The sequence below is a fragment of the Meriones unguiculatus genome, chromosome 17 (genome assembly GCF_030254825.1).
Source record: "Meriones unguiculatus strain TT.TT164.6M chromosome 17, Bangor_MerUng_6.1, whole genome shotgun sequence".
Taxonomy (NCBI): Eukaryota; Metazoa; Chordata; class Mammalia; order Rodentia; family Muridae; genus Meriones; species Meriones unguiculatus.
The window spans coordinates 97,825,001-98,667,500 of record NC_083364.1 but is presented as its reverse complement, the minus strand read 5'-3'; the positions used below and the strand labels follow the sequence as shown (position 1 = coordinate 98,667,500).

Sequence of the window (842,500 nt, the reverse complement as noted above, 5' to 3'; positions counted from 1 at the left end):
GATCCTACTCATGGAAGGTTTTAGTGTGTGTCTCAGAGGCAGTCAACCTTTTCGGCTTCTCTGAGCCACGCTGAATAAAGAACTTTCTGTAGACACATTAAATCCAGGAGGGTCCAATATGTGGTCTTCAGGTTTCAAGAGCATACTTATGTTTATTTTATATGACACTGGAACACAACATTGGCATCTACAAAGTTTACCCTTGAAAATTACAACTGAACTACAAAATAGTCAGCAAGAAACTCATACTGTTTTAAGTACATTCTAGACATGGTGCTAAGCATCACTGGGGTGGAGGGACCCATTCAGCACCGTGCTCTCATGCTCCTGAGCTCTGGCTGTCATTTTTTACAGCACACAGATAACAACAAGCATGCAACACTGAACCAAAGGGGCACCTACCTACCTCACTGTGGGTGATACCTTATGCTGTTGCCCGTGGTTCCAATCTACTTTGAAAAAAAGTCTCTGTTTCCATGAGAAGTATCCATGTTCAACAACACCTCTGCTGAAGAATCTGGAAGGGCCATTGATTTGCAGAGTTTTAATTTAAAGATTTGGAGTCATGTTATTTTGGGCTATCTTGAGCCCTCTCTATTATTATGTATTGACTATCTGCATCTGGTATAACAACACTTTGATTATCAGTTTGAAGGGATACAGTCCACCTTGGTGGTAAAGCAGTGGTGGCCATGGGGTATCTGATCACATTGTATTAAGTCAGGAAGCAGAAGGCAGACAGGAAGTAGCACCACGTTATAAAACTTAAGGCCCACCCTCAGTGACCAAATTTCTGCAGTGAGGCCCCATTCCCAAAGCAGTGTCACCAGCTGGAACCAAGAATAAGCACATGAACCCATGGGGACAGGTCCAGATCAAACCACAATATCACCCCTTCTCTTCTCCTTGGGCGCAGAGTGGGTTAGGGAGGAGCACACAGCATCCTTACCACTCCCTGGCATCATCCTGCTCCTGAGTAACTGGATCTTCTGGATGAGGCCTGAGCCCCCAGCTGAGGCTCCGTGGGTTCTTCTCAGAAGACTATTAATGCATGCCAAGAGTCAGAGGTGAGGCTGATGCTGGCAAAGAAATGCAGATTTTCCACAAGATACCCTATACATTTGTTTTCCTCTTGTTTCTGGAATTCAGTGAAGTAAAGAGAACCAAGGATGTTTTCAGTCACAGTATTTGTTATGGTGCAAAAGCCTATTATTATAACTAGTTTTTAAACTTCACTTCTTTAAACAAGAAAGAGTACATTTCCCCATCTTTTGCACAGGCAAAGCCTCTGTTTAACTGAGTAAAATGAGATGTGAAAGATGAATGAAATAAATTAACAACACCTACCCCCCCTCCCATGTGTGTACCCTTGTGTATCCCACTTCCCGCGTGGGTCAGGCTTTATTTCACAAGCTGCTTTTACTCTTTTCTACTCCCATCTTTTCCGACACTGCTGACATCCAGTCCTTGACGAGTATCCTACAATAATAATCCATTCAGTTTTCTATTATTTATTCAGTTTTTTCACCCGTGACACAAATTAGATAATATTGCTACCATTTAATGAGTGAGTGACCTAGGCCAAAATCCTGTCTTTGGTTTTAAGTATCTAGATGACATAAGGGGGCACAAAGGGCCTGCTGCTTGTACACGTGTTCTAGAGAGAGGTGGAAAAAGCCTTATCCAAAAGGAAATTTTTTTTTTAACCAGATCTAAGAACCACCTCCCTGGTTGTCTTGTTTCCTGAACCTGAGGGTGGGGCCCAAGATGAGCTGGCCTTCAGACCGAATACAGTCCAAGGGCCCCAGCAATCTGGGAAAAGTGCCCTTTTCAATGACCTCTGCCCTGCAGCCTTCATCCTCCTATAAAAAAAACAACACAAAATAAAAAGAAAACAAAACAAGATGAAGCATTCTGTACTGGCTTGCTGTCCAGGCTTTATAGCCCATGGGCAACAGTTACTTGGTTTAGCTCACTAAAACCAAGATGCTGGAGGAGGCCACAGGTTTCCATAGCAACTGAGATGATGCATAAGCCCTTAGCACCACTGTTAGGAGGGTCCATGTGGGGAAGAGTGTAGGTGTGGTTAGGAGGCTCTGGGCTGTCAGCTGTCAAGCTGGGAAGCTTGTTTTTTTTTTTTTTTTTCCTTCCTGTCACTCCTCTACCACCCCTCTTCCCTTCTCAGTCCAGTCCTGTAGGGACTGCTCAAGAATCTCTGCTCTGTCCCTGTACCTAGGTGGCTTCCTGGAGCAGGCCTTCCTCTCCTGCTTAGTCACCCTGCCCAGCATCTCTGCAGCCCCTTTAAGAATTCTGCAGCTGACCTGAGAGTGCTTATCTGTTAAGCCTGTAGATGGCGGATTTCCTCCCTGGCAGTGTTTGCATCAGCAGGAGGTTTTCACAGGTAGCCATGTCACCTCAGGGTGGGCAAATACATTTCCTCATTTCCTGGGCAGGCAGCTCAGATCTGGCCAATACTGATGGTTGCTGCTGCTGCTGGTGCTGCCGCTGCTGCTGCCGCAGCTGCTACCGCTTTTCTCTTCTGGAACAGGGAACTAGAATTTGTGCATGCTAGGTAAACACTGTACTCTGTACTTCTAAGCTTCTACATTCCATCCCTCAACCCCTGAGGAAATGGAGGCTGCTCTTAGGCTCACAGGGGAAGGATATTATGGTCAACTGGTGGTGGCCATCCTGTGAAAGTGAGAGAAGAGCTGGTGATGGTGAGGGCTGTTTGTTCACTGTGAGATCTCAGATCTCAAGCAGTGATGTTGAGAGACTTCAGGACCTGGTTGTGCAATGCACTTTGGTTTGTAACTTCCCCTGTGATGTGTTCTTACTTCAGAAGATCATACAGTGAAAGAAGAGAGCATTTTGAATCAGAAAGCACAGCTCTTTCTTATTTCTGGCTATCTTCATTATGCTGACAAGTGTAACCCTGAGATAATATGTTGTAGGACTTGACAACTTGAAAAGAAAAGGTTTCCCCTTTCTTCAGCAGCCTGACAGGAACCCACCCAGCTCTTCATGGCAGGTTTTTCCACCCCGCAGACTCTTGGAAGATAGGGCCCAATATTCCCTTGTGGAAACTTCTAGAATGTCATATTTGAAGCTTTTAACCCTCTCATTTTGGGTCTATTTGGTTATATCTTTGCATGAGCCTGGATATGAAAAAAATTACATTTCAAATATATGCATTTTAGGATTACAAATGAAGGTCTGAATACAACTTACTTGAAAGAGAAAAGGGCTTTTAAAATTGTTGAATTGTGTGCACTGCTGTGTATATGTGAGTAGTCATGCGCATGCCCCTGTGTGCATGAAGAGATCCGAGGACCCCTGTAGGGGCACATTTTTCCTTTGACCATGGGCTCTAGGCATCAAATTCAGGTCATCAGGCTTGGTGACAGGTGCCTTTACTGGGTGAAACATCTCACAGGCCCCAGGGATGCAGTGGCAGCTAGGGCTGCTGAGCCCAGGAGGAGACTGTAATCTCTTTGTCTTTAAGCATGCTTGTTTTACTGTCGCTGTAGGAAAATATGTCCATGCCCTGCGCAGCTTTGGACTTGACCCGGAAACCTGGCTAGGCAAGGAAAAGAAGAAAGGAAAGACACCCAGACGGGCCTCAGGTGGGATGTAATGTCCACATGGACTCTCAGGGTGTGTACACTGTCAACACACAGGTGCACGCCGGAGGAGGCTTTTAGCAACCTTCTGAGTCTCACCCCACGGGGAAGGCTTTGCTGTTCAAATGGGTCTGAGGCCTTTGGGGCCGAAGACAAACAACACACAGTCCTTTAGGACTCCATTCCCTCAGGGCTTCCTCAGCTCTCCACAAAATGCCACAAGTCTAACAGCTTCTAACAATATCTTGGGTCTCACAGAGCTTTGGAGATGAGTGCTCCTCAAATCAAGGTGCCAGTGGCCTTCAGTGTTTCTGGAAGTCTCCAGGAAGTGATGCATCTTTTCCAGTTTCTCGGCTTCTTGAGGTCACTTGCATTTGCTGGCCCATGGTTTTCTCTTCTCTCCTTAAACTCAGGAGGGTATCATTTTCCAAGCTAATACCTCTGACCTCAGGGTCTACAAATTGGTATACCTTTCTGTTCCTGACCTTCTGAGAGTAACCTTAGTAGCAAAAGGGGAGGGGAGAGGGAGATCTTTGTGTTTTCTTTCTTGTGTCCCTCATGTAAGCATCATTATGGTTGTATGTTGCCAAGTCAGCAAGCCAGGCTAGATCTCTGCATCCTTTCCAGTGCTGCACATGCCTTTCTGCTGAGTGATCTAGACAGTCACAGGTCTCAGAGGGGACCGAACCATCGTTGGGGTCTGTAATTTAGCCTCCTGCACATAGGGTTGACTAGCTCTGTGGCAACCTGGCTGACATATTTCTAGCTCTGGCTCCTTTATGGCTAGGTGATGACTTGCATTCAAAACATGTTGTCCTGCATCCAAAGCACAGAAAACCCATCATTTAGGGGTGTGGCTCAGTGGGAAGGTGCACACACAAAACCCTCCGTCAGTCCCTAGCACATATAAACGAACTGTTGGTGGTGCAGGCATGCAAGCCCAGCACTTAAGGGGTGGAAGCAGTTCTTACCTAAAATTCCATTCACTCTGCCCAACAGTTGCCCATCAGGCTCAGCATCTGCTTTGATAGTCTGCAGGGCAGAGGCTTTCAGAGGCCCTCTGTGGTAGGTTCCTAGGTTGTTTCCTGTTTTCTTCTTCTTCTGATGTCCATCCTCTTTGCCTTTCCGGATGTGGATTGTACATTTTAGTTAGGGTCCTCTCTCTTGCTTAGTTTCTTTAGATGCACAGGTTTTAGTGGGTTTGTCCTATGTTGTATGTCTATATGAGTGAGTATATACCATGTGTGTCTTTTTGCTTCTGGGACAACTCACTCAGGATGATCCTTTCCAGATCCCACCATTTACCTGCAAATTTCATGATTTCCTTATTTTTCATTGCTGAGTAATATTCCATTGTGTAGATGTACCACAATTTCTGCATCCATTCTTCAGTTGAGGGGCATCTGGGTTGTTTCCAGCTTCTGGCTATTATAAATAAAGCTGCTACAAACATGGTTGAGCAAATGTCCTTTTTGTGTACTTGAGCCTCTTTTGGATATATGCCCAGGAGTGGTATGGCTGGATCTTGAGGAAGCGCTATTCCTAGTTGTCTGAGAAAGCGCCAGATTGATTTCCAGAGTGGTTTACAAGTTTACATTTCCACCAGCAGTGGAGAAGGGTTCCCCTTTCTCCACAACCTCTCCAGCATGTGTTGTCACTTCAGTTTTTGATCTGGGAAATAGTAAGAGCTGGAGAGTACAGGGTCTCCACAAGGAGAGCAAAAGAACAAGAAAATTTGAACACAGGGAACTTCTCAGAGACTCATACTCCAACCAAGGACTATTCATAGAGATAACCCAGAACCCCTGCACAGATGTAGCCCAGGGCAGTTCAGAGTCCAATTGGGTTACATAGTAATGTGAAGAGGGACTGACTCTGACATAATCTGATTGTCCTGCTCTTTGATCACCTCCCCCTGGAGGGGAGCAGCCTTACCAGGCCATAGTAGAGGACAATGCAGCCACTTTTGATGTGAACTGACAGACTAAGATCAGAAAGGAGAGGAGAACCTCCCCTATCAGTGGACTTGGGGAGTGGAATGCAAGCAGAGGGAGGAGGGAGGGTGGGATTGGGAGGGGAGGAGGGAGGGGCTTATGGGGGGATGCAGAATGAATAAAGTGTAATTGATGAAAAATTTTAAAAAATTTACAATCGTTTAGTCTTCCCCCTTTCTCACAATAAAACCCTGTTTTATTCTTTATGGGAAGCTAAAATTATTTTGCTCAAAGCTGGTAATTAAAAAAAAAAAGAGGTGGAAGCAGAAGTATCAGAAGTTCAAGGTCATTTTTATCTGTTCAGCGAGTTTGAAGTCAACCCAGTACACCTGAAATTCTGTCTTAAAACATATGAAACCCGAACTCCCCACATCCCATTTTATAAGAGAATGAGGAGTGTCAGCTCTGTAATCAGAGACAAACCAGACACGTAGTCCTAATGTTACCAAAATCTACCCATGAATTCAGGCAATGAAATCTTTAGGAACAGTCTCAAGGCAGTCTCTGTGAGCACGTTGCTTGGCTCCCTCCCTCCCTCCTTCCTGCCTTCTCTCCCACCTCTTCTTCCCTCCCTGTCTGCTTCCCTCCTTCCTTCCTCCGCACTCTGAAGTCTGAAGTCAGCTCTGGGGGCTCAGCAGGCTAATGATGCCCACATGGCACACCTGTTGATTCTGGGCTGCTGTCTTCAGGGCAAGGGGCTTGATTACTTCAGAGGAGGCAGGCGTCAGGGCTGCAATCAAAGCTTAATTGGGCACTCTGAGTGCAGAGTCAGGCCCCAGTTCAGAGTAAGGATAAGTTCAGACCTCTGCGTGGGGCCTCTTGAAGTCCTCCATGCTCAATAACAGTAGAGGAAGGTTCCAGCATGGGCCCAGCTAGGCAATCAGCACCTGTATTTCAACTACAACACAATTCCTCCAACAGCCAGAAATGCAATTAATCCCCTCAAAAAGACACTGGGGGAGAGATGCCATTTCATGTTGAAGGAGCAGCAGTCTCTGAGGCTCAGCAGGTGGGTGAGCCAGGGCAGACAAACTCAGGCAGGGATGCTCTGCCACCAGGCACGGGCCACCTGCTCTGTGCTAGTTGCTACAGGTTAGGCCCAGCCTTTGCTTGGGACTGCTCTTCTGGCCTCCTGGTTTTGAGGGTCTTCAGGCCCACAGAGGCCTTCATGTTCTACCTGTGTCCACCTTGAGTCTCAGCTGGAATGTGTGTGGGACCATCCAAGCCCTGCTGTTGGTAACAGTGTGCTCACGTGCCTCTTCCTTGTACATGAGAGTCTGCTGTATGTACCATGGTGGGTTATCAGTTCACTCATTTTAGACATTTGTGTGGTTTTCAGGTCTTGATAGTATTGAATGAGCTTCTCTGATATTCAGGGGCAAGTCTTCAAGTCGACAGATGATTTTGTGTGAATCCTTATGGTCCTGGTTTGTTTTTTTCTGTGTCTCAGGAAGGGAATGGTTTGGCTCTGAGGGAAATGAAAGCAGGAGCAGAGGCAGGAGCCATAGAGGAACTCTGCTCCCTGGCTGATATTCTGGCTTATGCTCAGCTACATTCCTTATAGAACCCAGGGCCACCTGCCTGGTGATGTGGTCACCCACAGCTGGCTGAAGTCTCTTACGTCAATCACTGTTGAGACAATCACAGGTGTGCCAAAGGCCAGCCTGACCTGGGAAATGCCTGGACAGGAACTCCCCAGAGTGTCAAGCTGATGGCTGGCTCTCACTAGGACCTTAGGACAGGACCAGGCATATGCACTGTGCAACCGTATGAGGATCTTGATTTCAAAGAGGAGTAGGGGCCATTTTAACCAACCAGTTAGGTGTGACCACTGCAAAGCCCTCACTTCTTGCTGGACACTGATTTTGCCTGTCATTTTCAGTTGTAGCCTTTATGCTGAGTTTCCAGTAGTTGTATCCCTAAAATCTTTTGTCTTCATTACACTAATGTTTAAAATAGTATCTTTAAATTATCCCATGCTACTTAAAAAGACCTGCCTAATGTCCTCCCCCCAGTCTATTTAACACCTCATCCCACCATCGACTCATAAAGTACAAGCCTTTCTGTGCCCAGGCAGCAGGTGGATTGTACAATGCTGAGCACAGCGAACGTCTGAGCCTTTAGTGAGGGGTGCTGTCCAGCTCAGGCTGTTATAAAGACAATACAGCATGTTGGATGGATATGAGAACATGGAGTTGGCACCATAATAACTATGCTTTGTCTGTGAATTGAAAACAGTCTTGTCTTCTCACTCAGCATGCTTCTAGCATATTCTTAGTTTGTGTTCATGTAGCTTGGGGACTTCTTATCTCAAAGATCTTGTTACTATCACAGGAGGCAACACATTCCATCATGGAGTCCTCATTAACTGAAGAGTTCACTAGCCTGGGGATGAGTGGGGACTTGAACGGTGGAAAAGCATAAGGAGTGTTCCACAGAGAAGGAAGGCCATAGAGTGAGGCTGTGCGTTTGTGAGAGCCAGGAAGGTAGACATGCTTTACCATTTTTCCCTGGCTCTGGCTCAGGGATTGTCTCCAAGTTCACACACCACAGCTGGCCAACAGCTTGTCTGAGGTGCTGTGCTAGGAATTTCCTCAGACTCTGGGTGACAGCTTGGGGCTGGGCTGAGCTGTTTGATCTGAGGTTCTTGCTTCTTCTGAGAGCGTTTTCTGGGCTGTTCTTGTTTCCTTCTGCTCTTTGGAAGCTCTGTTTATGGTCAGACCTGACACATATAAAGAGCTGGTCCCTGCATTCTTCCATCACACACTCTCATCTGGGAATTTATAAGGTGCTTATCTGAGTTACTTCGATATTTTTTTTCTCTGAAGTTGTGGGATCTAACTCCATTTGCTTTGCCTTTATACTTTAAAAATCCCTTAAAGCCTACTGTGTGCAACACTTCTGAACTCTCAAGCACAAAAAGACTGCTCTCAGCAATGGAGGCCAAACAAACCCAAGTTTCTGGGTCTCTATTTCGCCCTTGGACTGTCAATCAGAAAGTGCAGGCATGAGTGAATGTACTGTGTTTGTGATATGGGAAGGCTTTTAAAAAACATTTATTCATTTTCCAAGAGCATGTTCATTTCCCTTGGAACAAACAAATTGAATTGAAAATTAGGAATCAGATTACACTGTGACTAGCACCCAGCTATCACTGTGATTTGGGCATTGAATAACCTTGTCAATTAATTTCATACAACCCCGAGATAGCTGACACTTGACCCAAAGAGGTGCAGATTGGGTTGCTGGTGAAGCATATGTGGGTCTGCTGCCTTGCCTCTCAGAGGGTACCTGGTCATGTAAACCCTTCAGCTACAGCAAGATGGATCTGACCAATTCCCTAGGAATATATTCACTTGAGCCTGGACCATTAGTTATATACATCATTCCACAAAACATCAACCAACTATTAAAATGAATTGGAAAAGACAGAAATATTGGTTACCAAGATGGAGACTGTTGAAAATCAAGCAAGTTCTGCCAAGCCTGAGATAACAAAGCTAACAAAGCCGCCCAGCTGGACCCACCACTATGGGCCACAGTCCAATGCGCTAGGTCAGGGATCTGCAAGGCTGTCAACCATGCCACGTTAGGAAAACTACAGACCTGTCATTTTGTATACCACACCGAGAGCCTCAGTGACATGAAGATGTCAAGTCTTCTCACTTTTATGGACTTTAGTAATAGGATGTAAAAAGACACATACTAGGACAAATTACAGAATTTTCATTCACCAGAATCCAAATTACACAAGTATTACATGTATTAAAAGCAATATTGTGTGAGTGTGTGTGTGTGTAGTCATGTGTTTCTTGTATACATGCATGCTTTGTATGATAGCCCACACTTTGGAACCTTTCTTCTAGGATTCTTTTGTAAGCACACTTTCTCCCCATAAAATTGTCCCTAGGGAATGCACTATATTAATATTTACAGTCTGCTCCCTGAGTGTGTGGTCTACAACAAACAGAGAAAGACACTTTTATGAAAAAAGTGGACTCTGGAGTTGCTGATAGAACCAGGCAAAATAACTTAAGTTCTTCCCACAAAGCAGGAAGCCATCATTCTGCTCTGTCCAGCCCAGCAGGCCCATGACACTGATCCCCTGCGGGCCCCATAAAGAACAGTTTGGTTTTATCGGTATGTACCTTCCTGACCTGTTGGCTTCACCTTCGGAAGTGCCCTGGCACACTGAGGGCCAAGCAGGGCTTAAAGAACCATTAGCTCCTCGAATTACACTCTTCGTAAAGACATGCCAGGCAGTTGGTTTCTTAGTAATCAAACTGAGTACTTTCCCTCCTGAGTCAGCTCGTCCACACAGTCCTCTTCATTCCGGCTCTGTACGTCAGGAAGCCTGTCTGTTCAGTCTGGTTCCTTCCTTGTTGGCTGTACCATCAAAATACTGAAGAACATTTTAGAGAGATTTACAGGTTGCAGGCTCCCTTCCACCCTCCACTCTTGATTCCCACAGTATCACATGGGAGTAGGCTCAGTTTTGGCTAGACAGTGGCTCAACCCACATGATGAGAACCTTTAACCAGCACCCTCCACCCATCCTTCTTTCAGAGAACTGTCTGTAGTTCTTCTCAGGAGGCAGCTCTCCAGCCTCATTACTCCTGCAACCACAGTAAGCTGGGTAAGAAAGCACCATAGTGGGGCTGTCGAGTAATGAAGGTTTTCTATCGATTCTGGCTCAGGCACATGAAGATCACTTTAAAGGGAGGGAGGGAAGGACTGTGGTGGTTTCTGTATGAAACATGTTCTACTATTGCCACATGGTTATCCAACAATCACAGATACCTGTTTAGGAGAGAGCTTTGTACATTGCATATTAACACCATGTCTTACAGCTTACAGGTACTTTGACACCCTGTAGGTTGTCTTTATGGGCTTTTTTTTTCTGGGAAGAAGCTGGATGGTTTGATTCAGTGTTCTTAACTGAAGACACTTTCTAGGATGTAATACTGACACGGAATTGTTGAAGTCATTGTCTATACACATGTGAGTTTATTTTGGCAGTCTCTTCTGTTCCATTGATCTTTGTGTCTTTATGTGAGTAACAATATTTTAATAAGTATAGCTTTGTATTATATTTAAATTTTATTTTACTTGTTGAGATTAAACTATCATTACACCATTTCCCCCTTCCCTTTCCATCTAACTCCTACCATATACCTCTCTTTACTCTCTTTCTGATTCATGGTTTCCTTTTCATTAGTTGTTATTATATATGTTATTATATTATTATATATAATGTTATTATATACCTACTATCTGCTCAGTTTGTGTAATGTTATTTGTGTGTATATTTTCAGGGCTGACTATTTGGTATTGGATAACTACTGGTGTGCTCTTCTAGTATATTTTAAAACCATAGAGTTTCAAATATAAAATATAAAATCTCACTTCCAGCTGTTTGCATTATAGCTTTGTTCCTTTGTGGTTATGGATAGATATTAAAATTATTTTAGTGTATGTATAAAAACTATCATTGGAGTTTTGACAGTAATTGCATTGAAGCTATAGATTTCTTTAAATAATAAGTATGGCCATTTTAATAATAGCAAGTTTCAAAACTATAAATAACAAACTTTTCCATTAAAAAGGAAGAAAACCTGACCATAAAAATAGTTGTTCCTGACAAATGCAATAGACCTCAGAAGCAAGGGAAGACAGGGAACAGGACAGGAGCCTACCTCAGAGGGCCTCAGAAAGACTCTACCCAGCAGGGTATTGAAGCAGATGCTGAGACTCATAGCCAAACTTTGGGCAGAGTGCAGGGAATCTTATGAAAAAAGGGGGAGATAGAAAGACCTGGAGGGGACAGGAGCTCCAAAAGTAGACCAACAGAGCCACCCCCCCCCCAAATAAAAGCAAAAACCTGGGCCCTGGTGGCCCTGGAGAGACTGATACTCCAACCAAGGACAATGCATGGAAAGGACCTAAAACCCCAGCTCAGATGTAGCCCATAGACTCAGTCTCCAAATGGGTTCCCTAGTAAGGGGAACAGGGGCTTTCTCTGGTATGAACTCAGTGACAGGCTCTCTGATCACCTCCTCTGGGAGCTGCAGCCTTGCCAGGCCACAGAGGAAGACAATGCAACCAGTCCTGTTGAGACTGATAGGCGAGGGTCAAATAGAAGGGGAGGAGGACCTCCCTATCAGTGGACTATGGGAGGAATATGGGAGGAGATGAAGGAGGGAGGGTGGGATTGGGAGGAGAAAAGGGAGGGAGCCACAGCCAGGACACAGATTGAATAAGTTGTAATAAATGATAATAATAAAAAAGGAAAATTGTTGCAACAGCTGATCCAATAGATGTGCAAATCTGAACATAACAAGAATTATGGAAAAACAAGATACATGGAAACTTCCTAGAACACAGTAATTCACTATGAACACATCCAGAGGATATGATATGGATGAAATACCTGACTAAGAATTCACCTTTTTACCTTTTATAACTTCTAGTATTTCATTGCACTCCCTCCTCTCTTGTGTGCTTCTGATTCATAATTTTTGGTAACCATGCAGCTGCTCACTTGTATGTATGAAACTTTATTTCCTCTACCTTGGTCAAGCTTTTTTCCTTGTCTTTGGGTTTCTGAAGACTGGATTTAGTATTCCTAGTCATGTTTTGTTTTGCTTTAAGGAATGGAAATATTATTTTTTCCTATGTGATATTTTCTAATTTTCCACAATATGTGTCTTGATGTCAAATTAGAAACATCTTCTTTTTGTTTCAAATACTTTTTGTTCAATGTTCCTTTTTATGATATGTAGATTATATGTATTACACCTTTGAAACAATCCCAGTTTTTGGATAGCCTCCTTTCAGGTAGGCTTTCTCTCACTCATAGTATTTGCTCTCTATTTCAGTTTGACAGATTTTTATTGACATATTAGATTTAATTAATAATGGTGTCACATCAACAATTAAAATCTTTAAAATATCCATCACTTATTTTATAGTATTTTCTTTCTAATATTTTTCTCTTTATTCCTCCTTAGAGTTTTCAGTCATCTGCTTGTATTATCCTATGGTTTGCCTATCTGTTACACACTTTAACATATTTATGGTAGTTCTCTCAAACTGCTGATCTGATATTCTAGTATCTCCATCATGCATGAGTGTGGTACTGAGGTTAGCTTTGCCTTCTCAGGTTCTCTTTTCCTCATCTTTCTGTAGGACCTCCAATGTTTTGTTGAAGTGTGAGGTATTGGGGATGAAGATAAGTTGGACAATGGGGTCAAGCTTTGTGTCTACCTAGCTGGTGTCTGGCTGTGTTTGGTGTTTGCTGTAGCAGGAGGTACCAGGGTTCTTTAGAAGCCTTCTCGTTGTTTTCTGGCTGTCTTGGATGGAAGCTGCCTGAGCTTCTGTTCCTTTTTTTTGCACAGTTTGCATCTCCACAGCTTCTTTTTAGTTGTTATCCCCCTTTTTCTCATACCGGAGCCTTGATAATGTATCAGTTGCACATGTGAGAAGGGAGTACTCTCCATGACTTTGTGATTAAATCCCAGAGTTTTCAGTGCTGACTCTGAGCTGTGACTGTACAAGTACTTTCTCAGGAACTCTTAACCCTGGCCTTGGCCACAGCACTCCCAAATCTTATTTCCTCAAGTCTCTGGCTCCTGGTTATTATGCGTTTTCCCATGTCAGACGGGAAGATGGGGCAGGGCCTCTCACCAGATGTCAGAGCAACCCTACTCCCTTGGTCTCTACTGCAGAGGAGAACCCTACACTTCATGGTGATTGCATTTCCCTGAGCCAGGCTTTTTCTTAAGTCTTCAGGTATGAGTTACCTTTGATTCCTGGTGACTAAACACCTGAAACAAACAAACAAACAAAAATAGATTTCTTTCTGCTCACTGTTTTAGAGGGTTCAGCATTTGGCCATTTTTCCTCCTGTTTTGGGCATTATGATGGCTCAAGTGTGTGGTTGGAGGAGAGCAGTTATTCCCTTCTTGAGAGATGAGAGCAGAGTAAGGGGTTCTGGAAGGGTCATGGGGACATGCAGCTTCAAGGACATAACCATGGTGATCTACTTTCTCCAGCTAGGCCCACCTCTTATCTTTTATCGCTTCCCAATAATGATATCTCACTAGGAATGCATCAAGTGAGATATCATTAGCTCAGGGCCCTCATAATTTAGTCTCTGTAAACAACATCATAGATGTGATGTGATTCTAATTTCTTAGGTCTCTTTCTGTCGGTCTGTCTGTCTGTGTGTGTCTATAGGTGAGAGTATGCATGTGGAATCCAATGGTTGACACCAGCAGTCTTCCTCACTCACCCTCTATTTTGAGCCAGCGTCTTTCATTGAACCTGAAGCTTACTAAGTCAGCTGTACTAGCAGGCTAGCTAGCCCAGGGATCCTCCTGTCTCAATCTTGCTAGCACTGGAGACTGAAAACAGGTCTTCAGGCTTATACTGCAAGCACTTTACAGGGTAAGCCACCTGCCAAGCTTTCTTAGCCATTTCTTAGCCCAAGTTGCCAATGCAACTGACACAATTAATGAGAGTTTGATACAGTCTCTTGATGTAAGGCTCAAAGATGCCTGGAGGCTCCTTATGTGTCCCACTGTTAGGAGAGCCACCTTCACCCTTTGGCATCCCAAGAGAATCCCTGTGCAGGCATCCCTGTGAGGTAATGGCTGTAGAGGCTTGTGCTCCCTAAAACAGCTCTCACTGAGATTCTGAGTGTGTGCCTGTCTACATGTGGTGGTTCTTCACCTGGTGACATCAGCAGTCCTGTGGTGCTTCACCTGGTGACACCCTCTTCCATCCTGTGCTTCACCTGGTGACATCATCAGTCCTGTGGTGCTTCACCTGGTGACACTCTCTTTCATCCTGTGCTTCACCGGATGAAATCATCAATCCTGTGGTGTTTCACCTGGTGAAATTGTCAATCTTGTGGTGCTTCACCTGGTGACACCAATCCTCTGATGAATCCAACAGAGTTACTGTTTACCCATTGTCTAGACTGTTCTTGGCTTAAGTGTGGATGACACACATTCTTTATGAAGCATAGTGGAAGGCTAAATCCTCTTATTATTTTCACATTTTCTTAATTCTTGACTCAATCTTGCCTTTCTTTTTTTTTATTTTTTTTATTTTTTATTTTTTTTATCAGTTACATTTTATTAACTCTGTATCCCAGCCATGTCCCGATCCCTCATTCTCTCCCAGTCCCTCCCTCCCTCCCTCATCTCCACCGTGCCCCTTTCCAAGTCCACTGATAGGGGGGACCTCCTCCCCATTCATCTGATCCTGTTTTATCAGGTATCTTCAGGACTGGCTGCAAAGCCATCCTCTGTGGCCTAACAGGACTGCTCCTCCCTTCGGGGGTGGGGAGACCAAAGAGCCAGTCATTGAGTTCCTGTTAGAAATAGTCCCTGTTCCCCTCACTTTGGGAAACCAATTGGTTACTGAGCTACCACAGGCTACATCTGAGTGGAGGTTCTAGGTTATATCCATACATGGTCCTTGGTTGAATGTCAGTCTCAGAAAAGACCCTATGCCCAGATATATTTGGTCCTTGTGGAGCTCCTATCCTTTCCCCATCAGACTAACTCCCCTTCTTTCTTATGATTCCCTGTACTCTGCCAAAGGTTTGGTCGTGAGTCTTTGCTTTGAAAACACTGCTAGTTAGAGTCTTTCAGATGCGCTCAGTAGACTCCTGTCATACGTTCAATGCACATCCCATCTGTCTTTCTTTCTTTTTTCGATACTATGATGGAGCAGCTGAGAGTGGCCATTGTCACAGTAAATTCTACCAGAGTGGACGCAGGACTAGCCACAGGATTATCAACATGGATTGCTGCAGCCATGAATCATCTGAAGGAATGGGCGGGCATGGGAGCGTTAGCAGGCCTTCTGGTGTTGGTCTCCTTGGTTTGCCTGTGGTATATATGCAAGATTAGAGTCTCACAACAGTGTGATGCAGCCATGATCATTCAGGCCTTTACAGCCATTGAAGCAGGACATTCTCTCCAAACATGGTTGGATACCATAAAAAGCTAAAATCTTGCCTTTCTAAAGATATTTGTATTGTAGCGCAGGCATAACATACATGTAAGTCATAGGTGCTCTTCCATCAGTGAGAGAGATGGGTCCTCTTTCAATTAAAATTATATTAGGTCAGAGCTGAGTGAAATTTTATGAACAACAACAAGCTAATCTATTTTTTTTATTTGGTGTTTCAAGGTTTTCACTCTGTCTTCATATGGTCAGCCTGTCAGTTCTCCTGCACCCACACCACCACCAGGTCAAACTCTCTAGCACTGTCCTACTAGTTCACCTAATGCCACAGCTGGCAATGGGCAAAGCCAGCTCTCCAACTCTTATGCCTGTGGGGCGGGCTCACCTGTGCCCATTCCAGCAGGGCTTGCTCTCCTGCCTGCTGCAGCCAGCAAAACACTGGGCCAGTTCTCCAGCTCTCATGACCTCAGGGCCAGCTCTCTTGCCTGCCATAGGTGGGGAGAGGTGAGGGGAAGGGCATCTCTCCCTCGAACATACCACCAATGCAAACAAAAGGCAGGGCCATCATGCCCTTGGGTTGGCACACCCATACCCCCACCACCAAGGTCAGCTCTGCTGTGCTGGCCAGGCCTGCACCAAGGTGCAGGGCCTTCTCTCCCAAGGCTGCAACTCTTGAGGGTCAAAATCAGCTCTCCCACTTTCATGATCCTGGGGTCAGCTTTCCCACTTGCCACAGCTGGTGAGAAGTGAGGAGTGAGGGGTCCATATGTCTCATTTCATTTTCATGCTGAAACAACACATACGACTAGGTAACAGAGATAGGAATTTATTTTCTCAAAGGTCCTTTTTCTGTCTCATCTCATGATGGACAGAGGGAAGGTCAGGAGGGCTGGCACAGAAACCAATGCTCACAATGCCTTTTCACAGAGACTCCAGCTCCTCATGACCTAAGCACCTCCCACTGACTGTACTTGTCAGTTCTGTCACATTGGGATTCAGATTCTAACCTATGAATTCAGGGGTCCATCCAAACCATAACACAATAGCACTACTGCTTCACAAAACCTGGAGTTAAGCGATTTGTCTAGTTCTTATAAAAATATCGTAGTGTTAGTGTTGGCCCGTTAGCTCTACCATGACTACTCAGGGCAGAAGACATTTTTCATAAAAGACTTAGAATTCATGTTGGCATTTGCCATGGACTCCATCTCTGGTGCATCTGCATGGATGCTAGTAGAGCAGCACAGCCTCTGTCACGGGCTTATCACAGTGGCTGGACCAGGCATTCCTGCTCTGTGCTTTTGCTGGACTGTCAGGAAGAGCAAGGACCCAGGGTTTGTGATTTGAATTTTGAAAAGCACAAACCCACAGATGTGAATGGCTCTTGTGGGCATTTCAGGGAATAGGATAGAGGAGGGCTCAGCATCCATCACCAGGAGCAGAAAGCAGCATGAACAGTGCACAGCATTAGACAAAACAGAAGAATACTTGAGTACCCTGTGGGGGCATTTTAATTAGCTCAGCAAATTACAATTTCTTTAGAAACAACACAGTGAACTGGAAGCATCCAGAGTGGAACCAGGAAAGACTTCTAGGTGTGGCAAAAATTTATGTTGGAGCTGACCACGGGGGAAAGGAACTCAGGAAGGAGAGAGGAGAGATAAGTTATCTTTGCAACATTCTCAGAGTGGGCCATTGTGAGGCAGAGAAACACCTGAACCATAGCTTGAATTTCTTAGCCTCCTTGAAAAGATGTGAGCTGTGAAGAACATAGGAAATGGCTAAACAAATAGTCTGTGGTTCTTCAGACTGGCCACAGGACAGGGTGGACAGGATAAAGAAGGCAGATAAACATGTCTGTGCTTGCTAACAGATCTTTGCTCACCTGGGGATGGGGTTGTCCAAAGTGTGTGGGTGTGTTGTACATACGCACAGGCATCAGTATGAGTCTAAGAATGTGGATAGTCGGTCATGTGTCACCAGCTTTACACACAGATATTGCATCCTCTTTTCCAAACATTAATTACCTGTGAATACACATGTCAGGGTGAAAAACAGAAAGTCTGAAATCATTAATGCTATGGAATGTTGAAGGACGATGGGAGGCTGTGCAGGGACTCTAGCCAGAACATGGAGTCTGGGTCACACCCTAACACCATGCTGGACAGATGCGCTGCTGTGGTCCATGCTCATTAAGTGGAACTTTCTGAGATTTTGTATCCTTATGGAGTGAGTGGACATGGTCTCCAAGTTATAAGGCTTTGGAGGAAATTAAATTAGACATTTGATAAATGCCATGTGCTATGCTCAGGGAGCAGAGTCATTGGGTTATGGCGGGTAGAAAAACTTTTCTCACTGATGTGACCAAATACCTGACTTAAGGGAGGGAGGGTTAATGTTCACAGTTTCAGTGTCCATTCTGTCATGGTGGGATGTCATGGCGGTGGGAACATGGGGCAGCTGGTCACATTGTGTCTGCAGTCAGGAAGGAGAGAGAGTGAGTGAGAGAGAGAGTGTGTGAGAGAGAGGAGTGCGGGTGCTCAGTTTGCTTCCTTCTTTGTATGAAGTCTAATACCCCAGCCCCTTGGATGACATCACTCACATTTAGTCTTTACCCCGATCTAGAAACTCTCTCACAGGCATGCTCAGAGGTTTAACTCCAAGTGGGTCTAGAGCCTGGCGAGTTGCCAGTCAATATTAACCATCGTGGGGTATAACTAACAGAGACATGGACACAGGAGGAACTAGGGCTAAACAAGTCATTTAGGGATCCATGAGAGGTCAGGGTGAGCACAAGGGAGTCTAAAGCTAACACTGGAAGAAAGCAAGCATCTAAGAGAACAGACGGGGACAGACACAGAACATCTGTGGAAAAGCCCCTCTCTGAGTGTGGCCTTCTAACCTTTCTGATCTCCGCCATGGCTCACATGGGAGGGGGATAGAGGCAGTGATGTCTCATGGACCTGTCACACAGTTATTTTCTGAGTTCATTTTCCTCGAATATGTACTCTGTAGTACAATGGCTGCATCATAGGGTAGTTCTATTTCTTTCTTAGAAAAATAAGTATTTTAAAGATTTATTTTATTTTATGTACACTATTGTTTAGTTTGTGTGTGTTTATTTATATTGTATGTGTTTCTGATGCTCTTGGAGGCCAGAGAAAAGCTGTGACTTTTGTAACTGGAGTCATAGATGGCTGTAAGCTATTTTGTGGGCTGCTAGGAGCTGAACCTTGGTCATCTGGAAGGGCAGTTAGTACTCTTAACTGCTTAGTCACATCTCCAGCCCCAATATATTTCTAACTCATGTTTTTGTGACATTATTCATTACAGCCAAGAATCAACCTAAGGCTCAGTCACCAGATTAGAGGGAGAGGAAATGTATAAATGTAGAACCGAATACAATGTAAACACAGTCGTATGTGCTAATTCAGATGCATCTTAAGGCCCTGTGCTACGTGAAATGAACCATCACAGAGGAGCTAAATGCCATGTGATCCCACTCACAGGGGAGAAGAATCTTGAGGAGATAGAATAGGGCTCATCAGAGGCTGCACAGCGTAGAGGAAAGGGGCGGAAGAGGCTGGTTCTTGGGTGCCATTTTCCAATGGGACAGGTGGATAATGCATCCATATTGTGGAAGGATGGTGAGGAACCAAACAGCACACATGTGAAAGGTCATGGGAGGAACTCGAAGATCCCCATTATAAAGAACTAATAACCCTAATTTTATTTTTATATGGTTTCATATTTTAAAACATTACACTAGACCTCAGATTACCATGTGCTTATACTTCACATGTTCAATTTTAGGTGTAAATCAAAAAGAAAAGACAATGTTAAAAAAAACATACAAGCCTAACAGCTGCTAGTCATAGACCTCATTTTCCCCCTGTCATCTGCTCATCTGGGTGTGTCTGGACCCACTCCTAGTGGGCATAGTTTGTTGGCATCTAGTGGGTTGAGATACAGGTGGTTTCTCACTGTCCCAGGATGCACAGGAAAGCCATAAAAAATATCCTGTCCAGGGTTGAGGATGGGAAACTCTGATAAAATGAACTGCAGCTCAGAGCTATACACTTGGCAAAGAAAATAAGAATAGATGACCTGAGAATTCTCTCCCTGATTTCCATTCAGTCAGTCCTGTGTTTGTCACCGACCAAAAGCAACATGAAAGAGGGTGTGCAGGTCACTGCCCTCTGTTTTGAGTTTCCCCTGGCCTTCCAGTATTTGCCTTTGTAATGTGCCTTGCATGCACAGATTGCATTTTCTGGATTGGAGCCAATGACCAGTAATGATTTAAAGTGCTAAGAAAGACCACAAGATCCTCACACCTTGGTTCCCCATACCAGGCCAGACACTTGGTACATACCACCTTCCCAGCCTATTTTTCTTAGGTGAGATGTGAACTTTCTGTCTACAGGAGGTAGAGGCAGCTGCCTTCTCACCTCTCTTAAAAGGAAGGGAGAACACCTGTTCCTTGGGGCTGTGAGAAAAGGGATTCTGAGTTCTCACTGTCACCTTCTGGAGTGCAGTTCTGTGTTCACGGATAAAGCAAGTTCCATGGTCAGCTTTCACATCCTGGCTGTCCAGTTCCTGGGGCTCATTTCCCCTGCTGCTCATAGTTGCCAGAGCTAGGTATCTCGGGGAAGCCTTATTATATATGTACTGGCAGTAAGTTAATTCCCAAGACTTTTGTGAGCCCAGAGGACCAAAACTGTGGAAACATTTACTTAGAAAGCCCTCACTGTAGAAACACAAAAATATATTCTCTCCTCATAATTGCTGAGGGGCTGTGAGGATAGCCTGAAGGATCTTGCTGACCTTCCTGCTTTATCCTTCTGTAACCTTCCCATATGAACTGGGTTCCGCTGAAACAGAACTGCATTACTGAATGTCCTGGAGCATTTCAGGATCACATCACTTTAGCATGCTGCCCACAAATGTAATTTTAAAAAGCCCATGAGGTTCCTTAGAGCTTGACTCAGGTTGCTCTACTCTAAGGAGACAACACCTCAGCGTGCCTGGAATAGGGCCGCTCCCCTCCGAAACTCATTGAGACTTGATTGACATTACAGTGTGTTGGGAGGTGGGAAGATGGCTCAGCCAATAATGTGCTGGAGGACCTGAGTCTGGATCCCCAGCACTCACATAAAGGCCGGACATGGTAGCATGAACATCTATAACCCTGGCCCTTGGGTGGGGTTTCCTGTGTGCCCAGTCTAGCTGAATCCATGAGATCCAGATTATGTAGAAGCACTGTCTGAAAACTATGATGAAGAGAGGTTGAGGAAGACAGCAATGTTGACTCAGTCTCCACAAGTGTGTTCCTGCACTAAGCACACACATTCAAGCACTTGACTGTGTCACGTATGACACACAGAGGAGAGGTGGTGAGCTTGTTAAGGGAGATGGCAGGATGGCAGAAGTTCTCTGTCTGGGTTAAGTAAAGCAGCAGGGTGCTGCTGGGCACCTCCCTTTGGCACACACTTACCTTCTTTTCTTCCTTGTTATAAAACAACACAGACCTTCTGCAAAATTGTGAAAATTCTGCCTCCATAAACAGGAGCCAAAATAAACTCGTCTTCTTTATTAATCAGGCAGTCTTGGGTATTTTTACTGCAGTAGCAGAGAACGAACAAACAAACAAAACAATCTTCAGTAAATGGCTATATGAGGGTGAGAGCTTTACCTGGATTTAGTTTTGTTTTATTTATTATCTTGTTTGTTAGTTTTGTTTTTTGAGGCAAGATCTTGTTATATAGTCCACGATCAATTGAACTCACCTCAATTATCTTGCCTCGGGTGCTGAAATGATAGGCACATGCTAATGCTTCCAGCTTGTTGTCTTTTTATAGAGACTGCCCACACAGCCCCATCCCCTGAGTCAGGCAAGGGTACTGGGACATTCACCCGTATTTAGGGGTTATTAAGAACAACACTGACATTTAAGGTGATCCACCCCACAACTCCTTTGCTATGTGCTATTTGGGAATGGAGTGCTCTGCGCTATAAAGAAGCACACAGTAACTCCTCAATACAGAGGACCGAGGAGGCTGCACAGCAGATCTCAGCAAGCGGGAACTTGTAACTCATGGAATAAAGCTCAGAAGTGAAGAATAGTGAAGGTGTGACTCACTCTCTGCCTTGGATACTTCTGTATTTTCTGGGGAGAGATGGATGAGACACCAGAAGCTAAGTTCTGCTGAATGTCCCAACATGATGGCCATTGGCTCCAACTCCTGACAAACCCCTGTCAGCATCCATCTACAGAGCTAAGACCATTCTCCAGGGAAGTGCAGGTATTACCAGTCAATTTTTATCTATCAGCTATCAGGTATCCTATTCTGTGGCTCTGTTATGTGACCCATCCCAGACTTTCCTTAAGTCTTCACACAAAGCTCAGGGAAGATGGACATCACTTACCATCCAGTGTTACTGGCCCATCCTGAAAATGCTTCCTCACCTTCCAAGACAGCCCAAGCCCTCTCTCCCTAGAACTTGTAGTCAGTGACCATCAGAGGAACCACAGAAGGGGAAGCCATGTGCCTATCTGCAGGATAGACTTTAAAACACATCAACTTCAGTGGAATTCCATTTGGACAGTGACATGTCCATTCTAGAAAAATAATTCAAGTCCCCATGGCAGTAAATGTAGCTCTGCTTTAAGTCAAGGAAGGGGCAGACGGTTTCAAGACTCTCCAGCTCTGCTTTCGGGATCCACGGGAGCTCACATCAGCAGAGAGCTGAAGATACCTCAGAGGTTGACTTGCTAGTCCTCTCTCAAGACACTAATTATCCCAGTACAGTCACTGAGACATATCACCCAAGGCCATTCTGCAGAGGGTCCCTTTGGACTCAGGGAACACAGTCTGGCTACTTACATGTAAGAAATTTGCTGTATGTAAATGAGCTCACTATATGCAAATAAGAGTATCTACTGTATGGAAATGGGCCTGCTGTATGGAAATATGCTTAGAGGTATTTCCTGAGCTCCCCTGGCTCCTTTAAACTGCTGAGAGCTGATGGGGTTGACAGGTGACCCAGAGAATGCCACCATGGGCACGCCAAACTCCCTTTACCCACAGAAATGTGATTCACTGAAGAGAAGATGTATCAGGAAGAAGCCTGATAGAGCTGAAAGGCAGCCTCCGAAGGGCATGCTCTATGCCACAGTGAGGTCTGGATGCCACCTGCCGTGCTGAGAAGACCCAGGGCCTGGATGCAAGCAGGGTTTCGCAGGTTACAGTCAGTGATATCAGAGAAACCCATTGTCAGATGAGAAGAGGCCATTTAACTGGAAGAAAATGTTAGTTTAACTCTTTCTCCAACTCTTGTTCCTTTCTGTCCCCTTTCCTGCTTCCTCATATAAGGAAGCTTTGGGATCATCTGAGAAGACTGGTCAGGAAGGAGGAAAACCTTGCTGTCCTACCACAAACCACAAGACATTTTGGAAAGGTCACCTTGCACACCAGACCTGATGAAGCCAGAGGCAACCTCATTCTACAGTGACTTGATAATTAAGAGGGAGAAAAACAGGTCACAGGGAAGCTTTAAAATATAGTTGTGTGCAGATTCCAATAGTCTATCCAATAGGATTTTGTACTGCAGAACAATATCTTTTCATGCAAATTAGAAGTGACTGCAGGGGCAACACAGATGCCATTAGCAAGTGCAGTCTTTGAGCCCTGGGGTGTGGCTTAATGGTCCCAGGCTCAGTAATTTTGTGTCTTTTTTTTTCTCTGAGTATGTGTGAGAGAGAAAGGTAAAAGTGGGCTATTATTCCTGTGGCCCCACATTAATGCTGACAAGCCTTGCAAGGAATCTCATTATGTTTCTTATTTCCGAGTCAAAGTGCTTATGTTAGAAAGCAGCTAAAATTTTACCTGTAGGAAAATTGGCACAATTTCTTATCTTACCATCCTCAGTGCCAAGCATAAAAAATGCACTTTCTGTTTGGGCAATTTTGCACAGCGGGGACTTTAAATTATTTACAGCTTTCCTTATCTGGAATCAGAGGGAAGGGACCACTTTCCACACCACAGTTGGTACTAGGAAACGTTCTTAGAAAAAAAATGGGAGTGAACTACTGATGTGAACAAGAATCAGAGAAAGAACAAAGAGTGTCCAAGCACAAGAGCGCTCCCACTCTCGTCATCAATATGGACATGAGGGATTCATCTGGAGCAGGGAGAGCAAGGCACTGGAAACCACGGCTCTCAGAGGCTTCTGCAAATTGGCTTTGAGACACGCTCGGGTGGATGGCCACGTGCTAGAAAGAAAAGGAAAGCCCTCGGTGTGATGGGGAAGGCTGGGCTGGTCAGTATGTTCCTGCTCAATGAAGCTGAAATGCTCGAGTGAGGGGTGGTTGTGGCAGACAGTTATTCCCAGGCCTGTGGAGCTCAAGAGCAAGGTGTGTCTCCAAAAAGGGAGGGCTGAGGAGAAAGAGGCAGACATGATGGACAATGTTACTGAGGGAACTAAAATGTCTGTTCTTAAGAGCCCTACCCTCCCAACCCAGTCAACCTCCATTTCTCCTTAAAGGGCTCACCTGATTCTCTAACTCTGGGGCTTAGAGCTTTAACACACAAATATCGGAGGGACACATTCAACCTGTAACAATTGTCTTTTAGTTTGATGGAAATGTGGCAGAATTGCTGGGCTGCAGGCTGAACATGGTCTTCACCTGATGAATCCTCTGAATTGCACACTTCCGGTGAGTGCATTAAGCAGCCTGTGAGTTTTATCCTTGTGGAGCCATTTCCATCTGGGTTCCCTGTGAAGCAGAAGCAGGTGTGTGTGTGCCTAATAACCCAGAGATGATGGTGAGAGGGACGTGCAGGCTGACACAGCTAGGTGGAAAAGGGGGCTGCAGCAGAGGATGCAGGCTGAGGGCTCAGCTGAAGCCATTTTTTCCCTTTCCTTTCCTTTTCTTTTAATTAATTACAGTTTATTAACTTTGTATCCCAGCTGTAGCCCCCTCCCTCATCCCCTCCCAATCCCATCCTCCCTTCCTCTTCTCCCCCTATGCCCCTCCCCAGCCCACTGATAGGGGAGGTCCTCCTCCCCTTCCATCTAACCCTAGTCTTTCAGGTCTCATCAGGAGGGGCTGTATTGTTTTCCTCTGTGGCCTGGTAAGGCTGAACCCCCCTCAGGGGGAGGTGATCAAAGATCCAGCCAATGAGTTCATGTCAGAGACAGGTTCCTATTATTGGGGAACCCTCTTGGACACTGAGCTGCCATGTGCTACTTCTGTGTAGGGGTTCTAAGTTATCTCCATGCATGGTCCTTGGTTGGAGTAGCAGTCTCAGAAAAGACCCCTGAGCCCATATTTTTTTGTTCTGTTGCTCTCCTTGTGGAGCTCCTGTTCCCTCCAGGTCTTTCTATCTCCCCCTTCTTTCATAAGACTCCCTGCACTCTGCCCAAAGTTTGCCTGTGAATCTCAGCCTATGTTTTGATATCCTGCTGGGTAGAATCTTTCAGAGGCCCTCTGTGGTAGGCTCCTGTCCTGTTCCCTGTTTTCTCCCTCTTCTGATATCCATCTCGTTTGCCTTTCTGAATGAAGACTGGGCTTCTTACCAGGTTCCTCCTTCTTGATTAGCTTCCTAGGTGTACAGATTTTAGTATGATTATCCTATATTATATGTCTAATATCTACTTATAAGTGAGTACCTTGTGTGTCTTTCTGCTTCTGGGATAACTCACTCAGAATGATCATTTCTAGATCACACCATTTGCCTGCATATTTCATGATTTCTTTGGTTTTAATTGCTGAGTAGTATTCCATTTTATAAATGTACCACATTTTCTGTATCCATTCCTCAACTGAGGGACATCTAGGTTGTTACATCGAATGGCAGAGAACCTCTTAAAGAAATGCTCAACATCCTTAGTCATCAGGGAAGTGCAAATCAAAACAACCCTGAGGTTTCACCTTACACCCATCAGAATGGCAAAGATCAAAAACTCAAGTGAGAACACATGCTGGAGAGGTTGTGGAGAAAAGGGAACCCTCCTCCACTGCTGGTGGGAATGTAAACTTGTGCAACCACTTTGGAAATCAATCTGGCGCTTTCTCAGATTAGGAATAGCGTTTCCTCAAGATCCAGCTTTACCATTCCTAGGTGTATGTCCAAAATATGCTCAAGTATACAACAAGGACATTTGTTCATCCATGTTCGTAGCAGCTTTATTTGTAATCGCCAGGTGAAGCAGTTTTAAAGTGAGCCTTCATACTGGTGACAGGGGTAAGGCTTTCCCAGAGACCTCAACAGACAGTGTGGCAGGGTTAAACAGTCATTCAAAGAAACATGGGTTGTATGTGCTTTTACTCATGTGTGTTTCCCCGTGCTCTGAGATGTGTGTTTCCCCATGCTCTGAGATGTGTGTTTCTCTGTGCTCTGAGATGTGTGTTTTCTCCATGCTCTGAGACGTGTGTTTGCAGCAGGGGCTGAGCGAAGCGTCCTGAAGGTCACCATGGTAACAGTCCATCCCCATCCTACCCTGGTGGTTGGGTGACTCTGTCTAAGTCCCTTCCCCACTATAGTGATCATGATTACCAAACTTCAGTTCTGTTTCAATTATATTATCGGAGCTTTGGTGTTCATCTTCATTTTGTGTCTGTAGATTATACTGTGTGTGTGTGTGTGTGTGTGTGTATGTGCACGTGCATTTCAAGTGCTGGCATTACAAGTGTGCATCTACACACACCTACAGTGTTTTGTGTGGGTTCTGGGGACCACCCACAAGTTTTCATGCTTGTGTGCTGAGCAGTTTACTGACATCTATCTCCCCAGCCTCCTTGCTATACCTTTTCAGCAGGAACGTGTGCACACTCTATCAAGGTGTCAGGTACCTAACTTAAGACTGGCTCCCCGTGCATGTTGAACTTGATGATGAGGATGTAGAGATGGACTTGGGAGCTTGCACAGGTAGGCCTGAGACTCACACGTGGCCCTGGTCATGGTACCACACCAGCACAGCCAGGAGAGTTGTTCAGTGTGTGTTTTTGATTTACAGGACACTCTGACATACGTTTTGAAGCCACTGTTTGACATTAGCTGGGTCAAGACGACCTTGTCAACACATAAAAATCACTGTTCTCCAAAATACCAAACACAGCTGAGCACAGGCCTGCCCGGTCTGATGGCTCTCTCTCTTCTTTGCTGAAAGAGTATCTATTTCCTATTATAGAAGTTTCTAGAATACGTCTTCCCTGCCCTTAAGAACATGTTCTCTTTGTAATAAGAAAAACAGAAAGGGTTCTCACAAAGTTCGTTAGAATTGGATTAGTTTCTTAAGTCCAGACAGCTTAAAACATACTTTCAAAAGGGCTTTTATGATTTTTAAGTACACTGCACAGAACAAGGCAGGGATATTTCAATGACTCAGAGTAGAGAATGGTTTTCAGTAGGGGCTGCCTTCCCCTTTTAATTCCTAGGCCCAGCGGCTAGTACTCACGGACATGTTCCGTCTGTGGGGAACAGGGTGGCTGAGCCCATGAGCAGGGGCTGAGGCACTGGGTGGAAGTCATATTTATGGTCACATTTCATTTTGTTCTGTTTTTTAATATGGGGTCTCACTGTATAGCTCTGGCTGTTCTGGAACTCACTATGTAACCGGGCTGGTTTTGAGCTCAAAGAGTTCCACCCACTCCTGCCTCCTGAGTGCTGGGATTGAAGGTATGTGCCACCTGGATATTTTTCTGGGCACTTTTTAAAGATGATGTGTCTACTAGACAGCACACGTAGAGAATATGGAGCAGCATGTGGCATTCTTTCCTCCAGCCACCATCTCCTCTTTTGAGGCATCTAAGGATACTAGAGTCTTACAGCAATTGTACATGTGTGCAAGCAAGCAAAATGTTTTGTGTGTGAGGGTATATGTACTTGCACACATGTGCACAGACATAATCTATGTATCCAATAATGACTTTGTATGTCAAGGCCAGGTGTAATGGTATATGCCTACAGTCCTAGCTACTCGGAAGGCTGCATCAGGAGTGTTGCCGGTTTGAGGCCAGTCTGGCCTATATGAATTGATAGGCTGAATGTAAATATGTGATCAGAATAGTGAGCATACATTCCATATTTTTGCCTGAGTGGCAGCATCATGCACATTGCTTCATGCTCTGATTTATAGTCTTTCCTGAATCTTGTCATAAAGACAAATTTCTCCAAATGGACATCATGCAATCTTTAATTCCTTGATAAAGCAAACATTACTTTATGTGCCACTAAGAAAAAGGGAATAAAGAAAGAATGAAAAAAAAAAGAATGGAAGGAAAAAAGGAAGGAAGGAAAGAAGGAAGAAAAGAAGGAAGAAAGGAAGGAAGGAAGAAGAAAGACGACCCACTGAAACACTCCAAAACATTAGCTATAAAAACTATTGCGGTTTCTGAGATAGCATCTTCAGAAAGTGATCAGATACAGTTGCAAGGTGCTGGGGTAACATCCAAGAGGTGTCCCTGCCAATTCACACACTGTCCATCCGTAATAAGGCCCCGAAAATGGTCAGTTTTCATCTGAAATAGCTGAGCATAAAAATGGCCGTTTTCTTGTATCTAATCAAAGGCACTGTGCAAAATCTGTGGTTTTTTTTTTTTTTTTTCCAATACAATGACATGAAACAGTGGCCTCCTTCATTCTGCATGTTTCTGGTACAGAGTGGCATTAATTGTCATTCAGTAGACTTTGAGTTTATTTAGTTTGCATGTTTGTTGCCCACACACATGGAGGTGTGCATGGGTGTGAAGGTCAGGGGACAACGTATGCGAGTCGGCTCTCTCCTTCCACCAAAAGGAAGGGTCAAACTCAGGTCAGCAGGCTTGGCAGCAGCCGCCTTTGCACACAGAGCAATCTTACCAGCCCTTATCTTGAATACTTACATGCTTTACCCTTTTTTGCCAATAACTGAGTTGTAGCTCCATAGATTTATTTTTCTATCTTCAGAAAGTCAGACCACCCATTCGAAAAAGAATTCTCCATTTACTTTACCTTCTTCATGTACATTATTTTTCTTTTACAGTCAAGTCTTTTATCATCTCTTTTATAGTTTCTAAGTTGTTTTTTTTTTTTTTGTCATGGTCAGGATGTTTGAACTTGAAGATGATTGGAAACAGTCCATCCGTGCTCACTAGGTCACGCCTTGTTGTCTTTGCAAATGTCTAGCAGTTTCTTTGTCTGTGGTTCTAAATGTGGATTCATAATATTTCAGATCAGGTTTCTCCTGTGATACAAAATGTCATCACAGAAATCAGCCTGCCTCTGCCTCTGCCTCTGCCTCTGCCTCTGCCTCTGCCTCTGCCTCTGCCTCTGCCTCTGCCTCCCTGAGTGCTGGGATTACAGGCGTGTCCTCATTCGGGATACTGGCAAATGCCCCCTAACCAGAACTTGATTTCTTGCTGGATTTCTTGTCTAGAAGAAGAAAGTATTGGAGAAAATGCTGGCAGGTGCATAGATGCATATTAAATGTAGAAGTATGCAGTGCCCTTTACCATTGTGATGTGAACAGAAACAAATTTGAGGCCACAGACAACTGGCATACAAAGCTATTAAACCACTCAGCAAAGAAATAAAACATCCCAGTGACCAGCAAGTGAGGTTCTGACACACACATGTGATCGTACTTTGTTTCTCTTGTCTCAGTGTGAATAAAAATGCCAAGACCCAGCTCTAGCTTACAGCTGAAGCAGCCTCCTTTCTCCCCCAAGTTCCTTTCTGGTCCGGCATAGCAACAGAATGGTCTCTCAAAGCAAAGAAATGAGACTAGGACAGTCAGTACAGTGCTTACTGTCAAAGAAAGAGGATCTGAGTTCAGATCAGGAGCATCTCTGAGCTGAGCATGAGGCAACTGTTGGCAATCTCAGTGCTGGAGAGGCAGAGGCGAGTAGACCCCCAAGGCTTGATGGCCAGCCAGCTTACCAATTCATGAGCTCCAGGTTTAGGGCAGGACCCTGTTTCAAAAACCAAGGCAGAGAATGTGTGAGAAAGATACTTGAAATTAATGACCACACACTCATGAACACTCACACATGTGCACATGCATGCATGCATACCCTCATGGACACACACACACACACACACACGGAACACACACACCCAGAGACTTACCCACTAAATTAAGCCCTGTTAATTGTCAGATATAAACTCATCAATTGGATCATGAGTACTCTATGGACATACAAGAATTCTGCCAGAATGACAAAAAGCACACTGTGAGAGACAGTGTGCTGTGTGGAATTTATAATAAGAATGTTGCATAGCTATAATTTGTAAATTGTGCCCTTTATATGAGCAAAGTCAGCTTAATGTTATATATGCATGAAAAACACATACACCCTTCTCCACTTCCCAAAAATTAAAAGGAAAACATTTATGTGTGCGTCCCTTATGGCAGCACAGAAAACATATTGAGGATAGAAGACAACTTTTGGGAGTCCGTCCTCACTTTCCCCCTGAAGCAGGGCCTCTCAGATGTTTCTGTGACTGCATTGCATAATCCAGAATCACCACCTTGCCCCTTCCAGCTAATCCTCTCTCTCCCAGCTTGAAGGAGGGCTGGGGTTTCAGATGCCCATCACAGTGTTAGGGTCTCGTTTTCGTTTTTGTTTTGTAGGGGCTAGAGAGATGGCTCAGTGCTTAAGAGCACTTGCTGCTTTTTCAAAGGACTAGGGTTTAATTCCAAACACCCACAGGAAGGCTCATAGCAGTCCTTAATTCCAGTTCCAGGGGATGTAAAGCCTTCTTATCACACACAAGGCACATGTATACACACATACATAGGTGAAAGAATCACACATGTTAAACAAAAACAACAGAACTCCAAATAAAACCTATGGGTTTGGGGGATCCCAGATCAGGTCCCCAAGCTTCCACACCCAGAGCCTAACCCATGTGTGCCCCACAGATTCCATTCTGTCTTTTCAAGAGCTGCCCACAATTTCTGTGTCACCCCTGACCCCCACCATAACCTCTGTGAGGGGCCTATTGCCTGCTGGTGTCAGCGATGTCCCTAGCCTCCTCAGTGAGCCCGTACCCCCCAGTCTAATCAGCTGTCAATGGCAGACCTCCAAGCAGCCTCTCTACATCTGTCCCTGACACCTCCTGTCTTTCTGCCATGCTGGGGATTTAGTAGGCCTCCAAACACCTTAGTGGTGCTCCTCCACTGAGCAATATCCCCAGGCTTTCTTGTATTGTTCACCCGGGCACAGGAACTTTATAAGCTGTGCTTTTTCCTTGGTGTAGGGTCTTGCTAAGTTGTTCAATTTGGCTTCGGATTTGCCAGGCAGCCCAGGATAGCTTTGGCTTGTAATTCTCCTGCCTCAACCTTCAGCAGCTAGAATCACAGGTCTGCACCTGTGACAGACCCCTGCTAATATTTCTGAAATTCAAATGTTATCACTGATCTTTTGTTTCTGGTGACCATTTTACCTTCTGTGAATGTCAGTCATAGGTCCAAACAGTATGGTTGGTACAGACATATTCATCCTTGTCTTTATAGAGTTTACACCAAGAGAGTCAGACACTAGTGAGCTCTATAGAAAAAAAATCAGAGCAGGAGAGAAAGCTACAAAAGGAAGCTTTAAAGGGCGGCATTAAAAATAATGAAAGTTGCACAGTAGAGTGTCTAGTATTGCCCTTGGGATTGGCTTCCAGTTCTGCTTCTGAACATCACCCAAGCCTGGTGGCGGCTCCACCCTGCTTGACCTTGGCTGTAGGTCATGACATCTTTCCTTCTTCCTCTATGCAGTCTCTCCTGATCCACTTAGAGTCAGCTTTGGTGAAAGCCCCAGGCTTATAGTTTGCTTAGGGAAAGGATTTGCATAAAACTCTGGAGCCTTATTCTAACTTCAAGCAAAGTGTGTTACCCAGCAGTGAGTGCTGGAGGGGGCATGTTAGGAGTGAACTGACATGTCACTGAGAGCACAGACTTTAAGTGGAAGCGGTAGAATCATGTTTTGCTCCCTGACTGTGCCAGAGAGGCTGCGACTTATGCAAATGTGTATAAAGGCAGTCTTCTGCTCTCTGCACATCAGAGGCTTCCAGAGGACCTGGGCTTGCCTCAGCCCTCGAGACAGACAGGCATTGGCGTTAGAGACTTAGGTGTGTTCCAAATTTGTCACCACCATAACAAATCCCTACAAATTATCATCTCAGTACTCAACTTTATCACCTCTGGGTTCTGTGGATCCAGTTCAGCTGAAATTCTTGGGTTCTCTTCTCAGGACGTTATAAGGCAAACAGCAAGGTACTTCACAGTGTGAGCCTACATGAAGAATTAGGACCTGGTTCACTTCGGATTAGAAGAATTGAACAGATCAGAGGTAGGGCTTTGAGGTTGATGTCCTGTCCAAATTCTGTGACCACAAGAATAAAAAGCAGCACACACACACACACACACACACACACACACACACAAACATCATGAGAAGAGAAGGGGGAAGCTTAAATCTCAGTGTTCCCAAGTGCTGTGTGGAACTCATCTCCTGCTTCCTTTGACGCGCCTTTGAGGAGTGCTTTGAGTACATGAGCTCAGCAAGGAAACCCACTGTCATATCTCGATATTCAGATCCCTTGTGGGTATACTTCATTACAGCAGTAAGGCTTATTTCACTGTATAATTTAATATTTATTGGTATAACACCAGGTGTTAAAGTGATGGGAGCCTGAATTTTCTCCACTGGGGCCATAATCACACACAAACCCTAACCTCCTGAAATTACAGACTTCTGTGTTTCGGAACTGACTCAGTCTAGATCTCATCAGCTCACAAGCTCCAAATGTGAGGGTTCACACTAGAGGCAGGTGGCTAGTCTATTGAGTACAGCTAGTAGACATAGTTATATCTGTGGGCCTGTGATACTAAAGAGACATGCTATTTGTCACCAGGACACAAAGTGGAACAGACACAGCTTAGCCATCAAAATGGCAGACAGTGAAGAGTAAAAAGAAGTCCCTGGTTTAAAGGCATCTTGAAATCTAGCCAGGCAAACCATCCCAGACTCTGAGCCTGGGAATGCTGATCCATATTTCTTGGCTGGGAGCACTAGGCTCCCTTTCCTCTGAGTCATCTTTCCTTTGCTGTTTAAAACAATGAGAATAGGAGACAGAAACTGGTCTGGTAGGGCATGGAACCCATCATAGTAAATTTTATTTTAACTTGGCATAAGCTAAAGTTGTCTGAAAGGAGGGAGCCTCAATTGAGAAATTACCTCTGTAAGATTGGAGAGTAGGCGATGCTGAAGGGCGTTTTCTTAATTGGTGATTGGCTGGAGAGGCAGCCCATTTCAGGGGGCGCTGCCCCTGGACAGATGATCCTGAGTTCTTTAAGAAAGCAACTAATCAAGAGGGAGGATTCTTGCTAAAATGCTCAATTCCTATCCAAAAAGGCAAAGAGGCTGGATATCAGAAGAAGGAGAAAAGAGGAAACAAGTCAGGAGCCTGACACAGAGGACCTCTGAAAATCTCTGCCCTGCAGACTATCAATGTAGATACTGAGACTTATGGGTAACCTTTGGGCAGAGTGCAGGGAATCTTAGGAAAGAAGTGGGAAATAGTAAGATCTGGAGAGGACAGGAACTCCATAAGGAGAGCAACAGAACCAACAAATCTAAGCACAGGGGTCTTTCCTGAGACTGCTATTCCAACCAAGGACTATGCATGGAGATAACCTAAGACCCCTGCACAGATGTAGCCCATGGCAGTTCAGTGTCCAAGTGGGTTCCATTGTAATAGGAACAGGGATTGTCTCTGACATGAACGGATTGGCCTGCTCTTTAATTTCCTCCCCCTAAGGGGGAAGCAGCATTACTAGGCCACAGAAGACAATGCAGCCACTCCTGATGAGACCTAATTGACTAGGATCAGAAGGAAGGAAAAGAAATCCTCCCCTATCAGTGGACTTGGGGAGGAGCATGCAGGTGGAGGATGGAGGAAGGGAGGGATTGGGATGGGAGGAGGGAGGGAACCACAGGGGGGATATAAAGTGAGTAAAGTGTAATTAATAAAGAAAAATAAATAAAAAAAGAAAGAAAGCAGCTGGGCAAGCCATGGGGAGCTGGCCAGTGAGCAGCACCCTCATTGGCCTCTGCATCAGTTCCAGTCTCCAGGTTCCTGCCCAGGTCTTGCTCTGGCTTCCTTCAATGGGCTGTGATTCAGGGTGTGTACTTCAAACATACTCTTCCCTTTCAAAGGTGCTTTTTGGTCATGGCTTTTCATCATAGCAATGGTAAGCCTCAGTGAGATAGAGCCTAAGAATGTAGAGAGTTCCAAAAATGTTCTTGCTGGTGGCTGGGGATGTCAGGAAGGCAGCCTGGTCCCTGGTCCCCTGTTATTTCCTCAATGGTACCTCTGCCTACAGGGTATGTGATGGACCACATGTCTGAAACTGAGAAGTGGTGTTGGGGCTGTTGAGGTTCCATATTCTTATCCCTCCCTCCCCAGCTAACCACAACCAGATCTGAGAAAGGCTTGCCACACTCAGAGACACCCCGATACTAAAATTCTCTCCTATACTGAAAGATATCCCTGTTTTCTGTTGGAAATCTTTATCAACCTGCTTCCTGCCCAGAGAATTTTAGGAGAGCAGAACCCCTGCCCTTCTACCTGCTTTAATACTCTTTGCAGTGTAGTGTGTGCTCCTGCTGCATAGGGCGCCAGAGCACGTTGGTCACTGAGGTCATTTGGGGATCCCTCATCTCGCTGTGCTACTTCGGTTGTGAAGCTGTTACCAGATTTCCCCTTTAGAATGTTTTCTCCCTTTCAAAACATTTTAGTCACTAAATAAATAAGAAAAACCCAACACAGGTGTTCATTTGTTCTGAGTAAACTTGATCTCTGGGAATCCGACTTTAGGAAAACAATAAGACGGAAAGCAATTTGATTCTCTTTACTCTTGTGGTTACATAGTTTGGACAGTTCATCAGCCCCAAAGCTCGGCTGCTGATCTGCTATTTGTTTTTCACAACTGTGGGATCAGTTCACATAAACAATGAGAATATTACAAAATACATTAGGAATTCCACTTTGAGGCCTCCTAGTTGATGATACATGATAAAGTAGCCCATACTTAAGCTACATAGATATTAAATAGATATATTCATGGCTGGCCCTTTAATAGGTAGGATGAAGTTTGAATTGAGTAACAACTGGGCTCATCATTAGACGAACCATGTGAAAATGGACAATAGCCAGATTAAGATGCAGGTGCTCTCAAGGACACATATTGTCATAGTAAAGAGTACAGCAATAAAATTTATTAGAAATTAATAAAGCAAGAAATAATAATAAAAAGTTACAGAATTGACTGGGAAGCATAGAAAACATTGTTACATGCAGTATTATTAAAGAGAAACTCAGTTTGAACCTTAGAATTTCCTTGAAAATGAGAAACATTGAAGAGAAAAATAGTCTGAATGAATATAAATAAAGGAAATGTAAGAATATGTGTGGGATTCTCAAACAATTGACAAATCATATGTGAACATACATGCGTATTTATGAAGATATAAATTGACATCCATCTTCACATTACACACAGGCTCCAAGTATTTGGCTGTTACTTCCCTGGGGCACCTGAGTTGAAATCTGTGCTCGTGCACAGAATAACAAAAACAGTCCATCACTTATTCTTGAAGATTGGATTCACATCAGACTCTCACTACTGCATCTCATGGACCAGGAGGCTTCCAACTGACAACACCACGATCATCTCAGAGGTGTGCATTTCTGGGATGCTGACATGGAGGTGGTCAGAGGACCCAGCCTCGGTAGCTGATGACCATGGAAATAATGCTGGATGAGTCAGGCTGGAATCTTGTCATTGACATAAGAAAAAAATCCCCTGGTTATTTACTCAGTGGAAAGAGCTGCAGCTGGCAAAGGTGACTTTCTATCACCCTTCCCTACCCTGCTCCTTGAAAAGATTGGCTTTTAAGGCTGCTGAGAAAGGCTGTGGATTACCACAAAGTGAGATGTTGGGGAGCCAGCTGCCTCACACAGGCAGAAAATTAGCTGGGGACAAGGGAGAGCGAAGTGTGTGAGTGTGGAGGAAGGGGTGGTGGGGACATTTGCAGAGAAGCTTTGAGACATTTGTGTGCAAGTGCTTGTCACATGCCCCAGGTATGCATGTTACAACTATGGTCCCCAAAGATGTGTCTGACTGGATGCTGTGAACACGGCTTTGTTTGGAAAAGGGATCTTCGCAGATGAAAAAGTGACCATTCTAACTGAGGGTGGGTCCTAAGTGAATAATAAATCTTCTCTTTAGAAGAAGAAAAGGGAGATAAGAGAGAGAGAGAGATGATGGGAAGATGGAAGCAAAGATCTGAGGGAGGCATCCTCAAGCCCAGGAGCGCTCAGGGTTACCAATAGCAACAAGAAGCTAAGAGAAAAGCATGATCCTGACTCTCCCTCAGAGTCTGCAGAAACAGCCAACCCCACTGCCCTGGGATTGCAGATTTCTGGCCTTCTGAACAATGAGATTAGCTCTTTGTTGCTTGAGCATTTCACACACGTGCACAGTGCATTTTGATGAAATCTGCCCAGTTTCCCTCTCCTCCAAATCCTCCCCTAAGCCCCACCACCTTCACCTCCCAATTTCAGGTGGTTTTAAAAAAACTGACTTAGTCCTTGCCTGTGTGTACATGGTTGTATGACCATCTGCTGAAGCATGGGTAGCTTCCCAGGGGTGCATCTCTGAAGAAAACTGACTGTAAGCCACCGATTGCCAACAATAGAGGTGGGGCTTCATAAGCTCCCCCAAGTCCATGCTAGGATTTTTTCTATTGTGGTTTTGTGCAAGGCTTATAATGCAGTCATGTGTACTGTGAGTTTGTGTTTGCAATGTCCTTGTCCTGGCTGATAAATACCATTTTCTTGAAGATGTCTGCCACCTCTGGCTCTCACAATCTTTTTGCCCCCTCTCCTACAGTAGAGGGAGCTTTGGAGGGAAAGAGTATGATATTGAATTCTAGTGTAGGACTGAATGCTTCCCACAGTGTCTGAGAATAATCATCTTCTCTTCTGAGCCATCTAGTCTGGGGTAACTTGTTATAGACACTCTAAGAAGTGAATGTAACTGGGCAGGAGTGGGGTAAGGAGGGACAGAAGAAAAGGGGAGAACGGAAAAGATCCTGCTCTTGCAAAAAGTACCCATAATCCTCTTGGTCCACTTGTGTGGGGACAACAGAGCACAGCAGACAATGTCTGCATAGATTTCTGTGCTTTCATTGCTGATGGTACAGGCAGTTGAGAAGTCCTGCCCTCGCCTGAGATCACCATACTTGCTATCAGCAAAGACCATGTTTACAAATGAGGTCACACACTCTGCCGCATCACATGGAGGAGGTCTATACTAGTCACTTCCTCCTTGCCCTGATAAAACACTTAAGCAACTTAAGGAGGGAAGGGCTTATTCTGGCACAGTATGAGGGTCCATCTGTAATGGTGGGGAAGGCCCGGTGGCATCTGGGCGTGTTGCACCTGCAGTGACGAAGTGGTTCAAGATGAATGCTGGGGCTCAGACCACTTATTTCCTCACTGACTCAGGTAACGAGAGACATGTAGCTGCATGGACTATAGCAGATGCTGTCAGAACAGACTGTCTTCATGGCAGATGGAAACCCTGCCAGAGAAGTAGCAGAAGTTGGGAAGAAGCCTTGCTTATGGGAGAGATGGCTTATCATGGTGAAGAATGCTGCTTGGCTGTCATGGTTTGAATAAAAAATGTCTTACATAGGCTCATGTGTTTGAACTCTTGGCACCCACCTGGTGGTGCTGTTCTGAAAACTTTGAGGGCTTGAGACCCAGCTGGCAGATATAGGTCTTGAAAGCGTTAACTACTGTTGCTTCTGGCCTGGCTTTCTGTTTCTTGACTCCGGAAGGTGTAAGGAGCTGGCCCCTTAGGTTCCACTGCTCTCTATGGTCTGCTCCAGACAGCACACCTTCCCCTCCACAATGGGCTGTCTCTTTTGAAAGTTTGAATCAGAAGTCTTTCCTCCCGTGAGGGTTGCCATTGTGTCTCAACGTGTTACAGCCTAGAACCACCTAGGGGGGTCTCAGCTGAGGAGCTGTCCAGATCTGGTTGGTCTGGGGACATGCCTGTGGGGGGTTGTTTTCATTGCTAATTGAGGTGGAAAGGCCCAGCCTGGCTGCCCCACCCCATCTGCACTGAATTACATAGGAGTGAACAGTGCTAGCTGAGTCTACATACAAACAAAAAAAGCAAGCAAGGATCCTTTCGTTTCTCGCTGCTCTAGACCATGGCTGTGATGTGTTGGGCTACCTGAGTTCCTGCCTTGACTTCTTTCATTGATGGACAAAAGCTGGAATTGCAAACCGAATAAACCCTTCCCTCCCCTAAACTGTTCTATAGCAACAGAAATGGCAAGAGAACATTCCCTTAAGTTGCTACTGCAGTATATTTTGTCATTATCATGAATAAAGAAAATCCACATAACTAATAATTGATGGAGAAGGAACTATTTTAACAAGACCACATAGGGATTGGAAATTCTGGGTCAGGTGAAACTAGGAAGAGCCACAGCCTAACCTTTCAAACCCAGAGGTCTCCCTTGAGGCTGTGAGGTTCACTGGATTGAATCACCACAAAGTGGGGGTTCCAAACCCAAGAAAGGATTGTTGCCTCACTGTTGAGGGTGGTGGAGGTGTGCACTGAGGTGCTGGCAGGGGGTTCTATACCTCCTCGTTTCTGTTGGGTCTACTTATTCTCAGACATATCATGGCTTGTAGACCCCTCACTCTATCTGCCAACCCTCCATGTCTCTATGCCTTCTTCTCCTCTCAGACATTATTTTTAGATGCAGACCTGTCTACACCAGACTACTTCACTTGAGTTGGCCATTTACAGGTATCAACCTGTAAAGACCCTATTCACAGATGAGGTGATGTTCATAGAAATTCAGGGTCATCTCTAGACATAGCATTTTGAAGGAATATTATTTAACCCTGTACATTGCTTTGATATGCTTTGGTATGCTTTTCAAAGGAGTGGGGGCAAGTGGGTGAGAATTAATTGCCCAGAAATGAAAACTGTTCCTATTACAATGGTGCATGTGCTGCAAAGCTCACCACTTCCCTAGAGGTCTTGTCTCTCCATATTTAGTGTATTTCTTAGAGGACAGTGAGTGACTTGAGTCTGCAGTGTGACTTTTGTTGTCAGTTGATGGGTATCTTTCCTACAGAAGTTTTGGTACAGCTCGTGCCTGGAGGGACTGTGAAGATACAGCCCTTACAGTCTGGATTCAGGCTCCCTGTGTCCTGTGCTTCCTCACCACGCTGCTCAGGTAAGCCATCTCCAGTCCTCTGAGGAAGCCTCGGACTGGAGCCTCTGGTTCTCTTCAGGATCCTTCCTCCAGGTACTCTAGTTCCCTTTAGTTGAAGAGTACCCAAGTAGCCTCATGGGCTGGGAATCAGCTAGCAGACAGGAGAGACCTGTCTTAGGGGCTTTCAGCTGTTTTACAGTCATTTTGTTCAGCAGAAGCCCAACACTGCTTGTGCTGCCTGAAGCTGGGCACTGGCCCAGTTGATGATTTCTGTGTTCACTTTTCTCTTTTTCCATGAGAACAAGTATTGTTGGGCCCGAAGAGGTGGCTCAGTTGGTAAACCTATCTTCTGTGCAACTCTGAAGACCTAAATTCGTTTTCAGGATCCCATGGTAGAAAGAGACAATCAAGTCTTTTGATCTTTGACCATGCACACATGCTAGAAAAAAAAAAAAAAAAAAAAAGAATAGCACATACATGCTAACAAAACAAAGTAAGAAAAAAGAAAAGACAACACATTTCAAAGAAGAACACAACCTGCAGCAGCATCCCAGCGCAGGCACTCTCATTTTTAGCAAGCTTTTGGTCCATTTCTTCATTTACAGCCGGTGTCCGAGAGCACACCATGCACCCCAGTTGCTGAGCTGCAGTGTGGTTATTGGACCTTGTGCTTTGGGCCTCCCACTCCTTATTCCAGCCCGCATAGCTTCTTTCTGGCTTCAGCACAGGCTTTTGCATAGCAGCTCATGTGCCACAAAGCATTTTGTTACAACCTGAATTTGCTTCTACCTTTTTGGGAATAATAATCGTTGTAATCATTAGAGGTCACACTGATTTAACATAGTAAAAGTTTAACTTGCTAGCCACATTCAATGCCAACAGACTTTAAACTACAAATATAAAATGGCTAAATGCAAACAGGAAATGGAAGAAAGAATAGAAAACATAGGTACTTGGTACCCATCCATGACCTTGGGAACCAGGTAGAAAACCTTTTATATTTTGAAAAGATGAAATGAATGGTTGAAGAGAGACATTAAATATGATACACAGTTTTAACAATACATCCATCTAACTAATTGGAGCCTGTTTGCAGTAATGAACAAGCCTGTCGCCCATTACCAGTGTGCCAGTCAACATTAACAATGGCAACATTGTGTGTTCTAGGGACCAGGAAGGCTGTGATGTGAAAATTATCCCATTCTTGGCTCCTTCAGCCCTGATTTCAAATTGAACCCTTAGAGAAATATTTGGTTAGGCTCAAGCTTTCAAACTAATGTAAATGCACTTAAAAAAATTAAAATAAATTAGAGACAATTTTTTTAAAGCCAGAACCATGTGGGTTGGGTGGATTTAGCTGTAATTTTAGACAGAATAAGTTGTGTTGGTGGCAAGTTCCCATTAGGAGTTTTAAAAGTTAAACAAAACACATCAGCACGATAAAATTCCAGGCTGGCTACCTGGTGCCAGAATGAATAAGGAGCTTCCAAGAATACTGGCTGAGAATGGTGGCAAATGTTTATTAAGATCAAAGGGAATAAAAAGACAGACTACACCTAGAGACTTGTATACAGTGTTTTGGACTGAAGTGACACATTATCAGTTGTATTTTTTAAGTTGAATTTGTATTAGAAAATGTAATGGAAGTCAACGGAAGTGTTGGGCCATACAGGCCAGTGGAAGTGGAAGAGGCGAAGAACCCAGTGGACAATGAAGATCTGTTCTGCTTCCCTGTGTTGCTGTGATAAAACACTGACTACAAGCAGCTTATAGTTCTAGGTCATAGTCCATCACTGAGGGAAGTCAGGACCGACACTCAAGCAGTCCTTCCACGCTCCTGCATCATCCATCAAGGTCTTCATGAACATTTGGTGTGTGTGGTGGTAGTGTCCGTGGGGGAGCAGTGCCGGCCTGTGGAGCCTTCTTAGCCGCCCCTCATCAGGTGTGTCCTAGGTCCTGTCTGCTGGAGTCGGGACAAGTCTCTCAGTGGTGAAACAATGATTTCACTTGTCTATTCATGTGCCTAAGAAGTTTTCAGGCTCTTATAGCATGTGATGTCTTCTCTCTCAGGTCTATTCCCGTGTTGTTACAGGTTCTCATCCAGTAGGAATGGACCCCTTCATCCATTCTGGCCCCTTTGAGCCACATTGAGAGCGGTGAGTGGTAGGAAGCAGATGGAAGCCAGGACCCCTCTCAGGGACCCACTGGCTGGGCAGAGCCCCTGGCACCAGCTGTATCTCCATTATGGTTCCCTTTCTGCTGCTGGCTCCCTCCAGAAATGGTCCCACCTTCTGTCCCTTCATACTAGGCAAGGAGATAGTGATTTCCTGAGTTCTCAATCTCTGGATTGCCTCACTTTCCCTAATGATATTTTGCTTTCTTCAAATCATTTAATTTTCAAGATTACATTTTATATTAAATTATCTAATGGGAATTTTGTTTCCCTGACTAGACCCTGGCAGATACACCACTTAATCAAGTTGAGTAAAATACAGATAAAAACACGGCTTAGTTTTTGATTCAAAGGTTAACAACAGAGCTGAAGAATTTCCGAACAGCACTGTGCAGAGCACAATATGAGCAATAATGATTCTGTGCCCACAGAATATGATGGCAACACAGAGAAGGCATTATCCATAGAGAATTGAAGCCTAACAGGGACCTGACTTGTGAGCACAGAGGGATTAAAGACAAAATGATGGAGAAAAAAATTATAAGAGAGTAACAGAGACTAGTACACAGAGGGGGAACCTGTGAAAAGGGTTGGGGGAAGAAGAACCTCATGCCTAACACTGGGGGGGAGGGGGGACTCGGCAGGGTGGGGCCAGTGACACATGCCCTGTGGCCTAAACAAAAGAAACCCGCTCCCACAGTTCTAGGGGCTAAGACTCCGGCGACAAGGTGACAGATGGGGCCTCTAGGAGAGGACTTCCCGTTGCTGACGACAGGCTTAATTCCTGGGGCCCCTGGCTTCTGCATGCATCCCCTCCCTCTGCTACTACATGATGTTTCCCACACGTGCGTCTTTGAAATCAAATTTCCCGCTTACTGGATATGAGTGCTACTGCAGACACCTTATTTCCTGATAATGCTGAAGTACTGGGAGCCCAGGCACAGACACGTGGGAGGGTTCTAACCCTACTCACGATAGGCTGCTTTATGGGGAGAAGGGTGTGTTTGTGAGAGGGTATGGTTTAAGTGGGGTTGAGGGTAAAGCGCTCTCTTCTTTACTGGCATGTTTCTCAGGACAGTTAGACAAACCCAAAACTCTCCTTTACCAACTAATTAAAAAGTAAAGCAAGCCAGCACAGTCCTCAGGTCACGTGACCTGCTGTCCTTTCTCTAACCCTCTCTGCAGGCCCTATTCACTCTTCACCTGCTGTTCCAGTCACTCCTTTTGTCCTGCATACTCTCAGCCACCTTCCACCTTCTGGTGCCACGTCACCCCGTGGCACCGGACTGTTGACCTTTCCTGCCCCTTCCATTGCTCAGCTTCTGGACGACCAAATTGTTCTCCTCCCGGGCTGCTCTTCTCTATGGCCACAGGTGACCTCAAAGCTCTGAAGGCATCCCCAACTGACTTCTCTGAAGCCACTATCTCCATCATTCTGTTTCTCGGGTTTTCGCAGTCACTTGAGAGATCTAAGCGACCTTGACACGCTCACATCGCCGGGTGCAGTCTCTCCAGCCTAAAGCCCCTTCTGCCTCAGCATGCAGATGGACATCACACAATAATGAGCTCAGAGGCCATGTGCAGCCCCACGGCTGCTTTCTTCTTTTAATCCTGAAGATGTGACATCACTCCAGCACTACACTGCTTGCTTGGCTGACCCCGACGGCTGTCCTCTTCCACAGAGCCTGGTCTAACACAAGACCTGACCTCTTTTGTCCTCACCTAGCAACTTATTTGACCAGTGCTAATGGAACAGGCTGCTGTGGTTGGAATGAGAAATGTCCCAAAAGCTCATAGATCTGAACATTTGGTGTTGGAGGTGCTCTTTGGGGAGGTTACGGAACTTTTAGGAGATGCAGATTTGTTGCAGGAAGTACATCCCTGGGGGCGGGCTTAGAGGGTTCATAGCTGGGTCCACTTTGTGTTCTCTCTCTCTGCTTCCTGAGTGTGGACACATGTGATCAGTCAGCTTCCTGCTCCTGCTGTCATGTCTTTCCCATCCTGATGGACTGTATCCCTCTGGAACTTCAAGCTGCAATAAACCCTTCCTCATCCAAATTGCTTCTTGTTAGATATTCTATCAGTGAAGCATAGAATAAACTACACACAGGTAGACTACCTGAAAACCCAGCACTGCTCTTGATAGCCCTGATAAAAGACAACTCACTTTTTGTGTAGCAGGAGATGGGCTTCCTGTCGCAGGCTGTCGGGTGCTGTGAGCGTCCATTTCTCCCTGCCATGCCAGCCTCTCTGTGAACAGCAGTAGCCAGACCCTGGGGCCCTGACGAGGGCATCTCTGGCACATGTGTTGCAGTGAAGCACACTGGAGGTCACTAGTTACTTCACTAAGGTGGGGGGGTCATTTGCATTTCTGAGGCAAGATGCCAGAACTATGGTGAGACCAAGAAGGCGTTCACCAATGAGCACAGAATTTGGGGAAGCTGCTGTTGTCAAGTTGGAGGAGGCATGAACACAGCTGTTCCCCACCCCTTCCATCTTAAGTTATGTCTTTCTTATTTTAAGGCTTTCCTCTATCTAATTGTGATGTGTCCTGTGGGTAATTTCGTTTCCATATTTAACATGTCTTTTCCATTTTACCTATGTCATAAGCTGTTTCATGATTCAGAGCTACAATTCTCCCATCCTACAATTTCTCTATATTCTTAAGCTACTGCCTAGATTAAGGTCTATGCTTAACGCTCATACAAATCAGCTTTACTTGTTTCTCCATGTTTATGGCAGAATCAAATATTTTTAGACAATTAAGCAAACACACATTATTCTTTTCCTATATGTCTGATTTTCCTATATGTCCCATTGGAAAGTAAAATAAAATCTGAAATCATTAGAACAGGTGATCCTACACACTAACACTCTTAGGATGCAGCTAAAGCAGCTCCTTGGCACACATTTATAGCTGTAAATAATGTAATTTCAATCCTTGCATATGATGATATGGTTTTGCTTTATTTTAATAACACGTAGTCTTAAGATAAGACTAACAAGCTCATGAGTTACACATTCAATCCACAAAATTAGATAATGAAGAGCAGCAGGCTAGAGGAGCATGAAGGAGAACATCTGTGCCAGGAGACTCATGGGAAGCTAAGGTCGCTCCAGCTAACGCCGCCGCTCTGGTCACTGCTGAGTCAAACAAGCAAGGGAATGTATCTGAAGGCTTGAGGATCACCGCACGTTAGCATGGGTAGGGATTGCTGCTGGACACTCCGCTCTGCTGCTTATCACCACTGCTGCAATGGTGAAGAGTGGGGACTCGGAAATTTCGGTTACATGACACAGAGCTGCAGGGACAGAGGAGGGCTCAAGTTCTAGAAGCTAATTGTGAAGCTAGACAGTGGTGAGTAAAATGCTATACTGACATCTTGGAAACTGGAAAGGGGGTGTGCGCAGAGCTGTCCACACACGCACGCTGGCTGTGTGTGTAGCAATAAAGAGCAGGGTAGCTTGTTTATCAATTGGAAACTGGGAGAGCCCTGCCTAGAAAACAGATGTCAAGGGAAGGCTCTGTGGGAGGCTAGTGAGTTGGACTCAACTTTTTTAGTTATATTATAATTTTTTCCAAAACATCATATTCACATGTTGTAGAAAGCCCAGCTTCAAGCTGTTCTCTCATGATGAAGATGGCACCAGGTAGAGCCATGTGCCTGCTGCTGTGGTTTGAAGGAAAAACATGCACTTATTTCCCAAAGGTGGTGTTATATGGGAAGGGTGTGGAAGCCTACAGTGGTTCCCAACCTGTGGGTCACAAATTCATTGACAAACCTCAATCTCCAAAAATATTCACACTATGACTCAAAACATTCATGAAATAGCAACAAAAATAATTTTATGGTTGGGGTCACCTCAAGTGAGCAACAGTTTAATTCTGTTGGGGCCATAATGTTAGGAAGGCTGAGAACTGCTGGCCTAGAAAGTACGGTTTTGCTGGAGGAAGTCAGGCATTGGAGGCAGCTCTGAGGCTTTACAGCCCTGTTCTACTTCCTCTCTCTCTCCCCTTCCCTCACACACACATAGACACACCTTGTACACACACCTCACACACACACAGACACATCTTACATACACATATACACCTTACACATACACACACACAAATATACACATCGCACACACATGCACATACATCACACACACACACATAAACAGTGACAGGTGGAGGTCTCAGCCCCTTTGCTGGCCACCCACTGCCATGCCTTCCTCATCATTATGGACTTGTCCTCTGTAACTTTAAGCCCAATTAACTCTCTTTTCCACACATCACTTTTAGTCATGGTGTTTTATCACACAACAAAAATTAATGGCTACAGTTAATAAAATCAAATCTTCTTTGTTTTGTACTCCTTCCTCCTCCCCAAAAAAAATCAGTATCAGAAAGTTTGGACCCTTTAGAGGAGTGGAGAGAAGCCAAGGCATTTGCCTTTTTGTAGGATACTTGCATTCAGCCTAGAATTTCTGAGTCTAGAGTGATAATGGCTGCTGAGAAAGCAGCTCCCAACCATGAAAACACTACTCTTTACACAGGGCGTATACTGCAACACTGAGATCTGTTTCCTGGGTTAAGGGGAGCCACTCTGTGTCTGATTCTCTGTGCTCCAGCCCTATCAGACGCCATCACGGTCTTTCCTCTATATTGTCTTTGCTCACCACAAGAACAGGTCACCGTGCCCAAGTCTCTGCCACTTGGAGCTCTGTAACAGACCAGCATTGTGTAACCACTTGATGGACCTGTTCAAAGGGTGTGTCCAGAGGTCATCACTCTGAACTGTCAGTGCCCTTGCCTCTCCAACTTCCTGAGCATGTGAGATTTCTCCTGAGCAGATCAGTCATGAGAGAAGGGGGATATTCCCTGTTTAGGAGATGCTCAAGGAAGGATGAGAGCCAGGGGTTAGTGAGGGCCAGAGACAAGGAAGAGTTTCCTCTTCTCCCAGAACACTGTAGAGCTTTTCCACCAAGTTCAGCCTCTACAGAGTACCAATAGTTGGGGCTGGATGCCAGCCAGTTTGGCCTTAAGCACACTATCTGATGAGAGAAAGTCCCTGTTCTACTATATCTGCTAAGAGAGGGTTTATTTCATGTTTTTTTCTTTTGGAGGGATGTTTGTAGTTCATAATAGCAAGAAAATGTGTAAAGAATAGAGAAAAAATTCATCTCTCTTCTACATTGATTTTACCATCAACAGAAAATGAGCAATGGAACAGAATTACTTCTTAAAAACATATACAACATGCACAGATGGATAGATGCATAAAGAATATATACAGGCAACACATAAAGACGCTGGGCGCACAAACACATAATGAAGTATGTGCAAACACAAGACATACACAGGGCATGTATGAACAGAGCACATAGATGGAGGACACACAAGCATAGAGCACGCATACAAACAAAACACAGGGACAGATGAATAAACAGAACATACACATGCTCAAAGACGAGACACATGTACAAAGAGAGCACAGCCCTGTGCAGCCAGAAGACACACAACTGAATATGCACACAAACATGCAACACACATATATACAGAAGACACGCAACACATAAACATACAGAAGCATACAACACACACAGAACACAGAACACACACACAATGTATCCATAAACAGGGACTACAGCATTAGCACACAGTGTTCCTGGGAAAATCACTGAAACATCTGGTGACCTATCCACGTAATTGGATCATTTTTATTCCTGTATAAGTAATTTATAATGACATGATTATGGGCAAAATTATGGCTCTGTTCTTAGGAGTTAAGTATGTCCTTAAAATCAGTCTCAGAGACAACCATGATCAGACGGTGAAAACAAAATTTGCAAAATGTCATGCAATAGCCTATCTTTCCCCTTGATCTGACTGTGTGTGTGTGTGTGTGTGTGTGTGTAAGTGAGTGTGCGCATGTGCACGAGTGTGTGCCTGTCTGCCTGCCTGCCATGTGTGCACACACACTCTTGGAGGCCAGAAAAGAGCCTCAGCTCCCTGGTGCTGAAGTGTTGGTGGTGATGATGCACTCAGTGCTGAGAACCAAGCTAGTGTCTTCTGAAAGATCAGCACACACACTCGGCCCCTGAGCCATCGCCTCAGTCCCCGGTGTGACTTCAGGAAAGTTCACCTCACTTCTGACGTCTCCACTTCCTTTTCTTTCCTCCTGCCCACTTTTTGCACACCAATCAGAACACACTGAAGCTGGAGATGATCTGACAGCCTGAGACTGTTTCTTCCCTTCACCATGTCCTCCATGGAGGGCACAGATTGGTCACCTCGCCTTTCTCACCAAGTCCAACACTGGCTGGCTAGGAAATACACTCAAAAGCCCCATTGGATCCTGCGTGATCTACAAGAGTCGGTGCTACCTGTCAGTACATGTGACCCTCCAAGGTGAGGCTTTCCAGGAAAGTTTGCAAACAGTAAAAATATGCCCCTCAGTGTTCTATTCTGTCCTACTTAGAGCTAGAAATGAGGAGGTGGGTTGCATTTTATCCAGGGGCAGAAGAGAAGTAGAGTTAACAGCCTCTTTGTGCTTTCAGAGATGCCCCTTAAGTCAAGTGTGCAGAGGCTGGAGCTGCCTTGCTGGCTTGAGATCCTGAGTTCAGTCCCTAGAACTCATAAACTGAACATGGCAAAGAAACGTCTACAATCTCAGCAGGAGACAGAGGCAAAAGAGTAGAAATTCAAAATCCTTGTTGCCTACGTAGAGACTTTGAGGCCAGTGTGACTTACATGAGATGCCGTCTCTCCTCATTTCACAAAAAACAAATCCCCAGAGACTGTGAGTTGAATTGTAGACTGTGTCCATACAGTCTCAAAGCACATTAATTTCTTTACCATGTCTTGGATGTTATATCTCTTCTATATTTAAAATAGAGTTCAGCACCAGGCTTCTCTCCAAAAGGCAAGAGAGATTTTGCCTCAGGTTCTACATCACCCTAGGCCCTCCATGGAATTTCCAGTGTGCCACTCTAAATTGAGCTTTGCAGACTGATGGGCTGTAAAAACTGGCAACTTGAGCACAGTAAGAATAAAGAGAGTGTGAATGGGAAGCTCAGTTTCTCATGCCCTGGAGGCCCTTTGCCAGGAGGAGTCAGGAGTCAGAGCATGTGTGTGTCCATACCATCGCTTGTTCTGCGTCTGAACAGCCACTCCTCAGCTGTAGTCTCTTGACTTTTTTTTTAATGTGGCAACCTCAGAAACAAGTCTACCATGGCTGCAGTCTCTCCTCTCTCCACTTGACTCCTCCCAGAGTTGTGTGAGGAAGGCTTGGTTAGAGGATTGTCTCAATCATACTGGTCTGTGGGCATGTCTGTAGAGCGTTTCCTTAATCAATAGTTGATAAAGGAGGGTCCACCCACTGTGGGCAGTGCCATCTCTGAACAGGTGGGCCTGGGTTATGTTAGAAAGGCAGCTGAGCAAACTATAGGAGCAAGCCAGAAGAGTTCTTCCATATTCTCTGTTTCAGTTCCCGTTTTCTGGTCCCTACCTTCAGCTCCTGTTCTGACTTCCCTTGAGGATGGACTATGGCTTGTAAACAGCAAATAGCCCTTCTCCTCCCCCAGTTGCTTTAGGTCTTGGTGTTTACATAGTAACAGGAAACAAAAGAGGGCTACAGAAGCAGAAACTGACACATTTGAAAAGGAGATTCTTCCTACTGTGGGGGTTTGAATGAGAATGATGCCATAGACATACATTTGAATGCCTGGTTCACAGTTTGGGAAGGATTAGGAGGTGTGGCCTTTTGGGAGATGTATCCCTGGGGATGGGCTTTGTGGTTTCAAAAACCCATGTCATTCTTAGTGAGCTTTTTCTCTCTTCCCTGTGATTATTGTTTCAAGATGTAAGCTCTCAGCTCCTGCTCCAGTGCCATGCCTAATTGCCTTCTGCTATGCTTCCTGCCATGATGGTTATGGCTTCATTCTCTGGAAGGGTTATCCCCAATAAACTTTTTGTTCTATAAGTTGCCCTGGTCAAGGTGTTTCACCATTTTTCACAGAAAAATGACTAAGGCCCTCTCCAGTTGCCATTTATAGATTATTTGCATTTAGACCTGCCTTGATCATGTGCCTATCAGTCATCCCATAGTACTTACCACACCAGGGGACAGACGTCAGTGCTGGGTGATGACTTTGTGCTTTTAGAACTTTTGGTGGTGATTTTTACCCTTGGGCTGGACAGATCCTGAGCATTTAAGGTACCCGTATTCTTGACAGTCTTAAGGATTACACTGTGTTATTACAGTGTGTTATTTCCCAGCAGAATTCAGGGATGGTGTAAATACTGACTGTGTAGCCATGGATGTCCTCTCTGTGTTAATTGCCCTCTTGCCCCACTCCCTGCCCCAGAGAAGCACAGAGCCAGGCTCCTCAGGCTGGCCTCAGCCTCTCCAGGGTCATGCTGTTGTTAGACTAAAATACCTGAGTGTTGAGTAAGAACAGTAACTGCCCCCCCCCCATTCTTCACTGGCATTCAAAACTTCACATCTCAAGGAACATTACGTCACCTCCCTTCAGTCTAAAGGAGACTACTGGCCAAGCTGATAGGAGAGAAATACTTGGGGAAGCTGAGAGGATAAGCTAGAGATAAGCCTCAAGCAGGAAATAAATAGATGTTTTGCATTTCTGGAGTCCCCAAGAGCAATCCCCGAGCATTAAAACTCGTGCACCCACACGGAATAACTGGAAGTGAGATGTGAGGGAGTAGCATTCTGCTGCTCTCCTCACAATGGGATGGATGGCTCTCACAGCTGCTGCCAGATGGGCCACAGCAGTCAGTGACTCCAACACTGAACTTCCCCCAGGCGAGCAGACAGTTTTACCACCAACTGTGGACGGGTTTTCCCTCCTTTTTTCCCCTTTTCCTGAGGTGGTCTGGCACCGGTCCAAAGCTTTCTGAGATCTTGCAGAGAGGAAGGGCACCTGCCCAGTCTCTTGCTGAGTGTGCTGAGCCTTAGAGGCTCACAGAGGGCATGGATGTGCCCTGCTTCATTCCTCTGCAGTGATGGATCAATTTGAGGTAATTTACAGGGATAAAATATGCATGGCAGTGTCACCTGAGGAACAGGGACAGGACTGTGAGGACTGTTGTCAAATGGAATCATCAGAAAAGCTTCCACACCAAGGGGACTTAGGAGCAGCTGTTAGGGAGAGAGCTGGCAGTGCGAGGAGGCTTGGGAAGCACAGAGGGTGGGGCCCAGGGTCTCCTCAAGGACTCTGTGCTCCTCTTACAGATCATGCCTGATATAGAGCCCAGTTACCTGCCTTAAAGCTGAAGACTGCTGAGATGACTGAAGAAACCAGCTAGGACCGCATTCTACAAGTGTGGCCCAGGGGCCTCTGGGAATTCCTCAGAGCCTTTCTGTGCCCTATGAGGAGAGAAGGCAATTCACAGCATCATAGTTACAAAGAGGTCTTAAAATAAGACCATAGTGACATTTTTCTTTTTCCTCTGAGGGCTATTCACTCTTTTGATATAAAGGGTTTATCAGAGTGTTCTAGACAGAGTCAATAGAATAGAGAGAGAAAGGACAAGAAGGGGAAATGAAGGGAGGGGGTTAAAGGGAACGAGAGAGGGAGAGAGAGAAATAAAAGAATAACTGGTTAACTGTGACAGATATTGTTGACAGATGATAGAAGATATAGTATCTAGCTAGATACATAAATTTTAGAGATGTGATGGATGATATTGATAGCTGATAGATAGTAGATATCTATATTTGTAGATTATATGTAATAGATAGATAGATAGATAGATAGATAGATAGATAGATAGATGGCTAAATGATATGGAGAGAGAGATATGAAGATGAATAGATAGATGGATAGATAGGTAGATGGATGACAGACAGTGGCTAAGTAGATCAATGATAGCTATTTCATAATTCATATGATTTTAAGTGACTGAAAACTAAGTAGATCCAGATTAGGCAAGGGAGAACTCTCTGGGATGGTCATTCATTCCCTCAACAAAATCCTAGGAAAGGCAAGAGCACATCTGGGTCTCTGGGGTGGGGGAGACTAGGAATGAAGACACTCTGTGGCTGGGGTTCCTATACATTTCCTCTAACTGCTGCTTGCCTCTGTGGCAGTATTCACTTCCTTTTCTGATCATGAGTACAAGCAACAATTCATTCATCACCCTAAGGGCCTAGATGTTCTATTTTCCTTTGTCTGAGTCTAATGTCACTTGATAGGTTAATCAATGAAGGACAGGTAGCATATAGGGTGTGTGTGTGTGTGTGTGTGTGTGTGTTGTGTAGGACACAGGACAGGCATTATCACTGAGCATGCGTCTGCATCAAAGCAGCCTCTATAGAGGTCAATGAGAGGCCAACAGCAGTGTCTCTTTGCTTAAGACTCTGCAATGGGGATAGTATCCAACTAGAATTTGACTTGCGGATCAAGCAAGATGGGTAAGCAGTAGGCACAGAAGCCACTTGCTGGAGAGAAAGCACTCCAGCTGTGAGTGTGGTGGCAGCACCAGGCTCAGGTAGGTCTTTCATTTTCTGAGACTTACTATAATCAGTATACCAGTGTCTGGAGCACCCCAACTTGCTTCCCATCCTATACCTCTCTCCTGGTTCCCACTACTTCCACACCATGTTAAGGATGGGATCTGGAGTTTCATACATCTAAGACAAGTGCTCTAAATGAGGTCAGCAGAGCACTTATTCCTGTCCCCTGCCCCTCCCAAGCTGTCTTGCTATTTAAAGTACTACCAGAAGCCATATTTCCAGGTCCTAGAACACATCAACTGTTTCTAAGGGAGACAGCTGGAATGAAGCTGCTAAGGCTTTGGTCCTTCCCAGTATTTCCAGAGGCCTGAAGAGTGTACGGCCTGAGACCAAGCTCTGAGCAAACACTGCTTAAAGAACCACTAAGGGTTGAACAACTGAGCTCTGTAGAGCAGAGCTTCCTTAGCCTTCCCTGGCCTCAGTCTACGTTCTCCCTGCCTGTTCTCAGGGATAGTGAGTTAGTGAGGAGAACCTACCATATCTGTGCAGGAGACCCGAAAGAGGCAGGCTGCAGGTGGACAAGGTTCGTTGGGCCTTTAACAAAATAAAAGAATAGTATAAAAACACAACAACATAAAAACCCGTGAAATGAAGCTTATTAGAAGTTCAAATGCATTTTCTTTTGTGTGTCTGGGCCACTGATGACAAATCTGTGGCCGTCAGATTCCCCAAAAGGAGCTGGGAAGTGACACAAGGTGACAAGAAGATTGATTGGAGACCAGGTGTGACACCGTTTCAGTTGCTGCCATTTAGCTATGCACAGACACTCGCTTGGGCCCACAGTAGTGACTTCAATGATGGTATTAGTGGGCCTAGATAAAGAGAGCATTTATTAGAAGAGGGACTGGCCTGCAGCCACAAAGAAGACTCTCCAAGGAATCCAGGCGCTGGCTGGGGACAGAGTGACTTCTGGAACCTGGGTCTATATGCAGGGAAAAGGGACTCAACTGTTTCAAGTAAAGTGAGGATTCCACCTCCCTTCAGTGGACACTGCAAAGGCTTCCCACCTGCGTTAGTCTCCAGGGCACTGTGCCCAGCAAGCTCAGACACACCCCAAGCTTAGTATGTAGGGATTTCAGTAAATGACAACTAGGAAGGGAAGCCAAGTTAGAGAGAGTCCTGTAATAGTCAGTCTTACATATCAGCTGAGGGCATCCCAGTCAAGGATCTTACCAGGTCCGATGGTCCTGTGAGCATCGCCTTGACCACACAGTGGTGGCAGGCTTGAACCCAGCACTGATCTGGGAGTTCCTGCCTATTTCACACATCCAGCAGTGACTATGTGTTTCTTTGATTCTCTCTGTAAAAAAATTCCAACTTTTATTCTGAATGCTGTTTGCAAGTGGATGCCATTTTAAATATTGAGGCATGGCAAAGGTTTTTTTTTTTTCTCTCATAAGTTATTGAAATGAATATTAAAACCTGTTTACAGTCAGTTATTTAATTTAAGATGCCCCTGAATCCTGTTTTTAGTTGTGTAACCATCTTGAAATAAGCTGGATTTATTTTTCACAGTATTTATCTTGATGATATTAAAGCAAGTAATGAGGTAACATTTCTACACCTTATAAAGGTATTTGATTAAAATTAGCTAAAAAGGTTAAACAGACTTAAAATAAAATTTAGAGTGGAGAGATGGCTCTGCCCTTAAGAGAGCTTGCTGCTTTGTGGAGGACTAAAGCTTGGTTCTCAGCACCCATTTGGGGCACGTCATAACATCCGGTAACTCCAGTTCCTGGGCATCCAGTGCCCTCTTCTGGCCTCCATGGATGCCTGCATCCACATGCACACACCTATCCACGGGTACAAACATATACACACAAGTAAAATTGAGACAAATCTTTAAACATATAAAGTCTAAAATAAAACAAACTCATAATGCTGATATCTTCAGCCAAACAAGCAAAATGTCTGTATACTAATACATTTTCTATGAGTAACTCATTCATAAGTTTTGTAAATGAATAGCTCAAGCATAATTTTAATAGCATTTGGTTTGAATCTGGTATTATCATTCAAAATTAGGATTTAAAATTCCAATGTCATAAGCTGCCCCAATTGGGTTCAAGTAGCATGTACAGTGAAAACAGCATAAACATGGCATGGGATTTTCCCAACCCTGGTCCTAAAACTGTTTTTATTTTCAAACTCATAATGTATAAATGAAAATCCTGCACATTTCTTAAAACAAATGATCAGATATGACACTGTGCTTTGGCTTGATTCGGAATCTTATGAGATCATGGAGATAATTTACTTAGATGACCAATTTCTGTTAAAAATATATATATATATTCATTGTGAAAAATATCTAAAACAAAATTGTCCATTTTTCAGATGAAATTGGCACTAAGCACATTCACATTTTCATCTCCCCAGACTGAGACTGCACATACCACAGCAAGGCTCTGGAGTTTTCTACTCTGTGTCATAGCCAGAGCTGTCAGGTAGTTCACACACACAGGATCCTCCCCAATTCCAACCTGTGCACAAAGCCAGGGTCGCGGTCCCTCAGATGGCAGCAGGGATTGCCCATCTCTGGACCAGTCCTGAATGCAGTTGTCCAGTCCTCTTCAATCCCTTGACTCTCTCGTCTGTGCCGGAATGAGGACTTGCTGAATTTAATGTCATTCTGTTGATCTCTGAGACAAATGGATGTCTTCCTCTGGCCAAACAGACCTGGGCCGGCAGTCCAGGGATCTTGCCTTACAAAGGACACTGTCTGCAACATTTCCTTTAGTGGTCCTGGTCCTGCCCTTGTGTCCTCCGCTTTGTTTGGAGGCGTCCCACAAAGATGAGCTGTGTGAGCCATGTTTGCCTGCTTGTCTCAGGAGGATGAGCCTGTATCTGCTCTGTAAATGAGAGGACCAGCTCCCTCATCTCTAAGGAGGCTCTCTGAGCATGAGCCTCTTCCCTTTGTCTGCTGCCTCTGTCTTCTCCTGCTTGTTGTCTGACCTGCCCTAGTCTTGCTACTCAGAGCTGCTCTTGTTAATCTCAGAGTTTTGGGTGCTGACATTCACTGCTGGCATTCATTCTGAAATTTCTAGAAAGCTTGAATTAATACATTCTAAATCAGCCCAGTCTCTCTAGATCACCACAAATTTCTTCTCCTTGCATAATAGACTTTAGAACCTACACTTACTTTCTTCTAACACTTGAGGGAAGGAGCTTCAACAATTCTTTTTTAGCAAACCCTCATACAGCATGTACCCATTGGCAGGCGCTGTTCTAAACTCTCTTATGCCTACAATCACTGAGCTAAACAGGGTTTATCTCCTGTGTATTAAGATGAGGGATGGCTCTAGCAGAGTAAGGTAATTTGCTTAGGAACTAAGAGCCCACAAAGCTGCCTTGACCTGGTTCAGGCTTTCTGGTCTGTGCTCTGTGGGTGTCTCTCCAGCAAGCCAGTTCTCTCTTGGCAGTTAATGCCCACCAATAAGGGAATGATGTGATGGGCTTCTCAGCCACGTGGTGTTCTACCATCTGCTCCTACAGTGGAAACCCCCAGTGCTGTGGGTGAAGACCCACAGGGAGGTGCTTTTCCCAGGTCCTTCATAGGAAAGTCCCTTCTCACTCCATGGTCCTTGCTGTACCATCTCAAAGGAGAAATGGTCATGCATACATTTGTCCTAAGATTGTAAACATTATTGGTGTAATGCCTGGATCACTATCTTTCTGCCTCATTTTCCCCATCTTAGAAATAATCTAACTTTGGTGGCATCCTCATAAAATTGTTCTGCACGTGATCAAGAATTCTCAGCTCATCCACAAAGCTACCTCAGTAACTGAACTCCATTACTCCATTTCCTCCTTTCAAAATGTCCAACTAAGGGTGTCAGCACTATCTTCTTATGGATTCATTTTCCCTCACATGAGATAATACAGCTTCTCATTCTCATAGGTACTCCATCCAGCTCCCCTTTATGAAAAAAACAGCACTCGATAAGAAAGGGCCGAATTCTACACTTACCAAGGAAAACTATCCAGAGAAAGTCTTAAGTAAAAAAAAAAAAAAAAAAAAAACACCAAAACTTTACTGAGGGTAAAACAAAACAAAACAAAACAAAACAAAAGAAACAGTAGCACTCAAATCCTACTGTTTCAGCCATGGGGAAACATGAGCTGGAGCTGTACTTCAGGAGACCACAAATATGCTGAATTATTTCCTGTGTTTGTAACACTGGTGTCTTAAAACTTTTCGTTTCCCATGTCTGTGTTGCCAGAAGTCACTGTTACAATGAACCCAAACCCTCCTCTGGTTCCCTTTTTCATTTTCTTTTTTCTTTTTTGACACTTCCAATAACAGATCCCTCCTGAGTGAGACTTATCTGACCTGGCATTCACCTTGTAACAGAATTCCTGTAACAGGATGTGTTTAACACAGCTTTATGAGTTAATAACATTTCTAACTGGCCTCATTGAATCCATAGCTCTGGAGGGAGTGAGAGCAAGTAGCAATATCATGCCCATTACACAGATTCCGAAATCAAAGTTTTGGACTCTCAGACATCTTGGGGCAGGGATAGGAGGCTGATGAAATTTGATTTAGATAGACATTTAGGAGACTGGGACTTTCTGGGAGTGATGGGGACAGCAGATCTCTGCTTATACTTTGGGTATCCTAAGGCTTCTTTAATGCTTATGCTTGGTTTAATTGTTGACACTTCATTTCCATCCCACATGAGCATCAACAAACCAAGGTACCAGAGGTAGATGTGTGCCTTGTAGTGCTTGTCATAAGAACTTCCAAGACAGGACAGGGAAGCAGGGTGCAGGTTCCACACCATGAAAGCTGCACCAATAGTGGCCAGAAAGTTATGACTCAAGAAGGGAACAGTGGGTCTTGGAATGAATCCAGCTGAAGAAGGGCCAGCATGCCACAGGGATGGAGAACGTTGAGATTTGGGAGCCAGGAGATGTCCATGGTAGAGATACACTTAGCTGAAATGTGGAACACAGATCAATGGCTTTGATTCCTTGTGGAGAGAGTCGCCCTGGGCTGGTGGTCCTGAGTTCTATAAAAAAGCAGGCTGAGCATGACATGAGGAACCTCCATGGCCTCTGCATCAGCTCCTGACTTCAGGTTCCTGCCTGATTGAGTTTCTGTCCTGACTTCCTTCCTTGATAAACAGTGATGTGGAAGTATAAGCCTAATAAAGCCTTTCCTCCTCAATTTGCTTTTGGTCAAAGTGTTTCATCACAGCAATGATAACCTTAACTAGGACACTCAACTTGCCTTCCTGTTTTAGATTTAGTCGTGTTTCTACTGATCTTGGTTATGCCCCAATGGCCTGTTGAGTTTACCTGGCCCCTTTGGCAGTGGAGATGAACAAGCTGTGTCTCATAGGGTGGAATGCAAGGTCCATGTCAAGATGGCATCTTCTTTTGTTCTCATAAGCACTACCTAGCAGCATCCCCTCCATCTCAGTGATGAATGCGCTGTGGAAAACATGTACTTAGGAAAAGCCCAAGCACGTGACGCTCATCATGTAACAGATCGACTGTTAGCCGATGTGTTGTGCTTCTGTCTAGAGGCAACTGTGGAGCCACAAGTGAGATTTGGATAGGCCAGTCATGCCAGAGACGTACTTGGCCAGTGTGTCACTGTCAGTCACTCCTAGGCTTGGGGCCATCACTGCATTGGCATCCTTTTGAATATCTATGCTATCAACCATGTTGTGTATTTAGTGCCATCCCATGCAGTCTGAGGCAATTTCTCTGTGAACACTGTGCTTGCCACCTGGTCTGAATAGATGGAATCTGGGGAGTTACAGGCTTTTCTTGAAGCCTGAAGACTTTCTAAGTCCTTGGTCTTTTCCTGTGTATACAATTGTGATGGGTACAGACCACACACCACCTTCCTCTTGTTCCGTTGCTACCTTCCAGGCTCTAATGTAGGCCCCACATATGTTTGTTTGACAAAGCAATGAGTTAGTAAGAATTGTAACACAGGAGAGAGCTGAATTCTGGCAAGGCTAAAGGTCACCCTGAGAAGGCAGCCATCTCTGTCTCTTCTCTGGAGTGCGGGTCTGGCTCTCAGGTCTCAGAGTTTAGTAGTAGATCTTGAGCTTCCAAGAGCTTGGGCTTTTTCCTCCAGGATGTGATGTGCAATTTCTTCTCTTTGACTACCCAAACTTTGGATTTAGTTTGGGGAATAAGGCCAATAGGTGTCTTAAAACCTCTCTCTCTTCTACCTTCTTCCCTCTCTCATTCTTTAAACCAGCCTTTTATTATGGGCATCGATTTCAAATAAGAATGTATGAAGCTTAAAATATTATTTTCTCATGTAGATCACTTGTGTATATGTGTAATTCTTAGAACACATGTTTTTCTTTTTAAACTTAGCTCATTATGTTATTTATATTAAGTACTCAAGTAAAATCATGTTTCCTTTTTTTACAGTGTCATAAAAATCTGGAGTGATGAGTTGGGGGAAAATATAAATGCCCTCAAATCTGTTCTGACTCCCCCTTAATGTTTAAATGGTTGTAGGTGACTGTGAAGTATCTGTTTTCAGGAAAGGACTCTGAATAGCCTTGCTGGCTCAGAGCCCATTTCATGCTTGGGTTTGGTAGAATGGTGACCCAGACTGTTTCAACAAGGGGGGGAGGGAAAGAGAGAGAGAAAGAGAGAGAGCGCCACATGAGGGATAATGCTGACTAAGGGAAGCTCTAAAGGTAGAGAGTGAAAGCTGCAGTCGCCACCGCAGAGCAGATCCACTAGGTATTGTTGGCAGAAATGGCTCCTGCTTATGTTTTTAAAATGCCGCTGTGGGGAGTGATATGGTGGCTCAGTGGTTAAGAATACTCAAGCCCTCGCATGGAGGCTTACAACTGCCTGTATCTCAGTTTTTGAGGATCCAATGCCTTCTCCTACAATCCATGGGCACTGCACACACATGCACACACACACACACACACATTAAATAAATAAATAAATAAATAAATAAATAAATAAATAAAGCCAAGCCATTGAAGGTTTGTGGGCCCAGTGTGCTTCTGCTAACCCGTGTGTAAAAACTTGGCCTGCAATATTGTTTGTTTTGCTCTACTTTCATTGCTCAAGGACTCAGCATTTACAGCACCCTCTTGGAGGCCAAAAGCAGTTCCCCTTGAATGCCAGGACCTAAATCTTGTACTACCCAGCCTTCAGAACAGGGAAAAACATGTTTCTATAATTTATAAGTTACCTGCCCCTCAGGTATTCTCAGGCTGAGACTGAGAAGCATGGCTGAAGAAAGTAATTAATTTTTCTACAGGAAAAACATCCTAGTGATGTAATGACTTGGAACAGGGTTAAAATGTGGTTATTTATTCATTTGTAGGTGTGTGTGTATATATGTGCAGGTACTCATGGAGGCTTAAGAGAGTGTTGGATCCCCTAGGACTGGAGTTATGGTAGTTGTGAACTGACTCACATTGGTGCTGGAAACCAAACTCCAGTCCTCTGCATGAACAGCAAGTGCTCCTAACTACTAAGCTGTCTCTCCAGCCACAGCTTTGAGCTTCATTGTCTGTTCTTCCTAGAACGGAATTGTCCCATCAATGGTGCAAGCAAGCACACATGGACACAGTATTCACACGTGCATCCTTTGAGGACAGCCAGCTTAAGTGACACCTGAGATGGACCACAGAGCTGGGTATAATTGGACCCCTTAGAATGGAGCCAGTGACAACAGCTCCCACAGTTTCTGCTTCCTATGATCTAACTTCAAGTTCCCTGACTTGCTTTTCCTGGATAAGGTGACTTCGATTAAATCTTTAAAAAATCTAAAAAGTAGCCTGACATCATGCTGAGTTTTTGCCCTTGTTCTCCACAAATGAATACCATTTGGGATGCTGAACAGAGGGGTGTCTCTGAGAGGGTTGCTTTGTGTTTATTTGGTAGCCAACCTTTTCTCTGGAGCAGCTGCAGTGAGAGATCAACAAGAAGACTCTGCTGGCTTTTGTTAATGTGACGGGCTAATCTCATTTAAATTCTCACCACATTTCTAAGATGTTCTGCCTGGCCTTGCACTTACTGGATCTCTGTGTGGCTGAGCAGCGCTGAATACAATGGGCTCTTTCCATGCCTGTGGATGACATCTGAGCTGCTTTCTAGTTCCGTTATCTTGGTATGCACAGATGATCTGGTTGTATTGAGAACAGTCTTGAGCGTATCACAGCAGGTGGCATCTACTGTTTGCTCACAGTGTGGCCAGAGGGCTCTGAGAACTTTCTGTCTTCAAACCTGCCTTCCTACTTTCAGCAGCTCTATGAGTCCAAGCCTTAGCTGGGCTCCATCAGGACCATGTGTATTTTGCATGTGCTGCCAGCTACACAGTGTGTGACCCCAGAGGCAGGGCTTCAAAGCCATTGGCTTTTGCAGACCTGTGCACCTCTGACCTGCAGACCATCTCTAGATCCCTGTGAGAGCCTCTTGTAGTTAGACTCTAACCAGAACTCAGTGGCAGAGATATGTAGGAATGACATCTTCAAGCTTCACTCCTGTGGCCCAAGGAAGGATTTTTGAAAGCAACTATGCCGCTTAGCATCAAGCAAAATACTCAGAACACACAGGCATTGCTGAGACACAGAACGAGCAAACAACCTGTGACTTGTCCGAAGTCTCACCACTCAGGAACTCAGTGTTGTGGTCTCTCCTAAGAACCATGCTGACCATGTCGCCCTTCTGCTAGGGGCCAAACGAGCAGGTGTCCAGGGCTGTGCTTTAGTGGGCCACCACCTCAGGTCCTCAAGAGGATCAGGACCTAAGTACCAGAAGGCAGGTGCTGTTGCCTTCTATCGTATAGCTGTGGTCACATCAGAAGCTGAGGCAGTTCCTGAGTTGCAGAGAGATGGACCACAGTGAGCTACTGCCTGGGATAAGTCTGGACTGAGGGAAAAGCATATACTAGTGAATTCTGAAAATCATATACTAGTGAGTGCTAGTGTGCAGCCTGGTGACTGTACACACACATTATGGCATTGCTGTTGCTGGTGGTGGTGGAAAAGGGCTGGGATGGCTTCCTGAAAAAAAACATGGACGTTCCCTATAACGTGGGTTATAAAACAAACACAAAACAAAACAAAACAACAAAAAAACCATGGATGAGCTGGCATCTGATCCTTTCTTGTAACGAAGGACCATGGACAGCTCCTGCCACAGTATGGGGAGCAGGGTGACAGCTCAAACAAGGATCTGGTATATTTATGCAGATTTAGTAATCCTATATCATGATAGAATTGTAGGAAAACCAACAAAATTTTAGGGATTAGATTAAACTTTTAATATCAGAAAATAAAACTTTACAATAATTATCTAAAACTGACCAATGAAGCTAGTTTTCCCAGGAAATTTCAAACAGTGCAGAAAAAAATGACAGTTAAAATTAAGACCATCTCCCAATTCTACCCTCCCATGGAAGGCCAGCTCCTTCTGAAAACACCAGCCTCCTTAATTCTGAGAATACTGAAGAGGCATCATTATCATTAGATTACCTGAGGATTAGAGACAGCTAACCAGTTCACCTGATGTGGGGCCAAAAATCTCAGTATCAAACTCAGACAAGCAAACATGCTCCATTGTGTTAAGAAAGCTAAACTGGATAACGGGTGCCTGGTGTAACTGTAACGGGTGCTGCCTGATTTCTCCTCAGAAGCTTGCGCCTCTCTAGGCCCTGGACACTGGGCTGTGGCACTGTGATAAGTTATCAGGAGGCAGTATGAGCACTTAATGAGGGATCTGTGTGAACTTAATGAATCATTACTATTCTAAGGAAGTACTTACACATTGTAGTGTTGGCAGAAAATCCAGGGCCAAGGCATCGATAATGCTTGAGTCTGACCGTGATCAGTTCTGGTGGACACTAAAAGTGGCATGAGGAAGCACCCACCCCATTGACAGCACTGGGGATCAGCGATTCCTTTCATATTAGTGATCAGTTGAGGAAGAGCAATGCTGGAGAAGTGACAAAAGCGAATGGACAGCTGTTAATTAATTCTACCCAGGATGGAAGCACAAGTCAGAACCCACTACAGTCAGAATGTTGGTGCTTGGGACTGAACAGAAACTGTGAAGTGTTCTTGCAATCCCTGATGCCAGGATCTCTGTGACACCTGGAGACGTGCTGATACTGGCATCATCTCAGAGAAAGGGCCAGCCCCGTTATAACCCAATGCGACCCTAGTGTTTGCCTCCAGTCCCACGGCACAGGATCATTCAATGTCATCCTCGTGTTTGACTCAAGAGTCTTTACATCTGCAGTGCCTTGGTTTGGTTTTATTGCACTTAAAATTAAATTTATTTGTGTGTTCATTTTCCCTTCATATCTATGCTACCTGTTATCATTGCTTTCGTCAGCATAATCACTGCAGTCATCACCATCATCCTCACCATCACCATGTGCCAAGTTCTCCCTCTCCCTGGATTGTTTGAACTCTGTTCTCCCATGCTCATGGACTGAAAGAATTAATATTGTAAAAGTGGCCACCTACCAAATGCAGTCTACAGTTTTAATGTTATCCTCATAAAAATTCTTTTTTTTTCTTTTTATTTAATTTGAGATAGGGTCTCACTATGTAGCTCTGACTGGCCTGTAACTTGCTATGTAGACCAGGTTGGTCTAAAACTCAAAGATCTACCTGCCTCTGCCTCTGGAGTGCTGAGATTAAAGGTGTGGTTACCATTTCTGGCTCAAGCTTGGGGCTTATAACATACTTTGTTTCTTAGCTAAATTGAAGCTGCTTTTAGTTCTTCACAAAGTATCTGTCTTTAGAGATAGGACTAGCAGAGGCTGTATGGAACACTGGCCTGGAAGGCTGTGTGAACTCAGGCAAGTTGTCCAGCCATGATTCTAGAGTAATACGGAGGCAGTAAGAGGCAGACAAGGGCCACTCTCAAGCGCTTAGAATTCTAGTCATTCAGCAATAAATAAGACGAGATGAATTTTGAGCAACTTAAATTGAGAAAGGGTGTATGTTGGTGTTAATATTTTATGATTCATAACCCTAAAACTTGTTATTGTTCCATTTAAAATAAATACGAGATAGTCTCATTTGCAATTCCAAATATGAGTATTTTGAACTAAATATTTTTAGGTGTGAATCCAGCAACAAGTGATGATGACTCACTCTATCCCTCAAATAATTATCTTGGTTACTTTCCTGTTGCTGTGATAATATGCTCTGACAGAAGCAACTTTAGGGAGGAGGGTTTAATTGGGCTACCTGTAGCCCTTCCTGGTGGAGAGGCAAGGTGGCTGGAGCTTGAAGCAGCTGGTTTCCTTGCATCCATAATCAGAAGGGAAGGGGAGGAGAGAAAGAGGAAAGAGGAGACAGGAGGGGGAGAGAAAGGGGAGAGTGGTGTCCTGAAGGAATGAGCAGTGTGCACTAAGTCCTGAGCCAGCGCTCCAGCTGCGGTTTAAGCTGTAGTTTAAGGGTGTTCTGAACACCCAGAGACATTCACTCTTTTTATTAAGTATTATTTATGTATTTATGTGTGTGGCCACAGCACAGCACACATGTGGAGGTGGCAGGGCACCACTGTGGTGTGGACTCTGCCCCCTTTTCACACTTACATGGGTTCTGGGGATCATACTCTGACCACCAGTCATGTGCAGCAAGCACTTTACCTACCGAACCCACCTTGCTGGCCCAGAAAAATGTCTTCTTAATATCACTCCTCAGAATCCACAGGGCCTTGATACGAGAGTCTTTGAGCAGCAGGATCGGAGGCAGCTCAGGTTGCTTATATCACATAGAATATTATTTACATATAACCTGCACCCTTTTCCAGCATATTTCAAATTACTTACAATACATAATGGAGATAAAGTACTGTAAATAGCTGTTAATCTTTATTGTTTGGGAAATAATGTAAAAAAATCTGTACTTGTTTACCACCAGGCAATTTTAAAACTTGCTTGTTTAAAATTCTGTATGTCTGAGTATTTTGCCTGTATATATGTAAGTGCACACGCGTGTGCCTGGTACCCATGGAGGCCATGGAGAGTCCCGGAACCCCTGGAACTAGAGCCAGGGATGGTTATAGGCCTCCATGTGGGTTCTAGGAGATAAAGCTCCTTTGGAAGTGTTCTACACAGTGGCTCTATCTCTCCAGCTCCCCCAGACTCAACTTAAAAAAAATCTAATATTCACTCTACGCTTGACTGAATTTATGGATGTGGAGCCTGCTAATACAAAGGGTTAAAGGTATTTCTGCTGGTCATGGATTCTATCTAATTCACCATTTTATTCATTGTTTGTGATGACATATGGTAACTGCATTACAGGGGGTTTAATGCTGCATTTCAGTGCATGTATGCACTGATGACCAGAGCAGGCTGATTGGCATTTCTGTCACACTGGAGACACGTGGCCTTGCTTTGTGATGGTCCCTTTCAAGGTCCTCTGTTCATCGTCAGCCTGCGCCATTACTGCAGGCTACTCATGTCACGCGGCCAGCTGAGCTTGGTAGTAGGCCCACGTCAAACAGTTGACCAGAGCTGCTGTTGAGTGGGCCTGCAGACATGTGATCTAGGCTGCACACATCTCATAGCATTGCCCTAAGGTCTTCACCATTTCCTGAGCTGCCACTGAGACCATTCATCCCAGTCTACAGCCTCCATCTAGCCACAATATCTAATTGCTCAAGCAGCTGCTGGACTGAAGGGTAGGCCATTGTTGTTGCTGCTGCTGCTGCTGCTGTTGTTGCTGCTGCTGTTGTTGCTGCTGCTGCTGTTGCTGCTGCTGCTGCTGTTGTTGCTGCTGCTGCTGAGGAAACAGCTACCATGTTACCATGTTCTTTGCTTCAGGTATAGATACCAGAGTGTGCCTGGTGCTAGGGGACCTGGGAAATCTATAAAGACTTATAATATTTTTGAAGATGGTTTTCATAAAATGGTGTTTAGGGACTATGTACTGGCTAGTTTTCATGTCAACTCGACACAAGATACAGTCATCAGAGAGGAGGGGACCTTAGTTGAGAAAATGAAATCCATGAAATCCAGCTATAGGCAAGCCCGTAGGATGTTTTCTTAGTGATTGATAGGAGAGGGCCCAGCCCATTGTGGGTGAGGACACACCTGGCCTTGTGGTCCTGGGTTCTATAAGAAAGCAGGCTGAGAAAGTCATGGAAAGCAGGCTAGTAAGCAGAACCCCACCATGACCTCTGCATCAGCTCCTGCCTCTAGGTTCCTGCTCAACTTGAGTTCCTTCCTGGGCTTCCCTCGGGGGTCTGTGACTCTGCATATCTAAGCCAAAGATTCCCTTTCCTCTCCAGGTTGCTTTTGGTTATGGTGTCTCATCCCAGCAATAGAAACCCTACCTAGGACAGGCCGTGCAGTGAGCACACACTGGTGATCATAGTACTTACTATAGTATAAGGATTAACAAGGTAAGCTTTGATCAAAATGCCCTGTCTGGATACCATTGACTGTTAAGCATCTCTGTGAAGCAGGTATTATTTCCACTACTATTTGGTAGAGGAGGAAACTAAGGCACAGATAAGCTCACTGATGTGGTCAAAGTCTCATAGGTAATTTTTTTTTTGGGGGGGGGATCTAGAGAAATTTCTTTTTTTATTTTTATTAAGTGGGAGAGTAGGATTCAGACCTAGCTTTTCTGACTCCTACATTGGTTCCTGGCACCCAAGAACTATATCATATTACAAGGTGGTATGTGTGGTTTTTCTGAGGCAAGAGGATGGGTGGCGATGGAGATGGACAGTTGTCAGGAGTTGTGGGCATCAGCCAGGCTGTGACCTGACTGTGTCAGGATCTGTGCAAGCCTGAGCTTTCAGTGTTCATGCTGAGCCCTTCACCCCTGGAGCCTGCTGCATCTGCCTCTCAGCGATGTGATGTCCAAAACTGTGGTGTCCAAAGTACTTCCCATGGTGAATAGAAAAGGCCATGATAAAAGTGAGAGATGCAATCTAGAAATATCCAAGAGGACCAGGAGGAGCAAGAGCAAGAGGAAGTTGGAGTTCACGCTACTAATTCTAACTGGAATGTCTGATGTATCATCACTGTGTCCATACGCATAAAATGATTTGATTGGAAACATAGTTCAGTGTGAAAATACAGTGTGTGTGTCTCAGAGAGACATCTAATCAACAGGTGCCCAGTCTCACAGTGAGGCTCAGCAGGGCCTTCCTGGCTGGCCATGACCCAGGCCCTGGAGCACAGGCATGCTCAGCTGGCCATTTGGTGGCCTTGGAAAGTTTCATTCTCACCCTTAGGCTACTGATTTCCTTTAAATGTGTTTTAAAACTTGTATTGTTGAGGTTTAAACAGAATTCAGTGGACACGCTGCGCCATCCTCCTCGTTCTGGCTTGCACTCTCCTGTCTCTGTTTTAACCCTTTTCTGGTACTGACCCCAGGGTTTTCACCTGCCTTCATCCGCTGGTGCAGGCACACAGACCACCCTCTCACTTCCTGTAGGCCAGGCAGTCTCAGCTGCCGGAGAGAACCCTTTCTTCTCTCTCCCTAATCCCAGTGGCTTCAGATCTGGTTTCAGTATTTACATGGCCACTGCAAATATCACAGCTGAGCCCAGGAGTCCTCAGATTCCACTCTTCTCACAGATACACTGTGTTGTGCCTGACAGAAACTCAGTCTTCTCTTCTTTCACTTACACTGCTGTGTGTACAACTGCACTGCCTGGTTCTTCATCTTCAGACACAACTACAACCCTGCCCAAGTGTTTCCCATACTCATGTTTTCCTTTTCTGCATGGTAGCAACCAAGCACATTTATAGATCCCCGGTGTCTAAGGCCTCGGCAGTTTTCTAAGCACAGGCAGGATTCTGGAAGGCTCCACCCCAGGCTCTTTGTGGACAATGTACCTGAGTGATTCCACTGTTTTTAAACAAATATTATTTTATTTCATGTGAATTTTTATTTTATTGTATGTGTTTTATTTTCTGACCTGGCTCCTCCTCCTGCCTTTGCCTTCTGAGTGATGGATTTATGGGCCTTTCCTACTGCCAGGGGTCTTGGCTGTAAAGTGAGCATCCTCAGAACACCTGGAGATTTGGGTGAGATATTTCTGCACCCCCAGTCTCTCCTTACCTTTCGTGAAGCCTCATCCACAGAAGCGACCCCCGTTTCTCCACTCAGTTTCCTTTCTCCACCCAGGCAACCCCAGTCCTCAGCAATCACCTGCCTGCCTAATTCTCCTATAGCTTTACCTGTAGTCCCCTCCCTTATCCACACCTAGGCCTACTTATCCTTTGTATTCACATGCACACTAAGATATAAACTCAACTAGCTCCTAGGAGTAAGTTTACAGCAACCAATACAGGAACATAGTGACACGTTTTAATAAAAAGGTCAATGATATAACTCTTTCTCCCCATCTTAAATTATTGTATTGTTCTGGATCTTAGCAATCTCAAACTACTGCTTTTCCCCCTTCATTAAGTCAAGAACTTGTACATTAAAAGCATATTTTTAAAATGTGTATGTGTGTGTGTGAGTGTGTGTGTGTGTGAGTGTGTGTGTGTGTGAGTGTGTGTGTGTGTGTGTGGTGTGTGTGTGAGTGTGTGTGTGTGTGTGTGTGTGTGTGTGTGTGTGTCTGAAGCTGGACTTACAGCTGTGTGAGCCACCTAACATGGGTGCCATGAACTGAACTCAGGCCCTCTTCAGGTCCAGTGTGTGTGCTTTACCATTGAGCCATTGCTCCAGCCCCAGGATTTGTACTTTTAACTGAAGAGAAACACTTTATTTTTTATTCTTGTGGTGTTAGAGACTAAGCTCGGGCCATGGGCACCACGAGCACTCTCCTCTTCAGGGCCGTGAGCACCAGGCGCGCTCTCTACACTACCACAGAGCCACTTCCAGAGCATGTTTTTTTCAGTGTGTGTTTGGGGATGTTCTTAAGGAAGAGGGGATTGCTGAGCACAAGAACCTCCCTCAGCAGGAGCTCTTGTGTCTAAGACAGTGGCTAAGTCACTAACAGGCAGGTAATGTATACAGCATGGAAACGCTACAAAACACTAAAAAAGTGATGAAGTGTCTTGTTACAGGAATACATACAAACTAAGACAATCTGTGCTCTGGTGATTGATAATGCAATACCTCACTGTGGGTTTTGTTTGTGCTCACTGATGAGTGATGAGGACCTTTCTGTGTTTTATTGGCCATTTGCATATTTTCTTTGGAGAAATGTCTAATCACATTCTTTGCCTCTGTTTTAATTGAGTTATTTTTTAATTATTGAGTTGTAGGATTATTTATAGATTTTGAGTACAAGCCATTCTTCAGATATAAGATTTGGAAGTGTTTTCCACATTCCATGGGCTGAATTTTTACTTTCTTAATCAACTAATTTGTGGCACAAGAGATATTAATCTTTTGGAAGTCTGCCTTACAAAAGCTTCCATTTGGCCTTTCTTGGTGCATTTGAGAACACCCATCTAATACAAAGTATTATATGTACAATTAAGTATATATGTGTGTGTATAAGCATGTGCATAAGTATATGATGTGTGTATATGACATATATACATGTCTATATGTGCATATATAAAAACATATATGTGCATATACTCTTATATTTTCTTATTGGACTTATTGCCAGGCTGTGACCTGACTGTGTCAGGATCTGTGCAAGCCTGAGCTTTCAGTGTTCATGCTGAGCCCTTCACCCCTGGAGCCTGCCGCATCTGCCTCTCAGCGATGTGATGTCCAAAACTGTGGTGTCCAAAGTACTTCCCATGGTGAATAGAAAAGGCCATGATAAAAATGAGAGATGCAATCTAGAAATATCCAAGAGGACCAGGAGGAGCAAGAGCAAGAGGAAGTTGGAGTTCACGCTACTAATTCTAACTGGAATGTCTGATATTTCTCAGTCTTATATTTTCTTATTGGACTTTGACAGACACAATTACATTTAGATCTATAATCTACTTTGGGCTGACTTTTGGAGACAGTATAGAAAAATCCAATTCCATTTTTCAGTGTGTCCACATATAGCTGTTTCTAACCACTGGTTGCAAAGAGAATTCTTTCCTCCTTGAGTTGCTTGAATTGCTCATCACCTTTATTGAAAGACACTTGCGTCTAATTATCAAGGTTTATCTGTGGGCTCAGTTCCTTTCTATTGATTTCTCCATCGTCTCTAGGCCAGCACCACACTTCTTGCTTATTATACAGCCACAGAGCCAGTCTGGGGACTGGGGACAGCTTTGCTATTCCTTTCTTGAAACTGTCTTATTCTATTCCAGTTTATTTCCATATAAATTTTAGGATCAATTTATCAATTTCTAGGAAAAAGACAGTTGGTATTGTCACAGTGATTGCATTGAATATATGAATCATTTCAAAGAATATTATAATATGCTAGCTAAGGGTCTCAAGAAACAGAACCAATGGAAGATACGTATGTTTGTGTGTATGTGTGTGGTTGTATGTATGTGATGATTATGAGGAATCAGACAATCACAGATGAGGACAAGCCCCATGAGACACTATCTGCAAAGTAAAAAGCCAAGGAGCAGGTTTTGTGGATCAGGGAAACTACAAGTGCAACTTGAAGCGTGTTCAGAAGTCTCAGAACCCAGGAAGCCAGCATTGTAGCCCCAGGCTGTAGTCAAAGGGTTAGCGTTAGGGAGGGCTGCTGATGCAAGTGGCAGGGTCGGAGCTGAACCGGCCTGGAGTCCAACATTCAAGGTCAGCCGCTGCTGTGCTTGCAGCGGCAGCAGGGCGCACAGCTCTATGGCTAGGCAGCAGAGGCAGTTTTCCTCCTTCTTCTGACCTTATGTCTGTTTCTCATCGATAGGACGGTGACTGCCCACAGCCCGGGTGTGTCTGAGCCTGGGTGTGTCTGACTTACTCAGTGCCCTGAGTCACACAGCAGTCTTGTCTGGAACATTCTTCCAGACAGCCAGAAGCAGCACGTGCCATCCTAACTATTCTGGTGTACGAACCCCAGACATTTTACGTTTAACTGAGTCCTAGTTACCCTCTTATAGTCTTTAATGTGTGTCTTGCATTTCTTTTGAAAAACCCATTCCCAGTTTTTTTTTCCCTGTTCCTTTTGATCCTGTTGTGATCTTGCTTTCCTCACTTCATTTCTAGGTTTGCTGAAACTGCAAAAGAGAAAACCAGTTCCCTTCTATGTTGATGTAATGCCCTGCAGGCCTGCTCATGTTGTAGAGCAGATTCCTCAAGGATGCAAGTCCCTTTCAGAGTTTCACCACTTCCCTTCCAATCACAACGCCCTTTGCTGTGTTTCCTGCCCAGCTTCCTAAAGAAAGCTTAGCACTCAACACAAAATACAAGTGGCAGGACTGTGTTCTTGGTCTTGGGGGGAAAGCAGTCAGTGTTCCACCAATAACTGTGATGTCAGCTCTGGGTTACTGTGACGTACGCTCAGGGCTGAAGAGATGGCCACAGAAGATGACAATGTAGCCAGTCCTGATGAGATCTGACAGACTAAGATCAGAAGGAAGGAGAAGGGGACCTCCCCCTATCAGTGGACTTGGGGAGGGAAGGTGGGTCTCTTTCAAACAGCTGAAGGAGTCAGACTTAGCTAACCTGTGGGAACAGCCTCCGCAGGGAGCAATCCTCAGGCTGTAAGTGCCTGAGCAGAGAAATCTGCACAGGAAAATGTTTGCATACACTATCAACACCTGGACCAAAGTGAAGCTTTCCTCTTCCCAAGGGTCTAAGGCTCTGAGGTCTGGCACATGACTGTGCCATGTCAATAACACATTCACTCAGGACTTCATACATTCAGGCTGTTTTCCATGCTCAACAATTCACATTTAATGTGGTTGGAGTTCTCTGTGGCTTTGACTTTTTATTCTGCATTCCTTGTGCTCTTTCCTTCCGTATTCATCATTTTAAGCTCTCTTCTGCATAAACTGAGTACTTTATAAGGTGATATTGTGATATTTAAGTTTCTGTAATGATTTTGTTTTTTTTTTAAAGATTTTGATTATTATTTTTTTATTATGAAGCAGTGTGTATGCATACATTTATGCCAGTAGGGGGCATCTGATTACCCAGAGCTGGAGTTAAAAACAACCCAATGTGGGTGCTGGAAACCAAATTCGGGTTCTCTGCAAGAGCTCTTGACTGCCAAGCCATCTCTTCCCACTCCAAATGCTTTCTTTTGCAATATGGTTTCTGAAGCTTTCTTTTTGGTGATTCCCCTGGGTTGTATAATCTGTATCTTGTTATCAGAATTCACCTTACATTTAGACACTTATTTCATGAGAGATATAGAAACAATCCTTTATATCACTTATCACATTTTCTCTCACTTTTTTGAATATAATTTTAAAGTTTGTTAGCTTAAACTTGTCATATAGCATTTCTAGTCTTCATTTACTTTGAGTTTAAGTTGCCAACTTAAGTAATTTATTTCTTTTAATACAACTTTTCTCCAGCCTGCGCCTTTGTATGGTTATTGTTAAATCTTGTAACTTTATGGGCACTGTTATAATTACAGACATATTATTGCATATACTTAGATCTTAAGCCTGTGAAGAGAAGAAATCCACAACTTTTATGATGGACTGTGCAATTTCTATTGGTATTTACTTCTGCGTTTGGACTTGAATTTCTCTCTCTTATCCTTTGCACAAAATAGAAAGAAACATCTGTCATAATTCTAGAAATGCATGTCTGCTGGCAATTGATTCTGGATTTTGTCCACTCTGGAAATAATTTCATTTTACTTTTCTGTTACAGGAATAGGATTACCGAGAATAAAATTCTTGGTTGGAAGATGCTGATCTTTTTTTTTATTTCTTCAAATAGGCCTCATTGTTTGGCTGAAGAGTCAGCTGGCCTGAGGAGAAACTAGATGAGTGAGGTCTGAGTTGTGTGGCAGGAGTGGAATTGGGACCCACTCAGATGTCTGAACACTTGGTTGCCAGCTGATGGTGCTTCTTGGAGAGGTTAGGAGGTGAGGTCTGGCTGAAGGAAGCTTGTCACTAGAGACAGGTTTTGAGAGCTTTAGGATCTGAGACATTTCTATGCTGCTCTTTCTGCTTCCTGCTTGAAGTTTGAGCTGTGGTGCCCTCAACTTCTGCTCTAGTAGCCATGCTGCCTCTTTTCCACAATAGTGACGGACTTGTACCCTCTGAAACTGTAAGTCCAAATAAACTTTTTCCCTATAAGTTCCTTGGTTATGGTGTTTTATAACAGCATCAGAAAAGTAACTAATACAATAGATATGAGGTTCACTGCAAACACAGTGTTTTCTTCTCCACTCTTTCTATTCCTTCCAGAAAATCACTTTCAGCTCTTTGTAATTGACTTAAATATTATCTTCTTCTCCTCCTCCTCTTCTGCAGCCTGCTCCTCCTTCTTCTCTTTCTTGAAGAAATGTAGGTAATGAGGAAATGCTTTTAATGTATAATTATGGTTTTGTTAATTCTCCTGATAGCCAGTAAAGACTGAAGTCTAGTTCATGCAGCAAATCACACACACACACACACACACACACACACACACACACACACACCTATCATTGTCTTTTCAGGTGCTTACAGTGTTCATTTGAGCACATTACATGCTTGTACTTTTCATACCTGGTGTTTTCAAGTATTAATTGAAAGTGAGGAATACACTGTATTAGTCTTTCCCAAGCATTTAAAATGCCCCTCTGGAGAGGGCAGGATGCAGAGAGATGGCCCCTCACTTAAGAGCATTTGTTATTCTTGCAGCAAAGAGAACCCAAGTTTGGTTCCTGGCCTTCACAGGGTAGCTAACAGCCATCTATAACCCCAGCTCCACGTAGTGAATGGACACGAACATCTGGGGGTGTGGATCAACCGAGTCTGCATCCCACCACGCTCAGGTGTTGGCAGGGCCATGTTCACTACTGCACTGCCTCCCCTCTTTCTCCTCCTCCTGTGCTTAAATAAGCTGTTATTGGGCTGGAGAGATGGCTCAGAGGTTAAACGTACTGGCTGCTCTCCCAAAGGTCCTGAATTCCTGAGTTCAATTCCCAGCACCCACATGGTGGCTCAAAGCCATCCATAATGAGATCTGGTGCCCTCTTCTGGTGTGCAGGTGTACATGCAGACAAACCACTGTATAATAAATAAATAAATAAATAAATAAATAAATAAATAAATAAGGAATCTTAAAAAAAAAAAAAAAAAAAAAAGCTGTTATTGTGGAGTCTACACAAGCCAGAGAGGGTATGGCCTTTACAAAAAAAAAAAAAAAAAAAAAAAAAGTCATTTCTTCCTCCTTCAAAGGCAGGCTTTAAAGATCATTATCCTACTGTCATTTTGACTAAAGATCATATTTGGGAAGACTGGAGGTCCTGAGCCTTGAGTCAGGAAACAGGAAATGTTTTGTGGTGTATATTTTGGGACTAAGAGAGTGGTCAGGCCTTTCTAGTCCACTGTCCTCTGTACCCAAGTAAATCTTAGGATACTGTAGTTCTGGAAGGAGAGGAAAGCCCAGTGCCCCAGCCCACCCATACGCCTGCTTCTACCAGGGGGTTGCTGCTCTATTTGGCAGCATGAGCCAGGGAGAGTGGAACCTAAAAACGAGGAGGACTAAAGTCTTGTGCAAGAGCCAGCTCTATTCAGGGCATCAGATAGTTTCTATTCTGAGGGTCTTCCGAGGGTTAAGCAAGGTCATGTGAGCAAAGTTCACTTGAGTTCAAGTCGCAAGGGCACAGTCACATGAGTTCAGGCTATATATAGTCATACATATTTCTAAATAATAACAGTAGATGATGGATAATCTGAAGTTAACTCACTCCTATTTACACTTGGGAGAACACAAAAGCACATTCCAAGAACAACCATGTTGTGGAGGACCAGAGGTTACAAGACTCTTGTCTTCTTTACTTGGAGTTTTCTCACAAGGTCTCAGAGATCTCCTCACACAGCTTCACTCATGGACCTTGTTCCAACACCAGGGTCTTTAGTAGAAGCCACGATAGCATTCTGTGTTTCTGTGTCATTACTTATGACACCAGCCATGTTTGTTAATTGATCGCTTTTGGTTCATGGTCCTTCAGATTCAACACAGGAGGGGGAGTGGCCCCGCCTAAGCCAGTGTGGCTGGGAAGGTCTTGGAACCACTAATAGTGGTTGGGCTAGGTGTGGTAGTTCTGCTGTAATCCCAGAACTCTAGAGGCAGAAGCAGGGTAGCCTGGGCTGCATAGCAAGTTCTAGGCCAGCCTGGGCTTTGTAGCGAGACCCTATTGCAAGAAAACCAAACAAACAAAGTATTAAAAAGACTAGGTTGGACTCACTAAGTATTACATGGGGTCAAATTAGCTTTGCCAATTTGCCAACCATCCCAGGCAGCTTCCGCTGAGCTTTCTGAATGGCACACTGCCCCTCTTTCCACTCCTCCTTCATCCTCACTCCTGAGGAACATCACAGCCCAGGTGGTGCCTCCAGGCAGTGTCCTGTCACCCACAGGGTATTAATATTCCTAGGGAGAACCAGCAGTGTTTGCTTCTGCACAGCCCTCCATCCTGCAGGTTCAGTAGAATGTACTGATTGCCCTGAACCATGAGGACACGCTGCTGCTCCTGACCTGTTCCTAAGTGCACTCAGTATCTGAGCCATTGGGGCCCGAGTGTTACCGCTGTGAGCTCTGTGTCCATTGCCAGTGGGGCACGGGTGTGACCTTCCCCCTTCTGTTTCCTCAGAGATTGCTGGTACCACAGTGTCTGAGATCTCTGGGCCCTTCTCCACAGAAGACATAGCCAGCAACTGTGTTCCAGCACACGCTCTGAATGAGCCCATCTTGTGGATTGTGTCCTATGCCCTGATGAGTGTGTGCGGAGCCATTCTCCTGGTTCTGATCCTCCTGCTGCTGCTCCCGCTGCACTGTCGACGTGGCCCCCGAGACCCTGAGGTTGTTAATGATGAGTCCTCACTGGTCAGACATCGCTGGAAATGAAGAGCCTCATCTGAACTCCAGCTGCCTTGAACCCAGCTCTTCCCAGAAGCACGTCTCTGGTTGGCTTCTCTGTCTGTCAGTCTGGAGTCTCAGCTGTGCATCTGAATGCCGTCCAGACTCACTGTAACTCCATTACTCTTGATTTCCAGGTTTTCAGATCTTTTCTACTTCGAGGGAAACGATAATAAAAGCACCTTGTTGTGAACCAAAACAGTGCATTGGGCTTCAGGATATGGGACTGGTTATACCAAACTGCCCAGTGTACCGCCAAAACCAAAAATCAGCCCAAACAAGCAAACAACAGAAATGGGCAAGTCATGGTTAGTGACTATCTTTTCCTCAAGATTCTTGAGAATTAATATCACAAAAGTGAAAATATTGAAAATATAATTTTGGAAAAAAATAACTTAAAATTAATACAAAAAAACATGTATTTACATTTTCAAAGGGGGTTTGTGTGAGAAACAGAAAAAAAAACCCAAAGGAGCACACCTTAGATCATGTTAGAAAACAAAGTAGGAAACAATATCATTTGTGCCTTTATAAGCATACACCTGTAGTCTAATGTCATGTGGATCTGATATATATGATTGAATGGCTGTGGCTTCCAAGAGACAGGTGCAAAAGCAAATTGTGAACACATTTTTTGGAAGCGGTGTACATGTGTGTGCTGTGTCTGCAGGCTGTGTACACATGCTACGCCCGTGGCTGGAGGGAGTGCACACGCGTCCGTCTGTGGTCGGAAGCTATGCACACATTTGCACCTGTGGTTGGAGGCCGCAGGCTCTGTGCATATAGGCATGTGCCTGAGGTCATTTGGAATGATGTGACACACAGCTTCAGTCGGTGGTGAGAAGGGTCACAAGCTTATCTGTTAAGATGCCTTCCTGGGCAGCAGTTCCAACCCCAAGAATCTGAGAAGTGCTGTCTTCCACAGAGGCAGATAGACAGGAACCCTCATGTGTGGAGGGTGGGTTTTCAGCGGTGTGATACCCTCAGATGATGCCACAGCAGCAGACCTTCATAGCTAAGTCAGCAAAAAAGTGCACAAAGCCAACAAGAAACCCCAAAGTCTTTCTGCAACTTAGGCATCTAACAAACAGCAGCATCTGTATTTTCTCATCATAATGTGCTGATAAGGATTTTGAAGGGCTTTTGGATCATTCAGTAACATCCCTGACTTGCTAGATGAATGGGAAGAGACTTTAATTCATGAGAAGGAATTTAATTTACCAGGAGAGAAGCCAAGGCGGACACAGAACTATAAAACTATAATTTGAAAGTTTATTTTTATCCTTGATGAAGATGTGGCCAATTTTTTACCTGGCACTCAGTTATCTTCTTTTCTTGCACTGCCCCTGTACTGCTTAGTTTTGTTTTATTTTTATAATTTATTTATTTTATATCTCAATTGTAGCTTCCCCATTCATCTCCGATCCTCCTGGTCCCTCCCTCCCTCCCCTCTCTTACTCCCCAGTTTCCCCTCCCCTAGTCCACTTAAGGGGGAGGTCCTTCTTCCTTACCATCTGGCCTAGTCTATCGAGTCTCATCAGGACTGCTTGCATCCTCTTCCTTTGTGGCCTGGCAAGGCCTCCCCACCAGGGGGAGGTGATTAAAGACCAGGCAACCAAGTTCATGTCATCGACAGCCTCTGCTCTCCTTACTAGGGCACCCACATGGAGCCTGAGCTGCCAATGGCTACATCTGAGCAGGAAGTCTAGGTCCTCTCCATGCATGGCTCTTGGTTGGTGCATCAGTCTCTGCAGGTGCCCCTGGGTTCAGATGTATTTGCTTTGTTGGTCTCCTTGTGGAGCTCCTGTCCCCTCTGAGTCCTTCTTATCTTCCTACTCTTCCATAAGACCCCCTGCTCTCTGCCCAAAGTTTGTCTGTGAGTCTCAGAATCTTCTTTGATCTTGTGCTAGGTGGAGTCTTTCAGAGGACATCTGTGATAGGCTCCTGTCCTGTTCCCTTTCTTCAACCACTTCCGGTGTCTATTCTGTTTGCCATTCTAAATGAAAATTAAGCATCCTCCCTAGGGTCCTCCCTGTTATTTAGTTCCCTTAGGAATGTAGATTTTAGTATGCTTATCTTGTATCATATGGCTAATATCTGGTTATAAGTGAATATATATATCACCTGTCTTTCTGGTTCTGGGTTACCTTACTCATGATGATCGTTTCTAGTTCCATCGATTTGCCTGCAAAGTGAATTATTTCCTTTATCCATTTTTTTTTTTTATTGAGGGTCATCTACATTGTTTCCAGATTCTGGTTATTAAGAATAAAGCAGCTATGAACATAGTTGAGCAAATGTCCTTATTGCATGGTAGAACATCTTTTGGGTATATGACAAGGAGTGGAATAGATGGATCTTGAGGTACTGCTATTCCCAGTTTTCTGAGAAAGCACCAGCTTGATTTCCAAAGTAGTTTTACTAGTTTGAATTTCCACCAGCAATGGAGAAGTATTACCCTTTCTCCACATCCTTGCCAGCATGTGCTGTCACTTGAGTTTTTGATCTTAGCCATTCTGATGGGTGTACTATGGAATCTCAGAGTCATTTTGATTTGCATTTCCCTGATGACTAAAGACATGGAACATTTCTTTAAGTGTTTCTCTGCCATTCGATATTCCTCTGTTGAGAATTCTCTATTTAGATCTGTACCCCATTTTTAATTGGATTATTTAGTTTGTAGGTTTTTTTTTTTTTTTTCAATGCAGTTTATTCAGGAACATTGAACAATCCTCGGACCCCGGGGAAAGCCAGCCCACAGCTTAAATAGCCTCTGGGTAGCCAACCCAGGCGTGCCACGGGGGCAATGCAGATAGGTCCACATACATAGAAGCAAGCCAGATCCTCGGCCTTAGCCAAATGTGGAGTTGTTCGTGACAGAGAGCACTCACCATCGGGAAGGTGGAAGGCGGAAACCAGCTCCATCTTTAAGGCATAGCATTCCGCAGCTCTCTACAGTTCCCCCTTTTTGTTTTAGACGCATCAGGCAAGAGTAGAGGTCTGATCTCTGATATTAGAAATAAATTGGGACTTTGTACAGATGTTCATTTAGGTGTCATCCACCCAAAGAGCATCAGACCCGTCCGATACCTTTTTCTCAGAGGCGGGACCTGGGGCATCAACCCGCATGCAATCAGACATGCTCTTCTCTGGGTCCAAAGCGGCTGACCCTGAGTGCAGTGCTTAGCCTCGCATCCTGAGCGTATCATTTTAGCTTTTTATGGTATCCAACCATGCTTGGGGAGAATGTCCTGCTTCAATGGCTGTAAAGGCCTGAATGATCATGGCTGCATCACACTGTTGTGAGACTCTAATCTTGCATATATACCACAGGCAAACCAAGGAGACCAACACCAGAAGGCCTGCTAACACTCCCATGCCCACCCATTCCTTCAGATGATTCATGGCTGCAGCAATCCATGTTGATAATCCTGTGGCTAGTCCTGCGTCCACTCCGGTAGAATTTACTGTGACAATGGCCACTCTCAGCTGCTCCATCGTAGTATCGAATTCTCCAGTCCAATTACCTAAAATATAGCTCAACAATTGTTTAGACAGATTTGCAGCGCAGGAGAAATTCTCATGTTGTATGCTAGTGACACAAAGTCCAGCATACTTTCATTGACAGCCAGGTTGAGCGATTTGCCATAGGGTATCAATTTGCTCCTGCAAGAGGTCAAATCTGATTGAACACCATCAAGCTTCCTTTTAGTTGAGCATTAATTCCTTTATGTACAACTAAGGCATGAGCTACATTGGCTAAATGATTATTCAGGGTCTGAGCCGTCTGCCCAGTATGACTCATGGCTAATGCCAGTTTGTAGGTTTTTAATTTATTGAGTTCTTTATATATTTTGGATCTTGGTCCTTTGTCGGATGTAGGGTTGGTGAAGATTTTTTTCCCAGTCTGTTTGTTTTGTTCTGATGACAGTGTCCTTTGCCTTACAGTTTCAAGAGGTCCCATTTATTAATTGCTGATCTTAGAGCCTGAGCTGCTCATGTTCTGTTCAGGAAGTTGTCTGCTGTGCCAATGAAGTCAAGGCTCTTCCCACTTTTTCTTCTAAGTAGATTTAGTGTGTCTGGTTTTCTGTTGAGGTCTTTGATCCACTTGGGCTTTAGTTTAGTGCAGATGATAAGTATGGATCTATTTGCATTTTTCTACATATCAACATTCGGTTAGACCAGCACCATTTGTTGAAGGTGCTTCGTTCCATTGTGTGGCTTCTTTGTCAAAAATCAGGTGTCTGTAGATGTATAGGTTTAGTTCTGTGTCTTTGATTTAATTCTATTGATCCACCAGTCTGTCTCTATGCCAATACCATGCAGTTTTTTTGTTTTTTTGTTTTTTGTTTTTTGTTTTTTACTGTTGCTCTACAGTACACCTTGAGATCGGGGATGGAGAAAATCTTTTATTGTACAGGACTGTTTTAGCAATTCCGGGTTTTTCTTGTTGTCATTTTTCCATATGAATTTGAGAATTGTTCTTTAAATGTCTGTAAAGAATTGTGTTGGCATTTTGATGGGAATTGCATTGAATCTGTAGATTGCTTTAAATGTCAACTTATCACTGTCCAGAGTCACTTGAGAAGAGAAGGAATGGCCTAAATCAGGTTGGCCTGTGGCCACGTTTGTGGGAGGTTGTCTTGCGTAAGTTGATGCGGGAAGAGCCATCCAGTATAGGAAGCACCATTGCCTAGGCAGGTGGCTCTGAGCTCTGACAAAGGAGAAGGAGCTGGCAGCTGGCAGTGTGCAATGTCTCTGCAGTCGACTCTCCTTGCTCCTGACCATGAGTACGCTGTGATGAGGTGCTTCCAGTTCCTGCCCTGACTGCTCTTCAGTAATGGGCTGCAACTTAGTTGTAAGCCAAATAAGCCTTCCTCTCCAACCTGCTTTCTGCTCAGGTTATCTGTCACAACAACAGATGAAACCAAAACAGCCCCCCACCCCGTTTTATTTTCCAGGGAATTCTTATTTGGAGTTTGGGGCTTACAACATTTCAACATTTGGAATTCTAACCTTTCAGGATTGTGAGTTTGAGGATCTCAGAGATTTAGATCCAATATCTAGGATTGCGTCTTTTGGGACTGTGAGAGGATCTGCATTGAGGTCATCCCCAGTAACTATTCAGAGTAGTGGAAACGCCCTGTGTCTGTGCCACCCGATGTGCAGCCACCAGCTGTGTGTGGGTGATACGGATGGCACATCTGAGGAAATAAATCCATTATTGATTGCTTTATAAAAACTGTTTTGCTTTGTAGTGAAGGATGGCTTCACATTTGTGATCTTCAGACCTCAGTCTCTTGAGTGCGAGCACTGTAGGACTGTGCCATTCTTTCAGCTAACGTTTTTTAGTTTATTTTTATTACCTCACATTTAAATCTAAGAAGGCTGTTGGCTCATATGTTTGGATAGCATTGAATTGTATGCAGTACCCTATTTTTTAAAGTTTTATTTAGTTATTTGCTTGTTTGTTTATTGTGTGTAGATGTATGCATGTGTGCACACTCATGTAGCCAAGAAGACAGTCTGTGGGGGCTGGTTCTCTCCTATCATGTGGGTCTCAGGGATAAAAGTCAGGGAAGGGTCAGGGCTGGTGTCAATTGCCTTTTTCTGCTGAGCCATCTCATCGGTCCTATGCACAGCAATCTCTTAGAGGCCACTGGTAATGACTTTTAATTGAAAAATAGGTATAAGCAGTAAGCCAAACTGAAATTAGTAAGGAAATGTTCATTTCACAGAAATGAATGCGGTGAGGTTATGTGTCCATCCTCTGCCTAATCTAGTTCCCTTTGGGATTGATAATGGCTTCATAGATGTTCACTCAAGGTCTGTGTATGTGTGTGAGAAAGTATGGACACATGCATACCTCTGTGTATGAGGTGTAAGAGCATGTGTGTACTTTTGTCTGCTCTTCTTTTACTTCAGAACATCCTGATGACCCAGCTATGTGATCTCTCGCAACTCAGTGGCTTCTTGATAACAGCATAAACTTCCATCAGCTGACACACCATTGCTGGCTCCGTCAGGGCTCTGCTGCTGGGAGCTTGCGCTGCTCACACCCAGCTGTAAACAGCACCGCAGTAGCCACCCATCCCCGTCTTTGCGGGTGCAGTGTGGCCTGGGTTTTCTCTGCTTGTAAGCTGCCTGAGGGAAGAAATCACAGAGATACATTTTATTTATGTATTTATTTTGGGGTGTGTGTGTGTGTGTGCAAGTGGAGGTCAGAATTCTCACAACTTGTGAGAGCCAGTTCTTTCCCTCCACTGTATAGGTTCCAGAGCTTGGTCATCAGGCCGGCAATCATCCTTTCCCTGCTGAGCCACCTCAACAAGTAGAATTTTGACTGTGCGTGTCGCGAAGACGCTGTTTGCTCAACCACAAACCCTGCTTTTGGTCCCTGATGTCCTGTGTGGTTGTGGTCCCTGCAGGGGCTCACCAGTCATTGTTGATGACTGGCTAGGCATCCTGCTTGTGTGTGAGGTGCTGAGATAGCCCACTTGCTTCAGAAGGATCAGAAGGTGAACTGGGTTGCATGTGTCTTAATCAGCAAAGTCTGCTGATCATGCTGGCAGTCACATAAGATCCTGTTTCAGTACTCCAGCCCTGTCTCTGGAGAAGTCCTGTTACCATCGCATCTTAAATCTAGAAATATCCCTTGCAGGCTCACATGTAGAAGGCTTAGTCTGCAGCTAATAGTCTTTTAAAATGTATTTATTAATTCTTTGAGAGTTTCATACAAGATATTTTGATGACAATCATCTCTACCTCTACTCATAATTCTTCCCAGATCGCCCCCACCTCCCTGACCTCCAACTTTGTGTTTTTTATTAATTTTTTAATAACCCACTGCATCCAATTTATGCTGTTCATTTACTCCTGAGAGTGGGGCCAGCCAGTGGATGGTGTTTGACCTATCAGGGGCCACACATTTAAAGAAAGCTTACTTTCCTTTCCCCAGAAGTCACCAGCTGTTCATAGAGCCTCAGTTAGGGGTTGTACTCCATGAACCACCACCTTTCTTTCCAATCTAGAGTGATAATTGCCTTGACCTTGTGAAGGCCTTGTGTAAACAACCACAGCTGCTGTGAGTTCATGAGTGTTGTCATCCTGTCACTACCAGAAGACATGGCTTTGCTTTGGTTCTCCCAAACTTCTGGCTGTTACAATCTTTCTACCCCCCTTCTTGCAATGGCTCCTGAGCCTTCATGGGAAGAGTGAAATAGATGCCTATTTGTGGTTGAGCTCTTCATAGACACTTATTCTCTGTACTTTGATCAGTTGTGAGTTTCTGCATTAGCCACCACTCACACAAAGACACTCCTCTGTGATCTCTGAGTGCCACAGCAATCTATGACAGAGGACCTTTGATCTATGTCGATTTGGCAGAATACTAGTAGAATCTTCTCCCGCGGGGCCAGTGAGCTACCACCCATGAGTTCTTGCCCAGACATGTGTTTTCACCTGTGGAATGGGCCTTGAATCCAATTAGGAAGACATTGTTTACCCCCATACCACTCCTGTCACTGTGGCCCCCACAGGTGTGTCCTTCCACACCTGCTGCTGCAGTTCGAAGGGTTCACAGCTGAGGAAAGCTGTTGGTAACTCTTTCTCCCAACAGCTGGCATAGCACCTTCTAGCAGTATGAATTCTAGCCAGTAGAGACTGTTTCTATACTAATGATAACAAAGATTTTAGGATGTCTTACAAATAGTTAGAGCTTCCATGTAAAACTGAAGTTGTAATAAAACTGACGAGGCCTTGATGTGAGGATGGCCGTTCTGCTCCTATGTCAGGAGTCTTCATCTGTGAGAACTCTGCCCTCAGCTACTCGAATATGACTCTTGCGTAAATGGCAATCAGTTCTCTTGGGTAAGATAAGAATACGTGACAGAGTTGTCCTCTGAGAGGCTCTACCCAGCAGCACCTCAAAACAGATCTTGAGACTCACAGCCAAATACATGGCAATGATTAGGGAATCTTCTGGAAAATTGGGAGGAAAGAGAAAAGGATCTGGAGATGACAGGAGCTCCATAAGAAGACCAACAGAGCCAACTAACCATGGCCCAGAGGGGCTTGCTGAGACTGAAGCATCCACCAAGGACCATGCATGACCTAGACCTAGGCCCCCTACAAAGGTGTAAAGATGGACAGCTTAGGCTTCATGTAGGTCCTCTAGTAAGGGAAGTGAAGACTACATCAGACATGGACTCACTTGCCAGCGTTTTGATCATCTTCCTCTAGTGAGGCTGCCTTGCCAGACTAGAAGGGAAGAGAACATGCTCAGTCCTGATGCAACTGATGAGCTGGGGTGGATGGGAAAGGGAGCTCCCCTTTCTGAGGACTAGGTGAGGAGAGAGGGGAAGGAAGAGTGTGGACTGAGAGGGGAGAGGGAGAGAGTTACAGTTAGGATGTAAAGTGAATAAAATAAATAAATTTTAAAAAAAATGCGCTTTAGATCTAGCTTTCCTCTCACTTCCTGGCTAGCTGCTCTATAATACTGTGTCAGCCCTCTATGTATACTGTGTCATTTCTCTATTATTTCTCAATATCCCTCCCATTCTTTGAGCCAGCTTCATCACTGAAGGTCTTTTTCAGGTAAGTTCAGTAAACAAGGCATTTTTCCTATAATCCTGTGTTCTGCCTGTAAGTGCTGGTTCTGTGGAGCTTTGACTCTGGCATCATGTGATGCCTTCCTCACAGGAGAGTGGAAAAGCCAGAGTGATAGAAGATTACATTGGTTATTTTCTTAAGCCAGCCTAGGCCATAAGGTGCCCAGGTAGCTGAAGACATTTCCAGAAGACATTAGCAGTTGAATGTGTGGACTGAGCGAAACAGATGCTTTTCTGTCATGAGCTCCCTAATCCACTGAGGTGTGAGTGGAACAGAAAGGCTCAATATACCTTCTGCCTGGCAACTTGAACTGGGAGATTTCTCCATCTGTCCATTCACTGGAAATGTACCCTGAGTCTCCAGTCTGCAAAGGACAGGCTGTAAGACTTCCAGGACCATGGAAGTCAGTATCCTATGACAAATCTTCTCTTTCCTCTGCCCTCCCCTAAGCCTATTTTTATCTTGATAAATATGTTCTGTAATAGGATCCATATATCATACTGGCTGTTTTGCTGGAGAACCCCATCAACAGAATCACACCCCATCCTGGAGCTTTTGTAAGGAGGTTCAGTAGTGTGAGAGTCTGAGGGCAGTGTGAGTTTACCAGGCTGCTATGGGCTCTCTGGAGGGTGTGGGTGACAGGAATGAGAGGTGACAAACTGTGGGAAAATGAGAACATGGATATGCAGCTGTGTGAGAAGGTGGCTCTGTCCTCTCTTTAAAGGTGCCACATTTTACAGGAAGGTCAGCAGAGTTATAACAGAGGCAGGAGCATCCTGGAGCTAGGCTCTTCATGTGCACCCTGACAGTGTCCTTCTGTGTGGCGCACGGACCTGGACATGTTTCACAAAAGACTTTAATTTTGCCTTTTAGTTTAATTTTAGGCATTTTAATGAAGAAAACAAAAGATTGAAAAATCCAAATTAATAGACAAGAAGTGATACACCACTACAGAGACAACAATTTGTGGGTATAGAAGCAAAATCTTTCACACACAGTTTCTTGCTTAATGAATCCCTTTATTATTCATTTATTCATTTTCTCCCTTTCTTTCGCTTCCACTTATCCACCTTAGCCATCCAGGTAACAGATATTTATATTTAATGTGCAATGTTTTTGCCCATTACAAGATTTTTTTTCTTTTTCTTTGTATGTCTAGAAAGGGGTGGATTGAATCCAGAGCCTTGTGTGTGCTAGGCAGGCACACACAAATGAGTATGGGTCCAACTTAATCTTATCTCCAACTGACCTGACTTTTACTTAAACAGAGCTAGTGTGACATAGAAAGAAATCGTAGGACAGTTTTCTTCCTTACTTCCTGCCAATGTTTGTACCACACTGGTCTTCCCATCTGTCCTGTTTTCCTTGTCTGACCACTCACCCTCCCCCCTGCCCTTTATTTCTCACCTCAAGCTGTAAAACTTTACAACTATGGCAGAACTGTGGCAGAAGTAACACTTCTTGTATCCGTGTTTGCTGGCTATTTGCTGGCTATTCTCAAACATTCCTCATACATCCCAGTGGTGCCTTGTCACATTCTCTGGGGGTGGCAGCTAAACCATCTGAGTAGGTCAGCCAGAACAGCTGTCTGTGAGAACTGACTACAGCCTTGGCCATATTTGCTATGGCCAATCCCACCACACACCCGTCAGTGACAAAGGCCTCTCATTCACCCCTCTGAGTGCTCTGAGATCCCAATTTTTGTGTAGAAGCCATGGTACTCCCGGAGGTGTTCCTATCCCAATCTCTTCTGTTTGTTACTTTTCTGTGCTGTAATATAATACTCTGACAAAAGCAACTTAGGAAGACAGACAGGAAAGGGGGGCAGGAAGTATGATGAAACCACAAACCATCAAAACCCACCCCTAGTGGCATACACCCCAGAAAAGCTCTACCCCCACCACTCCCACCCACCAAGGTTTTCCTAACCTGCCCAAACACCACCACCAACAGGAGAGCAAGTGTTCAAATCAAAGCCTGTGGGGGACAGCTCCTCCACACCTCCCCTGCCATGCTTGACAAAGTGCACATGAAGTCATACAGTCCAGCTAGGGCTGAAGACACAGGAGCCTCCCACTGACACCTGGACTGCTTCCTCATTCTTCTGCCCATGTCCACCCTCTCTTCTCCAGATGTTGAGAGTCTAGAACTAAAGACATGATTTTCTCTTCCCATTTGGACGTGGGAGGCCAAGGGAGAAATATTTCTATTAAGGAGTCACTGTGGAGAAGGCTCTGAGTGTGCAAATGGAAATTTTGGAAGGTGAAGTTAGGGATTGGATATTTGTTAGAAAGACCTTGATCTTGGGGATAATGGTGGCAGGTTGACGCGTGGAGGACCTTATAGAGGAGGGGAGAGGTGGGTATTTCGGAGGACCATCTAAGTTGTCAGTGTCTAGAGGAAGGCCGGCTGAGAGTGAGAACTCTGGGCATGATGCTTCATGACATGGAAAGGTATAGGTCACGGAGTGAGGCTGGCAGTGGGGAAGGTGCCGAGTAGGATGGTGTCCTGGTATCTTCTGGAGATACCTTTGCTCACACAGCTGTTCTCCATGGACCCATATCTCATCCTGGAATCCTCCTATCTCCTGCTTGCCTGACCCAGGCACCACTTGGGTCAGAGCCCTGTGCCAGGATCTGAGCCAAGATCTACCCCTTACTGTCTGGGCATTGGCTTGCACGGTTCTGAGCCTATATGAGCCTAGGCTTCCTCATCCAGATGTTGGAAGGACAGTGTTGCTACCCATCTCCCTGGGAATTAGGTCCCTATTGAAAACAATGGAACATTTATCACACTCAGCGTGACACCCAGTGTCACTGCTGGCCCTGATAGTGTGGGCATGGGAGAGCTGGCAAGCAACCAACTCAGCTACCACCTACGCCCAGATCCAGGAGTTTGAGCTGGTCCACCCTAACATCTACCCACTTATGAGCTTCTAGAGAGCATGAAGGGGTTGGTCCCGCAGAACCAAAGCTGCAGAATCTCCGTGACGCAGCAATAGTAGGAAACCCTGACAGGAGTCCCAGTGAGGTAAGTATGGGTGGTATGGTGGAAGTCAGAGGCCTTGAACCAAGCCAGTAACTCATCACAATGAACATCTGCAAATGAAGTTGTTTGGCAAAAGGTTCACTGTGGGGCACACTGTGACACACCACAGCCGCCACAGTGAGATGTTTGTTTTCTAATTTTTCTGTTTTCTTTTAGAGGAGAGATTGCAAGAATGGAGGGTGGATATGAAAGGACTGGGAAGTGGGTGGGATTGGGGTTCATGATGGCAAAGTTACAAAAAATCAATTAAGATTAGGAAAAAAAGAAAACACACTCACAAAAACACACAGTTCACAGACCCACAGCACCCAGGCATTACACACACACACACACACACACACACACACACACACACACATGCACACACACATTTAGCTGAATCAATGTACCAATTTTAATGATATAGCCCATTTCAGGAAACTACAATTATTATCTGAATTTTCCATTAAATTAAGAGATTTGAAGAGACTTCTTGGCTACCTTAGATTCTTTGCAAGGAGCTGAAGTGTATAGACAGTGCCAATGCTGTACGTATAGACAGATGAATTTACATGTACATATAACCCTACATACCCCAAATTCAGAAATGAGAAATTCTGATGTCCCTTCAATCATCTTAGCGGTCATCTGAGATGATAAGAACAAGCACTGTGACCCCATTTTCTGTGACCAGAAACTGAGAATGAGGAATGGAGTCTAAGCTCGTACTTCAAGCTTGGGTGTACCTGCTTGGGCATGACTCCTGCTGTTGTTACTTGTTGGTTTGTTGATTTAAGGCAAAGTCTCACTCCATAGTTCAGGCTACCCCAAACTTGCCACCCCTCTGCCTCAGCCGTCCGAATTCTGAGGTCATAGATTGTGCCACCGGGGCTGGCTTATGGAACACACAGTGTGAACGAGGCTGGTGTCTTCACGCAAGTTTCAGGGCATCTTCCAGGCCTCTGAGTTGAACTGTGCTCCTCTCTTGCCCACCAGTAGATAAAATCCTCCACAGATCCTCACAACCTGGCCTTATTTGGTAGCAGGGTCATCCCAGGTTGCAGATGTAATTAGCTGAGATGTGGCTCTCCCACTGTGTAATAGAACACTTGGACCAAAAGCAACTTAGGGGTCTATTTTAGCTTAGACTTCCAGGTCAGTCCATCATTGAGGGAATCCAGGGCAGGAACTTGAAGGGAGAAATTCTGGAGGAACTGCTTACTAGTTTGTTCTCTGGCTTTTGTCCAGCCTTCTTCATCCAGCTCTTTCTTTCTTTCTTTCTTTCTTTCTTTCTTTCTTTCTTTCTTTCTTTCTTTCTTTCTTTCTTTCTATCATTTTACAGCTTGATCTTAGCCCCCTTTCTCCTCTCCTTCCAGCTCACCCTCATCCCCCCTTTCCCCCCATTCCTTCTTCTCAGAGAAGGGGAGACCTCCAAGCAGTACCAACCCACCCTGGCATCTGAAGCTGCAACAGGATTCCCCTACTGGGGCCAGACAAGGCGGCCTAGCTAGGGGACAGGGATCCAGAGTCAGGCAACAGAGTCAGAGACAGCCCATTGCTAGGGGACAGGGATCCAGAGTCAGGCAACAGAGTCAGAGATAGCCCATTGCTAGGGGACAGGGATCCAGAGTCAGGCAACAGAGTCAGAGACAGCCCATTGCTAGGGGACAGGGATCCAGGGTCAGGCAACAGAGTCAGAGACAGCCCATTGCTAGGGGACCCACATGCTGACAACGCTTCACATCTGTGTAGGGGTTCAGCCCAAGGATGTTTGTTGGTTGGTGGTTCAGTCTCTCTGAGCCCCCATAAGCCCCAGGTTAGTGACTCTGTAGGTCTTTCTGTGGTGTCCTTGACCTCTCCAGATCCCACTATCCTTCCCCCTACTCTTCCACAAAACTCCCCAAGTTTGGACTACTGCTTCTCTGTGGTTTTTAACATATGTTTCCATGGATGAAACCTCTCAGAAGGCAGTTACACTAGGATCCTTTCTGCAATGATAGCTGAGTATCATTGGTAGTGTCAGGGATTGACTCTCTCCCATGGGTGGGTCATTGGTTTGCCATTCCCTCCATCTCTGCTCCCCCATCTCTCTTATATAACCCAAGGCCACCTGCCTAAGGATGGAGTTGCCCACAGTGGGCCGGACCCTCCTGTAGCAATTAGCAGCCATGGCAATCTATGTCAGATGCACCTATGGAGTAACCTGATGTAGACCCCAATAGAGTCTCTTGGGTAATTCCAGGCTCTGTCAAGCTTACAGTTAAAACTAGCAAGGACAGAGTTCACGCTGCAGTAGCATGAGTTCCTAATTCCCTAATGAGATTGTCCTCATGAATAGAGGAGACACTCGGTGGCCCTGCTCAGAGACACAGCTGTTGAGGATGTAGGCTAAAATGGCAGTGAGGAAGCCCCAGCTCATGGATGCTGGCATCACCAGCTACCACCAAAGGCCAAGAAAAGTTCTTCCCTACAAACTGCAGGAGGCTAGCCCTGCCTACACCTCAATTGTGCACTTTCATCCTTCACAATCACAATACAGTATGTTTTTGTTGTCTTGTTTCACCTAGTTTCCCTTTCCTTTGAGAGCCCTGGGAAATGCCCAGAGGTCCCAACTGCTTAACTACTCACTGTCCTGACCAGAGCTAACTGCATAGATCTGACAGTGAGTTCTCTCTCCATAGGCCTAATGCTCAAAATGCCCTCAGTCCTTCCTGGGTCCAGCCCAGCTCCTACAGGATCCATACCAGCCCTTTATAAGAACATGGCTCTTGTTGATCCTTTAGGAAAGCAGGAGGAGGAGATATTGCTCCTTGTATAATGCACATCCCAAACCCATGTGTCTGACCCTAACTTAATGCAGCCGCAGTAGGCACAAAGCCAGCTTCTGTCCCCTGCCGCGTACAAGCACCAAATCAGTGTCAGGAAGGTGATCTATCCAGATGGGACGGTTTCAGGCAGAGGTTGATCAGGTCTCACTGTACGAATTAAAGAAGAAAGAACTTCATGAGACCTGGGATCTTATGACAGTAGACTTAACCATTGTCCTCAGGGCACATGGCGTCTTTTCTTGATTCAGTTTTGCATGTGGATATCTTCTTAGACCTGGAGGTCTCAATGACAATGCCATGTCCTCCAAATACTTCTTGGCAAGGGAGTCTGGAGTCTTGGATATCCAGTGTTTATGTATGTATTCTACAGGCTGGGCTCCCTGATCTATCTATCTTAGAAATTCCCATCCTACTCCATGGAAGTTTACTACATTCCTAAGTTTGTGACCAAAATGGCTGATACATGAGAGTTAGGTGGGAGGTGATATTTTGGTTTACAGTTTCAAAGGGCTCAGCTCACAGTTGTTTGGTACCACCTGCTTGGGCAGAACACTGCAGCATCAGGAGTCTGGAATGGAGAACATTCTCTTAACATGGACATGAAGTGCAAAGAAGCCATACAAGAAGAAATTAGGGGAAAATGTAGTCTCCAAGAGCTGAGACCACAGTGACCTGCTTTCTTCACCCAGGCCACACCTAATTCTCTTCAACACTCCTGAAGGCCCATATCACACAATGAGCTACTGATTGGGTCAGGACCCTCAGTGTCAAATGATGTCTGGAAAGGCTCAAAACCAGCCCCAGAGGTGCTTTCCTAACCTCTTGAACATTTGTTTCTCTAACCAAGCTGAGAAGTTAGCCACCACACTGCCTCAGTGAGCCTGGGGGTTATCACTGCGCAGGGGTGAGCTAGGATTTCCTGAGGCTCACAGCTGAGTGGCCTACACTCCTGCATTGATGCATCTGAGGTGAGTACAGCTAAACGGAGAGTTTAGAGAACAAGTCGTTAAAGCCCATGAAGGGGAAAGCCAAGCAGAGGGCTGGGCCCAGTATGCTGCACCTCACACCTCAGACCCCCACACTCTGAGAAGCTTGAGAGGCTCGCCCAGAAGACAGAGTGCTCCACACTTTCCAACCTGAGCTCTTACAGTGCCCTGGACACAGGTTTCCTAAGTCAGGGAGGTCTTGTTTCCCTCTGGCTGTGCTGTAGGATGAATAGGTTCATTAAGGGGGGAAGAAAGAATACTGTGGGTGGCACCATTCCCTAGGCTATCGAGAGAAGGACGTGAGCTGTGTACAACTGCTCACCACTTTCTACTTCTTTATTTTTAAAGATTTATTTATTTATTAATTGTGTATACAATGTTCTGCCTGCATGTACACCTATAGTTCAGAAGAAGGCATCAGATCTTATTATAGACAGTTGTGAGCCACCATGTGATTGCTGGGAATTGAACTCAGCACCTTTAGAAGAGTAGCCAGTGCTCTTAACCTCTGAGCCATCTCTCCAGCCCCACTTTCTACTTCTTGACGTGGATGCAGTTTGACTAGCTGCCTCAGGCTTCTGCTGTAGTGACTTCTCTGCCAGGACTGTGTCCCTGAACTCTGAGTTGCCTTCATTAGGGTTTTTTTTTTTTTTTTTTTTTTTTTTTTATCATAGCAAGAAAAAAAAGCATGAAAAAGAAAAACAAAATAGATACAACATTCCCCTCGACATAGTCTTTAGGCCTTGACTGGTCTGCGTCACTCTGCGCTGTGCTCTAGCGACCTGTCTGCCTGCTGCCCTTCCTCACTGCCCTTGGTGGAGATCTGGATGATTAGGTGGGCTGTGTGCTGGGAGGCACTGACTGTCCCGCCTCCGGCTGTCACTGCCGAGCATGTCCCACAGCCATGTGAGCCTCTGGGCCACCCCTGAACCAGATGCCAAGGACAGCTTCCCAGTGTGGATGTGCAATTGCTCGGGCACCTCCTGTCACCTGGAGACAGTGCTCCCTGGGATGGGGCATGCTTCCCTCTGCTCAATCATGAGACAGGTCAGGGAAGTGGGGCAACAGATGTGGGCCACTTGTATGGCCCTGGACTGCTCTGCAGCAGCTTGGCGTCTGTGTGCAGCTGTGCCCTTCCCAGCTATTCCCGACGGAGTGAAACAGTCAACAGCAGAGGCAGAAGAAGCTGTAGAGGGAAGGACAAAATGTCCGCTAGTTTTTGTTGTTGTTGTTTTTTGTTTTTGAGACAGGGTCTCTCTGTGTAGCCTTGACTGTCCTGGACTCACTTGTAGACCAGGCTGGACTCGAACTCACAGAGATCTGCCTGCCTCTGCCTCCCTGAGTGCTGGGATCAAAGGCATGCGTGTCACCCTGCCTGGCTCACGAGGAGGTTTTAAATAATGTATTTCCTCCTTTTTTCCAAAAAGGGGCCCTTTATTTTTACTTTATACTAGGTCCCCAAATTTACATAGCCAGCCCTGCTACAACTCAGAACCTTGGCCACTGGCCATGGTGACCAGGCGTTAGGCCTAGGCCTCAGAACACCACAGCCATCACAGTTAGAAATGTTGATAATTTCATTCTGCATGCAGGACGGGGAGGCCCACAAGTCATGCATGTATACCTAGACCTGGTAAGTGGAGCCAGTGGCTTGACCCTGACCTGTCTGCCCCGGCTTTGTCTTGAGTGCTCGGCCACTAAGGCCCAGCTGAGACTTAAGATGTTTGAGGCGCATGTTACCCTATGGGCTAAAGGAACGGGGAGGCAGGAATGGCAATCAGGCCCACCGCCTGCCACCACGGCTTTGGGGAACAGGGAGCGAACAGCCTCTGCATACAAAGCCAGAGGACACTGGGGTTCCATGCGTGCTGGCAAGGCTGGAGGCGCAGCCTGAGTGGGCGGCGGCACGTGACCACCTACAGCTGCAGAGCAATGGCAGCTAGCACGGCGTCAGGGCTCAGCTGACCCTTCCTAACGCACAGGGCCTGGCCATCTTGTGCCCAGCCCTGGTAAAGCACCATTTTATTTTCTGCCTTGACATTTGCTTTTGCTGGGCTATTCTGTGAGCAGTCTTAGGGGTGCCTAATCTGGAAGAACACACGTAGTCCAGGCGGAAGATGCCTGATGCCCGGAGACTCCATTTCCCATGAAATGGTCCCTTCCTGCCTTCCCTCAAAACTTTCCCAGTCCACCGCACTGCTTGTGTGCATTCCATCTTGGACCTTGAATTGGGGCACATCCTGACCCTGTAGGTCATTATTCTGTAAAGCGCTGGATACGGACATGTGCCTTTGAAGGGCCCTTGTTGAAATTCATTGCCTCAAGATTCCTTTGAAGACTCTGTAGGGCACGGTCTGCTGTCTGCATAGTGCCAAGAAAGGGGTTGCATGTTGGGACTCACACACGTATCAGCTATTTTAATCAGTTTTTATGCACCACTCAGAGATCAAAATTAGAATCGCTCATGTTTGTATCCTAGTATGTATTCAAGATAATTAAAAATCAGCCAGTGAAGTCACAGAGCTCTTCCCAGGAGCCGCGAGGACTCTGAGGCAGCATTTCCCTCTAGGCAGATGGACTAGACTTTTCAGAGTCGATACGGACTCCGAATCCTGCTGCACATTGCTAATGCCTCGCGGTCACCTCTGCCTGGCTGGCACCCCTCTGGAGTGGTCAGCCCCCGGCCGCATCTCATTAACAACCTGCAAGAACAGAGCTACACACGATGGGCTGTGCGGGGACCAGTCTCTGAGCCTCTGAGCCCTGGGTCCCGCCGACTGCGTGATCCTCCGCACTCCTCCGCTGCTGCTTTAAGACTGCAGAGCGCCCAGCGGCCAGAGCAGGGGAGGGTCCCCTCTCGCCTCCGCGCGCGGCCCGCCGGGCTCAGGCAGGGAAGGGCAGCACAGGGGACTCGGCGCCCGAGGCCGCCGCAGCAGGATGAGCCTGGCCGCGCGCCTGCTGCCTGGCTGCGGAGGGTGAGGCCGGCGCCCCGGAGGCCGCCGCCTGGCCGCGCTGCGCATCGGGGGCGCCCGGCATGAGCTCGCGCCCGCGGCTGCGGCTGTGCGCCCGCGCCTGGCTGCCCGCGGCCCGCTGAGCCGAGCCGAGCGCACGGCGCACCTGGGCTGTGTCCGCGGCGCGGGGCGCGGCGCCCGGGAGCAGGTGTGCGGGGGCGCAGCGTGCGGGGAGCGCGGCCCGGCTGCTGGGCGGCCCCCGGGCAGGTGGCGGGCGGCGAGCGGAGCCGGGCCGGGCGCGGCGGAGCGCAGCGCAGCGCGGGGGGCGAGGCCGGCGCGTGGCTCGCTCGCTGGCTCGCTGGCTCGCGGGAGGCCGGGCAGCAGCAGGGGCATGTGGATACTGGCTCTCTCCTTGTTCCAGAGCTTCGCGAATGGTGAGCCTTTCGGTCTGCGCTGGTTCCTGTCTGGGAAGGGGCCCGGGGGTGGGTGCGGTGCGGGGGTCTGGATGCATGGGTGAAGTCTTCCTCCCTTTCCTTTCCTATCCGGGTCGGAATGTTAATGCATGCGTTCATTTATTTATTTAAAAAATATATTTGCATTGCTTTGGAGAGGTTAGTTAGGCGTATGGAGAGGAGGCTGGCAAGGCATGGCTCTGCCAAACGCTGGAAGCATCCTACCTAGCTAGCTAGCCAAGTGCTAGCTCAGAGAGCAACTCCAGAGCTAGACAGCTACCTCATCACAGCCAGCCAGGTTTGGGGAGAAGCAAGGGGATGATCGCCGCTTTGAATATCACAACCAGGAAAAAGGACATGGCGTTGAGGAGCGCAGGCAGGTGCAGGGGCCAATTAAGACAGTAGCCTTCAGGTTCTGCGCTCCTGAGCCGTAAAGCCTCTGCTTAATTCTGCTACAGTGCATCCTGGAAGGCTGTGGGAAAGATGCGTCTGTCTGCATCCCCCTTGTCCCCTGGACACTACATGTTCCTCGCAGCAGTGTATGTAAAAATATGCACTGCTAAGCATTACATCATCTGTAATGTTGACAAATTTTTTAAAAAAATCACCTGTATACTTGTAAAAGTGAAATCAGTGAGCGGTGTACACAGTATTTCCCACTCATGTTCAGCTCAGGGTTGCATGTTGAGATGTTCCTCCTGGCATTTAATTGCTTTTGATGGAGTCAAACCCAATTAGTAAGTGTGTTTGCACCTTAGGCTGCCTGTCACAGCGTAAATATGAACTTACATGTATGGATGGCTTTTTTTCATGTGGCAAAGAGGGAATTGTCATCATTTGGTATCGCTTGGAAGCATCCAGTTCTTCAATCCCCACCTCAAAATTTGGAACATCTGCATAAAACGTCTAACCTGCTGACAGTTAAAATTAAACCATTATACCCAGGAGAGAGAGGAGAAGGGGAGAATATATGAATATAAAGACTGAGAATGAATATACTGTTCCTTACAGTAAAACAGGAGGAGAAGCCAAGGGGAGGCTGTAAGATTTTTCTGGAAGATACCCAGGGAAGCTGTAAGCACTAGCTGCATTTTCTTTGCAGATTTAGAGCACAGCTAAGCCATGGCCAAAGGAAGGACATGATGTTTCCCAGGTTTAAAAAAAAATGAGTAAGAAAAGATGGAGCCCAATGAAGAAGGTACCCCCAAATTCACACGAAAATGGTCCTTTGCTCTTTAATGTAACTGAAAGCAAAGTGACGGGAGCTTTCACCTGGAGATTTCCTCCCGGGGGAAATTACAACAAGTTCTGACAAGACGCCCCCTTTTCCAGAGGGCACTAACCCTTCCTGCCTCCTGGGGGGATTTCACCTAGGGGCACAGCTGTGCTTCTGAGCTTTCTGAGCTGCAGTCAAGTCTCTAGAGCTGCCCTTACTGCTTGCTGCTTTAGTGGAAAAGCACAGAGAAGGCCCAGATGTTCACAGAGGTGTTCCAAAGCTTGACAGTGTGTCTCCCTTGTCAGCATGACATGGCTGGACTCCTTGCAAAGGCCTGGGCTACTGGATGAAGGGAGATTTTTACTCTGGGAAGAAATAGATGATTCAGGATGGTGAGCCAGGCTGTTCTGGTTGTCAGTCAACCAGTATCTATATTGCATTGTGATATCTATATGGTGAGCATGATACAGAAGAAATTATGATAGTCTCTGATACAGAGATGCTATAAATGTCTATGACTTTTAAATTAGCATTTCATAACTAAAAATACTATATAAAGAATTCTATGCAGTGTTCAAATTGAGTGAAATCTATCATATGGAAAATACATGCAACAATTGATCGGGTGCACGTGGGTATAGTCATGCAAGAATTATTTGCAAGCCTGTTAACATCTGTTGTGAGAATCGGGGGTGGGGGATTGTTGCAGTAAAATGCATGGCAAGCTGCTCTGACCCTATCAGCTGGAGGCCAGGGAGCCGCCTTATGTAAAAATGAGCGAGCATGATGGAAAGGGCTGACTCCAGAGGTTTGGGCTTTTGCATTGGTGTGTGTGTGTGTGTGTGTGTGTGTGTGTATGTGTATTTTTGGATTTCTCTAGGGATGATGTTGAGACATACTATGCAAAATATTATAAATATATTTTATATATTTATACATATCAAAATAAGAGCTTGGTTTAAAATGCTGCTTTTAGTAAAACTACATTTCAAAAATATGAAACTAAATACTACCTGACTATATGAATGGAGTCCTTTTTTATTTTTTGGTCAGCAACTGCAATATTTTGACCTATCTTCATTTTGAAAAATACCCAAATGTATGATAAGACCCAAATTGAATATTCCTAGGCCTCAAACACTAAAATTCCTATTATAGTCAGTTTTTTCATTTGTAAAATATTATTCAACTGGATATTTGGAGGAGGGGCTAAGAAGCAAGAATTTTGGTCTGTGTTTTAGACAGTCTGTCTTCGTTTGAACAGTAGAAAGCATGTAATGGGGGGGAGGGCGTTTGTTTTTAAAGCATTGTTGCTGGACAGACTGCAGAGAGCATTTGGGGCAAAGACCAGAAGCAAGAGAGCAGTCTCTGCATGTGTGAGCTCATCTGGGAAGGCACAGGGGGCTGTGAGCCCTCGGCATCACCTCAGGACCCTGGAAATGTGCCCAGGACAGCTGGAGGGGCATGTGTCTGCAGGTACATGTGGCTTGTGTGTGCTCTACACGACCCCCAGGCTGCATCTCTGCAAGGCGCTCTTGCTTTCAAGCCTAGCGAGCTCCTCCTCGTATGACATTCCTGACAAGGGTACGGGCAGCGGTGGGCTCCAGACAAGCAAAATGGGGACAGTAAGCAGATTTACATAGACTGTGTCATTGCTGTACCCGGCAGCTGGCTTTCCATACATGAATCCTTGACATTGACATTTCTTTGGCCATGAGATTTTGAGCACCCTGCATTGTGCTGTCGGGCTTCCTGAGCCTCCTTAGCTGTAGCAGGAGAGGGTGGAGTGGTGGTGGTGAGAAGCTTATCAAGGACATGCAGAGTGTGCGGGACCTTTGGGACTCTGCGATCTCATGACAGGGCATACAGACTGACACCTGAGATTTTATCCAACCGTAGAAGCAGGTTTTGTAAATACTGGTGCATCTTGAAGTCTTCCAAGGTGATGTTTTAAGTGTTAGTTTCCACAGAAATATATAAGCGAAAACATCTTCCTTCTCCCCCGTAGAGAAGAGTAAGATTATTTCTGTCTTCAGAGTTCATGTAAAATTCCCAGGCCTTTGCACAGAAGCTGCATGCCCCTACAAGCTGCCCTCTGTAGGCAAACAAAATGCCAGGCAGACCTTTAATAAATGCCAGCCACTCTGCCTCCTCTCCTTGACTCTCTGTCTTGCTATTTGGGTGTCACCAAGGGTTCTCTGGGAACCAGCAAATCACAGGACATGCCTTGCCCCATACACTGCGTTGCTGGGGGACATAATTTTGCCAAAAAAAAAATAATAAATTTGTCCATTTAAATTCGTGAGGCCTGAATCTCCACATAGCTGGCAAAATATGTTATCATGGATGTGTCTTGAGTAAACAAGGAAAGTGTTCAAGGCTGAGCAGGGGTCAGCTCAGTGCCATGGAAACTCAATGTAAAGGGGGAGGGGCCAGCTGAAGATTCATGAGCACCGTGGGAAATGGGTGTGTGTGAATTTTTTTGTTTGTCTTAAAATAAAGCAATGGCTTTCCCCATTTCCTGCACTTACAAAATCTTGATTGTGAATGTGGTTAAGCATAATTAAGGAGTCAATAGTAGGACATTGGAGGTGTTTTTAGAACGAACCTTTCATTCTCCTGGCTTTTCAGTGAGGCTCACCTAGGTTAGTGAGTGTCCTGGGGCTGCGCATGCAGATAACGGACATTTTCTTGGCCATGGCACTCAGGAGCACGCTGGGCCTAGGTGGTAGGCACTGTCAGCCTGGGAGACACTGAGCTGCTGCTACCTGCATGTCAATTGTGTCCCCGCCATAGGACACTAGTGGGCGGCAAACCTCGCCAGACTCCTGCAGCAAGCTCTCTACAGAGCAGGCAAACCTGCCTGTGAGGACGCTCTGCACGCTGGTCCAGGGCTTTCCTGAGAAGCCGCCTCCCCAGTGTCTTTCAAGTTCATTGCGTCCAGACTCTGTGGCTCGGGAGGTGGGGGTTTACACACAGCGATTATGTTCAGGGTTTGGCAGGTCAGAGATGGTCGGCAGCCTTTGTTTCCGTTTGTGAAGAGGGACGCAGCTTGTAGCCATGTCTCCAATCCCAGAAGATGCACAGAGGAAAGGGAGGTGTCTGGAGCCCATGGTCAACAGACAGGTGCCTCAGTGTCCTGCCGTGCACACTGGCGATGAAGTCCAGGGGTGGCGTGTGCATCTTGGAGGGGGCAGCTCCTTGCCTGATTGGCTGACCTTCCAATGTCATTCCAGGAGCTGCGGGGCCTCTGCTCTGCTGCTGGTAGCAGGGGCGATGCTGGCTCGCTGCTTGTCCGCAGCCCCTCAATCCCCCACAGCTGTGACTTCAAGGCTCTGGGGGCCTGGAGCCGCGCCCGACCCCCACGCCAGGCCAGGCGAACTGGGCAGCACCTGCTCCTCTGGACTGGCCTTAACTCTTCACGTTCCAAGGATCTGGGCGCAGATATTCTCAGCTCGCCTCTGCCTCTTCTCCAACCCCCACCCCAACTATATTCACATCCCTTAATGTTTTGAAAAGGCAGGCTAATTCAAACTTGCATTTCCTTTGCTAAATGCTGCAAGAATGGAAGATTCCGGCAGTCCTGTGGTGTATGCATGCTGTTATGAATGCTGAGGGGAGTGTCAGAGGGCCTTCTGCAGGCTGCAAGCTCTCCACCTGGGCAGCAGGGAAGAAGAGCCAACGGGAAGGGCTGATGTTGGTTCAAAGGTCAGGCAGCTTTTGTCCAGATGCTCAGAGGGTTGGCTCAGCCTCCATTATCCTTCCTAAAGCCTGTTATACTCTGATGGCTTTAGGGAAATCTATAACCTGTCAGTTTGAGGCTCACCTGAGAAGTGACCAAGTCTCAACAGATGCTACAATGCACAGTCTGAGCTGTCCATGTGCCCAAGTGTGCCCTTTGCACAAAGCAGAGCACATGGAAGCCCGGGTGGGGGAGGGGAGAGAGACAGAGACAGAGAGACAGAGAGAGGTGAAACAGCCTTCTTCCTCTTTCCAGCCTTTCCTCCTCTCTCCTGACCTCTCCTCTCTCTGGCTCTCTCTAGCTTCTTCCCCATCCTGGGTTCTTCACCTGGTTTGCTCTCTTGCCTCCAGCTTCCGCTTTAGCTGTATGAGAACAGTGGGTGAGCAGCTGGCAGCTTGCCTCTGCTTTCTGACAGGCAGCTGGCCCCTGGCAGAAGAAGCGTTTGTGCTCCACAGATGACCGTGGGGCGTGCTGTCTTACAGAAGTGACTTATGTGTGGAAGGTGGTGGGGCTCTTCTTGGTGACGCAGCCTGCTGTGTGGGCAGAAGCCTTCTTGGGGTTGCAGTGGGCCTGGCGTCTCAGCCAGCAATTTCACTGAGGCCTGTGAATCCCCCTTTTTTCTGATGAGTTTTGGCTACTGCCTGTCTATTTTGGAACAGCAACCTGGTGTTTCAGCATCCCAGCAGCCCCTGAGAATAAAGCATAAACACACGCCTTTGAGTTTTAGAGCCTTAGTGATGTCTATAACAGCACACTACCATTTCCTTAAGTCTCAAAAGGCTGCAGGTCTCTTGTCGATATCTTAGTTTGCAGCAGAGCTGATAGAAAGTTGGCACCTCACCAGAGTAACGTGAGAAGATTATATTTTACATCCATTGTTATATGTAAAGATCTAAGGTTGTAAAGTTTACAGTGTACTTTTGATTTTTGGAGATCAGAATTTATTCTATGTTGATCAACATGGGTGATTAACTCTCTTAGACTATGTAAATATATAAATATTAAACCACTCAAAGGAGAAAGCACGGATGCAGCTGAATAGGTGTATGATGAGATAAGAGCAAAGAGGTGACAGGATCCAGAGTGACAGGGATTGATGAATCTTGCCTACATCCCTATTTAAGTTATTTTTTTCTTCAGAAGACAGTGAGTAAGATTTAAGAGTGAGCAAGCAATCCTATTTATAGAAAGCCAGTTTGAAATGCAGGGGCAAAGAACCTGAAAGAAAGATATAGAAACTGCGAGGGATTGCCTCCACTCTAAATGTGGGCTTTCCCCACGTTCCTGGCCCCATTCTGAACTCTGTGGAAAAGACAAAGCTAATCACCCTTGTGGAAATACTGAGAAACAGAGCCAGACTCTACTGGGAGTTCAGTGTTAAGTCCTCCCTAGGCTTGGGAAGAGACTCAAGTGAGTCTGTGTCCTGTTCAGACTCATTTAAGTCTCTTCCCAGATAAATAAGTGAGGTTCAGGAAGGGCGTAGTCTCTGTGCTATTGCCACTAACAGTTACTCCACAATAAGCAGGGCCTCCCAGAGACTCCACAGCAGGGCACCGGGGATGGAGTCAACCTGTGCCTCCAGAGAACAGCAACTACATACAGAGAGAGAGACAGACAGACAGAGAAAGAGAGAAGGGGAGAGAGAGACAAAGACAAAGATACACACAGAGAGAGTCAGAGACAGAAAGACAGAGAAGAAAGAGAAGAGAAAAGGGGGAGAGAGACAATTACAGAGATACACACAGAGACACAGAGAGAAAGGGAGGGAGAGGGAGAGAGAGGGAGAAGGGCTTACATGGAGGATCTTATTATTGTCACAGGGTCCTCCCTTGCTAACCTGTTATTAAATTCTGGAGATTTAAATTGAGATACACACACTTCTAATTGGTAAGACCTGATGGGGCAGGAGACAGAGCTACAGACTGTGTGATTGACATAAATGTTATTGGACAAGGGGAAAGGAACACACCTTTTAGATACAAGAGTCTTTTATTTTATGTTCCATGTGTCATGACAGTCATTTTCCCTTCTGTGCCTGGCTTATTTCACTTAGCAGACTGTCTTACAAGTCTCTTAAGTATATCCAAGTTAAAATGTATTTTAAAAAAATAAAACATGGAGCTGGGGAAATGGCTGCAAGTATAACCCTCACCTTGCAAGCATGAGGACCAGAGTTCACCCCCAATCCACGAAAATGCAAAGTTCAGGAATATATACTTTAATTCTGGTGCTGGGGAGTCAGAGACAGAAGGATTGCTAAGGCTTGCTAGCCACATATCACATATCACATATCACATAGTCTAGGCTAAGTGGTAAGCTCCATGTTCAGAGGAGGTGGGTGCATCCCCAAGGATGATGCCCATGTTCTGTGGCCTACACACACACACACACAGAGTCACATGCATACACACATACTCACATATACACATAGTCATGTGCACACACAGAGCCACATGCATATACACATGCACAAGGCACATGCTTACATCCCCCACCCCCAAACACACACACTAAACAGAGAACAAGTATGGTCTTCTTCCTAGGATGGTATATGGCCCTCCCTCTGCTTTTGTCTCCTCCCATGCTCCTTTTTTATGCTCACACTCTAGACCCTGAACATGTGTGGGAATTCTGTACTGAGTGAAGTCGCCCCCTCACCCACGCTAGTGTGTGGAGCATTGGCCTTTTCTTTCAGGAAGGTCTGTGGCAAGCCAGGAACTTTACAGAGGACGTTCTCCCCAGACTGAAGAACACATGTTGGAGAGGCAAGAGAAGCAGAGTGACTCCTGCCACCCCTGACTCTTTCAATATTAACGGAAAACAGAGTCTATCCTGCCTTTGAGCAGAATGGAAACAATTCATTTATACTCCTTGAAATTTTGTCGGAGTCATCTGTTTGTCAGCTCCCTGAAGGCTGATGCTTCTGCAAAGCAACGACACGGAGCTGCCACTCCCCTGATCGCTATGGGGTCACCATGATGGTCAGGTTTTAGTGGGGACGGGTTAAACAGTGAGGAGGGCTCCTTCAGGGTGGAGACATGTATGTGCCTTTGATTGCTGCTTGTGTGGAGTGACTGGCTGATTGTTAGCAGGGGCTCTGTGTGGACTGTGGGGAAATGTCTCCGATTTTATTCTAATGCAGAGGCACATCCGGATGGTAAGGACAGATCCTGTCCTCTGGCAGTATTGTGGAGACTGCACGTTAAGTAAACATATTTCTCCTGAGGAAACTCCAGATTCGTTTCTCTTCTCCACAGTCACCCTGCTGTGGTGTGAGTTGTTCTAGGGTCCCCCTAGGATGTTGAAAACCCCAATTCCCAGGCTGCTTAATTATAGTGTTGATTTCTTAATATCAGCTGCAGAGCATTTTTAAATAAGTGATGTATAGAGCTTGGGTACAAATAATAATGCCGTGTTTATGACTTGTGAGAATTCAGGAAGGAACTAGAGACCCAACAACTGGAGATGCTGGCAGCGTGAGCCGCTGTGTGACGCGCAGAAGCTCACTCCTCTTCCTGGGCCACTCTTGTAAACCGCGGTCATTTCATTATCAGTTTCTTTGTCTAATGAAGAGGAAATGCAGGGGCTTCAAGGTGGCTCAGTATGTGCACACCTAGAAAGCCCTGGGTTCAACCCCCATCACCACATTAAAATGGGTGTGATGTGTGGAGATGCACGCCTGTAGTCGGTGCACTCAGGGAGACAGAGACAGAGAATTCCAGGCCAGCCTGGTCTACAAAGCAAGTCCAGGACAGTCTAGGCTACACAGAGAAACCCTGTCTTAAAAAACAAAAACCAAAAAATGCCTAAAACATGGGTGCTGGTTAGACTTGTCAACTTGGCACAATCATGTAGAAAAGTCTTAATGAGGACTGTATAGGTCAGGTTGGCCCATGGGCATGTCTGTGAGAGACTGTCTTGATTGTGCTGATTAATGTAGGGATTCTGAGCCCTGTGTGAACACTGCCATTCCCAGAATTGGGTCTTGGGCTGAGAGTCCAGAGTGAGCAGTAAGTATGCACTCTCTCTGCTCTGGACTGTGGACCTGTCTCTGCCTCCCGTTCCTGCCATGGTCTTTCAGAAATGGTGGACTATAACCTGAACAAAAACCTCCTCTATCTTTAAAAAAAATTCATTTTTATTGTATGTACATGAGTGTTTGCCTGAATGTATACAGGTATACCATATTCATGCCTGGAGACCAGAGGTTGGTGGTCAGATTTCCTGCAAGTGGAGCTATCAGCAGTGATAGCTCCTTGTGAGCTGCCTTGTGGGTACAGGGAACCACAGTTGGTCTTCTGCAGGAGCAGCCAGTGCTCTTAAAGACTGAGCATCTCTCCAGCCCTGACCCTTTCTCTCTTCAGGCTGCTGTTGTAGAGGTATTCAATCATAGAGATAGAGTGCTGTGACCAGGTCCAGCAAAGAAGTCATTAATTTACTTCTCTGTCTAGTGAAAACGAAGCACAGGAGACAAAAAGTGCTTTCAGAAGTTTGGAACTGTCCTTCCACAGGCGGTTAAATAGGCAGTCTGCACGGTGCTTGGCAGGACAGCTGACCATGAGGGCGATGGGAAACTACATGAGTGCATGTGTCTGTTAGTGGAGAAGCAGTAGCGTCTCACTCTGCTGGCTGCTGCTTAGAACAGGCTTGATTGGAAATCCAGGGAATAGTTTGGGGAGAAAACTAATGACCTAAGAGGTTATCTTGCTATTGGTTTGAGGTACTTAGCTTTGCTTGGGGGTTGATTCCATTTGTCCTCTGGACTCTCACAGCAGAACAACAACCTCCATTGGTATGCACAGTCACAAGAAACCTCACCCTTTCCCTCCACTCCAAACACCCCAACAGGTATGCCATTCCGTACCTGAGGGTGGGAGGGCTGGGCTAGAATATTCTTTAGGCTTCGATAGTGCAGATGCTCAGAGCCAACAGAAGTGGAAGTAGAGGTTGAGAGGAATAACATGTTGATGAAGGAAGAGGCTATGAGAAAGAGACCAATACATTAGGTCCATAGCTGCAAACTCCTCTGTCCCCATTGCCTGTCCCCAGAGGACTGTGAGAGGGGAGGAGTCAACAGTCTGCAGTCCCCTTGAGCTGGACTTCAGTGAATGTCCCCTTCTCTGGACTCTCCTAGGTAAGGCTCAGGATGCCTAGGTAGGTAGGCCAGGAGAGGGAAGAAGAAAACAGGAGGTTTCTTATGAGATTTTCCTGGTCTTGAGACTTCTTTGGGAATCTCAGTGCTGGGAGCCTGTAGGTTGATCCCTCAGTGTTTCTGCTTTTATTCAGCACTTTGTAGTTTTTCGTCATCCCTGGTAACACTTCAAGTTATAGGAAATGTAATTTTTTATATAGTGGCCAAGTTTCTTCTCTAGAGAGTCTGATTGTGTTGTCTAAGGAATGTGTATGCCTTTGGGTGCTTTCATATATGTGGCCCACTGTACACCTTTGCAAAAATATGTACTAGGGAAGGAGCTTTGATTAAGGTGGATAACAGATGTGGCTAGAAAGTTATCCAAGTAGTTTCTAGAGCACTGTGATGCACTGCTGGGTATCTTGGTATGGGGTAGTGATTTACTGGACGGTAATGTATGTGAAGGGTTAGGGCTTCCTTCATCAACTCTACAGAGATATGAGCAGATGATGAGAAAGACTCAGAGTAAGTGTGATTGCTCAAAATCACTCCTAATATAGAATATGGTAGCTACAGAATTGTTTGTATATGTGTCTATCACTGTCTCCTACCATTATCTATAATTATCTATTATCTATCAATCATCAATCATCTATCATCTGTTCTCAATCAGCTGACTACATATCATCTGCCCATATATTTTTCCTATTCCTGTGTCATTGTCTAGTGTCTATTTATTATCTGGCTGCCTATCATTTATCCATTATATATTACTGAGCTATCTATATATAACATATTATATGTCTATCTATCATATCCATCTATCATTCATCTTTATATAATTGTTTCTCATCTAGGTTTTATCTATCAATCACCTATATATCTATCATCTATCTACCCATTATATGTCATCTGTCTTTTATATACCTTCTTATCATTTATTCATCTGTTATTTTTTGTCATTGTCTATCATTTATCTATTATCAATCTATATCTATCACTCATCTATCTATTATCTATCAATCATCTTTCTGCCTATCTGTCATCTATCATCTGTATCTCTGTATTTATCTATCTATCTATCTATATATCTATCTATCATCTCTGTATCTATCTGTTATTTATCTATTATCTATCTGTCATTTATCTTCTCTCTATGTATTTATCTATCTCTCATCTATCTATCTGCCATCTACCTATCTTGTATCTATAATCTATGTATGTATGTATGTATGTATGTATCTATCTATCTGTCTGTCTGTCTGTCTGTCTTTCATCTGTCTATCTGTCTGCCTATCTTCCATATATCTACCTGTCTGTTATTTATGAACTGATCAATCCTTCTGATATATGCAATTCTTTCTCTGGAATATTTGATGATTTGTTTTATTGCTGGGAGAAGGTTTGGTGATGTACTCAACCCAGCTGTATTTGTTCTCCTAACTCCTTTTTTTATTAGCATCTGGAAGCCTAGCAGAGAAGCCCCCTGGAGCCTAAAGATAGCCACATTTTTCTGGGGCAAGAGATTGACAAAGGAGATCGTTTAGGTTGTCATATTGAATGAGCTAGATGAGGAGTCCGCCTGGAAGAGACCAGGAAGGAAATGGATCTGCTTGTAGTTAGAGATGCTGCCTGTGGGCTGCCCACCTTAGGGATGCTGCCTGCAGCCCAACATCACTGCAAATCTGGATAGCAGAGCTTTGGGACAGTTTTTGTTATGAAGCTTTCTTGGTGCCTACTCTCTTCTTATAGACAAGTGGCCAGTTTAACTGTGTCTACTGTCCAATGCATGAACCATCCACTATGTCAGGAAAGAGAAAACAGCGTAGGAGCTGGAGTTCTGCCATTCATTACATACCTTGCCACCCATATGACAGAGCTGAGGGCATTGATTAGTGGTGGGATTATCTTTCCCAAGTACTGTGTCCTTGATTTTTAAAAAACTAACATAGACTCAAATGTGTTCTGGAGAAAGCCCTACATTCAAAACCTTTAAAAATACCTTTTTTTTTTTGGTACTGAGATCTTATTTTAGATATTATTAAAAATAACCTTTCCCTTCTTGGTATCTTAAAGAGTTTTATGTTCAAATCCACTGGCCATTTTATTGTGAGTCACTGCAGAAATGACCCTTCAAGGCGGATGTTGTTAGTTGGAGCTTCAGAGGGCTGGAGAAAAGGCTTTGCAGGCCAAGAGCTTGCCATTACTGCTTACTCATCGCTGTGAAAGCTGAGCCAATGCCTGCTTCTTGGCAACAATAGGCTCCTGAATCTCTGTGTCTTTAATTTTATTTTTGAGAGAAGATTATGTTCAGGAGTCTAGAGCTCTGAGGGAATTCATGGAAGATGATGGCAGTTTAAAATAGCACCAGGTCTTCTCCAGTTGGGAGCTTTGAAGCTTGCATGGCGTGTCACACATTGTTCTCTTTGGAGGTTCCTAGTGGGGTGGGTCAGTCTTTCTCATCTCTCCTTCATAGAAAGGTCATAAACATTTCCATCACCGGCCTTAATAGCCTGTGAAAGACCCAGGAGTAATTGTAAATAGGGAGACACCTTTGTGATAGAATATAAAAATGAGACACTGTATGACTCAGGTTAGAAAAATCACCTCAAACCATGGAAAATGCTTCTTATGTAGTTTACTGAGAATGGTTTTCCCTGGGCTTCCAACAACTTTCAGTATGAATGATTGTCCTTAGGACCCATCTCACCTATAAAAGGTTGGACACTGGAGGTGTGTGACCCTGTGACACATCTGTTAGAAGGGAGGACCATTTACTAGCTCCAGGGGGGCTGTCTCCATTTGTACCCTTTTTTTTCTTCCCCCCTTTCTCTCTTCTTGGGCATTGGGAGAAAACCATCAAGCTTCCTTGTACAAAGGGAGAGAGTGGTAAGACAATGCAGCCATTCCTGATGAGACCTAATTGACTAGGATCAGAAAGAAGGAAAAGAAGACCTCCCCTATCAGTGGACTTGGGGAGGGGCATTCGTGCAGAGGGAGAAGGAAGGGAGGGATTGGGACGGGAGGAGGGAGGGAACCGCATGGGGGGATACAAAGTGAATAAAGTGTAATTAATAAAGAAAAATAAAATAAAATTCAGAAAATTCTAAAAAAAAAAAAGGAAAGAAAGAAAAAGAAAAGGGTGATGTTTTCCTCAGGAGCCTGTAGGTCTTTGCAGGCTCCATGCTTGCCTAACTTCTGAGTAACCTGTTCTTACCAGGAAGTGGAGACATGGACACCTGCTGGGTCCCACTGCAGTCTGAGAGCAATGTGCCACGATCCCTCAGCCTGTGACCTCCACTAAGTGCTCCTAGAAGACGCTCTGCCTCCATCTGCAAGGGGGCAAGGAGAACTGGCACCCTGTGACCTATTTTTCTCTGAAGCACAGGACATGAGCATCACCAGTTATCATAGATCTTCAGAAAGAACCACTATCTAAAGTGGACTTCATGAAGCCAGGAAATGTATTTTGGGTTTCTTTTTGGGGGCGGGTGGTAATAAATAAGAACAGCACTCATTCTCACTTGGCTATTTTTAAGAGAAGTATGGTCTTTATGTTGTCATTTTTAGGTTAATCCCAAGGTCTCCTCTAATGGCAGTTTTGTGGCCACAGGGACAATGCTTAGGTGTCACAGGTCTGAATGGGCACAGGGATGTTGATACTGGAGTGGAGGGATAGAAACCTGAGATACTGCTTAGCATCCCATGATATTCAGGATGGCCCTCAGAACAAAGGATGATCTTGTCCAAATTGTTATTAGGGCCTGCACTGAGATCGTGTATGTTAGGCTGGAGCCTCACTACAATAACACATTTCTTTAATGTGAGGCAGCATCGCATCTCTCCCAGTTTTGCTTGGAATTCACTGTGTAGCTGCAGATGACCTTGACCTCCTGACCCTCTGCCTTCACCTCCTGAGTGCTGGGATCCCGGCATACTCCCTATGCCTGTTCCACCCTTAGCCCCAAAGTGGTTAGGACTGTGAGTTCTAGGAGAATCTCGGAAGGAGAAAGAAGATATTCTCAATCAAACCTCAGTTATAATGTCTCAGCTACTGAAATTGTAGCTCACTGGGTTTGCATCCATTGCCATTGTTTACTATTTTTTTCATAATAAAAAAACAAACCAAATCCATGTTTCCCTTTACATCATTAAGGACAGGGATCCTGGAGGTATGCCTGAGTTCTGCCAGCCATTTCTTCCCTCAAGTGATTATGCTAATTTGTGTTTGATCAGATGATTAAATTACAATGTGATTAACCCTGTGTGCTCACCACTCAGAATGCATTTTCCTTCCTCTGCTGCCTGTGTCTAGAGTGTCCAGTTCTGCCTGCAGGGTGGAGGCCTGCCCTTGCTGTGGCCTGGGCTTGTGTTTTGGAAGTGCTATGAGTCTTGCTGCCCTGCAATCAGGGCTGGATATTAATGTCATCTGGTGGCTCAGGCAGAGGCCAGTGTGGAGTTGCTGCCAGAAACAAGTAAGCCCTAGTGGAAAGTATTAATTACTCGGAGATATTCAGAGTAGAGTATGCTAGAAGTGAAAGCAGCTGTGCTCAGTGCAAGCTGCACAGTCCAGAAGGTATACCCAGTCATCCTTCTGGATGGATTCGCTTCCTTTTGATTCCCTTCCCCGGGTTTGCCTGTGTCTACGGTGGCCCTGTGAAGGGTGTTCTCTGTCATACCCCCCATTTTGGTAAGGTGCTGCTGTCCTCACTAAGTTCATTTATTGGGTTCGTTTTTCCATGCTGAGCATATCAGTTGGGCTAGAGGATACTGAAGTTTGTAAGGGTAAAATGCATAAGAAAATGCATAGGAGACAGGGTAAAGAAACTGAGGTTTCAGGTTCTTGTGTAGATTGAGGAGTTTCCTATTTTCTTCACACATGCCACTCCCACTGCCCCTGCTTGCTGGGGGCGTAAGGAAGCAGTCTGGTTGCCATGAATGTATTTGGAATACCAAGAAGCTTTTTTTTTCTATCAGTGTACATGTGCTTTGGTCTGGCTGGCACTTAGGCCGTTTTTCACTTCAGAGTAGACAGCACTCAACACTGCCTGTCCTTGGGGTTGCTTCCACGATTGTGAGAAACGCTGGGTGCCAGAATCAATGAGCTAATGAAAGTGCCCTCCCAGTGCAGGGATGGAGAGCGCGCTCCGTGCTAAAGCATGTGCCTTCCTGTGAGAGCTTGAGGCGCTCAGGGCGGACCCTTAGCAGACCTGTTAGACAAGAAGCCAGGTGCGCCAGAGTGCACTGGGAACCCAGAGGCAGGTGGATCTCTGGAGCTCACTGCTAGACAGCTTGGTTGGATTTTGAATTCTAGGTCCAAAAAAGATGGAAAGTGATAGAGGAAAATATTTACACAAGCACCATACCTGTGTGCTCGTGCTCGTGTGTGCACTTGCACATGCACACGGACAAGGGAGAGAGATGCATTCACTTTCTCCTCTCTGCTAATGAAGGTTACAGGGTATCATTCAGAGACATTAAGCTCTCTTAGCTTATTTTGAAGAAAGATGCCTTGTCATTCCTCCCTTCCTCCCAAATGAAAGGATGGGAGCACGCGGTACAAGGATCCCCGGGTGCAGGAGTTTCAGTGACCATAGGATACTGTGTGTCTGGACACTATAACAGTGATGGTGGCAATGGCCAGTAGCTGAGGTTTACTGTCTACCTCCAGAACCGAGTTGTAAGGTTTTATCCAGAGTATTTCCTGCAGTGCCCAAAGCGGGGAGGTGGGTGCAGCCATTAAACAGTAAAGCCAATGGGATTAAATAGGAGCTGACTGAAGCCCAGCTGAACAGCAGAGTGAGGGTCCTAGCTGCTGGCATCTTCACTGGGAGGCAAAATGTTCTACATGAGTTTCACAGAGGGAGACACCCCTGTGTCATTAAATGATTCCAGTCCCAGGCTGGTCATTGGCAGTTCCAGGAAGGCCTTTGGAGCCCAGGTGATATGGTGTGGTATTGTGGCTTTTACTTTCTTCACAACAAACTTGCTTAACTCTTCAATCAAGCCACTTGGATTCCTTTGCAGCTTTTACACTGCAGATGGCTATGTGAAATTTGCTTTCAAGCTGAGCAATTAAGAGTCATGTTGAGCAAGTGAGATATTAACTTTGAACTTGTTATAAACATATGGAAAATTCATTTCTTTTTCCTTGCCACCCATTCACTTGTTTAAGTTTGGCAGCTAAGGGGTAGGCTAATGGACTCCTGCTGTTGTGAAATGCCCCATGGTTCTGTGTCCTGCTGAGGAGTGAGATTGGAGAGGACCGAGATTTGCATCACACCCATGCTACCTGCCAGGGTCTTTCCAACTCCAAACTCAAAGCCTCTGTCTCTCTTTAAGCACTTTGCATTTCAGACTTTCTGAACAAGGCATCAATTTTCCCAATGCCAAAGATGTTAGAATCAAAACATTTAGCAAATTCTGAATTGGAGACCAAATTAGACAGGGCTGTGTTTGCAGTGGTGGCGCACCAGAAGAGGCGCGGACTGGTTTTGCGGAGACGTGTCTGCATTGTCTGAGTGTCTTCATGAAGGGTGTGTGGGACACACAGCTTGAAGAGTATAGAGAGCACCGGCTAGGGATTTCCAGCTCAGATGAAAGCTCTTCTGATACGAACAGTGTGTGCCTGTGTATGTGTGCATGGCCTGTGTGTGTGTGTGTGTGTGTGTGTGTGTGTGTGTGTACATGCACATATATTCATCTATGGGTGATGTTTGCACCAACTCCTCCTGGGGGGCACTGAGGTGGTAGAGTATGGCATTTGATCTGGCTATCCCCTGTGCGATGCACGATTTGTGGGGCTGGTTAGCACAGTGTTCCTATGAGAGTTGTGTTTTGCACGCCCCCCTACCTCCTTGGACCTCTTAGCCACCTCGTGCACCATGGGTATCAGTCCATAGAAGAGCCATCTGGCAGAGAGCTTCAAGGCTACTTGATTTCCTCTCTGCTGGCTAAGTGATCATGAACTTGCAGCTATGGTGACATCTATACAAGTCACGTTCTTATGCAATGTTGGGCTTGTCATAATTGCTGACCTTTGTCTGTGTCCTGAGAGCTGTGCAAGGCTTATTTTACCTTATTTATAGTTTGATTGTGAAAACAAATCCTTGAGTGCATGTTAGTGTTATCCCAGTTTGACACTCAGAGGAAACCAAGGCATGGGGGCAGGGGGCTATCCCAGCACCACAGATGCTGCAGCCGGTAGAGGCAAACTTTGAACCTGGGAAGTTTAATCCCAGAACCTGAGTGGAGCTTACACTTGAAACTGGACCAGCAACAAGCTCCTGGCATTGACACTGGTTATAGAGCACAAATGCCATATCAAATGGCAACATTTGCCCCACAACTGGAGATGCAACTATTTCAGAAGCTGGGACAGTGGAGGCAAAGATTCAAACATTGTTTTTGTGTTTCCTTGAAGGGAAATGCTGGGAGAAAGTTCTGTAATGTGGTCACGGTTGGGGAGCCTCAGGGTTTTATTATTGTTGCTTATTCTCGGGGCAACATGCCAGGAAGCCTTGGCTGGCCTCAAACTTGTTATGAATCCGAGTATGACCTTGAACTCCTGATCCTCTGGCTCTGCCTCTCAAGTGCCCATCATTATACCCTGTTTAGTGGCATACTGAGCTGAAAGCCGGGGCTTTGTGTGTGCTAGGCATCACTCTCCCAATGAAGCCTCATTCACAGATTTTAGGAGTAGTTTTGATCATAGCCTTTCTCACAGTCACCCCTCCGTGAGGTAGACTGTCACCTGCCCCACATCACTGAACCACATCACCTCCACATTTCAACAAGCTCATGTCCCCCACACTCTTATATCCATCCCCCAGTGTCTGTATTAAAAACACAACCTCCCAGTTTTACTAGAAAATGCTTATCTGTAAACCAGGAGCTTAGACTTGCATCTTCTCCAGCCTGCCTTTCCTGTGACCCATGTCAGTGGGTGTCCACACCTTCCCGGAACTCCTATATCTCAGAAGTCTAATCCTACTAAGTAACCATGCCGGCCTGCCTGCCTCTGTTCAGCACAGCCCACCACTCTGGATAAACGCTGCCCACTATCCAGTTCCCTCAGGGCACTGAAGTCAATTGCAGATCTGAAATGAGCCTTCATTATCAGTCCCACTTTGTGGGATTTTGGACCCATTTTGTGAAAGATGACTTTATACATCTGTTTTATCTCTCCACACCTCTTCTGATGTCCTCAGACTTCTTCCCTCCCTAGACCTCCTTCCATCTCCCTAGACCTCCTTCCATCTCCCCAGACCTCCTTCCATCTCCTCAGACCTCCTCCTGTCTCCTCAGACCCCCTTCCATCTCCTCAGACCTCCTCCTATCTCCTCAGACCTCCGCTTGCCCCTCCAGACCTCTTCTTTCTCCTCAGAGGACCTTTTTCCCTCCAGATTTTCAGCTAATGGCCTCCTTCCATATAGTGAGAAGTCAGAAGAACCAGAAAGCTCCAGTGTGCACAGGCAGCTCCTCTCAGTTTTTGCACTCGTAAGTACCCATACCTGTTCTATTGTCGGCCCCTCCGTCCACTGGAAAAGGAGGAATTTACTGCAGGGACGGTTGGACCTTGAACACAGCACACGGCAGGTGAAATCTATAGTGGCTTAGCCTCACAAACTCCAAGCGAAGCTACGTGGTTGCCTTGAGAAGGTGTGACTGGTTTGTTGGATTGGACAGACTCCTCAGGATAGCAGGCAGCTGGAGCCTTGCATATAAAGCCATATCCTTGGCCCAACTGTTGGAGGACTTTGTGGACAGGGACCTTACCTGTGGAAGCAGAGCAGAAAGAGGATGAGCCACTTGAGGCTTTTATTTTAATCAATACAATCAGCATTTATATGAAACTGTAAATATAGGTCCCATGCTTTAGTGCCCTCCCACACTACCTTGCCCTGGTGAGGATACTGACCCAAGCTTTGCCCTTAGCAAGCTCAGACTGACAGCCACACCTAGCAGCCTTTATCGCCCATCCTCCAGGAGCTTTGTCCTCCCCTGTATGAGCTCAGTCTTGACCCTCACCCCCAGGCCAACACATCACATCCACATGTTGCTGTCAGTCTACAGGAAACAAAGACATAAAAGTCCCATTCTCACCAACACATTTTGATGTGTTTTATTTCTCCAATTCACCTTTATTTGATGTGATTTCTCTGATGCTTTTTTTTTTTTTACAATAAAAGTATGAGAAACCAGTGTGCACGTGGGTGCCCTGTAAGCTTGCTCAGGTGAGACCTGATGCAGTTCCCTCTGTGACTGCTGCGTGTGTAGTCCTGTGCCACACTCTATTGCTGTTTCACAAATGAAGCCGGTGGACCACACCCTGCAGTGTCACTGTCACAAATGTACCCATGTCTTTGTTTTCCTGTCGCAGACAAGACACCAGCATGTCCTTTGAGACTGGTCTGACTCGTTTTCTGCCCTTGCCTTTGAGGATGCTAACTATCTTCACTGCTTCACTGGAGCTGTTCTTGTCAGTACCCAGGGACCCTGCTGTCTCTACTCTTCCTTGTGCTCCCCTGGGGCTGACCCTTCTTCTGGAAGCCTTCTCTTGGGTTCTGGGTGCCATGCCCTGTGGCTTCTCCTTGGGCTCCCTGGCAGCTTATTCTCCATGAGACTCTAACCGTAATACCCCAAGGCTCAACTTCCTTCCTTCCTACAGCATTCCAGTTAGGCCCAGGCATTGATGGACTGACTGAATGACTGACTGACAGAATCTGTTTCTGAGGTAATTGCTATGCTCAAATCTGCCCACACCTTTCCCACTGTGTTTTGGTCCAGTCCCTCCAGACCCTGAAACCCAGCTGTTGACTCAGTGTCTCCCTTACGAACTTTCCATTTTCATGTTTCCTCTTCTCTAAAACAAGAGTCTGGATTTTCCTCTCTCCTGCTCTCACCTCATGGTTTTGCTCTCCACATCTGCATGGCTCTTTACAAGCTGCATAGGACAGAAGTTCTGGTCCATCCTTCAGTCTCTCACACTCTTCACACATTTTACTTTCACTGGCATTTGTCAGTCATTCACACTGGCATGCTTGACGATGCTATTCCTATGTTTGCACATCCTTTACTTAGGGCACATTTGCTATCCTTTCCCTTTCTCATCTGCCCCTTTCTTTTCTTTCTTAGCCATCTTTTTACTTTTGTGCCTTTCTTCATATATGGAATGAGGATTCTATACATGAAAGGAAGCATCCTATACCTAATGTCATGGCTTGAATAAAAAATGTCCCCCATAGGTGTTCATGCATGGGAACACCTGGTGGTACCGCTTGAGAAGGTTACGGAACCTTGCTGGAGGAAGTGTGTCACTGGGGCTGGGCTTTGAGGGTTTGTACACTGGCCCTACTTCCTGTTATCTCTCTCGCCCTCTTCTCTCTGCTTCCTGTTTGTAGATGAAATGTGCTTCCTCTGCTTCCTGACTGCCAGGCCAGCTCCTGCTCCTGGTGCTATGCCTTCCTCCCCACTGTGCACTTCTCTTCTCTAAGCTGCCTCGGTTACGCTGCCCTATCACCAGAACAGAGAATTAGCCGATCCACGCGCCTTTGTGACTCTGACTGTTAGCCCTTCCCATGATGCTCTCCATCTCCGTCGGTAGTGCTGTTGACATCTTGTATTTAAACTATCAGGAAACCTGGGTGACTTTCCAAAGCCGGCCCATCTCTTGTTTCCACTTCCGTCCCTGCTGCCCTCTAGTCTGATTACTGCCTTAACCTCCCACACCTTCCATGCTTATCCTCAGCCAGATTTTCACCATGACCCAGAGAGAACTTCCTGGGGGTGTAGTGGGCCTTTTTCTTCCTCTGATTGAAACCTCCTACCTCCAAGGAATCGAGATCTCCCCATCCCAGCCCATGACACCTCCATCCAGTGTGTCACCAGATGAGGAGACATTCAGTATGAGGCCTGGCCTCACTCCTCCCTTTCTTCAACATTGGGCTTTTGGGTGCTTCCCCAGAACATTGAGCAGGTTCTCACTGCAGCATCATTTAACATTAAAACAAATTAGAGTTGCACGCGTGACTATGTGTTTATATAACTACCACCCCTCTTCCCTCCCTCCAGCTCCTCCCGTGTTCCTCCTCCCTCTCAAATCCATGACCACTTCTTTAAGTATCACTGTTTTACACACACACACACACACACACACACACACACACCCTGAGTTCATTTACTGTTGCTCCTGTGTACATTTAGCGCTGACCGCTTGGGGCTGGACAAACTCTCAGGGAGCTTGCCCCTGGAGGAAAGTTATTCTGTTTCTCAGCAGCTACTGACTGCCTGTAGCTCTTTGTGTAGGGTGGGGCCTTAAGAGATTGTCCCCACACAAGTTGGCGGCCATGTCAGCTGGTGCTGTTACAGGGTCTGGTAGAGGAGAACTGTGTTGCTGTGATTTCCTGTGTACAGCTTCTCTGTCATGTCTAGAAAGCACTGACTGCCTTGGTCCTCTGGCTGGTACAGTGCTCCCACTCCTCTCCCGGGACGCAGGGATTGCTCTATCAGTTTGGGCTGGTTCTCCATGCACTATCATGCTCTGCATTTTGGCCACTTGTGGATTTCTGTAATGGTCTCTGTCTGCTACAAAAAGCCTTTATCTTGATAAAGGATAAGAGCTGCGCTTTCTGTAGAAATAACGAGTAAGTACATAGGTTACAGTTAGAATTCTGTCGGCCTAGGAAAATGGCAGTGGTAGGTTCTCTTCCAGGATTTATGAAATTCCAGCCAGGGGCTGAGCCAGACATGAACTCTTCCTTAAGTCAAATTAGACAATTGTAGTTGCCAAGATGAAAGTGCCATAGCACACTGGTGCACCATTGGTGATATCTGCCAGGCTCCTCACTGCTGTGGTGAGTAGGCCTGACAGCTGGGCAGGGCAGCTGATTGCTTTTCTCCCCTGGCGATAAGTTTTCATTGATTTTTAAACAAACAATGAGAGACCCCCATTTTAAATAAAAAGTAGAAGGTTGTCTTCTGATTCCTTATACATGTGCACACACACATATACACATACATACACACACATATACATACACACATACAAACACATACATATACACACACAGTACACACACATATACACACACATACAAACACACACATATACACACATATACACATACACATACACACACATAAACACACACATATACACTCACATACAAACACACACATGTACACACACATACAAACACACACAAACATATACACATACATACAAATACAAACACACACACATATACACACATACACACATACACACACATACACACACAAACACACACATATACACACATACACACACACAAACACACACATACACATACACATATACACACACATACAAACACACACATACATACATACATACACACACAAGCACACACACACATACAAACACATACATATACACACACAGTACACATACACATATACACACACATATACATACACACAAACACACACACATAAACACACATATACACTCACATACAAACACACACATGTACACACACATACAAACACACACAAACATACACATACACTCACATACAAACACACACATGTACACACACATACAAACACACACAAACATACACATACATACAAATACAAACACACACACATATACACACACATACACACATACAAACACACATACACACACAAACACACACATACACACACAAACACACACATACACACACACAAACACACACACATATACACACACATACAAACACACAGAGAGAATAAAAATGAAGATGGTCGCTGTATGTAATGTGAGAGTTCAAAGAAATCTGCTTGACAAAGCTGAAAGAGCAAAGGCCACTTGGAAATAGGTGTGGGCATAATTACAGGCCATAGAGCACGCTGTTCCGGGATCGCTGACGGCATTCTGAGGCGGTTGGCTAAATGAAAGGCCAGATCTCCTGCCTCTATGTTCCAGGAGGTGCTGGCTTTCTAAAGACACTAACTTCCTGTTAGATGACTGAATTAATCTTGTCTGGGTGTGCCAGGTTCCACGAGTCAGCACCTGCTTTTCTGCCTCTGTCTCTTCTCTCATGGTTGTAAGGTTCAGCCTTAGGTAATGCTTGTGTTCTTCCCTGATCTACCTTTACAGCTTTATCTTTGACCTTTAGGCTGCTGTTCACACACACACAGGGTTTTTACATGCTAGCACATGCCATCTTTGTCCACAGAATACCACCTGCCCACCTCACTACATCATTCCCATGGTGGAAAGCCTTCTTTGAGGATTGAGACCTGTGTTTCCTAGAACCATGGACAATGAAGATGGAGAAGACTTAGGAGTCTACTGTTGACTCTTGTTTGAGGACAAGAGGGAGGTGATGATGAAAGATAAAAACTGGCTGCTTTAGAAAGACAGTGTAGCAGGCACGGGAGCACTCACTCATCTTTATTCCCAGCCTTTGTGAGGCAGATGCAGGAGGATCTCTGTGAGTTCAAGGTCAGCATGGACTACATAGGTAGATCTGGACAGCTAGGGCTATATGGTGAGACCCTATCTCAAAAAACAAACAACAACAGAAAACCCACCATGGTTTGGACAGCACTAGACTGCAAACCAAGCTGACCCATCTCCTAGGTAACGCTTTCACCCTTCCAAGTGTGTGGTTGGGAGGGCAATAGTGAGAAACTAGAAACCTCCCTTGTATAGCCCAGCATGGCTGTGGTTATGGCTGTGTCCAGTTACAAGATAACCCAGTCAGTAAAATGTTAGTTAGCCCAGCACGTGTGAGGATCTGAGTTCAATCCCCAGAACTCGTGTTAAGACAAATGTGGACACTGGGTGGCTGGACCAGTGAGCTCCAGGCCACAAAGTGGCCCTTCCTCACACAGAAGGGTGGACAGCCCCTCTGAAACAGCCTTCACATGCTGTGCACACAAATATCTCCCCACACAGATGCAATGCACAAGAACACACTGCAGTCATATACACATACACAAACATGCACACGTGTGCACCCACACACACTGTATAAATCAATTCAGATCAATATATTCATGGCATATTGCATGGCACAGCCTAACAGCGTAGCCCTTAGTGTCCTCACTCAGTGGGATGGGTTCTTTTTAGAAGTCTTTGGTAACTAATAATTTGATGGCATTAGCTGTGTGTTCCAGCATTGCTCTGGCTGCACGGCAATGCTGCTGCTCCTGCTGGAGTTGCCAAAGCTGTTCGTGCTCATCCCAGGACTGTGTGTCCTCTAAGATGAAGGTGCAGAGGATGGATGGTCTTGATGACACAGCCTGCCCCTGTCATCCAGGAGAGAGTCACTTGTTTGCAAAGTGTTCCTCTCTGGGTGTAAACCACAGCTGTGGTTTGAGGCGATCTGTGTTCAATTATGGCAAAATGTTAAATTAACTGAAAGACAATTTTTCTGGTCACTTGAATTTGCCTTTTAGACTTCATTAATCATTCAATAATTAGATCACTCATGTTAACCCATTCTAACCAGCCTTCAAACGTTCAGATTTCTGTCATGTTAGACTTTTTCTGCACAGCTACCCTGGGGCTGTGGTCTTCCTCAGTTCAAGCCCTGGATGGTTGGAAGTCTGGTCCATTCGTGGCATAACATCCTCAATGCTCTTTCTGCATCAATGGACAATGGTTAACCAAAGCTTATTTTCAACCTATGAAAGCCTCTTTCTTATAAAATAACAATATTGTCAATATAAAATGAACTGAGAGTCATTTCAAAGAACCCCGTGTTTCAGTCTGAGTTCACTCTTATTTTATGGACACTTAGTACTTACTATCTTACATTTCATTTCATATTCTTGATAATCTTGATTTTGAGTGCAATATTTTTAATGTTGTGAGGAAGTTTAAATGTTAGATAAATGTCTTAAGTACTGAAAGAGGAAGAATCTGCCTTTTCCTAGGACAGCCCTCAGATAGGTTAGCCAAGTGCTTAGTTCTAAACACACACACACACACACACACACACACACACACACACACACGCAAGCACGAGCAATAATCAGTAAGTTAAGTTTATATATAAGTATGTGATTACGGACTTTGTTTTTAAAAGAATTCTCCCCCAGTGCGCAGGGCAGGCCTACATCTGTGAAGTCCCTTAAGGAAGGCAACGTCTTTTCCACAGGGAATCCAGGAGCTTTTGCTACTGGGAGGTTTGGGAAATGAGAGTGTGATATTCCGTTTTCCTTCTTCTTGCTCCTCTAAATGATGACAAATTGCCTGGCTGTAAATTTGAAAGTCCCTAAATGGCATTTTTTATCAAAGCCTTTCTCACAGAATGCTTACTGGAAGAGATTTAGAAGTCTTGGGAGGCTGGGTGGCGGGAGCAAGCTAGGCTGATTATTATGCACCATGACAGTGTGCGTTATGCATGGTTCTTGCTCTTCTGCCTTTTAAACACTTGTTATGGATGATGAAGCTAATTTAAATGGACAAACGGGCGCTCTCCTGCACATTACCCCTGTGATGTCATATTCTTCCTCCAAGGAGTTTTGCGGCTGCCTCCCTTGGAAGCTTCCCAAACACACACATTTTAGTAAGACACTTTAATAATTAGCTTAGAGATCATTGCCAGTCAGAGGGAAATAACCTTTTATCATAGGTGCTTTGAAAGTGGCGCGTTCCAGGGAAGAAAAGAGCGATGCAATCTGCACTCATGCTGGCTGCTGGCTTCCCTTTCCCTCCTGGCGTTTGTGTGGAATAAAATACTACAAATGGGAAAGTGCATGAATAAGAAGTGTGGGTGTAGAAGGGGAAGCCAGAGCTGTCAAATTGTTAAGACAAATGGGGCTTAGAGAATCCTAATTAAACCTGAAATTGCTTAGAAACAGGAAGTATGCATTCCTAATTGTTGGTACCAGTTTTAAAAAAAAGAGATCTAATTTACTCTGTGTCTTTAAGTAAGGATAACCCATTATTTGGCTGTCCCAGATTTCAATCTTTAACCCAATGAGGAGGTGAAGAGTGTTTTTTAAAGGCTCCAAATATCACCTGCATCAGATACAAAGTCACAATAGAGCAGGGCTGCCTGTAGCTGTTTTTAATCTCCTCCTCTATGGAGTCTGGTCACACACTGGGAACAGCAGTGTCCACAGGTTCAGTAAGGGTGGTTGCAGTTTTGAAGCAGGAACACCAGCAGTCTTGAAATGGGAAGAAGATGGGGTTGTTGTGAAGACACACCTGCAGTGAGATTTTGGCAGTAATGATGGCTGAGGACTGTGCTTCCTGGGAAGGTATGATGGTCTTGAAGTACATGGCTCCATGTTCTCCTCTGTCTCGGAGAGGCCCGGTTTCCCCCTTTTTCCGTGTAGGGACATAGAGGGCTTCCAGCCCCTGAGGTCTTCAGTTCTTCGTTAGAGACCTTCGTTAGAGGTTCAGAGCGATGCAGGCCATCACTGACCTTCCTTTGAGGTCTCCAGTTCTTCGGAGCAATGCAGGCCTATCACTGACCTTCCTTTGAGGTCTCCAGTTCTTCAAAGCCATGCAGGCCATCACTGTTCATGCTTTTTATGTTATTGCCTTCCTTTGAGGTCTCCAGTTCTTCAGAGCGATGCAGCCTATCACTGACCTTCCTTAACTCTGTCCAGGCTTCACACCACAAGGCCTTCCAACAGCATCATGATTTCCAGTATTTTAAGAAGTCATATTAGACAAAGACACTCCTCTTAAGTCCCATTTTCTCTTCTGTGTGTTCTGGTGTGTCCAGGGCAGACAGGAGAGTGTCAGGATAGCACTATTTCTGGACGTGTTCCTGCCTTTGGGTCTCAGGAGACCTCAGCCATGCTGGCTCACTGGAGGAATGGGACACAGGTGGTTCTGATTTACTGAATTCTTTCTAAAGGATAGACTCCATGCTCAGATTTCTGATTCTTAACTCTGATTGTCACTGATAGCAACTCTGCCTCACAGAAGATTAAAGGATTGCTCAGGGCCTCAGAGGGGACCTCAGATCATCCACATTGGGATAGTGTTCCCCACCGGAGTCCATGTGATCTCTCCTTCACGAACTGAGTATGAAAAAGTGCAGTGGTCATAACACCAGTGAAAATACCCAATTGTTGGTACCAGCTTAAAAAAAGATCTAATTTATTCTATGTCTTTCAATAAGGATAACTTAAAGAGAACACGTGCCTGTCACTGTTATTACTACCTTTTCAAGGTCTTCCTTAGAAAGCAGACCTACTCACAACTGTTCAGGAGATCTGGGCATGTTCTGATGCACATTGCCTTCTAGTTTCCTGGTAGAGGTGGGTGCTAGCTTTACCCTGGGTGATGAAGGGACCTTATTTTTTCCTGTACATGGGACAGGCTCTGGATCTCCAAGAAGCCTGCCTTGGATGGCTTATCTATGTCTGCCCAGGTTGTGGCTGCTGGTGAAATAGATAGCTTGGTGTAGGAGAAGACACGTTGGTTACGGTGGTCTGTCCATAAGGCAGCCTTTGCCATGGTGGTCTGTCATAGGTAGCTGTAGCAATGGTAGCCTGTCCATTATTGTCCACCCTGAGATAATCACGGAGAAATTGACCTCTCCTGGTCTACATGCACTGAAGTTGGGCACCCGGAAGGCCAAAGGGATATAAAATGCTGACATCCTGAGGTGGGATTTGCTGAGGAAGAGCCTCTGCATTCACAGTTGCCTTTCTCATTGCTGAAGCTTATGGGTATGGCCTGATACAGATCAGAGAAGTGCAAAAAATTCCACCTGTGGCCCTTCCTGTCTACGTATTTTCATTTGAACCTCCACTTTCAACCTTTGCAATTGCTTCACATGTCACTTTGTTATCAACATGACCACGTAACCATCAGCTCTTTCCAGCATTTGCCTTCATTAAACCGAAGGTCAGTTGGTGTGGGGCTCTCGTCATTGTGTTCTCTGATCTCCTTCCTGTAACAGAAGGCACCTTGGTGATAGTGGATGTCAAGGTGTGTTGATGTCTGCTCCTGCAGGGTGTGGTTCACGTCTGTCATGTGCAGTTTATTGTTCTGTTAGATTGCCTTTCCCTGTCTCATCTTCTCTGAATTCACAGATGTCTTCTCCTATCAGCCACTTACTTATCTTCCAGTACTACTGTTCCGGCTTCATGCTGACAGAGAAGCTAGATCTCTCTCATCTGTACCAGTCTACATCTTTGGATGAACTTTGAAAACCACTCTTACATCTAGCCGGCAAAAAGCAACATTTCTTTTCCATTTCTTTCTCTCGGGAGATTTCAACACTACTCAGTTTGGGCTTTCCCACACTAAGAGCTTGGGTTTCCACATGAATTCTTCTTATTATTTTGATGACAACAAGGTAAGTGAGCCTGTGGTTCTCCTGGGGGACAATCAGGTTGGTGAGTGCCCTGCCCCACCCTGCTGCTGGCAAACATGTGGCTGATCCTTGACATGCGTTTCTCATGGTTGTGTGCTTTTTATGTTCATGCCTCTGCTTTCTACTTCCTCATAGGCATTACTGGCCACTTGGCTGCATCAGTGAGTTTCAGTGCTACTGGTGAGTGCTGAACAGTTTCTAGAGACTGAAAGATTCCACGGTTGGCCCACCTCAGAGTCTGTCTGTATGCCTCTAGCGGTGCAGGTTGAGTTGCACAGATTCCCTTGCTGCGTGACCATTCTCTAGCCAATCAACTTTAGTGTCAGTTGTTCAGCAGCACCCTCCTGCAAAGGATCATCTCAGCTTGCTCTTAAATCTTTAGGATTCCTTAGAGCCCAGCCCCAGGCTCTCCTCCATCTTCCCACCAATCTCCAGGATAGAAATAAACTTCCACAGCTCCCTGTTGCCGTCTCTCTTTCCAGCTGCAGACCTGATATATGTTTAGCCATGTGTCATGTCTACTCAGAACTCCCAATGTCAGCTTTGAAGAAGGCAGTCCTGACCAAACTCCATCTTCTCCCTCTGTAACCCAGAAGGAGAGTATAATGAAGGATGGGGTGATAGTTGTGCACATATATCCAAGTCCAGTACCAGAGGTGAAGAGCACTGGGTCCTGTGGTGCATTGGTGTGACTGCTGTTGCAGAGCACCTGTGGTCAGGGCTCAGAGGCCTTCTGTCCTGGAAGCTGTTGAGCTGAAGGTATGAAGGCCAAATAGTTTGTGGATGCTGAGTTGAGGTGGTCTATTGGAAGGAAGAGAGAGAGAAAAAGAAGAGGTGTCAGGGACAACTGGGACCAGGATTTAATTCAGACCTGTCAGATGCCAAAGTCTCAGTGTTCTGCCTGACCTTCTGGCAGTATGGTTTACCAACTACCCACTAGACTTGTACTAAGGGACACTTTCTATAAAAAGTTCAGTTTTTGGGTGTGCCAGGCCTTTTTTAAATGAACTTCTAGAAAAAAAAGCAACTCAAGTTCTCCCAAGGGACTTTTCTCTCTGAAGATGAGCACATGTCCATTGTATGCACAGATGTAGGGTACTTGGGAGCTTCTGATGGGCCAAGGGCATGTTTTCTCAGCATGGAAGCTGTGTTGGTTAATGATGGGTAAACAGGGATAGGCTAAAATGAAAGTCCTTTCCTGTCTTCTCTGTCACAAGAGCACCCATGAGGGACATTAGGGATGTAGGAGAACCTTCAGCCTCTGTGCTTGCAGAGTGCGCTACTACCATCCTCGGCAGTGTCAGTCATTCGGCCCAGAGTCAGCCAGCAACAGCACAGGTCATGCTGGTGGGGTTTTCCCCAAAACTGACTTGCTATGACCGTATCTAAATGATCTGTTCCTCTCTGGCCTACACCACTGCTCTTTGTCACACTGCGGTGAGTCTCTTGCAAAGATTATTTAATGTCCTGTATATAATGCCCATTTTTTTTCTTTCACCCTCAGAGTTCAACTCAATAAATAATTACTAAATAATCACCATAGGCAAAGACTTTGCTTTGACTGTAACAAAATGATTGTGGCAGTTGACAAAATCTGAGAGGCGACACAGGTAACACACTAAGAGCCTACAGTGTAAAGAAAGAAAGGTCAGTTCTGGGCACTCAGAAGGCTCAGTTGATCAGACATTTATTCATTACTTAGTTTTATTTTTATAATTTTATAATCTCCACTGAGTTATGCTTTTTGCAGAATATGATTCACTTGTTTAAGCCAAACAATTCACTAATTATATATTCTGTGTGTATGCATGTGTGTGTATGTAAAATTACCAATTCTTAGCTAGTTTACAGTGTTGCAGGCCTGCTCGTAAGCTCTACTCCTGGAGTCACCTCCAAATACCTCGTGTGCACTTTCAGTCTCTCCCCAACTCTGATCCCAGTATTCACCTTCTCAGCTTCTCTCTGATCATCCACCAGGTCTTTCTGCAAATGTCATGAAATGAGTTCATATGAGTGTGGTCTGCTGTTCCTGGCTTCCCTTGTTGGCACAGTGTCCTCAGGGCTCACTTCCTTTTACTCGTCAAATAGAATCCCATCACACAATGTTCGACACTTTGGTTATTCATCAGGCAGCTGATTGGCATTTAGATTGTTTCCCGTTTTGACTACTATGTATACTTTTGCTATGAAAATTTATATATAAGGTTTTATCTACACATAACCCTTCATTTCTCTTGGGTAGAAACATAGAGATGAGATTCTGGGTTTCATGGTGAACTTGCATGTAGCTTTTAAATGAATGGCAAAAGTGTTTTCCAAAATTAGAGCACCATTCAACATGCCAGCGTCAGCGTTTGAGGCTTCAGTTTCTTCACATCTTTGTTTGTATTGCATTGATGATATTTTTATAGGTATTTTAATGAAATAAGATGACATAGTGGTTTAACTTTGGAAATTATTTGGCACCTGCTTGTTCTCCCTCCTACTCTTTGAGATGTGGCTGTATTGTGCTGGGGTACCATAGACTTTCTTTTGAAAGTGGTGTTAAGGTTCAGGAATAGCCACACACTGACCACTTGGACCCCAGTCTCAGATCTATGGGGGTATACTGAACTCTTAGCAAAGTCTGACCAGTCAAGGACACTGTCTGGATTTGGAAACCAAGATTGTGACCCTGAGCCATTTTGAGAGTGATACTTCTAAAGGAAAAGGCCATAATCAAGCAGGAAGAATCAATTTTATTTCAGGTACACTGTAGCTAGCTAGCTAGGCAAAGCACTTCAGCTGACCTTTAAGCTGATTGGCAGGGATGGGAACTTGGGGACTTCCCAGTTCCCTAACTTTTCTCAGAGAAAGGAACATAACAGGGTATTTTGGTTAAACTTCAACAGAACATACATTCATCTTTAACTCAAGCAGAACATTCAACAAGTATTGAATTTTAAAAAGCTATCCTTATGTCAGGCAGACAGAGCCTGAGAACTTGAACTCAGTTTCACCTTATGATCAAAATGGAGACTAAAGACAAAATGGCTTCAGTTATGCTAAAGACCAAAGCACGTGTCAATGGAGGAGCTACAGTTATGCTAAAAACTAAAGTAACCCTCCATTGAGACAGAGGGGCTATATTATATAAAAGGTTAAAGCAAGCTTCAATAGTAGGTGCAGCCTGATTCTGCTGGTGGGACAGGTCTTTAATGTGCTTCTTCCACAAAGAGACCCTGGTGGCATGAGCACTCACTATCCAACCCAAGGTAAAGTGCTAACCAATCACAGTCGATAGGCTTCCACTCCATAAGGGGTTGCTCACATGCAATAAGCAGACATTGTTTCCTGAAGCCATCTCTGGAGAGATTTCTCTGGGAGCCCTTTACTGACCCCCTGCATTGCTGTCTTGGTGAGAATGCTCCAGTAACAATGGCAGTGGTGGAAGCAGTATGACAATAGAAGGTGTAGAATTGTCTCTGGGAGGAGCCAGATCCAGGATGAAGACTCAGTATCCCAGGAGGGCCTTATGGGATATCCCAGAAGGCAGAGAGTAGCAGTGGGCCTAGAATCCTGTGCTGTGGAGCAGAATCCAACCCACTGAGCAATCCTGGAATGTTAAGTGTTTGGAAAAAAATAAGAGTTTCTGGTTGTATGTGTGATAGTTATATTAGGTATGATTGCTTCATTATTACTTTTGCTTGAGATTATGCATGGCTTAAAAAGAGATGGAGCAGAAGACAGGTATGCAAGGATGGGTCCTCAATGGTTAATCTTTATTTCAGCTTGATTAGATTGGGAGAAACTTAGTGGATCCATGGAACACACCCACAGCTATTTTCCAAGTTGATTAGACCACAAATCTTTCACAGCCTTCATTCTAATGGGCAGTTAAATCCACTGATGGGGTCAAATCTCAAAGGAACTAATGAAGGGTAGTGGGAAGTGTAGAAGGCGTGCCTGGTTGGAAGAAGGGGTGCACTGGAGTGTGTCTGTGAAGGGTGCATCTTGACACGATCATTTCCTGCCTTTGGTGAGCTTCTCAGCTGCATGAGCTAACTGACTCTGAGTCCACACTTTCTGATATGACAGACTTGAAACCAGGATCCAGCCTAAATCATGTTCTCCCTTAGTGTTTGCAGCACTCTGTTTCAGCAACAGTAAGCTGCTTAACACAGTAGGTTTCTGTCTATTCTAGTAGCTTTACAATTCTATAGTAGCGTTTTAGTAATTTTTTACTTAATCAACCCACATTGAGGCTCAATATAAATATAAGGGTCTTTATAGACAATGAACCCAGAGAAGAGGGAGAGGAGGGGAGGGGAGAGGAAGGAAAGGGGAAGAGAGAATGGAAGGGAAGGGAGGAAAGGAGAGGAGAGGGAAAAGAATAGAAGGAAAGAGGAAGGAGGGGAGGAGAGGAAAGGAAGGGAGAGGATGGGGGAAGGGAGAAGGAAAGAGAGGGGAGAGAATGGGGGAGGGGAGAACGTGCCTGAAGAGCAGATGACGCGAACATTCCTGTGTGATCAGATGTGCTGTATTGTATAATGGAGCTGAGTCACTTCCCTTGACTGCCTTTGTTACACTTTCATGATGTTTTCCAAGGGTTGTTGTGGGTGACTTGGGGTGCTGTTTATTGTACTCTCCGTGCCAGGGTAGCACCCTGATCATATTGTTGTCTTTTTGGAGATGAGAGCAGATGAGACTCAGGCATCTTTATCCTCTGTAAAGCAAAGCCAGTGATCACATCTGCATATGCCATATGGCAGCTGTTCCGTAATTGCTCTTAAAATGGTTGAGTTCTCAGCTATGCAGCACCTTTGTAAGGCTAGGGAAGGACAAAGAGGCTGAAATGAGAATGTACTTTCTAGAAATTGAATTGGCTTACCTTTAATGAAGTTTTTCCAAAGAAATAATGGTTTCATGTCAATCCAAAGCAGCAACACTAATAAATAAATAAACAAATAATAAATAAATAAATAACCAACCAACCAACCAGACCGCTGCTTCAACAAGAACCCTGTTGCCTGTGTCTCACTGTTTTGTTGTGGGGTGTGATCAAAAGGTTGATGCAAACATGTTCTAACCTCAGAGCTCATGAGTGGAAACAGGAAGCCTACAGATGTGTCCAGTCTAGACTTTTGAGAAAGGAAGATTATTCTAGGCTGTCCATTAACCTTGAGATGATCATAACAGTGCAAAGAGATGAAGGCCAGACTCCAGAAGGACAAAAACACTGTAATGGTGGAATAAGAATTTGGGATGGTATAAGGAATGGGTCACAAGCCAAGAACTGCAGGAAACCTTAGAAACACAGTGGCAAATTTTTGCTCCTGGTTGGAGTCCTGTCTGCTTCCCCATGGACTCAGCCCTATGAAAGGGATTGTGAACTTCTGACCTCCAGACCTAGGAGACAATGAATATGGGTTATTTCAAGAATTAAAATTGTTTTAGCCTCAAAGAGAAACTGGCACTCTAGTGTAGTTTACCTTCAGTTTCTCTTTCTTTCTTCCCTTCCTTCCTTCCTAACTTCCTTCCTTCCTTCCTTCCTTCCTTCCTTCCTTCCTTCCTTCCTTCCTTCTTTCTCTTTCTTTCTTTCTTTCTTTCTTTCTTTCTTTCTTTCTTTCTTTCTTTCTTTCTTTCTTTCTTTCTTTCTTTTTTCTTTTTTCTTGTGTGTCCCTGGTCATTCTCTGGGTGAATGTTTTGGTCACCCCTCACAGAGAAAGCAGTGGAAGGAATGAACTGTGTGTGGTAGCTCTCATCTGCTGATGGATAGTTACAGACTCAAGTGAGGGGAAGCGGCCCAGTGCAAAGCCCCAGAAATCTTGATTTTTAACGCGATTCCCCAAGAACTCAAGAGAACCACTGATGTTCCAAACACAGACTCTGAAATAAGGAAAACGAATGTTTGTTTTAATCCAAATTTTCTTCTTACACATGTATTTTAATATTGTCCTTTGCCTGCAAGCATGGTTATTGAGCTAAGAAGATCTGTGATGTATGGCCAAATAGGCATGTTCTTGGACATAAAATATCTCAAAGGCTTTCCTGTGTTTTTATAGGATTGAGAATAGAATTTTTCCTTATTTATGCTAAATTCTTAAATTTAAGCTGTTTTAGTATTAAATCTATTTGGGGGCATTCTTTTTCTGAATAAAAAACCAGTACATTTTGAATATTTGAAGCCTGTAAACTATTTGAAACATAAAAGCCAAAAAAAAGAGAGAGAGAAATAGGAAGAAAACATGTATAAATTTTTAACATATTAAACTGTCAAAAAAATGGGACTTTTTTGTCAGCTATTTAAAATTAGTGCTTCCTTAATTTTCCTTTTCCTTCTGTCATTTACTCCAGGCTGGGATTCTAGCTGCCTCCAGCTCTCTACAAAACTGAGATAGTCTTCAACTTCTGGTGGATCTGTTCCTCCAGCTCTGAACACCAGGGTCACGGCGTGGACCGCCATACTCAGTTTATGTGACACTGGGGCTAAACCTAGGTCTTCTTGAGGTCCAGACAAGAACTCTGCCAACCCAGCTATATCCCTTTCTTCTTTTTTCTTCTTTCTGCTTCATGAACATTTTTCCATCTCAGCACAGTTCCTCTCTGATAGACTTCTAACAGCAAAATTCTTTTCTATTTCACTATATTTAACAAAGTTTATTGCTGACCAAAATATGTTGGCATACAGATTGTTGCTGGAACCCAATCACTTATCCCTGTACTCCGCTCAGTTCTTTTAAGAGAATGGCTTGTAAAGTAGCTTCAAAATCTCTCCTCAACTTCCTCCTCTTCTCCTCTCCCTCCCTCTTCTCTTCCTCTTCCTCATGCTCTTCTTTGTCTTCCTCCTTCTGTTCTGCCTCCTCTTGCTTTTCCTTTTCACCCTTCTTTTTCTCACCTTTTCCCCACTTCCTCTTTTATTCTGTTTCTCTACTGTCCCTTTTTTTCTTCTCCTCCCCCACTTCCTTCTCCTTTTTGTATATTAGAGTTATTTTCTTAAACAGATATGTTGAAAATTTGACAGCTATCATCTACTTTTGAATTTGGATTCCAGTGAATCTGTGTTATGCAAATTTCATTAAATTTTCGTAATTGGAACTGTTTGGTTTTTCATTTGAGGGTATTCCTGTGGCCATTTTGCTTTCTCTATTCTTTCAAGGTTTGCCTCTTCCCTGCTCATAGCATGCCACCAGATTTTTTTTTTCCAGGAATTTTATTCTACCCAAATCAGCAACTTCTCGAGGCCTTTCTTCCTTCCTAGCCACAAGCCTTCCTTCCTTTAGGAATCTTATGGGCATCCTCAGGTGAGAGGGAAGGGCACCTGCCAAGCCCCGTGGAGAGCCCTGTGGAGAGCCCTAGTGGCGTCTAGCTTTACTTTATAGATTGTGACTCAGTCCAAGGCCTCTATGAAGCCACCCAGTGGATCTCTTTGAGAGGGTCAGGCAGGGAGGGAGGGAGAGAGAAGGAGGAGGGAGGGAGAGAGAGGGGGGGTGAGGAGAGGAGAGAATTAAGGTTTCTTAGAAATGTTTTGAGATGCATTTTGAGAGGCATCAAAAAGTGTGTATGTTCAGTGCTTAGACAGTTCCTTACTGCGTCTGGGAGAGATGTGTGCCTGCACTTGGGTATGTTTACCTTACTGACTCTTTAAGAAGCTCACACTCATACTTAGGTTGTGTCTGACTTCTTTTTTAAGTGCCCTTCTTTCTCTCAACCCCATGCCACCTGATTAAACAGCTTCTCAGTGAGATGACATGCCCATCTTTTTCTCTGTGGTGGGCAGGGCTGCTCTCACCCTCTAACCACTACATATATTAATCTACTTTAAGAAAGCTTTCTACTGAACATAGTTTCTCTGTGTATCTTCCTGGTTGGTAGTTTATTGGGTAACCTCACGCTTACATCGACCAATAAATCTAAGATGAGTCCTAACAACATTGGTAGGCAGTCTTTTATGAATCTGTGAACACACTCACATTATCAGTCAGATTCCTGAGAAAGTAATTTGCACCTAAGGATTGAATGATTGATTTTCTCCAAATGGTATTGATCAAATCCATCATGCATGGCTTCCATCCCTACACTTTAGTGATGAGGCAATAGTTAATAACTTATCTGGCCACAAATAAGTCAGTGGGTTGTTGTATTAAACATTGAAGACTTTGGAGGAAAACATATAGATACGAATCGTTTTTTCTGACAAGATAGGAGAAAACTCAACCCTGAATAAGCTCTGGGATTCTGAAATTTCTACATTCAGCTCTTTCTCTACTCGCGTTCCAAGAAATTGCATAAAAGCAACTCCATGCAAATGCTTCTAGTGGCTGCACTCAGAAACACTGATAATGAATTCTACATAACAAGCACAGTCCTTCCCCCGGCTGTTTGCATTTAAGGCCTACATTTTGTGGTAATTTTGATGACTTCATTTTGAAGTGGCTCTTAGCAGACATTTTGGAAAAGTCTCATGTCGTGATTTTATTCATGAAGCAGCCTGTCAAAGCCTTTGTGCTCGACGGGGAGAGCATGGTCCCGAGACACAGGGCTCTCTCTCTACCTGCTTCCTCTGCTTTTGTGAGCCATCAGCACGCGTTCCCGGTATTTCTTAGGTGCTCCAGATCGCTGTGCTGAGCTGCAGGACTGAGCAGAGAAGAGCCCATGGCATTTTTCTAACTGTCCCCCAGGCTGTTTATTGCTATGGCTACTGGTCCATTTCACTCCTGCAAACGGTAGAAAATCAATAAAGGGATTCTGGCATAGGCAGTGTAGACAAGGACAGATAATACTTTCTCCACATTATAATGGTCCCTAGAGAAAACTGACAGGCCCTCATTTGTGTTTGTTCAAGAGGCAGGCAGTGGGGTTGTGAGGAGAGCTGCAAAGGCTCTCCTTTGCCTTTGAAACATAAAAGGCAAAGGGGATATGAGCTGCCCCTTCAGAGCGTACTATTGGTGGCTGAAGCAAGTGTTACCATTTTGTAATGCAACGTTATGACCCTTACACAAGCTGTTACTGCCATGTGACCCCTATGTGCTGAGAAAATGAGTGTGTTGCCTTCCCCATCTGCAGATTGGACTTGGACATGGATGAGTTTCCATTTTTATTTCATGGCCATTTCATCTTGCCAGCCCCAGAAGCAATGCTTTATGCCAGTGTGTAAGGCAGCACTTGTAAGACTTTGGAAAGAACATGCTTCCTGGAAGACTTAACTAAAATGCAGATTCTGGAGAGGGGGTTGAGTTTGCAGTTACAACCACAGTTGCTTGTACTGTTGCTGGGCCCTGGGCCACACAGCAAGGGCAACACTTCTTCCAGGATGGAGAGAGTGGAGCCCAAACTGAGAAGACCTGTAGCCCCTTCAGAGCATGCTTTCAATAAGGCAGAAATATGGTGTGAATCCTGGTTTCCTGCTCCTGCTATGACTAGGCATTGCACTGAACTGACCAAGCCTGTTGTTTCTGAAAGGAAAGAGATTTATTCTGCATTCCCTCGGTGTATCACCTGAGCGCTGGACATGAATATCTCTGAATTCTGAGATACACCTTGGAGGCAGTTTCACGGGAAGCACACCTTCTTGGGAAACTTCTTGGAAACTGTGAAGGAGCTTAAAAATTCTCAGACTTGCATATCCCTATGCATTCAAATGCCAATGGCCAGGGAATGTCATATGACTAAAACTGATGTCATCAGGAAAAGCAAGGGCAGTTCCCCAGTGGGCATGCCCAGTCCCTACAGATGAGGGAGAGAAGAAATGAAGAAAATTGTTATAGTATCTCAGCAGTGGCATGGGGTGGACAGAGATTTTTTAAAAAAAATTTACTTAACATGCAAAAATATTAAATATCATTATGAAATTTTAACAAAGTATATTTCAGTAGATTCTTCTTCCTTACCTGCCATACCCTCTGGCACCCTGATCTCCACTTACAGCCTCTTCTTTCCCTGCAGTTTCTTTTAGTTTTTATGCTCATGTATTTGTACTCACTCCCATACTTCTCTCCTTGTCACCTATTTTTGCCCTCTCCTCATCTCCTTTCTACTTTTAGTCTCCCTGTCCCTCCCTCCCTCCCTCCCTTTCTCTCTCTCTCTCTCTCTTTCTCTCTCTCTCTCTCATACACACACACACACACACACCTTACTTAATGTTATACTCTTCAGATCCATCTGTTCACCTGAGAATTTCTTTTCTTAGGTTTGTTTTAAAGATTGGAAGATAGAACAAGCTCACTAAATCACAACTTCTACTGTTTTTGTTCTTATAACTAACCCTGATCCTCAAGGTGCAGTTTCTGCACCTCACTTGGTAACTACTGTGGTCTCTGAAACACGCTGAAGGCATTTGACCCCATCCAATGTTCCCCTCAGATCTGGAGAGCAAGAATGCACACCAGCATCTATTTCCACATATCTTCAGGCTGTTGCTTTATCTTCTCGGATGCTGTATCTTCTGAGATTTTTCAGATTACCTGTCATCTTAGTCTGCTCTCCATTTTGCTTTATGGGGTCTTCTCTGATCACTTATTCTGTTGACATTTATCAAATACCCAGCATATGCCAGCTGCTGAGTGAGAAACAAAGATTCATATAAACTGCTCTGGCGAGGGAAGGAACAGCAGTGTCTGTTATACATGAGCACTCATTCATTACTAATCGATGGATGTGGCTGGAAGTGTGCTGGCTCGTTTTGTATCAGTTCCACACAAGCGAGAGTCCCTGGGTTCGTCACCAGGATGGAGATAAGCTCAATTGAGAAAATGCACCCATGAGATCAGGCTGGAAGGCATTTTATTAGTTAATGATTGATGGAGGAGGACCCGCCCCTGTGGGTGCCATCCCTGGGCTGGTGTCCTAGGTTCTCTCAGAAAGCAGTCAGAACAAACCATGAGAAACAAACAAGTAAGCAGCACCCTCCATTGCCTCTGCATCAACTCCTGCCTCAGGTTCCTGCCCTGTTTGAGTTCCTGCTCTCACTGCTTTGATGATGGATTGTTCTGTGGAGCTGTGAGTGAAAGAAACCCTCTTCTATCCAAGTTGGTTTTTTCACAACCAAGGTGATTTATCACAGCAATAGCAACCCTAAGTTAAAAAGGGAGTGAAGTTGGGACACACCCAGAGTGAATGGGAGCCTGGGAAGCTGAAGCATATCCTGGGAGACAAGGAGACACATTCTAGGATGAGGGCAGGTTTATATGCGGTCTTTGGAAATGATTACAGGCTTAGTATGTGTATGTGTAGGAGGTCAGAATGTCTGGATTTGGGCCTTTAGGAGAGTGAGATTACAGGAGTGTGAACCAGAGCATGGTAGAGTGAATGGGATGGGCTTAGTATGCAGGAGAGGGAGGTAGCCAATAGATGCTCTGAAAGCATCACAGCTGGAAATAACTCAGAAGGGAGGAATGTAAGGAACAGAGGTGGCTATGCTTGTAAACAGAGGCAGGAAATTTATTGATGATGGGACAAGAAAATAGAGATATTGAAAAATGGTTCAGATAATCTACAGGACAGCATAAAGGACAAAGAGAAGAGAATGAAGTACATAATGGATGCCTTATGGGTCATGGTGGCCAAGATTAATAAAATAAATGACAGCACATGCGGTAGAGGATGTGGGGGAAAGGCAACACGTATTCATTGTTGGTGGGAGTGCAAAGTGTGCGGTCACTATGGAAATCAGTGTGCAGTTTCCTCAGGTAGCTGGGAATTGACCTACTTCAAGACCCACGTGTACCACGCATACACCCAAAGACCTTCACATCCTGCTGCAGAGACACTTGCTCAGCCATGTTCACTGCAGCTCTGTTCGTAACAGCCAGAAACTGAGAACAGCCTACATCTCCATTAGCTGGTGAACGGCTACTGGTAGATTTACATCATGGAATATTATTGCACTGTTAAGAGAAATGAAATTGTGAAGTCTGCAAGTAAATGGATGGAGCTAGAAATAATCACCCTGAGTAAGATAGCCCAGACCCAGAAAAACAATTGTTGCATGTTTTCTTTTATATGTGGATATTAGCTTTTAAACTTCAGACGTGTGTGTTTCATTTAGAATATTCACAGAAGTTAGATAGCAAATTAGGGACTAGCATGGGGTAGAGAAGAGGATTTTCCAAGGCAGAGAAATAGAGAATAGTGTTCTAAAAGGATAGAGGGAAACCAGACTAGGAATATTAAATGTGGGAGGGAATGGGGTTGGGCGGGATAAGAGGAGACATGGAAGGACAGCTAATAGCGTGGCTGTTTGAAAAGCCATATGGAAGCCTGCTGCGGTAGAAGCTTCCTGAACCGTACACGCACAATAAAGGCATTTAAACAGAGTTACCATACGCCAGGGGGACAAAGACCCCTAAAGGTGGAGAGAGAGGAAGACGTGCTTCCTTTGCAAGTCCTGGGGTGAGGTCTTTCCACACCTCTTACCAGCCGGCTGATGTTTTCACTTCAGTTTGCCTGTGAGTAGGCCTCATCTCCTCACCGTGCTCTTGATTTCTGAGCTCAGTGTTGTACAACAGAGCTGGTGCATTAAATTTAACAGTGATTTAAAGTGATGCTGCCGGAGTCCCCAGAGACCAATGATGCACAAGGGTGGTGGAAAGAAATCAGCCACTTCTATTGTTGCCTAATGATAGCAAGGACTTGAAAATCAAATACACTGACTTAGCTCACTGTGCAGCAAGGAAAAAGGCAAATTAATTATAAATAAGATGGATAAATAATTGAAATATATCACTTGCTGCCTCTTTATTGCTCAACACTTGAAAAATTATTTCAATTAGAAACTTAAACTCAGTTTGATAGGCGACGAAGACTGTGCAACTTGAGATAAATTGAAAATCCCTCTGTGATATAAAAATTTGATTCTACAGTATGAACTCTATTAAAAAGATATTAATAATCCCCAGAAAAAAGAGTATGTACCAAGTGAGGTTAGCCCTTTCTCACAGAATATTGCTTAAGAGGAAAAATCTACCTGCTTATTGTAGAGTTAATAAAAATAATCAAAGCCACAAAACATCAACCTTCAGCCCTCCACCACAAAAGTAATTAGTGCTTGAATTCTACCTTAAAATAATAAGGTGTGTGTTCAATATATTTTACTTGATTTAACTTTTTCTATGCTGATGAATGTTGCTGCTGTTGATGCCTACAAAGCAGGATAGTGATTTCTTACATTATACCTGCACAATGAGGGATTTCTCTTTCTGAAGCAGTGATGGCTCTTTTGAAGGCAGTGCTATAAAGGTTGGTCCAGTTCTATGCCTACTGCCACAAGACAATCACCTATTCATGGCTGTCAGATATGGATGATTGATGAGCATGTGAGCAGCTTAAATTTCCAAGTACTTATCCTAGGGCTCCAGGTACCCATAGCTAGCTGGGCAGAGGCATGTGGTGCTAGCCTACCTGTCACAGGGCCCAGGAGCTAGCTGAGGGTTTGGTTACTGTGCTATGTTAGCACTGTGATGAGATACTTGAGATAAAAAAAACTTAGAAGAAAATACTTATTGTGGGCTTGGTTTCCAATTGCCTGGCTCATACCCATCAGGCTACTGTGGGCCTGTTGCAAGGCAGCACGTTATAGGGACAAGCACTGTGCGAAAGCTGACCGAATGATGGTCAGGAAAAGAGGAATAGAAGACTCCGGGTCCCAACATCCCCAGGAGAACATTTCCCTAGCCATCTATCTTCCTTCCAGTAAAGGTTACACTTAAATCAATTCTACTGGCTCCAGGTTGGTAGCCAAACCTCCAGTTTGCAGGCTTTGGGGCAGATGCAGCTTGTTGGGCAGTTGAACAGTTTGTTTTGCTATTAGCTTCATGTAAACATTTATCATCTTATTAGGTCAGACACCAGAAATTTATTCTTCTATTCCATAAACAAGAAAAACAAAATAGCCCTTGAGCTGAATATTCCTGAGTGCACACCCAGTGCACTGCGTCAACCTCCACGAACCTGTCCTGTAGCAAACCCAGTGTGGGCTGTGCCATGAGCAAACAACAGCTGGTGACATGCCTCTCCAGCCCGTCTTCATTCTACGTTAAAGAGCCATGCACAAGTCTACAGACAGGGCACAAAGGCCTGGCTTCCTGTGTTCAGCGCCTCACTCGGCCGTTGCCGTAGCCGTGTGTGGGTGCCCCGCCCTGAGGTGTATGCAGCCAGTATTCAACTCCATCTTTCGGTTAGAGGTGTTGTGACTCCTGGCAGCTAAACTGTTATCTTTTCCAATACATGTCCTTACATCTCTCCTTTAGAAACAGACGCCCTGTCATGCTCTTGTGTTGAGGCTTTATTGCCCAGTGTGACTGTGTTTGGGTACTAAATGACAATGTGAGCGTAGATCCTGTGCCATTCTGTCTGATAACCTTGGAAGAAGCCAACACAGAGATATGGGGATACAGAGGAAGCCATCTGTGAGCGGGGACAGTCTGCCGCTAAGCTTGATCTCAGACTTGGAGCACTCAGAACCATCTGCAGCACACTCTGCTATACACCACGCAGGCTGCTCTTTGTTAGGGCAGCCCGAGCACACTCCGACGGTAGCCCGCAATGGAAACGATGGTGCCCATCAGCCTCCGTGCTGTGCCACACTCACTGAGCTGGGGAAATGCCTGCAGAGCTGGGCTCGGGACCTGGCTCTCCTCTGGTTAGGATTAAGACACTGTGAGTCAGGACAGGAAAATTTATTTATAGCTTTGCCAATTGTGCATTTTCTTTTGAACAGAATGAGAGAATGTTTGATGGTACCGTGAGTCGCAGGATGAAGCCTGTGTGTTTTGACATTTCATTTGTGTACGTCTTACAGCAATAAGACGTTGGAGTGTTATTTTGACTCCTGAGGGGCATGTTGTCAGTTGTTGCACTGTTTTCCTCTGATTTATAAAGGCGTCTTGGAAGATGGATAGAAATAAACATATTCTATCCTCCATCCACCTCTGTGAACAATAGTAAAAGCCTTTGTTTCCTCAGCCAATCATTGTGGGCCATGTCTGCACAAGACTTCTAGTACATCAGTGGTAGAGCAATGCATGGGTGTGGGATAATTTGTGTATTTGTATTTCTCCTAGGAGATTCTATAAACTCTCATCATCTCGCATCCTTGATGCTTTATTCCACCTGAGAGAACATGCTTGCACATATGTACACACACACCACTTCTACTCCAGCCATTGTCTACTCAAATGATTTTATGTAAGAAGATGATGGAAGCATGAGAGTCATCAGAAAGCATTTATGGTGATGTATTATTGACAAAGCTTTTACCTCTCAGTGTCCTTTAATTTGAAAGCATGTGGAAGGAGGATGAGCTGCGTAAGCCATGTAAGTCTTTCCTTGTAGAGGGCAAAATCAGTTGTCAGGACCAGTGTGAGTTTCGGTCAGCTTGTGATGAAGTGGACGCTGGTCAGAAGTGCTGTGCCATTCAGGCTCAGCTTAGGACGCAGGAGGCGGAAAGGCCAGGACTGAGGAGACCTCAGGCTGCTGTGAGCACACGCAAGAACAGGCTCTGGAGGCAGGCTTCATTTTTAATTGGGGGAACAAAGGCCATTTAAACCACTGGGGAGTGAGCAGAGGCTTTAGGGAAGAGTGTGCTCCTGGCCAGGGCTAAGGTGCTGGGAATACCTTATTTGTATGTGGCAGAGTTCCAGATGGTTGTGGGCTATGCCCTTATAAGGAGAGAGGAAGTTTAACCTGTAACCTGGCTACCAGGCTTTGTGACCCCTCAAGGGAGGCAGAGGTGGGGGCTGTAAGGCTGCCTGCACCAGGCATGAAGGCCCAGGTCAGAAGGGAGGAGTTCTTCTGATTTTTGGGGTTTTGACATGCCTTGACCCCGTTCTTACTCTAGGCCACTCCTCCTGGATTCACAGTACCGGAGCCCATGGTGCTGACCTGAGAAGCCCAATAAAGGTCAATGTTCACACTCTGGAGAGGAGGTTGGGCTGTGTCCTGTAGATTCTGGCCAGTGGACAGGAAGCCTCTGATACTATAAAGAAGCAGCTTCTACCATGCGCATATGTGTCCCAGCAGCAAAGGCTTAACTGAGTGGTACCCATGGCCTGCTGGTGTGGAACTAGCCAGCAGGGGCAGTGCTCACCAGAGGGCTCTCATCCAAGCTGAGAATGGATAGCTAAAAATGGGAAACAGAGCAGAACAATCAGCATGCTCCTGCCAGCATGGGCAAGGTTTTACTGACCTAGGCCGCCTGTCAGGAGATGACGAGGCGCTGCTGTGCCACGTCTGTGGAGTTTTGTATGTATACTTCCACTTCTCCGCACCATATCCAATCAATACAGGGTCTGGAGCGGAGACTCAGCGCTTTCTTGGTGTTTGAGCTGTTCTTCAACAGCATGATCCCTTTATCTCAGCTTTCTTCTGGCTATTTTTTTTAAAGCCATTTGTCTTCTCCTTGCCTTGACATTGCTTTGACTTTACTCTTTATTCAGGTGCTCACAGACCTGGCCATTCTATTGTTTTCATCATTTTCTGCCAACATTTGGGTGTTGTCTCTCTTCCGATGGAGAGGAAGAGTCAGAATTTGTAGTGAGATGCTTTCCACAGTTCCTCTGTAATGTTTAGTTACTATTTCAGGCTTCATGTGTGCCAGCTTTCTGCCGTGTGACAATATAAAATATTTGCTGGTATGATGTTCTTTTGGAATGTCCACAATTTACCCTTGTTCACTCAAATGCTGATTTCTCTCCCCCACTATCTGGTTTCAATCCGGACATTGCATTGTGATGCTTATTCTAAGCATCAACTGTCTCAAGTTTGTGTAAACATGCCACCATTTGTTCTCTCAATTGTCAGTTAAAACGGCCAGCCACATTGCTGAGCAATGGAGGGGATAGGGTGGGACATCCTGGTCTGGAGTGGGAGGAAGAGGAAAGAAGCAGGAGAAGAGGAGAGTCTGGAGGAGAGGTCTTGGAACCATGTGGAGAAATGAACTGGACCTAAGATATCACTGAAAGCAAGTGTAATGGGTAAAATCTGAATGGTAGGAAACTATGTGGGCTTGGAGTTTTAGGATGGAGTAACTATTGCCCAGTATTGTGATCTAGGTTAATTAAATAAATCCCAGTCTCTGTGTGGTGATTTGGGTATACAGCAGTTTAGGAATAACCGCTGCCTAACTAAAAGATATATCAATAGTAAATATTAATTACGAAGTACAACAAATTCTGTAGGTCTCTGAACCTTGTTCTGATTTCAACAAATGTTGATGCTTTTCACAGCAGAGACACTATTCTTCTATTTTGGTTGCCAAGCAGCAAGCAACTCTAAACGCTGTATCTGCGCCTGCAGCTTTGGCCGTTGCCAGAATTCACAGCCTGGTGTTAGGAGGGTCAGAGAGACACAGATCTCAGAGGTTTACTAGCATGTGCCCTTCTAGCCTGGCCTAAGTTAGAGGCTGGATTGTGGCACAGACTGAAATCTTCCCTGGACTCACTTCTCAGGCTGAGAGGGGGCTCTGCAGCACGGGCAGCTGCTGTGCCATCAGGAGAACCAGCGTAAAGATCCCAGTGCCCACACCACACCCCTGCCTCCCCAGTGTCTGAGGGTGCATGGAGACAGGAAGACACTGGCCTCCAGCCCAGCTAAGGAAATGCAAGCCTGTAGTTCAGGGGGAGTGTCTATATGCAAAAAAGAGACAGAGAGTGACAGATACCAGAAGCCCTCTCCTATCCCCACCCCTGTGTGCATGCAAAAGCACACACACTTGTATAAATACTCTCACACAAATAAGTAAATAAGTAAGGAGGTAAATCTTTAGAAGATGTTTTTGTTATTTCTAAAAGTCCATGTGTGGTGTTTTGTAAGGGTGTAGACATACTGTGTGTGGACCACTATCTTTATTTGATGCTGGAAACTGGAATCAGCGGCTAACAGTAGAATTTTTCAAGGGCCACCTAATATTACTATTTCAAGGTTGGGGAAATTCAAGACCAGAGCTAGGGACCTTACATGGAAAATAAGTGGAAGAACCAGGCCCAGCTGGATTAGGCTCTGCCAGAGATGAAGGATGTGTCGATTGTAACCACCAAGACTTTGAGATGGAGTGTTCCTGCTGGAGTAGTGAGTGAAAGCTCATGGTCTCACCAAACAAACCGACATCCTAACCTACCAATTAGTGAGGACAGGCATTGCCATGTGATTATTGCCTGAATGTTCGAGATATGTCATCTTACCAAAAATAAATGTGTGCCACTTCAAATTTGTTTTAGATTTACTCTTATTTTATTACTTTCATAGATGAGTGTTCTCATGCATGTTGTGCGGGCACCAAATGTGTGCCTGGTGGCCACAGAGATCAGAAGAGGGAGACTGGAGTTGCAGATGGTTGTGAGTCAACACGTGGGTGCTGGGAATCGGGTCCTCTGTAGGAGCAACAAGTGCTCTTAACCTCTGAGCCACCTCTCCTATCCCTAAATGTTCTTTTCTTTTCTTTTTTTTTTTGTTTTTAATTTAGAAAAGTCCTGTTTGGGGAAAAGAAGTCCAAATCTACTTGCTGCTCTCTAGGTAGATAAGATATTCATTTTCGAACCAGGCACACCTACTTAAGTGTGTTTACTTCAGGGATGCTCAGAAAAGAGGTGACAGGAGTGGAGGTATGGAAGACTCAGGTGCTAATTTGCTTTGGTGTTACTTGCTCGATCACAGCTTTTTATGGTGCCAAATCAGTGTCAACATTGGAACATGGCTAATACCCAGGTGTATGTATTTTTTTTTCTACTTTGTGCACTGTGGTAGGAGTTTAACTGTGGCTCCTTTTCCTACCGTAAAGAATCATTTAAAACAGATTTCTCCAGACAAGGGAGTGGTGGGGAAGAACAATGCTATCTTCTGCTATGGTTGAGGTCTCAAATGTCCCCATAGGCTCTTGTGTTTGAGTACTTGGTCGCCAGCTTGTGCTCTGTCTGGGGGTTTGTAGAGAGTTTCAGACTGTGACCTCACTTGGCAGAGGCAAGGTACTGGGGGTGTCCTTGGAAGTTGGAGCTTAGCCCTGCTCTGTCCTAGCTCTCTCTGCTCTCTGGTTGGTAGTCATGTGAAAGGTCTTCTCTTCAGTGCTTTGTCCTCCACAGAACTGTCACTCTACCCCACCCCTCTCATCTGTCCTCTCGCATCATCCCCTCCATGACTGAACTTCTTTGTCACCATTAAGACCATCAGCCAAAAGAAAACCTTGCTCCTTTAAATTGCTGTGTCTGGTATTTTGTCACCATGATGAGCAAAGCTGCTAACACATATCTTGATTTCTTCCACCCACATCCTCTTATCTCACCCTTACATGCCTTATTTTGTTGTGTCCTTTTAAATCTATTTTATTGTTTTTTTTAAATGCCTCTTCATCCCTTCCACCAACTTCACATCACCAGGTAAGAGAGAAAGAAGGTTTAGGGGAAAGGGGGCGGAGTTTTCTTTGTCTACTTCATGTTGGTTAGGGTCATTGGGTTCCTTGGGTCAAGTCCAATCTTTGTTTCAGGATTCTCCAACTTCTTTTCAAACTGCATCATCAACAGCCACCAGGAGCGGGGTAGCAGCATCCTCCTTTCTCAGTCCTCCAACACTCTCGGGGCTCTGGCATTTATATACTCCCAGAGTCCTCAGACTTAAACTATCTCTAACTGGCAAAGACCACACCCCTCTCTGAGGAACAGAAGAGGCAATTATCAGCTGTGGACAAACTAAAAGCAGCTCCATATCCCACATTTGGGATTAAAACAAAAACATGTTTATATAACATAACTGAGTTGTTTTTTTTTTTTTTAAACAAAACCAAACTTCCACTACATTGCTTCTGTTCAGAACATACTTATAATGGCCTCAGTTGCTGGATACATTGCTATGCTCCCTTAACAATTTGACTTCATGATCATTAACGTGGGGAATCTTACATTGTGCTGAACTGCTTCTTGGTGGGAATTCAATAAATATCAGCGGAACTAATTAGTTAAGATAGGTGAATCTCAATAGCTATGGCTGAGTGGGTGGTAAAATGACCCATTGTTCAGTTATACACACCTATAATCCAGGTGTGTTGATGTCATGAGGAAGGTGTGTCTGTAGTTGAGAAGAGTGAGCTGTGAGTTGGGAGTCTGATCTGAGGAACAGCCTACCAACAGTGGGCGGAGACCTAGGAATCTAAGGTATCTGGACTAGGCCATGCGTGATTTTTTAGTTAAATATGATAATGACACCAATAAAAACAGAAATTACTTGACAGTATAATCAGTATCTTAGGCTGAAAGGAAAATCTCCAGTGGTTTTTGCATGGCTGGAATGCAACTCAAATATTTAAAATTATTTGAAGCCTGGCTCAGTAGCAAATGTCTGTAATCCCAGTACTGGGGGAGGCAGAGGCAGGCAGATCTCTGTGATTTCAAAACCAGCCTGGTCTACAAAGAAAGTCTAGGACAACCAAGGCTACACAGAGAAATCCTGCCCCAAAAAACTAAATAAATAAATAAATAAATAAGAAAAATTGGAAGATGATCTGCTCCTGAGAACAGTCCTGATATTCTTTGGCAAGTTTTGTTTGTGTTTTGCTTTTGTGTTTCTGCAGACCACTCCCCTGGGCTGAATTTACTCACTGGTCCTAATGATCTCTGCAAACTAGATGAAAGCTGCATCATCGTGGAGGAAGTTAGTTACACACTGATGGGAGTACTTAGACAAAGGGATTGACATCACCCCGAATCTTGGGCTTGGGCAGGTTTGGGTTCTAACCTCAGTTAGCAAACCGCTATCAGAGCCATCATAAGAAAGTATTTTAGCTCTCCAACTTCAGGTTCCTAATCCAAATAATGAGAACAGTACCACCTAATTCAAGGGTCAGTTGAGGATTAAATGTGATTCTATACGACACTCATATTCATCCTTGCATTAGGATCACCTGCAAATTTTAGCCATACTGCAATTTGGAATATTGTTTGTCTTTCTAAGGAATTTAAGCTGAAGCTTCCATACAATGTTGGTGCTAACAGCCACGGGCCTCCTTGCCAGTCCTCACTGAGGCATTAGTGAACATGATGAATTATTCATGTGGGCAATCATTTAGGTGAAGTATTGACGTATTAGCCTTTCGGCCCCAAGGACATAGCATCCTAGCGCTCAACATCTGCAGAACTGCTTGACTTTCCAGCCTAAATATTAAGTATTAGGTGTGTGTGTGTGTGTGTGTGTGTGTGTGTGTGTGTGTGTGTGTTGCAGAGAGGGCTCAGTGGTTAAAGAGACTGGTGCACAAGCATGAAGATCTGAGTTCAGACCTCAAGCACTTCCACCCCCCCCCAAAAAAAAATGGCATTGTGTGCGTGTAATCCTAGCCCAAGGGAGGGGAACATGTAGTCCCAGGTTCTCACTGGATAGCTAGTTGAGCTGAAACAGCAAGACCCAGGTTTTATGAGCAACCCTCTCTTGGAAAATATGGTAGAGAATCATAGAGAAAGACGCTAGATGAAACCTCTGGCCTCTACATGCTCAAACATGGAAACACACCCATATGTACAAAATATGGAGGGCTGCTTGCATTATGATGAGCCAATTCTTTAAACAAAATTAATTTATTTACTAAGTGAGTATGGACCCCAGCAATAAACAGAATCTGCTTTAAGACTCATAAGTCATATCTCCCTTAGGAATTAAAAACTCGTAGGAGAAATAAGATGCCTGACCCAATAACCAACATGAACATCTATTATTGATTCAAGGTGAAATGTGAGTGGAAGAAGACAGAGGCTGTGATGGTAGGATAAACTCCAGGTGGTGCTGCTGGAGCCAGCCATGGAGCCAACCTCCTATGCAAAGCAGGAATAAAGGAGCAGGCGTTTCAAGTGTAGACTGTGAGGAAGGGTGATGCATAGTGACAGCAGGTTGGGCTGGACAGCCACAGGATCTAAATGGACATGACTTCTGAGATGCCCAAGGAGCAAGGGAAGGCTTGGGGGGCATCCATGCAAACACAGTGGAAGTTGGTTTCTAATATTAGAAGAGTTCAGGGCTGGAGAGATGGCTCAATGGATAAGTGCACTGCCTGCTCTTCCAGAGGTCCAGAGTTCAATTCCCAGCAACCACATGGTGGCTCACAACCATCTATACCAGATGCCCTCTTCTGGCATGAAGGCATACACACAGATAGAAACTCATACATTAAACAAACAATCAAACAGATAGATAGATAAAACCTAAAGAAAAAAAGAGTTCCAGTGATAACAGCCATGTGTAAGTCTGAACTTATGCTTTCTAGATGTTGAAAAAAAATCAACATATGATAAGAATTTTAAAGTAAATGAAAAGGTTTTTAAACGACTGATAATAGTTCTTGATAAACTCTTAACCTGTTTTGATTTCTATATTCTAAACACATGCCTGAAATCTGGCCACAGAAGTACTCCTGCCTCGATCTACTTGAACTCCAGCTGTTAGTTTGACAGGGATATTGTAACAGAAAACTAAGGGTTGGGTGATTTATAAAGTAGCAAGTCACTGCCCATCATTCTGAAAACTAGACATCTTTGACCAAAGTGCCCCAGATCTGGGTCCTTTTGCCATCTGTCCTCAGCTTATGGATGCCATTATCCCTGTGTCCTTACTTGATCAGCTCTAAGTGTGCCTGCATCGTCATCTCTTCTTACAAGGACACCGGCTAAACCAGTTAGGACCCAAACTAATGAGCTCATTTTTCACATCATCACCTGGAAAGGTGCTGCTGCTGACTGCAGTCACTCTTGGAGACCAGGTCTTGAGCATGGACATTCTGGAAAGATACAGTTTGGGAAATAATATACCATGCGTTGGACTTTTCATTCCCTGAGGTATTAAGACAGAAAAGTGGATTGCTCTTATTAAGAAACAATTGAATTAGAGGAGTGTACATTTTAGTGCCTTGGCCAGCACTGTCAAGTTCTTAGTCTGAGATGGCCATCTCAAATTCATCCTCTACTTTCAAGTAACACATTTGCCATTTTGGAGTTGTGGCTATGGAATGGTCCTGTTCTCAGTAGCTACCCTGTCTCAGCAACAGGTTGTCCTGTTTATTTCTGGTTAGATCTCAGAGTCCTGTTCTGACATGCTTTGGGGCTTCACCACCTTATAATGATGGATGGAAAATCACCAAACTCTCCTTGTGTTTCCCTTAGGAAACCTAATTCCTTATAGAAGAGCCTTGTGTGAATACACAAGCAGACAAATCGTTGTAAATTCGGGTCACACATTTGAATTTCCCATTCTTTTCTTCAAATCACGTTTACTCTTTCATCTTCCTTCAAAAGAAACAGAAAAAAATCCATACATCTGTCAATTTCACTTGTACGGCATCTTTGAAGATAAAGCCAGTGTTTGGAGTTTTGTCAAGCTAAAAGAGCATTTCTAGAGCTTGGCCCTTCTAGAAAAAGAAGCTGACAACATAAAGAGGTATAAACCAGCACATACCAGCATATTGGTGAATTTCTTCATGAATTGAAAACTGTGGAAAAGAGGTGGTGTCCCTTGCCTCTGCTCACTGGGAAAATGTAGACAGTTTGGCAAGTTAGTTCACTCATTTTGATAATTTTAACTTGATTAAAGTGGGTATTTGGTGACAATGGTACATTGTGAAGTATCAGGGGCAGAGTGTTTTAAGGTCCTGGTTTCAATCCCCAGCACTCTACACAAAAGGGAAAACCAGAGAATCCTAAGTTTAAGCGGAAGCCTTTGGCCTCTTACACAGGAAACTCAATGCCAAGAAGGCCACCCTTGAATGTCATAGTCTTCACTCCAAGGAGGACTAAACTGTTTTCCACAGTTACTCAGTGGGTGGCCCAGGCCTTGAGATGGGTAAGTGGCATCTGTGTGCAGAACAGGCTTGGGTCTGTGCAATGATGTCATGAGTCAATATCATGATAAAATCCTCAATTTCTCAGGAGGTATTGAGCATGATATTTAAAGCAAGGACTCTCTGGCTAGCATGCCTAAAATTAAATCTTGCCTGCCTCACTGAGGCACTAATGGCCTTGGGTATTTTCTATAATATTTCTGGGTCTTTGGTTCCCTGTGAACATTAAATGAGTAAATACATAAAACAATTAAGAGAAGTTGGTATGTTTTAAGGGCTGTGTATGTGTTTTTTGTCACTGCAATTCTGTTTGTGTAATCTCTCCCTTTCTTGTTTCAGACTTTTCAGGAAATACTAGTGTCCCCATGTACAACATGGAACAATTCCTGTGAGAAAGGGTGACTTTTGTCAATGATTCTTGACTTGGAATATCATCCTTTGGGATTCTCATGGCATGAAACTCACTACTGTGCCACCAGTTGCTGGGCTACATGGGCATCTGTACTTTGGGGGTTGACATCTCTAGTCCTTGGCCAAGGGAGATTATTCTTCAATTAAAATATCACAATCAGAGATTAACTCTAACTTTGCATAAACTCACATATACTTATTATGTTTAATGAAGAATTCAGAGTGATTTAATTAAAAGCTCTAGGGTAAGAGACAGAGTGAGACTGATCCATGGATATCCACCCAACACATCTGCACACTGAGTGAAATAGCACAGTGGACACCAGAAGAAACTGACAATGGAGAGTAGTAATGTTACAATCTACAAGGTGGGTCCTCTCTAGATGAGGGGTGTCATGTTATCCCAGCAAATAACCTTTGCTACAGCCTTCACCTCTGCTCCAGTGAATGCTTTGAAAAACAAAACAAAACAAAAACAAAAAACATTCTCATCTTGCCAAATCTGGAGAGGAGCAGACTGACAGAGGATAGGAACACTAAAGATAGTAATGAGTGAGGTATCCCGGAAGCAGGAAGACACACAAAGTATATCACTTATAAGTGGATATTAGACATATAATATAGGAGAAACATACTAAAATCTGTACACCTAAAGAAGCTAAGCAAGAAGGAGGACCCTGGGTAAGATGATCAGTCCTCATTCAGAAGGGCAAACAGGACAGACATAGGAAGAGGGAGAAAACAGGGAACAGGACAGGAGCCTACCACAGAGGGCCTCTAGAAGACTCTATCCAACAGGGTATCAAAGCAGAGGCTGAGACTCATAGCTAAACTTGAGGCTTAATGGAGGGAATTATGAAAGAAAGGGGAGATAGAAAGACCTGAATGGAGGGGACAGGAGCATCACAAAGAGAGCAACAGAACCAAATAATCTGAGCCCAGGGATCTTTTCTAAGACTGATACTCCAACCAACGACCATGCATGGAGATAACCTAGAACCCCAGCACAGATATAGCCATGGCAATTCAGTGTCCAAGTGGGTTCCCTAGTGAGGGGATCAGGGGCTGTTTCTGACATGAACTCAGTGGCTGACTCTTTGATCACCACCCCCCGGGGGAGCAGTCTTACCAGGCCACAGAGGATGACAATGCAGCCAGACCTGATGATGAGACCTGATAGGCTAGGGTCAGATGGAAGGGGAGGAGGACCTCCCCTATCAGTGGACTGGGGGAGGGGCATGGAAGGAGAAGAGGGAGAGGAGTGGGAATGGGAGGGGTGAGGGAGGGGGCTACAGCTGGGATACAAAGTGAATAAATTGTAAAAAATAAAAAATAAATTAAAAAAAGAAACATGGGTTTTGAGTTTCAGGCAAACAATAAATTCTTTCTTGTTATAAGTATTTCCCAAGTATTGCATGGAAATGTGGTATGAATTTTCTGTATTGTCATAATGTATGTCAGAGATTAGAGGGATATTTGTGGTTTGGAGTTTTCCTAAGGTCTTCTTGTTCCCCTTGGGTATCAACTATACTATCCTGGGCTACTCTCCAGTCTATCTGTCAGGGTGTTGATCTCCTTCTTAATGTTTATTTACTTATTTGTATTTTTGGTGTATGGGTAGTATTTGTCTGAATGTATGTCTATCTACTATGTGCATATCAGAGAACAGAAGAGGGTTACTCCCTGAAACTAGAGTTACAGATGGTTGTGAGCCACCATGTAGTAGCTGTGAATTGAGCCTGGATCTTATAGAAGAGCAGCTGGTGCTTATAACTGCAGAATCATCTCTCCAGCCCTTGACCCCTTGATCTCCTTTTTATAAAGATGCTACACATATTGTATTAGGGCCTGGCCTGATGAACCTTTTATCTTAATTCCATTTCATGAAGCTCTGTCTCTGAATACAGCAACATTCTGAGGTTTGAAGAATTAGAACTTCAACACATAAATTTTTGGAGACACAGTTCATCCCAGAGAAAAAAATTATAATCCAGTAGAACAAGGTATAATCCAGAAGACTTCATAATCTCCAGGAATGATGATAGTAGTTGTGCTGATGAGCTTTTAAAGCCACATTTTACAGACATATGCTTCTAAAATATAAATATTTAACATGGAATGATATACATTAAACTTAGAACACAGAGGAAAGAACAATATTAGAAATTTAAATTAATACTTCACTAAGCCAAGAAACAGCAATTTAATATCATTTACAATTAAATTATTACCATGGGAAGGACTTCAAAATAATTTCAAAATTCAAATAAATTTCAAAACTAGCAGATAAAGATGCAAGCAACAAAATAACAACACTCCATAGAGAAAAATAATAATTTAGTAATGATGACAATGGCTAACATGGATGAGCATTTATGTTATCTATTTTTACATTCACTCAGAAGAACTGTATGTAGTAGAGTTTCTTGAAATCTATATTTTCTGTATGAGGATGGTGAAGTGGAGAAAGGGTATAATAATTATTTAGAAAAGTAAACTTGAGTCTGCATATTAGTCCTTATTCCCAAATGCATTATAGATAAATGTCTATATTTTAAATGTGGATTCAAAGTACTAAAAAAACCTTTTTTTGGTGGCGAAGGCCTCTCAAGTTATGATAAAAGACTCAAAGATGATGTACAATTAGATTAATATTACATGAGTACTGTAAAATATTATAAATACATATGGAATTCTGTAAGATGTTTATGCTAATATATGACTCCTAGGCAAAGAAATAATCTTTTGTTAAAGAATAAGACAGCAATGATGCAAAGATAAGCATAACACGGGCAAACATCCCCAATGAGCTTAGAAGTCACTTGGAAGTCTGTGTGATGTTCTTGACAGCACAAGGACTGCTATCCAAGCCAGAAATGCCTTTTCATGTTTTATCTACAAAGATGCTGGTAAGAGGAAAAATTTGTCTTTGTGTTTAGGTCAGTACTGGGGCAAGCCCCTCCCATTTTATTCTGGGTAGGTTGTGGATTGTTACAGCTGTGGAGAAGGATACAGCTCTCAGCATTCTGTCTGTAAACAGCTACTAGCTCCTAGTTTAGGATTTGCTGTGTTGTATGCTTACACAGTTTTCATTTTGCATAAGACAGAATAATTCCAGCAACATGAGCATTAACATGAATCATCGGAGGTTATAGATGACAAAATCAGGTGCTACTGTCATAGTTTAATCTTGTGTGTTTTTAAAACACATGCACATTATATACTCACCTACAGATATGAAATCACATGAAACTATTCTACACAGTTTCTTCTGCTTGCCAAACATTTACAAGGCTTTGAATTCACCTCTTGGTATTACACTGTCTTAGTTTGCTTTCTATCACTGTGATAAACCTGACCAAAAGCAATTTGGAGAAGAAAGGGTATATTTCAGCTTATAGTTTGCAGTTAATCATGAAGAGAAACCAGGGGAGAATCCTTGAAGGAATGTTGCTTACTGGCTGGCTGCCTGTAGCTTGCTCCGCCTGCTTTCTTCACCACTCAGAACCGCTTGCCCAGGGCGACACCATCCACAGTGGCCTGAATCCTCTGACATCAATCATTAATCAAGAAAACACCTGCAGGCCAAGCTGATGGAGGCATTTTCTCAATTGAGCTTCTCTCTTCCCATATGACCTAGTTGTGTCAAGTTGGCTAAAACTAACCAACACACACACACACACACACACATGAGAAAGAAAGAGAGAGCAAAGACAGAGACAGAGCATGTTTTAATGTGAACTTTATAAATCATTTGTTTCATAAAGTGAAATTAACAAATTGTAATGATTGCTAATAAGAGGTCTTGGGTCGACTTGTGTGTTGCAGACTATCCTAGGTTTTGCTTTTGGGAAACCTGCATTCACAGTGACACCTGACACTGGGATTCCATCATCCCTTGGAGGCTCTATCTCTGGTGTGTTGCTCAGGCATTCTCCTCGATTTGAGTCCACAGCTGGAGACAAACACTCAGGAGAACCCAGTTTAATAAGCTACTGAACTCTTTTGTCTGTGGCTTCTGGATACATTGTCCCTCTGTGTGATCTCAGCTCTGCTGTGACACAGCACACACACACACCTGATGGAGTTTCTGCCTAAATGCTGTCTCGTGTTTTCTCTTCACGAGACTGTGGTTCATGATTCACAGGAACTCTATCAGAATCCAGTTCACACATGTTCGGTACTGGTCTTTTCCATCTCATGTGACGACTTTGCAGACTGTTGCCTCCATTCTTTTTTGGCTTGTGGATCCAACCTCAGCCTGCTTTTATCTGCATGATTCACCCTTATGAAATGACTACTAAACATAGACACTCTCAGCATTACCATTCCAAGTTTAATGATGAGTCAGTTGACAGTAGAGTTGATATTTAATTCATGAGGCAACAAGTCCACCAGAGCTAAGTGTGTAGTAGCAGAGATAAGCAACCAGACCCAAAGTTTAAAAAAAAAGATTTATTTTGTTTTTATTTATTTGTATGTGTGCATATTTATGTGTACACATGGTGCAGTTGCCCACAGAGGCCAGAAGACGGCGTTGGGTCCACTGGAACTAAAGTTACAGGCACTTGTGAGCGGCTGGACATGTGCTCTGGGTCCTCTGCAAGAGCAGCAAGAGCACTCAACCACTGAGCCATCTCTTCAGTCCAGCAGGACTAAATATAGTTCCTTCTTACAGTGACCCATTTCTAGGAGATATAGCCATCCTTATCTCTGTTCTGCAGCTTCTTGTGCTACTTGTTTAATTTATAATAACGTAGTTTGTAATCTTGTGGATAATGTAGCAATAGGCAAGGTAAAGGACTATATGCAGTAAATCAAATACTGAATATCATATTCGGTATGTATCTCAGGTGTCCTGTGCCTGTTTCTAAGGCTTCATCATGTTAGTCTGTGGGGCAGTAGTTATTTGGCTCCTTGTAGGAAGAGTATGAACCACTGTGCATTAAGAGTGTTATCTGGCTTGGCCTGTGTCAGCCATTCTTTCCTTTTAGGACATACATGGCCTCATCTTGCCACCAGGGTCTTGGTTATGTCTCACCCCACTGTTCAGTGTACACTCTTTACATGGCTCCTGTCTCCTGCTTAACTCCACCCCACAACCTGGATGCCAGCTTTCTGCCCAGGCAGCACCTCTACAGACCAGTCATTTCTCAGCCAAGGGACTGGAACAGTGAGCTCTCCGAAGCTGCATCCCATTAGCTTGCTCTCTGTTCTTTTGGTTAAATCATATTACCTGAAAGTATGCATTCATTAATGTTCCTCTCCTTCCCTACCTTGGACCTGAGCTCTGGGAAGACAGACTGCATGTCTCTCTCCTTGCTAAGAACCAAGAAAGCGCCTGTGCTAGTGCCATATGCAGAGTACTTTAATGAGAATATTTTTAATAAATATTGTAATAGCATTAAAAGGCACAGTCTTTCTGGGGGAGATTTTGACAATTCATATTTAAAACTGTAAACTGACATCTGCTTGACTTCAAAAATTCTGCTCCTCATAATTGATCCAACTATTGAGGGTGTTTTTGAGAAACTTACTAAGTGTGTTTGTATTAGTTGGCTTGCTGCTGCTGTGACGAACGCCTGAGATCATCAGCTCAAGAGGAGGAAACCTTTGTTTTGGCTCATGGTCTAGAGCATCACGGCAGGCCTGTGACAACTGTTAAATGTCAGGTAGAGGCTGCTGTGGCTTTCAGAAGAGGAGAAGGGCTGACACTTTGCCTGCTACACTGAACTTGGGTGCACAGTAGTTGTGATTGTACCCAGAACCTTTTGCTTCAAGGCATGTGTTTTCCCCCTGAACCTGACCCCCCAAATGAAAACTGGCTTACATGGAAGAGGACAAGTGGGGTCAACATTTGAAGATGCTCTTGAGGTGCTGAGGCAGCACGGAGCTGGGGCCTTATCCTCCCACTAACCACTGTTCTTATAGAAGAGGCCTTACCAACTGCTCTGGAGGGTTCCCACAGAGGAACTAGCATATGATTGGGACCTGCAATAACTGAGTGTTGGGATTTCTACTTCAAGTATTTGCCAATCTCTGTAGAGCAGAACTAACACCCAGTTGGTAAATTGTTTTTCAACAGGAGGTAGGGAAAGGCAGGAGGAAGCTGTGGCTGTTTGAAAATCCTTGGGCGCTCCTGTACCATCCCCAGCTGCTGTGTCAGTCAGTGGCTCAGTCAAACCAGAGGCAACTTTCTGTGTGCAACAAAGAAAAAAAGTCAAGTTCAACTCTGTGGGGAAGGAAAGGCCAACTCAAATCCAGGACTAGCACAGGGCTGTCAGAGCCCTGAGGAGTTACACAAGGCCTGGGGAGGTCTTTTTTTTTTTTTTTTACATTTTCTCATCATGATTCTATTATTATTTTTATTAATTATATTCTACAATTCTTGAGAATTTTAGTTTTTCTTTGTTTTGCATTCTGAATTCTGCTCCATTCCAGTTTTGTGTTTTTATTTTATAATTTTAAAATATAAGCTTCCTTTTTTTTTGTACTGTGAGCTTCCTTTGAATGTCTAGCAGATATTGCCTAGCTATGTTACAGCCTGGACAATTTGAGGGAGAAATTGGAACACTGTGTAAATGCACAGGGTTTGTACAATAGGCGTTGTTTCATTGTGATGATGCTTTGGTTATTTGGTTCCCCTCCAACCTATGTGTTGAAGGCTAATGCCTGAGTTGTTACTATTAAGTGGAACCTTAGGGAGGTCGATAGAAGTTGGGTGTGGAGGCCTCATGAATGGGGTCAGCCATTCACCGAGGCCCAGGCATTTCATTGTGCTACCCACTGGAGGAGAGCACAGCAGGAAGGGACTCAGTACGTGGCCCACATCAGTGCCTGGGCCTTGGCTTTTCAAGACTGGGGGTCTGATGCCCTTTATAAAATGCCTGGCCTCTGGGCTTTTGTTGTAGCCACTGAGTAAAAAAAGGAGATAACATGAAAAGGGTTTGCACTTCAGAGTCTGCTGAGATCTTGTAGTCAATGTTTCTTTTTCCATGAAGGTTTTCCCTCTTCCCTCATAGAGGAGAGGAACATATTAGGCTCATTTTCCTAGTTTCAGTGAAAAGTCTCACGTGGTTTCTTTGTTGTTGTTGTTGTTGTTGCCTGGCTCACTTTATAAACAAACAAACAAACAACAACAAAACCCACTGTGGAACCACGTTACTACATAAAATTTAAAATAAATTCTAAATTCCATGAATTTATCTTATTCTTTACCAGTTATTTTCTTTCATGGTACTTGAGCATGAACTCAAGTCTTTCTGCATGCTAGACACTTCCAGCCCTATCACTGAGCTGCATCACCAGTTATCAACTAATCTTTCTGAAAACATGGGTGGCCACCATCCTGTCTTAGAGAGCAGACACCAACCAGAGCCGCTACCTGATCTTCCAGGCTGTGGAAGGCTTGTGCCCAGGTGAAATCTCCTGCATTGATTGCTGGGCTCTTTCTGCTTCCTTGAGTGCCCCTTTCTCATGCTTTGCACAGTTGCGTTATATTATCTCTGTCTGAGAGGCTTTTCTTCTCCCTAGCCCTTCAACCGCTGCTCTGAAGCTTCCACAGCACATCCACTTGTCCTCCTCTCCAGCCACCCACCTCAGACACCTCCTTACCCACCAGAGATGAGTTTTACTTTTGTGTCTATGTTTCACTAACTCCATCTTGTCCAATCAGAGTGTGATATTAACAAGCATGGTTGTGGTTTTCCTATTGCAGTGAGGGGAAGGAGGGGCATAGAAGAGGCTTAGGGTGAGTAGTGATCAGGAGCTATGGATGGACGACTTGTTAGCTCTCTTAGATCGCTTCAAGATTTGTGTCTGCAAAGTGATCTTGCTGCAGATTGCTAACTTCAGACACACCAGAGACATGCGTGAGAATAATAATAAATGTGGTGTATAGTATAAAGAAGACTTATTTCCATCCAACAGTGTTTTAATGTGCATATCATGGCTGGTTTTGGAGGTGACACATGCCTTTAAACCCACAATTTACAAGGCAGAAGTAGGTTCTGTAATTTCTAGGCCAGCCAGGGATACATAATAAGTTCCTGTTTTAATGCTTATATACATACATACATACATACATACTATACATATATACATAAGAATATCTTCAAAATTTTATTATAGTGTCACATATTTACACTAGTTTACCTTCATCGCTTTATAGGACATTGTGCTAGTTCACACCAATGAATGGGAGTGGTAGGAACTCCAGCCTTACAGTCAACGGGAGTTTATCTTTAGGATTACTGTGCAGAACAGGGACATGACTCCTCAGCGGCTCAGCCAGGCAGCAGGGAAGAAAGGAGTTTGCCTAGATGGGTATTTTGGAAACTTGAATGGAGAAGCCACTAGACTCACGGGAGCTTTCAAAGGGCCCACGTCTCTTAGACCATGCGTGTGCCTGTGCTGCTCCACCGATGACCCCACGGGGTTTCTGACAGCAACTCTGTCCACGTCCCCCCTCACCCTCCTGAGATGTGCACAGTCTTCATTTCGGATTAGCCGTCTTTTGCTCTGTGCTGTGCTGCGTGTGTGTCTGGATGTGTGTGTAAGTATGTATGTATGTATATGTGTGTATGTTTCTGTCTATGTATGTGTGCGTATGTATGTACGTGTGTATTTGTGTGTGTGCATGTATGTATGTATGTGTAATGTGTGTAAGTATGTATATGTATTTGTGTATGTGTAAATATGTTTGTCTGTACATGTATGTATATGCATATATGTATGTGTGCATGTGTGTATTCATTGGTGCATGTGTGTGTGTGTGTGTGCATGGGTGCAAACATGTTATGGTATGTGTGGAGGTCAGATGATAGCAATGGGTTGGTCCTGTATTTTCACTGTGGTAGTCCTGGGGGGATTAAATTCAGGTGCTCTGGCTTGGCTCAGGTGGCTTCGCCCAGTGAACCATCTTGGTCCCTCTCTATGTTACAATTTCATGCAGGAGGAAGATTGGCTTTATGGAAACACTGTTGTGGTGACTTTCGCGCCTGAAGTCTGTCATAGTCACTGCACTCAGAAGCCCTCAGCTGTGCAGGTCTTATCTGCATGCTGCCCTGTTCCCAGTTTCAACCCAGTTTTAGTCTCCCAAGGGCCCAGGGCTTCCTTCCTGCTGGTAGGGATACATCTGGACCCAGCTTCCTCGGAATCCCCAAAGGCCCTAAATCCCGGGCATCTTGCCTTCCTAACATGGCTGCAGACAGCTGGCACCTGAGCCCACACTGCCCTGTGCTCAGGGTCTCACCTGCTCTCTTATCTGTAAGATCACTCTCACTGTTTATTCTTAATTTTTATTTTTTGATAAAAGGTAAATCAGCTTAAGCCAGGCAAGGTGACACACATTTTGTAATCCCAGCATTCAGGGAGGCAGAGTCAGGCAGATCTCTGTGAGTTTGAGGAAGCCTGGTCTATAAAGCGAGTCCAGGACAGTCAGGGCTACACAGAAAAACTTGTCTCAACAGCAACAAACAAGCAAACATGCTTAAAGAAGGTTGATCAGCTTAATGGAGACCCCTATACTACAGTTCCCAGGTACACAGCTGCCCTTTACAGCCTGAACCCAGCCCCCTCCCTCCTCTCCTCCAAGTCCCACCCTCATGCCCCTCCCCCACCCCACTCCCCTCTCTTCTTCTCAGAGAAGGGGATCAACAATCAATAAGTGGAACTGCACAAAACTGAAAAGCTTCTTTAAGGCAAAAGACACCATCAATAGAACAAAATCAAAAGGCAAAATATCTTCACCAGCCCCATATCCAACAAAGGGCTAATGTCCAAAATGTGTAAAGAATTCAAAAAATTAAACACCAACAAACCAAGTAACCCAATTAAAAAATGGGGTACAAAGCTAAACAGAGAATTCTTAACAGAAGAATTGCTAATGGCTGAGAAGCACTTAAAGAAATGGTCAGTGTTCTTATCAGGGAAATGCAAAATCAAAACAACTCTGAGATTCCATTAGAATGGCTAAGATAAACTCAAGTGACAGCACCTGCTGTCGAGGATGTAGAGCAAATGGGACCATTCCTCCACTGCTGGTGGGAGTGTGAACTTTTAGGACTACTTTGAAAATCAATCCGGTGCTTTCTCAGAAAATTGGGACTAGAGCCTGCTCTTAGTAAGCCTGAGTTATGGGGGCTGGCTTGCTGTTTTGGGTTGGCACAGCGAGTGAGGGGCACTTCTGGGATCTGTTGGAAACAGAGCCTTTGCAGGTATGATTAAGCAAGAATGTGAAGTTTAAGTCGACCGAGATTTAATGAACCCTAATGAAGCTAGTGTGCTTGAAGGGAAGGTGTGGGCTCAGGCATCTAGCCTCAGAGGAAGGAGGCTGTGTGGAGCAACATGTTAGAACACGTCAGCAAGCCAAGGTGTCTAGAGACTGGATGGCAGAGCCGGGAGCTGAGAGGATATCTCCCCTTCACAGCCTCATGTCACCCATGCCTCAGGTTTGAACTTTCTTTGTATTAAGCCAGAGATTTGTGGCAGCTGGTTACCCAGAGCAGAGCCTAAGAGGGGTATTGTGAGGGAGGCTGCCTGGAAGGCCAATGGGCAAAGGGCAGGATGGGGGGTTGCTTCAGCAAGGGCATTTCTCAGTTGGAGCTTGGCCTCAGGGTGACCTTAGGAGACCTTGGGACCCAGGCTCTCCATTGTGAATCAGCCTATCTCATGGCAGCCTCTGAGAGCTGTTGGTTGTGGTTGGCTCTGGGCAGAGGAGAGTGAGAAGCCACTGACAATAGGTTTGGTCTTCATCTAGAAGAACGTGGTTTGTGGAGTGATGTGGAGTTGAGAGGCCCTTTCTGCTGACCAACCATGCCTGCCTGGCTGGAGAGCTCATACCCACACCAAATAACCTCTGAAGTTGAAGAGCTACTTGTGTCTTTTTAAAAATACACTTATTTATTTACTTAGTTGCATGTACATGTGCACATCCACACTTGTGCGTGTGTGTGGGGACACATACAAGCTATCAAATTTGGGAAGAGTTCAGAGGACAGCATTCAGGAATTGTTTTTATTTTTCTACAAGCGGGTCCCAGGGATAGAACTAAAGCTGTCAGGCTTAACAGAAAGTGCCTTTACCCACTGAGCCAGCTTGCTAGCCCCTAAACACTGTTTCTTAATTCAAATCCTATCATGCTGTGGAATTTGTTCCAGGCCCCAGTGCAGGATAAATGGTAACCAGATGAGGCATCTAAAAGCTGGAGCGGTGTCTCGCTGAGTAAAGTGTTGTGTGGGCATGAGGACCTGAGTTCAGAACCTACATTTTTAAAAAGCCAGGCATATTGATCCACACCTACAGCCCTAGCACTGGGTAGGAGAAGGGACAGCTGGATCCAGGGATCCCATTGGCCTGTCCAGCCATGGGGCGAGCTCTAGGTCCAGTGATAGACTCTGTATCAGAGCAGCGGAAGAGGCTACCTGCTGTTCATGTCTTCCCTTCATATGCACACACATCAACATGTGCTCATGCGTGTGTGTATGCACACACATGGAGGAAAAGATGCTGACTGACAGCAGAGAAGGGCACTGTGGGTGTCAACACACTCGATGCTCCACCCCTTCCAGGGGTCTGCAGGTGAGCAGAATAGTTTGTGGATAGGGAGAAGATGAAGGCTTGGGCTACAGCTGTGCATTTAGCCAAGAAAAGCAGAGAAGGGGGATTACTGCCAAGGAATCTCAGGTGTCCCCAAACTTGTTCTTATTGGGTGACCAAACACCTGACAAAAGTACCTTGGAGGAAGGGAGGGTTTGTTTTGGCTGAGCTTGAGGGTACAGTGCACCACCGCAGGGAAGTGATAGCTGCAGAAGGTTGAGGCAGCTGGTTACGTGCACCTTAGTGAGGAAGCAGAGAGATGAGTGCTGGTGCTCCGCTCACCTTCTCCTTTGCACAGCCTGGGCTCCCAACCCTACGGTGGGACTGTGTGCTGTCCACCAGTGGCATGGGTGTCCCCACCTCAGGATGCTCAGCGTCTGATCCCCTACTTCATGGCCATGCCAGAACTTGGTCTCTTAGATAATTCTAGGGCCTGTCAAATTGACAATCACTGCTAACCCTCACACATGGTGGACATCACACAGAACTATGGATGGGGACCCAAATGTAAACTGTCTCTAGTCCAAACAAAGAGGGACAAGTTTAATTTGCATTGACAGGGTTAGAGTGTGCAATCAGTCTTTGCTGCATGAATTCAACAATTCTCATCCATCTTGTTACAACTTGATCAGTACATGAAGCCAAGAAGAATATTTTTCATGACCTCAGTCTGCTTAATATAGCCCTGTCTTAAGACATAGTAAGAAAATACCGAGATTCCATGACCAACCTCAAGTTCTGCCTTCTCTCTCTGTGGTGTGGTCTGTGCACATATTCCCTGGAAATAAAACATTTGTGTAAAATGAACTTACCCTCCTACTTTAGGCTTACTCCTACTATGCCTACTTGGAACTTATCTCCAGACTTGAACTTTGTGACAACAGCAGCACCAATCAAACAAATTAGTTTCAGAGTTGTGCCTGAAGTAATTGAGAGAGAGTGTGTGTGGTTCTGTCTCCCGCGCACCCTCATGCGTTCTTAGCTGCGCTTGATTTACAGGGAGCTGGAGTCACAGTGGGAATGAGCTGGGCTCCAAGGGTGCAGAAAGGAAATGCACAGTCTGTTCATACACCTATGAATGGAAAAGAGGATTTGGCCATAGTCTCAGGGAACACCTGCCCTGGTGTTCACAAATTTCTACTTCAAAGCCCCTCTCTACAGAAGAAGTTATCTGAGGTGACCTGGGCTCCTAATAAATCTGAGAACCTCTCTCCTCCTTCTGCTTCCGTCCATCACAGCTCAGAGCTGTGACATCAGCCTGAAGGTTAGGGGATCACTAGAGACACTACCCTCCACAAAACACGGTAAAGAAGCTGCCTGGTCTCTGCCGGCAAAGGCTGGGTGCTAAGGCCTCTGTCCCTCCATTCCTCAAACAGCAGGCTTGCACGGCAGCATCAGGGCAGCATCAGTGGAGCCTACGGCCGCCACCGAAGCAGAGCTTCCTGCCGGCCGCGACTCCCCGCTGCCTCAAGCCCTGTCTGGAAGAATGTGCCTTCTGCACATTCAGGCCCAATCTAAGCTGTCACAGATTCGAAAGACTCTCCCTCGGCTGCCCCATTCCTGTGCAGACATTCTAAATCCTCTACAAGTCTTTAGAAGGAAAAGGCTGCCAGGTCCTTCCATGTGATTTCACTTGACCCATTCTTGAGTCCTGTTTGTAATTTTACTGTATTCTCAGACTGATAATGTTTTTAGTAGCTACTAAGATACATTTTCAGAAAGGGTAAGTGTTCAGTTTGTAGCTCTCTTCCTTTCCATAGCAGCTCTTCGCCCTGCACCTCAGTCCCCTCATCTGGAAAGGTGGTTGTTGATAGCATCTACTTTGTGTAGGATTGGTGTGAGAAGGACCTAAGTCCAGGAGTGCAGAAGGTTGGGCCAGCATATGGCAGGTGAGTTGTAGGTGCTGATTACCACCTGTTAGTCTATCTTCAGCTGTGCTGGAAGCCTGGAACTGTCAACTGACAACACTGGCATGATTTCATGGAGAAGCTCAGGCAAGTGCTGTGGATGAGTCTGCAGCAACCATGTAGAGGTCAGTACAGCTGGGCCCCAGCCTCAGAAGAGCCTCCATGACTGCATTTCCACCTCCACGGCACAAGGTTAAAACAGGAAACTTTACAGTCAGATCTCTACGCTTTCGTCCTTTGATCCCACTCTGCTGATAGAGGGAAACAGTGAAAAGAACTTGGAGAACCAATTCTAAATTTGGCTTTCATAGTTCAATAAAAGTGAAAAACTGAAAAAAAAAAAAAAAAAGAAGGGAATTATTCTTTGAGGAAATGTCAAAGGCAACTTTCTGTTTGGGCTGAGGAAAAGATAGAAGTGGTGATGTAATAATTCCCTTGTAATTTTAGAAAGCTCATGGGGCACATCAAAGCACGTTCCTGTGCTCTCCCTAGAGAAGAGCCCAGAGCTATTACTGAAGAAGGAAGTGAGGTCAGCAGGTATAAGGACCAGGCAGGAAGCTTGGCAGTGGAGAGAAACTGGCTTACCTCTCAGTGCAACCAGGAAGAGCTAGGATTTACAGGCTAGGATCAGGGGTCCATGCAGAGAAAATCATGGGTGAAGGGAGTATGGCCTGATGACAGGGCTCCTGATGAAGGCAGACCAGGGTCCCTGGTCATCCCCAAGAGACAGCAGAAGCCAAGACACGCATTCCGACATCCACGGCAGTCAGACCCTGAGGGTGGCTCTGTTATCTTGGTGGGAACCCTGCCATATCTGTACTATATTCTCTAAAGAAATAACTGGTTTACATATATATATCTATAATTTATTTCTTAGATTTATTTATTGTCATAACAGAATATATTTATCTGATATAAATATATATAATAATATAATATAATATATAACATATTTCTTAGATTTATTTATTGCCATAACTGAATGTAATATATACACACACAGTATTTATTTGTTAGATTTATTAGCATACATTGCAGACTGTGTGTGGTTTGATTAGTCAAATAATGGCAGAATCCTGATAGGAAAACTAAGAATCTAGTATTTGTTCGTTCATGAAATGCATGTTTCAGTATTCCTAACCTGGTGCTGGGGTCCAAAAGCTTCCTTCTTCTATGACCTTTAATGTGGACTGTCACCAGAAGGTGTTTCCCAGATTTGGGCTAAGTCTCCCCACCTCAGTGATGTAATCAAGAAACCCCAAGAGGTGTGCTCAGCTGCTTGGATTTTAGTTGATTCTGATGTAGTCAAGTTGACTACCAAGGTTATCCATCACATCTGCTAAGCTTAGAGACTGTATAAAGTGAACTTAGAAGTTGAAAATGTGTGGCTAGCCAAGGAGAGCTCAGAGGGTCCCAGCTGGAGGTGACTCAGTAAGTGACTCAGTTGTCACTTTTTCACAACTGGATACAAGCCTTGGGGCTAGGATGATAGGTAGAAGCTCCTCTCTGGGGAATGACCAGAGAAGGAATGGCTTGCATCTGGCTTCTCCTAAGGGATCCTGAGTTGCCAGCCACACTCATCTGTATGTACCAGAAAGCACCACCAACCCTCCCTCTCCTGGCCCCTTGAATGCAGCTGTACAGACCAGGTGTCCAGCTGAGGTGTGGATGTGCTGCTCATCAGACGCCCACATTTTGTAAGAGCCATCTAGTTGGCCTATCCTTCTTTGTATAATACCCAGATCAGAACATCAGATCATTAGGAGGACATCATGAGGAAAAAGTCATGATGCAAATGCCACTCTTTCTTCTGAAGTGTTCCTATAGAGTGGAGAAGATTAAAAGCAGGGCAAGGATTCTGGAAAACCTCGAAGGTCAAGGCTTCCATGTGCTAATTTGAACAGATCCACAGCACTTTTTATAGGAGGCTCTAATATTTTGGTAGTTAAACAAAATCATTCTGACATCAAAAGATGCCTTCAACTGCTCGTTAATAGCACAGCCGTGGACACTGGATCCACTTCCCTGTTGAGAGAGCTGCAGCCTCCTAGTCTGGGGCCTCCGCCTGCCTTTCTTTCCAGAGTGAGGTGGCATCCCTTTCTGCCTATGAACCTCTGGCTGGCTCTGAGGCCCTCCACAGTCCAGGCCTTGGCTTGAGTCCCCATTGACTAATTGCTTTTGGTTCTACTTTGGTGATTTCAGTCAATGTGCTCCTTGGGAGCTGCCCTGACTGAAAAACCATCCTGCACTGGGTGACCAGGTGCACAGAGTTGCTGGAGATATGGCTCCAAGTATACTAGGAACCCCCCCTGCCCCCCCGCTCACTCACCTCAGGACCATCAGGTGGGCTTGCTGTCTGTAAAGAATAAGCTCACAAGATTATTTGTTGCGCTCAGACAGTGGCCAGGACCACCCTTTCCTCACCAGTTGTGCCCTGCATGGCTTACTGGAAGCAAAGCTGAGGGCTGTGGTCAGCAGAATGGCACAAGCACAGGGAACGTTGCAGGGATGAGTGCAGAAGACGCCTTGGGAGTTTGTGGAGGACAGGGACAAAACCGGGTGCTGTTTCTAGGTTACAGTACAGCCTCGTGGCTAGATGGGGCAGTCTGGGATGTGGTGGGGGCAAGACGGCTGCCTGCCCTTTAGTTATGCTGTAGTCTGTGCTGGGTTGTATGTTCTTTTCTTGAACTAGGTGCAACATTGCAATGCTCTTTATTTTAATTCATTGGTTTATTTATTATTGTATATAATATGCATTGTGAGAGTGAGTGTGATGAGTCATGGCATGTACGTGGATGTCAGAGAACAGCTTCATGCAGTTGCTTCTCTCCTACCCTTACATGGATTCCAAGGCTTAGGACATCAGTCTTGAGCAGCAAGCTCCTTTACTGCTGAGGCATCTTTCAGGCCCTCAGATCATTTGATAGGTACACAGTTTCTGATTCAACACTTTTGTCCCTTTAACCAAAACCTATGAATATGCAGGGAAAATAAAATAGTATTAATCCCTTAGTGAACACACAGGCGCACATGCACACATCCACACACATAAACATGTGCATGCTCACATACAGATACATGTCCACACATACTGGTGAGATGAGTCATGTACCAAAGATACTAATTAGCAAAGTTGGCCATGTCAAAATCACCGGAGTTCTGTCCTGAACGTCACAAAAGACATCATGAGCAGGACTGTCAATTCATCCTGTCAATTAGCTGTGATGCCCAGGACCAAACATTAGCAAGGCTGCAATTAATGTGGGAACATCACTTCAACTTGCCATTCAACCAGGAGCAGCTTAGAGATGCTCTTTCCAGTAACTCTCTCCTGAGTGGCAGCCCAGCTGATATTTAAAGGAGGGTTTACTTGAAAACAGCAGCTGTGCAGGCACCGTGACCCCTGCCCCAGCCCCACTGCAGGGCCTTGCAGGAAGCTGGCGCTGCAGAGGACAGCCCTGTCTGGCTGGGAAGGAAGGTGCAGGGCCACCGAACTTCCTCCTTACAGCAGTGGCAGCTGCGCAGGGAAGGCATGGCTGCTTAGGGGCTGGCCACAGCCCTAAGTGACTGCTGGGAATCCTCAGCGCCGTGGTTCAGTGTCAGGGTACTCATGTGGTCCCCCATCCCTGTTCCCTGACTTCAGGCCAGGGCACAGCTTGTGAGATTCACGGCCCAGTCTACGGCCATCTACACACACGCAGAGAAAGGAATGCTGCCCTCCTCAGTGGAAAATGAAGATTTTTACCTTTTATTGTCTGCAGCCACCCCTGGCCTCTATGCTACTAGCTTGTTCTCTTTGACACGGAAGCATCTTTGTGGGAGCCCATGCTCTCCTTTCCTTAGCACCCAGGCTGTCCAAGGGCTCACCATTTTATAGTAACAGAACACCATTCCTAAAAGAGCATGAAATGAAGATGGCTAAATGCTGCTGCTGTAATTTTACAAAGTAATGGATGGTGATCAAATTATATATACATACATATGTTATATATGTGTGCATATAATTGAAGCAGTCTTAAAGTAGAGGGGGTAGTGGGGGAGACAGTAGGAACGGAAAGGGAAGATTATGGGAGGGAAATGATGTGAGTACAATACTCATGTTTGAAATTATCAAAAAGAATAAAATAAACATAAAAGGACCTTGGAAATTTCACTGCCTGAGGATTTGAAGATTGTGCTGCTCTAGCTTGGTGCCCTGCCTACCAGCAATCAATTGTTTGTAGTAAATGCATCATAGGGGGAAATGAATTTGAAATGACCTATTTTATAATAATGCCAACCTTGTGTTTGTATTCATATCCTAGCTGCTCCCAGCGTTCTAGTTATGTGTCACCTTCTGTTAGGTTTACGAAGGTCATCCCTCAGTGTCTCTGTTATCATTTGGTGTTGCATTCTCTGGCATCTCTCAGCTCCAGGTCAAATGCACAGAGTCAGGAGCTGTATTTTGTATTTTCACATATAGGGGCCACAGGGAGAATTTCAACGTACTTTGCAGGTTGGTCCTAACAGTTCATTATTTTTAGTAAGTAGCCATCCTACTGGTTGAACATTCCCGTGTAGATTTAATTAGTCTCTATGCCCACCCCTTTGCTAGCTGATAGAGCTGGGAGAAGGGAAATGGCGGCAATTTGAAACCTTGTTAGAAATTTATGAAGTGCTAAAATGTTTTATTCCCAGAGGCTGGCTTGCCAGCTGTCACCATGCACATCGGCTGCCTGCCTCTGAGGGCTCGTGGTAGCAGGGAGGAGGCGGACCCAGCCTGCTAGGCTGAGTAAATGATGCGCTCCCTAATTAGCACAGCATAGATGCAGGCCCCTCATTTCCCTGCAATTGACCAGCAGTAGGTAAGAGGAGCACTGAGGCCTGTCTGGAGCCGAAATCAGAGTGGAGTCTGACACCATGAAGATGAGGCCATTGTGGCCTTTAATAAAAGACACTGAGTGTCTGAGGGTCGGTGGCTTGGAAATTAAGACAAACATCTATTTTATTGTGGTCTCCAGCAGATAATTGCTCTATTCCTTGCAAAATGTCCCTGAACTAATTTGTTCAGGGAAAAGCCATCCTGCGAATCTTGGGAGGTGTCTGTGGTGGTCTTGGGGTGGGGTGGGGGAGCTATCCTTCCTGTAAGGTTGCTTTGCTCAAGATACCTCTCCACCACTGCTCTGATGCCTCCACTTTACTTCCCAATGGAACAAATTTATGTCTTTTGAAGTTTGCATGTATGTGGTGCACGTGGTATGTGCATGTATGTTTGCATGGAAGTGTGTGCCTGCAAATGTGCATACATTTGTGTGCAGAGCTAAGGCTGATGTCAGAGTCCCCCTTCATTGCCCTTGACCTTATATGTTGAGGCAAGGTTTCTCACTTAAACCAGAGCCCGCTGGTATGAGTAGGGTGGCTAGCTCATTTGCTTGTGTAATCCCTGGGTTCACCTTTCTAGTGCTCAGTGCTGGCATTATAGGCAAGGCACCGTGCTCACACAGCATTTCTGTGTACTCGGAGGGACTGAACATCACACACTGACCTGTCTTTCCAGCCCACAAACGAATTGTTGGCATTATTTGTAGGTTGGGGTTTTGTTTTTATTTGCTTAAAGAGAAGGAGGAAGGTGGGGATGGGAAGAGTGGGCCTGAGGGGGACACACCAGAGACTAGTCTTGGCCAGGCTGCTCAGCAGTTTTCCTCTTGGCTACCTCTGTGGCAGCGGCCTCAGCTGTGTCCCTAGCTCCTCTGGGAGAGACATGCACACATGATAGCCAGGCAAGTCAGGGAATTGAGCTCTGAGCATACAGCCTGCCTCCATGTCTCTGCCTTTCAAAAACCAAATAAACAAACAAATACCCCCCAAAACAAAAACAAAAACAAAAACAAAAACAAAAACAAGGTAGTTAAAGCTGCTGGTCATATAAACTTTCAGACAACTTTGGTTCCCCTTACTTGGAGGGAGTGCTTTCCCACCCATATTGCTTTGATGGCTAATGCAAACAAGCCCAAAGCTAGGTTTGTGCTGGGGAAGTCCAAGTGTGGCCATGGCTGGGATAGGCGTGTTTTGAGAGCCACAGGAAGTAGTCCACTAGTCCCTGCCTTATCTGGCTGTTCTCCAGTGGGGAATATGAAAAGCAGGAGAGAAAAGAAAGGTGGGAGATGGTGGTGAGAAGGAGAGGAAAGGGAGAGAGGGGTGAAGATTGTGGAGAGGGAGGAGGAGAAAGGAGGAAGAACAGGGTGGGGTGAGGAGAAAAATGGCTCTGTTTTGCCGCTACCTCTGAAGTTAGCGAAGGAAGCAGCAAGCCAAGGACGTTTGACCTTTGCCTTATGGAGTTAGAAGATTATACACTTGGGCTGTGTTTAAGCTGATAAGTCTGTGGTGGCTCTGCAGCAGCTGTAGGAAACAACCCATGTAGCTGAGGTAGCTGAGGTAGATGGAGCTGTCTTCAACTTAGCCTTGCTGCATGCCTTCTGTAACACAGGACCAAGGATGATAGATCCCTCCTGTGGCTTAGACAGAGCGTGATACAGCCTAGGCTTGTCCTGGAGTGGCTCTCTAGCAACATCTAGATCCCATGCCAAGATTCTACTGACTTGAGTGCCAGGCTGTTGATCCCATGGAGCTCCCACGTGGATGCTGGAGGCACTGAAGTTTTGAGGGTGGAAACTGCACAGTGATGCCAGCATCCCCAGAGAGGAAGGAGGAAGAGCTGGGATGTGGGAATCTGTGATTTCTGGAAGCCCTTTTAGCCTCTGAGAAGCCCAGCCTAGCCAGGGTTACTCTCTCTCTCTCTTACACACAGAAGGAGACAGACAGACAGACATAGACAGACACACACCAGGCATGGCTGAGGTGAGTGTAAGGGTTCTTGGAGTCAATGTCCTGGGTAAAGTGTATATTTAGATAGGAGGATGGAAAGGTAGACTGGAGAGCTATTTGGGTCAGAGACAGCAGTGGGTGCTGGGAGAAGGGCATTGGCCCTGTATCTGATGGACATCTAACTCCCCAGAAGATGGGATGTAAAAGCAGGGCAGTGGTCAGGAATAATGGGAAGGAAAATGTAATCCCATAGTTTGGTAGCAATGTTCTCTAGCTGAGGTCACTTCTCTGCCCTTGTCTATTAAATGTGGCCATAAGCACTTCCCAGCTTCAGGAATGGCGGGCTTTCTAAGCATGGCAGAAAGAGCAAAGTCCCTGAGGTAAGGAGAATTCAAGGACAGTGTCCATCTTGGCTTTGGTGTACTGTTGGTGTACCGTTACTTTGGAATGTATACAATTTACCCTTGTTTATTCAAATGCTGATTTCTCTCCCCCACTATCTGGTTTCAATCCCGACATTGCATTGTGATGCTTATTTCTAAGCATCAACTGTCTCAAGTTTGTGTAAACATGCCACTATTTGTTCTTTGTACTTGTCAATTAAAACAACGAGCCAAAGTCCTGAGCAATGGGCAGGTGAGGGTGGGACATCCTGGTCTGGAGTAGGAGGAAGAATAAGAAGGAAACAGCAGAGGAGGAGAGGGGGAGAATCCACAGGAGCGATCTTGGAACCACGTGGAGAAATGAACCGGACCTAAGATATGACTAAAAGCAAGTATAATGGGTGAAATCGGAATGGTAGGAAATTATGAGGGCTTGGAGGTTTAGGATGGAGTAACTGTTGCCCAGGATTATGCTCTAGGTTAATTAAATAAATCCCAGTCTCTGTGTGGTGATTTGGTTATACAGATGTTTAGGAATAACTACTGCTTAACTAAAAGATATATCAATAGTAAATATTAATAACCCACAACAGTTTACTTATATAAAAATGGGGACAACCCTGTAGTACTGAAAACCACATGGATGTGTGGGCTGGCTGCCAGGAGCTGGAGACAAGAGGTGGAGGCACCATCCACTTCCTGTGTTCTTCAGTTCTTTCTATGGGCAGACAGCATTGCTAGGGCTTCGGTGGCTCGGTGGCACTGAGAGAGAGAGGAATGTAGAGGAGGTGCTGAAGCATGAAGTACCACCAGGCATGAGTCAGTTGTCCCAGCCAAGTTTATAGAAGGGTGAAGAGAAAGGATGTGGAGCAAATTCAGGAGCCCTGGGCCATAGCCATGGTTACCTAGGCTTCAAGCTCATCTTCTGAGTGCTGGGCTCCCAGCCCCAACAACTAAATGTGAGATAAGACCAGGCATGTGTTGTGTGTTGAAGGTCACACAGGCATAGGGGGGTATTACCAGCCTCCTCCACAATGTGATTGTTTGTTTACTGGGATAAATGCTTCTTGTGGGTCAGATAAAGGGCTGACTACCTTTAATATCCTGTAATGGCTTATTATCTGTTGGACAGAACCTTCTCAGCAGGCTCTTATGTGAAGCCTGTTTGGGGCTGTGCAGATGGCTCAATCTCTAAAGTGCTTGATCTGAGTTTGATCAGCAGAGGGGGGGGGGGGCACATGAGATGGCACAGGCTGGGAGGCAGAGACAGGCAGACCCCTGGAGCTCACCGCACAGCCTACTGGGTGAGTTGTAGGCCATTAAGGGTCTGAGTACAGAGCCTAAAGAACAATATAGCCAGTGCTATGTGCTCAGGTTTCCACACGCTTGGTTGTACTTCTAACAAACACAAAAGAATACACACATTGTGCTGTATAGTTTTATGTCGTTATCTGGGGCAGGGTGGGGGGGAGCCTCAACTGAGAATGTGCTTCCTTAAGATGGGGCTGTGGGCAGGCCTGTAGAGCATTTTCTTAATTAGTGATGGGAAGGTCCAGCTCACTGTGGGTTGGGCAGCTCGTGGGCTGGTGGTCCCAACTTCTGTAACACAGCAGGCTGAACAGGAGGAGTGAGCTAGTAAGAAGCATCCTCCATGGCCTCTGCATCAGCTCCTGCTTCCAGGTTCCTGCCCTGTTTGAGTTTCTGTCCTGGCTTCTTTCGGTGATGAACAGTTATGTGGAAGTGTAAGCCCCTGTGGGTATTTTCCTGTCTCATGCTGTTAGCAAATCCAATAAGCTCATTGGTTCCCATGTTGGACTCGGACTTTGCTTTGTCCACAGTGCCCAGGGAAGAGGGGGCAGGCAGCTGTTTGTCCACCCCATTCTGCCCAGAAAGAGTTTATGTTTAAAAGGGGATTTCTAAATATAAAGGGCTGGGCCTGTGTCCTGTTGGCTGCGATTCTGATTCAGCTGGGTGGGCTTGTTAAATCATAGTTTTTGGGATGCTGGAGCTCTGAGGTTGGAGGCAGAGGCATGCACTTCTAGCTGAAGAAGGGGGACACTGAGTTCTGAGAGCTACTGCTTAGGTGCTGAGGCAGTGTCAACCTCTAGCTTCCACACACTTCCACACACGTGCACTCACCTACATGTGTGTACGGGCAGACTTGTACTGTGTTTTACAGCAGTAGCCCCACAGTCTTTCCGCTCTAGAACTCCTTTGATTTACATTTGTAAGACGTTTGGCTTTGACCAGAGGTGCTGTTCTTGTAAATGAATGCCTGGAGGTTATGCTTTAACACCTCATTAAACGAGCACTGTTTTTGAGTCTTATCTTTTGTCAACTGAATCCGGTGACCAGAAGCCCAGAAATGAAGTGAGTTTCAGCCACCAAAGCAGCCAAAGTAAGCAGTGTTAGCAGGGGTGGTTGGCGACAGTGGCAGCAGCAGCAGGGAAGTAACAAAACAATACCAGTGAACACAGCACAGAAAGCTCACACACACTCAAAAGCCAGTCAGAAACAAAACATGAGGCGGCCACCATCATTCATACATTCATCTGAGCCTGACCGATTTCCCTCTCAGCTCTCAGGTTTGCAATGAAATTTAGGGATATACACCAGAAAACATAGGCCCATTTGCATAGACATACATACAGACAGACAAAACTTTCCAAACAACCAGGTTGTTGAAATCAGACAGGTGGGTGAAGTCTTGCCTTTTGCCCTAGATGGGAGTGAAAAATGTTTGTAATTGGATGAGAAGGGACTGATGTTTGGCTACAAAAGGGTTTTGGGTGTCCCATACCCTGGGATCCACCTGGAAAGCCTGTTTAAAGAGAGAGAGAGAGAGAGAGAGAGAGAGAGAGAGAGAGAGAGAGAGAGAAAAGGCTTGTCAGCTTGTGTTGTTTGGAGGAGAAAAGGGGGCAGTTGGCAATCCTGGGGTCAAGCAGAAGTGGGGAGCAAAAGATAGAGAGGCTCCTACTTTAGCTAGAAGTCCTTTCCCAGCAAGGGGATGGGAATAGGTAGGGAAAATACTCCTAAAAATATAGCTAAGTGGTGGGGATTGGTGATTCTGGTAAGGCTGTTCCCCTACTTCAACAATAGAGGAATGCGGAGAGGTGGGTCTCTAGAGCTTCATTAGGACTGAAAAAATAGCCCTGGTGTCCAGAAGGAAGGGGATCGATTGCCCCCAAATTGTGATGACTACCTGAGGTGCCCTGTTGGAGGTAGCAGTGGTTGGGCCAAGGGAGCGCAGGACCCCTCGGTCATCCACAGTCAGACCTAAGAGGTTGGCTAGTGGGTGGTCATTTGGGCTTGATGTCTTCATGCCATGAAGGACATAAGGACAGCCACTGTCCCTCTTGATGGCATTGTAGCCATGTTGGAACAGTCCACCCAGGCTGAGCTGCTGCCAGACTTTGTGTGAAGATGCTTGCCTGTGGCACCTTTGACACTTTGAGCTGCATAGGCCTCTGCATGGAGGAGTCTCAGAAGCGGCCCAGCCCCTGCCCCTGTATCATAGTACTTCATTAGCCCCTGTGTGTGCAAACATGCTGGGTGTTCCGTAGTGAGCAGAACACTCCTGGGTAGGGAATGACTGCTCCAGTGTAAGGTCTCTCCAAATAATGGTGATAATTAAAACAGTGATAATAATGCTCCTCAATGTGAGGGATTAAAGTGGGACACAGACCGTGGGCAGGACAGTGCTGTTGTGGCTTGGAAACAATCCTCTTTTGCTGTTCCCAGCAACCTGCCCACATTCCAGTCCTTGCGAGCACCGTGGACTGTGTGTTTAGATGGGGACCACGGCCACTGGGCTGTGCATCGCTCCTCATCTGCATACACTGATTTCCTCTCATGGCCAGCACAGTGTCAGGACAAGTGTGCATGTCCTCCAGTGTTGGTCACAGAGAATTTCTCAGGCCCTGGAAGGAAAATTAGATGTAGATACACCCCCATACTCATAACAGCTGTCAGCATTATTCTTTCAAATCAAGGCACCCATCCACCTGACCAGAGGAAAAGGAAGGTACGCTTGGGCAGGGGAAGGCTGAATGGGAAATGAGACTCCTATCCATGGGGCTGGCACGAAGCCCAGGCTGGGCACCAAGTGACAGTTGCACAAGCAACTAGTGACAGTCACCACACTCGGTCTTCTCTATGGTCTCATCCTTCTCCACTAGTGTTTTGTAGCCATTCTTATGCTTTTATCTCAGATCCAAGCTGGAATCTACCAGTTTTATGATCCATGTAGCTAATTAAAACCAGTTTAGGGGTAAAAGTAACTTGTTTTGCAAAGCATGTTCACTTAAAATTGTCTCAATAATTGCATAAGCTATTTTAGGAATGAGAGCTAACATGTAATTAATTGTGGGACCCTTCCTTGCTCACACCAGCTAGAAAAGGAGCCTCTGAGGAAATGAAGTCATGGACATGATGTCTATTCTCAGGCTGAGGACACAGTTCATCTCAATTAGTCTCTGCTTCTCACTAGGAAAGCATGAGAACCCAGACATTGCCAAGCCACTCTTTAAGGCCCTGACTTTGCCTGTACATTGAAAACATCCTTGCCAAGCCTACAGTGCCAGGAAACCTAACTGGTAGAACATCTTACCACATACGGAGGCAAAAACCTACCTCACTTGGACTCCATAAGGGCCAAAAGTCCACGTGAAAATACTCAGTCTTTCCAAGCAGAGAAGTCACCATACTATTTCTGAGCATAGACCTTGGCTATCTTTGTTTCTTTCTCTTAACAGAACAAAATGTCTCCCTTAAATTTCATAAAATGAAAACCATAAACCTTAGAGTGTGCATATGTACAAGATTACCTTTAAAGAGGTGATCAAACCAAAAGAGATTACTAGAGTGTGTCTCAATCCAACATTGCTATGTTCTTATGACAAGAGAGATCAGGATGTAGACACACACACACACACACACACACACACACACGCAAACCCACGCATGCATGCACTGCAACAATTTGATCTTGAAACTGTGCCAGAAGTGGAAGAAAATACATTTCTGTGGTTGAAGCTACCAGATTCTGTGGTGTTTTGTTAGAGTGATCTAGCAAACCCATTCCTCTTCCATCCCTGAGGGCCTGTGCTTTCCCTTTTGTGAGAAGAAATACAATGCACCTGCTTGGTAGGGCTGACGAGATCACACAAAATACCAAGCAGTATGTGCCAGAGAATTCAGCCGACATCACCTCTTGCTAATATTATTCCAGTAGCTTAAGTGGCCAAATGCTACAAAAGACAAAGGCTCATTCAAGTTCCCTGTTTCTTCAGACACACAGTGGGGTGGCCCATTGGTCCAGTTCCCTCTCTCTTCAGACACACAGTGGGGTGGCTCACTGGTCCAGTTCCCTGTTTCTTCAGACACACAGTGGGGTGGCTCACTGGTCCAGTTCCCTGTCTCTTCAGACACACAGTGGGGTGGCTCACTGGTCCAGTTCCCTGTCTCTTCAGACACACAGTGGGGTGGCTCACTGGTCCAGTTCCCTGTCTCTTCAGACACACAGTGGGGTGGCTCACTGGTCCAGTTCCCTGTCTCTTCAGACACACAGTGGGGTGGCTCACTGGTCCAGTTCCCTGTCTCTTCAGACATACAGTGGGGTGGCTCACTGGTCCAGTTCCCTGTATCTTCAGACACACAGTGGGGTGGCTCACTGGTCCAGTTCCCTGTATCTTCAGACACACAGTGGGGTGGCTCACTGGTCCAGTTCCCTGTCTCTTCAGAGGTGCAGTGAGGTGGTTCACTGGTTCCCAAGGAGAACTTCTTCAGAACATTCATCGTTTCTCTGCTCACTGAGGTATACTTTCATGGCCTTTGGCCTTCTCCAAATTACTGGCCTTATATGTTTAACAGAGGAATCGGAACTCTGTTATTCTGACTTTTTTAACTGAATAGAATTAGTCTGTGTATGCAGACGTGAAAATCGTCCTGTATCTGTGGCCTGGGGGTCATAGGTTAATTTCCTAAAGGTTAGGTGCTTTTTGACATTACGGTACCCTTCTCCTGTGCTGAGATGGTACTCAGGTTGAGCATCAGCAGTCCACTGGTGTTTGCAGTTACCTGCCAGTTGCTGTGGTGAAGTGCCTGTTCAAAAGCAGCTTCAGGAAGGAAGGGTCTGTTCTAAATCAAATGGCACAGCCTTTCTGTCACAGGGAAGGCATGGTGGCAGCAGTGTGAGGCAGCTGCTCACACCGCCTGTGTAGCCAGGACACAGAGACACCAGTGTTGGTGCTCAGCCCACTTTTTCCTTTCGATTCAGTTCAAGAACCCTCCCCATGGGAACAAACCGCACACACTCAGCATGGGTCTTCCCTGCTCAGTTAAGCCTTTCAGAAAATACTCTCATCCACAGAGGTGCGTTTCCATGGTGATGCTAAATCTTGTCAACTTGTCAGTGAAAAGTAACCACACAACACCTGAGCCAGCTGCATGCACGGCATCTATAATAGTGATACTTAATCACCCTCGTACACAGAGGAGACGTTGGTGACACAGGCTCTGGAGCACTGAGTGCATTCTGTCTTCTGCTCCATCATCTCCTGCATGCTTGTTGCCCTAGCGACACTCTTATAATATCTCACAGCAGATCTCACTCCTGTGCGAATAGAGAGAGAACTGGACCACACACCCACTCTGGCTCTGGGGCATCCCTCGTAGTGCATTAGGAGGTCCTTATGGAAAGATCTGTTTTGTCTGTCTGTTAAGGGCTGATTTTCATCAAGTTCTGCAAATACTGCTCCTGGTGCTGGCCTCATGCCCTCTCTTGGAGACGGGTGATTTGATCTGAAATAGCCCAGTAGTGACTCCCAGGCAGTACAGCTTTTTGGTTTTCAAGAGTTATCTGTGAAGAAACATTTAAAAGTCTTATTTTATTTAAATACGTTCTGCAGGATTCCAGGCCAACCAATCTTCTAGAAAAGACATGTTTCTGGTACATTCCTTCAAATGTGTCAAATTCAAATCAACTCAAAATTGCCACGGGACAGTGGGCTTCATGAGCTTTCTCTGTGTGGTTGGGGATGGTAGGGGCAGAGACAGTTGGCCTCTTCAAGGGCTGACAAGGGGGTGAATATGAGGAAATGTCGGGTGGCTGCAGGCTCTCTGATCAGTAAAGCCCATACCCTATTTCACAGGGTCTAGGGTTGTTGATGGAGTCAAGCTCCACCCTTATACAAAGACCTCATGGCAAGGGGAGTGGGATCCTTCCCTCTGTAGACAAGCTTGTGTGACTTAGCAGCTCTGTTTTCTGTGAAGGCAAACTGTCCGAGTCAGTGAATTCCAGCTGAGATCCAAGGAAGCAGCATGGCTGTAAGTTGGCTTTGATGCCACCATGCCTTTGAGTGTGTGACATTTTCACCCTGGATTCAGACCTGGAGAGGAAGGCACTCTCAAAAGCATGATTCCTGGTTTGGTTGCTTTCATCTTTGAGCATAGTTTGAATTCTGAGACCTACTCAGAAGTAAGCAATGGGGATTCTACAGAACAATAACAACAAGAAGAACAAATGCTATAATCAAAGGCACTCCCTGGCAGAATTCTCTTTATTGTTATTATTATTATTGTAGCTCTAATGGAGGGACATGCTGTAGAGCCTCAGTTTGACCAAATATAGGCAATTATAAAGGGAAGTAGCAGGCAGTGAGTGTGTGTTTGTGTGTGTGCTTGTGTGTGCATTCACATGTCTGCATGTGTGTGCACTCATGTGTTTGTGTGCATATATGTGTGTGTGCATATGTGTGCTTTTGCCTATGGAGGCCAGAGGTCAATGCTGAGTATCCCCAAAATTGTTTTACTGTTTTCAACACAGGGTTTCTCACTGAACCTAGATCTGACTTTATTTTATTTTATTATTATTATTTTGTCTCAGTTGGTTGGGAATGAAGCCCCAGGACCCTCCTATCAGCTTTCCTCATGGCAGACCTCCCTTCACACCCAGGTGTTAAGCTGGTGCTGGGGTTAGATTAGAACTCAGGTTCTGGCCCTTGAGTGGTGAGCACTGGACAAGACGACCCATCTTCTCAGGCTGTCTCCATAGTCTCGCACAGGCTGTCTTTGAACTTGCTGGACCCTTCAGCTGCTAATTACTCTGGACCACTCTGCATGCACTCAGGTTTCTGCCACTGTGGCATGAGACGGAAAGCTCATGGCGGGTACTCCAGTTCAGAACAAGATATCTCAGAACGTCTAAGAGTGCTTGTGACCCTGTGTTGGGCGACACTTGTAGCTGTCCTCACCCGCGTGGTGCCTCCTGGCCTGCAGTGGGACACGCCTGGTGTCAGGAGGATGCAGACTCCGGTGCCTCTGGTCTCCTTCCTGAGCCATCCCTTGAGCGCCCTTTCCTTCTCAGTCTGAGGTCAAATACAATCCCTTCCCAAAATGATGACCTTGAACCTCATCCCAGCCCTGTGTCTCACAACAATACCAAGTTCCTGCAGATTTCCGAATCAATTTAATAAAGAACAGTCCCAGCTCTCTGTCAGGGACATCAGGAGAGCAGCGTAGTAGTCTTGCCACAAAAGGAATATTCTCAGAGGGCAGCTCTTCAGTTTTGCCCGACTTGGCAGCTAGAATAGCCCTGCCATGTTTGTACACAGCCCTCACCACACACTGCTTCCCTCTCGGAGTGAAGCCACTCATAGAGACAGAGGTTAGAACGACATCACATTGGACACTCAGGACACAGTGACACATTTACCATGTCACTGTACTGCACAGGCTGGACACACGTGAGCGTAGATAACCAAGCCCCTCCCCCACCCATCTCAACCAGCGAGTGTGTGACACCAAGCACTCAGGTGATTAGAGCAGACAGAGTGGGTGTGGAGTCTTTGGAAGGGATAAGACATTCTGAAAGTGTCTAAATGCATCACAAATGGCACAATGAATCATCTGCAGGAAAGACCAATTTAAAGTGTCATCTGTCACTGAGATATAATTATATGCAATTGAATTTACCCCAACAGTCATGTGGTAAAGAAATATTTACTGAGATCCTGGGAATGGAGGATATATTAGGGAATGAAGACACCTAAAATATCTATGATTTAGGAAGCCGTTTTAGGTGGGTGTAGAGACAGATCATGCTAGCAGATGAATAAACGGGAAAAGTGCACCGTGGAATGCAAGGCCCAGGCTGTAGGCTAGAAGCCAGTGCTGTGGCCTAGGTGACTGAAGAGGGGCCCTCTTTGAAAAGACAGGCCCAGAAAAGGCTTGACAAGGCAAGGAAAGAAGCTTTTGTGGTAGGAGCATCCCAGTGAGGGGCAGAGCATGTACAGCGGGTCAGAGATGTCCACCCACCAGGATGGGCCTTATAGCTCGAGGGGATGAGTAGAAAGGGTGTGGCCAGCAGCAGCAGGGGGTAAAGCTTGCAGGAAGAGGAAAGCTGGCTTGTACCCAAAGCAAGGGGGAGGCAGTAGGGCTGGTTGAAGGTTCTTCAGAGGGAAAGAAGGTGAGAAAGTATGCATCATAGCGTGGAGACAGAACTGGGCCAAGCTAGGGGAAAGCCTCGGTGACTGGGAGCATAGGTATGGAGAGGACAGTGCTAGATTTTCGGCAGATTTTGAAGGCACGGTTTTTAAAATTCAAACTCCAGGGAAGGTGGGTGTGGAGGAGTGTTCTGACCTTGGCTTGAGCAATCACCAAGAAAATGGGTGGCCTTTGGTTTTAGTAAAAATCTAACATTTCATAGTGAAAAGATGGCTCTCCAGGACCTGATTTTGGTTCCAGCACCCACATAAAAAGTCTGTGTATGAAGACACATATCTGTAATCCCAGTGCTGAGGAGGTGGGACAGGATGGCCCCCAGAGCTTTGTGGAAAGCCAGGCTGGCTAAATCAGTGAGCTTCAGTGAAGTGGGAGACTATCTCAGAGGGCAAGGTAGGGAGGCCCTCGAAAATGGCCCACTCGGCACTGTGCACACAGAGAGACGGGAGCTGGAGTCTCAGTCATATCAAGTGTTGTGTAGTGTTGTGCACACACATAGCCCCCACTGAGGGGGATGAAAGCAGAAGTGCTGTGACCCCAGTCCAGCCCCAGGTTCAGTGAGAGCCTGCTTTACACTAACGAGTCAAGGGTGACAACCACACCCAGAATCCTTGGTGCTGTGTGTGCCTGCAGCACTTGCACACAGGTCGCAGTGCGATTGCACAGGAGGCCTCAGCCTCTGGCCTTCATGTGCTCACTGATGCACACATCCTCTGCCTAATCTCCCTAGGTGGGATTTCTGGTCTTACTTTGTATCCTCCAGAGCTCCAAGGAACCAGAGGCAATCGAGAGGGATTTTCCTATTTTAGCTTTATGCTTTGCTTCTTTGTTTGCTTAGTCAGTCCTCTGCTTTCTCCATCAGAACTCAGTTCCCTTCCCCATACGTTCAGATGCATCATAGTCTTTGAGCACTGATCCTTTTCCTCAAAAGCTGCTCTGTGTGTGTTGGGGTGAGGAACACACCTTCTTTTCCAGCCTGGACTGGTTTGCACTGGGTTATGCTGATATTGGTACATTAGCTATTTTTTTCTCATTGCTGTGACCACACAGCTTCCTTACGGGAGGAAGAAAATATGTTCTGAGCCACAGACCAAGAAGGAATTCGAGCCTTTGTGGTGGCTAGGGCACCTGCAGCATTCACATGCATTTACAGTCAGGAAGCAGAGGGACAGGAAGTGGGGCTAGGCTGTCTTCTCATGGCTCTGCCCCCAGTGCTGCAGTGAGGTTCTCAGCCTTTCTAGAAACATCTTTGCTTCAGCCCGTTGTGTGGAAAAGACAGTGAATTAGAGGAACCAGGCTAGAATGCCATCATTCCTTCCATAGCCTGCTTAAAAACTGGCCATTTGCTTTGTTTCTGAAACACAAAGTGAAGCGTATGTGTTATCTGAACAAAGAAACCCCAGGGCAGAGTGAAAACAGGGTATGGGATGCCCAGCATGACCTGTGAGATTGACTGAGGGGTGTGCAAGCTTCTCCATCACTGCACCGGGGTTTGTAGGTGTGGGTTTGCTGCTGCGGGTGTGAGCACTGCAGGTCTAGCTCTCCTGTGGGAACAGCAGCTCAGACCCTGCTGTGGTTCATTCATTTCTTCTGGGAAGTAGGAGGCTCTGTCAGTGTAGCTCCCCCAACCCCCAGTGTTGTGCATTTGCTTTGCTGTTCAACATGCGTTTGCTTTGCTGTTTTGCCAGCTGGTAGCTCTTCTGCCGTGTCACACAGGTAATTTCATAGTGTCCCCCATTAATGTTCCGCAGTTAAGAGGCAATCCTCTCAACACGATTGAGATGCTGACTTTAGTTCCTGTGCTCTCGTGTCTGCCTGTTTCCTTCATTCTTAACTTCTCATGTTAGTCTAATCTCACCACACTGCCTTCATTAACTTTACTTTCCCCCCATGTGTCTGTGCTTCTAAATTCCAAGGAATCTGGATTAGTCTGTTTTTCATTACTATAACAAAATTCTTGAGATTAGGTCATATATGAAGAAAAGAGGTTTTCATACCTCACAGTGTGGAAGGCATTTAAAGAAGTACCATGGCACCGGCTCTGTCAAGGGCTACCCTGGCCATATCACATGGTCAGATAGCATCATGCAGAATGTGTGTGGAAGGGAGAGGTCATGTGGAGAGACAGCAAGCCAGAGACTGGTGAAGGTTCAGCCTCCCTTAATAACTAACTAGAGCCTCATGAGAATTATATGTCCAGTCTCAATGATCTAGCAACTTCCTACTTGAAGGCACCTCTCGAAGATGCCACTCTCTCCACATTGTCACTCTGGTGGTTGGTGTCTGCCTTAGTTAGGGTTTCTGTTGCTGTGAAGAGACGCCATGACCACCACAACTCTTACAAAGAAGACACATTTAATTGGGGTTTAATTCCATTTTCAGAGGGTTAGTCCATTATCATCGTGGTAGGAAACATGGGGAGGGGATGCAGGCAGGCATGGTGCTGGAGAGGTAGCTGAGAGTTCTGCATTTGCATCTGTAGGCAGCAGCACCAGAACTGCCACGCTTAGCCTAGCTTCAGCATCTGAGACCTCAGAGTCTGCCTCCACTGTGACACACTCCTTCCAACAAGGCCACACTTCCTGATAGTGCCACTCACTATGGCCTGTTGGGACCATTTTTATTCAGACCTCTATAGTGCCACAGTACTGACTTGACAGGCATGGGGATCACCTAGGAGACAGGCCTACAGGACACCTGTGAGGAATCACTGAGCTCCTGGTCATGCCTGTAAGGAGTTAGGTTGAGTAACTAGAATATAGTAGAGTAATTGAACTTCAAAGACCCACAGGAAGAGTGAGCGGCACCACTCCTTGGGCCACATAAAAAGGAGAAACTGAGCTCCTGTTGCTGTCTGCTTCCTCCTGAGGGTGCCATGTGATCACCTTCCTCACGCTCCCACTGTTTTTGACTTCTGTGAACCAACAAAACCCTTTATTTCAGTTGTTTCTGTTACAGTCTTTTATCATGGTAGCAGAGAGAAACGAAGATGGACTTGCACATGGCTATAGCTTCTAGCACAAAAACCTTAAGGGACTACTCTGATCACGTTCAGACCACAGCAAAACCAGCCAGGTGATTTAGGTTGGCTTATGTGCCTACATGGCTACAAGGTAGAAACCCGTGTCCTTCTTAAGCTTGCAGTTCTTCCGAATTGTGTCCTTTCACTCCCATGAACTTGAAATGTAGATGTTGGGATGTTGCATACCACACGCACATGACTTACTTGAGGCCCATGTTCCACCACAGCCGTGTTAATAGCAACTTTCAGACGTCCTGAGGGACTCAGGGACTTTATGCGCAGTGAACTCTTGCACACATAGGAGGTGACTTTCTAGAAGAGTGCTGCAGACCTCCCAGAGCCACTTTCTGGGTAAAACACCTCTCCCTCTGGAGACCTTTGTTCTTCATGTTGTAAAATCTGTACGAATGTTGGGTATAAAGAGAACTTTTACAAAGCAGCTCAAATCTCAAAAGTGAGCTCTTAGGGCATCCCAGGAATTATATTCTCAGCTGTTCATGGTCCTTAAGAGCTAGAAAATGAATTCTAGGTTTTGACAGATATTGTCTAAGAAATATACACAGGTATTATTCCTATATCGTGAATCTATTAAGTTATGTAGAATATAAAAATCCCATTTTCCCTTTTAGACATCTAATGATCTACTTAATAAACACATGGAGACTTTTGCTAAGAAAAGGTTTGTGCTCTGAGTGCCAGGACCAAGGCTGCACCATCATGTGTTCTGTCTGTGGTAGCCCTCTGTTACATGATGGTACAGATGTGTCTATGACAGGTTGTCTCGCAAACCAAGAGGACGGCGTGGTATATAGTTGGGAGGCAATTCAGAACTGAATTCCTAAGGAACGTCCAAGCTGAGAACCAGTAAAAAGAGAGTAGGTAGCTGGGCAGAGGCTGGTGAAATGTCCTGTCCACACCAGCACGCTTTTCTTTTGTTGTACTGGTTAGAGAATTATGTGGCGTTTTATCACAGTTCTATCAGTGTCTCTGACTGATGGTTTCCTTATCTTTTATTTCTCTGTTTGGCTCCGTGGTGTGACAATCATATTACTGATGGTTTTGTTTTCTCCTCACTAGTGTTAGGGTTTATTGTGCAGTTGAGGTGCTTGGGATAAGTAAGGCCCCTGTAAACTTTGCTGAGATTGCTTTGACCCCATTGCCATGGTGATGCAGTCTGCATGCTGTGTTTGACGTATGCTGCTGTATAGTCCAGAGAATGTTCTGTGCTAGTACTCTTGGTTGTGAATTAGTGAGTTCATTAAGTAAATAGCAAGCCAAAGTAAAAGAAAAAGTAGAAGTTGATGCATAGAAAGAAAGAAGCAAAATATCCGATTAAGTTTTCAAAATATCCTTCAGAAATCATCTGCATAAGCCCTCTGGGCAGCCGGCTGGGGTTCCCCAATGAGAGTGCCCCCACTTTCCCTCAGCTGAGGCTGCCATGTGAAAGACAAATGGCAGCAGATGGAGGTGAGTCAGCAAGTCAGGCTCTCATCTAGTAGGCACTGACTGGGGAGTTGCCATCGGCTGGGGTTCCCGATGGAGCTTTCTCTCCATGGCTGAGCTCCCACAGCTGACCTCCAAGCCTCTCTTTCTGTTGTGTGTTCACTCCTGGGCTGTTTGCTCTTCTCTCTGTGTCACAGGGTTAGAAGCCACATATCTCCAGGTGAGGAGGTTTTGAGGTCACTTAGAGATTGAAGTGCTTGGGTCTGGAGTGGGTGGGGACCCAGGTTCCAGTGCCAGCTCTTCAGTGAGCCCAAGCACTCATGACTGTTCACCAATACAGTTATGTGTGCTATGTTCTAAGCACTCTGGCTAGTTGTGATGTGGATTGGCTCATATTTTCTACCTGCCCTGCTCTGGTTCCTTTTCTTGTGCTTGGTAGTTTCCTTACCACAGGTAAAGATTCATAGGGATACCCTTTCCTGCTCTCTGCAGCTCTCTTTATATGATGTGTCTCTCTGCGTTAGTGACCTTTAAAAATGAAATGATGTGTTTATTTATATTCATGTGTGTGTGTGTGTGTGTCTGTGTGTGTGTCTGTGTGTGTGTGTGTGTGTTTTCTTGCATGGGCACATGCCTATGGAGGCCAGCAGAGCACATTGGATCCTCAGAGCTGGAGTTGCAGATGGTATAAACCATCATGTGTGTGCTGGAAACCAAATCAGGGTCCTCTCCAAGAATAGCGAGTAATCTTAGCCACTGAGCCATCTCTCTGGCTCCTCACAAGGTAATCTTAATTCAGCAATTCTGTTTCACCCTTAGGACTGATGGGAACTCTCTCAGGAAGTAAGCAGGCCTTGGCTGGTTTGCTACACGCTCTTCTGCTGTACAAGGCAGGAGATCAAATCGAGGATCTAGTGTTGTGCCTATGCCTGTTTTATCCACACACATGGGGCTTCCTGCGCTGTCCACCAAGGTCCAGTCTTACACAGCTCTTATTTCACAAGGGGGTATTCAAGCCAGGGCTTCAGTGCTGGGTACCAGCAAGCACAATTAACATGCATTAGTATTCAGCTGCCGAAACACACAGGCACGCCTTTATAACCTCAATGACTTCTCAAACACAAGAGTACTGTCCAGGTCATGATGTGACCACCTGATTTCAGTGGCCAGAGCCAGGTGACACTGAGCTTGAAGGCATTAACTCAAACACAAAGCAGTTTGTAGTCTCTGAATCTGCAAAATCTGACATATTTTTCCAAGCCAGAGTTATATTCCTTTCATCTGGGAAGACCTCTACAGAAAGCAGAGGTCCGCTCATAGCGTCTTGTAAAATCAATAAAAGCATTGTGGACACAAATGACAAGTGCCTGTGACTTGTAAATCCAAAGTCCTGCCTCATTTCTTAGACATTACTCTGACATCTCAGAAGCAGTTAACATGCTACTGTGACCTCCCATAATGCCATTCTGTTCATTTCTTTCTTCTTTTAGGGGTGTGAGGGCCCAGACAAGGTCTCATAGTATCATTCAGGCTGGCCAGGAGCTTCCCAGGCTGGAGTCACATTTTTCCTCCCGCCTCTGGTCTTTTAGGTGCTGGAACTACAGGCAAAAGCCCTTTTGATTCTAATACATCGTTTCTCTGTGGAGTTTGGACCCCCCTGATCTTACTGTTCTCCCCTTATCTCCTTCACATTCCTTTATTTTCCCGTTTTCTTAACTTTTTTAAGTAGAATACAGCAGGCATGCTGTCACTGTGTGCTGATCCCGGTGTACAGCACAGGGGAGTCTTTCCTGGCTGAAGATCAAGTCAAAGTGTGACACTAGCTGGGCTCTCTCTACCTCTTCCCATGCCCACTCGTTCTCTACATTTAGATCGGGGACCTTGGGTTGTTCTTACTCTGATTGTATTAATGGGAAAGGGAACAGAGATGGGTTTCCTTTGCTGCTTTTTTTTTTTTTTTTTTTTTTTTTTTTTTAGCATTTTGATGTGGGAGTGTAGCTCAATGATTGAACTTGCATGAAACACTGAGGTCCAAATCAACATTGCAAATGAACAGAAAACCAACAATAACAACAAACAACATAATATAAAATCTAAACCCCAAACCAAAGCCAAACAAACAAAACAATACAGTATGCACCAGGAGCATGGCAATACATGTCTGTAATTCCAGAACTCTAAAGACAGAAGCAGCAAGGTGGCCACATGTTAGAGGCCATCTTGGGCTCTGTAGTGAGTTTGAGGCCAGCCTGGGTACATATCACATCATACATGTGGAGGTTAGAGGACAACTCTGGGGGGTTGATTCTCTGCTTCCACCCTTACTGGGATTCCAGAGACAGGCATGAAGAGCTTTTTCAAGGGCAAGTGTGCTAGTGGCCATTTATATGTTGGCCCTGTGGCTGTGGACTGCTCTCAGGTTCCTGCCTCTTTTCTTCCTGTTCCTGTGTTGGGACATCACACCAAAGGATGAGTGCTGCTGCTGGCTGCTGCAACACTCTGGAGTCCTGGGTGAATCTGCCAATGTGTATGCAGTGGCAGTGCCCTGAGCCTCACTAAGTGAAGCTGGGCCCCACCCCCTAACTGCCTCTCTGCCTTGTATGTCCCTTTTGTTAGTAGCTCATCTGTATGGCCCAGTACCCAGGCTGTGGCCTGTGTCATATGGACTTTCTGCCTTCCTCACTCTTACTTCTCCCCAGCTCTGTCTGTGTTGTCTGGGAGATCAGATCAGATGTGTCTGTGTCATTCAGCAGATCTCCTCTTAGCAGGCACAATCCTTCCACCCATCCTGCCTCTGGCCTCCTCTTCTATCTATGCTGTGTTTCCCTTTTCAAACTCTGATCTAGAAAGCTGTTCCATTTTGAAACTTGCAATGACTCTCAACTTCCAAAAACAGCTTTTTGATGATGTAATATGCTTGCCATAAAATGAACCAAGTTAGAGCATGTAATTCAGTGGTTTTAAACTTCCCACAAATGTGCAGCCTCTAACTATCCATTTTGGAGAATTTTTAACACCTGAGGGAAAAACCCTGTATCATTTAGCTGGTCCCTTGAGCCCTACTCTAGCCTCAGGAAAACCACTGATCTACATTCTGTCTCTCTAGAATTTCCTCTCTTGGAAACTTCATGTGAGTGTAGTTAGATGGTGTGTGCTCTTCTGTGGCTTTAGGATCTCAGCAGAATTTCATCCAGGGTCATCCTCACTATAGTTTGTGTCAGAAGGGCATTGTCTTTTTGTTTTTGGTTCTTTGGTTCGATGTTTGCAATGCAGTCTTCCATTGAATGTGTAAACTGCACTTTGCATGCCAGCTCTTCACCTGATGAACACGTACGTTGTGTCCACATTGCTTGTTATAAACAATGCTGAGTTGAACACTTGTATGCAGGGTTTTTTTGTGTAGACATATATTTCCATTTCTTTTCAGAATGTGTCTACTGGTATAATTCCCAATTTGCTACAGAACCAAGAACAAGCTATCTAGCTTTCTGTCTGAGCTTTCTGCGTTAGCCCATGATATTGGTGACACTGTGGGCCTTGATTCTTAATGTTCTCAGGTCTTGAAGACGCCAGACACTTGGCATGTGTTGAATGAGTATTTATAGGAAAGGGGAATATAAGAGCTTCAAGCCCCTTCTGACATAGCTCTCCTGAGGGACATCCCCTGGGGACTTCACCCAGGAGTAGAGAGCACCAACAGACTAAAGGAAGAATTGTATTCAGTTCCAGCTTGGTGAAGCAGTAAGCTTATTGGGGTTCCTTACAGGAGCATGGGTGACTCAAATGTGGCTGCAGCACAAAAGAGCCCCACCCATTCATCTGCTACCTCATTTATGCTCCCAGAGAGGGGAAGGTCAAGCTCCCGAGGATCTCATAGGTCACTCCTATGGCTCTCCTGAGCCTCATGACCTACCTTCTCCCTCCATGAGAGGCTGTGAATGAGCCCAATCTTGTGAGGGTCTTCTGTGGGTCTTCACAACTACTCTGATTCGAGATGGAGCCTGGTCTATGGGAAACCTCCATGGCTCAGCCATGTCCTGAAGTTGGTTGGTCGGCACTATCTAGTTTCATTTCCCTTGCTGTGAAATGGGGTGGAAGAGTTCCTTTTTGCAATTCAGGTTATAATCCATCACTGAGGGGAAGTTGAGGCAGGCGCTGAAAGCACCATGTTCATAGTCAGGAGCCAAGAGACATCCTTGCTGCCATGCTTGCTCTATGCTTAGACTTGGCTGGCTTCTTCATTCTTACACAGTCCAGGACCCAGCCCATAAGATAGTGCCACCAATGCTGCTCTAGATCTTCCCACCCCACGGGACAATCCAGACAGCCCCTGCAGACAGGCCCACCGGGCAGCCCGATCTAGACAGTTCCTCATTGAGGTGTCCATTTGATTCTGAGTCTAATCAAGTTGACAGTTAAAACAATCTAGCACAAGAGACCTTCTCGGTTCTCTCCTGACTATGGCACTCAGTGTTAGCATGCTACATTTTCTGTTTGTGCTGTTTTCTTTCGTCACATGGAAAGCATTCTCCACCTTCCCTGACCGGGGTTGCATTCCTCTGGAGCACTCAGCAGATAGAATCCTAACTGCTTAGGTTTCCAGGCTAATGTGTCCTGTGGATGGCCCTAGACATGTGTGTTGCCAGGGCCTTATCCAAAGCCTGGTATACAGCTAGTGCTCAATGAACGTTCCCATGGGATGAGTTTTATTATTACCTTTCGTATGAGTTCTCCCCCACTCAACCATGTCTACATTTTAAGGAAACTGGATGTGGATTTGTTTTTCTTTTGTGTGGAACATTCTGTGTCCCTGGCGCCTGTGCCATATGTGACAACTGTAAGACAGTCCAAGTCTGCAGCTAAGGGAAGCTGTCTCTGGAGCCCAGCCCCCTGGCTGTTTTCAGTGGCTTCCCCAGGATCTCGCACAAGTGCATGCCAAGCAGTCTGCTTAGCTTTCTGTGGTTTTTGACATATGTAAGTCCCTTGGAGGGTGACCGAGCCCTGAGCAGGGAAAGTCCAGATCACAGAGGGACCAAAGGCAACTCTGTAGCATGAAATTCCATTATTTCAGTTTTCACGTGACCCCATAGACAGTAAACACAAAATCATTCTGAACAAATCTGGGCTTCCTTTTGCTTGAGACTGGAGAATGAATACTCTTCCTTCCTCCCTCCCTCCTCTCTCTTCCTTCCTTCCTTCCTTCCTTCCTTCCTTCCTTCCTTCCTTCCTTCCTTCCTTTCTTTCTTCCTTCCTTTCTTTCTTTCTTTCCTTCTTTCTTTCTTTCATCTCACTATATAGCCCTGGCTGTCCTAGAACTCACTATGTAGACCAAGACGGTCTTGCACTCACAGAGTCCCTCCGGCCTCAGCCTCCTGTGACCTGGGGCTACAGGCATTCACTACCATGCTGCATAGCATAAAGAATAGATTTGGGTTATATTATTAAGACCAGTGGTATGAAGTCAAAGAGGGAGGAAAAGCCTTAAAAATATGAGGAGTGACCAGACCCCTCCACGTATCATGTACCTTTTACTAAGATTAAATATCTATACTCTTTTTTATACATTCATTTAAGGCATTTCACAAGCTGGCTCTTGGAATGTGGCCTTCAACAATAAGCTGTACATTTAATTGAGCAATATTTCTCATATACATTTATAGTTTCAAAGATTTGGCTATTCTTGGCAAGACTACTTTCAGGATAGAGAGGATAAATTCAGATATGACCAAGTTTTATTTAGTTTCCATTACACACAATTGAGTTGGCAGAAGATTAATGCAGGGGAAATCTGGGTGGAATTAATTAGCCCTGAAGAATGACAGTTACCTCATTCCTAACAATATGTTTGGGGTAATGTCAGTTTCTTAGAAAGCTCAACTGTAAAATTACAGTGCTAGCATCCACGTTTTTATTTGAGTTGAAAACTGCGATGTTGAACTAGTCTCTGCTCTGAGTAGATCTCTTAGCTAGTGATGGTTTCCATATTCTGACTTAGGAAGCTTTGCTGAAGATTTCCACTCACTGATAAGTCCTCAAAGGATATAGCTTTCACATCATGTGTCTTTCTCCATGCTTTTCTCAGGAGTGGCAGCTCTCTTACCTGCTGGCTCAGCTGTCATTAGCTTTGCTCAGACCCAGGGTCACCAAGAGAAAAAAACATCTGTCCCCTGTCAGATATTTGGAGAGCCCCAAGCCTCAAGCACAAAGCTGGCCTAGACTGGGTTTCACAGAAGGGAATCAGCCACATTGTTATAGTAACTGAGAGACATGGAGGGTGCTGCGGCTGTGTGGACTGGCATTTGCGTGGCTTGCTGAATGTCCCGGAAGGGCAGAGTGAACAGAATGTAAGGGACATATGACTTTCATCTCTTCCCTACCTGCTCTCCCATTATTAGGTCATGCGGCTGGTGCACAGTGTTGATACATCTGTGGTGTGATGTTCTGTTTGCCTAAGAAATAGTCCTTTCTGACGTACTTCCCACTGTGGGCCGCTGGCTGACAGTGCTTCTTGATGGAGCTCCTGCTCAAAGCTGATGGCAGCCAGGCATCTCCTCATGAAGCTTTCCAACCAGGATACCTTAAAAAACAAGGAAGTGTATGTGCTCATATCTGCAGGTGGTGGGTGAGTGTGCATGTGTGCACAGGTCTGTATGTGCAGGGATGGAGGTCAGAGGACAGATTTAGGGAATCTTTCTGCCTCTCCCCCTATTGTAGGGTCTCTGTGTCTGCCGTGCTTTGTACTCCAGACTTGCTGGTCTGTGAGCTCGCAGGTGATTATTTTGTCTTTCCTCCTGTCTTGCTTTGGGAGTACTTGGATCTCAGATGCACACCACCACATCTGGCTTTTTTATGTGGAATCTACAGCAAAGTCAGCATCAGGTTCATATTGGCAAGTCCTTTTACCCACTGAGCAATCTTTCTGGTCCCTACGTTAACTTTTTTGAGCCAAGTTTGCTCACTGTCCTGGCAATTGCCAGCTAGTCTGGGCTGGATGGCCAGCTAGCTCCAGGACTCCCCCTGTTTCTGTCTCCCTAGCACTGGGATTGCAAGCCTTGGTACCACAAGTGGCCTTGTAATCATAGGTTCTGTGGATCAAACTTAGGGCCTTAGACTTGTAAGGCGAGCACTTTCCCAGGTGAGCAAACCCAATTCTAACCAATCCAGGGTATATGAGGTCATGAAACTTGCAGTCATGTGTGTTTTTACAAGAGAGAAAGCTAGCCCTTCTGTCCTTCATTGGTGATGTTAGGACTTTCCCAGACAGAAAGCTACAGCTCATATGGGCAACAAAAAAGCAGGTTCTTTAATATCTCAGTGCCCTAAAAATGTCTGTCACTAACCAACAGACACTTGTCTGTCTGTCTGGTCCCATTGGTGTCACAGAAGGCCTCATGCTCAACAGGACACTAGCTTTCCTGAACACTGGGTCTACAAGCTTATAGGTCATCTGCCGTTGGCCTCAAGGAAGCATTGGGAAACGGGTGTGTGAGGCTGTCCACCACCAAGTGTTTTGAGATGTACAGATTGATGATGTCCTCTGGTGTGTCTCATCCAGACTGTGTAGGCCTTATGGGAGCAAACATTCATCTCTCTCCACAGTGAAGGGTTCAAGCTTGTCTTGAATCTCTGGGTACCTGGATGTCTGCTGCGTGAGAGTGTTTCTTTTTCAGCTTCCATAAATAGTCTGTTTTCTGATTGTGAATGATGATTCCAATATATTTAAAATAGTTGCAATTTTGTGAAACAGAAGTTGCATGAGAAAAATTCCAAAGGATTGACAAATTATAAATGGGCATTTGTATTACCACCTTAATATGAGATGAGACAGTGGTGAATAAGCAGCATTTGTTAGACATTTTTAGAATATTGAGTATTAGACTTTGTACAGTTGGCATCGCTGCATTACTTACTGTTTTTCATTTGCTGTGACAAATACTTGAAAGTAAAAGAGTAAGTAAGGGATTATTCTGCCTCATAGTTTGAGGGTGCAGTCCACCACGGTGGCCATATCATAGCAGCAAGTAAGGCTGGTCACACTATATCCACAGTCAAGAAACAGAAGGGGCGCTGGAGAGATGGTTCAGTGGTTAAGAGCACTGTCTGCTCTTCCAGAGGATCCAGGTTCAATTCCCAGCACCCACATGGCAGCGTACAACTGTCTGTAACTCCAGCTCCAGGGATCTGATACCTTCACGCTGATATATATTAAAAAAAAAAAAAAAGAAAGAAAAGAAACAGAAAGGGATGGTATTCCGGTTGCTCTCATCCTTTGGCTTTGGTCCATAATCCAAGTCCCTAATAGCACCAGTTACATCCCAGGTCAGTCTTCCCACCTCTATCAAAGCTTTTGATCATGCCCAGAGGTGTGGCTCCTGGACATTCCAAGTTCAATCAAGAGGGCAATGATTAGTCATACCTATTTTGCATATGAACTTTTATATAACTATAACGAAAGTTTTCTTAAAATACAGTCTGTCTGAACCAGCAATGGGATACAGTCTGAGAAACATCCCACAACTCAGTTCAAGAACACATCTTCTGATGGTGTTGTCAGTGGTTTGAGGTGACCTCTTGATATTACCAAGAAACATGAAAACAAGATTATCTTAGGTAGCATTCTACTCCTGTGAAGAGACACCATGACGAAGGCAATTCTCTCTCACACATATACAAAGCATTTAATTGGGGGCTTGTGTACAGTTTCAGAGGCTTAGTCCATTATTCTCATGCAGAGGGAAGAGCAGCAGGCAGACATGCACTGGAGAAGTAGTGGAGAGCTACTGATCCACAGGCAGAGAGGGGGAGACCCTGGGCTTCGAGACCTCAAAGCCTAGAGTGACACATCTGTGCCAATAAAGCCTCTTGATCCATCCCAATGATTAGCCTGGGCACTAAGGATACAAAAATGTGCATCTGTGAGGCCAGTGTTACCCAACCCCTCACACCCTGTCCTCCCCATAGGCTTGTATCCATGTCGTCATAATGCAAAATGAATTTAGTCCAACTTAAAAAGTCCCCATTGCCTTTCACAGTCTCAACACTATCTAAATGTCTAAAGTCTCTTTGAGACTCAAGAAAATCTCTTAACTGTAACCCTCTATAAAATTAAAATAAAAAGCAGATCACATACTTCCAACAGTCAGTGGCACAGAATATAAATTACTATTCCAAAAGGAAGGAAAGGGGCACCAATGAAAAAAGAAATACTGATCGAAAGCAAGACTGAAACCCAACAGGGAAAACTCCAAATCCTGCCTCTCCATGTCTGATGTCAAAGTGCTATTCAGCTCTCCTTTCAGCTTTGTTGATTGCAGCACGCTTCTCTGTCTTGGCTTGGCTCCATGCTTGGCCTGCAGCTTTCCTTGGTAGGCTTCCCATAGCTCTGGCATCTTCAACTCTCCAGCACAATCCATGCCTCACCTTCACAGCTTCAATTAATGGCCTTTCTAGACCTCCATGAAGAGATACCCCAGCCACAGGCCTGACCTCAGTGGCTTTCCTTAACTGGGAAGAGACTTCACAATCCCTTTCTTGAGTTCTTCTTGACTTTAAATCCAGAAGCTCTTGGCTAAAGCTGCCTAGTTCTGCTGCCGCACCTGGAACCTCAACCCTTCTTCCTTTGATTACATTTGCATCAGCTTTCTTTTGTTGATGGTTTCTTTCACTGCTCAAGCATTCCTTTAATTCCTCTTCACAAGTCAGAGGGTTAGCTGGGTGAGGTTTTGCCCAGAGGTTACTACTCCTTTTATTCCATTTAGCATCAAGCTTTTCTTTAAACTTTTTATCTCCATGAACACAGGACTTGGCTCCAATATTACGTATTCTGGTGCTCCTTTTCTCTTCAAGCTGTACATTTTGCATTTCTCTTTGCCTGGTTGCTCCTTTTTAGTGTAGATTTGCAGAGTGACCACTAAGAAGCTCTTGACCCGGTCAGCAGTCTGATGAGGCTGTACCAAGTTACCTGCACGCCATGCTGCTTACTGGAATCCCCTTCTCTCTGCAGTGCATGGCTGGGTGTGCATCTGCGTTTAGAAAGAAGGATGTCTGAGCAACCCTGTTCACTGTCATTAGACATGTTTGTATTTTGGGCTCTAACAGTTGAGTTTCATTGTTTTGCATACAAATACTCCTCCTCCTGGATTTGACAAGGAGTAAAACAAAGACACTCACCAAATGAGTTAAAACAAACAAACAAACAAACAAACAAATAAATGTGTGTGGACCAATCTCAGATGTTTGATTCCTGGGCATTAAAACAGAAACAATTTAGATCGAAAGATGAGGAAAATAGTTCCGAAAGTCATGTCCTGTCAAGTACTCACCACAAAGACATGCTCGTGTTCTCTATAAAGAAAGATGCAGTTCTGTGTGTGATTCTGTGGTGTAACTACACAGACAAGGCCAGTGGGTAGGTAGTCCGTAAGTGCAAACATCCATGCTGGAACAGAGGCTGCAGGGTGGAGCTGTGGAGCAGCGCCTTGTCACAGTTCTCTTTATTACCACAATTTTCCATCAAAATGTGCATTGCTGCTATGACATTTCATTTCCTTTTAAAATGCTATATATGCCATCTTTAGTTTTTACCTTTTAAAGTTGTGGCTTATTCCATCCAAAGATGGGCCTCAGTGTGGATTGTAAATGGAGTCTTCAGTCCCAGGCCTGGCCATGGGGCTTTACTCCCTGCTTTTTTTGTATGGAGGGGCCCTTGGTAGGACCGTGTGTCCCAGAAGGTAGTGAGAACAGCTGGGCCCTGGTCTCCAGAAGACTTGGGTTCCAATGAGAAGGAGAGGAGTCAGTGCATCTAAAGTTAATGCAAAGTTTAGCTGTGGTCAGCAGAGAGACAGAGACAGTCATGGCTGTGCACTGCGGCTCGTGATTCCGCCTGAGATTGTGTCTGCTGCAGACGGATCATGAACCCAGCTGCCATCATTCCTTGTCCCCCAGACCAAGAGACTCTCTGTAGTATCTTGAGCAATTTAGTATTTTGAGTATCTGAGACTTAGACTCTGTAGTATCTTGAGTACTGAGGCGTAGTGGAATCCTCAGTGGTTTCTCAGAGGAACCTGAGAGGCTGACTGACAGGTCTGTGTTGTTTCTTGCAGTTTTCAGTGAAGAGCCCCACTCCAGCCTCTACTTTGTCAATGCATCGCTGCAAGAGGTAGTGTTCGCAAGCACGTCGGGGACCCTGGTGCCCTGCCCAGCTGCAGGCATCCCTCCTGTGACTCTCAGATGGTACCTAGCGACAGGCGAAGAGATCTATGATGTCCCTGGGATCCGCCACGTCCATCCCAATGGCACCCTCCAAATTTTCCCCTTTCCTCCTTCAAGCTTCAGCACCTTAATCCACGATAATACTTACTATTGCACAGCTGAAAATCCTTCAGGGAAAATCAGAAGTCAGGATGTCCACATCAAGGCTGGTAAGTACTCCCCTTCCTTGGGCCTGCTTGGATGGGAGGAGAATGCCCAGAATGCTGGGGATCTGGGGAGCCTCATCAGCTCTTGTGGGCACTGCTGGTGCTGACGGTTCTGAAGTGTCCTTGACTGTAGTGTCCTTGACTTTAAAAGATAGTGTTCTGTGGGCTAGGAGAAGGCCCTGTCTAAAGGACAGGCCTGCCAGGCGTGAGTACCTAAGTCTGTATGCTACCACTAACATACAAATGAAAAAGCCAGATATGGCCACATCCCTGTGACCCCAGCACAGTGAAGGGTGGAAACAGGAGGATCCCTAAGGATTCGTGTTTGCCAGCCTAGCTCTTTGTTCACAGAGAGCTCTTGTCTCGGGATAAAGTGGGAAAGTGATAGAGCAGGACCTGATGTCTTCCACTTGCCCTTTGTCATGAGTATGTGCATGCCTGTGCATATGTGTCATGTGCCATGTATGTGTTATATATAAGTATGTATGTATGTAATACTACACTCATGCTCACATGAATTTAATGGTTATCAAACGCCATGCCAACTTTATTGCATTTGCACAGTACGGCACTTTGATTCATGTTTTCCCTGGCTCACACCGTGCACACTTCCACCCTTTCCCTGCCCCACACCTGAAGGGAGGAGAAATGGAGAAAAATAAAGGTCGCAACTAGAGCTGGGGGGGAAGCATGGCATAACTATGTGCTAGGGTGGGAAGAGTTGATGCAGTAGCCTGACCTTCCCGTTGACATAAAAAGGCTGTGTTCACATTCCCGAGGGCAGAAAACGTTGCTGAAATGTGTTCCCTTAAACTACGTGTTGTATTTTTAAAAACTTGTCATTGCTACAAAGTCACCTCCAAGTCTAGAAATGCTTGGGGAGGGTGACGTAACACAATGAATGGCTGGGTGTGATCTTGATGGTTGTCTTGCTCAGTGTTGAAAACGTAAGAATCTTTACAGTGGCTGAGGAGGTGCTGAAGGACACCAGGGCATGAGCTAAGTATGTGATGTTTGAGAGTCCACATAGGATCATTTTGATATAAGCAATCATACATTTAAAAGTGACTCATATTGCCTGCTCCTCAGCCCTCAAACATTCAAAGAATGTACTTGGAAAAAATCAGAAGATTGGCTTTAATCAGAATCTGGGAACACGCCATGTGTCAAATTGTTAAAATAAAGCAAATGAAATTTGGGTACGGGACCTCACAGCCTGATAAGCAGAGACACCCTGGATGCTTTTGGCTGTTAAGCATATTAGCAAGGTGCTAAGAGCATTTATTTATAGTCCACAAAATACAGCTGTAGAAAGAGCGGGAATTCAGAGAGCTTTCTCTGTGTTTGGATCCGTGATTTCTGACTTGGGTTTTCTGTGGGGTGGAGCGGTTCAGTGCTCCGCTCTCACTTGTTTGTGTGTGGGTGTGAGTGGTGAGTGTGCAGACACAACCTGCCTGAATGTTTACACTGGGTGTCTTGCTTAGTCACTTTCCACCTTGTTCTTTGAGCTAGGGCCTCTCGCTGAGCCTGAAGCTGGCTGATTTGTGTAGGCTGGTGGGTGAGCTCCAGGTCTCTGGGCACCTGGCCCCCAGCACTGGAATTGCAAGGGGGTACTACCATGCCCAGCTTTTACATGGGTTCTGGGGAGCCCAACTCAGGTCCTCTCATGCAGCAGGCACTTCACCCACCGAGCCATTGCTCCAGCTCCCTCACCTGTATCCTCCAAATTTGTCACAGCACCAACAGCTTGTGCTGGATACTGACGCTTTGAAGGGACTGATGTCATAAAGTGTGCCTGCTGCCCCTTTTGCACAGGTGCATGGTTGCTGTTGGTGTGCTGGGACTGACATATCTGTCAGTTTGAACTTGAAACACGGACACCAACATCTTCCCACCGTCTTTCCTTACTTATTTTTGCTTCCTGTTATGAGCAAATTGTGTTTGTATTAATCCTTTCCTTCTATTCATTTAATTATTCTTCAGTGCTAGGGACTGAGCTCAGGTGCTTTGCTTTCACAGGCTGAACACAGGCTTGGCAACTGGGCCATCCTCCCAGCACTCCTTTAACCCTTTAGACTGTTTACTGAGTGCAAATGCTGCTTCCCTCCTGAGGGAAGAACCACAGGGTGGAGCTGAGGAGTTCTCTCTCATTGGGTCGCTTATGTCACCCAACAGGATTAGGCCTCAAGGCTCATTCTGGAAAGACCCATTGCACCCTTACTTTTTCTTTCGCAGCATGGAGTTCAAGTCCTCATCAAGGTTCACCAGTTTAGTTTATTTTTAAATTTATTCTTTGAAAAGTTTATACATGTATATAATGTATTTGGGGAATATTTGCTCCCCACCCCATTTTTCCCTCCAGTTCTTCCTGGATCCATCCTAGCACCTCCTTCCTGTTTTAGTTAACGACCCAGTGAGTTCGATTATATATACACGGGTCTGTATATACACGGGTCTGGAACACTCTTGAGGAAAACCACTCTCCCTTCTTGAGTGGCTATCAGCTACTAATATCTTCCAGCTTTAGCAGGATGATCCTTTCCCTTCCATGCTGAAATGTTTACTGTCTTGATCTTGTGCAGGTCTTATGCAGGTAAACACAGCTACTCTGTTCATGAATGCAAACAGACCTGTCATCTTTCACCCTGATCCTCTCTGGCTCTTATAGTCTGTGTATGATTTTGACTCAGGCATAGGTGCCTGAAAGTGGAGGTGTTTCTGCTTACTGTGCCTCATTAACTTTGAATAATAGTTCTAACGTGAAACACTTCCTGTCCAAAGACTTGGGTGCACATGGGCTACTGTTGTGCTGCTGTCCTTTGCCTGTCTGTGCTTGCCAATTAGCAAACAGCAGTGAGTTGCAGGAGCTCAGGAAGGGCAAACACATTCATCACCTGCTTTTTCCTGAGCAAACTGTGCCTAATGACAGTAACTTATGGCCAGATGGTGTAGCAGGGACCTTTTATCTGAACTAACAACAAAGCAAAGGAAAAACTCCTGGAAAGGTACAAATACACCAGCCCACAGCTCCCAAGACTAGATCCTGGAGGAGCAAAAACCAGCTGGCCTGGGATTTGCCTTCGCACTGCTTCATGTTTGTGGCTGGAGGACACAGAGCTATACATGTGCTCACAACAGCTTCATTCATAGGTGTGCAAGTAAGAGCTGCAGTGAGAGCCTTTAAAGGGGAGAGATAATGACAAATAGGCTCTTCCACATCAATGTTTGTCTGGGCTCTTCTGAGTTCTAGACCTTGACCTTCCACGTTTATCAGCCCAGTGTCTAGTTTCAGAAGAAACCACATAGTCTGATCTGCCCCTCTTGCTGCATTTAATGCATACATTTTTGGTGTGCCTTTAGCAAGAAGAGTGCTTTGCCGGTTTAGGAAGAATTTACCTATCTTTGATGTCTCTTTGTACTAATTTTATGTCATTTAAAACATAATTGGTTCTGTTGTTTTCCTTGTGGAGGTCCTGTCCCTTCTAGGTCTTTCTATTTCCCTCTTCTTCCATAAGATTTCCTGCACTCTGTCCAAAGTTACTGAAATTTAAGCAAAGCTGATACTGATGTCTGACCCTCGGAGCATTAAAACCTAGCATAAAGTCAGGAAAATCTAATAGTACAATTCTTTTACTAAGCATGCCATGGTGTAATACCATCTTACTGTGGATGGTGATGAGTTAAAGATATACACTGTAAGTCTGAAGCAATGTGGGAATAACAAACCAAAATATTACAGTGAATGAGGCTACCAAGAAGGGAAATGGTAGTCATTATGAAAACAATCCAAAACCTGGGGCTGGAGAGACGGCTTAGCAGTTCAGCCGCCACTGGCTGCTTGCACACGACCTGGGTTTGTTCTTAGCACCACATGGCAGCTCACTAGTGACTGTAAGCTCAGTTCTGGAGGATTTGATCACTTCTTCTGGACTCTGCAGTCACTGTACACACATGGCACATTGACATAAGTGAATGCAAACACTCACATATAAAATAAATAAATCTCTAACAACAGTAATCCAAAAAAATAAAATAAACAGAGATCAGTGATAATAAAGGAATCAGGGAGCAACATGGTGAAATCAAATGTAAGGTTATTCAGTGCTGGGGTCACATGCAACCATTCAAGTTTTGTCAGTCAAAACACTGGATTTGGCATTGCTTAAGAGAAACCCCCTGGAAACAAAAATATACAAAGAACAGACTAGTGTCTTGTCTGCTGCTTAATTAAGTACCTGAAGCCACAGACTTTGTTTCTCAAAGAAGTTTATGTAGCTCACATTTTTTGAGGGCTGCAAGTCCAAGACAGGACAGCTACTCCTCAGGAGGGCCTCTTAGCCTGGTCACAGCGTGGTAGAAAAGGAAAGAGGAGTTACTACATGGGCACACAGAAACTCAAGTTTCAGGACCACACTTATTCTTCTCCTAGCAACTTGGTTTCATGGGAACTGACTGGAATCCCACAAGAAGCACGTCAATCCCTTCTAGAAGCTGTACTATCATAACCCAGTCCCCTCCCCCCGCAGCACACCTCATGTTGTCACCATCCCACTGGGGAGGAAGGTTCCAGACCATGGACCTTTAGGGGGCACACTCCTCCCATGTCCAGGTCAAATTGGTTCAGGGTAAAAGGATAGTCATGCAGACAAATCAGGGTAAAGCACTGCCAGGAAGATGGAGTAGATTTACAACTTGTTAGCAGGCAAGTATGTTTTATATCCAAGAATAATACAGAACTTACAGAGGTCATCTCATAAGATAAAAAGATAAATTAATTAACTTGCTATGACTATCATAGCACCAGATAGCAGAACATCAAAGTATATAGTATGCAAGCTGGTGCAACACAGTGAGAAGAAGGTGAACAGAATTACAACTGACCAATATTTGGGTATAAAATACACTTCTAAATGGTATATGTCTTAGGGCTAGAGAGATGGCTCAGGGCTCAAAAGTTCTTCCTGCTCTTTAAGAAAAGCAGTTTGGTTTCCAGCAAATGTCAATGGTTCACAAAAACCAGCTCCAGGGTATCTAGCACTCTCTTCTGACTTCTGTGGGTACCCACATGTGAGTTTATAGAAACATATACGTACATAAATAATAATAAGCAAAAACCACAGAAGAAAAGTTACAAGTTTGCAGAGATAATATAATTTTGGATCAGTTCCAGGGTCCACAAGAAAGTTTTTAAAAACCAGGGGGAGGGTGGAGGAGAAGGGTGGAGGAATGCTGCTTTGTAGCACTACACTCCTGAACTTACAGCAGCTTTGATTACCTGCATCTGACCTGCACACGGTCATGTATTGGAGGGAAGAGAGACTCACAGGCCCAACCCCTCCCTGAGAATCTATTGGCAGCTAACAATTGCCATGGGCTGGAGAGACATTTTCTTTGGTATTGAAGCCACAGGTAAGGGACTCATGTTTCTGCTGTGACATCTCTCATTCCTATCACCAACCCAAACGAAACTCACTGGGTCAGCAAAGAAATAAAATATACATGAAAGTGAAAGGGAGATGGCATAAGTTGAGAAGAAAACAAGAGAGGGTAATAGGGTGAATATGATCAAAATGCATTATTTACATGCATAAAAATGTCATAATGAAGCCTATTATACATAATTAATACATGTTAATACAAATGTTACAAAAATAATTGGGGAATCTTATCGAAGCAGTAGAGAGGACAGAATGGGTAGCCCTCAATACATCTGATGTGGAACATAAAGACAGGTTCCAAAGAGTGATCTCATTTTCTATTTAAATAGAAAGAGGAAATAAAAAATATATCAGAAAGAAAATAAAGGTCAGACCAGAAAGGTCAGAGAGAATGACCAGAAAGCATCAGAGGATTCTGTGGAACTAGAAGTGGATTCTTTACAAGGACTGATAAAATTTACACACTGCTGTTCAGATGGAAGAGGAAAAGAAGAGAGGGCTCAGTGTTGACATCAGGAATGAAAGAGATGACTTCTCCACACTAGGAAGGACATACACACGCTTCAGAAGTGTTAGAATAATAATAAGTGAACATTAAAAACAAATATATGTATATATACATATATAAATTTGACAACATATATGAAATGAACAATCAGTCTAAAGACTCAAAATCTCAAAACTCACTCAAGAATTAAAGATTGAATTTGTGAACAAAAATTTCCTATGATAAAATCTATGGCTCATATGGCTTCACTTTGACTTCTAATAAACATGACAGAAATAATAAAAATGCAAAGGTAAATATTCCAGGAAATTGAACAAGATTTAATATTTTCTCAAATCATTTTAGGCTAACAATACCCTGATCCTAAATATGACACAGGTATTATGAGAAAAACAAAACTATAAACAAGTGTCTCTCAAAGTTGATATAAAATGCCTCAATCCTTTTTCAAATTGAATTGAATAACACATAAGAATATTCCATGTCCACACAAGGATATCTCCAGAAGGCAAGATTGGCTTTAGGCTGGAAAACTCAATCAGTGAATTCACTTTAATGCCATCATAAAAGTGAAAACAATGAGATAATATTATGTGATACAGGAAGTTATTAGCAAATCCATAATTTATTACTATGAAGCAGAAGTCCCAGAGGACTCAGAGCAGGAGTGAATTTCTCATTCTAACAAAGGCAGAAATCCAGGTCTGTTTAACACCAGAAATGATGGTCAAGGAGTAAAGGCTTCCTCAGAAGCTGAAAGCAATCCAGGTTCTGCTCTGACTGCTTCCACTCAGAACTGCATTAGAAGTTGTAGCCCGGACAATGTGACAAGAAAAGAAACAAGATGTTGCAGAAACAGAAGTTTAGGTGGGGGCCCAGCTCAGTGAACAAAGCACTCGTGTGCAATTATGAGGACAGGTGTTGGGGTCCTCTGTGTGCCCAGTGGGTGTGGTGGCCACCTGCTCTTCACCTGGGAAGGTGGAGTGGGGTCTCTGCAGCAGGCTGAGTCAATGAGCTCTGGACTCGGAGGGTCCTGCCCTCCATTAATGAGATAGAGAGTAAACGAGAAACACTCCAGATGTCAACCTCTGGCCTCCACAGGCCTGGACACATACATGAATATGCACCAGGCCCCCACATACAGTACACCTGCCCCCCTCACCTTAAAAAGATTACCATACTTCTTTGCTAATGTTATTATGAATGCAGAAAATCTGGTGTGATAGATTTAAAAAACTATGGGGGCTAATAAGTGGGCCTGTCAAAACCTTGGTATTCAACTCAACACTCATACACATTCAAGAATACACACACACACACACACACACACACACACACACAATTATTAGACGGTTTTAAAGCACTATTTACAATGGAATAAAAACCAAGAAATACTTAGGAATAAATCTCACCCCAAATGGGAAGAACACTACACACAACAACAAAAGCCTGCAGCAGCTAAAGGAGACAGAACTTAAAGGAGAAACAATTTTCCCATGAGCTGGGGGTTCGGTTTTAAGATGTTGTCTCTTTCCAAAATGTCTGTGGATTCAAGAGAAGCTCCCAAAATCCCAGAAGGCTTTTGAAAAATAAAACTCAACACGTTGGTTCTAAAAAGCATACAGAAACATGAAGGATGTAGAATGAGCAAAAATCTTAGAAAATGAACAATGACTCAGGACAGCAAACACCATTCATTTTAATATTTGTAAGAATAATGGTTATAAACATAAGTAGTACAGCAGAATAAAGCATCTATGGGTATCAAGGAGTGATAAAGAGATGCTCAGGTAATTTAGTGGATAATGGACAGTTATCTCGGTAAGTGAGCCTGATAAAATTGTGAATCCATACATCAAAAATCAAGGTCTGACTCAAGCCTTAAACATACATTCAAGTCAACTCAAAGTGGTTCCTGGGTCTAAATATCAAGCAGCAGCTGTGAAAATCCCTGGGTAGAGATGACAGGGCATCCTTGTAGCCTTGTGTGAAGATTTCTTGGGTGTGATTATTACACATTACATAATCTGTAATAGATCAAGTTGTTACACTGGATTCTATCAAAATTTTAAATTTCTGCTCCACTGTACACAGTGTTAGGGGCATGAAAGGCAAACCTGGGAGGAACAATTCCTAAAACATGCTTTGTGAAATAATTATTATTGCCTAATGTAATATAAAAATAAGAAAAGCAGATAAAGGTGTGAAGATAAAGAAAATACACAGTGAGAGAATGGAGCATGTGATGAGGGCTTGGAGCCTCTGGAGTGCGAGGTTGGGTTTCCAGCTGGTCTCTAACCACTGTCTGGTCCCTTTGTGCCCATTTAGGTTGCATCTCCCTGGCCCACCTGCTGACCATTACTGTCCCTCTGACCCCTGGTATCTTGAGCCATGTGTGCCTCCCTATTGCAGGAGGCCAAATAGTCGCTGTAGCTGACTTCTAGTTCAAATGCCAAGGGTGTCCTAGCAAGGAGGTTGGGGCCCCCTGCTTGTCCCCAGCAGGGCCGTCATAGCTGCATGCACAGTGCTCACTGTTAGACAGGGGCTCTGGGCAATGTTGAGAGCCCATCTTTACCTTGTGATTTTTCCTCTGTCTTCATGAGTATGACATTAACTTAATAATTAAAAACCCACTGGGAGAAAGAGCACAAAAAAGAAAACAGTACACATTAATATCTTTATATTTTAAAAGTATTTACTTACATTCTTGTATCTGCATGAATCTGTGTATGTGTGTGTATGTACCTGTGGAGGCCAGAAGAGGGCATCAGATTCTCCAGACCTGGAGCTGCAAATGTGAGCTGCCGTGTGGGTGCTGGGAAATGAGCCCAGGTCCTCTGGAAGAGCAGCCAGTGCTCTTCACTACTGAGCCATCGTTCCAGACCTTATGTTTTAATATCTTCTAACTGAAGCCAAAATTTCATTTTTCTCTTGGCCCAGAAATTGTGTAGTTGACCTTGATCAAACCTTGACTATATTCTCATGGTAAAGCAGGATATTTTAAAATCATGTTTCAAAGGGGTGCTGCCTGGCAGGTACATACATCAGCAAGAAGGGAGAGGTGCTCCCAGCCAATTCCACACCTCTTGCTCAGGAGGTACCCTGAGGTAATCACTACAGTCTTTTCCTTCTGACCCCTAACTCCACACCTCACATGGCTGACAGAGGAAGACCAGAGTGACTGCTGGAGCCTGGAATCCCTTTGTCCAGACCTGTAGCATCTGTAGTAGCTCTAGACTGCATCCTTTGGAGGGCTGCTTGGTGACTGGCACCATGGCATGTGAATGAGACCGTGGAGTCCTGAGAATATCACTGCAGGGTCAGCACGAGCCTTTGCCGGGGCCTGCACAGATATGGGAGTTGTCCTGGGCTGCAAAGGGGTAGGGGAGGGACACCACTGAAAGGCCACACTTGTGGTCCTGTCTTCTTTTCCTGCGTCTGTCCCTCTCCCTCAGCTTTTCCTGGGTCATGTCCTTAACCCTAAACCTCTCCAGAGGTCCTTCTAGGGAGACCCAACCGAAAACATTCAGGCTTCCACAGAATTAGCTGAACAGGTCCCTGGTGCTGGTATAGGGTCGTAGATACTGAGACATGACTGTGTTCAATGAGCATCAACTATGTGCCTGTATCAGAAACATCTATGATGGTGTATGTGAGTGTGCACGCACACTTGTGTATGTACATGTGTGTTTGTGCATGTATACTCTGTGTGCATGCTCTCATGTGCGTGCGTGTGTTCATGAGGTGTATGCATATGCACGTCCTGCAGGGTGGAGATCAGAGACGAATGTTAGGTGTCTCATTTGTTTTATAACTTACTTTTTGAGACAGAATCTCTCACTAAATTGACTTTGTTAGGCTGCCACTGAGTTGGGCATCTTCCTGTCTCCTTGTTCCCAGCATTATTTAATTTTTGCATGCATGCTGGAGATCTGGCTCATGTCCTTAGATTTACCCAGAGGCAGCACTGACTATCCCCTGACCCTGTGACAGCTTTGAGACAGACTGCTCCATTGTTGGTCTTTAGAATGAAGGATATGTGGAGGTGTTTGCATGCAAGTGTTTGGTGACATCACTGCTTTAGCACCAGGCGCTGAAGGGAGAGAAGTCATAGTCACAGGGGTTTAAAGCCCTGCTTCTCAGGGAAGCTCTTGGCACTAGAGCTGGCCATTGGGTCTAAGGAAGGGAAGTCATCTCACAGTATATGTGTGAAGGGCTTCCCAGGGGCTGGGCCTTGCCAGGTAACAGGAAATAGGGAATTTTCTTAATTAGTGATTGATGGGGGAGGGCCCAGACCATTGTGGGTGGTGCCATCTTTGAGCTGCTGGTCTGAGGTACTATATATAACAAAGCAGGGCAAGGAAGAGGTGAGGAGCAAGCACTAAGCAGAGCCCCACCCCCACCCACAGCCTCAGCTCCTCTAGGTCCCAGCCCACCTGAGCTTGGCTTCCTTTGGTGATGGAGTACAATGCGGAAGTGTAAGCCAAATAAACCTTTCTCCGTGTCCTTTCATCACAGCAGTGTAATCCTAACTGAGACAGAATTGGGCCAGGATCATGGCAGATTCCCGGGACAAACCTAAGGAGTGTTTCTGGGAGGGTTGTGGAAGGACATTGGAACTTTGGGCTGGAAAAGCCAATGAGTGTTCAAACCTTGATGGGAAGTTTTGTGGGAGTGTGGAAGATAAGAATGCTGAGAGGAACCCAGAGGATGGAGGCCTGGCTAGTGATGTTCTGGAGGGCAGTTTGAGGGTCACTCAAAGAGCCATTGCACAGTTTGAAGTAGAAATCTGGTTCTGCTCAGCTGGGGCTGAAGACTCAGCTGTGGTTAACAAGAGACCAGCATCACTGAGGAGAAACCTTTTCATCAGTGGGACACTCAATGATGGTCAGCTGGAGCTGAAAGATTAGCAGTGATTAAGAAGAGACCAGAATCACTGAGGTGAAGTTGTCTGGGAAGCATTTCCTCACAGTCAGCACACAGAATCTGTGCTCTAGAGGCAGCCAAGGTTGTATCTTGTTCTGCAACCAAACCTGATAGTGCAAGAGTCACCCAGGTGGTGCTGGTTTGAAGGCTTGAAGGGGTCAAGGAGAGCAGCTGACGCCTGGCAGTGTGAGAGGCCAAGAGAGGGCAGGGTGAAGGTGCAGCCCAGTGGTAGTTGAAAGCCCAGAATTAAAGGGGTCATGCAGAGAAACTGAGGCTTGGCACCATGAAGAGAGGCCATGGGTGAAAGTGCAGCCCATTTGCAACAGAAAACCCCAGAGTTCGAAAAAGCTGGTACCCTGGGCCAGCCACCCAGGACAGCAGTAACGGTGGAGTGGAGGCTGCCTGGAAGACAGGCTCCGTGTGAGCTGCAGTATGTGGAGCTGGAGTGTGCGGAGCTGGAGACAGGGACCAGAAGATCATGAATGAATCTCAGATTCTGGATGTGGAGTTGCTTCCACAGATGGAGTTCGGCTTCGATTTGATGGTGACTGTGCCCTGGTGTTTTCCTCTTGAAGTAAGAAAGTGTTTATTTTTTATTTTATAGGAGCCCTCAGTTGAGAGACTTTAAACTTTTAAAAAGGAGATTTTTGAGTTTTATAGAGACTTCAGATTTCAAAAGAGAAAACTTTTAAACTCTGAGTTTGTAAGGCTGTGGGACTTTTCAGACTGTGAAAGTGTTTTATGTTGTGGTGTTTGTATTAGTAAGGCTGAACAAGAAAGGAAGGGTTGTGGCTTAACAGTGATGTGTTTGTGTCAAGCTGACGAGGGGTCAGTTAGGCCAGCTAGATTCATGTCAACTCTACACAAACTACAGTCACCAGCGGGGAGGGGACTTTGACTGAGAAAGTGCCACAATGAGATCAGGCTGTGGGCAAGCCTGAGAGCATTTTCTTAATTAGTGATTGAGGGGGAGGGCTCAGCCCATTATGAGTGGGTTTTACCCTTGGGCTGGTGTCCTGGGTTCTGTAAGAAAGCAGGCTGAATAAGCCATGGGGAGCAAGCCAGTAAGTAGCACCCTCCATGGCCTCTGCAGCAACTCCTGCCTCCAGAGTCTGTCCCTACTTGAGTTCCTGTCTTGGCTTCCTTCAGTGATGAACAACAGTGTGGAAGTATTAGCCAAATAAACCCTTTCCTCCCCAAATTGCTCTGGTCATGGCGTTCCATCACATCAAAGGTAACCCTAGCTAAGACAGTAGACTAGAGGTTTGGGGAAGTTGCCCGATTCCAAAGCATAGCACCACTTGACACTCAGAGACCTGGCAGGCTCTCAGGAGCCCTGCCTCTCTCTCCTTGTCGTCCATCCCCTCTTTCTCTCTGTCCTTACCCCCACCCTCCCCTCTGTCTGCTGTTCTCTTGCTGCCTTGTCTCATTCATTACAGTTACAGCTACTCTGTTTTCTCTGTGGCTTCTTTCCAAGTTGGGAATGAGACCTCAGTTTCCCTTGGGCTCCAGGCATTTGCTTACACAAAACCACCCCTTCCCCTGCCACAGTGATGCTTCTGAGGATGAGCTTTTGGGTCCCCCATTATGCCCCATAGACCCCTTGTGGCAGAGATGGGCTTGAGATACTACCCAGAGCCTCAGGTCTTACCACACTCAGAGCAGGTGCTGGAGCTCATGAGCACCTTCACACTGGAAGGGTCCCTTTGGTTGAGATGGGAGTGAAGACTTCCAGGATGAGAAAAGAATCCAATACAAATGGCGCGCGCGAGAGAGAATGAGAACTATGGCTTACAAGATAAAATGTTGATAGGAGAAGGGGACCAATGAGGACAACCAGAGTGCTAAGGGTGGGAGACAGATGGAAGAGGGTGGGGTGCAGTAAAGGGAAAAGATATTGCACTAATATGCTATGCCCTTGAATGGGAACTGTAAAATAATGGCTGCCAGGCAACAGTGCCATCCCTGCCATGTCCTCTGTGGAGACACTCAGCATGTCCCTGCTGCCCCCCCCCCAGCCCCTAATCACAGCCCATTCCCTCAGCTCATCAGACACTTTCTGGGGGACATCCCTCTCTTGCCTGGGTATTGGCCCATCTGGAAATCATTTTCATGGCCATTTTTCTTGGCCCATATTTGTCCTTCAAGGAAGCTGACTGAATGACAAGAGTGTTTGTTGCCTATCTAGAAAATGGCAGACTCAGAATTAAGACCTTGAGGATGTCCTTGCCACTATGCCTATTTTAAAATTTGGGGAATAAAGTTGGTGCAGAGAGAAATAATTTGGGTAGGGTTTATCATTTTCTTATTACCCTGGAGATAGAGCTTGGGTCTACCTCCAGCTATTGGGCAGCTGGTTCAGCTAGCCTGCTCAGCAGACAGGAACCTGCCTCAGTGGCCACCTTGCCCTCTGCCGGAGGCCTCCCATCAGCACCTGCTTGGTGCAGGAGGAGCTGGGGCCTTCCTCAGGTAGTGACAGTCAGGGCAAGGGTTTGAACCCAGGCAGCTGGGCGAGCTGGACAGGCACTGAGCATCCCATAAGCCTAATGTGGCAAATATGGATAGAAGTTCCTGTGGACTCTTTCTGGAATAGTCCCATTATTGGGAGTATTTGGAAAGTTATCAGAACAATGCTGGTTTCCCACCCAGAGTTTATGTCCAAAGAATTCTTTTCCTTGTTATATTGTTTTCAAGGATCTCTCTTCTTTCTTCTCCTCTTCTCCCCGCCCCCACCATGTGTGTGTGTGTGTGTGTGTGTGTGTGTGTGTGTGTGTGTGTGCATGCGTGCATGCGTGCGTGTGCGCGTGTGTATGGGTGTGTGGGTGAGATGATGCAGGGGTAAGGAGAGGGTAGCGTGCCGTGTTGTGCATGTCGAGGTCAGAGGGCATCCTCAACATCAGTCTTAACTGTCCGCCTTACTTGAGATGAGTCTGCTGTTTTGTCACCATACACATCAGACTGGATCAGCCTGTAAGGTTTCTGGGATTCTTCCATCTCTGCCTCCTATCTGGCCTCAGGAGCACTAGGACTACAGACGTGTGCTGTTTTGGCTAGCTGCACGTGGGTTCTGGGAATCCGAACTCAGATCTTTGTACTTGCACAGCACACATTTCACCACTGTCATTTCCCCATCCCGAGTTTCTTGAGGTTTGCATGTATTTGCTTTACAAACAGACTTATTCCTTGGTCTTCAGAGGACTAAGGGAAGCTAATCCCTAGAGCCCACCCCTCCTCTCTCAGGTCCCCCTTGCCTTCTGATGCCTCAGGTTTGACTCCACTGTTTAGAGCAGGGTCCAGTATGCTGCTAATGAAGTGGGTGTTTCATTTGCTCATGAAAGACAGATGAATGTGTTTGCTGATTTCTTTCCAGTGTCTGTGTTGGGCAAGTGCTATCTACGTGCTGTGTTCCATGCATGTGACAATGCCTTCTTGGTGGGAATAACTTTGTGTCTTTATCTTACCCGGGGTCCTCTCTGCCTTCCAGTTTTACGGGAGCCCTATACAGTCCGTGTGGAGGACCAGAAGACCATGAGAGGCAATGTCGCGGTGTTCAAGTGCATTATCCCCTCCTCGGTGGAGGCGTACGTCACTGTCGTCTCATGGGAGAAGGACACGGTTTCACTTGTCTCAGGTAGGCTGGGCATCGCTGCCCGCAGGGAGGCTGCAGAAGAGGCAGGATTGGCCTCCATTTCTGTGTGATGTAAGGAAGAATACCTCGGTTGGTTATGTCAAAGGATGCACTTACCTTGGTTGACTCCATATTATAAACAAGCCTAGTGGTTTGCCTATCCCGGGGTCACTGCGCCTTTGGGCATTCTTGCCATCCCTATACTGTTGAAGAACTGACTGTTAAAGGGACATTAGTCCTATTAACACTAATGTTAGCCCTAACTTTTATGGGGAAATTGTGGTTTTGTTTCTGCTTTTGAAAGCAGGTAAGTTGAGTGTTGTGTGCCCAAGATACATTGTATTGATACAGGTGTGCTGATATCCTGGAACTGGGGTGTGAAAACAGAAGCTTTGGTTTCTGTTATGTTGATCCTTTCAAATGTGGTAAGAGTAATGGCGTATCGCTGACCTTGGACTTGTCCTCTCTAGTGAGCATCTATGTTCTGTACATGGAACCTCTGTGTATGTATAAAAGCCTAAGTTTGTATGGGAGTGACTTCCAGGCCTGTGCTGGGCATCTGAAAATGCCAGACTAGCTCAGTCCGTGGGAGATCGCAGTGTAACACCCCCCCCCCCCCCAGCAGCAGCACTGGCTTCTTTCGCTGTGCTCTTGACCTGGAAAGGCCACCAGGGCACAGAGATCCTGTTTCCTGTCTTGTGTCTCCTTCCACAGTGACTTCCGGTGTCTTAAAAAATTGCTGTGGGGGAAAATTCTGGTGCATGGTGTGTTATAAGGTTCTGGAAGCAACTACTTTGCTCTTGGTGGTTTCCATAAACCAGGGTTAGAGCGTGTGCACACACACACACACACACACACACACACACACACTTGCTCTCCAGTGCTGTCCCTGGCTAACTATGGCTTCCTGTTGGTCCATAGAGACTGGCAGGAGCTCAGCCCTTTATGGGGATCCCTTGTTTCATTTCTGTTTCTTGATTACCTGGATGAACTCTGGCACCTTTCACTTCACGTCAAACAGCCGAAAGATCCTAACGAAAATGAAGGCATGTCACCCTGAAAATACACTGAAGAACTACAGAACCGACCCGTGGTTTCAGTTTAGTTCTTTGTTTGCGTTCACCACACAACTCTGTCCACAGACCTTCTGTGCTTCTCATTTTCTGAAGGGTCTTTTTATGTTATCCTGGATGGCTTGAGTTTGCAATCCTCCTGCCTCAGCATCCTGAGAGCTTGTATTACAGGCTTGTGACGCCAAGCCTGGCTGTATTAGTGACTTAGAGAGAACCTAATAAACCCCTCTCACTTCAGTGGATGATAAGTTCTTGCTACATTGCTGATTAATCCTGTAATCTGTCCTGTCTGAAAAACGCTGAGTTTCGGCAGTGCCCATGGTCGTGGTGACGAGAATACTCACCTGCCTGTCTGTGCACACCAGCAGTCATGCTTTGCCGTCTTCTCAAGTCGGGACATTCTGAGACAATAGTTCAGTGTTCAGTGTTGAAGAGAAAGGGTCTTCATATTGACACGGCTAAGCAGAGGGCATTCTGAGCAAGGAAGGACAGACCCTCATGCTGACATGACTGGTGGACTGGAGGCGACTCCGCCATCACAAAGCTACACATCTGCTTCAGGCCTCAGCATTTTCCCTGGGGAGGGAGAGGCTTTACAGTGTTGTGCCTGAGAGTGATGTGTGCAATCTCTGTGCTTATGCAATCACAGGTCCACTAGTGAGATCAAGTGAGATCATGCTAAGTGAGCAGGCTGGTCTCCTGAGTGCTGGGAAGCTTGGCTCTGAGGGCCTGGGGGCCACCTGAATTTACAGCAGCCAAAGTGCATTGAGGATGTGAGCAACAGGCTTGTGCAAATCTGTGGGCCAGAGGGTCTTTGGGAATCTTGATCTTGGTAAGGAAATGGATATTTGTCCTCTGCAAAGCGTGTGTGTGTGTGTGTGTATACAGACGTCGCCAGTGGAGGTCAGAGGATACAGAGGACACCTCAGATGTCAGTCCTCCCTTGCATCTTACTTGAGACAGGGCCTCTTGTTCACTGCTGTTGGCTGCTGACTCCAGGCCAGTTGGCCTGTGGGCTTCCCCTCCATCTCTCCCTTCCCTCCGGAGAGGTGGTGGGTTACAGATGCAGGCCTTACTCATTCCCCCTCCGTCTCTCCCTTCCCTCCACAGAGGTGGTAGGTTACAGATGCAGGCCTTATTCATGATGTCTTCCCACAGCACACTGCTCTTGCTCATCTTGGTGAGAAAATACGCAAAGAGCAGCTGGACTGGTTCAAGGGACTCTGTCCTTCCCAAGGAACTCAATACTGCGTATTGGGCTGTACCCAAGCCAAATGCTCTTTGGAGTGAGAGTGGGAATGGGGATAGTGGAGGCTGCAGGAGGTCTGAGGCCCACTCGCAGACAGGTTGTGCTTCTTCTATACTCTTGAAGTTTCCAGTATCCTGGACACGAACAAGTTCGTTTCTTCTGCATTATCTTTGCAAAGAATTCTTTGGAAGCCTAAGAATAGGACTCATGTAATCACCCCAAAGATCTTAAATCTTAGATCTTACCCCAAAGATGTCTGTTGCGGCCGCCTGGACATCACCCATTCCACATGGCTTCACCTTTGCTCTCAGACTCTAGCGCAGTGGACGGAGGCTTAGAGTTGTGTGTGCACAACACACCCACAAATCCTACCTCCTCTTAAGTACAGTGGACTCCGACCCTCTGTCTTTTTATATCACTGATACTGGAACAGTGAGGCATGGGGGCTGCCTGCATGATTTAATGTCCTTCTGTCCTGCAGAGCAGCAAATACCCTTTGAATATTAATGTGGCCCCATAAAAATAAAGTGGTTTGGCTCTCAGAGTGCACGGAGTCCTTGACGCTGCAAAGAACCCTAAGATGCAATTCTAGGGAAACAATGACCTTGTCTGTCTTTGTGAGTTTTGTCCATGGTACCCATTGAGAATTTCCTCCCATGTAGGGAGGCGGTGATGTGAAGGCCTGACACTTTATCTCTGCTTCTGCTGATAAAGTTGTGAGAGTCTCCCCAGGGGCTCGGGCACACTAACATCAAAGTCACAGCTGAAGGGGATCCGATTTGGAAAATGGAGAAAGCAGATGCCATGCTGTCCCTGCAGCAGCTGCCTCCCTCTGTGGTTTCCCCAGCTGAAAAACCCTGTTTGGAGAGGACGCAAGAGCTTTATCTGATGGATCCATTCGTACAGGCCTAAGAATGGTTGTCTCCCTCCCACATTGGGATGGAAGGGAGAGGTTTGATGACCCTGTGAAATAAGAAAGAACACAGACTGGCAGTTTTCATGAAACCTTTGTGTAGAGTTGGGACATAAACATGTCTGGATGTCACAGATAACCCAGGGGTAACTCTGAGGAGCCCCATTGGCCCACCTCAGGGATTGTCTGTCCTGAAGAGATTGCAGAGTAGTGTACCGAGGACAGCGGAATGGGCAGAGGCATCCGGTCACAGATGATGTTGCCCAGGGAAGCAGGGAAAGTTCTAGAAAATGGGCATGATTTAAGAAAGCCTTTGCAATCAGGAAGGAAGGAGACATAATGAAAAGATAGGCAAGCAAACGGGGACAGGCTTTTCTTCAGCACACCTCACCAAGCTATGCTAAAGGTCTCGGGCGCAGTCCGTTGTCACGGAAGGAGAGATGTTGGCTCAGGAGCTGTTCCAGGGTGGGAGTCTAGCGATGGGCATCCACAGTGTGGGAACCACAGCGCCCTTCTTAGCTTCTGGGGTTTCATTTCACAGCCAGCACTGAGCATATTCAAGCTCATCTGCTATTCACTGTTTGGGTAGTCATCTTGTTGACAACCAGAACATTCTGGAGTCAAAGGGGTAATGAGGTCATGATTCATGTGACATGAAGGACTCAGCTGTCATTGGCAAGCTTCATGTGTGACTTAAGATATGCCAGGGAATTACTGCCTAAAAGAAACATTACAGAGGAATATCAACATGTGAAGCACATGTAGGAACCAATGAGACCTGGAATGTCCCTAGATCCAGGTTACACGCATGATGTCTGATTTTTTTTTTTTAACATAGACTTTTAGTGATGGGAGCCTCATCCACAGAACAGAAAGCACAGGGTTCAGGGAGGTTTGGGGATTGTGGAGTGTCTGACCTGATGGACCTGCACCCTGAGAACACTTGTGTGAGGAGAGAGAGGTGCTTCCATAGTCTGTCACTGAACTGGTTGTCTGTGTTCTATCATCCCATGTGTCATCGGGACAGGCCACTTGTGATTCTGCTGTGTCTCCTGAGGACCCTGAGGTAATGTGTAGTCAGCAGCTGGGGTCTATGCCCTCGAGTAACCCAGGAAGCCAAAGACCCAGACCACAAAGCAGCATCCTCCCGAGAGCATGATCTACCCTCAGTGCTGCAAATTGTACATCACAGGTGAGAGTCCCAAACTGCAGAAGCAGGGACACAACACAGCCAGGGCAGCATTTTCACAAAAGAGAAAAGAACAGTGACTTAGCAAATTTAGCCTGAGCTAGGGAGTTGTCTCAGCAGCAGCATCAAAGGTGTCCGTACACAGACATTTGTGAGGTGTATTTGGTACATGGATGGTATCCATGGGGAATGATGTATGTGTTGTGTGTGCCTATGTGCCATGTATGTGAGAATTACACAAGCATGTGCTCTATGTGGCAGGTGTATGTAAAACTCAGCACAGGCTCTTGCAGCAGTTTCTCACACCTCCTGAATTACTGTGGAGGATTTCCAAGAGAAAGTGGCTTTCAGGGGCTGCTCAGAACACTAGCTGGGAACGTAGGGGCAGGCACCTCTGCGTTTAGTTGCAGCACTCTTGAGGTGGGTCCCCATGGCTTCATAGATCTATTCGCAATGCAGGACACAACATTGGCGAGTGAAGCCCATTGTTTGCCTCCTTTCTTGATCTCTGCCGTTTGAATTATTCCTTCTCAGACATCATCTCCCAGGATGCTCTGTGTATATGTCAGGGTTCCCTAAGATTTTGCCAGCTTTGGCCACTTGCTAATAGAGAAGTTGGCAGAGAAAAAAGGCTCAAGGGGCTGAGGGTACCGAGCTCCTATTCCCTCCCTCTGAAGTCACACAGAAAATGTAAACTCTACCAGCAGAAGGCTGTGACAAGGCCACAGTCACCCAGGCATAGTCATCCAGGACACTCCTGGAGAGGCAAGTATCTGGCTCAAACTGCACTTATTTGTATAGTTCAGGCAGGCAAGCCTTCTTAGCAGGTATGGTGGCAGGGCCTTCTCGAAACAATAGAGAAAGACCTGCCATGCCAGCTGGCCTCTCTAATGGTGACAAGCCCAGAGCCGCTGAGCTGTCTCATCTTTGTACTGGTTGCTCAGTTATTTTGCAGCCCCACACAATCACATTTTTAGTACAACCATCAACATCACTAAGGAAGTGAGCGAACAGGTTGGCACTGGTGCCTATCATGCAAATACCCCAGCTGCAAAAGACATCTGACTCCACATGATTTGCATGCTCCCAAAGACACCTACCTCAGTGGACACAGGACTGACTTCAGTCTGTCCATGGGGAACCTCCCTATCTTGCCCTGTCCCTGGCATGCATGGCACTCCATGTAAGAAATGGGTATATACCTTGGACCAACAGAGCCCGTGTGACCCGGCACTTTCCCTGGCCTCTCTTTACCTATGACCTCTTATGTCAGGAAGGCTGAAGAGAGGAGGTCATTTAAACACCGTCCTGGCAGGAACGCCATGTCCTTTAGTTGTCTTTATGTGCACACTAAAATCAGGAGTCATGAAGAACACTGTCTGATGTAGCACAAAACAGAACAAAACAAAAACACAACACAAATGGGATTCAAGACTGACAAATGTAGTTTTATCTGACATTAATTTATCAGACACGCTGGAAGTGGGTGTGGCAGGAAGGCATTGTCACAGCCAGGGTCACATAAGCCGTAAAAGGGTTCACAGGGCACATAGTCCATGTTTCAGGTGATTGCTACTGGGTTATTGGGGTTTTCACCCTCAGTTTTCTTTTATCCCAGGGTGCTAGAGGGAAGATGAGCAAAAAATTCTTGCAGCGATCAGCAGCGGTCTGAGGACTTATAAAAATTAGTTTCTCTTACCAAATTTCAAGATGAGACCCCGCTCCCGGACTGTCTAAGAGCTCACTTGGGATGAAGCTGTGGCTGGGTCCTCTGTGTGGGGAAGAAGGGACAGCACTTATGGCTTATTCTAGCCCCTTCATCCCTGGAAAGGTGGGGATGATGTGAGCGTCAGTCAGCCAGGCTCAGGGTTCATAGAAAACAGAAAATTGCCCTTATGTGTGCTGTTTGGCTTAGGGAGTAGGGGAAGGCTTCCAGCCAAGAGCTGGTGGCAAGGACAGCCAATAGGCAGCGAACCATGTTCTCTGTTCCCTGCTGTTGGAAACCTCCTCTCCAGGGTTTCAAGCAGGGCACTCTTCTGCAGATACCTCTATTCTCTGCATGCCGTAAACTCTCAGTAGCCTTGGAGAAAGGCAGGCTTGAACCTAGAAGAGCCTGGTTTTAGCCTCGGCGTGGTGGGTTGCAGCGTGTTCATGAAGAAGGTAAATGCTTGCCCTCTGTGCCAGCTAAGGAAGGTGCTCTGTGGGTGGTTATCGATTCACGATTCGGGGTCTCTGACTGTCTCCTCCTCTGTGAGGGACCAAAATGGACCTTAAAGCCAGCATCGAAGTCCACAATGCACATCTATCACAGACCAAGCCATGTGACCATAGGCTAGTCACATGACTTTTTATAGTTCAGTCTCCTCATTTGTAAAATACAAACAGTAGAAACAATAACGTAATGAACTATTTTGAGATGGGAATTCATGCAGACTAGGCTTCTCCCATATGTAATCAAGGATGGTTTTGAACTCCCAACCCTCTTGCCTCTCTCTCCCAAGTCCTGGGACTACTGCTGTGCATTCCTCTGACTTGCTGATGAGTGCTGGGGCTCAAACCCACAGCTTTGTGTGTGTCAGGCAAGTGCCCTTTGACCAAGCTACACCACACCACACATCGCATGCTTCATAAACCAGTGCTGCCTGGTGTGGGCAAGGTGTTGTGCACAAGGCTTGCCATAAGCCTTAGCCGTTGTAAACAGCAGTCTTCTGTCCTCCTCAGTGTGCTTCTGAGACAGTGATGGTTTCCTGTAAGGTGCTTGTAAAAATGGAAAAGCAAAGATAATTCAAGAAGAGTTGTTATCGCTGAGGGCACAGGGGATGTTGTGGGCGAGTGTTTGTCCTTCGCAGCTCTGAAGCAGTAGGATGCCATGAGCGGGCTCTCCACAGGATTGTGTTATAACAAGCATGCGTTGGCCGACTCTTTCCTCAAATGTAAATTAGCCGGTATAAATGAAATCTTCGCTGTCACAGATGATTCAGAGTGCATGAGCATAGGAATGCACAGGGTACAGATGGTTAGGAAGCCCACCATGGCGTCACATACACATGCCAGGCTTTATTGACGGCTCTGCCACGGCCTCACTATCCCACTTCAGAGATGGGGAAATTGAGGCCCAGAGAGCCTCAGTAACCTACCCAGGACACAAATAGCATCACCAACGGACAACCCTGCTACTTGTAACAGTATTGAGTTATTAGGAAGGGTTTATTAAAGCTAGAAAGATATCTACAAGCACAAGCTAGACTTAACTCTCGATATTTGATGTATTTAGGGTACTCAGTTGTTTCGAAGGTAATGTGATTAATGTTGTAAAGTATGTTATATACAGAAAAATCAAATACACAAAATTACTTGAGACAAAGATAATATATTTTATTATTTAACATATTTTGTTATATAAATTAATATTTATTAGATTATATAATTTATAATTATAATATAAATTGTATATTAACTTTATATTATATACATTGATATTATTAATATTGATAATTTTTAGATGAAGTATAGTATATTTAGATTAAATATTGAGTGATGCTAAAACCATGGAAATTTGCATGTGTCACCATCTCTTACACTGTTTTATTTTAATGTTTTAATGTAGCATTTGATAACTTCAAAGATGTAGTTAAGGTATTGTGACCATCTTTACCAATCATCTTCTCTGGTCCCCGCCACCTTGTGTTGAAACCATTCTTACCAGTAACTCCTGCATGTGTGTGTGTGTGTGTGTGTGTGTGTGTGTGTGTGTGTGTGTACACACCACTTAATTTAACTATGGTTGCTTGTATGAGCATGGCAGGGAGGTTATTTATTGGAGCATGAGGAAAACCATTCCCCTTCCCCTGGAATCTTTAACTGCCATGGGCCCTCAGAGAGGATCCAGCTTTTCCATTCTTTTCAGTCCCTCTTCTGCGATGTTTCCTGGGCCTTGTTGTGAGTTATAAAAAAAATCTCTAATTTGGGTCCAAATACTCAATATTTGCTTATTTTCATTCCTTTGACCAATTATGAGTCTGTGCATAAACTTCTTGCCGCTTACTACAAAGAGAAACTTCTTGACCAAGGCTGACAGTGCCACTAGCAGATAGATATAAAAATAAAGACCAAAGGATGGCCCAAGCCACAGGAGCCTGGACAAATGCTGAGACCTTTATAGCACAGCATTCTTCCCTGCACTGGCCGCACAGCCATGTCCTCAGTTCTCAGCTGCACTTGTCCCTTTATCTAAGCGGTAGATACATCTGCGTGCATGGCCTCTGCATGAATGTATAGACTGTCACCCGGTGATAGGTGTTTTACACCCACTAATGATCATGGGTATTACAATTGGAGGATGCTGATAGAAGAACATCAGACACACTCTACGACCTGGAAAGCCTAGACAGAAGGGAGTCCCATGTTGAGGGAAGAGAAGCAGACAGTTGCTTGGCCAGTGGGTGCCTGTGAGCATGAGTGGGGATGGAGATGGCTGGGGAGCACCCCCGTCTCACTTTGCATATTTGTACTGTAAAGCTGTGTGAAGATGAAACTATCCCGAGGGTCCATGCCACCTAAGCTATGGGTGCAGAGCAGGGTACAGCCAGGGCCACGCTTAGGTGTTTCTCTCCTCGTCCCTGCTCTGCACTTAAACTTCTTTCCTGACTGTGGTTTACGTCTGTGGGGAGAACACAACGCTGCTGTCATCATGGCCACTCTTAAAACACACATGATACATTTACAGAGGGTGTGGGTGAAATGCAGTTGTGCTAGGCACAATTCGTTCAGCTGGCAACCCTGTAACTGAGGGCCCCAGAGACTGTAGTTTGAAAGCTTCTTGAGCAGTTCAGTGGAAGCCATGTGCACCTTAGGAGTCACTTTTGAAATAGACTTAGAGCTTACTTCAAATATTTAAATTATACTTTGGTACAAATAAAATGCTGTGCATATATATGTAAATCTTTTTCCTAATGTTCCTGAAGCGAGAGTATGTGTATGTTTGTGGTGTGTACACGCATGTTCATGCTTGCATGTGTAGGGTGCTCATACTCCTTCCATTGTAGGTGCTGTAACACATTACACTGGTTGATATCATGAATAGGAATTTATTTCTCAGTCCTGGAGAATCTAAGATCAGGGTGCTGGTAGATTTACCTAGTAACCGCTTGTTCATAGCTGTCTGCTTGTTTCCTTGCATGCTGTGAAGAGTAGGGCCTCCTCTGTGGTCCGTTCATGAGGCCCTTAGTCAGAAAGGCATGACCCATCCCCTTCCCCAAATTCCTCTGCTTAGGCTTCATCTTAGGAATTTGGAAGCACATGGATGACTTGGCATATGCCTAGTCTGTGATAGGTGGAAGCTTTCTTTGATAAATATTTTCTTAGTTTGATTTCTTATGAAGGACACATGGGCAAATAATGAATCTGATGGAATGGTGTCTTGTGTAAAAACCAACAAGCATGCTAGTGTCATGACTTTTCAGCCTTCTGTGCTTCTCTAACACTGGGCCAGCCCTTGACAATATCCCCTGTTCACTCCCAGACGGAGTAGAGATTCATGCTTAGGGAAGCCTTGCATGCAGAAGGCAAATACATGCTTTTATTTTCATGCAGCTAAACAGCCCTTTCCTATCCTATCTCCCTTGCTCATTTTCTGCAGCATTCCTTTGTCCCTCTGTGCCCACAGCATCTCTTGCTGCAATTGTTCTTCCACCAGGAAAAGAAAGGATTTTATGAAGAGCCTTTATGGAGTCATTTTCAGACCACAGATACTATTAGGGGAGAGATGCGTACTGTGCACCCCTGCCTTAATTAGATGGTGACATTTTTAGTTCTGAGCACTGTTATCCTTTTGAATTGAAACCCTATCATTGAAAGAGCCAAATGTACTTGAAATTGAGGAGGGCCGTTTTCCAGAAGGGAATGCAGCCAGGGATGCCAGATCCTGTGCTGGGGTGGCAAGGGGCACATGGACCAGGTTTGCAAGATGTGTCTCTGCAGTGATGGTTTCCAAGTGAGGAGGCTCTTTAAACAGTACTGTCTCAGAATCAAGGCTTGCAGGACGTCTGTTTTCACCTCCTTACTAGGAGGAAAGAACACTGAATGAAGAGCATTCTGCCTTGCAGGTTGTGTTCACATGTCTGCAGGGAATTCCTGAGTGTGTTCCAAACATTACGGTTGCTCCGTCAGGAGAAAAGAGCTGCTGGCACCTTCCCCACCATCATGCTGCTGGCCACCCCGCTCTCTACTCAGTGTCTCTCTGGCCCAGACGTCCATGGGGTCAGTTCTAGGTGAAAGCCATACAGCCCCATAGATAAGCAGCCTTGGCCATGCTCCCCACATGTGTGTGTGTCTTTGTGTGTCTGTGTTCATGTATGTGTGTGTGTGGTGTGTATGCCCATGTGTGCATGCATATGTAGACTAGAAGACAATCTCAGGAGCTCCTCAGAGCGCTTTGCATCTTCTGTTCTTTTGACACGAGGTCTGTGTCTTCCCTGGTGCTCACCTAGTGGGTGAGCCCCGGGGTGCACCTACCTGTGCCCTGGAGACTTGTGTGCAGCAACAACAGTGCTTGATGGCCACTGCTGGACAGCGGGGAGGTGTTAGATGGTGGGTGGTGGTGGACAGTGGGGGGTGGACAGCGAAGAGGTGGACAGCAGGGAGGTTGTGGACAGTGGGGAGAGTGCCGGAGCCCACTGGCAGAGTCAAATGGTTCTTGAGTCGGGAGTGAAATTAATAAACCAACACACAATACCTGGGACCTTTCCAACAGACTCCTTTTAAGCTAGAGCAAAAGCCCCTCAGGACAAATGAGTAAATTTACAAGGAAGTCAAGCAAAAGGTGTGTCCTAGACAAGGACACCCCACCTGCTGTCTCAAACAAAAGGTGAAATAGACTTGGAAATTCTTCACTGACTCCAAAGAAGGCCAGTCTTTCTGCTGAGATCTAAATATCAAAGCAGGCTGGAAGACGGCTCCCAACAGGAAAGACAGCAGGAGGTGGTAGACCTGGGGAGGTGCTGGACAGAGGGGGTGGACCAGAGGGGAGGTGCTGGACAGTGGGCAGATGCTGCTTTCTTACGCCCCTTCCCATTCTTCAGTGTCTCTGAAATCTTCCACATGACAAGCTGAAGGAAACACCTGAGGGACAAGTCACCAGTGATTTTGAATTTCCAGAGTCTATGATTAACACCAGCAGTTGGTACACTGTCTGGACAGTGTCCTGAACAGGTTCAGAATGCCAAATTTTCAAAAGTGATGAATTAAATGATGGGTTGCTTTTGTGCTGGTTTGAACACTGAAGTTCTGGTACCCAAAGGGTTGCTTATCCCAGACAAGCTGCAGTGAAATTAAAAAGAAATCATCTTTGATCACAGTGATGGCCCTATATTAAGGCACCTGTCACCAGGCCTGACAGTAGTGTTCTGTCCTTGAACCCATGTACCAGTTGTCCTTTGATCTCCCCTTGCATACCTTGTCATGTGAACACCCATATTTACACACACACACACACACACACACACACACACACACACACACTAAATGAATAAATATATCCTAGTGCTTTTTATTGATGTGATAGACACCATGACTGAGAGACATGTAAAGAGGCAAAGGTTTATTTGGCTCTTATGTCCTGATTACACTCTGTCGCTGAGGGAGGTCAGGGCAGGAACTCAGGAGTGGGATCAGAGGCCATGGGGGGTACTGCTCACTGGCTTGCTCTCATGGCTTGCTCTCATGGCTTGCTCAGCTCCTTTCTTATAGCACCCAGGATACCAGCCCAGAGTTGGCCCCACCCACAGTGGGCTGTCCTCCTACCAATCATTAATCAAGAAAATGCCTACAGGACAGTCTGATGAGGTGTTTTCTCTATTAGGGTTCCCTTCTCCCAGATGACCCTAGCTTGTGTCAAATTGACTCAAAAACCTTAACAAGCATAAAGGGTTTTAAATTACACCCTCTTCAGGTTAGATAAGTACACAAGAAAGCTGATTTTAACATAAAGATTTCGCTAAGGAATAGTATGATATGGTGACACAATGGTTTATAAACAACCTTAAAAATCATAAAATCTTATTTTAGTACAAGTTAAAAGAACGTGACTGAGCTAGGCATGATGGCTCATACCCTTTATTTCCATACCTAGGAAGCTGAGGCAGAAGGATTGCCATCAGTTTTTGAGTAGAAATTTTCTGAAAAAAACAAAAACAAAAACAAAACAACAAAACAAAAAACACCACAGAAGAACATGACTGATGAGCCAGTTGAGGCTAATTTTTATCACAACCATATACTGAAAACAGCAAGCTATGAAGAAATGAAAAACAAATAAATGGTAGGTGTAGGAATTGAAATTGTAATGACATTTGGGGAGACTGCGGTGGTGGCTGTCCTGGTCTGTGTGGTCTCTAAGTCTGAGGGGCCTGAGAGGGCCCTGCCACGGGCAGAGGTGGGCTGCGTGTGGCTGCAGTGGCTGAGGTATGTCATGAACCTGAGAATATCTTGGTACTGGGTGCCTGGCAGGGTCCCTGTGTGCTAATTACTTCTTGGGCATCTGGTGTAGGCGATTAGACTAATCACCCGATGCTCCAGACACACCGTCCCCGTATCTGTTTATCCCAGGATTGGCAGCGCTGAGCTCGGGGTTGCTAAGTGTTTCTATTCCAGAATAAATAATTCAAGCAGATCGTGGAGATGAGACTCGGGAAATGGAGGGGTGGCCCAGGTGGCCCAGAGAAGGCTTGGTGTGTGCATCGCAAGCACCAGGACTTAAGTCTGATCCCCACACACATGGGAAAAATCTGGGTGTGAGGGCACAGGCCTGTTTTCCTGGCGCCAGGGAGGTGGCGACAGGAAGACCCCACAGCTGGCAGACCAGAGCCTGCACGGTGATCCCTGCAGATGCACACTTGCACATAGTATGCACTGTACATACGTGAGCATGGACACACAAAGATTAGGTAAAGTCACAGAAGAAGAGACAGAGGTGTAATTTCCAAGCCGTGTAGGGCTCCAGGCACAGTGCTCCCCATTGCAAGGTAATTCTTTCTGACTGCTGCCCCAGCCTCAGACTTCTCAGTCCCAGGGACTGAGGCTGAATGAACCCTTTCTGTAAATACTCCATGTGCAGCACTAACTCACAACAACAGAAGCAAGTGGAGAGTCCTCCCAGTGAAGTGCTCCCATGGGCCTCTCCTCTGCAGGGACATGGTCTTGTGGGAAGGCTTTTCTTGCCCGGTCACAGCAGGCCATTGCTCTTATCTCGAGTGAATGGGTAAGAGGACAGGGAACACACAGGCAGGCCTGTCTGCCTCAGAATGGGCAGAAACTGTAGCCTGTTTGCCTTTTGATCAGATGGAATATACATAAACATACAAGCACAAAAGTTTCCTGCCTTCCCCCAAGCATGATCAGGCAGTAACTTGTGAACAAGGTGAGACTCTTGTTCACACATAAACACTTGAGAACTAGCAGAACTACTCTCTCATGTGCTGAACGCCCTTGGCATGGCCACCCACTGCATAGCTGCAAGCTGAGGTCAGATGCAGTGGGGTCATGTCTGAGTGTTCTGGAGGAGGCCATTCGTTTGCAAATGGCTGCCTTCTCCCTGTGTCCTCACATGGTAGCTTCACTTGGGTGCCTCCCTCTGTAAGCTGCCCACCCAGTTCAACCCCCATCCCCAGCGCACTGCGCTGGAAGGCATGGGGACACAGCCTTGCGATCCCTAGCACCCTGTGACACTACATTTTCACTGGTGCCTGAAAGAATCAGACTAACTTTGTAACCTATGTTTCTTTAATTGCCTTATAACTTATATTTGCAAGTTTTAGGTCCATGTTAATTAAAGCCTCTTAGTGCTTCTCCAGAGAGCCGAGGAATGTAAAAGTTCCTGACATTAGCCATCTGTGAGGGCAGAGATAAGGAAGAGAACAAGCAGAGATCTCTACTAAATGGAGAGAAAATCACCAGCTGGCGCCAGTGAGATGGGCTTTGTTTGGAAACTGGGCCAAATGGCCCCAATCCTTCTCCTGACCTTTGATCCAAAGCCTGTAACCCCCACTCCTCAGAGCAGACATGGGATGAGTTAATCACTCTCCCATCTTTAACTGTGGATGGCAGGAAATTCCAAACTGACTTGAAGATCAGATATTTACGACAGGGCTGACTGGACCTAAGGGTGACCAGAACTAACCAATTATTTTAAAAGTTAAACACCTCATCCAATCCTAAATTGCCAAGAAGGCAACCCCAGGAGATTCCCGCCTTGTGTCTTTTAAAAACCTAAGGTCTTTGTCTCCCCGTGCCACTCCTAGCTGACCAGCAGGGGTGACCCCATTGCAATGGTTAAGAAGATTGAGTCTCTTGGGTTTTTGCATCGATGGATGATTAGTTTCCTAAGTTCTCTTCATACCTTCTTATATTTAGGCTCTTGCTGGGCCTAACAGTGCCTAATGGAGAACAGAGTGAACCCTGCTTAGGAGGACTCTGCCTGATACCTGTTCTTCAAATGTACCGGTGGGAGAGAGCAGATGAGCCTGGAGACCTTGGTGACAGCAGGGTTTACTTATTTGCTGTGTCTGGATGCTTTGACTGCAAGCATGTCTATGCACCATGCCTGTGCCTGGTGCCCAGATTCCAGAAGAGAGCACTGGAGCCCTGAACTAGATTACAGGTGACCGTGAGCTGAGCTGTCGTGTGGGTAGAAACTGAACCTAGGTTCTCTGGACGAGCAGCTGCTGATCTGAGTTGCTGAGCCATCTCTCCAAACACAGGCAATAATAATACTGATTACAGACAGACACATCACACACACACACACACATACACACACACATGAAGGAATTAAGAGAAAAAGATAAATAAAAAACAAAACAGGTACTAACCCCAGGACAGAGGCCAATGTTTATATTGTATTTTGTCACATTTAATTAATTTGCTTTTCTTAAATAATGTTAACAGAATTAAAATCTCACTGACATTTTCTGTGCATGTTTGGGGGTGTGCTTAGGGTGTATTTGTGAATCTGTAAGCTATGGGAGTGACCCCTCGGTATGTCTCTTTAAATGTATGTGGATGATATTTTGCATGCTTAAGAGTAACCTTAGGAGGCTTATTAAGTTTTTCAAATCAAAGCTGCTCTACTTTGCTATGGAAACCACACAGCAAAATGGTCTGTTTTGTTGAAGCCTCAGGGCCAAGGGCTTTGGTGGAGAGAGGCTGGTACTAAACCAAGCTAAAGTGTGTCTCAGGGAGGCAGGCCCACGCCAGACCTCAGCAAGCTGGCGCCCTGGGTTCTCTGTGGCCCAGAGGTACAGCTTTGATTTTGTATCTTTGATCACACTGGTTGGTCAGGCCATTTCCACACGTGTTCTACTGCATCCAGCCACCCCTTCCTCTACCCCCTTCCCCCTCCCCCGCTCTCTAGGGAGCCTCCCTTCTGCTTTCATGGCATCTGAACACCTACACATGTACAAATCTATATACATCTATGCGCACAGAGGAGAGAAAACGCATGGTATCATCCACGACTGCCTGAGTCTGCTTACTGTGATTAGCCCCAGTGCAGGCTTCTTCCTGTCCGCCACTGGATGTTGGTTTGGGTAGTGTCATTGTATTTCTGGTTTTGTTGGTGGTTTGGGGCTGTGGTGTTTTCCACTCTTCTGACTACTGAGGATGGAGGGACTCTGGAGCAGAAGGTGATTCTTGTTCGAAGCCCTTGCCAACCTAGGGAGTCATGAATCCCTCTTGGCTTCTTGGACTTTAGCCAGGCCTGCTATGGTATTCCCACTGTAGTGTGCATATTTCCATGCTCCTCCAGGAACACCAACCATCAAAGACTCAGCATTTCTGAAATAGAATTTGGACTAGTTCTAATTGAAACCAACTGGCCATGTTCCTTGTCCCTTTGGACCCAGTCTTTGTGAAGGGGAACCAAGAAAACACTTTGTTGCTGGTGGTGTACCTTTGGGTGCTGGAATTGCAGATGGAGGACTGGAGCTTTGAGCTGCCATTTCTGCTCAGGTGGCATTACTCTTGCCATTTGCGCCTGCTGCTGGCATCCTCAGCTCCTGTTCAACAGAGAACCATGCTGCTGTTTCCCTCTCCCCCTCATCCTTTCTCCTTACTCTCCCGTTGGTCATTCCTTCAAGGACTCAGATTCTGAAGCAGGTATTTGGCTAAATTCTGCCTCTCATGGGAAGTTGAGACCCTTGACCTTTGATCTAGAAAACTTCACTGGAGGGAGGATAAATCCTTACACCCACCTCCTACAGCCCTGCAAAATCATAACCAAAGGATGGAGGCACTGAACTCAGCACCCAGCCAGTCACTGTTCAGACAGAGGCAGCTCCTGCTATTGCTGCTGCTCTCCTGTCCATAATGTGGAGTTGACTGATCTCTTCAGAGCAATGGATTTGTTCTTATCTGCTTTTCTTCAGGTTCCCAATACATTCCCATCTGTTAGTTGTAAATTGTGTGAAGACCTCCTGTCTGAAAATATCCACTGTGCTTTACCCTTCTTGCGTTAAGTGTGTGGTGAAGGCATTTGCACACAGCATGGTCGTTCTGTGGTTAAGCCTTCAGGTACAGACTAAACATTAGTCCTAGGTATAGATAGAAAGGCAAGGTAAAGCTGAGGTGGTTGGCACCAGAGTCTCAAGCTCAAGAGCCGCACACCATCAGCCTTGGAGCAGAGCTTGCCACAGTGTCTCTGAATGGGGATGGGGGTGGGGAAGACGAAGTTCCAGGCTGGGGTTATGACTACCTCTTTGGTAGGAAGTCACAACTGCACACAACCTAATCACCTAATTTTATCAGAGCATTAGAGGCATATGTGTGTGTTTGTTTCTGCACATTGGCAGGCCCTATGGATCATTCTGTCCATATGCCAAAGAAGCGCAGATTCTTGGGTATTTCAGGAGGTTTTCCTCCTTCCCAGGCATGCTTTGCACTCCCAGAGATCAGTGCCAGGCTTAAATACTTCCCAGTCCGCTTCCTGTCATTAGAGAGGACAGTGTGCTTGCAGCCTTGACAGCCTTCTCCACAGCCAGGGAGCTAAAACCTGCGCCATCTTTAGGGCTAGTGTCTTGAGCTGGTTTCTTTAGCTCATTCTTTGCTCAGAAGTGGAATATTGTGTTGATGACAGGGTTGTGTAAGATCCCTCCTCCGACTGGGACTTTCAGTCTTCTGGGTAAATAAAGCCCACTGGATGCATTGTATCTTCCTTCCTCCCACCTTTCTCCTGTGCTTCTCTATGCAAACTGTGCTAATCTCCAGGGAGCTGTTGTCTCTTTGCTCTGTTTCAGACTTGAAAGTAATATTCAAACGCCGACATATTTTACAGATTGGTGATTTTGCTATAATTAAGTTTCATGAATATGAAAATTCTCAGGAAATTCCCACGACGATGTTCCGTGATGCGAGGGTGAGGATTTGTGGAAGAATTCTTTCCTGGCTCACTGTGACCCTGAGCGTGGGAGCCTGGTTCAGGTAAAACATGATGCAAACTCTTGTGAACCCCAAAGCATGAATTAGTCCAGACTCAGGTCTGGGGTGCATTAGATTGAAGTGCTTGGGAAAGAAAAGGATAGTGATATTCCAGGTCTGAGACTCAGAACAGCAAGCAGTTCTGCACACCAGGAAATGACAGATGCTCAACCCTCTTTCAAACGTTTCTTCTGTACTTGGGCTCACTGTAGAACAATTCTAGAGTAAGTCACTGTCTTCCTCGTGTTCCCTGTCTAACCCTGTGTCTATCTCACAGTCATGCCAAGCACCTAGCATTGCTTCAGCAGTTTCCAAGGAAGGCCTCACTGGCCCCGTTTGTCTCCACATAGAGCATCTTCTGAACTGGGGGTCACTGGTCGCTGGTTTCTCTTATGTTTTATTTCATTTGTTAATAAGTAATCATTCAGAATTCAATAGAACACCCAGTTCTAGCCTCTGCCCCCTCTCACCCCCGATTCCCAGGTGCGCACTGCTCAGGCCATACCCGTTTCTTGCTGTCCCTCCTTCAGAAACACTGTGTGCAAACATACAAGCATTCCAGAAACACTGCGTGTAAACACACAAGCACACATAGCGTCCTGTCAGGGGTGCTCACGGAATCAGCATCACAGATCTTCCTGACAGGCACCTGAGCTGGCTGCCACCTTGCAGAGGCTATCTTGTTGTTCATCAGTGTTGCTCGGGAAAATGATGTGTGTGCTGTTTGGGGTGCCAGCCCAGAGACAGGGTCATGCCCTGAGTTATGTGCTTTTACTGATTATGAAGATGACTTGGGTAATTAGCCCAACAGAGAATTGCATCTTAAGTGGTACCTGCTGACGTAGTCCTTAGCCAGCTCAGATGGAACTTATAGAGAAGGACCTGCAGCCTCCAACCCCCTCCCCAGGAAGGCTGGGCTCATTTTAAGACAGCCCAGAGATGTGCTGAGCACTGGAAGTATAGGCTGCCTGCTCCCAATGCCAGGCTGCAGCCTACTGTCTCATCCCCTCCAACAGGCAGAAGGTTGCTTTTGTCTGTTTATTAACTTAAAACCATACCTTTAGGATCGCCTTCAAGCAATCTTAAATATTCTGAATATCTTTGGACAGACAGCTAGACAGACAGCTAACGTGCCTTTCTTGAATAAATGGTCTCCTGTAGGCGGCCCCTATGCAGTTGGCACTGCTCGCTGAACAGTGACTGTGCTTCCACCGCAGGCTGACCTGAAGAAAACAGGGTAAAATCAGACCATTCTGGGTTCCCATTCTTACTTAAAATGAGAAAATGGTATCTATTCTGTTGATCTGTGTGTGTGTGTGTGTGAGTGGCACAGGTTGATGTTGGATGTCTTTTCTCAATGTTGAGTGTTTTTCTCAGTCTCTCTCTACTTCCCTCCCCCTTGAGACAGGGTCTCTCACTAAACCTGAAGTGTGCTCACACTCACTAGCCAGTGAGCCTCAGGCCTTCTCCTCTCTCCACCTCTGTCACCCTGGTGCTAGGTTACAGACCTGCATTTTCTTCCTTTTTCCCTTTTCCTTTTTAAAAATGCATGGGTCCTCATGTTTGCGGGACAGGTACTTTACAGGCAGAGATGTTTTCCAGCCTCTTGGTTGATTTCTGTTTCGAGCCTTCCCCACCCCCCCCTTAGCATGACCATTTTACCCATGTGTCACACGAAATTAACTCAGCCCTTGTAGCTGCCAACATCAAAGGCATCTAGGAGGAGAGCTGAGATGCGGTGATTGAGATGGTGATTGAGATGCATTGTCTGCAGCAGGGGCTTTGATGGAAGCAGTGTGGGTCTGTGCCCTGTGGATGCACAAGAATGTTCTGTGGTTTTTGTAAGCAGAGGAGGGCCCCGTGGAGAAGGCACGGCAGTTAAAACACTCACCATGTAAGTGGGAGGACCGAGTTCAGCTCTCCGGAATCCACATACATGCAGGGGGCTGGGGCGGCTCACCTGGACTCTCCCCCTTCGGACAGAGCCAGGGAAAGCCGCCTTTCCAGAGGAGGCTGGGCTGGCCGGCCAGTGAGCACCAGGGCTCTGCCGCCTTCTCCCCAGCTCTTTACCTGCCTTCCCCCTCATTAACATGGATTTTGAGAACGGAACTCAGGTTTTCCTGCTTGCAAGGCAGACTCCTTACTGACCTAGTCAACGCTCCTGCTACTGTCTGAGGCCTCTAAGTTCACAGTGTCTTGTTGCAGCAGCGAATTCATACCCTGTCAGCCGAGCTGAGCCCAAAGCGGCATTCGCACTGAGCGAGTGCAGGCTGGGACGCATCTGTCTCTATTTCTCCACCCTGTGTCTGACAGGACTCTGCTTGCAGTTTTGCTGTGCCTTCTTATAGTCAATATTTTCTGCAAAGAAAAATAAAAGTACACTCCAGTTCTCGGAATATTGTGGGTGATTGGGTTAAAAAGTTGCATGTCTATGCAGGGGTGTGATTCCTAAGGCACAAACACTATGTGTTTTTACAAACAATACAGAAACTATATAGTATCTTTGTGTAACTCAGTTACTTTGTAATATAAACCTCAGTACACCAGGTGGCAGAGTGCTAACTTCATTCAGTTCCTGGTGATCTCAGTCAGATCAGGGATGGCTAGCTGAGCTCAGAGCCTCCCACACCGAGTCCAGGGCATCAGCTGCGTGCAGAAGTATCAGCTGACACAAGCCTCCTTGCCTGAGCCAGTCAAGTGGCCACCTCTCTCTCTGCTCCTCTGCTGCATCCCCAGTGGGAACTATGCTGGTCAGCTTTCTGAGGCAAGCGACTTAGAGAGAAAACTAATTTTGTCTCGAGGTCTTAGCGGCCTCGGTTGTGACTGACTGGTCTGTCAGTGTCCAGCATGTGGCAGGGCAGCACATAATGGGCGGGCACATTAGAACTGCTCATCTTGAGACTGGGAACGGGGAGAAGCAGAGCAGTGGGGTCCCTCTGGCTACACCAACAGCACAGTCCCACTGACATCCCACATACATGTGCTTCATGGCCTCTTCACTGTAGGGACCAAATGTTCACACCTAGGCCTCGGGGAGATAGTTATGCTTTACACTGCAGCAGTAGCCCATGTAAGAAGGCCAGAGGTTGTTGGGATTTGCAAGGTCGCCCAAAGCTTGACCAACTGAGAGGGACTCACCCAACCCAGAGAATCCTTTCCAAGGCTGAAGCTTATTTCAGCAAAAGGCCTTAGATTAAAATCTGCAGAAGAGAAGACACTTTGAGAGAGTCTAGAAGACTTCTCTGTTCTCATGACCAAACAGACTTCTCTGTTCTCGAAGACACAAAAGGAAGACTTTACTTGTGCTCCTGGCTTAAGAAAGGATATAGACCGCCACGGTGGAGAAAGCAGGCAGCAGAGCAGGAGGCTGGCCTGACAAGCTGTGTCCACAGTTAGGAAGAGTGGGCGGGAAGCAGAGTCAGGCCGTAATATCCCAGTGTAATAATAGCCTGGTCTCAGTGGCCTATTCCTACAGTCAGGCTCCACCTCCCTAGAGGGCAACAGTCTCCAAAACAGGGTCACCAGCTGGAGACAAGCATTTCACACTCTACATTCAAACCATAAAAGCTCCAGCTTGCGCTGCTTTGAAGTGGGAGTATTTCCTCCTCCTTCCCTCCTCCTCCTCTTCTTTCTCCCCCTCCTTTTCTTTCCCCCTCCCCTCTCCTGACAGATATGTGAGTGCACATGTGGATGCTGCCTGCTGACAGGGATACCCTGGGGAAATGTTGTCATTGTGTAAATCTCATAGGGAAGACTTACGTAAACCACAGCTATGACATCATCTAGTGATGTCATCTTACAGGATGTCCATCTTTCACATGGGCCAGCTTCAGAGGAAAACATGCTTCACAGCACACAACTGTGCATCAGAAACGCCAATCCCAGCATCCAGAGCTTTTATCAGGAGTTAGTGACACAGATGAGTGGGAAGTGCTTGTTTGACTGCTCTGAACTGCCCCATCCCAGCAGCTCCGTGACTGACCTGTAGAGCAGCGGTCCTCAGCCCTCCTCACCCTGCGGCCCTCTAACACGGTTCCTCATGCTGTGGTGATCCCCATCCATAAAACTATCTTGCTGCTATTCATAACTGTAATGTTGCTATTGTTTTGAGCTGTGATATGAGTATCTGGCATGGAGGACATCTGATATGTGACTCCTGAAGGGATCACAACCCACAGGTTGAGAATGGTTGTACTAGAGTGTCCAGGAGCCAAGAAGAACAAATAAAACCCTGTTTCTCACCTGTCCAGCATGGCCCAATGTCCCAAGTACACAGACCCCATCTGGTGGGTGTTACCAGGCTCGGAAGTCCCCTGAACATGGCCTCCTTCTTCAGCACATGCAGAGTTTGGTTACCCCTGCCTGACTCATCACTCCATGACTCTCAGGTACTCACTGAGCCATTTGTGGAAGCATTATTCTACCTTCATTCGAGGCTGCTGTGGGAACAACCCCTTCCCAGGTCACCTATGGAGCCCTGTCTTCAGCCCACTGGCTTCCTGTCCTGCCTGGGTGGGCAGTTCTGCCATGGATAGAGCATGCTGTCTACCTAGAGTCTATTGCTTATGTCACCCACAGCATGTTCAGGAGGACACACAGTTCATGCTTTTGAAGCTGGGATTGTGCCTCAATACGCAGAGAGATAACACAGGTAGTAAAATGCTTCCCTAAGAAACACCAGGACACAATTCCCACAACCCGCATTAGGGAAAAAAAAAACAAACAAACAGAACAGCTGGGGAAGCTGAGACAGGCCAGCCTCAGGCCCACCTGGAAACCATCTATCCAACTTGGCAAGCTCCAGGCCAGCGAGAGACCATGTCTCAGAAATCAAGGTGGAGACAGGGAATGACACCCAGCACTGCTCTCTAATACCAACACACAGGCACACACCCACCCACACACATACACGTGCATACACACACAAGCAACATACATGCACACATGCTCACACATGCACACACATGCAGGCATGCACACAAACACACCCACACACACATACACGTGCATACACATAGACACACAAGCAACATACATGCACACATGCTCACACATGCACACACATGCAGGCATGCACACAAACACATGCACACATACAGTCTAACACATGACTAAAGACAATCTCACTCTTTTAAAATCTCTAATGTCTTTCACCAAGGAAAGAATGACAACTGATGGGTCTCGTGGCAGTCGGGGATGACGATGGTTAGATCGGCAGACAATGACCAGCGGCAGAATGAGGCTTCTCCCCTTGTCCCTTACTAACCAGGGAAACTATTTTACTTCTTCTGGGAGGGTTGTGAAGCCATTAGGACTCTTTCAGGTAAATCAATCCTGAAGTATTTCAAATGGGGAAATGGCTGCCATGCAGGCTTGCTCGGGACTAGTCGCCAGCAGAAGGAGTTTGGTTTTGTTGCTTTTGACTTAAGCCAACACAGTACATCTTCCTATGGAATCACGTTTCTAACAAAACATAGCCAGCATCTTTCTTGGGTCATCAGCTGACAGTGTGTGTTGTAAAACACAAGTGGCATGTATTTCACCTCAGCAAGCTGCTGTGAAGTGAGTTTTCAGGGCACTATAGCTTTGTGTGTCAAATGACCAAAAGACACAGTGCTATAGTTTGGGGAAGCAGGTGAATTGCCTTAGTGAGTAATGAAGGCAGGGTAGAAGCCTTTGCTAGGATAATGTGGATGGGCTGTAGACAAATATTTAGAATATATGCTCTTCTCAGATAAATCAGCCAACAACTCTTAAGTCAACTCCAAAAGGCATTTTGAGACTAAGGAAATAGTTCAGTAGGTCATAGTACCTGCTGGTCAAGATGAGGACCAGAGGTGAGCTCCCCAGACCCATGTAAAAGGCTAACCAGGATCAAGCATGTTTTCAGCCATAGCATCGGGACAGGGAAGAAAGAGTGGAGACAGGTGGATTTCTCAGGCTTCTGGCTGCAAGCCTAGCTGAAAAATTTTGAGCTCAGGTTCAACGAGAGACACCATCTCAAGGGAATTGGGTAGAGAGTGGTAGAAAAAGATGTAATGTCATCTGCTGGCCTTTGCAGGCATGCACAGGCACAACCACCCCGCCTGCGCGTGCATAGATACCTCTATCACACGCAGGGCACTCGCAGCTTGCCGGCTACTGAAAGAACATGCTAACTAGAACACATACTAAATTTCTACTGTTTGTAAAGGTTTCCTCAGTTTCTGTTTTCACAACTGTGCTCCACAGTTAGCCCAGATACCTTCAACAAAGCTGTTTGGAGGCAGTTTATGAACCAGGAAGCAACAGCTCAAGCTGCAAGCCCAGGCAGCACCTTCCCTGAATCTCGGGCCTAAGGTCATTGAGGGCAGGTCCAAGCTGCATCTTAGCTGGACTTCTGGTCAACCTGAGACATCCTTTGTCTAGAACTTGCACAGTTCCCCCAGGAAGCCCTGCCTGACCCACTCTCCAGCCATCCCTTCTGCTGCTTTTTCTTTGGTGAGAAGTCTTGAAGGATATGAGGACAAATCATAGGTGGGCCAAGACATCAGCGCCCCCAGGCCTTTGCAACAAAAAGAAAGGTCCTACTGGCAATTTCTAAAGAGGAGTGATTTGGTGGGCACATGGAGTCCCAGGATTAGTGGCTGAGCACTTTGTTTTGTGTGTGAATGCATGATTAGAGTGAATGACTTAAATGCTGACACAGGCATTTGCACAAGTTGCTCTGTCATTGTCACACCACAACTGGGAATATGGGTAGGACAAAATCTACTAAAGTTTGACTTGACTTGTTAAAAATTATTTTTGATTTCAAAATATAAACTAGTCTGTAGTGTCGTCATCAGCTCCGTTTCTCTTCCTTTCTTCATCTCTTTGAGGGACATACTTTTTTGCACACATGGAGTTAACCAGTATTTCTCTTTTCTGTGTGTCATAGTCTTTCCCTCTCTGCACATGTGCCACTTCCGATGTGGAAGGCACATGGGCAGATCATTCAGGAGCATCTGGCCGATTAGCAGCGGCTGCGATGCTGTCTTCCTATGCATGTGGGTATGTGGTGTCCCACAAACCAGCCACAGTTTTAAATAAAGTTGAAAAGTCTAAGAGCTTCTGCATTGTCACATATAAGATGGCTGTCAGCTACATTTATGATGAATTTTGAAGGTAAATCCTTTCAGAAAGAATTTTTGAATGGTCAAGATTTAGTTTGTCTGCAAGTTTTTTCCTCCACTCTGGAGAATCTGTTTTTCCATTGTGCTTCAGTTGCTGGGTCTCTGTCTGTCACTAGCATAGATGAGGAACTGAGCTCCGATCTATGGCTCATGTACAGAATTTCAGAGAGGTTTCCAAAGTTATTTAACGGTAAAAAAAACTTGCATGAGCTTGGCTGTCACACATCACATTTTGTTTTGTGTCCTTAACCTGAAGCTGAAATCTTTCTGAAATGTTTGCAACTTGTAATTGACTCTTCATGGTCAGAGATTCCAGAATGCTGCAAAGACTGGAACATGGATTGGGGGCCAGAGAGAAGGCACCGTGGTTAAGAGCTCAGATGGCATCTGAAGGCGACCCTGTTCATCTGGAGTGCTGGAAGGGGCACTGCAGAGTGGGCAGGGCATGCTGGAGCATCAGAACTCACACCCTTACTAGAGTAGGCTGTCTGTCCCACCAAAATTCAGGACAGTGCCTCATCTCTTTGTATTGACTATGTTTTCCATTTTCTCACACAGTCCTCTGTGTTCTCTGCCCTTTCCTGCATGGCTGAGACCTGGCCATATGCCCTTTCTCGCTGTAGGTGAGAAGCAGCACCTGAGGTTGTGCTGATTTCAGGTTGATTGTGTTGTGGGCCTCTGTCTTCCCCAGCAGAATACATACAATGAAAAGTGTGTTAATTTAGCACAGGCTTTGATGGTCCAAGGGTATGGTGCCCATGGCTCAGCCCTGAAGAGGGCCTCATGGCAGATGGCAGATGACAAGGCAGTGATCTCGCCTCCACACAGGAAGCAGCAGTAGACGGGGCCGTGCTGTTTCCATGGCAGTTCTTTGCTCTGGAACGTGGATGGGACTGTGAGGCTCTTACTTTCAGAGTCAGCACACCCACTGAGCTGAGGTGAATTTCTGTTGTATTGAAAGTCTGCTGTCAGGGTGTGGGTCCTTGGGGAGGCAGAGGCAGGCAGATCTCTGTGAGTTTGAGGCCAGCCTGGTCAACGAAGCATGTCCAGGACAGCCAAGACTACGTAGAGAAACCCTGTCTCGAAAAACCAACAAAATAAAACAAGTGTGCTCTCTTCAGGTTAGGCGTTTCTAGAACTTTTCTTCTAGGGACTCTGTCATATGAAGTCTCATGCTGACAACTGAAAAGATCAGCTGAGGTGAAGGAGACGGCTCCACTAGCAAAGTGTGTGCCTTACAAGTGCAAGGCACTTTGATCTACAGAACCTGTTCCAAAAGTCAAGTGTTGTGGTAATCCCAGAGGGCATTGGACAGTCAGGTTCCTGGGTCTCAGCGCACAGGCAGCCTAGCCTACTGGGAAGGGGGTGGAGGGTGGCTCCTGGTTTTAAAAATCAAAGTCCTGAAGAAGGATATCCAGTGTTGTCATCTGGCTTCCACCCCTTTGGTTAAAACTGTGGAAGTTCTGAGGCATTCCTCTGCTGTGTGTGTGTTTGTGTGTTCTGATTGTGCTTTCTAGGGTCTGTGGTAAGTGTGTGTGCTCTGTAGTATGTGGTATAAACTTTCATGTGTGCGTGTATGTCATGAAGGGTTATGTGCACTAATGTGCCCATAATGCATAGAAATGGGTGTGTGTCATTTGTGGTTTCTTTGGGTTATGTATATATTGCGTGTGCTGTGTGTGATGGGTTTGTACTGTGTGCTAGTATCAGGGAAGAGGTTGGGCTGTAGAAGGAGGACTCTGCACAGGAGACTGGTCCTTCTCAGCTGGTGTAGACCAAGTGTTCAGACTACAAGGGCAGATGGGCCCTGGTGTTGGTGAAAGAGTATGAGACAATTGCCCTCTGCACCAGGTGCTCCTCTGGGCTCCCTTAGCCACTGGCTTCCTGGGGCACCCTCCCACCTCCCCCATCAATTGCTGGGAAGCCAGTAGCTGAGCTCACTTGCGTAATTGCTTTGTACTGTTTGCTGTTTTGTTAAACTTGCCTAGTGCAGCTGCTCAGAAGCGAGGCAGGGAGGCCCACGCCCCTCTTCGTGTACGTGTAGGCCATGCAGGCCCAGGAGGATAGGACAGCATAGGTGACAGGGAGCAGAGAGGCTCAGATCTGGGGTCCCCATCCAGGCTATACTCTACTCCTTTCCCTCCAGCCTGGAACGAAGGCCAGCTATGGAGCAGCTGCAGAGGATCTTTTTTAAAAAGGCCTCCCTGATTCCGGCTGTTCCTCCTGGCTCCTATGTAGTGGCTGCTGTGAGGCAGGCTTTCCATCCACATGCTCCCTTCCTTGGGTCCCCATCCCCAGGGAAGCACAGTCCAGGGCTCCATAAGGGACCTAATCAATTCTGTGCCTCCCGCTGGCTCAGCAAATCACCACACAGGCAGGGCTATTAGCATGTGGGATGCGAACACACAGCCTGCCTCTGAATCAATATGCAGCTTGTGTAGAACAAGCCCCCATTTTTCTCCTATTAAGAAAATGCACCGCAGATAGGTTCTTAGCTGTTCCCAGGTTTGCCTTTTAGAAAGGAAAAGTCATTTTGTCTGCTTAGTGTGGGCTGTGATGGACTGAGTGGTTATAGTTGCCCTGGGAGGTCACTTTTACAGACATCAGATTTGGAATCATGTTGGCTCAGTGCTATTCACAACCAGATTCACATACATATACACACACTCATGTACCTTACACACACATAAACTCTCATTTACACACAGACACACGTGTGTTCCAGACACACACAGAGGCTCACACAGAACATGAGAACAGCACATTCATTCATACTTAGGGCTTAACTAAAAGTAGATACTTTATATTAGTTAAAAGTCACACTTGCTGATTAATAATTAAGTCCATGTGTTCAATATGAGCTCATTTGTCGCTGATATTTCTTTTAAAAGTGTGAGCACTTCCAGCCCATCTGAGCACCAATACCACCAGCTGGAATCAAAGCTGTTGAATGTGAATCTTCTGAGCTTTTCATCACATAGTTATAAGTCTGACATTAGGGGGTGGTGCTCACACCCAAAGGCTTGACAGAAGATGTGTGAGCCACACCCAGTATCACTGAACTTTGTCACCCCAGCGAGGGTAGACCATCAGTGCCACAGAGCTGTGGGCAACGAAGCCAGGGCACCGCCCTCACTGTTGGTTCATTCCAGAGGTGGCTGGAGTTCTGTGCTCAGTCCCTGGAAATGAAGACCACGTGGGATACAAAACCACAGAAACAAAATGAAGAGCAGAAGCAAATCCCAAATGCAGGTCATGGGAGGAGGGGGCCCATGGGAACCTGTTGTTAGCAAGCTGTTTGGCTCACTCGCACTGCCGCAGCCCTTGGAAGATGCAGGCCGTAGGATGCTGGTCCAGATCTGTGTTAACTGATCTCGTGGTGAGCCCATCAACACAGGATGGGGAGAAGGGCCTTCTATTTTTAAAGAATGCCCAACATTTGTGTTTTTCATATTTTTCTAGCCTATAATTACTCTTAATCAAAATACAAAAATAGTAAACAGCAAAAAGGAGCCGAATATGGTGACAGTTTGCCAATAACGAGGGAGCGTTCCATCTGTCTAGCCGCAGTGAAATGGTGTAATTACTGCTCATTTTTCTCGTAATTGCTGAGTTATTAGCTTAAAGCTTACACACAACTGGTGAACAGCACTACCCATTTCTTAATTAGAGCCCCGGCCCTGCCATGCCGGATGGAAATCAGGGAGCCCCAGAGTCCCAGGAAGGAGCCATTAACCCTATCTGCCCTCACAGACAGGGCATGGCCATTCCGCATTCTCTTGCCACCCAGACCTTAGTGCTTATAACTTTGTTTTGATGTCAGTTATTTTCAGGCTTCCTGTCTGAAATCTATCCTTGATAGTGCGTTCAAAAAGCCATCTTTGCTGGATGACATCCCACGGAGACTATGCTCTGCTGATTTGCATCCAGTGATCCGTTAGTGGGTCTGTTGGCATATTATAATCAGGGAGTCCTCATCAGGAAGCCTAGAGAATCACCAGGCGGCTCTGCACACAGCTGTGCAGGTTCCACAACAGGAAAAATGTAACAAAAATACTTTCTCTTGATTAATCCTGTTTGTCTACTCCAGAGCATGAAGGCAGGGAGCTGCAATTGATGTGCCCATCTAGGGTGTGGATTTATCTCTAGGGTTCACTGAAGATGGACTGTTTTCTGGGGTTCAATGAAGGTGGACCACTTTCTGTCAGGTTTCTTCAAGACAGTGGGTACTGTAGCTATTGGCCCCTGCTTGGGATCATTCTGCAAGGGTAAGCATTGCTGGTCTGACTTACATTTTAGCATTTCCCTTGTTAGTCTACATGGGAAGCTTTGGCTCCTGGTACGTGAGGCTAGTGTCATAGGGACAAGGCATGCTTGACTCTGCCTCAGTCCCTGGGCTTCTAGCCTTCCTGGGGAAGCTTGAATGTTTATCGAACCTCCAATGGTAAATATGTGTGTAGTTGGCAAATGAGGCTTTGGAAGAGGCTTCCCTAGACTTCTGGCCTGGTGCAGCCATGCTGGGGAGGAGCTGCTTACAGTAACCAAGTCTTTTGAGTTCTAGAGATGATGAAGATACAGTGAGCTAGGTCCATCCTTTCATTAACCCAGGTGATACTGGACAAATGAGAACTGCTTGACACAAAAAATGATCATGCTACAATGTATGGATTATTCACAGTATAAACCTCACACTTTCAAAAGGAGGAGGAAGGTCTCTCCATCATGGGGTAACAGACAGACGGCAGTTTCTGTCATTCTGCAGCAGAAGCAGCACATCTCTTTGTCCCTTTCATTCTCTCTCTGAGGGAGAATGCTGAACCTCTAACTTGAGATAAGCTGTTGAAGATTGGGAGGAAAAGCATTTTAAAATCCACATCTTAAGCCCCAGGGGCCTGTGCATCTGAGACTCCTCAGAGCTCTGGAGGCATCACGTGCTGATCACGCCTAATCCTTCGGTTCTGCTTGCCAGCTGTGGAGCAGAGATAGGAGGTGTTGGGGGCTTATAGCCTGCAAAAAGGCAGCCCAGATACTTCACCCCAAAGCACAAGAATGAAATGGGTATTTGCATAATCCACCCAGACTTGCACAGGTTTCTTCCAGGCCTCTTATCACGTTTTTTGAAAAATCTATTAAATGAATATTAGGACAAAATTTTTTTTTCTTTTCAGAGAATCCATTTTGCCTGTATCTCAGGGGGCTGTAGGCTCTCTGTTTATGTTTATTTGTAGTGTTTAAGGGGTGACCTGTCGGCGCTCTGTTTATATGTTTATTTATAATGTTTGAGGGCTGACCTTGGCACCTGTGTCCTCTTTGGGTTCAGATAGGTTCTTTAATTATCTTAGGAAACTTGGTTCTGAGTGACTATAAAATTTTTATCTAAAAAGGACCCAAATAAACCACTGTTGTAAAAATTGTGGCTTCTTATCACCTGAAATGGAAATAGAGAGGGAAGGCAGAACCATGGCACACATGTGTTAGCTGTGTGTTGATTGTTCACACTTGCTCATCAGGAAACCACAGGAAACTCAGCCCACAGGTCTGTCAACCAACCTACACACACACACAGGCACACACACACACACACAAACACACACACACACACAAACACACACAGAGGCAATAAGCAATAAGCCTTTTCTTCAGTTACAAGCTGATAAAGTTGGCGAGCTCTTGCCTCCCTCCTGCTTTCCTTCATTAATTAGATTTTTTTTCATTGTTTTCTGTTTTTCCTTTAACTCTGTTAGCAACTTTTTATCTGCACTATTTTATCAAAGCTTTTATAAATAACTATTTATTTGCTTATTCTTTGAGAGTTTCATAGATGCATACAATGTATTCATTGTCACATCTACTCTCCATTCCTCCCCCCTCCAGCCCTCCTGGGCTCCACTAATCCCAACTGGAGGCACCAGTGTGCACAGGGGGTCAGGTGACCCACAGAGCCTCAACAACCCACCAGGAGCCACACTTGATGCAGTAGCCCTCTCCTCAGAGTTGTTACCTCTGGCAGCTCCCTAGCTGGGGTGGGGCCCCTCGTGTGCTCCCTGGTCCATGGGGGAATGTTGACTGGCTTACCCTTGCTCAGCTCTTGTGCTCACAACTGAAGCTGTAAAACTCTCCTAAAGTCAGACCTCATCTGTCCAGGCCTCATACTCACTTTCGGTATTGGGACCTCCCTCTAATAGACTCTATTTCTCTTCATTCTTGTGTTTCTTTTATTTCCCCTTATGATCCTGTTGTTGAGACCCTAGGCCTCTACTCTCCTGACTTGGCTACCTTCTCTCTTACCCCCCCCTTTTTTTCTTTAACTTGTTTCTTCTACACCAGATTTCCCCAAACTCTTAAATCCCTTCATTCAACAAGCCAGTATGGTTCATTGACCCTGGCGTTTGCCCAGTACAGTTTCTGGAATGTGGAGAAATGCTAGAGAAAAGAAACCAGAAACAGCTTTCATCTTTATGCTACCAGGGCCTCAGTTGTGAAGGCAAATAAGTAACTGTTACAGTGAACAGGTGCATGTCTCAGGGAGGAGACAGGAGCCCCAAGCTGTCTATGCTGGAAGGAGTGGTTTGTGAGAGATTCTCTGTAGGGTGTCTGTCTAAGCACAGACATGTAGACAAGAAAGGAGGGAGCAGAAGGAGCCATGGGTGAGTGCATTAGGGGGCATCTTCGAGGATAGTAGGCAGAACAGTATATCATATTCTAGGGCAGCATCTCTGAATTATATGGAGACACATTCCAAGGCTCCCAGTGGGACAGTCAAAACTGTGGAACTGTTCAGCCCAGATGTGCTGTAATTTCGTCTGTACAAATACCCAGGATGCTGCTTAGTTTATGTCTTAGGCACTGGGAGAGGTTAACAACAACCAAGAGTCTAGAGCCATGCCACAGATAGAGGGTTATCCTTACAGTAGGTCTGAGCAGCCTTAACACACAGTTTTGATTCTTGCCTTATCAAGAACCTCCAATTTGGTCTGGGGAGAAGAATTAATGGATAAGAGAGCTTGCTGCATAACCATAAGGCCCTGAGTTCAAATCCTGACTTCCACGTGTGCTGGTTTATATGAGAAATGTCTCCCATTGGCTCAGATTTTTGAGCACTTAGTCCTCAAGCTGATGTTTTGGGAGGTTATAGAACCTGAGGGTCTGTGGCCTTGATCCCCTTCCTGCTCCCTATCTCTGCTTCCTGTATGCTTTTGAGATGTGAGTTCTCAACTTCCTACTCCTGTCATGTTTCCTGTTGCCATGTAGATGGATGGCCTCTCTTAACACCCTCCTTGTCATCTCAGCAACAAGACAATGACTCATATACTGTATTTTTTAATATCCAGGTTTGATTGTTGGCTGTGAATGAACCTGTAATCCAAGTTCTTTGGGATGGAGGCAGAAGAATTGATTATAGCTGGCTGCCAGCCTACTTACAATCTCAGAACAGCACAACTGGTACTCTCCTCTGGCCTGAATGGGGCACAGACATGCATGTCTGCGTGCGTGCGCTCACACACACACACACACACACACACACACACACGCACACACACACACGGATACTCACACACACACAGAATTTTAATTTTGTTACTTTATAGCTTCTCTTTGGCAGGTCTGGTTTGCCAGTCTTACTTTATGTTTGGGGCTCGTTATTAAATAGAGTATCTTTGAATATAAGCATTCGGATACAACAGTTGATCTGCTGGCTGAGGCAGCTGCTGAATGACCAGTAACCTCTCTGCAGTGTGGATACTCTGCATACAGGGATGGCTGGAGACCTGGGCAACAGTGAGCAGGTGACGGAGGATTTCATTTCGCTAGGCAAACACAATTGAAACTTGTTTATTTCTAATGTCTTAGTTACTTTTCTGTAGTTATGATAAAACAATATGACCAAGGAAACTTATTAAAGAAGGTGTTTACTTTGGCTTATAGTCCCAGGGGTTAGAGTCCATCATGGCAGAGTGAAAGCATGGTGGCAGGCACAGCTGAGTGCTCACACTCACACACAAACAAGAGGCAGAGAGAATACCCTGGCGATGGCGTGGGCTTTTGCTTTTGAAATCCCAAGCCCTCCTCCAGTGACACACCTACTGTAGCCAGGCCATACCTCCTAACCCTTCCCAAACAGTCCAGCCAATTGGAAATCAAATCTTCAACTGCCTCAGACTTACAGGGTTGTCTCATGGAACATCGTGGTTGGCCACAGGCACCTGAAACCTTAGATGATGGAATAACAGCTATTGGGGATAACGTATTATGTTTTGATGGAAGGAGTTGGGCTGGATAGACCTGAGATGAGGTGCACAGATATGTCCTTGCACCTCTCACCCATCATAGCCAGCAGGAGCTGTCATGGGCAGACCAGAGTAAGGCCCGGTGCAATCTGCCCCCGAAGCTCGCCCTCTTCCGTGTGTGTCTTCCTTCTATCCATGCCCCACAGGTCCTTACACCCAGAACTTTGCTTTTATTTCTCCATCAACCATTCAACCAGCGACATCTAAAGAGGAAAGCTTATGTCTTTTTAAATCTTTTGGATATTTTAAAGGAACTTACCCCAATATATTTAAGTATATATAGCCATTAGTTTCCCTTTTCTTTTTCATTTTGATTTTCAATTAGTGTATGTCTTTGAGGAGAGAGGGAAGGAGAAAGGAACACACACACACACACACACACACACACACACACACACAGACAGGGTGGGGAGAGAGTATTTACTGTTTTATCTCTGTAAGAGAAGACAAGCTGTTGTGTCATCTTTCTAGGTCACAAAGCCCCAAACTTGTGACACACAAAAATGGCCCCAAACACCCTCAGATTCTCTGCACCATGGCCACTGGCCAACAGTCTGAGAGACCCCTTACCCCCAAGCAGCCCCCTCCTTTCTCGTTGATTAATTTTTCTGGTGCAGAACTTGGTTATATTGCATGTGAATGCCATCATGTGGGTGTGCAAGCTTCCCACAAGTTTGTTGAATCAATAACTGTCATTAAGAGTTTTACTAGTACATACAATCTTGGATTTGTATGTACTTTATTTTTCCCATTGCCTCTTTGATGAATTAAGATGAAGTTTTCCAAGAACAGAGACTTTCCAAGTGTGACAGTATGGTGGCTTGTTCTTCCTGAGCTGGGAACCCAAAGTCACAGAAGGATATGAAAGCTGGTCTTGTTTCACCTTACAGAGCTTCTGCCTGCTTCCCAGGGCCAGCACCTTTCCTTTACAGTGAGTCTTAGTGAGGGTTTTTATTACTGTAAAGAGACACCATGCCCACAGCAACTTTCATAGAGAAAAACATTTAATTGGGGCCAGCTTATAGGTTCAGAGGGTTAGACCATTAGTGTCATGGTGGCAAGCACAGTAGTTTACAGGCAGGCAGGTGCTGGAGGGGAACTGAGAGCTCTAGTTCAGATTTCAGATCAGCAGGCAGCAGGAAGGGAGAGTGAGCTGCTGGACCTGGCTTCAGTGTCTGAGACCTTAAAGCCCACCCCGAGTGACACAAAGTCCCCAACAAGGCCTCTCCTGTCCTTCCAAATAATGTCACTCCTCATGAGCCTATGGGGGCCATTTTCATTCAGACTACCATTAGAGTGTGACTCCTATGTGAAAAGGATAACCCCCTGTAGATCCACAGCATTTGAACATTTATTTATTTGATTTATTGAACATTTATTTCCCAATGATACAGTAAATAAGAGACAGCCACATTGTGGAAGATATCAATAAATGCCCTAAAAGAGGAGTAGCAAATCAAGGCAGAACATCTAACACAGGCAAATGGCAGAGAAATGGGTAATGAACTCCCTGAGACATGATGTGACCCATGAGAATGAATTCCCTGGCTGAATGAAATGAAAAGCCATGCAGGTACAAATGGGCAGTGCCTCTAGGTGTGTTGTGCTGAATGTGACTTAATCTTTGTGGTATCACTGTGTGCAAAGAGGATTTACACATGCTTTTCTTCAGTCCAAACTGCTCAACTTCGATTCCCCCTAGAGAGGTGGCTCCTTTTCTCTTATACTGCACGATAACTAGTCTGGATAAAAGCCCACAGCCATGGAAGCAAAGGGAGAGGCAGAGCCCTTCCATGTCTAGCTGTGGCTTCAGGACTGCAGTGTGAGCCACTGGCAGACACAGCTGCTGCTTCCATTTGTGGCATTTAACAAACAATTGCAATTTTCCTGATTTGAGTGATGCACATTCTTGTGCATAAAATGCTTACTTGTATGTTAGGGATGCAGAACTGCCCTTTAGTACATGCATGCCAAAGGTAGAGAGATGGCTCAGCTGTTAAAACCTCGGCTCACAACCAGAATTACAAAAGCACACAAGTAAATGTGCACCTTTTTTAGTATTACATATTTTTAAAGTTGTATGTACATGTGTGTTTCCTCTGCGTGTATGTCTATGAGCCACATGCATGCAGTGCCTGAAGAAGTCAGAGGAGGGCTGACTTGTCATTGGATGGTCTGGATTTGCAGTTGTCTGTGATTGTGAACAACCATGTGACTGGGAACTGAACCCATAGTGTTTGCAAGAGCAGTGAGTGCTCATGACCACAGATCCATATCTGCAGCCAACTGTGCACATAGACGTATGTGTATGTGTGTATATATACACATGTACATGCATATGTTTGTGTGTGTTTGTGGAGCTCTCTCTTCCTTTGTCCGCCTTGTCTCTCATTTAAACTCTCTATATTTCCGCTTTTGTATCTATAACAATTTTATAAAATGACAGGCACCCACAACCCTGACACCGGCTGTTGTGCTTCCGTGGCTACAGCACATGGATCTGAGTTGGGTGCCTTAGTCTTCCTGCTCTCCCTTGCCTTGCTTCGGTCTGAGGGTCTATCCGTCAGGCCCATTTTGCTGTCAGGTGCCCAACTGAACAGTCATCACCAGCTTGTCTGACAGATTCTTATGTTTTAATGTCTTCTGTCCCTCCTGGTCCTTATAAGGCACAGGAGACATGAAGGAACGGAGAGAATATTGGGAAGTGAGGCTGGGCCGAGATGCTTTGTGATAGCTAGGGGAAATTATTCACTTCCTTTGAGTCAGAGGGGCCCCATGCCACCTGAGGGTTTGCCTAGAAAGCCAGGCAGAGTGTGGAAAGGCACTGAGAGTAGTTTGATGAGGGAAACAGGGACCACAGAGCCAGAACTGAGGGAAGGTCAGAGAATGGGCTGGAAGGGCAGAGCAGACCAGCAGCTGGGACAATCATGAGGAAGTGTTTGGCCAAGAATGCCCCCATCTCCCAGAACATGCACCACAGAGTCCTGAAGCAGGAGAAGGCCTGAGCCATACCAGGGTGGGAGGATGGGGTGGGAAGAGAGTGCTGGGTGCCTGTGAGTGCTACCAATGGCTTAGCAGAAATGGTCACTGTTCATGCTTTCCAAGTCCGCTTTGGAGATGTGGCTTTCCTCATTTCTCCACTCAGTCCCATGCCTGCACCGTTTCTAGGATCATTTGAGAGAAATCATACTTCTCAGGCCAGCCATACTCCAGCATGGCTTGTGGCATGCCCCTTTGGGACGGGTAGAAAAGCAGCTCCCTCTGTCTCTGAGTCTCCTGCATGTGTCGCTTTTATTACTTTGACGGATTCAATTGCATTTTGTATCCTCTGAACCCAACCTTTTGTGAGGTCTGGTTCCCAGGGCAGTAAAATGGAAACTGAGGCTCCATGAGATTTTGCAGAGAGCTGTGGGGATGGTGCCTCACTGAGCTAGGCAACTCTGGGTAGGAACTTGGCATGGGTGTGTGTCCATCTGTATGAACCACCAAGATGCCCACCAAGATGTCTGCTTGTTGGAAATAAACAACCCCTGAGAGGGACCATCTTTCAAAAGCCCCATGTTTGTGGATGGTCCTACATATTAGCATAGGAGAGTGGTGGGCCGCCCATGGCGCCCGGCTCCAGTGAGCTTTAGCAGCAGTCAGCTCCCCTTGTTTGATGATGTTTCAAAAGAACTAAAAACAGAAGAAAACCAAAATAACCCAGGGAAGCTTGCTCCTGACCACACGTTTACGAGGGGGTAGGGGTTGGGGTAGGGGAGGCGTGCACAGACCCTCTGGAAGGGCTTGAGTCGTTGCCCTCCGCAAGCCTCGGTGGGAGGCGAGTTCTCCACAGTGAGGTGCGTCCTGGCTTGTGTGTGCGCGTCTGTTCTCTGTTTGAAAGATTGCTGCCCCAGAGAAGCTCATTACAGACGTTACAGACATGCCTTGCCTTCCTTGCCAACCTGTCTCCCTGGAGTGGAAACTAATGGGTGTCAGGTCCGTACCGTGTAGCTCCCCGGCATTCCCTTTGATCCAGCGCACGTTGCGTTTGTTAAAAGGCGGCTTTATTGATTTTTTTTTTTAATTTTAGCTGCTTTTTGCCATGTTTAGATCATTTGTACATATGCACATCACAATTTTGTGACATCAAAGTGTCTAATAATTTGGCTGGGCTCAGGAAACATCTTAGGGAACAAAAGGGTCTCTGTTCTGTAAAGATGTCTGCCGCTTAACCCCACTATAAAGGCTGTTGCCATGAGTGCCACCACAATCGCTTACATACATTTTTAAGGGCTCCCCCATGAGTTCTCTACTTCAAAACTGTGCCTCCTGCAAAGGGCAATGCTTGGTTAAATTTGTGGGTGGGGCTAGCACCCAGGACAATGTTGACACTGTCCTGTGAACTTGAGGACAGCTGAGTAACAAGTGTGATGATTATCTGTTAGCCTCAATTATATGTCCAGGTGTCTGCACCCTTCCAGAGCATCTTTCCACCCTGGCACAGCCCTTTTGGCTTCTGCTGTGGTTCTCACCCCATGTGTTGCTCACGGTAAGAAGGCTATCTGGGTATGGAGGAGATCACCCATGCGGCCTGGCTTCTGTCCCCGGATGAGCTGCCGAGGGAGCGTTGTCCATGGTCTGGACTGGCTACTGCTGATTTTCTGACAGCAGGGTGGGCTCTTTGTTTGGAGATGCGGATGCAGACATAATAGACGTTCATTTACAGGTTTAATTTGAGCACAGACTCACATTTCTGAGCTGTGTGGTTGTAAATGTTTAAACCACTCTCATTTTATAATTTTAAAATTTAGTCTACAGGCTTTATTAGCTTCATGAAAGCCCATTTGCCCAATTTTTTCTTTTGGTTGCTATGCTTTGGAGGGTTTGTTCCCACAAATCGTTGTCCATTTCAGTGTGCTGCAAGCTCAGTTCTTAAGTGTTCATGTAAGAATCACAGTTTGAAGTCTTACCCATAAGTCCTCAAAGCATTTTGAGTTATTTGTGTGACTTTGTTCTTCTGCACGTGGATAACTAGTACATCTTCTGTATATCTATCTAAAAGATCATATTTTTCTTTAATGTTTGTTCTTGGCACTTTTGTTGAAATTGGTTGTAGATTTGCTTATTATTTCTGTTCTATCCCATTGGTCTACATGCCAGTTTCCAGCATTTTTTCTTATTCTCTCTTTAATCAAGATTGTTTGGCTATTCAGGAGTTTTAAATTTTCCTTTGTGTCTCCATCACAAACACAGGCCTTGTTCTTTACGGTGCTGTATAGCTATGTAGAGGGATTTTAATTCAGCAACATGGCTACTTTGGCTGGAATACAGACATGAGCTTAGCACACACATCTTTAATCCCAATCAAAGAAGGTAAAGTTAGTTGGTGGAAGGAGGCAGCCAGGTTGGAGGTCATTAATTAGTTCAGTACAAGTAGTTGAAGCCAGAGAGCAGCAGCAGCAGCAGCAGCAGCAGCAGCAGCAGAGAGAGAGAGAGAGAGACAGACAGACAGACAGACAGAGACAGAAGACAGAGACAGAAAGACAGAAGGACAGAAGACAGAGACAAAGACAGAGACAGAGAAGGCAGTTTTAATAGGACAGTTGTACAGAGACAGATTGCAGAGAAAGAACAAGCTAGCCACAGGTAGAGACAAAAATGAGCCCGAGAATGAGAAGGATCGAGAGGATGAGAACAGATTGCTTGAGTTAGTTTGAGGCCAAACAGAGAAATTAAGTCAGAAACTAAAAAAAGCCAGATTAAGTCAGTCAACTTGGAGAGCTTGAGCCAGAGCAGCTGAGTTGAACCAGCCAGCCAGAGTTCAGAGAAAACTAAAAGAGGTGAACTTGTTGAGCAGTAAGTGTCAGAGACTGAAAATGTTCCAGGCTTGGGTACGATAGTATGAGGCTGGAACCTGACTAGGCCTAGGTGGGCAGACGGAGGCAGTGAGACTCCAAGAGGACAATTACCTCAGGCAAATAACAGATGCTCTTACGTTGCCTCTGTCATTTTGATAGCAATTGCCTCACTTTTGGCTGAGTATTTTTGCACTATTGATCCCTATAACCCTTGAACATCAGGCCTCTGCACTCTTTGTATGGTTTTGGTTTCTCTCATCAATTTTTTGTAGGTGTCATTGCAACAATTCAGTTAGTTCTTCTGTTAAGTTTCTTTCTCGTGTACTTTTCAGCTATTAAAATGAGGTAACTTTTTATTTCAGGTATTATTGATTTTCATACTTCATTGTCATTCTTCTCTGTATGACACCGCTGCACCCAGGACCTTCACTGACTTCCTTACTAGATTTAGAAGTTTGTGGAGTCCTTGAGATTTCCTCTACAGACCACATCGTCTGTAAACTGACAGTTCTGTGTCCTCTTTTCAATCCTCACACCTTTGTTTCTCTCTGTTGACTGACGGCTTTGGGAAGGTATTCAAGTAGTATTTTGAGTAAATGTACTGAAGATACATATTCTCCTTTTGTTGTAGACAGGAAGCGGGCGGCTTTTAGATTTTCTCAGTTCTACACGACCCCCCACATACACACACTCTCAGTGCTCTTATCTTCTGTTACATTTGCGTCTCATCTATTTTCATGGTGTCAATGTGCTGTGTTGTTTGTTGCTTTGTAGATACTGAACCCTCCGTGTGTCCCTGGAATAATTTTTGTTTGCTCATTACAAATACATTTTAAAATCTGCGATGTGATTTGGTTTGCTAATTTCTTGAGTATTTTGCACCAATGTTCACTGAGGATATTAGCCGACAACTTTCTGTTCTCTTGTGTCCTTATCTAGTTTGACACCAAGGGTAATGCTGGCCTTCTGGAATGCATCTGCAAGAACTCACAGTCACATTTCTGAATGACTTAAGAAATTGGCATTATTTTGTTTTTAATAATTAGTAGAATTAAACAGTGAAATTACCTGGTTTCAGATATTTTTTTATGGGGGAAGATTTAAATTACTGAGTCAGTTATTACTTTATAGGTTTTGTGTTCATTCTTGATTTAGCCTCACATTGATGGGGTATGTGTCCAGGAATCTGTCAGTACCTTTTTGCTCATTAAATTTCCTGGCATACAGTTGTTCATATGGGCTGTTTAAAAGTAGTTTCCAATTTAAATTTAATTTTATAATAAAGAAGGATTTGTTAACTATAGAGGTCTTCATGGCCACATTTGTAACACTTACAGATATGAGAGAAAATGAATTTCTAGTGTAGATTATTTTGTAGCTTTATTATAAGTATAAATTTGATAAAGTGCTAATCCAAACAAGACACAATGGGTTCACTAAAAATAAGATATGCAAACAAACCTAATTTCCTTTCTTTTAAATAATTAATTTTATTACATACTAGGGCAATTTAAGAGATATAATATTTTATTTCATAATTGTGAAAAATGGGGAAATATGGATTATACAAAAATAGAATGAATTGTATTTTATTTAAAAATCGTAGTCCACAGATTCAGTATGGCAGTACCTGCCTTTAACCCTGGCTACTCACAAGACAGGCTTTTGCAAAATTTAGGCTAGCCTGGCTGCAATGTGAAATATGACGACCTTATCATCGAAACAGAAAAATAAAATAATATGTAAAATAAAATGATGCAAACAAAACCAAACTACTAACAAAGACCTGGCAAGCCTTGTTGTGACTGGAAAGTAACTGGCTTTGAACCTGTCACCAGGAGTGTTTGTCTTTACTAGATGACATTTAACTCAGAATATTCAAATTAAGTCAATGAGAATTCACTAAGTCAAGCAGAAAATTGGATCACACAAAGTGTAATTGTGCAGAAAGTTCCCAGGCCGAGCAAACATAGACTAAAAGTGTGGCTTGTAACTCTCTTTTAAAAGGTCAAGAAGGTGAAAAGAAAGGTGGGTAAGAAGAAGGGTGTTAGCGTGCAGTGTTTGGGTGGAGTTCTCGCAGCACTGCAGCAGTAAGCACCCACCTATACCCCCTCCCAGCACTGCAGCAGTGAGCACCCACCTATACCCCCTCCCAGCACTGCAGCAGTGATCGTATATCTCCAGCCCCTCCCTGAAATGTGACAGCGAACACCCACCTTCACCCCAACCCTAGCCATGTGGAAGGAGCACCTACGCCAACCCCAGCACTGCCACCGTGAACATCCCCCACCACCCCTTCCCAGCACTGTGGTAGTGAGCACCCACCCCTACCAAAACCCACTGCTGTAGAAGTGAGCACCTACTCCAACCCCAGATCTGCAGCAGTGACCACACATCCCCATCACAAGCCACTACTGTGGCAATGAGCCCCCACCCCCACCCCCAGCCAGCACTGCAACAGTGAGTACCTACTCCAACCCCATCACTGCAGCAGTGAGCACCCATCTCCATAACTAAGCCACTCCTGTGGCAGTGAGCACCCACCTCAACCCCACTCAGCACTGCAGCAGTGAGCACCCACATCTACCCCAACCTTAGCCCTGCACAGTGAGCAGCTAATCCAACCCCAGCGCTGTAATAGTGAGTAACCACCACCAACCTGTCCCAGAACTGCAGCAGTGAGCACCCACCTCCACACTGACCCGAGCTCTGCACTAGTGTGCACCTACTTCAACCTCAACACTGCAGCAGTGAGGGTCCACGACCACTCCGTCCCTCACCCTGTTCCAGTAAGCATCTATTCCAACCCCAGTGCTGCAGCAGGGAACACCCATCTCCACCACCAAGACACTACGGTGGCAGTGAACACGAACCTCCTCCCCAACCCAGCACTCTAGCAGTAAGTATGTATCTGTACCCCCTCCAAGCACTGCAGCATTGAGCACCCACCTCAACCCCCACCTGCCACTGCAGCAGTATGTATCTGCACACCCTCCCAGCACTGCAGCAGTGAGCACCCACCTCCACCGTAACTTTGCTCTGCAGCAGTGAGCACCTACTCCAACCCAAGCACTGCAGCAGTGAGCACCCACCACAAGAGCCTCCCTAGCCTGTTGCAGTAAGGACCTACACCAACCGGAGCACTGCAACAGTGAGTAATCTCCAGCACCCGCTCCATAGCCCTTTGTAGTGAGCATCTATACCAACCCCAGTACGGGAAGAGTTAACATCCACCACCGAGAAGTGAGCAACCACGACCAAACCCTACCAGCAATGCAGCGGTGAGCACCCAACTCCACCACAACCCTAGCCCTGTTGCAGTGAGCACCTATTTCAATCCTAAAACTGTGACAGTGAACATACACCCCCACTCCCTATCCCTATTACAATAAGCAACAACTCCAAACCCAACATGCAAGAGTTAACATCCACCATCCCTCCCTAGCCCAGTTGCAGTGAGCACCTAGTCCATCGCCAGCACTGCAACAGTGAACAACCAGCAATGCCCTCTCCCTAACCCTCTCCCTAATAAACTCCTGCTCCAGCCACAGCATCACAGCACTGAGTATATCCAACCACCATGTACCAGACCACTGACAGTGAGCACCCTCCCCTACAAAAACCCAGTGCTGTTACAATGAACACCTCCTCCATTACCAGCACTGTCTCAGTTACCATCCATCTCCATTACCAAACCACTACTGTAGCAGTGAGCACCCCCTCCACACACACCAGCTGTGCAGCAGTGAGCATCCGCCTCTACCCTAACCTTAGCCCTGCAGCAGTGAGCACCTACCCCAAACCGAGCACTGCAGCAGTGATAGTCAACCACCATTTCGCTATCCCTGTTACAGTAAGCACCTACTCCAAACTCAGCACTGCAACAGTGAGGAATCTCCACCAACCCATCGCAGCATTGCAGCCCTGAACACCTACCCCAATCCCTACCCTACCCCTCCAGTATTGAGCATCAAGTCCATCCCCAGAACTGCAGAAATGAGTAAACAACATCATTTCATCCAAGCAGTGAAGCGGTGAGCACTGAAGTCCACCCCAACCCTAGCCCTATTGCAGTGAGCACCTACTCCTACCCCAGCACTGCAGAAGTGAGTAACCAACACCATCCCATCACTGCAGTGCAGTGCTGAGCACCCAATTCCATCACAACCCTAGCCCTGTTGCAGTGAGCATCTATTCTAACAACAGCGCTGCATGAGTGAACAACTAGCAATACCCTCTCCCTATCCCCGTGGCAGTAAACTCCTGCCACAACCCAGCACTGCAGCACTGAGCCTCCACCAACCCAGCTTGTTGCCGTAAGCACCTACTCCAACCTAAGCACCAACAACTCATCACAGCAACTCAGCAGTGAACACCCACCCCCATCCCTACCCTACCCCTCCAGTAGTGAACACCAAGTGCAAACCCAGGACTGCAGAAATGAGTCACCAACACCACCCCGTCCCAGCAGTGCAGAGGTGATCAGAGAAGTCCCCCCTAACCCTAGCCCTGTTGCAGTGAGCATCTATTTCAATCCTGCAACTGAGACAGTGAATATACTCCCCTTCTCCCTATCCCTATTTCAATAAGCAACAACTCCAAACCCAACATGCAATAGTGAACATCCACCATCCCTCCCTCGCCCTGTTGCAGTGAGCACCTACTGCACCCCCAGCATTGCAACAGTGAACAACCACTACGACCCTCTCCCTATCCCTCTCCCTAGTCAACTCCTGATCCAGCCACAGCATCACAGCAGTGAGTATCTATGCTCACCATGTACCCGAGCAGTGGCAGTGAGCACCCTCCCCTACAAAAACCCAGTGCTCTTGCAATGAACACCTACACCAGATCCAGCACTGTCGCAGCTACCACCCAGGTCCACCACCAAACCACTACTGTGGCAGTGAGCACCCAATTCCACACCCACCATGTGTGCAGCAGAGAGCATCCAACTCTACCCTGACATTAGCCCTGCAGCAGTGAGCAGCTACCCCAACCCGAGCAGTGAAGCAGTGATCGTCAACCACCCCTTCCCTATCCCTGTTACAGTAAGGAACTGCACCATCCTCAGCACTGCAAAGGTCATGAATTTCTACCAACCCATCGCAGCATTGCAGCAGTGAACACCCACCCCTATCCTGACCTTAGCCCTCCAGTATTGAGCACCGAGTCCAGCCCCAGCACTGAAGAAATGAGTAACCAACAGCACCCCGTCCCAAAAGGGCAGTCGTGAGCACCCAACCCTAGCCCTCTTGGACTGAACACCAACTCCAACCCCAGCACTGCAGAAGTGAATAACCAACACGACCCCATCTCAGAAGTGCAGTGGTGAGCACCCAATTCCACCACAACCCTAGCCCTGTTGCAGTGAGCACCTATTTCAATCCTAGAACTGGAGAGTGAGCATACACACCCCTCCCTAGCCCTATTACAATATGCAAAAACTCCAACACCAACATGCAAGAGTTAACATCCACCATCCCTCCCTAGGCCAATTGCAGTAAGCACCTAGTCCACCCCCAGCACTGTAACAGTGAACAACCAGCAATACCCTCTCCCTATCCCTGTGGCAGTAAACTCCTGCCACAACCCAGCACTGCAGCAGTGAGCCTCCACCTTCCCAGCGCTGTTGCCATAAGCACCTACTCCAACCTGAGCACTGCAAGAGTGAGTATTCACCAACAACTCATCGCAGCAACGCAACAGTGAACACCCACCCCCATCCCTATCCTCCCCCTCCAGTAGTGAACACCAAGTGCAACTCCAGCACTGCAGAAATGAGTCACCAACACCACCCCGTCCCAGCAGTGCAGAGGTGATCAGAGGAGTCCCCCCTAACCCTAGCCCTGTTGCAGTCAGCATCTATTTTAATCCTAGAACTGTGACAGTGAGCATACATGCCCTTCTCCCTAGCAATATTACAATAAGCAACAACTCCAAACCCAACATACAAGAGTTAACATCCACCATTATCCCTCCCCAGCCCTGTGATGGTAAACTCCTGCTACAACCAGAGCATCGCAGCAGTGAGTATCCACCACCATCGTCTACCAGACCAGTGGCACTGAGCACCCTTCCCTATGAATACCCAGTGCTCTTGCAGTGAACCACGACTCCAATACCAGCACTGTCGCAGATACACCTATCTCCACCACCAAACCACTACTGTGGCAGTGACCAATCAAGTCCACACCAACGAGGTCTGCAGCAGTGAGCATCCACCTCCACCCTAATTTAAACCCTGCAGCAGTGAGCACCTACTCCAACCTGAGCACTGCAGCAGTGACCATCAACCACCCCTTCCCTATGCCTGTTGCAGTAAGCACCTACTCCAACCTCAGCACTGCAACAGTGAGGAATTTCCTCCAACCAATCGCAGCAGTGCAGCAGTGAACGCCCACCCCCATCCCAACCCTAGCCCTCCAGTATTGAGTACCGACTCCGCTTAAGAAATGAGCAACCAACACTACCCCATCCCTGCAGTGCAGCTATGAGCACTCAACTTCATCCCATCCATAGCAATGTTGCAGTGAGCACGTACTCCAACCCAGCACTGCAGCAGTGATCATAAAGCACCTATTCCATATCCCTGTTGCAGTAAGAAGCTACTCCAGCCTCAGCACTGCAACAGTGATTATTAACCATCAACCCATCGCAGCATTGCAGCAGTGAACACCCACTCATACCCCAACCCGAGCCCTCCAGTAGTGAGCACCTGCTCCAACCTCAGCACTGCAACAGTAAGTGATTTCCAACAAAACATCGTAGAATTGCAGTGATAAACAACTACCCCCATCCCAACCCTAGCCCTCCCGTAGTGAGCACCAACTCCAACCCCAGCACTGCAGAAGTGAGTAATCAACACCATCCCATCTCTGCAGTGCAGTGGTGAGCTGCCAATTCCACCACAACCCTAGCCCGGTTGCAGTGAGCATCGATTCTAACAACAGCGCTGCCACAGTGAACAAGTACCAATACCCTCTCCCTATCCCTGTGGCAGTAAACTCCTGCCACAACCCAGCACTGCAGCACTGAGCCTCCACCTTCCCAGCCTTGTTGCCGTAAGCACCTACTCCAACCTCAGCACTGCAATAGTCAGTAACTTCCACCAACCTATTGCAGCATTGAAGCAGTGAACACCTACCTCGTTCCCGACCCTACCGCTCCAGTAGTGAACACCGCCTCCAACCAAAGCACTGCCGAAATGAGTAACCAATACCACCCTGTCCCAGCACTGCAGCCGTGAGCACCAAAGTCCACCCCAACCCTTGACCTGTTGCAGTGAGCACCTATTTCAATCCTGCAACCGAGACAGTGAATATACACCCCCTCTCCCTATTCCTATTACAATAAGCAACAAATCCAAACCCAACATGCAATAGTGAACATCCACGATCCCTCCCTCGCCCTGTTGCAGTGAGCACCTACAGCACCCCCAGCACTGCAACAGTGAACAACCACTACGACCCTCTCCCTATCCCTCTCCCTAGTCAACTCCTGATCCAGCCACAGCATCACAGCAGTGAGTATCTATGCTCACCATGTACCCGAGCAGTGGCAGTGAGCACCCTCCCCTAAGAAAACCCAGTGCTCTTGCAATGAACACCTACACCAGATCCAGCACTGTCGCAGCTACCACCCAGGTCCACCACCAAACCACTACTGTGGCAGTGAGCACCCAATTCCACACCCACCATGTGTGCAGCAGAGAGCATCCAACTCTACCCTGACCTTAGCCCTGCAGCAGTGAGCACCTACCCCAGCCCGAGCACTGTAGCAGTGATCGTCAACCACCATTTCCCTATCACTGTTGCACTAAGCAACTGCACCATCCTCAGCACTGCAACAGTGAGTAATCTCTACCAACCCATCACAGCATTGCAGAAGTGAACACCTACCCCCATCCCAACCTTAGCCCTGCAGTATTGAGCACCGAGTCCAGCCCCAGCACTGCAGAAATGAGTAACCAACAGCACCCCATCCCAGCAGTGCAGCTGTGATCACCCACATCAACCCCAACCCTAGCCCTCTTGGACTGAACACCAACTCCAACCCCAGTACTGCAGAAGTGAGTAACCAACACCACCCTATCTCAGAAGTTCAGTGGTGAGCACGCAACTCCACCACAACCCTAGCCCTGCTGCAGTGAGCATCAATTTCAATCCTAGAACTGTGACAGTGAGCATACACACCCCTCCCTAGCCCTATTACAATATGCAAAAACTCCAACACCAACATGCAAGAGTTAACGTCCACCACCATCCCTAGGCCAATTGCAGTAAGCACCTAGTCCACCCCCAGCACTGTAACAGTGAACAACCAGCAATACCCTCTCCCTATCCCTGTGGCAGTAAACTCCTGCCACAACCCAGCACTGCAGCAGTGAGCCTCCACCTTCCCAGCGCTGTTGCCATAAGCACCTACTCCAACCTGAGCACTACACGAGTGAGTATTCACCAACAAATCATCGCAGCTCGCAGCAGTGAACACCCACCCCCATCCCTATCCTCCCCCTCCAGTAGTGAGCACAGACTGCAACCCTAGCACTGCAGAAATGAGTAAACAACACCACCCCGTCCCAGCAGTGCAGAGGTGATCACAGAAGTCCCCCCTAACTCTAGCCTTGTTGCAGTGAGCATCTATTTTAATCCTAGAACTGTGACAGTGAGCATACACGCCCCTCTCCCTATCCCTATTACAATAAGCAACAACTCCATCGCCAACATGCAAGAGTTAACATCCATCACCATCCCTCCCTAGCCCTGTGATGGTAAACTCCTGCTACAACCAGAGCATCGCAGCAGTGAGTATCAACCACCTCCCTATACCAGAACAGTGGCACTTAGCACCCTTCCCTATGAATACCCAGTGCTCTTGCAGTGAACACCTACTCCAATACCAGCACTGTCGCAGATACACCTATCTCCACCACCAAACCACTACTGTGGCAGTGAGCAATCAAGTCCTCACCCACCAGGTCTGCAGCATTGAGAATCCACCTCCACACTAACGTTAGTCCTGCAGCAGTGAGCACCTACTCCAACATAAGTACTGCAACAGAGAGGAATTTCCACCAACCAATCGCAGCATTGCAGCAATGAACACCCACTCCCATCCCAACCCTAGCCCTCCAGTATTGAGCACCAACTCCAACCCTAGCACTTAAGAAATGAGCAACCAACACTACCCCATCCCTGCAGTGCAGCTATGAGCAGTCAACTCCGCCCATCCATAGCAATGTTGCAGTGAGCACCTACTCCAACCCAGCACTGCAGCAGTGATCATAAAGCACCTATTCCATATCCCTGTTGCAGTAAGAAGCTACTCCAACCTCAGCACTGCAACAGTGATTATTAACCATCAACCCATCACAGCACTGCAGTAGTGAACACCCACTCATATCCCAACCCGAGCCCTCCAGTAGTGAGCACCTGCTCCAACCTCAGCACTGCAACAGTAAGTAATTTCCACCAAAACATCGTGGCATTGCAGCGGTGAACACCTACCCCCATCCCAACCCTAGCCCTCCAGTAGTAAGCACCAACACCAACCCCAGCACTGCAGGAGTGAGTAACCAACATCATTCCATCCCAGCCGTGCAGTGGTGAGCACTGAAGGCCACCGGAACCAAAGCCCTGTTGCAGTGAGCACCTATTCCTACCCCAGCACTGCAGAAGTGAGTAACAAACACATTTTGAAGTGTAGTGGTGAGCACCCAGCTCCACCACATCCCTAGCCCTGTTGCAGTGAGCACCTTTTCCAACACAATCACTGCAACAGTGAACAAGTCGCATTAACTTGTTCACTATCCCTATCCCTATCCCTGTGGCAGTAAACTCCTGCCACAACCCCAGCACTGCAGAGCACTGCAGCAGTGAATATCCACCTTCCCCGTCCTGTTGCCATAAGCACCTACTGCAACCTCAGCACTGCAATAGTCAGTAACTTCCACCAACCTATTGCAGCATTGAAGCAGTCAACACCTACCCCGTTCCCGACCCTAGCCCTCCAGTAGTGAACACCAACTCCAACCAAAGCACTGCCGAAATGAGTAACCAATACCACCCTGTCCTAGCACTGCAGCGGTCAGCACCGAAGTCCACCCCAACCCTAGCACTGTTGCAGTGAGCACCTATTTCAATCCTTCAACTGTGACAGTGAACATACACGCCCCTATCCCTATCCCTATTACAATAAGCAACAACTACAACCCCAACATGAAAGAGTTACTATCCACCAACATTCCTCCCTAGCCCTGTTGCAGAAAGCACCTACTGGAACCCCAGCACTGCAACAGTGGACAACCACTACTACCCTCTCTTTAGCCCTCTTTCTAGACAACTCATGCACCAGCCACAGCATCACAGCAGTGAGTATATCCGACCACCATGTACCAGAGCAGTGGCAGTGAGCACCCTCCCCTACGAAAATCAAGTGCAGTTGCAGTGAACACCTACTCCAATACCAGCAATGTGGCTGTTACCATCAATCTCCACCACCAAACCACTACTGTGGCAGTGAGCATCCCCCTCCACACCCATCAGGTCTGCAGCAGTGAGCATTCACCTCTACCCTAACCTTATCCCTGCAATGGTGAGAACCTATTGCAATCCAAACACTGCAGCAGTGATCGTCAACCACCCCTTCCATATCCCTCTTGCAGTAAACACCTACTCCTACCTCAGCACTGCAACAGTGAGTAATTTCCACCAACCCATCGCAGCACTGCAGCACTGAACACCTACACCCATCCCAAACTTAGTCCTCCAGTATTGAGTACCGAGTCCAACCACAGCACTGCAGAAATGAGTATCCAACATGTCCCCATCCCAGCAATGCAGCCATGAGTACTCAACTCTACCCTAACCCTATCCCTCTTGGACTGAACACCAACTCAAACCCCAGCACTGCAGAAATGAGTAACCAACATCACCCCACCTCAGCAGTGCAGCAGTGAGCACCCAATTCCACCACAACCCTCGCCCTGTTGCAGTGAGCATCTATTTCAATCCTAGAACTGTGACAGTGAGCATTCACGCCCCTCTCCCCAGCCCTATTACAATATGCAAAAACTCCAACCTCAACATGCAACAGTTAACATCCACCATCCCTCCTAGGCTACTTGCTGTAAGCACCTAGTCCACCCCCAGCACTGCAATAGTGAACAACCATTAATACCCTCTCCAATCCCTTTGGCAGTAAACTCCTGCTACAACCGTAGCACTGCAGCAGTGAGCCTCCACCTTCCCAGCCCTGTTGCCTTAAGCACCTCCTCCAACCTCAGTGCTGCACGAGTGAGTAATCACCAAAAACTCATCACAGCAATGGAGCAGTGAATATCCACTCTAATCCCAACCCTCCCCCTGCAGTAGTGACCCCAAGTGCAACCCCAGCACTGCAGAAATGAATCACCAACACCATCCTGTCCCAGCAGTGCAGAGGTGATCACAGAAGTCCCCCCTAACCCTAGCCCTGTTGCAGTGAGCATCTATTTCAGTCCTAGAACTGTGACAGTGAGAATAATTCCCCCTCTCATTAGCCCTATTACAATCAGCAACAACTCCAAACCCAACATGCAATACTGAACATCTTCCATAATCCCTCCCTAGCCCTGTGACGGTAAACTCTTGCTACAACCAGAGCATCACAGCAGTGAGTATCCACCACCACCGTCTACCAGACCAGTGGCACTGAGCACCCTCCCCTATGAATACCCAGTGCTCTTGCAGTGAACACCGACTGCAGTACAAGCACAGTAGCAGTTACACCCATCTCCCCCAACAAACCACTAATATGGCAGTGAGCAATCAAGTCCACACCCACCAGCTCTGCAGGAGCGAGCATCCATCTCCACACTAACGTTAGCCCTGCAGCAGTGAGCACCTACTCTAACCTGAGCACTGCTGCAGTGAGCATCAACCACCCCTTCCCTATGCCTGTTGCATTAAGCACCTACTCCAACCTCAGCACTGCAACAGTAAGGAATTTCCAACCAATCGCAGCAGTGCAGCAGTGAACACCTACCCCCATCCCAACCTCACCCCTCCATTAGTGAGCACTGACACCAACCCCCGCACTGCAGAAATGAGTAACCAATACCACTCCTTCCCAGCAGTGCAGGGGTGAGCACTGAAGTCCATCCCAACCCTAGCCCTATTGCAGTGAGCACCTACTCCTACCCCAGCACTGCAGAAGTGAGTAACCAATACCATCCCATCTCTGCAGTGCAGTGCAAGCACCCAATTCCACCACAATCCTAGCCCTGTTGCAGTGAGCATCTATTCTAACACCAGCGCTGCCACAGTGAACAAGTAGCAATACCCTCTCCCTATCCCTGTGGCAGTAAACTCCTGCCACAACCCAGCACTGCAGCACTGAGCCTCCACCTTCCCAGCCTTGTTGCTGTAAGCACCTCCTCCAACCTCAGCACTGCAGAAATAGTAATCACCAACAACTCATTGCAGCAATGCAGCAGTGAACACATACCCCCATCCCTAACCTACCCCTCCAGTAGTGAACACCGCCTCCAACCGAAGCAATGCAGAAATGAGTAACCAATACCACTCTGTCCCAGCAGCGCAGTGGGGAGCACCGATGTCCACCCCAACCATTGCTCTGCTGCAGTGAGCATCTATTTCAAACCTACAATTGTGACAGTGAACATACACGCCCCTCTCCGTAGCCCTAATAAGCAACAACTCCAAACTAAACATGCAATAGTAAACATCCACTACCATCCCTCCCTAGTACTGTTGCAGTTAGCCCCTAGTCCACCCCCAGCACTGCAAGAGTGAACAGCCACTACTATCCTCTCCCTAGCCCTCTCCCTAATAAACTCCTGCTACAACCACAGCATCGCAGCAGTGAGTATCCACCACAACCATGTACAACACCAGTGGCACTGAGCAACAACCTCTATGAATACCCAGTGCTGTTGCAGTGAACACCTACTCCAGTACCAGCACTGTAGCAGTTACACCCATCTCCACCACCAAACCACTACTGTGGCAGTAAGCAATCAAGTCCACAAACACCAGCTCTGTAGTAGTGAGCATCCACCTCCACCATAAAGTTAGCCCTGCAGCAGTGAGCACCTAATCCACCCTGAGCACTGCAGCAGTGAGCATCAACCACCTCTTCCCTATGCCTGTGGCAGTAAGTAGCTACTCCAACCTCAGCACTTTAACAATGTTAGTCAGTAATTTCCACCAACCTATCGCAGCATTACAGCAGTGAACACCTACCCACATCCCAACCCTAGCACTCCAGTTTTGAACCCCGACTCCATCCCAGCACTGCAGAAATGAGTAACCAACACCATCCCGTCCCAGCAGTGCAGCAGTGAGCACTCAACTCCACCCCAACCATAGCAATATTGCAGTGAGCACCTACTCCAACCCCCGCGCTGCAGCAGTGAGTAACCAAAACACTCCATCCCAGCAGTGCAGCCGTGAGCACTGAAGTCACCCCAACCCTAGCCCTATTTCATTGAGCACCCACTCCTACCCCAGCACTGCAGAAGTGGGTAACCAACACCATCCATCTCTGCAGTGCAGTGGTGAGCACTGAAGTCCATCCCAACCCTAGCCCTGTTGCAAAGTACCTATTCCAACACCAGCGCTGCCACAGTGAACAAGTAGCAATACCCTCTCCCTATCCCTGTGGCAGTAAACTCCTGCCACAACCCAGGACTGCAGCACTGAGCATCCAACTTCCCAGTCCTGTCGCCATAAGCACCTACTCCAAACTCAGCACTGCAATAGTCAGTAATTTCCACCAAACTATTGCAACATTGAAGCAGTGAACACCCACCCCCATCCCAACTGTACTCCTCCAGTAGTGAACACCAACTCCAACCCCAGCACTGCAGAAATGAGTAACCAATATCACCCTGTCCCAGCAGTGCAGCGGTGAGCAACGAAGTCCACAGCAACCCTAGCCCTGTTGTCGTGAGCACCTATTTCAAACGTACAACTGCGACAATGAACATATACCCCCTCTCCGTAGCCCTAAAAGCAACAACTCCAAACCCAACGTGCAAGTGTTAACATCCACCATTTATCCTCCCTAGCCTTGTTGCAGTAAGCACCTACTCCACCCCCAGCACTGCAGCAGTGAACAACCACTACTACCCTCTCCCTAGCCCTGTGGCAGAAACTTCTACCACAACTGCAGCACTGCAGCACTGAGCCTCCACCTTCCCAGCCCTGTTGCTGTAAGCACCAATTCCAATTCAGCACTGCAGGAGTGAGTAATCACCAACAACTCATTGCAGCAACTCAGCAGTGAACACCCAACCCCATCCCTACCCTACCCCTCCAGTAGTGAACACAGAGTGCAACCCCACCATTGCAGAAATGAGTAAACACCATCCTGTCCCAGCAGTGCAGAGGTGATCAGAGAAGTCCCCCCATAACCCTAGCCCTGTTGCAGTGAGCATTTATTTCAGTCCTAGAACTGTGACAGTGAGCATACACGCCCCTCTCCCCAGCCCTATTACAATAAGCAACAACTACAACCCCAACATGAAAGAGTAAACATCCACTACAGTCCCTTCCTAGCCCTGTGGCAGGAATCTCCTCCTAAAACCAGAGCATTGCAGCAGTGCATATCCACCACCACCATGTATCACACCAGTGGCACTGAGCAACCTCCCCCATGAATACCCAGTGCTCTTGCAGTGAACACCTCCACCAATACCAGGACTGTCGCAGATACACCTATCTCCCCCACCAAACCACTACTGTGGCAGTGAGCAATCAAGTCCACACGCACCAGGTCTGCAGCAGTGAGCATCCACCTCCACACTAACGTTATCCCTGCAACAGTGGGCACCTACTCCAACCCGAGAACTGCCGCAGTGAGCATCAACCACCACTTCCCTACGCCTGTGGCAGTAAGCACCTACTCCACCCTCAGCACTGCAAGAGTGAGGAATTTCCACCAACCAATCGCAGCATTGCAGCAGTGAACGCCCACCCCAATCCCAACCCTAGCCCTCCAGTATTGAGTACCGACTTGATCCCCAGCACTGCAGAAATGAGAAACCAACACTACCCTTTCCCAGCAGTGCAGTAGTGAGCATGCAACTCCACCCCAACCGTAGAAATTCTGCAGTGAGCCCCAAATCCAACCCCAGCACTGCAGAAATGAGTAACCAACATCACTTCATCCAAGCAGTGCAGTGGTGAGCACTGAAGTCCATCCTGACACTACCCTATTGCAGTGAGCACCTACTGCAACCCCAGCACTGCAACAGTGAGGAATTTCCACCAAACAATCGCAGCATTGCAGCAGTGAACGCCCACCCTAATCCCAACACTACCCGATCCCTGCAGTGCAGCTATGTGCACTCAATTCCATTCCATCCATAGCAATGTTGCAATGAGCACCTACTCCAACCGAGCACTGCAGCAGTGATCATAAACCACCCATTCCCTATCCCTGTTGCAGTAAGAAGCTACTCCAACCTCAGCACTGCAACAGTGAGTATTAACCATCAACCCATCACAGCACTGCAGCAGTGAACACCCACTCATATCCCAACCCGAGCCCTCCAGTAGTGAACACCTGCTCCAACCACAGTAATGCAACAGTAATTTCCACCAAAACATCGGAGCATTGCAGCAGTGAACACCTACCCCCATCCCAATACTACCCCTTCAGTAGTAAGCACCAACACCAACCCCAGCACTGCAGAAATGAGTAACCAACATCACTCCATTCCAGCTGTTCAGTGGTGAGCACTGAAGTCCATCCCAACCCTAGCTCTGTTTCATTGAGCACCTACTCCTACCCCAGCACTGCAGAAGTGAGTAACCAACACCATCTCATCACTGCAGTGCAGTGCTGAGCACCCAACTCCACAACAACCCTCGCCCTGTTGCAGTGAGCAACTATTCCAACACCAGCGCTGCAACAGTGAACAAGTAGCAATACCCTCTCCCTATCCCTGTGGCAGGAAATTCTGCAGCAACCCAGCACTGCAGCAGTGAGCATCAAACTTCCCAGCCCTGTTGCCCTAAGCACCTACACCAACCTTAGCACTGCAATAGTCAGTTATTTCGACCAACCTATTGCAGCATTGAAGCAGTAAACACTCACCCCTAACCTAACCCAAGCCCTCCAGTAGTGAGCACCAACTCCAACCCCAGCACTGCAGAAAGGAGTAACCAACATCACTTCATCCAAGCAGTGCAGCGGTGAGCACTGAAGTCCACCCCATCCCTAGCCCTATTGCAGTGAGCACCTACTCCTGCCCCAACACTGCAGAAGTGAGTAACTAACAACACTTTATCCAAGAAGTGCAGCAGTGAACACTGAAGTCCACCCCGACCCTAGCCCGGTTGCAGTGAGCATCTATTCTAACAACAGCGCTGCAATAGTGAACAACCCTCTCCCTATCCCTGTGGCAGTAAACCCCTGCCACAACCCAGCACTGCAGCAGTGAGAATCCACCTTCCCAGCCTTGTTGCCATAAGCACCTACCTCAACCTCAGCACTGCATTCGTCAGTAACTTCCACCAACCTATTGCCGCATTGAAGCAGTGAACACCTACCTCGTTCCCGACCCTACCGCTCCAGTAGTGAACACCACCTCCAACCAAAGCACTGCTGAAATGAGTAACCAATACCACCCTGTCCTAGCACTGCAGCGGTGAGCATCGAAGTCCACCCCAAACCTAGCACTGTTGCAGTGAGCACCCATTTCAATCCTGCAACTGAGACAGTGAATATACACCCCCTCTCCCTATCCCTATTACAATAAGCAACAACTCCAAACCCAAAATGCAATAGTGAACATCCATGATCCCTCCCTCGCCCTGTTGCAGTAATCACCTACTGCATCCCCAGCACTGCAACAGTGAACAACCACTACGACCCTCTCCCTATCCCTCTCCCTAGTCAACTCCTGATCCAGCCACAGCATCACAGCAGTGAGTATCTATGCTCACCATGTACCCGAGCAGTGGCAGTAAGCACCCTCCCCTACAAAAACCCAGTGCTCTTGCAATGAACACCTACACCAGTACCAGCACTGCAGCAGCTACCACCCAGGTCCACCACCAAACCACTACTGTGGCAGTGAGCACCCACCTCAATACCCATCATGTCTGCAGCAGAGAGCATCCACATCTACCCTGACCTTAGCCCTGCAGCAGTGAGCACCTACCCCAACCCGAGCACTGCAGCAGTAAGCATCAACCACAATTTCCCTATTCCTGTTGCAGTAAGCAACTGCACCATCCTCAGCACTGCAACAGTGAGTTATCTCCACCAACCCGTCACAGCATTGCAGCAGTGAACACCTACCCCCATCCCAAACTTAGTCCTCCAGTATTGAGCACTGAGTCCAGGCCCAGCACTGTAGAAATGAGTAACCAACAGCACCCCATCCCAGCAGTGCGGCTGTGAGCACCCAACTCCACCCCAACCCTAGCCCTCTTGGACTGAACACCAACTCCAACCCCAACACTGCAGAAGTGAGTAACCAACATCATCCCACCTCAGCAGTACAGTGGTGAGCACCCAACTCCACCCCAACCCTAGCCCTCTTGGACTGAACACCAACTCCAACCCCAGCACTGCAGAAGTGAGTAACCAACATCACTTCATCCAAGTAGTGCAGCGGTGAACACTGAAGTCCACCCCAACCCTAGCCCTGTTGCAGTGAGCACCATCTCCAACCCCAGCACTGCAGAAGTGAGTAACCAACACAACCCCATCTCAGAAGTGCAGTGGTGAACACCCAATTCCACCACAACCCTAGCCCTGTTGCAGTGAGCACCTATTTCAATCCTAGAACTGTGACAGTGACCATACACGCCCCCCTCCCTAGCCCTATTACAATAACCAACAACTCCAAGCCCAACATGCAAGAGTTAACATCCACCATCCCTCCTAGGCCACTTGCAGTAAGCACCTAGTCCACCCCCAGCACTGTAACAGTGACCAACCAGCAATACCCTCTCCCTGTCTCTGTGGCAGTATACTCTTGCCATAACCCCATCCCTGCAGCAGTGAGCCTCCACCTTCCCAGCCCTGTTGCCATAAGCACCTACTCCAACTTCAGCACTACAGAGTGAGTATTCATTAAGAACTCATCACAGAAACGCCACACTGAACACCCACCCCCGTCCCTATCCTCCCCCTCCAGTAGTGAGCACAGACTCCAACCACAGCACTGCAGAAATGAGTCACCAACACCACCCCGTCCCAGCAGTGCAGAGGTGATCAGAGAAGTCCCCCCTAACCCTAGCCTTGTTGCAGTGAGCATCTATTTTAATCCTAGAACTGTGACAGTGAGCATACATGCCCTTCTCCCTAGCCCTATTACAATAAGCAACAACTCCAAACCCAACATGGAAGAGTTAATATCCACCACAATCCCTCCCTAGCCCTGTGACGGTAAACTCCTGCTACAACCAGAACATCGCAGCAGTGAGTATCTACCACCTCCATGTACCAGACCAGTGGCACTGAGCACCCTTCCCTATGAATACCCAGTGCTCTTGCAGTGAGCCACGACTCCAATACCAGCACTGTCGCAGATACACCTATCTCCACCACCAAACCACTACTGTGGCAGTGAGCAATCAAGTCCACACACACCAGGTCTGCAGCATTGAGAATCCACCTTTACACTAACGTTAGTCCTGCAGCAGTGAGCACCTACTCCAACCTGAGCACTGCAGCAGTGACCATCAACCACCCCTTCCCTATGCCTGTTGCAGTAAGCACCTACTCCAACCTCAGCACTGCAACAGTGAGGAATTTCCTCCAAGCAATTGCAGCATTGCAGCAGTGAACACCTACCCCATCCCAACCCTAGCCCTCCAGTATTGAGTACCGACTTCAACCCTAGCACTTAAGAAATGAGCAACCAACACTACCCCATCCCTGCAGTGCAGCTATGAGCAGTCAACTCCGCCCATCCATAGCAATGTTGCAGTGAGCACCTACTCCAACCGAGCACTGCAGCAGTGATCATAAAGCACTTATTCCATATCCCTGTTGCAGTAAGAAGCTACTCCAACCTCAGCACTGCAACAGTGATTATTAACCATCAACCCATCAGAGCACTGAAGAAGTGAACACCCACTCATATCCCAACCCGAGCCCTCCAGTAGTGAGCACCTGCTCCAACCTCAGCACTGCAACAGTAAGTAATTTCCACCAAAATTTCGTAGAATTGCAGTGCTGAACACCTACCCCCCTCCCAACCCTACCCCTCCCGTAGTAAGTACAAACACCAACCCCAGCACTGCAGAAATGAGTAACCAACATCACTCTATCCCAGCAGTGCAATGGTGAGCACTGAACCATTCCAACCCTATCTCTGTTTCATTAAGCACCTTCTCCTACCCCAGCCCTGCAGAAGTGAGTAACCAACACCATCCATCTCTGCAGTGCAGTGCTGAGCTCCCAATTCCACCACAGCCCTAGGCCTGTTGGAGTGAGCATCTATTCTAACAACAGCGCTGCCACAGTGAACAAGTAGCAATACCCTCTCCCTATCCCTGTGGCAGTAAACTCCTGCCACAACCCAGCACTGCAGCACTGAGCATCCACGTTCCCAGTCCTGTTGCCGTAAGCACTTACTGCAACCTCAGCACTGCAATAGTCCGTAATTTCCACCAAACTATTGTAGCATTGCAGCAGTGAACACCCACCCCCATCCCAACCCAAGCCCTCCAGTAGTGAGCACCAACTCCAAACAAAGCACTGCCCGAAATGAGTAACCAATACCACCCTGTTCCAGCACTGCAGCGGTTAGCACTGAAGTTCAACCCAACCCTAGCACTGTTGCAGTGAGCACCTATTTCAATCCTGCGACCGAGAGTGAATATACACCCCCTCTCCCTATCCCTATTTCAATAAGCAACAACTCCAAACCCAACATGCAATAGTGAACATCCACCATCCCTCCCTCGCCCTGTTGCAGTGAGCACCTACTGCACCCCCAGCATTGCAACAGTGAACAACCACTACGACCCTCTCCCTATCCCTCTCCCTAGTCAACTCCTGATCCAGCCACAGCATCACAGCAGTGAGTATCTATGCTCACCATGTACCCGAGCAGTGGCAGTGAGCACCCTCCCCTAAGAAAACCCAGTGCTCTTGCAATGAACACCTACACCAGATCCAGCACTGTCGCAGCTACCACCCAGGTCCACCACCAAACCACTACTGTGGCAGTGAGCACCCAATTCCACACCCACCATGTGTGCAGCAGAGAGCATCCAACTCTACCCTGACCTTAGCCCTGCAGCAGTGAGCAGCTACCCCAACCCGAGCAGTGAAGCAGTGATCGTCAACCACCCCTTCCCTATCCCTGTTACAGTAAGGAACTGCACCATCCTCAGCACTGCAACAGTGAGTTATCTCCACCAACCCATGGCAGCATTGCAGCAGTGAACACCTACCCCCATCCCAACCTTTGTCCTCCAATTGAGCACTGAGTCCAAGCCCAGCACTGAAGAAATGAGTAACCAACATCACTCCTTCCCAGTAGTGCAGCCGTGAGCACCCAACTCCACCCCAACCCTAGCCCTCTTGGACTGAACACCAACTCCAACCCCAGCACTGCAGAAGTGAGTAACCAACATCATCCCACCTCAGCAGTGCAGTGGTGAGCACCCAACTCCATGCCAACCCTAGCCCTCTTGGACTGAACACCAACTCCAAACCCAGCACTGCAGAAATGAATAACCAACACGACCCCATCTCAGAAGTGCAGTGGTGAGCACCCAATTCCACCACAACCCTAGCCCTGTTGCAGTGAGCATCCATTTCAATCCTAGAACTGTGACAGTGACCATACACGACCCTCCCCTAGCCCTATTACGATAAGCAACAACTCCAACACCAACATGCAACAGATAACATCCACCGTTCCTCCTAGGACAGTTTCAGTAAGCACCTAGTCCATTGCCAGCACTGTAACAGTGATCAACCAGCAATACCCTCTTCCTGTCCCTGTGGCAGTAAACTCCTGCCACAACCGCAGGACTGCAGCACTGAGCCTCCACCTTCCCAGCCCTGTTGCTGTAAGCACCAACTCCAACCTCAGCACTCTACGAGTGAGTATTCACCAACAACTCATTGCAGCAATGCAGCAGTGAAAACCCACCCCCATCCCTACCCTACCCCTCCATTAGTGAACACCAAGTGCAACTCCAGCACTGCAGAAATGAGTAAACAACACCACCTCGTCCCAGCAGTGCAGAGGTGATCACAGAATTCCCCCTAACCCTAGCCCTGTTGCAGTGAGCATTTATTTTAATCCTAGAACTGTGACAGTGAGCATACACGCCCCTCTCCCCAGCCCTATTACAATAAGCAAAAACTCCAAACCCAACATGCAAGAGTAAACACCCACCACCATCCCTCCCTAGCCCTGATGCAGTGAGCATCTATTTCAATCCCAGAACTGCACAGTGAGAATAATCCCCCTTTCATTAGCCCTATTAAAATAAAGAACAACTCCAAACCCAACATGAAATACTAAATATCTTCCACAATCCCTTCCTAGCTCTGTGACAGTAAACTCTTGCTACAACCAGAGCATCACAACAGTGAGTATCCACCAACACCATGTACCAGACCATTGGCACTGAGCACCCTCCCCTATGAATACCCAGTGCTCTTGCAGTGAACACCGACTGCAGTACAAGCACAGTAGCAGTTACACCCATCTCCCCCAACAAACCACTAATATGGCAGTGAGCAATCAAGTCCACACCCACCAGGTGTGAAGCAGTGAGCATCCACCACCACACTAACGTTAGCCCTGCAGCAGTGAGCACCTACTCCAACCTGAGCACTGCAGCAGTGACCATCAACCACCCCTTCCCTATGCCTGTTGTAGTAAGCACCTATTCCAACCTCAGCACTGCAACAGTGAGGAATTTCCTCCAACCAATCGCAGCAGTGAATGCCCACCCTCATCCCAACCCTAGCCCTCCAGTATTAAGCACCGACTCCAATCCCAGAGCTGCAGAAATGAGTAACCAACACGACTCCATCTGAGCAGTGCAGCAGTGAGCACTCAACTCCACCCCATCCATAGCAATGTTGCAGTGAGCACCTACTCCAACATGAGCTCTGCAGCAGTATGCAAAAACCACCCCTTTCCTATGCCTGTTGCAGTAAGCAACTCCTCCACCTCAGCACTGCAACAGTGAGGAATTTCCGCCCTATAATCGCAGCATTGCAGCAGTGAACACCTACCCCATCCCAACCCTAGCCCTCCAGTATTGAGCACCGACTCCAACCCTAGCACTTAAGAAATGAGCAACCAACACTACCCCATCCCTTCACTGTAGCTATGTGCACTCAATTCCATCCCATCCATAGCAATGTTGCAGTGAGCACCTGCTCCAACCCAGCACTGCAGCAGTGATCATAAAGCACCTATTCCATATCCCTGTTGCAGTAAGAAGCTACTCCAACCTCAGCACTGCAACAAAGAGTATTAACCATCAACCCATCACAGCACTGCAGCAGTGAACACCCACTCATATCCCAACCTGAGCCCTCCAGTAGTGAGCACCTGCTCCAACCTCAGCACTGCAACAGTAAGTGATTTACACCAAAACATCGTGGCATTGCAGCGGTGAACACCTACCCCCATCCCAACCCTAGCCCTTCAGTAGTAAGCACCAGCACCAACCCCAGCACTGCAGGAGTGAGTTACCAACATCATTCCATCTCAGCCGTGCAGTGGTGAGCACTGAAGGCCACCGGAACCAAAGCCCTGTTGCAGTGAGCACCTATTCCTACCCCAGCACTGCAGAAGTGAGTAACCAACACCATCCCATCTCTGCAGTGCAGTGGTGAGCACCCAACTCCACCACAACACTAGCCCTGTTGCAGTAAGCATCTATTTCAATCCTACAACTGTGACAGTGAGCATTCACGCTCCTCTCCCTACCCTATTACAATAAGCAACAACTCCAACCCCAATATGCAAGAGTTAACATCCACCATTGCTCCCTAGGCCAGTTTCAGTAAGCACCTAGTCCATAACCAGCACTAAAAGAGTGAACAACCAGGGACAACCTCTCCCTATCCCTGTGGCAGTAAACTCCTGCCACAACCCAGCACTGCAGCAGTGAGCATCCAACTTCCCAGCCCTGTTGCCTTAAGCACCTCCTCCAACATCAGCACTGCACGAGTGAGTAATCACCAACAAATCATCACAGCAATGCAGCAGTGAACACCCACCCCCACCCCTATCCTACCCCTCCAGTAGTGAGCACCTTGAGCAACCCCAACACTTCACAAATGAGTAACCAACACCCCCTGTCCCAGCAGAAGTCCCCCCTAACCCTAGACCTGTTGCAGTGAGCATCTATTTCAATCCTAGAACTGTGACAGTGAGCATACACGCCCCTCATCCTAGCCCTATTACAATAAGCAACAACTCTAAACCCATCATGCAATATTGAACATCTTCCTCAATCCCTCCCTAGCCCTGTGACGGTAAACTCCTGCTACAACCAGAGCATCGCAGCTGTGAATATCCACCACCGTCTACCAGACCAGTGGCACTGAGCACCCTCCCCTATGAATACCCAGTGCTCTTGCAGTGAACACCGACTGCAGTACAAGCACAGTAGCAGTTACACCCATCTCCCCCAACAAACCACTAATATGGCAGTGAGCAATCAAGTCCACACCCACCAGCTCTGCAGGAGCGAGCATCCATCTCCACACTAACGTTAGCCCTGCAGCAGTGAGCACCTACTCTAACCTGAGCACTGCTGCAGTGAGCATCAACCACCCCTTCCCTATCCCTGTTGCATTAAGCACCTACTCCAACCTCAGCACTGCAATAGTGAGGAATTTCCACCATCCATTCGCAGCATTGCATCAGAGAACACCTACCTTCATCCCAGCCCTAGCCCTCCATTATTGAGCACTGACTCCAATCCCAGCATTGCAGAAATGAGTAACCAACACTACCCTGTTTCAGCAGTGCAGCAGTGAGCTCTCAACTCCACCCCAAACATAGCAATGTTGCAGTGAGCACCAACTCTAACCCCAGCACTGCAGAAATGAGTAACCAATATCACTTCATCCAAGCAATGCAGTGGTGAGCACTGAAATCCACCCGAACCCTAGCCATATTGCAGTGAGCACCTACTCCTACCCCAGCACTGCAGAAGTTAGTAACCAATACTATTCCATCTCTGCAGTGCAGTGGTGAGCACCCAATTCCATCACAACCCTAGCCCTGTTGCAGTAAGCATCTATTCTAACACCAGCGCTGCATGAGTGAACAACTTGCAATACCCTCTCCCTATCCCTGTGGCAGTAAACTCCTGCCACAACCCAGCACTGCAGCAGTGAGCATCCAACTTCCCAGCCTTGTTGCTATAAGCACCAACTCCAACCTCAGAACTGCACGAGTGCGTAATCACCAAAAAATCATCTGCACTACCTTCCAACACTCCAGCAGCGCGCACCTACCTCCACCCCCACACTGCAACAGTAAACATCCACCCCAGCCATGTTGCAGTAATCACCTACTCTAACCCCAGCACTGGACCAGTGAGCACCCACCCCCACCCCCTCTCTAGCCTGTAACAGTAAGTCCCCACTTCTATGCAAAACCCAGCACTGTGGCAGTGAGCACCTCCTTCCCCTCCCACAGTGTTACTGCAGTGAGCACCCTGTCCACCCCTGGGAACAGATGCAGTGGGCACCTACTCCCACCCCTCCCAGCACTGCAGTAGTGAGCACCCACCCCCACTAAACCCAGCACTGCAGCAGTGAGCACCCACCCCACTAAACCCAGCACTGCAGCAGTGAGCACCCACCCCACTAAACCCAGCACTGCAGCAGTGAGCACCCACACCCACTAAAACCAAGCACTGCATCAGTGAGCACCCACCCCCACTAAACCCAGCACTGTGGCAGTGAGCACCCACCCCCACTAAACCCAAGCACTGCAGCAGTGAGCACCCACCCCCACTAACCCAAGCACTGCAGCAGTGAGCACCCACCCCCACTAACCCAAGCACTGCAGCAGTGAGCACCCACCCCCACTAAACCCAGCACTGTGGCAGTGAGCACCCACCCCACTAAAACCAAGCACTGCAGCAGTGAGCACCCACCCCACTAAAACCCAGCACTGCAGCAGTGAGCACCCACCCCCACTAAACCCAGCACTGCAGCAGTGAGCACCCACCCCCACTAAAACCAAGCACTGCAGCAGTGAGCACCCACCCCCACTAAACCCAAGCACTGTAGCAGTGAGCACCCACCCCCACTAAAACCAAGCACTGTAGCAGTGAGCACCCACCTCCACCACAACCCTAGCCCTCTAGCAGTGAGCGCCTACTCCAACCCCAGCACTGCAGAAGTGAGTAACCACGACCACCCCCTCTCAGCACTGTAGCAGTGAGCACATGCCTCCACCCCAAACCTAGCCCTGCAACAGTGAGCACTTACTCCAACCTCAACACTGTAGCAGTGACCACACATCTCCACCGCCAAGCCACTACTGTGGCAGTGAGCACCCTCCTACACCCTAAGGCTAGCCCTGGAGCAGTGAGCACCTACTCCAATCCAACACTGCAGCAGTGAGCATCCACCAACCCCCCTCCCTAGCCTGTTGCAGTAAGTATCTACTCCAACCCCAGCACTGCAGTAGTGACCACCCATCTCTACCACGAAGCCACTACTTTGGCAGTGAACACCCACCTCCACCTCCACCTAGCTCTGCATCAGTAAGGATGTATCTGCACACCCTCCCTGCACTGCAGCAGTGAGCACCCAACCCCACCACAACCCTAGCTCTGCAGCAGTGTGCACCTACTCCTACCACAACACAACCACTGCAGCAGTGAGCGTCCAGTACAACCCTGTTCCTTGCCCTGTTGCAGTAAGCTCCCACTCCAACCCCAGCACTCCAGCAGTGAGCACCTACCTCTATCCCTCCCAGCGCTGTGGCAATGAGCTCACATCCCAACAATAACCAAAGCGTTCTAGTAGTGAGCACCTACTACAACCTCAGCAGTGCAGCAGTGACCACCCATCTCCACCACCGAGCCACTATTTGGCAGTGAGTACCCACCTTATCTCCACCCAGCACTGCATCTCTAAGTATGTATCTGCATGTCCTCCCAGCACTGCAGCAGTAAGAACCCACCTCCACCACAACCTCAGCCCTGCAGCAGTGAGCACCAACTCCAACAAAGCACTGCAGCAATGATCACCAACCACCACCCCCTCTCTAGCCCTGTAGCAGTGAGTACCTACTCCATTCCCAGTCTTGTAGCTGTGACCACCCATTTCCACCACAAGCCACTACTGTGGCATTGAGCACCTGCCTCCACCCCAGCCCTAGCCCTGCTGCATTAAGCACCTACTCCAACCCAGTGCTGCAGCAGTGAGCATCCACCAGCATCCCTTTCCTAGCCCTGCTGCATTAAGCACCTACTCCAACCCAGCGCTGCAGCAGTGAGCATCCACCAGCATCCCTTTCCTAGCCCTGCTGCATTAAGCACCTACTCCAACCCAGCACTGCAGCAGTGAGCATCCACCACCACCCCCTCCCTAGCCTGTTGCAGTAAGCCCCCACTTCTAAGAAAAGAAAAAAAAACAGCGCTTTGGCAGTGAGCATCCACCTCCTTCCCCACCCATAGTACTGTAGCAGTGAGCACCCTGTCCCGCCTAAACAGATGCAGTGGGCACCTACTCCCATTCCTCCCAGCATTGTGACAGCACCCACCCCCAAAGCCCGAGCACTGTAGCAGTGAGCACCCACCCCCACCCCAACCCTAGCCCCCAGCAGTTAGCACATACTCCAACCCCAGCACTGCAGAAATGAGTAACTACCACCAACCTGTCCCAGCACTGCAGTCGTGAATGTCCAACTCCCGCCCAACCCTAGTCCTGCAGCAGTGAGCACCTACTCCAACCCGAACACTGCAGCAGTGAGCATCCACCAAAACCCCTCCCTAACCCTGTTGCATTAAGCACCTACTCCAACCCCAGCACTGCAGCAGGGGTCACCCATCTCCACCATCAAGCCACTACTGTGGAAGTGAGCATCCATATCCCCCCACCAAGCACTACAGCAGTAAGTATGTATCTGCACCCCCTCCCAACACTGAAGCAGTGAGCACCCACCTCCACCCCAGCTTTAGCCCTCCACCACCACCTGCTCCCTAGCCCTGTTGCAGTAAGCACCTACTACAACCCTAGCAGTGCAACAGTGAACATCCACCATCCTCTCTGCCCTGTTGCAGTAAGCTCCTATACCCCAGCACTCCAGCAGTGCACAATATCTCCACCCCTCCCAGCACTGTGGCAGTGAGCACCCACCCCCACCAAAACCCAAGCATTGTAGCAGTGAGCACCTACTCCAACCCCAGTACTGCTGCAGTGACCACCTATCTCCACCACAAACTCACTGTTTCCACCCCCACCCAGCACTGCAGCAATAAGTATGTATCTGCACCCCCTTCCAGCCCTGCAGCAGTGAGCACCTACTACAACCCCAGTACTGCAGGAGTATACACCCACCCCCTCCATAGCCCTGTTGCAGTGAGCACCTATTCCAACCCCAGCACTGCAACAGTGAGTAATCACCACCACCCTGTCCCAGCACTGCACTGGTGAGCAACTTCCGCTATCAAAAACCAAGCGCTGTACCAGGGAATACCTACTCCTACAGAAGCACTGCTGCGGTGTGCACCCATCTTCCCCCAACCCTAGCCCTGTACAGTGAACACCCACATCCACCCCTCCCAGCACTGCTGCAGTGTCACCCATCTTCCCCCAACCTTAGCCCTGTACAGTGAACACCCACATCCACCCCTCCCAGCACTGCAGTAGTGAGCACCTGACTACCCTTAACCCTAGCCCTGTACAGTGAACACCCACATCCACCCCTCCCAGCACTGCAGTAGTGAGCACCTGACTACCCTCAACCCTAGCCCTGTACAGTGAACACCCACATCCACCCCTCCCAGCACTGCAGTAGTGAGCACCTGACTACCCTCAACCCTAGCCCTGTACAGTGAACACCCACATCCACCCCTCCCAGCACTGCAGTAGTGAGCACCTGACTACCCTCAACCCTAGCCCTGTAGCAGTGAACACTCACTACTCCAACCCTAGCTCTGAACAGTGAGCACCCACCTTTCCCCAACCCTAGCCCTGAGCAGATAGCACCCCTCCCCCTCCCAGCACCGTGGCAGTGAGCATCCATTTCCTCCCCTCCCAGCACTGCAGCAGTTGGCGCCCATCTCCACCTCTTCCCAGCACTGTGTCAGTGAGCTCTCATCTCCACAACACAAGCACTGCAGCAATGAGCACCTTTCCCCACCCTTCCCAGCACTGTGTCAGTGAGCACTCATCTCCACAACACAAGCACTGCAGCAGTGAGCACCTTTCCCCACCCTTCCCAGCACTGAAACAGTAAACACCCTCCTCCACCCCCTACCAGCACTGTGGAAGAAAGCACCCAGCTCTACCTAACCCCAGATCTGTGGCAGTGAGCACCCAGATTCTCCACCTCCCTGTACTGCACCAGTGAGCACCCATCTCCAACCCTAGTTGTGCAGCAGTGAGCACCTACTCCAACCCCAGCACTGCAGCAGTGAGCACCTACTCCAACCCCAGCACTGCAGCAGTGAGCACCTACTCCAACCCCAGCACTGCAGCAGTGAGCACCTACTCCAACCCCAGCACTGCAGCAGTGAGCACCTACTCCAACCCCAGCACTGCAGCAATGTGCTACCACCCCCACTCCGCACTGCAGCAGTGAGTACCCTGACTCCCCCAACCTTAGCCCAGCAGCAGTGAGCACTCACCTTCCCCCACACTACCCCTAAATAGTGAGCTCCCATCTCCACCCCTTCCCAACACTGCAGCAGTGAGCTCCCACCTCTACCCCTCCCAACACTGTAGCAGTGAGCACCCACCTCTACCCCTCCCAGCACTGCAGCAGTGAGCTCCCATCTCCACCCCTTCCCAACACTGCAGCAGTGAGCTCCCACCTCCACCCCTCCCAGCACTGCAGCAGTGAGCTCCCATCTCCACCCCTTCCCAACACTGCAGCAGTGAGCTCCCACCTCTACCCCTCCCAGCACTGCAGCAGTGAGCTCCCATTTCCACCCCTTCCCAACACTGCAGCAGTGAGCTCCCACCTCTACCCCTCCCAGCACTGCAGCAGTGAGCTCCCATCTCCACCCCTTCCCAACACTGCAGCAGAGAGCTCCCATCTCCACCCCTTCCCAACACTGCAGCAGTGAGCTTCCACCTCTACCCCTCCCAGTACTGCAGCAGTGAGCTCCCATCTCCACCCCTTCCCAACACTGCAGCAGTGAGCTCCCACCTCCACCCCTCCCAGTGCTGTGGCAGTGAGCACACACATCCACTCCCCTAGCACTGTGGCAGTGAGCTCCCACCTCCACACCTTCCAGTGCTGTGGCAGTGAGCTCCCACCTCCATCCCTCCCAGTGCTGTGGCAGTGAGCACCAACCTCTGCCCAACCCTCAATGTTGCAGCTGTAAAGTTAGGCAGTTCCTTGGGACTCAGTGGCCAGCTAGCCTAGTCTACTTTTTGATCTCCAGACCATTGGGCAACACTAGCGGAATGACGAGGTTGTCCTCTGACCCCCACATGCAGGAACACAAGCGTGTTTGTTTGAACACAAACCTGCATCTCATATACACAGTGGTAAATGCTTTGTGCTCATAGCATTGTCTTTATTTTCTTGATAGATCTAGGGCAAGGACACAGGCAAAAAGTGTCTATTTTATAATGGAGGCCTCTGACAGTAAGAAACCACAGAAAGGTGCTCATTAGCTCCACGTGTCTGCATCTCTCACACTTCCTATGCCACTGATCAGGCCCAGCACTGTTGTGGGCCCCAGGCATCTTTCTTGTCACAGACATAAAATAACTGCACCCCCAGAACTGCCATGTGAAAGACACACCCAAAGTTCTTAGGAAGTGTTAGTCCCTTCAAAACAGTGAATGATCCTGTGGTTTTGGACTATCTGACATGGGTGCTGGGAACTGAACTCGGGCCCTCTAGAAAAAAAAGCAAGCTACATCAGGTGCTGAGCCACCTAAGCCTCCTGCTCAAGTTCACAGCACATTCACCTAGAGAACATGCAGGGTGAGCCATAAGCCATGTTCTCCAGTGCTCCTTGGTGTACAGTGTGCCCATCCATGGCGACCTCAGGGATAATATGCCTGAGGCAACCAGTTTCTGTCAGCCCCTCTCCAACGTCCATGCAGTGTTTACAATAGTTTTAGTTACCAGCTGGACAGAACCTAGAATCACCTGGAAAGACAGTGTACCCCGGGTTGGCCCGTAGGCATATCTGTGCCTTGATCACGTCAATGATGTGGAAGACCGAGCCCGCTTTGGGTAGCACCATACTGTGTGCATGGCATCTGGATCGTGTGAGAGTACAATGGGGGCTGAGCCCCCCCCAGGTGTACATTTGTTCTCTTCCTGTTCTTAACTGCGGGCATAATGGGACAAGCTCCTGGAGTTCTGCTTTGACATCCCTGCAGTCAGAGACTGTCCCTGGAATTGTGGGCTTAATAAGCCCTTTTTCCCCTAAGCTGCTTGTTGTCAGAATGTTTTTATCAAAGCAGCAGCAATGAAAGTAAGACAATGATGAAATCCCAAATGAAGTATTTCCCAGACCTGTCCCTTCTGTTTGGTTATCAACAGCTGTTTTTGTGTGTGCACGTGTGAGGGTAAGGTGTGTACGGGTCAGGCTGTGTGCACACACAGACTCTGTAGATTCCGCAGTTAGGCTGTAATGTGTCTTTGGGGCGCTGCTGATATTCTTTTAACATGCGGTTTATTGATGCTGAGCCATATGAAGGAGTCACTTTGGGTTGGAAGGAGAGAAGGGTTAGTGACCGCCTTCTCCTGGACCACAGGAAGGCTGTCAGCTGCTGCCCGCACCTTCCATCTCTGTCCTCCAAAACAGCGTCCTTCATCAGATCAGCTGTGCTGGGCAGTTTTAAATGTTATGGCACAAGGTAGACTCAGCTGAGGAAGAGAATCTTCATAAGAATTTATCTGAGTCAGTTTGGCCCCAAGACACATACACCTATGGGAAGTGTCCGTGGAGGAGACCCAGCCACGTGTGTGGCGGCACTCCCTAGGCAACAGTCTCCGGAGCTGCTTCACTGGGGTGCCTCACTCCCCGTGTAGAGCAGAGCAACAGTCTATGGAGGAATACATAGCCCTGAGGCTGCTTCATGCCCTGTGCAGATGGTTAAGGACAGTGTGAGAGAGGAGAAAGCTGGTAGAACTGAACAAACAGGAATGCAAAGAGCCATGTGCCATTCTCCATTTGCTGCTGCCTGTAGATATGATGGCTTAAATTGCTGCCTTGACTTCCATGAAATTACGGTCTGTGGCCAGATGCCAAACAAACCTTCCTGCTCTATGCTGCCTTTCCATGAGGGCATTTCATCTCAGCAACAAAAGTGAAATGAGGACACCTAGAACTTTATTATTATTATTAATTATTGTTGTTGCTGCTGTTACTGTTTGTGTGTGTTTGTGCACGTGAATGTATGTACACTAGGGTGCCTGTATCCGTCATGTCACATGGGGAAAGGTCAAAGGAGTACTTTTGGAACTTGGTTCTGTCTGTCTACTCTGGGTTCCAGGGACTGAACTCAGGACTTCATGCTTGCCATCAAGCCTTGTGGTGTTTGCGCCATCTTTCGGGCCTCTTTGCAGTCTCCATGATGGAATTACAGAACCAGAGGCCAGCTCACCTTTTGAGCCATGAAGTAAAACTTGTCCCAATGTCACACAAGGGCCCATTCTTCCCATCCTACAGATGAGAACAGTTAGACTTTCTGAGAATCCACAGTAATTTGCTGTTCATGAATGGTTTTTTCATTATAACTAAAGTCGCCTTTAATTGTTGTAAAATCTTTGAAGAAAGGCCATTAGCCCTATTTCTTCTGTTACTTTTTATCAGGATGGTAGCCCATTCAAGTGTCAGAGCATGGAAAAATCCTATCTAGACTGGTATTGGCCTGAAACCAAGCCTTAGGTAGTTTTCCAGACAGTTTCCCAGACTCTGGGGAGTAGAGCATGGAACAGGCCTGTCCCTGTGGACCCTGGAGGAGGCCTAGGCCTGCTGTCCTGTGAGAAAGCTCCTGAGGGCCCCAGGACTGGGTCTGCCTGTGCCTGTCAGAGCACTTAGCCAATGTTTGGTAAAGAAGGAGCACCATCCTCTTCTCCTGTGTCCTGGATTACAGACCTCTCTCTCTTTTCTCCTGGCTAGAAAACAACCCCCAAACAAGGGTTTGAAGAGAACTTTGCCTGGTGTGTGTTGGGGGGGGATAATTTGGCCTTTAGAGTTTGATTATTTTGTGCTTTTTCCTGTTCTAATTACCCTGTGTCTGTTAAATGCAAGATAATAAATTCTGGCAAACAGCCAGGCAATGGGTGCCCAGTGGTGCATTCCAGTTTAATTGCCTTGCCTGGGTTTTTGTTGTTTGTTGTTTTTCATGTTTTCCTTCCCTGCTAAATTATAGCCCATCAGCTCTGTGGTGAACGGCCAGCAGTGTGTCCAGGTGCAGCCAGTTTTGCTTCCTAAAGGAAAAGCTAATGGTTCCAGGTCCTCAAACTGTGAGTAGGGAAGTGGGAGATGAGTGGCTATCTCCACACTGCTGCAGATGGGCTGAGTTCCACATCCGTGTGCTGCTCCTCTAACAGCGTCTCTGTAATCAGCTCTCAGCACACCAATGAGTTAACAGCCACTGCTCGGTGCTGAGCAGTGGAGCAGTGTCAAAAACCCTTGCTGCTCTCCCAGGGGCCCAAGTGCTTATCCTAGCAGCCATATTGGGTCTCTCATGGCTACTCAACCCCAGTTCCCTCTTTCTCCGTCCGCAGGCATCTGCCTCCAGACTCTAGGTACACACGCACAAGCATTCATTCACGTGCATACGCACGCACACACATGCACACATTACAAATACGAGACACCACAGTCAGTCAGATGAAACTCAGGGCTCAGGTGCTCTACATGCTTTCTAAAATTGTGCGGGGCAGCCATTTTACCATCTCCTCCTTGCCATTCTGCTGTTCAAAATATGCACTCCTACTGAAGACACGTTGGTGGCTTTTTATTTGCCACATGGAGGTAGAGTGTTTATTTTTATATTATTTTACAAAACGACTTTTGTTATTCTTAAGCCACTTGGACATGCTGTGTGGTTTTCAAATCTCCTCAAATACTCCCCCAGGGAAAGCCGTCTCCCAGGGCTCCAGTTTATTCACAGCAGTCCTGCATCATTTTTATAGCCACGTAGCCTCTCAAACCTTCATGTGAGTCTTAAAACACAGGCAAGGAATGGAATATTCTTTTTTGCTTTCTTGTTTTAATTTTTCGAGACATAGTTTCTCTGTGTAGCCTTGGCTGTCCTAGACTCTCTTTGTAGATCTTGAACTCACAAAGATTCACCTGACTCTGCTTCCTTGAGTTCTGGGATTAAAGACATGCACCACCATACCTGGCTCAGAATACTAATTCTAAACTCCATCTGAGTAGGCTTCTATACAGCTAGATGGCTGGCTTTCACAGAGGCCATCCACATGATCTTAATGACCTCATACTTCCTGGTTTTCTCTGAATTACTTTTCTCAACAAAGCTGACCCATTATCCAGGAAAGCCTGTGCCACCTTCCTTAAGCACCCACAAATGTGGGTCCATTCTCCCCTCCACTTACTGCTTTCCAGAGTTATCCTGTCTTCCCTAGCAAGAGCATCCAGAAACCCCACCTAGGTCGTGTCTCCTCCTAGACTTCGTTGAAGCTTCTCTCTGTGTGAGCCTAATCTGCACAGAGCAGAGAGAAAGCATGTCCTGTTCACAGAAATCTCAGCTACAGTCTCTGATGTAAAGTGTGGACATCCGCCACCAATGTGCCACAGCACAAAGAAAAAGCTGGACAGACATGGAGAGGAACTAACTGACAGCTTGCCAGGTGTTCCCACTCGCTTAGCTGTAAATTTCATGACAACAATTTTCCTTAATTGCTGCTTTTGGTGCTGAAAATTCTGTATGACATGCATATTTCAGCTCATTTTAGATCCTGCTCAGGGAGAAACCCAGACCTCCTAATTTAAAAGTCTGAAGTAATCCATCCAGTTTGAGCCATTTTACCCACAAGCATCATGGGAGTTATGCTGGGCATGAACCAGGGATAGATTCGAGATAATAGTCTAAAACTGGGACAAAAGGTGATAGTTCGAGACACAAACTTACTGAAGTTATCTGAATAAAATGTTGCATTACCAATTTTGTGTCTCACTAAACACTTCTCTGTACGAATGTAGGAGAAGAGAGTGGAGAGACGACTCAGTGGTGCTCCTGCTGCGGAGCTGGTTCTATTCCCAGCATCCACACAGAGGCCTGCCACCTTCTAGCCTCCTGTTATGGGAGAGTTGATGCCCTCTTCTGTCCACCTCGGACAGCTGAGCACATGACAGAAACGCACAGACACTTGTACATACTCATGGATGAAAACTTAAAATAAGTTAAAAAATAATTTAGAAGCAGCACACTTCAGTGTGTGCTCGGATGATCAACAGATCTAGAGAGTAGAGCCTGGTAGATTGCTGTTTGTGCGACATGGTGCTGAGTCTGACAGGGACCTTTCACCCCACACAGCTCACAGTGTGCCCTACCCTCCTCAGCCTGAACACACAGCCATGCCTTCTGTCCGTGTGCTGTGCCGCAGAACCTGTTCCACTGAGGCTGAGCTCAGTTATCAAAGGTTCTTTGGATAGAAAGCAGTTTCTTTTGAGCTGCATCTGAGCTTTTTTTAAAGGCTGGGTTAGGGAATGCTGAAATGTGCAGAGATGCTGTGTATGTGATGAAATGGCTCCTTTGAGGGTACATTGCTCAGCACTTTATTATTTCTTCTTAGAACCAATCATTATATTTAATCACAGAGCGTTTGATTGTTCATTTTGAAAAATGCCTCCATGAAAAATCACTTCTATGGAATACCAAGACCCTAACCATATGAGAGATAGACTTTCCTTGATGGCAGTGCCTCGAGGAATGACCTTTGACATCAGAATGCTGCTGGAGCGATACAGACACAGTGCAGACTCTGCGGTTTTGAACTTCAGCTTTTTCCTGGCTGGTTGTAGACTGTGGCACCCTTTGATGGCCTGGGTGGCGTCAGCGAGCCACATTAGCCAACCAACCACTACGTTCTGTGTCCTCGAGCAATGGGTCTTTGATGTGCTAAACGCGTTTGGGGCTTGATATTTAAATGAACAGCAGGGTAGCAAGATGTGAGGTCATACTAGGCATGGTCTGTCATGGTGCCTTGTTGCCAGGTTTCCTGGCCAGTGCCTTATTTGCTGCCAATGAAAAGACTGTTTAACCAGAGTTCATTTTTAACTGCGTATATTTATACACATTTGGTATCTTTAAGTGTGTTGACCTCATAATTCAGCATCAAACTTGAGGGGCTTTAGGGAAATATCTCTGTGGTTAAAGCACCTGCTCCTCTTCCAGAGGACCTGAATGTGGTTTCTAAAACCACATAAGGTGACTCACGGCTACCCTTAACTCCAGTTCCAAAACACTGGACTCCATCTTCTGACCTGCAAAGGTCCCTGCCACATACTGGTGAGCATACAAACATAGGCACGTGTGTGCACACAGACGCATGCACATAACACACACAAAGTAGTTAAAAACCTTCAGACTTGAAAAGCTTCGTATGAACTCTGCCTCCAGCCCTAGTTCCCCTGGCTTTCTGGTGCCTGCCAGGTAGTGCATCTGTCTTTGAAGAACTCAGTTACAGGACCAAGAGTTTGGGGATACTGAGTGGAGGGTGCCTTCTCCCGAAACTCTAGCTGCAAACTTCAGTTTTTCCCACTGTGCCTTACTTCAGACACAGCTCAGTAATCCAGGTTCCTGTCAGTTTTCTCCATCCATCCAGGACAGCACAGAGTGGGGAATGCCAGACCTAGGTGGGAGAGGCTACCCGCTCGGTTCTGTTTGATTTTGCTCTACTAGATTTAACATTGCTCCGTAGAATTCTACCATGCCTAAAGTGAAGTGAAGCTGAAGAGTTTTAGGATGGTTCAGAATTAAAGGGGCCAGTGAGGCAGAGGGAAGTTGGTCCAAGAGCATGAAGCTCAGTTTTTAAAATTCCATGGTTTTCGTGGATGGACTATGACTGATTGGAACCATTTATCTTGCTGTGATTTCATAGCACAGGCAAAATGGCGATTGTTTGATTAGGATTTTTTCCTTGTTGATCAAGTAAAACATTACCATGCTCCTTGGGGGAAATGATGCAGTTGGTCGATTCTTTTAAAAGCTACTGAAGAATGTAAACGTGGGGACCGTTGGTAATGTCTGAAGAGAAGTGATCTGTGGTGATGACCCAGTGACCCCTACCTCCACAGAGGCAGAAGGATCCATAGCAGTGAGCTGGTGCTCTGATCAGGAAAGCGGGGCACAAGGTGGCCACAGCACCCAGTCCCTGGCTGTGCCTTGGCTGTGTGATCTCAGAGAAGACCTTTAATTACTCAGGCCACAATTGGACTTGAACTGCAATGGAGTCCATATTCAAGCAGCACCCGTTCTGAGCCACTTAGGAGATTTGCATTTGATCCACATTTGAAGATATATTTGAACTTGCCAATATTCAAAAAAATCTAGGTTTGGGGTCAGGAAGATCGTTCTGTGAGAAAGGACGCTTGGCCCCAAGCCTGACAACCTGAGTTTGAGAGAACTAATTCCTGCAAGCCGTCCTTTGATCTCCGTGTGTGCACTGCCTCTCCCTTCCATATCCTGTCCCCCCATCCCTGAAGCTTTAGGGGTGGCTCTGGTATCCTATACCCCTACTCTCTCTATTTTCCAATGTTCCCCAATGCTCCTCATAAACAAGCAACTGAGATTTCTAAATTTTTGCCAAAAGTAGAAGTATTGCAAGAATTGGGGGAATTGTGTAGAGATTCAGGTTAACCATGGTTAGCAAACTGAGGTAGCAGTAGAACAGGGATGATGACATGGGAGGAGCATGTGGCACTGGAGGCAGATGTGGAGCTGACAGGTGTGTTAGAAACATGAGTGCACCAGGAGAGAAGGACACCTTCTTGGGCTTAGTGTGGAGGGGAGTCAGCAAGCATGGCCATGTCGAAATAGGACTTCCTCAACTTTAAATGCCAAGAGGAAGAAAAGTGAAGGGGGGGAAGAATAGAAAAGTTCGGGCTGTGGGTCTGAGGACTTGAGCTTAGATTCCCAGGGCTCGGTGTCACCTGTCTGTAATCCCACCACTGAGAGATGGAGACAGGAGGATCCCCGAGCTCACTGCCAACCCGTGTGGCCAATCATTGAGCTCCAGGTTCAGGGAAAGGTGACAAATTGTAGAGGACGACATCTCTGGCCTCTGCATGTGCACGCACGGACTTCTGCACCTGCATGCACACATATGCCCGTGCCCTCCCCCACATGCACACACAGACTAATATCGATCAATCTAGGATTATCAGCTCTAATAAATGTGTTTGTTTCCATGTTGGGCATTATGCATTCCAGGCAAGCACAATGCTCAAACACTCACATCTCCAGCCTTTAGCATGTATTTTAAGACTATTTCTTCTGAGTTGACCAGCTGTCCTTGAGCTCACCCTGTGGCCTAGCCGGGACTGAATTTATGATCGACTGGCCACAGAGTCCTGAGAAGATGTATTACCATTTTCTGTCAATGCACCTGAGCATGATGAATTTGATGATTCCTATGCAGTGTCCCCATAACCCAAGGGTTTGTAGAAGGGTGGCAAGGGACAATGATCTGTTGGTCTTGGCAGTCTTAAGTTGTCTCTAAATCTACAATTATTCTATTTATTGAAAAATAGGTAAAAAGAACCTTTGCTAACCACTGTCTGATGCTGGGAACCTCACTGGGCCTCCATAACTAAAGGAGTGAGAACACCAGTGCATCCATCTGTGTAGAAGGGCTGTAATTACAAACCCATTCTGCGGTTAAACCCACAGAGGTCACATTTTCCTTAAAGGTAGCATCATAGCTTAAAATCAAGCTCGAATGTAGGAACCCCAAGGCAGAGAACTGTGTTATTTTTATCTGCCCTGTCTGCTATTTGCACAGAAGACTTACAGAGACTTCTCTGCTGAACAAGGTGGCTTAACCTAGTGGCAGCCCAAAGGACTAGCAGCACCTCCATCTCACGAAGGCATGCATGTGTTAGGCGCTGGTGGCTTCTGAATCTGAGTTAACAAATTAGATGATGGAATACAGCAATCAGGAGAAATGAGTTTTAAGAGTCAGTGTCTTGAGCATGAATGATTGACAAGGAGGTTCATCTCAGGGACTAACACTCACACATTAACAGGTTGCTGATTGTGCTTCTGAGGTGGCCTCCTGTTGACTCCTCGTTACTCTGTGATGGGCCATGCATACCTATACATATTTATGGCATTTTTGAGAGATGAGGCACAAACGAATGATTTTATTTTCCCTGAAGAGTAATTTTCAACTATAACATTGTAATGTGAGCTCTGCCTTAAAGCACTTGTGTTTCCCTTAAAAACCATCTGTGTTCACTAGTTTTTCTTACTGTGCATATTTAATAACCCCCCTGGGGTGTTGGATGGGAACATTCAAGATATTCTCTTGCTGGGAAGGGTTTCTGGAAGGCTGCAGGGGTTACCTGGCAAGCATTAGCCTGAGCATGCTTTCAGAATTTCCCACACAGACTTTGTTCTTTGTGCTTAGAACTCTGAGAGACAGCATTTTCTTCTTACCTGGACAAACTCATAACTATCAAACTCAATAACCCTTTGACAAAAAGTGGCCTTTGAAAACCTCCACATGGCCTCAGATTTAGCACTAGCCCCTGTCAGCAGATATCTGAATTCTGGTTTTAGAACATGGTAATTATTCTTAATAGGCTTAATCATAATATTTTTACATGCATAATGTTTTTTTTTTAATTCACCTTCACCCCATCACCCTCTCTACTCTCTCTGCATTCCCACTCACCCATTCCTTTCCCTGAGTAATCCGTCTTCTACTTTTATGTCCTTTTGTTGGATGACCCAGACAATTTCTTCAGATCCCTTGCAGAAGCATAGATGTAGATGTGTGTGTCATGTCTAATGTTTCATTTTCATTATGTCCCTAGAATGCTGATGTTCAGGGGAAGCAGTCCTCCATTCCTGTGCATGAAGGTGACTGGTGGGAAGTGTGATGTGTCATTAACCTTGTGGACATAACACGCTTTTGCCCATGCTCCCAAACGTCTGCCTTTTGTAGTCCTAGCCGTGTGTCGCTGGGAGTCACTCATTTGGGAATGACAGTATTGGGACTACTCAAGTCATCCTAGTGAACCATGGTCAGCTTCAGCCCTAGGAAATGCGTGAGGCAGATCATTGAGGCCAAATATGTGGCACACTGTCACCTGCCTTGTGTTAGTCTTTATTGGAATTAGAACCTAGGCCTGTGGAGAAATCAGAATGAGGCCACACAAAGAGGCCATGATTTGTGACATGAACCAAGGCTTATTGATAAGCAAAGCTCTGACTTTCATCTCCCCCATAAAGGAAGAATTTCAGTGAAAAGTACCAATAAGCCTGTAGCTCTTCATGTGTGGGCAGCACCTTTGCGAATTCCTCTCTATTCATCTTGGCACACTGAGTTATGTGGCCTTTGCAGGTCTGTGTAGTCAGCCATGTTGTTGAGAATCCACAGAAGCACATTCCTTTTCTTTCTGGAAGAACCTGTCATGTGACAGGTACCCCAGGCTTCAGGCTCTTGATGAGCTTTCCCCACTGCCCACACTCATGATGATCTGACCCTCAGATGTAAGACTGCACTGTAGCTCAGATGGGTCACCGTGGACTCTAGTCTGGGCTACACAATGAGTCCAGAATAGTCTGGGCCAGAGAGTGGGCCTTTAGACACAAGCAAACAAATAAGTCAATTTACTTATAAAATGTTAAAATGTTAACCAACCAAATACTACTTTTTCCTGGTTCTAAGGTTTTCATTTTTAAATTTATGTTGTAATTATAATAAAATTGAGCACATGTGCATGAGTCTAGGCAGTTTTGCTCTTTTCAACCCTAATCTCTGTTGAATGGCTCTGTTTAGATATATTGAAATAGTACTATCTTGCTGGTTTTGTGGTGATTGTTAGCTAGTTAGGGTTCTAATGGACAGGAGAAAAGTGGACCGTGCTCACCAGACACATGATACCCTCACATTTGGTGACCAGTTCTACATGAGGGAAAGAAAAGTGGCCTTTGCTCATGGGAAGAAGAAGTTATCAGCAGGAACAGGCTCAGCCTGGGGTGTTCCAAGGGCGCATCCTCCTCTAGGCGAGCGAGGGAAGGAGAAGTTATCAGCAGGAACGGGCTCAGTCTGGGGTGTTCCGAGGGCGGATCCTCGTCTGGGTGGGCGAGGGTTGCTCGCGTTCAGGCTGTGTGTTCTGTGGCAGGCCTCTTGAAGATCCTGCGCTTGGAAATAAGGGGAGACCGGGGACCTTGCTCAGCCTGTGGACACTGTGGACTGTGAATGCTGCTGCAAACCTCCTCTGTGGCAGTCTGCCTTCCTCCTTGCACCCCACATGACATTACAACAAGCACAAGTGTGCCCATGGATGGCTGTGCAGTACCCTTCTTGAGCCACATTCCAACACAATGGCCAGCCATCATGGCTCCCTTCTCTACTAAATCCCTTGCTGACTGATGCCTTTCGAAGTTACTAATTTTGTTTTCAAGTCATGCTTGTCAGTCTGTTTGTGAGAGCCATTCAGGGCAGGTTCACCTGAATGGAGAAGACTCACCTGAAGGGGCTGTGGCCACTTCACTGGTTCCAGACTCAATGAAAAAGCTGGGTGCTGGCATTTACCTAACAGCTTGGCTGTGGCTGTGGCGTGAGCAGCGCCCTCACACCACAATGCCTCTCTCACCATGATGCATGGCAAGGCACCCTCAACTTGTGAGCAAAAATAAACTTCCTCCCTGAAGGTGCTCTTGTCAATGACTTTGCCGTAATAACGAGACAAGCAATGAATACAGCTATCTCGCAGGAAAATTATTAGTGCTTATTTCACCAATAATAAGAATAAGTACCAACAGATGTAAGTACCTTGTCCGAGGTCACAGTTATGTTTATCAGGGCCTGTTTTTATCCCCCACCCTGACTCCTTACCACCATGGAGCAGATCTGTGTTATAATGTAAGGCAGGTACACAGTTCACCTTCTGGGGCCTGCTGCTCCTGCAGAGATCTCCAACTGTGTTACACAGTATTTTGGCTTTCCAAGATTACTTATGATTAATTCTGTCCTTTAAGGGGAAGACCCCCTTTGGCTTTTGGAGGCAGGGTCTTTCTATTCATTGCACCTAATGCAATAAGTTAACAAATTTTTGAGGAAATATTAAGCTTAAATTGTGAACTGAAAATATTCTTGGTCTTCATTTTGATCTACAATTCAGGACCAGTTGGGTCAATGAGATGTTTAATTGGTCACATACTTTGTTTTGCACATCCTCTGGCCTCTCTGAAGTTTTGGCTCAGGCCAGCATCTTCAGTCAACCCATGTTTATTGATTAGCTGCGATGAACTATTCCCAGCTTCTCCGACCCCTGAGAACTTAGAAAAATCTAGGCGAGGTCTGTTTCTGTTTTTTTGTGATGTGTGTGTGAGTATGTTGGAGGCCAGAGGACAGTCTCAGGATTTCATCTGCCTCCCTTACGGTATTTTCTGTAGGCTTAGACCACACTAGCAATATTCTCTTACCTCTGCTTCCCCAGAGCTGGGGTTGTAGCATGCACCATCGCGCCATGCCCTTTGCCTGGGTTCTGGGGATCAAGCCCATATCTCATGCTCACAAGGCAAGCACTTCACCAACTGAGCCATTTCTCCAGTCTGTGAAGCCTGTGTTGTCACTGGGCCTATATTCTATGAGGGTAACAGAAAACCAGATTTTGTTCAACAGTTGATTCCTATAACTGTAAGGAAGGATTTAACCCAGGTGAGGAGGTATGTGTTTTTTAGGAAAGGCAGATGAGATGGTCATGAAAGGTCTCTGCAGGTTTCCAGGGAATGTGACGTCTTAGTTAAGATCTGAGAGAGAACCAAGACTCCCAGAAACATGGTGGATGTGCACAGATAGGAGGAAGTTTAGATAGAAAGGTTGTTTAGATGGGACTGTCTAGAAGGACCACAATTTATAGTGACGTGAGATGAGGCAGGGTGGCAACACGCTGAGTCTTGTAGCTTTGCACACCTTGTATGTCTTTGAATTTTATTTAAATCACAGCAAGGATCCACCTAATAAAGCAGCGACTTGACCTTCCCTCCCAGCAGGTGGCCACTTCTTCTGATTAAAAATGTTAAAGTACACAGGCCCCCAAGAGGGCTTCGCTACCACTCCACACAGACGCCATCCAGTCATGAACTGCCTGGGGAACCACTGCATTTTCATCTTAATCTTCCACTTGAAAACAAATATAATAGAAAAGTGCAGCCAGTTCGGAAGTCCCTCCTGAGTATGACACCTGAGCATTGCAGACCCTCCCTTCACACACAGCCTGTATCACTTTTGGACACCTCCAGTCAACTGCTGTCGCCCAGGGTCTGTGTGTGGTCCTGTCCAGAACAGGGCAGACCAGTTGATGCTGTCCTCCAGGCTGACTTATTAAAGAGTGCCTTATATTAGCCTTTATAAAATGGAGACATTTTCTCCAACTGTCCTGGGTCTTCGTGTATGTAGTCCCTTCCCCAGACACAGGTCTGATGAACCAGCATCAAGTAGCTTCCTTCTGTGCTACAAGCAGAGACTGCATTCCACAGAATTCTCACTGTCACTGATGATGGCCCTCCATGCTCAGGGGACAGAATAGAGTGAGCTAGACACAATCTTCAAGTTGAGGAGACCAGTCTCTCCCATCGTCCAGGAAGATCTGTAGTCAATCCCCATACTCCCTAGGTCCTCTTATCTAAAGATGGTCATTGGTCAAGGAGTCACTTGTCAGCACCCAGTTGCTTTGCTTTCTTACCTCACCTTAGAATGAGGGTAGAGTAGAAGGGTAAAGAAACAAATTTCTTCAGATATGGAACAAATTAAAAGGTTACCCTAAGTTCTCTCAAGCTGTGATAAGTTTTCCTCATTCATACTACACCCAGACCTGAAGTTTCTTCCTGTAGTTACTCATGCTTCTCTCTCCGTGTGTGTGTGTCACTCTCTGTCTCTGTCTCTCTCTCTTTGCTCCCTGGCTTCTAGCCACCTCCACAGCCATCTCCTTCTACCTTTTTAAAGAGCCGATTCCAAATGGTTGGCAGAACTGCTGTGTTTACTGGCCAGGCTGCCTGCTGTCAGAGTGAGGTGGTGTCACCAGTACCCAGAACAGTGCTTAAGTGCAAGTATGTAAGTTGATGAAGGTTGGATTGTTCTCATCATCACTTCCTTTTCAAGGGCATTTACCATGATCTGAGCACTGTGTGCTCCATGGTTTATATGTTAAAGTGAAACCTCAGTGTGATGGTTCTGTAAGCTAATGAAATCTGTGTGTGTGTGTCTGTCTGTCTATCTGTCTGACTGTGTGATTATGTCATGTGGGCAGAACTTCACAAATGTTGAGTCCTAGAGAACTACCCGCCTTGCCCACCATGTGCAGAGATAGGGTGCTGCCTTTCAGAAACAAATCCTTACATATGCTAAATTTGCTACCAATTCTTGTTCTTAGACCCCCAATGCCCAGGTCTATAAAAGATGCATTTTCTTGATTTCCTCCCTCAAGTTTGTGGTGGTCTGTCTCTTGATATTTTTTAAACTTTTTATTGATTCTTTGGGAGTTTCACATCATGGACCCCAATCCCATTCATCTCCCGTCCCTTCAATCTGCTGTCCACCCTTGCAACCTCCCCACCCAAATAAAACACAAAAGAAAGCAAGGAAACAACAGAACGCTGCATAGGACACATCTTATCATGGAAGCCATACTATGTCACAGTGTGTCCCACAATTGTTCTTCACTTGGGGATGTTCATTGCCAGGAGTCATTGGTCTGGTTGGCGTGCTCTGGCTTCTGTGAACCATCCATATTGGATCCTCACCGGGACCCCTCCCAGTTATCCTGTTGTTGCCCTGTGTCATGGAGATCCTGCAGCTTTGGAATTGCAAGACCGACCCTTTTGCATGTGTCAGCCATTTGCAGATGATAGAGATTTTGGGGTGGGCCAGTTCAGAGCCTGGGATCTGGCCTGGACGGCAGCTGAGCTGGTCAGTCTGTCAGCTCTCTCTTGTCCACACCTCCAGGGTGAGCGCTCCAGCACTGCTCCTGCTAGGCCACCCAATGCTGCCATTGGCAGGAGGCAGGGTTAGCTTTCCTGTGCTCTTGCTCTTAAGACCAGCTCCCCTCCACCCATACCTACAGAGCCAGCTCCACTGTGATGCTCAGTCAAGGCATTGGGCCTACTCTCCCAAGTACTGCAGACTGAGAGGCTGGGACAGCTCTCTCTCTCTCTCTCTCACCTTCAGGGATGGTCACCTGTGCCTTCACCATCAGGGCCGGTTCCACTGTATTTCCCAGGTGAGGTGAGGGCCAGCGAGGGGCAGGGCTAGCTCTTCTGCTCTTAGGATCCGAGGGTCAGCTTTCCCAGCTACTGCCAATGTTGGAAGGCATTACCCTCATACCCACACCACCTCATGCTAGACAAGTGTGGGCCAGGTTTCCCAAGTGCTCACCCTCAGCCTGGCTCACCATTGCCCTCTCTACCAGGGCCAGCCCCTACTATACTGCCCAGGTGAGGAGCTGTAGCCAGTGAGGGGACAGGGACAGCTCTCTCCTCTCATGACCCCAGGGTCAGCTCTCCTGACTGTCTCAGGTGGCAGGGATGAGGGGGCAGAGGACACATATCCCCTCACAGCAGAGGGCCGAGTAGGGGGCAGCTCTTGCGGGGGGGGGGGGGGTCCTGTCCCGTGACTTTTTAAGGCAATAGTATATAAACAAGAATCCGGGAGCACAAGGTAAGGTGATGATATAGACAAAGGTGAGTGGTAGGCATAGGGATGCCTCTAAAGATGGGCATAATGAAGGCAGCATTCAACAAGCTATGAAATGCACATTTCAGCTTTGCATATTCTTTTACTTTTGACACCCCTCTTCCAGCAGCTATCAGTAGACCCTCAGGGAGGGTGGGGTCTCTTGAGTCCCCTCCCCTCTTCTTCAGCCAGAGCCACTTTCTTTATAAAGATTCCTAAGCTGCATCATTCAGCCTCCGATTATCAAAGGGTGAAAGACCGCAGTGTATGTGTTTTCCAAAAGGGTGGTATTCAGAAGTTCAGTTGTGAGACAGTTACAAGTGGCTGCTAGCTTGGGATTTTTAGGTTCTACAGAGCACCAGGGGCACCCTGTGGGGTCACATGTGGACAGAGATGACCTCTGCAGTCACCAGATTGCATTTCCTTAGCTGGAATTCCTTGTATCTTAGAAGCTGGGTGCTTTTATGCTCCTTTTATTTTCTTTAGGAAAAAAGCATGAATTAAACATTAATTGGCTGCTGAACTCTCAAGATTGTTCTTTGGAGACAAGAGCTGTGGGGTAGATTGCTGGCTTTTCATTGATTACACCCATGGAAAAACGACTTGTTGATAGATTGCAATTCCATTACAAATAATAGTTACTTTCATGCCCTTTGAAGAATGATGCAGAAAAATAGATATTCTCACGGCCTTTGAAGAATGAGGAGGCATACGCTCCTGCAGGGCTGCCATGCTTCACATGGGCTGGTGTGCCCATCTTCCTCTCCCCTACAAATGCAGTCTCTAGTTCTTAGTTTTCAGAGTGGAATGTGCATGTCCTGAAAATTAGACCCCCTGGCGTCAGTGACTGATTTTCATTTCCTTTTCTTAAAATACATGGTTTCATTTTCTTTTCTCAATGAGCAAAGTTTTCTGTCCCTGCCCTTGGTCAACATAATTTTCTTTGTCCTCATTTAGTTATCTTGTGAAACACTCCCTTGAATGTAAAATAGCACAGACTGAGGAATTTCCACAGAAAATTAAGTCCTGTTGATTTTTCGTTTGCCCAAAGCACGAGGGAAGCGAGTCTAGCATCTTTAGAAGCTGTCTATATGGCAAGTCTTTAGACACAATCATATTACTGTGAAGTAATCATTTTTATGTATCACTGTCTGGGAGCCTGCAGTAAAACAAAAAGAACAACAGGAACCCGTTGTTTCAAAAAAGTCCATTCCATCTCACAGTTTTCTTATTTTTAGGTGAAATTTATTACAACTATTGATTCAGGATTGATGTGTATGCATGTACCTTTGCCATCCTGTGTCATCTCTGAGATTAATTACAAAGGTGATAATCCTATTTAAACATTCCTATTTACTACATTAAGAATAATTGCACAGTTGTTTTTTCTAGCATGTGACCATATACAGTATTTATGCTGCCTGTATAGATATGCGCTGTAGGAGGGTCACTCTGGGGCCAGCGGGATGCTCTCTCTTCCCGAGGTCCCTGACAAGCATCTGTTAAGGAGAATTCCTGGAAAGAAGCCATGTCAGCAGAGACTGACTATTACTGCAGAACTGTAGAGAGATTGGAATGTTGCAGGTCTAGGGGCTAATTACCTTATCATAGGCTAGTTTTAGTCCTCTAGATAGCCATTTCTTGCCCGCCACAGTGACAGAGCTAACACCCTATGACTAAGAGATAAAAAACACTTTGCAATCTATTAACTTACCCAGTGACTAGCTCTCACAAGCTTCAAAGCTAAGAATGTGACCAGATAGCATCTAGAACTATAGGATCGCTTCTGGTATCATGGCACACCCGACTCTCTGATGTATCCACCAATATATTTTAAACTCCCCTTGAGTTAAGACTTTCTTTTTTCTGGAAAATTATACAATTTCATGAAAGTGCCTCCATGTTGGAATTCGGAAATTGTGGTAACCTAAATCTGTATTCCCAAGCCATGGTTACTTGGATTTAGCTGGAGAAGGATAAACTGTTATTCATTTTGTTGTGCCCACAAATCTAAACTTGTTGGTCCATTCCCAGTGGGTGGCGGTCCCTTTGGGCTGGCACTCCTCCATCCACACACCCCCCCCCCACACACACACAATAAGGACTTCTGCACATTCACTGTCTGTCTCTGGCTTCCACATGGCTGCATTTCAAGTTTTTGCTTACTCTCAATTTTGCAGCTTTCTGCAATATCAGCACCCATGAGTCCCATCAGATGGAAGCAGGTGAATTCAGGGTGAGGGAAGTCGGCTGTCAGGCAATGGTGTACAGGAATAGCTCTTTGTGATTGGCTGTTGAGAGCAGAAAAACTGAGGATCACTTAATGCTGGGCTTTTGATCTCAGCCAAATCCATAGAGACAGCTCAAGTCTCGCGGAGTCATGACAGGATTTCCTAACCCAAATGTAAAGAGATGTTTAACTTTCAACTCCGGCTTAGGCCCCAAGGCTCTATGAGTGCCTTGAAAAAAGTAATCTGCCTGGTAAATTGAAAAAATAGTACTTTAAAAGGAATATCTCAGTGACTGTTGAAACTTGAATGGAGATACATGTTAAGTAGAGAGAATATTATCTGCCGGTTTTATTAGAATTTAGGCATGATTTCTCAAATGATAAGTTACTTAAAAAAACTAAAAGCAGTATCCTTGCTTATTTGTAATGCTGTCACGTAAAGACCAAATGTTATCATTACTTATTAAAGTACTCATCATTGAACCCAGGGCGCTCAACACATGTATACGTAGCAAGCGCCTCACACAGCTGTGGCCTGGCCCTGTTATCTTTAGTATGTAAGTGTCTACATACAGAGCTTTCCAAAATGAATGTTGGTGAATCACGGATGTGGGGGCTGGGGCCTGGTTTCCATCTGAGTGTTCCTCAATGTGGTTATGGTTGCCCACCTCATTTTTACCCCATGTTATCAAACTTGGGGGGCACAGCCTATGCCCCACATCAGGCCTGGTCGCTTATCCACCATACGCCAATTAAAAGAGTCAAAATTTAAAAGGAAAGTATAAAAGGGAGATTTTTTCATTGTGGGCACACTGAGAAGCGGGACAGAGTCCAGCAAACCCCTCAAGTCTGTCTTTTGGGGTCCTGAAGTGGCACCAAAGTTTAAAAGGGCCAGGAATACACACACCTAAACTGTCCTGGCCAAGAAGTGGTCCTGCCCATCACCCACCATCATTGTCTTGAGCTTCAATCTCATCCTGGAAGGTGGTCTGATGAACTGTTAGTACTGTGGAAATCTCTATCAGGGAAACAAGATATCCTGGAATTCGCTGGCTCACTTTCCTCCTCCTATTGTGAGATTTCTGAGGTGATGTTCTGGGATTCTTTTTTAATTTGTTTTGAAAAATTGGATTTCAAGCATCGACCTCCCTCTAAGCATCTGCCTTCTTGGGGCTGCACACCCCGTGCCTGTACTGTCAGGGACTCCAGGTCAGGCTGAGGGTCTGCAGCTAACTGCATCAGCAGGAAGCCCTGACCAGGACCATGCAGGAGGCAGTTTAGAGTCAGAACTGCCACCCAGTAAACTCTTGTGAGCCCAGAGAAAGACTGTTCTAACTAAAGCCTGTAGGTCAAAGATAGGAAAGGTGCTAGAGACAGAATGATTCAGAGGGAGGATGATTCTGCAGCTTGGAAGCCCAGGGTGTACCTGCAGTCCAGGAAATGATGTAGCAGAGCCTGGCTGTTGGGTGCAAAGCCAGCCTTGCCTTATTAGGGCATGATTTTGGAGTCTTTCGGTTGGGAATGGCTGAGGGATGGGCTGCTCTGATTGGCTGGTGCTCAGTTGCTTGGTTACCAGTATATTCAGGTGACAGCTGCCTGTAAGGCAAGTTAGGTTGCAGATCAGAATACCCAGAGGCCATTTGGAAAGAAACAGTCAGCAGTCAAATATGGAGGCCTGTTTAAAACAAACACGTTTGCATTTAGTGCATTATTTTTCTGCAGCTGGAGATTCGTGAGCTCGGGGCTAAAGTACCTCTGTCCTTCATTCTAATCACGGGGCCTGAGGTTTCCCAGTGTGCTCTGCTCCAGTGCAGGGCTGTCACTCTTATTATCTGTCCTTCCAGGTCACTGAGCAGTCAGTCTGGCCGTTTCACTTCATCAGTCGATTCTGCCAAGAGGTCCTGGAAGTGTTTTCCCTATGAAACAGTCCACGTTTCTCACACTGCCATGGATGTGGGTAAAACAGGGACACAATATAGCTGTGCGGACCTGCTGTCCTCTGGAAGACTTTTCTCTGCATCCAACCATATTGGATTCTCACCCTGCAGTTCAGCAGACTCTCCAGGTTGGATATTAGTCAATTCTGGCTCCATGGGTCCCGGCTGTACTGTCTCCTTTGGTCTTAGGTGCCAAGGAGTTGAGGTAATGGGCACAGCTCCTGGGGCGTGTCTGGTAAGCTGCTGTGAATGGGGCCTCTGAGCCTCACTCAAGGACGGATGTGGAGGTGCTTCCACCACGGGCATCTTCTGCTCCACTCTTACCACCTTGTACTTATTTCCAATTCCAAAAGTAGGTTTGTGCCTTCCCTAGAGCTGTCTGTCTTCGCTGCTCATGCTTCAGATCCCTGTGGTCTTTAGAGTTGTTCTCAAACTCTAGGTTAATTCCAAGTACCCGTTACCTCCCCCAGTTTAGTTTATACCTATTATCAAGTTCTTCTTATTGTTAAAATATCACAAGCTCCAATCAGGACAGTGTGAAAATATTATTTTCAATTCTCTGTGTATGTGCATGCCACATCACATGAGGAAGCAGAAGACAGCTTGAGGGAGCTGGTCTCCCACCACCTGGTCCCTTGGATGGAAACATGTCTTTAGGATCTGCAGTAGTGCCTTTAGCCATCTTGCTACCTCCTCTATCCCTGTAGATGGAGTCGAGAATTATGTTGCTTGTTCTTAGCTCAGGCAGCAATGGTTTTAAAGATGAAGCAGCCCGTGATTAAGCTGCACTGCCCATGCCCTGTGAACTGCCAAGGAGAGGGGCCCAATTCCAGCCCCAGGGCTCATGGGAGAGAGCAAACTCCCTGCTCATGATAGCTGCCTCAAAGGTGGGAGTGGAAGTTGATCATGCCTACAGGGTAAGAGGCAAGGTGGAGCCTTCCCTCCAGCTGGTAGAGGCTTGCTTTCCCTGGTATTTCACATTGTGCTTAGTGATTTTTGTCACTGTAGGAATAGGATGATGGCTTGTCATAAAAGCACGATGCGGTCAACTGTGGAACACACACACACACACACACACACACACACACACACACACCAAGCTTGATGTTGTGGCTCAGTGTCTTTAATTCTGCCTGCAATCCTAGAGCTATGAGGCCAAGACAGGCCCATTGACCAGCCGGTCTAGACCATTCTGTGGTCTCAAAAGACCAGGTAGAGAGTGGTGGAGGTTTTCATACATGTGCACACATGTATGTGCAAGTGGAAATGCAGGAAGTGATGTGCCCCTCCCCCACTCCCTTGCTCCTCCCTCACTTCCCTACCCACACAGAAAACAGAGCAGAAGCTCTTGCCATCATGTTTTACTCTCTTCCACCCTTCAATATCTTGCTCATTTGGTCTTCATGCACTTCATGTTTAGGCTTGTAGCAACGCGACTGAGACGCAAAGATCTCTCACACCTCATCCTCACACGGTCTCACATAGCATTCCCTGTCCTCAGTGTCTCCATCTAGAACTGAGTGTGTTAGTGAGGAATTGTTACATCACAGCTGTCATTTGCACTGGAGTGCCTCCTGGCACTCTGAGTTCTGTGGGTGTGGGTGTATTTGTGTTGACTTGTGTCCTTCATCATTCCATCACGTGCAAGCACTGCACATCTCATAGGGTTTAGTATGGCTTCATTGCATCTCCCAAGGGTTGTGTGATGGAAGCTAGTCTCAAGATGACAGTCACTGTAAGAGTTGGGGACCAGTGCCGTATTGCTGTGCTGTCCTCAGAGGTTAAGGCAACTCCTGCAAGCTCTTGAAGTAGATCTTCCAGGAAGAACTTATTCCTTAGCAAATGTGTCAACATTTGGGGTGTATCTCAGTGGTTTAGTGCACTTGACATTCTTGCATCACACTGGGGCTCAGTTCCCAGCGTTCACGTGGTGGCTCACAGCCACAGCTGCTGGGTGCCTACTATAATAATAATAAACTTAAAAGAAAGGAAAGTAAAAAAAAAAAAAAACCGAGTCACAGTAAAAACTTGATACAAGTGATGGGGGGGGCATGTGCTTTGAACAGTAGTCATTCTCATTATTAATAAAAGATAATTTATCATCATCACCACTATCGTGCCTGTGTGTGTGTGTGTGTGTGTGTGTGTATGTGTTTAGGTCTCACAGAGTTATTCTCAGTTGCTCTAAGAGTGAGTGTAGGGATCAGGGTTAAGGCACAGACAAAGAGGTCGGTGCACAGGGCTCAGACCTTCACTCAGCTTCAGGCTTTCACAATTTTGTCTCTTCTTGACAGCCTGGCACCTGACTTTTCTGGCAGCAGGGCTGACAGACACTCTTTGGGAATTATTTCTTCCTTTCAGCATGTGAATTGCAGGGGTCAAACTGGGGTGCCCACACTTAGTGGAAACTGTGACCTGCTGAGTCATCTCATTAGCCCCATTCTCACTATTTTAGCAGTCATGAGAAATAGTCCATCTCCTGTTTTTGGCTGTCTTCTGACATCACTGTCTATGCAAAAAGGAACTGGTATTACTTCGTGCAGTTTATTACAACTCCACCCCCACCCCAAATGCAGTCTATACATTCTGCATGTGACTGCTTTACCTGGGCTCCTTTAATCCTGGGCTTTGGGACCCTAATCTTAAGCACAGAATGGGATTTCTCTCAAGTAATCACCTTGTGGTTCCACTGCATCTCACTGTTTACTAATCTCACCAACATATGGGGAGAAGGAATTAAAAAATAAGCAGATCAAATAAATTGCATTTTACAGTATCCCTAGGCCATAATCTCTTGCTCTAGAAGTGCGAGTGGATTTGAATGAGCTACTATTTTGTTTGTTTACGGAAAACACAGAATGCTTCTTTGTAATAGGAGGGTGTTGAAAAAAGAAGCGGAATCTATTAGCACTGGCTGTGAATGACGTAATTTGAGATGTTTCCAGGTGAGCCCTGGTGTACCCTGGGAATATTGGGTACCCATGTAGCACCTATCGGCAGGAAAGTCAGATGCCAGGCTCTCAAGAGGAGACATCACTGTGTGAAAGCCTGAAGCAGTGTGTAAATCTGGCTGTCACCATGTCTCAGCCTGAGTCTGATCTCTGCACCCAGTCCTGGAATGACTGAGAACAACTCTAGTTCTCAGGGTGGAACATTTGGGGGTCTCAGCTCCCGGTGAGTTGTCTGAGTGAACTTGGCCATGTTCTTTCATACTCCTGGGGCCTTTTAAAAAACAAGATATTGTGTTCACCTGCTGGGTTTCAGGGGGGATTTCAAAATGTCCAGGGAAGACTTGAGAACCACAGACTGTCTCCGGTTCATCGCAGCTTTCAGTGGTACCGAAAGTGGCCTGTGAGCACCAGGGCTGAACATGAGGCTTCCCAGCCTGGAACTGGAGAACAAGCGGAGCTTGAGGACTCAATGTTTCCTCCTCCTTCCATTGCTTTTCTTTACCCTTTGTTCCTGCTTTCATGTATGTCCTGTTGAACTTGCTGGCATTTGCATCATCTTTCCAGTTCCTAACTGAATATCCAGTGACTTAGTTTCCTCTTTCCACCCCACAGGGAGGTACTACTCAATAGGATTCTTGCAAAACTATTTTGCCTTTTTTATTTTGGAGATCCACCATACTTTAAAAGGCCTCCTTCTGTGACTGTGGTGAGGGGTTAATTACTTGAGCAAGGACAATTTACCACTGGCTGCACCATTGAGGAATAGACTCCCCTTTCCCAGCAACCAGTAACTACTTCTACTCAGGTAGGGGAAGGGCCCATGCGCTCCACCCCTATCCAAGGGAGGTGGGGGTTGGTCTAGTCCAATGTAGATCTCAGGCAGCTGACCACAGTACTGCTATTCAAGAGTTCAGTGTCAATGCCACATTGAATAGATACAATGGATTATCACCATGTATTCCATAAATGTGTATAATTCAAATAATACTTAATAAGAACGATAACCTTATTGATCTTTTAAAAAGGTAAATTAAAGTTGGTAAAGCTAGGGCTACTCACGTACTCATGGTGTTCCTTCTCACCATCTTACCTGTGAGGAGATCTGAACCATCCAGGTCCATTGTGCCCTGGTCCTAATGAGTTTAGCACCATGAACTCAGAGTGGCCTTCAGGCCCAGGATAGCTGAAGGTAGATTCTCACATAACAACCATTTCCTACTCCAGCAGTTCCTTCAGTGAGAACTGGGACAACACCTAGACTTTGTGTGTCTGGCAATACCTCTTTCTGCATTGTTTGTGAGTGCTAATATAGCTGGGTACAAAAAACTATTGACAGTCTTCTATGAGCAGACAACCTACGTTTGTTCAGAATCTGATTTTTGCTTCATACAAGCCAATATATGGCTTTCAAAAATCTGCTGGGTTTGTACTATTTCTAGAACATGAGGATTCAAGTTATTTACCAATTCTGGGGATTTCACCTCTTTATGCACTATATTTCTCACTGTCTTCTTCAAATTCCCAATTAGTAATACATTAGAACATATTACTGTGTTCTGTCTGTCTGTCTGTCTGTATGAATGTATGCCTGTCTGCCTGCACCTCTCTCTTTTTCTCTCTCCTGCTCTTTCCTCCCTCCAACCCTCTTCCCTTCCATCCTCAACCCTCGCTCCCTCTGTTCTTCTGTCCTCACTCTATACCTTGAAAAGTGACAACCACTAATGGATCTCTTGTTGCTTTGATTCTTTCTAATTTTGGGGCAGTATGGAGATTTTGTTTATATTCATTGTTAGCTTTTGGGTTTTTTCTTTTAAAAAATTTCTAGCCTATGTCAGAGCTAGAGCTGGAAGCTATTTCTTTTGACTTTTAGATGACTGGTATATATTCTAAACATTACATTTTGATCATTCCAAGCATTGCAGATATCTTCTTCCATCGTATAACTATGTGAACATTGCCCCTGGTCTCATTGACTAAACAAGCTGGCCCTGAACTCACCATAGAGTCCAAGCTGAACTCACTTCTAGGGAGATCTTCTTGCCTCAGCTTTTCATGTACTCTGACTACAGGCATATGCTGCCGTCTCATACTTTTTTCTTAAGTGAATTTTGACCTGTAATTTCTAGCTAAGTGTGTTTTGTTATTTGTCTGTATTTAGGGCAATGCCACTCAAAAGTGCTGTGAAGAGTTTTTCCATTCTTATCATTTAAGAGTATTTCTTCTTTCCTCCCACCATTGGGATTTCTGTCTACCAGCCACATAAAGCAGTCCCTTTCTCATTTGTCTGCACAAATGCTTCAGTCCATCTGTCACATAAATAGAATCAAGTTGTGTGTGTGTGTGTGTGTGTGTGTGTGTGTACTCTTTGGCTTCTTGTCCTCTGAAATTTACACATGTTGTTGGTTTCAGAAAGAAATTTTTCTTCATTTTACACACACCTTATCCTTTGGTTCTCAGACTATTGAGCTCTTTCCAGCATTTGATTAATATGAGAAAGGTTAGTAGGAATATTATTACAGAAGTCTTTTTGTGAACATATGTTTGCATTTCTCTTGGGTAAATACTAGAGTGAAATTGCATGTTTAACTTCATAAGAAAAATCAAAATGTACAATTTAAACTCTTGCCAGAAGTACATGAATGTTTGTAATGATCCATATTCTCTCCATATTTTAGCACTGATAGCAATTTTAATTTTAACCACCATAATGTGTGTGACCTTTTCAAAAAATTTTGGAATATGCACATATACAAACACACCTGATGAGTCCCTTTAGTGTTGCTTGTGTATCTGTGAGTTTAGGCGCCCTTGCATGCACATACATACATGCACACCCATATACATATGTACCAGTATGTGTAGACGCATATATAAACATACAGTTTTTCTCCCCCTATGAGCTGAGGGTTTCACAGTGAAGCTGAGCTCCAGCCTACCAGGTACACCACGCTGGCCCTACAAACTAATTGTGAGTCTGAGGCAGTGAACTGAAGTAAAAACATGATTCTGCTTCTCCCCTACCCCCTTCCAGGTACAGAGAGAAGGACAGGCCTAGAGAGTCAAAGAACTCTTGAGATATCCTCAGGGCTACCGGCAGGCTACACAGTGGAAAGGGATCTCCCATGGTTCACAAAGCTGGTGGCTTGCATAGGAAGAACAAAGAGATGGCTAGAGTCTGGCTGGGATTTAGATGCTGAGGCTTCTGAATGCAGAGTTCTGACCCTGTCCTCACAAAGTGTGACACCTATGGGCTGCTGACTAGTTAAAGGTCTCAGATCTTCAGGGACTTCTCAGCAGCCCAGAGGCAGGTATGACTACATGCTAAACTCCTTGCCTGAGCCACTGGGAAAGGAGCATGCCTATCTCATGAGGTAAGTATTCTTCCTTGAGTCCTAAAATGGTGTTCAATGCAAACTCCCTCCCCACACCCCCACCCACAAAAGCAAGCCACACTGTCCTTAAAGAATTGGGAAGCTCAGACTCCCATTTAAAGAAGAAAAGCATCAGCACAACAGTGATTTAGGAAAAAGCAAAAACGTTAATCTGGGACAATCCGAACTGTTTGGAGATGCTTTAAAAATGCAGACAAGGAACTGGGATGATTCTTGATTCTTTCCCACAGAAACGCTGGGTCAGGTACTCTGGACAGTATGCCAGTCTACATCTACTTGAGTCTCTCTTTGCCCAGGGGTAATGTTTCTTCAAAGCTTCTAAGAAGCAGGGAGATAGCATCCCTCTCAGCTTGCGCATCAGCTATTGCTGGTGTTGTTGGAGTTAATCAGCTTCACCTGGCCCATGGAGACACTGTCACACATAAAAGTGTGTAACCTGTAAAAGTCCTGATGTGGACAGAAGCAGCATCTCTGAGGGGCTGCCTGCTGATGGCAGAAAGCAGCTGCTTCCCAGTGGGCTTTGTTCAGTCTCTTTGAGCAGATCGCTGGATTGTGTTCAGGTCACTGCCAATTGCTTAGGAAGAGTCCCTGGTCCAGATTGAGACAGGAGATGACAAAAGATACTGTTTCTCATGGAATTTCTTTTTGTTTTTCTAATCTTCCACATTTTGGAAGTTTTAAAAATATAAAAATAAGCTGATTACCCACAATCCAAAAACCTGAAATATTCAATACTCAAAACTTGGCAAATGTCTGCTGGAGAGTTTGTTCAGTGGGTAAAACACTTGCCTTGCAACATGAGGACGAGAGTTCAGATCCTTAGAGCCCTTGTAAATGTGTAGGAGGCACTGTGGTCTACTATGCCGAAAAAGAGGGCATAGGAGACACGTAAAGCAAGCTGGATGGTTAGAACAGTTGAATCAGCAAGCTCTGGGTTCATAGAAAGGAACAGAGATCCAAAAGGACAAATTCTAATATATTTTGAATGTGTCTTTGTGGTGATTTTCAGCTCTTTTATTTAATGAGTAGTGGTCTTGAATGCTTATGGCTTGCCAAGAATTGACCCAAGTTTGGGATGGCTCACAGTAACAAGGCCCTCAGAGGCTGGCCCTGTGGAGTTCTTGTTCCATCAGGCAGGCGGAGGAGGGGAACAAGCTACTCAGAGAATGTGGAGGAGGATGGAAAGCTGTGTGCAGAGCAGGCTTGGTGACCAAGGTGCCTGCTGCATAGCATGAGGTTTTCCTTGAATGCAAGTGTCTTACCATGTGGGGCAGCCTTGCGGCCTATCGCCTTGTGTTAGTGCCAAGTTGTCTCTTACTCTAATCACATACTTAAATAAACTTCCATGCATCATATATTCGGGCCTGAATGTGATTTCATTCATTTTAAAGGCAAGACATAAAGAGTCAGAAATCTAGCATGTATGCTAAGACATCAGTGCCTCTGTCCTTGCCAGGTTCCATCAGCCTTTCAAAATGACAGGAGGCCCAGGCCCTCAGGGTGCCCAGCTTCTCTGTGCTACTCTCCCACTCTCCCTGTTGACATAATCCCTCTTCCTCTCTGCACCAAGCTCCAGTCTGCTCGTATCTGGGTAGACTTTGTTACCGTTTAGAACACCTGTTCACAGAATACACTGGTCAGCATCCAGGACAGGAAGCCCCACCTCCCCTCCTTTCCAGTGCTGGTCAAATAGCTACAACCAAGTTTATTCCATGGCCAATCAGAAGAAATTCTGGAGGGGGGATGCTTTTCATCACATGGCGTCGGAAGCTATGGACCCTGGGAGTAGCATGGTCATTTCAATTTGTCATTGTACTTGGCAGGCCTTTCTCTTTCCAAGGCCTATTTCTTTTTCTGTGCAATTTTCTCCCATCATCCTTCCTCTTGCATTTCAACCCAGGGATATGAAATTGACTTTCAAATAAGCTTTGAGATCCAAATGTTTTTGTTTAATGTGACTACCAGGAGGTAACTTCATGCTTTAGGATACATAAGAGCTCAGTGATACTTCTCTTTCATTGAGGTGAGAAGCTTCAAGAGCAGATAAACTGGGCAGATGAACCAGCTTACCTGCTGTGCAGCAAGATGAGTGCTCAGGGCATTAGGCAGCTCCTCTGAGGTGCACTTTCCTTGTTTCTAGAGTGACACAATGTACATACAAGAATATATGTGGCCATGCACACACCCACCGCACACACACAAAGGGCTGGAGGTAGTGCAAAGGGGAAGGAGGGAGGGAAGGAAAGTGAGATAACGAGTGTTTCTGCATCTTCCCGTGTTGAGGCGGTGGCTGTGGCACTTCCTGATGCCTCCCGCGTCCTCCTTGTGTCTGCTGACTTTCTCTTATACCTCCAGGCATCCTTCTCAATCCCTGCTCCTGTTTCTTTCCCTAGAGTAGTAAACTCTTAGGTTCTTGTGCACTGCACTCAGGAGTCACCCCCTTTCCCTTTGGGGTAGCCGAGGTGACCCCACAACCCTGGTCAGTAAATACAGGCCTTCAGCTTTCTCAAGCTGAGACAGAGTAGGGTACCTGGGCTAAGATCTGTGTAATTTTGTATAATTACATCCAATTGCTCACAGTCTATGATCACTTTCTAATGAGCTGTTATTTTCAGAGGTGTCAGGAAAAGCAGCTCAGGGAGAGATGATGATCGGGAGATAAACAACCAAGTGGCTGGCAGAGGGGCGATGGGGAAGCTGCCAGGAACCCAGGCCAGCCTTTTCCATGTGAGTGCTCTGTGGGGGTGATGGCTGTAGATATGAGACTGAGCTAGCATCCCCAGAAGGATCCTTGTCTAGCAGAGTTTCCCCAGACTCTCTTGGTGTTCCCCAGGTAACTGTATCACAAAATAACCCATCTTGAGCAGCAAATGAGAGCCCTCTGTGCATGGAGAATGCATTCATACCCAACCCCAGAACCCAGAGTCTTTACATTTTCACACCTTGATGTTAAACATTAGTGATAGATGAAGATTTGAGAGAGCAGAAAGAAGACAGCCACATGCACTGTGAGCACAGAGCTCCAGTATCTCCTCACTGCTCCACTCACTAGATACTTCAGTTGGTGGCCTGGGAAGGTTTGCAGACTTCGAGATAAAAATGTTTCAGACCTACAGACTTGTATACATTGTGTAACTAAGATCAATCCCCAGAACTACAACGCAGACTCCCAGAAAATTTCACTCCTACAGCCATGTCTTCATAAATTTCATTGTCTTGTATAGTTCCCAGACATTCCCAATAAAGGAAAAAAAAAAAAAAACTATCAACTTACAATGTTACCTATGGTTTAAAGGGAGGTGGAAAACAGTTTTGATGGTGAATTCATACATTTTATCTCATTCTGCTAACAATTTATCAAGTTATTAAGTTAGCCCACAGAGAAGTAAAGAAAGAAAATAATAATGAAAAATAATTTATTGTTGTAAACTCTGAACACCACTAGATGGAAGACTTTCAGTTTGGTTTTCTCAGATTTGTCCCTTTCCTGTCCATGTGTGGATACTGGAGGGCTTATGAAAGTAAAGGAAATGAGACCAGTTGTGGTGTTTGAGCTGTGTGCCACAGAGTTTTATGTAAAGTTGACACAGCCAGAGTCATCTGAATGGAGGGAACCTCAAGTGAGAAAATTCTTCTAAGTTGGTGGTGGCATATATCTTTAATAGCAGATGCAGGCAGATTTCTAGGCCAGTCTGGTCTATCCAGAGAGAGTTCTAGGATACACTGTCTTGAGAGAGAAAAGGAGGGAGGGATGGAAAGATTGAGGGAGAAAGAGAGGAGGTAAAGAGAGGCAGAGAGGGGAAGAGGGAGAGAGGCAGAGAAGTAGAGAGGGAGAGGAGAGAGAGACAGAGAATGCTTCTATAAGATCCATAAGATCTAGCTGTAGGTTATTTTCTTATTTAGTGATTGATATCATGGGCCCAGAGAAATTGTGGGTGGTTCCATTTCTGCAATGGTGATCCTGCAGTTTGTAAGAAAGCAGGCTGACCAAGCCATGGTGATCAAGTCAGTATGTAACATTTGTCCATGGCCTCTGAATCAGCTCTTGCCTCAAGGTTCCTGCCCTGTTTGAGTTCCTGTCATGACATCCTGTAATGATAGACTATGGTCTGGAAGAATAAAGCAAATAAACCCTTTCCTCCCCAGCTTGATTCTGGTCATGGCATCTCATTGCAGCAAGAGAAACCCTAAGAGAAACTGATTGAGGTCGAAGTAGAGGAAGCACTGAGGTACCCACATCACCAATTCAGAAATTCCCCTGAGCAAAGTGTCTCACCCACAAAGGTATGGCATTTGGAGTCTGTCGCACTGAGCAGGGCTAGACTGGAAACCAGCTCACTGTGTAGCCAGCATTGTGGGAAATTAGAGAGGAATATGGAGAGCCTTGGGCTGGGTGCTAAGCTCTGCCTCACTCCACTTAGGCAGCAATGGGACTGAGTCACTCTGCTCCATGCTGGTCTTTTGATGTTGGAAATCCTCCCATCCCCAGTATCACTTGACCACAAACATGACAAGACCAGCAGCACCTTCTCACTAAGGGGTAAGTGAATACACCCAGTGACATTCTACCTGGTGGTGTTCATATTAGGGAGCAGGAACACGAGTCTTGGGTCTCATCAAACTCTCCTGGGCTTTCAATCAGAACATTGTATCTTCACAATGCATCTGTGATGGTTACTCTTCATTGTCAAGGGGACCATTTTTAGAACCACCCAGTAGACATGCGCGTCTGGGGGGGTGTCCAGGGAAAGACCTGTCCCCAAAATAGTTGGGATCATCTCATTTATTGGGGGCCTCTGCTGAATAAAATGGGGACAGGTGAAAGTCAGCTGAATGGCCTATCACCTCGCTGTTCCTGGCTGTGGTGGCTTCTGTCACCGTGCCTCCTCCACTGTGCCCCTAAACCATCAGTCAAAACACCCACTTCCTCCAGTCACCACATGTTGTGCCACAGCAACTGGAAAAGCAAGTAGAACAACATAGTGATGCAGAGAAGCCTAGAAATGAGGACACATGAGCTTCCCACCTACCTCCCTATCTACACACATCCTGCAAACCCAGACACTCCACACGGCACACTGCATATGCCCCACCAGCACTTCCAGAGTCGATACACCTTCATGAGGATGGGAACTGTCCAGTTCAGCTTCATCCTTGGTGCCCTCTACTTATGCTCACTTGTGCTCCAAGTCACTGATGTCCTGGAAATGCACAGACAGACAGGTATGGAACATTTGTGCAGACCACAAATGCACACACATGCACACACACAGATATGCTTGTGCACATACCCCTACAGATACAGATATCCTGCTCCCACACAATACACGTGTGAATCTGTAAACTGTGAATGTATGAGCTTTTTAACATGTAAACCATGGGGATTTGTATTGACTAACACTCTGCAATGTGCATGTCCCGGGTGCCTGCACCATCTGAGCTCAGCCTCATTCCAGCTCTGTTTGGAGGCTGTAGCTTTGTTTCCCCTCATTTGTGGAGTTTAAGTGAGCTATTTCTGTTAAGACCACCAAATGAAACACAATATAATCTTATCCCGTTCCTTATTCTTTTTTCTTCTCCTGTGAAACAGTTCACCAGAAGACACCCAGCTTGTCTAGAGACAAGTAGGATTTTACTCATGGTTGTTATTGCCTTATGATTGTGGAACATGCATTTGTCTGCAGTGGTCATGAGACTTGACTCTTCTTGTGACTTAGACTCTGGATCTACTTAAGATTTCCACCTAGGAGGGTGTCTGTTCATCATGAAGCTGCTAGACACTATGGAGATCAAATCTCAGGAGTTATGCTTGTATATGTCACAGGTGTAGCATTGTAGGTGCGGATGCTCCATGGCCTTCTGGGAGTGCAAGGCTTCCTTGAGTGCTGTGGTGCCGCAGACTATTTGTTAGAGAGCCTGCTGCTTGATGGTTGCTGCAGAAAGGATTCCTCCCTGCACCTCAGATGTGTTGCACGCGCCTCAGTTCACGCCAGTGGTCGTGCCATGAGGGTCATTCCTCCCATGGTGTTGATAAACTCCAAGTTTCAAAGTCAGTTCCAAAAGAGTCTCAGGATGGTTTGTGGAAAGGGAGAAGTTGGTACAGACCTCTAGGACATGCACTTCAGAGAGAGGGAGCGGGCATTTCCTGCAAAGCAGATGGCAAGAAGCAGTTCAGATGTGTCCTGAAGACCCACGATGGGGACTGCCCGGTCTTGTTATGATTGACACCTGTCAGAGAGTGGATCTCAAGGCATCCCAGTATCAGTGCACAGGGTGGCTCTGTTTGCTCACCAGCAGAGCAATGACAGACTGACCTATAGGACAGGAGTACGTGCTTATGGGTAAAACCAACACAGGTTGTTTTATTGATAACTGTCTTACAGTGATATCAATACCACGATGTCTCTGAGGGAAAAGGAAAAGTGGCTTGGCAGGTTCCCAGTGATCTCCTCAGGGCCCGAGGAGAAGTCTGAGTGGTTAAGAGCACTTATGGATCTCACAGAAGAGCCTAGTTCAATTCCCAGCATTCACATCAGAAGGCATACAACAGCCTGAAATCTGGAAAACTGTGCTTTTATGCACATATTCAAAGACACACACATATACACAATTAAAATAAAAACTAATTAAAAATATTTAGATGCTGGTACTCAACCATACTAACATCAGTGGTACAGACACAAAAGGTCTTCAAGCAACACTGGCCCAAGGCACATGCCCAAGAGAGTGGAAGTTAAATGAAGCTGCAAATGACAGCACAGCAGAACAAAGGCAGTAAAGCCTAAAGGTGCTTATTTCCTCTCTCTGGGATGTTCCAGTGAGATACTCGACTAAGCTTACATTGTTTCTTCTGAGTACATGTGTGTTTTATTGGACATATGTCAACCTTGGCTTCACAACCATGCCTTTACCACAAAACAGTGATTCTAGAATGACCTGGATTTGGAGGTGGGAGGAAGCAAACTTAAACTTGAATTGTTTTTCCTTCTCCAATCTTGTTTTTCTCATAAAAGTGCTTTTTAAATATTAATGGTATGATATTTTTCGGTTGGTATCTCTCTCATCCGATGGGTAAATCTGCTACTATTGGAAAAGAAGTTCTTTTAAAATTAATCAGTGAGTGTCCTGAGCTTACTTAAAAAGCAATCATTTTATATGTGAGAGTTAAATTAATATGTCATCTTCCATAATGAAATAGAGTATTCTCTGGTTATATGATCACAATTTCATTTTGATTTATATTTCTTTTGGCATTGCCAAGAGGTGCTGCCTCAAGTGAACCTTGATTTTGAGCAGATTTCAGAAGCCAATTAAATGGGTCCTCGGCAACTCTTTAGTCAAGGTGATGCATCATCAAGTCTGGCACTGAGAAATGATCATACTTCAGATTTTTTACCCGCAAAGGCACTTATGAACACCTATAAAGTTCTTTTCCTAGGAAAGGTCCATGCATTTTAAGCACTCGGGGCCATCATACCTTTCCTTCCGTTGTATGCCCAGCATATGGAATGGTGCCTGCCTGTATTATAGATCTGGCCTTTCATGGGATGCTTACCAACCTGAGCTGGTTAGTTACTCTCATCAACTCTGGATAAGAGAAAATAGCAATGACCTGATACTGGGTTTTAAAAGATCCATGTGACTCAGAATAAACCTTTCAGGTCTCTGGAATGTAAGATATTTGTCTTATCTTTCACTCACTCATTCTTGGTCCTGTGTTCATTTAACAATCATTTACAAATGTGTCTGAGCTTGGGGTCAGGCATTGATAAATTAAGGAGACATTGTCCCTCAGCAGCTCACAGAAAAATGGAGAAAGTTGACAAGGAGATACATAGTTCCAAAAGGATGTGTCCAGTGCTAAATTACATAAATGGTTGCCCTTTTTAAGTTATGAGAGATCAGGAAGCAGAGAGCACCTACTCCTTACTCCACTGAATGCCACCAAATGCATTTGCATAGTTGAATTTGCCATCTTCCAAGAACACCTGTGAAGAGAAGAGCACTCAGTGCTGAATATCCAGGAGGAGGTCAGGCACAGTGCTCTCTATACTGTGCTGTTTTCTGAATATGGATCACCCAGCACACACTTTCTTCAACATCATGCTCTGTTTGTAGGAGTGTTTCTGGTGGCCTTGCCTAGATGGCTTTTAAGATTGGCCCCAATTTCTGTCTCCCATTGTCCAAACACCAGGGGGCCCAGAAACTGAGTTCACAGAAGCACAGCCATAGGGGGTTACCACTGTCTAATCCTCCCGTAAAGACTACCTTCATCTTCATGAGAATGATGCCCATAGCTTTCTAGACCTTGAATTTGAACTTCTCCAGAAAACAATTCCCATTGCAGTTATGTTATGAAAGCCATTTGACCAGCTCAGTGTATCAAACTGTGTTATGATTTAGAATTATCAAATAGAAAATAATGACAACAAAGCCACAGCAAGAACAGCAATGGAAAGCACCTTCCTGCAGGAGCGTGAGGCCTGGCTATTCCTCTCTCCCTCAACTCCTGGCTCCAGTGGCTCTGCTACTTGCTCTGGTGGGGAGAGCCTGGAATCTCCTCTGCCCAAGTCGGGCATTCTGCTGGGTCTTGGTTTAAGAGAAACAAAACAAAACAAAACAAACAAACAAACAAAAAACAAGCTGAGTAGTGGAAAGCCTGATATGGCATTCAAACTTTAAAAAAAATTATTACTTCAATGAATAAAAATCTTAGATTTAATTTACTAATACTAATTTATTGATGGCTATATTTAAGTTACATAAAATATAGTATAAAATTAGGAAATGTGTATTTTGAGAATTAAGAATGTGAAGTTGTTTCTGAATTTTTCTATGAAGTAGTTTAAGCTTTATAATGATCTTTGAAATCTTGCTAGTAGAAATATTTTGTATATGCTAATAAAATTTATTATATTAACTTACTATAATCATTAGCATAGTTTTTTTCACTTATTGTTCCAGTTTAGCTTATATTTCTTTGATGAAGCACTGACAAAAACCAATATGGGACGAAAAGGGCTTGTAGGGCTCATTTGGTTTGTTGCCTGCAGTATGTTATCAAGGGAAGTGAAAGGAGGAACTTATGTCAGGAACTCAGGACAGAAATAATCAAAATAATGCTGTCTCCCGGCTTGTTCTTCAGCATGCCTTTATCCAGCTTCCTCATGCCACCAAGGGACACTTGCTCAGGGGTAGTCCAGCACACGGAGGAGAGATCCTTTATGTTGTTCATCAATTAAAGCAATGCCTGCATCACAAACATGCCCACAGATCAACAGCTCAGATTCCCCTCAGTTGAGGAATGGATACAGAAATTGTGGTACATCTACACAATGGAATATTTCTCAGCGATAAAAAAAACCAAACAAACAAGGAAATCATGAAATTTGCAGGTAAATGGTGGAAGTGGAAAAGATCATCCTGAGTTGGGTATCCCAGAAGCAGAAAGACACACAGGATATATACTCACTCATAAGTGGATACTAGACATAAAATATAGGATAAACATACTAAAATCTATACACCCAAGGAAGCTAATCAGGAAGGAGGACTCTCGCTAAGATACTCAATCCCTATTCAGAAAGGTAAAGAGGATGGATATTGGAGGAGGGCGAAAACAGGGAACAGGACAGGAGCCTACCACGGAGGGCCTCTGAAAGGCTCTACCCTGCAGGGTATTGAGGCAGATGTTGAGACTTATAGCCACACTTTGGGCAGAGTACAAAGAATCTCATGAAAGAAGTGGGAGATAGTAAGACCTGCAAAGGATAGGAGCTTCACAAGGACAGTGACAGATGGTAAAATTCTGGGCCCAGGGGTCTTTTCTGAGACTGATACTCCATCCAAGGATCACTCATGGAGATAGCCTTGAACTCCTGCACAGAGGTAGCCTAGTGCAGCTCAATATCCAAGCAGCCTCAATAGTAATGGGGACAAGGACTGTCTCTGACATGATCTGATTGGCCTGCTCTTTTATCACCTCCTCCAGAGGGGGGGAGCAGCCTTACCAGGCCACAGAAGACAATGCAGTCACTCCTGATGAGACCTGATAGACCAGGAGTCCTCTATTTCTAAATGTTTATTTTTCATTGGTTGAGAATCTCAGACATGCAGGTGACGGTACTGATCATGTCCTCTGTATTCCCTCCCTTCCAATTCTTCCTGTTACATCACACCATTCCCTCTCAATTTTACCTGCTCTCTCTGTTATTTTTCTAAGCCTAAGGAGTCCACTTAGCACTGCCAGAATGTGCACGGGAGTTGGGTGTGCTGTGGTGCCTGGGCCGCCCTGATGCCCACTCTTTTGGCAGCCAGGGATTGCTGCAGCTCCTCGGCTAGGTGCGTCTTCCTGGTGACTATAGCCTGATCCCACACCCGGCACCATGCTGGGTATTGTCTGGTTTGAACTTGGCCATGTCTTGTGCATGCTACCACCTTCGTTTTTGTGGGTTTGCGTGTGTGACTGCCCTGCAGCGTCCCGCTATTTTAAGTCCTTTTGCAGCGATAGCCATGAGTCTGTCTTAGGATGTCAGACGAAAAAGTACAAATAATTACAGGTGGAAATGGCTGTGAGAACTGAGGCAAGTGCTGGGGGGAAAGTGCATGCAGTGTCTGGGGTCCAAACTACTGTATCTTGACAGTTAATAACGGGACTCATTTAGATGCCCTGCTTCATTCCTGGTGGAAGGATTGTTTAAGAAAATGATAAACATGAGCTTGGCTAATGAGATAGAAATGCACAATTCTTACTTGTTTGCCAGGAGTTAAGAAAAGAAATATTATAGGGCCTTGGGTTGCGCCCTTGACATGTTACGTCTGGCAAAGTCCCGCAGTGGAGGGGATGGTGGCTTTCTGCTTTTCACAAGCCTCTGCTATCTCACAATTTCAGGAGGGAGGAGTGCGTCTCCACCCCGAGTGCATGCCCTTTGTTAGATCAGAGAGCCTTGGGACCCTTCTTTTCTACTCAGACATGCAATCAGAATGCCTGGTGGATTTCTATTTCTAAACCTTGGGTAAGAGTGACACAAGGCCTTTCTTTCCATTTTACACACCACCAGTAGAAAACCATCAATAAGAGGCGAGTTCTTTTAATCCTGCCTGATTGTGAAATCATTTGTCTTCCTTCAATTAAGTACAGATGGTTTTGAGTGGTAATCAGATAAACAAAGACTCTTAGTGAGGGTTCAATTTCCGGGTTGGATTTACACCCTAATCTTGGTCTAAAAGCATTAGGAAGCCCTCTCCAGATGTTCCCTCCTGTTCTGTAACTACAGTCACAGCGATGCTTCAGTTCCTGAGTGGAGGAATTGATGCCTACGATTATGTGATGGGAAGAGAGAGCTTTTAGGTTCCAGAGAAAATAGTCATTTCAAAACAATGTATGCAGTGTAAATCATGGTGAAATTAGTTCTCAAAGGTGGGGCAAAAGGCGAAGATGCATAAGTTTGCATAAGTACCAATTTCACTACAGCAAAACCCAAAGGATGACTGCTCTTAGGGATTGGTCAGCCATGCTCAATTTAAGTGTGGGCTGAGATCTGCTTCAGGTGGACACAAACGAGTCATTTAACCCTTGACAGCAGCGTGAAGGTGGAAATGCTGACAGAGACTACTAGGTTCCCTAAGATGATGGAGCTATCAATGCTGTGCAGAACGCGGCAGAGGCTCGTGGTACCAACAGGAGGAGTAGATGACCCTGCAGAGGTTTCCCAGAGCCAGGCGCCTCGAGAGAGAGGCTCCCTGCATAGAAGCCTGTGTCACAGCTGTGGACTGTGGTATACTCACATACCTTATGGTCTGAGGTCTGCCTCATGTGCTGCAGCATCTGAACGAGGTCAGGAAACTGCCATGACTCTTCTGCTTTGCCACTCAGAATGGCCATTTGCTTCTCTCACCTCTGGAGCCTGGTGTTATGTTTGGTTAGTCCATTTGTGATGCTAGGACAAAATCCCTGGAGGCTGGGAGGTCAGTCAGTCAAGTGCCTGTCACTCAAGCACGGGGGGCAAAGTTCATATCCCCAGTGCCCATGCTGAGTCACAGCAGTACAGGCCTGTAATTCCAGAACCAGGAGGCAGTGAGGGGAGGGTCCTGGGGGCTCACTGGACAGCCAGTCTAGCCAAATTGATGAGCTCCAGCTTCCGTGAGAGGTCCTGTCTGAAAAAGCAACATGGAGAAAGGAAGATGAACATTGACTCTATTCTCCACTCATCTGCAACAGAAATACACACACACACACATACACACAAATGTACAAAAAATAAACACTAGTTAAACTGTTTATATATATTATATAATGTATAAAATCGTAAAAGGATTATGTACATTGAATACGTAAATGAATAAGTAAATAAAATAAATAGCACCACATCCAGCAAAACTGTCCACAGCAATACTCATCTGATCTCCGATGAGTATTGCTAAGCTGGGTCAGGCTTTACATGGAAGACAAGGGATGCATAAACAATGAAATTGTATTTGTCATGTTTGTGAAGACTGACAAGTCCAAGACGAAGGTGCTGCCAGGTTTAGCATCTTCACAAGGTGGAAGGAATGGTATGCAGAGCAAGAGAGGGCTCCCTTCAGCCTCAAGCTGCTTTGGTAAGGCCATAAAGCCCATTCATATACATGGGGCCCAGTCTTTCCTTGCCTCCCTGCAAGTAAATCCTCTTCACACAGGCCTTGGAATGACATTCCTGTAAGACTTTCAATGACGGATACCATTATGAAATTGCAGCAGCTCCTCTGGACTGGACAGGACAGCACACACTGGAACTTTGTGACACTGGAACTTGTCTTTTTAAAATAGGGTGCACCAGGTGGGCTTGCAGTGTAAAGGGCTCAGGTCTCGTCCGAAAGCATGCTAGTTCTGTTATACAGACTGCTGATATCACAAGGGCTCATGCAAGGGGCCTGTGCAGCTTCCCTCATCCACAGTTTAACTTCTTAAACATATTGTAAGCTGAGAAGGCTTTATCTGAGAGTATTTCCTCTCAGATGTGTTTCAGATCCCGAAGGACCTGACTCTATAATGGCAATAGCCATGGGTCCTTCAGACCTCAGTGGAGAAGAAAAAGCATGAAGAGAGGTAGGAGGAGGGTACTGTCAGTCAAGGGACGCAGATGGTCGTAAGGAGAAGACAGCAGCCTCCAGTAGCCATGTCAGAGTTAGGGGCGTCTCCACACCAACACTATACCAGTAAGGAATGAGAATCAGAATAAAGCTTGCTTGAGGCCTTCAGGATGAGGACTCATCCTTCAGATCAGGTTAGAGAGCTGAGGCTGTCTATTAAGCATGTTGTAAATACAGTTGTGAGTTAGGTTGTTGATGCTGCTTGTCATAAACAGCTTAGCTTTTGTGGATTTGTCTCATAGACAGAGAAAGGACTGCTTAGGCCCTTCTGCTATCAAGTAGAAATCCACGCTCTTCTTTTCGTGCTGTGACAGCCATGGCAGGATTCAGAAAGTGCCCTTATTCTGTTTCAGCTCCCTCAGTCTCTGTCAGAAGGGACCTGAGAGCGGTGGCTACATAGTAAAAGGAAGGAGAAGTGGCTGCTCCCACCCACTACCACTCTCACCGAGTACCTGAAAGACAGGTTCCTTGCCTCACCCTGCCTCTCCAGCCCCATCTGCCTTCAGTTTGCAAAGTCATGATTTCCATGCCTCCTCACCTCCTGTATTGTTGCCAGTGCTGGCCACCAGCAACCCTTCTTAGAATTCTGGTCATACAGGCCTGCTTCCTACCTCCAAGGTTAACACATCAGCCATCTACTATGATTCACCCTGCACATCCCAAAAGTCACACCCCAGCACTGTGGTCACTTTTCCATGCCTCTCTCTAGTTCTGATCACCTAACCTTGTCCTCTGGGACACTTTCAATTCCCCTGTCACTAAACTCCAGTGTCTTCTTGTCACATTTTCCACTCTCGAACAATTTTCTAGCACCCCATACTCATTAAATACTCGCTGCTAAAATAACAAAATAGGGCTTTCCCTGCCCTTGCTTGATATTGTGTGATAGTCCTTATGCCATATTGAGTATAGGGTAATGGAGTAGAAAAGTGACTCTAGGACCGTAGGTGGCCTTGCCCTGAGCTTAGGAGAGGGAGAGCAGCTTTGACATCTCTGGTCCTGTTCTTCCGCTGCCACCCTCTATGCAGAAGGCCTCACTATGACTGTGGTTCACACAGCCCTTGGTGGGTAATGTGATCCCAGACCAGGTGTTTGTGAAAGTCTGAGAAGACCCTCTAATGCCAGGAGCTCAGTCAGCTCCTGGAGAATATTCTACTCACCCTCTTTTAATCCAACATTGTTATATATGTGCTTTGTTACTTCAGAACAAATGGATGAAAAAAAAAAAGTGCATCTACTCTATTTGATTCTCTCGTGGCTTTTGGAAAATGAGTTGTTCTTAAACTCTGGACCCATCTCAGATAACATGGCCCTTGACATCTTAATCTGTTTCTAGACACAATTATATGTCTCAAAGTCATGTCTGTTTAATGATACTTCAGAAGATAGGTCTGATTTAATGAGTATTTAGGAAGTGGGAAAACTTTGACCTTGGCTTTTTTAATACAGCCTGTTCAGCCAAATCTGCTGGCAGAAAAGGAGTGGGTCCTTGTGCCATCAGGGTGAAGTGGCTGCTTTCAGAATGCTTGTTTTGACTGTTGAACCCCTTTTCTGGTGACCCAAAGAAATATAAATTCAGTGTACTTAGACATCAAATTACAAGTCTTTGTATTTTCCGTGCAGATATTCCGCTGGTTCATTTCCAGTGGAAAGTCGGTTCCCTGGGCTGGGTTGTGAGCAGGCCTTCACCCACAGTCCTGCCTGCAGCAGAGCAGGCAGTAGACAAGGACTCTAAGAGGAGGGTTTGAATTTCCTGACTTAGTTAAAGACTACCACCAGCAGGAAGCCCTTGGGAGGAATGGATGGCTCATTGGGCCCCGTGGGGAGGGTTGTAATTAAGCTCCGAAGGCAGCATTGGTGCTCAGCTAAAAGCTTGACTTTAAATAGTAATACACTCCTGTTGTAAAGTGGTAGGCCCTCGGGTGGCTGTTGACAGAGCAAGAGGAGCTGGTGCTTTTTTTTATAAAAGCCAAATTGAAGAAACTGTTAGGAACTCATCTGCGTAAAGCAATCCCATTCTGCCTGAGGGTGCAGGCAGCAGGGAGCGATCAGCCAGCTGGCTCTCTCCCTGCTTCTCCCAGTGATGCTAACATACCACTTGTCACAGAAAAATTGGAGACACCATATGCTAGGCTGCTTCTGCTGAGCAAGCGCTGGGAGCCCATGCCCTGTGCTGAGGACAAGCCAAGGATTTCCTCCCAGAGTCAGGGCTGCCAGGAGAAGCCCACCTCGGCCTCCCCTCCCTGTTTCTCCCAGTTAGGACCCCCGTTGCTCAGGGAGCATGTCAGAGCTGTCCTGAGTTTAGTCTGTCTGTGTGGAGCTCTTCTAAGGATGTTGGAGTTGTTGCTATGGAAACCGAGCAGCAGAGGTCCAGGGAGCAAGGCTGGGCAGGATGTGGAGTGGGGTCCCCTGAGCCAGGCCACACAGAGGCACCCCTGTGTGCTTGTAGGGAAGCTGTGGGGATAGGGCATGTCTTCCTCCTCCAAGTCCCTCCTGTTTCCTTCTCCAAGCAGCATTCTGTGTTGTCTGTGGATTTTTGTGCTCTGTTAATTATGCAAACCCCTTTAGTTTCCCTGTGTAAGTGGTGCATTAAAATTTTAACCATGAGGAGAGTGGCTTTCATGTGGGCTGACAGCTGGTTCCCAGAGCTTTGAAGCAAAGTGGCCTGCCTTTGATTTTTGAGGAATTAGCTTACAGGTGCTTGCAGGAGACTGGAAGTGTGTAGGCATCTGTGCCCTTGTGATTAGGAAGACTGTTTTATGTCTCCCCACCTCCACCCCCAACCTCTAGTCACCTACTCTAGGACCTTCCCAAAGGCAGGCCTCAGACAAAGGGAATGGGTGTGGTGTGTAATGGCAAAGCAAAGGGAAGAACAGTACAGAAGCAGCTGCCCTTAGTGGTATAGGGACTGTGAGATGGCTGCTGTCTCTGGGCTGTACTTCTCTGAGGAAATAGACAGCAGGATCAGTCCTATCAAGATCTGGACTCATCTCTGTTGTTTTGCCAGATGCTTGGAGGGCTGCTGATGAGGTTGACTTAGACTGACAGAAAAAAATGGTGGCCAGTGGTCCTCCCCAGACTCTCTAAAGGACCCTCCAATCCCTGCCAAACCATAGCAATGAGCAAAGCCACTTTCACACAGCCTAAACCTGAAAGCTAGGGCATACTCACAACTCCTGCAGAATGGCCCCAAAGCTGCTCTCCTGGAATGTTGTTGGAGCGAGGCCAGTGTGGTAAATCCAACTTTGGGAAAGGCACCTGCAGACTTTTATTAAACTAAATGAGTTGTAATTTTAAGATGAACAGTCCTATAAAGACCTATCAAACATCAGCCATTGAAGTCATGGGTGAGGATTGGGAAGGGAACCCCCCCTCCTACCATCTGATCATTTGTTGATCTGAATCAGGGGCTGCTCTCTCAAGAAGATGACATTCTGCAGTTCCAGCTCTTCATTGCCCCAGGTGTCCCCTGTGGAAACCGAGTATTAGGACAGCAGGCTAGGAGGACACATGAGAGGGCCTGGGCTTGATGGGGCCCAGATTCAGAAAGAGCTTCTGAGTGTGGGAGAGCCACACACACCTCCCCGTTCATTCAGGGTCTGAAGTTACTGAAGGCAGTTCTCGGCCTCAGCCTTTCCGTTCTGCTGTGGGTCTCTCAAATGGTCTTTAGTGGACAGCCATGGTCTGCTCAGGATTCTGGTTCTAGGCCTGAATGGCACTGGTCCACCTTTGGCTGACCATACCCAGGCAGCTCCAAGGGGCCATTGTTCCATTCCTTTTTCCTGCCTCTATGATTTCCACTGACTCAGGCAGGACTTTTCTGAATAAAGACACATAGGCAAATGAGGTATTAGTGGTGAGTTTGTGATATTTCACCTTTTTTTTTTTCTTATTTTTCTGTCTTTTTTTTTTTTTTTTTTCAATGCAGTTTATTCAGGAACCTTGAACAATCATCGGACCCTGGGGAAAGCCAGCCCACAGCTTAAATAGCCTCTGGGTAGCCAACCCCAGCGTGCCACGTGGGCAATGCAGATAGGTCCACATACATGGAAGCAAGCCAGATCCTCAGCCTTAGCCAAATGTGGAGTTGTTTGTGACAGAGAGCACTCACCATCGGGAAGGTGGAAGGCAGAAACCAGCTCCATCTTTAAGGCGCGGCATTACGCAGCTCTCTACAGTTCCCCCTTTTTGTTTTAGACGCATCAGGCAAGAGTAGAGGTCTGATCTCTGATATTAGAAATAAATTGGGACTTTGTACCGATGTTCATTTAGGTGTCATCCACCCAAAGAGCATCAGACCCGTCTGATACCTTTTTCTCAGAGGCGGGACCTGGGGCATCAACTTGCATGCAATCAGACATGCTCTTCTCTGGGTCGAAAAGCAGCTGACCCTGAGTGCAGTGCTTAGCCTCGCATCCTGAGCATAACATTTTAGCTTTTTATGGTAGCCAACCATGCTTGGCGAGACTGTCCTTTTTCAATGGCTGTAAAGGCCTGAATGATCATGGCTGCATTACACTGTTGTGAGACTCTAATCTTGCATATACACCACAGGCAAACCAAGGAGACCAACACCAGAAGGCCTGCTAATGCTCCCATGCCCGCCCATTCCTTCAGATGATTCATGGCTGCAGCAATCCATGATGATAATCCTGTGGCTAGTCCTGTGTCCACTCTGGTAGAATTTGCCGTAACAATGGCCACTCTCAGCTGCTCCATCGTAGTATCGAATTCTCCAGTCCAATTACCTAAAATATAGCTAGACAATTGTTTAGACAGATTTGCAGCACAGGAAAAATTCTCATGTTGTATGCTAGTGACACAAAGTCCAGCATACTTCCATTGACAGCCAAGTTGAGCGATTTGCCATAGGGTATCAATTTGCTCCTGCACGAGGTCAATCCTCTGATTGAACACCATCAAGCCTCCTTTTAGTTGAGCCTTAATTCCTTTTTGTACATCTAAAGCATGAGCTACATTGGATATTTCACCTTTTACATGTTAAAATACTCTCAGCTGTGGAAACATTTATTCTTGTCTAAGCTTCTTGGCTTATGAATTATTACAAATTTTGCAGGCAAGAGCTATGTCTTTTGCATTCTTTTTTATAGTGAGTCAGCTACATTTCATTTGACTTGCTGATTGTCTATCTGGTTGTAAAATCACTGCTCTCACCTCAAAGGGAATAACAATGTTTATTCTAGAGCTCAATATGAGTGACCATGACCTAGGAATAGGGGTTCGAGTTGCTCCAAATAACACATTAGTTTGTGGAAGTAGATAAATGATATTTTATTTTATCTTATTTTTTTAGTTACAGAAGAAAGTCATAAGTCAAGATATATTTGAAAACATTGGTTGGGATCATAGGTAGAATAGTTATCATAAAATAAAAAAGTCCTTATATAAGCCAAACACTGTCTGATGATGTTGTTAGCTTAGGATTGGTGCAATGTAGGAGCCAAAGAGAGCATAAGTTAAGGTTTTGATAGTCACCAGGATATTAGATCAGGCACAGGGTGGCCAATGAACAGCTTTCAATGGGACTGAGAACCGTCCACAACAATTTGTCTCTGGTGTGCCACATTATTACTCTCCTGAATTATGAATTTTTTCCTAGTGATTTTAGTTTGTACTCTTTAGGTCAGACCAATGTCTCAGAGCAGTTAGTGTGTGAAGAAAGCACCATGCTATGTAGTCAGGGCAGGCTGGAGATTTGTGTGCAGACTGGGATGCCATCCTTTCTGTGATCTTTCCTAGGATTGCTGCTCAGCAGAGACTGGCCACACAGCAGAACAAGCCCCCCCCACCCCCCACCCCTCACCCCCCACCCCCCAAGGCTCAATATCTAGCTGTGTCTTGAACCTCTGATGGCCACACATTTACATGTCTTGTTTTCTGTCTTCTTTTCTTGTTGGAACATGTGGACCTTGGTAGAGTTGGTTTGTGGAGCTGTGTGCTAAGGTGTGGCCTTGGACAATTCTTTCTCATGGGCATGAGAGTTAGGATGCAGATTGCTAGTAACTCCAGGGTGTGGTCAGGGCCCATGTCAGTGCTCTCTCAAGGCACAGGCCAGACAGAGGGGAAGCTAGTTCACAAGTATTCTCAAATATACAAACACTAACCCTCTTGAGTACTCTGCCATCACATCCCAAAGGCTGTATGCTCTGATTCTGTCAGACTGAGGGTCAGTAGGACAGAACAAGAATTTGGGAGGAAAGACTCACTCAGCACATATCAAGGAATAAAGAGAAAAAGGTTGAAAATCATATTCATACACTTAAAATGTATTAATATGTTCATTTCTTTCTCTGCATGCATGATTTAGGCATATAAGAAGGGTCAGTTTGACCTTCCATCATGTGGGGTCAAGGAATCGAACTCAGAATGTCAGGCTTTGCAGCAAGTATCTTTATCTGCTGACCTGTCTCTCTGGCTCCATCACTGTTGCTTCAAGATTATGTGACTGAAGACACCAAGTCTCCAAATGTGCTCCTGAAGATATTCTTACTTCTAATTCACACTAAGTGAACCAGTTAAAACCATGAATGTTGATAGGCTTTGCCTCCCAATTCTTTAAGATTAAGAGTCTATTTCTGGAAATAATTTACATTCTCTGAATGACCAAGTTAGAGATCTTCTTTGGAGATCTGTTAGTCAGTTGTAGAACAGTGTGACTTGGCATTTATATAAAAGAGAAGTGTGGTGCAGAAGAGTGTCCCTGGTGCCCTCGTGGAGACTTGGGCAATGGTGACTTTTCCTGTCTTTTTTTTGTACCTTGGCCTGGTTTTCTCTTAATGTCTCCTGGCTCATCTCTGCAGGTGGCATTCTTGAAGGTATCAGACATGCCATGGTCTCCTGTTGTTTGGAAAGGCATGCTTTAAGACTGGGAAGGAAACACCTGTAGTATCATATGTATATTTTTTTAAAGAGGTTTTTTTTTAATATTTATTTATTTTATGTATATGAATGTTCCATCTACATTTATACTGGCCAGAAGAAAGAATCAATTCACATTATAGATGGTTGAGAGCCACCATGTGGTCGCTGGGAATTGAACTCATGACCTTTGGAAGCAGACAGCGCTCTTAACCACTGAGCCATCTCTCCAGCCCCAGATGTATATTTTAAAATGTTCTACAAATAGCAGTTTCTATAGGTACAGAACAGTCCATTTTCCATCTGTGCAGGGATTCTGTGGGGCCACAGATACTGGATAGTTGATATCAACACTAGGAAGATGTTCAGGGGTGTGAAAATAGAACCCTTGAGTCTTGTGGGAGTGGGAGAGGGACAGAAATGAGTTCTACCTGAGAGAGGAGGCCACCCGACCTAAAGATTATCCCCTGAGGAGCTTTGGTTGGCGAGTGAACTCATGAATGAGATTGCCTCGCTCTGCATACCTCGGTGCTGTATGGGAAAGGGAGGCAAGCAGACATTGAATCATCCCAGAAGTCTAAGTCAGTACTTGGTAGATACTCATAGATCATGGTAAGGACATAGTGACATATGCCTCTGAATCGGAACCATCCCCAGTGTATGGTAGGACTCACTTGTGCCTCTGATTAGGGTTATGTGTTCTAACGTGATGGAGATGTAATATAGGGAAAGAGTTTCTTCTATTATAATTCCTGTAGCACATAGGGAAATAAAAAAACATAAAATACTTATGAATAAATGAAAAATGACCTATTCATTAATAAACTCACTGGGGAAAGCAAGGAAAAGCAGGAGTCCCCTGCATTGTCTGGACAATGTGCACTAAGTCTGTCTCAAAATCAATGATAAACAGTCCAAGGAAATATCTCCGTGGGCTAGCAGTTGCCCAGCACATGTGAGGCCCTGGCTTTTCCTGTAGGACGGCAATATTTAAAAAGTAGAGTTACAATAACTAAAATTAATTAAACTTTCACTATAGAATTTACATGCAAGCGAACAGAAACTTAGCCAAGTGCCAAGCTGATTGTGATTTTGCAATTGGCATTTGCTCCCTATTAGGCTTGGGCTGTATTCTATATGAAGTCAAAAGAAGAAAATTTGTATTCTTTCCCAAATATTCATTCTTTCCCATGAATGACTTTAGACACGACTATACAGATCTGTGGAGATTGTGAGAAGGAATACAACCAAAAGGGGTGTGCCCTTGGCCAGCAGTACACACTGCTGTGGGAAGGCTCTCTTCTCAGGCAGTGACGTTCCTCGAGGTATGCTTGTGGCTTTGCAAGTATCCTCTTGCATCTCTCACTGAGAAACAAGAGAGCAAGCCCTCTTGTCTGAGGAACACAGGCCCTGTGGCTGAGAGGTAGAAGGGCTCTCCATGAGTGATGGAGGACAGAGGTTGACTGTGGTACAGCTGCCTCTCAGGCTCTTGTTGGGTCCCTGCTCTGCTTCTCCATCATTGCTCATTTCTTCTCTTCTTCCAAAGCCCTTCCTCACCACTCCTGAGTAGATTGAGATTCAGATGTTCAGCACCTGGGCTTCCCTGAGGACCAGAAAATCCATGTAAGCACATGAGCACCACTTCATGTCCAGTGGAAGGGCCTCCAGTAATGCAATGGAGAGCTATGATCCCAAAGTCCGGCAACTCTGAGGCCGAAGTCTCATCACACCTGCGTCTGTGACACGCGGAGCACAGACTCTGTCTGCCTCTCTCAGCTTTTGGAGGGTGCTCACCTTCTCTGGTCACCACTAATCGTAGACATGCCTCACTGTTCTCCGCCTTTATCTGAACATGTTGTTCTCCTTGCGTGATCTTTTCTGAATGTGAGCTTCTTCTGCTTGCAAGTTGTTGGATCAGAAACTCGTCCTGTCTCCCACCTACTACATCTGCATTAATCCTATTTCCTAGTAAGAATGAAGCTCCTAAAACAGAGACAGAACCATAGGAAAGTTTGGGTAGGACTGGAGTTGGGGCTGGAGAGGCTCTGAGTCACTCATAAAATGTCTCTTTCTTGTTATTTCTAATTAATCTCTCCTCACAGATCTCACTATTAAGATAAAAGTTCATTTCCTTTTAGTTTGGGGTCTCAGAAGCTCTGCTCACTTCTGGGTAGTTTCACAGCAGACAACACTGTAGTCCATAAGCCCCATATCTGTCTCGTTGCCTCTCATTCTTTCTTCCTCCCTCAACACTTCCAGACTGCACTGCATTGAGTAGATATAATATTTCAGGGACTCTCTCAAGGAGCTGTGTTCAGTGAGACATGATGGTTTTGAGCTGTTAAAAAGAGTGCATTGTTCAAAGGGTTCAAGCCGGAGCCTTCTGAGGTAGCACTGTGCCAGGGAGTGCCCTCCTGGAGAGTCAGGTCAAGTAGAGTCTCCACCAAATAGATGCTCAGAGAGGGGAAGGAATTCTCCGAATCTTCACACAAAATGCTCGGAATCAACTGAGAGCTTTGAAATCCAGGAGCAGATTCCTCAGAGCTGGTACCTCACTGAGAACTGGAGGTGAGCAGCAGTGTTCTACCACCATCGCCCCAGGGCTAAGTTCCCTTTTTAATGTTTGTATTTTCAAGTAAAAAGATCAGTGTTTAAATACTGCTCATTCCAAGCCCACAATTTGTGTGAGGTTGTATACACTAGTCCTTCTCTGTCATAAGCCCCTCATCAGACTGTTACAATCATATAGACAGCAGAAGCAGATACAGATGAATTTTCCTAATAATGTGTGTCTACTGAGGCATTTTATTTGTAAATGAACAACAGGAGCCACAACAATAACGTAATATAACGTGTGGGAATACGCTGTAATAAAGGCTATAGGATTGAGAACTGTTTCTCGAACTTACTATGTACTCTTCTTGGACCCTTCTTGACCATGAAAGCCTAAAGCTGTAAACAAAATAAACCATGGAAAATGGGGAGGAAGGGTTAAGCTGTGTCCTGCAACAAGTCTATATGTTCAAATGTTCATACTGAACTTGAATGAGTGTGTAGTCTAGTGATTAAGCTTCATTTTGATCAGCATGTTTTGGGGAACCTTTTGGGTTCTAATGGAATTACAGTAACCTTTGCAGAGGTGCTACTGTTAGGAAGTCCCTGTCTGAGGTACCAGGACTCCGCACTGCAGCTTATTGCCTGATGCTAAGCTCCTCAGCATCGACCCAGTCCTTTCACACCCACGTGTGCTGCAAGTGTGAAAAGTAGAACTTGCTTCCATTCTCCCTTGACCCTCAGGTAGATGAGCAGAAGGCCCTGTGATTGAATTTGTAAGGGATGGAATGCTTTCTCTCAGGCAAGACCATAAAGTAGAGCGATGGTTGGTGGAGTTTCTGGAGGGTGGAACACATCACTCAGCTCTTTCTCTCCTACAAGAGCTTCTCACCATGTAGATGCTTTCCTTCCTTATTGTTATGACTCTTGTGTACTTTGTGGGTTGTGAAGTCTTGTTTTACATTCCTTCTAGGCTGGGAAGTTTGCTTGCCTGAAAGCCCCCTTCCCCCTTTTAATCCCAGTCAGTCACCTTGCAGAAGGCTCTTCTGGCATGTCTCTAGTGTCTCAGTTGCCAACCATTCACAGTAGACTTTGATCTTTTTAAGGTCAGGGGCTGCCAGTTATGTATCCCTGTATCCTCTGCTCTTATGTTGCTACTATGTGAGATGTTTCCCTAACGTGCATTAATAAAGGAGATGAACATAATATTGTGTATAAGTTAAAGGCAGGTCTCAGAATTCATGACAATAATAATTTTTGTCTAATCCCACTGGTCATTATAACTATCCTGTGCTGATTAGTAAATGTAGGATAGAGCTTAGAAGGAGACTAATATTTGCTGAAATACAGGAGAGCTAAGATTTGCCAAGAATTTATCATGTGTTATCTTACGTAACCTTCAACCTCAGTTTGTATTTTTGCTCGATTTTATGGCTGAGAACACAAATCTAATTTGCCTAAGTTCTTGGATCTTATAAAAATGGAGAGACCAGGTATGGTGGCTTACACAGGTAATCTCAGCATTTGGAAGGGTGAGGCAAAAGAAAATCAAGAGTTCAAAACAAGCCTGGGATTCATATTAAACTTGAGGCCAACCTAGGCAAATGAAACATTGTCTCAAAAACAAAACAATCAAACAAAACAGAAAGAGAAGAAAGAAAAACCTCAACCTTTTCCTTCTCGGATTTTAATGAGCACTACTTCATTTAGTCCTCCTCAATGCTTTTCACATGGAGCACATTTTTACAGTCAACTCATCACAGGTCTATAAGATTTCCAGCATTCTGAGCATTGTGAGAAAAGTTAATAAAATGCATGTTTGAATGTTCATTCAGGTAAGAAATTGATCTCAGTCTAGCAGGGATCCAGTGACATGGTCTCAGAAGTTTTTATGACTTAGTAAAGATGGCCATCTCTTGAAAAAATGACTTAGATCAGATGTGTCTACCACAAAAGTCCCTTCTCTGCCCCCAAGCCAGAGTTCTCTGATTTTCCTACCTTTTATTAGATTATTCCATATATCCTCTAAAACCTAAGTAAAAGTTTCAGACTCCACAGGTAATACTGAGAGAGGTCATGATATTCATCTGTCATTTGACATCAGAGGATAACAGATGGTTGATACCACTAAAATGCAAAATATAAACAATAGGCAGGTTAACTATTTTATAACAAGGTATGGAGTAACGTGATATGTTTAAAGAGATCCATAACTCCCATGTATTACTGGGGAAATAAGCAAGATAAATTATCTCTGAGTAAAAGGAATATTAAAGCAGGCTGGGCATGGTTGTCTTCACCTGAAAGCCCAGCATGAGGGAGGCCAAGGCAAGACACTGCCTGATGGCAATGGAAGGACGTTATGTTTGAGTTATATCGTGAGCTCCAGCCCAACAAGACCCTGTCATTAAGAGTAAACAACAACAAAAAATAAGTATCAAAGGAAAAAAAAGAAAGGAGGTAGTTCAGGGGCAAAAGAAGGAGAGTGGGGACAGAAGGAAGGAGCATGTTTCCAAGCCAGCAGGCGCGGGGTATCTTCACACTGTGGCATTCCCTGGTGGGTACCACTCCTCACAGAAGGAGAGCGTTCTGGGGCAGTGCTCGCAGGTTTCCTCCTGAGGCAGGTCTGTGCCTGTCATCTCCCCAAGTCTGCTCCTGATGATGAGGCTCCCTTCAGGTCTTTCAGAGTCAGGAGCATTTTCTGCTCAGTCTGCCATTTCCCCCCTTTTCATAGATGAGAGGAGAAAAAAGTGTGACATTTTCTGCAGTGTCACAAATGACTTTGAGTTTTTTTCCCCAATGGAAACTACTAGAAATAATTAATACCCAAGAATATCATCTTTATACAGCTACTTGCTCCTGGAGAAATTCCAAGGTTAGAAAGTGTCAAAAGGAATTTGAATTGATTTTGCCACCTGGGGTCAAATTTTCTATTCTAGTCATGAGTCAATTTTCATATTTTTTTTTTTTACTCTGTAACTTGGGAATACTCTAATTTCAAGGGATAAAAACCATACAGCCTTCTGACTTGTTCCCTCTTTTCTCCTTCTTCTGATGTCCATCCTCTTTGCCTTTCTGGGTAGGAATGAGCATTTTAGCAAGAGTCCTCCCTCTTGATTAGTTTCTTTAGATGTACAGATTTTAGTAGGTTTATCCTATATTATAGGTCTATATAACTGAGTATGTACCATGTGTATCTTTCTGCTTCTGGGATAGCTCACTCAGGATGATCTTTTCCAGATCCCATTTACCTGCAAATTTCATGATTTCCTTGTTTTTTATTGCTGTGAAAGGCTCTGCCCTGCAGACTATCAGTGCAGATATTGAGATTTACGGGCAACCTTTGGGCAGGGAATCTTAGGAAAGAAGTGGGAAAGATCTGGAGAGGACAGGAACTCCACAAGGAGAGCAACAGAACCAAAAAATCTGAGCACAGGGGTCTTTCCTGAGACTGATACTCCAACAAGGACTATGCATGGAGATAACCTAAGACCCTTGCACAGATGTAGTTTATGGCAGTTCAGTATCCAAGTGGGTTCCATTGTAATAGGATCAGGAACTGCCTCTGACATGAAGTGATTGGCCTGATCTTTAATTTCCTTGTCCTGAGGAGGAAGCAGCACTACCAGGCCACAGAAGAAGACACTGCAGCCACTCCTGATGAGACCTAATTGACTAGGATCAGAAGGAAGGAAAAGAAGACCTCACTATCAGTGGACTTGGGGAGGGGCATGCATGCAGAGGGTGGAGGAAGGGGAGGGATTGGGACAGGAAGAGGAAGAGAACCATAGGGGGGATACAAAGTGAATAAAATGTAATTAATAAAGAATAAAAAAAACGATGACGGAGGGAGGGTGGGGTTGGGAGGGATTGAGGGAATGGGATACAGTTGGGACACAAAGTTAATAAACTGAAACTAATATTAAAAAATAAAAATTTAATTAAAAATTAAAAAAAACATACAGCCACCCATTTCAGTGTTATTTTTTTTTAATGCAAAGCTTTGATATTTTGCTTTGCTTTTCAATTTCTGAAATTCCTATAGTCCATAGCACCAAAGTTGATACCAGTTCTCACAAATCAATTCTAAAATAGTACAAAATGCTTTACAATAAGATCAAAATTTCTGATTTGTCAGGTATCAGTAAGTGAATGTTTATCAGAATAATTAAGGGCTGCAAAGATGGCTCAGTGGTTAAGATCACTTGCTTCTCCTGCAGTGGTCCCACGTTCAGGTCTCAGCACATACACAGCCCCTCATGTTTCAGGGGACTTTAACCCTCTCCTGGACTCCTTGAGGATGCTTGCTTGCAGTGTGCATATATACAGGCCAGTAAAGAATCATTCACATGAAGTAAATAAAATTCTTATCAACATAATCTAATTGAATAGATTCAGTTTGGAAAACTTAATTCAGGATGTTCTACTCTAATCAGTAGGATATCAGAAGTGATAACATGCTGCAATCACTTAAGTTAGACAACACTTTATTTTCCTATTTTGTGGAAGGGAAGGAGAAACGCACACCAGGGGATGGATGTGGGTCGGTACGGGTAGATTGAATGGATGAATGTGTAAATGGCTGCATTAAATAATACATGGAATGTTGGATGGACAGATGGACGGGTGGGCAAAGTTATGAACAAATGGATGAACGAATAGATGGATGGATGAATGAAATGATGAATGGATAGGTATAGGTGACTGGATGAAGAGATGGGTAGGTGGAGGAATAGATGAGCAGATGGATGTTTGGATGGATCTATGAAGGGATCAATGAATGGGTGGATGTGTGAACGATGAAGGAATGTATGTGTGGGTAGATTCATTTCCTTTTTCCATACTAGTACATTTGGACATGCTTTATGATGTGGATAGTTAATTAAGAGACATTGTGTACACTGATAAAAGGAGAGGCACAAAGGGACAGAGGAAATGATGGCTCCTCCCATAAGATGGTGTCTGAGAGAGGCTTTGGCGTTAGGGCTCTGACTGATTTTGAATGGCCCTGTGATTTCCATTTAAAGTGGATAGGGAATTTCAAAGATAAAGGGATACAAATAAGTTTAAGTTATTTGTAGTTTCAGATTAGTAAGGAAATTTCATCCTTACATTAAGCTCTCAGTAGACCATTTACTGGAGACAGCTGGTCAACTAAGAGCCAGGAACTCTGCTCACGGCATTTTGCTAACAGTTTTAACATAGGACTTTGCTCAGTACCATAGTCAGATGGAGGATAGCTTGCTGAAGCTGCGTGTGAGTCTGAGAAAATGTGTCACACCCAGTCCAAGGATGAAGATTCTAAAGATGAATAACACAATGCATAACACAATATCAAGGACCAAGGAGTACATTTTTAAAAGATTGCATTTTGGTAGCCATGCTCTTAAATGAATAGGGTGAGTCTTGTTTTGTTGTTGTTGTTTTTAATGTCTTATTTGAGCCACACCAAATAAAGAGGACGTGCTGGCAAATAATGAATTCTTTAGTGGTATGATTTTGTTCTTTTTTACTTACCATTGTTATTGGCTGCAGTAGGGATTGATTTTAGGTCCTTGCTGACAGCAGGCTCGTGTTCTTCCGTAGTCAGCTCCAGCCTTCTCTCTTTCCCCCCAACTTCATATTTTTAGACAGGGTTGTCAAAGCGGACTGAGCTATGTAGATAGTCCAGGTTGGGACTGAACTTGTGATTCTTTTCTCTCTGCCATCTAACTGGATGACAAGCCCAAGACACTAGCAAATGGATTCTTGAATTTTCCCATTATATATTAAACAGGACTATGACTGTGGTATTGCCAACATCAAGAAGAGCTTTATAAAGTCAAATCAATTATAATTTGTAAATCACACTAGAAGTTTTTAGAAATACTGTGCTTCTCAGTTGCTTTACTTTTGCTTTTGACTTTGAATTTCAAAATGGAGCCATGAGAGGAAGATGAACAATGACCAGGAGTTCCTGTCACCTGGCAGAGTGGACTATCTGCAGATGAATGTCTTAGAAGCTTTGCTTTATGTCTGCACAGCCCAGGGCAGTACAGACCTTAGGATAGGGAAAAGAGGCACATGTGAGGTGTGTGTCAGGCCTGCACACAGGTCCCTCCCCCAGAGGCAAGGGGAGCTTCCTCTTTGCTTTGCATCTTTAGCAGTAACATAGAAGTCGTACCAGGAGACATTTGCAGCAGGTTTCTGCAGCACAGCACTTCCCAAGGGTCAATGTTGACACAGCTCCCCACTCTCTCAGCTGGCAGTCAGGCTGGACTCAGTTGGCCGGATCTGGTCTCATAGGGCTCTGTTCCTAAGCCTCCATGAATTCACAAGGTGGCCCTGCTGTGGCTGCCTCAAGGAGATGAGAACTGGGACAGGTGTTTTTTTGTCAAGCAGGTGAGTCTGGGATTGTCACAGTGCAGCAGGTTTCTGTGAGTCAATGATCTGTAAAGTGGACCCTGTGCTGGAAGAAGAAAGATATGATCATTGATAAGGGAGAGCTGTGAAGATCCTTGCAAAGGCTTGTATTGGATATGGAGGATGGTCTGAAGGGAAGTGGAGGGAACCGCTTTTAGAAATCAATGTGCACACTGCGCGTGCGAGGAGGGTCACCACCAGGAGCAGGACAATAAAGCAGTATGATAGCAAAGGTCACCAGGGCCAGAGGCAGGAGCCATGTGCAAGGGGGTAAAGAAGGCTGCCACCACGGGCATGCGAAGCATGAAGCTAGCAGTGCACAGAGGACCGTGGCATCTCAGGCTCAGGAGTGTCAGATGGAGTCAGGGCAGTGGCCGCCTGGGCGGAGGCTCTGTATACCTTCAACAGGTTCGCCTTCCCCGAACAAGTTCTGCACAGAGGCTATGGTGCAGCGGAAATTAGGATTCCACGTCTTCACTGGTATCAAAGGACAGGAGAGACCTCATAAGCCATGATTCTTCTTAGTGTTACATAGTTTCAGTAAAATTGGTGGAGAAGATTGAAAATCAAACCACAGAAAATGAGTATCAGGAACTCTGTACTGTTCTTCTATCAACTGACAACAAATTTTTAGAACATTTAAAAGTTTTCTAATCTAAATTTTATTGCTATTAATATGCATGTGTATGTCTATGCCAAGTCTGTGTGTCCCGTGGAGGCTGGAATGGCCATCGAACTCCTACAGCTGAGATTATCAGGCCATTGAGAGCCACAGGTCATGTGTGTTAAGAACCATGCTGTGGTCCTCTGCATGGGCAGCAATTCATGCATGTATGTATATATATGGACATAAATATGCATATATGTATATAGAGGAAATAAATATATATGAATATATATGTATTTATGTATACATGTATGTACATGTATACATGTATACCAAAGAATGACAAATAAAATTAACAATTTTGAGTTTCTTATAGGTGAATACCTTTGTCTTTAAAGTGTGTATGTGATAAATTTTTTGTGACCCAAAGTCACTAAGATCATTTTACTTTATATAGCATGAATTTGTATCTTTTGTTATAATCAAATTCATGTTGTAAAATAAGCCCGTGTGTTCACACCAGTAGCTCCTGTGGCACTGTCTGTTCCGTGGTCAAGTAGAAACTGTGCAGCTCTGTTTTATTTCCTCCTGTATTGTCTTGTTGCAATCAGCGAGTTTATGTCATTTATAAATTTATTCTCTGGCTTTCACACGTATACATGTATACCTGCACAGACACTTGCAAATGCACACAATCATGCATGTCCACAAGCATGCATGAGCATACACACCCCCACTATCACACTCATATATATATATATAACACATACACACATGCGCACACACAGACACTATAATACAAGGTCTTTCCTGAAAGCCTTGGTCTCTTCCTCTCTAGGTAAGAGTCTTCCAAACTATGTGACCTTTGATCTCAAACCAGTAATGTGCTCTCCCATCAGTGTTTGCTGCTTATTGAATGTCGTTGTGTTGCTGGCTGTGAACGTTAGGCCATAGAACAGTTAATAAGGAGAATGCCTGAGTCCACACCGCACTGTGAAATTCACAAACCCGAGTGGCAGCACCACCGGCATTTCCCTTGCCAAGAGAGACAGGAAGCATGAAAGGACAAATGAAGAAATGTGAGAAATTAGCATGTGGTCAGCCCTGAACAAAATTCTTATTGGGATGTTATCAGTTATCTGGATGTAAGGACGGTTTGGCTGTGCGTTTATGGGTTCTGACACCAAAGGCTGGAAAGATGGCTTTCCCTCACCACTGAGCATCCACAAGGATGTGCAGACTCTGCTTTGAACCTCTCCATCCTTAAGACTGAAGCACAAATCCATGATGTGGCTTAGATTTAGTTCTCAACAGTTTCTGTTTTAAGGGAGGAAATCAAATTAATGAAGGCATTAATGGACACCTTGTTCTTGTTAAACACAGTTTGCAGGATTTGCACTTGATCATTGTGAACTCTGAGTCAAATGAGCTATAATCAAGTAGAACAAATTGCATTGCAGGGTCCCTTCTTGCTGATTGGAAGTGGCACGTGACAGCGAACGGGTGCCTTTCTTTGCCTGCTGTCATCCTAAGGGCAGACTGCCATTCAAGTCTACCTTTGGACCTGCTCCCCATTGCTTCTCTGGGCCCCTGCTTTAACCCCGACTTTTCAGTTTAGCTTGCCTCCTAGCCCATGGAAGCAGGATTTACAGGTCAGCACCTTGACATCTTGTGCAAGATGGTTCTCTGTTGTAGGAGACAGGGGTGTGGGGTTTTCCTGTGAATTTTTTCATTAATCAGTTTATTTATTGACTTTACATCATGATTGAAGCTTTCCCTCCCTCCTCTCTTCCCAGTTTCCTTTCTCATTGCCACCTCCATGTGCCCTCCCTTTCTTCTCAGAGAAGGTGATGTCAAAGTGTAGTAGGACTGGGCACATGTTCTTCTGTTGAGGCTAGGCGAGGCTGTCCAGTTAGGGAAAGGGAACTGAATTTGTGGTAGCACATCTTTCCTCCATCATGAGAGGTCAAGATCCCCTAGCTTGTATGAGCAGTGGAGAGTCACTGAGGTGTCTGCAGGAATTGTCCAGTGTTCCCTGAGGGGACATTAGGCTCTGGCTCAGGACAACATGTGCCAAAGCTTGCATGGTTAATGTGGACCCATAGGGAGAGAGTTCAGGTTGCCTGCCTCATTAGTCTGACCAAGAGATAGCCCAGTTGCCCACTTTGGTCCTCATGTTCACACACAGACACACGCACACACACACACACACACACACACACAGCTCTTTGCTGTGCTTCATGTACACAATTCTGATCTTATCTTCCACTCCCTTTTTAGTATTGGTATCTTGGTTTTCTTCTGCTTTAAAAACTAGTAGAAGCATAAAGGTAGGTATCACATTCTATCATGAATGGTAGTCTCTAGTTTTGACATGCTAAAGGCTGTCTATGGTGAGGGCTGCTTCCTGCTTCATGTGTGCTACCTCAGAGTGTCCTCAGCTGGTTGTTGATGATAGGGCTCTCACTCTGTTCCCTTTAATGAAGGCTACACCCGTGCGCCACTAATAGTCTAACCTATCTTCTAAAAACACCACCGGGAGGTCAAGGTTTTGGCATGTGCTTTGGTGGGACATAAACATTCGGAACATAGCTCTGGGCTGTTGCTCTTGAGGTCCTCAACTGTCTGACTAGATGAGGCCAGCCTCTCCTGTCCAGGCTGACTGCATTTATATAAAGCAGTGTAATTACACTTGTTCTCTATGTCTATGAAATACCTTCAGCCTGGCAGTATGTACATTAGAATATGAGTAAGTAGCTACACTTTCCTACTTGGCCAACTAGCACCAAACTAACATCCTGTCAATAAACATGTCTAGACATAGGAAGATGGAAGGCTGCTTGGACAGGTTTTTGAATTATTAAATTATTTGATTTTCAATTATTGAATCATAAATACTGCAATGGATAGGCTTAATTTTTAAAATGAAGTGACGTTAAACCTTTGGGGATTTTGGGTGTTCACTGCACACAGATAAAGTCAGATCTTTTTTGAAAATCATATGCTCGTCTACGTATCCTTTGTATATCGTGGCTGTTATATGTGAGTTAATGCCCAAACTTGGGTCTCTTCGAAACTAAACAGGATGCCCCAGTCTTTGGGGGCTCATGAAAAGGGTCAGAGTGCAAGCATGATGCCCCTCCCTATATCACCTTGTTTGCACAAGTCCTACTATCAAATGCTGCTTTCTATCTGCACTCAGCTGAACCCCCCAGTAAGGTTCCATATCCTTGTGTCAATCCTCATGTCCTGGATGGCTGTACTCCCTCCACTGTCCCTGCAGGCTGAGAGTATATGCGATACCACATCTTAGTACTGCAAACTGAAGTTCACATTCAGAGTCACGCTCTGGCCAAAGAGGTACCTAAGAAATCAGCTGCTGTGCTGAGCCCAGAACCAGAACAGAATAGGCAGAAGGGAGGGATTGCTCTTGAGCAGGGCTTGGAAACCAGTCCCCTGGCTGCATGAACACCACACTTCTGAGCAGTCTCCGGCATCCTAGGAGCTATGTTTTAGGTACCTAGATGTCAGCCGACATCCACATGGAGGAGCTGACTCCCAATGAGGACATGGGTGAGAACAATTATGGCTTCTCTCAAGACCCCTATGTGGTTTTTCTTATTGTATACACTTCAATACACTTGCTAAATCGACAGGCAGACTGTCCTGGAGTGTGTTAGCATTGGAGATGGGAACGGAGATAAATATGAATGCCTTGAATCCCATTTTTAGCAGTGTTACTTGAAGACTTTATTCAATTAAACTTATTTCTAATTTGAAGTGAAAGGGAAAGGGGCTGGGGAGTTGGATTAGTGGGTAAAGTGCTTTTCTTGAAGCAAGAAGGATCTGCGTTTACTACTCAGAACACATGGAAAACAGTTGGATATGGTAGCACATGCTAATCATCCCAGCACTGAGGAGGTAAGGACAGACAGATGCCTGGGGCTTGTTGACACCAAGATTGCCCTTTCCTCTAACAATGTGTGCACACCCGCCAATGACAGCCCCCTCCCCCCAAAGGGCTGAGAGATCCCCTAGGTCCATCTGTGACAGCTAAGTTCATAGAGGTAGTAAAATGTTACTAGTCCTGCAAGGGCTTGTTTCGATTCTAAGAGACACAGACACTGGGAGTTTTGTGGAGGATTTTAGCACATAAAGCCCCTAGAGACTCCTGTGTTCCATAGGGTACCACACAGCCCCTCCCTCCCCCACCTTCTCCCAGGCACCTCCTGGGGCTTCTTTCCTGACCCCTGCCTACTGGCAGAAAAAGATGGATTTTGACAGAACCAGGAAGAGCTGTTCTGTCTCCATGGCAACGTCAATTCACATTCTGCAGGTACAGGGCCTGCCACTTAAGGCCACTGACTGAATGAAGGCTGCTGAAGGCTCCACGCTGCAGTGCCTAGCCAAAAATAACCTGGCAGGCCACCATCCCACACCACCCCATGGAAGGAGGCATTAAGCCTGCTGGATGCCAACTGTCAGCCTGGGTTTGTCTTCCTGCTAAATGGAGAGGAAAGGAAATGAGAGGTTTGAGGGTGGGGAGCCAGCGGCTGTTTGGCTCCCAAGTCTCCATGGTCAAGGAAACAGCACGTTTCCTCTATTGAATGGAACATGAAATGCATTCTAACTCCTTCACCCCAGGGCACCAGATAATTTGTATTTCAGCAGAAGTATTATAATTACTTAGTTTAGAGTTAGAATTAATTAGCATTTGGGGATGTAGTGATACAAACCAAGCAGTTATTAAAAATTAATTTCAATAGAAGTCAGTTTGGAGAGTCTTGGTTTTCTTTTGGTTAGTTCATAGATGACATCATCAGCCATTCCATGGAGACACCCAAAAGGTTAACCATCTCATCACTGGAAGGAAAAAAATAATTCAATGTAACCCTTTAAAAATATGGCCTGTTTCCAAATACATGGCTCATATTATATTGATATAAATTTAGACAAATGTCATGTCAAATACTGCATCAGTCCTGGAAGACTCTTGATGGTCATCAATATAATTTGCAGAATTATTTTCTAAGTCAGCAAATATTCGTCCTTGTGTAGCACAAGGCCATTCTGAGGGTCTGGAAGTATACCGGGTCTTTCCCCACATTTTAATGTTTCATTCCTTGGAATGAGAAGGAAAAAAGATCAGGTATGCTTAAGAAAAAGTGTGCTACTTTAAGTGGACTTTCACAACACTCATGTCCTGAAGTTCTTAGAAATCACAAGAAAGCATAGTTCCGTTTGGCTATTCTAAAGCAGGTGATTTCTCCCTGGTCGATAACAGGCCATTTTCATTCTTAGACAATGATGCCCCAAAGTTTATAGGGAGGAGGCACAAATATGCAACTTCCTCTCAAATCGCTCATCCCGAATAGGGACAAGCGACACTATTCTTGTGAGACATAGAGGAAGATGATACAGAAAATGTCAAGTCTTCAACCTACAGTAGTTCAAGGGCTGTAGGTCACTGTGCTGCTTTTGTATTTGGTTTATAAGTTTTTAAAGGATAAGGTTTAATGCAACATAGAGCTTTGGATTAAGCCATCATTTTTAATTTTTTGCATGTGTGCAGATATGTGTGTATGTGTTTCATGTTGGGCTAGGAAGGCCACAGACCTTTGAGACAGGTCTCAAGCTTACCAATTACACTAGATTAGTTAGCCAAAGAGCCGTGGGTCTCTTGTCTTCTCTCTACCTCCCAGACCTGGGTTACAGTGACACTCCGTCAGCTGTTCTCTGCGGTTCCTGTGGTCATCTTCCTAGCCTAGTTTCTGAATTCTTAGAAACTCTTCAGAATATCATTGCTTTAGAAGTTTTCGATTTTAGAATGTGAAACATTTGAAAAATGCTACTTTGTATTTCACAACAATAGTAATTTATAATGTATCTAGAAAAATAATTTCCTGACGTTGAGAATTTTAAAATAATATGAAAAAAGTAATTATTTACAGGAAAATATAAAATAAATTCTTCATGAAGCCCCTTTTGGGAAGCACTATTTTAAAATGCATTTGGATTTTCCTCTAAGAATAAAAGAAAATTGTTCTCCTGCTTCTTCTGCAGAGTCTCCACACAGGGATTTTTCATTATATTTAAATAAATGGCAGTATCTTTTTTATCTTCCTGGATACGCCAAGTAATTGTAGCATTTTCTCACTGGAGCTCCGCTGCTGTTACTGAAGCTTTATAAAACCTTGAACCATGTAGATTCACTATAGAACCATTTCCTTTGCACATGTCTACAGATTTGATGTTATGAGCAGATGAAATATGGCACTGGGTTTACTGAGAAGGTTGCTCCCTTTCCTAACTGGTTGCTTTGGTCTGTCTGTTTTTTTTTTTTTCTTGTCTTCTCTTCTCTTCTTTTCTTTTTTCTCTCATAGAGATCATCCTGCCTCTGCCTCCCTGAGTGCTGGGATTAGAGGCCTGGCCCCCGTGTCCTTCTGTTTCGACTTTTTAAATTAGTAGGAATATAGTCTACATTGGGTGTGTCCCCTACACCGTTTTTTTACCCCATCCCTCTTCTCAATACTTCCCCTCCCACTATACCTGTTTGTTCTTGTAGATAACTTCATCTCTACTGCATAATCAAAGCACATATGCTTTGTGTAGCTGTATGAGATGGAAAACCCACAAATGGGAGAAAAGACATGAGACTGTCTTCATTCCCTTAATCTGATGATATCTATTTACATTTCTACAAATGACATAACACCATTCTTCATAGCTGGAGAGGAATCCATGGTATGCATGGCACACATTCCTCCGCTCCGGGAACCCTGGGCTAGCTAGCTCCATGGCTACACACACTGACCACTTCAGCCTGTGGTCATGGAGAGCACTTCATTCAGGGGTGGGGCCTTCTGAGAATTCCCTGGTGTACATTGAACTAGGATGTCTGGTGCCAAATAATGTCAGTGAAGCCCCACACCCTTGAAATATCAACAGTATCTCTGCCTACAGAAGAACTACATAAGACCAGACCAGCTGATATGCTGGTGCAGATGGGGGGGGGGGGATTTGCCAAAGCCCATACCTTCATTTTTTCCTCTTATAATTCATTGTTTTCCTGGGATTCAGTGGTCTTGGTCACAGCCTTCACTTACACAGACAGGACTCCCCATCTGTCCGTGCTTGCTCCTACCCACCTCGAATCTGTAGAACCCCACAAGACTGCTGCTCCACTGTCCTTGCCCTGAGCATCCCATGTCCTCTGTGGACATCACACCCTCAGTGACTCGAAGAATCACTTTTTCTCTAAAGGATGGAGCTCCAAGGCTACTCTGAGAAACCCGACCCCAAAAAAAGTAAATAAAATAAAAAAGGATGGATCACATTTGAGTCCTGTTATTACATACCCTAGTATGTAAAACAGAATGCACACTGCTTCAAGCAGTTGAGTCTAGTAACTGTGAGAAATTCACAACAGACCGGAAGTAACATATTGACTTTTAAATTTGCAAAGGAAAATAGTCTCCCCATTGAAGACTATTCTTAAATATTTTTATATGCTCAAAGTTATTGGTGATTTTCACCCAGTTTATTTTGTTATTTGTTAAGAATGGAAAACCCTAAGGAATTTATTCACTTGGGAGGAAAAGTCTCCCCTAAGATGGTATTTTAAGAGATGAATTTTCATAGTCTCCTGGCCCAGAACCATGCCGACATAATAACTGAGTTAGCATCTACTGGCGTAAATTCCCTCTTTTTGGGACAGGGGATTATTCTCCCTTCTTCGTCCTGGGTTCATCTTGAGTTCATCAAAATGGAGCTTGGGACAAAGCATAGATAGCATTCTTGTTCAATTTTAAATTTATTTTTAGATGCATAAGTGATTGGTAGCCCCAATAAAAATGAACCAAGGTCAGGGATTGAGAGTGTTGTTTTACAAAGATGGTTGGGAAAGTCACAGCAAGCAAATGAGTGAGAACGGGGACAAGGAATTATAGGTGTGTAGACTCTGGGAAGGTCAGTGTGGAGAGCAGAGAAGGAAAAGGAGGGAAGAGGTAGTGAGGGGAGGGGAAGGGAGAAGGGGCCAAGCCATGAGAGATGGGAGCAAACAGGAGGGCACATTTGCCAGACAGACAGATACACTTGTGGACCTGACACACTTCTACCCTCTCTGCCCTGGCCACAGGCGCCCTATTCAGCCCCAGCGTCCCATTCCTTCCATGAACAGGGAAGGAATGGTGATAACTCAGGGAAGCTGAGTCCTTGCACATGCCCACACCATCTATCAGAAGGGTCTTTCTTCAGAGAACAGCTAGCATTTTGGGAGAGCTATGTGATCACAGCCTTGCTTGCTCTGGTGTTGACTTCTGCAGAATACCAGTTTACTGGAGATTCCCAGGAGAAGGCTCATTTGTAAAATTCCCAGGTCTCATTTGTACCAATTTGTGAGAAAACTTTAGGCATGCAGAGTGCTGGACTTCATGCATTTATAGAAATGTGTGTCCATGAGAAGGAAGGTAATTTGCATATGACCTCAATGAGATACCAAGCCAGTGGAGATGTCTTTCCAATCAGGATGCAGAGAAATGGAAACATCATTTTTAAGAGGGTTGAACAAAGAGTTACACTGAAAAAGACAGCAAAAATGGGAATTGCACAGGCCTGGCCGTTAGTAGAAACTCAGTGTTGTCTCATCCTCTAGGAGAGAAATAACAGTTTCAGAGAGGTAGGGCTGCCAGGAAAATACAGGGCACCCAGTGACATGTGAGCTTCTGATAAAGAGAAAGGAATGTTTACTGTCTTCCCAAAGTCTGTGTGGGACAGCACTTATTGCAAAATGTACCTGTTGTCTGAATGTAGTTCTTCAGATTTCTGTGTTTGTGTTCGCAGAAGGACACAGCCTGTTCTCCCCAGACTGAACAGTGTTGCTGTTGGCTGGAGCTGCTTCTCGTTTGAACTCGCTCAGGCTCATCCTTTCGTTGTCTCCTTCTTTGGGATGTGTCAGCTGCTGCCTGGTCATCAATGAGAGCACCAGCAGGAGACAGGGAAGCAGATTAGGGCTAGATACTTCATCTGCTCCTTTGTTAAGTTGTTTGGCCTCTTCCTATCACTCTCAGCCTGTGGAAGGGAAATAACTTTAACTGTTCCATGGCTCCAGCACAGAATCTCATGCATCAGCTTTGTGAAATTGTCCCTCTTTTCAGATTCTCCCCCATTGTCCAGGGCTGGCAAGTGTGTCTGTTCCCCACATTTAGGAGACAGTGGTCCAAAGCCAGGGCACATCCAAATCCACAAAGGCATGGAAAGAGGAAAGTGAGGCTCAGAAAGAAGACAGTTGGCACTCAAACAGGGAGGTTCTGATGGCCACTTTGCCCTGCAGATAAGATGCCATCTCTTCCTGGAATGTCCCTGGAAGAATGAAGAGAGTCTTGATTAGTTAAGAGATAATCACCCTTGGGTGTAAGCCGTTCTGCTGAAATCCTCCATCATCCATAAAACAGTAACTCCTGTCTATCCAGGAGATGTGTATGTGAGGGGTGTTATTTTTCACTTAATTAGAAAATTTAGTTACTTAGCAAGCGTGTAGTAAGTATTTTAGAGGAAAAAAGTAGTAGAAATAAAAACCACTGTATTTTGTCCTGCAGCTTCCCTGCCCACCATTTTGGCTTCATTCTCTTCCTTTGGGTGCTGCCAGATTCCCTTCAAAATGAACTGTGCTCACACCCTTACTTCCAGCTCAGAGAATTGGCTAGTTTTTATTTCTGTGCAATTTTACTCAGCTTTTCCATAAGTATTTGCTAAATTTAATTGTATTTCTGCTCTCTTGACCCAGTTGTCTAAGAGATGGGTAGGGGAAAAACAACTAGGAATAAATTTCCTCATTATCTCTCTAAGCCTTTCCCAGAGAATTAGCAGGCGTATCATAGCATGGTGACACCTACATATTAAACAGGACAAGCACTTTGCCAGTAGGAAGATTCTTAATTAAGAACCCAGCCGTTCATCCACACACTCTGCCACACCCCGGAGCCCAGCTACTCTGTCCTCCATGGAGGAGAGTCCCAGGATTTTGCTTGTTTGAATCTGCCTGAGGAAGGTGTTAGGAAAGGCAGGAGAGAAGCTCGCTAAAGAGATGGATGGATTTTGTCAGAACTCTTCACGTCTGAAGAACTCTGTGGCTGCAGTGACTGGCCCCGCTGAGCAGGGACCCCACTGCAGCTGTCCCCGTGCTGGCATGCTGGCTGCCGGCCCTGCATGGACAGATGCAGCAGGAGTGACTGCCTTCTCCACCCCCCTTAGGCCTGGCGAGGATGTGTGTTTCCCAGTGGCATCTCCGGCCTAAGAAGCTCGGGGCGCTTCATTTACAATCATATCAGCAGTCTCCTTCCCTCCTGGTTAACTTTGCCACCATCTGTGGTTTAGCCTGCATGGTGAGATTGCACTCACCTGGTGGGCTTTGTCACATAGCTATGGATGGAAATCATCCTGTGTCTAATCCAAACTCTCTGGGTCCTCAAAGTCTGTGTCAGATTTAAATGAGGGTTTGCTTTCCCCCTCAAATTTCAGCATATTTTCTCCATGTTAGTGGTATTAATAAATACATATATAAGTGGCATATGTATGTATATATAGAGACAGACAGACAGACAGAAATAAAGATATAGACATGGAGAACTAGTTGGCCCTCTGTACCTACATGTTCTAAAACCACAGACTTAATCACAGATCAAAAGAGAGGTGCCTCTGACATGAACACGGGCAAACGTTTCTGTTGTTTGAAAAATACAATGTAACCAGGTGCAGTCTCTAGCTTGGGCGTGGCTTTCTTATACACATAACCTGGAGGTGGCTGAAGTCCCTCAGGAGTCCTGGGCTCGGCTCGCTGCAGATGCTAGGTCACTTGATCTGAGCAGTCCCAGGTTCTGTTATCTGCAGGAAAGCCTGAGTGTAGACACCCCCCTCTGTCTCCTTGTTTCTGTCTCTGTCTCTAAGTGCTATAATATGAGACAATGACAATGACACTTGCTCTAATTCACATTCCTGTGGGCAGTGAGTCAGGTTTCTCTTCTTTCTATACCTTTCACCAAATTCTATTGTCACTGGTTTTTGCCCCGAGCCATCTTGACGGTCAGAGGTGGCGTCTTACAGCTTTAACTTGGGCACCTGCCGAGATTAGACAGGGTGAACGTCCTTTCCTACACCGGCTGGCCGTTTGTTCATATGCTTTTTAGACATGTCTGATCAGGTCCTTTGCTTGTTTTTGTTACTACTGGGTTGGTTCAGTTCTTACATATTTCGGACACTAACTCATTACCATGGATATGGCTTACAAATATACCATCTCAGTGGATATAAGGAACAAACACTTGATAGTAATGATTGTACTTTGATATAATCCCATTTGTTAATTGTTATATAATTTTATGTACTTTTAGGGTTATATGAAAGAAAATACTGTTCAGGCCAATTAAATGGAGTCTTTATTCTAAGCCCTGTGTGTGTTGGGGGATGTTTGTGTTTACATGTCCATACACGTGTGTGAAGGCCCCATTTGCATTATGTCAAATCTTCCTCCCATAGGAGGGATGGATGCCACGTCATTGCAGTGGTGTGCTCCTGTTGGGTCAGTTCTCTAGTCCTTTGCTGAAGCTTTTTTGTGTCATGCTCACATGTGGCTTTCTTTTGTGGTGCTCTTCCTAATGAAAGCCTTGGAAAATAACTGGCATTTCCAGGGAGAATTTGAGAAAGATTGGTGTTAGTTCTTTGCTTAGGTTTGGTAAGAACAGCATTGCAGTTACTCCAAGGCTCTCCTCTGTCCCCTGACAGTATTTAAATTAAGCTGTACTTTTAATGTATTCTTGGACATTTTCATACATATGTACAGCGTCTCCTGTACATAGCTACCTTCCCTTTCCTCCCAATGCCTCATCTCAGATTCTATATACAAGTATAATAATTGTGTATATTTATGAAGTTCAAAGTGATGTGCCATTCTTGATGCAGCTTACATAGATTTCACATATCTTTTTCAAACGTTGATCATTTCAAGAGATTTTTTTGATGACAGACTCAAAACTGAGTTCTACTCTTTCATTGTATCCAGCGATGTGGAAGGAAAGTGAGGCTACTCTTTGTCACCAATGGTTTTGAAGTAACCTCAGATATGTTTTCAGTGATATTTTGTTTCATTTTGTTTGAGCTAGGGTCTTGCTGTATAGCCCAGGCTGGTCTCAGATGGCTTGTGCCTCCGAGTTCTGCATATAGAGGTGTGTATCCCCTTATTCACCTTTCCCATGTTTGAAGTGTGAATCTAGAAAATGGTGTCTGTTATCCTGTTAGACAGTGGTGCTTCAGGCCTCAGTGGGTTACATGATTCTCACGAAAGAGTCTGTTTCTAGCTGACACACTTTGAAATTTCTGTGAACTCCCTTGAATGCGCCTCTGCGGTTTTTGGTGGAGAAATTTCAATTCTGTCTGGCAATGATGATTCTAGAAATGCAGCCAAGGGAATACACAGCACCTAATCTTTCTAGGAGTGCAAGTGTCAGAGCAGACAGTGTAAAGTGAAGGCTTTGCACATCGTTGTTCCAGCTCCAACCACCCTCTCAGGTCAGAAGGCAACGTGAAATTAGGGAGGATTCTCAGCAGAACAGAGCTCTGAGGGAACTCAGTTGTTTTAACATGCATACACAGGTATCTAAGGAGTGACATGTGATATTCCATTATGCCACCACTGTGTAGTGTTTGCGGTCACCTAAGTACACCTGTCCCTGAAATGGTTGTGTGTTTCCACAGGGAAATGTCCACAGCATTCCCCCAGTGTTGCAGTCTCAGGTGTGAAGTTGGCAGAAACATTGAGTGGCTAGGAAGAGGAACCGCAGCTGAGGAATTGCCTCCATCAGATGGCCAGTGGGAATGTTTTCTTAATTGAGAGAGCCAGTGAGAGCATTTTCTTAATTGAGAGAAGAGGACAGGGATGCAGAAGAAGGGCATTGGCCAGGCCAGGGGACCAGGAGCAGCGTTCTTCACAGTCTACTGTGCTCCTGCCTGACTTCCCCATGACCAGCTGTAAACTATGGGTCGGGTAAACCTCACTGTGTGGTAGCAAACCAGAGCTCATTCGTACCTCACCGGGACCTAGTGCCAGCTACCAGGTGTCCCTGCCCCTCCTCCCCCTCCCTACTCCTCTAGCCTGTGGTGACCACACTCCTGTCATTGTCCTCCTGGAGAGGTATGTTCTTATCTGCCCCACAGTGAGCTCAGTGGAGAAATCTTGCTGCATGTAAACTATTTTATTCTCTAAAATAACTTTAGGTTTGCCTATGAAATCACACAATTTTATTCTGTTTATGGCCAAATAATATTCCATGGTGCATATGCCACACATGCGTTGTTTGCTACTTAACTGTCAGCCTCAAATCCTTTCCATTTCTTGGTTGCTGTGGATACAGTATTATAGCAGACATGAAGTTACAGAGGTCTTTACCATTGACAGACTTTATTTCCTTAGGACATATCACACACACACACACACACACACACACACACACACACACACCTTGCTGGATCACATGATAATCCTGTTTTACATTTCCTGAGGAACCCTGTGCTATTTTCCATCACGACTGTGATAATGTGTGCAAAGGTTCTCCTTTCTCCACATCCTCTCCAGCACCTGTTATCTTCCCTTTGAAGACAGCTATTCTCACCAGAGTTGTGGCTTTGATTGGCATTCCCTCGGTTAGATGCACAGATTCTGACCCTTTCCCTTGGCTAGATGGCTTTGTCTTCGTGGTGGCCATTCTAATGTTGCTCTTTGCCCAGAGAGTCAGAAAAGGCAAGGGCTCATCACTACCCTTAGTAGAGAACAATTAGGCTTCTGGTGTTACTGGAATCTTGAGCACTGTTGTGCCTTTACCCAGAGCTACCAGTGGTGGAGAGGAGGAGGGAGGCACAGTTACCGTGGAGACCTTGCAGGCCATTGGGCAGCTCAGCAGCCATGCACCCCTCCCTGCGCAGACCTTTGCTCAGTGTGCTTAGCTGTGTGTGACAATGTGTGGCTGCTGTGGGTGGTGCCCCTGGCAACTGGCACTGGAAAACTTCGAGTGTGGAGGACACAGAGCCTTCATTCAAACCCAGACCTGCAGCAAAAGCAACTGTCAGGTCAGCAGGGGCTTGTCCTGTCCAGCCCTTTAGAGGCTGGATCCTTTTACAGGAGACCTTAGGGTCACCAGATTCACCTTGGGGAGCCCTCTGTACAGAGCCCATATGGTCCAGAACATACATGATTGGCCCTCTTCATGGCCCACTCACCACAGCCCAGTTCTATTTTCCATGCTTCTTCCCTCTGTGAACACCAGACCCACCTTTCACACTGAGGCCAGGATCTTGGGAATTTCCTTCTTTGTGAGGACAGCTCCTTCCCATTGAACAGCACCACAGGACTCCCCCCCCCCCCACACACCCTGTCTGCCCCCTGTTCCTGTCGGTTTGCTCAGACAGCTGTTTGTGGAATGAGGCCCTGTGCGTCTGCTCTGTCGTCTCTGCCAGAGGATTCCCTCCACTGCCATCAGGCAGATTTTGCCAAGGTTTAAACTTGCTTTTGTTAGCTCTGTGCTGAATGTTCCTGGGTGGCTCCCATCACCCCAGGCAGACATTCACCCTTTATGGTCTGATGGATGGCACCCATGAGAAGCCCCTTGTATTATTTCTTGCAACACCAGGCCTATTCAGATAAACAGTAGCTTCATTTACTAGTCACTGTCTGGAATACTTCCTTCTACCTGCGCATAAGCACATGCACACACAGGGGAGGCGACAGATCTTGGCTGAAGAGTTTCTATTTAAATATTGATTTTCTCAGTACCTTGGCTGATTTTTCTTCGATTACTCTGAGCTCTCAGCCTTCTGGGAGACAGTTGCTAATGTCCAGCTTAGGGCTCCCAGGCTTGCAGCTGCTTGGCAATGACAGAGAGGCATACTCTGAGGAGCCACGTCTCTGTTCTAGCTCAGAGGAGCCTTCTTGGGTGCAGATGCCCTACAAATGTCCAGTCTGATGAGGCTCACTTCAGCCCGATGATGAACGCTGCTCTGATGACTGGAGACTCGCCATTCAGGTCACCTTGGAAACTGGAAGGATGTGGGCCATGCCATCCCAGAATGTTCATTTATGTCCTGACAGGAAATGTGCAAAGCACTGTTGTGCTGTGGGTCAGAATGCTAAACCTGACACTCCTCAGGACAGTGCACGAATGTGAGCGGGAAAGTTCAGTCCACGGAGAGGAGCAGCTTCCGCTGTGGCTCCAGATGCTGAAGGTCATGTATTCTGCCATCTCTTCTTCTCTCTCTTCCTCTTCCTTTTGTTTACTGAAATGATCCACAGGAGGTTGTTAGTGACAGCCACACTAATTAAACCAATTAAAAGTATACGAGTCTTTTATTAGCCCACATCCATGAGCAGGCTCGTGTCCCAGAGGCTCTTGGTTCCCAAGCTCAGAGGTACAGCATTTTAAAAGTCAAAACCCACAATTCCACCAGTGTTCAAGAGGGAAGCGCTGTATCAGTCATGGGTAGGCACATTCTAGTAACACATGCTTTCTTGCAAAGCTTGGCAGTACTCAACAATTATTTCTTATTGACACTTCCTCTTAATTATTTAAGTTTTGTGTTTCAGCTTGTATAAACATCAGTTATGTTGGTTAATGTGTCTGGACCGTGGTCAGAGTCACAGTCAGACCCAAACATGTGGCCAAGGTGGATGTGGCTTTTGGGAGTGAAAAGCTGAAGCATGTCTTGCAGACCAAAGTATAGTTAGGACAAAATGGTGTCACCATAGTCATTTCATTTAACATGCAGTGCCTGTGTCAGACCCTGAGTTTGGAACAAACTAGGAGCAGGGCTGGCTGGGGTTGAGTGGCAAGAGGATAGCATAGGTCAGGCCAGTGTCGTGAGTCCTAGGTTTTATGACATGTACAGAGACATAGTAAGATGGCTGTGCTGTGGTCGCTCACTGGCTAGGGCCTGCTGTCGAGGGACCACCCAGCCATCTGCGCCTGATCTCTGGGGGCTGAGTGGCATCTTAAGAGCTGTGCTTTCAACATGCACCATATTTCAGGGCTTATTTTATTTTCGCTACAGTGAGTTTATAGGATATACAATTGTAAGTTGTCTTAAATAATTTGGTATACAGGCAAGGTAATAGAAAATTCAGTAGATTTTAGCAAGTTTCCACCTTAAAATATTTAATAATCATAGTATTAAATTTAGTGTCAATTCTCAAAATATATTTTTTAGGCTTCTTGCATACACATGTGAAAAGTGAGCACATATATGTGTGTGTATATATTTATATTCTTATTTCATATTCCTATATGTATACATATGTATGTAGTATATAATATGAAACAATCCTATTCAAATTCCACACCCTTAATTATATTTAAATAAACATGTTAAAACTTTTAAAATTAAATGTGTAAATAATAATAATAAACAATCTATATTCAATTGTAGTAATTGTCCTTCAAATTTGCATACATTCAATTTTTAAATACTGGTTTTTGTGTGTGTGTGTGTGTGTGTGTGTGTGGTATATGGATGTGTATGGTAAGCTCCCCCATGTGTGTGCAAGCAGAGGCCAAAGGTTGACATTGGTTGCTTTCCTCTGTTGCTCTCTACTTTATTTTTGAGGCAGTGTCTCTCCCTGACCTTGGAACTCATTAGCCCTGGGACCCTGTCAAGTGTTTGTCCCTGGAGTGCTGGTGCTGCAGACCCCATACCATTGTGTCCAGCTTGTATGAACTTTCTGAGGCTCTTAGCCCAGATCCCCATGCTTACATCCTTCACACACTGAGCCATATTTCCAGCTAATTTTATTGTTTGTTGCAGGTCTCTGCAAATGCTAAGGAAGGCTAGCTTTCTCTGTTTTTCCTTCTCTGCCAGTGAAAATTAAGAAATGCATGTGGTATATCCTATGTTTGGAGGGTGGATGGAAAGGAAATATCAAGGTTTTTTTTTTTTTTTTCTTTTTTTTTTTCCATCAGGATGGGAATAAGGTCAGGACCAATCTTTGGTTGTGAAAACACAGGACTTTAGAAAGGTCTTTAAAGACACAAGAGAAAGTTTCAAGGTCATTCAACAGACATGTCCAGGTGGAGAAGGAGAGCAGCTCCAACACTAGACAAGAGGCATAGGCTCCCTGCTGATGACCCTGGAAAGGGGACACCTAGGGACATGTACCCTGTTGCTTTAGGGCTTTGCAATTTTTGTGTGTAGCAGGTTTGCCATTGTCTCTGCCACATAAAGTGAAGTAGCAGCCATCATGGTCTTATGTCAGTAGCTCTGTGAGTGTGGGGAGAGGTGTGTGTTTCCTGCCTGGCTTCCAGCTTTAGCAATCTAGGAAGGAGCCAGCTGTAAGAGGTGACAGTCTGCAGGAAGCCACAGAGAAAGCCTGCTCCGACTAAGAGGTAGCTGGTGATTTGCACAGAATTAATAAGGGAACATTATTAGTCAAGGATTTTACTTACGTCGTTAACTAATGAGGGCTACTGCAGCTGTTCCCACTGACTCACAGAGGTTTGCGCTCTCCATTGGCAATACCTCCCTGCAGCCCCTGGAGGAAGGGACACAGGGTGCGGGAGCTATGGAAGGCATACCCAGCCAAGCTCTGCCCACCAGAGTCTCTGGTCTTCCCCTCTTTGGTGCCAAAGCAGGGAGGACACTTGCTTTGTTCTGTTTCATGTGCATGGATGTTTTGCCTGCATATTTGCCTCTATGCCTCATGTGTCTGGTGCCTCTGGAGGCCACACGGGGGTGTCGGATCCCCTGAGAGTGAGGTTGTAGACAATTGTGTGCTAGCTTGTGGGTGCTAAGAGTCAAACCAGCGTTTTCTGGAAAAGTATCCAGGGCCTTGAACCAATGAGACATCACTCCAGCCCTGAAAACATCAACCGCAGTTTGGGATTTAGACTTTGTTTTCAGGTAGGAAAACTCCTGAAGGTTAGAAGGTGGGGGCGGGGCCCTTAAAAGGAGACCTGTGTCTAGCATTTTCCATTCTGACTGCCTCTCTGACTGCAGAGTACAGTAAAAAAGAAACTGTGGTCTTTGGGGGAATGTTGCAGGGGATGGTACCAAGACCCCTCACACCAGAAACCCACCTCAGTGGGGTCAGCGAAGTGCAGTGGCCCTGTGTGTGCTCTGTAGCTTCCATAATAGTTAACTGACCAAGTAGGTGTGATCAGAGAGTTAATAGCAATTAGCAGCCAAGAGAATTATTCATTAAAACAGTAAGTTGCATGACAATCCCTCTGAATGGTGTTTCTCCTTTAAGCATCTCTCTGCACTGTAGGCCATAACAGGCTCACTGCACAATCTTTCTTTACATTGAAAGCTGTCAGCCCTCTCTTTTGAAGGAAGCCCTTCAAGCCACCTTCATTTTGGAATATCCAAAATGGCAGGCATCACTAGTAACATTTTGGGGCCCTTATTAAATTAAACAATGGAACAAAGTTAACCTCCTAAATAAACACGTTGACTGTCTGGCTTGATTTTTTTTTTCCTCCAAATAAGAAACATCTTAATGAAATACCTAAATTGATTTTTCTGCAATCAATAATTAAATGCCTAAAAGTACATTTATCCACCACAGGTTGGCCAGTAAAGGGGCTAGCTTTCCTACTTACTTTGTGAATAAATTAAACCTTAAATTACAGGAAGAAGAAAACCTTTCAGAAATTTTTGGATAACTGTTTTCTAACTGATAGGCAAGGCAACATTATTAGTGTTTATTTGAGTACATATATATGTCTGCTCTTCTACCTCTGCTTTTTCATACATATTTTTAACCTCCTAAAATTATAATCATGGTAATTTTGAAAAACATTGTCATTATTTGTTGTGAAAATTTCTGGGTTATATCTTTCACTGGCTTGATCAATGTACAGAAAACTTGAGTCAAATGTAGTTTCAGAAGCCACAACCTTCCTACTACTCATGCTCTGCCATCAGGACAGTCACAGCTAGGTGGCTGCCTGTCGTTAGCCTCCCGGATGGCACCCTCCCACCCTTCGTCCTCACCCCATTTGCAAGTACACAACTGTGGGAAGGGAATCCCTGTGCCTTCTCACCCCGGCCTCTCCATTTTACACCTCTGCTACGTCAGGGCCAAGTGCTAAGTCATAAACTGTGTTGTTGAGACTCTAAGGGGAAACCAAGGGGCCTCTAATAAACACAGAGACAACTATGGTCTAGATCCAGTCCTGCCTGCCCACCTGGCAGTGAGTCTTCAGGAGTGTGAGAGAGAGGACTGGCCTTACCCCAGCAACCGTGGGTGTGGCTGAGGCGACCTGCCATGTGCTGTTTTTCCCAGCTGCCACCTGCTGGTAGTATCCTGAAGTCCACCATTCTTTGCTCTGTTGCTTTTTCCTCCAGAACTGGGCCTGCCTGCTCCCAGAGCCAGGTATGGTATGGAGCGCCCTAACCGATTCCCAAGGACCAAGCAGCACTTGGCTGTCCTTCAGCTCTGACATGGTTTACTGGCAGCTTCCCGTTTGCTGTGGGAGTGGCTCTGAGGCCCAGGAGTTGCATCTATTGGTGACGTGCCTGCTACAGAAGGGCATGAGCTGAACAACTTTGCCCACAGGAAAGCCTTGTTTGCTCTGCCCATTGCCATGGTGCTGTGCTTCAGGGACAGGTGGATGTGATCAAGGATGCTGACCCCTGGCTCCCACACAATCGTGCACATGCATACACATGCAAACATGTGAATTCAAACATTGCACAATTCAGTAAACAAACTGAGAGACACCTGCTTTCATGGCCTCTCGAAGATGGATTTTGCCATTATTGGTAAGGAGTTTGGGGCACATCGGGGCAGGTTGTTGCTCTCCAGCAAAAGCTCCCCTCAGCTCTGGCTTTCTACTGAAGGAACTTCTGTTGAAGCTTTAAAAAGTGAGCTTAGCAATTTTAAAGTCATTCGTTTGTGTACACATATGTACACCGCCTCTTTCACACATTAGGAATATGGGGAAACTGAAGTATTTTCTGATTGCATCAGGGAAAATACACACAAATGCTAATATCTAAAGCTTCTTACTATGAACCAACCTTGTCTTGAAGATCCAGGTCTGAGTCACCCAAAGTCTGCGTAAGAATCAGTCACATCTTTCTCGCTGTGCTTGCTCTGACCTCACATCACTCATCCTTCTTTACACAAAGCTGTGGCTGGTGGTCGAGAGCGACAGTCCTGATGAGCTGTTTAGTATCACAACCACGGTCACCAAGGACCAGAAACAACCACAGGTGAACATGTGACTAGTCAGATGTCATAACAGGAATTGTATTAGAGATGGATAGTGCCCAAGATCACTCTCTCCCCTTGACTAGATCTTAGGTGTTCAGGAGTGTGTCAGCCTCCAATTTGTGACTTATTCATGTTGCTTTGAGGAATGTGTGTGTGAACAGAGGCCAAAGGAGGACTATTCATGTTCTGCTCTATTATTCTCTACCTTAATCCCTTGAGACAGAATTTTCCTCTGTTCTTGAGTCAGGCAGAGGTGAGCAGGCCTAGCAGTCTTCCTGTCTGTCTCCCTCCTCCCTGCCCAGCCCTGGGTTTTAGGTGTGAGTGACCCTGGCTGACTTTTATATGGGTGCTGGGGACCCCATGCTTTAACACCCCCACAGCTCCCACTTCCACATGTTTGAGGAAAGGATTCCATGAGAGAATAGTCTGTCGTCCCCATGCCATGGCAGTCTTGGAAAGCTGCATTCCTGGCTCACCCAGAGTTGAGAGCCGTACCTGAGCAGGGAGAAGTGGCTGCTGGCCTGGAGTGCTCACGTCTGCCTCTCATCCTGCTGAGGCTGGTTCTGTCTCAGCCCTCCTGGTTCTGGGGAGAAACCTTACTGTATACCTTTTTTTTCTGCACAGAGAAATGGACGATGTGGTGCAGAAAGCTTTGTTTCACTCATTCACTCTTGTTGTGCTCACATCTTGCAATAAACAGCTGAGATTCTGAGGTGCCTGCTCTTTGTTCATGTTTTCTATCTACAGTAATTGTTGTACGTTGACAAAGAAGCTGCAAACAGGGAGAAGTAGTTTAGGGGCAAGGCTCTCGTTCCCTGGAGGTTCAGTCTGTCCTGCTAGGGAAGCAGCCACAGAGGAGGCCTGTGTGGACGAGGTCCTTGTGCTGTGAAGCTCGGTGTATTGTTTAAACACCGCTAGAGTTTGGAGCACGAGGCTGAGATCCTATGGAAACCTCACGCCTCTCAGAGGTAAACTTCACACCTGGACAGCAGCAGCACCCATGTTACATCATAGAGTGTGCTCAGGAGAGAGCAGAAGGCAGAAAGGCAAGCATCTCCACAAGGGAGGTGTACCCAGTGATGGCAGGAGCCTTGGGACAGTCTAGCCAGGCTAGCTGCCCCAAGCTGTGGCAAAGCACCCTGAAGGACTCTAGCCTGATTACCCAAGTCAACCACAAGGCCAGCCCAGGAGTGAGGGACCCTGAGGAGCTGACGGAAGTGCTGGCTGTTCCTTTGAAACATGGAGTTTGCCAGCTGCACAGAGAGGGGTTGCAGAGCGCACTCACCTGAGAAGCTCCTCTGCCCTGTAACCACAGAGTGGGGGTGACAGCATGATTCATTGTCTGGCAAGCTGGGTGTTTCTTCTCTGGATACCCGGGGATCTTCAAATGTCTTCAAGCACCTCTAGGACCCTGGAAAGATTTCTGGGCTGGAAGCTTGGAATTCGCATAGACTGGTCTCCTTGCAGGGAGCCCCAGAGGAGGCATTAGGAACAGTTTCTATCTCTCCTATATGCCCCCCCCACCTCTGCCAGCACACAGGCACTCATCTGCACACAGGAGCCTCCGGGTCACTGTTATTTATCATGTCTGGGGGAACACTGTCATCCCGTGAGGCCCATGATTAACGATAATGTAAGAACTGCTGGTAATTTGCTGATATGTTAGATCCCTGCAAGGTACCAGGATGGAAGCAGCATTTTTCAAACCCTGCTCCATGAAGCCACAGGGCTGTGGGGACTCCAGAAGAGGAGGAAGTGGGCTCCTGTGGCAGAGGCTCCGTTCTGAGCATGCCTGACTCTGTGTGTGTTTGCCTATCACTCCTGTGAAGGTTCTGGATAAAGAAAGCGAACGTGATTTGTAAAGAAAAAAGAAATCTCTAATTTTATCTCAGTAGACGTGTTCCTATGCAGAGGAATGCTGCTGGTGGATCCTTGGACCAATTTCTAGATCTGCTTGCCTGTTTGGGGTTTGGTTTGGATTAGTTTGTTTGTGTTAAGAGCTGGGATGGAACCCAGGGCCTTGTGCATGCAAGGTGAGTGCTTTCTTAGCTGCACCCTTCACCTTGGTAGTCCATTCTAAGGGCCAGCTACGTTCATTTGGGGGTTGCCATAACAGCATGTGTGGCTCAAGAAGAACAATTCATTATTCTCACAGGTATTTAGAGGCTGGAGCGGGGTTGGATCCATACCTTCCAAGGCCACCCTTTTTATCTTGTAGATAACTGTATTGGGCAGCTTTGCCACACCTTGATGAAACCCCAGGGTCAGGCTGCTGATGGAGCAGGGAGTCCTACCTCTCCTTTCGTGGTGGCACTTCATGCTGGCTCCTACCTTAATCAGTTTCCAATTGGGTCCTCTGGGGCATGTCAGGTGTTGGTGTTCCCACTGTGGGGGGCCTTTCTGAAGTAGGAAGGAGGGATGCTGGGTAGGGCTGGGCTGAGTGTTAGTATAGCCACCCTCAAAGCCACATGGACCCTTACCAGGAACACACCCCAAGGACCAAGAACCTCACTCTAGGTACCTCTTGAGGGTCCTAGCATCTCAGAATCATCAGTGATGCTGGCAGGGACCCTGGGCTGAGCCACATCCAAATCACAGCATAGCTGTGTCCTCCCGTGTCCTAACACGGTAGTTTCTTAAGCGTCTGAGTCTCTGTCCCTTTAGATGAGGTCATCAAGCCCACCAGGTTAGGATAAACTCTCATGACCTCATTCTATCTGGATCACCTCTGTAGAAGACCTACTCCAAATCAGCTGCATTGTGGGACTTCGAGGGTTCAGTTCATGAAGTGTAGAGGGCACAACCCAATACATAACATAATTTAAAGACAATGGGTCATGCATACTTTTAGTTACACCTGTGTGAGCAGCTCACAGATGCTCTTTCTGACCCAAGGGCCAACACTGTAGTCAACACAGCTGACCTGGATACCTCAGCTAAGGAGTCAACGTGCCGGCACCCTCGGAACAGCAGGAAGAATGGTTGCCGCTGGGATGGCATTTCCAGTAAGAAGCAGGTTTTCCTGCCTCCTGTTGCTCCTGGTGGCCACCTCTCCTCTGTTTCTTTAGGGACCATGGAGAATGGCCTCTCTCTCAGGCTACACAGCTCACCTACTGTACTTTTCCACCTGCAGGCCCACACCAGTGATGTTCCTGGCACCTCTGGCTGGCAGGCCCACACTGGTGATATGCTTGCCTGCCAGGCTAGCCAAGCTGCTGTGGCTGGCCTCCGGTCTGTGTTGGTTTGATGAAGTATGCGGTTTTCTTCCCATAGCCACCAGTATTCCCTCTTTCTGAACATTCCCCTGCTCCACATGGCTGCTTTATGTCCTGTGGAAACAGCCTCAGCACCTGCTGGGAAGACTGCCTCTCGTGGCCTCAGCAGTAAACACATCAAGTGCTCGGCCCATGCTAATCAACGTGTGGAACTGGGCACACATGTTTCTTATCTCTCCCATAATTAGCATGCCACCCAGGTTCTGTACCATCATGCACAGTGGGAGTACCAAACACACAAATGTTTTAAATAAACCACTCGGACACACATACACATAAATACACACAAATCAATGTTCCACATACCTGATTATGAACTACGTGCTGGAACTTTTCAAACTTCTGTGTCCTCAGGGTGATCTTGGTACTAAAAGTCAAAAATAAAACTGTTTCAAAATGATTCCATCTTGTTTTTGTTCTGGATATGATTGTGTCTAATACAAGCAAGTGTGTTACTATCCCAGTAAATTAAAAAACCTTTTGCAGATTTAGGCTATGGCTTGGGGAGCCAGGCTAAGTGTGTGGTTCACATTTGTGTGGTCCTGGTTTCAAGGCCAGCTTTCCAAATATAATAAAAAATAGAGTTTGTACAATGATAAAATAAAACTCTACTTCCTCAAAGTTTTCTTTATCTCAGAGACATTATTTTCTTTAGAATTGCTTTAAATAGTTGTCAGTGAATTTAAAATATTTTTGAATGTGGAAAAAAATCGGTTCTCACCCATCTTCTCTGGAACATATGTTTTGAAATGTGATGTAATCCTGCCTTCTAAATTTGGGCATGGAAGGACACAGTGTCCACATTCCCTGTATGTGCACAAATACGAGCTCATTTCCTCAGCACGTGCAAATGACAGTGCAGAACCAAAAACAGCCACAAAGAGACAGATGATTGGTACCCCATAATTTAAGGCCTGCCCGCCTCTCTGCACAGCCACATCAGGGAAAGCACAGCAGGCTCCCCTTTATCCAAGATGGCGGCTTTGTCCTGTGTGCAGTTCTGTGGCTCTGGTCTTCTTGGCTGCTTGATTTGTGTTGCGGTGGCTCATATTACTGTGCTCACTTTCCCCATCAATAAAACAAGGAAAAAATAGTGTAAGGCTAGGCCAGGATGGAGTCATGAAGATGAATGAGCTGTGGGGAATCAGCCCGCTTTGGGGAAAATGGAAACAGAATGTCTCATGTTCTCAGAAGTCACCTGACCCTTATCTCACTCCCCCTGCTATCTGCTCCTCTACTGTAAAGTTTTGCTTACAGCAGTTCCTTTGTCACAAGGCTGTCAAGCCATTGTCCAACCCAAGCGAAACCCCCCTGTGTCAGCCCACATTGCCCTCCTGATGGCCTGTTCTCCCTTCTCCTGAGACAGCCCCACAGTTTGTGGTCTGATGACAGCTTTGTCTGTTGGCATCATTCTGGTTGTCTCATTCTGTCAATAAGCCTCACAAAGAGGGCCCAGAGAATCAGGTGCCTGTGGCATACCCAACTATGAAATCCCATGAATGTGGCAGAGGATCTGAAAACCATCTTTCTATGCATTGTCAGTTAGCTTCACCTTTCCTGGGGACAAGAGCTCCTGGATCTCAGATGGGAAATGACATGCCTGAAAGACCTGGACTTCATTGAGGCCTCTGTCGCTGTCTGCTGAGAGATGGTGGCTTCCCACTTCAGATATGAGAGTCTTCTTCTGCCATGGAAGAGGCTTCTTTTTCACACAGGTGGCAAGATCTTCACATGGAGTCCACATGGATGGGAACACAGACTGCTCAGAGTTCACATCCATCATCTCAAGCTTCCGTCTAAGAAGGGTGCCACTCATGCATCCATGCCATTTCTGTCTTACTTTCCTAATACATTTAAAGACAGGTGTATCAATAAAGATCCACCATCATTAGATGAAATAAGAGAATTTATGGTGATTTTTTTCCACAGACATGGGCCATCCCCAAATGACTGAGTTAAGACTACAAAATTATTTCAATCTTATTTAATAGTGTGTGTGTGTGTGTGTGTGTGTGTGTGTGTGTGAAATGTATGTGTATAGATGTGGAGACCAGAGGTAAATATTGAGTGTCTTCCTATATTGCCCTCTGCCATCGTTTTTAAGATGGCGCCTCTCATTGAAACTAAAGCTCACTGATTGGCTGGCCTGGCTGCCCAGCAAGCTCCCAAGATCCTCCTTTCTTGTCTAATCACCCAGGATTGCAGGAGAAGACCATTAAGCCTGTCTTCAGTATGGGAACCGAGGATCCAAACTTTGGCTCTCATGTGCAGCCAGCAGCTCAGCCACGGAGCCACCCCCTGCTAAGAACCCTAAGTATGTAGCATCCCTTTAAACTGCATGAATACTTGACCTCAGGGTGGCCCTCAGAGTACAGAGCTGGGCCTGTTGGTGGCAGGGTGAATGGGAGTTCCTGCACTCTCTGTTTAGCAAGGTCCTTATATCCAAACACAGCGGGAGCCATCCCGGATTTCACTGTTCTCTTCTCGCTTTTTCCCAGTAGACAAACCTGAACTTGACAGTAATTCTGGGTTCTTGTTATAGCTGCTGGCCTTCCCCCAATTGGAAAGTACTGAGTGAAAAGTCTTGTTTTTTCCATTTAAACCTGAATAAATTAAAACATACCCAATTAATTATTTTATATTGATTATAACAGATATACCAATTACATTCTTACAGGTTTTAAGAATAATCTAGGGCTGGAGAGATGGCTCAGAGGTTAAGAGTACTAGCTGTTCTTGCATAAGTTCTGAATTCAATTCCCAGCCACCACTTGGTGTCTCAGAACCATCTGTAGTAAGATGTGGTGTGCAGGCAGAATGTTGTAAAAACAATACATAAATCGTAGCATCCATGTAATGGGCTCACAACTGTCTATAACACCGATTCTAGAGGAATGTGACAGTCTCAGGCTCTGCTGGCACAAGGGATGCACAAGGAATATAGACATACATGCAGGGAAACCGCCAATTCACATAAAATACAGTTCAGAAAACAGAAATGATTACTTTAAAAGTAATCATTCTAGACTCAGGGAATGAAAATTTTAAACATGTTAGAAGAGATTTGCTTAGTTTTTTTCCTAAATGAGAAAGAATTAGATTTCTTTCAAATGCTTTCCCCATGGAATCCATTAGAGCATTGTTGCAAGAATTGTTTGTGCTTTGCTTGTGTGGAGAGCTCTCTGTGAGTCAACTTTAATGAAAGTTGACTGGAATGAAGGAAAGGTTTCCTGTGCTCCTGATATGATGAACTGCAGTTCATTGTTCTGGGAAAGGAAGTTGTCAGAAGCCTGAGGCTGCTGGTCACAGTGGGGGAGGGGCAGACGGGGAAGAATGATGGCCTTCAGTTCACTTGCTCCACCTTTCAATCATTTTTAGGACACATGGGTATAAATAACTACAAGAAACCTGAGAATGCACTCAGTCCCTTTCCTCATGAATTTACTGTTACTCATTTTGATATTTCTTCAGCCACCTACCTTGATTTTCTAAAACCAACTCATATTTAATGACTTCGCTTGCTAAGTTTCCTGTCCCACACCCCCATCCTCACCATATTTTAAGTTCTTTAGTCCAACACATTCTAACCACGTAAATCCTCCTGACGTGTGTGCTTTGGCTGTGTTTCTCCTTTTTGTGTTGGATATCTATGGCATACACACTGCAAAACACAGAAAAATGTACTGTGAGAGGTTTCTGATTTGTTTTCCTGGAAGGGACCAATCTAAAAGTGCGTGAGGGTGCTAGGCATCCCTCCAAGACCTTTCCCTCCATCCCCTGGGTAGGAGTCCCACTTTCCTAAAACTGCCTCTTCCTTTTTCCCTTTTCAAACTCCACACTGTTGTTCTGAGAAAGGCTGCCTAAGGCACATCTATCAGCATTTTTTCATTTCTAAATATAAATTTTGAAAAAATATGAAATAAAATAACAATGCTCTTGCATTTATTTATTTGTTTCCTTCTTTCTTTTTTTGAGGTAGGGCCTCATGCTGCCTAGGCTGACCTTGAACTCATTATAGAGTAGAGGACAGACTTGAACATCTGACCATCCTGGCTCCCCCTCTCCAGTGCTGAGGTCACAGTTGCACACTGCTGTCTCCAGGCTTCTGCTGCTAGCACCCAACCTTCTGCTCCCCACGTGTTGGCTTTGGGGAACAATATGCACTCAGGTCCTCCTGTGTATAAGGCAAGACCCTGCTCACAGAGCCTTCTCTCAGACAAAGTGAACTGTTTTCCTTTCCTTGTATGTGCACACATGTGAGGACTCTGTGTGGCACGTGTACATGTCCCTGTGTGCCTATGCACATGGAAGCCCGAGGTTGAGGTGGGGTTCGTCCCTCTCTTGCTCTTCAGTTTCTGTATTGTTAATACAGAGCTCACATTTGGTGTGGGGTTGCCTGTCACCATCTTCTGTGAGGGAGGTTTAGAGTCAGGCTGCCATAGATAGGTGGCTTTTTCGTGGGACCCAAGGTTCTGAACTCCAGTTTTTATGCTCTGTGTGGCAAGCCTCTCACTCTGGTGTCATCTCTCAGCTCCCAGAGATGAATGGTCTGACTCCTGAGATGCTGAGGAATGGCCACAGAAATGGGACGTAGAAAATGAGGACCTGGGATTCAGTTCTTACCTCACTGTGAAATTTACACACGTGTGGTGCCTCCAGTCCCTGAATTGCTCCAGGGTTCTGTGGCCAAACCAAAGCAGTCTCTGCAGTCAGTCCACCTAGTTCCTAGTTTCAGAGAAGGGGTCTATGATAGTGGATGTTTCACAGCAACTCAGATTCATTGTTTCTCTCCCAGTTCTTGCCCTACTGTCTCAAGGCTTGGGAATCTACTGGTGAACTAGTTTGTCATTGCTTAGTGTGAGGTCCCCTCCCTTGTTCTCACTGTTTTGAACACTCCTAAAAGCCCATCAGCTGACTTTTCTCTTTAAAGGGTTCCTAAATAGGCCACTGCTTGTTAAAACCTCATTTTGTAGCATTGCAAAATTAACAAATCACTCTTCCAAGCGCACAATACCATCAGACTTAATTTTTAGCATGTATGATTCTTTGCTTCATCCTCCTACATTAAGCATTGTCTCTTTTTTAAAACTCATTTTCAATGATAAAATTAATTTCATGCTATCATTCAATCTTCTCAATATTCACTTTCAGCAAAGTACATATTTCTGAAAATAATGCACCTGCTCTTCCATATACTTATTTGATGGTATACAAAGATACAGCCAAGAGTATGTAGTAAGTTTTAATCAATGTATGAATGAAGATCAATTAAACTGTAGTCATTATTTTAGGGATTAAATAGTTGTGTGTATGAATTGCTGGGCTTATTTAAGGAGCTTTGCAGTGGACGAAGAGAGAGAGATAAATAGTTTTCTAAAAATTAATGTGTCTTAAGAAGGGAGGCAACTCACATTCTCATGAGCTTGCTAAACCTCTGAGTGTCATTTTCTTGGCTGTTTCAATACAGATTAGGAGTGAAGGATAAATGTGGGAGCCCTCTGGTGGCCAAAGTAAACGGCTTTATATGTGAACCAGGTATTTTGTCATTGGCTTAAATTCCCAGCTCTCAAGATCCAGTTATTTTAAAGTTATTAAGAGTATAAACTTATAAGAATGTATACCACAGTTGATCTTAGCCAAATAAATTGTAATAAATGATAATAATAAAAAAAGAAAAAAGAATATAAACTTTAAAAACCCAGGAGATTGTTTGAGCTGTGACTCGGGGTGGGGAGCCTGCCCAGCACGCAGGAGGATGGGGAGGGAGGTCCTGCTCCAGCACCACGATAACAAAAGAGCAAAGCAAATGACCAGAGCCCCCTGAGCAGGCAAGGCCTTACAGTGTAGCTGCCTGGGAAGTGTCAGCGATCTTGGCCAGCTCAGCCAAGCCTTTGCAAGGGACCATGTCACCAGCAGGTGAAAGCGTCTTGTGGGGTCCTAGAGCAGCACAACATCCTTGGTGGACATGGTTTCTTGATGTCTTTGAGAGTCCTGGGAGCCTTCAGAGTAGTGCACTGACTACAGGGTCAGACAACCATCTCTGCAGGGAGGACATTCCTTGCAGGGCCAGCGAAGCCAGGAGGCAAATGTTCTTTGTCTGTGGAAAGAAGGAATCAGCATTAGGAAGGATTTCATGAAATGGAGTTAGGCTGCCTAGAGGTAGTGCTTTCCTATCTCAGAAGCAGCTCAGAAGGGCTTAGGGTGGAACTCCCACACAGAGTTTGTCTAGAGGTCATGGGCTCTTCCCACCTGTGCTGAGGAGGCTGCGACCAGCAGCTACATGAGAGCTGATGGCCTTAGAGCCTCTTAAATACAGGTATTTTGAGGAGGAAGGGTGACGTGGGCATGAGCAGACTCGGGACTGGATTTGGGTTGATATGATCTTCTTCCTGTTGCAGGGCAGCAATGGGCCAAGATACACATTGCCTGGCTTCATTGCCGAGAGCACAGAGGCTCAGCTTACTTCTCCTCAACACTCACTTTTGCTGTGACACTGTGGGAGCTAGTGTTCCCTTTGCATTGCAGGCCCTGTGACCATATCTGCATGCCTCAGGCTTTTTGAGCTTTTGCGCGCATTATTCTTTTGCACAGAGTATCAAGCTTTGTTCTTCTCTTCTTTCATGTGAAAAGTAAACAGGCCTTAGATGGTAACGATCTTACTGAAAATATCTTTAGCCGAAATTGTTTATAACTGATTATATTGTCCAGTTGACTGCAATGACATGTAAAGAAGGCACATGGTTTTATTCCAGAGGATGAAAGGAGAAAATTCCTCTAGGTATTTTTTTTTCTTGTTGGTATGCAAGACTCTAGGATTGATCTATGTCAACTCAGTGTCTTCACACACTTGGTGCCCAGTTTATTCCTCATTGGAAGTGCATTTTCTCTTCAGTATCAAAGGTTCAGTAACACAAGTCCTGACGCCATTAAACCTAGTCCTCAGTGATCAGAATGAACAGTCCATTAATGGAAATGAAACTCATCTAAGAGGGCTCTGGCGGAGAAGAGTCAATGAGACATCCCTGATGTAGGAAAATGTTCCATTTGTGATAGTTAGCCCTAGCAGAATCTAGAAGCACCTGAGACTGTCTTTGGGGGCTACCTCAATTATATTACCTGTAGAGGGAAGACTGCTATGAGCAGCAGCATTCTCTAGGCAGGGCCCCAGCAGTGGATTATGTCAACTGAGAGAGCAAGCATCCACTGCTCTCTGCTTCCTATCTTGGTATGAGTGACCAGCTGCCTGAGCTCCCACTGCTGTGATATCCCCACTCAGGGGACTGCATCCTTGAACTTGAGCCACAGCAATTACCCTATCATCAGTTGCTTTTGTCGAAATATGTCATCACAGTAACAGGAAAAGACACTAAGTGTGTTTGGTTCTGGTGAAGAGCAACACAAGGAAACTGACCGATGAGGTAGGCTCCGAGGGGCTTGCTCCTGTTGTGAAGATCTTTGATTTTTATTTTAGGTGCCCCTGAGAGTGGAGCCCTAGGTGTTTTAAGAAGGAGAAAATGAAACGTAACCCTATGTATGTGTTTAAAAGTAGGCTCTGGTTACTGCCTAGATGGTTAGAAAACCCGGGCCCATGTACGGGAACAAGATGGAGTTCAGGTGCACTTAGAGTTGAGCCACCCATGGGGATGGAGTGTGTAAGAGAGCCTAGGGTGTGAGTTACAAGCAGAGCAGAGAGGTATACTGCTTAGGGAACATGGGAGGATCACAGTCAACGCTGCTCCGTCCTTTCCACTTGGAGAGAGAGTGGGAGCATGGCTGGTGGGCGGGTAGGTGGGTGAGAGATTCATGGACCCAGCAAGACTCAGATAGAGAACTTTCAGGGATCCTTTTACCTTATCCATACTCTGCTGTCCATCTTCTCCCAGCTACGGGAAACTTAACTTCTTTATCCCATTCAACTCATCCTGTCCTGGTGTGCAGAGATCTCCTGGAAACTTGGAGGCATCTTACCGAGCTCCTGCAGAGATGCAAGGCAGTAGCCCGGATTGGAATCTGGAGTTAGAGTAACCTACACAGTCATGTCCCCCATGATGAACTGGATCCTTATCTTAGCAGTTGATAAGATCACCTCTGCGTGACGGTATCAGGGTGGCCCTGGGTGGCTCAGTCACAGGGGAAGGGAAGAACAGCAGAGCGATCAAAGCAGACATTTTATTGGGAGAGTTGCAAGCTCAAACACATGAACCTGGAGCTTGTTTTTCAGATGGAGCCCAAGAGGCCGGAGCTGACTTGCTCACACCTTGGTGGACCAGTGAACAGAGAGCTGTGGCTGGGGTGAGGCAAGCTTGTGGTCCTCCAGGCCTGACTCCCAGGCACTCATTCTTTCAGGCTTATCTGCCTCCCTCAGAGAGTGGCAGCAGCCAGGGCAAACACGAGCCTGTTCGGGATTTCTTGGGTTCAAATGGTTCTAGGGGTTTATCATCGCTGGATCCTCCAGTGTCTTGTCAACAAAACCATTTGTTCAGTGCTGTGTGGCTCTTACATGTTCCTCACATGCATCCTTTTGTTTCCTCCTGGGAAAGATTGGGAATCCAGATTCCAGAGTGGTGCCTGTCTGCATGTGGGCAGCCCTCCCTACCTCTAGCTGTTTCAGTCACCGCCCAGAATTATGTTTCGGACAGCTTTCCAGTCCTTGCTCATCTATTTTTCACTGTTGCAACTTCTCTGTACACAAAAAATGATAATTACCCTCTTTCTAAATATGCATGCTTCTAATGTTCTCCCATCCAGCTGGCTGCTGGACCATCCCAGCCTCTCACTGTCCACGCCTGTCCCTCCTTCTGTGTGATCATCCTCACAGGGTTGACCAGGGACACATCGTTTTGTTAGTTGTTCTAAAACTTGAGAGACTTGTCCATAGGTTCTCATGTTCATCCAGACTATTTCCCACAGGTTCTTGACTCGAGTTTTTACTGCTCTCCTTGGCTTCCAGGGTCTTTGATAACTCTAAGCATTGCCTAGAAGGGCACCGAGCAGTATTTTCTGCTCATTGCTCCTCTTGCTTTGTGGTGTGGATAGTCTCCATGTTCCTTCTTGAGCTTTCAGTCACTTGATCCCATCATTTCTTTTCACTCAGGTTATTTGTACAGTACATACAATTATGGGCTTTCTTCCAAGTGTGGGGTTTGCCACATCACGTGGTGTGGATTTGAGTTATGCTTGCGAACAACTTTCCAGGTGTCACCGAATCTCTGCTTTGGTTGTCTTGAGATTCCCATGAAGTTAGTTTCATCACACAAAGTCCAGCATATATTCTGTTCTCTGCTGCCTCTACCTGCAAAAGTTTAATGAACTCTTTCTTACATAATGTTTTCAAGATTGACGTTTCCTGTTTGGTACTGAAAGGGAAGTGAGACATCTGTCTTAAGGTTATAAAATCAGATACATTACATACAGATCTGCTCGCTTTTTAAGCCTTTGCTGTTCCTGCTGTTGTGAGCTCAGGCTGTTCTTTCCCTTCTCCTTTATTCCTTACATTTTGCTTTATTTACTTTGCTTTTCAAGAGGCAGGAGGGACAGACACATCTCTCTGCCTCTCTGGCACATCCCACCATGCTGTCCTTTGTCACATGGATGCTAGTTTGCCCTGAAAGGGCATGGCTATAGATACTTATACATACCTGCTTCTTATACCTTTGCACACCCTGAAGGCTGGAGTGCTAGAGTAGCTTAACACAACAAAACAACGTAAAATTAGGTATTCAGTACAGGAGTAGATGTTTCACACTGGCCCTGTGCCACACCCAGTTCTGGATGAGATTCCTGTCTGCTGTTTCTCCTCTTTGTTCTGTGTTGGTGAGTGTGTGCCCTCTCAGGGTATGGACCATGCAGGCTGGCTTAGTGGTTTAATGGCTAGCTCTGACTACAAAGCTGAGCTTGCCTTCATGTCTAGGATGTCAGCCATGGGCAGTGGTGGTGGGTGTGGGCCCTGCCCAGCTGTGCTTGGGGATGGTGTACTGGTTCCTATTCTGCTGATATCTGTGGCTTGCTTATTTTAGCTCATTACAGTCTCTAGTTTGTTACAAACATCCCTTTCTGGCTCATCTCTTATTTCTCTTCTCTATTAATTTTTTCATTTAAATTTTAAGTTTTTGAGAATTTTCCTCCCCTCCCCCCTCCTCCTTCTCCTGTGTACCTCATAACCATCATTCTCAAACTTGTGACCTTTTTCCTTAATTATTGTGATTACATATTTATGTTTACCTTCAATCCCAAATGGTCAGTCCTGAACAGACACACACTAGTGTGTACATATGTATATATACACATATATAATTTATTATATGTATATTTGTGAGGCAGATAATACCTGCTGAGTCCATTTAGTGTCACTCATATGTACATGAGTTTAGGGCTGGACATTTGTGGTTTGGTAAACTACCAGGAGATTCCTCCCTGGAGAGGACCATTTCTTTTTCTCACAGTAGCCATGCTTTAGTGGTGTGTCTTAATCTTTGGATATCGTATTTCAACTACTGCAACATATAACATTATTTTAATTCATAGTCGAAACACCACAGTTAAAATGTAAATGGGATAACCAGTTGTTCATTTTTATTGTGAATGTTAAAAATCCAGAACAGTGAAAGTAAGTCTCAGCATTTGCATTGATAGTCTGCAGGGCAGAGCCTTTCAAAGGTCCTCTGTGTCAGGCTCCTGACTTGTTCCTTTTTTCTCATTCTTCTGATGTCCATCCCATTTGCCTTTCAGGATGGGGACTGAGCATTTTAGCAAGAGTCCTCCATCTTGATTAGTTTCTTTAGGTGTACAGATTTTAGTAGGTTTATCCTATATTATAGGTCTATATGAGTGAGTATATACCATGTGCATCTTTCTCCTTCTGAGATAGCTCACTCAGGATGATCTTTTCCAGATCCCACCATTTACCTGCAAATGTCATGATTTCCTTGATTTTATTGCTGAGTAATATTCCATTGTGTAGATGCAGATGCTGAGACTTATGGGCAACCTTTGGCAAAGTGCAGGGAATCTTAGGAAAGAAGTGGGAAACAGTAAGATCTGGTGAGCACAAGAACTCTACAAGGAGAGCAACAGAACCAAAAAATCTGTGCACAGGGGTCTTTCCTGAGACTGATACTCCAACCAAGGACTATGCATGAAGATATCCTAAGACCCCTGCACAGATGTAGCCCATGGCAATTCATTATCCAAGTGGGTTCCATTGTAATAGGAACAGGGACTGTCTCTGACATGAACTGATTGGACTGCTAATTACCTTGTCCTGAGGGGTAAGCAACACTACCAGGCCACAGAAGAAGACAATGCAGCTATTCCTGATGAGACCTAATTGACTAGGATTAGAAGGAAGGAAAAGAAGACCTCCCCTATCAGTGGACTTGGGGAGGGGCATGCATGCAGAGGGTGGAGGAAGGGAGGGATTGGGATGGGAGGAGGGAGGGAACCACAGGGAGGATACAAAGTGAATAAAGTGTAATTAATAAACAATTAAAAAAGTGAAAATAAGCAAATACACATTCTATGCTGCTTACATTCTTCAGTCAATATTTGCTTTTTTCTTTATCTATCAAGTATCCATTTATCAATCCTCCACTCATTGGTTTGTCTTATGTCTTGAAATAATTTGAAATAATTTGCAGCTATTACCACCCTTTCTTCTGAGAAGCTGACATCCCTACCACTCATTATTAATTAATTAATATTAGTCGCCAGGGCTAGGGAAATGGCTGGGCAGTGAAGAGCTGCTCTTGCAGAGTCTCTGAGTTTGATGCCCAGCACCCACACAGCAGCTCATGACTCCTGTAGCTCCAGCGATGCGACATTCCTCTCCATCTTCTGGACTCCGTGGGCACTGCGTGTGCACGTGGCATGCAGATGCAGGCAAACTCCTCAAACACATGAATGTTAAAATGTTTCTAGTTCACAGTGAACATCAGTGCTTCCCACTGAAACACACCGCCTGTTGTCTCACAACTGAGTAAGAGTTAGGCTGCCTGAAACTTGCTTCTGGGGATACTTTGTAGATCTTGTTGTATCGCTGCAAGGTGAAGGTTATTGTGAGAAAACCTGAGATTCATGTAACTTTGAGACCTGTGGAATTTTGGCTGACTTTTCTTTTCTGGATTTTTCCTTGGTTCTTCTAATTGTAAAATAGTTTTATATCTTCCAAAGCCCTAGAATGGAAGTCTCATTATAGATGACAGTTCCTTCTCTGGGCAGGCCAGCAGTCTCAGCAGGTCACACAATTGCAATAGAAAATATATTAACCTCATTTTAACCCCTGGAGCCCTCAAAAAGAGGTGAGGAAGGGATGAACCCTACACACTTGCCCTCTGACTTTCATGACACCATGACATGCACATACACACTTATCCCCACAATGATAACAGTGTTGACTTCTTCATGAATTTGATTATTGGAGCCATTTCATTTGCATATTCATATCTTTTTTAACTTGAGCACTAGTGTGTGTGTGTGTGTGTGTGTGTTTTGTTAGTAAACTAACAGTTTACAACTTAATAGTTTCTTTGCAGGCTACTGTTTTCCAGGCTTTCAAGTTAGGAAGACTTTGGGCTTATCTCTCTGTTTTTTATACATCTATCTATCTGTCTGTCTGTTTATCTATCTAGTATATCATCTATCTATCTATCTATCTATCTATCTATCTATCTATCTATCTATCTATCACCTATCCATCAATCATGAATCTATCATCATCTGTCTATATATCTATCTACCTATCATCAACTTCATGATCTATCTGCATGCCATCTATTATCCACCATCTCTTGCTCACTGACATCTGTATCATCTGCCTGCTATCTAATTTATTACCTATCTTCCTGATTTTGCTATTGGTGTTAACTTTATCCTCTAATTCCTTCTATCTCAACGTCTGTCTTTTTTCACTACAGTGTAGCTCTTGGTATTTTTTAAATTATGCTTCCTTGTCCTTTGGCTTGTTTGCATCTTTTTGTCTTTCCCTACTCATTTGAGATTTCAGCTTTGCTTCACTGTGTGTTTTACTGCGCATTTGTCAAAGTTTGATGACACAGCACTAGCCAATCTCGGACTCAGGTGAGCCTGATCTGCCATGGTCCGCAGCAGTCCTTCCTGCTGGGGATCCTGAGTGTAGGATCTCAGTGTGCATACTTCACCAGCCCCATTGCATCACTGCCCCTGAGGCCATGCACATGGCCTTTGGTTCACAGGGCAGCAGGCTGCGCTGCTGGCACTCTCTTCCTGTCTCAGCTCTTCTGTCATCAAGATGGCATGTGCTTTGAGCCCTAGAGTCTATCAGAGAAAATGGGACATCACCCTCTACCATGAGTCAACTTTGCCATGGTTGGAGGATTCTATGGGCCACATCAATGTCTTGCTGTTTTGGTCTATGGTCATACTTGTTATATGCTCCAGCCTGGTTAGGGGCTTGATGAACATTTGTGGATGTTGATTTTTCACTGGAAGCTTGTGTGGAGTAGAGATGTGAAAAGTTCCATCCATGACATTTACCTGTTCCCTTTTCTGCATCACTAACCCATGGGAAATGTTGACTAATCAGAAAACCAACTTTTTCTTCTGCCCTGTTAGTGATCATCTTCTCATCTTTTCAGGCCTGATCATTTCTCAGGAGGATGACCATGGCTTGTTATCTATCTATCTATCTATCTATCTATCTATCTATCTATCTATCTATCTATCTATCTAGTGAGCACTTTCAGACACTAAGTGGCTCTTAATCTAAGGCTATCTGTCCTTACATGTTTCATCTTGGAATGTGGTATGGTCCTGGAGAGCCAGAAGCTGTTCTTTTCAAGTTCTGATTTAGATTGTGCTTATCTGTCATTTTCACTGGCATCAGCATCCATCAAAGCTCAGACAGACTGCAAAATGCTAGGCCAGGCTGTTGTTGCAGTGTCCTGGTTGGTTTTCATTGCAGCTCATCACAAGAAGAATCACCTGAGAAGGGAGAGTCTTAGTTGAGGGTTGCCCTGATCAGACTGTGGGCACGTGTGTGTGGATTTGTCTTGAGTTTAGGTTGGTGAGGAGGAACCAGGGACCACAGGTTCTGCCGCCTTCGCAGGTGGTTTGGGCAGGTTTACATGCCATAGGAGCTCGCCAGTGAGGAGCACTCCTTCGCGGCCTCTGCTCTGGCTCCTGCCTCTGGAACCTCGGGTTCCAGCCCCAGTTTCTCTCAGTGATGAACTGTGACCTATATATGAATTGCCTTCCCCTCCAGGACATTGTTGGTGGGAGTGTTTTATTGTAGCCACAGAATGAAACTAGGATATCAAGCGCAGCAGCAAATGGCTGAGGACAATGGAAACTTTCTGATACTGTTTTGGAAATGCAAAAAATCAAAACAAACAAACAAACAAAACCCTTCCATTTTGTTTTTGTTGGAACTTTGTACATGGGAGAAATGAAGTAATTTGCCAGTCAGAGTGCAAAACTCCACCAGCAGTGTGCACAGCAGCTTGTCAGGGCAGCCTGGGCTGGAGTAACATGCCAAGGATTTTTGTCACACTGAGACAGTGTGAGGACCATGAGTGTGGCTTGTCAGTGGCCTTCCTGTTCTCTTCTTAAGAAAGCCTGTCTCTTGACCGAGGATTGCGGCTGTTAATCAATATGAGTCCCCAAGTTTAAAAACCAGAAACATAGCTGACACACTAGGCTTCTTCTTACAAGGCAGTAATGTGTGTTTGGTTATGCCCATGTACACAGACTGTGGAATGTATATCTGCACACATTTGTTCGGGACCATGTGCGTGCACATCACAGAGCTCTTGGTGTTCAGAAGCTGGTGAGAAAGAAAGGCATGTTTTTCTCTCTAACACAGAAAATATTGCCAATATCAGAATTTATTTCCAATCTCATGTTGAATTTAATATGGAATTATCTGATTACATCTAATTCAGCTGAAACATAAGCTACTAATTTCAGCTCAAGCCAGGATTTCACAGATTTCCCTCATCTTTTCCTGCGCCTAGTCTAGTGTTTAGCACAGATCCTAGCTCACACGTTCTCTGCAGCTGGGTTGCTGGCTGCCGGCTCTGATGGAGAACTGCTGGCCTCGTGCATCAGAAAGGAAAGAGGACAAATAATCAGAATCCTGGGGCTTCTTTCCTATTGTCCCACTGGTGGAGGTTCCCACAGACTGAGGCCTTAAGAAGCTCACACAGATTGCCTGCTGGAGCATGGTCTCCATACAGGTTATGTGAACGGAACCTAGAACTTTCTACTGGCTCGTATAGTTCATGCTATAGGCTCTCATAGTTCATGCTATAGCTGGTATAGTTCATGGCTTGCATAAAATCAACTTTGTTCCCCTAAGCTGTTTTTCACTGTCTATTTTATTACAGAATAGACACAAAACTAAAGCAATGGGTCTTCATCAGATTAAGATCTTATGTTTCAAAGGACATCATAAAGTAAAAAAGATAATTGAAGGAATAAAAGAAAATATGTCCAAATTAAACCTGGTAAGAAACTTGCATTCAGAATATATAAAGGATACTCTACTCCTAATTCAACAATGAAAAGATAACCCTGTTTAAAAATAGAAACAAACATAAAAAGATGATAAACATTATTGTTCATTGAAGAAATGTAATCAAAATGAACTTTATCTCCACGAGAATGGCTGAAATAAAAATACAGACAATAACAAGGATTGACAAGGATGTGGAAAAGTTGGAATTCTAATACGTTGCTGACAGGACTGTAAAACAGTTTATTTGGAAAACGGTTTTACAATTTTCAAAGCATTAAACAAAGAGGTATAACTTGATCCTGCAATTCACTTCCCAAAATTGAAATACACATCCATATGAAATATATAAAAGTGTTAATTTAGCATCATTCATAATACCTAACCAGTGGAAATAGCCCAAAGGTTCAACTGGTGAATGAGAAAACGAGGTATACATACAATGGAATATTATTCAGGAATAAAAAGGAATGAAGTATTGGCATAAACTATAAAGTGGATGAACTTTAAAGTGTTGTAAGTAAGATGGGAGTCACAGACAGTCACATGGTGAGAGAAGTTGTGATGAAAAGCTCTGTAATGACAGGATTGGTGGTCTCAGGGGCTGCAGGAATGTGGGCAAGCATGTGGTGCATTTTCTTGATTAACCATTGATGTGTGAGGGCCCAGCTCACTGTGAGTGATGCCACCTCCCCTGGGCTGGTGGTTCTGGGTGCTTTAAGAGAAGAGACTGAGCAAGCCAAGAGAAGCAGGACAGTCAACAGCCACTTCAACACGCCTCTGCTTTAATTCTTGCCTCTGGGTTCCTGCCCTGCCTCCCTGGATGATGGACTAGAACTGTCTGCTGAAACGAAGCCTTTCCTCCCCAAGTTGCTTTTAGTCTTGGTGTTTTATCCCAGTAACAGAATCCTAACTAAGGACATCACTGTTGTCTTGTGGGTCTGGTCCAGTGACCTCACTGAGGTTTTAGTATGTTGAAATCGTAAGCCCAAACACCAAACCATCCTAGTCTGTCTTTCCTGATGACCTAAATAGAGTTATATTTTAGGAGAAATTTTGTTTAAATTAAAAAGTCATCAAAAAGATAACATTATTCAAACAAAACTTCCCACAATTCACTGCCCATAAATACATGTTGGGAAATATGTTCTGGGTTTTAACTGTTATCCGTCCAGCACCACAGTGAGTCTTCCCACAAATGTTGGTGACTTGTCTGCTCAACTGGAGATGACGCACGCTCAAGACTTTCAAGTCCAGTCCCTTTCACGAGGAAAAGAATACACCTTCGTGCACCTTTTAATATTTTTAGAAGTTTAAATTTTAAAACTAAAAGCAAAACAAAAAACAGCAAAAACAAACAAACAAACAAACAAAACCCTGTGTTTCAATACACCAGAGATGGCCTGTGAGATGGCTCCGTGTGTAGCAGCCCTGGCTGCTCAGCCCGATAACCTGAGTTTGATCCCCAGGACCCACATGGTAGAAGGAGATATCTGACTCTAGCATGTTGCCCTCTGACCCACACATACACTAAAATTTAATTTACTATATGTACATAAATATAAATATATACGTATAGATATATATATACACACATATATCAATGATTAACTATACCTATTATGTAATATGGGTGTGTGTGTATAAAACTAATTTTGTACATGTGTGACAAATGTTATCCAATGGATAAGTATAAACCACAGAATTGTGTGAATCGCAGTGAGCCAAGAACTTGTGGGTTACTTAGCTTATCCTAAGTACACTCTGTTTAATAATCCACAGCATCTATCTTTTGTAAGGACAAAGAAAGCAGGAGGTAGATGCTGTGGAAGCTCTCTAGAAGGACTGACTTCCATTATGACTGTTTGGTTAAATGGATTTTAACAAACACAAATGCTGCTGCTGCTTGGCGTCTTTCAGTTGTGAAAACTGCTGTGGAATACATTTGACACTGACCTAGAATGACTCACTGTATGGCATTTCAATACGATGAAACAGAAGTAAAATGATTTCCATAAAAAAAAATCAACTTTGTTAGGAAAAGTCTCATTATTTTATATGTTTGTGGTGTGTGTGAGATAATATGTGTATTCACGTGTGGACAGAACATGTGCCTGTGCCTCCAGGGTGCGAAAATGTACCCACAAACTGCTATACCCAGATTTTTCATGGGTGTTGAAGAGCAGAATTCAGGTCCTCATGCACAATAGGCTTTTTATGAACTGAGCCATCTACCCAGCTCTATTTGTCTTTTAATGTTAAAAGTTTACACCTTGAAATAAGAACGAGTGTGGTATTATTGTTGGCATAAAATTTTAAACCCTTTCCTGTTCTTACACACGTCTCACAGTGCAGCTTGTGAAAGGGGACAGTTCCTCAGACATTAACTTCCAACCCTGAACACTGATTTCACAAGTCAGGCTGAGGCATTCCCCAGGCATCTTCCCAGTCATGCCTTTACCTTCTGTGTCAGTTGTTTTCCCGTGTGGTGAAGCACCATAACCAAGACAACCAAAGGAAGACAGAGTTTCTTCCTGACCCTCCAGGAACGGGTGGTCTCAGGAGGGCTTCGGGGAATCCTGAAGTCATTTCTCTGTCCCTGTCACACTTAAATGGCATTTCTTTCCCTAGTTAATGGGGTCTGCCGAGCCAGTGAACATGGCTCCTTCTGCTGGTGTTTTCGGTGGGGATGACGCCACAGGTGGTAGAGTGACACTTCATTTTAAAGATTCATCTTTTCTTCATGCATGTTCTGCATTCATGCACATATATGTACTGCACACATGCAGTGTCCTCACAGGCCAGAGCAGAGTCTGATTCCCTGGAACTGAAGCAACAGACTGTTGTGACTTGCTGTGTAGCTGCTGGATATGGAATCAGGGCTCTGTGGAAGAGCAGCCTGTGCTTTTGACCTCTGAGCTGCCTCTCCTGCCATGGCATCCTGGGGTTTAGTCTGTGAGAACAGTGGTCACAGCTCAGCTAGCAGGCCCTTGCTGCACATGCATGAGGCCATGAGGTCAGTCATCCTAACTGAATGCAGGAAACCAGGCAGGGTGGCAAAGGCCAGAACCTAGCCCTGGCAGTGAGAGATGGGCAGATACCTGGGCTCACTGGCAAGCCAGCCTCTCCAAACCAGTGAGAGGCCTGTGTCCAAATCTGAGGTGTGGACTGTTGGGAGCACACAGCTCTGGCAGAAGACCAGGGTTCATTTACCATCAGCCATGTTGGCTGGCTCATGAATTCCTAGAACTCCAGCTCTGGAGGACTCTGATACCTCTGGCCTTTATATCCATGTCACATACCCCACACACATACGCAATGACACATATGTAAGCACATGATTTTAATATAAAAGTAAATCCTAAAAAACAAAACAAAAACCTCCATGTGGGTATGAACACCTGTGCACATATTCTTCAAACATGTGCAATCACCCAACATGCATGTGAGCGTGTGTGTGTGTGTGTGTGTGTGTGTGTGTGATGTCACATCAGGAAGTCACATAAACCTGACTTTTGTCTCAGTGACCAAGGACCCTTGTCATGAGACATGGTGTCATGAGAGCCTGGCTTCTCCATCAGGGACCAAGATGTGAGCACAGACCCCCCGACCTGATCCCAGAATGCAGCTGGGTCCAACCTTCTAGATTTCAGTGGAGCATGCACAGCAGCCTTCCTAATGAGCAGGCATTACAGTTGCCAGACGCTGAGCTGCTTAGAGGAGGGCAGGCTTCTCAGAGGCCTGAGCACAGGGTGAGCACAGGGATGCAGTGTCCGGGCTATGATCATTGTGTGTACTTGTGCCCACAGTGACACGAGATCAATTAACGCTTTGCTTGGAGCGATCATTTCGAAAGGTGTCAGCATTGTGCTTCCTATGAGATGTTAGGGGTTAAGCAACAGGCGTAGATCAGCTGGCTCAGCCTTAGCAGCCCCTTGTCTCTTCCGCACGAGTCACATGACGTGATGAGAATCGCCACACTGCTCAGCAGACAGCAGAGAACCACCAACCACACGCCATCCAACAAGAGCACTCACATGTTGCACCTGCTTCCGTGTGCTTCATTCATATGCACAGAAACATGCATGTGCCCACACGGTGAACTCATAGTACTAAGTATATGCACATTCACATACATAGGAGCACATTCACCAAACACACAGATGCCCACACACATACTTTCACAAATATACCTGAGCACACTAATGTACATATCCACACATGTGTGAGTGCATGTGTAAGCACATACACAAGCATACACGTGTTCTAACAGATTAATTAGCAAAAGAATTTTGACCAGGCACTATGATGCATGCCTGTGATCCCAGCACTCACTACTTGAGGCAGACACCAAGGCTGCTTCCATCTTCCATGCAGGCTCTGAACATGCCCTGTGGTTCATATGTAGATCTTACATACGGAATCTTCACACTATGTTTAACATGAACATGTATGAACAAGCATTTCTTAACATACTCTTTCATCATTTGCATGGTGTGGATGGTTCTCTGAACTAACATTCTGTAAAAACATGACCTTTGCTCCTCCTTCTCTGGAGGTAGAATTATCCAGGTTTGTTCGTGCCCTCCATGCCCAAGGAGCACTTTAGAAAGCACCACCATAGGCAGACAGATATAATCAAAGGAGATCTCCACAGAAAAAAGACCCACACAATGCTTCCAGGCTGTTGCAGACAAGTGTGTGAAATCAATTCAGTGAAGTTAGGGCACTGCCTTCCAAAAAGGGTGTGGATGCAAGCAGACATTTATAAGGGGATAGAAAATTTTTTATCTAAACCTTTTGTGTTATATTAAAACAGAAATTAACCTAATGTATCATAGACTTAAGTGTATTATGCGAAAGATATACAGATATGTTGTTTTGTTAATATGTAATCCCAAAGAAGTCAAATGAAAACTGCAGAATTTGAAAGCCAGAAAGAGCTCTGCATGTTACCCAGAAGCCCCGGAAGCTGTGGCGGACATGTGCTAACAGAACAGGACATGAACAGGAACTCGCTGGCCTCTAGCAGGGTCCTTCAAGCTTTGTTGATTCTGCCTGGGGCAGTAACCTACACAGCACAAGGTGGTGCTCTGTCTGCCCAGGTGACAGGTCTCACCTGTTCCCTTGACGTTTGTCCACTGGTGTTCATTTCATCTGGAAACTTTCTTCCATATCACAAGGTAGAGATCTTCAAAGGCTTGTGTCCCGAGCAGGCTCTCGACATGCACTTCCTCGTAGCCTCCCTGTGCAGAGAGCACAATTGCAGCTGCTCTCAGGTATGGGAAGTCGGTCAGCCTTTGAGAGCTGAGGGAGGCAAACACACTTGGAGGTGGGCGCGCTCTCTCTCTCCATATATGTTTACTGTGGAGTCAGGTGTTTCTCGCGGCAGATTATTGCTGACTGTCAGTACTAATTTATAATAATCAGTAATTGTCCAAATGAAGGCACACTCCTACTTCCTCAAATGCAGGGTTCATCAGAATCAGTTTTCGTAATTAGTGTGCATTATTTTGCTTAATTATTTTCACTCGATGGCCTGATTAGGGAAAATTGCTCGTGTTGGTTTTTATGTATAATGCTCCATTATAAAGAAACGATTATAGCAGAGTGTGTCCTCCATGACGGAACTGAGGTACACCCCCTAGGGTGCCCCTGGCAAAAGGCGCAGCTGGCTGATTTCGACTGAAATCAAAATCGAGACAGTTTTAACTCCAAGACCTTGCTAGCTGACAGACTCTTCTGTTCACTCGTGCTTATACCTCCAGCTTCCCTGGTTGGCATGCTGACACCGTGTCTTCCGTCTGGGAACTCTAGCCAGCTTCTGAGGGTGCCAGATGACAGAGCAGGCTTCTTCTTACTCATTTTCATCAAGATGACTGCCATGGTGTCACTCCCCCTGGCTGTGTGGTACTTGTGTGTCAATGAGTGTGTCCTGTGCTGCATACCGCTGAAAGGAGAGAGCGATGAAGGGGTGCTGAGAAGGCAGTTGCCCGGGCTGGTGGCTTAGAGTCAGGACAGTCGATCCAAGGGGATAGAGTCAATGCCTCTGATTGGAACTGAGAGTGGCGTCCCTCTCCAAAAGTCAGGGCTCCTCTCCAGTGGACACTTGTAGCTTTGTCGTTTTTGTCAAGTATGTCGTACATCTCAGAAGGTAATTCCCTCTCGGGCATTCTGATACTCTCAGACAGTAATGTTTACCTCCGATGGTGTCACTTTCCTCAGGATGACACCATTTCAGGTAATGTATGTGCCTCAGATGACAAGGTCTGTGTAGGGCGGCATCACCTGCCTCGAATACCATTGTCCAGTGACCAGTATACCATAGGTGACATTATCAACCCCAAACGATGAAGTCATCTGTCGAGGCAGGTGCCAGCTCCATGGGGTGAGAACTTTCACTCAGGCAGATGGAGTGGCCCACCTTAGGCGATATCTTTGGTGACATTGCCCAGTTGCTCACTGAACATTCTCCTGGCTAGAGAAGATAGGGGGAAGACTCAGGACAGCCGTGCCTGCTGCCAGCAGATGGCATGAGTTTATCAGCTCTCCCAAGCTCTTGCCCTGCTTTGTGCTCATTAGGGAGGAAGGAAAATGGTCTTCCAGAACAACAGATGTGTATGCAGGTTTGCAGGTGTTCCAGAGTAACATAAGGACCAGTGGGCAGACAGCAGCCTCTCTGTCGTGAACCTCCACAGCTTCGAATATGGCCACTGCCTGTCGTCAGAGGCTGTTTCCTGTCATCTCTGATGATCTCACTTTATTTCTGAGGTATGCAATCATGGTGGAGAAATGTGGTTGAGTTTGCTGGATTGCTGGAATGCTGATAGCTGAAGACAAATTCTTCTTTCCACAGACAGGAAAGAATAAACAGGAGGGCAGACATGCCACCTTAGGTAATGGAGCAGCTTTGCCTCCAGTTCTAGGAAAGAAGTAAGCAGGACAGAAACACTGTGTGCCTTCATGTCCCCACCTGTGCATGAGAATAAGCTGCTGAGTGCAGGACTGTATTGGTGTTTAATATAACACGCTATTGGAAACCAAAGAGCACTCAGTGCTTTTTTTGTTATAGCCATTAAGACGGCTTGCTCTCTACCTTAGGGTAAGATGAGTCACTTTGCCTCGCATGATCTATGGAAGGTTCCTCCAGCCATCAAAGCTGACTACATCTCAAGTTCTGGGAATTGTACGTGTTTCCTTAGATGGTATAACAATGTGATTCTGTTAGAGATCTATGTGGAGGAAGTTGCTCCCCATATCAGGCCTGAGTGTAGCCACAGGGTCCTTGCAGGAGAGAAGCAGGAGGAAAGCAGGGTGATGGGAAGTGAAGATAGAAAGAAGATATATTGAATCTTCCTCATCTTCCCTCCCGTGGCCCAGATATACAGATGCACCTATGTATAGCAACAAGTATATGTTTATTTATCTTCATATATGTATGAACCTTTGTGTGTTGGGGCATACATGTATGTTCACCTACTGTGCCCAAGTGCATCTATGCTATAGGAAGCCTAGTAACTATGAGATTTAAACATAATTCATACTTTAGAAATTATTTAAAGCAGAAATTGTTGTAATTTTATTTTGTTTATAAAATGGACAAGAACCACAGGCCAAGGGAATTAGTCTCAGCAGGGCAGGGAAGAGAAACTGGACATAAAGCAGTGTCTGTGATGTCAAGAGGTCTAGTGTCACTGAATTCATAGCTGCCATGTCATATAGCATCAGAGGAAACATTTTCATTACACAGTGAGGGTTTTTAAGTGGTTGTAAAATAACGTTTCTCTTTCAAAATGTAACTCAAGCCATTGTACTTGTAGGTTAAGAAAAGCGATAGTCTTATTTAAATTAGTAGCTCTGGACCCAGCAGGCCTGTTTTCCCATCACTGAATGGCCACCCCAGCTATGTAGTCTGCACCCAGGTTCTCATCATGACAGTTAAAGAACTAGTCAACTAGAGCCTAAGCAGTGTCTATCTACCTTACTGCTGCTTGTGCTCAGAGCTCCCTGCCTGTGCTCAGAGCTCCCTGCCCATGCTCAGTGCTCCCTGCCCGTTCTCACTGCTCCCTGCCTGTGTGCAGTTCTCTCTGCCCGTTCTCAGTGTTCCTTGCCCATTGGCAGTGCTCCCTGCCTGTGTTCAGTGCTCCCTGCCCATGTTCAATGTTCTCTGCCTGTGCTCAGTGCTCCCTGCCTGTGCTCCCTGCCTGTGCTCAATGATTGCTGGCTATGATCAGTGCTCCCTGCCTGTGCTTAGTGATCGCTAGCCTTTACATTCATTCCCACGGGAGTCAGGGAGCTGCTGGGATTTCTCTACTCTGCACACGGTTCTCAGTGCTATTAACTCTTGGAAGCTACATTCACGTAAGGAGCCCAGTCCTCAGTTGTGTCATTTCCAGGATGCTGGGATGGCTTCATTACAGTCTGATGAAGAAGCAAGTTGTACGGTTTCCCTGCAATAACCTTGGTTCCCATTCTTCTGTGGTTATCTGGGGGGTAACTCTGGGACCCACTGAGACAGCATGTGCTGAGCCCTTCACACTGCATGAAAGAAGACAAATGAAAGCCTGCCCACGCTCAGGACATACGTATCTTACAAAATGGTGCAGGTCCAAGCGTGTTCCTTGATTAAACTTGCTTTTGCCATGAGTGTGGCGTGCTCTGCTTGCTCACCTCCCACCGCTCTCGTCTCCCTCCTACACTACCCTTTCCACGATCTTCACTGTGTTTGTGGTCTGCTGACACGGTTGCCTAGTTTAACTTATATTTTTAATTGACTCAGAAAATGATAGGTTTCCATGTGGCTGTTTCCTACGTCTTTTCTTTTCGTTAGTCCTCCCTCTCCTTTGCATCCTTTCCCCTTGTCTTTCTCCTGCTTCAGCCTTCTCGTCAAAATCACTTCTGCTCTTCCAGCCCTCCCCTTAGGAAATTCCTCCTACAATGACCTCTATATCAGCTAGGAGACTAAAAATAGCTTTTGATTCTCGATTGAATGAATCTACAGATGTAGGACCTGGGGTATGAAAGACTCAGTACACCCCACAGTGGGAGGCTGAAGGTGACAAATATTAATGTAAAAATTTTGTGGCTAAGCTAGGTATATAGTAGCATATCTGTAATCCCAGCACTTGGAGAGGCAGAGACAGTTGAATTGCTGTGAGTTTGAGGCCAGCCTGGTCTGCAAAGGGAGTCTAGGACAGCCAAGGTTACTTAGAGAAACCCTATCTCAAAAAAAAAAAAATTGTGGCTATATCTTTAAAATAAAAATGTCAGTCAGCCATACTTACTCCTCAGCTCTGGAAGAAGCTCTTTCCTCCCTTTGTGACCCTTGCTGGTTCCCTTGACAGTGGCAGCTCTGCCAGGCTTGTGGGCGTGTCTCTCCAGCCTCCTGCTTATCTTCTATTTCTTCCTCTATATGCATCTGTTTTTCTACTAAACCGCTCTAAGGTCACCAGTCCCCTTTGACAGCTCAGGTTAGCCCTCCCAGTCCATGCACAGAAGCCCTCTCCATCTTCCAGTACCTTAGTCACTTCCGTTCCTCGGTGTTCTACCTTCTACTCCTCGCTTCCAGACAGAGTCCCTGTCTGAGAAACTGAAGGGGAGGATTTCTCGTGCTTTTTAAGTGTGGCTTGGAACCACAAAGTCTTCGTTTGAGATATGAATGTATCTTCCATTTTAGTGAGGAAGGTCTTGTGCACATGATCCACCGTTCAGCTGTCTAGTCTGGCTAATGCCAGTGCCCTGGGCCTGGGAGCTTATGGAAGGCCTCTGACTAGCGGAGTTTAAGTTGCATTCGTGTTTTATTGTTTTATCTAATTTGTTATTGTTGTTTTGTGTGTGTGTTTGTGTGTGTTTTTGGTTGCTGTTTGTTTTTTCCAACCTTGGCAGCACATCAACAATAGGTGTTCAAGGCACCTTTGGCTTCAGCTGAAGTCCCATGGCTTCTTTATCTGTTTACTTTTGCTTAGGAATATCCTTTAGGCCTGGCCTCCATTTAATTTACCATTTACTTCAGTACCATTTAAATCTCTCTCTCTCTCCCTCAGATAATGAGTTTAAAATTAGTAGTCCATTTTGTTAACATTGGCACACACACATGTATATGCTTAATATGTTCATGGGTGGATTCGGAATTGGGGAGCAAGCACCCTTCTGCTTCAAAGCCTTCCAAATGAGCCCATGTGTCTCTGCCTGGTCAGGCCAGAAAAGGAGAAACAGATTAAAACCCCTTTTATGCCCTCTGGACTCAAACACCTCGTTAGTGTCTAAGGTGGCTGGAAAAGTGTTGCCAGGGAGACGGGAGCCTGTCAACAGGCTCTGCACGGATGCTGGCAAATGGCAGTTAGCACATTAGGACTCATTCCTTTGAGTTCCGCTCAGATGAAGATGCTTAACCTTTGCTGCTAAAATTGTGTCATGATAATTACTTAGCAAAGAACCTGATTAGGCCACAGTGTTTTATGTCTATAGATGCACGTGTGTGCGCTTTATTACATGTAATGTTGGTGGCATATTTCAAAGTGTGATTTTTCACAAGACCTAAAACCTGCAACATTGAGAATTTACCTTGAGGCTGTCATATTTGGGGAAAAAATCAAGAGTGTGATTTTAGCAAGTTATTATCTAAAAATCTTTAAAATATCAACGTACAAAATGTTTTACAGTTAGACTTCACACACTGACTTTCAAATGAGGTTTTCGGTTCATTTACATGAGGTTAAAATATTTATGTCAACACACTTTTTTTTTTTTTTACTTTGGGTTATATGCTGTTTAAGGCTGGAAATAAATCCTGTTTTGAATGCTAGATCCACTTTACTGTGGAGTCTGCCTATACCACAAAGCTGAGAAGCCTCTGGGCCTTGGGTTAGTTTACTTTCTAGCTAAGGAAATCCACTTGAAGATGAATGCATCACAAAATGAGGCTCACTTTCCCAACAGCTGTGGAGTCTGAAAGTCCAAGACTCAAATTAATCTCTTCCAAGGTGGACATACCTCCAGGGACCTAATTACCGCGGTGGATCCCATTTCTGAAAAATTCATTCCACCGTGGCAATTGGCCACTTTGGGAACCAACTTGCCACCAGGTGAGCCCCCTAGGAGAAGCATCCAGGCTCTTCCCACACCACAGCAAGCCTGTCTGCACCCACCAGCAAAGAGTATAGAAACTGATTATTAATGGGCGTGAGCAGGTCAGTGGCAGGGTCCTTTCACCGCTATCTTGCTTGGTCCACTTCCATGAGAAAAGAGGATGGAAGGCTGCAGGTAGAGCGGGGCTGTGTTCAGACACCCCAGCCCTCCCTGCACACCCACAGAGCTGTGGAGACAGCTGTTCTGTGCGTTAGCACCCAAATCACAGCCCAACTTTGGGAGGAGGCATCTCTCTAGACCTGGGAACAGCCTACCTCTCTGCAAGGAACCCAGGAAATCAAGGTACCCTCTCACAGAGCGGTTGGTCTCGCTGTCACCACCGGAGGAGTCCTCTGAGGTTTGCCTTCCCAGCCACACTTTCTCAATTTTCTTCCCCACTTTGGTGCCTTTTTCACAGCTACTAACTCTGTTGAAGTAGGGAATTGTTACCGACAAGCTTCCTACTTCAATCCATGTGATTCTCAACATGTAAAATCAAAACTCTGGACCGTAGTGGGAGTGCTGCTAGGACAGTGTTAGGCTGGCCATCCATTCTGGTGGAAGTTCTGTGAGAGGGCTGAAAAGGCATCCCGCTTTCGCCAGGAGAGCGCTGTAAGGGGTATGCAGTGGGGCTGTGCACACAAAGTGGCAGGCTTGGGCTTTTCTCAAGCTTGCCCCTTTGAATGTGGCACCCCAGGATGCAGCTGGCCCTAGGCTCATTCCTAATTACCAAGCTCCATGTTTGCTGAGGCCACCACAGCAACACATTACAAATGAGTAGCCTATACAATAGATGCACATTGTCCTGTGATTCTAGATGCTAGAGGTTGAGAAGAAGGTGCTCGCTGCCTTTGTCGTCTCCCAGGCTCTGAGAGAGGCTGGTGGTTGAATTCGCATTGTCCCCACAGGCGCAGGTATTGGAACACCTAATCCCCAGTTGGTGGCGTTGCTTGAGGATGTTATGGAATCTTTAGGAGATCCAGTCCTGCTGGAAGACGCGTGTTACCTGAGGCGTACTGCTGCTTTCTAGCCTTACCCCTTTCAGCTCCCTTTTTACTTTGTGCTCCTTGTGAAGATGTGGATTCTCTGTGTCCTGCTCAGGCTGCCTGCTGCCGTGCCTCTCCAGCATCTATTATGCCTCTGGAACGATAAGCTAACATAAGCTCTTTGTTCCTTAGGCTGTAATTCATCATGGTATTTTGTCTTAGGTATAGAAGAATAATACAGGGAATCTGCCAGGGCCTCTCTCCCAGCTTTTCGGGTTCCTAGTAAATAAGGAATCATCCCATGTCTGTCTTCATCTGCACATGTCTAGGACTTTCAGAATCCAAATGCCTTCTTGTATCAGGTTCCCCCTAATCAATATAACAAATTATATCTACAAGGGCATGCTTCCCAAATAAGACTGCATTCTGAGAGACTGGGTTAGGGTATGTGCTTTGAAGGGCACAACTCCTGTTTGTATAAAACCTGTGTTTGTATAGGCCAAGTTTTTCTCTTTATTCTTGTTACTTTACAAATAATATGGCTGTTATTCTCTCTCCCAGGTATCAGGCCCTGCCCCTGGACTCCCGCTCCTGTGCCCTCCATCCTGCTTGCAGCCGTGAGACAGCTGTCAGTCATGGGTGGAACTTATTGGTGCCTTCTTGACCCCTGGCATGCAGGGTAGGCCAGGCTAGGTCACATAGTAGGTTTGTCCATTCCCCTAACCTAGCTCTTTGTTGTTAAAATCTAAATGGATTGAGGATCTAGAGATTCCTGTTTCTCCCTTCAGGGCCCTTCAGAGCTGCTTGTGTCCATAATGCTCTCCATCTCCAGCAAACTATAGACAATGCCACAGTCAGACTCTGTGTTCATGGCTAACCTCTTTTCCATCTTTATGATAACTATATATGTATTTGAAAATAGAATTTTATGTATAGTTTATGACCAAGAATTTTTTTTTTTTTTTTTTTTACCAACTGTGATGTAATAATCATTCTATGAAATTGTTTAAAACTGTTGACAGTGAGTCCTGGCTGAGCTATGAAGTCATCATGGCAGACTGTTTGTTGTTTTAAGCTTAATGCTTTTAAGTCATCCTCTTCTAATTTCTTTAATATATCCTCAGTAGCAGCTTTTCTTTGTGACTATATTTCCACAATCACTATTGTCCTGAAAAGATTTGGAGGGTATTTATTAAACGTTCAGGAATAATTACTTAAAGTTCATAGCTGTTTATTGGGCACAGTCAAACCACCAAGCCAGACCACTCTGAGGGTAAAAAGAAGAGGTTCATCTTGGGGAACTCAATGCTATCATGGCTACATCTCAGGAGCCAGAGAAAAGGAAAATATTGAGGAGAGTCTCGCTGTTTATAAGGGGTTGGTTATGTTGCAGTGGAAGGATGGTAAGTTAGCTGGAACAGCCTGGGAACGAGAACAGGGCTTTCCTCTGCTGGAGCTCCTTTAAGTTATGAGAGAACTGGATTCTCTTCCCAGAGGTGTTTTGCTGTTTGAGGTGAATAGGGGTAACAATGGCTTTTCTTTGGCAAACAGAAATCCACTTTACAGGGTTTCCTGGGAATCTGCTTTTAAGTAGCAATCCTGCTATTTGCTTGATAAGAATCTAGCCTGAGCTGAATGGAGAGTACAACCCATGGTATTTTCAGTGGTACTAATATGGGCTTGGGGTGCCCGCTTTGGAGCTAACATCAGACTCATTTAGTACATGTGCATTTTTCTCACTTTTCTTTGTCAGGACTGAAGAAGTTTGCACATTTGCATTGAGATCAGTAGAGAAATTTCACGTAATTTTGCTTCTTCTATTCCTCCAGGAAGTCCATTGTTTGAATAGCAGTGGAATGTACATTTTCCATTACAGACAACGTAATGTAAGAATGTGGTGCTGATGGTGACAGTGATGTCGGTGGTGATGATGATGGTGACGGTTTGTGAGATGTTGCTGGTTTTGGTGATCATGGTGGTGATGATGATAATGACAGTGATAAATGTGCTGATGGTGAATTTGTAGCTGCTGCTGCTGAATATAGTGATGACGAGGGTGACGATGAGGTGGGACTGATTTTACTAAGCTTTGTTAATATATCATAACATATATTTTAACAACCACATTGCGATGAGTTGGTTTTAAGATATATATTTCTAGTCACTCTATTTCAGCTTTTCATATAAGCCATATGAATGAGAATACCATTTTTCTGCATATATGGATCCCTTGATACTGATAAAATTCTTCCTTATCTTTCACATACCAAAGGTAAGAGGGTTGGGCATGGAAGTTAATCAGAGGGTGTTGTGTTTTCCTTAGATGTTGAATCCAAGATTGTTTGGTTATATAAAATCTGTCTTACCAGCCTGAATACTAGATGAGATTTTTAATCTTCTCTTTTAAAATGTCTTTAATGTGTAATTTAAAATTCTATTTTCAGATAATCTGCCTGACTCTACCTGAACTCTTTGTATATCCTGAAATATACTTTTTATTTATCTTTTTTATACTATGTTCCCTTTTGCTTCTTAGATATTAGAATTTCAGTCAAAACTAAATTGGACATCCAGCTGTGAATTCTCTTTTATCACTTTCCTTTGTTTGCTTTGCATTATCACTCTATCTAAGGCTTTCGTACCCTGCACTTCTTGTTCAATATCCGTTCTTCTGCTTCTGATTTTTCACTCAGTTAACACTTTCCACCACTGTTCAGTCAGTTTTTCTATATCCCTTCTTTGCCCACGTGAATGTTAGTGGATTTTTTTGGGAGTTACCACTGAATTACTCAGGAGCCAAGCAGGGAGCAAGAGCCCTGGGCAACAGGTAGCAGCAAAGAAGGCTACTCCTGCATTTTTTCCCATAGCTAACATGCCATGTGAATTTTCCGAGATGTTTCATTGTTATTCTGTGTATATGGGGTTTTGCCTGTTTTTCTGCCATGTTCCTGTTTGTGTCCACAGAAGCCAGAAGAAAATGCTAGGAACCCTGAAACTGGAGTTACAGGGATTTGTGAACTACTGAATGGGTGCTGGAAAGCAAACTCAGATCTTCAGAGTCACTGAGCCATCTCTGCAGGCCTTTTCCTGGCTTTCATATGTGGCCATGACCGCCAACCTAGGGCTGGTGCTGCCTGCCAGATTGTGGGCCTCTTACATCTGTTAATCATTAAATACCCCACCCACTGACAGACAATCTGACCTGGGCCATCTGCTCTCGACACTTCCTTCTCAGGCGATTCTAGGTCATCAAGTTGGCAATGAAACCTAACTAGGACACATCTGGTCTCTTCATGCAGAAGTTCTTCCTCCTATTTGGGCTCCTATAGCTTTTATTTCTTACCTTCATGAACATATGAAAATCTGGTCCTCTGTGGGAGAAAGAAGAAGTTTTCACTCAGGAGTTCCAGTTTCACATCTCTCTTACCTCACCGAAGAGTTCTAGGGAGCAGACTGGACCAAAGAAGCATCACTTTGTGTATTCATACATGGCAGTCATGAGAACACAGAGCTGCTGCCCTTAGGAGTGGATGAGATCATGTCTGTGACCATAGAATTACATGATGGCAATAAGCCATGTCCTTTGTTCCAGCGACTGATTTATCTCACAGAGAGCTTACTTTCAGAAAACCATCTTTTTGATTAATAGTAATTAACTACTATTTGTTGAGTTAAAGTGATTTGAAAACAGTAGAAATAGCCAGATGATTACCCTAGATTAATTAAATGCTGACAGTTCACAATGTCACAAAAGTTGAGTGACCTCCTGTGTGGAGGGGGTGTGTACCCAGCTTGGCATGCCTTTTATTTTTCTCGTCTTAATCAAATACCGGCATTTGATGACCATTCATTGAGGTTAGACTCTCAGTTTGCAGTCAGGTTTCTGAAATGGAGTCTAGTGTGTATTCTCCTGCACTTTAGAGTTAATGCTTTCACAAAATCTCTTCTATATAAATGTAGATGACTGAGACCACCTTCTTGCTCCCAGCCCACAAAGTGTTGAAAATGATTTTAAGTTAGGAGTAATGACATTTTAAAAATTATATAAAGTATCATACATCAGTAAAGCAATAATATTTAAAGATATTTACTCAAGCCTTATAACTTTACTCTATTCAGGGGAGAGTTTTGGGGAAATTTCCCAGTCAGTTTGGAACTGTCACTGGGAATAAAAGTGTGAGTGTCACACCTATAGACATAACCTCGTGCTGTAAGACCTGGGGTCTCACAGCTCAGGAGTTCAATTGCGCCCTTCCCAGAAACTCCCCCAGACCAAGACTCGTTGCAAAAGCAAGAGGTTTATTAACCATTGTACAACGGGGTCACCCCTGCTGGTCAGCAAAGAGTGGCACCAGGAGACAAAGGCCTTTAGGTTTTTAAAAGAAAAATTGCGGGAGATTTGAAGTTCTAGTTTTGGCAATTTAGGATTGGATGAGGAAGCTATAAAGTAAGATAATTGGTTAGTCTTAGGTGTTCAAGCTTGGCCAGTCCTGCCAAGTGTGGATGCAGCTGCAATTGAAGGTGGGGGTGGTTAGCTCATCCTTGAAAATTAGGGCTGCGGGCTCTTGGCTGGAGGTCAAAAGCTACTCAGAAGAATTCTAGGTTTGTTGCTAAGAAACGCTATCTCAAGGACAAGGGTCTGGTCCTTCTTTTGGTGAGTGAAGGTCATTGTTTGCTTGCCCTTTTTTTTATATCTGTCCTCACGGATAGGGTCACATTTCTTCACTCTCTGGAAAGGTACTAAGAGGCTTTAGCTTAACCTGGACCTAAAACTTAAAACTATAGGCTTTAGAAGACATATAGGTTACAAAGTTAGTCTAACCCTTTCAGTGCCTTAGTTAAGTCAGTCTGGCGTCATCCTTCCAATGACACAATCTGTGTGAGAATTACATCCCCCTTCATCATTTGACTGGCTGCTCTAAGAACAACTGGTTATATCAAGTCCTTGACTTTTAAAATTCTCCAGCAGATGTTGTGCAAAATGCTCAATAAAGAGCTCTCCCTTAAATGCTATTTGCACATCTCTTTTTCCATGTCTGTGAAACCTGGAATCTCTTGTGAAATTCTTGCTCTGTAGCCAGCCACTAGAGAGTAGTCTAGTTCCACATCGCCAGCTCTGGAATCATCACGGTTTTCCATAGGATGTCTATATTATTTTTTTTTAACTCTAGCTCTTTGAAACATCTCACCTGGAGACCTGGGAAACAGACCCCATCCCTGATACATGGTACCCGCACCAAGGCAACCCCCACCCCAGCCCCGCTTAGCTTCCTCCCCAGAGAGCACCAGCTACGTAATCCTCACAGCCTAGACACTTATTTTCAGTGACTTCATAGTCTGTTAATAAACTCAGTTGTTTCTAATATAACCAGATTTTCCTAAAGTCACTCAGTGAAACTGTATTTTTCTGGACTCCATCAAAGTGTCCCAGGGAAAGACTAGAATAAGAAAAGCCTGGGCCACCTTAATGCCTAACACAAGAATATGCAGAAGTGAGAGTTGAAAGGCAGTTTATTAAAAATATGAAATAAAAGAGCTAAAGAGACTGGAAGCCTAGACCAAGTGCTAAGGCAGCGATTGCAAAATGTTTGTCTGCTGACGACGGTTTGCTTGCTGCTGAATCCAAAGCTCCGAGAGGGACAGGAAGAGAATGCGTGCAACAGCTTGGCTCACGGTAGAGAAACTGGGCGCGCTATGTCCAGGGAGCCTGAGAGGCTTCAGGGCTGATTAACTGCTTACAGGAGCATGAGTGACGACCCATTCACAGAGCACTTGGTAGGTAGACTCTGCAGTCTGATGTCATACTGGAAGACGATAGCTGGACACTTTCAGGAACACATTAGAAGGGGCATCACCATCGTCAAAGTTGAACAGCTATGGACACAGCAGCGAGAATTCCTTAGTCTTAATCAGTGCTTCTTGCAGGAGGACTCTTCAGTCCTAAGCGTGCTCTTACTAGCTCGTGGAGTCTAGTGGGCACTGCTTTACCCTGTTAACTTGCTCTCATTTTCCTTTCCTGGCTGTTTACTAGTGGTGCACAGTGGCACAAGCCACTCTCCTGCTGAACAAGCAGAGTGAAGTGGTTAGAGGTGCCAGGCATGTGTGCAGAGCCTGTGAGACTGTGATGTCACCAAGAGCCTGTAAAGATCACTGTGGAAGCACTTAGAGACAAGCCTCCTCTGTGTCCTTGCAGTGTATCCAGAGAGGTTTGTTTACATGAACAGGAAGAACTGTTGTGGGAGTGTCCAGCCCCAGTCCATGGGCAAGGGTCCTGGACTCAATAAAAAGCCAGGAAGGACGAAGCCAGTTGGGCAGCAGCTCTCTTCTTCCTGGCTGTGCATACCGCCTGACTCCTGCCTTACATTCCCGTAACCCCAGTCTCCTGTCCAGATGGACATCATCTTCCATACTGCTCTTCCTACGTTGTTTTTACAGGCTATTTGGTTAATTAGGAAAGTAGCTAATATGGCCATCACCATAGAGATTGTTATTGTTGGGCTCCCGTGTTTCTGAGAACAAGGTATCCTTCTTCTATCATATAGGAATTCCAGGGAACTATGAATGATACTTGAAAATTATTATATTGCCCATATAGATATGTCCGTAATTCATAGAATAATCACTGAATATTTCTTTGAATATGTTATGACCCAATAGTTTTTATTGTTTGTTTTGGGTTCTGAGGATAGAATGCTAGGCTTCCTTTATGTTTTGAATAGAAAATATTCCCAATGAATATTGGAATATTGTCTCCATTTGGCTGACGAGGTGTATATTCATCCTCTTGTCTTAAGCCACTCAGGGAAGCATAGATGTGATGCAGCAGTTGATTTGGAGGCCAGGTAGCACAGGACAGCGAATCTGGACCAAAGAAAACAAACGTCCTGTATTGTGCTCTCCTCCCATGGACAGAGGTCTCCAGGCAGTGTGAAGAAGAGGAGACAAGCTGCAGGTGTTATTCAGCACAAAGCAAAACAGGTTTAAAACCATCTCTATAGGTTAGACAGCAGACAGGGTGGATGCAATTGAATAAGACTGACATAACAAAGAAGAGGAAAGATGCGAACACCTGACAACAGCCATAAAGCAGAGGGCATTTTGCCCTTTAACCCCCAGGTAGTAGGAAAGCCAAGCAGTGGGAGGCACTCTTCCCACGGAAGAAGGAAATGGACCCATTTCTCTCACACCTTATGTGAGATGGACCAGTTTATCAGCACAAACTACCAACCCTCATCCCCTAGGGAAAGACAGCATCAGTAGTTGAGAAGGGGAATAGATTTGTCAGCTTGATACTGCCTACAGTCATTGGGGAAAAGGAACTGCCCAATGAGGCTGACCTGTGGTAGATTATTTTAAGTTTAACTGAAGGAAGAGCCAGCTCCCCTTGGGTGGCAACAGTCCGTAGGCTGGGGGTCACGAGGTGTAAGAGCACAAGCAAGTGCATGAGCAGGCAAACATCCGTCTCTGACTGCCATTGTGTCTCAAGTTCCTGCCGTGAGTTCCCTGCTGTGGTGAACTGTAAAATGGGCACTCAAGAAAGCCATTCTCCACCAAGCTGCCTTTTGAACAAGAGCAAGGAGACTAGGAGAACACTTTGTAACTAGTAAAATAATTGAATTTATTCTTCGAAAGTGTCATCGAAATGCCCAGACAGTTTCAGGAATGTCTTCTTTCAAATGTTTAAACCGGAAATGTAAGGATTGCATGGCTGCCTCTGGTAAACAGAAGGAAAGAAACTGGCCTTGCTGAAGGAGACCAGTCATCACCCTGCCTCAGATCCTAAGACACTGCAGTAGGAAAGTCTTCACCAAAATGCCAGAAAATTGAATCCAGTGAAATCTGAAAAGAAATACAACATATTAGAGTGTGATATCCTGAGGAGAGAAGCCAGGCTAAACATCTGAATGCCAAGTGGTGCCCGCTGCAGCCCAGAAGACCATGAGTTACCACACCATTCTTGGGCACCTCCCAGCAAATGGCTTCATTCTGGGCTTCATGACCAAAAGTAAATTAATCATGTGAACCCATGTTATATAGACATATATGGTCTTTTCTGGAGTCAGTATCATTCCTTTTGCTTTATTATAAGTTTCTGCTATGACATACTGTCTTAACATATTACCCCATGACGAGCCCTGAAGCCCAACTTCTTAGCCATACTACCCCACAAGAGCCTCGAAGCCCAACAGTCAACCCCCCACTTTATTCTTGCCCAGTGTAGTTTCCAACTTTTCCTTCGTCAACATTTCTTTGCAGACTAGAATCACTATGTTTCTTGATTGCTGGGACCAGAACATTTTCATCAAAGATGGATTGGGGAAGTGTGGGTCCCTTGACTATACAGAATTTTCTAATCCAATCATAATTTACTCTCACATGTATTCAAGGCATCTTTCATCTCTCTCATTAATATTTTATCCTATAGTTTTTATGCCATGAAATTTGTTCTGGGTCTGTTATGGAAATTGCTATCTCATAAGTGGTCTTATCTGTAAATGTTAACTTCTCATTTATTTGTTGATAATAAACAGAAATAATTATTTTATTACGAGTGTACACACACTCATACAAACATATATGCCTGTACATGTGTGGAAGTCAGAGGAGAATGTTGAGTATTGTTTGTCTGGCTCTATCATAGTCTGTCTGCTTTATTTCCTTGAGACAGGACTTCTCATAGAACTTAAAGTTAGGTGTGAGGCCAGATAGTCCCAGCCATCCTCCTACCTTGGCTCACATAACACTGGAGTTACAGGCATGTACCTGACTATTTTGGCATTAAAAAGAAAAAAACAAAAGTTGTTGGTGCTTTGAACTCAGGTCCTCATGCTTGTGGAACGAACATCAGTACTCACTGGGCCATCTCCTGTACCTGGGACTCTTATTTACTTGGTACATGGACTCTATGACCATGTAAAAATTCAAAGCATGTTCTGGAATTTCCTCTGGAGATCAGATAAAGATCCTGAGTGAATGTGTAGTGTTGACATGAGCTTGACATGTCAAGCATCCCAAAGCCTCTTGCCCATGGAAATTTCGCCACTTCTGCTTCCCTAGCCTCCACCCCCACCACCTGGATCAGAGGATTGATAAGGCTCAGTAACCCAATGAAGTAAAGAAAATATTTGTACAAAGCAGTGTTGTAGGATTTGGGTATCCAAAAATACTCACATACTGTGTCAAAAGGCTCTTCCATTACCATAGCCCTTATGAAAGGGAAGTAAAGCTGAACTCACAACAAGAACTAAGTCTTTGGCTGGTTGAATCCCCCACCGTGGGGTATCCTCTCACCTGGGAAACACAATGACTGTGTTTTATGGCCGAGAGTTCTGATTGCTGTTCACTGTGCTGATCCTGCTGTGCTGCTGCTCAGAATGAGAGTCCTCACGTCTTGCCTGATGCGTCTAAAACAAAAAAGGGGGAACTGTAGAGAGCTGCAGAATGCTATGCCTTAAAGATGGAGCTGGTTTCCGCCTTCCACCTTCCCGATGGTGAGTGCTCTCTGTCACGAACAACTCCACATTTGGCTAAGGCCGAGGATCTGGCTTGCTTCCATGTATGTGGACCTATCTGCATTGCCCCCGTGGCACGCCTGGGTTGGCTACCCAGAGGCTATTTAAGCTGTGGGCTGGCTTTCCCCGGGGTCCGAGGATTGTTCAATGTTCCTGAATAAACTGCATTGAAAAAAAAAAAAAAAAAAGAACTAAGTCTTACATTTTTCAAAGAGAGCGTGAAAAAAATAGGGATCCCCTTGGAGTAGGTGAAGATGTTTTACTGTGGACACAGAAAAAAAAGACCTGCAAAAGGAAAATCTTTAGAATGTAATGATGATGATGACAACAACAAAAACCTTTGTTGTTTCAAAAGCATCATTAAGAAATGGAAAAAGTTGAATGCAGGTTCAAAGGGGACATTCTCCACACATAGAAAGAATTCTAAGGAGTCAGTTGTAAGACAAATGTCGAAATTCAAAACATTTATAATATTCGAAGAAGCACTTCAAAGAAAATATAAGAATGGTCACAAGCATATTTAAATATTTAAAATGCTAGCATGTATATTGAAAAATTAAACCACAGTTAGATAATAGAGAAAACTCCCTTCCTGAAATCCAAGGCACTAAATTGGGCTCAGAGCTCAAGAAACCCCACTATTAGTACAGTTCCCATATGATAAAAAACAAAAACCTCTACCCAGATACAAATGGTCACAAAAGCAGGGACAGTCCCATCCTTGCACAATGTAAGAGAAACAAACAATAAACAGAAAAAAATCAGCTTATTTTTCATAATACTTAAAATGATTTTGCTATCCCAGCTTACTTTCCCCATTCTGCCCCTCCTAAAACCTTCTCCCTTCCCTGCCGAGCTGCACACTGCACTCAGATCACACAGCGAGTGCCCTGGTCATCCCTGAGGCCGAGCATTGAGCCACCCCTTAGTCCATAAAGTCATTCTCACTGTTGGGGTCAGTCTGAACTTCCATTCCTGGTTTTCTCCTATAAACTCAACACGACTGTGCGCCTCCAGAGTGAGCAAAGGTGCTGTTGTGTTGGTGAGTGTGAGATAGCACAGCCCTCATATGTTACTTGAAAGCACCACAAAACCCCTCACTAGTAAGCCATACATGGGCGGGCAGTCTGAGGGCTGCTTCTCTTCCTCCAGAATTCCAGGCTTGAAGTCATCACTCATTTCATCACTCACCAAAGGACAGCAACTTGCAGCGTAAAGGGCACAGATTCAGGGTGCTACACATCTGGATGGGTGGGCACATCTGGAGAATCACAAGTTCTTCTTATCAAAGTGCAGCGGTCTTGAAAAAGGTTGTTCACTTGCCAGCATGAACGTGGCTATTACAAAGTTTCTTGACAAAACACTTGTGTAAATAAATCACCAGGGTCAAACTTAAGAGATTTCTCTGGATACTGTGCAAGGGAAGGGGACATGACTTGTCTGCCCCCACTCATGAGTAGGAAGCCCAAAGCTCCCATCCTTAACCACATCTGCCCACAGTGACGATGTCTACCTAGAACTTCCTCCAGGGCCAAGGCCACAGGAAAGAAGGGAAGAGAAAAACAATCAGGAGAAGGTAACAGTCACTTTGGACATGTTTATACATGGTTTTTACCCAATATAGCCCATTTGTTTATATCAAAACTAAATATTGATGTCTGAAGGAAACTGTGAGGTTTGGGGTCGTTCTCATTTATCCAGTGATTGTAACACATCACACTTCTTCTGACAAGAGTGTGATGTGGTTCTTCAACTCCATTTAATTATGCTAAGTCACGAAAACATGAAATTATAGTTCATATGGTGAGATCCTTGCCAACTAGGTTCCTGAGGTTACAGTGAATTTGAGGTTTTCGCTAGGATATGGTTGTCAGGCTTCTGCCTATTTTGTGTGAGATTTAAGAGGTGAGAGTTTGCCCAAAGTATTTAATAAATGTATCAGGATAGCATTAATCCTAAACCATCAATGGTGGAAATTTGGCATTGATATTCATACAGATATACATGCACATATGCATAGAATTTTTTAAAGTAACTTAGAAATAATAATGCTACCTTTATCCTATGGTCTTCATTTTGCTATTTCTCAGAATAAAATATTATTTATTTTAAAAGATATCTCCTAATCAAAATTAAAATCAATAAACAAGAGAAAGATAGCCTCAGTGAGGCATTGAAAATGGCTTCACTTTATTTTTGTTTAAGTGATAAGTTTTTCCAACGTGACAGGAGAGGAATTTTCAGAGCTATTAAGGTGAGTAAGATACACATCTGAAGGGACCTATTTGTATTCAATCTCAAGAAGAGGATGTGTTTCCTCAGAACACTGGGCTTTCACTCATCTTCTCTGCAGGGAATTTTTCTCTTTACTAAATGCACGCTGGATTGCCTCGAAGGAGTGCAGAACCTGGCTGTGTTCTCTGACGGTGTGTCAAGGTTGTTTTGCTGTGATCATGTTGATCATGAGATTTGATACTGAGAAGTTGCAGTGTTGAGTGTGTCCTAATGTAAAAACTGACATAAACTGTTGCTAAGTGCAAAAATATGGGGGAAAATATATAGAATTAAACAAGAAGGCAGAGTGGGCTTCTTCCAGAGTCCAGAGCTCACAGACCCTTTGTTCACTTTTCCCCTCTTCTGGCAGCTTAGGTTCGATTGGACACATTGTGCTTAAACTCAGAAAAATGCTCTTTTTAAGATTTATTTATTTATTTATTTATTCACTTTATATCCCAGTCTTAGCCCTCCCCTTGTCTCCCTCTTCCCCCATTTTCCCTTCCTTTTCCTCAGATAAGAGAAGCCCTGCCCACCCACCCAGCTCATCAATTCCCATCAGGACAGCCTGTCCTCTTTCCCTGTGGCCTAGGCAGACCAGCCATTGGGGGGTAATCAGAAAACAGGCAACAGAGTCCTTTTCAGAGACAGCCCCTGCTTCCCTTACTAGGGACCTCACATTGAAGACCAAGCTGCATATCTAGATTTTTGGTTTTTCAAAACAGGGTTTCTCTGTGTAATCTTTGCTCTCCTGGTTTGTAAACCAGGTTGGTCTTGAACCCAGAGAGTTCTCTGAGTTCTCATTCTGCCTTACTGAGTGCTGGGATTAAAGGTGTGTGCCTCTATGCTCAGCTTCATAAAATATTCGTAAAGATCATGGTCTGACTAAACCATAGAGAAAGGCTCTCTTTGAATGGACATAGTTTATGGTTTTGTTCTAAAGATAAAGTACTAAACAGGCATGTAGCCTCATGGAAAACTCCTGCCAGGCTCTGCCCGGGAGGAAGGGCTGTTGGGGAGGGGAGAGGAACAGGGCCAGGAGTCCCCCTAGAGGACCAACTGTGAATTAACCCTATCTTTTGAGGGGAGCTCTGCCAAAGCAGTGTCCCTCATCTGGCTTTCTCCATCCAAGTCCAGTATGGAGTGCCTGCGACCCCTTGTTGGCCCTGTGTCTGCATCACCTGTTTTACCATATTTTCACCAGTTTCACTGTGTTTTACCTCGTCTCAGGAAATAGCAGTGTCCTACCTCCTCCCTACCTCTAAATGGTGCAGATGTCAGCACCCTCCTCCCGAATTCATCATGGCTCAGCCACAGGCCTCCCCCTTGCTTTTCTCACCCCCTGGCCTGGCCTCCTGGGACAGCAGGCACACAACAGGATGTTTTTTGATGCCTCCCCCTTTGGATCATTCCATCTTTCCTTCCTGGCAGCTATCAGTCATCCCCCCCCTCCATGTTACAAAGATATAACTCACCTGATGTTAGAAGGGCTGTGGATGCCAGGCTTCCCAATTCCAGATCTTTCTTGAACTGCATTCAGGATCCCCTGCAATTGCTTAATTCCATCTGCACTCTTACTTCCTTTTTGTCTTTTGAATAGTTCTGTTTGTCTAAATCAAAGAGTGTGTAAAGAATATTTTCGTTGCTACCTTTAAATATAAAGTCAATAGTACTAGCTATATATATATGCAGATACACTGACTTCTCGTTAATGCAGTTACCTCCCAAAGACTAAGGCATGGAGCAATTTTCCTCTATGTATAAAAGGAAGGATAGCAGGAGAAGGACAATCACATAGGCAGCCTCCTGGGGGCAGCTGGATGGATGTTGGCGGAGGCCAGGCCCTTTGAGATTCCCTTTGAATAAGTCAGCAGGATTGAGGAGCCAGAGCAGCCATGGAGATAGAGCAGCTCTCCTGACCCATGATAGGAACCATTGTGGCTTGAGTGTGAAATGTGTCTTGTCTTTGAAGACTGACCCCCAGTTGTGCTGTTTGGGAAGAGTACAAAAGCTTTAAGAGGGGGAGCCTTATGGTTGGAAGTGCACAGAGAGGGCAAGCTATGAGGGTGGCTTCCTTCCTGTCCCTCCTTGCTTTCTGGCTGTCGTAGACTCCTGCAGCCTTGAGGACTGTACCCTCTCTGAAATCAGGTCAAACCGATTCTTCCTAAGCTGTTTCTGTTGTTTTGTCACAGGAACAGAAAGAGGCTGAACTAGCAGGCTGCAGGCAGGGCTCCACCCCTCTCCCTGTCTTGACTGCAGCTCTGAGTTTAACAGCCTGGAGCTTTGCTTTGTAACTGCAAAGGTCCTGCTTTTGTCTTCCCCTCCAAGCAGGAGTTAATTTCAGGTTACCTGGGGTCTCATTGCTGCACCTGCACGTGGCATCAGTTTCTGCATGACTTCACTGATTATCTTTGCAGCGGAGCATGCTGAAAGCTGACGGAATTTTGGAGAGGTAGCTGGGGATGTCACCTCAGAGCCTAAGTCATCCAGAGTGACAACTGCATCCGGAGGAGTATTGAAGATCAGCACCCTAGAGCCCCCAGTGATTGTGAGGCCTGCATTTCTCTCCCGAGCTTATTTGCTTTTATAGTATATTTGGGTGGATAACTTCAAAAGCACGTTTTGATTCTTTCATGAATCTTTCTCTGTAATAAGGAAATAAGCATAATCCAAGGTCCTCACGTGACAATTAAGGATAGTTAATAACAATGAAAATATAAGGAAAAACAATTTTAAAACCTCAATATCAGTAGCTTTCTCCGAAGTTCCTACTGAAAATACAACTAAGGCAGTCACAGACCCACTAATCTTCATACTTAAAGGAAAAACAAAGACTCCCCAAGATCTGGCCTGTGTGAGGAAGCTTAGACTTCCTATTACATGGAAGCATCTGTACAGAAAGAAATCTTATCTCTAGATTCTATGTCTGAGTCATAATAAGAAAAACAATTCAAGTTACATTTTATATTGAGTCCACTGTGCACATCCAAGCACACACACACACAACCCCGTTTCTCACGTCCCAGTAAAGCAAAGCCTTTGCTTTGTTGTGTGATGGTTGCTGATGGACTGTTTTATTTAAAAACACTGAAGCTTCAGCCCAATAAAGTGATCTAATATTCTATCCATGGGTCCCCATGACGTCAGTATTGGAAGCACAGTCTGTCTTCCTCTGTCATGACGCTCACATTTCTCACTCATTCCCACACATCTCCTGCACCAGGCTGGCCGGCTTCTCTGTTGCGCTTGGCTCAGCCACTTACTGAGAGCTGTCAGGGTTGTCGATGGGCTCTTGGTCTCGCTGCCCCTTCAACTTGCTCTACTCTCATTTTTTTTTTCTTTTGAGCATGTTGCTTTTAATAGTTATGTATAACTGTCTAAATGTAACTTTTTAGAACTATTTATTTTTTACAATTATGATAAATATTATCTACATCATGCTTTGATAGATCCTACCTTTCCTAGGCTTATTTGAATCTCTACCCTGCCAAACTCCCTTCAAGTCACAAGTTTTCCCCACCCCCACCTCTTTCCAAACTCCCCTTCTGTGTGTGTGTTGTGCATGAAGAGGCCAAAATTCCCCCATAGCTTCCCTGGCAGCATTCCACTTTGTATTTTGAGGCAGGATCTCTCAGTGAACCACGAATGTGTCATTTGTCCTAGGTTGCGTTGGTGATGAACACTGGAGCATCTCCTGTCGATTTTCCAGCAGGGGGTTACAAATGAAGTGCCTGTGCTCAGCTTGTTTGTGGAAGCTGGGCTCTCAGCTTTGCCCTCATGCTCACATAGCAAGTACTTCACCTTCCGGTCCATCTCCCCAGCCAGTTTTATTGTACAGTTTTATTGTACCATCTCCATAATGTACCCCATCTCTACACTTGAGAGAAAATATGTAATATCCATCTTTCCGTGTCTGGGTATTTTTAATATAATATTTGTATTATTTCTTTGAGAATATCACACAATGTATCTTGATCATATTCACTACTTAATTCCTCCCAGATCCACCCAATGTCTGGGCATATTAACACAATGATCTTCAGTCCCACCCATTTTCTGAAATGGGTGAGTACACATCACAGCTGAAAAGCCTGTCCACAGGCTTTTTTTCCTTCCAGCCACAGAACCTGCTTGCCCAGCTTAACCCTATTCAACCTCACCTGAGTGTCTCTTTCCTTCTTGCCATTGCCCCACAGGGTGGGCACGCCTCTTAAAGACCACATCAGGCTGAGACAGTGTTGGCTGCACCACACTGCTGCTTCTCAGCTGAAGCACCTATGGGAGTCACTCCTCACACCCAGAGAGAGCTCCTCTCCTACCCAGAGAGAGCTCCCCCCACACCCAGAGAGAGCCCCCCACATCCAGAGAGAGCTCCCCACAGCCAGAGAGAGCTCCCCACACCCAGAGAGAGCTTCCCCACACCCAGAGAGAGTTCCCCCCACACCCAGAGAGAGCCCCCCACATCCAGAGAGAGTCCCCCACACCCAGAGAGAGCTCCCCACACCCAGAGAGAGCTCCCCACACTCAGAGAGAGCTCCCCACACCCAGAGAGAGCTCCCCACACTCAGAGAGAGCTCCCCACACTCAGAGAGAGCTCCCCACACTCAGAGCTCCCCCACACCCAGAGAGAGCTCCCCCACACCCAGAGAGAGCTCCCACACTCAGAGAGAGCTCCCCACACCCAGAGAGAGCTCCCCACACTCAGAGCTCCCCCACACTCAGAGAGAGCTCCCCCACTCTCAGAGAGAGCTCCCCACACCCAGAGAGAGCTCCCCACACTCAGAGCTCCCCTGCAACACCTCACCCACCTTCATCCCAGCTTTCCAGGCTCTGTCCTGGAGTCCCTGTTTTCAAAATAAATCTTAATTTAGGACCTTGAAATTTCCAGACTTTTTTCTGATCAAGACTTTTGCATTCTTTTTCTCTTCTCTGTTCTTAGAATGTTGTGTCTCATCCCAATTGTCAAATCCTTGGATTCCAAATGCAGCCCCCTCATGCTCTTGCAGAAACACCCCACTGTGTCCAGGCTCATTTCTTAGTTCTTTGTAGCCAGCACTGCTCACTTTTCTCTCCCTTGTCTCCTTGCTAGTCTTGGTCTCCAACTAAAACATTTTTCTAGACATGAGTGTCCCCATACTGAGTGGCTAGTGTCCCTCAGCATATAAACAAACGAGTACTGTTTAGGTTGTTTGAGCTTCTTTGGTTGTGGCTTTTAATCCTTAAATAATCCTCTTAAAATCTAATTTTATTTTTTTTTCTAAGGATTTATTCTGGAAAATCACCAGAAATCTAACTAGAGTAAAGATTAATGGCGTACTCTAAGATCTGCACAGGCAAAGCTCTGATCATTAACAAACTAAACAGGGCAATTAGCTGCACAGTTGAATGCAGTGTGCGGCTTAAATTAGCAGTGTGTAATTGAGCCTCATTAACTGTGGGAGGAGTACACTGAGCAGATCTTAGTTACAGGAGGAAAAATGTCTTTGTGAGATTGCTTTCAGTGTTTAACACATACATGCCAGATGACTCTGGACCAGGAAGCCGAGATGGCCTTTGGGCTGGCTCCACATGCCCCCACCTACAGGTGTGCTGTTACTTCCGGTACAGTGACTGCTTCTGGGCAGTTTGGCCTGCACTGTCATTGGCTGCCTTGATGACACCTTCCTGATTCCAACAAAGAGTGTTGGCGGGTGAGGTTGCAACCTGAACTAGAATGCCTTATTTGCTGATTCTATTTTGGGAGCAAATCTCAAATTTGTACTTCTTGAATACCCAGTCATTCGATACAAGGTGTAGGGGAAAGGGGAAAGGGGAGAATAAAGATGGTTGTTTTGTCCCCAGCTGTCACAGGCTGATATTCCTTGCTGAAGAACTGCATGCAGTTAGGTGCAAAGTCAGGAGGGTGTGCAGTGGATGTTGGTGATGAGGAGGTAGGCACACATGGCCAGTCAGGTGTTTGGAGGGCAGGAATCACAAAGCTCAGGCAAATGTGGGAAGTGTCCTCACTCCCACATCTGTGCACACCAGTGGGCTAGCCTGGAAAGCAGGAAAAATCAGACTACCTGTGACATGTCTGCCCATCCCAGCCTTCCTGGTCCTCCTGTGTCCATGCTGCCAGGACTTTGGTGTGCAGGTATGGGCTACACCCTGTGGCTCCTCCTGGAGCAGGCTTCTAGTGTGTATGTGCTAGCATGGGGGGGGGTACAAGAAAGACAATGCACTCTGCTCCTCTCCCAGCCTACCTCACTGAGGACTGAATCCTTCAGTTACCTCTGTTCATTTGCATATACAAATACACACATGCACATACCACATACATGGTATGTTGATCTGTGTATGTCTTTGTTGTTACTCTAGATTACCTTGGAGATCTGTCTAGAACTGTGGTACCTCTGATTTACTCTCATTTTAATCACTATGACTATGAGTGGACCAACTCACTATCCAATACCCCTCAGTTACCATTCTTCTGTTTCTAACATGTTGGAGGACACTTCAGCTCAGTGTGTTTAAGTCACACTGGTATGTGGCTCTATGTGAGAATTCACGTGGGATAGAGTCTTTGGAACGGACTGGGCAGAAGTATACATGAAAGTTGTCCCCAGAAATGCTTCACCACTTAATACTCCATAAGACTGTTCATTTCCCTTGACCCCAGCAAGATTACATACTCTCAAACCTCTTTTGATTTTCTAACCTCCTGGGTGGAAAGAGCACATTTTAATTGGCATCAATGCAGTTGACTTCTAACTGGACTCTGTTTAGAAATGGAGGAAGATGATTGCTTTCTTTCATTTTCAGAAAACTGACATTTTCACTATATCAAATCATCTGTTCTTAGAATATGTGGCATCTTTCCATTTAGCCCAGTCTTTGATTTTTGTCCTGGGGAATAGTTTAAAGTGTCTTTTAAGCTTGATTTGCACATTGATAGCTGTTTCACTGGATATTTAATGTTATGATTATTCTAGAAATAGGATCTTGCATAATAAGATTATGACACAGCCCAGCTTTTATCTCACTTCATGCAACAATGCTTCCAATAGGACAGCATCCCCCTGGTGTGGCCCTGGGCTAGATGAGGAAGGTCAGAGCATGGGCTGCATGTAGGTTCCTGGGCAGGCAACAGAGAAGCATAGGGTTGAGGTTTCCGTGGCCTCTGCGCCTGCCAGTCACTGCCCTGGGTTGTCTCCTGCCCTCTCCTTACCTAGGGTTTGGCCTGGCTCTTTACTTTCACTGCCTCATGGGAATGTTCTGAGCATCAGTCACTGAGACAGGCTGCTCCTTCACATGTGGATCAACTTCAGTGCAGCCATGTTCTCCCGGGAACCTGACTTTGAAAGGGTTAGGCTAACTTTGTAACCTATATGTCTTCTAAAGCCTATAGTTTTGAGTTTTAGGTCCAGGTTAAGCTAAAGCCTCTTAGTACCTTTCCAGAGAGTGAAGAAATGTGACCCTATCCGTGAGGACAGATATAAAAAAAGGGCAAGCAAGCAATGACCTTCACTCAGCAAAAGAAGGACCAGACCCTTGTCCTTGAGATAGCGTTTCTTAGCAACAAACCTAGACTTCTTCTTAGTTGCTCCTGACCTCCAGCCAAAAGTCTGTAGCCCCTAATTTCAAGAATGAGCTAACCACCCCCACCTTCAATTGCAGCTGCATCCACACTTGGCAGGACTGGCCAAGCTTGAGCACCTAAGACTAACCAATTATCTTACTTTATAGCTTCCTCATCCAATCCTAAATTGCCAAAACTTAAACTTCAAATTTCCCGCAATTTTTCTTTTAAAAACCTAAAGGCCTTTGTCTCCCGGTGCCACTCTTTGCTGACCAGCGGGGGTGACCCCATTGTACAATGGTAAATAAACCTCTTGCTTTTGCAACGAGTCTTGGTCTGGGGGAGTTTCTGGGAAGGGTGCGATAGAACTCCTGAGCTGTGAGACCCCAGGTCTTACAACTTCTCTTAGCAGAACCCCTCAGTCCAGGCTTTTTCCTGGTTTTCACTGAGAACAGCATCTTCTGTGTGTGGATCAGGATTTCCACTGGTTCTTTGCCATTTCTGTGCCTGAACTTTTCACAGAACACCAGGCCCTCTGACTTGTGTGACTTCATCCTGAAACAGCCCACCACAATCACCGTGCTTCCTAACAAGGTCATTTTCAGAGAACTTCAGCAGATGATACTAGATGGTTAACATTTTAGGCATACTTCACCAGCCATTTTAACCAGTTCCTCTTTCAGCTCTCTCAGATGAAGCTGCCAGTGCAGTTATTCAAGGAGCCATTGTCCCCAGGCTGTGTCCTGAGGTCCCATCTGGAGCTCCTGCTGCTGTCTCCAACACCGAGAGCAGAGGGTGCAGAGATCCCTGCCAGGAGACTGAGTCCTGTCTGACCTACATCTGAGCTAAGAGAAACTGAGAGCTTGGAAAGTCATCTTTTCTCTTTCTAATTTAGTTAATGCTGTCTGAGCGTTCCAGTTTCTAAAAAGTTATCTACTTGTTTCCAGGACCATCTCCTAACTCTTTAGATTCAGAGCTTAGGCTCTGACTTCCTGATGCCGCCGTGCAAACCATCTCGAGGCACCACGGTGCAGAGGTGGCAGTCACAACCTAGATAGGTTCTTCATAAGCATCATCAGGCAGGATCCGATTAGCAGAGCCATCTGCTCTTCTTATTATTTGCTCAGTTCAGACAGAAGGAGGGAAGGATAAAGAATGCAAACTAAAGAGAGAGTTTGGAGTTTAAAAAAAAATCAAGCATGCTTTAAAAATCTTTTTGAAAATTGCACCAGTCCTATTGAAGAACTAAGCCAGCTGCAAGGCAAAAAGCCAGCGAGTCTAATGAAAGAATAATTAATATCAAAATCCTAAAATGGGTTTGCTTTCATGTCAGAAAGTGGTAGTATTCCAGGAGAGCTCAAAGCACTTTTAATGGATTGTACATGAGGAAATAATCATATTAGAATCTAAAATCATATATTTTAGCTTTTCCTTTTTTTAATCTCAGTATATAGGAAGTGTTTTTATATGTAAGTGAGTACGTGGTATATGTGTACCTGTTTGCATGTAGGGGGCATACATGTAGGCTGGTACATGTTTGTGTGTGTGTGTGTGTGTGTGTGTGTGTGTGTGTGTGCGCTTTTGTGCACACACATAAGTGTGGAGGCTCAAGGTTGATGTTGGGTGTCTTCCTTGATCACTCCACACGTAATTTTTGAGACATTGTCTCTCATTGCACCTGGTGCTTGTTGGTTCTGGCTACTCAAGCCAGCCATCCTCTCCTGGGATTTCCTAACTGTGCCTTTTGAGTACCAACATCACACATAGCCACTGCGTATAGTGTAGATTACAGGGCTGAAAACTTAATGTCAGATCTGAGACTAGAAATGTACGAAAGGAGGAACCGAGGGAAAGACTGGGAATCAAAGATTCTGAGAACAAGTGAAAGAAGGGGAGAGTTTTCAAGCCTCACATGAGAGAGAGAAATAGAGGAGAGTCTGCAGAGATGTGATCTTGGTGACTTAGTGTGGTGGCTTCATCCTGGCACCTGGGGATGACTTAGCGTGGTGGTTTCATCCTGGCACCTGGGGATGACTTAGTGTGGTGGCTTCATCCTGGGGATGACTTAGCGTGGTGGCTTCATCCTGGCACCTGGGGATGACTTAGCATGGTGGCTTCATCCTGGCACCTGGGGATGACTTAGGGTGGTGGCTTCATCCTGGGGATGACTTAGCGTGGTGGCTTCATCCTGGCACCTGGGGATGACTTAGCGTGGTGGCTTCATCCTGGCACCTGGGGATGACTTAGCGTGGTGGCTTCATCCTGGCACCTGGGGATGACTTAGGGTGGTGGCTTCATCCTGGGGATGACTTAGTGTGGTGGCTTCATCCTGGCACCTGGGGATGACTTAGCGTGGTGGCTTCATCCTGGCACCTGGGGATGACTTAGGGTGGTGGCTTCATCCTGGCAGCTGGGGATGAGTTAACATGGTGGCTTCATCCTGGCACCTGGGGATGACTTAGCTTGGTGGCTTCATCCTGGCACCTGGGGTGACTTGCTGTGGTCAGACTGCACACCAACATCTAGGATGTTAATGCTGTGTCCTTAGGATTGCAGCAGGCGTGAGCGTTGCATGGAACATGAGCTGGAGATGCAGGCCTAGCACTGAGTGTCTTTCTGCATGCATCATGAATGTAGTCTTGGCATGCAGATGGATCAATAACTAGTCTGAAGGTAGGAAGAAACAGCCTTGCTCTTGGTACACTGTGAGAGAACCATAATATCTAATTTTCAGGAGTTCTTGGTATATATCACATGTTCAGACCCTACGCATCATGCCAGACTTTTCAAGCAATATGACAGTGACGCCAAGGAAAGTTCCCCAGTTCCCACAATGATCTCGTGGCCCAGCTGCATAGGCTTCTGAAGACAAAATTCAGAGGCTGCTGTGACAAAATTCCTCTCAGTAAGTGGCTCTACGACTGGCGATACAGTCCTTATTTCACAGTTTTGGAGGGCAGAAATCCAAAGTGTCTGATGACATTCCTTGTTTAACACCCCTTCCTTGCCATGTCTTCTCACCCTAGAGAGAGGATGATCTTGTTTTCATGAAGGTGTGAAACCCATCACAAGGCCCCAACCACATGACCTCATGTAATCGAATTACTTCCCCAAGCCCCCACCTCTGAACACTGTCACATATTAGATTAGAGCTTCTCTGTATATATTTTGGACAGATAATCATTCCATGTCCAACAGAATTCTCTGTGACTATTTTGCTCCACACTTCGTCACTAGGAGCATAGAGATGTTCTTGGGCATACATTGTTCCACACCCATTTAATACAGCCAGGTCCAGGTCGAGTTACACTGGCTCAGCGTTTTGACACATGTTCCACTAGGATGACACCAAGTTTCAGAAATATATACATAATATATAAGTACATGTCTACATACATATAAATCATATACGTACATATACATGTATGCATGTGCCCTTGTGGTTCTGCAGATCAAACCCAGGTCCTTATGGATGCTAGGCCAGCACTCCAGCAAGCTCTACTCATGGTCAGATGAGGGAACTGTGCTATAAATCTCTTCCACGTCATTTTCGTGCTCAGACTTTTCTAATAAGTGAGGTTGCCTCTTGTGATTAAAAACATAACTTAAGGGGTTGGGGATTTAGCTCAGTGGTAGAGCGCTTGCCTAGCAAGCAAAAGGCCCTGGGTTCGCTCCTCAGCTCTGGAAAAAAAAAAAACCCATAACTGAAAAGCTCCTGGGAGCTCCTATGCAGCTGTCCTACTAAGTGCGCTATCTTCTGGAGTCATCCATCACTTCTCTCTTCACCCTGGAGGCTCCATTTTCAATAAGGACCCCTGAGCCTTTAGGGGTGGGGCGGTAGTATCCATATTCCCCTTAGGGCGGAGCATGCTGTAATTTTTAGTTTCTGTTTCTCAGCCAGTTGTCTTCTATGTTAATGATTATCTACTGAAAGTAGAATTCTCTCAGACCATTTATGGGAGACATCTTAGGCTAAGGGAGTAATTTTGAGTCAGTAAGGAGGCAGTTTACTACTCCACCAGTTTAGACAAGCCACAGTAGCAGTTTCTTCTTGGGGCCTGTGGCTTATCTAGCCATGTGTTCTTGGCCCTGATACCATAGTAGCTAGGGGTTTTACCTTGTGGAGTTGGGGTTAAATCCACTCAGAAAGTAGTTGTTTACTCTGAGGTTGATTGTGTCACTATTATGCTAGTGGGCATATCTTGCAGAGTTAATCACTGTATATGAAACTCAAAACTCTCAAAGAGTTCATAAGAGCATAAACAAAAGAAAACATTAAATAAGAAATATTTTTTAAATTAGCCCTACCATGTTTGTGTGAATATTCCAATGTTAGCAACTGCTCCCACCTGGAAATTGGAGCCATAATGGTCTTTCTGACATCTGTTCAATGGTAGAACAAAGTGGGTATTTCTGATTTTCCATCTTTTTTAGAAGAACAGAAGAATTTTAGACAGCGGAATGTCTTGACTGATGTCACACAGCAGGAAAGTGAGACAATGGGTCAGTAGTGTTTGTTTCCCTGGATTCTGGAGCCTGGGTTTTCTCTCGATCCTGAAAGATCTCCCAAAGTAGAGATGGTTGGTCCACTTCCTATCATTGAAAAGGGCTTTCAGTTTGATTATAAGCTTCTGCACCAAATTAGCCAAGTAAGGAAAACACCAGTTAATAATGGGTACCTTACTGGATGCAGTTAATCATTTATACCAGACCGGAGCAAGGAATAAATACAGGTTTGGGGATTAAATTCCTCCCTTCCTGTATGTTTTTAATCCTAAAACTCAAGGCAGTTTATGATAGAAGCTCCTTGGTGATAGGGCTGTGTCTGATGCCAGTTTGCATTCCTGGAGCTCAGAGCGGTGCTAGCTCCAGAGATGAGCATGGTCTGGGCCCTCATCACCTGCTCACCTATACAGAGCACCGGAGCATTGATGATATTCAGCTCAGCCTGTGGCGCGGCAGCTTTTTGAAGCTCAGTTGTTAAACCTGAGGCTTTCTACTATCTTAGCATATCAGCACAGAGCTCTTGAGCATCTTCCGCTTTAACCTGTGCTTTTGGTGCGATGGGACTGAAATGGCCGAGCTTCAGAAGGCCTTGTCCTGTGCGCTTTCCATCCCCTGAACCACACTGGGAGGCATGTGGCTGCAGAATGCCCATCCTGAGGGATCCTGCAGTGCCGTGCCACTATTGTGTAAATGTCCACTCTCTGAGGTAGTCCTGCTAGAAATACCCACCAACCCATTTGGGGCATCTAGGCAAGCCAGATAGACCAGGGTTTTGTCACACACTTACTTTAGTGGCCCTACAATAGTGCTCACATTAGGTGACTGCAGGGTGGCAAAAACAAACAAAAAACAGCCTATTCAGTCCTAATTGCACACTTGTTACTTCGCACTGGACACTAAACATCACATCCATGAGTGTGAAAAAAAAAAAGCATAGTAGTTACCCAGGCAACAGGAACAGGCAACAGGCTGGTGATAGAGGAGCTAGAAGAGGAAAAGTGATGGAGATCACGTTCAGCGGCCACTGAGTAGATGTTGAGAAGCCAGGGACGTTTCTTAGGCATCCCGTGACACCAGTCATCTCTGATGCTCGTGACAGCCTCAAAGCACGAGATCACCCACTGCTATTACCCAGGTGACTCTGATTTGCTGACTGTATAACATGCCAAAAACTGTAAACTGTAGTTGACAAGTACTGCCTCTTGAAACTCTGTAGTCTCTCCATGTAACCTACACCAAAGTAATAATGCTACCTGTGAAATTTGCCTTTGGGCAATTGTGTAAGCAGGCAGTTCTCAGCAGTTAATGTGTGTATGGGGGCGGCCTTATTTTATTGCCTCTGATAATCCATGTTTAAGTATCTGCCTATGTTAAAAGTCTGTAACTTTCATAATTAGAGTCTATGAAATATTGTTTATGTTCCATGAGATTATGGACAAACAGTTTGTTCCACACTGCTCAAGAGCCTCTGATGTCAGCCACAGGCACGGACCAGCAGAACACCAGCTGACAACAAAGGCCTTGACACAACCAAGGCAATGCTCGGGCTCATCACACTTCGGGCCTTTCTCACTTCTCCTCACCCCTGAAGGTCTCACAGACCTTGGAGTTGAGATGATGCAGGGACCATGGGCTTTCACACTCTCGAAGATGGATGGCCCCTATTCTTCTTCCTTGAAACATTTTTTTTTTTAATGTTGATCAGTTTCAAGGTGGGATTCAGAGAGAGACAAAGCAGAGGTCATCAAAGACAGAGCCAGGCCAGCTCCCTGTCCATCCTCTGAATGTCTGGGAAAGGTTCACAGCAATACAAGATTCTGGTTCTTCTGAGGTGATCTTATGAATCTCTATTTGAAAGTTAGCAGATTAGAGAGCACACACCCAAGACTGCACAGCACTGGCACTGCCATCATGGGCACACTCCTCCTTTGCCAAAGAGCCACCAAAGGTAATGGCTTGTCAGTTCTCAGGGAAATGTTTCATGCTCAAGAGCTGACAGCACCAGTGCCTGTTTCCTTTTCTTCCTTTCTGTCTGTCACTGCACTTCAAAAGAGGAGGTTATTGGAGCATTACATAACTATGTAAAATATGTTGACAAAGAAAACATTTTCTGTTCCACACAGTATATATTGAAAAGAAATCCTTTCAGTGTGATGGCACATGTCAGGAGTTCTCACTGCTGTCTTTTGAAGAACAGATTAAGCAAAATTATGTAAACTGTATAGAACTTGGAGAATTTTTTTTTTAGTTTTCTATCATTAAATTTATTTTTCTATTTTGAAATAAATGGCTTGAAAGATGATAGTTTTAATAACTTTAAACTCTATGCAAAGGCAGTGTTTGTGTTTATTGGTCTTTTATGTCTGTTATTTTCTCTTGCTTGAGAATGTACGCTCTTTTCATTTTATCAGCGCAACAGTCCTGTAAATGACACGTGGTCCTTGCGTGGCAGGGCTTACAAGGAAGAAAGGTCTGTAGCAGAAACTCAGGGATCCCAGGTCAGCAAACTGGACACTGGATATCACAGTCTGTAAAGGACTCATCTGTAAAGTATACTGGATTTGATTCCTCCAAAATCAGATCAAGGAAACCAGGGTGGCAGCATGGGCTTGCAATCCCAAAGCTGTGGAGGTGGAGACAGGCAGAGTCTTCATTCTTGCTGCCATCCATTCTGGATGAGTCAGGGAGCTCCAACTTAATAAGAGACAGTGTCTAAAAAAATGATAAACAGCCCTTGCTTTTGCTCGCTTGCTTCACCATGAGCCAAAGCCACTTGGTGAAGAGAGCTTATATTGCAGCTGACAGCTTGCAACCTATTACAGAAATCAAGATGGGAACTCAAGGCATGAGCCTGGAGAAGAAAGGAATGCAGCCCACTGCTTTGCCTCCATGCTCACCATCTACCTTCCTGAAGCAGTCGAGGCCTGTCTGTCAGGGAATAGTATCAGCCACAGTGGGCTGAGGTTCTGGTATCAGTAAACAAATTCACTAGGTTTAGGATAGATAAGCTTGCCAGGAGGAGGGACAGCAAGCAGGCAAACAGCGAAGTTTCCTTCTTTTGTGTCCATTTATCTGGGTGGAAGGAGCCGCCTACATTGAGAGGAAGATCTTTCCACCTCACATGATCTGATAAGGGAAATCCCAAGTGACTTGCACTTTGATTCCAGATCCAGCTGAGTTGACAACCATGATCGGCCATCACATTTCCTAAGGAGTGACAGTACTCCTTGTGTCTGCCTGGCCTCCAGACACATGAGAGCTCACCTGTTCAGCCACACACATGAACAGGCACGACACAAAGACACATGCACACACACCTCCTACACACAAGAATGTGCAGAGATATGAAGATACTTCTATGCATACATAACATAGCTGTGTGTGTGCATGTGCACACGTGTGTGTGTGTGTGTGTGTGTGTGTGTGTGTGTGTGTGTGTGTAGAGAGAAAGGGAGACAGTACATATATATGTATATAAAATGAAGATTTCTGATAATTTTACAATGATAAACCACAGAAACTGTCAACTGAACTGAAAAAAAAAAACAGAAATAGATGATATTTTTGCATTCTAGTCTTTTTTCCAGATAAAAATCACGTTGTCTATCAGGTGGAATCAGATTCCATGCAGAAACACTGCATAGAGTTTCCGAAGAGTGACAAAAGTGGCCCAAGCCACCCTCCGGTTGATGACAGGACTTGTGCCTGAGTAGTTTCTGTAGCTTTACATGTTTTATTATCAAATTATAATTGAGCAGTGTGTTGTGCCTAAAAATGTAGATTTTATACTATAAATTTAGAAGTTTATATTTTCAAAGGAAATGCAATCTCATTCTTCTGAAAGCTGGTTTTTGATATTACAGTCAGTCTGTGCAGCCAGAATCATGGAGGGAGATAAGACCACAGCTAAGGTGTGGAGCTGAGCACCCATCCTCCTCCCTGAGAGCAAAACAGTAGCTCTCAGTTTTTAGATTCATTATTTCCAAACTAACTGAAAAGGAGCCAGATACCTACAAACCCTGAATATACAAAGAGCTGAACTCTGCCCTAGACAAAAAAACAAATATTGCCGATGGCTCTAAGGGAACTCAACAGCATTCCCTGGGGAGTGCGTGAAACACGTTACTGCTTTGTTGTTTGTTGATGTACTTCAAATTGATGCAAAAAGTGCATGCTCCTTCACAAGGAATTTGCAATAGAAAATGTATTTTCTCTTTACTTATTGCATCCTAAAAGCAGGTGAATAGTTCCAGAAAATCTGCTAAACGAGGCGCAAAGCAATTACATGTCAATTTTATTGCTATGAGAGAAATAAATATCTAGCTGGAGTGTAAATTTATAAGATCATATGTTTTTTGTAATATAATAAAGAAAATATCCCAGTTTATCCAATAGAAAAGCTGAAACAGATTGGACCCTTAAGTAAATACATAATAGCTTTTAACAATTGTGAGAAGATTCTTCAAGTAGAGAAAATAGTTCTCAGAGGGATTTGTTGATGTCAAGTTGTTTCCATTCTATTTTTAATTTTTTTCTATTAGCTCTTTGAGAATCTCAGACAATGTGTTTTGATCACACTCGCTCCACCTCCAAATCCTCTTGGTTCCACTCCCTTCCCTGCCCACCAAGCATCATGTTTTCTTGTGTATTTTACCCATTAGATCCATCTGTGCTCTCTGTACATTCTTGGATGCATGGTCAGTGCTTCTCAGTCTTCCTGATGCTGCGACCCTTTAACACAGATCCTTGTCTCTGGGGTGACCCTTACCATAAAATTATTTTGTTGCTATTTCATCACTGTAATTTTGCTACTATCATGAATCCTAATGTAAGCATCTGATATGCAGGATATCTGAAATGTAACCCACAAGGAGTTCTTGACCCTCATTGAAAACCACACCGTAGAAAGTGGCTGACTTACAAAGGGATGTCTTCCAGTGAAAATGACACTCCCTCTTCCCGCAGCTCTCAGCTGCAGGCAGCTCCTTACTTAGTGGGACTTTGTGGCCACCTCTCCCCTCTAGGCTGGGATTTGGTCTGGTTTGAACTTGGGCAGGTCTTGTGCATGCTGTCACAACAGTTTTGCAACTGTCCTGTTATATCCAGAGATGCTGTTTCCTTGTGGTCATGCACTGCCTCTGGCTCTTACAGGATATCTATCTGCACCAGCTCTGCAAGATCCTTGAGCCTTGAGGGAGAGTTGAAGCTTTATCTGGGATGAACATTTATTCCACAGCCTCACACTTTGCACCTTGACCAGTTGTGGGCCTCTGTTCTAACCATGTTGCCTGCAGAATGCAGCTTTTCTGCTCAAGGTTGAGGAGCACACTAATCTAGAGGTCCAACGTTGAGCTGTAGGGGACGGTCACTAAACTACAGGTTCAATGTTGTGCTGTAGGGGCCAGTCCCTAATCTACAGGTTCAATGTTGAGCTGTAGGGGATGGTCCCTAATCTACAGGTTCAATGTTGAGCTGTAGGAGATGGTCCCTAATCTACAGGTTCAATGTTGAGCTGTAGGGGATGGTCCCTAATCTACAGGTTCAATGTTGAGCTGTAGGGGATGGTCCCTAATCTACAGGTTCAATGTTGAGCTGTAGGGGCCAGTCCCTAATCTACAGGTTCAATGTTGAGCTGTAGGGGATGGTTCCTAATCTAAAGGTTCAATGTTGAGCTGTAGGGGATGGTCACTAAACTACAGGTTCAATGTTGAGCTGTAGGGGTCAGTCCCTAATCTACAGGTTCAATGTTGAGCTGTAGGGGATGGTCACTAAACTACAGGTTCAATGTTGAGCTGTAGGGGTCGGTCCCTAATCTACAGGTTCAATGTTGAGCTGTAGGGGATGGTCCCTAATCTACAGGTTCAATGTTGAGCTGTAGGGGTCAGTCCCTAATCTACAGGTTCAATGTTGAGATGTAGGGGATGGTCCCTAATCTACAGGTTCAATGTTGAGCTGTAGGGGATGGTCCCTAATCTACAGGTTCAATGTTGAGCTGTAGGGGATGGTCCCTAATCTACAGGTTCAATGTTGAGCTGTAGGGGTCAGTCCCTAATCTATAGGTTCAATGTTGAGCTGTAGGGGTCAGTCCCTAATCTACAGGTTCAATGTTGAGCTTTAGGGGTCAGTCCCTAATCTACAGGTTCAATGTTGAGCTGTAGGGGATGGTCTCTAATTTACAGGTCCAACATTAAGCTGTAGGGGATGGTCCCTAATCTACAGATTCAATGTTGAGCTGTAGGGGTCGGTCTCCACGTTGTATTTACAAAGACATTGCTTCTGTCTGTTTCAGGATCTAGATTTCTCATCACGTCCACGGGAGCCTTGTATATTAAAGATGTACAGAACGAAGATGGGCTGTACAACTACCGCTGCATCACGCGGCACAGATACACAGGAGAGACGAGACAGAGCAACAGCGCCAGACTGTTCGTGTCAGGTGAGAGCACAGAGCCAGGGCCACATCCTCCTCTCTGCTACCCTCGGTGCCACTGCTATGTTAGTTCTTTTCTTTTTTTCCCTTTTTTAAATTTTTATTAATTACAGTTTATTCACTTTGTATCCCCACTGTACCTCCCTCCATCCTCTCCTCCCAATCCCACTCTCCCTCTTCCCCACCCGTGTCCCTCTCCCAGTCCATTGAAAGGGGAGGTTTTCCTCCCCTTCCTTCTGATCCTAGTCTATCAGGTCTTATTGGGACTGGCTGCATTGTCTTCTTCTGTGGCCTGGTAAGGCTGCTCCCCGCTCAGGGAGAGGTGATCAAAGAGCAGGCCGATCAGTTCATATCAGAGACAGTCCCTGTCCCCATTCCTATGGAGGCCACTTGGATACTGAACTGCCATAGACTACCTCTGTGCAGGGGTTCCAGGCCATCTCCATGAGTGGTCCTTGGCTGGAGTATCAGTTTCAGAAAAGACACCTGTGCCCAGCCTTTTAGGATAAACATACTAAAATATGTACACCTAAGGAAGCTAATCAGGAAGGAGGACCCTGGCTAAGATGCTCAATCCCCATTCAGAAAGGCAAAGAGGATGGACATCGGAGGAGGGAGAAAACAGGGAACAAGACAGGAGCCTACCACAGAGGGCCTCTGAAAGGCTCTACCCTGTAGATGTTGAGACTCATAGTCAAACTTTGGGCAGAGTGCAGGGACTCTTATGAAAGAAGGGGGAGATAGAAAGACCTGGAGAAGACAGGAGCTCTGCAAGGACAATGACAGATCCTAAAAGTCTATTAGTTTTTGACATTGTAAACCAAGCTGAAGAATTTGTGACCAATCAGAAACCTTCAACTTTTGCCTCAATGTATTTTGTAAGCAATGTCTGTCTTTTAAGGCAACAGCCAAGTAACACTGCAAACACAAATATTCCAAATTATTTTACAGTTTAGAAGAAACTGTACATTCAGTTTTGAGAGGCATGCCCCATGCCTTGTCCCACATTTTTTTAAGTTTTTTTTTCATTGATGGGCACAGCCAAGCCAGTCTGCTTCCAGTCATACCAGTCAAAAGGGCCCATGTCTGTGGACCCCCAAGTCTGGAATACCCCTGAAATATAAGCCAGAATGAACCTTGTCTTTCTGATCTGTACAGTCTTGAATGGCCTGTGACAGTGGCCATTCTTGTGTTTTGAATGGTGAGTTTGGTTAAACATGTAGCAGGTGAAAGTAAGGGACTAAACAAGAGGTTGTAGAGTGAAGCTGAAGACAGCAATGCAAACACCAACCCAGACACTCCCAACACCCAGCAGGAATGACTGGAGTGGCCTGGCAGAGAGAGGACAGAGGAAATAAACAGGCGAGCACATGGCAACAGTAGAGATGACCTCATAAAATTGGATGCTCACAGCATACAGCAGAGGGTGACTGGGAAAGGGGGCATCAGATAGAATTGCTGTTAGGCTTTTCCTCTGTGGCTCCCTATGAATGAATTCTGGCTTCTCATTCCCATTGCAGCCACTTTATATTATGGAATAAGCAATAGTTACCTGGGTTGGAAGTAGTTTGCTTTTTAGCTGTTCTCAGTCATGAAATGATTTAATCCCCTTGGTTGTTGCTGCTTTTCTCTTGCCCTACTATAGAGCCAGTGGTGGGGGTTGGGACAGTGACTTGAGGGAAACTTGAAATAAGTATGCTGGAGAGAACTGTTGGTGCCAGAGTCCACTTTTACCAAATGAAAACATGTATTGCATGTTCTCTCCCAGTGCTCATGGGTAGCTCACTCTGTTTTGAGTTAGTCTACATGGGACTTTGAACTTTCTAAGCCCTCTAAGTTTCATGAACTTCCTGAGTCCTGTAAGTTTCATGAACTTTCCCAGTCTTAGAAGCCTCCCGTCTCCCTTATGAAGGAAATGTTTCAATTTTGAGGTAATAGTGGCATAAAATATTTGAGGAGAGATATCTCTCTTTCCCTGTCTCTAGGGCCAAACTGCAGTTGGTATTCCTAGACTCTGGTAGCAAACTATTTCAATATCATTTCTTGATACTAGCTGGGAAAATTAAATTTATAAGAGGATGTAAAGCATGAAAATTGAAATCAGCCTGAACAGCAAGACAACTGAAGGGCAGTACCTCAAGGCATAGGATGGACACAGCATGACCGGCGGGGGGGGGGGGGGGGAGAGAATGCATAGTGCATGGTGTGAGTGGAATTGTAGACAGGAATAAGGAAGGTGGCAGGGTTTGCTCAAGGGCAGAATGGGGGTTGTACACTGGCTTCAAGAGCTACTTTTGAGACTGATGCGTCCACTGTCTATTTCTGTAACTGCTGGAAGTCTGGGGCTGGGGTTAGCTGCTTCTCTTTCGCCACCTCTGGGAATTGTACAAATAGCGGACTTCTTGGAACTCTGAGCCCAGTTAGTTAGGGCCTGGGGTTAGGAAAGGGAGTAATTTCCTTTTACTAGTCTAAGTCTAACTGAGACAGGATTTAACTGCAATTTTGAGTAACATTTCCCTGTTGGCTAATGAAGTTGTTGTCCCGTGGTATTTCTTCTTTTGATAATCATCTGTTTACTTTTAACTTGATTATTAATTGTATTTTTAAAACATTTCAAGCACTTTCGGTTTTTGTGTATGTGTTTTCCTGAGTTTTGTAGGTATGCCGGACTTTGATCATTTGTCAGATAATAGTTGGCAAGTATTTTCTTCTAGTTAGAGAGTGTGGGGAACTCAACCTCTTTTTTTCCTACTGTAAGAATATAAACTAGAACTGCGAACAGCATGGGAAGCCTTTACAAAGCTAAACTCAGATCTGCTGTGCGGTGGAGAGACCCAAAGGAAATGACACTGGCGTGTCACAGCCTAGCATGGCCGTGTGGATTCCAGAACTATCCGTACCAGCTTCTATGTGAAATCAGTTCAGGTCATTAACAGATGAAGAGCAATGAGGAAAACGTGGTGTATAGAGTACAGTGTTCTTGAGCCATGAAGAAAAATGAAATCCTATTATTTGCAGTCCCATGGGCAGAAGTAGAGGCTTTGGTGTTAAATAAAACAAGCCAGGCAGAGAAAGACAAAAATCTCATGTTCCCATCCGTATGTGGTCCTTGAACATAGACTAGTGATTTCTAGATGATGGGAAAGCAGTGGGAAAGAGCTTAAATTTGATCAGTACCAATGGCATGCATGTATTGGCATATTATACCAAACTCCCAAAGTCTGTACATTTAGCACCTGCTTACCAAAAGCAAATAAGAATAAAACATTCAAAATAAATACCTGGTATGCTACGTCCCTTTAATCTCGTGAAATGAAGTTTGCTAATGTGACATCAATCTGTGCCATTGTTGAGAGATATGGTGTTGCCTCTTACCAAAAGGTCATTTCCTCCTTGGCTGAGAGGACAACTCCTGTCAAAGCGTATTGACTCCAGATATTTCCACAAAGCAGGAATCGCCATCCATAGCTCTGACTGGGATTCAGCCTTTTAAAAGTTATGGGTAGGATAGATTTGTCCGTCCTGTTTCAAAGATCCGTGGCAGCGGTGGGCAGGAGGTCCAGGATTAATGTATGAGGTCTCACAGGTGTTCTACGTGGCCACACATACTCCCCACTGTTGGCCTTTGACAAATTTCATTTTTCTTCTGCAGACCCAGCGAATTCAGCCCCATCCATCCTGGATGGGTTTGATCACCGCAAAGCCATGGCGGGGCAGCGTGTGGAGCTGCCTTGCAAAGCGCTTGGGCACCCAGAGCCAGATTACCGCTGGCTGAAGGACAACATGCCCCTGGAACTTTCTGGGAGGTTCCAGAAGACAGTGACTGGGCTGCTCATTGAGAACAGCCGCCCCTCAGACTCAGGCAGTTATGTGTGTGAAGTATCCAACCGATATGGCACTGCCAAGGTGATAGGCCGCCTGTATGTGAAACGTAAGTTGGATGGTTACTGGAAAAGGTGGCGTTGACCACATGGAGAATGTCCTGAAGAAGACAACCTCCATCTTTCCTCACAGCCGTATTCTGACCTCACAGCATCTGACCTACATCTGTGGTACTTTGCCTGGCAGATGAGAAATTGCCCACATGGTTACACAGCCCACATGGTTACATTGCCTTGAGGTTTTCATGAGGCCACAGGATCACTGCTTTCCAGAGACAATACCCAGCAGTCACTCTTAATGGCCAAACTCTGAAAACAGATAAGGGAGAGGGTGGTGTTGGTGTCTCAGTGATGGAAACCAAACAAATGCTTGATTTTTGCCTCTTTCTAGAATTACTTTAAATGTCTCAAGAGGACCACTATCAGTGGAAATGTAGGTTCAAAATCACACAGACTAAACCTGGGCACAATGCCGTCCTTCCTTCCTTCCTTTCTTCCTTCCTTCCTTCCTTCCTTCCTTCCTTCCTTCCTTCCTTCCTTCCTCCCTCCCTCCCTCCTTCCTTCCCTCCCTCCCTCCCTCCCTTCCTTCCTTCCTTCCTGCCTTCCATTTATTTCTTTGTGTGTGCTGGGGGAGCACCTGTGTACCATAGCTCATATGTGCATGTCATAAGATAACCTGTAAGAACTGGTCCTCTACTTTCATCCTGTGGTCCCAGAGCTCACACTTGGATGGAGAAGCTTGGCAACAAGTGTCTTTACCTGATGAGCCAACGTATTGGCCCTGTACTGTTTCATAGAGAATTTTTTTTTCATATTCTCCAAGATTCTCTTCCCTTCACCCTGGCCGGACCCTTAAAGAATGTGCGGGGATGTTGATGGCCGGTTGGGGATCAAGGAGGTTGTAACTTTGGAGTGTACTCTGACCGAGTGAAACATCCTCCAATTTACTAATATGGAAACCAAAGCAATATGAATTGGCCAACATCACATGTCCAGAAAGGTGCAAGGAAACCACAGTGAGAGATGTCCTGTCCTTGACAAAACCTACAATTATCTTTAAAATGCATTTTTGAACTGAAGAAATTGAGTTCAAGGTTCTCACCCTTATGACAGAGCCACTTGTATCAGCATGTTTTTCTAGACCAGCACCTGTGTATGAATGGCTGCTTCAGTATCAAGCATAGGTAGCTCACATGCCTTCATAGTACTTTAAGTGAGTGAGTTTAAATCAGGGACCTGAATGGTTTTCGGGAAGCAGCTTGAGCTCAGGCCAGGGATGGCTAGCAGTAGAAGAATATTCCACCACCAATGTCTTTTCCTGGTTGAAGAGTTGTGTCTCACCTAGATTCAACAATTGGATATCAGAAGGCCAAGAGAATTGTGACAATAGACTCCAGATGTTTTTCTGTTGAAGTTTCCTGGGCCCATGTTCCATGCTAAAGTGACTTTATATCTTGGGCTAGCATCAGGGCTTCTCCATATAACACTGAATAATACTGACCCCAAATAACACTGAAGTGGGACTCAAATGAAGTCATATGTCCTGATTTCTGATTTAATATAAACTGATGAGTTTAAATGTCTTCAAATCCTTAGATAATCCCCTTGTGTAAGAGTGTTGGCTGTGGAGTCATTCTCTCATCTCCAGTGTCTACAACTTCCCATCTTCCCCCCTTAGCATAAAACATCATTCCAAGACGTGCTCCCCGCCAGTCTTCAGGCTGACTCCCAGTGTTGCCCTGCCTCCCTCTCTCGAAGAACATTTACCACGAGCTACATTTGCAAGGGTATCTGGGGAAAGATAGAGATTCCTGCTGTGTTGGTTTTTACGACTACAACACTCTGACACATCCAGAGAAGTTATTTGGACTTTTCACCATTCCCTTCTTCCTCTGCAATGCTCATTCTGCCTGTGGAAGATGAGATCTTCCCTCCAACTCTCTGCTCTGAATGGAAAGCATTCTGTTGGGTTCTGGGTCTATAATCAAGTCTGGTTTCTTTTAGGTGACAGATACATGTAGATATGAGCTTTATGTGAGGTACTAAGCCAACATTTCAACAGAATGGCATACAAAGCCAGCATGGAGTCATGCACTCTGCTTCTCCAATAGCCCTCTTTAGACCGTCTTCCCATCTCTCCTGCATATGCAAGCTTTAAATCTTGGGTCCTCATTAAGGCTTGTTTCACTGTCCCATCCAGGCCAACTCCTGAACACTGGATCTTTTCTGCTGTTTTCCGCACCTCTCTGAGGCTGACTCCAAGATCTATCTCCATGCCAGCATCTGATATTATGTGACCCATTAGAGATCCTAAAGATATTTGATTGTGCACCTTCTTATTTCCCTGTGTGTTTGCAGACTTTGGCCATTAGGAATGACAGCTGGGTGGTAGTGTCATTGCAATGAGAATGGCAGCAAAATTCATAACAAAAACCTATGTGGCTACTCCTTCAGGAATGCATGGGGAATATCTAGGTGGTTTTGGCACATGACATATGTACCACAGAGTGTCTACCTATCTTTGTCTCACCCGAGACCGTAAACCTTGGCACCTCCCTTGAGTTAGGTCTGTGGAATTGGAAAAAGGAACTTCAGAGAACAGAAGTCTATCCTTGTTCCAGTGAGTGAGACTTACATTAAACCCAAACTATTTTTTTGTCTCCCGTATGATCCCAGTTCTCTTCTTGGTAACAATTGGCCCAAACATGATAATGGACTAAGGCAAGGCCGTTAGTGCTCCCCTGGGAGGAGGCTTTATATTTTCACATACTTATGTTCCCATCGGTAATTATCATATTGCATTTCTTATTATCTATAGGTCAAGACTATCACAGGTACTCTAAGAAGTGTGACCAACATTGTGGTATACACACAGAGAGAAAGGGGCTGAGAGAAAACAGCAAGGCTGGTGTTTCTAAGCAAAGTGGGACCCCAAATAACACTGAGTGCTACTCCAAATCACACTGGCATGCGCCCCCAAATAACACTGAAGTGGGACTCAAATGAAGTACCCTGCCAGTTACTCCTCAGCCTCAACAAAAGAGCAGTATGTTATTTAAACAGTGTCACTACCTAGTGGTGTTTCAGCATCTTTCTCTCTCTTATCTAATACCCAGAGCCACTGAAAGCCACCATCAGTCCCAGAAAGGTTAAAAGCAGCGTGGGCAGCCAGGTCTCCTTGTCCTGCAGTGTGTCGGGAAATGAGGATCAAGAACTCTCCTGGTACCGAAATGGTGAGATCCTCAAGCCTGGGAAAAACGTGAGGATCACAGGGCTGAACCACGCAAATCTCATCATGGATCACATGGTGAAGAGCGACGGGGGCGCCTACCAGTGCTTTGTGCGCAACGACAAGCTCTCCGCTCAAGACTACGTCCAGGTGGTCCTTGAAGGTCAGTGGGCAGGGCTGCAGGGCGTACCCCATGCAGAGTCCAGAGGAGCGTGGGCTGGGGAGGGCCATGCAGGGCCAAAGAGAAGATCGGACGCTGTGGGCTGGGGAGGGCCATGCAGGGCCAAGGAGAAGAGTGGACGCTGTGGGGCAGGGACGGACATGCAAAGCCACCCTGGGTGAAGAGCGGACGCTGGCTGTCTCTCTGACTGGTGACTGGCGCCTCATAAGGTCAGGCAGGGGAGATGCAGTGTCCTGAGGAGCGAGCGTGCCTCAGTGTTAGGTGAGAAGTGTGACCTGAGATTGTGGGAATGCGTCCCACTCTTGTTTAAAGTCACCTGCCAAAAGATCAACCTTTGAACCTACAGTCCTGGGCTCTATTTCCAGTTCATTATTTTCTAGCTGTGTAGTTCAGCCTGGATTTGTTTGGAGGCTTGAGGGGTGTGTAAGTGGGATGTTTGTTTGGGGTCTACCTGATGATGCATAGTGGAATGTTTAGGGACCTCTTGATGACAACAACTATTTCTCCAAGGTGTGACCACACACACAACACATGCACTCACATGCACACACACAACATACTAACGTAATACACACATCACACACAACACACGTATACACACACACCACACACATATGTACACAACCTACACACATACACAAGTAATATACACAACACACACATACACACATACACACCACATACACATAAAATATACACACAAAATACACAGAGCACACATATACACATATAACATGCATGCACATAAGACACATATATACACAACACACACATACACACACACACACACACACACACACATACATACAAGAAATGTCTCCAGATATGGGCAAGTCTTCTCTGAGCTGTGAGGCATGGACAGAGTGATCCCACACTTGAGAAGAATGTTAGGGATAATAATAACCTCAGAGTCAATAGAATGTTTGTTTGGATGAAAATATGACCTGTGGTGGGTGCCATTGTCTATAGCCTGGTCAAAATGTACCCAGACTTAGGTGTGTGGAGCGTGTGAGGAATTGCCTTGGGGTGGAATTATATGGGCTATGTGTGCTTTTGTAAATTGGTTACTGAGTACTTAAATCTCCAAGTTCATCTGTCACCCAGGGAATGGAGCTGTGACAGGTGACATTTAAGCCAGGCATATATTTATCACCAGATAATTGAAATGGCTCCTGTCTGTGTATTTGTGTCTTGATGGGAATTATATCATTATCTAGCATTTAAAATCCATCCATTATCAGTTGTTGGAAGTGATGAAATTATTTTTCTATAGCCCAAGGATAGAATAAGTAAAGCCCATTAGCGTGTGTAAGTTTAAATCTTCCCAGTGCTGAGAGAATAGCTGCATTATTGTGCCTTTGACCTAAGCTACTTTATGAGAAGCAGCAGCTTAGCAATGATGGTGCAAGCATTACTGCAGACAGTGAGGACACAGCGCATGTGGTAACCACCTGACACTACTTCACACATAAGAATTAAGAGCAGACAGTAATCAGTTTGCATGGAGATGGTCCTGGAAGCCCATATGAACGCTGGTCCTCCCAGAGTCACTATTTTTAGCTTCTTGCTAAAGAAAACAGGGAGAGATTACCTGTCTAGGGCCTGTTACCCCGGCAACTGTCTCAAGTAACTAAGAAAACCTAAAGAGCATATTGATCATCTACAATGATGTCAAAAGGGTTTCATTATCAGAATGACAGCTGGGCAGATTACAGAGGCGCTGGGGTCTCACTGGGCCAGTAAGGCCTGCCTTCATCTCCACAAAGCCAGTCACGGGATAGAAAAGGGGTGGGGTGGGGTGCCAAGCACGCTCCCCAGCTTATTTGTCTCCTGTCAGTTTTTGTTCAGGATGAGAGAATTAATTTCTTCTAAAAGATGACAGTACTAACGTCACAAAAAGAGAATTCTGTCTGGCACCTGACACACAGCTGTGCCAGCACCGTTGTGGGCAACCCTCGTTTCCCACTGTTAGAACTGGATTAAGATAAACATCATAATTATCTCAGCCTGCATGACTCCCCACGACTGAATTGAGTGAAAAATCTGGGAGCCGTTACCAGGAGGCCCAATTCCCGAGAACCTTGTAATGGCAGGGTCATAGTTGGAATAAGCGTGAAACGGGAAGATGAACACAAGGAATCCGGGTTCATATTCCAGGAGAGAAGAAACGGCACCTCTAAAGCAAGCTTTCAAGCATGTGAAATTGAGGAAGCTTAGGGTAGAGAACCGAGAAAACTCCAGAGCCAGCAGAAGGACAGGCTTGCAGGAAGGGAGAGGGAGATGTTTTCTTCTGAGGACACCTCCAAGGCCAGGTGCTGCTGCAGCTAGAAGAAAAGCATAGCGCCAAAGCCACAGAGCTAAGCCGGCTGGGGCAGAAGGTGCACAAAGGAAAGATGCCACGAGAAAGTCCCCTGGTCTTCACATAAACCGCTTTGGAAGACTTGGTTGGCACATGGACTGCAATGGAGAGGGAATCTAATTCTACTTAGAACACTAGGAACATTATTTTTTTAAGGTTTACTTTTATTCATTTTTATTATTTTTTGTTTGTTTTTTTAAATTTTTATTAATTACATTTTATTCATTTTGTATCCCTCCTGTAGTTCCCTCCTTCCTCCCCTCCCAATCTCACCCTCTTCCTTCTCTTCCCCGTATGCCCCTCCCCAAGTCCACTGATAGGGGAGGTCCTCCTCACCTTCCTTCTGACCCTTGTCTATCAGGTCTCATCAGGAGTGGCTGCATTGTCTTCCTTTGTGGCCTGGTAAGGCTGCTCCCCTCTCAGGGGAAGGTGATCAAAGAGCAGGCCAATCAGTTCATGTCAGAGACAGTCCCTGTTCCCATTACTATGGAACCCACTTGGACACTGAACTGCCATGGGCTACATCTGTGCAGGGGTTCTAGGTTATCTCCCTGCATGGTCCTTGGTTGGAGTATCAGCCACAGGAAGGACCCCTGTGCCCAGATATTTTGGTCTGTCTCTCCTTGTGGAGCTCCTGTGCTTCCTCAAGATCCACCTATACCACTCCTAGGCATATTTCATTTTTATTATTAAGTAATTCAATTTACATATTGATCATGGGAACCTCCATCCCACAACCCCTGCCCTAGTCCCCAGGATAGGGGAGCCCCTTCCCAGACACCCAGCTCATCTGTTCATATGAGGACTCAGTTCTCCCCCTGTGGCCTGGTTGGGAAATCCCTAAAAAGAAAACAACAAATGGCAAAATAAAATGAAAGTAGATAACAGAAAAAGATTTGGAGGTGACCCATGTGTTAGGATTAAGAGATAAGGAATCTTATTCTATTTATAGAAATACATTCAATGATTTAAAGGAAAATATGGCAATAAATACTGAACTTATTTTTAAAAACCCAACACTTGGGAAACTAAGGCAAGAGGATCATGAGTTTGTGGCCACCTTGGGCACAAAGTGAGACACAGATACATGTATGTAAGTTGACACTGAAAAGCAGGGACCTTCTAATGGGAAGTTGATTTACAATGTAAATACAATAGGCTGAAGGACTAAACCTGCTCAGGCTTGGAAGCTTCACTCTGAAGCCCTATGGATGGAGGTAGAGACACTGCTCAGTGAAGCGTGGTAGGTGTGACCTCAGATGTGTCACATATGGGTGGTCAGTTGAGTTTCACAAGGATATAGGAGATTTACAGGTAAAGGAAATATTTTCAACAACTAGCCACAGTCATGTGAATAAGAATATACAGAAGTGAGTAAGGCACCAGAACAACAATCAGAACTTACATAAAAATACATTTGATATAAATTGTAGACCCAAATGTATAATATTAAACTAACATTTAAAATATTCACTAACATTCCCCAGGTAGTGTAGATGTCGGGGCTGGAAAGGTGGCATGGCTGCTCTTGTGGAGGACCCAGGTTCAGGTCCCATCACCCCCATTATCACCATTGCCTGTAACTCCAGCTCCAGGGGATCCGACACTCTCTTCCAGGACACTACACACATGGAGTGCAAACATACAAGGAGGCAAATACTCATATACACAAAATGCAATGAAGAAACCTAAAACATTAGTCTAAAGAAATTCTTTCAAAAATTCTACAAATCCAAAACTCAAAGTCAGCCTAATTAAGAAAAATGAGCAGGAAATTTGAGTGACACTCCTCAAAAAAGGCACAAAATTAATAAACACTAAAAACCACAATTTTGCCCAGCAAACATGAAGCCCTAGGTTCAATCCCCAGTACAAAACAAAACAAGCAGTCCACCAGCCAACCATAAATGCCTGCATGATCACTTCTGACAGATATGGACAACAACACGTACTTAAACATGAGGAAATGAGTCCAATTTGATATTTACAACTGGCTCCAAACATTATCCTTCAAAATTATCTAAGTCAAGATATGAAAATTATTCTAGATTCCAGGGAATTAATGAGACATAGAGGTAATGCTGATAGGAATGAGTATATATATTTATAAATTTTAACATTTCCAAGTTCTGTGCTCACCAAGGAAAGCAGAAGCAAAGTGTATGCCAGGGCACTACTGCTCGCTGCCAGCCAGCATGCCTGAGAAACAGATGTGCCTGAGGTCTCCTCTAGAGTGTGAAATCTTGAGCTGGAGTGAGGAAGGGGTCGGGAACCCAGGTGCAGAGAAATAAAGTGTGTAGGAGGATGAAGCTGAGAGTATCTCCGTTGGTACCTTTGTTTTTATTCTAAATGGTCTTCCGTGAGCAATGTCTACAAATACTGAGGAAAAGCAGAGAAAGCATCTTGGGTGGCAGAATTCTTGTTCGTGGCTTTGGAAAGGGACAGTTGTGGGCTGTCATTGTTAGCATGAGTTTCTGAATTGCATCCTCCTTCCTTCTGGTGAGACCATGAGGAAAAAGATGGCACCATGAAGGCTCTTTCCTGTCCTTGGAAACTGTTCTGGCTTTTTGCTTTTTGGATTTTTTGGTCTTTGATTTTTCCTGGCACAGGGCTCTGAGGGACAGTGCTGAGCAGTGGGCTCTCTCCGTGCACAGACAATGAACTTTGCAGTGCTTCGTGGTGTTTATGTGCCACTTCCTTTCCTGTTCCTCCCTGCAGATGGAACTCCCAAAATCATCTCTGCCTTCAGCGAGAAAGTGGTGAGCCCTGCAGAGCCAGTGTCCCTCGTGTGCAATGTGAAGGGGACCCCCTTACCCACCGTCACCTGGACCCTGGACGATGACCCCATCCTCAAGGGCAGTGGCCACCGCATCAGCCAAATGATCACGTCCGAGGGGAACGTGGTCAGCTACCTGAATATCTCCAGCTCCCAGGTCCGGGACGGGGGCGTCTACCGCTGCACTGCCAACAACTCGGCCGGAGTCGTCCTGTACCAGGCTCGAATAAACGTAAGAGGTGCTTGTCAGATCAGCTCCTCGAACACACAACTCATTGTAGCGGGATGGGTGCTGCATGCTCGGGGGCGAGCCTTGTGATGCGCGAGGGAGGAGCCGCCTCTCCTCCCCGCCCTTCCCTTCCTGCTCAGGAATGGCGTGACGGTCGGTGTTTAAAATGGCATTTTGGTCTTTGTAGTCAGCTTGTCTACTTTCTGTCCTCTCACATCTGCCCACTTACTCTTGTCTCTCCTGGTTTATGCTCTGCATGCCCCTTTCTCTCTCCTTTCCTCCCGTCTCACGACACCCATGGTAAGCCTTCATCCATGGTACCCAACTCGCATCCGTAGCATCTTCATCATCCCCTGAGGGTCAGTGAGTTGGTGTCAGCCTTTTCATAAGAAGAACATACTCATACAGCATAGACTAGCTACTTCTGATTAGTTAAACTGCCTTCTATCTTGAAATTCAAAATATTTTTGTAGAAGTAGCTGATGGTAAAAGATTTTAACATTCATTGACTCATTTGAGTAGAAGGAAAAAAAACACTTTTTCTTCTTAGTAGAAAATGCCAAATGCCAAAAAAAGGAGACAAAAATGTGTGCTTATATAAAAATAGTATATTTTCACTAAAGAAAAGGAGCACGCATTTCCTTCCACGAGATGTACCCTTAAATTATTTTCAAGAGTGTCCTCGTGTCTCTCCAGGGCCTGCAAGCATCAGACCGATGAAGAACATCACCGCCATAGCAGGGCGGGACACGTACATCCACTGCCGTGTGATCGGCTACCCCTATTACTCCATCAAGTGGTACAAGAACGCTAACCTGCTTCCCTTCAACCACCGCCAGGTGGCATTTGAGAACAACGGGACCCTGAAGCTCTCAGACGTGCAGAAGGAGGTGGACGAGGGGGAGTACACCTGCAACGTGCTGGTGCAGCCTCAGCTGTCCACCAGCCAGAGCGTCCACGTGACAGTGAAAGGTAACGCTGTCCCTCCTGCCCCCGCCACTCCGCTGCATGCCTGGCTTTGTCCTGAGACCGGCGGTTAAGATGGCACATCTCAGAATCTGGGTAGAGCCGGGTGGTCATGATTGCTGAGATGGGAATGATCCCGGACTTGAACTTGGTGCCGTTTTCTCTGCAGATGGGTTTGTACCTTTGAAGTTTTCAGAAGGTGTGTTGTTGGCTTGGCTATCTAGTTTCTGTCAGATGATTTTAGAACATGTATCTTTCTTCCTCTGATGACTCCATCAGTGAGTGCTTAGATCCCAGTGGGAAGAGATTTTTATGGTAGACAAGGACCTCAAGTTCTTGAGTGGACAGAGGAGCAGGGCAGACATCCTTGTGGCTCACAAGGAGACCCATGGCTGACAGCTCCCAGTGTTTCTGGCTAAATTATCCATTTCTGTCAGGATAATCTCTGACATTTCTGCAATACAACCTTAAAGCCTTTTGCCCACAGCAAGCAATGCACTGTCAGGTCTGCCAAGGACACACAGCAGATGCTTGAGGGGCCATTCCCTTTCTTCCCAAGCCAGTCTCCTCAGCCAAGCATAAAAGGAAAGGTTGAAGCAATGTAAGTACCTTACATGCAGTACACCATAAAAAGGCTCTGACGTGTTTCAAGACGGCACGCAGATGGTGTGGGCACCTTCCACCCACGCTGCGCCGCCTCCCTGAGCTGTTGGACCTCTCCCATGGTATAGAGAATTGCTTTTGGTGTCCCAGTGACAATGCTTCAGAGGTGTCACAAGGATGTCCCCAGTCTCCTTAGATTTGAACCTTTTATTCTAAGGAGCATCTTAAAGCACTATACTCCCACAAAACGCTCCTCTATAAAACATGCCATATGCATATATTAGATACATGTTTGTAGGTATCCTGAATCTTTCTTAAATTGCTCTATACCTTAATTTTTCTTAAATAATTATAAATCCTTGATGAAGCCAAGGTTCTGATGCTGCTTCGTCACCTAGGAAGCACTGGTGCCGTGCGGGCCAGCCCCGTGAGCTGGATGGAAGAGTGACTGAGAATGGGAGATTTCCTGGGAGGGGCTCTTCTCATCAGGAGAGCCAGCCTTTGAACAAGACAGATGTGTAAGCCTTAAGACACCTGAGCATGTGCATTGCTGTGCACAAAATTAAACCAGAGCAGCATTGCCAGGCTGTGTTGCTATGGAGACTTGGAAGCCTCCTCATTGAGTGTTTCCATTCAGTGCTTTAAGTGAGCTTTAGGTAAGCCTTTTGCCCACACACTGTCTTCTGACTGTCTGATCATTTGCTGATGACCTGCTCACCGAGATGTGAGGTGCTTTTGAGTATTAACACAATTCATTGTACACCATCAAAACACCACATTATTAATACCACCCAATCTCTCAGGCACTAGAACGCGAGTTTTCTTACTTTTGGCATCATCAGTTGTGATCTCAGGAACTACCAACCTCCCACCTCTCTCTTCTGGCAGAGGTCTTCTAACAGAGATCTTCCAGACATACAAGTCTGCATGGCTATCATTTTAGGGAGCCATTCTAGGTAAAAGAAAGTTGGAATTTCGTGAGCAAAGCTGCTTGAACTCACACAGGATACGGTGCTCTCCCTGGAGAGGACTCTCCTCTCAGACCTCGTGGGACTCTGGCCATTTTCCCAACAAGCAATCAAACAAAACCAACTTAGACTAGAAGCAAAGTCCTCAGGGTACATGGTGTGGTGATCAAGGCTGCGTCTCAGTGTCACCGCCAAAGCTTTGCTGAGGCCCTCATGTCTCTGCCACTGCACTGTGAAGGCAGGAGTGCGAGTACCCACACAGAGACCGGCAGCCTAACACCCAGTACTGCAGTGGCTTTCTTCTTGTGAGCCCCTCACGTGTGCACAGGGATCCATCTGTGAGCTACACTTGAAGATATTTTAAAAGCTGAAGATGTAGCTGGCTGCTGAGTTCCTATCCTACGGTTACGTTCTAATGATTGGTCCGTTCGAAGCTGTGTCAGCCCTTCCCATTGGTCTTTGACTGCTACTAAGATTTATTTTTTCTTCAGGAGCACCTGATGGAAACATGACCATTTGTATATAAATGGATATAAATATTATGACACAAATTTAAACAAAGGCCAATGGAACGATAAACTTTTAGTTTGTTGGACAAGCATAAATTGATGTGCTACAAGTGTCATAAGCCAACTCAAAGTATCTTAGGCCCCAGAGAAAAATATGTCAGTTCTTCTAACCAATGTATATGATTTCAGAGAAGGACTTAGATAAGCAGTACCCTGTTTAAGGGTTTCTGTGAAGTATGCATAATGCAGAAGAAAATGATCAGCCCCAGCGTGAGGGAATCCAGAGGAAACTTATCACATGCTATATGTGAGAACATAACTTTCAGTACAGTGTCCTTTTGGCAGTGGCTCCTGGCAGGTAGGCATGTCTACGTTTTCACATCTTCGGTGCTCAAGAACGTGGGCAGGAAGGGTGCTAGGAGACAGTGAACGCTGCACTGCTGGTGTGTGACGCAGTCTAAGCACTGAGTATAGGCAGAACAACCACATACAGACACAGATACACACAGATGTACACATAGATAAACAGACAGACAAACATACAAAGCCACACAGACAGACATACACAGACAGAAATACATACACACAAAGACACAGATACATACATCATGCACACACGCACACAAGTATTGATTTCCTTGGGAAACAGGGTGTGGCCCATTCCTACAGTGCTGTAATAATAAAATCAAACCATTTTAATCTTGTTTTCAGGATGCTCTTCCAAGATGTTGACTATCTGGCCATATACATAGTTATGCATGCAATGTGCATGTGTGTATATGTGTATACATATGTGTGTATGTGCACACATGCTTATATATTGTATTTAGATGATATTGGGGGATATTTTTTCAGTATATCTTTTTAAAAATAATACTGTGGCCCTTCAGCTTATTTTTTGAATATGTCTGGTTGTGGGGGGGATTCTGTCCCAGGGGGGGATCCCTCAACAACTGATTCATGCCACCTGTTAATTACTGATTGTGGCTAGGGCTATCGTTTCTAAAATATGTTCAACTCTCAGTGGGGGGCTTGAGCTGTCCTCAGGTGTGCCCAGATGGGAGAAGCAGAGCCTCCTTTCATTTCATCTCATGGTGCAGCATATTGCAAAGCATCCTTCCCCAAGTCGGTGCCTCTCTGAACTTGAACGCTGTGTAAGTGTTCTAATTGCTGTAGACGAAAAGTGCCAAGACAGTTAATTGCCTGCTAGATACGAAGAAACGTCACCTTCTGTTTACAGTGATAGGAAACTTCATAGTTTACAGAACACTCTCCTGTGTGTCATCTTAATTAATGCTCGCAGCGACTCTGTCATGGAGTTGAAACATGATCAGAGAATCAGAAGAAAAGCCAGGAGTGTAGGCAAGGCTGCCAATGCCAGCCCAAACCAAGGCTGCACCAAGGGTTTACGGACTGAGACCCTGTTTCAAAACAACAGCAACAGAACCGGGGCAAAAATAAGCTGAGGGCCTAACCTGAAGTGACAAGAGAAGATTAAAGTGGAGATTACATGGTGGTATTATCAGTGCATAATAGGGTTTGGTGTGCAAGCATGAGGGCCTGAGTTCAAATCCCCAGCACCCATGGAAGTTTCTGCCCATGGACACGCCCAACGAGTAGTGTCACCCTAGCATTACCGGGTAGAGACAGGAAGATCATTGGGGCTTGCTGCCTGTCCAGCTCAGGCTGTTCAGGTTTGCTGAGGGATGTGCTTCAAGAGAATAAAAAAAATGATAGAATAGGACACTTGATATATTCTGGCTTCCTCATGCATACATAGACACACACACACAAACTCTCACACTCACCACCAAGAATGGTACTAAGCCTAGCATCATAGTGAATTCTTATAACCACAACACTTGGGAGACAGGCGCTTCAGGAGGTACAGGCCAAGGCCAGCCAGGGCTGCATAGCAAACTGTTTCAAAAACGAAATAAAGCTTAGAGTGGTCCCTTACCCTCCCATCTCTCTGTGTGCAGCTGGGATGCCAGTGTCTGCTGGGGTCATTCTTCAGGACCTCCTGGCCACGGTGCTCATGTGGCCCAGGACCACGGAAATACCGTGGCAGTGCGCCCCAAGAGCCCCATGTTGCTCTGTTGCTGTCCACCCCTGAATGCCATCAACTGCCACAAGATTAGACTCGTTGTTCTCAAACTCCTCTTCCCACAATGGCTGCCACGTCTTCTGTTCCTTGCCATCTTCCTAGTGTCTAGAGACTCCTAGCATCTTTCATGGAAAGCACAGCATTTCCAGGTCATGTTCCACTTTTAGTTCTGCTGGCAGAGGTCATTTGTGTGTAGCCAAAAATCTAATATCTGTTGAGTCTTCACGTTGATTTCCACCAGCTGCTTGGGTAACGCCTAGTTTCTGCTATAACCAATAGAGAGGGGACATAAAGGGAAGCCAGCATAAGGTTTACATATTCAACGCATGACCTGTGGTAAATTAGTGTTGCAGACGGGGGTTTAGATTTGCCTTTAACTCAGCACTATGGTGAAGTCTAAGAAGGCTGGTGGGATGGGATTGTCAAGGTCACTCTTTCTAGCTCCACAGGGAAGGGTTCCTGTCCTGTGTGTCCCAGTGAGTGGCTGTCACTCCTCAACTCCCATGAGGTCTGCTCAGAGCGTCCACCACTGCTCCTGTCAGTGTAGGCTGTCGGAGCAGGGCTCAGAATGCAGCCTCCTCCTAAAGGCTCTTTGTTTAGGATTCTCCTCGATTCTAGAAGAGAAAGCAGAACACTTGATAGAATGTTTCATTAGAATTGTCTCCAAGTGCTCTCCCTTAGGTAGAGACAGGGGAAGACCACATGTACTGTTCACTATGCTGTCAAAACAGCCGTGCGCCACCTGGCATAGGCAGTAGGAACTGAACACAGGTCCTCTGTAAGAGCAACAGCTACTTTAGCCACCAAGCCATCTCTCCAGTCCCTGATTGTGCTGTTTGCAGTGAGGATTTAAAAATTTCATTTATTCAAAATCATGCATGGGATCAGATGTCCTCTTCTGTCATATAGGTGTATATGCAGATAGAACATTCATATGTATAAATAAATAAATCTTTAAGAAAAATCAAAATCATTCATAGGATTAATACAATATATAAATAATTATCCAAATATATGTTCAATGAACTTATGTAGGTTATATGCACACATGGGCTAGTAATATTTATATTATTTTTAGTTGTAAATATAAAGATAGATTGGTGTGAAAATAAAACATGCTTGGTAAGATATGCCAATATGCATGTGTGCATTGCATGCATATGTCAATAAATGTAAGTACTATATCTAACATGTGCTTATGCGCATATACCAAGACCTCAGAGTAGACCCTTTGGGATACTGATGAACTTGGAGTAGATGGGTCCAGCCTCCTGCAGTACCTCTCATGCTGCAGCTTGCACCCTGAGGTTTCTAGGCTGTGCCTGCAGGGTCCTGTTGCCTCATTGCATTCCAGGTCCTCCCCCTTTCTGCTTGACTGTGTGTGTAACACTTCCCTCTGCTGGGCACATGCCTTCTTCCAGAGTCAATTTTCTGCAGAGCCACCATCGCACCTCTCCTTGACATGGAAATCAGCCAAATCCCAGGGTGAAGCAGGGAGTTTCCAAGCTCCTGAGAGGCTGCCTCTAACCCTGCTGCTGTGTGTTGCAGAGCTCAGCAGCTCATTTCCCTTTTGAGGACACACTCAGAGAAACACAGCCCTCTGGCCATTTACTGGTGTCTTTGAGCAATAGGAAAGGGCCTTCTCCACCATGAAGACCAGGCCTCTGTTTTTTGGAAGACATAGCCATGGTTTGGGACTCATGAATAAAGTCCCTGACAGTGATGGCCACTGAAGTTTTGGTGGGGGCACACAGTTGCCATCCATGCAGACCAAGCCCCTATCTTGTTTTCTTTTAACTTGTCTTTAAACATTCCAGTAACATTGGTATCACTCTTCTCTCTCACATACACACACACACACACACACACACACACACACACACACATTTAAGTGTAGGAAATATTTACTTTAAACAATTCTGTACCTTTACTCCCACTCAGACAAATACATCTAATAAAAACAAAGGCTGATCAGTTCACTGTACCCCCAGCTCTCTGGCTTGTGCTAGCATGGACATCCTGTCGGTATGTCTATGGCAGGAGACACAGAACTTCAGGAACAGAAGCAGAATTTAACTGCCCAAAGTTCCGCTGTGGGTGAGTGCTTTTCCATTCGTGTCATGGCCAGGGCCGCTGCAGCAGCCTTTCCGGCTGCTGAGGGCAGAGCTGCTGTAAATACTGCACTTTTGTTTTCTCTTCTAGCACCGAAGCTGACCGTGAGCATCTTCTATTTCATGGTTTTGGTCGGTGTTTATTTTGTACGTGTGCATCAGGATTCAATGTAGAGGCTGGGAGAAGGTCATTCAGTAAGGTTCTTTCTTTTCAAGCGTGAGGATTTGCTCTCCATTTCCAAAGCACATAAAAATCCAACAACAGCAAAGCAGGAAGAGCGGGTGTGCGGACATGGGTTTGCCAGATCCCTGAGGCTCAGCTGCCAGCCGGGGTAGCCTAACAGGGTGGACAGCTCCACAAGAAACAATATCCTTCACAGTTGCTTACACAAATGTACGCCTGGACCAGTCCACAAGGGGAGTCCAGCTAAATAAATACAAGTGTCCTTCCGACCCACCAGACATGGAGCTTTCTTTCCCCCGCGTGGGCGTGGTGGGCATCCAGTGGCATCTTTACCACTGCATCTCTTTTTGCAGTGAAGTCAGAACAGTGAGGCTGCAGTCAAGAGAGCCAGGCTTCCTCCCCACCTGTGATGAGCCCGTGTACCTCACTGCTCAGATTCCCCACTCACATGCTCACACACTCACACTGCTCATATGGCCTGAACAGCTGTCACTTTAAGCTGGTTTGGAATCTAGTCATTGCTTTAAAAACACCTTATATAACAAGCATGCGATAGCTCAAGAGCCATCCATGGTCCCATATTCCCCAGGGGACATCTGGGTGACAGTGTTTAGGCATCCCACTTTTCTCGCCATGCATCCTGGGATTTCTTTGGAAGGTAGAACTGCCCTGCCTCTGAGCATAGCTGACAGTCTCAAACTTCCAGAGGCCACTGGGCTAATTATCAGCCTTCTTTACATTTCACTTTGCCTTTCATGCTAAAAAATTCAACTGTTCCTGTTTCTTCTTATTACAATTCTACTGTGTGCCTTAAAAACATTTTCTAAATTTCTAAAACATTTTAAATATTTTTCTAACATTAAATTCCTTGAGATTTTTAAGCAAATAAGGAAAGATATGCTAATTTTCTGACCTTTTGCTGTGCATGTCCTGTTGATGATTTTATAGTTCTTCTCCACTCTGATAGCTTAAAACATGTGCCAGATCATGCGCTAACTTATTTCAAAGTCTCCGCAAAGAGTTAGCCATTGGAATGCAGTTTCCTTATATGCGGTTTATTCCACATGTTACAGATGGTGCTTAGCACTCACTGAACTAAGAGAAGCTGAATAAAATCAACCAAAGAAGTGCAGAAGCACAAGCCATTCTTTTCCTCTGAAGTAATAAGAACCAACCTCAGACCTTTCAAAATTGTGTCTCCCTTCGCTGGGGACTCTCCTTTTCTGTTCCAAAGAAAGCTAGCGGTATACTGTTCGTTCAGGCATAGAAGGGTCTTAGTGAAAGAAAGCTCACCCACATGGTAACCAATTTCTAGTCATGGTCCAAAATAAGTAAAAGCATCAAAGGTATCCCACAAGCAGCAATACAGACAGTCTTGATGGTTACTAATGGAGAATATATGCTCTCTTTTACATACTCTCTCTTTTACATACATGATTATCTAGGAAGTTAGCTTTTAGAGAAATGTGTTTCTCGTTTGAGCAAGCCTCATTTGAGCAAGGATTGCTCAAATGAGAAACATAATTTAAATACACCCCCAAATTTCTTTAAATACATCCCCCAAATCCCACTTAATTGAGTCATAAACAGGCATTGTTAATATCATATACTTTACATGGTTTGGACTATTGGAAGTGTGCCAAGACACGATGTTAAGGAAGTTCTACAGCTCATCCCCCAAGGGGCTTTGCCTCCATGTGCCAGGAACTGTGTCTCATCTTTCCCCAGCCATCCCCAGCCATCCCCGCAGAAGACAGAACTTCAGGAAGCCCTGCTGGCTCTCACTGGCCTTGTTTATTTCTAGGTCAATATCTGAGTGTCATTTAATAGAAGTTCACCCCAAAGCCCAAGGGCAGTTCAGAGCGGCAGAATACAGCACCCAGCTTTTGTGACTCTTTAGTCTGACCAGCATTCTTCTAGCTGCAGCTTTCTTCCTTTTATTTTCATCTTCCGTTTGAACTCCTGGCCTGGTGCCTTCCTCCTGGAGCAGGAGCAGACACCACACAGCCAAATTCATTGTGAGCCCACTCTGGCTGCTAGTCAGAGGTCAGGAGAGTGAATCACTGTAGGAACTCAAGGATGGCATGAATGCCTTAGCCACTAGAGCAAGGCCATGTCATGTATGGGCACCATTCCCCTGGTGGTGAGGAAGAACCAGTAGTGAGATGCCCTGTGTGTTTGTGCTTATTTCTGTCCTGACTGTGACATCAGACATGCGTGCCTCATTCTCTATTTTAAGACATTCTTTAGGGCTTTCGGGTGTCCACTGCTCAGAGCATAAACTCACATCTATCATCATCCTGAAGGATTTTCTTCCAAAAATTGTTATGCAATTAAAATGTGTGAGATATTTATTCTACAAGATGTTGGAAAATAAAAAGAGAGAAATCACTCTATTTTCTGTCTTCCTGGTGATTCTGCGTAAGCCACCGCATCACACCAGCCACACACAAGATGCTTCCACAGCAGCTTTTGAGCCCCCGTTTCCTGCAGTGAGTTGAGGGCTTGCTCGCATCCTCTGTCCCATGTCCTACTGAGTCCTGTGCTACTGGCAGAGAGATTTAAAGCAAGACCAGCCTCTGTGTGAACAGCCTGGCCTGGTGCACTTGGCTGGGAGCCCAGCAGGTCAGCAGCCTCATGCTGTTCACTTGGTTGGAGCTGTCATTGGCATGTGAGCTATAGTCACTCACAGTATGCAGTGAGCTGTATGGGCAGGTCCTGAGCAGGTCTCACGAGGGCATGGCTCTCCGATAGACTGTTCACAGGGATTACTGCCTTATTTTCTAAATAGTTTTATTTTTCACAATTTATTCATTGTCTATCCCGATTGAAGCCCCTTCCCTCAACTTCCCCCAGTCCCACTCTCCCTCCCTCTTCCCCCAATCCCTTCTCCTATTCCACTGAAAGAGGAAGTCCTCCTCCTTTGCCATCAGTCCATAGTCTCATCAGGACTGCCTGCATCATCTTCCTCTGTGGCCTGGCAAGGCTGCATCATTGGGGTAAGATATCAAAGAGCAGTCAACCGAGTTCATGACAGAAGCAGCCCCTGCTCGTCTTACTCAGAGATCCACATGGAGACTGAGCTGCCAATAGGCTATATCTGAGCAAGGGGTCTAGGTCCTCTCCATGCATCATCCTTGGTTGGTGCCTCGGTCTCTGCAAGACTACCTGGGCTAAGATTTTTAGCTTTGTTGGTCTCCTTGTGGGGCTCCTGTTCCCTTCAACTCCTTCTATCCCCTGCTTCTTGCATAAGACTCCCTGTACTTTGCCCAAAGTTTGGTGTGAGTCTCAGCATCTACTTCAATCCCCTGTTGGGTAGAGTCTTTCAGAGAATACTCTATAGTAGGTTCCCATCCTGTTTCCTCTCTTCCACTGTTTCAGTAACAGCCAGGATCTGGAAACAACCCAGATGTCCCTCAGTAGAGGAATGGATGCAAAAATTGTAGTACATTTATACAATGGAAAACTACTCAGCAATTAAACACAAGGAAATCATGAAATTTGCAGGCAAATGGTGGGAACTAGAAAAGATCATCCTGAACGAGGTAACCCAGAAACAGAAAGACACACATGTTATACACTCACTATAAGCAGATATTAGCCATGTAATCTAGGATAGCCATACTAAAAGCTATAGGCCTAAAAGGCTAAACAGTAAGGGGGCCTACGGAGGATGCTTAAATATCACTCAGAATGCATTGTCTCTTTATAATGAATAGAATTTGAAGGTAGAGGTGATTTTGGAAGATACAGTTCTCCCCAAACAAGGTGAAATGTTAAAGGACAAGGTGGGGTGCTAAGGAAATAGCACGTTTGACGAAGTGATTGCTGCACAACAACAAGTGTGAGTCCAGACCCTCAGACCTGGCACAGCTCTAATCCAGCATGGAGGGGGCAGAGACAGAAGACACCTGGGTCTTGCTAACCAACTGGTCTAGATGACTTGGTGAGCTCCCGGTTTATTGGAGACCGTGTCTCAAAGAAATTAAAGTGGAAAAGGATTGAAGAAGATACTTTTTCACACCCACACATGTGCTTCCACCACCTCACATACGTGTGCACACATAGGAACATATGCCACATATGCCACAAACACGAAGAAAGAAGAAAATATTCCGAAGAGTCAGAAGAGATAACTTAAAAAAAACAGGGAAAGGAGGCAGAAAGAAGGAGACTGCAAAAAGAGATGTCTGTTTCTGTTTCCTGAAAGATTTAAAATGCAAAGGTCTTTAAATGCTCAGTTCACATCTCAGCACCACAAAATGTTGGGTGTTAGCACCAGTACCTGTAACCCTAGTGTTTGGGGTGAGGGAGACAGGTGGACCTCAGGACTTTCTGGCCAAAAATGCTTAGTCTTTGGTTTACAGGGAGACCCTGATTCATGTATTGATATAGAGAAGCCATGGAGCACAGGCATCCTAACGTCCACAGCTGGTCTCCGTGCTGGTTCAGGAGGGTGAGCCCACCACCTTCCACACCATGCCCAAAACTCTGGATTAAGATAACCCTGCTGATTACCTAAGTGACCTGCACTCGACCCATGGCCTTTCATTAATGTGCTGGACTCCCTCTTAAACAAAATGTGGCTTTAATTGTTGACCGCAAAAACACAGAAGTAGATCAGCCTGACCTAATGTTCCTAGTGCCGGTTTTATAGGAGTAAGAACGGATGCTGGCATTTGCAATCATGGAACACTCTCGGCCCCAGAGAGAAGGCCCCCACCATCTGAAGTGTGCAAACCTGGCAAAGGGTGACATTTAGCAGTTATTTACATACTTCTTGCAGAAAGGTTATGTCAAAACCCAGTGCATATCATGCTCAGAATCCCCACTCCTGTCATACTGCCAGCTTTTGCTGCCAGCTGGATTTAGGAGCTTTGTCTCATTTAAGAGGTTATTCTGAACGAGTTGAAGAGCCAGGATATTCTGATCATGTGGTTTAGCATTCTGAAAAGTCATGAAAAGAGATGTGGGGTTATTATTATTATTGTTGTTGTTATTATTATTATTAGTAGTAGTAGTAGTAGTATTACCTGGCTCAGTTTGGGACTTGAGTTTTGTACCCCTGCACTGGTCCTTGGAGAGAATGTTCATTGTTCTGTCACCAAACATGTAACTGTGACTGAAGCAAGAGGCAGCAGCAGTGAAGTGACTGTCCAGCATCTAACCTGCTTTAAAGACGAGGCCCATTCTAATGTGACAGGTGGTCACATATCAGATAGCAAACATGGCTGTGATGCCACGTGGAGAAGGGCCTTCCTCTGACTTGTTGCTTCTTTAACCATACAAATAGGTATATTTAGTATTTAGGATATGTTTGTTTTCTATAAATGCATTAAATTTTAAATAGGACTTCTTACTTTTTTCTTTTTCTTTTATTTATTTATTTATTTATTTATTTATTTATTTATTTATTTATTGAGACAGGGTTTCTCTGTGTAGTCTTGGCTATCCTGGACTTGCTTCGTAGACCAGGCTGGCCTCAAACTCACAGAAATCCACCTGCCTCTGCCTCCCTGGGTGCTGGGATCACAGACATGCACTCTCCTGGCTGACTTTTTACCTTTTTAAATATACTAACCCTGACTTGTCATTCAGTCTCAATTTTGCATTAGTAACAGAAAACCCAGTGCTTGGGGACAGTGCTCCAGTACTAGACACGTGATGTGCTTCGGTTGAGGGACAGCTAGGTTGTTTCCAGATTCTGGCTACTATGAATAGAGCTGCCACGAACATGCATGAGCAAATGTCTTTGTGTGGTGGAGCATCTTTCGGGTATATGCCCAGAAGTGGTATAGCTGGGTCCTTTGGTATGGCTAGTCCCTGTTTCCTGAGAAAGTAGCAGATTAGTTTCCAAAATGGTTGTACAAGTTTGCACTCTCACCAGCAATGGAGGAGGGTTCCCCTTTCTCCACATCCTCTCCAGCATGTGTTCTCACTTGAACTTTTTATCTTAGCCATTCTGACAGGTGTAAGATGGAATCTCAGAGTCATTTTGATTTGCATTTTCCCAATGAATAAGAACTTTGAGCATTTCTTTAAGTGCTCCTCTGCCATTTGATATTCCTCTGTTGAGAATTCTCTGCTCAGCTCTGTATCACATTTTTAACTGGATTTCTTTTTTATTGGTGTTTTATTTCTTGAGTTCTTTATATATTCTGATATTAGCTGGTTGTTGGATGCAGGATTGGTGAAGATTGTTTCCCAATCTCTAGATTGCCATTTCATTTTATTGACAGTGTTCTTTGCCTTACAGAAGTTTTTCAGTTTCATGAGGTCCCTTTTATTAATTGTTGATCTTAGAGCCTGTGCTGTTAGTGCTCTGTTCAGGAAGTTGTCATCTGTGCCAATGAGTTCCGGACTCTTCCCCACTTTCTGCTCTAGCAGATTTAATATATATGGTTTTATGTTGAGATCTTTGATCCACTTGGACTTGAGTTTTGTGCGGCCCCTCAACCAAAGCATGGATAAGGAAACTGGTACATTTACACAATGGAATACTACTCAGCCATTAAAAACAATGAAATAAAATTTGTAAGCATCTGTGTAGGGGTTCTAGGTTATCTCCATGCCTGGTACTTGGTTGGAGTATGAGTCCCTGGGAAGACCCCTGTGTTCAAATTTTCTGGTTCTATTGCTCTCCTTGTGGGGTTCCTGTCCTCTCCAGATCTTATTATTTCCCACTTCTTACATAAGATTCCATGCACATGTCCAAGTGGGTTACATAGTAATAGGAAGAGGGACTGCCTCTGACATAATCTGATTGGCCTGCTCTTTGATCATCTCCCCCTGAGGAGGGAGCAGCCTTACCAGACCACAGAAGATGACAATGCAGCCACTCCTGATGTGATCTGATAGACTAAGATCAGAAGGAAGGAGAGGAGGACCTCCCCTATCAGTGGACTTGGGGAGGGGCATGCGTGAAGAAGGGAGAGGGAGGGTGGGATTGGGAGGGGAGGAGGGAGGGGCTTATTGGGGGATACAAAGTAAATAAAGTGTAATTAATAAAATAAAATTTTAAAAAAATTGCAAGCAAATGAATGGAACTAGAAAAGATCATCCTGAGTGGGGTGACACAGACCCAGAAAGACACACATGGTATATAGTCACTGATAAGCTGATTTTAGTCATATACGTATGGGACAGACATACCACAATGCACAGACCCCAAGAAGATAAGCCTGATGGGCAGCTTAGGTTCTATGTGGGTCCACTAGTTAGGGGAATGCGGAATATCCCTGACATGGACTATGTCGCCTGCTCTCTGATCACTTCCCCCGATGGGACTTCCCTACCAGGCCACAGGGGAGGAAGAACTCAGTCCTCATGTGAACAGATGAGCGGGGGGTGTCTGGGTAGGTGACTCTCCTGTTCTGAGGACCAGGGGAGAGGGGATGTGGAAGGGATGGTGTGGAAGGGAAAAGAAGAGGGAGGGGCCTCTTTTTGATTAATTAAGAAAAGTAAAAGAAAAAAGACCAGCCCGTCTAGCTCTGGGCTGTGTTTGCAATTTTGCGTTCTAGCTAGCAGCTGCTTCTGGAGAGCTTATGACAACAGCAGTAATGATGCCAAGTCCCCAAGTAGCCACGGCCCTGCTGGGCTGCTCTCTATTGCCCATGTCTTCATAAACACTGCACTTGGCAGAGACCCACACACTGTGGTTATGGTGGGCTTAGCACATACAGCAGCACCAAGTATACGCCGGGTGCCTACTGGACGCTTCACTAGGTGAACCAATGATTGGGTACATGAGTCCATGCTGAGGCTTCTCAGCTGTGCCCTTCCAGCTCCCTCAAGTTGATAACAGAACTGAACCTACAGTGAGCTCAAGAACAGACCCTATGGACATCAGCTTTCCTCTTCTGTCAATTCATTTGGCGTAGTGTCTTTTTACCACAGTCATTCTGAGCTTTGGAATCAAGTTTGTATAATATGTTATTTCTAAGCCTTGGATTTTTTTAATTTTATTTGTATTTTTTTCTGTTTTTTTCCCTCTTTTTCTTTTTTTAATTTTTATTAATTATACTTTATTCACTTTGTATCCCGCCATAAACCCCTCCCTCCTCCCCTCCCAATCCCACCTTCCCTCCCTCTTCTCTATGAATGCCCCTCCCCAAGTCCACTGATAGGGGAGGACTTCCTCTCCTTCCTCCTGATCCTAGTCTATCAGGTCTCATCAGGAGTGGCTGCACTGTCTTCTTCTGTGGCCTGGTAAGGCTGCTCCCCCCTCAGGGGGAGGTGATCAAAGAGCAGGCCAATCAGTTCATGTCAGAGGCAGTTCCTCTTCCCATTACTATGGAACTCACTTGTACACTGAACTGCCATGGGCTACATCTGTGCAGGGTCTTAGGATATCTCCATGCATAGTCCTTGGTTGGAGTATCAGTCTCAGGAAAGACCCCTGTGCTCAGATTTTTTGGTTCTGTCTTCTCCAGATCCTACTATTTCTCACTTCTTTCATAAGATTCCATGAACTCTGCCCAACAGTTGGCCATAAGTCTCAGCGTCTGCTTTGATAGTCTGCAAGGCAGAGCCTTTCAGAGGCCCTCTGTGTCAGGCTCCTAACTTGTTTCCTGTTTTCTTCTTCTTCTGATGTCCATCCTCTTTGCCTTTCAGGATGGGGATTGGGCATTATAGCCAGAATCCTCCCTCTTGATTAGTTTCTTTAGGTGTACAGATTTTAGTAGGTTTATCCTAAATTATATGTCTATATGAGTGAGTATATACCGTGTGTGTCTTTCTGCTTCTGGGATAGCTCACTCAGGATGATCTTTTCCAGCTCCCACCATTTACCTGCAAATTTCATGATTTGCTTGTTTTTTATTGCTAAGTAATATTCCATTGTGTAGATTACCACAATTTCTGTATCCATTCTTCAGTTGAGGGACATCTGGGTTGTTTCCAGCTTCTAGCTATTACAAATAAAGCTGCTATGAACATGGTTGAACAAATGTCCCTATTGTGTCCTTGAGCCTCTTTTGGATATATGCCTAGGAGTAGTATGGCTGGATTTTGAGGAAGCACTATTCCTAGTTGTTTGAGAAAGCACCAGATTGATTTCCAGAGTGGTTGTACAAGTTTGCATTCCCACCAGCAGTGGAGGAGGGTTCCCCTTTCTCCACAACCTCTCCAGCATGTGTTGTCACTTGAGTTTTTGATCTTGACCATTCTGATGGGTGTAAGGTGAAATCTCAGGGTCGTTTTGATTTGCATTTCCCTGATGGCTAATGACGTTGAGCATTTCTTTAAGTGTTTCTCTGCCATTCGATAATCCTCTACGGAGGATTCTCTGTTTAGCTCTGTTCCCCATTATTTTTTAAATATTATTTTTCTCATTAGTTACATTTTGTTAATTCTGTATCCCAGCTGTATCCCTCATTCCCTCCCCAATCCCACCCTCCCTCCCTCATCTCCTCCCTGCCCCTTTCCAAGTTAATTGGATTACTTGATTTGCTGCTTTTCAACTTCTTTAGTTCTTTATATATACTGAATATTAGCCCTCTGTCAGATAGAGGGTTGGTGAAGGTTCTTTCCCAATCTGTAGGCATTCGTTTTGTTTTGATGACAGTGTCCTTTTTTTTAAATGCACTTTTTTTTCCTTTTTAAAAAGTAAAGGCAAAAAATACAATAATGACTAGCAATAAGGCTTCAACCTCAGCCAGATGAAAATGGCTTGAGCCCTTCTAAAAAGACCAACTCCTTCCAAGCGGAAATGCAAATCAACATGTTGGAGGCTCAGTTTCCTCACCTGCAATGAGATTATTATCAATTACCCATAATGCCAATGCGTTAATAACCTGCCCATCCCTAGGGCTCCACCTTGGCTCTTTTGGCTCTACTTTGAGAAGTCTATGATGTCAAGAGTCTCCTGGGTTATCAGAGAAAGAGCCAAGCAAGCGTGGTCTGGAGGCAAGAAGACAGAGCAGTTTATAGAGGGTTAAACCAGGAAGGAACCTGTTAGGCTTTAGCTGGCTCTCTGACTGGCAGCACTGCAGCTCTAGTCTAACACATTCCAAACACTCAGGCACCTTGTCATGGTCCGCCCATAAGCTCTAGGTTTACCACGGTTTCCCCGGCAGTGCCAGTGGCAGCAGAGCAGAGGGCAAGAGCATCAGTCACACACCATGTGTAAAAAATGTTAGTGGACATGCCAAACCCAAAGCCCTCTTATGGTTTTCACAGGGCAGCACAGTTTAAATGTTGCCAGCCAAAAACAATTTCACTGTTTAAAGCTGTATTGAATGAAATTAGATGAATCGCATTTGTTGAATGGCAAATGAGCTGTGCTTTGCATTGAGCCTGCTGAGGAAATCTGAGTGACAGGGGACCCTTGCCAGCCTCCGATGGCTCAAACACTCCTGGCTGTGCTCATTGACTGCCGTACACTCCTTAGGAAATGGCTTAAGAAAAGGCACGTGTAAAACACCAGCCGCTCATTGCCTTTGCTGTATCATTTTTTCCTTCTAGTTCCACCGTTCATCCAACCTTTTGAGTTCCCAAGATTCTCCATTGGGCAGCGGGTCTTCATCCCATGTGTGGTGGTCTCGGGGGACTTACCCATCACCATCACCTGGCAGAAAGATGGACGGCCGATCCCTGCGAGCCTTGGGGTAACCATTGACAACATTGACTTCACCAGCTCCCTGAGGATCTCCAACCTCTCCCTGATGCACAACGGGAATTACACCTGCATAGCCCGGAATGAGGCAGCCGCCGTGGAACACCAGAGTCAGCTGATCGTGAGAGGTGAGTGGACAGAGGTGCCCACATGACAGTATTCAGCCATGGCTTGAAATACTGTGAAAAGAATCGGGAATGGAAATTCACTATTCCCCCTTTTCGAAAGGAAGGAAAGAAGAAAGGAAGGAAAGAAGGGAGGGAGGGAGGGAGGAAGGAAGGAAGGAAGGAAGGAAGGAAGGAAGGAAGGAAGGAAGGAAGGAAGGAAGGAAATCCAGTTATAGAAATTAAGGATGAGCTCCTCTGACCTTGATGCCTGAATTTTCCTGATGAAGTTATCAATAGGGTGTGTGATAAATCCACTAAAGCCCTACCCGAGTCCTTTCAAAGTCCAGGCATATAGTCTGAAGCACTTGCTCAGCAAGGAGAATGGTGTGTGCACACCCCGGAGGAAGAGTGCCGTTATACTCCCTGTAAGACAGACAGGAGTGAAATGACGCTAAACCGCTCATAGAAACTCTCTCCACAGCGGAGTGACACAGTTCTCCAGCACTGTCCTTCTTCCCCTGCTTTCTCTTTTTTGGGGAAGAAGGACAGGTCATAACAGTTGAGTTCTACCTACCTACAGGTCTAATGTAAAAGTTCCCTAACTTTTTCTCATTTATTTATTTCATTCACTTTCCATCCTTGTAGCCCTTTCCTACCTCCCCTCCCAGTCCCATCCTCTTTTCCTCACCCTCCCTTTACCCTTTTCTCAGAAAAGGGGAGCTCCCTTTCCCATCCAGCTCAGCTCAACAAGTTGTATCAGGACTGAGCATGTCCTCTTCCCTGTAGTCTGGCAAGGCAGTCCTGCCAGGGGGAAGTGGTCACAAAGCTGGCAAGTGAATCTGTGTCCTATGCAGTCCCCACTTCATTTACTAGAGGACCCACTGAGGCCAACCCGCTACATCTTTGTAGGAGGACCAGGTCCAGTTCCTGCATGGTCCTTGGTGGATGCTTCAGTCTCAGCAAACCCCTCTGGGCCCTGGTTAGTTGGCTCTGTTGGTCTCCTTGTGGAGCTCCTTCCTGGTCCTTTTATCCTTTCTCCCACTGTTCCCCAAGATTCCTTTCACATCTACAAATGTTTGGTTGTGAGTCTCAGCATCTGTTTTGAGGCACTGCTGGGTAGAGCCTCTCAGAGGACAACTCTGACAGGCTCCTGTCTGCAAATTTAGCAGAGTATTGTTCATAGTGTCAGGGATTGGCACTCGCCAATAGGATGGGTCTTTGGTTGGACCAGGCATCAGTTGGGCATTCCCTCAATCTCTGCTTTATCTGCTCTGTCTTTATCGCTGAACATGTCACAGGCAGGGTCAATTTTGGGTGGAAGTCTTTGTGGGTGGGTTGGTGTTCCCCATCCCTTACTAGACTAGCCTAGTTAGATATGTCCTCTTCAGTCTCCATGGACTCTGCTACTAGGAGTCTCTGCTTGAATCCCCCTCCCAGTAGCCTACCTGATTTAGGTCTCCAGCTTGTCACAGAGATGTCCCCAGCATTGGCTTCTCTTTTCTCTACAGGCCTCTGTCCTCTCTCTCTTGCTCTCCTCAGGTCTGATCTCTACCCTCCTATCTCTCTGAGTCCCCTTTCCTACCTTGTTCCCTCTCTTCAGCCATTACCTCTGTCCATTCTATTTTCCCTTCTGAATAAGATTTATGCATGCTCCCTTGGGTCAGTTCCCCAGTTCTTTAGTAAAACAAACCTCGGTTATTTGTCTTTGCCTTTTCTGAGCCTCCTCATCACTTGTGTCATATATCCCTTCCTGTACATTCCTTCACAACAGCACTGCCAGGAGTTAGACTGCCATTGCTCCGTCTCTAAATACACATCCCACTATTCTCCAACCAGGAAACAGGACTAGTTACTTTGTGTACTGAAAGAGCACAGGGCACTAGAAGAGTGAGGGGTAGAATCTGAGTGCCAGCCTCACTCAGCCAGCCGCAGGACTGTATACGGGGCACATAGCCTCTCCGAGCTGCCCCGCTGATATCTGTGAGCCTGCATATATGTTAGTCATGGGCACTGAAAAGAAAGTTCTCTGTAAAGCAGCCGTATATTAATAAATACTCAGTAAGACCTCATTTTTTACTGTCTTTTTTAGACCATGACATCATTCATTTGAATCACACAGAGGGGTATTGCCAGAGAACAGCTTCACACCTTGCTCATCCAAAAGTCTAGACCCTGGATGTCAGAATGTGATACTATGCTAATGAACAGGAGAAGCAGTCATTCCTCATAAGTAGACAAAAGATTGCATTATCCCAAAACTACTCTGATCCAAATTTTAAATAAAAATATGGAAAAAGAGTAAGTTCCTCTAAATTCTGAAGCAAAATTACATTTGTCTAATCTCTGGTAAATCCAATATATTAGATATATTAGCTTAAAAACATATGCAAAGGTAGGCTGTGTGGTTTGAGAGAAGGAAAATTTGTTAGCCTTGACTTTATTATATTTATTTTGTATAAAGCCTTTAGCCATATATCTTATCATTTGGATTAAGGGAGGTTGAACATTTACAGAGCTGGAGAGATGACTGGACAATTGAGAGTGTCCTGTGCTGGCAGAACCCTGAGCTCTGTGACCAGCCCTGGTCCAGTAGCTCAGGACCACAATGGTAACTCCGCTCCAGGAGATCAAGGCCTCTGACCTCTCGGGAGCCTGCACTCACAGACTCTTTCCAACCCCTACTCCGCATGCACATAATTAAAAGTAAAATCTTTTATAAATAACACACCATTTACCACAGCTTTTCTAAAGAGCCACACTGTGGTGGTGATTTTACAGGGGTGATACTCTTTGTTTCTCACATCTGTTTAGCCTTAAATACATCATAATTTGGGGAAGTTTTTTCAGTGGTTTAAATTAGGATTACTGCCATAGAATCCATGGACAACAATTAAAATAGAAAACACTGGCAGTGACCTCAGTCCTCCCAAGATGTGCTGATTTTGCTTCAAGTCTTTGCTGCAGACACCAGAGTGTCATGGTGGTTCAGGCAAATGTGACACAGCAGTAGTTACCAGACCTGACAAGAACAAATGTGATGTGCTTTAATTCCTCTCTAAGGAAGTGCCTTGAGGAGGTAACTGTGAAAGGAAAGGCTTGCATGAATACCGATCATTTGCCCTTTAAAACTCCCAAACATCAGGGTCTCTGTACAGGTATCATCTTCAGGACCATCAGTAGCAGACTTCCTTGCACAGGGGGCCCCTGTCCTTTTTCAGTCTGGAGCCAGGTCCCCTCTGCACCTCTCCTTTTCTGACAGAAATTAATGTGTTTCTTAACACTCACCAGCAAAGCACAGAGAATGCTGTGCACCTGACAAGTCATGGGAAGAAGCAGACTTCACACATTTGGAAAAGAAAACAAAAAACAAGCAAATAAGCAAGAAACTGGATCTTCAATTGAAAACAAACAAAAGATACACACAACTATGAAAATTAGGAAACTTTTCCTTTCCCCCCTACTTTTTAAAAGATAACTGACAGTGGGAATCCCACTTTGTCTCTGCTTTCCAGTTCTTCCTTCAAGCAGAGTTACTATTGTTTGTAAAGGGCATAATAGTGCCTAGACTGTCTTCAATATAATCTGCTCTGAAGGATTGAGGTCAGGAAAGAAAACAGTAGATAAAAAAGAGCATGCTGGGTATTTTTTGTTTTGTTATTATTTGCAATTGTGAAAACAGCAACTGGCATAATTTTGGCCAAGACCAAGGTCAGCTGAGGGAGAGTTGGCCTCACTCTAACTTACAGAGTAGAGCACAATCTCATTTATCATGACCTTCTTCTCCACAAATCATCTTCTGTTACCTATGCAGTGTGTCACCAGGTGGGTGACAGAACTCCGATGATGCCATGTGCTTCACAGACCAGTGCTGTGACTAGAGAGTTGCGAGAGAGCTAGGTGACGTGGGGCAGAATCTCGTGTGAACTGCACTGTGGAACCCCAGGCCATTAAGGGCCACATGTGTGTGACTTCTGGTCCTACGCCAGATGCACCAAATGGTCATATTCAGAAATAGTGCTATGTCCCATCTCTGTGGGAAATGTTAACATTTTTCTCCAAGATAGCTGATAGAGAAGGTTTGGCCGCTGCTGGTACCAGCCATCTTAGGAGTGGACCAGGTTTCCACCATTCACGACCGTTCATGAAGCTTCAGCTTGACTCTGACATCCCCTCTGTTGGTGCCCTGGGTTTTGATCCTGTGGTTATTTTAAAGTCTTTTCCTTCTTGCCCAGGGTGGTGGGTGACATGCACTAGTTTATCTTTTTATTTTTAATAGTTCTTCGAGAACTTTGTACAATGTGTTTTGGCCTTGTTTACCTCTTCCCAACTCCTCTCAGATCTACACACCCATCCTTTCTCACTCAATTTTGTGCCTTTTTAAAAACACATCCATCAGTTCTAAATTGTGCTGCCCATGTATGCGTAGGTGTGTGGCTTCCCCTCGAGTGGTCAACTCAGTACGATGTCCACTCTTAAAGAAATGGACTGTTCCTCTTCTCGTAGCTGTCAGTCGCTAATAGCTCCTCAACTAGAAGTGGGGCTTCATGCCTGCCCTCTTCATGCTGTTCTGTTGTTCTTGTTCGTGTTCTATGGGTCTTGTTCATGCTGTCACAATCAGTGAGTTAATATGTACAGTTTTCCTGTTGTATTAGGAGGACGTTTCCTATGTTCATTTATTTCCTCTAACTCTTACTGCATTTCGTCCCCCTCTTTCACAATTATCCTCAGCCTTGTGGGGAGGAGAGATTATCCAGATGTCCCAATTAGAGCTGAGAAGCCTTTAGTGTCTTGTTCTCTGAACCTTGAATGGTTGGATCTCCATGTTAATCACTGTACACTGAAAATAGATTAACACAGAAACCACAGTGATCAAGCTTCTCTCATGAGACCTGAGAGATACACAATGATAAGTCACTAGGAATTGGTTTAATATAACACCCATAGTTGACCCAATAATGATGCCATGTGTGGGTTTCATCTTGTGGAGTGAGCCTTAAATCCAAGCATACAATAGTTGGTTACTTTCACAGGGCTTGAGGCACAGCTGTACCATTTGGTATGTCTGCTAGGCCAGTCAGCATTGTAGCTCACGTGATTCATAGCTGGGTAAGAGCTTTTCTCCTCCAGGAGCATCCATAGCACTTTTAGCACATGAAGGCTAGCCTCTAAAGATGAAGCTCCCAGGCATGTGCCAGACTCGTGTCTCCGTATTCCATGATGTAAATATTTGGTGTTTCACGTAATAGGGTCTAGTTCTGGAGGGCAACCATAGCAAAGCAATAACAAAATAATGTTTGTGGGTTTATAGACCCTTACCAGCCAACAACTCCAAAGGAGATAAGCCCTGTATGGTACCGTGATTTTTGTTTTTTAGCTAGACTAGGAGCAATGTTGCCATGTTATAGGGTAACTTATTTTAGCTTTTTTATATGTGGGTGTACATAATAGGATGCTTCTACAATAGTAGGTTTTAATTATCACACTAGTTGCTATAGGAAGGATCAGGTAAGCTGTAAGGCAGGGGTAGCAATAACCCAGAGCTGTTTCCTAGTAACACCCACTCTCCAGCCTTACCCCACACAACCTCCTAAATAGGCACCTCCAGCTGAGGTTCCAGTGTCTGAGCTCACAGAACCTAGGTGACATTTTACATTCAAATCACAACACATGTGGTAACGAGTGTCACAGGCCCTATTACGAAGGGAGAAGGGAGGGTACAGGAGTAAAACATTCCAGCTTCCATTGTTCATATAGTAATGTCATAAGATACACCCGTAAGGTCTCACCAACATGATAGCATAAACATGAGCTGAACAAGGTCAATAATAGACATCCCAAGTGGGTGGGGGAAAGCCCGTAAGGCCTCAAGTATACACAAAGAGCTACAGGAGTTCTGAGGGTGAGATAAATATTCTTCCCTGGGAAAAGCACATCAACTGGTCAATCCTGAAAACATACACAAATAATATTATAGAGACTGAGCAGTTTATATTAGAAATATTATGTATATATTTGGAATACATATTTATTATCATTATTGGATGTGCATATATATATATATCCAATAGCCATATATATAGTTATATAGTTACATTTGTGGGTTTAGATGGAGGAAAGAGAAGGGATAAATGATGTAATACTATAATCTCAAAAAAGTTTTTTAAAAACTTAAAAAAGCACTTCTCCCCCCAAAATTTCTGATTAAAATTGAACTAAAATATAGAAGTAACCAGTTTGTGAGTTGATATCATACAGAGTTTGTGATTGGTCATTGTTCTGTCATAAATTCAAATCACCTTAAATAGTTTTTGATTTGCTGTTGTGACTGGAGAGATGGCTCAGCAATTAAGAGCACTGGCTGCTGTTCAGAGAGCCTATGTGCAATTCCACGTACCCACACAGAGGCCCACAGCCATTGGTGCCCCCTCCAGAGGTTACCATGCCTCTCTGGCTCCCAGAGGCTCCGCATGCAAAAAGTGCAAAAGTGTGGACACAGTCAAAATATACATGCACATATTTTTTTTTTAAATCTGGTAATTATAAAAACCAACCCTGTAACTAAATGTCAAGGTCCCTTCTGCCTACTTCTCATTCCATTATTTCACCCAGATAATGGCTAAGATGAAAGAACCTGCCAAGAAATGTGCAGCTCAGTGAGTACTCTCTCTCTTATCCACAGCAGTCTTTGTTTTATTTTTATTTTTTAAATCTTTCCAGTGAAGTTTTCAGTGCTTTTGTGTTTTACTTTCTGAAGAGAAAAGAAACTATTCTTAGCTCTAAATTCTGGTAACAGCCATGGATATTTGTAAATCTATCACTTTATACTTGTTTCCAAATGACTACACTTCTAATTTTATTTCATTTCTCCTTGTTCCATCATTAGCGACCCTGTACTTAGCACACTTGCTTACCAGACCCTGGAATAGTCACTGACATGACAGATGCTTATCTGGGTCAGTAGGACAGAGACGGTTAACAGGTCAAGCAACGGGGTAAGCAGCGGGCATAGCTGAAGAAGGGGGGAGGGTACCTCACTTACTGCAGGAGACACAGGAACTGATTCCTAAGGGGAACAAGGGAGGGAGGGAGAGAGGCCAGAGGGTGATAACTAGGGTCTGTGTGGAAGGTCAGCTGCAGGGTTGACTTCACAGACTCAAGCTCCTGGGTCCTAAGAACATACCCAAGGCCGTGGGATTAGAATGTGGCTTACCTCGGGAATGAAGTGAGCTGGCGATCACAGAAGCCTACAACAGAGGACTTCCTGCTCCCTGTGAGAAGCAGAAACATGGGACCCAGGCAGCAGCTGCAGGGTGGGGTCACTGGAAAAGTTTTTGCTGCCTTTGGTAACTGGGTGAAGGTGTAATGCACCTCCCCAAGGGAGCAGCCAGCCCACCACCATCTTCCAGATGTTCCAGTCCGTCCGTCCTTCATCCAAAGCAGGCAAGCAGGGGTGTGCTTGCCAGCCTCACACTAACTCTTAAGTCTCCAGCCTCTGGAAACTGTGCAGCTGTGCTGAAAGCTTCAGTTTAAGTGTGAATGCCCATGTTGAGTCAGGAACTTTTAAATAAGTGTTTTAACTACAGCTTGTACTGACTAAATGGAAATAGAACTTTTACGTGAAATTAAGACTCTTCCTGCTCACTGTCACTGTTCAGAAAGAAATCCACATTGCAGACTGGGGCCTTAGCCATTAATTACAGAACATAAGCTGGCACTTGTTTCACGAAGGATGCAAACATTAAACTGAGGAAATACATCATGTGAAAGTACCAAAAAAAAAATATTCTGTGCCTTTTACTTTAGTTTTTCACTGGAAATTGAGAAAATGTCTGTCTCTTACATGTTTTAAAGTTTCAGTCTGAGATGTAGGTTGGGAAAGTGGAAATCAAATGAGGAGTTTAGAGGTCTTGAAATTGCCTGTCACTGACAGGGTGGTTTGGGAGTCTCAGTGACAGGCTATTAATTACAAGAACAAAGCGTACGTTGGTAGCAGGGAGATTGGTGTTCTTGATATGACCACAGAAGACTTCCCAGGGGTTGGGCTTCATCAGCCTGGATGTGTAAGCAGGCTTGGGAAGAAGGAGAAGGTCCAGACACAATGCTAGAACTTTCTGAGGCTGAGAAGGCTGCGTGCGCGCTGTCTGCATGAGCTTGGCAGCATGGCTGACTCCTCTGAGCCTTGGCTTTCTCGTCTGTTCAGCTGGCACAGTGGGAGTTGCCCTGGGACTCCCAGAGATTATAGGAAACTAATAACTGGGGCATGTGGCTACCAGAAGACCTCCCAGCTCCCAGAGCTTAATGGATGCCCTGGATGTGATCAGAACAGCACTCCAATCCCTGAACTTAGATTCGGCTCTCACAGGGTGCAGAACCTGATGTGGGAGACAGGCAATCAGACAAAGATACCAAGCAGCTGGAACAAAACTGGGGTCAGTGGGGGAGGGGTGCTTGGTAGAGGAGTCAGAGAAGGTCTTAATCTCCATTGAAGCACCAGAAAAGGTGCCAGGTTAAATGAGCTTTCAGCTGAGGCAGAAATAATGACAAAGAGGAATACATCAAACAAGGACGCAGAGAAGAGTATGAAGACCCAAGACTATCCCGGGGACTAGCGAATGGAAGAAGCTTTGGAATGGTTCCAGAAAAGCCTGTGGGGTCTGGGGGGACAGGGTTCCTAAGCATCTGCAAAACAGTGTAAGTGACCTGGATACAGCCAAGGTCAGTGGGAGCAGGGGATGGTTTTCCAAGCAAACATGATATGCAGGCAAACTGCCTGTATATATAAACATTTTTAAAAGAAATCTTAAATTTAAAAAGGAAGGGAAGAAGAAGAAAAAATAGAATAGAAGAAAGACAGGGGAGGGGAAGGGGGAGGAGTGATAAAAGGAAGGGAGGGAAGAAAAAATACCCCCTGAATAACCTCTAGTACTTTCCTAGAAATAATCTCCTGGCCTTAAGGCACTCAACTACTCAACTTTTATTAATTTATTCCAAGTATGTATGCATCAGACCAAATTTATTTTTCTCAAAATATCATTTACATGAAGTAAAATTGCTGGGCTGCTTACAGATACTGCAGACACTGCTACTGAGTAGTATACTTATTTCAAAACTGGGCATTTCAGTTCACTAAATGAACCAACTCTTAGAACCATTTCTTTCTTGCAACAAAGTCCTGAACTTTCTGAAGCTCACCTCATTTTATCTGCACAATAGTCCTATGAAATGGGTGCCACAATTATTCCTGATCTGCATGAGGGAAGTTGAATCAGGTTGTAACCTGTATAAGAGATGATGTGTAAGAATCAGCAGAACCAGAAGCTGAGGTGCTCCTCTGGGCTGTGCTCTTCCTCATCATTGCTACCTCTCCTCCGCCCTTAACATTTTCTACCAAAAGCTGGACAACAAAATAAAAAACAGGTGGTTGTTTTCTCCAGAAACACCAGCCTGGGTTCCGTCTCTGTCTGCTTCTCTAGTCTTGATATGGTTCCCTTACCCTGGATACTTCAGCTGGTCTTCACTGAGGTCCTGGCCCCTGGTCAGTCCATGGCATGTGCTAGCTGTACTTGTATGCAGCACCGAAGTCCACACGTGTCTAGAGTAAGGAAGCATCATCTCACCAGGTGTGGGGAGGAAGGCAGTGCAGCTGCATGGTGCGTGTTCAGTGGTGGTCACCCACCTCTTCCACAGAGCGCGGCTATCCCACTGAGTCCCCCACGGTGTCCTCAGTCTGCTGCAGACCTGTTGAGCTCAGGCAGCTGTGAGGCCACTATCTCTAGAAGACTGGTGACCTGTGCGCTCACACTAGTGCCAGTGCGGCACAAAGCGTCGCAGTGTAAGCGGAATTCACCACACAAGATGCTCTGGGTCTCTGAACACTGGAGTGACCCAGCACCTCCCGTTAACAGGCCTCCTGCTTACACTTTGGCCCTGCCAGGTGCTGACACATCATGAAAAGTGGCTGATACCGGTTAGGGAGACATCTGGGGCAAAGTTCATCACCTTGCCAAGCTCTTTGCTACCTCTGGGGAGTCAGTTCTTTCATCTGCTAGAGGAAATTCACCAAGACTTTGAATAGTTCCCAGCCAAGGAACCACTCACCTGGATAAGCACAGTCTGGGGAACAGCATCTATTTTTACCTTTACATACAGGCTCTGATCCTAGTGTGTAGGGAGTGAATTCTTGACAAGTTTGAGTTTCACATGCCCTTGGGTTGTCCAAAGCCCCACACATCTATGAAAGGGTAGTTTCTCTAATTAAAAAAAAAATCCACTAAAACAAATGTGTAGAAGCCCCAGCAGCACCCAGACTGTTTCTTCCCCTTGTCCTGAGCTGCAAACATGGCGACTGTCTCTGCATTTGTGTGAAACATTCTTCTTACTTGAAGGTTTGTAGAGCAAATTGTTGAGTGGTTCTTCAACATTTCTCTTTTCAGTTCCTCCCAAGTTTGTGGTGCAACCTCGGGACCAGGATGGGATCTATGGCAAAGCAGTGATCCTCAATTGCTCTGCGGAGGGTTACCCTGTGCCCACGATCGTATGGAAATTCTCAAAAGGTATGGAGTCGCTCCAACTATTTGTTGAGCTAAATATGCAGTGTGCAATACTTTTGGAGATGTTTGCCAGGGGTCTGCAGCCTCTTTCACCCCAGGCTACCTTCTGCACACCCCAGTGGGTCACTCAGGACTTACTTGAATCGAATCGTGAGAGTACCCTAACATGTCCTTGGAAAGACTGAGCTCAGTCAGCACCTGGGGAAATACTACCACCTCCACATCCATGTTACGACCGTGGTTTACTCAGAGACTCCTACCAACACGAATACAAGGAGGGAGGCAGCAGGGTTGGGAGTAGTCATTGCTAGAATTTATCCCTCAGATACTTGGCACTCTGTGCTTCTAGAGGGCTAAAGTTAAACTGATGACTTTTTGGATTTATCTGGATAATGTAGGCTACTACATAGCATCCCCCCGAGGGTCCTGCTTTCAGCAGCAGTCCTAAGATGAGTGTCTGGCATTCCCTGTTCCCACAACTAATACACTATACCTTCTCTCAAGAGGATGATGCTGATCCGGTTTGAAGATTACATAATGGCCATTTGTTAAATTGCAGTGTGTGCCTTGGAAGCCGGCAGTAATGCCATTTTAGACAGCAGAAAAAAAAAATCATTACCATTCATGATACTGTCTTCTCCAGGCAAGGTCCCCCATCTCTGTTCCAAATGTGGAAACTCTATTCACAGACAGTATTGTATTCGCCCAGCCACCGAGAGCCAGGCATCTGTGGAGGAAGACGATCAATCACGATCTTTCCCCCAGCAAGTAAAGATGTGTTGTTCATGTTTAATCGTCATGAGTCTATGTGTTTCCATGTTCACTTAAGTGCGATTTTCATTCCAGGCTTTTGGTTGTATAGTGACGTTTTGAATTGCTCTGGAAACAACCGCAACAGGAGGAAAAGCAGGCGGTGCCTTGGCGCCCTCATCCTTGGGTAGATTGTTTGAGGAGAGCAGAGGGCATGTAGGCAGTGACTAGGAGAGCAAGAAAACTAATTTTCAGAAAGAGAAGGGAAAACAACCCTCCCCTCCTGTAGCTCCTCCCCTGTCTGTGGAGGAATCAAGAATCACCTTCTTGGAAGATAGAAGCTGCTACTGGGAGCCTTTTCCCCTGAGACTTGTGTTACGCTGTGTGCAGAGCCACATGTTGTGTTATTGTATTAAAACGGACAAACAGAACAGATTGGATTTAGCTCCTATCCACAGCATGTTTGATAGTGTGAACATTTTCTGTGACAATTACGGTCAAAATGATTTTTACTGGTGCTGTTCCGCGTCCTGTGTCCTGATGCGGCTTCCAGAGTCTCGCCCTGGTGAACACCCCGCTGCAGAAGTCTAGTCCTCCAGTTCAGTGAATGTGAGAGTGATTGTTTTGTACAGGTAACTTCCTAAAAGTGAGCCCGCATGACTCCTAGCAAAGCTGCTGGTCTCTCGCTGAGGGCACTATTTTCCCAGTGTCAGGGTGTGTGTCCCTTTCTCTCTTCAATAGAGAAGATTTTCTTCCTTGCTGTGTTATCTTTACACTCTGATGAGTGAAAATTAATTTGTGTATTTAGATTATAACGCTGTTTAAAATGTTTTATTCCTTGCTAACTGATGTTTCTGCTCTGCCTCTGGAGTCTTTCTGAGACTCGGTGCTCCCTTGCCCATCTCTGTGTCTGTGTTTATGAACACACACTGTTCAGCCCCTTGCTTGTTGAGGATGGTACCACCTTTTGTCTTTCCCATTACCGTTCCTAAATTAAATCATAGCACTTTTTATCATAAATTTAATATCATAAATTCAGATTGTTGAAGAGAAAAAAGAAGCTGTAAAAACAAGTCTTTAAAACATGAAATCCCTCACCAACAACAGGATGACTGAAAACAAAGGAAAGACTGCCTTTACTCTTAGTCTGGCTGTCAGACCAGTCCCCAGTGGCAGCTGTGCAAGCATGGTGGCTAATGTCTGATCACATGACTGCCTCAGGCTTTTACTCATGGTTTTCCAGTTAACATATGCTGTGAATCTCTTTTTGTGGCACTGAGGATTGATGTTTTATAGGCCTTTTTACGTGTCTATGTAGAGTGTATATTAACACATCAGCAGGAATGATCAATTACTGCCAGAGTGAAGAGAAAGATGTGGTAGAGCACACCTTTAATCCCAGCACTTGGGAGGCAGAGGCAGGCAGATCTCTGAGTTCAAAGCTAGCCTAGTCTATAGAGTGAGTTCCAGGATAGCCAGAGCTACACAGAGAAACCCTGCCTTGAAAAGTGAAAAGAGAGAGAGAAGAGTTTACAAAGATTTCCAAGAGTCACTCTTCCCCCTATGTAGAGATGTCAGCACTAGAGATTCATTTGTGCTTTCAAGTTTTGCTTGTGATTGGCAGGTAACTGCACACAGATAGCATTCAGTGTGTGCTTTTTACATTGCATGCATTGCATGCATTGTCATGCTCATATTAGAGGAGCTGACAGACCGCCACTTCGTTCTTTGTAATAGAACACTCAACCGTCCTCCTGGTCGCCCTGAAATACATGGTGCACTGTTGCTATGGGCTACCCTGCAGTGAACCTGAAAGCCAAGTGCCTTCCTCCTTCCCCAGTCACATCTTCAGTGACTGCCCAGCTTGCTCTAGCCTTGCTCCCAAGCCTCCAATGCCCACTTCTCTACTTTCCTTTTCCATGAACTCAGTTGTTCTGTAATCTACAGCTGAATGAAGCCACACAGCATTTTTTTTTTTTTTTGGTCTCTCCGTATTGGCTCACCATGATGTCCTCTGGTCATGTCTATGTCATCACAAATGACAAGCTTTCTTGCTAGCTCGCTTACGTTATCAGCAGCTTTTCCCACAGACCTTTAGGAGAATCTTGTCATTTTCCCCTAACCTCTAGAGAAGACTCCCAAGCTAGGGAGCCACTTCCACACTCCCAGGGAGGAAGGGCCAGGAAGAATGGCTGCCTCTCTGACCTGGATCTGCTCCACTTCAAGATCTAGGCCACAGAGAGAGAGAGAGAGAGGATCTAGATAGTCCTGATGAGACCTGATGGGCTAGAGTCAGATGGAAGGGGAAGAGAACCTCCCCTATCAGTGGACTAGGGGAGGGACCAGGAGGAGATGAGGGCGTGGGCTACAGCTAGGATACAAAGTGAATAAATTGTAATTAATTTATAATAATAATTTTAATTGATAATAATTTTAAATGAACTACACAAATCATGTAAATAGTGCACTGAATTAACAGAGGAAAGATAAATACAAAAATAAAATCTTTCCAGAACTGCGCCACCCCAGCTGTGCCAGCACCCCCAGCTCTGTGGCTAGTTCACCCACAGCCTAGAGGAATCAGCAAGCTGTGCTCTACTTAGGGGTGCTGTCTTGCCATAGCCTGGTCTCTTCCCAGGTATCTCTGGTACTTCACTGTATTTTGCTTTCCTTCAGCTCTTTATTCTTAGAAAATGTCATGCTGTGTTCCATTACATTGATCTTTGTAGATGTGTTTATTTTTCCCCCGGGATTATTTTCTGTGAGTAGAATGGCTGCCTCAGAGGGTGAACAGTTATTAGAGCTTTAAGACACTTTGACGCTTTGCCAGCTCTTTGTTGGCTTACAGACTTCTTCAGTGTGCAGTAGTTCCTGCTCCCTAGAACCAAAATGAAGTTTCCTTTTACCCCTGGTTCTTTATGGTTTCCAACCTCACAGGAGTGTGTTTTGCGTTATTATTTTAGTGAAGCAATAAAGATGATACATTAAAATTATGTTGGTAATGGAATATGTTTCAAATAGTCATGATAGTCAGTTGGGCACGAAGGTATGGTGCCTCTAAATGTGACGCACCTGGGGCTGGAGAGATGTTCAGAAGCTGAGAGACCGACTCTCTTCCCGAAGTCACAGGTCAGGTCCCAGCACTCACATGGTGGCTCACAACCATATATAACTCTAGTTCCGGAGATCCAATGCCTCTTCTGGCTCTGTGGCACCAAGTGCACAAATGAGGCACAGACACGTAAACATTCAATCACGTAAAATAAAAATAAATCAGTTAAAAAAAAAAAAAAGACAGAACAAGTGTGGATAAATCAACCCCAGCCCTGAGCCAGGAGACTGTAGTATCTGGTTCCTGTATCACAGCAGGGCAGGCAGCTACTGCAGGTCTTGAGCAGCCCTGGCTGAAACACAACCCACTTATCAGTCGATCTTAGACATGTAATACAGAATAAATATACTTTACACCTAGAGAAGCTAAGCAAGAAGGAGGATGCTGGTAAGATGATCAAACCCCATTCAGAAAGGCAAATGGGATAGATATCAGAAGAGGGAGAAAACAGGGAACAGGACAGGAGCCTACCACAGACGGCCTCTGAAAGACTCTACCCAGTAGTGTATCAAAGCACATGCAGAGACTCATAGCCAAACTTGGGGCAGAGTTCAGGGAATCTTATGAAAGAAGGAGGAGATAGAAAGACTGGAGGGAACAGGAGCTCCACAAAGAGGAACAGAACCAAAAAATGTGGGCACAAGGATATTTTCTGAGACTGATACTCCAACCAAAGACCATGCATGGAGATAACCTAGAATCCCTGCACAGATGTAGCCCATGGCAGCTCAGTGTCCAAGTGGGTACCCTAGTAATGGGAACAGGGACTGTCTCTGTCATGAACTCAGTGGCTGGCTCCCTGATCATTTCTCCCTGAGTGGGGAGCAGCCTTGCCAGGCCACAGAGGAAGACAATGCAGCCACTCCTGATGAGACCTGAGAGGCAAGGGTCAGAGGGAAGGGGAGGAGGACCTCCCCTATCAGTGGACTTGGAGAGGGGCATGAGAGGAGATGAAGGAGGGAGGGGACAAGAAAGGGAATGAGGGAGGGGGCTACAGCTGGGATACAAAGTGAATGAATTGTAATAAATTTAGAAATAAATCTAAAAGAAAGAAAGAGCTGGAAACAAATAAGTGATGCTCAATGTACTTATCTCCTTCCACTGAGAGCAGAAAAATGAGAGAGAGAAACTGGGTAGATATGAAAACCTTCTCCTGGCATGGGTGGAGAATCAGTGCCAGGGAAGTGGGGACTCATGAGCAGCCATCAAGCCTGGAGGCGCCCAGCTCAACCAGGCCCAGGCTCCTGACAGACTTACCTCCTCTCCTTCCCCATTCCTCCAAATTTTCTCTTTGTTGTTGTTCTTTCTCCAAAAACTCTCTAGCAGTCTTTCTGTGGGAAGAGGCAGCCACCCCAAGTACAGATATTTGGAGAGCCTTATGTGGGGGTGTTATTTTAGTTAGCAGTTCTTTTGCCTATTGCTGTAAAGAGACACCATGAACTCAGCAGCTTGAGGAGGGGAGGGTCTATTGGGCTTATACTTCCTCATCTCTGTTTACCATTGAAGGAAGACAAGTCAGGAGCTCAGGCAGGGCAGGAGCTGGAGGCAGGAGCTGACACAGAGGTCATAGAGGGTGCTGCTCACTGGCTTGCTCCCCATGGCTTGCTCAGCTGCTTTCTTATGGAACCCAGGACACCCTCCCACAGGGGCACCACCCACACTGGGCTGTGCCCTCCCCCATCAATCACTAGGTAAGGAAATGAACTACAGGCCTGCCTACTGCCCAGTCTCATGGAGGAATTTTCTTAACGGGGGTTTCCTCCTCTTAGATGACTTTAGCTTGTGTCAAGTTGAGATAAAACTATCTAGCAGGTGCAGTTTGGATCTTGGCCATCAGAATCAGATGTCGGGCTTCTCAGAGCCCCACTGCAAAGCGTGGGTAGCATCTACTGTGTACCTGGCCACGTCCACTTCCTGCAGTGTCACAGGCAACATCAGCGCTAGCTGTGGTTGCCTCACAGTTCAGTTTTGTAGAAATTGAATGCAGAGCTGGTGTTGAGTCTCAGGGATAAAGAAACAATTGCTTCCTATTAGACGCACAGTTACAACCAGGACATGAATGTGCCAAACTCACACCCTACCTACCAAGCCAGGGAACACTGAGAAAAGGCTCCAAGGAAGCTGCTTCATTGTCTTCAGTGGATAGGTTTCTTCACACACATACACGCAGAATTAAGGGGAGGTAGCTGTACAACCCACTGAACATAACTTCAGATCTGAAGAGAAAACTGCCTGCACACTGGTATATTTAGTGGGGGTTGCAATGCTAAGCAAGAGTTTACTGTGGGAGACTGAGGATGTAGCATCTGGAGAAAGACAGGTGAGAGAAGGAAAGCTGTCCTACAGTTACGTGAGAAATGTAGGTACCTTGAGAAGCTGTTGCACCCATGTCTGCAGCTGTGGCCTACAGACAGGCCTCGAGGTACTAACAATCTTGTGAACAGAATTTACCTGTATCCTCATGCACAGCCCGTGAAGGAGAATGCTGGCTTCTTCCTTCTTGCTCCTCCTAAGTCATTGTAAATACCCCTCACACATGAGGCAGAAACCAGAGCCTGGTGAAGCCAAGGTCTTAGTTTGCTTTCTGTGTCTGTGCGAAACACCATGACCAAAAGCAACTTGGAGAGAAAGGAGCTATTTCATCTTATAATTCCATGTCACAGTGCCTCACTGAGGGACTACCAACTATTCTCAGGAAAGGAAACTTCTCTTCAAAGTAAAAACTGCTCACTCTTCGAAAGGGAAAACACCCCCTCTCCACAAGGATGAAAGGGGCTTTCGTCCTGGAGAGGAGAAAGAATAGCTTGCGGCCTTTCGTTGGGATGCCATCGAGAGAGCAAAGAGACGCCCCCCCTGTGCCCTGCTTCAGTCTGCCTCACCTGCCCCTCCAGCCGACAGCCAGTTATAAATGTGCTCTTTGAACGTATTACCAATAGAACTGTAGCTATTTACACTCACATTTTTACAAGCTCATTTCCTTTGCCACATACAATCTTTTTTTCAATTTATTTTTTTATTAATTAGAGTTTATTCACTTTGTATCCCAGCTGTAGCCCCCTCCCTCATTCACTCTCAATCTCTCCCTCCCTCATCTCCTCCCATGCCCCTCCCCATGTCCACTGATAGGGGAGGTCCTCTTCCCCTTCCCTCTGACCCTAGCTTATCAGGTCTCATCAGGACTGGCTGCATTGTCTTCCTCTGTGGCCTGGTAAGGCTCCTCCCCACTCAGGGGGAGGTGATCAAAGAGCCAGCCACTGAGTTCATGTCAGAGACAGCCCCTGTTCCCCTTACTAGGACACTCACTTGGAGACTGAGCTGCCATGGGTTACATCTGAGCAGGGGTTCTAGGTTATCTCCATGCATGGTCTTTGGTTGGAGTATCAGTCTCAGAAAAGACCCCTGAGCCCAGATATTTTGATTCTGTTGCTCTCCTTGTGGAGCTCCTGTCCTCTCCAGGTCTTACTATCTCCTCCTCCTTTCATAAGACTCCCTGTACTCTGCCCAAAGTTTGGCTATGGCCAAAGAGAATGAGCCATTTGTCTACAGGCCCCATTGGGATCTGGGTCTTTCTGACTCTCACCCACCTGCTTCCTGTGCTGCTCTAAATGTTAATCCCACAGCCTCAGCACCTGGACACACAGTGAGATGCAGCTTCCCAGCAATAGGGAAGGTTTCCTGTGTGTTTGCATCACTAGTAAGCCAGTATGTGAGCTATGAAACACTTTAACATTTTATTTCTTGGGATGAAGTCTAGAACTGTCCCCACTTGGCCCAGGAAGCCACAGAAAATTGACAGCTCTTTGTTACCAATTGCTGGTGCTTGCTGTGCTGCTCCTGGCCGCTGTCCAGCACGTTCCCTTATGCTAACAGAAATATGATTTGCAGGTTGTATACACTGATTTAAACTTTATTCTTTTGATTCAGAATGTCCCTTGAAGGTTAGCCATAAAGATGGTGTGTTGACCCACATCTTCCACATGGATGGAAGAAGTCAGGGGATATGTTCACAGCATTGGCCCTAAAATAAGGTCAAATAATCACAAGATGACTAAACCACATGGCAAATTAAAATACCAACATAACAACGTTGTGTGGCTACTCTGTGCTGTAGAGTACAGCGTACAATCAGGAGCTTGAGTAATGGCTCCACCCTTGGAGGAAGTCTTTCCACTAGCTCCCTCAGAGTGAGTCGCTGTGATTCCTACAAGAGTCTCATCTCCTCACAGTGGGGGTCGGGAATACAGGCCCAGCTGAGGTCCCTGCACGAGGCTCTCTAAGGGCACTATTGAGTGTCAGCCAGCATTGCAGTCCCGTGGAGGGTTTTCCTGTTCTCTCCTTGACTGGCAGGATGTAGTTTGTCACAGGATCTTGGTTAGAGTTAGTCCTCTGTACCTTTCTCCTGGAGCCTTGTCTTGAGTCAGCTCATGCCATGGCAGGCTTGCAGCACAATTCCCATCCTAGAAGAGAGAAGTCAGGGAGGAGAGGATGCGAGAGGCTGAAGTCAACATTGCTACACTGAGAGCTATTTGCAGGTGCTGGCCACTCCACGGCTGCTCTGGAACTGAGCCATAAGTTCCTTTAGAGTTAAAGTAGGGATGGATTTTTATGTGTCTAGAAAATTTGAATGGTGTCAGCTCTCCAGATGGTGGGATTGAAGTCATTCACAAGAAAGGGGAATACCACTTTTTTTTTAGTGAGTTGCTACGAAGCACCACAGAGAGCTCACATTTAAAACTACAGTGTGCAAGTTAGCAGAGAGTTTTCATTATCCAGTGAGATGCGCTCATTTCTTAATGAAATTTATCTGTTTGATTGAAATTGCTAAACTTACTGGTACTGAGTTGTTCCTTACTTTACTTTGTCATTTTAAAAATATAGTCACAGCTTTATTGTAATTGTTTATGTTTCTGTCTATTCTGTTCTCTTCTCGGCCAATTCTACCTTCCTTTCCAAAGACCAGCTTTTAGTTCTGTTGAGTTTTCTCTAGTGTTTTTCTGTTCTATCTCATTGATTTCAGCTTTTTAATGATTTCTTTCCTTTTCCCCTTGTGTGTGTGTGTGTGTGTGTGTGTGTGTGTGTGTGTGTTTGATGTAGTATCATCAAGCAAAATGCTTGATCTCTGATTTATTTTTCTGCAATCAATACAAGCATTTGAAGCTACACACGATGCTATACATGCCATGGAGGAATTGCTGTAAGCCACATAGCACACATTTTAATATATTTCTTTTTGGTTTTATTCAACTCAGAGTACTTTCTAAGATTTCTTGCGGTTTCACCTTTGGCTCATGAGTTGTTAAGAATGCATTGTTGCTGGATGGTGGTGGTCTACACCTGTCGTCCCTGTACTCAAGAGGCAGAGGCAGGTGGATCTCTGAGTCCTGGGCTAGCCTGGTCTACAGAGAGTGCTATTGGACAGTCGGGGCGACATAGTAAAACCCTGTCTGGGAAAACAAAGAAACAAAGAAACAAACAAATACGCTCACATTGTTGGTTTTCACATCTTTGAAGACTTGGAGCTTGTCCACATATATTCCCACACTACTTTCCTTTTATAACATTTATTGAGATCCGCTTCACAGCTGACAGCACTATTTCTTCTGTTGGCTGACTTTGCTCCACTTGTCCCACCACACAATCCAAGACTCATGTAGCAGAATTTTCCTCCCATTAACCCAGCACCCGAAGTTAGACACCAACTGGCAAGCCACATTCCTGATACTACTGACTTCTTGCTGTGCCCTCACAGTGGGCAAGCGTGTTCTCCTAGTGCACTCTTACTAGGGCACTGACCCCATTGCTAAGAGCTCCACCCTCCTGAACTACACACTTCCCAAAGCCCTCCTCCAACACCTCCCACTAGGCCTTCAGCATAGGCACTCTGTCTCTTGTGGCTCAGGCTCTGTCTCATGGGGCTCAGGCAGTGTCTCTTGGGGCTCAGGCAGTGTCTCTTGGGGCTCAGGCTCTGTCTCATGGGGCACAGGCAGTGTCCCTTGGGGTTTAGGCTCTGTCTCTTGGGGCTCAGGCAGTGTCTCTTGGGGTTTAGGCTCTGTCTCTTGGGGCTTAGGCAGTGTCTCTTGGGATTTAGGCTCTGTCTCTTGGGTTTAGCCAGTGTCTCTTGGGGTTTAGGCTGTCTCTTGGGACTCAGGCAGTGTCTTTTGCAGTGATTGCTCCAGAGTCTTTTACTACCTACCTGCCCCACTCTTGCTGAGTGTGGAGTTCTGTAAATGCTCATTATGTCAAATTCATTGATAGTGGTATTATTTTTTTTCTCGTTTTTATAAAAAGTTATTTTTATAAAAAGAAAACAAATTATTTTATAGATTTTTCTTTGTTCTTCTATGATGCTAATTAATGTTTTGAGAGTAGTGAGTGATTTATATTTGTCCCTCTTTTGTTCTTTTTGTTTCAATATGGATGAATCTTGCTGACTGGGTCATTTCCTCTCCTATGTCCTGCTAATAAGCTTCATGATCATGTTTCGCACACATAAGCACTGTATTTTCTCTTTTTAATACTTTTAAATTTTCATTGGCATCTCCCCTGTTTATGCAAATTATTATGCATTTGCTCAGTGGTTTCCTCTGCTCCTGATAGAGTTATGTTTCTCCTATCCCTCTCTTTCTTTGCTCTAAGGGAGGGGGAGGGCGGGGGTGAGTCATGTGTTTTTCTGGTAGATCCTGGTCCAAAGCTGAGGCTGAAGCAGGTCACAGCTTTCTCCAGTCCTTCCTCCACGCTGTGTTATACCTATGACCTCCTCCCCTCTCATGTGCTGAAAGTAAATTGTTCTACAGGGCTCATATCTCATTTTTAGGCAATTTACTTCTTTGTAATTATGTTTACCTACTTGCCTGGATTCACTCTAAGGAAGGCAAATTATGATGCTGAAGAGGGCAAACAGCTTCCTTCTTTGGCTTCCTTCATCACTGGTAGAAGTAGAGAATCTTCCCGCTGTGTGTATGTGTGTCTGTGTGTGTCTGTGTGTGTCTGTATATGTGTGTATATCTGTATGTGTAATCTCCCAGCTGTGTATATGTGTATATGTATGTGCATATGTGTGTGTGTCTGTATGTGTATATATGTGTGTGAGTCTGTGTGTGTATCTGTATGTGCATATGTGTGTGAGTCTGTGTGTGTGTCTGTATGTGTATATGTGTGTGTGAGAGCCTGTGTGTGTATCTGTATGTGTATAGTGTGTGTGTGAGTCTGTGTGTATCTGTATGTGTATATGTGTGTGTGAGTCTGTGTGTGTGTCTGTATGTGTATATGTGTGTGTGTGAGAGCCTGTGTGTGTATCTGTATGTGTATAGTGTGTATATGTATGTGTTCAAGGATGAGTATTATTTTCATGTGTTTATTGTAATGTGCACCACAAAACCACAGAACTAGACCATTTATTGGGTGGAAAGAACAATTTTTTTGCAGGCAGGCAGCCAGAGGGTAGAGAACCACAGCTAGGGTGGAGTGGGGTGGGTTTTGTCAGGGCAGGGAGCAGCAGCAGGTGGCATGGGGGTAGGACAGCCTGGGAGTTAGTGCGGGGCCCCTGGCCTGTCGCAGGCTGTTTGAGTTATGCACAGCCCTTTGCTGGAAGATGTTGACGTCGGTAGCAGAGAAGGGAAGCAGCGACTTCCCTGACAAACAGACGCCTGCCTAGGAGATACTGAGGAGTGCTGAGTCCAGGTCTCTGTTGCGCAGTGGGGACCTTACCTGGTCAGAGTCCTGCCTGGGTTGTCCTCAGATGTCACCTCACTGTCGGCAGCACTGCGTTTGGGGGCCTCTTGTTACTTGACATTCGTGTGTTTGTATACACGCACACGCAGAGTCAGCACTAGCAGCTCCCTAAATTACTCTCTACTTACTGTCCCAGAGGGATTTCTCACTGAACTTGGGGCTGGCCATCCCAAAGCACTGGTTGTTCAGTCTGCCCGGGGACCCTCCATCTCTGTGTTCTCCTCTTCAGTGCTGGGATTACGAGACCACACAGCCCTGGACCTGACTCAGTCCCATGCGTTTTAGCCAACTGAGTCACCTCTCCAGCCTCTTTTCAGCTTTATCAATTTGCTGCACACCCTCTGCAGCAGCTCTGTCTTGAGAGAAGCCACCCCTGTCAAGGTTCTGTTTGTCTTACTCAGGGCGGAAGAGCCTCTCAGGAACAGTCAATCCCATGTTTCTCTGGCTCACACCCAGCTCTGGAGTCCCTGCAGCAGAATCAGGGAAAGACAGGCAGCATGTACACTCCGGAATCCACATATACACACACAGACTCACACGACAGCTGTGCTGCTGGGAAATCTCCGTGGAGGAAGGGTGGGCACAGAAGACCTGGTCTGCTCCGGGCCGGTTCCTAGGGAAGTGTCTTTGACCAACACTGTGAGCTTCGTGTAGGAAAACCGTATCAGCTCTCGTGCTGACTCTCTACTGTATGCCCGGACTCTCCGGGCAGAGAAAGAAGAGAGGACAGGAGGACGGCTGACTGTCCCAGGACTCATCCTCCACAGGCTGCCACCCTCCAGTCAGGGTGATAGGCTCCCCAAGCCCCTGCTTGCCCAGGCATCCACCAGGGCCTTCTTCCTCTGCTGAGTTATTCCTAAGATCCTTTCCCAAGAGTTTCATCCAGACTTTTCATGTGAGTCGTTCTTACGCACCCATGATCCTAGCACAGCCACCTGCGAGCACTCCTGGGAAGCAGTGTTTTCGCACAATAACCTGATGCACATGTTCAAACAGCATCTAATCGTGTTGGGAGTGCACTGTCTTCTCTGCTGTCGCAGCCGCACCGAGAGCCAGTGTGCCCCTGAACATGTGCAGCGAGTGAGGGCTTTAGGCGTTGTGCCCCCGAGGAGCATGCTCCTGTTCACGTCCACGTTAAAGCCAGAAAACAGAACGAAGTTTGTCCACAAGATGAGCAGCATGTTCTCTGGGCTTGTTCTACTATGATTTCTTTGAATAATTGATCAGCTGCTTAACACTCATCAAATTTGGCATTTTATGGAGAGACTATGTATAAGCACTCCACTCTCATTCTCTGCAATACTGTCACTCGAAGTAAGTGTGGTTTTCTCTAAATAACTAATGTTACCGGAAAGGTGTGGCTTGGCATACCCCAAGACTGCCTGTGTGAAGTGTGTTCAGTGTGCTTGTACCAGAATGAACTTGATCTTGCTGTCCATGTGTTTATTTTCATTGTGAAGCACTTTTTTGTTTCACTGCTGTAGAAAAAAATGCAAGCAGCAAGTTAAAGAAGGGAGGTGGACTTTTGCTCACAGTTTAATATGATATGGTCTGTCGTGAGGTGGACAAGACAAAGTTCATGGCAGTGGGATGTGTGCCTGGGACTCCTCCCACCTCAGCAAACTGGGAAGCAATGCTATCCCTCGGGGGCCTCTCCCCTTTGTATTCAGCCCAGAACACAAGACTGTAGGGTGATCCTGCCACACCCATGGTCCTCTTCATCTAAAGATCTCTGGATGTCGTCACAGACATGCCCAGACATAGAGGATTCAGTCTTAGAGGATTCTGAATGCAGTCACGTTCCAAGTGAAGATTAATCATTGCTCTTGGCATCATGGTTCCTTTTGGGGTTCTCTTCCAGGTGCTGGGGTCCCCCAGTTCCAGCCAATTGCCCTGAATGGCCGAATCCAGGTCCTGAGCAATGGCTCCCTGTTGATCAAGCACGTTGTGGAAGAAGACAGTGGCTACTACCTCTGCAAGGTCAGCAACGATGTGGGCGCAGACGTCAGCAAGTCCATGTACCTCACAGTGAAAAGTAAGAAGAAAGAACGTTTTGTTTTACCTACCTCGGTCTTTGGGGGCTGAGTTTTTCAGTTGGCGCAGGGCATACCTGTCTTAGAACAAAACAAAACAGGCTTGGGTGTAGTTGATGTTTTCAGGTTTTAGCACTGAAAATACTTTTTAAAGGAATGGAAAATAGCTAGGCAATTGTCAGCAGCCATCTGGGGCTCCCCACACCCTGAGGGTGGAAGCTCCTCAGGAGCCAGGTCCCTAGGGCACTGGCCACAGGCTCTGATACCCTAACTGACCAGAGGACCTTAGCCCCCTCTCTGCGTGCACTGATCTTACTGTGGAATGGTCTGGTGCATGGCCTTGCAGAAATTCTTATTTCACTGGGAACTGGCTCAGCAGTAGATTTCCTGTAAAGTATTGGTGAAGGCACTTGCCACCAAGCCTGACAACTTGACTTCAATCCCCAGAAGCCACATGGTGGAAGGAGAGGACTGGAGATGGTCTCCTGCAGACTGTCCTTGACTTCCACATGCATGCTGTGACACCTGTACCCCCAAGCCGCACGCTCACCCTCCAGCCCTACCCCAGTAAAAGAAATGTAAGAAGAAATGTAAAGGTAGCCACTAGCTACCTCATGGCCTGCCAGAGCGAAGTGTGAGTGGGCATGGGTGCTGGTGTGAGGTCTGTGCTGTGGGACGGGGTGGGGGGGCTCTTCATGGTGAAATCTCTCTACACTTTTGATCACTGAATACCCAGGAAAGAACGCAGGGTGGCCGTTCTTTGCTGGGTGGTGCTCATAACAAACATTTGTGGGGCTACGTATGGCTCATGTCCATTTACGACTAGCTTCCTGCTGGATGAGCTTTGATTTTCTCCTGACAGCAAGGCTTTGTTCAGACCTTCTCTGCTTGAAGAGGTTTAAGGTTGTTGTTGATATTTAAGAAGCCACATCTGTTCAGGAGGACCCCGTTTTTAAACTGTTTGGGCGTACGTGTGTGTGTAATTCAAAACCTTGTTATATGGGTGAATACGTACCCTATGCACTAAGAATTTATTTTAGTCCATTATTCTACCAGAAAAATAGGTTTGCTAAACTTTGGAGTAGAGAAGCATACTGCAGTTCTAAAACGAGGTTGCTTTGACATACAGTTTGCACCTATCTAATGCATAATATTTGAACTTCCTGATTCTGTATTCTGGGGAAACTTATTTGAAAGAATCCAAAGCTAGACCGTGAAATCAGCAATTTTAAAATGTTATTTTTTTTAATTCTGAGTTTCTGAAATATTAGTAACCTAAGACCTGGAAGCCATGCAGACACCAGTCTGTCTTTCTACTGTGAAAATAATATAGTTGGTGGTTATTTTGTTAGCTTGTAACATTAGTTTTCTGTCCTACAAGTTTTTCTGTCCTACAAAACATTTTTCTGTCCTACCTAAGAGCATGAGGTCTTATGGCATACATAATGTCAATTGGTCATGGGTTTGCCCTCGTGGATGAAAATAGCTGTGCTTTAGAAGGGAGAGCAACACAGAAGAGGTCAGAGTAGTTTGTGTGAGGTAATGAGTAGCGTGTGTCATGAAGGCAGAACTTCAGCTTCGTAAAAGACCATAAAAGAACAGGGAAAATGTAAAACAGAGACGCTTAAGATTCCCACCCCCGCTACTGTCTCCTCCTCCACACCTATGTGGTAGGTGTGTGTCCTACCACATAGGACGTCCAGAAGACGGCATGTGTCCAGTCAGTGGGCATCTGTGTAGGACACCTGAGCAGCAAAGAGCACAGGGGTCACAGCAGAGCAGACTCGGAGTCATAGATCATGGCTCCCTACCCACTGTGAGACCAGTGACATCTATGCACCATCTGGGTGCCTGAAGTTAATCTCCACTGTGATGGTGTTAGAAGACAAGGCTTTGTGAGGTGACCCAGGAGAGAACACAACCTGCAACCCAGAAGGGAGCCTCCCCAGGACCCAGTCCAACCAGACCTTGGTCTCAGATATGCAGCCTCAGGATGGTTGGGAAAAACTGTTGTTGACCGTCTCCCAGGTCACGGCATAGAAGTTGGACCTGACTAAAGCATTGAAGAGTTAGGGAGTAAAGTCCTGTTACATTGAAGTCTGATGTTAAAGAATGTAGAGTCTAAAAGGCAAGGGTTTGGAGGCAGGGGGACACTGCAGAGAGAAGGGAAAGGAAAAAAGATGTGCACAATTCACAGAACAAAGCAAGAGCGGTCTCCATGTGACATACATGGGGATGGTAGGCAGAGGCTGGCTGTGGGCATGTGTTTCTTAGAACCAGCCAAGTCCTGGGGTTTCTGAAACCATGTAATTAGTGTGTTATAAAACAGCATGATCATGGGCAGTAGAGATAAAAAAAAAATACAATGACTCTTTAGAAACTGGAGCTTTCGGGAAAATATTCTGGAAGAGAAAATGTAAGTGACATAGTATAGGAGGAGGGAAGAGGACCCCAGCTTCACGGGAGGCAGTCGTGCGGGGCCTATGACCTGACCCAACTATCAGCACCAAGGGAATACTCCCAGACTCCTGGCCAGGCTCCTCTGCCATTGGGGAAAAGTCCAAGTGTCTGGAGACTTTCAAATGGGAGAAAACTGAACATAAAGGAGATTGCCCAGCTGGAAATAAAGCTGCCAAGTGCATTCCCCTCTCTTTTGCTCAGTCTTGCTCCTATTGTTTTAACTAATGTACACACAGTGATGGGTTTTACCACAGCCATTCATTCAAGTGCAGCATGAGCCTTTCCCATCTTCCACATCCATCGCCTTTCTCCTGTCCCCCTGACCACGAATTCCCTTCTCCTTCTCAAATAGTCCGAGTGGTCCCCTTTAAATTGTGTGTGTGCATGTGTGTATTTGTGTGTGTGTGTGTGTGTGTGTGTGTGTGTCTTACATGTCCTTCTTCCATTCAGTTCTTGATGGACCTCAGGTTGGTTCCATAGTTGGGCTGTAGTCAATACTGCTGCAGCAAGCATGGGTGAGCAGATGTCCTTGTGGTGCGATAATTGGGCGTATTCCCAGGGGAGGAACAGCGGGATCATTCAAGCATACCAATCCTGATTTCCATAGTGGTTGCACTATCCCCCCAACCTTACATGAAGGCTCCTTTCCTACAATTATTCGCCAGCACTTGTTGTCACTGGCTTTCTTGAAGCGAACTATTCTGCCTAGGGAATAGGGATAAAATCAGGCTCAGTGTAGTTTTCATTGCCGTGTTCTCACTTGAGAGGTGAATAGTCTTTGTGTGTTTGTTGGTAGTTTTTCACTTGCTTTTTTTTTCTTCAAAACTGTTTATTTACTTGGTCATGTATTGATTAGATGATTGGGGTTATTGCTCTTTTGAATCCTGTATATATTCGTTAGTTTTTTTGTGTAGTACTGCACATATTTCTAAACACAACATGAGCGAGCTTGCCTCTTCCTCAGGCAGCTTCTCATAGAGCACGGCTGGATTAGCGGTACTAGAATTAAGCTTCAAACACATTTGCAAAGCATAGATCTGTCCCTGAAGGCTGTCGGGGCTACAGCGGAAAGTGGGTAATCACTGACTAGTACTCTTCCAGTTTGCTTACTGTTTTCAGAGACGTGTCAGAAAAGAGGACATTTTAGTAACAACCCAGCACAACAGCCCTCTTTGGAAGCAGGCACAAGGTGCAGCTCTCAGATAGCAGGCACACAGTGGGGAACTGTCAGGGAAAGCCGTCAACAGGGTGGGGGTGTGAGGGAAGATGGATCTGTGCAAAGCCTTCCAACTCAGCTGGCATTCCTGCTCCGGAGTCTGCGCTACCATCTCGGCTCTAATTTATCTTCTACCAAAAATGCTCCCAGGAAAGAAAAGCAAATACCAGGGGAGCCTTGGTGGTGACGACAGAGACAGCAGGCCCAGCCTCTGACCAAGCCTGGCTCTGAGCCACGCCACCTCTAACCCCATGGGCAGCAAGTGCAAAGAGTGCCCAGGCACCCTGGCCGCGCTCTTCTACTGGAGCAGAGGATGTTTGGAGTCTCAGGAACGTGGTTCTTCTGAGAAAAGCATCCCTGAACTACTAGAACTCTCAGTAGAAGTCACTCCTAATGTCCCTCAGGCGCAGGACTGCAGCTGCCTCTCCAAAGCTCCGCCACCGCTGTATCTCTCGAGGAACACCGACTGCAGAAGCCCACACTGAGCAAGAAGCTCTTTTCTTTCTTTGTCTGCTGCTCTGCTTCAGTCCTTTCTGATCCCCTCACGCAGCATAAAAGAGCATTGCTTTTCAAACAGGGGCAGGGGCATCCCTGGAGAGGTAGTTACTCTTGGCATCTGATGAAGCCAGTAGCCCCAGAACAACTCCGACCCCAGTGCAGCCTGGCCGGCCACGCCCTCTCATGCTCAGAGTGGGCGGGGCTCTGTGCTGCCAGAGAGTATGCTGCTCCCCTTCCCTTTCTGTCACCACAGCAGAAAACTGACCAGAAGCAACTTTGGGGAGGGGAAGGGCTCATTATTCCCAAGCACAGCGGGAAGTCGGGGCAGGAACTCAGAGAGGAGCAAAGGCAGGAACGTGGAGGAATGTTGCTTATTCTCCCGCAAGCCAGCTTATATCCGCAGGAGTGGCACCACCCCCGGTGGGCTAGGCTCTCATATTACTCATATTTTTAAAAATATCCCATAGACTTGCCTACAGGCCAATCTGATGGAGGCATTTTCTTAATTGGGGTCCCTCCTCCCAGAACACCCAGCCTGTGTCAAGCTGACAAGACACCGCCTGGGTGTACATAAATGTGATCACTCTACCAAACAGACCGTGGGGTCTTGGCAACTCCCAGCACCGTTTCTGAAGTCCCACCAAAGCATGTGAGACTGGAAAGAAGAGAATGCGTTACTCTCTTCAGTACCGATCCTCATCTGTTCTCGGATGGCCATCTTTATTCCTGTCACTGGGCCGCGGATCTTCACACGGAGCAGACACAGGCGGCAGCCCCGCTTGGATTAGGACATGGGATAAGAACAGTCTAGGTTTAGCGGGAGAGTTTTGACTCTATCCAAGCCGCTCTACATTGTGTGATATAAGATCAGGAATGTTGTCTTGTGTAAATTGTGCTTCATAGAGCTATTTTACAATGTAATTTTCAGGATGGTACGGTTAGTGATTTCTAATATGGATTGTAACAGTTCTTAACAATTTGAGGTCCTCGGTCAGAATGATCTGGTCTCACGCCCCAGTTCTGCCTTTGAGAAACTTGTGTGAACTTGAGTAAAGTTATAACAGCCTCAAAAGCTTCATGTTCCTCATCTGTGAGATGGGAACCGTTTGCCTGTATGTCAGGAATTGTGGTGCCGTGCTCTGGCAGGGGAGGGTCAGAGGGCTGTGGTCAGCCCTGCGCTGGTGCTGCTCTCCTGCCCTCGCGGCTCCTGTGCGGGTTGTTTGAAGTATTTTTAGTGTGTGTGCATGATGTGGGTTGGGGAACGTCAGACACCCTGTGGCCCGTGTGGAGGGCAGAAGATGACTTTTAGAGGTGCTTCTTGCCGTCCACTCTATGTGGCTTCCGATGACCCAGTTTGGGTCACAGTGTTTGCACACAACTAGTGTCTTTACCCACTGAGCTCACACTGGAGACTTGTTGCCTTTTTAATTTCCGTCTCAGAATCATATCGTTGTAAACACTCGCAATTTTTACGTTAATGCTGTGCTGCTGAGGTAGTCTGTCTTCACCCCTATGCTTCAGTTATCATTCTTCCCTTCACTGCTATCTAAAATTGATGGTCCCAAACATAAGGCTTCCCTCCCCTTTTTCCCAGTGCTCTTGAAGTCTCCTAAGAAGGAGGTGCAGTTTCCTCTGCCTGAGGTTTAGATTTTTTTTACTAATTTTCTCAGATAGTTGAATTTTATACCATTTAAAAAGGGTATTATGCCGTCACTTCTTATTTGTGTAGCTGAAACAGTTCAAGGGAAGGCCCTTTCATCATTGGGTCTGAACACAGACAATAGTGTGAATTCCATGGAACAAGCCATGTGTGTGCCTAGGCAGCTGCCTGCTGGCTGTGATGGTTGGCTGGCTGGTTCACCCACTCGGCTCTTGGCTGGCAGCCACCTCTCCAGTCCTGAGAGTGAGACGTCAGCAGATCTTGCTGGGGGAAGGGACTGCTCTTGCTGAGGCTGGCGTTGGTGGTTCGCTTACCATCATCAGGAGAACAGAAAGGTCCAAGTGGTGTTTCCTGGCCGGCTCCTGGATGCCAGGGTCAATCCTCTACATTGTTGCTTCTTTTAATCCTTATAATCACTCCTTTAATTTAAGCTTAGTTCATCTTGGAAAGGATGAAGATGGTAATGCCCAGTTTTAGTTATGACTGGAGTAGTCCAGCTCTGTAGCTATGTCATCCTCAAAGGCCCCTGGGCCAGTTTTATTCTGTTCATTGGAGCTGAAAAGAGCTGTGTAATCATCTGCTCTGTGGGGATGTGAGGATGCCAGCACACTCCTAGAAAGGTGAGCCTGGAGAACTCCCTCCATAATTCTTTCAGAACTGAGCATGGGCAAGGACTCTCCTCTTCCTTGAGGATACCCAGCTGTGACCTCTACAGGAGTGATCAGGAGGCTGTGTTAGGACACATCCAAAGTCAGCACCCTGGAGCACACTTGCTGATGACCTTTTGTAATGCAGAGCAAGGCCTGGCGGGGCATCTGAGGCCATGAGTGCAGGACCTCACCATCTGCTCTCTGCAGTCCAGACATGGCTGAGCAGAATGGCGGAGGTGGGGTGGGGACAGCAGCTTGTGCACAGAGTCTGAGTTCCCACTCTGTCAAACCAGTGAATTTTAGAATGCGAAAGTGATATCCACATTCTGTCCTGCCACTCAGCTACTGATATTAGAGTCTACACTGTGGAGAGAGCTGGAGGGTAAAAGGTGCTTGGGTGATTCTAATTCTCATCTTTGTATCGTTAGTCTATTTTGTGTAATGAAATGCCCAATCCCTAGCTGCTTATAAGCCTGGACAGGTCATAATTTTAATATGCCAGCTCTGATGATAAGCCCGGAACGCCATCACACCATTGCAGCTGTCATCACGATGGGAGCAAGACTGACAGGAGAGTCATCACGTGACAGGACATGAAATGGATGCTTTCTCATGGTTACCTTCCTAGTCAAGTGCACACAACTCCCTCTCAGTCTTTATGTTGGGTGTGCAGTATTTACTGCATAATTGGATATCATTTCTGTCTGATCTCATGTTTATTGATCCTGGAGACTATGTCATGTCTTCATACCCTTTGAAAACAGCTACTCTGAAAAAGAGAAACTAGCAGATTTGAGCCAGTGTGCGCTGCAGGAATGAGAGGGGGCTTTGGAATGTGGGTGTTAGATTTTGTGGATGTCTGAGGACCAGTAGAGAGTGACATTCTTGGTGTGCAGGCTGAGAGCCTCGTCTTCTGTACATGTGTGTTGGTTTGGTGCACAGTGGGCCATTGGCAGTCTACAGTCGTGCCTTGGGATGGCAGCTGTGTGTCAGGGCAGGGGGCTTTTGCTTAAATCTTTTTGACAATGCCAAGGGTATTGGTGGTGCTCACTTCATGCTAACGTGCTGCGATGTCATTAGAGCCAAGAACCTAGCTCTCCGGAACTGTGAGCTAACCAGGCCTCCTACCTCTGCACGTGAGTCCTAGCTGAAGAAAACCAGTCACTGAGTGTGGCTCTTGAAAGCTGTACCACTTCTGGTTCTTTTATGTCAGCTTGTGGGTGTGTTGCTTCAGTGTGTGGTTAAATGCCATCCTAGATGACACTGTGAAGGTCTATCATGCATATGATTAGCATTTAAATTGGAAGCTGATAAAGGGTTTTTTTTGTTTTGTTTTGCCCTCCATAATACAAATCGTCCCCTTCATCTAAAGGCCATTGGATAAAGCAAACATTCAACACCCTTCAAATTGGCCGGTGGACAGAGAAACTCATACACTCAAACTTATGAGAAGTGTAGTCCTGGTCAGGAATGGCTTCGGTCTGCTTTCTCGTGTCACTGAATTCCAGTGTGCTCTGAGCTGTCCTCTAGCCCCTCATTTAAACTGTGATACTCTGCCCTCCCTGGCCTGGAGCACAGTCTTTTCATCAAAGATGCTTGCTCCTATTGTGTCGGGGTGGCACGAGGAGACAGCAGCAGACAAAGCAGGTTTGTTCACCTTGGCTTTGGCCATGGCTCTAATCTTGCTAACCATCAAAGCCCTCTGTTTGACTAATGGTCTCCATCCTCACACCATTCTGTACACCATGTGGTGTCCTGTGATTCAATTTTTCTCTTGTACTAACAACCTGGATTTAGTATCAGGTCCCAGCAAGACTGCCCTGACTTCAGACTTCAGTTTTCAGATGGCCTCCCCTTCCACTTAGCCAGTTCCAGGTTAAAGGTCACACTACTTCTCTGTGTTTGATAATTTGTGAGAACACTTATGGAACTCAGAATTGTACTCAGCAACACTATTACAGAAGATCCAAATGAGTAGCTGGGGACATGGGAACATGAAGAAGCATGAGGCGCTTCTGTGCCTGTGGATTCAAGAATGTGCCTGTCCCAGAGCACTGATGTGGCATCTGTCACATGATGCTATTCCTGGAGACAATAAATGTCTGTGAATCACAGATAGGCAGCCATCAACAGGACAAAATAAGAACCCCCCATCCAGGTCCAACTTAATGGACCAATGAGCCTTACTTGGGTGAAGGGTTACTTACAGGAGCACAAATCCAAGGCCACCTCAGTGAGAGTGACACTTGTGAGAGCTGGAAACCAGAAGCACCTCAGCAGGTGAGAGGGTGTGCTGCTGGGCAGCTCGGCTGACCCGATCCCCTTTTAGCCGCTGGACTTGTCAGACCTTATGAATCTGGTCAGTTTCAAGGACTTCCTCATCTCCTGAACTTAAAAAGCTTCCTTGCAGTATGGAACGTTTCACCACCAGTTAGAATATCCTGAGTGCTGAGCAGCTTCTCTCCAGGATGGAGGAAGAATTGACCTGAGAGGAAGGTCCCCAAGGCTCACGGCCCAGAGCTTGCATCTAAGTTATAGAACTATGATTATACTAAGTCGGCAGCCACAAGTATAAACTTGAACTTCGTCTGCTTTAATGCCCAGATGTCACAGCTGGGGCTTGGCATTCAGCCCTCTAAGCAGGGACTTGTTCTGTCTGGGCTGCATAACCCATCCCTGGAAACTAGCGAGGCCCATCATAAACACCTCACCAGCACAGACTTGGGCATGGCCAAAAGGGGCTATTAGGATTACAGAAGGCACCAATAACTGAGAGAGTAAAAAGGGATTTGAAGCTGTGTCCAGGAAACCAGGAATAAAGCCAGGTATATTCTTTATTGGGTCCTTATATTATATGGAATATATATGACTTATCTGATAAGAAAACTTCAAATTCCTGCCACATAGTTCCTAAGTTCAGGAACATGGAGGTGGATGGCTGTGCCCTCTTTGGGGTATTCCTCACTCACACATAAAATCTCTAACCCTGTGAGCTAAATAACCTTCTTCTCTTTATAACAGCTAATACAAGAGGCAAAGACAAAAAACTCCACCATCAGGGCTGACCGGAAGAACCATGGGGATGATAGGAGCTCCCCCCAAAATTTACAAACACATTGTCAAATACGGTGATCTTTAGTGCAGTGTGTGTATGTGTGTGTGAGTGTGTCTGTGTGTCTATCTGTCTTTCCATAACTGAAAACATCTAAATGCTGTTTCACAGCCTACCCCAGTCAAGTGTCTCTGTTTTCATGTTATGAGGGATCATTCCACCACGTGCCATTTAGTGTTCTCTGTGTCTCACTGTATGCCTAACCTAGGGGATACAGAGGCCCTTGAGGGCCCATTGGGCATCTGGTCCTTTACCAGGCCGCACTGAGCAGAGAACACCCTGTGCCCTGCTTCCCTGGTGATGGAGAGAGGGTGAACAGCCACCGCCAGGGAGCCTCGGGGCCTCTGGCCTGCAGAAGGCTCCTTGCCTCCCCATAATAAGGGTAGGTGGGGAGTGGGGCCATCTGTGGTGATTTGTCCATCCCAAAGCTGGAAGGGCAAGCAGGGAAGGGACTCAGAGTGGGACTTGGGGTCCCAGGTAGCACCAGCTCGCAACCCAGTCGCTTGCTCTTTTTGTTCGAGCCCTGTGTGCTCCAGAGCACCCCTTTTGTGGAAGCAGTGCTTAATTACTTCCGGCAACCTCCGTGGGCAGAAGATGTCAGTAATCTTTCAAATGCTCTCATTAGTGCTGAGGTTGGGGATGTCAGCTGCAGCCCAGCGCAGCTCAGCAGCCATCACTGAGCTGTCGCCTGGTACTTCAGGGGTGTCTTAATGTGTGTGTTGCCCTTTTTCTGATGAGCAGCAAAGATAAAGGAGACCACAGAGAAGCCATCAGGGAATTCAGAAATACTGGGTCGATTCTTCAGAGGGAATGTAAAATGGCCATGCGTTACATTGCGCTAGCAGCCATCAATCAAAATCATCCACGTCCACGGTAAGTGTGCAATCTTGAAGCAATTACTGAGGACCACTGACAATACATCAGCCTCGTTCGAGATGTTTATTTCCAGCTTGCTACATTGACCACACACCTGCCCTGTCTTCACAGCCCTTTCTAGTGCTGCTTAAAGGCAAAGGCCTCTTCCTTTTCCCATCTCTGAATCCACACCCTTGATTTCTCTTTAAAACTGCAAAGCTCCTTCCCAGTATGGGATTGTTTTCCAGATATGCTGTAAGCCTGCAGGAAAAAGGTCTCTGGACACTTTCTGATGACCCTAAGCAACAAAAACCTGGAGCTCACGAGAAGGCTAGGGCTGCCCTTCACCAGCTGCCCTGCTCCTCCTTTTCTACAAGGAGGCACAGAACCTCCTCCTCCACCCCTAGAAAGGTGAGAAGCAGCAGTTGGCCTGCCACAGGTAGCACCTAGGATCCAGGAAGGGCGAGGCCTACCCCCACCCAAACGCCCTCCCTGCCAGCAGCAGCTGTAAAATCAAGAGAGAAGGTGCTGGTCACTCAGGAGTCTGCAAAAGCCCTTGACACACCCCACAGGTCTGTTACTGTGGAGGGAGGTGGGGTGGGGCAAAGCAGAATGGGGGTGCAGCTGAGAGCAGACACAATTCAGGCGGATACAGACGAAGAGCAGTGCAGGTGAGGCAGCCCAGTGCACAGAGAACCATGGATTCCCGAGCCTCGGGCCAGCTGCCCAGGATGCCCAGCAGCTCCCCGATGGTCAGGAGCAAGGCCACAGCCTGATAGCATGACAGCATCCACAAATACGGGGGTGCTCTCCTTCCACCTCAAGCTTCAGCAGCCCACCCATTCAGCCTGGGTCTGAGGAGTTGTGCTTTATACGTCACCCCGATGAGCAGCGGTAGCACGCCTGACATTCACGGCAGTAATGTCCCTGGTAGTCGAGGGAGGAACCTCTGCTGAGTCTCCCTCAAGGCTGGGCCCTGGCAGCCGAGCCACAGCCAGAGGAGCCACGTGATGCCTTTGAATACGTGGGCACATACCAGTGGGGGAGGGGCAGGATTCTCACTGCCATTCGCATCTCTCTTCCTGACGCCAAACTGTCTTACCGGAAGATCGCCAGGGCAGAATCTAGCCCTTGTGCAAGCAAGTCTAGCAGGGCTGCAGTTGCTCCCTTCTTCTAAATAGATTCTCTTTGGACTCCAGCGATTTTGTCCGCGTGTGTACGTAATGCATCCCAACCTCACCTCCACCTCTCCTATCGCTCCTTTTATAAATGCTGGTTTGTGTGCACTCTGCCCCTCACTCCAGGGCAGAAACTGAGGTCTGTGACATATGTGCAGCCTCACCTCGCTCACCTCCAGCTGTGCATAGCTTTCACGACAGATGTTCAGGGGTTTCTAAGCAGAGACACTGCTGCTCTGGTCAGCTTAGGTCTCGGAAGCCTTCAGCAGCTTGCATTCCCCTCCCCATACCTACCCCCACCCCCCGGTCCTTTGGGATTTACCTCTGCAGCCTCTTAGATCTGTGTTATAACAAATAAAGTGCAAATAGGCATAGAAACTTAATGAGGACAAAGAGAAGAGTCCACTGTGGTGCAATTGTGAATTTTAATGAGACCTGGGCTGAAGCACTGTGATAAAGAAGCTAGTAGCCACAATAAGACAGTTCCCGGGCTCACTGCAGCCCAGCAGGTAGAAAGGGTCCCCTAGTATCATCTAATCACGGGGCCTCAGCAGCATCCATCATCCGTTTCCCTTTAGCCAGCATTCTGCGGTTGGGGTATGAAATAAATATTGCAGATGGAATCCAAGGTAGATTTTCCAGGACCCTGCCCACGTATGCCCCATGCTGCCAGGGTATGGCACTATACCTAGAACCCTGTAGGGGAATTGTGGTAGGAAGTAACAATAGATATCCCTAGTGAGTTCCTTCTTTCTCTGTGTCACCCTTTTCTCTTGGTTCAGAGCCTTGAGAGAGAATACCAAAACAACATGTGAAAGATGCAGAAAGTTCTAGAATCCTGAGTGGTTGTTCTGTTGTAGTGAAGGCTGGCTTTACGGCTGGCTGGGTGACCTGCCTCACCCAGGGAGCCTGTGCTCGGAAACTACCCTGCTGACTCAGTGCAGCTAACTCTGCAGCCGTCCTCTTACCCCTTCTCTGTAATTCTGGACAGAGCTCCATGTTTACATTTTGTATCTGCAGCCACAGCTTGCAGATGCCGTGTGAAATAAGCCTCAGAAGAAATGCTAATCTCATCCTATTTTGCAACTCAGAACTGACTGTTCAGTGGAGTTTTTTTTTTTAATTAGTTCTTTGAAATTGTGTACATGTTTTGAACATAACTCACCCCTCACCCAGTTTTGATACAATAAGGAAAATGATAAGGATGTTAGCTCTGGTCCCCATCCTTTCCTCTTCACTATCAAAAAGGAAAGACTATACATGTATACATACATGCATGGCAGAAAACACCTGCATATGTGCATGTGTCTGCATAGAAAACAAATTATGTGTTTTTAGTCCTAGATCTACAAACGAGAGCCCAGGGACCATCAAGCGGTTGTTCAGCCTGTCTCCTCTCTTGAGGACTTAATTTCCCTTACCTTCTCTCTCTCTCTCTCTCTCTCTCTCTCTCTCTCTCTCTCTCTCTCTCTCTCTCTCTGTGTGTGTGTGTGTGTGTGTGTGTGTGTGTGTGTGTATGCTTTCATGTGTGAATTCAAATGAATACCTGCCCCAGTGTACGTGTAGAGGTCAGAGGGTAACTCCTCACATTCCACCTCATTTGAGGTGGGACTTCTCATTCACCATTGTCTTCGCCAGGCTGGTGGGCCCGTGAGACTCTGGGGGATTCCCAAGTCTCTGCCTTCCTTCTTGGCACAGAAGTGCTGGGATCGCAGGGGCATGCTATTACGTCTGGCTTTCAAGTTGTTATTGGTGATCCAAATAAAGTTCTGTTTGCATGGCGAGGACTTGGTCCACTGGCCATCTCCCTGGACCAAATTTTTTGCTGAAAATATAACCTCTTAATGACATTCTTTTTCCCTGTGTGTTGTTCACCAGCTTTAATTCCATACCATAAACATGTGACCAGACTTCTGCAGGAAGATCTCTCCAAAACTGGCACAAATTAATAATAGTAGTTACTGTAATGCAGATACAGGGTTGTGTATACAGCTCAGGTTTGACTGCAACAGTGAGCTAGGAAACCCAGGGCACTGAAAGTCCCGGGCCTCCCTGTGTCAGTTCAGGTGGTTATATGAAGATGGGTAATAAGGACCGACCACCAGGGATACAAGCCAGGGCAGAGCGGACACAGTGGGAGAATGGAGCCGGAGTGAAAAGAACTGGTGAGGGCACCCGAGCCCTGGGCCGTGCAGACGGGGTAGGCTTCAGCACTAGCAGCCCCTGCGCTCAGCAGCGTCAGACAAAGAGCTCTCTGTCCCCCACGCCTTGCCTTCTGTGGGGATCTTAGGGAGCTCTTTCTTCATCAAGGGCATTTTCAAGTTCCTTCCAGAATTCTAGACAGACTGGACACTATTACTCACATGGAGCACCTGCCTGCCTGAATGACTGAACCTCAGAATGCAGGAAATACGCTTCATCCTCCTCCCCCACACGGAATTATGTGTCCCTTAAACCCTTAAAAGATGTCTCTTGATTCAGTGTTGCTGAGATGACAGATTTGTATTTAAGAAAGTTCATCTCTAAAAGCAGAGCACAGGGAAACCCACTCCTGGCCAACTGCCCTGTTCTTGTTCTTTTTCTCTCTGGGACATTTGTGTACCCTGCTATTCTATTTCCAGTGTGTTCTGCCTTTCTGTCACCTGGAAAACAAAAGAAAGAAAATCTACTAATTCCTTCTCTTTTACAAGAGCCCCTCAGTGCCACGGAATTTAGACTCCTACATCCGGAAATGGTGCATAGTCTTCTCAGCTAAAAGCCCTTTGAAACAGACTTTACAGGGCGAGGAGGCACAGAAAGCCGACATAATTGCCTAATTCTGCACTGACACATGACTGTTCGCTGCCTGTGAAGTCATTCATGGAGAGAGTTTAAAAGATTGGCAATTAGATGGTGAATGAGACCTGTCTTGTGTATCATGGAATCCACTCTTCTTCAGAGAGAAATCACTGTTCTCCTCTCAAAAGAAGTCACTTGAACTGTCACCTCGTGTGGGGGCTGAGATCACTGTCAGAGGCTCTGATGAGAAGGGCACGGGCATGCCATCACTGAAAGAGCTAAGCTTCCAGAAACTCACGGAGATCTTTTAATCTTCCCGGGGACCGGGCTTCACTGCAGGTGGATGTCGTCACTTAAGAACAGCCGCTTTTCACGTAAGACCACGCACAGCCAGGACAAAGCTGAGTATTGCCACAAATGCTCGTAGCCAGAAGGATTTGGGGGTTCAGCTGTCTGGTTTAGCCTCTGGCTGGATCTGGGCTGGGCATGGAAAAGAACAGCTGTGGGCTGGGCAGCCCTGCTGTTTTGGCACGATGTGTAAATTACTTCCTTTCTGGGAAGAAGGGACCAGAAGTGAATCTTTCTCATTGGTGCATCCAATGGCCTCCTCCTTCTTACAGAGGCCACTGAGGCCAGCCCACCTGCCAGCTAGGGTTCAAGGCTCAAACACCTGCTCTGTCCCCCGATGGCTGGCTGTCAGGCTTGGCTGTCCCTGGAGCATCCAGCTCCCCCACAGCCCTGGTCCCACAACTCTCAGCTGAAGTCTGTGTGTTACTGCCTCATGAGTGTGGGCTGGCCCAGATTTCACTTCCTGGGTTTGGACTGTCATCTGAGCTCATTTATTTTCCTGTGTGTGGAGACTGTCCCCAATGGGGACTAGACCACTGAATGAGCATGCAGAATGCGCTACTGTCCAAACACCAGAATAAGAGGCACCGGACAAGAGCCTCAACTGTGTGCCCGCCACACAAGCTTGGATGTGGTTTGACTAGTTCCACCCCATTGTCTTCCCTTTAGCTCTCTCTACCTCTTCATCACTTCCCCCTGACTTTACGCACTCTCTCTTTAATCATTATTTAACCCCACTGAGGCCTTTCTGTGCTGCCTGTGAGCGCGCGCATGGGTGCAGGGCCATCTTCTGGAGCATGGGCATTCAGGCCTGCAGCCCTGAAGACACTGGATCTCCCTAATCCAGCAGCCAGCAGGGTGGTCCATGCTGGGGTTTCTGCTGGCTCGGTCTTGTGCAGTTCTTACGCATTGCAGTCACAGCTACCATGAGTTCTTGAGTGCAGCTGCACTGTCCTGTTGGACGTCAGCTTCACAGCAGGCACCCACTCCCGCAGGCACTCAGACTCTCTCTGTAACTCTTCTGCAATGATCCCTGAACCTTGGAGGTGTGATAGAGATGTCATTCGGAGCTGGCCGTCTCGCTGTCTCTTGTTCTCTGCACACTGGCTAGTTGTGGATTGCCATGCTAATCACCATCTTCCGCTGAAGGAAGCTTCTCTGACGAGGCTTGAGGCAATGTCTGTGGGCATAAAGTTAAGAACTGAGGGAGCAAACAAGTTTCTGTCCTAGCCAGTCACTGACCTCTGCCCCAGTGAACATACAAAAAAGGGTTCACATGTCTCACGTCTCACCGTGTGGTGACCATAGATTCCTACAATACAGAGCACACCTAGTTTCTGAGACACATTTTGCATGTAGCCCAGGGTACCTTTAAACTCTATGTAGCTGAAAAGGCCCTTTAGCTCTCACCTTCCTGCCTCCACTCCTGCATACCACAAGGCCAGGACTTCATGTGTGTTACACAGACACCCTATCAACTGAGCCACATATTCAGTCTTCAAATTTGGAAATTTTAAGACCCAGAAAGCTTCTAGGGTGGCACATTTTGAAGTATGTATATAATTGCTATGTCTGGCTCACATCTCATTCTGCTTCTCTGAAGCCATGGTCCATCACTGTGAAATGTCACAGTGAGTCTCATTGGATCAGTTTTGGGCTGAAGGCAACCAGCAGTCTCAGGAAGAGGTGGACTTTGTTTTCCTTTGAATAAACTTCCTGTGTTTGCAGGGAAGGCTCACACTTCTCTCTAAGGATGTCAAGAAGTTCCGGTATCAGATCCATTCTCAGACATTTAATTCCACTTAAAGATGAGGAAACAGAGCCATGAAGAACTTACCTAAAGCTAAGATTGTAATTCTGTCCATACAGCCAAGCCCCAGGAGCCTTTGGGGCACCTCACGGTGCCATCAGCCCTGGACTGGGTTCTTCCTTGCTTTGGCCACAGGCCTCATGACAATCGAACTGGAATAAAACCTATAGAGTAAGAGGTTCAGCAAAAGTGTTAAATCAACAATCTACGCTCAGCCAGAGACTGGCCAGAACAGGAAGGTGTCCCTGCCACGGGCTGAAGGGGCCTGCAGCACGTGAGACGGTCTAGAAGGCTCAGATGCTCTGGGAGCTGGAGCTGGGCCTTAAAGGAAGCAGGTTTTGGCTCATTTGGGCATCAGGTATTGATTAAGTCTCCCATTGGGCTGGAGCTGGGTTGGTGTTTGAAATACTATATGGAATAAAGCTGTGTGCCACTGGCCCTCCAAAAGCAGTTTGTAGACTGCAGACAGGAGACATGGGCAGCCACGTTGAAGGCTTGGAGCACTTCTGTAGACTAGAGTAATGAATGGGGAGAAACAGTTTGCTGTTCAAGAACACCAGGTAAAGGAGACAGAAGAGAGGGCATGCATTATGAACCACAGGGTTTGAACACTTGCTGCACACCATCACTTGGGGCTGTGGGGATTGTGACATTTTTAGCCAAACAACCTTACTTGGGAATAACTGGAAAACCCCTGTACCAGTGGTGTTTCCTCCTTAGCCTCATGAATGATACAGGTGTATGTTTACCATAGCTGGCAGGAACAAGCCCTCCAGATATGGATGGAGGCTTCTAATCTAGTGTAAATGGATTTTTTTTTTCCTGAAAAGAAATACAATCTCAATGTGTCCTCAGTAGCAGCAGTGACATTGTCATCAGGCAAGGCCACACTAGCCTGCGGATAATAGATTTTGAGACACGAGGAAGGCTGTTCGCAGGACAGAGCATCTCTCTGAACAAAGGCGACCTTTGACTCTTGTGCAGGCACCATTTTCTTCCCTCTAAGTGGCCCTTGAGGGCTGAATTTCCTTTCCCGCCTTTGGCTGGGCTTTCTGTGATTTAAAGTGCTCAGAAAGAGCTTCAGGTAGACATAAGCAGTAGTGCTTGTAGCCTTGATTATAGGTCTTGACACATGTTCTTCAAGCTAAATGTGAGAGAAAATAAATGACTATGTGTTTGCAACCCGACGCTCTTCTCTCTTGTGTTTCTCTGCTTTAAAAGGCGAGTTGGTGTTCTTTGTGGGAGCCAGGACAGATAGGTAGCCAACACTGAGGCCAAGAGAGGCCACTCATTTGGGTCTCATCTGTCTTAGTTCTCTGGCCAAGGTCTGGCTGTCATCTGTGCCCTGATGTCCTATAGGACTGAAGGTGAGGCCCCATAGCAATGCGCCATGTTGTCAGAGAATGGCTCAATGTTTAGGCCTCACAGACTTTGCTCTCAAGAGCATCCTAGTGTGATCTTAGCAGTGGAGATGAGATCCTGCTGGAACTACCGCTGTTACACCCTCACGTAAACGGAGCAGTGATGGTGACTTCATGACAAGGTGTATGGTCACAATCAGCACCGAGCAGCCAAGTGTCAGACCTTGAGCTCACAGGGGTCAGAGCTAGAAGGGGTCTGAGGGCTTGTTCAATCCTGGGTACTAGCTGGAGAGAAGAAACTGAAGTTCAGACTAGACCAGAACTCAGATTCACACCATGCCTCCCATTCACACTGTACTGTCAGAGAAATAACTCAGAATGTCACTCAGGGTACAGGGGCAAAAGTCATTAGGAAAATAACAACTGTGTTATTTTCTTCCCTGAGAAGGTCCAACTAGAGAGATTTAATCACAGCACAAAGAGGATGTAGACCATGTGATTACAGGGAAGCAGAAGAGAGAAAGGTGGCAAACCAGGCCAAAAGCATACCCAGAGAAGGGTGGGAGGCCCAGCCACAGATCCTGTCCGTCCTTTCCCTCAAAGGGGCCACGTCAGCCACATGTGTGATCCGTGAGAGCCAAACACACACAGCCAAGCATATGATCACTTCCCTTACTACCTGCTTACAAGCGAAAGCCAGCGTCAGCACATGGAGGTCCAAAGCCCATCTTCTTTCTAGCATCCGTGGCCTGAGTAGGATGGTTTGATATCGCCAAACTTTCCAAAAACACAACTCTGAGAAACAGGGGTGAGGTGAATAAACCAGGCAGCCGTTATTACACTTATATTAGTGTAACATGTTATAAGAACATGAGTGTGCTAGGGTCTACCTGCTCTGTAGGTGGACTTGGGACGCAAAGGTTGTTTTGTGTTACTCTTTATTGGTACAAACTTGTAAGGAAAAGGTGAGAGAAGTGTGAGAAGTAGACAGATGAGGGCACTTTGGTTCACACAGAGCTGAAGACAGGTGCACAGAAGGACGTGGTGTGGCTTCCCAGGCAAGCCCTCTAGGAGTGCCAGAAGGGGAACTGGCCCCACACTGTGTGAGGGGCAGTTTTACCTGTCAGCTTGACGTGGCATAGACCTGGGAAGACGGTCTCAGCAAGTGCCCAAGAAGCAACTTGGGGAAGAATGTGTTTCTCTGTCCCTGGGAAGCTGGGGCAGGGACTACAGCAGGAAGGATGGAGAGGCTGTGGAGGGATGCTGCTTACTGGCTCGCTCCCTCCGTGTGCTTTTTATATCACCCAGAACCCCTGCCCAAGAATGTCACCGCTCTCTGAGAACTGGGAACCCACATCAGTAACCAGGAAATGGGCTTTTCCTCAGGCTAGTCTGATGGAGACAATTCCTCAAACAAGGTTCCCTCTTCTGAGCTGACCAAAACAACAACGAAAACAACAGTACACTGAGGGGCTGTCTGGATCAGGTTGGCCTGCGGCCCTGTCTGTAGGGAACGGTCTTGATTGCCTTAACTGCTGTGGAACTCCCAGCCTGGAAGGAACTTGACAGTGTTCCCTGGCTCTGAGCCCTGGTCTGTACAAGTAGAGAGAGCTATCTGGGTGCTGAATGTGCAATGCATTTATCTATGGGTGTTAATACATGTGTGAATTCCTGCCTTCACTTCCCTATATTGGTGGTGTGCAACCTGAAATTTGAAGGAGAAAAAACCAACTTTCTCCCCTAAGCTGCTTTGAAGTGCCAGTTGTGTGTGTGTGTGTATGTGTGTGTGTGTGTGCTTGTGGAGAGTCCTGCAGCTACAGAGAGCTGTGAAGTAGTATCTGGGGTGTCAGCAGAGTTTCTGAAACGCAGGGATGAAAATGAAGGTTACAGAACAGAGGGCAGACATGCCCATCATTACAAAAATACCCTCGTACAGTGTCTTCACACTTGTGCAAAACTGCATTATGTATGTGGTTTTCAGAAGGACAGCAAACATTGACACAATCAGTCATAATTGTCTCAGACTGGTTGAACTGAATTTTCTTCTCAAATTGAAGTATCTCTGTTTAAGAATTTTAGAGACCTCCCATTCTTCTTAGAAGAAAAAAGTATTTAAATATTACGTTAGAGTTAAAAATTAATGTGATCATTTGTTTTAGTCTCTCTTTCCCTAACTTTCAGTCCAGCACAAACCTTATTATCCCAGCTAGGACTCTAGCAACTCTGAATAAGTACTTTAATGGGATTTTGATTAATGTTTGCTCCCATTTAGAAACAGCTCATTTTTCATCTTAACTTTGTTCATTTTATATTAAGCCACATTTATAAATTACATATATTTGATTTCCTTCTCAAGTTTTCTAGTCATCTGACTGGCAGAAGCTTTCTGAGCATCCTGACAATATTTATAAAGAAAATAAATTTGTCTGGGCTCTTGTCATCTCTTTGGGATCATGTGAACTGAGTTCCAGCTCGGCTCTAGTACATAAAGACCACCTCCACCCTTCTAAGGAGGACATAGGTTAGTTGAGCCCAACAGGTACTCTCGGAGACACCAAAGAAGTCAGTGAGAACACACGTCACAGAGAGGAATAAAGCACAATGTCAACAGCAGAGACACCGTGCAGAATGCTCTCGAGAGCCGAGGTCCACCTCGAGAGCCGAGTCCACCTAGAGAGCCGAGGTCCACCTAGAGAGCCGAGGTCCACCTAGAGAGCCGAGGTCCACCTAGAGAGCCGAGGTCCACCTCGAGAGCCGAGCTCCACCTCGAGAGCCGAGCTCCACCTCGAGAGCTGAGGTCCACCTAGCTGCCGACTCAAGAAACTTCTGGAGCCCGAAGGAGCAGGAACGTGAATGTGGTCGTGCTGATAAGATGCTGACTGAATCAGGGGAGAATGAGAAACTTCCTGGGTTTCAATCAAAGGGGACTTCATGCTTCCTTGGACTTGCCCTTCATGGACCTGATCCATGTCCTGCCATTACAGTCAAATCAGACACACTGTGCCTGTGGCAGGGACTCCAGCAAGTAGCTGGTATGAACTGTGCTCAGAATCTTCTCCATGGCAGCATCCTTTCTTTATGGCGAGGGGCTTTTCTAGACCCAAACCATTCAAGTTCATCCTGTGGTAAATCTCCCTTCTCATGCAAGCCTCTTACAGCTTCCCTGCCACATACATACACATGCACACAGACACACACAATACATACACAGATACACACATAGATGCACGCACACAGACATGCACATATACACACATAAACACACATAGACCTAGACATACAAGACACATACATAGACATGTACATGTATACACAAACACACAGATATACACATAGACATGAACATATATACACACATATAGACATATACATTTATACAAACACACACACATATATACACGCATGTACACACACACCAATCACCAGGACCTCAAAGCCACAGACTAGGAATACTATAGTCAGGAAGGGAATAGAATCTAGGTGCTCTGAGAAAGTGCAGCCCTGAAGTACCAGCCCACTAAAACACCAAGGGTTTATAGTAAGACTCTAGAGCACAGTCCTCAACCTTCCTAACACTGTGAACCTTTAATACAGTTCTTCAAGTTGTGGTGACTTCCAGCATGAAATTATTTTCATTGCTACTTAATCACTATAATTTTGCTACTATTATATAACGTAAACATTTTTAGAGACAGAGCTTTAGCAAAGGGGCTGTGAGTCCCAGGTTGAGAAGCAGCGCGATAGCCCAACCCCTGACCCCACAGCTATGGCTACTAACATGAAATAAAGAGTACAGGACAGCTGTGACATGTCCAGATACTGGGAAAGTAAATAGACAGCAGTTCTAGACAACCCCATGGGTTAAAGTAGCCGTCTCACAGAAATGAAAATGCTTTGTGCTCAATAAAAATGAAAATACAGCTAATTAAAATTTGAGGGGTACAATAGCAGTTGTACTTAAAATGAAATTTAAAGAAACAAATGTGCATTTACATTAAAAAAGAATCTCGATTTTTAAAAAGAACTAAATCCCTACTTTCGTAAATTAGAGACAGAAATGAAAAATGAGAGCACTGTCTCTCCCTCTGACTCCAAGGGCAGGAGTCTGAACTACACACTGCCAGCAACTTCTGTTATTCAGATGGAATGATTCAACCTTCACGGTCAAGGAAGAAGGAACAAATAAATATAATGATGATACCTACACTAGCAGATAGGTTTAAAACATTGAAGATCCTTTAAAAATAAGCAGACAGCTTATAGCCTATCTAGCATGCTTCACAATTAAGTTACACAAACCATTCAAGAAAGAACTAAGACCATTTCTCTACGCTCATGAAATATACAAATACATTCGTGTGGGGGGATGTGCACACATGCTTGGGTGTGTGCATTCGTGTATAATTGGGCTTGAAAGGTAGAGGGAGGAGGATCAATTCAAGGTGGTCATCTGTCTTGCAAGTTTGAGGCCAGCCTGGGCTATGTGAAGCCCTACCTCAAAACTCAGCAGAGACAGATAGGTAGACAGACAGACAGATAGATGATAGATAGATAGATAGATAGATAGATAGATCAATCGATAGATAGATGATAGATTGATAGATAAATGATAGATGATAGATCGATCGATAGATGATAGATAGATAGATAGATAGACAGACAGACAGATAGATAGATAGATGATAGATGATAGATAGAAGCTAGATGATAGATAGATAGATAGATAGATAGATAGATAGATAGATAGATAGATAGACAGATAGATAAATAATCAACCTTCCTAGTATCGATTTCTGCTGAGTAAGAAAAATCTAAAGGTAGCCTAACACTTAACATCCAATGACTGGGTGACCGCCCCACTCCAGATCAAGAGTGTGGTGGGGAGGGTGTCTCACCATTTCGGTTTCACTGAGAACACTACCTGCTGTAGTCAGTGCAAAGCTCAGTGAGGTCAGAGTGGACGTGCTGGGACAAGAAGGTGACATAGCCTTTCTGCACAGGGGCCAGTAACTGTCAGAGAAGCACCTTCAGAGCCTAGCAGCCTGTCTGACTAAGCTCGTGCTGTAGCTTCCAGGACTCCAGGACATGAAGCAAACACAAGAGCCACATGTACACTTTTCTGTGCTCTGGCTACAAGCAATGGTGCCTGAAATTTAAAAGTACCAAAAAAGTGTCAGGTAAATATTTCTAGACAGAAATTGAGCAAAACTCTGTGGAGCCTGTGTGCCAGGAGCCATGGGCCCCTGAGGTGTCTCGTGCTCATGAGTCAGAAGATTCAGGATACAAGCACGTGGGCAGTTCTCAGTTTGATTGATGAATTGACTCAATCAAAGACAGCGTGATTATAAACTGTTCTATGGATGACCAACAGAGTGGTCATAAAGAAGAAAACTTCCAGCTCATTCCAGAAACCTAATGTGGTGGAGACTCCCAGTAATCTACGAGAGTGACCCTGAGACTCCGGCAGTGGGGAATATGGAGCCTGAACTGGCCATCTCCTTTTAACCTTGTAACCAGGCTGAGACTTCCAGTGCAGACACTGGGACCCCAACCCAGCCATAAACCTTTGACCTGCAATTTGTGCTGCCTACAAGACGTGCTGGAGTAAGGGTGGCACAGAACGTGTGGGAGTGGCCAGTCAATGCCTGGTCTAGCTGGAGACTCCTGCCATGAGAGGGAGCCCACCCCTAACACTGCCTGACGGGCCAGGACCCAGAGCCTGGCTAGCCCAGAGACTAGAGTAGAACCTGATAGGACTGGCAAAAAAAGAAGTCAATGAAATGTTTGCTGACGATATTCTGCTATACCCATAGACTGATGCCAAGCTCACTTGCCATAGAGAGGCTTCACCCAGATACTGATGAAAACAGATGCAGAAACCCACAGATAATCATTAGCTGGCGCTCAGGCAGCCCTGTGAAAGACTGGAAGGAAGGCTATAGGAGCCAAAGGGGTCAAGGACGCCACAAGAAAAGCCACCAACCAAGGCACCTGCATGGGGCTGACCTATGCTCTCTGTACGTTACAGTTTTGTAGCTTGGTCTTCTTGTCGACTCCTAACAGTGGGAGCAGGGGCCGTCTCTGACTCTCTTGCCTGCTCTTGGACTCGTTCTTCCTGCCGGACTGCCTTGTCTGGTGCCGCAATAGAGAGGAGGTGCCTAATCTTATGCAACTTGGTGTGCATGGCTGGCTGATATCCGAGGGAGGCCCTCCTTTTCAAAAGAGAAATGGAGGAGGGGTGGATCAGTGGAGGAAGCATAGGGAGGGGAAGGGACTGGGAGGAGAGAAGAGGGGAGAAATTGCTGTGGTTGGGGTGTAATAAATAAATAAATAGAATTTTTAAAGGAAGAAGAAAACTTCAGGAATTAAGAGCGTGTTATTATAAAAATCTTGATAGAGACTGATACAACAGATTCAATCAAGGACTGGACCCGTACCAAGTCAAGTGCGCAAGAACACTTTCCTGGAGAAAATACAGTCTTTCTGACCATGGGTGCTAATAGTAAAAATCAAATATGAATATCCAAGGACTAAACTGACACCCAGACTCAACAGCTTCCATGACAATTAACTAAAAAGAAGGAAGGGAGGGTCAGTGGGCATGCCAAGTGAAGCCTTCAGTGGTAAAAAAGGAAACATTTGAGACTGAAAGGAAGCCGGAAGCATTAGACGGTAGCGCAAACTATCAAGTAAGTAACTGTAAGCTCATGCTAATCTAAATGACTGAATAAACAATGGGCAAGCAACAAATGCCTGTCAAAAGGATTCCAAGAAAATGCGGCAACTACGGCCAAAGAGACAACATAGACCGAGAGTCTTCTGTAGAGAGAAAGACTGATGCTCCCACAGCCAGTGGTCCAGTCAGCATAACAGTGACAGCCACATGGTGGTATGGACCTACCATGGAAAACAGATGGATCTCCCCACCCCACCCCCAACAATCCAATAATCTGAATCTAGTCCTGAGAAATACTGGACAAATCCACACTGAAGGGCAGTCCATGTTACCTGACCACCCAGACTAACAGTTATGAAAAAAAAAAAAAAGTCAGAGGAGCTGTCACAGCATAGAGGTGCCTAAGGAGACAAGAAGATGAATACTGGGGTTTGCATAGTCACAGGATTCTGAAACAAAACAACAACAAAAACACTACACAAACACTAAGGAAGTCTAAACAAAGGGTGGGCTTGGGCTAATGTTCATTTATTAATTAGAGAGAACCAAGGGCCTCATAGAAGCGCTTCCTTCATCATCAGTGTGCAGTGTTGGTGAATTTAAGCACATTCTGTTCAAACATAAGGGAGGCATCTACCCTAGGTGCCCGGTTAGGGTCTTGGTGGGAAAGGACATCGGCTTTGTAGAGACAGAAGTCAAAGCCCTCCGAGACATGGAGGTCAGTTTCTGTTCTAGAAATGTAGCCAGAGGAACGAGAGACAGCTGCTGAGCATCCAGAGGTCTGCCTGCCCTCAGCTCTGTATAAGGGACATGAACTGGCACTCACGTATCAGTGTGGGGACGGGACAGGAAACGCCTCTTTCCAGATGTAGGCCAGCTGACCTCCTCTGCCTTTCAAGGAATTAGGAGTCTGCTTCTCTGTGGCATACCAGCCCTTCCAGGAGCTTCTGTTCTTCAAATGTTCTTCAACTCCCCAAATGCGACTTGGGAATGAAATTTCAGAATGGCAGAGGCTTGCCGCAAGCTTGAAACGAAGTCTTAGCCTGCCAAGTTCCAACATATGTCCCACACAGGAGCATTTGTGGGAAGTTAGCTCTGAGGGAGAGGTTAAGGCATGAGCACAGTGCTCTACTTTGGGAGGTGCTTACATTCTGCTTGTCTCACTTGTTACAACCTGCAGGGATCAGGTCGTCTCGTGCATGTCTTCCTTTTCATGCCATCAACCAAATACAACGACCTATATCACTGCAGCATGAAGTATCTTCTGATCATTGGTGTCTTTCTTCGGAGTGAAACAGGGTTCCCTACAGACGTTTCCAGAGGCTGTGTCAGGTTCCGGGGGAAGAGGAGTTTGCATGGTGATGAGCCTTAGACACGACACATGGCTTAGATATTGTCTTTCAGAAGGTGGGCAGCCAGCCAATGACAGGGACGGATAGCAGTCAAGATGTGTCCTCAAGCAAGGATGAAGACAGTAACAGGAGAGAATTACACATGTGAATTTGTAGAAACCGATATGTTTATTATGCACAGCCACCATCAGGACGCTGGGCTGGGTCAGAAGGAATCATGCCCCTCAAGTGTTCAGCCTATCTAAGCTCCTTTGAACTGGATTTTCTCAGTGTTTATCAACAAGTAACCTGAGCAACTAGTGAGCATATGAGATGAACATGTTACACACATGTACATCAGAATGAGCACAGGCCTCCTTAAAAGAGTACATGTATCAAGTTGTCTGTGGTCAGTTGCCTTTGAGATTCAATAGCTCAGCAAGTAATTCAGTTTAAGACAAAAATACCACTATCTTTTAATTTTGAAATTCTCTAGCGTAAATCATCTAGGATCTATATATGGCTATTTTGTATGCATTCATGTATGTGTCTATATCTGCTTCTGTATTTGAGACATAGTTTTCTGAGCTATTTATCCTAACACTGTCATTTGGGGGATTTGGGGGATTTCATGGTCTCTGATGCTTGTTTGGGAAGATGGAAGCAGCTTAAGGAGTAAAGTGCTGCTTGGCTCTCAGCTTGAGGGTGTGGTCCGCCGTGGCGGGAGGGATGGCCTCACACTGCATCTACAGACAGGAAGTGAAGGCATGAGTGAGGTCGGGCTAGTAACCCCCCAGGCCTGTGACACACGTGGGTGGTCGGGAGGATCACACACAGACACGTAGGTGTAAGCCCCAGCACGGCGTAAGCTGAGTGAGGTCATGCGGGACTGTCATCCCAGCACGTAGGAAGCAGAAACAGGATCAGAGTTCAGGATCGTCTTCAGCTACCGAGTGAGTTCACAGCCCGCTTGTCTACCCAAACCATGTCTCAAAAACAAACAGAAATCGTCAAGGTGCACCACAGTATTCCCGCAGCAAGTCTTCCCCTCCTCCCACAGCCTTTCCAGGCGGTGCCGCCTGCAAGGGCTCAAACACAAGAGCTTCCCTCATTCACATCAGAAAATAGTAAAGCTAATGTTTTTGTCCCAACTTCAAATTAAGGTGTTAGTTATTGCCAGCTGTCACTCGCTGCCCATTTACTGATGTAGTTAACTGCAGTGTTGTGGATCGTCTCCGTGCAAGCTCCCTTTCCAGAGTGGTGTCCCCTGTCACAGGGACTCTGCCATGCAGCCAGTCTCTCCCCTGACAGCACACATGTGTAACAGTGAGGCTGCATCAGCCCACCGCTTTATTGCAAGGCAGCCGTGATTGTGTCCATGGAAGATCCAGTCTCCTTTTTCCTTTCTTCTTAACACACTTGTAAGATGGGTGACTGAGCACATGTTGCCAGAGGCTGGTATATATATATGTCTGTCCGCAGCACAACACCAGACTTATTGTTATTTAACCAATCCTGTTTGAAATTGTTCGTGCTAATTTATGCATTGGCTATAGCCAATTAGTTAATGAAAGGATGTAAACAGCCTCAATTTCCTGAGAGAAAAAAATTGAGCAGATCATAGGATATTTAAAGATCGTCTTTCCCAGCTAAAATCGTCCTCATCCTTGTTGGTACTTTGCCAAGTGCTCACGAGTCTCTGGCTTATCTTGTGCCCTCATTTTGCCATGACCCCACACCTGTGTCACCTATTCTCATTTATGTAAAAATGTAGCAAAGGGAGAAACATCTGCAGACACCCAGGCACAGGAGGAAGGGCGCTGTGAAGCTGTGCCCTTCTTGAGGGTGGCGGTGCTGGTGCCACCCTCAGCCTGCTGTGTCCTGCCGCCTCGGGTGAAGGATGTGAGGGGCGCAGTGCAGAAAGCATCTGCTTTGCAGACGTAAGGACCCGGGTCCCCAGAATCCATCAAAGGGCATGGAAGGGCACATCCTTAATCCTAATGCCTCTGCAGAGACCTGGGAGGTGGAGGCAGGAGACTCCTGAAGCTTGAGGGAGGGACAATCAGCCCAGTACCCACCATGGAACAGAAAAAGGAGGCCATGTTTCAAACAAGGTGAGGACCCATACACCCATACAGAGTTGTTCTCTGCACTTACACTTACACCTAGGAATGTGTGTGCCTTCGTTTCTCTCTCTCTCTCTCTCTCTCTCTCTCTCTCTCTCTCTCTCTCTGTGTGTGTGTGTGTGTGTGTGTGTGTGTGTGTGTGTGTGTGTGCAAAAATGCAGCTTGCAGTTTGCAGCTTACACCTGAGTATGGCTGGCTGAGGGCAGATGATTACCTTTGGCAAACAATGCCCTGTTTCTCTGAAACTGCACCACAGGCTGACAGCCAGTAGTTTTTAAAGATGAGCTGAGGCATGAGACAGAAACAGTGCTCACGGCCTCTTCCTTCCTGGCTATATTAAAACTCGATACTGATTGCATTTAAAACTGAGTGATTCATTTTGTCCTTCTCATAAGTGAATTTTCACACATGTGTGGTTCTGAAACACTCATTCACTTTTGATAAACAGTGTTTCATTTAGCTGTGTGACTGTCCTAAACACTGACATCATCACATCACACACCATCTTCTTAAACCAGGTTTTTAGCTCCGCCACTTAAGGCGTCCAGAGTATTTAAATATCAGGAAGGCATGGCAAGCACGTGGTGAGCAGTGTGTTTCCTCAAGTCTGACAGTCGCTCCAAATGTTTCACTTTATCACTGGCAGCAAGCAAAATCCACTGTTTTTGTGAAGTGACCTCACTTCTTCATTCTTTTTCATATCCTCCAGATATAGTTTCTCAAAGAACATGGGTGTCCAGCTCCAACCTTGTCTCCAAAGGCAGCTTTTCCTTTGTATCCAACACATGTATGTTTTGTGTTTTCCAGTGTTGACACTGTGGAGGCTGAAAGGGGCATCCTCCAGGGAAAACGGCCAATCAAATGTTACATTGTGTCGTCAAGGACATGCTTAAATGAAGCTAGCATACTCCTTTGCCTGTCTTGTTTTAAACATGCATTTTGTTGTTTTTAAATTTTGTGTGTGTGTTTGTTTATGGGTATGTGCTTGTGTATGCTGTGTCCAGGGAGGCCATAGGCATTGAAGCTGGATCTGGGAGTTACTGGTGGCTGCAAGCCGCCTGGGTGGGAGCTGGGAACCGAGCTTGGGTCCCCTGCAAGAGGCAATTGCTGTTACTTACTGGGTCATATCTGCAGTTCCATCACGTGTGTTAGCTGTGAGTGTGGTGATGAAGAACACAGCGCCTGGTGCCTCTGGGAGCTGCTGTGGGTAGGGCAAGGGCTCGGCCATGACTTGCTTGTACCTTATCTGGTGTCTGAAGGAAAATCATGTCTTAGTGATGGCCTGAAAATAGCTCAAGTCTCATAGACATTTTCAGAAATGCATGTTAAGAGTTGATGTAGAATAATTCCAATTACTTTGCCATGCCTGCCCCTCAATGTCCTCAGGGCTTTCTTTCTGGGCCTGGCCTCACAGGCTCTTCTCTGGAAACTTGGTGCAAGCTCCATGGCCCCACAAAAAAAGGAGATGCCAGTGGTGAAGCAGCTGAGCCACCTGGCACACAGCTGCAGGCCTCCGAGTCCCTTCGGGGCTGAACTGGAGAAAGCACTCCCCTCGGAGGACCATGGAACTGCTTTTGAATGAATGTCTAAGTGAGTTTGCAGTTTTACACCTTGGATCTTTTAATGTGTTTTTATTGACATTTTTAAAGTTTGCCTATGTGTACACATGCGTGCTCATATACATGCTACAGTGTGTTGTGAGAGGACAGCCTGGGGAGTCAGCTCCCTCCTTCCACCCTGTAGGTGTCAGGGAAGCACCTCGCCTTGGCAGTGTGGGGGAAGGCACCCACGCTGTAAGCCAGCTCAGCAGTCCTGCTTTGGAACTCCAGCTGCAGTCCAGCCAGTGAAAGTCCTTCCTGTTGTCTCAGGGCAAAGCTGTCCTTTATATCGCCATCACAAACCCGGGCTTCCAAATCCCCAACAGAGTGTGCCACTGCGTACAGCTTACAACCTGTGAAGGGTTCTCCCAACCACATCTGCAAACTCTTCCAAACTCCCCCACAGACCAAGTCCAAGGGGCTCAGAGCCTTGTGGGCTGATTTTACCTCAGCAATGCCCCACTTCTCAGCACCAATTTTCTGCATGAATTAGATTTTTCTGTCACTGTGACAGAATTCCTGATGGAAGAACATAAAAGAGGGTTTATCTGCCTTGAGGCTTCAGAATTTTCTGTCTGTCATAGGGGTGAAAGCACAGTAGCTAGCCCTGGCTCTAGCTCCTCACAGGACCACAGTCTTACAACCAGAGGCAAGTGTGTCCATGATGCTCCATCACACGCGCTCCACTCCCAGGTCTAACCTACAGCCAAAGGTTTCACGGCCTCTCCAAGCCTGGCTGGGGACCGAGTGGCCCCGCACGTGCGCCTGGCAGCACCTCGCAGCCGAGCGGCTGAGCTTTCTTTCAGCTGTGCACTCCGTTCAGCATCTTTCTTCTACATTTTGTTTATTGACCCCAACTTGTCTGTTTGAGCTCATGAGCCTTCTGTTTCTTGATTTGACTGTTCGGGGAGAGTTGTAGGAGGTTGGTTCCAGGAGACAGTGGCAGCATGCAGACATAAACTGTGTGTTGTCCAGACCTCCCTAACACCTGGTCCCTGGAGCCCACATTGTAGAAACAGGATGAAAGTGCAATAGCGAATGACAAAGCAAAGCCATGGAGTTGGGGGAGTGGGGAGGACTAAGACCGCAAGGGATGTCTATAAGCCATTTACGCTGCTGGAGAAAGTTTGTCATCAGCTCCTAGGATTTCAGGATTCTAAAATTTTTGTTTATCTTGTTTGAGCTTTTCTAAGAGGTTTTTCCCTGTAGATGCTCAAGCCCAATTTACCTGCAACTATTTAGTCTCTTTTATGAAAGGAAAGAACACCTACATATGAACAATATTCAGCATATTCAATAAGTATCTAGGATGTATGACAAAATTAAACATAGGGTATAATGTAATCATTGGTACATGTACTAATTTAAGGACGACACACTGTGAAATAGAGTACTGGATGAGAGGAGTGCCACAGTTTACACTGGGCTGACATAACTAATGAGTAGGCATATAACCTCCCAAAAGAATAGTAATCAAGGTTTACAGACAGGCACAAAGACTTTCTTTCTGATGTGGAATTTGGTGGGAAGTTTTCTCTGAGGCAGTTTTAATACGAGGTAAAACTGTCTTAAAATGCCCATCACTGTTAGCCAACGCATTCATCCTGATTATCCATAGAGACTTGTACAGCGAGTGTCCTCAGCGCTTCATAGCACTGTTTGCACACCTGAGGGGTGCTTGCACGAAAAGCCATGGCCCTGAGTCAACAGTTACAGTACTAGTAAGGTGTGCCTAAAACAGGCTCTCTTCGTATACACAGACGGCACATAATCAAAGTGTGATAACCATGCTAAAACCTGTACTCCCATGGAAGCTAGTCAGGAAGGAGGACCTGGTAAGAAGCAGTCTTCGCTCAGAAAGGCAAACGAGATGGACATCAGGAGAGGGAGAAAACAGGAAACAGGACAGGAGCCTACCACAGAGAGCCTCTGAAAGACTCTGCCCAGCAGAGTATCAAAACAGATGCTGAGATTCACAGGCAAACTTTTTACAGAGTGCAGGGAATCTTATGAAAGAAGGGGGAGACAGAAAGACCTGGAGGGAACAGGAGCTCCACAAGGAGAGTAACAGAACCAAAATATCTGGGTCTTTTCTGAGACTGATACTCCAAACATGGACCATGCATGGAGATAACTTTGAACCCCGCGCCACCCCCCCCACCCCCCCCCCGCACAAAAGTAGCCCATGGCAGCTCTGTATCCAAGTGGGTTCCATAGTAATGGGAACAGGGAAAGTCTCTGACATGAACTGATTGGCCTTCTCTTTGATCACCTCCCCATGAGCGGGGAGCAGCCTTACCAGGCCACAGAGGAAGACAATGCAGCCACTCCTGATAAGACCTGATAGACTAGGATCAGAAGGAAGGGGAGGAGGACCTCCCCTATCATTGGACTGGAGGAGGGGCATAGAAGAAAAAAGAGAGGTAGGGTGGGATTGGGAGGGGATGCAGGAGGGAGGTACAGCTGGGATACAAAGTGAATAAATGGTAATTAATAAAAAATAATGTTAAAACTCTATTTAAATTATTTACTTGGATTGCCTCTGAGAGTTTTATACACGTTTTTATCATATTCACTCCCAGCTCTATCCTTGCTCTCCCTCCTCTATTTGCCTAATTTTGTATCTTTTTTTTTTAACCCTTCAAGACCAATTTGTGCTCCCCAAATATTCTAGGCTGTGCCGTCTTCCACTGGAGTGTTACTGACTGAGCAGGGCCTCCCTTTCAGAGAGACCTGTCTTCCGTTCTCCCAACATCTCTTAGTTGCCAAGCTCTGTGTTTGGGGCATGGGTGTGTGCCACTCCATGGTCACCTTTGGTCTAGCTTGGGCTTTTCCAGGCCTCATACGTGCCGTTTGACCTCTGTGACTTTGTGTGTGCATCTGCCATGCTGCCTCCAGAGGAAGGGGTTAATGTAGCCTCTGGCTCTTACATCTGTCTTCCCCATCTTCTACAATGATCCTGGGGGAGGGGCTTTAGAGCACAGTCTTCCTTTAGGAGTGAGAGTTCTTCAAGTCTCTTATTTTCCACACATTGGACTAAGCTGGGTCACTGTGTTAATCACCATTCTCTGGGAATACACGTTTCTTGGGTGAGGAATGAGAGGTGTATGGATATGTCATTTATAGTGGGATTTCTAAGAGAAGTATAATCCCAACAAGATGAAGAAATCAAATGTTTACCATAGGAAAGGACTGACTGTGGCAGGTGGCTATTTCTGTACAGTTTTGTGCACTAATTCCTCCATCCATCTATTCCTCTGTCCATCCATCCACCCATCTATATTGCTACCAGGCAATGAGTCTGGAACCTCATAAATACTGGCCCTGTACCCATAAACTGCATCACCAACCAACTCTACTTCCTAAATTTTTGAAATCAAGCTTCACTTTATACTCAGCAAAAAATAGTGTCAAGAAATGTAACAAGAATGTTTAGAAGTAATTGTCTTCTGAGAGGTTGAACACAAGACAACCTTGAGCTGTAAGTCTCTGCCTCATGACGTCTGAGAAGCAGGTTAGATTCTCTTTAGGCGTCTGGTTGTGTTTCACACTCAGACTGAGTTCTGCTTGGGAACAGGATAATTTGTTTGACTATTCACACCCAGTCACCACTTTTCCCTATGGAAAATTAATTGAAAAATAAGGTGAGGGACACAGAATTGTCATCCTTAAGGTGACACTTGGCACATAGTCCTGGGAAGTGTCTCTTCTGTGCCATCACATGCTTAGAGAGTGACAGTCCAGTGAGGGGCCAAGTGGCCACTCCGAGTTCCCAGCCAAGCGTCCTGTGGTCTCCTGCACTGCCTCCCAGACTACTGCCCTACCTTCCAGTGGAAAAATCTATTTCCAGTGAATTAACTCTTCAAGTGATGGTACAAACCTCTAACAGAGTGTCAACGCTTGTCCACACTTGGACACTCACTGGATTTGCCACTGGTTGGGGTGGACATACTTGGGGATAACACATACAACTGATTCTCTGGTTTCAAGTGGGACCGTGAAACAGGCATGCCTTTCCTGCAGACATTTCTTTAACTCCTTCTGGATGCAACTGCTTTCATATAAACTTCACCAAAAATGTATCATGTTTTGGGTCAGAGGCCACAAGAAGTGACTCTGTGTGTGAAGTTGCTTATTGAAGAGTCTGCAGCAGGAATGTTGGCACCAATGTACTTTTATGGCTAGACCTATCTTGAGAGTCTGGCTCAAACATCACAGCTTTACACAAAGGAGGAAGGGACCGTTTTCCCTTTCTGTAAACCACTTCGACAAATGTCATCTGTTTGTTATGCGTTGGGCCTACTTGTTTAGCCAAGCACTCCTGATTTCAATGCTAACAGCACAAAATCTTCCTTAGCAGACTAGCTCTGTATGCTGTATGTTATCTGTGTTCAGCACACTGGGCTCTACCTGTGAGCTCTCAAAGCATGGGTCCCTTAGAATAGAGGCCCTCATCCAATCAGTGCTTAACTGGTCCCTTCTGTGGCTGCCAGGATGCTTGGCACATGTGGCACGCTGGCTCAAAGACAGCATTTTCCACCCAGGTTGGGCCGAGTGAAAGCCACTTCTTTCCGAGGGAAAGAATAGGAGGGCACCCCTCCCCCCTTTCTTTCTGGTTGCAGTGGCCTGGTTGATTATTGTCTGCTTAGAAGCCAAAGCCCATGGGGACAATGCCTGACGGTACCACAGCAGGCCCCAGGACTCAGGAGAAGGCTCCTGTGGTGCCAGGAAAGACTGAAAGATATCGAAAGAGCAGCACTAGCATCCTGCCCCCTGTTCAAAGCTGCCCCCTTGTTCAGAAAGGGCATTTGAGAGATTCCAAAGGTGAGGCCATGGCAGATAAGGTAACTGAGAAGAGGACTTCATAAAGCACCCCAAAAACCCAGTTACGTAAGATGGAGAGCGCTCTCCAATTAGGGTCCCCACTGCGCGTGCCAGGACTCAGAGCCTGCCTGCAAGGGAAAGGAGAGAGCCTGGTAGACAGAGTAACAGCCACTGCGCATGCGGAGGATTCACAGCCTGCCTGCAAGGGGAAGGATGGAGCCTGGTAGAGCGGAGGAATGGTCATGGTTTTCTTCCAGGAAGTGAGGCAGCACTTATTTCCGTCCCCTCCACCCCTGCCCCGAGGGCTGGTGTTTCAGGACACGGGTACTGGTTAGGTGCACTCAGTCCTAAGCACCAGGCTGCAAAGGAGAGAGATGCTACATGCTTCCTGACGGCCTTTTCCTCCTGTACCAGTCAGCCTGCTGCATGTGGGCATGCTCAGGTGAGACTAGTGCTCGAGCCTATGCAGCGTGTCCCAGCCTGCCCTGGGACATCACCTAAGGAAGAGGACCTGATGGAGATGGGTGATGTGCTGACCAGCAACGCAGGCCACAGATGAATGGCTGTGAAGACGAGAAGAGCAGGCTAAGCTGGGGTTATGGGGGTCTTCCTCGTTGACGGGTCTGCCGGTGGGGCCTGGACTCTGGTGGGGCCGCTTGTGGGGCTGGTGGGGACTGGACACGGGTGGGGCCTGGACTCGGGTTAACTTCAGAGGGAAGCGGCCTTATCAGCCTGGCCCTGGCGTCTGCTCTCCCTTCTCTGAGCCAGCATCTGGGTGGTATTTCCTGACTTCTAGAACAATCCACAGTGGCCCCTGTCCTTCCCTCTGCACGGAATCCTGCCAAAGCTCCAGAGGTGAAGATTTCCTATTACCCACACATATGAAAACAGGAAAGGAGTCACAGTTGGTCGTGAAGATGACCTCATACTCCTTGGCTACCCAAAAGCCACTGCCAAAGCCATGTCTCTTCATTCTCTTCAGCCTCATGCCTGACACCAGCCCTGTGAACCCATAGGGAGCAGGGGTCTCCCAAAAGTCAGGCCCCCTTCCCCTATCGCCAGCACACCCGTGTGTCACAGGTCTGGTGTGCATGCTCGGGGGTGAAGAAAGTGCTCGCTGGAAATGACAAACACAAACCAGAGCAATGTGCAGCACAGGTCCTGCTAGGGCACTCACTGGGCTTGGTCTGACCTGCCCCAAGTTGGGATGAGTTCAGTTAGACAGCCTTACCTCGTTTTTCGGCTGTTGTTCGGCAGTTGTGCAGATTTGTGTGTGTTTTCCATGTCTAAGGGTGTTTTCTCTGCATGTGCGTATATGTAACAAACGCGCACCTGGCGCTGCCGGAGGCCAGAAGGTGCTCTGGAACCGGAGTTACGGACAGTTGTGAGCTGCAGTTGGGTGCCAGGATGGAGCCTGGGTCTTTGGTTTAGGTTCATTAACAAAACAAAAGAGTCATAATCAAAGCACTTTTAAAGGTTTATTTTATTTTTTAGGTGTGTGTGTGTGTGTGTGTGTGTGTGTGTGTGTGTGTGTGTGCGCGTGCATGGCAAGCATGCGGTTATGTGCGTGTGAATGCAGGTGCCTCAAAGACCAGAAGAGGGCATTAGGTCCACGGGAGGTGAGAGTCCATGGCAGCCACCCAGTGTGTGTGCTGGGAGCCAAAGCTGGATCCTCCACGTGCTCTTAACTGCCTAGCCGGCTCCTCAGCCTTCAAACTACTCTTTAACACGTGTTGGAGAGCACAGGGTGGAAGTTACAGTTTGTTCACTTTGTATCCCAGCTATAGCTCCCTCTCTCACCCCCTCCCAATCCCACCCTCCCTCTGTCTTCTCCTCCCATGCCCCTCTCCAAGTCCACTGATAGGGAGGTCCTCCTCCTTTTCCATCTGACCCTAGTCTATCAGGTCTCATCAGGACTGGCTGCATTGTTTTCTTCTGTGGCCTGGTAAGGATGCTCCCCCCTCAGGGGGAGGTGATCAAAGAGCCAGCCACTGAGTTCATTACTAGGGTACCCACTTGGACACTGAGCTGCCATGGGCTACATCTGTGCAGGAGTTCTAGGTTATCTCCATGCATGGTCCTTGGTTGGAGTATCAGTCTCAGAAAAGACCCCTGGGCCAAGATTGGTTCTGTTGCTCTTTTTGTGGAGCTCCTGTCCCCTCTAGGTCTTTCTGTCTCCCCCTTCCTTCATAAGATTCCCTGCAATCTGCAAAAAGTTTGGCTATGAGTCTCAGCATCTGCTTTGATTCCCTGCTGGGTAGAGTCTTTCAGAGGCCTTCTGTGGTAGGCTCCTGTCTTGTTCCCTGTTTTCTCCCTCTTCCGATGTCTATCCCATTTGCCTTTCTACATGAGGACTGTTCATCTTACTCAGGGTCCTCCTTCTTGCCTAGCTTCTTTAGGTGTACAGATTTTAATATGATTATCCTATATTGTATGTCTAATATCCATTTATAAGTGAGTATATTCCATGTGTGTTTTTTCTGCTTCTGTGATACCTCACTTAGGATGATCTTTTTTAGTTCCCAAAATTTGTCTGCAAATTTCATGATTTTCGTGTTTTAAATTGTTGAGTAGTTTTCCATTACGTAAATGTCTCTATCACAGTTTCTGTATCCATTCCTCAGTTGAGGGACATCTGGGTTGTTTCTAGTCTGGCTATTACAAATGCTCTTAACAAGAAAAAAATCTCATCTCTTCATACAATCAGTTCCTGCAGCTAAGTAAGAGAAAAGAAAGTATTGTGGGAAAGTAAACAAAATAGATTTCAGAATAGTGCGCCAGCTTTTAAAAAGTCAGCCTCAGACCAGAGAAATGGCTCAGTGATCAAGGACACCGGCTGCTTTCCCAGAGGACCCAGGTTCAATTCCCAGCACCCACACCACAGCTCATAACCTTCTGCAACTCCAGTTCGTAGGGCTACAATGCCCTCTTCTGGCCTCTGTGTAACAGTTGTGCATGGGGGGCACAGAAAAGCAGGCAGAACAGCCATCACAGGAAGTACATGAAAATATATTCTAAAGGGTCAATTTGCTTAGAAAGTATTCCAGAAATTAAGCAGAGGATGGGGCTGGAGCTGAGGACAAATTCAGATGACCCTCTGTGGCGATGGCCGCTGGGCATGCCGGTGGCAGCAGCTGGCAGAGTGGTGGTCGCTGGGAGGGTGTCTGCCCTTACACAGTGTGGGTGGCGTGCCCCGGCAGGCAGTGTAGGCTCTGGGCACTGCTGTGAGCAATGTCAGGGCGGGCATGGCAGTTTAGGGATCCCAGCCTGGCTCCAGCTCAGAAGTGCAGTCCGGGAAAGGCTCACCCCAGCCAGGGCACTCCCCTGAGGTCTCAGGCAGGCTCCAGCCTGGCTGCCTGGCCGCTCGCATGGTTCTTACATGGGGGGATATCATGTGAGCACACCCAGGCATGAAGACAGACCGTTCACTGTGACGAACACAGGCTGGAGTTGTGATGAGCTCTAAGTGTTCTCTCACGGTGAAAACTTTAAAATTCTCAAAAGCATTTGTGTCTGATGTGGTTTGGGCCCTGTGCACACTGACGGGCTCAATGACCTTCCTCATCAGCTGTGTACACTTATGTAATCGACTTCATAGGATAAAATTCAGCAAGCCAAATTCTGGGGTACAAAGATAATGTCACCCTGTGTGTGTGTGTGTGTGTGTGTGTGTGTGTGTGTGTGCGTGTGCGCGCACATTCACGTGTTTGGTGTGCGCCCATATGCAGATATGGGTGTTCATGGAGGCAGAGGCCTGAGGCCGAGGAACCTTGTCTCTCTCTGCTTTATCCACTGAAGTAGGGTCTCTCTGAACCAAGGCAAGTGAGGATGGCACCAAGGTTGTCCTATGGCCACCACACACATGCACATGTAAAGACGAATGCATACACGCACATGCACACACACACACACACACACACACACACACACAGGACAGCACTGGGCTTCCTTCATGTGAAGATGGCATTACCTAGTGTTCCCAACTATACTGAAGCCGTTTCAGCTCCTGCCCCGGCCTCGAGTGGGAACTCGTGGGATCTGTACATGGCTGTGTGTGGAATAGTGCTGGGTGCCCCTTCGAATGGAAGGACAGAGTGAGGAGAGGGCCATGGGTTCTCAGGCTTCCCAGGAGTCCTGGCAGTTCGGCCTAAGACCAGGCGCCTCCGGGCCCAGCACACACTCTGCACACGCATGAGCAGGGTTGAAGGCTGGCAGATCCAGCGTGCATGCAGGGACGCCATCTTCCCATGGGTCTGCTTCATTTAGAAATCACTGTCAGCCTCTGACACTGGCTGCTCACTCCCCCGAGTGACACTTACATGGTTGACCTCAGAGGCCTGTGCAGCCTGAAACCCTCCAGAAGGTGACAGCTGACAGACAGACAGTGACAGCTGACAGACAGACGGCGACAGCTGACAGACAGTGACAGCTGACAGACAGACAGTGACAGCTGACAGATAGGTGATGACAGCTGACAGACAGGAGGCCACAGCTTGAGAGACAGATGGCCACAGCAGACAGGAGGCATTAGCGATGCTGCCTCACTGCTCACTCTGAGAGGATGCCAGATGTCTGCAGCTGGCCTCCTGTGTGATGTGGTATGTATGTATATGGAGGGTGCCTCTGTGTGTGTGTGTGTGTGTGTGTGTGTGTGTGTGTGTGTGTGTGTGTGTGTTACACAAACACCTGCCTCCAGGCATCTGTTCAAAAGCTAGGACACAGCCTCCACCCCATAGCATCACTAATGCTGCTTGCACTTTGGCCCTTGAGCAGAGCTCCCCTCCCCAGCCTGAGTGACCTCCAGTGTAGCAGGCTGAGCCCTCTGCTCCTTCTGAGGTTGCACTTTCCCATCTTCACACTCGTCTGGCTCTGTCTCCCCACACACACTCAGCCAAGGATCCTCTCAGGAAGCATGTAAATCTGTCAAGCCAGCATCGGCGTGAGAACTTCCGAGTCCCACAGTGTACCCACACTGCTGAGGAAGGAATCCACGGTTAGGGAAGTTTCAAATACGTGCTGAAAAAATGCACGTCACTTGGGGTTTGTACAAACTTTGGGGGGAAATTTTATGATAATTTGAAAAGGGCGAGGCTTTACACGAGGGCTCTGTAAGCTTTTCCAGATACACTGATCTGTGGGTTGGCCTTGGCAGGGTGAAACTGAAGAACACATCTCAGGCCAACCTGTGGCCTCCTCAGCAAGCTCCTCCAGCGTGCACACACACACACACACACACACACACATCTCAGGCCAACCTGTGGCCTCCTCAACAAGCTCCTCCAGCGTGCACACACACACACACACACACACACACATCTCAGGCCAACCTGTGGCCTCCTCAACAAGCTCCTCCAGCGTGCACACACACACACACACACACACACACACACACACACACGCTTGCATGCGCACACACACAGGCTATACTACGCTTTGAAGCCTGCACAGTTTCTCCAAAGCTACCAAGTCCATGTGGCTCCTTGTTTGTTGTTGGAGTCTGCACTTGTGTACCTGCTCATCTTGTGCGAACAGAGTTGGGAAAGCACCTGGTCAAGAAGTGTTCTAAGATGTCACATGGTTCACACTGGAGACTAGGATGACCCACAGTTCACACCAGAGAGTAAGGCAACCCGTGATTCACACTGGAGACTGAGACAAACCTCAGTTCACATTGGAGACTAAGGTGACCTGAGGTTCGCACTGGAGGAGTCCTCAATGCCCTGTGGAGGGAGGTGCTGGTGCTGTGCCCTCTTCAGAGGGGAACAGGGTCAGTGTCATGTTGCTTGTGAGCTGTGGGGAGCTTGCACTGGGCTCCCTTGAGGTCAGAGCCAGGCTACGGCCTCCGTGCTGGAGGGGAGCCAGGCCCAGGCAGGGTCCAGCCTTGTGCCTGGTGGGGGGCATGGTGCACACCTCTAGAATGCTCCAGGTACCCCTTCAGGCCACAGTTGAGAGGTCCTCCCCAAGAATGGAGATTTTATTAGACGTGAGAAGCACTGGTGCCTGAGTTGATGGGAGTTTGCATGGCCATCTTCAGAGCTTACAAACTTGGAGATGCACACAGACCATGATGGAACTCCTCTCTTTCCTTCCTCCACTTATCTATTTATCTGTTTAATCTCTTTACATCTGACCACAGTCCCTCCCTCCTCCTCTCCTAGCCCCACCCCACAGCCCTCCTTCCTCCCAGAGAAGGGAGGCCCCAGTTGGCACAACCCATGCTGGCATCTCAGGGTGTGCGGGACTAAGCAGACCCTCTCCCACCGGGGAGTGACAAGGCAGCCCAGCTTGGGGACGGTGACCCAGTGAGTGGTAAAGGACTCAGAGACAGCCCACCCCATTGTCAGGTGCTCACGTGATGACCATGCTGCCATCTGACATCCGGTACACACATAGGGGTCTAGGACCAGCCCATGCCCGCTCTTTGGTGGGAGCTCAGTCTCTGAGCCATGGCCCTGTTAGGTGACCCTGTGGCTCTTCCTGCAGCATCCTTGGCCCTCTGGCCCCCTCCATCCTTCTTCCTCTCTTCCTTGGCTCTCCCCAGGCTTGGCCCTGAGGCTTTGTATCTGTCTCCATCAGCTGCCCACAAAGCCTCTCTGAGGACAGCTGTTCTAGAGCCCTGCCCGCAAGCACAGCGAAGCACCATTAATCATGACAGTGGCCTGCCTTGCCTGTGGGGTGGTCCAGGCTGGGCCAGTCACAGTCTCCCATTCCTGACCTCTGCGGAAGCTGCTCTCTCACCAGCCATGGGCAGCACAGAATAGAAGATGGGGCCTTGCCCACAGCAGGGCTCACCTTGCCCACAGCAGGGCTCAAGTTGGGGTCAAGATCTGGAAATGGGGGCAGTGGATGCAGCACAGTAGGCAAGTGCTCACTGCTCTGAAGAGTAGGGTTCAGGTCCACAACACCCCAGTAAATGGCGAGTGTTCAATCTGCCTGTAACCCGGGCTTGGGTGTGGAGGGCCCCAGGGCATGTGGGTTAGCTACGCTAGCCAAAGTGGCAGTCTTCAAGTGCCCTAAGAGACTGTCTCAGCACACAAGGCGACAGGCAGACACCAACCCCTGGCCTCCACACGCATGTATACATGTGCACACACATGCATGTACCCACATAAGTGTGAATTTGCGCATACACACTCATACCACACACATCACCAAATACCACTATCCCCAAACCCCCTACCTGAAAAGTCCAATAAACTAGAGAACTCACCTCGTCCAGTGGTGGAAAGCACCGGGCATGGAATCGGCAGATGATGTGGATATGCACAGAGACAACAGCAAATAATGGAAAAGCACCGGGCATGGTATGGGCAGATACTGTACACGGATACACAGACAACATCAAATAAACAGCAAGGCGTAAGATGCGGGGTGTGATGCTGCCTTAGAAGCGAGTCAGAGCAGGCAAGGCTACAATGAGTGTGCGTGAATTTACACAGGAAAAGTGTCAGCCATGTGGGTCACAAATTTCCCCTTGGTACTCTGCTGCCAATAGGACTGGGAAGTGTGGGCCAGGATGGGCCTCATTTTCTGAATCCTGAAATGGGGGAGCATCAGTGCCTAGAGTTGCTAGGAAGAATGAATGCTTATAAAATAGTAAACATAGGCTTCAGCCATCATCGCTGTGACACTGGTATAGTCGCTTGGTGAAGGCACTCGGGAATAGCAAGGCAGAGGTAAAGGCCGCCTACAAATACACAGCACCCTGTGCAAGGGAACGGGGACATCAGTGAGTGGATAAATGAAGAAAACATTCTCATATTGACACAGATACAGCCCTAATGTGGTGTGGAAGGGAGAAGACGTTTCTGAAATTTAAAAAATTGTTATGAAGTATATCAACTGGAAAGCAAGGACAGAAGAGTAAGGGTCTGGCCTTTCCTGCACGAGTCTGCCAGTGGAGGACGCCACAGGGATTGAGGGGGACAGTGTGCCTGCACTGTGCTGCCAGGAGCTCCTCACTGAGATCTGGGGCCACAGACCAGGGGAGCTGGAGCCCCAGGGAGCCCTGGGCCTGGAGCAGTGAAGAATTGTGTAGGTCACCAGCCAGCAGTTTTAATGAGGATGAGGCTCATTCCGTGTTTCTCCATGACAAACAGTGTCTACTTGGGAAGCACCTGCTCCAGAGCCAGATCACAGCCTGGGCCCAATGAGCCGCTGTGTCCATCCCCACACCACCTGGAAACTGCTGGCTCTGTTTCCATGGAAACTGCTTGCTTTCTGGAAACTATCAGAATACGTGATGAGGACAGAAGTAGCTGAGAGAAAATTTATTTCTAAGATCCAGCAGGGTCAGCAGAAGCCTGACATCTATCTTTCTCACAGTCCTGCTGGTGGCCAGAGCATCCTGGCGACATTGTAGCAGCTCCTGCAGCCAGTGACGGAAGGCCAGGCCCAAGAGAAGCCACAGACGTCCAATAATCCCATCTTGGAGGGATAAGCCTCTGACCATTTTAGCCATGTCCATGGTCACATGGTCTGCTGGCTCTGGAGGGTGCGTGCGGGAGGGAGTGCCACTGTTTTGGAGACTGATCAAAGCATTGTCCATAACTTTCTTCTAATCAATAACCTAAGCCTCATTCATTTTGCATAAAGCCATGGTCTGTGACAATTTTCCAGTTATTTTTTTACTGTTACTTCAGCAAGAAGTGCTGGTCTATTTATTTATGAATCCTTTTTTCTCTATTAATGAGTTTTTCTAATAGGCGAAAACAGTGTAACTGTGTACATAACCAGGTGGGAGAGAAAACCATCAGGACGAAGCGGCTTTGCCCCATTTCTCCGGGAAAGGAAAAAACACTGTGTTACTCTCTCTCAGTTAACATTCATGCTTGTCATGCAAAATAAATCAAATTGCTTCCAATAACGGAGAGAGGCAACTTCAGAGTGAATGTGGCACAAAGCCTAAGCGCTCTGTGTCGTTGCCCTGACAGGTCCCATCATGTCAGCCAGCCTGGCCCCACTGCCGGGAAGCAGGAGTGCTGTCTTTCTGGCTAAAGCTCAGCATCAAATTCAGCCCACTGTGGCTCGAAAACATGGGCCTGATTAATGGTTATAATCAAAGTAACTTCATTACGCAAGTATAATAACCCAGCCAAGAAGATATTTCAGTTGTGACTAAGAACTTATTAATTCCCAGCAGGAGGAGTCGTTTCTTTATAGGGATTAGGGCTGCCCTGTAGGCAGCCACGCTCGCTAAAACTTTTATGAACAATAAGTATTTGGGCAGGAGACATTTATGACCCTGCAGCAGTGATAATCACGACCTGGGATTGTGCAAGGCCTTTCTTCAGACAGCCCACAGTGGGGGGCCTCTGACATAATCTCATTGATTGTCACCAGAGCCTCAGGAGCCATGGGTCTCTTTGTTCTCACAGGAACACTGGTATGGGGAAGAGAGAAGGAGGCCCCAAACAGGGAAGGGACAGCATGGCCTTGGAGCAGCTGGGGGATAAGCAAAGAGAACACTCTCCTGCTTTCCTCATACAGCTCTTTATGCAGGCTTGTAAAACAGTAATGCTTGTCCGTCACAGGAAATTGTTTACCAACCCCAAAGTGCCCGTTGATAGAAAGTGTGACCTGGACTTTTGTAGAAATACTGTTTCTGTTTTTAAAAGAAGAAGAAAACTCTAACAGTAATATAGATGAGACCTGAGAGTGCTATGCCCAGCGGAACAAGTGGGACAGTAAAGATGACACTGCAGGAACCCACTGGAGCAGGGTCCCTACTGCAGCCACGCTCACACAGATGGAAGTTCAGCGCACACAGCGCATGTCAGTGTTGGCTCTTATGCACACAGAAATTCCCTGGAAGAGATCCACGCAAAGAAGAAGGGGGGGTGGCATGTGAAGAAGGAAGGAAGGAAAGCCGAGAGGAGGGGAGGCAAGAAAGGACTGTCTGAGCTGCAGAAAGCCTTGGCTCCCATGGGGTTGTGCTGTCCAGGATGTACTCAGGTTGCTAGGCCTGACAGCAACTACCTTGCCCTGTTGAACCAGTTCCCCAGACCTCATGAGCTATGTTGAGGCTGTGAAGTGTTTACAGGGTGGGACCTGGCAGAAGTAGGTCACTAGGAGCAAGCTTTTGAAGAATCCAGCCATGATTTCCATGTCTGTCAACTGCCATGCGAATAGCCCTTTGCCACAAAGTTGTCACTTTCCATCAGTGTGATCACTGTCTGTCTGTCCTTCCCCATTATGATGACTGTCTGTCCTTCCCACTATAGTGACTGTCTGTCCTTCCCCACTATAGTGACTGTCTGTCCTTCCCCACTATGATGACTGTCTGTCCTTCCCCATTATGGTGACTGTCTGACCCTCCCCACTATGGTAGACCGTCTTCCTATTTTTCTGCCTTATACTTTGGTCACCTATGAGATGTGTCACAATGCACCTGCTGAGAACCTTTGCTCCCACCCACCTTTCTGGAGACAATAAATGCAGGCAAATGGAGTCCATCAGGCATGTCCACACAGCTAATGCTTCAAGAGGTCAGAGCCAGAGTCTTTGGTCACTCTTTCTTTGATGTGACATGTACAAAAGGGTCCTGAGGTCCTGTGGAGACCAGTGCCTTGACTACGTGGGACATAGGAAGGCTCCTGCTCCCTCTTTTGCTCTCTCCAAAGCAGCAGAGCCCCTTAGGGCAATGTTCGTTCTCTTGTCTCATCTTTGAGGCCCTAATGATTCATGCTTTTACTCAAGAAGAATTGAAATATAATAGTGCCAATTACATATTTGACAAATACTGATTTTCTGATAGAATAATTGCAAAAATAAATCATAAAATCTGAGCATGGCTCTGAATCCAGGAATAGACCTATAGTTTTTTGACATCCTGTCAGTTTGAAATTTTATCATGGTGAAAGGTTGAGTTTCAGGATATGAAAAATAAGGGTGAATAAGTACTTTCAAAAATGTGTTCATGCTGGAGAGAGTACCCAGCAGTTCAGAGCTCCAGCTGCTCCTCCAGAAAACCCTGGTTCATGTCCCAGCACCCAGGTGGCTGCCAAAGCATCTGCCTCTGGCTCCAAGGGCTCCACTGCCCTCTCCTGGCCTCTTCAAGCACTGCTGTGCAAGAGTATAGAGACATGTACAGGCAGAGCAGCCGTGCATAAGACTTTTAAATGTGCTTGTGGCTCAGAGCAGCTCCCTGGACTTCCCCTGGCCCCTGCCTTGGCTTCCGGGCCATGTCAGTCCAATGCCCCTGCCCCTGTCATCTCTTTTCCAAATGAATGGAGGGACTGCAACTTCTCCATAGGGTAGATGTTTGCACTTTCAGACCTGAGAGACCAGGGGAGCTGGTCACCCCTTTGTCTGTGGTGTCTGATGGTTCCAGATGGCACCAGTTTAGGTCACAACCTGGCTGGCACTTGAATTAGAAATGTTGGGGGCCACCCTCTCCGGCTTTCTTTTTCTTTGCACGGTGGGAAGAATGGGTCAGTTTAACCAACATGAGGAGCTTGTCAATTCTGAGGTCAGTCTAGTCTCTCAGCTGGAGAGTGGAATCATTTGAAAGTAACTAGACAGAGTGAGGAGGATTGTCTCAAATGTTATTTTCATAAGTGTCTTACTAATGAACTGCTAATGGGAGTGGGTGAAGAAAGGCCAGTTTCCAGCATTTTCCCATTTCAATAGTACAAAAACATCCCCTCCATTGCCAGTGTCACATTAAGATCACATCCCTGTCACTGGGCTGCAAGTCAGGCAGAGATGCCCGTTCATGCTCTCTGGCCAGGGGCCGCAGCAAGCCTGCCTGGCCGAACCTTTAAGCTGCAGGAAAGTAGGTCAGAAGATGCTGCGAATAGCACAAGAATGCAGGCTTACTGGGAGGTGAGGGGGCTGTGGGTAGCACTGTGCTTAATGAGCAAAGCTTATGAACCCGTCTCCCCTGGTGTAAAACAGCACCACCATAATGAGGAGTTCTGGAGGCACGTTCACAGCACACAGCTTTGGCCAAGCGGGCCTGCGTCTGGACTTGCTCTGAGGCCAACAGTTTCCCACAGCCTCTCCTTGGTGCCAGTCTCTTTTAAATGACCCCATCCATTTGTGTGCTTCAGGAATCATGGCCGAGAGTGTCGTCGTGCTGACGCGCTGTCATCTCTCAGTGCCCAGTATTGTGACAAGTGAAAAGGTCGCCATGCCTTCAAACATCAGCAGTGCAAAGAAGCCAGGGTAATGGCTCATTAAAACCAATGGGTCCTTCTGACCACTCTAAGCAGGACAGGAGAGCACAGGCTAGCTGAATGTTTCTGACTAGTCGCTGGCTTCTTTACCAGAAATAAAAGCGCATCTTAATGGGACTCTCGCCCGAAAAAGAACTCTGACTGAAAGCTAGGAGTATGTTTGGCAGAAGAGAACCAGTAGTGTAAATCCTGTTCTGTATGGCCTGTTGAATCAGTTCTCCCATGTAATGTGCTTTAAAGCTTGTTACAGCCTAAGACAGGAAAGCACAGAAGTCTGCAAGAAGGCTCAGCACGTCAGGGCATCGGCTGCCAAGCTCAGTGGCCTGAGTGATTCCTGGGACCCACATGGTGGAAGAAGAAAGCCAACCCTTGTCAGTTTTCCTCTGATTCCCACATGTGTGCCATGACTCACACACACACACACACACACACAGACACACACACACACACACACACACACACACACACACGAAGACAGGAGTCCTGGCATACTTAACTTTAAATATTGACACTGGAAGCAAGCCTTGGATAATTCCTTAAAGGGAGCCTCCATTTATCATGTCTGTAAAGCCCCACCCCCTTCACAAATACCGTAGAGTGGTCAGTTTGCCCGTGGCTTTGAGACATTTAAGACAAAGCACGGACGCACGCACAGCCGTCATGCGAGACAACAGAAGACCAGAATCCCAAACAGCACAGGGTGAGGGAGTTCTGGGTTCATACCTCTAAAGAACCTGGAGACTAGATTGAGAACATATGTTATGGTCCCACTTACAGGAAGTATCCAGAAAAGAAACACAACAGTAAAACTTGGTGTAAATGGTCTCAGTGGATCAGGGCATTTGCGGCCAAGCATGATGACCTCAGTTCAATCCCAGTGACCCACATGGTAGAAAAAGAGAATTTACCACAAGGTATCTCTGACCTCACATACACTATGGCACACACACACACACACACACACACACACACACACACACAACGTGAAGTTACAAGAGTTAGGCAGAAGGATTCTTTCTAGAATGATGTAAATGCTAGTTAGAAATTGATACAGCATGCAATCATTCAACTTTGCAAAACCCTTTTCAAGTCCTACATTATCTATATTTAACATTATACAAAATATGTGTGATCAGTGTATACACAATATATGTGTGCATTGGGTAATAAAGACACACTTGTTGAGCAGAGCAACCTCCCCCAAATTCCCGTCCCATAGGACGCTCACGCTGTGGACCAGTGTGGAAAGCCTCACTGCAGCTGTGATGTCGTTCACCCGGCAGGGAGCAGGGGGCACTGCAGCGGCTCTTGTCTTCACCAGCGATATCTGCAAAGCCCCAAAGTCATATGCTGTGGGTCCAAAGGTTCATGAATCCCAGAGGAGCACAAATTCAGTCTGACCTTAGAAATGATGGAGGGGTCATGCTCTCTGGGTTTGAAGAAACAGGGGGACATGGGAGTGTGTTTTGGATAGTCTCCAGAGAGTTCTGGTCCCTTTGGAGATACCGCCTCTTTTCATTTCCTTATTTTTGCCTACCTGTTTTGGACCCTGCATCTGGCATTTCTGTTATCTTGAGCCGTTAGGGGGCTGACTTGCATTCGGGCAGGTTGCTTTGTGCCTGTGGTGAGAACAAGTAGCAACAGAGCAGGAGGAAGGCCGCATCCTTCCAGGGCATGTTCCTCTGCTGAAGTCCCCAAGCCTGCTACCATGGGAAGGTCATCCTGGCATTCCCCAGCCAGTTTGCCGCAGTCTAGTCACGCGGGAAGAGTGAAAGATCCTCAGAGGAGGAGTCTTTCCTCTGCCTGTCACACAATCAACGTTGTTTGTCCCCTTGGCCGTTTGGGGCTTTATTTGATATTTTATATTTGCTGTAAAGGTGAAAGGCGTTGAGGCACCTGGGTAAAGATGTCTGGCTCTCAACTCTGCCTCACAGATAATCAAGGAGTCGATACCTGACAACTCCAGAAAACTGAAGTGTCGAGATGTATGGCTTCTTGCTTTCCAGGATTCATTTTGCTTTTAGCCCATGTTTCCCTGTAATGTTCTTATACCTTTGGAATGAGTTTTGGCAGCTGTCAGAACCCCCGACTGTTTGCGGAGCTGAGAGTGGGGTCCTGTGTCAGCCATCGCTAAGGGCAGAAACCTACAGATTACGTCTGAATAGAAAAAAAAAAAAAAAGGGAATGCAAAGTTTTATGAAGAAAGGATGTCTTTTTTATTTTTCTTTCAGTAAGTTGAGGATGAGCCTCTGTTTGTAAGTTATGGAAGAAGCGCAGGGCTGAGGTCTCTACAGAAAGGTTTGATAGTAATTTGTCAGAGGCGCGAGCCATGAACAGTGTGAGAAGTCGTTAGCAGGACTGATGTCACCCAACAAATAAGGTCCTTCTGTCCTCCAGTCGCCGTCCCCCTCCCACCATGTCCTGTCAACTCCTCTTCCTCCCCCTCCCCCAGGGACTGCTTTGCCTGCTCTGGTGATGTAGACCGTGTCCCGGACTCACATGCAGTGCAGTTCCAGCAGGCCTGGAGTGGAGCTGCAGCCCTTGAAGATGACCCTGAAGGCGTTCCTGTCCTCACTCCCCCCCAACCAACTTCTGTTCTCCCCGCCCTGCTTCTATTGTTCCTCTCGGTTACCGTGCAGCAGTTTCTGGAACAAATTCTATTTCAAAGGAATGTCTCTTCAAGCATCACTCAGTTGACTATGACAGTGGGCTGGAGAATCACTGAGTTTCCCTGAGCAAGGCCTGTCTTGTTCATTTTTTTTTTCAGTTCCTGCCATGATAACCTCTTACCCCAATACCACCCTGGCCACTCAGGGGCAAAAGAAGGAGATGAGCTGCACAGCACATGGGGAGAAGCCCATCATCGTCCGGTGGGAGAAAGAGGACAGAATCATTAACCCTGAAATGGCCCGTTACCTGGTGTCCACCAAGGAGGTGGGCGAAGAGGTGATTTCCACTCTGCAGGTAAAGATGCCGGGTAGGGCGGAATGGGCCAGGGGACTGCTGGGACACTCAGTCAGCCTCACACAGTTGTGCACATGGCTGTGATGGCATGTGAATGTCCTGTTGGAATCTCCTCATGACACTCTGCCCCTCTGTCACTCTACACGGGCAAGGGCACTGAGTTACCTCCCGAAATGCTGCTTCACAGCACTGTCTGCAGAGAAATAATTGAGCACAGAGAGAAGTCCCTTGTGACAGCTGTTCTGAGGAGTGGCTGTGTGTGCAATGCGCATGCTCACCCTCCTACAAAAGCAGCGAGAGCACTGAGACAAAAAATACTATGATAAAACTGATGTTTGAGAATCAGAGAGAGAGCTCAGCATTAAGAGCATGGACTGCTCTTCTAGAGCGCCTGAGTTCAGCTCCTGGCACAGACATGAGCTGGCTCACAACTGTCTGTAACTCCAGCTCTTGGGATCTGTGGCCTTCGTCTGGTCTCCAAGGTCTCTTGTACACACGTGCACATGCTCTCACATATGCATGTAACTAAAAATAAAATGATTTTTTAAAGAGAAAATATTTTGCTTCTTTGGAGAAATCCAGTGTAGAGGATAGTCTGTTGTTGATCCAGAATCCCAGGAGCCAGGAGGAGGCACGCACTGTGGGGAGCTGGCTGAGCGAGGCTTTTGTAGCGAGGAGGGCTGGCTCAGAGCACACACAGGGACGCGTGAAGCTATGCTCTTGGGACAGGCAGTGGTTCTGTCCACAGGCTACAGTTCTGGAGCCTCCATGATACAGAGCTCCAGCGAAGCCCTGAGGATAGTGGCTGTCGGGCCATGCCTCAGTTTCCAGAGTTGGCAGAGGTGAGGTTAGTGTAACACCAGAGGCTTTGCATGTAACACAGCCACACACTTGCACCCACTCTGGGGTGCTCAGAATAGCAAACACAGCGTGTTGAGCTGATACACTGACTGTTCAGGAAATTCTGACAAGAAGTAGTGTGTCCAGAAAGGTGCAGCTGCGTCTGTGGGAACAGAGATAGGTTCAGAGGGCCGGGACACTCCTAATGGTTCTTAGTGTGGTTCTTTAAAATTACACCACTCAGGAAGAGAGAAAATTACTCCCACTGTGGGGGTTGTGGGCCTGACCATGGCCGTCCATGGAAATGACACATTCAGTTCGGAGTGCCAGGAATGGCAGGAAGGGTGGAAGGCCATTTCCCTGCTGGATGTCTGCTGATCTCCAGCTCAGGCCAGGAACTAATATGACTGCCGTTCTGCTTTGGTTGCAGATTCTGCCGACAGTGAGAGAAGACTCTGGCTTCTTCTCCTGCCATGCTATCAATTCTTATGGGGAGGATCGTGGAATAATTCAGCTCACAGTGCAAGGTAGGACAGAAGCAGCAGGGGGAAGTGTGGTCATTCTGGGACCTGCCCTCAGGCAGCTGGGAACAGGTTGATTTCTCAGGAAACTGGCATGAATCTGGACTTTCAGAGGCTGTGATTGTGTCAGAGTGAGGCCCTGAAAGACAGAGAGCAAAACCCCTGTGGGGAACTTATGAGGGGCCAGAACCTTGGGCAGGGCAGACAAGCTTGGCCAATGCTTTCTGTGCCCAGGAGCTTGTGTGAGATGTGGAGAACAGAGTGGAAGCCCAGCGTCTGTGGATGAGTGTGCTGAGGGTGAGTGCGGTGACACCAGTGTCCTGCGTGTCTGGCCTGGTGCCGCAGAGCCAACAAAAGTGATCTTAAAGAAGTGAGGCAATGCCTTCTATCTAATCAGAAAAAAACGCTAACAAGTGCTTCCAACCAGGCAGCACCTGCCTGAGCCTAACGCCCACAGAGGCCTGGAGGTGGCAGCCAGGTCTTCCACTTGAGTTTGTGCCCAGGCTTTATCTGAACTAACCCTGGTCTCTCTGTTGACGGCACAGAACCCCCAGACCCTCCCGAGATTGAGATCAAAGATGTGAAAGCACGCACAATCACGCTCAGGTGGACCATGGGCTTTGATGGCAACAGCCCCATCACTGGCTACGACATTGAATGCAAAAATAAATCAGGTAAGCCTCTCCCTCCCACCCTCCGCTCACCTTCCTGGCTTCCCTGTTTCTTCATTATATGTCCACACACTCGTGAATTTCAGAATGCTCTTTCCATCTGATCCAGTCCTTGCATGAGTGTGTCCAGGTTTCTCTCTATGCCCAGGTTTGGCCCCTTTCTTGGTGACCTGGCTGACCCTCAGTCTTGATCCCCACTGGTCTTGGTAGGCATTTCTGTCACCTCAGGGAAGCCCTGCATTCCAACAGGAATAGGCTTCTGTTAGGGTCTTTCCCAGTCACCATCTTTCGCTACCTTCCTCTTCTTCAGATCAGTGACTGCCTTAGAATTCAAGCCCAGGTTCCAGCCGTGCCAGTGTCTGCCAGACGTGGCAAAGAGTGAGCCTGTGCAGAAGGAAGAAGACTAATCCTACCCAAGACAGTGGCTTCACAGCAAGCCCCTGGAAATGTCCTTGGCCAGGCCATGGCGCTCTTGGCCAGGCCACAGCCCACACATAAAGCATCTGACCGTGACAGGCATTCTCACTTGTCCTTTTCCAGAGGCCACTGCAGGCCCCTTTGGGATCTTATAGTCTGGACGGAGCAAGAGAAGTACCACACTGGTCTCCAGTCAGAATTTTACTGTGCCTTCTAGATGGTCTGAGATGGGAGGGCCATGTGCGCTGGGAGGGTTAAAGCAACTCTCAGAGGCACAAGAACGTTGTATTCCTAGGCCCATGCATGGTTTCAGATTGCCCTGTCAGGACTGATTTGGTCTCTTTTGAGCAGAGCTGTAGCAACAAATCAAACTCAAGACAGCTAGGAAAAGCAGTTCCAGAGGGTGAGCTGTCCCACTGGCAGTGTGCCAGGGAGAGAATCAGGAGTTGGTGTAGGTGGATTAACAGAAGTGACGAACTAGGAAAAGCAGAATTTGGAGACTCAGAAGGTATCAGGTGTGGGTCGGTGGGTAAGGATGGTGTCCAGGACAGCTGGGTTGGGGCGCGCATAAGAACAAGCGGTGGCTCAGCTTGCCGCTCTCAGAGTTGTAGTGGGAGTGGGAGTGCGTGGGGTCCCAGGAAGACCCTTGAGGTGGGTGGTGCAGCTCCAGGTCACAGTGTCCCAGGTCTCAGGCCAAGGCAGACTTCACCCAGGGCCGACCAGGATAGAGGGTGGCCTTGAGGTTGGCTCTAAAGAACCAGGTCAGAGTGGAGCACAGATGCTAAGAGTCCTGAGGTCCAGGTCTCGAAGAAAACAGTGAAGCAAGACTTTCATGGAGACAAGTGGTAGTGATGAGAGCCAGCAGAGATGCAGGCAGACATGGAGCCACTCAGCAGGACCCAGGTGGCCAGGGAAGCCTTACCTTCCCACAGGCTGAGCACTGACTGCCAGTGTTCCTGGGACTGGAGCATAGAGCAGCCTCCCACTGAGAAACAGGCCAGGTTTCTGCTCCCTTCAGGGAGAGTTCCCCTGCCAATTGCTGGTACCCTCCCAAACCAACAAAAGGGAACATTGAGATACAGCTCATGCAGGCCCTCTGCTGGCCTGAGCTTCACCTTGCTATTCTCTGTCTCCCTTCTGCTAACCTCCTCTGTGAAAGAGAGGTCCATGTCGAAGCCAAGGCTGCCTCTGGCAGGAAGACCTAATTCCCGTGGACCACAGGGTCCCACTCCCCCTTAGTCACAGCAGTCCTGTAACATATCAACAAGTGTTCGTCTCTACATGTATTGACTGCCAAGCTGTTGTGCATGTCACCACACTAGCCTAGAAGCTGGCTGGGCTCTCTCTGCCTGCCTGGTCTATTTCTGGACTGCCCACTGTTCTGAAAACCAGATGGGCAGTGCATCTTAAGTTGATATTTAACGAGTCTTTAAGGCAGAAGTGCACTTAAAATGCTTCCCTCATTGTCTCCACACAGTCAGCAGCTGACAAGAGCAGCCTTTTGTGTTGCTCAAACATGCATGAAAATGGTTACTAGATGCAGGTCCCCCAGAGCTCATCTCGATGAGAACTTCACCATCTGAGAAACCTCAGTGCACATCCCACCCCACCCCACCCCACCCCACCCCACCCACACCCCATCAAGTATCTTGCAGTTTTTCCAGAGTCAAGTTCTGCTTTTCTTCTTTCTCCAGGTCCTTAGACTTGGTACATGGTCTAGTGTGCATAGAATGTGAAAGAAACATTCCTTGTGTTTAATTTACATATTTCAACCTCAGAGTAGAAAGCCCAGGAGGGAGAGAGGGAGGGAGGGAGAAAAAGAGGGAGGGAGGAAGGGATGAAGAAGCTGCTCTCTTTGTAAGTAGAGGTTTTTTTTTGTAAGCTCAGTTCTGTCAACCATGTGTCTGTCTGCAACTTCATAAGTTATTTCCTTCCTGAGTAACTTCTGGGTGTACAAACCTCATTACCACAGTCTAGAAACAAACACAATTTTTAAGCTAAATTCATAGAAAGCCATCTTTCAGGGTCTGTCAAGAAGCCTTTCCTGACCATCCATCCCCCTTCTCTGCCCGTAATCCTGTACTTTTCAGTCGGCTCCAGCTGAGCAGCTGTCCCTTTGAAGTGCCCTTGTGACCTGTCTCGGGTGAGCCCCTCACAGTGTCTCTGCACTCCAGCGTCCCTGGTATGCATGCTAGGCTCATAATAAATGTTCATTGAACTCTGGCCTCCAGTTATTTGGAGCAGAGACATCATCTTACCATCTTTTCATCTTTCTGTAATCTTCTACAAAAGCCACATCCCAGCCGTGTGGTAAAAGCCCTTGGTGTTCTTACCAAAGAGGCTTCTTGCCAGTGCATCAGTCAAGGCTGGACCAATCTGGTCCAGGAAATATAAGCTTACCTGCTCTGCAGGGCCCACTCTGCCATGGCTGGCTGGACCTCTCCAGCCTCTGGCTTGAGTTCATCTCCCTCCCCCTGTGGCTTCCTCCACTAATCCATCACCTCTTGGCCAAATGGCCCTCTTTCTATGACTTGAAGACAGATGAGTATCCTTGGTTTCCTGTTCATCAAAATATCAATGATATTAAAAAGCCCATGTCCATATCTGCCTCTGTGACCTCCCACTCTGAAATAACCCAGAACAAAACCACAGCTATCAACAGGTAGGGGGAAAGCAGAGGAGTGCAGGGACCTCCCCACTCTGTCTCTTCTCCATTGCCAGCAGCCTGCTGGTGCTCGGATTGTCCCTGTCTTTTGGTTCTTGGGGAAAATACACCTCCTCTACACGGACACTCTGGACTCTGTAACAGTCTCAACATCTGCCCCTGGGAGCCCTCCCCATGCCCTGGACTGCAGGCATCACATCTGATCCTTCCTTTTCCTTTGGGGCGGCAGCCCTTTTTCCTTCCAGGCTGGCTCCCCTGCCTCCCTTCCTTGCTTTCCACCTCCCAGGCTATGGAGAACTTCATCACCTTGGTCAGCACCCAGCAAGAGGACTTGGTGAGCATTGCTCCCTGCTCAGTCCTTGGACAGAAAGGCTTGCTGCTCCAAGCCCAAGAGTCTCCCTCAGGCAGAGGGCTGCTGTCTCCAGGGCTCCTCTTTCTGCAGCATCCAAACTTTGCACTTTGATAGCGACGATCCATTTTCATTTTGTGTGACTCCCTTCCATTTCTGTTTCCTCATGTCTTGGTTTACCTTGGAACACAGCAGCCATTGCATGCTTGTCACTAGTGTGAAAAATAAGTTGGCATTCCCAAGACACTGGGATCCGTGGGCTTGCTGTCTGTGCACTCCCTGTGGATCATGTCTTTACTGTGTCCTTGCTCCTGCACGGTACTGAGTGAGCACTGGCAATACACACTGGATGGCAATGTGACCTCTGACCTTGTGGAGTTTAGAATCTGCTAGGGAGTAGCGAATGTTCACAAAAACCTCAAGTGTGTTGGGTATCACAAACACCCTGGGAGTGGGGATGGGTACATGTCTTCTCCACCCATGGCCTCAGGTGTCTTTTCTCTCACAACTAACACCTGCTAATGACCACCCAACCTCAGTCAACTCCCAGCTTTTCTGACATAAGTAACTTGGATGACCTCACCATCTTCTACCAAAGCCCAAAAAATCTTTCTGCTCTGTCACATATTTCATAATATCTCTTCACAATAGGCAGGTGCTAACGTTCAAAATAGCTGAGGTTGAAAAAGAATCTCTGCCACTAATTAAAAATTCGGAATAAAATGAGTTTTAAGAATTAAGGTTGAGCAAGGTGTTTGCTTTGTGAGACTTACACTGAGATTAAACTGGCTTGTGTGGAATGAGCTTAATTTTATCACACTGGATTTGAGAAGGAAGGGTCAGATAAGGTCAGAGTTTTGCTGAGTTTTTGTGCCTTCTAGGACTAGGGTCTGATGGAGAGTGATGTCCGAAATACATGCAGAGCTTGTCACAGTGCACTGGAGAAGAAAGCCTGTGTGTGGCTTAGGCTTCCCCTGAGCCATCTCCCACCTCTGTGTCTCCCATCCTGCTCTTCCCTAGACATGTGCTCTGTGTTTGCTCATGGTTCCTCTCCGTCCCCAGCTCACGTCAGTTCTTTACCCACTGGTGTGGGTAGTAAGTGTGTGAACTCCCGTCCCCTGGGATGATCAATTCTCACAAGAAGTTGTAAACATTGTATTGAGATTTCATTTTGGGGGTATTTTTCTCTCTTCCTTTCTTTTATTTTTTTCCTTTGTTTATTTTTATTTTATTCCTATTGTGAACTTTCAAAGGCAGAGGAAAAAAACTCACATCTCTATTTCTTCTTTTTTGAAAAACAAAACCCAAAAGACTCCTGGGATTCTGCTCAAAGAACCAAAGATGTTTCCCCTCAGCTGAACTCGGCCACCATCATTGATATCCACCCTTCCTCCACCTACAGCATCCGCATGTACGCCAAGAACCGGATCGGCAAGAGCGAGCCCAGCAACGAGATCACCGTCACGGCGGATGAGGCAGGTGGGTGCTTAGAGCCTCTTGTGACTCAGACACGTGGAATGGTGCCTTTCCCCACTCCTGGTGAAGTTCTTTGATGAGGGCTTCCCATGGCTCCATGCCCTATAAAAATGTCCCTAGCACCTTGCCTGAATCTTGAGGCCATTGCTTGTTCTTCAGATGGCCCTGGTTCTTAACTACACAGAAATACGAATGGAGAACACTAACTAGGCTAACGATGCTGAGGGGCTCAAGAGAGCCGTGTCATTGTACAGTCCCTTCATTTTGATGCCCAGGCCCCAGGTTGTTGGGAAGACCCTAAGCGCATTCCCAAGACCCATGAGTCCAAGTGTGAGAGAGAGAAGACAGCATAAGTCGGAAACCCCAAGAGTGTATCTGTGGGCAAGTGGAGAGGCACAGCTCACTTAATGGCTGAAAACATCACTGTATTTTTCTTCCACTGGGACTACTTTTTTCTTATTAAATGTTGAAGACTTTGAAGACACATCTAAGCATTTTGAAACAGACAAAGCAACTTCTACCATCCTGTCACCTGGAGCTGACACATAGGGGCATATGACAGAATCTTCTAGATCATTTTGTAACTTGTGTCATCACTCATACAAACATCCATGCATGCTCACCAGCATTCATACCGACACGTGTGCCCACAGAGACATACATGTCTACTCCAGCCTGGCTGGATGGAATTAACTGCTTAGCAGAGGACTGAAAACGTGGATAGCAGCCACTGGATACTGAGTGTTGGTCTGCCCCATGGAAGAGCAGAGAAAGACAATGTTTGGAGATCCTGTTAGGGTGAAGCAAGGGGCCAATGTCTGGCTTATTTCTTGGAAAGAGATGGGGTGGCTGATGTTCCAAACTACCTTTACTTTTCCACCATCAATCAAAGATGCTCAAAATCTTGCTCCAAGGCCAGGCCACCATCCATCACCTTCCGGTGACTGAGACTCACCTAAAAGTTGGCATCAGCCCTCAGCCAGGTCATTATTGACCTCCCACTACTCACTCTGTGCATCACAGACACTGTGCTTTTATCTCTGGAATACTCTCCTATCGTTCATGGTGACATACCCTACCACACAGTTAGAATCCCCACGTGGCTGAACATGGCAGTCTTTCATTTGACAGTTTTAAAGATTATTTTCCCATGCTAAAATCTAAGAAGTGTGATTTCAGAACAGCCCAGGCTCAGCATTGTAAGTCTTTGTTATGTGCTCAGTGTGAAATGTGGGGACAGTGCAGGGTCCATTTCTCCCATCCGAGGACTAACCAGGTCTGACCCTGCTTTGCTTCCAAGATCAGACAAGATTGGGGGTGTTCAAGGTAGAATGGCCATAAAGGGCCTGTTTCTCAATGCAGGAAGACATCCAATCTTGAAAATTGTTTTTAAGAGCGGGTGACAGGATGCCTTCATGTTTGGTCTTTGGGCTCTCTCTTCGTGTCTTCTCACCTATAAAATACACGTGGTAAGTCTGGTGCCTCTTCCTCCTTATGCGGATCTTCCTGACCGCTGGAAATTCCAAGTTCTGGAAGTTCTTTGATTTACTCAGAAACAGGTGGACACTGAGTGTGGATGTGGTTCATTAAAGACCGAATCTTATTAAACGTTAGCTTACCCAGCCCTAAAGTTCTAGAGTTACAGTATACCAGCTTTTCAGAGAAGAAATTTCCCACATTCTTCACTCCAGAATGTAGCTTTGGACCACATGCTCGCTCACCCTCCTCCTGTCCTCTCAGACCCCTGTCATGCCCTCTTCCCAGTGCTCCCCTGACTGCCTTTGTAAGCTGCTGTGGTGGCAGGCTGTGTGCTTTCCTCCCCACCTCTGCATCAGCCTGTGGTTGCCATGGCAGCAGCTCTCCCTGCAGCCCTAAGGCCAGGTGGACAGCTATGGGTGCTGGTCTGCAGGGCAGCCACTAGGTATCTCTGCAGACAGAAACAGAGCCTGTCCCCCTTGGCTCCCTGACTAGCTCTTGAGTGTTACCTGGGTGCTGGCTTGGGCAGTGCCCCTTGGGCTCTGATTTGGCAGATACGCAAGAAAGAGAACAGACTAGCAGCTAGGCTTTGTCTTCGGGCGGGATTTGCATGGCTAGCATCAGTCACTTTCCATGTGTGACTCCTAGGAGGAAATGCCACTGCGCTGACTAAGGGCCCAACTGACTGCAGTGTCTGTAGAGACAACAGCTCCTCCTTTAGTGATGCTCAAAGGCTTTAGGGAGCTGAAGCCATGTGGAGAAAACCTTCTGATGATTTCCTGCAAATAAAGCAATGAACACTGCTGTAGCCCTTGTGCTGGGCACCTAACCATGTCACCTCACATCTGCTCAGGACACACATGTGAGGCGCTTAGCTCTGGGTCCATGCCCCCTCGACTACTCTGAGGCTACAGGCTTGCTGTTCGTGCTGTCTCACCCACTCTGCTCAGCCTTCCACACTTTGTCTCTCCTTTTCTGTGCTTTTCCTAGAAGAGCCAGGACAAGGACAGTCCCTCCCTGCGAAGTCACTTACCCAGTCTCTGGGTGGACTCAGGGTCCAGGTCTCCCCATCTCAAGTCAAAGATCTCGATGATAATGGCAGATAAGATTCATTGTCACATCTCCGTGGACCCCAGTGTCCTGAGCTGTGCTGTGACTCCTTCAACACCAGAGAATATTCACTATTTATAGCTCAACTGTGTGTATTCCGGGTATGAAAGAAGACTTCTCACTGTGGTGTGTGTGTGTGTGTGTGTGTGTGTGTGTGTGTGTGTGTGTCTACTCTTCAACATGATATATCATCGTGGTTTGTATGCATGCTGACATGATAATGTGCTGTTAAATCCACACTGAAGATTTTGAAGGATGTTAGGGCCTGAATGCTGATACACCCCCAATTCACCAAATTCCCATATCCTTTTAGTAAGAGGTGCGGCCTTCAGGAGCTGAGTGGGCCACAAGGATAGTGTCATTATAAGTAGAGCGAATCCCTTATAGCCCAAGAGAGCTCATTGCCCCTTGTACCGTGTGCAGATGCAGGGGAAATGCATACGCTTTCGCTAAAATATGGTTTCCTGGCTCAGAGTCTGGTGGCCAGTTTCTATACAAATTAAAGTTCTGGTTCTTAGGAAACACTTGGCTGGGTGTGTTCTTGTTAGGCTATCTTGGAAAAGTCTGAAATGAGATATTCAGACAGAAGAGATAAAAGAGGACAAGGGTAAGGCAACAGGCTGAGAGAAAAAGAAGCAAGGTGGAGTAAGCCCCTCCCTCCTCAGCTCTGACTGCCACCACAGGGGCCTTCCTCCTGCTCCCATGATCTGTGGAGGGGTGTGGCCTCAGGGAGACAGGGACACAGGACAGTGTCACTATTTGAAATATGGACACCCACCATCATCACCTACCCTAGCAACTGCTGTTGGTCCTCTGTGTTGGCAGCTGGCAGCTGGAGCTCAGTGTGAGGCCTTTCTCTGATGATGGGCCTGCTCTTGACAACAGTCCTTCCCTTCCTTGACTGAAGTATCAGCAAATTTAAACAAGGGCACCAAATTCCAGCCATTACCCAGTGACAAAGAATGATGTGATCTAAACATACTGTTTGTGCATGAAATCACCAAAGACTTTTTTAATTAAGAGAAAAATAGAAGAGAGATTGTATAGAACCAGATTATCACCCTTTATGGAGAAGTTTGAGACCCCAAATTTACATATTTGCACCATGGGAAACTCATTTAAGACCCCTGTAGTATCCATCAGAAAGCTGCCTGAAGAAAAAATTGCTGCCATTAGCACAGCGCTCCTTCCTAATGTTGGAAATATCATTGCTTCTGAGCCTCAATTCCGGGTATTTTTATATGAAAGTGCCCACGTGAATAATCATACCACTTAAATGCACTTGACCTCAGAAAGCAAGTACGTAGCAAAGATCGCACCATTTAGCACACTCTTCTTGCCTCCCCCGCAGTCCCCACAAAAAGAGAAGTCAGAGTATGTAGAGAGAGCATCAGAGTTGACAAGATCAGCTCTTAATGGAGAAGAAGTGCCTCAGACTTCCTGGGGCTCTGTGATACTGATCAGACATGTCATACCATGGCTGACCCTTGCCAGAGAGCCACTTCTCCTTACCAGCTAAATTCTGAAAGCCGTGTGACACTGTGACCGAGTGTGGGGTGGCTGATCCCTTCACCCCCTTCATTATGAATCTGTGTTGCAATGTAGAAGTTCAGTTATGCTGAAGCACCATGGATATCACTGCCTTTTCGCAGACTAGCTTGAGATAGATGGTGTGGGTTTCAGAGAGGTCACCATGACGCATTGGCTTTCCAAGAGACATGCATGACCGAGCCTTTAACCATTTCCTGTTTTGTGTAGTAACTATTCTTTTCACCTTTCCTCGGGGGAGAACTTAGAAATTAATCCTAGAGAACCCATCAGCATTCTTGCTGCTCCTTATACACAGGAGCATCATCCTGATGCTAACTCTGGAAATGTTCTAGAATATTCTAGAGGTCTTCCCTTTTCTCTCTCCCCATGTTCTATTCTTTGCCTAAATATTATCTCTATAAATCTTGTCACCACCCTATTAGGGTTCCATTCATTGCTCACTGTAGCATTCCTACAGCCTTCCCCCATCCCATAATACTCTCCATAAAGTAGCCTGAGCACCATGCTATACACATACATACAGTGTTCTGGCTCATGCTTTCAGTTTGTCCTCAGCCCTCTTTCATATGCACAGCAACCCTTGCCTCCATTTTTTATTGCTTCATCTTAGGCCCCAGAATAATGATTGGCATGTGATAGTACCAAATAAATAAATAGCTTAGATGAATGCATTATTACTCCATCAGTAGCTTTGCATGAATTTACTCTCTACATTGTGTGAAAATTATGATTTTCATGTTTTTGCTGAGCAGGGTCTTGGCAACGTTCCCCATAGAAACAACTTGTTCTCACAACCCAACCCCTACACAGACTGAGATCTGTGTGGCTCCTAGTCCTTTATTTGATCCTAACCCACTATGTAAAAGCTTTCACATTGAACTGCCACATATACAGGCGTGACTTAATATGTTTATATAAAATCAAGGAAACAGAAATGAGGGAAAAAAAAAACATACCTGACATTTATCTTTTTGAAGCTGCTTAATGCACCTAGGAATGTTGTCCGTTTTCCTGCAGACAAAAGAACTTTGTTTCTCTTTAAGGCTGAAACACTCCTGTTCTTCCCTCACTCCCAGTGTGATGGGCTCTGACACCAGATCCAGTATTTAGCTACTGAGGACACCGCTGAATGGGTTCCGGCCCTTGCTCACCTCCACAGTGCCCTAACCCAGCACATGCTCGTCAGCTCTGGGAAATGACACAATTATCAGTCTTTTCCTCCATCTCTGTCTACCCCGGAAACTGCAGCATATTTTAATTTGAAAAGCACACACAAAAACAAACTTCCCAGGGGTAGGGAGGTGACTCAGCAGTTACGAGTGTTTGCTGTTCTTGCAAAGGACACCTATGTTGTGTGGCTCCAGCTCCAAAGGCTCTAACATCCTCTTATAGACACTTGTACTCTTGTGTATAAACCCATATGTATAAGCATGCACACACACACACACACACACACACACACACACACACACACACACATTTAAAATAAAGCTAAAAATTGAAAATTAAAAAACCCTCCACCCTCCTTTTTATGTTACAGCTTCAAATTTTGGAAACGTGCAAACCAATTCTTAAGTATCAAATGCCAGCATGACTTTTAAATTTAGTGCAATAACTTGTGACTTGTTCTCACCACTTCGGCATTAGGAGTTCTCTCTGCCTGGACTTCACCTCACAGAAGTTGCTTGTGGCGATGTTAGAACCTTTGGGAGATCGATAGGGTTGACATTAAGCGAATCCTTTTCATGGCTAAAACGGATTTCTCATAGCGATGCAGAAACCGCAGTTAGTTCTGTCTGTCACCTTTAGTCCTCCCTCAAAGAAGACGTCGAGAGAAGTGGAGACACTGTTAGAGTTGACAAGGTCAGCTCAAAATAGTTTTTCAAGAATGGTTTTGATCAAGTGTGGAGAGATGATGGCTCAATAGTTAGAAGCAGTCCGAGGTCCCAGTTTTAGTTCACAGCGTTGATGCCAGGTGACTCAGTACTACCTGTAGCTCAGCACTGGGCCGTTTGCTGCCTGTGGCCTCTGTAGGAACTGAGTTCATGTGCACATACCCACACCCATACCCATACTTAAGAACAGGAAAAGAAATCTTTTTAATAGAGGAGCCACATGATTCTCTGTCACTGAGGAGAAATCTGTTCCACATCAAGTTTCCATGAGGAGTATTTGATTTGCAAAATTCAGAGGCAAGGCTCTAACAGTGAAGGTCCCAGTGGTGGGTGCTGGGAAGTGGCTTTGATGCTGGGAGAGCCTTTTTCCCGGTGGATTAGTAAACCCAAGGGTCTCAGTGCCCAGCTATGCAGTTGTGCCTGGACCTGGTGAGGAGAAGGAGGAGCTCTCTTCTCACCTCTGCAAAGTGCCTTATTGCAGGAGGGCACACCCTCTGGACCCAGCTCCTGAGAGTCCCTGGAAGACCAAAGACCAGTGCAACCCTGGATGCTCAGGTCTGGCTGGATGCTCGGGTCTAGGGTGTGCCTGCGTGGGAATAAGGGCTGTGGAAGCTCCTGAGCAAGGGTGGAATTTTAGAGAGAAACATGAAAGTGAGGGCAAAGGCTCAGAATTGTCCCAAGCCTGTGTGCTTTTATTCTGCCAAGGCATTGGATACAGGAAAGATGCAGTGAACAGGAGACCATGAAGTAAAAGGGAGAGGCTCTGTCCAGGGAGCAGTCAGTAACTCAGATGGGTGGGAGCTTCAGAATACGCTGGAGCCACACCTCTTTTTCCAGGGGCCCAGGCAAGGCCTACTCCTTACAGACAGAACTGTGTGCCCCAAGACACCAGAGTCTGAGTCACTGTCTGGAGAAACCCTCACAAGGAACAAGGAACGAAGCAAAGGGGACGGACTTAGGCAACCCAGTATATCCCCGGAAAAGGTCCCACAGACTGGCCCAACCCAGGGAACTGCTGTGCCCCAGATAGCCTGCTGTTACCAGGACAGCAGTACTCACCCAGGCCTCATCTCTTGGTGTTGCTTCATCATGCTCCCTCCCTCTCATGAGCCCTGCCTGTGGGACTCAGCTGTCCTTTCCACCCCTCCTTGCATGGCAGTGATCCACCTCCTTTCTTCTCATTGACTGGCAGTTTGAGCATCCATCTTTCTTATCTTCATTTTGTGTTCTTTTATGAAATATGCAAGGTCACTTATACAATTACGGTTTTTAACCCACCTTCCCTCTTTTCCTGATCCTCCATTCATCCCCTTTGGATTCTAGACAGTTTTGTTTCTACTTTCATGTCCTCTGTACGCACATGAATTTATGTATCTATTTAAGCTATTGGGCCGACAAATGAGAAGCACGTGTGATTGCTGTCCCGCTGAGATAAAATGTATTTGCTTAATGTGGCCAACCCCAGTCGCGTCCATTTCCTTGCATTGCTCTCCATGTGGCTGAGTAGAGTACCATCATGCACCTAAGCCACATTATCATGATCCTTGCCTGTGTGCAGAGCACACTCCTTTCATGGGCCATGGCCATTTCCTAAGCTCCTCCTATGGGCTTGCAGCCTTCAGCACCCTCTTTGCTGCTTGTATGTTAATACCTAACCTTGCTGTCAGATAGAGTCAGCCCTCAGAATCCCTGTATCTGTGTCTGCAGGTTCAAACTCAAGGTTAGAAAGATTCTTAAAGATTGCATCTGAATCGTACACCCATAGACTTTTTTTCTGGCATTATTCGGTAAGCAATACAGAATCACAACTCTTGGCAGGGACTTTATGTCTCGCTAGGTGTTCTGAGCCTCCTAAAATGGACATAAGTTTTGTGGTATTTTATGGATGACTTGACCATTGTCGGTCTTTTTCTGTCTGCTTTAAGAAAAGAGGCGTGATGTGTAAGCCTGCTTCCTTATAACAGAAAGGGTCTACCTCTGGGGCGTGGCGATGTCCTGCCCTGCAGTCTCCACACTGGCTCCAGGGCCTCTTCATCTTCAACCAAGAGGGTATTTCTTCAAGTTTGCCTGAGCTGGTTATGGCTTAGATTTCTCCCTTCCTCACCCCTTCTTAAAGAGATAATTATAGTATCGTACCTGGTCTGTTTACTGAACCCGTCATTTTCATGACGTCCCTATGATATAAGTCTATTCTATGACACAGAAGAGAAACTGAGTCACAGAGACATTATTTAACTTACATGAAACAACACAGCCAACAAGAGGTGGTGCCTAGGAGGAAAGCCCTGAGCCCCCAAACTTGTGCAGACACCATGACATGGATCCCTTTCAGCAGAAGGAACCCATCCTTGTCTGCTCTGAGGCCTCCCTAGGCCCAATCTCCTTCCCTCCTCCTGTCACCTCAGCACTGCATGATCAGCCCCGACTCACCTGCTGTCTTGCCTCCTGCGTGTCCTTCTGCCATCTGTACCCTGCTATCCCACACTGTCAGAAATGGCTCTCATCAGTCCCTGGCAGCTATCAGCAGAGGATGAAAACCTGGTTAGAAATTGCTTTCCATCAGGAAAGCCCCCAGGTATGAGCTGCGCAACCCTAGCTGATGTGGCTTTTACCACCACAGCAGCTAGGAATGGGCTTTCGTGAGCCACAAGCTAGTCTCTTCGCCATCTGTGGCCTGAGAGCTTGCCTCAAGAGAGCTGTTAACTGCAGAGTGTGAGAAACTAGAGTGAACACAGGCACCCGCCCTAGAGGAGTCCTTCCCTGACCATCTTGATGATACCGACGCCATCACCCTAAGCCCTTGATGGCACAGAGCTGTGTAACACATGTGTCTCGAGAGTTCTATTTCACCCCTTACTTCATCTAACTTGGTGTTATTAATCATACAGCCAAAGGCACACTGAGGAGGGCTACAGGGTCAGGACTCTGGGAGTCATGAGCCCCATGAGTAGACAAACAGAAGGCTGTCCACCAATGGCAGCAGCTTTCTGCTACTCCTGAGAGCAAAATTCCAGATGACAGATACAGTGGTCATTCCTCCTGTCCTACTCTGAACCTACATCTAACCTGCCTGTGTGTTTTTGGTCCCTACAGCTCCTGATGGTCCACCTCAGGAAGTCCACTTGGAGCCCACATCATCTCAGAGCATCAGGGTTACCTGGAAGGTAAACTGAGGCAACACATGTGTTTTTGACAATTTTCTTAGTGTGCAAGCATCATCGCTCCTGTCATGATACCAGGATACTAACATTCTATACAATGTGTGTGTGTGTTCCAGTACATCTGTGGTTGCTTGATGATAAGGACTCGTCCTGAGAAACATGTCAGGGTGGCTGTGTCATTGTGAATTATCCCCACCTATGCTCACACAAACTAAGCTGGCTGTGACACTTGTCAGTACTCTTGTAATGGTCCTTGCTCTTTCAGTTAGCACGTCTTCAGCTCGAACACTACTCCATGGCATAAGCATGTTTGCTATCCATGGTTTGAATTTCTCTGTAGTAAATCATCTGTCTCCAAAGGGTGAAGTTGCCCTGCCATACTCATTTCATCCTTAGAATGTGACCAAGGCTCCTAGGATCAGTCTCCCACAGAGAGTGAGGTCTGTACCTCCGGACTGAGTGGTACAGTTTTATCACTTCAAACCTCCAGTGCTTCTTAGTAGTGAAGAAAGCACTGTGTAGCCCATGGCACACAATGGCAGGAAGGAGAGAACCTCCCCATGCTGATATCAGCTAGCTGTGCCCTCAAGCAAGCACCTGGGCTTCCTGAACATGGACATGAGCCTGGGAAGCGGCTGTCTACCAGGTAGTGAGGCCCAGGCTACAGTTGTAGATATAGATTGGCTGCTGCTTAGCTTATGGGGAGGAGCAAGCCAGAGCCAGGGCAGGGGGTAAACATTGTCAGTAAAGACGATGGTGGAGTCCGTCTTTGGTGCAAACTTGTCATAGACCAGTGTTTGGGCTGCCACTGACCCACACGGGTGCAGGTCATAGCCCTCACCTGTGAGACACCTGAAACTGGCCACCTCATTGGAGATGTACTCAGCGTTGACTGTATGGGTCCCACACTGCTGCATCAGGGACCTGTTACTGAGCCATGCTCACGTGAAGATGCACCTGCTGCTTCTGCTCTGTCTGTGTGTCAGTAGCATGGTCTTCTCTTCTCTCCCATTTTCTCTCTCCTCCTCTCTCTTTCCTTTTCTTCCCCTCCTCTGCCTTTCCTTTTCCTCCTCACTCTTCCCCACCCTTCTTCTCCCCTCTCTTCCCCTTCTCTCTTCTTTCTCCTCTGTTGGCACTTTCATGAAATGATGAACACATGTAAGGGAAGCATCTTTCCACTGGGGGAGCGCATGCCTCCTCAGGGGATGACATGGGTTGATGAGGGGAGTCCCTGTGTGTCAGCGTTCTTAGCCCTGGCCAACGAGCTGTGTTTGCAGCAGGCAGCATCGCATGCTGTGTGGCTCGGGAGTGCGACTGAGCCGTCCTCAGTCTTTGTGACCAGCCCACTCCTGTGAGCACACACACTGTGCAATGAAAGGCTCTCAGCACGTCCTAACCCTGTGCACAGCCAGCCGGCTACAACAGAAGGCTGGCTCAGTCTGCCGTGAATAGAGGTTGTGAAGTTTCAGCCGGTTGCTCCATGTATCTACTTGCATTTGGATCCTGGGAAGGACCAGGCATTTCTGTGGCCTTGAGAGCCCTGGGGGGCTCTGAATGAAGGGCACATCATCTTCAGATATCTGCAGAGCATCTGCCTCTTGTTGCTGAGATTGGAAACTTCTGGGGCCTTGAACTGTGTCCCAACGTAAAAGGCAGCAGTCAACGCCAGTGTGTTACAGTTCATTCTTCCTAGAGCCAAAGGGATGAAGGTTCTGTGGCTGCAGAGCACGCTTGGCTTTCCTAAGAAAAGCCAAGTTGGGTCCTGCGAGGTGCACAGCCCTGCTGCCAGCACCCCCTGCCTGGCTCTTGAACAGGCAGGCAGACTGGGCACCATCCCCCTGAATGAGGAGTACCCAGATGGTGACAGAAAAGACTCTCCAGGGCAGTACTGTTTCAGGCCAGCTGTGGCCGGCTCTAAAGGACATGCAGGGACACTGTGTGCTCCCCACCACATGACTCTTGGTGAGTTCATGAATAAGTGAAGGAAGGAGGGAAAAAGGAGTTAGCGAGTGAGCAGTGGATAAGGTGTAAAGAGGGGAGAAAACGTGTGAGGTGGGGTGAAGGCTTGGCTAGTGGTTTCCAGCCTGTGGGTTGTGACCCTTTGGGGCTTGAATGACCCTTTCACAATGGTCACAAATCAGATAGCCTTCATATCAGATATTACGGTATAACTCATAACAGTGGCCAAATCACAGCTATGAAGCAGCAACAAAACTAATTTTAAGGTCGGGGTCACCACAACACGAGGAACTGCATTAAAAGGACACAGTGTTAGGGTGGTTGAGAGCACTGCTCTAGGACACGGATTCATCCCAAGGAGCTCTGAGAAGCATCGTGGGCTCAGAGGCAGCCGAGGAGAGGTCACCACACTGCTCAGACGCATAGTGCAGAGGAGAGCGTGTGAAGGCCTGCCTCGTTCTCCGATGGACATGTGGAGCTTGGTGGGTGCCAGAGCTGTGCCACCTCACATGCTTTCCGCTGTAGCTCCCTGAAAGGTGACTGCTCACAGATCTGTGGTGCTTTCATAAGGCACAGATGGCTGCAAGCCACAGCTGTGAGCCCTCAGGGGAACACCCCAGAGCCTGCCCCACAACGAGGCAGGATGGGTGTGTAGAAAGGTAAGGGGCTGCATGTCCTAAGTGAAAGCACAGAGCACTGGCTTGGCGGAGGTCAGAGCAGCACACGTCCAGCTAACACAGAAATGTACAACAATGAGAATCTGCTCCCTAGTTCTGTCCTGGACGCCATGGAGGAGAAGGTCACCTGCAGATTAATGGCATGTGTGTGAATCAAGATCAGAAAGAGCATTTAAAAATCTGAGTAAAGACACTTGTTTGGTAGACTACATTCTGCCTCATCTATCTCCTGAAGTGTCTTTCTCTTTACACACCTGAGACCAAGAGTCTCGTCTCACTGTGCAGCCTGTGCAGACCTTGAGGTCACTACGAAGCCCAGGCTGATCCAGGCCTCGCCATCGTTCTGCCTCAGGCCCCCGAGTGCTAGAATTGTGTGTGTTTGTGCGCGTGCACGCCATAGCAACTCCTAAAGGAAACACCCAGCATTTGAAATAATTACCCTAGATGTCTCAAAAGACCGCAATTGAAAGGAGAAAGTATTTCAGCTGTAAAATTCTGCATCGGATGGGAAATCTTTATAGACTGTCTCCAAAGTATGCCCTTTTCAATTGCTGCAGTCCTGGCATGCTCAGAGCAGTTGCAAGCTGATAGCTCCCAGCAAAACCCTGAGGGTAACTCCACCGCTACCTCCTCCTCGGCACCAGACACTGTGAAGATGTCATTTAGTAAGTGGAATTTTCACTTAGAATCCCAAATGGTTTCCACGAGACACTGAAGTGTGTGCTCAGAGGGCTCAGAAGAATGCTTTCCAATCATCCCCTGCCCCATCCCCGGGGACCTGTGCGGTGAGGCGTCATCTCCATGTCTCGGGGATGAGCCTTCACACGGAGACACAGCCCGTGACATGTGGAAACAAACTGCAGCGTTGCGGCTGACAACGGTGAAGGTTTAGTGAACTTCAAGCCGCATCCATCAGCCTGAACTTCAGGATCCTCCATCAAAGCCCTCTGACCAGGAGACTTTGGCACGCTGGGAAAGTGACTTCGAATGGCCCTGCTCCCGGGCGCCTGGCAGCTGTGCTTCTGAGCCTTCCTCTCCTGGCATGCTGAACTTCCTGCCATCCTGCCACTGAGCCCTGGCACTGAATACAGCCAGATGACTAACCCACACATTGGAGAGATTTGCCCAGAATCTGAAGGTTGACAGACAGGTGTCAGGCTGGGGACCACCATTTGGGTAGCTCATGCCTACAAGCCGAGAGAAACATGAATTCCTTTTACTCTGCCTTCCAACCTCATGGGGTAAATGTCACCTGACATGATGAGGCTTGAGAAAATATGCATTCAAAGTCTACCTACTAGCGTTTTATTTCTAGATTATAAACCTAGGTCAGCATTCCTCTCTCCTACAATAGTTAAAATTAAAAAGTTGTCTTGAAGTACATGCTACTTAATTTTGTCAGCCATTTCCTTAATCCTGAGGCTATGATAGATGACAAATTTGCATTTGCTTTCATGAATTAATCCACTGGTTCTGGTTGGAGTTATGCATGCTTTATTAAAAATGAATACATCTCTCACAGATACATAAGGAATTGTCAGTCCTTCTAATATTAGCAGATCTAATCTCTTTCCCTTCAACAAGACCAAAAACAAAAAACCAAAACCAAAACCAAACTGGCTTCAGGCCATCCTCATCCCCCATGGAGGTGGGGGGGATTTTCTGAACCCCCCCAAGGTGGACCAGGAAGTACAGGCTCTGAGAGGGCTCACTCCTGAGCAGGAAGGAAATGAATATTTGTGAAGAAAAGCACAAACCCCATGCCATCATTCAGCCTCGTGTTAAAATGTTCGTATACCCGTCTTTTGTCTTGAACACCTTTGTACGTCACAGAAAGACCAGGGTCATGAACTTACATGTAGATACTGTGTGCATTTCAAACAGGAGCCACCTTGCTTACTGCTCCATTTGGAAAGTGCTCTCTGCCTCCCTCTGTCCACCATCATCAGGCAAGCAGCTTATCCCAGCCACAGGATAAGCCTGCCTCAAGGACCCAGGCCTCGGAGAATGAGAGCAACACCCTAGCTCTTGGCAAGCTCTCCAGCATGAGCAGGGGCCAGCCTCAAGATGATTAACAGAGATGTTTTATGTTTAGATTCTAGGTGATAGGGTTTTGCCATTAAAAAACATAGTACCAAGCTCGTTTTTCCTGCTAGGATGTATAAAAATAAATCAAACGGCCGGTGTTCACTCCCTTTGAGAAGGCAGGACGATGGGGAGGAAGGAGCGTGCAGCCGGGCCAGCAGCTGCGCACGCACATGAACCACAGACGCTGCTTGTACCAGCATGTGCTTCAGCTGCCTTCCCCTATCCCGTACCTGTGTCAGGGCCTGAAATCCCTGTGGGTTGGTCAAGGGCTGCCCAATACACAGGTACCTGTGGGAGGCAGAGGCGGTAAGCCCAGGTAGTCCTCACTCAGGCATAGATGGGCAGACATAGAGCCCAGCCTGGCTCCAGAGAGCCCTGGTGCATGCAGCTGGCCTTCACCTGCTTAGAATTCCCACCTTTGAGTAAGATGAAGAGAGAAGACCCGGGGCTGGAAGGACAACCCCGTTTTCAGCAGTCTGCTGCTCCTTCAGGGGACCTGACCCCAGTTCCCAACACCCATGGCTGGCCATGCCCTCTCATCACCCTGAAATCCAGGATCCCCACAAACACTCGCCACAGAGTCACTCCAAGCTCGTGTGACCTGGGGCACCCACAGGGTGCAGCTATGTTCCACGGCACGTTGTCGCCGTTGGCTCACGCCTCGGCTCAGCTCAACTACCTCTTGCCTGACAGTCTTGCCTTTGTGAGCAGTGGTTCTCTTCCCCTCTCGTGACGCCCTGAGCTAGCCCTCAGCAGTGTGAGACTCACACTGCGTGATGATGGCCACACCTCTGCCTGGGTTTCTTGTGCCCAGAGCCTTGTGTCAGGTGGGTACTCTGCTCACACTTGCCCAATCGGATGCACAGCTTATGAGGCACAGCTATTGTGTGTGTGGAACATTTGTGGGGGTGGGGGGCATCCAAGTGAGTGAGGGAGCTGCTACCCAGTAATGAATGAGGGAGAGGACAGCACACAGCCTGAGAGATGGCAGAATCTGAAGAAAATTTCTATTCATTTCCCAAAGGATTCCCTCCACAAGCCCCAGAAGAGAGCACTGCTCTTCAAAGGCTCTGTGGAGGGAAGGGGGTAGACACCAGGAAGGCTTGCCCGTGCAAGTCACCAGCATCCATGGCGATGGTGTGAGCTGGCAGCCTTTCCACACCCCTGCCTCTTTGCTGTTTCCTTGTTTCTTTAGAGGATGAAGATGATTTGAGAGATGTATGAAATACAGGTGTTTGCAAGCCATGCTAATGGATTGACATGGTACTGTGGTTGTCATGGAGATCAGAGAGAGGTTCTTAAGGATGTGAGGGTTGGGAGAGATTGAGAGGCCAGAGAGAAGGGAGCCTGAGGAGAAGGGCTGGAGAGGGGTGGGAGGTCTCAGAGCAGAAAATGAGAGAGAGAAATGCAAGTAGGGCAGGACAATTACTAGATCCACAGCAGAGGGCAGGGAATGACTATCCTGCCACAGAAGCCGAGTGGCAAGCATGACCTCTGCCCCAGAGCACACAGTGTCTTCAGAGGGGCTCCAGAAAAGCTGGAGGCCTTCCTCACTTATGAAATTACCCAGAATGAATAACCCCAGCTTCCTGGAGCGAAGTGGCTCCTCTGCAGGGCTCTGGAGCTTGGGCATGGAATAGGAGCAAGCCCTCAGAGTCATTTTCTTGTTCTGTCTCCAGGTACCTATTGTGAAAAGTGTTCTTTTCTTTTCCTGTGTTTTAAGAGGCATGTTTGTCAGGTGGGTTTCCCCATAAGCCTACAGTCTGTCTTCACTGATGATGTGGTTTGAATAAGAATGGCCCCTAGGCTCATATATTTGAATGCTTAGTCATCAGGCAGTGGCACTACTTGAAAGGATCAGGAGGTGTGGCCTTGTTGGAGGAAGGGGTGGACTTTGAGATTTCAAGAGCCCAAGCCAGGCACAGTCTCTCTCCCTCCCTCTCTGTCTCTGTCTCCCTCTCTGTCTCTGTCTGTCTCTGTCTATTTCTCTGTCTCTCTTTCTTTCTATCTGTCTCTCTGTCTGTCTATCTCTCTGTCACTGTCTCTGTCTCTCTCTGCCTATTGATCAAGATGTAGCTCTTAGCTTCTTCTCCAGCACCACACCGCCCCGATGCCATGTTGCATCCCTGATGTGGGCAGGAGAGGAGAGCATGCCAGCTACCCTGTCCCCAGAAGGTGCCCTCAGGCTCAAAGCCAGCTCCTATGAAGTGGACATGCACTGCAAAAGGCTCCTTGCTGACCCAAGCCTGCAGAAAGGTCTCAAAGCACTGGCCTCTGGAGAACCAGGGTTTGGGTAGTGGAATGGAGAAGTGGAGAGAACATTTCTTGTGTGGCAGATGTTTCTTGGGTGGGCTGTGCAGAAGAGATGATGTGGAGGATGCTGGTGGTAATGACAGGAGTGATAGTGGTGGCTTCAGACATGGCCAGGACCATGGAGGTTTGGGTAGTTACTGCTGTTGACAGTGACCTTGATTCTTGCAGCATACACCTTACTTGATAGGACAGTTTTAACAGCTTTGTCTACAGGGGTAGCTAGCAATTCTATTAGGTACCTGTAAAGGAAATGTAAGAAATAGCATGGAACTTGTCCAAAGCTTAGGAGAAGGAAGAATGACAAATGCATCCTCCTAAGCTAAGCCATTTCTAATAGAGTAATAGTAAAAATTCCTGCTCACCAATAGCCAATTGAAATGCAAGCTTTAAAAACAAGGAAGTCCCCTCCCTACTCTTCTTGGCTACAATTGGGATATAAAATGAATAAATAAATTAAAAAGAAAATTAAAAAGAAACAAAGCCAAAAACACATATATGCTTTTATTATAAATATATACTTTTATTTTATATATATATATATATATATATATATATATATATATGTGCTTTTATTATATGTATATTACATGGTCATTTGGTAGCTTTGAAAAAAGTAAGGCAGTCACTGGGCAGTGGTGGTAGATGCCTTTAATCCCAGCCCTCAGGGAGGCAGAGGCAGGCAGATCTTTGTGAGTTTGAGGCCAGCCTGATCTATAGGGACAGTCCAGGGCAGCCAAGGCTACACAGAGGAACCCTGTCTTGAAAACAGAAATAAGGCATTCTTCTACTGTTGGGACATTAGTCCCACAGATAAGATTAAAAATTGAAAAAATAGATTGCAGAGGTGCTTAACAGCATTTGTAGCTGAAAATAAGTTGCAAAGCCATAATGTGAATATGGGAGAGCAGTTAACTAGAATCAAATGTAAACATAATTGTTTTCAGGAACTTTGAAGCAAGAGGAAACTGTGAGCCTAATAACATATCAAATGAGAAAAAGAAAACCAGACACGGAACTGTAGACTAGAAACAAGAGATGTCTCACACTGGACAAGAAAAATGAACCAGATCAAATCATTCTCATGCTCACATAGGACACTCTCCTCAGACTCCTGTAATGACAAAGTGATGTAATGAGTCTATACATTATTTTGCTGAAGCATAAAATGAGAAAAATGCCCTTTATTACAGAATAAGGACAGAAGTATAGATTTCCTAAGAAAATGTGGATCGTTAGTTTTAATTTTTATTTTTCTTTGAATATTTATATATGTGTATGCAATCTATCTTGACCATTTCCGCCCCTCTTCCAGCTTCTCCAGGACCTTCATCACTTCTCTCTCTCTCTCTCTCTCTCTCTCTCTCTCTCTCTCTCTGTCTCTCTCTCTCTCTGTCTCTCAAGTTCATGTCTTTCTTGTGTGACTTTTAACCCACTGAGTACAGTCAGTGCTGTCCACATGCACAAGGGCCTGGGGTCACCCAGAGGGGACAAGGAGACCCTACCAGTGTCCACAATCACAAAGAAAAGTGACTCTTCCTCTCCCAGCTGCATCATGGTCAGTGGCTCCTCTGCGAGGAGTGGGCCCTGGGAAGCACAGTCCCCGCCTGGGTGGGGTCTTACCTGGCTTCAACTTTGCAGCAATGTGGCGTTTATTTTAAGTGAAGTCTTGTAACTGAGCAGATGCAAGGCCGAGGACAGGGACAGTTGTCCCACCCATGTCACAAGCTTCCGGGAGGAAGCTGAACCGTGGCTCTAGATAAGTTTTCTTGCAGGCATTTGACGCCACTGTGTACCTGGCTGCATAGCTCTCGTGCTGTGATTCAGGCTTTCTCTTGAAGCCTTGCAGGGAGCCAGCTGAACAATTAGAGAGGGTGCTTAATGGATAGGAATCTAATTTGCAAAAATTATCATTTATACTTGAGTCACTTATCTGATAATTACAAAAAAATCTACATGAAATAAGGTAAAGCTCGTTGTTGGTAAAATTGGCTTACATATAATGATTTTTACAGGAAAATTAATTTTATTAACCAGCAAGAGGTTTTACATGTGAGTCAGCAGGTGCACTATAGCATCTTGTTGAGTTCTGACTCTAAAACTCTAAAATCTTTGAGTGTTCTTGAAGAGAAATGAACAACAAACCCCTCAGTGTGATAGCAAGGCGAGTGTGTACTCTGACACCAGGGCCTATCCCGGGCACTCACTGAAATGGCCGTGGCTGACATGGCTGGTTTTCAGCTGTGGGCCCACCCTGTGTGTTCACTAGCCTGGCAGATGAGGACTGTGCCCATGTAAACCACACAGGGAGAGATGTGCTGTGAGAAGGCCCCACAAGGAAGCTTTTATGCATTAATTAAAAGATTAAAATGTTACAAATAAGTGAAGGGAACACTGTTCTCTGTGATGCAGATTGCATCCTGAGGCCAGCCTAGGGTGTCTGTCCAGCTGGGAGGACACAGCATCTCCTGAGCTCACACATGCCACCTTCCTACTCAGCACCTTTCTGTTCTAACATCCGTGCCCTTTGCCATGTACTACTGATTTTCAGAGATTTGTTCTGCCCTTGAACTTCATCCATCCACTCACTCCTGTGTCTGTGGGCACTTTCTCACTTCCTCCTCCCTCTAGTTTTCCTAAAAGACAATAAATAAGTGAGAGATAGATAGATGATAGATAGATAGATAGATAGATAGATAGATAGATAGATAGATAATGCTGATGGAGATAGACAGACAATAACAATGATGGAGATAGATGATAGATAGATAGATAGATAGATAGATAGATAGATAGATAGATAGATAGATAGATAGATAGATAGACAGACAATAGCAATGATGGCAGTAGATAGATGATAGATAAGCACCTCCGCCTCCACTTGTTGAGCCCAGCCTGCCCTTACAAGCCTGGCTTCTGTACCGTGAATATTTCTCACAGATCTCACTTGCTGCTGCCTTCTGGACTTGACCTGTCAGCCGTGCCCTCAGTTTGTAAGTGTTCTCCACAGTCCTTGCGTTTACTTCCTTCTCCTTCAGCACTTTCGGCTCTTCGGGGATTCAGAGAGGTTTGCATAACCCAAGAGAGCTATATTTATAGTTTATAATTAATTTATAGAAAATAAATTGATAAAAGACAATAGATAAGTGATAGATGATAGATAGACAATAGATAATAGATTGATGATGCAAGCTGACAAATAGATTAAAAAGATAGAAGATAAATAGAGAAATAGCTGATAGATAAACAGATGATGGATAAATGTAATAGGTAATAGATAGGTAATAGATGGTAGACTGATGATAGATGGAAGATGACACATAGATTAAAAATATAGCAGACAGACAGACAAAGCCGGGTGGGGGCAGTAGACAGCTAGATGATAAACAGGAAGAACGGCGCAGAGTACCATCACTGGAGTGTGGGCAAGCACTGCAGAAGCAGGCTGTCTTCCACCAGTGTTTCAGGGGAACCACGGCAGCCTGACCAAGGCACTTGGAGCACACACCCTGCAGCGTCAGAACCGCGGCTGGCGTCCTGTGAGGCCGAGCAAGGCTCACAAGGGAGCATGGCCGAGGGTGAGGAGGCCAGGCCATGGAGAAGCACTCCTGCAGAGGCTGCCCTGCCTGTGACTGCACTGTGCAGCGTCTCCATTACCCCTGTCACCCACAGCCTGGCAATACTAAATAGAAAATTACAGAGATAAGCAGCTTATAAGTCTAAATGACCTTTATGACAGCACACTGACCTGACTCTATTACATTTCTTTTATTAGTTACAGTTGTTAATTTCCTGCAGTGCCTGGCTTAGGAATGATGCCTGTCACAAGCTTACAACGCTCAGCGGGAAGACAGCAGCCGCACAGCCGGGGCTAGCCTCGGTCTCAGCCATGGGAGATCTGTGCCAGAGTTTGGCGGCTGCACTTGCCCCACTATTACCTGGCTGTATTTCTTCCTAAGTCATTTTGCGTTTCATGATTCCCCTGCCTCCATTTTCCTGAGTGTGTACTTCTCTTTCCTGACTAGGCCCCCAAGAAACATTTGCAGAATGGGATGATCCGTGGCTACCAAATCGGCTACCGGGAGTACAGCACCGGTGGCAACTTCCAGTTCAACATTATCAGCATCGACACCACGGGCGACAGCGAGGTGTACACCCTGGACAACCTGAACAAGTTCACCCAGTACGGCCTAGTGGTGCAGGCCTGCAACCGGGCGGGCACGGGGCCATCCTCGCAGGAGATAATCACCACAACCCTGGAGGACGGTAGGTCTGGCGGGCGGCCGCGCCGTTCTTCTACCTGTGCCCTCAGCCCTGCTCCCTGTTAGCTGTCTAACCTCCCTGTCAATTCACGCCAGCCCTGGAAGGGTGAGCACTCGAAGGCCCAAATGTGCCCCTGAATCTTCCTCTTGGCTGTGTGAACACAACAGTGTGCCCTGTATTTGTAAAGCCAAGACTGTTCCTGTCTAGAGAGCGGAGATCTTATTTTCTAAGTCTTTCCCCAAAATTGGTGTCGAGAAGCTTTTGAAATTTTTCTGTATGTTATTATAATTTCATTTGTACCTCTCTGCAATGATTGCTTTCTATTCCCAAGCATTCTGTGGCCAGAGAAAACCCCTAAAAGTTCTCTGGTCTCCGGAGCAGGTCCCATAGTGACCACGCGCCCCCTAGTGACCGATATGGCTTCATGCGCACTTCCTTGAGGGCAGGGAACATCCAGCAGGGCTGATGTCGGGGACCCAGCAGAGCTGGCTCTCCCCGTGGTGGAGTTAAATCAGCACACTGCCATTTGCACGACTGCTTGCACACTGTGTCATTTGATCACACACTAGAGAAGGCAGGGAGGGAAGCCTTAGAGAACAGAACCTGGAAGAGCAGCGTGTTCGTCCACTCCGCAGGGCTAGTGAGATCCGCTTTTCCACTTGGCTTCAGCTAATGTTGGACATCCTCTCCTCTCCCTAACACTTAACGTTGGCATTCAGTCAACACTGAAAGCAGTGTATAAGCTGGGAGTGGACACCATTAACCCCAGCAATGGAGAGGCAGGCTCTCTGTGAACTTGAGGCTAGCCTGGTCTACACAGAAAGTTCCAGGCCAACCAGAGCTGCATGGTGCCATCCTGTCAATGGATGAGCAAACAGCATATACTCCTAACTTCTTTTCCCTTCTTCCTCTGATAAAGCACTGTGCTCTTGAAAAGAAGGTTTGGGAGATGAGGTGGGAAGCCGTGTGATAGTACCCCTCTCCCTCATTTCCCGATAGCCTTTGCATCAGGTTCATTAGGTACAGAGGCAAAGTGCATGCACACTAACATAGCTGAAAGCAGGAGCCTGACGTGGTGGCGGGAGTGAGAAGCAGACAAGCAGTGTCCTACTCAGTGTTAAGACAACATACGCTCAGTTCAGGTCTGGGATGACTTCCTGGAAGTGGAGTCACTGTGATGACAACTGTGTAGCCCCAAGACCTTTAACCAATCTGCAACACTCCTGTGGGGAGCTGTGCTGCCTTCCCTTCCTTTGCTGCTGATCCACTACCGATTCCCTGTGGAATCGCACAGGTATCACAGATTGTAGTGATAGATGTAATGATGTACCATCTCTTTTCAGTGCCCAGTTACCCTCCTGAAAATGTCCAAGCCATAGCAACGTCGCCAGAAAGCATTTCAATTTCTTGGTCCACGCTGTCCAAGGAGGCCTTGAACGGGATTCTCCAGGGGTTCAGGGTCATCTACTGGGCCAATCTCATAGACGGAGGTAGGCGGACTCCTCAGGGTGCTGCGTGTTCCCAGGGGTTGGTGAGTGTGTTCCTGGGGGACCCTGCACAGCCTGCAGACCCTCTGCCTGGGGTGAAATCAGGTTGCAGGGGACCACTACACCAGTGAGCACTTCTCTCTTTGTTCAGCCTTGTTCAACTGCCTGACACTCGAGTCTGTGCACTCCCATGGCTTTTCAAAGGCAGCTTAAGCCAGACAGTGGTGATGTATGCCTTTAATTCCAGCTCTTGGGAGGCAGAGGCAGGAGGATCTCTGTGAGTTCAAGGCCAGTCTAGCTTACAAGAAAACAGGTCCAGGGGCTCTGTTAGACAATGAAGCTCTGTCACCCCCAAAACAAACAAACAAAAGGCAGCTTGAAGCATTCTAGAGAGTAGCAGTTGACTAAATTAGGCATTGTCATGTTTCCTAAATTATGAGTGTCTATGTCAGAATCGCAGGCAGCTTCAACATTAATCTCTGTGCAGACTCAGCCTACGAGTCATGACCCTGTGAGGTCACACAGCAGATACTTAGGATAGGATTTTTAACAGTAGCAAAGTTATAGTTATAAAGTCACAATGAAATAACTTTATGGTATGGTCACCGAGCATGAGGAACTATCTTAAAGGGCCACAGAGTTTGGAAGGTTGGAAACCGCTGCTCTAGAACATTGTATATAACATGTGCCCACATTTGTGGTCCTTTTAGTCCCCAAACAGTTCCCACATGAGGGCACTATGGTCGACGGGTGTGGGGACCCCCACACCAGAACACCTCGAGAGCCATGTAATCGTTCCCATGAGGACACACTAAATCCAAAACCCCTGGTTTAAACAGTCTACACATCTTTCCCAACTCCCCATTCCTGGCATGTTTCTGTGCTGGCTCTTCTAGTGCTGTGCCTGAGGACACTGGCCTGGCATGTCCCTCCTCTGCTCTCAGTGCTTTGGGGACATGTCAGAGGTAGCCTTCACGTAGCCAGCTGCCCCTCCAGTGTGTGCTGGGTCCCTGCTCACACCTCAGTCCTCCTAGTAACAGGCTAGTCGCATGGTACCACGAACCCTGCTCACAGCACCTGGGCCTGGGCACACAGATGCCAGGCCCCTTCTGGTCCCACACTGACTTGGAAGCAGCTGGCTTCTAAGCTCATGGCCATACAACTGTGTAGACACCTGCCACATCGTTCCGACGGCTTTCAGTTGCCACGTGCCTTCTACCTGGTGTGGAGGCACAGTGTTCCTGAGGAACACTGGGGAAAGTAAGGCAGATTTGGCACACACCAGGTTCTCACACTCACCTGTCACTTTGGCAGTGACACAGAGTTCAGCATAGGTAAAGGGGGAGTGTGCTGAGCCAGATTAGCTCCAGTGCAATTCTCACTCAGCGCTTGCTGAGTGGTGTTGAGGCATGTACACACAGTCAAGAACTCCCTGATAGGGATGAGCAAATAAACCCTGAAACCCTGATGTGCAGACCCTCTGAGGAAACAGCCAAACTGTTTAACTGCCACCCCTCTCAATCCCCGCTTCTTCTGGTTACCAAGATACAGGTTCAGTTGTGGAAGACAGCTGAGTTCTGGGAACTTCGTGGATGCCAAGGTGACCATAGGCAAAGATGCAGGCTAGCGCTGGAATGTTCCCACAGATACCTGAGATTGAGTTGGGTGCCTAATCTGCATATGCTACAGCAGAATTTTACAAGTAGAAACGATGAGCCTGGGAGACGGCTCAGTTAAAGCAGAGTTTGGACCTCTATAATCAGTGTAATGCCTGACAGGCATGAGGGCCTGCCATCATTTCAGGCTTTGAAGGCAGGGACGGGGGTCTCCAGGGAAGGCTGTCTAGCAAGGCCAGGCATATCCGAGGGATCTGAGTTTGAGTGGACAACCCTGCCTCCAAGAGTAAGGTGAAGGCATGTGCAAGGATGAGTCTAAGCATCAAACATGCACACGCATGTGCACCCTGTACACATGTGTGCCTGTACATGTGAAAATACCTGTCTTGGTTTGCCTTCTGTCACTGGGATAAAACACCGATGAAAAGCAGTTTGGGGAGTAAAGGGCTTATTTCAGCGTACAGTTTATTGTGCAACATGAATGGAAGCCAAATAAGAACCGCAAGGCAGGAACACTGCTAACCAGCGTGTTCCTCAAGGTTTATGCAGCCTGCTATCCTAGACACCCAGGAACATCTGTCCAGGATGGCATTACCCACACTGGGGTTGTCCCTCCCATGTCAATCAGTGTGCGAGAATATATACACATAATATATATATAATACTATTTATATAAAGAGAACCCTCCCCTTCCAGAAGATTTGCGATGAACAGCTACTAGGTACATTGACAAAATGCATCTGTCGATGCATTTTGCTGCTTGCCAGCGCGAGGTCTTCCAAGGTGACATCATGATACTGGGATTTGACTTACCAAGAGTGGACTACCGTTAGATACATTTCTGCATTTTCAGACCTTTTGATGTAGGTGATTTTGGTTTTCCCAAATGGTCTGTGGTGGTGATGTCCTGTTGACTTGTGCACAGCTTCTCCCTGGGCTTTGTGTGACAGGCTTGGCGCTGAGCTCCCATCTTCTGCTTTTGTTCTCCAGAGCTGGGCGAGATTAAGAACGTCACCACCACACAGCCTTCCTTGGAGTTGGATGGACTGGAGAAGTACACCAACTACAGTATCCAGGTGCTGGCCTTCACCCGCGCAGGGGATGGCGTCCGCAGCGAGCAGATCTTCACCCGCACCAAAGAGGATGGTGAGACCTAGTGTGTGCACGGTGGGGGCTCAGATCCTACATGCCCGGAGACACACGAGGCTCACGCCTGGGCTGAAGCCACTTCTGGGAAGGGTCGGAGGGCTTGCCCTGGGCCTTTGCCCATCAGTCTCCTCCAGACCTCATTGATTCCAGTCTTCACTGCCCTCACACAGAGCCAAGCAGGAATTGGGCCTCCATCCCAGCAAGCCACCTCACTCAATCCTGTCCTCTGTAAAGGCTTCCCTGCTCTTCCCTCTCTTTCTCCCCCTCCTACTTCACCTTCTCCTACTCTTTCTCCATATCCCTCCTCCCTTTCTTCCTGTCTCTCCATCCTCTCACTCTCCCTCTTCCTTTTCCTTGTCCCCTTATCTAGCTCTTTCTTTTTCCCTTTTTATTTTTTGATTGTTTCAAGCAAAAACACCTCCTGTCCCAAGGCTCCCAGGCCTGCTTCGTCGGTCTTTTTGTTTGTTTGTTTGTTTGTTTGATTTTTTGTTGTTGTTGTTCTGTTCAAATAACTTTAATTACTACCAGGGTCAGCTCTTTTGCTTAAAAATTACGATTGACCCAAGTCTTACTCCACATGGGTTGGATCACCTCAGAAAGACTTGATTTCAAAGCTCTGTGATATATTTTGTGTGTGAATTCTTACAAGGATTCCTGCTGACTAAGTAGGTTTTGACTCCCATCTGGCTCCAGACCAGCACTTCCTGCTCCATACAAGCTAGCCTGCAGTTCTTATTACTTTACAGAAAACTCCCTGCTTCCTTGTCCAGGCTGTTTGAGGAACAGTGTGGGTCTTAGCACATAGCAGAGAGGTAGTGAGAAAGGCAATTCTTGGTGAAGGAAGTAACCTGTATCAAATGAATGCCCAAGAAACCTTCCAGAAACACCAAACACAACGTAGCCCAGGAAAACGCAGCTCCTAAGTTCTGTGTGGACTAAATCTGAACTTAGCCATCCTCCTCCCCAGGAAGTGAGGCAGGTTAGGGAGGAGAGCCCTCACTGTGGCCCATATGTCACCAGCTGGTACTAACAAATTTGGTACCTCTGCTCCCTCAGCTCATGACCCCAGGCATGCTGTTCTTCCATTCCAGCCCATGTGTGTCCTAGAAGTAAAGCTTGGGACTCAGGTTTGGATGCAAGGATGGGACCTTCTCCTCCCCATCCCCCATCTATCGTCCACATGATCACCAGATACCCAGAGGGTGCCTTCTCTTTCCTCTACCCGGCTGCCCCTCCAGGACCCAAGCCCTGCTCTCTCTTACACAGTCCCATCCATCCACTCCCTGTGGTAGTCTACCAGCTTTCACATGTTACACTGAGGTGTCTGCACGGAAGTCAGTGCTCACCTACCTTAGTTTTTCTACATAGAACATGTTCCTCCAAGAACATGCAGCTGTTGGGCAGATCTACTCAAAGACACTGGTTCATTTCAGGAAATTTAAAGTCAATGCAGTGCCTTAGGAACCGCTAGTGCCTCGGAGTATCCACAAAACTAAGCCCTGAATGGTAAGAGATGTTGTTTAATTGTCAGACGCGGTTAGAGAGCTGTGTGGATGCTGTTTCTGTGTCCTGCTGTCCACAGGACTTTGAGCACCATACTTTCTCAGAACAACAGGGAACCAAGTTGCTACAGCCCTCAGACCATACTGACGAATGTATGGAAACAGGTGAGGTAACTGTGCCTCAAGCTGCCATAAGGAAGCTGCTACCCCCTCACTGCATTTGTCCTGCTTTGTTCTCTCCTCCCCCAGAGCAGGGAGAATTACTCTTTTTCATCACTAACTGATGATACAAACATCTCTGAAATTATTTAAGAAGGGAATTGATCTGCAGCATAAAATTTGACATTAGCAATTTTCAGGAGACTGTACAGAAATCCAATATAAAGGGAAGGCTCTGCGTAGCTCACATCAACTGGAAATTTAGATCAATTTTTAATTTGGCATCCAATTTTAGAAACTGTATTTGGAGCCCGAGGCCTACGGTCTAACCTGCTTGTCCACTGGTCTTGGCTGTTACAGCTGGTGCAGGCAGTGGGTGGAAAGATGACTGTAGACAACCCACAAGACCCTATAAGGAAGTGGAGAATCCCCTCGTCCTCATGCTGTGGGAGAAAGGGAATTCAGAACTGTCAGTATTTCTTTAGGAAATGGAGCAGAAACTGGATAGAAAGAGGGAAACACAAAAGATTTAGTAATTTTTGGCTGGTGTCCTCACTTGCTTTCTAGCACCAAAAGCAGCTAGGGGAGGACAGGGTGTATTTCGGTTTCCACATCACATCCATCATTGAGGGAAGTCGGGCAGGAACCGGAGGCAGGCTGAAGCAGAGGCAGGCTGAAGCAGAGGTAGGCTGAAGCAGAGGCCCTGGGAAGTGCTACTGACTAGCTTGCTCCATGGCTTACTTTCTTTCTTCCTTTTCTTTTTATTAATTACAGTTTATTCACTTTGGATCCCAACTGTGCCCCCCCATCCCTTCCCAATTCTCTCTTCTTCTCCTATGTCCCTCCCCCAGTCCAATGACAGGGGAGGTCCTCCTCCCTTTCCCTCTGACCCTAGTCTATCAGGTCTCATCAGGACTGGACTCTGTCTTCCTCTTTGGACTGGTAAGGCTACTCCCCCCTTAGGGGGAGGTGATCAAAGAGCCAGCCCATGAGTTCATGTCAGAGACAGTCCCTGTTCCTATTATTGGGGAACCCACTTGGACACTGAGCTGCCATGGGCTACACAGGAGTTCTAAGTTATCTCCATGCATGGTCCTTGCTTGGAGTATCAGTCTCAGAAAACGCCTCTGTGCCCAGTTTTCTTGGTTCTGTTGCTCTCCTTGTGGAGCTCCTGTCCTCTCCAGGTCTTACTATTTCCCACTTCTTTCATAAGATTCCCTGCACTCTGCCCAAAGTTTGGCTATGAGTCTCAGCATCTGGTTTGATACCCTGCAGGGTAGAGCCTTTCAGAGGCCCTCTGTGGCAGGCTCCTGTCCTGTCCCCTGTTTCCTCCCTCTTCTGATGTCCATCTTGTTTGCCTTTCTTACCAGAGGTGGCTTGCTTTCTTGTATGGCCCAGGCCACCTGCCCAGGGGAGGAGCTGTTCACTGTGGGCTGGACTGTCCTGCATCATTTCTGATCAAGGAGACACTCCCACACACTTCCCTACAGGCCAGTCTGCTGGAGGCATTTCCTGAGTTGAAGTTCTTTCTTCCCACATGACCCTTGTTGGTGTTGAGTTGACAAAAGCAGCACAGGAGGGTGCTTGCCCACTACCCTTGTAAACCAGCATCCAATATAAACAGGTGTTCATGCAAGTGCCTGTTTGGAGAACAATTCTCTTGTCTAGTTTCTCAGAAGATTCTTGGCCTCATAGACATGTCCTTGGGCCTATGGCCATATTCAGAGGTCTAAGCATAGAGTCTCAGATCCATACGTCACAGTGCTGTGTCTGTGGCCATCATCTTAGGGTAAGAACTGTCGAATTTTCAGATCTATTTCTCAGGACCCTTAGCTCAAAAACACACAATTTGTCCTTGCTGAAAGAGCCTAAGAGGTGACTGGCTTGACAGCTTTATTCTTTCCAGCACAGTGACTTCCGAATTCTACAACATTTGTGGACTCTTAATATAATTTTATTTGCCAAAACTATAGCCCAAGCATAGCCATGCAAGGAGAGAACTCAAACAAAACATGATGCATTAATTTTCAGTAGCTATTTCCATTCTGAGGCAAGCACTAGACTCCACCTCAATCCCTTTATGAAGCAGTAAACAGTAAATGTGCACATAGAGCCATCTCTGTTCAGACTTAAATATTTACTAAGCATGTCATTGGTGCACGTGGAGTCTGAGGCCAGCAGTGGGTGGAATGTGAGATCTCTGTGTCCACCCCACCCCACGTGGCATCAAAAACATTTCTTCGGTGAGATACCTGAAGGCAAGGCCAAGGGAGGTGTAAAGCAAAAGCAGCATCTGAAAGCGTTGACCACCCACAGCCTGGGCCTGTGCAGCCTGAAAGCACTAAGAATGTATTAGTTGCTCTTCTGTGGCTGCAATAAAACCTGCTGACAAAAGCAACTTAAGAAAGAGGGGGTTTATTTTGGTTTCTAGTGTCAGAAAAACTGTCCAGTATGGTGAGGATGGCACGGCAACAGTCAGGGAGTCTGCATGCAGGGGCGGGGAGCTGGGTGATCACACCTCTTCCTTACACAAGAAGCAGAGAGAGAGAGAATGAGGGTGGGTGGGCTGCGACGCGCTTCCCCCAGCAAGCCTCTCAACTTCCCAGAACGTAGTTTAAAGCAGAGCCACTGGCTGAGAGCCACAGTGTTCAAACAACAAGGCTTTAGAGGACATTTCTTACTCAAACCATCACAGAGTGTGACTATCTCAGTGGCCCTAAAGATGGAGTGTGTGTGTGCGTGCATGTCATATTCCTCACTCTCACTCCCAGCCCCCACAGCACAGCAGTTTCCTTGGGGACAGGAGGATTCTGACATCCACGTCTCCGACCCTTAGTCCTTCTTTGAAAGGCCCAGCCCGTCTGCCAGGTCTTACACTCTTCTCACCATCTTTCCCAGTTCTCCTCAAGCCTTGGAGGAAGGGATATAGCTGTCCCAGTGGTGACTGAGCACGCAATGATGCCCTCCTTGCCTTTATAAAGATCCCGTTTCTAAACACAGCAGTATCTGGAGTCACCAGGGTTAGGACTCCATGTATGAATGCGGCCCAGTTGTGGGGACACATTGAGACTCTTGGCATTGACACTCACAGAGCTGAACAGGGAGCGAGGCCAGGCCATGGGACAGCTGCTGGGGGGGAGGGGCTGTCACCTGGGCAGCCATGGGAGGCTCCATGCCATTCTGTGACTAACCCTGAATTTTCCAGTTCCAGGTCCTCCTGCTGGCGTCAAGGCAGCAGCGGCCTCGGCCTCCATGGTCTTCGTGTCCTGGCTGCCCCCACTCAAGCTGAATGGCGTCATTCGGAAGTACACGGTGTTCTGCTCCCACCCATACCCCACGGTAAGTCAGGGAACAGCCACGTGCTCTTCCAGCATCGCCCAGGCCTCTCTGCTCATCCCCTCCCACACGGCCTTCTTGGGGGCTTTCCTTGTCATGCTGTCTCCACGTGCAATGCTAAGTCCTCATTTACACCTCGTTCCCGAGCGGTCCTGCATCATTACATGGGTGCAGTTGCCTGGAGCCATTGTTTATCTGGCAGCTTCCCAGGCCCTGGCAGCTTCCCAGGCCCTGCCAGCGGCCTGTCAGAATCCGAGTGCAGAGGCCATAATTGTGTCTTAATTGATAGTCGGTGGACGGCAGCTATTGATTGTGCTGTTAGGCTCCAGGCTAAATGCCCTCCCTCCTCCTCCCTTCTCCTCCCCCTGCAAGCTTCTGCCCACCCTCCCTCCCTGCCCTATCCCACACTGAGAAGGAATCACGGGACTACCCCTGCTGTTTGAGGTCCTCCACAGCAGCAGCAGCAGGATAGGGAAGGCTCCAGAAGCCATACACACCATTTAAGACTGCACTAACTGCCACTGCTGTGAGGAATGCTGGGTCATAATTACCAATTTAAAATCTCCATGCCCAGGCACCAAGGTGTATCAGAAAAGAGGGAATTTAGAGAAAGGCCAGGTGTGCAGCGCAGATCACCCTAACTCTGCAGAGGCATAGATGGGTGTGTCTCTGGAACCTCCAGTCTGTGTGCCACGGTGTCCTGGTGAAGTTTCTAATGCCGCCATAGCACCATGGCTAAAAGCAACCTGGGGAGGAAAATGTTTATGTGGCTTGCTTATATTTCTGCGTCACTGTCCATCACAGAGGACAGTGAGAGCAGGAACTGAAGACAGGAACTCTCTCCCTCCCTGTGGGCCACCCATCAGCAAAATCCCATGGACTTCATTGTGACGGGCTACTTTCAGGGATCCTAAGGTCTTAAGGCTCAGCCATGTGGGAGCAGGTGTCAGACCTGCCTTCCTCTGTAAGACTGAAGAATGTCACCAAATTCATTTACCAGTCCTTTCCTTGGAGTGATGTGTTTCCCAAATCCACATTCTTGGAGTGCTGAGCCTGAGGCCTGCTATGTGTGCAGAGCATGAGTGGTGAGGAGCCAGGGGTCTGTTTGTGGCTGTAGCCCAGGGCATGTTCAGTGTGTGCAGCCACCCGTCTGCTGTGACGAGGAGATTTAAAGCTCAGACTGTGAGACTGGGTTCCAAACTTTCTGCGGGGTCTTCATCTGTCAACTCTGCTGCTGTCAGATCCTTCAGCTTCTGCTGCGCCCTTCCCTCAAAGCTCAGGAGTAAGGCCAGCCTTCTGAAGACATGCTTGCCACTCTGCTTCTGGTAGAGCATGGATAAGAACCCCAGCACCTGGTTCCAGGATAGCATTGGTTCCAGCATAGTCCCAACTCTGCCAAAGAAGGGCAAGTTGTCTGTCTGTGGTGGGCAGAACACTCACTGTCCACCCAAACTGCCTCCTTACTTCCGTTCATTTGCTCCCTACTCGCCCATTTGCTGAAGCTGTCAGCTTTGCTCTTTGAGTCCACCAAGCCAAAGGATGCCGGCAGAGCTCAGAGAACCCCCAGCTGGCTCTCACTGCCTCAGACTGCTCCTCACCTCTCAACGCGAGTAATCGCTGCTTCTGGGAATATGTGTGTAGCCAGCAAGGGCTGGAGAGACGGCCCTATCAGTGGAGTTCTTGCTGAAGCACCAGGACACCAGCTCAATCTCGAGAAGCCATGTGAAAAGCTCCACCTCTGTTGGGAGGTGGAGTCAGGCGCATCCCTGACTCACTGGCTGGCTGCCAAGCCTAAGCAGCAAGGTCCAGATCCCAGTGACAGACTCTAAGCATCTAAGGCTTAACACTGAAGGTTGACCTTTGGCACGTGCACACACACACACACACACACACACTTTCTGTTGTCCAACTACACTATGTCTGAGGCCTGCCCTGGATTGCGGTTGACACAGCCAGTGGCAGCACATTACAGGACACTAAGTCGCCTTCCCAGCAGCTTTCAGCTGCAGACAGCTTCTTGGTTGGAGATGAGGCTCTCGGCTGGCTTGAACCTGTGTGGGTCTTGGTATGCCACCTCACAGTCTGCGAGTTCAGCCTTGGTATGTCCTGAGGACACTGTTTCCCTGGTGTTGTCCACCCCCTGTCTCTTGCAGCCTTTCCTTCTGTCCCATAGATCCCTGAGCCTTGAAGGGTCTGATAAAGACAGTCCACTCAGGCTTCTGAAGTCTCTCTCTGATGAAGGTTGAAAAAGGCAGTGATCTGTGGGTGTAACAGACATCACTAGGAGCTGTTTCACTGCTGAGGTAATTCAGTGGGTTTCCCAGGGCTCACGCGTATCTAGTCCCAGGTTCTTGGCCTCATCGACAGTGTCAGATACAGGTTGCATCTCAGAGTGGGTCCAAACTGCGTGGAGGTTAGTGCTTCTCACTCCCATGACATTTGTATCACTGCTGTGTTACTGGGCATGTTTGCTACTGTGGCTCACGGGGCTCATGACTGGGCGGTTACTTTTCTTCTCCAGTAGCGTGTGTGGCAACTTCTAGCACCTTGAACAGCAGTCGGAAAACACCACATTCCTTTTCTTTTTCAGCCATGTGCAATAATGAGCAGCAGAGGGCAGCATAGGCTGCAGACTCATTGCATCAGTCTCATAGGCAGACTCATTGCATCAGTCTCATAGGCAGACTCATTGCACCAGTCTCATAGGCAGACTCATTGCATCAGTCTCATAGGCAGACTCATTGCATCAGTCTCATAGGCAGACTCATTGCATCAGTCTCATAGGCAGACTCATTGCATCAGTCTGGCGCTCCCCCGCCCCAACCCCGAAATGATTTTATAGTTGAATGTAGAACATGGGAAGATAAATCAGGACATGGTGTGCCTCTAATTTGATCTTCTCTTTGGGTCCCTTGGCGGCGCAGCTCCTCGGTAATGTCTCCCCCGCCCCCAAGGTCCCTAGCCCAGCTCCCTTCCTCCCTAGGACCTCCTGAAGAAGAGGCAGTTTGTTCTCACTGCTCTCACAATAGGTGGTTACATTATGCTATTCTTCTAGTTCAGATCTGCAAAAACAACATTGTTAGAGACCTCAGATGTGGCCAGAATATCACGCTAACTCTGAATTAACCAGGTCTGTGTTCTAGCTGTTTAAACCCAGAACTTATAAAACATCCATCTCACCTCAAAAACCCTGAGAATGCACTGAGATGATAGCCTCTCAACCAGAGAGGATGACAGCGCAACCCCCAAGTTCATGTAATTAGAACCTCAGGATGCTGTCTATTTAATAATAATAATAATAATAATAATAATACCTCAAATACTATTTTTCCATTTATGTATTTCTTTATTATTATTATCATTTATTACAATTTATTCAATTTGTATCCCAGCTGCGGCCCCCTCCCTCATGTCCTCCCAATCCCACCCACCCTCCTTCTTCTTCTCCTATGCCTCTTCCTTGATAGGGGAGGTCCTCCTCCCCTTCTGTTTGACCCTAGACTATCAGCTTTCATCAGGACTAGTTGCTTGTCTTCCTCTGTGGCATGGCAAGGCTGCATTCCCCCTTAGGGGGTGATGATCAGAGAGCCTGCCACTGAGTTCATGTCAGAGAAAGTCCCTGTTCCCCTTACTAGGGAACCTGTTTGGAGACTGAGTCTATGGCTACATCTGAGCCATGGTTTTAGGTTTTAGATCCTCTCCATGTATTGTCCTTGGTTGGGGTATCATTCTCTTTAGGGGCCTCAGGGCTCAGGTTTTGTTTGTTTGTTGTTGTTGTTTTGGCTCTGTAGGTTTCCTTTTGGCACTCCTGTCCTCTCTAGGTCTTTCTATCTCCCCATTCTTCCATAAAATTCCATGCATTCTACTCAGAGTTTGGCTATGAGTCTCAGGCTCTGCTTCGATACCTTAATCGGTAGAGTCTTTCAGGGGCCCTCTGTGGTAGGCTCTTTTTCCTGTCCTGTTCCCTGTCTTCTCCTGCTTCCAATGTCTGTCACATTTGTCCTTCTAAATGAGGATTGAGCATATTCCCTAGGGTCTTCCTTGTTGTTTAACTTCTTTAAGAGTATAGATTTTAGGATGTTTGTCCTATATTATATGTCTAATAACTACTTACGAGTGAGTATATACCATGTGTGTCTTTCTCTTTCTGGGTTGCCTCACTCAAGATGATCTTTTCTAGTTCCATCCATTTGCTTACAAAGTTCATGATTTCCTTGTTTTTAATAGCTGAGTGGTATTCCATTGTGTAAATGTACCACAGTTTCTGTATCCATTCCTCCATTGAGGGACATCTGGGTTGTTTCCAGATTCAGGCTATTATGAATAAAGCTGCTACAAACATGATTGAGCAAATGTCCTTGCTGTACAGTTGAGCCTATTTCAGATACGTGCCCAGGAGTGGTACAGCTGGATCTTGAGGTAGCACTATTCCTATTTTTCTGAAAAAACACCAGATTGATTTCAAAGGTGGTTGTACATTCCCACCAGCAAGGGGAGAGGGTCCCTTTCTCCCACAACCTCTCTAGGAGAGGAAGACTTCCCCTGTCAGTGGACTTGGGGAGGGACATGCGTGGAGAAGGGGGAGGGAGGGTGGGATTAGGAAGGTGGGAGGGAGGGGCTTATGAGAGAATACAAAGTACATAAAGTGTATTAATAAAAATTAAAAAAAGACAAAACAAGACACTAAAATTTAGATTTAAAAAAACTCAAATACTATTATAAACAATCAAAACCCCCAAAGTGTAATACCTTTTAAAATTCTCATATTAGGGGCTAGAGCAATGGCTTGGTGGTTAGGAGCTCTTGCTTCCTTGACAGAGGTCTCTGGCTGAACTGGAAGCATTCCCATAGAAACTCACAAACATCTGTACCTCAGGTTCCAGAGGATCTCACATGTTCTTCCGGCCTCCAAGGGCACCAAGCAGGAGGGTGGCACACAGCCACATAGTCAGGGAAAACACATACAGTAAAATAAAAATCTTTTAACATCTCAGACTAGAAAGTAGCTGAGCTGCATTTTCCTTAAATTCCTCTGTCTATAAAATCTACCCATGACAAATACATAAATAACCACCAAGCTATAGAAACCATCTGCTTCATAATGCCAAGTTCAGAAATGTGAAGTTAAGCAGCAGAAATTTCTCATCAATGAAGAATAAATATCAAAAATGTTAAGATTGTATCATCCACTAGCTGTGAGTTCCATCAGTTATTCCCGGCTCAGATACAATGTTTTGTTTTGTCTTGTTTTGTTTTAAGACAAGGTCTCCTGCCTGCAAGCAGACCTCAAGCTCACTGTGGAGCTGAGGAGACTTAAACTTCCTTCCACATCGACCTCCCAATACAGGCACTTGCTGGAATCAGCCTCAGGCCTCCAGCACTCTCGGCAACTGTCCCACCGGTGCAGTACAGCGCAGACCCTTTGTGGTAGTCCCTTTTATGGTTCAGATGTAATATGCTCCCCAGCTGCTGAGGCGCAGTGTGCCGCATATTGCTGAGGAGGCCGGGCCAGCCCTCTTCTTAGCTGGCTGAGGCATTCCTCACAGCAGAGAAGAGTGAGCAGGGTCTAGGCAGTGAAGACTGATTCCCAGCTGGTTCTGCCCTCCCAAGGCAGCGTGGCAGAGAGCAGCTGGGGCTGAGGACCCGGGTGTGGCCGAGGACCTGTGGGCTTGCAGGGAACAGCTTCTGGTGGTGTCCGAGTGAGTGACGTCTGAGCGGGCAGTGCTGGCATTGCCATGGCCAGCGCCCCTCGCAGAAGCCCCCCTAGGCTCGCAGTAGAAGCCCACTGTCCTGTCCTGGTGTTCCAGCTCACCGAGTCTAGCACTCTTAAATGTAGGCATGCCCCAGCTTGGTCCCTTTGCCCCTCTCAGTGTTCTCCTATCTCCAGCAGCATTGCTCTGTTCTCACACTGCACTGTCACCTGAGGCTGAGCCACATTTTTATCTCTAACCCTGAAAACCTTTGGAAACAGTATTTTATTAATTCCTTGAGAACAATGTGTAATGTATTTTGATCAGATTCACTCCCTAACCCCACTCCATCCACGCGGCGTTCCTTTCCTTCTACCCTGCCCTCTTGCCCTCTTCTTTGAAAATCCTTGGCTCACTCTTGGGTGTAGCTCCATCCCTAGAGTACCGTCCGGGGCCACGCCTTCAACAAACACTGACTCCGTTTCCAGCAGCCGCCATTGCCAAGAGCTCCGGCGAGGCCCGGAGCATGTGCTCGGATTTGGTCTGGCTGTGGTTGAGGCGGCCTGTTGTCCCAAATGCTGTAAATTCCTATGGACAACTATCAGGTCACATCCAGAAAACCTGGTCTCATTCCAGTCATCTACACCCACTGGCTTTTAGAATACTTCTGCTCTCCCATGGTGATCCCTGCCCCCGGAGAGGACCAAGTCTGGTGTAGACAGCCCAGTTAGAGCCAGGGGTTCCACAGTCTCCCACTATCTGCACGCTGTCCAGTTGTGGGTCTCTGTGCTCACCAGCATCTACTTCAGAGAGACGCTTCCCTGGTGAAGGTCTAGAGATTCGTTAATCCACGAGTATTAAAATAAGTCATTAGGGATCAGTTAGTCGTATGCTAATTCATCAGTGACAGTAGTAGTCCGAGGGTACAGGATATCCCCAAGGGCACAGGACGCTGCCCCCTAAAGTGCCAGCATGGGTCTCCTCTTGTGGAGCACTGAGTCCTATTTGTTAATGTCCTAAATACTAACATCTTGAGAAAGAGCACACCTGTATGCCACATCCAACATGCCCAGATCCACCTCACCCTCCATCAGCCACCTCGCCCTCCCTGCCCTCACCATTCCTGATTTCTGGGGTTGCTAATGTTCTAAGCATGTTCTTTTTTATTTTTATTTTTTATTTATTACAATTTATTCACTTTTTATCCTAGCTTTAGCCCCCTCTCTCATTCCCTTCCAGTCCTACTCTCCCTCCCTCTTCTCTCATGCCTTTCCCCCAGTCCCCTGATAGGGGAGGACCTCCTCCCCTTCCATCTGACCCTAACCTATCAGGTCTCATCAGGACTGGCTGAATTGTCTTTTTCTGTGGCCTGGAGAGGCTGCCCACCCCCTCAGGGGGAGGTGATCAAAGAGCCAGCCCATGAGTTCATGTCAGAGACAATCTCTGTTCCCATTAGTAGAGAACCCACTTGGAGACTGAGCTGCCATAGGCTACATCTGTGCAGGGTTCTAGGTTATCTCCATGCATGGTCCTTGGTTAGAGTATCAGTTTCAGAAAAGACCCTGTGCCCAGAATTTTTTAATCTGTTGCTCTCCTTGTAGAGCTCCTGTCCCCTCCACGTCTTCCTATCTTCTCCTTCTTTCATAAGATTCTCTGCACTCTGCCCAAAGTTTGGCTGAGTCTCAGCATCTGCTTCACTACCCTGCTGGGTAGAGCCTTTCAGAGGCCCTCTGTGGTAGGCTCCTGTCCTGTTCCCTGTTTTCTCCCTCTTCCAATGTCTATCCTATTTGCCTTTTTGAGTGAAGATTGATCATCTTACCCAGGGTCCTCCTTCATGCTTATCTTCTTTAGGTGTACAGATTTTAATATGTTTATCTCAACTCTGAGATTTTCCCTTACACCCATAAGAATGGCTAAAATAAAAAACTCAGGTGACAATACATGCTGAAGGGGATGTGGAGAAAGGAAAACCCTCCTCCATTGCTGGTAGGAATGTAAACTTGTACAACCACTTTGGAAATTAATCTGGTGCTTTCTCAGACAATTAGGAATAGTGCTACTTCAAGATTCAGCTATACCACTCCTAAGCATATATCCAAAAGATGCTCAAGGACACAACAAGGACATTTGCTCACCCATGTTCAGAGCAGCTTTATTCATAATAGCCAGAAGCTGGAAACAATCCAGATGTCCCTCAACTGAGGAATAGATACAGAATGTGTGGTACATTTAATACTACTCAGCAATCAAAAACAAGGAAATCATGAAATTTGTAGGCAAATGGTGGGCACTAGAAAAGATCATCCTGAGTGAAGTAACCCAGAAGCAGAAAGACACACATGTACTCACTTATAAGTGGATATTAGACATCTAAGCATGTTCTTATCCTCCAACCAGAATCCAGACTTAAGTTTAATTTCTCACCTATCACTCCTTATCAGGTTGGCTGATTACCAAATCATTTATTCATCTGCTCAACCAATGAAAAGCAGAAATGAACAAAACACCACCCTACCTCCACACACTGAGTCAGGCTCTGGGCTCACCTCAGTGGAAGCTATGGCACACTGCATGCAGCCTGGCTGCATGTTAGTGGAATCTGTGCCAGAAACTTTCCTTTCTCTCATGCCGTGGCCATGGTGAGTGGCTATTAGCTCAGCTCTGTGTGCGTTCGCTCCAGGAGACACCCAGGCAGGTTTGTAGCAGAGATTGATGGGGGATTAAACGCTTCTCCAGAAGTCGTCGGCCAGATGCCATCCCGGCCTCCCACCCAGACGCACAGCCAGACCCGCCAGGAGGCACGGTCAGATCATGTATACAGAAACCCCAGGGGGGGGGCAGAGGTGCCATGTAACGAAGGACAGCCCAGTGTCATGTGCAGCAGACTTCAGTCCAGGGCACAGGCACCATGCCTGCCTGCTGCTATGACGATCATGGACTCAACCCTCGGGAATCTTGAACCCTAACTCTATTTTTTCAGGGTTGCCTTGGCCAAGGTGCTTTTCCACAGCAGCAGAACAGTCACTAACAGCTGCACATGGGTGTGGCTCAGCCCCACACGTACACACAATATACACAAATACCCAAGTTCAGGAGGCACTGTTAGTCTCTGGGCTGCCTGAAGGGATGACTGGTTGAGTAGTTACATGTCAACTAACAGGGTGGAACTGAACATTGATTTTTCCTCACCATGACAGGAAAGCATTCTGCAGACACTGGACATTTTCTGTACCCAAACGATGAAGGCTACATGCCTGAACCTTTTCACACCTGGCACAGAATCAGTCCTTCTTTGTTCTCCCACAGTGACCTAGCTGTGGGTCCCTTTGTTTTCAAACAGCAAATCTAGAAATCATGCTGGCCTCACACATCAGGCTAAGAACAGATCTCTGTGCTTCATCTCTACACCTGCAATCTACCAAGTTTATAAGCGCTTTGCTGCGTTTTCTTCTCAGTACAGACTTGTTGGGCCCTCTGTGCTCACGGGAATGCACAGCGCTCTAACCTCTAGCACTCTTCCACTGAGCACACAGGTGTGTGAAACCTGGAAATACTTCACAGAAGCAAGGACACATCTAAACACACCAGCCGTAAGAAACTAATTCCAGTTTATAAAAACTCTTGGAAACTGTGTTCTGGAAACTTCCTGCAAATTCCTCCATGCTTCATAGATAGTTGTAATGAATGTGACTGTAAATCTCCTGTACGCTTCATGCTAGAGTGTGTGTATATTGTGTGTGCACTTGCATGTGTGGGCGTGCACATGTGTGAATGTACTTGTGGAAGCCAGAGATCAGTGTAGGCTGCCCATTCCCTCCACTGTACCTATTCTTCCCTCCGGGCAGGGCCTCCCACTGAGTCTGGAGATCCCTGAGAGACTGTGAGTGTCTGGCCAGTGAGCTCCAGGATCTCCTTTCGAAGGCCTGTCAGTGTGGGGTTGTAGATACGACATGGACTTATGTGGCTTCTGCAAATTAGAGCTCGAGTTCTCAGACTTGTGCATCAAGAATTTTATACACTGAGCTGTATCCCCAGCCATGTGTTTTCACCGAAAAGCTCATCCTTCAGAAATGTCTTCCTGCCAAGCATTATGGGAGCAAAGACAGACAGGCAGGCTTTGTGGGAGTTCAAAGCCATGGCCAGTTCCATGCCAGCCAGAACTACATAGTGAGACCCTGTCTGATAAGTGAACAAACAAACAAAGAAAAATATCTTTCCCTCTCATAGGACCAGCCAATCATGAACAATCGCTGTTCATGCCCCCTGTGGAGCCTGCACTGTGGTTTTCTTTCACCATTGTCATCAGTGGCCCTTGGTGCCACTAGGCATTGTGCAACCATCTAATTGCCATGATAGGACTGAATGCCAGTGGCCTGCACCAGTAGGGTAGGGATTACCTAACCCTTGGGAATCCCAAAACCAATCTCATGATTTAGAGTGAAGGAGAAGAAAGTGTGCATGCCAATGGCATATGTGGAGAAGCAAGCCCAGGAAAACTCTTCTGAAGCCCAAGGTCATGAGATAGCTTGTTCGCCCTGTGAGAAAAGCTTCCGAAAATAGGTCTTCAACATGGCGTGTACTTAGCCAAGAAGGCAGTATGTTTTACCTGAAGGTTCATCCCCACTGCCGCCTGCAGCTTCCCGAGTGCCCATGGGCTAGAATTCCCTTCAAAAAGCAGTTGTAATTTTTAGACAAGTTTTAGGTAGAGAGGCTTGGTGTATGCCGCCTTCTGTCCCACTAACACCATCATGCAAGCAGCCAGGCCTGAGGCCTATTGCAATAGCTGGAGTCACTGAGCCCAAGGGCCATGTCAGGACTCTCTTCCTGGTTGCCACCCTGTGGGTCAGGGCAGCCACGTGGCAACAGGCTGGTCTAGCATTGTCAAAGCACTCCAGAAAGCTCCCTGCTTGCAGATATCTCCTGTTCTGCCTGTCGCCCACCACACATGACCAGGACCATGGTTTGGCTGAAATGCCCTCTGCACCAGCCTTTGGAGCCTTTCAAAGATTCTGGCTTTGAAAACATCTGATCTCTTTGATTGGGCCTAGTATTGTTCTGTTTAAAGAATTAAGTGGGCTTTGGATTATTTTTCTATCAAGAGCAATGGAAATCCATATTAACCCTTTCCAGTGAGGTATGATACTAAGAATAATCACCACTGAATTTCTTCTCTTCTGAGAGTAGCTGCACGCTGCTGAGCTTGTTCTTTTGTGGGGAATTCAGTGAGTGGGTGACAGCCATAAGTGAAACTAATAATACCCTTTTGACAGAGAGGCAATTAGGTGGCAGGTGGCATGACAATGGAGACAGGGTGGTAAAAGGAGGGTTTATGGTTAGGAAGTACCTAGAAAAGGGAAGAGGCTGTCATGTCAGTTCTAGTGGGACAATGACCTTGATTCTAGGTAGTGTCTCTCATGGTCTTCCTGGATATTACGTTTAATTCACTGCAAACTATAATAGCAATTCTTTTTCTATATTTGAAAGTACAACAAATGAAATAGTTGTATTTGAAAGGCTCCGTAGAAGGCATCCAACAGTTATACATATGGGTAAACAGCTCTGGTGACCATAGGAGACTCAGAGGGACCCAGAAATGATCCAGGGTAACACACATCTCCTAATGGTAGTGTCTTCCCTGCCAGCATGGCCTCCTCAGCAACCATGGACTCCGCAGGCTCTGCCTGCCAAAGCTCTTTGTGCTCATCATCATCTTCTGGAGAGGAAAGCTGTGAAATAAAACATTGATTGTATCAAAACGAATTATACATAGAATTTTTACAATCTCACAGCGATCCAGCTAACTTCATGTTCTGATTAGAATGCAGGCCATTTCCCTGCCTCTAATCAGGAAGACTTACATGATCTGCAGGTGTCCATCATGGCTCCCCCACTAAAGCAGCTTCTGATTTCTATACCTTTGTCTGTCTTTCTTTCTTTCTTTCTTTCTTTCTTTCTTTCTTTCTTTCTTTTCTTTCTTTCTCCCTTTCTTTCTCTCTTTCTTCCTTTCTTTCTCCCTTTCTTTCTTTCTTTCTTTTTCCCTTTCTTTCTTTCTTTCTTTCTTTCTTTCTTTCTTCCTTCCTTCCTTTCTTTCTTTTTCTTTTTTTATTGTCACTGCTATAAGACCAGGAAATCTGAGCTTTCCAGACTTTAGAAACTATGAGTTAATTATTAGATGTTAGGCCTTTTAAAGCAGCCCATTTCTGTGGTAGAATTAGTTTTTCATTTAGAAGTTAATTGAAATGTTTTTAAGTGGAATTATTTTTACATCCAACAGACAGGGAAACAATTCAATCTGAGCAAATTGTAACACTGTACTTATTCCACACACAGCATTTCCTTTTGAATTCAGATCATCTCTAGCTCATCTTTAAACTCACCTAATATAAACATTTCCTTGACACATTCCAGTCACTCGTTGACAGGCTGGGGACTGGTGGAAGTCCTGGAGAGGGGAGCAAGGTGAAGCCTACTGCCTCAGTAACCTTGGCTCCAAGCGCTGGAGGACCAGAGCCCTCAGTGGACAGCAGGAAAGGCCATGTGGGAAGATAAACTAAGGCCACAGAAGCACCCTGATGGAGGATTGCAGGAGATTTTACTAACAGCCAGTAAGCTAAATAATAGAGGGCATCTGGGAATGCATTCAGCAACTGTTCCATAAAGGAATAGTTCATACAGGAACTATGAAAAAAATCTAATGTCCTTCATTGTGGCTAATTGTATGTTAATTACCTATAAAAAAAGTAGCTTACATATGAAAGGGAAATGCTGATAGCAAAAGGCAGAAATGACTATGAATGAAGATAGGCAACACAGGCCATTCTTAAGAATGATGCTAATACACTATAAGACAAAGAGCCTTCTGGCAACTCAGCCCTCTTTCAAGGAATAGAAGGCTAGTTCTTCAGAAACCCAGGACTCTACCAGCAGGTCCTAATGCAGAAGGACAGAGTGCTCGAAATGTCAGCAGTTGCTTGTATGTGACGCAATTTATCCCAGCAGCTGCATTTTCTATGTTGGACACTGTCCAGGGAGGTAAACATGTCAAAAGTCCTGTAAAACTTTGCTATAAATATACGTTTAAAACAGGCACGTGGAGCTGCGGTCCCTCTGCCCCAGGCTGAAGGTTAGGCTATGTCCTCGGCTATGACAGTTTTAAAAGAGGGACTCTGAATAGCCTTATTTCTGGATTCCAATAAGAATGTCTCAGAACCCTGCCATGCCTCATTCTTAATTAACCCTCTATGTGCCAAGTCCGGGTCTTAACTGAGAATCTATAAGCTAGAATAACCCCAGTTAATGACCCTGAGCCCAAACTGAGCCATTGCAAGCTGGCCATCGTTGCTGACCCGGGGGCTTTGGCACTGGTTCCCTTGCAAGGCCAGGAGGCCATCAGTAGTTATCTGTGGGGATCAGAAGTAGGTGAAACCTGTGACAGATAAGACAACAAATTCAAGAGGCCAAAAACCAAGCAGTTTTTAAAACACTATTTTACTATTTAATACACTATTTTAATACACTATTTTGGACATAGAGAAAAGACAGAAATGGCCTGCTGGCTGTTTTTGTGCAAGTCTTTTTAAATTTTTGCTTTTTAACTTGTCTTTTTTGAAAAAAACTAATACATGATATTCTGCTATTTTCCCCTCCCCCAATTCTTCCGCCTCCTAACCCATCCAACCTTGTTATTTCTCTCTCTCTCTTCAAAAACAAACAAAACAAAGCAGAAATGAGCCTGCAACTCATTCACCAAACAGAAATCAAAATAAGCAAGCAAAAGGCAGATAAGGTAGCCTGCACAAATCGAAGCCAGACAGGGTCCCAGCACTGAGAGGAAGAAGCGGATGCAGGCTTCCACCCCTAATAGAGAGGCTGGAAAAGGGAAAGTCAGCTTTTGTCAGTGGGCTCTGTCTCACTTGATATCGTAAGATAAGGCTCCTAAAATCTTCTCTCACACCCCTAGACTTGCCCCTTCCCAATTTCCCATCTCATTGCTTAGGACACCGAATCATGTCTAATGAAGAATTTGGGGCTGAAGATGCTCCCCTTTTTCTGATGGAGGAAGTGAGTCTCCAGCACTCAGAGTTCTGAGGCAAGCAGGTGCAGCCAACAGCTAAGGGATAAGGGTGCCGGCCTCCTGCTCATCTGTAGCCCTGAACTCTGAGCACACCTCATAGTGAGAATGGACAGTCTCCATCTGTTCCTTATACATCGCTGACTCCAGACTCTGTCCCAGCAAACGAAACTGAACAGGGATGCATGAAGGAGATGTTGTTTTCTTTAAAAAATAAAAAGTGCATTTCCAAGGAAGGGGAAGGGTCCAGAGCTGGCAGACGGGTTGGAAGATAACTGACCTCACCTTGCCTTTACAGACTGTTTTTAGAATGTGCTTTCTCACAGATTTTTGCATAGTCCTGGTTTTCCCACATGAACTTGCTACCTGTCTGCCCTGGCGAAGGCTCCCAGTCCTCCTTGCTGCCAGCTGGCTTCTTCACATACTAATCTCATAGCCTTCTGGGGCTAGAAAGTTTCCATAGCTGCTCCCTGGTGTTCTGTGGTTCTTAATACTGCTCCTCTCCTGTGGACCCCCACAGTCTAGTTCAGATCCCTCATGGCCTCCCATAGTGCCAAATATAACCACACTGTTTCGATGAAGAGAATTTAAAGTGTGCATCCTCAGACAGAATACCAGCCTCCCCCGGGAGAACACCAAGGGCTGCCCCTGTCACACGGCATCAGCTAAAGCACACTCTCTTCCTGCATCTCCTCTCAAGACACACGCACTCACTTCACGTCACCCAAGAAGTGATTTAGTGGCAAGTGTAGATTTAATTTTGAACTCTGGTAAAGTCAAGATGTCCAGGCTCTCTAGGTGAGAAGGGCCAGCCTTTTCCTGAGATGGCTAACAAAGTGGTAGAGGTGGATCCATCGGCAGCCCAGCTCCCAAAGTCTCCCTGGTAGCATCTTGCTGGGATCCACAGAGGTAAACTCCTTTCTCACTGAGAACCAAGGAGTTCTGAGGACGCTTGTGTGCCTGGACCCAGCGCTTGGACCAGGCTTCCAGCAATGGTACCCAACCACAGCAGCAGCCAGTTCAAAATCAAGTCACTCTTCAGGCACATAATAAAATCTAGAATTTTCTATCCTGTCCTAACTCTGAAGAAGAGACTCAATAGATAAAAATCTAAGGGAAGAAAAAATGTTTAGATGCTTAAGTGTCTTTTAAGTAATATTTTGTTTTTTAAATGTATACAAAATGCACAGTCAAATGTACACACTGTACACAGTCAAATGTATACAATGTACACAGTTAAATGTATACAAGTGCACAGTTAAATGTATATATGATGTATATAATGTATCTTGATCATACCCACCCTCCCTTCCCATACCCCAAGGCATCTCCCTGACAACTTCACGTCTTCTTTTTCCTGTTTATTTTTATTAGTTTAACCCACTGAGCCCAGTTAGTGCTGTCCATATGTGCGCGAGTGTGAGGCAATCAACTGGGGCGAGGGATCCACCAGCAGCCACTTTTCCTCTCCAAGCAGCCACAGACTGCCAATAGCTTCTCAGCTGGGGATGGGAGCTCATGAACCCCTCCCCCATCTATGCTGAGACTTTTAACTGGCTTGATCTTGTTTTGGCCTTGTGCAGGTAGTCACAGCTGCAGAGTTCATGTGTCTCTCGGTGCGTCTTTCGTTTTCATGTGTATGGGTGATTATCTGCATGTACACCTGTGCACCATGAGCGTGCCTGGTGCCTATGGAGGACAGAAGAGGGCATCTGATCTCTGGGACCAGAGCTACAGACAGCTGTGAGCTGCCATGGGAGGGCTGGAAACTGAATCCGAGTTCTCTGGAAGAGCAGCCAGGGCTTTCAAGCCGAGCTGTCTCTTCATTTCTGACCATCAACTAAATATTTAAAATGCCTTCCCCGCCTCTCCACAAACTTTTTTGCCATCTGTGAGCTATTAACCCCTAGGACACCACATATGAAGCCCCACCTTCTGCTTTACCCTTCTATCCTGTCCTTCTTAGGGAAGCCCGGCTTTCCTTTCTATTTCTCCAGCTCCTTCTGCTTTTCAAAGTCTTTGATGTAACTACTCCTGCAGTGCGGGGGAAATCTAGCAGTCAACTCCATCCTTTCCCATTACGCATGCCCAGTATTCAGAAGGGGTGGCCACACATGTAAAACTCGGCAAGCTGCCTTGGGTGGGACTAGACTGTTGCAAATATGATATCTGACAGAAGGAGAATAACTAAATGCAGCCGCTGCTTCAAGGACACATAATAAAACACTGTGGGGTGTTTCCTGGGGAATTAAGATGCGACACAGCTCTTCAAACTGAGAGTTCTGGCCAGAACATAATAGAGTTGATTTGTTCACCGAATTGGCTTCTGATTATTTTTTTCTTCTTTTTTTCCTTAATCCTGCTTGTATCCACCATCCATACCGAAGATTCTGTTGGACACTAGCATGGCACCATTTCTAAGGCACCCTTTGTTGGAGGTGTTTCACCTACAGGCCCCCCCGCTCAGGAGTCTATTTCTGTCCCCTCCTCTAGGGCCAATGAATGGGTATCGATACCCAACCTCATCCTGGACATGGTAGAGGTCCTAAAACACTCCCTACCCCAATGGCAAGCAGGGCTAGCCTCTGCCCTCGTGGCTAGCCTTCACATTTCAAATGTAGCTCTCCAAACTCTGTGTCCTCTGGATTCCAAGTTCGCAGGATTCTCTTGGAGCTCCCAGCTCCCTCTGAATAACTAGAAATGCACCTATCAACAGAACCTCCTCTGAGCAGAACATCCCTGCTGCTAACTGGCATGTAGAGCCCAGAAATGCATGAAAAGAGCTCCCCAGAAGCAGCCAGTGGCCTTGCTCAGCTCCCTTATTAGTCTGACATCTTTAGGGACACTCTTTTTTCTTTATGGCTATTGCTTAAATTTTAAGTCACAACAATCCCATACTCAGTTGCATATATAAAGTAAATTAATTGATTCTTCAATGATATGAATGTTTCAGGTGACAGCTTTTTGATTGCCCTCTACCCAAACAAGAAAAATGGAACTTAATTATTGCAGACATCAGGAAAATATATAGTGGGGTCAAAGGGTGGAGATATTATCTAAACAGCTTTCCCATAGGACTATTAGGAATACCACATAGCTAAACTCTTATTTCCCAGTTATTTCTAGAGAAATGCCATGCCAACTGGAGGGGCTTTCTATGCATGGAAACCTTTTTCTCTTTGGTTCTTGGCTAATCTGTGTAAATAGTAAAGTAACCAGAGCTGCATAGGAAATGAATTTTTTTTTTTTTAAATTCTGATTTAGCTCTACTCCATGCTGGGGGCAAAATCATGAATAAAATGTGTCCTTTGGAAGTAGACTAATTACCCCTCACAGACAGAATGCAGACTGGGCTTTAACGAAAAGCTATGTTCCCTACAGAAACTCTTTATTTGTGTGTATATAATGCCAGCTGGTGTGGAATGCTCAATAAAGATTATTATGCTACCCACACCCCTAAATCTCAAGACGCTGACCTGGCAACAGCAAACGTATGGAGTTTCACACAGTGCATGCACACGTGGTCTCAGGATTTCCTCGGATTGCGGTTTGTAAAGCAAAGAGCCAAATTCCCTCCAAAATTCTTTAAGTCTAGGTCTGACTGCTTTGTTGGGGGTGGAATAGTGAGAGGCCAGGGTCCACCCATGTATGCACACAGTGTGCTGCAGAGCAATTCCCGAGGGGCCCAGTCATTTCCCATCATCTGTCCAGAACAAGTCATCTGTAAGCTGAATATTTGACTGTGAACAAGCTGTGATATTTTTCTCCAGGGGATTATGGGATTGATGGACAGTAAGGAGATACAGGTAAACTGTTTTAAGTTGAAGAGCTGATGTCCTCCTTTGCAGTGACCCAGCAGCACTGAGCAGGCTGAGGGACCCCTCCAGAGTTGGTTGCTCATGATTACCTGGAGTGTGAGGAAACAGAACTGAGTTTGGAAATGGGGAGCTTAAGCCTTTTTCTACCCTGGTCTGATGCTATGACCTCTGTGTGCCCTCCCGGTTTCTCGCCCAGAGACTGGGTACAGCCCCCACCCCACCTGCTGGTGAGCTGTCTTGGTCAACTCTGAAGTTCCTTCAGTTTGGCTTTATGTATTCAAAGCCTTGTTTTCAAGAACATGAGGTTCAGGATTGCTCTAGCCTCTTGGTGAGCTGACCTCCTCAGTGTCAAATTGGCTTCTTTATTGTGTCATTCCTAGACTTGTTTTATTCTTGAACCTATTTTGTGTAATATTAAGGAAGACATAATATTAATTTTGGTGGTGTTACTATAGGATACTGTTTTTGGTTTTTATCCTTTCTGTGGCTGTTGTTTTCTTATCAGGTAGAAAACTTTAATTCAGGATGCAATCTCATTTGCTTAATGTAATCATTGCTGTGATTAGGTTAAATATGAAATTGTGCTACTTGGTTTTAAATATCTGGTTAGGATCCCTGTCCTTTTCACTCTGTTCTTGCTTTCTTTGAATGGCTTAAACATTTTTATGATTCCAATTTAGGTTTTGCATGGGCTCATTGGCATTGTTTCCCTCCTTAGCCTGAAATGTCAGTGGTTTCTTTATGATTAACGTCGCACAGCTCTATCATAGTCTGCTTTCAAGTGACATCGTCCAACTCACCTACAGTAAAGAAGCTTCTAATGCAACCCGTTCCTTTGCCACCCCCACACTGAGCTATTGTCGTGGGTTTTACTTTTACTCACGTTATAAATGCATACCGAATGATCATTTTTAACTGTCAATGATTTCTTAATGATATTTATTTATTTATTTTAAGGGTGGTGCCTCTAGGGGAGGCCTCTTTTTTATTTTATTTTATTTTTTTTTCAATGCAGTTTATTCAGGAACATTGAACAATCCTCGGACCCCGGGGAAAGCCAGCCCACAGCTTAAATAGCCTCTGGGTAGCCAACCCAGGCATGCCACGTGGGCAATGCAGATAGGTCCACATACATGGAAGCAAGCCAGATCCTCAGCTTTAGCCAAATGTGGAATTGTTCGTGACAGAGAGCACTCACCATCGGGAAGGTGGAAGGCAGAAACCAGCTCCATCTTTAAGGCATAGCATTCCGCAGCTCTCTACAGTTCCCCCTTTTTGTTTTAGACGCATCAGGCAAGAGTAGAGGTCTGATCTCTGATATTAGAAATAAATTGGGACTTTGTACTGATGTTCATTTAGGTGTCATCCACCCAAAGAGCATCAGACCTGTCCGATACCTTTTTCTCAGAGGCGGGACCTGGGGCATCAACCCACATGCAATCAGACATGCTCTTCTCTGGGTCCAAAGCGGCTGACCCTGAGTGCAGTGCTTAGCCTCGCATCCTGAGCGTAACATTTTAGCTTTTTATGGTATCCAACCATGCTTGGGGAGAATGAGGCCTCTTTTTTAAAAAAGAAAATATTATTTTTTAGACAGCATTCTGCCCACATGTATGCCTGCTTACCAGAAGAGGGCACCAGATCTCACTATAGATGATTGTGAGCCAACGCATGGTTGCTGAGAATACAACTCAGGACCTTTGGAAAAACAGGAAGTGTTCTTAACCTCTGAGCCATATCTCCAGCCCTTTTTAATGATACTTAAACAATGAATTTTTGTCTTCCAAATGAGTACCTCATTTGGCCCCTTTGAACATCACAAAGCTTGGCAAATGAACATGACAACAGCTTCCTCCTAGAACATACAGGAGGCCTCTGAGTTCTGTCACAGATTTGTCAAGAATCAACCTAAACATCCCCTGAACTAGGAGACAGGTGATGAGGTTTGACGTGGGGTGGCAGGTGGGCAGTGCAGAGCAGAAGGACACTTGTGCAGGCTAACGGGTGCCCAGGCACCTAGGCATTCCAGCTTTGTACGAATGCAGCCACTTTTCCTTCTGTGTGCAGGACCTTGGGCTGTGTCCCTGCAGAGTCATCGGCCTTTTAAAAATATCGGAAGTGTTGATTCCACAGTTTGACTGTTTTCCCCTCAGTTAAAGATTTTGTCCTACAGTCTCTCACTTGGGCCAGCTGTGAAATGACCCGGTGGCCAGCCTCTTCCGCACTCCACAGAAGCTCCGGATGGCTTCAGGGCTGCTCCCTGTGTTGCTGTCTTCAGTGGTCGGGCTGTGGTCCGTCCACCTTGCTGTTCTTTTTGCAACTTTGGTTGTTTTTGTTTTTCTGGCTGAGATTCTTGAGTCTCTGGGTTTCAAGCTTGGGACATTTTCAGTGTTTCTTCTTTACAACTTTTTCTTCCTATAGCCCCTCCCCCTCCTTTATTGGCACATAGATCTGGTGCCCTGCCTGACAGTCTCCTGAGCTGATGTGTGGTGATGTTTTATAACTTGTTTGATGCCGGCATTTAACCTATTATGATGGCACTATAGATTTTCCTAAAACAGTCTATCTGCTAACAATCTAGCCTTCTGTGATTTTTATAGTTTTTCTTTATTTTTTTGATAATGTCACACAATGAAATGAATGCATTTGCTCTCCCTCTCCCATTCAATTCTCTCCAGATCCCTGTAATCCTCTCTCAACTTCATGTTATCTTTTTTTATGACCTACCCAGTCCAGGTAACCCATATGTGTGTGGGAGGGCATAATTTCTTTTGAGTTTAACAAGTGTTTTTATGTCATGTACTGTTTGTTCAATTTAAGCTCTTTTACATATGAAATTGTAATATAGCTGTAAAATAATTATAAAACTGCTTTGTTGACTTTGAAAAATTCAGTCTGCATCAGTTACAGGTTGATAAATAAATATGTTTTCCCATGACTCGTGATTTCCCTAATTAGGGATTCCTAGAACTTTTTCTAATGGGTTTTTCAGTGGTCATTTACACAGCACTGATCGGATGCTTTCAAAGCAGGCTGTTCAGTGCTCACTGTGCGTGCGGCACCGTGTCCTTTTCTAACTTGAGAAAGACAGTCATCCTGAAGGGAAGGGCTGCCATTCTCTCGTTCTCTTTGCCCACACTGTCCCTGACAGCTCGTCTACTTCCCAGATATGCATTGTCTATCCTGGACCTTTAATTAAAAGACAGCCGTGTCTCTGTGATAATTTATAATTGGTTTCCTTTGCCTAGCAAGGTGCTCTCAAGATCCACGGCACTCAAGCCTCGTTCTTTCTTATGTCTGGGTAGTGTTGCATGCATCGAACATAACACACTTCATTCGTCCACTCCTCTATGTAAGAATGCTGATGTTCACACACAGCGAGTTTTCACTGGATGTCATTGGGGATGTTGGTGGCAGGTATTCTAACTCCTGTAATATTCTCTACCTTCCTGTGAGCTGTGGTTACCTAATAACCATTTCACCTTTCCAAGTCTTCGTTCTGCTTGTTGGGCCAGACTAGACTGCTGCTGACTCCTAAGCTAAATAGTCCTCACTTTTGAGGTAAGAGCCCCGTGTCCTGACACTGAGCAGCACACACACTGGGCCTCCCTGATCTCGGGCATGGGCACAGGAGTGTGTGTGTCTTTTTCACTCCTGGTCCTCGCTCCTGTGAGCTGCCACTCAATTCTGTCCCTTCAGCCTTGCGAGGACTGCCAGGCCCTCCTGGGTCTCCTAGGTTCCGTGGCCTAAAGCCCTCTCAAAACGAAATACCGCTGCAGCTGCAGCTAGCCTGGCTGGTTGCCAGGAGAGAACACTGCCATACACTAGCCGATGAGCAGAGCCTTTGAGACACTGTCTCACTGTGTCCTCTGTTCCTCGGTGACGAACAATGGAGGCTCTTACTGCTCCTGGGGCGGGGGATCAGCAAAGGTGTTGTAGGGTGACACAGGCTGTGGACCACCTAAATTTATCAATTACAGTTGAAAATCCAGCCCTTCAGAGGGTTCCTGAAGATGCTGGCTTCATGTGGTATGAGAAGCATCATGTCAGTAAACATTCTTTCAGGAAGTCACCATGCTGCTTGCTTCTGTGAGTGAGGGAACATTTCTGTCTCTTCTTGCAGGTCATCAGTGAGTTCGAAGCTTCCCCTGATTCGTTTTCCTACAGAATTCCTAACCTGAGTCGGAACCGGCAGTACAGTGTCTGGGTGGTGGCAGTGACATCAGCCGGAAGAGGCAACAGCAGCGAGATCATCAGTGTTGAGCCCTTGGCTAAAGGTGTGTGAGCCACAGCTGAGGGGCCTGTTGGTCTACCATGGCTCAGCATCAGTCAGGCCCTTCTCTATCTGACAGGAAGCTTACAGGCATCGCATGTCAGCTAGTCAGCCCTGGGCTCTTTGTGCCAGTCAGGAAAGAGGCTTCCCTAGTGCAAAGGCAGCACCAAGGGCAGGCAGCTTCACCCCTGAAAGCATGCTGGAAGAATTAGTGAAAATCAATCACCACCTGGGGTTTTTTTCCAAGGAAGTTCTTCTTTGATCCAAGTCGTGTTCACACGTATTAAAGAGACAAAGCTGCTTCACAGCATATGGGATTTAAAGTCTTAGGAATGTAAGAAAGCCATTAGCTGTTGAGGCACCTACTTCTACTTGCTGGGATAAAACACTACAACCAAGCAGCTTGTGGAAATGAGAATTTTTTTGGCTAACAGTTCCGGAGACTAGAAAGCAGGGGACAGAGCAGTGTGTAGCCAGAGCAGAGAGACCACAAGTCCAACCACAAAGTGGGAGGGAGCTGGAAGTGGGGTGTGGCCATGAACCCTCAAAGCCCACCCCAGCGGCGAACCTCCTCCAGCAAGGCTCCACCTGCCCAGGCTTCCATAACTCTCCCCAAAAGCGCCTCACCCTGGGGACCGAGCACTCAAATCCATGAGCACATGAGGGACATCTCTCATACAAAAACCCCAGGGCTCATTTGGGAATTCCACAAAAGAAAGCCTAAGAGCAGTGAGGCTTGGAGCCAGCAGGCAACAGAGCATCCCTAAGCGTCAGTCTGTGGCCTGGCCACACTGGGCGTAGACTCAGCCATGGAGTTCTCACTGGGGACTGTTGTCAATCAGAGCTTCCAAAGGCCAGTAGAGCAGCCTTTGCAGTGAGCCTGCCTCCGAGAACCCCAATGTCCCTCCAGGGTTGTCCTCTTGACCCTGGGTTGGCAATATATCACTTCAAAGGAGCCTGAAAGGAACAAAAAAACAGCAGGCATTCCAAATTTTTGATTTCTACCTCCAAAAGTTGTGGGCAACACATTTGTTGATTCAGTAGTTGGTAAATGGCAGCTTAAAATGGTGACAAGAAAAGAAAATGCTGTAGTTTCAGTGCAAACACAGGTAGGTAAAAGCATTCATTAAAGATGTAAGCTGGAGAGGTTCTCATGTATGGTGCTCTGCATACCCTAACCATGATACCCTAACCTTCCAATGTTGAGGAAACAGTGGAGTCCAGGGAAAACATGGGCAATTAAGTCTGCCCTGTGGGATAAATGACCAACTCCGGCCAAACACATAGGGTGGGCGAGAATCCCTGTCTGCAGACAGCCGGAGTGAGGACACCGCACAGTCAGGTAGGGCTCAGTGGAAAGCGGGCTCCTTTCACAGGAGTGGAGCCCATCAGGAGACTGTGGCTGTTTCCTTAGTCACTGGGGAGGAGGCATCTGCTCCGAGTTAAAGACGGGCGTGCCGAGCCCCTGCGCTGGGTCCCTGGCACCACTACCCAAACAAGCGATTGTTTAAACACCCATTACATAGTAGGCACCGCGCTAGAGATACAAGCCCCAGGGGCTGAGTGTGGGATCATTCTCCAAAATCTTGATAGCATGGCACAGCAACAGCAGAGCCGAATACACAGAGTTCAGATGCAAAGGCAGCTTTTCTGGGCCTCCCTTCACTCAGAGCTTGTGATTCCTCAACTCTGTGATGCACAGTTCTGAGGTGCCTGTCTACAGGTCCGCAGAAAGCGTTTACATCAGAATGGATAGGTGCACATGACTTTCCTCACATCTTATTCTTTTCAAAAGGGAGGCTAGGAGATGGCTGAGTGTTTAAGAGCGTAGGCCTCAGGGAGCCAAGTTTGGTTACTAGCACCAACCTGGTGGCTCACAACCATCTAGTGCCCCAGGTCTAGGAGATCTGTCGGCCTCTTCTGGACTCACAGGCCCTGAGCACCAGTGGTGCGTTTTCATGCATGCACAGGAAATCCTCATGCACAGAAACAAAATAAATTAATCTAAAGAATGCAAGTGCACAAGCATGGGCTGGACCCGTCTTAGCAGGGCTGGGAAGTAGTCAGGCTGAGTGTCCAGAAGAAGCAGGGCTTGGTTCATTCAGAGCAGCTTCTTCTTAGGATGAGCAGAGCTCATGGTCTGTGGGAGACAGTCATCAAGCAGCATCAGGAAAGCCATGCACAGTGGCAGCTGCTTTCCAGAGGCCGTCGAAGGCTGGAAGCACAGGATCCCATGGAAAGTGCAGAGGATGGCCATACCAATGAGCCAAGGTCATGGTCGGAAGAGCAAGAGGTGCTGTGCAGAGAAGGAAGCAAGTGAAGTTGGGAGGCCGCAGGTAAAAGTCAGCACTTGAGGCAACAGCGCAGGAACCGAGTGGAGTCGGCGGAGGGGCAAGAGTCCCTGAGGACCAAGGGAAAGAAGGCCAGAACCTGGCCCTGCACGGTATTTCACACCTCACTCGAGTGAACTGCAGAGTTACTGTAGGAGATTTAAGGAGGGAAGCTTGAGAGAGAGAGAGAGAGAGAGAGAGAAACTTTGGCTTTCAGAATAGCTTCCATCTGTAGAAGCACAGGGACCATATGGAGAGCTGCCATTTTAACCCTCCAGTTTCTCTTATCACTGACATCTTCAGATAAATAGGGGCATTTGTTAAAATAACCTGGACTTGTGAGTTTAGATGTGAAGTATGTATCACAAAGTGAATGGCCCTTAAATGCTTCAAAGTTCCCTACTCTGCTCTCGAGGGTATGTTCTTCTAACTTTAAAGGCAGTCCTGAGAGACGGCCACCAGCCCGTGCCACCCAGTGAGGACTCTTCTGTGAGCAGCGTGTAAAATCAGAAATGCAGCTGATGGGTGAAACAGCCCCAGCCTCAGGACACTCCTCCCTCCCTCAGAGGCTGCTTCCCACATGCGGCCCTGACTGACCAGAAAAGGTGACCCCCAAAGCCCAGCTCCAGCTGGCATTTGCTCTCCGTGTTCATTCTCACCCACCTTGATGAGGGCAACATAAAGGAGTGGACTTGGTCATTTGCTACAGTTGGTCCTGACAGATGTGGATCCAGTCACGCTGCATTGGCTGACAGCGAGGGCTCCCCTGCCCTCTCCTCCTTTTGCCAGCATAACCCCCAAGCTCTGGACCATGCCAGAGTCCCAGCAGCTCTGCTGTCATCTGTATGGATCCCAGCATGGGGGCCCGTGTCTGTGTGTCCATCCAGGCTCAGCTTCCACAGGAGCGCCTGCCCCTCCTTTCTGCATACCCATCCCCCACTGCATGTCCAGGCCGTGCGGGCTGACATGAGGGCGAGAAGCCCGGCCACGGGTTTGTCACCAGGAAGTCATGCCTGGAGATGGCACATGTGGGAGGTGTCTTCCTCGGGAGACTCTGACCTGGTGTCTTCCTGAGAGTCACTGAAGGTTGTGGTGGTGGCTGAATCACTGTCCCAAGCCGGACGGCACACTGTGTCTATAAGCTGGAGATGAAGCTGTGTGGGGGAGTGGGCAGAGCATCATGGCTGGGAAATAGCTCTTTCCAGATTTACTTCTGCCCATTGGACTTGTTTGATGTCATCTGTTCTCGCCAATATTAAAAGTATATTTTAACGTGCAGTTGGGGGGGCTGAGATGAATCGCTTCATAAAGTGCTTTGAAAAATAATTGCACTCATAGAAAACCCAGCTTGGAGCCGCCTGGCTTATGAAACTCCGAGGGTCCAATGCACTGCTCATACTTGGTTAGCAGAGGGAGGAGATGCTGCCATGGGGCCTTCAGTCATGAGCGTGTCCTCGGAGGAGGGCAGATGGCGGAGCACAGCACTGATGGCTTGGTGTTAGCTGTCGGGAAGGCTGCCCGCCCGAGCAAAGACTCTCTTCCGTGTTGCAGCTCCAGCACGGATCCTCACCTTCAGCGGGACAGTGACCACACCATGGATGAAGGACATTGTCTTGCCTTGTAAAGCTGTTGGGGACCCATCACCTGCAGTAAAGTGGATGAAAGACAGGTAACCAGTAACCCAATGTACACCTGTTAGTGAGCCCTTACCAGTGTGTCAAGCAGCGTGGGGGGGGGGTAGGGGGGGGGCACTCACAAGTGCACCCACATGTGTAAATGGTGTTTCTTGTAGTCCAAGCTAGCCCAACACTCATGGTATAGCTAAGGATGACCTTGAATTTCTAGCCTCCCGACTCCTGGTTGGGATACAGTACACTCCCTGCTGAGCGTCCAGCCCAGTGCCTCAGGAGGTCTAGCCTAGCCCTGGGCCGGCTGAGCTGTGCCCCCGCCCTCGGTCACATTAGTAACAGAACCTGGCACCTACAAAAGGGGGAGAAGCAGCAGCTGGCACCTGCCTTTGACATTCCAGGTCTTTCAGGAGAAAGTGATTCAAAGAATGGGGTTTGATCAACTGTATGTATCAGTGCTCTATCGGTCCAGACCCTGAAATCCAGGGAAACACTGGTGAGGAAACTAGAATCACGGGTTGGGGGAGGGGTGCTCTGTGTTGCTGGGTAGTGGAGACGAGGTGTCTGGGTTACCAGGAGCATCGCCGGCTGTGATAATGGACACTCCAACCTAAGGCATGTGCCCTGAGGAGGGACTGAAGAAATGGACTTCAGGGTTGAGCAGGTGGCCCAGAGCCGACCCTGCAGGGGACCTATCCAGGGCCTCCAAACTGCCTGTCATGGCAGCTCTGGGGAATTCAGAGCCTCTTGCCTCTGTGGGAAACATGCTCACAGGCATGCCTCTCCTCACGTGCACATGAGTAAAGTCACACAAGAGAACACACTTCTATGTCACCCCAGCACTTGAATGGCTAAGGCAGGAGCATGGCCAGTTTGAGGCCAGCCTGCTGAGTCTCTAGAAAAAGAAATGAAACACGTTAGGACGTGGCTAACAGGAAATCTGGTTCCCCATGCTCACTAGTGATTACTACAATAATAAAGCCAAGATGGAGAGCAGACACAAGGAGCTCTGGGCACGTGTCTCTTAAACATGCTTCATCTCCACGCAGCGGAGGAAAGTAAGTTATAAATAGAGGCTGCACATTCACTAATAGGCTTGGAGATTTAAAACAGCAGATATAGAAAGGTGCCCATCCTCAAAACAAAGCACAAGCGTAATGGGTTGGGGCCAGTGAGCAATTTTGTCATTGTAGTTTGAGTTGGTTAAGCCAAAGCAAATTCATAAACTTCCTGGGCCAAGCTGGCGCTCTGCCTTACCTGAGGTTGGCTGCAGTCAGCTGGATAATCTGCTGCCTTGGCAGTGGTGACATGGACCTCCCTCACAGGCGTGTCAGCTTCGTGCTCCCTGGAGATGCTGTGTTGCCCTTGTCTGTCACGTTCATTAAGAATTGTGGTTTTAAGTCTGTAAGTGATCACAACATTTAGTTTTCCATGCATGACTTTGTCAAGCTGCCCCTCTGCCAACAATTACGACAGTGAGAAAGTCTCCAAAGTTTGAATGGTGGAGGAAAGACTCATGTTAGGGTAAGGATAGTCGTGGGCACTTGGCCCCTGACTGACGCAGATCTGGCCATTGACACAGATAGCCTTCTGCAGGATATTTTTAATCTCTGCCATTCAGTAGTGTGGTCACATAATCGAAGCATAGTTATTTCATAATGCAAAAATAATTGAGGTTGCAATTTACCGTGTGCTCCAGAGAAAGGCTTGGAGCCTCTTGCTGACCTCAGCTAATGTGGGTTGTAACCTCTCTAATCTATGCATTCTTCTTCCTGTGAGGCAGTAACGGGACGCCCAGCCTGGTGACGATTGACGGCCGCAGGAGCATCTTCAGCAACGGGAGTTTCATCATCCGAACGGTCAAGGCAGAGGACTCAGGCTACTACAGCTGTGTCGCCAATAACAACTGGGGATCAGATGAGATCATTTTAAATTTGCAAGTACAAGGTACAAACTTTGGGGGGGTGCACCTGAATGATCTTTTAGTATGTGTGGCACATAGAAAAATTGAGTCAGCTCAAGACTAGCTCATTCTATTTTCATTCTATAAAATACCCGATTCATTTTGGAAAATATAGATCGAACAAATCAAAGAACACTTTTTTCTTTTTTTTCTTTTTATTAATTACACTTTATTCACTTTGTATCCACCCATAAGCCCCTCCCTCCTCCCCTCCCAATCCCACCCTCCCTCCCTTTTCTTTGCACATTCCCCTCCCCAAATCCACTGATAGGGGAGGTCTTCTTCTCCTTCCTTCTGATCTTAGTCTATCATATTCCACCAGGAGTGGCTGCATTGTCATCTTCTGTGGCCTGGTAAGGCTGCTCCCCCCTCAGGGGGAGGTAATCAAAGAGCAGGCCAATCAGATTATGTCAGAGGCAGTCCCTCTTAACCATTACTATGTAACCCACTTGGACACTGAACTGCCATGGGCTACATCTGTGGAAGGGTTCTAGGTTATTTTCCATGTATGGTACTTGGTTGGAATATGAGTCTCTGGGAAGACCCCTGTGTTCAAATTTTCTGGTTCTGTTGCTCTCCTTGTGGGGTTCCTGTCCTCGCCAGCTCTTACTATTTTCCACATCTTACATAAGATTCCATGTACTCTGCCCAGCAGTTGGCCATAAGTCTCAGCGTCTGCTTTGATAGTCTGCAGGGCAGAGGCTTTCAGAGGCCCTCTGTGGCAGGTTCCTAGGTTGTTTCCTGTTTTCTTCTTCTTCTGATGTCCATCCTCTTTGCCTTTCGGGATGGCCTACTCTCTTGTTTCTGTATATGAACATCTCTGAAAAAGTCCTTCTAATCATTTCAGTTCACGAATGGTTTACACACACACACACAACACACATGAGTAACCAGTGCAGCACGTGTGGAAAGTAAGTCTCTGAGTGTGATCATTTCTGACTGTTAATTAAAATCAATAAATAGTGAAATATTAACTACAAAATCAAATGAGAGACTTAGTGTTTCAGCTATTCATAGGCTCACTGACTGTCGCTCTCAGCTTACTGGTATACTTTGTATTTGTTATTTTTGTACACAAAATATATGTGACCATCTTCAAAGAGTATGATATTAAATTAGTGTGAAAGCCCACATGGACTACTGAATGGAGAGATATTTTATTAAAGGAAAAATTAAAGTGTGCACTTCTTTAGAGTCAGGTGTTGTCAGGTTAGTAGATCACAGACGATGAAAGTATCAACACTCTACTGGTTGGGATGAGATGGGGGCAGGATGGGAGGGCAAAGCCAGCTGTTCTGGAAATACTGTGCGATTGGTGTTGAGGTTTGTGTCAGGAGAGTTTCAGGGAAGCTCTGAAGCCACCGTTAAATTATTTTCCCAAGCAGGTGCTTCTCAGTCAGCGTCTCAGGCTTCCCTCACAGAAAGAGGGGGTGTCTTGTGTGAAGTGCTCTCTGAGTCTGGGATGATCTGATTGTGAATTTATTTAGTATTCTGTCCAGAACTGAGTAAAGGTCATGGGTTAGCAGTGTGTGTCCCTTGGTCCTCGCACAAGGCTGGGTACACATTGCTCTGAACACCGTTGCAGCTTTGGTGTTCATGCATATGTGCGTGTGCATGCCTGTGTGCACCTGTGTGGATTTGTGTGTATGTGCCAGTGTGTGCATGTGTCTGCATATATGTAGGTGTGCATATGTGCATGTATGTGCTTGTACACGACACGTATGCATACTCATATGTGCTTGTATATGTGTTCAGTATGTTTGTGTGTATATATGTACATTGTGTGTGTATTTGTGTGTATGTGCTTGTTTGCATGTGTGTGTGTGCTTATGTTGTGCCTTGGATCACCGCGTCATTTTTCTGCCTACTGGCTGCATCTTTTCTTCTTGGAAAAAGTAAAACATCTGAGCGGGCATGTCTATCATTTCCACTGAATTTCCTAGCTGAGGTTCAGGGTGAATCAGTGCCTATGTCCTCGGTAAGTTTAAAGATGTAGATCCATGATGAACAACTCCGGAACCCGACGGATGGTGAGAAAATGAATTAGAAGCAAATCGAGGAAGAAATGTCGTGCACTTTTCCTTAAATAATAGATTCTCTGCTCTCTGTCATTAGGCTGGGATATCAATGAAATAGACATTTTGACAGACATGAATTGCCTATTTTGTCAGCCTAAAACTTGTATTTAATCAATGGCTGTTACAAATGATTTGGTAAATGACTGTTACAGAGTACTGAAGGTGTGAAAAACTAATTCTTGCTTTATACAAACTGTTTCCTCCCTAGTCCCACCAGATCAGCCTCGGCTCACTGTATCCAAAACCACGTCTTCCTCCATCACCCTCTCCTGGCTCCCTGGAGACAATGGCGGTAGCTCCATCAGAGGTAATGGGATGAGCCATCCACAATCGCTGGTCTGTGGGATTATCCACTGACCAAACAGACACACATCTTCATCAAATGACTGTTGTGTGATAGGTTATTCTCTACAAATACTTCAGGAAACTAATTTCCCTATTATCTGTGTCTACATATAAAGCATACATCTGCTTTTATGCTGTTTGTTGAAAGTCAGATTATTCAACTAAGGAGCTTCATTTATGAAACTATCTGGTATATATACCTTATAGTTAATATAATTAATAGTGAGCTATTAACAAGCAAAGGAAAAAAGAAAAGAGGGAAGAGGAAATGAGAGGGGAGAGGAGGGGAGGGCAGGGGAAGGGAGGAGAGTTGAGCTGAGTTCCTGCTTCTCCATGAATTTTCTCTGTCTGTATTTGAACATTTCCAAACTACCTAGTACATAGTTTTTTTCACTACAGTCACCCTGGTCTTGCTGATTTCCAGCTTTAGTAGCCTGCGGTCTTCTCTCCTCTCCACTTGTCCAGAATCATGTAGGAAACTCACTGAGTTGTGGTTAGCATGGCACATCTCCATCAAACAACTGCTAGGTGTTAGGTTATTCTCACCCAAACTTTGTCATCTGTCACCCCTTTAACTCACCAGTTACTGTCCTCACACATAATTAAAGGAACAGGGTGCTCAGGTCAGAAACAACCCTTTTGCAAGAAGCCTTTGACTTTGGAGCACCACAGCAAGGTCTGAGGGAGGCTGACGCTCAAGGGAAAAGATGCCCTGGTCATTTCACTGTGAGTGGAGCTGGAGTCCATAGCAATGAAAGGCCCTTTGTTCAGGGAAAGAGGGGAGGGGAGCAAGAACAAGCGCAGAGTCACAGCCTCACAGCCCAGGTTATGGAGCAGATGGGAGAGGACAGCGCCTGGCTCTAAGGGCAGAGGGAGGGGAGGGAGGATTGGGAGACAACTGGAAAGACTCAGACATTGCAGGGTGGAGCCATGGGGCACCTGGCCAGCTCCTGGCCTCTGGATCATGGCACCCCGCACCCTTCAGCTCTGTGCTCAGCACGGTACTGCAGCCACTCTGAGGTCAGTTCCACTCCCCTGCTCTCCAGGGATCACAAGTACCGCCAGCCTGGACTTGCCTGTCTTCTGGTTGTTGGGTGCAGGCTGAAGGGAGACTCTTCCTTTTTAGTTTTGTCAGAAAGAAAAAGGTGAGGTTACTTTATAAAAATAGCTGATGATTAGGGGTGAGGCTGTCTGTGGGTTTGAGGAGCGTGGGACAGCTTTGAAATGGCTGCCATGTGCAAGGCACAGGGACTCATTAGCAGAGGAATAAATTCAGTGCTGCCAAGAAGCCAGCAGGCCCCAGCTGCAGATGCTCCACAGCACAAGTTGTGGCGGTCACAATTGCTGCAGCAATCAGAAGCAATGCTGGACAGCTGGGAGAGAGAGGGCCATGGAGTAGGAAAATGTGTGACAAGAGTGAAGTGTGGACGTAAGTCAAGCAACTAGGCTCCTGCTTCAAGCGGCCTCCCAGGAGGCACAGAGAAAGTTCTCAGAGAAGGCAAATGGGGCTCAAGGGACCCAGGATCTGGATTCCAATAGTTTAAATTGTGTGAGCATCATAGTTTGAGAGTGACCTAAGTAGCACCAGCATGGAAGGTCTTGGAAAAGAACCTAATTTTGTTGATGGAGAGTTTCTAAGTCAAACATTCCAGGAAATTACAAGGCAGCCCTGAAATGGGGTAGTACCTAAAGCATTGGACGCCATCACATGGATTGGACACATATATGGATGGATGTTGATGTCACAGGATACAGCAGCATCAAGAAACAGAAATGGGGGGAGGGTCACATCACTTAGAAACAGAGGTGGCTTCAGTGGGAGGAAGTAAGAGCAAAGCACGGTCCCCAAGATACAGGTGAGCTGGCGTGGAGCCTGGGCTCTGCAAGTAGGCCTTGCGGAGACTGTCTGATCCGGGAGGAGCTCCAGTCAGCAACAAAAGTGTCCACAAAGATCCAGGAAGTAGGTCTCTGTGGCTTCAGAGAGCCAGGGAGAAGCACGTAGGAGATACGGATGACTATAGGCAGAAACAGCAGTGAATGATTCCCCAGGGGAATCTGAATGGCACTGGTCTGGGGCACGGAGCCTCTGCTCTGTGGCTCTGTGGCAGGTGTTAAAAGAGGAATTCCCCAGGGAGAGGTAGATGACATCAGTCCCCTGGGGCCTTGACGCCACAGGCATAAGAGGGATGGCAGAGCAGAGAGGACACATCCGACCCCAGAAACGTGACGACAGACGCATTTTCCTCACTGCTCAGCCTTCTTAAGCTTTGCTGTCCTTAGCACTGGCGATCAGAGGACCATTTGTGGCATTGTGTGAGGTGGCACAGCAACGTGCTTTGGGTAATGCCTGGTGTGGACAGTGGACTCCATACAGAGAGCTGTGGGAGAGATGAGAAATGAATTGTCAAACACACCTCCCACCCTGAGGAGAAGCCATGTTTCTAAAGAAATGTTGGGAGAGTGGCAGGACTTGGAGCCAATTGCCCCTGTGATTGCAACTGCTCCCCTGACCCCCATAGCATGCGGGAAGCAGGTATGCAAAGGTGCCTACTCTCATGCCTGTCCCCATCCTGTCAAGATGGCCCCTTTCAGCCTATTCACACAGATTCAGACCCATGCTCTGAGAAGCAGATATTTAACAGCTTCGTGCTCATCCAGTCCACCATGGCATGAACATTTCCAAACTACCTAGTTCATAGTTTTCTTCACTACAGTCACCCTGGTCTTGCCGATTTCTAGCTTTAGTAGCCTGTGGTCTTCTCTCCTCTGGCATGAAACGGGCACGGGACAGGGTGAGGTTTTCTTTTCCTGTACTTGCAGTAATGTAACAATGCAATAATAATGTCTAGTGTGGCTGATGTGAACTAATCAGTTCACCCCAGGCCTTCTCCCAATGTGAGAGAACGCATCCTCTCTCCTTCCACGAAGCTCACCATTGTCTCCTGACTGTTACAGGTTACATCCTGCAGTACTCCGAGGACAACAGTGAGCAGTGGGGCAGCTTTCCCATCAGCCCCAGCGAGCGCTCCTACCGCTTGGAAAACCTAAAGTGCGGCACATGGTATAAGTTCACTCTTACTGCCCAAAATGGAGTGGGACCAGGTCGCATAAGTGAAATCATCGAAGCAAAAACTCTGGGGAAAGGTGAGAATGCCCGCCTGCCAGTTCTCCAGTTCCTGCATGAAGGGGAGGGACCATGAAAGATTCACCCAGTCCAGAGGAGAGCAAATATCTATGAGCTGTTTTATATATTTAAACTTTTTCCTGAAATGAGTCCGACAGAGTGATAGCGTGGTAAGAGAGACCACAGAACCTTCCAGAAGGTTCTGGCTCCCTACCTCACTCTTTCATTTGCAGTTCAAAGAAAAAGGCCCTTTGAAGGGTGTCGGCAAGAGCGCTCAGGCCAGGCAGCCATGAAGTAGGACACCTGCCCTCACAGGTTTTCAGACTGGAAAAGGTTGGGCTAATAGGTTAGCACTTCAAATGAACTGAGTTTTTATCTGAATAAAATAGAAGCTCAAGGAGATAAAGCCTGAGCAAGTGGCTCCCAGAGGCCAGCGTGCAGCTAGGAATGGCAGAAGGAAGGCTGGGCATGGCTCCCTACATACAGAGCAAGGGAAGAGAGGTCTGAGCAACCCCTCTCCCAGCAGGGAAGAAATATGGGGGCGGGGGAGGCAGTGTGTGGCTCTAGCTCCTGAGTTTCAGATCCCAGGGTAAGGCTTGGGAATGAGAAGCTGGTCTGTGCAGAGTAACACCCACTACGTCAGAGGCCACAGAACTCAGTGTTTGATAGCTAGCGGAGGGAACGCTTGAGACCTCCCCTTCTTCTCCCAAGTCTCCACTCCGCTCCTGCATGGGAGGGGACGTTATTCCGCTCCACACCCTGCAGTGGGTGAACTGAAGGGCTTGTGTAAGAAGACAGAGCTGTTCTTGAGTGGACTCCACCCTGTGTAAAAATGTCCTGCGCCCACTCACTCTCCCCTCAGGTGCAGGTCCTTGTGGTTGGGAAACTTGTAGGTTCCCAAGGCTTTGTTCCTGCTCTGGGTGACTGGTGATCCAGGCTTGGCCAGAGCTAGGCTAGACAGAGCCAGTAGCCCAAGAAGAACACTGAACCCACTGTAGACAGCCACGTGCCCACAGTGACACTGCCTGCATCTTCCACAGAACCCCAGTTCTCCAAGGAGCAGGAACTCTTTGCCAGCATCAATACCACCCGGGTGAGGCTGAATCTGATTGGCTGGAATGATGGTGGCTGTCCCATCACCTCCTTCACTCTTGAGTACAGACCTTTCGGGACCACGGTCTGGACCACAGCTCAGCGGACCTCCCTCTCCAAGTCCTACATCCTGTATGACCTGCAAGAAGCCACGTGGTATGAGCTGCAAATGCGCGTGTGCAACAGTGCGGGCTGCGCAGAGAAGCAGGCCAACTTCGCCACGCTGAACTACGACGGCAGTAAGCTCAGGGCTTCAGGGCTTTCCTGTCTGCGCGTGGGGGTGTGCGCATGTATGCTCTTCACGCTCCTGGGAGAAACTTGCCAGTGTTGCACGTGCCCCTAGAGCCCATGAGGGTTTGGGAGCTTCAGCCCCCGCTGGACTCCCTAGTCCACTGCACACAGATGGCTATCACTGTGTGGCCAGAGAAGAGGGGCTGAGGGCCAGCGGGAACTCCCTGGGGAGCCTTAGTGCAGACGCGGCCTATCTCAGGGCTCTGCCTCATGGTTCCGTTGCTTTGCAGATGACTGTGAGCTAACACTGCTTTTGTTGTCTCCTACCCTTCCCCGCCCATCCCGATCCACATAACAACTTTCTGTTTGCTCTCATTACACCCTTACAATGCATGAACACAACAGTTTTCCATGGAAAAGGAAGTTAGGTCAGGCTCGGCAGAAGCAGGGGTGCTGAGGGGACTAGAATGGTCAATAGGGTCACAGTGGGCCTGCGTGCGTGCGCTCACACACATGCACACACACGCACGTACTCATTATGCACATCCTAGGGAGTCTCTTGACCTCTGATGCCCCAAACCAAATCACTTGAATTCTGACCCTCTTTCCAGTGCTGGGGATCTTTTACTAACAGTGAATACCCAGCTCAGTGAGTCTTGCTGGCAGCACGTCCACGCTGATTTTGCAGCTCGGACATCGACCCTCTCATGCGTAGACAATGACAGGTTCTGAGTTCTCACCAGCAGGGATTCATCAGGCTGTTTGGAGCCTCTGTCCACTCCCCACTGAGGCCCTGAGTCTTTCTTTACTCCCTGGCATGCTGTACCTCTCCTTCTGGTGTCTATGGCCTGCCTGTAATCATTGCTTCTAAAGCCCATCTCAGATATAACCAGATTCCTCTTGCCTTGGGCTGCACGAGAGCCCTCAGAGAGGACATTCCAGTGCCAGAACTCTATCCAGTGCTCTACAGTAGGCCCAGAGTCTGGGACAGCAGCATCGCCCCTTCAAGGGCCAAAGCCTCCCTCTCTGTTGTGCATGTGTATGTGGCTTTATTCAGAGACTCCTCATCCCAAGGGTCACACACAGGCAGAGCAACATTCAATTCTGTTTTTCCCTAACAGTGCTTAATTCTCTGTTCTTACAAAATGAAGGGCCAAGACCATGGTTTTTTATCAAGTTTGTTTAAAGCTTCATCCAAACCCCTCAAGCACACGACCAGTTGTGTAGTTGATACACTTGTCTTTTGGACACCTGTACCTGGCCCATAGCTATGCTCCCATGTGGGTAGATGACAGAGAACTTGATGGAGTCCATGTGTGGGTGGCATGCTCACATCTGAGCATAGCACCAGAAGTTCTGTCACAAATGTCCTCCACACTTTAAATGCTCAACTGTGAGACACAGTGTTCTCATTACTCACGATCATATTAGCAAAGTGTGTGAGAGAAGAAAAGTGTGTGTAATGTGCATTCTATTCCCTAAAATCTGAACAATTTCATGGCATGAAGAAATAAGAGAACACATTTTTATCTTATCTTGAAAGAGATGGCAGATATCACTGAACTGACCCCCATGGCTGCGTGGCTTTAGTGTCTCTTTTGTCACATATGCTTGAGTCCATTTTAGGAAAAACAAACACTGAAATAGAAATCACCCTGATAGTCACATCAGCCAGACTCCCAGTTCCCCCACCTCTTTATCTGTCTCTTCTAATTCCTTCACCAACACTGTCTGCATGACCTGGTGGTGTCCTGTCCCCGGCCCTGCCTCACGGGCACCTCTCCTGGGCTTCCTTCTTGCTCTCCCGGCATCTGCAAGCCTGGATGTGCTGTCAGTGATGCTGTGAGATTGAGAGCGCATTCCGCTTGGCTCCAGCAGAGACCAGAGGGCCAAGGGCTGTGTTTTCATGGCTCCAGTTACTAAACACAAGATAAGATCATCTTTTGCTCTTGGGAAAATGGCATTATTTTTGCATTATTTTTTTTTTCCTAAAGCCCTGGCATTCTTGTTTACAGAAAGACAGTGGGAATGGAATGCCTTATATAATGGAGGATGGCAAGATGTGTGCCCCAAAAATCACAGATGTCTGTTGAGGTCTTTGCACCCGTGTGCTCAGCTTTGGGGTAGAAATCATCTTAAGGCAGCCCAGAGCTCAGTTGACTTCTTTTTTAACAATGCCCTGTCAGCAGCTTGCTTTTCACGGACCTAGATGGACTCTCTTTGAAATTTTTCCCTTTGTTCTTCTACTCTGAACTGGCAACTCTAAAAGCAGCTGTGAAGCTGGTATTGAAATCAAGAGACTAATCAAAAGAAAAAAGGAATACTCTTCTTAAGGCTGCACTCCCTTCCTTCTTCCCCCAGAGGGCTCTTCCATCCAGCTGACAAATCTACTGTTCTTCCTTTCCTATGCAGGTTTTCAACAGCCTTTAACAAAAGCACTCTGAGCGACAGCCAATGGGCAGCATGGGTCTCAGGGGAATGCGTGGGGCTTCTGTGAGCCAGGCATCATGAAGTCAGGCCGTGTCATCCTCGGGGACTTTGCATCAGGCAGTCCTTTACAAAGATGTGCTAGAGTGGAGAGTGAGCCGGAAGTTCAGGTGAAGGGAAAGTGAGCCAGTCACCGCACAGATTTAGGGGAAGTTCCTCTCATTTCTCATCACACAGACGCCCTTGATCACACCGCGCGGTCTTTCTGTAACCCGTCATCCCTAAAAACTCCACCATGCTGTCGCCATTAATAGCCATCTAACATCGTGGCCCTGCTTTCAGGTACAATCCCTCCACTCATTAAGTCAGTTGTCCAAAGTGAAGAAGGGCTGACGACCAACGAAGGGCTCAAGATCCTAGTGACCATCTCCTGCATCCTAGTCGGAGTCCTGCTGCTCTTTGTGCTTCTGCTGGTCGTGCGGAGGAGACGGCGGGAGCAGAGACTCAAGAGGCTGAGAGGTAGGCCCTGTGTCCACTTGGTGCCTCCTGAACAGAGGCCAGCCAGAGAACAGACTCCTTTCATCCTCTCGGTACCTGTTCTGCCAGCTATGATTTGGTGCCTGATGTGGCCTTGCAAGACTTTGGAGCCCTAGGGGGAGAAACAATAATGCATTAATTTGCATGCAATCAGAAATGGAGAGCAAGCAGCCCCGTTACAAGTCTCTTAAATCCTCAATATTGGCAGACAAAGAAAATTAATTTCTCATGGGTTTTTCAAGCCTGCTCTGTTTGATTTTCAGTGGTTCCAGTAAAGCCACCAATTACGGCTTTAGAAGAAAAAAAAAAGAGCTTTGAGAGTTGCTCTGGAAATGAGAATGATGTTGCCTAGAAGCAGAGACGGGCTTATGGTGGAGGTACAATGTGGTGAGGCAGAAAATACACCCTTTTCTGAACTAGAGATAAACACTGAAAGCTGAGTATGAGAGTTTAAGTGGAAAGAAAATACAGCAGAAGGTGAGGGACACAGGCCAGAGACTGTGGTGGGCAGATCCCATTTCTCTAGTGTCTCATTCTGTGTGGTTCTGGGTGACAAGCCGTCACAGCTTTTGGTCAACAGTCCTTGCTCTGCAGTGTGAGTGCAAGAAATCTCAAACAAGGAAACGTTCTATACCTTTGACTCATCAGGCCGTTGACCCAGCCATTGTTTGGCCAATGGCACCCATGAGGTGTTTGTGTTTCAGTATCAAGATAGGTGGAGCAGTGTTACCTCCATGTAGCCTTCAGAGTTACATTCAAGGAGTCAGCCTTGAAACAGCCCTCCCAAACACCCTGGCGCCCCCAAGCCTCACCTCCACACCTAGAAAACCCTAAGCTCATCTGTATAACTTAACTGTGATCCAGCTAGCATGTTGGGCATGGTGCTGTAATGTCCATCATCTCTCTCCAGAATTCTGGTATGTGACCCTCATAACTATCAATTTCCTCTCACTTTGCCAACAAATTAGAAGTTTTGAAGTCCCGTTCAGCCCATCTGTGCATTTTAACAGTCTTTCCATTAAATATCCCAGAGCTCGAGTCATCTATGGATCTCATCAGACATCAAAATGTTCTTTCTAAATTGCCTTAACCAATTGCATTTCAGTTTTGTGGACAGCCCAAGCACTCGCTAGATTCCTCACATAGGGGATGTACTCCCTGGCTCCAAGTGCTGCTGGCGTGTGCACTCCTCAGCATCTAGCTGGTCACACTTGTCAAAACAGGGCTTCAGTGTGAAGCCTAAGGGGTCTGAAGGATGGAGGGAGGAGTCCTAAATGGGAAGAGAATGGGAGGCTACCTAGGTGCCTGCCACAAAAATAGAATAATACCCAATGTATTGAGAAATTCACTAGAGAGAGCATCATGCTGCATTTCGCTTTAGTGGCAAACACTCTTAGCATCAAGCAGACATTTTGATAACCCTCTTTCACCATAAGTCCCAATCAACATTATCTTTGAGCTGTCAAGCAACAGTCCTCCTTCCTCGTAGACAGCAATGTCATACTAGTTACACACAGAAGGCTGTGTATTGCCTGGGACTCTTCACACCAACCATGAAAGTGTCTTACCATGAGCTGGGTTGATGCATATGAGTGTGCTAGCAGATGGATGAACTAGCCAGGCAGGGCTTCTTGGGGCTCTTGCGTCTGCCCACCCATCCCCACACTTGCTCCATCTTCCTCAACTGCTGTTTGATTTTCACTACTGTACTTGTTACCTCAGCACCCAACACTGCCTTTTCCTTGCCAAGAACATTTCCAACAAAAGCTGCTGCTGACAGGTCAGACGGACAGAGGACCACAATGGTGCAGATTTCCCTGCCTACCAGTTCCTTGGCCTTTAGTTGTTGCTTTGCAAGGGCTGAGAAGATTCTGGGTGTGACATGTTATTGCTAACCCCTTATGTCTAGACGCTGGTGTTTTGCAGCTGGCATTGTAGGCGGGGCAGTCCACCACACCTGAGGCTCTCACTCCCTTAAGTGGTTTTCTTCCCTTTGTTTAGGAGAAAAGGAAGAGCTAACAGGATGTTTTCTACAGGGCAGAAGCAGGAGAGACAGGAAGTGTTCCCTGAGCTGCTAAGGAGTGAAGACTTCAAGAGAAGTAGTTTGTCCCGGCGCAGGGGCACCAGCACCGTGCCTTTCATAGGTGTCTGAAAAAGGCTTCTAGACAAATAGTCTGGCAGGGGAGGAGCAAGGCCTCAAAGAAGGTGGCGCCCAGTTTAGACCCGCCACTTTCTGATGCCAGACTTAAAGGACACGTGGAGATGGAATTTAGCAGACCACTCCTGGTTGTCTGCCGTGGACCACGGGTTAGGTTTTAAAAACTAGAAGTATTTTAAACTACCATTTTGATCATAAGAGTTTGGCAGGGTCCGGGGGATCAAAGGGTCATGAAGACCCTGTCCAGAGCTGCAGACAGTGACCCCCTGAAGTGTTGGATTAAGGGTTACAGTGGGGACACACTCATCTCTCTGTAATGCTGAAAAGTGCTGCCATAAAGGACAGAGTAAGTGATGGGCCCAAGAAGAGCGTCATGGAATGGAAGCCCAGACACCTACAAGCCATCTACCCCCCCCATTAGCCCTATTAATATGTCCATTAACCACATCAAACACTTTCCACTCAGGGAAGACTGCAGTCACAGAGTTTGACGTCACAGTGTCTTAATCCCCAGAGTTCATTAGTAGTGTCACTTTACTAGAACTGGCTCTTGTAAAATGCAGCTCCTGTGCCCACATTCACATCAGTTCCCCCAGGGTTACAGACTGTGGAGAGAACTGTCCGCTGCCATGCTTTATTGTCCAGAGTCAGCTAGCACTTCTTGGCACACAGTGCTGTTGCTCGAGCAGTCACCTGGCAGGATAAAAAATGGGGTAAGAAAATTTGAATTAGGAAAAGATATGAGTGCCTGGTGGGTGTGCTTACGGTTATTTGAGGCCAAGTTCAGACCGACCCTCTTGTTTAGTGGCATTGTCGAAAGTTGGATACAATAAAATGCTTGCATAAATGGCATGCCATGCTGTGTAGAGAAGCAACCTAATTAGGGGAGCACAAGGTAACATTCTTTTATGCAAAAATAAAATGAAAGAAAATGGGACTCAAGCAGCTTAGCAGCCTATATTCTCCCTTCCTGGGGACTTACTAAATTTAGAGCACAGCGACCTTCTAAATTGTCTCCAAGTACTAGATTTTTTTAATCTATATCCTTATCCAGGACTTCAGAAGCTGCATCTTGCCTTTAATGATGCCCTGGTTTCCCCAACTTCTAGATCCTTTGAAGTACAAGGTTAAGGGGGAGTCACAGTCGGACCCAGAACGCCAGCAGCCCCAACCCAATGACAAATTGATTCCTGGATTGAGTACTCCACACTAATACCAGTAAGAGCTCCGTTCCTTAGGAGAGGTTCTCCTGAGGGACTGACAGCCTGTGTTGGTGCCGGTCAGCAGGGGTTAGCTGGCAGTACCAAGCCGAGAGCATAGTGATCAGTTTGCCCCTGTTTCCCTAGCAAACACCCTTTTCCCCTAAAAACAAAAAGTAGTCGTTATTTCAAACATGATTCAAAATGAACAAATATTTCCATACTGGCCAATGCCAGGTGGCCATTCCAAAGAGACCTTGGGCTCATGGTTTACAGGGCGAAGGCTCAGTGGGTCAATGGACTATGAGGAGTCATTTCCATTTGTCTAATTCTACTGACTAGTTTCCCTATGTAAATGGCCAAAACTTTTCCCATTTCTAAAACTGAAAAGCAAACTGAACTCTGCTAATCTCGGGCGGGCACGCAAATGTCAGAGCACACTGGCACTTAGGCTTGAGAAGAAAGGAAAAATAAACATGGCTGTACACTGAGTGCAGAGACCTCCAGTTAACTTCATTGCCAAGCCAATAAACTGTGGTTAAAAAAAAAAAAGGCATTGGAACTGAGGGACGTGCAATTCTGTCTCTGCTTCATAAACATGGGGACCTGAGTTTGATCCCCAGATGCTACATTAAAGGAAGAAGAAAAAACACCAAGGAGAAACAGAGAGGTGAAGGAGGAAGAGGAGGAAAAAGAAGAGATGGAGGAGGAGGAGCTGGAAAAGGAGGAAGAGGAGAAAGAGGAGGTGGAGGAGCAAGGGGAGGAGGAGCCGATGATACATATTTGATAATGTGCCCTTGCAACCCCAGCACTGAGGAGGTAGAAACGAGAAGATTCTTGGAGCTCAGTGAACAGCCAGGCTTCTGGTCAAGCTCCAGGCCATGAAAGACCTGACCTCAAAATAAAAAGGTGGACAGATGGATGGTGCCCAGGAGCATCCTCTGGCCTCCACACACATGTGCATGCACACCTGCACCTGTAACACACACACAACACAGCAGGATCCTTGCTATGAAAACTTTGTTCTATCTTTTCTTGTCCTTTGGTCCTTCCTTCTCTCTCTTCTTTCATCTTCTCTTCCTTTCCTGCAGACTTCTTTCCTTTTCTCTCTCTCCCCTTCCCTGTAGGTGTCAGAGCAGAGCCAGGTGGAGGAGAGTCCTGTGTGTGAGGGTGCAGGACAAGCAGATTGCGATGAGCCCAGGTGAACCAGGGCAGCTGGCGACCTGGACACACCAAAGGGGCAGTGGAGGGCAGGCGGCGGGGTGTCAGGCTGCCCCGGAGCCTGGTCTGGCTTACCGGCGTGCTCTGCCCTGCCCCTGTTTGCTCTTGCAATTCTCTCAGGTCATGAGCATGTATGACTGTCTTTGAGGAGATTTCTTTCTCCTCAGCCTTAAAATCTTCTTCCACATAAGAATGCAAGTGATTAGAAGTTCTGGCTGGGCTCTTGGGAAAACCTACATGCAGGTTTACAGCCTTGCAAAAACAGCTACTTTATGAAATTCTTTTCAGTCCCACAGAGAAGTGGGGCTGACAGTGGGAAGCCTTTAAATAGAACCTTTGGATAAGTGAAGCAGCAAAATGAGATCTGATTTCTTAGATGGTGTCCTTTTTGCTTGGAGCGTGTGCAAGTGACTCCCAGAAGAGGTTAGTCCAAGCACACACCATTTTCCTCAAGAGCTTCAGACAAACACAGACCTGGCCCATGAATGATAGTGTTCTCTCTCTCTCTACCACTTAGATGTTTAAAATATGAAGCTGCTTGGACTTTGAGAAAGCCTTACTAGATCGCTAGTCAGGGCTTGGGTGGATCACCCCATGATACTGTGCAAACCTGCTGGTGTGCTCCTCACACACGTGCAGACCCAGGACGAGAGCACTGGTCTGCAGAGAGCACATAGACACTAAACAAAGCCATGCTACGATGCTCCTGAGACACTGGGTGGCTCTCCCAGACCCAACAGAATGCTGAACTAGAATGCTCTTTCATGCTCTTCTTTAGTCTCTCAACCCCTGCAGGACTTGATGGAGTATAAACTTGGCCTTGTCATGTTCATGTTGTAGACATGGAAATGAAGTCCAGAAAGTCACAGTTAAAGTCCAAAGCAACACTGAAACAAAGGTAGAAAAGAGCTCAGGTCAACCCTGTCCTCCCAGGGCACTTGGTATATGCAAGTAAGAGACAGGCTGCCTCTTGACACAGTCAAGTACGTTCTTAATGACCAGCAATGATTCGGAGTCAGAAGAAGTAAGTATGCTGTAAACGCATGTAAATGTGATTTCCACTTTCAAAAAACCTTGGTTGATCATTTTTTTTTATCTTAACACTCCATGTCATTCAGTCCTTACTTTTATTGACACATTGATAGATAACTTGTGCTTTGAATAGCTGCCACACTTCTCCCTAAGTATTTTCACCACTAACTACTTGGAGGCCAGCCAGTATCACATGCTCACCCAGAGCCGGACCCTCACAGTCCTCCACCCAGCCACACCCACAAAACTGTTCTGCACAGGCAGGTGACCAGTGACACCTGATCACTGTTATGGCTGCCATCATTTTCTAGTCTTCCATATCATTCAGGGACTTGCCTCCAGAAACTCCTTCCCCCACATTTCTCTATCACTGGGCTAGCCTGGGACACTTTCTCCAGCATTCCCTACCCAGCAGTCTAGGAGAGGAGCCAAGAGACAAAAAGGGAATGTGAGGTGGCCAGGGACTTCAAAAGCTATGTCACCAGGCTTCTCGGACTGATCTGAAGTGTGTGTGAATATAGCCCACTATGCGCAGGGCTGCCTGGCTGTGTGTGAGCTCTGGGTGATGTTCCCACAGAACAGATGGCATGGAAGGAAAGCCACCCCACCTCTGCTCTGCTCCGTGTGCAGCAGGAAGAGTGCTGTATGAACCAGAACAGCAGGACCAGGAAGTATAAAAAGGAGGAAATGGAGAGATCGAAGTAAAGGAAGAAAAGGATATCAGATGAGATGAGAAACAGAGATAGGAAAAGTTCAAAATGCTTAACAATTACCAGCTCTCTGATTAGCTTGCTATTTTCTCCCCAAGCCTCTGCAGTAGCCAAGGTTATGGGGAGGGAGTAGACTTTTCAGTGTTGGCATAAAACAGTCATACATGTCCCAAAAGACAATGAGCAAAATATAGACACCAATTAATTTATGCTATTTCACTGAGGACTCCCACTCCTACCCCTAGAAAGATTAGAAACAGTGTCATAGGGTTCACGTTCTAAGAGACCCGGAGAGAGACCATTTTAAGTTTCAAACAAAACTCTTCCCCCACACAATTCGCTAACGTTGTGGATAGTCTCATAATAATCAGAGGCGAGCAAGGGTGCCAGGCTGGTGTCTGGGGGTCTCTACCTTTTAAACATTCATCAGTTTGGAACCTTTTTGTTTGAAGCAAGTTAACTTAAGCTTAAGAAAGTCATTTATGAGCCATCGAGGAATGACAGGAGCCACCAGGGGTCCGGGCAGACCCACTCTGTTTGGACAGAGCTCACTGCTGAGGGAGCAGGCCAGAAGTGGCAAGCCCCATGCGGGGCTGGGCAGACTGGAGTGTGGGGCTCCCACAGGTGGGAAGGGAGCCTGGAGTGGCACAGTGCAGTCCAGAGACCGGGAGACTTTGAAAGGCTGCAGCCAAGAAGATATAACCAGCCCCATAGGAGCTGTAGAACTTCATTTGTGACTCCTGTAATGGATACGTCACTCTCATTTGTGTGTGGAAGAAAAAACTCTCAGGATCTACACTCGAGCTGGTTGAATAAAGGACATTATGAAATCACAAGTCGTTCATAAAGACGGTCCTAAGTAGAAAATTACCTAGTAATTAGGCTCCGTGAGAAGTGCTTGAGGGTTTTAGAGAATTTCAACTCAAGAAGAGAACATTTAGTCCAAACATGGAAACTCGATACCACTGAGTGGCTTGTGGATGGCTCCCATCACTAAGGATAGGTAGAGAGTGCGTCATGAAATTCAGTACCACAGAGGGAAGCTGTGTCCTTAGCCAGGTGAGGTGGTGCCTACCTCTGATCCCAGCCCTGTGGAGGCCCAGGCAAGACCAGGAGCTTGAACTAAGCCTGAGTATACAGCAAAACAACAACCAGAGAAGATCCCAAAGAAGTCTCTGGGCCACTTGCCTGTGTCCCTACCAGGACTGAGCTATACCCAAGAGATGAAGAAGAAGAAGAGGGAAAAGAAGATGGGTCCTCAAACAGGTAGTCTCGGCAAGAGTGGAGAGTGTCCAGCTGTAGGCTCAGAAGAGAACCACAATGCCAACCGCCACTGGCTCCAGGAGGGAGCAGAGAGCAAACCCAGAGCTAAGGGACAGGAGAGAGACAGAGACAGAGAGAGGAAGCTACATCACAGCAGGAATCCAGAGCAGACAAGGCCTCTGAGAATCCCACGGAAGCTCCCACTGAGCAAGTCAGTACTGAGGCTCGCTGCTACATGCCAAGGGTCCATTAGTGAGGCCTGAGGAGGCTCAGCGCAAGTCCGTTTGCTCTTATGACATAAAAAGCCTGAACCCTAGCCTGGAGCTGGGTCACCTAGTGTTGGCATCTGAGTTAAAAAGATGAAACAAAATATGAACAACAACAAAAAAAAAAAACAACAATCTACAGGAGATGGGGGGATTGCTGCTCATTCTGGGGGTCCTAGAGTTTGAGGGGGCATTGCTGTAAAGCAGCAGAAGACAGTTCCTGTGGTAGCCCACAACCCACCTCTGGACCCCCTAAAGATAGCACTCATTGTAATAGCTGCCTGAGGCTCAAGGGAAAGAATCCTAAATTTCATTAGGAAACTAATTTGAAAGCCCCTGTCACTATATTCCAAAATTATTAAAATGTACTAACTTGCTCCAGATTCTCTCCTTTCGCTAAATGAAAGAATGTCTGGGGTGTGCCATGGGCTCTTTCCCCTTTCCCTGTATGAGCATGAGCGATGCTTCCCCGCCTCACTCTGCCCAGACACCTCCCTCCCTGGTCTGACTCAGGCTCTGCACAGCCCCACCCAGCGCTCCCCAGCTTTGAAGCAGGTCTCCCCATCTCCACACCCAGGCCCAGGTTCCACATCCTACTGCACTCCTGTCCTGTGCACCCAACCCTAGTCAATTTCTGGGCTCCACGCAGTCTGTCCATCCTGACTGTCCCTGCCACACCTGCAGGGCTGTGGGTTTTTGGCAGTTTCCCTCTGGCATCACATAGCAATGTCATCTCCACCCCAAGCAACTCAGTTCCGTAATCCAACACTCATAGTTTCTCACTTGGACCCTGAGGGAAGCCGGTGGCAGAACACAGCACCTACTTCCTAGTCAAACCTCCAAGTAAGAAGCACGATAAACGCCAGGGAACAGCCCTCTCACTCTCACCTCCGCCTGTCATCCTCACCCACTCCTTAGCCTGGAAACAGCCCTCAGACCATGCTAACTGCCTTCCTCATCCTCATCCATCACTATGCAGATAACCTCTCTGTCCAGTAAAGCAGACCCTCTTTTCCTGTTATCCCAGTGAACTCTGTGTGGAACAGATGGGCCCATCAAGTCTAACTCCTCAAGGTCCAGATCTCTTCCAAACAGAGGGCAGCCTCTATATCCTTCCAGATTGGCCCAGGCTGATACTCTGCCGTACTCGGCTCATTTCCCTTGCCCTGCTGAGGCCAGATGTCTGCTCCTTGGTGTCCCTGGCGGACTGACTTTCATTTAGCTCAGGTAGAAAGGACCACTAGAAAAGCAGAGAAACTGAGCCCCAAATGCTGGCCATGCATGCCCTGTCACGGCTGGACATACTCACGACCCGCTTAATTGCCACACCGTGATACCAGAGGGACTTAATCTGTATGCCTAAGAAGCATGGTGTGAGGCAGGTCCTTAGAACTTGCTTCAGGGTCGCACCAGGCTGCCCCAGGCCACCCAAACTCTAAAGTGTGCTAAAATGGTGGGCTTCCCAGTTTAGTTCCAGGGAGCCTGTAGAAGAGAGAATTCCCAACTAGTACAACTTTGCCTGAAGTTTCAGCCAAGCTGGAAGCAGGACACGGGAGCTCCAACATGTCTTCTCAAGAATGGTCTTAGGTGGGGTTGACCAGCATGGCTTTGGAATTCAGTGCTGAAGCGATCTTAGCCTGGGAGAGAGCCACCCACTACAGACAGAGCCAGTGCAGCAGAGGGCGTGGGGACTTCTGTTCCCCTGAGGAGCCTGTGACTGCACATCAGAGGGGGAAGCCCAAAGAGCAGTGCTGGCTGACCTGGAGCAATGGCGCAGTGGATGGGCATTGGGGGTGGGGCTCAGGCTTCATGCCCAGTGGGAGTTAAAGACAAATGTTTACTCCCTCAAGTTCTGTCCTCTTCCTCAGCATATTGTACGAGCCAGTGTTGGCTGTGACGTGGAGCTAATTAACCCCAGCTTCTGGCATTCCACAGATATATTTGCTTTGTATGTGTTAAATCATTCAGGAAGAGAAGAGACGCTATTTACTTCATCTTTGCAGACAAATATAAAGACATGAGCTGGGGGCGTCACTGTGGTTCTGCTTCCTGTGTCTCTCCACGTGGGTGGGGAGGAAACTACTTTTGTCTTCTAGACTGAACCATCTGCGCACAAAGCTGGGACCCAGCATCAAGGCTTCCCAGCAGGCACGCTTGACTGGTGGCTCGTAGAGCAAGCTCTCTGGGTCATTGGGGTTCAAGGTGCTGGGGGATTGATCCAAGATTGCCCCCATGCTCCACACACAGGACATGGCAGGCCTTAGAGAAGGAGGTGGAAAGGTCCCTGAATGTGGCTTTCTTCAGTGTGGAGCCGTTCACCATCAAATCAATTTATTTCTAGAAAAGTCTGTTCCTTGAGCAGGATCCCCAACATGAAGTCTTAGAGCAAAGAAAGAAATTTTTAAAAAAAGTTTCTGTGTTCCAGGAAAGGAAACTTGACTTCTGCCAGGACTGAACGTGTAAAAAGCATAAATCACATTTTAAGGGAAACGATTGTTTCTAAATAGTGTTACCAAATAAGTCGATCTGTCCTACAATATTTTGAGGTACAATTTCTTGCGCCAGGGTTGATAACCAGGTCTCCATAAACCATGTCCTGGCCAGGGGAGGGCATGCACAATAAAGCTTTATTTCTGGGTTTGAAATAAACATCCACGTTTGTAAAATTCAGTGACCAATCTGGAGGCACAGAGCTTTGTTCCAAAGCCTCTTTAACGTGAGCCACAGTGGCCTAACCCTCTGTTCTTGTCTTTCTAGGGCAATAAAAAAGTGGGCTTCTTCTACATAAATGACTTTTCCCCAAATGTTAATTTTCTAACTGTTGAAAATAAAACTGGGTTTTCTAGAAGTGACAAATAAATAGGTTGTAATAAAAACTTTAATAGATGTCTGTAATTTTATGGCTGCAGGGTACTCTTGCATCTTTCTATTATAAATAAAAGCCATAAAAGAGTGCTGTGTGGAAGAAATAAGGAGCCGTAAAGCCCGAGGGCATTAGCTGTTATAACTGTGAATGAGTAGGTTTCTTCTAAGTAAATGTGAGTTATGAGTTATTGCTCTTATACTAATCTTAGCTTTCTCTCCCCAGATGCAAAGAGTTTAGCTGAAATGCTCATGAGGTAAGAATGTGACATTGTTCCCCAGGCACTATGTGTCAAGTGACGTGTCAAAGGACAGTTTTAATTTGCTTTGATTACTTCTTAATGATAAGGGTGATCTGCAGTTTGTGACATGTTCTCACTTCAGTGTGTAATTTTCATGTATGTTCCAAACACCCATGGATGTGTAGTTGGCTATACTGACACCATCCGTGCATGGCGGTGCTGTTGGCTGGACTCAAGCAATGGGATGCTGCCACTGAAGCTGGGATCCGGGGTATGCTACAGGAGCTTGAGTTTTGCTTGTGCCCAGGTTCACAGCTTCCAAAACTTCCAACAGAGTTAGCCCTGTTCGAGGGAGGCCACACACAAAAAGTGTGTCAAAGTCACAGTAGGCCGTGACAGACTCTTGCTCTCGGTTAGCGATGCCTTCTGCACCCCTCCACCCGTGTGTTCACCAAGTCCTGCTGTTACTGTTCCTGTGCTGCCAGGCTTAGCCATTGCCTGCCTGTTTTATACCTAGGCCTAGCCGTCGCTTGGCTGTTTCACACTCGATACTGTGGCTTCCTCATTCATCATTGTTTGGTAGAGACAATGAATGGGGCCATGGGAGGACTAGCAAAGATAAGTTGCATCCTTCCAAGGACTTGTAGACATCCATGGGGCTCATGGCAGACAACAGCATGAAGAGGGAATCCTGACCTCTCCATGTCCCTATTCTGAATTCCTGCTGCCCACCCACCCCAAGTCCCTCGACTTCAAGCACTCATTCCCCTAGGCTGTCTGAACTCTGCACTCTATAAAAATGGTATCAGTATGGTACTGTGCAGTTACACACGCGGATTAATCAGATGGCACACTACCGCTGTCTGAGTATTCTCACTTACAGCAGTTTAATAATGTAATCACCAAATAAAAGATGAAGCCAGAAAATAAGAAACTATCAGTGCCCCTAAGACGGAAAATGGGGTTGCCATTTTATGTTGCCTTGCTTGGGAGGAGAAAGGGGGAGGAGGAGTTTGCTCCACTGGTCTCCCCGGCATCATCAACACATGGAAAGTTGTCAGCATTATCACAAGGAGTTCATGGTCTAAATTACTAGAATCTTTAGCAGCAGAGGAAGAGGTTGTCTGCCGTTAGAAAGCAAGATGTTTCTCACAGGCACTGTTGGAGCTACTGTTTTAAACCTGTGTGCATCTCAGATAAAGCAACAGTATGGCAGGAATCCAAGCTAACTCTGAAAGGCTGAGTGATGTAATTAGAAGAATGTTGATGTCATTTGCCCCAAATAGGGAAATAGAGACAGGGTACAGACATTTTGATTTTTCAGTGGCTGAGGTTGGAAGCTGGTGTTTACCAGAACACAGGGCCTGTGTGGGTCATGTTGAATTTGAAGTTCTTTTCACACATCAATGAATTTGTCCAATGGACAGACAGCTAAAAGAGTCTGGGCTTAGTGAAAGGAAACAAATCCAAGTTTCCTCAAAAGATCTTCAGGATAGATTTCTCATCAGAAAACATCAGATTTATGTGAGAGATTGCACAAATCTGCACACAAGCCCTTCAGGCCATGCTCACCAGGAAACTCACATTTGCTCACTCAGCAAGAAGAGGCCTCTCTGCAGCCTCCTGTGTTGTATCCAGGCTCTGCTAGACTTGTCAGAGCTGATAAAACATCTAGAAGGTAAAGCAGCAAAAGCTGTTTGACTTACAATGACCAACTGACTCAGCAGAATAAACTTTAAAATGTAGGTTTGAAAACTATGAATTCATTGACATTTAATATAAAGCTCTCCCCTGCAGTTGGGTTTTGCTGGCCGCTCTTGCAAAGCTCAGGCATATGAATAGGCAGCAGTGAAAGTGAGAGCTGTGCAGCACTCTCCACGGTTCGACCACTGCTTGCCTCAGCGGCCCCTTTCCAGGGCCATCTCGCTAACCTGGCTCCCAGGAGGGCTTCTCCAGGCCCCTTGAAAGCTGAAGGCAATCGTGGGATGCTTTCCCCTGCCATGCGGCTTTCCCAGCCCCTCCTTCCAGTTAGCGCCTGCCTCTAGGTCCCCTAGGTGCTCCCGTCTCTAGCTCACACCTGTGTTTGAAGGACATGAAACCACGGACAGCCTCTGTTTTCTCTGGGTAAGAACGAGCTGAGTTTTCCTCTCCTGAGACCCAGAGTGCGTGCCTTACACAGCCTTCCCCCAGAGCCCCAGAGCAAGATCTTGGAAAGCAGCATGCAATCAGGCAGGTGGGAGCATTGAGAGGCCACTGCCTTAGGAGCAGGACTAAGTCACGGGCCTCCCCATTGGCTATCAGTTGCTGCTAGAAGACATTAAAACTGGCAGTCACTACAACAGTGACCGTAAAAATTACTTCTGATGGGTGGAATTCACTGGGAGGGTGGGGCAGTGACAGCTTCATGCCGGCTTAGCTCAACCTGAGACGATGGCTTTGCAGGCCAGGCCACCACGAACTGGTCAGTTCAAGACAACTGTGTTTGAAAGTGGCCCAAGAGGTCTAGGTCAGTCATGTCCACCAATAAAAAGAGACCACTGAATGGCTGTCCCTAATCTGGCCAGCTGTCTTCTCTGTGCAGCTCAGGACATTATAGCTACAGCTAGGAAGAGAACGTGAGGTCACAGGCAAAACTAGGCCTTCTAGTTTTCATGGCCACAGCCGGCCTTCTGCCTGTGGGCCTGTCATCTCTCTACTCTGCCTCCCCGCCTGACCATCCTCAGAAATCTCCCTGCCTCTCACATGTGCTTCTGACACACCCACCACAGCAACCACTGCACTTTGCAGAGTGAATTTTGGTTTTCCTCCAAAGAACAAGAGTGTTTGGGGAAAAATTATTTCCAAGTACTTCTAATGGGTGCAATTCAGCGGTGAGGCAGTGAAGTTACCGTGTGGGGTGACAATCCTGAAAGATTCTTTTTCATTTGTTTCAGCAAGAATAGCTTTAAAAACAAAACCAAACAAAAACCCAGGGCAGGGAACAGCTCAGTGGACTGAACGCTTGGTGTATAAGCAGAAGGGCTGGAGTTCAGATTCTCAGCGTGGGTGTCTGTAACCCAGCGCTGAGGGGTGGAGCCATGCTAGCCAAGCTGCTATGGTGCTTCTAGGCTCAGGGAGGAGACGGTGGGAGGCTGCCTTGCTCTGCAGTGCTACCAACTTACGTCCGGGCCCACAGGCCAGCGTGAGCGCTGGTGAGGGAAGACTCAAACGGAGCACTTAGACTTTTCATGTTCGTATCTTTGTGCGTATGACCTGGAGATGCCCATCCAGATGCCACAGCCAGATGCCATCCTCTCTGTAGATATTTTATACTTCAAAGACATTCAGTCATACTGGGGCAAATACATCTTCACTAGTTACACACACATACACACACACACTTTTATAAACATACTCACACATATAATCATAAACAGATATACATATGTTCACACTCAGACACATAGACACACATTCACACACAGTCAGACACATGAACACTTATACACATACTCATATGCACAGACTTACATGCGCACACTGACGCATACACACTTGTACACACACACTCGTACCCACAGGCACAGACACACCCTCACACAGACATACACTTTATACATACTTACACATACAGACACTCTGACTTTGAGGAAATGTGAAGACTCTGAACAGCAGCAGCGACCTGTGGGAGAGCATGTCTGATGAAACTTCCTCCACTTTCAGGGCTGCTGCCGTTGTAATCGGCTGGCTAGAGGTCATGTCTCGAGAGCGTGTTCTTCACTGTCGTTCTGCTTCCTCAGTGAAAACATTTAGAATCCTCTAGGGTGCAAATAGGGTTCTTGTAATTGTACTGTTCAAAGCTTTGCTGTGGCTGCCAGGACCAGTGGTGATCATTTCCAAGGACTGTCCTCTATATGTTAAACACTAGAAAGCCAAACACAGCCCTAAGCATTAATATCATGAAACACCTTAGTCGGAGCCCAGCAGGTGAACCAGGAAGGTTATCAACCATGGCAAAGCCTCTTTGCCATAGGGTTGGGTTGCCAGGCTGCCAGGCTCGTGTCATATCTCCCAGGATAACATGGCACATTAAACACACACTTGTTGGTGCCTCTTCTGACCGCCTGCTGGTCTGGGTTCTAGGGACATGGAAGGACCAGATGAGTGTATTCCTGTGGAGATGCAATTCCAGTGGGAGAGACAGATAATGAACAAGATAAAGCAATTACACATGTTTAATTGACTTGATTAAACATATGCAGGAGAGTAATGGTGCCAAGAAAACTAGATTAAGTAGAGAATGGGGCTAGGGCAGGAGGGATTCCCCCACAGGGCCAACCTGGCCTACTGATGGCTGTTAGCAAGGATCACAAGGACATTATGGGAGGGCCAGCGCATGTGCTGTGTCCAGAGGGAGCACAGAGGGGCTCTGGGGTGAGGTCCTGGGTCTCAGAGGTCACTGTGCCTTTCTACTGTGGGGCCTGGAGCACCTTCCCTGCTCCAGGACTCTCCCTCCAGCCCTCACTGCCCCCACTGTTCTTGTTCATACAGTGTCAGCCTTCACAGCACTTACTTGGCTTGTTCCCTGTGTCCCTGAGACAGGGGACCCTTTATTGTCACTTGGGTGTAACCTGTCCCTGGTGCTCCGTTTGTCAGAGCAGACACTCCTCACGAAGGAACCCACTCAGGTTTCTATTTTTGGTTCAAGGATATGCTCCAGTCCTCTGTGGCTTCTATGCAGGTCTTCTGGATACCCGCAGCAGAGAGGCTGCCCACATGTTTCTGTGGAAAGTCAGAGGGTAGAAGTGTGGCAGGGAGCACACAGTCTCCAGGGTCTCAGATGCTCTTCAGCTTCTGCAGCTAGCGTATCTCTGCACTTTCCCTTCTTTTAACACAAGTGCAATGGGGAGTGAAGGAATTTGAAAGTGTATAGAGACCACGTGAAAAACCAGGCCAAAAGGCTTGAATGTGGGCTGAACGTAACTGGCAGGATTGCACACATAACTGGCAGGATTGCACACATAGCCCCATCGAACCAGTTATGAGTCCACTGAGCAGGAAATTTGGCTCAGGATCAAGCATCCAGAGGAGCAGAGAACCTTTTAGAAGTGGTCTTGCTTATGGGCTGTTCTGTTTACACTCAGTGAAGAAAGGGACATCATAAAACACCAGTTGTAACCTGGACTTCAAAAGGAGGCATACAGGGCCTTCCCAAACGGATCTGCTGTTTGGATGATTTAGGTTCCGGCAGCCACTTAGTGGGTTAGGAGTGGCTGAGGAGGAACCAAGGAAACAGGTCCTCGAACTCCCTCCCTGGAGGGAAAGTGCTTGATGTGCCCTGTGCAGGCCTTTCTTGCTCTCCCTTCAGGGTAACTAGCAAATGAGGCTGAGGAGGCAGCTCAGTGGGTAAAGAGCCTGGCATGCAAACACTAGGACCTGAGTTCAAATCTCCACCACCATTTAAAGAGTCAGGCACACCTGTGTCTGAGTCACTGGCTACCTGCTGGCTAACTAGCCTAACAGAACAGCTAGTCCTGGCTTCAACCAGACTCTTACCTCAAAAAGATGGGGAGCTACTGGGGAAGACACCCAGTGTCCATCGCTGGCCTCCACATGCACAAGAACAGTCACAAAAGATAGATAGATAGACGGAAAAGGCAAGGGAAGGGAGAAGAATACAAGAGGGCCGGAGGGAGGGAGGGAGGGAGGGAGAAAGGGAGGGAGGAAGAAAGGAAGAAAGGGAGGGAAGGAGGAAGGGAGGGAGGGAGGGAGGAAGGAAGAAAGGGAGGGAGGGAGGGAGGGAGGGGTAAAGAAGGCAGGAAGGCAGGAAGGCAGGAAGGAAGGAAGGAAGGAAGGAAGGAAGGAAGGAAGGAAGGAAGGACGGAAGGAAGGAAGGAAGGAAGGAAGGAAGGAAGGAAGGAAGGAAGGAAGGAAGGAAGGAAAGAAGGAAGGAAGGGAAAGAAAGAAAGAAAGAAAGAAAGAAAGAAAGAAAGAAAGAAAGAAAGAAAGAAAGAAAGAAAGGTAAACAGCTGGACCTGATTCCAGAAATCATCCCGTAGATTTTGAAGAGTCTGCCCTGGACATAGGGCAGCAATAAACGGCTTTACTGAAGAAATATCTCAGCGTCTTCTGTTTGCTAGGTGGTGCTTCAGAGAACATTTTAACACTTAACATATCCTTATCTAAGACTGAACCACCATGAAAGTAGGTTGCTAATTAAGACCCCTGTTGGCTCTTTCAGGTTTCTATTCAGCATGAAGGTCTCACTTTGAGCTGCGGCAGGCTGTAACTGCTGTGATTAGACCGGGAAGTTTCAGCACCTTCTTCCATTTACTTTTAGAGAATTCACTCTCAGAGTAATTTTCTAGTACACAAGTTCTGAGATAAAATTATGTTAGTAATTGAGATTTTTTTTCCCTCTATTTCAAAATAGTGCTCAGCTAGAAAAACCACAGTGACACTGGTAATGCTAACCAGCATTATGATCCATCACTAGAACAAAATCAAAAGGACCTGAGTTATCAGCACAAATCTGCTAGTGAACCCAGCATCCAGCCCCAGCTGGTTCCCCGGCCTCCTCCCTTGCCTCATCACTGTAGCTCGTGTCTGAACATCATTGTTTGGATGCCCTTTTATAACTGTTTTGTTTTCACTCTTACCCAAGCAATGGAGATTGTCTCAAGATTGATCTTTTTTGGTCCCACCTATTAGAAATTTATATGCTCTGAATCTCCTCTGTCCACCGAAATGGAATCTTAGTAAAGATCTCTTCAATGAAGGCAAAGCATTTTTCTATCATGTGCATTTCCCTCCAACAGTCTCTGGGCTGTTTTCATAATTAAACAATAGGCTGGATTGACAGAGAGTGGCATGTTGACATAATGGCACACTGAGTTGGGTTGGCTAACACATCCTCTCTCTTATTCCCAGTAAGAACACACGGACTTCAGACACCTTGAGCAAGCAGCAGCAGACTCTGAGAATGCACATCGACATTCCCAGGGCTCAGCTTCTGATTGAAGAGAGAGATACCATGGAGACCATAGGTAGGTACCCTGCTGGCCGCGGTGCCCAGAGTGGCTGCGGGAGCCATGCTCCCTCATCCTCACCTGGGAGCACGGGAAGTACTTGACAGGAGATAGCTTGGAGGCCCCACGCGAGACACGCCAAAGGGAGTAATAAGCACCAGTAAACACCATGAGAGTTCCCCAACTCTGCTGGCTCTGGGCCTTTCCTGGAGAGACCATTGTCCCTCCAGAGAAGAAAACTTTCCAACACAGCGAGCCTCTGAGCCCGCCTCCATCTTAGAGATCCTCTGTGCTCTCCTTGCCAACTCTGATTAGGTCAGCCTCCTTCAAGAAAACTTCACAATTTGATAACACTTAAATAAATAAATGCCATCATGCAGGCTGCCCATGCCCAGTAACAGCCATAGATGTCCCTAACACTGACCAAGAGCTCTCTAAATCCCTCGTGTTCTCACAGCACTTTCTGTGTGCTACTCGCTTAAACTTGCATCAGCTCAAAGGGAAGGGAGCTGCTTTTATCTGAGACAGGGAAAGGTTTACAGAGCCGGCCAAAGTCACCAGACAGAAGCAAACCCAGGGTTTCTGGCTGATCTCCAGCTTTACCACCCTACCATCTGCCTTTAGTGACAGATGGCTGTTATCATGCCAGCAGCCTTCTTCAGGACCCTCTCAAGCCTCATGAAAATTAAGACAAATGTCTTAGTGGACCATCACTGGGACCACCACTTTGTAAACTGCCTTTGTTTTGGAAGGTGTCTTCTGCCACTCGGTGCCAGGGCAGCCCTTTCCCTGCCTGCCTCCCAGTACAGTCCCTGAATACCTCCTGCCAGGAAGGCTGCAAAAGAGTTCTGGTGGAAAGAAAGTTTCCTGTGTCACCTTCACCCTTTCCTTGTCCCACCATCTTGAGAGGTGTCTTGAGCTGATGGGTTTGAAATGCTAAGACCCAGGCTGCCCTCCCTGCTTCAGCACATCAGCCTTATTTAGAAAAACCATGACCAAGGCCAGTTCGGCCCTCAGTCAGCTTAGGCCCATGGCAAACTGGAAGCCCTACTTCCGCTGAACTGCAGTAGTTAAAAATGTTAGTTTGTCACAGGGCCAACAAAACAACATGCTTTGCTTCTAGTTGTCCATTTTTTTTGCTGCCGAGGCTTACACAATGCCTCTCACTGACCTCTGTAGATGAGGCACTAAAAGTAAAAATCACCGTCGGTCTGCTTTTTGCTAAGCATGCTCTGTGTTGAGTTCAGAACACAGGGAAGCCAGGGAGCTTTGCAAGGTCACAGCGGTTACAGAAGGTGAGGAGTTGTGGAGGGTGTCTGTGAAGTGCTCCTCCTTAGGCCCTTAAAAAGCCTTCAAGTGCCTATTACAGCATGATGGAGCCTGTCAGTGCTATGCGGCTTCCACAGGCTCTTTGTAGCTGGCTAGGTGCCAGGCGGTCTGCCCATCATCTCTGTGTGACCATGACCTGCGGCCAGAGATCATCACAATCTGCCTGGCGTCACCTGTCAGCAACCATCATTGACTCTTGTCATTCCCAAATAGTGGGTCGATGGCATTTTCTAATTATAAGGAAACACTCTGGGCATCGACCACTTTTCATGGCTGACCTCACAGTTAGGTAGGCACTTGACATTTCCCAGGGCAGGGTTATAGCCCAGCCCTGAAGCTCATCTCAAAAACACAGCTGCCCATCAGAATCCACAATGCAGCTGTGTTAGGAATGACAAACGGGTGTAGACAGGGGCTTCTGGTGTCAGCGCTCACTGGGAGACCATCTCTGCAAATCCCACTTTCTCTGAGCCAAGCCTCCAAGCCCAGCTCTGGCACCTGTCTCGGCACCAACCTGTGCTGGCCACCCGCTGGGGCACTCGCAGACAGCTTGGCAGCCTCCTCCCCACTTCTTTGCCAAGAAATTTGATTCGAGGTTCAAGAGGCCTTTCCTCCTCTGCCAGAGCCTGAGCAACTGGGTTTTGTAAGGTTCGCTCTGTTCAGAGCCATTTTTGGGCACAGAAGCCTGTGTTGTTTATGAGCATAGCATCCGAGTCCCCACTCCTACCCCATCCCTTCAGACAAGCTGTCGCAGGTCCTGGCTGACACCAGCCTAATCACAGTATGTGAAAATGTACAGAAACTCCATATATCCCAATCAAAGTCTCTTTGTGTCAAAGAACACCAAAGGCCAGTGCTCGGACAACAGTACCTGCCTCACACGCTGTTTGCCTGGGAACCCCAAGGCCCTGGCTCCTGTCCCCCTGCCACCCAGAGCTTATGCTCTGAGGGTTCTCTTACAAGAGAGAGAGATCCTTGAAGTCAGTCAAAGCATGCACTACAGAGGAAGTAGCGGGAGGAAGGGAACAGGCCCCACCCCTTGAAAGAAGAGGAACCATCAATTCTATAGGATAGCCCTTCTCTCCCTTCATCCTCAAAACACCGAGGTCAGTGTGACAGCAGCCCCAGTGTGGTGGACTGCGAGGTTTTGTTCCCTAGTTCTGCAGAGCGTTTTAGCAGCTGAAAGGGCCTGTCCCACAGGGTAACCCTGTTACTGGGAGCACTGGCATTTCCCCCTGCATCGGGCAAGCCTCAGACAAATACTTAACCCCAGAGTGTGCCAGCGGCTCAGCCACACCAAGTGCTGTTGGCTTCTTGAAAAGCTGAGCCACACAGAAAGGACATGCCTTGGCATAGCTGGCTTCCTGTGCCCCGGAGCGTGTGACTCTGGACAGACAGATGCAGAGCTGGCACTTGTCTTTACTAACAGCTTGCTTTTCCCTCATGCTCTCTCTTGCAGATGACCGCTCCACGGTCCTGCTGACAGACGCCGACTTTGGGGAGGCGGCTAAGCAGAAGTCGCTGACCGTGACCCACACGGTGCATTACCAGTCAGTGTCCCAGGCCACTGGGCCCCTGGTGGATGTGTCCGATGCTCGGCCAGGAACAAGTGAGTGGTCTACAGCACTCGGAATGAGTGGGTGTTACCAATGCTGGCACTACTCGTGTCCCTAGCCAACAGAGCAGTGAGGCTTCTCAACTGCATACCTACATGACAGACGTAATTAACTTTTGATTGGGATGTTGAGATTTTGCTTATTACTTGACAGTGTTAGGTGTGTGTCAACTCAAACCAACAAATCTTGGTCTTGGTTTACTATAAGAATTGCTAGAAATTTTAGGTGAATTGAATCTTTTGAATTTTATACAGCATGAGGAAGAGAAGGGTGATCAACTGCAGTGTGCCTGGCAGTGTCCCGTTTGGCGGAAAGAACGTTCTCACATGTGCTGTCCGCAGCGGCCTTCCAAGGTCCCTCCTCACAAAGCAGATGTCAGACATTTTGTTTCATTTGTTGGATGGTGGCTTTTCAGACAGCCCCACTCTAAGTGTGAGGTGGGAAAGCCTGGAGCTGCCGTACACATGTCTGACCTCAAAGTTTACATGCGTCTCCTAGACACACAAAGAAAAATGATGGTTCTGGCTAACTAGAGACTTTCTTGTACTTAATTATTCATATTCGCATTCATAATAGATGGAAATTAATTACTGCAAAGAAGTTAAGTCTCCTAACGTGCATCTAGCTTATTAATTAGATAGTCTTGTTTCTTCATAATTGAAACTATTCAATTAAATCCCTTTAAAGGGTGAGAAATTGATGTTCCAATTGTTGTCATTTTGGAAGCTTTGCTGTCTAGCTTTTAAATCCATAATCACTCTCTTTGCAAAAATTCACACTCCTATAGCAGTACAATACTATCATGAAAGCCCATGACATATTGCTGGAGGCTGCGGTCTGCAGGTTCTAGCTTGTGCCGTGTAGGGAGCTTCCTGAAGCAACTGACCAGTTCCCAACCCCGGTTGTTGCAACAATCAGGAGAGCAATGAACAGGGTTGAGGATCACCTGAGCCAGTTTTTGTTTGGTTTGTCCCGTGCCAAGCCTGTTTCCTTCCTTCTGGGAAGGACAGAACGTTCCAAATACATAAGGAGGATGTGAGAGAAACAACTAGCTCTCTGGATTTGTGTCTACAAGCTAAGAGCCATGTTCCTGAAATGCTTCAAGGCCCCGGACTACTGTCCAGCCAGTGGCTTCATCACTGTGGTCTGAGGCTTCAGCCTCTTCATGGTGATGCCGTCTGAGGTTTCTCGACCACTCTTTGCTCTTAGAGCGAGGGAAAGTTGACAAATCTGGGAGCTATGTCTTATCTGCCTTGATCATAGCACATCGGTTAGATCTGCCAGGTAAAAAGTCACACAGAATCATGCTTTCCTTTGACAAGCCAAAGAACAAATCCATGCACAGTGGCTATCACAAATACTTAATGCAGGAAAAGAGGCAGTGACAGGAATGTACCAGAAATGTCTAGTTGCATGAAAACAAGCCCTGGCATATGGGAAGTGTTTGTAATGGCATTTAAAATGTCAACGGAGATGACGTGCAGATGCTACAAACCAGGTACGCCAGTAAGCAGCAAGCACTCGGGGAGGAATGTGCTGCATGGCTCCTGGCTATGACGCTGTTCATTCATTCAGCATTTAGAAATGTTCTTCAGGTTTTACTGTGCACATGTGGCTCATATTCAGCAGCAGGGATGCGCTGTGAGTGAAATGGAGATGCGTATTTTCATCTCAGTAGGAAGGCAGATATTAAACAAGGAATGGATCTTCTTTCTCATGAAATGTGAGATAAAGAAAAGACAGAAAAAAGAGATGCAGAGTCAAGCCAGTCTGGTGCAAGGATGGGGGGAGCTCCATGCACCTGGGTTCTTTGGGAAGACCTCCATGGAAGAGGAGGTACAAACCAAGCTCAGAGGGAAACCAAGGTCATCAGGGGGAGAGCTGGAACTGACTGTCAGGAGACAGCAGGAAGGGAAAAGCTCCAGGACTCTCCAGAGTTCTGATATAGACACAGCCCTTTGGTAAGAGAGAGTGAGGCAGAAGCAGCTGCCCACAGCAGGCCATGCATTTGAGTTTCATTCTGATATTTCTGATATCCTTTCAGTGTTCCTCTGGGATCCTGCCTGGCTCTCCCCCAGAATCACCACTACCTGAGAACACGTTTCTTTCCTTTACAGTAAATGTCATTAAGCCATGCTGACAGCAGGCAAAGCTATCCAAATGCACGCATTATCCCTAGTTCTTCCCCCATTGCCCAGTGTCATTCTGAAAACATTTGGGAAGAGGTTTGGAAAATCTTCACTTTCCCCTTAACTGCCTCCTCTAAACTAAGAGTGTGAGGAACAGCCATATTCAAGTTTGCTTCGTTTTTAACGAAGACGGTGGCTGACTTGCCCCACAGCAGCTTCAGAAGCTGAACCTCAGGAACGTTCTGGAGCCCAGCTTCTCGCCAGCTCTTGCTCCCTGAAGCTTGCCACCACCTCTGCCCAGGTGTCACATCTGTGCAACACACTCCTGTGGTGGTGTGGCCTAAGCCAGGCCTCATGGCAGCTTGTTGTGTTTACAGAGATTCATCTGAAAGGCCGGCTCGGCTCTGTCAGGGGTTCCGCCTCTGCAGATGCAGCTACACACAAATCCTAACTCTTCACAGAGAAAGATTCCACCTGTACCAAGCAGGGCTGAGGTTCCCTGATCACAACTCCCTCAGACACGCAGCGCAATACTTCTGTAGCATTTTCGTTAAATTAGACACTATTAGGAAGCTGTGGTTTGAAGTGTGTGGGAGGGCACACACAAGTTCTGTGCAAACACCATGTCCTCTTGTCAGACTCTTGACCACCTGCAGGCTTTGGTACCCGAGGAGGTTCTGGGAGCAGTCCTGATGGATGCCAACGTTTCTATGATCCAACTAGATCCCTCATAGTCTCAACTACAAAAGGCACCAATTCTTCCATCCCCTGTGGTGGGATGTTGCTATTGCAGGAGCCTGTTTATTTCCAGAGTGTCGGAAAGCTGGTGTTTGTATACAAACATGAGTGCACTACAGAATTTGGGTTCCCAAGTATTTTATTAGCTTGCCAGAGAGTTGTGCCAAATTCTTATCATGTGAATGAGGGATGGAAACAATGTGCCATTCATTGCTTTACGCATGTGAAGGCACATCTTCCGCCATGTCTTCTGCTCAGTTTACATCCTTTCTCCTGCATGGATGATGTCGGTGTGACACACTTGAATCCAGGGCTCTGTTCACATCCTGCTGCCAGCACATGCAGAAGTGTGTGACACCCTCAGGCACCTGGTAAATCCCGATGGGCTACAGAGTGCTGAAGTCAGAACAATAGGAACAGGAGGGAAAGGATATTTAACTCACGTAGGTAGGACCTGGGAAGTCAGTCAGCTCCCACACTTTCTCATCCATCTCCAGAGATTTCTGTTAGCAGGTGTGTGTGCCCTAACCTCCTGGAAAGCTCACATTCTTTCTTTCCCACTGACAAAAAAGTGCCCACTATATCATCTCCTGGGAAAACTAGCAAAGTATGTGGGTGTGACGACCTATATGATATTTTAGGGGCTGGATATTGTATTCACCTAAAAGCTGCTTGTTCGTTCATTTATCAGTTTTATCAGTTTGCTCACTTGCATACAGAGCATTTACCAAGCATCCATTAAATATCACCTTTCCTTGGTATCTGTGGGTTCTAGGTCCTCCAAGTTGCTAAAAGCCATGGCTGCTCACGTGCCCTGTATAAAATAGCTTTCTTGGTTTGTTTTCTATCACCACGATAAAGTCATGATCAGCATCAATGCGGGGAGGAAACGAGTCATTCCAGCTCAGACCTCCCAGGGTGTGGCCATCACAGAGGGAAGTCAGGGCAGGAACTCAAGCCTGACAGAACTGGAGGTAGGAGCTGATCTAGACAGAGGTCAGGAGGGTGCTGCTTACTGGCTTGCTCTCCGAGCTTTCTCGGCCAGCTGTAGAATACAGCCCAGGACCCCCTGCCCGGAGGGCACGATAGGCTGGGCCCTTCTCCATCAGTCATCAATCAAGAAAATGTCTCCACCAACCTAAGGATAAGCCAGGCTGACAGAGGCACGCTCTCCCTTGACGTTCCCTCTTCCTACATGACCTAGCCTGTGCTAAGTCAACAAAACAGCGACCACCACAATGGCGCTGTGTTTCTGTGTAAGACATACTCATCCTCCTGTGTACTTTAAATAATCCGCAGATTCCTCATAATGCCTGGTATAGTGTACACCCTGTGAATAGCTCTATTCCATCCTACTTGGAAAATGAACCCTTGGCTGTAGAAGCAGTGATTACAAAGCACTCCTGCTGGGGTCTGGTCCTCACATTGCCCCGGGACACTGACTGTCAGCTTCACGTGCTGCATTTCAATCCTCTCACATAGTCCAGGAAGTCAAGATTGCAGGAGCTGGACTGGCTTGCCAGTCCTCACAACTTGAAAGTGGAACAAATACCGATGAGTCCCAGGCAAATGCACCTGCCACAAAGAATCTTTTTAAGCCCAGGAATCGTAGACCCTGGGCTCTGAGATAAGATCTTGGGCACCAGCCCACCCCCTCCCATGTCTGTCTCTCTGCCCCTTAATTATCTGGGAAAGCTGGAGCCGCTTCTGCACTGGGGTGACTGCCAGGGCCACTGGAGCTAAGATGTGCCCACAGGTCCTTGCTCTGGAGGCTTCTCCTACCAGTGTGGACCTGCACCCTAGATGCTGAAGTCCACAGCCCACAAGCTGCAACCTTCCCATGCCAAGAAACCCAGGAAAGATGGCTGTGTCTTGGCCAGGAAGAGGAAGGCTTTGCCATGTATTGGATCCTCACAATGAACATGTCCCACCAGGCTGGGGGCCTGCTGCTCAGGCACCACAGCCTTCCATACCCAGGGTGCTCTGCCACATTCAGATCGCCCAAAGCTAATGGTGGCAAAGATGTCACCAGTCTCAGAAATGAGGGGCATGGGCCTGTCCAAAGGAGGTCACGAAGTCAGAGTTACAAAGCTGTAGGGTAATGAAACTCGACTTGAAAAGCAGGTAACGATTGGAAAGCTCTATGCTTAGTCTCTGTGTGCAGCCTCCACACATAGATGATACTACATAAAGGACACACAGGAACTAAGAAAGGCTTCATATAACACACAGGTGAATATACATGCTTGTAGACACACACACATACATGTATCATGTACATATAATGCATTCTCATATCTACTGGACTTGCTTCTGTAGATTCAACCCCCCAGATACTACAACCTAGCAATACAAAATGATAACTGGTTTTGTAGCGTCTACATCGTATTGACTTTCATAATTCATATAGACGTGACTAAAAATACATAGGAAGATGTGAATGGATTGTATCAAACAATGAAAGAAGTTTACAGCACACACTGAATCTTTGTCATTGTAACTTTGAATATATTCTCTATCACCTGGAGCTGTACTAGAGTACAGGAAAACCTGGCCTAGTGGGCAAGCTGACCCAGTGGTCCAGGGCACCAGAGCCCTGGACACACATTTGCTACTTAAATAGGGAAGTGGCCAGCTCCGCTGTTACTCATGACAAGGCAGCTGAGGCCTCATCTACGAGATGCGGGAACAGACAGCGGAGGATTAAAAGGGGACTAATCCAGCCAGCATGGGACACATGACATGCTTTGTAACCAACCTATTACCCACACAATCCTCTCTGATCCTGACTTCAGGATAATTAAAATTATTTGATTCACTGGGCAGGAACGTAACGTAGATCTAGACCCGGAGTTGGAGGGTCAGGATTTGTTTATACCCCTTGCCCTCTGACTCATTAAGCAAGCTTGCTTAACCACTAAGTTGGGCTTAGGTTAGAGGTTTGGAACCTGACAAAGAGCCGCCCATGCAGAAGCATAAAATCCCTCCATGAGCCAGTCAGCCATGCCAAGTGACCACTGAGCAGAGTCCAGGCTTTGACCTTGCTGTCTGGGAAGCTGTCAGACCTCATTCAATTCAGATACCAAACAACAGTTACTAAAACCTGGTTATTAGGAAAAATGTGTCAGGTGCCCTCGTCTTCCCACATCCTGACAGGATCCCAACGCTGGGACGTGTGTGCAGCACAGAACAGAACTGTGGCCTGAGGCTCAGAAAACTAAAACCATGACCTACATTTTCAGCATTTATCAGGCCGCTGCCAGCACTGCCCTCATCCTGGAGAAACAGGGATAATGAATAGAATTAACTTAAAAGGAGTTCTAGCTTTGAATAGAAATTTCCTAAGTAGAAAGGTCTCAGTGGGGAAAGGGGGCTGTGCGAAGGAAGTCCTCTGCCCCACCACTGGGGATGGAAGGAGCCTAGGCAGGAAGCACTGTGAGAGCCTTGAAGACAGAGAAGACAGTTAGGGACTTGAGTCTGCCCCAGCTGCGGCATCCAGTCCAAGGGACAACTCAGAATCCTTCACCAGTGTGACTGCAAGAAACCCAAAGAACAAAACTGAGATTCCTCAAGACTTATGTAAGGGGCTGGGTAATTTTCTAGAAAAGACTCATTAGCATTTAAATACCAAGCTGTACTTATTTAAGCTCCACTTATCAAGTCAATAGTGCCTGGAGACATTTAGACTCCTACCCATGACACTGCTTTTCCATCTTGTGGAGGACTTCTCTGCAGTGTTCCCCTTCCTTGGGAAAAACACAATTACTATCCACACCTTGTTGTGTACAGGGCTCTGACACTTGGGCATAGCTCATTTGCATTCTCATCAAAGCAAAAAACTATTTTCTAATAAAGCCTCTTCCATGGAATTTTGCAAGCGATAAAGTGTGTCTAAAAAAACAAAATCAATGTAGCCAAAAGCATGCACCAGGACTGGGTCTTTTGATGACCCAGAGAATCTTAAAATGTATTGATTTGGCCATCTTCTTAATGTTCCTCTCCTGAATCCTAGAATGATGGATCGTCTCAAAGACCAATAACAGAAACCTGCAGAGGGGGAAATCTTCCATTTACAAGGAAAGGCTTTCCCTGATGCCCAGTGTCAGCATTCCATACTCCATTGGGGATTATGGACAAGCCATACTCCTGTGCATGCCCCACTGCAGACCTAGCCAACCACGGTCAGGACACATGAGGCGGGAAAGCTGTGTCAGGCCTAAGCTGCCATTGCTCATCCATGACTTGAGACTGTCCCAGTGTTTACCACCTGCCAGCCTTGTAGATAGCTCTAAGACTATCTACAATCTCCTTTCCTCTGCCTGGAGAGAACGCTGAATTAATAGGAGTGTGTAATTGAGCATAGGCAGCCATGTCCAAAGTTGGGTCTCGGTTTGTCCCATTGAAAAAACTGCACCAGTGCTAAGAACAGAGGGCTCGGCCTCACCATTCTAAGAAGCAGAGGATCCAGAAGTGGGAAAGACCTTCCAGGGCTCTGGGCTACTTTAAGATGGAGTCCCAGGAAAATCACATCGGGGGACAGAACACCTCCCCTGGTCCACGGAATCCCAGAAAAGGTAATATGCTGGCCTATTGCAGGACCAACGCATGCTGCTGCTCTGTCCCCTTTCTCACTCCAGGGGCAGGGCTGAGAGTGCAGCCTTACCCACCTGCTGGAGGTCCAGATTTTAGGAAGACACACGGACCTTGACACTTGTTACAGCTAGTTGACATGTGTTATCCAGATACCATTTAACTATTTGTTGTCCATGTTAAATAAGCCAAGGCTTCTTCATCAAAGCTGGTATGATGCTGAGAGAATGTTGGGACAAAAAGAAGATGCAGTCTTTTGTCTTTAGGGGCTTCGGCTTAAACACCTGGATGGAAAGTTATGCGTGAGCTGATGAGTGAATTTGAAACCAGAAGCATTCCAGGGACACTGACAACAGTGTCCTAAGGCTTCAGCAGTCATTGGCCACCCTGGGCTCAGGTGCAACTTGTGGTCCTCCCTGCAGGGGGCACTCTCCCCTGCACTTCTCCCTTCGTAAGGCCACCAGCCACATAGCCCGGGGGCTAGCCTGTTCCCACTGTGACCTCCTCTTGACTGACTGTGTGTGCAATGACTGTTTTTCTAAATGAGGTCATGTTCTGGGGCTCTGGAGTCAAGAGAGAGCATAGCTTGAGGGGCCTGGGGAGTAGGGTGCACGTCAGTCTACACTGAAGGGGAACAGAACCTCAGAAAAGAAATCTTGTTCAAACGGATTTGGTCTATTTCCCTTGTTGTGTATCAACAGGAGGTGTTGATACTTAAAAAATTTAAATGAATGTTTAGGGTCATAAAATTGTTAATAGCCACAAACAAAGTTCTGATCTACAGCTTCTAAACCCAAATGGGGTGTTCTTCTGCTTATAGGATTTTTTCTTTTTTTTTTTAATACTCAAATATCTGGTGAACTTGGTAAGCCATGAAAGAAGGCAGGAGGGATTTCAGTGGAAAAATCTGAGGAAGGCTTCCTGGGGACTGGGCTGAGAGGGGAGACAGAGGGGGGTTGACAGCTGCTTAAAGTCCTTGACCCCTGAAGACAGGCACTTGTTCCCCCTCGCTCTTTGCAGACCCAACCACCAGGAGGAATGCAAAGGCCGGACCCACAGCGAGAAACCGGTATGCCAGCCAGTGGACCCTCAACAGACCCCATCCCACCATCTCAGCACACACCCTTACCACGGACTGGAGACTGCCCACACCCAGGGCTACAGGATCCGTGGACAAGGAGAGTGACAGCTACAGCGTCAGCCCGTCTCAAGACACAGGTGGGCACTGCACGCTTCTGTCTTGGTCATAGGGGTTTCCCAGGCTCCATGAGGAGGGAAGCCTGGGAAACCATCTTTCCCTCCTGCCTAACTTCTCTAGTGAAGGTCACTTTCAAATGACAACCGTTTCCCTGCTGGTTCTGGGGCAGCTGTACCTCCCTGTTCGGAAGGCCTTACTGAGCTCTGCAAGCCTGAACTGAAGCGCTTATCTTTTGCAGATGTCTTGACTCTCCCACCCATGCTGCTCTCCCCTTTCAGTTCCTACCCCACAGAGGAGACACTTTTATAGCTCACCCACACAGTGGCAGCAATTGCTCTCCGAGGGCGTCTGACCCACTCCTGCTCCAGCTGACAGCCTGAACCTCACAGCCTTCATGGCAAGGTCATGGCACCCCCGATGGGGACGGAGGCAATTACAGCAATTAACCAGGTCGGTCATAGGTAAACCAGCCATGACTTGATGGTGTACACACCAAGATTTCACTTCCAAGTGTGAACTTCTGTAAACTTGCAAAAGAAGTTGCATGTGAACCCAACAGCTGGAGGAGATTTTAATTCTCCTTTTCTTTTTTTCTTCACAATACACTTCAAAAGCAGGGCTCCAGAGGGGGCATGTCACTGCAGGAGTTTATTTTTATGGCTGTTGTTTCTCTTAGAAGTTCTCGGAGGTGATTTAAAACTCTCTGCAGGTTTAACACAGAAACTCCCCTGATGAAGGTGTCAAGGCTCTGCTGCCAGGCCTGTGTGCTGGGCTGTCCTACTTTCTAGTTCCCTTCAAGAGCAGTGACAACAAAGGATGAGACCTGAGACCAGGGGCTATTCTGCCTTGTGAAAAACTCAGTCTTCAGGGTGTGTGTGTGTGTGTGAGTGAGCACGAGTGCATGTGCGTGCGTGTGTGTGCATGTGTGTGAGCGTACACATGCTCACATGTACACATAGAGGCCAGAGGTCAATACTGGGTGTCTTCCTCAGTCACCCCATCTCACGTTTTGGCACAGGGCCTTTCACTGAACCTGGAGCTCACTGATTCAGCTAACCTGATTGGCCAGCAAGCCCCAGGGATCCCCCTGCCTCTGCTCTCCCCAGTGTTTGACATGGGCATTGGAGAGCACACTCCAAGGTCCTCGTGCTAGCATGACGGGCGCTCTGCTGACTGAGCCATCCCTCCAGCCCCTCATCCTCTTAGAATCATCACACCTCCCTTCGCATGGAGGCCGTGGAGCTGATCCTCAACACCCGGCTATCCTGCCACCTGCAGAGCCTCCGAGGTGCAGACGTGTGTGTGTGTGGTCAGAGCAGGGAGGATGCAGTGGCTTTCACGCTGCCTCCCAACTGCCTCTGCCAAAACCAGAGTTGTTTAAAAGGAGAAGGCTTTGCTTACTTAGAAAACAAAACAGGCTGGGACATCTGGCTGCAGCAGCTGGCTTGATGTGAACCCCCTGAACGGTGGTGAAGCCAGCCTCAGAACCCCCTGACCCAGACAAGCCTCCCTGAGATCCTATGTCTGAAAATTACAGCTACAGGCCAGAAAGCACCATCAAGTTGGTTAGGCATAGGCCACCAACTGAGTCACTCCTGCTCTTTCTCTTTCCCCTGGCACAGACCGGGCGAGGAGCAGCATGGTCTCCACAGAAAGTGCCTCCTCCACCTACGAAGAACTGGCCAGGGCTTATGAACACGCCAAGATGGAAGAGCAGCTGAGGCACGCAAAGTTCACCATCACAGAGTGCTTCATATCCGACACGTCCTCCGAGCAGCTGACGGCAGGCACGAACGAGTACACGGACAGTCTGACCTCCAGTACCCCGTCAGAATCGGGGATCTGCAGATTCACCGCGTCTCCCCCCAAGCCTCAGGACGGAGGGCGAGTGATGAACATGGCGGTTCCGAAGGCCCACCGGCCAGGTGAGGAGGCAGGCGGGGGTCCGCCGCTTAGAGTGCTATCTCCTGGGAACATGCTCTCAGTCCTTGACTGACTGCCACAGAACAAATCTCTTCAGCAATTATTTGGTGAAAACAGTAATATTCACTTATTTTATTCGTGAATCTGAGATTTGATCAGAGCCTAGCGAGGACCTAAGCAATAGCTGTGGGAGCCACTTCCAGGAAATGGCCAGCTCAGCTGCCAAGTCTCTGACAGCCACATACCCAGGGAAGTGTTTCCAGAAGGTGGAAATACTGAGCGTCCTCATTCATGGTGGGTAATTCTAGATAATTCTAGATAGAAGCATTCTAAATGACAGACGGTCGTGGTCTCAAGGTTGGTGGGGAAACCGTATAGTCAATTTACCATCACTATAACAAGTTTCCCTAGGTTGGGCATGTTAGAAGGAAAGAAGGCTTATTTAGCTCTCAGTCTTGGAGGTCTGATGGTGTGGGACTGACATCAAGCACTGTGCAGTGGGGATCACATGGTAAATGGCATTTTACGTGTACAGAAAGAGAGCCAGGCAGTAAAGGATTCCCATAACAGCTAGCTCTTCAGATCACTAACACAGAACCAAAGCCTCATCAAGGGCAACACCCTGTGACCTACTGGCTTCACACTGGGTCCCCACTTCTTATGACGCTCCACCTTCCCGTGTGAGTTAGCACTCTGAAGAGCAAGCTTCCAGCACATCCTCAACCCCAGCACTGACAGCTCCCTTCCACCTAGGCTGTTGGCCAAAGAGAGCCCGGAGAACTCAGGGTGGAATGAAAGACCTTCTTCTTGGTGAGAAGAATCAGTGGCCAGGAGTTGAGTGTTAGGAGAGTGTCACTGGGAGCTTTGGAAAGTAGAGGAGTCTTAACAGGAGTCAGTATAAAGGAACTCCTTTATCAAGAAACTCATTGAAAATGACAGAACCTGCAAAGTTTAGGTCAGGGGCTAACGTGACCTCTAGCCTGACCTTGTGTGGCTACACTGGGCTGTGAGAGTTAAAACTTGACACGTGTTGAGAGCTGATGGACAAAGCTCATGGGTCAAAGGTCCAGTCTTTCACAGTGCTAAGAAGTCCGAGGATTTTATAGTCTAGGCTAAAGGAAAAGGACCAGGAGCCTCCGTCCACCTGAGGGGCTCTGGATGTTCAGAGAAGTTGGAGTCTTAGTTTTCTGAAACTAAGTTATTATGAAACTCAGTTATTATGACCGAACCCACCAGGCCCGTGGGCTGCTGAGCTCAGGAAACACCGTTATTGTCTTTGTTTTTCCAACTGTGAGCGTTGCCCGCACTCTCCCCTTCACGGACCAGCCAAGGAGGCACATTCAGCATCACACCGCTTTTCCTGAGCTGCAGCTCTGGCACCACTTCAAAAACACGTGCCTCCCCTTTTCAGTCATGACCACTGCTTTGGGTCTCATGGCATAGAGCACAACTGAAGGAAGGCCCTAATAAGTGCATAAAAATATACAAAATGGGAAGAGCTTATCCAGCAAGTAATATCCCAAATGGACTCAGGATTGGTGGCAGATGAAGTAAAGAGGCAGAACTTCATTTATTTTCACGCGGCCTGCTTCTGCAGGGAGAGAACATGTTATTTGTGGGTATTTTATTTCATATATTTTGCTCTTCTTGGTGATTTTTTAAAAGGCAAATGAAGGTGAAGTGTGATAAATGTAATGGCTTTTGAACTTTGCTCATCCTAGAGGTGACAAAAACAGCAAGAGGAGAGATGAGCCAGTGGGCATCTTTCTTAGCTCCACTGGCAACCGTAGGTGGGCATAAGGCTGGTATCATTGTACTGGGTTTGCACATAAGCATACTGCAAAATGCAGAGAAGCTGGGAGCAGAGAAAGTGCCAGAGGTACCAGCCAACCTCCGATAGCTGTTAGAATCCCCAGAGTGTAGGGTCTCCACACAGGCTGACAGGAGTGTCTTCCTTTCTCAGTGGCCCCATTAACGTCCCTAAGGCCCTCGGTTCCTCTCCACATGCCCTTTAAGTACTCTCTGCTCCCGTAGAAGAGCCCACCACCACTTCCCTTCCACTGTGATTCGGGCATAGGAAATGCTTCCAGGTAGGGTGACTGCCCTACTTTTGCAAGGCTGTAAACCACTAAAGGCTTGACCTTTCTTTCTGATGTCATGTTGTCTGTATGGTTGGATTCAGAATCTTTTACTTAAAGTCTATGGTTTGTTCATGACATTGTTGTCTGGGTCCCTAGGGCATCCCAGAGATCACCACAGAGCCTATCACCTTAATGCATTATTTAAAGTGAAGGGATTTTATAAGTTTAGATATGAATAATTTCTTAAATCAATGTGCATTCTGATGTTCACAAACTCTGTTTGGTCTACCCCACAGGGATGGATTATTATTGGATCTTTTATATGCTTTAGGGGGACATTTCATCCTCTGGGAGCCTTTCCATTTTTCCTTCATTTGTGTAGAGAGCAGACTTGTGTCTGGAGGCCCCCAGGTCCAATGTGAGGACAGATCTGAAGGTGTGATGACTCCTGGAGCAGGCAGATCAGCTACATCACAGGGGATGACAGAACCATGGTCCTGGGTGACAGTGAGACCAGATTAACCTTTATGGTTTGGGTCAGGAAAGAGAGGGCTGTAAGGTCAGGGCAGAAGTGACAGCAGTCAGTCCTAAACACCGACTACAAATGACCAAGACTCTGGCACAGTTCTGGTACCAGAATCTGGCCTATGAATAAATCTCTGATTATCTAATGTCATGCTGGAAGAACATGCAGGGTCTCTTAGGGGCAGCTGAGATGGGAATGAGTCAAGATGGCTGCACTCCTGCCAAGTAGAAGACATGCAGAGATGAAGGCAGTCTGCCTCTCTCGGTGCTGACTGCAGGGTGCATCAAGCGGCCACTCTTTGACCAGTACTTTTAAGCCATCCTCCCCTGTGTCCCTCTGAGTTTGGGATGAGGCATGTCACTTCCTGCATCTGGACACAGCCTTACCATTGTAGGGTAGCTTCATCCTGTCCTTACCACATGCTCTTTTTTTTTTTCTTTTTTACCTTTCTTCTGTACCAAAAATTATGATCCTAAACTTTCAAATTCCCTACAAATGGGAATCAGTTTACATGCGTGAACTTGACCAGGCCACGGCTCTAGGAAAGGAGGAAACAGGTCTTGAATATTAGCTTTCTTTCCCAGGGTCTATAGATGCCCAGTGGGCACCTCGGCAGTGTCCAGTAAGCAGTCTTAAGTGAATGAGCAGTGTTGGAATCACACACAGAGCTGTGCCTCTGCGTACGGCACTCAGTACAGATATCACTGAATATGTGTTTGTGTTCAGTGCTGTACTCACGATAAGACTGAGCAATTGGCTAATATTTTAATTCTCAGAAATGATTAGTCAGATACATTCAAATACAAAAGGACTTTGGAGTTTATTCCAACATACTCTTAAGCAAAATGATGATGTATTTTTTTCCTCTTGCCCTTGACAAATCCAAACAACTCTCTGCCAGATGGAGGGTAATCCCCCATGGGTCAGAGTCTGGTCTTACATTTTAACACTTCCCGGTTTGAATTTTGAAGATCTGTACATTTTAAGTACATTACTAGAATTGGCTTGCTTTCTTCAGTCAGGGATAGCTATTCCCATCTTTAAAAGGGCAAAAGAGTTCAAACTCTACGGTCCTCTGGGGAATTGCTGGAAAGTTTAAGGGGGCTGCTCTTCCTGGTTATGGGACACTTCCTGGCTTTATGAGTATTTTCGGGCACTTTGTGTCACTCCTTGGCTGAGGCTTCTGCTTGAGTGATAGTGTTTAGCCTGTGCCCTGAGAGATGACCCTGCAGGGGTGACTTAGGTCAGCTGCCTTCATACCTGGCCCAGCAGCCAGGGGACAGTGAGCACCGAGGTGTGTGCTCCTGCACGCTCTTTACACTGGCCTTCAATCAGTCCTCCCCAGCTCCCCACCAGAGCTGCTCTCAGGTCCCAGCTGGCTGACGGCTTGCTCCTCCAGCTGGCTGCTATCTAGGGGGTCCACAGAGGAAGCAGATATCGGAAGCAGTTGTTGAACTGTAATTTAGAATTCCTTCTTCTCATTTCATCACCCACTCCTAAGTGTGTGAGTCTGAGCAATGAGAGAGCGTGAAGGGTGAGGCAGGGCCCACAGCTTGGACCTGAAGGTGTCTAGCAGATGACCAGCCTCTGCACAGTTAAGTACTGTCTGACCTAGGCTACCTATCATTCTGAATACACGCCTTCTGTCTCTGGAGTCTCCGTGGCTCTCGTGTTGGTGTCTTAATAAAAATTAGGCTCCAGAACACTTCACTATCAATAGTTGGCACCCCGACCTCCCTCTCCTGGAGTCTCCCTCACACTGAGGTCTGGGACTCTGCTTCTTACAAGTAAACGTGCTGTCTACTGCTTCTCAAAGGCAAGGCTTCACACAGCCCTCCTGTGTCAGTTGTCTTTCTGCTGCTGTGACAAAAACACCATGACCAAGGCAACTTATAGAAGAAAGAGTTTATTTGGGCTTACAATTCCATGATGACAAAGTGAAGGCATTGAGGAAGGAGTAGGAAGCAGAGACAACAAGCAGAGAGGGCCCACTGGGAACCCCATGCCCAGCCCCAGTGACAAGCCACCTTCATCCAGGATATACCTCCTAATCCTCCCTGACATGGCCATCATTTGGGGACCCAGTGTTTAAATGCCCAAGACGATGGGGGACATTTATCATTCAAACTACTGAAGCTCCCGTCAAGCGACTGGGCCTCCTTGCCTTCGCCTCTGCTTTGGGTGATCAGCCGAGGCCGAAGCACGAGACTCGGCATCTTCCCTACTCAGACAGGAAACTGCTACCAAGAGTGACACTCCAAGAGCCAAGAAAGTGATGCCCTTTCAGATGCAAGTATCTCTGATACCTTCATGTTGGCACATACATGCATGCACTCACAAATGAGTGGGGACAAGCATACACTCAGGCACAGATCCATATACACTGGTTTAAAACCCCATACACAGTGCAAGCACACATATATACTCTCAGTTTCCCTGGGCACCATCTTTGGAGACCCTTGCCTCTTCCTTTGTATCCAGGCTTTAGATTTTAAAAAGATTTCAACTTTTAGGACCTGTGCATCTTAAGTCAGTTACTAATTGTGATTTTTTTTTTTCATCTTGTACTCTAACAATCCCCGCCTTCCTTCTGCTCGGTGAATAGCGTATCAGGTATCTGCTGGGTGGCTTGGGAGCTGAGGATTTGGTGCTACACAGACTCAGAAGGACCCCACCTTAAAAGAAGCTCCAACAATGTAATTGCATCAGCCAACACCATAGCTTTAAGCCATGCTAAGTGCTGAAAAAGAAGTAGCTTGGTGATGGGGTACAATCTAGCAGTGGGCATTTTGGTAAAGATGGTCAGAGAAGGCTCTCAGGGGCAATGAAATGTAATCGATACATGAGAGAGCAAGCAAAGTCTCTATGACCCTGGGGGCCACGGTCCAGGCAGCCTGGGAAGGGAAAGAAAGGTTGGAGGAGGGAATGAGCTTGAGTCAGAGATCCATCTTAGCTGCCACACACAGGCAAACATCCAAACGCCCCCCAGAGACGTCAGTTTCGGAGTCAGGCCAGCGGCTCGAGTGGGGCAGTGTAATCATCTCTGCTCCTTTCTAGAAACCAGATCTCCCTGATGGGCTGCCACAGCTCAGCCTCTTACAGACTTCCCCAGGATTCTCATCTTTTCTCAGTGATGGTCCCTCAGCGCACTCACTGTGGAAAGACTTCTTCTCAATGGTCCTGTTCTTAGAATTCCAAGTGTGTGACCTAATTTGCTTTCTATTGTGATAAAAAGCCATGATCAAAAGATACATGGGCAGCAAAAGGTTTGTTTGCCTTATACCTCTCCCAATGTATTGAGGGAAGTCAGGCCAGGAATTCAAGCAGGGGCAGAGCCAGGAGCCACGAAGAAACATGCTTCCTTGCTTTCTCTCCATCGTTGTTAGCTTTCTTTCTTTCTCTTTCTTTCTTTCTTTCTTTCTTTCTTTCTTTCTTTCTTTCTTTCTTTCTTTCTTTCTTTCTCTTTCTTTCTTTCTTCCTTTCTCTTTCTTTCTTTCTTTCTCTTTCTTTCTTTCTTTCTTTCTTTCCTTCTTTCTTTCTTTCTTCTACTACCCAAGACCACCTAACCATGGGTGACAACCCCTCAGTGGGCCAGGTCCTCTCACACCAATTACTAACCAAAACAGCCATGCACTTAACCAACCTGATGACAGCACTTCCACATTCCCTCTTTCGGTGGGTGACTCTAGTTTATGTCAAGCTGACAAAAAGCTAAACTGGCACTCCATTTTCTGGAAACAAAAGCTGATTATCTACATTCTGCAGCCACCTCCTCTACTGCCCCTCTCTGTCCCTGCTTTCAGGAGGAGTCTACTGTCCCTGAGGTGCTAACATTGCCACATGTTCTGCAAAGTCAGCATAGCCGCTCCTGTTGCTTGGGCTGTTAGCCATTCCCTCACTCTCCATATGTGCTCTTGGCTACAGCTACATTTTCTTTGGCTTCTGAAGCCCAGTGGACAGCTTGCTGCTTTCTTGGTTGGTTTCCTAGGGTTGGGTTCTAGTTGCTGGGGAGTCAAAGGCTGTATCAGTCTCTCAGGAGGTGTCAAGTCTCAAAGCCTTACCCTGATGGACCAGGTATAGAGATAAGAAGTCTTCCTATGTCCCCATGAGCAGCCAGAAGCAGCTTGCAGAATCCTTTGCCACAGAAGACAAGCAAAAGACCTGAACACAGTGACTTAAAACTCACTTCAAACCCCATCAAAATGTATATGTATGGACCACTGCTCTTGAGTGAATCTCTTTAGAACAGAAAGATGCTGAGTTTCACCCCACTCCTGAAAGCATTAACTGATGCCTCCCACTGTCTCATTGCTTTATCATAAATAGTGTATCATAATGTGTGACATCGTAAAAGAGGCTGCAGAAAAAAAAAATGGTTTGGAAAATATACCACAGATAAATCTTAAGAAATCTTTTTTAAAAATCTAAGAAGTAGGACAGACCCGAGCTATGGAAACAGGGCATGGCCATGCACACACCCATATACATATATGCATGTGCACACATGCACACACATTCGGCATCATGAAAGTCTACAGAACATTCTGTCAGAGACAAGAATGGAGAATGCCATCTCTTACATGGGCCTGTGAGGCTTCTGCCAATGCCACATTAGAAAGCATCCCAAAAAACAAGAAACCAAGACATGGTTTCAAGAACTGTAACAGTTAAGCCTTTTTGTGGCTTCCTCTTGTTCTCAGAGTAGAGCCTGGCAAGACACTGAAAAGTCAATCCCATCTTTCCCACCAGCTCCACTCTTACTCTCCAGCGTGCAGCCCTGAGATAGAGCAAAACTGTCTCACTTCAGCCTAACTCTGCTGCTGAGGCTTGGATGTAGGCCCGCCATCTTGTTTGCTGTGGTCACTCAACCTGCTTCATAACACCGAGCAAGGAAAGCCCCAGCCCAGGCTCCCACGTGAGGCAGCTGTCGGTGTGTGATTCCCCAGAGGGCCTCTTGGGAGTGGTGGATCAGTCTTAGAACCTCGTGTCCCTCCCCAGTGTCCCCAGCTTGTGAGCCCTCAGCTGCCCAAGTGTCCAGGGAACAGTCTCCCCTCCTGCTTTTATATAAACTACTTCACCACTGAAGACTACTGAACTGTGGCCCACTCACAGTCCTACCCCATTCCTCACTGTTCCTAAAGTCCATCAGCAAGCAGGAGGCTCACAATGTCAGCGTACCATTAAAAATGCATGAAGACGATGAACCACAAGCCAAGAACAGTAACTGAGCCCAAATGCTGGGCCCTTTGATATCAGTGTCCCATTATTTATTTAAAGTTTTTCCTGGTTGCTGTTTGGGAGTGAATATTCATTTAGAGAGAGGTTGGTTTACAAGTTCTTTGTTACCATGCTATGATGAACATTAAACTAAGAACGTGTTAAACCCTTCTGCCTGAGATTAAACCCCACAACCACCTTCGGCCACAGTTCCTTAGCAGTACTGACGTGAGGCTCGTCTCCATGGCTGTATTAAAGTTGTTAGGACCTGAGGTCTAAGTGGCCTTTGCGTCTCAGTTCTGAATCAATATCCAGCTGCATTCAAGCACAGACATCAAAACCTTGTTAGAAATTGATAAAAGAGCTTTTTCATGCCTCCCAGGAGACAATTTGAGCTCCTGAGTACTGGGGTACACTTGCCTCTTCCATGAATTTGGGATGGCGTTTACATAGCTTCCCAGTTCCTAGATCACAAGGTATTGCAGAGGAGAAAGAAAAAGCAGCTGCAGGGTGCAACATGTCCACAGGTGCTCTGCCCTTAAGATGCACAGATTCATTTATTCCACAGGATACACTGGCCCTGCAATTTCCAATCCAGACATGCTTTACCCATGCTAGAGCTGAGACAGACTGTCAGGCTGAAAACCTCAAGACTTGTCCATGCTTCTGCACTCGGCTCTGGGGCTTCAGTGGGTCCCTGAGCCATCTGGAAGCAGAGGAGAGATTTCAACATGAACTTGCAAACCCTAGCCCTTCCAGTTCACTCAGCAACCACTTCACCAGGCTCTCCGGGAGAAACACTTTCTCTCTGACCATGCGTGACTGACCCATTTCCGCATGGGCTTGCATGACACGCAAGCTCCTGTGGTGCCCGACATGGGTTGAGTTCATTATGTCCCATGTAGAACTGGAAGGAGAGAAGGCCCTACTTACAGTTTTGCAAACTTTCACTGTCCACACTGAGGGTTCCCACCAGCTGTGACGTCAACACTTGAGGCAGGGTGGTTATCTGTGGTTCTGGAATGGGGGCTGAGCGCACCCTAACCTCCAGTCCATAGACGCTATAGCATACCTTGCTGTCTTCTCCCACATACAATGATATTGTCATGTAGCCCCAGGCAGGCCAACCCCAGGAACCTCAGGGACCTGCATCAGGTCCTTGTGCAGTGTAGGACAAGTGGTACTGAGGTGGGCGCGCAGGGACAGGCCTCGCTGCAGACTGCTGCAGCCATCCTGATGGATTTTGCCCTCCTTTCCAGAACTGAAATATGCTCAGCCTTTGTGCCGGAGTCTGAATACACTGAGAAAGATCAGGAAGTTTTTAGCTGAAAGGCGGCAATGTTTGTATAGAACAGCTTTCACATCATTGGGACAGACAGGCCCCCCTTTCCTTTGTGGGAGAGGACAGGCTCTGGGCCCTCAGTGCTGATGGCCGGCTGAGAGGCTGCAGTAGCAGGAATCGTGCTGAGGAAGGGCCAGGGGGCAGTAATTGCATTTGTATGCTGACTGGCCAGGACTGGCCAGGAGAAGGGGACAAATCGATGCTAGCTTACTTAATCTGGATTTTCAGAGACATTACTGTCACTGAAGGTCCCCAGAGGGCTGTGACAGAGGAAGAGAAATGAAGCATTATATCAGAAAATAACACAGAGCACCAAGTTAGTAGCTAAATTGCCCCCCTCCCCTGAGACATAAGTCAGATCTGAGGTTTGGGGTCCTCCCAGAAGGGCAGTGCTGAATGCACTTTGCCATCTTTAGTAAGACCCAGAGGGAAAATGTGAGAAAGGGCACCTAGGATGGATGGATGTTATTCTGGTGGGTCACATGCATCTTTGAAGGTGAGAAGGAGTTGTTTCATGGCTGTCACATAGGTACTCCCAAAACAGGCACCTCACTGATGTCCTGTGAGTCAAAGGAGGCTTTTTTTCTCCACAGCTTTCCTCTACCTTTAACATTCGTCTCTCCGTGGCTGTTTCTTGTTCTTGCCTTCTGTTTCCTTCTTCCTGTGTGTAGCCATCTCCTGATCTCTGTCTTCTGCTCTCCTTCACTCCTGAGGCTGTCTCTCATCCACCCCTCACCTCACCCTACCCCACCCAGCTGAGCCTCACATGCCACCCATCTGTACCTCTGCCTCTGCCTCCCTGGGATCCATTTCCCAGGAGGGCCTCACTCGTTGCCGTCCTGCCACAGTGCTGTCTGACTCAGGGGTGTGGGCCCTGGAGCAGAGTGCAGAGGGCCTGGATGGACGCCCGAGTGTGCAATTCCACGTTTCCATAGGGGATTATGTTCAGAGGACCAGCTAGGAGGCAGTAGGCCTCTGCCATCCAGTCTGTGTTCCTGCTTGGCTTGGGAAGGAGGCGTTCTCTGGGTGGAGGTAACTTGTGAGGAAGCTGGGCATGCAGGCAGTAGGTGAGCAGAAATGAAGGGAATGAAGGATATGGAAGAGAATCCAGGTTAGATGTTCCTCTTCACCTAGGCACAGCTGTTTTCCCACTCTCCTATCTCTCTCTCTCTCTCTCTCTCTCTCTCTCTCTCTCTCTTTCTCTCACTATCTCACTTTGTTGGCTGTCTGTTTTCTGAGTCCTGTCTTGTACTCTACTCCCTCCTTATCCCTCTCCTACCCATACCCATGACCCCTCAAGTTTAACCTTCTGTGTCCCTTTGACTTCATGTATGAAAGCTCTGTCTAAGGAAAACAAAACAGAAAGAGGAAGAGGGAGAAAGAGGAGGATGGAAAAAGGAAAATAGAGGATAAAAAGAAAGAGAAAGAGTGGGAAAGGGAAGAAGAGAGGAAAATGAAGAGGATGAAGAGGAAGGAGGGAGAGAAAAAGGATGGAGAAAAGGAAGGTTAGGCCTGTGAGAAGCCAAGAAGAGGAACCAGGTAATGGTGCCTGTAAATGGCTATAGTACCACTGTCCCTGAGGCCACAGTGCAGTCTGCAGCCAGGCTTTCTGCATGAGGACTGGGCCTTGTCTCTACTATCTGTGCAGCACCGGGTCTCTCACACAGGATGTCTACCACATAAGCCGTGGTGCATATATGGAGTTCAGAGCAAAGGGGCTCTTGAATTGCTGGCTGCTGGTGCTTTCAAGTGTGTGGGGAGCTCAGAGGATCCTGGTTGACCAGTATGGCGTCTCTTTCCCCTGTGGAAACCACAGGAAGCCAGGCCCAGAGATCCCCTCCTGCCAAGCTCCAGGTTGTTGCTGGGACCAGATCCACAGGGCTTGCTTCTGCAGGGGTAGAAGAGCAGGCAAGAGCCCATGGCTCAGGTCTGGCAGAGGAGAAAGAAGGGACAGAGGTGGTACCAGCAATGGCTTCAGCAGAGCTTCTCTGAGCTCCCAGTATTAGAAGAACTTTCTGTAGCTCTTTCAAGCCTTTTCTCTTCCCTTGGCCAGTGAAGGCAGAAATGACCAATGGGAGAGGAGGGGTGTGTCTGCTGATGGAGAGACCCCATGCCCATCACAGACAAGAAGGTGTCAGTTTCCTGAGGCTGTGACAAGTCACCACAAACTTGGAAGCTTAAAACAGATTTATTCTCTCGCAGTTCTAGAGACCAGAAGTTCAAAGTCAAGACACCAGCTGACACACGCTCCCCTGAGGGCTCTAGGTAAGAGTACATCCATGGCCAGCCCCAGCTCTGCTGACCCCAGGCTACCCTGGGCTTCCAGCCCCACCGCTCTGGCTCTGCTTCCATTCTCGCAGCTCCCTCCCCCACGTCTCTGTGCCACTCATGTTCCTCTGCCTGGCTGTTATAGAGACACATGTCACTGGATTTAAAGCCCATATTAAATCCAAATGATCATTTCTCAGGTCACCTAACTCCATCCCATCTGCAAGGGCTGCTTTTCTGGGGAAGCCACACTCAGAGTCCCAGACATGGGGCACTGGTAATCAGCTCCCCCGTTCTTGCGATAGACCTCCACCCCTAAACTCCCGGCTGGTGGAGAAACTTGCTTGTGAACTCCAATGGAATCACAGCCACAGTCCTCCATAGTGGACACAAGGCAGCCTGGTCCAGATCTACACAGGGCATGTTTGGAATGTGCTCCCGACCCCCAGGATGTACTGTTGCCTAAACAAATGGGGTGGGGCGGAGACCAGTGTGTCAGTGTCCAGTACTTCTGCCCTGAACACCTCTCTTCCTAGAGCAGCCATCTTGGTGGTGACCTTAATACATGTAGACAACTGGGGAACATATTTCTAAACAGATTTCCAGACAGTCCCCTCTCCCGACCGGTATTTAAACTAGAGTGTGGGCTTAGATTTCAGCGGACCGAAAGTGCTGATGATAAGCACAGCTCAGCACTGGCCACCTTGGCGCTTCCTTTCCCATAAGCATATGCATTATTAAGCATGTTCATTTGATGCATTCACACAGCTGAAAGAGATGCTCTGAGCACTGGTGAGAAAACACACTCCACCTTATATTTAAAAGGAGGAGGAGAAGAAGAACGAAGAAGAAGAACGAAGCAGAAGCAGAAGCAGAAGAAGCAGAAGCAGAAGAAGAAGAAGAAGAAGAAGAAGAAGAAGAAGAAGAAGAAGAAGAAGAAGAAGAAGAAGCAGAAGCAGAAGCAGAGGAAGAGGAAGAAGAAGAAAGCCAGTGACAGCAATAATTAACTGTATAAAACTTTGCCTGTTAACTCTGGTTCCTTAAGAGATATTAGGTGTTCAGAGCTGCTTCTCAGAACTGCAAGGAGACCTAGCTGTGGAGATCTTTCTAGTTTCTTGTGAAAGATCTACGCTTCTAGCCAAGTCTTTTTTTAAGCCACTTAACCTTTTAGGTATCCACTCAAAAGTGAGCACTCTGATGCTCAGGGCAGAAATCTTGGGCACCATGTTTTTAAAATGTTTATCTACATATTCACTGTGTGTGCCTAAGTGTGTGTGCCTGTTGAATTTCATAAGCCAAACTCAGAGAGCTTGAACAAGGCATTTGGGTGACCTACACCCCATGGTTCGTAATGAAACCATGTATTTCCTCATCAGCGTCACCAGTGCCCAACAGGGCGAAGACAGCCTGAGAAAGCCAGTGAGGGGAAGCAGGTGAATCCTCACACAGCCAAGACCAAGAGTCATGGCAGTGTGACACACAAGGAAATCACATGGCAAATTCCCAAAGAATAGGATCATCCTTTCTCATATTCCAGGAAAATCAAGAAATTGGTATCATTTTGAAAAGAGGAAATGGTCCTTGGGGTTGCTTTTTCGGTATTTGCTTTGGTTTTCCTTCTTTCCAGAAGCCTTATGCCATGGACTATGCTACTTAACATCCCAGGACTGTTCGGTGGAGAAAGCAGAGAACTTTCTGGGGTGTTGAGTTTACCCCTGCTGGTCTGGTTGGAGACCTTGAACTTACAGGGAAATAAGGAGCCCCAGAAGTATTTTGAAACAAAATAAGCAGGAGTTTTCAGCCATTTTAGTCAGAAGTGGGGAGGGCTAAGTTGAGCCCTCTCCCAGTCCCTCCAGATTCAACATGTCTGAAGTTCATCCTCTATCTTTCCATCAACACAAAATTTCATAATCAGCATTTGCTTGATTTTATTAACATAACAAAATACCAAAGGCAGGTTAATTTTATGAAGCAAATAAGTTGTTTTAACTCAGTGTTGGAGGCCTAACCTACAAAGAGCATAATTCTGCCTCAGGTGCAGCCCATGACAGACGGTGGCAATGTGACAGGAAGGTCACCTCTTAGAACAGGAAGCCAGTTGGTGGCTGAGAGCCCATGTATCTTCCAAGGTCCGGCCCCAAGTCTGTGAGGTTCTCTACGAGACCACACCTCTTAAACACTGCACACCACAAAGAGCTCCAAGCCTCCAACATGTGAACACATTTAGGTCATAGGACAGCCCACCCTATCATCTGAGCATAACACCTGGAGGAAGTCACACGACTCTCCCTCCCTTTCTCATTGCCGCCTCACATCTGAGGATACTTCACAGGGCGCCTTTCATATCTCAGTTTCACTCTTCCCACAGCTGCCCACACCCCAAGATCTCTTATCTGCTCGTTCTCCTCCATTCTCTCATCAGGAGAGCTGCATGCCACCATCACACTCCGGCTGAGATGCCCACTTGGTGTGTGTCAAGAGAGTGTTCCTAAGGCCTCAGACAGGAAGGAATGCCACCCTGCGGCCATCTCAGCCTGCTGCACAAACAAACATCCCTTGTCTATGCGGGTCTTGAAGTGAGAAAAACAAGACGCAAAGATGGGCTACAGAGTGATAAGTGTGTCTTTCTGGCTAGCAGAGACTGAATGCAGACCCCGGCTCAAGCTGCAGAGCGTGGCCATCTTGAGAGGCTCACCACAGCACGCTAACACTGCTGGGGTGGTGGGACGGAATAGTGACTCTAGCAGCATCATAGAGATGGGGACAGGTCAAAAGATCCTGTTATGAAATAGAGTACCCAGGAGAGAAAGGTGTCAAACAGAAAGACAGGTTTTAATGTCTGGAAGAATGCTGACAGTGTTAAGCAATGTCGGGCACACTCGGCCATGGGGTATTTAGGGTTTGCGTGGGCATGCAGAATGTCCTACCTGGGTTTGCAGGCTGCGGCATTTCACATTCAGGGTGGGTGTGTGTACAAACGCCTCTGATGTTTGTGTCTGGGACTCAGGCTGAAGACTACCGAGTGGAAAGGACAACTATTGGTAAACAGATAGCACAAGCAACTGGACCTCCCAAGTGAGGCTGAGGACAGCTCTGTATTGTGAGGTGGGGACAGTGCAATAGAGGAGACTGAGGAGTGGTGGGCAGAGGCGCATAGGCAGCGGGGAGACCAGAGCCATGGCAACCAGAGGCTGGGGAACCCTCCAGGATGGGCCTTGGGTACTTGAAAGCTGCAGATGTCATGTCAAACAGTTCAGAGTTAGAAAGAGATGGAACACAGAAGGATTTGCTGGGAGATTGGCATGGGGAATTGAAAGAGAAGAATGGGGAAGGCAGAGACCATGAAGTGATGAGACCTAGAAGAGAAGGTAGGGAGAAGCATAGATGTCAGTGCTTTCTTAGTAGGCAGTAGCCAGGTAGCAGGGCAGCATGGAGAAGGGGTGACTGGGAAGAACAGGTCACCAGGGTGGCCTGGCCTGGCCTGTTCCAATAGGAGGAGTCCCGAGGAAGTGCAGCCTCCACGCTCCAGTGCTACAGCCTGCATCAGGTCCCTCCTTTCCCTAAAACCAGTACTCCCTAAGGAGTGAGGAAGGGGTGTTGCCATGGCAACATGGAGGCCAAAGGAAGTAGAGCCACACTGTGGTCCAAGCTGCTCTGAACTTCACCACTGCATGGCCAAGACAGAGGAGGTGAAAGTGATGGTCAGGAGAGACCTTGGTGAAGGCTGTGGGCCACCCTGTTTTCACCTCAGTCTATCATGAACCGTCCAAGGTCACATGGCTCCATAGATCATCAAGAGTAGAGGGAGCTGTTCCTTTCTTTCCCTCCTTGGCTCTGTCCTCTAGCCCCTGGCACCTCCCACTTGTAACTGCATGTGGGGTTTGGTCTCACAGGCGGTATCTGGCAGACCCGCTGCCTCTGCTGGACACTGATCTTCTGGTTGGGTGTCCAGACCTCGTTAGCTCTGTGCCTCAGGCTCTCACACTGCAGAGCTACAGTTAGTGTTCTGTAAAAAAGAACCATTCCGCTTGTGATGACCATTCTGCTTGCCTCTCTGGAGTGCACTCTAATGGGGTGTCTTAGGAAATGTCCCCAGAACAGTGGGGACTCTTTCTCTAGAGAAGAGTTCCCTGTGGGCTCCCAAGGTACTCTGCCCAGCTAAGCAGATGAAGAAAGTGTCTAACTGTGTGTGTTTGTCTCCAGGCGACCTCATACACCTGCCTCCATACCTTCGAATGGACTTCCTGTTAAACCGGGGTGCACCGGGCACCAGCAGGGACCTGAGTTTAGGACAAGCGTGCTTGGAACCCCAGAAAAGTCGGACCCTGAAGCGCCCCACAGTCCTTGAGCCCACCCCTATGGAGGCCTCCTCCTCTGCCTCTTCCACAAGAGAAGGACAGCAGTCGTGGCAACAGGGGGCTGTGGCCACCTTACCTCAGCGAGAGGGTGCGGAGCTGGGACAGGCAGCTAAAATGAGCAGTTCCCAAGAGTCACTGCTGGACTCCCGAGGTCATTTGAAAGGAAACAATCCCTACGCGAAGTCCTACACTCTGGTATAACACGCGGCGCAGAGGACAGTGGCTGTAAATACAGTTTAAACGAGCCAATCAAAGCTACCTTTTTTTTACGGAATTCCAATATTTATAATTAAAGAAAATTGCCAAAATATATTAAAAAAAAAAAAAAGAAAGAAAATACTGAAACCACAGACAGTGCAAAGACTGCTCTGCTTTTCTCCGTCTGAGTGTGGGCTCCATCTGCCTGGGCATCTGATTTTTGGGGAAAGAAGTCCAGTTTTATGATTTTCACAGGCTATAGCATTTTTACTGATTTTCTACAAAGTGCATGGGGACTCACTAAACCTTCTGAACAGAAGACGTTCTAGCACACAAGAGTCAAGATAGAGGAAATGGGGAGACTAGCCCATCTGTGAGCTGAAGGGGCGTCACGGAGGGCAGGGGCCGCTTCGCTCACCTTGGCACACCTTTCGTTCCCACTAGGAACCAGGCCTCGGTTTGATTTTCTGCTGTTACTTAGGATGAGTGCTGTCGGTGAGGGGGTGGGGGGAACCCATTCCGCTTTCCTTTGTTTGTTTTTTAATTTGAGGCACTCTTTGCATTTTGTCTAATCGAAATAAAAGAAACAAGGTGGTCTGTCTTTATTTGCATGTCTACTGAGACCTCCTACCCTTGCTCAGGCCTCCTTCCTGCTCACACCAGTGTTTGTGAACAAAATGACTGGACCCAGTGCCCAATGTAGGAGAAAGATGCTAAGTTCTGAACAGCTCGGGTGTCGCTGGGCAGAGACAAGACACGACATCAACTCTGCGGATGGAAACCAAACCAAAGGCAGCCTGGTCTCCACCCAGAATTCTAAGCCTCTCACAGGACTTGGGTCCTTGTCCACTTCAGGACCTGCTCTCTAACTCATTAAGGTCAGCAGACCATTTCCAAATCCAGCGCACTGCTCTTTGTCAATAAAGTTTTATTGGAAGAAGTGCAAAGACCCTATGCTCCATTTGCATAATCCATGCTTGCTTTTGTACTTTGACGTCAGGTTGAGCAACAGGATGGCACACAAAGGCCAGAGTATTCTCTGGATCTTCACAAGAGAGTCTTTCGCACCCCTGAAGCTCTTGTAGCCCTGACATAATGATGTGTCCCACCTTCCCTGCCTTGTCTCCACTGTGACTGACAGCGAGGCCATCTTCAGATGTGTTGCCTTCAGTTCTCCTTGGCACCCAGAGAAAAAGCAACCCATATACCAGGGTGTTCCTCCAAATTCTAAGTTTCTATTTTCCTTTCTCTCTCTAAATGCTTTGTCATGGGGCTCACTCAGAGAGAGAGGCTCCTCACAAACAGGAGGTGCCATACCCACATCCCTTGGCTTTTCCACAGTGTGCCTTAGGAAGAACTTGGCATCCTCTGAGGCAGCAAAATCCTGTTCTAGATGCCTCCCCTCACAGGGAAGACAACACTGGCCTATTACTTTAGAGTCTGGGCATTGACTGGAAAATTGACGCAAGGTCCATAGCGCTTCACTTCCTCCTAACCCCCATAGGCACTTCTTCAGACTTTGTGCACATGCCCTCCTGGAGTCCACCAGCAAGAACTGGTGTAGCAATTACTATCTGGAACTTGATCACAACTCTCAACTTCCCCTTCCTCCATTCCTCCCTCCTTTTTCATCCTCCCCTATTTCCATCTATCTTCTAGGCAGAGGTTATGCCTCCTAAGCTTCAGACACACAGAGCACAGGCAGAGCAGGTGGAAGACCCCGTCACTGCCACGTGACAGCTCTGACTTTAGGGGCTACGTGAATGTCAGGTGTGTGCTGCTTGCCATGGTTTCAGAGCACAATTTATTCTTGACATCCTCACGGATGCAGAAGAATCAAGATGCTACTTTCTAGAGAAAGAAAGTAAGACCCTAGCGTTGATCGGTCTAAAAGCTGTAGAATTCCCACACTTGGAAGTTTATTCTTTTAAGTTTTTTTTTTCCTCCCAAGATGTACAAAAATAAAAGATTCGACATGTCTGCCTCTACAATGGATTGCTTGCAAGATTCCTGCCTTGAAAACGCTCATTAAAATGAATTCCACATGCAAGCATTGTATCAATCCCCCCCCCTGCCTCAAATAGGGGCCTGATACTACTGTCTACAAAGGGGTGTCGAGCTGTGAATTAAAAGACCGTTATGACAGCAACAGCAGTGAGTGTCCTCTGTACTCTCCTGTCTCTGTGTCTCTGGTTTACTTGGGGGAAGCACTGGATGACCTGTGTCCCCACACGGTCTATGGGAACTTAGCTGGAGTTCTGTACTGGAAAGTTTTATTTTGATTTTCTAACAAATATGACCCAGGGGCTACTCCAGCTCTCAGGCCCATACAATCCTCTCTTCGAATGATCAGCTCTGAGCAATTCTTTAGTCTCTGCCTAACGGCTGTTGGATAAATGAAAAATAGTTGTTGATTCAATGAACTGGGTTTCCTTTCATCCATCGAAATGTCTGAAATGTAGCCCCTCCATAAAGTAAGGAAGCAGGGGATTGTGAACCACATGGTGCTCTCTACTTCTGTGAACGCCATACCCTGAGGCTTCTGTTTGGTTCACGTGTCTACCTGATGATTTTTACACCCACACCCACAGGCTAAAGGATATAAAATAAAGGATATAGAATACTGGATATAAAATCTGAACAGTAAAATAGCATGAAGCTGGTCATGAGCTAGGCCAGTACATTCTGAGGCCATCCTGTTGGTACCCCTGTACTATCCCAAGACACAAGAAACAACACCATAGCACAGATGGATCTTAAAATAAGCAATTTCTCAATTACGCTCTTTCTGATCTGGTCATGATATGAATGACCTCATTCCTTTTTAAAACAACAAGGTCATTCAGAGAACGATACTCAGCATCCTGGGGTTGGAAAGCCAGGGACTAGTTTGTCATAGTCCAGCTTTAGGCCTAGAAAGGTCTGAAGGAACTGAACAGTGGGTCCATGTTGGAAAGTCTCAGTTTACCTTTCTAAAGAATACAACCCTTGCACAACCTCGGCTCTTAGATAAACACACTAACACTCGGGGCTCTAGAGGCTCAGAGCTTCTCTTCTTGATTATTGGTCCAAAATGACCACCAAAGCACAGGTGAAATGCAACATTTAGGAAGGGCTTAATCCAAGAAGGAATACAAAAGTCTGCTTTTGTCCAAGTGAGATGCCCACACCCTTGCAAGACAGGACCACTTCAGGAAGACGGTAGCTACAGACAGGACCTTGTGACTGAGGTGAAGGTCTCAGCTAAGAGCAATCAGCAGAGTCATCAAGGGAGATCGAGGAGGTGTGTGCTGGGAGGTAAGCCTCAGGGCTCTGCCCAGCAGGTGCCCTGCAGTCAGGAATATCTTCCCAGGAGGGGCTTTGGGTAAAACATTTTGTTCAAGGATGTTTGAATAGAAAATGACTTGAAAGACAGAGTCAGTGTGTCCCTGATGAATGAAGGTGGGTTTTCTTGAAAATAATGAAAACAACTTCTCCTTCTGAGACAAAGTCCTGGCAGGGTAGCCATATGCCCCATTCAGACTTGGAACTGCTTAGACAATAGACGAGAAAGTGTGAGTTCACGCTCTCACCAGTCCCTGAGATCCAGAAGGGCAGGGAGCATGCCTTACCTTCCAAATTCAGTCCCATCTCAGCTTCTCCATAAGACCCCCACCAGTCCCCACATCACACACAGTAACCCAGTGTCCCCAACAACCCTGGCTCTTTATCATCGTCCGACTCACTGTGTAATGTACCCCCATACTATTATCAGTTCTAAGAATGCCCACTCCATCAGGAGAGAAGTTGTCTTGCTGGCATGTGTCCTGCATTTCCAGAACACAGCACAGTAGGCACCTAAGTTCAGAGATTCTCAGCTATGACATGAGCTCTGCACACAAACCATCCCACAGAATTCTTGGCATTCAAACTGGCAGTGGGCAGCTGCCCCTCCCTTCCTGCAGTCTGTAGAAGCAAGCTGCAGCTCAGATCCGCAGAGTGCTGGTCAGTTTTTACTGTTGCTCTTGCCGTTCCCTTTCTCTTCTCAACCTCTCATTTTCTTTCAGACAAAGCAAATTGTAAAACTTGGGGAAAGTGACTTTGAGCACCTGGCAGGGTGCTTGCTCTGTCTCCCCTAAACAAGCCTGGGAGCCTTTGTGCCCAGGAGACCTCAAACAAACTGTAAGAAGAAAGATGTGTTTATCAGGCCCAGCTCTGTCTTCCCAGAGAGGACAGAATTCTATCTCAAGGAGACAGCCCTTTCATGAAGGAAACGATGCATCGGGGCATACAATTATGTGTGTACCTGTGGCTGGGATGTGCTTAGGAGGGTCACTGTGCACAGCAGGGCCTGGCTCTGTCTGGCACCACAGCATCAAGACAAGCAGAGTCTGTGAGCACAGTATGTGAAGAGACAGGGTTGTCCTTCCAGAGCTGCTTTATGCTGAGGGTCCCTGCTTCTGGGCTCTGGAGAGGGACTCATTCCTAAGTACAAAATTAAACCTGGCCTCTGCAGCTCCACTTCTCAGGTGGGAAAATGGCTGTACATTATCCATGAGTCAGTGCTAGGCAAATGGAAGCCAGGACCTTGTGCTGAGAAGGCAAAGTTCATATAGCCTCCAACAAACTCAACCCAGCATGCCTTCCACCATCCTCCAGGGTGGGCTGTCATTGTGCCCAGAGCCAGCACTGTGGCCATTCTGACTGGTCATGTGATGGGACAGCATCCCTTTCTTTCTGGACCTAACTTTCCTAGTTGGTTCTCTGTGAGGCTTGTCCATGCATCTTGGATTAAAGAATGGCTGATGCCCAACATCAAGGTTCCACTGTCCCCAGTGAGCAGAGCTGTGCCTTGAATTGAGAATTGCAACAGTGCTTCTACAGGGGCTTCTCAGAGTACAGGAGGAGGGGCTTCCCAAGTTACATTATCAACGGTCCATCCTCATCAAAGACCTTTGTTTTATCTGCTTGCCACGGGCTCACCCTTATACTGGGTGTACTTCTGTATACCCAGGTTCAACACCAGCACCAACCCCTCCATAACTCACTGTGGGATCTCAAGTGACGTCAACTGCTGGGGGCATCTGTGCACAGCTGGCTGGACCAGATCTTCAAACCCTTCTGACTCCCCAGGGAAAGGGATCTTCTCAGTATCTATCTTCCAGAGCAAATGTGTGAAAGTCATCATGGGACCAAGGCCATGTCTCACTTGTTTTGTTGTTGTTTGCTTTTGTTTTTGTTTTTGTTTTGTACTCTGAGCACTTCACAAGCAGCAGCACAAGCAATACAAAGCTTCCAGGGTTCATTGTAAAGTGAGCTTAGGGGAGAAGGAGAATTATGGGGTATAAAACAGTAGTCTGTTTCCATGAACCTGGTGTAGAAAGCAGATTTTAATCTTTTTAATAAACTTGTAAACTCATCTTATGGTGTGTTTGCTTATTTGTTTGTTGGAGACAACGCAGACCAGGCTATCCTCGAACTTGCAGCAATCCTCCTGCCTCAGCCTCTGGAATACTCAAATAATGGATTTGAGCCACCAAACCCAACTTTTCTGTTTGCTCTTTATTGGGGAGGAGACGGGAAGAAGGGGAAACAACAGCTTGGTTGCTTGCAAGTTAAAGGCTGATGCTGACAAGATCAATCTTCTCAAACAAAAGCTGCTCTCTAGGCAGAGCTCTGCTCAAACTTCACCCTTAGCGGTTCTTGCTGGGTCATGAATATGCTCATCAGTAGAAGTGATTTAATTTGCATTGGTGAAAAGGCGCATGGTCTGTCCAGAATGTGAGGCCCCAGTCGCTCCCTCGTCTACTGCCCCTGTCAAGGGAACCTCCCTTCTCTCCGTTGGGAATGCCAACTGGAGGATCAGAGCTGAGCCAGCTCCTATGAGACCAGCATGGCTGAAGCCAAACTGGTTCTAACAGACAAGGTTCTTTCAAAACAATTCTAGACAATCCAAGATTCTCATTCCATCTCCTTTCTGCCCCTGTCTCCTTGCTGAACAGTGGGAAGAAGAGGGCAGTGTCTTCTTGGCGTCGGCAGCTAATCTCTGCCAGAGTCTGGAGAGCAACAGCTTTCAAATCCCCGGATCCTTACAGCATCCCAACACTCTCACTCTGCTACATAAAGATGTTCAGGACCCTAGGGAAGAGGCTGAAACTTCATTCAGAAAGGCAAACAGGATAGACATGAGAAGTAGGAGAAGACAGGGAACAGGAGCCTTCCACAGGGGGCCTTTGAAAGACTATCCTGTAGGATATCAAAGCAGATACTGAGACTCATAGCCAAACTTTGGGCAGATTGCCAGAATCCTTATGGAAGAAGAGGGAACTAGAAGAACCTGGAGGGAACAAGAGCTCCACAAGGAGAACAATAGGACTAAAATACCTGGGATCAGGGGGACCTGCAGAGACAAATACTCCAACCAAGGACCATGCATGGAGAGGACCTAGACCCCCTGCTCAGATGAAGCTCATAGGCTGTTCAGGTTTCAGGTGGGTTTACTAGTAAGGGGTACAGGAGCTGTTTCTGATGTGAACTCAGTGGCTGGCTCTTTGATCACCTCCTCTTGGGGAGTGCAGCCTTCCTTGCCAGGCCACAGAGAAAAATTATATAGCCAGTCCTGAAGAGACCTGATAGGATAGGGTCAGATAGAAGGGGAGGAGGTCCCCTATAAGTGAAGTAGGAAAGGGGCATAGAGGGAGAAGAAGAAAGAGTGCAACTGGAAGGAAATGTGGGGGAGCCATACCTAGGATACAATGTGAATAAATTGTAAATAATCAGTCAATAAATAAATTCCTTTTTATAAGTAAGTAAAAAAAAAAAAAAAAAAAAAAGAAAGTGTGTCCCTTCACCTTGCAGACATTGCCCTCGACTCCCTCTGTGGCCAGGTTGTGGTGCCCTTTACAGCTCTCATGGTTCACCTCCTGTGGCAGTCAAGATCTGCTCTTCCTTCCAAGTTTTAGTTCTTCCTAGTTTTATTGTCAGGTCTTCATTCTCCAAAGATCTTAAAAACGTGTGTTCTCAGAGTCTGTTCCCCAATCCAGATCCCTCTCCATGGACAATTCCAGTATGGTCCTGTCAAGCATAGCTTTTATTGCCATCTGTGTCCCTTCATTTATGTTCTGTCATTGTAAATGCACACTACTGGCCTGAGCTTCTCCCCTGAGATCTCAACCCGAACCCACACCCTTGGGGTGTTTCTGCTTGGCCAGAGCCACACCTTTATCTGTGCAGAGAGGCCCACCTGCTGCTTCTCCCTCCCCTCCCCACATTCCAGCGGAGGTTTCACTAGAACCTGCCTTGCTACCACCTTCTCTCCCCACATCAGTGTTCTATCTGACTTCTCATCTGCTTCCTGAGACTCCCAGAACTGCTGTGTCTCATGTCTTCCCTCACACAGATCCTGCCAGAACTTCCTGTTAGGTCAAGGCAATCTCAGGGCAGCAACTTCTCTTTAATCGCAAGACTAGACTGAATGGTGGAGTCTGTGAAGACTGTTGGGGTACTACTAAACATTTTTCATTGATTTTTTTCTCTAGTCTTTAGTCTATTGAAACCTCTGACACCCACTCATACTCAGTATGTTCCAGTGGCCAACCCTACTGTTGGCTTCCTTATTCTCAATACTTTGAATATTATAGGGTATACATATATATATATATATATATATATATATATATATATATATATATATATATATGAAGTGTTAGAGTCTTACAGGATGTGGCCTGGGTAGTCCAACAATGCTGTCTCTTGGCAGAAAGGCCACAGATCGGCATTTGTTCTAGTTGCTCAGGTCATGAGGCTAAATGCCTAGGAGGTTCCAGTCTGGGGCTAGAGGATTCCTAGAGAGATGTCGGTGGTATTCAGTCTATGCTGGAATCCAAGGAAGGAACACCTCAGCAACAGGACAGATGAACCTGCTGACAAGGATGAGGACAAACAGGCAAAAAGCTTCCTCTTCCATGTCCTTTTCATGCAGGTGCCACCAGAAGGTGTGACTGCCCACACCCTCTACTTCGAGGTGGATCTTCCTGCCTCCAATGAGCCAATCCAGACAATCCCTTAGGTTTTAGTTGATTCCACATGTAGTCAAGCTGGCAACCACAATTAGATCACTGTCCCTCCTGTTTCACTCCCCAGATCCTCAAGCTCCCTCTCACTATTCCCAGCTTCTCTGTAAGAACACAGGACAATGCTGGGCACCTACAGCTTCCTCCGGGAGATGCCATGTCCTTAACACACATTCCCAAAATGTCCAGGAGCTGGCATATCCCTGGAAAAGTCATAGCCAATGACTGACAGGTGCAGAAACATAGAAGCCCTTCCCTCTTGCCTCAAGATGAAACAAAACCCAGGATCCCTTTAGCAGCCCCTAAAGTCACATATTTGTCAGATATGTTGTCTTTACTGGGAGACTTTCCAAGCAGCCTCGCCCTCCAGCTTTCTAGGTCCTCCTGGTAGCTCTTTGGTAATGCGCATTTCAAGTTGTAGATCTGAACAATTCTATATAAAGCAAATTCTTCATAATGTTCTACCCTTGGAATCAGCCTAGAATGTATCAGATGCCCAATAAATACTGACAAGAAGTAAGTAAGTAGTGGAATGAATGACTAAGAAAGAGAATATAGCTTTGCAAAGGTCAGTATCTCATTTCTTCTTCACAGGTTTGATTTATTCATAAAGATGCTTGTCTGAGCTTCTCAATGCATGATGCAAATAAATCTTTGCCAAGTATAAAGAAGGGATAGGGTCATTTCTTCTTGAAAAGGAAATCTCAATTGTGTTTTAAAAAGGGCTTGAAAGTCTGCTCCAGAGCCGCCCACAATGCCAGGGGAAACACTGGAGAGGTCCCCTGACTCTATGACCCAACAGTCAGGCAGCACTGTCCTGGGTTCAGATTGCCCTCATACAGAATGAGAACTGCTCTGTGCTGTCAACGCAGGTGCTGAGCCAAGAGTCTTTCATCTATGTGGAGGGGTTGAGGGAAAGTGAGACAGCAACAGCTTTGAAACCAAGAAAGGCAATCATTTGATTCTCCAGCAGGGCTGGAATCAGCCAGGAAGTATCTGTTTTTAGCACTGTCTTTGATGACAAAAAGCCACTCAGGGCTTACAACCTAATGAGGGTTCACACTTGGACTCACAGAAAAGGCTTTGGGAAGATCGAAGTATTTATAGGCTGGCACACCTGCGGAACCTTTAGCACATTTCCAGAGACTGAAGTTTCAGTTGCTTTTCAGCCTCTTTTAAGCTGTTTGTCTTTGTTACCGGCCTGTGCTCCCAGCTCCCTGCTAAGCTGAGTCCAGCACTCCTAACACCTGTGGCAAGAGATCGTCGCTGATAGCTGAGTGGCTGAGCACAGCATTCCCAAAAGCAGGGAGATGGGTGGGCATCTCATACAAGGCAAATGTGAGCTAGTTTTTGTCTCAAAATAATAAGAACATGGGCTTCTGGAGGGGTCAAGGACACCCACCACAAGATGACTACAGAGTCAGCTAACCTGGGCCCACGGGGGCTCACAGGGACAGAACCACCAACCAAATAGCATGCATGGACTAGACCTAGGCCCCTACACATGTGTAGCAGATGAGCAGCTTGGTCATCATGTGGGTCTCCTAACAATGCGAGGAGGGGCTGTCTCTGACTCTGCTGCCTGCCTTTGGGTCCCCTAGCTGGGCTGCCTTGAATGGCCTCAGTGGGAAAGAATGCGCTTAGTCCTGCTGTGACTTAGGGTGCCACAGTGGGTTGGCCTCCCCTCTCTGAGAAGGAGGAGAAGGAGGGGAGGAAATGGGGTGGGATGAGGGTGGGGCTGGGAGAAGAGAGAGGAGGCTGGGATCAGGATGTAAAGTGATTAATTTTTTTTTAAGATTTATTATGTATACAGTGTTCTGCCAGCATGTACACCTGTATACCAGAAGAGGGCACCAGATCTCATTATAGATGGTCGTGATCCACCATGTGATTGCTGGGAATTGAACTCAGAACTTTTGGCATAGCAAACAGTGCTCTGGACCTCTTAGCCGTATCTACAGCCCAGATTTTTTAAAAAAATTTAAAAGAACGTGAGCTCCTTTTTTCTTTTGGCTGTTGTTCTTCAGTGATTTGATTAGCATGTATTAATCATACATATTATATATGATATTATATGTTACATATGATGAGCTTCACTGTAACATTCTCATGGCTGTGTATGATGTAATTTGACCCTCCTCACTCCCTCACTCTCTCTTGCTCCGCACTGGTCCTTGTCTTTCTGGACAGCTCCCTTCTATTTTCCTGTCCTTTGTGTGACCTAATGATTTTAGGATTGGGGCTGCTGATAGGTGCACAGGTAAGGGGGTATTTGCAAGAGCAGAGGCTAAAACACTGAAGAAAATGCCTCTCCCTTTCCCAGCAACTTCGCTCCTCAGAGAGGAACGGGGCTTCGGGACCCCCTCCATGCTTCCACTGTTAAGTGAGAATGGTTTGCTTAGGGCCTCCTACCCTGAGCACCACGAAGTGCTCTGTGTCTCACACAGTAAGCTGTAGACTTACTGACGCAGCCCAGGCAGAGGCTCTTTGCCTCTCCCTGAGCATCACAAAGTCTCTCAGGCTGACTTCCTGCTGTGGTGGTGGAGAAACTTGGCACTACTTGAGGACATAGGACCTACAGACTTGGTTCAGATGCAGAGAGCAGGTCCAGACATACAGTCTGTAGGGTGCAGAAGCACATGCTCTTGGGTGAATTGTCTCTCACATTTAGTTTCCTCATCTGTAAAGCACAGGAAATGATTGTGTCCTGGTTCCTAGTCTCGTTTCTGTAACAAAATGTCCTGATGAAAGCAACTTAAAGGAGAAAAGGTTTATTCTTGGCTCACAGTTTCAGGTTCGGGTTCATTGTGGAGGGGACCACATGGCTAGAGGACTTTGAAGCAGCTGGTCACGTCACGTTGCATCCACAATCAAGGAACAGAAAAACAAACACCTGTCCTCAGCCCCTCTTTCCCTTTTAATAGAGTCCAGGACGCCCACCCAGAGAATGGTACCACCCACGGGGGCAGGCCTTCTTACCCAGGTGCTCATAGCCATGCCCAGAGACCCACATCCAATATGACTTCAGATCTAACCCTCCAGACTGATATTGAGATTAGCAACCAGAGGCTGGGATTCCTTTGAGGCCGTTGTAAGCACAGAGTGGGTTAATCTACCCAATGGGCTTAGGACAGTGAGTGGTGCTAACTAAATTCTCAGTAAATGTGAACAGTAGAGGCTTAGCCCACACATGCTCAGGAGCACCTGCCAGGAGAGAGCGTCCCAACAAACATCCCTCCTCAGCACTGTCTCAACACTTGGACTGAATGGGGTCGTGTTGCTCTATCTGGGCACAGGAGCATAAGGCAGATGCTCCCACAGGACTGTGGCTTGGGCGAATGCCCAGGAGAACCAAATTTAACTTCTAAGGCAATGGCTCCTGTGATGTTGATCCACGTGCTTCTGTGGCTTCTCCTTCACTGCCATTCCCATCTGACACCGTGTCTCCTGCTTCTGTGGGATAGTTCAGATCATAAAGTGAATGATACGTACCCTAGGGGAAAGGAGGAAGATGGAGGAAATAAAAGAAGAGCCAAATTACAAAGAATATGTACCCAAATGTATAAATGTCTGCATTTCTAGCTTAAACTTTCCAAATAACTAGTTTCCACCCTGACAGCAACATGCTTAATATGCTACACCCTAATGCTGTGCGGCTGTATGTCCTATTTATTTATTTATTAGACTTAATAAAAGTATTGAAACAAGTTCTTATTTCTAAAATGGCATATTTTTAATAAGAAAATTCCATTGAGTAATATTTGTTAAATAAAGAAAACATTTCATCTGGCCCCAGAGGGTCAGTCGCATACGACCCCGTGTTCAGTTATGATTTTCAGGATAACTGGTCTACCTTGATTCAGGGCCCTGAGACTGCCTTTGGATATCTCCAGCTTAACACTCTCCTATTTGTGGTGCTCTGCACTCACCCCATCTGAGGAGGCTTGCTCTGTCCCTACGCTGTCTTGTGGGTTCCCCAAACCCTTCTACTTGTCCACAGAGTGTGCACTCAATAGGGTTGGTTGACACTCAGTGTCTGAGGCCTGCCTCATCAATACCCTCCTGAGTGCCTTGCTTCTTGAATTCTTTTCTCTTGTGAGCTCTTAGCCATCCACCCTTGAGCCACAGTCTGTCTGCTCCATCTTCATATCCTTATTTCATACACTGTGCTTTGCCTTCTACAGCAGCACACACGTCCTTTTGTCTCTCACCAAAGTCCAGCTCTTATCAACCAAAAATCTCAAAAGTCAAGGATCTGGCCTCTGCTCTAGACAGTGAATGTCGTCCTCTGAGAGTGTAGACAAGTATAGCTGCCCAGGAGCCAAGGAAAGGCAGGGGACAGAGAGAAGGAAACAGAAAGGTGATTCTTCACCACACATGGCCATCTGTAAGAGCTATGAGGTACCACAAAAGATATGTTGAGGACCTAACTGCAGTGCCTGGGGATGTGACTTTATGTACAAATAGACTCTTTGAAAAGCGAAATTGAGATGAAGTCATAGTTTATCAGCCAGGGTCCTACTGTATAGTCAAGCATCTGCTCCTTTGTGGGTTCCTTACTCTCTTCCACCCTTCTCCACCCTCATTTCATTCTTCCAAACCCCCAGCACTAGACTACTTTCTGCTGACCAGGGGCAGCAAGTTCCTTGGAGAAAGTTTGATCTTTTCCATCAAGACATTCAGTTTTCAGGTCCCAGAGGACTTTGCAGCCAGTCCTGAAGGTACCTGATAAAACAGGGCAGACGAAGGGGGAGGAGGTCCTCCCCAATCTGTGGACTTGGAAAGGGGCAGGGAGGAGCTGAGGGAGGGACAGTGGGATTGGGAGGAAATAAGGGAGGGGGATACAGCTGGGATACAGAGTTAATAAAATGTAACTAATAATAATAATAAAATGCAAAAAAAAAGATATTCAGTTTCTTCTTCTTGTGTCTTTTTGCATGACCACTCGGCAACCACAACAAACGGCAGCAGCAACCAGCAACTACCAGCAGCAACAGAGGCAGCAGCGGAAGCAGCAGTCACCACAGCCCCTCTCAAGGTTCTGACAGTTATACGCCCTCTCAAAAGTCCCCAGAATTCCAAATATGCACTTGCTGAAACTATCTTCCACTGACAAAATTATGCTCCAGCTAGAGCAGGAGGCAAATCACAGTCAGCTGCTGTGGACAATCTGAAGCAGCCCCATACCTCACACCTGGGATTAAAACAAAGGCATATTTCACAATAGTTCTGTGTTTTTAAGGAAACCAAAAATTCTCATGACCCTAACTCAACAAACTTAGGGTCTTTATAAGAAGAAGGGAAACACAGGGAGGTTGACCATGTGGAGAAGAAGATGGAAGCAAAAGTAGTACATTTACAAGCTGAAGAAATCCAAGAATGGATGGCCACACATCAGCTAGGAAAAGGTGAAGACCAGTCATCCCCCCACGGCCATGGCCAGGCCTCATTTCAGACTTCTGACCTCCAGAACCAGTTGCCATGAACTGCACAGCCGGTATAACTTGACACTGCTACCCTAGGGAACTAACAAAGATCCAGAAAAGCAATCAGTGCTGCTGTGTGGTGGCAGCTACCCCACCTTTCCTCTCCCACCAGATTCCTAGTTAGTGACTTGTATCTCAGATGCGAGTCTTTGAACAACCAACCACTTGGGATTCAGCAAGGGAACAAACAAATCTGCTGACTTAACCAAAAGTGTGAGACTAGATCTTACTGGACTCAGCAGGGTGTATAAGCATGAACTCACAATCCCCATCACCCCACATGTTCCTTTCTTCTTATTTTACTCCTCATCTTTGGCGGGTGAGTACCTATACATGGTCCACTGATGATATATCAGTTAGATTTCTTTGCTTTGATAAGCATCATGACCTAAAGTAACTTGAGGAGGAAAGGATTTAGTTCAGCTTACAGATAACAGGGATCATAAAATCAGCGCAAAAACTCAATGTAAAAAACCGGAACCAGAAACTGAAACAGTGGTTGCACTGTTCACAGTGGGCTGGGCACTCCATCAACCATTAAAGAAGAAACTAACCCCACGAACTTGCTTACAGGCCGTTTGGTGGAGGCATTTCTCAATTAATGTTCTTCTTTCCAGATGTTCTAGTTGACAAATAAATAAGCAGCACAGACTTTCTTACCTTGTTTATGACAATTTCCCATCAATTTCCTTCATCTTTCTTTGTTCAGTCAGTCTTTTTATCAACTTTTCAGTGTTTACCCTGAAAGTCCATTGAGTATTACTCTGTGCTGCATGCACAGTGGTTAATATAATAGACTGTCAAGTCAGTGGTTAATAAAATAGACTGTCAAGTCAATCTCCCTGCCAATTGCTATCTCTGTGTTCTTGAAGAGTTGTTCAATCTCTACAACTCAGGTGCCTCATTTATAAAATGGGGATAATAAATAATGACCCTGTGGTATTTTAAGAATTGCACTGTTAGATAGTAAGTGCACACAATTCAATGAGTCAATAGATAATGATGCCTGACATTTGGTGAGCACCATTATCTTCTTTCCCGTGTACAGTCAAACTGAGAGTAGAACATTTCACATGAGCCTTCTACAGAAACTCACTGTCCCCAGAAGTTACACAAATAAAGCAAAGAGAAGCTCAGAGCATTTAACCTCTTCGCAAGGCCACCATTCTAGCAAGAGGGGGAGCCAAGATTCCTAGGGCAGCTTCCTGGCTCCAGTGCTGAGTTTCTTCACACACCTCTCCGGTTTCTCTCCGGCCCAAACTCATTCTCTTCTGCTAACCAAAATGCCCAGGTCTTCCTCATCCTAAAAACTCACTTAGACTTGAGTGCCCCACCCCTAAAGTCCATCCTGTCTCCCTCTTATCCACTGGGTGTATCTGTATCCACTGCTGACAGCTATCTCCCGTGTCTTGCCTTATTACCCATTGCAGTCTTGTTTTCTTTTTGATACTCTTTCTCAAATACTACAGTAACAAATTACCAGTAACAGTCACCAACTAACAAGTGGCACATGAATTGCCTTTTTCCAGGTGTGACACACACCTGACAGGAAGCAGCCAAAAGGCTGAGAGATTTATCCCGACTTACACTTGAGGGGTGCATTTCATCCATCGTGGAGAGAAGACCTAAGGGTGGGGCAACTCTGAGTGCCATTCCTTAAGGCAGCCTCTGCCCTGCCCTGAGAGCCTCTGGATATATATATCTTAGCAGATGCCCGGGGCTTGATGGCACCTGCCATACTTTATGAGCATAAGTTTCCAGAGTTGACATGAAAGTAATAAGGCCTGTGAAGTACTGAGCCCAGCCTAGTACCCAGGAATTAACTGATGCTGAGGCTGCTACTGTTAGTATTCTGCAATAGTATTCACAGACATCAACAAGCCACAGCCACTGTGGAAGCTCGTAGGCCTCCTTTGTGGGTCAGTCTGGAGCTCCAGACTATGACCTGGAATCCAGCCACCACGACACTCACCACTTGGTCCCTTTGTGAATACCACAGCTGGCATCCTGCCCGCAGCAGACTCCAGCCTCTGAAAATGTTGCTCGGAACTCTTACTACAACCCAGGAGCTGGAGCTGCAGAGACCTCAAGGCCACTTCCATGAATCCAGTCTTGCCTATTGGTCATTTGCTAAAACACTATAGACAGGACCTTCACAACTCCCTTTCCTACTGAGCTCCTTCCTATGGCTGAATTCTTTTCCCTTCTTCCAAATCCCCACAGCACATTTTAACCAATCACAGTGGGGTAATCGTGTGTGTGTGTGTGTGTGTGTGTGTGTGTGTGTGTGTGTGTGTGTAACGTAAGGTCATACCCGAGTACACCAGCCTCAATCCAATGTGACTGATGTATCCTTAGAGAAGGGGGGATTTGGAGACAGACCAGGAAGATAAGGAGAGATATCTGACAAAGCAGATGAAAGCCAAGGCTGGTAATTGCTGCCACGGGCCTCCAGGGACTGGAGAGAAGCCGAGAACAGATTCTCCTGCAGCCTCTGAAGACACCAAGCTGCCAGCCCCCTGATCTCAGACTTCCGACTTCCTGGGCTGTGAGGTGAGATGAGCCCGGGTTGTTAAGCTGTGCCATCTTTAATCTTTTGCTTAAACATTGCCCTGTCCATCATGAATGGAAGGAAAAAGGGAGCTAAATGAAAGATAAATATCTTATTTGGAAAGAATAAAAAGTGACAGAGAGAAAGATCTAGGAGCGAAGAAGAGAGGAATGAAAGAGGAGAGGGGAAGGGATGCAGGGAAGATCCTGAGGGGAGGCTGGGGGGATGGCCATAAGGGAGAACAGGAGAACTTGAAGGGTTTAAAGTCCTGTGTGCTATGCAATGTGCTTCTCTTTCTCTTTCCCCAAGAAGACGTTAGTCTGTAACACTGACATGTGAGTGCAGACCATGCAAGTGTGAGCTGGAATGTGTGTGTGATTGTGTGTGTGTGTGTGTGTGTGTGTGTGTTAGAGTATGTGAGAAGGAGAGTATGGGAGAGAGAGATTGAGAGAGAGAGAGATTGAGAGAGAGACTGAGAGACTGAGAGATTGAGAGAGAGATTGAGAGAGAGATTGAGAGACTGAGAGAGAGATTGAGAGAGAGACTGAGAGATTGAGAGAGAGATTGAGAGACTGAGAGATTGAGAGACTAGAGATTGAGAGAGAGATTGAGAGACTGAGAGAGATTGAAAGACTGAGAGAATGAGAGATTGAGAGACAGAGATTGAGAGAGAGATTGAGAGACTGAGAGAGATTGAAAGACTGAGAGAATGAGAGATTGAGAGACAGAGATTGAGAGAGAGACTGAGAGACTGGGAGAGAGAGAGAGAGACTGAGAGACTGGGAGAGAGAGAGAGAGACTGAGAGACAGAGAGAGACCCCCGTCTCCTCCACTGCAGCTGTGCACAGTGCTGCAGTAGAACCTGTAATGTCTCCAAAGACTTCCTGAACACCTGGCTTTCCTCAGCAACAAGAGTTTCAGAGGCCAAGATTTCTGTTAGAGCTGCTGGTGGCCTGGAGAGTTCTGACAGTGTCCCAGAGTCGATTAGAAGGAACTGTGTCCTTGATCATGTATGTGAAAGACGAGAAGAAACACTGAATTCAACTCTCTTGTGTTTGCTGGAGGGACAGCATCTCCAGGCCACACACTGATGGAACGAGGAAAGAATTTGTGTTTAGAGCCTTCAGCATTGGCTGCTCAGGTGCCTCAAGAGGCCAGTGGGGAAGCCTCTGTGTGCAGCTCCTTCTCGGGACCCTGTCACCATTGACTTGGGTGACGAGCTGACTCTCTCGGGATCTCATTTCTTCTGACTTACGGGTGCAGGACTTGGACCAGGACATGGCTCCACTTCTTACTCACATGGGGTTCAGCAGAGTTGCAGGAGAGCCCTTGTGGGGGAGTTTGGGAGTATGCGCCTTATTCTCTGAAGCAAGCTACCATCAGTGTTGGTGGCTGATAGCCTCAGAGGAGCCCCGGTGGTGGGCATTCCCTCACACACCCTCCCCAGGGATGTGAATACCCAACCTTGCCGCAAATGCTTCAACCAGAGAGCCAACCCCTCAGGGCTCCCCAAAATTACAAGGCCTACCCTCTCCTTTTGTCTATCAGCTTCAAAGCTTGACTCCCTGGTCGAGACACCTCTTCAAAAGAGACAAGGGCTTCACAGTAAGACACAAAGCAGAGTGGGTGCTGAGGCTGAGGTGCCATCAGTGACAAAGCTCTTGTCTAGTATGTACAAGGCCTCGGGCTCCAACCTCAGAACAGCAAAGAATGATGACAAGGAAATAAGTGGACGGCGGGGCTTGAGCGGGACTAGGAAGCATTAAATGAGTGGGGAATGGAGGTGAGGAGGGAGAAACAGTCAGGTCATGCAAGCCTTCCTGTGAACACAAGGGGAGGGGGAAGGTCATCACTGCCGCCCACTGCTGTGGCATAAACCTGTAATGTCCCCCAAAGACTCCTGATTTGAGTTCTTGGCTGCCCACTAGGGTTGCTTTTCTGGGACATGAGACCTAAATGGCAGATGTTGGTGCTAGAAGAACTTTTGCCAGCCTGGTTGCAGACCAGCTTTCTGCTTCTTGGTCCAGCATGATGGAGGGAGCCCTGCTGTGTGCCCCCACCACTGTGTAGCCACTGCCCTGGCGGAGCCTTCCTCTGCAAATCTGCCAGCCCCAAACTGCTCTGCCAAGTATTTCTTCACAGTGACAGGAAAAGGAACTAATGTGCAGCAGGTAAGGGTGACTCTTACTGACCTGTTTGGGAGCTTTGGCGATCCTCCTGCCTCAGCACGTTAAAAGAAAATCAAAACACTCCCACCCCCTCCTGGGCTGGAGTTCAAAGACTGGGCTGCATGGGTTGCTGCCTGTACTTGGGAGGAAAAGGAGGCTGGATGTGGCAGTGCCAGGCCCAGGGTGGGAGCCTCCCCTCACATCCTCCAAACCCTCTACACCAAGCCCTTTCTCCCACTTCTCTCCATCTCAGGGGGAGTTCAGGAGCTCCCAACCCTCCTCCTTGCTGCAGGACTGGTGGGGCTAGAGAGCTCTCCTCTCCTACACCAGCACTGACCTCACTGAGCACTTCTTTCCACAAATCCTAACCCCAAAGATCCAGACCACTGGGAAGAGTCGTACTCTCTGCACAGCTGGCTGCTAGCAAACGGGATACAGACTCAGAACTTCCAAGATCAGGTGCCTGCCCCGGGGAAGCATGATGGAGAGGCCGGGTCTGGGCTGGAAACTGCCATGACAGCCTGCATGGGGAAACGCCAGAGGAATGTGCCAGGTGTATCAGGTGGCTGACATCTTACTGAATCAATAACACCCCAACCTTCTAGACAGTCAAACTCAGAGTGTGCAAGATATGGTTTGTTATGTGTGTGCTGTTTACATGAGCGGTAGAAGTATGTGTGCATGTGTCTGTGTGTGATACATGTATGCTGTTTGTTGTGTAGTTTAGTTTGTGTATTATATGGGCATAAGGTGTGTGAGATCCAGGAGAAGCAGGACAATGAGGTCAAAGAGAAACAGCCCATTCTGAGAGACAGGAATAGCCTGAGTTACAGAATTACCACCGTTATTTTTCCCAATAGTCACACAAGGTCTCACCTACCGAAACACACGGTGCTTTCATTGTGGTGAATTTGGCCACAGAATGCCTAGGCTTCCTGGGTTTTATAGAGCAAAGGGCATCACTGAACTAATGAATACAGGCACAAGAGGGACATAAAAGCTAATCTTTTGCAGTCAGAAAAAGTAGGAGCCATTTCCATCAAGAGCAGCTGAGAGTTACCAGGTTATAGTGGGAAAAAACAAACAAAAAAAACCTTGAACACTGATTTGAAAAAGCATTTAGTTCATTGATAATGTCTCTGTTTATAATTTCTCACTAAACACAGTATAATTATTGGCATAAAACAGAAAGGAAGTATTAAAAGAGTTCAATTCCTCTCACTCCCCGAAACCTTCTGTGTTTCCTGCGTGGTGTTGGGTTCCTTCTGGTGAGTCCAATCGTTCTCTCGTCAGATCGCTCCAATTTCTTCTTATCACCTCTTTCCTCACAACCACTAGCAACAGTAACAGCCAGAGCAGGAGGAGCAGGAAGCAGCAGGAGGAACGGCCGCTGCTGGTCACTCAGGCTCTCCCTATGCCCTCTCCAGAGTCCCCACAATTAAACTGTCTGCCACTGGCAAAGATCACACCCCAGCTAGTGTGCAAGATGAAGCATAATCACCTTCTGTGAAGCAGCCTCTTACCCCACCCCTGGGGCTAAAACAAAAATATAGTCATATAATACGTATTGGTTTTTAAAGAAACTTACTACGTGTGTCATTGTGTGTGGGGGGTGTGGGTGTTGTCTGGAGGAATTTACATGTATGCTGTATGTTGTTGAAAATGGTGCTGTCTGGTGGTATTTTCGTGTATGTATATGTTGTGTATAGTGCATGCACTGTGTTTGCTGTATGCCTGTGTGGAGAAGTAGTTCAATGTCCTCTGAAGGTCAGAGTGACCTTGATCATGTACACTATGTCATCTTGCCAAGGGGATGGACCGTGCATTGTAGAGTCACAAGTGGCTGATTAAGACTGAGATCCAGTAAGAGCAGACAGGCAGCAGGTGGTGGGTGACAGGGGCAGGGTGGAAAGGCAGAGGTTATTAACCAGCATTGTTGATAACCAGCAACCTGTGTTTACACATGCACACATGTGTGTGGTTCTCCTCCTGCCCGGGGGCTATCTCCCACCAGCCCACGAAGTCAGGAGGGGCACAGGATGGGAAGCCTGCCTGGAATAGCCAACGAGCACTGTACTGGGACCACATACTCCAGGAAACACTTCAGGGAGCTAGTCCAACTTTACTTCCAGAGAACAAAGGCTGTACCCCTTGGGGAGTGGGGGGAGGCTACCAGGCTAGGAATACATAAATGGCTGGAACTAGGCACTTCAAGGATGCTTGATTTGTATTACACATCATCTCCAATCATATGAACGGGAACACAGTACCTAATTATCCTATAGGCTCGGGAAGAGGAGAGCTAGCAGGGAGCTGTGTCAAAGGTCATATGTCAAACTTGGTTAGGGGCATCTGTGTAGTCAGGCAGAGAGCAGGAGGACCTGCTGGGGAGAGGGCATCCTGCACCTTAACATTGAGCTCAGAAAGGCTATCTGGACTGAGAAAATTGTAACTTCACACAGCAGGGTTCCTCCAGCATATGCATGGCTGTAGGAATGTTAAAATCCAGCCACATGCATGTTCACATATGTGCACATGTGTGGAGCATATGTCACTGTATCACGGCTGACCACCTCACCTTGGGGTTTGTGAATCCGTTGGGGTTGAGGCTGCAAGAGGCTTGTATTGCAGACATCTTGAAAGGCAATGGGCAAGTACATCAGGCTGAGGCAGGAGCCTGCAAGGCCAGTCGGAAGGGCCAGCAAAGTAAAGGAGAAGCCCTCAAGAACTGAACTGAAATTACTTTGATCTTCTCTTGATGAAACCCCAAGCAGATGTCTTAGGAGCACACAGCAAGAGCCCACGTGCAGTCACTGAAACCTCTGAACTGCACTCCCCTGTCAGAGCCACCATCTTACTTAAAGGAAGAGTCTTTCTTTTTCTTTAAGCCTGTCTCACCAGCTGTTCATTTAAATTTTTCTCTTTGTGTCTTGTCTAAAATCTGTGTTTCCCAAACGCAAGCCATGCTGCATATTTAGAAATGTGATTATTTTTGTACCTTATGAATGTATTTATGAGAAGTTTTACAAGTATACAAAAAATGAATTACATATGTTTAGCAAATTGACTTCATTGGGGGAAAAAAGAATGAAACCATGGGATTCTGGGAAATCCCATGAGCTGGTCCTCGGGTTTGGAGAGATTCCCATGGGTGCTTCTAATGGGCAAAGGGAATTGGCCTGAAATTTGTTGGTTCTTACTGCTTTGGGCCTCAGTTTCAAAAAGCAAAGACTATGGGGGAGATGAAGGAAAGGGACAGGAAAGGAGGAGAAAAGGAGAAATAAGTGGGAAAGGGCAGGTAGGAAGGGAGGAGAGAGAGAAGAGGGAGGAGGAACCAGAGAGGGGGTAGACTGTACAGACGCCATGGTGATGTTCTCAGGTGAGCAGTGGCTGTGGCTTCAGACACACCTAGGTATCTGTATTTCAGAGTCCCTCACCATATTTCACAGCAGTGGCTGTATACAGAATTTAGGGGAATGCTAACTGTCCACGTGATTGGTGGCTAATTGAGGTTTCCTTAAGCCATGTTGCTGCCTCATTTGTTTGCCTGGATATCTTACTCAGCAAACTTACTAAAGATCATTTGATGGACAGGAGCTAGGATGACCATGAGGGGGAAATTGCTCCCTGACATCCTGGGACGAGCCAGGATGTACAAAACCACAGAAACTGCTGGTCACTCATTATAGAAAGTTGGTGTCACTGAGGCTCAGCTCAAACTCACAGCTGGGAGCAGCTGGGAACAAGAAGCTGCCTTAAATGTGAATCTGAAAGTAGGAGTAAACCCTTGGGCAGTCCGCAGGTTGTGGCACGCTTTCTCTCTTTCTGCCATTGTCTGTGTCCCTCTGTCTGTGTGTCTCTCTGGCTCTGTTTCTCTTTCTGTCTCTGTCTGTTTCTCCTTCTACCTCTCTGTGTGTGTCTTTGTTTCTCTGCCTGTCTCTTTCTGTCCCTCTGCCTGTCTCTCTTCCTGTGTCTCTTGTATGTCTCTCATTTCCTCTTTCACTGTCTCTGTGTGTCTATGTGTCTGTGTCTGTATTTCTCTTTGTGTCTAACATTAAGAACAGAGATAGATCCAGAAACTGTCTCTAAAATCATCTCTGATGTTGCTAGTGACAGGTTAGTCCTCAGGGGCTCTGGTTAAAGAGACGAACCTACGATAGGAGGTGAAAATATGTACATTTCTGGTCACTCCCAGTAACATGAATTCCCAGTGGTAGGAATTTATGTTCACTATATGGCCAATGGCAGGCACGTGGGCTGCACACAAATCATACTCACTAAACATGTATTTATCACCTGCCAGATACAGGCACAGAGAATGCAGTAGTGAGCAATGGCTGTGAGCAGACATCACAGATACAGAGAACGTATATGACAAGCAGGGCCTGAGGCTGGAATGAAAGCGCAGCAGTTAAAAGCACTGCCTGCCCTTCCAGATCAACCAAGTTCTGCTCCCAGCACACCGCAAGGAGACTCACAGTCATCCATGGCTCCAGTCCCAGGGGATCGCTGGGGACAGAAGAGCATTTTACAGTAATCTGTATTGACTAGTCCCCACAAGGTCTGAAGAAGCTGATCTACACACAGCTGAATTCTGTGCTGTGAGCATCTCCATGTTGGAGAACAGGAAATGGATGTCAAAGTAGGATGTCCAGCTTTCATTACACCCTTTTCTTGTTAGGGTATTTAAAATGCTTTCCAAGCCTGGTGGTTATGTTAATTTCCATTAAGAGAGACCAACAGTGTTCAAGTGAGAAATCAATAGAAATAGATTTGAAAATGGTACAGCCTGACATCTAATAGTTCCCAGGACAGTGAGGACCACAGTGCATGGTAGGAAAGAAAATTATTCTATGACTTACAAACGCATTTATGACATGTTTCATAAACAAACAAAAATGAGTTATGTATGCTCAACAAATTAACATCTTTTGGGGGAAAAAAAAAACACAAAATCAGATGAAAACACAGGGATTCTAGAAAAGTCCATGCAAGGATTCTAGCCAAAGTCCTGACTCTTAGTCTGCCTGGTATTATTTAGCATCATGGCTCTTAGTTGGAGAGAAAAATCAGAGAATTCCCATGGGGCAGCTTTCAGAAAGATGGCCATCTTCAGAAAGACTGCAAGAGATAAGAACTCTGTAAACTGAGGGAGAGCCATAGTAGGCTCAGCCTGCCATCCTGATGCTCCTCTGTGAAAGCTGGAAAACTACCCAGCTCCCCCTTCTTCCTCCAGGTCCCTTCCTCTGCTCAGAAAGGGTGACCATGTGCCAGCCAGCTGTCCCTTGTTTGCTGTTTGTTTGTTTGTTTGTTTGTGTGTTTGTTTGTTTGTTTGTTTGTTTTGAAGGCTACATCCTTAATTGTGTGCCCTTAGCATGTACTGACTGTGAGCTTGGCCTCGCTCTCCCGGGGGAAACCGAGTCAGCTGTGTGTTACACGTACCACTCTCAACAGCCCATCGAAGTTCCCCATGCCGTATTCCTTTACTATTGGCTGGAAAACAGCACATGGCAAACGGGTGCCTAACAGTTGGACTAAGCACAAAGGTGCTTGGAGGCATTTGGGTGCCCGAGCAGATGTAGGGTCGGTGCTAGCAGAGGAAGAGGATAGCTTTCTTCAATTTTCTCATTACTCTTGGCAATTTGCTCCTTCTAGTCAAGAATCAATGCAAATTAGTTGCCCGTAACAACGGCCAGCATTGGAATTAATTCTTGGTTACCATGTGCTTATTTCCTAAATGGGGAATACCTATTAGCATGCAGATTCAAATGGCACCACAGGCCATTAAAACTCCATTTGTTCTACTCACCAGGCACAGGAAGCTTTTAGGAACCAGCTTCTTTTAAGTGGCACCAACAACAGAAACTTCTAGATCTTCAGAGTCAGTTTTGAGCTCAAAATAAGAAGAAGAAGAAGAAAAAAAAAAAAAAAGACTGTATTCACTTACCAGTGGGGTCACACTGGCCGCAGAACAGAAGTTTACTCTATTTTTCCTGGACTCCCATGGAACACTCAGCTCCCAAACTATGTGATAACTTCCCATTCATCAGAGCAGTTCTTAGGAAACCATTTCCTGGGATTTAATGAGTGGTCACTCGGAGGTGGGCGGGGCCACACAGGTGGTTCTTGAGCTCTGCCTAGATTTTTACAGCTCCAGAAAACCATCACCTCTATTAGCAGAAGCTCTGTGGTACGATCATCTGAGATGAAATTTATAGCCCGCGGCAGGCTTCTAGTAGCAAGTGGGGTGAGGTGGGCAGGAGAGGGTATAGGAAATTTTAAAGGGGAGACCCACAGAAAAAGACTCACCTCCTCCCAGTGAGCTATTGGGCCAAAACTACTGCTTTCTTTTCATTAGTCTCTGACTAATGTGACCAGGCCACCTTGTTCTAAGAGCAGAAAAGTGAGGAGAAGAGAAAAAGAGGTGTGTGAGAAAGAGACAGAGACAGAATGAGAGACAAAGACAGAATGAGAGATAGAGAGAAGGAGAGAGGGAGAGAGACAGTGACAGAATGAGAGGCAGGATGAGAGACAGAGAGAATGAGTGGAAGAGAGAGTGCTAGAGACGAGTGTGACCAATCATGGGCCCTTATCCCCAGGGACCCTGTGGGAAGGAGGTGCTGGCCTTGAGGGGCAGTGTGGGAGTTGACACAGGTAGGACAAGTCCCTCAGGCAGTTATGAAGGTTGTATCTCATGATCATGAAGGATTTTCAAAGAAACACTTCAAAGTTCAGATAGTGCCATGTTATTCACATCCCAAGTATGGTGACCTTCGTTCTAGTTCACCTTTGTTGCTGTGATAAAAGATTCTGACCAAAAGCAACATCCGGGAAGAAACCTTTATTCCAGCTTACAGTTCCAGGTTGCAGGAAACGAAGCAGGAGCTCAGGGAGCTAGTCATGCCATGTTGAAGTCAAGAAGAGAGAGAAAGGGATGCACCCAGGCTGCCTTCCTGTTTAGATTCAGCTAGCTCTCTCTCTTACACAGCCCAAGACCCCAGACCAGGTGATGGGGCTACATCAGTTAACAGTCAAGGCAGTCCCCACAAGCCAAGCTGACTCAGGTAATTCCCCAGCGGACTTCTCATGTGATGCTATGTTGCGTCAAGTTGACAGTTAAAACTACCAGCCATCCCTTTCACCTTCTAAAAATGCATGAAGCTATCATGGGCTCACCTCAGAAAGAACCACGTGAATCTTGGTTCTAAGATGTTTCAAAGGAACTGACCCAGTGGTCACAGGGACGACTTGGGCAGCGACTAAGCACGCTCCAGGCTTGGCCAGAGCACTGGGTGCATTGTTCCCTCCTCTTTTACTGTGCCCATGCTTAGTGCAGAAGGAAATGGGGCTGACAGAAAGGAAGTGACTTTACCAAGAAAATGGACACTTGTCTCAGTTTACAAACACATTCTATTATGCTGTAAAGAGGGCAAATAACTATTTCACCATTATTCCCCAGGGACGTTGGCACCTGCCTCTGTAAGCATGGACCATGCTGTACCACTGTGACTAAAATACCAGAGAAAAAACTGAGAGAAGGATTTATTTAGGCTCATGGCTTTGGAATGCTAGGCCACTGTTGCTGGCTCCATTCCTGTAGGAGAAATGTCATGGTGGCAGAAAAGTTTAGCCAACAGGGAGCAGACAGAAAGAATACAGTAAAGGACCAGTGTGAGGCCCCTCTTCCTGCAGCTAACTCTCACCTCCCTGTGTTCCCACAACCTCCCTAAGCAGCATCACCTCCTGGGAACCAATGCTGCAGCCTGAGTCTGTGGGACACACTTCATACACCCACCCTAACATCCACTACTGTGCTGGCTGGGGTGACCAGAAGGCTCCCCTAGTCTGCTCAGTGTCCCTGGAGCATTCCCCGGGCTTCCTGACCAGCAGGGAACACCTCAAAGCTGCCCTACTCTCATTTTCCGCTTCCTCCTCCCCCCCCCCACTACTGCAGCCACTTCTGCTGCAGGGCTTCTGTTACCAGCCCTGCCTCCCAGCCATCTTGGCTCCTTGTTCCCCTTTCACTAAACTCTGCTGAGGTCTGAAGGTCTGGTCTCTTCAACAGGGAATTTCTCATTCTCTTACCTTAGGGCTGGACCTAAGAACTTGGTGGTACAAACTGAAATTGAGGCATTTAAGGACTTGTAAAAGGAACTGAGCTCAAAAGTCAATGTAAATATACTTACATCTATAAACATTAAAGCACAGAAACTCAGAGTGTCAACAGCAATTTTATTTTCAAATCAGCAAACGTTGGCTCCCAGGCAATTTATTGGAACTTGTTTTTCACTGCTGAGAAGTCCTCCGGCCTCCAGCACTGCCTAGGACACACAGGCTGCTTAGCCCCATTCTGCTTTCCCCTGACGTGCCCTTCCTGTGGCTCCCCACATTCCCTGTTCCCTATGACTCACGCTCTGCCAAGCTGCTCAGAAACTTACTGTCTTCAGATCAATGTCACCAACTTCGATGAGGCACCAACACCTAAGTAACCATGACTGATGTGGATGTTTGGACTTGCACCTTTTTTTTTTTTCTTTTGAGATGACAGGAATATCTCAGACTCTCCACAAGCCCCCAAACCTTTACTACCTCCTGCCACACACACTCCCCATCTGAGGGAGGCATTTGGCTCTAAGGGCAAATGAACATTTCCACTCTGCCTTCTTTTCAATAAATTAGTCTTATAAAAATTTATATAAGCAACTCGGCATCCCAATTTCCAGAAGAGTCTTGAGACTATAGAATGGCAATGGTGTCTGTGCGTGTGTTTATATGAGGGATCCCATGTCATCATTATCCCCTTAGTCCTTGGCTGTTCTGTATGCTCAGGGGGTCCTTCCCTTATGCTCCCATCACACTTCCCATCCTGTTGCCCTGGCAGTTTGTGGGGCTCCAATTTACCCTTCACTCTGTCCAAACGTTGCCACATGAGGCCTCACCCAGGTCCTCGTGTGGCTCTGTGACCACCTATTGCATAGCTCTATACACAGTCTCTCTCACCACAGACCTACAGGACACACACACATACTTGCATCAGTGACTCTAGCCAGCACTATGCTGAGTACATGCATGGGAGAAGGAAGATGGACCCACCTCTCTGTATACATGCTTCCTAAGAGGCAGCCAGGTCACCATGACTCCTGTGGATTCTGAAATACCAACCCAGCAACCCTGACATTCTCCTCATACCCCAGGACTCCAGACCTGGGCCCCAGGCTACAGTCACTACACAAGAGATGTTACAAAGTCACCACTGTGGCCTAAAACCTTAAGACCCTTCCACAACTTTGCATCCCTATATAAATGTGAGTCGGCAACACAGCAAACAGAATTCAGTCAATGGTCCTGGTGGAGAGCCCAGAGACTTTGGAAGAGGGTGGTGGTTCTCTCAATTGACCTAGTTTTGTTGGCTGCTTCTACACATGCCTTCTGCCCTCGTTAGCTGTAATTGTCAGCTCGACTCAGCCTTGTCATCTGAGAGGAAAGCCTCCATTGAGGAACTGCCCAGACTGTCCTGTGGGCACTGTCTTATTATTTGACAAAGGAGGGCCCAGCCTGCTGTGGGTGCAGTGCCGTTCCCGGGGCCATGGAAGGAAGCTCCTAAGTTAGTGAGCAAGCTAGCAGGCAGCATTCCCCCATGGTTTGTGCTTCACGCGCCTGTCTGAGCTCCTGCAGTGACTTCCTGCGGTGATGGACAGACCTTGGAGCTAACACACCCTTGCCTCCCCTAAGTTGCTTGTTTCCAGAGTGCTTCATCACAGCAACAGAAAAGAATTGTAACACCTTCCTAAGAGAGTTGCAGATATCTTACTCTGCTTTACACAGGGGAAATTGAGACCTTGACAAGTGAAATCTTAGGGTGAGTCAGTTCCCCTTGGACTTATCTGACCCACATCCACGTAAGGCCTATTCATCATGACAACTAACTAGAGCTTTGTGGCTCCCAGGCCAGGCTCAAGTGCCTTTTAGGCATTCACTCATTTCAGACAACGTCCTGGAAAGTGGATGCTGTTATTATCCTTCTTAATGGTCGGGAGGGGAAGGCAGACCGAAGTAGAGTCAACACACACTGCTGAGTGAGTAGCTTGGCCTCAACAAGATGCCTGTGGCTGCTCACATAAGCAGCGATGGATTAAGATCTTAATGAAGTCTAAAAACATTCTTCTCGACTTCTGACAAAAATGGGGGACAATTGAAAGTCCCACAAACAAGCTCCCTCCCTATTCTACTCCTGCAGAAAAAGGCCAGTCCAGTAATCTTCCCTCTCCTGGGCCCCGGAACCATTTGTGGGCCTGTGAACAGCAGGATTTTTAGGTCCTGCTGGCTTGTGAAATTACTGGATAAGCCACCAACTACACCCTCCTTGAGAGACTGTGAAACACTGTACTCAATGGTCACCACAAAACCTGCCCTGTCTCCTCTGTCATGAACATGCCTGTGAAGAAGCAAGGTCCTTCTGTGCATGTGTGGGTGGGGGGCATGATCTGCAGTGCCCAGCATAGTGTTTTTGGCCTTTGTCACAGCCCGACAGGATGCATGGAAATAGAAGGTGATCAAGAAACCAAGGGGAACCAAATGATCTAGGTCAAAGGAGAAGCAAGGGCTCTGACTTGAAGAAAATATGCAAACACATAATCTGGAGGTTTCCAAGCATTCCTCTACCCAGAAACAGCAGCTCTAACACAGGTGATGGGGCCTATAATCTCACAGTGACCAGAAAGACAAGGACCCTGTCCTCGTGGGCCTTCATTCAGATGAGCTGCAAATAAGAGAACAGACAAAGGCCTTGAATTATGGTCATACTGAATCTTTAAGCTGATGACAGAATCTCACTGTATTCAGGCTTCTACTGATTCAGTCAAGGCCATAGACCAGACTCAGGGAGCTGAGCCTCAACCCCAAAAAGAAACTGTACAGCATTTTTAAAGGATGGACCCCCAAAGCAAGGAGGAGCAGGTTGTAGCATTGTCCAATCAGATTTTGACACAGGGGCCGAGCAAGGGAGTCAATGTTGGTGACTGGGCCTTATCCGAGCCACTTGGCTTCAGGGTCCTCACCTCAGCCTTTGAAGTCAGGTCTTCTCTTGGACTTTTGGCCCAGAATTCAGAAAGATATGGAAACAAAGGAGGGGGCAAACTGCACACAGTCACGACTTGTATGCCTTAGGTTAGGTAACCAGTAACTTTCCTCTTTATAGTGTTTACTGGTTAACAGACACACATGAGACACTTGAAGAAGCAGGGTAGGAGCTGGTGCCAGGGCCTGGGAACATGAACTCAGTTTTGACCTTGCCAGCAAGATGGAGGTTGTTTCTGAGATGGCTGGACTCAGGCAACTGTCTCCTAATAACATAAAAAACAAAGGCCAGCCTGGTCTACAAAGCAAGTCTAAGATAGCCACGGGTACACAGAAAAACCCTTTCCCAGAAAAAAAAAAAAGTGGAAGTTCAGGGGTCTCTAAAAACCAAGGCACACACACAGAAGCAGATAAGAGAAAGGCAGGTTGCCAAGATCATGAACTTTGTCCTCCAAAACTGTAAGAGAACAGAAGCATGTGCTTCAGGACATGAGGTGCGACCCTTGGTGATGGAGGCCCAAGGACACTCAACGGTGGGAGAGGAAAGCCTGGCCCCACCCCCACCCCACCTGTTCTCATCTGTGCGCAGCCTGGGCACCAGCAGGAGGCCAGACTCCTGAATCCCCAGCTGTCTGGGTCTTCAGGGTATCACAGTGCAGGATCTTCAACCATCCAAAAGCTTAGTTCAAACAAGACATCTTCCATCTTCCAAACCTAAACCAATAGGCACAGAAGCCCATTTGGGGACAGGTGGGGAGCTGCAGTATCCTCACTGAGGTCAGGGATCCTGGGAAGGAAGCAGGAGGCAGCCATAAAGGCCCTGGCTATGTATTTCATGTCTCTCACATGCGCTTAATAAAGCAAATTATTTTAAACTCAACACCGTGCCTTCTATTTGCCCCTGGAGCTGAACATGCCTTTATGACTATTCCAGGATTCTGAATGACTCGCATGAGCTATGAATCTTTAATATGCAGCTGAAGCACTGAGACAGGCTGCAGGCTCCCTGGGAGACACTTACGGAGGCTCTGTTAGGTTTGCCTAATTAGCCGCTCCAAAATGCACAGCCCTCACTTAACTATAAGCTTCCTTTATGTGAAACTACCCACAAATTCAACAGGCGCTTTTGTTTATCCACAGACCATCAACAGAAGATGGCTGAGATAATTTAAAGAGGCAGTTACATGATTCTGGCAAAAAAGCACAAAATAATAAATAAAACTGTATTTTATGGATCCAAGATGAACCAAAACTACGTTGTGTTGTTGAAATTCCCTTCAGTCTGAAGTTGGACATGCACACTTGAAGCAGTAGCAAGGCCCAGAGCTGGCTTCCTGGGCAGAGGGACAACGGGCTGCCGGGAATGTCACTGCCCTTGGTGGACCACTCCATTTGAGGCAGACAAGTATGAGGCAAGCTGACTCTCTCAGGGGAAATCTTTGTGTGTCTAGAGTTCATTAAAAACCATGAGCATGGAGCAGCACCAAGCCAGGAGGCTTTGGCCAGAGATGGGTTTACGTGTGTTGCTGAATGTCTGAGAGAGTCCAGACAAGCTAGAGCTTTGAAGACTTAGAGGACGGTAAAATTAATGGAACATTCTAGAATCCCCATGTAGTCATAGCTACAGGATAAACACACACAATAAACAAAAATAAATGTGGGGGCTGGGGAGACGGCTCAGTCAGTAAAGTGTTCTAGTCCACTAAGAAGCAGGGCATGTGTGGTGTATATGCAAGATTAGAGTCTCACAACAGTATAATGCAGCCATGATCATTCAGGCCTTTACAGCCATTGAAGCAGGACAGTCTCCCCAAGCATGGTTGGCTACCATAAAAAGCTAAAATGTTATGCTCAGGATGTGAAGCTAAGCACTGCACTCAGGGTCAGCTGCTTTCGACCCAGAGAAGAGCATGTCTGATTGCATGCGGGTTGATGCCCCAGGTCCTGCCTCTGAGAAAAAGGTATCAGACGGGTCTGATGCTCTTTGGGTGGATGACACCTAAATGAACATCGGTACAAAGTCCCAATTTATTTCTAATATCAGAGATCAGACCTCTACTCTTGCCTGATGCGTCTAAAACAAAAAGGGGGAACTGTAGAGAGCTGCGTAATGCCGCGCCTTAAAGATGGAGCTGGTTTCTGCCTTCCACCTTCCCGATGGTGAGTGCTCTCTGTCACAAACTCCACATTTGGCTAAGGCTGAGGATCTGGCTTGCTTCCATGTATGTGGACCTATCTGCATTGCCCACGTGGCACGCTGGGGTTGGCTACCCAGAGGCTATTTAAGCTGTGGGCTGGCTTTCCCCAGGGTCCGATGATTGTTCAAGGTTCCTGAATAAACTGCATTGAAAAAAAAAAAAAGAAGAAGCCAGGCATGATGGTCTGTGCTCAGAACCCAAGTGTTGGGGGAAGAGATGGTTTCTGGGTTCTGTGAGCCTCAGGCCAGTCTCAAAGAGCAGAAAGCACACAGCTGCTTATGAAGGACACTCAAGGTTGACTTCTGGCCCTCACAGGCTTGAACACAAATTTCCACGTGTACACACAAGTGAAATACATAAATGAAATCAAGTGTTTGCAGAGGTGAGTAGCAGAGTATATAAACATCAAAATAGACACTTATAAAAGAGAGTTCCCCAGAGCTGTTGAGCTTAGAGATCACTTGCAGCACAGAAGGTAAGAAAGGTGAGGTGAGACAGGAGGCTAGAGATCATGCCAGAGTCAGTCAAGGTCAGAAACACCCCAGACCCAGGCTCTCTGGAGAGCCCTGTGTGTGTCCTCTAACTGCAGGGCCAGGGCTTCCTGCCATGGGCCTGGCCTTCTACAAGAATCAACTCCAGAACTCCTCATGGCAGCACGGCCCCATCACCACAGCACGGACTTTCATCACCCAACTCTACAGGACACATTTATCCTTCCTGAGAAGGGTTTACACATCTTCTATGCTAGAGATTTCCCCAGGCCAGAGGCCCTGATGCACAGGAAAACCGCAAATGCTGAGCTGCAGGAACTGGACACTTCGCTAACAAAGGCAGAGCCACTGTCATTACTGAAAGGAACAGTGATATCTGCATCCTTAACTGAGGATTCTGTGACAAATGGCTTTAAACTTGACTTCTCAGGGGAGTTTAGCCTCTTATTAGTTAAAAAGTCATCAGCCCTGGGCTGTTCTGTCCCACTGTGGCAAGTGTCCCCACTCCAAGGCCTCCTGAGCATTCCAAACATGGTGTTTGTGCCACATAAAATCTGCTTTAGACACAGGCTGTTTCTGTGGTTTGTATTTGAAAGGGTACGTGCTGGGACCCAGGGGCCGGGGTGAGGATCTTTCAATGGCCATGGCAAGGCCACAGACAAACCTCCAAAGTTATTAATCAAAATAAACTTTCTTCCTTATAAAAGTGGACTTATCACATGCATTTCGTTACAATAACCCAAAGCTGCATGATTCTCAGGAAAAGATTCAATGTCGCTGTCACCGACAGGGCTGCAATGGATGTGTATGGCTGGCACTCAGCCAATGAGGCCTTATGCTCTAAGTACTAAGGTCATGGCAGAACATTTCTTAGAATAGATGGCCAAGGAGCCTGTGCCCATGTCTGCATGAACACTGGCATTGGACATCCAGACTGGCCAGTCTGTGGCTCCATCCCTGGTCATTTTCCTTTCCCTGAGCCAGGTTCTTCCTCTTAGATCTAGAAGCGGCCATTGTATTCATCTTTGCTTTAGTGGCTTCTGCATTTACTCTAAAGTTTCTGACAATGTCCTCACTTACACGTCTCGAAGATCATGGATTAACGGATCTGGTAACCTCTGGGTTAGTAATGCCAAGGGTGACCCTCGTGGGTAGTAAGCCACCTGGGTGGGCATCCTCACTGTGGCTTGATGGCAATTTTATAGGTTATGTAAGTTTTTGTATCACCAACACGTGTTTATCCATCCAAAAAAATGAAAGTGAGAATATTCTTTATGTTAGCTACTTAAGGTGTATACCATTTAACAAAGCAAGACACTTGAATTTATGCAAATCTTCACCAGCAATTTGAAGTTACACTGTAAGTGAGGATGTTGCTTTTTTCCCTCGTGTCTGGTTTGCTTCACTCAATTTAATGTGAGTTCCACAGATGTTGCTGCAAATGACAGGCAGGGTTTCATTCTTTTAACAGCTGGGTCATACTCAACTTGGTAACTATGCCACATCTCTTTAATAATTCATCTAACAAAGAACAACTGGACTGGTTCCATGTTTTGGTTAATGTGAATAGCTCTGCAGCGAACATGGGATCAAAGGTATCTTTTAGGGTATGAATATTCCATCTCCTTTGGGTGTATTCCCAGTATTGGCATTGTTGAATCATGTAAAGATACTGTCATTAGGTTTTGGTGTTTTATATTCTTTTTGAGTGCTCCCATGTTAATTTCCATAGTGTGTTTGGTTTGTCATTGGGACCTTATGAGGAGGGAGAAGGCATTTCTCAGCTCCCCGTGCCTTCAGGAAGAAAATTCCCACAAAAAGTGGCTTGTTATAACTCAAGAGATGAATTGAAGTGATGGGGCAGGCTGACTTAGGTCTCATACATCAGCAGTATGCGAGAACTCCTGCATTCCAGCATCTAGAAAGATAAATGCCATTGGTTCTCACACACATGTGGAGAGCGGTAGGTCAGCTCTGTAGGGGCATAAAGGGAAAGAGAGGACACTCTAGAGGGTCAGGGGTAAGTGGAGGAATGGAAAATAAGAAATTTAGAGACCAAGAAGGGTGTTGACAGGAACTGGGGTCCATGACCAAAGCAGTGTGCTCATCAGAAACTGCCACACTGAGGCCTAATTTAAAAAAAAAAAAAAAAAAGCAGACGTGGATTAAAGTCAAACCTTAAAAGCAACATGAACATACTTCAGAGTCAGCTTTTTGTAAGATAAATGGGAAGCTCACTCAGGGGCATAGAGTACCCTGTAAGATTGCGGAAGCTTGGCCAGCAACTGATGACTGAACTTCAAATGTCTTACTTTTCAAAACATCATTTCAATAATTGATCTAAATGACAGAGTAGATGGGCTTGGGGTTTAGATTTCAACCACAAGAAAGGGTTTATGAACAGAGATGTTCAAACTGATTGAACCTGTGGCATTAAGGATCATGAAAACATCCGGCCAACTTCAAGGACAATGCCAGCCTAAGATTGCCAAGTAACTTCTGTTCTTACTTGAAAAAATTCAAACACTTTCTATCTCCAACTTGTCTTCTGTCATCAGATCTAAGGGAAAACTAGTCACTTCCTTCAGGAAATTACATTCTAGGGCTGTTTGCTTAGTTGGTTGGTTGGTTAGTTGGTTGGTTGTTTGCTTGCTTGGTTTAATGAAAGCCAACCCTATGGTGGACATTGGCCTGCTGGGGGTATGGCTGAGTGTCTGTTTCCCCCATTAAATTCATACCTTGAATTCTAACAAGCCACTGTTGTGGGAATTTTCCTCCTGGAGGAAGAGGGGACTAAGAAATGCCTTCTCCATCCTCATGAGATCCCAATGACAAACCAAAGCTCAGTTTCACCAGAGATGCTCCTGGTGAATCAATGAGCTTATTGACTTCACCTCGCAGAAATGCTGTATCTACCATGCTTCCATACACACACACAGAGTCCCAAGCACAGAGGTGAGATGCAGCTCTCTGCCCACCCTGGCAGCTGCAAACTCAGAGCAGATGTAACAGCTGAGATAACCCCAGATAGAGCCTTGTCATCACTTGGAACTTCACAGTGAATGAGAAAGGAAGGACCAATGGCTTCAGGTTCGATCCAGGTGAGTCTAGAAGTATGTAGTCCAATGATGCTTCAGTAAAAAAAGCCATGGATGTCTAAGAAGCTTCCAAGGATGGACCATGATATTTGCTCCAGTTTGAATATGCCCCCCCAATTTAATCTCCAGTACCATGTACTGATGGTAGTTGGAGTGCAGTTTATGGGAGATGTTTAGGGTTAGATGAGGTCATTGGGACCAGATGTCGGAAATAACATTGGTGACTTCAAAGAAGGGCTGGTATGTGTTTCTGTTCTCTTGTTGGGTGGTATCGTCCTCTTTGTAGTGACACAGTAATGCCATTACAGTGATGTCATTATAGTATGACACCATTGCATATGACATCATTACAGTAACAAAGCCCTCACTTGATGCCAGCGCTTTTAACACTGGACTTCTAACCCTCCTGGATTATGAGGAATAAAGTTCTTTATATAGCAAGTTATCTAGTCTAAAGCATTTTGTCACTGCATCAGAAAAAAAAAAAAGACTTAACACAAAATTTACAGACAAGATACACTTTCCTTCCAGGGCTGCTGTGACCCTTGTATTTGCACCTCACCCCGAAGAGAGAAGAAAGGAGCTTCAGTGGAAGCCCCGAATCATGACACCTAGCCTGGACTCTCCGGGCTGGTTTGCCATGGAGACTTAGGACATGAACATAAGAAGGAGGCTCCATTTGGTTACCTGGATTCAAAATTGGAGAGTCATCATCAGTGTAGAGTCTTGAGCATCAAGACCACGGACTCACATCTTCATTCAGGACAATTATAAAGTCCTTTGTCATAAATCATTGCCTACTTGCTCTGGAGCCTGTCAATTCACAAGAATCCCCAAATCTGGACATAACATGTATTACATATTATAGGATTTTGCATAGACATTAACCAGAAGTTCTGAAGGCCCAGATGCTTGTATTTGCTTTTGAATTTGTGTTATGAGACCAAGTTGTCATCACAATCATCTGGGTGTGGCTCGAGCATCCCCACAGCCCCTTGGAGAAATCTGATCCCCCCCCCAGGGGTGTTGATGATGGAGACTTCTTCACACTGTGCTATTTAGAGATGGGAGCTTTAGGAGATGGTTACAGTTAAGTGAAGGAATCAGGATGGGACCAACATGATTGAATCCTGGTGGCTTCGTATCGACCAGAAAACACACACTCCGAAGAACTCCCTGCCTCTGTCCACATAACACTTTGTAAACATGAAGACCACCATCAAGTGTAGTGCCTAGATCTTGCATATCCAATATTTCACCAAAGTTTTTGTACCTGACCCGGTCTGTGTAGTTGTGTGATCACCAGCACAGCATACCAATAGGCAACATGTGACCTCATCATGTACCTCAGAGATCTCCAAGAAGTCTGATTCTCTTTCAAGGGGTCTACCTAGTGGTTGAGTGTAAGTACTAGTGTTAAGAAGACAGAAGACAGGAAGGAGGGTCAAAGGCTTTGGACAGCAGCCCGGCTAGCTAGTCACGTCACTCTGCAGTATGTCTATCACAAATTACACAGCTTTCCAGAAGTGTAGAGACTGTCACAAGTAATCCAGGCGCTGTGGGTGGGGATGGTTCTAGCTGTCTTCATTACACTCTGCGTGATGTGTGGGTATGTGCACATTTTGAAAAGTAACACGAATCTAAAAATATACCATTAGTGTCCTGACCATGGATGTCCATGTCTTCCCTATAGCAAAGCAAACAACCAGTGCCAAGTGCATACCCTGAGGGCCCGCCAGCTTGCAGAAACTGGAATGGCTACTTCAGAAGATAATTCATTAGCTGTGGGGCTGCAAAGGAAAATGAGTTCCAGACAGCTGGTGGGGCGTATCAGGAGAGCAGGAACTCTATCACGGCTCTTCCTCTGCAAAGATTTGATGGCTTCGTTACATGGGATGTTGACTCTGGCTCACAGCCTAGGCCACTGGGCCTGTCATCACCGCCCAGGGGCAAGCCGATACACTATTACACCGAGGCTAAGTCAGTCAACAACACATCAGCACTGAGACCCCGCTTCTAAATGTCCTTTGCCTCCCTAATGACAGGCTGTGTCACACAGAAAGGCTGTTGAAAACACCTGATCAGTTCCTAGATCTCAAGAGAGACTAAGCCTTTAAAGTCGTGGAGACCCGAAGCACTCCATCACTGAAGACCCTTCAATGGTGGGCACTCGCTTGCTCTTTTCTACTAACTCCAGGATTCTCTGCTTGGAGAGCAGGAGCAGGACCTTCTTCACCTGATGTCTAAACACTTTCCCACAAAGTGTGGGCATGGAGCCCTGTGGGCAGTGTGCTTCCCTAGCACACAGAGGCCCTGGGTTCTATCCCCAACATCACATAAACAGGTGTAGCTGCCTATCTGTAGTCATTGCATTTGTGAGGTACAAGCAAGAGGATCAGAACTTCAAGATCATTCATGTTCAATGCCAGGGAGCACTACACAAGACCTTGTCTTTAAAAACAGAAGCATGAAGAAGTGATAAGGAAATGCTTAGAACTCACTGGTGATATGAGCCTATCGTTGAGATTCTGGTGCTGAAGCATGGAAAGCCACTGGGGATGGCTTTCTGAACCTTTACAGACAAACCAAGAAATCAACTACAAATTGAGAATCTATTTAATGATTGCCTTTACCTAGCAGAGACAACCTGGGCCATCCCATTTGCTCTCTTAACTCTAATTGATTTTAGACCATATCAGAGATTCAGACCTAACCCCAACAAGCAGTAATTAGCCAACAGGAGCAGCACAGGCCTGTCTTTACTAGACTTTTTATTTGCTACTATAAGCCTACTACCCACCTCCTCATAGATGTAAAATTAGTGGCCACCCTCTAAACTTCTTCACTGTGCTCTGTGCCTTAAGTATGGCTAGTTAATGATACTCTTGGCTCTTTTCTTTCTTATAAACCACTGCAATCCATTTCTGCTGTTACAACAAAATTCCAAAAACTTGTCAATTTACAAAGAACATATATACACATGTGTCTATATATTTCTCACAGTTCCGAAGACTGAGAAGTCCAAGAAGAGGTGCCAGCTTTGCTGAGGCCATGTCATCACATGACACAGGGGCAGGAAATGGGATAACTGGGAATGAACGGAGAGAAGGAAAAGATGAGGAAGAGGGAAAAGGGAAGGCGAGAAGGGAGGTAGGAAGAGACAGAGGAGAGAGAAGGATGGGGAGTTGGGCAGAGGGGCATTAGGGGACAAACAGCCTTTTAGAACAAGATTACTCTCACAATAATAGAATAACTTTGTTCCTGAGGCTCATGGCTCCACCAGAGTTCAAACACTGAGCAAAGAGAGAAAGTACATAAAGATCTACACATTTTTCTTTCTCTCTCTTTTTTTTGTTTGCTTTGTTTTTACCCTTTCCTCTCTCCTCCCAGTCCCTTCCTACCACCTTCTCCCTCCCCAGATCCACTCCTTCTCCATTTTCCTTCAGAAAAGAGCGGCTTTCCATGGATATCTGCCAAACATGGCCTTACATGTTACAAAAACTAGGCACCTCATCTCAAGGATGGATGAGGCAACCCAGTAGGAGGAAAAGGCCCCCAAAGCAGGCAAAGAGTCAGAGACACCCCCTTCTCTGACAAAACTCCCTCAAGAACACCCAGGTTCACAGTCATGACAGAAATGCAGAGGACCCAGCTCAGACCCACACAGGGGCTGACAGTCACGCCAGTGTTGGTGGGCATCTGTGAGCCCTCGTTAGCCAATTCTGTGGCTGTATTCTTGTGCTGTCCTTGGGCCCTCTGGCCCCTAATCTTTCTTCCCCTCTTCCACGGGATTCCCCAGGCTCCACCCAATGTTTGGCTGTAGGTCTCTGCATTTGTTCCCATCAGTACCTGAATAAAATCTCCCTGATAATGATTATGCTAGGTTCTGGTCTACTCGTTAGGAATTAATTTCATTGCCTGTTGTTTGTTTGTTTGCTTGCTTGCTTGATTGTCTGTCTGTTTGGGCCAGTTATGTTTGGTTCCATCCTAGGCCTTTGGGCTATCCAACCTCCAGCTCATGCCATGAGGTAGTGCCAGCTGTGAGCTACCTTTCATGGTGTGGGTCTCAAATTGGACCAGTCATTGGTTGGCTACTCCCATGGCCACTGGATTGATTGGTTGATTCATTTGTTTGTTTGTTTGCTCATTTATTTATTTATTTTTGGTTTTTTAAGACAAGGCCTCTCTTTGTAGCTTTGGCTGTCCTGGACTCACTTTGTAGACCACGCTGCCTTAGAATTCAGAGCAACCCACCTGTCTCTGACTCCCTGAGTTCTTGGATCAAAGGCATGCATCATCACACATAAATGGCCATTGAATATCAACATGAGCTTTAGAGTAGGACTGTGTTCAAACCATATAAAAACATACTGGCAACAACACACTGGAATAAAGATTTTCCTTCCCTGTGGGGAGATAGAAATTATTTCCAAAAATGATGTTGTTGTTCAAGACATTTTTGGGTGTGGGAGCAGGCAGGTTTACTTAACAAACACTGCCAGGAATTTCCAGACCACCAGAAGTTCTCAGTCAGGGAAACAAACTCAGGTTGTGAGTGTAGACCCTTCTTAATGACTCACTTCTGAGGAGTAAAATGAGTAGAGTGACTTTGAGCAAAGGATATAAGGGAACATACATTCTTTTTGGCCCTCTCTTGAACTACTCTGGAAAAAGCCAAATGTCACATGAGAACACACCCAAATCCTACAGAAAGGCTTCCTGGGAACTAAGCTTGGATCAGCAGCCACAGAGGGAAATGTTCTCCACTCGAAAGTTAAGTGACTAAATTTGGAAGCAGGTCTTCCAGCCTCAGTCCTGCCTTAACCTCATGGTTGTCTCAGCCAACATCACCACCAACACTTCCAGGAACTCATGGGCACAGCACTTAGGCTATTTCCAAATCTTCATCTACTGAAACCAGATCGGAAATGTTCATATTCAAAAGCATTTCATTCAATTGAGAGGTTTCCTGCACACGGATACACAACTCACCCAAGTGTACAATTAAACTTTGAAATGTCAGGACTGAATCCTCCATGGTCTTTGGGGACTGAAAGTCTTAGACAATGGCCTCAATAGAAGGTGACAGTTACACAGTGAGTCTCAGAGCGACTGCAGCTCACTCCCCAACCCCACTGAGTTCCAATGACATTGATTCTCTTCTTTCTCACTCCCTCTTCATAACATAAAAGGAACAAGATTTTGGGAAACAGACATCAACTAGAACACCTGTTAATATTTCACACACAACATGGAGAAATAATTACATATGCTAAGAATGAAGAGGAATGGGGAGGATAAAACAATGTTTGATGGATATAGTTGTGGATAAGCCAAACATTACATAAAGAACTCGAGTAGACTGATGTTTCTCTGGGTGACGGGAAGGTGTCATAAAGTAGACAAACAATGGCATATTTTTGCAACTAAATCAAGTTGATAAGTAGTCATATGGGTTACTTAATTACAAGATCTTAGGCTGAGCCAGTTGTAACAAGGATTAAGAGAAACCCAGACACAACTGATTCAGTGTTAAAGAACTCGCAGACAAGCTAATAAATCCATACAAATTTCATGAAAGGAAAATTGTTCCAAGCAACAGTGACACGTGGGAGGCTCACAGATGCCCAGGATGCATATTCTTGGGATCTCACAAGGGAAGCAAAGAAGGGAAATCAGTCAGAGGTAATTCTCAAAGAGATGACTGCTAAGAATTTTCCAGGGGTTACAACAGAGACAAGCCATATCATCTTCCAGATTGTTACACAGAAAGAAGAGAGTATGAGAAGTGGAGAATTCCGATATGATGGTGTCAGAGCTGGAAAGGAGAGGTGGTACACTCTCCTTTCCAGTAGCTGTCTTACTGTCTCAGCTACTTTCATGTTGGCCTCGACGAAATTCTCAAGAGAAGCAGCATGAAGGAGAATTTGCTCTGGCTTCAGCTGGAGGGTATGGCCCACAGAAGAAAGGCTTTGCGCTGTGACTGCCCACACCTAGGAATGGGGAAGCAGAGAGATGAACGCCTGTATTCCACTCACTGTCTCTCTCCTTGTCCTGCTGGGACACCACCCCATGGCATGCTTCCAGCCATGCGCACGTTGGGTCTTAAAACCTTTGCTCCCCAATCCAGAAAATCCCACCAGACATGCACAGAAACTTGTCCCCTGCCTGTTTCTAGATGTGGTCAAATCAAAGGTGAAGGCTAACCACCACACTGAGTTTCAGAGAATGGAGGGGAATAAGGGACAGAGTGGGAAACCTGAGGAAAATAAGGAGGAGGAACATTAGCCATTGCCAGCAATTCACTAAGAATCAGCTAAGATAATGCAAGAAAGAAAAAAAGAAAGAAATGAGAACCAGAAAAAAAAAAAAAAAACGCCTCAGCTGAGATTATACAGAATACACTATGTGTGTGTGTGTGTGTGTGTGTGTGTGTATACACACACACACCCCTATACTTTCATAGTGAGTGCAATGGACACTATGAAGTACATTTCTCTAGTAGTATCTACAGGCTCAACAAAACTAGAATTAAAAACATGTGTGTGCCCACAGACACACAAGAAACTCTCAGAGAAGGATTTAGCCAGTTAGGCAGCATCAAGGACAATGATGAAATTTCAGCTGACACTGGATCTTAGAAGGCTAACAGAAGGGCAGTCGGAAAGGCTGACCACCCAGGCCAAGCGGGAAACACAGGAGACCGGAAAAGCAGAGGCATGCCTAGGATCTTGATGGAGCAGAGGCCATAGTAGAAAGGAGGTGGAGGAGCTCAAGGACTGTCACTGTGGGAGGAATTCGCCCCTGACAGAGCAGCTCTGTAATAACAATGGAATTGAAGGTTATGGTGACTTCAGAAAGGTTTAAACTGGCTATCCCAAAAGCTGCCTGCTGCTCCCCTGGCTGAGGAGCTCCTGGAAGACCCATCTTCCTCCTGTTTAATCTCCTACATTTGCACTCCTGTCATAAGCGAAAGGACACTGTATTTTGTTAAAAACCTTTCCTTGTTCACAGGCAACAACAATCTTCTAAAGCTTCTATTCAGGCTGTTAAAAAATATAGATATAACATTTTCCGAAAAGTCACTTCTTTAAAAATGCCTGCCCATTTTCTTTTTGAGTCCCAACTAAAAAGAAGATACAAACTTTAAAATATATATATATTCCACCTGGCTCTTGAAATTTGAAGTGAAAAACATCGGGTCAGCATGTTTTTAAGGAAACAGTAAGGAAGAATACCCAATTCAACGTGCTGCTAAGCTCATCTATAAAACATTAGTATTTATGAAGTACACTTCAGGGAAAGCTTAGAGAAAGCATGGCCAAGAAAATGCAGCAAGGCCAAGCTCAACTGAGTGACGCCAGTGACCTCATGTACAGAGTCCAGAAGCTGGCATTGTCCTCCCCCACCATTCTCTAGGATGGTTTTTGAGGTAGGGTCTCTCTGTCTCTGGAGCTCACAAGTGGCTAGACTGGCTGGCCAGCAAGGCCTCTGAAGCATGGGGTCACAGTGGACTAAACCCAGCTTTTTAACCTGTACTGAGGAGCCAGGCTCTGTCCCACAGGTGTGTGAAGCACTTCATCAACTGAGCATCCGCCCAAGCACCTTCTTGTCACTTCATCCACTGAGCACCCGCCCAAGCACCCTTCTTGTCTCAGGTAGGCCTACGTGAGGGAACACCCATGCCCCAAGCAGATGGGAGGGAGGCGTGTATTCAGCTGGCACTTCCATATTGTTGCTCATCTTCAAGGGAAGCCAGAATAGGAACCCAAGCAGGGCAGGAACCTGGAGGCCAAAGCTGAAGCAGACGCCTTGGAGGGGGCTGCTCACTGGCTTGCTCCCCATGGTCGTCCAGCTGCTTTCTTACAGAACCCAGGACCACCAGCACAGGTGCGCCCTCAGCAACGGTGCAGATGGACCCTCCCCCATCAATCACTAACTAAGAAAATGCTCCACAGGCTTGCGCACAGCCTGATATCATGGAGGCATTTTTTTCTTTTAGATGACTCCAGCCCGTATCACGTTGACATGAAACTAGCAAGCACAAGTGACCCCTTGTCAATCTGACACACAATACTTTGTGAGCCGTAACTTTTTTTTGTTCATCCCCAAATCTCAGATTAATAAATACCACAAACATAAAACAATACAAATCTAAAAGTTCCACTCTTTACCAATCAAACACTTTAAAAGTTCAGTCTCTGTAAAAAATTCAAAGTCACTTCAAATTCAAAATCTCTTTTAAAAATTCAAAGTCTCTCAACTGTGGCAGCCTATAAAATCAAAGATAAGCTAAAAAAAAAAAAAAAAAACTTCAAGAGGAAAGAACCAGGGCACAGTCACAATCTGAGCAAAGCAAAACCACACTCCAGCAGCGTAAACAATTGGATGTTGTATACCTGGTTCGCGTCTCCCCCAGGAGGCATGGGCACTCCAGCGCAGCCCCTGCAGCACACACAGCGTGTCTTCCAGCTGGGCAGGTTCCATGCCACAGCTGCTGCTCTTCATGGCCATCCGTGGCACTGGCCTCTCCCAACCGTGGGGGTGTTCTGTTGAAACTGGGCTGCAGCTCCACCGATGGCCTCCCTGGCCTCTCACAGTGACCCCTTCATGGACTCACCACCTGGGTGAATCTTATGCTGCCTAGTTTGGTGGACAGCAGGAGGGGCAGCCCTGGCCACCTCAGGAACACAGCTTCTGTGTGACTCTGAGGAAGTGATTCCCAGGAGACTTCCCCTCAGGGATTCTGGTCTCTTCTTAATCACGGCGAATTTCTAGGCCCCAGCTGCCTAGCGTCAAGTACCCCAGCAAGGCAAAGGTTTCAAGTCAGTGGTTCTGGGCTCTCGTTAATCACAGCTGATTCTTCAGCTCCAGCTAACCAGAACCACAGACTCTTATATAGCAAATGGCTCTGATAGTCTTTAAACCTTGCTCTGGAGCAAGCCAGGCCTCCATTGTCTGTAATGCTCTCAACCTTCTTATTTCAAAGCTCCTTGAGAACTGTTCTGAGCTCTCAACACTCAACGGTTTTCCTAACCCAAGGTTCCAAGTTCCCAGTCCTCCTCCAAACAACGTGAGCAGGTCTGCTGCGGCAACTCCCTGCTACCTGGTGCCAGCTTATCTTAGCAGGGTTCCTGTCACTGTTGCTGTCCAGTACCACCATGACCAAAGCAACCAGAGGAGAAGAGGGCTTTTTGCTTACACTTCAGCATCACTATTCGGCATCAAAAGACGACAGGACCCCAGACAGGACGCGGAGGCCATGCAGAGGCTCCCTGGCTTGCTCTTCTGTGGCTTGCTCAGGTGCTTTCTCACAAAACTCAGGATACTAGCCCAGGGATGGCCCCACCCACAATGAGCTGGGCCCTCCCCCATCAATCACTAATTAAGAAAATACTCAGTAGGTTTGCCTACAGACCAGTGTTTTCTCAGTTGGGGTTCCCTTCTCCCAGACTCTAGCCTGTGTCCAGTTGGTATAAACTTAGCTAACACACTTATAAAACTCAGAATGCATATCTTTTCATAATAGCTTGTCTTTTGCCTCTGAGTTTCAGGGCCTGGAAGACGCCATTCTAAGCCAAGAGTTGCAGGATCACATGACTTTTTTCAAATACTAATTCTGTTCTATCACAATCTCAGAAAAAAAAAAAGAAAGAAAGAAAGAAAGGAAAGGAAAGGAAAGGAAAGGAAGGAAGGAAGAAAAAAAACCACTCAGCCTTGCAGTGTTTTTAGAAAGTGCTGAAACTAATTTTTCATTAGCTTAATCTCTTTTGCATGACATTAGTGAGAGCCTCCACCTTGTAAAGACATCCAGATGCTTCTAGCTCCTTGGAACAATAGCTAAGAAGTCAAGTCTCATAGGTGGGAAGTTTGACCGCCATTGACCATGAGGTTTAGTTTAGCAGGTTAGGATTTTTTTTTAGAAGGTTTGTTGAGAGGAACGATGAAATAAGTTCATTTTATAAATTCCAATCTTGCTTTAGGACCGAGAAATGAAAGTATTCAGATTTAACTGGACATTTAGGGGAACCAAAATTCAAATATTCCCAAGTCTTGCACCAAAGTTGTTTTTTGGTTTTGTTTTTTAATGATAGTTAGTATTTGCAGTCATTATCTGTACAGGGCAGAGTGTTTTCTTGATTAGTTTTCTGATTCAGAGCCTTTGATAGCTGAATTTTGGGAGGATCCCTGGAGAGCCACTCTCAAGGGCTGGGACATAGCTCAGCCAACAGAAAATCGCCTAGCATGCTCACAGCCTTGGGTCCCATCACCGCCTCCCTCAGACGGCACATGATGGGCATTCCTGCAGCCCCAGCACCCAGAAGGAGGACACAGGAGGGTCAGACAGTCACAGTCACCCTCCGATGGATATAGCAAGATTACCAAGGTTATAGGAGACACTTCTCATGAATGAAAAATGTCACGCTCTTCACTCCGCGGCAAAGTCTAAAAACCAGAGTCGGTAAATAAACTCTAGAATCCATCTTCTAGGTGTTGACAGTAAAGCACCATTTCTATTAACGTCCCTAAGTCAAAGGCACACCACACCCGTGGGTTAAACCCACAGCTGCTTGGCTTCCTACCAGCTCTTTGCTGAGCCCATGGCGTCCTGACAAGGCGCTTCTGTTCTTAGCCAGACAATCATTAGGATCCTAAGCTGGTTCTCCACAGCAGAAAGCCAGACATGGCAGCTCACATCATTTACATCCAAAAGCTAGAGGACTCCTTAAAACCCCATGTTTTAACACAGCTCCTTACAGCTGTTCTCTGAGTGTGAGAACCTGTTCCCCCAAGGAACCAAGTGGTAAAGCATGTGCAATAAAGTCACAGAAAACGTAGCATACATTCCCAGAGGTCTGGTGTGAAACCCACAATTGAATTCCTGGAGATGGAACACACTGGCTCTAGACACACACATATATGTACAGCTACACACATATACATATACACATACACATATAGAGAGATACACACTCATTCATGTGATACACAAGCACACACATAGACACACAGGCACACATACACACACTCAGAGATACATACACACACACATACACAGAGATACATATATGCCTGAACACACACACACACACACACACACACACACACACACACACACTGAAAGGAGAGAGAAATAAAGTGACCCTGTGAAAGGAGACTTTCTTACTTGACTGTGGCCTGCATATGTGATTAAAATATAATTCTGTCTAGCTTAAATTTACATAGTAAAAATTTTAAAAGGAAAAATGTTTACAATCTCTGAATATAGTAAAGGTTTATATCGGACACAGGCATTTTTGAAAAGGAAGAAAATGCGTAATGGATCACACACTAATTCTTTGAGACAGGCCCATTATGTATACCTGATCAACGCCAACGCAAACCCCCTCTGGAGGCCAGGCTGGCCTTGTGCTCACAGAGAGCACCTCCTTCTGCCTCCTGAGTCCTGGGATTACACCACCCCTGGATTATATACAGTATTTTCCAGACAGGCGGTGAGTGTAAAGGCCTGGATGAGATCATTCACACAGCAGCACACTCGGACAACCGTCCAGACGTTGAGACCAAAAGAAACCCTGACTCAACTCAATGAAGGAGTGGGAGTCAGGTCCCCAGCCGCAGCCAGAGAGCCAGAAGTAACAGAGAAAACGAGGCAACAGCCGGGCCCCAGGGCCATCTGGGGGCTCTGGCAGCTCCAGGACCTTTCTGTGTACCTTTCCGGTCATTCCAGCATTTTGTGTGTGACCAGACTTCCCAGCAGGGAATGGCTTCTGTGTGTTGAAGACCTCTGTGACAATCCTTGGAAGCACAGGCCTGCTGCCATCTGACCATGGGGCCGAGGGACTGTCCCAGGGCTCTGGGCACTCAGCCAGGCCTCTCCAGGTTTCACCCAATGAGCTCATTTGGGATCCGAAGTACAAACGTTCCTCAACATTCTAATGTCATACCTACAATCGTCAGGCAGCCATAGCTAGCAAAACAAAGTAAGGCATTTGTTATTAATAGAGTCTTGTGTTTGTGTCATTTGCTGCTTAATGGGCTATTGTAGGTTATCTTCCACACTTCAAGAAACCAGATTATCTGTGCGCTGACGGCTCCTTGCTGTTCCCTCCGGAGAGCATTAGTCTTGGCAGAGGCCATGTATTTTCAATGTCTCACTTACAGCTACAACAGTTATAGTGTGACCACAGCCTTTTCCGTGACAGCTGTAACACGTTAACCTGGTAGCTTCAAACAACAGAACATAGGCAGTCCTGAGGAAGCAGGAGGCTTTCGTGGGGACACCATCCCTGGCCTCTTCCATGCTTGTGGCCACATCCTCCCATGCCCTGTATCCCTGGTGCCCTCCCCCCTCCCCTCCTCCTGTTCTAGTCTTTGAGTGTCCCTTATTAAACTCAAAATGGCCCCATGGGTTTACACTTTGAAAACTTGGCCCCAGCTGAAAGCACTGTTTAGGGGGGTTGGACAGTATAAACCATGCAGCCTTGCTGGGGGAAATAGTGCACTGTGGTATACCTCAGGGCGTGTCATTCCTGGCTGCATCTTGTGCCCCTGCCTCCTGTCTGTTAGGAAGGAAAGAACACTCCCACCACATTCTCCTGCGACCATTCTGCCCGAACACAAGGGGCCAGGCAACCCTGGGCACAGCCCCCTGAGGCCATGAGCCAAACACAAGCCCCTCCTCCCTCAAGTGCTGCCATCAGAGTATTTGCTCACAGCAAAAAGAAGTCACCGAAGTGTGCCTTCTGTGTCCTTCTTGGGAACAAATGCCTGTTACTGGGCATGGGGTCCAGATTCCAGGAAGCTTCAGCTCAAGAGCCCTATGGTAAGTCTATCTACAAAGACTCTTGTTGTAAATATGACCACCTTTCCAACTGGATTACAAGTGGGGCAAATTAAAAAAAAAAAAAAAAAAAAAAACAAGTGGGGCAAATTGTGTGGCAAATTACCCCTGGTTTTTGCAAGGAAGGAAGAGTTTTGACAGGACATGGGGGTTTTTACCCAATATGGAGACTTGTGACACTAGATCTCAGAAGCAGATGGCAGCAGGCAGCCACAGACAGGGTCAGCGGTGAGTCCCCAGCTGTGTGGACCTCCAGCCACAGCCCGCAGGAATTTGTTAGAAAAGCAAACCCTTAAGTCTTTCCTAGACCTTTGGTGTGAGATTTTGGGCAAGCCTCCAACATCTGTCTCAACACAGCCTTAACATCCCCTGAAATTACGGAGCCTCAAGAGGCAGGATTTGTAGTTGGGCCAAAAGAGCACAAAAGGGCAATGAAAAAAAAACTCCCAGCTGCATCAGCGGCCCTCAGGTCTGTCAGCACATCAGAACCACATGAAACACTTTGTAAAAGTCCCGAGGCCCAAGACCTATAATCAGGCTGGGGAAGAGTCCGGGCAAGGTTGCTTTCACGAGGCTCCCAGGAGATTACAGTGTGAGCCAAGGCCTAGGAGGCTGAGCCCCGAGCTCCAGCCAGGGGCAGCACAAGGAGCAGGTGAGCCGTTCTGCCCCCACGCTCCGAGGAGCCCAACTGACAGCCAGCTTTTGTTTGCAATTTACAAAGACCTAGAGATTACAAAACGGACTGCAGGATGTAATTTCAGGGTGCTTGGGGAACAGAAGTGTGTGGATAGCTCAGAGGATTAAAAAGGCGACAGATTATTGGAGAGTGAGGCGCGGCCTTAATAAGGAAGGCTTGACTGCTTCCTTCCGCTGAGGTGGCAGGCATCTCCTGGTGTGAGCCGCAAGCTGCCCGGGTTGACAGGACTCTGGCTGGTCACAGACTGTGTGTGGGTGGCCACAGCGGCGGCATGAGCTCCTGTCTCTGTCCTCCACTGCTCTGGCAGTACCCAGGGCTTGGTTTGTGGGGGTGACTGAGTTTCCGGCAGAGAGGAACGCGGCATGCCAGGCAGGGTTGCAGAAGAGGGGAGCAAAGCTCACCCCTCTTGTGGCCCCATGGAAAGTAGTGAAGACGCAGAGGCCAGTGTGAGCAAGCATAGGGCTGGGCGTGCTACATTGTGTTTGCCTTATCACAGGGTGGCTTTAGCGTCAGGGGCCAGGCCTTGGGGCGACTTAGAGCAGAGAAACAGTGGATTTGAACTGTGGGTGTGGGGCGGCGTGCTGGGAGACTGTCCGCAGAAAGAGGCTGGTCCCGGGCACGGCAGTCTCCCCAGGAGCTGGGCATGAACGTGGAAGGGATGGGGGTGCTCTCAGGTGAACTCAGAAAGCCTAGGCTGCTTGCTGATTTCCGAGCAGATCACGAGGCAATAACAAGGACATCATGGAGCTTCGTCGTCTCCCTCATCTCCACTTTGATTTAGGCTGGGACGCGCAGCCCAAGGATGGTGCCCATGCACATCTAGGATGAGTGTATTCCTCAGAGCCCCTCACAGAGACACCCAGCTGTGTGCCTCACTGGTGGCCTGGAGGTACTGATCTCACAAAACTGACCCTCAAAACTAACCATCACAAACCGCTTCCGTTTTCTTAGTAAAACAGGGAGATGAAGCATGGCCTTCAGGGTACAGCTGGGGAAGACTGGAAGGATTGGATGAGATGTGGAGGCTGATGGGGAAGCTGTGAAGGGTGGCCTGGGGAGGCAGGTGTGAGACACACAGGAATTATGCCACCGCCTGCAGGGACAGGATTGAACGGCTGCGGGAGGGTAGATCGTCCAGAGCTATCCAGCTCTACCTGCACAGACGCTAATAACCTCTTCTCCTGGGAGCAAAAAAGTTCAACACACATTTGTTTGGAGCATGCAGGGCTCCAGAGTTGTATCGGTCACACACACACACACACACACACACGCCATACAGTCTCATTAGGGGAGCCTGAGGAACTCGTGAACTGAGCAATGCCTACACATAGCACTGAAAATACCCAGCCACATCTCCCTACCTTGAAGCCAGTCCTGCAGGGTGGTTTTGAAGGCAGTGCTCTTTAAATGTGAACTGGCAGTCAGGGGTCAGCAGACATGAGAGGAGCAGAAGCCTGTGCTAGCAGCCTGTGGTCGGTGGCCGTCCGGAGGAAGGGGTTGCTCTGTGAATTGTGAAATGTTCCGTGATCTCTCCGGCCTTGCCCACTGGACGTTAGGCATGCCACCCCAGCGTGAGATATTACCAAAGATCACTCGGCAGTCCAGTATCTGAGGACACCCCCACTCGGCTGAGAATTACTTATCTAGAATAAAAAGAAAGATGATTTCTAAAACAAAGAAATAGAAAAAAGGTGGGGTACAAGAATAATAATAGGCCTTTATTTTAAAAAAATGTAATTAATATCCGGACAGATATGAGCAGATAGTCTCTTAATCAAAAGAAAAGTTTGAAAAACAACTTTTCTAGACAGTGAGACAAATAGGTTGAGGAATGAAAAATGGGAAGAACAAGTTACAAAGTGAAATTACCAGACAAGGGATTAGGGAAATTTCCAGGGACAGAAGCCTGCAGTGGAAAGCCCCTTTAAAACACAGTACAGGCAGATGAAAGGGGCTGACTTGGGTCCAACCATTGTACATTTTTTGAAAATTGAGGAGATGATTATTAAATTTTCCACAGCAAAATTAAGCCACAAAAAATTAGGGATCAAATTAATGTTGCATTTTCCTTCAGCAAATCAGGGAGACTGTTACGCAATAGAGAACACCTCCAAAGATCTTCAGAAACAAAAATAAGTGTCTCCAAGGATGTGGACCCGCTGGCTGTCCCATGCATTGCTGACATGATGCAAAATGAAATGGCTGCTTTAGGAAACTCGTTGGCTCTTTATAATGTTCCATCGGCCAGGAGACACATTGCAGTCTCCACAGCAGCAATGCGACTATGCCATAGGAAGGAATCAAATGTTGATAACTAAACAACACGAATTTCAAAGACACCATTTCCATGTGGGAAGAGAAGCATGAGTGGCTCCATGCATGACTCCACTAGCACAAGATCTAGAAAAGGCAGGACTGTAGTGAGACAAGGAGAGCAGTCACTGTCTGAGCTTTGTTTTGGCTGAACAGGAGGACAGTCTTTAAGCAGGTGGAAGAGACCCATCTATACTTGGCTATATGGGTCATGGAACAAATTAACTATCAAAATCATAAAATGCTGTTTGTTTATTTATTTATTAGACAGGTCTGGTTAACTTAGAACTCAGATACCCAGCTCCCGGTAGCTCCCAAGTGATGAAATCAAAAGTATTACCACACCCAGCCAAGATATGTGTGCTTTTAAATGAGTGAACATTATCAGCAGCAAAGCTGATCAAGTAAGCTGGAGGTGAAAACAGGGTACAGTTTATCAGTGTTCATGTTCTAGAATTTTATACCTAGCCAAACAATCATTTGCTCATAAGAATTAACCCAAATAATCTTCAAAAACGCAAACATTAAATACTCTCTAGATAGCTTTTCTTAGTGAGACCTCAAAGATGTATATCCCATCGACATGAGGAAATAACCGAGAAAAGGAAAGATGAGACAAGAGGACAAAAATTCTAACCAGGAGACATATCAAGCAGCTGCTGAGGAATAAGCGACGAGCACTCCATGATGAAAGACATACTGTGTTTGTTTTGGAACAGGGAGAAGAGTGAATCACCCAGAAAATTAAAATTCATAGATGTGTGTTGGTAGAAATTCTAGCTCTAAAATAACGGTAAGTTCATGGAAAGTATATGTATTCAGTAAAGAAAAGTCAGAAAGTTGAACAACTCTAAGGAAAAAATACAATGTCTGCATCTGTGGATTATTTTAAAGTTGGCATAATAATAAAAAGCAAATACATGTTTCATCCAGAGAACTGGGTGGAGGGAAGGTGGGCAGTAGAGGTCGCTGTGAACCGTCACACAGCACTCAAAGCTGAAATTTTTAGGTCAAGCCATAGAAGCATATCTGAAAAATCAGGAGAGAAATTCTCAAAGAAACAGGTGAAGGATGTTGCTTTGGAGAAACAGGAAGGACATGAAAGGAGAAAGTTGGGGCAGAGTTTGGATTCTTTTGTTGTAAATCCTATTGAATAATGTGACCTTTAAAATGAGCAACAAAAGCCAACAATGCATCAAGAGCTGAAGGGAACCTGCGTTCTCTGGTAAAACTAGGCTGAGTTAGGACTGAGTGCTCAAAAGAGGAGGAAATGAGGCAGTTGGGGCGAATGAATACAGAGTCACATGGGTGAGGATGTGGCTAATGAACTAGGCCAGTAAATGGCATCACTACAGAGTCAGGAAGGAGATTAATGAAGTCCAAAGTGAGGTGAGGCTGGAACTCAGCACTCAGATCACTGTACTGTGAACACCATCCTCATCAATTTTCTGTTACTCTGTAGGTCGGACCTTCAAGCACCAACTTAACAGAATGTTTCCTTTGTGCTATTCAAAATAATGTTCTTGTTGGAGGGAGAGCCATCATAACACACAGTTCTGAAGATGGTTATAAAGCTGAACTCTGGCTTTGTCTCTTCTTGGTTTTTCTTGCTCTGAACTATCACTGAAAATCTGCCTTCCCACCATGCCATCCACAGTACCTGGGCTGACCAGAGCCCATCTTGGGTACTCTGATGAATTCCTGAGAGAAAGACTCCCAGACAATGGTGGAGAGAACCACCTGGTCTTTGTACGTGGACCAGTGATTTGGTGTGATGACTGCTGCAGGTAACCACAGTGAGTCCCAGGGATGTCCCACAGAACGGAGGTTCTGCCCTGGAAGGGCATGCGCACAGTAGCCCTCTGGATGATCCCTGGAGGCTCAGATGTCTCCCATCTTGGGATTCTGCCCTCTGTTGGTCTCTTCACATTACAGAGTTTTCTTCCAATGAGCCCAAAAATGTCTCACAGAGCACCTCCCTGTGGTTCATTGGCCAGAGATCTCTCTTGTAGCTTTATGTCACTCTCAGGAAGGGGCTGGGCTGGCTTCAACATGAGGAGGGCACGCTGGTGAACTGTTCACCACTTCTGACCCATGAACCATCTGAAATCTGACTTGAGGCTTGGGTTCTCCCCTCTCCTCATGCTCCCAAGGCTCTTCCCAGATGGGAGGAGTACCAGTCTTTTTTATTTTTATTAATTACAGTTTATTCACTTTGTATCCCCCCAGTAGCTCCCTCCCTCCCCCTTCTCCACCCCTGCCCCTCCTCCCAGGCCACTGATAGGGGAGGACTTCCTCTCCTTCCTTCGGATCCTAGCTTATCAGCTCTCATCAGGAGTGGCTGCATTGTCTTCTTCTGTGGCCTGGTAAGGTTGAACCCCCCTCAGGGGGAGGTGATCACAGAGCAGGCCAATCAGAGACAGTTCCTGTTCTCATTACAATGGAACCCACGTGGACACTGAATTGCCATGGGCTACATCTGTACAGGGGTTCCAGGCCATCTCCATGAGTAGTCCTTGGTTGGAGTCTCAGTCTCAGAAAAGACCCCAGTGCCCAGATTTTTTGGTTCTGTTGCTCTTCTTGTGGAGCTCTTGTCATCTCCAGACCTTACTATCTCTCCCTTCTTTCATAAGAGATGCTGTACTCTGCTCAAAGTTTGGCTTTAAGTCTCAGTATCTGCTTTGATACCCTGCAGGGTAGAGCCTTTCAGAGGTCCTCTGTGGTAGGCTCCTGTCCTGTTCCCTGTTTCCTCCCTCTTCTGATGTCCATCCTCTTTACCTTTCTGAATGGGGATTGAGCATCTTAGCCAGAGTCCTCCTTCTTGATTAGCTTCCTTAGGTGTACATATTTTAGTATGTTTATCCTATATTATATGACTAATATCCACTTATAAGTGAGTATATACCCTGTGAGTCTTTGTGCTTCTAAGATACCTCACTCTGGGTGATCTTTTCCAGCTCCCACCATTTACCTGCAAATTTCATGATTTCCTTGTTTTTTTATTGCTGAGTAATATTCCATTGTGTACATGTACAATAATTTCTGTATCCATTCTTCAGTTGAGGAACATCTGGGTTGTTTCCAGCTTCTGGCTATTACAAATAAAGCTGCTACAAACATAGTTGAGCAAATGTCCTTGTTGTATACTTGAGCATCTTTTGGATATATGCCTAGGAGTGGTATAGCTGGATCTTGAGGAAGCACTATTCCTAATTGTTGGAGGAAATACCAGATTATTTTCCAAAGTAGTTGTACAAGTTTACATTCCCACCAGCAGTGGAGGAGGGTTCCCCTTTCTCCACAACCTCTCCAGCATGTGTTGTCACTTGAGTTTTTTATCTTGGCCATTCTGATGGGTGTAAGGTGAAACCTCAGGGTCGTTTTGATTTGCCAGTTATGTTGGAACTAACAATCTTTAAAAGAACCTTTCCCTTTCTTAGATTCAAGCTTCCTGCAATGCTCTGATCCCCATATTTCAAGACCTCAACCTCTTCATCAAATATTACCTTCACCAAAATTGATCTCTCCCCTTCCCATTCTTCATCTGTCTGTCAGTCTGTATACCTACCTACCTTTCATCTGTCCCTCAAAGCACTTCCATGTTTTTTACCTGTGGACATGCTCACCACATCATTAGTGAGGAACCTGCACCTGGTCATGTCTTAATGTGGCGAGTGCTGAAGCTCTCTCCCAAGAGCCACTGCCCCTGTGCCAGTCACTGTTTCTGCATGTGGCACAATGACCCGTGTGGGGGTGCAAACAGGCCTTGCGCCAAGCTCACATTCCAGGTGCCCCAGCACACAGTGACCTGACGATACCCGTGCAGCTCCTAGGGTGAAGGAACCTTGAGCCTCTGAAGGCAGTGGTGGTGGCTGGATGGGGCCCTGGGGCAGACGTGATTTCCCCTCACCAGTCATTCCTCAGCCTTGGCAAGGCCACCTCACCTCAGCACCAAGCCGGAGGCCTCAGCTTCTTTCCCCCTCCTTACTGCCTTCTACCCCAGCCTCTCTCTCCCTGCCCTTGACTCCTTTCTCCCTTCCTCCAGCCTCAACTTCCTTAGTCACTGTTTCTTCAGAAAAAAATAAACTGTTTTGTCGGCTATGTGCACGATAAAGATTTGAGTCAATAATCGGTAGCGAAGCCCGGAATTAACCAGCTTGGTTTTTCCTTGTTGGTGTTCTGCAAAGCAGCAGAAAATTTTCCAGAACAGAAGGGGCAGCTGAGGGAGGGAAATTGACCCTGGCCCTGCCTCCCCACACACTGGGAAGCCAAGGCTTCTCAGTACAAATGCACTGTGTGGTTCTGTTTGGACAAGGTAGTTTGGATCTGCTTCAAACAAGCTGCCAATTGCTGTCTTACTGCTGGATGGAGCTTGTGCTAGAGCAGGAGCTGCAGCCTTGAGAGCCACCAGGCTGGAAATGTGTGCAGCCTCCTGGCCCTTAGGGGTCAACAGCTGGCTTTAAGCTGACCACCCCGTCAGTGGCCCCCTCTGCTGGATGAACCTATCAGCATTTACTTCCATCCGCTTAAGGTGTCTGCACTGTCACTTGCATCAATCTGTGTCACCATTTTCGAAGTAGAAAGTAAGAACTGTGTCTGTGCCCTTGGTCTCAAAGTCATGGTGAAGAAGGGAAAGTTTAGATATTTTCCATGGTGAGAGAAAGAATATTCTAGAGGAAAGGCAGAATTCTGTTCTCAGCTGCAGCCAGCTTAGCCCCATGATGAGAAAAGAAAGGTCTGGGTATAGGCTGAGGCCTGTGGGGACAGTGACAGCTGTGCCTCACAAGGACAAATGGACAAAAATTGGTGCAGTGAGAGATTGGGGCAGAGAGCAGAGTTCCTGTCTCGGAGGACAGGAACTGAGATAGCAGCCAATGGAGGCTTCTTGGAAGGCAAGGAGCAATTTCTTCTTCAAGCTTCCAGAATTCGAGGCCTGCCAGCCCTCAGTGAACACCTTTGGCCTCCAGAATGGAGCACAGCAGCCTCTACTGAGGCCTGGGGAGGTGGCCCAGGGATGCCACACGGGCACGTGGGGCCATCTATCCCCAGAGCATATGCAGAGAGCCAGATGCTGGGGGGAGACGGAGGAGCAGACCCTGAGGGTTCCCGGGCAGTGTGACCAGCCATGAGTTCCAGGTTCAGTGAGGGCCATCTCAGAACATCAGGTAGGGAGAGACTGAGTGAGAACCTGACGTCTACTCCAAGCTCCGCACACATGTGCATGTGAGTGCTTGCATGCACCCACATACATGCTCACCCCACACAGATGAACACACGGACGCACACACACTCACCCACACACACACACGCACACTCACACCCACACACACACACACCAGCCTCTTTGCTGTGCTAGGCCCCGTGACTAGCCAGCACACATAGCACCCTTCCTCTGTGAACAGTGTGCTCCTGTGAAAACAGCAGCAGTTTAGCAGTAGCAGATGCCTTGGGGAATTTGTCTCCTGACCTTGTGCCCTTGACTGTTTACCTGAAAGTCACCAAGCGTGTCTACCCACTCTCCGTAAGGATGACAGTGAGACAGTTGTGAAAACCCCACAGCAGGAAATCCGATGGAGGAAGCGCCCCCAGCCTCAGCTTCTGGAGCAGAGCCAGGCATCACTCGCTCCGTGCCTTCTCGGGGGCATGCCCAGAGCCTGCCTTCCGCTTCCCTGAAGCCTGGGCTGGGCCGTTCGCTTGCACTCACCTGGCAAGCTGACCGGACATGGACATGTGAGCCACTTCCAGGCCTGACAACACAGCCCCCCTGTCCGCTGTGTGGAGTTGAGGCATCCCACCAGAGCCCCTGGAACGTGGGGTGGGGGCGGGGGGACAAAGGCCTTTTACACATGGAAGTAGGTCAGAAATCAGATGACATTATCCAGGCTTACTTTGAGCCCTAAATCCAGATGGCAGGTGTCACGGTAAGAGACAGAAAGCAGAAGCATGGAGACCCACACAGGCATGGCATGCCGTGTGGGCACAGAAGCAGAGAGGGGAGCTGTGAAGCGAAAGCTGTGAGGTCAGGAGCTGCCGGCTGGCTGGCAGGAGTCAGGAGAGAAGCAAGGAGCCCTGCCAGCCTCTCAGAGGAGACATTTGGGTGCCGGAGCTATCGGCTGATCCGGCCACGCCGACGTGGCTATGTGTGGTGAAGGCTCTGGGAAACCAATAAGCCATCATGATTATCCAAGCTCCTTCTCTACAAAGCCTGTGACCCAAAAGATGCAGAGTCCATGGATCCTGACTTCCTGAGACAAGCTCTGCGTGTGAGATGCACACTTCCTGGGTGTGAACCCCTGAGATGCAGCCTCACACAGTGCTTGCAAGCAGCACCACGGTGACACCAGGGCATCCACAGGAATCTGGAGGAGACAGAGCAGCAAGAAACTGAGAAGCCCATACCCCAGGCCCTGAGCTTCAGCAGGTGTCAAGTTCTGGACGTTTTTAGAACATGTGGGTTCAGAGTAGCATGACTCAGAGCCACCTTCTCACTGTAGGAAAGGCAGGAGGGAGCCACTGAGAGCCAAGACTTAGGAAACAGAATGCCAGGCTGTACTACAGGAGTTTTCCAGTCACCACGACATCAGGAAAGCTATGGAACTCCTCTTTACCCACTTCCATCATCTGCACCCCAGGACCAACTATTTGACTTTGATAAATGAGTTTTCATACAGAGGTTTTTCAGCACAGGACCTGATAACAGAGTTTGGAAGACAGCGATGAGCTAGGGAGATGGCTCAGTTCACAAAGCACTTGCTTCCCAAATGCTTTGTGAAGACTGAGGCTTGATGATCTCTGGGGCTGGCCAGCTAGGCTGGCCAAATCATTGAGCTCCACAGCCTGCTTTCTTATTGAACCCAGGACAGCAGCCCAGGGATGGCCCCACCCTCCCCCCATTGGTCACTAAATGAGAGAAAGCCTTACAGCTGGATCTCATGGAGACATTTCCTCTGACGAGGACTCCAACTTGTGTCAAGTTGACACAAAACCAGCCAATACAACTGATCCCTTGTCAACTTAACTCACAAACACATCACTATTAAGCCTCAACCTTTCCTTTCTTATTCATTCCCAAGATCTCACATTAAAAACATAAATATCTTTAGAAGTCCCACAGTTTTTACATATCCAAACACATTAAAATTCCAGTCCCTTTAAAATAGCCAATCTCTTTTAAAATCCAAAGTCTTTTAAAAGTCAAAGTCTTTCAACTGTGGTCTCCAGTAAGACACTTTATGTCAAGAGGGAAAATTCAGGGCAGAGTCACAATCAAATCAAAGCAAAATATAACTCCAGCCATCCAGTGTCGGAGATCCACTCACAATGTTCTGGGCTCCTCCAGGGGGCATGGGTCACCTCTCCAGCTCTGTACTCTGCAGCTTTCTTCTCGGCTCTGGCTGGCTCCCCTCCACTGCTGCTGCTGTTCTTGGTGGTCATCCCACGGTACCAGCATCTCTAAAACTCTTGAATCCCTTGCTGCACTTTCACCAACAGATTCTCTCCATGGTGCCAAACCCCAACTTCTCTGCATGACCTTTTCAGTCCTGGGCCTTCAACTGCCACTGAGGCTGCATCTATACACCAGTGGCCTTCCGCAGCCTTCTCATGGTGCCAAGGCTCAGCTGATCTCCATGACCCCTTCATGCCTTCAAAACCAGTACCACCTGGGTGACTCTTCCACATTAACACTCCCGGCTGCCAGCACAAGGTACCACCTTTGCCACCTCTGGAACATAGCTGCTCTGTGATCTCAGGAAACACGCCCCAGAAGATTTCAGCTCCGTGAAGCTGGTCTCTTCTTCATCTCTCCAGCTAACCAGCATCAATTGTCCCAGTAATTTAAAGCTTTCACATTAGTAGTTCTGGTCTCTTGTTAATCACCGCTGGTTCTTCAGCCCTAGCTAACAAGAACCTTGGAATCTTAAGTCAAAACAGTCCTGATAGACTCTGAAATGTCACAAGTCAGGCCTCCATCCTCTGCACAGCCCTCAACATTTTTACCTTCCAAGCTCCTATGCATCATCTCACTGAGCTCTCAACACCCACTGGCTTTTCTAGCCCAAAGTCCCAAAGTCCTTCCACAATCCTCCCCAAATGGGGCCAGGGCTGTCACAGCAATTCCTCTCTCTGCTGGTATCAGCTTCTGTCTTACTTTGGGTTTCATTGCTGTGAAGAAACACCATGACCAAGGCAACTCATAAAGGAAACATCATGGCTGCCTTAGAGTTTCAGAGGTTCACTCCATTATCAGCATGTCAGCATCCAGGCAAACATGGTTCTGGACTAGCAGCTGAGAGTTCTGCATCTTGATCTGCAGTCAGCCAGAGGAGACTGGCCCACGCTAGAAGGAGCCTGAATACAGGAGACCTCCAAGTCCGACCCCCACAGTGACACACTCCTTCCCACAGGCCTCACCTCCTAATAGTGCCATGCCTGTGGGCCAAGCAACACACACATGAGTACATGGGGCCAAATCTATTCACACCGCAGAGACTAAGAAGAGTTCCCATTATAAGACATGGTGGTGGAGTCTGTGAAGCTCTATGATAGACGCTGCTAAGAAGTGAAGTCCTGGCAAGAAGAAGAAGCCACGAAGCATGCCGCAGGCCCTAGTCTAGACCAGGTCCCTGCTTTATAGCAACATAAGAGCATGTGTGCCTGGTTGGCTGTCTGTTGCTGTGGTAAATGCCATGACCATACACAGCTCACACTCAGTCCGTCTTGGAGTGATGCCAGGCAGGAACACAAGGCAGGAACCTCGAGAGAAGCATGGAAGAACTCAGCTTGCTGGTTCACCGCTTGTGTACAGCGAGCCTGCTTATGCAGCCCTAGACCACGTGGCTGTGGAGTCACACTGCACACAACAGAACGAGTCTTCCACATCAATCAGTCAGGAAAATGCTCCACAGACATGCCTTTGGTGATCTAGAAGGTTCTTTAGCTGAGTTCCCCACACTGAACTGATTTCACAAGTTAGCTAGTTTTCTGTGGTCTCAGAAAGCTTCATGGGCTGCTTGGAGGCCTGTGGGCGGTAAAGCCTGGCTTCTCTAAGCCAGGAGCTTAGAGGGCTTTCTAGTACATTTGTGCAAGGGAGAGCATGGTCCTCGTATATCCTCTAGCCCCACATTAGCCCTAAAGTACTCTGGAATAATCATGGATTCTGGGACTGACATGAATGCCCATTGCCAAATACAGCGGCAGGGTGCACCAGAATAGTATGAGTAAAGGCAGAAGGAGGACATTCCCTGAGGGCTGAGAACCTTGAGAGGAATGTGTACACACACACACACACACACACACACACAAAGAGAGAGAGAGAGAGAGAGAGAGAGAGAGAGAGGAGAGTTCTGAGAATGATTTCAGGGTAAAGGGAGCAGGCTCTTTAATTTAAAAGAAACAAATGGACTCCTAGAAGTTGAGAGAGCTTGGGGCAGGATACAGTGCCCTGTGTGGAGAGAAACTCCTCCCAGAGAGCAGAGCTCCACCAGGAAAGTCAGCAACGTCCCTGAGACACTGGAAATGCACCCCTGCCAACCAGGAAGAGCAGAGCCAGTGTTCCCGGGAGACTCCCAAGGAACCAGGGGGAAGGAGCTGTGTCCCTACAGCCAAGCGGTGGGGGACCTGCCACACATTTCCATCACAGATGCCGCCCTCCTCCTCCCCCTGCAGGTACCACTGGCAGCTCCAGCTGCCGGCTGCCCTGGAGACCACGCCGCTTCTCAGGAGCGTGTTCACATTTTCATAAGCTCAGCCTCACAGTGGCACACCGAGTGGTTCTTTCCCGTTCTTGTCATCTCCTTCCCTGTAGATTCACATCTTCCGCTTCTCATTGGCGTGTGCTGGGACAGTAGAGACCCAGTGTCTCATGTCCCCAGGACTTGGATCCAACTGGCAGATTGGCCACACTGTCCTGCTTCAGCCTCTTTGCCCCTGCAGGGCTCCCTGTCCTTCAAAGTAGGGAAACAGCTTTCAGCTGACTGAAAACTAAGTGTCCGTTCAAATCTTAAGAGACTGCTTTCTTCCGAGTTGTGAAAAATATGATGTAAACACAGCATATGCTCTGAAGGCTCTGGAATTCTTGGAACCTCCGAGTGTTGGCTCAAGATGCCCACACATCTCCCTCACCATATGTCTTGGGTTAGTGTCTTCCAGAAGCAAACCTTGAGGTAAGGGTTTAAATGCAAGCGGCTTGCTTGGGAGACTGCAGGGTCATCTGGGGTGGGTGGGTGGGGGACATGGACATGAATCAGAGAAAGAAGGAAGGTGAAGAAGATTGAATTTTTGAGCAGATGACTGTGTGTAATAAGGGACTGCTCCCACCAAGGACCTCCGGAGTCTCAGGGATGCTAAGGAAGAAGAGGGCTGGGTATCCATCTTCTAAGTTCCATCAGGCATTGCTGGGAACTGCGCTAGGCAACATAAGCCCAGTAACTTTCAGCTGCCCTGTGTGCAGGCCGTGGAGAGCACTGACACACGGGTCAATCACGTTCTAGGCAGAGGTAGGCAGCTAAAAGAACACCTGCAGGAAATGCCTCAGTAGCAGTAAGCATGAGCAGAGCTGGGACATGTCAGGAGTCTGAGAAGGTTGGAGATGGGTGGCATCAGCCTGGCAGGTGGGTGAGGCCTCCGCAGCAGAAGTGGTGAGCCTACAGGATGCCGTGGGAAGCCTTAGCCTCAATCACGGGCAAGCCCTGGCAGTCATTTTTAGCTCTAGGGGCCCTTGGTCTACGAACATGAGCCATAGGAAGCACAGTGAGGAGGACATGGGAGAGGGAAGGAGGCTGGCTCCCCACTACTCTGCTCACCTTGACAGACACAGAAGCTGAGCCCGGCAGCCCCACAGAGCTCCTTCCTGCCCCCTGCTTAGCAGGGTTGTGACTCAGCCATCCCTAGCCCTGAATCTTCTCCACCATTGCATGCTATCCTTTAACCCCAGGAGCATGGTGAGGGCCGCACCCCTCCTCTAGGAGCTGAACTGCCCTGGGGAGCAGAGGCTGCCGGAAGAGCGAGAACAGCGATGCCATTTTAGGCAGAAATCCATCCTGTGTTCTCTCCTCCCCTCAGACCTCAGCTCTGCAGTGGCAGAGATGCCTGCACCACAGCCCTGCTGCTTACCAGCCTGGCTCGGCACCCTGGCCATGAAGGGGCCTCGGACTTGGAGCCAGGCAGTCACACAAAATAAGTTGAGCTCCACCAAGCAGGAGAAAATTAACCATGACAGCCAGGGCTGGCTGCAGGCCATTTCCTAAGCTCTCCCGCCACTATCTGGTCGAGCAGCTGCTGCTGCTGTGGGTTCATTGTAGCCATCAGCACCTCCTAAGGGGCTCCTGGAAGACTTGTGGGGGTACTGTGGCTACAACCCACCTCTTCAGAGGTGAGTGCTGGTCTCACAGGACCTGGGGTCACGCTACCATGGCCAGCTTTAACGCCAAGCCAATAAGCAGCAGCCCACCCCCATCTGCACCATTTTTCTGATCTGAATCACTTGTGTTCTCCCCACTAGCTGAGCTGAAACATGATTAGCACTCATGTTAAAAGGGACCATTGCATCAAGACACCGATGCATCAAGAGTGTTCAGATGCAAAAGACAGGACAAAAGCTACTGCCAGTTTCCTGTTCCTACCCTAAGGCGGTACCATGTACCTAGTAGCTTCAAACGATACAAATTTACTGCTGCCGTTCTGGGGGTTAACTCTGCCTGTAAGGCAGAGTCCACGTTTAAGCAGGGCTAGTCCTCTTGGAGGCACACTGAAAAGAGCCGTCTTCTTGCCTTTCCCAGTTCCTAGATCCCACTGCAGTCCTAGGCTTGTGGTGCTCTTTACAGCCTCAAAGCCTATTCCATCAGCTTCACTGCCGTGAGCCCAGCCCCTCTCCCAGCACACATCCTCCTGGCTCCTCATGGAAAGGCCCTATGATGCCTCAGAGTCTTCTCACCTCAAAGTCCTGACTTTAGTCACATCTACAAAGCACCCCTGACCCTGACAGGAACGCATTCACCCACCCTGGGGATTAAGGTACGGATACTCCAGAGGATGTATGATGATTCTATCAATCATTCCACTGACAGTCAGAGGCTTCCAGCTCCAAAAGATGTGAATCAAGGGGTCACGAGACACAGCAGAACTCCAAGAGTCTTCCATGTGGTCAGGAGCCACGGAAGTTTCACGCACAACCGTGCTCGGTGCCTCACATAGAGTCAATCGTGCGTCCAAAGGCTCAGGCTGAGAAGCCAAACCTCTGAAGGAGTCACCCCCCACACTGGGAGACTCTGCACCCTCCTTACCTTCCCTGAGTCTCCATCTCCTCAGCTATAAAATGGGGACACGTGGTACATTCCACGAGACAATCAATAGACATCAGGTGTGTATTAATTTGCTACAACCAACATAAAGAAATGATTCTGTGCAGATGGCCCTTTTCGTCTCTGCCTCTGGGGGTCATATCATACCACATGGGGGGAGAGAGATGGAGGCCAGATGAAACTGACCACAGAGGCAGATGAAGCCTGTCTCAGCTATGCTCATGTTCTGGGCTGTCCACTACGAGGCTGACGAATGGGGCAGGGCTCATTCTCATATAAAGGATTTGTGTAGGAGATGCACAGGACCTCAGGCTTGGAGCGTGGGCATCCCTGCTAAGGTAGCCACAGCCCCAGGGCAGGCTCAGTCTCCAGGGGGAAAACAGGGAGTCCTAGACATGTCCCTGAGCTCTGGTGTCTGTCTGTCCTGAATGTCTACGTCTGTCCATTGCAAACTGAATGTCAAGGAGCTGCACATCCCAGGGGCTTTGCATAACCTTCTTTAGACAGAAGACATAACGACACTGGCTGCTGGGACCTCTGCTAGGCCAGGGTTTTCCTGCGCTGCTCCCTGAAGGAAAGCACCAGTGTCTCCCTGCTACGTGCCTCAGGTGCGGTGGGTACAACGGCAGCACAGAGCAGCGCACACCTCTTCACTACTGGGTGCAGGCTAGGACTAGAGCCCAAGCCTCGTGGAGACCAGGCAAGCATGTCCCACTGCCGCCTACCAGCTGTCTTCATCCATCCTTGCTACAAGTGTCTGAAGAGCATCTAAACTGATAAAATGAACGTCCCCGACCTCATGTGGCTGAGTGGAAGGGACAAGAATGAATCAAAGTATCACATCCATGCTTGTGAAGCTATCCCATCCAGAGGAGCACCCAAGGAGGGAGTCTGCCCAGAGGAGCTGGGGACAGACGTGTAGGACGGGGTGAAAGAAACCTGTTTCATCTGCCCCAGCTGCCCCTTCAAGCTGGAGAGGCCATTCATTGGCTGTTACAACCAAAGGATCTGACCCTTCACAAACCCTCATGTGGAAAATAGAGTTGACCCAAAGTTCCTGGCACACAGGCACCCAGAGCTAGGAGCTTACCTTTTCCAGAAGTCAGTTTTACCTCATCTGCCTCAGGAAAAGAACATGTCTGAAGCAGAGAGGCTAAGAATTCCCTGGATACAAAGACAGGCCTAGCCAAAGCTGGGCGAAAGAGTCAAACATGTAGACAAGGGCTGAGGAGATGGCCTGGGAAGAGCAACAGGTGGGTAGCGGCCTTCAGCAGGTCTTCAGACACTATAAGAAAGATGCTAGTTCCATCCCCAGCCCGCAGTTAGCCAGTGAGACTGAGTCTGGGGATAGGACGACAGGGAATGTGCCACAGGAGAAGTCACTGGGAGGAGAAACGTGTGTGTAAGATGGAGAGAGCAGAGGGATGGCTTCCAAAATTGGCAGGTACAGCATGGTGACACCTTTCACACATTAGCTTTATGGAAGACCCTGGACCAGTTACTAATTTAAACCTGTCGCAGGCTCCACCAGTCTTGTGTTGGTTCTAAACACACAGAGACCAGTGGCCGGGGCCACAGCAGGGAGCAGGGTGCCAAGCTGACGCTTGTGGCGTAGGTGAGGTTTATGCGAGAACACGGTATGGAGTGTAGGCTCCTTCATCACCTGAGGCTGTGATCTCCCGGTATCGTCTGGGTGTCTGGGCAGGAATTCACCTGGCTGAGGCCAAAGCAGAGCCCGGCCTTGAAGAAGAACGACCCACAGTAACTGCTGTGGGTCTTCAGGTCTCAGGCAGTCTGGGGAAGTGATTCTGCAGTCAAGGCCCCTAAGAAAGTCCACGTGAAAGCCTGGAATCACATACAAAGATGTGCTTCCTCGACCCCAAAACCCCCACTTGCTGAGGACCTGCAGTGTGAAATAATGAGCGTGGCCGCCTTGAGGCTGCAAGAGTCTCATATTCAAATTGCAGTTCAGAAAGAAAAGAGTGAATAGTTTTGCTTTTAACGGTCCTCAGAATTACCCAAAGAACATCACAGGGTTCTGCCTCTGGCGGTACAGTGTGCGTGCATGTGTGCGTGTTTGTTATATGCCTGTCTGTGTGCCCATCACTCTCCAGCTCGGGGACCCTGCCTCCTGGAGAGGTTTACACACACCAGAGCTGGCTGCTCTCTCCCAGTTCTTATGCAGTCATGCTCCTGTTGACAGCAGAACAAAGCCCAGCTGAGGGCAGCGCAGCAGTGAGCAGAGCTGGTCACAGCTGTAAAAACAGAGCAGTGGCGACAACAGAAAGCGGGCAGAGGCCGACAGTGGGCTACGCAAAGCCTGGGGAGAATCCGCTGAGCAGTAAACAAAGCCAGCAGCTCTCTGATCCAATCCCATTAGATAAGATGGAGCTCTAGAGTGAGCAGCTGGTGCAGACCAGCTGTGCCCCCTGAGCAGATGCAGGGAGGCCTTAAGCCCCAGCATTAGGACCTCAGGAGTCGGGGATTTGGTGTATGACTGACTTAGACAGTGTCGCCAGGATAGGATTCCTGGAAGAGCAAAGGGGGAGTGGCACACCCCTGAAATCTCAGTCCTTGGAAAGTAGACACAAAAGACTCCAAGTAAAAGGCTGTAATAGTTACAATAGATGGCAAGACCCTGTCTTGAAAGTAAATAAAGAAGAAAAGACAAAGAAAAGAAAAGAGAAAGAAAATCTTCTTTCTGTCTGCTCTGTCTTTCCTCTTTTTTCCTCCCTCCTTCTTTCCTTCTTTGTCTTTAGTAAAATAAATAGCAACAAAGCAGCTAGCTGATGCTCTGAACCAAGCCTGCCAGAATCTCAACCTAGGACTTCCTGCCTCCAGAGACCTAAAGACAAAGGCCAACACTTTAAGTCAGAAAATCCCTGATACTTTGTCTCAGCATTCCCAGCTGACCAAGACACTGAGCCTCAGAGAGCAGCCCAGCCACTGTGACAGCCCCAGCCATCCCTGACAGAGGCTGTACTCTCTTAAACCCCACAAGAATGAATCTTCTTCCTCAAACACAAACCCTAGGAAAATGTAACACAAGAAGCCCTCCCTCCCCGCCCAGGCCCTCTCTATGATCATGACATTTCATCTAGGTTATTCTTCCAGGTAGATAAAATATAAATACACATTCAACAATACTTAAGATGTTTATAAGACTTTGAAAAAAAGATGGCTATCTGAAGTTAAACCACTGAGCCTCGGAGGCATTACCCTACATAGGGCTTTCTTGAGAAGTGGCTTGGCACCATTACCCTGACACTGAAATGATGCCCAAGCCTCCTGCAAGACATGGAGCTGGATTATAATGAAGAGGAGAATAAAAGGAGCAAAGTCACGGGATAGCAGAGACATTATTGTTTGCCACTCATAGGACTGTGTCCCTGTAAAGCCCCGGAAGTTACTAAAAATTGTCACATCACAGGCTCAGCTGGGTAAATATTCAGAGTGAAATATTCAGAAATCAAACATTTTCTTGGACAGCAGCAAAGGCAGCTGCAGAATACTTTGTAAAGGTACCAAGTAGATGGACAACAAAGACTTGGAAAGTTTAAAAATAGGACAAAAAGAAATGTTCAAGATATATTTAAAGAAAACTATAAAACTTGACTGAAAGTCATGAAACATTGCAAAGATGATGATGTCGAAGATGTCGCTTCTTTCCCACTGTGCCCAAGTTATTTATAAATCTCATGAAATTCTGACTGCCTGTGGTGTTCTTTTTCCCCCCTTGGAAGTCTTGAATGTTCTATTTTTGGAGTTTGTCTTTTTTTAGCTAGTATGAGTGGGTTCCTGTTCATAGCAATCAAATGACTAGCTCAGCCTGGGCTGCCCCTCCATCGCTCATGGCTTGTATCTCCTGAGTCTTGACGTCTCCTGTATGCTCCTACACCTCCTTCCAAATGGACGTTTACAGATTCTTGCAAACAATAATTTCATTAGCCATGATAACTTTTAAAGACTTGAAAGATTTTTTTCAGCTTTACTTTATCACACCAACACTTTGAGCTTCATATCAACATTGCATTTAAGTGGCTCAAGGCCATGAGCTCAAATTCTCAGAAACAAGAACCTGATTGGTTGAACCCACCTTGGGTCAGGGTCCATTGGTCCAAATGGATGTGGATGTGAACAGCAGAGACCCATGGTTAAGTCTGAGCTGAACAAAGAGTACTGACACGGATGGCATGCAGACGCCTGCTTTGAGCCAGCACGTGTGTGTTCTCACCTATCTCGGTTTAAGTTACTAACATTTCCAAGCAGACTTTTATCTGCATATTGATGTCAAGCAAACACCTTTTCATGGCAGATAAGCTCTCCATGGAGGCCTGGCCAGCTCACAAATCAGAGCTGGGCCCATTTTCAACACGAAGGTGCTTAAGGGCCTACCTGAAGTTCTGGTACTCGCGCCGCTGTGGTCTCAACATAGAGTATCTTCTAGCCTAGAGTCTCTGTGTCAGCTGCCAGAGTTGATTATCCAGGAACCAACATCTTTGAACTTGCTTTGGTGGCCCCATCCCTGGGGAAGGTGCACATGGGTCTCCCAGTAACAGCTTCTCCTTCACTGTTCCATGCTCCACCTGTCTGCTTCACTGTTCCCTGCTCCACCTGTCTCCTTCACTGTTCCATGCTCCACCTGTCTGCTTCACTGTTCCATGATCTCTGTCTCCTTCACTGTTCCCTGCTCCACCTGTCTCCTTCACAGTTCCATGCTCCACCTGACTATTTCACTGTCCCGTGCTCCACCTGTCTCCTTCACTGTTCCACGATCTCTGTCTCCTTCACTGTTCTGTGCTCTGTCTCCTTCACTGTCCCATGCTCCACCTGTCTCCATCCTCCACATCTATGCTTCTCTGTCCCTCCCCCGCCAGCCTGCCTGCAAGCACCCTGTCCTACCTTGCAGCCACACCACAACAGTTGAGTGGAGGGAACAAAATTGAATCTGTGCCTACATCGCTCCAAACTGTAGGCCCTTTGTGGCACACCCTCCTTTCCAGATGAAAACTGCACAAGAAGTCCTCCTCCTCCTCGACCTGAGGCCACAGGCTATTTCCTCTGCACCTTCTGCTCTGTGAGACCTAGACTGCAGACTCCTGACACTCAACCCATGCTTGTGTGGTATGTGTGTGTGTGTGTGTGGTATGTATGTGTGTGGTGGGTGGGTAGGCTTGAATAGGAAATGAGTGTCTCACCAACCCCCAACAGCTGGAGCTTCAGGTCCACGTGAACCTACCTAGGCAGTGAAAAGTTAAATTCACCCCTAGGGCTCAAAGGAAATCCATTGCACCCTTGCCCTGTGACTGCATTGGAAGGCACACATCAGAATATCTGAGGGACCTCTCCAAACTTTGCAGCTCCTCCCTTTTCCTGCCAGGCTGAGGGAGAACTCCCAGACACTGGGATCATCTAAAGAGACACTCCATTATCACGTGCTGCTTTACTGACAGGCCCAGGGCGGCCTCCAGCTCTTGGGGCCAGAACATACCCCAGAACAGGACTTCCTTTCCATCAGAAAGTCAGGGGGTGGGGTAATAGGGGGAGCTGGAGCATGGGTAAAACAGGGAGACGCTACATGTGCATTTGCAGGAGCAGCCTTGGGGGCCCTGAGCACAGCATCTTAAGCCATCTAACTTCGGAGACTTTCCTCCTCCCCACTGGTCTCGGCAGCTCTTTCTGGAGTGTCTCATCACCTGAATGTCTTCTTCTCGGTCAAGCACAGAACAGTGAAGTTCCATCACAAGCCTGGCCTAGCCCTCACTGGGTGTCATGGCAGACGTGATCATGCTTAGTGCTCTGTAGCCGAAGTCATCAGGAGAATTCAAGCCTACCCACCCACCACACACATACATACCACACACACACACACACATACCACACATGCACACACACCACCACACACACACACACACACCACAGACACACCACACACACACACACACACACACACACACACACACACACACACACCACACATGCACACACACCACCACACCACTGCCCCTACCCCAACACCTGCAGGGAAGAGCTAGCAGGAGGATGGCTTACACAAGATGGCAATCACATTTTCAGATGGATTTTTGTGGCAGACATTCCCGTGGGCTCCAGCCTTTCTCAGCCTGTTTTAACACCAGCACAAGGGCTTTGTGACACGGTAAGGTCCCCTCTCCTTCAGCTGTTTCCCTGCCAAACCTCACTCCCACCACATCATTCACCCACAGGCCAGCCTGGAGGTGCGCATACTCAGACACTGCCCCTTCTTCTCAGAGTACTTATGAGCCAGCCAGAGCCCTGGCTAAGGAACAGGCAGCCAGGTCCGCAGCATCCACAGTGACTCCCTAGAGCACAGAGCACTTGGTGCTGGAGGAACGTCACTTCTGTTTCAGGTTCTCCCACAGATAGGCTCAAATGAGCAGCTGTGAAAACACAGCGTTTGATGCTCCTGGCACTGCTGCCCAAGGCTAGCTCATAGTCACACCCTACCAACCTGGGTTTAGCCTGACGCTGTGGGGCCATGCTTCCCACGAACTGGACCTGTATGCTGCCGTGGGAGCTCTCTAAGGCATGTGAGGCCATGTGTCTGCAAGGTTAGCCCTGGAGGAAAGGCCAGGCAGCCTCTCCAAACTGCAGCTTGTGAGGAATCAGCTAAGCAGAGAACAAATCCCCATGCTGGGCACAAGGAGCCTGGAGCTTGTGCTCACTGCTTGGAGCTACACAGGTGCAAAGATGGTGCCTGAGGGGTAGGGCAACCCTTCGGGATCTGAAACACTCTTGTTGAGTGCACCTGGGGGACATTCCAGCCACAGGTGCACTGCCCTCCCGGACCCAGCACTCTCCCGATAAGAAAGTTCTGACCCGGGCGGTCAAGGGGACAGATTGCATTCCTATGCTAAGAAAACAGCCACCACCTGTTGGCTCTAGACGTGAGACAGAAACTTCGAGGTTAAGGATTAATGGCTGCATCCAGGCAAAAGCACTCTGATGCCTCTAAGTTTTAAGAACATAAGAGACACCTGCTTGCAGTTGTCTTTAACCATAGGAACCTTCCTAGTTCCATCGAATGGGAGAAATGAAGGCAGACATGTGAATCGTTCATCTAACCTCCTTTTTATTACAACATCAAGGAAAATAGTTGCAGAGGAAATGTAATGGAGATAGATTACACTACTCACAGTTTCACTGTGTTCCCTGCCTCTAGGGCCATAAATACTATGGGCTCTGTACATGCATTTCAGGTGTGCAGCAGGGTGGCTGAGTGTGGATGGCTTCCTCTAGGGTACTGTTCTCTTCGCTTCTTGATGGGCGGTGTTGAACGTGGAGTGTTCAGGTGGAACAGGCAGCAGCTTCCCCACTAGGACTGTGACCCGGCCTTTTTCTTCTGGAATTTTCTGAACTGAGACTGAATGGCCACAGCCGCACGCTCTGTCTCTGGAGCATCCATGTCGATATCAAACTCTTCTTGGACTTTCTTCTGCCCATCTGCAGCAAAAACAAAATCCAATCAAAATAAACAAACGAAAAACAGAAATACCAGGTGAGTACCTACAGCAAGGGGCAGTAGACACAGGAGGCTGGGTGGCCTACCCTGCTGTGCCCCTGGGCACTCATTCACCCACCCCAGACAAGCCTCCTTTATAAAATCCAGGGGAGCGTGTGGAAAGTTCCAGATGTCTGCAATCTGCAGCTCTCTAGCTATCTGAACTACCCATGCGCAGGATGCTGGAAGTCACAGTCTTGACACTTCCTAAAATGCTGGCTGGGCTCACCAGGGGAGGTTACAGTGTTGGCCTGTTATAGAATGCTGGCTAATGGTCACCATGTTCAGGGTTGAAACTTGGGACACTGTGTGTGGCTAATGAGATCTGCTCATTGTTTCCTAGGCTCCAGTGGTGGTCATTTTCATAACCTAATGACACTATTTGACCATCGCCAGAAGATTGCACTTCCATAAATCATACGTTGTCATCCTATAAAGCAAGTTGGTGCATCTACTTAGGCAGAGAAGCCAGCCAGCTTACACTGACATGGTTACTGAAGACAAATTACAAAGCAGTGCCAAGTGACATCTTGGGGTGATTGTGCCTTTGTGCTAGGCACTTCCTGAACAGTGGCCAAAAGTAAAAAATAAGTAAGCAAATCCTCCAGCCAGAGAAGGGAGCAGGGACACCTTTTTACATCCTCCAACCCAATGAAGGTGGAACACTGGAGTCATCAAAAGAATCATTTGTCTTTTTGAGGCAGACACTGGGGCCCCAGCCCAGACTCAGGGTGACCTCTTGTGCAGCTGAATAGAAGGTGCCCACAAAAGCAAGCCTGCTCATCTGGTAAGCCTAGGGAGAGGCCAGGTTGCCACCCTGGACTAGTCTGAAGAGCAAAGAAGCCAGCTAGATAAAACAGAGAGTGAGGAGGGAAAGAGAAGGTAGGAATGAGAGATGGTAAATATAGATAATAGATGAATAATAGGTATACAGAATATAGACAAGATAGACTATCGATAGAAAGATGACTAGATAGATAGATAGGCAGATAGATAGATAGATAGATAGATAGATAGATAGATAGATAGGCAGATGATAGGCAGATAGATAGGGAAGTTGATAGATAGATAGATAGATAGATAGACAGACAGACAGACAGACAGATGGTGGGTGGTTGATGGATGATAGATGACAGACATGCAGGAGAACCCATACTTATTTCAGATGTCTATCATAGCGTTTCCATTGCAGACCCTTAAGCAGGCTGCTCTGAGTTTTCTTGGCTACTAAGCAGGTTCTGCCTGGAACACTCCAGGCACTTCTCCACTCCTCCATCTGGAAGTGGGTGATCTGCCGCTGGCCTTGTGGGCCTTGTTACTGTGATGGGTTTGTGACCCAAATCAAATAACTTTTCCTTCTAACTAACTGCCATGGCCACAGGAGCTTAGAGCTAGAGTGCATTCATTGTACAGGGAATGTTGACGGGCATCCTTCATGATCCATGGGATCTGATAGGAAGAGAGGCTGGCTGGATGCTTCCAGCTACATCCCTCCAGGTCAAGTAGCCCTTGGCATATTGATCCACCCTGTAATGAACACCTCAGGGCCACAGGAAAGAATACACTGCAACCCATGTAGGTGCTGGAAAATGTGGAATAATGTTACCTTACCCACCAGCCTGGAACTAACGAGCAAGAATCTGGTAGACATGCAGTGGCCCTAGCTCTGTGCTAACGTCAACACTGTGTGTGGCTCTGTAGCTCTGAGTTGTCATTTGTCACAGAGGTTTATACTTCTGATCCTTCCATCCCAGAGGAGACCCCTGCACTTGCTGTAAAATGATGGCAATGGGGAAATTAGTTGCAATTCAAGGGAGGATGGGAGGGTTTTGTTTTGTTTTGTTTTGTTTTGAGCTTTAAAAAAATGTTGCTGCAGCCCACAGTTTTTGAAGGGCCTGATCCATCTTTTCTCTTTTGTAATAATGGGAAAAAACAATAATTTTATGTTTTGACAAATGATAAATGAAGATGCAGAAAATTCTGTGTATTTAGGGAATCCACGATGCAGTAGTAAAGACAGGTCATAAAATCAACTTTGCATCTTAAACTAATATCTTCCACCAGAAGTGACCTATTGATCCCACCCTCAGCTGAGAAATATTATTTACAAAGCAACTTCTGACATTTAAGGGATGGCCACTTTCTGTTTCCTTCAGTCTTGCCTTCTTCGGGGCAGTCTGCATTACCACAGGAGAAGCAATGAGCTCCATCCACCACACTGGCCAGGAACCAGAGTGGCGGGAGGAAGAGAAGTCAGAAGGCTCATCAAATCTGATGACAAAGACTTGGCACCAAGTCTTGACATGGCCCCATGGGGTCCTGGAAGACAGGACTGGCCATACCACCAGCAGCAGTGAATAACCAGAAGAGAGGCTGGAGAGAGCCATGTCTGGGTTCCTGTCTCCAGAGCCTTTTTTGGGTGTCCCTAGTGGTGATGTCAGTACAGATCAGGGTGGCTCCGAGGAGCACCTTCCTTCTCTTCACTGCAAGGCAGGGCTTAGAGCCCACAACCAGCATTCAGTGTTGATAATGTGGAAGCTCTCAGCATTGCAGACAGGAAGGCAAAGGCCCTGGAGCGTGTTTCCCTAAAGATATGAGTCATTGAAAACATACTGTGCATGCACATGTAAACATACTTACACGCACGCACGCACCAGGCCTGCATCGTGATTTGCTTTTTATCCGCTACTCTAATTCTTTCTTTCCCCCCTTGGTTTGTCCTCGCTGTCCCCTCCCTTCCCAGTGTGGGAGCCTGGGAAGCAGGGCTCTGCCTGCCTTGTTCAGCAGCTCTCCCAGGGCCTGACACCAAAAGGGTGTTCAATTAGCAGCTGCTCCTTGTAAACAACTGTCATACAAGCACACACTTGCAGCCTGAGGCCTAAGACAGCATCAAGCCACGCAGTAAGCAATTTCTATCGGCCCATAGGTCCTTGCTTTTACCACCTCCACCTCTCCCGTGGATTCACAACAGGTGTCTAAGGAAGCGTGACTAGGACGTGTGCAATCAAAGCCTCTGTGGGGCCAGCCAGGGGTGAATGGATGATGGAAGATGTGCAGATGGAGATGCAACCACGGGAGAATGGTGCAGGAAGCACTGATGCTTCAAGAAAGGGTTAGAAAAGTCAGGGAGCAAGCATACGGACGCAGACACCCAGAGAAGGCTCCGGAAAGCACGGGTGTGAGCGCACACTACTGAGCCTGGGGCCCCGGGACCGCACAGAGCGTGAGAGTGCCGTGGAGAAGGCCTGGGTGAGGATGAAGTGTTTCATCGCCCACTGATGATGGAGGGCTCTGTGAAGGTTTCCCAACCCGCCCTGTACAAGGCACTGGCTCCACTCTCATCTGGCCAGGGAGTGAGCAGAGCGCAAGCATCAGCTCCAGCAGTGCCCTGCTGAGAACACTGGTGCGGCCCCAGTGAGACGCTGTGACCCTGTGGAGGGCCAGACGCCAGGACTGCCCCAACGTTGTGACCCTGGGGAGAGGCCTAGCTGCCGTGGTGCTGGGTTTTCCTTTTCCAAAGTCTGGAAAGAAAATACTTTCTCTTGGTGGCCCCAGGGTCATGGACAGGATAGTGTGGAGTAGAGGGTTGCACAGCAGATCCCTGCAGATGGAGATTCTGCCCGGGAAGGAGGGACTCAGAAGATGCGGGAAGGAGCTCTCCTGAAGCTTGAGTCACCAGGGCCTCCCGGAGTCCTAAAGCCAGGACAGCCCCCAGGGCAGGCCCCAGGGCAGCCCCCAGGGCAGCCCCTAGGACAGGCAGGCTCTCCCACAGAGCTGTCTGCAGGCTGGGCAGGGACTTGCAGGCCTGTGGTGTCCACCAGCTGTCACTCACGCCGAGTGGGCTGCCTCTGAGTCAGCCGGGCTCTGTAAGTGACCCTCACCCACACCCTGCACGCAAACGCCACAAACACCCTGGCTGGCAGAGACAGGGAGTGGGCGTGTTCTCTTTGATCTGTCCCTGCTATCCCGAGGTGACCAGACATTTGTTCACCTCTTCTCGTGTAAAAATCCACACAACGAAGTCTGGGTAAGAGCAAGAGTAAGGACTGTGCCTAACCACAATGACCCCAGCGAAGATTTGTAGCTAGCGCAGTTCTGGGTTTTCTTTTTCAAGTGTGGAAGTCAAATCACTTCCTTCCCTCACTCCCAGTCGTGTGGATCAAGACCTTATTATAAGTTAAACCTTAACTAACCAATATCAGGCTGATACTGTGGCTAGGGCTGCACAGGCAGGCAGAAGGGGTACACAAGCGTGAGACACTTAGGCCCTGGGGTCTCTGCGCCTGCTCATTGGTGTGGCTCACAGGTTACCTGCACCCTAATTCAGACAAAGGACACACACCATCATGGATGCTTCATGGTCAGCAGCTAAGTATGCCAGGCTTATTACAGAAACGGTCCCAGCTGTGTGAGTCAAGCCATGGAAAGTATATTTAAAACACAACCAGTAAGGACCAACCAGCGAGTGACTGGACAGAGTAGACACTGCAAAATGGCCGACCCAGTCTCCAAGGCTGGGAGCTCCCCGAGCACACCGGAGACCCTCGCATGGCCGCGCTCTCCACGAGAGGGGGGCATGTCTGATCAGCAGCAGGTGAATAGTCCCTCCCACCTGGCGGTCAGTCCTTTCATCTCTGTTGTGTCATACAGGTGTTTGAAGGCTTGTGGCTGGACGGGGTGGGCTAGCCTGACACTCAGGATTCTGCTGCTGTAACTGGTTTTATCAGTCTGCACAGCAGTGTTTTCCCATAACTCTCCAGCCCCAGGATTGCACTGACACCATTTGCCTCTGCCTGGAGTTCTGAAAGTCTGCTGTTTCCTTCCGCCGGGACAATAAAATGCTGAATCTCATCAGCGGTCAAGGGTAGGACTGTGTCCAGGTTGCTCAGCAGACTCTGTATATAAAAGTGGGCAGTTCCATTAGAGAATGGTGGCAGCCCCGAGTTCCTGCCCACTGGCTTAAGAAAACAACAGAGCCACAATGACACTTAGGACAGTACATTTGACCTTGCGATGTCAGTGTTTGGGTAAGCCTGCCAAAAGACCTCATTTTAACCACTGTCTTTCTTTATCGAGCATGAAATATCTTCCTTCACATGCTTCCTTGGGTTTTGTTCCCCCCCCCCCCCCGCCCAAAATGGGATTTCTCTGTATAGCCCTGGCTGTCCTGGAACTCTCTCTGTAGACCAGGCTGGCCTCAAACTCACAGACATCCACCTGCCTCTGCCTCCTGAGTGCTGGGATTAGAGGCCTGTGCCACTGTGCCTGGCTCTGGATTTTCTTACACAGATCACTTGATGGGCAAGTTAAGAGAGGGAATCTTAGATACAATATCAAGGCACAAACTTCCACAACTGAAGAAAATCCTGAAGCACCATCCCATGCCTCTCTCTGGAAATGTAATAAAAACTCAGAGCTTGGTGGGCACAGGGGTGGGTCCTGACAGGCTCTGTGTCTGGTATGGTAGGCACTCCCCAGGTCTGCCTGCTGCCAGCCAGTCAGCTAAGGTCAACTTAGACGTGTGTCCTCTCATCAGGAGGTTGGTAGTCTGAAAGAGGTGTCAGCAAGGCTGGTTTCCCCTGAGTCCCCTCCAGTGGCCAGGTGGCTGCCTTCCCACTATGGCCCTGTGTGGCGGAGACCATCCTGAGGCTGCAGACTCAGAGACCCCCTTCCTAACGGGCCCTCCGCCCCACCAGACCACCATCCGCCCCTGTGGCCTCAGTGAGTGCCAGTCACCACTTTAAGGAGGCTTTCCCAGGTGCAGTCACGGTTTGAGGTACAAGAGGTCAGTGTTTCAAAGAGTTGTGGAGAAGAGTCACCGCCCAGCCTGCGATGACCCCTCTCCTGAATCTGGGGCTCTGTGGGTTTTCAAGACCTTCTGCTGTGTTTAGTCTCTTTGTCTCTGCGCTACTGTGGGGACGTTGGTTGTTCCCACGTGACCAAGGCCAGAGATCACCTGGCGAGTCTGGCCAGGACCCACTCCAAACCCAGGTCTCCCATAGGGTGAGTTTGCAGCGGCGATCCTCAGTTATGCTCCATAGACATAGGCCAGGACCACGGGCCCTGGCATCCAGCAATTAAGACAGCTCTGGGAAAATCAGCCTCAGAGCTCCTGGCCTAAACACATGATCCAATCAAGGAGCATTTGAGAGTCCAGCTGACCAGGTGGGGTTTCCCAGGATTTGATATTTCTCAGCGGCGGGTACGAGGTGAGCCCTGTCACTGTTCTGGGGACTGGGGGACGGGGGGGGGGATAGCAGGGAACACACTCAACACACTCAAGCTCCTGACCCCCCGAGGAAAGCAGAAGATAGATAAATATGCTCATAAAAACATAGAATTTTAGAGAATCCCAGAGAGAGCGAGAGAAAGCTATCAGATGAGCCACCACGAAGAGGCCAGTGTGGGAGGACAGCACCCACCTCCCAAGCAAGGGAAGGAGGAGCAAAAGTTCTCCCCGGCTTGGAAATGACTGTTTGGGGAGCTGTCCCTGCAGTTACAATCTAAGCAGCAGGCTTCAAAACTAACACTAATTCCTTAGAAAGTAACAGCCGTGAAAAGTCACCCAGAGCGTGACAGAGCTATTCAGAAATCCCACCACAGCCCAGGAGAGGAGGAGGGGCTTGAAATGCAGCAGAATTCGAACCTGTATCAGGGTATGTGCTGTGTAGCACAGCAGAAAACCAAGGCTAGAGTGTACATGACCCTAGGCCCAACCCCTACCAGATACATGCTATCCACTGAAAACACACTCTACGTGCTCATGTGCATACACACAGACACCATATTTACCCCTGACTGTGAACAAAGAACTCCTGACTACATTTGTTTCCAGGTTTACGATAATGTGATGCCGTTGTGTCATGGTACTAGCAGTAAATCATGAACACACAGTTTTTAGTTTTAACATACCCTGTGCTGCACACACACCCATGTACACACACACATGCAAAGGCTTCCATTTACATAATCACAGCTCTCCACAGTTTGAGCTTTATTTGACAGAAACTAATTACCTCCTAGGGCCTAATCCTGTAGATCAGAAATCGGTACATAACCAGTAAATTGAGATATAATTGTCCTGAGTGGGAGTTTCCCCTCGTTAGGAGTCGAAGCACATAGCGTACTATAAAAGGACTAAAACCTTAGTGCTCCATGAGGAAATAACAGGAATTTAACTCAAGCTCGCCCTGCAAGTGGGGGATGTGAACCCCAAGGTTCATGGGATGTCCTGTCTTCCTTCACAGTATAAGATGAGCTCTGAAAGAGCCTGTTGCCCTTGACACAATTAAGCTGGTCCACATGGAGTCCTTGGGGGCGGGGGTGTCCCAGACTGAACCCTTACTGTTCTTATCAAAGCCACAGGGAGCCAGTGCAGTCCCTTCTGAGGTCCCAAACCTTGCCCTTGGGATGATGAAAGCCAAAATGACAGGAAGGGAGGAAGGGAGGGAGGGAGGGAGGGAGAGAAAGAGAGAAAAAAAGAGAGAGAGAAAGAAAAAGAGAAAGAAAAGAAAAGAAAAGGAAAGAGAGAGAAAAGAGAGAGAGGAAGGAAGGAAGGAAGGAAGGAAGGAAGGAAGGAAGGAAGGAAGGAAGGAAGGAAGGAAGGAAGGAAGAAAGAAATGGAGGGTTTTAATTCCTTAAGCCTCAGAATGGGTGAGACCGTAGGCAGCCGGTGTGGAGAAGACAAAGCCTTCTTCCTCTCCAAAACTAAAATTAATAATGAAAAGAACTTTATGCACATAGGCAGATTACAGTGCTGACACTGAACACTGAACACTGTATTTTATGAAGTACCCATTTAAAAAAATGGCAAAGTGTTCTCAAAAGATAGAAACAGGGCATGCAGAGGTCCAGCAAGGCACCGCTGGGTCCCTCCTCAGCAAGGCACCGCTGGGTCATTCCGGAGGGAGCTACAGAGCCCCCGCCGCCTCCTTCAGCCACCTCTGCTTCTGGCACAGGGCCAGCTGGCATGAACAATTGCGATTTTCCAGGTCTCTGCAAGGAGCAGAGATTAACGTGCAAGGCCAGGCATTAGCCACAGCAGGCAACTGGACTTCCTGCTTTGTGACGTTTTCTAAGTCACACAAAAAACATGGTCCCCACTCCAGGAAACTCCCACACACCAGGCTAGCCCCTTCTTTGGTACACAGTTTTTCCTAGGGGAGAGTAATTCTTTGTCCTAAAATAGAGGTGCCCTGAGACCCGCTGCCCAGTGCTGCGTGGCCTGGCTCCTGGAGGATGGGAAGCCTAATTTGGTCATCTGAAAAGGACAGTTTACTCTGGTCTTCCCGGGGCCATCATCCCATCTCCAGCTCCGTGGAGCTGTGTCTGGCTTACATAACCCCTAATCGCCAATAGTGTGTCTTTAACTAGTCAAGTGTGTACAAATATGCAGACATTGACAGAAAAGAAATAAGCCATCGTGGGATCAAATGTCCCTCAAGAAAATTTGCAGATAAATGGTGGGATCTGGAAAAGATCATCCTGAGTGAGCTATCCCAGAAGCAGAAAGATGCACATGGTATATACTCACTCATATAGACATATAATATAGGATAAACCTACTAAAATCTGTACACCTAAAGAAACTAATCAAGAGGGAGGACTCTTGCTAAAATGCTCAATCCCTATCCAGAAAGGCAAAGAGGATGGATATCAGAAAAAGAAGAAAACAGGAAACAAGTTAGGAGCCTTCCACAGAGGGCCTCTGAAAAGGTCTGCCCTGCAGACTATCAAAGCAGACGCTGAGATTCATGGCCAACTGTTGGGCAGAGTGCAGGGAATCTTAGGAAAGAAGTGGGAAACAGTAAGATCTGGAGAGGACAGGAACTCCACAAGGAGAGCAACAGAACCAAAAATCTGAGCTCAGGGGTCTTTCCTGAGACTTATACACCATCCAAGGACCATGCATGGAGATAACCTAAGACCCTGCACAGATGTAGCCCATGGCAGTTCAGGGTCCAAGTGGGTTCCATAGTAATAGGAACAGGGACTGTCTCTGACATGAACTGATTGGCCTGCTCCTTAATTACCTCCCCCTGAGGGGGAAGCAGCGTTACCAGGCCACAGAAGAAGACAATGCAGCTACTCCTGATGAGACCTAATTGACTAGGATCAGAAGGAAGGAAAGGAAGACCTCCCTTATCAGTGGACTTGGGGAGGAGCATGCGTGCAAAGTGGGGAGGAAGGGATTGGGACGGGAGGAAGGAGGGAACCATAGGGGGGATACAAAGTGAATAAAGTGTAATTAATAAAGAATTAAAAAATGGAAGAAAAAAGATTTTTGCCCCCAAAAGCCAATTGACACATCACTCAAAAATAATTTTGCACTGGAAAGGCAAAACTCATTTGTCATCACGTTCATTTCCCAGACCTGACATGACAAAGTGACACCAGGTGGCGTGGGGTCCTAAGAAGCACATCATTGTCCCCCACACACTGCCCCCTTGGGGCTGGAGGCTAAGAGCGAGGCTCCAGCCGGCAGGTTCCCCTGATTCTGCCTGTCTTGTAGACCCTCTGCCCCCTGCCTATGGCTAAGTGTCCTTAAGTCCTGACTTAATACTTAAAGGCATGCGCTCCATCCCCATTTATCTTACCCACTTTAAAGCCTGTCCCTGGGCAGCTGGGGGCTCCGAAGCCAGGGCTTCTGCCTTTATATTTAGGGCACCGTATGCACCAAAACCCATCCTCTGTTCAAAAGAAAGCAAAGACCACAGTGAGCACACAGAGCAACAGCGTGACCAGGAAGAGCTGGGTCTGCTCTGAGACTTTGCTGTGGTCTGCCACGTCTCTCCCTTTACTGGAAAATGACAGTCAGGAATGTAGGGACAAGGACTACGTGCGCTGCTCTACCAGGGGGACTGGGCTCACTGTTAGATCCCTGGTGACAGCTGGTGCTGGCCCGCCCAGTGCCCCTCTCCTCTGGGCTCCTCCCTGCACTGCGGAGGCTGAGCTAGAGGAATTGTCCCAGGTGGATTTGTGGGGAGGAACTCTGCTAACCAAGTCAGCTCCAGCCAGTGTGTGCACTGTCAGGATCCAGTAAGGGCCCCAGGTGCCAGCCAAACCTGGAGGCCCCGTCTCCAGCCAGCACTAGGACCCTGGTGTAGGGGTTCTCTGGAGCTGCACGGGAACACCCCACCTATTCCCTTTGCCTGGTGCTCTGTGTTAGGACGCATGAAGGTCCCTGCAGGCTCCTGCTGGAGTGCACGTGACAGCCTGCCTCCTGCATCCTGCCCACTCTGCACCTCCCAGGCCGGCTCTGTGCTTCCCAGGCATTTGTGAGAGGTGTGTGCCCTCGATAAAGTGCTCCCTATGGAAACCCACAACTCTGGCACCGTGGTCTTGTCCTCACCTCCTGCATCAGGGACAGTGGAGAAGAGGAACGTTATTACATAGAGACATGATCTTGAGCTCTGACTGGCAGGGTCTCCCTTCCTCAGCACAAACAATATCGTGGGCCTTGGCGGAGACCAGCTGGAAGGAAGAACGTGCCAGAACCTTTAGGGTGGTAAAGTCTCCTCCCCTCAGAGAGCTCCTTCTCTGCCTTCAGCAATAAACCACTGAAATAGAGAACTGCAAGGGAGGCGTGTTGCCTCCGGCCAGCACCCTGCCCCTCACAGCAAGACAGCGGCTGGGACAAAAGTGCTCAAGAAACCCCAGGGGCAGATTTGTGTGGCAATATCTGCTTGCTGCCTCCACCCGCCCACTTTTCTTAGATATAAAAACCCTGACTGTGCTTATCTGAAGAGCTTCTAGCTTCCCAGCCCTGGGTGTGGCTACACAACTACGTTCTGGCTGATACCACTTGAGCACTGAAATTTCTCCTCCTGTCTTTCCCCACTGCTTTACGCTGGCTGAACAACAGGTGCAATGGCCAGTGCCTCTGCAGCCACACTGCACCACAGAGGGAAGAGTTATCCCAAAGAAAGAAGAATAGTTATACGGAGTGCTCCCTGGAAGATACTGATCTCCAGACTCCTTTTGTTGAGCTGCTGTTATTTGGGCTTTCAGCACCTATCCGTGACCCTCGTGTGCTCACACGTGTGTCACAGCCAGTGTATGACGTGTCTGGACACACTGAATTTAAGGTGATAATGGACATCCAGCAGCACACCACATGGCTAGGTGGTTTCTTCCTTAACTCTTCTGCTGTGTGATTTTCCACCTTCTAATGTTGACGGCCATTTCTTCACTGTTACATCTCTAGGAACCTCAGTTGGGGCAGGCATGGAGGTACAGCCCTTGATCCAGCTACTCTGGGGAAGGAGGGGGCGGGGCCAGCCCGAGCAACTCAGCTTTAAGACCTTGTCTCAAGAGGGAAAGTTGTCTTTAAGGGGACCACGATTACACCTCCACATGCTTGCGGCCATGTGTCGGGCTCTAGGGCCAACCCTGAGGACCGCAACGTCTCCCATGATGCTTTGCAGCAATGTTCCCTTTGCACCTCTACTGTTTAGCAGCCAGCAGCGGCAGGCACCCCAGCTTTTTCCCTTGCAGGGTGCAGCAGCCTCTTCTCACTCGACAGCCTGCTGAAAGCGTGGCTCTCCCCTCACTGGACGGCCTGTGTCTACCTGCTGAAAGCGCGGCTCTCCCCTCACTGGACGGCCTGTGTCTACCTGCTGAAAGCGCGGCTCTCCCAGGCCCTGACGACACTAAAGTGGGCTGGCCAGGTGTAGTAGCTAGGCAGGGCCTCTTTACACCGCCACTGATGCCTTTCTCTCTGCTTCGGGTGCAGTTGCAAATTCTCCCCACTGTTTCCAAATACTCAGACTATTTTCTCTCTGACCAAGTCTGGTCTCTATGACATCAAGTGTTCACTGTCATCTAGACTTCCCGATGCAAGCCTCTCGCAAACATCTCTCTGGTTCTCTAGTAAGAATAGTCAGATGCAATCAGAAATCCAGGATACCAATGAGCCTGAAAGGGCACCTGTCGGCCTCACAAACACACAGACCTACATTCCCCAGTATCTGTAACTCTCCCATCTTATGGTCCACAGAGAACTTGAGGTGAAAGAGGAGAAATGGGGCAAGGAGGATGCACACCCAGGGCTCAGAAGGGGAAGAGGCTCACCAATGTGACAGTTAAAACTAGCCTCAAGTACCGGGCAGAGTGCAGCCTGTCTGCGCCCTGCACCCTTCTCTTCACAGCTGTGCACTCTGGAGCATCCTTGGCTGGTGAGGCCTTGTTCTCTGTAGACATCCTGGCCGCCAAGCCAGGCTCTATCTCCAAGGATACCTCTCTCCTGGCTTTTCAGCTGCCTCTAACCCAGCCAGAGAGCTGTATTTCTTTGCATGTTGTCAAAGATTACTGTACTGTCCTCTTTGGATGCATACAGATGAGCCCATTGTATTCAGAATTTGCCTTCGGGTGCAAATCTCTAAGTGGAATTCTGAAAGAGGCTATGCAAAGTAGCTGGAGGCAAGGCCATCAGGGTTGAGCATAGCTGAGGTACCTTACCGGGACCTTCACCAGCCTCGGACCTCACCTGCTCCTGTATGTGTTGATGAAGCAGAAGGCAGAAGTTGACCATCACGGTGAAAATGTCTGCCCTCTCTGTGGATTCTTAAAACAATAAACACGGCTGAATATCTGTGCAGTGATACAGAAGGACAATGATAGGAGCTGGATCAATAATACACATTTCTTTCCATGCAAAGATGGGTATCCACTACCAGAAATTGTCCTTGGCAACTGAGCATCATGCTCTGGGCTCCAGGTCCACAGCTACACACTTCCACTGGCCTACATCTGAAACAAAGACATCTGAGCGTTATTCCTCTGCAAGGCTCTCTTAAGAGCCCAGACAAACACCAGCTGACTAGGTGGAAACCACTCTTTAGAGATGGGTCACCTGGAACTTAGGTCTAGTTCTAGTTCCCAGGAACATAGGTCCAGATATTATAAAATGAAGGAGAGACTAGGGCTCCACAGAGGGCCCAGTCAGCCAACAGCTCACCTCACCTCACAAGCACAGGAACACCCCTTGAAAACAAAAGTCAGAAGAGGGCCGTGCGCTTGTGATCTTGGCGTGAGAGGGGTAGAAACAGACAGACGCCTGAGGCCACTGGCCAGCCAGCTAGCCTACATGTTTACATGAGAAGCAGTGAAACAGATGCTGCCTACAAACAGACAGGCAAACAAACGGTGGGCAATAAGAATAACACCTAAGGTTGTCTCCTGGCCTCCATACGCACACACTCACACATGTGCACACACCACAGGCACACACACAAGTAAATAAAGCAAGATTAAAACTCTAGAAGAAAAGAAATGCTCCTCTAGGCAAGGTGGCATCAGATTGGCCAGTCTTAGAGCTGGCTTTAAGCAGCACATAACAGCTTTCTATAACCAATCCCAGGCAGATGTGCACCCCTGCTTTCCCAGGGCTGCTGAGCTCCAGGCTTCTTTCACACGGGGGCAGAGGCTGACAAAGGAGAATCAGCTACCTCAGCCCTCGTGCAGTGTGACCTGCGGGCTATCCCCGAGAGTGCCATTGAAGCCTGTTGTCTGCAGCATTCTTATAGACCAAAGCAAAAAAAAGCAGAGTCATCTCAGTCCTTTCAGGAATTCCAGAAAGAGAGAAATCTCCTAATCAGCTACTGGCTAGGTTTCTCTCTTAACTTGGCAAAGCCTGGCCTGACGTAGGAAGAGCTGGGTTGCAGGACTGCCCACATCAGACTAGACTGGCTGTGGCCGTGGCTGTGGCAGGTCGTCTTGATTGATGACTAGTGTGGGGGCCCAAGCCTACTGTGAGTGAGCCCACACCTAGGCACATGCGTGTGAGCTGTGTAATGACACCGGCTGGGCCTCAGCCAGGGAATGCGCTAGAAGCATCATTCTTCTCCTCCACGGTTCTGTTTTGAGTTCAGGCTTAAACTCCTAACTCCCCTCAATGATGGCATGTAGCTGGAAGTGGATACCAGAAATTAACTCTTTCCTTCAAGCTACTTTCACTGTGCTATTTATCGTGATGTCAGAAAATAAACTAACGTATCAGGCAATGTGACCCAAAGCTTGATGGTTTAAATTGTTTTAAACCTGTGTCAGGAGATTGCAGAAGTGGCTCAGAGGTTAAGAACACTGGCTGCTTTTCCAGAAGACCTGGATTCAATTCCCAGCACCCACATGGTGGCTAGCAACATCTGTAACTCCAGTTCCAAGGGATCCAACACCCTCTTCTGGCCTTCACAAAAATGCGTGCATGTGGTCACAGACATGCATGCAAGCAAACTATTCACATACATACAATAAAAAATAAATTTTAAAATCTTAAACCCATGTTTTTCAACAGACTGGTAAAACACCATCTCTTAAAGCAGCATAAATATCAACAGAGGTAACAGGGGCCTTTCCGTCTAGTGTGTAAGCACTGGAGCACCCATTTGGACTGCAGGTGCCCAGGGGCCGGTAAGGCACTGGCAAGGGTTGCAATTTAGACAGAAAAAGCACCTGACATTAGTGTGTTATAGAATGGAAACTTCTCCCAAGAACAGTGGCAATCCACCTTTTGCGAGAGTCATTTTCAGCTAAACCTGGAAAGGTACAGCGGCAAGTTACAGTTGCCCACTGGGAGTGACCAGGGTGACCGAAGGGCTATTTCCACCCCAAACACATAATTGGCAGAATTTTGTGGGTTTGTTCAACTATGAGACTTGTGGACGGAATAAAACGTGCCTGTGTATGGCTCACAATGTCTTCTAAGACCCTCTCTTGCTTTCCCACAAGCATATTTATCCACTAACTTCAAAATTCCACGTCTGCTCTTTGTACAGGCCACCATTTAAGACATCAGTAAAAGAGACAAATGGTAGTCTTTCAACAAGTAATTCTCACTTGGGACCAACAACTAAAACTGGAGCAGGCAGAGCGTGGTCACCACGGGCACATTCTTCCTGAGGCTTCAAGCCAAGCCGCCAGGCAACATAGTTATAACATTACAAAAGGTAATCGGAATTCTCTGCTGAAAACAGCAGCAGCGACTCAACCGCAGCTGTCTTAACTACCATCCCAAGAGGCGATCCTGTCCGTGATATGCGGGCATCCGTCTACATTTGTGCTCACCTGAGTATCGGTCATGGGCCAGCAGCCACTGGGGTAATGTCCAGAGAGAAAAAAAGAAAACCTCTTTCCACAGTGAGCATCAGCTGGTTGGTGTTTTTTTTTTTTTTTTTTTTTTTTTTTTTTTTTTTTTTTTTTGCAGATAAACAACTGAATTTTCCTGCATGCTGTCATGGCCTCTCTGGGTGCATGTGTGCATCTGTCGGTCCTGTTGTACACAAACAGGAACAATTCCTTGGGGTCGGTCCTCACCTCTGGCTTCACAGTCTGGCTCTTGTAATTCCCCATGGATCCCTGAACAGGAGGGATTGGTAGGCTACCCATGGAGTGCTGAGTGCTCTCCCTGTGTGCTCCTAGTCCGTGGGTCCCTGAGCTGATTCACACCCACTGTAAGTGGCTTGTCTATGAGGGTTCACACAGGCACTGGCTGACAGGCACAACAGTGTGTCTTTGGGAGGTGATGGGTGCAGCTGTCTGTCTTTGGGAGGTGATGGGTGCAGCTGTGTGTCTTTGGGAGGTGATGGGTGCAGCTGTGTGTCTTTGGGAGGTGCTTTACTACAAGTTGATTTACTACAGACAAAATCAGGCACAGAGAAGGGAAAACTGGCACAAAGGCCCACCTCTAGCCAAGAAGCTGTTTGTGATTGAAACCCGCTAGGGAGGGAAAGCCACTTTTCTTCAATGGCGTGTCACCGTGTATATCAATACACTTCAGGACAGACCCTATGCTCAAAAATGCCAGCGAACACAAAACCAACTCAGAGACAGGGAGGGAGGGAGAGAGGTGGGGAGAGGGAGAGAGGGGAGGGAGAAAGAGAGAGACAGAGAGTGAAAAGGAGAGGGAGGGAGAGAATGTTTACCTGTGCATTTTTGTTTTATTTTGTTTGGGGTTTGGTTTAAGTTTTTTAGAAAAAAGAAAAAGAGCATGAAGTTGGGTAGGGGATCTGGGAAGAGCTAGGGAGGAAAAAGAATATGGTTAAAATATATTGTATAAAATTAACAAACTTTTCTTTTAAAAAAAATTGAACTGAGTTCCCCCATTTCCCCTGTTTTGTTGAAATGCTTACAGAATAACCATTTGTGACTATGTGCTCCATGACAGCACTGTTTGGCGTTCCTTCTCCCCACCCCTCCTTCCCCACTGCCTCTGCCACATCTCTTCTGCTGGCTCATATCTAACATTCTTTTGATGTATAAGAAAGAAAGATAAAAAGAATTCATGACCTGGGAAATGGCTCAGCAGCTGAAGTACTTACCACCTTGGCAAGAGAAGCATCTTTGGAGCACCAGGCCCAGATAAAATGGCAGGTGCAGGGGCTTACCTATCATTTTAGCCTTGGAGAGTAGAATAGGACCTACCCAAGCTGGCTGCCGGACCAGCCCTAGCACTGCACTCTGTGCTTGACTGGAAGATTCTGCCTGGATGAGTGAGGTGGAGGGAAATTGAGGAAATTGCTGACATCAACCTTGAGCCTCTACATGCACACACATACCCGCGTGCACATACATGTGCCCTCACACATAAAAACGTATACATGCATATGCATGCATGTACCACACATACTCAGGAAAATAAGAATGGGAGAATTAAAATAGTCTAGAGGGTTCTGAGAAGAAAGGGGAGCCAGCCACGGACTCATACGGTGTCGGAATGAGAGAAAGGAAGCATGGCCCCACTGTGGGCAGTGGATTTGAGGAACGCAATGGTCTGTCACAGGGGAGTCCAAAACAGCTTGCCATGGCGTGGAATAACAGACAAAGCTTTGGGCTGTGGGGACACGATACCCTTTGGGTGAAAACTGAGAGTCAGATGCAGTGGTCTGGCCAGACCTCAGAGCAAGCAGGCCCCACCTGCTGTAGTCAGGGGCATGACCAAAGAAGGAACGAGGGACTCGAGAGCCATCTGCTGAAACACACCTGCACTGTGGAAAAGGTCTGTGCTGAACATTTGTGTCTGAGAAAGTCTTAGGAAATGATTGCAGAGATCAGAGCCGCCAGGGCTCTGTCAGTGACCAGCAGGTGCCTGATAATCAGTAAAAAATTCGACTTCACAAGCCATTTCTGGTATCCCAGAACATCACCCAAGCTCACTATAAAAACCCTTTCTGTTTTATGGACTGGTGGGAAATTGCACTTTGCCGAGCACTTATCAATTCAAACTGCCAAAGGGTTTGTGTCTGCTCTGACACACGGCAGCCCTCAGTCCACAAGAAGATGGAAGAAAAAGAAATCACCAGCTAATTGTGGTCCAAACATTGGGTGATGCTGTGTGGAGGTGGGGGGGAGACCCTGTTGGTGCTTGCAGATTTTCTGGGAAACACTGGGCTCTGTGAGCAGGCTGCAGTGGAGACTGCCAGAACAAAACTCACCCTGCTCCCATCAGCACCACATCAAAACTGTCTCTGATATCCAAAGAGACTGTTTTCTAAATGAATGCCCTATCACGGCTCCATTGTCAACTACCAGCAGGGTCTGCAATGGTGGGGAGGGAAGGATGTGCTCAGAGAACCAAAGAGGGCAGTCACCACACAGAAATAGCAATGGCACACGTGCGCAGTAGTCACGATTGGTGGGCATGTTTTCTAAACCCACGTGAGCTGACACCTCTGTTTCTTGATCTCAGTCCATACAAGCAATGTCTCCACTGCCCGGAGCCAAGATTAAAATGAGTGCTACCAAGCCTGGCTTTGTTGCTTTTTCACATGAGTTCTGAAATCAGCTCTTCACACTTGCCGGCCAAGCTTTCTTGCCAGCCAAGCATTCTGTTGACTGGGCTATCACCTGGGAAATAAAACATGTGCACTAGAGTCTTCTTGCTCATGATGGTAACACCCAGCCTGATAGCATAGGGACATAGAGTCACCCCAGTGTGCCATAAGGAGAGGGCTGTACAGGGGTGGAGAGATTTATAATCTACCTGCAGAGGAGCAAATGGTGAAAGACAGACTATCAACACACAGTTTTTGAAACTAACAATATTAATAAATACCTTCAAATTAATGCTGGAAAAAGTAATTTATAAATTGCTTGTTTTTAATTCAATGACTACCTCTGTTACTCTTTCTTCCTTAACCTTCCAGACATCATTTATAATAAAAGAGGCCCTAGTCCTTCTTTCCTCGTCAAGGTATAGAGAAAAACCGTTTTCTTAGTTACACAGCGAGGAGGGCTGAGATTAAAGACGACATATTTGACTAACAGGAAGATGTGCTCATTTATCATGCCCTTAAGCTGCAGATCTTCCAGTGGAATTAGAAGTTTAAATCAAAGCTCTAAAGCTCAGCCAGCTAAGGACCCAAAGGAAAGCAGATGGCTCCTGCATCCTCCCCAACAAGGTCAAGCTAATGTTAGCATCTCTTCCCTGCACAGCAGACTGGGGAAGACCAGTGCCACGAACATGCTAGGTCATTATGAGGCTTGCAGTGGTCGCTGTGGCAGCTGACGGAGCCACATCTCCCACCCTGTGAGCCCCCACAGCTTACCCACAGACCCCTTCAGTGGGAGCATGCCAGCTATGGGCTCCTGACCCAGACGGAGCTCCTCTGCCTCCTCCCTGCTCTGAGGAACCTAGCCTGCTGGGGTAACATTTTTCTCTGCCCTTCTCTCCATTTCCCAGTTGCCTGGAATCCGTGAGGGTCTACTGGGTGGGCTGCCTTGCTCCTCTGTCACCTCCCTCCGTGCCTGGTTAGCCCTTCAGGAGGGATGACAGGCTCGAAGTGAATGCTAGGACTACACCTTCATCTGCACAGGGACACAGTGAGGCTCTAGGAATATCAGGATGTCTCCCTTCAAAACACACCTGACAGTGTCTTCCTTCAAGTGTATGAAGCCAGTCAGGGACATCACATAGTTCAAAACAAAGTATGTCACTCCTGGCCTGGCTTCATCTGCTTCTTTGCTTTATTTGTGTAGGAAGATACTCACCCCTGCACATATATATATATATAACATATATCCTACACATATATAGTATATTATGGGCTATATGTTATATTTTATGTATTATAGTCACTTTATTGTAATGAATTCACCAATAAAACATCATGTAGCATACACATCATATACATGCATACACTCAGGCACACACACACACACACACACACACTAAATAAATAAATAACTTTAAAGAAACATCATGCCACTAGATTAACATAGCCTCTAAGTGAACACTTGTCCAGTCCAAAACTACTCCATGTATTTCAATAAACTTCTGGCAGTTTGAAAAGCCATTCAGAAACCGTGGAGTTCCACCAGTGTTGCACATTTTCACTCTCAAGTGTGTGTTTATGCACCTACCGACAGGAAAAGAGAAAAGCATGACAGGGTTAAAAGCACTTGTCCCGATGCGCTCTAGGGCCTGGGTGCTCTTTGCCACATCCAGTCTTGCCCATCACCTGGCGCTACCCTGTGTCGCTACTCTAGACCCCGCCCACAGCTGCTCACAGATACGCACGTGTGTGTTACAGCCTGGGGTCCACACACGAGAAAGTGGGGTTTTCTGAGATTAGGTGACACTGCCAGCCCGCCTCATCCCTGTGAGCACGCAGACATTAGTACAAATGGTTTCACTGTTTAATCAGAGTGGCCTGGCCCAATGCCGAGAGAGAAGTACATTGTGGGGAGTAAACACAGACCCTGGGCCCACAACCATTCCTCGGCCCTCTGTGTAACCGGCTCCCCAGTGCTCTCTCTCTGTTCCTCCTAACAGAAACATCCATTCATTGTCTTCACCCTAACCTGGGGCTCCCAGACACAGTGCAGAATGTCTGGTAAAGTTTTCACTTCAGATGTGAAGTGTTTCTGATAGAACTATACCCCAACGCTGTATGGAGTAGATCCTAAAAGCATTGAGCCTATCTGAAACTGACATCCTAGTGAACACGCTGTACCTTACAGTCACACAGGGCTCTGCGGTGTGACCACAGTGCCCTCCTTGACCAAAGCCCAGATAACCACCCTGACACCCTCAGGCCCCAAAGTCTCCCATGGGCCTCATGGTAAGTCCCAGAGGGCACACTCTCTCCTCTGTGACCCCTCAGGTCTACCACGCATCTTTGCAGATAGTCCCTTAACAGGAGAAGCATTTTAGGGTATCTCTTTGCAGCATTCCCAGTGTTTTCCTGGGACCACAAGAGGTCCTGTTGCTATTACATGTCCTATGCAGGCACGCACACACCCCCGTGCGTGAGTGTGTGTGTGTGTGTGTGTGTGTGTGTGTGTGTGTGTGTGTGCTTCAATATCATCATCTCTGATTATAGAATGTAGTACACAGTAGATAAGGGAATATTGAATGAAGGAGTAAATGAATGAATGAAGCAAAAGAAGAGAAGGAAAGCTACAAGGAGAGGGAGAGGAGAATAGGAAAGAGAGAGGGAAGGGGAAGGGAGAGAAAGGAAGAAGGGCAGAGAGGGATGGGGGTGGGGAGAGAGGAGAGGAGCAAGGTGAGCGTTCTGAAGTGCTCTTGACTGGAGCCCTTTATCCATGGCTGGGATAGTCATGGGCAGGTGGTCAGTACACATGTGGCCACTGCGGACGGCTAGCCTGGGCCTCCTCAGAGCCTGGGTCCGAGGTAGCGGGCCCTGTATGTTACCTGGCTTTTTCCATGGACATCTTTCAAACAGGGATCCTGAGGCGGGCCCACAAGCTAAGCACATCCATCTCGCTGGCGTCTCAGGAGCTGATGAGTTGCCCAGATGCAAGCTTTGCCAGGTATCAGATAATTGGTAGCCATCTTTAATCTACCGCAAGGTGCGATCCAAGCAAGAAATCAAATAAAGCCGAAGCTACAGGGATCCAGGAGTCTCCGCCAAGCTCATTAAAACAAAAATAGCTGACAGGCTTTCTGAGCCTCGGCTGGGAAACTGATGCGTGCCCAATTAATATTTCCTTCATTTTCCCTTCATCTGGCTTCTTCCTGTGCCGAATGGTTCCTGACTGGGAGGCTTTCGGTTTCTCCTGAGAAAGCGCTTGTCTGGGTAGCATTGGAGTCTGGCTAGGGGCCATTTGAACCTCTCCATGGAGAATTCCCTCAGTGTGTCAAGGAGTGCTCACACAGGGATCAACTTGACCCTGAGCTCTGTAAGCAGCAGGGTGTCCAGAGTCTTTTCTGTCTAGATGTGCTCAGTGGCTGGAGGGTCAGCATCCAGACCTGAAGTGCCGTGTTCCTTCCTGTCTCCTTAAGCTTGACCACAATACTTCATACTCTTTTTATCTGTATAGTCAAGCCCATGTATGCCGTAGCAAGCAATGGGGGGGTGACACATGATATCCTCACAAGTGTGTGACAGATGCACATGCATGTGCACGTGTGTGAATATGGAGGTCAAAGGTCAGTGTCTGCTCTTTTCCTCAGTTTCTCTGCACCGTATTTTTGGGGACAAGGTCTCTCAATGCACGTGAAGCTCACCAACTTGGCCATGCCAGCAAATTTCAGCCGTCTGCCTCTCTCTGCCTCGGTGTTGGGGTCCCAGACACATGCTGCGGCACCCAGCTTTTGTGTGGATGCTAGGGATCTGAGCTGCCTCCATGCGTGTGCAGTCAGCACTTTACTGGCTGGGCCATCTCCCCAGCCTCTTGCTTGCGTTTCTTGTCTGTTTGTTGAGAAAGGGTCTTCTGTAGCTTCCCTGCTGATGTTTTGCTGGCCCAGACAGATTCCAGGTCTCCAAAGTGAGACCAGGGATAGAATTTATTGAGCTGCACACTTTGGGGCACTTTTCTGAGTCAAGAGAATAATAGGCCATGTTTTCCACCCATTTCAAGCCTGTGAGTTAACTGCCAATGCCAAGAAATTTCTAGTTATCTTCATGTTGAAGCAAGATAGCAACTTAGCCATGATACAAAGAAAACAGACTCTGAAATGAGCATTGTGTGATTGTTTTTTTAAAAGTAAAATTTGGGTATGACGCCCATCATGAGCTGGCCTTATAAGCAGACAGCAGGACTGTGTAAAGCACCTCCATGTTCCATGTTCTGCTTAGTCATTTAAACAAGGAACAAGTTTCCATTCCTCCCTGATACCTACAGTGAATGCCACTGGCCCTGTTCTTTGTAAATAAGAAAGGGAAAGAGAGGTCATGAACCACGCAAGCAGGAGTAAGCTTGCGTGGTGGTTTCTTCCAGAACCGGAGCTGGCAGTGGACTCACCAGACTCTCCAGACAGACCCTGCTGCATGCTTCCCATGACCTCTGCAATCCAGATGAGCACAAGAGCTGTGCTGAACCCCTGCCCACCCCTCACCAACCAGACAAAGCCATCATGCTGTGGGCTAGCTGCTGGGCTCGAGTTTAGCACAGCCAAAGATTTCACCATCTCATTTTGAAGCAATTCTTAAAAACATGATTGACAACTAACTTGGTTCTCAATCTGCCTAAAGCTAATGAAAACCGGCCACTCTGTGAATCAGGGAGACCCCTTTGAGGGGAGCACACGATTGTAGAAGAGTGAAATAGACCACTTGAGACAGTAGAGCAAAATGCTGAGCCCAGGCTTCGTGAGTAATCAACATTGATCAGAACTGACTCGTGACTCACTATGGATGTTTTGGAAGCTGGTCACTTAGCCGAGAATTTCCATGAGCTCCCAACAGTCCTCAAGAGCTGCCCCCTTAGGTGTATTTAGACAGTAGTCTCTTACAATTTCTGAACCCTCCTCCCTCCCTCGCCTGAAACTGGAGTGAAATGGCTTCCATCCAGCCCTACACAGTGTAACTGAGGACACAGAAACAGCCAAAGAGGAAGACCCAGCCTCTGAGGACATGAAACTGCACCTGCTGGGCGATGCCCCTGCAGCGGCATCTCAGCATCCTCACAGGCCTGCTGCTCCCTGCCAAACCTTGCAAGTGTGAAACATACTCATTTAAACCACCTTATCACATAGCCCAGGTTGGAGCACAGGCTGCTTCTCACCTCTGGGAAACAGCTGCCTGCAAAAATCAATTCTTTAAACAAGATTAGGACTGTTTCACCTACATGGTGAGGAGAGGGAGGGGGAAAGGGAGAAAGGAGGAGGGAAAAGGGGAAGAGAGGGAGAAAAGGGAAGAGAGGGGGAGAGAGAGGGAGGGAGAGAAGGAGAGAGAGAACAAGGGAGAGAGAGACAAAGGGAGAGAGAGACAGAGGGAGAGACAGAGGGAGAGACAGAGAGGGAGACAAGGAGAGAGGGAGAAACAGAGAGAGGGATAGGGAGAGGGGGGAGAGAGGGAGAAGGAGAGTTGCAAGAATACAGGAAATACTATTTCTGTACAAACTGTGGAAGCAGATGCAGACGAGGTGCCTGCTCTAGCCCACCATGCCTCCATCCATGTCACAAGCAATGCTAAGCCATCACCTGACCTCAAATGAAGAGAGGGATGTGGTCAAATCCACACTTTTCTAATTTGACAAAATATTTGATAAGCAGAACTTGAAGCTTCCCTGCCTCTTCTTGAAAAGGGCTCTAAAGGGCAGAGGTCAGCATCTTCCAAGATCATGGTGTTTGTGTGGACTTAGAAAGATCTCCAACAGTATCACTTATCACTTCAGATTTTCATTAAGGCACATGATGTGGTCCATTATCCAATGTTCAGTGTCAAAAGGGGAAGGATGGGAAGGGAGGAAACAAACAAGGAAGAAAGTTGGGGAAGGAGGGAGAGAAGGGAGAGAAGGAAGGGAGGGAGGAAGGGAAGGAAAGGAAGAAGGAAGGAAGGAAGGAAAGAAGGAAGGAAGGAAGGAGGGAAGGAGGGAGGGAAGGAGGGAGGGAAGGAAGGAAGGAGGGAAGGAAGGAAGGAGGGAGGGAGGGAAGGAGGGAGAGAAGGAGGGAGGGAAGGAGGGAGGGAAGGGGAGAGGAAAGGAGGAATGAACATGGAGGAGGGAGGAGAGTAAAGGATGAGAGGTCAGAACACTCCTGCACATGGCTAACAGCATGTCAAATATACTCATCCCAATGATGAGAAACATGGACTTTCTCCAAGATGCCCCTTGCGTGTCAGAGTCACTGCACTGCTCAACGCAAAAGGCAAAACAGCTTTTTCAAAAGTCATCCTGCTAACTCAGACTGATAGGAACAAAGCCGGTCAGTACTCATCCCTGAGACAAGCTGCACAGAATCGGCCACTTGCTCAGCCACACTGCACCCGAGGCGGGCCCATTTGCAGACCCTGATGGTTTAGAGGCTGGCTTAATAAGCAATTCCAATTCCACTCTTCCCTCATCTCGATCAATATTAAAAGCCACCTAAAAGAATCAACAGCACAAAGAACACGTCCCTGAGTTTGAGACGTTTGTGTGATCATTTCAAATAAGAAAAGAAGAAAATGCACCAACAGAGCTTGGGTGGAGACCAGAGCATCGTGACTGTTTGCTCTGAAAGCTTGCTGTGTCTGTGGTGTGCTCGGCTGTGTCTGTGGCATGCATGGCTGCACTGGTAGCCTGCCGGCTCCCGACTTCTGCAGTGCACAGTTTACTGCAGTAGCAGGGACAGAGAAGGCTCAATGGCCTGGGAGACGTTGTGGAGGGAGGTGCAGCCCCTCTGTGGCCAGGCGCAGTCTGGCTTGTAAGCCACAGGCTTCTGAGGGGAGCTCCAGCCTGTCACTGCCCCTCTCCAAGGAGCTCCATCTCAGCCCTGTCCCAAGATGTGTGTGGAGTTGGCTCCTTGGTGAGAGCCATCCTCCACCCATCTTCCAAATGCATGATATGCTTTCCTACTCCGAACACCAAAACGGCACACTGGGCAGCTTGTGCCTTAGGGAGAGCCCAGCATGGCCGCATACAGACAGGGTCACAGATACTGTCGCCCTTCTAGAAATCACACCTCTTCTTCCTGCCCTCCATGCCACCCTTCTTAGACACAAACGCAACATGACCTGGGCAGCACCTTCCTCCTGAGCATGGAAATGAGCCCTCTGTCACCTCCTGCCCGCCCACACCACATGCTTGTACAAATCAAATCGTGATGGGTTAAACAGCTCCTAGGAGCAATCAGCCCACGGCAGTTTGTGGGTCTTATGACCTGTCATGCACCAAGAAGAGAAGAGAGAGTTGATGGCCAGCAGGTGATGAGAGCCAAGGGAGGGAGACGGCAAAGGGCACTGGAAACTGAATGCATATTTGAATTTTGTTTCTTAATTGAACCCTTAACTTAATGGCAGTGTATGTGTCTGCATGAGAGTTAAGGTAGGTCTCCCCACATACGTGATAACAGAAAAATTAGCAAAGTGCTCTCCTGAGTGCCAGTGGGTGGACTCCCTCAAAAGGAAGGGTAATGACTCGAGTTCCTATTATCTGGATCTTATTTGAATAGGTAGAGGGCAGAACCTGATAGGGCACTTCCTTCATTGTTGGTAACTATGCAGTCATGAAGAATCTCACCTTTGCCTGCGCACCCTCACAGCTAGGGGAAAGCTCTCAGCAACAGCTCCACCCCAAACAAGAGACACTACTACAGAGCGAAAAAATAAAAAGAGAAAACCCTTGAGGGTGACAGCCAAGAGCGGCATGGCCGTGCCTGTCAGCACAGAGAGCTGCTCCCGACCTGGAGGACTCTCAGATCAGGTGGGTTTCTCTGCCTTTTGTTCTCAAAGCTGTGTCTTTAGAAACAATGCCTCACAGCTCCGTAAGTCAGGAGAATTCTGTCCCAATTGTAGAAACTCAATTTAGCTCGGCAAGCAGCACAGCCTTTCAGAAGGGTCATTACTCATGAATCTCTCCTTCGGATGGGAGGTCTCCCACAGCTGCTCCTCTGTCATCCAGCTACTTCCTCTCGTCAATACAGAAACTTAACCCGAGTCTCCCTAAGTGACCGATTGCAGGTTACACATCAAACACCCCGAAGCGAGATATTTTTCTGCGAGAATAAACAGGTGACTAGTGATGAGCCGTGTGCATTCAGACAGCATCTGTATTTATGAGCATGTGTGAATTTAATTCTGCTGTCTAGACTGCAAAGGTCTGTCACTGGGGCCATGAACTATTGTTTCACTGAAATGGAAAATTACTTCAGGAGCAGAGCTTCCCAGGGCCCAGTCAGCAGACAGCTTGTCCGTCGAGCCATGGTCATCTCTGATCACCTGCATTCTAACGCCCTGCTCGAGGGATGTCTCCACTGGAAAAGCGTTCCCTGCACCAGCGTGAGGGGGACTGACATCAGTCCCCAGGACCCATGTGAAGTATGAGGCTCGCTTGCACAGTCTTGTATACAGAGCCCTGGGGGAAGGGGAGCAGGTGATTCTCAGAGCTCTCTGGCCACCTGGCAAAATCAGGAAGCTGCCGCCAGGGTCAGAGAGAGACTCTCAATATAATAATAATAATGTGAAGGAGCACCTCCTCCACACATGCACACATACGCATGTGCACTTGCACACACCAAAGAAATCACAGCCGCCGCCATGGGTAGCTGAGGCAGTCCAATGGTTAACAGCACTTCCAGAGGGCCTGAGTTCAAGCCCCAGCACCCACACCAGGAGGATCACAAATTCTGTAACTCCAGCTCCAGGAGATCTGTGGCCTCAGCCTCTGCAGGCACCTGTGCTCCTGTGCTCAGCCCCTAACACACACACACACACACACACACACACGAGCAAGCATGAGATAATTAAAAAGAATTAATTAAAATCTGCTACTGTACAGAGTCTGGATGTTGGGGGAGGGACACTGGGCTTCCCTGGGCTGATACCTCAGGAAAGTGAGGAGGGCTTTGGGGGGGGGGGGGGTCCAGACAGTAAGAAATGCACAGGTGTCATATTTCCTGTCAGAGGTGTAAGGATGGCAGCTACGGGACTCCCAGCAGGCTGACGCCTAGCCAGCAGCCGTCTAGCAGAGCTGCAGTTCCCTTCTTTGTTACCTGTGTTTTGTGATGACGTGGTGTCAAGACCCACAGATCACTTCCAGAGTTGTCATGTCTTACATGTCATCTAGGGCCTCACTGAACCCATCCTTCCAATAATAACGTGCTGCCCGCACACGCAGCAGAGCCGGGAAATGCTGCTTTCAGAGGCTGCTGAGCAGCTCTCCCAGGCTCTCTCTGTCTCTGCTGCAGCTCTCCTTTCTCATGGGTCCTGGCTCCTTCACACATGTAGGCAGCTTCATTTGATATTAACAGGAAACACGCATTAGCATGCTAGACCTCACTTGATAATTGCTCTGATGGGGTAAAATAACTTGAGTTTTAATGTGATTTAATGTTAAGCTAAAATAGAAATTCCAAGACCCAGGAACTTGAGAATAAGAAATTAAGTAACTTTGATTCTTTAGGGAAATGCGAGCATTTAGTCTTTCTGGGCTATTGGTAGCCTTTGTCTTTGCTTATTTTTAGAGATAAAAGCCTCCAAACAGCTCACTAATATAACAATGTGTCACACCCAAGTGTATATAAGCAGATTTTTCCTCACAGTAAAGGTACACCTTGTTTATAACAATTTGGATTTAAACAGTGCTATTATCTTATAATTATCAAATAATTTCTAATTTTTTGCCACTTAGAAACAATTTTTTTAATGTCTAGGCTTATATAATGAAAAGCCTTATTCACAGCATCTTGAATTTGTTCATTTGATTAATTTTTATACCTCCAAAAGAAGCTCACTCCATGTCCACTGATGCGAACCAACTTTTAACTGGCAGAAATTCCGGCTTTTGAGTGACAGAAAGGTACATTCTCCTAAGAGCCAATCATGTCTGTGAGCACACAGCCCAGGGCCTTCCAGCAAGCCCTGAAAACCAGTGAGCATCAGCGTGAGCACAGGAGACCTGGTGCTCATGCGCCCATCACCATGCCTCCTCCTCAGGCTCCCGGCTGCTCAGGCACCCAGTTCATGCTGGAACAGAAGGCTCAGAGTGTGGACCGGGGACACGCTCATAAAAGATATTATAAAAGATGTAGTTGGACCATAAAGCATTTTATTCCCTTTTTAAAACCCTGTTCTCTCTCAGGTACATGGTGGAATTTTCCAGAAGCTGCACATCACGGGGCATTGCAACAGACCGAATGCAGAGGCAGACAGGAAACCCAGCTGGTCTCTGTCAGCCTGACAGTAGCAGGATATAAAACACCAGCTCTCTCCGCACTAAGTACGCCTGATGCTTTGAAAATAGGAGGCTTTTATAGATAAACATCTCTTGAGATAAGATGTAGAATGTTTACTACTATTCAGTGACAAGCTAACATGCCAGAGGTTTGTGGGGTCTTCTTCCACAAGCACTTATACAGAGAACTTTTATATAGCAACTTGGGGGCTCTGGGGTCTTTGGACTGTAAGAACCATGGTCCTAAGGCTGTGAGAGGGTGTGGATAGAAACTTCCGTCGACAGGTGGCTATAACTGTACAGCCAGGAAATCAGTGGGAGCCTCAGTGAGGGGTGGGCCTTCCTCATTTACAGCTCCAACCCTCCTCCTCCCTTCTAAATTCCACTTGCTCCCTCCTCTGCCTTCTGACCTCCTTGACAGTGGTCCAAATGCTTCCCAGTCCTACACAGGAGACAGAAACGTTCTGGGCATGCTTAAGGTCAAGAAAGGCCCAGTGTCCTTCTCATGGCCACTCTGATAACTCATTGTGTACCTCACAGCTCTGACCTCGACCCAGACGGCGCACAGGGGAGTATTCTCCGCTGCAGTCCTGTTTGTTACCCACACTCGGATTGGTAGACACCAGCACCGCTTCCAGTCGGAGGCAATGGGGGCTCTCCGCAAAAGGGGACCACACTATAATTCAGGACATTTAAGAGCATGCAGAGCATGTCACCCTCAGAGCAACACTGCCATGCTCAGCACCTGGGGGTCAAGGGCCTTGCTCTTACCCAGAGTCCTCTGCCCCAACCCACATCTTCCATGCCAGTCTTTAACATCCATAAAAATACGAAGCTTATCCCTGAAGATGGTGGTGGGGCCTGGAGAGATTGGGGCACACATTCGCTGTGGTGTTATCTGGGGTGACTCTCAGCAGTAAAAGCAAGACCCCTGCCTCAGCACTGCCTCTGAGGCAGGCACTGGGCTCTGAGTGCTCCGAAGGGCAGAACCCCACTTCCCGCTCTCCTTCCCGGAGCTGAGAGCTTCACAGCTTTCAGAGCGCTCATCTCATTTGATCTCATTTTAGCCTCACAACAACTCCAGTGGCTTCTCACCAACCCTAATGAAGAAAGCAGAGAACCTTTGCATTGTAATTAACATGTTGCCCAAAATGGGCGCCCTCCTCTGGGAGGGAACTGCTCTTAGACTCATTTAGCCTGTTCAGTGTTTCTTTGCAAAGCCGGACCACAGGGTTCACTGCGAGTTGCTAAAAGCCACTCTAAACCAAAGCACGGACATAAATAGCAAGTCGAGTTGGGTAGAAGGCCCTGGAAGGCATGGTTCACAGCTACGCACACCAGGAGGATGGAGATGGGGGAGGGGAGGTGGCAGGACCTTTCCTGCCATCTTACCATTATCTCCCGAGGTCTTGTCTTTCCCGTTGGTCGCTCCAGCACTTTGTCTCTAAAAATGTTTAAGAAAAGAAAAACAAATGATCAGATCATTCAGGACTACTTTTGCCTTTTTTCTGTTAATTCAAATATCTCTCGTATCACACTAAGTGCAGGCTACCATGGCTTAGAGAGTTAAAGCACAGTGGTGGTGAGACCACCAAACCCTGACTCCCAGCAAGGGCCTGCTCAAGCCCCACCACCACCCTCCTCAGTGTCCGGGGCTGGCTGAACAGAGCTCAGGAGTCTCGGAAAGTCAGGGTTGCTGATGAAGTACTACCTCATCCAAAGAGTGGAAACGTAGCCAAGGCTCCGCCAACCTCGGGCTGCTGGGGCTGGCCTCAGCACTCTGTTCTAGGCCGGGCACAGGGCACGCAAACGTTAACTTCAGTGGATCTTGGGTTGATTGCTCTGCCCATTGCTGATCCACTTCAGTCACTGTCTATGATGAGCTGTTTTTTAATATACTCTTCATTCCTTGAAGGTTTTATGCAGGTTTACAATGAATTTTTTAGTCATCCCTAATTAAATTCAGGATGAGGAAATAACTTTTAAGGTTAGATTTTATTCAGTCTGGGAGATTCCTTGAGAGACATCAAGACATATGTGAAATGTAACAACATGTAAACAAAAAGCATGTCTCTTCAACGTTTATTATGGCCTGTGCAGTTATTCTGAGCCATGGAGGAAGATACATCTTGTCAACCCAAGTGTTTGGCAATTGTCAGAGTCATCTATGATCGAAATTGACAATTATCACAAGCATCAATCTAAAAAGACAGAAAGAGATTACAATGACTCTAATTCCAGGATAAGGAAATTGTCCATAGGAAGTAGGTGTCCAAGGTCACAGAGCCAATGAGTCCCAAGAACCCGGGCTCCTCATCTAGAGAATGGCGCCCTGTGGAAATTATCACTGTGGCGTAGCCACAGGAAAGGGGCCTTGGAAAGACAGACAGCCTTCAGAAAGGACAAAGGACAGCCACCACAAGTGCCCCTAAGAAATGATGGTAGCCTCAGGGTCCAAGGCTCTGTCTACAACTATCTCCTGGGAGAAGAGGGAATCCGTGCCCTTCACAGCTCAACATTGTCATGAGGGATTTCCAGGTTGTTAGCCAATGATGACTCACAGAATATGGATCACCCAGGTTCTATCCATATAAACAAACTGAGTCAGTGATAAATATGGATGTCAGTATACTTAAATACTCTCAGAATGCTCACTTCCCTGAGCAAATGATAATCTGAGAGAGTGCAGCAAAGGGCAGCCCCCTCCAGGGGCGGCCAGTGTCTTCACCCTACGTCCTCATCATGCTGAAAGCAAATATCCACCCAGTCAGAGGCGCTGTACTCCACAGGTGAGGCCAGCACCTCCTGGAAGGAACAGGGGGAGGGGCAGGGTAATAGGAAAGATCACAAAAATGCTGGCCCCTTTTTCATATTTAATTTGGAACTTTGAGTTTCCACAGTGTGAGACTGACCAGTGTTTGATTCCCCAGCCAGACATCAACTACCTCTGCCATGGCATCTGTCCCCTACACCTGTAACATAACCAGCTTAATTTAAACCAGATATCACATCCCTTGCCTGGAACAGATGTATGGCTACCAATGGCCATCTCTTCTCATCTGTCCTTAATTTGATGCCACCTCTGGTCCTCTGTCATACAAAGATAGTAAATGTGTGACTTCTGGTGGAAATGAACTACCCAAATTAGGGATGCAGCAATTGCCCTGGATATGAACAAGCCCACTATCTAAGCCCTTCCTTGAATAATTCATACATGGATGAAGATAACAGGGAAACTGCAGAATGAAAAGTGATATTTTTCAGGGGAGAATAAATACAATGAAGTGGAATACAGGTGCAAAATGGGTGCAAGCCAGCCTCGGCTCATCTTAAAATGCCTCATATCCTAATACCTTCCAGGTACCACAAAGGCTACCTGGCTCATAGAAGATCACTGTAGAAGCCTGAGGAAGACCAATAAGATGTGCACAGGAAAGAAAAGGAGCCATTCTTTGAGGATTTCTAAGACAGGGCTTTGTGTCAGCTCTTGTGTGATGGAGGCAAATGGAGCTGATAGACGCTCTCAGAGATGCCCTCTCAGATCAGAAAGCGATCCTGACAGAAAAAAGTATGTCATTGAAAGTATCCTGTTTAAAGGACTTGTTGACATTTTCAAAGGAAGGCTGATTGCAGAGGAAAGTGTTCAGAGCTTCTATATCCCCAGAGTCTTGTCCTCACACAGGTTCACTTTACTGTCCTACTGTATGAGGCGACAGGTATCACTGAACTAAGGGGAAGAGGGTCCAGGCCAGACTGTCAGGACACCACCAACTCTGAACTCTGGCGCTGTCTCTAGTGAGGTACGAGTTCGCAGCAGCTTTGTCAGCCTTACTTTGCATCCTAAGACACAGAGCAGAGCTCTGCACAAGGCCACGAATCTGAGGGGTGCCAAGCCGGGATTCCAATCAAAGACCAGGCTCTCAGGTCCTGCTTTTGGCCACCATGCAGGAGTGTGTCACATCTCTCCTGAGCCACCACCACAGCTAGGGAGACCAAGGAAGGGAATTCATGTCTTACAGCTAATGTGGCCTCCTTAGCACCACAGGGTGGAAGCATGGAGAACACTGGGATGACAGGAAGAAGCGGCCAGACTAGCAACACAGGGCTAAAGAGCAGGAGAGCTGTGAGAATATTCTCAATTTGTATATGGCACAAGTACCAGAGTTAAACTATGCTGGAATAAATGGCTGTGTGGCCAGAAGAGTGGGTAGATGGGTCAATTAATAGGTAGATTAATGGATGAGTGGGTAGATGGACTGATGAAGGATGGCTCGATCAATGGATCAATGGGTAGGTAATCAATGAATGGGTGGATAGATGGATGGACGGATGGATGATGGATGGACAGATGTTTAGTGGGTGAATGAATAGATGGCAGACAGATAAGTGGATGGGCAGGTGGGTGAGTGAACGGATGAGCAGACAACACTCATACAGGAGAAGAAAGTAAATTTTTTATTTTTCATGAAGAGATAGAAGCTTTTACCTTCGGGAAGAAGGCTGCCTTTTCATTCCATCATCGCTCTATCCCAAGGCAAGAGAAGAGCTGGCCCTTCTCTCTACCTCTCCCAGCTCTTCCTGTGACACTATCATCCTGAGACTACACTTGCCCACTGAACAAAGTGTTAAGAATATATTCTACTATAATTACATCAAGTGCTAGAGGAAACAAACACAGTGAACAGACAAACCCTGGTTAAGATTTAGGAATTTTGAGCTCTTTTCTAGGAAAGCAGAAATAGTTCAATGGTATCATCCATGTATGCCACCACTGTGATACAGCTCAGATGTCCACATAACTTAATATGTTAGTGTATGCAGAAAGCGAGAAAGGTCGCTCTAGGCAAATATGCCTAGCTACAATTTACTGCCTCGATTGCCAAATTACCACAATCAAAGTCAGATATTAAAAATATACTTTCAGGATAGTCCAGGAACCCAAGCACTAGTATATCTGAGAGCTTTGGGACATGTCCCTCCACAAGCAGAAATCTATCAGCAGAAACCTAACTCTGAGTTTTCAGGTGGCTCCAGGGAATTAGTCAAAAGCTGTAGACACCAACAAGGGAGAGGACAAGGCATAAGGATTTGCTTTTTGTCTCTTCTGAAGGTGGATGGTGCCTTGGCTGCCAGCACTCAGCCCCCATTTCTATCACAGCACTGTGGGACTTGATCATTCTACTCCCAGGAGAAGCTGTTGGGCCTGGCCGTCTGCTCTTTATCAAGCTACTGGGCCAGGTGTTCTCCTTCGGGTCCTCTGCTGTCTACCTCCTGCCCCATCCCATCATAACAAGTCCACGTTCATAAAACATGCGTATTTGGGAACCCACAGAGCTTTTTGTGCCCATGGACAGAGCACCCTGTTCCATAGGGAGAGTGTCTTCGAGAATGGCAGCCTCCTCCTTCTGCCATCTGAAGCCAGCACCCTCCCCGCTACAGAAGCCAGCAGTGCTACCATCATCATCTAGTGACAGCCCCCTCCTCAAGCATGTTAAAGCCGTGTCCCTGCTGTCACCTTGTCTAGAGTCCCAGGACCCTCTGTGGGATGGGATGATGGACTCAGCTTTGCTGTTATCATACAAAGAGCCAGGTTATGGGCTCCTTAGACTATAATAGAATCAGAGCCACCAATTTTAATATGGACTTTAAGTTAAAATTAGAATGTACTAAATACCCACATAACTTCAAAAGCATGACATGAAAACCCCCTTTTGCTCAGCCCAGGTTGGTAGTGGGATGTATCTAAGAATTTGGTTAGGAAATAGGACAGAGAGGCCTGGACAGAACCACTGCTCTAGGTTAGCCATCTGTAGATGCTTCCCCAGCAACTCAGAAATGAAGTTTTTCTTCCCCACTGATGCTCACTAATAAAAATAGAACATTTAAGAATTTAATGAAGCCTCAATTAAAAGGAACCTAAACAGCAATTGAGAGTATCAACGAGGCCTGTACTCTTTTCATAATTAAATATATTCCAAGTATCCATTAAAAGGCAAGAAAAGTAGTCTAAAGACACAACTTCTGAAGCAATTTTTCCGGACAGTCTCATTGCACCAAGATGGATGGGGAAACACGCATCTGTGCATGAGTGTCTTAGTCTGGGCTTCCCATAAAGCAGAGCCTGGGCGAACACTGTTCGTGTTTTAACTAAGACATGAGTGTCTTAGTCTCCCATAAAGCAGAGCCTGGGCGAACACTGTTCGTGTTTTAACTAAGACATGAGTGTCTTAGTCTCCCATAAAGCAGAGCCTGGGCGAACACTGTTCGTGTTTTCACTTTTAGCAGAGGTGAGCCTGAGACTGAAGGAAGGTGTGGGAGGCAGTGGACGAGGCGCCTGCTGCCAGGTGCTTCAGAAGGCAGCCATGGTCAGGTGCTGGTGACCTTCAAGAGATGTGCAGACTGAGGGGCAGGGGCGGCATCACCCAGCACCTCTGCTCTGTCTCTCACTGAGTCAAGATTCGCCACTGAGCCCCAATTCCCAACACCTGGGGGCTGTAGAGTCTCACCTGCCGTGGGGCCTGGGCTCATGGTGAAGCCCCGAGTGGCAGGGAGGTGGAGACAGAGGAGTTTGGAGTGAGCAGGAAATGGTGAGCCCAAGCCACACAACGGTGGCCACAGATGCCCTTACAAGCAAGGTCTGCAGTGGCACACAAGGAGCAAGTGACTCAGCACAGAAGCTTAACCATGTGAACTGTTCCGGCCTAGTGGCAAAACCATGAGTGTTTCACAGTAGCTGTCCCCTGCTTGAACAGATGATACCAATTTCTAGGAAAGAGTTGGCCCTGGGTTTATTTGCCCATGAACTCTGAGCTGATAATGAATACTGACAGAGGTCTGCCCACCTCTAAGCCACAGACAGGAGCACACTCATTGACAGCAAAGCCCCACACTGAGAAGAAAAGTGCCTGAGACCTCACTAACGCACTCAGAAACCTTCTGATGACATCTCTTGAAAATCCTGACACTGCTTCACTTGGGCAGAATGAACCTGACAACATCTCTGTCGCCCTGTTCTTCTCTGAGAACGCTTCTCCAAAACCACCCTCCTTAATAGACCAGCCCCTGAGGTAAGATGAAGAGCCTGGGCTTTACTCGGTGACAAAATGCACAGGCACACCAAGAAATTCAGTAATCAAGACAGGTACTTTAATGCACTGTTTCTTTCTAAACACAGACTAGCAAAGAGTTGCCACAAGAAGAGCCCTGCAAATTTAAGGCTAGAGCTGAGATAATGTCCTTCTGTCCTTCTGTCTCAGGCTTCATGCGGCCAAGCCAACACAAGCCCCCACAATTCCCGGAGGATAAGGTTCAAGAAAGGCAGTAATCCCAACAGTTTAGGAACTTATTCCATCTGCGGTTGCACTGGGAGCCATAGCTCAGCTTAAGAACCGATACTGTTGCCTCCTGAGTTTTGTTACATGGTGTCTAGACTCCTAAAGTCACCGTCCATCTGCTGCCTTGTTGCCGGTGCCTGCAACATCAGTATTCCATTTGTATGACACACAAGAGGCCAAATTAGCAAAAGCAGTGTCGTTAATCATGCTAATGTGCAACCTGAGACACAAGGCTCCCTTGAAAAGTCACCTGAGTGTGCACAGACCCACCTCCAGCGTGACAGGCACATCCTAGAGGAATGATTGGTTCAGTACTGAAAGTCTGAAGATTCCCACGAGTCAGACCTCAGTAGGCAGAGCTGGGAGGGCCACACAGTGAGGTAGAGGCGATCTTGAACTGCATGAAACCTCACCTCAGAAAGGAGAGAGCGGGAGGTAGAAGGAACATGTAGCATTAGGCCTGCCGGGCCTGCTGACTGACCTTGAACCCAGCACCCACATGATGAAAGGGGAGAACCAACTTCTGAAAGTTGTCCTCTGACCTACACACGTGTACCATCTCTCTCTTTCTCTCTCTCTCTCTCTCTCTCTCACACACACACACACACACACACACACACACACACCATGACTGGCTTACAATCTGGAAAGGCTAAAGAGAGCTAAGCTACCATGTGAACAGGGCTCTGAGCCAGGACAGCTGAGCTCAGAGGTCTGAGCATAGGCTCCTCATTCACAGAGGCTGCTGTCTACAGCAGGTTATAAGCAGAGGGCCATCCACCAACCAGGCACTTCAGCCTCAGTTCCCATCCCCCAGGAATGAAGGACAGTCATAGCTGGCCCTGCTGGCCACGTGTCAGGGACCTGAACCTCGAGTCCTGCTTTTCTCTGTGATGGTGTCTCCCCAAGAGCCAACATCCAGGTCCATCCAGTAGATGGCTTCCCCTTGTAAAGAAAGTATGATATGAGTCCTTGTTGCCAGGTGCTCTTTAGTTTTGCTTCCCTTCCTGGTCTCCAGTCTCTGGAGGCCCTGTTTACCAAGCACTTGCAGGGCGTCTACAAAAAAGATAAAAGAAAAAGAAAAGAAAGAAAGGGAGGAAGGAAGGAAGGAAGGAAGGGAGGGAAGGGAAGGGAGGGAGGGAGGGAGGGAGGGAGGGAGGGAGGGAGGGAGGGAGGGAGGGAGGGAAAGAAGAAGGGAGAGAGGGAGGAAGGGAGGGAGGGAGGGAGGGGAAGAACAACCATCCATGCCACTGTCCCCATGGCTTGGATGCTCTTGCTAGCCAGGCCACTTTGTACCACCACTTCACTGTGATTTTTCCCTGTGTTCCTGTCTGCCTTAAGGTCCCAGGGCCTTGCCGATCACACTTGTGCCGATCACACTGTGACAGCTTTGGGGCCTCTAGCTCTTCTGCAGTGGCGGCAGCTTCATGAGCCATCCCTCCGATGAGTCATAAATGAGGGAGAAGCTCGAATCTGCATGCCGTTATCGCTGCACTCTGAGGCCATGGAGCTTTGGCTACTGCAGCCTCTGCAGAATCAAAACCCCACACAGGAAAAAAATCAAACGGGAAGCCTCCCCAGTTACCGCAGCAAGCCCTTCTACGAGTCTCTTCCCTGCTCACTTTTGATCACCGTGTTTATGAGAAAACAGAAAGGCATGTTTCTGCCGTATTACACTTCATCATTTATTGATGACGGATCAGGAGGCTCTCAGATGTTCAGAGTCTAAAGGGCCCGGGAAGCAAAGCCTGCAGCGACTGAGCTGAGAACCAAGGCGATGACAGCTGGGCCGGCCGGCAGGTCGCTGATGAGCACATGGGGCCGATGCGATCATTAGTCAGTGGCTCCTTGGGAACATCAAAGCATGTCATTAAAGAGACCTTTCTGGTCAAAGCCCCTGGGTCTGCATGAAGAGCAGGATCGACTTTTATGCCCACATTTTATGAGAAAAGAATAGCTTTAATTTCTTGCTGCTGATATTTTTAAGTCCTAATTCCTCTAGTAACATTCCAAAAATTGAGCATTAAGAGCTCTGCTAATTTAATCCCTAAAGGAGGAAAAATTAATGTCAAAAAAAAAAAAACTTTAGCTGAAAATGGTTTTTAAAAAGTGATGAGGTGTTGAAGGCAAGCATGCTCACCTTTGCCATTCTTTCTCTGTGTCACGACTCTTACTAGGAAACACTCGAAGGTTGAAATTTGCCTGGAACATGGGTTCTATTCCCAACCTTTGTGTAAGGTTCCAGCAAACATTCTTCAAAGAGACCCTTATTTGCAGGTGCTATTGAGTTATGCAATGAAATTCCTGGTGAACTCTATCTCCTGGTTGTGTAGTTTTAATTAGTACTTTCAGAGCTACACACACTTTAAAAAACTAGGACTTTCCTATACACACACACCAATAAATATCTTCATTCTGACCATCTTCTTTCAGAGAAAACTGTTTTCTACTTGTGAAAGTGGCAATGGCCATGCAGAACTTCCTGGGTTTTGGTTTCAAGGAAGCAAAACTGTCACTTCTAACTCCACTTAGCCCTAGCACAGTGAGGTCCTCAGGCTGTCTCAGGATGACTTTCCATCTTCTCTTCTGTAGGCACATGCACCATCTGTTTTATAAACATAATGTACATCATATAGACATAATTTTGTCACAAGTGGACATTGCAATGTAGAAGAGTTAATGGCCTCTGTGTGGAACTCTCTAACTGCACAGACCTAACCATGTGAGGAGTCTGGACCATGCTGACAAGCTCAGCCCCAAGCTCTCACAACCACACACCATCTTTGTACCAATAAAACCAGTTTTGTTTACTCCATGTAGCTGACAGGGACTCACAGTGATGAGCTGCCCTCTTCACTAGACACAGACAGAAGGCGGGTTCTGGGTGGTCCGTTACGTGGGGTGAAGTTCCCCTTGTGCTCAGTGCTGTCTACCTCAGAACGGAAGCTCCTTAGTGTGAAGGCCTCACTGGGTAACTAACTGCATCTATCCAGTGTGGCTGTGCATTGAGAAGGGACAGTTTGGGCACCGACAGTCATAGACAGAGGATGTCATCCACACACAGCCAAGACTAGTACCAGTCCAAAGGCCCATTCCATGTGGCTTCTCTGGATAGCCCCAGATGCTTACACAGAGCTCTGGAGCAGGGACAGGTGAAGGGGTTTAATGTGAAGGGGAAGCCTCCACCTATAATCCTACTCTTCGAAAGTTTGAGGTAGGAAGAAGGGCTCATGACTAGAAGTAAAGCAAAACCAGTTATTCCATCAGTAAGAAGCAGAAACCCTTCTTCCCCGCCTTTCATGCTGGTTCATAGGGAACCTAGTCATGCTTGAAATTCATCGAATTTCCACACCTCCACTATTCCTTTGGTGGGGGAGGGGTACAGACATGGTCTTGTATAGCCCAGGTTGGCTTCAAACTTTCTTTGTAGTCAAGACTGGCCTTGAACTTCTCATCCTCCTGTCTCTGCTTCCTGAGTTTGCAGATTGTGTGGCACCATGACTGGCTTGCCTCCCACTGGTCCTTGAAAACCACTGAGGCACAGTCTCTTTCATACAGTTTTACTTTGTGAGGATTGAGTAACCCTCGGTCAATCAAGGCAGTCCAACGATAAATACAGACATGCACACAGACAGAGAGAGAGACACGGGGAGAGAAAGACATACACACAGAGAGAGGAGCAGGGAAAGACACAGAATCAAGAGAAATTCAGACAAAGAGACAAGAAGCAGAGAAAAAGAAAGATATGGAGAGACAAAGACATACACACAGAAACACAGAGATTCAAGACAGAGACACACAGAGACAGAGGGAGATAGACAGACACACAGAGAGGCAGGGAGAGCCACATGGAGACAGGCAGGGCACACGCTTACTCAATTTTAGTACAATACATGAATATAATTGCTCTTTTCTACTGCTCAGCATTACTCTCTTCACAGTGCCCATCTGACAAACTCATACAAAGTATAAACATACAGAAAGCATGCCATGTCTGGGGTCAAGACGTCAGTAGTTTAGGCATCTAAGCACAGGAGAAAACAGCTGCCTAAGTTTACTCATTCAAGCGCCAAGGTTGTCTGGGCTTTGTTAGGCACCACGATGGAGCACACCTCACCCAGAGGCCACTGGCGATGGGGCAGGACAGGAAGTGACTCCAAGGACACAAAGGGGCTTTTCAGGAGAAGGCAACAGTCACTACCTCAGTGATAAGACTGCAGATGTGCCAAAATGCACTGACCACACAGGGAAAGGGTGCTACTACATATAAGTTATTCTTTTGAAGGCCTGCCTTAGAAAATACAAACAGCACACAGAGACACACAAAGCTGTTCAAACACAGACGAGGCCACAGACAACCCAGGCACCCCAGCCGAGCCACTCCTACAGCTGTGACCCTGCAGGGACAATGAACTTCTCGGGCCACAGTTGGCTTGTCCACACAATGGGGGACGAGAAGGCAGCTCTTCCAGTGACCGCTCACACTGTAGGAGCCACTCCCTAGAAAGAGCGGCAGCACATAGAAATGGTGAATGCTGCCTTTTAAAGAAGTGGAGCTGTTTCTTCTCCATTAGACACAGATCACTATATGTTGGTGTATATATGTATACAAATATGAATAAACACACACACACACACACATTTACCTAGCCACTGGAAGACTGAGAGTGACCATCCATCCCGTGCATAGCGGAAAGGTGGTAAGTGTGTTAGCTCAGCAAATGGTTTCTTTATCCTGTCAGCTTCTTCAAGGAGAATGAAAAAGCATGAAATTCAGCATGTCCCTACAGCTACTGTGAGAACCCAAAACTATTTGCGAGCTGCAGCCTCTCCCTTGGGTCAATCATTTAGTTGTTGGTCCCAACAAAGGTTTCCTGAACCCCTAATTCTGCCACAGATATGCTTTGTAATCTTGGTACAAATTACAGATTGCATTTTTTCCTTGAAAGGGACAATGCAGGAAGGAGATGGCCAGAATGCAGTTGAGAGTGGAAAACTTGGAGATCTTAATGGCCCCATCACACATGTGTTGGACTCAACCCAGACTCAGGCCCAAGCAGAGGCTGGATGAAAGCCACATGAACTGTTGGCTTAGTCCACCTTTGGCCCTCCTCGAAACCCCCAAGGTTGTGTAATGTCACACTTTCTGCATTCAAAGAAACTCACTCTTCCCACCTATTTCCACCACTGAATGCCTGCTTTTGAGTCATTCCTTAGATTACCCATGACAAAAGTCACTGGCATGCTTGTCACAACAGCTTCTGTGTGACAAAGAAGACAGAGGCACGGATATCCAAAAGTTTACAAATGTATTGGCACAGACGTGCAGAAGACAGTTTACACCCACACAGCAGAGGACAGAATAGATTGGCTTTCTCTCCCTGCTCCGAGAAGTTACGGCTGACCAGACGGCAGGCAAGAGGAAGAAAGAGGGCAGACAGCTGTCAGTGCCAAGACGAATACAATCACAGGAATGAGGCCCGTCCAGCTGGATCCTCTGAGGATGTTGACCTGGGAAAGGTGACAGGAGGGAAGAGCCCACAGGCAAGGGACTAAGTGAAGGCCAGGCTGTGATCAAGATGGGCATCAAGGCTGCCTGTCTCTCCTGTACATGTGTGACCTCCTTTACATTCCAAAGACCCAAGGCTGTGAAAGCCCACATGGGGTCAACTGAGATCAGAGAAGCAAGCCAGGGGCTGGGGGCATCTTTGCTGCCACAGTGGCATCAGCATTCCTTCTTCCACCATCCATCCTATCAACTGTGTGCCCTGGCAAGTGCCGGGCCGGGTGACAAAGAATACCAGAGACTGCTGCGTCAGTCACTATTCCTGCCCCTCAAGGTGGCTGAGGTGTGAGGAAGCTGGTCATGCTCCCACAGCCGTCAGCATGGACAGAATGATGGGCCCTGGAGCTCGGGTCACTCTCTCCTCTTTACTCAGAGACCCCGGCCCTTGGGGGTGCCACGAGCACCAACAGTGAGGCCCTCCACCTTAGCTAACCTACAAGTTCTCTTTCCACAGTGATTCTAAGCATCACTGAGTCGAGAGCCAAAATCAGCCATCATAATTCCTGACTGAAAATGTCCACGCAGCCAGGAGACTCCAGCCCCCGAGTGCCCGCCAACCAGGCTGCTGACAGATTCACACCCGGCCCTAACAACCCTCCTGTGGCTAAGACAATCAGGACTGACTGCTCCACTCCACTTCTTCATCGAGTGAGCAAACAGAAGTGTGCCGGAAGAAAGGGCACAGCCAAATCCATTGCTACCCAGGAGAACCATGGAAGGCCGAGCAAGTGGACAATCCCTCCAGGCCTGGCAAACACATTTTCATTTCTCCTATTTCACGTTCAACGTTCTGTCTTCAGATGCAAATGACTGTGTTTCCCTGTGGGCGATCGAGTCGGCCAGGCACGGCCAGGCAAATGGCCGTGGGGCACAGCACTGACGTAGCAGTGGACAGATGAAAGCTCTACAGAAAACGATTTGGAGGCCGCCTAAGGCTACGGCCATCAGCGGGTGATGGAATTGAGCGGGCCGGCTTGGAGGTCCAGCCCTTGACCCTAGCCTTGCCTTAGGTGAAGGGCCTGATGGGAGGCACCTCCTAGCACCTATGGATAACTCAGTCCCTTGGCATGCAGCCTGGGAGCCAGCTTTCCCTCCGTGGAAACGGATGACGTCACACGAGGTTAGACACGGAGATGTCTGGGATGCTTTGGAAAACAGGACGGGCTAAGCGCAGTTCATGAGCTTGTCTAGAAGCTGACAGGGAAACGTCTGTGGCAGAGGCCGCGCAGTGCCAGGTGTGCAGGCCTCGGCCTGAGGGAGCAGGGCGCTGGGCTGTGACTCCTGACCTAGAGGCTAGTGAACCTCATCGCTTCATCAACAACATGAGCACCACTCCTCAGGGCCAAACCTGATCTCCACTGACCGCCCGTGCAGCCCTGTGTGGTGCCGGCTACGCCTCCTCTCGGGAGGGGTGCCAGGCTTCCGAAGCAGGAGACTTTCTTTTTTGGTATTAAAGAAATTGCCAGATTTGTTCCCTACTTAAATGAAAATAGCTTCACAAAACGGCAGAAGATTAAGGCTGTATACTTTTGGAAGTATATCCTAGATTAGCCATCCCAGCTCAAGACATAAAACTCAGAGTAGAGGAAGGCCAGAGGCTGTGGCCGTGGTTCAGCTGGTAAAGTGCTTGTGATAGGAGTGTGAGGACAGGAGTTGATGTCCTTGCAGATGGAGAAGGCAGGTGTGGCAGGGTATGTAGGGCTGGGGAGAGAGAAAGGACTCCTAGAGCACCCCCAGCCAGCCCTGCCGAGTCAGCGGGCTTCGGGCTCAGTGAGAAACCCTGCCTCAGAGGAAGCATACAGAATCATGTGAATGACACCCAGAACTGTCTTCTGGTCTCCATACACACACATGCATACACATGAACACACACACATGCATACACACACGCACACTCACAGGGACACACACGCATGCACATATCACACACACTTGCATGTATGGACACACATGCACCCATACACACACACACACACACGCACACACATAGTGTTTTTAATCAATGTCATAACCTCATTGTTCAAACAGTTCTCAGGTCAGGCAAGAGCATGCCGAACAAGTGAATTTCTCCTTTGAGTATCACACACTGGGTTCTCAGAGTCAGCGCACATGCTTCTCCAGACCTGGAAGACCACGTCTGCCTGCTTCTAGGGTGAGACATGGACCAACTCAGTCTCCCAGGTCACATGGAAGGAACAGACCAGGTGTGTAAGGCCTACACAGCCAGGGTGACAGACTCATATTTCAGCAGCACAGATTCTTTCTTTTTCTTAATCAAAAGCCCACCAAGACTCCTGTGTTTACCTGCCCACAGGTAAGGTGACTTAGGCAACTGTGTCAGGCTACACCAGAAAATGGAGCCCAAATTGGGTCTCCTTAAGTTTGGAATGGTGGACAAAGGGCTGAGGAGCCTATTTAACAGGCCAAAGCAGACCTGGCCTTTAAGTTCTCCCAGCATCCCTCAGCCTCTTCCTGCCAGCAGGCATGGCATTCCCAGCCCTCTACCCCGCACTCTGCAGCCCAGGGCCTGGGATGCCCTTTCTTCCCTGTGTAACCAGCCAGGTCGGTTACCTGCCCTTTGTGCCCTTGGCATCCTGGCCCAGCCCAGGCTAGCCATGTCCACTCTGGACTCTCCCAGATGTCACAGCCTCTGGCTGTGCTCTCCTTTTTATCCACAGTGCACTTTTCTCTCCTCCATACCAAGGGGTGGCGTGTCCTCACCTTTCCTTTTTATTCTGTTTTCACTCAGGACTAATCTTCTGTTGTCACATCTTAACATTCTTAATGTCTAACAAGTGAGGTTGTAAAAATCTTTCACAAATATCACAGCCTTGATCCCAGCTCTCTTAGCTGTCCCAGCCTTGAGCTGGGACACCTCAAAAGAGCCACAGGAGAAAAAGAAGAGGAGGGGTGGCTTGGCAGCTGATGTTTTTAAATCACCTCCTTTCTGCTGGATCCACTGGCCACCTCCCTGCACACCCCATGTCTGATTTCCCTATTGTTATTCTGAAGGGGCCCAGTGAGCCAGAACAGGGCCCCCCTCACGGCCACTTACCCAGCTCTAAAGTAAAGTTAGGCTTATCTTTAGGTTTTTTTTTTTTTTTCATCATGTGAAAACTCAAAGTCTTCATCCAAACTTCAACTGTGGAGAAACACGAGAATGTCTCCCAGAACTGACTCTTTGCAAGACTCAACAGAGAAGTGATGGCATGGGAATTTATTAAAAATGTGGCCCCTGGAATGTAACAGGCCAGTTTAGAAGATAGGAAAGACTAAATTCCAATGGCGGGAAAAACAGCCACGAACTAGGAGGAGGTGTTTGGTGGTGGTGTTTGACAAATTGCTATAGCTATTTTAAGAAATTTTTTTCAAAGAGGCAAAATAGTCTACATTGCTAATGCAGAGAATGCTGCCAGAAAAAAAAAATTGAGGGATAGTCTTGTATTAGCTAGAGATGCTCACAGGGCTAATGCAGATGTGGGAACTGAGTTATAAATAGAAGCTGAGTCCATTGAGGGTGAACTCTAAAGAGAAGAGAATAATAAGGCTGGTCAGGAAGCCACCTGGGAACCTAAGGCTCAAAGAATGCAAGCATATGGCATCAACACCAGTGCTCCTGAAAGATAAAGGGCAGACTGGTCTGAATTCACCACATTTCTCACAATTACTGTGTGTAAACTCCAGATAATAAAGCAATGTATAAAATTCCAAGAAACCTACTGCTGGCTGCCCGCTTTGACCTGCTTCCAGTGTATCACCCAGGTTTTCCCTCTTCACTTTCTGTAAGTGATGGAAGTCAATTGAGCTCTGGTATCATTCATAAGAATAGGAACACATCCCATGTGTTTTAGGACATTCTGGACATTGGGGTATGTGGTGGTCAGTTAGCTGGCAGCCTGACAGAAATCTAGCATCTCCAGGATAATGAGTCTCTGCGTGTGCCTGTGAAAGGTAACATGGCGGGACCATTCCCTAAACAGGAAGTCCCAGATTACATAAAAACTCTCCCTGTGGATGTGGTGCCCGAGCTCCCTTGAGCTTCTGCCCCCGAGCCTTCCCCACATGATGGATGTATCTGGAGATAACCTTTCTCCCAAGTATCACAGAAACACAGAGGACACTGTGAGAGGGCACTCACAATTAAGCACAGCACTACAGTGGGTGTGTGCAGCTCCCTCAGCATGACTACTGATCACTTCCTTGAACATCAGCTGTGACCGTGCTCCTTGTCAGTAACTGAGTCCTCCCTCCTTCTTCTGAACCTGGTGTCTCCGCCACAGCCCCATACACTGACAATTGCCCACTATTGCCCTGATGCTGTGCTCTGTGTAGAAGCCATCATAGAGCCAATCTCACGTGGCTCTGTTCGTACCAGTGGCACTCTGAGAGGCACGGACTGGCCTTTCCACCCCTCAGCACAGCATCTGGTAACTGATACCCACCAGTGGGGCTTCGGCGTGTGTGCTGGGATGAAATGGGGCCGAGATCGCAGTCATTGTTACGTCACCTGTGCAGAGGACAGAAAGCGATATGGCTCAGCAACCATGCGGTTGTTGGTGATACATGCCACAGTTCCGATTGGGACAAGGACCAGCGTTCTCTGGGGTGTAGAACGTGCTTTCTTATTCAGAGCCCTGGGAGGTGAAGCATGGCAGTGATTGGTCTAAAGTCATGGTCAAGAAAATTCTACAAGAGCCAAGTAAACTTTGCCCACAGGCTCTCCACAAACTATCCACAGGGATAGTCAAGGAAACGTGGCTGGAAGGTGGGGGTGAAGAAATCAGATCAGAACTGAACCCCTGGGGGCCAGCTGGAGGCTTGGAAGGAAAGCTGGCTTTGTTCACACTTCCGTAAGGCTCTTTTGCTCAAGACTAAGAAAAATACCTAGAACTATGTTATTTCCAACTATTTCCTGCAGAGACTTAAGTGGTAGTGAGACCAGTATAAAAGGTTGTCAGTAGCTTCCTGAATATGACAGAAAATGAGAAATTTAATAGGATGAGAAATGTGGAAGAGAAAAACAAGACTGGCTTTTTCTCAAGAGCACTGGGATTTTCAAAAAGATTCATTTCAGGTCATTCTAATGAAAAATGAATGCTTTGAAGCCAGTAAAAAGTGCCAGTAAGTCCCAGGTAGTTGGAAGGCTGCAGCAGGAGGGTCATTTGTCCCCAGGAGTCTGAAGCCAGCCTGGGTGATACTGAAATGGACTGCCTTGAAGATTGATAGATAAATAGATAGAAGATAGACAGACAGATAAAGATAGATAGATAGATCGATAGATAGATAGATAGATAGATAGATAGATAGATAGACAGATAAAGATAGATAGATAGATATAGATAGATAGATAGATAGATAGATAGACAGATAGATAGATAGATAGATAGATAGATAGATAGATAGATAGATAGATAGATGGATAGATAGATAGATAGACAGATAAAGATAGATAGATAGATAGATAGATAGATGGATAGATAGATGGATGGATGGATGGATGATAGGTAGATAGATATAGATAGATAATGACAGATAGATAATGATGGAGATGATGCTAGATAGAGAGTAGATGATAGATGAGTGGACACACACATACCCGCACATACACAGACACAGCCATAGCCCTCCCTTGCCAGTGGGTTTTAAACGAACTGACACCAGCCAGCAGGAGCAGAGCCACTGTTCAGCTGTGCGTGCTGCACACGCACAGCTTTTGGGGCATCGCTGACACCGACCACTGTATGAACACCTCTGGGGTCAGAGGGTGAGTCACTGACAGAAGTCACTCACACAGTGAAGAGAACTGAGGGATGTTTGTGTCTGTTAATGGTGAGAACCGATACAAATTGTGTTTCATAACTAGCTAAAACCTGGACTGAGGCATTTCCCTTTCCAGGGCTGCCCTGAGACTCTCCTAACTGGAAATTGCCCTTGATGCTCTCCCTAGTGGCACGCCATGAAGACAGTGCCACACCACACCCCTCATGCTCCACGGAGCAGGCTCAGATTGCGCCATCGGCCTGTAGGTAACTGCACCTTTCTCAGCAGGTAACTGGCTTTTAACCCACGCATGATGCAGCACAGCTAGAGAATATTAGTTCATAGGCATAACTTTAAGAGAAACAAGAGTATGCATACATGCTCAAAATTCTTCAGTGACGGGGTTTAACCCATCATTGACAGAATGGTAGAGACCCGAAGGTCCCTGCGGCATTACTCTATTTTCCTGTCAGGATCTGCGGGAGGCTAAGCGATCCAAACAGTGGTGTGGTGATAAGGGCATCGTTGTCAGGCCGTGACAGCTAAGTGTGGAAAGAGATCAGGATCTCTAACTAAGCCTCTGGGCTCTCCTGGTGGGCGGTTGCAGCCCCCTGTGCCTGCTAAGCACTCAACCCTCAGCAGTGCAAACGCCAGCCCTGGCCACAGCCTCTCTCAGCCTCCAGGTGACCAGTTCATTGACTCAGGAATGTCTTTGCCTGTGCAGTTAGAACAAGAAAACCCAGGTACAATTAGCCTGTCTGCCAGGCTCATGAAAACAGCCACAAATGAAACAGTATTACCTAATAAGAGAGTTACACAAAAAGCTTCCATGTTAAAGCAGATATAATTGTTTAATGGTTTGTTCACTGGCCTCAGATTTGCTACGTAGGTAGAGATGACCTTAAACATGGACCTCCTGGCTCCATCTGTTCAGGGCTACTGTACAGACATGCAACATCATGGCCCATTTGTGTGTTTATATCGAAACTTGGTTTATGTCAGTCAAGCCCTCTACCAGCTGAGCTGTGTCTGAGGCCAATTCACTCTTCTGGGTTGGAATCTAGTCTCATGACACATACACACTGTGTATCAGCTTTTGAAAAAGCGTAGAAAAATTGAGGATATGTTTCCTTATTGTGGTTTTACTCTTATTTGATTTAGCTAAACATTCATGTGTGTTGTCATTTCCAGCATATGCCGGAAGGAAGGAAGGAAGGAAGGAAGGAAGGAAGGAAGGAAGGAAGGAAGGAAGGAAGGAAGGAAGGAAAGAAGGAAGGAAGGAAGGAAGGAAAGAAGGAAAGAAGGAAAGAAGGAAAGAAGGAAAGAAGGAAGACAGGAAGGAAGGAAGGAAGTTGGAAAGAGGCTAAGCATTTGGCCTTACAGTGTGGAACTCTGGGGTCACGTGGCCGTTTCTTTGGTCACACCCCCACTAAGTCAGGCTTGGGTTTTCTTATCAAGAGGAGCTTTCTCTCATCAGCCCAGATCCCAGCTCAGATGGTCAGCAGCAGACAAGCAGGAGATTGAGGCATGTCTGACACCTGACTCTTGTCACAGCCAAGACTGCCTAACGGGAAGGGCAGAAACCACAGAGCTGTTCCCCCGGACTGCCTCAGGTCTTTACACTGAAAACAGTTTCCTCCGTGTGACTCTGCTCTGTCCCCCGGCCAGATGCTCTGAGCAGGGGTCCTGTTGTGCATGGAGGCTTGCTTCCATGCCCGATGGTTCTAATTTGTCTCTGCTTTATTTAGAAGGTGGCAGGTTAAGATTCAAACTATGGGCTAGTGGGTAAGTGATGGCTCCACTGGTAATGCCATCAGTCCGGGCTAGCGCTTTTTGCCTCTCAGAATGGCAGGTCACACCACAAGACCCTGACACAGGGCTTCAGAACTATTTGAGGTCCATACAATAACAGGTGGAGGAACGCCTCCACGTGTATGAGGCGGCTGGAAGCGGGGGTCAGATTTGCGGGTTTGGGCACCGAGCGATGTGGCAGGCTAGTTTTGTTTGCAGGGCCTTCAAACTTCCCACTCGACCATAGGGAAGTGTGTCCACACGCCTCACTTCCTGTTAACGGCTGGATCGGCAGAGCCAAGGTGCAAGGCTGGGGCCAACAGGGCAGGAGTCTGTCACTGGGCTGTGGGTGTGGAAAGGCCACCCCAGGAAAATGCGTGTGTATTGATCGCCTTCTATGTATTAACACAGTCCTGTTTAAGATATTTACACATCAGAACATATTTTGTTACCTCAAGTAGACAAATGTGGGGGCTAGGGAGATGATGCAGTCAGCAAAATGCTTTTCAAGCAAGCGTGATGACCTGAGTTCAAATCCCAGGCACAGCAGCAGGCACCTGAGACCCCAGCACTGGAAGTGGGCAGGCCCTGAGGCTTACTGCCCCACAAGCACGCCCAACTCCTGTGCTCCATACTCAAAAGAAGGATGGGCAGCTGAAGAGCACCTCCAGAAGCTGTCCTCTGGCCTCCAGCACACGCACACATACACGGGCACACACCCACACAAGTGAGCACACACACATATAATCTTAAGAAAATAAGTAAAGCAGTCAAATGTTTCAAGTTAAATACCTATTGTCATGGTTTAACAATATGATAATTATTGATGGTTAATTTTAACTGTTGATTAAAATATTTACATCTACAGCCTGCTTTCCGTCTGTTTGGACATGTTTCCCCTCGAGCAGTATGCTGTGATTTACATCTTGGCTGCCTGTCCCCATGCCAGAAGCCCTGCTAGGAGAGATCTGCCTAGACAGCCTCCTCACAGCGCCAAACTACTGTCCTGGGTCTGCACTGCCGCGTGGTTTCCAGCCAGCTGGGTCCGCCTGTCTGCACCGTTTAGAGTCCTCACACCTCTTCTGAGGGAGCAGGCCCCAGAGGAGAGTCCGGCCGTCCTGCCGACCCTCTGCCAGCTCTTGTCCTTTCCCGGCATCTCCTGAACGCTCTTTCTCTTGGCATTTCCCCCAACCTCTCTCCTTTTCTTTTGCTTCTATGGGAGCATGGCTGTGCCCCCATTTCCCAAGTTCGAGGATCTACGTGGCACACCCGCATTAGACCAGGAGCAAAGAACAAAGCGCAGGCTCGTTCCTCTGCTGGTGTGTCACGCGGCAGGAGAACAATCCCTGGGTGTGGTCGCAGCGGCCGGCAACCCACACTGGAATCGCACCGATTCATTTAGTTGCTGGACACAAAGCGGGCTCCGCCTGGAGCCCAGCCCTTCCCCTCAGCAGGTGGACATGCCAGGAAGACAGCAGGCCTCATGGAGTGCTTCCCAGGCCTCAGCGCACGCTGGTCCACCCAGTCTGAGGAAGCCGCACTCGGCTGGAAAAGGACCCTACATGTCCACAGCCTGGAAACTCTTTGCAGAGTGTCATTCAAAATTAATAAGAAACCGTGCGCCTGAAGCCGGTGAACCTGCCGGTGAGCGTAAATGGAGAACTGAGGAAGCACAAATTTCACAGGCCAAGACCTCTCGGAGCACTGAGGAAGGAAGTCAATCCTGCTGGTGCAGGAAGCGCATCCGTCAGACTCGAGAGGCCTGCCTAATGCAGACTCGAGGCTTCTTTTCATGTTGATCACACCACCTCCACTAAGCCTGTAATAAAATCAATGGTGACTAATTTATTTAGCTTGTCTCCCTGGGGAAAAAATGATAACGCACTTTGCCTTCATTCAATCATTCAAAAAAAGAAAAATCGGGGCTTTAATCCTGAGCTTGGTTAAGGAGATGCAGGCCAGGAAGACAAGTTTTAAGGCAATCCACTATGATTACCAGGCCTGAAAACAGCTTTCCTGCTTAGCCTTGGAACCTGAATTGTAATCACGACCCAGCGAGACTTAACATCCCCGTGAGGAGAGAACAGTACCCACCACTTCGTGGTTAACATAGCCAAGCTCACACTTGAAAGTGATGTCGTAAACTCTATGACTTTGCACAAATAATGTATGGTAGTGAAATGTTCTAAGAGGCTCTCACTAGAGCCTTCTGTAGCCTACTTCATGTGCCCCCAAATGAGGGTGGAATTACATAAGAAATGGGACTGCCATTTGGCCTTCCGCTGGAAACACCATATTAGGCTGACTCTCAGGATCCATGCTCGGCCACACAGCTCTTCCCTGCCCTGGTCTGCACACGGAGTACCGGCTGCAGCTTCCCCTGGAGTGGAGTCCTAAGAGCCTACATGCCAGCTCCCACCTTGGGTTCTTTCATCTCCCATGAGAACACGGTGTGCAAAGCCCGGGCCAGTGCTGCACGCTGTTTTCAACCATATGTGCCTCTGACTATGAAGCCCGTGCTCCCGGGTTAAAGTGCAGGGAGCTTCCCAGGGAACAGTCAGCTGCCGCTTTCTTTTCTCCCAGACACTGTTTCCAGGCAGGAGGCAATAGGACCATTTCAGAGACCACGATGCAGATGAGCCTGTGCACATATGCCCTTGGATGTCCTTGACCTTATCTCAGCCACGTCTTTGCAGCCATAGCCCTTTCCCTGCGTCCAGTGTCTACAGGGACCAAAGATGCTCGGCCCTGGCCCTGGGCTAACCCATCCCGCCTAAGCCGAAACAAGCGCAGAGGCCGGAGCTCTGGGGAGGCGTGGGGTCCCAGCTGAGGTGGCAGCTCTTCTGGTATATTATGCAATGGGATTGCCTCCCCATGCTCTCCAGCAGGGCGGGCACCTCATGTTCTAAATCCACTCTCCACTAAAAGCTCACTCGTGGCTCTCCTAAATGGGTTAGTTTTTTGAAAAGCCACTTAAAGGCCAACCCCCAGGTGAGGACCTAGGGCAGACTTGCTCCCAGGGACCCTTTTAAACAAAGGAAGCCTCTTGCTCCTCTCATTGCTGCTTCGTAGCCGTGGGCCTTGCTGGGAGGCCTCAAATGTAGCTACTGTTTAGATCCCTACAAAGCCAACTCATCCCCTCGGCTGGTTGCTCCAAGCACACGTCAGTGCTGACACACGTCAGCGCTGAGGTGACAAGCAGGCGCCCCGAGCCACCTCTCCTCTCCACTGCCCTAAATCTGGGCTTCATTTCCTTGCTCTACTTAAACTGCTCTACTTGACTACGTCTCCCCCCTGTACAGGTTAAAGCCAGCCTTCAGGCCAGCTTAGTGTTGTCCCAAAAGTCACAAAAGTGCAGGGCTGGCCCAGGGAACATTGGGCCCTTCGGGGTCTTTTCTGCCCAGCCCAGGTTTGTATTGACTCAAGGGAAGAAAGCTAGAGAAGCTAGAGATCTCTGGAGTTTCTTCAGCTGCAATGAGCCCTAGGGGCTACAGAAGACTTTCAACACAAACACACACACACACACACACACACACACCTGCCTCAGGCCCAAATAAGCCTGAGGGAAATAAGCAGAGGGAAATTAACACCTCTGCGTTGACCAACAACTAGCCAATCGGCACATTAATGATCGTGTGCTGCAGCCCTGCTTGGGGTTATTAACGCCTGAAGCCATTTGTAGATGGGTAGTTCACCCAACTGCAGAAAACCTTTGGGACTCAGCGCCCTTCCCAGTTTCATAGCTGCTTGACCCTTTTATTAAATGTTTAAAGCACATTTAAGTTTTAGTAAAAGGACAAATTCCTCTTTAGGGACGTGGAGCCGGGTCAGCAGGGGGAGATGGGGAGCAGGGGTGTGAGTGAGATGCTGAGATGATGCAGGAAAACTCGGGGTGTGGAAGGACTGGGGCACAGAAGCAGGTCTGCATCTCGGGGGCTTTTGCCTGCAGGATTAAAGGAATGAACACCCAGGCTGTGACAGTACCTCACAGACAGCTGGGGCAGGGTCGGAAGTGTGAGGCTGCCACGTTACACAGTCAGCAGAAAGGAGGCTGTGACCCTCCAAGCTGCGGGTTGGACTTGGGACAGAGCTCCTCCCTGGAGTCCCACAGCTGAGACATCTGCTCAGATGGGTGTCCAGTGAGGCCCTAGAGGACCTCCTGAGGCATGAGCCTCCTCAGGGAAGGAGTGTAGAGCTCTGTGCCAGGTCATTGGGTGGACACGGGAGAGGCCCCACTGCGGCTCGTCTGCAGGACCTGTAGTCTTTAGGGCCCTCCTTTGTAAAGGTCTGTTGAGTTATGAATGGAGAGAGCTGTCCACACAGCCCTCCCTCCTTCCTGTAAGCAGGTGAGGGCTGCTGAAATTGTAGTGGAGCCTAGAAGGTGGCCCCTCCCCTGTGCATAAGGGAAGACACTTGTCCTCAGTGCCCTTGCTCTTCAGAGCCCCGCTTCCTTTCCCCACTCACACCTCCTTCTGCTCCTCTCTGCCCCCGTTGCATGTGGACAGCACAGGGCACCTGCTACCAGCCTCCTTCAGTGTGACAAGGCTAGACCTGGATCTAGCTGGTGGCTGGGAATCAGCTCGTCCAGGTCTCTGTGCCTCAGTTTCTTCGTCTATCACCAACAACCCAGGGTGCTGAGAGGCTCACAGAAGGGGACACGTGTAGGCATGCTTGGCGCGCTGCTCTCAGCCTTTACACCACAAAGCAACCAATGGCTGTCACCGTGGCTCCTGTTCCCAGGGTTGCCAGGAGACTCCCATCTCCCAGCCCAGAAGCTCCTTCCCCCAAGCTCCTGGCTCTGCCCAAAGCCCAGAGCCTCGACGCTGTACCACCTTGTCCGTCTGCCTATTTGTATATCCAAAGCCACACGTCAAAGAGACAAGAGCCGTGAGGACGCACTTGATTTCTGAAGTTGTTAATTCTACTCCAGACTTCCAAAAAAAGATCACCCATCTGTCAAACAATTTTTAAATAAAATACAAAGAAGATAACAGATCTCTCAAAGTAATTAAGTATCAACCAAGAGGAAATGAAAACGGACTTGGCTGGGTTTCTGGTTAAAAGAGAATAGCATTGTATAACCCCAGATCTTCTTGTGGGAGAGATTACAATCTCTGTTTAAAAGAAAACTATGCAGCATAACACGTTCTGAACACACTGACTCAGAAAAGGGGCTTGGGTTTGAAGTGAGCTTTTCTGCCAACAGCCCCTGGTGCCTCCGAGGTAGTGTCTCTCTCTCTCTCTCTCTCTCTCTCTCTCTCTCTCTCTCTCTCGCACACACACACACACACACACACTCACAGAGACGTACACTCACACACTCATACACACACACTAACATACACACAAACACACTCACGCTCAGGCTTGGCCTCTGCATGTTTCCGGGGGCTCTGGTTAACTGACTAACAGTGAGGCTCCTCACAGCAATGCCTCTGCAGGAGCTACCACCGGGCACAAATCCTCACCCCTCCCCGGCTCTCCTCTGAGGCTGGATCTCCCAGGTGCCTAGCACTGCCTGCTAACATTCAGACTGTGTCCCAAGGAATCACGTGAGGACACACTCCCTGGAAGAAGCACAGACCCTCATAAGAGACAAACAGCTGGGTTTCCCTTCAGAGTACAGACCCCAAAGTCATCAATCAGAAACCACACACCTACCCTTTCTCTATAGAAGGCTGATTTCAAAAGTTGCAAACTTGACCCGTTTCCACACTGCCGTTCAAGCCCCGCTATCAGGAGTCTGCCCTCAAAGCAAGCAGCGCCAGGGTCCATCTACCCCGCAGCCCACCGGGCCCTTCGTGTTGCCGGACTCCCGAGGTGCATAGCCTCTCATTACCCCGTTTCCCTGTGCGCGTACAAGCAGGGCTCACCTCACTCATGTTGGCCCGATTCCGCAGCTCGGTCCCACGGAACAGCGCAGAAGGCAATGCTCGGAGGCGGCTGCTTCTCTGGTCCTGGCTTTTTCTCTTAAAAAGAGCTGCTGGGTGGCACCATGCCTCCCGCCAGCCAATGAGATGCGCTTACCTGTCTGGACGCCAGCAGAAATCCGAGAGTGCCAAGAGCCACCTAGTGGAGCAGAGCGGAACTGCGAGACTGCTCTGCTCCGCTTCCACCCAGGAGCCGAGAAATTGCGGCTCACCAGAGCGTCCACCCCGAAAGGATTCTACACCCTGCCGCTGAGAGGCTTGTTCGTGGCTGCTCCGGTCCCAGTAATGAGGACTGTCCATCAGCAGACGAATGAATAATTGAGCTGTGGTACAGAAGGTTTATTCATCTGTAGGAAAAAAAAAAGGCATGGTGACATTTGCAGTGAGATGGATGAAAAGGGGAAATACTGTAACATGTGAGGTAAGACAGACTCAGAGACAGGTGTTCCCGCTAGTATGCGGATCCCCACTTCAGCTCTGCATGCGCATTTATTTGAATGAGGATGGGTTCGAGGAAGGGGGGACAGGGTAAAATAAGACCTGTGGTATGAAACTGGACAGAAAACACTGGGTATTGAAGGACATAGGTGAGAAAGATGGATGAAAAATAGGGAGAAGATCAGCCACAACTAAGGGTGTGTGCCTCAAGCAAACCTGCTGCTTTGAAAGGTTCTGTATTAATTTAAAGGAGAGATGAGCAGCCATGGGCACACAGCTGGCTGCTGCTGTTGATGTATCAGGAGGTCCTGGATTCACACTCTTGGGGCGTGTGCCTCACACGTCTGTAATTGGCAGATTTAGTTTCCAGTGAAGAGCAATGGGAAGCCTTGTATGAAGGGGCTCTTGTCCCTCCCAGGCTTCCATCAACTGTCTCCTCCCTCCCTTGAAGGCACCAGCCTCAGACTTTAGAGGTTACCGTTCTTTTCCCTGAACTTCGCCCCATCTGTCCACCTGCTTGGATGGTGGGTGGAAGGACAGGAACACTTGTGTGTTGTGACCTTTGGGGTCTAACACACCTGAAGCCCACTTGGCAATGACAGAGGGGAGAGCAGCTCTTTTGCCTTAGATTTGGAAACAGGGCCCCACACACGGTCTTCTCATCCTGGCCCTGTCTAGCCTCTTGGGGAAGAAGCCCCTTTTTTCCCTCAGTCCCAACCTTGGGAGCCTTGATCTCCAAACTGAAAGTGTGGTCTCTGCCAGGAAAGCAGCATTTGCAACCTATGTTCTAGCTGATCCTGGTGAACCTTAACATGTCAATGCCCCAAAACCTTCCCCAGTGCCCCAATACCTGTCCTAGTATCCCTAAAACCTTCCTAGTGTCCCCAATACCTGTCCCAGTGCTTCCCTGCACCCAGAGAACCTGCGTTACGCCCTGTCTACTGACTTCCTCCTCTCAGCTCAGCTGTGCCCTCTTCAAGCTGTCATTCTTGTGCTCCCAGCCCCGCCATCACAGCCACGAGCCCTGCTAAGAGCTCTAGGACATGTGCATGGGTGTGAATGAGGACAGAGAACAGCAGGCCAGAGTCTCACCCACAGCTACCACGGGGGCACGACCTCATAAGTCAGAGCCTTTGCCATGGGCTTCATGTCTTCCACATGAAACACTGGATGCTATTTCACAGAGTGAAAGCTGTGGATGGTATGGAATACAATGTGTGTGTGCATGTGTGCTCCTGTACACATTATTGCATGAACATATTATATATTATCTACAAGTTAGGTATGTGTCCTAAGTATACAAACAGCATCCTTTTCTTCCTCTCTCTCTTCTTCCCTTCTGTGCTCCCAACTTGCCCTCATGAAGGCTCAATATTATGGGCTCCTGGGTATCCCCAGGTCCTGGAAGTATACCCAGGACCATGGCGCTGTCTGCAAACAGCCCAGATGAAGGGAAACCTGCTCATCCCCAGAGAAGACCCACGCAGCTTCTCCTGGGAGATGCCCGACTTGGAAATCTGAGCCCCAGGCACCATACGGTGGAGGACACAAGCCCTCAGTGGTAACTGGACAGAGTTCCATGTGGGTTTTTACAGCCAGGACTCCTGCAGAGAGGAAAGGCAGAGAAGTCACCGAGAGCCAGCCCTTACCTACTCACCAAAGACTGCAGCAGACCTGAGTTTTCTACTAACACACAAAAGAATGTGTGTGCACTTGCAGCTTCCTGGAGCCTGGCAAAGAGGAAGCAGGTGCCAAGAGAAAGCCTTGGATTGGACATGCCAGGCTGGGCTGCAGCTTCAATTAGTCAAATATGTAATTGTTGGGGATGGACATGCTCGAGGTGAGGCTGGCACAGCCTGAACTGGGCACCACTTCCCAATTCTCTAAGCCCCAGTAGCTTGAACCCTGGCTGTTTGGGCACCTTCTCTTCATAGAGATAATCACAAAGACAGCCTGATCCAAAACCCCCAGTGTCTTCATGAGATGAAGACACAAGCACACAGAGGGTGACCGTGGGGAACTAGGAAAGAAGTCATCATCTGTAAACATCCTGTTCTGTACCCGCCCTCAGTGTCTGGGATGTAAGCCCGGCCCTGTGGTGCTCTGAATGAGAATGGCTCCATAGGCATTCATGTATTCATAGTAACCATATATCTGAATACTTGGGCCCCAGTTGGTGAACCATTTGGGGATTATTAGCTGTGTCTTGCTGGAGGAGGTGTGTCAATGGGGTTTAAAAGTCTCCCTCCATTCCCCATCCCTCCCTCCGTCCTCTCCCTCCTTCCCCCTTTCTCCCTGTCTATGGTTCTGTCTCAAGGTGTGTGCTCTCAGCTAGGGCTCTCTGTTCTAGGACCAGCCCTGCCTGCCAGCAGCCGTACCCCTGCCATGATGCTCAGGGATTCTAACCTCCTGGAAGCCCCAAGTAAACGCTTTCTTGTCTAGTTGCCTTGGGAGTGTCAACTTGTCACAATGGAGAAGCCACTGGTGCTCTGTTTTGGCAGGCTCACAGTCAGGGACTTCCCGGAGAGGTTGAAGTTCCTTATGGAGGCCCCACACGCCTGCCAGCCCCTTGGAGGGGATCCTCATTCTTCTTCAGCTGCCCCCATATGTGTGCAGTTGCACCTGTTGTCTTTGAGGTGTTGCACATGCAAACACATACACACACAAGCAAATCCAAGCATGGCCACATGGGCACAGCCACCCTCACCCATGAAAGTGGAAGCATGTCTTACAAGCAGGCACCAAGCACACAGCCACCATCTCCTAAGGTGCCAGTGATGCCTTCAGGGCTGTAGGGAACCAGCCTTCAACCTGAGAACTGAAAGCTCCTCAGCCGGCGTCTCAGAACCTCTCCCCTAGGGCTGAGGACAAGAAATGTTCTCTAGGCTTTCTGAGCCGTTCTGCTAGGCAGTCAGCTTTGAGAACCACTTGAAGCAGTGATAAGGGACAGACACGCTCACATGCACACACATGTATACACAAACATATACACATGCATGTGTATACATGTAGACCTACATATATACACAAATATGTAAACACAAACATTCTTGATCACAACACATACATACATGTGTGTGTACCCCCCACTCTCTCCAACCAAACCTTCCAGACTTTCTTCTCCGCCCTACCTAACCCCTCACTCTTTTAGGGTCATCTTAGTTATTCTTTGCATTTTGTATACTGATGTCCACGAGGAGACAGTTCAGGATTCCCCCACGACGTCAAAATCTACAGGTGTTGAAATCATCTGTCTACAGTGAAGTCTTTGTGGAGGGCCCTCTCTGTCCTTCCTGCCTTCATCTCAGGACTCCGCTTACACTGCGACGGTTGCACAGAAAACAGCAAGAAGGAAGAGGCTGCCACTCCCCAAAGTTCTGCAGATGGCGAGCCCATGGGTATTCAACCAGCTTCAAGCTTCTTCCTCAGCTTCCCGCCACTCCCACAGCGCTGTGTCACCAGAAGACATGAGCCAGGAACCTGGGACCCGAATCCAGGTCCTCAGCGGTCCTTAGTGGTCCTCAGTGTCCAGCTTTCTCTACTGATAATGGAAATATTAAAATCTTGCCTCTGTTAACCTAAGATGTATGCATGCAGGCGCTGTGTCCATATATACATATATGTGTACACATGTCTGTACTAAGTACATTGAATTGAGCCGGGAAATAAACATTGAAGGAACTGCAGCAGAGCTAGGAGAGCTTCGCCTACTACATCTCAGGTCATGTTTTACCTTGTTATGTTAAAATATAGACAGCTTTTATAACTTATGAAAAGCGTGTGTGTGTGTGTGTGTGTGTGTGTGCGCGCGCGCTCATGCAGTAAAGATGTGCTCTTGCCTGGGGGAGTAGAGCTGGGCCAAGAAATTGATGAAACTATAAGCACACTCTAACTTTGAATGAGGGCTTTTAATCCGATTTTTATGCCAAATGCATCATTCTTCAGACACGGAAGAAAAAGATTTTTAAGCCTATTTTACGCCGGGCCTTATATAATCCCAGCTGCCTGCAGGTCCATTGTAACCCCAAGTACTTGCAAGAATGAGGCAGGAGGATGTCAACCTCAAAGCCAACCTGGACAACTTAGTGATCCTGTCAAAGCAAAAAGGGAAGAGAGAGTCAGGGTGCAGCTCAAAAGTAAACACGTTGCCTGGCATGTGCAAGGCCCAGGTTCAATCCCGAGAGAGAAAGGAGGGAGGGAGGGTAGGAAGGAAGGAAGGAAGGAAGGAAGGAAGGAAGGAAGGAAGGAAGGAAGGAAGGAAGCTCCCTCCTGTTTCTCCTGCTTTTGCTGCTTGGCATCTCCATGTGTCGCAGCCCAGACGGCACTATGTGCCCACACAGCACTGTTAATCTCTGCACAGGAAGTTTTGGTACTGGCAAAAGAATATAAGCTATCCTTCAAAGGGACCAGAGCAAGCCTTGGCTGTGGCTCAGTTTCCATGCTACCCCTCCTTTCCTGCCTTGGATGCTCCCCTGTCAACCTCTGAGGGAGTTCTGTGTGTTTGCAGCCCATGAGCCCGTTCTCCCAACAGTGGCCCCGGGGTTCCCACCTGGCTTCTCATCTTTGTGCTGCTTTGACCATCACCAGTCCACTGCATGTCGCTGGGCTCCGAGCCAGGGGACTCTGATTCTAAACTCCATAGAGTCCTCCTGGATGTTCATGGCGTGCCCACGGGTGCCACTGCCCACGAGTCTTGCCTTTCCATGTGGGCTTCACACCACTTGAAAATGGGAGTCCTCCCACCTTGCCCACGCTTCTACTGCTCCTATAAGCCATGTCATCCAGCAAGGAATGGGCATCCAAAACTTCAAACACTGCAGCAGTCCTCAAGTGTGAAGGCCAATGCAAGAAAGAAAAGGAGACACGCTTTCCAAGCGTGGTAAGAACTCTCTTTCACAAATGGTAGACTCCCTCTAAAATCTGTGCTGTTGCTTTCACCCTGCTCTCTAAAACTTTTTTAATTCCAGCAAAGTGAAATTCTTCCAACCCTAGACTGTTGGGTTTGTTGCCTTTGTGAGGGAAATGGGTTAGCAAAATTAGGAGGCCGTGGCCTTGCAGCTTTAGCAGATGTTATGGTCTGTGCTGCCCTGTCCTCCATCTCCACACATTATCGGTCCCATTTATCCAACTGTTCTGTACAACGGATGTGCTCGTCCTATTGTTCACGTTACTAAAGAGCTTGCTGCGCTTTCCTTTCTTTATATTCACCTTCCCTCTCCAAACCCTCCATTCCTTCCTCCCATGGTCTAGCTCTTCTCCTCCTCCTCTTCCTCCTCGTCCTCTTCTTCCTCCCCTTCCTCCTCCATGGCACTCTTATCTAAAACCATGTGTGTTTCACAGCCTTAGCCTTCCATCCCACCTTGATGCTGGGCAGGGTCTTTTTCTTTCTTTCTCATGCTACCAGGATCAGGAGAGAATGGACTGGCGAGGCAGCAGGGCGAGAGGAGCCTGGCTCCCTCCCAAGCTTTAATGCAGCAGCCTTACCTGAAGCTGCTGTCTTAAGCTTTGAATGATCCCGTTTATAGAGGAAAAGGTCATTTCATAACCTGCAGTCTCTTTCAGCCCAATTAACTGAGCAAGCCTGTCCCGAGGACCAGAGCTGTCTGTGATGCTCACAGAACCAGCCTGTCATCTCTGTAGCCTTCCCTGTGATGCAAAGGTCAGCGGCATTTGCCAAAGGCTGCACTGTGGGCCTGCTGGCAGGACTCCCAACCCCCACCATCCCTGGCAGTTCACAAAATTGTGCTTTGTTGAGTTCTTAATTATTTGCTCTGCCTCCACTGTGGAGCAGATAGAGCCTTCCAGTCCTCTCTTCACTGTGCCCAACCTGCCCACCGGTGCTGGGGATGGGACCTATTCATACATGTTCCTCTGAATTTCGTACATGAAAGATCCAGTCCCCAATCTGTTTTTGGAACCAGGGCTTTAAAAGACATGAGCAAGCTCAAACAAGTCCACAAGATGGGGCCTAATCCTGTAGGGCTGGTGCCTTTGCCTAAGAGGAGACTGGGGTACAGACATGCCTGGAGTGATGAGGCCACCATGAGAAGATGCTGTGTGACACCTTGACATTGGACTTCCAGCTCTCAGAATCGGAAGACAGTAAATTTCAGCTGTTATCCTCCTGTCTGTAGTGTCCTGTTGAACCTCATAAGCTTACAAGACCACCTGACACAGCCAAGGCTATTTTCTGCCATGGCCTCTACTGTAGGTGCTCCAATCCCCACCTCACATACCAAGGGCATGTTCTCCCAGCTGCTGGCGACACCAGCCTCGGACTTGTCATCACAGACTGCTCAGCTTCAGGTCTGGGAGCCTCTGTGCCATGCTGAGTGTCTTTCCCCTGAAAGTCTGGCTCTCTTATCCTAATTCAACTCAATCATTCAGCTCTGCTCCAAAACCTCCTCAGGAAATCAGCACCTATTCTTTGAGGGTCAGCCCAGCCTTCCATTGCTCCACCCAACCCTTTCACTCCCCCATGACTGTGAGTCCAGGCCGTAGCCACATTGCTCCACAGTCTGATCTGCACGTCATCCCTCCTTCTAGGTGAACTGACCACCATGGAGAGCTAGCCGGACAGAGGGAGAAAGCAGATCCTAAATCTGAGTCACAGCAGGTCATGTGTGTCCCTCAGTGGTCACAGTGCTACAGGCCACTGAAGGCAGTGAAGAATTGTTGTCTGTACAAGAAAACTCCTGAAGCCAAGGTGGAGGAAACCTCAAAGGATCGGGGGGGGAGGAGCTCTAGAACCAATCCCAGAGGTTCTAGGGAACTGGCAAACATTCACAATGGAACAGACTCAAAAGCCTGCAGCAAGGTCTCCTCTGGGGCTGTAGGACAGGAAAGGAGCTCATATTCCCAAGAAGCCATCGGGTGTCTGCAGCCAGAACCAGGACACAAAGAAAGGCCATTGCAGTGCTGGCTTCCTGATGGCCACAGGCATAAAAAGACTTGAGGATACCAGAGGCCAAGTCTACTATCAACTTGAGTGAAAGGATGGAGGCAGCCAGTGGCCCAAGTTACCTAGAGATGTTAGTATTTGCTAAGAGAGCACAGAGCCCACAGAGTGAGGGGTATGGTTGACCCTCAGGAAGAGCATGGGGTCGGGACTAGTAGGTCTCAAAGGAGGAGCAAAGTGACACTCTGCCTCCCTGGGGGATTTTGGCAACATTTGGAGAACTTTGCTTGTCATAATTAGAGGTGGTATTTTTAGTTGTCACAGCCTAAACAGATCAGAGGTCTTACATAGATCAAATGCACAGAGGCCAGCAGTGCTGTTAAATCTCTCACAGTACTCAGCAATCACAGTCAAGAGTTCCCTGAGGTGGGGGCAAAAGAGGTCACTCGGCAATTGACAACCCAGGCTGCTCTTGGAGAGGACTTGGGTTCAATTTCCAACCCCCAAATGCCAGCTTGCAAGCAGTCATGACTCAGTTTTGAGGGATGTAAAGCCCTCTTCTGGCCTCTGCAGGCACCAGACATATACAGGATGCACATATATACACGCAGACATAACACTCCTACCTATAAAATAAGAAAGAATGAAAGGAAGGAAGGAAGGACAGACGGGTGGACTGCCTGGCTCAAAATGTTGACAGTGCCAAGTTGAGGAACACTAATCCATAGGAATCTGCATAGAGATCCACATGGGATTATAGAAGGAGCTACAGGCGGCTGATGGAGGGACTGACCCAGTCTTAGAGATGAAAAGGTAAGCGCCCGGCTTGGTGTCTTTGGAGAGCTCCTGACAATGGGAGTTGAGCAGTCCTACTGTTTCTCTTCAGGAACATAATTTCTATCTTCCAAGTAAAGGTGGTTAATTCTGTCTTTCTTTCTTGGCTTATATTGTGAACGTCACTGTTCTTTCATAGCCATGAGAGAGAATTAGTGGTGATGTCAAGCAAATGGAGAAGACAAAGGTTGTGAGGGAGGTTATGCTGTCTGGGTGTCTAGCTATCCGGGTATCTCTGGAAGAGAGGAGCAGAGGATCAAGAAAGGGGTTTGATGGTGGTACAGGGTATCTTTTCACACTGTGAGTCAAGATTGTGTTGTTTACTGGGAAAAAAAAAAAAACTGTTTCTAGCGTGATGTGGCTCAGCCCGAGTGCACATCTTTAATCCAAGAGCTTCCTGCTTAAATAGTGTAAACAAAATCATAAATATTTATTTATCATAAATAAAGTCAACCATAGGTCAAGAGGTGCAGCAAAAAAACAGTTAATACAGAGTAAACATGGGAAAAACCATAGAGAGTAAGAGGAAGTCAGGAGGACAGATAGAGAGATGCCAGGAAGGAGTAGAGAAGACATTCAGCTTGAGGGTTTTTGAGACAGCATTTCTTTGGGCTGAGGAAGGTCACCTGGGTGCTTTCTCTGCCTCTCTGAGCTAGAAGGCATCTAGCTCTTGAGCCTTTATCCGTAAAATTGAATGGCTGAGATTTTGTTAAAAGCAACAGATGGCGACCTAACAGCTCTGGGATGTCTGCAGTGGCGTGTCTAATAGCCTGCACTGCACAGCGGAACACAGAAGAACTCTGGGCAGTTAGCTCTCTCTCACCCTAGCGCCAGGGAAATTGTGCTAAAATCTTCCCGAATAAAGGTAAACATAATATCTAAAAATGATGCCCTACAAAAGAATTCATATCATTCCTCTATTTCAAAAATTAAAAAATTAGCATAAAGGATGATGAATTTGTTCCATTTAATGTGAATACCTGATTTAAGCAATTCTAGTTACTGAATTAGGCTAAAAAACATTGTCACAAATATGGTAAAAATTCAAAAATCACTGAAAGTTTAACTCCATGAACTAAGAGTCTTTCCAAGGATTCAGCTGGCTTCTCAATTAAGCAGCCAAGAGGTAGGGCCAGGTCTCACAGAAGCAACCACACATCATGCCCTATCAGTGAGAAGCCCCAGCTCACATGTGGAAAACAGAGCTTAAAACTGTGCAAATGCCACTGCACACTTGGACCCCACAGGCTGTTTTCATCCTGTGCAGAAAGAAACTAGAACAAAAGCCTTCCTTCCTCTCCTAAGAATGGAAATGCAGCCACAGGTATCGGAGGGGATAATGTTCCATTCTGCAGCCTGACTCAACCTGAGCTTTTTTTTTTATTTTAATTTTATTTTTATTAATTATAGTTTATTTACTTTGTATCCCAGCTGTAGCTCCCTCCCTCCTCCCCTTTCAATCCTCCCTCCCTCTTCTTCTCCTATGCCCTTCCCCCAGTCCAATGATAAGGGAGGTCCTCCTCCCCTTCCATCTGACCCTAGCCTATCTCATCAGGACTGGCAGCATTATCTTCCTCTGTGGACTGGTAAGGCTCTTCCCCCCCCCTCAGGGGGAGGTGATCAAAGAGCCAACCACTGAGTTCATGTCAGAGATAGAGCCCCTGGTTCCACTTACTAGGGAACCCACTATGAGACTGAGCTGCCATGGGCTACTTCTGACCAGAGGTTCTAGGTTATCTCCATGCATGGTCCTTGGTTGGAGTATCAGTCTCAGGAAAGACCCCTGGGCCCAGATACTTTCAACCTGAGCATTCTAAAGAACAAATTCACCTGAAGCTTCGTCTGTTCCTGAGGGTGTTAAGACTCAGCCCGGTATATGCATGTCTCAACAAAGAACAAGGTCCACATGAGCATATAATAATTTTTGGGTTTTTGTTTGTGTGTGTGGTGAATGCCTGTGAGTTTGTATGTGCGCAGAATGTGTGCAGGTGTGCAGGGCAGAGACTGACATGACGGTGTCTTTCCTCGGAGCTTGCTGGCACACTGACCCTCCTGTGCCTCTCCCCAGCACTGGGGTCACAAGCACATTTTGCTCTGCCTGACCTCCACGGAGGGCAGAGATCCAGTGTCAGGTCCTCGTACTTTCCGAGAACGGGGCCTCCCCACCCCTGACTACAGAATTCTTGACCACTCTGTGTCTGTTGGCCTCTAAGATCATAGAAAAGCCTGGAAAAGACTTTATTTAATCCTTATTTAATCATGGAAACATCACAATGAACTAGGACTGCTTAGGAGAGAACAGGAGCCTGCCACGTCCAGATGCAACAAGCAGCCCCTTCCACCTCAGAGGAAGAAGAGCCGGAGGGAAGAGAAGGGGCTGCTGGGGTCAGCAGAACTGCCTTTCTAGTATTTGCAGTGGGAGAACAAGCACAAGGGGACATGGACAGCAAGGGCAGCAAGGGCTGACACGCATGCACAGCACACCAGACAGCTAGAGAACAGCCACGGGGAAGCCCCAACTCCGGGATGGAGGAGCTTGAACGAATAAAGGCAAATACCACAGGCAGCATCTGTGAACCTCAGCCACAGGCACTGTCCTATGAATCTAATCTCATGGCCCTTCACGGTTTAGCTGCCTGGAACATCCATACTGGAAAAGCTAGGTTTTTCCCAGTACTCTTTTTTGGCAATTATTTTCCTGTCAAAGCAACAGAGATTACGAGTAAAGATCTTTACCTGCAGGTGGCCTGCTCCGCCAAACACCCCTGTGGAGATGTCAGGATCAGGAGAGTTGGGAGAAGGTGCTTTTCCCAACCTGCTCTGGGCTGGGGTGACAGGCTGTGGCCTACAGGAAGAGTGTAGGGGAGGATGGCAAAAACTGCCCTGGCAGACATACACAGCAAAAACACACCTTTGCGGGAGTCACAATATCCCCTTCACAGGCTGCTCCCAGTGACCAGAAAACCTCCAACTAGACCCTGCCTTTTACAGCTGCCCCCATTCCCCAGTAGCACCGGGCTGGAGAGAAGCTCATACACATCCCTTTATGAGACACTTATCCACAGCAGGGCAGCCACTGCCCTGGCCTGCTGGACCTCAGGATGGGATTCCCAGGAAAGCCGAGAGAGGGCTTAGTGTGGAAACCACAGTTATCATCGGTCACCTAGTGGCCACTGGGGCCACAGAGAGATCAGACCATGGAGGCAGCAGCAAACGGACACCCGGCATTAGTCCCGGAGCGCATTCATGACAACATTCATCCCTGCATGCGCTAGGCATAGGTAGGTCCACTTTAAATGAGCAAATCCCTCTAGTTCAGCAAACTGTCTGCTAGTTTCCCTCTGTGGCCATAACAGTCCAGCACAACCTAGCCACAGCAGATCCCTGGAGCCCCAAATGTCCCAGGTCTGGGTCACGGGGCTGCATTCCTCCTGCTGGAGGCAGGGATAGAAGTGGATTTCCAGCTTCCTGACATCACCCTCCATCCTGTGTTCTGACTGCTGCTTCTGCTGTTCCGTCTCCTCATCAGACCTTCCAGCCCTCTCCTATCATTAAAGGACCCTGCAGTGACATTGAGGCCACCTGGATAAGCTAGTGACCTCTGCCTGCCCCCAAATCCCTAACCTAATTACGATAGGAAATTCCCTTCTCACTAAGCTACATGGCATGCTCCTGAGTTCCAGGGGTCAGGACATAGAGATCTGAGGAAGCTGTCATTCTCCCTGCCTGAGTCACACAACTTAAAAGGCTGGAGACACAGCAGCAGTGCCCCACATCCCTAACACTTGAGTGGGTGCCTGCGTAGACGTGGTTACTGGAGCATCTGGGCCCTCCCACCCCTGCACACCCTCTCGCCCTCTTTTATCACACATACACAGCAGACTGACTCACACATGTTGCCAGCAAGCTTCAGACTCCAGTGTTGTTGAATGCGCCTTCTCTCAGCCCAAGCAGCACAGGGGAAAGTGGGTGAATGAAGTTTTCCTCATTTCCTTTTTACTGATGTTGTAAACACCACCTACAGCAACCTGGGAAGAAAAGATTTTCATCTATCATTTTACAGTCCATCATGAAGGGAAGTCGGAGCTGAAATCTGGAGGCAGAAACCGAAGCAGGGACCATGGGAAAATGCTTCTCACTGCTTACTCCCAGGCTCACACCCAGCTACCTCCCAGGACCAACTGCCCGTGGTGGCACCACGCACAGTGGGCTGGGCCCTCGCACACCAATCCTCAGTTCAGAAAACCCACCACAGCCTTCCTTACGGGCCAATCTGACAGAGCATTTTCTCAGTTGAGGTCCCTCTTCCCAGATGACTGTAGCTTAAGTCAAGTTTATGAAAAATTTAAAAACAAAACAACAACAAAACCAGACAGCACAGAAGAGAGCTAGCCATGAGTAATTTAGACTGAGGCCTATATAAGGACTCTCCCAAAACAGGTTATGGCTCCAAAGAGCTTGCAGTCTTCTAGAATATTCATGAGTCACCTTGGAAGTCAACTCTGGCAAGAAAGTTCTGGGAATTCTCTCATCTTGAAGGATTTCCCTTAGTGCCTGATGGGTTGGGAATCTGGTCTTCACTGTGCAGCAGGCATCATCCATTTTCTAAGTTAAATGTGTTAAAGATCTGACAAAACCAAAGGTGAGCTCTGCCGTGGCTCCTTCCAGCTTAGAGGGCTGGGACTTTCATGCCTGAGTCCGAAAGTCTAGGCTGAAGTAATTGTGTGTTTGATAAAGATGAAACACCGGTGATAGTTCATCTGGAGTAGCTCAGCTTGGCAATGCAAAGACAAGGAAAACAGCCATCTTCACCATCCGTGAAAAAGACACAGGGTGAAAGCATTCATGGTGATGGGTACTTGAGGTAAGAGCTCCCATGTTCTGACTTTAAAAGTTTATTATGGTAGCGTGGTGCCACTGTATTAAACTCCGATGCTCAAAAAGTAACTACATCTTGGTTATATTCTCAGGAAAATTACAAGACCAGCTTTGAAGAGTAAAGAAGAAAAATTATGAATAGGCTATCAGAGTCTGATGGGACGGGCCTGAAACCCGCTTAGGACTAACTACCACAGTCCACTCCACAAACCCCATCACTGGAACACTAACTCACCCTCCTGTCTTTTATGTGTGTCCCCAGAACACCCATCCTCTCCTCAGGCAATGGATTTTAATTAAAGGGGGAAAACACATTAAGGCTCAGTTGATAAATTCCAATGTCTATGCAGATGAGGGAATTAATGAGTTTTCTAAAGGCCTCAATGATTATTTCTTGAAGGTTAGAGGAGTGATAGTGAAAGCATGCCTCTTCCCTCCACACTTTATTTGGGGAGGCCCTGGCAGGAGAACAGCCATGCCCCATTACCTGCTGCCAGCACTCTGGAAGTAAGGGCCTCATTCTAAACAAAAGCCCTGATCCTGGCCAGTAGGGAAGGGCATGGCTTGAGGCAAGACTTCTCCATAGAGCAGCTTCCGTCCTGCATTTCACTCCTGTCTTCCTCTTCCTCAGTTCACTCCTCAGCACAAGCGGCGTGGCTCTCCCTGCTCTCCTAACATTGCAGCAAAGCAAGCGCCAGGGGAAGCTCAGCGGGAGAGCGCTTGCCTAACAGGCACAAGGCTTTGGAGTCCACTCCAGCTGGTAAAACTAGAGACAGAGACGAAGGAAGAAAAGAAGAAACAGAGGAAAGAGAAGGGGAGGGAGAGAGTTTGAGAAGACAGGATTTTGAGGGTATTCACAGTCTTGACAAAACTTTAAAGAAATGAATGTGAAAATTTAGGTTGATCACTATGGATGCATGAATCAAAGCAGGCATTGTACCACAGATATCTCTGCAAACACTATTTGTCAAGCAAAAATGAAGAATAAACATAAAATGAAAAGTCAATAGAGCACAAAGAAAAACTGTTTCCAGGGAGGAGGCAGGTCTGGGTATCGTGATAGTGGCAGAACTTCCTGGTGGGCCACTGTGGTTTCCCAGCTCCTGTTGCCTTGTGTGTGCATATTCTGGTTATCCCTGATTTTACGGGTAGACAGCTGACGATTTTCCAGTTCACACAGTACCTGGTACACCTTGGGGACATGGGGAATCCTACCAAAGTACGAATTACAAGTGAGCAGTGTAAACACAATTTAAAAATAAACCTGCTTCTTAGATATTCTCAAACTCATTTTCAGAACTATTCTTTGCCTTCCTTCCTTCCCTCCTTCCCTCGGAAGGAAAACTGAACTGATGATGTCTGCTTGGATTATTCTGCCTCGGTAAGTGGAAAGTAGAGTGGAATCAGAGGCTTTAATCCCCTCAGATTAAAATCACTCCCAGACGCTATCCAGACAGGTGGCATGCCATGAGGTCACAGAACCCAGGAACATGGCAAAACCTGGGAGAAGAATTTCAGGAAAAACAATAGGTTTTCGTCTTCCATTTGAAGGTTCCTCCTGCCACAGAGGCACCGGCTCTGTGCCTCAGCATGTTGAGGCCACAGAACCAGCTGGGACTTGATGCTTCCAGGGCAGAGGGTACAGGCTGACGTCTCAGAACAGAGGCTGGACATAACGTCCACTCTAGAGTTTTCACTGCAGAAATCTGGAGAACATCAAACATGAGAAGTCTCGGCCATCAGTCACCTGTGAACCCTTGATTGCTGATGTGGTCTCACATGTTCTGTGGGCTTTCTCTCCTCCCTCTGCCCCTCCTCCCCTCTGTTGCCTAAATCATTTGAAGTTAGTTGAAATCATTATAAATAATACCCTACCCCAGAATGGTTCTTCTAAGAAAACTGATGTTTTTTAATATTTTGATTTTATTACACCCATGAAGTTTAACATGGGCAACAAATGATCTTGCTAAATATGTAGGTCTGCATTCAAGCGCCAGTTACCCAAGACAGAGCCGAGTCTTCATATAGGGCACTTGGGCCGCACAGGTCTTCAGCCTTTCACTTAGAATAATCTCACGGCTGTATCTGTTATTTTTGGGGTTGTTTGCTTTGTTTGTTTGGTGTAACAGATTTTTTACGTTCTCCACAGCTGTTTTGTAGAACGCTCTGCAGTGCAGGGTCCCCTGATGAAGCCTTATTGTTAAACTCAGAGTAAGCACCCCTGTGCATCAGAGCAGGCAGCCCACAGTGTCACCATCTCCAGAGCTTGTCATATGGACAGTGGTTGAGCTATCACCTCTCCACTGACACACGAAGCTTCATGTTGTAATTAATAAGCAATGTGCCTTAGTTATGGCGGTCCCCTTATCAACTGTCTAGTTGTATCGCTGTCCATCTGATCCATGTTTTCCTACATTCTGTTTTCTTGTTGCTGTAAGCATTTGTGGTGGGGTCTAGCTGAGGTCATAAAGAAACATCCAGGAGGAAAGGGCATTTGGAGATGGGAAATGAGAACCCAAAGCTGACTTTGATGTTTCATATTAGGAAATACCACCTAAAAATCTATATGGAGGCCAAGTCTGGGTGGGCTCTAGGCACACACCCTAAATTTCTATGGATTAATATGAGGTCCTGCAGGGAGCCAGCGGAATCAGAATTGCATTCATGAGAAAACAAAGTGTTCGTCTGGATAGCTCTGGTTTTTACACTCAGGTGAGAAGCACTCAATTAGGCTATGCTAACCTCCTCTCTTGATACTCTGCTGCCCAACTAGGCTGAAGGGTCCCATAGTTCTCAGATACAGAAGCAAAGTCCAGAGCCTCAATAATGCTTGGAAGTTGGAGAAAGATAAATGTTTTATAATAACACAACCAATTCTAATTCTAATTTATAATAACACAACAATTCTAATTTGAATGTGATTAGAATTCAAATTACAAACAAAATAAACTTCACTAAATTTTTATATGTTTGTCTCACCATTCCCTGCACCAGTAGGCACTCTAGGAACACACATTGTCTTTGCAAAGAAAACCTTGAAAAGAACTTTAGAGAAATTCCACCCAGAACATAACAAAGTAAAGGTAGCCACGAAGGTCATTATTGGGGAAGCAATTAAGCCCATTGGCATTCTGCACTAGATGAAGGGGCCAGAGGATGGCGGCTGGGTACTGACTTCCTTAAAATCTTGATTTAGATATAAGCTGTCCCCAAAGGCTCATGGGTTGAAGGTTTGGTCCCTAGAGCAACAGAGTTCAAAGGTGGTGCTTTAGGGAAATGACTGAGTCATAATGACTCTCACCTCATCAATGGATACATCTTGGTGGGGTTGTGCTTTGTAGGATCTGGGAAGATGATGGAAATTTAAGAAGTGGACCTAATTAAGGGGAGTGAACCTTGACTATTCTGACTCATTATTGACCTCATCCACTCTCCCATCCCTTCCCTCCAGCCCCTCCCCTCCTCTCCTCCCTTTCCTCCCTCTCCCTCTCTCTCCTCAGCTCTGCTTGCTTTTTCACACAATCCAGCACCACCTGACTGTGGCAGCACTGCCCTCCCTCAGGGCGCTGGGCCCTCCTGTGTCCGTCACTCCACGGCTTCCTGGTGGAAGCATTTTCCAATCGAGGCGTCTTCTCCCCGATGACTTTAGCTTGTGTCAAGTTGAAAAAAACAACAAGTAAACTAACTAACAACCATGACAATTGACCCTTATCAACTTAAAACACAAATACATTACTATTAAACCATATCTCCTAATTTTATCCCCCAGATCTCATGTTGATGTCACAACATGAAACAGTAAGCTTGAAAATCCCACACTTTAAAAATTCAAACACTCTAAAAGTTTAGTCTCTAAAATATCCAATGTCCTTTTAAAAGTCCCAAGTCTCTCAATTGTGATCTCCAGTAAAATTAAAACTAAGTTACATACTTATTCCCATAGGGAAGAATTGGTACAGCATTGCGATCAGACTGAAGCAAAACCAAAACCCAATGTTACAAATAGCTTAGTATTTGATACCTGGTACTTACTCAAAATCCTGAGTGCAAGGGTTTTTTTGGACAATTGCACAGCAATCATATTTCGTCACAGGCCCAGATGGCTGTACCCCACAACTGCTGCTGCCCTCAGTGGTCTCCCAGTGTCCAGGCACCTCCAATTTCTGGGCTCATTGCTGCAACTGAGGCCTCTTCTCTTTACCAGCGTCCTCTCCTGGCCTGTCTTCAGGTGTCAGAACACAGTCCGGGAATGGATTTGTTGTGAGAATTCTGAATACTTGTGAAAACAAGACAACAGTCTTGTGACCTCAGTTTCTTCAGAACACAGATTGTTCTTGGAATGTTTTTGTGCTCTTCCCAGGTGTAGCAGATAGAGTGTTTCCTTCCTATTACTCATTATCGCTTGCTGCTGTTTTTCAATTAAATGTTTAAGCGATCCTTTATATGCTTCTATGAAAACAAGTTTCTGCCATGTGTGGCTTGTCCTTCTGATTATACACAGCTTGAACTCATAAGACCTTGACTCATGACCTTCTTAACCCTCAGAATAGAAATTGTCTGAGACTCTGAATTTGTTCATTGTGTGGGACTTTAGCCAGCCTCATGTATCCGCTCCGTCCTCCCAGGGACGGCCGCCTCTAGAGCAGGGAGACGAGCTAGCCCTGCCACACAGGGCCACGCTCAGCTGCTCTCCAGGACCCTTCACGCCTTCAAAGCAAGCACCACCTGAGAAACTCTCACACATGACCGTGTCTGGATGCAGCCATGGCCTCCATGGACCCTGAGAAAACTCCTCCCCAGGAGATTTCAGCACAGTGCTGCTGGCCTCTTCTTCATCACCACTCTTTTCCCAGCACTGGCTGTCCAGTACAGCAAAGGGTTCACTTCAGTGATGCTGGTCTCTTCTTAGTCCCAGCTGATCCTCCCACTCCGGCTGACAAGACACAACAATCTTAATTTGAAATAGGAAACAAATGGCCCTGATAGTGTTCCAGAAACTCAGACTTCCCTCGTAAACCTCACAAGCCAGGCCTCCACTGTCTGCAGTAGCATCCACGTTACCTTCTAAGCTCTAACGGGATAGTCCCCTAAGCTTCTAGCACTAATGGATTCTCCAGCCCAAAGTCCCAAGTACTTTCAGAGTTCTCTGCAAAGCATCATGCCAGGTGTGCCACCCTCTGGTACCAACTTTTATTCTATTTTGTTCTCTAAAGGCAACTTTGGGAGGAAACGATTTAGTTCAACTTACAACTCTCGGTCCCATTCCACTGCTGAGTAAAGTCAGGTCAAGAACTGAAGACAGGAATCTGAAAGCAGGAACGGAGACGGAGACAGTAGTCATGGAGGAGCACTGCCTATGGCTTGTTCAGCCTACTGTCTTATACCACTCAGGACCACCTGCCTAGGGTGGTGCCACCCAGAATGGGCTGGGTCCACCCACATAATCACTAATCAAGAAAATGCCTCCACAATTGCCTACAGACAATCAGATGGAGGCATTTTCTCAAGAAGGTGCCCTCTTCCCCATGACTCTTGCTGTGTCAAGTTGACCAAAAACTAAACAGCACAGCTGACTAACAGAGATCAACATTCCAGCCGTGTGCAGAGAGTGTTCCTAGGAATCACTCACTACTCAGCTTCCTGTAATATCCATTTTAGCAGAAAGTCTCATAAGCAGGCTCGGCTACCATGTCTACACAAATCCAGAGTTCATGAAGGACTGTGTTCACAAAGAAAGAATAAATGATAAACAGGGAGTTAGACAGGTAGGTAGATGAATAGATATAGAGACATGATAGATAGATAGATAGATAGATAGATAGATAGATAGATAGATAGATAGATAGATAGATGGATGGATAGATAGATAGATGTAGGTAGATGATAAACAGATTTGATTGATTGATTGATAATAGAAGATAGAAGATGATAGAAAGATCATAGAAAGAGATAGATTATAGAGATAGATAGATATAAGTAGGCAGATAGATGATAAACAGACAGAGAGATAGATAGATAGATAAGATAGATAGATAGATAGATAGATAGATAGATAGATAGATAGATAGATAGATAGATAGATAAGATAGATAGATAGACAGACAGACTGACAGGCAGGCAGCCTTAATCCTTTTAAGGCTTAATTTTAAAATTCATTACTTTAGAATTCAAATTCTCTATGATAGAAAGAACACACACTCAGCAACAATGCAATGAGTTGGTATGAGAACTCCAGAATCTTATCAAGACTTGGACCTTGGCCCATCATTTCATGAAATAGGCAAAAGAAATTAAAAATTTGGAAAGAACAAAGTTACTGTCATGGTATTTATAGGAATCAAAGCTCCAAGGACTCAGACTGAACTAAGTCATTTATAAACCCGGACACAATAGAGAGAAAAGACATAAATCTTGTAAACACATATTTTTATAAATATAAACTGTGATCGTTTTTATAACTGCAAAGAAACGGACTCCTTTGGGTCTATCATTGGTTTTAATTCTAGAAATCTCTTAAATACTGCATTTATTGACTCTTTAGGACCAATGTCTCAATAGCAAAAAAAAGTAATGATGTTTGAACACACCCCAGGACACCACATTACATGTGTCAGCCATGCTCTAAGGAGGAAGAGAACCAATGGGATGAATCTGCCATACAGGGAATTTATCAGATGGATTCACACAATGGAAGCTTAGTGTCTACATACTGGTAGCTGCTCAGTCCATGCAGCTGGTGCTCAGCAGCTGCAGTGGGGCCTGAGGTCTGGAGGATTCCTGTGGAGTTGCTGGTCTTACACCCACATTTTAAGGCCAAAGAAACTACAGCCTGATATCAGTGGAGTGTGGAGGTGGGAAGGAAGAGGCTAAGCTGTGCTGCTTCCTTCATGAGTTTCTGCTCTCTGCCTGTGCTTGTGCCTAATCCAGACCTCCTGACCCAGAGCACAGATCCTCCAGAACCAGCTGACCTGCCTGCTGACTTCTGAATCCCTACCCGTCCTTGACATATTGGGGAATCTGTCGGTGTCTCCAGGGACTGCTGCTCCAGGCAGCTGCCTGTCCTCCTGCGGGTCCATGTCTCTATGAGAGCGCTTCATCACCGCCAGGCCCCACACCTACCTTATAGAGTTAGAGCAAGCGTGGTGCACAAGACTGCATGGGCAGGGTAACCAGCCACGGTTACTCTCCACTTCCCTCCAGGAGTTGACTCAGAAGAGGGAGCTCCGAGCTAAGGTCTGCCAGAGGAGCCCAGAGAGCTGAGAAGCCAAAGAGCCCGAGCCTCGCTGAGCCAGGGCCTCCAGAGAGCCAAGCGGTGGCTGGGGCCATGTCCTGTGACTCTTACAGAGGACAGTTCAGTGAGTTCAGTGTTAGTCTTTCCCAAGCTGCAGGAGAACTGGTCTACCTGACCCCAGTCTTGGTGTGGATCCTGTAGACACTCCACAACCCCAGCCCATGCTGTCTGGAAGAAAACTGTTTCAAGACTACCCAGTCCAGGGCCCATGCACTGATGCCCATCTGGTAGAGGCACCATGAAACCTTCAGGCAGAACCGTGGGGCACACTTGGAACACCCATAGCTAAGGACATGGGGCGGGGCTGGTGGAGAGCAGTCACAGACAGATGTGCAGGCCTCCAGCTTTAGGTTAGAGCCTTGTACACTGCCTGGGTCTCTGGAGAACCAGCAGCGATGGGAGGGTGCTCAGGGAGGACTCCCAGCCCCAGGCTGGAGGTGGAGGACCCACAGGCTGGAGCCATGTGGAAAATTCCCAGGGACATGTGCACGAGCCAGCTGTGGCTGCCTCTTCCTGCCTCAGCTAACCCTACCTCTCTTTACACCCCTCTGCCCAATGACTGCTTCCAAACTCACCTGTGTGGGAAACTGTCTGTGGTGTGTGTGTCCCCGTGTACATGTGTGATATGTACGTGTGTGTGTGAAGTATGCTGGTATGCACATGATGTCTACGTGTATGTACGATCATGTCTGTGTGTATACGTGTGTGACATATATGAGTATCTTATATATATATGTATGTGCCTGTGTGGCATGCACATACATGTCTGTGGTGAGCATCTGTGTGTGATGTGCACGTGTGTCCAGCGTGTGTCTTTCCTAGTGCATCATCACATGACTGCCTGGGTGCTTAGGCTTTAAAAGGCCTGGGAGATGTCATGCCAGGTGAGCGCTGTGTTTATGGGAACAGTGCTGAAGTGGGGTCCTGCCCAGATGGAGCTAGCCTTACCACCATGGTCAGGTCATAAGAACTGTCCTCAAGGCCGCTGGCAGACAAGAGGAAGGTTGAAGTCATGCCTCTGGACCCGGGGCTCACCAGGGATCTCCTAGGATCTGAACACCGTGGTCTGCCCCTTCATCTCCCCAGAGCATGGCTCAAGCCGACTGTGGGATGGCTCCCTGCACTGCTGTCCTTTCCGAAGCGGAAGGACGGTACCCACAGCCTCCGCTTCTGACCGTGCCTGAGGCAGCAGTCAGGACAGGAGAGTGAGCTGGAGGGCAACAGGGAATCCACAGCACCACCTCCCTGGAGCAGACTCCACGCTTTGACATGGAGCCCCCGAGTGGAGAGGAGATGCTGTGGGACTCTGGGACACTGTCGTCAGGCTCCTTCCAGAAAGGACTCAGGGCAAACTGAGGCTGTGTGAGAGGGTGGCCAGCTGGCAGAGTGGACACTGTGGTACTGGAAGCCCTGTTTGTACTGGGCCAATGACCAGCGCCCCAGGCTGTCCCTGACCGCAGGGGCCTCCCCTACTCATATCTTGGCACCATAGGTCTATCATTTCCTGTTGGCAAGGGATGGCATGGGACTAGAGGATGCTCAGGTCTGGCCTGTGTGAGATGCAGAGACCTCTGTGCCTAATGGTGCATTGCTGCCATTGTAAAAGCTCCTGGGGTGGGGTTCTTTTGTCCAAGCCTAGGCAGGGCTCCCTCGGTGCCCTAGACCCTGAGAGTACAGCTCCAGGAGAGCAGCTCTGCACAGCTGGATTTCAAGTAGCATCCATTGTGCCTAGAGCTCAGTGGAATTGGGGGCTCGGCAGACACTGAGGGACCAGCAGAGATAATCCGATAATCTTCAACAACAGCCTAGATGTGAGTCTCAGCATCTGCTTCGATCCTCTGCTGGTGGAGCCTTTCAGAGGATGGGTAGACTCCCATCCTGTTCCCTCTCATCTTATCAAGAGCAAGAAAGACACCAAGAAACAACAGGGGCAGCCTGGAATACCTCCATAAGGCTAGCCACAGGAAGCAGTGGCCTGGCTCTGCTCAGGGGATCAAACAGGAGACCACTCCACAGACCATACCACATCTGCAGTTGGGCTGACAGTCCCTCTCTTCACAGGGCTGTAGAGGGTCCCAACTCTTCGCTGTCAGTGGCGGGAGTCACCCTCCCACAGACAGCATGGTGCCAAGAGGGGAAGCCACAGATAGGAGACTCGAGTGCCAACACATCCTTTGCCTTAGGAGGTCATAGGCCCCCCTAGGTCTCTGCTCCTTAGAGGTTGGTCAAGGCCACTGGGAGCATATGAGTGTGTCACACACAAGACCCTCCTTGTGTGTGCCTGCTTCTGAACTTTGGAAACTGGACAAGACAGAACCCAAAATTTCTGGTGAGCTGGTGCCATGGCCAAGGCAGTGACCGTGAGTTGCAGAGCTCAGAGCAGGTTGGCAGCCCAGCGGTAGCACACCTCCCGTACGTCACAAAGAGGACAGACTCTGTTTTAGAGTCACCCACAATGCTGGGTGAAGTGACCTGACCAATAGGCGTGGTCCTTCTTCATGAAACATGACTCAGTCCTTGAATGACATTCGGGCAAGAGTGGGGAGGGTGCTGGCCTATCTGTTATCCAGGTGTCCAGCCTGGGTCAGGGCCAGGGCAGCAGCTCAGTCCTGCCAGAGCTGACTGTCACAGGGCTGTGTAACACGGTAACCACTAAAATTAGATTAGGCAGTAATGCTCAGGGCTCACCTCTTCCTGTGACCTTACCAGTCTAGTGCCATCTGTGCCCACACATGTCATGTGTGAGATTTCTGCCCACCACGACAATATGATGAAAATACTGCCAATGGTAGGCCAGGCACGTGTTCCCAAGCCCATGACGTCACCACACTGAACCTGAAACTGCCCGGACAGCCTACTCCACAGACGTGAGGGTACTGAGGGCCAGGTGTGGGGGCCTGGGGCAGGCCACAGGTACTCATTCTGTGACTCCGTGAAGAGGCCATGCTGAGCACCCTCCTAGCTGCCTGGAGAGCCTGGAGGACCCTCTGAGTGTCACCGGCCCTCGTGAGCACAGAGTTGCTGGTGGCAGCAGGTGCCAGCTTGATCTCCTTTCCCAACGGGCACTCGCCACAGTCATTCCCAAGCTGACGGCCAGGAACTGTCAGGCGCCTCCACAGTGTGGCACACCAAGAACACTGGCCGTGTGGTCTCCAGGTGGCTGCCCAAAGGGCCCGAGCACCGGTTAGCAGAGCCCTGGCGTATGACACCTGCCGCAGCCTCCTGCAGCCCCTACGGGCACCTCTGTCTCCTGGACAGACGCATAGCACAGGGCAGTTCCTCTTACTGATGAGTGGTGGACTGCTTTCTGCCACCCCAGGGCTCATCTGGCTCTCCCTGGAACGTGAGTTCAAGCCCCCCCCCCCCCCCAGCCACCATGGAGACATAGGACGAGTGGCTCTGGTTTTTGTTAAGTTGGCAAAAACCAACCAGCATGGAACCCTGTGCATGCCAGCCCCAACCCTGTCCCAGATCAACTCTGCAGTCCACCTGTCCTCCCCCTCCTTCCTGTTGTGTGATCCAAGTTCCCTCCCTCGGGGTTCCAGGGTTCGAGTGGACACCAGCCTGCGCCAAACGCTGCTCGTTGCTCAGGCCCTGTTTGGGCCCCTACAAAAACCAGCAAGTGACAGGCACCCCCAAATTCTGACCTAGGCTTCTATGGCCAAACATCCCAGGGGCTGGCAGCACAAGCATTTGGGGCCTGTCACACTGCTGTCACTGACCAAGGTGGGGGCTCACTTCCCTCTCCAGCTTTGTGAGCCCTGGTGTCACAGGCTGGCTCCTGTGCCAGGCCACTGCCCAGCCATGTGTGGCTCGGCCTTGCAGGGGTGCCCCATCTGACACGGTCCTTGCCTGCTCGCCGGAAGTCATCTGTACCCTCCATTCATCTCTCACGTCACCCCAGCAGTCTCTAGTCTCTCCTCTGCTAACCTGGGGTTCTACAGTAACGGGACAGTCCTCCCAGGGCTGGCCGCTGCGTCCATGGCAGCCTGCTGTCCCTCGCTGGGCTCCTATGGGTGTGTGTGTCCTCAGCCTAACAGGAGGGGAACGGGAAGCACAGCAGGGCTGGGGCAGGGAGAGCGGGACCTGAACCGCCTGAGCATGGCTGCTCTGTCCACAGAGGCGCTCCTCCAGACTCTGCCCGGACCACGCCGTCCCTGCGCGGAGACGGGGCGTCACCGTGGAGACATTACTGAGCACGAGGGCACCAAGCGCCACCCCCCAGCGGAACCGGGGACCGTCACTGTGGGGATGTTACAGAGCAGAAGGGCACCAAGCGCGCGCGCACACACACACACACCCACACACTCACCCAGAGAACCCCGATGCCTCCTGGATCTGCCCAGAGACACTGCCCTGCCGACGACGCGGTAACAGCGCCCCCTAGAGGCAAGTGCTCGCCATGCAGCGAGATGCAGGTTCTCTTACTTTCCTGTCACTGTCTCTTGATGGAAACAGGAGGCTCAAGCCACACAGGTGGGCAGAAATACCAACTGAGCTAGCTCCCTAACGCGGTACAAAGAAATTTGTTGCCCCAGCTTTCCGTTTTTCTTTTTGCTCGTGAACCATCATCACACACCAAGCGAAAGCCTGGCTTCCTTGCCAGTTCTTACGGGCTGGATGAGAGAATTTGACCGATTTTATTCTGATTTTCAGATGTGTGTTGCTTCCTTTTACTGATATTCCTACATTTTTTCTTAAAGTACCGTGTAGTTAAATTTATTTCAGATGTGACTCAGATGTGACTGTGCTCGGCATCCGTGCTGCCCCCTGGGGCCATCTAGGCGTGCTGTCACTGCCTGGAGGCGCCCTCCCTGTGACAGTCTGCTGACTTCACGTGTGGGACTTATGGGCACAAGGGACACTGCCCCCCAAACTCCCTATAAAACCCCTACTATGTACACAATGATAAACATCGTCTCCCTCATCTGAGCCACGGTGGCGCTTGGTGAGGGCTGGGGCAGGGGTTCACAGTGCACCCCAAGATCCAGCTCCTCCCCTCTTTCCTCTGCTTCTGAGAGAACAGGTGCTGACCCCTGCCCCCGACATCAACCCAGTCCCGCCCAGCACTTCCCAGAGGAGAGGGAGCCAGGCTGTGACCCCACGGCCCCTTTGAGCCCATCACTGTCCTACAGGCCACCTTCCAGCTTAATGTGGCTCCAGGCTGCATCGGGAGCAGCTCTTGGTCATCAGGCTTTGCTGACACAGTAACCGAAGTCCTGCCCAGTGAGCACTGGGAGCCAGGAGCATGTGTGTGGAGGTGAGGCAGCACACGCAGCCCGTGGCAGCCAATGCGCATGAAAGGTGACCGGGGAAGCTCACACAAACCGGCCTCCACCAGCCTTGGGCCGGGTGTCTGTGGGTGAGGTGCCAATGACCAGACAGGCCCACCAGCCCGGGGGGAGGTGTCTCCTGGTGAGGCGTTCATAAACAACCCACCGAACATCAACCTTCTCGAGAGCCCTAGGCTGCACAGTGTGCGAGGAGCTGGTGGGAACCTGGATTCACACCCCAAAGCCCTGCTGCTCCCCTCTCGGGCTGTGAAGGGACCAAGGCGGAGAGCTGGCTGCCAGGGAACGCCTCTCGGCAGAAGACATGTGAGAAGCAGGCAGAGGACAGGACAGGGCGAGGCTGAGGTCTGGTCCATCCTGACACCAGGGCGTTCGGAAGCTGCAGTAGGTACCATTTGCAAACTCGGGCTTTCTGAGTGACTGACGCATGGCAGCCTGCCAGGGCAGCTGTTCATGGGCCAAGGGCAAGCCTGGGCGTGGCCAGTCTCCCGGGATCTCAGTGCCTGCAAACTCGCCGCTCACAGTACATCCGATACCATTGAGGAAAGGGCGGGCGTGGCGTGCTGTCCTTGCTAGGTGTGTGGATGTGTGCTGGGCCCAAAGGAGCTGAAAGTGTGCCCGTCCCAGGGGCCAGCCTGAGCACAGCTCTCCCTACACTGCCCCCAGCGCTGGCTGTGCTGGGGAAAACTTCGTGCCAGTTGGCTACGGGAAACTGAGCCTGTGCATGCCAGAGCAGCCAGGACCGGCAGGAAGGCTGCCGAAGGACCACAGCTCCACCCTGGGCTCAGGACTGGGAGGCTGCATCTGTGGCAGCATCCAGGCCACACCAGTGACGACCCCAGCTTGGCGACCTATGGCGAGGGTGACAGTTCACACCAGGAGACATGCCGGGACACTGGACAAACAGACGGACAGAAGCAGCCAGCCGAGGCGGGCTTCCCATGTCCGTGAGGGTCAGGAATGTTGTTCTAGGAGGGCAGCAGGGGACAGTCCTGACCCCAGAGTTCTGGGGCCCCGGGTGGCTGAGGGCGACCATGTTGCTGGAGGGTGGGGGCCTCCCTGGTCCCCTCGTCTCTGCTGAGCAACTCCGTGAGTTATTCGAGGAGGTGGAAGGGGGCAGCAGGAGACATTCCAAGTTCAGCCCTCCCTGCAGGGCGGTGTCAGGCCCAGGGCGGTGCCAGGGCAGTGCCAGTGTGGTGCCAGCATGGTCTCTGGTTTGGACCTGCGTGCAGGAGTACAAGTGCTGGTGACCTCACCGTTTTCCAGAAAGGGGCTCTGGTGCCTGCAGCCAGCACGGAGGCTCTGGGGCACAGCCTCGCAGCGCCGAGAGCCACCGGGGCTGTCTGAGTGCACAGGGGTGGAACGAGGCGGCCGTGGTCCATGCCATGGCAACACACGTGCGTGTGACCCAGGCTGCCAGCCCCCTGCTGCTTCCATTTCAAGCGCTGCAGCCAGTGTGTGTGAGCGCCCGCCACCCACGCTGGCCCCACGGGGTCCCCGGGACACACCAACACACCACAGTCCTCAGCAGGGTCGGAAGACACTGCAGGAGGCCACACTGGGATCTCTGCTACCTCTGGGATCCCAGGTCCTGTCTCGCCTGCTCCACCCTCCACCGCTCCTCCCCAGACCTGACCTACCTGTCCGTGTGTGCACCGTGTGAATGTGACAATCCACCTGCTCATCCCTGCACACCTGTATACGTTAATCATCAGGGCACCCCAACATGCCAGTCAACACTCACTATGCCCTTGACACACCTGTGAAGCCTTGCACACCTGTACACACTGATCCACCAGTGCACCCTATCACACACACAGCCTCACACGTCAATAACACACATCTTGACAAACCCACCCAGCCTTGCACATCTGTACAGCCTGATTTGCCAGTGCACCCTAATAGACAAGTAAACACCCCCACACCACCCACTCTGACACGCACAGCCTTACACACCAATTGGTGCTTCTTCACGAGTGCAGCCTCATGCCAGTGTTCGCTCGCATCGTTCACCTGTGAAGTCTCCCATCGCCACGCATCCCACCTGTGCACCCTGACATGCTCGTGCATCTCTGCTGAGCACCACACCCTAACACACCTGTGTGCTCCTGCACAGCTTGCCCACGCAGGTGGCACCCACTGGTTCCCGGCCCCTCCGAAGCTCCGGTGCTGGGAACGTGGCGGTGGAATGAGATGTGTCACCAAGTGTGGACAGCTGTGACAATTCCTGCCCTGAACGGGACTCAGGGGGCTGTGGGTGACCCACGCGGTCTGCGGGACTGGAGCCACGCCTCACAGGGAGGAGAGCTCGGGAGGCTGGGCGGTGCCAGGAGCTGGCCACGGGGCTCTGCAGTAGCAGAGGGCTGCAGTGGGAGGATTCTCCTGTGGGCACCAGCAGCGGGAGAGCCACGCAGGACACTGGGCAGGGAAGCTGGCAGGAAGCTGGCGTCTCCGCTGGCCCTACACCAAGATGGACACCAGGCAGATGTGCCAAGCTTGCAACCACCGAAGCACCACGCAATGCGGGCATTGCCCACGTGGTGGGGTGCCAGGAGCCGATGCCCAACAGCTGTTTCAGGACAGCCATGGGGAATGTCAGAGGCAGGGTGCTGCCTCCCCACCAGTGCTGTCTGCCCCAGGGAGCTCAGGTCCTGTAAACTGGAGATCCTGACCTGGTCTCCACGGGGTTCAGATTCCAAAGAAAAAGGACTCCTGGAAAGGTCCTGTCACACGAGGCCCTGCACAGCATGAGGCTGCAGCTGCAGCTAAAATGATGATGCCAAGTCCCAGTGGCCAGGGGCTCAGTCTCCTGGAGGGAAAAGTGAGATCATCGGGACAGAATAGCAGGTCTGTCTTCCTACACAGATAGTTGCCCGGAAGCTAATAGAAGTTCCGAAGAAAAGAGTCTTATTTTCTTAATCTCAGCTGGCACAGGGTGGACATGGTCCTTTCAGTGACCAAGCAGGCCCAGAATAATCAGGAAACAAGGTGGATATGGCCCTGGCAGGGACCGTATTGACACAATTCTCGAAGGAGCAATTGGTCCCATCTCCCCACTCACAACCTTGATAGTTGGTAAGGATGTTGAGTGTCCTCCTTAAAGCATCCATGTAAGCATTTGTGCAGTTGACTTCCCACTATTCAGTCTCTCACCTCTAATTTGCTCTGTATTTTAGACTTTTACATGATATAAGTTCCAGATTTATTTCAGGATCCGACTCAGACAGATGTCATTGTTTTTGTTTTAATGATAAAATGAAACACCATACCTCCTGTTTCAACTCTTGCCCTGATGCTTGTTTGTCTGACCATGAAGTCAGATAGAAAAGAGAAGGGGGTGATGTCCTGCCTCTACATCCTTCCACATGTGGCTGGGTGAAGAGTTCAGACTCAGCCCTTTGTCGTTTGGAGCCTCCCGTGACGGCTGTGGGTCATCTCAGTTGAAAGGGGTGCTAATGCCCCTGTCAACAAAAATGGAAAAAGATGAATCACGTGTGACCTCCTGCCCTGTTCCTGGCAATGGTGCCATGGGCTTGGGCTCACACACCTCCAGCAGCAACCCTTACTGGCCCTGTGCTATGTTGATGACTCACATACCCGCATTCTCCCTGCCCCGAGCGCTTACTTCCTAAAACCACCTTCTCAGAAGGAAAAACCCACACTGCTATCCCCATCTGTTTTGCTGCCACCAGGTCACATAATCAGGACACAGGGTGATGAGGAAATTCTCACTCTCTAACAAGTTTCACTAATATCTTGAAATGCCCCAGCCTACACCTAGGCTACCTATAGCTGTTATTTGAAACATACACAGTCTGCAGACCTGAGAAGAACTAGGTCATGCTGGCCCCTAAAGGCAAGTCCACAGGGATGCAGTTACAAACTACAGCCCAGCACCAACACCACCAAGACCTTGAAAATTCTATGGAGACGGGAGTACTCCTGATATCCAAAGGAAGCTCTGACAAAGGCTCCCGGCTAACCTTGAAGCTTCCGTGGAAGGTCACCAAACATGGTGCAGAAGCATTTGGCCCTTATCAGCATGATGCTTCTGAGGTGTCAGAGAGGCTGCATCTCCGTGCAAGCCAAGAGTCTCCTGACTGTGGGCACCTGGGGAGGCCTCTCCTGACACAGTGCCCTCAGCACGCCATGGACACAGTGACACAGACAAGGTGGCTTAAGCAGAGTGCTAATCCCCTCTCCTCCTCAACTTAAATGTTTATGTAAACCTCGCTTATGGGATTTGCAGACTTGCATGACAAACACACTTTTCTCTGCTTTCTAAAATAGCGCGAATCATTTCACCAGCAGGCACTTAAATGTCTTGTACCATCAGACATATTAAATACTTTGAAAACTATTTATAGGAGTTAAGTGTGAATTTCTGTAACTTTTGGGAGTATTTTTGGTTTGGTTGGGGTTCATTTTTTTTCTTTGTTTCTATTTTGCGTTTCCTGACACATGACAGGATCAGTAGAGAGAGAAAAATCAGAATCACTGATATATTTACAGATACAAATTCATGATGTTGAGCTATTGGATGAACGCTAGCGTTAGGATATGGCTCATAGCTTCCTAAGTGTTAAATGATGGGGGGCTGAACCCCTGACATTCACAGATGACAGAAAAGTAAATTTATAAACGAAAAGACAGAAAAGTTTGTATAAATATCTGTGAAGAAAGCTGCCATGCAGGCAAGGGCAGGGGACAGGAGAGGGGGACACAGGGGACAGGAGAGGGGGACAGCACTCAGCCTACTCTTCACATCTGCAGATGTCTCGAGTAGATCCCAGGGAAGCTCAGCACACCGGTCAGCAGGCCAGACACTCCTGTGGCTGGGCTGTCAGCTAAGTTCCCAAACAGTCCAGCAGCGCAGGATGAGGCTCTGACAAAGACCGCCTCAAGCCCTGCCCTTGGTTTCTTAATGCAATTGCATTCATGGAAACTTCAAAGTGTCTTGCACGCGTGACAAACTTCTACACTTGTACACACACTGAGACATTAGGGCTATAAGCAGGCTTACAGCCCTTGTCACATCTTTAAGACATGAAGACTTTGCAGGGATATTCCGGCTGGAGTCGGAAGCCTCCTTCCAAGCACCTGAGCAGCTAAGTGTTAGGAAGTCTGAAGGTCCAGCAGTGTAAGCGTGCAGTCCTGGCTGCTCAGGGAGGCTAGACAGGAAAAGCGCTCAACCCTGTTGGGTTATAATATGAGTTCAAGGTCAACCTGAAAATTTAGTGAGACCATGTATCAAAATAAAAAGTAATGGGGCTAGAGAGACGGCGTGGCAGTGGCGGCCCTCGCTGCTTTTGCAGAGGACCTGAGCCTGGCTCCCAGCTCTCACATCGGGCGACACACAGCCACCTGTACCTCCAGCTCCAGGGCGTCTGGTGCCTTCTTCCTGCCTCCAGAGGTATCCATTCGCACTGAGTGGACACACACATACCTGCACACACATAGACAAGTGAATAATGAAAAAAATCTTTAAAGTAAGCAAATAGCAAAGAGTCAAAAAGAGATAGGCACTTAGCTCAGAGGGCCAGTTCCTGCCTAGTGCCTGGAGTACGGACACAATTATATACAATACACATACATGCAATTCATTCACCTACCAAATATGTGCTCGTGTACAGACACACATATACATAGCACACAGAGCTGCATGCACACACATACCATGAAGCTGAGAGGCGGCAAGAAGGACACGAAAGTTTGCACCCTCGTGACGGGAGCTTTCCGCTGCTCCTAGCTTCCGACCTGTACTTTCTGAAGTGGGCCTGCGGACCCCATGACCCGCTGTTCCAAAGTTTTTTATTTAGACTTTTTTTCTATGAGTTAAACCACCTCAGACTTTATTGTCTGTGAAATTTAAAAGTGTTACCTGACTTTGCAAATGAACTTATCCAGTAAAACACTCACGTTATGTATGTTTCTAGAGAAAAGTCTGTCGACACCTGTTGGGTTACTTTCCCCTCAGAAGTAACCAGCACCTTGTGGAATTGTTGTTGTGTCAATGGCTGGCAGTAGTTCCCCATCCGCCTGGGGCCGCAGAGCCCCGCATTCCAGGGAAGACCTGGCAGCTGCTTAGGACTCGGGCCACCACCAGGTGGCGCAAGCACTTCCATCAAGGCCTCAGTGCCCAGGGTTTCCAGGCTCAGCTGGGGGAATCAAACATTTGCCACCTGGAGAAACACACATACACACACACACACACACACACACACACACACACACAGCCATGGTGCTCCCAGGATGAGGGTGCAAACACCCCCACGGTGCTCCCAGGATGAGGGTGCAATGTACTTGAGAGGACAGCTTCCGTCCCAGCCACCGGGCCACACTGGGTGGAGAGCACAGGGGCTGGTGTCATCTTGCCAGAGTGGCAGTGAGCAGGGGCCTGGGGGGCTTGCCATTCTGTCTCCCTGTTCTGTGGCTGCGGGCATGGGCACCAAATGGCCATCGATCAGGAAGGTGTGCCTGGGGCAGACTGGGCACTTCAGGTCAGTGGTCATCCCCCAGAGACAGGAGCCTGGCAGCTGCTGCCCCTCCCGACTGCACAGCTGCACTCCCTTCCCGTGCTCTCTGCTTCCTCCTCACCCAGCTCAGTCCTCCCCGAAGACTGACTTACACACCCCACCAGTGAGCTCACACAGCATCGGGTTCCGGCCAGGGCTGGCTCAGGGCAGATTCCATGGTTTGGCTTTGTCCCTTCACTAAGGCTATAACAACCATCAGGCCTGCCCTGCATGGGTCTGGCCAGCTCTCCTGCCCTGTCACTCCCCTCAGCCTTCTCCGTCCGTCTGCTCTGAGCCCACTAGAGCACCTTCCCAGCAAGGCCCCCTCGGCTTCCGCATCTTCTTGGCCCTTCGCTTACCATCTTTCCTTTGCCTTCTTCCCTCTCTGAGGGAAGCTCTTCAGCTTCAGTCTGCTTCACAGAAGAGGGGATTTCCTCCTCCAACAGGATGGACTGTCCTTCCCCCAGGCGTCCTAAACACTCCCGCATCAGTGGCAGGATACTGCCATGGTCCCATTCACTTCTGGTGCCGTCTGACCAGTCAAGTTCAAAGCCAGTCAGGAAGCCAAACGGGGCCTTTCTCTGGCCGGGATTTGATAGCATAAGCTTCGAGGGATGTTTGACTGGATTCGCAGCACCATCAGCCATTCACCACCAGAGACCCTCATCTGTGTCTTGGACAAGCAATCTTGTCGAGCAGAAGAGCCTTGAGGTTTGCAGGGTCCCTGAGCAGACACTGGCCAGCCACGGTCTTCACCCTGAAGAACTCAGACTGTGTGTGTATGAAAGAGCCCAAGATGTGGCAAGGTCGTTCCCCGGTACCTGCCCAGCTCTGCCCAACAGAGCGTGCTGCGGCAATGAAAGCCTGTCACCTAGGGCCCTTACAGCAGCCACTGGCCATGAATGGCCGCTGAGCCTGGAAATGCGCTGCTGTAATGGAGGGAAAAGACTGTGTCTCCCGTTTACTTTGAGCCCTGCCCTGTGGCCATGTAACAAGCAGGAGTGCTGAGGGGCAAGGCATGCCACCTTTATTCTTTATCACTTCACAGAATTCGCTGGGATCCACAGCGAGATGGCAGTTTCCACAACAATGGCCTTCGCACTTTGGAAGAAAGCTTCTCGACACAGGAGTTTCAAGGGTGAGACAGTCCGTGCTGCAGGGAGCTTTTAGGCAGGAAGTAAACAACTCAAAACAGTTCCACTGGGTCCCTGAGATATGACCAGATTCACCTACACCCTCCTTCCCCCAAGCGTGTCGCTCTCAGAGGAGCCACTGCCCAGCAGAGGTCCAGACCAGCAGTCGGGAAGGCCGCTGTGCAGCCCCAAGCCTCTGCAGGTTGAGAGGTGTGGCCATTTCCAGATTTCGTGAGCCAGCACCCATCCTTAGGAGGCCTCTGTGCTGCAGCTGTCCTGGAGTTATTTCTGCTCCTGTACGTGCCCCTCACCCATCTCCCTGTAAGCACCCGGGAAAACTCGGGGCTCAACCCGGTGGGCTGTGGTGGTGTCCGCGCCTTGATCTGTCGTGGGTTCACTGTCCACGATGAACAGACGTTTGTCTTCACAGCAATGATCTTGACTAGTGTAAAAAGCCAACGTCTACCTCAGCAGGAGCACAGTTAAGATGGGAGTGATTGCTAGAGAAACCTGTACAAACCAGTTTGGAACGCAGGGTGATAATGGTGGAGCCTCTAGGTTGAGCGTGAGTGCCCTGGACGCAGTGAGGTTCTCTGGGCGTACCTACTATGTAAAGGGGATTTGGGAAGGGCAGGACTCCATCCTGAGTCCTAACACAGGAGGAGAAGCCACTGACATCTCCTGACGTCCTTCTTTAAAGCTGCTGCATTTGTAAGCATTGTAAGTCTTTGAATTGCCGCCCAAATCTTAGCATTCAGAAAGGCAGCCCCAGGACTGGAGAACTGGCTCAGTGGTTAGGAGCACTGACTGCTCTTCCAGAGAAGCCAGGTTCAGTGTCCAGCATCCACATGGCTGCTCACAGCCATCTGCAGTGCCCCCTCCTGGTGTCTATGGGCACTGCGCACAGACAACGCACACATATAATGCAGGTAAAACACACACACACACACACACACACACACACACACATATAATTTTAAATTTAAATTTTTTAATTATATATATAATTTCAATTATATTTTTTAAATATAATTTTCAAAAGACAGGACCAACTCTCAGCCCTCAGCAGAGACACTTTCTCATTCAGTGGCCAGCAGTTAATACAGCGACTCGTAGTCACTCAAAGTGCAGAGAATAAGTGACACAAGCTATAGTCATCAGAGAGGAGGGAGGCTCGAATCAGAAAGTATCTCCATAAGATCAGGCTGCGGACAGGCCTGTAGGGCATCTTCTTAAACAGTGATTGATGGGGAGGGGCCAGCCTATTCCATCCCTGGGCAGGTGGTCCCTGGTTCTATAAGGAAGCAGACTGAGCAAGACACAACGAACAAGGCAGTGAGCAGCACCCTCCACGGCCTCTGCATCAGCTCCTGCACCAGGCTCCTGCCCTGCTTGAGCTCCTGACTTCTCAGCGATGGACTGCGATGTGGCAGCGAAAGCCCCTGGGAGGTGACCATGTTCCATTGGACAGCCTATGCCCAGCCACGTGGGGCAGGACTTGTTGAAAAAGAAGATCACATGAGGTTGGGATGAAGGTCTGGGAGGAGCAGAAAGAGGTGCTGAGATCACAGAACAGATCAAAATGCACTGTATGCACCTGTGAAATTCTCAGGGAATAAATAAAAATACAATAGAAAAACAGTATGCGGCTCTGCTTTCCGGTTGTTTATTAAAGAATGTGTCTCTCTGTCCAGCTCTTTCATGATGATGGCAGAATGTAAGCTTTGTCCCTTATGAGACAGAGTCCAAACAACAAATTCACCCGAAACCGAAGTGGCAAGGGTGAAGGGAGCCAGTGGGGGTGACGGTCTGCCGGAGAACGTGAGACAGGCACCGGGCTTTGCCTTCGCTTGCTTCAGCCCACTGAGCCCCAAACTGCCAGTCCACTCAGGGGATGCAGTCAGTTCGAACTGCTAAGCTCCCAATTCTGTAATAACGTGCAGTAACGTCCCCAGCTATAAAACACACTCAACTATCTATGACCGTGATCCCCAGCAGAAACAGCTTGACGGTTGTGGCGAATCTGCTTCTGCCCTCTGTGGGTGAGCAAGCAGGAGTGTCAAGCCATGAGGAATATCACCATGATAAGCCCTTGGGTTTTGCTCAGTCACTTTAAGGAATTCACCAAAGCCACGAAACATTTCAAAATCACATTCTTCTTGGAACATAGGAAAATCGGTTCCTTCCGTCACTATGAAACATCAGTTCTATGACTCCCACGTGGCCGAAGCAGAGGCCCAGACTCGGGTGCAGAGGAAAACAGCACTGGTTGACACACACAACATGCACGTGCGAAGGCTCTACTAGACTAGAGTTACGCTTCTGACCTTCTGAGGGCTGGTGAGGTCAAAGGAAACTCGTGGGTGACTGGCCGGGCCGGGCCGATGTTTACTGGGTTCCTGGTAACGAGAGCAGAAGGGTCAGTGGGCTCTCCCGAGAGGCAGAGGCACAGGGAGCAGAGATGACCGCTGTGCAAAACACGCCCTCACCTCCCCTTCTTCAGCAACGCACTCCAAGCCCAAAGAGCAAGCTCACTCTAAGACTCCAAGAGCCGCTTTTACCAGACCAACATAGATGCAAAGATTCTGTGTTTTGTTTTGTTTACTAATTCCCCTGTGGAAGTTCTTGCTTTACCTGGTAGGGCTGTTTTTCTTTTTAAACATAAGATATTTGTGTTTAAATAACACACATGCCTTCTAAAAGAACAAAAGCAAAACAGAAGAGCTGAATGGAAGTTCTTCGCGCCCGGCTCTTCTGTGGCATTGTGTGATGCTGGTGTCTCACTCAGAGACCTTCTAAACTAACCCTGGCTACCAGGCCAGCGACCTCACCCTAAGGTGACGTGAGCACAAGCCTACCGTGCCCGTGAGTTTACCCCTGGGAGACTGAGGCAGGAGAGGCATGAGTTCAAACCAGCAACACAGTGAGACCCTGTCTCAAAAGCAAAGAAGTTATGAACACCATTTTCCTGCCAGCCCGTGGGCAGCCGTCCAGAGCGGGCCGGGCGAGCGTGGCGGCCATCTTAAATAATGCAGTGGGGCGGGATGAATTATTCATCCTGGAGTGGATTAGTCCCGGGGAGTGTTGTGGGTCCCGAGTGGGAGCGTCCATCGGCAGACTCCCAGGAAGGCCGGGCAGCTGCTCGGCGATGGGGCGCCTGCGCAGGGTCTCTGGGGCGCCTTCTGCTGGGAGTGCTGCGGGCTCTGCAGCTGTTTGCTTCTGTCTGTGCTGCTGGGTTGCACAAATGCACTCCGCTTTCTAAATTTATCACAGGGTTATTTCTGTTTATCGCAACAGGAGGAACGGATTAGTGGAGAAGGCTCAAGCCGAGTTATGAAACATTCATGTGCCCTCGAAAACAGAATGGTAAAGAGATGGAACTGCTAAAATAAGAAAAAACAGAAAGATTGACTGATGGCAAGTGACGGCCCCAGAAGAGAAGGAAGAGTGGCCATTTGTGTTAAGCGCTCACCTAGGTACAAAGCCCGTGGCTTTAGACCAAAACAGAAAGAGTTCTCCTGTCCCGTGGGCTAAACTCACAATTAAATCCATTGCGTCTGTGCTACCTCTACCACCACAACGAGCCCTCAGCCAGCATGTCTCACCCTCCCTCAGCCACTAACCAGCATGTCTCACCCTCCCTCAGCCACTAACCAGCGTGTCTCACCCTCCCTCAGCCACTAACCAGCGTGTCTCACCCTCCCTCAGCCACTAACCAGTGTGTCTCACCCCTCCCTCAGCCACTAACCAGCGTGTCTCACCCTCCCTCAGCCACTAACCAGTGTGTCTCACCCCTCCCTCAGCCACTAACCAGCGTGTCTCACCCCTCTCTCAGCCACTAACCAGCGTGTCTCACCCTCCCTCAGCCACTAACCAGCGTGTCTCACACGCTACCTCAGCCACTAACCGGCGTGTCTCACCCTCCCTCAGCCACTAACCGGCGTATCTCACCCCCTACCACACACTCACCCCGCCCCACAGAAGCCAGCAGTGCAGGGCGGTCACGCTTGGCGTGTGTCCATTTTGATCATCTCTTTTTTCTTCTACTTCTTCGAGACATTCAATGCCTGAATTGGGCTCTGCAGCCTAAGATCTATGCTTCCACCCATGTTGACTGTGGTGTGTCTTAGGGCACATCTAAAGCACTCAAGACTGAAAACAATTCTGCTGTGGATGGTGGGCTGCCTGGTCCTCGAGCCTTTGCACTTGGTGCTGACCCAGAAGCCGGAGACGCTCACTGCTGTGGGTGCACATGAAATAGTTTAGGAGGCTCCTGGAACTCAGGATGCTGCCTTAGAAACAGGCTACCTGTGTCGACAGGAACATTTTCCCCAAGCCGGTCACTTGGGGAACAAATGAAATGGCCAGTTCTTGGGCCTGACCTTGTCTGGGCAGCTGGAGGAGCCCTAAGAGTTTGCACAGGCACCCCACGTGCTTTGGGGTATGCTGAACTGAGATATCAGGGTACCAGATGCGGGTCAGCAAGCATTCTTCAGGAATTCCAACACCCAACATCTGGAAACGCACCCCAAGTTTCTATCAGGGTATGGCCTGAATCAGAAGCGTACATTCCCAAGACAAACCCCATGGGGCTGAAGAGATGGCACAGTGGTTAGGAACATGTCCTGTTCCTGCAGCAGGCCGGAGTCCCAATCCTAGCAACCACACAGCAACTCCCGGTGACCCATAACTTCACTTTCCAGGCACTATGACACCCTCTTCTGGTCCCTGGTGGCAATGGCAATGCACACACATGATACACATGGGCAAAACACTCATACACATAGAGCATATAAATCTTTAATACTCTGATACTCTGGGAAGACCCCACACGGGTCTGAGGTTGAGAAAACGGATCTCCAGGCAACAGAGGGTTAGGTGTTCTGAAAGCCTGTATCTTCCCCCTTGACAGGGCTTGCATCTTCCGTGGCGACCCACTGTTCTGAGGCTCCTGGCCACGGTGGCTATGACCACTGTGGGGTACATCCCTAGCTTGACCTGTCCCCTAAGACTCTGTCCCTCCGACAATCCCTCACCCTTCTGAAGCCTCACAAGGACTCTGCACTGACACTCTCAGAGGACCACCAAGGATCTGACTGAAGAGCACGACCCCAACCCCCATGACTTCACCGTGCTGGACACCAGCACTCTAGACCTCAACTGGAAAGATGGGTTGTGGGAACCGCTCTGTCAGAAGACGGGGTCTCCTAGCCTTCTGAAACTGGGCTTCCTGTATGGTACAGGCTGGAGAAAGGCCAGGACGAAGATGCACAAGCAGCTCTCACCAGCCTGGAGATGCAGGTGTGCAGAGCTCGGCGGTGCCGGAAGCTGGAGCACTGACAGGAAACGGCTGAACAGTCCTGAACACCGCTGTCTCTTGAGCTGTACATAGCCCCGAGCTCCTGCTTGGCAGCTGCCATTTACAGAACCAAGCTTTGCCTGCTCCGAGGCCTATTAGCAACAAGCAGGAGCTGCTGGCACCCTGTGTCCCCATGGATAAGCCATTTACCTGGTCCCGGGAGCTCCCCAGCAACCCCAACTCGGAAGGGTAGCAGCTTCGGGCTGCCCCAGCTAGAGAGCTCAGACCAGTCTCCTCAGACTATGATCTGGGTGGAGTAGGGATCTGCAAAGCCATCCAGCCTGCAGCCAACAGCCCTGAGCTCTCAGTAGCCGGCACCCCACGCTGGAGAAGAGCTGGGGCCACTATTGACGCTGAGGGGGGCACATGTACAGAAATGCCCCATGGCAATGTGAGGGGCCACACTCAGGAGACAGAAGGGAGGCTGGAAGGGCAGAGGACAGACTCTCCCCGGCCTTTCCAGGAGCACAGTGCAGGGCTGGAGAGGGTTGGAGGGCGGAGGGTACCCAGACTATCCCATCCTCCCAGGAAACCACAGCTCTGAGCACAGTGCCCATCACCCTCCAAAGGCTCCCAGATAGGCTGGGATGTGGGGCTGGCCTTCAGGGAGCACCGCAAGGTTCCCTCCTTGCCTTGCCTCTGCAGTATTTTGTCTCACCAACAAGAGGAGTCGCACACCATGCTTGCAGCTGGATGGAAGAGAGGTCCTGGGCCGCCTGCGTCCTTCCCAACCTGTGATCCCGCCCAGGTAGGGCCACCAAGACTGTACACACACCGCCCCACAGCCTGCCCAGCGTTCCCTTCAATGGCCACCTCCTGGTCACCAGGGCAGTGCTTCTAAAGAAAGCCTGCCTCCTTCCCACTCCTAAACTCCAGACCATCCAAAGATACACAAGCTTTGTTGAGAAAAGCTGACCTCTTCGTCCTCCTGCCACGTAGCCTGAGGACATGACCAGTGTGCAGCAAGGGCCAGTAGTTTATCCCCGACACCCACCTCCATTTACGCCACAAATGAAGACATAGCCCCCCCCATATCTTCTCAGCTGGCTTCCTGTGTTCCCCTAACACCACCTAGATTCCCAAGCCACCTTCCTGAGCATCCGTCAGAGCCTCCCGCCCACCTAAAGCCTCAACGGTCTGTGTCAGCGGCAGAATGCAAGCAGGCAGCTGAATCCCAGAGGCAGGGGGAAGAACACAGCCCAGAGCCTCCTGGAAATCCGAGTCAGCCCATGTGTCCAAAAAGAATGGTCACAGACCACAAAGGCACTCACACCAGATGCCATCACCAGAAGCCGACAGCCACCACTGCACAGATCAAACCATCAGTGAGGGATGTGGAGATCTGAGGCAACATCCCCAAAACAGATGAGAAGAGCACCCCCTCTGAGCAGGGACCCCAGGGTGGGCTCCCCTGCAGTGCATCTTTCTGGGAGTGTCACTGGTACAGGTCAGAGAAAGTTGCTGGTTATGTTTCCTAAAATTTCAAATAGAAAACATTTTCTGCATGTTAACTCCAACTCATACATGTATGGTAACCAGTCCTGACTCTTAGAAAACAAACATACTGTGTTCTCACAGTTCCCAGTTTTAACTGTGTTGTCCATCAAACACAACAGACTTATACATTCAACTGCAGTCTCCCTGACAGCATCTCATAGAGACCTCAGAAACGCTCTCTCTCTCTGTCTCTCTGTCCCTGTCTCTCCCTGTCTCTGTGTCTGTCTCTCTCTCTCTATGACTCTGTCTCTATTTCTCTCTGTCTCTCTGTCTTTATCTATCTCTGCCTCTCTGTCGCTATCTCTCCTGTCTCTGTGTCTCTCTATCAGCAGTCTCTGTCGATGACAGCTCCAACCTCCAAGTGGTTCTACACATGTTCCTGACAAAGAACTCTTCCCTTCTCCACCCACAATCCAGTCCCAGCAGAAAGAGGTTCCTGACTCTCAACATCACAGCCCAGAAAGCCATTCTCCTGGTTTTCAAACCGGCAGTGAGCATCCTTCCCTGAGATGCACAAGGCCCTGTTGTGGGCACAGGCTACACAGATTCCAAGTAGCCAGGGCAGCTGGGCTAATCCAGGCCTAGAGATGCTTGTCAAAGAGAACAGCAAGGTGCGTGTTGCTCATGACCTATTGGCTCAGGTGAGTATGCTCCAGTCAAAGTACATCTAAACCACCAAACCAGACCTACAGCCGCAGCCTCAGAAAAGCAAGGGCTCCTTCCTTTCTGTGCCCCCTCCCTGGCAGGCTGTCTGCTTGAACAGAGGTGGGGAGGAGAGCCTTTCTTCCACCGTGAATATTCAACACAAACCTACCGCAATGTTTGCGGTTTTAAATGGCGCAGGGGAAAGTCCAAAATGTTCTGCCTCACCTGATAATGAGGGCTGCTGCTGTGGTGTTCTGGAAGGCTGACTTCAGCGGCCTTGGGAGGGAGAGAAGCAATCTCTGCAATAAAATTTTGTTCAGTGTAATACATGATTTTTGTTAAGAAACCAGGTTGCATATTCTAATAACTAATTAGGACTTCTGAGTAAGTGTATTTGCTCCTATGTAGTTCTGGCATAAAATAATCTCTGCAGTTTTAGATCAGGAATGTATCTCAAGGCACATGTATTAACGACTTGGGGCAACTTGAAATGATGGTTCCTTTACGGGGGGGGGGGCAGGGGCACCTAGGGGGAAGAACTCAGGTCACAGGGAAGAAGACCTTAAACACAGTGCTGGACCCTGAAGTGAGTGTTCTTCTCCATAATGCCCTGTTCCACAGGCCCAATCCTTTGGAACAGGGAGCCAAAATTAATCTCTCCTCCTTGTCTTGGCTGTCTCACACAGCATCCCATGGGTGGTGGAAAGCTGATGACAGAGTTGTGAGGACATGGCTGTTTATCTCTCTACAGGATAGACGTTTAGAACTCCGTGCTTTATGCATGTGCTATAAAAACAAGGGAAACTGACTTCAAAATCAGTTCCTTTCTTCACACATTAGTCTTATCTGGACACAAGATGACCCAAGGCCTCAGTAGCTGGCCAAAGAAAACAGACACTGGGCAGGGCAGGGGTGGGCGGAGAGCTTAAGTTCAAGCCATGATTGTGAACACACTACTTGCAAAATTCTCAAAATACAATGAATACACAACAGCAAGAAATCCCGGAAGAAGCTGGGCTTCTCCGGCAGCAACCCATGCTTTTAGGAGCTCCTCAGTGTGACACGCAGAATCTGGGATGCACAAGGGAGGCAGCCTGTGAAGTCGAAGACGGGGACACTGAAAATTAAACCCCAATGTCGCAAGGGCCCACCGCCTTAGGGTCTTCCCTTGAGACTTGTTTTGCCAGCCCATGTGACAGAGACATCCTTTCTAGGCACTAAGAATGGTGTGTGCCACTTTTCTCTTTCAAATCCTATTGGGACATTGCCTACAGAGAGTCCCTACCCTAATGTGACTACCCAAAAGGAGATCCTGCAAAAAGGCTTCTCAAAGTAAAACAACTTTCTTCTTCTTGTTCTTCTTGTTGTTGTTGTTGTTGTTGTTGTTGTTCTTCTTCTTCTTCTTCTTCTTCTTCTTCTTTTTGTTCTTGTTCTTGTTCTTCTTCTTCTTCTTCTTCTTCTTCCTCTTCCCCTTCCCCTTCTTCCTTTTTTTTTTCTTTTCTTCTTTCTTCTTCTTTTGCCTTCCAATAACCATCCCATCTATCTGATCCATGGGGAGCAGAATTCTGTGTGCCAGTTATACTTAAATCAGGTTGAGTTTGAAAGAAATTGCCTGTAGTAAGTTAAAGAGCCATCTGATAATTTTAAAGAAAAAGTACAGAGGAGGAAAAGTCTTGAAAGTTATATTTTTTAATATTCATTCTATTTAAGCTTTAAGCAGACCAGAAGCCCTCTACTTCTAAATCTACTCCTAGACTACTCTAAACTCTAAAACTTCTCCTAAAAAATTATCCAAACACTTACTGCTCCCAGAGCCTAGGTTCTCCTGCTTGGGAGACTGGTGTCATCAGCCCACGTCTTCCTCTGCCCCTCCTGGTACTCACGTGCAGCCCTTGCTTCATCCGAACTGTACCCGTAGTTTTCCTTTCCACTTTTTAACCTTGTCTCAGGAAGTGCTTTGTTTGTCCTCATGTTTGTGGATTTCCTGGAATTAGACCATTTCAGTTACATCTTCTGAGAGGTCGACAGCCTGTGTATTCATGCCCACCAGTGAGCGAGGGAGAGGGCTCACCATCACAGGTCTGTGGACTCAAATCCCCAGTGGGAGCTCAACTCCCAGAAGCCTTTAAGTGAATCTGGAGTCAGTAACCAGTGACCCCAGGCCCAACCATTCTACCGTCTGTTGCTGAAACAGGAACACCTGCCTGCCCTCAGCTTCCCTGCCTTCACTTCACAACAACAGAATTCAGGGGTTGGAGCAAAGACTTTGTGGCTGGCAAAACCGAAAGTATTTACTCTGTATTCGTTTGCACAAAAGTGAGAGGTCCCCAACATAAAGCAGACTTGGTGCGGCTTTGTAGGGGAACAAAGCTGAGCCGTGGATAACCAGAGGATGAAGAACGCTCATTAACTCCTCAGAGCACCTTCCAAGGAAACAACCTTAGAATGCGTATACAGAGCTGTGCCCGACCAATGGCTCGACATGAGCCACAGACAACACAGGGGTCAACATGGGTGAGGAGTTCCCTGCTGCCCATACACTCGTGATCGATGAGAGCTCTCACATCCCCCGGGGACAGGGGACACTGGACTGCTCTTGTCCAACAGTGGCAACAGTTACAGCTGGACACATCCCTACCCCATGACTCTCACTGCTGGGGGCGGCACAGAACTCCGAGCAGGAGAGCTCTCACGTGTCCCACAAGGACACACAACACTCAGACCAGAACCCCCTGAGACCTGCTGGACCCCACATGATGCTGGGGAGAATTAGCCCACATACAGCTACACACATACAGCTAAGGCTGTGTGTCATTAGAAAATATCCCCACTTACCTGACACAGTGCGGATGGGCCAGTGTAAGAGACTCTGGAAGGCAGCCATGTTTGCACAGGTGTGTGTGACACTTCTGTGTCCACAACACTGACGGAGACATAATCTTACAGTGTGGGGAAAGATGTAGGAGGATGTCTCCTTTGGGGGACAAGGAGATAGCTATCTACGCAAAGTCAGAGGAGACCTTGGGGGACTCTGGGTGCACTGGCTCTGGATTTTGGCAGAGGCCACGGCACAGGTGCTTGAGAACACCAGTCATGTCGCATACACTTTCCTCCTCTTATGCTTGTGGGTAAAATGTCGTGAAACCCATTACTTTAAAAAGCAGCTACACTAACATGAGTGTTTAAAGATGTTTTAAGTTAAGTGTGGGGGAAGGGTATGAACATGTGACCGCAGTGGCCATGTGGTGAAATGAGGCTGTCTAGTCCCCTGGGGCTGGAGTTAGAGGTCATGAGCTGTCTGGCATGGCAAAAGCCTGTGCAAAAGCAGCTCTTAGTCTCTGAGCCAGCCCTCCAGCTTCTCTGGAAATACAGTTTTAACTCCTATGCTGCTTGCTGATATAGAGTTGTTTATGTCTTTCAAGCAGAAAAGGCAGATAATAAAACTACAAGAACGCCTTTCCTCAAACAAATGAAATAAAGCCAACCAAAGAAAAACACTACCAAACCAAAGTGGTATTTGTTAGGCTAGTGTTTGCTAGCAGAAATAATATTCAGAATAGTGTCAGACAAAAAGAACATACTATAAGATAAGGGTGCTATGCTCCAGATTGCACAAAAGCCTGCATGTTTACCTCTGTGTAACACATGACACAGATAAACATAGGTAACAGTAATTACTTCTAGACAATGGATCTACACATGGCATTAACATTGCTTCTCAGACTTATCTGCATTTAATTTCTTTTCTATGCTAAACATGTCCTGAATCAAGAAAATATGTGTGGTTGTTTTCATGCAAAAATTGTAGGCGGCAGAGACAGCAGCATGGATGGACGGAAGGGGAAAGCCAGGAGATGCAGTCAGGCAGAAAGCCACGCCTCGTGCCCTAGGACAAGGTCATCCTCATACAACCAGGAGCTGTACATACTCGAGGGACCCTTGAGGGGCAATGTCGGAGATCATCGGCCCTCTGCCTCAGGACCCTCTGCCTCAGGGCCTATAAACACCATGGTGAGAAACCAGTAGGGCTGAAAGCTGTGCACAGCTCAGCCCAGCACCCACTGCAGACGGGCAGAGGGCTCTTCACTGTTATCCCGTTGCCATGGCTACCCACGTGGCTGTATTGCCGACTGTGAGCCTCACCATTTTTGTTAGGTAACTCTGGGTTGCTCACTGTGCCTTGAGACTCTGAGAACAGAGTCAGAGGCTATGGCGACAATCGACCAGGCCCAGCCGAGGGTCTGGGCTATGAACCCCGGGTAACCACAGTCAAGACAAATGCCAGGAAACATCCTGGGAATTGTTTGCTTGGTCTTCCTAGCCTCACATCAGGCCCCAAAGGGCAGTTTCTAGACTGTTGCTGGGTGATACCTCACAATGCAGCTGCCTTTCTCAGAACCTGTTTTTTACCAGGGCCAGACCTGTCCATGGGACTGTACATGGTCAAAAGGTTTCTAGTTCCAGAGCCTAGAAACGTTCTAATCTGTAGTAAACACTGGCTGCTGAATGCACGGGCTAGCAGGTATTCCTGTGAGCGCACGGGCTAGTGGGGACTCTTCCTGTGAATCTGGACTTAGTTCACTCAAAAGTGTGTACAGCACTCTAGATGGTGGGGAGTGGGAGGATTTTCCCTCCCACACCTTATAGGCATCTGTCTGGCTTGGCTGCTCATGCCCCGTGCATCCTCTGCAGGCATGTTGCCTCATGGCAGGCAGGACGGCAGCCACCGACAGTCAGTGCACAGGGTGCTCTCGTGAGAGAGGCCGGAATATCAGGTGACTGGGGGCCTGAGGCCCACGATCCGTCCACCCAAACTGTCTCCGCTCTTGCCCAGGCAGCCTGCACTGTGAGTTCGTGGTCAGCTGTTTCTCAGAACCTCTGATTTTAGTACTTACTGGGTAGCATAAGCCCCAACCCTACATTCCCATGCTTGAATGCTGCCAAATGACCATTTGGCTTTCTCTTGGCAAAAAGATGATGAGGTTTCCAACTTACCTTATTTCATTTTGGTAAGTAGATTCTGAAAAATCAAAGAGGGTGGGGAAGAAAATCCCGTTAGCAAAACAAGGAGAGTGATCCTAAAAATAAATTCTCACTAATTTTCTTGACTCCCTGACTTTGAAAACCCTCACTTTGACCCAGTCCATATTCAGTGTGACCCTGCACTGAGTCAGTAAGTGAATAAGCCCAAGGAAAACGGGTTTGGCTCAGAGGAGTAAATGCTCTGTAGGTCCTAGAAAGATGGTGGGTCCCCGTGCAGGGGGTGATAAATGTGGTACCCAGGTTCCACAAGCTCCGTCGCCAGGAAGGGCTCCCTAACCAAGCCAGTCAGTTGCCACCGTGTGCCAGCCCAGCAGAACTGCCCAAAGCACATTCTCATCGATGACTGCAACATCCAGCTTGTGGACTCCAGGGTTTCTTTAACAAAGAAGCCACTGATGCATCTTGCCCCGTAATGCTGATACCCGCTTTGAATCAAGTTCACAGGTTCACGTTGTCTACTCACATCCTGTGAGCACACGCACACACAGTGCTGCCATTCCAGCCCTAGCCAAGGTCCCAGTCAGTGGACCCTTGGACTACAGGGAATCCAGAATCTGAAACTTTAAGCCACACACCAAGCACACCAGTCTGTGTGCAGGAGCCAGTGTTTCTTTACAACCTCTCATAACCAGGACAAGCGTTGCTGAAAAAAATGGAAAATACCCACTTTTCTAAATTTTTTAGGTATAGCCCACCTATTTTCATTCTAATAATATCATCGGATTCAGGTCTCAAACTAGATGCAGAACAGTTTAATCTGCCTTGAAGGGCTCCCTGGCGTCCCTCCATCAGAACCCTCAACGGCGGGACAAGCCACTTGCCTGACGATGGGGATGGGTGCGGGGCTTGGGTCCTTCCCTCCACTCTGACTTTCCAAGGCCTCGAGTAGGATGAGCAGGACCCTCGTCCATCCTCAGTCAGTTCTCAGAGGCACATGGAGAGTCCCCAGATGCCAGCAGAGGGCAAAGCTTAACACGTTATGAATTGAAATCATGTCAGGATAACCCAGAAGGTCACTGTTTTTCACACTTACATCGATATGTAGGAAAATTTCACTGCAGCCACATCTGACCTGGTGGCATGGGCAAGCACTGTGACTGGGCTGTGGCTCATCTCTGTTCACAGCCCCAAGCCAGACTTGTTGCAAACAAGAGAGGGAAAGAAAAAGCTCACGCTGGGCTTTTCACCACGAAGTTACATAAAAGGACAAAAGCTAAGATGCAGCCCAGAAATATTTCTACTATGTCAGCACACTCGCCTGTAACTCATTGGATAGGCCAGGCTAGCCTCAAAGCTGTGAAAATCCTGCAGCCTCAGCTTCCTGGATACTAGAATTACATACACGAGTCACTGTACCTGCTCAGGACTCTTAATATACATTCTTAATTTTCATAATGTGATAGCACTTATAGAAAATCAAACTAAAAAGAAAAGAAAAACTACTCAGGTTACCTGGAATAACATCCAGCCACCAGCCTTCTTATGGGGCGAATGTAGGGCAGACAGGAGACAAGAGGAGGAAAAAATCTCAGGCGTCAGGACGTCTCCACCAGTTCCATGAATGCTACACCAGAAGTCACCAGCTGAAGGCACTGGCCTTCACACAGTACCTTCTCAATGAAATGGAAGATGCCTCGACCATTCTCACTTAAAATCCAGCACAGGATGCGGACACGCTGGGCAACTCCTCAGCCAAGCCAGATTCTCATCCAGAGTTCAAAGTCCTTCAGCTTCCACTCTCCAAGGAAAAAGATTAACCCCCAAATCCGAGTTCGGGCAGAAGCCACAGCCACACCCTGCCCTCACACTAGGTGTGTGCTTTATCTGGCACATCTCAATGAGAGAAACCTCAGTGGAAGACAGTCAGTCCATCAAACCCAGTGCACACACAAAGTGCTCACAAATTTAACAATGCAAGACAAGTGACAGGCACCCAAACATCGAATCTCTGCTCTTACAAAAAATAATTTAACTGTAGAGAGTATTCAAGGCAGAAAAAAGACAAAGATTCAGCAGTCAGAAAGTCTGGGCTGTCACACGTCACGTCATCCTTAGGCACTGAAGTCTCAAACTGTCAAACTCTGACAAACTGCATCATCCTACACCTGACCATCCACCAGCTGCAGCTCCGCACAGCTGCGAGCGCCTCCGCGGACCCCCTCACAGGCATGCTAATTTAGCATTTGCCTTGCTTGACTCTTTGCCACTGCAGCCTCCCTCACCCACACTGGGCCACTGACATCACACAGGACAGGAAAGGACCTGGGGCATATCCTGACCAATGGCATCTGGAAGAGCAACTGCATACTAAGTGAATGTCCCCACAGAAGTCAGGTAACCCAGGCTAGCAGGAAGGTCTCACTCACCACCTCCTCAGATGTGGAAACAGCTGGACTCTGGGGGGTTCCACGGGGCCCAGAGCAGTGGTTCTCAGCCCTCCTAATGCTCCTCATGCTGTGGTGACCCTCAACCACAAAATCACTTAATCGCTACTTCCTCACCATGTGCGTATGATCATAATATGAATGCATGAACGCCTGATATGCAGGGTGTCTGACAGTCCACCCCTGACATTGACCTAGAGGACAGGCCTCTCTGCTCTGCATCCTTCCCACGGTTCAGCTTTGCTTTGCTCAGCCCCAGCTCACTAAGGCAGCATGGGAGCTGAGAAGAATATAAATCTACCGTGTGACACGTTGATAGGAGTAGGCACCAGGAAATTACCAGAAGCTGCTCCGTGTACCCATCATTCTATACATGAATTGCCTTTTCTAGGGAAAACATTTAGGATCTCTGTTCAAGTCGTGATATAGTAGGACTAATGCAGGTCTCCAGAACATGCTTGCTCTAACCAAAGCCTGGAAGCCTTTAACCACCACGCCCCAGTCCCTCATCCCCACCTCTAGAGGCCACCAATCCATTTCGATTTTGTGCATTCAGTTGTCGAGTGTGCCACAAACAGCCATGAGCACACCACACCTGCCTTTCTGTAACTGCTCATTTCTCTTAATGTATCTGACTTCATCCTTTCCCAAATAACACTATTTCTACACTTAAAGGCTAAATCATATCCCCTTATGTGAATAAATGTATGTATGTGTATGTGCATACACATGTTTGTATGTGCACGTGTGTGCATGTGTATGTATGTATGTATTCATGTATGCATATATGTATTCATGTATGCATTTATGTATCCATGTATGCATGTGTATATGTATACATATGTATGTATGTTTATGTACGTATATGCATGTGTGTGATTGTGTGTGTATGTATGAATGTGTATTATGAATGTATATGTTTATATGTTGTTTTTAAAGAAAGAAAATCCCAACCGTTTGATTTTACCAATGAAGACTCAGGAGCCAGATGCTGGGGTGGAAACCTACTAGCTCAGAGAGGTAACAAAGCACCAGCTGACCTTCCTATGCAGCTCACAGCCCAAAGGAAAAAGTCAAAGGCCCAGGCTAAAGCCAGCTAACTCAGCTGACAGCCCAGGAGGAGAATGTCAAAAGCCCCAGAGCCAAAATGCCCTTCTTTTCCACAATGTCTTAAATATCCCTCAACTCAAAGTCCCTCCTTTTTGTTAATCCCTGTCAGCTGGTTTCTTGCTCTGCCTCTTGATGGAGGGTCAACTTTATTAAATCCTGTATACAGAAAGCTCTTGAATTAAAGGTGTGTGCTAGGGCTGAGCCATGTAATAATCTCCTGTTTATAATAAACAGAAAGTTCTTTGGATTAAAGGTGTGTGTTAGGGCTGAACCACACCAAACATAAAACAGGTTTTTACAGTTCACAGTGTTGGGGTTCACAATGGGACCAAATATCCTGTTGGATACATACATGTATGTTACATACATGTATGTGTGTGTGTGTGCATGTGGTACTGCCTTTACACAGTCATCAGTTGGTGGACACAGCCTATTTCAATATCTTAGCTGTTGTGAACAGCTCTGCGGTGAATCTGGGAAGGCTTGTCTCTGACACACTTGTTTCATTTCTATGGACATTCACCCAGCAGGGAGAGCTGGATCACATCTGATTCCATGCTTAGACCTGAAGAACCTCTAAGTCCTTCATGGTGGCCACACCTACTCTCATTCCAGCCAAAGTGCATAAGTTCCCCTGCCGGCTCTTGTCCTTTGCCTACGTGAGGACAGCCATCTGCCGGGGTAGTGTGCATCTCACTGTGGCGAAACTCACCCTTTGGAGAGGTTGGTAAGCTCACTCACTTCAAGTGCTTGAGCTACAAATTCAAACCCCACAGAAATTCATATGGAGAAATAATACCTTTCTTTTCTCTCCTGGAGACACAGCAGCAGAATATTATAATCAGAGCAATGATCAGGATCAAGAGCAAGGAAAAGGCCACTGCCAGCAGGATGATGGCCCAGGTCGGCAGCTGTGTGCCTTCCTCACCAACACTGTCTGCAGGAGCACAGAAAAAATAAAGTTTAGTGACCTCTGTACCTTGTGGGCCCTCTGATTCTAGCGGGCTCCACTTGCCTCCTGTCCTTAGCAATGTAACCTTCAGCCTGCTGCAGCAGGGCATCCTCAGCCAACCTCCCACCCATGTTTTTAATGACTCAGTCCTCAGCAGTATCTCCCGTCCAGTGTTTATTGGTACACGGAACTGCTTTAACCTGGGTCCAATTATCAGTCGGTTGACACCGCCCACATTCCTGAGAGCTGGGTAAAGGGGGACTCCAGCAAGGCAACTCCCAAGGGTTAGCCTCCTAACTACCGTGCTGGCACAGCCTTTGGTTAGCCAACCCTGTAGGCTGGAGAATGGTGGGTTCTGGCATCCAGATTCCCTTGTTCTGTGATTCCACAGCCCAAAGGTAATGGGAGCACCACAGGGAGGATACACCACAGGAGGGAGCACCACAGAAAGGGCAAAAGCTCTGGTACACAGTGCTCCCCAAGGCCCCACCAGAGCCCACCACTAACGCTTTTCTCTGCGGTCGTGGAAGCTCACTCCAGCTCTTCTGGAGCCAATGTTCTTAGTGTCTGCTTTGTCCTCTAATTTTAGCCAGGAGGCGTGGAGTTGACAAAGGTAAGGTGAGGCAGAGCAAGCAGAAACAAAAGGGAGAAAAATGGATTTGGATTTTGTAGTCATGTCCTACACAAGCTGGATTTGGGTGGTCACGTAAATTCAAACTGTTAATTTGTGTGTGGCTAATCTACAGTTCCTTAGTTGTACCATCTACATTTCGAGAGCCATATCAACTCAGAGGGAACGTTCCCACCACCCTTGAAAGTCCTGCTGGCAGCATGGCCGCTGGCTTATGGGAACGATGTGGGTGACCCCAAGAGAGCCTTAGCAGCACTTCATTCCTCCATGCCCACGAGGAAGCACACAAAAGCCAAAGCACAGACAACCACATTGATCTGTGGAGCTATGCACTGTATTCAGCAAGGTCTGTCAGCCTGCCTCACTGGAGGCTCAGGGAAAGCGGAGCGGAGGCTGAAGTTCAAGCTACCAGGCTTCCTCTGAAGGACACGGGGTTCGCTTTGGAGCCAATGGAGGAGAGGCTAGCAGTGGGTGCTCTCCCTATAGAGGCAGTGAGCATCTCTCCTGGGTGCTCTCCCTATAGAACTGTGCTTGAGGGTTGATGTCAGCTGGGGCATGCTGTCCCTGTGCAATGTTAAATGGTCAGAACAGGAGTGGACTGTTTAGAGATCACTTCCACTCAGTACCGAGTCAAGAATAAGCAAGAGCCCGACAGTGTAAGAGACACAGGCCAGCAAGTGCCCAGCTTAATAAGCAGCCACAAGCAAGCCTAGAGAGGCAGCTCAGCAGCTAACTGCTTGCTGCTCTTGCAAAGGACCTGAATTCTGTCCCACTTTGGTCAAATCACAAATGTCTGTTACTCCAGCTCCAGTGATATCTGAGGCCCTCTTCTGGCCTCTGTGAGCATTGCACCCATGTGAGAGGGAGGTGTGTGTGTGTGTGTGTGTGTGTGTGTGTGTGTGTGTGTGTATGTGTCTTCTAACCTAGGCCCTGAGAAAGCAAACTCAAGCCCAACCCCCAAACTGGGGCACTGCCACCAGCAATCCTCACAGTTAGAGACTGCAGGAGACTGCAGACCTGAGCATCCCTTGTCATGCCCCCAGGCAAGGAGACCCAAAGCCTGCTCCAGGGAGGCTCCACAGGCACCCCACTTCAGGAATATTATTCAGACCACTCTGCCCCGGACAGGACATGCCCACATTCCCATGAACGCACTAATGAATTACAGCTACGCTCTTGACCCTCAGCCGAAAAGCACACCGGTATGCAAGCCTCTCAGCTGCCAGCGTGCTGGGCCTCCACCAGAAGAACTAGTCACTCCTGTGGCCCTGTTTACTTTCTGCATTGCCAGATACAAGGCTTGCTCCACCAGCTTGTTCAGACTCAAGAAATGTGAGTGAAAGTTTCTGGGGTAGGACTTACGTGCTCACAACCAGCATGAACACCTACATCAGGTTAATGTGGGCCCCCTCCTCCTCCCTCTCTCTCTCCCCCTCCCTCCCCCTCCCCTGCCCTCCCCTCTTCCCCCTCTCCCTCCCTTGTCTTCCCTCCTCCCCTCCCACTCCCACTCCCTCCTCCTCCCTCTCTTCCTCCCCCTCCCCAGCCCTCCCCTCTCCCTCCTCCCCCTCCCCAGCCCTCCCTTCTCCCCCTCCCCCTCCTCTCCCCTCCCCCTTCCCCCTCCCACTCCCTCCTCCTTCCTCCCCTCCCCCCTTTCTCTCTTTCACATACACACACACACACACACACACAAACCTAACTTTGCAAATGTGACAAGTTTTCATGCTAAGTGAGCTAGCTGGGGTTAGACCTGAGACCTCACTCCTGAGGGAGGAGTTCCCTGGCACATGTTTATTGACTACTCAAACCTTCCCTGCCCTTGGCCTCTCCTTCCCCTATCTAACATTCTAACCTTCTGTCAACCCAGGCTGGGTCTAATGACCTTCCTCCCACTGAGAGAGAGTGTGCAGGGGAAGGCCACCTCTGGGCTGAGTCCTGAGGGGAAGGGCATCTTCACGGTCTTGCTCACTGGCCTGTTCTGTAATTCAGCCTCTGAGTCCAGCCTCACACGACAGCCCCACCTGAGATAGCGTGGCACCAGCGGCCAGGCCCTCTGTTTCCCCTTCTTCCTTGCTGTGACCATGCTCCCCTGGGAGCCTTCCTGGGAGTCCCATACTCAGAAGACACGTCATCTCAAAGCTCCTCTAACCCAGTCGGTCCTGTTTGGGGTCTTCAGGAAGCATATGCTGGAGCTGGCGTCTTTTCATTTATCTATACGTTTGTGTGTGTACACGTATGTTCATACATATACATATGTAAGACGATGACTTTGATAGAAAGTTATTTTTTGAATATGTGCATTCACAGCTGATTGAGAAACAAATAAGAGTCATATTGTCACATCAAAAAATTACAATAGAGAGAAAAACAGGTTCTGGGATGATTCATGGTCCAGGCTGTGCACAGTGTAGATAAGTGGAGGGTAAAAGCCCAGGGAGCTGCCCAGGCTCGGCACAGGAGAGCCAGGGTTCCCAGCCTGCCCCCGCTCTGCCACAGGCTGCAGCTATGGAAGGATCTGTCCAGGAGGACACCGCCCAGGCCTCACGGAGAGGAGGGGACATCTTACAGGCACGCCGCTGCTGTGTGCAGGGCAAAGGGCTCGTGACTCGGGTGGGCAGCAGAGCCCTCTACCTCACCTGAGGCTGTGTGCAGGGTAGAGGGCGCGTGACTCGGGTGGGCGACACAGCCCTGGGGAAGGCAGGCCTGCCTCGCCTGAGCAACCACAGTGACTAAGGAATGTCAGCTCCAAGCCTGGCTCCCTGAGCTCTTCCCATCCCCAAGTGCTCCCCCAGGCCGCATGACTGACTTTACTGTGGGCTTGGGGACTGCCCTTTCCTGGCCTGTGAAGGAAAAAATCATTTTCCCAAACGTTCTGAGCGGAGATAGCAGAGTTCTAAAGACGTTGCATGGAGTGTCTCAAAACCTGCCGCATTGCCGGAAATGCCAGCACCACGTGCAAAGCCTGCACCTTCGCCAACCAGGGAGGTCATGGCTGCCTGAGCACTGACATAAGCAAAAGCTGCTCGCCGCCCCTCCTACCTGCTCTGGGGCAGGAAGTGAAGGGTCTTGTCTTGGACATTACCTTCTCCCAAATCAGCAGCTCTGGAGGTGTGCACTGAAGCCAGCTCAGCTTCACAGATGACAGGCCGGGCTCAGGGGGTTAAGTCACTTCTCCCACCCACAGAGCTGGAGAGTAGGTGCTAGCCCACCCACGGTCCATAGAGACTGTGGAACCTGACCAGCTAAGGTAGAAAGGGGGGCTTTAGGTCTTAGGCTCACTGCTCTCAACCGGTTATTTGGGGACGTAAAATCCAAATCACCATATTCTGTGAAAACCAATCAAATGAGAGCTTCCGGAAAGGGAAAGGCCTTAGCATGGGCATTCAGGCTCCCCCAGTGACAGAACAGCTCCAACTCATTGCCTGCCCATTTCAAGCGCAGGAAAGCTGAGCCCTGGAAGTCAGTGGCACGCGTAGAGGCCTGTCATGAGGGAGGCTGCATGGAAATGAAGGTGTGTGTCGGAGGGCTGCTCCTCAACCCAAGGAACACCAGAAACATCAGAAAGGCACAGAGTGGCTCCTCTGCCACTGCTGCCCTGGTTCCTGTGACCTCAGAGGGGGAAAAGGCCGGTGCCTCCCACCTTCTCTGTCCCTGACCTCACCCCTTCTCACGGAAATAAGTCAGACTAGACCATTACTTCCCTCAGGATGCTCACTCGGCCCAGAGATGCAGCCTCACGTCACCTCACAACCTACAGAACAGCTCAATGGGACCACGCAGAAGGTACAGGGGGGCAGGCGGGCTCCCGAAGGTTTCTCTCTTGGGCATGACACAGTGTTGCAGCTATCTCCTCCCTGTGACAGTCCCTCTCAGAAGAAGAAAGGCTCATTACACTCAGGAAGGTGAGGAACGCTGTAGGATCACTAACACTGTCCAGGCTATGACAATTGCTGGAGATTCTTCAGTGTGGCTGCCTGCACGCTGTGCTTTTCACTCTGAGCTGGCTTTTGGCCTCACACTGATGCCAGCTTCTGGTGATGCATTTGAGTCCTCCGTGCTCCTGTGACTAACCACAGCAAACTCTCTGGTGTGCCGAGTAGGCTTGGGGGAATGGTTTCCTCGGCACAGCCCCAGTGCCCTATTTGGAGTGACCGGTGTTAGTTCATATCTCTCCATTACACACAAACAGGCTTTGCTTTCTAATGTCATGGCTGTCTGCCATCCCAGAGGTTTGTGATTCCAGTAACTAAGAAAACCAGGTTTTCTATAACTGAGAAACCAGCTCTGAAGACAGGCACTGGCTTCCCACCTGCCTTTCTTGTGGCCTGAGTCTGTCAGAACTCCTAGGCTCACCTAAGGAATTGAAATAACACCCAGCCTTGTGGGCACGGAGCTGAAGGAGTCTTGCAGCTCTCACGTGGCTCACCTGTCCATGCTCTGTGAACTTGACCCCACTTTTCCAGCTCCACAGCCAAGGTTGAATGAGGTCTACAGTTAATGAAACCTGCATCAAACGCAACAAGGAGCCAGATGCTCTGATCTTGATGAATAATTTAGAAACAAATTTCCCTTTGCAAATGAGTCCAATAAAGCAAGGCGCATGGCTGCCCACCCACAGAGAACCCTTCCCAGCCCTCTGACCTACAGCTTCTGTAAGTAAGGTGCTGCCCCAGCTAAGGAAGAATTCCGCTTACGATGAGAATGATGTGCCCTTCCACTTTGCCCTTGAGAAAAGAAGGAAGGCAGAAAGCTGCTCTGTAAAATTCATTTCTAGAAGGGGCCATCCATCAAGCCACAGCTCTGTACTACCTCCTTATCTTGGTGAAATGTGGGTTTTGTTTGTTGTTTGTTTTGTTTTCTTTGTGAAGCCCTGGCTGTCCTGGACCCAATTTGTAGACTAGGCTGGCCTCAAACTCACAGAGATCTGCCTGCCCCTGCCTCCCAAGTGCTGGGATGCGGGTTTTCAACAGTCAGTTTGGGTCTACTTGGCACCAACAGAATTTTGTCTTTCATCTTCCCTGTCAAAGCCGGGCCAGGCCTTGCTGTCTCTAAGAAGCTCACAGCGAGCTTGGTGGGGAAGGGGTGACACAGAGTGAGCACAGAGCATCTGGCTGTGCACAAGCCCAACAGCCAAAAGGCAAGTGTCAGAAAGGACACCGGAGGGGCAGGGAACGCCGGACCAAGCTGAGCATCAAGAATAAGGACAGGAATGGATTAGAACAGAGAGAACAGAACTGAATTCATATGAGAAAGGCAGGCAGGCAGGCAGAGATAGAGAGACAGAGACGCAGAGATCTGAACAGACACACACCCAAGGAGCCATGTGAAAATGAAGGCTAGGCTCAGGGCTACTTCTCCAAGGCCAGGGATTCTGAAACAAGAAGAGAGAACTGACTCTCTCCACTCTCCCCCTCCTGTTCTGTGAGAGGCGGGTTGAACATGAGCCTCCGGGGCTCTTTGGCTGGGGGCTGCAGTGAGCACATCCCTGACCTGGTCATATGAGGCCCTGGGCTCAGCCCCAGCAGTGTCCCTTTCTCCACAAAATAAAATATAATAAAATAAAGTCATTGTCACGCCCTACCACACGACCCTCGTACCCCTCAGCCCTTGCCCCTGCCAACTCAGAGCTCACAGCTCCGTGGCCCGTCAGTGCACAAGGCTGGAGTCTCTGCTGCCACGGTAGATTCCTCCAGAAGGCAGACATTATAAAGTCTTGCCACTTCGTCAAGTTGGACAGTGCAGAGCTGCTCGGGGCTTGTGAGACAGGATCTCACTCTGTAGCCCAGGCTTCCCTCACTACATAGCACAGGTTGGCCTCAAGCGCTCAGCAGCACTGCGGCCTCAGCCCCTGTTGCTAGAGTCACAGGCACAGGCCAGCACTCCCAGCTTTATTTTTGTCTCTGACCCTGCTGCCTGCTTATCTAAGGAGTGGACAAGGCTTCTCAATGGCTTGTTTGCAATTAGGAAAAAGAAAAACCCTCCGGAAGCAATTGTGAGAACAGGTGGGGTCATAGAATCATCGTGCCTGCAGTGCCGAATTGCCTGAGCGCTGGCTCCACACAACCTAGGTCACCGTCCGGGTGACTGTGTGGGGGCCAAGGGCCCGACCCTCTCTGACCTTGGAATGGCCCCTCCACCGCTCTCAAGGCGAGGCTCACTTACCAGGTGAAGGCTGGACCACAGTCAGGCTGACAGGTAAGGACTTGCTGGCCTGCGAGCCCTTCAGCTCGGCCACACAGGTCACCGTGCCATTGTCCAGTGGAGTAAGATCCAGGACACTCAAGACCCGCAGAGAGCTGCCGGGCTCCAGAAAGGAGGAGTAGCTGGAATGGCTTACTGGAACCGCAAGCTCCCAGGAAATATCCGGGAGAGGGGTCCAACCCAGGGCATAGCAAGTCACGTTACAGGGTTCGCCCTCAGTGACTACAAGGTTGTCGCTAGGAGTGTCCAGGGTCCCCATGACTAAAGAGAAGAGAGAAACAAGCTAGAGAACGGCAGCCATATGATTTCCTCAATTTTGGCTTCAAATTACATCTCAAATTACATTTCTCCCTAAGCTCCAGGAAGGCTGTGTCTGTGCCAGGAACCACAGTCCAGGTTTTAGCTGCCATTTCTGTGAGCACCTGCTGGGCTCTTACGAGAGGCTGAGGTGGCTCCCAAGAATAATGGGGAAAGAAAAGCCAAAGACCACTGTCTGAGCTACAGGACTGACTCAGGCAGTCCTGGAAACAGAATCAAAAAGGGAAAAACAAATCTCTCCCCTTAAGTTTGGGCTAGTCACCTTCATTTTATAATTCTGAATCATAAGCATTTTTGTTTTGTTTTAAGACAAAGTCTTGTGTAGCCCAGGCTAGCTCAAACATTCCTCAGGGAAGACAGGAGTATATCACAGCACCCAGCAGTAAACTTCGAAAAAACAACTGCCTTGGATATTCCTTTTAACTATGTTTCTAGATATAAATTCCATCAAAAGCAAATTTATTATGAACTGAATTAACCCAATTAAATTTCAGAATTCTTGACTCAGATCAGTATTTTCGTAAAGAAGCCACTTGCCCCTGGCGGCCTTCACACTACAAGGAATCCAACTGAAAATGATGTTTATTTGTGCTGACATTGCCAAAATAACCTGAAGGGTGGCCCCAGCAAAGACACAGCCTTGGGGACATGCACATGTATTCAAATGTTCAAAGTCCAGCACGCTGCAAGGCAGGCGCCGGCTGCTGGACAGGATGGAAAGAACACTGGAGTAAGGAGCAAATTGCTCTCCTCAGCCGTGGCTCTGCACAACCCCTCACTTAGAGTAAAACACTGAATTTGGGGCTGTGGCTCCCCTGACCTCTGCATTTCCCATCTCTGAAGGGGCTAATTTAACTAGAATACATGATCTTTAAACACTTTGGCTTCAATTCCTTTTTCAAAGCCACTGCAGACTCCAAAGACATTGCTTTGTGTGGACAGTAAGTACATAAATTTCTCTGAAATATTTACTTAAAACCAACAATCGCAGCTCGTTACATGTTGGTATAAATGAACATAGTTCCACTAAACTATATTTTTAAATTAATAAAAAAAATAAACCAAGTGGCAATGTTTATCTATGCAAATCTATATTATGTTCCGCTGGATTTTCAAGCTGGCAGCTTCATTCATGTGTTACAGGCTTGTTTTGTTTGAAGAGAGCAGGAAAAAGCCTGAATTCCCCTGAAGCACAGCTGGAGCAGCAGAGCACCAAGTGGCCTTTTTAAAGAACCATGGGTAGTCTTCGATGCCAAAAGGCGAACAGAACTGTTCTCTTGGAGGTTAGCTCAGGAGGCTAGCTGAAACCCGAGGCCGTGTGAGGGCATTTCCTCTCTCCCTCTAGACCACAGCACTTGGCTGGATTTTGCCCTCATGCGGTTTTATTTTAATCACGGTATGCAGACGTGCGGACAGGGCTGTGGATTAGAAGACGCCCCCAGTGTGCAGCGCCCCTGTGTACCCGGGAAAATGAAAGTGGAAAAGAGTGGCAGCAAGCTGGCCTCGTCTTAGGTCATCCTGCAGTGGCGGGGACCAGAGTGACCCTGTCTACCGTGTGTCCTCCCTCTGAAATGTTGCACTTCCTGGGTGCCGGCTTCGGATGAGTGAAATGTCTGTGCTGCTCTCAAACACTCCTGTGAAGGGTCGAGCAGTAGAGAAGGGATTGGTGTAAATCTGAAGGCTTCGGATTTATATGTCCACTGTTTTGTCAAGGCCTCTGTTTGTTCGATGGAGAGGAGGTTTAGGAAGGCAGACGGTGGGGGCCTCCCCATAGGTCAGCAGATGTCACTTGCTGCCAAGCCTAATGGCCTGAAGTTGAGACCCAAGACTCACATGCTAAAAAGAGAAGCATGTGTGCACAATAAACAAATATCAAAATAAAAGTGTGAAGACAGGCCCTGGGGGGGGAGGAACTACCGTAGGTAATGACAGAACTTGAACTCGGGTCTGTCTGGATCTCAGGAAGCACAGATGCAGCAGAGGCCTGGCTCACTGGCAGGTGTGGACCACGCAGCTGTGTGTGTGGAGTTGCTGCTGCGTTCACGCCTGCCCCTCGCCTACTGGCTTTCACTTTGCTAGCTCCTATTGTGAGAGACACTTATGAAGTCTCTAGACTGTCCACACCGATGAAGAAGACTGGAACCGGAGTCGCACCCGCTCTGTTGAGACACGGGGAGGAAAGGTGAATGGGCCTTGGATAATTCAGGGGCATTCCCTCTTCCTCCACGATTGGGATCCCGGGAGGAGCCTGCTGCCTAGCAAGACAGCAGTGCAGCTCTGTCCCTCTCCTTGTCCTTGGCAGGGCCTCAGAGAAAGCTCTTACAGCTGTGCATGCCATGAGCACAGCAGAAAGGGGCCCTGCCTTCCAGTCTGCACTGCTTGGTGTAGGACTCCCGTACCCGTCAGCCCCCAGAGGGCTGGCCATGGGCTGAGATCCCCACCCCACCAGCCCCTAAAGGACTGAGACCCCATTCCTGCTGCCTCTGTGGAACCTCTTTCTACTCTCTCAGAGCTTCCCATTTCAAGAACACACTATCTACAGGTCTTTAAAATATATATGTCTCTTAAGGTCTGCTGTCCTGAATTATCGTGTGTGTGTGTGTGTGTGTGTGTGTGTGTGTGTGTGTGTCTACCAGCTGGGATTTCAGGCATGTGCTACCACACCCAGATTCCCCACTTGGGGTCTGGGGATTCAGACTTTCTTGCTTCCTTTGCAAGCACTTTCTGACTGAGCCAGCCCTCTTCCATTCATCTTTGGGTCACACTAAGCACTTAGACTAGGGATAAAAAATGTTCACATGGTCAACTCCATGAGCCAGGCTCTGTGGTAATGGCTTTCTACCGACCTACTCACCCACGCTGCAACAGCCCTGCGAAGAGGAACCCAGGGTCCAAAGTCGGGTGCTTTGTTCCAGACCACGCAATTCTAAGCAGCGAAGACAGGAGGGAAGCAGGCAGCCAGGCTCCTAAGGCTGCACTTCTACCCACTGGACTGCTCTGCATGTCCAGCTGAGTCAAAACAAGCCACACGAGACAAAGCTTTGGAGACCCTGTGGTTTTGTTGCCTGATCCTCACAGCAAGTGCGTGAGCTGAGAAAGGAGCCTCCTCCCCACCCTGGAGATGAAGGAAGAGAGCCAGTACAGAGATGTCACTCATTGACAACTGGTCAAGGCAAAACCAGAGCTCATGTCTTTGACTCCATTTCCTGTGTTCTTTCCATTGTAATTGAATTATCAAAGAAGCTGTGCATGCAAACTAGGCCAAGAGCTTTACATAACCCCATGAAAACATCAACTTAGAAACTATCACTATAGCATAATTAAACAGTACAAAATTAAAGATGCCATGAAATAAAGAACCACCAATTTAATTCAATTTCTAAAGTAAAAGTTATTTTTAAATGCAGATACAAATACAAATAAATAGACATGCTTCCACCAAATATAATTACATTTGATTTGACAGCAGACAGAATCTGGGATTTCACCCGGGCAAGGAAATAAGGGTATTCAAGAAATAACCTCAAAGACATAGCTTGTTTTTTTATGAGAAATGTTGTCAGTAAAAATCTCTAGAGAACTAGGAACAATGTCCATGGATAGAGACCAAAGGACCTGGGTTTGGTACCCAACACCACAAAAAAAAAAAAAAAAAAAAAAAAAAATCTTACAGGAAATTGTAACACACTAGTCACAGCCTCTATCAATAGTACATAAATGCACTTTCAAAAGGTGCAGGGGGTCCTGACTTAGGGAAGAGGGTCTAAACCTCATAAAATACACCCTTTATCTTTACCATTGTGTAAAGCTCTGCAGCAAACCAAATCACCTTCACAAATGAAAACAAGTGGGTAGTATGGCCTAGTGGTCTACCCTTTTCTCTCAGCTACATGGCGTATTTGGGGACCACACACCTTTGACTGTGCTGCAATCACTAGGGCAAGAAGAAAAACAGGTCAGAGAAATCCAAAGAGAGCAAACGGCTAAAGCACACGTCCACGCTGATGATGAATACAACAATGTGGGAGCCAGTACTGAAAAGGCTGGAGAAGGGGCCATGGCCACCTCTGTCCAAATCTGAGGGGCTGCAGCATGCGCAGAACTCCGGGAGACAGTTCCAGAAAGGCAATCAGACGCTGGAGTAGATTGGATAAACCCATCTCAAAGGGGATAGCGAGGAAGGGAAAGGATTAAACAAGGAAAGGAGGGGAGGGGAGCGGAGGGAGGGAGACATCAGCAAAGCTTTAGCTTGGAACCTTCAGAACAATGGAGGGACAGAGGGACAACAGCTACACACAAGGCAGCCACCAGTTCAGAATTACAATAAGCACCGGCCCACCTGAAGGTGGCCCCAAGTGTGGCACAGCTTGGGCCTCAGAGGCCCTTGTCCCCCTCCCCTGCCTCACCTTGCACTGACAGGAAGGCAGATCCAAACACATCGCTGTTCTGCAGGCTGCACTGCACAGGCCCCGTGTCGCTGGGCTGAACGTCGTGGATGACCATCTCAGAAATGAAGCTGTTGCTCGAGTTGTAGCTGGCCGAGGTGAAGCGCTCGTTGGTGATGATGGGCTCCTGGGAGGTGATACTCAGCTCCACCACGCCTTTGAGGGACCACATGATGAGCTTCCAGCCGTGAGTCACGGTGCAGTTGAAGCGAGCATCTGCACCCTGCAGGACTGTCACGTTCTGAGGACCTTCTATGATCTGATAGCCGCATCCGGACGCTGGAAAGCAATCGGTTTCCCAGGGCAGTCTGTGAAGCAGCTGACATGAATGATGGCATGTAACCTTCTGTTTGCCAGCTATTCTGAAGGCTCAGCCTCTGCTTTAGGGGTCATGAGGGGACTGGGACTTCTGGTAGATACAAGGCCAGGGCAAACCTCCTTCCTTCCGCTCTCCCTAGATGGGTGGCACTGACTTGAAAACCATTGCCTGGAGGCTCAGTCACCAAAGCCATAGCACATGGCATCTAAAAGTAGAGTTTTTGCAGATATACTTTGTCAACAATCCTAACACAAAATCATCCTGGACGTAGGATGTACCTCAAGTCCAATCCCAAGCATCTCTATAAGAGAAAGGCGGGAGTCTGCGACACGGGAAGAGAAGAGGGAAGAGCTCATTGTGGAGATGGGACTGAGACTCTAGAGACCCACGGCACACAGAGCAGGGATGGCAAGGCTCACTACGCTCAGCAAGCAGAGACCAGATTCTCCTCACAGAAGCCAATGTGGACCAATCCCCACCACACGCAAGTGGTGGGCCCCAAGTGGGCCACATCAGTGGACAGGACCCACGTTCAGACCTTGTCACCCTGAATCACAGGCTTCCCTGACTCTTGTCACACAGCAGACCTGCTGAAACAGCTATGCCCTGATTTCACTCCAGCACTAGCCCCTCAGTCAGGATATTCCTGTCACTTTTTGGTGTTATTTGGTGTTATTTGGCCCCTATGGGTCAAATGCTAGCCCTCCATGTACACTGGGGAGTCCCAAATACCCTAGTTCTCCTCCTCTCGCCTTGAAGGGCAAATGTGAGGCAGTCCCTAAAGGAAATTGAGCGGAGCTCTGAGCATTCCCAGGCAAGAGCTGCACAGTGACACACAGCCAAACACTGGCTCCTCATGGTCACCCAGGATGTACCGTGGGGCAGAGCTTCCTCATTCCCACAAACGGAGAAAAGGATGACGCACACACCAGGACCAGCAGAGAGAAGGGTGCTGGGAAGAGAAGGCAGGAGAGCCAGTTGCTGTGTATCCCGGGTCACAGGAAGCCAAGGCAGTGACCTGGAGGCAGAAACTGAGTCAGAGGCCATGGTGGAACACGGTTTACTGGCTTATTCCCCATGGTTTGCTCAGCCTGCTTTCTCACACCAGCTGCTGGGAGACTGCACAGCCCAGGCCTGCGGTGAGTCCTCCCGTGTTAATCATTAATCAAGAAGATGCCCTGCAGACCTGCCGAGGACACAGGTGGACGCACTTTCTCAATCGTGCTTTCCTCTTCCCGGTTGACTCCAGCCAGTGTCAAAACCAACCACGGCAGACGCCAAGTGAGCTACAGAAACTGTGTCAGCTCGGCCACAAACCTGGCATTACACTGAAGAAAACACACTAACTCACATGCCATGACAAACCTGGCATTACACTGAAGAAAACAGGCCAACTCACATGCCTTGGGAAAGAGGAGATTCACATTTCATTGTGTGTTCCCAGTAGAGAAAGCGGGCGGCTGAGCAGAGCCTGGAGGGCTGAAGGAACGTGGTGGGAGGAGCACGGGGCCTGCAGGGCTGGAGGATGGCGTGGGTGTGCGCCACTCGGTTTACTCCAGAGACAGTCTGCACAGTGACTCCCACTGCCCCCAGGGACCGAGGAGCCACAGGCCAAGCCAAGCCTGCCTTACACTCCTGCGAAGGACCGGGCCAGGAGGAGCCCCGGCCAGGGGAGATGCTTTTGAGTTTGATGCTACCTCTTTGCTGCTCCTGTCTTGTTTGAGTTCTGGTTTGCTTTTGAGACAGGATCTCATGTCTCACAAGCTGGCCTTCAATTTGGGATGTAGCCAAAGATGCTCTTGAACTTCCTATCCCTCTGCCCCCAGCTTCCGGTGCCATAATTAAAAGCATGACCCCCCCCCCCACACACACACACACACACACCTGAGTCTGTGGTGCTGGGAAACAAGCTTGGGGCCTCAGGCATGCTTGGTAAGAATTCTCCCACCTGACCCTTCAATGAACTAGGTGACTACCAGCTTAAAGCACAATTCTCTGCAAGCATGGCCCCTGGGGGTCCACCATCTGCTCTCAGCTGCCCCTGTGACAGGGCCACACCCCACAGCACCTTCCTCCGTCCTCTGGGAGCGACCAGGGTTGAGGCCTCGCGCAACCTCGCCCCACACAAGGCAAACGTTAGGAACCACTTTCAGATAAGACCTCCACTCAGCCACGTACCTCGGCTCCCCCTCTTTTCCTGGGGAGCAGGGCTGCACAATAGGACAGAATGCTGAGGAAAGCCAGGTGTCCCTACCTGAAAGCTCTCTGCAGGTGCCACCCAACCAATCTGGGGTGTCTGCTGTATGAAGGATTCCCTGAGGAGCTCCTCTTCCGGAGGCCGACAAGTCTCACCCTACAGGGTGTGTCTATAACTGCCTGCCACTTGCCACCTGAGCAGGACCCTTCCTCCCCACCCCCATCCTGACTTACTGCAGTTTATATCACTCGCTGGGGGTCAGCCAGGCTCTGCGCCTCCTGCTGGTCCTCGAAAGGGCTGGCTGAGCGTGAGGCGCTGGCTTACATCCCAGAACTCACACAGACAAGCTGGGCGTGCTGGTTCACCCTTGTAGGTGCAGCAGAAAGGAGGAAGAGACAGGAGGTTTCCCTGCGGCTCACTGGCTAAGCAAAACCGCAAGTTCCTGGTAAAAGTGAGGTACCCCGTCTCTAAAATTTAAGATGGATAACCTCCTAAAGAATGACACCCCAGCATGACCTCTGACCTCCATGTGGAAACCGTCTCCTTGACATAAGAAACTTCCCGCTCTGTGCCAATCCTCTCTCCATTGCCCCGGCCCATCCTGACTTCACTTCTCACCTGCCAGCCCCACCCTTTTTCCTCACTCAGTTCACTAGCGAAAGGGAAAGCAGACTGGACGGGAGGCTGACGGCTGGGGAGGAACAAGGGATGGTGAGTAGAGGGCAGAGAGAAGTGTCTGGGTGATGGACCTTCACAGGAACAGAGAACGGGAGCCAGCCACAAATGCTGGGACCCTGAGGAAGCATGGAATGAGGTGCTGAGAGGAGCCACAGCAGGTCTGAACTGTCTGCTGGGCTCCTGGGACAGAAAAAGCCAAAGTCGCTGCTGGGCCGCCAGCTCTGCCCACACAGCCAGGGAGCACCTCCGAGCACCTGTCTGCTGCACCTCCACCTCCACACCCAGACCTGAGTGCATCGCCTCAGAGAGCCACTCACAGGATCTCCCAACACCAAGCCCCGCCCCCAGCAACTTCCTCTGCACCACCAAACCTAAGGTACCAAACTGAGCAAGTCTTTGTGGCCCCAGGGCCTTTGCACGTGAGCAGCCTGGACTCCCGTGTCACTGGCTCCTGGCTCCTGGCTCCTGGCTCCTGGCCCGGGCTTCTGCCCTGAGGGACACCTCCCCAGACCGTGCTGTTTACGCTGAATTGAGCTGTGTGGGCCCTACACTGAGAAGCTTCTTCCAACGGTTGTCACAGTAGTGACTTCTTTTGTTTGGGTGTGGCTCTGCTCTCGCTCAATGCCTGTCCGACCTGCTCTAAGCTCTGGTGTCTATGCCTCAGCTATGGTTCTGCTCTCACTCAAGGCCTGTTTGTCCGACCTGCTCTAAGCTCTGGTGTCTATGCCTCAGCTGTGGCTCTGCTCTCACTCAAGGCCTGTCCGACCTGCTCTAAGCTCTGGTGTCTATGCCTCAGCTGTGGCTCTGCTCTCACTCAAGGCCTGTCCGACCTGCTCTAAGCTCTGGTGTCTATGCCTCAGCTATGTGGCACATACCAGGCTCAGTGAATATTTACTGAGCAAACAAATGAGGTCATGAAGATCTGTGTAGGCCATGATACTGTGGGTAAGGTAGGGAGGAGAATGGAGGGGATGGGAGAAGAAAGCAAAGAAAGGGAGAGAGGCCAGGAGGGAAGGCTTGGAAGAGCCCTGTCGGTGTGTGGATGCTTCCTCAGACCACAGAGCTAAGTCTGTAAGCAAGGATAGTCAACCAGCCGCAAGACTTTCCAGGTGAGACGTAGAAGAGGTTCTACGCCTATTATAAACTCTCCCTGCAGACCCTAAAACTAGCCCATAATACTCAGCCCTCCGGATACAGCCATCTTCAAACCTCAAACCAGACCAGTCTTGACTCAAAACTAGTACTTAAGCCTCGATATGCATAAATATATATGATTATATTTTGCTGACTATATTTCTGATTATATGTATTTCTGAATGTTATATATTTCTGATTATCTATTTCTGAACATATGTATATGTATATATTTATTTATTTAGAAAAATGAAGCTCAGAGCTCATCTATTTCTCTTCAATCTTTAACAGACATTTGTAACCTCAACTATCCCTAAAGCATGGATTAGGGGTGGACTGTTAGCTCCAAGCTCATGCCCTTAACTGTTCCCAGACTGCTTTCCTCTGAGTCTCCTGGGAGCTGTCCCGCCGGCTGCTTCTCGCTGTGCGTGGTTAGAACAGAGTCCTCAGCAGGGGCTCCTAGGTGTCACGTGCGGACAAGGTGGAATTTCCAGCCAAAGGTGGAATTTCCCAGCCTGCCCATCACACACTGCTGCTTTAACTTAGTCTCACTCGGTTTTACTTCCTGCCCACTGACACTGCAGCGCCCACTGAGGTTCACTCATCCAACTTCAGTTAACACCGGCAAAGCCAGTCTGTAAACCTCAGGGCTCACCCATCCAGAATGGAACACACAGCTCCTGAAGCCAGACAAGCATGGCCTCCCACGCAGTTAGCAGAACTGGAGGCATCTGGGGAGGGGAGGGACAGATGGAGCTGTTCACTGGGCGTTCTCACCTCCAGGCTGATCATCAGGATGGCTAGGTTTATGACAAGTTGTCCAGGTTACCTTGGCCTGCAAATGTCCCTGCATTAGTTCTGTTCTTCTATTATAAACAGCAAACCTCTCAAGTTGCCATGACAGGAAACACAGAGAAATGAGAAGGCAGGCCCAGGAGGCAGTGGACAGGAGTCAAGGCCAAATTAGCCCAAAATTGAGTGCACAGACTCTAGGGATTTGGAGACCTTCAGAGTCAGGTCAGCCCATCCTGCCCAGGTCTTGGATCGCCTGGAGTCCACCCCAGCTGAAGCCCTGAAGGACTCATGGTAGCAAGACTATAATGAGGGTCAGAGAACTGCCACAGGCTGAGGCTGGGGACCCACCCTAGATATCACAAGTCAACCAAATTTCCAGACAGAGGAGCCCTTCAGCCAGCAGATCCCTGAGAGACACAGAGACACTGGAGAGGTGGGAAGCCTGTAGGAACGCCAAGACGGAAACAGTTCATGTGACAGCCTCAGGTGCCTAATGGGGTACACCTAGGGAAAGCTCTACAGAGGGTCACGTGGGAGACAGGCACTAAGAGGCTCAGTCACAATGGCGGAAATGGGAGCTCCTGAGGAGGAGCCTATGAAACAGAGATGCAGAAGAGCTCCTGAGGAGGAGCACCTGGAAGGAAGAGACCTGAGGAGGCCCAGCTGGAGGGAGGAGACCTGAGGAGGACCAGCTGTGGCCTGTCCTGCTGCATCTTCTGCTCTTCCTTTCTCCTGCCCTGCTTCTGAAGTTTGGAAACAGCCCACCCGCCTATTCCTCCTACCTGTCAGTCCAGCCAGGATGACCAGCACAGCCAGGACAGCTCTCCAGCTGCCCTCCATCTCAGCATGATCTTCCGTACCTGCAGGATGAAGGCAGCAGGTGACATTCAGACCAAGGGGACCTACTGTGAAGCTCCACACTCTGGGTACCTCAGGGGCATTCCATCTGAGGCAGAGCAGTGCTCTCTCAGAAGATGCATTTTGGGGCCCGCCACCAAATGTATCTGGTGGGAAACTGGGGGTGTCCCCATCACTTGTTCACACAGACCTCCAGGAACTCTGCTGCAGTTCACCTCAGAGAGTCCTGAAGGACACAACCTTGAGCCCATTTATGGCTGGCAAGAGTCCAGGAGGACAGCCTGCCCCTGTGCTACTGCCGAGAGGACCCGAGCTGCCTGCTCCTCATTCCACCTCCAAGACAACCCTGCCCATCCTGAGCTCACCTCACAAGGGAAGATGAGACAATTAGAAGGTGGGGAAGTGTGGGGAGAGAGAACCAGGCAGGTGTAAGCTAGAGGCATTAGCTGTCACCACAAACCCAGGCAGCAACCACTGCTTCCCACATTAGTGGGAAGGACAGAGAAGACAGCAGGTAAGAAGGGCCTGGGTGGGGCCATGCCGGGCATGTCTGAGGAGCTGCAGAGAGGGTCCCCACACAGTGTGAGTGGGAAGAATGAGGTCGCACTGGGAGGAGGCTGGGGAAGATGCAGTGAGCTCCTTTGGCTGTTTTGCAGCTCAGGAGGTCCCCTGGGGTCCACTGTCCTTCTGACCCCTGCTTCTTTGCCCGCCCCTCATACCTTGTTTTCCTTTTCTCACAGTGCTGTGGGTCCCTCTGAAGAGTTTGGCACTGACTTGGTACCCTGAACCATTGTGAGCTGTCCACAAAAGCGTCACTCCTGGCCTCAGGCCAGGGCCTGTTTCCCAAAAATTTTCCACCACTCACACGCACTGACAAAGGGAGCCTCTCGCCTCTCGTGTGACATCAACGCAGTGGCCACAGCCTGTTAAGCAATACCAGGTCCCCTAGTGCCCTGGGGACACACCTGTCTAATCCTCTGCTCCTGTGTCCTAGAGGCATCACGGCCGGCAGAGGACCACACTGGCAGAGTACATGGCTGGCACCTCTCAGGCCATGCATGTCTGAGAAATGCTGAATAAGAGAGTGTCTAGTCAGGCAGCAACAATGCTCAGGCCTGTGACTAACCCTTTATACCTAAACTCATGCCCAGGTACCCCAGCTCAGAGAACGGGGATGAGGGCGGGGCTTCACCCTATGTCTCTCTGATGCCTCCCAACCTCAGTGTGGGTACTGAACATTAACTACCCCCATCCCTGCCTGCACTAAGGTGCGTCCCTCTGCAGGCCTGAAGCCTCAACACAACTACGATGCGCCCGTCCATGGGGTCTCCGGGCAGAAAGATGCTGCTGAAGTCATGCCTTCTGAGTCTGCACCCGGGGCCGGATCCAGCCTCACAAGGCAGCAAATAAATCATTCGCTAATTTTCAAGTTCAGTTAGCACAAGCTTGCAAGGAAATTCCTCCCTCAGTGACCTGCAGTGCCCTGGTCAGCAGGAGAGGAGGGGAAACTGAGCTGCCCAGTTCTGAAAGCTTCATCAGTTTTCTTGCTTTTGTTTTGATTGGCTAATTTGTTTTGTTTTGTTTTGTTTTGTTTTGTTTTGTTTTGTTTTGAAAATAGGGCCTTGTGTAGCCCAGGCTAGATTCGGACACACTGTGGAGCAAAGGCTGGCCTCTCACTCCTGACCTTCCTGCCACCATCTCCGAGTACTGAGATCACAGGTGTGTGCCACTATTGCCAGCCTGAAAATTGCAGATTTTACTGACAGTCACTCACTACTGTCACAACGGCATCGAGGGATGGGCAAAGGTCAACAGGAAATGCTTCAACCACTGATAGTGACTTGGATCAGCTACAGAACAAGGGCACATTCTTTAACCCAGAAAGAACTCCCCTCGGGACCTCGCTCCTTGTCCCAGGCCAGCAACAGAATCTGGGAACCAGCAACTGAGCCACCACAGCAGAACAGGATGCCTGTGCACACAGCATTTGAGAGTGTGCCCCTTTGACGTCATCAAAACAGGCATGTTTGCAAGATAGCCAAACTCTCACGTGTGACTTTGATTAAGTAGGGACCAAGGCTGGAAGCCCTGGATAATCCTCTGCAGGGGTCTGGCCCAAACCTAAGATCACCTTCTCATTCATTTTGCTGCAGAAAGCTTTGAATGGCCGATTTTTGTTGAAAAACTACCATCTTTTCAAAAATATAAGTCTTTGGAAGTTTCAGTGAACTCCTACCCACTCCACACTGGCCTACCAGGGAAAAAACTGAGAAAAGCTGACAGGTCTCCCAGCAGCAGGAAAGAGACCACAACCTGCCGCCTCATAACTTGCTCCTTGTTTCTGAGCTGCAGAGCCTCCTCAGGGTCTAAACATGTGCTTTCAGCCAAAGGCTTCCCTCGGACAGCAGACCTGAGAGCTGAGCCCGGGGCCTTCTCCAACCCCGGCATTTCTGCTGCACCTCGGAGCCCACAACTCTGTGGGCCCAAATCCAGAGCTGCTTCCTCACTGTGTCCCTCCTCACTGTGTCTCCTCACTGCCTCTCTCCTCACTGTCTCTCCTCACTGCCTCTCTCCTCACTGCATCTCTCCTCACTGTGTCCCTCCTCACTGTGTCCCTCCTCACTGGGCTCTCTCTCCTCACTGGGCTCTCTCTCTCACTGGGCTCTCTCTCCTCACTGGGCTCTCTCTCACTGGGCTCTCCCTCCTCATTGGGCCCTCCCTCCCCACTAGGACCCTGACTTCCCTTGTGGCCTGGTCTCTCAGAGCCCTCAATGGCAACAGAATACCCTCCTCCTAGGGTGGCAATTACAAATTTGTCAGGGAATGAGGAAACTGCCTTCTCATCTCGTGGCTCCTGAGGCCATCCTGAATCCCAGCAGAGCCCTAGAGTAACCACAGAACAGGTCTGAGCAGAGAGCTGCTCACTGACAAATTACTGGGATTTTTGAACTCTGAGAGCTGCCTCCCTGTTTAATTTTCAACCCAGTGGAAGCTGGAGGGCAAACACTGTGCACTTCTGTGGGGAGCCATGGCCTACCAGCACCCACCGAGTCTGAGGAGACCCACCGACAAACACCCATCACAGGAGAGTGGCTCTGTGGCCTTGCCTCCCTTACCTCAGGCAGGTAAATCTCTGTATTCTGTTCACACAGGACTTCCTGGCCACTCGCTGCTCTGCACACAAACACAGGAACACTTCTGTCTGGACACTCCTCACCGGGAACAGGAAGTTCCTCGCACAGTGGCCCTATGCTGTCAATGCCCAGACTATAAACGTGGAGGTGCAGAATGGTGTGAGCGCCCCTAGCTGCGGGGACGTTCCTTCTTAACCAAACACAGGAAGTCCAGGCCCAGGCTCAGAAGCAGAGGTGGAGCCTCCCAGAGGGAGCCTTTTCCCAGTCCTTGGGGTCAAGGCTGCCCAGATCCTGGTTCAGGCGTCCTTTGCCACCAGCTGGAGCCAGGCTCAGTCAGCCCCAGAGGCTGAGCCAAAATACCTTGGCCTGGCCATCCACCTGCCTCTAACAGAGGCACAGGGGCTGGTGAAACCGGTTCCCTCCCCAAGCAAACAGGACAGCCCTCAGGGGGAGTGAGCTGGGCTTTGACAGCCTTTAGGAGAGTGAGCTGAAGTTCTGAGAGAAAGCTTCCTATTGAAGACTGCAGGCTGATTGGCAGAGGAGAAACTCCTGATTGTGGGGAGTCAGAATGCTGTAGATCAAGGAGCAACCTATCTTGAGCTACCATCTCTGTCGCATCCTTTTGGCATAGCGAGTAAAACCCTCGGAATTACTAACTTAGACCATTGCTTCCACCACACTAAGGCCTGATGATATTGTCACACAGGGCCGAAACACAGAACAGCAACTTCGGTGTCACCATAAGTGCCCACTGGGGCATCTGATCCATGACTGTCTTTTGCTCTGAGATGAAAAGTGCAAGTGGCCCCTTCTGCCAGGGAACCTGCTGGTGAAGGAAAAGTGAATCTGGTTTCTCTGGCCAGCCTCCCTCACATTTGGCTGCCAACAAACTATCCCTTACTCCCTCTCAGCTGGAGATCCTCTTGCCTTCGGATCTCACTTCCCTGCAGAGCGTTTGTCTGAGAAGTGCAGATGGAGCAGGCACCTCAGCAGCCCCTGGGGAAGGAGCCGGGACTGCAGCCCACTCCTTCCTCAAGGACTGAGCATGGACTGTGACCCCACCCATGTGCCCTCTGTCTACTCAAGAGATGCCCCTCTGAAAGGAAACACTGCCAGGGATCTTTAAAAACAGGTCTGGAAGCTCTGCCATCCTAGCATATGTCTGAGCACGAAGAGAAACTTCAGCAATATTTTTGGCCCTTGCTATTTTAAATTCACAAACTTCAGATCTGCATCACATGTTCATGAGGCAGTTGGGACAGCAGGCAGGCTCTGAGGGAAAGCAGAGAGGGGCCAGGGGCCTGGGAAGCCCAGCAAACCAGGCTGGCCTCGGTGGGTGGGTGTGCATATGCTAGGTGGCAGGGGAAGCGGCTGGACTGAGACACCGACCAGCCAGTGTTTGGGCAGAGGGGACAGTGTGGATCAGACAGCATGCAATGATAGGAGGCCCGGAATTCTATGGAACCTGAAGAGGCCAGAAGGCCCTGATGTAGAGAGGAACAGCTGGGGTGGTCTCAGATGTACACACAGAAGGTTCCAGACATCCAGCCAGGCTTCCGGTCTATATTCAGCTATACAAAGGGGGGAAGCTGTAAGAACCTGGGGACTGGGAAAGGATGTCGAGATGCCTGGGCTCTGAGAAACAACCCTTGACAGCCCTCAGCTGCAGGATGCTGTCTATGATGGAGTGAAAGGCATTCTTTCTGAGCTCTCTGATGACCCTGCTCCAACACCATGGTGGTCCCCTTACCAACTGATGCCTTGAGAGAAAATCTTCATCACATGTTTCATTCTAGACTTTCAAGACAGCCATCATTTATCTTTTTTTTTTTTTTGAGGATTTTATGTATATGACTACTGAAGATATTTAGAAAACATGAACTAAGTGAGCCACCATTCAACTCTATCCTGCCTCCAGAAAGACCAATTTTTAAAGAGTAATTTTTTTTATGTGCATGAGTGTTTGCCTACATGTTTGTATGTGTGCTACATGCCTGCAGTATCCACAGAGGCCAGGAAAAGGTACCGGATCCCCTGAACTGGAATTGGGGGGCGCTCTAATTAAGAATGCTGAGATGCTCTACAAAAGCCAAGAGAGACCACTGAGCTGTCTCTCCAGCCCCGGGAACAGCAACTCCACATTAGGTCAATGTCCCATAGAGAAAAGAATGAAAAGCCTCTCTAATATTGCCATCCCACATTATATATTTAAATTTTTAATGAAAAGCTTTGTTTTTCCTCATTAAAGAGGTGATGTACATTTCCTATAGAAAACAAGGAAATGCAGGAAAGCAAAAGGGAGAAAAGTTGTTTTGTTCTTTTACATTTATTGTGTGAGTACGTGTGCATTAGGGCAGAAGACAGCTTGCCAGGGTTGCATTTCTGCTTCTACCTGTGGGTCCTGGGCTTGAACTCAGGTTTACCTGCTGAGGCATATCACCAGCCCAAAGAGGAAGAAACTTTCACAACAGAACATGCTGAGACCCCAAGCATGGCAGCACTGTGAACAGCCAGCACGAGTCCACTTTAAATAGAAAGGTCCGGCAGTTTACCAACCTGGTCCGAGTTCATTAGTGTATTATAAGCCAGGGGCTGCAGAAGTGGCTCAGCGCTCAGCACTGGCTGCTCTCCCGAGGACCCAGGGACCCAGGGTCAATTCCCAGCGGCTCACAACCACTTAGTCCAAAGGGTACTTTTAGTTTGAGATAAATTCTAAGTTGCCCAGACAGACTTAACCTCGTTGCGAAGTTCAGGCCAGGCCTTGGACTTGGATTCTGCCTGCCTCAGCCAGCTGAGTAACTGGGATTACGGGCCTGCGCCCAACCGGGCCCATTACTCTTTATTCATTATTTTTAATGATTAAGCATACTATCCCTACTCCTCTCCCACCCGGGTCCCTCCCCCATCTACTTCAGATGTCTATTTTATGTCCCCTCTGAGTGAGATTCGAACGTCCTCCCTTGGGCCCTCCTTAACTGAGACTCCTAGCCGCAGGAAATATGAGCCTGAAGCGGCTCTGCAGCCAGGCTGGACTTCCAGTGGAGGGAGGGGACACCACACACCCACAAAACCTCTGACCAGAAGTTTGTCCTGCCTACAAGTAGTACAGCGACAAAGACGAGCGAACATCGAGGGAAGGGCCAACTGAGACCCACCCATGGGAGAGCCAGCGCCTGACACTATTGCTTGCAGACAGAAGCCCAGCAGAGCTGATGGAGAGCCTCTGAGAGTCCCTCAACCAAGCAATAGGCCAAGGGGTATCGCAGAAGAGCAGGAGGAAGAACTGAAGGAGTAGAGGGACCAAGGACCACAGGAAGACCTACAGAGCAAACTAACCTGGGCCCACGGGGGCTCACAGGGGCTGAACCACTATGCAAAGAGCGTGCATGGGCTGGACCTAGATCCCTGCACATGTGTAGCAGATGAGCAGCTTGGTCAGCGTGTGGGTCCCCTAACAATGGAAGTAGGGGCTGTCTCTGACTCTGCTGCCTGCCTTTGGGTCCCTGTCCTCTAGCCAGGCTGCTTGTCTGGTCTCAGTGGGAGAGAATGTGCTTGGTTCTGCTGTGACTTAAGGTACCACAGTGGGTTGGTACCCATGGCGGAACTCCCCTTTTACAGAAAAAAGAAGGGGAGTGAGGGTGGGCCTGGGAGGGAAGGAGGGAGGGGCTCCATCCCCTGCTGTAAAGTGACCAAGTAAATAAATTAAAGGGGAAGATGATTCCGCACACCCTGCCATCTAGAGGCGGGCTGGTGTGTGTGGAACAGGTTCCCCTACAGGTCTTTCTGCTGGTACCCTCCATGTGCTGATGTCACAGGAGAGTGCTCCACTCACCACACCCAGCCTGCTTGCAGCTCTTATTCCTATGAGCGGTAAACACTGTGGGAAGTGAGTCAGAGAGGATACACGCAGTGGTCTCTGCAGGGTTAGTTCCAGGGGGAAAATCAGCTGAAGCTATAAGGTTAATAGGAAGCTCAGTGGTTGGCAGGAACCCAGGGAAAGAGCTGAATCGGCAAAGTGCGATGTGTGTGTCTGTGTAGGTGTCTGTGTGTGTCTGTTTATGTAGGTCTGTGTGTGTGTTTGTGTGTCTGTGTGTGTGTGTAGGTGTCTGTGTGTGTGTCTGTGTGTGTGTCTGTGTCTATGTATCCCTCTGTGTGTATGTGTGTGTGTATGTCTGTGTCTGTGTGTCTCTGTGTGTGTGTATGTGTGTGTGTGTAGGTGTGTGTGTGTGTCTGTGTCTATATCTGTGTCTGTGTGTATGTATGTATGTGTGTGTGTGTGTTGTCTGTATGTGTCTCTGGGTCTGTGTAAGTGTCTGTGTGTGTCTGTGTCTGTGTGTCCCTCTGTGTATATGTGTGTGTGTGTGTGTGTAGGTGTCTGTGTGTGTCTGTGTGTCTCTCTGTGTGTATGTATGTGTCTGTGTGTGTGTAAGGACTGGGGCTTCCTGCTTCATGTGAGGGTGAAATTTGAATGGGTGTCACAATACAGGTGTTTGCCCAAACCCAGAGTGTCCCCCAGCCACAGTGAGACCTGCAGTACCCTGATGAGGATGAGAGTGAGAGCAAGCCCAGTCAGACGGCAGAGCTGTGCATGGAGGGAACCACGATGTGGGAGTCCCCGCTCAGTTTGACTGTGAACCTAAAGCTGCTCTGAAATGTAGTTTATTATCCTTATTGTTGCCTTCCATTTGCTTAGACAGGGTCCCATACAGTAGCCCAGGCTAGCCTCAAACTAACTTTGTAGCCAAGGTGACCTTGAACTTCTGACCTTCTGCCTCCATCTCCCCTCGCAGCTCTTCTGTGGTTTGAGCACAGACCTCGTGAGTGCTAGGTGCACACTCTAGCAGCTGAGCCACACAGCCCTAAGGCTGATTTTTTCATGACTCGCTGGAGAAGCCTATGGTGCTGGCAAACGGTGGGGCTCCGGCAGATACTGCCCAGCATGGCACTGCTGGCTTCAGGCTTGACCCCTGGGTATGGACCCCCGGGGTGTCCCCAGCAGCCCCGGCCGCTAGTACAGTGCAACCACAGGGTAGGGACAGGCTCCGTGTTCTTAAGAGGCCATCAGCATTCTGCTTTACAGATGGAGCAATCATTACTGAAGAATCATGTGTTCTAAAGCTCCTTCACTGTTAAAAACATCTCAATCCAGCAACTATACATTTCTGCCTTCTGTATAGAAGGATATAGCAGTTGCATACACAATTTTATAGCCTTTTAATTTAAGGCTCTATTAAAACCACGGCTTCATACCATTAAAAGCCACTCAGGAGGAGTGTTTTAGTGGCTCATAATAATGTGTGACATCGTGGTCACATCATTACACTGTATCACCACAGCTAGAGGAACACCCGTCTGGTTCAGCATTACGCTGGCCGCAGGTCCCCAAAGCTGCAAACTGAGATGAAGGTGCACATGCACAAGGGCCTTTTTCTTTTACTTTGCATTTGGCTCTTTTAATTAGAATCATGTCAAAACACTGCTCACTTTAAAGCCAGGGATAGACTTCTTGGCTCTCAGCCCTGTTTCAGACCCACTTGAGCGGTCTGAGACGGTTCCCCACATTGCACGCTTGACAGAAAAATTGGTTGTTTTTTTCCGAGTATGGCATCCCCGGCTCATAAACCCTCCTACAGTCAAGAGTTCACCAAATGCCCTCTGTCACTCCTGGGGAAACAGTGGACCAGAGCAGTGTCGCCTTGCGGTTGTCGAAGCTACATCTTCCCTTGGGAAACTTGGTCCTTAATGGATGTGACACCATTAGCATCAAACACGTCGCCAGAGACACAATCAGCATTGGTGGTGGCAAACAGCAGAAAACTCAGTCTGCACCACCACCACAAATCTCAGTGGCAGGAAAGGACAGTCTGTTATTCCGTAGCCTAGGAAGGTGCATTAACCCGAGTTCTCTATGGCAGAGAGAGCCAACAGAGCACACGTGTCTGGGGCTTTATTGAACTGGCAATCACAATAGGAGCTGGGTGATTCAGCAATGGCCAAGGGCACCCAGAGGAAGCTGAGAATTCCATAGCTGCTCAGTCCAGGAAGCTGGTGCCTCAGCAGCCATGGTCCAGCAGCCCAGATCCAGCGATGGGCACCCAGAACTCCCTGGAGAGTCTCTGGCCTTTGGTCCATTAGAAAGGCTAGAGCAGACGGATTCTGCTGGCATCAGGGGAGGTGATCAGAAAGCTCAAGAGGAAGCAATGACATCCACACTGGTCCCTCACTGGACTGCTTTGTCCTGAGGCTGAACATTGGTAGGAGCCTGAGTGGAGGGCATGTCTTCCCATCAGTTATTCTCGTGGAAGGATTTTACATTTGCATGTGGGAGAGGGAGGGCTTCAGAGAAACTGTAAATCCTCCCAAGCTAGCAAACAAACCTTTCCACACTCCTGGGTTCCTTCTGGGTCACATGGGCCCTTTGCTGGGGGAACAGCCAGCATCTTAGTTACTTCAGTGCTGTGAGGAGACTGTGACCATGGCCGTTTATAAAGGAAGCACTGACTCGGGCCTTGCTTACCATTTCAGCGGGTTAGCCCATGACCATCCTGCTGGGGAGCACGGTGGCAGGCAGGCAGGCGTGGCACAAGAACAGTGAGCTCACGGCTGATCCATAAGTTGCAGGCAGAGAGAGAGACTGACCTTGGCCTGTGCTTTTGAAACCTCAAAGCCCATCCTCAGTGACACATCTCCTCCAACAAGGCCACAGCTCCTAATCCTTCCTAAAGCAGTCCACCAACTGGGAACCAAACATTCAAATACATGAGACTGTAGGGCCTCATTCAGAGCACTACAGCCACCCTGGCTGATCCCAAGAAGCCTGGTTGGGGTGAGCTGAGAGCCTTGGCTCCTGTCCATGCGGACCCTTCTGTGAGTTTGCAGGAGCTTCCTCGTGGGAAGGCAGCTGGGGTTGTAGGGCCATTACTTCTGAGAGCCCCGAAATGGAAGCGCCTAGACTCTCAAGCGATGTCACCCTATCAGGTTTCCATTGCCAAGGAATAAACTGCCACAGCTGCAGCAGGCTGCAGGAGAGCTCAGTCAGTGCCTTGCAGTTCTGAGGGAAGAGGCCCCAGCTCTGCGGCGTGGTTCTCCCCCTCAGGGCCCCATTAGACTCTAGCCAGGCTGGGTTTGTCTATCTTCAAAGCCCAGACAGCACAGCAGGCCCTGTTCCTATGTTCCTCTTCTGCCACCAGCTGGAAAGAACCTCTCGGCTTCCCAAGGCTGCATGTCAGTCTGCCTTCTGTCCTGTGATGCCGCCATATTCACAAGCAATCTTACCCAAAGGAAAAGGGGCTGCGGAGGATGTGCCTCAGAAGGAGACATTTGTGACCTCGCCTACCACATTCCCACCCAGGAGGCTTTGTCCTCTGTCCTGCGCTGGCATTGTACTCACAAACTAGCCCACTGGAAGGGAGGGGACCACGGGGGTGTACCTCACTGGGGACAGCTATGACCTGGCCTTCCACATTCACACCAGGATGCTCCATCTAGAGGCAGAGTCTACACTGGGGGTGGAAGACTTAGAACCCACCCCTGCCAAGGCAGGATGGCTGAAGGGCATGTGGGTCATGGGCAGATGGTTAGATCGTTTCATCTGTGAGAAGATTCAGCCTGTGCTGACAGCATCCTGGACTTGCTCACTCGCTTTCTGTCATTGTTTCTGCCACAGTAAAATTCTTAAGGCA

At 47.0% G+C, this 842,500-nt stretch overlaps 3 protein-coding genes and 1 long non-coding RNA gene across 7 annotated transcripts; 1 reads left to right on the top strand and 3 right to left on the bottom strand.

Annotated features, from left to right (window-relative positions):
* Nucleotides 1-92,475: 92,475 nt before the first annotated feature.
* Nucleotides 92,476-640,152, top strand: Dscam (DS cell adhesion molecule). Of its 3 annotated transcripts, XM_060370835.1 has the most exons (34): nt 92,909-93,297; nt 191,678-191,995; nt 206,349-206,495; nt 412,074-412,220; nt 415,867-416,145; nt 419,212-419,487; nt 424,583-424,879; nt 425,566-425,841; nt 442,782-443,060; nt 453,473-453,592; nt 467,044-467,217; nt 516,643-516,839; nt 518,110-518,206; nt 518,746-518,874; nt 523,614-523,781; nt 532,904-532,974; nt 544,031-544,271; nt 545,612-545,758; nt 548,362-548,517; nt 553,387-553,520; nt 575,220-575,373; nt 579,251-579,368; nt 581,111-581,274; nt 583,577-583,675; nt 586,669-586,857; nt 587,878-588,168; nt 590,930-591,106; nt 602,062-602,092; nt 608,987-609,102; nt 611,873-612,022; nt 620,507-620,704; nt 622,307-622,609; nt 633,976-634,038; nt 638,245-640,152. In XM_060370835.1, the coding sequence occupies exons 1-34, from the start codon at nt 93,255-93,257 to the stop codon at nt 638,598-638,600; spliced, it is 6,105 nt and encodes a 2,034-aa protein (XP_060226818.1). In that variant the 5' UTR covers nt 92,909-93,254; the 3' UTR covers nt 638,601-640,152. The 3 variants fall into 3 exon arrangements, with proteins under 3 accessions (XP_060226817.1, XP_060226818.1, XP_060226819.1); XM_060370834.1 differs by lacking the exon at nt 633,976-634,038 and having other exon boundaries at nt 92,476-93,297; XM_060370836.1 differs by lacking the exons at nt 545,612-545,758; nt 548,362-548,517; nt 553,387-553,520; ... (12 more) ...; nt 633,976-634,038; nt 638,245-640,152 and having other exon boundaries at nt 93,108-93,297; nt 523,705-523,781; nt 544,031-544,196.
* Nucleotides 389,607-395,356, bottom strand: LOC132648493 (uncharacterized). Its single transcript, XR_009586873.1, has 3 exons — nt 395,196-395,356; nt 391,226-391,338; nt 389,607-389,773 (listed from the first exon to the last, which is right to left on the bottom strand). It is a non-coding gene; the product is annotated as an uncharacterized LOC132648493 (long non-coding RNA).
* A 68,811-nt stretch (nt 640,153-708,963) lies between the features above and the next one.
* Nucleotides 708,964-763,973, bottom strand: Pcp4 (Purkinje cell protein 4). The gene is made up of 3 exons (XM_021654945.2): nt 763,787-763,973; nt 738,855-738,906; nt 708,964-709,351 (listed from the first exon to the last, which is right to left on the bottom strand). The coding sequence occupies exons 1-3, from the start codon at nt 763,793-763,795 to the stop codon at nt 709,224-709,226; spliced, it is 189 nt and encodes a 62-aa protein (XP_021510620.1). The 5' UTR covers nt 763,796-763,973; the 3' UTR covers nt 708,964-709,223.
* Nucleotides 763,974-798,765: 34,792 nt separating this feature from the next.
* Igsf5 (immunoglobulin superfamily member 5) lies at nt 798,766-835,150 on the bottom strand. 2 transcript variants are annotated; one of them, XM_021654941.2, is made up of 9 exons: nt 834,801-835,150; nt 831,609-831,686; nt 825,665-825,982; nt 820,902-821,201; nt 813,959-814,096; nt 809,618-809,642; nt 806,506-806,606; nt 804,848-804,921; nt 798,766-799,520 (listed from the first exon to the last, which is right to left on the bottom strand). In XM_021654941.2, the coding sequence occupies exons 2-9, from the start codon at nt 831,664-831,666 to the stop codon at nt 799,425-799,427; spliced, it is 1,110 nt and encodes a 369-aa protein (XP_021510616.1). In that variant the 5' UTR covers nt 831,667-831,686; nt 834,801-835,150; the 3' UTR covers nt 798,766-799,424. The 2 variants fall into 2 exon arrangements, with proteins under 2 accessions (XP_021510616.1, XP_021510618.1); XM_021654943.2 differs by lacking the exon at nt 820,902-821,201 and having other exon boundaries at nt 834,801-835,137.
* Between the last annotated feature and the right edge of the window lie 7,350 nt (nt 835,151-842,500).

Coding starts and splice junctions, on each gene's coding strand:
- Dscam (XM_060370835.1), top strand. CDS start 93,255: ATGTGGATACTGGCTCTCTCCTTGTTCCAGAGCTTCGCGAATG. Junction 443,061..453,472: donor GAGTCAGCTGATCGTGAGAG/GTGAGTGGACAG, acceptor TTCTCTTTTCAG/TTCCTCCCAAGTTTGTGGTG. Junction 602,093..608,986: donor TTAGCTGAAATGCTCATGAG/GTAAGAATGTGA, acceptor TCTTATTCCCAG/TAAGAACACACGGACTTCAG.
- Pcp4 (XM_021654945.2), bottom strand. Junction 709,352..738,854: donor CAAGACCTCGGGAGATAATG/GTAAGATGGCAG, acceptor TTTTTGCTGCAG/ATGGGCAGAAGAAAGTCCAA.
- Igsf5 (XM_021654941.2), bottom strand. CDS start 831,666: ATGGAGGGCAGCTGGAGAGCTGTCCTGGCTGTGCTGGTCATCCTGGCT. Junction 825,983..831,608: donor CATCCTGGCTGGACTGACAG/GTAGGAGGAATA, acceptor ATTGCTTTCCAG/CGTCCGGATGCGGCTATCAG. Junction 821,202..825,664: donor TGCCTTCCTGTCAGTGCAAG/GTGAGGCAGGGG, acceptor TCTTCTCTTTAG/TCATGGGGACCCTGGACACT.